Below are 1153433 nucleotides of genomic sequence, written 5' to 3'. Positions count from 1 at the left end.
AAAGTATTACCTCTTCTTCTAGGAAACAACATGATTAAAGTTAGGCTACTCTGATTCTAACAGTAAATAATCATTAATAAAGAAGAAAAAATAAAAGGAGAAAAACCTTCTGTATAAACAAGCAATATAAATTCTTGTTTCAGAAAAAATCTTTGCATGTTTGTCCTGGAGTGCTTTTTACAGACATTACCATTTTCAGATAAGGTTTTCCTTACTTTGGGCACTGTCCTCCAAATAACTCCAAAGCATATTATTCCTCAGATCAAAAGTGAGTTATTTCACAGCTGACTGATCAGCTTTGTTGCTTTGTTGCTTTGTTTTTCTTTAAGCTTCTGATGTCGGTCTGCATCTGTGACATGAAGTGAGGAAGGGAAATGTAAGGTATATTGAGGTAAGGCAGCAGTGTGGTGGAGCAATATAGCCAAACTGTATTTGGAAATGTTTTTTTTCATATGTCCTGACAAAGCATTGCAGTGGAATGTCAACAGGCAGCTCACAAGATCTGTAGTTCAGCCCGAGCTGCTGCATAAAACAGAGCTTAAAAGAAATGCGAGACATTTTTTTCTTGTTTAGTGTCCCCAATGGACTGACTCTTTCTGGTCTTGGAGTCACTCATAGTTCTCCTAGAAAGATGTGTATGTTGGTGTTGGGAATACCTGACAGACTGAAACTCAGTCTGCCTCCTGACTTGCATTTGTTTACAGTCAGCTGAAGTATGATGGGAAAGTCAAAATCAAAAGCAGATAAACTTTGAAATTGGCTTTTTGCAGAATAAAAGCTTACCTACGCAGAAAAGTAAGTCTAACTGTTGGTATCATTCATGTTTTTAGAGAAGAGTAGCCTACGAATCCCTAAAGTTTTGTTTACATCTATTTTGAGAATGTCTCAAATCGAAAGTTTTCAGTCAGGGTACTAACCTTGAGAAGAGAATGCCAACCAAAACAATCAATTTTCTTCTAGGAATATAGCCAGGAATTTTTTTTTTTTCTTTTACCATACAAAAAAATTCTTCTGTTAAAGTCCTCGCTAGACAAGCCCCTCCGGAGCCGCAGGAACAGTGATGGCTTCCCCCCTGAATTTGCCTCTGTAGCTGCTCTCTCAGATCTGGGGCAGCATCCAAGCAAACCAAAGGAGACTCTCTGTTCTGGAGCTAGTACACTGGTAGCATGCAGGAGTAAGATATTGGACTGGCAGTAACAGGAAATGAAAACCAAAAACCAAATGAGAAAAGAGCATAATGGAGTGAAGGGAAGAAGTTAGGAGAGGAGATGGAACTGGCTGCCGAAGAAGAATAAAAGCAAATGGGGAAAGGACGTTGCTGGGGCTTGGCAAAACCTGTAAAAAAATGTGATTTTCCTCCCAACTTCCTCCAGTCCCCAGAGAGGAGGATCATCTGTTTTTTCTATCAGTTACAATAGTAGATCAAGTGATAAGTTGTAAGGTGAATGTATTTCCCATACAGTGAGTATAGATATCAGTGCAATGGCATATAATGTAAATGGAATGGTTAATATACAGGTTTTAGAAATCCATAAAATGACACACACAAATACGTACCTCTAATTTTATTACCTGCTTTCTCAAATCCCCCCAAGTTAGGATTTACTAGAAAAATGTTCTTCTTTTCACTAAATTCAGTTGCCTTATGCACAGAGTTTATAATATATGTTTGCGTTTAGAAATGACTCTTCATTATTTTCTCCCCAGCCTTGAGCATTCAGCGTATGTCCACACAACTGGCAAAACCCCTGTGCAGGTCTAAATTTGTGCTGCTCATCCACACTGTTAAATAACAAGCCCAGCCTGTCACCTCCTGGCTTGCAGTCTGAAACCATCTGAGAGCCACAGAGGAAATCTGGGTCCCTCAGGTGGAGTCACACCAAAACTCTGGCTGGGTGGTTACTGCTGGAAGCTGAGAGGCAGTAAGAAAGTGGCTTCATAAGCTGTTGTAAAGCTATAAATGACTCCTTGAGCTCTTACAGACCTTTTTAACCCAATATCAAAGGTTATTGAAATAATTTCTGGTAGTTTTTATCCATATATTTGTATATAAGTACCCCTCCCGATGACTTCGATATCTCTAGATCTGTAATTCAAACACATATCATGGCCCAGGAACTGGACCACAGCATGAGCGCTCACAGAGACAAGCATGTCTTGAAAGGGTCCTTCTTCTGCGCCCAACAGACGTGGTACCCAGTCACAGACTGCTGCGATACAAGTTGGAGTCACGCAGCCCACCAGAGCCCTGCTATGGCAAAGCCCTGAGACCAGGGGTGGGACAAGTAGCAGGTAGGCCTATGCCACCTGTTTTCCATTTCATTGCAACATTTATATAGTATACCATGAATAATACAATGCCTAAGGATATCTGTTGACCGACGAGTATAAAAGAAAGGCTTAAATCTGCGTATTCTGAATGCACTGAACCTTTTCTGCATTAAATGAATTAAGGGTTGGAGAAAAAATCCATCATACACTTTTGCATTATATAGATCAGAAAATATATGTACAATGGCTTAGTAGTAGGGCAGCACCAACAATTATAATTTTGTCACTAACTGTTGAATTTTTGAATTTGCAGCCTTTAAAAGTGCTCAATTATCTTTGCTTGAATCTTTTGGCTGTTATGTAAATCTGCATACAGCAGAATTACTACTTAGACTGGTTGGAACTAGTAGCAATTAAATAAGTTTTTTAATTCTCAGTTCTATTAAAACTCAGTACGATTATAGCAACAATTTTTTTACTTAGTACTTTTTTTAACAAGTTTGCAACATGAACCTTATTTCAGCCAAAAAGAGTATCTATATACTGAAAATAATTTGGGTTTTTTTCAGAAATCATATATGCAACATCTTGTTCTGATCTTTATATACAGAAAATTCCTACATTTTCTGTGATCATAGTTTTATATGTTTCATATAGATTCAATTCATATTCTAAGTGCAGTAAAAAGGCAGCCGTTGGAAAATACATTGATCTTAAAAACTGTGAAAACATAGAGACAATAATTCAGGATTCCTTTTCGTGTCAACAGGATTCCTCCACACTTCAAGAAATCTATTCTGCCTTCTGCTGATCCCTGCATTTTGCTCCGACTTGCTAAATGAAAGCCTTTCCCTCAGTGACCAAAATGACCACTTTGTATACTGCATGAGTGATGTTTTTAATTTCTCTCTCTGTTACTTTGGACACGTACTAGAAAACAAATGGTTATAACTGTACTCTTATGGAAGCATAAATAAGCACGCCGCTTACACCAAGAACATCCACAGTGAGTAGCATTTAGTAACTTTGGCAGATCTTTTTGACCTTGGAAGTAGCAACTGTACTATGTAAGCTAGAGAAAAGGTCTTAAAACAAAACATATTTCCAGCTCAACAAGAGAGAAAAGTCAATCTGTTTAAAAGCCAATCTCTCCTCTTTTTTTGCTTATGCTATCAAAAATGCAGGCACAGTAAAGAAAGGGGTACAATTTATGGTTTCGTTATCCTATCTCAACTCCAACAAAGACTGACATGCTGTCTTTGTTAAAAACTGTTATTAAACATATCCAATTACAACCATAAAATGTTGCTATCGTTTTTATTATCTTTATTAGGGTTATAAAGTTTTATAGGTTAGATGGAATATAAGAATGCCTCAGTAACTCCAGCATACACATTTCCCCAGGAACGGTCAGAAAGGGCTAAATTATGCACCAGAAATCCAATGGATTTCTAGGAGCCAACATACTTCTTCAGTCATACTTGTAGCTCGAGTATGAAACAAAGCCTTTTGGTTATGTTGATAAAGTCTTCCTAACTGTCTCGATGTACCTGGAAAGAATGTGATATGAAAAAAAGAAGCATTATTGTAATATATTTGACTAAATTCTACATCAAATCATATCCTCAGAGACTTAAACCTTGCTGCTAACTTTGATGAGGTCAGATTTTGGAGCTTTATATATTTAGAATTGTTCATTTTGGTAACCCATTTCCAGCCCTGAGAGGTAAGTAAAAAACATTAGGGCCCAGATTTTCAAAGCTATTTAGGATTTGTGGCCTACTGAAATCAGTGGAAAGTTTGTTAACTGACGTCTGGAGGTATTAACAAATTACTCATATTTTATATCATAGATATTACTATACTGTTCAACTATAATATTCAACAAACAATGAGATAGATATTTCCCGTTTCATAGTATAGAATTTTCTGTCCACTTTTTTTTCCCCCTTTTTTTTTTAAGGGAAAATTGTCAGTAACCCACCGTGTTCCAGTGCACTCCAGTACACACATAATTTAGTGGAGCTGTCAACACGCATTACTGGGAAACTGCACCATGTTTTTCTTCATTTTCTAGTCATGTACCAAAGGTGGAAAGACTAATGTTGTCACAATAGAAACAGAGGAAACCAGTAGAACTGTTTTATAAATTTTTATCACCAGAAGGTAGAGCAGCTGCGACTATGTAATACTTCTGCCTTTAAGATGCTTTAACATGTCCTTTGTTGTGTGGTAGGATATTTACTGTACCCAGATTGGATATCACCATGAAATGAATGTTTTGAGCACATGAAATGTCACTGGAATGTGTAAATGTGCAACAAAAAACAACAAAAATTTTCACAGATGCTGTGAAAATAAATATTTACATTGTAGTCATTCTACTTTCCTGTTTTGTGCTTTGTAGTTTTATCTTCTTCTTTCCAATTCCACATTCCTTTGTATGTCTGACTAGTATACAAGAGAGAGCAGATCAAATATACCAAACAATACGTAAGAATCCATTTTCTTAGCACTTGTGTGTTCTTATTCTTTTTCTATTTTTCCTTTTATAAAGCTTGACAAGTTCTTAATAAGAGATGTCATATTCATTGCACATATATCTAATATGAAAGATTTCTGAGAAAGGGTTTTTTTGAGTTGGTTGACTGGACTGCCTTCTGTTTCCCTAAACCAGTAGTGTAGTGTAACTACATTGCATTTAAAAAAAATAAATAAATTCACCCAACTTCAACTGTACAACACATTCAATAGTTTACATTGGCCCTGACATATACCTGTCCATGAACTGGGAACTACAATATAAGAAGTTCACCAATATCTTCTATGAAAAATCAGATTGCTTATTTGTTCATCACCCTAGTTTAGATGAAAGCCATGCTCTGTTGCACCCAAGTTCAAATATCTAGTTACAATTTCCAATTGTGACTGCAAGCAGAAGAAACAACTATAGAAAAGTTTTACACAGCTGAGGATTTTTAACTGAAAATATCCAATTATTTGACATGCTTTCCATCAGTGCTACAGAAAACCAAGGAGAGCTAATTGTGAATTTTAATTATGGAGCCACAAAAGGCTCAAGGGGACTTAAGAGGGTTGGGGCTCAAAGACAGGTTGGACAGGGCTCTGAGCAACCTGATCTAGTTGAAGATGCCCTTGCTTGTTGCAGGGGGTGTTGGACTAGATGACCTTTAAAGGCCCCTTTCAAGCCAAATCATTCTATGATTCTATGAAAAACACAAATATTAACCATTCTATGGAAAACACATCTATTGTAACTAATTCAATTTATTTTAATAATATTATTGGGTCTGATGGAAAAAAAATGGCTCTGTAGGTGTTGATAGTTTTATTTGTGTAAACAGTGTGACTTACTAACAGATGGAATTTCAATTTTAAAAATTAGTACTATAGCACATCATTGGAGTATGCTTTCAGTGCTTTATGGAAACCAGAGTGACAGATCTCAAAAAGCATTAGTTCATGTGAAGTTATTGAAGAATTTCCCAGTAGAAAAATATACTTACAATCCTCCAAAGGAATCCTCTTAGCTCCAGCATTGTTCAACATTTTCCATCTGATAGAGCAATGTCTCCTCTTTGAAAGGCTGACTGCCATTCATATCTGAGTCAATCGATATAGGAGAGAAACTTAAGTTAATTGTCTTTTTCAATGAGTGCGCAGCCCTGTGCAAGAGTACCTCAGCTCCTGCTGCTACTCACTGCACCCACAGTATGAAAACTTTAGGTGCATAATGACGTGCGGAAATCAGACTCCAGAGACTCCACAACCAAGAAGGTTGTAAAGTAGGTATGTTTATTCGGCGCCAGGCAGCACGGGGGATCGCCCCACCACAATCATGCGCACCCAATGCAGTGGCCTTCTCAAATATATATAGTACTGTCCTGGTTTGAGGTAAGTATAGTATAGTATAGTACTGTCCTGGTTCTGTTTTACCTCAAACCAGGACAAGTACTTAATATAGTACTTACATAATCATAAGATTTCCCAATACACCTATACATATGCATAACCTGTCCCCACTTCGTATTAAAATTAGCTCTAAGAAGTCATTTTCATAAACTCCTCCCAGCTGCGCTTGGGCAGTGCCTCCTGGTGGTGGTCGCTGAGGGTCATGAGGATGAAGGCTGATGATTCCTTTTCATCACCGCAAGTAACCTTTTGTCTCTGTGCAGACTGAGTTCTTCTTTGGTCTTTGTCCAGACCGAAGGGTTGGTTTCAACCGCTTTTCAAGGCATACTCCTATTCGTTATCAGGAGCTGTCCTTGGCAATGTCTCAAGACTTCTTGCTTCGTCCAGTTTTTTATCAGGCCTGTCCTTTAGGTTATGGATCGCTACTAGTCAATCAGTACACAATGTGTTATTGTCTCTATTATATACCCCTGACTCAATAACTAAGGGTCTCTTCTTACAACTTGTTCCTCTTCTTCCTCCACCAGCCCTTTCTTCTTGCCCTGTGTTCTCACTAGCCTTTCTTTGGATCTCCCTACTAGGAAGCAGTACTCTAATGCAGAAGTCCAAATTTCAGACAAAACAATTTAAAAAGCCTTCTGTCATCGTGATTTAATATCTGAAAGAATATTTCACTGGGTTAATTTTGAAGCCTCTGTCCACAGAAAGAAACAGGTGCCTCAGTCTCTCAACTAACCTTCTGTAAAAACCATGTGACTCAAAAGAGATGTTTTAGCTCAGTAAATAGAATTATATTGGCTGAGTTTCTCTCTTTCCAGCCAATAAATCTTTCCAGGGCCCCTTTGGTATATGTTAGGCTTCTGAAACTTAGAATGACTCTGAGATTTAGTTGCTTACAGTCTTTTGAGGCTTTGGGACTACAGCCTGATAGGGCATTATGAAGACTTTGGTGCATTTTAATGTGTTGTCCAGTGACTACCCTCTCTTCTTTGTAATGCTTGTCTATAAAGTGCATCTACCAGTTTTCAATGCTGAATGACAGTTATAAAATGAACTTCAGCATTTTTCTATCTGGTCCAGTATGCATTGCCAGTCTGTTCATAAAGTGAGGATTTATTTGAGCACAAGTAAACACACTTAAGTATCATCTTTCTTATAATAAATAAATGTATAAAGAAGCTTTCAACACTTTAACTTAACTGCTTTTGAACACAAAAGTAGGGATAATGTAGGCATTATTGGCTGAAACACATCCCACTTCCTTAGAAGAAAAAATGTGATGGCAAATCCACCCAACACATAACATAATTTACATTATAAACAAAAGAGAAAAATACATATTTTAAATAGTACATATAAATAAATGTGTTTAAAACAGTTTTATACTGCACCATTTACAATAGAAATCTGAAAATATTATATTAAAAAAGATTCCTGTGACTTAATAAGAAATTAATATCTTTGTGTCTAGAAGTATTGATTTGTTGTAAGAATATGATCCAGAATCAGTGTTGACTACTTTTACTTCCAGCATACGATGCTTAAGATACACCCTTTCCTTCAAACGAATCCTTAGGGTATTTTCTATCATCACTAACAAAGATAACCACAAGAATTTTTCAACACAACATCCAACAGATACAGTACAGGGAAAAAAGACAGCCAGAGAAACCATTATTTGCATGTTCAGACTACATGTGTGATTTTAGTTTAAACCATACATATCTGGAATGCAGGTACATAAAATGTATCTATGATCAAATCTGTATAGGTTGACTTTTTGCACTTGGGCACAGCTTCACTCACACCACATTCACTGCTCCTTAATTCTAGAGTGAAGTCCTACCTAGATAGAAAAGATGGTCGAAATACAGACCACAGTCTGAATAGCAATACATTTTCTTCACAGTCATGTTTATAGTCTACAGAAATCACCATCTTTCAACAATAAAAGGAAAAAGCTCTAAAAGGCAAAATGGGAAAAAAATATAACACCTAGAAGTGTCAGTAATTCCACATGACACAACGAGGATGGAAAACCTTTCTGATGCTATTCAAATATGTGATTTTACCACATACAAAACACCAAATAATTAAAAATTTCTAATCTTTCTTCTTAAAAAGTTGAAAATTATATTATTTTCTGTACAGGTGTCGCCTAGGTCTATTTCATCTGCTTTAGAAACTTTTTTCCTACATGTTCTGCAATTAACATTTCTGTATTTGCAATTCCTCGTTAATTAATTCCATATTAGTGTTCAGTGTACCGGAATTGTTCTGTGTTTCAATGTTTTTCAGATAAATCTAACTACTGAACAAGTTAAAAAATATTGTAAGGATTCAAAAGTATTTTTCTCTACTCCTTTAGTAATCATTCCATAGGATGCACCTTTGTAACAGATACTTTCTGAAATACAATTCACTTGTTTTCTAACACACTAAAACTGATAATGACACCTGTTAAAAACATAAACAAAAATGTGTAGTTCATAATTAACCACAACACTGTGGTCCCCTCATAAAGAATAAAATTTTGTTGTGATTCTGATCTGTGCTTTATTTATTGCCAGTAAAATCTTTTTAATCAATCACCAGTAGATTCTGTAGCAGACAATTGCAAGAACATAAGAAATACAAAATTTACTTTAGTCATTAGCAATAATGTTGCACAAAAAATATTTCCCATGACAACTGAAAAAAAAGAATAAAAATGTATTTTAGGTCTTATTTGAGAACTTTGCACCAAAATAGAATTTCACTGATTTTATGCCTTCATCTAGTCAATAGAAAAATACAGATTAGATTTTGTTACAGATCACGATCGTCTAGTCTATCCTCCAAAAAACACAGACTACAGAATCCCTTGAATTAATTCCTGTTTGATCTCAAGCATATAATTTAATAAAATATCCAGTATAGATTTATAAATATTCTCCAGAGATGGAAAATCCATTAGCTAAATGCTTACTATAGGCAATTACTTTCCTTCTTTGCTAGTTCTCTTTTAATAGGTTTCTATTCCCAGGAAATTATTTATTGATTACACTGGGGTCACCCCCACACACTTGTCTTTTATTAGACAAATTGTTTGAGCTATGCATTTCGGTGAGAGCCATGTTTTTCCATCCCTTCATCATTCTCAAGGTTCTTCTCTGAACCACCTCCAGTTTCTCAACATCCTTTCTGCAGTACAGATGTTGTACCCTGTCTCTGTGTTCCAGCAGTAATCACTGCACTCTCAATACGAAATACACTCATTTGATGTTTCCTCAGTATGCCTCTTCCTTTGTACCCAAAAGATTGTTTGCCTCATGCTTATGAAGTGGTTCAAATCTGTTCTTCCAGCCCACTTATAAAAACTGGTAAACTATGCATAGCCAAGAGCCCATTCCACTGGGACATTGTAAGAAGCACATCTCAATGTAGATCTTGCTATATGCCTTGCAGAAGACTAAGCCAGATTCAGCAACACTATTGCTTTTTCCAGACACCTTGAACAACTGGAAGCTTGTTTTTTTCAGTATAACAATTCTATTTTCTTACACTCCTCTTAATCTGTTTTATTTAATTATCCTACTTTGACTGATAATTAATCAAACCCCATCTCAGTTCAGAATCAATGTCATGCCAATAAAGTTAACAATTAGCACAGTAATTTCTTCCTTCCTTTTTGAATACTGTCACAATGCTGCCTTTCTTCTACTTTTGCTGAACTTTTGCAAATCTTTTGAAAGCTGATGACAATGTTCCAAAGAGCTCCTTTCTGGGGGCTTAAAAATTCCAATGGTTGTATCTTATAATTTTTGTATTTTTCTCTGTCCTGCTTTGAGGTAGAACAGAACCAATTTTCTTTTCAGTAATTTTACTTCTCAGTTAAGTCTCTTCTAACTAACCAACTAACTCTCTGAAGTTAATGACGTTTTTCAGACAGTCTCTGCTTCTGGCAGTGATAAAGTCTGATGTTTGTAGTGAATACCAAGGAATGGTGTGCAGAGAGTCTCCTACTGATACTGCTGTTAACCAAGGCCAGCTAACTTTGTTATGCACAAATTTGGAGGGTCAGAAGTGAAAAAGCATAGAGGAGTCGCACCTGCAGAAAGGAGCAGACAGGACAGGTGACCCAAAATTGACATCAGGGTATTCCATCACATCTGCCTCACGCTCAGTATAAAAGCTGAGAGATCAAAGGGTCAGCCCTCTTTCTTCAATGGCTGGCGTCCGAGGAGGACTCTCTCTGTTTGTCTGCCTTTGATCCCAATCCATGTGTTCCTGAATCTAGTTCCCATCTGTTGCTGAGTCCAGTCTGGGACTTTCCCAGGACCTGCCGGTGACATCATCATCATCATCATGGGAGTTTGATACTGGTTTTGTATATATTGTATATATTCCTATATATATTATAATCTTTTCTTTTTAATATTAATATTTCATTAAAATAGTTTGAGTTTTCTTTTCAACCCATAAGTCTCTCCCTTATTTTCTCTCCCTTCTCTTCTGGGACGGGAGAGAGAGAGGTAAAGAGAGCATCTGTCCATTGTTTAGTGGCCAGCCCAGCCCAAACCACAACACTCCCATCAACTCAAATTTGGTAATTCCTCTCAAAATTGTGTCAGCTCACTTCTAAGAGGACAAAACCAACATCACCTGCTAGGTGGATGAGTAGAGATCATTTAAACAGTTAAATCTGATTAATAGACAATATTAGGTCTCTGTCAGCAGAGGTAAAAGACTTACAATGTGGTGGTGGTTTAAAAGAGACTGAGCTCTTTCTTCAAGTGTTCCTGCTTTTGCATCAGGCTGCTGAAAAGTTACAGAAGGAGTGAGTTTGCAACATTTTTGATGTATGTTTTACTTTTTGCTAATAGCAATGGATTCCCATCATTTAAAGCATCAGTTAAATAAGACAGTCATCTGCGGTACTAAGAAGATTAAATTCCCATCTTTCCTATGTCAGTCATTTTAAGCCCCTTTTTGTTATCATCTTGTCTTACACACACTTGATTTTAAACATCTTAAAATTATATCCACTTTCAAGTCTAGTGAAACCATTGGAAAAGATTCAGAACTTGGTCTTGGTATAAATTCTGATTTCAAAGCCCTTAATTTCCCGCAACCCAAGGAAGCTCTGAAACATTAAGGTTCACATCAGAATCCCAGCTTCTGTCACTGTTATAGACTTGTCCATCTCACCCAACGTTTCACAGCAAGCTTCTAGAATGTTTTGGGCAGAAAGAGAGCAAGAGGGGTAAATGTAGCAGCTTGCGTACTTTCTTGAGAATGCCAGTCTTCCATCTCAGTCTGAAACGATCTGCCTAATAGCATTACACAAAAATTAGGCAGAAATGCGTTCTGGGGCAAGGAGGGGAGCTCACTCTGCATTCCATGTGCATGTCTTGGCCAGCAGTGAACTGCTGCATCAGGAACCATGAGGCTCTTTCACCTTGAGGGGTCTGTTTGCAACGTGTGCCTCAAGTCAGGAGGTTTTAGCTTTATTTCTACTCAAAAATAATAGCAAGTCTTTACCTACTGGGTGACTGCTTTACCCACTGAACTGTTGTATAGAAGAGAGTGAGTGGGACCACTTGACCTGCTATAAAAATGTTTCTCTGGGGCTGAATTATGTTACTTACACAAATCAAAACCTTACTAGACCTCTTTTTAGACCACAATAAATTTGAGGTTCCCACGCCAGTATTGGTTGAAGTGCCCTACAAAAAGTAGTACTTGTTAAAAAGCTCCTAATTTGTTTACTTAAGTTTCTTGTGTGAAAAGAGTTTTGTGACTTCCCTCGGAAGAAACAGTAGCAAAAAAGAATTTAATATTAGCAGTAAAAGACAATTTTTAATTAATCAGTCTAACCTACCCAGCTAGCAATATCATCTTTCTGTGTTCAGACATTGCTGGACACTACAGAAATATAACCTTTTCTGAATCTAATTATATCTACAGAGCTGGTAACTAAACCTAAGCGCATTTTTCATTAGTATGAATATTAAAAATCATCTTATACTTTCAAATATTTATTTTTTAAGACTGCTAAAAAGCAGTCCAGGCTTTTCTATACCTGCTCTTAATGTCACCTCAGCAAAACCTTAAGGATTTTTATAGCAATTCTATTTCCTGTATAATTTCTACTGACTACCTTAACTCTGTTAGGCAGCTGTAGAAGAATTTGTTTCTGCTAGGAACAATTTCTAGCTGTACATAATAATGACATCTATGCATCAAATTATTTTTATAACATGTTATGTATGTTGTAGGTCAAAGCTGAACTCCTGTTATGGTTTGAGAGACCCATAGCAATTTGTTGTCATTTAGACAATCATTCTATCATCTGATGACCCCTCCCCACCTGGGAAAGGGAAATCAGGAAAAACAAGGAATCTCCAGAGCTGAAGTATCAACAGACTTAATAGAAGATTAGATAATTAACATTAACAGCACTAAAGAACTGATATTGATCCCAACACCAATACAGAATATGCAAAGATTATACTCAGCCAATTATATCAGTAGGAATTTGCGCACTCCCAGCAGTGGACAGCAAATGTGGGACACTGCAAGCACTGTGGCTTCAGGAGGAAGGGAAGGCCTCAGGGCTCCAGCACCAGGGCACGAAGTTCTCAGGTTGGCAGCCATCAAGGAAGAGAGAGAACTTAGCAGCAAACTTTCTAATTTATAATGAATGTGACGTTAATGGTATGAAATAATCCTGCTGGCCAGCTTGGGTCAAGTGCCTGGGCCTCGCTCCTCCTCATCCCTGCACCTGGCGAGCTCAAAAACACTGAGACCTTGAGACCCACACACCATAGCTGGCTGTAAAGTAAATATTTTCACAAATTCAGACACTAGAGTCTTCTCAAAGTGCAGTTTTCCCAAGTATTAGAAGAGAAATTAGTCCTGTGTCTCTCAAACCTGGTCGACTCCAAAATCAGGAAGTATAGGATGCTTAATGAGAGAATGTGACAGACAAAAAAACCCCAATCAGCTAAGTTTCAAAAACCTCACTGGAGCTCAAAAATTGTTGTTTACAGCTGTTGGTGTTTACTCCCTGCTATCGACAAGTTTTCTGAATCCATTGGAGAAAGCTCCATGAGACACAGTGCTCCAGCACAGTCTCCACTCAGGCGGTGGGCTCATCTAGCAGAAGTTCTTGCCGTTGGGCCAAACTTGTAGCCTGCAGCTGAAATGTGCGCAAGTTTGCATTGTTCAGGTGGCGAGATAACCAGGCGGCTCCAATGGACCCACCGCAGAGCACAGCTGCATAAGTACCTCTGGGAATGTGTATGTAAGAAAGGGTAAAACACTGCCTGACGGTGAGGAGTGACGGAAATAGGTGTGAGAAACGGCCCTGCAGACACTAAGGTGAGAGCAGAGGGAAGGGAGGAGGTGCTCCAAGTGCGGGAGCAGAGATTCCCCTGCAGCCCATAGCAAGGACCAACGCTGGAGTATTTCACGAAGGACTGCAGCTTGTGGGAAGGACTCACACCAGAGCAGGGGAAAAGTGTGAGGAGGAAGGAGCAGCAGAGAGGAGCTGTTGTGTGCTGTCCACAACCCCTGTTCCCCATCTCCCTGTGCTCTCTGCAGGGGGGACATAGAGGAGTCAGGAGTGAGGGAGTGGAGCTGAGCCTGGGAAAGGGGGCAGGGGGAACAGAGAGGTGTTATTTATTTGTTGTCTTTGTTTCTCGCTATCCAAATCTATCTTAATTGCCCGTAAATTAAGCTGATTTTCCCCAAGTCAAGCCTGTTTTGTCCATGATGGTAACTGGTAGGTGACACCCCTGTCTTTCTCAGTCCATGACCTTTTTCATCTTATTTTCTGCCCCCTGTCCTTTTGAGGAGGGGAGTGAGAGAGTGGCTGGGTGGGCATCTGTCCCTTAGCCAAGGTCACACCACCTCTTATGTCCAGTTTAGACTGTATATTATTAAATGAAGCAAAATTATATATATCAGTTGGAAAGACAAAGAAAATGATTAATAGGTACCTATCAACTCAGTGAGGTAAGATTCGGTGGTGAAAAATTACTATGCAAAGATATAGTTTGAGATTGTGATTTTGGGCAAACACAGGAGGACAGTATTAAAATTATGCAAACAGTCATCATTCTTGCCAGTAACATTTGTTAAACAAAGGGGATTTTCTATGTTTTTTAAGATATCTTATAATCATCTTGCTGTCTCTCTCATTATATATATACATGTTTATGTACACGTGTATATATATCTGTTTATTGAGATACCTGTTTATAATGTTGTTGTTCTTAAATATTTATGTGTTATTCACATCTTTAATTTCCTACTATGTCAGAACAAATGTATTAGAGGATTTTTGCAGTAAATTCTCCACTTCTGTAATGGAACAAATGCTCCTTTGACAGCTTAATTATTAAAAGAGAACTCTGGTTGTTTGCAGCATTTCAGATAGTTAGAATGTGAAAGCATGTTCTGCAGACAGCTGACGAGATAGTCAAATGTAATTTAACGTCTTTGATTCCCAAAGACAGCTTCACCACGTTAGTAGTATGTTTGTATACTGGAGCAGAATTTATCTGTGTATCTGCAACTGATCGCCTAAGTGTTAACCTGAGCCATCAAAAAATACTTGCAGTAAGAATATATTAGAAATTTAGGCCCAGCACTTCAGAGATTATTCTCTCTAATCTCATCCTTCAGCAAAGGGAGCCTTTCTGTTGTAATTAATTTTAACAATTTGACTAATCAGTTCTGAAGTGACTGTCACTCCAGGCTGTTTGTGTCTCAGCTTCACTGGCCATCTTGTAGCTAGTCATCATTAGCCCCTTCACCATACTGTAATTTAGCCCTGAGTCCCTGTTTTTTTTTCTCACATTCCGAGTCTGTTTTTTTTGCAAGAGACTAGAATAAAATTTTTTCTTAAGAGCACAGGGGCTGATTTACCTCATTTCCACCAATACATTTGCATTGCAATAGGATAGACAGTGTTTTCCTTTAGTTGTGGAATCAGTAAAAGGAAGAAAAGAATCAAAGCTGCTGTCGGCGGAAGTCACCATTTCTCAAAATCGAGATCTAATTATCAGTAAGTTTTTACAGCAGATTCAGAGCCAGCTTTTTGCAGCGGCATCCCGGTTTAAATGAATGCACTTTAAAAGTTTGCATAGAGTCAGCTGGTTATCAGGCATAAAAACATTTTTGAATCTACAGAAATAACCTTTCCAGGTATGTCAAGAGCGACCTTTTAATCAGTGTCGTGGCTCATGCACAAGAGTCTCAATTCTTTAGTAATCAATGCAACAGCATGTGCATTGTAGCTTCCACAGGAGGCTTCTGATATATGCACTCTGGCTTCCTCTAAATGTAAATCTTGATGTGAGACAGTGACTAGTCCATTCTTGGTAGAAAAAAAAGGAGGAGGGAAATGAGGAAGAAGGGTAGTATATAGGAAAAGAACAGGGAAAAAAGACAAATTACCGGACCAAGGTATGTGCTATTGTGCTGGTTCATAAGAAGAATAGGTAAGGATGGATAAACAATTGTAAACTGAGATTTTTTTTGTTAGTCCCGCTCCTAGAATAACCTGATGAAATGGAATAATTTCCTTCTTAGGGCCATGCTGAAGTCTCTTACATTACTGTGGTAAGGTGGTATAGTTTTCACACATGTTAATGCTGTAGGTTTTTTTCTGATGATATATAATTACTGCCTCTACTGAGAAAAAAAAAAACAACAGTAAGATAAAGAAAATATACTGACATGAAAACATTTAATGAACTGTGTTATGGTTGTACCAGTACCTACAATTTAAAGGAAAATAAGTGGGGTACTAAATTCAGTTATTTTATTTTTAAAGTTATGTCTTTCTTAGATTGCACATTTTCATTTCCTGTATCTCGGTCTGTGAAAGGTTAACCATCCCTGCCATAAGAAACATCTTCTCACATGAGTGTGACAGGCTAAAGCCAGTAGAACCCATTTGGACAAGTGGTCAGTTACAAGACTTATTTATTTGCTTTTGTTAAATGAAGGTTTGAGAATTACAATTTAATCTCCTCTTACCTGAATAACAGCAATATGTTGAATAATTTCTTATGGCATGTTTTCCTAAATCTGTGGAACAGCACAACAGATTTTTATGGGCAAATATATATATATGTATATAAAATTTAAAGGAGCTGTGAGAACTGGCTACTATAATTCTGAAATGAGGAACTGAGCTGAGATGCAGTTCATGAACAATAGCTTCTTCCAAACTATCATTCAGTGTTTGTCATATATGATTCATTCCCCTAATAGAAAGCTTAATTTTCCCAATGAGACTTGACAGTTTTCTTGAACTGGTTTCGCAGATGATATATCTGCCATGAGTATAGATTGATGTGTCTCAAGTGGCATTACAGATGCCATTTTCTGTTGATCTGAGAGGGAAAGATAGAACCAAGATCACAACTTTATGGAAAGCTCATAGATTTTCTGCAGAAAATGAAAGAAATTTCAAGCTGACCTTTGAGGGGAAAAGAGACACTTCAGAGCATCTAGTCCAGTAAACAAACAAACTGACACTTTGGCAATAATGCATACACCTTGTAGATTGAAAGGTTGCTTGGTGTTTAAATTGATCATCTGGCAGCAAAATGTTACGATTTGTTCATAAGCATACAGTTCATTCTGTCCAAGACTTTTATTACGAATATTTAGGTATGCTAAGAATCAGCCTCATAAATTGTAGATGCTCGTTGTGCTTGTTTATCAGAAAACTGTTGGGGATGGACACACAAATATCTGATCTCCCTTGCATAGGATGCAAGTCGCTCAATAAAAATAACAAGAAAGAGCAGAATCATGTTAATGTGACAGTGAATATTAGAAAAAAAGTAATTTCCATTTGCTTTTTACTGTGTTAAATATACTTACTTTATAATGATAACAGGGTCCGTCCCCCCCCCCAAATAAAAAGCAAGCACAGATTACAATGTAAGAAATGTAGGATTTAGATGAAGAAAATAAAGAAAATACAACTATACTGTCAATAACAGTTTTGCAGGTATAGTTCTGCTCTCAATTTTCTTTGCACTCAGCATCTACCATTTGTAATGCTGGGCACCTAGCTAAGCTGATGCTAAAATATTTGTCTTAAAGATATCATTTGAATGAGATCTAGCAAAATTTCTTTCCTTACAAAGAGGGAAAATTACTGTAAACCTATGATATCAAAGTTAATACTCAAACCAGGACAAGCTATTAATGGCTGCAAACATCAGACCTTTATATGCAAAATTTAAATTAGAAACTCCAGTTCTATGCAGTTACATTCCTTCAGCTGAAGCAGTTCCATTGTACTGCTGAAGCTGAATGTATTCAGGATATTTTAACTCCAGATAATGAACGGGTTACAAATACAGAAAAAAATGTGCTCATTCTAAAAAAGCAATGCTTGGCTTCCCCTGAAAAGCAAGCTGTTTCAGGACATTATCACTTATCAAAAAGGGAAGGATAAACTGAAGAACAGGAAAAGATTATAGAATGGTCAGAAATGTCAGAAATGTCTGTGCACAGTCTGTAAGCTGAACAGGGAGCTTACCTCAACGAATGCATTAGCTGCGAAGTCTTTGCCTAGATAGAGTGTCTTATGTAAAAACTTGCATTGGCATTCTGCCACATTTCTTTTCTTTTTGGAGCAATGCATTCAGCATGAAAGGCAGCCACATTTTAAATCAGACACTGTCAAACAGGAGAAGGTTTAGACGAGAACAATAAACATTAATAAAAGCTCAGAAACTAGGACCTGTGGAGAAAGGTTAATAGGACAGGGTGGTTCAGTCTGGTAAAAAGATGGATGCAGGGAGACAGAATTGTCTGTAAATGCATAAGGTGGTGTAACAAAGTGAACTAGGATCAATTATCTCCCTAGTCAACACGGAAATAAAAATAGTAATAGACTGAATCTATAGAAGAGAGAATCGGATTTAAAAAAATATTGATCAAGTGTGGCGTTTGAAATGCATTTCCAGGAAAAATGGTGGTTTCACCAATCCCCACAGATTTTGGGTCTAGGAAATATGTTACTCTTTTCAGGTTTGTTTAGTTATCTAAACTAATCTATCATGTTTTCAGGGAGTGAAAGAGCACTTCTGCTATTCAAACCAATTCTTTGATTGCTGAATTATTATTATTAAATTATTATTAAAATAACTACATTATTGCTGAAACAATTCTTGTATGCGAATATCATTTCTGTGGTATGATATCTGATAACTTCATGACTGAACGCTTGAAGGTACTCATTTATTTTACTAATATATGTACAAAATATAATCTTTCTCTTGGACAGGTGCACCTTATTTGAATTTTATAGCTTCAAAAATACTTACATGTAATTATGATTTGCCAGGGGTTTATAGCTGCCAGCAACACATTAACATGTATAAAACTGGCTAGACTTTCAAACAGATTTGACCTCTTTGCCTTAGTAGTCAGGCATTTCTAAAGTGTGCTCAGAATACATTAATTATCTTAGCCACCTGAGATCTATGTACTTTAGATAAAACCTTTAATTTCCTGTGAGAAAACTGTAGCAAAATCAATAACTATTTCTAGTTGCTGTGCTTACCTGGAAAGAACCATTACTTAATAAACAGAAGAGATAGGCGGCATTTTTGCTTGTGATAAAATACTAAGACTGCGCCATATACCTTTCTGTGAGACGGTCACATCTTCACATGGAACCAATGTAAATTCAATGCTAGGACAGCAACATTTCTGGCAAAACGGACTGAGCGTTGGCAAACCACTGCGACAGTTATATATGCGTACAAGATCTTGCTGCTCTCTTTTCATTTAGCTAAATAACATTGTAAACTATTTGTCAGAAAGTTCTATGAATTTAAATTTATATCCTTGTGCGTGGTCTTGTTGCTTCCTGGATGTCATTAGGAGTATTCTGATTTACTATGCTTTCTCCAAACACAAGCTGAGTAGCATTTGAGAAATAAAAAATATGTAATAAATATTAAGCTATATTAAACTTTGAGTTAATTTCATAAAAACATGGAGCAGTTTATTCTTTCATTTTGAATAATTCTTCTGTTCATGTCTTTTCTATTAATGCCAAACATAAGATGATTAATTTTAAACATGATTGTCTATAGTTATCCTTTTGAATATCTTCTATTAAATAATAAAGAAGACTAAGCCTTCTGAATATAATCTTGTCCATTTTGCTATCCTAGAATTTGGTAACGATTAAAGTTTACTCAAATTCTTAATGATTTTTTCTTTGCCAAATATCACATCAGAGCCTAATATTGAATTCCTTGGAGCTGTTGGAATCAGAGATGCACAAGAAATTGAACGGTACAGACAACAGAGATGTCCGTTTGAACTTATGACACGTGAAATACAACCATACTATCTGAAAGATTCAGCCAGGGTAATGATTTAACTGGAAAACTGTTTTTAATGTATATTTTTTTTTAATTTTATGTGGAGCAGTTTTAATTATAAATGTTACCCCATCATTGGTACTTACTGGTCTAGCATGTATATATTCTGTATTGTCCAAGCCCGTGTTCCAGATGCATACGTCAGTTTGGAACACTTCTTGTCACCTTATCATGTAATAAACTCCAAGGCTATAGTTTAACCAGTATGATAAAGCTGCTAATGTTTTTGTGTTTCAATGATATGTGTATAACCATTGTTGTGGCTTAGTGAAATGAGGGACAAAGGTATGTAAGGGTACACCAACTGTAAAAAGGAAAGCACAAATATAAACATACATTAAAACAGAGTCTTTAGAAGCCCTTGGAAAAATTATTTGTACTAATGACACTTGAAAGAGATGCTTTAATGTATGAAATGAAAAGAATTAACAATGCCTAGAACCCACTGCTTACGAGAATACATACTTCCTGACATGACGCTAACTTGGTTTTGATTAAATGGAAAAACTGTTTGAAGTCAGGACTTGCCTTAATGTGAACTTCCAAAACCAAATGATAAAATATTCAACTAATAACTCTAAAACATCTGTAGGTGTCAGAAATAAAGAAAATAGACAGTAAATGATTGCGTGAAAGCAATGTGTTACTCTGTCTAGCATCACTGATACAGTGAAAGGTTGACATTTTTTTAAAACTATTTGTCATTGGGTATTATACTTCTAAGAATGCTCTTTTGAAAAATGTATATTAAAAGGATTTTTGAATATTTATTGAATTCACTGTATGCAGCTCTGTAAAAACTCAGCTAATACAACACAGACTTTCTGTGCACTTTTAGCTGGCATTATAATAATCATAGAGTTTTTGCTGTAAGGTAATAGTGTACCCCACAGTCATTTGAACTTTTGAAATTTGTCATATTTGGATATATAAATAGTAGCCTTATTATCAATGGGATTGGGTTGAGACCTTATCACTTATAATACTGCTGAAGAGAGCAAAACAGTGTTAAATAATAACATTTCAGTTCAGAAGTGCTATTAATTCAGGATTTGTGTAACTTGCTGAAACCTCTGTTTTTGAGATTAATCAGTCCCTGTAGCAAGAGGTGGCTGGACATCTGATTCCTAGAGCTCTCTTTTAAAATACATCTGTAATATCTTACAATATTTGTGAGATAGGCTGCAAATTAATGATCTGTTGAAGACTTTTCCTAGTCGCTCTAGCAGCTGTTTAGGGGAAGTTTGAAGATAAACCCATTCAGTGGTGTCCCCGTGCAACGTAGACTCCACCCCTCTACCTGCCCACCTACCTAGTAAAGTTGTCAGTAGAAGGTAGCAGGATGCCAAAACCAAAGACACGAACGTAATTATGGAAACCAGTCTATTCAAGCATGCAGGTGAATGAGTGCTTGTTACTTCGCCTGTGCAAGATGAGGAATAAACTACAGAAACTCAAATAAATACACACATGGCATAATAGGACATATATATAGTGAAAATCTAACCGAGGCATGTCCTTCATTCACAACGATTTCTCCTGCAAATGTAATATGATCCTGTCTTCACTGGCTATTTATTTGTGAATTCAGCCAATAAACTCTCCATTTAAAAGTGATCTTTTCTCATTTAACTTAGTCCCACCGACCTGCATGTTTTTGCATTTTTCCTAATGAGGTCATGTATTTGTCCAGGGACAGCTATTCAAATGTTGAAAAGCATGTAAGATCAATGTACTATATTTGTAGAATGCTTTGTAAACGTTCGTGCAAAAAGATGTGGAAAACTGGCATCTCAGAACATGAATTTTGATCTAATCTTTTTTAGATTAGCAAAGTATGCTGATCGGCTGTCCCAGTGAACAGAAAAACAAAGAGAAAAGTGGTAAAGTGACATGCAATTCAAATCTAAGCTTTCAGTTACCTAATTTCTGAAACAGAAGGAATTGCTGGATAGTGGGTAGGGAACATAAGCTCTGTATTTTTAGTTCAAATTATTTCATATTTTCTCTAAATAGTAGATATGCCTTAGTTAAGAGTAGTGAACCACACCAACAAGCCTTTCCTCCAACAATAATTTTCACAGGTACCCATCGCCCACCTTAAATATGTTTCATATAGACTTCTCTACCTGCGGGACATCGTGGTTTATTTACTTATTACTTTTGTATATCAATTATCTGAAAGCAGTTTAACACTGCACTTCTCAAAGAAGTACAGAAAATTTAGTCAGGTGAAAAAATAGGGTCAAACTTAATGATGAAGCTGAAATGTTTTTTTTGTTCAAGAAAATACAAGTTTGTACAGGGAGAAAAGAGGCATGCTGAAGTCCTCTGTCTAGAAACAAACTAATACACAGAATAGATATATTATATAGAAATAGAACTGGGAGATACAGAAATAGATATATAGAAAGAAATATAGTTTCTAAACATAGAAACAAATATAGAAATAGAGCTGAGAAAAAGCTTCTGTTAATAATGAAGAGCATTCGTGTTGGGAGAAAACTTGAAATGAGTAACAATCATTAAAACATCTGAATGCTGCTGTTGAAGTTATTTCTATTATGATGTCACATGGCCTGAAAGTTAGACATTACAGTGTATTCCCCAAGGATGTTTCATAATATATTCTTGCCAGTATCAGCATAAGATGAGAGACAGAAAGGTGGTCAGGAAAGATGGAAGTCTCAAATGTAGCAAACTAAATAATCAAAGGTCTACCATTGACCAGTCCATGCATCTAGAACTATAAAGCAGAGTATTCACACCACCAGGTTTTGGATACCTAACATAACTAGTCTGTCTCCCTGGGTTCCTTTTATAACTGAGAGTGGGACCTCCCTTCCAAAAACAACTTGGGGTTATAAATTTTAATTTAGGTAGCTCGGGCCTGGTTAAAAATATTCTATGGCCAAATGATACAAAGTGCAAACGCATATAAATTTCCCTTTCGGTTGAAATGCATTTAAAGCAATGTATAAATAAGATGGCTGTTTGAAACGCTTAACGTTTCGCAGTATTAGTATTGCCCAGCATAAGCATCTGGCAACACCTTATTTCAGAGGAAATGTATAATTCCGGTTCTTCCTCCTTAATCTGTCTTGATTAGTGCCTCAAGTGTCCAACCGATACAAGAAGGGGATAGAGGAACCAGTGAAAGGAAAGCCATGCCTCTTTAATACTGACCCAGAGCTGGGGGGTCTGTGGTCACCTTCCCCCTTCAGAGAAATTCTGTTCAATATAATGCATTTAGAGGAGGTTGGAAGACTGGGGGCTATTTTTTGTACACTTAGAAGAAGGAAACAACGTGAATCTTTTAGAATCATACAATAGTTTGGGTGGGAAGGGACCTTTAAAGGTCACCTACTGCAACCCCCCTGCAATGAACAGGGACACCTTCAACTAGATCAGGTTGCTCAGAGCCCCACCCAACCTGACCTTGAATGTTTCCAGGGAGGGATCACCTACCACCTCTCTGGGCAACCTGTGCCAGTGTTTCACCACCCTCATCATAAAAAATGTCTTCCTTCCATCTAGTCTACATCTTCCCTCTTTTAGTTTAAAATCATTGCCCCTTGTCCCATCACAACAGGCTCTGCTAAAAAGTACTTTAGGTACTGAAAGGCTGCAATAAGTTCTCCCTGGAGCCTCGACCAGGCTTAACAACCCCAACTCTCTCATAGGAGATGTGTCCCATCCCTCTGATCATTTTTGTTTTGTTTGGGGGTTGGGGTTTTTTTTCCTCATATACTTCATTGTGAGAAACCATCTATGTTTGAAACACAAAATCTTCTACCCTAGGTCCCTCTGGACAGTAAAAATCTCTCACTGGGATATCACTGGGAAGTTTCTTCCCAGAATGACAGAATGATAATGCAGAGAGGAGTAGCAGGTTTCTCTAAAGGCAAAGGAGGCAAATCTTGGCTAGTCACAAGAGGTCAACACACCTGCTCAAGCGTACATGAATCACTCAGTTTCTGCAAAGAAAAAAATCTACTACTCTGCTTCTCACTGTGAAAAAAAGAGCACCGAATGTTTTACCCTGTTGAAATGATTTATAGTACAAAGTGAAATCTTGCTTCATTTCTATCTGTGAAGCACAACCCATTGCTGGGAAATATCTCATGTACCGTATTAATGAAGAAAATTAATGTCTCATTAGGGTTAACTAACTCAAAAGGAAAATAGTAATTATGCCAATTTTGTGAACTTCCTTTGGTAACAATAATAGCAAATGGCAGGTAGAAGAAAACATAAAAAAATCAAGAGATAGTACAACATGACAGAGTGAGATCTACAAAGGGAAGAAGAATAGCATAACTACAGTGGAGTAATTAATATGACAGGCAAGTAGTCAACCTAAAGTTATTTTAAATCTTGTTTTAAATCGAAATAGTGGTACTTGTCACAAATGTTTAAGGATTGTAAACTTGCCAGCAGGTTGCGTGTGACACCTATCACTGATGTCAAGGAGTCTCTATATATGTGTCAGAGTATGTATACATTCCAAACATGTAACTTGCTAAATTTATCAGATTAGAAAGCTTGAAAATCAATGACGAGAAAAGAACTCTGAATTTAAAAGGGAAATTAAAAATACAACATGCTACACACTTGAAAGGAAAACAAAAGTTTCTGGCAGGCTGGTCTCTAATATGACTGCAGATTTTTCATGTTAACCAATATACAGCCTGGAACATTTGATTTTTGAGACCAATTTTCTTGCTCTGCCAGATCACTGAAGGACCAAAGACTAAATCTAGTTGAATTCCTGTGGTGGGTTGACCTTGGCTGGACACCAGGTGCCCACCAAGCTGTTTCCCCTCCTCAGCTGGAGAGGGGAGAGAAAATATAACAGGCTCATGAGTTGAGATAAGGACAGGGAGAGATCACTCAACAGTTACCGTCATGGGCAAAACAGACTCAACCTGGGGAAATTAATTTAATTTATTGCAAATCAAATCAGAGTAGGGTAATGAGAAATAAAAACAAATCCTAAGAACACCTTCCTCCCACCCCTCTCTTTTTCCTGGGCTCAACTTTACCCCCAGTTTTCTCTACCTCTTCCCCCCATGCAGTGCAGGGGGATGAGAAATGGGAGTTGCAGTCAATTCACCCCACGTTGTCTCTGCCACTCCGTCTCCTGCTCCAGCGTGGGGTCCCTCCCATGAGGGACAGTCCTCCACAAACTTCTCCAACACGGGTCCTTCCCACGAGTTGCTGTTCTTCACAAACTGCTCCAGCATGGTCCTTTCCACAGGGTGCAGTCCTTCAGGAACAGACTGCTTCAGCATGGACATCCCCTGGGGTCACAAGCCTTGCCAGCAAACCTGCTCCAGCATGGGCTCCTTTCTCCATGGGGCCACAGATCCTGCCAGGAGCCTACTCCAGCATGGGTATCCCACAGGGTCAGAACCTCCTTTAGGTGCATCCACCTGCCCCAGTGTGGGGTCCTCCACGGTCTGCAGGTGGATATCCACTCCACCGTGGACCTCCATGAGCTGCAGGGGGACAGCCTGCCTCACCATGGGCTGCAGGGGAATCTCTGCTCCAGCAGCAGGAACACCTTTTCCTCCTCCCTCTTCACTGACTTTGGTGTCTGCATAGTTGTTTCTCAATATTCTCACTGCACTCTTCTGGCCTCTGCCATGCAGGTTTTTCTTTTACCCCTTCTTAATTAAGTTACCCAAGGGGCACTACGACTGTCGCTGATAAGTTCAGTCTTAGCCAGCGATGGGTCAGTCTTGGAGCCAGCTGGCGTTGGCTCTATCAGACACAGGGGAAGCTTCTAGCAGCATCTCACAGAAGCCACCCTTGTAGCCCCCTTGCTACCAAAACCTTGCCGTGCAAACTCAATACAATTCCCAATCTCTGCTTGTGTCATTACCACCTAGGCTCAAAATCTCAAACCAATGGAACAAAAATGTCTTTGCAGTTTTAGGTGCAGCACCCTGGGGGTGGGGGAAGTAAATATTCCTATCAGGAGAGCCAAACCAAAAGAGCAGCTGGAAGCTTGTTAGCTGATCCATGCTCAGGTCTGTTAGGACAACAGACTATCTGACTGCTATGAAACACTAAGGCAAGTTCTTGTGAAACACAGAGCCAGAGTCCAAAGAACAGATGCATAAGCCCATAGCAGGGGGTCGGAACTAGATGATCTTTAAGGTCCCTTCCAACCTAAACCATTCTACAATTCTATAAGCTGCAGATGCCAAGTAAAGATTAAAACAAAAACAAAAAAAAAACAAACAAACAAACAAAAAAAAAAAAAACAGAAGACTGTAGGCACTGTGATACATGCTTTATATTTCTGCTGTGTGTTAGTGTAAGTTCTGCAACTTTTTGGAAATCACAGTTTGGTTTATCTCATTGTTTGGAATCCTAATTGTTTGGAATCCTAATTGTAACGAAATAACTATTTCTTCAGGTCTGAATATAGCCAAAGTGATGCTATATCATGTAAGTATTAGACTACTTTGCTTAAATGGGCAGTCATATACTGTATTCTCTATCATTCTTTCTTACTAATGAGGAAGAGGAAAAAAGCTGCAAACTGAGTCACATCCTTGATTATTTTCAGCAGAATATTGTAAATAAATATATATTAGACAAGATAAAACAAGTGTTGAAGAAATATTGTGATAAACAAGGTCATTGCAGAGGAAGAATTTCTCAGGAAAGCAGCTAAAGTAGAAAGAAATCTGTTTTATTTGGATATTTCAATGACAAAGACACTTAAAGATAGTTGATCTGATGTCAAATAACGTCTTTTAGAAATAGGAAAAAAAAAAAACAACAATGCTTGGCATGAACAAGGTAGGAATTAAACTCTGAATCATGTTGTAAGAATTTTTTCTTGTCTTTCAACCAGAAACCTGGTCGACAGAGCTGTGAGCAAGAAGCTACCCATCTCTTACAAAAAAAAAAGAAAAAATAAATTTGGCTTTATTTAATACAGCACTAAATCAAAATACTTCAGAAAATGGAATGGTCTGGGATCTGTCAGTGTAACTAGTTACATTAACGTGTTATTGAGCTGGATGTACAAACAGAATAAAAAGAAAGACCTTGCTCCAAAGAACTTAAATCTACATCTTAAAAAAAAATAGGAAACAAGCTGATCGAGCCCAAAAATACAGATTCAATGAGGTAAAGAGACTGCCTAATGATTTAAAATGTATGAAACAGAACCCGCTCAATAAGGATGAGAAGTAACTTCTTGATACTGGTCCATGAATCGCATGTATAACTATTGCCCAAAATAAACACACACGTAGCAAACTGTCAGCAGATCAGCAATGATCAGGAAGGATAAGCAGACAGGTTACTAAGAGCAGGTTACCACACCTGACAGATACCTGAGGTATGTGAGCATTTTCCTTAACTGGGCAATAAGTCTCTCCGTTGTCATGCCAACAAAGTATCTAAGGAGAACTGACAAAGGCAAAGCAAAAAGGAAGATATTATGTGGGTCAGAGGGAAAGAATAAACATACCTAATGAACACTCTCTCTTACTGCACGCAGTAATTGTAAATACTCAGTCTTATTGCCACCTTAACAGCATTTGGAGGTGCAAGAAGGGAGACTAAGAGGAAGCATAAGCAGGAATGCTGGAGTTTATATGGACTGCAGTACTAAGCCTTTATTTTTATGAGAGGTTTGCTGATGGCAGGAGAACCAAGGGCTCTGCAATTCTCCTATTAGCACAGCTTGGTGAGGGGCACACTACCTCTCCTGCCAGGGACGATGCTGTGCTGGCACACAAATCCCTCTTTGTCTTCTTCCCACCTTCACCATGACTATCTGTGTGGCTTCCTGGTTTTCATATGCTTTTCAAAGAGGCTGATTTACCTGGAAAAAATGGTAGATATTGGTATTTTACACTGCGGTGATTTTAAAGCTGGAGTCTAGCCAAAACAAAACAAAAGATATAAAACATATTTTGGGGAAACCTTAAACAAATAAAAAGTAAACATGAGTAAAAAGACAAAAAAACAGCTGCTATTTACAGATTTTGTGGCAAGAGATCTGTATATGTTTATTCTACCTGCAGTTGCTGAGGAGTTAAAAGATGCCAAGGTACAGTTTCTCATTCATTCCCTCTCCCCAGAACAGAAGGCAGAGATACAAAAATGCATCTTGAAGACAGGAGTCAAGCACCCACCGACAGATGAGATAGGACATTTTCAGCCTCCCAAAATTCTTATCCTGGCTCCCCTCAGAAGACCAAAGAAAACCCACCCAGGACCTTGAAGCAATTCTTTCTTAGACTCCAAGGAGGGTCATCAGTGAGACTCCCCACCAGGCTGGAAACACAGCTGAGAGTGCTTTGATAACGATGAAGTACAGACACAATTCTGTAAGGTGGCTTCCCGACTCACCTGGGAATCCTTTAAACTGAGGTGAGAATTGCTATCTCTCATTCAGCTGGCCAAGTTATCACTGAACACAGTATTTACCTGTAGAAATAAATGCAATAACCTGTTCCTTTTGCAAAGGAATTCTGGAAAAGAGAGAGAAATGGGCTACATAGACTAAAATATTACTGTGTTAAAAGTTTAGATGAGGTGGACTATGAAGCAGGAAAAAGATCAGTGGAAATAAGTTGAATTAATTTAGCAGCTGGTCTAATCGTTCATCAGACAGACTTCCCATGAGTCTCAAAGGGAAAATATCCAAAGTCCGAAAGGTTCTAGTTGTGCCGCAGATGGGTTCTGAGTCAGGATAAGCAGGTAATTATATCACAGAACTGTGAATAAAGAAAAAATATTTTTTTCTTTGGTCTGTCCCACTTTTTTTTTTCATTATATAGTTAAACTAAGTATATATTTTTATTTTGGTTTTCTTCATATGTAGGCATGGTCACAACTATGAGTCCCAGACAAACCTGATTTTTTTTCATTGTAAGTTCATGTTGACCTAAGTTGTATGGTGTGGTCTATTAAATAGGTGCTTGTTAAATTTTCATAAGAGTGAAGTAACCTGTTTGAGCTACTGTAGAGCTATTTAGGAAGGGTATTATGTATGTTGATTCATCAAAGATGAACATTTTGCAGAACTATTTAAGCTTCTCCACCCTTCTGAGAAATAGTTAAGAGTTCCCATCAGAGACCTCCTTGTTTCCCATTGTCACATGTGGTGAACTGCTTGGGAACACCAGCTTGCAGAGTAAAAAGCTGTAGGACAACCTTATCCATGGGTTACCTCTAAACCTAAGATCCCAGATCTTCCTCTACAGAGGATTCGAAAATGGAACTATTTCTATGAAGTGTCTCAGGATTTTCTGTTGCAGATCTGAGCTTTGAAAGCCTAGAAATCATGAGAATCACAGTTTGACGCCAGGGTAGTTTCTGGGCTTCTTACCATGCACGTGGCAATCACAGGGGCTACACCATACTGCCTTGCTTGAGTGAGTCAATGATGCTTAGGGAAGCAAGAAAGTGAAATTTTTAATTCCGTGCATAAAAGTTTAAATTCTATTCTGAGACTCATCTTTTTTTAAAAAAATCTTGGTTTCTTTTAACCATTTCTTCATTACAGACTTTTGTACAACTTATTTTGCTGTGATTTAATTCACAGTTGTTAATACGTCAAGTAAATTTTCTTTTAATAATGTTTTCTTTTTGGGAGCTGCCCTACAAATAAGGCTCCTCTGATGTCCAATCGTGTATGCAGAGTGTTCTCCTCTATCATAAAATACACAAGATCTATAATTTTAGCTTTGATGCATGACTGCAAAAGTGCTAAGATTTAAAAGCCTTGAGGTGATGTTGAGTTCATTATAGGAAGCTGGCAGAGCTTCTTCCACCAGATAAAAGAAATTTAATTACTGGCATCTATAGGAGACAGTTGGGTCTACTCTGAATGCTATGACTTCTTTTATAACCTAGCTAGTTATAATTTCGGTACTGTGCATTTTCCCTGAATGGATCCGGTACTTCAGTCAAGCTTTTCAACAAGAAATAGTCGTAACAAGAATGTTTTTTTTCTTTATTTTCTTATCACAAGAATAAACATTAGTCTGAAGCTTGAAAGGTTTCTGAAGACTGATGGCAGAATTTCAAAGGTCTTGTTATTTATATTTTAGATTTTTCAGCCAAATTCACATTATTTTATTTCTTTCCTGACTCTATGGCTAATGCAGAAAAGAATCACCATCTACGTGAGATGTTGTTTATTCTATTTATAATACATATGGCATTTTTAATCAGAGTAATGAAACACATTATAAATGTGTTGTAAGACTTTGGGGTCACAGTTGATCACTCCAAATTAAATAACGTTTTCAGCAGACTTTTCTTGACTATGTCTAAGAAGAAAATTGTAGCCTACTCCTCTCAAGGAAAGAAAGAATTGTGTATATATATATACTGCACATACACAATGTCTGGCTGACCTTGTAATATATACTTTTAACTACTGAACCCTCTCTCTCTTTCAGAAATAAACCCAACCATTGAAAGTCCAGTCAAAGAAAATCTCTAAGTGCTGGTATTGAGAGAGGACCTGTAAAATAATTTTCTCTCAAGCCAGAGGGTAGAAAAAAAATAGACCTTAAGCACTCATTTGGGGATGTGTGTATATATTTGCTCTCTGTAGCATCTCCGGGGATCTCAAAGCATTATTTGGCCTCAGTTCAGCACAGACTCTACATGCTTGGAATAGGAATGGATGTGAGTAGTTCCTTATTTTTAAGTATGCTGCTTTTCTGAAATGGGCCTTTTGTGAGCGTAATGTGAATATTGATCAGACTGAAGCTATCTTTAATTCCTAGACTAAATTTCTTTCTTTAACAATATAAGTGGAATTTAAACAAAATCAGTTGCTCTGTAATGGGAATTGCATGCATATAGACAGTCTTTGCAGTCTGTTAGTAGCTGTATGTCTGATCTGACAAACCAATTTGGGCAAAATGCCAATTGACTTTAATGGGAGTTTTGCTTGTGTAAGAATGCAAAATGATTCTCTTTATGATTATGTGACATTCTGAATATCCACTAGCTTAAAGCATTAAAAAAGCTTGCAAAATACTATTGCAGAAGCAACTAATGGAGGGCTAAAATAATTCTTGGGGTAACATAACTGGATGATTTGAGTTTTCTTCCATGTACATTTCAAAGAATAAAAAGACAAGATAAAGGTAATTTTTGAGCTGTATTTTATCTGGCCAGACATCTACCACGTGTAATCAGACAATGTTGAAATATGGTCATTTCATGGATATGAACCTGATGGTACCACGACAAAACAGCACATACTGGAATACTGTGTTTATACAATTAATGTTTTGACAGAAAGTAGCTTCAGGTTTTCTGAGCTGTTATTTACCAGGCTGAACTGTCTACTCATTCTGTGTATTTGAAGAACTGCTCTACTAAGCCACGCTCCAGAAAAGATTGTAACCCCTGATGTGGTATTTTAAAGTCCGGTAAAAAGAGAGAAGTTTTCTAGAAAATCTGAAGAGTCATAAATTAAGAATATAAAAACATGCATTCTTCAGTGTTTTCATACAGTTAACACAGACAGGCAAATAATAGTAGAATCACTACATATGCATAATGTGCAAGCGCGAATTTGAGACTAATGTCAGAGAGACAGGCAGAACAAAAATCATAAACTTAAATTAAACTTAATTAAATAAAAACAGAAATCAGAAGCTTAGCAAGACATTTTGGAATTCAAAAGTCTGTTCTCTCTCCATTGCATTGGTGCAACTTCCAACCACCCTAGTGAAAGTCCTGAACCAAGCTGCCACAGTCTCTCCCTCAGCTCCTTACCAGCTACGCCTATGTACATAGACAGGATGGATACTCATCCCAAAACTGTTCTCCACATACAAGAGCAGCACAGAGGAAAACTGTTCCCACCTTTGTGTTTCTAGTGATGGAGACAAATGGTTCAAAGTGCAGTTCTGTCTGAGTACCCGATGTTTTGACTAACATTTGCACACCAATATTATAGTTCCGAACTCAGTAAATGATGCTTCCTACCTTATTGTCTGAAAAGACCTTCAAAGGCTTTTGTACCTTCTCAGATCTCTGGATGTTTAGCACACATCCAGTATCTGGGAAAGAGGAGACAGCACTAATAAATTCTAAGACAAAAGAAACTTGTGATTCCATCCAGAGAAGAGGAAGGGTATGGGATGTATAGCAGGAAGAGCCGGAAGAAAAAATCATGACACATAGTCTTTTTAGAGAAAACTTTACAAAGTGATGTTTAAAAAATGGACAAAAAATAAGAACTCACCAATTTGTAGTATGATTCAAACTGGACTGTGGATTATGTGGAAGAGAGAGAAGGGCAAATCCAAAGCAATCTCAGCCACCCTCCTTTCACCCAAAACAAGAAACAGGCTTTGAAGGGAAGTGGGGAATCTCTAGCAGGAGGTCCCATTATCAAAATTATGCAGTCTTCTGCAGAGAGTATCCCTGCCACAGGCCTGCAAGAGGTAGGCTGTCATTTGATGACAATCGAATGTCAAAATACAGCCACTGTCCTCCTTACTGAATCTTGGGTGCAAGTGTGCAATGATCTGAATTTCTGGGACATAAACAAAAATTTTTCTTAGTGTCTCAAAATTACCACTAAAGCATTGGGAGTGGTTGAGGATGAGGACATTCTATTTACAATAGAATAGTCTATTTAACTATTGCTGAAAACTAAGGTAACATTTTCAAAAACTTGTTGGAAATCCAGTATCCTGTTCCTGGTTGATAAAGTTCAAAGCCCATCTTTGTTTGTGCAAAGTTCAGATTATTTTTTCCATCTCCATACTTTATGTTTATTGATGTTGAATTTTACCACTTACTGTCAGAGATCCTCTGCAACTTTTCTAGTACTCATTTGTATAATTTGGGATAACTTTGTATCATCAGTAAGGTTCTCCAACCCCTTTTGTAAGGATATTTAAGAAACGGCCATTATATAGATCGCTATGGTATTACACCAGTGTGCTTCCTCCACTGAAAAATGTGACTGTCCCTTCCTGTCTCTTTGATAACACTGGGTTGCGAGCTTGAAGGAAGTAAACTTGGATGCTGTCACACAGGGATTTCTGAAAGAGAGGTCTTTTGGACTACATCTTGAACTATGGGAATGGCTCTGATGTGATGTCATTGCCTGAAAGGTATTAACATTTAATCCATGCCAGAGCATCTGGAGATGGAATGAAACTAGATAGTAATAAGAAATGCAGAAATGGATGTTAGATAGAAGAGTAAGTCACTGTTTGTAAGAGGAGCAGATACCACAAAAGAACCAATCACCCGGGAGTTTAACGATGAAAGAAGTGAACATGAAATTTGAACCAAGAGAGACGCCAGATATAGATGAAGCAGACCCACTTTTGCATAAAGTCCAGTTAAAAGCAAGAGATACTTAATGTAAAGGCTTGGATAAGGTCAGAAAGAACAGAGTAGGATAGGATAGGATAGGATAGGATAGGATAGGATAGGATAGGACAGGATATTTTATCTCAGTTGGAAGCAACCTACAACAATTATCTAGTCCAACTGCCCCACCAATTCAGGGCTGGCCAAAAGTTAAAACATTATTACAGGCACTGTCCACGTGCCTCAAACACTGACAGGCTTGGGGCATCGACCACCTCTCTAGGAAGCCTGTTCCAGTATTTGACCACCCTCTTGGTAAAGAAATGTTTCTTGATATTTAGTCTGAACCTCCCCTAATGCAGTTTTGAACCATTCTCATGTGTAATGTCACTGGATACCAGGGGTAAGAAATCAGCACCTCTCTCTCCATTTCCACTCCTCAGGAAGCTGTAGAGAGCAATGAGGTCACCCTTCAGCCTCCTTTTCTCCAAACTAGACAAACCCCTAGATAAAATGGTCTAGGGTCTTTCAGCTCAAAAATAGAAAAATAAGAGGTGGTATTATAAAGGTATAGAAAATCATCATGTTAATGGATAAATGACTAGGGAGTCATTGTTCGCTAATCATAACTCAAGAATTAAAGGAGAGAGAATAGCTTCACAATATAAAAAAAGCAGTATTGTTTTCATACAGTGTGGTTTTAAATTATGAAACTCATTGCTACAAGATGTTACTGATGCCAAAAGGATAAGATGAATCTGTCAACTGCTGTTGAACACAGATGTGTAGATACAACCTCCAACTCAAGAGTCACCAAGCTTGAGACCAGAATATAGTAAGCACAGGCTGGTCCTGCTCTTTTATTTCTCTCCATTTCAATTTCAAGTGGCTGTTATAGAAGATAGGATATTGGGATAACTGGATTGTGATCTGATGCAAGTTTTCAAGATACTGGAAAAAAAAGTCTTAAGGGTATTAAAAGTAACAAAATGTTTGATGTTAGTGTGAATTGGAAGATTCTTACAGTAAAAGAGAAAACTATAATTATTACTAGGAAATACAGGTAGAACATTCAAACTCTTATCTCAAAAAAGGAAAATTAATTATGTGCACCATTCAAATGAAAGGAATACAAAAAAGAGAAATTCCATCATGCCGCATGTCCCATCGTATTTCTATTAAGTTCCAAGTACATTACACTTCTGTCCCTTTGTGTCCTGGTAATCTTTATCTGTAATTGTTTTTCATTTTGGGGGGAATTTGTTGGAGGTTTTTTTTTCTCTGTCTTTTATCTATCAGTTCTTTTACTTCTCAGTCGGTTTCTTTCACATTGCCTTATCCTTCCATCACACTGCTCCTTTTCTGTCTTCATTTAAATAATCCATCAAACAATGGGATTACATGTGACTGCATTTTTAAGTATGACCTTAAATCTTTTTATCTGATTTCAGCTGAGGTAGATGTAGTCACTTTTGCATTCTTAGTTGACTCACTTGCTTCTTGACTATAACAAAGTCCTCTCTTATTGTGTTTTTGTTTTGGTGTGTTTTTTTTCCAAGACAATCACTTAGTTTTCAAAATAAACTGAAAGAAGAATTACTAAAAATATGGATTACTATGCACAAAACATCATTATATTTAAACTTAGAGTAGATTTTTCAAAAACATAATTTTGTTCCCAGAGATTTCTATTAAGTTTTTTAACTTATATTAAAGAGAAGTACAGCTAGATTGTTGTTTTGGTTTTTGTTTTTTTTTTCCCTGGAAATGGCTTCTGGCAGTTCCTTTCAGGAATGAGTAGAAGAGAAAACAAAATTAAATACTGCAAGGTGAGAGCTGCTTTGCTCAAAATACTCCCCGAGCTTGCATGACAAAGCTCGGGGTAAGCATCTGAAACACAAAATGATTGATAAATTTAGGATTTATTCATTTTAAGTAAAGAAGGAGAGTGCATTTGTGAATTACTGCAATGAGGCTCATTTTATTAATGTCCTTTGTTTCAAAGGCTCTAGAACATGCATTGAGCATACTGACCATCTGCTGAAATCTCAGACCTGGTTAAAGAGCAAGAATAGACCAATGATGAGCTGTTTTATGCCTCAATTATATTGAGACACAAGTTTTATCCATCAGTTTCACGCCAGACAGTAATAACAAAGAAAGTGCCTTGCCAGCCTGTGAGCTATGAGGTAGTCATCAAAGAGGCTGCGACCGCACAAATCTGACAATCAGAGCAGAATTTAGCACAAGGACTAGCCCCCAAATCGGTGAGCTGATTTCAAACTTAAAAACAACCTTACAAACTCCCCATGGAGTAGACTTAGCATAGTCTATTTTTTACATATTCCTTAGCTGGGGAACAGAATAACTACTAGTGATTACAAATTTAGTATCTACTTTGATTAAAAAAAAAAAAAAAGAAAAGAGTCTTTCAGGTTTGTGCAACTCAATGCTTGTATTTGCATTGTTCTAACAGCTGAAAGCCCTTAGTAGATAATATTGTGTTTGATATTTTACATGCTATTTGTGCCCCAGAGAATTAACAATTTATGTATTTTTTATTTGAAAGAAAAATAATGGTGTTGTAAAGTGATAAATTCCTACCAAGCTGTAGCTTTTTATGTGCTATCCTGACTTTAAGCAACAAAAACCATAATCAACCCATCATATAAAAGCGATCCTGAACCATAGTGCCTCAGTGGAGAACAGAGGATGTAACAGTAAAATGACAAAGGTAGACTTGGGGTTGTTCAAACTGTCAGGAAGAGGAATGTTCGGGAGATCTGGATCTGTAAAACCAGTTGTGAACATGCTCAAGATTGCTACAGAACTATGAATTCTGCTGGACCTGGGAACTGTAAGCGCATTATTCACATACTGCGTTGCTGAGAAGCATGTAGGAAATCAGTATGTCATGCTTATAAATACTTTACATATCTTTGATGCACGAAACAATATTATCTTACTTAGTAGTACAAGGCTAACTCAGAATAAGCTAAGTAAAGACTACTAGTTAACTGTAAATTGACTGACCCCCGTTCTTATTTTTATTCTTTGTCCTGAATAAGCAAACTTCAATCCTTAACAGAAGAAAATGAAGCCAGGTCTATCATAGTATTTTAGATTATCTTATATCCAAAGAGTGCTATAGCGGAGAAGTCAATAGGAAATGAAACAGTAGTAAAGAGGATTGGTGCAGATATTTCAATGTCTTAAAGAAAGATTAAGAAGAGCTGCTAACAAGGGAATACTCCAAGATACAGCTGATAAAGATTATTCTGTCAAGGAGGCTCTAAGGCTCAATAGTAAAGCCTACTAAGGGTAGAGAGGCTGAAGGTTCATCAGGAATCAGTAGAAAATCCCTGGAAGGAAGCAGCATCCTCCAAGCACTCCATCTTTTCCAGCCAGAGACAGAATTAGCTATCAAAATTTATCAAGGAAGGAAGAAAGAGAAATATGCACAGATAGGAATGTTTATATCCTATGAACTTTTAGGTGAATAAAAATGTTTTCTTCTGAAGGTGATGTTTTTTATGACTGTAATCAAACCATGACAATACCCAGAACAAGTGATGCAGGTACCCAGTTATGCATATCATGTTAACTTGTCTGAGAGACAGAAAAGCTGCAGCCCAAACGATGCCTCTTGAACTGTATCTCTGTGCCTTTGAGAAATGAGCTACTTGGCCCTGAGCTGTTGCGTTTGACCTGAGTCTGAGTGACACAAAGGGGTCAGAAGAACCTTACAGCTCATGCTCGCCCTATAACTATGGGATTGCTTCCTGCTCCTTTCCAGACCAGGAAAGCTCTTTTGAGTTTTTTTTTAGATGTAATTCTTGAATGTCTTCTGGGAGCCTTGAAATATTTGCCTTTGTTCTGAATATGAGGAGAAGAGAGGGTCTATAGTTCTGGTTATGTTTTGGGTTTGCAGTATATGATTAGAAAGTAGATGTGGTGTGAAATAGAAATACTGGACAAAAAAAGTGAAATGTAAGAACAAACTTTATTCAGAGATGGTTAGAAGAGATCAAAAATTGATGCCTTCAAGTAACAACTAAGAAATCTTGTCTGTCAATTATAAAACTGGTCCAGCTCTCTGAAAGTCCCTTGAGTTTAGGGATAATTCTTTTGTACTGAATCAGTTTGCATATTGCTAGTTATAAAACTAGAAACCATATTATCAACCGTGAAAGTATATAATTAGTTTCTTTATGGACCTGCAGTCTTTGCTAGATAAAATAAAAACTGTCACCAAATGCGGATGCCATTATGAATATGACAGGTCATTTATGGAAAAAAGGTTGTGTAGAATAACATCTGATAATTTGCTGGAAACATTAGCATATAGATGGCTATGGGATGTGTGAAATATTATCAGAAGAATTCTAATCTAAATTGCTGCAAAGTCCAAATAGGATTTAGTGTTTTGTTACTATAATGTGCATAGCAGTTCAGACTTAAACAATTTATAGACCTAGCATTCAGTTGTGAATAGAACCATGCATTCTTTCTCTGTTAAAATATTGAGAGCTGTGGAGTTGAGAGCGTAGATTACTGTTATTATACAAAGATATGTGATCAAGTCTTCGAAAGTGTCTAATAATCTTGAGGGCAAACGATTTTTTGCTCCAAGCCATTTGTATAGCAGAGGCAACTTTTGTTTCTAATCCTACTATTTGGCTAAAATTAGTAGGACTGCTTTTACAGTTCCTGCATCCATAAAATTAGGTAAATATTTCCTGAAAAGGAAAAGAGTTTTTCTGTAACTCTGCTCCACTAGAGCAGAGTTAAGTTAAGAAAAAAAAAAACAAACCTACTTATTTGCAGAGCTACTGTCTATGAAGGGGGTGAAAAAAACAACAATTTGTACCATTTCATGTGCAAATGGAGTGCTTTAAGGCAGGCTACATTGACCTATGGACTAAGGTGATTCACTGGAATGGGAACCAGAAATTTCCTGACCCTGAAATCCAAGATTCCCCCTATGTCAAGAAAGTAATGAGATGGTAGCAAGTTGGAGTTCTCTTTCTGGCTGCTCGAGGAACAGTGTTACCGAACATACTTTGTGTCCTCCACTGCTTGCATGGGGCACGCAGATCTTGACTATCAGCTCAGTGCTAGCAATCATTCATCCAATCATAGAACAACAGAATAGTTTGGGTTGGAAGGGACCTTTAAAGGTCATCTACTCCACCCCCCCTGCAATGAACAGGGACATCTTCAACTACACCAGGTTTCTCGGAGCCCCATCCAACCTGACCTTGAATGTTGCCAGGGATGGGGCATCTACCACCTCTCTGGGCAAACTGTTCCACTGTTTCACCACCCTCATTGTATAAAATTTCATCTTTTTATCTAGCCTAGATCTACCCTCTTTTAGTTCAAAACTGTTACCCTTTGTCCCATAGCAACAGGTTCTACTAAAAAGTCTGTTACCATCTTTCTTATAGGCCCCTTTTAAGTATTGAAAGGCCTCAAAGATCAGAGGTAACACCTGATTTTTCACAAACATGCTTGATGTTCTCTCTAAGAACTTCCATGAGAGCAACTGTAGCAAAAATAATACTCCAACAGCTGCACATGTGTATGCTACTTTGGTACCTTTGCTCCAAAACTCAACACGGGAAAGTAAAACCCTTTGCCCAAATGCTAGTGTCTGTTGCCAAATAGTAAACTTGAAAAATCCCGCAGTGCATGGAAGCTATAAAAATTATCAACATTATATCTGTCTGCTAAATAGGTTGCTCCATCTCCTCCGGGACTCTGCCTTCTAAAAGGAATTTGTCTCCATCAGTTTGTTTAGGGTCTGTGGGCCTGATAGTCAATACTAATACACTTGCATTCCTTGTTTTTTTAATTAAACACACATTATTTCCAATGTCTGCAGAGGTATAGGGAATATAATTTTCTGCAGCTAAGAACATCCTAAGAGAGCTGCAGACTAAATACGAAGAAACCTGATTTCTTCCTGCCTATTTAAAAAAGAGCCTCCCTCTAATTATGCCTTTTAGTAATAGGAAATGGGGATTAATTCCTCAGTAAATGAAGTAATTTTACATATTTGTATGTAAGTGGGTCAGAAAATATATGTAACTTATATGATGGACAGGACCTAGTTCTGAGCTGATTCAGGGTAAAACTTGAGGATTTTAATTATGAATGTAATCTACTGTAGCAAAATGTAATAGCAGCTTCTGATTTTTTTTCTAGATTAAAAATCATTAGAACATTCTAAACTTTTTCATATTAGTTCCCTTATTTAGGGTAGGAAAACAATTTTTGTAGAAGAAAGAGTGATTGGTAGGGTATATGCTGGGTAGATTTTTTTGTATTGTTTTTAAGAATCTGGTTAATTACTGAACTAGGCCTTATATAAGATAAAAGACCATAATCAAAATTCTAGGCATGCATCTCAACTACAGCTTGTGTTTGCGTTCTGGGTAAAAACATCTACCCAAACTCCAGCCATAAGAGATTTCAGATCATTAATGATGCAAAATTATTTAAGGACACGTCCATAATTACTTAAGTCCCAAAGACTGCCTATTCTGAAAATATTGGGCCCCATTGCTTGTCCTAAATGCATGAATCTAACTATTTGACTCTAAGGTTATCAATACCTCAAACAAAGCTGCACCATGTGATCTTGGAAAAGCAAGGATCTTCTCTAGAAGCGAAATTGTCTCTGCTGCAGCAGCAATGTTTTAAACTTTGTCTTTTTCCCTACCAAATAACCTAAAGAACCACAAGATGAAAAAGCCATATCAATCAATTAGTTAATTTGAATTACACTGCATGATCTCCAAATTCCAGACTCCTAATGATGAATCTGCGTTACATGGGGAATGGGGGGGGGGGGGGGCGGGGAGGGGGGGGGAAGAACTTGTGCCAGTAGCTAGATAAAAGGAATTGTGAAGTTGAGGCCACAAAGGGAACCACTCTAGTGGCTGCTCTTTCCGAAGATGAACCAAAACACTGTTCTATGTCTGTCCTCAAAGGAAGCACATAAATATAAAATTAACTTCTTCATTCATCTCTAACTAGGTCAAGTTATTGTATTGGTTGACTGTTAAAATGACTGTTAAGTGACTTCTCTTTCAAATTTTCTAATGCAAGAGTAACACAAAGTAATTTGACTAGACTACCTGCTGTATTAATTGGTGGTTTGATCATTTGAATGCATTGATTTATTGATTCAATTTTAATTGTGACTTTGATTGTCACAGTTATGAGCATCACCCTGTGCCATTTTTAATTAGTTTTCTGAAACTGTAGTACATCAGATAGATAATGTGTTTGTTTAGCTTTATTAAAAGCATGAGCAAGCAAACATAAAAACCATAAAAAATGCACAGGTTTATATTTCCTGCACCAAATTTCAACATGGGTTATGTACTCAAGGGCAAAGACAGTATTAATGTATCTGCAAGCTACTTGGCTCAGCTTTTAAATTAATATTAAGTTTCTCGTATTTGATTTAGTCAACAAAAATTAGAGTAGAATGTGCTTCTTTAGTCTAAAGATTAGATCATGTAGATGAAATATTAAGTATCCAGTTATTTCACACTATTTTCTTTGGACTATTTTAAAGGAGCCTGGTTTGGGATAAAAATTATTATTTTTAATAAAATTTCCATTTTCATCAGAACATTTTCTTTGTTTCTTATCAAGTGGAAACTAAAATGGAGACATCTTTGGGTGAAAAACTGAAATTTTGCTCAAACTTTGAGTTTGCAAAAATGAAATGTTTTCTTAACACAAGCTTTGAAAATCAGCATTTTGAGAAGACGGGTTTCTCTCAGAAAATAATTTACTGTACTCACTGATCTGATGAATCTCAGGAAACAGAAGCTGGAATTTCAATCCCACCCGAAGCATCATTTTAGCCCACTAATATTACTTTTCTACTTCACCTGTGCCCACTGGGTTTGCCTCCAGGTCTCATTCAAGAGCATTCCAAGCACAAGCCTAGCAGACATCTTCCATAGGACAAGAAAACTGCTTTTTTTTTTTTTTTTTTTGGGGGGGGGGTATATATTTAAATATCTGTTTAAACCTACACAGCTTCAACAGACAAAATTGAAGGCCTTATTTCAAAATATGCTGTGTCCTGTTAGCTTGAGCACTCTCACAGAAACGGGAGATGCGAGTTTTAAAATTTAACCAGAGTGAGATATCCTGAATCCATGTCTTAAGATGATAAAATGAGACCTTTTTTGGAAAGGAATGAGTCCTTTATTACCACTATGTACCTCACTGGCATCCTGACTTCAGTACATTCATGGCACAAATATTAGAGCAGGCGGCACAAACAGAGCGTGCAGGACTGGGAGAAGAATACTGACCTTGTGATTCCCACAAAGCTTAAATCTGAGACAGGTACCAGGTAAGTTAACCATCAAGACCTGGGTTCTTTTGCACAGCTTAACAAATATGTACCAGCATCTAACGAACTTTACTCATTGAAACTTCAGTGTAGAGAAAGTGTCCTGGATAGATAAGGGGTTTGTGACATCAGTGTGGGGTTGGGGATCTAAAATGGCAGGTAGCTGCCCACATAGCCCAAGGGGCAGCCCTGTAACACAACGGCAAAAGCACACAGGGCCAACACCAGCACTTTTCTGTGAGGCAGATACGACACAAATAAAGACATTGACTTCTTGTTTGCAACTTCACAGCAGCCTGACCATCTTGGGACCTGGGTACCTCATCCTCTCCCTGTGCTATCCCCATGGTAGCTGAGATGTGCAGGGACCAGGAACATACAGAGAAGCCCTGACATGCTACCAGGGAGCAGTTTGTGGTAGCCACCTCCTGCTGCACTCCCAACACTGCAAGAGGCTGGGAGGAAACATTTGAGGTTGTTTCTTCCTGTTGTTCACATCATTGAAACATTTGTCAGCTGCAAATGATGATGATGGGCCAAGGTCAAGTTCTAACAGACACCTCAAGATTTATGACTTGTTAAAGTACACCACCACTGTTATTTATTCAGAGAACCCTGAAATTTTGCCTAGTTGTTAAATAAGAAACACTGCATCATTATAGCACCATTACATTGTCGTTTTGGTTTACAACTTTTGGCCGGATTTCTGGCTGAAGATGAAAGGAAAACATTGTTTCTGAAGACGTTAGCAAGGCTATTGAGCATTTCTCCTTTCTTTCCATTAATTTATGTTATTGCATTATGCAATGTTAAAGCACCAATTAACTCTCAGAAAACATTCCAGGTTCTCATGATTATTAATCTCTGCTTTTCAAAGAGCTAACTGAATTACTATTGTGCAAACCCAGAGCATTATTCATGAGGCTGTGGCTGAAACGGCGTTTCTTTCAATCTTCAAGAAGATCAACCATATCCTTAATGAACAAGAGCAAATGGGAAATAAATCCAACAGAGGATTTTGATATTGAATTTGAAAAGACTACAGTCTATCAGTCTTGGCAAGACAACTGCATAAAAACGAGAAAAATAATGTTTGTATTATGCATGCTGAAAAGAAAGAAGGCAATGTGTCCTGGTTGCATGAAAACATTCGGAATACTGTGATGATCCACTTTGCTATATAAACCTCACAAATATCATTGGGTACACCTTTCCTACTTCACAGTATATCTGCTATGTTAAAAACAAAACAAACAAAAAACCCTTTTAAGTTTCCAGGAACACTTTCTTTGTACCCTTGAATAAAATCTCATGCATTTTATTGTTGTGCCTTGGATCCGCTAGTATATTTAAAACAGCATGCAACAAATCTGAGAATGCAAATGAAAAGAAAAATAATTTCTCTCATTTTAAGAGACAAATTTAGGTATATTTTTGCATTACATTATTTCTGTTAAGCCAGTCTCTGCTAGGAGATGGTTCAATTCATGATTTAATCTGAAAAACTGCTTTTTTCTCAAATTCCTTTATATAGTAAAAGTGATTTTTCTCTCTGTGATGGTAATTTCTGCAGCATATTGCACCATAACAGTAGACTTATTCACTGCCATTAGCACCCACCAGTACACAGGAGCAGGTTTTTGCATCAAGTAGCAGACAGGCGGTGGCATTCAGTACCACTTTTCCACCCAATATACACATGTATGTAAATCCTTGCCCCTGCTGTAAGACTTCCATACGAGAGTGGGGAGGGAGCGGGTACCCCTGCAGGGCTGCAGAAGAGGTTTCTGTCCTCATTTAGGCAGATAGGTTCTCCTTCTGGACATCTCCAACCGCACATAGTCTTTACTCTGGTTGTATGGGATTTTTCCGTACTTTCATGAGGACTTTACAACTAAACACCTGAACCGTGGGCAGCAATTAGCACCCGCTTAAAGAAAACTTGATCATATGCTTCAGTTCATTAAGTGCCTTTAATTACCACGCTCACATTAGTCAACAGCAGCTGGCTACTTTAAGCTATTTTTATTCACTTCCATTAACACCCCAATCATTTCTTTCTGTTAGTCGTGTTTTGTCTGTACTGCAGCAACCGGAGCCCCTTTCTGTCAGGAACTGTGTATTTTTTTCATTGTCTATTTACTTAAAATTCCTTGCCACACACAAGTATAAAATCAGAAATGGATACAATGAAGATGGGGAAGTCCTGAGGTAACAATGAAAATATTGTAATATAAGGAAGGAAAAACACTCATGTCAAGCCAGCCATAAACCTAACCAGTTCATTTGAAGACTACAATCATATATAATCTGTATATGAGGGGGGACCATACTGGCGAGAGTCTGTGTGCTGGTTTGTCCACAAGGGAGTTGCTAAAACCATATTCCCATCCCTTGGCAGAGAAGTAAAATTATGCCAGTTTTCATAATTTTGAAGGAGATGGAAGAGATCGATGAAGCTAACACATTTGGAAAACAACAGTTCAGTCAGTGTCACTGAATCTGCACCTTTCACAGGAAAATAAATTTTGGCCCAGTTATTTCATTCGGTTCTGTTGGTGAACAGTTACTCTGGCCATAGACAGGGAGACATAGGACGTGCTCGTATGTCACTCAGTTTTGTCAGCTAGACCACATTAATCATTCGTAGCTGCTTTGGCAACCACCCAAGGAAGGCTTATTCTCAGACACGTGCAGTGCTAATTTCACCAGAGATTTTATACAAAGCAAATAATTAAATAGATGTGAAGTAAAATCAGGAGACAACACAGGTGCAGAGCTGTCACCTACTAGATTCATTCTGTGGTGTGCCCAGCTTCCTAATCGGTGTTTGTTTTTAAATAGTCTTTGCTTCTATGCTTAGGTAGACTATGTTACTAAAACATTCTATTAAGAAGAAAAAGAAAAAGAAAACTCTTGTACAGGGTGTGTGTGTGTGGGGGGGGTGTTTCCAACTAATTTGTGTAATATTGCTACATCATTTGTACCCAATTCAGTGACAATCTTGTAAAGGGACTTTATCACACTCTGTGCCTGCAACCAATTAAGGGAAAAAAGGCCTTTGTTCAGCTAATCATCTGAGTGTTATCAAAATGATCCTTCTGTGCCCCGTTTAGAAGTCTAAGTACCTCTGGCAGTTGAAGTGTAGTGCATGTAAACAATTACAATTATAAATATCTCTAAACAAATGAAATTGCTAGTGATCGGGTAGCCTGCCAATAAACTCTTGCTCAGTGAATTCACTGAGCTGAGAACAACAAAGAAGACGTTGTAATCGTACAGCATATGGCAAAGTTATGTTTAAAGTTTCCAAGCAGAGTTGGTTTTCTGACTCACTTTTAATGATGTACTACGGAAACAGAGGGTATATGACTCAGCTTGTGGTAGAAGACAGATGTTTCAGGCAACAAGAAATTAAAGGAGTATACTTCAAGTGTCTGACTTCATGTTTTTCTTTGTATTTTTATGCCCCAAAAGTAATACCACAGATGTCGAATGTAGTTTACTAATACAAGTCATTTTACATTATTTAATCAAACACACCTCTTGTTTAAAATAATTCAATGAGCTTCATGAATTAAACATTTTGCAACTACAGGGTCTCACTTCATTTTTGTTTACTTGTACTATAAGTAGTAATAATATCTTTATATGCAGTAATATATGATGTACAAATACATCCATTTATTATGCATCAGAAATAGAGCTGAGTTAAAATCAGACAGACAAGGAAGTAAAAGTACTATGCACAAATATTTATGAGATTGCCATTTGGTCTGGAGTGATTGCTTACAGATCCAAAATTTTTTTGAGTGCACATTTTGGAAATACCTGTGGATTTTGGTATTCAAAGACGTGAAAATTCACTTACACTTAAAACGCTTTATTTTTCAGGTGCTTGAGCAGCACCTTAAATAATTCATTTCTTTTTCTATTTGAATGGAATTTCTTCAAAAAAAGTCCTCTGCCTCTGAAATGTAAACAAACACACTAATAGTCTCAGAGAATAAAGAAAACCTGGCCACATTCACATATCACTCCCATTTTGTGCAGCTGTGATTAGAAATAGTGCTTGCAGAAATAAGATATACAGCATGACATCAAATTCCGGTCACCTACAAATGGCTATACTGGCTGAGAGAAACAGCCCATCATTATCCTATCCCCAGCAGTGGCCATGAGCACACGTCTAGGGAACAGCAAAAACGGGGCAAGCATTTATGATAACTCCCGTGAGTATACTCAGCCTTTGCCTGTTTTATGCTCAAGGGCCTTCCTGAGACTGATGTGGATTATTATTTAGTTCTCTTCATTTGATCACTCTTCCAAGAACTCATTCAGTAGCCTTTGAACCCATGTAAAATTTTTGCTTCCACAAAATCCTTTGGAAAGGATTTCTGTGGAAGTACTACCCCTACAATGCCTTTGTTCTCCTTCTGACAGAGATAACGCACAGTTTCTAACCATGCTTTCCATGTCTCCCATCATTCTGCAGATCTCTGTCCTACTCCCCCTGCATCAGCTCTGTCTGGGCTGCAGCAGACTCATCGAGTCAGTCCTGCCTCACACAGAAACAGAAGTTTCCTGCTTCTGATCATTCCCATCACCTTTCCCTGATTTATTTTTTTTTTTCAGTTCTAATGTGTGTTTTATTAGAATGAGAGAATCAAAACTGCACAGCATGGGCAGGGTGTGAGAGAACTAAAAAATTTATTCCAGTGGCATAACGATATATTCTGGTTTGTATTCTGTTCTTTTCCTTACAATTCTTAACTCCAGATTTGGTTAGATGTCTACTAAGTGCTGAGCTGATGTTTCAGGGAACTACAGGACAGAACCTCAGATCTCCCTCCTGAGTGGTAACAGGTATCTCAAATGCATTTTGACCAAATGCACTATTTTACATAAAAATGAATTCCATCTCTTATTTGACTGCCTAATCATAATATTTCATAAAGTCTTTTGTAATTCTTCACAACCTGCTCTTGTCTTGTTACCCTGAATAATTCCAAATCACCAGTAAACTTTCTTCTCTTACTTTACATCCTGTTTTATAGACTATTATGATGCAACATCTTCTCTTAGACCTGTCCAGACTTCCTCCACCCAAGGTGATATAATGTATTAGGATGGAATAAGTTCCTAAACCAGTGCTTTTCCAAGTCACTTCCTAACAACACACTCTCCCATCACCATTTGCTATCTGTTCTCATAGTTATTCTTGTTTGTTTCTGGATGCAGTCAGCACATGAGAAGACTATATATTTAGCAGGCTGCTTGGGAGGCACCTTCATCCTGGGCTATGGTGATGAGTGACTTTCCAATTGCAAGTTCTTGCAAATATATTTGCTTCATTGTAGCTACACTTATAAGTCTGTGAATGTTGGAAACAAAATAATGAATACAAATGAAAGTTTGCCTTTAAGATCGTAACAAGACAATTGCAACTTCTTTTATTGTGGAGACAGTGATTAGTTACTTTGTATCTTTTAAGCCTTGGACCAGTTTTGGTGCCATTGATTGAGACAAAGTGGTATTTCTTGAAAACCTCTAAAAGAGCATGTGCTGGAAGAGCTGTTATTCATTACTATTAACTGTCTATCCTCAATTATTCTGGTCAAGATTCATATGTATTTCTTTGTTTCATGGGATTCTTCAGACAGCTAATTAGATCAGTTCTCTTGTCTCATTGCATGTCGATGTGACCAGCTGATGTTATCCTTTTTCTTTGATTCTTCTGTGCTGATTTTATAAAAGAATTATTTTCTGTCTCACCTGTTGATTTAGACAAATTTTCCTGGGAGTGTAAGCGCCCAATCCAGTAAATGATGATCAGAGGGCTGAAGAACCTCTCCTATAAGGACAGGCTGAGACAGTTGGGGTTGTTCAGCCTGGAGAAGAGAAGGGTCTGGGGACAACCTACTGCAGCCTTCCAGTATCTGAAGGGCACCTACATGAAAGCTGGAGAGGGACTTTTTGCAAGGACATGTAGTGACAAGATGAGGTGGAATGGCTTCAAACTGGAAGAGGGGAGATTTAGATTAGATATTAGGAAGAAATTTTTCACTCTGAGGGTGGTGAGACACTGGAACAGGTTGCCTAGAGAAGTTGTGGATGCCCCATCCCTGGAAGTGTTCAAGGCCATGTTGGATGGGGCTTTGAGCAACCTGGTCTGGTGGGAGGTGTTCCTGCCCATGGCAGGGGGGTTGGAACCAGATGATCTTCAAGGTCCCTTCCAACCTAAACCATTCTATGATTCTGTGGAATATTTTTTGAAAATAGAGACTACAGTAGTTACTTACATCTCTGTGTATTATAGAATTAGGTATAAAAGTTTCATAAAACCGCAATTAATATAGAAACACAGGAAACATTCTGAGGTAAAGAGGTCTACAAATGTAGACTTTCAAAGGAAATTTGCAGGGCTTCTGGCATTGCTTCTGCTACAGAACTGTTGTTGCAATGTTATGACATTTTTAGCTATTGATTTTTTTTTCTCCCTGTAAAGATATAATATACAAATTGTCAGGAATATGATGAGGAAAGAGCTCAATAGAAAAAAAATAAATCTTGAGGAAATAGTACCCCTTTGACATTTTGTCGTGGGAGGAAGACACTGATTTTATCTGTCATGAAATAATAACTCTAGAGGTCACATTAGATAATGAGATGTTACCGAATATAGAAGAATTCAGTCTGACTTATCCATCTCATTCCTTTAGAAGCTGAACAAATCCATAGGTCAAGTTTTTCAAAGAAGGGTTACAGACGTCCAGTTCTGAAATATATATACACTGAAGGTCTAGACCTCTGTCCTAACTCCTAAATCCCATGAAGAGTTACCGAACTGAGGCAGAATTTCCAAGCAGACCCTATACAGAACTGGAGTCTCACTGATCTGCTTTTCAAAAGATTGACCATTCAGCAGTTCCCACTGAAAACAACAGTGCCTGCTGAAAACTTGGCACTTCTGACAGTATCATTTTCTATGAGTCCAGCTACAAGTTAGGAGTTAAGCTAAAGATCTGATAGTACATTCCCAATACGCAAACAGATGATGTAGGAATCAGTGATTGCATTTAAAACATCTTTACAGATGTTTCAGAATTGTTCATCCATATTGCATGCAATGTTCATTTAGTGTGTTAATTCTTAAAACTAGATTCCTCTCTTCATTTCTCCCAAACGCTATTTTCATTCTCCTAATCTAAATTGAACTGTGTGATGCAGCAAAGTACATTTCCTCAATGATAATTCTGGACTTACATAATTTTCACACATCCCAAAGTCTAATATGAGGGATACAGCATGAAGTAATGCTACTTTTATAGATGGGAAAGTAAAATTAAGATAGAAATGCCATTACTTTACTTCGGGGGAAAATGTAATTGCAAGGTTTGAAACTAATTTGAATATTATTTGAGAAACTGGATGACTGTGTGTAGGACTCTGCAGGACTTGGCAAATATACTTGTTACTTTCTCCCCTTTGAAAGATGCAAAGGTAAAGGATGTTAGCCTTAAAGTGGGAGGCATCTGCGGGTATTTTTACATTATTTTTATTTCATTCTCCACCTGAGCACGATAAGAGTGAATGTTTTTTCACTCGAAAAAGACCTACATTAAATTAAGCTTCGTATGACAAGGAAGCTTTAATAAAGATGTCTGAGACCTAAATTAACAAGAAATGAAGTAGTCAATGGATAGAAATCTTCAAGAGCCATGGTTCAGCTACTGACCTATCTGTTTACAAGATAAATCCTCATTAGGCTGTCATCATTATAGTCTCCAAAAAAATCAAAACTGTAATATACTTATCCTCTGTACATCTCAGTGAAAAATTGAAGTACTTTCTCCATATTAAGCAAGTGAGGAACTGAGTTATGGAGAGGTTAAAATGACCTTCCTAAGGTCAAACAGGGCATATGAATAGGGGTTTTCTCACTGCTCTTCTGTTTGGGTTTTGTTTTTTTTTTTTCTGTTCAGGCTACAGTCTGTCGGGATTAATGATTGTTTTTTTCTAAATCATACATATGTCCAAACATAATGTGACCTTGTGCAAGTCTGCACTAAGTGCAAGGCTGCTCGGTGTTAACATGGTGAAATCCTAAATAATGTAATTCATCAGAAAATGAGAGATAAAGAAGAACTGTAGAGAAAAATTAGAAGCCTTAATTAAATTTTAAATGTTTCACCTTTTAATTACTCAAGAGAAAAATCAATTTAGACAATTCCATGCTTCGTTTGCTTTGGAACATGTAATTTTAAATGTTTGGGTTTGTACATTATCTCACTTTTTGTACTACTTTTACTGGAAAAATATAGAATGAAAGTTAGACAGATTATGACAATTATTTAAACTTATCTTACATTGCTTGAAACTTTTTCACAGAGAAAGAAAAAAAAATTAAGTGAAATCTATTTTTCTCCCTAGCTTTTACAATTTTTCCAGGATTTGTAGCGGGAAAAAAGAAAAGGGTAATTTGAAAATATTAGAAATAAAGTTATCCGATTATTTTTTGAAAGATACATTTTCAGAGTTCCTTCATCAGATCTGAAAAGAAGAAACATTGTGAGAATGAATATTTTTCAGTAACTTTTTTTTTCAGTTAAACTCAGTGTTTCTCCATTCATTTCTTGACGTAAACCTCAGCAGTATTTGATAATACTGATAATAATAAAAGCTGTTTCATGTTAATTGTCTGGCCCTGGGCTATAGTTCCATGATACAAATTATTCAGAGAAAACATTACCTTAAAGTATTTCAGGCTCTCTTTGCCTCCTGCCACTTCTTTCCACCTCTCAGCCATTCTCACCTACTCCCTTTACACTGCCAGAAAACTGTCATGTCACACCGCACACCAGATCCTGGAGCAGAGGCACATCAAGAGGGTAGCATAACACAAACGTGAGGCTGAGGAAGACCCTTTCACTGTGAAACCAAGACGTTAGTCATTGTTAAATAAGTTATTGCAAGTAAGTATCCATCTTTTTTGTCCAGTCAAATAGCATTTGCCCCAACACGAGGCATCTGAAGTTTGGGATACTCTCCTAGGCTCTCTCCATAAGCACTGGAAAGAAAACGTAACTTCTTGATGGCTCATTCTAAATCCACTGTCTTAGGATAGGTGAATAACTCTTTCGAGACCCATATTTCTCTTTTTAAAAATTAATTTATAATTAAATGTTTAAAGTAGGTGAGATCATTTCCATCTACCACGTCATTCTTGAATTTAAGGTTTTGATGGATACGTACAACCATATATATGTAAAGTATATGTATAATCTCAAATGTGTAGACAATTAAACAAGAAAAAGAAAGACAATCCAGTCCTTGGTTTAGGAATATCTTGCTAAGGAGACAACATATAGATAAGAAAAAGGGGAAATAAAGCTAACTGAGTAGTCAAGTTAAATATATCTTTCATGTTGGTGTTCCATGTTTTTCTGAGTTGAAATTGATTTCACAGAATCACGGAGTTTTCAGAGTTGGAAGGGACCTCTAGAGATCATCTAGTCCAACTCCCCTGCTAGAGCAGGATTGCCAGAGCACATTACTCAGGACTGCATCCAGGCGGGTCTTGAAAACCTCCAGAGAAGGGGACTCCACAACCTCCCTGGGCAGCCTGTTCCAGTGCTCTGTCACCCTCACCGTAAAAAAGTTTTTCCGTGTATATCTTGCTAAGGAGACAACATATAGATAAAAAAAAAAAAAAGAGGAAATAAAGCTAACTGAGTAGTCAAGTTAAATATATCTTTCATGTTGGTGATCCAGGTTTTTCTGAGTTGAAATTAATTTCACGTGTTTAAATATTAAGTGTTTGGGGTTTTTATATTTGAAATACAGACTATTACCCTGTAATGGTTAAGCACCGTGCCCCTGTAGTGCAGGTCCTGAGTTGCAGGTGGTACGCACAAAGCTTACACGGACTCAGCTTTTCGGCTGAAGAACAGAAGTGCAGCAGCATTCATGGGCATCTGCACGGGATACCAGATTTACAGAATCAAAATATTATTATTATTTGGAGCACATGAGATAAGACCATCATAATATTAGGCGTTGTACAGAGACATGAAGATACAGTTCACCCTCCCAGGTCATGATTTAAGGCTACTAGAAGAACCAGTGTGAGGTCACATTCAGACACAGAGGCTTATGCACAACACAGAACCTATTCTGGACAATATAATTGGCTTAATGTATCAACGTACATTCAAAAGTTTTTAGGCATTGGAGCAACCGCCCTTTATTTCTCTTCAAACTGATCTTTTCTGTCAACAGAAGCTGAAAGAGGCAGGAAGAGGTGTTCAGTGCTGCACTGCCATACCTGCATGTTGTCTGAGATGTTTCTCCCAGAAGCGTCGAAGCAGTGAGAGGCAGAACAACTGCAAGACCAGCCTCTCCCAGGCAATCATGCCATCCGTGTGCAGTCCAAAAACTCTGTGAAGTTGCGATTCTTCCTTGTGCGCAAACAGAGCAATTGCTTTGTGCTTCCCAGGGACAATCAGTACAGTGAATATCTGGTGCACAGAGATAAATGTACATGTACACAATCCAACTTGTTCTTTTTGCTCAAAGTGGATAATAACAGTATGAGCTCAGTGTTTCTTGATAAATTTGCTCAAAGCACTGAGTTAAGAGAAAAATGTCCCGCATTCTAATAAATACTCATAATTCTCTATGAGTCAAAGCTGGCTCTGAGAAGAACAAGGCATACCTTTAAGGGTATTTTTATGAGTATTTTGATTCCCTAACAACACTGTCGTAAAGAGGCTCCTTATGCTACTCTGCACAAGGAGTGAATTTTATCCTTTATAATAAAATCTATTTAAATTTACGGAATACTAGCCCATTTTTTATTCACAATAAAAATTATATTCTAACGTTCTCCTTCTACTTAGCCTAGCAAGCAAACTGAGTACTTGTCTTCCAAGATATATTTGTATACACAAAATAATTCATTTCTCTGTAAATACAAACAAATTATTCTACCAACCTGATCTATTGAAAGAAGAGCCAGAAAAAATAAATACAAGAAGTGGTCCCAGATTTCAAACACCTTTCAATTCCACAATGTTTTGGTGAACATAATGTAAAAACACACGCCATCTGCAGAATTCATATTTCCTATAGACTGATTGACAGGGAGAGTGGATAGTTGGTTCCATACCATGTGTGAACAGGTGGCAGATTTTGTTCTCTATAATATATTTAACAATACCCACATTGACATTTTATAGCATTATCATGCCAACAAATGGCATTATGAGTAGAAGCTTAGAAAACATTTAAAGCTTTTAATGGACTTAATTCCAACAACTGACCTTTTCTGACATTACTTAAATGCTGTTTTGCAAAGAAAAAAAAAAAAGTAGTTTCAATTGTTCACAGCCTGTCAGCCTTTCAAATAACTTCAGGAACAAATCCTTTTTTTTTTTTTTTTTTAGCAAACTGGCAGCTTTCCCACTGGCCTGCATAGAGGACTGTTGAACAAGCTCAGGCACTGAAGGAGCAAAAGAAGATGTCGATAATGCTGTGGGAACACTGTTAGCAAAAAGGTTTTTCTTCATAGGCTGACTGCACTGCTATCCTCTCGCTAATCTGAAACTTCAACATATTGTCAAATTCTTTCATCAGAAACCTAACTACATCCCCAGTTTCTCCTTCAGTTGTTTTTGGTCTAATAACACTTCTTGACACTTCCAGCTGTTTGTTCTGAACTATGTAACAACACTATGGCAGGGTAAAACTTCTGAGCTTCTCTCCACTGGAAGAAAACGTAGGTGCCATGGCAAGTACCATTTATTGTAGTGTTTCAGATGCTAATGGAATAAATAAACACAATTTTAACTGTTGGTGAGAACGTAGTGTGTGGTTATTCAGAATAAAAATCAAAAGGATCCTCCCTATTTTTTTCATTCAGAATATCAGATTTTTAAATAGATTCCTAAAAATGGAGGATGGTGGAGTGGGTAGTTTGGAAACTAAACTAGCATGAAGATAATATGTATGGAATAAAGGATGTAAAAAAACAGTTTTCCCATTATATCTTTCCTTTAAATGTGAAGAACTCTGTTTATTCCATTTGTTCTAAAATTGTGCTTTCATTTATTTACATGTTTATGTTTCTTTCTTTCCTCCTATTTAATGTAACTACTTTAATTTCCTTACATTCTCGCACATGTTTTCCTCAAACAACAAAAAAACATAATGAATAAATACCAATCCAGTTTCTCCTGGCATCCTTCTGCTCCTTTCACTTGTGGTAAAACAAACTCAAAGGAGCCCTTTTTGCAGTTCATACTTCTTCATTTTCTTCTGATAAATACTTAAAGTAATTTTTTAAGCTTTAATTCTAGTTTATAAAAATTTCCTTTTAAACTTCCATTAGTATCTCTACACCTTAAATCTTCACTGATAATTAACATTTTCCCAAACCTGAGTATTTGTGTCCGCAAGGATCAACCAGGTTGACATACACAGCATCAACTAGCATTTCTAATACCTGCACAGGTCATTACACATCCTATTTAACACCTAATAACAATGATTTATATGCATGATCTTTTCCATTATCCTTGTCCGTCACCATAAACTGTTCTGTCTTGCTAGAGAACCGCCCACTTTGGTAAAATTTCCTAACATAAAACTAATGCAAATTCAATATATCGTAGTATTCGAAAAGAAGATTTGGGCCTACAGAAAGATGTAAATTTTCTAGTAAAAAAGAAAGGCAATCAAAGGCACGATGACAGGCTGTCTTCCTGCTACACCTTTGCTGGGGGCAACGCTGGTGTTCAGCTAAGATGATACCAGCAACATGGAAGGTTTAACACTTCCTCGTAAGTTTAGAAAGGTTTGTTTAGGGCTGTTTCTCATTTTTCTTTACAAATTAAGCCAGAAATTAGAGTCTAGTAGTTTAAAAAAGATAATTTAAATGAGCGCCCTGCTGTGGTGGCTATGTATCAGCAAAATGGAGGACCTTTTGTACTGGCAACAAGTAGATGAGAATTCAGAGGTATGATTACTGATGTTGGCATGCTCCAGGTGTGTTAAACGCTGCATAGCAGCTTGGCATTAATAACAGTGCTGCCTGATAGCTTTGCCTATGTTAAGCTAAAGTTACTGTAAAACATAGTGATTTTTCAACCCCATGGCATTTTGAAGTGTGTGTTAGTACCAGGACACGCATCCTCTTTTGAAATCCGTGTGGGATGTCTCTCTACCTGCTGTGCTTAATTTCAAAATCCAATGCTATCATTAGGGAAAGAGAGCTGTTTCCTCTTTTGTCTATGATGTGCTCTATTTCACACCAATTTCATCAAAAAACCTTCCACAGTTCTTGCTGTAAATTGATCCTGGGTAGCCCTGCCTGACCTTCAGACCCTACAAAGTGATATTTTTTAAAAGTTCGAAACCTTGCACTATGATAGATCTAAATAGCCAGGGGCACATTTGGTCCTGTTGTAATTCCATTGAAACTATTTCATTTACAAAAGGAATGAGTTTTTCACACAAGCAGCACATTTTTTTCTGACAGTTAGTACATCCCTGCACACTCTAGTGTTGTGCAGAGTGCAATCTGCTTTTATTTGTTTGACTGGAAAGAAAGGGCAAGGAAAAGGAGAAGAGTAACTCCAGATCTCACCTGGTGGTTGCTGCATAGGTGAAAGCACCTTATAGGGCTACCAAGATGATTAGGGGACTGGAACACCTCTCTTATGGAGAAAGACTGAGGGAATTGGGTCTCTTTAGTCTGGAAAAAAGACAGTTGAGGAGAGACCTGATCCATGCTTATAAATACTTAAAGGGTCGGTGCCAGGAGGATGGGGCCAGGCTCTTTTTGGTGGTGCCCAGTGACAGGACAAGAGGTAACGGGCACAAACTTGAGTATAGGAAGTTCCACCTAAACATGAGGAGGAATTTCTTTACCTTGAGGGTGGCAGAGCACTGGAACAGGCTGCCCAGGGAGGTGGTGGAGTCTCCATCTCTGGAGACATTCAAAACCCGCCTGGACGCGTTCCTGTGCAACCTGCTCTAAGGTGTCCCTGCTCTGGCAGGGGGGTCGGACTAGATGATCTCCAGAGGTCCCTTCCAACCCTATGATTCTATGATTCTGTGATTTGAGAGTTGCTAAGGTGGCAGACTTAGAAGAATAGCTGGACTGCTGGCTCTTCATGGAACTCACAGCTACATACAGTCTGCACTAAGTTATACCCCAAAATCCGTCTTGTTCTTCAGTTTATAGCACTATTTTCACATTTTAGTGCAATCACCTGTTTATAATACTTGGTCCTAAAGGAAATACTTTTTACATCCTTTTCCTCATACATTCCTTCGTTAGGCTTCTAGTTTTAAAAACTGTTTTTTGGTACTGATGTTCATCAGGTTTTGCTAATAGAGACAAAATAAAGTTTGTTTGGCCACTCCCCACCTGTGTTTGATAAATGCTATAAGTAGGCCCATTTCTGTATTTCAACTCCAAATTTGGAGATTTCTGGACTTAAATACAGGGTTTGGGCTTTACCTGTTATTAGGAGAAAGATAGTTTTATGATAATACAAGTATTATCAAGTGATTTTGTGCAACTTTTTTTTTTAAACAAGTTGCTGTCAGAAATTAAATAACTTGCTAGGCAAAAGCAGAGTAAGGAAGGGGCCGAACAGAAAAAAAGTGTTCTTGAAGGTCCCAGCAGAGGCAGAGTAGCTTCCACAGCTCCACTTCATGGAACGCAAGCTGTTTTTGCAATGCTAGAAAGGAGTGACTTCATTTGTGTCCTCCAAATACCTCCTGTGAGCCCTGCATTCCTGGGAGAAAAGAGAAGATGCAGCCTGCAAGGCACTCTAAGAAAACCTTACGCTGTGTACCTAAAAAGGAAGAATCCTTTTTCTCTGATTCCAGAAGGCTTCTGGGTGAGGGAACATGATTAACTTGGCTCTGAATTATTATTATTAATCCACACAAAAATGAGGTCTGAAAATAACATCATATGAAAAAACAGATTCTGAATCAGTTATAAAGACACTGTTAAAATAAAACCCCAGAGTTGCTTCAGATGGCTCTGTAGTGAGTTTTATGGGATACAGTCAGACAATTAGCATTGACTTCAATGGTCTGCTGGGCTAGAAGCATCAGTATTGACTTAACTCTGCAGTTCTGATTAGAGAGGATTTCGGTGAGAATTCTCCTGGAATTACAATACTGGAGTCATGCCCACTGCCTCTGCAAAGTCAAAATGGCACCACAGATTACTAAACGTGCCTGGTCACATATCAATGGATCCATGCAATATTTGCTCTTATATTTGCTTTGAGAATGTCACAGTAACACAGATGGTGCAATTAGGTGATTGGCTTTTATAGGTTGCACCTGCTTTTATGGCCTCAGAACATAATGTCTCTGGCCATTTTATTTCTTGTAGTGGGGTTTTGGTTTTTTTTTCAGTTGCTGGAAACATACTTCTTGTTTGCATTGCACTACTTCTGTGGCAGCAAAGTATGTCTTCACAGGAATATAGAGCCACTTTTTTATTTACTGGTGCTAATGGGACCATAGGATTTTTGCCATCAGTTAGAAAATGATGCCACAGTGTGATGCGTGAAGCAAAATTGCCTTTTGGAGACAAATGCTTTTCTTCGGTGAACTCAAAGAAAGTCTGCAATGACAAATGTTCTGGCTAGTAATGACAATCTACCTTTTTAAGTTAAAATAGAACATGTGTTTTAAAAAGGAGCTAAGGAAAAAGCAAAAGATAAAATGCGCTATGTGATGCGGCTTAATAAAATCTCTGGTTTCCAGGTGAAGCCCTTCGATTTATTTCCCTAGACTGTAGGGGCTTTTAGACTGCCTTCTGCCATCAGCTACGAAAAAGGAGCTTGCGGTTTGCACAGTGGTTCTCCAAGCTTTCCCAGACCTCTGGCATGAGTAGTGCAGAGGTTAAGGAACACAGCAGGACTCAACAGGGATTTGGAAAAGACTGAGAAGTCGGTAAGGTCATAGCTTAAACCACAGAGGATAAGTCTGTCTAGGTTTGAGAAGACTTAGCAATTCTGATCACTAGCAGAAACTTTGTCAGCCCTGGACATCCTGGGAATGAGCCCTTGATCCAGGGAAAACCCTCACATTCGGTGCAACTGCTGAAAGTAAGTGTCTTTAAGGAGATTGTGCTCAAATTTACTCCCCTTTAGATCACTAATAGCTAATCAGAAGCTTTTACTTAATGTTGTGTCTTTTTCCCAAATCAGGCAATTTTCTTGTGTCAATCAAAAGACTTTTCTAATTGCATCTCAGCCCTCTACAAAATTCTGGGAAATATTCGTTATAGTCTATTAAAATGTAAAACGTATATTAGAGTTAAAATCCTAATTAGAAGAATCACGTATGTGATTTTTTTAACACCCTTTGCACAAAACATGTAAATTTAGCAATTAGTTAAATTTAGCTGAACTTTTTTCTGTTGAGACTGAATTAATAGCAAAGATCCCTCTTTCAACATGATTCCTTTGTCAATCAATCTATTTAAAAATTAAGGGAGACTCTCAATAAATTGTGTTGTCTATTGTCTTTCCAACTTTTCCTCCAGTTCTTCAAACGAAAATATTCTTTCAGAAGTTTTTACATTGCTTGAAAATTGTACAGAACACACACACTCGCACAGTGACCTGATTCCCATTTCACAGATAAAAAACATGCAGCACGTGTTCAGAGCCGTACCCTTGTGTTGGTAGATGTGCCTCACTTCCCTCTAACACGTGTAACTTTTGTAGTTGTAGCAGTGGATAATAGGGAAATACAATTTGTTTAAAATGCATAGAACAGGAAGTGTTTTATGTCTTACTGGTATCGAAGTTGGACGTGCAAAACATAAAAATCCGTGTTCTTCCTTTTTCTTTTACACCTGCCTCCACAAACGCATGGACAGATTAGCAGCTAATCTCCATGCTCTTTCTCAGACCAGCTAAGAATTCAGTCAAGACCACTGTATGCTCTCTTTTAGTTTGCCTGGCATCTTAATACCTTTACTTTTCATAGGAGAATAAAGTCTATTAATTGCTTCTCAGAATCACTATTCACAAAACACACTGCACACGCAAGTCCAAATCCAAAGAAAATGAAATATATATCAAGTTACAGACTAAAATGTAAAGGCACAAGGGAAGAGAATTCAGGCCTCACCTCCTAAATGCAAAATTTTGTAAAGGATCTGTTTAAAAATGTGTTCTCTCTCTGTGTGTGATGTACATGTATGATGCCTTCCTATTGTGTTATATAATTTCTCCAGTCTTTCTGGATGATGAGCCAATTAGTATGTTCATAGTCCAGGGAAGAAGACACCAGCAGATACTGGTTTTCACTACCATGTGAACTGCAGATGTATTTGTTTTTCAAAATGCAAAAGATTCATTTTTTTTTAAATAGCTAAGAAACTCGGAGAAACTACAAATGGCCATACAAGTCAGAAAAATACGTGTCCACTATGTTATTTATGGGTAGCGAAAACAGAGAGGCAGAAGATAAAAACAAATGCCAGCCGTATGGAACGTACATAGCATTTAAAGGTATAAAGCTATCATATCTATGAATTTTAAGGTCTCGCTCAACACGTTTCTTTGCAGCAGTTCAAATGAAGGCCATAGGGAATTTTAAATGAAGCAAGAAACACGGGGAAAAAGATTGTGGTAGTGCCCACACAGCCCACCTTTGGCAAAATGGTTTTGATAACAAAGACTAATAAGATAGGCATGTGTGGTGGGTTAGCTTTGGCCAGCAGCCAGACTCCCACCCAGCTGCTCTTTCACTCCTCCTCATCAACAGGACAGGGGGAGGAAGTAAGATGAATAAGCCTCTGGGGGAGGTAAAGACAGGGAGATTACTAAGAAGCCCCCCTGCTACCAACACCTTGACACTTACATCAAATGCAGTGTGTGAATGTGTAACAGTGTGTGTGATGGCACAGCCAAACCCGTCTGAGAGAGCCTTTGCCCCAAAATGATAATTCTAAGAAGGAACCCAAGGACATTCATCAACCAGACTAAACAGTAATCATGAAATTACAAAGAGACTTTTGAAACAAGGAGAGCATCAGCCTGAAAAGGAGCGTAAGAGAAGCATGGAAATTTGTAGAAGGTGTTGGTAGAGGCCTTGGAGCTGGACAAGGAGCAGCGACCCTGGTTGGCCACTGCCAGGCATCACCCCACAGCATCCTTATCCCTGCCTGGGCCAGGCCCAGCAGGTCCCCATGAGGTGCAGGAGCACCCTGTACCCAGCCAGTGGCCCACAGCACGAGTGCAGTGTGGGGGACCCCTCCATATTATGCATGTAGGACCATGTGGGGCACCTGCACATGTCCCCAAGGAGGGGACCACCTGGGGAACCTGCAGCCCCAGAGAGGGAAGGGAGGGGCACCTGAACTGCCAGAGGGTGCAAAGGTAAATATGGGGGGGGGGGCGCGTCAGTTACAGAAGGGGTTTTGGAAATCTGTAGGGCTATATTAACACTTTTCAAGCATCTGGGATTGCGGTTTATCTGCTGTGTCGCCAGTATCGATCCTGAATGTATAGTTCACTGATTGCCAGTTAACTGTGTCGTTAATAAATCCATAAACCGCTTTGATCCTGATTTGTTTTAAACCACATGAGTTGAGTAGTTTTTCCCGGTGACACATGTGATCTATTGCTACGCTGAGTCAGAGGCCTGAGTCCCACAGAGGAGGATACAGGACCGCGTTTACAGCCATAAATAAATAAAAGCTCTTAGCTCAAATGGTTCGGCAGTGGCAAGGTTAAAAATAGTGGAATATGGAGGGTATAAAACTCTAGAAAGCAGAACCTCTCGTTGTAACACCACTGCTAGGGAGGGCAATTTGAGAAAATGATACAGTGTGTTTTGCAAACAGCAAGACTCCATATGCTTAGTAGTTGCTATTTTTCAATTTATTGAAATACCACATTTTCCACCTGCTATTCACTGTCAATTTATAAAGAAGCTAAAAAGTTTGTGACTATTTTGGCTTCTGTGAGGACAGAATGAGTTTCAGTTACTAGTTTTGAATGTTTTTGCTTTGTTGCCGGGTATGATTTCAAACACTCACGGACAAGTTTGGTTATCAAATGGAACAAGGATATGCAATGGTAACCACCATGCAGTACAGACAGGTTAAACTGAGGACAGGGTAATATAGCAAAATCTTCAGTTTACTCGAGGGACAAAACACTCCTACGAGCAGGGCACAGAGTCAGCCCAACAGAGACATTAGTTAGAAGGAAATTGCTCACTCAGAAATCAAATGTATATGAAAAATTGTCTGAATATGTATCAGGTAGAAGAATCAAAAAACCAAGAAAGATAACTGAATTTTAGAAAATGAAATACTAAAAAGGATCAAAAATTATATGGAAAACTTCTGCCCTGAACCACTCCTAATAGAACACAGTTTCACGCGAACAGACAAAATTGCCTAAATGCAGAAACAGAGAGATGCCCACTGACATCCCAGATCCTAAATAAAGATTGTGGGGCATTTTGGTAGTTAATAGATACTTAGACTTTGTCTCTCAAAACATCTTTCTATTTTACAGTAGGCTTTAGGAGGAATGCTTGAAGGAAGAACAGAACATTTTCTGTGATTACTTCATCATACAAAAAAATGAAACCATAAACAAGACTGTTTCTGCACCCCAGGTAATATTTTAAATCTAGAGAGAGCAGAAACAAACACAAACTATTTTTGTTTCTTCTCTATGTGTCTGTTGGTAATTGCAACCCAGAGTATTCTACAATATAAGAATATAAAGAATTTGAATTTAGAAATCATTTAATTTCATAAAGTTGATGTTTAATAAATGCAAAAGAAATATTCAACTTCAGAATTTTTTAAAACATTAACATACAACCTTCCCACAAAGTAAAAAAATTATATTTACTTTTATTTTGGACATAACTTGGTTTTGACAGTCAGCCATAGGAAAAAAAAATGTATCTCTAAATAAGATTTTTTTTCTTGCCAGTTTGGTTCTGTTGCTCTTCATCCCTAGATAAAAGACCTATTCATTGCCTGATATACTGAAAATCTCAGTTATAAATGCCATCCTTCCTTATAATCTAAAATATTATAATTAATTAATTAGTGGTAGACCAAGATGAAAAGGTTTGGCATTCTCGTTGCATTCAGATGAGAAAAGGTTTGGCTGTTTAGTTGTACTTAAACTCAAAAATCCAAACAACTGTTAAATGCACAACTGGACCAAAAAATCTCCTGTAAAGGGGTTTCTGCATGCAATTTTAATACTTCTGGTTAATGGCTGAGCTAAATAACCAGGTTTTTTTGGATTTTGACATCTGAACTCTAAAGTACTATATCCAATAGATTAAGAATTATAGAATTGTTAATATATGAGATATATTCATAGTTTGCCCCCTTTAGCCTGCCATCTGATATTTGTATCCAAATTAAAGCAGGAAAAAAAAAAAAAGATGAAAAGGCATTTCAAGGCCAAGTTTATTTTTGTTATTTAAATACATCACAACTGTTGCAGAATCCAAACATAGCTCCCATTGAAGGAAATATGAATAACTGCCCTTTTTATTAGCACTATGGGCAACGTCCTCTGTGACACATCAGCAGGCACTCTGGTAAATTCAATACAAAAATGCCACAATCTGATTCAGCACATTTGTAGCAAGAGAAAGGTGAAACTAAAGTATCAGAATAATAATTACGTGCTATGTCTATAAAATTTGCCCCTTTAAGTTTGGTTGACTGTTCTGCAGAAAGCTTGAGCTGGTTTAAGCCAACTGAATCTCACCTTGCTCTTAGCTACAAGTTGCCAATCTTTTTCTTGTGTCAGCACAAGTGCTTATGCAATCAGGCACATGGCTACATCCTACTGGTTCTATTGAAAAATATCTTTTTTCTGCATTAGTTTTTAGCAGAATGAACTGTCTGAGTTGGCTGATTGCAAAGCCACGCGAGCGATGCTGGCAGAAGTGCACAGCAGGAACACACCACGGAGAGCAAGCTGAGAAAAGCCCACTGGGAAATTGCTTCTTCAGACCAACTCGAACCAACTCTGCTCTTTAGATACACTCTTTCCTCAACTATGTATGCCATCACATCATCCATATCACATAGTTGCTGTGATAGTGTGATAAAAAATATGGACAATTCTGATAACTGTATTATGTTTTGTCACGCTCTGCATAAGAACAGAACAGTGTGTACAAGATAAAATTAGGTCCAGGAAGGCAGAGTTTTTCTTTCTGTTGTGAGAAGAGTTGCTTTTGGAAAAAGCTGTTAAAGAGGACTCCAACACAGCTTAGATTAGGACTGACCTTGTTAAGGAGCGTAAGATCGAAAAAGATCTCCTAAATTCACTGATGCAGTTCCTTGTCATTGCAGACAACTATGCTACATGATTACTTTCAGAGTTTATCAAGCTCAAATTTATCAAGAAATTTGTTAGTTTTCTTGTGCCCAGTACTCCTATGAGAAGAGTTTTAATCCAGCTTTCAGTGTTAACTACTAATAGACAAAACATCACAAAGTTCTTGAGTATTGATTTTAAACACCAGACCGACAAGGAATCCTCCATTTTCTTCCTCCAAATTACAGACAGGTGCCTCTAATGCTGCCAGTTTTCTTCTTCCCTACAGTAGCTAAAAATGCCTGTAGTTAAAAATGGCTCTTCTATGTTTCTATTTCTTCAGTAAGCTACATTTCTCTCTGAATTCCTTCAAGTTCTTCCGGAATTTTTCAGCTGCAGAGTTTTTTCAATACATAGCAACTAAACTCAGTTTCTTTAATCTCCTGGGGATTTATCTCTCCCTAAACTCTAACGTTTCACAAGAAACTGCCTTTACTTGGAATACGTTATCATTATCTGTGGGATTTATTTAGATACTGATGAAAATAATTAACCTGTCATAGGTAGACATAACAGCACTACACTTTTCTCATTTCTTCCCAGCTCACCTACCAAAAATGTTAAGAGACAGTTTAGGGTAAAGACGGATAAGATAAAAAGATAGAATCATGCCAGAAAATCTAACTGGAATTCATGAAATATATAACGCTCATAATGCAAACTGATTTTATGGTTCCATCAAATAAGAATGTCACATTGGGGTATCACCAGAGGATGTTCAACAAACATTTTGCAAATGAGAGTTTTAGAAGGACTTTTCAAAGAAATCTTTTCTTAACTTTCTTAAATCCAGGTGTGCACATCAGTATCCAAAAAGAATTGTGCAAGTGCCTTTTCTTGCAGCCAGCAGGCAATATGGCTTAATCAAAACTGATTATAATTTTGATTATCCTCTCACTGATTATATTTCCATAGCAATAGAAATAGTGAAATAATATAAAATATAAAAATAATATAAAATAATTTAGATTATTTTTTAATTTAATCAATGAATCAATTATTTAAATCAAATGCATCATTTTCTCCTCTGAAACTTTTAAACTGCTTATGAGACCCACACAAAATTGGTTACAAAAAGGAAAAGGAAATTCATATTGCTGAACGTCACCACATGCATGCAAAATATTTGAAGTTATCTGTAATTCTACTACAGAGCCCTTGATGACCAGCAAGCAGAAAAAGTTTGAAAAAAACCTGAGCTATACAAAAGTCAAGAAATCCCACCCCTTCCTGGAATTAGCAATGTAGCAAATAAAAAAAAAAAAAACATCAGTAAAGAAAGAATTACTAAAAATATAAGTATTAGCATAATTTTAGTAGAACAGAAATTAATCACAAAGCAAATGTTATTTCAGTACCAATATTACATACAGCTATGTTGTTGTGTAATACTCCTTGTGTATTTGGAAACTGGTGTCCTAGAATTACTCGGGAACAGAAGGTATAAAATATACACATTGAATGAGAAATAGTCTTGTTCAGAAGAAAAAGCTGACATTAATCTTCCTGAATCCTACAGCTCTCTGTTCTGTTTGCACCCAAGCCAGCCACTAAAGTGAGTTCTTCTAAGGCTTTTGATTCATTATTCATAGCGTTGGCTATTGTTGGCTCACCCACAGCACAGTACAGATCATGCCTTACTTTGCAACTTCTTGGATCAAAAAACATAGGGAAAAAGAAAAAAAAAATTGTGGGATTTTAAAAGAATAAGTTGTACTTATTTTCCTCTTCTGCACAGGCTATGGAAGGATTTCCAGCTGAATTCCACAGTCCTGTACTGGTCTCTATTTGCATATTCAGGAGCACAACGTTGCACCTTTGGAAGATGTCATTTTCAAAACACTTTGTCTTAATAAATGTGGACAGTTAATTTACTGTCCATTTTATGACAATGATGTTTGAGCACTTGGAAAGCATAAATCCTAACACAGATTGCCCTCAGCCCACTCTCTGCATCATCTACCTACCTCATCTTTGCTTCACCCAGGCACAACAAAATGCCAAGCTCTGAAAGTTCACTTGCTTGAATTTAAAAATTGCAATGAATACTGACAGAACAAATAAAACAGGTCATCTCTGTGAAGTGTACATTTCAGTCACCTTAAAAAAAAAGGCCTTCAAAACCTGTAATGCATCTTTCAGACTTGTGAGAGAAACATTACACTCACACTTCATTGATGAAATATTGCATATTTATAGTGATTCATTGAGCCATACTCAAGCATTCTGGACTGATAGAGAAAACTGGACTATTTTTTCTCCAAGCATGTATGAAAACAGAGCTGAAACACGTTGAGCACAAATTGTGATAATTTTAATAGGGAATTCAATAAATATGTGACAGTGATATTATGAACACTGTGATTTTAATTAGGGAAGTGTTAACAGCAACTTGGATAATGCATGGTTATTTGGATAACTTCATCAGTTTTTGTTTAAAAAAATTAGAAAGGTTAAATTCCACATGAGATTTTGGCAGATTTTTTCATGTTCTAGATATTTAACATAATTACAGATCTTTAAACCTGTGTTTATCAGTGTGGAAAGTATTAAAATAAAACTGAAAGAAGATACGGTGGAAGATAAAAATACCGTTTTCTGGCACACTTCTACACACTAACCTTTTCCCTTTCTTCAAAAACCTAGACATATTTATCTTTCTACTACCACAGAACTACCACAGAAAAGATACCCATAAGCAAACCAAAGCACTCTTTGCAGAAGATCAATCAGTTGTATGAATCTGCAAATCATTAAAAATATTAAGGATAATTTCTTGGTCATAGACTAATGAAGAAATGTGCCCTGGAGTGCCTTTCCCAGCTGAAAAATTTAGTATTTGGAAAATAGGGTGATTTTGAGCTTTATTGTCTTGTTAATGTCTTGTCTGACATGTTTCCAGAAATGCAAAGAGAAGTATAATTTAACAGGACATGTATAATTTAAAAAGAAACATACTTTGGATTGCCATTATCGATCCAAATATCAGGTCTCCAGTCTGAATACATTTGGCTTTATAAGGAAAGTTATGGTACCTTACATGTGTACTGGATAATTCAGTAATGAACAAGTGCTAAATAGAGTTTGCTGGAGCTGAAATAGTACTGGCAGAGTTTTTACCTATTGCTTTCAGCAATTGAACAAAATGGCATTATTCTTACTACATCCACATCAAATATAAAGGTAGATTAGATGAGCAGGATTAATCTGTCCAAATGAAGATGCCTACATTACGAATGTCTGGATTTGAGCTAGACCTTGTGGGATCTCTTTATAGTGAATAGAGAGAAAATAAGTACTTCTAGGGTACAATTAATCTAATCCTGAACCTGAAGTCTGTAACAGGTGAGGTGCATCAAAATCGAGAAGGTCTAGGAAACAGGACAACTAGGTTAGACGTAGACACCCACACTGTGTACATCTAAAGTAAGATGAGACAGCTGATGTCCACTTCATACAGGAAGGACCAAGACTGACATAGTCCAGCCACATGCCTGAACTTCACTGAAGTTGATGCCCAGCAGAATTAGTTCAATGGATAAACCAAATTACTCAAAACTACTCCAGCTGAATTCTGGGAGCTATCAATTCCCATTCTGTTTTTTCAAGAGAATTCCAAATTAATTCAGATCTAAAGGACAGTAGAACTGAAGAAGAGACAAAGACATGAAAATATATTTCTCAGCTCAAGTAAAGAGCTTTGCAAATTAAAATATGCTATATGAAGGATTAATACTCTCTTCAGTGCTGCTTTCTTCCACAGGTAGACAAGAATGTCCTCTGATTTACACAGTTTAATACACTGGGGTTTTATACTGATGCCCAAATCATAAAATTGGAAAAACAAAGAAAACCAGCTGAAAGCATATTTTAACATTTATGAAAGAAAATAAATGAAAGTCAAATTTCCAGTTCATCTGTGTAATGGTAAGCCTGACAGAACATTGGCACCGCTTTTCTCATTCAAAGCTAACAATCAAAGTCTTTTATGTCTGGCTAGGCGTGGAGAAATTAGGACCAGCAGAAAGAGTTTGTGTGCTCAGTAGGCTCACTGAAGCCTGCTAGGATTGGTAGCGTCACATTCTGGGCTAAGCCTGTGAAGAAGCTGGATGGAAACAATATAAATAAGTACCAAACTCATTCACTCAGAGGAGCATCTCTATCTCAGCCACTGAGCAGGGCGATGAATGTCACTAATCTTGACAGTAGCAATTCAGTCTGCAGTTAGGACATTCATGAAATATCATTGAGAACCAAAACACAGATAAATACACATGGTCTCTTAGAAGGGTGTGTTATATCAGTAAATCGACAGGGGAAACCATTGCTTATCTCTTATGACAAAGATGTACCTTAGCAGGATCGAGAAGACCTAATGTAAATTTCCTGAATCACTGTTCTACCTGCCCAGTCTAAAGGTTTGCGACTGAAATCCCTAGCGCCGTGCTAAATACTATACTTTTTGGTTCAAGCAATTTCTGTTATATGTCAGATGGTAAAGTGCGCGTGCGTGTTTGTACACACGGTTCTTTCAGGCGAAGGATTTTGCTAAGGCAGCTGTAAAGGAATTTTACGCTGGCAAACCCTCTAGAGGAATAGAAAAAAAACATTTGTATAACACTAACATGAACTGCCATTTGTTTCATTCCTGCTGTGGGGTTCTTAGGTGTATTTTGAAGTCACTGATAAGGTGGTACATGCAGTCTCTTGGTTGAAAGCGTAATGTGGTGTCACCAAGAACAGAAACATATGTGAAGTTCAACTCTTCTGACAAACTCATTAGTCTGATTCTTGCAAATATTTAAATATGAGAGACACTGACCTAAGGATACAAACTTGAGTGGCCATTTCTTGTTATCTTTGCTCTATTTCCCAGCTCATCACATACAAGGAGTGAGGCTGTACTTGAATACATTTTGAGAACCTCTGTCTTTTCATGGAACAACAGAATTAAGCTCTCTCCTTCTGTCAGTAAGAGACTGCGCTTCTACTACACAGCAGCCACATATAACTTTTCATCTACGATCATCAGAAATACTGTACAATGTGAAGAACGTACCATAGAAAACACGAAAAGTTAATTCCCCGTCTTCACTGCAGAGATTGGAAAGAGATAGAAATTCATCCTAATTTAGAATCTGCTTTTGTCTTCCTCAACATTTTGCACTCCGTATGCTGTAACTCTCACTTTAAAGACTGTCAAGCTTGTTTACAGAAGCATCATCCGTAGAACAAGCAGGATAACCAGAGCTAACCAGTTCAGAAGTCAGAGAAGAGAAAAATCTCAAACATAGGATGATGGGGTTTGGCAGAGTGAAGGTGGATTCCTTAGTCACTCTGTATTTTTTCTCAGGGGGAAAGTTTCTCATCTATTCCTTTTTTCCCCCTCTTCTCACCCACAGCAAAAGGGCTTAGCGCCCTTGCTTTATCATGCCCACCCTTTCCATCCTCCCCCACTCAGGACCTGAATGTAGTTCTTCTATGAAACATAAGCAATAATTTCAAAGGAGGAGGAAAAAAGAAACAAATATAGGAAAACTGGTATATTCAATTTTCCCAAGCCTTTCACTGATCATTGCCCCTCAAATTTCTACAGTTTATTCTGTCTGTCCCTAATTGCTCTCATGGCCTTTTTGCACATGTTGTAAGAAAGAGCCGAAGAAGAGGCCAGCTGGCTGCAGACAGAGCCTCACCTCCATCTGCCTCCTGCAGGCTCAGCCCTCCCTCAGAGAGATGGAGTGCTTAATAGCAAGTATATGATATCAGCCTTTTCCTTTGCAAGTGTAGTAACTTTAGGGAAAGCACCATTGACTATAAGAGACAATTACAATTTCAAAATAAGCTGTTCGAAGCATTCTATTTAATTCAATAAAATGTAATGGCAAATGGTATTTTTTCAAAAAACTTCATAAGCCAGTATAAAAAAAATCAATAAAAATCTATTTCCCTAGCTCAGTTGCATCATTAGAAAAGGTATACTTTTTTGGATTCATATCTATGGGACTTTATTAGTTTGATCCCAGTTCAATCTTATAGTATTCTTCCTTAAGAAAAGCCAGAAAACTCACAACAAGGGGAAAAAAAGAACCTAACATTGTTATAAGGTCCAAAATTCACGTTTTACAAAAATACAAAACCTCAGACCATAATGTTCAGTTTCACATTTTTATACAATATTAAGTCACTGTCAAGGCAATAAACTCTAATAACAAGAGAAGTTAAATTTCAAAAGGTATGTTTTTCAATGGTTAAATTACCTGTTTTCCTAGTCATTTTGTCAGGTAAGGCAAAAAGGTATGTCTGATGTAAGATTTGAACCTGAAATACCCCTGTTAATATGAAGAACACTAACACATATTAATAAATGTATAACAAGAGGATTCAAGGTGATATCCTACAAATATAGAAATTAAAAAGAATAAAAGAAGGAAAATACTATTTTCTATTTCATTGCCCCCAACATGAGATTCAACATATGATATGAAATGAGCTTTCAAACAAAGAAGCCTACCCAGTTCTGAAAATGTGTTTGTTTATATTTACAGACTAGTACAGAGGAGCACCAGGTCTCCTGGCAGAAGAAATGCTTGTGCCACGCCAAGAACTTTGCACGGACGCTTGAAGTCTCCTAGCTCTATCTAGTGGATGGAAAGGAGCATGCTGCTTTCCGTGTCAGAGCTGCTTAGTGCTTTTGCTTGCGTATTTGAATGTAACATAAAGACCCTGTCTTTTCACTTTGAATGCAATTATACTGTCTATAAACAGATTCAAGCAATAGCACAATTGGCTATACTCTTTTAGAATGTTTCTGTTTTCCTCTTCTTGCTCTGTGCAGAAGATAGAGATTAACGAATAAGAGTGAGGTGGGTTTTTAGAGAGAAATAGTATTTTACTAAACAACTGCTATTATTGGATAAAGTGGATATTAGTGGATAAAGAACTGGCTGGACGGTCGCACTCAGAGTTGCAGTCAATGGCTCGATGTCCAAGTGGAGAGCAGTGACGAGTAGCGTTCCTCAGGGGTCGGTACTGGGACCTGTACTGTTCAACATCTTTGTCGGCGACATGGACAGTGGGGCCAAGTGTACCCTCAGCAAGTTTGCCGATGATACCAAGCTGTTTGATGAGGTAGACACATTGGAGGGGAAGGATGCCATCCAGAGGGACCTGGACAGGCTGCAGAGGTGGGCCCAAGCCAACCTCATGCAGTTCAACAAGGCCAAGTGCAAGGTCTTACATCTGGGTCGGGGCAATCCCAAGCACAAAAACAGGCTCGGCGGGGAATGGTTGGAAAGCAGCCCTGAGGAGAAGGACCTGGGTGTGCTGATTGACGAGAAGCTCAACACGAGCCAGCAGTGTGTGATTGCAACCCAGAAGGCCAACTGTATCCTGGGCTGCATCAGAAGAAGAGTGGCCAGCAGATCAAAGGAGGTGATTCTGCCCCTCTACTCCACTCTCATGAGACCCCACCTGGAGTACTGCATCCAGCTCTAGAGTCCCCAACATAAGAAGGACATGGACCTGCTGGACCGTGTCCAGAGGAGAGCCACAAGGATGATCCGAGGGCTGGAGCACCTCTCCTATGAGAGGCTGAAAGAATTGGGGCTGTTCAGCCTGGAGAAGAGAAGGCTACGGGGAGATCTTATTGCAGCCTTCCAGTTCCTAAAGAGGGCCTACAGGAGAGCTGGGGAAGGACTTTTTACTAGGTCATATAGGGATAGGACGAGGGGGAATGGCTTTAAACTGGAAGAGGGCAGGTTCAGATTGAACATTAGGAAGAAGTTTTTCACTTTGAGGGTGGTAAGGCACTGGAACAGGTTGCCCAGAGAGGTTGTTGAGGCCCCATCCCTGGAGGTGTTCAAGGTCAGGCTGGACGTGGCCTTGGGCAACGTGGTCTAGTGGGAGGTGTCCCTGCCCATGGCAGGGGGGTTGGAAGTCTTCAAGGTCCTTTCCAACCTAAACCATTCTAGGGTTCTATGATTCTATGACAAAAACAGGACATTATTTTTAGTCACACACGTTCTTCTCTGGAGCTAAACCAGACTTGCTGATCTTTTGGACCAAACTCTCTTTTCTTGCATTATTAGCATATGGTCATGAATCTTTTGTTTACAAAGATATTGATTGTTTCCCCCATACACAGTCTTGCATAAATATCATGGCTATGCCAATAATACAAAAACAATCATTTTTTTTTTTTTTACTTTTCTTAAGGCAATTTAATATGGCATCCTTTTTCATCATTTTGATATATTATACCTACGTAGACAAAATAAAAGATGACAGGAGAGAAAAATGTTTAGACGTGTCTGTTAGCTGCTAACAGTGTTCCTTCTTGAAACTTGGCTGTAAACCCAGCCCAGGTTTCCACCTACTCCTGCAAAACCTTGTGCAAGGAGGAGGTTCCCAGCACGTAGGTTCCCAGGTCCGGAGCAGAGCAAGGTCAGGCAGTGTGGCACAGCCCTCACTGTGGGCTCAAGGGATGGCCAAAGGCTTGGTATGGGGTGAGGGGGGAAGACTTTGGTGAAGGTAAAGGATCCTTTACTGCTCCAAGGGACAAAACACCTTTCTCATTAAATTTGAGAAAGCGATTGAAACCAGTTGTCATGTCCCCTCACAAAAGCAAGAAGAGATAAATGAGATTTCATGTGAGGTCCCTCTATACCATCCTAAGCAAGTATACTCATTCATGTCTTAACAACATATTTGTCAGACTAAAGGATGTGGGAGCTAGAGTATTGTTGGAGTCGTTGTACCATTTCTTTGTTATTGTCATGCATTGCACAAGTTTATGCATATTTGGGGTCTCCCAAAAGAGCTAATGAGATGTTTGCCACATGAGCTATTTTGGAAGGCCTGCAAGAAATTTATACTTGTGCTGAATGTAGCTGCCAATTTGTTTACTGGAGTGAGAAATAAGTCTTTCTCTTCCGAGGACTCTTGTTTAACTCTGCACAATGTTTGGCTTTCTGTTTTGATCTGTAAATCCCTCTATAGTTGAAACTTCGTGCACTGCCACAGCATCGATCTGTTGAAACATTTTAACTAACTTTCTTTAACTTTCCTGCAGAAAGGCTTTCAGTCGAGAAAAAGTTTGTTTGAGAAGACATCAAATCCTCGATGCGTTACGATTTCAGCAAAGGGCTGGTGCTGTAAAATTCTTGGAAGTGTAATTGCAATGAGAACTACTCAAATCTAAATAAACCAGGACAATCCCGGGAAAGGAAAAGAGAAGTGAAAGGAAATGAAAGATCATAGGCTTAGCTGACATTAGAAAAAGATTTATTGTACAGCTGTAACAAGTTTCTAAGTTAGATACATCTTTTGGCAGTGTAGCATATCCAGCTTCACTCCAACAAACTAAAATGCACTAGCAAAAACGTTTTTTTCCCCGACATAGTTGTGTTTACATTAAGATTTACAACTACAAATATTATAGAAAACTGTACTTCTAAGTATTGTGATTTTTTTAGTTAATACAGTAATTTCGTTAGATCAACTGACATAGCTTACAAAAAATAGACAAGTTTTATCTCCAAAAATGCACCAATATTTTTAGTATAGAAGTTTATCTAACAAAGATATTTTTTCTCCTTCCAGACTTCATACCCTCACAGCTACAACACTAATATCTGCAACTAGTATCACCATATCATAAAAAGATTCTACCATGGACCTAGCCTTAAATCAGTATTTTTTAACTTTTTTCCTAGCATTTTTCAAAGTATAGACATTTTGAAAGGTTTTCCACTAGAGATAATGGCTCCTGTAGAGGAACCATTAATGCCCTAAATTAGCTTTAGTAGACCTTTGTTTAGACGAAAGATCTTGAGATTCACATGGAACCACAAATTTGAATTAAATTAATCTGTTTTGAAACAGTAGGCATGTATCATAGTTTTCATAACATGCAATTTTACCTACAATCTGAGGAATGGCTGAAGATCAGAGAGCAAGTAACAGGCAGAGATGAGAAGAGGAAGCACGGTTCAGTACTTAGCTGTACACTGCTCAAGCCTTACCATTAATAATTATTTTTGCCTAAAACTGAAGAGAATATTAGAGGAAGACAGGTGAGAGCACAGTGCTATCTTGGGATGCTCAGAAAAAAATTGACTACAATGAAGGTGTTATTATTCCAGGTATGGGAACATCTCTGTTCTGTTTGGTGCGAGGCAGCTGTCCATAGGAATCATATCAATTCTAACACGTGGTAATATTGTTAATAATTAATACTAATGTTGATCTGTCCTGCTAGTATTGTACATGTATTCAGATCTTGTTGATTTAGCTTGCTTTCCAAACCAAAAAATATATGCATATTCACAGACTTGAGATTATATAAACAACTAATTGATATTAAAAGCTAGAATGATAATCAGAATATTATTGTAGTTTTGCAATTCAATGATTTTACAGTCAAAACTCTACGACATGGGGACGGATTTTAAAACTTGAAACACTGGAAACTTAATTTGATGAATAATTTTGAAATTCCTAAGACTATTTTGTCCTTTGGTGAGGTTTTACAGATAATGTGAAAACTCTAAATATAAGTAGATAACAGTAATTTATTCTGCATAGACTGCCACTTAATTGAATTGTAACTAGCATAGTTGTGGCTATACCCCGAGGACCCTTTGAAAAAGAGGAATGAACCCATCAGATTATTTCTTCTTGATAGGAAAAAAAAAAAGAGTCTTAAAGCCTCTACAAATCCTGAATCCTTTTGTTGACAACATGAAGTATCTGTGCATAATGCATAGGTACTGATTAGACGTTTATTTGATTTACAGAAACACTGCTACTTAACAGTTTGCAATGCATCAGCTTCCTGAATGGAGGCTCAGACTGCCGTATGTCCATCTGGACACATTTTATCTTCACCTCTGTGAAAACCCACACTAGGAAACTCCCAGAGAACTGGAATGCTTCTGGTCTTTGGCTGAAACATCTTTGACATTTATCTCTCAAACCTTTATATGACTATTCATTATATTGGTGAAGGGGTGAAGGGATACCATTTCACCCCCACCTTTTTAAATTCCATAAATAGCTGCATAGATTGTAAGCCATATATTTCTGTCTCCAAGTGCCGCCTCTATTGTACCTTGCCTATTAGGATTTAGTCATTACTAAGACCATAGCCTTCATTCCCAAATTGTTTATGACTTCAGCTTCTCTTCTCACTCGCCTCCAGACATGCAACTGCAAATACAGTAAAAAACAACTGCATTTCTTATAACCCTCCCTTATATCTCCTACTATCACTCTGCTTCCAGTTGTAACTCCTGATTTGCAGACTACTGCTGTAGGCAGTCCCGCAATACAAATAATGAGTCATGCAGAGCAGTATAAAGCACCTAGGCAAACAGCTGAAATAAGTTACGTGCTCAGGAGTGCCGCAGTCAGTGAGGCAATATGTCGGCTTTAGACAGTGGCCATATATCTAAAGTATAGCGCAAGATATAAGCCCTTTCTCTCTCACCTAGTCAGACCGCAGCTGGGGAAGATGCAATTCGCTATGGCATCCCAGGCCAACCCAAGAAGGCAGGAATAACGAAGCAGCAAGAACAACCTGCCAAAGGGAGACCAGACAAGCGGTCCCTGTCTCTAAAATATGCTGACAGAGGGGAGCAAGCGCGTGGTAGGGAATGAACCCCTTGCATTGAACAGGAAAGAGCTCAGCAAGGGCGGGGGGGTGGGGGAAAGGCAAGAAACTCTCTCTGTAAGGCTCAGTATACATGTGGAAGGTGATATATTGTATTGGCACAGTTCTGAGTTATAATTCATACGGAAAAAAAAAAAAAGCATATCTGGTTCCACCCTGCCTCTAAGACAGATGGTTAGGCTGGTGAAGGAGGAGCGAGCAATGTGCCCCAGGGGCAGACAGGGTCTTCAGGGCTGTGTCTAAACCGGTAATCGCAAGACATCTTCCAGCCACTGGTGCCTAGGCCACATCTTGTGTTATCGTTTTTTGGGATATATACTGATGTACGTTAGCTTCCTCTCATCCTGCTTCATCTCAGTTTCTATGGGACGGAAAACTGGGCATCCTCTGCCAGAAAGGGAACAAAGACTTTTTTTAACCTTTTCTTGTTCTGGATGATCAGGGAACAAGGACTCTTGTGCTGTTAATTCTTGTTAACACAAACTTATATGAGAGTCATGAGTCATTTACTTACATTTTAATGGGGAAAACATAATCTACTCTATCAGTAAGTCTGATATACAGAAAGCTGAGAACATAGCCTAATATGTCAGGAATCATGTTTAAAGCATCAGATGAGTTAGATAAATCTTCTTAAAGCTAATAATTTATTTAATTTTTATTTCTTACTCAGAAAAAACAAGTATTGATTTCAAAAAAACAGAAGGATTTTGGTTTTTTTTCCACTTCTGTCTTTAAAAATATAAAATCTCACAAGGCAACAGCCCAGAGTTTAAACAGGTTAAAAGAAATCAAGAAACTGAATGCTATGATCATTTGGGGCCATCGCACTAAAAATAAATAAGATTCCATATATCTCACTGGAGGTGAGATTTGCTTTCAGTAAGAATCTTACTTTTTTTCTGAAGTCTCCACATTGAAATTCTTACTTATAGTGTTTGTTCAAACTGTTTTTAGAATTAAATACACATAGTTGTTGTCTACACTATAACAGGTGAAGGAAACATTTGAAAAAAAAAAAAACAGCATTTGTGTCAGACAGAATAAGGTATCTCTGCCTGCGTGCTGTAGAAAGGAATAGCTGTGCAGTAACTCATCCAAAATCATGACCAAATATAAAAACGTAGTCAGTTATTATGCACTCTGTTGGCAGAACAGCTCTCAAAAGAAGAAATGACAAGCAAGTATGATGAAAAGAGGATATTTAAAAACCTCTTAATTTTACATAACTTTTAATTAACAGTATAATTAATTATAATTATGATAATTAATAGCTCTGTTTTTGATTGGTAGAAGAGAATATATAAATATTAAAAAATTATATTCTTGCATGGGAAAAAAAAATGCAGGCTTAAGACAGAGAGATCCACAGTGAGAAGACTAAGAAAACACTTTTTTCTTTCCAAGACCAGAATCCAGCAAAACAGAAAGAAATCAATGAGAATAAAAACAATCTTGAAATTCTTTTCTTACTTAGTAGATGGCAATTACATTTTATTGTTTTAGGCTTGGTACTATGCTGCTTAATCATCCATTTCTTTGTGTTCCCATCTCCACTTGTAACATTGCTGGAGGAAAAAATATTTTTATGATTCTGTTCCAAACAGGTTCACTTGAAAAATTTGGCCTTGCTAAAAAAAAAAAAAAAAAGCTATACAGATATTAGTAGTTCTTGAAGTTTTGCAAGTCAGCAAGAGACACTGCAAAGTTAAACCTCAGACTAATTCCTTCTATTACCCCTAAATCCTTAAAATAAAAGCCTCTTCTCTTTTCAAGACTCTTGGAAGTACACTTGTAGCCACCAGATAAACTAAGCCAAATACAAATGTGAATGCCATCAAATGTGTGAATCTTCTCCCTTTAATCTCTGACATTAGGCCAGTACAAACAGCAAAATAACAAACTACATCATCATTCCATTAGATCTCACATCTAAGAAATAAATCTCGTGGGAATTTTTGGAAAACATTTTGTTGCTGCAGAAATTTTATGCTGTACTCTGAAGTTTGTTGGACAAGCATGATCTGTGGCAGCAGGTTGCACAGAACTGCTGGGATAGTCATCTACTGAATGAGACAAAATAAAGACGGTGACAACATCTGACTGTCAAGTTGGATGTGTGCTGTTTAGAGTTTCCTGGTCAAATTTAATTCTGATTATCTAAGTATTTCTTGTCCTTATCATATGATAAAATGTGACAGGAGCAAGCTATATGGACTTTCCTTCTATTTATTTTGTTCTGAGCTTATGGGCGTTTAACCTGTATGTAGCTCTGTAAGAAAAATCTGTCTAATCTCATTTTTAAAAGAAATTGTGTGTATGACATATTGGGAAATTATATTGTGCTGGATCTAGCAACCCGAGAGAGATGAGGCTGACAGAGCTCCATGCCAGTGTCCAACCACCAGCAAGGCTGAGCATATATACCCAGTAGGCACATGCAGACAGAGCACACATATACACCCCATACAGACTCGTGGGACTGAGACAGGGTGTCCCTTCCTCTGAATCCTTAATTTGGGTTCCTACCTGCCTTTGGGTTCTGTGTTCCTCTGGGATTGTGGAGATGGGGCTGTGGTGAGCTGATGGCTCCTAGGATGGGCCTAGGAGGACACAGAGCAGGGTGCTATTTGGGCTCCCCTTCATGCGCTGTTGCCTTTCTGTGCTCTTCTGTAGGTGTACAGATAAGTTTTTATCACAAGACATACAGGTGATGGTGTTTACAGAAGATGATTTCTGTCTAGTAGTTGGTTGGCCTCAGGGAGTGCCACACTGAGGACGTGTGGAAGCACAGAAAGTCTTGGAAGGATTTGCCTTTGGGATTATATTTGTTCCGAGAAGTTTTTAGATACAGGTTAAATAAACCTCTGCCATGAGTCTTCCAGCACAGTCCCCAGTCCCAGTCCTGGGACACACACCCCAACATTTCCAGACCTCTTTCAATGTAGTATTCACAACTTCACGATTTTACGTAGCAACGTTTCCAGCTCACACCGTGTACCCAGAGAGACACAGCACCCTCTGCTATCACAGAAGAACAATAGCTGACCTACATCTTTTCACAAGATCTGTGGCTTCAAACAGCAGGTAAAACATGCAGATATTGCATGATCGTTCAACAGGTTTCACAAAACGAAACTGGTTTTGTTTTGCATGCTGCCATTTTTGAAGATGCATGTATCAGACAGCATATCTTGTACAACCAGTATGAGCAGGAGAAGAAAGATCTGTTCCTGCTATCAAGAGAAGCAGATGGTGGCAACATCCATTTCTGTTCATTACAGCAGCAAGTTGGGTAGTGCAGACTTTCCAAATATATACTTCCCTCTGGGCAAGTAACCCAGATCCACAAAACCAATCCACTGATACTTTGTGGCATCTCAAGACTTAATGAAAAAGATGCAAGATGACATTGGCATTTCCCTGGTCATTCCACACAGCTGCTTCTGTAATCATCACTGAGCATTTGGGTTGAGTGGTACAACAAGAAAAGTGACAATACAGAGAAGTTACTGGCATCCAAAACGCTTGGCATAATGAAGGCTACCCGTAGGCTCCAAGAAATGTCCTGTATGGACTCTAGATTTTAAAACACATTAGTCCCTTTTCCTCCTAAATAAGAAAGAAATAAACTAAACGATCAGCTGGTACTGTAAGTGACTTTGGCTGGGCCCTGATCCAAATGGCAATCTACACTGTCATTCCTGGAGTCAGGCACAGAGGCAAGGGGATGAAAGCAGCTGCAAGGCAACACCCACGGGAGGCAGCAGAAAGCTCTGGGCTTCTCCGTTCCAGCAGGATTCAGCTGAAGCAGCAGCTGAGCAGACAGATAACCGCTATCTGCAGGATGCCATTGTAGTGCCTGCCTTTATTGGCTCTTCGTTGAGTTAGTATAGATCACGCACCAGTCCTACAGCACACAGCGTCTCTTTCAGGGCTTAGAGTCAAACCCTTTTTTAAATGATAGATTAATTTGTCATTTACACTTAAGGGAACTCCAGAGAAGCCAGGTAACCATTGGTCTCTACGTGGCTTCTATAACTAGAATTTGATGTTTCAGGGCAATGACATCATTTGACACTGTTGGTAATGTGTACTTCAAGGTCAAAAATGTCATCTGATTGGAGGAGCTCCATCAACATTCTGAACTTCCCAAAGCTTTGTAAGCCATCTCCAAAACAACTCCCACTTAGAAACTGCCTCTAGATGCATCCTTTCCACCACTTCTTTGTTGGTTGGTCGAATGCCAAGTATGCAGTTGGATGAAGAATGAACCTTTTTGCATGAAGCAGCCATATGATCTCTCTCTGTTTTCTATTGCTTTCCCATCAATATCAGCTTTTCCTTCTTGTTCTGCTAGTTTTATAGATGCCTGCTCTTCTGCATGAATTTTCTCTCTCCCCTTCCAACCCCCAGAACATGAGACTTACTGTGCAAACACTTTTGTAAGCTTATATCCTTAAGATTACTCCCCTAAGTTTTCGATGAAAATGTTATGAAAATAAAATGTTAGTGACTATGATCTGAAGCCACTCATCAAAACTAAACTAAAGAAAGTTTTAAACTGATGTTTTCACAGAGATTCTTGCAAATAGTATTTTGCCAGTGTCTAGTGATCGATTGTTTAACATCTTCTTAAGTGATCTGGATGATGGGATCAAGTGTACCCTGATGAATTTTGTTGATTATACCAAACTGAGTGGAGAAGTGGACACTCCGGAAGGGAGAGCCACCCTCCAAGAAGACTTGGATGGTCTGGAAGAGTGGGATAACAAGAACATTATGAAGTTCAACAAGGACAAGTGTAAGGTCTTGCACTTGAGAAATCATAATCCAGGAGTGCGGCACAGGCTGGGATCTACCCATCTGGGGAGCAGCTCTGTGGAAAGGGACCTGGGGGTCCTGCTGGACAACAAGCTCTATATGAGTGAACAGTGTAGTGCTGTGGCAAAGAAAGCCAACAGGATCCTGAGTTGCATCGACAAGGGCGTCACCAGCAGAGATACAGAAGTCGTTATCCCACTCTACTCAGCCTTTGTCAGGCCACACTTGGAATACTGTGTTCAGTTTTGGTCCCCACTATACCAAAAAGATGTGGACAGGCTGGAGAGGGTCCGGACACGGGCCACCAAGATGAGCAAAGGACTGGGAAGCCTGCCATATGAGGAAAAGCTGAGACAGTTGGGTTTGTTCAGCCTTGAGAAAAGTCTTAGGGGAGACCTTATCATCATGTTCCAGCATTTAAAGGGTGGCTACAAAAAAGATAGAGAGTCCATTTATACAAGGAGTCACATGAAAAAGACAAGGGGTAATGGGTGCAAATTAATCCTGGGGACATTCTGATTGGACACAAGAGGGAAATTTTTCACAATGAGAACAATCGACCATTGGATAATCTCCCCTGGGCAATGGTGGATTCCCCATCATTGGACTCTGCTAAGATTCAGCTGGACATGGTGCTGGGCCATCTTGTCTAGGCTGTGCTTTTGCCAAGAAAGGTTGGACCAGGTGATCCTTGAGGTCCCTTCCAACCTGGTATCCTCTGATTCTGCGATTCTAGTGAAGTCTTCACTGAATGGCAAAGTATCTCCAAAACTGAAGAACAGAAAGTTACTTTCAACCTTTTACTTAATGAATGCGTATGCTGCCAAGGCAACCTACAGAACCCCAGGGTTAGTTCATCCTCACTGTCAAGTGGGGTCAGCAGGTCAGAAGTGATGGAGCAATGTGCAGAACACCTACGCTAAAGAGATCATTTCACTGTCCTTCGATGTTTAAAATTCTTGTGTTAGCGTGTTCCTGTGTGTTGCAAAGCTATCGAGTTTCCAAGGAGCATTGTGAGCATCCCAAAAGAAGAACAAATTTGAATCAGCGAGAGGTGGTCACATTCCACGTGCATCTTCAAAGTCTAAGTGATTTGCCATTTTCCTTAACTTTACCTGTCAATGACAGATGCCCCCATATCGCTACAGCAATAATAATATAGCCCAAATAAAGCAAGATGCTCGATGGGCCTTGCTGTAATTTAGTGAGTCATTGTTTATTACATGGGAGCTTAAAGGCGAACCCTATTGTGAATCTCCATGATTTAGTGTATAATACAGAGCTTAGCATGTAATTCTGTTATAAATTTATATTGATTTGCTGTACAATATACAGAACCTTATGGTGCAGCTTCGTTGTGAGACTCTTCTTACTCACTTCCAGTATCATGTATCTGTAACTGTAACTTCCACGTGAAACACTCTGATTTACTAGGGGGCACAGAAGGTTTCACTCTGCAGGTCTGTTTTGACCCTCTGACGATGTGCTTACTGAGTCCTGCTGGAGAACAGGTTGGAATTTACCTGATAACACTGAAGCCGCCATGTGGCAAAGAATATCTGCAGACTCCGGAACATAGAATCTGAATTAAAACACATTTGCTGCTAATCCATTCCCTAATAAGTTGTCATACAGAAAAGATCATTATCTCCAAGACATCTAATCCCCAGGCGTAGACAGTATATTATGTGTGCCTCATATCTCCCAGTTTTCAAAACCCTCAGACTTTTCCACCTTTTCCACAAAAATCCTAGTATTACTACACATCATTAACCTCCCTCCAAAAACTCCAAGATTTTTAGCTAATGCACTGTCTTTTACCCGGGGTTGTCTTGGGCCAGGGGTACGAGTATTCAAATAATGGTTTGTTGACTGTGGCCAGCAACTAAGCACCCACCCAGTCCCTCGTTCAACCACTCTTCCATCAGGGTGGGGGAGAGAATTGGAAGAGAAAACATGGAGAAAGACTCATGAGTCAAGATAAAGACAGTTCGACAAGTGAAGGAAAGAGGAAAACAAACGCAAGTGATGTAAAGGCAATCACTCGCCACCTTCCGCAAGCAGATCAATGCACAGCCAGTCTCCAAGCAATGGCTACTTTGGAAAGACTACCTCCTAGATTTATTGCTGAGCACAACATCATACTGTACGTGATATCCCTTTAGTCAGTTGGGGTCAGCTCTTCCAGCCCTGTCCCCTCCCACCTTCCTGTCCACCCTGGCCTACTCACTGGGGAGGCAGGGTGGGAATCAGAGAAAACCTTGATGCCGTGTAAGCACAGTTCAGCAGTAGCTAAAACACCAACACTGTTTTAGTCACAAATCCAAAACACAGCACCATATGGGCTGCTATAAAGAAAATTAACTCCATCCCAACCGGACCCAGTACATTCTTGAACAACGTCTAAGAAAGCAGGTTTCAGTAAGGTTGTCCTTAGCTTCACCTTTAAAGCTACTGCAAAAGAATTTAAACAATGCAGCATAGAAAATAATATAATATTTTAGTTGCCCTTTGGAGATGTCTATCTCTTGCCACTGAGCAGTTAGGGGCCCTATGGGAGCTAAGACCCTAACTGATGTGTACCAGTTAAGTGCCTAAAATTCAGTGGGGTGAGTCTGTGCCCAATAGCTTTTGAATTCTGTGGAAAGACCATGTAGAGTGTGTATGGAAGAGGCACAAAACAATGTCATGTATTAACTGCAGTTCTGTAAGGGGTGACAGGTTCCATCTGACGTATACTGTAGCCTTGTAAGACAAACAAAAATTAAAAAAAAAAAAAGGAGCAGAAAAACTAAGGACATAACATTTACCAGGAAGGAATGTCATAGCCACTGTGAGATGGTAGAAAGCACTGTTTGTGGATGTTGTTATGATGAGAGCTTAGTGTCAGCAAAGAAATCAAAGAACACTCTTAAATTACAGATTAAATTGAACAATTGTTGTTGCATACCGTCAATCAAAGAAAATTGCTCTGTAGTTGCAAACTCATCCAAGTGGTTTCTCACCTTCAACCAATCATCCCTCATCCAGGAGCTGGTCTCCTGCCCACTGCCTTCTGGGTTTTTCTCAGGTGATGAATTAGAGCTTGCACAAAGCACTCTCACCTGCTCAGCCCTCTTCACATCTTTCTCCCCCTGTTCAAGTCTCACATACACATTTAGTGGCATTGCCTGTAAGTAGTTCCTCTCCTCTTTGCTTCCTTCCCTGCCCTACCCTGGGACCACATCCATCTGCTTTCAACAGAAGGTGTAATAACATGCATTAAAACAGCAGAGTTTCAGAGCAGCTAAAATAATGCTCTGCAACAACCTTGCAGGATCATTTTTATTTCAAGCACTTGAAGAATTTTGAACATAGTTCAAGTGTCTTTAGTTAAAAAAAAATCATGAAGATTTTGCAAAGAAAGTGGTGGAGGAAAGGGATTGTTGAGACTTGAATACTGCAATGTTGTGAAGAGATTTAATACGTGAAAACTGTGAGTTGTGGAAGCAGACTTGCAAAGCAAAGCCATATACATATATGGAGTGAGAACCACTTTTAAATGTCTGTCTCGCATATTGACTGATATCTAGAACGTGTAGCTAAATTCCAGTAATTTAAATTCTGGGTAGAGTTATGTTTTTGCTCAGAAATAGAAAGGTGGTGGGAAGAGGTGTGTCTAGGATGCATTTATCCAATATGTATTTATGATTTTCTTCCAGCAGACAGGAAAAAAAGATTTGTAAAAGAAGGGAATTAGCATAGGTAAAATGGCAGCCCCTAGAAGCAAGAAGATTTCCCGAGGTATTTTAATAAGATGGAAGTATGAAAGAACTTCAGAATACTGAATACTGCTGTTAAATTATTTGTACTTTTGTTGTGATGTTGTTAAAGAATACATAAAGATGATACACATACACACAAACACGAATATAGACATAAGCCTTTCACTAAACTAAGTTTTACACAGTGTTATCAAGAATTAAAATAATATTTTTAGTCTTACAGTGCATCCTTTACTGAAAAGGTTATGCAAATTCAACAGTTAACTAAGCTTAACTAAACAAATGACAAAGATATGCATTACCTTTCAGCTGCCATGCTACCTTTTTTTAAAATATTGTAATTATAGGTATATTTTAATGTGGCATTTTTCAGCACAGCATGAGTGCTTGAGATCCCAGAGGAAAATTGCACAGTACACTGCTGCCCTCTGGCTGGAGAATGAAAGAAAAAAGTCTGACTATTCACTTGTGTGCATGGTGTCAGCACCTTGACATGCAGGAGAAACGTTAGTTAATAAATCAAATTCTCTTTTCATATCTCACAAAACCTGAAGCCTATTTAGAAGCATGGCATTTCTAAATTCAAAATAAGCTGCTATATGGAGTGTTCTGTAGATTTTGTGTTATTTTCTGATACTATATCACAAAATAGATCAAGACATGATGTGTAACAAGGGATGTGAGGTTGCTTCGTTGTTCATTGCACAGCATAAAATTTACCTGAGCAATGATAGCGTGGTGTTTCAATACATTTTCGCTGTGTTCTTAGTGTTTCTTTACGTGTTGTGTCTAACTGTAGCAGTAAATCATTTTTCCTGACTGCTCTGCTAGTACATATCTTCTGGTCTACCTTCTTCCCTGCATACACACATTATTAACAAAATTCCCCCATTAAAAAAGTGATGTGATTTAGCTATTATTTTTATCTTCTAAAAGAGATAAAATATTTTCCTTTCCTATAAACTCGGCTATGAGCACAGTCTAGCAGTCTGTTCCACAGTCACACAGCAACATGAGACCCCAGCAAACAAGGAAAATGAGCCTGTAAACATTACTCATCTGAGGATGTGCTATCTTGGTCCATCATACATTACGATTTAGTGTCCCTTATCAAAACCTTTCCACTTTCCACAGACGTCTACCTGGTACCACTTGTGTTCCAGACAGTCTAGTCTGAATCTTCCTTGATACAAGTCTGTTATTCTGTTCTAACTGCAATGGACAGGAAGAAAAGATAATATTCTGCTACTTAACTGCATCTTTTACATGCCTGAAAACCATTATTAACAACTATACCCTATCTGCTCTTTCTAAGCTAAAAGCAGTCATTCGGTTCTTCCTAGTAAATAGGTCCTACCTAGACTTATGATCATTTGCTGTTGTCCCCTCTGGATTTTCTCCAATTAATCTACATGTGTTTAAAGAGTGTCATCGTATTATCAAATCCTGAGAAGAATTTAATTGAACAAAAGGATTAGTTTCTGGTTCTTGCAAGCTTACCCTTGTTTATATTTCCTGATACGCCTCTTCTTTGAAATTGCTGAGCTAGTGAAACGAACACGACCCAGGCTCCTCTCTAAACAAACACGTACTTTGGCAGTTCACATCCTTGTCTCAGTGTAGTATCTTGCACTTACCTTTGTTCAAGTACTTTTTTTTTTCCCCAAAACATTTCTCCAATTTGTTAACACCATTTTCTCTTTTTATCTTGTCCTCCTACATAAGTGTGGGAAAAAAACGTTTGGTGGTTTTGAAGACAGTAAGCCTGTTTCTCTGTTTCATTAGCCAGGTGATTAGGGAAAACAATGAACACCAAACTCCAGGACGGACCCCCGTCGAATCCTATTCTATACATTCTTCCATCTTGACAGGTAATTCTTTTATAATTACCCGTTTCTCTTTTTAGATTTTTTGTAACATTTACTTCATTTGCTGTTCCACTGAAATTATACACTGAATTCTCATCGTGTTTGCGACTAGTTTCAGATCAACTGTTGCTTTTATTAGTAAATGACTTTTGAAAAATATCACCTAAATTTACGAACTCTCTCTCTGGGATACAATTTCTGGGGAAAAACTCCCACTTCACATTATAAGCAAGGCTATAATTTGCTTTACAATGAAAAGATTTGTTGATGTGTAGTAATGATGCAAATGCTAAATAGGTTATACAACTTATGCAATATGGAATATTCATAGAATCATAGAATGGTTTAGGCTGGAAGGGACCTTAAAGTTCGTCTAGTTCCAACCCCCCTGCCATGGGCAGGGACACCTCCTACTAGACCAGGTTGCTCAAAGCCCCATCCAGCCTGGCCTTGAACACCTCCAGGGATGGGGCATCCACAGCTTCTCTGGGCAACCTGTTCCAGTGTCTCACCACCATAGAGTGAAAAATTTCTTCCTGCTATTGAATCTAAATCTCCCCTCTTCTAGTTTGAAGCCATTACTCTGCATCCTATCACTACATGCCCTTGCAGAAAGTCCCTCTCCAGCTTCTTTGTAGGCCCCTTTCAGATACTGGAAGGCTGTTATAGGGTGTCCCCAGAGCCTTCTCTTCTCCAGGCTGAACACCCCTAACTCTGTCTCTCAGCCTGTCTTCATAGGAGAGGTGGTGTCTTCCATAACAGTCCATGCACCTTAGCCGTTAATTCTAAAGCAGTTTTCTAACTTTTCTGGTAAAAAATGTCCTTTCACTCTTTTAAGGGAATGTTTATTTAGTGATTATTAATGGTATTGACCGAAACGCTTAGCTAGCCTAGCAACTCTATTTATATATTGAATTGCAAACTACCATAATGCCTTTTCCATGCTGGCATTGCAAAAGCCACCATCCAGCATGTGAAAATGCTTAGGAGTTTATAGCAGTGCTCCTTGTAATTCTTCTCTATGCTATGGAACCAAGGCCTGGCATGGACAAACATATAGAAAAAGCAGTCACGATATAGCACAATGTCAAAAGTAGTACCACTTTGTCAACAAAGATATAAACATACAGTCTGCTTAAAGCTGAAAAGATTAAAAGATGCTTTATTAATATCAGAAATTTCTTATATAAAGCTTTGCAAAATTTGACTGCAGTAACTTGCAAAATCAGCAGGACTGTATGCAAGACCACATTTCAAATGCCTTTTTTAAAAAAATTTATAACACTGCACAAGTTTAAATTCTCTAACTAGCGATGCTCAAGACATTTATCTTGGAGCTCTAGAATACTAAAGAGTATTTTCAGACAATGCTTCAAGATGAAAAGTTAGCAATACAGCCGTCAATACTAATTCATTTCAATTGAGCAGTATGAAGTGGTTATCTTTTTCTAGTTGCCTTTCTAAAGAATATGCATTAAAATTTGGTTGGGGATGCCCAGAACTTTAAAAATTCACAACTACTTATTTTGAAATAAATATTTTTTATGTTTTCCCACAGAGTTGGAGTTATTTTATTTTTATTATATAGAACATACTTAGGAAACAGTATTGAACCTGTTCCAATATTGACCAAAATTTAGGACACACTAGCTTCAAGCTACATTTGTGAATCTTCTATTAAAAAAAAAAAAGTAATTTATTTGCAAGAAACATGAAATGTTTTTATTTCATCACATAGTCACTGTCTTTTCAGAGCCTTTGTCATTGAGGACTACTTAGAAAATACATGTAGATTTATTTTATCGATTTATCTTATCTTGCTATAAGATAACTTCTAAATATCAGTTCTAGTCAGTTGTTTTTTGTTTCTAGATATCAGCTTTCTATAACTGAATTTAATCAGATAGTTGGACATATGCAGTAAAAAGTTTAGGTCTGATGTTATTTCTTCAATGTTGTGATAAGAAAACAATATGGGTAATATATATTATATATAATGAACTTCACGTTCATTAAATTCAGTTATAAAATTACATTATATATTATCTCTTAAGAAGCGATGTATACAGTGACAAATAATTATAAATCCAAGACAAACCACAAAGTGTCTTATATACAAAAATTTGTTTGAAAATTGGCATAGTAAGTAGCATGACATCCTACTTATTTATTTATATATATATATAATATGAATAGAAAAATACATGGGTTTATCTGATTCTTTCATTCATTTTGCCATCCCTGTAATCAGGTCCAGAAGTAGTACCATATAGAAAGTGAACCTAAATATCTTCTGAGATTTCAGCTTAGAAATGTGGTCAACGTTATGCCAAGGTAGCTTTCCAAGTTCCAAAAGAACTGAACAAGCACTGTACCTCAATTTGGTAAGGTATTTCATTGAGAAGGCTGATTTCGTTTCTGTTTTCTTTAATGTGTTTTATTTTTAAAGAATAATTTGTGAAAAGCAGATACAGATCTGAAATTGGATTTTGGAAACCCTAGTGTGGGAATGTGTTTCTATTTGAAGATCAACTTCTAGATGAATTTTAAAATTAAGATAATTATGCCTGCAGAAGCTTCATACATGTTCCATAGCCATTTCTGGTACATCTTTGTTTAGCCAGAGTACTTACTACCATACAAAAATCCTATCACATTAACACACATCATGCATGCGGTGCTGTGCTTTAGTACATCCTGGCCAGACGAAGAACCAAGGAATAGCTATTAACCTGTGTGACTGTTGGGACTAAATAATGAGTATGGTAAGTAAGCTGTCTGGGCAAGGAAAGAATTTTTATGGGTGTCTTCTGCCAAGAGCTTGTGAAGATGAGAGTGGCAAATAAACAGAAAGAGAAGACAGACAGGTCAGAAGGCAGACAGGTTACTATAGCCCCTGAAGAACTGTTAGCGCAGCAAATGAGAGACATTTTTTCAGAATGGGAAGTTCTGCTTAAAGCAAGGCTAGACCTGGCCAATGCAAATCAGCCTGGACCAACAGAAAAGAGTCCCATAATCTGGGGCACCCAAAGAAATGTGTCAGGTGACTAAGGGAGAGAAGCAAATCCACCCACTGACCAGAGACTGAGACAAGGGAATACATTTGTCATTTTTCCTTGGATTATTTATTTTGTCTTGCTACGTGGGTATAAAGTGAGTTCTTCTTTGGAATCCCACGAAAATTTTTAGCATACCAGGTGCTACATTTCAAGTACAGTACTCTGTAGGGGAAGAACGGCAGATCCAGCAGTAGGCAAGTAACTCACTTCTGTTCACACCTTCTCATTCTGCAGATTGGCAGAGGCATTGACTGAACCTTGTTTTCACTCCACTGATGTCCAAACACTTTCACTCACAAATCCTTTCACATAGATCAAAATACTGAGGCAGGATAAAGAACATCAGAAATCACTGTTAATGTGGAGGTGGGGTACAAAACAAGAGTTGTCTTTAATAATAAATGATTACAGCAGCAACGAGTAACAAAAGCAGAGAGCAAACCTAAAAAACAGCTCCTGACATTCCAAAAAAATATTATTTTTCTAATCCTAGCATAGGTCTTTTCTTCCTCTGTTTTACCACTATTTGCCAGTCTCTGAGTTCACATCTTCATTCTTTATGGTTTTAAGCTACTCTTTCTATTCCTCTTTTCACAGTCATCTTACTCATCCTTGATAACATCAGGTTTCAAACATGTAAAAAGACCAGTTTAAGCACTTCATTCTCTGGTTTCTTTGACCTTTTTTTCTTCATTTGTCATTCGTCTCTGAATTAACCCAATAACTATCAAAACAAACATAATACCAGCTTCTTTTTTATTGCACAGTGGCCTGACGCTCCTGGCTTTCTATCAATCATTAGCCCTTCAAGCCACTGTTCAATTTCTTTTAGTGTCTTTATCCACTATAAATCTTGCAAACTTCATTCAGCAACAGAAGTCCTGATGTATAGGTTATTTCACACCCACACGCCCCTCCTGTCTTTTTATTTATGTCCGTTAAGATACTGATTCCTGCCTCTCATGTTCTAGACCCTCAGTCCTTTGCTTCTCTCTCTACAATGTTCATCATTCCAGCCTAAGTTTTAAATCAAAGTCAGATTCTTCTAGTATAGCTACTGAATAAGCTGGGAGAAATCCCCTAACCATGCTGAATAAGAAATTCCCCTCTTCCTTCAGTTATCCTGCACCTCACCCCCATTATTCCTATTTTTCTCCACATTAGATAGTCCTATTACAGTTGTACAGTTGCTCTTCTCCATTTGACCTTCTCTTTTCTTCTTTTCACCAGCAGGTCTATTCACTTAAATTGAAAAAAATACTGTTTTTTAAAAGTCTGTTAATGTTCTTTCATGAGTATCAGCTTTTCACTCTCCTGAATGTACACAGACAATAAAATGCAATCACCATGTACTATACAAAGGAAAAAAAATCTCAAAGCATTAAAACCATTTTTAAATATGTTTACTAATTTCGAGATACTTCGCCATTCAATGTATGCATTTACACAGCATCACTAAAGAAAACTGCTCCTTCTAAATAAAATATCCCAGGCATTTATTCCTTTCACTATCCATTTCTTCAGTTTCTAACTCATAATGTTTCATGGCAACAAAGTATCGGATAAAAGTTTCACCTAATGCTTCCTTAATGCACGAATCTTTCTCGAGTGCAACAAGAGCATCTTCTAGTTTCAGAGGGACTGACGAATGTTTCAGATCAGCGGTGTGATTTTCTTCTTGGAGCATATCATCGTACCTAAGTCCTCTCTTTACGCCATCTAGACCTGCAGCAATAGTAGCAGCAAGCACCAGGTAGGGGTTTGCTGTAGCAGAACTTAATTTATTCTCTATGCGAGTGCCTTTTCCACCATGACATTTGACATTAAAGGCACAGCTGTTATCATTATATGCCCATTTTGCATTTACAGTCTCTTTTGATTCTTTACTGTATTTAGAATATGGCTTACGGCAGCTGGTGGTAGGAGCCATCAAGCAGCTGATAGCTGCTGTGTGCGCCAAGAGACCCGATAGCCAATTTTTTCCAATATCTGAGAGCTCCTCAACTCCGTAACCAGCAGAAAACAAATTCTTCTGGCCATTCAAATCCCACAGACTATGTGACAGGGCCCCTGAATTGTAGAATCCTGATTCTGAGAAAAAGCTAGCCACATAGTTATACTTCTTAGCCACCTCTTTAATGCCTGTTCTAAACGTAAAGGCACTGTCAGCAGCATCTATGCCAAAAACGGGATGAAAAGTGATCTCCATTTGCCCAGGCCCACTGGAAGAAGAAAAGCTTTCAATGTTGGCACCAGCATAATACATTCCTTCAATGAGCTCCTGAATGAAAGTCTGGTCATGGTTATTTAGTATCGTGGCTGCAGGAAAGGATATTGTCTTTGAATTTACAATCTCAGTAATGCCATAAATACAAAATTCATAAGTGAAGGCAGACTGCAGAGAAAAGCCATTGTCCTGAAGCTGGCTCAGCTGTTTCTTGGCAATGTGCCTTGGTGAGGTCATTAGCGGGTTGCCCAGCACGGTGAAGGAATCACATATCACTCTCGCAGTCTGCTCAGTCCAGGGCAGAATTCGAAACGTTGATAAATCGGGGTTCAGGATTATGTCACAATTAAAATTGGTTGCATTTATGTAATCTAATTCATTATCTCTAGGATTCAGGGTCAGCTCAAGATAACTTCTGGGCATGGAAACACCATGAATTGCTTTTTCCTAAACACAGAGCAGAATGACAGATTACCAAACGAGAAAAGAACTCAACAGTATTTTTATGTATGTAAAATATATAAAACTCAGAATCTCGGTAAGAACAATAGTCTTTTTCCTAAAAGAACACTAAAATGGAGTAATCTCTAAAGTGGAGGGCAACAGCCAGTTACTGTGTCATTATGAAGCAACACAAACAAGATTGGTATGAAAGCCCTGGTATCACATATCCCAAGTAACATTTTTTATTTTTCTGTAAAGAACTAAAGAAGTGTTCAACACCTATTTTCTATGGCCTTTATACAACTACAGGCATCACCAGTTAGGTGGAAATTTTCAAGCCAAACACCTATCTATAGCTACTTTATTAGGTTTCCATATCCTCTGAGCCTTTCTTTCACGTAGATCCAAATGACCACACAAGACTTAATGCAATACACATTCAAACTGTAACTTCTCTTTAAATACCGTAACACGTACCTCACCATATTTCAGATGCAAAGTTCAACTGAAAATTCTCACTTTCTGGACTTCATAAGTTTGAGGGGGAAAAAATGAATCATCTGCCTTCAAAGAAGCATCTTTACAACTTACCTTACATTCAAGCCTTTAGCTGATGAAAACAGCAATTATGCCAAGTTCTACCAAGTGAAATTTGGCTCACATTTACATCTTACCTTTATTCTTCTAAGGGAAAGGATTATCATCTGACTGAGCAGAGGAGGCAGAATAAACCTAGAAAGGGTCAAGCTCAGAGCTGAAAAAAACCAAAACTTTGTCTATCCAGCTAGAAAATTGTCGAAATACTTCAAACCACATACAGTGGCTTCTCTTGAAATAAATAAATAAGTAAAGTCTGTTTTCTCTTAGGTGGGAGGCAGTCCAGTGGTAGCAATTCTCCCTATGCAACATTCATAACCAAAGCTGCATGGGATGGTGAATACTGCTTCAAGGTGTCTAAGCTGTCAGGTCAACAGTGAAAAAGTGTGGAAGGTAATTACCCTGTAGGACTACCTCTCCCTCCTCCAGCTCCCTACCCAAAAAGATGGGGAAAAAAAGGAAATTACTCTCACTCGTTCTGTGTATACGTGTGCGGGTATGCACGTGCACATTTTTCCCGTGTCCAGAAATTTAGACTGCCTTGCAAAGCTACAATTTGTTCAGACGGTAGATAAGGTAAACACGAAAGCCGACTTTGAACAAGCTGAACTAGACATTCACAGTTTGGCATCACATGTGAAAGAGAAGTTGCAATTAACCTACCACCCTCACAAGAATTAAAATGACTGAGAGAAAGTTTATTTTGATAAAATCCAAATGACATTGGAGAGAGAAAATCATATCTAGATGAAACATTTGCAGTTTACCAATATCTAAAAGGGAAATAACAAAAACATGGCTTAGGCTTCAGAAGGAACTTGAAACAGAAGTGCTCTACATCTTCTCATGTTCACATCTTTTTTTGTTATCACTCAGTAAAGCTTAAAATATTCATAGTGATATGTGAGTGAAAGTACAATGTAGTTATGCGCATGAAGTATCAGAGGAGCAATATACTGAAAAGGCTGATCGCTCAAGGATACACACAGAGAGGATTGCTTCCTGATTTGGTTCTTATTTCCTGAATCGTCAATATGGCTATGGCTAATAGTGCTATTAAATCATCACGGAACCCAGTGATATGTCCTTATGTGATTGGTGACTATAAAATTTCTCATAGTCAAAATTATTTTCATTCAGTCATTTTCTTTCATTCAGTGTTGACTCCTTTCTTTTTGCAATTTACTGATGTTCAGTAAAACAAAATCTTTATAATCCATTGAACCTGAAAAGATAATTCTGAGGAAAGAGATTATTAGAAGTTCAAAGAGCTGAAATTACTAGCCTTATTTAATTAGATTACTACTGGGGGGAGCAGAGGAATGGATGATTGCAGTGATGAAAAACAGTCCAGATCCTTTGGGAACATTAACAAGGGGAGGGAACAGATAATTTTTTCCAAGTTTGAGTTTCTGCCTGCACTATGAAAAAAAAATAAAGTATAAATTAAGGACAGGGCCATGAAAACACATAAAGGTACAGCTAGAAACCAAAAAACTTACGTGAAAAAAGCGAGAAGGAACATTCTTTGATCTTGACACACCATGGAGATCTATTGATTCAAATCTGACAAACTGTACGTTGTCCCTGGCCATCTGCTGCTTAATAAATTCAATATGAGAGAACAGGTGAAGGAGAGTTGGATTTTCAAGGCCGTTTACATCAGGCTCTCTGCTGGACGCTATAAGTGAAGAGGAATGTTCATGTCAAACAAAATAACGAATGCTGGAATACAGGCCATTCTCCTAAAAAGTGCAATAGCGGGAACTGGCGGTATGGAATGTAAAAACAAAACCAAGAAAAATATACGGATCACAAAACATTTTTGTAAACAAACACACCTTTTTTCTCCTGGGGACCTGTATAAAATCCCTTATTTTTTTGGAATGGTCTATAACTTAAATGTTTTTTCATGTTGGTAAGATAACACAGGGGAACCCCCTAGTAAAGCCAGGAGTTTCTCAGGGATACCTCAGCTGTTTTGTTGGGTGTTTATAGGAACACAAATAGCAGGAGGATGCCTATTTCCCACTGAAAGCTGATTGAATTCGGATGCTATGTTTCTTCAATGCCTTTGAAAAGTGCATGGATACAGAAACATGACAAAAAGGGCACTTGTCTTCTACTAAACCTTTCTCGACCTCCTGAGGAGGACTGCAGTCTTCACCACCAGAGGCAGCAGACTTCTTTTAAAACAAGTTTATGCATTTATGCATTTGTCGTCATGGAGCCGTCTTTTTAACAGCAGCTGTAGAACTGTATCAATTTCTTGACATGAAAGCAGTAATACCTGAGCATAACTTCTGTAATGGAGCAGAGAACTGAGCACAGTAACTTCCTTTCACAAGCCCCTCGATCTCTCAGCCTGCTTTTCTTCTGAGTATTATCCTGGTTTCAGCTGGGATAGAGTTAATTTTTTTCCTAGTAGCTGCTGTGTTTTGGATCAGTATGAGAATAATGTCGATTACACATATTGTTTTATTTGTTGCTAGGTAATGTTTATATCAAGTCCAGGACTTCTTCAGCTTCACATAGAAGCTGACAGGGAACATAGACAGGACGAGGTGGCCAAAGGGATGTTCCATACCATCGATGTCATGCTCAGTATATAAACGGAGGTTGGCTGAGGGGGCATGAATCTGCAATCACTGCTCAGGACTGGCCGGGCAATAGATCATCAGGTGGTGAGGGCAATTGTATTGCATCACTTATTTTTATTTTTATTATTATTATTATTATTATTATTATTATTACTACTACTACTACTACTATTATTATTTTCTCTTCTGTTACTGTTCTATTAAACTGTCTTTATTTCAACCCACAAGGGTTTTTTTTGTTTTTTTTCTCCCTCTTCTCCCTACCCTACAGGGGGGCAGGAAGTGAGTGAACAGCTGCCAGGTCCTAGTTACCAGCTGGGGTTAAATCAGGACCAGTATCTATGTATTGTTATTATTCAAGTTAAACTACATAAGGTATTAATTTCCATCCAGTACAATAAACTAACTAGACCAAGGGTAAAATTTGATATTACAATATGAAAAAAATGTGAAAAAATATTTATTTCTATATTTCTGGGAGGAAAGTCCTCTATTCTTCCTGAGGATATGATCAGAAAAACTTTTGCAGCTCTTTCAGATCCACAGTGGAAGATCACCAACAGCAACCATTCACCACCACCCTTCAAGTAGAAGTCAAAAGCTTCATGCCGAGGCACTACGAAGGTTGGTGGGAGCACTCCCAATCTCTCCAGTGCCAAACTCCCCAGTCTAGAGTAGATCTCTGTTAGCAGTAGCCATCAGGCCCAAACACATCTTTCTGACCTCTACTTTAGGGCAAGTAGGACTACCAGCTGCAAGGCTGTAAGGAGGTTCTCCAGCTAACCCAGCACAAGGCTGGCTGTTCCCTGAGAAGGCAGAAAACTCACCCACAGTCATAGACTTCTCAGAGCTTTTGGATATTACTGGAGCACCCTCCAGCTTCAGATGGCAAGGAGGTGACAAGGATACTTTAGGTCAGTAAAGAACTTAAGTAATAACAGTGCTCCCTGAAGAATGACAGGTGAAAACATAAGACAAAATTTTAAGTAAATATAAAAGTCTATCGGAAAACAGAGTGAAAATGGAAAAGGTGGAAGCAAGAAAAAATAAATTTTGTCACATCCACTTCTCCTCGTGACGTCTTTCCCTTTGGTCTGCTTCAGCTGTAAACTGCTTATGAAAATAGCATTTTTCCTCTCCCTTCTATAAACACTAAGGAACTATGTCCTTTAAAAGATGTACATCAAATAAGGAAGCCCTGTTTAAATATTTTGTGTAACACTCACTCTGTTACTGATGCTGCCAAAACACAATAGTGAGCAGAGAGGATACGTAAACTGGCCTTGTCTCGCACGTGTCCTCCAAGTAACAGTTATTTGAATACCACTTTAGTCATCTTGTAACGTTGTTCTACAACATAAATGTTTACTGACTTTAGCAGATTTGACCTTTTTATGAACCTGACCATCAATTAGAAGTTTATTAACAGCTAATAAACCGTGGCTATGTATTACATTAATAGAACCAAAAAGGTTCTGAAAATCTTCCTGCAGATCACAGCAAGTAGTGTTTTCCTCAGCTCCAGGGACAGAAGCCTGAGGTTTTTGCCCTTGGAAAAGCAGTGCTCAACCCCTTATTCTACACATGTTTAATTTCCTGCGCAAAGATGGTAGACGTTTCCTGTCAACCACCTGTCACACAGAAATTTTTCTGTCTCCATATTATTCAAAGCAAAGTTTGACTGGCAACCCTTGACATCAGAATATTTTCATCTTTTGATGTAAACTTTTCAAGTATTTCTTATAACGTCCTGAAATGTTGCCTGTTAAATTTGCATCTATGGAACAAACATTTTTCTGGTAAAAACATATAATTAATGAAAAAAAAACAACCTTAACTCTGACCCAAATAATTCTTTAAACCAGCGTTCCAAAGAGATATAAATTACATAAAATCTATATCTGTGAAAAACATGAAATGTGATATGTATTCATATTAATGATGTATGAATTCATTTAAAACTAAAGCTACAATTATACTTAATTTAAACGTCTACCAATGCCAGGTAATTTTCCAAATTTTATTTATATCTGTTGTCTTCAAGTTACAGTTATTCAAATAAATGCATAAATACATAATTAGATCATATGAAATAATATAAATTAACAGAAAATTCCTATAAAGTAATGTTTTTAAAGAACATTAAGCAAGCAAAAATTATTAACTTAAGAAGCGAGAATTTGTGTTCTCCAGTTGGACTTGTTATGAATAATGATAGCTCTTTTTAAATGATGAGACTAATTTTTATATATAGGTCTAGTATTAGTCTAAAATTAGGCTATATACCAGTCTAGACAGCCCGCTAGCCAAAAGACAGATACTTATTCATTTACAGTAGCCTTTATCCAAAATCTGTTAGAATCAATAGAAACACTCCCGCAGCTTTCATATACTTTTTAAAGGCAGTTCATCTTTTATGTCATTTGCAGATTATCCTTCCCATTGAAACAATAAGTTTCTGTAAATTGTATGATAGATAAAAAGCATCATCATAACTTAATATCTCTGACTGATTTTGGAACTATGAAACAGTAATTGTTTCTTAAATAATATTTAGTGGGTAACTACTGACAGTACTTGCTTTTCTCCAGCACCGGTCCCAAAATATATTTTCTTGGTAACCACTAAATAAATCACTGGCAAACTAAGTCCATGAAGCCAATGATGACTCAAGTTTGGAAAGGTATAGCAGGGAACTGACTACTCTTGTCTTTTCCCAGTTCATACAGTCATTATCCAGAGCATTAGTTATTGGAGATAAGGTAGCTAATAAATAGTAGACAGGTCTAGGTGATTTAGATACACCGTCTAAAAGTCTTACAGTCTTATGATGGAGGATTGTGTTCATGAGTATAACTGTTTCCCTAGCTCTCCGGGCCTCTAGAAATAATGACGTCTTTATTTTCATTTCAGAAAATCTACTTATGGAAACAGGTATGTGAATTTCACAAGATGCTCAGATTTTTGTTCAGATTTTCATTTTTAAAATGAAATATAAATCCAGACCGGCCATCTTTCTTAAATCAGAATGGAACGTACAGATCTTTAGATATGTGTATCGAATCAGTAGTACACAGAAAGCACTTAATGTTTGTTTTTCTATGGTTCTATCTGTATTTCCTGTTTAAGTTGCCACTGAGAAACCATTAGTATTACTCATGTTTCTTTTGTAATGATTACAAAATATCTACAAATATAAACAAGTTATTTTCACATATTTAAAAAAGATTAATAACACAAAACTAAAAATATCACCAAAAATATCTACAAATTATATTATTATTATTTCTAGCAGAAGAGTGGTGCCATTCTTAGATTATTAATATTGAAATCACTCAGATTGCCAAGGGCAGCTGACATCAGGCTAGGGCAAGCAGTTAACATCAGCTTTATTTTCTCAGCAGCAGAAAAGTGCTGTGACAGAAGAAAGTGCACACGTCCGAGATCAATCTGTCATTATCTGCTTGTTCAAAGCAACCCTTTCGCATGGTCCCTTATTAAATCACACCGCATCTAAAGCAAACAATTTCTCAGCTCTATAAGAGGTGACTGTGTCAAACTGATGAAATGAAAAGAATGTGCTACATGTTGCCAGGGGACTCGACAATGACAGGAACAGGCTGACCTAACAAATGTAGTAATATTGGAAACTCTTCACTGAGAAACACGACCACCTAGGTAACGTAAGGCAATAACAACAGACACTAGCAGGCAGACTCCAGATACAAATCATGGACTGGAGAAGACGACGTGTTTCCATCAATCCTCCTCCAGTTTCTTCCTACCACTCTGTCTCCAGCTGTGCCAGATGTGCTCCCTCCTGAAACGACACTGCGGCAGCCACGTGGCTGCTTCACACCCTCCTCCTGCCCCATGAGACAGGGTCTGGTCACGCTTGCATCCCACACAGTGTCTGTGGCACATCGTGGCCCCTGTTACTGTCTGAGAGTGGTAGAGAAATAAAAACCCTTGCAGGCGTAGGGATTGCTATGCCAGTCAAGGCAGCATTTCGTCACAGCCGAGATGTCTTTGGCACTGGCTATGAACAGGAAAGGCAAGGTGTTCTTTTCAAAATGTCTAAAGAGAACGGATTTTGCAGTTCCTCACTAAAAAGGTGGTCTTGTGGTTAGGAGTAGAAGGGTTAATATTCAAATTTGTCTTAATTCCTTCTTCATCCTTAGAAATCTAACACTGGGTGCTTCAAAGATCTATGTGAATATTGACCCCCTTTATAAAAATAGATAGCTTGTGCTGTTGTTATCCACTGGTGATAAGTCCCACAGGGTAATCACACACCTACATTCTTCTAATTCCTATGGAAATTCCTGTCAGGACTAATTTAAATACGTCTGCTCTTCCTTACAGGACTCCAGTTGGTACGTCTAAGAATGGGCTGTCTATTTGGTTTGTACAGAGAGCTACTTACAGTTCTCATGTTTGTCTTCAAACATTAACAACCTCTATTTCTCAAATCTCAGGTAACAACTTTCCCTACACTAGACATCATTCTTATTGCTGGTATGTAAAGCCTCTCTTCTACTCCCATCTGGTTTTTAACATGGTAAATAGAAAGGAGTACTGGGTTACATTTGAATAGTACTATTGATGTGAATAATGATCAGAAGCATTTTCAGTGGAAAACATTATGTAGTTTACATTTCTTTTTCATACAAAAGGTTTCACCAAAAATGTTTACTGATAGATCATTAAAGTATTTGATTTCTGCAGTCAAGTACATAAAAAAGCATTTCCTACCTTTTATTTTTGCTGCCCTACAAGACCTCTGACAGGGGGATAAATATTTAAGTATACCAGAAACTTATGACAGTATGGGAGACAGTAAAAATATTTCCCTGATATGTTTGATATTGATACTTTCAATGTTTTTTTCCATCCATTTCTTTGTCTCATGATATTCTGCTCCCTTTTTTAATCTTTACTGTGAAGCAGACTTTTGTACTGATATGTCCATGGAGAAGCTCATCTCTTTTTCGAGTTTTATAGCTAGAGACCAATGAACAGTTTCAATCATCCATGAATTGTCCTTTCCAAACTGTATGATAACAACATGACACAGCTTCTCAGAGGAGCTACATCATCAAGAATTGAATACAAAATAAGATTTTATTTCTCAATAGATGAAATATAAAATAAATTACTAATTTTATCTACCTTCCAGCAAGTTTTATAAAAATGGCTCTTCTGTATTGAATGAGAAAATTATCACAGTTTTATAGAAAAGTTAGAAAAGATTCCATTGTAGGCAAGAGGATTTGAAAACAAAATATGCATGTGTCTGAAAAAAAAATTAAGGTGTGTAATACCCACTGGAACTACCTATCTAATAATATGAAATATAATGGATCCGGAGTGTTACGTCTTTCTTAAAATTCAAACAGAAAATCTGGATTTGAGGAAGGAATCACTGAGCAAAGTTGCATGAACTGAAGGATGCAGTATTGCAAAGTAGGTAGCCCTTTCTGGTCGAAAAATATTTGTCCTAATTAAAAAAAAAAAGTCAAGTGAGAATGAGTGAGAGCGCCACACTAAAAGGGGAGCAAGGTTATTTAGAAGATTTTGCACGGTGTTGAAGGTAAGGACTAAACTCTTCTTGAATCCGTTGTAGAAGGAGAGGCGGCTGGCAGAGACATCAAGCAGAGAATGCATTCCACTTACATTAGGTGTAAACTAACTAAAGGTTTTGGCAACCTTTCACTATTACTAGAAAGAAAGTAGGCATCTCCAATGGGTGAGGATTACTGTTTGAATACACCTCTGTTTCACAGAGTCACAGGAGGGTTAGCTTGCTCCAGGCACGGAGGCAGATGAGTTGGATCTCATCCACAAGGGGACACAAATAGATCAGAAAGATAGGATGGAAGTGTCGTCTGAGCATTTTTGTTTCATACAGATTGAGGGGGGAAATGGAAAATCATAGAGCCGCAGAGCAGGAAGAGATTTCAGCTATTGGTATGGAAGATAGAAGACTTAACAGTTTTGGTTTGCTTTTACAAAAAATAGCTGCTCTTAGATCTTGTGAGGTAAAAATAACACAGCAAGTAATATATAGCTCAGTTCAGAGGGAAAAGGAAAGAAATAGGCAGAAAATATGATGGTTTGTTCAACAGAAAATAAGGTCAATCGAGAAGGTTTAGAAAGCAGCTGAGCTTCGACCCGCTATGTTCAAGTTGAGTTCAAAATGTAGAAAAAGAACTATTAGAAAAATTGTATTGAACTGCAGATAGGGCATGAGGAAGGAACAGTACAGCTTTGTTTTTTCACTTCAAGAGAGATGCAAGAACAGCACAGATTATGTAAAATACAAAGCAGAGAAGAGTAGCAAGTAAAAAACACAGTCCTAAGTAATCCCCAAAGTAAGACATGGTTATTTTGCAGGAGTCAGTGAATATGACCTGGAGCAGGAACTTACATACCTCTCCTGTGTCCACTTATACCTCCTGATTGTCCACTTACAGCTCCCGAAGAGTCTCCATTTCTGTTTCCCTGCCACTGACTAGGCATACCGAGCAGGTTCAGTGGAGGACAGACTTGCCTTTTCCAGGTGAGCACAGAGGACCATGAAACCACAAGGCGAGTTCAAATTTTGTTAAAACCGTGTGGGTAAAATTTTCATTTGAATGGAGCAAAAAGCCTAGGCTATTTGTTTTGTTAAAGTCTTCTTTTCATACTTGTGTCCCTAAACACTAGGTATCATCCCTTGTAACTGCCTTATTACCGAAAATAAGAGCTTTAAATAAGTTAAGGATGACAATATGAGGTTATTCATTGCAATAGAAAAGGGAGTTGCTTGTAGGACTGATGAACTCCACTGTTAAGTGTGAAATATAACCTGTCAGTAGCTGCTTGATATGCTTTTCTTTAAAACGACAATTTAACAAAGGAACTAAGTGTTTGGGGTCAGCACCCAGACAACATTTCATGTGATTCTTGGAGCATTCAAACCTTCTTTTTCTGTGCACTTGAAATTTCAACAGTCACTAGGTAGCTACTGACGCCTGCAGCTATAGTTAAGATGTATTTTCTTTCTTCAGAAGTTTCCTTCTCCCTCCTACAGTTCCTGATTCCGTGCTGGTTATATTTACATGGCCTCACTTGAAGTATACTCAAGAAGACGAGCCCTGTCGAAATTGACCTGCTCCTGGAGCTGCTCAGGTTTCTGGGGGCCCAGCTCTGCAGTCTGCACTCAAAAAAGATTTTAACAAACTTTTTTGTCCCCAGCTACAGACCAGAATGTACAAAGGGAATTTGAAGCCTCAGGTGACAGCCTGATTCCAGTATGTTGCCCACCTACAGCTGCCTGGAGTGCATAAGGTCCATAAGTGAGATTTCTCCTGAGCCTGTGTGGTGGCACCAGGCTCCACAACTCCCTCTGACCATATGTAGCGTGGGGTGGCTGCTGAAGCCACCTAGAGTCCCTGACTCTGGCAGCCGCCTGTGACAAAGAGAACCCCAACAGTGTGGTATATCATTGGGAATTTCACATTGCTCAGAGAAAGTTTTTTTCTTTAGTCACGTCTCTGGCTACCATAGTATAAATACTCTAATTTAGTAGTGTACAGAGCAGCACGTGATAAGATCTGAGTTCAATATACACTTATGGTATATGCTATTTATACTATACATATAGCACATGCATGCATTCGTGTGTGTGTATGTACATACTATGAAGTGTTATATCATGCTATATACACAAAATTTCATCTGAATTTTTACTGTTTGGAAGCCTCTCTCTTGGTCTCCCAAGAACGCAGGCCTGGAACAGCTTAAGAAGCACCTGATTATTAATGACTACATACCAATTTGCAGAAGTGCACATCATTATCATATTTAGATATTAATGCAAATAAAATTCATAAATTCATGTTAATACAGTCAGTATATTTGCTTAATTAGCTACATCACAGAATCACAGAATCATAGGGGCTGGAAGGGACCTCTGGAGGTCATCTAGCCCAACCCCCCTGCCAGAACAGGGTCACCTACAGCAAGTTGCACAGGACGGCGCCCAGGCAGGTTTTGAATGTCTCCAGTGTGGGAGACTCCACCACCCTCAAAGTAATGAGGTTCTTCCTCATGTTTAGATGGAACTTCCTATGTTCAAGTTTGTGCCCATTACCTCTTGTTCTATCACTGGGCACCACTGAAAAAAGATTGTTCCCATCCCCCTGGCACCCTCCCTTTAAGTATTTATAAGCATTGATAAGATCCCCCCTCAGTCTTCTCTTCTCCAGACTAGAAAGACCCAAGTCCCTCAGTCTTTCCTCATAAGAAAGATGCTCCAGTCCCCTAATCATATTTGTAGCCCTTTGCTGGACCCACTCCAGCAGCTCCCTCTCCTTCTTGAACCAGGGAGCCCAGAACTGGACACAATAGTCCAGATGCGGCCTCACCAGGGCAGAGTAGTGTGGGAGGATGACCTCCCTCGACCTGCTGGTCACACTCTTTTTGATGCACCCCAGGAGACCATTGGCCTTCTTGGCCGCCAGGACACATTGCTGGCTCATGGTCATCCTGTTGTCCACCAGGACTCCCAGGTCCCTTTCCACAGAGCTGCTTTCCAGGGGGTCAGCCCCTAACCTGTACCAATACATATCTTAGTTTCTATATTTCCATGGTAATGAATTAGATTAAAAGAGCTTTAGCTTCAGCTCCAGTTTCACTGACTGTCCAAGTAATATTTTTCTTATTGAACAAAATATCTTGCATGTCTGTCTCTTTTCTATTATTTTTTTCCATGTTCAAGCACTTCTTTTACAAAAGGCCTGACAAGCAATGCACAAAATGCACATGCAGTAATATTTCCACAGTTTCCAATCAGAATTTTGGAAAAAATATATGGATTTGTTAAGTTAGAGAGATGTTAACCATGTAACTAATGTGATGGTATTTCAATCCTCTGTATTACAGTGAATCACTAAATCTCAGCTACATGTCTTAGCCTTTCTACTGCTGACCTCTAGAGATTCTCCCTTAACTGTGTAGTTATAGAACAAATAAGTATATTCCTGCTTTGTCCATGGCATCCAAATGTGCATAGCACTTGACATAGTGCCTAAGTAAATACACTGGGCACTGTTTATGTAATAATCATGGATATATGTATAGTCATACAATTTCAATGCTCTCCACTTTGTATTCCATGTTAAAGAAACAAAAGCAGGAAGAGAACCATTTATTTCTTTAATTGTATTTTTTTAATTCAAATGTTTTGAAAAATTTTGGGTCGAGATTTGTGATTTGACCAAGTTCAAATATTTGAAAACTTGCAAAATACAAGAGGCTGTATTTCAGACCTACTCAGTTTTGAGATATGTTTAGAACTAAGACTTCTGCTCAGGCACTTCAGTAACTAAAATATTTAAGATAATGTTTTAGTCATAAAAGTAAAATATTTAGGCTTTTATCTTATCAATCTTAATAAATTTTCACTGACAGCAATGAAATACTGTTTATGCAAAGGCTCACTGATGACTACAGAATGTTATCTAAAACTTTCTCTTCAGTTGAGTTACTGAATGTATTAAATGAAACTTAAATTTCAAGCACATACATTTCTGATTAAGTAGAAACTATTTCTGTGCATTGCATTTACTAGTGGAAACACACACTGAATCCTACAGTTTGTTTGGTCAAAGCCAAATGGAATCCAAACCTCATGAGATTCCAAAACTTTTGGTTTCGGTTTTCTTTCTGATGAGACAAAAGTTTTCCCCCACCTCCCTTCACAGTTAGTTCTCATCTAAAATTCTCTCACAGGCATTGTTATCGCCAGTGATACAGAGTAGGATTAACCCCAGGTAGCTTTAGGCATTTCAGAGTTAGGCAAATAATCTAAACTAATCATCATGGGACTTCTTCCCCATTGAGTGAAAGAGATGCCCACCTCCAGAAGTCAGTTTCTCATGAACCCCTAATACCTCTTTGAAGACAAAACGCCTGTCTTTCTCTACTGACTAGGTAATAAACTTGGATTAGCCACTTCACTTTAAGTGGCTACAATCGTGTTGAAAACTCCCTGTGAAATCTACAATTACTCTCATCCGTTCCTTGTACCCTGTAAGTGGTGTTATGATAAAGAATAGTTATTCTTATATTTTCAAATATATTTGCTGGGTTTGAAGACAATGAGGAAACAGCAGTAATCTAAATCTGACCATGCATTATCTAGCCTTTCAGCAATGCAAAAGACAATGTAATCTGGAAAAGGAACAACATCAAGTGTAGACTGAGAAATAATCCTGTAACCTCTTTATTCTAATAGACATGAATAGAGAGCGGTTTGAGCACAAAATATCTTTTCAAGGCTTTATGTTTCTCATGGAGTGCCCTGAGTTAGCACTGATCATGTTCATAGATATCTTGCTGAGACTTGTTCAAACTGGGTAACGCAGTGTGTCTGCTGAGAAAACCTTCTGTAGCTAACAACATTTGATATTGTCTGTTCTCAGAGTATGTATAGCAATATTTCTACCTATCTGAAAGAAGACTTTAAAAGAAGCAAGATAACTTAATATTGTCGTACAAATTTAATTGCTACCATTACATTTTATTATGTAGTTAATAATGGACAAGGTGTTTTATCAATGAAGAGATCAGATTCATTTTTCTTGTATCAGTGAGGAAAGTCAGAGGGTAAGATACCTATCCTGAAAAGCTGATAATATGATTTGAGCCTCATGCTCCTGGAAATTTATTAATTTGATATCTATTCAACTGGCAAATTGTAGTTTGTGTGCTTCCCGGAATAGACACAAAACAATGAACTACTCAAGCCCATTACATTATCAAAGGTAATAGTAGCTTTCAGTTTGCTGATCTAGCTAGCCCAGAAAGTATAGCCTTTACAGTTTCAAAGAAACCACAGCCTATTAGTAGCAATTAATTTGCTCTGTAAACACTTCCAAAATGGACTTATTGAACAGCATGTAGATAGGTGGAAGTTCTCTGCCTCGTTTGTTTTTCTTCCCCTATAGTTTATATTAGATATTTTTGCATTTCAGTCCTCTCACAGGATGGACAATTGACAATATCATGCCTACATGGGAGCAATTTCCAATGCTGGAAATGTTAACAAAAAGGAAATTTTAAGAAGCCCAGACGCCATCAGAGCTTTGTGATGTCTATCAGACCTTTGGGAAATGTTGCCTGCGCTCAGTTTAAATGAGGAAATATTTCGGTTTTAGTGAAAAAGACATGACCACTCGTGCATGGCAGTTTTTGGCAGGCAGCTGAGCTTCATAAATGCCTTAAAAAAAAAAAAAAAAAAAGGCAGCATAGGTGTAGAGTACAACTTCTGATCCACCCCAATCATACAGAAACCACAGGTTCAATCCTCTCATGCGCCAGCTCTGACTAAATTTTGCAGCTTAACAAAACCCCACAAAACAACAGTAGCATTTTCTTTAACAGGACAGCGGGTGATGTTTAAGTATCCTTACCAGCGTGGCCTGTGCAGGAGTCAAACTGAATCTCAGGAGCCGTGTTTTCTGCATGTGTAGAAGCTGCCGGTAACCTCAGAATAAGTTGATCCACGTCGCTTCCCGACGGTTGTTGCTGATCAGACCCGGCAGAGCTGAGGACCAGGAGAGGTTTCCTCTGCTGCCCCACTCCCTCCTTGTGGAAGCTGCGGTACTTTCGATTCTCCTCTCCAAAATGGGAACTAAAAGTCTCAAAGGGTTGGCCCTGCTTGTCAGCTGCTTTCTCCCGGGGCTTCGAATTTTTCTGAGAAGAAGCGCCACCTGCCTTGCCTCTGTAATTGGGCCCATAATCAGGTGGAGGACCTTCACTCAGCAGGTTTTTCAACTCCTGCAAACTTCGTTTAGAAATGTCGGGTGCCCCGCTGAAGGGCTCTGCAGTGCCGCTTCCTTGTGTAGTTACAGCACTGCTCAGGGAGCCCGTCTTTGTCACATGAAACTTGACAGCTTTTTCTTCCGTCCCACCCCGTTCTTGCTCTGCCTTCTCACTGCCCTCTCCCCTGCGTGCTGCCCCTGCACACCCAGCTTTCCCTGAGCTCCTCACAGGTTGCACGCCCATGGGCTGCTCCGTTTTAGCTGGTGTACCTATTTCCTTGCGCATTTTTCCTATTGTTCTTTTCCCAGTGTCAGCATTTTCCTGGTTTTCTTGTGTTTCTCCAGACACGTCTTCTTTCACGTCGCTGCCGGTATGGGAAATGTCACGACTCCCTCTGTCCCTTTCTACTGAAGGAAAACTAGTCGGGTTTTGAAGAGACTGATCTGGTGGTGGTTCTGAGGAACTTGTGGTTCCTTGAAGGGGACAAGGATCTGGGATTTTTGAGGTGAGGAACAGCTCCATCTTCTCATTTTCTAAAGAAGGAACGTACTTTGTAGGACCTTTGACTCCCTTTTTCTTTCTGAAACCACATATATTGTTGCCATCAACTTCATCATTGTCATTTTCAGATGTGTTCTGTAACCAGCAATAAAATATACAACCAAATAACATGCATGAATGAAAACAAACATAGTAATGGAGTACTACCACCAGCTGCATTTACCTTGTAGCACTTCCATTACTCCTTGCTGATGAAGGTCTCTGTGGACACTTACTGATGCTCAAATTCCGCTATTTTGATTTTTAAAATTCTCACAGAATTCTTTTTTTTATGTTTTAGAACAAAAATGGTGAAAATTATTTCAAAATATAGTTTTTTATGCAGATTTAGTAGATTAAAATATAAGACATTGTACACCGTGTGACATCATTTGTCGAACATGTGCCCTTTCAAAGCATTTTTATTTATAAAGGAAATGTATTGCCCTGAAATACAGAACACTAGCAATCCCTATAAGCATGGGGACTGAAACCTGAAAATAAACAGCTTTTAAATTAATTTCAGGATTTGCTTTGGCCAAATAACTGAACTTCTAAGGCAGTGGTCAAAAGGACAAACCCGTATTTGGATGTGTAAACAGGAAAGAGCCAGAAGATGATGTTTACCTTTATATATGGCATTGATATGATTTATAATGAAATGCTGGGAGCAGATTTTAAAACAGATGTGGAGATGCAAAAAGGAGCTATGAAAATTGATCTGCTTGCATTATCCCAAAGACTGTCAAGAAGTGTCTGGATCATCATCCCTCCCAAGTATCCTGATCTTACCACAAGTGTGATTAGTCTGATGGTAACAGGGAAAAGGACAGGAAATCAAAACCAGATACATTCAAATTAAAAAACAACAGAGATTTTAATATTGTGGATGATAAATTATTTCACACACTATCAAGGTAGGGATTGAATTCACAATGTCTTAGACTCCATAATATGGTTTAACCAAACTATAAATCACTCCGTAGCCAGTCACAAATTGTTATATTGCTTATGAATACCTACTCAAGCATGTATTTAAGACTCAGTAGCTTAACCACCAGTCCTTGGTTTCCTTAGGTTGGGCTGGAATTAATAGCTGTAAAAACACTGGGAAATCAAGAGATATCCTCTGAACAGGACTGTTCTTTACCTTTTCCACAAAGGAATAATCTGCACTCTCTCCAATTTCTGAATTCCCAGAAGGAGTTGGGATCTGCATAAAAGCAAAGTGAATGCCAGTCTGGATAAGGCAAAAGAGATTCTTGTTGGCAGACAAAAGCACGTAAAATAAAATGCAGCAGCGTCTAATGTGCATATGGAGGGAAACAGTTACATGGTCTCTATTAAGGTCATTAACACCTCCCTTTTTCTATATTATTCCTCCATATTTTCCCTATTTTCTCATTATACTATTTTCCATCATTATCTAGTCAAAGAAGGCTTATGACTTCACTCCTGACACAGAAATCGCAGAAATATTTCCTTCCTCTCTCCCCCTTGCTCTAAATTTCTCCGACATGCTGTACTTAAGGCTACTTCGGGAGCTCGCCGGGGCATTGCTGTTAGCGTGGAAGGCAGCTGGCTGCCAGCTCGATAGGCAGGACAAGCCACTCCGTGCCTCTAACTCCCACCCACGTACTACCTCGACAGTGACATGCTTGTGATGCCCTCTTGCAATCAAACACAGTTACTGGCTCATTCACAACAGAAGTCCTTGCTTACCCTAGTTTTAGCATTTGTTTTTTTAATGAATCCATTTCTTCATCAAAAGTCTTTGGTTTATTCCCATAATACACCTTATGGTGTATACACCTTAAAATAATTCTGGGTGTGTTGCTGATACCTCTACACATTCACCCATGCAGAACAGGCATAATTCCTACAGCTCTGCATCATTATGGAATATAAGTGCAATGAAAGAACTTTCCTGAATAACGAAGCAGACAAAAATTGCTTATAATGGAGAATTTTAACACCTCCATTAGTAGTACAAGAAAGTGAATGAAGCTGCGGGAGAAACAGTAGGTATGGAGGAACCAGTGTCTGCCAAATGGAAAAACCCAAACAATTTTGAAATAAAAGAAACATCAAATTAAATTTCTAGATGTATAAGATTATTTTTTGAGAGAAAGGAGAGAAGGGTACCAGCTATGAAAGCTCTAGTCGTAAAAAGATTGTATTTTTTAAGGAATTTATGAAAAATACTTATGTAAGTATCTTTTGTGGCACAGATCGCAATCACTAAAATATCTTGATTTCTACTTTATGAAGTTTTTTTGAATTCTTTTGTTTCCTCTGAATAACTTGAAACCGGTAATATAATCATAACACCATCTGCATTTCTGCTTTATAATATCTCTGTGCTCAAAGATAACCACTGAAAATTTTAATATTAGACTGGTTTTTCCTGTTGTCCCTATTGCAGATCTCTGAAAAATGTTCGATAAAATGACTGAAGGAAAGAGGAATACATGTGTTTTTATAAAACCTGTATTCTCAAGTCAGACAAAGAGTAGTTCATGTATCAAAAACAAAACATCAGAACACTGCCTGGTCACATAATGAGCCATTCTAGATGGTTTCATGAACACAAGGTACCACCCCCACATTATAATCCTTACCAAAACAAATCCCTTCTGAATAGAGATGAGCAAGATAAGGACCGGCCACTTGTAAATTTGTTAATGAAAATATTCATTTGCAATAGAACTCTAATTACTAATGTGTCTACAGGAGTCTGCAAAGGGTTTATTTTCCAGGAAGAAATGGAGACTATGGTAGTCCATTTTGATCATAGACCTGAAAGAGATACTGTGCCGATTGCTCTTAAACAAAAACCGTGACCATTTTCACCTTCAAATAAACAAAACTCTTACATTTATACAAAGAACAACCTATGTATTACTTAAGGTCCCCAGCACAAGGCACACTGTGACTTTTTGCAGGAATACAACTCCTCATTTCTAAATAAACTCATTGACTTTCATTTAGAAATCATTCACAGTATTTTCCGCAGTGAACTAAACAGTGCCAGATTTGTTGCAAGATACAAATGCAGCATCCCTTCATATTAAAGGCAGTCGTATGCCTGAGTTGTGACACAGCCTTACTTGTCTAGTGGTTTATGTGGTGTCTACCACCAGCAAAGGCCTAGTACCTGGGCACAGAGGGGAGAACACCCAGGAAACAGGACTTACAAATTATCTCTTTCTCTTTTTGCTTCTAGCAAGTTTTTTTTTTCTGCAGAAAACGGGGATGATTAAGTAAAATACCAGCTTGAAAGAGTTACAGCGCAAGTGAGTTGGATACAGATTGTGACTTAATTTCACAGAACCATGTGTCCTGCTGTGCTGAAAGGAAAGCAAAATAGTCATGGCATCAATATGGCAAAAGTTCTGATTATTTTTATTTCATTGCTGAATGTTTCTACATTTTTGTTGCTGTGTGGCAACAGTAACAAGAGATACTACAGCTACTTGAAGGCTCTTTTAGCCAACATTTTTTTCAGCATCATTCAATTTTTGTTAGCTTGTTTTCAAATATTTACTCGTACCCTAAGTCAGAGGTCTTGAAATTTTTGAAATTTGCTTCTCTTTCTTAGCAACACTTGGGTGGTGATTCAAATATTCATGCCAGAAGAATTAGGTCCAAAATATAAACAATGTGGGCCACATTATGCAACAAATCTGAGATTTAAATTTTTCTTTCTAAAGATGCATCTGATATTCATTGTCATTGATAGGTATTGGTACTCCCCCAAGTTCTGATTCCCATTAGGACTTCTTGCCCCATTGCTGCAACTCATGGTGGTACACCAGTCCCCTCTGCACTGGGGGTTTGCGCCTGGTAAGGTTTCAGTAGAGGTGGACAAGCACAAGTCCTGCAATAGGCAGGAAGAGTAGGGGTAGATCAGACCAGACTTTCCCATTATGGATAATCTCAGCTCGTACAAATAACAGCTTTGCTTGTCTTCACTAGATGCCTACTGTGTCGCTTCGGGTACACAAGAGTCTGGATGTCTGTAACTACCAACTGAGCAAAAGGGCTACATTTGTGCATTACAGCAGCGTACTAGGGCACCATGCAGGTAGGAAGAGGAAAGAACAGAGGACAATATCAGCAAGCAAATATTTCAGCACCATGCAGATGAAATTGCTTGCTCTACTTAACCCAATTACATGCCACTTCTGGCTTGCTGGCTTCTACAGCTCATAGACGTTTTATATCTTGTGGTAACATTGAAAACATACATCTAAAGCAATTTTTCTTAATCAATTTGCTTTCGCTTTTAGGCTTCGTACAAACTCTGCAGTGGAACACTAACTGTACAATGAAATATGGCAGTGCCAAAAGGCAGCTCGTCTGTAAACCTGCCAATCCACAAGCTGAGAGCCCTTGGAAATGCAAAGCATTGCCTTTGGGAGGAGTAGTAAGTGCTGAGATTTTTGGTAGGTGAAACACAGGTGAAAATCCAAGGCAATTCTTGAACTTTTGCCTTAAAAGAATTTTATAGGTGATTGAAGATATATCTGTAATGTTCTATGAGGCAAATTCAGAGGTTGAGGAGGGGACCTTCTATTTTTCTCCTACTTTTTGTTTGCGTCATGACCTCAAGCAGGACTGCAAATGCTATTGGGGTTTTCAAACCCCTCTAAAAAACGTATTGACAAAAAGAGACAGGGAAATGAGAAAAAGAAACTCACACTATAACATTTGAAAAGAAAAAAAAAAAGGAGAAAAAGGGAGAAAGGGAGTTAGTTTAAAAGATGCTCTGAGTAAATGTAGGTGAATAGCTGCAGAAGGATTCCTATCGCAGAAAAAGGTGAAAGAGGCAAGTTGCTACACTAGCAGGAGCTTTCGTACACATAATCAACAAGATAATCCAATGTTCCCACTACTGGCTACCCAAAAAAGTGATGCAAAGACTCAGCAAAATGCACTGGGGTGTCAGTCACATTCTCATTTTCTCTTTTGTTTCAGATGATTAACCAATTTTAGCCATTATTTTAACGGATTGTTAAGAGGTCAAATTGTGATGGTCTTCCTGAGTTGTTGCTAAAGATTTTTCAAGAACAAAAGATTAATTTTGCAAAGAACATCAAAATCTGGTATAACTGAGAATCAGAAAAACATGGGAAGCTGAAACAGAAAAGGAAAAAATACGTAAGGATTGGTTGGCTCCATTTTTTATTTATGAGAAGTTAAACTGCTTCACTTAGGTTTGACTTTCCTTTCTATCATATAAAACAATGTTGAAAAACTGAAATGAAATGAAAAATCTAAAAATATTGTTCAAGTAATAGACATGTGACATTATTCACATTGTTTGAACATTTTTCCAGTTTTATTTCAAGAGTACCACCATTTTTCAAAGAATTTCAATTGCTATGAAACTTTAAAGGCTGAGGAACTTTTTCCATTCCATTCTGGCTGTTACCCTTCACAGCTCCCCAGGTTGTTACGGTCAAGTTTAGTTAATCTTTGTGTGCAATAACGACTTTCAAAAACCAGAAGTCAAGTCAACAGGAGATGCTGCTTTAGACCTTACACAACAGTACCCATAAAGCAAGTATGCCCGTGTCCAAGTCCTCTCCTGGCCCCTTCCCCTGACAGATGGAAGGCACTGCCCAGCTGCTCCACCAGTAACCAGGCGGCAAAGGAGCAGAGGACGCAGGAACAAATTATCTACTGCTGGGAATTAATGCAGCTTCACTGGAGTCACTGAAGCTACACAGATTTGTACCAGGAGGGAATCTGGCCATGGAGTCATACGGAGGACAACACAGACATTTCCAGGGAGTAGCTCCAACCACAGACAGGGGTTTTGGCTCTTGCACAGTGTTGAAACAATGTGTGCTACGATAAATGGACACTGGTGGTTTGTAAGCTAGAGACATGAAGATCACAGCACATTGTCAAGATATTGCTGTGACTAATTTCTCCCTCAGTGACCTTGTTTGATGAAGTGGCTCTTCCAGAGTGATTTACTGCTACAAAACCCTCCTAGTGAAGGACCTGCAAGTGGCATAAATATTAGGTACATGTGATTATTTTGCAGTTAGAGAAGCTGAAGCACAAACTTGCCATAGGTGACAGGAAGATGTGGTAATGTTAGGAGCAGAAGCAAAGTCTCCTTCCTTCTTTGAAACTTTTAAATATACTCAAGATTATTAACATCCTTCATGTCAAAATGAATGGAATTAGTTTAGCTCACAACTTGTGCCATTTATTTTCACATCTGACATCTGTCTTTACCTGCTACACCCATCCAAAACCTTCATACTATATACGGAATTATTAGGTGAGCTCCTCAGGGTCATTGATTCTCTTGCTGCCTTAAAGCAGCAGACTTGTCCTTGTAGTAAGGTTATCTCTAAATACTTTCCCTTGGACTATGCCACCTACACCATGTTAAAAAAAAAAAAAAACTAAAGTAAGATAGAGTCTCAAAACGAAGTTGATCCTGCTTCCACGGTGATTTGGGACCACAGAAGTACACTGGTGGTGTCATCTCCAATTTGCAGCAGTGTAAATGAGATCCAAAAGCAGAATTCATTTAACAGTTGACTAATCCTCAGGAAGACATTTGTGAGGGAGTGAACTTAATGATCTACAAGACTTTTAGGTCTAATTTCTATGACTCATTTCATATACAAAGATGATTTAGGAAGCAGTCAGTGACTCAGAATAGATGCATCTCTTGCATATAAAGTATCCATTTGTTCACCTTGATAAAAATGTCTAGTAGACTCAGGAAGTCTGCCTGCACTGTTACTTCCAAGCCACATTACATCTTTCTCAATATTTTTAATGAAACACTTTAATTTCATGTTTTCACAATGATATCTTCTGGACACTACTCAAAATAACAGGTACTTTGTCTTTTTTATTTTTAAAAAACTTATTGAAAGCATATATTATAAATTCAGGACCAAAATCCATTTTAAAATGCACTTATATAGAAATAAGCTCCACTTAGGTCGGTAGCCTGACTCAAGAGTGTCACTTTCTAATACAGGTCAGACTCTGGTCCACAAACTTTAGTGCTTTCATTTACATTAATGAAGCCAAAGGCAATCTGTTTTCCTACAAACATTAATGGGATCAGATTTTAGACCTCTATTCTATCACTTGTGATAAAGTTATAACTTTAAGAAATAGGAAGCTAAAATGAGTTAGATTTTCTTCCAAAAGCAAATGTTTTTTTCTCAGCTTAAACAAGAAGCCTTTCTTTGCCTGCATTTGCTTTAGAATTAGACCATGCTCAACATACATGCATGAAGAGCCTTTCACATAATCCATAATGAAGTATTCACTTACTTGAAATCTTGAAGTGGATACAAAAAGTATTTTATATCAGCATATCTGCTTGAAAATCATTCATAGTCAGTCTCTTACCTGTTGAGTAAGATCTTCCTTTTTGTTCATGTCCACTTCATTCTAGTTCAGGTGACCATTAGAAATGGCCTAGTAAAAATCTAGCAGAAAGACATCCCGTATTTATAGGCACAGATACAATAAAGGTTAGTTAAAACAGAATTGCTGTAAAGTTCTTTTCCCAGAAGGCCACGCAGATGATGAACCCTAAAGAGCAACCCCAACGTATCATGGCCAAGAGCACCGCTTTCTGGAACAGCGTTAGAGTAGTAAACTGACAAATGCACATTATTAGCTGCCTGCCTGCCTGGAAACAAAGGCAACTGAGTATAAAACTGTTTTGCTCAACTTTTCGCCTCACAAAAGGCTTTTGTCCCGTAACAAGCCATTTCTGTTCTGGAATAGAAGCTATTGTTAGGCTCCTTAGAGGTAAAACCTATATGGGGCACTATAACAACGGTATGCTATTGAGGCACATGGACAGGGAATTGAAACGCGCAACACACTGCAAGAACAACACGCAGTACTAACCTGTTATTCTAGGAGCTTGCACGTTGTTAATTAATATTGTTGGACATGGTTGTACTAGAATTGAGGGGAGGGGTCTTTTTTTGTATCAAATCTCTACAAATATTTCAAAGATTAGATAGTTACGTTTGTCTTTCTTATGCTTTTTCATTTATCGGGTTTAACACGAATTCAAAGGACTGTGTTTAACTGACATTTCATTCATTCAAGTTCCTTTAGCTGACATAACATTACAGGATGACCATCTCGTGTTTGGTTACAGCAACCCTTCCTGACAATCAATCACTCAATGAACTCAAATAAGCATGATATTAAGACTGCCATTTAACCCTGTAAAATGAAGGTTTGGCATTTTTTTATACTTTCAAAAAATAAAATAAAAAAAAAATTAGTTAGTTAAAATTACCCCATCAAAATAATGACTATGGGTTAAGAGCTACAGTTCAGAAAAATCTAAGGCATCACCAGTGAAATGCATAAGTACAGGTGCCCAAGTACCAAATTGTGAATCCAAAAAACCTTCCTTGTCTTGGAGGCACTGGAAGGACAGAGGTCCTAACTTTATGACTCTGCCCATGCAATTTCTGTAACTGTCCCTGTTCTGAACTGCCCCAGTTGTCACAGAGCAGAGCAGGCAGCAACTGAAAGTTTATCAGCATTTAAGAAGTAGGCTTACTTATAAGACTTGACATTTTGTCAACCAAACACTAAAAATGATCAACACTCCATAGGACCGGGCTCCTGCAAGAGAGATAGGATGGAAGTCAGCATTTTGCTTGCAGAATGCTTTTTCCAAAGAAGTCACCCTCAGGCTATCATCATACAAGAGTTAGCACAATCGCACAGATCCCTTTTTAAGGCAACTTACAGGTGTTATAGACCCATAGCTTGCTATGGCAGAGTTGCTTGTGGGTCTACATTATGATGAGCTGTGCCAAAAGGAGAATTCCTCTGAGCAGGACTACTCAGACCAAATAGTCTGAGAAACAGAGGCCAGACAGAAACAGGTCTTCTGGCTTTCCATTTTGAACACAAGCACAAACAACCTCAGCTCATAGTTTGAAAAAGACACACTTCTGGTTAAAAATCTCATTTGGCAGAGCAAGAAAAATATTTGACCACCAACAAGGGTGGTCAAACATTGGTACATGTTGCCCAGAGAGGCTGTTGGACCTCCGTCCTTGGAGATATTCAGAACTTGACCGTACAAGGGCCCTGAGTAACCTGATACAACGTCAAAGTTGTCCCTGATTTAAGTGGTAGATCAAACCTGATGACTACCATGGATGCCATCCAGCCTAAATTATTCTATGATTGTACATCTGACTCATTTATACATATTTTTAATGAACTTTATTACATTTTTGCAAGTACAAAACATCTCTGCCATACTTTGTATTCGGTTCTACTCTGTTCTGCTAAAGAGAACATAAAAACAAGAAAGAACAACTCATGCCTTAAAAAGTGTAGTTTTCGAAGCACCAGTCTTGCAAACACCATTAGTAAAGAATAATCTTTTCATTAGCACTGGAAGAATCAACTTTTTCCATCTCAAGTGCCTATTAGATCCAGTGTTGTTTTGTTTTGGTTTGTTTTCTGGACAGAGAGAAATAGGAGAGGGAGAAGGTTCTCTGCCAACACGTGCCTGTGAGAGGCTGCTTGTTTCAGTAGAACTGTGCTGATCAGAGAAGCTGAGAATCTGATCCAGAAACTGATGGAAGCCCATTTCACATCTACCACAATACACGGACTGCTGCAAAGAGCACCATTTGTTCAGTAATAATCATCATCTTCCCACCTTTGGCAAATGAGATAAATCAGGCCAAATCTACTGTATCTGCATGAGGAATATCCAGGGTTTTGTATAGAAATTGGCTTTTACATATGGATTCTGAAAGACACTTTCTGTCAGTAAGCTTTTGCCAAAACCTAATGTCACCCGGATGTGGGAGTATCGCTTCATAAAAACAAGCTTTTCTGCAGTCTTTCCCCCAAAAAATCTCCAGAGGGAGAAGTGTTCTGTTAGTATCCAACATAGGGAAGGAAAGATAAAATGAACGGGACCATGTTTATTTTATGTTTATCATTGAATTCTGCATGAGAGGCATTATAAATGGTGAATTCCAAATACCTGGGAAACCAGTGTAGCACCTGTATTGGCCACCAAAGAAAGGTTCAAAGAGTATGGAGTAATGACTACTGCTTGATCAGGGACACAGCTGTGAGAAACGTCTGTACCGCCTCCATCCCACTGACCTCGGTTCCTGGCAGATGGATGGGCTGGAGCAGACCTGCCTCTCAAGCTCTTCCCCTTTTCAGCTGCTTGTCCCATCTTTCCTCCCCTCCTCTTTTTCCACTTGACTACCGAAGCATCTTTTCCAGTCTTTAATCCCTTCCAGTACGCGTAGCAAAATTTAGCTCATTTTTCTTGCTAAGAAGCCTTGAGATGGTTTCAATCTTAATATTAGCATAATGCAGTGCTAAAAATGCTTTTTCCAGCTTATACTAGCTACAAAATCACATTTAACAGTTATTAGTAAACTCCGTTCCTCAAGGGTGTGTATCATGTAGTCTAATATTTTCATAGCTATATGTTCTTGGTAGCATCACTGGAAAGAGAGCCTCAGAAGAATAGCCCATAAGGGTGTTCTCTGGAGGAGAAGCAGAGATTTACACAAAATGATCCCTCTCTTTTACAGTGTAGAACTAATATCATGAGTTTGAGTAATTATTTAATTTAAATATGCTGGGCTTCAACCACAGTTTATCAAATATTAATCTGAAAACCTAGACACTTCAGAAATATAACACAGACCAAACATTGCCAAAGCGATCACTTAATACTTTAACTACAGATACTTCACATGCACTGTCTGTGATGAATAAGTGGTAATGAGAAAGTGCAAACTGCTCATTATCCCATTAGCGGCTCTTCAGCAGCTAAAAAAGAGATAGAGCTTCTCTGGTGACAGCTAATGCGGCAAATAGCTGCCAAATCAGGGGAGCTCTCTGCTGGTGAGCTGCCAGCAACCTTCATACACACAACTTCAACATCTTTGTGGCTTAGAACTATTTCTGATTCCAGCTACCGATGTCAGGGTTTTTTTCATGTATTTTACAAAAAAAAAAAAAAAAAAAAAAAGAGATTCAAATTATCACTGCTTGTACTCTCTTCCCATTCAAATGGATTTTTCAGAAGGGGTAATTTCTATATACTCTGAATAAACACCGTTTTAAGTAGCAAAGAATCAGGCCTCAGGGCATCCACCAGGAAAATGTTTTTCTCCCTGCTGGTTTAGGTTATCTTCAGCTGTTAATTTCAGCGGGTCCCCTGAAATGCCTAAACTGTTCTAAAGAAACTTTAAATGATATAGTTTTTGTAGCTGGGATAGGTCTTGGCTAGTGCTTAATGCTTTTTGGTTTGGAGGAAAGGAAAATTACATCCTGTAACCTGCTTATAGGCACGGAAAATTTCTCAGAATAATTTTACCACTTTTTTTTATCACCTAAATTCTATGGGGTGCAGCCATTCCCATTTCTAATCCTTACAGGTATGCCAAAAACCAGCTGTCCACCCTGACTGGCTTCAAGAGTAGTCCTCTCCTTAAAGATAGCTAAAGTAGGTAACTAAAGTTTAACAAAGAAAACAGTTCAAATCTAAAACTCTTTCCTCCAATTTCAGAAGCCTTAAAAATAAAAGGACTTTTAAAGCCTTATTGCATTCCTATAACACACAGAGATTGCCAAACTGGTGCCAGCTGACTAGTGCAACTAACATCCACGCTACACAGTACTGTACAGATGTACAAGCTAAGATGGATTTTGCACAGACCTATCTCAGGAGCTTTTGAGGACAAAGATCATTGAGCTGCCCAGTTCCAGGGCTGGAAATCACATGACCGGCAAAAGGAGATATTCACTAAGTCTCTCCCTCACCACCTTAAACCTATAAAATTCTGTACTAATACCTAAAGGCTGGCATTACAAAGCCAAAGGAGAAATTTCAGTATTTTCTTCTGTCCAAGTCAAGAGCTTGTCTAGTGCATTTCTTGGCTGTGTCGATCCCAGCAATGCAAGTGAATGTGTCATGTGAAGATGGGTAACTTCTAACTCTTAGGTCTCTGTCCTATTGTTTGAATAATGACTAAAAATGATCCTAATCTGGGCAAAATGAAGCCAGAACTCTACTTTTATAATCACACAGAATCACAGAATAGTCAGGGTTGGAAGGGACCTCTGGCGATCATCTATTCCAACCCCCCTGCCAGAGCAGGGTCACCTACAACAGGTTGCACAGGACAGCGTCCAGGCGGGTTTGGAATGTCTCCAGGGTGGGAGACTCCACAACCTCTCTGGGCAGCCTGTGCCAGTGCTCTGCCACCCTCAAAGTAACCAAGTTCTTCCTCATGTTTAGATGGAACTTCCTATGTTCAAGTTTGTGCCCATTACCTCTTTTCCTATCACTGGGCACCACTGGAAGAAGACTGTTCCCATCCCCCTGGCACCCTCCCTTTAAGTATTTATAAGCACTAATAAGATCCCCCCTCAATCTTCTTTTCTCTAGACTAAAGAGACCCAAGTTCCTCAGCCTTTCCTCATATGAAAGATGTTCTAAACCCCTAATCATCTTTGTAGCCCTTTGCTGGACCCTCTCCAGCAGATCCCTGTCTTTCTTGAACTGGGGAGCCCAGAACTGGACGCAGTACTCCAGGTGCGGCCTCACCAGGGCAGAGTAGTGTGGGAGGATGACCTCCCTTGACCTGCTGGCCACACTGTTTTTGATGCACCCCAGGATGCCATTGGCCCTCTTGGCCGCCAGGGCACATTGCTGGCTCATGGTCATCCTGTTGTCCACCAGGACTCCCAGGTCCCTTTCCACAGAGCTGCTCTCCAGGTCAGCCCCCAACCTGTACTGATGCGTGGGGTTATTCCTCCCCAGATGCAGTACCCTACATTTACCCTTGTTGAATTTCATTAGGTTCCTCTCTGCCCAACTCTCCAGCCTGTCCAGGTCACGCTGTAAAGCAGCACAGCCTTCTGGCATGTCAGCCACTCCTCCCAGTTTAGTGTCATCAGCAAACTTGCTGATGGTACACTCTATCCCTTCATCCAGATCATCAATGAATATATTGAACAGGACTGGACCCAGTACTGACCCTTGAGGGACACCACTTGTTACTGACCTCCAACTAGACTCTGCACCACTAACCACAGCCCTCTGAGCTCTATCTGTCAGCCAGTTCTCAATCCACCCCACTGTCCATTCATCTAGCCTGCACTTCCTAAGCTTGCATGTGAGGATGATGTGGGAGACAGTGTCGAAAGCCTTGCCAAAGTCAAGGTAGACAACATCCACTGCCTTCCCCTCATCCACCCATCTAGTCACTTCATCATAGAATGCTATCAGATTAGTCAGACATGACTTCCCCTTAGTGAATCCATGTTGACTACTTCTGATAACCTTCTTTTCATCCAGGTGCTTTGAGATGATACCCAGCACAAGCTGTTCCATCATCTTTCCAGGGATGGAGGTGAGGCTGACCAGCCTGTAGTTTCCCGGGTCATCCTTCTTGCCCTTTTTGAAGACTGGAGTGACATTAGCTATCCTCCAGTCCTCAGGCACCTCACCTGTCCTCCAGGACCTTTCAAAGATGATGGAGAGCGGCCCAGCAATGACTTCCCCCAGCTCCCTCAGCACTCGAGGGTGCATCCCATCAGGCCCCATGGATTTATGGATATCCAGTTTATCTAACTGATCTCTAACTTGCTCCTCGTCAACCAAAGGAAAGTCTTGCTCCCTCCAGACTTTCTCTGTTACCTGCAATCTTTTACCAATCAATCTTTTATGTATTTCTAGCAAACTGTAGCTGAGTGTTTGCTTTCTGGGTGTGTTGATTAAAAATATTACAGTTCTTAAAGATTCATGTTGAAATTATGAAAACAAAAAAAAACAATCAAACTCCTAACATTTAAATAAAAAAATAGAAAATTACTTTGAGGGTGGCAGAGCACTGGAACAGGCTGCCCAGGGAGGTGGTGGAGTCTCCATCTCTGGAGACATTCAAAACTCGCCTGGACACGTTCCTGTGCAACCTGCTCTAAGGTGGCCCTGCTCTGACAGGGGGGTTGGACTAGATGATCTCCAGAGGTCCCTTCCAGCCCTATGATTCTATGATTCTATGAAATTCTAATATCAAAATCCCTTCAGGAAAATCTAACCTAATGTGTTCTTTCACCAACAGGACGTATTTCCGGTTTTACCTCTAACCCTGTGCCTTGCCATCATTATTAAACAGCATTGTAGTTTGGCTTGCGCAAAATGTCTTTTTCTTTCCATTTCTTCACAGCTGACATAAAACATTATTCATCATCAAGATTTGCAAAAGACTTCAGCTAGTTAAATCCCCGTTTATATTGCCACCTAGTAAGCTATAAAAATAGAGAAGAGCTTGGATTTGCATGGATCCTTACTCAGTTACTGTAGCTATCTTTATGCTAAGTCCTCTTTTAGGATTTCTTCATATGGTTTTCTCTTCCCACATTCTCACAAGTATGCCTTCACTATGTGTGACTGCATTTACCCAGTATCCACTGTTTGTTGTCCAGTGATTTATCCTCCAGTTCAGTAGCCAGGCAAGCCACAGCAAAGCGCTGCTCACTCCTCTATTTGCAGGTGCCGAAAGGGAGGCACAAACGGTACTCACAGACGAAGATAGGACTGAAAAATTGGCATAAGATGTATTAGAAGTTAATGAAGTGAACTTTTATATCAATGAAAGAAAAGAAATGTTATCAATAGGTAATAAGCAATTATTTTATACTCGTAATAACTACTGTTCTCAAAAAGTTTGCTTATTTGAAACTGTAGCACAATATGTTTCAAATGATGCCTAAATATATGATCTCCATAATTTCAGCATTAAAATGAAAACCCAGTTCTTGATCTTTTATATATCAAATGTGCAAACAAAGGGACTCTTTTATTTGCTTTACTCCTGACAACACATTTGATCTATTTTCTGTATTGAAAGTTTAAAATTACTTTTCGAATTATAAAGAACGACTGATTAGGAGATCATGAAGTTTGTCATTCTGCGAGTCAAAGTGATGCTCTTACACAAACAGTCAAGCCCTTGTGAGTTTGTATCATTCCTAATAAGAGTGTCCTGCTTTGAGGCAAAACAGAACCAATTTTCTTTTCAGTAATTTTACTTTTCAGCTAAGCCTCTTCTAACTAACTGAACTCTCTGAAATTAACAGCATATTTTTAAGACAGCAGTTGACTCCCAGAGTGATAAAACCTGATTGCTTATAATTTATGTCAAGGTATGGCATGCAGAGAGGATCTTATTTATACTTATTGCTATAACACCCAAGGGCAGATAACTTTGTTATTTGCCCCGTTGGAGGGTCGGAAGCGGAAAAGCGTAGAGGGGCCACACCTGTGGAGAGGAGTGGACAGGACAGGTGACCCAAAACTGACCAACGGGTAATTCCATCCCATCTGCCTCATGCTCAGTATAAAAGCTGAGGCATCAAAGGGTCAGCCATCTTTCTTCAATGGCCAACATCTGAGGAGGACTTTGTCTGTTCATCTGCCTTTAATGCCGATTCATGCATTCCTGGATCCAGATCTGGAATCCAGTTCCCGTCCGTCGCTGAGTCCAGTCTGGGACTTTCCCAGTGCCTGCCAGTGATGTAATCGTCATCCTGGGACCTTGATACAATTTTGTACATATTGTATATATTTCATTATTTTCTTTCCATTGTTTTATTAATATTTTTATTAAACTATTTAGTTTTCTTTTAAACTCATAAGTCCTTTTCTCTCTCTTCTTCCTCTCCCTGAAGTGAGAGGTGGGGGAGAGCATCTGTTGTTCATTTCAGTAGCCAGTCCGGCCCAAACCATGACAAAAAGAAATCAAATATTTTTTCATCCTTTCCATCTTTTCATCCTTTTTCATCCTTTCCATCTTATTAAGTGACTGGAAATTATTCTGTTTCTTATATCTATTGTTTTACTTTTTGCTTTCATTCTCTGCTAAAAATATAATTTCTCTTCAAGTCTGGAAGCTAGTCTGTTCTTCATATACTGAACAGAGACTTGAGCCAAAAGTTTTTTCTCACAGGCTAGCTTTTACTTGCAAAGCATGTGCTGCTTTACTCACTCCTTCATACAGCTGTCACTGCACGAGAATTTAAAAAAAAAAAACAAGTTACAGAATAATGTTAAGGGTTTTGGACAGGCGATGAAGAATATTAAATAGAAATCAAAATAAAACCATAGCTAGAACAAGAATTCCTGTCCCCCTAGCTCTGCCCAATACACCTTCCTCCTCCTCCTTGGCCACCACAGTGGCGATAGGCACTCACTCCCCTGGCAGCCACACGCTGCCACAAGGCGGTTGCTGTAGTGGGTGAAAAGCTGCAGAGCTGTGGAGCAGCTAGAAATCTGTGTCCGTGGTTTCCCATGCCTCTTCCATCATAGCACCGCAGGGGAAGGCTGCCTCGCAGCACGACCCTGTGTGCAGCTCATCACACCTACCCCGTGCCGAGGCATAACCGGTGACGAGGTCTGGAGAGGGAGACCAGCAAGCAAGGCGCAAGACGCTCCTCCCAGCGAACCTTACGGCTGCACCTGGCCCTGAAGACTATAATTAGCAATTAATCTGGATTACATTAAATCCAGGCGATGCTTGAATTTCTAATCCTGCAAAATACATCATGTGAGCATTAGTAATAGTATTCCAGTTTTACAACTATCCCTGTAATGCTGTCTATCTATGACACACTCTCTGAGGTGAACTGTAAGAAGCTGCACAACAGAAACTGCACAACAGAAGCACCCAACACCATCTTCTGCAGCAGCTGGGATTTTTCACATTCATTTACCATGTAAATTCCTGGCAGATGTAACAGATCGTATTTGACTCATCAACACAGCAGTGTCACAGGCTGAGGTGCTGTAACCACAGATCTTTGCATCCTGCGTAAAGCCTTGATAATTCATTCCAGAAGCATGCTAATTCAGGAGGCCATGAACTCATGCTGGAAGAAGATTAGTTGGTTACCATTGGCTGTCAGCATGGACCATGACCAGTGCATCATGATTTGATTCTTGTTACCTCTTGTTACTTGCCACCACCCTCCACTGCTTTTTCTTTTCCATATCCTGTCAGTCTTCAAGAGTCTTTTCACATTTTGCCTACCTGACCCCATTTTAGAAGAAGGATGGGAAAAATTCCTTGTCCTCGTATGGCCTCTATGGCCTCCAACCTCTTATGGCACTTGCCTTTGTTCATGTCTTCTGTGCCTTCCAGGTTTACACAAAGCAAGATCTCTATCGTGCCTTGTCATGGTTTCAGCTGGGATGGGGTTGGCTTTCTTGCTAGCAGCTGGTGTAGTGCCATGTTTTAGATTTGGGATGAGAATAGCATTGGTAGTTCATTAGTGGGTTTGGTTGTTTCTAAGCAATCAAGGCCTTTTCTGGTCCTCACACCACCCTGCCAGTGAGTAGGCCGGGAGTACACAAAAAGCTGGGAGGAGACACACCCGGGACAGCTGACCCCAACTGGCCAAAGGGATATTCCATACCATGTGACAACACGCTCAGTGATAAAAAGCTGTGGGTAAAAGAAGGAAGGGGGGACGTTTGGAGTTATGGTGTTTGTCTTCCCACATAACTGTCACACTTGATGGATCCCTGCTTTCCTGGAGATGGCTGAACACCCACCTGCTGATGGGAAGCAGTGAATGAATTCCTTATTTTGCTTTGCTTGCGTGAATGGCTTTTGCTTTACTTATTAAACTGTCTTTATCTCAGCTCATGAGTTTTTTCTCACTTTTACTCTTCTGATTCATTCCCTCATCCCAGCTGGGGGGAGTGAGCAAGTGGCTGCGTGATCCTAGTTGGTGGTTGGGGTTAAACCAAGACATGCTTCAATCATTTCAATTTTCTAGGGTTACCCCTACACACACGGCCTGGTCTGCTGCAGAAAGAGAAGCAAAATGACATTTAACAGTCTTGGCCTTCCACTTAGACTTCAAAAGGGAGTCCCAGTTAAACCAAGCAGCAGACTGCAAGCTGCCATTGAAATGCATTAACACTACAGTGAGAGGTACCCCATGGCAATACTGAGGTAAAAGGAGAAACACCCTTCAAGTACGACAGGAACTGACTGATCCTACCCCTTTGCAGTGTGTAGATATTTCAGCCTGTCTGGTAGATGACTTGACAAGTACTTTTGCTGAGGATCAAGTGGTTTCGTAGTATACAATTATGCACATCACTTAATGACATATGCCATAGGAAAATTAGGAAATTTACTACATAATTTAACAATATTAATGCAAGTCATTCTCCAATCTCTATAAGGAGAAATTGTGTCTGTTGTTTTAATTTGTTACTATAAATTGGCAAAACTCAAAGAAATCAAACGAAACAAATATACATATTTGCTCACATTATGCACTCGTTTGTAAAAACAATCTTTATCTCTGCTAACTTTAGGGTCTTCCTCAGGTAACATCTGGAATTTTAAAACAAACCTAAGGGAAATTATCTTTAAGATTATCTGTGGAACAATTTCTAGCATTGTACAGATGCAGAGGAATTCTGTATTCAGTGATTACGCTTACTTAAACTTCTGTAGTTCCGCTGATCAAAACTTGACCCCAATTTTATTAGCCTAATTACCTAGATGTTTTGAATTGTTTGTGCTATTGCACCAAAACTCCAGTATTCTTTTTCTTTTATCTCCTCAGTGAATCTGTCCACTATGAAAATAAATTCTCTTTTAAGCTATTTGCATGCACAGAACACTCTGGTTTACATGTTGTATTCATACATACTTATTCCCTTTATCCTAATAGATTATTTGTGCTATTCAGACAGGAGCATATACTTTTCATTTGTTCAATAAAGTATATTCATCTAGGCTACAGTAGATATGGCTTCAGTTCAACTCAAGCCTCATAGATTTAAATATGCAATTCTACCCCTATACTGATTCCCTTAACAGTCATGTTCAGATGCTTAATTGTTCAAAGCTGCATCAAAGCAGGTTCAGATGAGATATTAGGAAGCATCTCTTTACCGAGAAGGTGGTCAGACACTGTAACAAGCTTCCTAGAGAGATGGTTGATGCCCCAGGCCTGTCAGTGCTTAAGAGGCATTCGGACAATGCCCGTAATAACGTGCTTTAGCTTTTGGTCAGCCTTGAAGTGGTCAGGTAGTTGAACTAGATGATCATTGTAGGTCCCTTCCAACTGAAATATTCTATCCTGTTCTATTCTATTCTATTCTATTCTATTCTATTCTATTCTATTCTATTCTATTCTATTCTATTCCATTCTTCCATTCCATTGTGTTCCACTCTATTCTAAATCAGGCCAACAGCTACTGTTGCTAAAGAAATAAGTGACAGATGTGCTTAATCTTCCTTGTTAAAATTGTTCCACCTGACGTAAACTGATTATAAGATCATTGGGTCAGATAAAGATAAGAAATATAAGCTTAATTCTGTATATCACTAGTGCGACACTCTTCTATACAGAGGGAGCACTAGGTTTAATCTTTTCTACAAATGTTTTCCTAACTAGGAACAAGAAATCTAAACCAATCATAAGAATACATGAACAAACTGATCAGAGTTATAAAAATGCAAGCCTAGTTATATGAGTTTAACCAAAATTAACCTCCAAAATCTAGTTTTTTTAGGGATCTCTGAAATCAGAATACAGTTCTGATTCACTTATAGACAATCAATGGTATCAAACAAATGTCATGTTTTCCTGAATTCCCACAGGGAATAAAGACATATTATTAACAGTACACAAGAATATTATGAGAAGTGTCACACTAGCTTTTGCATTTCCTTATAACCCCAGTGCCCCTGGGCAAGACAATTTAAGAATCTCAGCTTTCATTTGAAAAACATATTTCTATCTCATGTTTTCGAGGAAGCCTCGGAAACAAGCCAGTGCCGGAGGAAACAATTTCTTTGAAAGCTTGGTGGTTTAGGCAGAGAGTTTTTTTATTTTATTTTTTTCTTATTGAACCCTGTGCCAAACCAGCCTCAATTAGTAAATAAAAGTTTGTATGCTGTATGCGAAATCACTGATGACTTTTATTTTATGCTGTCCCCATTCAGTTGCAGCTTGCCACTAATATTAATGGGTTTGCCTCACTGGTTTCAGTAGCTCAGCTGACACTTTTTAGTCCACTCCAACTTGATCTGCACTGATCTGGCCTAGATAGACTTTACTACACTATTGTTCTGCCCCTTTGCTACCCACACACCTGAGCTTCCTTTCAAGAGAAGCAAGGTCAAACAGAGGATGACATACACACACTTCTTCTACTTCTTGTCCTTACACAAGAGTCAGGACACAGTCAGGAGCACACCCAGCAATGAGGACTATGAGTGGTCTGCAGAGCATTCTTGTCCCACAGTTAGATATATTCAAAAAGGAGCATTTTTAGCCTCTTAAAGGTTAGACAAAGAAAGTAGAGTATTAATCTGTCTGGAACGATTACTTAGGCAGAAGAGGGGAAAAATAAAACTATATAGAACTGGGAATCTATTGGACATTATACTCTCCACATGCAAGTGAAGCTTTCTATGCCAAACAAAAAAAAAAATGTGACAGAGACCGAGAAGACGACATGTTCTGTGGTGTATGTGGAATGAAATCCTCCTCTTGGATTTTATAGCATGGCACAACCACCATCTCTGCTGTACCAGGGTCAGCTGAATCATGGAAGGATACAACTATGTTAAGAAAAATACAAACCCCAGTGAAGTCTGGTTTTTCAATAAAAATGTTAATTCTTTCTATGTGAAGAAAAAAGCTACTTACAATGCATATTAGTTGGGTCGATGAATGATAGCGCAAAAAGGTCATAGCTGTCTCAAAACCCCTTTCATCTAATGACTTGTATGTATAGATGACACTGAGCCCCTTTTATCTACCAGCTGTGTAATGACTGATTTTTTGATCCTTGTAAGTCCTGTCCCCAGTCATCTGAATATTGTGCTTTTTCATCCATCTTCATGTTTCTGTAAAGAGGTTCTCGAAAGACCCAAAGAATATCACAGTAATGTTGAACATTTAATATAATTCTACTCATATACAGGGGATTGTTACCACATGAAGCAATGGCTTTTTCCTAAGCCAGTTAAAAGTGCTCATGCTCTTAGCTACAGGGATAAACAGTAACCTTTATGTTTTCAAGGTTGAGCTCAGAGAATTAACTGCGTGGTTTTGATAGCTTTAATGAAAGTTGTGTGACTAAAACATTATTCAGCTCTTTACCACACATGAGCCTGGGGAGAGAAAGAGCAAGATGATCAGCGAAAAGAAGATGTGACTTTCTAGTTAATTAAAATGTGCATCCACAGTCACAATGTTTATCCTTTATTTATTCATAACCGTGCTTGGGATGTTTTTTAATCAGGAATCCTTACCATAATTTTAGAAACAAGTTCCAAAAAGCACCCTAAGTGGTATAGAACTCAGCCTTGCCCAAACCATTATGATTGAATGAGCTTGCTTGATTACATGGAAAAAGGTGAAGCCCATTTACACAAGTTAAAAGACAAGGGCACTGTGTCTTGTAAAGCACTATATCAAACACCTCAGCTTATATCAGATCCACAGTTTCCATACCGATTGTCAAAAAATGGCCTAAGAAATAGAGCATTTACAAGTAGGTCTCCATAATGTCTTTCTTCAGGTTGATACCTAATCTCTCCTTGCCTTGATACAACTTTAAAATCCCTTTTCCTCTTATGGAAAAGATTCTTTAAAACACATTTCTGACCATGCCACATTTCTCAGCCAGAGCTGAGACTCAATACCTGAAGTTACAGCAATGCAGAAGAGGTAAATCGCTGCAAACCACAATGCACACTCTCAAAATCTGAGTAGACTCCATTGGTGCAAATGATGGCAGCACTACATGACCATGAAGTTGAACACCAGTGAGTGGGCATGATCGTGGCTAAGTCTGCAGCAATGCAGGTAGAAAGAGCATAGCTAAGGAGGACACGAGAGCTGCTACTCTATTAGACTTTGTCTGAGTCATTTTTCCTTGTTTCTTCTCAGTGGGCCGAGTATCTACTAAATTCTGCTGTCTCCTCCTCCAGCAGTGTTTGAGAATGTTCTCAGGTGTTAGATAAATTTGACTGAAGCCAGGAGAGCTGCACGCAGCTAAACTGAAGAGATTTTTAGTCAAACATTTTCTGTATTTTATGTTTTAAAAACTTGAAATAGTTCAAAATATATTTATGAAAAAAGACCAGAACAGAAGTGAATCTTGTAGGAATGAGACCTTTTCAGTCATTCCATGGAAATCTCTGGCAGAATAGCCTTCCAGATAATTAGGCAGAAGGGACAAAAGAATACTAAATTCCTCACCTTTCAGTGCTTACTGGTAACTTAACAATGTCAACTAAACGGAAAATAGTTGTCATGTTCTCCACTTACATTAGGTGGCACCATCCTCACAGATGTATGGTTTACAGCAAAAAGCTGTAAAACATTCATTCTGAAATCGAGTAGGAAATACCTTGGCACAGTAGGTACTTGATTTGCAACCAGTAGGAACATTTTACATTATTTAGACAAGAAAGAGTACTTAGCTTTAGCGTAAAAGAAGAAAAGCTGCAAGGAATAGCTAGCAGGAATGTAGAAATGCTGAGGGATTTAGTAGTAAACCTTTCTCTGTAATAGGCTTATTATTAAACCTGCAATGCACTCCCCATCTCTAAACAGGTTCTGTTCCCAGAAAAAAATAGTATCTAAAACCCACTTATGATTCAACTTATTTAGCTGGGTTAGGATAGTTTGCCAGGACCTTTACATTCTTCGGTTATTCATGGAGGAATCTATCAAAAAAGTTGACTGAGGCTGCCAATTCCATTTTGTGACATTCATCTCTATTTCACAGTGTGGTTCTCCCCATGTTAAAAAGAAGTCAGAACTGTTCAACACTTTCAGAAAAAGAATGAAGGAGGGGTTAAGTGGCAACAGTAACAAAAATCAAATTCAATTAAGATCAGCCACTTCTCAAATCATGAGAAGGCAAAGCATGGACTTAGGCATAGATATCCAGTGTCTCGAGGTGGTACCCCAAAACCAATGGTAATACATAAGAAGGTTCCCTGCCTCTGAAGAAAAAAAAAAAACCTTTGTATAGTCTTAAACATTTTTCTGCAAAATGTTTTCACTCTGGAATACTTCAATACTTTGGTAACATTGTTCCAGCTGGATGTCGTCCTAACTATTTCCATGCTGTTAGTCTGCCATCATAGTTGAAAAATCTCATTAGAAATAAATTCTTACAAGACGCATGACACTGGTGTTCCTGGGTTCAAGGAGAAATCTTGGAAGAGCTGTATTTAAAAGCTTGGAGTTTAGTTTTGCCAAACTTGGAAAAATAAATTCAGTTAAACAGACAGGAACAGATGAATAGGAACTGTCTAAATATTTCAGGAACTCAGTAGAGATGTGATTTTCTATTTCATTGCTCCATCTTTAGTTTAGCACCCTAGGAGCTCAGGTTTGTGACCACATGAGTAACTTGAACGTACAGAAGTCTATGGGACCTGACAAGATTCATCCCAGAGTCCTGAGGGACTTGGCTGATGTAGTTGCCCTGCCACTCTCCATGATACTTCCAAGGTCATGGCAGTCAGGTGAAATCCCCAGTGACTAGGAAAAGGAAAACATTGCACCCATTTTTAAAAAGGGTAGAAAGGAGGAGCCTGGGAACTACTGAGCTGTCAGCCGTCACCTCTGTGCCTGGGAACATCGTGGAACAGATCCTCCTAAGGCACATGGAGGACAGGGAGGTGATTTGAGACAGCCAGCATGGCTTCACCAAGGGCAAGTGCTGTCTGACCAACCTGATGGCCTTTTATGATGGAGTGACTACATCAATGGACAAGTGAAGAGCTGTAGATGTCATCTATCTAGACTTCTGTAAGACCTTTAATGTGGTCCCTGACAACATCTTTCTCTCTAAATCGGAGACATATGGATTTGATTGGTGAACTGTTTGGTGGGTGAGGAATTGGTTGGATGGTCACATCCAGAGGGTAGTGGTCAACAGTTCAATGTCCAGACGGAGATCAGTGACAAGTGGTGTCCCTCAGAGGTCTGTATCGGGACCAGTACTGTTCAATATATTCATTGATGATATAGACAGTGGGATCAAGTGCACCCTCAGCAAGTTTGCAGATGACACCAAGCTGAGTGGTAGGCTGACATGCCTGAAGGATGGGATGCCATCCAGAGGGACCTGGACAAGCTCAAGAAGTGGGCCCATGTGAACCTCATGAGGTTCAAAAGGCCAAGTGCCGAGTCCTGCAACTGGGTTGGGGCAACCCATGGTATCAGTACAGATTCAGGGAAGAAGGAATTGAGAGCAGCCCTGCCGAGAAGGAGTTTGGAGTACTGGTGGAAGAAGAGCTCAACATGAGACAGCAATGTGCACTCACAGCCCAGAAGGCTAATCATATCCTGGGCTGCAACAAAAGAAGCATGGCCAGCAGGTCGATGGAGGTGATTCTGCGTCTCTACTCTGCCCCAGTGAGACCACACCTAGAGTACTGTGTCCAGCTCTCGAGCCCCCAACTTAAGAAGGACAAGGACCTGTTGGAGCAAGTCCAGAGGAGGGTCACAAAAGTGATCAGAGGGATTGAACACCTTTCCTATGAGGAAAGGCTGAGTGAGCTGGTGCTCTTCAGCCTGGAGAAGAGAATGCTCTGGGTAGACCTTATTGTGGCCTCCCAGTATTTAAAGGGGGCCTACAGGAAAGATGGGGACAAACTTTTTAGCAGGGACTGTTGTGATAGGACAAGCGGTAACGGTTATAAAATAAAAATGGTTATAAAATAAAAGAGCATAGATATAAGGAAGACATTTTTTACAATGAGGGCAGTGAAACAGTGGAACAGTTTGCCCAGAGCGGTGGTAGATGCGCCATCCCTGTAAACATTCAAGGTCAGGTTCTAGTGGGCTCAAAGCAACCTGATCTAGTTGAAGATGTGTCTGCTCATTGCAGGGGGGTTGAACTAGATGACCTTTAAAGGTCCCTTCCCACCCAAACTATTCTATGATTCTATGAGTTCATGCAATTAGTTTAAGCAACATCTCCTTCATGGCCTAAGGAGTTAGGGTCAAATTCATAAAGGCAAATAGATGCTGTTTTAAATTTTCACCTACACATCTTATTGCTCTTATTGCTGATGATCCTCTGATACCAAATTTTGGCTCAGTGCAAGCTCATGCCATTTATCAATGCTTATAGAGACAGGTGACCCAAACAGCTTGTAAATTAAATGGGAGTTAGATAACAAAGTTATTTTTAAAATCTCCTGAGGACTCAATATACAATTTTAGATACCAGGTAAAACCAGCCTCTGAATCTTATTACCACAGGTGCTAGTGGAAGGGCTTTCTCTAAGCTTTAAGATTTCATCCAATAATTTTAAATGTCCTTCCACTCTGTTTATATCCGGATAAAAAAGCTATGATAATTTGAAGTTATGATTCAGGGGAGGTGATTTAGGCAAAAAGCATGTTAAGGTATGGAAGGCCCTAAATATGTAGCCTTAACTGTGTCTTAGGACGACATCATGCAATGGCCATGCAACAATTATTAAATGCATCATAGTATTTCAGTTCCAGGTAAGACTGGACTGATTACAAGACACACTCACTCTGTTTTCTTGCTCATATTGCTACTTCAGAGCTAAATTAACGATGACCGATCTATTTATTTAAAGAAACTCATCTCAAATAACAGCAACAAAAGTTAGAAAATATTGCAAAGGAACTGAGTATACTTTTTCTGTTGGTCTCAAGGAAACTGCATTGGTATCAGTGTTAAAGAGAAAGAACTGCAGCAAAATGTCACTGAAAGTACTTCAGCCCTCGCTGAAAGTGAGGGCTACCAGGTCACTCTAGAGTGCCTTTCTGAGTTCCTTCCTACTGTCCATAAGGGTCTTTATGGAGCAGAGGTAATGGGTTTTCCAGCACTTAATAGGTCAATTGGAGAATGGAAACACGCAGTTGCCTAATATATGGCATTTATAAAAGTTACAAATAATCTGGATATGTTTTCAATAAAGCAAACCACAGTAGTCCTGGAAAGCAGATTTCCTCCCATATACCTGTTTGTATCTTACACACTTCCTGAGGTAGTAGTACTGTCTATACCTAGAAGGAAGAGGAAAGAATCAGAGGCTTTTTCTGTAGTGTACTGTTACTAGGACTGTATCCACAAATGTAGAAAAGAGGTTTGGCCATAAAAAACAACCATATGAGTTAAAAGTAGTTAATATGTACAGCAGCACATACTTAGGCGGAGAATACAGTGAGTGTTTACAGTCGTAGGGCTGCAATTTTGCACATTTACTTGAGTCAGGTAATATCGGTGGATTCCACAAATGCCATTTATCATTTGCCATACTTGAAGCAAACATCCTCGAGGTTGAACCACTGAATTAAAGACTCATTATCTATAATAGGAAAGGAACCAGACAGAATGAAGTTAAGTGTGCTGCCTATGATGTCTTATAATACACATACTTAGCATTTCTACCCTAACCACGGAAACATCACTGGGTCAAAGCTACACAAATAGATTTCTATATTGTCATTACTGTTCTTTTACTCAAGCCTGTGAGGATGATTCACACCCTGATAGACCTCCAGACAATGGTACGGAAACATCTATGCTCACAACAGATGAATGGATTGAAGACATATCATGAAATCAGTTTGGGAGGCCCTCTAATAGTGTACTCATGACTCATCACTCTTCCTTGCTGATGGTGAACTACTACAACACTTCCCTCCACTGGTGAGCCTGACATGGGTTTGGTACGTGCCCTCATGCCAGGTGGCATTTCACTGAGCAATGTCTTGGCACAGTTCAGGGCTTGGCACAGGACCATTCCAAATAAGTGGTTTAGATATGCCAAACCCATTCTGGAAGACACAGGAGATCAGACATAAGGGCACCAGTCACGCAGTTCCAGTTAACCTCAGGATCCAGGAGCTATTCTTGGCCATATTCATATACTGGTTTGCATTTAGGCTGACACTCCAATGAGGGAAAAGGAGGTAGAGACAGTATAGCAGATAGGAGGTTATAAAATGTTCTAGCATCCTATGGCTCTTCAGCCTCTAGGCTATGAAATGCCTATGATCTGCGCCATGAGCCTTTGAAAGAATTCAGTTGCCAAATTGTTTCCTGCAACTCTGATAATGGTGAGGGACTCCCCCTGCCCCCCGCCATGCCGTAGTCTGGAGGTCATTATTTAGCAAATCATAAGCTTCTGTAAACTTTTTTTAATAAGTTTGACAACACTGGCATAGCTTGGTAAATAATGGTGTTGTGTAGATGTAATTTCTGACCGACCTTCCTCACTACTTTATCAGGCCAGTTCACACCTACCATGCTTCTGCTTTCTCCAAGTTGATCAGTTCCAGTATCACAGGGAAGCTCTTCTTTCCCATATCCTGTTCAGAGTTTCAAGCTCCCACTCACAAATAACTCTCTCCACCCTGCAGCTACTTTTAATAATGAATGAGTACTCTTTGTAGACACCTGCTTGCATCTTCAGCAGGTAGCTGACTGTCCTTCCAAATACGATCCAGAGAGAGTATGAGGAAAGACTCCTTATCTGCTTACACGAACAAGAAGAGGTGCCAAATCCCCATTTCTTTGCTACTGATTCGGTGTAATTTAGAAGACACATACTTTCCAGTGATCTGTATAGCAGGCTGATCTAGTCAAGCATAAGGACACTAGGTGTAGGAGCCCAAGGTAAAAGTTACTACAAAAACAGCAAAGAGGAACCTGACCTTGTAATAATGAGACAGTGACTGCGCTGCTGCCAGGCTACATCTGCCTCAAAACAAAATTAGCACAAAGAGTGGAACAGGTGCTTGAGCATCTCATTAGCGTGATGAGTGTTTGCAGTGTGACCATTCTCATTTTCTGACATGTTGGAGAGAGAAAAGAAACTTCTGCTCAAGAGCAACAACTGCTCCCAAAGTTAGACAGGCCTGCTCTCACTAAAACCCCTGTTCCTGTTGACAGAGGAGGACCAGAGCCTAATATTCCTCAGTACACACTGTCCCAGGATCTGCAGGTTCAAGGAGATACTTGTTGGGAGAGCTATGGAGAGTGAATGTTCCCTCCTTACTGGTTCTAGGAGAGAAAGAACAGGGTAAAATGAGTGCCAATGATACTTTGTATCAGTGCAGCAATTGCTTTTATACATTAGAGCAGTTTTTATAAATTATTTCTTAGAAGCTAGGTAAAAACATGGTTAGTATTCGTCAAAAGCATTGGTCACTACCTACGTGAGCTGGATTTATAACTACGAATTTTAGGTAGAAAACTCATCATCACATTTTTTATCCTCCATGCTAACCAGATCTTCCACTTTGACTCTTTCCCAAGACATACCAGAATACATATAATACCGATTAGTAAAAATATATTTTCCTGATGCTTTTCACATTAAAGTAATAGTGGGGTATTGTATATGCAATGATGCAAATACATCAGGTAAAGCCTCAGAATAAACACAATTCAAGTATGACTAAACTTCATGCAGTGTACATCAATCTTTGTTCATGAAAAAAAGAGATACTTTTGTCAGATATATCCTACACAGAAACAAAGGATCATTGCAAACTCCACTATGCAAGATGAGTATCCATTGCCTTGCCTTCTCCAGCGTAAACACACAAGGAAGGAAGGCCTACCAAAACAAAACACCATTCAAAATATACAAATCCCTCCTTGACAATAAGGTAAAAAAAGAATTAACTACTTGCAAAGGATATAAGCATGCTGACTGAATTGCTTGACTTTGTGATCCTTATTGCAGTCTTGAGGTAATAGAAAAAAAAATCTTTATTAAGCTACACAGAAGACAAAAACGCTATAAAGATACAGGGTGACCATTTTAAAACTTTCAAAGTTAGGAAATCAGAAGTTAAATAACACTGGAATGAAAGTTTTCTATGTAGACTTAATTCAATGTCCCGGCGTATAAGTAGTATAATACATTCTTTGCATGTACAGGTAAACATCTTACCTTTTCCCTTTAGGTTTCCACAGGTATTTGTTTGTACCAAGAGAAAGAAGAATGTCCGGTGTCTTGAGTTCCAACCTCCAGAGACAAATATTGTCCAACAACTTTTCCGCTATTCCTCTTTAAGAGGTTCTTCTTGTAACCTCTCTCTTTCCATCACCGATCTCTCCTTCCATAATTCAAGGTCCTACGCTCCTTTCTTTCCTCTCCTAGTCCTAGCCTATATTCCCAGCATGTTTGTTCTAGTGTTCTCGCAGTCATTCCCATTCTCTTCTCCCAGGCTCATTTCTGACCCTAACACATAGAGTCCCACCCTTTCCACAGTCAGTCTCCAGGAAATCTTTTGGCTCCGTTATGCAGCTGTGCCTTCTCTTTCTTCCCCACAGACCCCACCTCACCAATCTCCTTTTCTGCAATTCCTTCTTTTCTCAGCCAAGCATTATTCTGTGTTGCTTCCCCTTCTACGTACAGAAAGCCACTACTGGGGCAGAAGCAGCCCAGAACATGAAAAGTTTTTCTGAGTTCCCCCAAAGTCATTGATTGAAGCATTCTTACTCTCTGGGGAAAGCACACATCTGGTCAGCTAAGAGTAAAGTAACAGCTTAAAGTAAAAATGAAAATTCCAACAATCCTCTAGTTTCTGTAGGAGATATCTAAATAGCCAAAGTAACTGCTTTCTCACAACTTTCCTGTATGACTTGCAATTGACATAATTATTAAGACTTTGAAAAAAATAGGGAGGATTTTCACAGGCATGATGGAAGGCTTATTTTTGACATGAGAGCTATCCCTCTGCCAAACTTAAAATCCCTGCAGGGTGATGCTGGAACATTTCAAAGAAAGGACCTCGAAGTATTAACATGAGCAAAGTGGCACTTTGTTCCTAGGCTGGCTGAAGGAGCTGAATTATTTGGCTGAAATATTACAGAATTCAGCCAGGGGCACAGGCAGGGTATGAAAAGTTTTGGCAGAAACTCAGTGCTTCAAAAAGGTATAAACAACTAAACCCAGTATTGTATAATGGGAATGAAGGCTGTCTTCACTGGTGCCTTCAGTGGTGCATAATAAGTTGTGCTGCCAGCACCACGTGTAACAGACACGCAGCGTTCTGACCCTGCTTCTTCTCTTTCCGTTATTGAAGCAGGGAAGAGGATCTTTTAATAGAAATACCAGAATAGTTTAAAAGGCCCATTCTGTATAATATTCATTTCTCCTCCACACAGCACTCCATTTTAATTAGGAGCTCAAGAAGCAACCAGGAAATAAACAGCATCTCAGGGTATTCCTAGCATTGTTCTCTGGGACATTTCTAAAGCAGACCGCGGTCCTCCCAACCCGTGAGAGACAAGGAGAGACACCAGGAGGGAGAGAGGTGTTTCAGTCCTTCCCGTATGCCAACTGAAGTTAACAAGATGTACGTGCCACTATGACTCAGCAACAGCAAACCTGCAATTTCCTGCAGGCTTCGGGCATTTGACATCAGAATGACTCAGCATCCATACGGAGAGTCGAGCATCAGACTCTGCACCAGAGCACCTTTAGAAGAATTTAGGAGAAATAACTGTAGTTTTCAAGATCTCCTTTGTTTTGTTTTGTTTTTTCTCATAACTTTTTTAGTTATTGCAGTAACCTTCCTGTGATGGTTTCAACAATGAGCTACTGCTGCACGGCGCTTGTTCTGTCTCCGCAACAATTACAAAACAGTATTGCTTCTCCTACTCTCAGAAGTTCTTATCACACCACCTTTTTCACCAAATCTTTGATATTTGGCAATGCTAAAATAACTAAATGCACAAATATTGCAAGGTAGGAGTCATCACTGAATTCTGGTGAAAAGGAGCTGCGCCATGTCTTACAGACTTGGGCATTTTTCATGCCTAAGAATGAGAAGCGGATCACACTTCACCCAGTGAACAGCCTGCCCTCAGCACCCAACCAGCCCCATGCTTTCTAGCACAACCATACAGTGAGCTCGAGGACCTCCAACTCTGAGTGAGAAGTAGGAATGGAAAACATATGCTAAAACAAGCAAGATCCCTTCACCCATGCTTTGGAAGGAGGCCACAGCTACCCATCCTCAATCAAGAAGTCCCAGGTAGAGCACAAATTCACAGAAGAAGCACTGTGTTTCTTTTTCCTTCACGAGGGCATCTAAGCAGTAGCACATGGACTCATATTCCCACAACGAATAACAGACTCCTATTGTCCAAAAGTCAGTTCTGTCAAGTTTTGACATCAGTGATGTGAAAAACAACTGAGGGTTCAAATCTGATGGTGGAGATTCTTACACTGTCACATAACAGAAGTTGTTTCAGTCATCTTTTCAAACAAACAGCGAAGAAATTAACTTCAAAACGAATATGAGAAAAGAATATTACTGGGGTTGCAAGTTCTTTTACTTTCATATACTTTTCCAGGTGCTGCTGCTCCTAAGCAAGCTCTGTTTGTGCTGTTAGAAACATAGATGTTGTCCAGCCTCAATCCAGATGCTGGAGAGTCGCTTTAGCTGTCATCGTAGCGGCCACTTTAGTCGCTTTAGTCTGCTCGACTTAAAGAGCACAGATGGGTGCTTGAACGTGGTAGCTTGGCACCGCTCTGCCTTAACACAGCCACACAACTGTGGGACCACAGCTGGCGTGTGACCATCCGGCAGGGAATGCAGGCTGAGGAACTGAGGTCTGACACTGGAAGTTAGGAAACATCAGATAAATGATTTCCTGCCAAACTTTTATTCTGCTCCCTCGTGCAATCACATTTCAATACAGCCTTCAGTTGTGTAATCACATCCTATTCTTCCCCTTTTTTGCTTCTTACATTTAATGCAGAGAATGGATTCACATGGTAGCTTAATCAAGGTTTCGGAGGCAACTGTATGTGTAGGATCCCTAGCTTCGGGGCAGCTTGACCCTTCATCCTAAATTATATTTTTGGCGTAGTCTTTTTTATACATGAGTTTACATGAGCTGATAACATCAAAGTCAGGTGAATTTTGAGTGTCCTTTACCACAGCTTTGCAAGTGGCTGGCAAAGGCAGTCTTTGCTTTTCAAGCATCACAAGCCCAAACGCCAACACGCATTACCGTGTGAAAAGTTTCAGTGTTTGGTTGGTTTGTTTCCAGAAGAAAATTGTTTCTGCTAAACACTAAAATGTGATCATTTTTCATGTGAGATGTTGCATTTTCACTGAAAATCGTGAAAGAAAATGGGATACGAGCAATTGAGCTGCAATTCCCACAAGGCATGAAAGTAGCATTCCACATAAAACCCCATAGTTGTAAACATAAAAGTTTGAGGTTGAAAATTGATGAGGTCAGGCTCAGACCTTCAGCATCCAATTTTTCACCAAAAAGCCAATATTTTCTTCGAGGGAAGAAAGTCAATCCTCCTACTAATTCTGCTTCCAAGTGGTAGCCAGCACTGTTTGAAAACGTTACTAGGCAATGGCAGAAGAGCAGAGAACAAATGAAACAAAATTCTTTCCTCTATGTACTTTAACTTGCGTTTGGATTTTAAGAGAAGAAACTGTTTCTAGTTTTGTTTACTCAGCCTGTTTCAGCTCTTTTGTTTATAATTATAATGAAGTTCTAGGGGCAGGATGAACCCCCTCAAAGAACACAGTGTTTCTGTTCCTGCCAGTCAATCGCTCCAAGGATTGAAAACACAACATTATGTTTCCTTTTTGGCAATTTAAGAAGCTTTAATATTTGCTGTTTGTGTTTAATGTCTGTTTAAAAGCATATTTTTCAACACACCACTGACCAGACCTGAAGGCTTTTTGCACTGTTCTGAAGGGGTTCATTATTTGTTCTGTTTTAATCTATGGATAGCCAATACGGTCTCGATCTCAGGTGTGCTCTTTATTGAATTAGGTGACTCGTGTGTCATGGCCTCTTCTGTTCAGGTCTGTCCATATCTTTAGCCTGGTGGTTTGGGTTTAGCCTGCAGTTTGTGCTTGGCTGCCTTCAGGCAGATGTTCATCATTTCAGCTCCTCTTTCCAGTCCCATAACTCAGCCCAAAGTAAGAACATAAAAGAAACCAAATACTCCAGGAAAGTGATGAAAAACAAAGCTTTCTTAGAGGTCGTTAACCCGTGAAGCTATTTAATCAGTCGAGGAGATTCGATGCTACCATGGAACAAGGGAAATATTTGAGACATAAGGTTTTATTATGATACAAACTTTTGGCTGATGGGATTTTGTATAAAATTATTATATGAATATTTAGGAAAACAGATTTTTCACTGTACAGCCCTGAGACTTTGTTATTGCTTGCACCACACATTCTGTGCCTGGAGCTAATAAATAGCTGCAATATCAAAATTTAAAAGGCAGTACTGCGGATTCCTATGGGAGTCCTCCTTTCCAAAAGCGCTTCATGCTACTGAAATGCCTTTACCCCACTAAAATCAGGAGTTTTATCAGAAGTGGCTTGATGCAAATTGCCTATACTATCTCATTGCTCTATTAGTTCATGGGACAGAGGACTCGCTGCACACAAGAGGCACCTCTAACTAGTTTGTTCAAGAAATGACAATTACTAATTGGTTTTGGTTATCTGAATCAAATCCACCACAGTACACTGAATATGGCTCTTTCTGAGAATCTCTGTTGCTTTGTGGAAACATTTCCTGAGAAAAGCATTCTCTTTTCATGGTGTACTGATAAATTTTAGATGTTTTTATTTTATCATGGATCTCATTTTTATTATTATGAAAATAAACATTTACATGAAAACAGGATTTTTATTTGAAATTATTCATAACGCCACCACTTTTTGCTTTCATTTAATGATTTTCAACTTTGAAGAGTAATAAAACATGTTAGTTACTACTAACTACTTACTATCTACCATAATACTACAACATAAATTAATTATTTTTCCACATCATAAAGGTATATGTGACACTGCAGTGGACTGTCATGAAAAACACTATTTTCACATGCATGTTTATGATAATTTTACATGGCAGATAAATGAGTGCCAGGAGTAGACCTTTCACACAAATGTTTCTAATAAAAATAAAGAAAAAATGGCACAACACAAAAACTTACTGACCTTTGCTGCGTTCAGACTGCTGTTGCTTCCTGAAGTTCCATTTGGAGTCTTAATGTTATGTGTAAGGGAATGTAGGGTGCAGGAATACGGATACTGCTTGTAGAAGGTACAAAAGAAATAAAAAAATAATTTACTAGCATACACGTTCTCGTTTTGTAGCATGAGTTGGTGCAGCCACTGCAAAACTGACACAAAGAAACATTGTTAGAAATTTATTTTCTATGAGAATAAAACATACTATTAGTTTTTAGTGAGCAAAATAACATGACAGTGCCTCCGTCTTTCGCATTATCGTGCCTAATGATGCTTCAGACATTTAACTTTTATTTACAGAAACATAATTCTGTAATCAAAGCTACTGCCTTTTTAATCTTCACTTTCTCATAATGAAGGTCTTGAACCCAGTTTTTAATTTTCAAGTCCAATCTTTTCTTTTTATGAATACAGACTAACTGCTGCCAAGGATGTAAAGGGGGATAGTACAGGCCATATCATATGGTCTCATTATGATGTTTCCTATCACTCAACACAGGCATAATTTAATCACCTGGGGGGGGGAACCAAACCACAAAACACAATTTTAAACAGCTATTGGTGCTGGAAATCCACATGAAAAATGGATCATACATCACAACATAATGTTTTCGTGACATTTCTCAGTACAGATAAAGCAAACATTTAATCATCCGTGCTTTTTCCTTTTTCTTTCCTAAGGCAAGATTTCCATTTGAAGAAGAATTTCCACATGATTTAAAGGAGATCTTGGACTTTTCAAATAATCCCTCAAAAGCCCACCAAACTCCATGTCCACAGTCTAGTTCCAGAGGTATCAAGGAAGATCTTCTAGCTAGTTCATCCTTCCCCAAAATGCTTATATGTGCTTGAAAAACTAACATCCTTTCTCTGCAAACCTACTGCTTCTTCATGCACTGACCCTCTGAAATTCATGTTCCTAACAATTTTGCCTGTCAGTTTTGAAGCATAGAAGATAAAATCACTACCATGTTCTGCAGAAAAATGGTTCTTTTTCATGGAAAAAAAAAAAAAACACAACAACATATTTAGTCCTACATGAAGGTAAAATTTTGAAGCACTGAAATGTCTGTTTCTGAAGTTCTTTATTGTCATGTAAATTAATCTTGTTGGCCTGTCTCTGGCCATTGTACCTTCTCTAGAAAAGCTTCTGCTGTTGCTCATTTACAAAGGTAATTTGCCTACCAAATTTGCAATTCATGGCCAAGGCACCAAGTGGTGCTTTCTGGCTGTTTAAGCTGTGGGACGCTTTCCAGCAAGCAGGTCTGAAAGCACACGCTGACCCTACCTAAATCCTTACCCAGTGGAAACCTGGGGCTGCTTCAGCTCCCTCCAGCCTCCACCTGAAGGCAACCTGGGCACCCGGGCCAGAACACAGTCCCTCCGCACAGCAGCATCACCCCAACCAGGGCTGTGGGTCCTCCCAGGGAACACTCCTGCCCCTTTCATCAGACGCAGCTGAAGCCTATGCATATTTATGAAGGAGGAATTTTGTTAAAACAGCTTTTCATGGCAAACACAGTTTCTGCAAAACCTGGATGTTCCATAGAAAAATTATTTTTTAATGAAAAATAATGAAACACAATAATTTATTTTATCATGAATGTAAAAGTGTTCTTTGCTGCATACTGAAATCTAACAATGGCTTTGGGAGCCTTGTGATCTAGAAGGTGTTGCGCCCTTTTGTCTCCTATGAAGCTTCCTGGCCAGACTATATTTCCCATGATTTACTGGAGACGTCCCTTACTAGAGTGAAGAATGGCATTTCTTTATCAGATCACAAGTTTCATCTGATGAGTTTTTCATTCTCTTCCTCTTTTTCCCCCTTATTAGACCATATTTCTGAGGTGGAGGACTGGGGCATCCAGGACTGAAATTCATTCAGACTTTACAAAGTCTTCAGGCACTGTTGGGACTTTGAGAGCCATGAGTTGCAGCTCGCTGTACTTTCCCTATGGTACATTCACAGTATCAGCTGAGCACCCTGTCAGCTTTAGAGCACCCGTGTGCTGCCTTGCCCCAAAGACTGGATATAAAACAGAAAGAACACAAGCAATTTTCTTGTACCTTCAGGCTCCGGCACACTGTATATATAGCTCAGCCACTCATCTGCAAGTCCTGGATCCACTTACAGATAATGACCATGCAGTTCCCCTTTAGTGAATCCAGGACCCAACAGCCACAGCAAGCCAGCAGAATATTTTAACCTGAGTCTGAGGTCCAGAAATGAAGAATATTGCTGATGAGCAAAGCCCACTTGCAACGGTTTTTTACCACTTAGGAAGATTAACAGAGACAATGGTATTAAATTCAACTCCTTCCACTGTTTAGTCAAACTAATCATTAATTCATTAATATCCACTTATCTTCTTGATGGGTGACATGGTGCATCCATGGCTGAAGTGCCACATATTTCAGACTGACTCATCACTGTTTAAGTTCTGAATTCTTCTGTCTCACAGTGTTTTCAGTTACGCTGCTAGTTTTTGCTTACTCACATTAATAGTTTTGCCACGGCCTCATGTCTCTCACCCCAGTACCCTCCCAGCATCTGTGGGCACAAGCCCATGTTTGCCCTCTGAGGCAGCCTGGAAGATTTACTGCCCCATCCACGAAAGAGGAATCCTCACTCCTCTGGAAAAGTCAGTCACAGCTTCATCACTCCTTGCTGCTGAGCGTATGCTACAGCTGATCTAAAAAAGCCTTGGAAGGTGCTTGAGAACTGGAGCTGCTGGCAAGGCAAAGAAGTGGCAGTCACTCCCCGCCCCCTCCAAGAATTCGCATTCTGCAAGGGGGATTTTCCTCTCATTTAAGCCTGCAAACATTCCTGAGAGGAACAGTTTGTCCTCAAGTTGGCATAATGTTGCACTAAACATTTGCCACTTACTGTTCTGCAAGCTGTTAAGCTTCCTGTGAAAGCAGTAAGATACCACAGTAAGATACCACAGAAGCACTCTTTTGTAAACAGAGTCCTACATCATTTTATTAAAGTACTGTGGCAATACTTATCTGGGAACAAAACAAGGGGAAGTTGCATCAGTATGTGGGCTGCAAATGGGGCAAGGGGAACTATTATCCTAAATTAACACACAAAAACAAATTATATTCAACCAGGAAGCCTTTTGCAAGGAACAGCATGTAGAAAGAAAAAAATGAAATTCTAATGCTACGCATAGGATATAGGATATACAGAAAGAGAGGAAGGGTGTAACTTGAGACTAGTCCTGACATGAAATTACGATGCAAAATAAAGAGAAGAAGACAACCAATGAAAGTTTCAGTAGGCTCTGAAAAAGGGACGGAAATAAAGGAGAAATGCACTTCTTGAAAAGATTCTGGACAACACTCCAAGTGAGCAAGAAGCTCCTTCTTTCTCACTGTACAAGGACACCAGCACCACACTGGGCAACACTGGCCCCTTGCTTGGCTGAGGCCATTGTTATTCCCCTACTTATCGAACTGTAGAGCTTATTTGCAGTCTTGAATCATAACCCTATTTGCTATGCGCTTTACAAGCCCCCTACTGCTAGCAATCTAATTGCAACATAAGAATTAACAGATAAAAGCAGATGAACATCACTCAGTGGATCTAGGTGGTCCTTTCTAGGCTAGCATCCCCACAGAAACGGGAAAGCACCCTGAAACATTATCGCTCACCATGACAGACATTAGTCAGAGAACATCTGCACCCTAACCACCAACATCTGCACCCTAACTGCACCCTAACTGCCAACAGTTTTTGCAGGTTGCTGATTTTCCGAATGGATCTCGGGAAATGTAGCAGAATGAGAGCCCTGTACTTGTTTGTATCTCTGCAAAAAGTGATGAGGCTGAACCTGCTCAAGAGGTGGCAATTAAGCAACTTGATGGAATAAACCAGCGCTGCACTACTTTACAGAAGATTAAACATGCCCACAGTTTCTCTCTGACGCTGAAACTGGCTGGACTAGAATGTTAGAATGTCCTATGTCTGCACTACTGACCACTCCTTCTCTCCAAAGCACGGCAGCTGCTTCCAAACTGCCCAGGGGGAATAACCTCTATTCTGTACTAACTCTCAAGTAGTGCCCAAGAACTGCTGGGAGGAGTCTGAGCTGATCCAGCCCAAACCAGGGACCAGGTTAATGATCTAGCTCTACAGGTGAGTTTCTTACTCCAGAAGATTTAGGGTAAGAGGCACCGCCTGTGGCACTAACCTCAAGGAAGTCATGAGCAAGAATTAACCAAAGGAGAACAATGGTGCTTTCAAGAACTTACTGCAAAAGCACATTAACTGGATCGCATGTCTGTATGTACCAGAAGCAGAAAACAGGTTGATACTCCAGAAAGAAAGCTCCTAAAGGAGCTCTTGTTCAGCAGAACACTGCTCGGAAGGGTGAACTCAGGACCGTAAGCATAGAAACTATTTTCTTTTGTCTGTTCCTACTGCAAGGCAATGGGATTGTTGAATGCTGCAGAGGGGAAGGCTGAGGAGGAAGACAAGGGCATCCCTATTTACAGACAGACAGGATTGCACCAAAAGTACCTGACTTACATAATAAGCAATTTGTCCTCCTGTTTGTGTAAGCAATCCAGCTAGACCACAAATACCATCCCCAGTGCTCAGGTGAAAAGCGGTTGCAAGTCATTGTTCTGAGAAAATGCTCTGAAACGCAGAGCCCAAGGCTGTGACATCAACCGCAGACCTCTGCACACCAAGACCGGATGCTGGTGAGTCACAGCATGAGTAAAAACAGCAGCATTTGAGAAGCCCTTCATAACCAAGTCCAGAAAAATTTATTGTTCGTAATTTGCAACTAACTCAGATTAAATTGACATAATTGGGAGAGTCTGACTTGTAGCCTTCCTATGTGTATTTTTAAATAATATTTATGAAATAAACGCATTTTCTGCTTCTCAAATGGCATAAATGAGCATTATTTGTTTCTAAATGAAGTAACACTGCATTTTACCCAGTAAAGGAGCCAGATGCTCGTTTGCTAGTGCTTGTTCTGTGTCTGGGCTGAGAAACTAGTCAATACCCTTAAATCCTGCCTCAAATGAACTTTTGTGCAAATTTGTGTCTCATGGCACAACTGAGGGTTTACATCAGCACATTGAGTCAGATCCTGCCTTAAGCCACAACTGGGTTTATGGTTGCTATAAGAGATACCAGAGTTTGTCCCCCTCCCTCTCTCTTTTTCTCAGATGAAAACACCAACTCCAATTCTAATCTCCTGGACTGTGGGATAAGCCCAAAACAACTTGTGCTATGTCGAGGGAGCTGGTGTGGGGTGGCAGCTGAACGGAGCTGTGCTGAGCAGAGGTGGCACGAACAGGAGCACGCTCAGCAGCGTAAGGCAGGTGTCGCTAGGCAACAAAAGTAACCATGGTTACCTGCATCCCAAGCGAACCGCGGATTTCCGAGATTTAGTCATTCAGCTGGAAAAATACTTTTAGAAAAAATAAAAACTAATTCATCACAATACAACATTGTCGCTGCATAAATGTCGTTGTCATGACGACATGCAATTAAATAGATCTTGCTTTACTGGGACCTGGTTGCTCCGCCTCAGACTTGGAGAGCTCTAGGTCATATAATCGTAGAATCATAGAATGGTTTAGGTTGGAAAGGATCTTGAAGATCATCGAGTTCCAACCCCCCTGCCATGGGCAGGGAAACCTCCCACCAGACCAGGTTGCCCAAGGCCACGTCCAGCCTGACCTTGAACACCTCCAGGGATGGGGCATCCACAACTTCTCTGGGCAACCTGTTCCAGTGCCTTAACACCCTCAAAGTGAAAAATTTCTTCCTAATGTTTAATCTAAACCTGCCCTCTTCTAGTTGAAAGCCATTCCCCCTCGTCCTATCGCTACATGCCCTAGTAAAAAGTCCTTCCCCAGCTCTCCTGTAGGCCCCCTTTAGGTCGCTCGCTTTCAAATATTTGGTCAAATGCTTTTAGACTCTTCATTATGGAAATACCCCGGAGAAGCCTTAAATGCTACAGGAAAGGCAGTAGAGTTCCTTTACATATAAATGACCCAGTGAGATTGGAGATTGACTGTTCCTTCTCCAGAAAGACGGCATTGGTCTTCAGTGGGTACGTATGATTGTTTGTTGAATAACATCAAAGTTGCCAGTAATCATGTGCCCACACTAATGTTCTCACACGTGACATCTTATACGTACTGGAGATTTCCAAGAAGCAAAGGCAGCTCAGAGAAAGCAGCATCCCAGAGGCCTGCATCAAGCCACAGCAGCAGGGACAAAAAGCAGCCAAGGTCACCAGCACCTTGCCTCCGAGCACTTGCGGGACTGTGATTGTGTGGAATACACCCACACGATTTTAACAAAGCCAGAAAAAGTCCAAAATCCTCAGCAGCCCGTGGCCACTATGCCCCTGAGCAAAACACCTTCCCAGTTCCAAGCCTGGGAACCTGTTCAGCCCTGCACTAATGCGCCTCATTGCACACATCGCCTGAAACACTACTGTTACCAATATCTTTCCTACCACTTCTTCCACCTAATGCTAAAGAGTTGAGTCAGTAAAATCAACCTGCAGTTAGCATCGGCATTCACGGGAGCATGGATTTGTCCTTGTACAAGTGGTATATTCAAAGTGATTAGGTCAGTCATTCCTTATAGGGGCTTGTAAACAAATTGTTGATTCCTAGGTGTTTGGGGGATACTAATTAGAATTTTAGTTTACAGCAACAGCTCTCCTTACTTCATCAGAAGAAATTGTAAAAACATAATCAAGGAGCTCGGCTGGTGATTAAAAAGTAATCTTTCTTATCATCCGTGATACGTTGGCTACTTTAAATGCGAATGTAAAGCAATAAGCAAATGAAGTAATGATAATACACTTGCTATATATAACCTATCTTGCCTTGATTGAACTAGTTTACCTTGTTTACCATTGGAATGAGGCAGCCCTGCAACTTACTTTAATCTACTTATTCAACTTCTTTATTAAAATCATGCTTTTCAGCTGTGATCACTAAGCCAAATAATACACAGTGTAAGCAAAAAGCTTATGAAAATCTGTATAAACTATTTTGATCAGTCTTAACTAAAAGATGAATTTGGTGTCGAACAATGAGCCTTTTTTTCTATGAAGCCTTTTAGGAAATCCCACTGCAAATATTCTTAGGCTTAAACGGTAGCTACTAAGGCTTCCATTTGCATGCTAGAAACATTACATTTGATTTACTGTGCATTGCAGAAAAACAGAGGAGAAAGGAGAAAAAGAGTTGCCTGACTCAGTCGTACATTTGCAATACTGACACAGTCATAAACTACCCTTGTGGTTGGGCTTCTGGGATGTTGGCTTCCTTGGACATAAGCATTTGGAAAGAGCTCTATAATTTCATAGCTTTTGTTTCATGAAGCCTAAATGTATATGCACATCTATAAAGTTTCCTTGCAGATACTCTCGCGCATGGTTGCACAGTTAGCAGAGATTCTGACATAGCAACCAGGAAAAAGCTTTTTCTCACTCAGGGATGTGCAGAAGGAACAAAAGGGTTCAAGCCCTAGCAATGAGGGGTTTCTTTGTAAATGATGTATCGACGAAAGAGAAAATTCTTAGATGAGATAATTAGAATTAATATATCTTATATGAAGGTGACAGCTATCTAGAAACAACCCAAAGAAAGACTGGAACAAGATGCACTATAATGGACGCTTATTAACAAAACCTGATTCTGATTTAGAATCTGTGCCGTAAATCTCATAAAAAATTTATTTTCACATGACTGCCCAGACTTTCTGCTTTAAACTGGCTCAGAAATGCCTTGGCCTTTCTCACAGTGTTACTGCATTTCTGGTCCCAAACGCAGCCAAAAGCAGTGGCAGAGCAGACTGCAAAAAATGAAGGAATAAATTATTTACTACATAAAACAGTTCTCTCCCTGAACATTGCAGCTAATAAAGCTTTGTTTCATATAAAATTGTGCCTTGTACTTGACTGACTTTGGCCAGATGTGAGCACTTGAAGTACTGTTTTTCGCAAACCGTGCTGTCTAAATGAAGTTTTTCATTCTGGGCTCCAGGCTTCTTTTGCATGCACATTCTAATAGAGGATAAATTTCTACTGCAGCCTTTAATTAACAGAGTTTCCCTCCTCTAACTGTTCGTTTATTTGCATAAAACTTGGAGCTTAATTATTTTTGAGTTCTCTACCATTTTGCCAAATGTGACAGAAATCAGACAAGACTTTCCAGTTATTAAAGAGGATTTGGAAAACCACCATATATGCAGAGTGACCTCAGCACATACAATTGTGTAAACCTCATTTCTGTTTGTTTGACAAAAAAAAAAAAAAACTGGGAAAAAAAAGTGGATTCCAAGACTGTATTAAACTGAAGGTTGCTACATTAGCCTGTGTCTGTGTTGTAAAAGATTCAGATCTGGATTTAAAATGTGACAGTTCTTGGTTCATAGGACCTGGAGCTGCCCATAGGACTCTACTAAATTTTTATTTAAATCTGGCTTTGACCTCTTTGTGCCATTATCACCTGGGAAGTTTTTGAAGGTAGATTCTTAGTTCAGATACTCCAGTGACTGCTATTAATCTCTTCATATCTAAATAATCTCTTAAAGGATGGAAAGCTTCTTCCATTTTCTCTTCATTATTAATCTGTTCACTGAAGTGTTGGAGTTGGTTCTGAATGCTAAGAAGGAGCACCTCTTAGTTTGCTAATGAGGACAAACACAACATAAGTATTTTTGCAAAATCCTAACAACTGCAACTAGCTTTAGAAGAATTTTCTGAGGGGATAAAATCAGTTCCTTATATAAAAGGTTGCTGAACTTTCCCAGAAGAGAAAAGTTTGTGTGTGTGGTTCTTGTACAACACTGCAACATTTATTTTTGAATGCAATGTTAGAGCATACAGTTCATATAACACGATCTAGTAGGAGTGCTTTCACATTTCAAACTGCATTAAATGGATCATATCTCACCATTACTGAGCTTGTGGCTGAGCAGAAAATAGATTTCTCCCCAAGGCAATGCCTGCAATTGTCTGTTAGTTTTGATTTTTCTTAATAATTTGTTTCACCACTTAATGTCCTTCCATTTAATAGGCCCATATCTGTAATAAACTGCATTTTTAACATCTGTTTTCACAATATTTTCCCCCTGGGCTTCAATGAAGTCCAACAATATTACACATAGTTTGTGAAATATGACAGTTCACGGACAAATTCAATCAGACTAGAGTCACAGTGGCCAAAAATGATCCCACCTACCTACAGTCTGGATTTTGGGGCTGAATGTGCCTGGACCAGAAGTGACCACTCATGCTGCTGAGATTCCCTCACCTGCAACCACTGTTGCAGCTGCTGGGCTAGCACAGGACTCTCAGGCCCTTGTCTATACCCCGGTTCTCTTCATCTGGTACCTTACAGTGTGCACTAACCTGAGAGGGCAAACAAGAGGGCACATACATCTACAGCCTTTTTGAGACAGTATTTCTCATTCTGGTTTGTGATCTGAGCTCTACCTGTGCAATACCCATTTAAGAGACATGGGATAAAAAGCACAAACAGTATGGGGAATAGACATTTCCCCATTCCCAATGAGGTTTTCTCTTCTTGGGTCCATGAATTTTTTGCAGTCTTTTCTGCACAGCTGTCCAGCTTCATCCACACTGTAGGTTATCCGGCAGGCAGGTGCTCCCAGGCTTGGGGAAAAGGAAGGTGTGGTTTCAGCATCTCCCAGAACAAGGGTGATGGCCAGGGCCTTGCTTTTCCTGGGCGAGTGCTCTAATTTCCGGGGTAGGTATTTCCAGGGTAGGTAGGGTAGCAAAGACAGGTATTCCTTCAAAGGGAACTCAGGACTGGGAAACCCCAAGGGGAGGTACATGCCTGCTGTGAGTCCCTCCATGCCAGAGTTTCAGCCATGGAACAAAACATAGAGTTGGTGACAAGGCTATGCCCAGTGCCCATCTTGCTGAAAATACTTTTCTAAATTTTTTGGAAACCTCTATTGTTTTGTCCTGGTTTGAGGTAAAACAGGACCAATTTTGTTTAGTAACTTTACTTTTTAGCTGGGCCTCTTCTAACTACTGAAATTAACAGCATACTGTGCAGAAACAGTTCACTCTCAGAGGGATAAGACCTACGTTTATAGTTGATGCGCGGGCATGGTATGCAGAGAGGCTCCTGCTTATACTTATTGCTATAAGACCCAAGGGCAGATAACTTTGTTACTTGCCCCGTTGGAGGGTCAGAATTGGAAGAGCACAGAGGGGTCACATCTGTGGGGAGGAGCGGACAGGACAGGTGACCCAAAACTGACCAGCAGGGTATTCCATCCCATCTGCTTCATGCTCATTATAAAAGCTGAGGGATCAAAGTCTCAGCTTTCTTCCTTCAATGGCCGACGTCTGAGGAGGACTCCGTCTGTCCATCTGCCTTTGATCCCGATCCTGAATGCAGATCCAGAATGCAGTTCCTGTCCGTCACTGAGTCCAGTCTGGAACTTCCCCAGTGCCAGCCAGTGATGTGATTGTCATCCTGGGATCTTGACACAGTTTTGTATATATTTCATTATTTCCTTTTTATTTTATTATTAATATTTCATTAAAGTAATTTAGTTCCTTCTAAACTCATAAGTCTCTCTGTTTCCTGCCTCTCTTTGAAGGGAGGTAGGGGGAACCATCTGTCATTCCACGCAGTGGCCGGTTCAGCCCAAACCATGACACTTTTCTTCAGACATCAAAAGCAACTCTGGCTCACATAACACAATGACAAACTGCCAGAGATTGGCTCTTCAGTGACAGGTCTGCTGTAGCAGCAAAGTAACAACCACCCACCTAAGATATTTAGAAACAGAAAGTTGTGGTAACAAATCAATAGAGTGGGTATTTTTCTGTCCATTGGAAAATATTCTATAACATACATCAATCCTCAATTAGACTACAGAAAAAAAAAAAAAAATGCAAAAAAATTTGTCTGCTTTGGGGCCCCCGACATAAGAAGGACATGGACCTGTTGGAGCGAAGCCAGGAAGATGATGAGAGGGCTGGAGCACGTCTCCTATGAAGACAGGCAGAGAGAGTTGAGGTTGTTCAGCCTGGAGAAGAGAAGGGAGACCTTACAGCAGCTTTCCAGTAAAGGGGGCCTACAGGAAAGATGGGAAGGACTCCTTATCAGACAGTATAGCAATAGGATGATGGGTAATGGTTTTAAACTGAAAGAGCATAGATTTAGATCAGATATTAGGAAGAAATTCTTAATTCTGAGAATGGTGAGACACTGGAACGGGTTGCCCAGGGAAGCTGTGGGTACCCCATCCCTGGAGGTGTTCAAGGCCAGGCTGGATGGGGCTTTGAACAACATGGTCTAGTGGGAGGTGTCCCTGCCTAAGGCAGGGGTTTGGAACTAGATGATCTTTAAGGTCCCTTCCAACTCTAACCATTCTATGATTCTGTGATTTGTTAGGCTCATTTGACATTGATTAGAGTTTTGTAGCTTGTTTTTCGGAGCTTAATTTGTGTCAGTTGCTGCTCTTGGCAGGAATGTGTATGGCACCTTGTAAGAGTGCCATCTGACTTACTTAGCTCTGATATGATTCTTCCTTCCTATGTGAAATGCCAAATAAAACAAATAACTGAGTCAAAGATAGACCCTTACACTTGATATTTTTTTCTAATTCACTGCATTTAGCTAACTTTCTGAAATTCTTTTTCCCTCTTTAATTCTCTTGGAGCTTCTAAAGTCACCAAAAATAATACAACTGCATCATTACAAATACTATCTACCCATGGCAGCACATGCCATCTTTGACATCACATACTAAATAGTTGTATGATATTTTCTATGAAAAGAAAGCATTAAAGTAACTTAAATGAAGGGAGAATTTTTAAAAGATGATAAAGCAAATTAAATTTTCATTGGTATTTCAGTGAAATGTATGGAAGATTTGATGTCTGTCCTGACATTTTATTGAGTAGCACACAACAGAGACAAGGAAATAGTCCACTTCTGTATATAAAAGTGTGTATCTGATATGTATCTATACATATCAAATATTCAAATACATATAAGGAAAAAGAAGGTAAAAAAATGCCAGTTCTCCCAATCTAGCCATCTTAAATTAAAAGGCTCACAGATTTCACCTCAGAGATGATATTAATAAACCTGGAGGATGAGCAATGAGCAGTTTAAATTTATTTTAATCAAATTACAACATAATTGTTGTTTAATATTCCACTTGGATATAGCTTATTTTCTGCCTGACACATCTGTTAAGATGTGTTTCAGAACTGTTCTCAGTGAGAATCTGAAAGCACAGATTACTCATCACCACCTAATTTGCTAATGCCCACAAGCAAGGACGTTTGTATTCCACCATATTTGCAGCACATCTGAAACAAACATAACGTAGCTCAGGTCACCAAGTACACAGAAGCGGAAAGGTAGCATTACAAAGCTAACAAATTAGGCAACGGTGAATGTTTGTTTAGGTGGTTGAAAACGTCGGCAGCCCCTGGCTGGTTGTTCCCATCTGTCTGTTGGAGGTTGGTGACCCCATAACCCTACTGTGAGAGGAATTTTCTGAACAATCCCCAGTTTACTTCAGGCAAAGGTGTTTGAGCCGGTCTTGTATCAGCGCTGCCACTGACTGTCTCATCGATCTTGCCTGAAAGTAGATTAGAAAGCAAAGGCACAAGCCTTTTGGCAGCCAAGTCATAAAAAACTAGGTGGTGCATTTGGGGCCATTAATGGCTTCAGCTGAGACAGGTAGATACAGAAGGGATGTTTGCCCATAGCCTGATTGATGCCTTTTTTTTAATCTACATTCCTCATCCAAAGAGTCTGAGTTTTCTGGAGGCAAAATATTTGTGTTGGAATGTGTTTTGAGTACCTTTCTGAGGTCAGTAAAGAAAATATTTTTTTGCTAAACAATCATCTCCTTTTGCTGTAAGCTGCCTAAAGATTTTTTTTTTCTTGTTTTATTAAGGCAAAGAGGAGCTCACATGGTCGTATCCATGGCTGTGACAGAACATGGTACAAAGAGCTTCCCTTCCAGGAATTAAACGGTGACACAAAGCTGGGATATCATTTTCTAAGTCACCTGCGCACACATGCCCACAAACAGGCACAAAGACACAGAGCAGTGCAGAAACTCCAGGGTTTATAGTAGAATAAAGCAGCCAGCGTTATTGATGCAGAAACTGATTAGCAAAAAGCAAAACACAATGCTAAAGAAACACCACTGGTTCTGGAGGTCAAAGAAATTACTTTAGAGCAGCTTTCCTCATCGTCCAGACCTGAATATTGAATTGTTCATAAATGCTTCTGCCGTAGCCACATCCTTGGACAGCATATACTGAACACTGCAGCAAACACTACTCTTAGCCCATTTTATTACGGTTTTTATTACTATTTCCTTTCAGCTGGAAACATTTTTTTTGTCTAATGTTTCAACATGACAGTATTAAGTTATGCAAAGCAAACCATTAGTCAATAAAAAGTTGCACTTAAGTATCCTGTGAGTAAAAGAATGCCTCTTTCTTTTTTTTGTTAGCCCCCTCCTTTTTCCATTTGTTTGGGGTTTTTTTTTAACCAGCAGAAGACTATTACCTCTCTGCAAGGCTGCTTTTTTGTTTCACATTCCTGGTAAAAAATTCCCCTTGAAATTACTAGTTCTAGCTACAAACAGAGATGAAACCCATGCACAGGGAGAGGCAGCCGTCATGGGAAGACAAACTGGGAGCCAAGGGTGACCCCAGAACAGGTAACACCTCATCAGCAGGGCAGTCTCACTGGGGCTGGGAGCAGGGTCCCTCAACAGCCACAGCAAGAGATGAACCAAGTCCAAGGTCCACCCAGGGAGTTCAGTCAGAAGCAAAGGAGATATGGCTGGAGACAGTCTCAGACATACATCTGAGTCCAACCACCTACAGCATAAGTCTGAGGTCCACCAGAAGACAGGCACACCTACACCACAGCTCAGGCTTCAGGACAGATATAAAGGACAGGGAGTCCCAGGGCAGAGGGTAGAGATCCCAGTTGAGGCTGGTCAAGGCCGTTAAGGTCAGCTGCTGCTTTCAGGGCCTTGACATGTCTCATCATGAAGCAACTGTAATGCATATTACAAGTCCTTCTTTATTGCAGCTTTCCTACAAGAAAAAAATCTTCAGTCTAAGAGTTATACCAGTATCAGCAGTATCAAAAATATCTTGTACAACTCTGACAGCAGAAAGTTTTATCTGATGTTGCATTTCTTTTATCTATCTTGGAAACCTTCTAAAAGACTATTATGTGTCTTAGTACCAGATATATTCCAACACTGGACATAATTTCTTATCTCACCATTTATTATTTATCCCTTATAGGTGTTTCAGTTAAGTTCTATGTTGTGGGAGCTGTACAAGTATAAAATAGAAAGCCAGTTTCTACCCCAGCAGAGGTTAGTTTCTGCCCACGGTAAGCTTAGCTCAAGGCACTACAATAAATATAAAAAGCAGTAGAACAAAATGGAAGTGGCAAGACAAGGGAAGTTAGACTATGTGTTAACAAAAGGCAGCAAAATGCATCTGCATCATTTTGGTTTAATTCTTCAGTTGGAAATCGCAGCCAATTATCAGAAATCCCCTTTGGCTGTTTATCTCCAGTAATATTTCTGGAATACTGTTTCAGCTCAGTGTAAAATTCAACTCACATAACTATTATTTTATTTCTTTGCCATCAAACATTTTCTAGTAATAAGAATTCCAGGCACTGAATTTAAAACAAAACTATTTTTCTTAATTACCCTAGCATTACCCAATGTCCCCTCTGCTTACTGGCTAAGGCAGTGTCTTGTAAAAATGGGGAATATATACAGATCTGCTATTTCTGAAGAGAAGCAGCCAAGGAATGTGTAATGTACAGCAGATATTCCGCTCCTCTGAGATGAGCCAGGAACATAGATATGTCTGAGATACTCTCTCTTAAATTCTACAGATCCATGAATTTGGGGGGTGAAATATATATTAGTTACAAAGCTTTAACATGTACAGAAATTATTTACTAAAATAAACACTACACTTTCTAGCTTAAGTATCTGGTCACCACATACCCTTCTGTTAGATACCCTGATTCTGTAAATAGCCTACAGAAAGAGGTAGGAATATAGATAGTCAAATCCTCCCTTCCCCAAAATGTACGTCTTAAAAGGAAGTTTTCTAAAGTCAGCCAAAAGAAATCACTTTAAAAAAAAAAAAGGGGGTGGGGGGAGGCTTTGTTTTTAAAGCCACATTTTGAAGAATTCGGCAGTGAGGACTATATTTAAAACACAAACAAAAGCTGAGGACATAGAGCTGCCCTTTAAATTTTATGCATGAAGATCAGTTTGATGTCACATCTCCTTTAACAAGGTGGATGTGCAACCTCAGCACTCCCCACTACTTGAGGAAATTTAATCCCAAATAACTTTGGATTGTACCTTAAGCACCGGACAAGGGACTAACTAGGTAATAATGGTACTTGCCATTGGTTTTGCTTCAGCTGTCATTGCACACAGAAGAACATAAAAGTCATTTGGCCACACAGCACTAATGCAAGAAGGGACATGACAAAATAAGCAAAAACACTCTTTTGGGTGAACAAGAGAGTAATCAGAGCTCTAAGTACTGATTCTTTTCCAGAGGTGTTTTACCAATTTTACCTATGATGCTCTAATATCAACTTTTATCTCAGAAACGTATCAAAGTCTAGGTCACTGTCCTCCCAGTGCATGCCCTAATTAGTACTCTACAGGATCAAGGTCTCTCTTGTTCCCTGTCTTCACAGTCTGCTTTCCTTCCTCAAACACTTTATTTCCTCAAAGGACATGAGCAGAATGACTTGTCGCTTATACCACTGTCCACGCTTGGCTGAAAGCATGCTGCAGCAGAATGCATAGGAATTAGCCTTTTCTGGGATTTGCACATCTTTTAGACATAATCTAAACAGCATCAAGGGCTCTGAGCAACCTGATCTAGTTGAAGATGTCCCTGCTCATTGCAGGGGGGTTGGACTAGTTAACCTTCAAAGGTCCCTTCCAACCCAAACTATTCTATGATTGTGTGATTCCATAAGATAATATAAATAATAATTACCAAAAAAAAAGCTGAAATAAAGTCATTCTGACTATTTTTGCTGGGACCTTTACTTACTTTATGGTCTTGTGTTCCTATATGTGTCGGCTTTATTCCCATACGTTATCCACATGCTGAGTGGGTATGATCTATCCATAGCAGCTGTACCTGACTAAAGGGCAGGGAGCTTACTGCACTGCTCCTCACAGCAGGAGGAAAATCTCAGTCAAAAACAAGGGGTTTGGACCCTTACACCTTAGGCTCTCTTATATTTACTTTTGGCAGGAGGAGGATCAAGTACAGTTTAAATCTCAGGACTGGACATAGGTCTCAGAGATAAATGTAAGCAGGTCAAAGGAGTAGCTCTAGAGTCCAGGACAGCACAATCATGGATGTCAGATGACATTAAGGAAACTAGGAATCCCTATGGTCAGCTTGTATCCTCCAAAAATACCAGTAACCAGAACAAGGGCAAAAGTTACTCGGTTTTAGCTTCAAATTACTGCAGACAGTGAACTGCTGACCTGCTTGGGCATGTAATTGGGTTAGAAAACATTCCTCTCTATAAACCTGGGGAATTCAGTATGCTTCTCTGAGGGAAACATATATATGAATACTTACAGGTCTCCAAAATTGTTCATTAGTATGAATCAAGCATTTTATTTTTTTTTTTCTGTTTTGCTTCTGAATATACATACCTATTTTCTGCCTCTCCAAAGGCTGTGCAAGGCAGCCTGGCAGCCTGTGCTAAACGAGAGGCAAACGAGGCTCTCTGGTGCATGGCTGAGGACTTAAGCCTTTCTTAAATGAACATGGGGTGTCTCAAGGGAAGAATGTATCGTGGTTGAGTTCTTTTATATCAGCTAATCCTTTCAGAAACTCCACTGAAAGCCAAGAAATGAAACTGAGCCATTATACCTTGGTTTAGATTTTCACAAAGAAATAACCCTTCTTTATAATCCTCGTGCAAATAATAATACAAGTGGTAGCTGCAAGATACCATAATTTCTTCTATAGGAGGCTCAGCTCCTTTTCTAAATGTGGGATTTTACATATAAGCTCAGGAATCTGTGTCTGTGTCTCTATACACTCTCATCTATACTGATAAGAAAAAGAAGATTCTGTGCATATTGGCCAGGATTATTTAAGGAATAAGGGCAGAATTGAGAATTGCCCCAAATATTCATTGAATAGCAAACTGATAGAAAATCCAAATGGTAATTTTCTGTTTGCCAAACACGGTGACTAGAAAAATACTGGATGCAGCATCAAAGGAAGCACTTTAGTTTACAAATTATTTGTTGCCATTATTTATGAAATATCTGAACATTAAATATGTTTGGATAAATTAGGGTTATTCTGGTAACAGAAACAGACTACATTTGTCAGAGAGCTTATTTAAAAAGATGCTAGTCTGTCAGCAAGTTGTTATCTGTGGAAAAAAAGCTAATGAATGTGCTTTATGAATTTTTATTTTATTATTCTAATCTCAAATTTCAATGTTGACTTGAAGTCACCAACTCTGCTGTATTCCTGTAATGAATTTCTATCTTGCATATCAAGGCTTTGAATTATATGTGTGTAACAAATATGCCCAAGTTTAGGTGCATAACTGAAATCCAAGAGGCAAAACACAACCATAATGGGGCTCCAGAGGTTTAACAAAGTTAATGAGGAATAAGTACCTAGACTTGTTTGTGTTTCTTTTATGCTGGATGGTAGATTAAGAAGCAGTGCAGCTTTATTACATATTTCTATTCAGATGTATATTCTTCTATAAATCATATAAAATTTCAGCCCCTTGAAAGCCCATTTTTCATTTATGCATATTTTAGAAGACTACCTGTTTAAGAACATGCCAGTAGCAGATATTTAAAACTTTTTGTTCTTCTAAGATGTCATCCCTTACGAAGAAATCTCCAATTCCCATTCCTCATCTAAACCTTCCCTGATTTTGGTATTTTTCACCCAAGCATAAAAATTTCTACTCATAACCAGCTGATATTTGACAGACGCCACGCACAAAATCCTGACATCTTTTCTCAGACAAAGAAAATTCAGTATCCACAATAACTGTAAAGATGGGTCTTAGTAAATTTTGTCTTTTGCTCAGAGATTAAATTCCACCCTATTTCCAATTAAGAATGGCTGTGAGCCAGTAAAATTGCAAAGAAAAAATACTAGAAGGTTTGGCACGATTGCATCTGCCTCTTTGATTAGATTTAGGTATTCCTTGACCAGTCAAGTGTCACACAGTAAAGCTGAGATATACTTGGTTCCTATTTCCTGCAGTTAAGACTACATACATTTACATTTTGTGACATCGCTGCTTCTCTGTTATCCCATGACCCCAAATGGATCGTTGTTATCAACGTACACTAGTATGCCTAGCCTATAAGGTTAAGGAGCTAAAAAGAGGCCAAAAGAGGGCTACAGGAGAAAAAACACCTCCGTTGTGGAAACACAATAGCTTGTGCAGCCAAGACTGTAAAATACAGAAACTGTAGTCTTGGTGTCCAAGAAAATGGGAAGAGATTCATCAAAATCTCATTCCAGCCTAGTTTCCCATAAGTTTGCCAAGCTCTTTTATAGGGTACCTTTCCATGAAGCTGTTGAATCTTAGGAAACTACTTCTGTCTTCAGAATCAAGCCATATTAGTGAAGATTTGCAGTGAAATGCGTACTGACTTTTATCTCTGGTTACAGTGATATCCAAGTCCTCTAAACTGGTAGTTACTGTCTATCTCTAGGCATTAGCTGCCTGAATCTTGATTTTAAAAAATATAGTTTCCAGCTTTCATCCTCCTGTGCCAATCACCAAAAAAGGAGTCTGGAGAATTGCTTAGCCCACTGTCCTCCCCTGGGACCGCAGAAAGGTGGTCAGCTGAAAACATTGCCTGGAGACACTCAAAACCCAGCTTCCTTCTATTTCCCTGAGGTTTTCTTCATGATTATTAAACACTGACAGGTGTCACATTTGGACTTTTCAGCAGGATGAGCATGGCTGAATCCTAACCCCTGATCAAAAAAAATAAATTATCTCAATGATGAGCAATAATTACCTTAAGGAATTAGTACTGAAGCTCCTTAATAAATTTAGGTTTTCAAGAAGCTTTTGAAAAGATTCTTTGACAAAGGCCCTTTTAAAAGAGTTCAGTGTCAAGGGAGGAAGAAGGAAAGTCCTCTCATGGATTAGTAACTGGTCAGAAAACAATCAATGAAGATTAGGAATAAACGGTAGATTTTTCACAAAGAAGGAAGATACCAGCAGACTCCCTCAAGTATCTGTGTTTAGACATATGATACTAAACATATTCTTAAATGATCTGGTTAAGAGGTAAACAGTGAGGCAAAAAGTCTCTAAATGGTACAAAATTAATTACAAAAGTCAGCACTGGAACTGACAAGGACAAGTTGCAGAATGGTCTAACGATACAGAATATCTGCATGATAGAGGGGCAAATAAAATTTGTCCTTCGTGAATGCAAATTCATACCTATCATCATGAAGGGAAACAAACCATAAGTTGACAAATATAATACTAGATTTCAAATGACCATGAGGAAGGTGATTCTGGAAGTAGATCTTATGGAAAGTTCTCTGAAAACATCTTTTCAATGTTCAGAAGTGATCAAAACTTCCAAAAACAGAGTAGCAAGAACTATTATGAAAACAGTAAAGAATCACATGGAAATAAGGTACTGTGATTCTACCCCAAAGGAGCACAGTAAAATCAGAAAATAAGTATTATTGGGGATTTGGAATGTTTGTATGTGAGGAGAGATTAAATAAACTAAGATTCTTCAGTATGGAAAATAAATAAATATGGGAAAACTGGAGAGAAGTATGTAGAAGCTGTGAAAGGCATAGAGAGGGTGAATAGGGAATTCACTGTTTCCCATAACACAAAGACAAGGTGGAACAAAATGAAATTACCAGGCAACTGGTCTAGAACAAATAAACGGAAGTATTTTTCATGTGACACATAATTAAATTGTAGCACTCATTGCGATAGGATGTTGTGGATGCCAAAAGTATAAATGGGCTCAAAAAGCAATTAGCCAAAATTAATGGAAGAATTCATGGAAGACCTCCATTCTGAAAGTCCCCAAGTCTCCGACTGCTGAAAGTTATAAGGTTATATAACCAGAGGAAAAATCATTCTGTGCTTGCAGTGTTTTATTGTCATTCCCAAGGTATCTACGAGTAGCCACTGTCAGAGACAGACGTCCAGAGCTGGACACAGTACTCCAGGTGGGGTCTCACCAGGGCGGAGTAGAGGGTCAGAATCACCTCCTTTGACCTGCTGGCCACGCTGCTTTTGATGCAGCCCAGGATACGGTTGGCCTTCTGGGCTGTGAGGTCACATTGCTGTCTCATGTCCGGCTTTTCATCCACCAGTACCCCCAAGTCCTTCTTGTGCTGCTTTTGCACACAAATTTTTCTTTATATAATTCAGCCCATACCAATCTTAGTATTCCTGTTACAACTCTCTACTCTTGGAGCAATCATGGCAATAAAGAAAATTAAGCTTTCCTTCCTGTTGCATACATCACCAAACAATTTTAATTGCAGAATAAGTCGAACTTATTAACTTGCCTGTCTCTTACCACCAGCTGGAAGGGACATTGGGATAGCATTTACAGTTAGTAAAAAGAATCTAGTAAATAGAAATCTGAAAAATCTGAAAAAGTGTAGTAAATGCACTTCTCATTAGGTAAATGAGAGTCTCTGACTTTTTCTTTCTACTGGGATTTAGGCTAGTGGAATTCTATGTTATTGTAATCGATACCACACAAGTCCTTTTTTTATTCAGTGCTATTGGTTTATATAAGAAATGTTGTTCAGTGTCTCAAATCCTCAAATCAGGCAAAAAACAATGTACTGAACTTTGTTAGAACACAGCATAAACAAAGGGTAAAAAAGGGTGTAGTCTGTCTTGATGAGTTTTAAATTTATTGAATTCCAACCTTAATGCTGAAACAATTTTTTCTTTTTTTTTTTTTTTTTTTATGGGGACCAAGGCGTATCCATCACTGAAAGCTTTTATGGACAGAACAGACAAACTTTGTCAAGCGTGACAAAGCTGATCCTGCACTGCAGCAGAGAGAAAGACTAAATGACCTTCTAAGATCCTTTCCAGGACTGTTTCCTATTGTTTTGTTAGTATCATGTATAAGTCAAATTCCCATAATGTCAGGAAGTTACGTGACTAATATATGTAGTTTTTTATATATATACACATGCTATATATATACACACACACTTTTATATACACACATACTATATATACTATATATATATTAGTGTGTGTATGTATATATATGTATGCATAGTTTGTTAGTGAAAAAGCTCTCAAGTTGGTGTTTTAAAAAAGATATAAAAGCAAAAGCTCTTCCTCGTGTTAGGCTTTTCAATAAGTCTGTCTCAACAGAAATGAAACTAGAGTGTTCTATTGAAACAAGACAGTCTTTATTTTGTATCTGGCAGAATTTTAGTATAAATTTAAAAACTTGCAGGTTTGAGAACATAGGGTTTATTTGATTTTAGATGTGGTCATGAAGTCTAATGACAAAAGCAGTTACTCCATATCTGTGCAGAGCCAGATTATCGGGTAGAGCAGATTAGGGCCAATTCAACATGTCCTTGCACGGTCAGGTCATGAATGGTCACTGCCCGCTTTGGGAAAATCATATGTTATGCTTTTGTGCCAGTTTTTCTCATGTATTTTATGTGATCTTTTGGGTTGTCTTGTGTCTAACCTTCCCTTTACTTTCCACAAATCTGCCATATCCAGTGCTTTTCTATCTGCTTTTTTGCTTCAGAGCTCAGCTGCTGCCCCAGGAGGCAGCTGCGCTGGAAGCTCTCTGCCAGATGTAGCCACTGCTTCTATCTAACTTCCCACCTGGCCTGGAGTGAGAGCATAAACACTGCGCTGGAAGGACTTTAGCAGGTGATGATATTTCTGTTTCAAGCACGTGAGCACTGACGCGTGCCCAGCCACTGAATCACTGCTGAGCTCAGTGGGACACTTACAGCACGGAAACGGTGCAGTCTGGGCTGACTGGTTGGCTGGGACCTGCTGACTTCATCACTGCCTCTGTTGGTCCCATCCTCGTTCCACTCAATTTCCGAGTTTCTAAAGAGAAAAATGAATGTTAGCAGATAGTTGTGCTATAAGGATTGTGAATGGGTGCAGAAGTTTCAAATGGGGACAGTGACATTCCTGTGTATCACATGCTAAGGACAAATGAGTGGCTGTTAGTAATTCTTTACTTGAGCCCGTGTTAGGTCTTGGAGAAGTGGTTTCTTTTCCTGCCATGATCTGCTGTGAGCTCAGGAGTGTCTTTCTCCTTGATATTTTGGAATGCCTAAGAGCATCAATCTCAGAACCCGAGCACAGCAAAGAAGGCAACTGCTCTGTTTCAGGCAAGGATATGAAAATAACTATTTGCTCAAGCCAAGGGAAGGCTGGATGCATATGTCTAGTAATGTTTCAGAACGTGGTATTGCAAGGAAAGGCAAACACCCAGGCAAGAAATATTAGCATCTGTGGGTCACTGGAAAAGCGAAGTTTTGCAAAGCGTGCATACAATGGCAGTATGTTTGCATCTGCTGGATATCATTCTGCAAGGAGGGGGGTATTGTTCCTTCCCTGGAGATTAATTGATTCTGCCTGGGGAGAGAAACTTCCGGAGAGGATAGGATAGGTCAAGTGCAAAAGAGTGAAGAGTTGTAGTAAAGAGCTTGGTGCCTGCACGTGAAGGAAAGACTGTGTTCAGTCTGTGAAATCAGTCATTCAGTGGGCGTAACGTGACAGGGACATTGATATATGGGTTATATGTGGGCTTTGCACAGATAGGCCACAGCTCCAGAGACGAAATGGAGCCTGGGGTAGGAGTCTGGGCTGGGCTTCATAGCTATAACTTCATAATTACACGTCTAGAAGCAGAATGGGTGTAAGTCCAGTCCGTAAGATGTCCCCATTTGTAGACCACACAAAGCAGAGCTGTGTCCCAATAAAATGAAAAACAGAAGCCAAAGCATGTACATTCAGATAGACATTCATACTCGTAGAAGAGGACCAACAGTACTGCTCACCTGGGCCAGCTGTAGAGCCCCCTATGGACACTGAAGCTAATTTTCCTTGGTTTCTGCTGTAGCACATAGCCTTACACGTTAGAAGATCCTTGTGCGCTATTCAGAAAAGGCATTAACAGATCCAGAAACATGGTCTTCATCCCCAGGAAGGATGAAGCCATCTTCTCATAATTTGGAAGATCTGATAAGGTTTCCCTCGGACCCTTAAAATGCCCTTCCTTTCTTGAGGTCCCTTAGGTGTCCACGGTGGTCCTTCAGAGAAGGAGTGAAGCAAACAGCTAAAGACAGTAACAGCTTCAAACATTCATTTAATCCTCCTCTGCACTCAGGGCATCAAACTTGAGCTCTCTGGATGACTATTCTGAATATGGTTTTAATATCTCACAGGGAACACAGATAAAAAGCATCACCAGCAGTATATTATTCCATTGGATCTCAGTTTATGCTATTCAGTGTAGGATACTATCAGGGAACTGTTGTGGCTTGTCTGATCCAGTTGTGCCTAGGCAAAGAACTGATTTAGAAGGAAGATGTTCTGGATGAGGTATCAGCATCTGAAAGACATCAACACGCAGCTGCATCTTACTGTGTTTACCAGCTACTCAGAATGCACGGTTACATTTATCAAAATGCATTTATTAGCAGTTTATCAAAATGTATAGTGTAGACCTGCCTTGGCAGTGAGTTCTCATAAATTCTAACAAGGTGTGTTGCCAACAGATTGTGATTGCAAACACCTCGGTGTTAATAATCTGACAGGAAAAAAAATAGGAGGAAAGGTGGTTGCATTACCCTTTTGCTCAGGGGTTGGGAAAGAAAGGTGGTTGCAAAGAGTTTGAATAAGCAAATACCACACGGCAAAGACAATAAAGCACAGCAAACGAACAAGCAGAAACACTTCCACGGTATTTAAAGGACTAAACGGTTTACTTGTGTGCCTCTGAGGGTATAGAAGGCACAGCAGGATTGAAATAGTAGACTGACAAACCAGCTTATTTCAAAACAATGGGAAAGGTCCAAGGCAGGAGCATGATAAAAGGCGATGTGTTCATAACCTTAGGCAGAGAATGAGAAATAGGATATAAACAAATTATTTCCTATTTCATAACTGTATTAGCCTCCCAAAAATTTGCAGAACAGAACTGATGCCTTTTGCAGATGCACTTCAGTTCTAAGTCACAAGTAAAACTAAAACCGGAAAAAGAATTGAATTAAGCAAATATGATCAAAATGTTTAGGGGAACGCTGGTTTTGTCACTTAGTGTTAAATTAGCAGTTATCTCATGAGAGGGCAGAAATGGACAGCTGGACCCAAAACCTCTTACAAGATTCTAGCTAAATCCACCCTTTTCAGTTTGGGCGCAGTATTGTTAGGTGACATTGGAGTGAATCTACACCTCAGCAATCCATCAATGTGTAAACACTACAAATAGCTTTGAAAGAGCAAATTAAAACATTATTTTCTCTCATGCATTTGTTTGCTTTTGTAGTGAGAAAGCTGCAATTTAAAAAGAATTAATTTATGGTCTGCCTGATTGTGTAGCAGGCATATGGAATTTAAACATCATTAGGTTAGAATTTGCCCTGCTGAACTGGTAAGTACAGTAATTTACAGACAATTAGCTGCTTGCTGATGTCTCTCAGATGCTGATCACCATGAAACATAACCCCAGTGCCATGTCTGCGCAAGCAGTTCCCGCCATCCTCCCACTGCTGCCTGTTCAGCTGGACCTCAGGTTTCATAGGCTCCTTTCAGCAATAATAAGGATTTGACATTGTTGGCAAATTTACAACTATCTGGTGCCTGAATTACAATGACGCCGTGCGGTAATCTGACTAAGAGCAAACGGGCAGGAAGCATGTAGTCACATCTCAGACCATCTAGAATTTTGCAGCCGCCAAGAGATTTGTCTATGCCCAACTCATGTATCAACTAAAACCCTTTAAACTATTAGAAAACAGGCTTGTTTGTTCTGTTCTCATGGAACCTCATATTATGGATTTGTCAGTGTTGTAACCGTTTGAACTTGATCTATGTCTTTCCCGTGTCTGTTCCTTCCAGGGATCTCAAATCCATTGCTTGTCTGTATCTGTTTTATCATCTGTGCTATCTGAACTGCAAGTGATTGTTTCTGCAGAGCACAATATGCCTCAGAGTCCACACGTCCGGTAATCTGCCTGTCTTGCAAGCAACATTATTTGATAGCACTGATGAAAAACAGGTGTATTCCACAAAATAATGATTACAGTATTTAAATTTCTCGTGTTAGTCAAGGAGGAAACACACTCCTATGCAAAACGTGCTGAAAAATGAAAAAGAGCTACACAGCTTAAAAAAAAAAAAAAAGACGGAAATGGTTTACTATGAGCATGAAACCTCAGTAGTATCATCTTTTCTGAGCTAATTATTAGTTTTCAATGGTTTCTAAATCCTCCACAATGTTCAGGGACCATCGTATAAACTAAACCATCAGTAATAAAGATGTGAAAGGATCTCTGCTTCTGTTTTTTCCTTTTCCTGACTACCCCATCACCTTCCCTTGGCTATTCAACAGCACAATGCCTCCTTATCCATTAGGAAAACACATTTTAAATGAATAGGCAAAACTCCAGTTCAGCCTCATCTCCGAAATAATCAAGTCCACTAATATGGGGTCCACTGATACTCCCTACACTAACACCTGTCTTGTCACTTGCTATTGTCTAGATTGAAGGTCTTCCATGGATTTTGAATGGAAAATAGTCTGAAATTTTCATTCCCTAGACTACTTAAAATTAGACAAGGACCCCAGTCACGATAACTAGCAGGTGCAGGGAATAAGCTTGGATAGTATCAACAATTTCCAGAAATTCATCTGCAATTATACTACTGGGGGTTTACAGAACCACATTTAAGACTTTGCACACAATGAATGGTTGTCAGTGCAAGCGTTGTGGTGTACCCCGATCAGTGTGCCTTGCTAATGCCTTGCCTGCAGTATATTGAACCAAAGCCTTTTAATTTTGAATTTTAATTGTGAATACAACTTTAGGATGCAGTCTTCTCATGGCTGGGAATCAGACTGACCCCATCAATTCTGCCATATAAAACAGCCATCAAATGACAAGAGCTTCTACTCATTGCCAGAGTTGGGACAGCATCAAAACAGTAATTTCATCACTGGCTTGCAACCATTATCCAACCACTGATAAAAAGTCCAGCCATGACTTTTGTTTTAAAATACGCTTAGTTTAGAATAGGAGTGAAGTTCATACTTCCAACAAAAAAACAATTGAATTCTCAGGTCAAAGTGTAAGAACAACTTTGTTGTATCAGGACAAACATCTGTCTAGCTCACTGATCTGTCTGAATATGAGATTAAGACACCTAAATTTAAGTGTTATAGGTATCTGAGCTGTGGAAGTGTTTTATTTGCTAAGTAAGGTCACAGCCTTAATGTCTGCTCTAAGTTGAACTGAACTGCTCTTTAGACTCCAACTGTGTTGATTAGATTTCCATCGACTATAATGGGGCCATAGGTATGTTTGTATGAGTCTAAATATAAAAAGTTAAGATTAAGGGTCTTAATCTCAAGACAAGTATCACTGCCATGCATACGTCTTGCTCTAGATGCCATTGGTGTCTTTTTGTAAGTGCCTCTAAATCACATTTCTGCAACAGTTTTTTTATGAATGTGCCTTTATTTTTCATGATTGACAATGTTTTACTGTGACCAATTTGTAATTTTTCTCACTTTGTTCAAATAACAGCATTAAATATTGTTAATTCATGCTTAAATTATATGTTTCTTGGATTAAAATTTCATTTTGCGAAGTTGAACTGTTTCACAGTTGAAAATTGGCATATTCATAACTGCCCTGCTTGTTTGACGGTATCTGTGCTGAGCGTAACAGGGTACCATATTCTGGGTTAATGTTTCCTGAAAGTTTAACAGTGGACAGACTACGTGACATGAAATTCAGTATATCTGGAGCAATTATTTACTGTTCAGCTCCCATAAATTTTCCATTATTCACAGATAACATGCCATGGAAAAATGTTCCGATATTTCTATTGTAACAGATCAGATTGCATTTTTCTTTTTGTAGTGAGAGTGAACTCTTGTTCTTGGAAGTCCTTATAACAATGATATCTGAAATCTTTTGTTTTGTCACATAGCAATATTCATATCTAATGATAAAGTAAATTTCCCCCGCATTTGCTTGCTGATGGTTTCAGTGCTGAATAAAATACTCCCAGTTTCCAAAGAATGAGATTAAGTCTGCTCTTTCTTCATGCTAGCTATTCTTATTTGTAAGCTCACTATGACTGTATAGTTATTAGAGTACAAGTAGAAATCAAGACCTTGGGGTTTTATTAGCAGTTCTTTGGTGACTGTTCAGACCTCTACGGTCCCTTAACTTTCATTTCTGTTTTCCTTTGTGTATGGTGTTCATGGTATAGTCCAGAATCATTCAGCATGAAAATGAATTTTAACAGGTAATATAGGTGTCACAGTGTTGCTTTTTAAATCTATTTTACTAATCTTAAACATCACTAAGGTGTTGGGTTTTGAATGAAGTCCTGATTATTCTTCCTGCTGTTATGCAAAAATACCCTTTGAAACTTCATTTTGGTTGTGTTTTTGTTTGCCCTGATTTGGGTCTCTTTACAGAGCTCTAGGAAGAAACATCTGCTTTGCTCTCTCCCGGTGGTTACAGTGTGAAGCCGAGGAAAGAATGCCACACAGGCAGTGCCGGACAAGCGGTCCCATACGAATACCTTCTCGCAAATGGGCATCCCTTCTCCATCCCCTTAACGGGAGCTGGATCCTGTGGTTTTTTACAGAGGGCTTAAAATCTTCCCACCCACACACCTTTGACAGAGCTGAACGTGAACAGGGCTCTGAGCAACTTGATCTAGTTGGAGATGTCCCTGCTCATTGCAGGGGGGTTGGACTAGATGACCTTTAAAGGTCCCTTCCAACCCTATTCTATGCTTCTTTTATGCCTTCTTTGCTGATTATAGCACTATCGCCTTGGATACTCCTGTATGTTTTTAGTAATGTTTTATTTATTTTGGTTTACATCCAAAAGGCACATGTATAAACACAAGGGAAGTAAGCTCTAGCAGTGATATGGATAGCCTTCCACCAGCCAACATGCATCCTGGCCTTGGTGTGGTGCACAGACAAATTTTAAAGTCCCATCATTAATTTTTCATGTCTGTCAGGAGAGGTATAATGTAAAAAACACCTATGTAAAATAGAAAATGAGCAGAAGAACATGAAACTCTCTTCTTTCTTGCTTGCAGAAACAGACTGGGAATATCCTGTTGCCATTTAATTCTGCCAAAAATGCCAAAAGTCACTATGTAAATTATCCTCAGGGTAGGTTGTCATTAACCTAAAGGCTGAAGTGATTCTTTCTCTGTTTTTATACATCAGTATCTGTTGATATTTAACACCTGACTACAGTGATTTTTGAAATACGTGATTTTTTAAAAAAAATTGTTGATTTTATTCTCTGCTTACATAAATCAATTTTAGTGGCTTGTTCCATTTTGCCTAATACTACAGCTGGAAGTTTTACTAGTCAAAGTTGTTGCAAAATATAAAATATACTGAAACAGACATCTAAGCCTGAGTCTCCTATATCCCTGCTGAAATTTGTCTTTAAATTTGTCTCTGTCTTTTCTCACTGTACCAGTGAATAATTACATTACAAAAATGACAATGTTTCAGTGTGTCTTTTTTTCTCCCCTTTATTCTGTTGATTAAGGTGTTCTCACATAAAGGGGGAAGGCTGCTCCAGATTCTGATATATTAAAATGAAAATTTGAATACACATTTTCTCTTCTCACATGAGTGTCCCAACTATTGCTTTTTTTTGGAGGGAATGTGTATATCCACTACCACATAGACTGTAAAAGTCTTTATCATTCATTGGAAATGGTATGAGGGGAAGATAGCTGGGAGGATGTCTGGTTCGGCAATCCTGTCAGGACATAGTTTTCAGTGTAGGTTCCCAAGCAATACTGTGACATCCAGTGCAAGGCGGCAGAAGCACCTCAGTGGCAGAAATTCACACAGTATACGAATTGCAGGATTATGTGTCTGCAAACTTGAGGCAGTTGGCATTACCTGAGTGAAAGACTCCTGCATTAAGCCTCTTTTGGTACTAGACCTCTGCCTCAGATAATGGAGAGAACTGTTATGTCCCCACCTTGCAGGGGTTGTGGGGAAATAAATGCCTTAAAGATGGCAAGGCTCCGAGACCAACAGAGAAATAGTCATTCACGTAGCTTTCTAGGATAACACACTGTGTTCAGGACACATGAGAAAATGCTTAGTCTAAACAGATGGACAATGCAAAATAGTGGGGTGGAAAATTTACAGATGGCACAGAAATATTCTGGGGAACGAAGCCAACATTTACAAGTATAAATCCTCAGAAGCCCTGCACACAGTGAAAGAAGCATCTTGTCTGAGTGAAGCTGCTCAAAAGTGTTGGCTCCATCAACATGGACTGCCCCTGGTTATTTATTTCAGGTTTAATTCTAGTTTTATGACTTAAGTGAGCATTCGAGCTTGAAAATGTTCGTCTGTTGCTCACTATAATGCTTCAAACCAGGAGTATGGTAGGTCAAGCAAGTCATGCCATGAAATATTCACACATGGTAGCTGCTCATAAAGCCAGACTCCCAAGTATCACAATCACTTTTCATTATCTAAGGAGGCATTAGAACATCAAGCACCTGTTACACATGGGCATCAGCTGATCACTTTGGACAAAAGTTTGTCCCAGGAAAATACCAAACATGGAGTCTGTGTGAAAATAATCAAAAGACATTATAACAAGTTTCTCTTTCTCATCCTTTTTCCTCTTTTTTCCCTCTCTTTAGTTTATCTTTTCCATTTTGCTCATTCCATTTTTACATCTCATTTAACCTGCTTCAGAAATTGTATTCCTAAGCAAGCGTCCTATTTCCTTAATCTTCACTCAGTAACTCCTACAGTGGTGTAAATCAGGCTTTGGAATCAGTGTACTGAAATCCTCCTGTGATTGACAAGTCACTGAATCAACTGTATGCAGGTTTCCGAAGGCGGTATTTCCTATCTCTGACTGACAGAATGAGTTCAGGACAGATAATTTCAACCACCTCTCATTTTTTCTTCTTGTAACCCAGCCCAGATCTTTCTTTTTCTTTTTTTTTTTTAACTTGACACCTTATAAGATTAAAATTTCTCATTTTTCTTCCTTTCCTCTTTCTCCAGTGAGGTCTTCCCAACCTTCCAGCTATGGTGAACCTGCGTATTTCAACATCTTTCCATTTTAGTGAAAGTACTTCTTGTAATTATGTAGAAAACTAACATGAATGTTACCACTCTTCTCTTACAACAGTGCAACCAAGTTATTAGTAACGAGTCCTATTTTGCCACTTCTAAAGGAAATTGGTCGAAATTGATAGGAAACAAATGCAATGAAAAACAGAGGTATTTTGCAATCATCATTCTTCACAGGTTCATTTAGATCTCTTGGATTCAAAATGCATATTTACTCCAATGAAGGGTAGGTTTCAAAAGGCACAGTTTCTCCCTTTGTGCCCTTAAAACTGCACCAAAGAAGAAGCCTTGATATATGAGACTGCCAATAGGATTACGTAAATTAATATTTTAAAAATTATTCAAGTAGGAGATATTTTCACTATGGCCCACATTGTTGGGATAAACCAGGGAACGGAAGGACATGACCACCATGGCTAAGCATGATCTCACTGAGAAGTACATAAGCTAATGTTGCCAGAGTATCTGCTGGGAAGCAGTTAGGTCTCACTCTTTTCTTCTGCCCACCACTGCCCTTTTTTCCATTTTACTAAACGCAGCTTGAAGAGCAAAACCAGAGTTCACGCAGCCACGCTATGAAAGGTAAGGCAACTTTCATTCTTCTACATCTGGATGAACTCCAAATTAATCATACTTTCTAGGAGGTTTTCTGTCGCTGCATAATCTTGACTTGTTGTTCTCATGATGATTAGATTTTTAAAAACAGGATATTTAATATAAAGAATTGCTGATTAAAATTAGTGTAAAAAGTGACTGACCAGCTGGTTCCAAGTGTTTTAGTTATTTTGTATGAATTAAGTTTCATAATCAGGGACAATTATACTTCTTACCCATGAGAAACATTTGACGTCTGACAGTCAAGTGGGTTGTGTTCCCTGATAGATTGGATTCTCCTCTGGCTTGCAGCTTTTTGAAAACTATTTATATTTATGCTTGCAAATAAGAACTCAATTTAAAATATAATTTATTTTTCTTTTATCACTCTCTTTGCAAAGATAGAAGTGGCTACTCCCATTGCTACAAAGAAGATATTAGGTTAAATGATGTTACAGCTGGTAGAAATAGAACATATGAACTAATGCACTCCTAAATGTTTCTCCTCTTTTAAGGACCGTTCACGAAGAACCCAACCCAACACCAACTGAAGTCAATAGAAATATGCAGCTTTCACTCACTATTGGATCAAGTTAGGAAGGTGATCACTGACAATATTGTACTATAGAAATAACATTAAAAACTCCCAAAATACAGGTCAGTAAAGAAAACCTCACTGAAGCAGGAAATAAAAGAGCACTAACAGTTTTGCCTATATATTAGGCAAACAGAATTTGTTTGAGATACAGCTGTTCTGAAAGAAACATTACCATGGATGGAGCTATTCTACCAGTTTACTGCTACAACTATACCAGGAAATCTCTAAGCCTCATGAGGCTGACCACTGAAGTCACCCATTTAAAGACAGTTTCACAACCATTTCTTCACATGACAATTTGAATATAAGCAACCCTTTTCTCTCCATCCCAGCTGTTCACTTCTATTTGTGTGCTGCCCCCGTTGTCCTGTTGGTTCATTTATTTGTGTGGCTGTGGATGAACCAGATTGAGACACTGACACAAGTTAAAAATAAACCAAGAGAAAAAAAGATTACTATTTCAACCCAGTTATTTGCTTGATCCAGTTCACCAGCTTCAGAAAGGAAATTAAAGAAAATCTTGCTTTTTTTTTTTCTTTTTGTCAGGATGTGCCTGCGTTCTGGGATATTTGAGGCCAACTCAGGATATATGGTCACTTCATATTAAGTCTTCTGCAACATGTCTGTAACTGTCGAACACAAGGATATAAGGTCTGGTGATAGGGGTGAAGAATTTTCAAAAGACAACATGTTTGGGTCATTCTCAGAGATTGAATTAATAGCTAGCAGGGAGAATATACATCACTTAAGTCAATACATAAAGTATATTTCAAAATAACTTTCATATTTGCAAATATTTTTTTACAGTAGCTATAAACAAATTATCTATTTGAAATGCGTTATAAATGACGTTTAAGTATTCCTGTTTCTTTCTTGAAGAAAAAAAATGAAAAGTTCTAAAGTATGTTGCTTTTTCCATTTATATGTGTGATGAAAAATTAATATTACAGAAGTATTTGTAATTGTTATTTCAGAAGGTCATTATTAAGATTATAACTGTATTAAAAAAATTAATTAAAAGGTCTTTGACCAGAGTCTTTCAAGAACCTCTTGAAATCAGTGGGAGGGAAGACAGTTTTTCTATGAAAATCTTTCTGGAATTCTATTCAGATAAGGCTTCCTTGAAATTAAAGTTATTATTATCTTCAAAATATATACCAGTACTTCAGATCTAAATAACTTGTACAAGTCTGAGGAAATATTTCAGCTATTTAAACACATGTTATGGTCATACCGTAAAACACACATTTGGCAAAACAAACAAAATTTTCAACAACTGCAATAAATGATTGTAAGTAGTAGGTAAGCATTAGCTGTAGTACATAATTCCTGATTACTTGGGATTGACACCTTCAAAAGACGTTTAATGTTTTCTATAAAATTTATTTATAAAATTATACAGTTTCACGTATTTATTTTTAAAGCCATACAGTAACATGTTTCACTTCTCAATAGTCTACCAATATTATTTCATGAAGTGACTATGTTATTTCAAAAAATTAGCTGGTTTTAGAAGAATATGGGCGAGGCAAAAGGGGAGCTAAGGCATCTTATCCTTGTATGTTCCTTCAGAAAAAGAAGCTAGCTCCACACAACTCTCCTTAGAGTTCACAGAAGTCTTGACAAAAGCCAGCAATGCCTATAATGCCTATAATGCCAAGCATTTCACAATATGCCTAATATTTTTATCAGTTTCTGAAATGACTAATTTCACAGGAATGTAATATATTTTCTGCGCACTTTTAAAGTAAGAAGATTTTCTTAAAAATTAATGTTTGCATGAGACATGAAGTGAACTAATAAGGTTATTAGCAAAGAAAAGAGATTAGATTTTTCTGTAAGAAACTAATAACTCACAATACAAAGAAAGGATACAGGGAAAGTAAGACAGCAGCTGCTATGACGAAAAACCACTGCAATGTATGTGAGTGAAAGATTTGACTTAGCTCCAGTCACATACAGAGTCCAACATGCCACCTGATACTTTTAATTTGCAGATTAGTAAGAAAATAAAGGCAACATAAACAGGGTAAGAATCATCCAAGCCTTGCTAAGACACTGTTGTGCTTGCTGCAGCAGAAGTAGAATCATAGAATCATAGAATAGTTCGGGTTTGAAAGGATCTCTAAAGGTCATCTAGTCCAACCCCCCTGCAATGAGCAGGGACATCTTCAACTCCATCAGGTTGCTCAGAGCCCCGTCCAACTTGACCTGGAATGTTGCCAGGGGTGGGGCATCTCCCACCTCTCTGGGCAACCTGTTCTACTCTTTCACCACCCTCATTCTAAAAAATTTCTTCCTTAGATCAGTCTAATCTTCCTCCTTTTAGTTCAAAATCATTATGCCTTGTCCTATCGCAACAGGTCCTGCTGAAAAGTTTGTCTCCGTCTTTCTTATAAGCCCCCTTAAAGGACTGGAAGGCTGCTATAAGGTCTCCCTGGAGCCTTCTCTTCTCCAGGCTGAATAGCCCCAACTCTCCCAACCTGTTCTCATAGGAGAGGTGCTCCAGCCCTCTGATCGTCGTTGTGGCCCTCCTCTGGACCCGTTCCAACAGGTCCATGTCCTTCTTGTGCTGAGGGCTCCAGAGCTGGACGCAGTACTCGAGTGTAGTAAGGCAAAAACCAGAGTCCTGACTCTAATTCTTCATCAAAATATATTTTCTGGACAATGAAATTTGCCTAGAGAGACAAGACACTCATAGATATTTAACTTATTACTTTAGTGTGCAAAAGGAATAAAAGAGGATACACAGGCCTAATATATCTTTGTGTGCGTGTGTGTGTTAAAACTCATGACTGTTCTGTCCTTCTCTTTATTGACATACACTTAAGTATTACCTTCTTATGTGACTTACAGTTGAAAATAGAATACAATAGAAACTGTCCTAACTGTTAATTCCATGTAATTTCATTAAAATTACTTCACTCCTCTCATTTGCCCCAGTATTAAAGTCATGTTTTTCTTCTATGGCACTGATTTATACAACAAAAGGGCAAGACATCTCTGATCCTTTGGCATGGGATTGTTTTATGAATGTCAGTGGATTTCATTCTAAAAGATACATATGCACTTCTCCATGTGCTTTAGCTGAGGGATTGATCTGGTTTTAGAAAATAAAAAACATCTTATGGAAATTAAATTGCTTATCTGGGATTTCTGATTGTCAGGATGCAAATAATTGAAGTCCAGTTGGAAAACAAACTAAGCTTTCTCCTAGAAAAACTGCCAAAGTGTGTCTGGAAAAGCAACTGGACCTAGAAATACTCGCTAAATACTTAATGAGGCAAAAAAGCCATACCCCGTCACCTCATTTTTAGCCATTCGGTCTTCACTACATTTATATTAGGCACTATATGTTTCTTAACCAAATACATTATTTTAAATATTTGTTTTATTTGACATTATTTTGATTACTTGATATCACTTTTGCACGGATGTTATTTCTTTTACAAAAAATGAAATTATTTTGCACTTGTATTGGTGTAATTTAGAGCAGAATGAGGCCCTTAAAATTACTGGAAGGGCAGGTGGCTGAGACAACCATAGCCAATACTGGAAAGTAGAAGTAGATGAATCAGTTATTTTAAACTTGTCCAACAATAGTTGTTAAAGCTGACATTTTCCATACTGGAAGTCTGGCTGAGCCTGGAAACTTTTAGAAAATGTTAGCAATAATACCTTGGTTATTTGGGAGATGAGAATAAGGAAAAACAGGTTGTTTTCTACATACTAAAAAAAAATCTGAGCTTGTTTTTTTTGAGCAACCTATTCTAGTGGGAGGTGTCCCTGCCCTTGGCAGGGGGGTTGGAACTAGATGATCTTTAAGGTCACTTCTGTCCCAAACCATTCTATGATTCTATGATTTTCTTGACAATATTTTAGGCCCATCTCAGTCTTCCCCTGTCTCACCCTCCTCCATACTTTGTGTCACATTTTTGAACTTGAGCAAGATAGGGACATTTCAAGGATGGACCTGTCGCTGTCCCTGTGAAATACCACCTTAAATGTCCACATGATAAAGCTCTAAAGCGCCACTCGCTCATACCCATAGTGACCTGTGAGAGACAACAGTCAAAATCCGTAGAAAATCCGCACTCACTGAACACATGAAAGCTTTACTAGGCTTGTTGTGATGAGTAGGCTGCTCTTCCACCATCTATCTCCATAAAGTGAATGACTGAGCTCAAACACGGAGTTTTGGAAATTTTTCCCTTTCCTTGCTGTCCCCAGCTGCTCTGCCTCAGAGAGGTTCTGGTACAAGAAGTGAAAACTGTGGCCACATCGTCTGATTTTTTAAGTATTAAGCACTCAGACTGTAACAGTTGTCAGAGGGACCTCTGCTCTAGACATATGAATTGCTAAAAATATTACCTTATTTGAAAAATGAAGCCTCAGCCTTCTCAATGAGACACATGAAATTAATGGATCCCTTTGACCTAAACCTCTCCATACTTCAGCTTCCTACAAATCAAATAGGAATAAAATATTCCATTATTTCACATGAGCATTGCGATAATAAATTAGTGAATTTTTGTGGTGATTTCAGATGGAAGTGACGCATCTCATAGAAAAATCTGTGAGAAAGGTAATGATTCAGAGAAGAATTTAAATAGAATTTATACTGTCAGCTGTAATGAATTAGGCAATTTTTCAAATATGCACTTCTATATCATAACACATAGGCACTTGGACGCCAAATTAAGATTGCAGAGGCATTTTTCATTCTGGCACTTACAAACTTTTTAGTGCTTGATTTCTCAACCTTCCATTTTTATGTTTGTGCACATGTTTATAGTCTTTAAAACAGTGAATTTTGCTGCAGCAGCACTTTAAGTCTGTAGTTAATGGCAAATTCTACAGCGTCTCAGTAGAAAAGGACTTATTTCTTTGCGATTGCCACGATCGTTTCTCCTTATAATTGTTATTAATTACTGACCGCAATGTGCTTTTACAGTCTGTTCTCTCAGTGTATGCCCTGCCTTGAATGTTTGTAACTCTCCTGAGAGCTGAAGAGTCGCTTCAGAGACACTGTCCCTCATTGCTTTGCAACATCCTCACTGTTGTGTAGTTGTGGTACCTGAGCACAGAGCTCTGTTTATAAACATTTTAATCTTTCAGTTGCTAACCATATCAAAAAATAAATTACCGATACACTAATGGAGAAAGGATTCATTCCCAGATTTTTGCTGACGGGCTATCAAATACGGTAAGCGAACAGCAGAAGAGATCACAGTTTACCATTTCTTGCCCTGTTTCACCTCTTAAGGGACATTTTTACTGACCAGTTTGGTTTAGCATCTACTCGCCTTTGAGGAAGGCTAGAGATTTCGGTCTGTGCTATATATCAGTACACTTAATAACATTTTTAACTGTTGCCAGCTAAAATCAACCATATAAGTACATCCTTGATGTTAAAACTAGAGTTGGGAAAGGGGTTAGCCAGAATGTATTTTCTACTTTGCTTTGTCACTGGCTTACTTTTGCAGGTGTGGCTCTTAATTAATGAAGGAATAGATTTACTTGGTAAGAAAGTACCATATTTACATACGTATTATCCAAGGAAAGTCACAGCTGGGCATTTTAACTTGAATTTGAATACAGGTGAAAATGTAGTATCCAATAGCTTAGAGTTGATAGAAAAGACAACATGCCTGTACGTTCGCTGCAATACCATGGTTAAAGCCAACATGGAAAAATACCAGAAGTAACAGATGCTGTAGCAAATTTTGCACATCATCAGAAAGAAAACTTGAACTGTTGTTTTACTTGTATGCTGTTCAAGCAGGCAGGTTTCTAGAAACAGCCTTTTAAAAAAGAACATAGCCAAAAAGACGGAGTTTGGACATTTTGACAGCCAAGTAGGTCACCAAGAAAAGAGCAACCCAACTAATGTGAAATAGAATAATCCTGAAGATGAAAACTAAACAAAAAACCTCAGAGATCTAGCTGAAGCAATCACTTAAATCCTAAGGAAATAAAAAACAGGTTATAGAAAACAATTTCTCTAAGGGAGGTCACTATAAATCCAGATAAACAACGATTAAAATAGCAGCAGGAGAAAATCACCATAGCAAACCAATTTCACAAAGTAAAAGTCCTTTATCTCCATGATAAACTAGAGACAAACTAAAAGTATGCAGGAGAAAATCATACAAAAAAAATAACTACAACTTTTTGTGCAATATATCAAAGTGAAATCTGGAATACCATCCATATTTTAGTAAGTTTAAAGATGACAAATGTAAAGAGAACGTAAAGCTTTTGATGAATCCTAAGATTGGGATAATTGGGTGTACCAAATATAACACGATTGTGAGAAGCATCCCAAAACCCCAGTCAGAAACAGAATCCCATGTACAAAAAACATATGAAATCATGATCACCATTCTAAGCAATGCAGCACGAACAAGACAGAGACTGAACTTGTTTTATTCACTGGAGCTTTTACAAGATAAAAATGATGGGGTTTTTCAACACATTTGTTGCGCTGCTGCAAGTTTATCCATAATGAAGGTCCTACAAATTGTAAGTGTTAGGATAGCATGCAAATACATGTGTAGGTGTTAATTAGACATAGCAAGCTGCTAGGGACCAAATACAACACTTCATAAAAGAACAGCTTTTGAACATTACAGCCTAAATGTAACAAAAGTTAAAATTCAGTTAACTGTGCACTGCATTATGGTTCCCACGTTAGATCAACAATCGCAATAAGTTTTAAGCTTTCCTACAAAATACAGAGAGACCAATTTGCATTATGGTCAGAAGAGAGTTTGCATCTAACATTTCAAGCACCGTAACAAAAATGTTCTATCTTGTCTCCTTCAAAATGTTTCATCAGAATTCCCAAAAGATAAAAATTACAGGAGCTTTTAAAATATATTGAAAGATGGCAGGACCATGCAGTCAGCACTGTTCTCTATAAATTCCCTGTAAATGCTGACACGCTGTTGCAGGCCTGACTTGATCCCATTTCTAATCTGCCTGTACTTTTCCAAGCCTTCCTCCAGAGATCCAAACTGTTTCATTTTGTCACAATATTACCCCAAAACTGTTCCTGCTGTACATTTTTCTATTCAATATCTGAATCAGATAATGATTGCGATTCCTTCAAGTAATTGTAATAATGTTTGCAAATCCAAACAGCTGCTGTCAGTTTTGTAAAATACCAAAAAAAAAAGCTAAGTAGACAGGATGGACATGAAGAATTTGGAAAGGTCGAGCTCTAAACCCACATTTTAGCGAACCTTTGTGTCATCTCTGTAGTTTTCAAAAGATGGTGAGAATGGAATTTACCATATGCTTTCTTAACTTCTCCTGATTTACATAATGACAATACAAAATTGATTACAAATTGATGATGACTTTCACTGAGATTACTCAAACTAATTGTTACTAAAGGAACTAGTGCCAGCTACGTATGTATATAGGCATTAGTATTTATGTATTCTGTTTGTGTATGTGAAAGCGGGTGGTTCAGCCTAAGAATTTTGAGGCACTGGCACAATTTCCCTCTCACGAAGAGTGACTCGGACTTGAAAAATGGAAAAGAAAGAGTTCTCATGCCTTCACTAATCCTTTACTAAGAATACTGTATATTTCATTACAGGTTTTTGTTTATGTAAAAGATCATTTGAGTTTGTATACATATCCATTTATCTACATAAGTTGTTCCCTATCAAAATTATCCTCAAACCTTGCTGCTTTCAAAACACATGATAAAAATTAAAAAATCATCAAGAGATATGGAGCAAGTCCGTAACAAACAAGAAATTACTATAAGTTTTAGATCTGCTAAGGATTTAACTTCTTAAAATCAGTGATTCAGTCATAAAAGCAAGGATATTCAAAGGCAACTGAAAAAATTGAAGTAGTGAAGGGCTCCTTTTGAGCCCTTTGAAAAGCCAAGGTGTGATCACTGAGTAGGGTAGCATTTATTTTTCTATCATACATTAAGGATCTAGCCAATCAGATTAGAAAACAGCAACAACAGAAAAAAGCAAGAGTTTTAGTAACAACGCACCTATCTTACGACTTCAATTAATGCGAAGGTACTTAAACATAGTAGAGAACTAAGAGCAAGGTACGTAAGTGAGAATGACTGTAAAGAGCACTGGACCAACTCAGCTCATGAGGTAATGGACACTTGTAGGATGTGCTTCTAAACCACAAACTTCAGAAACATATTTCCTAAGAGACTCCTGCCCCATTCTTCTCTATTTTTATAGTCATTGTCTATTTACATCTTACTGGCTGAAAGTCTAAGGTCCTGTCTCAGTCAGCTCTGACCTCAAGAGAAAACCTTCACCGGATTATCTGCACAGTCTCCTTTGATTCTTCAAAATTAATTCAGGGAGCTAGCATGCATAGTCTACTCCTTCAGTCACTCAACAATTTATTAAAATTATGCTGGTCTTAAAATACGCCAGTATTTGCTTTTCCCTCAGCATACAAATGATTCTTCCTCAGCCTTACCCAGAGGCATGGAGACCTTACCCAGCAGTAAGGAAGAGGAACACAACATATGTACAAGCACTGGTACGTGAAATCTGGCTTTAAGCTAACTTGGGCAACAAATTCATAAGCTGTCAGTACTTCACTTCAGTGCCCCTAAAGGCCGGTAGGAAGACTTGCATTTAATTTTGGACACTGGGTCCAAAGAGCAGGTGCATTCTAGGCTTTTCCAGCCACTAACGAAGGTTTAGGAGGTCTTTGCTACAGATAGATAGCTGAACTACATTAGTATTTAAGCATGTAAACAGCATAAATACGTGAAAAAAAAGTTGCTGAGCTGCTAGAATAATTTCTCTATTTGTAGCTTCAGGATGTTAAATAATAGACCAGATTTCCCTTTACCAAAGAAGAAAGATCGTTATTTTCGACAAAGCTTTTTTATACACAGATAGTTGTTTCTTTTAGTACAACCACAGTGATTAAAAAATCTCAATAAGAAAGTTAGCTAATTAATCTATCCTTTTCCCCTACTCATAAAATATTAGCAATATTAACAACTAACAGTATTTCTTTAAATATGTTTTGGAGTAAAACCAGTTCTCTGTGAATATCAGTATTTGTAAATGTCTATAATTTACTTGTAATTATCAGATAGCAACTTCCTTCGTTTTGTTTTGCAATTGTATGAGAGTACAAGGAAGTTTACCCACTTTTTCTTTAACTTCATGTCATTGTTCTACTTTTCTATTCCATTATTTCTTTCAACAAGCTGGACAGCTGAATTGAATAGCTCCCTTTGCTTTTCTCAGATCTCCAAATCACTAGACAGTGACACAAGGTGATTGGCAATTATTAACTGGGAGTTGTCTGTACTTGTTTTACATTTTAAAAGTGCTGTATAAGTCCCATTATTTTTAAATGTCCTTTCTCAGAAATTGAGAAGCTATCATTTTCTTAACTATATTTTCCTAGTCCTATCCATGGAAGTGTTAAAAACAGTAACACCTCTGTTGCTGACTCATTCCCCATTTCCTCCGAAGACATTTGTGTTGAATGAATATGAACAGGTTTAAAAGATATTTTACCCATGAACTAAGCAGTAATGCATTGCTTTTCATTCCAGTTCCAGAAGGCTGTAAATCAAAACTGCAAAATCCTTTTCCATAATTTTAAGAAGGGAATCAAACAAGTCCTACCGTTATTTTGTTGCTATGTTCAAATGAGAGGCAAGTATCTTGCCAAATTTGAAGAAGAGTTTTGACTGATCTAAAAAACTTTTTTCTTCAGAAAATCTAAAACTGTATATCATTTAATACTAATAGTTCTGTAACATCTATTTGGTAAAAGCAGATGGTGCACTGGGTTGCAGGTTTCTGTTCTAGTAACAGAATCTAATCGTTTGGTAGGAGCTCAAATTGACACTAAGTCAGGTTGCTTCTAGCTAGTATTTCTACAGCATTTTATCCCAGTGCATGAGTGAAAAAAGCTTTATTATTATTATTATTGTTATTATTATTATTATTATTATTATTATTATTATTATTATTATTATTATTATTATTATTATTATTATTATTATTATTATTATTATTTCTTAGAAGCCAGCATTTGCCATGTAATAATGCCAGGTGAAATTGCTCCAAAGCAAACACCATCGCTCTTGGTGGCAAATGAGCAGAGAAGAATTTTGTTCGAGAAAGTTTTGGAATGATACCTCCCTTGCAAAGAGTAAGTAAGATCGGAAATTTGAGGTTCCCCACACCCTTGTGCACTGTCTTCTTTTTACCTAGAACAAAAGAAAGGAGAAACAGGAAAATAATATCCGAGATGCTCATTTGCAGGCATATGCAGACCTGCTAGAACTGTACTGCATTTTCTACTATTCCAAGGTGTTTGGAAGACGTGTTTTTTTCCCTTAATGCATCTGTCTGTCCCGCCCTTGTCCCTACTCTCTTCTCAAAATAACGCAGTGTTGTAACAACCACCTTTTGGCCTTCTCCGGTAAACTGCGTGTATTTTCTGGTGCACGGCCTGTGCTATTGACTAATCTCATATAGCTAAAATTAAAGGCCAAAAAGCTTTACTCAGCTTCGCTTTACTCAAAAAAAAATGGCTTTTTAATATAACTTGGTTAATTTTTATATTTAAGAAGAGATAAATCACATGAAGCCGGGCCTGTCTCTGGGAGACTTCAGTCCCCAAAATACCAGTAGCATTACAATCATAAAAATAGGGCTTGTAGAGGCCATCCCAATTTATCTAAAGTATTGCTGTCCTGACACTGTCATTACATGAACACAAAGCTCTCCTTATTCTCAACTCCCACTTGCAGTTTATAAATAGCTGTGGTGCTCTGTGCAAAAACAGGTTGCAAACAAGATAGAAGGAAGCAGTGGTGGGAAATAACCTACCTTTTTGATGGAGTCTAATTATTGTTTGTACTGCTGCAATGACCAGAGTCAAAGCACTTGAGTGCCCTGCGTGCTGGGGGAATGAACTATGTCCTTTTTCTCTTCTTTGGGGTTTTGTGGAAATGATTCATAAAACAATATTAGAGCGGAATCCAGTAATGGTGGGTTGACCAAAAGAATAGTTGACATTAAAAATAATTTTCCTTATTTTTTTTCCACACTAGCCCGCCTTAACATTTCTTCAGGCAAGATTTCTGCCTGGCACTGACACGGGGAGAGACAGTTTGGTGGGATGAGGGCAAAGGCACACATAATGTCACTATGGCAATTAGGAGGTACCCAGCACAATCAATGGCAGCAGTAGTACAAAGAGGACCTACCAGCTACAGCCGTTGACCCACAGCCCATGTGATCTGGCCTGCCTCATGAAAGGCGCTATCAAATTAGACTTTGTCTGGCCGAGATCTGTGAGACAAAGAACAATTTGTATAGGAAGCAATGATCTTAAAAATCCCAACAGAAAAATGCTGGACTTCTGCCAAACTGCATATTGGGAGTTTGGGGAGCTTTTAAAGAGATGTTTCCCCTCGCTGAGGCCAGTCTGGGACTTTGCCAGTGCCTGCTGGGGACGTGACTGTCATCCTGGGAGCTTGATATGGTTTTGTATACATTGTATATATTTTGTTATTTTGTTTTTATTAGTTTATCAATATTTTAATTAAAGTAGTTGAGTTTCTTTTCTTAAGCTCAAAAGTCTCTTTTCTCTCTCATCCACCTCTTCCCTGAAGGGAGATGCTCTGAAGGGGAGAGAAGTAAAAAAGAGCATCTGTCATTCGTTTTAGTGGCCAGTCCAGCCCAAACCACGACACAAGGGAATTGTCTTACACGTGTACTCATTTTTCATCTTTTTTTTTTTAAGAGAGATGCTATTAACCTTGCAAAAAGGCAGCAAAATCCAGTAAGCCTGTAGTCAGACAGTTCTTCCCTCCGAAAGCTCAACCTCATGTCTCTCTGGTCTGCTCCTAAGACCAAACAGCGCCTGTCTTTCCAACGCAGTTTGCTCCTGTGCCCTCCCTGCCCCGGGTATTTTCAGCTTGAAACCCTTAGCCTAAAATCACATTGCATCCTTTATTCAAAGATCTGAAAAGAGACCAAATAAAAATATCACTTGGTCCCAGGAGTAGGTTTCAAAACTGAGGATTTGGCATCCATATGGTATATATAGCACATAGCAGGATGCAAGTGACTTAGAATGACAACACAAAGATTTGATACGCTGCTGTCCAGACAGTAAAGAATCCTGAGGATAGTGACATGTCTGAAATCTATCCTCTCCAGAAACGTTGCATGAAATGCCAGACAACAGTAAGGCATTCCTGTCCACTCGTGATCCACAGTCATGGATTCTTGCTTGAGAGTAGGCTGGATCCAGATTTATTCCTTTCCTTCTAGACCACAATGGAATGGTTTCTGCATAACTGCCTTGAGGTTAACACACTGCAAAAAGGAAGGAGTGCCTTGTGTTTAAAATTTGTCTTCAACTTCAAACCCATGTTTTCTATTTTCTAGAGAATTTTCTAATTGACACACTATCGGTAGGTGGTAAATGAGGTTCCAGAAAGAATTTTAAAAGGAGACAGAGAGGGAATTAGGAACTTAAGAACTAGTCAGCCAACTGCAATTCTCAGAAAAATACTGCAATAAACAAGAAAAACATTTGAAGGTCTTTAAGGGATAGCCTAAGAGATTTGTACCAAATCTCTTGAGCTAAATCAATGCAATTTCCTTCTAACCAGGAAATAGGCCTCACGGATAAGAGAGAAGCAGAAAAGATAGTATGTATTAACTTGCAAAAAGTTTTTTGATACTGCCATAAGACTTCATTTCAAGTAATCAAAGAAAAATATCTTATTGAAACTAGAGTAAGATGGGTACAAAAGGACTTGGGAAACTATTTCAACTATATTTTTAAGGAAAATTTAAAATTAATAGTTCATTGTCCAGAGGGAGGGATGATTGAGTATAAAGACACAGAAATTTTCCTTACATCTGGTACTATTCAATAATGTGTAATCAGCAAATTAGATTATCAAATAAAAGAGTAGTTTATTGCAGTTGTATTTTAAATTAATGTTTGGAGACTACATAAGCAGACTGAATGACAGAATAAGAATTTGGATGCTTGAACATCAATGCAATAAAAAAAAGTGAAGTTCAAAGTATTATTCCGTTTATGGTTTACCAAAACTACAACTGCAAGACGACCAGGCAGAATTTCTTCAAAACAGAATCTGGGAGTCACTGTGGTTCATAAGCCAAGGTGAATCAACACTGTCTTACTATTGTGAAAAAAGAAGCCATACTGGGAAGCATAAACAACAGTGTTGCAGACAACACAATATGAAGTAGTGTTTCTACTCCCACAGACATGGATAGATGCTTGAACTGAGTACTGCACTGGGCATCTAACTTCAAGAAAGGGGTTGGATCAACTGGAGCAGGATAAGAGGCAAAATACGTACTCTGGAGCAAAAGATTGAAGGAATGGAGTTTGCTTAATTTCAGAAGAAACCTAAACCTATAGAACTTCAGCGATGATTTAGGCAAACAGTCCACTAGTCGGTCTATAAAATGACCAAAGTTTTGTCTGAAGTGCTGTGAAGTATTAGGTTCCTTCCATTGTCCTCCTTCTGAGTGAGAAAACCCAAACTGAAAAAAATAGCTTTTGTGGGGCCGTGTCATCCATATCTAAGACTGTGTCGTGGTTTGGCACAAGGACATTATTTCTACCGGATTTCCTCTTTTTTTTTTTTTTTCCTACTTACCGTGTCTGGCTTACTTTCATAAATAACACCATTATTAGCAATGAAAAGTCAGCACAAAATGCACAGAAGAACACAGGGCTGAAGCAGACATCCCAGACCTCGAAACAGTAAATGTAAATCTGTTGTGGTTTAACCTCAGCCAGCAACTAGCATCGTGCAGCCGCTCGCTCACTCCCCCTCCCACCCCTCCCAGCAGGGGAGGGAGAAGAGGGAGAAAAGGAGTGGAAAGGAAAAAAAAATTGTGGGTTGAGGTAAAGACGGCTTAATAGAAAATAATGGAAAAGGAAAATAACAGTAACAATAATAATAATAATAATAATGGTGAAAGAATATACAAAGTAAAGTGACACAAGATGCTCTCACCACCCATTGATCGGTTGCCCAGCCCATCCCAAGCAGTGATCACAGATTCCTGCCTCCCAGCCAGCCCCCATTTATATACTGAGCATGACGCCTATGGTATGGAATATCCCCTTAGCCAGCTTGTCCTGTCTATGCTCCCTCTCAGCTTCTTTAGGAAGCTGAAAAAGTCCTTGACTAATGTAAGCATCACTTAGCAACAACTAAAACAATATGTGTTATCAGCATTATTCTTATACTAAACCAAAAAATACAGCATCTACCAGAAAGAAAATTAACTCTACCCCAGCTGAAACCAGGATAGAATGAAAACAGATCTGGCAAAAAAAAAAAAAATGTGGTAAGTTTAAAATGCAATGTAAACTGGGAAAAAAAAATATTTAAAATATTTAACTGTATTTGGGAATACATTTTAAAATATCAGGTTTAGCCCTTATAAGTTAGAGAAATATTCATGGAAAACCAAGGCACCTATGCAGCAAGCCTCTGGTTTTAACCAGATGCCTACCTTCTACCAACAGGAAGGAAGGCATTAGCAAAGTCTTCCTTATGCTGCTTAGTCCAGCAGAAGAACTTTGCCAAAGAGCCATTAAAATTTTTAATTTAACTGTTAATACTTAATTTAAACTTTTTTAAATCATATGTCAAATTTAGAAAGGCCTTAATACAAAAACTAGAAGTTACCATATATTTTGTCCAGTGAGCTGAAAAACTGTTTACTTAAATAAAGCAAACTTTATTTTGGATTACTGGACTTCTCTCCCAAATTACAGGGACATCTCAGACATTACCAACCAACAAACATCATTTATTACAGGCATCAAAACGTGTGGAAAATGGTGGTTCCTAAGGTCTGTGTTTCATGTTAAAAGGCATGAAAAATGTAAACTCTCTGTTCAAAATCATACCTGAAATCTTTTATTTCAACACCATGTATGGTTGAAAACATATTTTTAAACAAATGTTTAAAAGACTGAGCTATTGCAGCTTTTAGATAAGCAGCAGAAGACAAGGATTCAATTTGGCTGAATGCCCCCACCAGAAGGCAGTAACCAGAATCCAAATTCCTCTTTTTCAGTCACACTAAAGTTACATTCTTGGTTCAGGTCAAGTATATTCACAGCACAGAGCTTCACTAACCCTACAGCCTATGCATTTGTCCCTTCTAAATTGACACTAATCTCATTGCCAGCCTTTTAGTGTTCAGTCTTATATTACGCTGAATTGCTTAAAATGTGTTTGAAATACACTATACCTCCTTGCTCTTTTAAATCCAGCAATAAGAAATAAATTACTAGTTGCTAACGTACTGCCCTGGAATGTTTGAGGCTTCTGTTTAAGTCATTATCCAGAAACAAACAGATCTGAATTAAAATCCCGTTTCGTTAATCACTGATCTATCCTGGACCACCAATGATATTGTTCCACTATGGGTATAAAGCATAAATAATCAGTGAGTTGGAGACAAAAAGAGTAAGAAGGTAGACACTTAACTAATAGGTATGGCGCACGTGTTTCAGCAAAGGTTTTTACATCATGTTAGAGAGTTAGAGAGGAGAGATCGAGAGGCCCTGGTCACCCACTATATACTGAAAACGCGGTACAGGTTAAGGGATCTTCTGAGAGATGCAGGCTCAAATCCCAGAAGATGGAAGAGAGGATTAAATTTGAGGTCTTGCAGTCCTTAACAAGTGCCCTGACCCTGCAGTATTAGGCCAATATCACAACATAATTGTATTTGGAAACCATGTGAGGTCCTTCATTTATTTTGTTTTTCTTAAAAGTGCATAAATCATTTCAGGTCAAATGCACCTTTTAATGCTTTAAAAATGAAATTATGATGGTTTCTGTTCCTTATGGTTTCTAAATAGTTTTCAATGTAAGGATAATAAAGAACTAAAACAGATATCTAAGAGGTTGTAGTACCCCAAATATCGGAGCACAGTCAGGACAGATTAGAAATAATCTGTCAGGAGTGACATGCATTGATCTGTAACTCTTTGGACAGGAAAATGGACTGGGTGACTTCCCGAGGTTCTTAGCTAGCTCCTTTTTCCCCTGATCTTCTGTCCTTCAGAAGGGATCAGACCGGTTTTAATCTTAGCAAAAGCAGAAATTTCTCCCACAGGCTTAAAGATTACAAGTTCATTTGAAATATAAGAAATGTAGATCCAACTGCATAAGTTGAAATATGGACATATCTTCTTGGGGCTTGCAAGTACGCTACCTGTCATTTTAACCCGATACTCTAAATACAGTATCACTGTTTAACTTCAGGATGATGAGTTAAAAGAACGTATTGATATCTCACAGAAGAAAGGTAGAAAACCATGTCCTGTGGAACAGTAGATGCATTGTGTCAACTGACTGAATACATTTATCAACAGTCGTATTTGTGCTGCAGTTCTATTGGTTTTCATAAATTAAGCGGATTAAGGTCTGTTTGGTATGTAGCACAACTCAAAGTAAAATATCAGGCAGAGTATGGGAACAGATACCGCTGACTCAGATGATATGCTTTCCTCTGACTCAGAACTAAGCCAGACACCTAGCACGGTTTTAGATATTGATGGGGTAATGTTTTCAGATGAGTGACACGCTAAAGCCATTGGTAAGAAGAGTCCATGTCACTCTAGACCGGCAAGGCTTGGAGCATCACTTTTGGCATGACACCCAACCCCATATAAATTCTACAGTTTCAATAGAACACCAAGGTGGTTTATTTTCTTCCGTAATCTTATTTTCTTCCCCAAGTTGTTGGGGAGATGTCTAATGCAAAAATATGGTTATTGTTTGCATATAACTATATTAAATGCTGTAGGACAGTAAGCATCAGATACATTCAGGGTATTAGAATGTGATTTTAGAATTTGCCCTTTATTTTTGGATTTATTTTTGCTTGAGACATTACCTACTATTACAGTTAAAAGTGGAAAATCTTTTTAATATTTATGGCCACTAATTTAAAATATTATACACAGTTTGACTCACTGTGTACACTTTAGCATGAATAAATACTAAAGTAAAGCTAAGGAGTACTACAAATAGGACTAGAATTAGACAGATGAGGAAATACCAGAATTTAATATCAGGAGCTGTGTGCTGTTGAATAGTCTTATATTTCTTCCCAATCCTAGACTTTCCCAAATTTAAAAAATTAGGCATTTGAATACTAAGGAGGCGATAGGACGAGATGGGACAAGAGGAAATGGGTTCAAGTTATGTCAGACGAGGTTTAGATTGGATATTAGGAAAAGTTTTTTGACTGAAAGGGTTATTAAACATTGGGATAGGCTGCCCAGGGAGGTGCTGGATTCGCCATCCCTGGAGGTGTCTAAAAAAAGGGTAGATGTGGTACTTGGGGACATGGTTTGGAAGTGGTTTTTGTCAGGGTAGGTTAATGGTTGGACTTGATGATCTTAAAGGCCCCTTCCAACCTCAGCAATTCTATAATTCTATGATTCTATGAATGGAGGGAGACCGGCTCTTTAGGGATGGCAGGCTGGGAAGACAAGGAGGAGGAATTGCCCTTTATGTGAGAGGGCAGTTGGAGTGCAGGAGCTCTGCCTGGGGCTGCATAAGGAACCGAATGAGAGTTCAGGGACTGGAGCATGTCTCACATGAGGACCAGCTGAGAGAGCTGGGACTGTTCAGCCTGGAGGAGAGAAGGCTCAGCGGGATCTCATCAATGTATATAAATACCTGAAATGAGGGTGTAAAGAAAATGGAGCCAGGATCTTTTCAGTGGTGCCCAGTGACAGGACCAGAGGCAATAGGCTTGAAACAAACTGAAACACGGAAGGTTCTGTGTGAACATCAGGAAACCCTTTTTTTACTGTGAGGGTCACTGAGCACTGGCACAGGTTGCCCAGGGAGGTTGTTGAGTCTCCACCCATGGAGATATTTAAAAGTTTTCTGGACATGGATCTGTGCAACTGGCTCTACATGGCCCTGCTTGAGCAAGATGACCTCCAGAGGTCCGTTCCAACCTTAACCACCCTGTGAGTCTGTGATAAACTATGGGGGAGTTTATATATCCATCTACCTTAAGTTGCCCACAGGAGACAAGATTCGTGTTACCTCATGTGACCAGTTTGAAATATAGGTGCTTATTGTAACTGTTCATTCTTTCTATCAAGAGAAATACTGCTGAAAAGTAATTTATCCTATCTTGAATGCTTATTTCAGAACAGGATTAATTACACTCTAGAAGGGCTTCTGTCTCTCTCTCTGACTTAGGTGAAGCCTAGACCACTAACACACATTTGACACCTAACTCATGATGGTAATTAAGTGGGATGTACCCTACTACAGTAGGTTTCTAAATGAGCTGCAGCCCAGAGCTGGGTGTCTGGTTTGCCACTTTAAGGGAAATGATTCTGATTTAGCTTGAGCTAAATGTCTGAATTTGTGTGGATACCAATTCATAAATTTGCTGCGTTACAAGTGATCAGGGTTTTTCTGCATTGATCATTTTGTTTCCTGCTTTACCTTATCTCTTATATAATGCAACACCAGATTAACGAAATTCCTTGTAATTCACTCTCTTAAGGCAATGACAGTTACTTTGAAGGCAACACTTTACGCCATTTTTGCCATATAATAAAATGGCAGAAGACAGAACATAAGGAAAGCATACAAACACATAGGCAGGAACGGACAGCTCAGGTCAGGGGAACCTGAAAAAAACAGTGTAGAAGAAATATAGAGCGTAAGGGAGAGGAAAACCAGCTGATGCCTAAGACTAAATGTAAAACTGAATTCCTGACCATTCAGAAGGGGGAAATAAAGTAATAAATTTTCACCTCTGCTTCTGAGGTTGAAAACTGCAATCCTTGAAGAACGTTCTCAGGAAGACTGAGGTAGCCTGGTGTACCAGATACAGGACTGAGATCACAGGAATAAAGAAAAAATAAATAGGTAACCTTGCGGCAAACAAGATGAAGAAAACAATATTGTTACTATTCATTGGTTCCTATAATGCCAGCAGAGAAAAAGCAGAAAGAAGGGCTGTCAAACACAGTTAAGTGAAATGTGAAATCCTTAAAGGACTTATACTGCACATAGAGAAAGCGGTACCCAAAAGTAGTTAAAATGTTACGTAATTGTAATAATGAAGAACGCGTGCTGCTTTCATTTCTAGAGAATGAACGGATTTGAGTGAGGCAGTGTGGGAACCAGAAAATTATTAGTAGGAAACTTTTTTTTTTAATGTTCATGATATCATGATGGATAAGGAGATAAATGAAAATATTAATTTGTTTAAAGCAGTATTATCTTGATGGTACTGCACAGGCTGAAATATATTTCTGAATTGACTCGAGTAGCCACTTACTTTGCTGATAATTTTCTTCACCTGCAGGCTGTATTGATACCTTTCTTTTTATTAACTAATCAGCATTTTTAGTAAGTTTTCTTAGAGGCTGTAGTATGTTTTTAAAATGTTTTACTTTTTAAATATACTATTTTCATGGTTATGTTCAAGAACTTTTACCCCCATGTTCGCTTATTTTCTTCCTTTGTTATGATTGCAGCCTGATTAAAGAAAGTCACCCTCATCCCCCAAGAGCTGACCAAATTATTTAAGTTTTATTCCTCTCCTCTACATTTTTTGTCTGCTGTATCTCCCAGCGAGCTGTGCTGACTCCTACTGATTCTGTTCTTAGTCTCCTACTTCTTCTCAAGTTTTGCACGGGAATCTGTAACATCTAATTATGGGTGTGAATTCCCTTATGCTGGAACCAGCCAAAGCTGGGAATCCCAAAATGACTATTGCCTTGGAAAACATGACTTATGCTCTGAGATCATTTAGATGCTTTCGAAAAGTAATCTTTTAAACTAAAGGCCAACTTCCAAAGGCAAAACTTACCTTTTGCTCAGCTCTTAATCTGACATGAAGTAATACTTGTTTCCAAAATTAGTTTCATATGTCAGAATGTGCCTGAATAAAGCAGAGTAAAACCTGAATAAAAGCTTCAGGCTGAAAGAAGACTACAATAGGACATCTGTTATTCCTTCCTAAATAAGGATAGCAAAAGTAAATAAAAGCGGAAAATAGCATAGTAAAAAAAAAACAGACTATGAGCAGTGATGTGTCAAAGTATTTATGGCCAGCTGTACTCACAACAGTACCTTCAAAAAAAGTAAAGATTCCTGCATTACTTCTCATTGTATTTTAGTCAAATCAGAGCGAGATTGGTCACTTTTACCTTGTACAAATAGTGCTTGGCTCTGAAAGCTTCACGTCCAGACTTACCGAATCACTAAGAGGTTGAGAGGCCTCAGAAAATGCATGGTTCACAGAGCTGCCTTACCAGCCCAACAATAGACAGCAGAGGTTTTCAGGCTTTTGTTTGCATCCACTGAGCAGCATAACGTGCACAATTTCAGAGGTTCTCTCCAAAGTTCGTAGCGTAAATTCTTAGGAACAGCCATCTGCAGAGTTCTGGTATCAATTACCCAGACTTTTGAAAATGTCTCCAGACTCTTGCTTGCTTGCTTACAAATGATGCAATAAAATTAAATCTTGAAAATGCTTAGATGTTAGAAGTTTTGGAATTTTATGATGTTTTCCACAATGGATTTTTTTTTTTAATGGAATTTCTAATAAAATGACAAGCTACAAGAAAGATGTCAGTACATTTTAGAATCTGGTTTCCTCAAAAAGTATACTTCATGTAGTGAAAATGTAAGAGTTTGCTTCCAAGCTTCTTTAGTTATTCTAAAGTACTGCAGAATTTTTTTTTTTTAATCAGCTTTACATTCATCTTGTCAGTGTCCTAAAAATTTTATTCTTCTACTAACTAGGAGGACTTTGCACAAAGTTTCTTTTGGTGTACTGAAATCTTTCAAAAGTGTCTGAGAGAGACTCTGCAGGAAATATTGTCTCTATTTGCATCTCAAAGAGCTACTTCACCTTTTTCTGTCATAACAAATATTGTTAGATTTTCCGAATTACCTGTTGTGACCTATTTAGTAAGACTTAGCACTTAGCTCTCTACCTTTCTCCCCCTTTTCCCTCCCTTCCAAAGGCCAGCTTCAAGGACATGACTTTCACTATATATGATTATCCACAGTGGGTATGTCCACCTGACAGAGCATTTTCACATCTACTCAGGCAACTTTAAAGAAAACTACCTCTGATTATCTGCAACTCCATAAACCAAGTATATCCTGAATACTCACTGGTGCGCTTGCTTACCCCAATGGGTATGATGGTATATCCTAAGTTTACCTAGTGCCCTTCTGACTGGTGTGTCTCTCTCCAGGAACAAAGCAAATGAATTATTTTTCCTTTCTGGCTCTAAGAACAGAAGATATTTTAAGTTGCCACCACAAACACATCAGATACTTCTGGCCCCTATAGTTCTTACTCTTCTCTGTTTGCATCACAGACACACTAAACATGCTGCCCCCAATTCTAAGTGTTTATGTTATGATGGAGATATCCATGTGATGTTTGATGTCTTTTGGACAATACTAGAACGCGAGAAGATGCTGAAAATCAAAGAAATAACTACCATAATATTTTTATGACAAACTGGACAGCCATGGAAACTGCCACAATTTTTACTCTATCCCCAAGTATACACTAGTATTTCAGGCAGGAATTGTGCAATTCTACAATGGGAACATTTAAACACAGATAGGGAATAGTTGCAGCGGCTCCAGAATTTTTCATCTAAACAGATGTAGAAACAAATGTGTCTCACTCTTCTCGGTGTGGAGATGCTAACTCCCGTTATTAAAAAAAGTTACTCATGTGGCATAAGAAATGTGTTGAAGCAATAGCTAGTTTCAGAAAACAGGCTTATTGCTAAGATGCATATGCCTACAGCTTACATTGCTCAGAACACATACGAACATGCCAACTGCAACCATATTACACTCCCTGGTTTGGGGCTTGATGACAGGTTCAGAACTAACAGTTTGAAAAATTTAAAAAGGTGCATAGCACCAGGGGTACAAAGAAGGTCCTTCTGCATAAAGAAACTTGCACAAGCGAACTATAACGTATTTAATCATCATATTCTCAATGGGGTACATGTCCCTACTACTCGTTTGGTATGTATTATTTTGGACAACAGTCTTACATGTGCTGGCCAAAGTAATATTCTGACCGTGAAAGCCTAAGAAAAAGACAATTTAATTACACACATAGCAAAGGCTGGTGCAGAGTTCATCTGGCAGATTGAAAGCACAATAGAGTAAGGTCTACTGCAACACCATTTGAATGTCAGTGTTGCAAAAAAGTGCATTTATTGATAGCCTGATACACTCTACCCACTGCAAGACCAAACAAAAGTCCTTTTTTATAACAAAGACTTAGCATATCTTTGATTTGCTGAACCAGTTTATTCAATCAAAAGGCAAAGGAAATTAGGGATCCAAAATAATGTCAGCACCAGATCATGGAGGCTGATAGTTCTCAGATGCTTTCTTGTATAAAACCAAACAGAACAGTCGCTAATTTTTTTTTTTTTTTTTTAGGAAGTACAGAAAATGACTAATCTTTTCCTTGTATTGGCTTACAGCTTCCATCTTGATCTTTAAATATACATTATTTTCTTTATTTAAAGTAGTACTAGTTCATCTCCCTGTGTTTGTGAGCTTTGGATCATAAGGTTACACATATTTTGGTTTCCAAGTGATTTGTTTTTCCTGTTAAGTTCAAAATTTCAGAAGTATGAATACATGTATATCTTTTCTAATACACTGACAATTATGGCACTTTACAAAAGAGAAATATTCACTAAGCAAAGAAGTGACAAAAGGACACGTACACCTAACAAGAAAATATAATTTGTATTTTCTATGACATGTTCTAAATTTCCTTCTTCTGCAATAATTGTCATTTAATGGCATAGGCTTGTATTTGAGCATGGAATAGAACTGCAACAGAGCTTCTGTTACCAGCTTTGGCTTCTGCCTTTCAATTTTTAATTCAAATCTTAGAATTAAAATCAAAGGCAACAATTTTTAACAATAATGAAATTCCAGCAAGAAATGACAAGACAAACTTTTGAGTCTAGTGACAGTACAGCATATCAGTTGACAGATGAATACAGTGAGTTATACAAGTGGACCTGTAAAGTTTTACTGTCTCAATAATTTGTTGATACTTTGCTGCACAAAAAAAAAATCCCACAGACAAATCAATGAACATTTCTCCCTAACAACAGAGGGGAAAAAATCAGGAGCGGTGTGGAGAGGATGCTGAACAGGCAATGAGTGACTGATAGCTGCAGTAATCCGAACAGATTGAGCAAAGAGATCATTGTTTAGTTCTGGCTGCAGCACTAACAGCACAAGGCGACATTTGGTTAACATTTTAGACCAAAAACATAAATGAATTTTCACACTTATCCAAAAAACTTTTCAAAAGGGAATAGTTACAAGTCCTTGTAATTGCCGTATGTTTTTGCAATTGCCATCAAAATGTCAAAGATATTATTACTAAAGTATCAGTTTAGCAGTCTTCATGGGTAGCATTGCTGAAAGACAGTAACAAAAACCCCCAGGATTAGATTGCAGTTTTATAACAGCAGCTGTATAGGATCTTTATGCCCCAATTTCCTACATACACAGTCATAGCAAATATGGAAAGCACTATTAGCGTCGTCCCTATGGTTAGGCTCTGATTCACCCCCTGACATGTCTTGAGAAACATATTTCCAGGCTGTCAGCTCGAACAGCTTGCTGAAATAAACTCCATGATATATCCAGAATGTCAGACCATTGTACTGTTCCAAAAAGAGAATCTAACTTAAATGAAATTAAAAAGGCCCAGATTTCCTCATGTATATGCTTTATCTACTTCAACAGGAATGAGTAAGCAGACAAGTTGAAGAAGTGCATAACACCAAAAAAGTTACTTCTGAGCAATATTGTGCAATTTTTTTTTAAACTATTCATCTTTAGGATTACTCCTGTAATATTTACATTACCATCTACTTGGATTATATGTTGCCTAAGTGCCAATTATGAATGTTAAACCTGCCAAGTGACAATTACAGCATGTGCCTATAAAAGATCATGACTTTTTCAGTCATGAAAAATCCTTCTTTAGCAGATGTCCAAAGTTTTAACACATATTGGGCATAAAGTCCATTATAAAGACAATTCTTTTATTGAACAGACAGAAGCAACATAAGGAATTCACTGAATTTTCCCAATAAACAACTGAAAAGGGTCTTCACAATGTTTGGTTGTATTTGTGAAGTATCAGTAGTAGTTCTCCGCTCCATGGTCAATGCATACTACCAGAGTTCCAGAAAGAAACTGAAATGACCTTCTCTTCCAAAATCAGAAGTAGTTTTAGGAGTTGAAAATGGAAAACAACTCTCATAATCAGTAAAGCATATACACAAGATCTAGCCCAAGATCATGATGCTACCACAAACCTTTAATGTACTACACCTTGTATATGAAATGCCTATTTACATTAATGGGCAAAAAGGCCTGTGCTAAATCCTCAGAATAAATTCAGAATATTTTTTATAAATACACATGGAAAAAGGAACCAAATATGAAGAATCCACTGTAAAGTCTTTCAGTTTTGACAATGTGCTAGAGCAACACACATAAATTTCCTTCAGAAAGCTTAATTCTGTATCACTCATCATATACATCATATATATCTCCAGCACGTCATCACAGAAATTTCCATAGCAGAAAGGTTTCCTCCCTCTAGCATAGAGCACAGGTCTGTCCCATCAATCTTCCACTAGAACAGTGTTCCTTAGGTGGTATATGCCAGCAGCAGAGGACTCGAATGTATGCTGTGACCACATGGGCCCAGGCCATGGAAATAGAAGAGGCTTCCTGGCTATTGAGCGGAACTTGGCCATAGAAGAGAAATAAACTGACGTTTAACAATCATGAGACTTTTTAAAGGACTGAACAAAAGGACGCAGTTTGAAAACAGATTTTGACTGAAGACATCCATCAAACAATAAAGAGGAAAATATGTTAGAGGGGGGAATAAACAAGACCACGCTGCAGAAATGAAGCCAGCATAATAAACATTGAGAAGAACAAGAAACTAAGTAATTTCATATACACAAAGAAATTATCATCAGTGGAAAAATACAAAGAAGCACTCAGTTAAATTGTAAGTATTAATGAACTTTAGAAATATTAAAAGCAGAATTTCCAGGTAAGACAAAATTTAAGAAATTCTACACCTCCATTGTGGTATAAATACCATGAGGAGTTTGAACTAGCTAAAAAAAACCCTCAAATACGGGATCTTCTATTAAAAGCCTTCTTTTCCCATTAAATTCTTACCTTAAGATGTGAAAACCTGTATTTTGTAGTTTATGATCTCCTTTGCATCCCAGTGCATGAAATTTCACCCAGCGATGCCTGTACTGAAGCCAGTAACCTGTATTTGTCTGAGCACGACTTTGTCAGACTTTTATTATCCATTCCACCTTACACTTCAAATTAAGAAACCTCTAGAAGGCAATATTTTCTCCTTGTGAGATAGCACTGACTCTACCTTTTGACTTAAATAAGGAGAGTCCTTTACATGTCTCACTAACTGTTTCCAGTCTTTGAATATCTTTTGCAGCTTTGCATTCTCATCAATATGTCACTGTCTCTTCTAAGACATGGCTGTGGACCTACCACATCTCAAACACAAATTTTGCAGAAACAGCTGGCACTGTTCTGCAGTCTCTTCCACTCCATTACCCCATCCACCAGAAAACCAGAAGACCACACGGCACTGAACCTAATCTGAAGAGGGAGGAGAAAAAGGGCTAGAGTAGGAGCGTAAGAGCAAAGGAAGAAGAAGATAATAGGTGCACATGAAAAATGCCCCACACAGGCTCCAGACACATTGGAGTTTTTTTAATATCAGAAAATAATGTAACTCGAGAGGTCTGTGGTCAACAGAAGTGCACATGATATTTCAACAGTTAGTATTGATGCTATTTAAAAATAAAAATCCCTCTACTCCTTCTCACAATTTCATATTATATATCTAAGGATCACATGAAGATCATTTTTACTGTTACCACAGCACTGCCGTGGGAGTTCATATTGACTTATTTGTCCATTATAATCCCCGGAACAGAAGCATTCTTAAAAACTTATAAATTTTGCTTGTGTTCCTAGTTCTAGCTGTATCACTTTGCACTTGTCTGTACTAAGCCACATTTTTGAGTGAACACAAGTTACTAAACAATCTAGATTACTCTGCAGAATTACGTTGACATCATTGTTACTTGCTATTCATCAGTCTTTGCATCAGTCACACTTGGTTTTTTCCATGATCTTTGATTACACTCCTTTGAGAAAACTGTACGAAAACATGAACATTTAGTGTTACAGCTATGCAGTTACTTTTATGCCCATCTTGTAATCTTATCAAAGCATTAAGTCAGTTTTCTTTACAATAGTTATTTACCCTAGAACTACATTGATTTGCATTAATTATATTCTTATCCTTTAATTCTTTTTCTGTTTTAATCAGTTTAGTCACGTATGAGTTTTCTATTAGATGACAGTCTAACCCGGTCATAGTCAAACTCATTTCACCTTTTTAAACATTGGCATGACATACAGCCTCCAGAATTTTCACCCCAAAAAGCTAGTTAATATCAGCAAAACAAGGATCTAACCAGCAAATCCTTAAGCGTGTGAGTTAATTCTGTACAGGTAGACTAGTAACGGACATGACATCAACATCTATATAAAATCCCCCTGATTCCACTCAAATTTATAATAGGATTAGTTCACATAAACACAGTGAAACTACAGTGAAACTCCATCCAACTGACACTTAAATTCAGATTGTGGTATTTCTTTCCAGTATACAATTGTTTGGGATTTTTTGCCCTCATGTTATGGTACAGAAGACTCACATAAATGTCAGGGACAACTGACTTCTGTCTAGAGGGACTAAGGAAGTTAAGTGTCTGCAAAAGACAAGCACATTAAGCATCAGTATTTTTATTTAGTCTTTGAGTAATAATTATATTAATTGATACATAAAGACAGATATTTCAAACATAAGAGTAATATTTTAAAGTTTAACTTTCACGAATTCCATAGAAGCAGCATTCTCAAACCAGAACATATGTACTAGCAAGAAATTAATACAAACCACTTCAAAGTGATGCACAGACACTGTGTGACTGCTATGTTGAAGCCTACTTCCTGTTCTGGTCCCTCTGGTTAAAAAATAACATAATGGATTCTTTGTAAGTACAGGAAGGTTGACAAAGATGGTCAGAAGTAAAAAATTGCTTCCTACTTACATTAGGATTCCCCTTCTTGACGAAAATGGATAACAAAGCGTATAAAGTAGACACACTTTTACATAGAGAAAGTGAATAAGGATTTTTTTTTTCACTATTGTACTTAAAAGAATAAGGTAAGATCAAATTATCAGATTGCAAAACTACAGGTTTTATAAAACAAATGAAAGTAATCATAAGGTATAACTTACCATTTTGATTTTTGAAACTTTGGTATTCTTTAAATTAACTGGTTTAATGCAAAACTTCCTATTAAAACTTTCAAAAAATATTGATAATAGCCAACTAGGTAAGGGCTAGGACATTCAGGCTACGCCCAAATTTTATTTCTGACTCACACCGCTACAAAAATATATTCAAATTTTGTTCTATTACAGCTTCTTATCATAAAAGTTGTATTAATCTTCCTAATACCATAACAATGGTGATGATCATATCTTTACTCCTCAAACTGACAATATCAGTCTCTTCTGAATTCGCCCCACAGATTGCTCTTTATAAGCATTTCTTTTTTTCTTATCTTTAAAGTTCTTCAGGACTCTTGTCTCTTTCTGCTACTTTCTGCCTCCTCAACCCACTTTGTTTCATCAGTTCACTAGTTGGCACCTTGTAACTATCCACTTGTCTACCTCTCCTGTAAGTATTTTTGACTCTGTCATACATTACATGAAATAGTATACTACTTTATTGTAGTCTACTTTTCTCTCACACTCCAAGTATCTCTTGTCATCTCAAAGTGTAAAACACATGGACTGCACCTTAAGTGTCAAATAGTATGACATAATTAATCACAACAAGGAGGTCCAGATAGGGACTATTGTAATAAAGAAGAATATTATATTGTTAAATGACACAGACATTCTTTCCTCAAAAAAAAACCCATACATTTTTAGACTAAAAGCTTTCCGAGTTAAATCCTTTCTTCTTAGGATATATAATTTCAAAGAAACTGCCAGTGACTCTTATTTCCAGTGTAAACTACTGTAAAACAGTACTGAAAGGATGTGATAGCAGGAAGTAACTTGATCCTAAAAAATCAGATTAGTTTAATGTGCAATGGTACAGTAAACAAAAGCTTGCACTGTTGGAAAACAAACAAACAAACAAAAAAAAACAAAGCACGAGCATGGATTAAAGAAGGTAAAGACCTGTTTAATCTGTCTCAGAACTCTATCCAGAGCAAATTCCTCAAGCTTTACTGATGAGAGACAGAAGCTGTGTTGACTTTTTCTCTTTTTTCCCCCCAAACTTTCCTAACACTGTAACCACCAACAAATAAACAATATTCCAATGTTGGAATCATCATCTTCTTATTTTATAGGATTCTGAGCACATTTTCAGGAAGTTATACATGGACAAGTGGAAGTAGCTCTAAGTTCACCAGATGTGTGCCCTGAGTAAATACAAAATGCAAATGTAAATAAATACAGCCCAGATGTATCTATAGTGCAGAAAAGCTGAGTATATTATCCTAGCAGAGACACAGCTCCTGGTCAGAAACTAGCTTATGCCCACCTGAAGGCAGGTACAGTGAAAGGTAACACAGACATGTTCTGAATAGCACATCCCTATCGCACATGCCAGTTATCACAAAAACCTCCTCTGTACAACCATGGTTTCTGCAGGTTAAACAAAAACAGAAAATTTGAGCAAAACCACAAACCTGCCATACCTTTGTACAAAGCGCTGAGATTCAGAATGGAGTTGTTTATTTTTTGAGACCAAAAAACCAACTTCTGCGTACTCTTGTAATCTGTATAGCAACAATAACATAACATGCAGAAGAAAGGCTTAACTAGCTAAATATAACTAGAATGGTATCAGACCAACTGAAGCTAAAAATAGCCTGTTATTTCATAAAGCTAGCGCTGACCCACATTAAGGCGTTTTTCCAGGCTGACGGTGTCCAGCTGGGGACGGACTCCCACGCCTCTATCAGTTATGCAGGGCAGGGATACCATCGGTGTTTTCCCACCGCCCGGTTTCACCCGGGAGATGTCTGCCTTTCAGGAACGCCCGTGTGCAGAGTGAGACACTGCTTCCCAGGAGGGAGAGAGCCCGCAAGGCAGAGAGGAGAGTCCATATCCTTTCCCACACGACTTCTGGCCTACTGGGCTGATGTCCCACCTGTAAAACCACAAACCGCGACTGTTATGTCGGCTGAAAAAGCACAGAATAATCTGCGGACAAAACGCGCCAAGAGCTTCCAGTTACCCTCCACTAAACCCGCAGAAGAGGCCCTGCAGCCCGAGAAGGAAAGGGCTGAGGGATTACACCCCAGGCAGATCGTTTCACCGCAGCCTAACTTGGCGCTCCTCACAGGGAACGGCCCTCCCGCAGCCCCCTGTGCTGCCCTCGCCGCCTTCCTCTCAGCCACCCCCACACTTTCCCCCGGGGAGAGGCCGGAGGGCCGCAGCGGCACCGGGGCGGGGGGGGAGCGGGGAACAGTCTAGAACCCGCCGCCCCTGGGGGAGCCGGTAGGCCGCGCCAGGTGCTTCCCGGCCGAGCTGCCGGTAACGGCCGGCGGGGGGCGGAGTTCCCGCGCAGGGCAGCCCCGGCCCGGCCCCTGAGAGGCGATCCCCGCGCGTCCCGCTCTGCCCCCGCCGCGCCGCGCCCCTCCCCGGGCCGCGCCGCCACCCGCTCCATTCACTAACCGGTTCTCGCCGGCTGCCTCCGCCTCTCGGCTCCCTCCCTCCTCCGCCCAACCTGCCGGCGCGGCGCCACGCCCCCCGCCGGCCACCTCGCTCCCACCCCGGACGCGCTAGCGGCGCCTCTCATTGGGCGGGCGCGATGCTCGTCGCTGACGTCGGCGAACGAGGGGCGGGACCCGGGGCGGGGGGCGCTTGTGCGGGAGGCGGCGCCCAGTGTCCCTCCTGGTGCAGCCGCGTCCGCTCCGCGCTAGCCCGCAGAGCCGCCCGCTGCCGCAGCTGTATGGTCCATCCCCGCTCCGCCGCCGAACCCCCTCCGGCAGCTCCGCGGCCTCCAGCGCCTCCACCTCCTCCTGGTTCTGCTCCTCCTGCCCCCGGCGGTGGCGCCCGCACCCCGGCTGTATGATCAGGCTACAGTCTTCAATGAGTAACCATATTCCTGTGAGTGCCGCCTGCCCGCCCGCGCCCCCCGCCCCGGTCCGCCTCCCCCGGCCCCTCGCCCTGCCGGGCGTGCGCCCCACCGGCTGCCCGCCAGTGCCCGGCTCCCGCGCCTCTCACCCTCCTCTCCTCTTGCCTCTCTTCCCTCCCCCCCTTCTTCCCCGTTTCCTCCATGTTGTCTCTTTGTTCTGTCGCCCGGGCCACGCCGGTTCCGGGCGGCTTCTCACAGCGCCGGCCTGCGGCTCCTCTCGGGCGGGCCGAGCCAGCCGGGCTCGCGGGGCGGCTCGGCCTTCCGCCCGCCCCCGACGCCCTTCTCCTCCCGCTCCTGCCTGCCGGTGCCCCTCTCCTCTCTCGGCAGGAGAGAAGAGAAGGGGGCGAACCCCTCTCGGCGGCTCCCGAGCGGCACGGCCCCGGGCACAAAGCCGCTTTGTGAGCCCGGCTGCCGCCGGCCCCGCCCGCCGGCCCGGCCTCCCCCCGCCGGTGTCTGTCTGGCGGCGTCTGTCGGGCCGGGCCGGGCCGGGGCGGGCGGTCGCCGGGAAGAGCAGCGCCCCTGCGGCCGCGGCTCCCGCACCCCAGGGCCCGCGTCAGGCCGGCGGCGCGGAGGCGGTGGGGTCCGGGAGCCCCCTGCCGGGGGGAAGGCCGGGGCCGGGCGGCGGCTCCGGGGGACAAGATGGCTCCGCGTCGGGAGCCTGATCGAAGCGTGATGCGAACCCGTGACCGCCGCAGCAGGGGCGACGGCTCGGCCCGCGGGGCGGTGTCACGGCCGGGGCAGCGTCTCCTCGCCGGGGACAGGCAGGCGGGCAGGCCGGGGTCCCAGCGCCCCCGCGGCTGCCGCAGCCCGGGGCTTTCCGGACAAGCCGGGGCTTGCCCGTGGGCGCCCGGCAGCCAGGTGGCGCGGCGGGGAGGGCGGCCGGGCCTCGGCGCTGGCGACTGGCTGGGCTAGCTGGCGTGGCCGGCACTCGCCCCCCCGCCCCGGCCCGGCCCCACGTGCGAGGGCGAAGGCGGCCGAACGGCTCCTCCTTTGTCTCGGGCGGGGAGTGAGAACCGGCGGCGAGCCGAGGACGTGAATTCTTTCCAAAATGAGTTGTGTGCGGCGGAGGTGGGGTATGCCCGAACTCACGTATGCAGCCGGCCCTGTTCCCGCCGGGCTTCGAGATGGCTTCTCGGCGGGGGCCGGGGGGGAGCGGGGGGGGGAGTCTGCAGAGGAGTCATTTAAGTACATGTTAAAGTGGATGTTTCTGTAACAGTTTGCTATCGGCCCTCAGAAGTTTACGAATGCAGTCAAATACCTTAAATTTGACTGAACCTGCTTTTAAGATCTCGCCATCTGGCTTTTCAAGGAAGGCATTTCCTTCTGGAGGTGGATCACAGCTCAGTATTGGGAGTTTTCGCTTTCCTCGTGTGCTTGCATTTTATTTTCTTTCTTTTTTTTTTTTTTTTTAACTCCCCTAATAATCTCTGTGTCTGTGCTGCCTAACATCTGTGGCCACAGAGCACAAGTGTGTATTTGTGTATTTAAGCACAAACAATGCAAGGCGTCCAGGTGGTACTATGACCTCCAAAAGCAGGGAAGCAAGAAAGGCAAAGCATTATCAAAAATCAAGCAATCTATGGTAACAGAAGCAGGATTAGTAGCAGTTATGCGCAGGTCTTGGTTGCTGTCTGGCAGCTAGCTACGCATGCTGCAAATATGAGCTGGCAAATGCACAGCCTGCGTGGCGTGAGGGTCCTGTGAGTCTGGTGTTTCTTATTGCTGCTGGAGACAACTTTCCAATACGTCTACCTGCATCTGCGTAGTCTTTCTAAAGCAGTGACTCAGAAGTATGAACTCTGTCTCCTTGTAATCTCATAAAACTGTCAAATAAAAAAAACTGAAGCTGACGCTTAAATGTTGGCTCTTATTATTCCATTGATGGAGCAGCAAAGGGGTTTGAAATTGTCTTACAGGAACAGAATTGTTTCGGGGGGAAATGTGGAAGAAGCAATACAGAAATTGCACAGCCATGGGAGGAAATGTGAGAATGAGAAAGAAAAATGAGTGACAGGTATAGCAGGAGCCAAGGGAGAAGGATGTCATTGTCTTACCGAAACTAAATGTGTCAGTAAGGCAGTAAATAAATAGAATTCACCCTTATCTAATAACGTCTATCTTGTGAAACCTCCTTGTTCTGACAGAATACATGCCACGCAAGATTGCTGGCTCTGTCCCAGTGTGTAGGTTGACTGTAAGTGATCACTACTTCTCTTAAAGATTAACCAGGACGTCTAGATCAGGGTATTACTGAATTCTAAGCTAGTAGCAGATTGTCACCTTATTTAAAAAAATAAAGCGCACTCTATCAGATCAATATAAGAGGTACCTCTGTGTTAAATATAAGTCTGTAATTCCTTACAGCTTTCTTCACAGATGCAACTTCTTGTTTGGCACTCATACATATCTTTATTAGCCTCGATGAAATAAAGCAATAACTGTCTTTGCGTGTATATGCTAAACTTCTCATGTTATTGCCTAAAACATAGTGGAATAAATTTTGAGTAGGATGACAGGATTTATGTAGTTTGCTATTGAAGTGACAGTGATAAGTCATTTTGAGACTTCTTGCTTTCAGAAACTCAAGAGGATGCATTAGAAAAGGGGATGGAATGGTTTCTCTGTCTTATTTTCCCCAATATTTGTTAAGGCTTCTTTGCATGTTTTTTTTTGTGATCTGAACAGAATTACTAGGAACACAGTCACGTGTCCTCAGTTTCATCATCTCTCTGGAAGTTGCATTGACTTGTTATACAGGAAGTTTTGCGATATTTTTTTCTTTCCCCAAAACTGCATACTTGAACCACAAGAAACATCCTTCGCAGAGCATGCTGTAACAAATTTATGATAAACAGTTTGGAATCTCCTGTCTGTGACACACGAGCATATTTTCTTAGGTCATGGGTCACTTTCTCTGGTCCAGAATGGGTAGTGTTATCACTGTGGATATCATAATACAGGCATTCGTGTGCCCAGTAGATAGGAGGAGCATCTTGTCAACCATACCTAATGAAAGCGTGCCTCTACTTTGCGTAACAGCTCTGCGGTTTGTACCCCTTACCCTCCCACTCCTCCTTGTCTGCCTTAGCAGTTGCTACTTAGGTCTTGAGTAGTAACAGAAAGTGTGGGGTGTTTGACCCTCTGTCCTTCAGTAACTTTTTGTCCAGTAGGAAGTTAGAACAATGAACTTACTTGCAGGTGTTCTCAAATTGTGAAGAAACGTAGTTTATTTTAGCTTTCTAGTTTTGATCCTGTGGTTTCAGTAGGTGAGCATGTGGCAGGTCTTGACTTCGGAGAATGTGATACCATGTACTTGGTTCTGGGTATAAATGTTTCTGGTCTATGAGCAGGTGGATTGAGCAACTGTGAACCATCTTGTGAAGGTGTGTCATGTAACTGTAAACAAGCACTTTTGTTTGTATGCTTCTCAAGATGCTACCCAGTTGTGAACAAGAATGTCAACAGCATGGGATAACCTTACACCTCTCTGTTTTCCACGTATCAGTAACGATTTAATAGTTTACTTTCATAAGGAGTTTTTGCCAGACACGAATGATTGTTTCAAACCCAGAATTTGCACGTGAATCTGCTTGTCAGTGAGGACAGATACTTTAGCTTCCTGTCCCAAAGAAGGGCATGAATTAAAGCTTTTCTTTTTGAGATGTCTTCCTCTTGCTTGAATAAACTGTTTCCTGACTTCTGCTAGCATAAATGATAATAGATTGTACAATCATAATTAACGTGACTTTATCCCATATTGGACAGGATGCCTTCTGTTAATAGCTTGTCCTGGCACATTAACCTTAGTTTTATTTTCCAAATTTATTTTGATGGATCTAGTGGTCTATATGTCTTTGGCTTTCTGGTACTGATAGAAACAACTGCTTCTGTTTCCAAACCTCTTCAGTGTTAATTTTCCTTAAGAAAAACTCACATGTAAATTGAAAAGAATATACTGGAGTATCCATCTTGATGGTACAAATGATGAGTTAGTGTCATTCCGATGAAGAAATTTCTGCATACAATACTATGCATTTGAGTTTCACTTATGCAGCCTTACGCTTTCATACGCTATCTTGACCTTTTTGATAGTTTACCTTCCAAGTAGTTAACTGTCTGAGAGAATATAGCAATTTTAAATCTGTATTTCCAGGCCTCTCAAAAGTCGCTCACGTCATTTGAGTTCCCCCTAAGCCCAAGGTGGTCTTAATTACTACAACGTTATTTTTAGAGCTGTTTTGTTATCTTCCAGGTCTTTGTGAAGACGGCTGAAGTGTTGTACTCTGGCTTGATGCCAAAACACAAACAGCATGATAATGTAGTACTTGTCCTTAATTTTCATTTGACTCCCAGACCAGAACTAAACTAGGTTGGCAGAGCTGTCTTAGGATAGCACAGTGTGTCACTGCCTTAAGGAGTCGGTCTGCGTGTGGAGCTTTCTGGCTAGCGGTGGTGAGAAGTGATGGCGTTCACATCAAAGGAAAATGTGAGCTTTGCTCCTTTATTATGTGGCAGCAGCAGTTGCCGAGGCAAACAGTGAGACTCAAATACATGCTTGGTTACGTCCTTCGTTGCATGAATTGGTAAGGTGCTGATGTGTCTAATTGCTAAGTGTTAAGTCAGTGTTAACAAAATGAATTCATTTATAGGGGTTAATTACACATAGGAGTCAAACTTCATTGTGTAATGTACTTGTTTCAACTTTGCGTAAGAATTTAAACTGTGCACCCAGTTTCTAGATATGATTAACAATCTGCATTGAAAAAGTAGGATTTATTACTTAACTAATGCTTTGCTGCCTGCCCTCTTCCTTACCAGACAAACTCATCACAGGGGTATCATATTGAGTATTCCTAGTTGCGTACTAAGGGCAGCCTGCCTACCAGGCTGGATGAATCCTGATTACTTCTTACTTCCTACCTGCCCCAGCAAGGGGTCATGTTAACTGTTTGCAATTATTCTATATTCTTTTTCTCCCAAAAAATCTCCATCTTGCTGATTGAAATGTCTCTTCTTTACCCTAGTGACCCCATTCTATCTCCTTGAGCTCACTCACATGCTTTTCTATTTCTGTTTCGGACAGCCTCCACTCCCTCATTCTCTACCAGGGAAGAGGACCGGCTATGATTCCTCTTAGCGGTCTTAAGGAGATAAACATGAGATCTGCCAGTGCACGTGGAAAATGGCACAAGGTCTTGTGCCGCTGTATCTGCTTAAAGCTGTTTTGTCCCTTTTTGCTGTTCTGCTTCTTAAACTAATTGAAAGTGACTTTAAATAAGCTATCCTTGGTTCTTTTTTTCAGTTGCTATTTTAGATGTTCCCTAGGTCTGGTCCTAGGAGTCTTTTTAATGCACACCTACCTTTTTCTGCTAGGGCATGGCTGGTATGTCAGATGACAATTCTTGGAGTTCTTCCGAGTCCAGATTCTTCTGGTTTCTGTTACTCTGTTGGCCTTTGACTTCAGAGGATCCTTCTTACTCATCTTTCATGCCTGGTAAATTTAGAGCTCTCACTGTCTGTCAGGGTATCACAAATAAAAGCTGAAATAGGTGGTTTGTTTGCAAGTAACTGGCAAACTTAATTCTACAGTCTTCACAGAAATGGTGATGGTAGTATCTCTGGAGTGGCAGCAAAGTGCATGTGAAATTGTTCTATTAGTTTCTTTCTGCTAACTTCTTTCTCATATTTATTAGCAGTTTTTTTGTTTGTGGTGGGTTTTTTGGGGGTGTTTTGTTTTGTTTTGGGGTTTTTATTTTGAACCATGCCTGTGATTAAGGTGCATCCTTAAAAGAAAACTTCTTACCATGAAAATGATACCTGGAGGTGTTCGGTCTGCTTTTTCTAAAGGTCCTCTGCAACATTGTGTGATGCAGCTCTACCCATCTGCTACAGTGCAGTCTCTTAACGATTTTTATCTTCTCTATTACTACTACTCTGTTACTGAAATTCCTCTTCTCTGGATTTATGAATGGAGCCAAGCCATGTCTACAACATAAAATATTGTTGCAGTTCTTTAAATTGTAGTTCACTTTGAGAACTCCTGTACTGTTAGGATGCCTAGATGACCTTTAAAGGTCCCTCCCAACCCAAACTATTCTATGATTCTATACCTCTTAGAAACCTTGACAGTTGTTAGACTATTGATCTGTTGTGACTTCTGCTTAATACTAATAGTTGTTAAATAGACTCAGTGTAGTCTTATGGTATATGGTTTAGTGCCTGCAGTGGAATCTTGGTCTGACTCCAAATGGTGGTTAGCAACCATGACTTCTTTGCATGTAGCTTTTTCTTCCTGCCATTTGGTAGAGTGTATTCATGGAATCACGGAGCTTTCAGAGTTGGAAGGGACCTCTAGAGATCATCTAGTCCAACTCCCCTGCTAAAGCAGGATTGCCTAGAGCACATTACTCAGGACTGTCTTAAGATACTGGCTGTTATCAGGACTTATTGTACAGTTGTCTTTAGGACCTGAACTTTTGAATTTGCTTTCATATGGTTGGGAACCTTTTCAGCGCAGGCTGCTTCTTTCATGGCCCTTTAAATGTAGAGCACTGAAATACTGTCTCTTCTCCTTATTTTCTCTTGTACATATTTTTTGATTATATATATGGATGGATGCATAGACCTGGTTTGTAGTTTAGAAAAAAATCCAAACAATGCTACAATGAAGTTACAGGTTCTGTTTGCTAGACACTATATTTATGAAGGCAAAGAACTGATACTACTGTGTCCCAGTTGGCAAAAAAAAAAAAAAAAAAATCACTTATTTAACAAAGTAAGTCTGTGATCGCAATTCTGGAGCACTGACTGCATGCTCAGCTAATCTATTTCCAAAGTGTCTTTGGCAATGTTTTATTTGAGCATAGAAATACGTGGATTCCTTCCAGTATCTTTTGGGAAACAAAACTTCTCTCCTGTTCCCTTCTGTTCCCTAGACAGGTGTTGTCAACAGCACTGGTACTGTGGCTGGGCACAAAACTAACTCCTCTGCTGTAAGGTTCTACAGTGCATAAAAGTATATATTCTTAGCTCATTTGCATAGCAGCACCTGCAAATAATTACACAACTCAGAGCAGTTCATCAGCTATCTGCTTCCTGGTTGTGCTTCTTGCAGTAATTTTATGTGTAAATTTAACCATGGCAAAATAGCACACCACTGGGCAGGAATAACCTGCGTATGTCAACTTGCTTGTGTATGGTTTTAGCCAGCCTGTTGCCACTATCTTGATATATTAACAAAGTCGTGGTATAAAAAGGCAATTAAAGGCAGATGAAGGTTGGCCATGTGTCTTCAGCCTTTAGTATGTGAAATGTTCTTTGGCTAGAAATCTGTGTGCCTTGAAAGTCTCAAAATATGTTCAAAAGCTCATATTGTTTTGTTAGGCCACAAAGACACTTTGCATTTGTTTTCAAGGCCTCCTATTTGAGACAGGTGGATTTAGATGCCTTTTTTTTTTTTTCTACTGGCTGTTCTGTATGTGAATTAATGATGTTTACATGCAAAGTAAGTCTTAAAGGCTAAAGACAAATGATTCTGCATTGATGTAGAGACTGAAAGTTTTGTTTAAACACTAGAAATTGTCTGATGCTCAGCTTGAATATTTAAGGAATCTCATCCTTACCTTCATGGGACTACTTAAGGTCAGTGTAACTTTAGTGTGTGTGGCGATGTCTCTGAATTCAGAATGGAAAATACAGTTGTATGGGTATCCTGGAAAAACTATGCTTTATATAAGTACTGGGGTTCTTAAAACTTGGTCTCTTGTTGCTATGTTTAGCACATTGGAATTGGTATTTTAATATATCTCAGGTTTTGGTGTTGAAACAACCCTATGTGGAAACTTTGTATTAAGTAAATGTATTTATTTTCAAGTAATCCTTGCTGAGAAAGGTAACAGTATTCTTACGCAAACTGAATTCTTGGATTAAAAAATAAACCTTGTGAAACCGATTAGTTGGTTTGGTTTTATTTTTTCATTTTATAATGCTTGGTGTCTTCAAAATAACTTTGCTTCATCTGTGCTCATTATGCTTTTTTCCCCTCTCTTTACAGCAGTTCTGTGGTGTTCTTGGTCACACATTTATGGAGTTTCTGAAGGGCAGTGGAGACTACTGCCAGGCACAGCACGACCTCTATGCAGACAAGTGAACTGTAGAAATTCATTACTACTCCACCAAGAAGCCCCCTTAAGAGTGGTTGACCAGGATAAGAAGTATTGAATTGAAATCGGCAGAGCATTTAACAACAGAATTCAGACCTGGATGGGGTAAACCTCAGTGCACTGCCTTTCTTTTGCCTCAGTATTACTGGATTGAAGAATTGCTGCTTCTTGTTAGGAGGTTCATTTCATTTCCCATTGCTCCCAACTTCATACTTCCAAGCACTGAGAATTTCACGTGGAGTATAGTGAAGTAGACTTCAGTTTCTCTACATCACTTCTGTATTAGATTTTTTTTTTAATCCTTTCATAATCTTGTTGCATGTTTAACTAAATCAGTATGGCCCGAATGAACCGCCCAGCTCCTGTGGAAATCACCTACAAGAACATGAGATTCCTAATCACACACAATCCAACCAATGCAACCTTAAACAAATTTATAGAGGTAAGGCCAAGACAGAATTCTTACTGATGGTTTTTTTTTTTTTTTTTTTAATGCCTGAACAACATGCTATATTGACAATTTCCTTCTTTACTAGTTGATAACAGCTGTGGAAGCCATATGAAGAGGTACTGAGACTGTTTGTATATTGACATTTTTCAAATATTGATGCTGTGCTTCAAAGACCTGCAGACAAATCTATTCAGATATACTTTGGCCTTTATGAAAACATACTTCTGGAAGTGAAGCAAAGAAATAATTATACTGTTTAGTACATCGTACATTAAGTACGTTTAGATCTGAAAACAGGAATTATCTGGCAGAGTTATGTGTAGAACAATACAAAGATTTGCTAGTGGTAGGAACTTGCATTTAAATTCATCTAAAGTGGTGTAATGTTTCCTTGCACCTATTGCCTAGTGATTAAAAAGAGAATAATTCACTATACATTGTGGGTCAGGACCTTAGGAACAAATAACAGGACTGCAATATGCTTTCAGTGCCTATCTCCCTTCAGTGTTAGCAGATCATGGCTCTCGTGTAGCTTAAGAGAATCCTTTGAGTGTCATTGTGTCTACTTGAATAAAATCTGTGGTGGTAGGCTTGCTCTGAGTTTAGAGTTGCTGATGCTACTTTAAATGTTTTGGTACATGCTGAAATTGTTTACTGACTAAAGCCAGGTGGCTTGGCATATATTGCTAGTATCTGAATTTATTATCTAAACCTTGTATCTAGCATGTTGGGGCTATAAAGTGCAGAGTTAAAAGTGTAGGCATGTACGCTAACAATAGATTACTCCAAAGTTACCTCCTGGTAAGGTTTGAGTTTGTAACGCAGGCCCTCATTAGCCAGATGTTAGGTGTATTATACCTCCGTTTTGCATTCAGTGTGGGATAATTTACAAGAAACATAATGAGATTAACATTTGCCTGCCTTTGTTCTCTTACAACTAGATAAAGTATGCTTAGGCTCTGCTTCAGTCATTACCGTGACAGTTGCAGCATGAATGATGGGTTGTTCCAGGGAGAATTAAGAGTAATCGCCTTTTTTCTTTTCTTTTTTTTTTTTTTTTTAGTGGAAGGTAATAGCAAAATGGAAAGTTAAATTGTGCTATTCTCTAGTTATGATAACTCACAAACTGGAGTAATATATTGACCTTTGCTCATAATCCTTAACAGCAAGCAGTCTTACAAACCTGTTACTTTAAGTAGAGGGAGAGAAGGGGAAGATCTAAACCTCACTCAGAATGCTTTTAGTGAAGTATGTAGCTTTGTAAACCAGGAAATGTCTGTTCCTTTAAAAGGAGTGATCTTTTGGAGGTGGACTACTTATTTTATCAACATTTATCTGGATCTGATTTTAAAAGAAAAAGAGCATGATCCAACATAACAAAATTTAATCTTCAAATATGTTTGGAGAAGACCTTAAAAGTATCTGGCATTAGCATGCAGGTTTTCAGTTATTTCAGCTTTCTGTGCTCCCCACAGGTTGGCAAGCATTTGCATTAGTTTACTTACTGAAAATTTTGGAATGAGTTAATAAGCTAATATATTGAGAAAATTAAATGACAAGTGAAGTCAGTATACTCTTAAAGCAGTTTTTTTTTTCACTCCCTAGGAACTTAAGAAATATGGCGTTACCACAGTGGTAAGAGTGTGTGAAGCTACTTATGACACCGCTCCGGTGGAAAAAGAAGGCATTCAGGTTTTGGTAAGTAGTGAAGAAGCAGAGTTTAACCCATCCCCCACCTCCCAAAAAAAAATTCTTTGACACCACCTTATTAACTCTACAAGTGTATTCCAGCAGCTGATGGAGGCAAAAGCTGTATAGACATCCTCTCTTGTCAGAAAAAAAACTGATTTTAAGCAAAATCATTTGCTTAATGAAAACGGATTGAAAGGAATATATTCTTAATATTGCTATAGTTACACTATTAGAAAACCATAAGCTTGATCGGTTCCCTTAGCTGTCAGCTCTTTTGTCCATTGTGTCCCCTCCTTTTTTTGTGTATGCACGCAGCATACAGGCATAAAGAATTCTATCTTTATGTATTTATTTATGTATGTCATGCTATATTCTAGGATTGGCCCTTTGATGACGGTGCTCCACCATCCAACCAGATTGTTGATGATTGGCTAAACCTCCTTAAAGTTAAATTTCGTGAAGAACCTGGTTGTTGTATTGCTGTACACTGTGTTGCTGGTCTTGGAAGGTGGGTAAAGTTTTAAAGTTCTGTTGAATTGCCATCCCTGGTCAGACTTGTTAAGATCTAGTACAAAAGTTTATCTTAGGCAAATGTAAAATAGTCACATATCCAGTATTGGAATGACCTCACTTTTAAAAGTAGTTCAGTTATGTGTGTATATTAGACTTAAAGGCCTTTTAGTCAACAGATAATGCTATAATTATCACAAGTGCTCTCACAAATGAAGTAAACAAATATATTCTTGTACCAAGCATATTGATGAGTGTCCCATTGATATTTTTTGTCTTGCTACGTTGTCTTTTTTCTAATGGATTTGGGTTTTAGTGAGTCACCTATAAGTTTCCTCTTCATTCCCATTTCAGCAGTATTTCCAGTGTCCTTTTACCAAGGGTATTTTAACCATTAGCCACAAACAAGTGGTGTGTTCTGGCACATCAAGACCAAATTTCACTACCGATTTGGGGGATGAAAAGTGTTCTCCAAAGTCCCAGAGCTCTGATTCTGCCTCATTTCTAACACTGAACCTCAAAATTTTTATGAATAATCTGTCAGCCGTGTTCCCTCTGTCTGCTGCCACTATCTTAAATACAATTCCTACAGTTCTGAGAACATAATGGTTTTGCTGCTATTGTTCTAGACTACCTGGGAACTAGATCCATTCAAAAAGCAGTTGCCATCTTCTAGCCATGGGTTTCAGCATGTTCAATATAAAATAGAGGTTTCTGGTCTTGTTGTCCCTAAGTCTGGTTTATCCACTGTTTACATCATGGCTTCACACGTAACAAAGCTGACTGTAGTGGTGAATGCTACCAAAATGAGTCGTCTTCAGCTGCTTACAATATCTGTTGTTTTTTCTTCAAAATCGGGCAGTTAACCAGTTGAGAAGATCCTAGCTTTTTATCATGTAAGGTTTCTTAAATCCCTAAATGTACAAAACTACTTAAGCTTGCCAAGTCTGTTGCTAGTGTGTGGCATGGGGTTTTGTCTTGATTTTTTTTTTTTTTTTTAAACAATAAATTGCTAATATACTTAAGTTTGATTTGTGTCAGGCTTTCCTAGCTGAAAACTGTAGTTTGTCAGATGAAGAATACTGTGGCAAGCAAGGAAATCCTCAGGGGTGTGCAGCAGCCTGTGGATTGCATCCATTCTTAGAACTTGTGACACTAGTTCTAGGACTTGTCAGTTGTTATTGAACCTGACCCCTCTTCTGATTTCTGCTTTGGGGTCCTGACTGCCTCTAAGGATGCTTGTTTGTGGGAATAGAAGCCCATATGCAACTCTTCCCCTGAATAAATTGGCTTTGGAGCAAATGGGTAAAGATGACTTGTGTTTTCTTCCTGCTGTCCTTTCCTATACCTAAAGTCAGATGAACAAAGCTCAGGTTGACCTGAGTTAATTTAAATCCCTTTCTTAATGAGGATGAATAGCTCAAACAGATGGTATAATGGCTCAGTTAATGTAGAAACACCTTCTGCCTGTCCCTTTTGCTTCCCCAGGGAAGAAACATCAGAAACACAGAAGGACAGAAAAGAGAACTGGGGAAAGTAAACTTTTTTTGCAGTATGCTTTGGCAAATGCTAAACTGATATATTTTTTTTTTTTTTTTTTCCCACCAGAGCTCCAGTTTTAGTTGCTCTTGCACTGATAGAATGTGGAATGAAGTATGAAGATGCAGTGCAGTTCATACGACAGTAAGTACGAAGCTAACATCTAGCTGTTTCCAAGATTTAATATGTTAATATATCCCTGGGCACTAAAGGAAATCCTGAATGCTGTTCTTGTCTTCTAGTTTTTGGGTTTTCTTTTTTTGTAAGATACTTAGTGCATCTGAACTTTTCAACACAGGTAATGCATACAGTCAGTGTTGTAGCACTTGATCTGTGTGATGGGTATTTTTTGTTTCTGTGGAAACCAGAGTGAGTAAGTAATTATTTGAGCAAGTTGGGGGAGGGGGGTGGGAACACAAAACCGGGGGGGAAAAAAAAAAAAAACACACAAACAAACAAAAAAAAGCCACCCAAACAAACCAAAACCAAACCCCCTAACTTTCAGTTAGATCTGCAGGGCTGTCTCTATTATTTGTACATGTCTATTGAAGAAACAACCTGGACGAGAGGATTGAGTGCACCCTCAGTAAGACTGGAGGCAACACCAAGTTAGACAGGAGTGTTGATGTGCTTGAGGGTAGGATGGCTCTACAGAGGGATCTGGACAGGCTGGATCCATGGACTGAGGCTAACAGTATGAGTTTCAACAAGGCCGAGTGCTGGGTCCTGCACTTAAATCACAACAACCCCATGCAGCGCTACAGGCTTGGGGAAGAGTGGCTGGAAAGCTGCCTGGCAGAAAAGGACCTGGGGGTGTTGGTCAACAGCCAGCTGAATATGTGCCTGTAGTGTGCCCAGGTGGCCAAGAAGGCCAACAGCATCCTGGCCTGTATCAGGAACAGTGTGGTGAGCCGGACTAGGGAAGTGATTGTCCCCCTGTACTCAGCACTGGTGAGGCCCCACCTCGAGTACTGTGTTCAGTTTTGGGCCCCTCACTACAAGAAAGACATAGAGGTGCTGAAGCATGTCCAGGGAAGTGTAATGAAATTTGTGAGGGGTCTGGAGAACAAGGCTCATGAGGAGGGGCTGAGGGAACTGGGGTGGTTTAATCTGGAGAAAAGGAGGCCGAAGGGAGACTTTATCTCTCTCTACAACTACCTGAAAGGAGCTTGTAGTGAGGTGGGTGTCAGTCTCTTCTCCCAAGTAACAAGTGATAGGACAAGAGGAAATGACCTCAAGTTGTGCCAGGGGAGGTTTAGATTGGGTATTAAGAAAAAGTTCTTCACTGAAGGGTTGTTAAGCATCTGAACAGGCTGCCCAGGGAAGTGGTGGAGTCACCATCCCTGGAGGTATTTAAAAGATGGGTAGTCGTGGTGCTGAGAGACATGGTTTAGTGGTAGTTTTGGCAGTGTTAGGTTGATGGTTCGACTCTGTGATCTCAAAGGTCTCTTCCAACCTAGGCAATTCTATGATTCTATGAAAAATACTTCCTTGGACTTTTTTTATAAATGTATGTAAGTTGGATGAGAACAGCTTTAGTCTCAGTGCCTTAATTTTGCAGATTTCAGCTGTATTTAAAAGAAGCTGCAGCTCATATAAGAATACCAAAATACTTCTTGTATAATTGCCAGACCTTTAACGAATTAAATTCAGTTTGTACATCTTAACAGGCTGGTGTATATAAAGTGAGAAATAAAAAGCCTGGTACGTGTTCCAAACACTCAACAAAAATGTACCCTTCTTTCACACGCTTCTGGTTTGAGGAAACCAAGAAAGCTCCATTTCTGTTCAGCGTCTTATTATGGGGAGTTATAATGTTTATGTACTTTCTTAATATTGTAACATTCTTCATAAATATTTTAAGAGACAATAACTTCAGCTTTCCTAAGACTACCATCTCACATCTGCTCTATAGCTTCCTTTTGAAGTTTCTTCTAAAGGTCTTAATGTAAGATCTTTGGCTTGTGTATATTAGAGGCTAAAACACTGTCTAAAATGCTATGTAATTCTTTGAGCATGTGGTCCAATGAGGTATTTGTGAAAGGAAACTACCACCCTCTTTCCTGGCACTTAACTTTCAATTATCCTTATTTTGGTTACAGTCTTGACTGAATGGTGTTTTTTTGAAGTGACCTAAAAATATTTTTCTCTGGTGGTTGATATTATTTCACTGGGCAGTAGATTAATGTTCTGTTTAAATATTTTTTTTCCTCCATCTAGGAAGCGGCGTGGAGCTTTTAACAGCAAGCAACTTCTGTACTTGGAGAAATACCGCCCCAAGATGCGTCTGCGCTTTAAAGACTCTAATGGTCACCGAAATAATTGTTGTATTCAGTAAAGCTCAACAGCCTATAGTACTTCTTTGGGAATCAAGGATGGAAACTAGAATTAAGCAGACTGTATGCCAAACACATCAGTCTGATATTTTTTTTAGTAGTAAAGGAAGCTTCCTTAGGAGTATTTAATAGGCTAAAAGCTTAGTAGAAATGCAACTTCTATGTTTAGATAAATATACGTCTGTTTGGAGACCCAGTAAATGTTTTTGCTGTACCCTGTTTCTGAGGTGTCTCCTTGTTTGTTAATTACCAGTTCAAATATCCTTTAATCATGCCATTGAGTCTTACCCACCTAGTTTCAACTACTAAAAATTGGGGTACTAAAATAAATCAATCTGTAGAGAGATTAGGTGCCAAAATACCCAGCATATCAGCTATGTGTTTTTCCTTACAAATGAGTATAGTTCTGATGATGTGAGAACTACCAGCTTATCTGGACCTTACTATCTTTTTTCTACAGTCATTTCAATATTGAAGAATATGGCCTCTAAGGTAGTCTTGCCTGCTCACTGTATGTTTTGTCTCCCACAATCGCACTAGAATTATCAGGATTTGCACAGTCTGTCTTTTTAATACTATGAATTACAGCAACTTTTTACCCCAGTGTCTGTACTTTTCTGTTACCTGAACCTCTCCATTTTACGGATCATTACTCTCTGGTTACTCATGTAGAAGATATTTTAAATTGTACAGAAGCACACAAGTCTTTAATGTCTCCAGACAAAAAGCCTTACAGTAAAATTAATGTTGGCACTTCATGTGCAACTTAACAGAGGGCCTGAAAAGGTTGGGAGGGGCTATTTAATATTTCTAGTAAAATGTTGCCTTTGTCTTGTGCAGGAAGTATAGAATATGCCCTTTACTTTAGTAAATATTTTTTTAAAACGTAGAAATGCTTTGTTATTGTAGCTAAAAATTCTTAATCAGAAAATTTCTGAAAAATCTTGTAGTTTCTTTTACTGTACCTATTGAAAGTTGTTTACCAACTATTGCTTTGTTGAAAGTGTGATTTTTTTTTTTTTTTTTTTTTCTTTTGTTTTTCCTCCTTGAGTTTCTGCTATGACTTGGGCAGACCTCTGTAATATTTTGTATGCCTTTCAAGCTGCGTAAGTTAATATTTGGATACTTGATAATTTGTTTTATTATGTAATTGATAAAATGGTGATGTGTATTAATGTTAGTTCAACCATATATTTATACTGTCTTGGGAATGTGTGGTTATAGTTCTGTGGGAGAAATAATTTTGCCAGTGTTCACCAGCTTGTAAAATCTAGTGCGAGAGCTTAAACATCTAAATAAATACTGAAATGCACTTACGAAGTTTGCTGAAATGCTCATGACTTTCACTTATTTTTGTGTACTTTGTCAGCAATCTTAAGGTGCCTAAATTCAGAATCTATCCAGGCATCTGTTTTCTTTTTTAAATCTGGGCCTGAATGTCCCCTTTGCTGTAATGTTTGCTGTTTGTTTTACTCATAAATAAATGTGGACAAAAATTAATAGTAGAAAGTATGGTATTTCTTTATATAGCTTAACTTGTGACTTCCCTTCCCCAGTACTACTTGCTTAGTGTTCTTGAAACTGTCTTTGTAGTAAATGCAGAAGAGTACACGCATCCGTAAAGCTTGGAGAACACTTGCAGCAGTAGCATTAGAATTTAATTACAAAATAGTATAATACCACACTTCATTGTCAAGACTGAAGCGTTCTCCAAACAGAAGATACCCCCAAAATTATGTGAGCTAAGACCTTTGTTTGAGTTTCCAGTGGTGACCAAAGTTCCTGATGAGAACTGGAAGATGCTCTTAGCAGCTAGCTGAGGTGCTGTTCTCACTGGTGATCATAACCATGTCTGCTTAAAATTAGGCTATGGTTAAAACATATCTTGTCTTTCTAAGCGGTGAGGTGGGATGCTATGTGCTACCGAGGCTTCAATGAGACTTCTGAAATATTTTGGAAAGGTATAGTCTCATTATAAAGAGCACTTTGCAATTCTGTATGATATAAAACTGCCCAAACCAATATAATTTAACTTAGTCTGTGAAGTAAAATGAAGTCTTAACTAGTTCGGTTTTCCTTTGGAAGTTAAACTGGATTTAAAGGGTATTTTAATTAAAGGAATTAAAACATTGGATTAAAGGATTAAAATAATATCCAAAGTCATCAGTGTTTCTATTGTCAAGATGGACTAGACTTTAGGAACAGTTACAAAGACAAAACCTACAAAAATTCTTTTAACTTGGTAGTACAGCATTTAGATGTAAATACTCGTTTAACGCAGATTACTGTCCAAATCTAGTTTAAAGTATTAATTTGGTCACTCATGGAACTAGGAGGAATCTGTAAAATTCCCTGTGAATTTTTTACTTACTTAAAATTATTAGTGCAGTTTCTGTACATACATCAGATTTTGCTGTGTCTCTGTAGGATTACAGTGGTAAGGAGGGCTGAGTGAAGGTTAAGAGCCTTAAGTTAAGGTTTGAGGTTAAGAGCCTCAAACGTGTTTAGTGATGGGCTTGATTTAGTTGATTTCAGTAAACTGGGATTTCTAAAGAGAGAAGACTCTTGCATAATGAGTGCATGTCTGTTTAAAGTGAAGATCAGCTTCTGAACTGTTTCCACATTTAAACATGAATCCTCAAGGAACAGAAAATGTCTCGACCTCTTTTGTTTAACAGCTCTGGTAGGTTTTAGGAACTAAAGTGTTGACTGTACTCCAAACATGAAGATAAAGTAGCAGATGGAAGTACATAAAGAAAGCTGAATAAATTTCATGTAATTTAGATGAATTTACAAATAAATAGAAAAATTTAAATGGAATTACCGTATCTTCACTAAAGGGTGAAACCTCGTATGGAAGACAGGCTCTACTGTTACATCTAATTTTAGGTGCTTAGAATGGCTATATAACTGCGTGGTCCTTTCTTCAAGAGTTAGTGGTAGTACTTGATTGCATGATAGCACATTTTTGCCTATTAGACTATGTTTTGGCTTAGGTGAGTATGGTTTGTTAAAGGATAGTAGTATTTATAGGACTCCTTAGCACGTATCAGAAGTTAAATATGGGAAATGAAGAGGGAGACCGTGATCTTGTAATTATTGCAGCAGAAGACTGATGGATTCTCTATATTGTTCTGTCATGTAGTCCCTAAATAATGCTGAAGACAGTTGAACAATATTCTGTAACTGGATATTCAAAATCAGGTATGAAGTTAAATGGGATTCTCTTGTATCTGAGTCTCAGAAGTGCTGAGCAGTCAGTTTCAACTGAAGTCTGTAAAAACTGTATTTAAATAGATATAAAATTACGTATCACGGAATCGTGGAGTTTTCAGAGTTGGAAGGGACCTCCAGAGATCATCTAGTCCAACTCCCCTGCTAGAGCAGGATTGCCAGAGCACGTTACTCAGGACTGCATCCAGGCGGGTCTTGAAAATCTCCAGAGAAGGGGACTCCACAACCTCCCTGGGCAGCCTGTTCCAGTGCTCTGTCACCCTCACTGTAAAGAAGTTTTTCCGTGTATTTGAACAGAACTTCCTGTGTTCTAACTTGTGACCATTACCCCTCGTCCTGTCACTGGGAACCATTGAAAAGAGCCTGGCTCCATCCTTCAACCCACCCTTTAGATACTTGTAAGCATTAATAAGGTCTCCCCTCAGCCTTCTCTTCTCCAGGCTAGAGAGTCCCAGCTCTCTCAGCCTTTCCTCATAAGGCAGATGCTCCAAGCCCTTAATCATCTTAGTTGCCCTTCGCTGGACTCGCTCCAGCAGTTCCCTGTCCCTCTTGAACTGGGGAGCCCAAAACTGGACACAGTATTCCAGTTGTGGCCTCACCAGTGCAGAGTAGAGAAGAATGACCTCCCTTAACCTACTGGCCACACTCTTCCCTATGCAGCCCAGGATTCCATTGGCCTTTTTGGCAACAAGGGCCAACATTGCTGGGCCATGGATAATTTACTGTCTACCAGGACCCCCAGATCTGTCTCCTCTGAGCTACTTCCCAGCAGGTCCGCCCCTAACCTATATTGGTGCTTTGCATTCTTCCTCCCCAGGTGCAGGACCTTGCACTTGGTTTTGTTGAACCTCATTAGGTTCTTCTCTGCCCAGCTCTCCAGCCTGTCCAGGTCATGCTGGATGGCAGCATGGCCCTCTGGGGTGTCAGCCACCCCTCCCAGTTTGGTATCATCAGCGAACTTGCTGAGGATACACTCCATCCCCTCATCCAGGCCATTAATGAATATATTGAGACCAAATATTGATCCCTGGGGGACACCACTGGTTACAGGCCTCCAACTAGACTCTGTGCCGCTGATCACAACCCTCTGAGTTCTGTCACACAGCCAGCTCTCAATCTACCTCGCTGTCACCCCATCTAGCCCACACTTCCTCAGCTTCCTAATGAGGATTTTATGGGAGACAGTGTCAAAAGCCTTGCTGAAGTCAAGGTAGATGACATCTGTGGCTCTCCCCTCATCCAGCCAACCAGTTACAACATCATAGAAGGCTATCAGATTGGTCAAGCATGATTTACCCTTGGTAAATCTGTGTTGACCACTTCCAATAACTTCCTGTTCCTCAATGTGTTTGGAGATGACATCCAGAATGAGTTGCTCCATTACCTTCCCAGGGACAGAGGTGAGACTAACCATCTTGTAGTTCCCTAGGTCCTCCTTCTTGCCTTTTTGGAAGATCAGAGTGATGTCAGCCTTCCTGCAGTCCTCAGGCACCTCTCCTGTTCTCCATGACCTTTCAAAGATGAGGGAGAGTGGTCTGGCAATAACATCCGCCAGCTCTCTCAGCACTCGTGGGTGCATCCCATCAGGGCCCATGGACTTATGAACGTCCAGCTTGGCCAAGTGGTCTCTGACCCGGTCCTCCTCAACTGAGGGAAAATCTTCCTCTCTCCAGACCTTCCCCCTTGACTCCAGGGTATGGGATTCATGAGGGACAGCTTTAGCAGTGAAGACCGAAGAAAAGAAGGCATTCAGTAATTCTGCCTTCTCTGTGTCTGCCACCACTAGGGCACCCGTCTCATTCATCAGTGGGCCTTCATTTTCCCTAGTCTTCCTTTTTCTATTGATATACTGAAAGAAGTAGTACTACCTATTTCTGAATGGTCCTGAAGCTTTTCAGACCAAGTACTCAAAATTAGTTAATACTTCTCATTATTAATCTCCCTGGTCTTCAGTTCTCCATGCACAAAAATCCATTCATTCCAGTCCTCGCATAAGAAGGGCAGTTGTGGAGATAAGCAGTAATTTCTGAAGTCATCAGACCCATCTGTATTATTGCAGAAGAAACAGTAGGAAAATGTGTAATTCTGCATTGAGTACAAATTCTAGGTTAGATGTAAGATCTTCTTTGGCCGTAAGTAGTAAAGCGCTGCTCATTCATGTGTCCATTGTTCATCCTTGCAGGTGAGATGGGGGAAAACCTTGTGTAATAAGGTATCTGTACTTGAGAGGGCCAGACTAAGGTTTCACAGGTGACCTTACCTGTATAATTTTTAAGCTTCTGTCTGTGCAGCATTAATAACACTGTTTTTTCAATATTTTTTTTAAACACGCAACATAATTTAAGTAGTTACTGAGAGGCAGTATTCAAAACAGTATTTTAGATTTGTTGGGATTTTGCTGCATCATTAAACAAGTATTTTCTGTAAGTCTGGGGAGATTTTCAAACTGGAAATCATAGTAATTTAATTGGAACTTTATCTTTTTGTACATAATTATGTAATCCCTACTGAGGTGATCACCATTGTAATAAGAAGAATAGTTATAATTCACAAATTGAATTCAAATCTTAAAATCAGGCTGAAATTTGATGTGGTTTTTTTTTTTTTTTAATAGTTGGGAGGGACTCATCTAAACAAATATGGACTTGTACATGAGTGGAGGCTTCCCTTACACGTGGTGGAAGGGAGTTTTGCACTTCTCAGGCAACTAATCATATGCTAACAGAGATACTGAAAATAGGTTAGGTGAAGAGCTCTCTAAAGGTGAGAGTGTAGTCTGTAAAAGGAGCATGGCACAGCAAATTCAGTTTGCAATGTTGGTATCTACAGATAGATTAAATAAATCTCACCTAACTTAGACATCTAACTGCAATATAGTTCAAAGTATTAGGTAAAGTATTCGGTGTTTCTCTCAACGTACCCTGCTCTTAATGTGTAATAAACATTGACAATTATAACCTGATTTGATTTTTAGTGATATGGATTTATGCTACAGGTAACCACAGCAAGCCTAATTATTAGGCATTATTTTTCCTCTTAATGGTCACATGTATGAATGCTGTTGATTTTGATGGATATTGTTCTAAAGTGTTCTGTCCTCAATGCATTGATAATTAATTATCTCAATAATGACACAAGTTACTTATCGGTGGAAAACATCTTTGTGAGCTAACAGTGGTTAAACAGTGGTCTGACAAGAAACGATAAGGACGGTGCCAGAAGATCAAGTTGCCTGCTTCAATTTCTGATTCAAATGAGAACTCTTTCAAAGTGTAGCTGAAGAAAACCAGGTACCACAGCGTGTAGATAATGTGGGAATGCTCAACATAGAAATACTCAAATAGTAGAAGACATTCAGTCTCAACACTACATGTAACCTGTGTTAGTGTAACAAAACCTAAATAGGTATATGGAAAGGGTATTTTCTAGTGAGCTGGAGTCTTATTTCCATTTTATTGGTGGAGTAAGAGCAGTAGCAGATCCTTCCTTATCCTTTATACAAATTTGCACATGACAATACTTTGTCAGTGAGTTTCACAGATGCTTGTTCTGAAGAAGACAGAACTTGAATTACATTTGGGCTTCAGAGGAGAAATAATTGAAGACAATAAGACGGGACCATAGTTATGATACTGATCTGAACAGGACAGCGCCGCTTCAGCATTGTCACACACTTCATTGGCTGGTGCTAACAGGAGGCTACACGCTACTTAGTTTGCCTTCTTCAATTCCCCAGCAAACACACGTGTCACAAGGTAGAGCACGCAATCCCTGAATTTACCTTTAACATTTCAATTCAACTCTGCAACAACTTTTGATTCATCCTAATAAAAGCACGTAAAGGCAATGGAGGCATAGCAGGTCTGCAAAACCATGGAGGGGTTCCCTTATACTGCAAGTACAATCATCCATTTAAGCCGGATAGGCAAGGTTTCCTACAGTAACACACACCCACCCACCCCTACCCCAGGGATGTGCTACCCTACTCTCCACCATTTGGTATGGCAGCATTCTCACTTCTCCCATCCTTCTAACAGGGAGTTCCTTGTAAGATGCTGTGGAGGATGGGTACCTGGCAGGAGCTACGTAGCCTTGATACTCTCGGGTCTCCCTACATGGTATGTCTCTGCATTATGTCTTTAACCAGTCAGGATTAATTTGGGTAATGGGAAGGCTCTTTTTTCTAGGCAGATAGTCGGTGGCTGTTTCCCATTTTAATCTAATCAGTCAGACAATTTTATAATATCCAATCACTTTGTGTTGTTAAGGAGGCTATCCTTCTCATGGAGAGTATGCAAACTTCCCCACGTTTCTTTTTAATCACAAACCTGATGACCTTTTTTACTTCTCCCATTCTCAGGCTTCATTTGGATGTCTGATCTCCGTTAGCTCTTTGCTGCGTAAGGCTTGTTTCATACCTTGAGAGTCTTGACCTCCCAAGTTCCTGACTTCCTTAATTTGTTCCTATTTTCCCTGTCCAGAAATTCTTGGTCATTTCTATTTCACTTGTCTACTTGTCCTTAAAGCTCCATTCTGGACTTCCTTAATTGGTACCTAGTTTTCTTCACTGGAAAAAAATGAAGAAGTACTATTCAATGGCACTTCATGTTTACATTCCTCTCGATTGTCTTTCAGCACCACCAAGTATTTATGCTACTTTAAACTTGGGCTTCTGTAAAGTCTATTAAATAGCAAGCCCTTCCTCCTTAGAAGTGTAAAGGGAGAAAATTTGGAGGTTCTGAGCCAAGTCCAGGAAGGGAATTAGAGAGAAACATCATATATTCTTGGGTTGAAGCAGTAGAATGTTTTTGAAGGAAATCCCCTAATCGTCCCATTTAGAGACACAGTAATTTAGACTGGACAAAACATTAGGAGGTGATCTAGTCCAACCCCACGCTCAAAGCAGAGCTAACTTCACAATTAGATCAGGTTATTCAGGAACTTGTCTAGGCTGGTTTTGAATATTTCCAAGGATGGAGATAACTCAACCCCTTCCAGACCTCTGTTCTAGGGTTTGACTGCCCTCCCAGTGAATACTCTTCCCTTGATAGCTAGTCAGAATTTTCTTGGATGCAATTTGCCTGTTTCTCCCACTTTGACCTCCAAGAGAGTCTGTCTCTTCCTCTCTACATCCTCCTGCCAGGTAGCTGAGACAGCAGTAAAATTCCCTCCTCAGCCTCATCTTAACAGTGAAGAAACACAGATCTCTGCCACATGCTCCAAGCCTCTAATCATCTAGGCGAGCCTCCACTGGGGTTCACTCCAGTTTGTCAGTATTTTTCTTGGACTGGGGAGCTTAAAACTGGATACAGTGCTCCAGATGTGGTCTATAATCACTTCCCTTGACCTGCTGCCTGCTCTCTTTCTGATGCAATCTTTCCATTCAATTTGTCCACCAGGTCCTTTCTGCAAAGCTGCTTTCTTGACAATTGACCCCCAGCCTGTACCGGTGCTTGGGCTATTACATCCCAGATGCAGGACTTAACAATGTAAATAACATCTGTTGCTCTCCCTTCATCCACTGAAGCAATCATCTCATCATACGCTATCAGACTGGTCAGACATAGCCTGACCTTGGTAAATCCAAGTTGGATTGTACACAATCCCTTATTTTCATGTGCTTAGAAATGGCTTCCAGGAGGATTTGCTCCATAACCTTCCTGGGAAAAGAAGTGAGGCTGATGGGTCTGTACTTCTCTGAATCTTCTTTCTTGCCTTTCTTAAAGGTGTGCATTGTTGAGAGAGATTAGTTGTTTAGTTTAAATAAGTAAACAAGTTAAATAAGTTTAGCTTAAACAAGTCTTAATTAGAATAAATTACTTAAGGTTATAATATGGTGTGGTTTATGCTATTTGCTTAGCTTTACTTAGCATGAGTAGCTAGATTTGCTGAAGTCTTTAGGCCACAATAGAGTTAATTTTCTTAGTAATTGTCCTAGCAGCTGGTACGGTGCTGTGTTTAGTCTTTTAGTGTAAGAAAAACCTTGATAACACACTGATGTTTTGGTAGTGTTTTCCCTAAGTCTGGGACTTTTCAGTTCCCCATGTTCTGCCAGTGAGCGCAGGTGCACAAAAACCATAAACCAGAAGATAAGGAGGCTCCAACCCTCAGCAGAGATTCCAAACCAACAAGATGAGAGCAGTCAACGGCCTGCCTGGACGCAGAAAAATAATCCAATAAGGTGTAAGAAGACCCCAGACCAAAAATCACCATTGGACTAAAAGACACGTGAACAGCACGTGAGGGGCGGCTGCATAGATCACCAGGGTATAATTGCCCAGGGATTTCTTTGAAGTCCCTCCCTTTTCAGAGGCATCCAGCCCAGGATGACTTTGCTGCTCTACCTTTCAATTAAATTACTTATTTTTATAAAATCTGACGCCTGAGACTCTGCTGCGGGAAACCTAGGGTCAAGCCTGAAGAAGAAGGGAGCGCGCCCGAGAGTAAGTGTGTGTGAGTGTGAAGGGAAGGGGCACCCGTTGGCCCACCAGGGTTGCCGGCTGCAAAGGGACCCTGGTCCTGGCGGTTAAAGACTTGGGTGGTGTGTATGCAACTCCTTGAATGGTGTGTGAATCCTCGGGCAGCAGCTTCTCCTTTGACGTGCATGAAGTTTTCCTTCCTCCAGTCATCAGAAACCTCCCTGACCACCATGACCTTTCAAAGATGAGAGCAGTCTCACAACAACTTCAGCCAGCTCCAGCGGTACCCTTGCATGCATCCCATCCAGTCCAGTTACATTAATTGCTCCAAAACTCCATCTTTCTCTACTGTGCCTCAGTGTTGAATAAGAATACAAAGGCTACAAAATTTATGGAAATAAGGATGCAGAATGAGAATACTTCACATGGAAGCAATTCCAAAGAGCTTCATATTTTCTAGTTGGAGAGACTAGAAAATGTTAACATCCAAATTTGGAAAGAACTGACTCTTCACATTTCAGAGGTGAGAGGTGCTGATCTCTTCTCCCCGGTATCCAGTGACAGGACACGTGGGAATGGTTCAAAGCTGTGCTGGGGGAGGTTTAGACTAGACATTAGGAAACATTTCTTTACTGAGAGGGTGGTCAAACACTGGAACAGGCTTCCTAGACAGGTGGTCAATGCCCCAAGCCTGTCAGTGTTTAAGAGGCATTCAGACAATGCCCTTAACAATGTGCTTTAGCTTTTGGTCAGCCGTGAGTGGTCAGGCAGTTAGACTAGATGATCGTTGTAGGGCCCTTCCAACTGAAGTATTCTATTCCATTCCATTCCATTCCATTCCATTCCATTCCATTCCATTCCATTCCATTCCATTCCATTCCATTCCGTCCCGTCCCATTCCATCCCATCCCATCCCATCCCATCCCATCCCATCCCATCCCATCCCATCACATCACATCCCATCCCATCCCATCCCATCCTATCCCATCCTATCCTATCCTATCCTATCCTATCCTATCCTATCCTATCCTATCAAGAACTGATTTGGGAACTGCACTTTTTTGTATATGTATATATAATAATAATAAATACATAACACATAATATGTAAGCCTATATATAATACATAAAATATATATAGACATAATTAGTTAATAGTATTATATAAAGCCTGGAATATGATCAAGAATTGAGCTGACTGAGGAAGATCAGAATGGTGTGCATAGTTCTTGTTACATTTGTCCAAGACAGATGAATTCAAACTAAAGCACGGGTGTTTAATAAGATTTCCTGTCCAAGTCCTCCAAGCCTGAAGAACTTTTAGCAATATCAGATTCAAACTTTGAATCTTTTAAGGTCTTTCATTTGATTTTGCTTTTCAGAGTAATGTACCATATAACCTTCATTCATAAACAAATTTATTTTATTGTATTTTTTCTTAGTCTTTATTTACATTTTTCTTTATGTAGAATCATGTGATTAAGAAACAATTCACTTATTCCTGTACAGTGCTCACCTTAAGGTCTCTTGGTTCTGTGCTCTGATATTCAACAGAACAGCCCCACAATTCAGCAGTCCCAGGCAAAAGGCGTATTGCCAGTCTCTGTTTGTACATGCCCATGTCCCCGCTACTTGATGTAATATCACACTTGTTGGCAGGAAAAACACTTAAGACAACTGGTTATGGAACAGGTATAGAGTGTAGAGATGAATGGAGAACATGTGTGTTGCTAAAGAAATACAGTGCTCAGCCTTACTGGAAAAGCAGAGAGGAAATCTCACAAGTCAGAAACCAGCCTTACTGAAAACTTGTATAGATTTTTAGTGCAAGATATGTCATGCACACACTACAACGTATATGAAAAAATATAAAGGAATATACTTATGGAAAGAAAAATACTATATGAATAAAATTTTCTTAAAATAATAACTGAAGCTCTCTCAGACCTCGCCTTACAAATATACAGGAAAAAAAAAGCCCTGGTAAATTATCAATGAGCATTTATTAAAAATAAAATTACTTTTTACTGTCATTTACTACTATAAGATTGTCTCCACAGAACATAAAAATTAAGGTAAACAGTACTGGAATGAAATCTCAGATATTCAGAAGATTAGTAACTCTAGCAGCAGTTCTATCAGCAACTGCCCAAACTAGTTTGGGCAATATGCCTCAAAGGCCTGTTTCGTGCGAGCTATTGTAGTTTGTTTTCTTCTAGCACTCCAAAACTTCATTCAAGGATATTTTTTCCTGTCTTACACAAATCTCTGCAAATAATTGCAACTCCATCTTGTTTTCTGGGATAAAATGTCTTTTGTATTCCATCGGATAATTCTTAATAAATAGCTTGTAGCATCTGTGTGTCTGATATCTCTGCTAAAATCTACCTTTAGTCATACAATCAATAGCTAAACATCCTTTGTCTTCAGAACCTCACCTTTGTTCACCGAGCTTTATTGTTAATTTTAAAAGCCACAGTCCCTTTCACCTGTGGAACTGAATGGGTTTCTGCTGCTTTCTAGAGTATGACACTGTAGAGTAGCAACTGCTGTTTGATCCAAGGACTGGCAGCTGCTAACGAGTCTTTTTGTGGGGAAAGCCAATGGTCTTATCTTAAACTTGGTAGAAAGTGGGTAAAGTGGAACATGTTACACTTCCTGTACTAACTAAAGCAAGGAAAGGTGGGCAATGAAAGGAAAAATAGTGTCAAAATCAGATATTCTTAATAAAAATATGTGTATTTTCACTATGGGTCGGGAAAATATTAAATCGTTGGCTGTTATTGTTCTGCATTTGAAAAAGTCAAAGAATTCTTATTACAAGAAGAAATAGAAAGATGTGAAGAACTAGCAGTTTGAAATGTTGCTAAGTATACTGGTTCACAATAATTTGCATCCGATAGGCTTCAAATGAGCTAAATATGGAACTTCCAGAACTATTGATAGTGGCAAATCCTGGACATTGTGAATGGGCAGTCTGCTGTTCACCCTCAGAAAAATCATAGCAAATGGGGTATGAAAGTCGGTTATTAAGAGGTGTAAATGTAACATTTATGACATTTCAGAAAACAGCAGAAAAAAAAAAAGCTTGTTCAGTGTTGTAAACTTGGCAGATAAATACAACTGCTGCTGTAGTATATATACTTTAATTTCTTTCAGAGGTCTAATTCTGGTTTGTAGGACATAAATGCAACACTTGGGTTTTAAAATAATTTAAATCAAGTATCTTAAGAACATCCAAACAGACATAGCCAGCCAAAAAAAGATGCTCCTGTGAAACTTTGCCTGTTAGTCCACTACCATACCAGTAACTTCTTTATCCAGTTAAGCAATAAAGAAGATATCCAGTTGGAGCAATCCAACTCCTTTCTACATTTTGACAACTGGAGAACTAGTAGTTAACACTTAAAAGCAGTATCTGACTGCGTATAGCATATTTTCAAAAATGCTGTTTAGGAAAAAACATGGAAGGGCAGGGGAGGGCTGTTAGGAAAATAATTTGGGAATCTCCTGGAAAGAGTTGTGACTGAAAAGAGACTTGGAACTATAAGCAAAGAAACTGCCTTCTGGTTCTGCTTTCTCTTGTGTTCAGGGCACTAGTAGACTGTTTCCTGAAAATAAATAGGTTACTTTCCAACAGAAACAACTTGTAAGATCTGGACTATTACCAAGTAGCTCATGTGCAAATGGATGACATGATAAAAACATTGCTATGAAAGATAGCAGATGGTGCAGTTGTAACTGTGTATAGCTGATCTGTCATTGTATTGTATCTATTAAGTTGTCCATTGTGGTGTTTTCTTTTTCTTCTTTTTTTTTTTGTTGTTGTTGTTGTTGTTGTTAAATGAAACCCCAACATAGGTGCCACAGGTGGGCAAGTTCACTATATATCTGACAGGCAATTGTGACTATAAAGGGACTGGCACAGTGTGGGTCATGGCAAAAGAGAAGCATACAAACTCTGTTAAACTGAGATGGGTCACTGGAGTTATGTGACTTTTGAAAGTGTGAAGAAAGAACTGAATAGGGCAATGAACAATGATCAGATTACTAACAGTGCTTTGGCTGGTGCTTGTGTCAAAAGTAATGAGATCAAAAGGGTTGAATGCTGGAAAATTTGTGCGATGCAGTGGGATGCAAATGAGTTTAACTGAATTTCACTTCAGACAGTAATTTCATTTCTTAGTATAATCTCGACAATATATTACAGGTTTAGTGCCTTGTTGAAAGACTATGCCTGAAAAGCCTCTGAAGAAATTAGTGCAATCAACCCAGTAGCTCAGTTCTGTGCCATCATAAGAAGGCAGTATTTTTTTTAAAGATGCTTGCCCTGGAAAGGAGAAAGAATTTCTGACACTAGGAAAGCACATGAAGAAAATTGGAAAAAACACTTGTGGTGATTTGCATAAAGGTGTTTTAAGAAGGACAGAGAGAAAAAAAATCTTTGCTTCAAAGATGTTACTATCTTGTTGCAACTACCCCATATAGTGGCTGAAAATGTCACTGTGTTACCACGTCTTCAGTTTAAAGCCTTCTTACTGAGACAGTAGCAAGAGAAATATTTAATGTATTTCAGCCTTTATGGCACCACAGAAGGCCCTAGAGAACATGCACCTCAAAGACTCAAAAAAGAACTGAAAAAAAGAAACAAAAGGAAAAACAATCCGTTTTAACTTCCTCGCCTTTTTACTATTTTTTGTCCTGACATCATAAAATGTTTGCATTTCATTACAGAATATGAGGAATATGTAAAGGCAGTATTAATATGCCATCATTCAGAAGATAATTCTAAATTTGATTTTTAGAAATAATGTTTAAAATTGACTTCTTTTGGGGGTGTATTCACTTGGTATGTGCAATAAACCCCCAGAACTGTGCTTTATACTAGCCATCAGGCTGGAAGAAGAATAACATGTTGCATTTAACTAATGTTAAAATGCAATCTAGAAAGAGAGCCCTTTTCTTAGATAACATTAACACTAAATTACTTCAGGTTCTGATGACCTGATAAAATCACATCATAAAAGCCCCCTTGGTGGGGATTTGTGTCAATGTGTGCCACAGGTACCTATAGTGCACACGCAGAAATTGTTACCAGAAAAAGAGAAGGCCAAGGAGAAGAAATGCCCATGTTGAGAGGTAGTGTGAGACATGTCGCCCCTGGACTGAAAGGCTCTGGAGACTGTTCCTGTTCGACCTGTAGTAACTGATGAACTTGGCACAATGAGAATTGAAATAGAATCATAGAACGGTTTGGGTTGGAAGGAACCTTAAAGATCAGTCAATCCCAAGCCCCTGCCATGGGCAGGGACATCTCCCACTAGACCAGGTTGCTCAAAGCCCCATTCAACCTGCCCTCGAACATTTCTGGGGACGGGAGCATCCACAACTTCTCTTGGAATGGGGGCACAGGAAGGATTGACAAGCAGGTTGTGTAACACGGACTGCACCAAGGAGGGTGGCAGCTGCTATTTGCAAAGACCCCCCTGTGCCAGGGGGTTATGGGGAAAACCTGCCGGCCCTCCCGGCCACCCTACACCTTCCGCAGGCCGAGGCCTGTCAGGCGCACGGCCCGGCCCGCGCAGCCGCCATCTAAGCCGCCATGCAGGCACTTCTCGCTGTTTCTGCCCCCAACCCCCGCGAAGGTGCCCGGGACCCCGCGGGTGGGCCACGGAGGCCGGCTCCGCTCACAGGGCCTTGGCGGGGCCTGGCGCGGCAGGAGGCCGTAAGCGCAGTTATGTCCCACCCGGGGCGGCAGGTCTGGCCGGGAAAAGGCCGCAGGCGGCACGGAACACCCCGAACACCCCAAACCCACCCCACTAACACCCGGCCACAGCCGCCCTCAGCCCGGCTCGGCTCGTCCCGGCGCCTGCGCAGCAACTCGCCCCGTCAACAGCGCCGTCACGTGAGCGACCGGGCCCGGCGCGGCACCGCTCGCCTGACGCCGCGGGGGCGCGCCTACGGGGCAGCGGGCACGCGGCCGGCAGCGCGAGCCGAGCCGAGCCAGGCCGGGCTGGACCACCTGGGCCGGGAGGGGGGGAAAGCGGGGGGGAGAGAGCCCGCGCCCACCCCCGCTCCCACAGGCCGCGGGGCTTAGCGCGCCGCCCTCTCTCCCGTCGGCGCGGCCGCCGCGTCCTTCCTCTGCGGCTCCGGGGCAGCGCTGGGCGGCGGAGCAGGGTGAGTTACCGCCGCCGCGCCGCGGCAGGTAAAGGGGGAAGGGGAGGGAAGAGGAAGGTGGGGTGGCGAAGGAGCCCGCCGCGTTGCGCGGCCTCGTCCTGCCTTCGCCGGGGCGCGGCGGGCGGGCGGGCGGGCAGGGCCGGGCCTGCCGCGGCGGTGGGGCCGCGGCCTGGCCTGGCTTGGCCTGGCCTGGCCTAGCGGTGGGGCCCAGCGCGGCGGGGCGGCCCGGCTGGGACGCGGCCTGCTTCCGCCGCCGCGCCGCCGGGACAGGTTGGGCGCGGAGGTGGTGGCGGCGACGGCGGCCTGCGGTCTGGCTGCGGGTCCGGGGGGGCACTCCCCCGGCCGAGCCCCGGCTGCCCCGCTCCACCCGGGCGCGGCCCCGCGGCGCCGGCGCTGACCTTGCGGAGGCTGCGCCCCGCGGGGCCCGGGCCGGCCGGGTCTCGGGCTCCTCGCCCCCGCCACCTGACATGGCGCTCTGGCCTCGGCCTTGCTGCCTGCGGCGGCTTCTCCCGTTCCCCGCCTGCCCCGGTGTCCGTGCGGGACCCTGCCGCAGGCTGCCTGCCCGCAGACAGGCTGCTGCTGGCTTTCCAGCGCCGCCTCCCCTGCCCCGCGTTTACTAGGTCTTGCCCCTTTTTGGCAGTGCTTCTCCCTTGCCAGTTTTTGAGCCACTGATGCCTTCTTGCCCCATACAAACCTGAGGAACAAACACCAATTTAGACCCTGCTGTTCTTCCTGCTATTGGTCTGACCTGCCCCGGGCTCCTCCTCCTGTCTCTCAAACTTAGCATCATCAACAATTTCTGTGTTTAACTCTTGTGTATAGTACACACTGTAGGAAGTGCAGGAGAAAAAGTGGTCACTGGCGGTACCCAGGGGATTCAGTGGCCGGGTAGTATTTCCAGATTCTGTTCTTGGATGAGATGTTCTTTCTGAGGCAATACGTCCACGCTTCTTGCTTGCTACTGGAATGCAAATAATTAATATCTGTAAGCCTTTGGAAGAGCCATCACTCATGTGATTGTGAGAGTGCTTTCTGCATGGTCTGCATGATGGAGACCTGTTATAGCCATGAGGTGAGGGATTGGAAGAGGAATACTCTGTGCAGTGTAGATTGAGTTAGTAGAAATAGCCTGCACAATGAAGCATAAATCTGAGGAAAGGAAGGCAGGAACGTAGGATGGCAACAGCTGTACCATACAAATTGTAGTTATGGTATAGTATTTTATGTGGCTGTTAACCCATTATGTAATTTCTATACATTTGATTTTATAAAAATGGATGCTGACATTGCTAAAGACCAGAAGTGTTGTAGGATGAAATGTAAGGATGGTAAACATATGGTATCTCTTTAACACCACTAATATTCATTGTTTGTTTTGCTTAATAAATTAAGGTTTGGGACACACTGTAAGGGAGATCATGAAAACCTGAATTTTATATGTCCTGGAATAATTTAACTTTGAGTTGTCTTTACACTTAGCATGCAGCCCACAATGAAACTGCTCTTTTTGCTTCAGCAAGTAGCTTCTGCTTTTAATTTCTGTAGTTAGCTTTAAAGATTGTACATCTAAATATGGAGTTCTGACACCTAGATTTTTTTTCAGCTGTCAATGCCTGTTACTCAGTCATTCAGTTTTTATGTACATTTTACATTTGCAAACCCTCAGGAATTTCAAGCAGCTGAAAGGGCACCTAACTACAAGCCATGTTGGTTAAATCTAATTCAACATAATTAACTGAAGTAATTCAACGCAGTTGTAGGGTGTTTCTAAGAAAGCAAAAGGTCTAAAAATCTGTAATTATTGTCTGCCATACTTCTGTGACCTCCTCTTTTTAGAAGGCTTAGTTCTACCTCGTGGAGTAAATACTACTCATGTTGTGCAAAGAGCTGTATGAAATTTTTTTAGCTGTTATTTTAATAGAAGTTTGTATTTTTTTAAAAAATAATTTTCCTCAGTCAACTGAAGTATTGTTAAATCCAAGTCTTATAATTTATCTCCCCTTAGTATTTTTTTTTTTGTAGGAAATTATAAACTTTCATTGTTTTATTATATTATTCTGGCATATCGTGCCAGAAACGTTTTTTATGGCAAAGCAACATTTTTGAAAGGTAGTATTATGAAGTAGCAATGATGAAGTCCACTAAGTTGGGATATGAGTTATGTAGCAGCAAAAGTGAAAAATGCAGACATGTTGTGACATTGTCCTGGTCTGTTTCTGAAACATGTAATTCTAATATGTGTTTCCAAATTAATCATTAGCAGAGAGACACTCACAAATTCAACAGGTATTACAAATGAAATTATTCTGTCTGGGGTGACTGACAGATAATCAGTTTAACCTGTAGCACAAGTTAACGTTTATGCTATGTTCAAGCTGAAAATATTTGAAACAGTTCTTGAGGAACTTGAGGGCGGAAAAGACTTGAAAAGCATAGCAGTAGTGATGGAAAAATAATCTGTCCTTGCCTTTTTCTTTTCAGGGAAATGTCTCTTGGTAGTGAGCTTACAAATTCTAGAGGTATATGCAGTGATGGAGAGATTAATAAAACAATGTGTAATATCACAGAATTTTCAGAGTTGGCAGGGACCTCTAGAGATCATCTAGTCCAACTCCCCTGCTAAAGCAGGATTGCCAGAGCACATTACTCAGGACTGCATCCAGGCGGGTCTTGAAAATCTCCAGAGAAGGGGACTCCACAACCTCCCTGGGCAGCCTGTGCCAGTGCTCTGTCACCCTCACCGTAAAGAAGTGTTTCCGTGTATTTGAACGGAACTTCCTGTGTTCTAACTTGTGACCATTACCCCTCGTCCTGTCACTGGGAACCATTGAAAAGAGCCTGGCTCCATCTTCCTTCAACCCACCCTTTAGATACTTGTATGCCATAATAAGGTCTCCCCTCAGCCTTCTCTTCTCCAGGCTAAAGAGTCCCAGCTCTCTCAGCCTTTCCTCATAAGGCAGATGCTCCAAGTCCTTAATCATCTTAGTTGCCCTTCGCTGGACTCTCTCCAGCAGTTCCTTGTCCCTCTTGAACTGGGGAGCCCAGAACTGGACACAGTATTCCAGTTGTGGCCTCACCAGTGCAGAGTAGAGGGGGAGAATGACCTCCCTCGACCTACTGGCCACACTCTTCCCTATGCAGGCCAGGATTCCACTGGCCTTTTTGGCAACAAGGGCACATTGCTGGGCCATGATAATTTACTGTCTACCAGGACCCCCAGATCCTTCTCCTCCGAGCTACTTCCCAGGTTATGCTTATTTGGTTATGCTTAATTTTTGTGGGATTCAAGAGTAATCATTGATGGGGCAGTCCAGCAAATGAAAACGGTCTACTTTGTGAAATCTTTCATATGTATTTTGTAAAGACTTTTGTGACAGAACACAGCTTCTAGGGCAGCACTCTGTGTCTCTTTTAGCTATAAAGTGAGGGTGAAGAACATATTTTTTTGAGGAGAGGTTGCTCTGTTCAAAAGAGCTATTAAGTTGATTTTCTCTGCTATAGTACTTTGATCTTGTATGATTAAGAAAAGCTTTCTCTGTACTTTTTCTAAGTTTCGTTGTCTTTTAATAAAAAACTTTGTTTGAAATTTTTCTTCCTGTTCACTGAAATGAGGTACAGTGCTGGCTGGTGAATGTGATTCTTTTGGATAGTGAAGGTTTAATAAAGCAAATATCTTAAGCTGTCTGCCCTTCTTTCAAATACTGTGATAGCAAGTAGCTTACTATGCGCAGACAGGATCTGCTCCGTCAGTGACGGGAGCAGCACATACCTTGAGATTATAGGTAGGTTTTAGGATGTGGTAGTTATTTGATGCGTCAGACTATTGAGATTTGACTAGCAGGGTGATCAGATTTGGGTCAGTGGTGTCTGAAGACCTTAGGGTGAGGAACGCAAAAACAGTATAGAAGAGCTAGTTAAGAACGAATGAAATGCTCAGATTTGCATTACTTATTCTTTGATCTGTAGCAGCGCTGTGGTCCAAAGCTAGATCTGTAATTTTAAATGAGAGATATAAATAATAAATTGGGGTTTTAAATAAGGGAACAGGTGGCATATGGATACTTATAGGTTGATGTTCCTGGCGTACAGCTTTGTCAGTATACCTGAGCCCCCTTTACAGCAATATTGATGTTTCAAGTAAACCTGCTGAGTACATGTTGCGGTTAAGCAGCTCTTTGACAGTGTCCTGTTTGATGGGAGATGGGTGAATGAGAGCTTTTTTCCTTTCTTTGGTTAGGTTTCTTCAGATTTTTTTCCCCCTCATTTACCAATTTAGGCGTTTTTTTTTTTAAATGTCTTCATAAAAGCATCATTTTAGTTTTCTGTAGTCCAGCTTCTGAGGACTTTCATAAACCAGATTTCTTTTTGAATTGACAATCATTAAAAAGACAAAAACTTCCATTTTTATATTCTTAAGTTTCAAGTATAAGCTAATATATGAAAGTCAAGTTTAACATGTAAACTAATATGTAAAAGTCACTCACTGAGCAGAGAGGGGAGGAGAGAAAGTAGTTACAGTCAATGTTATTTAAAAGTGTGGAACCTAACTTTTGCTTGGTAAAATATATGGTGTAGGAATATTATTAAAACTGAACAAAATCTGTAAAGGAAAATGATAAAACATCAAGACAAATATATCTAATGAAAATCCAAATATGTAGTTGGAAAAGTAAACACTTGCACATATCTGGTGTTTAAGGGAGACTTAATTTAGAATGCAGTTAAAGACAGAGTATGCTTGGCCTGTATGTCATCTAAGAAACAATCAGGATGTCTAGTGGTACATACAATTTGTGATCGCCTCTTGTAGAGATGATAGATGGTAAAGATATGCTGATGCAGTTGGATATCTCTGCGAAACTGTTTTGCACTGTTCTAATAAGAAAATAATACAACAGGAACTGAAGTAATCTTTTTGCTTATTTTACAAACTAATCAATGAGAAGCCTTAGAGATATACAGTATCTCTTGACCAGATATTAGTCTTCCTTCCCCTCTAAGATTAGTTTGAAAGGATATGCTTGTTTGAGATCTTAGTTTCTTTTCTTAGCAAGTGAAGATTCTGGCTCTCTTTTAATTTTGGAAAGTCATTTAGAACTGCAAGAGATGTAATGAAAAAGTAGTAAATGAGGACAAGATGAAAATCTGCCATATCAGATCCTGCAGCATGTTTATTTCATACCAATATTTGTTAGGATTTGAAGTTATATTATGACATACCTAACTTAAACTAATTCAGCAACTGAAAAAATGAATTTTATAAGCTGGAAGACTCAGACTGAAAAAGAAAATGAGAGCATGAAGAGGTTTTTATGGTAGACATAATTTGGGAGAAATTCTGGAGGTCATGTTTCACTGACATGCTTTTTCTCTTTAACAGGATTGTTTTTAATGATGGATCACTTAATACTGGAAGATTTTAGTTGGTGGGTTACTTCTATGAGTACCTGTTGTGGCAGTGGAGAGCTGACAAACAAATCAGTCTCAAAATACTGTATAAGAGAACTATACTTTAGTTAAGGAATTGACGAGAATACTGTCTATACCTTTAACTTTTCTTGATGGTCAGATCTCATTGCGCCCACGCTGCTGTATCTTGCTATGCTGTGTGCCGTAGCAGTCTCAGTACGTGCCGTGGTGCTCCAGGAGCCAGTGGGTGGGAGAAGTTTTATGACTGTCCAGACTGAAGCTGGCTGGGGCTTCCTACTCTGTCATTTGCTCCTTTGCCTTGTTCATGAACGTGCCTCTTCTCACTTATTCTCCATACACAAGAATTTTCATATTCTGTTGTTTCTGATTAACTACCCAATGGGAAAACACTTTTGAATTATTGCGTGATGGAAGTACACTTGATATGTGCAATTTTGCTGTGAGTGATGCCAAGCCACTGGCCTTTAGGGTTCAAGTGGAGGACGCAGCTGTGTTCCAGGGGAACAATGCATTCCTCCTCCGAGCAGTTAGAATTATCTCTGGAAATAAATGACCATGAAAAACTTAACTGTGTTTTTACCTATATCTCTGGCTATGTTTCCTGGTGTTTGAAGTGTTTCAAATGCAAAAGAAACCATTGAAAATTCATACACTTTAGGCATTGTGTAAGGGAAGATTTCTTTTTTTTTTGGTAGCAACTGTTTCTGGCAATCAGCTGTCTAGCAAGAAGTGTATCTTTCATTGTCGGTGCCCGCAGATTCTACACTTCATGTGATAGTTAATCTAGTAATGCTAGAAATACTTTTCTAAAGTCAGACTGTGTAAGTCATGCAAAGAGTTGAAGAGTATTTTCTTGAACCAGGTAAAGCAAAGTCTTGATTCCATGTACTTTAGTGGGATAACCTCTCTAACTTTTAAAAACTGTAGAACATAAATTGTTTGTTATTAGATTTTGTGGTGGTAGGATTTTTATGCACAACCACTTTGTTTATATCCTTACAATGACTTTTTGATGTAAAATTTGTATAGAATTTATACTCGATCATAGACTCATGCTCCAGAAATAAAGCTTTCAATAAAATTCCACTTGAATTTTCTCTAATAGCTAGTTAGGTGTTACTGAAGGTGGCTGTGCCCATTGCATGTATAGTTGCTTTGACAGTTATTTTGCAGTGATTTTGTGTTGTGAATAGCTACGTGGTAGCCTTGCAAAACTGTAGGCATTCTTTTTTCATCAGGTTGCTGAGGTCAGAGGTTGACTTCTGTCAGCAGCAATTTTTGTAGCAAGGGATAACATTCTGCTTGAGCTTTGCTATTTAACACAGTTCTTAATGGAGTGGTCAGCTCTACTGATAGCAGCAATGTTTGAGTAATGATTACATAAATGTTCCCCTCCTATCCAGAAAGAAACTTGAGATATGTTGTTGTAAGTGTGTTCAAAGGCCTTGCCACTGTTTTATATTTAATATTGGGTACAAAAGATTTGTTACAGTAATTCCTGGCTATTCTATTGCAGTGTCATTGGCACTTGCTAGTATCAGGCTTCACCATAATTTTATCCTGTGTCTGTTACTCTTGTGCTTGTGTGATGCTAATATGAAAAACCCCTGTAATTACAGGAAGGTGTCTTAAAGTACTGGATTGTGATGTTTATAATTATTTCCTTACTTTGAGCCACTGCAGCTCTTGTAGTTTATCCTGTATAGTATCAGATTGTTGTAACTACAACATATATATATATATAATAATAAAAATAGTGCTATGTTGCACTGTATAATCTTCCTCCATTAGTTTGCTGTTTTATTTGTTGCCAACTTTGGAAATTATTTTGAAAACTGCAAAAAGAATGTGGGCTACTGTAGGTGCTAGTTGGCATGGTGTATACGTAGAGACACTGCATCGCTTGATAAAAATAGTCCATTTTTTTGGTGCAGAGAGCTTTCAAACTAACGTACTTGCTGCTGTAAGACTGATACCTGCTTACTAAATGCACCTGATTTGGCCTGACTTTCCTTCTTGCTGGCTGTTTGGTCAGTAGGACATTGTGTATTACACCGTTTTGTCATGGTTAGTGTGCAGATACTGTAAAGACACCATGTTCTGCAAAGGCATAGTGCCATACCCGACCATTGTTTTCTTCTGAGCTGCTCTATGGGACAAGGAAGAAAGTCAGTCATGTTGGTTGTGGTTTTTTTTTTTTTTTTTTTTAAAAAAAACAAAAAACAAAAAACAACCAACCAAACAAAACCAAAAAAAACACCAAAACCATACCAAACCTTTTTTCATGCTCACCTGTAGTTTTTGTAAACTTGTGAAATTAAAGAAATTACATAAACAGAGTTGAAATTGTAGCAGAGCTCTTATATGTGTATGGCTGGGATTTTCCCTGTGGATCATTAAAACAAGAATGTCCCATTAACATGTATAATGAAGAATACTTATTATTCTAGTCAGCATGAGTAGGTACTGAATTTATTCAGTGGCAGGTTGCTGGAATAGGGATCTAAAAAGTAATCTAAGCACTACAAACTCTAAATTTCACTTACTTTCCTTTCATGCGTTCATTAGAAAAAAAAATTCTGTCTAGTGTGTGGTAGCCAGATGATGAAGGAAGGAGCGGGAGAGAATGTATGTCCTTCTTCTGTTTGCAAAAACTTGAATAGCTTTGTGTATACCAAAATTGGTCTCCCACACTTTCCTGTATGCCAGATGAATCCAGCCACTACTCCATTTTCCTTGACTCTGTGTCCATATTTATTATAATTATCTCTTTCCACTCTAAGTATATCCTTATGCTAAACTTCCGAATACATATTTTCCTGACTGTTTTCCATTCTGTTGTGCAGTTCAACATTCTTACTAGTTGGGTTTCTGCCGCAATAATTGCATTTCTATATTGCAAAAAAAAGATGGAGAAAACAGGGAATCCCTTCTTGTAAACTGTAGGTGCCATCTTTGAATACAATTCCTTAAGTTTCACTTGAACTTCTTCAAATTTGAAGTTTCTAAAAGGCTTCTAGCCCTTTTGAAGCCAGCTTAGTATTCTCATATACTTGATTGAGGTCAGATTTTCGTATAAAATTTCTGTAATCTTATTGAATGTAATGATAGGTGAAAAATAGTAGAGAATAAGACCTTACTGCTTAAAAGTTGTTACTTGCTATGAAGTACTTGGTAGTTTCTTTGTGAATGGAAATATAGTCCTTCTCAATTTTGGGCCTAGTATGGCAGGCTCCTGAGCTTTCTCAGCTCCGTTGATGTTAGTGGAAGTTGACCTCCCGTTTTTACATATAAAGGTAAAGAAAGATGTGGTCTCACAGTGCTGCTAACCAGGTTTGCTTGTACTTGATTTCCTCTTCTTTTTGGTGTCCCACCCCCTTGGGTTGGTTAAGTTTTAAACAAATTTCAGAAAGGAGGTGTTTTAGTTAGCCCTTATTATAACACTGAGTAGAAGTGACAGCACTCTGATGCTGATAGGGGAGTTTATATTAACTTAGGATGGGACTTCTTTTAAAGATAATCAGATAGAGAATTGATTTTTAGATATGCAGTGGGCCATACTAAGCCATAAGCAGATTAATTTTTTTTTTTTTTTGGTTACAATTCTAAAATACCTTAAGCATTCTTTATAAAACACTACAGCCAAAACAACTTGCTGGTTTCTTAGGTGTTTTACAATTTGTAGCTTATTTTCTTATGGTATTTTTCTTGTCTTTCTATAGGGCTGAAAGACACACAGGAGTCTTCATGGATATAGTTGATACATTTAACCATTTAATTCCTACTGAACACTTAGATGATGCCCTATTTCTAGGATCCAACCTGGAGAATGAAGTCTGTGAGGATTTTAGTACAAGTCAAAATGTCTTAGAGGATTCGCTGAAGAACATGCTCAGCGATAAGGATCCTATGCTAGGATCTGCAAGTGCCCAGTTCTGTTTGCCTGTTTTGGATAGCAATGATCCCAATTTCCAGATGCCTTGTTCAACAGGTAAATGTTACAATTTTTTAAGATTACAATTTAAAATACAGTTATACTCTAGTACCAACCCTTTTTTGTAATGTAGAAATAATAATTTGGGATTTCTGTTTCCTTCCTGCCCTTTTTGTTGCGCTGCTTACATGCCTGGCATGTAAACTATGTGCAGTTCTTTTTAACTTTGTTGGGTAACAGTAGAGGAAGGCTCCTAATCTGGATCAGAAGTAATTCAGGCTTTGTCTTGAGTACGTGTAAATTATTCCCAATTAACGTCATGATTTATTTAGTGTAAGTACTGTGCCTGATCAGCGAAGTTGCTAGTTGTCTTCAAAAAATGTAATAATTCCAGATTAGCAGTAGGAGCATATGAGTTGTCCAAATAACTGCTCTGACCTCAGGGTTATTCTGTTAGTGCTAGGCGTTCTGATACTGAGCTGAAACCAGATTCTGGGTGTTTTGCTTTGGTTGGCTTCAAACACAACCCTGGAATGATGATACAATTCTTTTTTACTGTTTGGAAACACCTGTTTTGGAACCAATTTAGAGCAAAGTTTTTATTTTTAAAAAAATAGTCTTAGGATTTGTGGAGTAGTTTTGGAAGATCCAAAAAAAAAAAAATCCAGTCCATGGTGCAAGAGACACAAATATACTATTTGTTTAATAGTGTGGTGTTTTGTTTTTTTTTTTTTATTTGACTGGAAGTTTAAAAAAAATAATTTTAGGTTCATTACTGAACAGTGTTGTAGAATACTGCGGGTAACATTATATCAACACTTATTTTTTTTTCTAGTACCTTTTATGAGCTGTTTCTGAAAATCTTGATAATTTCCTGATGTAGTATGTATTTTGTTTCTACTAACAGACTAAATTCTAACCTTCACTAAATTAAGTGGTATTACCACATGGAAAACTGTAAATCAAAGACAATACTGACTGAGGCAAAGAAAAAGTGAACTACAAAGCCAAAACAAGATATTTGATCTTTTTATTACTTTGATAGAGCATTATTTGAGGCCATTGTTAATGTTTTTGCCCTATCCTTATACTTTTCTGTCTATAACCCACCAAAACCCAAAATTGTTTGACTCTTACTGTGCGTAAGACTGTACAATGTACACAACTAAACCAAATTTCTCCTCTCTAAATTTTTTATTTCCTTCCAGTGATGTAGATTCTTGTTTCACAATGCAACTTGTGCATCCTCCAGTAAACCTGTACTGCGCTTAAAATTTTTGAATTAAGTCATAGCATATAGCTGGATGTTTTGGAAGTTATGGGGAGACTTGTGGCGGCTTTTTCATTTTTTTTTTTTGGCGCACTAGTTGGGTATTTCTCCTAAAAGTGATCAGCAGTGCAATAATTAATACTTAAATAATTACAAGTAATTTTTAAAGGTTGCTGTTCACTAAAATAAGTGAGCTAACTCATTTACTTGGGGACTACTATTTCAGGCTGCCTGAAGACTCGGGGAATCAAAACTGATTTGATTTATGCTGAGTTCGTGAGTTTAATGTGTTTTTTTTTTTTTTAAATCTGAAAGCAAGAGTAGAGCCACATTTTAGTAAGTAAATTAAAGCATGTGATTTGGAATTAATCTAGTAGGTATCCAAAAGTATGTGATGTGTTCTTGCTGTTGCTTGTTCTTTGTAGGTCTCGATATGAACTGTCCTTATTCTGAGATAGCAGGACTGCAGTATGTTTTTGTAGTTTTATTTAGTTGAGAATACCAATTGTCAGTTTGAAGCAAAGTTTCTTTGCTTGTCTTTTACTTGAGTATTCATATAGGTCATGATTTAATTAATTTGTCTAAGACTGTTGGTGATCTAACAGCTTATGTAGTCTCCTGGTAAGAATGGAGTTGTGCAAGATGATAGTACCCTTGGTAAGAATTACCCATACAAAGGCTGCTTTTCCAGATGGTATGCGTGAAAGCTCATCTCTACACCAACATCAATTTGTCTAAAAAATAATTCCCACAAAATTTGCCTTACGTACATCTTTTTGAGCTTTTTATGGCACACCCTTGGTGTGACATAAGATTGATAGTTTGTTGTATTCTGATCCTTCCAGTTCTTTTTTTCCCCCCTCTGTGTAGGATCTTACGATGAATTCATTCTGTAGTGCATTAACCAGTATAGTAACAGAATGGTTGGTTGGCTCTTCTTTTAACCTTTCACTAGGGTTAGAAGAGTACCTAGAAGAATGTATTTTCAGTAAGGTTTTACTAGGTTTAGGTACAATTGTTGTCATCTATTTATGTTAAGCAGGGCAAGGCTTAGGAATACCGAAATGATAGATGATGGCGTTTCTTACACTCTTGATTTTATTCTTGAAGAAAAGAGTTCATTTTTTCCAGAGGCACAAATTTATTTACCGCAGTTTATTTTAGACCTTCAAACAGTATTTTGCATAACCCATGCCTAGAACATGGAATAGTTTAAGAAAAGGAGCAAAATGCTCATGGAAATTAGGCCGGCAATGGACAGATTGATCATGCTTGCTGCTGCATGATTAACTGGAAGGTCCTCTGTTCTGTCCAGTTTTTCAAGTGGTGAAGATTTCATGTTTCAGATTGCTGTGAGCAAGCTGAAGAGATAAAGGTAAAAATAGTTGGACGGAGGAGGTGATTTGGCTAAAATGCTATTAAGTCTTATAAATGAACTGGAGGAGCAGAAAGCGTGGCTCACTAATACTTCTTGGAGAGCCTGGTTTGAGCGGAGTTCAAGAGTATTTGTAAACCTATGCACAAAGCAAGGTCCTGTCTTTATATGCCTTCAACTCAAAGAACTCCTACCATGTTCTAAATAAGAAATTTCTTCTGTGAATATGAGTACGTGTGAGTAGCAGAAGCTTTGAGAAAGACTTGTTTCAGGCCTGGTTAGCCACATACCAAATTTATTAAGATTGTGACAACATTTTCTCTGCTTTACTTTAGTAAAGTCTTTTTGTCTAAGAACTTTCTCTCTTGCTGTTAAGTTGATTTTGAGTATGGGTTTTTTTTCTGGTCTTTTTCTTACTGCTGCATTGACATTAGTTCTTGTTGGGTGTTATTTACAGGCCTAATCCAAAGTTATTACTCATCAACATTGCATCTGTCTTGCTCAGCTTTAGGGTTTATGTTGCACATCATTCACTGCGAACTAAGCTGTTTAATACTATGCTCTATTTATGTTGAGTTGCCAGTTATCTGACTGTATGTGATAGAAACTGGTAGGAATTAGTTGTACGTCCTTTAAGCAGTTCAAGTGCTTGTCTACAAGACAAACAGATTTTTGTGAGTTGAAGGTTGATTTCCAATCACGCTGCTTGTTAGAGGCATCTAGCCAGAAAAGGCAAATTTTGTAAGTTGGATTATAAATTATTCTCTTGGGGAGGATGGTAACATAGAATCATAGAATGGTTTGGGTTGGAAGGGACCTCTAAAGGTCATCTAGTCCAACCCCCCTGTAGTGAGCAGGGATATTTTCAAGTACATCAGGTTGCTCAGAGCCCCATCCAACCTGACCTCATCATAAAATATTTCCTTATACCTAGCCTGAATCTACTCTCTTTTAGTTCAAAATCATTTGCCCCATGTCCTATTGCTCCAGGCTCTACTAAAAAAGTTTGTCCCTGTCTTCTTATAAACCCCCTTTAAGTACTGAAAGGCTGCAATGAGGTCTTCTGGAGCCTTCTTCAGGCTGAACAACCCCAGCTCTCTCAGCCTGTCCTCATAGAAGAGGTGTTCCAGCCTTCTAATTGTTTTTGTGGCCCTCCTCTGGACCCGCTTCAACAGGTCCGTGTCTTTCTTGTACTAAGCATCTCATAGTCAGCAGTACTGGTGTATGACAAATAGCAAGGAGCTTGAGAATGGATGTCTGTTGCCTATCTATTGGTAGGAAGAACTATCTTAGTACCAGTAAAGCAGTCTCATGTTCATGTCCTGGCCTGAATCCAGTTTGTGCTGGATCTAAATGGTTTCTTAATTTTTTCCAGAGGCACAAATTTATTTACCACAACTTATTTTAGACCTTCAAATGATATTTTGCATAACCCATGCCTAGACCATGGAACAGTTTAAGAAAAGGAGCTAAATGGTTTCTTCCATTAAATAGCATTGTTGGTCTTTGTCTAGTCGATGAGCTTGCTCTGTAATTGCCACTGTGTAATAGAATGGGGTTGTCTTGTTCAGCTTTGATTGAAAAGTTACATGTGTGAAGAAGACAAGATTCTTTCCAGGTGATCCTGTTAAAGGCTTTGAGCAGAGGTAGAAGCAACTCTTTGGCTCTCTCAAGCTGGAAAGGTTATGGGTTAAATTAACAGATGTTATGCTGAAATCCTTTTAGGATGTGTTTGTGGAGTGACTGCTAAACTGTAAAGATGTAATGGGGTTGCTGGTTTGTGGGGTTAGACTGGGCAGATTGCTCCTCTTAGGAAGTTTCCTGTTATTGCAGTGAATCAAAGTACAAACTATTCACAGATCATACTATTATTCACTGCAGCTCATAGGAGCTTAGCAGTAATGGAGACCATTTGCTGTCCTGAAGTAGATACTGGCAGAAAGACCTAGTGTCAATAGTGGAAGTTGATACAACTGCGTTCTTTCCCAGTTAAAGGACAGAATTTGACAAAAGGAGGCTTTTCAGAATTAAATGAGATCCAAGTTCTTGAAGCAATCAGAACTGTCGCATATCATGTTTTAGGTGTCTCTGCTTCTGTTCATCAGTGTGGTCAGGCAGCTGTTCTTCCAAGAACTGAATGACCAACACAGGTTATGCAGAACAGCTTTTGGGTGTCTTTAATGGGTGTCTTTTTTGGGTGGTGCGTGTGGGTGTGGATGTGTGGTTCTGAGGCTGCTTCCCCCCCCCCACCCCCCTTTGTGAGCAATTCCTTGATCAGAAGTGGGAACTGTGAAGTTTAGGATGTGACATAACTCTTGAGAGCAACACCTTTTTTTCAACTTTGGATGGTTGCCTAGTGATAGGTTTTCTGTTTTGTTCTGTTATTTCTTGCTGGAAAACATGCTGGAAGCTTATCCACTAATTTATAGGCTTTGGAGTGTAGCAGGTCAGACTGGTCATGTGCCAGTGAACTAAATAACCATCATTCATACTCAATTGATATTTCTCAGCTATCAGGAATTCTGTAGCTTTTCAGGATGTCCTTTACCGGGGCAGTTTGATTTATTATACTTGTAATAAAGGGAATGGAATTTGAATTGCGTATCATCTGGAGACACTTCTGGATTTCATAATAAACTTTTAACCAATTTAGTTTACGGGCATGTTTATCAAATCAGGTGTTTCTCATAAATGGTGAGGAAGACTGACCCTATAAGAGTGTGCAAAGACTGTTGGGGACATCTTTTTAATTGCCCTTTTTTTTCCTGTCACTCTGCATTGTTGCTGGGAAAGTGTATCCCCCAAGTGCAGTCTGTTCTTTCTACTTTTAGCCTGGGTTTTCATGACTGCTGTTGAAAGCAGCATTACCTCTGCTAAAATTGTGATCACCTACTGAATCTTGGGAGCCGAACCACTTGTTCTGACTACAAATGTTTCTTTTCTTTAGCTACTGTCCTGTCTGGCTGTGTTAGCCATTTCAGGCTCTTTTCACTAAAGCCAAATGTACGTGTATTTTTCTTCCTGCATATGAAGTAACTTTGAATGTAACCTTCAGTTTGCAACCCAGAATTGGGTTTACAATTGTTTCTCTCAGTTTTCTTTCTTACCTCTTTATGCCTTCCTTCCTCCAAGCTGTCCATGTGAACAGTTGCACAGTGTCTTGTGATCAAGGTAGTAACTTTCCTGTATAAAATTTAAATTTACTATGTTGGTAGTATATTTAGAACCCAGAGAATGCTTATTTTGCATGCTTTTCTATTTGTAGGTAACAAACTACCAGTTTCCCCCATTTTAAGTCCTTCTGAAGACTTTAGTTACTTATTCCTTTGAATCAGTTTTATGCAGTTTTATGGATGGAGAGAGGGTTGGATCTATGATAGGATTTGCAAGGCAGTTTACACATTTATGAATCGCAGAGCTCATCTAAAGGCTCTCTTCTTAATTTATTAACTTAATCTGATTGAAAGTGCTTTGTGTGATACTGTGTTTTTAATTTTTTGTTGGAATTTGTGCTTTACTACACTTTATTTCCAAAGTAACAGGCTCCTGTCACTAAAGAACTATAGTTTGCTAGCCCTGAGATGTAACTCAATCTTTTTTAAAAACGGGGATTCAGACCTCTCTCAAGATACATGCTGTGTTAAGTTTATTAATCCTAATTGATTTTCATGTTTTTATTCTAAAAACAGGAAAAATTCCTCTTTACAGTTTAGAGGTTAATGGAGAACGGGAGTAAATGTTTAGCTAGTATTTCATGTTACTGTGATTCTTTTCTTACAGTGGGCAGTCAGTATAAGGTACTCGCAGGCAAATTCTCAGTTAAACAGGTTACAGAAGAACTTTTGTAAAACAGTTGGAATTTGGTGTTTTCTTATATAACTTATGTCATCAGTGACCTCATTTCTCTTGAAAGTACACTTTTTTCTAACAGCATTTTTAATTCTGTTTCTTGAACATATGCATCACAAATGTCAATAGAAAAAAGGTTTTAATATAAAATATACCATCTTCATTTATAGTCTTGAGACTTAGTGATATTTTTTCAGTATAGTATATATGTATCATAGCCTTACCTAGAGTTTATTAGCTCTTCTTAAGGATTACCTAGAAATGTGTTAGTTACTGCTTTAGACTGTTTCATTGAAACATAATGTTAGGTTTTTGTTATCTGCCTATAACATAGTAGAAATTTTAAAATGTTCAACCACTTCCATATAACTTACGATGCTTGTAGAATTAAAATATGGAATCCAGTGTGGATTTGCTCAGTCCTGCTGTTAGCATAATTTAGGTGGATGTAGCATTTACAATGCAAAGCAGCAACAGCAGTGGAGTTCTGTTCTTTGTGGGTAGCTAAGCAAAAGAAAATCAGGGTTAACATCTACAGAAAAAAATTATTTCTACACTTGAGATTTACCAGTGTGTCAAAAACCTGAGTATTTCTAATTTTGGCTGAAGATAATAAAGGGAAGACTTATGTTAATAAAGTTTTATAAATTTCAAAGATTTTGATCATGTTTTTAGGGGTATTATCTTCTCCTTCCCTCCTCTTCCCCTGACAAGTAAGGCTTGTTTTCTTCGATTTTACATTGCTGAAGAATTGAAAAATGGTCACAATTTTGTTTTAGTGCATGGAACACTTTAAATTTGCAAGTAAATTATTTTTACTGTATGTTATTCTATTATTGTGTAACATATATAAAAATGCGTTAGTAGCACAGCACAGTAGCTTAGAAATTTAAATACTTTTCAAGTAATGGAGAGACTCAAGATATTATTTTGAAGGCCAGTGGTGCCTCTTCCAGTATGACTATGTTGAACTTGATTCGTGTTTTCCTTATTTGAATATTGTTCAGTTGAACACTGGTACACAAAGTTTCTATTCAGATATGTTGTTTTCTTTATTTTTTTTCCTTCTATCTTTTATCCTTCTGTCTTAATTTCTATATTTATTGCTGAGATCATCTTTAGAGATGTATTACTAAGATAATCTCTATCTCTTTCTTTTTAGTTCTGTCTGGTTTTGCTTTTGTTGGTTTACTTTTCCCAGTGCTGTTTCTCTACCTCCACTTCCCTGTCATAATTTAATGTCCTAGTCTCCTCTGTATCTATTACTATTCTCTGTCACTTTTTCTCTTCCCAGCAGGGTCTGTGTCGAATGCTTCTCATCCGGGGGCCTCATGGGGCTGTACTAGCTGAGTTATAGCTCAGGTGGTTTGAAATTAGCAAGATTCTGTGCTTCAAATTCCTCTGTAAAATTAAAGCTACAGCACAGAGTCTTGTAAGTATGAAAATACTTTCATTCTAATATTTCAAACTGTCTGTCAATAGTAGACTGTGTCCCTTGTGTTATTAATTCAATAACTTGAGCAAGAGCATTGTAAAACTCAAGGCTCTAATGGCAGCCCTGAAATCTGCTCCAGAGCTGTTTCAAAAGTTGTCTGAGCAGTTTTTATTTGCCACGTTGTTTTCAGTAGCTTAGTAGTTTAGTTCTACACTGAAGAAACAGAAGAGGATCTGAAAGGGGTCTCCTTTGTCACAGGCTGTTCCTGAATACCAGTTCCACGTTTTGTAGGAACACTCTAATGAGAATGCCAATACCAAAATGCGGAGCTGTTGGGAGGACATAGTCTTTGACAACATGAGAGTGGGCAGCTGGAGTTAGGGTGAGAGCCCACCTCGTTGAGTTTTCAGTCTTGTACAATGGCTGGTATTAGTTATTGTGGGGAAAATAAAAGTCTTACAGGGCAGCTACAATGTCATCTTTTTGCCATTGTGTCCTTTTTCCCTAGCTTATAGCAAATAAGTGATTAAGGAACATTTGGATGAGTGGAGTAAGACCAGCATTATCAGTCCTCTGCAGCTTGTGTGTGGTATCTGTCTATATATGTACACAGCACAGGCATAAAGGTGGCTCTGAGCCTTGGAAAGCAAAAGCTGCCAGTAATTTCTGGAAACATGCTTTTCCTGTAAACTGATCTATGCAATGCAGTAACTAAAAATTACGGTTAAAATAAAATAAGTAACAATAAATTGTCAGCTCAAGAATGTCCTAGCTTTCAGCTCCTGACAGCCATCTGATTATGGAGGTCCAGAGTGCTGATTACCTGATGCCAAGGTCAGCCTTCCTTAAGAGGCTGTTTAAAGTTTTTCTAATATTTGAACTTTAAAATTAACAGGTTGGTTGATTGTGTTGGTATTTTTTTTTTTTTTTTAATTCGTCATGGCAGGTGATTGTGGATTGATATACAGTCTTGATAGACTTGATTATTCATTGTTTGGCTTTAGCAGTTTTACAACTTCCAATTTTTGTTATTTTAAAAGTATTCTTATTATTGTAGTGCCTTCAAAAAAAACATTATTTTTTTTAAGTTACAGTAATGTCAGACTTGAAAAGGAGCAGGAATTGACAGATTTTCTGAGACAGTCTAAAAATTCTAATAATTTTTAATTTCTGTTAACTTCTTGCTTATTTTGATTTCTAAGATTTATTAACTTAAGTCAGTTTAAAGTAAGCAAATTTTTAGATATCTTATTTCTGTCACGTGAGCTAGTTTATCTTAAAAATGCTTCTAGGTAGGTGCCTGAATAATGAAAAATAAGCATACTTTGTTGTTTGGAGTATATGTTGTATTTGTCAGACCCTCCTACATGTTCTGTAAAATCATTTGGATGTTTGGCTTGATCTCACAAATTTCGCATCCCACAGGGACCAGGATTCATTAATCACACATAGGATCTTTGGGATAGGAGAGGCTACCTATGCAGAACCAAACTTAGAGAAAGTGAGGAGAATGGCTGGTACAATGGCCTGACTGTCCCTTAGGATACCTATTTTCAGGAGCAACCTCTGGGATCCTTCTCAGGTTAGTGGAGGCTAGGAATTTGACAAAGACAATGTTCTCTGACTCTCCTGGGAGACTAGTGCATGCTGCACTCAGTGCCCTTCAAAAAGGGGTTACAGATGTAGATACATGATGTGGGTGGGAGTTTTAAAATTGTATCCTATGAGAAAACTGTGATTTTAAACTCTATGCGCTTCTGGATCAGCTCTTTCTGCTGTTTACCTTTCTTCACTTTTTCTTAGGTGGGAAGGGACAGTGAGGGACAGCTGATCCTCTAAGACTGGGGACCTTCCTGTGGCAAAAAAAAACAATAAAAATGTGAGTCCACCAAAAAGCTATAAGGACTGTCTACAGAAATTTTAAGCCTTGGGTGATAGCTTCTTCTACACTGAAACTGCCTCACATGGGAATTTTCTGTCTTGACTTTCTTCATTTTTTCCCCTTTGGTTTGTTTTTAGATGGCCAATTTATTTATTTTTCACTGTCTCTTCCCTGTCTTGCTTGCCATTACAGCTGCAACATTTTTTGATGATTTTAAGTTTTAGGCTCTTTTTTGTTTGTTTTTTCCAGTTATTGGTCTTGATGATATTATGGATGAAGAAGGAGTTAAAGAGAGTGGTAATGACACCATTGATGAAGATGAGCTTGTTTTACCTAATAGGAATTTGAGGAGCCGTTGTGAAGAAACATCAGTCACATCACCAAGAAAATCGCCACGTTTAATGGCACAAGGTGATCCTTCAATAGATGATATGTTTTTGCATGTCTGAAGTCAGCTGGATTTTTGTAATCCCACACCCCCAACATTTGTAGATTTAAAGTAAAGCTTTGCTATTTGGTTGTGTGAATTCAAGTACAGACACTTCCTTTTTATAAACTGGAGCTAGAAGTTGGCATCCATATGGTACTACTCAGTTTGAATTCCTCCTTGTTAAATATTTGATGTCTTCCATAAGGATCACAGGCCATAAACTCATTTTTTGAGATTTTGATCCTTTTACCTGCGTTGGATTAGCACTGTGGTTCTTCACCAGCAAAAGCATGTTGTATTTGCAAACAGCATTGGAATGTTAGGTTTGCATGGCTCTTTATTTCCAATTACAATTTTAATTCTATTTATTTTTGTTTGTGTATTTTTTAAATTTAAATTAGATTATAGTAATTGCAGTCAAAGTCATCAAAGTATCTCAGTGTGCTTAATAAGTATCTTAATTGAATATTTAAATTGTGCTAATTGATTATGGTTAAATACTGCTAATTGATTATGCTTAGGGTTTTTCTAACTTGTTGAACTGGTGGAGTTATTGACAACTTTGCTTCTTCCCCTTGTATAGTAGGCCAAGTTAAAAAGATAAAACTACTTAATAGGGAAGTCAGAATTTAAATAAGAGCCTGTAGTACAAAGCTGGTGAATATGCTTTTTTAAAAAGGCACTGGAATGTTGTCTTGTTCAGAAAATGTAAGAGATGTCATCGAGTGAGAATGTGCCTGCGTCTCAGATTCATATACTGTGTTCTCTAAAAGCTTGGTAAACTTCACAGCTGTACTCTAATCGCAGTATAAGTAACTTGTGCAATTTTTACTTGAGGTAGAAAAAGGTGAGTGGTAGAAAAGTAGAGTGGGTTTTGATTGTCTTTTTATCATCACTTCTGTTTTATAGATACTATTCAGAACTTTCATAGCCATTAGAATAATGTGATTTTACATCCAAACTGGCAGTGTAAAATTGCAATGCAAGTAATTTATAACTTTTTAAAGTAGAGAGATGAGGGTTTTTTGTGTCTTTGTTTTAAGTTTAGTAAATGACTAAGTTTTAAGTTCTCTTTGTGTCCAGTAAGCTAAATCAGGCTAAATCAGTTCTATTCTATGTAAGCCTTGTGTTTGAAAAGAGGAGGATGCAGTATATGTAAGACATTTTCTTTTTCCATTCCTAGAACCAGTTCGGAGTTTGCGACAGAGCACGCTTGCCAAGCGTTCGAATGTTGCACCTGTTGTTAGTACCAAGAAATCATCTGTAAAAAGTGGATCTGCTCCAAAAACTGGACAGAAGCAAGAGAGAAGTCCAGCTAAAGAGACAGATGTTGCTGCACCCTTGAAAACAGAACAACCTAAAGAAGTTAGGCGTAGTACAAGACGTTCAGGACAGACAGAAGGAACGACAGCAGCAGTAACAGCATCCCAAAGTATTACAAAATGTGTTCCTTGTCCTGAAGAGGGGAATGAAATAAAGTCTGGAACTCTTAATCAGGCAAAAGTTGAGGAAACATCCCAAGAGTTAAGTTGTGCTAATTTAGCAGGACCCTGTTCTCCTTCTCCTGGAGAAACAAAGGATATAACAGAGGTTGCAACGAAGACTGAATCTGGGAGTGTTGAGTCAGTTTGTTCAGTATCTGCAGATACTGAAATTACTGCAGGTAAAAATGAAGCAAATGATGTGATTGATTCAATGGGCTCTGAAACTTCTTCAGAAGAAAAGACTGAATATAAAACAGAGGAATCGGAGAAGAAAACAGAAGAGCATGATCAAAGTGGGGTAACTGGGAAAGCTGATGATCCATCTAGTGTTTGCGTGAATCCAAGTGAAATTTGTGAGACCTTCTCAAATTTGTCCAGCTCTATAGAAAAAGGGGTTGATTGTAGTTTAGGTTCCCACAATGTGGAAGTTCTTGATGAAAATACATTGTCAGTAAAGGAATGTGTAACAGAACCTGTAGATGATGACAAGGGGGTGGAGAAAACTGTAACTTCATCTGAGAAACTATTGGATAGTACTGAGTTTGATAATAAAGACTTGAAAAGTGAAGAGTTTACTTCTGCTGACCCAGGAAATAGCATTTTAGATAACACTGTTCTTGACCAAAAAAGCCAAAATGTACAGCAGCAGATCAGCAGTACTAAAGCAGAAGGCGCTGAGGCATCAAAATTTCAGGATGATGATAAACAAATTAGCATTTCATCAAAATGTGAAAAGAACACTAGGTCCCGGCATAGTAAATCTATAGTACAGAATAAGCAAGATCTGACTGCACGTACTCGACAGAAATCAGGTACAGTGCAACAAGAAATAACGCGTTCGAGAACAAGAGCTGGTCTTCCTGTTTCAGGTCTTCACAGTTCATCTTCAGCAAGTTTGAAGCGGAATGCAGATGAGCAAGAGAGTCATCAGCATCCAAATAACCCAGTTAAAATTAGGAAGAAACAATCTGATCTGGGTTTGAAAGCAAGGAGCTGTGTTTCAGGGGTGACTGTAAAAAAGCAGACCAATACAATGCTGAGGAAAATACCCCGAGTCCAGGCTTCTGGGCAAGTACAGAAGTCATCAGTTCTAAGAGCAAGTGAGAAATCTCCTCCTCATCCAGGCTGTTCTAAAGACACCCACCACTCCGTGCATCCATTATCAGGGCATGTTTCAAGTCTAGGTCAGAAGCAAGCCCAGGGTCAAAAACACCAGCTTGCTGCTGTTCTGAAAACAAATAGCTCTGCAAAGGATGAGGCAGAGACAAAGGATCCTCCTGTTGTAGAACATCTGAAGGAGGATGATAAAGAAAAAAACAAATCAAAAAGAATTGATAAGAATCTCCAACCTCGACAGAGAAGAAGTAGCAAAAGTCTTTCACTTGATGAGCCCCCATTGTTCATTCCAGATAACATTTCAACTGTTAAACGGGAAGGCTTGGAACATACCTCTGCTAGTGAAAGCAAATATGTTTGGGTGCCCAGCAAGCAGTGTGGCTTTTGCAAAAAACCACATGGCAACAGGTGTGTGTGGCTTTGTGTCTGAGGAATTTATTATTGGCCTCAGAAGATAATTTTTTGTCCTCTCTTACCAAATGTTTCATACTGCTGGTACCAAAGTGAAAAAGCATAGCCTTATAATGGAAGTGTCGCTGTTCTACTGTCAATTAGTTTCCTTTGCACTCATACTTTTTTTTTTTTTTTGTCTTTGAAGTAAAGCATTAGAAACTAGTTTGGTCAAAAAATTTTACTAGAAATGGTTTACTATATGCATACATTCTTTTGAGGAATGTGTAGTTTTGCTATGCTGTTAAAATACATACTTTAAACTTGACTATTTTTTCATAGAAAAGAAATAAGACTAAGATGTCTGTGTTCCAGATTGTCATTTCCTTCTTTCCAGAGACCCCTTAAGTTGAAGGATCACCATCCACCAAAAAAAAAAATAATCAAATAGTTCTGTGCATGTGACTTATCTAGTAGAAGTGTGATTCTAATACCTAGAGATTGCGAGGGTTTTTTCAATTTGAATAATCATTGCTGTGAGACTTTCATGTAACAAGATTATCTGAAGTAGTTGGGGGCAGGGAGGAGAACATCAATCTTAAAACAAACAAACAAAAAACAAACAAACAAAAACCACCACCACCACCAACAAAAAACCAACAACCCCCCCCCAACAAAACCTTATAAAACTTACACGTGGTATATCTGAAATTTCCTTTGACTAAACATAGTGAGGTCACATCTGACGTTGATAATGTCTGTCTGTGACAAAAGTTATTCCACTACACTGTAAGTGAACTGAAAAAGGCCATTGGGTTCCACTAATGAACTGTCAGTCCAAGAATAAGAATTCCTTTATTACCACTTCTTATTTTCTGGATTTAATATTGAAGTATTTTTTCATAATTGCAGTTTTACCTGCCTGTCTTTTTTTTTTTATTCATTTCAAATTGAAGACTTTTCTGATTAGTCATTTGCTTATGTGAGAGAAACTTTGAATAGTAATTTTCAGTGAGTGTGCTTTAGAACTCCGTATATCAGAGTGAAATATGGAACAATTACCTTTGTGCCTGAGGTTTTTATATCATTGATTTGTATCTAAGAAGAGCCCTTGTGAGTTCTATTGATTTGTTATATCATATTTGAAAAAAAAATACATAAAATCCATTTACTGTGCAGCGATAGTAACTGCATCAATGTGGCCTATTGAAAGAATTAAAACTGGGTTTGCTCTGCCTGGTTGGTGAGAATTCCCTGATTGAAGGGGCACTCAAACTGAGTTTCATGAGGTTTTGTATGTGGGTTTTTTTTTTTTAATTCTTTTATTGTTAGGACTGTCCCTTTATCATTTATGCCTCTATAAAATGTTTAATTCTATGTAGTGTGTATTTCCTTAGTTTTTATCATCTCATGTGTTACCACAATGGTGGTAGTACATGGGTAGTCTGTATTTCAGTTAATTGTTTAAATTCAGACAGGCTGCTTCCTGATATGAAAATGCTTATGTGGATTTTTTTAAAGCAAATATGCATATTGGCAGTTTAAACTGCTTGATATCTGTTAAAAAGTCAGCTTTGAGTTGAACTCTTCCTTTTTTTCTTCGTATTTTTGCTAATATTTTAAATATTCTGTGGGTTTTCTTGTTCTGAATGTCTTGGCAGAGTTCAGAAAGTCTTGATTTTTAATACTGAATGGTTTGAAGCAACACTGGTTTGAAGATACAGCAGCGAGGCAGAACAAGATCTCCTTATTTTAGTTTATAAAGTCAAAGTAATGCTACAGAATATATACATGCTATGCATTGTTACAGGATTAAATGCAGCAAACCAATTTTGTGTCGCTAGCTCTTACTGCTGCTAGAAGAATAGTATAATGTATGGATCACCAGCTGAGGTCGTATTGAGAGAGCCCGCAAGTTGCCACAGATGGTGATTACTGGTATCCTCAACTTTGTAATGTCAGTCTTGTTAAGATTGTTTTGTGTGTTTTTTTTTTTTTTTTTTTTTTAATATGTCTGTGTTAAAACTGTTGACACAGCCAGCAGTTTCAGTGGGAAAAGATCAAATTCACTAAATGTAGAAAGATATTTAGTGCATAAACACAGAATTTTTGTGTATAGAACGTGACTGAGACACAGTGGAGTGAGGAAGCTTGCAATATTGAGCCCTGTGCTTCATAATAGAAGACTTAAGACTGTCAGTCCAACACTTATCATCACTGTTCTAAAAAAATGAAGTTTTAATTTGTTCAAACTACTTTTATTTTGTAGTTGTATGCTGCAAATAGGAACTCTTAAACCTTTCAGATTCACATGATGTCATTAAGATACAAGAGGAAGCAAAACTCGTTTGAGTGCCTTGGTATTTTTGTACTTAATTATTAGTACAAGAACATGTTTTCAGTACAGTGAAAAAAACCCAGTTTAACATAAATTTCACTTTTATTATTTGGAAAAACATCAAAATTATCAAAATTGGCTATAATAATAAGTTTTTTTTTCATTCACTCTGTGAATGAAAAAGGAATTTTCAAGGAATTTTTTTTTTCCTTTTTGTAATAGCCTAGCCTGGCCAGCCTGCTTTCTTTTATTTTCCCCTCTGTTCAGTGTATAGCAGAAAAGGAGAAAGTGTGAGACACAAATGTTGTCAAAAGACAAAGTAAGTTCAACAAATGTCAAAGGCAGAGCTAAGACCTGAAACAATATTTGTGTTTATATCCTGATCTATGTTTCTTTAAACTTTGGAAATTTTTATCAATGTTGCGGTACAAGTTGGGAAATAACGTACGTAAGAGCTTTGCAGTATGTCATGTAAATGAAACACTTTTAGAATTCGGGCTGCAAAATAGTAGTCGCCTGAACCTGTTTGTATTCCCTACAATAAATGCAAGGCCACTAACTTGTTGTTAATGTAATACTATGCTTGGGAAATTGATTCAGGTCGAAGATAATGTGTGGAGATTGTTTCATCAGCCTTGTTTGTGTACAGAATCCCCTAAGGGGGATGCTTACGTAGTCCTTTCACAGCCCCAGAGTAATCTTACTGTGCCTGCTGGAAGAGCAGTAGAAGATGATGGTACTTGTATGTTGTTTGATTTCAGAATCAGCACCTCACAAACTAGTCAATTTATATCTTTAGGAATACATGCAATAATTTGCTGACCATGTTTAAAGTCAAAGTGTGCTTACCTTGCATTGCAAATACAATGGATTTGGCTGAGAAGGGAGGAATCCTTTTACAAACATGTGACCTGCATGATCAAAAAAGTTAACAAGTTAGAACATGTCTTGCTTTATAAGAGGAATGCCTGTTTTTTTCTCTTAATAGATTGTTGGTCTTTGGCACCTGAACAGTGACTATTCATGCTCTGTTTTCCACCTCTCTTGGTGCTTATAAACTGGAACCAACATAGCTGTTTTGTATTTTATATCTTCATTACCTCAGAGAGTGGGTGGTCAGTGTTTGGCTTCAGGACTAATTGTTTCAGTCCGTTTGCTTGATGTATTGTGTCGATTCCCATTCAGGGATTTACCTTTGCAACATAACGAAAAAATAATTGTTCCTTCATATGAAAACTAAACCTTGTGTTTTAGGGCAAGTAAGATAATAACAATGTAACTTTTTGTACTTAGTAATTTTCAGCACATTTGAAACACGGTTGGTTTTTTTTTCAGTTTCAAAGTCTGAATTTACTGTTGTTATTCATAGTATTGCTTTCAACTTTGAGTTTACTATTGTGTTCCCATATTGCTGTCAGATGTTTTCTCGTCAGCTAATAACAGAAATCATACATGTAAAATTTCATTCGTCTATCTATAGATGAAGCGTATGTATGTATATGGATATGCATATCACATACAAAAATGTTACAGACTGAAGTTATGACCTCAGCTTCTTAATGAGTTCGGGTGATGTTGAAAATTTTAAACTTTGTCACAAACAATAGTTATTTTTCCTGAAGACAGATCTAAGATCTTTATTTTTTTTCTTCAGCTCTCTTTAATGTTTAATTTCTTGGCACAGAGCTAGATGAAGATGGTAGCTCTGCAGACATTGAGAAATCTGCTAATGTAAGGTTTCTTCTTGTATGCATCATATGCATCCTTGTGATATAAAGGCATATTATAAATGTGTCCAGTTTTCACTGTAGATGTTTAAGTTCTCTGCAGGCTGGAGGGCTGAACGCGTTCCATTCTTGTATAGATAGACAAAACCTAACTGATGTTTTGCAGATTGTCTCCCTTGTCTTCATTCTGTCTTCTTTAATGGAAGAAGTTCCACCAATTTCCGATTAATAATTTATAGTACATAACTTGAGATACTCTGTTTCTAAGCAAATTTTATAGAAAACATTATATCATGAGGGAAGTTTGTAGCTTTAATTTATTGCTGGTGACTTCCTCTTTTGATTTCTACAATTCTCTAGTAAGTTGTTTGGGTTTTTTTAATAGGCTGTGGGATTTGGAGCATTCTCCTTTGTTGTTGTTTTGTTTTTGTTTTTTTTCTGTTTTGCTTTGCTGTTACTTGGGATTTGATCATGCAGTTTGTGTGGTCAGATACAAATGGGCCTTCTCAGAGCTAACAGAAAAATGAAGTGATACAGAACCAGGTCATCTTTCTCCCCTCATTTCAACTCTGCTTTAACATAGAGAAAAAGTTAGTAATATTGTAAAAGGCAATTAACTGTAAAGTGCAGGAGTTGATTTAGCTAAAATATAGTATTCCTGACCTCTTCATATACATAGTCACTAAAAAGTTTCTGCAAAGCTGTAATACAGAAAATTACTTTGGCTGATGAGTGAAGTTAAAAAAATCTGAGAACTGTTTTTTCCTATATAGTAAAGATTATTAGGACTTTTGGACTTTTTTGTTGTTGGTGGTGGTTTTTTTGTTCTGTTTTTTGTTTTTGAAAATAGTGCTGATACTTCAGTAAACTATTTTGGAACCAGGCAATCATAGAATTTTTACAGCCAATACAAAAGAGAATGGTTGAGGAAGGAGATTAAGGCTCCGAACTTATAACCACCCTTAAGTTACATGTGCATATTTTTTTTAAGGGTAGATGCATATACAGCAAGTGAATCATTGTTGTGACAACATTCTTCACAAGAAATAGTAATTAGAATAATTATGATGCCTTAGTTCTAGTACATGTTCATTGAATACTATGAGTATGTTAAACTGCAGATTATGCAAGATGTCATCAACGTACAGTCATGGATGATGCTGTTAGGTTTTCTGCCTCTGTTACTACTTTCTTCCGCTGTGGAAAGCCTTGCAGAATTAAAAGCTGTCATCCATGTCTAGCCACAGCTATGGAAAACCTGAATGACAGTATAAACAAAATAGCATTGTAATGTATAATTAAAGATTGGAAGAACTCCAGTGTGTTTTATATTTACAGCGGTACCATTTTATTAGTAGGTTTTTTTATATGGATTATATTACTCTGCTGCAGTATTGGTAGGATTATTATTAATACCAGTATCAATAGGAAATCTGGAAAATGAGTTGTCTGAAATACATAGTTTTATAAAATGTTTGTATATGTATATATGCAGTTTATAGAACTTTGTATCCTGATCTTGCAAGACATGAAGTGTAGAATCCAGTGGTAACGGAGCTTCCCTTAAAGTTTTTTTTTTTTCCTTACAGATTTGTGATTAATGTTAGATGTATTGTACCCATAGGTTTTTTTTTTTCAGGGTTTTGGGAAGTTCAGTGACTTTGATTTTCCTGTTTTGTTGTTGCGCAAGTTTTATGCATTTACTTTTAATTCAGAGAGCATGGATTGCTTGTCTCCCTGCCTGCTTCCTTTTTAGAGACGTGCATGTAATATGAAAAACAAAGAAAATTGTGCCTTTAAGGAAAAAATCCACTTACATTACATAAAAAATGAGTTGCTGAAACTTAATATTTAGGAAATAAGTTTGCAGTGTCTTTTTTCTTATGCTGCAAATTTCATGTAAAGAGGTCTGCTGATAGTGTTTCTTTGGAGAGAGGTTGTTCTTGTCCCTAGAAGATCAAAACCTGAAAAGTCATGTCCCCTGTGTTAAGACTTGTACTGAAAAGCAAAGAAGAGAAGCTGCTCATGTATATGTGCTCTGACAAGGTAGTGCAATTAATTTTTTTTTTTTTTTTTTCTGGCAAACACTCATTTCACTTCAGCTTTGTATCGGGCCCATACCACTTCACTGATGTGGAACGTGGGCTCTGGCTAAAACTGCCATGAATATCTTCTTTACTAGTAACATCTGAATTAGCTAAAGGAAAGACAGTTGCCTCTATGCAGTGTTTCCGCTTTAATGTTGACTGGACTCTAGCATCAATGGAGCTGAGACACAGTTGTAATGTTAGTACAAATTTACAACAGATTTTTATAGAAGATTGGTGAACAGTGGCATTAAGGGGCTGAGGGGGAATGCAGATGTGGGAATGCTTTAAATCCTTAAGTCCTCAAAAAGTGCATCAACAGTGGTTTTATTCCTCTTGGGTGAGTTGAGGGTTAGGGTGTCATTTTGAATAGTTTAAGTTTTGCAACTTTTTTGTTAAGATTTGAGTCCTGTTGCAGTGTTTTCCATGTGCTATGTACCACAAATGCAAAGGAGTAAAGAGAGGCAATTATTTCTGAAGTAAATGATTTTCTGTGGCAATGCACCTTACGTAATTAATTAATTTTAAAATGCTGATTACTGGCCTGCACTGAACTATTCTGATGGCTCCTAGTTTTTTGTCTTTTATTTTACTCACAAGTATAGCTTTACAACAAACAATCGTTTTATGAATAAGATTGTTTCTGCCTGTTTTACTTGTAAAATCTTATTTCACAGTAATGAATTACTCTAGAAACTTGCTTTTGTTACATGGATTGAATGTATGTAAATTAATTTTAAAACATGGCCTGTATATTTTGAAAATAAATAGTCCAAGCCTAAGTTTTTCATCTAAGAGATGAATTTAATTTACTACAAATAACACAACAAAGAAAATATCTTAATCCTAAGAGAGATTGTGGAAATTTTGTATTAAGTATTGTCTCTTTTTTTTTTTTTAATGTATCGTCTATTACTTCCTGATTTTAAGGTGCATCTGTTCATGCTGATGTGAGGGTTCTTCAAAAGAAATTAAACAATAACAGACTCAGTCCCAGTGAACTATAGTACTGTCTGCTGTTACCTGTCAGCTCTTTTTATTTTTTTCTTGAACAATTTTTTTTTTATATTAAAGTCCAGTGAAAGCAATTCTGTTATTGAATGTGGCACAATTTAATATTTTAAAACAATTTTTTCTTTCTCTTTCAGCTTTACATCCATGGGTAATCCAGCCTTACAACATGGGTAAAACTCCTGCACTTCAAACTTGAAGCAATCTACAGTCAGAAACTTTTTGGTGTCTTAATAGTCCAAGATATCAGAACCTCTTCAGTCACAACTCTGGCAGCTGTACAAGAGGACATCCTTGATCCTTCAAGCCAGGCTTCAGTTTCCCTTGACTCCTCTTTTTAGTCTTTGAGCAATGACCGTTACCCAATTATAATTGCTGTTACAAATCATAATTGTGTTTTGTGTGCAGATGAGTGAAACAAAGATATAAAAGTGGCCTTATGGTAAAAAGCATTATTTACACTATTGGTATCAAAATTGGTATGTTCTCTCCCAGCCTCAGTAGTCACAGTCTTGCAGTTGACTAGTGTGAAAATACTAGTAGAAATAGTGATTTTTTTTTTTTTTTTTTTTTTTTAAGGCAGGCAGCACCAGTATTTTTATTACCATTTTGTTATAATCAGGTTTAAGCAAGACAATTGTAAACACCACATTCTATTTTATAGTACAGGCTTCATGGACATTTCTGGATTATCTTTGTAGTCTTAGTTTCTGAATCTTGAATCCTGACGTTCTGTTGTGTGTGTTTAAATATTGTGTAATTGAAACCCTATTGTGAAGACTGGAATGAAGCCAAATGGATATTCCATCTTCAGTAATTTGCTTAAGATGGGTTGAATGACGTCTGTCAGTCTTGGTGTACATTCTTAGGGAAGAACGATCTGTTTCTGAGCCGAATTCATTGTAGGTTTTTTTACATTTTTTTTTTTTATAGACCTGAAAATAAAGATGTAAGACTAGATGACTATCTGGTGCTTTTACTCATCATATACTGTCCCTATTGCCCACTTATGATGTGTGAGCTAAGCTTAAAAATTCCACGTGCTGTCAATTTAAAGTTGGAGATGGGCAGCATTTTGTGTATTTGAGTCTCCAGAGTTCATCTCTGCTTTTTTTTCAGATTTAGTTTGTTTTCTATATAATCAAAATTTTGTTTTGGTCGCTAAAGGTTGCAGTCTGCCTTGCTCATTTAACAGATTAGTCTCCTATGCCTGAATTTCCAAACAGGGGAGAAAAAAAACATGTTTATAATAAAAATTCAGATAGTATTTGTGGATTCAAGACGGTATATTCTTGGTTTCCTTCTGGTTTTAACCAAAAGGCATTAATTCATTACTATACTAAAATATCATTTAAGCAAGAAGCACTTAACTGTATGCTGTGATCTTATTTCAGCTCTGTAGAAAATCTTACGTTTGGAGTTTTTGTAACCAGCTTTGGTATTCCCAGAGCTTGACTAATATTTTCTTGCCATGGTGAGAGATGTATCCTCTTGTGGATCCTTGCAGTTGTGAAATAGGCACTTGCACTGTATTTTCTGCCATCATGTTTGGCTGTAAGCTCTCAGAAAGGAGCAATCATCCTCGCGTTAAAGTCCCATCGCTTCTCTCTTGTTTGCCTCTTGTGTTTATGCATGTTATGGTATTACTCTGTTGAGACCATCAGAAGCAGTTGTCCTCTAATGTTACCTTTCTTGTATCTCCACTTTGCTGGAACGTGGATCTGAAAAGATTGAGGTACTGACAAAACATGAAGAAACCTCTGCCTTCCTAATTGAAACTACTAAATAGATGGGCAGATACTGCTTGTTAGTCATGACTAATATCAAAAATGTACTTGCAGCTCAGAAAAAAAATAAAATTAAAAAAGAGAAAATAGTTTTGTTCACAAACTACATTAAAAACTTGTTTTGTCAAATGTAGCAAACAGCATCATAGGCTAGGGAAGCTGGACATTACCTTTTTCTCAAACTGCCCGAAGTTTAAAGCTTCTCACACTCATTTTGCATCAAAACAGTATTTACTTCAGCAGAATTTAATCCTGATTTATTTTTGGTAAGCAAGGACAGAACATAGAGCCACAGTATTTTCTTCTTTTTCTCTTACGTTTCAAACATCTGCTGTTAAATAGATATTTTGTCTCTTGAGCTACCTGTAGCTTCTTGAACTTAGTACCTGCATCAGACCCTCTGGAGCATTCATCTAGTAATATTTATATGGTTTTGTGAAGTAGGTAAGTCATCGGATAGCAGATGCTAGCCTTAATAGGAACATACGTACTTTAGGAATCATCTTATGAAAAAGATTTATAGGATATTAGATTATAAGAAACAGGGTTTGCAGGTCAGTGTATTTAACTTGTTGAATATATTGCCCAAACAACCAGCATTTTAAATTTCTTAGAAGACAGACGTGATTTAAAAAGTAAAACTGGTAATTCAGTATTTTTTTCTGTATTAACAAAGCACTCGTAGTTTTCATAATACACTTTCACTCTTTCTGGATTTTCTTCATCCAGGCAATATATATCATAGTAGATATGTATTTTATATAAGTATAAAACAAAAAAAAGTTATAAAAGGGGAAAGAGAATGTAAGTGGATAATGCAAAAGATCTTCCGCGTCATTTGAAAGCAGATCTTTAGTAATGATGATAGATTCATTCTTATAAGAAAAGATTGTAAAAAATGATTACTACCAATTAAGTCTCCTGAAATAGATTCATTGAGGTGTAAAACTTGTCTAACTTTGAAATTCCACATCCTTTCAAAATACTTCCACTGAAAATTGTACTTTTCAGTGCAATTAGGTACTAGTGATACCTAATGAAGTTTTCAAAATGCTTCTGCAAAATAGTCAGAAATTATGGTTTTATTTTAGACCAAGTGATCTTTACAACACTTTGAAAATATTGTCTGTACTTAAAGTTACTTTTACTTTCAAAATAATTAAACAACTTAAGTGACTGTGAGATGAAAAGTGTCCTTTAAATGATACACATTTTAGTGTGTGAAACATTCTTTAAATAACTATTAGCTCTGAATAAAATAGCTGTTGAGCAACACAAAAGGGGCATGTACCTTATTTCAAACTAGCCACTCAGTCACTGCACGCTAGCCAGATGTAGTTGGAAGCCAAACTCCTGGCCCCATATTCACTAGTAAAGAGTCCTGGGGCTTGGAACTAGATGATCTTTAAGGTCCCTTCCGAAACCATTCTATGATTCTATAAATTTCTGGAAGTAATTCAGTAATAATGGTCTAAGGAATGCCACGTAAAGTACAAACTCACTGGGATATCTTGATGTTTCTGTACTGATCATATTTGTCAAAACACACAGACATCTCTTTCTTCTATGGAAGACTGCAGTTTATACATTCCTGCTCTAAGGGTGTTGATTACTTTTGAAGGAAAGCAAGGATAATGTGCTCTTGCAAGAAAACTTTCTTTTCAAACAAAACTTTACTGGGTTTGAGAGTTGTGAATTCCCTCCTCCCCCCCCCCCCCTTTTTTAACAGTAGTCTGAGAAGATACTGTGGGTAGGTTTTGGGGGCAGGTTACAGAAAAACATAATGAGGTTGTGATATTCTCTTGGACTATTGCAAAAGGCAAAAATCCTGTTTCTCAGGAAGATCGTACCATGTCGTAAGGCTGGAGATGGATGTAAAGCTACAATAAAATCACATACCAGGTAAGAAAGAATTGCTGAGATGCACAAATCAAAAGGAGTATTCGTACATTCTGCTTAAGTTGCTGTGTTTTCTTTCATAGTCTATAGTCTATATGCTGACTTATGTCTTATTTTGTTTCCAGGTTTATGGTAGGTTGTGGTAGATGTGATGATTGGTTTCACGGTGATTGTGTTGGACTGAGTCTATCTCAAGCACAGCAGATGGGTGAAGAAGATAAAGAATATGTGTGCGTGAAATGCTGTGCTGAAGAAGACAAAAAAATGGAGTGTTTTGATCAAAGTGTACCGGATACTCAAGTGAAACTTGAAATCCATAGAGAAGAAAAAGCAATTGAGTGTGAAAAACCGGGGATGTCAAAGCAAACACCAGCTTGCAATATAAATGTAACAACTGAAAAAACAAAGCAAACAGAGGACACTGGGAAGCACAAAGTCAAAATCTTCAGACGGGTGAGTCATGTAATGCTTAAAGTTCTGATAATTCTTGGGGATAGAAGGAGTTTCCTCCTAACCCCCTGCCATTTAAAATACTGTGTTTCAAACATTTTTGTGAATCTAATGTAAAACTTCTCCATTATTATATTCAGAGTTACTTCATTTTCTAACTGGCTTGACTCTTTTGAGATGATAACTTCTCAAATTGAACAGGATTATGTGCACGTCGTGTGTGTGTATATACACCTATACATATAGGTGTATATAGAAACGGTGAAGAACTTTTTGCATTTTTCTTTCAGGTTTCAAAGCACTTTCACAGGACATCTGTCAATTTGCTGTATGATATAAACCACAGATCTTTTAAAGACCTGTAAAATAATATGAAAACAGTATTTTAGTTTTTCTTGTTTTAACTTCAGATTGTACATAGAAGAAAATGCCTAACATTTTAATTAGGGCATTTCTACTTTCTTTGTGTCTCCTTTTACTAGTCAAAGGATAATTTGCAAGAGCAGTGAGATGTTTTTATTACAATTCTTTGGAGTCTTTTAGTATATAGCGTTACATTAATCATAACTGAATCATCAGTAATCCATTTTGTCTTATTTCTGAATAGTAGTAGTAATTCTGACATGTAAGGTATTCTGTTTAATTTTGGTTTACGTGTACTTTCTAATCATAAGTAACTTCCTATGGGTACGTGGCCGAAACTGGTTAAGGGATGTTCATTGGTATCCCAGACCTCCTGAAACAGTTGAAAATGTAGTGGTTTTCAATATAGAGCTTAACTGCAAATTGCCTGTGATGTGTCTTTGGCCAATATTTCCAAGACATTGTTAAGCAATACTTGGCAGTAATTTGGGATATTGTTCAGTAACTTGAAAATATTACATGGTGGTGCATACATCCAGGGAATTCATTATACAGTATACTTAAAATGAAAAACAAAAATGGGAAAAATGTGTGGTAATTACATAGTGGCTCGTTGTAGCATTCAGTAGCATACTAACATGTAAATGTGTATTTCAGGAATCTGGTGATGGGAAGAACTTGTCCGAGTCCAGAGACTCGGATACTAAAAAAGGACAACACGTTCCTTCTCGAAAAGGATCACAGACTGCTGTAATTCCTCGACGGTCCCCTGAAGATAAAAATGAAAAAATAAGTAAAGAATCCCTCAGTACAGTTGAAAGGTCTACGAAATCAGGTAGGGAGGTTTGGTGAAGTACTCCACGGTGTAATTCATGTGTATGTACAGTGAAGGATGATGACTTTCTTTATGGTACCAGTTTTTCAAACCACATTTTGTACTGCAAGTGATGGTCATCTGAAGAGCTGTTTTTTCCGATAATATTTGTGATCTTTCTTTCTCATTTGTCTTTAAATTTTATTTAGCAGGTAAATGTTTCCTGTGTGGATGTGTGATTATTTCCTGTTTGAATAGTAAAGGATGCTCACATAATCAAGAATGGGGGGAAGAAGTACACAAAGATGTCTCTGTATTAAACTTTATTTCATGTTGCAGAAAACTTTGAACTACTATTCCATGGAATGCTATGAAATACTTAATGTACATAAGTGTTTTAATTGCTGTATAAATTATATGTTGACTTACAGATGTCTTTTGTACAAACTGACAAATGATGGTACCAGCTCATTTCAAAGGGGAACATTATATTGCACACTGAGCTATCAGATTTTAATATAAATTTTATTTGAAAGGTTGAAAGGACACATTTCCCCTCTTCAGCTCCCTTCCAGGAAGCATTATTCTTCTAAGATCATGGTAATAGCAGCAAAGATAGTGAGATTTTGTATGAGAACTGTGTCTTTATCTCCTAAACTCAAGCTTTGAATTCTTGTCCAAAAAAAAAAAAAAAAATCTGTTTTTCTGGTCTTTTGCAAGTGGAAGAAAACAATAGAAAATGTCAGGGTTAAGTGTAAATCTCAGTGTAAGTATTTTATACTGAATGGTAACTTTTAGACTTCAAATACCTTGTTGTTCAGCTTTGAAACTCCGAGTCACAAAATAATTGACATCCTTTTTAACTGCAAATTGCATAGAGTGAAATGAGTCTTTGGCATAATTGAATTGCTCTAAAATGTATTGATTGAACTAGGAGATGACAAAAAGATTTTTAGAGTGACGATTTCAGAATAGAAGTTAATAGAGAAAATGATTTATAAACAGAGGGGAGGCTTGGCAGTCTCATTTAGGACAATTAGCATAGAATTATTAAGCAGCCCATTTGTCTTAATCTCTTAACTGCTTTGCATTATGTTTATAGTTTCATTGTTTATTGCTAATCTTGTCTATCACTTCCCTGTTATGGAACTGTGTTTTCAGATGATTGAAACTTTGCCAAAATGCTGCTGGCACGTGGTGGCTTTCCGTTTCCCCTTAACCCTCTCAGGCTACATTTTTTGAAAGGTTTTAGTCCAGTTCTTCATCTTCCTTCTGAGGAGGAGATAAGCAAAAAAATGTATTGAGCAAATAAAAGCATTATTAGAGCTGCTGTACTTAACAAGCCTCGCATGTGAATAATTTATATCACAGTGCAGAATGGCAAACAGCTGTCTCAGATCTGTACCACCTTCCTGGTGAGGAAGGGGGAAAATTAGTAATTTTGATAGGGATCATAGTTGTATTAATGAGAGAGTTGATGATGCAACCACACAGTCTGCCCAACAGAAAAGAAAATCTGTCTTTTTATAGCTGCTTGAAAGTGTAGTTAGTTTGGTTCTGGTATTAATGCATTTTAAGTTGCACTCAATAGGTGAAAATAATAATAAAGAAATACTTCTTTTCCATCAAACATTCAAGTTAGATCTTTATCAGTCTTCAATTTGTTTCTTTTTTAAGAGTAGAAAGTGAATAAATTAATAAAGTCTATTTCCCATTGCTTTCATGAGTAGAAGGCTACTGCTCTAAATTAGTGATGTGTTCACATGCTGAGACAAATAAGCTTTCAGATGAAACTCTGAAATTTAAAGTTTGAAGGAATTTGTTTTTTTTTGCTTTAATGTTCTTAATTTGACTAGAAATTTCCACTATTTGTATTATTTATAACAGAAACCTTATAATGGACTTGTTTAAGAATGTCTGTTACCTGAATCAGAAGCTGAGATTATTATCATTGAAATAATTTTGATGACTAACAGATACAGAAATGCTAAGTTTAATGAAAAATGCTCTCTTAAAGTAAACTTTAATATTCTTATAATAAGTGCTTCACAGTATATTATTTCTGAGTTTGCTCATTGAAAAAATAATCTGTGCTTTTACAAAAATTCAGAGTCAAAAATTCCACTGAAGATCAAGCTAAGAAGCACTGGGCATCTTGGTTCAGTGTAGAAGAAAATACCTTAAGTCAAAGAGCAAAAGTCATGTTTGTTTCTGCTAAGTAAGTCTTTTCTGGATTCATCTATGTAGTAGAGAATCCAAACCAAATAAGAAAGAAAAAAAAAAAAGCAACAAACCCACCAACCACCCTGTGAGTCCATTCCTTCTCCTTGAAGGAAAACTCTTAGCACTTTAAAAATAAATATTCCTGACATCTAGCTACAGTAGCAGTAGCTTGAGAAGCTTACAGTTTTTAACTTTGTGTTTTGATAGGTGTTCATGACAAACAAGAAATTAAGAAAAAGAAAAATGAGAAAGGAACCATTAGTGCAACACACCTGCCAGCCGTGCCAGCTTCCAAGCCTTCTGCTGATCAGATAAGACAAAGTGTCAAGCAGTCTCTTAAAGAAATTCTGATGAAAAGGTAAAGATATATTATGAACTTGTTTGTAATTATTTTCTTTAAGAAGGCAGAGAAAAAAATATTAATTATTTGGAAGTACTTGGTAATTTCCCTTGTGTTCTCTCACAGATTGACAGACTCCAGTTTAAAGATTCCTGAGGAGAGAGCAGCAAAAGTTGCCACAAGGATTGAAAGAGAGCTTTTTTCTTTTTTTCGGGACACTGACTCAAAGTATAAGAACAAATACAGAAGTTTAATGTTCAATTTAAAAGATCCTAAAAATAAAGTATGTATTATTTGTCTGTTGTGCTTTGCAGAAATGCTTTATTTGCCATAGATTAAAGGAAGAGTCTTTTATGTAAATACATATTTAGATACATACATCATTAATTCTTTCACAATTTATCCTGTTGGTTATTTTTTTCTGTAGGTTTCCTCGTCTCTTTGATGTTATTTGTCCTCTTGTGCATTCAGTATTCTCTGTGTTCTTTTTGGCTTGTTCCCCATTGTTAATTCTTCAACTTCTTGCTCCCAGTGTACTTTCTATGGTGGGGTTTCAGAGTTTAAGTGTTTGTCCTTACTACTGGTCTGTTGTTTGGGTGTTCCTGTCCCCTCCCATAACTCTTTCCTGCTTTCTGCACTTACTTTTGTTTCTGTCCATGAGCTTGTCTCGCTGTGCTTTTTCATACCCAGATTTCTCAGGCTTGATCTTCATTCTCTTTTCTGCTTTCTATGAACCCATTATTCAACATCATACTCACCTCCTCAACTTCTGTCTCTTGTCCTTTTATCAGCTATTCTGATCAAGTTGCTTTGTCTGTAGTATTTTACTATTACAGTCAGCCAACTGTAAATTCTATGAGCAGGCTAAATTCTGGTAGTTGCTTCTCTTTGCTCATACGGCTAAACTATGCGTTTTGTTTTTTTTTTACCCTAGGAATTCAGTTCAGTCAGTCAAGAAACATAGACATCCTTTTAAATACTAGCTTCTTTCTGCTGTGTAATATAGGGGATTTGTACCTTTTTAAAAAAAAAAAAAGTCGGAGTTACTGCTGCAATGGGCATAAACTCACTTTCTCCTTTGGAACAACAGTTAATTATACATCTGATCATTAAGGGCATATGTAGATATGTTCTATTATGTAGAATAAATGGAGTTCTGGAATTTAACTTTTTATGATATAAAATCTAGTACTGCTTCCTACAATGGGAGATAATTAGAAAACCACATAATCCATATAGTTGTACAAGGCACGTTGTATGTTGTTTCCCTGCTGCGAGCTGTTTTTGTATCGATAGGAATAGTTAACTTTTCTTTCTTTCTTTTAGATATTATTTAAGAAAGTACTGAAAGGAGACGTTACTCCCGACCATCTAATAAAAATGAGCCCGGAAGAACTGGCTTCCAAAGAACTGGCTGCTTGGAGACAGAGAGAAAACAGACATGTGAGATTTGTTAACTCATGTTGTTTAGTTGACTGCCTAAGCGTATTTAACTTCTTTTTTTGGGTTAAGTGTACGTAGAAAGAACAGAATGCATGTTGCACAAAGCACCTCTGACTAATCTGGAGGATCTCTAATTTATTTAGTATTCAAAACCCAAAGGGATTGTTAGGACAGAAGTGAAAGAAGTGTAGTAAATTCCTGAAAGGGGGAAACTATGTGTTTTTCTTTGCCTTGGAACTTTGTTGCTGCTTCGTCTTTCTTTCTTCTGTCTCAAGAGTGAAGGCTTCTTTGTCCTTATTTCCAACAAGAATTTAAAGCTCTAGCTGGAGCTTTATAGACACCAGTTTCTTAGAAAGGGAGAGGCATCTCTTTGGACAAAGCAAACTCAACTGGTGTTTTTTATAACTTTCATACTGATAGAGCATGACTATTCACCCACCAAGAAGTAGACCTGAAGCTGAAAACTTGATCTGCCAGTCTGAAAAGCAGTCTAAAGGAAAAAAAAAACAAAACCACCCCAAAACCCCAACAAAGTGCAAGAAGTTTATTAGGTTGGTTAGAGCATTACTTCTCTTGAAACAAAAAGTCACACTATATTTATAGCTGTGTTGCCAATTTAGAAGTAAAAGCAGGAATATAAGGAGCTGTAGTATATTTACAGAAGGTGCCTTTTTTCTTAGGTATTACCATGTTTATTGGGCAGTTAGTCTGATGGTAGTTAACTGCAGCTGCTTAGAAATGTCCAGTTTACAGTATCAAGTTTTCAAGTTTACATCATCTGGGTTTGGGTTGGCAGAATCTTCTGTATTCGCATGCCACTTCATAGAACGCAAAGGCACAAAATTGGTGTTAACATGCATTTTGTGTTTGGGTTTTATGATACTAGGAATTGTGGGTTATATCAGATGATTTCTGATTTAAAAAAAAAATTAATGAGTAGGTAGTGTAACACAATAGAGAGAAATTCATCCTCTTGACTGCTGTGTGCTCAGAATGAAAAAATGTTCAGTGATAACTCAGTTAACTGCGTTTTGCACTGCAACATTAATTATTCCTGGTTTTTTCCTTTTCTTTGCATATTGCGACTAGACCTGTTTGTAAATCATGACAACATTTTGCTAGTTCCTATGAAAAACGGTTGTTGAATTATTCCAGTATCTCAAAATTATTTTGAGGGCCTAGGAAGGCATGAAAAATTTGTTTATTCTGCAGATATCTAAAGCCCATCTTTTGTAGTACATCTTCATTACATTTATTTTTATAAACATCAATAAAATACTGAAAACAGGCCATACAGAACAATATATATTGTATATATTGCATATTCCACTGCTGCCAGGAACAGCTTTGAAACAAAAGCATAAGCTGCTCAAGAATTACTGAAGGGTCCTAAATATTTCAGAGAAATACTTCAAAAATTCTAGAAGTTGAAATGGAATGCAACAGGTAAAACAAATAGCAATGTATCATTTGACTGTATTTTTAATTTTCCTGTTTAAGCGAGACTTTGAGACTGCTACTTGCTAATTTTTTTTTTTTTGAAGTTTCCCCAGTGTGTTCAAAAGTAAGTAGGTATTTGGCAGACCGATAAAGCAATCATAGAATCCTTGTTTCCTTATGAAACCAGGCTTAAAATATTGGGGACAGCCAACACAGACTGTTTCTGGTTTATGAAGTAGAAATGTGCTTTAAGAAGCAATTTTAGAAATACTGCTTTAGATTTTATTTTTTGCAACAGGGCCAAGCAGCAGGGCTGATCAGAATTAGCATATCCATTACTTTAAGAATACATTTAAATGTTTTTTTTTTTTAAGGTAAAGCATTCGGTTTATGTACTAAAAAACAAGCTCTTGAAAAATGATACAAATCTATGCGTGTTTATGTCCTACATTGTCCCTATTATTATGGGAAAAGAGTTGATGCATTTTTTTTCTTTACTTTTTGGAAAATCAGAATTAGCTGTCTTTAAGTTTAGTGTTGAAGGTCTGTCTGCTTTATAACTTGTTTAAGTACATGCCCTGTAAGTACTTGCTGCATTGCAGGTGAAGTTAGACCGGCTGCTTGTGCATTTGCATTATGAAACGACTTGACTCTTGCGAAATAAGAATATATACTTCCCCCCCACACCACACCACCACCACCACCACCCCCCCCGGAGGGTTTCGTAATTGTAATCCTATTTTCTGTTGTTACATTTGTGGATTTCCAAATTTTATGGTATGGAAGTAAATATACCTAACTTCCTGTTTTTACAGACAATTGAAATGATCGAGAAAGAGCAGAGGGAAGTTGAAAGAAGACCTATCACAAAAATTACTCACAAAGGAGAAATAGAAATTGAAAGTGAAACGCCAATGAAAGAACAAGAGGAAGTCATGGAAATTCAGGTAGAAAAGAAAACACGGCAACACAGTGTATTTAGTTTATAGATAATATGGTGGTAAAGTGGTTTGCTTATGATTTTGTTGTTCAAATCTGTAATTATATGTTAGCTCTGTTTAGAGTTTTTCTTTTATCCTCACTGACTTTCACTTCTAGGCCTGGCGTTTTTGTTTTTCCATATTGTGTCCATGACTGTATGATGAATTCTCGCAATAGTAGAAAATATTCTAAATCTCACCTAAAAGATATTTAGGAATACCAATTCATTCTTTTAATGCATTTGTAGATTTTGTGATAGCCTTTTAGGCTATACAGCTGAAGGGAGAGCTTTATATCTGAAGGGAAGAAAATACCGTAAAATGTTTAAGCAATATGAATAGCAATATTAGGAATATTAATAGAGGGGAAAAAAGACTAACTGAAATATGTTTGACTTTTCTTAGGAACCTAATATGAAGTTGTTTGAGAAGTCAGAGGAAGCTGAAAAAGACAAAGAAGTAAATGAATCTGCATCTCCGGACACCACAAGTCAACATAAAAATCATCTCTTTGATCTTAACTGCAAAATCTGCATAGGTAATTTGAAAAGCATGTCAAAATAAATACATCATCCTTGTATAATGGTTTTCAGTCATAAATCGCAGTATACCTCAAGAATGTAAATAAATGTGGTTTTTTTTCTCTGGTTTGTTGACAAGCATGTGGAAGCAGTGTTTTACTTCATAATTTGCAAAAGAGACAAAATTAAAATGATAGGCTATTGGCATAAATTTGTTTTCTTAAAAAAAAAAAAAGACTGCAGAGAAAGAAATCCCTTTAATGGGTGTACATGATATTGTTGATTCCTCATTTCTTTATCCCATCCCGTTACAGTGGCAATATTTAGGTATACTTTCTATATATTTATACAATATTATGAATTTATACATTGTATATGTATAAAATGTATCATTTCTTTGTCCTATCCCACTTCAATAGCAATATGTAGTATTTTTGGTAGTAGTATTGTAGTATTTTTTCCTCCATGTCTTCAGAGGAAGTCCTCTTTTGTTTCTTCAATAAAAAACACTGTATTTAATTCTCTGTAGGCCGAATGGCACCACCTACTGATGACCTCTCTGCAAAAAAAGTGAAAGTGTCTGTTGGAGTTGCACGGAAGCAGTCAGACAATGAAGCAGAGAGCATTGCAGACGCCCTTTCTTCAACGTCGAGTATTTTAGCTTCAGAATTACTGGAAGACGATAAGCAAGACCCATCAAAATCTTCATTCACACCTCTCCCAAAGTAATATAAACTGTAGAAACAGTATTTTTACATGGAAAACATTATTAATCTTGTTAAGCTATTATGACTAAAGCTGATTTTTTTTTTAAATGTCATTTCATTAATCCATTTGTGTACTTTCAGTTCTACACCTCTTCTTAGGAATGGGGTGCTCTGCCGGAGTAAATGATGCTATGCATGTATATATATATTATGCATGTATATATATATATACTACATACATTGTTGTGATTACAAACTTCTAATTACCACATTTTCCTCTTGGGAAAAGTAAACTTCCTTATATTTTCTGGTGCAACAAGGTCTAAAAAGGCATGTGAGTTCATATTAAAAAAGTCAGGGTATAGATTTCATATTGTATATTGCTATTAAGGAATGTCGTATATACAGTGCTGTGTTTGAATGTGTGTGTGTTTGTATATGTATTTATGTAAAGCTAGGGAATTGCCCTATACAGAGCATTTACACTGATAAATCGGGCTAGTTTCAAATCTCAAAGCAACACTTTTCTAGAAATAACAGTTAACAGTTAAGAGCAGCTTGTTTGATGTTTTGCCATATTTGCTGTCAGCTCTGTCTTCATTTTCTTCCATGCTCTGCTACCCACTAAAGAAGGAATTGCAATGTATGAGGATCTCTTTTTTTCTGGTTTGAGGGAGGGGTTTCTAGAAAAACATTGACTGCCGGTTATTTAGAGGTGACCAGAGTTCGTGCTGAAATTCTGCCTTTATCAGGATAGTGGGATCCTTTACCGAGGACAGTAGACTTTGTTTTTTGACTAGCTTGCTGAAGATTCAAAGACGTCGTTTCTAGTGTAGACAGGAAGAAATGTAGGTTACTGTGTAATAGCACAACATCTGGTACTGCTGCATGGTGGGCTTAAAACTGCTAGTAGCATGCCTAGAATATTTTCATAAAAACATGTTGGGAAATGTTGAAATGTGGCTGTAACCTTTTCCATGAGGAAACCCTCAGGTTGAGAAACACACTCCTGTGAAATTTATTCTTTGCGGCTAAGTTGTTGACAAAACTGAGGCTTTTTTTCTGAGAAGGGGGGAAAAGCGCTGATTTGTACAGGAATTGGGAGGAGGCGCTCACAGAAGCTGTGGAAGTGATGCGTGGGTGAGAAGAGATGAGGAGCCAGCTTGTGGGGCAAGAGAGGGGAAGGGGGACTCAGGCAGCGTTGGAGCTGGGAAAGCAGGGTGAAGATAGGCCAGCAGGCAGTGCGCTGTCTTCTCCCCCCCTCCCTGTGGCAGGGGAAGATCTTCCTGGGTCTGCAGGACCTGTGTGTGTTTGTGTGTCCTCTTCAGTAGCATTTAGTAGCTCTTGAACTAAATAACTTTCCCATTCTCAAAAATTACAGTATGTGCTGCTTATGTGGTGGTCCTTCATGTAACATATATCTACTCCACTGGAAGATGAGAAATGTGGTTGTCTGTCTCTTTTCATTGCCCCTTAAGCCCCTTAACTGAAAAAGAAAATTCTTACTGACACATAATTTCTTTTACAAAGAAAGATTATGATTTACATGATCTTGCATAATATATCATGTTCTAAACAAAGTGGGTTTTTTGTTTGTTGTTTTTTTAGGTCAGAAACACCTGGTACTGTGGAATGTGAAAGTCTGTTTCTGGCACGCCTGAATTTCATCTGGAAGGGTTTCATCAATATGCCTTCAGTGGCAAAGTTTGTTATTAAGGCTTACCCAGTTTCTGGCTCTTTTGAGTATTTAACAGAGGTATTTATGTTTACTGCAAAGAATGAAAAATTCATTTATTAACTTTAGTGACTTGTTTACCTTGTAGACTAATAATAGCATAATGATGAAAGGCAGTGAAGCGTGATCATTGTACTGAGTAAAGTATTTGTGGGATGATGTGGGTTAGGGTATGTACTTGTGAGTGTTTTTCAGTTTGTCCTACGTGGACCCATGGTTCATCAGGGTTCAAGTTCTTTGATATCTTTTAAGATGTTTTGCTCTTTTCTCACCGTAAAATGTTTATAAGGATAAGCAGCAGTATTTACAGAGCTGGTTTTATGTTGAACTGTTTTTTGTTTATTATGGAGCATCTTCTGTAGTACCAAGTAGCAGAGAAAGATAGGGCAAAATTTGCTACTGAAATAACCACCTCTGTGGCATCCATTTTCTGAATTAGAGGAGAGAGAATTGTAGCTCTGTTGTGAATTCAAAGCATTAAACAAGTCGATACCAATTTTTGTCAGTGTCTACTGGTGGTTTCTGCTGGCAATGCAAGAAGTCTTCTCATTTTCTACAACAGAAACCTGCGTAACAGGGTTTATTTTTTTGCCTATCTGGTGGCAATTCTGGTCCTAACCTTCCGTTATAAGACTAAATAGTCCCTGAAAAAAAAGTTTATGTAGTGTTTTCTTCAGTGTCTGAGAGGCAGGAATAGGGTACAACTTTTTATAGTAGTTGTCTTCGTGTCATAAAATTAAGGTATGAGAGCTCATAAGGCTTAATGTTATTTCTCACCAGTGACACAGGATGCATCAGCTTTCTAATGAAAAGCACTTGGGTCTTCTGTCAATGTGATTATCGTTATTTTGCTGTAAATCTTGAGTTAAGTGCAGGGTTTGCAGTACCCTTTAATACTGAAGGATTGTTTTGTGACTACGACGTGCTTTTCAAAACTCTCCTGCTTTATTTCAAAAAACTGTTTTTCCTTAGGTGTTCCTAAATGATTCTGAAAGTCTATTTTTGTTACTCGTGAATAGTGAATTCAATAATATCCAAGAACAAATTTATGTCTATATATACATGCGTGTGTAGGTTATGATTTTCCCTCATGATTAAGATTCTGAAAATTTAATATATTCCTTCTTAGGGGGGGGTCTTTCATAGCAATTTGATCTTACAGATAACTTGAGTGTTTCCAGAGTGTGCACAGTTATGTTTGCAGTTAATGTTACTGAAATAAATAATTTTGGGGAACATATAGATGAACAGTATTGAATGATAACTGATTTAGTAAAGGTCATTAACTTTGCACTGAAAATGCTGATTTAAGTAACCAAAATTTAAATGTAAATTAATTACAGTTGTAACTTCTACTGTTACTTTAAAATTATAATTTAAGAACTGTGAGAATTAAGTACGTTTTGAATATATGAAATCAAGACTGCATGAAGGATTTACCACAATTTTTATGTTGGATTCAGATATCTGTTGTCCTTTCTCATAGGATTTACCTGATAGTATTCAAGTAGGTGGCAGGATATCTCCTCACACTGTCTGGGAGTATGTAGAAAAAATCAAAGCTTCAGGGACCAAGGTAAGAATTTTACGCATGAAAGGCTTGCTGTTTAACATACATCCTATTCACCCTAAAGATCTTTTTTATATTTCCTGGAACATTTGTGAATTACATGACTCTTTAAGGATAACTGATGGTTATGTTGAATGGGATGGATGGCAGCTGATGGTGTTTATTTTCTTACTATCTAACCTTAACCTGTCATTTTCCATTTGAGAATACTTGTATTCCTTTGAGGCAGTAACTCATCGTGAATGTTTGGATGCTACTTCACACGTCTTGAGTGTTACTCTTTAGTTTTGGTGCTGTTGTGGTATACAAAACCATCTCAGTGGTCCTCTTTTGGACCTGTGCCACTGTGCACAGGTTGTCCTTGGGCTGGGGAGCCCAAAACTAGATAGTGTTCTCCAGATGCTCTCTCACAAATGCTGGATAGAAGGGTATAATCATTTCCCTTGGCCTGCTTGCTGCTCTGGTTCTGACACCCAGCATGCACTTGGCCTTCTTGTGAACCAGCAATGCGTCCATGCCATCTGACTTGTCCACCAGGACCGCTGCATCCTTTTATGCCAAGCCGCTTTCCAGCGAGTCAGTCCCCCGGCCTGTCCTGGTGCGAGGGCTTACTCCGTCTCGGGGTGCAAGATGTCGCGTTTGCCTTTGCTGACCCTCATGAAGGTTGGCCCACTTTTTCAGCCTGCTGAGGTCCCTCTGAATGGCAGCCCGCACCCTTGAGCATGTTGACCACTGCACCTAATTAGATGTCACCTCAGTTTTGCAGGGGGTCTCCTGTCCCATCTTGCAGGTCGTTAATTAAGCCATTAAACAGCATCGACTCCTGAGCTGGGCTTTGGTCATAATTCTGGGATCTGACTGCTGGTCTTCCCCTACTATTAATGGATATCTCGGACACAATAGACTACAGAATAAAGCTTTCTAGTAATGTTAAGGGTTGGGAGGGGAATAATTACTTGGAAGCTGGCATGCTTCCCTAAAACTTGTTATTTAGCTGGCTGATAAAATGTTGGCTTTTTTGTCATGCACTGTAATTCTTGGGGTTTTTTATGTACTAAATGTTTTTTACTTGTTTTCTTCAGTTTTTCTTCATTGTTTTTGGCCCTGTTACTGCTCCTTCTGTCTTTTCTGGTTTTGTCTGCATTCTTGGTGAGGCTTTTTCTCTTCCTCTGAACTGTGCTGTTAAATAAAGAGCAGTCGCTAAAACAATTAGAATTTCATAGAAAAATATGTCTGACCATCTTTTTCTGTCTCGTTTTAAACAGGAGATCTGTGTAGTTCGCTTTACCCCTGTAACTGAAGAGGATCAGATATCCTATGCGTTGCTGTTTGCCTATTTCAGCAGTAGGAAACGCTATGGCGTAGCAGCCAATAATATGAAGCAAGTGAAAGATTTGTACCTCATCCCTTTAGGTTCCTCAGATAAAGTCCCACATCATCTTGTGCCTTTTGATGGGCCTGGTAAGTACAGCTTGGAATATGGAACTTTATTATCATGACACTACTTAAAGAAGTTTACAACAGAAATATAAGAGAAAACTAAATTTAAAAATGCCAGCTGTTCTGTTCAAACATGTAATGAGTTTTCCATAGTATTATATTAGCTTCCTTGAAAAGAGCAACTTCCCATTGTAAGATTATTCTGATACTTTAAAGTATTGTCGAAAAAATTATGGTGTGTAACTGTCATGTTTACTACATTATTCCTCTAATGCAGGTGGCTTTGTAGGTTACAGTCTAAGTCAAGTCAGTGATGCAAGTGAAGTATGACAGTAGTCGTACTGAGTTCCAAATTGATACTGTAACTTTGAAATAGTATTTTTCATTATTTTAAATATACTAATTCCTTTTTTCTCAAGTGTTCCAAACTTCCTTGAAAAAAAAGATATGGAAAGTTGAAAAAAACAGGTGGGCAAGGAAGAAGAGATCCTCAAGTGGCTCTCAGTTGTTCTGCTTACACCTGAGTTATTTTGTATCAATTTATTTTGATTATAAACATCTGTGGATGTTTTCTTCTTTTGAGATAGGCAGGGATGAAATGAAGAGAGCAACAACTTTTTTTTTTTTTTTTTTTTTCAAGAACCTAAATTGTACTGAACAAATTACATAGTGAAGAGATAGCTATTAGTATACCTTGAAACACAGTGCCTTCCTGGAATGAGGGGAAGCATTTTGGAAAGTTTTGGTAAATCTTTGAAGAAGTATGTCTAACACAAATTGATTAGGAGACTCTGTGGTTGCAAATGTGTTATTTGCTTCTTTTTTTCTTCATGTGTTTTGCTACCACCACCAGACTGTAGCTGTGTTAGACTAACATGATAATTAATTTCTGTGCTTTTTCTTATGTGACTAGATATCCTATATGATTGTCCTGTATTCTGTATTTGGAAATTATAGTGGGCGATACAGTACCTAAAGCAGTTTTAATTTGCAGTGTTTGAAGTAATAATTATTAGGTTGGAAATACAGTTTTTGATTAGTTTAAGTATTGTTTGTTATGTTTAATGATGGAAACTTCAAATGTTATAAGAGGAATACTTCCTGTAATACACTGTAAGAGTGTGGGGGTTATTTTTGTTAAAATGCTTGCCTTAACCAAAATATATGGAGATGATAAATTGCTGTTACAATTTTGTACAGGGATTGAAATACATCGACCAAATTTATTACTGGGATTGATAATTCGCCAGAAAATGAAGAGGCAGATTGCTGCTGTTGCAAGTGTTACTAGTAGTTTTGTGGATGAAGCTTCTGAAAGTACTTTGAGTAACTTGCCACCAGAGAAGAAAAGCAAGCCAAACAAACCTGAAGTCTCCCATCACGAGTTGGCACTAGAAGAAGAGGAGGAAAATGATTTTTTTAATTCCTTCACAACTGTGCTACACAAGCAGAGAAATAAACCTCAGCAATCTAATACGGAAGATGTTCCAGCAGTTATCGAACCATTGGTGGAAAGTACCAAACATGAACCACCGAAGCCTCTCAGATTTCTTCCTGGAGTCCTGGTTGGATGGGAAAATCAGCCTTCTACTCTGGAGCTAGCGAATAAACCATTGCCAGTGGATGATATTCTCCAAAGCCTGTTAGGTACGACAGGGCAGGTATATGAACACAGCAAGTCAGAAGCGAGTCCCAGTGAAGACATACCATTACTAAATGAACAAGCAACCTTAAAAGAAGAAAACATGGAAGTTGCTGAGGTAACTACTGAAGTTACTGAAGCAAAGACTGGTTTGGATGATGTACAGGAATCCGCTAATGCTACTGTAACTGTGGATGCCGCAGCTCTAGGGACCTCAAGTTCTGCAAGAAGTGCTGGATCTTTGATAGGGTTGAGTCTTAAGGGAAAACCTCCAGATGTCTCCACAGAAGCATTTTTAGCAAATTTATCTGCTCAGTCACAGAATAAAGAAACTGAAGAAAGTAAAGAAAATGACCCAAAGCGGCAGTTACCCGACAAGGAGAGCGTTGCACAGGAAATTAGAAGGACCACAAATTCCAGCTTTTCTTCGTCCTCATCAAATGCAGGGAAAAAACCCAATGAGAACAACGTTAATGTAGGCTCTGCTGAAGGTACCACTACTAATACCTCTAAATCACCACCATTTATTAATCTTAAGAGAGACCCACGACAGGCAGCTGGACGAAGCCAGCAGACTACTGCTTCAGAAAACAAGGAAGGAGACGTTAGCAGAAATGAAGACCGACAGAGTGCTTCAGGAAATGATCAAATGGAACCAGAGAATAAACAGTCTTCTGGAGAAGCGGGCTTAAACCTGTATCAAAGTGATGCACAAACCAATGAGACGCAGTACAGTTCAACTGCAGCAAAAGCAGATAACGCAGGTGCATCACAAGTGGAAGATAACAGGCACTCACAGGAAGATGCACTGATGCAAAGCATTGAAACAGTGAACTCATTCAGAAGAGGACCAGCAGCAACTTCATCTCATTTTGAAACAGAAAACTCTTCTCGTTCTGAATTTATTTCCAAAGTCCCAAGCCCTATTACAAGTGGCAGCTTCTCGTCTGTTAGACCTCCACAGCAGAATTTTCAGCATCCTAAATCAAATCCACCTGGATTTCAGTTTCAGGCTCCTGTGCCTCATAACTTCCCTCCACAAAACAACCCTATGTTTGGATTTCCTCCTCATTTACCTCCTCCGCTTCTTCCTCCTCCTGGCTTTGGCTTTCCTCAAAATCCAATGATGCCATGGCCACCAGTAGCTCATTTATCAGGTCAGCCACCACACTATGCTGGACCCATTGCACAAGGGCTGCCAGTGGCTCACAAACAATCAAGATTTTTGGGGCCAGAAAATTTTTTTCAGAGTAAAGACAGTAGGAGACCAGAAAGACGCCACAGTGATCCTTGGGGCAGGCAAGAACAGCATTTGGAGAGAGGGTTCAGTAGAGGAAAAAATGATCAACATAGACAAAGATTTTACAGTGAATCCCATCACCAAAAGAAAGACAGACATGAAAAAGAGTGGAACAATGAAAAATACTGGGAGCAAGATTCTGAAAGAAATAGACGCAGAGACAGAAACCAGGAAAAAGAGAGAGAGAGGAAGAGTAGAGAGGAAGGACAGAGAGACAAAGAAAGATTGCGATCTCCACACAGTGATAGGGCTGCTGATGGAAAAAGCCCCAGAGAGACTAGAAATCCAGAAAAAAAGACGGAGAAGCCTAAAAGTGAAGAACAGGCTCACGAAAAAGATAAGGAGAGGGAGAAAAGCAAAGAGAAGCATAGAGAACGAGAAAGTGAAAAGAACAGAGAGAGACATAGGGACCACAGTGACAGAACTAAAAGCAAAAGGTAAAAAGATGCAGGCAGTCTTTTAAAATCCTATTTAAATAAACTGTTAGAGTAATGTCGTAAAACTTTGTATAAAAAAAAAAAAAGCCTGCTAGGATTGTGCCATCTTTTTTTATTCAGTGTTGGTGTTTTGCAGAAACAAGTCTGTGTTTTGGTACCACTCAATGTACCAATACTCATCTTTTTTTTCATTATACCAACTATCGCTAGAAGTAGGAGTTTAATATTTTTAAGAATTTTACATTGCTGTATATTCAAAATTTTAAAGATTTCTTTTATTAATATGCAATAAAGGCTTAGAAATTTTCTTAGCTGATGAAGTTGGCTTTAGTCAAGTCTGCAATATAGTTGCTCCCTTTGGTAATTTGTGCTCTCTTCTGTTTTAAGATGCTCTGATAATTTTAAAGGTGAATTTCATACAATAACCTTCTTTTTAAATTGCACTGTTTTTAAAGACTGTAGCAAAGTCTCAGAATCCACACACATTACAACAAAATATAATATTGTTCCGTGGTGTGAAGAGTTTCTTTTTTTTTTTTTTTAAATTATTCAGTACTACAATAAAATAATTCAAGTGTATTTCATTAGTTTTTCAAGTATTTCCTAAGCATCTGAAGCAGTTTGTGACCAGAAATTGGAAGGCTGAGCTGCTCGAACGTTATTGCTTTAAACTGCACTTGTTTTAATAAGAAAGCATTTTTAACCTAAATTCTTGAAAATATGATTTGTAGTAGTAAATTCATTTCTCCCACCATTTTCCATGCTTCAAAAACTTGAATACCTAAGCTTGTACATTACTTTGTGTTTTGCTATCCTTTTTACTGTAAAATGTAAATATTTTAAGGGATATTTTGATTCTAAAATGATAAAACTTTCTCACATACTGTGTGTGTTTGATTTCATAGGTGTGAAACTGTAGGCTAAATGAATATAGCAGGTTGAGTTACAGAATGCCACGTTTCTTGTACACTTCATGGTTCGGTCGTTTTGAGTTTTGGGGGGTGAAGAGGGGGGAGAGGGGAGAAGGGTGTTTGTACCACTGGGACTTGTGGTAAATTGGTGTTTTGTAGTGACTACCATCCACTGATGCAAAACAAAAAGCAAACCAGAAAACAAACTAAAATCTCCTGCTCTTAAACTTCGTAAAATACACTGGTCGTTTTCTTGAGTCTGTCAGAAACAACAAAAATATTCCACCATATAAAGAAAAACGTTTTTGTTCTGTTTTTCAGTGTTTTGTTTTTCACTTTGAGTACATGACCTTAGGTACTGCTGCAGCATTTTGCTCTTCGCTGTAGAAAAGCCTCTTCTTTCCAGAAAGGTCTTTCCAGTTTAACAACACGCTAATGTTGTGTTTTAATTATGAATATATTTTAAGGTAAAATTTCATTTGGATACCTTGCGGGTAGCTTCACAGTCAAATTGACTAAAATTAAAAATCTTGCACTGAGTAAAGGGAGTGGTAGACTTTATTAAGTAATGTTTCTTGGACTTATAGTTGAGAAGATTCATAAAGAAAAAAATCTTCAGATTGTTAGTAACTAGAAGCGATATTTAAACTTTTAACTTTTCTAGCATGATAACATGACGTGATTAAATTTGTCTTTTCCAAATTAATTCCATGGTCTGCATAGCAGTAGTGCCATTGAATATACCTGATAGTATTATGCATGTGGTAGTGTTTAAATATTTACATCGGGGTTCTTTAGACACAGAAGTGCACGAAACCGTTGTTTGAGTTTTTGGAGTAAGTTTTAAGTCAGCAGCTCTGCTTCTGCAGATTTTCTTTAGACCTGTTCAAAAGTAGTCTACCCCCAGTCCACTGGCAATCTGTCTCTCACATTCACATCCATTTGTACTCTAAAAATAAACTGGGAGCAATGAAAATTGCAACTACCTGTACGGAAGGGATGGGAGTACTTTCTGCCAGAACTACCAGAAATAATTTGTTTGGAAAGAATATGTAAATATTTTCCAAATTTGCCAAGTGCTTTCCTACCTGCCTTTTGTATGTAGAACCACAAGAGAGCCACAGTAAAACCGCTCTTGAGGGAGAGTTTTGTTAAGAGTTTAAATTAACAAGCAGTGACAGTTTACAGGATTTGGTCCTAGAATCTGAGACAGTGCAAGGGGAATAAATCCCACTATTCCAGGAATAAAGGATGTTGTCTTCTCCATTGCCTTCAGTCACTCTCCTTCCAACACTCGTGTTAGTTGGAAGTGCTCCGATTACTTGTTACTTGTTTTACACTGAATCAATGCTCAGACCGCAAAAAGCAATGTGTGCTGATGAGGAACTGGCAGTACACCAGAAGTCCCAGAGAGAACAGGATAAACCCTAAATGCGCTCCCTTCCCCAGCATCACATGGCCATAAAAGGCCCTCCTAAAGAGAAACTGGAAGAGGAGAAGAATCTGGAGCCAGCTCAAATGCCAAGTGGCCTTCACGAGCTGCCTGTTGGGAAGAGGGGAAGAAGCTCTGTGGCATCAGGCTGGTCACCTGGGCGCTCAGAGCAGCTGAAGAGGATAGAAAGAACCTCACAAAGATGTTTGCAGATGCTTATTAAAACATCTTGGGGTAGTTCCATCACCACCTCTGCCCCCCTTAGTTATCTTCAGGTCATATGTAACTGACTCGGTAGTGCATTCATTGCTACATACCAATTGTGGTTATGTGGAATCTGACGTGTGACACCTGGTTTTACTGTGGTTATTGTCTCTGCTTTGTATCTGCTTTATGAAAAGACAAAAAAAATCAGAAATAGTTACTTGTTTCTGACAGGTACCCACTGAAGACTTGTATTCAGAGAATTTCCATGCAAGGAGGTGATGGTTCATTATGTACTTTTGAGCAATAGTAAAGTAAAAAAGGAAAAGAGAGGCATCGATCATTATTATTTTTATTCAAGTATTTTACTTCTACACTAAGCTAGCAGTCAAATAAGGAATGTAGATACCATCATAAATCATTTGTTTAAGCACATTAAAATATGTCTTGATTTATTTTGTTTTTATTGCTCACTAAAGTGTAGAATATAACTGAGCTTTTTCAGAAGGAACAGAGTTTTTGCATTTATATATAAAGACCTCTATTTACTTTTGAGATTATAAATTAATGAAAAATACAGACATGGAAATTCAATTTATTGTGCCCAAAACCTTCGTCTAGTAAAATTTCAAAATCTCTTTTAGGGGCATATAAGTCAGAAAGGTTTAGCCTAAAGCAAAGCAGTTCTTAGACTTTGTAGTTTTAAGCTGTTAGGAATAGAAGCTATTTGTAGGCAGACTGACACGTTCCCACTTTCCATTTGTAAACAGTTAAAACAAAGTTTTCATGTAGTCAAACAGGGGAGACCTCTGCTGGAGGAAAACAGCAGGCATATTTTCTATCTGTTCAGTAATTAAGTAAAGTACCTTTTCTGCTCTTAAAATCATTCTTCTTTAAGTGTAATATTTTAGCATGAAGACAGGCTTAAGTTCTATACACTTTTACATAAGTGCATACGTGCTAGAGACTCAGAAGGGAGGGAGAACAGCTTCATTAGCTAGAATAGACTCTTTGTGGACTTAAGTAATTACAGATGTTATGATTTTTAAAATTCTCATTACAATAGACATGCACTTCTTGCCCCAAGTACGTTTTTTTTTCCCCCTCCCCCTTTTCAGTTTTTACACTTGACCTTAATGTTTTGAATTAATATTACACAATTATAAAAGAGAAGCTTTGTGTTCTAATAAAAATTAAGAGTTTTGGAGAAACAGGTAAGTCGACTGTTCTCATAACACAAAAAGCAATACTGGAGTGACAGTTGGCTTTATAAGCTAATTACTGCCTCTTTGTCAACAAAACTATTTCCAACACAATAAAGAAAAAACCTGCAGACTTTCCCATTATTTTAAAGTAAATACTAAAGACTATGTATAAATAATTAAATGAGTACATCTGGTCACATTTTAGATATGCTAGTAATACTCAACATTAAAAAAGGGAAAGGAATTGGGGACAATTTTATTAAGTGCTTTTTTATGTTGGTTCCTGAGTCTTACACTGCCAGCTAACACAAGAAATAGGAGGAAATCAGTCACTTCTAGAGAGCCTTAAACCGTTTTTCAATTAATTTCCATAATTTCCATTGTAAACATTATATCCTTCTGCCTTCATTAGCTGAATCTTCTTAGAATCTTGGAAGAGCACAACATCTTTAATTTTACCAATGAATTCCTTCTGAAAAAGCCCTGTAGTGACCATATTGACTTCCCTGCCAATTTCAAACCCACCAAAATAACAAATGCCACCGTAGTTTAAAGCAGTGTATTTTCTATGTGGATCAATATCTTCAAACAGAATTAGCTCCTCATCAAGAAACACCTTAATACAAGTTTGGTTTTGAACTACAGTAACGAAATGCCACTTTTCATCACAACAGGTGGAGTGTTTGCTATGAATTAAAGGAACAGAGATTCTCTCTCCAAGATTAATTACAACTTTTAATGTTCCATTGGCAAGACCAATGGCAAGGAAATCATTATCTTCATCTTCACCTTTTCCCATCCATACTATTAAGCCTTCAGTTTGATTGGTAGTAAAATTTAAAGAAATGCGGCTAGACTGGAGGTCTCTTTTTCCATAATAAGGATCTGTGTATTTGATGTAGGAGTTGCCAACGAACTTTGCTATAAAAAATTGGATTTTGCTATCGCAGTACCTACCTGACCAGCCTAGTGCGCATACACAGTTATAAGAAAATGAAGTCGGTTGAGGAATACAGAGAGCTTGAGACCCACACCTGTTTTGTGAACAATGAATAGATTGTTCACATGTGTTCCCTATCCACTCTTGTGGGCAAGAACAAGAAAAGCCCGAGTTTTCAAGGTGGCATGTTCCGTTATTCTTGCACACTGCGTACCCACAAGCTGTTCCGTCACAGTCGCCGACATTGGCTCCACCTTTGGGGTCAGTCACGGTAAGCTTCAGTTCCTTGTTGTTTATAACAATTTCTCGTATACAACCAGTGAAACCTGTGGCTTCATTTTCTACTGCCATTGAATTAACAAGGTTTAAGGAGGACACCCCTCCAACAAAAAAATCTGTGTGCGTGTCTAGCGCGTTCATTCCCGGGCTAGCTTTTTGAGTAACGTTGATACCATCCAGGTCCAGGTAGCCTTCATTCCCAACTCTTCCTGCTTTAAGTGAATGCCATATATTTCCATTTGCGTGGACCTTCTGAAGGGTCTGTAGGATGACTGTCCTGTCTCCGAGATTGTAGCGTAACTGTATAAATCCATTTACTAATGATATACACAGAAAGTCACCTGTAAAAAACAGAACAAAGGAGTTTCACTTTTTAGAGGTGGCACATTGAAGAACAGCATATTTGTAATTCTGATGCTTTCGTGCCTGCACTTCCCCAGTTTAGTGACTTATTTTCAGTAGCCTTGTACCATCATCATGTGTAAATGAAACAAAGGGAGATGCTTCCTGATGAGCTTCTCGTGGCCTTTCGTTTTTTCTTTTCTTTACTGGAATATGAGCTCATGTTTGCTTCGAAGTAAAAAGCCCAACCTTCTGAAAAGCTCTGCTTTGGTGCAGAGACTACATAACTGTGAGAGAGGAGGAAACAGGGTAACTTTGGCATCTGCGGAATGTGAGTTGGTGTTGCCATGAAAAAGAATCAAGTTTTGCCTGAGTTACAAATGCCAGAATACTCTCGATTTCCATATGCTGAATAAAGGCTTGATGGATTTGTCAGTTTAGTGCACTGAATGTTTGTTTGCACCAAACATACTCTGTTTTCCCTGAAGCTGCTTTTTGCAACAGGGATGTTTCGGGTTTAGTAATTTGACAGCTGTAGGAGCAGATAAGGTTTTTATTGAATTGTTCTACTGGAGGACTCCATGACAGCAAGTATTAGGAAGGAGTTACCTTTTCTTGTACTACCGGTGTTTCTGGCCTTACATGCAATATGAAAGGAGAGAGGGTACCGCTTTGAATTGTACTTACAAACATGAAGAAGAAGAGCTGGGAAAGGTTAGGAAACAGGCACTGGAAGGAAGGTGTGTAAGGGCAGAGATAGAGTCTCATAGGGGAAGGTGACAGGGAGGCAGAAGAGGACAGCAGAAGAGTCTGCAAATGAAAGTCATATTTTCAAACGTTTTGATGTTCGCCTGTGCAATTTAACTTTTTTTGTAATACTGCTTTTGGAAATAGTAGGCATAAGGTGGTTGTTTTTTTGTGTGTTTTTTTGTTCTTTTTTTAAGTAAGTTTATCAATTAAATTGATAAATATGTTTGTTAAATTTGAATGTGAGCTTTATCTCCTAATAGTTACCAGTAAAACTTTCATGTAGTATTTCACTAATGAAGAAATACATTTAAATTTGGAAAGCATAATTTCCTTAAAGATCCAGCAGGCGGACCTGTTAGTAGAATGATGAAGATTGCTTTCTTGGGGGTTTAATTTTTGAGTTTATCTAATCCTAGAATTCCATTGCCTTTAGTGAAGTTAAAAATGAATGGCTTAATTTACTGAAGGCTTGTGAAAATTCCTAAAATCATACTTCTCTTTTTAGTGATTGTTCAGGTTCCCATTCAGGCAGGGTGGAGATGCTCCACTTGCATTAGTGACTGTAGAGCACGTGCTTCGTGCCTCGCTTTCCCTGCCCCAGACACCCGCAGGAAGAATGAGAAGGCGGCTCTTCCTTCTTTCCGCTCCAGCTATGGTGGAGCGCTTCCTTCTACTTGCTACTTCCAGTTGTGATGATCTGTTTTACTTATCTGCGTTTAGGGTTCTTTTTGAGCACCTTGTTTGTTTCAACTTTTTTCAGAAAATGAATAGAGTTCTGTTCACTTGTGGTTTCTCTTGCTCAGTGATGTGGCTTTAAGCTTGCTTAATTTTTCAGTGAATAGTTTGAATGCAGTCATCTTGCTTGTTCGTTTGAGCAATGTACATAACCTGCTTGTCTATTTCTTTTATCAGGACCTCAGCCCTGAAAGGAGCATCAGAAAAAGTTTCCGAACTACCTCTTTGGCAGCCTTCAATCCCCTCTCCTATCCAGACGTGCAGACTTGCATAAAGACATAAGTACTCATTCTTTGCTCTCTAGGAAGAAGAAAACATCTGACTAGGGTTGCTTGCTCATCTGTCTTGTAATCAGGAGTTGGAGAAGCTGGAACTTCTCCAAGACTTCCTGGCCTTGAAGGAAGGGAAGTTTTTTGGTAGCTTTGGACTTTTGACAATGATCTGTCTGAGATGACATTAGAGAATAGTGATGTCTAAGAAGTGGTGGACGCAGTTTCAGCAGTTAGTCATAGTGCTTCTGACTCAAGCCTAACCACGTCTGTTGCTAATGTACTCGCAGTGAGTTTTGGCATCTTATTTAGTCTTATTACAAGAGCAAATCTGTGTTACTGCATCTGCTATCTGCGGTGTAGAGGGGTTATGGTTGACTACTCTGGATTATGTTCTAGCACAGATTTGAGGCCTCTTTTCAAATTAGAGCAACTTTCTTTCCTGCTAGTTGGGAACAAAAAAATTAAACTTTTGAATTTCAACTCTCCCTGAGGCTCTCAAGGCACTTTCTTACTCCCCTGGATAGATCCTCTCCTTTCACAGGTGATTTGCCGTTTTGGCAAAGAACAGCAGAGTGTTGAGGTAAATTTTGTGATGTGGACGTTGATCCCAGGGTTCAGCTCCATATTTCTCCATAAAGTTTATCATGCCATAGGTACTACTCAGGGACAACTGGCTGAAAACATTTGGGGACTCTAATGTAAGGTGCTGTGTTGTCAGTATCCATGAAACTTCCTCTCAAAGTGAAGGCAAATTATGGGCTTGTCTTTGTTCCTCTTCACTTTAGCAACCAGTGGCATTTTCAACAAGGGACCTCAATCTGTCCCGTCTCTGAGGAACGAGTTGCACAGCTGAAGCCTGTGCAGGCCTATGCCATCATAGGAATTGCATCACTATTTTAAACAAATGACATTCTTACCACTGAATTTATCTTAGCAGTCTCAGTATGGGAGACCATGAGGCAAGGTGGTTTCCACAGTTTAAGTTTGAGCATTACTCAAACCTGTCCCATACGACCCTAACTGGGGCCAAAGACCTTTCTGAGGAAGTTAAGGGTGAAGATGACATCCTCAGTTTTTCCAGGACTAGACTTTATAGCTGGTCTCTACGTTCTAGAAAATATGACCTACACACAGGACACACAACTTTGCTTCCAGCTTTTCAGATTAGCATCCCATCTAATATGGATTATTTATCTCCCATCAGTAGTGTCACAAAAAAAAAAAAAGCAGAGAGACTCCTGAGGTAGGCACTCACAGTCAGTTACAACTGTTGTGCACAGTTGTTCGTTTTTTTGTGCACGCAAGTCTGCCCAACCTGTTGGGTGGCGTGCAAGGAACTGTAAGGCAACCTGTATCAGTAAGGCTGAATCTTCTTTAGAAACAGGCTGTTGTAGCTTAGCTGTGGCTTGAAACTGCAAAATGCCAAGACCCTATGTGTGGAACAAAATTTTCAATGGTTATAGCATTCAGTTCTATTGTGATGCACCATCCTGCCTCTGTCATCTTCCCTGTTACAGTAAAATAAAGAGGTTGGTGTTTTTTTTTCTAATAGGGGCAAAGCTAAAAGATTGTTTCTTCTATTCTGAGGGGAAGGGGATTTTGTAGCAGGTGTTGCCTTACGGAGGGAACTGTTCTGGAGTTAAAATAGCACTTTTACTTGCAAACCCTAGTTCAGGGTTTTCACGAAATGACTGAAGGTCAAAGTTGCTCCACCTCAGGGTGGATTGTCTCAGTTCCATAGCACAAACCAGCACTCCAAAACAGGTATCAATTTTTCTTCATCACTTTAATTTTCAGGTTTTCATTATGTGCAGAAGTCTCACCTGCTCCCAATATCAGATGTCAGCATTCCCAGAAGCCAAGTCAGCTCTATGTCCTGAGCACTCAATTCCTAAAACTAGGAGTCAATGAAAAGCCTCCTGTAAGTACATCCAAGTACTGCTGTGAGATCTGGATTATCTATGATGGTATCTGTTTATATGACTTCTTGTGATGAATTCCGAATGCATCACAAAAATTTTCAGCTTGCTGCTTCTCTGAATCAGTATATAAGCTTGTAAGCAAGTTGGTTACAGTCGTACAGTCGAGTTTTAAATTCTCCCAAATGGTGAAAATGCCCTTCATGTTCCGCCTTTGTCTAGATATGCAGGTGTGTCTGTATCCCCGCATTGAGAGGGGATCATGCTTAAGCAGTATCGGGTCACCATGTTTTTATGTTGCTGTAGGAAACTCATCTACATCGTAATGTGTCAAAACTTTGTACAATTTGAAACGCATGCTAGGAATGCTGCACTCTATTTTGAGATGTACTATTCATGCCAGAAGCATTACCATGCGTAACAAATGTGATAGTGTTAAATTTACACAGCTGTGTTGGGGAGACCTCTGCAGTTACTGCCTTCACTATCAAATCTGCCCAGTGCCCATACACAATGTCAGAGGATCTTAGGCTGACAGACCATGGGCAGGGAGGGTGTCCTGGATTGTATTTTTAATGTTTTAACGTTTCTCTTCCCTGTAGTGACTCAAAGTCTACCCTTGTGCTCCGTGTGTACATGTATAAGGCAAAGCCTTTATTACCTGTTAAAGTACCTGAATTTATTCCTACTTTTCACTGGAAATGGACAATAAGAAGGATTTCCCACTAGTTTTTAAGGCAAAAGGAGATTCCAGAACATCCTTTTAAGTAACTTTGGAAGCAGCGGATGCAGTCTTCTAGTCAGTGGCGTTCACCTTTTTGATGCCTTTGTCATGTCCCCAGTGATACAGAGATGCCAGTCCCCCTAAAGTCTCCCTGTTTGCTCAAAATGCACTGATTAGTTCCTGGACTACTGAAGGTCTAGATTCCTTTACAAAGACTCATAAGACGTCTGATGCTTGTCCTTTTTCTCATCCTCTGTTACTAAGCGGAAGTCTCTGCTAGGCTGGGAACAGAAGCTTTGATGAGCTCAGTGCTTCAGCAGCTTCTGCAGGGTAGGTGTCTCGAGCTCTAGGCACTGGTTTCCTGGCTACAGAACATCTATAGTCTCAGTTCCTTCAGCAATTTCGGAGCCCTGAGGCAGCATCTCTGGATGTATATTTGCTGGCCTCAGTCTATGCCTTCTATTGCTTTTACCTCACCTTTCCATCCTCTAGCTCAAGGCCAGAATGTCAGTTTCTATCATTGTGGTATCAGGTAGCGTTTCCCCTGCTCCTCCTTCCACCTTCTTTTTCAGAAACCTTTATTAATCATTGGCACCATCTTGATGACAGAATGAACATTTGAACCTTATATTCTCATAAGCAGTAACATTCACAGGAATCATTCCCCGTTAATGAAACTTCTTTCTGTAGGTTGGTTTCAGAATATGCTCCTCTTCACTCTTAAGTTGACCTCTTTAAGCCACCATAATGAAGTGTCTGCATCTCTAACGGTATTGCTGCCTCTTGTTGGTATGATGCATCCAAAAACCATCGTAGCTCCAGATGTATCTTTGCTCACTGCTTTCTCCTGCCTTGCTGAACTCAGTTCACACTGCCTTCATTCTTTTTTTCATCATCCCGTTCTTCACAGTTTTCCTTTCACCCTGCTATCCTGCATGATTTTCCATGGACTGAAATCATGTCCTCTTATGTTGTGACCCTTTATGTATTCTTCCAGGAGCAGAACTTTTCTTGTCTAGTAGGGGTTGAAATAGCCATGTCAGACTCCAGGTTGTACTCTATGGCCAAGGATGGTGATGCACTGTGGTCTCCACACAAAAGGGAACATCACTGACCAGTAGCTGTCCTTCACAGCTGGTCTCCTGTGCATTTTTGGGAGCCAGAATAAGGCCCGGAGCCAAGGCGATAAAGCAAAGCAGAAAAGGGAGGGCTATAAACGGGTAGAACAAGGGTATGAAGGACAGAGAGATGAGCCTTATTCCCACCCTTCTGCAGCCTCTGCTGCTAATTGTTAGCCAATAATGCATCAGCATGGCTGAAGTCTGTTGTTCTCAGCTTAATCTCTATCTTTTGTTGCCTTCCTTGTCTTCAGGGGTTTGTTAACCTTCACTCTGCCTTTGCCACTGTCTGAGTGCGTGCACACAGTTAGGTATCAGTCAGCTGACGGGTTATAGCAGCTTGTCGGAGCCGTTGTAACTTGGATCTTTTATCTAGTGATAACCATGCACACTGATAGGAGCCGCCCGTGGATATGCCTTCATGGATTATTACAAAATAATTCTACTCCATGTATGGAGCCGCATCTCACAGCTAATGCAAGACTGAGAAGAGGTATCAAGCCAAGCCTGTAAATCTCTCAAACCATGTGAAAAATCACTGTGGCAATAGGTGGATTCCGCTACCACTTGCAGCACCGTCCCAGAGCAGAAGGGCATAGCCAGGATCCAGAACAGCCCTGCAGACGGAGTGATGCTCACGCATCTAGAAGGGGTGGGTGATTATCTATTTGTGGGTTAGACCATTCAGCCTCACCTTTCAAAAACGCTGCTCTCCTTGGTGAAGAAACTTTTTCTGCTTCCTTTAGTCATCACCGTCACCCTGGCGTGTTTCGGCTGCTAGAATGAACCACCGTCCTTGAGCAGCATGGATATGCCAGCCTCAGTTTTGGTTTGCTGGCCAGTGGCAAATGGAATATGAACAACACTTCATATGCCACATATTTCAGGACAATGGGGCTGTCTGTTCTGTCACGCAGATAGCTGGCAGTTCAGCTTCCTACACTGCTAATGTAGTCTGTCCAAATGTTCCCAAAACTAGCAACAAAGCAGAAATGATGTCCCTGTTGCCTAAGGAAACATGGCTGCCAAGAGAGAAGACTTAACCACTCTAAGTTTCTGTTTGAAAAGTGGGTGGATAATCAATTTGTTGCTGATTAGGAAAACAACACTCCTCCCTTGTGGGCTTTATAGAAATTCTGAATTTTCCCAAAAGATTTTAGTCCAATTCCATGATTCAATTTTCACCATGAACAGCGTCTTAGAAAACCATGCCGACATCACACACCCGAACTGGCTAGCTCTTATTTTCACGCTTTAGTGTTTTAAACTGAAATGCCTTAAATACCAGGAGTTAATTTTTTCAGGTTTTTCAGACCAGGTAGGTAACATAATCCTGTTAAAGACAGACAGAGCACTGGTGTTGCAAATGTTGAGTATTAAATTTAGCGTGAGTCATCCCATTCTGTTAATGAACCTGACTTCCTTCTTAGTCACCCAGCATAACTGTTCTTTCTCGTCTCGTCAGAGAGCAAACCTTTCCATCACCCTGGCCTGAACTCCGGAATAGCACAGACAGTCCACAGCATATTCCACTTTCATCATGAACAAATGTAAAGCTTCAGGAATGCTATGACTCAACAAAAAAGTAATGCTTCTTACTGCGTTTTACCCGGAGTGCCAAGCCCTTAAAGTATATAGAGCGGTCGCTGTGTAAACGGACTGAATTATACATTGCTCAGGCAGTTGATGGGCATCCTGCAAACCCTGTCTGAACGAAAGGCTATTTATTCAGTGGGGCTCTCACACTTGCATCGGCAGAAATAGGATACACTGCACTTGAGAAGATGTGAAGTGGGCTGGCCTTCTGCCCACACTCTGCTGAACTCCACGAGAATGCTGTATTCTTTGCAGAGACCTCGCTCGGAAGCAGTGCATACAGCTGCCTGCACCTCCCACGTTTTTCCCTCGTAGGCATAAACCAAGGAATCAAAGACGGGGGGGGAAAACGTCGCTTTGTCATTCTATCCGCAAGTTTCCAAAGTAAAATATGCATACGTGGCTCACTTGGTGGTGTTTTTTTTTTTTTTTTCTTCCAGCTTATTATTAATATAGCTAGCCACTAACAATTTTGCCAAACGTTGGGAATTATTTTCTTAGGGGCTGCAGAAATCAATGCTACCAGACTTAAAGTCATGACACACGTTCAGAAACGGGTGACAAAGCATGAAAACTGTTAGAATTATAGGAAATTCTGCTAACAGATAAAGATTCATAGGATGTTTCATTGGCATTTCATGCCAATTTGCCAGGTGTTCGAATGTGTGTACGGAAGTAATCGCAACGTTAGAGGAGAGGAGGCTGGAACCAGCACATCAACTTGCCAATAAGGAGACACCAGTCACTTACCCTCCCTTTCTAGACATGCATGTAATGTTCTTTGAAAAGAACAAAGTGAGAAGGAAATGTTTCAATGGAATTCTCATGTTTATTTCTTCACCTACTAAAGATTTTTTTTTTTTTTTTTAATGATGGGAGGATTTTTTGGTGGGGGCGTGCCCCTGAAGGGAAAGTCCCAGTGACAAGCCACGCCAGTGGATAACTCTGCCGCTGTGAGATGCTACAACTTGGTATCATCGCTAAATTAGCTGCATAGTCAGAGCTCATTTCTTTTAAAAAAACAGCATTGCCTAGTGAGGAAAAAAAATATTCTAATTATTTCCTATTAAAAAGGAATTTTAGAAAAAATATCCTGTGGTTTCGGCAATCAATTTATTAAATCTTACATAACTGTGTAGAAGAAAAGGCTTTATATAAAGTGCTTTGTAAACTAATCCCCAACAGAAAGCTCTTTCACATCTGCTGGCGGCTAAGAATACTTCTGAGTCTTTCATCAGTCTAATTCTGTCTGGATTTGACAGGATTATATGAGGGTAAAAATAAACAGCTAGACCATTAGCTTTTCCTAAGTCTTTCAAAACTTCAGGACAGTGAAAATGGGAGTAGGAAATTTGTAAAGAAATTAAATTACTCTATAGAAGATGTTTTTTGTTTTGAAATGAAATTGATATGATTCTAGAAAGTGATTTAAGGAAAATATTCCTTCCTGTGCAAACTGAACATTCATGAATGTCAATAGGACGAGGCCATGCTCATGCTAAACCGCTCTTGGCCCAAGTTAAGCAGACTTAGCACTCTCTTTGATGCTTCCAAAGAGATACTTAATTTCTGTACGTGGTAGCTGCTTCCATGACTTCTGACTATTCTTTCGAGAGAGATCCTTTTTTCTCTTCTTTTTTTGATGGCCCATGTAATGCTTTAGTTTATACAGGAGAGAACTATTCACCGAGAATCTCAAAATTTGGCCTGTAAGTGATAGAATTATAAAAGATTCATTGCAGAAGAGTTCTTTGCAAATACATGTATTTGTATTACAGATGTTCCCTATATTTTTCTTTGAAGCGGCTTCTCTGTATGTGGTTGTAAGCAGAAAAAGGCAAACAGGAGGTGCCGGCAGTGTATGATGTATTATCAGTCTTACCAAAGAGCAGCCTGTTAAGAATTCTGTGTACAGAATAGGAAGTAGGTGGTAAATTTGGCATATGTGTGTTTATGTGCATGTGTGGCTGAGTATGTTTGTTGAAATGTCTCAAAGCTTTAGGCTTTGAACAAAGGAGCGTAAAAATACATGATAAATAGTTGATTGCTTTTTTTGTCATATAAAGACAGACCCATTTTTGCATAATGTACTACTTGATATGAGTGGAAATTTTGCTCTAAGACCATGTTATGGATGGTGTGTAATGCTTCTGTTTAAAAACGTGTAAGACACCAAATAAATGCAATATGAAGATGAAGTATGTTAATAAAGTAATTACAAAAAATTCACACCTTTAAGACTAAATTTTAAAATGCATTTAAACTGGTTGGCAAATTATGCTTTCTTTCCATGAAGTTTTAGGAATATTAAATCAGTAAAGTTTAAAATACTTTTATAAAAAGTAGAAATATTTTATTTAGATTTGATTTTCATTCTGCCTATCTGGCAAATGCAGAACTTGTATGTTTTGCGTGCTGCACCAGCAAGCTTTTCAGCATTGTATAATAAAAAGTTAAACTTCTGATGAACCTCATTATCTCTCTCTCATAGACTGTTCACTTTCACTTGTGTTGTTTGATCAGTTTTTGTATTGCTTTAATATTGGTCGTTTTAAAACACTGGGCCAAACCCCCAGACTTCGAATCCAAGTGTAGCTGTACTGAAACTGTGGGAGCAGTATCAGTAAACGTCTGTTGAAAAGCTGGCGACAGTTACTTTTCAGGGGGAAATTAAATCTTCATTAAATACTTGCTGGCTTTGGACTGATCCAAAATTTTGTTATGCATGTTTCCTCTTATGAACTTGGTTATTCGCAGTTCAAAACCCAGTCGCCGTGGACAATGAGTTACAGAGACTGAATGCCTGAATCACTTCAATGTGCTGCCTTTCTCTTTCAAAGAAGTACCTGGGTGGATGACCCAGCAAACTGGAATATCCTTACCTGACCGAGTCCCCAGATGCTGAGCAGTGTAAAACAGGATACCGTCTGGAGATAGAGGCTGAAACTGTAGTTTGATATGGGTCTTGTGCCGGATGTAAAAGGGTGCAAATGACATCCATGATGATTCGTTACTTCTGAAAGATGGATCACTAATGGAAATATCTGAAAAATACAAGAGGAAAATGTCTTCTGAAAGATATTTTGAGGGGACTGCGTTATTATGGCACCAGTTGTCTACAGTTATTTTGTGTAGTCCATTAAATGCTGTACATAATACTTCCAATTATTCCCTTTCCAAAGACTAAAAATAACCTAGATATAGAATAAAACTTAGATAATAGCAAATCAATGCCATTTTGTCTTCTGCCTGCCTTATTTTCATTAACAATCCAGCCCGTACTTGTAATGCAAAATAAATGTGAACTTGTTAGTGTTCATTTTCAAATAAATGTAAGTGCAAATTTTATATTGTTTAAAAATTCAAATGCAAAATACTTTTGCAGGAATGAGAATAAACATTTATTTCTTCACCACACAAATGAAAACCTTAGTGGAGGATTTTTAATGACCTGCTTTGTGTGTCATAAGAATGTACATTTTAAGTGCTATGAGTTTGTTAATTGCTGCTGAAATTTGCCTTTAGGATAATCATACTGAGATGCTTGATAATTCAAATTGTCCTATCTTGCACCGAAACGGAGCACTTTCACACACTTACAGTGAAGATACAACGTACACTTTTGAGCCATACACAACTTCATCATTCTGTCTTACCGCTTCTCTCAGTGCTGATTGTTCACACACCCCATAGAAACCAGGCTGGTTAACATTCCTTCAGCCAAATGATAAATTATTATACTTTTCTGTGCTGTTTATATCACTTGAAACTCTTTCCAATTTTTCCCACTTCACTATAACGACATTACGTATTCGAGATATAATTGTGTTCGTTATTAGCTAATTCATTATCGTTTGATTGTTAGTTTGCTGTATTTGTGGGTTCACTGGAATAAGTTAAGCTGTTCAGATGCGCAGGGTACAATTAGACCTGTGTGTGATAAGCTCTTTTTACTACGTAGTTAACAGCAGTACTAAATGCTTGAGCTGGAAATGCTGCTCCCCTCAGTTTTCACAGTTTTCCTGCTGAAGCTACGCTGGTTCTGCTACAAGAGGCCAACATCTTTCTTCATTTTGGTGCTCCCGGTCTCATGGTTTTATAGTAACTTTCTTTCAGTCAAATATATGTTCAAGATGTCCTCGTGGTGCATTCCTACGCAGCCTTATGCTATCTTTCCACACTCAAGTTTTCTGCACAGCATGTGCTCGTGAATCCACTTGCCATCCAGTTGCACCTTGTGTTGCTTATCGCAGATGGGTGGTAGTTACTGGGTTGGTACACAGTCAGCATGCTGCAAGACTTTGCAATTCGTCTATTTGTCACACGACCTCTCTCAGAATAGGATTCAAGGTGTTCCTGGTGGACTGTGTCCAGCAAGCAGATGCACCATTATACAGGATCCAGATTTCTCACCTCTTACCAGCTTGATGATGCCTCTTGAATGGGTAGTAACAACACAGCTGGCCTTTCTGTTCATTCTCCGCCCCCCCAAGACTTCAGTTAATATGTCTGAGGAAGGTGCATGGATTTAACCTCACAAATTCCCAGTAGGTCTAAAAGTAAGCTTTAATCTCTGGAATATCATAGAATCATAGAATGGTTTATGTTGGAAAGGACCGTGAAGATCATCGAGTTCCAACCCCCCTGCCATAGGCAGGGACACCACCCACTAGACCAGGTTGCCCAAGGCCACGTCCAGCCTGGCCTTGAACACCTCCAGGGGTGGGGCCTCAACAACCTCTCCGGGCAACCTGTTCCAGTGCCTTACCACCCTCAAAGTGAAAAACTTCTTCCTAATGTTTAACCTAAACCTGCCCTCTTCCAGTTTAAAGCCATTTCCCCTTCTCCTATACCTACGTGCCCTAGTAAAAAGTCCTTCCCCAGCTCTCCTGTAGGCCCCCTTTAGGAACTGGAAGGCCGCAATAAGATCTCCCTGGAGCCTTCACTTCTCCAGGCTGAACAGCCCCAACTCTTTCAGCCTCTCCTCATAGGAGAGATGCTCCAGCCCTCAGATCATCCTCGTGGCTCTCCTCTGGACATGTTCCAGCAGATCCATGTCCTTCTTATGTTGGGGACGCCAGAGCTGGAAACAGTACTCCAGGTGGGGTCTCACGAGAGTGGAGTAGAGGGGCAGAATCACCTCCCTTGACCTGCTGGCCACACTTCTGATGCAGCCCAGGATACGGTTGGCCTTCTGGGCTGCGATCGCATACTGCTGGCTCATCAATTATATCAATTATATCAATTATAATGGATTTATGAAAAGCTTGAATGATCAGAATCAGGCTTTTGATGAGCCTGATTGTTATTTTTGATGAGCCGTATTGTTATTCAGCCTATGTATATATTCTCACGCAAACATATTACATTAACAAATCACTCTTATCCTAAACATTGTAACAGCTGTTACGATATCAAGACTATGCAGTGTCTGTAGTAATATATTACATAATATCAGAAATGGGAAGTTCCTGGCATCTATACGTAAAAGCTGACGGAAATAAAAATAGTTTTAAGAGTAGCAATTACCCTGGAAGATAAATATTAATAAAACTTGCTAAACAGATTAGGTGATGTAATTTATTTCACTAAAACTTATAAACATTATCAGGCACCAAAGACATAATACTTCATAATTTTCGTATGGATTTTTAGGTGCTTGTATTTTTTTTTAGGAGGTAAGAGGCAACGTTCTCCATTTGTAGCTAAAGATGTAATCCCTATATTGATGTCTTCATATTTAAAAATCACTCAAAAATAATAATTCATTTTGTACACAGACATTTTCGCTTTATGCATTATTTGGAAGTCAGTCTTCTCCTAGCAAATTTTTGCACAGTGAGACTTACATATGGAGGAACTGTGCCACAGCGGTCAAGCTTATATTAAAATCTGCTGCCGCTTAAAAGGTCATACCAGGTGAAGCATACAATAAGGCACCCGAAAGCCTTCGTGTCAGGTTCAGTTTCACTTTGTCAACGTAGTTAATTCTCTACTGCTTACAAAGGAAGCATGGACAACGACTAGTGTGAAAGCAAAATGTTCAGCTGCAGCAGGACTGAAGTGCTACATTGCTTATCATTGGAAGGTTTATGGCAGGAAGATTACTACGATAAAAAGCCTTGGAGCAGAGAGAGAAAACAAGGGTGAAAAAAGGTGATTTTTATAGTATCACCCAAAGACCGAATGAAATGCGTGGCTTTACGTTACAGAGTATTAGAAAATAACACCCACACTTCAGCAGATGTCGGAATGCTTTAGAAAGGATTTATTATCCTGACTTTTAGATATCAAATAATATAGTCTATTTAATATACTTCATTCTGAAACTTCTAAGATGCAAGTATTTTATTCCCATTTTGCTAAAAAAATGGTTTTATTCCCAATTAATATATCTGAACAAATGTCAGAAAACAACATATTTTGCCACAAGGAAGCAGGACTAACTACAAGAAGTACTAGAATGACTTCTAATTTGCTTGTAAATTATCTGTAGATGCTATAAGTACTGATTATATGCATGGAAAAGATCTGACTTGACAGGTACATGGCAATGTGCACCCACATCTCAGAACAGAATGCTTTAACTCTACCGCAGTGCACAGCGATGACCAGTATAAAATTTCATTTTTGCAAAATTGCATCTATAGATAGACAAACTTTTAAGGTGAAGAATAAGACAGACAAACTTTTAAGGTGAAAAATAAGACGATTTAAGCTTTTCAGTTTGCTTTTATGGCAGGCATATGCAAAACTAATATGTTATGTCAAATGCTGAGGTACTTTACTGTTGTTTCCTTGGCAACAACCTTTTTTTCCCCACCTAAGATAAGAAAATAAGAAGCTTGGCTAAATTTGCACAAGAGGGTTCCTGTGTTACACACGCTTACTCCGGAGAAACTCTTGGCTAAAACAAAGGAGATGAATGGATGCCTTTGCCAATCCTATAAGCTAAATTTGTAGAACTTGTGCTGTGTAACTACGACATTACTCACCGGGGCGCTCAGCGCTGCGTGGTGCATTCTAAGCACAACAGGCATTTAAGCAAACATTTCTGTTCTGTATCTGATTAATGACTCACTTTTCTAAGTCGAGTGCTAGTATCTGATGAAACTATGCATTCCTAAATGATACCAAGAGAAACTCTAAATCTCTTTAGTCCAGTTAGAGCTATGGGAACACAAAGTTCCTGCAAGTACTATTGCTGAAGTGTGTTTTCTTTTCCTCTACTATGCATTAATACCTTTCAGGTTCCTCCTGCTATCCTCATTTGATCAGCCCCGTAACGCTCACACGTCCTATTCAACTGTTGTTATGAACAAAGCTTTGTAGGTTATCCTCACAGCTCAATTCCCACCATTGAAGCAGAGGTGCTTGTACACCCCCCTGTCTACATTTTGATGGCATTGCATTTTGACAGTTACTTCAAGCAGCTTGTTGCCTCAGAACTTTCAGCAAGCCCATTTTGCTATTCAGCATGTCAAGGAAACTTGCAGTGGAAAAGCCAAATGTGAAAAAACTGAGCTAAAATTCCAAAAAGGAAGCACAGAGGCTGTGGAAACAGGGATGGGCTACCCAGCAGGAATACGGAGCCAGCGCCCGAGTTGAACAGGGATGGAGTTAGAAGTCAAAACTCAGCAAGGGTTGAAACTGGCAAGAGACGTGAAGGGAAAGAAGAAGGACTTCCAACAAGAAGGCTAAGGAAAATGTGAGGCCGCTCCTCAAAGGAGTGGGGACCTAGTGACAAAAGACATGGAAAAAGCCAAAATACTCAGAGTCTTATTTGGCTCATTTTTCACTTGGTAAAACCTGAGAAAGCCTCCCTGAGCCTGCCAGCTGAGCTTGGGGAAATGAAACATTATGTATGGCAGAGCTAAAATTTGGGAGCACATCAGCCAATCAGACACATACAGGGGCAAGGCACCAGCCAGGATGCATCCCTGAGTGCTGAGGGAGATGGCCAATATCACCACGAGGCTGCTGGCTATCAATAAGCTCTGAAAGGTCATGGCAATCACAGGAAGTTCCTGCCGACTGGGGGAAGGCAAAACATCATGGTTGGGACGGATGGGTCAGTCTGTGACACTAACTAGCTGTGCCAGTTTGCTTTTCTTCTCTCAAAACCTTTTTTGCAACTAAATATATCAAACCAGATTTTTCATAGAAACTCTTTCACTTATCACCATAAATCTGCTGTCCTGACCACAAGCCATAATTTTGTCTCAGTATTTGTTTCATTTTGGTGGTGTTGGAAGCCAGGCTTACTGTCAGGGAACGGTAAAGGCTGGGAGCCAGGGGGCAGGAAATTTTATCCTGGTCATTTCTTTGCACTGCAGTAGAGTTAAAGCCTTCTGGTCTGAGATATGGGTGCACATGGCTGGCAAGGCAGAGGTGCCTCCAGCCGGTCCCCCAGCCAGGACAGGCCTGGGGGGCAACAGCCAGGTCTGCCCCAGAGGCCAGATCACCAGGCAGGTCCACAGTGATGAGGCAGGTGTTAAGGTCAAGCCTGCGAGTCAGTCTGTGGGTTAGAGTCCAGGTCCAGGTCCACACAGCCAGGCAAGGCATGGATGTGATGCTGCTGCAGCATAGTTCAGTGAGGGATCAAGGTCAGGAACCTCTATTTAAAAGGTGCTCCTGAGCAATGCAGGAGGAAGCTCCTGCTGGGGCTTCTCAGTAGACCTGTCTTTGAGACCAGGCACCAGCTCCACCTCTAGCCATGCTCTGAGACTGAGCAGACAAACCCTCAGGAAGCGATGGTAGGATGTGCTCAGAGCCCTGGCACGTACAGTGCAACAGCTCATTAGCAATAAACACTTGTCTGAAAGCTTTAAACTCCACAGTCAGAAATTTTCAGTGGTTTCAGTCCTTCATAGAGAAAGAGTGAGCAGCTATACCAGTTGCTTTTTTCATTTTGGAAAGCAATGACAAATATGGCTATATGGAAATCTTTATATTGAGACCTGATTTGCTTAAGGTTGTAGTGCAAAGATTACTGATATTGCATGGATATTTTTTTTTCCTGGGTAAATATTGGAAAAACTGAAAAAAAAATCACCTTATCTAAATGGAAACGTATTTTTCTTTTGAATTATCACTTTCTATTTGATCTTTGAACAGCTAACTTTTCATAACTTATAAACTAATTAATGTATAGCAAAAGAAAAAGATAGTTCAACTTCCATTTTTAGTGGAGTAATAAGTAGAGCATGTTAACAAAAGTATCGATTATTAACACTACTTGAATAGAGTGGTTAGAACAATGTACTTATGAAAGTTGTAATTTTGCCAGACCTGCAGCCATTAGTAATCCTTGCTGTCCCCGAGGAGGAGAGACTGAGGCAATCATTATCCTGAGCAATACTGGAACAAAAGATTACAATTTTGTAAGTGAAGTCTACAGTTCTGTTTGTTTTTGTTGCAGTGGAGTTGTAATCTCTACTGCTAGCTAATTAGAGACCTAATTAGCTAAGAAGTAACATCTAGGAGCATATGGCTAAATCCCTAAAGAGATCGCTGGTTTTCCAAAGCCTCAAATAGCTATTACTAGCCAAAGTCAAAACAGTAGACCTCAGTCTTTCAGTACGACACGTTAAGAGATGAATGCCTAAGAATAAGTCATTTTACTGGGAGCAGCTACAAAACTTCAGTACCAGGAAATCAATTGGACCAGAAACCTGAACCCAATTCTCCTGTATCTGAGGATGTGGATATTATAGCCAGGATATGGATAATTTTTATTTCTCCTGTCCAATGAATATTTCCACAAACAAAAATTTCCTAGAAGACGCAAGATGATAGAAGAGAAAAGGAAAAAAAGAAAACCTAACATATCCAATTGCTCAGTGGTTATTATATTCTTTGAGGATATGACAGATATGGGTTCAAGTATTTCCATCATGATAGTGACAATGAATGCTTAATCACTAGCCAATTAGGAAAATATCATACAAACAAAATCTACAAATGTTTAATCCATGCCTGGCTTTGGTAGTAAGCTTATTCTAGGTACTGAAATGCTCTTAAGATGCTTTCAAGATGACACCTGCAAGAAGAAACACCCAGTCTGAGATTCCCTCACTGGGACCGTTTCTGCACTGGAAGCCTTCAGCTGTCTAAAGAGTGGGACTGTGAGTATCTCAATGCAACCTGGTAAAGCAATTGCTAAAGAATTAAGTATCTAAAACGTTGTTAATCTAGTTTCAAAGTGAGTTCTTCACTTACTCATATCTTGGACTGGATTTAGTCTGACAACGGTGCAAGTGTGCTTTGAGAAGAACTGGAGTATAAACGAGCTGGTATTCTGCGTATTATTTTGAGAGTAATTAAGTCAAGGGAATAGATTACTATATAATCGGAGGGATTAATTTTGGCATCGAGACACTTACATTTAGCTGTCTACACATATTATTTATAGGCATGAAGATACCCGTTATGGTCAACTATGACATAAGACAGGATCCAGTTGCTTAAACATGTTTGTCACTTGCCACGGAGATGCTTTAGCATAGCCAGGCCACCCGCATGGGCCTGGCTGGTAAAACAGCAAACAGGACCTGCTGCAGTTGGGAGCTGGAAGCTGTGAGGGATATATGGCAGCGTGTAACCAGGGCCTGTTGTCAGGCAACTGAGTAGCATCACTATGCAGCACGGTTCACAGATCTAGAAAGAGAGTCACCTTATCCTGAAGCAGCCTTCGCCAAGGCTCCATTCAATTTTCTAAATTTGGTACCTACTGTTATTTTTTCACAACGTCTATTGCCGTACCTTTATGTGCCATTCCAGAAGGGCACTGGTGTCCAATAGGTCTTGTGCCATATCTGCGAACCCTGTCTGGATGCTTTTGGGTACAAGTTGGAATGCCAGGGCATCGCAAACAGCACTAAGCATCTACATTGAGAGAAACTTATCAGCTAAATAGCTTCACTGACTCTATTGACTAGATGTTCATTAACCATAAAGGGAACTTATATATTGAACTCACATGCAGATACTTAAATCTGGGTTCCTTGCCTTTAAAACCAGTTCCTGCCCTTGACACAGTTTCTGACCCTGAACACCTTCACAAAGTAAAGTGACAGGCATATTTTCAGCAAATCATTCATGCGCATAGAGGAAGTCAGAAACTAATTCCAGAGCCGTCCTGCTAAGTGCTAGTTAGCTGGCTGTACCCTGTTCTTCTTCAATTGGGTAACTGGAGCAAATGGTAAGTGCGTGATTGAATTTTTATTGAGACATCATGTCACTCACAGCTGGCCTGGCGTGGAGGGTATTACTGATGTACTGCGTATCAATTCCTTCATTTTGTCATGCACGACTTCTGCTTGAGTTTATATACGATAAATTCATGGCATGTGTTTAAGTAGGCAACTCACTTTATTCTACTTGACATTTTAAATTATACGGATAAATATTACAAATGCGTGTTTTCTTGTGCATACCATATTGAGTTTACTGGACTGTTACTGATAAATCTGAAAGTTTAGATTGCTTCTTAGGTAAAACTTTAACATCACCTTTTATTCTTATAGGACATGACTGCTAAAGGTATTATTTAAAGATTTTTCTCATGTTGCCACAAGGTTTCAAAAACTGATAAAGGAGTAGGAAACTTGATGGGACCAGTGTTGCTTAAATGACTAAGAGAACACAATAGTCACTGTGACTTAAAACAACAAGATAATAAGTGCCTGCGGTCATCCTTTAAATGGTTAACCATAAAACCACAATTTTCCAAATAATAACTATTATACAGTTTGTGCATTAAGTCACCAAGTCTAACTGCACTGTCAGATAAATCGAACACATGCGTGCGTGCATGTATGTGCGCTTGAGGGTTTGTACCTAAGGTGTCTTGTCATGTAAAAGTCTTGATATAAATCGTACTGTGAATTAATTTGTCTTACAATAGCAGTCAAAATACGTCAAGTAACATTCTAGACTATGTAGTACGAAAAAGATTTTTACAGTAAAAATTATTCTAAAAGTCAGCTTCTTCGTTTTTTTTTTTCATTCATCATGACTATGAAGATGTATTAAATAGTTACAGAGTTGTCATTGCTTTGTTTTTTCTTTTCTGTCAGTTTACCAGGTATTTTCAAAAATTTGCTGTATTTTTGTATGAGAATAATGGAATTTGTCATCAGAATAATATCTAGAAAGTTGACATGAGCTGATAAACATGACCAGAGGAAGTTTTTTGCCATTTGTTCATCAAGGAAATGGCTTTAGTGCTTGACAAGTATCTCACTAAGTTGAGGATAGAACAATGAAAAGCTCTTTACATTTGCTTTCTTTTCTTCAAGAGCTGTATGTTGACAGGCAGTATTTGTAGCGATGGAATTCAGAGACTAATATATAGTTGAAGAAATCTATTAACTTATTTCTTTGTGGAAAGGGTAGTAGCATTCCATTATGATGACTTGAAGTCAAGAAAAAATATTTTAATAGATTTATGAAAGTGTGTGGCACTAACTAATCCTGCTAAAGAAAACTGCTGAATAATTTAATATTTATAGAAATATTGTGATGAAAACCGTGCTTATTTTATCCACTGGCAATTCTTCTCCAATACTGCCATCTATGGAATCTTTCAAATATTACATTGCTGTCCCCTTAAATGGGAATATTATCAGGTCCATGAAATTTCATAATTGACTAATCTGAAATTATAGATCTTCTTCATTCCTGTGCAAAATAGACTAAATTTTATAGGAAATAAACTTCATATTCTTAGTCACAGAATCACAGAACGGTAGGGGTTGGGAGGGACCTTCAGAGATCATCTGGTGCAACCCTCATGCTAAAGCCAGTTCACTTAGAGCAGGTTGGACAGGAACGTGTCAAGGCAGGTTTTGAATATCTCCAGAGAAGGAGACTCCACAACCTCTCTGGGCAGCCTGTACCAGTACTCTGTCACCCTCAAAGTAAAGAAGTTTCCACCAAAGGAAGGTCACCAAATTGGTCAGGCATGACTTGCCCTTGGTGAAGCCATGCTGGCTGTCACCAACCACGTCCTTGTTTTCTACGTGCCTCAGCAGAGTTTCCAGGAGGATCTGCTCCACGATCTTGCCAGGCACAGAGGTGAGACTGACTGGCCTGTAGTTCCCTGGGTCTTCCTTGTTTCCCTTTTTGAAAATAGGGGTTATGTTTCCCCTTTTCCAGTCGGCAGGAACCTCGCCAGACCCCCACGACTTCTCAAATATGATGGCTAGTGGCTTAGCGACCACATCTGCTAGCTCCCTCAGGACCCACGGATGTATCTCATCAGGTCCCAATTATCTGTTGCTTCATGTGTCACGAATAGTCTTAGAAGTGGTCTGAGTCCGGACAGCAATGTTAACACTAAGTAAAAAAGACTTCTGAATAAATTTCCTATTTCCTTCCCATTTCATTACATCCACTTTTATTTCTGGCAGTATAACTTCATAATTTTTATTGTTTGTTTACATCAGTGTTATCTTTAGAAACTTAACACACTTGAAGAACCATCCTGTCTTATGACCGTTAATGGGCTTTGACAACGCAGTACATCCAAGAAGTGGAGCTTTAAATTATTCTAAAATTAATGTGTTACTCTTCCTTGCCTGACAAGGCTTAGTTCCTTGGACCCATTCAGATCTAATTTCCATCTCTATCCTCTCTTCCCAGTGCTCCTTATAGACGCTTGCCTTTCCAAAGTAGGTCATAAATTTAATAGGCATCTTCCTACCGTACTTCAGTCACCACTTTGCTGCCTACCTGTGAATTTCAGGCCATACATGCCATTAAAACTATGTTCTTTAACTGGTCTTGCTCTCCCTGGGTTTACTCTTGTTAGTTTTCCAACTACTGAACACTTGTTAGTGCAGCTCTGACTTCTAAAGCTTAATCATAATGTACCATATCTCTGTGCTGACAACCACTGCATCTGTGGTGACTCGAGTTGCTGCTCTAAGCAGGACACATCACATGACTCTTTAAGAACAGCTACGTCCTCATCTGCACATATGCTTTCGTCTCTCGTGTACATAGTTCATAAGGAACCACAAACATTTTTAGTGTTTGCTAGACAAGCTAGTGCCTGATTATTGTCAGTTTATGTTTAAGCGCTCTCAACATTTGTGGTCAGAGTAGTCTCCCTTATTACTGTGGTTCTACCCCTACTGCCCCGTTTACTCACTTTACCTACTTGGTCTCGAGCAATCTATACTGCTGTACTGTATTTACCAGTTGCTATTATTTGGTAAAGCCCTATTTGTTCTTACTGTGTTATTCTCCTGTGCTTTTTTGCCTCATAAATCTCTTCTGTCTTTTTCTCACACTTCTTTCCTTCTTTCTTGCACATTCATTAGTCTTCATCATTTGATTTCCCTTTGTTCTCTCCCGGTCCCTTGGGCTGTTCATTGCTCTCTGTCTCTTTTTCTTTTGGCTCCAATAACCACCATCAATCCAGAGATGAGATATTCAATCTTGATAAGCAGCTGTTTTTTAGCAATTTGCCATCCGCTAAAAGTGCAAACTGCGCTGTGAAAAATCTCATGATAATTCATTATTCTGCCAGAGTAAGGTGAAAAGCAGGGCAAAGAGTTTGGTCAGGACCCATAGTCCCTATTCATAAAAAGAAAGCTTTTAAATAAAACACAGAGAAACCCTCTAATGTGTTTACCAGGTGGAAGGATTACTAAAAGGATGACAATTTACGAGAAATACAATTTTCTGTTGCTCAGATATAAGTTATTTGCACTGGTAATAGTGGCCATCACAAGAAGATCCAAATCTGTTCGCAGGAGTGTTTACCTGATTAATTACCTGTTTTATGTGCACACGTCTTGGTGATCAGTGTCCTGAATCCGGATGGCGTTACTTTTGAAAACCTCACTTGAAATGAGAATTCAAAGTTGAAAAGTTCATATAAAGAGCCCTGAAAAGCTGTCGCAGCAGAGGCAATAGAGCGAGTACATTCTTACATGGAATAATGCATTTAACAATGGCTTTCCAGAAGCTATATTCTCTTTGACTTGAGCCTACCAATTGCAAGTGCTTTCTGTAATGGGATTTTAAAACTGTATCCATCTATAGGGTGAAGACCGCAAATTAGGTCAAATGCAGTTCAGCTTGTCAGTCTTGTGCTTGCAACTCGCTCTGTAGGCACGACCAGGGAGGCCGGACCTTGGCAGGCAGTTTGAACAGGGAGCTATTTAACAATAACAGGAGTTTTCCGAAAGATGTAAACGGAGCTTCTCAAAGGAAAAAACATAAGTTTGTACATTATTAACTTGAATCTAAGAGCTGTGGAATAGAGAGTGTGCACTGTAGTACCCCCGTTGCGCACAGAGGCGCTTCAGACACTTGCAGGTAAAGTCCCTGAGCTTGTAGCACCTGGGTATGCACACTGTTAAATATTCATTGGTGCAATCCCTCAGTGAAGAAAACAGATAAAGGATTCCTATACATCAGGGTAAGAAATGCAAAACCGGCAAACTGAGGGTATATTTTGAGGGCGACGTGTTGGGAGAAATCCAAGGAAGAACAGACCCTTGAAGATCATTACAGTGACGTTTGCATCTTTTATCATCATTTTCTGTACATGCCTACCCAACAGCTGGCGAAGTCAACAGGAACCTCTCCATTAGTGTCAGTAGAAATTGGATAAGGTCCCAGATGCTTCCTAATTCTGAAGTGTACTCAGAAGTATACTACTGAGCTCTTAAGTGTATTTCTCAACATACTTCATTATGGTGAGCTCTGGAACTGAACTAAGCACTATAATGCTGCTTTGCAATGCTTCCTGTCCCCTCAGGATCTGACAGTGCCGTGCTGCTCGTGAATTGGGTCGAATGATTTGAAAAAAAAATGAAGCAACAAATGGGGTTAAAAATAAGCAGTCAGAAAACACTATCTAACAATTCACAGCTTTAAATTACTTTATTTTTCTAACAGAAAGGAGCGCCACTTTCTTAAATAAAATCTATTTTGTACTTTGTGTCTCTATAACACATTTCATGGATATATTACAAAAATACTGTGTTTTTCCACCTGGGCATTATCACATAACTCTATTTACGGTGTACTATCCATTTGACATACCTTGTTCGCAATAGGTACCCGTTGTTCCAAGAGGACAGTGACATGTGTAGCCCTTAGGCAGTGGCACACAGGTACCACCTTGCTTACACAGATGTGGAGGATCGTGCTCTGGTTCACATACTGACACTGTTTCTGTGCAAAAGGCACCTTTCCATCCAGTGAGGCAGTCACAGCTGTGGCAGGTAAGTGAAAGGAAAGAATGCAACATTATTACCAGAAGAAATCAACATGTCAGTAGCAATATAATAAAGATTTTCAAGCTTAGATACCTATATTTAGTCATCTGATCCAAAATGGTTAACAGAAAAGTGTAGTAACAAAATTTCTTATTTAACTTTTTGATATGCTTATTTTATTGTAAAAGAAAAATGTACTTAATAGGAAACATTTTATTTTGAATCTTAGCATTAAAATATTAGCATCTGTAAAAAAAAAACAAACCACCACCAAAAAACCCAAACAAGAAGCTCGTAGCTTTTCTTGTGTTTTGCTCTACAAATAACTCAAAAAGGCCTTGGCTTCATAAACTAGGAGGAGTCAAAGTGGACATTGAAAGGAAAAGGAAAGCAGTGAAGAGCAGCCATAAAAATAAACCCAGATGTTAGTATAAAGGAATTGCTAACAACTCCAAATTTTAGCTACTAACAGGAGTCTGTCAGCAACTGCCTTTCACTTAGCCATATTTCATTTGCTAAATTCTTATAATTGGCACATTAGAGGTAGGTTTGGTGAAGCACTTGATGGAAAAGAGGATAGTGGATATGACCCTGACAGAGGTGGCAATCTGAGTGTTATGTATCTGTGATTGTAAATCTATGCCATAAGCAAATTTTCTAAACTGACTGAATCACTGCACTTGTTAGCGCCCACTACCCTCTATGCCTTTCTCTCATCCAGGCCAGGAGAATATAACAAAAAAATTCACTCTAACCTGTAGATTATAAATTAGTAGCAATTCTATAGAAATTGTTAAATACAGAAAACAGTTGGCATTGATGTTAAAATTCCCTCCTTACTAAAAAGAAAAAGTTTCAAAGTAGTTAAAATGAGACATGTTAGACCTATTTTTATTTTAGAATTTAGTGACACTTTATGACGAAAAAATTCTTCCCCTGAATAAAAGCACTATTGATTTTTCCCTGGAAGTTTTCTCTCTCAAGGCTAAGAAAGAAACTTCATATATTTTGATTGATTCTTCGTCCATGTTTTGTTTTGTTTTGTTTTGTTTTGTTTTGTTTTTTGTAAATGTGCAAAATCTTGTATTTTTCTTCAAACTCAGTGAGTTACTCTTTCTCCATTAATCAGCCCACTGTTTCTAGGCAAAACATAATGAGGAGCCTGTGAAACTCTGCTGTTTCACCAAACCTTCAGATCAGACAACAACATGTAAAGAAAGCACAGCCAAGCAGCCCTGCAGAGTGATAAACACCTGTTTGGAATGAAGGGGAAAAGAGGACAGGACCTTGGAAAAGCAAAAGCACCTCAATTCATCAAAGACAGCATCAGAACGCTTTCTGTCTCAGCTATAAATGTTATGCTTTGATGCATGAAAGCTTCTGATAAGGGGAAGTAATTTAACTCCCTCAGTGCAAACAGAAATGTCCGTTTCTGGGGCTGTGAAGCAGGGTGTTTGGAGCTGAGGCTACTGCTGTTGGGCGGCATACACAAAAGTTCTTCCCCTTTCCCTTGCTTGTGTCTGCATACGTCTCTTTAGGTTTCTTTTTATTCTTGTCTTTCAGGACCCCATAAAAGTTAGATTTTTAAATGAGTTGAAAAGTATTCGCACAGCTGAACATGTTTGCCTGGACCTACAGTGACAAAGGTCTATGAACGAATGCAACCTATTCTACTTGACACCCCTCAGCAAGTTGGACCGGGCTTGAGAAGTTTAGATCCAAAATTTCCTAATCTTTAGAGATATAAGGGAAGACGCAGCATTTCAAATCCTTTCCATCCTGTGGCATGCCGTGCTGGTCTAGTTTTCTCTATGTTTTCTTGGTGGTGGCTGCTTGTTTTTTTTTCCAGACCAGGACAACCCAGTGGCTTGCAACATCTCTAGTGCCTTGACTCTCAGGGATTTAAAGGCCTATTTAGAATCACAGAATATCTCAAGTTGGAAGGGATCCATAATGATTGTCCAGTCCAATTCCCTGCTCCTGACAGGACTACCTAAAACTAAATCGTATGACTAAGAGCATCGTCCAGACGCTCCTTGAATTCCTTTAGATATGAGGTGAGGTTCATTCTGAGATCGAGACACCTAATTTTATGTTACGTTAGGTGCCCAGATGGCCTCCAGTTGCCTTCCTAGAGGTATAGGAGACAGGCAGCTTGAGACCAGGGAGACAAGATTCTGACAGAGACCACTGAACACTCAAGTTTATGCAATGCACTCCTCGAGCAGGTGCCTGAGCTCATATGCTAATCAATGGTGATCCAGCTGAAACAGTCAGGGGAACCAGAGCACCATCCATCCCACAAACCAATACATGTGTGATTCTAATGATGAGGTGCTGCATTCAGTTGCCTCAAAACAAGCATTTAGTGCCACCTGACATGCCATGGTGTAACTGAGAGATCTGTGTGAAACTAGCAGATAAGGCAGAAAAACTACAGACTTGTGCTGTTCTGGACACTCTATGAAGACCAGAAAAGTTATCCCAGGATCTGTGCCATTAGAATGCCAATGTTTAGACAACTGGAAAGGCCTGGACCTCCATTGACATTGTGATAGGATCTTACGCATGTAGCTCACCTGGAGACACTCTGAGTTTATGTGTCGTAGGAGCTAAATCTCACTGCAGGATACTTTCCTATTTTCAGGGTTTTTGAAGAACATGGATTAAATTGATTCTTCTATGCTCCAGCTTTTGAGTTTTTTAAAAGCAACTGCCAAAACGTTTCTTATTTTTTTTCTATAGCATATTTTTAGGTGGAGAAAGGATAGTAAGGCTTTCATATACTACTTTCATAGTATGTCTGAGAGGAAATTGTATAATCTTGAATCCCCTAGTTCTGCAGAGGACTCTTAATAGGGTGCACTTCACAGCATATACATGACAAAGTCAGCCAGTTCAGGAAGCAAGAACTCTCAAATTCACAGCTCCCAGAGAAATACAACAAAAAGATACCATTTCAGGTGCTGTAATCTTTGCATTTAGGAAATTCAAGTATGGTTTAATTTAACGTCTTTTTCTTTTTTTTTTCTGTTTATTTCTTGTCAAATACTTAATAGTGTCATGCAGTGTTCATAGAATGCCTTTCCAGGCTGAAAGTCCCTTACCGAAGCCAAACTGAGCTTTCACATAAGTAACACAGTTTCTAAATAAGTAAGGACAAGTTTATGTCACTGTTGATTACAGACGAAACCCTGAAAATTTTACATAATAATTCAGGCAACATTTAAAAAAAATCGTGAAAAGTCATTTCATTTTATAAACTATGGAAGCAATACGTCTGTCTGTTACTACACAAAACCCTAATCAAACCAGAAGCATTTCTTGAAAATCTCATAGCAGTAAAGGAGGGATTTAGCTCTGCAAATTCAGACACCTGATTTTAGGTGTCTACATGTAAGATGGGCATATACTCAATGGAGATCGGAGGCTTAATTAATTTACCTAATTAGTTAGGCCAACCGAGACCAGGCAGACGTTTAGTGCCATCTGAAACTCCCCAGGGTATCTCACCTGGTCTCCAACTACTGTTCCAAATTCTTATTGGTCTACACTGGCCACATCAGACTACCCAAACTATTGGAGATTTCTGGAAATAGTTCTCACATTTTTATTGTATTGGAACTGAAAGATGCTATGCAACGGAGGAGAGCTCTAAATAAAAGTGGCTTTAAATTCAGGCAGTGGAAAACTACAGCATTAATAAAAAACAGTCTATCTTCAGGGTAGAAGGTAAAAATGAAGTCTGAAGAAATTAAGATTGGAAGGAAATTAACTATATTTAAACAAAGAGCACAACGGAATGCTGCAAAAGTGTCCTATTAAATAAAGCAAATTGGATGACAATTTTCAGATAGCAAATCCACCCCTAAAAGCAGAAAATTTTATTGACCTAAACCACAACAATTAAATAGAGAAATGCCTTTTCCCTTACAAACTATAAAAGTATGCCCTTGCATTAAAGGTTGGTTCCGTCCTTGCACTGAAAATTGGTTCTAATCAAATCTAACCTAATAATGAAACTACAGCAGCTCATTTCATGGGGCATCCCTTTACCATATAGGGGTATGATTTAATTTCCCAAACCTAAGTGGCCAGTGCTATCTGAAAGCTATAGAGTACTGAGAAATCCACATGAGGCTTGGAGATATGACAGAAGACTTATGCAGTTCTAAACTCTTCTGAAGCAGCAGCTGAAGGCCAAACGGTCTACCCAGGGGTATCTAAAGTGACACTACATGCTTACATTTAGCAAACTGAATCCTGCCCATTACGTCTGATGTTCTGTTCAAAGTGCACACAAGACATACTTTTTATTCAGCAACAAGCAGTAGCCATAACTCATCATAAACAATCTAGTTACATGTAATTTTCTATTTTGTATGATTTTGTGCCATAAATAAAATAATGGAGGATATTATTGTCCCATGAACATAAAAGTCTTCATTTTATTATTAAAATATTTCCTCTTATTTTGTTAAAACATAGTAGTTGTGCTCTGTTGCTGGCTAGAATGTAAAGTCTAATGCTGTATATTTCTGCTTCTATTTAAATCAAAGCATTATTCCTATAACAACTGTATATACAGCTTAACAGTATTGCACGCTTTCTGGCAGGGTGGTGAAGCCAAGACATAAAAATAGATCAAAACAGCAACAAAAACCTCCGGAAATATCTCATTTCAGGAGAAAAAAATATTTGAACACAAATCCAGTTTTCTCAATGACTCTGCTCTTCAAAGGAACACAGATGATTTGAAAACAGAAAGAAGTTCCCTCTAAGAAAATGTGAGATGGTATTGACAACTACCGCACGTTGACAAAAATAATATGCAGCTACATCCACATCTCTTTGGCAATGGCTCACTTTTTTTGTGAGAAAAAAAAGTGGCCATTACTGGTACATGCATGCTTATGTAGATAGTCTGTGAAGACCTAACTCTCCTGAAATATGAGGAGAGGAATACAATTCAGTAGTAGTTCACTACAAATTAATAACAAACAAAGAGAACCCAGAGAAAACAAATTACCTCCCCAGTTTTAGAACATTCACTAAACAAATCTGGAATACCAGTTATAAAACTATAACGATGAACAAGAACTTTGCCTATAACATCAAGCTTCCAATGTATCTATGTCACCAGCTGCCACTCTAGCCTGCCACCTGCTTTCCAGATGTTCTCTAGATCTTGCTGCTGGTGACTCCATGTACCTTATAGCCATGAAGATGACTTAGCACAGCTGGGGAAGTTGCTGAAACAAGGATTTAGGGTCGTGTAGGTGGGCAGATGCATGCTTCAGCCCGCATTTCTGATTTTTTTTTTTCTTAGAGTTTTGATTTTGTATCTCCTCTAATGTGCTCATAAATGAAGAGTGCCATTCTCCTTTCTTGTTCCTCAGAAAGATCAAATACTCTGAACGTCAAGGGTTTAACAGTTCTGGAAGGATCCTGTGAAGTGCAATAGCTGGGACATACTGTAGCGCAACAATCAGAAAATCCCAAATTATATCTTTCAAAGTATTTCCTTCATTATTGTATTTAAGGGAATATAAATAAGCTCATAAGGGGAATGGGAAGGGAACTGTATGCTGCATCTCAGGGGTGAACTTTCCAAATTTTAGTACAGCCTTACTAGCTTTAGAATTTTGTACAGGTTTTCTTAGAGATGAAATCAGTCTCAGGGGCAGCGAAACCAATTACCATATAATTTTCTCTCCAGCCACAGTTAGTAGAATGTTTTTAGCTTGACAGGTATGCAAAACCTTTTCTTTGTAGCACACAGAAGGACAGGTCTTTGTTGTTTTGAAGAAGAATCATACACAGAGGGTTCACAGTGCAAAGCCTGTTTTTTTCTTATCTGTTATGCTGTCCGCATCATTTTCAGTCAGTGTCTTCAGATGTTTTAAATCAGCACTTTTCTCTTTTTAAAAAAAATATGCAAATATGTGTAAATAAATGAAGACAGGCAGAAGCACATGAAGGGAAGCTAGTATAATTAATCTTGGCAGATAATTTTAAAATCAAAAGTGCTCCTCAGCAAAGGTTTTACAGCTGAGTTATAAAGTGTTTGAAAACAAGATTTATTACAATGGAAGTGTTGACACACAACAGCAATTTGGAACAGCAAATGTACTTCCCTCTTGTATTCTTTCTTGCCTTACAGTCTGTGACGCTAAGGTCCATCTAAACTCAGTGATAAGGTGTGAAAGGCAATAGACTTGCCTTCTGGGCCAGCTCCTTCTTGCCACCACTTATTATCCCACAGATCAGGCAGGTGAACAGCTTGTGTGATGAAGTGACCTAGTTCAAGCAATTTTACCATGAAATCCTTACTAACACACCTTGTTCTGTTTGAAATGGGCTAAGACGGTCTTACATGAGCAGGCCAGACAGCAGATCTGGAACGGCAATGGTGAAGGACCACTTGAGAATGGCATGGAAGGTGACCAGGGAAGGTGCATTTGAGAGTCAGGAAAGTATTCACAGAAATCACAACTGGAGGCACAGAGAACTGTGTATATTAGGGAGAGACTGAGGAGGAGAGAAGGATGCACAGGTGTCAGGTAAGGGAACTCCTAAGGATTTAAACTGGCTCAGAACTTTCTGGTGTTGGGCAGTCAGTGGTTTACTCCAGAAAGGGGTTCTTAGATGAAAATACTAATTTCCAGGGAGCAAAAGTGCCCCATCAGCCATGTTTAGACGTTAAGACAGTCAAGCTCCCCTCTTCACTATTCTCTGCTAGCTAGGCTGCTAGTTTACATTTAGTTTTTACAAAATATCTAGTTCTTCCCATGCATTTTGTAGAAAGTCTGGATGCCAGTGACTTCAAGTGGAACAGAACCAGTCCATGGAATTTCTTAAAAAAGTTCCCCAGGAAGTGTCCTAACATAATTTTAATATTTTAGTTTTGATTTTATTAATGTAAGATTAAAATTCTTTGTGTAACTGAATCAACCCTTCAGCAGTTTCTTTCTTTCTTTCTTTCTTTCTTTCTTATAAGCTGACAGGCTCCTGGACACTTGCGTTATCAAGCCACTAAATTACCATAGTTATTAGTCTAGAGATCAGTCTATGACATAGTCAACAACAACAAAAAAGTATACTCACTAAACAGTAGAGCCACTTTCTGTGCACTTCCCACCATTTCTGCATTTTATTAAACTGCATGGGGAATCTTTACATTGTCCAACACTGCGACCAGAATTGGGATGACCTTCTGGAGTCCCTGGTGATTTAAACTCTTGACTCATGCTGCTGCGAACTTGAACATCAAAAATGCAACCTCAAAAGTAGAAAGAAAAAAATAAACAAAGTGTAAAACACATACAGGAAGTCAAAACAAAGCAAACAGCAGGACAGTGTCAACCCTCAATGAATGGGTTCCACCAGAATGTCTTCAGTGGATGGGCAACCATACCATCTACATGAGCTAACGGTATGCTGGCTACTTTCTGTTCAGGCAAAGGAGTGAATGTAAGTTCCTTCATTTAATGAGAGGTAAAACAACAGAAGTAATTTCTCAAGGAATAGGCAGAATATAAAGTCAGTGACTAAGGCGTGACGAGGTGCAATTTTGTGTTTACACACTCATGCTCTTACCGGAATGCATCTGTATCAAATAAAAGCAGTCCCCCCAAAAATCGAGAAAAAAAGGAGAACAGACACCAAGATGTCTGTTTAATGTAAAATATGTAAGCATCCAGAGAACGCTGGCTAATATAATGCAGGCAGGGAACGTGGACCTCAATTTCCTTAAGCTGGAAAGAACCCCTTCAGGGAAAGACCCAGATACTCCCCTTTTTAAGTGAGTTCTGTCCCTGGTACACACAGGTCATGTTGCACACTGCCACGTTTTAGAGTAGGTGTATGCTGCTCCTTTAGGCTCTTAATCTCAGAAAATCATTCAGAAGTTTAATGTATACTAGTAAGGTAAACACTTCCAGGGCCTGTTATTTAGTCCTGTGGACAAGTGACCTGGTGTAGTCACAATTATTACCAAGTTATTACCAAATATTACCACAATTATATTACCAAACTTTTATTACTTTCCAGAACAGAATAGCTGCATCCAGACTACTGATGGTAAATGGTCCCTAGACTATGTTAGATCCCTAAATACACCAAAGACTTGTTTAGAAAAACTATAGTTGTCACAGACCAACAATTTGTCAGGGACCATTGTAAGAATTTACTTGTAGAGATGACTGAGTGCCAATGCCTGAATCTACGCCCTGACGTTCTTTTAGTTTGCTCATACATTGGTATCCCAAGTGAAAAGAGGAGCTGAAGCTTCAGAGTAAAGCAGAGATGTTCCCTACTTGCTCCCTTCAGGCAGCTCCTGCTTAGCCTGTGGACTTTCTGGGAATTGCCCTTTTGGAGAGTCTTTGTTCTTCCTAGTGACTGCACAGGATGCTTAGCCTTATGGGTCTAACTTAATTAATCAGTATTTCTGAATCACATTTCCAGATCCACATGCTTATTTATGTACTGCAAAGCTGAAGATTATGCCATGTATTCTATCTTTTTGTGTCAAATGCGAAGTAACTTTTCAAAATACACCTGAACATCCAAGTGATTTAGAGTCACATTTAAAGGCAGCCTTAAGTGCTTTTGAAATGTCATCCAGACCTATATATAAATATATGCAATTTTAATCTAAAAATCAGGTTTTAAACTGCTTTAGTTAAACCACTACAAAAACGCATTTGGAAATGCCTAACCTTTCTAAACCTGATTTACACAATTTAGCCGAGATATAGTGAATTCCCACAGTGCTTGAAATCATGAGAACAGTAGGTATTCAGCAGTGCACGCCAGAGGCTCTCTGCTTAATATTAAAAGCAGGGAAAGGATATGGTATGGAGATTGCAAGTAATCATTACACTGTTTTTTTAAAAAATCCTTTAATATGAATTGTTGCATGATTCACTGACAAAGACTTGCACCTGAAAGACACAATGAATGTCCAGTTGTGACTTTTTTATTATTTTTAATATTTTAAGCAAAATATCAGTAATAATTATAGCAAGATAACTGTTTTAACTGCAGTTAGGACACTTAGTAAAAGCAGCTTTCTTAGACAGGTGTTTTCCATATTACACACATTTTGTAGCTCTGTTTATATTGACACACAACTGGTAATTCAAAAAATGGTATTAAGCAATTTAAAAATAACCTGGTTTGATGATTATTTGCAATCTTCATAATATTGCTTCTTTGCTTTCACCAGTGTTGGTTTTAGGCCACCGTATGCTCAGTAAATCCTAATTAATGTTTCATCTGTTTATCAGTAGCAGATAAAGCATGTTCTGTTCTCCTGAGTCTTGCTGGAGTGCTAAGAAAAAGCAGCCCAGAGCTCTGTGCAAACAATGGAAAGCACAGTGAGTACCCAAGAACTGGTAAGGTCATCATGGAAAATAAACTGGCATTTGTGTTGATGACTAGTTTAACTGTACCAGCAGAACATCTAGGTCAGAAACAGTTCTTGAGCACTTGTAAACAAAGCTTATAGTAGGTCCAAGAGTGTTTTGGCCCAGCTCTATGAGTTCAACCGAATTCTTCATTGAATTTTCTCATTTCTTCTAATTCCTAGTCAGTGGGATGCAGATGAAGGAGTCAGAGCAGCAAATTGAGCCTGTTGTAGCAGACGCTATACAACCTTCTGCAGAGGGACAGCTGATGAATGCGCCTTTTTGCTGACCTGAATTCCCTTTGCTCTGCCAGTTCTGAGCCTCTTTTACTGAGAAACTGCCAACGATTCTGAATAGCGGAGAGGTTTTCTAACACAGCCAAGTTTGCAAGAGGAACTCAAAAGAAGTTTCTGAATTTGAAAGTTAGTCTTAGTTTGATTCTGAAGATCAGTTTGATGCAAGTAAGCTGAAATCAGACGCAACAAGGCAGTGCGCTCACAGAGAATATACTACCTTTTTGTTTGTAATCTTTTGTCTAATGACTCCTTGGACCACACTTACAGCTTTCTGTCAATGACTTTTCTTTACTGTCAATTTAATTTGTAGCTTTCACCCCAGTCAAGCAGAGCTCACCAACCACCAAAGACCCACCAACAATGGATTAAGGAAACTTCAGAGATTATAATAAAAAATATGACTCCATTACTCAGCTTTTTTTTTTTTTATATATCCTTATCATACAAAGAAATTTTTCAGAAATTTCTCACTAGTCTCCCTTACCTGCTTGTCAGCACTTGGCACTAATTTGGCTAAACAATATGCAAAGCAGGTGTTTTCAAGATGCACTAAAAATGCAGCAAAAGAACTGACGGGAATAGATACATAGATAAACTGTGGTCTACCTGAATGCAGCACTGAAGTTACACATTTCTAAAATTCTATCTGTCCTAAAGTGCTTTGCTTTTTCCCTGTTTTTCTTGACGGCTTGTGAGCAGTGGGGTTTGTCTAAAAGAGAAGACGGCCCCTACAATGACTAGCCAGTGCTGCTCTGAGGTGTGACCCAAACACGCAGAAGGCCCATATGAATCATATCAAACTGTGATGCAAGAGGCAACACTGATCAAAAACTACTTCAGAAGTCACTTTCCTTCTGTGACATCTGTGATACAGGAACATAAAGGAAATTAGTCCTTGCCCAGGCAAGATTGCAATTCTAGCTTATTATGAACATAAACTTTGACGACAAGGCTATATTTGTATTTATTTGGAACTCAACTGAGTTCTGGGTTTACTTTTTGGAATTTTGTTTACTTTTTTGCAAAATCATTCATGTGAAGAGGTGGCTCTTTCAGCGTGAAAGAGGTTCCTCAGCAGTTCAGCTTTATGGTAAGAGCTTCTTTTTTTCTTTTTACTCCTCCATTTAATACTTTTTGCTGGTAAACAACAGATTGCTTCTATAGCCGTACTTCATCCTATTTATGAACAGGACCACAGGAACAATCAGTTGCTTCTCCCTCTCTGCTCTTTACCCATTCCTAGATGCAAGCCCTGGCTCTCCATTGCTTCTGTGGCTAGAGACTGCGTCCTGCATCAGAACTTTCCCTCTTTTTTTCTCCCTGACACCAGATTTCTCTCTGCCTGTCTCAGAGATGTGAGGTCTGGAAATTCAGCTGTAACTTCTGGCTTTTTCCAAATAATTCTCTATCTCATTTTGTGTAGGTGAGTCATAGTGTTGAGTTGTACAGACCTGAACTTAAGGCAGTTGGTTTTATACTCCATTTCAGATTGTCCATAATGAGCAGGCGGTCTCTTTTGCCACAGGACTTGCAGCTACCTAGAACCCACCCTGACTTTTTAGAGCAGCTGCGGCATGCTCTGCTACACACCTCAGAAAACCCTCAAAGGTCCCTTAATTACACAGTTATAGGACAATGAAGAAAAGCTGGACACTTAAGAAAACTTTCCTACCACGTTCCCATTTAAAAAGATCCCGTAAGCCCACAAGGAGCTGCAAATTCAGACGAAGCTCAAAGTGCAGAGCACCTCAAACTCCACATGAACTCGGCTGCTCCATCTGAGCTCTACCTTCACTAGTTCCTCCAGCTTCTCACATGGGTGGAAGGAAGTTTTCTAAATTGCTCAAGGTACCATCAAACATTCTTCAGCCTATCAAAAAATCGGTAGGTGCTTATCCCCAAATTTCCTAAACTTAGAATTCCCAATCTTTTGATTATTAAATTACAGTTTATTAAAGACATGTATTTTCAGTTTTCTCCTCCGCCGTGGGAATGAATTGAACAACAACAGCTAAAGGCATGCAGGTAAGGGAGGAAATGGTCTGAAACAGTAGCTGTACAGAGTAAAAATCCTAAATGATTGCATGCTGCCACTGGGGACGGTTAGTCTGCAGCAGCAAGGCTGACCTCAGTGTTTCTTGATCCAGCAGTGATTGCTTACAAAAGGAGAGGTACGCTCTGCTATTAGAAGCAAAATGGTTTTAATAAATCATGTCTTTAAAAGCAGCCAACAGCAGCTTTCCAAAAGTCTGAGTGGTTTAATCAACTATGTGCTAGATAAATTTATCTTGACTGTCACTTCCAAGGTTTTTCTGTGGGATCCCTATAGCTGCAGATTGGCTGAAGTAAAATGGTTCAAAATTTTCTTTTATGTTAGTAGTATTGCAGTTCCCACTCTGGAGAAGGGCTATGGAGATTTATTTCTGATCCTGAGAGCTGAAACTGGAGAGATTTCTGAGCTAGAAGGACAAATGAGATGCTGACTCCATAAGAAAATGTCATAGGATGTTGGTCATAGGGAAGCACAGCTTCCTTGAAAGTCAATATACTCCAGAGAACAGAGACAAGCTGCTGCTGGGAACTGGAGCTGGGAATGAATTAACAAATATAGTAGACTAAATACTGCGAATGATAGGGGTGAAGAGAAAACTGTTTACCTGCTACACGATTGACAACATTTTTAAGGTAGACGCTTCTTTTTAAACAGAAAAATCAATAAATAGTATGGTCACTGACAGTACATGAAGTTTGAAATATTTTTTATTTCTTGGAAGAAAATTTATCCTCCATTTTTAGAAATTTGGCCATCGCAATACAGTTGCAACATGAGGAGCCTGTAAAACTGGCACAAGGTTTGTGGTTCAAGTGAAGCACCGGAGATTCCTGTTGTTAACCCCTAACTTTAACATGTCTATAAAAAAAGCCAGGAGTATTTCACACAAATTGACACTGTTAAAATACTTGCACAGACATTATGTTTTATGATATGTCAATTTGCAAGCTGTTACGAAGCTATGAAAAGTATAACTATTAAATCCATACTTCCCGAAACGATGGAGACAGATGAAACTTTAATTCATATGGCTTTCTGAGTGAAAAGTTGATTATAGGATAAGAAATTGATTTTGAGGAAGTTTCTATGTAAGAAGAAAAAGTAAGGTGATGGCTGGAAAAGAGGCAGTTACATGGACTTAGTGGAAATGGAGAGTAGTAGTGTACGAAAATGAATTTCATTGCGACGCTTGCCTTTCATAATGTGCCCCCAATTTTATAATTGAGAACTCAAACTTTGCTCTGCTATGGCAAAATGTTGTAGTTTGAAAGGCTTTCCAGTGCTTAAAATAAATTGAAGTTTACCTCACAAATACTGAGCGCATTATCTTTATGGAAGTAAGGAATGCAAATAAAGAAGCGTTATGAACAAATCCTTTGCTTTATTGCTGATGTGGCAGGAGGTAAATTAAGATTTCTACAGAGCTTCAAATATCAAGTTTTGAGGTAGGAATTATTATCTGTTAGTTGAATAGCTGAAATATTCCTAACAGGAATTACTTAGGTGCTGCCTAGAGACCTAGATCATGGTGTCAGGAACAAAAGATCAGATTTCGTGATGTCCTATCAGAAAGAAACTTTCAGCATGAAAACTATTACCCAAAACAGCACTGCCAGTGACAATGGTCAGAGCTAGCTGGGAGGAGAATCTAAACTACTTTACCTCAGGGAAAGGAAGTACTTTTGGAGCAGCGCTGCAGAACAGGGACCGATCAGAAGAAATGATATCATGGCAGGCTTCCATTTTTAACAGAAACAATAACAATAAGCGTTATTTAAATGAGAAAGTATTAAAAATATTTTTCAAAGCCTCTCTTTCATCACGTTTCTTAGTTATTGTAGTGAAATAATGAAAAAAACACAGGAATCTCAGCCAAGGAGATACTAGTTTGTTTCCTTGTAAGACAGATTTTAGATCTTTATTTCATAGGCAACTGAAACAATCTAATGCATGTTTTAAAAGCAATTGAAAACAATATAAGCTTTACCTTGAAAGCCGTTCTTAAATCCAGATCCCTTTGGTAGGAGTTCTGGAGTATACTCACGATAGCCTCCTAAATAAAACTGACTGAAGACATTGAGTCCAACCAGTCTCCCAGGAGAAACCACAGTTTTGTTCTTCTGATCATCCACCTTTCAAGGAAACATTTATATTTGTTACAACAAAGGGCTTTACCTTATTGAGGAACTCCTAATGAAGACAGTCCTCCAAACTCAACAGGGAAACACAAAAGTAATTTTTAAACTTTTCATATAAAATGTGAGTCTAAAAGCTATCCTTCTAAAGGAAATAATTTCTTACCTTCAGCCAGCCTTTTTGGAGATATCTTCCAAGATGGATGACATGAATATTCAGTGTCAGATCAAGTGGTTTACTAATGATTGTTGCTGTGCCAGAACCTAGATTGTAGCTATATACTACTCTGCCATTACGGAGGCCTAACTCCAAGAAATCATCTCCATTCAGACCTGAAAAGACAAAAATAGAATAACTACTTATTCCAGGTTTTGGTGAATACTGATGCTAAATATAATCTCCAAATCCACTGAAAATATATCAGTTTAGGAAAATTTTAGCCAGGAAAGTTTTAAGTTGCGTATATGTTTGTAATATTCTCTGCTTAACTTGTAATACTATTTCCAGTATTCTTGTGTATTTAAAATAGAAACTGCAGAGATTTTGAACATATTTGTAGGCTTTTTGAAGGAAGCTCTTTTTCACACTACAGTAGGTTAATGACATCCACAAAACCTGTTGAGCCTGGTGGATTTAGCAGTCGCTGCTGTTCCCTCCCCCAGCAACACGAATAAATTCTCAACTTCCTCCACAATCTTAAAAAAAGTAAATTGAAATTCCAAGCTCCATGTGAGAATAGCCCATGACTTAATTCTAGTCCAGTATGCTTTTAGCTGTCATGGTAGGTACTTTAGCGGCCTCAAAACTTGAGGGCACCTGCTGCTCTGAGGTAATGGGAGCAACAGGGGTATAGGCCTGAGGGACCTCCAGCAGCTCCTTCAAGCTCAGCCAGGTACCCTTGACCCAAGTGTGCCTGGAGACTTTATTGCAGCTGCCCCTGATTAGGGCGGCTCTAGAGCATTTGTTACTGAAGTTTCTCTGGTCAGAACAGCTGTATGCTTTAATTCTCTGAAGAGAGAATTAAACTTTCAGGTTAGAACTCAATCATTTGCAAATTTGCAGTAAATAATTTAATTTCTTTCCATTTAGGACTACATGCTGTAAGTGTAGTCTGTGCTATTCAGGCACTACATTATAAAATCTCAATTGAAAGATTTTAAGTCTGACATAAAGCTTACGAGTAAGAATTCAATTCCTGGACCCGTTCTTGGTCATCTACGTAAATGGATTTTTACACTGGTATATTTGAAGAGAATTTAATCCCTCTTCTCATGTAGGCAAGAGTGGAAACACCATGAGCTAGAAAAAACACGATCTACTTGTTTCTTTTTACAAACCCCACCCTTTCTTTTGCACATACTCTTAGTATGGTAAAAGAACTGGGGTATAAATAATGGTAAAAGGGAAGAGTGTTCTCAGTCTTGGATTAGGATGTCCTGAATTGAAATTCAAAGAAGTCATCAATTTCTTTTTACAACTCTCCTATGGTCATGTCTGTAAACTGTGTTTTATTTGATATTTTCTTCTGTTTTCGTAAAGCTATTTCATTTTGTATTTGTTTTAGGGAAGGTCTCTTCCTGTCTGTTCTTGCAATGTAATACAATGGCTCTCAGTTCAAATGTGTGTCTTGATGCCCCCACCCCAAATGTATGGGGAATTTGCTTCATTTGCAAGAGATAAAGTGGGCTTTTCCCCACACATGTATCTCATCCTCCCACTAGAGATTTGCTTACTGCTGTTTCATGGCCAAAACTGCCATATTCCCCTTCTCTCGTGCTGTAAATGAACACGCTGCATTAGCAATGCAGAGAGGAGGGGGAAATAGTACTGTGCTTTTTCTATACAGTAGTTTGATTTTTCTATACAGTTACAATTTTGATGCAACATGAATATATATATAAAGAAAAGGTTATTCCAAAGAATTTGATTGCACAACGTCTGTAGAAAACATTCTACATTCAGTTGAATACATTCTACATTCAGTTGAAAACATTCTACATTCAGTTGAATAGAACACAAACACCGTTCATTTTTATTACTATGATTTGTTCATGACTGAATGAAACCCCATTGCCTTCGGTTACACTGGCACATTACCAGTGAAGGGCTTCCAAACTGAAAACAACAGTTTTTTAAAATCATTACCAAAGTTTCTATTTTCAGCAGTGTCCACAATGTGCTTACATGATTTGGCCTGCAAAACCAGGGGAGGCACATAAAGACAAAGTGTTATTTAAAATGCTGTCTGAATTTTTAAAATGCTTTCTTGGAAGTGAAGTACATATAAACAAAATGCAACAGTGTCAGCATTCTACAAAATCGACCTGAAGGTGAAGATAATGTTAAACAATAGTTTGCATAAATGAGACAGTTTTTAACTGTTTTGTTGGGTTTGATTCTTTGTCTTACTCCTTGTCCGTACCAAGAATGCAAAGGAAAACAGATTCTTGGGTAAGTATCAAAGCAGTAAGGCCATCTTAAATTCATATTCTTTTTTTTTTTTTAATTTCAGATCTGCTTATTTAGGGATTCAAAAATGGTTGATTTCTACTTATGCATTAGTCTTACAATGGCATAATTTTATTGACTTAGTTTTTTGTACGCTAATATAACTGCAAATAAAATCAGATCCCAAATCTTGTAACACTTTACACTTTCAAGGTTGTAAGTTAAGTGGCTTAAATATCTTAGATATGAAAACCAATGGTGGTTATTTTGTAGAGTATACACTAATAGATTGATTTTGGGGAGGGAGAATTTCCCGCTTTTTTTCCTTTGTATCTGTTATTAGCTCTAGAGTATTTGTTACTGAAGTTTCTCTGGTCAGAACAGCTTTAATTTTCTGAAGTCTTCTTAAACTTTCAGTTTGGAACTAGTTTCTTTGAAAATATGAAGTAAATGATTTATTTACATTTAGGACTACATATGCTCTCATTGGTAGAAATCCTTCAAAAGAAAGGTGATTTTTTTGGGGGGGGGGGAAATAAGCACAGTACCTTTTAATTGCAAGAGGGCAGCAAATGAAACTTGGAATTATCTGTTTTAAACTATTTTTTCCTGCCTTATATTTAAACCCTGCAGCTGTTGAAAAAGCACACTTTTATACATACCAGCTTTAAGTGTCCTGTAACATAAGACTATAGTAAACACCCTTCAAAAATAATTTACACTGAGAGCGAATGTTTGATATGTATAAATAATCTCACGCTTGAGTTGCAAACAGCACACTCAGCAGCACTTTCCTCTTTTTGTGTGTGCTTTTTGAAACCATCGGTTTCAGTGCTTTTAATTTTTGAAGACCTTTATATTCATTTTTTTTCTATTTCCTGAAAATAATTTATTTCTAGTCAACTGAATAATACAGGTTTTCTCCTTTCAGACTTCCTTTTTTTTTCTGTCTGATAATGAGCGCGTCCGTATTTACAAATATACAAATATTTACAAATATACAAATATACATATCTACCTGCTCTTCTTTCATAAGTAAAGAACTATACTTGTAAGTTTTTGGAAAGGATGGATTTGTTTATTCCAGTTTGAAAGCAATGGTAGTTAGCATGTATTCAGCCTGAATTGATCTAAAATTTCAAAAATCTTATTTTGGAAACAGAAGACAAAAGCTGTCTTTTGTAGTACCACTATCTAAATAGTCACAGGGCAAGTGATACAGGTGGATTTGCTTTTACATCATTGCTCCCACTTATAAGTACCAAACAACTATTTACATAAGCTTAACATATGTTAAGGCCCAACTTCACTCCTTCACTCTGGAATCCTCTTTTCCCCCCGACACCAAGCGGTGCACAGGGGTGGGATGTCCGTGGTCAGTACATGCAGCCCACCCCCCACCAGCGCCAGAGCACCGGCACCCCGTACACATACAGACAACTTTTGTCCTGGCCTGTGGGAACAGGAGATGTTTTTCAACTGCTCCAACCCAAGCCAGGAGTCAGCCATAGCTTTGAGAATTAAAGAAGAGGACGTGTCCACTATGATCAGGAGAAATCGAGAGTACTGTTAGTCTGACTACTCAGAGAGGTTTGGGTTTAAGTGAGGTATTCGAACAAGGACGACTTTTGATTTATAAGCTTTGTGGGGGTTAAGAGGAAGAAGATGTTCTACATTACCGTGTTAGACAACATTTGATAGTATCTCACAAGAGTTTACCCACAACATCAGTGTCCATGGTTTAGGCAGAGGTGACGGTGGAGGGGAATCAGGGAGGGTGCTGCAAGAGAATCATAGAATCCTAGAATGGTTTAGGTTGGAAAGGACCTTGAAGATCATCGAGTTCCAACCCCCCTGCCATAGGCAGGGACAACTCTCACTAGACCACGTTGCCCAAGGCCACGTCCAGCCTGGCCTTGAACACCTCCAGGGATGGGGCCTCAACAACCTCTCTGGGCAACCTGTTCCAGTACCTTACCACCCTCAAAGTGAAAAACTTCTTCCTAATGTTTAACCTAAACCTGCCCTCTTCTAGTTTAAAGCCATTCCTCCTCGTCCTATCGCTACATGCCCTAGTAAAAAGTCCTTCCCCAGCTCTCCTGTAGGCCCCCTTTAGGAACTGGAAGGCTGCACTAAGATGTCCCCGGAGCCTTCTCTTCTCCAGGCTGAACAGCCCCAACTCTTTCAGCCTCTCCTCATAGGAGAGGTGCTCCAGCCCTCGGATCATCCTCGTGGCTCTCCTCTGGACATGCTCCAGCAGGTCCATGTCATTCTTATCACGGAATCACAGAATCACGGAATTTTCAGAGTTGGAAGGGACCTCTAGAGATCATCTAGTCCAACTCCCCTGCTAAAGCAGGATTGCCAGAGCACATTACTCAGGACTGCATCCAGGCGGGTCTTGAAAAGCTCCAGAGAAGGGGACTCCACAACCTCCCTGGGCAGCCTGTACCAGTGCTCTGTCACCCTCATCATAAAGGAGTTCTTCCGTGTATTTGAACGGAACTTCCTATGTTCTAACTTGTGCCCATTACCCCTTGTCCTGTTATGTTGGGGACTCCAGAGCTGGATGCAGTACTCCAGGTGGGCTCTCACGAGAGTGGAGTAGAGGGGCAGAATCACCTCCTTTGACTTGCTGGCCACACTTCTGATACGTTTGGCCTTCTGGGCTGCGATCGCACACTGCTGGCTCATGTCGAGCTTCTCATCAATCAGCACACCCAGGTCCTTCTCCTCAGGGCTACTCTCCAGCCATTCCCCACTGAGCCTGGATCTGTGCTTGGGATTGCCCCGACCCAGATGTAAGACCTTGCACTTGGCCTCGCTGAACTGCATGAGGTTGTCTTGGACCCACCTCTCCAGCCTGTCCAGGTCCCTCTGGATGGCATCCCTCCCCTCCAGCGTGTCTACCTCGCCAAAGAGTTTGGTATCATCGGCAAACTTGCTGAGGGTACACTTGACCCCACTGTCCATGTCGCCGACAAAGACGTTGAACAGTACAGGCCCCAGTACTGATCCCTGAGGAACACCACTCATCACTGCTCTCCACTTGGACATCAAGCCGTTGACTGCAACTCTTTGAGTGCCACCGTCCAGCTAGTTCTTTATCCACTGAGTGGTCCATTTGTTGAATCCATGTCTCTTCAATTTAGAGACCAGGATATTGTGTGGGAGAGTGTCAAACGCTTTGCACAAATCCAAGTAGATGACATCAGTTGGTCTTCCCTTGTCCACTGCCACTGTAACTCCTTCATAAAAGGCCACCAGATTTGTCAGGCATGACTTGCCTTTGGTGAAGCCTTGCTGGCTGTCACCAATCACCTCCTTGTTTTCTATGTGCCTCAGCAGAGTTTCCAGGAGGATCTGCTCCACGATCTTGCCAGGCACAGAGGTGAGACTGACTGGCCTGTAGTTCCCTGGGTCTTCCTTGTTTTCCTTTTTGAAAATAGCGGTTATGTTTCCCCTTTTCCAGTCGGCAGGAACCTCGCCAGACCGCCACGACTTCTCAAATATGATGGCTAGTGGCTTAGCGACCTCATCTGCAGTTCTCTCAGGACCCGCGGATGTATCTCATCAAGTCCCGTGGACTTGTGCACCTTCAGATTCCTCAGGTGGTCTCGTACTTGATCTTCTGCTACAGTGGGCGGTTCTCCATTTGCCCAATCCTCTCCTTTGCATTCTGCATCACGGACAGTGTGGCTGCAGTCCTTGCCAGTGAAGACTGAGGCAAAAAAATCATTGAGTACCTCAGCTCTGTCTCTGTCCTGGGTAACCAGTTCTTGTGCTTCCTTCCGGAGAGGGCCCACATTTTCTCCAATCTTTCTTTTCTCGCTGACATACTTAAAGAAGGATTTATTGTTTGTCTTAATGTCCCTGGCCAGATTTAGTTCTATCTGGGCTTTAGCTTGTCTAACCCGATCCCTGGCTGCTCGAACTATTCCTCTGTATTCCTCCCAGGCTCCCCGCCCCTGTTTCCACTCCCTATAGGCCTCCTTTTTCCTTTTGGTCATGTCCAGGAGCTCCGTGTTCATCCACGCAGGCCTCCTGGCTTTTCTGCCTGCCTTCCTCTTTCTAGGGATGCATCGCTCCTGAGCTTGGATGCTAACTACGAGAAAGGGGATGAAATGGAGAAAGGGGAAAATGTAACAGGAATATTAAAAACGCCTCCTTACAGCAAGATCACAGTCTGCAAAAAACCTCACGCTGCTCAAGGTGAAAGCATTATTGCTTGATACTCGCTAAAAGTAAATTGACAGAACAACAGGATCTCTCCTCATTAAAATAAGCAAAGTTCACTTGGTAAGAAATACTGCTTTCTGGTGATTAAAATGGGGGTCACTCAGTCTCCCCAGCCATTTAAACTAAGGAGAAAATAAATAAAACTACTACACAGCATCTTACCAGGCACCTCACTGTTTCTCAGCCTTGCCGACAGCTGGTGCTCTGCTGCCCACCCGTCATTTGATGTGGGGCTGCAGAAACACATTACAACCGTACGGCAGTGTTCACGAAAAAAAATGATACACAAAATAATAAAAAGCCAGGTTTCTGCTTGACAGCCACATAATAATACCAGAATGCTAGTATTCTGGTTAATACAAATGACACCAGTAAGGATTTTTTTCACTCAGTTCAGCTAAATATGGTTGCAAGACCTACACTTCACAATGACTTTGACATTGCAGGGTTTGCCCTGCAGGGAGGCCGCTTTGAGACAAACTTAAGGGCAATGTATCTTTTATTTTTAAGCAATTTTTTTTTGGTATTGTCTTTTGATTATTATAACTGAAAAAAAATCAGGTTATTTTGCACCATTGGTGCTCCACATTTGATATTTACATTTTTCCTATCCTGAGTAAAGTTAGTGGAGAAATCTGTATAATTTTTTTAGATTTCCTACACTTTCTGCACTGACAGCTTGAAATTCAGTTCCCAAGGTTGCAGAAATGTGTCTGAATGTGGTGCTTCATTCTTGTCATTGAAAATAATGTTCTAACAATTCATTTGTGTTTGTATTACAAAAGAGCTATGTATTATTGTTATAAAAACTTAATGATGAGGACACTGGCTTCTGAAAGCCGCTTTCTGAATAACTAGATGGATATGTTCTAGGTAATGTCAACTCCATGCGCTATTTCTACTTGGTTACCCAAAAAAGAAAGACAATATTTCCTCCTTCCACAACAATAAATAATTAGTGAGTGAAAGGAAAAACTGTCTGGGAGTGAATGGTGACTGCCGTGGGAGTAACAGGTGGCACGAGGGCTTAGACCTGGATACAGTTAAAATAGCGTTGAATGTAATTCAATCAGCAGGATCAGCCAGGCCTGACCATGATTTCATGTTGTTTTTTTTGGTTTCTTTTATAGCTGGAATCACAAATGTGATCAGTTTGGACCTTAGTTTTCCCCGTGTTTAATGGCAATAGGACTAACCTATTTTACAGGACTCCTTTTATGACAAATATAAATAAGGTAGTGAAGTGCTCAAATACTACGAGGGTAGTACTGAAGACAAACAGGGACAACGCTGAAGAGACTTTACAGAATGAGCAAGTTCATTTCACCTGCTGTAGGTAACCCTGCTCTGTCAGGGGGGTTGGACTAGATGATCTCCAGAGGTCCCTTCCAACCCTGACCATTCTGTGATTCTGTGATATTTTGCTGAAGTTTGGAAAAAACTTAGCAAAGTCTGATTCACACACAGACAGAGGCAGAGCAAAGTTTTGAATTTAAATACACTCACAGTGGTTTAATACTTATTTGTGTTAGGGTAATTTGGATAATCTATTCAGTAAAGTGGATCGGATAATCTATTGGATTAGGAAATAGATTGGATAATCTATTCATTCTATTGTGGCTGTTTGCCCATGTGCGGTACCAGGGTCTCACGGCACACTGCAGTACAGTTGATCAGCTGAGCTGCACCGGCTAGATTTGACAGGATCTTTGCAGATGGAAAGCAACAGGCTTAATTATATTACAGATATGTAAACTGCCAAGCCATTCTAAGGTAACACGTTTTACTTTGCGTTGCAATAGACTTACAGTCTGACTCTCAGAAGTCTACCACAGGGAGAAAGGGGAAGAAGCCCCAGAGGGTACAGGAACTTAAGTAAAGACACTTAATAGCAAACAAGACCTAAGAAAATTTCAAATGTGTTAACATAGCGAATGGAAGATAATCCTGTATGCTGTTGATTTGATGTACTGCAATGGTTTTGTGTGATATATATGTAACTGCATAATGCCTCTCCAAAATTGATTCTTAATAATGTAGTCTGGGACCTCAGAAGCTTAAAACTGCTAATAATAATTTCCCCCCTCTTTCATCTTCCTGAAGTATTAATTTTCTGATACTGTTCAGCACAAATGTAGGGTTCCCATAAGTCATGGGCCATATCTGCCAAACTCATGTGATGTTTTGGCTATGGTAAAACATCTACTGTGGCAGTAGAGGCATATACTGTAGACAGTAAATTATCCATGGCCCAGCAATGTGCCCTTGTCGCCAAAAAGGCCAATGGAATCCTGGGCTGCATAGGGAAGAGTGTGGCCAGTAGGTCGAGGGAGGTCATTCTCCCCCTCTACTCGGCACTGGTGAGGCCACAACTGGAATACTGTGTCCAGTTTTGGGCTCCCCAGTTCAAGAGGGACAGGGAACTGCTGGAGCGAGTCCAGCGAAGGGCAACTAAGATGATTAAGGGCTTGGAGCACCTCCCTTATGAGGAAAGGCTGAGAGAGCTGGGACTCTTTAGCCTGGAGAAGAGAAGGCTGAGGGGAGACCTTATTATGGCATACAAGTATCTAAAGGGTGGGTTGAAGGAGGATGGAGCCAGGCTCTTTTCATTGGTTCCAAGTGACAGGACGAGGGGCAATGGGCACAAGTTAGAACACAGGAAGTTCCGTTCAAATACACGGAAACAGTTCTTTACGGTGAGGGTGACAGAGCACTGGAACAGGCTGCCCAGGGAGGTTGTGGAGTCCCCTTCCCTGGAGATTTTCAAGACCCGCCTGGATGCAGTCCTGAGTAATGTGCTCTGGCAATCCTGCTTTAGCAGGGGAGTTGGACTAGATGATCTCTAGAGGTCCCTTCCAACTCTGATGATTCTGTGATTCTGTGATTTATATATGTACCTAAATCACCCTCCTACTCTGATGGGTGTAGACCTAAAGACACATCACCAAACCTCCCTCCTAAGCTTCAACAATCCTATAGGACAGCTCCAAACCCAAAAGTTAGCTCATGCTCCAATTGCAGAAACAATTAAGGTAAAAATAAGTAATAAGATTCCTGTGATCTATTAAGTAGAAAAGAGTTTCTGCCTTGACTACTTTAGTCTGCATTAACATTTCATTAAATTTTTCTCAACTTTTATCAATATTATGGGTCCTGTGCGGACAGTAATGTTAAGATAAATGAAACACAAGTAGTATTACTATTTTGCCCCATTTCAATGCTGAGGCCTTGCCAGCCTGCCACAGTGCGGTGCTGTGAAAAGATACCTAAAGTATGGCTAAAATCTTAGTACAAATGTTGTAAGCAGATTCATGGAACCTGCTTCTCACCTGTGTTAACCAGACCAAGTTGAATACTTTGCTGTACAGGTTGTAGCACAATTTATTCACGGCTGGCTTGGGCTAATTTGCATTGAGCGATCTCAGGGGTTAGGGTCTTTTATTTTACGTAAATAACACAGACTCCAATCCTGGTTGCCACAGGGTTGGGTTTCAGTGTTGAGAGTCCTGCGGGCCCTGGAAGTGCAGCCACTGTGACAACAGCAGCGATTCACGGCTGCTCCTGCGGCAGGTCGTTTGAGGACACAGGAAGAAGAAATGGCAGGGTGGCTGTGGCACGTTCGATGGACGGATTGATTTTCCAACAAAGTATCAGTGGAAGAAGATTTGAGGCAACATCTCTCAAAACTGGGCACCAAATAAATGTAATCAATAATGAAATTTATGTTTACAACTGAAAAGAGAACCCTAATCTTCTAGTTTCCATTAATTTTGTTCAGAAATATGCTTACTCAAGCAGCAGATTCACTGTTGACTTTAATTACTGGAAACAGTTATACTTCTCCTTAATGAAAAGAAACATTTATACAACCTGATTATGTACTGTCTGTTTATAAAACAATAAAGTATTGAAGGGACTAATTTCCTTCTAATGAAATCATATCCTAAAAAGAATCAAGAAAAAGCTGTGTATAGTTTTATCCTATTTGTTTAATGAATATTTGAAAGTCTGTAAGGATAGGTAATAAAAATAAAGCTTACCTCGGCCCTTCTGTCCCGTGAAAAAAATCAGGTTATCTTCTAAAGCTGAGTGGTGGTTTGCCAACTGAAATTTCAAGCGGAATTCATAGTAGAACATGATATTTGGGATTGTAGAATAAGCTAGGAATGAGGTATAGCCAAAGACATCTGTGCCACTGAAACTTGGTTGACTAATATTAATAGCTGGATTAAAAAAAAAATATTCAGTGTTATGGCATATTCTTTAACATATGTATTTGCAAGTAATAGCCCACTTTAGAACTTAAAAACTTATGACTGATACTAATAATTTGAGATGTTGGTAGTATTTTACACACATGCAGATAAAGTTTGGCTTTCCTCTGAGTGCAATCTCTTTTGTACATACATTCATTTTATAAACGAATCATTGGCAACTACTGCCATCTCCTGGATCCTAGATAACATTGTTACAAACAGAAGTACAGTGCAATATTTACTCAAAACTCAGTTACACAAAAGAAAACATACAAAGAAATTATCCTGTTGAAAGAAATGCCATCTCTGACACAGATCTGAGTGAAAGTGAGTACAGGGATGTTCTGAAGAGGTTAAGGAATAATAATTCTTCACAGGTAGAAAAATAATAAAAAAGAAACATCATAAAAGGACTGATTTACAGCACAGTGAACAGGACCAACATGAATTATATTGTTCACATTATTACCTCCATCATTTGACCTGTCTGAATATTCAGGTATCAAGTATCTAAAAATGTATAATTTACCGTACTGATAAATTATTTAACCTTTTTTTACTGTCATTTAGGTTCAATTTAATGAAAATTTCCTTTACGTTGGGCACTGACCAAGCAAAGCGTGTAGCTTTTTCTAATCTACCTGTGCCAACAATGCGCTCCTGCTTTCTCCAAAGCTGTGGAGGCTACAAGCTGATTCGAACTCCTACCGGTTTTGTGACACAGAATTTTACAACATGCTGAGGAAAACCGTGGGATTAAAAAAGCAAATAAAATCAAGTCTGTAGACATATCTGTGCTGGTAAACAGTCAATAGGGCACTGGTACTAAGCACCCACCCGGCCCCAGGGACTGCTTGCTGGAGCTGAGTAGCCAGGATGCGGTAGTCAATACTCATAGTCAATGCACAGAGCAGAGAGAACATAATGCTCGTATTGATAAGGCGGGTTAGTGAAAACCAGGAGAGGGAGGAAGAATAGCTGAGTAAAGCTTTAACAACCTGAGCACCGAATGTGACTAGATCCATCTTTACTAATGAAGACAGTGGGAGGGATTGCGGGAGGAAAGAATATGTAGCTGTACCACGTACAAACCAGATTGGGAAGTGCTAGTAAAGAATTATAATCTTCCCCAAGTAAATCTACGTTAGCCTAAGCACATTTAAGCATCTGGCCCTAAATACTTACTTACAGCATGGGAGAAACAATCACGCGTAATTGTGAAAACGATATTGCCACCTCCGGTTTGTGGAATCTGTTTCTAAATTTGCAACCTGGGAAACCTGCCGTATCGTCACCGGAGTGGCAGACATTGCCTTAGCAGCTGCAGCTGACAAAAGGTACAGATGTCGGCTCTGACAAACATTTTCCATCCCAGACTTGGAGTCTGCAGCAACACAGAGTGTACCGTTCCCATTTATTAAGCACTACTTCACACATGTGGCACGTTACGCCTTGTTCTAAATGGGAGCCAGGAAATTTCCATATGAAACAGTGATTTTGTCCCAATTAGAAGAAAACTGGCAATGAGTTTGTTCTCAACCTAGTCTGACTGAACATAACCTCAAGTTGCAGACATTTGTGAGTCATGTGCTGCATTGGAGGAACAACCACAACTCTTCCATATTTAAATTTGGCGTTGGCTGCAGTCCACTAGCGTTCCCTCAGATTACCTGGACAGGCATGAGGGAGGCTCAAGTTCTGCATTTTTTGCTTCTGAGGAAGCTATGACAGACAGGCAGCTCCTTTAATGAGAAGTATTCCTCCTTTCTTCCTTTCTTTTCTTTTTTTTTTTCTTATTGTTTCTTTCTTTCTATTTATTTAATAAAGCACAAAATATTTAAGAGACAAGAAGATTTTGAAATAAAGGAGGCCTTTGTGTTTATTGTCTTTTTCTGCTTCCCTTTATAATGGGAAAGGCAAATTCTATCATGTAGCTTCACAGAGTCAGGTAATTTGGATCGCTGACAGAGATCATTGAAGAGTATATTCTTGACAAATTATTCCCACCAGCCTAAAACACTTTATTCCCAGGATGAAGTATGCCATTGTCTCAGCTGCTTCCTTGGTGCCTTCTAACTGGGGAGTTATTTTCTTGCTTTTCTACTTGATCCTTTCAGAATTCCCTATAAAGATGGATTGAACTTTGATAAAGGAATATCCTGCAGAGTGTCCTACGGCAGTAGGACCTGGACAGCAGAAGGATGCTACTCCCACTGAGCATGTGATGCACAACATGAAGAAAATTGTTATACACATCCATATGCTTAGGTTATTACTACATACTAGTTTCAATTTCACTGCAGTTTTTACACATCCTAGAACAAAAGGCACAAAGATCTCAATTCATACTTACAACTAAAACCACATCTCATTTAATCAAGAACAGTTTTAGCCCATGAAATGGGGGGCAGCAAATTCGGGGCTGCTGAGACAAGATTCAGCTTTTCTCTGTGCGTTTCCTTATGCAACAAAGTGATAGACAGATTTATTGCATGGAGGTTTTGTTGGAGTCACGACAAAACTGTCGATAGACAGAACTGTTCCTATTTAGCGTTATTAAAAAAAAAAAAATCTTTAAATAACTTTACCTAGAATGAGGGACATGTGGCTAGTCTTCTAAGAAGGCAGAAGTGGGAACTGGCCTTTGTAAACTAACCGTGTTATCCAAAATTTAGTTTGGTAAGTTCACTGTCATAGGAAGTTGCTATCATTTGACTCCAGAGACTCGTATCACCGTTTACACATGGTCTGTGATACTACATGGAGAGCCCACTACTGTGGAGAGCCCACAGTACTGAAAATGTTGGCCGTTCTGTCTTAAATTGTGGTTTCACCTATTGTTTTCTCCTGCTTTTAGGACAAAATCTAAGAAAACAGGCTTAAGAGAAAAATTAGCAGGCCAAATTGATGATCAAGTTTTATAGCAGTAAATTTAAATGAAAATGGTACAGAAAGACAAGAAATTTTATTAAAAATGTTAAAACCAGTAAATACAGACAGCAATACTGAGCATCTGCAGACTGGTCGTGTGTGCTATATTTAGTCAACTGCCAGATGTCAAAATCTTGACACTGTCAAGCAGGCTTAAAATGCTTCTCAGAGACACCTCAGCGACAGTCTAAATTTGAAACACCTTAGACAGAAGTGACATGTCTTGAGGAAGATTGTGCAAAGTTCTGAAGAAGGTATATCAGTGAACATCAACGTGACATGTTACTTAAGGGTTCCTGAAGGCAGGAGAGCTATTTCTGAGAGCATGCTGAGTGAGTGACCCACACCTATGATCTTTAACGTGGACGAACCCTGAATGAACGTTTGTATGAAGGCAAGAAGACGGAGCTCTATCTTCAACCGAAAGCATGACACACATTCTAGTTGGGACCTGTAACTATACTGCAATTTTTCCTATAGTTTACCAGAAGCGGGTACAAGAATTGCACTTTACTTTCAAGATCTCCGTATGGAGAAAGCTTATTTATAATCATACCTTCTGCACTCTCATGAAAAATCTAAATCTGATATGTACTAATTTTTTGCTATATTGTAATACAAAAACATTTTATTTCACATTGATGTTTAATAATTGTTAGACTTTTTTCATTTCACAGTATTGCTTACCTATTTTTTTCTATATTTATTAACTATAGGAAAGAGACACATCCGGTCCCTAAGCCTCCCACTTGTTAGAAGTAATTTGCACATGTACACAATGTCTGACAGTCATCTGACCAAACGAGGGCAGCTGTGATATAGATGTTTACATTACAGCCGACCACTTATGGTTGCTGCACTTTATGTCAGTCGAAAAATTAAGCACATTTAGGACACAGTGCCTTTCATATAAAACACCTACCTTATACAGGTTAGGTGAACAGTATTCTAAAATACTTACTTCACCCCACCAAATACAAAAGTAGCATTGGGATGTAAGTCAGAGTAAAGTATTATAGACTTCTAAAATTAGGTTGGATGAAGCCTACCTTCCCTGTATCCTGCAACTACTTCCCATCCTACATATTCTTTGTCTCTGGCTTTCATTGCCATAAAAGCTAAATGATTTAGAAATTCTCTGTGAAATCAAGGACGGACTTTTTTCCTGATTTTAAAGAACGGGAACCACAGGGCACTCAGAAAGTAAAATATTTGCACAAAGTTACACACAATGTCTGGAGTCTATTGAATAATTGAGTATAGATCTCTGAACTCCAGGTTAGAGCACAGTCACTAAACATTCCTTGCAAACTGACCTTTTAATTTCTTACCCCTGGGTGTCTGAGCACAGACCCTTTCAAAACATCTGACAAGAAGCAATTTTGATAAATAATGTCCATCTTTGACTATTTGAGCATTTCCTCTCAGCTCTTTATGGTCTTTTCATCCAGTTTTAACTGTGCATTTTGCTGGGGCCATGAAGTACATTCACAACATACACAGCATTATAAGGGCTTAAGACATCCCTGCCGTGCAGTACGTTCCAGATGTGGTAACAGACACAAACAGCCAACAGCTTTTGGGATCAACAATTTATCTCAGAACAACAGCACAGTAACAAATAAAAATCAGTAGTACAATAACCCAAGTCAAAAAACCAGTAAATCACTAATGGTGGGTTAAACATAATATCTGGGCACACAAAGAATTACGTAACAGTGGTTCTCAGGAGGCTGGCAGGAAGCAGGGCATGTCTTCTTCTCCAGCTGAGCAACTCAGACCCACCGATGGGTTTAGGGAATTTCTAATTCCCTGACTGGGCTGTTCTTTTTTATTGTTGACTTGTACTTGTTAACCAGTGGCCATACCCCATTCCTGCTCCCCTCAGTGCTGGTCCTCCCCTGTGTGTGCGCGGTGCTTGGATGCCACCTGAAATGGTGCATGACCACCATATGGAGCTATACCTGTGTAAGGTATGTGGTCACCAAATGGAGAAACACTGTATAAGACAATAGGAACCCCACAGGCATCTTTTGTGAAAACTATTATACGTTGTTTTGGTTTACTTCTTCACAGTTTTCTCCACGGTATTGAAGCAGTTTCTCACACCTAGTAAAAGTCACACGCGGTATCTAATTAACTACCCTATCCGTAGCAAGGTACAGTAAGCGTTTGCAAATAGTCCTCCCTATGCTGGTCTCCGAAGAGTAAAATGTGTTTAGAAATGTTAATTAATTCTGAGTCAAAAGCTTATATTTCTGGCTAATTCAATATATGTAGCTTGACAGCTATTCCATATTTGATCTGTTTCTGGACTGCTGCTTATAGATTTTATACCACATTTTTAATCATGTTTCTTCTCTACACTAAGCATTATTTATCAAGAGATCTTTATCCAATCACATCAAAAAGTTAAAGTTTATCAGTAAATGTGCATCAATGTAAAACATTCAGTCTTTGAAATATTTTTCATGCAATGACCTTCATTAGTTTGATTTTAATACAGACTAGTTTGCCATACTCTTACATATTTTTAACTTAAAAAAAAATTAATAACCCTGTATGAAAAATACAATGATTGGTAAAATTGTGTGAAAACAAGATAACTCCACCTTTTCCTTTTATTCTCTTACTTTACATTCTTTTCATTATAAAGCTGTGGAGCCATGACTGTGCAGAAAATTATATAATCTTATAGCCCTCTTTTCTTTGAACACAGTCCTTCAAAATATTATTTATAAAGTGTTTGGGGGTGGTTGAAACAGCAGAAGGCACAGCTAACCTCATTGGGTTGTTACCCTTTTCCTGCCTAGACACCATCCAAGCTCTTGCGGTGTACAGTCTGAAGTGGTGAAGAACAGAGATGTGTCCCAATGGCTCTGATTATGAGCCATGCAAAAACACACTCCAAATTAACACTGTGCCTAAAACACACACCGCTCCGACAGAGTACTGAAGCCTTTTATCAACTTTTCGTCCTTGATCTTGTCCCGTGTCTCTCTCAGTCCTATGCCATTCATCATTGTCCTTGTCCGCATTCCCAGTAGTGAACAAGTAATAAGGTATGATATGTCCCATTGCCTCACAAACAAATAATGACAAATTATCGCATTATATAAATATATTAATATGGTTGGCTCCTTACTTCCCTAACATTGTACATCTTACCTGAGGTAAGAATAAAAGTGGGAGGTAAAAAAAAAAATCAACTAGAGTTTGAAAAAAAATCTTAAAAAAGAGGAGAGAATATAGTGATAAAGAAGAAAGAGAATAATGGTTTCATTATCTTTGAATTTTCTGTTATGAGTTAAAATTAATGTTCCTTTCAACATCCACTGCCAATACATCACGAATCACAGCTTTACAATACATTGCAAAAAACAAGACAGATGAAAGGAATAGAAAGAGATGAAGACTTCAGGCTACAGAATTAGAATCAGATACTCCACTTTTTTTATATTATCATTGCCTAACTGTGAACAGTTATCAGCTCAGTGTCTGGCTCCAGGATCAGCAACCATACAAACTGTGGAATGAGTATTATTCAGTTCTCCTAAATAGCAGCTCACATATTTGCAAAGACAATATTGAAAAAGGAATGGAAATTACTACCAAGCATTGTATTTTCCAGTCTTCCAAGCTGTACAAAAGTCTTCAGAAAAATGCCCTTTGCCATCACAAAATTCTGCAGCCGCTCTTTCTCTTGCTGTTTTGCAGTATAGCCCTTAATAAACCAAAACTTGCTCTTGAGCACAGAAAAATTGATGAACAGAGTGCAAAATGTTTTCTTAGCTGAGTTTAGAAAAAATATTTTTAAAGCAGCTGGGCTATTCCTCCTCTTACTCACCATACTCCTGACGGAAGTAGGTCGCTTAACAAAGCTATATGAAACAAATGATAAGTGCATTTCTATAAATTCCTATATATTTACAATCATCAATTCTAAATAGATTTGCATGCAGAACTTTGGCACAAGGTTCTGGTCTGAAACTCTCTCTGTGCATTGCAGTACATTAGAAGGTATTAGATCAGGGACTGCCAGATGACAGGTGAAGGAAGAACTTTCTGCTGCAATTCCCCTGTCCTTTGTGCCTGGAAGGATGTAGAGAGATGGAGAGGACAGGGAGCTGCCCAGGGACCATCCATGGAAATGAGGTGGAAGGTCTGCTGTAAGGACATATAATATATGTAGCATAATTTGGGAAGGAGAGGCAAGATGAGGAAGCTAAGCTGGCATTTAGAACATAATAGTATAGCCTAGACTATTTCAGTCAGAAGGGACCTACAATGATCATCTAGTCCAACGGCCTGACCACTTCAGGGCTGGCCAAAAACTAAGGCATCCTGTTAAGTGCATTGTCCAAATGCCTCTTAAACACTGACAGGCCTGGGGCGTGGACCACCTGTCTAGGAAGGCTGTTCCAGTGTTTGACCACCCTCTCGGTAAGGAAATGCTTCCTAATGTCCAGTCTAAACCTCCCCTGGCACAGCTGTGAAGCATTCCCACACGTGCTGTCACTGGTATCAGCACCTCCCTCTCCACTTCCCCTCCTCTGGAAGCTGTAGAAATCAATGAGGTCACTCCTCGGACTCCTTTTCTCCAAACTAGATAAACCCAGGGTCCTTAGCCAATTCTTACACAATATTCCTTCCAGCCCTTTCACCAGCTTTTTTGTCCTCTTCTGGATGCATTCAAGGACCTTCACAGCCTTATTAAATTGTAGGGCCCAGAATGGCACACTGTGTTCAAGGTGAGGCCGCACCAAAGCTGGATAAAGCGCAATAGTCCCCTCTTTTGACCGGCTCGTTATACTGTGTTTGATGCGCCCCAGGATGCGGTTTGCCCTCTTGGCTGCCAGGGCACACTGCTGACTCACATTGAGCCAGCACCCCCAGATCCCTTTCTGCAGGGCTGTCCTCCAGTCACTCCTCTCCCAGTTTATGTTTGTGCCCAGCATTACTCTGTCCTAGGTGCAGAATCCGGTGTTTTGACTTATTAAATTTCATCCCATTAATCGTAGCCCAATGCTCCAATCAATCTAGATCCCTCTGCAAGGCCTCCTGTCCCTCAAAAGAGTCAACAGCACCTCCTAGTTTGATATCATCAGCAAACTTGATAATGGTGCATTCAACTTCTGCATCCAAATTGTTGATAAATATATTGAACAGGACCGGCTCTAGAATTGAACCCTGAGAAACACTGCTGGTGACAAGTTGCCAGACAGATGTAGTCCCATTCACTACAACCCTTCAGCCAGTTCTTCACCCAGTGCACCATGAACTCACTTATCCCACAGCTGGACAACTTGTCCAGAAGGATGCTGTGAGGGACAGTATCAAAGGTCTTACTAAAATCCAGAAAAACTACATCCATCACCTTCCCTTCATCCACTAGGCAGGCAACCTTATCATAGAAGGATATTAAATTAGTTAAACAGGACTTTCCCTTTTTTAACCCATGATGGCCGTGCCTGATGATTGCATTTTTCTTTAAATGCCTTTCAATAGTACCCAGTATAATCTTCACAATTTTTCCAGCAACTGAGGTTAGACTAACAGGTTTGTAGTTCTGTGGGTCTTTCTTCACACCCTTTTTGTAAGTTTGAATAGCATTGGCTAGCTTCCAGGCAGCAGGGACCTCCCCAGATTCCCAAGACCTTTGCTAGATGATAGAGAGGGGTCCTGCCATAACATCTGCTAGCTCCTTCAGAACTCTGGGATGAATCCCATCAGGCCCCGTGGACTTGTGAACATTCAGCCGATACAACTGGTTCGTTACAATTTCAGTGTCCACAAATGGAAAGTCACTGCTCCCGCACTTGTGGTCCTCTAACTCAGAGGACCAGGTAGCCTAAGGTCCGACTAAGGTAAAAAAAGCATAGAATGCCTCCGCTTTTTCTTCATCCCTATTAGCCAAATGACTGTCTTCAACAAGCATTGATCCACTGTTTTCTTTAGACCTCCTCTTGTTATTAACATACTTAAAAAAACCCTTCTTGTTATCTGAAACAACACTGACCAGTCTCAACTCTAATTGAGCTTTGGCCTTTCGTGTCGGCTCCCTGCATAAATGAACCACAGCTCTGTACTCTTCCTGCGAAGCATGACCTCGCTTCCAGAGATCATCCCTCTTTTTCCTCTGGAGCTCCATGAGGAGTTCCATCTTCAGCCAGGCTGGTCTTCTGCCCTGCTTGCTTGACTTACGACACAGTGGAATGGCCTGCTCCCGTGTATTTAGTTTACGCATTTTGCTAGTTCTACATTAAAGTTGTTTTCTTTAATAGGCAACCTGCCTTCCTCACCGGAAACTCTGGGGAGTGCAAGATGGAAAAGATAAGGGGTGCTGGAGCTGCAGGGCGGTGCAGTGCCAGCTGAGGGTTCAAGGTGGTGGTAGAAGACTCTTGACGTCTGGAAGACTATTGTATGAGGAGTTAGTGATCTGCATAACGGGTAATTCAGGTGTTTGCCTTCCCCTCCCCATCCCCAGTAAATACTTAGGTATTCCTTTTTTTTTTGTCTTGTGGTATCAGTAGTTATGGAGCCCATAGGCCCTATTAGCTTAGCTTATTTCTGTAATCTAATAAATTGTATTGCTAATTGGAAGCTGAGATCTGAAATAATAAAAGTGATTTCACTGCTCAAGGATGAAAATATGAATTTGAAAAATTAGTAATACAGCAGTGACATTAAGAGTGTGTGAGTGGGCCTATGTGTGTTTTGTACAATTTTTATGACATTCCTCACACTGGAGGGGAGAGGGAAATTAAAAGCTAAAAGCAAATGACCCAGAAAATAAATTCTCTTGAACAGGAAAAAGAGCAACCCCGATCAGCATTCCCCAAAGTCTCTTACCACTGACCAGAATCCTTGCAACGAAGTTTTTTTATATGAGGAAATTCCCTTTGGGCATCTGCTGTCACCGAACTGCACAATTTAGTCTGCAGACCCAAACAACTCTGAAGGTGACATTGTGCGCCAAACATAGCTGCACAGAAGCAATTCACTTGCAGGCTGATTTTCATTCCACAGAGCTTGGAGCAAGTCACTATTCCCACCTCAGCAGTTTGAAATGAATTTTATACATGGGGGGAATACATCCTACAGAAAACCTGCTGGAATCCTTTAGACTGTGAACCATTACCATAAATGTTGCTCAGGAATGTTTCAAGGAACATACTTACAGATTGCTGCGAAGGCATGCTGTGGGTGGCCCTTTTTGCTGTGTGTTTATTAAATACAAAGTCACAGTTAGGACTCCACTTTATCTTGTCATGTATGTACATATGTGAAACACATAGTGAAACTAAAACACCAAAGTTTGGTCTAAAACACTGCAATTGACACAACTACTCATCTTAGCAATGCACATTCCTTTGAAATCCTTCTCCTTTTAAATTTACCTTTGTGCTTACAAAGCACTTCCTCTTGCTTCCTGGCTTAACAAAATGCTTCATATTATGACCAACAGCTTCCCAGAAGAGCCCAGTTTCTTGTGTGACATGTAATTAAAAACATCATCAAGAGTTTAGAAGTCCAGGTGATCATTTCCACTCCTGATGAATGACCCATTTCTGCTGCACTCACATTTATGAAGCCATGACAAGTCTGCAGCACAACGATACCCTGATACTTCCTCTTTAAAATTTTCGCATCTTATATATCAAAATTCCTTCCACTCAGCTATTTCAAACATACTGGCCTTATATTTTACACACCATATCTGTTTCCTGTACCAACCAGGGAATGCCCCCAGTTTGTACTTAGATGAAAGTGTTAGAAAAAATAGAAAAAAAAAAAAAAAAGGTAGCATTTGAACAGCCTTTTTTTTTTTTTTTTAGAGGTACAGGAACAGTGTCCTAAACTCTGCTTAGTTTGGTGAGATACAGCAATAGTATTTTTAAAAGTTTAGGCTCATCAAAACTACTTGACTTTTATTTCATGCTAACATCAGTGATTTGGCCAGATTTATATTCAAACCTTTATAATTAGAATTCTCATTCATTTTAAAAGAGTTGAAGAATGGTGATATGGAAACCTCTCTAACTGTCTGACCTCAAGCTTTCTCTTTGGATCGAGTAAGCACCACAGATTTTCATTTCAGTCTTGGATACTATGAAATAACAAATCTTCCTGAATGACAGGCAGTTCTAGTGCTGACCTAATCCTCACTTGCTTCCATAATGAGTTGTTAATATATCTTCCCGACCAAATTTTAAGAGCAGAAAAATCAAATATATAGGAAGTATTTTGAAAAACTTTTTACAGAAAACAAAGCTCATCGTACTGTTGAAGAATGCACATTCATTTGGTCTGAAATGATGCTATTTGTAAGCACTTTCATTCACCAGTGAGATCATAAATACTAGAAGAGATTTACAATCAGCAAGAAACACAACACAATCAACTTTTTACTAAATTAAGTGTGAAAGGAAATTCATCAGGCTAGGGCTTGAATCTTGGCTGCTTTTACACAAAACTACTAAAAAGCCAAAGCTCAACAACGGGACTCAGTTTAAATGACACAGATCCTTTTATGTACAGCTTAAAAAACCTAAGTCACTTGGGAGGTTGAGTCAAGCTGCCCATGTAGTCACAGTCTCTGCTCCAAATTTTTGCATATTGATGATGTGTATTGCTAAATATTTCCTGTTTTCTATTTTAGTAGTGACTAAATTCTTGTTTCAAGCAACTCCACCCCCCTGAGTTGAAAGTCATGGGCACATTTAACTCTTCAAATTAACAGTGTTTGGTTATGTGATAAAAGCTTGCCTGCACACCCACAAAGCAGCACAGAAAGACAACGGCAGGTGGGGAAACTCAATTTAATACCCTGCCCCAGTTACTCCCAGCCCTATCCCAGGAGCCATCAGCCCACCACAGGTCCATCTCTGCAATCCCAGAGAGGCATAGAGCCCAAAGGCAGGCTGGAACCCAAATTAAGGATTCAGAAGAAGGGACACCCTGTCCAGGCCCCTCCCAGGGCTGTCCCAGGAGACTCTCAGCCCTAGTGTCTGGGTGTGACACATGGCACAATGAGTCAACGTTGGCTGGAGCACCTTTCAGCCAGAGGGTTGTAACTGCCATGGGGTATGAGACACATTATGGGATGCAGGTGAAGAGCATTTTGGAATAAAACAGGACTTATGGAATGTTTAAGGGAGGAATCAAAGGTGGGGAGAAGGAGAGAACTAGGTGATTTGGAGAGGAACAAGCGTGGAAAAACAGAAACACAGGGACAAAAAGGGCCAGTCACATGTAAATAGTTGGCTGGTCGGTATGCTTGTCTGGACGTGTCCTTTGCCTCATCAGCGCAGCCGGTCCTCTCTTCTAACTTACATTATCATCCCTTGTCCCTGTTGGCTCATTATGTCTTAACTATGTAGCTTCTTGAGAGAGATCTCAACTTATAATGGTCAACTTGCAGTCATAATAACATGGTCATCCAGTGATAAAAGCCAGGAAAGATGTGTTGTGAGAGAGAATGCATTTTACTATACATATTTGGAAAAATGTATATGCTTTTAGGAAGCTTTTCTTGATGTCTGAAACATGCATAATGTAACTAAAATAAACTCAAAGCAATTGTTCCCAGCCTGCTTAGACTGCAGTATACTCCATCTGCTTCAGAAACAGAAGAAAAGTGCTTGTTAGTCCCGGGAGCTTGTCTGTTTTTCCATATTTATATAGGGTAGTTTAATAGAAGTTACTGTCTGTACTCTAATTTTTTGCCTCATTTGTCATATTTATGGTAGCCCTGCAGTTTTCTCCCTTTTAGAATGCTGTGCGTTCCCCACAAAATGATGTATTTTTAACTTGTCATGCCAAACATTTTAGGGTTTTTTTCCTTTTAACAGTCACAATAGTTTTTTATCATTTTTTCTTACATATTTGTAGAGATTGATGTTGTTAGTGTGACTTCCAACTCTTAACAGATGGCAATTGGAACTCTGATAGAGGTGAAACCTGTAGCAGTGGGCTCATTTGTGGCTCTGTCCACATCTTTATTTATCCTTTGTCTTTTGTAAATAATCTCTATTGTTAGGAGCAGCAATGCTGGCATGAAATCTGCAGTTCTTTTTGATACATTTGCTATATTAATTTTATCGTATAATTGTTGTAATATCTTGTACATTTCTTGTTGATGAACATCAACTATTGTTTGATAAGCATTTAAGAGAATTAAGTTTTTCTTCATTGTTTCAGACACAAAATAGCAAGCACTCGATTACCAATCTTAACAGCAGAGATAATATTAGTTATATCTTAAATGGTAGATGATTTGTTAAAAATGCATGTGCCCAGACTTTAAATTTTACTGACCATTTCTTTCTAATAAATTTATTATCTGGGCCACTCATTTTGTTATAATAAACAATTAAATTTTCTTCTGTTTCTATTATCATTTATATTGCTCTACCATTGTAATTAGGCAATCTATCATTATCTTCAATTACCTCACCAAATGTATGGCTTTGATGCTGCCAGGGCTATCCCTAAGGCTGCACCCAACCTTCACTGCTTTGCGACTCTGTTTCTCCCCTCTGCTCAGTTTTAGCGTATGTGATAAAAAAGCCTTTTGCAGCTTATTTTAAGTTTCAATGCAAAATCCAGCTTAACAGGACTTCCGTCTGTGTTCAGTTTGTTTCTATTCCCTCTAAACTCTTAAGACACTGTTCGATAAAATAGATTTTCATATTTCAATACTTTTTTATGTTGTGGGTTTATTGACCCTAGACTTATAATCTGTCCTACGAAGCTGGGTGTTCTTCCCCATGTTGCTTGCTTACAGTGATGATCCACACAGTTTTCCCTTTCCATTCAATAAAATCTCATTCTTTCTGTGCTTTCAAAGCCTTCAGCTCTGTAATCTAATCAAGCTAACAAATTTATGCACTTTGTCTCAATTTAGACTCTCTCGATTTTTACTCAGGCTCTCAATTTAGAGACAGGTAACTACAAAGAGTTGTGGAAGAGCCTCATTGAACGACTACAGGGAAAAAGCGTTAGATGATACTCAGTGTTGACAGATGTAAATTGAAGTATGTTACAGAAACAGTTGTAGCCTTAGATACAGAATGGTGACTCTGAACTCAACATCAGCATTCAAAGAAAGAGGTGTTAAGAGTTTTAATAAGGAGTTTCATGAAAAAGTCAGTGTACTCATAAAAGGAAATAGAATGGAAGAAATGGTTAAGAAAAGGACAGAGAGTAAAACAGAAGAATGTCAAATAAACACTACTATATAAAGCAGTGGCGTTACCACATCTTGAATATTGCGGTCAGCTCTGGACCCCAATTTTAAAGAGGATGCAGAGGAACTGAGAAGGAACAAAGAAAGGCAGCCTGGATGACTAAAGATATAACATGGCTGGTGTCCCAAAAATGATTGAATCTACTTGGACTTTTTAAAAAAAAAAAACTTTTGGGAGAGTTATAATAAGCATATATATATAAAATCAGGAGAGGTATGGAGAAGGTGAACAGGGAAACATTCTGAAAACACGAACAACTCTGAAACATCCATTCTAACACAGAAGCTTGAGGCATTAATGTCTTTAGCAATTGGCACATGTAAGCAAACAAATGAAAGTCCTTCTGCGCAAGCTATATGCTTAAGCTCTGGAGCTCTTTTCCATAGGATGTATATCAAGTTTACACGGACTCAAAGGCAAATAAGAGAAGTGCATGGAAGAAAAGAAATCTAAAGGGCTAACAGAGATACCAACCCCAGCACGTGAAGTCCCAATGTCTTGTGCTTCTGCAAGTTAAGAAAGATTACCAAGGAAGTATCATACAAGTTTCATACACTTGCCTACATATTTGCTATTGGCTATCAATTATCCAGGTTAGATGAAAACATGAATAAAACATAAATGTTAACCTACTGAAAATTTTGGAAATTAAAATTTTAAATAAGATGTAAATATGTATATGATATGAAGAAAAAGACAATGTAGACTTTGATCCAACCCAAACATTGCTTAATATTTATTTTAAAAGGCACTTCATATGCACTGCTGAATCAGCTCAGAACCAGTGATTATTTTCTACGTGCAGATTTTTCAATCATTACTCCCTACATTGAGTGTTAGGGGAAAAGAATACCTTGGATGTTCACACACAGGGATTTCTGACCTAGAACAATCATTATAATCAATGACTGAGAAATAAAAGCCCTTCCTTTGATGATATTAGTTAAAATGACCTATTCAGCTAGCTTTATTAATTTCCCTTCATCCTGTTTCCTGTTTCATAGCAAAGCACTTGGTATACTTTAATTTGTTCCTCTTTTTGACCCGGGAAATGAGTCAAATTTTAGTACCTAGTGATATTTTTAAAATCCAGAAAGTATTGTTTATATACTCCTTTTATTTACGAAATGTACAAAGTAATGCTTCCCTAAGCAGAAGAAAAATCGAACTACAGGAGAAATTAATTTCTCCAAAGGGGCTCTCAGTCAAATCTCTGTCTCAGCTTTCCTCCAGGTAAATTACTAGAACATCAGACGCTACCTGGTATTTCCTAGCTTGTCTGCTCTCAGCTTCTTTGATCCCTCCGTCTTCCTTTTGCTGGCTGAGACTTTTATGAAACAACATCACCCAGGGAGGGTGCTCAGCTCAGACATTCTGATTGTGACTGGATTTTGGGCTGTGTTTGTAGGTGGGGACTTTCAGTGTTTTGCCTCCAAAGCATTTGACTTGTTTCTTACCGCAGCTTCTATGAAGGATAGAAACTATGACTAATGCATGAAGAATATGGTTCTTACCATCACTGCAGAGGATGCCAGATCTTCCATACGGACAAAGGCAAACAGCATCTCGCCTGGACTTTGGAAAGCATGTAGCACCATTTCCACATGGATTTTCATCACAAGTTGCAAACTGGCAGAGTTTTCCAGAATAGAGTTTCGGGCATTCACAAAACCAATTTTCTGCATCACTGACAAGTTTAAATTAGAAACAAAAAAAATATGTATGAGTACCACAATGCACTTAAAAAAACAGGGTGAGTTTTACACTCCCAGAAAATCAGTGACATTTGACTTATAGTTGTAAATACATTTCTGTATTTTTACTCTCTTTTTTTTTTTTTTTTTTTTTTTTTTTGCTTGTGTACCTGGCATTAGAGATGCCAGAATGCTTTATAGGTGACTTGAGCTGACAGGTTCTTTTGGGTTTAATTTTATATTTTAAATTATCTTTCCTTTCATGGTAAGATATGTGACTTTTCTAATGTCTCACTAGTTATCTGTTCTGCTGCTCTCTTAAGACAGTCAAAATAACTGCTACAGAGAAACAGCTCTTCTATTATGTCTGAAAAAGGGAAAGAGAGTGAAAACAAAAAATGTGAAGTTATTAGTTTACTTTGCAAATGGAAACATCATTTGTACATTCAGGTATTACACACAGCTTGTGACAACACAGTAGGATGTAAAGAAAAACTGAAATATGAATACTTACAGTAGTGGTTATATTGAAATTGAACCAGAATAAACAGGTAATATCTCTGCTTTCATATATCTTATGTTCTTAGTCACAGAAAGAATATTAGAATAAGCAAGGGAAAAATAAGTTGTAACCAGCCTTGAGGGGTGATAAAACCAAACGTTTAGAAATGTGCATGTTCTGTTTGAATTATCTTTTTTTTTAGTATACGAAGATAGCACAATGGCAGATATGGTAGGAAAACCAAAATCAGATAGGAAAAGCAGGACTGTAAGACATTCCCATTTATCACCTATTACAAATATAACTTCATTAAAGGTCTTATTTGATTTTCCCCTGGTTTTATGACTGAAATTAGACGACAGCTAGATAGGTCAGTTCATGTGATTACTACACGTCCTCGGTATTGCACAGAAACACGTCTGTCTTATACTTAATAAGGTCACATGTGCCCGTAGGTACGAATGCAGAAGACATGATGTGAGCTGTATCAAACCACAGCCATTATGTTTTTCCAGATAACAGCATAATCATTAGGATGTTCAGTGATAGAATATCAAATACATGTGATTTCTAAAAATCTATTCACTGCTTATAATATCCATGCAATCAAGTTAGAGAAAATAATCTGGAGCTGAGAGAACTCCTGTATTTTTTAAAAGAGGGAAACAAGTAAGTCTTGTGACAGTCTTTGTGCATAGCAGTTGATTAGTGTGTTTCTAAACTGACCACCCGCAGTTCTGGGGAGCGAGGATCTCAGCTGGAGAGTCTACCAGAACGAATCTCATGAATAATGCCTCCAGACACCTTTGCAAAAGAAAATTGCTATCAGCTGCAATAACAAATTTCTGTGCGTAGCCCATTCTATTTATAGATCTGCTGCAGACACCAGGAGAGGAATGTAAATGAGCTACTGGATTGCCTTCATTTGTGCAGCATCGAAAAGCCTGCTTTCAACAGTTTCAATAGCAGCACTACACAGTTCAGCTAATTATAAAAGAAATAATAAACGGAATTCTTCCTGGAAATCTACAATTGATAGTGATGATCTGTAAAACTAGTTATCAAATGTGTTTGTGTTTGTTTATAGAAGAGAAGACAGATCATTGCTGCTGATTGCCAAAATACAGACTTTAGTCTCCACCTTTAAAAAAACAATTTTCATACATTCTTCTCTTGAGCTGTATATGTCAACATCGGCCATTTCTTTTTATAGTCTTACTTCTGCTATTGTGGGGAAGATGATTGAAAATAACAGGTCATATAACAAATTGTGAGGCGTTTATTGTTATCAAGATGAGCAATGTTCTAACATTTCACTATTGATGCCATAACATCCTAATAACAAAGAGGAGTGATTCCCAATGAGGCAAAGAAAACAGTTTTTAAAACGTTCTACAAAATAATACAAAGCTTGAAAATATAACAGCTATCCACACAGAAAAATTGCAGACATTTCACAAGAATCAGTATACTGAAATACGAAGTCCTAAATGACTTATTATTCTCTCTCAAAGCTGTTTGTCACTGTACTTGGTTAAGAAGAGGACATATTCTGCTGAATCAGTCTCAGCTGCAAGAAACACATAAATGCCTGAATGACCAGGGACTCCTCACTTCCCAAGTGGATTTCACAATTTCATCATATCTTGCTATCCTTTATAAATGCAAGAAGCAAATGAAAGGCGACAGAAAATCAGAATGGTAATATCTTGTGCCTACGCTGTACACCTGTGAATGGCTCCAAGAAAAAGTCATTGGATAATTATGTACACGAGCTGAAGAAAGTGAATAATGTATGAAACAAACAAGGAAAACATAAACATTTTGAGACTGCAAAACTAGATACAAATCTAGAATGTTTTGCTGAAATGTTATACGTCTATATTAGTGACCGGGTTCAGATCCAGAGTGTGGTTTTGAAGCAAACCTCTTTGTTGTCCCCAGTTGAAATGCCTTGGTTCACATTGGGGAGTGGCCTCAAGAGTACATGAACTCAATTTCCTTCAGACAAACATGAACCAGAAGATTGTCTCAAACATCAGGAACTCCAGCTGCTAATAGGTATTCAGTCCATGGGGCCAGACCAGGTCTAGTGTGAGTAAAGCTCCCTGAAACATGAGTAATGGGGATGGTGGGTTCTCAGCACTAATCAATTTGCCCTGTAAATCTGCTCCTATTGACCTACATTATCTGCTAATATGGATGCAGATTTATAAGACATCAAAGGAAAACCAGGTGTATATTATATAATAAAAAAAGCTCCAGTTTTTAAACTGGAGTACTGACGAGCTCCAGAAGTAGATAGAGAAGAAAACCTAACCATCCAGAATCATACGAAGGAAGAATATCACAAACAGTAAGAGAAAATGGGGGGAGACAGAAATAGGGTAGAAAAGGAGGGGAAGAGACAGCGACAATAGTCCTAGAGCACCATCAGCTCGGGTCACCAGCCTTATGATGCATGAGGAAAAAAGTGTAGGGAAGATGAACTGTTCTCCAACATTCTTATAATCCTCGCCTGAAACTGTATGGGATACACTTTTCATTAGCATTTCCCATGTTAAAATATTCCTTTGATCTTTGCTGTAGATGTTAGATTGGAAAGAAAATCATCAAGAAGCATTTGCATGGTATGACACGATATTGTTAATTTAATAATACAAATAGTTCTTGAATCAGTACTACATCAGTGACCTGATTTAATGAAATCAGCTTTGTGTAAGATTGACAGCTTTGGGGTGCCAACACAGCTTTTGATTACTTATTTTTTTAAATATTGTACAATGCAGTTTCTTCTGCATTGTACCATTAATAATGCAATCACAGCTGTACTTAACTACAGTATTTCACTTTTCACCTAATTCTGTTTTTAAAAGAAAAGATTATAATCCCTCTGTAAAATGTCATAGATATCATTTGTACTCTAGTGATACAGAGCTGTGGTTCTCCAAAGCATAATATAATTGTCTATATGCCTGTATGGGAGCACCCAGCCAAACCGGTGAGACACAGGGAGTTGTCATCTGACTCAGCTCCATCTCCGCCTTGCCTTGTCTATGCAGAGATAATTTGGGGGGAGCTGCAAAACAGCTCAGCCTGGGTTTATCTCAAGATTGCATATAAGAACGGAAACCAAATGGCCCCTAACAAACAAAATGCCCTGAGTCCCATCCCACCACTATTGCTGTGACTTTGAGCACCAGACATTACAAATTGGCAACAGAGACTTCGCTATCGCACCACCAGAGGTAAATATCCCAGATAGTGTAATCCACTCGGGCATAATCCTACACCCTCACAGAGTCAGGAAATATAAACAGCAAGGTTTGGGGAGAAAAATGGGGAATCCTCCAACGATACAGCTGGCCTGTAGGAGATCTGTCCCCCCCCCCCCGTCCAGGACACTGTACAGGGTAACTTCCCAGGGATTGAGCGACCTTACCTGAGAGAGGGTAAGTAACTAAGAAACATACGCATGGTATATGGCATGCTATTAAGTTTGTAATTGGTGCACTCGTTTAAGGTATTAATATCTAGTGTGCTTGTGGTTTGTGTTGTTACTTGTCGGGACCATTTGTAACTTGCAATAGTGTATCCCGCTAATTTCTTTTAAACTGCAATAGTGTAATCGTCATTGTACACATAGAACTTGCAATAGTGATGTAATGGACCTGTGAGTGAAGTCCAAATAAATCGTTAATTTGAACCTCTCAGTGAAGTCCTTTTTCCGGTTTCATCACAATGCCTGTGCTTTTTCCATCCCCAAGGTGGAAATGCTACGCTCTGTGATTCCCACTGAAAGCACTGTACATGCCATTTGTGTATCATACGCGAGAGTGCTTCCCTGAAAGGAAGTGTACTAAACACCCTTTAATCACGACAGTGCTAAGCTGAGAATGTAAAAAACTACATGCCGCGGGGGGTTCAATATTTAACGACAAGTTCTTTTGGTGCTCTCACTATATTGTCTGGGATAAAGCTATGGAATTTGGAGGGAACAGCTTCCCAAGATTCTTCAGTTAATAAATAGTACACGTAATTCAGTTTCTTTTAAAGTTGTTACTATTATTTATTTCTAGTGCCATTTAGTTTTAAATTACTGGAAACTGAAAGGAGCATCATACTTTATCAGTTTAAACTTCAAGTTGAATTACACTTCAGGCAGACTCGTTAAATCTCTTTCTAGAAAATACCAGGATAACGTAAAGATGATCAGAATCTTCCTTTGAAAGCTTTGTGTAATAGCCAAATCCACAGAAACTCATTGCAGCCGGAAGGATAACCTTATCTCATCAATAATCTTAAAAATATCAAAGGACAATATATAAAGGAGGCATTTCTTCCTTGTGCACAGCAGGCGTTTTTCTAGTATATAATATATCTGCCAATCTTTCCTTGTATTATACAGCTCCAAAAAAATCAATTCAGCTTTCCCGCTGCTTTAGTACTTTCACCTGGGTTTCCTCAATTATGGTATCTTCTCTAGATCTCAGTGCTTTTGTTAGCTTTGCTCTTTTGAATCTTTTTTTTCCCCTATCAGGAATTATTATTCTGCAAGCTCTGGTGATTCACTTTAAATTTCCTTTCCTTTCACTGAAAGCACTTTCTAAACTGCTTCTCTCTACATAAACAACCACTGACAGGCTCTCTTTAAACCAAGTCTAAATCACTTGTGAACTAAATTGGTTTTGAAAACTCCTAGGGAAAATATTTCCAGATTGGTTGGGGGCGCTCATGGAAAAAAGCTTTTCCTTTAAATTTTCTTTGAGGCAGGCTTATACTCAGAGTTATACTTAGAGTCCATGGTTCTAGCACGGACTAAATAGGAGCTCACATTTAAATGATACTTCCAAATTCTTTGATCCAGGTTAAAAGTATTAGAGTGGGAAGGTTCCAATTCCAATTCAAAAAGCGGAACAGGAGTGACAAAAAGTTTCCAGCACCTTGCTTGCCTGCTGTCAACATACAAGAGACCACTGTGTACAAAATGGTTTAGCTCAAACAGAAAATTAATTTATAGGACCCAACTAAGAAATTTAATTAAATACATGTTTAATCCATCCCAGTCAGACAACAATGAGCATCTGCCCAATTTTATCATTAAGCATATGTATACGAGTTTACTTGAACCAGAATCTACTCTTGAAACAATACCTAAACCTTCGAAAGTTCACTGGAGTTGTGTTTGAGTTAGTTATGATTTGGGAATGACTGAATTTGGTTTATCAAAATGCTGAAGGAGGAAGAGCTTTTGCTTATTGACAGAGTATTTCAGACCTTCAAAGATGTCATTATTTTCAGGAATTCAGGATTTTCAAAATTTATTTTAAAATGTACTCATTCAAATATCTAACACAGTACTATCTAATTTTTCAGGATCATGAAGCCTTTTCTGGAGTCTTTTATAAAGCCTCTTTAAACCTCCATTTTCCACCCAGATGGTGAATATACAGGTGATTCCCCATCACATGAACGATACACGTCCATTAACTAATATGATGCATAAAAAGTCCTGTCCTGTAATGTGACAATTTCTGTCACACAAGAGGAAACACAATTGTCGTATCAAGCACTTCTGGACACGTAACACTTAATGGTGAATGGTTAAAGATCCATCAGGAAAAAGTACAGCAAGCAATGGTTGGTGAAAACTATTTATGCGGGCAACAATCCATTCCCTGGCCACATCTAGGAAAAGAAATAAAGTTCTGTCAGGCTGGGTCCATTGCAAGGGCTGTAATTAGCTCTGATACTACTCCTTCCCCCAGTCTCCTCAGTCTTTTCAGTTAAATCTACATTTTCTCTTTCCTTGTATGGTATGGGAAAAATAGCAAATAAATGTTGTCGTCTGCTAAGGTTTATTTATAAAAATGAAATGACTTTTTTTTTAACAAAAGTTGAAAGGCTATGATTTTGATAATAAAAATTTAGCACTTCATGGAACATGGCCAGGGAAACACAGAAATGTTTTCAACGGCATGAGGTAGAAGCCAGATTTCCATCTCTCACGGAAATCATATGCTGCCTAACTCTTGTTTGTCTTTGGAAAATCTCTCATAAATCCTTATGACAGAAAGTTTCTAATTGCTCCCAGCAGTCCCTAGAGCCCTAAACAGCCTTTGCCTCAATATATGTACCATTTGCAGCAGGACTTGTGAGCACCATATCCAAAGAAGTAACACCGAACACTGGTGTGCAGCATATTGCTTGTTGCACTCTTTTCATTAATGATGTATTGCATAATATTACTCATTTCTGTTAGAATTTTATAACAAACTTTTAGCACAAAAAACATTCATTAGTTCAATGTTAGATGAATTTATAGGTTATCAAACTATGTAACTTAGTAATTTCCAAGATTTCAGTCTCCTCACAGAGCAACTGTAGTTAGCTACACTGATCATGAGGACTCATAGAATCATAGAATCATACAGCCATTCAAGCTGGAAAGGACCTTTAAGGTCATTGAGTCCAACTGTAAACCTAAAATTGTCAAATCCACCACTAAACCATGTCCCTAATGCCACATCTACACATCTTTTCAATACCTCCAGGGATGGTGACTCAAACACTTCCCTGGGCAGCCTGTTCCAATGCTTGACAACCCTTTCAGTGAAGAGTGGCGTTCCTCAGGGGTTGGTACTGGGACCTGTACTGTTCAATATCTTTGTCGGCGACATGGACACTGGGGTTGAGTGCACCCTCAGCAAGTTTGCTGATGATACCAAACTTTGGCGAGGTAGACACGCTGGAGGGGAGGGATGCCATCCAGAGGGACCTGGACAGGCTGCAGAGGTGGGTCCAAGACAACCTCATGCAATTCAACAAGGCCAAGTGCAAGGTCCTACATCTGGGTCGGGCAGTCCCAAGCACAAATACAGGCTCGGCGGGGAATGGCTGGAGAGCAGCCCTGAGGAGAAGGACCTGGGTGTGCTGATTGACGAGAAGCTCAACATGAGCCAGCAGTGTGCGATTGCATCCCAGCAGGTCAAAGGAGGTGATTCTGCCCCTCTACTCCACTCTCGTGAGACCCCACCTGGAGTACTGCATCTAGCTCTGGAGTCCCCAACATAAGAACGACATGGACCTGCTGGAGCTTGTCCAGAGGAGAGCCACGAGGATGATCCGAGGGCTGGCGCATCTCTCCTATGAGGAGAGGCTGAAAGAGTTGGGGCTGTTCAGCCTGGAGAAGAGAAGGCTCCGGGGAGATCTTATTGCGGCCTTCCAGTCCCTAAAGGGGTCCTACAGGAGAGCTGGGGAAGGACTTTTTACTAGGGCATGTAGTGATAGGAAGAGGGGGAATGACTTTAAACTGGAAGAGGGCAGGTTTAGATTGAACATTAGGAAGAAGTTTTTCACTTTGAGAGTGTTAAGGCACTGGAACAAGTTGCCCAGAGAGGTTGTTGAGGCCCCATCCCTGGAAGTGTTCAAGGCCAGGCTGGATGTGGCCTTGGGCAACATGGTCTAGTGGGAGGTGTCCCTGCCTATGGCAGAGGGGTTGGAAGTCGATGATCTTCAGGGTCCTTTCCAACCTAAACCATTCTATGATTTTAAGATTCTAAGAAATATTTCCTAATATCCAATCTAAATCTCTCTTAGCGCAACATGAGGCTGTTTCCTCAACAAGTCCTATCTCTTGTTACCTGGGAGAAGAGACTGACACCCACTTTGCTACAACCTCCTTTCAGGTATTTGTAGAGAGAGATAGGGTCTCCCCTCAACCTCCTTTTCTCCAGACTAAACAACCTCAGTTTCCTCAGCTGCTCCTCATCACCCTTGTGCTCTAGACCCCTCACCAGCTTTGTTGCTCTTCTTTGGACTTGCTCCAGCACCTCAATGTCTTCCTTGTAGTGAGGAGCCCATAGTACTCGAAGTGTGGCCTCACCAGTGCTGGCTGAGTACAGGGGGATGATCAGTTCCCTAGTCCTGCTCACCAAACTATTCTTGACACAGGCCAGGATACTGTTGGCCTTCTTGGCCACCTGGGCACACTGCCAGCTCATATTCAGTCGGCTGTTGACCAATACCTGCAGGTCCTTTTCTGCCAGGCAGGTTTCCAGCCACTCTTCCCCAAGCCTGTAGCACTGCATGGGGTTGTTGTGATTTAAGTGCAGGACCCGGCACTTGGCCTTGTTGAATCTCATGCCATTGGCCTTGGCCTATCAATCCAGCCTGTCCAGACCCTTCTGTAGAGCCATCCTACCCTCCAAAGGTCATAAACTCTCCTTTTCCCCTGAGTTCTAGCCAAAGCTCTTTGTTCAGCCAGGCTGGTCTTCTTCCCTGATGGCTCATCTTTTGGCACTTTTGGACAACCTGCACCTGCGTCTTTCAGATTTCTTTCTTGAAGAATGTCCAGCCTTCCTGGACTCCTTTGCTCTTCAGGACTGCCTCCCAAGGGACTCTGTCAACCAGGCTCCCAAACAGGCCAAAGTCTGCTCTCTAGGAGCCAAGGTGGCAGTTCTGCTGACCCCCCTCCGTACTTCTCTGAGAATCGAAAACTATCATTTCATGATTACTGTGCCCAAGACGGCCTCCAGTCATCACGTCAGCCACAAGTCCTCCCCTGTTTGCAAAACACTGGTCCAGTGGGGCACCTTCCCTAGTTGGCTCCCTCATCAACTCTGCCAAGAAGTTATCTTCCACACACTCCAGGAAACTACTAGACTGTTTCCTCTTTGCTGTACTGTATTTCCAGCAGACGCCTGGTAAGTTGAAGTCCCCCACAAGAACAAGGGCTAGCGATCGTGAGATTTCTCCCAGCTGCTTATAGAGTATTTTGTCTGCCTCTTCATCCTGGCTGGGTGGTCTATAACAGACTCCCACTATGTTATCTGCCTTTTTGGACATTCCCCTGATTTTTACCCATAAATACTCGACCCTTTCATCAACATTGTCAGGCTCCAGACAGTCAAAACACTCCCTGACATACAGGGACACCGCACTGCCTCTCCTTTCCTTACCTATCACTTCTGAAGAGGGTATAGCAAGCCACTGCAGCACTCCAGTTGTGTGAGTCATTCCACCATGTATCCAGGAGATGGATAACAGCAAAAGTGGACAACAAAACCTTGAATAGTTTGTAAAATAACAGCATTTACTTTAAATTCACAACGTAATAATTTTGAACTATAATGACTATAGTCTAAATCCAGAACTGTCTACTGTGGAAAGAGAAAGGAAGTTTCTGTAAATCATAGCATCATAGAATGTTATAGGTTGGAAGGGACCTTAAAGACGACCTAGGTCCAACCCCCCTGACATGTCTAGGTGCTCATTATACTATCCTCTTTCTCAGTTTCTTCCTTATATTTTTTTTTCTATTTGTAAAACAGATTTTTATTTATGTATTTATTATTTTAAACTTTATTAGATTCAAACTCTTCCTGTCCCGTTCTGAATTCAACTTATGGAAAGAAGTTTTCATAACCACTTCTTCATTATATTGTCATTAGTTCTGCTGATTTGCAACTCTAATAATCAGTGGCTCAGCATTTTCTTTGTATCTATTTAGCACCCATTACCCTTTGTATTTTAAAAACATCCCTAATCATAAGGAGTTGATCATCAGTACTTTCTTGTAAACCTGGTTTATGTACAGGGCTGGAAGCCAGGAATCTCTAAGAACTCACATAAAAGGGGAAGTTAGGCTTTGAACTTGCAGGGCATCATCACCTTCCCCACAGTGATTTGCCCTGTTCACACAATTACTTCCCAATACCTCCTGTTAATTCAAATGCACAGCCGCCTTTTTAATCCTAGGTATCATCATCTCAGGCCCTTCTAGCTTCAACTCAGTCTCTGAACTTTCTGCTTCTAGCTCAACAAAATGGAGCTTATTTTACCATACACATGTAACACTGTAATAGTTACATACAAGCATTAATGTTTATAAAATGTGTAAAATGAAATGCACGCTAAGATATGAATGAAAACAGGAATTGCAAAATATTCTATGAAAAGCTGACAACATTGTAATGACACAAGGTAAACCATAGCTCCTTTGAAATGATATAACCTTTACCATTCACTTTGGATACTCCCTTTTCTAACAATCCTACAAACACCACGAGATAAATTCTGAATGAATTAACTTCATGGAGAAAAACTGAATTGAACCTTTCTCAGAAGGTCCATCTTTCCACACTACGTCTGCACCCTATTTTTCTCAGGGATTTCCAAAAGAAAATCTGTACCTCGCTTGTTCATTTCTTAAGGAAAACATAAAACTGAGTGCACAGGCATGAAATCTGCTTTTTCTCTGGACAACTAACAGGGCCACAAGAAGTTTTAACCGAGACAGAGCAGGTATTATAATAATGCTTTTCCATGGAAGGGGATGAATACTTTTACAACAGTATTTTAACATTAATGACATAATTAACATTAATGATACAATAACATGTCTCTCCACTTTGCCTGTTCAAAGCTTGCATGTTGTTTCTAATTTTTTAATTGTATTTGTTCTCTATCCATGGGCCTTGGAAGCTTGCTGTTTTATTCCCATTCTTTAAGCTGACACAGGAAAAGATTATATTCCTCCCTCCAAATCATGCCTCGAAGCAGTAAGCATTTGTGGACAGATACTCTCTGTGTTTGCACAGTGGCTAGTGAAATGTAGCCCTCTGTTCCTTCTGCCTGTGCATTACAGCAAATATCATTAAGTAATGACATAAACTAATATATATTTAACAATGTACTTTTCTTGTACCATGTCATGGTGTAATTAACACAGTAAAAATGCACCACTAACCCAACCAGTAAAGATGGCAATGCAGGAAACTGCGTGGACTTTTACACATTCTTTGAAAGAGTATAACTTGAGATATAACTCGAAGTCATTTGCCTATAGAAAATATTTTTTCAAGCTCCTGGTCAAATGAAGTTAATGACCATATATACAGCACAGGAGGCTATAGACTCTCAAACATCAAATCCTAGGGATGTTGTGGACTGAGTTGATTTCTATTAACACCTGAATCTAAACCTATTATGAAGCTTGAGGTGATAGATGAATGACACAAGCAACTGCACTTACCATATTTTCTACAAATTCAGTGCTTACGAAAGGTGGTAGATTAGCCAAAATTCTCTGGTTGGCACAAACTAGATAATGTACATTTCCTTACCAATGATCAAGGTAATTTCTCTGCCTCCGAAAGTAATTCACACCTTCATGCCTTTTCAATCTGTAGTTTCTTTGACTGACAAGGGCTTTAACTCTAATATAGGTTAACTCTTAGAGAATTGAAATAAGACTCCTGGAAGTTCCCAAAGAGCTTTGTATAACCCTCAGACTAGAACATCATCAGTCACACAATGTAACTGAATTGGTAGGTGAGGTTTCAAGAACATTGATTTTCAGGAATCACCTCACATATACTCGGAGATAGTCTAGAGCTAATTCTTATCTCAGCCCAACAGTGGTGCTTCATCACTAGATATATATCTAATTACACTGTTAACATGGAGTGTGTGCTGCTGCAAAAGCAACACAGACATCTCCTGAAATCCAGGAAAAAAAATAATCTAAAAGCACCCTAGATCTTTCTGGTTCTTAGAACAAGAATAATAAATTTGGCCTTCATCAGGTGTTGCACTCTCATGTTGAATGTAGCATAAAGACTTCCCACTACAACAAAATACCTTTTTCTTGACTTCTAAAACAAAATGTCTCTTAAATCACAGAATCACAGAATCACAGAATTATCAGAGTTGGAAGGGACCTCTAGAGATCATCTAGTCCAACTCCCCTGCTAAAGCAGGATTGCCTAGAGCACATTACTCAGGACTGCATCCAGGCGGGTCTTGAAAATCTCCAGGGAAGGGGACTCCACAACCTCCCTGGGCAGCCTGTGCCAGTGCTCTGTCACCCTCACCCTAAAGAACTGTTTCCGTGTATTTGAACGGAACTTCCTGTGTTCTAACTTGTGCCCATTGCCCCTCGTCCTGTCACTTGGAACCAATGAAAAGAGCCTGGCTCCATCCTTCTTCAACCCACCCTTTAGATACTTGTATGCCATAATAAGGTCTCCCCTCAGCCTTCTCTTCTCCAGGCTAAAGAGTCCCAGCTCTCTCAGCCTTTCCTCGTAAGGGAGGTGCTCCAAGCCCTTAATCATCTTAGTTGCCCTTCGCTGGACTCGCTCCAGCAGTTCCCTGTCCCTCTTGAACTGGGGAGCCCAAAACTGGACACAGTATTCCAGTTGTGGCCTCACCAGTGCCGAGTAGAGGGGGAGAATGACCTCCCTCGACCTACTGGCCACACTCTTCCCTATGCAGCCCAGGATTCCATTGGCCTTTTTGGCGACAAGGGCACATTGCTGGGCCATGGATAATTTACTGTCTACCACAACCCCCAGATCCTTCTCCTCCAAGCTATCTCCCAGCAGGTCAGCCCCTAACCTGTACTGGTGCCTAGCATTCTTCCTCCCCAGGTGCAGGACCTTGCACTTGGTTTTGTTGAACCTCATTAGGTTCTTCTCTGCCCAGCTCTCCAGCCTGTCCAGGTCACGCTGGATGGCAGCACGGCCCTCTGGGGTGTCAGCCACCCCACCCAGTTTGGTATCATCAGCAAACTTGCTGAGGATACACTCTGTCCCCTCATCCAGGTCATTAATGAATATATTAAACAAAATAGGACCAAGTATTGACCCCTGGGGGACACCACTGGTTACAGGCCTCCAACTAGACTCTGTGCCGCTGATCACAACCCTCTGAGTCCTGTCCCGCAGCCAACTCTCAATCCACCTCACTGTCACCTCATCTAGCCCATACTTCCTCAGCTTCCTAATGAGGATGTCATGGGAGACAGTGTCAAAAGCCTTGCTAAAGTCAAGGTAGATGACATCCACGACTTTCCCCTCATCCAGCCAACCAGTTATAACATCATAGAAAGCTATCAGATTGGTCAAGCACGATTTACCCTTGGTAAATCCATGTTGACCACTTCCAATAACTTCCTGTTCCTCAACGTGATTGGAGATGACATCCAGAATGAGTCACTCCAATACCTTCCCAGGGACAGAGGTGAGACTAACCGGTCTGTAGTTCCCTGGGTCCTCCTTCTTGCCTTTTTTGAAGATTGGAGTGATGTCGGCCTTCCTCCAGTCCTCAGGCACCTCTCCTGTTCTCCATGACCGTTCAAAGGCCGTGACCTTCAAAGGCCATCCTGTTCTCCATGACCGTTAAAACTTCCGTGTGTCTATCCTCCATCTGTCTTTTTCTTCCCATTTCTTTGAGATCACTTACTTCCTCACTGCAGTTCAGATATCTTCCTCTACTGTCAGGAATAAGAAAGGAGAAGAAAGCCACAGCACTGTTTTCTTGTGCAACCTTTCTTTGGGCTGCCACCAGCTCTCAGAACCAATAAGAAACATCTGCATCTGCATCTGAATATCTGCAATTAATTCTGACTAAGCTATTTCTTTAAAAGACATCAAAGGTAGGTCACAAAAACTGCAAACTAAAAGCAGTTAGGAATATAAGTGCTTTTGAAGGACCAAATCCTGACCCGTCTACCACATTCTTCTCCTATTGCAAATTAAAGATAATATATAGGAGACTGCATAAACCTTTTAAGAAGACTAATTGCTTAAGCTTGCACAACTATTTGACCATGAGAAGTGCGAGAGAATTGCTGAGTAGTACAACTACTGACAACATTGACTGAAGTAAAAAGTTAGCAATCACTGTGTGCTTTCAACTTTATTTTACAATATAATATTTATCAACAGCTTGGGTTGTTCTGTCTTGTAGGTTGACCTTTTACTTCGATTGCTGCCTCAGCTCTGAATTTCACACATTCCTGGATGATGGTTATGATTTATGAAGGATATAAGGTGCCCTAAACACTGTGAAATCAAATGCTATAAAAATGACTGATGGCATTTTTCAAATGTGCAAGAACTGTAACTGTTAAGAGTTTGTCCATTGCTGAGAATTAGCATAGTTGGGTAACACACCAGGCTAAACTAATGGAGAATGCAACAGAAAAAGTCTGTTTTGCAGCTCACCTCTATAATTGGTACAAAAGGCCATTTGTGTACCATTTTCTCAAACAGTCCTAACTTAAAATGCTATGAGATTAGTCTCTCTCTAGCTTGCGCTCAAGAGGTCAGATAAGACAGGTAGTCTGACTTATTTGCAGGAAAAGTTAAATTACTATCTTGAAAAAGTAAATTACGGGAAAATTTATATTAGAGAAAGACCGTTGTATCGCAGTGTCATTAGCAGTACTGTTATTTGCTTCCAGCCTTCCTTCAGAGAAATGAGTCAGTTCCTCTTCCTTGATATCACGATGCTGATCCATTTCTTTAAATTTATGCAGAAGAGTAACAGGAAGTTATTCTGTCAGTCTGGCTCTACAGTCTTGCTCTTATCTTGCAAACATCACAGGATGCCATTCTTTTAAATAAGGCACTCAAACTCACAAATGAATGATTAAAGTAACCCAAATTCAGACCAGAAATGCATATGTAATCATTTACATTTAATCATAGTGGTGTTTAGATTAATTTTCTGGAAAAAGAAGACGTATAATTTTACACTGTTTTCTGGATATAAGGTGTCTATAAGGTTTATCAAGATGGTGTCTGTGACAATATTTAACTTTGAATGTAAATGAGCTTCTTCATGTCTTCTGAACATTTTTTACTTTCCAGTGTGCATGAGTATGATGTCTATCCATGTAAAACGAAAGTATTGGAACAATTGCTAATACCAATATGATATTACACTGTCTCATTCTAATGCCTGAATATTTTACAGATACGGCTGTTCCCTGCTGGGTGGAATGAGCGGTGCTTCAATCTCTAACATACGCTGTACTCTTCTGGACAGAAAGACTTCTACCCCGTTGAGTCAGTAGCAAGGATGGGGATATCAAAGGTCTATCGGTATTTTTTCCATAAAGTTTTGAGGCTACATCTACACAGCAGAATGAGGAGATCATGGAGGCAGAATTAGACATATTCGACTTAGCTTTCATAATTAGCACTCTTACCACCTGCAGTGAAAACATGGTGGGATGTTTCGTCCTGACTGCTAATCCTTCACAGAAAGCAGAGCTTTTACTCAGTTTACTAGCATATATTGATATTGCTACTCAGTCTATCTTCATGAAAACTACCTTATTTGTGCCTTTTCTAGAACGTAGTATCTCTTTGTTTTGCTTTATAGGCATGCCCTCTGTGTATCCATAGAAACAAGCACAGAATGAACTGTGATTCCTTGTTTGTTTTGAAGTTACCACATAATGGAAGTGAGTGCACCTTAAAAAAAAAAAAAAAGGCATGGAAAAAATAACATAGAGTGCTAACGTAGCCAGTAGAAAGAACACACTTTGAACCTTCCTGTTTATTTCCTTCATTCAACTTATAATAAATATAGTTACCAAATCCATATCGGCTGCATTATTAATGCAGAAATTTCTTCTTTTGATATCAGTACTCCTATAAGCGAAATGCACATTTGAGCTAACAAGCACAATTGATTATTCCAATAGCTCAGTTAATAGGTTGGGGAAGAAAGTTAAACATCCTGCTTGTGGGTATGCAGTGATTTGGTAATGACAGTAGGTGCTTGGAGTTTTCTCAGGCTTTTAGGTTCAGTCGGCTAAATTAGGACAGCTCTACTGAAACCTGTGGTGCTCTTGAAAAGTCACAGCTTTTCACACACTAAGACAAATAGGCATAATTAGAATCAGAAATTTAATTTTGGTGTGCTCAGATGGAAGAAAGCAAACTGGAATCCCATTCTCCACTGCTGGACTGCTTATGCAAATATTAGAAATTTATTGACAAAAATAAAAAGTAACCCCAGAGTACTGACTAGAACCTCAGTTCTCTCTATTTCTGTTATATGTCTGATCAAAGGAAGGGGCAGGTCCCCTGCTGATTATTCCTGGTCCAGAGCAACTGACTCTTTCACTCTTGCATTGCTGGCTGCAAAGTTCTTTACTGCTGAAGAGGAGGTGAAAAATGCTCCCAGAAAGCTTCTGGAAGACTCGGGTACTTAAAGACTAACCTAGAACAGGGTCTAGAGTCCAAACGTTATTTGAGACTTGTAGCTTAAATTACCTTAGAATCTTAAGAACTTGATAGAATCTGAGGTTATGTAGCATTTTTTTTTTACAGGTATGAAAATTAAAAATACAAATGTCATCTGTGCTAGCCAAATGATTATACAATTATTAGTTAAGGGAGAACAATTTCTTTGTTAACTGATTCCACTTTCTGACATGCTTTGTAAAGCCTTTTTAAGAGCTTCAGGACTGGAAGGCAGTTCCCTGGAGTTGAGGTCCCTCAACAACTAAATAGCCTTCACATTAAAGAATATGTTTCTCTTGAAACTCCCACCTGTGACTGAATTTCCAACACAATAGCGTTTAATGTGTTGAAGAGTCAGACCATAGTGTGAATGTTCAGCTTGTATCTGAACCAGATGACTGGTTTCATGAGGATCGTAACCTTCAGCACAGTGGCAGATGCTTTAATGCAAACAAAGATCTCCACGAAACCACTTAGCAACTACAGAATCTGGTAAAACAGCTGAATTCTTTGATGCATGTGCTTCTCCTCATTGCAAAAAAAGAAAAAAAAAAAAAAGAGCTGTTGCTTTACTCACGGTCATGCAATCCTGAAATGTTAATACTCAAAAATACGCTGTTGTGTGACAAATCAGGATGTGATAAAAATCAAATGCCTCCAAAATCAAAATAAAAAAATATTGGATTTGTATGCAGAGTTGGTAATCGATTCTTTTTTGGTGTTTGATATTGAAGAAAGGGTGCAAGAAGGTGGGAAGTCCTATTGGTGAACAGCTATGTTTCAATTGTATTCTCTGCAGTATATAGACTCTACTAAATTGAGGTGCATGCAGGGGTAGGAAATTAGTAAACAATACATTGTCGTCAAAACCAAGTATAGTCTTCCATTTGCTTTCATTTTAATTTTTTAAATTTCATTTGTGAAATCCTGACTTGTTTAACATTCACTTAGAACATTTTATATGTGATCTGTGTAAATCTGGAATATCATACTAAATAACATAAATTGTTGGGTCAGTTTCACATTTTATCATCTGTGATATAAGGGCTTTATCAGAACTTTAACTGCAATGGATATAAACCATAGTTGATTATAAACATTTATTAACCATTTTTCTACTAAACTATTTAAAATGTAAAATCAACAGAGTTAAACAGTATCATCTATTTTATGATAAACAAATTCCTTTAAAATCTCACTTTCCTTTTGCACCTACACTACCATTTCTTTTTAAAGGTGTCAAAAAGATGAGTGACTAAACTGTTTTAAATTATGCTAATATTCATAACCTTTTAATTTGTCAAACATCAATAAAACTCGTGTCACAGTGGTATTTATGGGAAGGGGACCTCTGGCAGAGGTTTCTGCTAATGCAACTGAACACGGAATATCTTCATTGGGATTCAATCTGCATTGTGATTGTAAAGAAAGCAGGGTAAGAGCAGTTTGTGTTGCAGTCGTAAGAAGCTGGCTTGAGTCCTCCAAGATTTTGCAGTGCACAAAATCTTTTCCGGCAGAAATTTCTGTAAGTCGGATGACTACCCTTAAATGTATTTTCTGTGTGTAATATAATTCTGTCTTCTAGTATAATCTAAAACTGTGTTTATGCCAAGCTATCATTTATGTGTTTCCTGTGTTCCAGCAATTGGATTTATGCTAGACTGGAAATTGCAGTACTGGAAGAATGGAGTGAGTGATTCATTGCTAGGGTGTTTCTATGGTAAGCTTTTCCACTGCTGTAATTGTTCAACTCCACAGGTGGTAGCTATGGCAGCATCACTTGGGCAGAGAGAATACCATGCAGCTTCTGATGTTTTAAGGGAGGTTAAATTTTTTATTGGTAAAAGCAGTCCTATACAGCATAATACTTACATATGGCATTAATTACAGTTACTATTAAAGACTAACTCATGCACAGGGAAAGTATCTGTAATAAATGCTAAAAGCAGAAAAAAATAGATATTATGGAGTGACTTAGTAAACAAAGAATATTTGAAGCTCTGCAAGTAAAAGTTATAAGTAGAAGACATAAAAAGTGGTTGACATGGCTTTAAAAAAGTCTATAATATATGCTATTGTAACTGAGATTTTGATATATTTGTCCATTTTATCTAAGGGTCACCTTTATCTCCAAAGTGGTGCAGTTGTGCCGCAAACATGCAAGCTAATCTACTTTGCACAGGACTCCATAAATCTCAAATTTTAGGGTAGACAAGAAAAACACAGCTTTTGTGGAGCCCCTTTAGCAGTCTATTTGTTATTTATCAAATATCTTGTTGTATACATAGCTAAATTGTGCTGCTCATGTGATACAAGAAGATGCAAGGAGCACTAGAACTATGAATTCATCTAAGAATTACCAGCATAAATCACACAGGATCACAAACCGTACATTAATCACTCCTTCCTCATACGTCACCACCTGCCAGAGGACGGCTGGTAATGTGCCCTCTCTCATTCTTAAACAGTTACGGGCAGTGCCTGAAATAGTATTATGTCCTATTTTATGAAGGTTAAGTATCCTGGAGAAAAGGCATTGTCCTCTTACTACCCAAGCTATTAAAAAGCCTCATCCCCCATTCATCATCATTTCAATGAATACGTTGCTCTGTAGTCACTGTGCACTCCTGCCTGCCAGGGGACGCAACCCTCTGAAGAATACAACCTGCAGCACATTCCTACCACCTGTCATGTTGCAACAGCAGAGTTTTTCCAAATGTACACCAGAGACCTTGTGAGAAAGACTCAAAAACCACTTTATTGCAGCCAATCTGGCGACAAGAAAAAAAATTTCCTTCCCAGTGTCCCAGAAGAAATCAGCGCAGTGCTCACAGTGGCTCACAAGATTCACAGCTGTGCTCTGACCTATGAATGAAAACTAGTGATCTCCCAGCAAAAGAATTGTGGCTGATGAGGCAATATCATACATTCTTCTGAGATATGAAAAAGACCTGGTGATCTATCTGACTCATTTTTGATGTGTCTTATCAACTCTTGGGAGAAACTCAACCCTTTTTTCCTCCAGACAAAGCCATAATCCCTTTTAGCTTACATGACATACATTCTTGAAATGGAAACATTTTGCTTCTAAGACCTTTTCTGTGGCCAAGACACACTGTCACCAGGCTATGCCTCCTCACCTGAAACAGTACAGGGTAGCAGAGACACGTGCCATTTTTTTCTTTTGCTACTCTGGTAGTGTTTCCAAAATTAAGAAATTTTAAATATTATGAGTGGCAAAGAGAAAAAAGGTGAAAAGTGAAGAGCCTAGATACTACAATCTATCACATTCAGCACAAAAAAAAAAAAAAAGATTTGCTTTTTTCCCCAGAAAATGCTTTCAATTAGAAATGCTGATATTTTTAAAGCTAACTTTTACTATTATTATCCTATTATTATCACGATGACATTTGTAATACTGCAAACATTTCACATTGACGAGATGGTCAGTCTTGTGACAGATATTAAGAAAACCCATTTGTTTATTCTGAGTTGAATTTTATACAGGATTTGAAACGCACGAGGTTTTTTGCGGGGAACTAGCATTTGCTAGAGACTAGATAGGTCCCTCAAGCATTAGATTTAGGTCAGGAATTGTACTTCATTTATTCATAGTCTCTCACTCCCACCAAAGAAGCCAATTGGTGCTGAAGGGACAAACAGCGTGCGTGTTCTCCCTCTAAATCCTAAACAAGACATAAGGCAGGTTGATGTGGACATTATTTATGATTTTATACATTGACCTGTTACTGAAGTGTAATGTACTGGATATTCCATAGTTCACTACTGTTGGAATAGATTAGAGAATCAACAGTTATTCCAGCTAGCTGTACTGGGTCTGGCTGGGAAAGAGTTCATTTTCTTCGTAGCAGCCCATATGTTGCCATGTTTTGGATTTGTGACCCAAGCAGTGTTAACACATCAATGTTTTAGCTATTGCTACACAGTGCTTGCACTGCATCAAGCTTTCCTCTGTTTCTAACTCGCTGGGAGCGGTCAGGAGTTAGGAGGGGACGCAGTCGGGACAGCTGACCTGAACTGGCCAAAGGGATATCCCATACTGTATGAGATTGAGCTTGGCAATGAAAACTGGGAGGTCACCTTTCCAAAGCAGCTGTTGCTTGGAGACTGGCTGGGCATTGTTCTGCTGGGGGTAAATTATTGCTTTTGTATCACTTGGGTGTTTCTCTTTGTTTTTCTTCACTTATTAAGTTGTCTTTATCTCGATCCACCAGTTTTCTTGCTTTTCCCTTTCCAGTTGCCCCTCATCCTGCTGGTGGTGAATGAGTGAGCGACTGGGGGGGCTTACCTGCTGGTTGGGGCAAACCCACCCCACTGAGTAACTGAGAAACTCCAAACGGGCCTGGGAGCTGTGGTAGCAGGAACTGCACTACAGTCACACTGGAGGAGATCGCGTTTGGTATGCTATTCAAGGACGAATGATGTGGCCCAAAGACTGGAAAATCTGGACTTTGCAAGGGACATTAACTTCCTGCAATTCTTCCCCGTTTTGATAACAACAAGCATTTGTCAGAGTGAGTTCACGAGCAGGTCAGGATTTTTGTGACAACCAGGCTGCAACACATTTAATCAAGAAACAGAGAGCAGAAATCCTGCATATCCTTAAAGGCTTTCATACTTCATTTTTGACTCTCTTCCTGCTGGCCCACAGATCCCAGCAGAGCCCGTACCCGGGTTCTGTTGATGGCAAATACAGACAACCCAGTCCCCTGGAGTCAGTACAAACACCAGTAGCATGCCCACAGAGCTGTGAAAATGTCCTTAAAGTTGACACTAAGAGGGGCTGAGCAGCACACCAAAATATGCAGAGACTTTTTGGTCTGGCGTAGTGTAGTCCTTGAAATCCAGGAACAAAAAGGACTGCAGGGGAAGCAGGCTGCATGCTACCAAGGGAATCATCTAAGATGGAGAACATGTATCATTATCAGTCTGTTTAGCAGCTCTTACCTTTGCTTAACATCAGTGATCTTCTCAGAATAATTGTAAGCGTTGTTGTACAATGAAAAACTGGAGGGTGAGACCCAAGAGGATAGGTATAACCACACCAGAGACTTGATTCTGTGGGACATTTTGTGATACTTCCAGATACCAGCTTCGAGAAGGAGGCAGTCTTGCTTCACATGTTATTTGTAAGAGTATTTGAGAGCATTCAGAATTAGAGAATTGCTTCCACTATTGGCAAAAGATGGTCAGGCATAATGACCATCACTGACCTACACTGGATGCTAGGTGTGTCTAGTGTTTAGGACCAACAGCATCCAGAAGCAATTCAGTATTGTCTTAAGATTTTTAAGCAGGTCAACCAGAAAATTACAGTGACTCGCAGGGAGAAACATGCAGGAATGATATACCTGGTGCAATACATAAGAAGATAGGAATGTAAGAACAGTTGCACCAGCTCAGACCAGTGTGCATATGTACCATTAATCTGTCCCCGACAATGGACAAACCTTTCATCTCACAAAAGAGGATAGTTATAATGCAACATTAAGTGACATTCATCTTCTTGTGACCTGTAGCAATGCAGACTTGAATCAGACATGTTTCACAGTCCTTAATAGATATTTTTTCTCCATGAACCTGTCTGATCCCTTTCTAAACCCATGTCAGCTTTGAACATCTACGTCATGTGGCACTGTTCCACTGCTTATGTATAAAGTATTATTTAAGTATCTAGCTTTGTGCTGTTTGAATTTGTCTCCTTTTTTCATCTGATGCACACAAGTTCTTTTATTACAAGAGAACAATTATTGTCTATTTGCTTTTCTCATGTCTCTCCTGATGTTGTAGACATCTTTCATAACAATCTTTAAACATCTGTTTTCCACATTAGAAAATCTCAAGCTAAACTGTTGAATGGAGACATTCCATTTTTTTGATCATCCTTCTCACCTTCTTTCCTTTGTCACTTTCCTTTTTGAGATAAGAGAATAAAATGAAAAAAAAAATGTGGGGCAATGGAGCCCTATCAATTCATATTTGTGCATCATTTTTTTTCTGCCCCCCCCCAAGGATTTACTCGTTGCTTTCTTAATTGCTGCTCAGAACTGAGCTGGTATATTTCATATATTACTCAAAACCTGTTCTAGAGACTATTAGAACCTATAAAGTTCCAAAACCTTTCCTGAGAGGTAGCTGCTGATTCAGAGCCAACTATTCCATTTGCAAAGTTAAGATCTTCCCCTCTTTTAATGTGTTCTACTTTTCAGTATGCATTAACTTTCTTTATATTGAATTTCCATCCACATTTATTTAACACTCAGTCACTCAGTATTGTGAGAACTCTCATACAATTCTTCACAGTTGTCTTGGATACCTATGGGTCAGCCTTTAGAGGTAAAGAATAAGGTCATATGAGCAAAATGTTATAGTGGACCTTGATCAGGGTCAAGAACCAACTTGCAGCAGGGAGTATTGTAAGGATGGCTTATTTAACACAAGCTTTGGGAAAGAGAGGAAAAGCTTTGTATCTAGTGAACCTAATGCCCTAATTCTTTGCCTTAAGTGGAAAAAAACTTTTTTTAATATTTCAGGTTCTAGAATATGAGGGAGAACGGGTAAACAATATCAATGCACCAGACACATACTTATGCCTGGTTAAAAGATATGTCTGTAATAACAGAGTTGCAACTTTACCTTTTAATTTCAGGTCACCTTTTATGTCTGTATTTCAATTAATGTTTAAAAGTGATTTCACAATCATTAAAATGCATATCCAGTTAAAAATAATGAATTAAGTAATGTTAGGAAAAGGCCACATTCTGTACAGTGAAAAGAGTGGAAATGACATCTTGCTTATTATGTCACACCCTGCTGGCTTTAAACCATTAAAATGCCTATATTAGAAAGCTATTAATTATATTCTAAGATGCTCTAAAGTAAAATAATATTAAGTCTGTTTCTAAATGTGTTTCCATTCAAGGCAGATTAAGGCAATTTACCTCAAAGACCTGTTGTGCAAAGACGATAAGGATACAAACGCATCCTAATTGTAAAGGGCCATTGGCCATTTCTGGATATAAAGGAAAACATTATTGCCAGTTAAAGGTGAAAATGATGATAAGAAAACATGGCATTCACCTGGAATTTTGCAAATTTACATTTTCATCTATCATGTAAATTTTTCTAGAAATCAGCTAAGACTGCTGGTAAGGCAGACAAAATTGATAAAATCCAAAGTAGGCTTTCTGCTGTCTAGTCTCCAAGTGTCAGTAGCAATACATTCAGTGTTACGAATGTCCCGAAGGTACAAGTGTCTCCTGCTCTGTTGACTGTGATACATTTCATTTCTCAGGAAGAGTAGTTGCCATTGAAAATTACATTTTAAAACTGGTAAATCTCTAAAAAGCAAAGAATCAAAAACATCAAAGAACAGATGACTGCCAAACAGTCATCTGCATTTTGAATAAATGCTTCTGATGGTACAAGGCTCGTTACTGTTCAGTTGCTGATGAGTCCTGCTCTATTTATGCAGAAGATATGGTAGGATTAGAGTTTGCTAAGAACTGTGGAGTGGGAAAATCCTGGCTCTTCCACAGATTTTCAGACCTTGGGCAAATCTCTTAGATGTTTTCACTGAAGAGCATACTTAAGACAGCAATAGCTTCACCACAACATATCACCTACAAAGCAACCTCATGAGATCCCTCTGCTAGTGCAACCAACTTGAGTCAAAAAGACCACCGTACATGAATTTTTGGTAGTAAAGGAATTCAGGGTAGAGGCAAGACTCAACTTTGAATCTGAATAATGTTTCACCTAAGGGAAGACAAGCTTTTGTCTATGCTAAGGTTCTTCATGTGTAAAATTAGTATAATTTTATTTTTCTGGGTGGGTTAAAAAGATCAGCATCAGCACTGGGGAAATATGATGCAGATTAGCCCATAATGCATATTTTAGACAAATTCTTGTACAACTTATGTTGTCTGCTCATAGACTCATCTAACACTAGTAATTCAATGGAACACGCTAATATTTCTACTTCCATTTAGCAATATTTACTCCTTGGCCTTAGTTTCAGCTCGTTAGTATGCCGGCTTGAGAGAAACACTATTTCATTGTCTTTCAACACCAAAAGATTTTTGATTGGAAAGGCAAGTTGAAAATTGCTGAATTCAAAATTACCCATTTTATTCTGAATTAAGGAAATTACTATGATTACTTTTGTATTTGTATTTCAAGTCAGGCTCATAAATGCGAGATTTCAGAAGCAAAAGCAATAATATCATAGCATTCTTAAAGTTTCATAAGGTAAACATAGTAAAGAAATTTCCATGCAAATGTGTGTGTGACTTCCTTTGCTTTAGCATGCTGAAAACAGCTTTAGTGCTGGCCAAACTAGCCAAAGTAGGCAAACATCACTGGTATAATAACGGCTTCGGGACATTCTCTACAAGCCTGAGTCCTTACTACATTCCCGGAAAACTTTTCTGTAAAACTGTATTCTCGTCAGGGAAGTTAATACACTAGGTGTCTAGCTTTGATGTGTCTACTGATGTTCCATCTCCTTTAACTGTTGTTTCGGAAGAAACATTTTTTTTTCCTAAAAGAACAGGAACTTGAGTTATTATGAGCACATTTTTTAAAAAATCAGCTTATATAGAACAACATAATTCTGCTCACAAACAATCAAAAGAAACCCCCAATAGTCTGAGATTTTTAACTCCAAGCCACTGCTGATGTGTAATACGGATGAGAAGGGACAAAAGTGACAATAACTAGTAGGCAAGTATCGCTATCACAAGCAGACATGCAAACTTATCAAAACCCCAAGCAGATAAACCTAAGACTATACATGATGACATACAGGATGTAACACCGTAGGAAAAGTTTCCCTTTCACTGCTTTTCTGAATAGCTGTCAGTCATTAAAAAAAAAAATAAAAAGACTGTAAAATCAACTAAAATCATTGCAGTGGCTTATGGAAATGTCAGAGTTCTATTTACTTCACTCCAGGTTCTCTGTTAAGTCTACATGAAGACTATTGGTACCATATGCATTTAATTCCTTTTGAGAAAACTATGAGATAGTATGCATCATAATAGCCAATCTCCCTTATAATAGCCTCTTAACATTGTTAAATATTAGTCTTTTATGCCTTAGTTCTCTTTCTTCTTTTCCGTATTTAAAACAAAACACCCTCCCACCCCCAGTCTGAAGTGATGTATCTATGAACGTGTATTAAGGTTATATATTAACGATCACTCAGGCAGTGCCTTGTGAAACCGTTGAGGATCGGGTCCTAGGATAACAGGGATTTAAACACAGAAAGAGTCAGATCTGGCAGTATAATATTTGAACACCATAGTAACAGATCTGTTCATGCAGTTGCTCAAATAATATGAAGATGACAATGATATAAACAGAAGGCTTGAAGATGTCCGTAGCTTGGTAGTTTGTACAGTTCCCGTGCTCCTTTCTCTGTAGGCTGGAAAGATCAGGGGGCTCATGTCTCACTGCTGCCCCACTCCTCAGATCTATCTGTAAGCAGGAATGACAAACCTCACCCACACATTCCTTAACACAGTTCATACCGCTGAGCACTTTTTGTATATGCCAGGGGTTCTCCATGTCCCAAAAGCCTGAGAACAAGATTTGTATCACTAGACCACAATCTGTAAGATTATTTCATTATGCTTAAATGCTTGAAAAGTTAAACAACAGTCTGGTAATTTCATTGTAGGTACAATTGGGGAATGAACCATTTTAGCAAATGAAAGTCTGCCCAGCAGGTTACAAATGCTTTGTGTATTTGTAATTTGTTATCAGTGCAACTGGCTGCTTCTAGCTTTGGTATCCACAGCAGTAGGCTTAAGTACCAGGCAGCACAATCGAGAGCCTTCATCAGTCAGGTTTCAGAATTGCTTTATGACAATTTGCAATGTTTACGATTCTGGCAACTGTCTGTAATGTAAACTCGGTGGTCATCAGGATAAAATAATGCTTTTATACTAATATGATAAATCAAAACTACTATATAGAATTTATTACATATATTATGATGCCCTTGGTTTAGCATTATCTTAATGTACTCTGCTGCAATAAGGCTCTGTACATTTGCAGTAATATACTGCAATTTTATACAGTTACATAAAAAGCTTTATTGAAATAATACTGCACAGCATTTTTACGCATTTCTTAAAATAGCAGAGACATAATGTAACCAAAAATCGTAGGTTATTTAATAATGCATGAGATGTAAAAATTATGCCACTTTTGTATTGTAAATTGTCCTTTTCTTCTTCTTCTTAGTGTCTCAGATGTTCTCTTCAACACTGTGCTACTTCACCCTCCTTCACTGATCTCAATGCAGAGAAGTATAATTTTCCAGCACACTACTGTTGTATTTTTCCTACCAATCTACAATGCATTATAAGAAGCAGTTAAAGAATAAAGGAGTTGCTTTTGCCCTGCTTCCCTATTTTCTTTGCTTCATTTGCACACATACAGAAAAAGCTGAAGGCACCACCATGTTTATCTTGCTGAATGCTATTACAGACCTTATAAAATCAAGGGAGAGATTCAGAGGTCATGGTAATCTTATACATAATTTTATTGTCCTTCAGGCACCCTTAGATGTAAAAAGCTTGTTCACAGAAACTAAAGACTTTATCTTCCAGTCTAGGAGTCTGTTGTTGTCAACATAAAGATATTACAGAAGTCAGTGCTCACATAGTTTACCAGAAAAGAATATTGTTGCCTCTTCAACTCCTGAAGGAGGCAGGCATTGTCTTAAGTGTACAACACATTTCTGTCACAAGGGGACCCTAAAGCAGTACAATCCTGTTGCTTAGCAATATCAAGCAAACAAGATTAAAAACAATTCTCTTCATCCTATTTTCCTCTGCCCTGCACTTGTTCCTTTTCTAAAATATCCACAGGCATTTGTGACTAAGCCATACTAAGCTTATATCCAGTATGATAGCCTATATTTTTTGAAATATGAAAAAGGCACTTTTATGAAATCTTTTAACAGAAGTACCAGACATTACTGAATGTTTAAAATTATTAGACTGCTGCTAAACTGGAACAATCCACTTAATGATATTTGTGCCAAACAAAAACAGATGTCAGATTCAGGTTCCTTAAAAAAATAGAGGAGTTAATACACCACCAGAAGCGGCATTTCTTGTTCAAAGATCACAGAATCAGAGAATGGTTGAGGTTGGAAGGGACCTCCGGAAGTCACCTTGTCCAAACCCTCTGTTCAAGCAGGGTCACCTACAGCCAGTTGCCCAGGACCAGGTTCAGGTGGCTTTTGAATATCTCCACGGATGGAGACTCCACAACCTCCCTGGACAATGTGTGTTAGTATGTATTTAGTTAATAATGTAGTACAAAGCAAATTATAACAACTTCAGAATATTTTTTATTGCTCATTTCGCTCCTTATCAAGATAGCTATAAGGAAAAACCAAGAAATACAGACACTGGCAACCTGGCAAACAATCACTTGAATTTCAAGATAGATTTTAACTATTAATAATTACAGCAGTCATTGAAATGGAAGTTGCTTACACAGGTGAAAAAACATTCGAGCAGTCCAAACAGACAGTGAAGAATGTTCACTGTTTTTTGAGCATTTTCAATGCTGAAAATGCTTACTTGTCAGTTGGCTAGCTTGCATTTATAATCAAATTTTCAGACTCGCTATGCCGTGCAAGCAAATGCCAAGGAAGACATATTTTTTCCGAAACTGTAACACCCAGCTATTGAACCGGATGCTTGTAATTTCAGAATGTTCAATTTTTCCAGCATTTTATGTTTATCAAACAGTTCAATCATAATATTTCATATTCTACAGGAAATAGGAAGATTAAAAGAGAATTAATAAATGTATATCTAACACTTAAAAGTTTGCACGGATCACAGATGGATCGAATGGCTGCAAAGAATTAAAATAATTTCTTTAGATGAGACAAATAATGCTGAATAAAAATGTAGGGTTAAAAGAACTGAACAATGCCTGGAAGAATATCCAGCACATATAGAGAGCTATGTTACACAGAGAGAAAGTCTTTACTGTTAGAAAAATATAGCCTTTTTTTTTCCTCCTTTTTCTATCATAAATACAAATCTAATCTCTTCTAATGACATGGCCCCTTTTACAAAAATTTCAAATTTAGCTCGGCTATACAGTGTAAGATACACTAGGTGGCAGCAAAAAGTAAGCTAACAAATCTGTAGCATTAAGGTACATACCGAGATTTAGTACAGGAAATCTGCATTATTTCAACAGAGAACGAAGGTGAGAGGAAGGAAATTCTAGTTTTCTTTTGCTTAGGTATTTCCCATGAAGTAGTTCAATGCCTAAGCAACTTGTCCATTGCACTATTTACTAATCTATCACAAAGCTGCGATGTTCTCAATGGTCTTTCAAGGAGAATGCAACGCAGAGTCCGTACGTGGCTCAGTGCAAAGAAAGTCAGCAACAAACCCAATGGTGCTAATAGGTGCACAAATGACTAATGCCATGTTCTCAATGCTTTGGGTCAAATATTTTAGTTAAAATGATATGCCATACTTAAATGTAAGAAAATGCTGGGAATGTATGCCAAAATAAGGCTCTGTTTTCCAAATTATTTATACTGCTGCCTCCTCTTCGATATAGTTTAGTTTCTAGAATTCAGATTTCAGACTGAAGTCATGCAAATGATTCCCAGAAGATTTATGGTTTATATATATTCTGATTAAAAGTGTATCTCTTCCCTAAAAAACAAAGAAGCTATGTAAAGCTGTAGCACTTAAATCTTATCTAAAATGGATTCCAGAATATTAGGTATAATACAGAGGACAGCTGTAATGACATTATACTCTGAAAAACGTTTGGAAGCTGTCATATAGTACTTACCATGGCCCCCATACAGTTAATTACATACATCTAACTGTTTGCTTGCCTATACAGGACACACTAAAAGTTACATCTAAGAAAGGATTAATATAATTCTTATTATCTCACAAGAAGGAATCTCTGGTATATGTCGCCCTATTAAAAGAAGGGAACCTGCAAATAGATCAAAAGGTAAAAGGCAAGCAATGCAAATGCAAACACATAAAGCAGACAACTTGCTATTTATAATCACAGAATCACGGAATGGTCAGCGTTGGAAGGGACCTCTGGAAGTCATCTAGTCCAACCCCCCTGCCAGAGCAGGGTCACCTACAGGAGGTTGCACAGGACGACATCCAGGCCGGTTTTGAATGTCTCCAGTGTGGGAGACTCCACAACCTCTCTGGGCAGCCTGTGCCAGTGCTCTGCCACCCTCAAAGTAACCAAGTTCTTCCTCATGTTTAGATGGAACTTCCTATGTTCAAGTTTGTGCCCATTACCTCTTGTCCTATCACTGGGCACCACTGGAAAAAGACTGTTCCCATCCCCCTGGCACCCTCCCTTTAAGTATTTATAAGCACTAATAAGATCCCCCCTCAATCTTCTTTTCTCTAGACTAAAAAGGCCCAAGTCCCTCAGCCTTTCCTCGTAGGAGAGATGTTCTAATCCCCTAATCATCTTTGTAGCCCTTTGCTGGACCCTCTCCAGCAGATCCCTGTCTTTCTTGAACTGGGGAGCCCAGAACTGGACACAGTATTCCAGATGTGGCCTCACCAGGGCAGAGTAGAGGGGGAGGATGACCTCCCTTGACCTGCTGGCCACACTCTTCTTGATGCACCCCAGGATGCCATTGGCTTTCTTGGCCACCAGGGCACATTGCTGGCTCATAGTCATCCTGTTGTCCACCAGGACTCCCAGGTCCCTTTGCACAGAGTAATATTTTTTATATTATTATCTCTTCCTAGTTTCCCTTCTATCATGGTACTACAGACAATGAACCATTTTCAGTAGCTCACACTCTACATCCCAACATGCTCTCCTGCATACCCATCTCCCACAGGATTGCTTTGTCTAGGAAAGGAAGAATAGGGAAAAAGAAAACAGACCAGAAGACTTTGCTTAAAGATCACAAGACTGACTTCTTGAATTTCAGTTGCTTTGCTATATACTGTAACAGACATTAAATAATCTATTGAATAACATGAATAACACAATAGAACTTTGTTGCAAAGTTGTTTTATTTGGCAACTTCATCATGCATAAGAACACAATTACTGTGTCAAAATGTGCTTTTTTGCCCATCAGCTGAAATCCCAAATAATCTATAGAATGTAAATTTAAATTACAGAGCCTGATGAGTATTATAGCAGAAAGTAACAACACTGTAAGAAAGAAATTTCAGTCCAAGTGTGTAAGTAAATTGATAACTGATTTTAAACATCACCTTTAATATTAAAGAACATCAAATTGAAACTCCCATTATACTAACGAGGGTATCGTTTCATATCCAAAGATATTTTTTTATAGTTTAAAGCATTTTTCATCAGAATATTCTCACCCTTAATACGGTGGTTATTCATTTTTTGTTTTCAGAAAGGCTGATAAAACTTCCCTACAATACAATGACTGTCCTAATCTGAAAAGAATCAGATGGTTTCTGGCATCCCTGTTTCCGTGCATGTGCATATTGACCTATGTTCTCTGTTCCTTCCCTGAACTTTCTATATCTTTCCCCATGTACAGAGCTTGCTCTTCTCCATTTCCCTAAGACTTTCTTGCTGATGTAATTTTCACAGAATTCACCTAGTGGAAAAGATATTACTACTGAAATAAGTACACACACAAACACAAATCCATATTGTTTCTAAATGGCTTCCAATTAAAATTAATTTTCAGGAATTGTGTGCAATACAAACCCACATTGTTTAATTTTTCATTCTGGAAATCTAATTTTTCAATGAGGGCTAAAAATTGAATTTTTTTTACAGAGTTCCATGGGAAGTTTTCCTGTTTTGAAATGGTTGCTATGTCTATTTGTATGAAGTTATGGTTTCCTTTCTGCCAAAAGCTGCCATGAATTCAGAATCACTAAACACAGCAGATGATGGCGGAGCAATTCTTTGTAGACTTTTGCAAAAGAATATTTTCTTCAGCTGCTGCTAAAAGCAATAGAATCCGAGTTACAAATAATTAAAAAACCCAAATGGTTTTGCTACCACCTTTAAGGAGAAATAAATGTTCAAATACAGCCAATACAGAATATTTCTGCAAGTTTTATCTAGCTAAGAGGTTTTGCTGTAGTTGGAAAAAATGTTCCAATCCAACAAATGACACTTCTCAAAGTACCCGTATGAAAATTACTTTACTTAATATGTTTAATTTCCAAAAAGACTTTAACTTTTTAATCAGTTAGGGATTTAATTTTGGTTATAAATTGTATTCTGACTGTACTCTGTAAAACAAAGTACCTGAATGCCTTACTAATGTGCGAAGCTCATCGTGGCTTAAGTTACATAACACCAAACCAAAGTTTCTGAGGTTAATAAATCAAATTGAAAAATATACTTAAAGGATCCCTTTCTGTACCACTTAAATACAGCCTTCCTTAGAAAGGAAAAACAATAGTGGCTTAATAAGAACTGAACATCTGGGCAGGAAATATCATTTATTTGGGTGTTGCAGATGGAGTAATGCACTTCACTCGTAGCAAGAAGCAGCGATACACTTATTGATATAAAACAGGCATTTAAAAAAGTTGGATGGTAAATGTGACAGTGTTTTAACAAGATTTGATGGCAAGGCACACTTGGCTACTTACTGCACAGCGGACAGTGTCAGACAGAACTGTTAGGGTGACCCTCTCATTGAGACAAGGTTTCAGAAAGGACCCCTTTTGCTTTCTAAACTCCTTCTCAAAGAGGAGTCCAGATGTGGCTGGATCCAATCCTAGTCCCAGACTTGGTCAACAGTTTATGTCTAAAGGATTATGTATGTGCAATCAATCCTTTATATTGCTTAGCTAAGATTTCAAAGTCTAGCATGCTATTTGGTCACTTACTAAGGATCTGTTGTGGCAAGGAATCTCTGAATCTTGAGAAGTAACCTTGAGAGGCGTCCCTGTTCAAGGGGAGATCCTGGCGTGCAGCATGCTGCCGTGCAGGAGAGCTCAAAGAGCTCTTGGGCCATTCACTGTTTATGGGGGTAAGATGACTGACTCATGGTCATATTTGCATATGGACCATAATACCAGCACTGCTCAAGTTAACTAACCCTCAGCTATTGTGTTGTTATCTGTCTCCCCGAAACGATGTTAAGCTGGATGCAGCCATCACGACTAGATGCACCCATTAGTGACCACCACAGATGGCTATTGCTTGGGCAGGGTTATGGGAGATAAAGGTCAGGTTGGTGATGGAGCACGCTGTCGCAGGTGTGCAAGTAGAACTGCAAGAATCTATCTTGTTTTCCCACCAGTGGGTTACTCCTGCGTAAATCTGCCATATGTATTTTTGAAGTATCAGAAGACCTTTAGCGATTGAAAGCAAGTAAGACTCATGCCAAAGGTCTCATCTGAAAGAGAATTGCTGTGTTCCTTAACATCAGACTAAGACATTTAACCAGAACTAATTTAAAGGGATGAGTGTTGCTTGTTGAATCAACGATGATGATTCTTTCCCACCTGGGATTTCTGCAGAGGTTTCCTATCTGAGCACTGAAGCAGCATGACACGGCTTAACAGTTCTGACAGTTTCACTGCAAAATACAATAGACGTACAGAGTATCTGCAACTCTTATACTATTCTACAACCTTTCTTTCTGAAAGACAATTATTTGTTTGTTCTTCTGCTTCCCCTTTTGGGTCAGGTGGACCTTGTGGAGATCCTTTACTGGTATAGTATTGCAAACCACAAGGTCTGCTCAAGTAAACACATTTATACATGCAGCTTTAAAATGCTATGTCAAATTTTTGCCCATATTTCAGAAGCTTCCTCAGAAGGTAAGTATATAAATCTGCATTGAAGAAAATTTATTTTTCTAATATATAAAAAAAAATTGAAAGGAAACTGTTAGGAAGGATTTTATAATCGTCCTTGAGGCAGAAATAATTTAGAGCAAAACTAGTTGCGCTAGTAGCATGCAGGCTTCATACAAACTCAAGAAAGCATTAAGAACATTTATGATTGCTGCAGCAGAAGTCCAATTTACATTGCGCTAAAGTGAATGCATGATTCGGAATTACCAAGTGTGCAGATAAGTTGAGCAGGTCAGAACAGGATCAGTGTCATACCTTTGGGTATGTCAGAAGTAATGTGTACTAATGTATTATTTAAAGGATTTTAATGAAAACTGAATCAGATGAAGTGAACTGTTTCTAATCTGATTTTCACTGTATCAGGCTAAACCCTACTCTGTGATAATAAAGCCCATGAAATCTAAAGAAAAATAAATAAGCAGTGATCAGCAGAGTGTAAAAAACTTCAGTCTTCAGGGCTGAGAGTAAAGCACTAACTTTCTGTTATTAGTTGATTCCCAACTTGTAAAAGACTTATACTTTCAAGAGAAATTAGCCATTGATAAAAAGTACCACTTTTCTCCACCAAGGATTGTCAAGAATTACAACTACTAGTTAGGATTTCTCAAGCGGAATATATATTACTATTCTCCTCGTCATCAAATACTCCCTCAAAACTGGCACTTCTCATCTGTAATTAATAAACAGAATGCAAGGTCAAGTGCAGAAGTTTCAGTTGTGCAAGTAATGATGTGAAATTGTTTCAACGTGCTGAGAATAAAAAGGCTGTGCTATATAATGCTCTCCAGACCATCTCAGACTCTATTCTTGCTTCTCTCCTACAACACACTCCTCCGGGGCTCTGGAAGACCGTGAATTAATAACATTGAATTTTTTTTGCAGTAGCCAGTTGATACAGAAAACTGCACCAATATTTTTACTAAAAATCCTTTTTTTCTATGGTCTTGTCTTGCTTCTGCAGTCATTTTACGCAAGTTGCTATGAGGAAAAAAGAGTCTCAAGAATGCAATTATAGCACGCGGGGACTGGATAAACAGGCACTTACATAATAAAACAGTTATGTTTGCAACCTCAGGTTAATATCAGCCAAGATAAAGCAACACTTTGACTTTACTTGACCTAGTGACTTCACAGACTGGCCAACTTAGAAAGATTTTGCTCGAACTGACCACTGACCTTGAATGGTGAGATATATATATTGGTGGCTTCTTTCCTTGCAACGTTTCATTTATCAATTCTAAATTGAAACCTTTCTTACTAAAGTTGGTACAGACAAGAGTGAATAGTATGGGTATTTCCCACTTTCAGTGCTTTATCTAGTCTTAGGAACTATACTCAGAGTGTTTCTAAATTATTAAGGAAACAAAATCTTTCAGTTTCCCAAGGGTTTCAGTCTATATTTTGCACTAATTAATCATAATTTGTCTCTAACCTTTGCTTCTTATCTATTATGCTGGCTTGTCATATTTCAGCATCTTCTCCCATCAACCTCAGAGGGGCTGATTCAGACCTTCATATGTTAGCACTATATTCTTTTAAATGTTGCAGCTTGTAACACTCAGTTCCAATTATTTTTATGCAAATGGATATGACAACAACCCATGTCTCTCTTACCTCTCACTAATTAGATTCTAAGTTTTTAATGGCATTTGCAGCCCTTTTCAAGTCTGCACCATGCTTGAAAAAATATTATTTCTGTAACATTGTTCTTCTTCCAGCACTGCAGCCCAGTGTTTCTTATAGTTTCCAGATAATTCCTCCTTGACATGATTCTGCTATATGATATGTCTTTCCCTCTGGGCTTCTTTAAGGAAAAATATTCTTCACAAGGAGCTCAGGAAGACATTTACTGCATAGCTGCAACTGCCAAGAAATTACTATTCTTACCATATTGTTGCTTCTACAGGCAGGCTATAGCAGTTCTTTCTATGAACTCAGACATGCCAGTTAAAACTTGAATGCCCGACTTGATTTTTCTTTTATTAATTTTCTTTATGGGTCACAAGCTCAAGTTTGACCTTGTTCTACATATTTATAGATGCACAGCAGATGCAGTGCCATGAATCCTTAATGACTATGTAAAAAAAAATAAATAATTCTTACTTATGTTTCACAACAATGGCAGTAATTATTCAGGTTTATATCTGTTGTATCCATAGCTTCCGAGACTACTAAGTGAGATTTAAGAATAGTGTTTCCAGGCTTTACACTTCCATTTGCATGCAGACTTTCAACAGTTAAGAGTCCAGATTCAGAAAATTATTTTCTGAAATATGCCAACACAATTGTGTGCCTTGGAGAGGCACTGTGTGTGTGTACTTGACCTGAAAACAAGTCAGAAATCCAGTGTGATAATTAGGTTGTTTTTTCATGATCAAGAAAGGGAACAAACCAGTAATGGTATGTCAGTATGTACGAATGAAAATAAAAAAAAAATGAATTACCCAAACTTCCATTGATTTCATAAACTAAATCTGTTCCATTAAGGTATAAGTATTAAGTGATGGTTAGGAATGCGGCAATAAATTCTTCCAGCTTATGAGAAGTTATACAGAAGTGTCCAGTTATGGAGAAGTGTCACCTCTACCAAGTCTGAAAACTTAAGTGCAAAATGCAAAATCCATGAAGGTAAATTTAGGTCTTACTTAATGAAACAGTAAGTCTTAGCAATAAAGACAGACAAATGACTCTGCAACATATTAAGAAAATGGAATTGTGAGCACTTTGTTGGGTCACCAATTTGCCCAACTTTTAGCACTAGCAACTCAGCATGACAATTTAGCACTTTCAAGGAAAAGAAAAGGAATTCTTCAGAATGTTTTAAAATATACAAACATGGTGGAAGAAGGGACTTCATAATTAAGAAAAAAATATCCTCTCTGGTTACACACTGACCTCTGAAAGACAATGCTCACCTATACTTATGAGATAGAACACTCATTAATTTTAATGTATGAGCCAGAAAAGTAAGAGTCAGTAGCTATCAAACACAACATTGCCAGTGTGGCTCTGACACTCATTCTTCAGCACAAAGTGAGAAATTTTCTTCAGACAAATGTGTAGCAAAGAAATATTTCCTATTGTTTATAGATTTGTCCTACATGGTTTTTTTTTAACGTCCAAGAGAAAAAGGAGCTCTGTCATCTTCCCCAGACATTTAATCTGTGACACATTAACTTCTTATTAGTGAACTCAGTAAGTCTCATTATAAAATATCACCAATGAATAATAAAATACAATTAATGGAGACATCAAGTCTTACAGCTTTACATAACCAAACATTAACTGGACCTAAGTTAATCTGTACTGGTACGTAAATCTAAAATCTAAAAAGTAGTCTATCTTTTTAAACTCTTAAAAAAATATATATATTCTTGATAATAAACTTACTAAACCCACTAAATAAAGATCCTTCTTGTCTGACATCCCTTCACCAACTCTTCTTAAGCTTTTAGTAGACATGTATGTATGAATTAGTTCTTAATTAGAACTCCATAAATAGAACTGTATGCCCAGATATTTTTGTTAATATATATAGAAATAAAAATATTTGCATTTAGTTTTTATATATAAGCAAATACATGGAATTTGAAACAATACTTTTCTGGCCTTCAGACAAGAATTTTATTTGTACTGAGTCTGAATGTGCATATTGGGTTTGCATGGCCAGGTTTGGGGAGGGATGGGAGGGACAGGGCTATAGGGGTGTTTTCTGTGAGAAGCTGCTGGAACCTTCCCCTATGCCCAATAGAGCCAAGGCCAGCCAGCTCCAAGACAGACCCACTGCTGGCCAAGGTTGCGTCCATCATGGTGGTAGCGCCTCTGTGATAACATATTTAAGAAGGAGAAAAAACTGCCCAATAGTAACCGCAGTCAGAGAGAGGTGTGAGAATATGTGAGAGAACCACCACCAAGGTCATTGAAGAAGAAGGGGGAGGATGTGCTCCAGGTGCCAGAGCAGAGATTCCCCTGCAGCCCGTGGTGAAGTACATGGTAAGGCAGGGTATCCCTCTGCAGTCCCTGGAGGTTAACATTGGAGCAGATATCCACCTGCAGCCTGTGGAGGACTCCATGCCAGAGCAGGTGGATGCCTGAAGGAGGCTGTGACCCTGTGGAAAGGCCGCACTGGAGCAGTTTTGCTGGCAGAAGAACTGCAGCCTGTGGGAAAGACTCACCTTGGAGAAGTTCATGGAGGACCATCTTCCATGGGATGGACCCCACCCAGGAGCAGGGGAAAAGAGTGAGGAGTCCTCGTAGGGAGGAAGAAGTGGCAGAAACGTGTGATGAACTGACCACAACTCCCATTCCCCCTCCCCCTGCACTGCTTGAGGGAAAGAGGTAGAGAAAATCAGGAGTGACGTTAAGCCTGGGAAGAAGGGAGGGATGGGGAGAAGGAGTTTTAAGATTTAGTTTTTTTTTTTTATTATTATTATCCTGCTCTGATTTAATTGGTAATAAGTTAAATTAATTTTTTTCCCCAAGTCAAGTCTTTTTTGCCCATGACGGGAATTGCTGAGTGATCTCTCCCTGTCTTTACCTCAACCCATGAGCCTTTTGTTCTATTTTTCTCTTCCCTGTCCAGCTGAAAAGGGGAGTGATAGAGCAGCTTGGTGGGCACCTGGTGTCCAGCTAGGGTCAACCCACCACAATCTGACAGTAAAGTCATGACATGGAGATTATAAGAGTATTTAATTTCAAATGAGCTACTCTCCATATTTGGAGAATAGGAGACCTTATCACTCTCTACAACTACCTGAAATGAGATTGTAGTGAGGTGGGGGTCAGTCTCTTCTCGCTATTAACAAGCAATAAGACAAGAGGAAAGGGCCTCAAGTTATGCCAGGGTAGTTTTAAGATGGATATTAGGAAAAAGTTCTTCATAGAAAGGATTGTTAAGCATTGGAACAGGCTGCCCAAGGAAGTGGTGGAGTTGCCATCCCTGGAGGTATTTAAAAGACAAGTAGACATGGTGCTTAGGGATATGGTTTAGTGGTGGTTTTGGCAGTGTTAGGTTGATGGTTGGACTCCATGATCTTAAAGGTCCCTTCCAACCTAGGCAATTCTATGATTCTGTGATTTTGCATTATACAAAACAATACCCGACAACACACATACAACACTCTTTTTCACATTCTACATGGAAAATTACTAAAAATAGTTGTCAGAAAGGAGGAAATATAACAAGGCAGATGCAATCTTTTTTAGTAGAGAGCAAAATCTCAGCTTTCAAATACAATGCTGAATTGTATTTGCTGAAGAAAGTTTGAAAGTAGAATTGGATGTGTTCTACCATCATAAAGCTAAACCCTTGACTATGCCATCTGCCTTGAGTGAAGAGCAGCACTGGTGTACCTCAGGAAAGACAGAGGTACATTAATGAGTCCCACTGACTGAAAATATTACCAGTAAACAATTTTTGCTGTTAAAGTGGCAGGAAGCACAAAATATGCTGACACAGTAAAAAGGACTGAATGTCTTTTAAGGAATATGCTACAGATAAAGCAAAAATAACAGGCATATCATCAGACTGCGACAAAACTCTGTTGTCTATGTTATAAGGTATCTCAAGCTAGACAGTTGCAATGATCCACTTGCCATTACATCCATGGTTTCAGTGTACTTACAAATAGGAAAAAATACTTCAGTTATTCAGGATATATAAAGGGAATAAAGTCTGGGTTACCCCAATTAATAATTTGTGATCTTAAAAAAAATGAGCAAAACCCCCCACCAAACCTAGGAAAAAAAAAAAAGAGAGGGAGGTAAATTACTGTCTTACATATAGGATTCTGTAATCTGACTTTCACATACTTCAGAAGCAGTCAAATTGGCTGAAAGTCTCAACCCCTTAGTTGTCAGTACGATTCCCTGTTGCAGGCAACACTACCGCAGGACAATCAGTAGGACAGAATGTGTAACCATGGTTCAGTTGCTCCTCTTCACAGCTCAGTACCTTAATACAAATCCACCTGGCTTACACTAAAATGCCAGGCTGGGTGATGAGATGCAGGCATACATTCCTTCATCTGACACAGAAATGGAGCAGACAGATTGAACAGGCACTGCCAACACTGTCTGTCAGCGCTCTGAATGAGTTCATCTAGAACTGGAAATTCATACTGGACAAGGGCAAGTTTATGTGACACCTTTCTTTTTGGACTCTATGGGTGTATCTAATTTGGAAAACAAAGATGACAGACTACCTTAAATAGCCAAATAACATTCATGCAAGTGTATTTGCCTACAGTTTGGGTTACAAATGTTAAATTATCATCTTCTGCATGCTTTCTGCTGCTATATATACATTATTTGACAACTCAGAGTATATTTTTCACTTTTCTATGATTCATCTGGTCCTTCTTGTAATACCTTATTGAACTGTTACAGTATACGTGATGTTACAGAATTCTCCTTTTGAAAATGTCCTTCAAAGTTATTTTTAAACAATGGACTCTGATGATCAGACTTCTGTACCAAAAAACACTGTACATACTCTTTTTTTATGCACTATAAACAATTCTTGCAGTTCCTCTATTGATTTTAAAGTACATTTCATTTTTGTAGTTGTTTTTCAATAATTCTCCAATCAGCAAGATATCACTTCAAAAGTGAATCAAATGTTATCAACATGTGTTGCTTCCAGTGTTTTGCATTGGTGCATACTAACTGCTAAGACATTGATTCACTACATTGCCAAAAAGGGTGGGAATTCTCTCTTTCAACTTGAGTGGTCCGAAAGTTGTACAGCCAGACCAAGCTAATTATCCACATATCCTTGACAGTCAAATAGGCAGAAAAGTACTTTGACTGAAGGATTTATCAGGTACTAAGACATATGCCTAAGAGTATGTCTGCACCGACTAGGGAGGGAGCACACACACAACTTAGATGAGACATCTTCTTGCTGAGGGCCTACACTGCTATGGTAAATCCCATCCTAGTGGCTCACCTGAATGTTTAAGAAACCAACTGTTATCTGAAATTCAAGATTTGACATCAAGCATAGGCTAGTAATGCTAGCTAGTTCTGTACTGATTTTTAAATTAAAATTTTAGCTTGTATTTTGTACAATTTTTAAAAACAGATTTTAAAAATTATTGCAAAAGTTTAAAATAAAAATTCTAGTGATTAAATAAAACACCTAAGAAAGTGCGTGTGTGGTGATTTAATAAATTAGACACTACTTAATTCTGGTAAATATAGCAAATCAAATGAAGGTACAGCTGCAGACCAAAAACTTGACATCTTGATAGCTTCAAATATCCTTCATAATATGACATTCAATATTTTTATAATTTGCATTTGGATAAACTATGACTTATGTTATATAAAATATATTATATGAGCTGTTTCATGTCTCTCAGAATTATAAAGTTAAAGAAGAGCACCTGAAATTTGTCATGCCCGTCACGTTTTGGTCAATATCAGTCAATTCCTGCTAAAAAAAGATTCTGCATTTTTTTACAATGTGCTGTGCCAGACCATTTAAACCACGAGTTTCAGTAACTGCCCCTGAAGATTTCACAGAAGGTAGCCTCGATCCAAGTGGAATGCAAGGGGATGTTTACAGGAAGCTTCCTCTCCTTGGCCTTACAAGAACCCAAACCATACATTCTGCATCGGTACTGCCTGTTTCCATGGACATTTAGGAAGTCCGAGCCAAGTCTGCTGATGTGAGCAGGTGCCACTCGACTGAAGTGAATGGTGTCCTATCAACAGTGAATTTGGCTCTAGGTATCATAATACCCAAAATAGTCTATTTAGATAGATAGCATAGCATAGCTGCAGAGAACAGCTATGAAATGCAATGAAAACCTTCCAGCTTCAAGAGAAGGAAGTTAAAGGTGTGATGCAGTCACTCATATTGCGTGGTTTCAGCACAGGTTTGGGGACGTGTGGTTGTTGGGAAATACCCGCAGAAAGAATTTTCTCAGGGGATTCCACCTGAGTATCTCCAACAACGGATTTTTGGACTGCATCTGGCAACCTCCAAACTAATAAGCAAACAAACAATAGATATAGTGTTTATGTCCTATTTGCATATAAAGAAAGCAAAAGTAGATAAGCAAAGATACTCCAATCATAAACTAACACCAGCAATAAGAGGACAAACAGCAAAAAGAAAATATAATCATTAACAAGAACAATAATCAAGCAATTTAGTCAGCAAAATGATTGCATTTGAGCTAGGAGAGTGGATATTGGCAGTGGGGAAATAATGGCCTCTAGATATTTTAGTATTAAAATGTGAAGAATTTAAGCATTACCGAGGAAAAGCAGCATAAGCAGACCATAAAATCTTATGTAATAGAAATAACAGAAAAATGGTAAAATGTCAAATACATCTGGAACAGAGGTTTTCAAAGGAAGGTATTTTTCAGGAAAAAAAGCAAGGACTGGGGGTAACATTGCACAGAGGTGTTATGATAGACTATAACTCATTCTTAGGGTAAAAAAAAGGGTGATGCTCCCATAATGTTAAATAACCATAAAATATCTGGACCTCAGTAGATAATTTACTTGATGGTATGCTCAAAATTGCTAAACTGTACAATAATATTGGGTGAGGGTGTGCCTGCCCGGGCCACCCTCAGCAAAATGTCCATGAAAACAACAGCTGATAACAAAGGGACATGAGTGTGTAACAGCATGTGCCATGGGACACTCAAACCCACCTGAGTATTTGTCCCAAACTCAGAATGGTAAGGAGGAACTTCATCAGCCAGACAAAACAGTAACCAGGGAATTACAAAGAGACTTTTCAAACAAAGGAGTCAGCTTGATACACAGTGTAAAAGCACAGAAATTTGTACAAGGTGCTGGGAGAGGTGGGGTCAGGAGCAGTGACCATGGTTGGGCACCGCAAGGCATTGCCAAGTAGTATCCCCAGCCCTGCCTGGATGAGATCCAGCAGCCCACTGTGTGGGGGTGGTGGGATGGGAAGACCCATCCTCAGGGTGCATGTGGGGCTGCGTGGGGCACCTGCCCATGCAGGTGCCTCAGCAGGGTACCAGCAGTGGCAGGGGTGGATGCTCAGCTGGAGCACCCACAGCTCCACACGGTCTGCATGTGGGGGACCCACACTTTTCAGTGTTTGCAAAATCCACACTGCCTGTGAGAGGCTGGGTGTGCACACCCTTTGTGTGTGTGTAGATTAGTTACAGAAAGTTGCTTAGAAATCTGTGGATGTTTATGAACATTCTGCAGTGTCTAACACTGTGGTTTATCTGTGGCATTGCTGATACTGACCTTGAATGTTTAGTTTGCTTATTGCTGCGTCATTAATAAATCAATAAATGACTTTGTTTCCAGTTTAAACCACATGAATTAAGCAGCTTTCAACTGTGACAAGTATCTGTAACAATTTGAAGATAGGAAAAGAACGGCCAGTATAGGCTGCATCTAGCGGCTTATACTACATGGTTCTGATCAAGAAGACTGTTGTGCTTATGTATTTAAGAAATTTTGTAAGTCAAAATGAAAGCACCATCTAATTTTACACACCTTTTGGAGCTAAGAAGTGCTTGAAAGCAATCAATCTGAATTACTGTCTGAGACAACATAAAGTTTGTGTAGAAACTAGGTGTAGACAGAAAAAAATGTAAAAGTGAACACCTAAATAATTATCCATATTGCACTGTGGCACATTTGTTTCAAATACAGATGAAAGCCCTTAATGGGACAAAATCTTTGAAGCATTCAGTTGGCTAAAACCAGATGCAAAGGTTCACAGTCATGTTCTCTGTAGAATAAAGAAGCCTGAATTAGACTCCTACTTTTCAGACAGAACTAATTGGCTATTACTTAAGATTTCTATTCTCTTTTCTGATTATTGAAAAAAGTCTGCTCACTTTCCCTTTTTCTTGGAAAAAAAAATATAGTCAAAGCAGAAAGAATAAGGCAAACATAATGTTGTTTACCAGTAGCTATGGTGACTGCTTGTAGGAAAGGGTAGTAAGTTCACAGCAGAAAGAAAAAACCCTCACTGTCCTTAGAGTAAAACCCTTTTTACCCTTAGAGTAAAACTAAGCCAAACCAAACCAGTTCATTTGTTAATATATGTTTCTTTATCCAAGCCAGCAGAGTAGGAAGGGAAATAACATCCTATAGTTCAATGCATTAATTGGAAAACGGTTCTAGGAAGGGTGTCGTAACACTTCAGGAATTCTATGCGATATCATATTATCTTTCTGTGCTCAAGCTGTCTGTAATAGCTGACAGGTTTGTAATAATTAGCTCCTTCCAGAAAGCAGGATGATAGTGAGGAGGCAAAATGTTAATAGTTCATGCAATAGTCAGGATCATCGACACACTATCATTATAAATAATTGAATCAAGTAACTCTCCTGGCTGTAACATATCCTTGAGTTGTTGGATTCTTGTTCATATTGATGTGGTTCTGGGACACAATATTGATTTAATCATCCTTTTCTATTAAATCAGTGTTGAGAAACCAGGCCAGGTTTATATTCCTCTACATGTTCATTCCAAAATAGGGAGATCTGAAAGTATTTATTTGTAATTGCCCTTTCTGTTTGCACTATGCTTATTCAGAAACCATTTTTAAGCCGGAGTACCGAAATGCTGTACTGTTTAATCATGAGCTAGTACGCATTCAGCTAACGATGGGCTCTAAGGAACACATCAAGTCATTGTATTTCAGCAACACTGAATACATATTAATGCCTAAAATATTGAAAGACAAATGTGAGAGGATTGACTTTATATTAGTGCAGAGCTTACAGTCTATCCCTGCTGTTATTAATCAGGCCTGCGTGGATCACTTAGTCACTCTATGGTAAAGGTTGCAAAGTCATCTCAAGATGAAAAGACTTTTTTTTTGTCAAAGCATGAATTCTCAGACTTCTCAGCAACACACACACTTATCTACAACCGCTATCACTAGAGGTAGAACAGGTTTTGCCCTTTTCTTTGTCTCAGAAGTGAGAGGCAAGTGGATTTCTCTTTTCCCCAGTTTCACTATACACTGACATCCATAGTGGCACACGCTGGTAGCAGCAAGCCACTGACACCACAGCAATTTCTCTCCTACAGAGTCATTCATCCAGCGTTTTGAAATGACTCAAACAGCGCTTTATTGCTCTGTTTCCTCCCTCTCGTTATACCACCTTGTCTCCCCCCTTCTAGTCGGCTACATTTCTCTGAAAAGAATAATAAAGACGAAGTTGGACAAATTTTTAATTAACAGGGCTGCAGTGGTTTTGGTGGTACCCTCCCTGCCCCCAGTCTTTACCTTCTATCCATAAAAACCACTTAATAAGTTCAAGACATTTTTATGCATGCTTCTGACTGCAGGTCTTTCATTGATTTCTAAGGATGATCCAGCCGAGTATGGCAATGAAACAAGCACCTTAAGAACTTTTATTAGGTTCTAAATGAGACACTGTTTCTCAGATTTCCTTCCTGTTGTTTTCTGTTCAGTTCTATAATGCAGATCAATGCAATCCAGAGTTATCCTGGCTGAACAAAAAGTTGTTGAATGTATCCAGCTGTGGGCTTGATTAGATTTTCACTTCACTGGTATAAATCAGAGTAACTCCACATAAGGCAAGGGAATCAAAGCACTCTAAAATGGTGTAATCTTAGATGTAAAATGAGAACTAAGTTCCATTTTCTTTCTTTTTCCAGTGTTAGCTCCAAATCCTGCATCAGAGCATGAAGCTCCTTTACGTGTAAACACTGAATTGTACAATTACTAATTATTAATGAAAACAACATTTGGGCAGAGAGGAATATGCCCCTAACATCTGCTGGTAAGAAAGATGATTGGAGATGCTGCCTGAAAGGGTATGTACTTCTGCCCCTGTGACTCAGATGTCAGTGCATAATTCCTGTTTGAAGAAAGGTAAGTGGTTTGAAGGAATGCTGGTTACAGGCATAAGTTAGCTCAAACAAAACGCAGTTCTGATGGATGGCTGGAATATGTTGATTTGATTTTATTTCTTTAATAGCATAATGTGTTCCTGTGTTTTTTCTTATGCTTATTCTGCTTTCAAAAAGGAAAAAAAAAGTTTCAAGCTTAATTCTTGTATTATAAATGCAGGATAAAAAACATGTTTTCTGTACTGTAAATGAAAATAAGGTAGCAGTGCTATGCAGGCTCTTGCCTGTGTGTTTACACACTTCACTGCGCAAGGATACCTTCGCAAATGCAGCATTTGTACTAAAATACATCATTCGCTAAATCTCACTGGATCTACTTACATAAGAAATCCTTTTGGGAGTAAAGTAGCTTGATCGGCCCACACAGAGCACTCTTCTTCAATGTAGCATAGAAAGGGAAATGAAATCAGAAAGAGAATAGGAAAAAACCCTCAGATACCACGTAGTAGTGAAAAAAGAGTATACACCTGAACGAAAACAAACAACAATTTCCCTTCCCTCCCATGCACAGAGAATTTTTCACACCGATATTTACTAGGCTAAGCAGCACAGAACAATTATTAGAAATAAGCAACCCTGAATTTTCCTTATTGAAAAAGATACTACAATGAAGCACAGAACAAAAAAGGTGGGAGCAATCGCAGAAAATGGCACACCACTGCGGGGCATTATTATTCCTGTTCTCCTGAGATCTTAATTTAGAACATGCTTTTTTTTCTTCTTTTTTTTTTTTTTTTTTTAAACTGCAGAGGTGCAAATGCAGTGGGGAGGAGGGACTGAGATTACAGGAGACAAAGAACATTTTAAAGATCTTAAAATAGTTGTACTACACAAACCCACAATGACTAAATGGGCCTCAACACAGTACAATCTTCTGGGTGGGGTTTTTTTTATTGTTTGTTTTTTTTTTTTTCCTGGTAAATCTCAGAGCATTCCAAATGCTAGCTGACATAAGGATTGTCAGGAGCTCTGTTTTATTCTCCTCTCTATGAAATTTAAACTCTGCAACATTTCTGCCAAGCTACTGCCAGTAGGAAGGTCCTTTTATGAGAAGAAAATTGCTTGAATATGCTACTGGGGGATTTACTTTCTCTGTAGCCCTAGTTTTATTTAAATGTCATAAAAAGCTGGCAAAACCCAATTACTAGCAGCTCTGCAAAGTCCTCCTTTAGGTCACCTCTAAGATCTACTGTATTTTGTCCAGAGGGGCTTTAGTGCAAGGTCCGTTTCTCTAGCTGGGAGTGGGTAGCATTCCAGCTGTAGGTGGCAGTAACCTACAGCTCTTCCATTTCAGAACCTAGTGGCAGATTCAAACCAGCCCAGACACACACAACAGGGTTTCACTCAGATGCAGCAGAACAAAATACAGACAATAAGGATTTTTCCCAGCCAAGGATCCCAGGGTTTTCCTGGCAAAGAAAAGGAGATTTTGAAGCATCCATTTACTTAAATTATGGTCTCTAATTTTTTTTTTTTTTTTTACTTAATTGTACAAATCAAGTATTTTTCTTTACCTCAGTTTGGTGGGGTCTTTTTGAGAAAAGGGCTATTTTGCATACATGGGCTCTTGGACAATGTATAATCAAACGTCTGCAGAGTAAAAAGATGAAATTTGACTTAAAAAAGTCTTTGTCATTTTATTTTTGTAAATTGGGGTAATCTGTGGTGGGTGAACTCAGGATGCTCTGGGTGTTCTTTTGGGTTTGAGGCTAAGGTTGCAGTGTTATTGCCTAAGGAACATTAATCACACATGTACCTAGCTTCTTAGTGTAAGATTACAGAATACGTGATCTGTGCCAAGGACTTGAGAAATACATGTATACTAACAAAGTTACTAAAAATGCATATTATCAAGACTAGCCAATAGAAAATGGTTGCAAATTTAAATATCCAGGAGTTAGGAACTGCCCAATTCATACTGAAAAAAACCCACTCCAAAATATGGACAAACCAAATTGATAAATCATTATATGTTCATACATACCAATTTATCTATGCATACATTTATAGACTAATGCACAACTGGTTTTGCTATTATTCAAATATTTATCCATAAAAAAAAGGATCAGATCTGAGGTTTTACCTATATTAGTTCTGGGAAGAAAAAAAAAAAGATATGTTCATTTCAATTAGCATTTTGTACACATTTTGCACCTAGCAAGATTAGTTCATACCCATGAATGCCATCTTCTTCACATCAAATGACAGCATTTTACCATCAAAGGACAGGACAAACATCCTCTCGTTTTAAAACTACATATTATAACCCCACATCTGCTCCTAAGTCATCAACCCAGCTTTAAAGACCTGCTTGAAAACAAACAAGCAACTGTCCATAAATAAAAAGAGTGTCCTCATATTGAATCCTGCTCCATCTCAGTATTGGATTGCCTTGCAGTAGTTCATATGCAAAACATGCTCTCCTACAGATGGAATCCACTTGTCCTTGCTATTAAGCGAAACACAGCAGGACCCAGAGAGCATTTGCTGAAGCTGAAAACTGACTTTATAATTTAGCCTTGAATCTTGAGCTGGCATAACTATCACATTATAGATTTGGATGCTGAGTCTCAACACTTGTAAAGCAAATAAAACAAACTCCCAAATGTTTTGTCTCGTTCATTGCAGTTTAAGCATACATACTAAAGCTAAATTTCGATGTTAAAAACATCTTATGTTTGTCCACTCAAAGAATTTCAGTGCCTAACAATTAAATAGATATTTGCCTAGAGCGAAACAAATACAGCTTGTCTACCTCACTGTTTGTCAAAGCCAGGGAAAATAGTAAGGATACTCAAAGACTGCATCAGTTTTTAAAATGTGAGTGGCTACATTTAACTTACTGTGAAACGAGATGCACGTTTACACATTGCATTCTCTGTCCCTCATCCCTGAAACAGTGACAAACGAAGGAGCTGTTTTCCAAGGAGCAGTGTGAAGCCTGTGTCTCACTGCGACTCTGCTTCCAGGGTTTAAGTGAATCTTAAGTAGGCAAATTTCACCCCGGGGAAGGCGAGGGTATAAGAATTGTACTGACAGAATCAGAAACTGAGAGAAAGGACAAGGAAAAGGAAACAGATTATAACTGTTTCCGTGTGGTCTCCAGACTGGGGAGTGGCATTTAGACCTTCTGCCTAATTGACAGGTTTGGTATTAGTCACCAATAAGATGTTTTTAGGATATTGTCTTTTGGATAAAAGGAGAATAAGGTTGTATCAGGCATGAACTGAGGAAAAAGAAATGTCATCAAATTATCAGCTATAAACGTATCATATAATTTGGAGTAAAAGCACCTTATGGACTCTGTGTCCGGGAGAGCAGAAGGGGAGATTCCAAGCCTTTGGTAAACTTTCACCTTAACTTCTCCATGAAATCTGCTTGGGGGAAAGCTAAAAAAACATTAAAAAAGCTAGCCGCCTTTACAATACACAATTTATTTGTTAATGGTTCTTAACTCCAAATGGTTTGCAGTCCAGTTTACCCTAGATTTTTCTAAATAGTTTATTCTCTCCATTACGTTAGTATACTTATCCAGGTAGTGACTCTGATCCATGTAATAATATAATGAATACTAATGGATGCCAAGAAAAAAAGCTGGATGACATAAAATGATAACATGATGAAAACAAGCTTAGCTTGTATTTTGGGATTTAAATCAATCTCTGAATATTTTGGTAAGGTGTGAAGCCCATAATTAATCCCTGAAGGTATCCAGGAAAGACCTTAAATCTCTGTTAATGAATTACCTTGTTTGGTGGAAATATACCACACTGTTTCTGAAAATGGTTTACAGAATGGAAAAGGGGATGAATGACTGGGTGAGTTTGACAACCGAAATATAATGATGCTATACTATCATATTATATCCTACTACAAAAAAGAATATTCTGGATATTCTTTAGCCTACAGATAGTAGCAGTCTTCATGTTTTACTTGAAGATTTGTGTTCAAAATGCTAACTGGTTATAACTCAAAACCCCTCGTTGATAAGAATAGTTTTAGGTTGAACATCTCTGTTATTGATGCCGTATCATTTTCTAGCCTATTTCCATGTATTTTAGACTGACTTTTATTTGGCTTTTCCAGACCCCTCATCTGAACAATCCTGAAGAAAAATAATTAAATTAAAGCTGTGAATAGTTGCAGGGCTGAGACAGTCATCAAGAAAAATAGAAAAAGAATGGTTATTTACAGGACAATAATCGTGCATGTTGAACAAATGCTGTTCATTTATATTTTATTAATAGTATTTGCTCCCAATGTACTCCAGTTCCTGTGTCTATTGGGGATTTTACTTATTTTCTTGGTGTCCTCATCTTTTCAACTGGGAGGAGATACAAAATAAACCCAATTGCCCTTAGCACCCTCATCAACAATATATAATAAAACTCCATAGTATAATGAAAAGAAAACAATTATGAACAAAGGGACAATACATACATCACAACTACAGCCACCATATAATTAAATTGTTTGAGTGCATATAAATACACATGTGTTTGTATCTGGGTTCCCATACAGCTGTTTAACTCACACTTCACTAATTCCTGATGCTTGCAGCAAAGATGATGAGATGTTAACCAAGTTATGAAACTTCACATCCTATTAGCAGCTTCAAAGGCTGTTTGGAAACAGAAAAGAGATGTCATGACCAGAGCTTCTGGAGCTGAAGGCTTACATACCCCTCTGTAATCTGGAGAAAATTTGTAGGGGAATGTAGAGAGAGATTGCTAATGTAAATAACAGTGCTGCACAGAGGAGCCCTTATAACTGGCAGTTTCAATAACTAGTTTAAGCAACACTCCTGATACTGAGTAACTATTTTCTATCTGGGACATTTCACCTTGGGGGATTCCTGAGACACTCTCTCCCACTGGACTTTTTCAGAATTTGATCTCATTTCTATCACAACCTATTCAGACATGAGTGTGAAAAATTGCTAGCACTTATGTATTCTTTTATGTGCACACCAAAGTAAAGTATCCGTTAAAGTACTTTATATGTTAATATATATTGAAGTGGTCCAGGTACCGAAATGAGTAGAATGTCCAAAACCTCATATGACTATTTCACATGGCCCACTTCAAATGTCACAACCACGTTAGAAGATGATAAGAAGAACCAGCATGGTTAGTCTTCTATGTAGCTTCTCTTCAGAGCAATTAAATGTTTTCTTAGCCATCTGCAAAACTCCTTACTGAGGCAATGTCAGAAGAAACCTAGTGCATATGCTGACCTCCAAGCCAAGTGAATTTTTCAAAGTACATAATAAGGCTAAATTGATGGGCATACTGAGAAGGTGACCGGAATACAAGAGAATGCAGCATCCCTTACTGAACTCCCATGCCTTCTGGAGTAATACAAATCATGCTTTGAATCCCCTGATCCTCTAACTCATAACTCCTAAGCACTATCAGATTTTGAAGCACAGAAGAAACAATACCAGCTGTATTCTTACAAGCACGTGAAGAGCGTACTTTAACTGAGTATGACTAATAAGTCCGGTAATAATATAAACACAACTATTAAAGAGAGTAGTATGTCCCTAAAGGAAATATTAAGCCTTTTAAAGCTATGCAGGACCTTTTATTTAGTAATACAGTATTCTAGATAGGTAATTGAACAGTATTGATACTGAATAATAGATAAATGAGACAGACAATAGATAATTTTTACTGAAAATATTGACATCAGCCTTCAAGGTGCCGCTGTGAAATTATTTTTATTGTTCCACAACTAGTCTACAGCAATGCTAGACGGCTCCAGGGATTATGGAAGATGCCAACGGACCCATATTAGGCCTTGTGCTGACCGCTTCTACTATTATTTGAGGTAATATGAGGAGGGTCTTGGTGAATAACAAATGGATTTTTGTGGTTCTAGGGTCCTTTTATCTTCATATCTCCTAAGATATTATAGGTTGCAGACAATCAGTCTTCAAGAGCACTTGTTTCATATGTGGTTTTGTCCAAGACAGTCTTTTTTGAAGAGGGATGCACTAATTCTCTAGCAGGATACCAGATAATTCTTAAATCACTGTATTTTTTATAACATACTTATCTTCTATGCTTCCCTTCACTTAAGAGTAATACACAACTTCAACAGGTCTTCTCTAGTTAAAAACAAAATAATTCCTTCCTTTACAACATACAAGAGTGGTGTTTAATCAGAAATAACTGGAGCCAGTTGTGAGGAAGACTGTACAAGCACCACGTGTATTGACCCATGACATTGGGCACTGAGAAAAAAGTGAGGGACTAGTGAGATTACCTTTGCCTTTGAATAGTCAGCTGGACACCTGCAGACACTCTGAGTACAGGAAGACCATCTCCTCTATTTCTGTCTTTCTCCTCCCTAAAAGCTATCTTGTAGCTAGCTCTGGCTAGCTAAAAGAAGCCCAGTCTAAATGCATTATATGAATGCACACACAACATGAAATTCCCATTAATATGTGGGTACCACTCTTTGTATTTACCTGTACACCTGTATGTTAAAGTTGGCTGGTTTTACTAAATCAAAAAACCAAGGGTTACTGGTAAAAAAAATCCCATTTCCCAGCTTTCGATAAGGAAAACTTCAATAAATGCTGTTACTGAGAAAGAAATAAAGTAAAAACCCCAAATTTGGTGACACAGTAACCTTCTGTATCAAGATGATACCTTATAACCAGACTTCCCAAATTCCATTTGAATATTATACATGTTCTCAAATTCAACAAGATGATAGAATCGTAGAATCATCACAGAATGGTTTAGGTTGGAAAGGACCTTGAAGAGCATCGAGTTCCAGCCCCCCTGCAATAGGCAGGGACACCTCCCACTAGACCAGGTTGCCCAAAGCCACTTCCAGCCTGGCCTTGAACACCTCCAGGGATGGGGCCTCAACAATATCTCGGGGCAACCTGTTCCAGTGCCTTACCACCCTCAAAGTGAAAAACTTCTTCCTAATGTTTAACCTAAACCTGCCCTCTTCCAGTTTAAAGCCATTCCTCCTTGTCCTATCGCTACATGCCCTAGTAAAAAGTCCTTCCCCAGCTCTCCTGTAGGCCCCCTTTAGGGACTGGAAGGCTGCAATAAGATCTCCTCAGAGCCTTCTCTTCTCCAGGCTGAACAGCCCCAACTCTTTCAGCCTCTCCTCATAGGAGAGGTGCTCCAGCCCTCAGATCATCCTCGTGGCTCTCCTCTGGACACGCTCCAGCAGGTCCATGTCCTTCTTATGTTGGGGACTCCAGAGCTGGATGCAGTACTCCAGGTGGGGTCTCACGAGAGTGGAGTAGAGGGGCAGAATCACCTCCTTTGACCTGCTGGCCGCACTTCTGATACGGTTGGCCTTCTGGGATGGGATCGCACATTGCTGGTTCATGTTGAGCTTCTCATCAATCAGCACACCCAGGTCCTTCTCCTCAGGGCTGCTCTCCAGCCATTCTCCACCGAGCTTGTACTTGTGCTTGGGATTGCCCCGACCCAGATGTAGGACCTTGCACTTGGCCTTGTTGAACTGCATGAGGTTGGCTTGGGCCCACCTCTGCAGCCTGTCCAGGTCCCTCTGGATGGCATCCCTCCCCTCCAGCGTGTCTACCTCGCCAAAGAGCTTGCTATCATCAACGAACTTGCTGAGGGTGCACTCAACCCCACTGTCCATGTCGCCGACAAAGATGTTGAACAGTACAGGTCCCAGTACCGACCCCTGAGGAACGCCACTCGTCACTGCTCTCCACTTGGACATCAATGCATCCGTTGATCGATGCGACCGTTGATCGCAACTCTTTGAGTGTGACCGTCCAGCCAGTTCTTTATCCACCAAGTGGTCCATTTGTCGAATCCATGTCTCTCCAGTATAGAGACCAGGATATCATGTGGGACAGTGTCAAACACTTTGCACAAGTCCAGGTAGATGACATCAGTTGATCTTCCCTTATCCGTTGCTGCTATAACCCCGTCGTAGAAGGCCACCAAATTGGTCAGGCATGACTTGCCTTTGGTGAAGTCATGCCGGCTGTCACCAACCACCTCCTTGTTTTCTACGTGCCTCAGCAGAGTTTCCAGGAGGATCTGCTCCATAATCTTGCCAGGCACAGAGGTGAGACTGACTGGCCTATAGTTCCCTGGGTCTTCTTTATTTCCCTTTTTGAAAATAGGGGTTATGTTTCCCCTTTTCCAGTCAGCAGGAACCTCGCCAGACCGCAACGACTTCTCAAATATGATGGCTAGTGGCTTAGTGACTTCATCTGCCACTTCCCTCAGCACCTGCGGATGTACCTCATCAGGTCCCCTGGACTTGTGCACCTTCAGGTTCCTCAGGTGGTCCCGCACTTGATCTTCACCTACAGTGGGCGGTTCTCCATTTTCCCAATCCTCGCCTTTGCATTCTGTGTCATGGGCAGTGTGCCTGCAGTCCTTGCCAGAGAAGGCTGAGGCAAAAAAGTCATTGAGTACCTCAGCTCTGTCTCTGTCCCGGGTAACCAGTTCTTGCGTTTCGTTCAGGAGAGGACCCACATTTTCTCTAATCTTTCTTTTCTCCCTGACATACTTAAAGAAGGATTTTTTGTTTGTCTTAATGTCTCTGGCCAGATTTAGTTCTATCTGGGCTTTAGCTTGTCTAACCTGATCCCTGGCTGCTCGAACAATTTCTCTGTATACCTCCCAGGCTCCCCGCCCCTGTTTCCGCTCCCTATAGGCCTCCTTTTTCCTTTTGGTCATGTCCAGGAGCTCCTTGTTCATCCACGCAGACCTCCTGGCTTTTCTGCCTGCCTTCTTCTTTGTAGGGATGCATCACTCCTGAGCTTGGAGGAGGTGGTCCTTGAATATTAACGAACTTTCTTGGGCCCCTCTTCCCTCCAGCACTTCATCCCATGGTACCATACCAAGCAGATTCTTCAAGAGGCCAAAGTCAGCTCTCCCAAAGTCCAGAGTGGTCAGCCTGCTGCGCACCTTCCTTGCTGCCTCAAGGATCTCGAACTCAACCATTTCATGGTCACTACAGCCCAGGCTACCCTTGAGTTTGACACTGTCTACCAGCCTCTCCTTGTTGTAAGAACAAGATCCAGCATAGCTCCTCTCCTCGTTGGCTCCTCAACCACTTGGAGAAGGAAGTTGTCCTCAATGCAATCCAAGAACTTCCTGGATTGCCTATGCCTGGCTGTGTTATCCTTCCAACAGATGTCGGGGTGGTTGAAGTCACCCAGGAGAACCAGGGTCTGTGAGCGTGATGCTGCCCCTATCTGTCTATAGGGGGCTTCATCCACTCAGTCTTCTTGGTCGGGTGGCCTGTAGCAGACCTCCTCTGTAATGTCCCCTGCTCCCAATTTCCCTTTAATCCTGACCCATAGGCTCTCAGTTGGCTCTTTATCCATCTCTAGGCTGAGCTCCATGCATTCCAGCTGCTCCTTCACATATAAGGCAACACCACCTCCTCGTTTCCCTTGCCTGTCTCTCCTGAAGAGCCTGTAGCCTTCCATGGCAACACTCCAGTCATAGGAGTCATCCCACCAAGTTTCTACGATGCCAATGAGATCATAGCCTTGGAGGCATGCACACATCTCTAGCTCCTCCTGTTTGCTCCCCGTGCTCTGTGCATTTGCATAGATGCACTTCAGCTGTGTCTTCCTTGAGGCTGACTTGGCTGGAGCAGCTGTAATTACTTTGTGCTGCTCTCCAGGCAGCATTCCTTTGCCCTGTATTAACAGTGCCTCCCCATTGGCTCCTGTTGGTCCAGGAGCTCTTGGCTTGTCTGCATAAGACTTTGAGCATGCTGCAGTGTCACCAGCACATTTCGGAGCGAATGGCTGCAGGCCCTCACCAGCACCCCATTCCTCTTTCCTTGGTACAGTATCCCTTGGCTAGTCACAGGCAAAGATACCAAAGGTGAAGGAGGTTTCTCTAAACCATAATCAAAATCTGTTCTGTTATGTGACCCCAGATAAACTTTAGTCTTCGTTTCAATGATAAGCTCCCCAAAACAGGGATTCAGAACAGTGATGTTCTCACCCATTTGATTTCCAGTCAACCACGCTAGTGAGGACTGAAATGTCATAATTTTTTCTCCCTTATGTAATTTTCATTGCTTGAAGTGTCTGTCACTAGTAGGTAGGTGTATATGTTATGTTAGCAGCAAAGGAATAAATGCTCTAACATATATTACAGATAGTGCATCATTCATCTTCTGCACTACCACTCTTATAATTTTATTGTGATAACTTACAGTAAACAGTCAGAGCACATAATCGGTCCTTATGGAAAACTTACACATTTTGCTGAAAGGATTATCTCTGTGGAATTTCGGAAAATCATTAGTACAAAGAATACTGCACATTTACAATTTTTCATATACATACTACATATGATACAACTTATAACGAATATACCAGCTATACTATTTGTCAGGATTTCTAGCTGAGTGAGATTCTTATTAAGAATCCATGCACTGCTTCTCCAGTTCTACTAATATATGTGAACAGTGTTTTGACTATTTCTATATACACTTTAACATCTCACTGGCCTCCAGAAAAAAATAGTATTCAATTTATTTTGCTGATATGTTGTGTTTTAAAGCTACTCAAAATAAGATACCCCTTCTGGAATCAAACCCATCAGAAATCCTGATTTGGTTGTGCTGTAATTCTCAAAAATAATGTTACATAGTATTTCTGGGAATTGAGTCATACCATTCTAAGATGGCTGGTGTTAAAATGGCACTTACTGGTGTTTCAATACCCACACTAAAATTTTAGCCATGGCAGCTTCTCTGATTTAAGTACAATTGAATTGAGATGATGTATAAACATCACATTTAACAAATTTTGTGCACAGCTTGCACATTAGCTAAACAGTCAGAAATTTGAAGTCCTATTTATATTTGGATTCTTGATTTTCCTGTATGCTCTGCTTTCAGCATGTTCATGCTTTCACACTAATCAAATACTAAATCTGTGGATCTGAGAACATAAAAAATTGATTTTTCCACAGAGGTTTTTAATAGAACCACCACTATACTGCCTAAATTAAAAACACAGAAAGGTTTACTCTTTGAACATCACTTTTTCTAACTTGCTTGCGTGGATTATTTTTCAGTTGCCAGAATTTTTTATTTCAGCAATACTTCTATGACAAAAGGACTTTCTCAAGCAATTCTGAAGGCTGTACCACATTTTAATCATTAGTAAAGAAGCTGCATATTTTAAATGCTTAATTAAAGAGAACAACAGTTGAGTACCAGTATATCCAATAATATTTATGAGTTTGCATTTTGCTATCTCCTTTTCCATTATTATTGCAAAATTTCCTGGGGATTTACAGATATTTTGTCTAAAATCTAGAACATTGGCTCTCAGCACTCTCAGCTCTTGACAGGCTGAGAGAGTTGGGTTTGTTCAGTCTGGAGAAGAGAAGATTCCTGGGAGACCTTATAGCAGCTTTCCAGTATCTGAAGGGTGCCTACAAGAAAGCTGGAGAGGGACTTTTTACAAGGGCATGTAGTGATAGGGCAAGGGGTAATGGCTTCAAACTGAAAGAAGGGAGACTTAAAATAGATATTAGGAAGAAATTTTTCACTATGAGGGTGGTGAGGCACTGGAACAAATTGCCCAGGGAAGCTGTGTATGCCCCATCCCTGGAAATGTTCAAGGCCAGGCTGGACGGGGCTTTGGGCAACCTGGTCTAGTGGGAGGCGTCCCTGCCAATGGCAGGGGGGTTGGAACTAGATAATCTTTCAGGTCCTTTCTGACCTAAACCATTCTATGATTCTATGAACACTGCCAGCTTAATAGAACACAGCTTTGATTTCTTTGTCAAATCTCTTCTCCATACTACTATAATCTGAGGAATAAGATGCCTAAGAAATAAAATATGATAAAATGGGAACCTGTTTCTAATGCCAAGAGTGAGACACACCTAGTTCTACTAATTCAGTCTTGAAATAGGTATTCTAACACAATTGTGCATTAGAGCAACTTACTCTCTAAACTTCAGGGGCAAGAAGCTGGGGTTAAAATTTCAGTTTTCTGGTTTTGCTTTAAGGAAAACTAAGGTAGGAGAAATGCAGATTTAGTTCAGAAAAAAGTGTGCAGAGTTTTTATATGGGGCTTAAGCCAAGTGCAATTCCTTTTACCAGAAAGGTCAACCTGGGTAAACGAATTCTCTATCTGTTAATACCTAGTGTTAGGAAAATTGGAGATGAAATTTTTTCTGTTGCTTACTTGAATTGTCTGTGAATATATGATGTAAGTTTGTAAATAACTTCATTTTTGAGAACTATGAAAGATAATGCCATTGAGCTTCTCAGAATGACCAAAATCCTGTTGGACATGCATCATATTTGGATGTAACACTTTGGAAATAAATTTAAATGAATTATTTTCTTCACCAAAGCCAAATTTGGAGTAAGCATTAGAAAAATCAATGGATTTCCAAATGTGAATCTCTTTCATAAGTACCAAATTTCAGCTATACTAGCTACCTAATGTCATTAAAAGTACAGGATCCAAAAAATTCATGCCCACAGACTAGTCTTCCTAAATAATGGTGTGTGTAAGCATGATTTAGAATAATAACACCAGCAGTTTCTGGAGTTATAAAACATGTAAGCATCTTTAGTGTGAACAGATCTGCCCCCAAACCAGCCCTTTAAAAGGAGGTAGGTTATCTTTTTCATATAAATCAGTTTTACATAAGTGCAAATGGCACAAATTCTGAAAAGAATTCACACGCAACTCCCATCTGGAAATCTTCTTCCTTTGCACATCAACTAAAATTAAATTTAATCCCATTGTTTGGTTTATCTTTCTGCAAGAGTTGAATACAGCGGACCTTAAATCATTAGTTCTGGACTTAATATGGATCTTAGTGAAGTTAACTAGGATTTAGATTTGTAAAACCCCCAACAAATGGATGTTCTAGATATGTTCGTCTGAATCTCTTAGTCTATAAAACAGATCTATAAAAAGATCCTTGATATATGATAAGTTATGCTATTTCTGACTAGCTGATTCCTTTCTTACCCAGAAACACCTTCATCTAAAGAAGTGATAGGAAATCCATGAACAATTCTAAAAATTTGGCCTGCAATGCTGTTAGCAGTTTTGGGAAGTGCTTCAGTGCTCCTTGGCTTGAAAATGGGCACTTACTCATTCTCATGTAACAATTTTATCTTTAGTATCTTTAGTTCAACAAACACACAAAACAGATTTCATGAGCTAGAAGCAAACTGTAGCTCTGTGCTAGAAATGTGAGAAAAGTTATGGCCTATCCTTAGATGAATAACTTCAGCCAAAACCTGACATAACACGCATTTTTGGCTTATGGGCACAAGGAAGGACAAGAAGTATTCCTGGCACATGATCTGGGAAAGGTTCACCATGACTACTCTTTGAAATAAAAAATTAGACATAAAAAAAAGTTGAAAAGAACATTTTAGTGTCTCCAAAGCCTACAGTTTGAGCTCCTTCTTTTTTTCTAAAACCAGTCATATTCATAATGACGTTTTCTACTGTTTATTTTAATTAACATTCAAGATATATATACTAAAAAGAGACCACAAAAGTTGTTAAGTCACTTCACTTGGTCTCCTCAGTATCTGCAATGTAGGGAATTCTATCACTTAGCCAAGTTCAACTATAAAATCTCCTTTAACTTACAAGAAAGCTAACCTAGAATTCATTTTATAATTTAAAAAAAAACCAGTCATTCAAAACTTTATTAGATGAACTTTAGGAAGCAGTTTGGATGGAATTTTTCATTTGGTGATTAGTTCTTTAAGGCTTAAGAAGAACTGTGTGACGCCCCAGCATGCAGAAAACAGACAGTTTCTGAAATATGATTTAAAATAAGTCTTTTCTATTTATAGTTGAAAAGGTGCCATTCAAATGAGACCTACATATCTAGGAAGGTATTTTTTCTGTTGTCAGGGGATGAAAATTGAAAAATTATATCCCTTGTCTATTTTTGGTGTTTACAGCTTTCATGGCGGTTGAAATCTGAAGATGTGTCTCTCCATTGAAATTGATTGCTAATTGAGTTTGATTTTTCAGTTTTTGTTAATTGATTAACATTAATGGACCCATCTGCTGCACCAATACATGGGGAACAACAACAGTAAGAATAATCACTGTGAGAATAGTTTGAGACAGTGACCAGTGACCAGTGACCCGACCACCGGGAGGCGCTGGCCCCTGCTGTATCTGAATACCAGGTGCATAATAATCCCTGCCTCTTGCTACCAAAAATACAAAGAAAACATTTTTTCTGTCAAATAATTTTCTTCTGTATAATTATTGCATTTAATAGGATGAACACTACAACAGTATTTTTGTACTCTGGTGATGAGAAAAGGCAAGTAACTTTCTTTCAAGAATGACTGTAAAAAAATGTTTCTTATGAAACACACCTGCCTATGCCCAGCAGTATGTGTTGACAAGCTCCAGTGTTCATTATAAAACATGGCTGAGATATTCGCTATGTAATACTTCATGGTCTTTCAGAAGCAAAAGCTCTAATTAGTTGTCAAGCACCTGAGGAATAACATGCAATGAAAAATCTTTGTTTTGCCACTAAACAGTGTAATTGAAACAACTGGCAAAAATCTTAAACAAGTCTATAACAGTTTTATATGGATCATCAGATTGTTGCTTGTTTCATCTTTTTTTTTTTTAATACAACTAAGCTTTTTTACAGTAATAAACACACGAATGGATAATTAATGGTGTAGACAGGAACATTTTTAACACTATAGATTATTTATGGCTCCCATTGGCTGCAGTCTCATGACTATAAACTCATTATCTGAAGATAGTCCACCTGCACCACTTGAACACTGGGACTGAAGCCTGGAAATTTTTCCCCATAAACTATACATAAAATGTCTACCTCTGGCTTTTCAGTTCTGCTCCACACATGACATGGTGTGAACCAAGCTGATGTGACAGGTTGATGACCAAGTAATTGCTAGGATAAAGCAAATATTAAATTAAAGTGGACCGAGAGAGAAACTCCTATCTTTCAGCTACAAGAGGTAACAAAGGATGTTTGTCAACAAAGCACTGAAGGAAGAAGATGACAACAAGCCCAACACACTTAAAAATGGTCCAATTACTGAATATAGCTTGTTACAGTATTTATACATTTTATACATTCCTAGTATTAGCAGGCACTACCTGGAAAGAAGTACAGGGAGAATCTATAGGACAGAATTTCTCCTAATTCCTTTCAAGAGATGCTTCACCCACTGAAGCACATGACTTAGGTCTTAAGACAATAGATTCAGAAGAACAAACTTTGCAGAGTGTTCAGGTCCAGGTGAAAGTGGTGCTAGAGCCAGACCTGCCAACGCTCATCAGGAGGTATACCAGTCATTGTTTTCTCCTATCTTCTCAATCTGCTAAAACCTGTGGAAAATGCAATTGGTATACAAGAAACTGATGCATTCCCCAAAGGGGTTTCTGACCATGGCATTCTGTCAGGCAGCCTGTGTAAAACACCTGCCAGTATTCCTGAAACGTGGCTGCTAGCACAGGTGAATTTACATCCCAACTTGGTTGGTTAAGCACAATTTCCCCTTCATAAATCCATGGTGACCACTCCCAACCACTTCCTTGTCCTTCATGTGTTTGGAAACAGTTTCCAGAACAGTTTGTTCCATCAGCTTCCCACATTAAGATGAGGCTAACCATCCTGTAGTTCCTCAGATACTCCTTCTTGCCCTTCCTGAAGGCAGTCTTCTAGTCCTCAGGAACCTCTCCCAATCCCTTGATCTTTCAGAGATTACCAGGATTGATCTTGCTACATCAGATAGCTCCCTCGGCACTCGTGTGAATCCCACCAGGTCCCCTGGATTTATACGTATCCAGTTGTTTTAAATGTTCCCTAATCTGATCTTCCTCCATCAAGGGTAAGTTTTCCTTGCTCCAGACTTTGTCCCACAGGTCTGAGAGGAATAGGATTCCTGAAGGTCGGTCTTATCATTAAAGACTGAGGCAAAAAAGGCACTGAGTATTTCAGTCTTTTCTGGATCCTTTGTCACCAGAACACCTGCCCCATTCAGCAGCAAATCCACGTTTTCCCAAGTTTTCCTTTTGTCGCTGATGTACTTGTAAAAGCATTTGGTTTTGCCCTACATGTCTCCTGTCAGCTTAATCTCCAGATGGACTTTGGCTTTCCTAACCCCACATCTGCATATTTGGACATTTTCTCTATAGTCCTCCCAGGTCACCCAGCCATGCCTCTGCCTCTTGTATGCTTCCTTTTGATGTTTGAGTTTTGTCAGGAGCATCTTGTTCATCCATACAGGCTTCCTGCCACTTGATTTCCTGCTCATTGGAATGGATCATTCTTGGGCTTGGAGGAGGTGATCCCTGAAAATCAGTTGACTGCTGCAGAAAATAATGAAAACCATGCTTCTATAGAGCTGCTTATCCATGGTTTGCACATGCACAGTCTTCCATGACTCCTCTGGACAGAAGAGCAGTGGCCCATTTCAGAACAAAAGCCTTTCTGAAAAGAGCTGAGGCCAGCAGTTGGAAAGCAGGAAGGCAAGGCAGGAAACAAATCCAAACAAAGCAGTTGGAAAAGCAGGAAACAAATCCAGTAGTCATGAATTATTCAGGACCCAAGCTTTAAATGAAACAGTATTCCATAGCGGTAGATGGCAGGCCAACCAGTAGAATGACAGAGATATAGCAAGGAACAACAGAGGAAACATAGGATCACTACTCCCAAGTACACACTCAGTTTCACCAGTCTGGTAGGCAAATTGTGTATGTTTTCATAAAGTTGCCTTGTTCTCATTTGTGCTGTAGTCAAACAAGGCTTAGAGATCAAAAACCTGTTTGGTGCTCTCTGTGTGCTCACATCAATCAAGAGAGGCAGAGAAGCAGCTCAAAACGTTGATTCAAGGTTTCCTCAATGTAGGAAACACGCAGTGGTCCAGATCTTTAAAAGAACTTTAGACTATGTTATGTTCAGCATTTGCCTTGAAGCTGAAGTATATTTTTTAAAATAGACATGGCAGCTACTTTACAAGTTCTATTAATTTCAAACAGAAATGTGGTTCCTAAATGCTAAGTGCCTTAGACAATGATCAGTTTTCTATGGTTTAAACAGTTATTGTGCTCCAATTGAACCATCATTAACTGAACCACCATCCTCTGTGCTTTTAGCCCATGTCTCTTTTGAAACCCATTTCCTCTTTCAGCATGATGCACTTCAACTTTCAAAGGTTCTTTGACAATACTTCTTCACACATGCTGAAAGTGTTGACTTATTTGTTACTGTTTTCATGGCATGATGATGAAGGCCTATGCTGTGTACCCAGGAGCCCACCATGAAGATGGGTGAGGGTACAAGGCCTAGTAAGATAAAGAGTTGTAAGAAGAATGTGACCTTATATGTTTCTGTCCAAACTGTCTATACAAAGAGTCTCATAGAGTCATGGAATCTTGTAGGGAAACTGATCTAGTTGACTGAAAAGGAATTCTGGCAGCAACCCAATATGTATGCAGTGTGGGGAATATAATTGCATTTTATATCTCTTTTCATGTAAGCAAACAAGGTATAAAATCTCCCTGGTTAGGCATGAAGACGTCACATTTTCTATTTAATATTATCAGGACAAAAGATTGGTGATTACTTCACTACACAAAAAATTATAGTAATTTCTCATTAAGGAAGAACTTACCAGCAACAGAGTGTAAATAGATGATAAAATGATTAAAGAGGTAACTCTTACCTGGTGCAGGTTCCACCATTGTGACATGGATGATAATCACATATTGGAACATTGCAGTTCTCAACATTCCTCCCTCCAAGAGCCTCATCTATGATGAACAGCTCTTTGCTGTTAATTTGAAAATCCCTAACGCATCCTTTATAGCCATATATTTGCCCAGCACATCGATGAACCTCTTCATGAACGGGAACATTTCCAAGGAAGATTGATCCAAAGGTGATCTGCAGAAACGAGAAGAGACTCATCAGAAAAGAATGTGATTTGTGATGTTACTGTAAGCAATGAATAAATAATAATTAGAAATAAAAGAAATAGCCTTTACTTGAAGCTGGCCAAAACCTAAGATACTTGCTGAAGAGATTCTTTTTTTTTATTCATGGTTGAGGGTTGGCGCAAGAACACAGGAGAAGCTGTAGACTTGAAGATAAATCCTTTCTTTAGGATCTGGGACCCCAAGATAAGGGGAAAACAGAAACAAGATTTTACTTCTTTTGGATGAGTGGCAGAAAACAGACCACTATATTGAAACCAAGGGGAAAAGAGAAAGTTTTAGGTAGTAAATTCTAGAATCACAAATGCCTAGAACTTCCTTATAAAGGTGCAAAAGAAACATCCACAACTACTTCATACTGGGACTGACCAAATCATATTAGTGTCAGTGTGGTATTTCCTGTGCTACCATACTTAGGAGTCAAACCTTTGACCATCACATATAAAGGATCTGTGACTCATTTAGCACTGTCAGTTCCACCCCTCAAGCTGATGTCTGACTTTCTGGAGTTCTGATATGGGTTTTCACCATTCCTAAGTTCCTTTGCTAAATGCCTGTCACTAAGAATTGAAAAAACCGTATTTTTTTGGTAAGTGTATCACACTGCGATACATTTATTTGTACAATATCATCAATCCAGAAAGGGGGTGAAACCTAGCCTAGTAGGAATAAACCAATGGAATAAAAGATATACAACAGCATGTGTAAAAAAAAGAGATAATTTATGTGAGGAGATAATTTATAGTGAAGGGGCCCTTCACTATCATATTCAGACATCAATTATAAAAAACTAGGAACAGGAGGAAAACATGACATTGACATATCTGGAATTCACACATGCATATGATTTTGCTTTGCTGTTTCCTGTCTTGCTTTTATCCATCCTGGAGCTCTGTTGCTGACAATTTCAAGTGAAATTTGGAGATACAATGAACATGAATGCCTCCAGATATTCCTTTACTTATAATGTGTTTCATTTAGAAGGAAAAGAAAAAAACAACCTACTTCTTTTAGAGCATGGATAAAATTAAATCAGATTTTTCATGTGGAAGGAATTGAAAGACATCAGCTCAGCACTTGTCGAATTAATTTCATATCACTTGACTTTATCCCTTTTCAAACAAAGCTATAAACCAGCGTAGCTGTGGACAAGATTTGTAAGTAGTGTTTGCAGACAGACATTTTCTCTCTGCTTGCGAACCTTTTAAAAGAATTAAGTAAAGCATTGGACTGGAATGTAAAGTGTCTATGATTAAGAAAAGGGTTTTTAACACTCAGATTAGGGGCAGAAATAGTCTGATGTATGATCTTGGTTCATGACATCAAAGGTGGCTACCTGTAAGTTTTTCTATGAGTAAGGTATTGCTGGCTAATTAGGTACTGATGGGTAAGTTCTTTCCGCAGATTGTCTATGCAGAAGCTGCCAATAGTGTTAGCTTTACATTCTGCCAGAGTTACGAACTTGAGACTTAAAGGGAGAGACAAAGGAACCTTCTGCAGCAGAACATCAGGTTGATCGTCTGGAAGCTATGAACAGACAACTGATCAGGCTAATAGCAATATCTAATACAAGTTAATTCTTTATATCAAACTGAACAAACACCTAGATACTGACTCGGAAGAAACAGGGAAGAAATTCTGTTACTAACTGGCAGTGATATACAAATCATGATTAGCATCTCTACAGCTAACTGTCCTGCCTTCCAGTGAACAAACTTATAAAGTGAGCTGTCAATCACAGTTCAAATTCTCAAGTCTAAAAATATTTAAAATGTATCTTGCAGAAATAATCTTGTGATGAGAGAACGCATAACAAAGACAGGTGATAACATGGAGACAAAGAATAACACAAACCCACAAGATTTGGGAAAGCTGGCCTGTTGCCCATTTAGAATGAGTCTTCTGATATCAGTTTCAAAAGGGAGACAGTAATTTTTACAATACTATTCAGAAGTGAAGTCCTATCAACCATACTGACACCAGGTTAAGTCATTGATGATTCATAACTGCCCTCCACTAGACAGTGTATCTTGAAATAAAAAGTAATAAGAATTACTGCTTAACAACATCTGAATTGCTTCTAATAACACCACGGCCTAGTTGAATGATACCGCTAATATATTATTTTCCCTTTTGCAGTATCAGTGTCCTTTTCATGGACAGTTGAAATAGAAGTTTCAGAGTCAGGCAAACTGAAGAAATTAATGGAAATAGTATGGATGCTTAATATGAAAAGACATATTAAAGAGAAGTTAAGTACGTATAATGATTACATTTCCTCCTTTAGAAAATGTTAGAATGCCTATTCTCCTTTAAGAATAACTAAAGTGCAGGTGCTGATGAAATGTTCAAAACAAATCCTTATTTTTTGATGTTTTGCAGGCTCACCTGAGATACTTGATATGAGAGAGAAAGTCTGTGTTGTACAGGAGGATTTCCATCTGCAGCCATCTGAATCATGCAGTAACCTTCAGGTCTGCTCACAGGCAACATATAGCTAGAAGGAAACAGAAGAACTCATTACTGTTTATGCTGTTGACAGCAGAGTATTCAAACATCACACAGCAAAAGCAAGGTGAAAAAGATGCTTCTGTCTCCGTAAAGGATGACAATTTTTGGACACTAATAATTTCAGTTTCATGACTGCTTGGACTACCCAGGAGACAAAAGATGTAAGTTTCTTCTGCTAATGTCCCTCTTCTATTTGCTTTCCTACTGTTCTTGACTCTAGTGTTTGAAATGTATACAGAGACAAAGAAGAAAGAGATCTTTACATGCGTAAGTGGGTATTGATAAATTGTAAGTGGTAACTGTGGCTGACATGGTCTCCCTAGTATAAAGGATTGTTGGACACGTAACATCAATGTTGAATGATGCTGAACTCCCTAGGTGGAAATTTCCTTCTCCTGCCCTACGGGGGAAACAGAAATGGAATAAGAAATGAAAGGCTGCATACCTCTGAGCAGCAAGATTACACTCTGATATAGTTATCACTACTTTGGAAGCGTGCTGTTAATGTAAACTGTGGTACTGAGCTTCAGAGATAAAGAAGAATTTAAGGTTAAGGGAATTTGTAAAGTAAATACTAGTGAACATTCAATAAAACACTGAGAATTCTTCAGGTTCTTTCTATGATGGGATCTGATGAAATGCTATTAATATTATCAGCAATAAGAATTCAATCTAACAAACTGATTTTCAAATACACTGGGTTTGTATTTCGAAAGGAAATTTGCATAAACATTATCACAGCAATGGCAGAATAGGAGAACAGTAGTTGATAGATTCTTTCAAATTCAGCTTTGCTATTTCTGTAGAAGTGTTTCCCAGTTCCACTTTGCCTCAGTTTCAATTTTCAAATGCTTTAAAAGAGGATGTGATGGGCCTCCTTCTGGGAAGCATGTTAAGGTTTACTGACTACACGCACTCTGCATGTGAAGCTCTGTTCAGTCAAATCTGCATAATTAGGTTTCCAGAGTATAGGCCTTTAACAAGAATAATGTTTCATTTTTGTGTAATATTTCAAAAATACTACACAACAGAATTTAGAAAGGATTCTGAAAAAAGTTTACATTTATATGGTCTGCCAAATTTTCCATTTTTTTAGCTGAACAAATGCTAAAGGACAACAACAGGAATCACATAAACTATTTTGTGTTAGGATAGATGAATTTTTGTGTTAGGCCATAGACATATGAAGTAGTTAACATATTTTAAAGCCCATTATGTCCTGAACACTAGAAGCATATATTACTAATCTTAGAAATGACCTCAGCACTGACAAGGACAAATTTACTCCTGTATGAACAACATCAAAACCTACCATGCTCTGAAATGCTTACCTTTTCATATACCACCACCTGGTTGGTTGTGTGCAGCTGCCATGATATGACTTATCCCACATTATGCCTTGAGTTTTGCTTTTCTACTCCTGTGTTTATAGCCTTATTATTTTATCCTCTTGTCTGTAGATTCGGTATGAAATTTAGAGTCTCAGTTTTCACCTCTGAAGTTATTGGGAACATTGTATTGACTTCAATGGATATAGTATTAGGCCCCTAATGAATATTTATAACATTCACTGCAGTGCAGTGATTTCTGAGTGAGCAGCAAAAAACCAGTGCATCTACTAACACAAGTCTCACAGGCAGTATATCTATATCAGCAGGTGATGCACCCATATTAATAAATCCTGCCTTTCCAGTGGTTATATTGCTTCTGTTTCCAGAACTGATTCAGTCAATACTAACTCATTGACTTTTCACTGTGCTTTGCTGCATGGGGTTGAAATGTGCTAAATTATTTCACCTTTGTAAGTGTGCAACATTTTCCCTATTTTTGAACCAGAAACAACAATGTTTTAAATTTTTTAAAAAAGACTGAGATATTTGAATGGCATCTTCTGTTATCACCTTGTGAAATGTGATCTAGACTCCTAGACCATTTAGATGGGTTTGAAAAAACTTTATTTTTCTTTCTTATTTTAGGTTAAAACAATCCACGTTGTTTTTAAGTATATTTTAAGTTAAGTTCTTTCTTATGTAGTCTAAAGTTAGCATAACATTTTGATTTGGAATGTAGGGAGGCAGAAACAATGTTTGCCATTCTGAAGATCATCTAATTTTCACGATTTCATTATAAAATGTGAACTGAGTAAACACAAGTTCCTTCTTAATAAATAATGGGTATATTGACAGACAGTTTTGTGATCTACTTTTAGATACTTGGAATAAGGACAATTTTGGAGAAAGTACTTCCACCTACTGTGATTTCCAACCAATTCTTGATATATAAAATATAATTTGAATTTTATTTATTATTCCTACTCCTAGTTCAGCTGCTGAGAATCATCCAGGTAAATCACAGTATATAAAGATAACTTTCTCAGGTAAAAGAAAATCAGCTTGCTAAGTATTGGGAAAACCAACTCTTAACCTTCCCTTGATGCTTTCTGCTCTGAGTGGATTTTGTAGTATAGACATAATGTACTCATGGCAAAGCCTACCCTCTGCTCCTGCCTTGTCCCTGTTTTTCGTGAAGGTTTCTGAAGTCCGAATCTGCTGCAGTTTCTAAATCAGTTCAAGGTTTGACCCCTTATATCACACATTATAATAGTCCAGCCCACAAAGGATAAAAGTTTAAGTGATGTAGCAAAGTAAAGAAAGAATAAGGTTCATGTAATGGAAAAGAAAAGAACTATATGGTCTATGTCAGTTTGATCATCTTCAAGCAATTAGCCACCCAAGCCAAATTCAGTATTGTAAACTTTCATTGCAAATGTCAGCTATTCACACATTCTCACTGATATGTACACATAATTTCTCTTGGTTTGATTCTTTGCTAGGGAGGAAAAAAGTGGAAGATTAAAAATAGGTGCAATTAAAATAACCCTTAAAGATTACTTGGTGCTGACATGGTCTTTACTGCTGTATCTTTATGTAAACAAGCTCAAGTATCCTAAATTCATATAGATAATAGCACTGTCATCCCTACGCAGGCATATCTGGTGATCCATTCTACCTTTAAAGAAATGTGTCAGAAAAAACAAAAAAATAAATTCAAAAGAAAAAACCAAACCAGTATCTATAAACAGCAGCTAGTCTATAGTGATTTAGATCATTAGGTCTCAACTTCACAAAGGACATAAAGCTTTTTTTTTTTTTTTTAAGATTCAGCAATGAAAACTCAAAGAAAAGAACTGATTTGTTTGATGTCAGCCGGCAGATCAGCATCTGAGTTGTAAGAAAAAAACCACAGGCTACAGCAGCAACGTACTGCCCTGTATTCTGGAGCGCATATTAGGAATACCACCACTGCTACTTTCTTCAGCATCTGCTCCTTTCTCTGCAAGGATTGCCAAGCACATAATACGTGAAACTTCTCTCTATATTATGTCATAGAAAGGAAAAACTGTCATTTGAAATGTGAACAAAATGAATATTTTTCATGCTTACATTACCACAAAATTAGAACTGTTTGAATTTGCTAGATTACTCAAATATGCTTAGAATATGCTTTTAGAAAGAGACAGAGCATGGAAAATTACAGTCCAAAAGACATTTTTCTGAGAAAATTATGAAAATAATGAAGAATGGCAATTAAAACAGAAATGCTGTCTCTATCTTTACTATAGCATTTAAAACCACAAAGTGCTATAGTATGGACACGTGCAAAACATAATTATACTGGTTTTTAAAAACAATGACAGAAAAAAGAATATGCTTGACATATTCTGTGGTAGAAATGACCTGAACTAAAATACCACTTCAGGTAGCTCTATAATTTGATAATATTTTTCTTATAATCTAAGATTAAATCTGTCTTAATCTCGCAACTGATAAATGCAGCTGTATTACTGCATGCATCTCACAGAAGACTGAAATCCATTATCCACATTAGAAAAGTTAAAACGGAACTGATGATTTATTCTCTTGACATTTTTTCTTTATTTTTCTAATTAACCTCATATTATGAGATACTGACCTCACATTAAGAATACCTGAGATGAAAGTGGCTAATCACTGACATCTTTAAATTTTGAAGTATTTTTAGTTCAGTTGTGCTTTTTCACTCTTTTAGATGCTGAAGGCATTTCAGTCCATCTGCCTCGCATCTCAGTGGCATATTTCAATTGCACTCAAAGCCAGCGTATTTCTCCCTCCAGAGACAGCGACAGGAGAGAATGCAATATGATTCCTATTGCAGGATTATTTTGTCAGGCACCAAAATTGTGATTCATGCACATCACATTCATAATGATATAAAAAGGATGCACAGAGCAGTAGAGAATTGGGTGTGTAGGGAGTAGGTATGGGAAATGAGCACGTTGGGAGGATGTATGGGAATGTTATGCACAATAATCTAAATGGGTCTGGAGCCATGTGGAGCCCAACCTGTTCCTGTAGATGCTAAGGTACAGGCCCGATGCAGTCAAATATTTGTTTCCACAGATTTGAAATAAGAAGATATTCAGCCTTCTTTTCTGTGCTTGGCTTAGAATAACATGATTTTTTCATAACTGCTGTGGATTTAATACAAGCTTGTTAAGAACAAGAATTAACAAACGTTTTACTATAGGGGGTATTTCTTTACAAAAGACTCATGGACCTCAAGAGATGCAAAACAGAAGTTATATACAGTGATTAATGCCATTACTAGTTACATCTTGATTAATTATGTGCCTAAACACTGAATTTCTAACAAAAAGTGCAACGTTTACCTAACATGCTCATACCTATGACACAATTGTGGTTATTAAGTATTGGATTAAGTTAGGCCTGGAAATGATATTGAAGGAAATCCTCTGAAAATAGCTAACATTGAGGCACTTCTAAATCAAATGTCACCTGGTATAATCTTGCTTAAGCAAATGTTTTAGCTTAAATTATCACAGCCACTTCGCCAAGTGAGAAATGCAATCGTACTTTTTTTTTTTCTTTCAAGTTAATCACCAGGTGGCACTAGAGGAGCACAGTAGAAAGCATGAACGCAAAATTCATACTAATGTCTCTGCTAATCATTGGAAAGACTGACTTATGCCCTAATTGATAGCATGATTGCTTCAGCTTCCAGTTTATATCAAGGGAAACACAGTAAAGTATCTTAAACTGATTACATATTTGACAATACAGATGAGAATAGGTCCGGAGACTGTAACTTCTGGAAGACACTTAACTGCATTCATGCATTATAATTACCTAATGTAATCATGTAGAAATGGTGCATTCATGGTTGTGTAAACATACTTAAGAAAATTTAGTTTATAGCAATTACTTTTTCTATATAGAGCTGAAGGTGCAGCCGTATTTCTAACAGATTAAGGAGAGGTATAACAAAATTAAAATGTCAGATTACCAGGTATAAAAAAAAATTTCAAGCATTATAAAGACAACCGGCCTCTGTTCTTATCCAAGAGAAATTATCACGGTAAGATCTTTTACTGAACAAAGATCTCACACTTCTAGCAGACCAGGGTTTCTGCTCTTCTGAAAAATAATTACAAAGTAATTACACTACTGTCCATTTTCTAATGCTACAATTGGAGGATTACATTTAGAACTATTTTCTATTTTCCTCCCTACAAGCTGACAAACAGTAGCCCAACTTAATAGTGCATCATAGGACCCCCTCCCCATACCCTCTTTACTGAAAAAGTGTTGATATTAAAGACGCGATCTAAAATGACTCCTGCAAAACACTGAAACAGCGGCTTCATTTACACCCTTGATTAACCAGAGCAGTTGTCAAGGGAACATCTAACCAGCTGTCAAGCAATACAGGACATTTTTCAAGAACAGTGATTTTACTTTTGGCTGAGCACATTCAATTCACAAGTGTGAAAATCTGTACTGCATCTTACAGTTTTATTAATCTCTTGGTACTTCTTTCCAAAATTCTTGTGCTTACTATTTTTTTTTCTTAAAAAATATATTTAAAAAATTTCATTATCTAAAAAATACCTTCTCTTCCCAAAATTAACTTCAACATGCTGCTTCCATAGACATGTTTATATGTCTCTTTACCATCTTCTATTCCAACACAGTCAAAGTTTGGTATTTCTTACCACTTTCAATTACAACACTAATTATAAAAATGCATGCTTCATGTTATGTCCGACATTTTATTTGTAATCAATGAAACATCTGTTGTAACCTCCATCCATTCAACACCAAATTTCAGGTTTTCTAGTTGCTATGACCTGATTGAACAGTAAAAACGTACCAGTAGGGTAGTGGGGGAGAGAGACAGACAAGGGAAGCGGGTAGACAAAACCATGGAATATGAAAAAACCTAAATTACTTTGACCCCTAATAGTGTCTTGCAGTAATCAATTGATGCCTTTTTCTTCCTTTCTTTTTTTTTTTTTTAAAAAAAAAAAGAGGTGTGTGAACTTTCAGAATGCATTGATAAACTCCCAGCTGACCCTGAACTTGTTTGAGATTTGCAGCCCCAGGGTACTGAACAAGCTGGCCGATATGTTCACGGGACCTCTCTTCATTATTTTTCAATGGTCTTGGGAGTCTGGAGACGTCCCAGTTGACTGGAAGCTGGCAAACGTTGTCCCAATTTTCAAGAAGGGAAAGAAGAAAGACCCTGGTAATTACAGGCCTGTCAGTCTCACTTCAGTGCCTGGTAAAATTATGGAGAAGATTATTCTGGGAGTTATTGAAAAACACTTGTGAGACAATGCAGTCATTGGTCATAGCCAGCACAGGTTCACGAGGGGAAAATCCTCCTTGCCCAACTTAATTTCCTTTTATGACAAGGTTACCCATATAGGAGATCAACGGAAGCCAGTAGATGTGGTGGTTTGGGATTTTGGCAAAGCTTTTCATACTGTGTCTCTCAGTATCCTTCTGGATACAATGTCCAGCGTACAGCTAGAAAAGTCCAGAATACATTGGGTGAGCAATTGGCTGACAGGTCAGGCTCAAAGAGTGACAGTAAATGGGGTTACATCAGGCTGGCGGCCAGTCACCAGTGAGGTTCCCCAGGGCTCAATTTTAGGGGCAGTTCTCTTCAATGTTTTTATAAATGATCTGGATGCAAGAATCGAATGTACAGTAAGTAAGTTTGCTGATGATACTAAACTAGGAGGAGCTGTGGATTCCCTTGAGGGTAGACAGACCTTAGAGAGATCTGGATAGACTAAAGAGCTAGACAGTCAGCAACCATATGAAATTTAACAAGAGGAAGTGCCAGATTCTTTACCTGCGATGGGGCAATCCTGGCATAGAAGTTGTGGGACAAGAGGCTGGAGAGAAGCCCAGTGGAAAGAGATTTTGGGGCTTGGATTGATGGCAAGTTGAATATGAGACAACAGTGTGCCTTGGCAGCCAAAAGGTCCAACCATGTCCCGGGGTGCATCAGGGACAGCATAGCTAGCCAGTTAAGCCAGGTGATTGTTCCACTCCACACCTCACTGGTGTGGCCCCCCTTGGGTGCTGTGTGCAGTTTTGGGCACCTCAATGTAAGAAGGACATCAAGCTATTAGAGTGTGTCTAGAGGAGGGCAACCAGGATGATGAAAGGTCTTGAGGGCAAGATTTACACGGAGCAACTGAGGCCTCTTGGTTTGTTCATCTTGGAGAAAAGAAGGCTGAGGGTTGACCTCATCACAGTCTACAACTTCCTCAAGGGGGCAGTGGAGGGGGAGGTGCTGATCTCCTCTCTCTGGTGACCAGTGATAGGACATGAGAAAATGGAATGAAGCTGCATCAGGGGAAGTTCAGATTGGACATTAGGAAAAAGTTCTTTGCTGAGAAGGTGGTCAGTCACTGGAACAGTCTCCCCAGGGAAGCAGTCACAGCAACAAGCCTGTCAGAGTTCAAGGAGTGTCTGGATGATGCTCTTAGTCATACGGTTTAGGTTTAGGTAGTCCTGCGAGGAGTAGGGAGTTGGACTCGATGATCCTTATGGATATCTTCCAACTTGAGATATTCATATTTCTACAATTCTATGATAAGTTGTCAGAGGTCTAGGTTTGGAGGAAAAAAGAAACACTAGCTATTAGAGGCTCTTCTGATCTGGCAGAAAACCCGACAGTTTTGCTGATGGTTTATTTTCAGTGTTTTCTTAATTGGGCCTTAAAGCGTCTGGTATTTGTGTAAGATTCAAGAGTTTTTCTTCACTATGTGAAGAAAAACAGTTAACAGTCTTTGGCAGCATTACACTGAACATTACATTCCCTGTTATTGGTGACACCTTCCTCATATCCACACATTGAAGGCTGTTCCTCCTAACGACGTTAAAAAATAAATTCTTAATTTTCTCCCTTATTCCTTGATCAGTTTTACTAGAATATGTAGGAAAAGAAGAACTTAGAAAAATACACAGAGTTGAACAAATTTGAGAGTGAGCCCTTAATGACAGCCAATTAGCATACAATTAGCACAAGAGTGGACATAGTAATGCACATGAATATTTTGGGGGGTGTAGCCTGCCTTATGAATATAAGCAGTTGCTCTGATATATTTGTACCCAATAATAAGGGTACTATAGCTAGGATACAAATTATATTGCTCATCTATTTCTATGCCTTATATAGCTTGGTGTGTTTGTACGGCACAGGGGGGCTTTGAATACTGCACTGATTCTTCTTGATGCAAAAGGGTATTAGAGGTCCTGTTACTGGCTACTGTAGGAAAGGAAAAATAATTCAAACTGAAATGGAGTTTTTTTCCTGCCATTATACATAGCAGTCTGTCTTCAGCTCAGTTTGTTCCTAAGGGCTCCATTTTGCATTGTTGCAAAATACTACTTACTGTTTTCAATGAAAACAGCTGCAAAAAGGACCACCTAAAAAACCCTGAAAACTGAGTTTTTAGAGCATCAATCCAGTTACATCATACTTTGACTTTGAAAGTTTTCCAGACACTCCATTTTCTCTTGCTTCATTGTGGTTGCAACCAAGAAAACATAAAAATGAACTATCTAGCTGTTGTTTGAACACGGATACACAGTTTTATGGAAATACCAGTCTTAGACACCACTTTCAACATCAATTTCCTTTTAAATTAAATGTTTCTTATTTGCATTTGATTATAGATTTATTGACAGGGTTGTTTTATCCACAGAACACACTTGATTTTCTGCCAGACTTTTGGATTTCTCTGTGGGAAATAACAAACATTTCAGTCAACACTTCAAAACATATAAGGAAGTTTGAACTGAACTGTCACATGATATTTACACTAGAACTTCTGTGCAACACACAGAGTGATTTGCATAGTAATATCAAAATTTTTGTACTAAATGCCCCCTTTCTCCCCATTTTTCCACACATATCTTTTAAAAAATCTTCAAATTTACATGTCTGAATGAGAAAAGCAACAAGAAACAGAAAAACCTTATAGCTCTTCCCCACATGACTTTGTATATTCCAGGAGGTCATAATTTGCTTAACAAAAATCTTACCCTATTAATAAAACTGGTGTTGTTACCATTTTAAATCTTTATTACAAACACTTTATACACTTTCCTGTAAAGATAATATGGAGTTTGAAATTAAAAAGGTACTATTTGACTTTTGTTTCTTAGTAGACTTTCAACTAGCATAATTTGCTGCACATTTGGAGAATGCCATTTGTCAAAATTCTGATTTTGAAACTGCTGTTGCAGTACTTGTTGGGCATTCTGAGAACAGGCCAAATTCTACCAGGGTGTAATGCATGCCAACGGAATCGCATTCACACAAAAGAGAAAAATATGGCCTCAGTTCGGATTAATCCAGGAAGAATAACAACATCCTTACATGGCTCTCATCTTGAAGTTGCTGAGCCTTCTCCAGTCATACATATATCAAGCGATAGGAAATGAAGTGTCCATAAGAAAACAACACTTCTTGGATTTCCACTGTTGCTGTGAGAATGTATTTCAAGTACTGTCAAAGTCAACCCACTAAATTTCAAACGTTTACCACATGTGTGCTTCCGTGTGAACCAGTTTTAGTATGAAAAGATTAGTCAATCTGACACTGACTTTTTGCCATTATTTTGTTGGACAGAGTAATTTTATGTTGCAAGCTACTTAAAAAAATAAAAGTGTTTATTTATTCTACTCTTTCATTCCCATGACATTATTTTTGATTTAGAGAAAAATTAATATAATAAAGATTCACCAGAAATTGGCTTGACGTGAATCATCACTTTTCTTCCAGTTAGCTTTTCAGAGGGTGTTTTCCTAGGCTTATTGTCATGTCCCTTCACATAATCTATTAATCATTAATCTATTATTAACATAATGAACAGTGCTTAATATCGCATAATAATTATAAGCAAAAAATTCTTCACAGTGGATTTTGAAAGCTCCTAGGAATTGGAAACATTTATACAGCTGATAACAGTTCCACAGTAAATATCCTTAAGAGTAGATGACAAGCTGAAAATAAGTCAACAATGTCATCCTGTTACAGAAAAGGGAAGGACAATAATGGAATGTATAGATAAGTATGGAGACAGTGGACATGTAAAGCAACATTTTGCTTTCTTCCAAGGTAAAGGACAATGAATGATGTCATATTTTTAATGACCCACTTTATTAATCAGCAGGAGTTTTACTAAATCCATTTTCATGAATCTCTGATCTTTTGTTCCCTTACTCTTATGAACATATTTTGTACCTGCATTCCCTCATTTCTATTGTTGCTGCTACACAAGGTATGCTAATAGCCTTCAAATGGTGCATCACATTGAAGAATACATGAGCCAAGAGAATCAAGACTAGAAAAGTGCTTCAAGAACCTCTGGAGATCTGGAAAAGTGAACTGCAAGATAAGTTTAAATAGAGATTTCGTCAAATCCAGGACATATCCTTTAGTTGTTTGCTTTTTTGCAGCAGATATATGATTTTGATAATACCATACATCACTTAGGCAGAATCAAAAGAGTTGAAGAAGACAAACCAAAGCAGACACACAATATAATCTCCAAACATGTAGAAGGCTGCTACAAAGCAGAAATAAGCAATCTTTCCTTTGTTTCCATGTCAGACGTTACAAAAAATCTCTCTAATAGTATGGATACTGAGGTAGATTGCAATGGTTTGTACGGCCTCCCTCACTGGAGACTTTTAAAGACAGGTTACACAAACATCTGTAAAAAATGGCATACACATTTAATTTACAGGTATGACGAATATGGCATAAGTGTGCCCTACTAAGGCAGTCATGCAGACTAGGTGATCCCCTAAGATGTCTTGTAGCCCTACAATTCTATAATTCTAACATTTCTACTAGAAGAACTACATACAATTTAGTGACGGAATGTTAACACTGAAAAAATTGTCTCAGATTTGGTAAAAAGTCATCTTAAAATTAATATGACATTTCTAGTCTTTCAGATAATGGAGCCCATCTACAAAGTAAAGAAAGACTGGAACAGGTCTCGTAATAGACAAACAACAAGACTACAATAGAAGTGACTGCAACGATCAGTGTCTCTGAATTTTTACAGGAGTAGATTCTATTACACAAATCTAATGTTACCTACTTAAGAAAAAATGTCTTTTTAGAGAGTGCTGAATAAAAGAGAAGAAAGGAAAATGCTTTTGTTCACTTTCAAACTGTATCTTTTCGCTTTTGCAGAGGAGATACTAGTAGAAATGGATAGCATAACGAGAACAAATACACTTTATCTTGCCTAATACTGTACACTTTGCATAGACGATACAATTTATTTACTTAATGTTGGCATACAGTTTTTCACACATTATATAGAATCTAAAAAAATCCCAGAAATTCATGTTTGTGTATAAACACATATTTCTGAAAATGGTCATATCTACTTTAGGTGAAACAGATACTGTTTATGCTAGGTTCTACTTAGCTTGCTTTATACCTTCCTTACTACACCCCTGCCAGTCTGACAGTCAAGTATATGATCCTTTAGTAGACTGGTTAATGGGACTCTTTCTGTTCCATATATCACCAAACATACTACAGGCAGCATGCACCCAAGGATCATTTACTTCAATGGAATGCTTTTCTTCAACATATACATTTTAGGAATCATGACTTTAAAGATATCTGTCCACAGCCTGGCTCCTAATAGGAAAGTGTAAATCCTGCTTCACAGGGACTGCACTGGTGTGTAAACACAATACTTCAGTGCACTGTGACTGTGACATCTCAATTTCACACATGCAAAAATGGGAATAGCATAAGGATACTGGAAGAATTAGCGTTAACATTTATGCAGAGTTTTGAAGCTACAAGAAAATTTATGGTTTTCTCTAGGGAAACTAAATTAGGTGATTTTGTTAATTTAGAAAAAAGTCAGAATAGTAATCAAATGCAACAATGCAATATTATATTGATGAAGGGTGAGTTGGGAGACTTCTGCTAAACAATGAATAAATTGAAGCCTAAATTTGATTGCATGGAACAGCTGAACACTAACTTTACAAAAAGAATACTCTACAAAAGTACAAGACTTTACTGAGTCAAAGATTTCTCAAGAGAAACGTAACTATCTGTCCATTATCAGCCATACCATTCTCTTAAGTGCAAAATCAGTTGCAGTTACAGTGATTTTCAACACACTGAAAAAGAGTGTTGGATTATGTTTCCATTAAAAAAAACATTAATATCAGTAGAAGCAGACTATAACTGTATATAAGAAACATTTAGTGTTATCTGCCCGTGAGCAAATTAACATTGGTGTAAGTCTGGCAAAATATGAAACAGAGCACTTGGTAAAACGTCAAATTTCAAATACTATTTGGATATCACCTACATTGTTGCATTGGAGACTGTGATATCACATCTTAAAACTCTTTGTTAAACCACGTATCTACCTACCAGCTAAGTGAATCTCATGCATATGAAAGTATGGGTGAAAGTAAAGAAAAATAATAAAGCAGTGTATGTATGTATAGAAGCAATGGTCTCATGTGAAATGGATATGAGACTCAAAGTTTGAAGAAAATACATGCATACATGCATTTCTGACAACAACCAACATTTACCTACAGCATTTTTATAATAAAAATTTGCCTGCAGTGGTAACAATTTTTCTTGTATACATAAATTGTGCTTGTTAGAATTGTTAAAACAGAACAAAGAAAAGCATAAAGGAAAAGTATAACATACCCAAAATATAACATTTTGAGGGGGCAAATTCCACTCAAGACAATAATGAAATTCCAAACAAATGTTGAGGGTTGAATTGTCCTAACACCTCACCAACAAAGTGCCTCAAAAAAGCATTGGAAATGTGCTTGCAAAAAGACATATAGTAGGTAATGTCCTACCAATTATGTCTCCCCTCCCCTGAGGAGGGCTGTCACTCCCAGCAGCATAGCAACTCTTCTGGAATTATCAGGAGCTTAGTATTGCCCTAGAATATAGGAATGAATGATTATGTTGAACCATCTTCAGATATAGTCTTCCATTTAGTGTCTCACATAAATGTGATCCTATGAATGAAAATCAGGAAGCCACCTGACACATGAATAAAGTTGTATCAATGCAATGTTGTACAGATAACCATGCAATACTGTACTGTTCTCCAACTGAGAATCTTCTGTTTTCTTGCCTATTACAGACAGAAGAAATACAATAATGAGGAACATATATTACTTCTACATATTTCTTCTACCAGGGAGCACTAATTAATTTTCGTTTGCATACTCTGATGGTCTAAAATGAACTGCTACCTTCCCTCTACATGGGAAAATTAAGAGAAAAATAGGTTAAGCAGTGTGGTTAATGAGAAACTGACTCTTTAACTTGAATTCCAGGAGAAGGAACAATTTATATAGTTATACTGGAAATTCTAGGGAGACTCTAAAGAATAAAATCCTTCTATTGCAAACTAGTGCAAACCCTGAGGTGGAGGCTGGCATCTTTGCTAATACTCATGACCAAGAGACATTCTGCTGGTATTTCAGTTTTACGCATTTAAGTATCAGTTTAAAAAACCAATTATTGGTATTTTGGTTTCAGAGTCTTTAAAGCTCATGTCTTCTAATCCTTTGTGACCCTAAGTCTCTGGACCTTGGAGCTACTCTCATGTTGCCCTAAATGAGATTTAGGTAAACTTTATGTGACCATTTCTCACAGTAATATTCAGACAGCCTATTCTCGGGCTCTGCTGATGACATTCAAGTAATTTGCTTCTTCACATTCTCAGAAGCATCCTAGTCTGCTTTCACAAAGCAGGAGCAACTCACCTGAAGTCAATAATACAAGGCAGAATTGTTAAAATGACATACCCACTTACCAGACTTAAAATTTATTGATTTGTGAAGCCTAACTGCCAGGCAATGTAATCAATTACTTGCATTTTTTAAAAAGTGTTTCTTGACTGATATTTATTTCTTTGAACACAGAGGAGCAGAATGGAGCAGATCTGTGCTTTCAGAATGCATACATAAATACAGAGTTGCACAGAACTTGAAGTTTACTGTTGTCATCTAAACTGATTAAAGGGGTCCACTCACCTTTATTTGGACCAGAGGTATTAGCTATTTTGTTGCAGTCTGCTTATGATAACACATATGCTGTGTTTTTTCCTTAACATCAAAAAAGTATGAGCTTTAGAACTGCTATGCCAATGAAATTAAGATTCTCATAATATTTTCATATGTACTTTGTACTTGAAGCTGTCTAAATCACAGCATCCAATATGAACAGCTAAGAACATTTTGCTAAGCTACAACCAACTATTAAAAAACAAAAAAAGAAGACTGCTTTATGGTGATATGTTTATACACATTTTAGCAGCAATCTTCTTTAAAGCTACTCTTAAACATGTATGAAAGTACAAGATCATAATGCTTATTCCCTATTTAAATATAAAAAGGTAAAATATAGATTGCAAAGTCATTTGGACATGCTTCAAGAGAGACTACTTAAATAGCCAGATGTACATTTTACAATGTAGTACAAATGTCTCGCCTATTTTTTTCAGTCACTTTGATTAGTGATGTATATTTGAGCTGAAGTATATTATTTGGAAAATAAATACTGTACAAGATCCATGAATATTGACTGCAAAAAAAAAAAAAAAGAAAAAACAAGGTAAATATAATACATTTAGCTTGTATGAGTAAATGCGTATTCATAGGCCACCCTTTATTAAGTTTTCTGGTTTTTAAACAAGATAGATTACTTTCATCAGATTTTAGAAACAGAAAGTATGATGTGTTCATGGAAAAGGGCAATCTTGTATAATGTGAAACGGGCCACATTTCTTCATGGGTAGACAAAATCTTATGTAGGACAGTAGCCTTTTAACAAGATTATATTTTATGGATGTAAATCATTAAGGAAATTATGGAAGTGTAAACAAACACCACAATGACTGTTGCTGTGTATGTACAATCTGGTTTTCCTTACAGAGGAGGAGCTCTATTTCTTCATTTTGATGTCCACTTTTTCACTTAAATATTATGCATATACACAAATATTGAATTTGGAAATATTAGAAAATACTTCACTATAAGAAAAAAATGAGATTAACTATTTCGTTTCAAAGGGATGCTTAGTGCTATTAACCATGTAGATACTTCAGGTAAAAATTAAAGCACTGAATAAAGTTTCAATTTATCAGAATAAACATTTCTAACTGACAAAGTTTTGGGGAGCCACAAAACAAATGACTGAATTCATAAACATACAAAATACCATGTTTTTCATTACAAGACATATCACAAACTTTACCTTTGTGTACCGAAACATACGAAGTGTTTTGAAAGCCTGAGTCCTCCAGCATCTCTATAAGAGAATAGCTCATAATGAACAAATACACACATACAAGACAGGTTCAGTAACTGCTGACACGTTGGTTTGAGATTGTTTAACAGTTAATTACAGAATAACCAAAGCTAACACTAAATCTTTTTATTCAGGTGACACTCAGTGTCATCAGTCAGCATTCAGTTCATTAAACTAAACAGGATTATTCATAGGAGCTGGACTTTTTTTTTTTGATCTCGTGTGCAAGAGTCTGGATGGTCTTCTCAGGTCACCACAAACTTGTCAGAGACAAATGCTCTGCAGAAGTGTTCATGGTTATTAGTTGTAAGGAAGTGGGTCACTAAGCATGATTGGTCGGGAGAAGTCAACCATATTTGCCTGGAGATTAGCTATAGCAGTGACACAAAAGTAACACGAAGAAGTAAATAACTTTGCCCGGAGACTGGTACCAAAAGTAACATGAGTAAGGAACCAGCAATGGGAGAGGAAAGGGATGACTGGAGGAAATCACTGAAATTAATATTTGACTGAGCAACCACATAATGCTCAGACCAGGAGACTGCTTATGCAAACCCACTGTGGTACTATGCAAACTTTGGTGGGAGAAAAGATTCTCAGAAGACCCTAGAGGAGCCACCACCAGTAAGTCCAATTTGTACTGTCTCATGGGAGGAAGTACTGGAGCCTTGATCTGATTGCTGGACCTAGGACAAGGTAGACCAAGTGTTCTGAACTTGATCAGTCAGAACACAGTGTGGGCCAGCTGCCTCCTCAAGGCTGGGGTGTCAGGAGCCACAGGAGCTCCCTGGGGTGGCAGGGCAGGGTCTGGCAGCCAGGGCCTCTCTCACCACCGCAGCCAGGAGCAGAGCAGCTCTAGAAATCGTGAACACAGTTGTCTTCTTGTAAGAAAATCCAATAACAGCTCGAATGATCTGCATTGAGCGCTGCTGTCTGATCAGAGACCAATTTGATGTCACACAACTTGGGGTTACCAGCATCTGAAGGGGTGTGGGATGCCTGCTCCTCATACCACACCACCAGCAAGTAGGCTGGGAGTGCATAAAAGGTTAGGAGGAGACACAGCTGAGACAGCTGACCTAACCTGACCAAAGGAATATTCCATGCCATATGACATCATGCTCAGTATATAAAGTTGAGGGAAGAAGGAAGGGAGGACATTCAGAGTTATGGCACTTGTCTTCCCAAGTAAGTGTTATGCGTGATGGAGCCCTGCTTTCCTGGAGGTGGCTGAACACCTGCCTGCTGATGGAAAGCAGTGAATGAATTTCTTATTTTGCTTTGCTTGCATGCATAGCTTTTGCTTTACTTATTAAACTGTCTTTATCTCAATCTATGAGTTTTTCCTCACTATCCGTTTTTCCCTTCCAATTCTCTCCCCCATCCCAACTGGGGGGAGTGAGTGAGCAGCTGCATGATCCTAGTTGCTGGCTGGGGTTAAACCACAACTGAATCGGAGTGTATTTTAGGAAACACCTTTATCCATCAGACATAAGATATTAGTTTAGATTATTTTTATCTTCAGCTATGCATCTCAGCACTGTGTCATTATTAACGAATTTTATAATAACAAGATCTCCGTGAATCTTGTATCATGGGGAAGGAGCTGAAGAAAAGAGAGATGAAAATACTTGCCCAAGATCATGTCCCAAGAATGCCAAATACATCAGGTAATGAGTGCAAGTTCTGTGATTTTTATGGTTATATTCACTAAGTAATCGTTCCTATATAAAGTTCCTAGAAATTAAGAAGAATCAATCAAAACCCAACTTGCTTTTAAAGAACATACCCACTGTACTGACTAAATTGCAGACGTTAAATATTTATCTGCCTTCAGTCAATATTAAGTGCTTTGCTTAATGATGAATCTGGAAAACTTTCCCTGCTATGCATCTGCCTCTCATTTGCAAGCCAGAGTAAGACAGTGGGCAGGAAGATAGGGTGAGCAGGATTAGAACAGTTAATCCTACTACTGCTTTCAGTAAACAGCTATTGGATTGTATTTCAAATTAAAAAATAATAACAGAAATAGGCAACTGTCTGGTCAGGAAGGAAAAAAATAAACCTAAACACCTGTGCCCAGCATGTGAACAGCTGGGTGCATGCTGATGATGATTCAACTGTAATATGTGCTACATATAATTAGATAAGCAGAATAAGTTGTGTGGGGAATTTATTATGGAAAATCTACTGCATGATGAATTAGCTTTATTATCCTTTTACTGTCTTCCTTTTATCACCCTCTTCTCATTCAGGAAGGGTTGGGGAAGCAAAGGAAGTTCTCTGTTTCTCTTCTACTGCCACTGCTGAATGCTCATGTAACAGTTTGGGTAGCTGAGGAAGAAACCACGTTATTTGGCTTGAATCAGAAACCAACTCTATCCTGACTTAAATAGACAGCATGCTTATTTTCAAAGGGAAAACTGTAAAGGAGACAGTAAGAAGCTTATTAGGCAAAGTTTCAATACTCATCTTTGCTCAACTCAACGTTTTGGAAACTACTTTTCCTCCAACCATAATAATGATTTAAAGCACACTAGTTTTATAGGAGGTCTTTGGAGCCGATAGAAAACCATGCTCAATTATCTGGGATTAAAATGAGCAGGGATACTCTCAGCTGCTGACATCTAAAAGACCTCAAATGTTTTAATATGCAGTTTGGAGGAATGGAATCTCTGAATTTTTGTCTTTCTGTTGTTTAAAGGTATTCAATGAGATTTGAAAAGTACAGAATATGTACCTACAATTTTCCCAGTTATTAGGCAATTTAATTTATTATCTGAAGATGCAGCAGCACTATGCCATGAAAGTTGCAGGTGTCAAAATGTTAGTTCATGTTTAGTTCAAGAACTTGTGTAAGGTGAGACAGGATATATCGTCTTCTTGCAGCTAAGCTCAAATATAAACCAAGCAATTCTGTGCTGCTTCATTTCCTACTTAATGTAGCTGTAAATGTTTTGGCCCTTTGGTCTTCTGTATTCAGTGTGCAACCTTTGGCATACTTAACAGTGTTCCTGCTCATAACTGTGAAAAATGACATCTTATCGTTTCTCTGCCTTCTTAAAGTAGCTTTTGAGTAATTTACCAAAAAAAAAAAACCACCCAAAAACAAACAAAAAAGAAAACATCATAGAAAGAATTTGAAGTGAGAACAAAAATGTGCTCTGCGTTTAATCACTATTTATTACTACATTAATAAGAAGATAAAAATCTAGCAAAAAATTCCACAACCTTGCTGTAAACTTGTAAGAAAACATGATCAGCTATAATTAAAATTACATGGACACATCACTTTAAATCACAAAGCAGTGGTATGAAGTGAACCAATTCTGACAGTGTTGGACCCACCATCTTTGGATGAGGTTTGTCTTCGCCACATTAACTTGCCAAAGTAAGAGTCAACAGAACCTGTTATAAAGAACGAGAGAGAACTTTCCAAGATCTAGGCCTCTTTTGGGGTCTGATTGCCACACTTGCTTGACTGGTAAAATATTTCATATTTAATCTACTGTTAATAAGGGGCAGGTTTAGTCAATCTGAGACTGTGCTGCTGCCAAAAAGAATGGTGCACAATAGCACCCTGATGCAGCTGTTCAGGGAGCGTGACTAGAGATCTGATGCAACTAAAACCGAAATTACCAAATCCCCCAAAAGACGATTTTTTTTTTAGTCAGATCCGTAGAATTTCTGCAGCAGTTCACAGCTAATCAGACTAAGTTAATCAGCCTTCTCTTCCATTGCCTGTCAAGCAAGACTGACAATACCTTCCTGAGCAGAGAGGACTGTAACAAGAGATACATTAATTCCAAAAGCTGTAAGGTGCTGATCAGTGTAAAACTCACAAGAAAACAAAAATTTACAGATGCTTTATTGGCCCAAAATACTTCATGCTGAAATGTGTATATGCAATAATATACAGCCATTTGCCATTCCATATGAATGAATGTTGTATGTGTTGGAATGTGTGAACACTTGAATGACATCAGATTACTTTTTAGCATTCTGAGACGTTTTGCAATTTAATATTTATTAGAGACAAAGCAAATGGTGATGCCTATCACTTTTCTCTATTACTTAATAGAGAATTTCCCTATTATTAAATGTGATCTGTGTTTTTGAAAAAATAAAAAAAAAAAACAAAATGCAAAATCCAAACTGAACTAAGAACTTTCTGGCTTAAATTTGAGGCTTAAAGAGATTAAGAGGAAACAGGTGAATTAATATAGGCTTTAGAAAGCATTTCTAGCCCTGGGAGCAAGAATTGGGTATTTAGCAAGACCAGCAACACTGCATATTGACTGGGAGAACCTCAGTGCATCACCACACTGAGTTCTAAAACTGAAAAACGTGTATAGACATTTGTCATGGGCTGCTGCTGAGATTATTGTCTGCATTAAGCAACCAGCAAACTCCCCTCGTGTCACTGTAAGCCTGTTTTATCTTACATATCTCCACCTTATGTTTTCAGTAAAACTGATTGTGTACACACTGCTCTACAAGGGAATTGAAGAAACACCATTGACAAAGCGGTATGACAGAAGTGCCAGATTCACTACCTATGCAAAATACAGATAGAAATCTGGGGTAAAGGAGACTCTACGGAAAGATCGTAGGGATAAGTGTTTGGGTTCAAATAAATTCACTAAAACAAAGCAATATGCGCTTCTCTTCTGTTGCAGGTGAAGGAAGAACTCACAATCTTAATAAGCAACACCTTCCCCTTTGGCTGGTTGAGGAAGAGTATTTTTCATCTATTTTAGCCAAGGGAAGAAATGGTCAGATCATGCCTTGCCTTATGTCAGCCACAGACTAGTGTTTAGATCTGTATTTCTCACAACATTTGCCATTGAGCAAAACTTACACCCTCCCCCAGAAGGCAGGCAAGTATAATCCTGTTATTTTCCAGACGGGTGAACAAGAGAGGTTGCAGAAGATCGTTTCTGACAGTGCTGGGAACAAAACCCAGGGGCCAAACCACCTATCAGATTTACATAAAATGTATTCAAATGCAAGAGAAAATATATTTTCTGAAGGTGTGTTGAACAGCTGCTGAGTAATTCAGTAGCAACACAGCATGCTACACTATAGCTTCCACATTCACATCTTTCATTACTGCTAGTCCCCTAGGTGCTGGCAGCTCTGACAAGACAATGTGAACTGTAGGGGGCATAAAACAATTTCTGTGATAATCTATAGATCCCTTGTTCCTGGTGTCCTCACTAAAACCCATCAGTTCACCAGGAAGTCATATCCACCATCAATGCAAAAGGCTGACCAGCACTGTGAACCGCATAGAAGCTGTAGAATAAAAAACCCAGGGACACATATCCCAAGGCACAGATGTGAATTGGTGCTATATGAGTACTGTTTTCCCAAATGGGGAAATGTACAGCAAACATATACTGCAGTTGAGCAAAGCCTCGAGAAAACACAGTCCACAGCCTGGAGAAGAATTTTATTTTAAGGTACTCCAAACCTCCACATTACATGCCTGTTTAATACGGTTGACTTGGAATGTAAGCTTAAATGCAAATTTGGCCTTATGTAAAGTTTCATCATTTCATAGCAAAGCACACGGTTTCCACAGACCTAGACAACTTGTTTACAAACTATGTTAAAATACTTACAATATCCTGAAATACCTCATAATGCAGCAGATGTTTTTCGTGCCTCTGGAAAGACGTTAGCACCAATAGTGCCAGACATTAATTACTTTTCAATGTTCAGTATATGCTAACACTTATAAAGTAACTACAAGGATTCTACAATGTATTCACCTTTACCTTCTGTTGAACAACCGAAGAATAGAACCTTATCCAACACAAGGCAGCAATAGTTATAATTTAAATAAACTACAGAGGTCACATCTTTACTTCAAAGTTTTGCCCACACAACTACGTGTGCAAGGAATGTAGAGAAATCACTTTCCGTACCACTTCACAGTTCCTTCTGTGGTGGGTTGACCTTGGCCAGCTGCTAGATGCCCACCCAGCCGCTCTCTCACTCCCCTCCCCTCAACGTGACAGCGGCATTGGGGGAATAAGACGAAAAGATCCTGGGTGGAGACAAAGATGGGGAGATCACTTATCGGTTACCAACATGGGCAAAACAGACTTTGTGTGGGGAAAATTAATTTAAATTATTGTCAAATAAATAGATTTGAGTGGTGAGAAACAAAGATAAAAATTAAAACACCTTCCCCCTAAACCCCCTTCTTCCAGGTTCAACTTCACTCCATTCCCAACTCCTGTACCTCCCCACCCCAAGCAGTGCAGGAGGGGAATGGGGGATGGTGGGGCTGTGGTCAGTCTATAACAGCTCCTCTCTGCTGCTCCTTCCCTCTCATACTTTTCCTCTGCTCCAGCGTGGGCTTTCCATGGGCCACAGCTCCTTCACAAAGTACCCACCTGCTGCAGCCCATGGGCTGCAGTGTGGCGCTCTGCTCTGGCATGAGCTCTCCTCAGGCTGCAGAGGAATGTCTGCTCTGGTGCCCACAGCGCCTCCTCCCCTCCCTTTTCTCTGACATTGGTGCTCACAGGATTGTTTCTCCTTCCCCCCCCTCACTTCTCACTCCGCCTGCGTGGTGTTTTGCCCTTCATTAAATACATTTTTGCCCGAGGTGTCCCCACTGTGGCTGCGGGGCCCAGCTGTGCCCTGCGGTGGGTCAGAGTCACCTGGAACCGTCTGTGTCTGGCACGGGGCAGCCCCGGCCTCTCCTCACAGAGGCCGCCATGCAGCCCCCCCCGCCAGAGCCTGGGCACCCACACACCATACACCTTCTTTAGATAAATTTTGCATGAACTTTGCCAAAAGATTAAGCTATTGACATGTGGGCATCAATATAGTAGTTGAAAATCTAAGTGTGTTATTGTATAGCCTTGTTAGTACCAGTACGACAGGAACACCTTTGAAAACCAGTACTAGCTATTTTAAAAATATCTTTATTTGTTTTGAACTGCATGATGTAATACTAGTGTAATGCTAGCACAAATCTGCACACCTAACCTGTCTCTGGTGATTGTGTCTGCCCTCTAGTTTCTGCTACATTTACACACAGCTTAAATTTCCGCCTGCAATCAGCCTTCAGCGAAGCGCTTTTTTATTTAATTCTGTACTTCCAGCCATGTCAAGGACAAGATCAAGTAACGGTCACAAGATGACAAAGCATCTTTGGGTGAAGGTGATCACAGGTGTAACAGCAGCATCGGTAACGACACAGAAAATAGAACAACAAAGCTGAAGAGAGTGGGACGAAAGGCAAGCGGCACACAACAGTGAGCAAGCAGAGAAGAAAGTTTCACGGACAGTTTATGGTCTAATAAAAAGCCAGGTCAATGTGTGCTTCAAAGAGCAAGCAAAGGGTAATAAGGACAGTCAAGGTGGTGGAGAGATGAATAAAAAATCTTTTCCCACCTGAATTAACTACAGTCCAGAATATAAATTCATCGTATAATTGATGTACTTCAGTCAAAGGGAGAGAAATACATTCTTTCTTTGGTTGTGTTCCTTAAATGGGTTTCCTTCAGACTTTCAGAAAGATGCAGCTCACGTCTCTCTCTCTAACCTGACTACTGAGGAGGGCTATTTAACACATGTATGTGTAAATTTTACTCAATACTGTCTTTAATCAAGTGATTCAATTTGCAGCACCAAATTTTCTTCCTGCCAGTATGTAAAACTAGACCTAAACTGACCAGTCTTGAAACAATCAGCTGTCTAACGTTTTGTTTTGTTCCTTCTGCTCTGCATATGTGCAAACTAAATATTAAATATCTACCTGAAATTTATTTAGAATGCAAGAAGTTAGAAAAAATAAGGTTATAGCAATTAAAATAAAATAATAATAAAGCACAGAATAACCCTCGCTGTTTTTTCCTTCCCTCATCCCCCATGAAAAAAAGGATTTCCAATGAATGGTTTGAAACAGAGATCTCAAGTTAGTATTTCTGAGGTCCATGATGACTTTGGGTCACAGAGCTGGACTGAGCATAGTACAAAACACAGATCATGCACCAGGATCTCAATGCCACATGCTTTAAAATCTGTTTAAATACTTAAGTTGCCCTCAGAACATTTAATCTTTTGAACATTTTTCTGAGACAGGTAAGTATTACTCCCATGTTAAAGCTGTGCAAACTAAGTAACGAGCTGAGATTAAGCAAACTCCTTAAAACTACGTAGGAAGTTTGCAGCTGAGCTAGGAGCTGTTAACTTAGACTGAGAACTGCTCCCAACTCCTAAGCACAGAGGAGAAAATCCAGCTAGCCCTGCAGCAGTCTGGACTGCGTGACTTCACTGCCTGTTTCATTGTTTGGGGAGACCTGCCCTCTGACTCCTCTACAATTACTGGTGCTCATGAGGTGTGTCAAAGAGAGCCAAACTGGCTTGTTGTGAGATACATTTTCTTCCCCGTCCCTCCACCACTCCTTCTTTGGATGCTCACGCAAAGACTAGCTGTGTAATGTTTTTTAATTTTTACTGATTTTCAATATCCACAGAGCAAATAGCACTTGCTATTGCTTTCAGCTAAAGCAAACCTATAGAGAATTGTGAACTGCTACAAGCACACTGAACCAATTTTATTTCTGTATTGATCTTCCACTTAAGCAACAACAGGCTTGCGGAAGGGAATTAAAAAAATTCCTTTGCCTTCACAGGTTTTTTTTTTTTTTCTTTCATTCCTCAGAATGCACAAATACTCATTTACTATCACCTCATTTCTTAGGAAGAAGACAACAGGACGTCTTCATAAGCTATTTGGAAACATACTGTATTGTTATAGTTCCGTGTGCTGTGCCAAACTAACAGAAACCAAACAGCTGTCTGAAAAGTCCTCTGTGTGAAGCACTGGGTGACAAGACACCGAGCTAATGAATTTTACAGAATTCTATATACTTTACAAATAAATAAATAAATATTGAAACTGTCAAAATATTGAACAATATTGAAAAAATATTTTTCAATATACCAGGTTATCCTGAATTTTAATACGTTATTATCTCCCCTGTAATTCAGTTACTCCGTTTTCCTTCAAGTCACAGACATCTGCATTCATGTAGAGTACCTAACGTCTCCTTAGTAGTACTGATATCCCTTTGTACTATCATGTATGTCAAAGCACTGTTCTTCCTTTCAAGCAGATCAGAAGGGCTCTGCATCCTGCATCTTCCCTGGAACAGAGGTAACAGCCAAGTACTTTGCAATGTTTACTGTATGTTTCATGCAGTCTCGCTCGGCCACAAGAAGACGTAAAAGTGAATCACATGACATTATGAGGCAGAAACTATCCGTCTAAAGAAACTGCAGTCACATCAAGAGTACTTGGAATACAACGCTTTATGCAGCACACATTAAAAAAAGGACCATGGCACACTTGAAAGGATCAGTATATACCCTTACTGCAGTGTCTCCTTTAATATGTGAAGGGAGATTTCTAAAGAGCTTACCAAAATTCTGGAAATTTAAGTTAAATGCAGATTAGATTTTCCATGATATAATAAAAATAACACTTAAAAATGCTTTAGCTGTAACATTGCTGAAAGGCAAATCATATAATTTTCAAAGCAGATGTATCCAAAAAATGGGAATGGGTCTATAAAGACTATTAGAACTTTAATCATACTTCAATGAGAGATTGTTTGAAACTTGGAATTTTAAAATTATAACACAAAGCCAAATCTAAAAATAGAAGGTAATGAAATGTGCATTCATTGTGTTTTATAACGTATACCTTAATTCTGGTGAATCCTCATCTTATCATCTTTAGAAGACCCAGTAAATTGTGACACAGAGCTTCAGTAAAATCACATAAACTAATAGCTGCTATTAGCAACATCAGTCACTAAGAAAGTAATAAAATAACTATTGCAATTATCAACAGTACATTGAAACCATTTCCTTAGTGTGATTATTAATCCTAGAGTTTTCTTTGGAAAATGAGATTTTCTGGTTATTCTTGATTCTGAAAATTACACTAGCTATTATTTATGTCACTTTTGATAAGAGGGACTGCTAAACAGGAAGGTGTTACAATGTTCTGCATTATACGGCACTTTAGTCATGCTTTGTGAAGGTTATAGCATGAAAAACTGACAAGCTATTCACATATCTAATTACCAACATATTTGTAATATGTATAACAATGAAATACTGAACATACATTAGAGATTACCATGGTCATTAAACATCCAATCTTGCTTAAACATGTAAATATTGATAAGACAAAGTTTGCAAGCATTACTGATTAGACCTATTCCTTCTACCATTTCAATTTTAGTAGGAAAATAAAAAGAAAATATGCTGTCTTGAACTACTTGGTATTTCTTTACAATCAATAATTGACAGCAATAAAATTCAGGGTAATCGGGGTACTACTGAAATGTTCAACTTGTCTTAGGAAAAAAGAACATAATAAAAATACTCGTCAAAACTGAATATATTACCCTTCATTATTATTTTCAACTATGGTCCTCTACTTTAGAGATAGAGAATGGTGGAAATGAAACAAAATTGTTGTCCGGGAATGCACCGTAATCCCTGGAAAGATTATAAAACCCTTCCATTCTACCACTAGGCTATACAGGCATTCTCACTGGGACAGTCAGTATACAAAATATGAAGACTGATTCATGTCAAAATGACCACTGGCAAGACAGAAGTGGCTTCAGAAGTATTTCTATTTTTGCTCACCATCATAAAACATTTCTTAGTATTTCTTGTACTTTAGTGAAAAGCTAAATCTTCAAGACTTTGTGGTGAACGATTAATTATTTCACATAGTTATGACACAGCTATGACTGCAGGCAAACCAAAAACATTGCAAAATAAGATCATCTAGTCTAACCACCCTACCAGAGCAGGTTCACCTACAGCAGGTTGCACTCCATCATAGAAGGCCACCAGGTTGGTCAAGCAGGACTTGTCCTTGGTGAAGCCATGCTGGCTGTTGTGAATCAACACCATATGCCTTTGCATAACTTCTAGGAGGATCTGTTCCATGATCTTCCCAGGTGCAGAGGTGAGGCTGACAGATCAGTAGGTCCCAGGGTCCTGCTTTTACCCTTTTTAAAAAGGGGTGCAATGTTTCCCTTCTTTTTCCAGTTACCAGGGACTCCACCTGACTGCCATGACTTTACATATATAATGGAGAGTGACTTGGCAACTACATCAGCCAATTCCCACAGGACTCTGGGATGCATCTCATCAGCCCCCATGGACTTCTGTATGTTCATGTTCCTCAGGTGGTCACAAACCTCTACAGTGGGCGGGACTTTGCTCCCCCACTCCCTGTCTTGCGGTCCATCCACTGAAGTGATGTGGGGAAGGAGGTTGCCAGTGAAGGCTGAGGGGCAAAAAAGTTGTTGAATACCTCAGCCTTCTCCTCATCTGTTGTTACCAATTTTCCAGTCTTGATCATCGTGAGGGGGGGATACACTTTGACTTTCCTTTTCTGGCTGACATACCTAGAGAAGCCCTTCTTATTCTTTGCATCCTTTGACAAGTTCAGCTTCAGCTGTGCCTTGGCCTTACTGACCCCGTACCTACACAACTGGGCAGTGTCCCTATACTGTTCCCAGGATACCTGTGCTTTCTTCCACTGCCTGTGCATTTCTGTCTTGGCCTTTAATTTGACCACAGACATCAGAGAACAGGCTTTAGTCTCTTCAGGGATCTTCTTGGAAAAAAACTCATGAGATATGGCCCTGGAGAGAAGAGCAGTCCAGGAGACCTGGTAGATAATCAAGTATCACCTCCTGTAAGCTCAAGAAAGGTCCATCCCAACAAGTGGGAAATCAAGCAAATGCAGCTAGGAGGGCTGCATGGGTGAACAAGGAGCTTCTAATTGAACTCAGACATAAAAACAAAGTGCATAAGGAATGGAAGCATGGGCAGGTGATCCAGGAGGAGTATAGCGTTGCTCACTGATCTTGCACGGACAGGGTTAGGAAAGTCAAGGCTGACTTGTACTTGATTATGGCAAATGACATGCAGGACAACAAGAAGGGATTCTACAGGAACATCAGTAGCAAAAGGAAGACTTAGGAAGATTTGGGCTCACTGTTGAATGGGGAAGGTGATCTGCTGACATTGGACCTTGAAAAGGCTGAGATACTCAGTGCCTTCTTTACCTTAGCCTTTACTGGCAAGACTGTCCTTCAGGTGAAAGGTGGTAATTTCCCTCCTCTCTTCTGCACTGGTGAGACCACATCTGGAGTGATGTATGCATTTCTGGGCTCCCCAGTGTAAGAAAGATATGGACGCACACAAGCGAGTTCAGAAAAAGTCCACACAGATGAGTAAGGGACTGGAGACTCTTTCAGATATTCAAACCTGACTGGACGTGGACTTACTTGGTCTATGTGACCCTGCTTGAGCAGGAGTGTTGGACAGACGGATCTCAAGAGATCCCTTCCAACCTAAACAATCATGTGATTCTATGTTTCTGTGTTCTTGAGATATTCCTGTAAGGTCAGTTAATTTAAGAAGACCTAGTTCAAGCCAGAGCATGAAGGGTACAGGAATTCAAACATCTGCTCTTCAAGTCAGTAACTAATGAACTTGAATAGCCATAGCAGTATGTTTTGTTGGCTTTGACAGATCACTGATGAAATACTGAATACTGTTGCTGAATGAAAGCAAAAAAAAGTGTTTCAGAAAGTGACATATGTTTCTAAACACACTGAGAGTTCTGTTCAAGCACAAAGTTTGAAACTGAAATGAAAACAAAAAGTAATCTTTTCTATACTCTTTATGAGAATCCATTCTTTTATTTGAGTTATTGCAACTAGCAGGCCACACAGAATAATTTAACTGATTGATTCTAATGTTCCATCAAATGGTCAATTTTAATCACATATAAAAGAATTTATATGCATTAGTTTGATGTAATGCATGCATTATGGGACTATTTTTGAGACTGAATAACAGATGTAGTGATTTACCTATGTAAAACTGTAACAGCTGAATTGATGGAACTGGGATTAAGGTTTCCAGAGAACAAGCATTATATAGGCACAAACCTTCCTACCTTACAGTGGCAAATGTGATGATGATTTTATGAAATAGATATATATTACAAACTGAACTGTGTTCACTACTGATTTTAGGCCTGATAAATCGTCATTAACTGCAGATAATTTCAGTAGAAAATCATCTCGATGAAAGCAATTTTTAGCTTTGTCCCAATAAGACCTATGCTGAGTTATTATGATTTGCAATTTCTATAGAAAATGCAGTAAATATAAATACGTATAGTTGTATATACAGTCCTTCTAAAATTAATTCCAAATTAAATTCAAAAATTATTAGATATATTTAATGTCCTACAGCATTTCCAGTTTTATGCAACACAACATCCACATGGGTATGATTCATGTATATGCTGACTTAAAATACAAAATTAAAATATATAGTATGTAAGATATTCCATTTCAAAACCACATCTAAACATATTTTCTTTATCAATTTATAAATTAATATGAGAGAATAAGAATACTTAAATGTCTTCCAGCCTGTTTTCACTATTAACCTTCAAAGAATTTTGAAAAGGGGAGGTGTGAAAAGATGATGGCGATACTGCATCAAGTTGGCTCAAGTTATCTACCGAAACACCTTTCCATTTCTCATTCATTACATAATTGATTATGTAGGAAGTAAGTATTGCAAGTATGAACCTTAGGAGTACTTGAAGACAGCAAAATGTCTTCCACACATCACGAATACACCTGCTCAGATACAAGGCCACTAACATTTACAAAGAGCTGCTCAGATGTTTCCAGTTCATCAAACAAAAACAAAATCCTCTTTTCCTAGGTAACTGACAATGTTGGGAACAATAGCAAAACATCAGAAAATTAGTATTTTTTTTTAACAGATTTAATACAATTTTCAGTAATACTTGCACACTATGCAGAGCACCCGGCACCTGTAAACACTAATAAAAGGATGACTTAAAAGTATGCACTAATAGGAAACCATACATATCTCTCGAATGATGCAATGGAATAGGTAAATCCCCTGACTCAAAATGAGTCAACAGATCGTATGGATGATGATTTACATATTCTTTTTAAAAACACATTTGCAGAATGCACATGCAATAAAAAACTGTAAGATCAGTTCAAACAACTGCCTCTTCTGTGGAAAAGGAAGAAGTGGAAGTGTAGGTAAAAACAGATACTGATAACATAATCATGTAGTTTGCACTCAGTACATTATGTCTTGCCAAAGTTTCCATGTGGAGGTACAAAAACATGGTTAGGACTTTCACAGTTCAGAACGAGCCATCTGCTTTTGAAGCATGAAGATGAAATAATAAACTTCAGCAGCTTCTCTAGAACTCCATGGTCTAGGCTAGAGTTGGCCAAACAACGTTAACTGAATAATTTATTTAACAAATAAATGCTTTTATGGACAGCTAAAGGTGCCCTTCTCAGCCATGAGTAATTGCTTACATCCATACCACTAATTAAAGTGTGACAGAAAACTGGAAACAACTACATTCAGTATATTCACTTAGAAGATAATTGTAATATTAACATATATAATACAACGATAAAGCTCTGTGGGGATGGGAACTATGTTCACTAAATTCCAGAGCAAAATTCTGACAATTCTGCATGTAAATAAGATGGAAAATAGTGACAGTATCCTATACAGGCAAGATTTTAATTCACGCTTGCCTAGAATCTTCCAAACAGAAGAGACTCTGGTGTCCCCCACCACCGGCTAGAACAAACAATCTAAACTTTTTAAGGAAATATAATTTTAAAAGTTATCATTTAGAGATGAAAAGTGTAAGATATCTAAAAAAACCCAGTATTACTCCAAAAGCTAAAATCCATGCCCCTATCTAGAAAAATCAAAATCCTGGTGACTTGATTATTTCAATCTCTTGCTCGTTAAAGTTCCTTTCCTTCAACCACTGAATTGAAGAAACACCATCTGGCCCCAGTGACAGTCACATCACTTTAACCACAAATAACGTACAGCAAATTTTGCATCAGGCAAACAAATTTCAGAACCCACACATGGAATGAAATGTGTTTGAACTAATGTTCTTTGAATAATTTTAAAGAACAAATCCATAAAACAATCCAAACTACATCTCAAGTATGTGCTCAAAGCTTTAACTGAAAAGATCGATACAATCTCAATTATGAAATCACAAAAAAAGAAACCCAAACAAATGCACATTTTCAAACCCAGCAATCAAATCATTCTAAAATAAACAGAAATGGAAACAGTGAATAAAACTGGATTGAAACAGGGCTCTAGTTTCTTTAGGCAAGGCAAAAAATGTAAGCAATCCCAAGTTTGGGTTTTTTTTTCTATAAAGCTGTCATTTCACAAGAACTATAATGACAATGACTGAATATTTAAAACTCATGTAATCTTCATCAGGTTTGAAAGAAATGGCCATATCTAAGGAAACTAATCATATAGTTAAGAGAAAGTAATAGCTGTAAACTACAGGGATATCTTAGCTTCTTGTATATGGTAGATTCAGAAAGAAAAAGTTTGAGAAGATGATATAGACGTTATTGGCCGGGTTAATTATACTGTTTATGCACTGGAGCCATATTTGCATCCAGAACTGGGATATCTGTCAAATACGATCTTACAGCCTTATTCAAATCTAATTTAACAGAAATATTGTCTCCCAGTTTGAGCAGTTTCAAACAGTAACAAAAATAGTTATTTATTCCAGTCTGTCTCTTTTCCTGGATTACCGAGAAAAAACCTCATTAATTTTGCAGGTAAAACATACAGGTAGAGTTATCCATCTTCAACAGCCACTAAGAGAACACAAATCAACAGCTTTGTCAGGGATTCATATTTTATAGCCTATGATACAAGATCCTGGGGGGCCACAAATGCCTTGTCAAGTTTGCTTTTTTCTTTGGCAGAGGTTAAGGATGATTGCTGAAGGATTACAATTTTATTGCTGCTTGGTGAAGGATATACTGCTCTCTCTACATTTTAGAGGGACTCACAAGAATAATCACTAGTCATTTTGAAGGCCAAGCTCATAAACTCAGATGCATGTAAATCCCCGCCAGTCACAGTCTACAATCACACCTTGCAAGTTATTTAGTATGCCACTGTTTTAAAGATAGGGTATCAATTCCAGTAAACAAAAGTAACATTTAAATTGAACTGACGTTATTTTTGGTGTAACAACATGAAGAGTGAAGCCATAAATGTACAGGTGTTAATTTTAGGGTAAAAAAGAGGGAAATAAATTTATTTTTCAGTGTGAACTTGGACTCTATAACTAGAATCAATCTTTTAAATGCCATTTAGCTGCATTTGTTGCTAATATATTATTAGGCTTTGAAATCTGTATAGCATTTTAATGTTTTAATCTTATGAAGCAGCAACAACGCTACCACAGGTAATACAGTGCAATTAGCTGACCAATGTCTCATACAAGAGTAGTTTCTGAGATGAAAAAAAAATAGAATCTTTTGTTATTATTGAAATGTATACTTCGATGAAATATCTTCTAAGAGAAAAAAATCTTTACCTGCTGGGTCATAGGTAGAGGAAGGGATAGGATTTTCTTTGTAAATTTTACATAGATTTACAATTTGTATAAAAATCCTAAAATAGATTAATACACTGTCAGCTAACAAGTAATTAGATTTGAATGTATGCTATGTGACTTTACTTCATTAATACTAGGCATTAATACTAATGTAGAATAAAAGGGAAAAAACCTGTTTGAAATGGAGCATAAGAGTAATGTCTAGACCTGTGGCTAAGAAGAAATATAAGATGGAAGATAAATAGTTTCTTAAATGGTAGATCCTTTCATCCTTCTATATATTGAAAAGAGGTCATATATTTATATTCTAACACGTTTGTTTCTAAAAGAATATGATAAAGCCTATGGGGTGAGCATAAAATCTAACCAAGAAAAGCCTAAACAGCCTCTTCTCCCCATACCAATCTACTCTACATATTGAGATCACAAAACCTCCTGGCATGAGCAGCATTTTAGAATTTCGCAACATTTACATCATACAAAAACTGTTCAGAAGGCAAATACAAAAATCTTCAAATGATGCTTTTATTTTCCTTTTTTGGCAGTAAGAAGATAATTTGGAGAACTCTGATGTGCATGTTTCAGGGAAACTTTTGCAGTCTCCTTCATATACCATCTTCTAACAGCAAAAGCAGTCCTAGTTAAAACTACCTGTAATTTAATAACTTGTGCAATAATTTCCCTCACATCAAATGTTTACAATTCAGATGCAGCAATTAACTCTGATACTTCACCTATGTAATAAATAAAATAATACCTTAATCACCGTAACTTGAAATTTTATATGGGCATCAGAGTGATTTCTAAAATATTTTTACAGTAAATATTAAATACTTTATGATTATTTTAATGTTACTAATACAAATATAACACAACATCTATATTCTTTCATTTTTACCTTTTTCCTAACTTGTACATATGAAATTCCATGATTGTAAAAGAGTTAATCCATTATCAAGGCATGATACCAATACATTTTCCAAAATTATGTTAACTATTCTGTGAACTATTGTGTGTACTAGATGAGAAATGACAGTACTGGTTAGCCACCATTGTATATTGCTGACAGTACAGTTGCATAGGTAAATATGACATCTTACTGCATTGCAAGATTTTATTAGCATGCCTGGTTTTAATTTTTCATCTTAAAATTAAACAATAAATTACTGCTATATGTAGCACTAGAATTCCGATGACAAATCTGATTTATTCAATGTGTAAATTAATAAGCATAAATTATGAGCTACCCATTTGTAACCTCCAACACTATGTTTAAATTGTTTCAGTTCTCAAACTGACTACAGCTGTATCTATAAAAGTGTCTGGAGTTTGAATGATTCATATGTTCTCCAAAGGACTGAACTAATCTGTATGAACTAAAACATATTTTCACTCAGGAACACTACCTTATGAAAAAGGTTTCCAAATATGCATACAATTTGCTTCTCAATATGACTTGTCTTTTTATTCTCAAAACAAAGTGAAGTCACACTGTAGCTCAAAATATATGACTCTTCAGTGTAACACAGTTGTAAGTTCTTACCTTATTGAGATAGGGATGAGTGTACCCTTGCTAATGGATTGATTGACGGATACAGTCAGAATGTTCTGAGAGTTCCCACAGCTGAATCGAACTGTTGGTCTTCCCTCCACAAGATACAAGTGAAGAAACTGGTCTCCAAAATTCCTTTCGCTAGCTTTGAAAACAAAAATGGAGACAGTCACACTTTTGAAAGTGTAGGACCTTCCAAAAACATTCTGCAATACTGGAACACCATTGCCAGTCATAATGCCTATGTGACATTGAGGAGTCTTCTGTCAATATACAGGACTCTGCTTGAGTGACTGCGAGAATAAACTTAAAGTCTGTATCAACAGCTTATAACAGGTCAAAGTAAAAGACAATAACCAAAAGACTAAATGTACTTTTATACCACTGCAGTTGCACAAACCCCGTGGAGATCTTTACATTAATTGAAGATGAACTTTTCTCTACATCCAGCAGTATCTTTAAGGTGACAAAGGCAATGGTAAAAAAAACCAAATCACAAACATACTATAATATCACAATTTGCTATTTCATTCAGCTTTTCAACCATACTATAGAAAACAAAAATTATGAGAACATCTCCTCTTTCTTATAATCTCTGTAAAGATTATGAACGATTTACTGTTCCCAATTAATAATACATTCAAGACTTGATGAGAAGATTGTTAGCTACAAAACATCAGACGTACTATTACTTGCACAGTTCAAACTAAGAATAAAAAAATCTTCCAATCTTTTTTCACTTCCAGTAAATAGTTTATTGTAAATATAACAGCAAAGTATTTCTACTTAAATGATGGATGGCACATGCTTCGTCTACTAAAAAAAGAACAGACCTACAAATGCAAATTATTTTGGATGAATTTTATGAATTTGCCCTTTGAATTTGACTGTATTTAATTCTCATAGAAGGTAAGACACAGTTCCTGTTTAGGATTTTTATTCCACTTTAAGATAAACTGTTCAAATACTAATCTGTTTTTTGCATTATATTTTACTATATTTAACGGAAGTAAAAAAGACTCAATAGCTAGATCATGAAATTGAATTTACTGCATATATTTGTTCAGCAGTATTTGAGCATAAGATTGCTATGTTCTTAACTTCCAGAATCATAATGTTTGGAAACACAGAACCTTGAGTTCCAGTGTCATATCTGTATCCAATTGTCCAGCTTGTCTGGAGCACATCTATCCATTGTCCATAGCTGAGTTGAGAAAAAACACACAACACATACACTGTAAAACAAACTTTTTATAAGGTATGTGGTAGGTGAGAGCATTTGCTTCCTTAAGGTTATCATCTGATCATCAACCTTGTCAAATGGGATGACAAGGAAAAGGGGGAAACCAAAACATGCAGAGGCACAAACTTGACCAACAAATGGAGATGGTAACAAGAACCAAACCTGGTCGGTTACACTAACTGGTATGGGCATGCAGAGTGTGGGAATGTTTATTTCAGTAAGATTATCTGATCGAGGACCCTGTCAAAATGGGATGAGAAGGAAAATGGGAAAGCAATAAGCAAAACAGACATAACAAACAAACAGTAACAGAAACAACAAGAAGAAACCAATCTTGTCAGTCACACTAACGGATGGGCTATCAAGAAACTTCAGACATCACTTCAGAGTGTCAACCTGGACTTTGCAACTGAGAACGGTGCAAACGTGAGGGTCTGGGATTCTGGGGGAGGGTTGTGTTAGTAGAACTATGCAAAGAAATGCGGCAATGTGTACAAACAGGGAACGGGGGAGGAACAAAGGAGAAACAGACCTGAAGGGGTATAAAAGAGGAGGGTTAGATGTAAAATGGTCAGCATGCTTGTCTCACTGAGCCCCACGTCTGATCACCACAGTCTGTCCTGTCTTCTTATGAAATCCTTTCTTAACTATCTCTCTGTGTAATCTTACTCTCTATCCCACATGTGGGAGTGCTGCCAGGACTAATTGCTAGCTGCTGGGGGGACCAATGTGAGTGGGTTTGGTTCCAGCTACTGGAGTGAGACTAGGGGTGTAGGCAACCTGGCCTGTGGTGTCAGCTAATGGAACCAGTGGGTGTCTCGGTGCCAGGGACTGGAAAAGATGAAGATCTCAGCCACCAACTACTGAGGTACTAATGTTGCGTGTCCCAAAAAACAGCTACTGGCAGAGACCAGGATAAGTGTGTTTGTGTGGGGTGTGTGTGACAATAGGTGACCATAATTGATGAGAGGTGTGAGTAGATCTGGGGCCAGCAACTGGAGTTGGCCAAGGGCGTAGGCACCCCTGGCCTGCGGTGCCAGCAACTGCAGCCAGTGAAGGTCTCAGTACCAGCTACTGGTGTGGGTGAGTGTCTCAGCTGCCAGTGACTGGGAGTGACTGGTGTAAGTAAAATGGCTGGAGTGGGACCAACGGTCCCAGCCTGTGTGCCTGGTGCCAGCTTCTGGGGGTAGGTGAGTGCGTTCACTTACAAGACTCAAGATGCACTGCTTGCGAGTAGGAGGCACAGGTAGGCATGGGTATCAGACAGGTAGAGGAACCACGCTGGTATCTGGGGGACCCCTGAGTGTGGAGTACCTGGGGGATGGGTGTGTGAGTGCATTGGTCTGTCCATGAGCTAGCGAGTAGGAGACCCATGGGGTGAGTAAGACCTGGGATTTGGGCAGGGGTGGACACAGGGGGCCGTGCTGGTACTTGTGTGCATGTCCTTGTGAATCTAACAAGTGTCATGCGTGTGCCTTCACTAGTGAACTTCTATCTCTACCAGCCAGAAAGAAGGAGAGGACTTGGCTTTCTACAGTCATGTTTTATGTGAGTCCTCAAGGCATGCCCTGTTGAAGGCAGGGCCTTGCCTGTGGCAGCCTGTGTAGCCAGCCGTGTCACGTTCTCTGTGTGTCTGCAGGCGTGCACGTCTGTGTGTCTCTGGGATACATACTTAACATGGTTTAACCTGCAAATGGGAAAGCAGCAGCCTGGGATGGAGACCCACAAGTCTCTGAGCTGGGTCCCAGCAGCTGGGCAGGAGGGAGTCCCAGACCTGCAACTGTTGCAGGTGGCCACAGCTTAGAACATCCCTTAACATTTTTATTCAGAAAGGTAAAAAGAATGCAGATGTACTTGGGGCAGCTCCTTGCTGGAAAACCTACAAATTTGTAAAGAGAAAATGATCAACTTTAATTTGGAGAACAAAACAGAAAGGAAAATATAATATATTTTAGTAGATAGAGAGAGGCAACAGATGCTTGCAACTTCTTGATCATTTGCTTTTGTATAGTTCATAGCAGAAACAGTTCACAATGTAAACTCCCTCCTTGAGAGCAGCTTTCTAGTCAACAGCGTTTCTTCAGTCTGTTACAAATCCTGATGACCTACTGGAAGTCTTTTATGCTTAGACATATTTTGCATTCTGAATACCTAATTAACTCTGAAGCTTTTTTAATTTGACTGGATTTTATGCCTTTGGCTTTTATGATTTCCTTCTACAATAGTCTGATAATTGTCTTTCGAAATGTATTGCACTAACACCATTAAAAAAGTCACTGCTTTTTAACCCTAGCAAAGTTGATATATGCACACATTGCATCATTTGTTTCCTTATCTTCTTCTCCCCTCCCTACACATGCTGTTCCAGGCATTTCCAGTTTCTATCAATAAGTAAATCTGTAAGTTACATTGAATTCAGAGAGAATGACGTGGGGGAGCGTTGTGAATGTATATACGGACAGCATGTCTTGCAGAAGGGAAGTTACAGATGAATAGCTTATTTCTCTTCTCCCAGTGACTCTGCCTGTCTGTTCACATTGCCCACTAGTAAAAATTTGGAAGAAGGTCCTCATTATTAGTAGTAAAGTAAAATATTTGGGACAGCTCCCCCAAAGGTAGCATTAGTCCTTGAAACCTCAGTGAGGTTACTGCTTGAATTTCAGTCTAGGGAGTGCTTACAAGTCACACAGGTGAAGAAAAGCATTCTTCATATTATCTGCTAGATGGTATGAGATCCTTTGAAAGGACAGTGCACATGAAGAGGCAGAGTGTCCCTCTCAATAATTTTGTTCTGGCAATGTAAAAGAGCATATGCTACCTAGCGCATATGGTGGGAGGTTGACTTCCTAGGAAAAGCCCGAGTCTTAAGCAAAACAGACAGGTTCTAGAAACAGACACAGATCAGGAAACGTCTGAGTAAAAAACTCTTGTTGGATATTAGGGGTAACTTGTCTTGACCTTAGTAGGTCAAGGGGATCAGGTCAAAGCAACCAGATCTAAGCAATTATTCTTTCACAAGAAACTGCAAGCTGTAAGGCTATTTTTGTACATCAGCATGACGGCAAGCAAGTGGCCACTGGGCTCGAATGATTGCCTATCTAGAAAAGACAGATTTAGATTCCCATTAAGCTATGGGACAAAGCTTTATTAGGCAAAACCATATTTTGTCACAGAGGAAGGATACTGTGAAATGCTCTGCTTGAGAATGCCACTGAAACAACCAACAAATAGACTATGACCAAATTGCCTGAAAGGCCCATCTTTAGTTTTAGGAGGGTAAGTAGAATATGGGTAGATCTGAGGAACACAGCTTCTGAGAGCACAGGAAAATAATTTATGAGCACAGCTTACGAAAAAGGAGCCAGTGTCCATAAGGAATGCCATAAACATGGGCTGTGAAATCTGAAATCCAATTGGCAGAAGTTATAGACTACCATATATAGTAGAAGTTAAACAATATGTCCTTGAAGGGATTGTGAACAGCATTATGCTGACTCTCTTAAAAGTGAAAATGGTGAAGTAAAACTTTATAACTGTATCAGTTTTTTATGACCACTTGCAATTTATTTTACTTTGTGGCTAAATATCAAAATTTGCTTTGACATTTTGATGAAATTAAATCACGCAAACAAGCAAAATCAGTAAGGAATAGAATAAAAAATTGCAAGAATGCATACTGTATTCAGCAAAGAAATATTTCTCAAATGATGGTTAATCTTTATTGGCACAAACATAATAATTGTGTATATTTTCAAAATTTTCTCCTGACATATTTCAAGAGAAATCTCCTCACATTCTGCCATACTGTTACCATTTGTATGTTTCTTAAACACATACTGAAAATAATTAGGGAAAATATCATTATTAAGAAGGTAAGTACATTTGTCTTTGCATTAAAACAAATGATGGTTTATAGTCCATTAAAAACAATGTGCAAACCGGTTGTTCTCGGATTAGTTTTGTTGCCTCTAACATATGTAGTAATTTTCTATAAATCACTTATATCCTATCTCTTTTCCCATGTTTTTAACAGACAATCTATTTTTTGGGAGCATCTATGGACAACAGTTAGTCCTTAGTATGTGTTACTTTCAGCCAACCATTGATAAAATCCTTGCTAATAAAGGCATTAAATAGGAAAATGCATTTCAACATCATGGTGCGATTTAGTAAAGTGACATGCCCAGCACAGTTACTGATTCTTATATTGTACCTATTAGTTAGCCTATGAGTAGGCTTGTTTTATGCATATACATATTTCTTATCTATATTTTTATATATGCATTTATGTTAACTGCTAAAAGGTATTACAGCAATGCATCGGTACTTTTAAGTGTTTACTTCTCTTTATTTTAAGATGCATGAATATAAACAAGTGAAGAAGGCATAGATCTCCTTTTTGGATCCTCACTGGCTGGTGTACTAGGTAAAGAGAGATACATGTTTTAATCCTTTTATGTTTTCTCTTAAGATTCTGAGTTAAATATTCTTCTTATGCATACTTTCTGATTCAAATCCATTTTTGTATCAAAAGCATCTTGTCTGAGATTTCTCAATGTAATCAAATGTTTACTAATTATCTGCCAGAGGAATAGATTTAACCTCATCACCACCTGGTAAAATCAGGTGTGTTTGTAAAATGAATGATCTGAAAGTGGACTAATTTAAACCAAAATCAAAACATGTAATTATTATCTAGTAAAATACACCTGAAATGAGCAGATCAATGTGATTTTCTTTCTATTTTTAGAAATGCTTTTGACAATGAGGATTTTTGTCTTATGAATGTGTGAAACTTAAGGCAATCTTAATTATGGAGCTATTGCTAACATCAGTATATTAACAGAATATGAAAATGTCAGGAACATTAACTGTTTTTTTTGTAATTCTGAAGTTCTTGTACCTACTGAGCGCACTACCCTCAAGACAACTTTCTGCTGACAGTTCATTTCTCAGCTGTTTGATGGTAGCACAGCTTCAAAAAAGCAGCAGCAGAAGCAAGAGTTGTACTATTATTAAAAAGAGCACAGCTGACAACAGCAGCTTCTCTTTTGAAGTTGGTAGGAGGGAAAATGAAAGAGCAAGGAGCAAAAAACAGGGATGAAGGACGAACAGAGGGAGCATACGAACTCATGAAGGATATTATGTTTATCTGACAGAAGAGCTTGGTGCCTGCATACAGAAATAATAAATTACAAAATTCTGGACAACCTTTATATGCACATAGTATTCATGCACAAAACACTGGAGAGATTTTTATCTTAGAAATGTATATTTTTTACAAGGGCATGTAGTGACAGGACGAGGGGTAATGGCTTCAAACTGGAAGAGGAGAGATTTAGAATAGATATTAGGAAGAAATTTTTCGCTATGAGGGTGGTGAGGCACTGGAACAGGTTGCCCAGGGAAGCTGTGGAGGCCCAATTCCTGGAAGTGTTCAAGGCCAGGCTGGATGGGGCTTTGGGCAACCTGGTCTAGTGGGAAGTGTCCCTGCCCATGGCGGGGGGTTGGAACTCGGTGATCTTTAAGGTCCCTTCCAACCCAAACCATTCCATGATTCTATGATATAATATTGTACTTTACATTTATGTAAAACTAAATAAGGATATTGATATGGACAATCATAGCAAACATATTATTTGGAAAGGAACCTAATTACCAGAGAGACAGAGAACAAATAAGAAAGAGCAAATATAAAGAAACAGGTGCTATAGAAAGGGGAAAGAGCCTTAGGAAGACTAAGTAGAAGCGTAAAGCAAAGATGTAATTAATGTTAAATAGGGTATCAGAGTTCTACAAGATATGTAGTCCTCCAGTACTTTCTGTGTCTGTGTTCAGCAGCCAGGAAGAGATCCAAATTATTTTTTTTTTATCTTAGCAGAAATCTCACCTTAGAAGAAAACATACTGGTCACTAAAAGAGTGGAATCTTGCAAGTCAGGCTAATGGGAACGCAACTATGATGTGTTACCGGGAACCAATGAAAAAAAAAACATGTAAAATGACTGCTAGAAATCATGTAAAAATTACCGAAGTTCCTGGAGCTGTCCCAGCTCCGTGTCAGGGTGAGAACCAAACTCATACCACTGCATCCTGACCTGCCCTTCTTCCCTCTCTCTGGGTGCATGAAGGGACAAGAAGGGAGCTGTGACACAGTCCATGGAGGTCTCAGATATGGGTAACTGGAAAGCAAACAAATGCATAGCTCTCCACTAATACCGCTTTTTCTTTCCAGAAAGTGCAAGGGTAGATGTTCCAAAGAATATGATGTCCGCAAATATTGCTATAACAAAATCTCTGTAAACACCTCAAAAATACTGTATTAACAGTTTTCCACAGAAAGTATGAAATAATAGCTGATCAGGTATTAGGTTAGATGCAGGATGAGTGCAGTATCTAGAAAAGAAAATACCTTCTATGATTAGAATAATAATTCAAGTCAGCTAATCAAAATCAGAAAAAATGTTTCAGCTGTCTGAAATTCCAGCCCATCATTTTTAATTTAATTTTTGATTCAAGAATCTGGAAAGTGACACTGGAATGCAAACATTTCTTCATATTTCTATGGAAGTCAAGAAGAAGGTATGTCAGCGGGAAATGGAAAGTGATACACTCTTACCTCAGAAAATGGAAACCTTCAAAGAAGTTTTTTAAGGCACACACATACTGTGTCACACATATCACAGAATCACAGAATTATCAGAGTTGGAAGGGACCTCTAGAGATCACCTAGTCCAACTCTCCTGCTAAAGCAGGATTGCCTAGAGCACATTACTCAGGACTGCATCCAGGCGGGTCTTGAAAATCTCCAGGGAAGGGGACTCCACAACCTCCCTGGGCAGCCTGTGCCAGTGCTCTGTCACCCTCACTGTAAAGAAGTTTTTCCTTGTATTTGAACGGAACTTCCTGTGTTCTAACTTGTGACCATTACCCCTCGTCCTGTCACTGGGAACCATTGAAAAGAGCCTGGCTCCATCCTCCTTCAACCCACCCTTTAGATACTTGTACGCCATAATAAGGTCTCCCCTCAGCTTTCTCTTCTCCAGGCTAAAGAGTCCCAGCTCTCTCAGCCTTTCCTCATAAGGGAGGTGCTCCAAGCCCTTAATCATCTTAGTTGCCCTTCGCTGGACTCGCTCCAGCAGTTCCCTGTCCCTCTTGAACTGGGGAGCCAAAAACTGGACACAGTATTCCAGTTGTGGCCTCACCAGTGCCGAGTAGAGGGGGAGAATGACCTCCCTCGACCTACTGGCCACACTCTTCCCTATGCAGCCCAGGATTCCATTGGCCTTTTTGGCGACAAGGGCACATTGCTGGGCCATGGATAATTTACTGTCTACCACAACCCCCAGATCCTTCTCCTCCAAGCTATCTCCCAGCAGGTCAGCCCCTAACCTGTACTGGTGCCTAGCATTCATGTAAGAGGAACGAGAACCAATGAAAACTTAAGGAAAAAAGAATTTCTGCAGGTGCCAAAATCTAGAGTCTCTTAACTAAGAATGCAGAGGACTTCTGTGCAGGGAAAGTATGAGAATTCAGATTAAAGAGAAACATAAATTCAAGATAAAACTGAAGAGTAAAAATTCTATGTAATTAGGATCAAATTAATTTAGGTAAAAATTGAAGTAGTAATTATCCTATGATAGTGAACGTTAAATATTTATAATTTATATATGCATTGATTCAATTATTTTACAAGCTGAAAATTACTCTTTTTTTTTTTTCTCTGATTTAACTTTATGGTTATAATATACCTGGAAGTATATCACATTACAAATTAAAGTGGATCAAGATCAAAACTCTCAGGCAGGACCAACGTAACAGCTTTAAACATATTTGATCAGATTTCTGTGTCTTAGGTAACTGGTCTATGGTTTCTATTATCAGGAGTTCTAGGTTTTTTGAAGGAAAAAATAATTTGTATAATTTTAGAAGTCTATGTTCAGATACAATGAAATATGCTCCAGAATATTCCCTAATGCGAAGGAACACGAGAAGTACTCAGATGAAACAGACACAGAGTAGGAGAGAATGTAAACAAATGAAGGGTTGGCAGGATGCAACTCCAGGAAAAATGCCAAAGTACCATGTGTAATGTTTCTACTGAGCCCTTATTTCTCACATCCAGGAAAATCAAGAACTTCAGTTCTCTATATATCTTAATAAGAAAACTGAATTTTAAAAATCTGGAATAGTTAGTTTAGATACTATTAGACAGATATTCTGCAGAAGAATTCAGTGGTAATATTAAAACCATCACTTATTCTACTGTTTCTGTAATTCCTATAAAGAAAAAACTAATACCCTCCAAAGTTGTAGACATTCCTTTAGTTAAGAATCATGACTTTTTCCATTTATCTCCTTTTGTCAACTGATTTATACTTCTGGATCTCTTTTGTAATCAGGACAACAAAGCAATGCTTTTTAGCTGTATTGAAAAAAATAATTTTTTTTTTCACCAAAGATACAAATATATGCTTCAATTAACAGCATTAACAGAAATATGGAAGTTCACCGAGAATTGCACCATCTTTATAATTACTTTTAAATGCCACCAGGTAACAAGTCAGCTCTCTCCTCTAAATCCATAAAGAATATGTATTTCTGTGACACATTCCCATTTGGTTTCAAAAAAAAAGGGTTGAAAAGGCATTTGTAAATCCACACTCCATAACAAAAGAAAGTTACTCATTTTTTACTGCCTGAATCTCAGGCCACACATTTATTTCCCTTTTCTTATTACAGTCTTTTTTGCATAAGGCACAAAAATCCAAAGGCTTGTTCAAACACTATAGAATGCCTAAATTTTCTCCTTAAATACTGATTTTACTTCTGTTCTGCTGCTATTCATGTTCTGTTATATGTTATTGTTATTGTTCTTACGATTTAACCTTCTTGCAAGGGCAGAATCTGCCCTCAGATGGCCAGTCTTACCTGCCACATGTATTTTCCAACATGAGTGAAGGGTTCAGACAGAGGGAAATAGAAATCTGCAGATTTTAGTAAGAAACATTATACAAACCCAACTGCAATCACTAGGCAGCTTGAAGGAGTTTAACAAACAAGACAAGTATACACAGTAATTGTAAATATTCGGGAGGGCAGTAAAAAGAAGTTAAGACATAAGTATGTTTTCTCTTTGGAATTTTTTTTAGCCCTTAGCTTCACAGGTAATTGTTCTACTCACATCAGAGAATCAAATTTATAGAATCACAGAATGGTTTAGGTTGGAATGGACCTTAAAGATCATCCAGTTCCAACCCCCCTGCCATGGGCAGGAACACTTTCCACTAGACCAGGTTGCTCAAAGCCATATCCAACCTGGCCTTGAACATTTCCACTTGTGTAAACATTTTTTTTGGTCTGAAAAGTGAATATTTTAGCAAAGATATGTGGGAAAATAAGTGAAAATGGATTCATGGCTAATATACAAATGACAAATTTTCATATCTAATTTCTGTACATTATGAAAATGTACCAATTTTTAACTTAACTATTGGAGCTGAAATATTCTTGGGAATGTCAACAGTTTCTTAGGTGCAAGTTCCAGTAAAATGGAACATTGTGATTGAAAACTTCATTTTAAAGCACCCATCACAAAATCTTAAGACCAAAACTTTAATCCTTACACTCACCAGAACACAAGAGATAAGGGCCTACTAGGAATCCCATTTTCTTGCTTCTCCTTCCACTGTATATCTACTATTTATATCATTTCTAATAATAGGATGACAAAACAGTTTTACCAGCTGGTGAACACTTGAAAAAATCATTCCGTCCACCACTGATATGAAATTATATTTCCATACAGAGTCATAACCAACTGGAGAAATTTAGAATGGAAGTAAAGAACAATAAATTGAATAAAGATTAGGAAAAAAATTACATAGGCTAAACACAATTTGCTCTGGAACTCTATAAAGAAGGCAAAACTAAGGTTGGCATACAAAAAAAAACCCTTCTAGAAAACTATGGTGGGAGCACTCCACACAAATCCTTCTAAGGCAACTTCAAAGTTTTTTTCTCCTAGGATACTTAAAGTTCTGTGGTTCACTAGCAAAGGAGATGATAACAACAAAACCACTTTAATTTTAAAAAATACTCTTACTCAAAAGAAATTGAAATCTATGTGAGGACTTATGGCAGTGTGGTAAGCAGGAACTGAAGGCCTCCAACCACTGCCACTTCCTCAGAATTTCCTTAGAGCCTTGATGACCCTTCTTCCTGACATAATTTTTTTAACTTTTAAAATAAAAGACTTTTGCCATAAATGTACACCTGCTACTCCCAACGAGCTAGAAGAATGAAAAGCCACAGAATCACTTTGGTTAGCTGTTTAAAAATATTTTTTTCTCTTTGTCAGTATTCCTTTTGAAATTTTCTGCAATGTGTGATTGGCTCTGAGTTTCATGGTGGACCACTAGCTTTTAAATTTCATGTTTGGTAGGAGAAAAAAGCATTAGTTTCTACTTCTGGTACTGAAAGATTTTGTGTACTTGCACACATGAAAGTAACTTTTATCTGTTTAAAAGGACCAGGAATATTAATATTTTCTCTGATATTCAAAAGCAGAAATTGTTTCAATTATAAGGACATAATCTGAGAAAGACTACAGAATTTATTTTGAGGCATGAGGATCTTGAATATATTCGGTATGATTTTGACTATTTTAAATTGGCTGTCCCTCCACCTAATTCGATGGTGTTTATTTTGCACTGATTAAAATACAAAGTAACAGTGCCCCTAGAATTATCCAGTATTTGTATCTATATAACTGAATTAGGCATAAGGAAACTGTATTTTTGTTAAATTTTTGGATAAAAACAATGGTAGAAGCATATTCAGTGGGATACAGAAAACAAAATTAAGGAGTGTAATACAACTATCAATCATGCCCACTGTGGTGTCCTCCCTTGATACACAAAGAAGGCATCCACACCCTCTCTTCCTTTCACAGCATCATTTCAGCTACAACTAAGCTCTCAGTACTTAATCCTGGGGCAGTCTGCACACTTCATCCTATGTTGCCTAAGATACTTAAATCTCTGACACTGTCTACCCAAAATATTCAAGCGCACTTGTGAGAAGTATGTGCAGATTACTACCTTATACCAGTTGGTCAGAACTAAACGTATAAAATGTGATAATTTCTAGGTTTCTCAAAACAATTTGAAAACTTAGAAGTAGCAAAGCAGAAATTCCACAGCCTGCATAGATTTACATCACAGTGTGAAAGCTCAAGATAACGCTCATCTCTGATATCAACGCTACTCTAAGGGATCCCATTAATTCCAAGTACAGGCTAGCTCTCACCTGATAATTGGAGAAACCTAAAATGAAAAGGCAGAGACATCTTCTAAAAAATTACCAAGTTTAATATGCTTTTCAATGCACTTTCATTTAAAATGATGATTGTGAATGAAAGTATGGAACACCTGCTACTAATTAAAGCTTAGTTTGTAACTCTGCCTTGTGTAGCTGGATGGAAATAAAAAGGACAGAATATACTGTCCATCTTTGTGTAATTTCTGTATAAAATGCAATGGAGAAGCAAGTAGCTTATATTTGTTTGTAATTATGGAAAAGCATAGATAGTGAAAGAGTTGGAATTTGATTTTCAGTTACAAATTTTGCACATTTGATGTTTGCAAAGATAAGCAAATGCACTGTGTGTAACATAGTTGAGTTCTAAACTAGGCAAACAGCATCCAGCATTGCAAATTCTGTTTCAAAGCTACTCCAACCACCATCACTTCCCAGCTTCATAAATTTGCCACTTTCAGCTCAAAACCTTTTCCAACAAGTAGTGATAGAAACAAATTTGTCTCTGGTTGTAGGAGTAGAGTACTCTTACCCAGGTTTTCAGAAAACAGCACTCCTAAGAACAGCAAAAAAACTTCTATGTTGGACTACTATTATTATTTTTAACAGACATGCTTACTCATTAGGGCTTATGAGTACATGGTTTTACTTTAACTTTGGCTTGAAGCCAGCTATTGTGCAGGGATGAGGCAAACGAAATCATTAAATGCCTAATACATTCAAAATACTTCCAGTGACCTTCCTTGAATTCTTAAAAGACAACCCCTCTTGAAATTGAAACAACTAACAAGTATAAACCACTTCAACATAAAGAACTGCCACATCAGGGCTCAGTACTGGGGCCAGTCCTGTTTAACATCTTTATCAATGATCTGGATGAGGGGATTGAGTGCACCCCCGATAAGTTTGCAAATGACACCAAGCTGGGTGAAAAGTGTTGATCTGCCTGAGGGTAGGTAGGCTCTGCAGAGGGATTTGGACAGACTAGATCGATGGGCCAAGGCAAACTGTATGAGTTTCAAATAAGGCCAAATGACGGGTCTTATACTTTGGCCACAACGACCCTCGCCAATGCTACAGGCTTGGGGAGGAGTGGTTGGAAAGCTGCTCAGCAGAGAGGGACTTGGGGGTGTTGATTGATAGCTGGCTGAACATGAGCCAGCAGTGTGCTCAGGTGGCCAAGAAGGCCAATGGCATCCTGGCCCGTGTCAGGAATAGTGTAGCCAGTAGGACCAGGGAGGTCATTTTAACCCTGTACTTGGCACTGGTGAGGCCGCATCTTGAGTACTGTGTTCAGTTTTGGGCCCCTAACCACAAGAAGGACATTGAGGTGCTGGAGTGTGTGCAGAGAAGAGCAACCAAACTGGTGAGGGGTCTGGAGCACAAGTCTTATGAGGAGGGGATGAGGGAACTGGGGTTGTTTATCCTGGAGAAAATGAAGCTGAGGGGAGACCTTATCGCTCTCTACAACTATCTGAAAGGAGGTTGCAGAGAGATGGGAATCGATCTGTTCTGTCAAGTAACAGGTGATAGAACAAAAGGAAATGGCTTCAAGTGGCACCAAGGGAAGTTTAGATTGGATATTAGGAAGAATTTCTTTACTGAAAGGGTCATCAGGCATTGGAACGCATTACCCAGGGCAGTGGTGCATATTTAAGGGTCATGTAGATATAATGCTTAGGGACATGGTTTAGTGGTGGGCTTGTCAGTGTTAGGTTAATGATTGGACTAGATGTTCTTACAGGTCTTTTCCAGTCTAGGAGATTCTGTGATTCTGTGATCACCACTTATCCATGATTCTTATCAAATTCTGCAGCTATGTAGCTTAGGCAGCTGCAGCAACAGCCCAGCTATAAAATACAAGGATTTGATATAGCATTTTGAAAAGCAGTAAACATAAATGTTCAATTTGGGGCTACAGTGTTTTACATCTAAAGGAAGTGTTTTACACATGATAATAAAAGGCATAATTAAATAATCCCACAGAGTTTATACTACTTTTAACCTTGGCTTATAAATATTTAAATAGCACAGGTGAATTGACCTATATTCTTTCCAGATTAATATAAAAATTAAAAAAATTAATCAAAGTAATTTATATTAAATCAGCAAAATTTCTTTGTGTAGACAAACCCTAGGAAGCTGCAGTGAACAGTGAACGCTCCTAATGGTTTCGTCTTTGTGGAATACATCTATCACACAGATGATTGCACAAACATATAGTTCTAGCTCTTTCTGGGTTCAGGAACAAATCACCTCACTTTCCACGTTTTCCTTTTTGATAGAAATTACAAACTGAAATATATAACAAAATATTCAACTGGCAGAGAAGCTGATTTTTCGTGCTGACTAGTGAAAAGCATGCTGTCTCAGAAGTTCATACCATATAGTGAGGAATGAAATATGCAGGTAGGAAGCAACATTCTTATGTAGTATTAACAAGCATACGTCCAAGTCTACTCTCTAGGGACCACAAAAGAATCCTCTGAAGTGTGAAATCACAGTAAATACTCTAAAATACAGCAAATTTTGAAAACGTAAGATACTTCACAGAATCACAGAATCACAGAATTTTCAGGGTTGGAAGGGACCTCTAGAGATCATCTAGTCCAACTCCCCTGCTAAAGCAGGATTGCCAGAGCACATTACTCAGGACTGCATCCAGGCGGGTCTTGAAAATCTCCAGAGAAGGGGACTCCACAACCTCCCTGGGCAGCCTGTGCCAGTGCTCTGTCACCCTCACCGTAAAGAACTGTTTCCATGTATTTGAACGGAACTTCCTGTGTTCTAACTTGTGCCCATTGCCCCTCGTCCTGTCACTTGGAACCATTGAAAAGAGCCTGGCTCCATCCTCCTTCAACCCACCCTTTAGATACTTGTAAGCATTAATAAGGTCTCCCCTCAGCCTTCTCTTCTCCAGGCTAAAGAGTCCCAGCTCTCTCAGCCTTTCCTCATAAGGCAGATGCTCCAAGCCCTTAATCATCTTAGTTGCCCTTCGCTGGACTCGCTCCAGCAGTTCCCTGTCCCTCTTGAACTGGGGAGCCCAAAACTGGACACAGTATTCCAGTTGTGGCCTCACCAGTGCAGAGTAGAGGGGGAGAATGACCTCCCTTGACCTACTGGCCACACTCTTCCCTATGCAGCCCAGGATTCCACTGGCCTTTTTGGCAACAAGGGCACATTGCTGGGCCACGGATAATTTACTGTCTACTAGGACCCCCAGATCCTTCTCCTCCGAGCTACTTCCCAGCAGGTCCACCCCTAACCTATACTTCTGCAAGTCAAAAAATCTTTAGAACCAAGATCACAATTGTAATAAAAAGTGAGTCTCAACCCAGTTATGCAGGAGCTGTTTCTCTGTAATAAGCTGTTTGAAACTTCTTCAACATTTGTATTTTAGAGCTGTACCACTTATTACCAGAGTCATCTGCTTGCTATGGTCTTCCTTGTCAGGAAGCAGCATTTTCAGTTGTAAGTTATGTTTTGCTCAATGAGTCATAAATTAAAGAACTTTCCAGAGTAACAGAAAGAATGATGGTTCACATTTTATAATGCATCATGCATTAGAATACCAAAAGGCTTCTACTGCATTTTAATGACTCATTTTGCTGCTGAATAGGAAATGCCAGCTGATGTACACTAACGTTAATAAGGACCTGAAGGAGCTAAAACTGATACTTAGCTTCAAGTATCATTGGTACTCACTGTAAAGAATTGTGCCATTTAGAGCAGTTGTTTTCACTGTCAAGTACAGAGTTGTCAGATTGCTTGTTTCCTGCCCAGATGCAGTCCTGGTCTCAGATACATATGTCAGAGAAGGTAGTTCCAAGTAAGAATTTCCAGTGAAGGATGGAAAAAACAGGGCTGTGTCTGAAATGAATAAGGAAAAGTATTTTTATTAATTTATTACAAAATAAATAATAAAATACGATATAATCAGCAAAGCACACTTAAAAATATCCGTTCTTCTGAATACCTGTGAATAGTGTAATTAACTATATTATTTGCAGAGCACGCATATAAATTCATTTCATTTCAAACACTCAAGTTAAATATGCAGAAAATGAAAATGTTCTAGCATCTGCATATTACCAGTAGTGAAAAGACCATTGTAGGAGGGACTACTGCTAGAAGATGCAATAAAGTTCAAAAGATTGTCAAAATTTTTCATCTTTACAGATGTGTCCATACAGAACTTTCATCCTATGACATTCTTGTGAAGTACTTTTGGTTTATAGTTGTAGATAAGAAACATAGGTTTTCTTCATTTTGAGGATACTCAAATGTTCTGCATTTGAAATTATGATGTGGATGCCATTGGGCAGTATATACATTTTCCACTACACTACTCCTGTCTTGAAAATAAATAATGGCAAGAGAAAATTTTTAACTATGAAGGCTTAACATTTGCAACATTTATTGCATTAATTACCTTTGTCATTATGGTTGTTTTGGGTTTTTTTTTTTTTTTCCCCTGTAGCTGTGATAATAATACCACTGAAGCAAGAAAAAATAGGGTAAAACTAATTGAGGTTAGGAAGAATGTCTTCCTGATGCCTTAAGCAGCCTAGTTAAGCAATGCTCCTTGAAGACTGTCCAAATTCATCAGCAGGAATATCAATAAGGAATGAGTAACAAGAAAAAGCAGTCTGAGTTTAGGTAATGTTATTGTAAAGAAATTTTTAATATAATGAACTAAAACTATACAATAGATTTGGGACTGATGATTACACGTTGGCATGACTAGTATGTGGGTATTATTTTTCAAAATTTTTATTCACTTAGTAATTTTTTCTTTGTTTGTGAAATCTGCCCATGGTTTATCCTCTGCCATTTTTATTTGACTTCATAAGAAAGAATAAAATGAAACCCCTAGTTAAACAGGCATGTGTTGAAGGGCATTAATTAAAAAAAAACCAAAAAAACCACAACCTGACAATGAAAGAAAAGCAGGATGGCGGGATGGAAAGCAAGAAGTAGTTATGTTTCTAAATGGTAGGTCTGGAAAAATCAGGATTGTTGGAGAAAGTGAAAAAAATATGGGATGAAATTGGCTTTGGGCGTGAGGTAAAGGTCAAAGGCATTGCAAAAAATAAAAAGTCAGAAGCAGACCTAAACAATGAGAATGTCGTTTGTCTAATTAAATTCATACTTTCAAGGGAAACAGTACTAGCAGATCTAGCTAGTCCAGTGCAGGGCCATAAACATGATTAAGGGACTGGAACCTCTTTCAAATGTGGAAAGTCTGAGAGACCCAGGACTCCTCAGAATGGAGAAGAGCATCTTATCAATGTCTATAAATACCTTATTGGAGTGGAAGGAGAAGAGAGAAGAGAGAGCCAAACTTCTCTCAGTAGTACTACCTGACAGGCAATGAGTACAAATCAAAACCCAGGAAATTTCATCTGAACACGTGAAAATGCTTTTTCACTGTGGGAGTGGTCAAACACTGGCACAGGTTGCCCACAGAGGTTTGTCAATCTTGATCCTTGGAGATTTTCAAAACCTGACTGGAGGTGGTTGTGAGAAACCTGCTCTAGGTGACCCTGCTCTGCTTGAGCAGGTGGTTGGACTAGTTGATCTCAAGAGGTCCCTTCCAACCTCAACGATTTGGTGATTCTATGACCTTTCACAGAAATGCTCTGTGGAGACAACATTAATTCTTATTCTTCAAATGTAGTACCTTCAGAAACCTCAGTGTAGTACAGTACTCCCAATATAGTGGTATGTCTTGCAGTTAAAGCTATTAAAAGGTCTTTTATTAGGCAGTTTTCAAAACCCACTCAACTTTGATATTAACTGTCCACAGTTTAGTTTCTAGGTTAGAAATATTATTTTGTGATTTTTTTTTTCTTTTTTTTTTTTTTTTTTTCAGCCAGCTGAAGGGGAGAAGGAGGAGAGAGAGAAGGGGAAGGGAGCACACGATGCCTGGGAAATCTTGAGAGGAAGGACAACCTCATCAGTCCTGTGATAGTTCCCTTCAAAGGAGAGATCTTCTATAAATACCTGCAACTTTCCAGGGTGTCCAGCACCCTGCATCCAAAAGTCTATGCACTAATGGATAGCCAAAACTACTGAGAAAAATGCTATTACAGCTGTAGTGACTACACTTGCAGTGCTGTGCTGAAAGCAGCTTGGGCCTCCATCACCAATGCAGTGAAGTCCTCTCCGGAATCAGCAAAAGGATATAGCAAAGAGAGAGACTGGAGACTTAAACTCATACCCGGCTAACAAAGCCATCCAGAACTGCAGAGATGCAGAGTACAACCTCTTCCCCATGGTGTGCAGTCTATTAGCCTGCTGATCCTCAACAGTCAGTCTCTGTCCTAAATCTGTTCAACAGCTGCAATCTGTCACAACTGTACAACATCATCAAAGAGGTCACTGAGAGCACACGGTTTAGTTCCCTCCTTGGACGAAGGGCCTAAGTGGGAGAAAACTAAACAGAGCATATCTCCTTGGGCTTTCATCTTCTCACAAACTGAAACTGATTATCTGCAATGTAGATCAGAAGAAGGAATACAACCTCTACAGGTAGCACAGTGAAACAAAGAAGCCACCAAAGGCTTCTTAAACACAAGACACCAAGAAAAAACTGAAATCAACTGTGAAGCAATTTAACGTCTGAGAAGTACTGAAACAGGACATGGTTAGCTGTGCTTTCTATGTCCTGTACTGCAGGGGAAGGAGATGTTTGAGTAGCCACAGGTCCTGCAGGGAATAACTTACTGGTGCCAGGGAGCATGGTCTGACAGGACATTCTCTCTACAGAAAAATGTTCCTATGAAAACTCTCTAGAGCCCTCTTCTCCGCACGGCTTAAAAGCTAACTCGCAAACATCACAAGCGAGCTGAAGTACTTGAATAGCAGAGGAAAATCTCTACTGTTAATCTTACCAGTCTCTTGTTTCATCTCTTGTAACTTTGTTCTGTAGCTACAAAATTGTTTTTAAGTATGCAAACTCTCTTGTTCCTTAAATCTTGACAAATAATAAAGGTAATTCTGAGTAAATTAATATACAAATGAGAACTCAATTCCAAAAGAAAGTCTGGAGAGGAAACTAATTCAGTGGCATTAGTCAAGCAAGTAGGCCAGCAAACGGCAAGACAGTGAAGAGCATGTAGGAACCCCAGCATCCCAAGGGCACCAGTAGCAATATCCACTAAATCTATGTGTTCTTGTCTTATCTTGCAGCGAGTGGAAATACATTTTAAATACCCTCAGTATTTGTCAAGAAACATTTTCAGTATTGCTGGATTTGGCAAAAGTAGCAAAATCTAAAACCCACTTTTGAATCAATTTTCACATCTAATATTTTATCCTTAACAGAATTTGTACATACAGGTAACTGTAGACCTAACATTTGAAATTAATTCAGTAACAACAGTGAACAGTTTGATAACAGGGAACAGTTTGATGCAATGCAAACAGTTGCTTGTACCAAACTGCAGCCTCACACACAGTGTTCTCTTCCTAAAGCTTATCAAGATCAACCTAATGACACTCACAGTATTTTTGGAAGAACGTAGTAGCAACCTTTGAGAGATTTCATAAATATACGAGTGTTAGGAGATCTCTGGTAGTGGAATATTGTTATCAACATTGAAAGAAATCCATAAATAAAAGAAATACCATCATTCTAAGTGAAGATCTTGTCAAGATGCTACATTATACATGTAACTACAGATTCATTCCACATGGCTATATTAAATAGTAATACAAAATTCCCTGATATGGGATTCTGAAAAAGGTGACATTCTATGGACCATAAAAAAATATTGCCTCAAACATATTAATGTTTTCAATTTATACATATAATTGGTAATAGCATACAGTGAAAAGACATCTTAAATTATTAGTTATTGTAAACTTTTTCTAAAAATTAACAAAGTAATAACCTTGAAACCGATTAAGATACAATACTTGCAAAAATTCATACCAGAGAATTCATACCAGAGACTATGGGGTTGGGTCTTGGATTCCCTGAACAGCACATATAGATTTATATTAGATATAAGGAAGAAATTTTTTACAATTTTTACATTTTTACAAAAAATTTACATTTTTACAACACTGGAACAGGTTGCCCAGAGAGGTGGTAGATGCCCCATCCCTGGAAACATTCCAGGTCAGGTTGGACAGGGCTCTGAGCAACCTGATCTAGTTGAAGATGTCCCTGCTTATTGCAGGGGGGTTGAACTAGATGACCTTTAAAGGTCCCTTCCAACCCAAACTATTCTATGATTCTTTGATTCTATATTGCTAGGAATTATACTTTAATGGTTTAACTGAGGCTCAAATTTTCTACTGAAATAAATACGTTATTTGGGATATTATTGACTACAATTTTCATAATAACACACAGTATAACAAGAAAATGTTGAGAAAACTTTAACAAGTTTCTATTATGATCCTATTTGACTTTGTCTTAGAAAATAAACCGCAGGAAGGGGAAGAATACAGTTTTCCACTGTTAGTAAATTGGAATCAGCCTGTTTTCACTCCTAATTTTCCATTTGCATTGTTTGCTTTTTGTGACAAGTTTGGCTTACTACTGAATTCTATTAAATTCTACTAATAATTCTCTTGAATTCTAGTAAAAATAAACTTTTTAATCTTGAAGATAGTAAGACCCATCAACTGCTCCAGCCACCGCTAAATAAATTCAAATGTGAAATACGTAACATTTTAGCAGCAAGAACAAGTATCAGAAAAAAAAACACCACAAAACTCTAGAAAGGGAATAATGCATTCATCTTCCAGTAGGACAGATCTGACCAGACATTTGACCAAGTGGTCTATAATCTACAGGGTAAATAAGTTCATTGAAAGTCCTTGGGCCTCTTTAATAATGAAGAGAAATGGGTAATCCCTAGGATGTGATTCTCCTCACCTTATAATAAACGACTAAAAAGGCCAGATGAATCATGACCTAAACCCACCTATTTTCTCTCCACGTGCTATGAAAGGACTTGAGGGTCACTAGCTTAGCTGTAAACGTGTACTCCAGCAATATCTGAAGTTAGATGAACAATTCACACTCTTGGTATCTGTGCATCAGAACCAAATGGCCTGCTGGAGGGCTTTCGTTAGGCAAAAACAAGTTAATACAGTAGTTCTGAGTTGAAATGTTAGAGATTTGAACTGAACCAGCTATCAGAATAGTTAGTCAGGGGCTTAAACTCTGAATTTGCTATTTGTATTTTTCAATTACGGTGGTAAACAACCTACGATGGAGATCTGAAAGTTAGGGACAGATTCTCTGCTTGTTCTTTTCCATCACTTAAAGAGTATAGTAGAAGTACAGATGATAAAAAAGTTTGCTGACCAGTGCAGCAAACCTTTTCCATATTACCGAGAATGGAGGTGTTCCCAGCAGGCAACAAGTCAGTTTAGCAGCAATATCAAGAGACTGATAAATACGTGACTTGCTCTACCCATCTCATGCTCACAAAATATCCCAGGGAACCAAATTTAACTACCTGTGAGCAATGCATTCTTTTATCTCATGTTCACAGTGGGAAGAAAATCAAAGTGAAATAAGTATGATTCAGAAAATTCCTAGGGATTGTGTCTGGTACATACAAAATCTGACGTGGGTATTTCATAAAGCATCACATACCTACAATAATACAGAAATACAATAACGATTTCCTCAATGACTGTAACTTTAGAAATCTATGAAATAATTGATTAGGCGAGTTCAGCAGCTTCGAGACAATAAAATATGAAACAAAATAAATCTTACTCTTGCTGCTTTCATTCGTTTCAATACTCAAAAGCCTTCTGCTTGCTGCAACTGAACTCCTACATTACGAGGCAAAAAATCCTTATGGAATAAAATACACAAGTTTTTCTTTATCAGGCCAGCCTGGTGCCTTGTTGATAATGCTCGCTGCTGTCAGCTGGGAGATCTGAATTCAGATCACTGACTTAATCTCTTACTTTGCAGATTGCTAGGGGCTTTGAATGGCAGAAAGACAGTGTATTTAATCGTGAAGACTCAGAGGAAGCACTGAGAGGCAATGGGTCAAATAAGCAATCCTTAAGAGTGGGGCATCATTTCATTTTCATTGAAGGACACTGCCATACAAGTGGAGCAGTATCAGATGAAAAGAGTTTAAAATTTTCTGGGAAAATCAAGCAGGTGATGCCACTAAAAGTGTCTTTGGAATTTTTCTGCAAAGGTACATTGAAACACAGAACAGAAGCAGGGACGATTAGAGGGATGGTATGGCTTCCACAGTAAGAAACAGGTCAAGCCTATTCAACACGGATAAAATATGCAGAGGAAAATGTGAATAAGAAACGACCTCTTGCGTCTTGTAACACAAAAACTAAGGGCACTCAATGATACTGTCAAGTCACAGGCTTGAAAAACAGAAGGAATTGATTAATAACTTTCCACAGAATGCATATTTGTTTTGGGTAATTTATTGCCACAAGACATTATGTGGGTCAAAAGTATTTAAAAAAAAATCTTGAAAAAATAAGAAAAATGCAGGAAAAGCAGTCCACCAGACTAGCAAGTATAACAGAATCACAGCTCAGGAAATCCTAATCTCACTGATTGGTGGAAGTTGAAGTAATGTATTTTGGGAAAAATCACACTTGTCATGTTTTTTACATCCCTTTCAAAAAGTATTTGTGACTGGTTTTGCTCAGAGATTGAGCTAGATGACCTATTGGCCTGGTCCAGCTGCTAATTTTGATGTGACCTATTCTGCCTTCTGTATCACTGCTAAGATTGTGTGACAGAAGGTAAGAAATATGCACACCATTTAACTTAAAGGAAATTAATGATTCCATAGTTACCTGAAACATAAAGCAATTGTCATTACCTAGTGCCTAGAGATCAAGTTACCTTCCTCTTTTGGCAACTGCATTGTAATAAATAAATCAACCCAATGTAATTATGTTATTAGTTCTATTTCAAGAAAAATATTTGATGTTGACAGCTTTAGCATTCCTTAAATCCTGAGAAGTTCAAGAGTTAGCTCCATGTTTGACAAAATGAAATCATATTAAAGCAGTTTGACGTTCATATGCTTTGGGAAACAAGGAGCCACAAGAAGAAATGATTTTCATATTCCTGTTTTGTAGCCCTCATTATTCCTCTTCTGACCTCAAAGTTTAGGAGGGAATAATCACTTTTTTTTTTTTCCCTAGACCGTCAGTTGCTGTACAGCAGCTAAGTTATAACTGCATGAGTTTAGAGCAGATGAGAATTCTATATTTTTGGCCAACTCTTGTGTATCTGTAAAAGGAAGAAAATGACCTGTCTCAGAATAATATGAAGCCATGAAGCATGCTAAACTGTCCAGCTGAGAGATGATGTATAATTATTAAATTCTGTTATTTTTTATGGATATTACATAGACATGTCAAGTAAGACCAAGTGGAACAGACTGACATGAGAAAGGAAAAAGGAAAATTATTAATTCATATTTAGTTCAAGATTTTGTGAAAACATTATGACAGTAGTACCTCAATAGAAGGTATAAAAAATTGTCAAGAAGCTGGGTGTTGAAAAAATACCAAACAATCTAGTTGTTGTTAGTCTGCATCCACAAAATTAGCAATTTGCTACCTGTTTTTAATAGTTTTGAAAACAACTCAGTCATTTATTTTTTTCTATTTGATTAGTTTCATCTCCAAAAATTATTACTTTACTCCTAAGTGTGTTGGATTTTGAAGCAAAAAGAATCTTCCTAATTGATACTTGTACCTAATCAGACGTATTTTACCACCTGCATTCAAAATGATGCATAAGTGCTTACCTCTTTTCCTGAATTTGACGTAGAGGAAATTGGGAAGCTATTATCTAATATTTTCTTCAAGCTCAACATATTTGACAGGAAATATCTTCCTGCAAAAAGAGCAGAGTTTTATCTATTAAAAAAAAAATGTCCTATCTAGGACGGAAATGAAGGTCCTTTATATCTTCATTTATACTTTTCAGTCTCTTCCAATTACAGGAAAAAATCTGAGGTAGACTTTGAATATCAAACCATAATTTACACTGGAGTTGTCATAATGCATTACTATATTTGATGTTGAAAAGCCGGTTGCTTTTAAGGGCACTGTGACACATATTATGGCAAATTTTAATGAAGCAAGGACTTGTAAAAACCTTTTGAAGTTCACTCATTAATATATTTGTTCTGTAAAGTATCACACAAGGTCTACCTGAACATTAGCTTTCACATTTTTGATTCAAGTCTAATGAACTTCTAAAAGGAGTGGATTAAAGAAAGTATTGGTTTTCAGGGGTAAAAAGCAGCTGTCAGAATACATTTGGAAACTCAGACATTTCATAATGTGTTGATGTACTAGAGATCACATATTAGTCATTATAATGAGAACTGTTCGGTTACACAAATGAATGCGACCCAATAGCTTCATTTTCTGTTGTTTTACAGTGACTCTCAGCTAAATGTGTACATATTTTATTTGTATATTTGTAATTCTTATGTTTATCAAAAATCTAAGGCCATCTTTTTGCTTCATGAGATATCAATGTATTTTCAGTCATTTTAATTTTATTTCTGCTAGCAAAGTAATTTTATTCTCTGCAATGGTGCTTGAACATATAAGCTAATATTCCTATCCCAAAGGATCAGAGAAATACTTGACGAGTAATTGGCTATAAAACTTTAATTTGAACAAATATTCAGGCTTTTTCAGCATGTGTCATATTTAGTCAGTTGAAGAGGAATCTTCCATCTAGATAACTCTGTAGACTAATTTGTCATCTGGTTGGCCCCAGAGAATAAATAATCAATATTATACGTCAAATGCAAGCTGTAATTTTAAGCACACTAAATTTAATGTGCTCATATAAATAACACAGTTTATGTATTGCTGCATTGTGTATGCACCAAATTTTTATTACTTTCCTAGGAGATTTTAATGAGATTAGACTTTCCTACTATTATTTAGACATACAGATGCATAGTTTACAGAATTGTGTACATCTAATCTGAATTGTAATCTGAGTTTGTTTTCATAGGTTTAGGGTGCAAAGGTAGTTCCTGAAATTTCTCATTTTCTGGCCATCAGTACCTTCCCTTTAAAAGTAAGTTCCTCCTGCATAAATGTGGAAAGAAAAAAGAGAAAATAGTGTTTCAGAGGTACTACTACTGTGTTCCTATGAAATCAAAAAGTTTCTTTATCTTCCTGCTAAAGTCTTGGTAATACACTACTGAAGTCCATTTGACCTATTCATAGATGATCTTCTAATCTTTTAACAAATATTGCATAAAGCGGAGAAATGAGTTTGATAGGGTGTCAACTGGTTAATCAACCAACGATCAATTGACATCCTTCTACCAATGCTTTTAATATAGTAAATATTGATTTGACCTTTTTAGATGACTGTTTTGAAATTAATTTCAGCATACTTCATAGGACTTTGCAAGACCTCTAAACCACATTTATAGGAATATATTCACATTCTGGTTTTTATGCCTCTCTTTATTTTAATACACAATAACTTGTGGTCAATACATTCAGTGTTTCTCCAGAAAAACGGTTAAATTTTATTCTTAGAAAATACTTTTGGTTTTGGTTTGTTGTTGTTTGGGTTTTTTGGGGGGAAGGGAGAGTTAGTGCACATATATATATATGTCTTAGTTAAAAATATAAATATATGAAATAGTCATGCACCTGCAAATAAATGGACAGAATATTGTCCAGCATAACAAGTGGCTAATAAGATAGTGGAACAAAAAAAGAGAAAACAAAACAAAACAAAACAAAAAACAAAAATCCAAGACTTAAGAGTAACACCATACTAAGAAAAAGTAAAGAAAATTATGCAGGTCATGATGCAGCAAAAGTAAACATGTGGTATTCAGTGGAAGATCGAATTTCAAAGGCAATTTCATAACTTAGGCTCCCATTTATAAAACTTATTAGGAGGCTGGACAATAAAGTCCACTAAGCTGCAACAGAATTGCAAAAATAAATGCTGTATTTTGGTATTGTACTAAAACCACAAACAGCAAGTTCATCAAGAAGTCCTTCTGACTTCTTGAACCAGAGAGTGTAAGCTTTTCTATTTCATAAGCCTGGAATTAATATATTTACTTGATTCTACTTAATTACAGTGAGCCAGTGGATTGGTTGCAATGTTTTCATTTGTTTAGGTTAGTATCTTATAGTTGTCCCTGAGGCTTGAGGCTGGGGTGGGGGCTCTTTCAAAGCCTTGGATTCAAATCATAGAGTTATGATCCTATTCTGAAACGGACTTCTTTGCTGTATACAGTAAGAGCCTGAGATTAGCCAGTAACAATGTCTGCAGCTGAGAATGAGCAAGGTGAACATAAATATTGGGGTTTTTTGGTCTTTCAAAATGTGAACTTTTAAGAGGAAAATGAGAGCCACAAAAGCAATTTCTTCTCCATCTCCAAATTATATTAACCCAAAACTATCTTGCCATGGCTTCTTTTGGGAATCATGTAGCTAAGTCTAGGGTTTGGTGAAAAAAAACAAATAACAGACCAGGAAGAATATTAAAGGGCTAAAATTATTAACAATTTAAGGTAGACTAATCTTATTAGCATCAGAGCAGGAATCAGAAAACCAGACTTTTCAATGTATTTACGCTTCACAAAGCAGAGTAATTTTTTGTGTCCTCACATTTTTGCTAATGTAATTTATTTATATTTAGTCTGAATTTTCTGATAGAAGAATGCAAAAATATAAAATGGAGAATTACCCCTATAGACATCTTGCCTACTTTTCCCCTTATTTCCTAACATTTGCCATTGTTATATTAGTGAGAAAGTACCAAATTAGAAATACCACTTACATACAATGATCAGTTTAAACATTTTCACTAGACTGTATCTAACATTTAATGGTCATAGAAGAGAATTTTCCAATTGATTTTTAAGATAATATTTAATGTGTTAATATTTATTATTATTAATAATAACAACAATAATAATAAATCTGAGTTGCAGTAACAGCAATAATTTCAAAGTGGTTTAACTGGGCTCAGTGTTGTAGGCACATAACCAGTTCACTCACACGAAATCGCAAGAGAATGTTACAATCATGTAAGCAAACTTACCTGGATTAAACTAATGAGGTGGCCAATTGAAAAATCAGAAATGCCTAATCTCTTGCACAATTCTTTATTTTTATTAGCAGCCTTATTCAGCCAAGATGTAAAAGCAATACTCTCTGACATTACCTTAGACTGAAATGAGATATTTTATTGGCTTTACGTTGGTTATCTTGGCTTTAACTGTAGTACCCTCACTCTCCCCTTCCAAAACATAACCAGTAGAAGTGCCAGATGAGATGGATGGTCAGTATTAGAGCTTTCAGCTCGTCTGCATGCTTTTTTCTGCTGATTTGATGTTACAGTGATGTAGCAAACTGCTACTGCAGGCCTGGGTGAAACAAAGAGAGTAACTGTTCAGTCTACCTCTACATTGTCTGCTGTGTCCAGACTGCCATGTGGATTTTGTTAAAGAAGAAGTGACTGAGCAGTAAACAAGAAAGTTGCCGCTTAGCCATAGCTGCTGTATTTTAGGTCAATATAAATCCCTTTTAAGTAGGAAGAAAGAAGGGGAAGACTGCTTCCTCATGGAACAGCTCAGCAAACTCCGGAGGTGGAAGAAGCCTGTAGCATGGCTGTAAACACAGACATTCCCAACCTCATCTCTTCTCACCCTCCATTCTGCCCACCCAAAAAGGCATGCACAAATTTAGTCCCAAAGGTAATAAAAGGGTCTATGGGAGTTTCAATAAACCTAGGAAGCCAACCTTCTTGAACAGCTCTGTTTTCAAACCTTTTTATTTCAACCTCTTTGCAATGCAGATCTGACTTTCATCTATACAAAGGGCTACTTTGTTCTAATTGAGTGTTACATGTTCTATGCAGGATGATTTTAGACAAAGATTCCTTTCATGTTTTGGGGTGTTCTCTCTGAAAGAAAAGGAAAACAGTATTTCAACTCTAAGTTGTGGCTAACTTGGGAACCTGCCAAGTGGTTTCTCCAGGCTAAAAGCTCTTATTCCAGAACCATTTCTGGCACAGTTTTCCAGTTACTGCAAAATACCACATGCCCATTGATTTCCCTGAAGCATTACACACCAACTAACATAACTTCCCTTTTGTTTAACTGTACACAAATAAACTTTAGCACTACTGTAAGCCCCTTTGTATTGGTACAAGCAGGTCTGCTCAAATAGGTTGCTGATTTGATTTACAGGATTAATTTGTAAACATGCGTAGTTAAATGAATAGCAAGGTGGACAATGAAAGAATAGAGATAATTTTATCCTACAAAAAGTACCTGTAAGCAAAAATTTCCCCTTTTCCCTAGTTTTACTGCAGAATTCAAACACATTAGTTTCAAGATAAGCAAAACTTCTGCTTCATAATAATTTAAGTCCAGGTGGCCGAGCTACACCACCAGAATACAGTTTGGAAAATACAGAAGTGAAATTACGAAAGTGCTGGAAAGCAAATGGCAAACTATTTCCCAGTGTTTGCCAACATTTAAGAAACCCTTTCTATTATACATGGATATTTCTAAAAAGGATTCCAGGAGGAAAACAATCATGTCTTCCAAGCAAGAAAACAAATACAGTACCATTTGTCATGGACTAAAATAATCCCCATAGCTCAACACAACACGGAAGAGAATTTCTAAAGCAGGGTATGTAAGCAGCAACAGATCTCAAGCATACGTGGCTTGATTATAGAAAAAAAACACAGGAACTATTAAAAAAAAGTTTGATGCTCTCTGATGCAAAGAATACAAACTAGAAGATGTGTGAAGGTTACGTGGCAATAAAAGCATAAAACATGTAAATGTTAGACAGTTTCTCAGTGAACCAGGACAAGAACCTCTTAAAATATTAATGTTTCTGTATGCCTTTTTTTTTTTTTTTCTTTTCTCAGTTTAGAAGCTGCCCTTGTGCTACCAGAAGCTGATTTGTTCTAAAGACAAAAGCAGGACACTACTGTGGAAGTAAAAGGGACTCAGTTTGTAAGCTACTGAACTCCAGTCTGTTCTCACACTATGAGCACCTATTCCATCTACACACATACTGAGGTAGACCTCTTTGGAGCCTGCACTGTACAAAGCAAAGCAGAAGATCCAGAGCTGTTTTAGGGCATCAACAAATAGTGAAATACAAATGATATATTTAACAGAAAAGTTTCCATTAAATGTTTCCCGAATTAGGTTGATTCCCATTCACTTTTACATCTCTAACAAAACAGTTCTTCTTTCACCTCAAGATTTGGTGCTGCTACAATGAAGCAAATAGAACTTATGTGAACATTGTATCATTTTTTCCAGTGCTACAGGACTCACTGTGCTGCACAGCTTTTAAGTACTGTGCCCAGAGGATGTAGAGAAAAGACAAAAAGCTCTATCTTGGAAACCACATCCAGGTTTCCTGCATTGTGCTGTTAACTGTCTAAAATTTAATTTTAGTAATTTCAATAATTTATTTTTAGTAATTGTTGAGCTAAGGAATTCATCTCATAGTATCTCATTTTCAATTCATTGCCTAGTTTTAAATAGTGTGTGGCATTCTCTCACAGATTTTCAAATTGTCTATTTCTTTCATTGATGTCAATGATTTTCTCATGTAGTGGGATGGCTTTCACTAGCAGTTCTCCATTAAAAGACCTGTTTAACAGCTGAATAGTAATTGCAAAAAATCAGCACTGGGAGGCTGATACTGAGCTCCTTGTGGCACAGACAGTGAATCTAAACTGATCCATTTAAGACTTTAATGTAAAGTAATGTAAAATCAGGACAGTCATTCCTTCAAGTCAGTGATGAAAAAGATGGAAGGGAAGCAATTCTTCTTTTATACAATTTAGGATATTATACATATTTTGGAAGTAAGACCAAAGTAAATGGAGAGGGTATGTGAGAAATGGATACATTTGAAATATCAAACCCCTTTTCCACTGAGTTGCCAAAATACTACTCCTCATGTTGGTACAAACATCTGTGGACGATCTAAGAAAAAAGCACATCATAACATGCACACTTTCCTATATGTAAAGGTCACAGCTAAACTCGTAGAACACAAGTATGTTTGAGGTAGAAGACACTTAAGTACCGATTTACACCACCTGAAGGAGTTGTGCTCCCAGCTAGGAGGACATCTGGACAACCCAAGAAAAGGGAAAATAACAATAATTACAAATGAAACATGACTTTGTAAAAATACAGTATGTCCCGAGATGGGCTTCTTAGCCTTTCATTGTTCAATACCTGTCCTAAAAAGTGACCTACACCAAGCTGTTAATCTTGGTTTCCCCAGGAACCCAACACAGAACTGGAAGCATTGGGAGTCTGTGGTGTCAACTAGGTCAGAGCTCCCACCTCCTCACTTAGGATCTAGAAATCTTCAGATACTCTTGTCTCCAGCTCTTGGGAAGGAAATCCTGTACTTTAGGATCATCCAGGGATCAGGATCATCCCTCAGATCGTCCAGGGATTCCCAGGTTATGGAGTATTGGGACTGGAGACTGATGAATTTCTGCAAGCCTGAGGAACCAGCTGGCTCAAGTTTGGAGAAGCCATGATGAGATTATAGTGGAAGTAATCTCAGAATCCTAGGTCCCTGTAACCATCGTGTTGTTTTTTTTTTTTTTTTTAATGTTCCAAATTAAAATGAATAGAAAAAAATCAAAAACTCCTGTGTTTTTGCTTTTTTCACAGCTGCAGAATCCCATTTCCTAAGCAAAGCTTAAAAACTATAGATGAAACACACTGTACAAACACTAACTTTTTGGCTTGTACTCATTTACGATATTCAGCATTATTTATTACTTTGTGACACTGCACATTTTTTTAGATGCTACTTCCAACAATCAGGAGAAGATATCTGAAATAGTCTACCTTTTCCTCACACTTGTTTTAAAAAGGAAATTTTCAGGCCAAAAGTTTAGATATGAAATACAGGCATAAACCCATCCAGTAAATTCCAGTGTTAAAGACAGGATGAAACCATATGAATTTGTATATATATATTTGTATATATATAAAACCATATATATTTGTATATTTGTAAATTCATTTACTTTCCACCTTTAGCCAGAAATGTTTTAATTATTTCCCAAGGAAATCTTTCTGAACATCAGCTTCTCAAGGATATCCAGGGAGGTGTTATCAACCTAATGCATTTGTATCTTATGGAACATCTTCAAAGACAAAATTAAAAGGTAGCAAATAGGATAGGGAAAATTAAATTATTATCACTGCGAGGAGTTTTGAGTCCAGAAGCATTTTATAGATGTGATCCAGAGAAAGAAAAGTGATTAAGATCTGGGGGAGAAAACCCAAGCCAGAAGAGAAATATTTTTCATTCATGGGTATAAAAGGCAGATGGAATCAGGCAGATGGAATCCGTCTCTCAAGTCTGAATAGGAGGGGAGAAAAAAAAGTTTCAATTGAGTGAACTGCTTAGATCGCAGCCAAGTGGCTATTTTAGAAGTACAAGTCATGTTGTACAAACTTACTCTTCACTTCATATGACCCTATGGAACTGTAGTTCAGAAGAACAGATTTGTATTAGGATACTGTACAAGAACCCACATCAATTCAAGGACTCGGAGAACTAATTTCTGGTTACAGGTGAGTGGAGCAATTGTCTCCTTGAAGCTGTTGAAAACTACAAAGCCTGGATTCAGTAAGAGTGTTCTTTTCTCTCCCTTTCTGATTTGGATCAATGGTTTGTACAAACAAAATACTGTGGCACAGAAGAACACATAGTCTCAGGACAAGTAACTTCAAATTGTGCTTGACATTTGCATGTCTACCAATTCATGCATCTTCCTTCGCAAGCCACAAAAAATAATTTTATGCAATTTACTACATCTCAATTAGAGGTTTAATGTTTGTATATCAGCTGTTCTTTTCTCCCAGCAAACTCTGAAATGCCATTTCAAAATGAGCCTTCTGATGTTGCTGTGGCAGTTAGGCTGGTTTTCCCCCTTTTAATAAAATCATAGACAACTCAGTAAACAAACCCCGTTATTATGTTAGATATTTATTTCTTTAAAGCTGAAATAAATCCACCCATGTATTCCATTGGAATATTACTTCACTATTATACATGAAGCTGGGAAATCAGTAAGATTTAATACAGTGAGCTAAGATAAAAGCAATTTCTCAGACTGGAGAGGCGAACACCCCTGAGAGACAAACACTAACTTTTCATTACATTTTGTAAAACTATTAAAGCTTCAATTTGATTCAGATCAGAATAAGAAAAAATGAATTAAGTAACGCTTTCCTTTTAAAAGTAAGCATTTCTGATTATCTTCTCTTCCCTCCATCCATCATGTTTTCAGAACATATATTCTCATCAACCCCAAGATTTAGAGATTAATACTTTACCTCATGGCTGATATCGATTTTAGATTTTGCTTTAACAGTCTTTCAGTGAGAAGCTGCTAAAATCAAAACCATACTAAGTCAGACAGGAATGCATAAGGCAAGATGATAATCAGGATTATGTGATTTCAGAGGTCCTGAACTATCAGAGCTAGAAAGTCTGCTGCCCTCACCAATGGAACACTAAAGGTACTTCCAGCTTTTCAGCTGGTGTATTTCTATTTTTGACCTTATGGTTGCTCACAAAGCACTTACTATATCCAACAGAGCTGGGCAGTGTTTGTTTTACTCAAAACAACTCATGTCTATGCTACAACAGCAGTTAATTTGCAGAACAGGTTCAAAACTCAAATACTTCTGAGTCTTTGTAATATAATATTATCAGCATGTGGCAAAATAAACCTACAGTCTGACGTACTGATAGTGAAACAACCTAACTTTTACAGATTGCTGTTTTCTCCTTTGTTCCACTTATCACTGATCTGTGGCCAATACATATTAAATAACAGATTATCAAACAGTTTGCACTAACTTAATTATATTACCTAACACATTGGAGGATACTATCAGAATACAAAAAGCTTAAATTTGCTTTTATATAGCTAAAATTAACCAATAATCTAGAAGAGCATTAATTGTTCAATGTGCGAGTCTTTTGCCACGTTAATTAGAATTTCAAGAGCTACTTCATGAAGTTCAGTACTTTTGTTGTTTTTACAGTTTATAATGTTATTCTTTCCGTTTTAAACCTCTGATGTTCCTCAGTAATTTTCAATGGCGTGATTGTACTGGTTTTGGCTGGGATAGAGGTCATTTTGTTTCACAGTAGCTGTATGGTGCTATGTTTTGGACTTGTGATGAAAACAGTGTTTCTCAGTTTCACACTTCCAATTCTCTTCCCCATCCCACTGGGAGGGATTGAACGAGGGGCTGTGTGGGGCTGAGCTGCCTACTGGGGTTAAACAACAACACTGTTCTACAAAAATACTTCCAGGCCATCTAGAAAGCTTTTAATGCAGTTTGCTGTCGTTTTTAGTAACCAACTATTAATAGCTCTGAAAAGCAGGTGAAGCTCCTTGCCCAGCCTTGGATACTGGAAAAAATACCTAGGAACTACACATTTGCCTTGAGTCCTAAGACTAAATATAGAACTTTCAAAATAAACGAAGAAGATCCTCATTGATTGGCAACTGCAAGAATTTCTAAAAAAGATCTGAAATGTCTGAAGTAATAGAATTCAGAACAGTAATTGCTAAATTAGAAAAATAAGGAGGTATCACTCCTTCTTTGACAGGCCTTTTTGTATACCAACTGTTCTTTTCTTCCAGCAAACTCTGAAAGGTCATTTCAGAATGACAGGCTTGGCCAAATACAATGCAGTGGATAGAAAAGGAGAAACAGAGGAGATAAATAATATCTTCAAGAGTCATTGCAAAAAAAATAAAATTGCAGCACTTTAACTGCATCACTGGCGCAACCCAAGAAGAATAGGTAGAGGTAGAACCATGAATTTACCATATTCAGTTTTAAGTTCACAAACACAGCTCAAGTAAGACTTTTAACTCTTTGCCTCCAGACACTATGGGCCCGAACTGTGTCGAGTGGAACCTCTCCCAAGATCTGCTCTCATATAACAAAACACAGTCACTAACAATTCATTTTTAATATGACATAGTATGTTAGGATGGGAAATTTGATTTTATTTATTGGCAGGGCTGAGTTAAGTTTCATTTTGAGAACTACTTGCACTGTAGTATTTATTTTCTATACATTTTTCCCAGTCTGATGAGCAACTGCAATTGTAAAACAACCTTACACAGTGTCACAGTTCTGCTGCTAACACCACATGATATTATGGTTCTCTAGTACATGATGAAGAAAACAGGAAAGCAGTGAATATAAAAATACTTAAATCATATTTACTGCTACTTTTAAATACACGTTCCCCATCTGCCTTACTAATATCTGCTTAGCTATAAGTAGTCATCTATGAAATTACTTCTTTTTCAAATCATAAATGAAAAATGAATATGGCAGGAAAAAATAAGGTTGAAATGAACTACCATTCAGCATAGCAGTAGCAGTGCTGATTATTCTTTTGAAAGAAACACAATCTCAAAACAGACTGAAGGGGAGATAAAATCAAAATATTTTCACAAGAACATGTCCTAGGAAAAGGAACACCTGCCCTTTTAGATTGTGGTATCTAATTATTAGCAAAGGTAGATTCTGCATTTTAGTGCTGTCTGATCTTTCCTCTTTGAACTATATTTTACCCTGAGTCACACCTCAGATATTTTCTTCTTAACAGTCTCAGCGCTGATGGATTTCAGATTGGAAAATGTAATTGCTTTTCTGGGTTTTTACTACATTCATTTGGTAACAAACCTACTAAAAAGTATCACAATGGATGAACTGCAGGTAAATGATCCAAGGCAGATTTAATCTAATTTATCTACTAAATCACTTTAATTAGTTTTGGACTGTCAGCTGTTACTTCCAGATTTTTAAAACAAAAAATCTCATTTGAAAAAAAGACTCCTACACATTTTCCTCAAGTCAAATAACCTCCCTTAAATTAAAAAACAAATAGAGAAAAAATCCATGTCATTAGTATACCATTTCCAGTTTATAACTTGGATGATAAGACACAAAATAACTAACAGCTGTCATCTTGAAAAGTGCTCTTTACCTTTATTATCTAATGTCTAGCAGAGTCAGACATTGAGCAGTCTTGTTTAGACTGATTTAAATTCACATTTATTTTAATGCATGCCTATAAAAATTGAAATTTGCCATTTGGTTTGTTTTTCTACATTGCTTATTGATGTCAGATACAGTAGTATAAAGCCAAAATAAAGATTCTGTGAACTAAGTATAATAGCAACTGCTACCACAAAGTGCGGGAAGCTGTTATTAACAATATAAATTATGATAAAAATATACTTAATATCTTTTTTCATCTTGGGCCAACAAAATGAAATCTTGTTTATTTTTTTCCTTTTATGCACAGCATGTAAATAAACAATAGATGTTTAAAACCTCATTGTATAGTGTGTGTTCTTTTGTTCCTGAGCAACAACTGTTTTGAAAGAAGGTTCATCTTGATTTTAAAGAACAAATTGTGTGAAATAAAGGCATTATTTCAACATTAAAACATTTTCAAAATTATATCTGAACATGAAATGAATTTGTAAAACATGTTGGCATTACTAAGAGCACACAGTAGTGGTCTTGCTCATGTTGGCTTTGTTTGACTTGTTTAAAACCTTTTCAATGTAGAAGAAGAAAAAGAGAGAGAAAATAATAATGTGAACATAGACTGATACCTTCTCCAGTCACCTGTCTTACATGCTGATATATTTGCTTCTTAATCTATGGGAAATTTTCATTTATATTAAGAACAGTGTGACATCCTTTTTTATTCTCTGGCAATAAATTAATATATCTGCTTCTATGGCATACAACTCTGCCATGGAACAGAAAGTGTGGCAATTGAACAGATCCTACTGCTGTAAAAATGTACTGCCTGGTCTTGAATTAGGTTCACATGTTTGCATAAGGAGGAATCTGGAGACAAAACATATTGATTCTTCTTTGCCTATGTTTATGTACAGGGAGACAAAAACCAAAGTCTTGATACATGAATAAAATAAATTAATAATTTGTTCTCTTCAATTAGAGAAGTGATCATTCTATTTTCCTAAGGGGGCTGTGAAGGGACCAAAGCAGAAGCTGGTGCAGGTCATGGATTAAAGCACTACTAAGAGAAACATCAGAAAGGAGACTTCCAAACAAGGAAATATGAAGGATGGATCTGAGATATCATATCTTCAGATATGAGAGATCTGGGGTCAGCAACATCAAGGTGGTGAATCTGTTCTCAAGAGCTGACCCCACTAACTATATAACCATTATAATTATCCCATTAATATTTGCTGCTAGAAATAGCCAAACTGTAACACAGATGAAGCTTGCATATGAGCTGAGCTGTTATACAAGTAAAATCCTGGTGTCATAAGAACAGGTGGTCTAACCACAGCCTAGCCCAGGATTCTGTTTATGATAAGGGCTAGGAGGGGATGCTACAGAAGAGGATGGGAACATGACAAGTATATAGTGATTCTTCTGAAAAATACTCTTCCAGCCTCCAACTGGAATCCAACTCATGGACTTTATGAGCCAAAGATTTTGTCTTTGCATGTAATATATTTTAATGTATCTTTATCTTATTAATTTATACATGTTGCTTTTTGAACCCATGTAACTTATAGTAGCCACAATATCCTACACAAAAAAGTCCCACTGCTTAATTACACTACGTGAAGAATACAAGAAGAAGAATCCCCAGTGATTTCAACCAGGCTGAGGGTTTCTTTCCCCTCAGAACATACAGTGCCTTAAAAAAGACAAAACGCCTAAAAGCTGTGGGAAAATATGAATTACATGAAACAGTTCTTTGGACATTCTGCTAGAAGTTCTGCATTACCCCAAGAAATTAGTTCTAGAACTGACCCCCGCCCCCTGCCATGAAGGACTTCATATTTATCTTCAAAATCTGAAAACTAAGAAAACCTGTTATAGGTTTCAGCACATTTGCTGGGAATAATAAGACAAAGCAACTGATTCTACTATTGCAGATTACAAATACAAGTCTTGATGACTTGAAAGTACATAGGCATAACAAAAATATACCAAACTACCATTACTAATGTCAAAAGGAATAAAAGAGACTACCTTCTGTTAAGAAACTAGTTTCTACCAGCATAAACTTACAGGGAGAGCTCAAGAAGCCCTGAGTCCTCAATTATTTCTCCACACAGTATGCATTCTGGTGTCATGGGAGAAATTCTTGTTCAAAACCCTCATGTTCATACAGACACGTCTATCCCTCATATCTCTATCTGTAAAAGTAAATTTAATTCATCCTCGTTTTTATTCTCACATATACTACCATCTAATGAAAGAACTGAAGTTTAACTAACATCTGAAAAAGAACATCATAGGGCATAGGACAGAGAGCAAGTAGAACTTGTTAATTTGAAAATGAAAGCAGGAAAATCTCTAAATGAGCTACAATTTGGAAATAGGGGAAATGCTGAGACTATACTCATGTTCATTTATGAATTAGATGTAGTGGCTGCTCATTACTGTGCCCTCAGATAAGATCTTCTAATCATGTGAATCGTGAATCCTTTCAGTACATTTCAGTGCACAGTAAAACATGTTAGCTTAAATCATCTTACAAATGAGAGCATTACAGAATCAATTTTTATCACCATGGATTACAATAATATCCTAAATTAGGTGAAAAATTAGACAGTAGACTCATGCTTTACCAAGCCTCTGTAAAAACTCTAAAACTGCCTTTCACTTCATGCATTCAACTTTGTGCTTCCAAAAGCTAAATAAGCATTCAGCTTTTTAGAAAACAGAACACTTCACAGCTTTAAAATTTTGTTAGCTCTTACACAAATCATGAAATGAGTAATGCCTCAGGGCAGGCATGTGGAAAACACAGCTTTCTAAAGCACCAGAACACCCTTGATAGCTTAATCAGCCCAAAATAGTAATAATAAACCCCTAACACACACTTGGCAGAAGCTTCTATTGTCTTTGTTTCCTGTTCTTATTTACCTCAGGTATTTTGCATTAGATTATATTTTATATTAGTATAATACAATGACCATCATTGCTAAACTCGGTTTTTTGAGTTGTATGTTTCTCCTGCATGTGGTATTTTGGCATGATCTTGTTCAGAATTTTTCATAAAAAATAAGTATCTCCCAAGTATGAAAAAAGGCTTGTGGTGGTTTTATTTCAGATAATCAAAGTGGTACTACTTTTGCATAAAATAACAGGAGCAAATTGCAATGCTTTTTGTTCAGGATTTTGTGTGTCATTGAGAATTTTTAGCAACATCACCTTATGTGAGAAAGTTTTCGTCATAGTTATGGAACAGCTGACATGGAGCGCCAGCCTCTATAGATATGACATTGAATATTGATGTAAAATGACCACTGAAATTTGGAATAATAAAATTTGTAAAACAATACTTGTATTTCTTTAGCTCTGCTACACATAGAGTAAGGCTAGATATTGTATCATGGTATCAGTGGGGCATTACTTCCATTTCCTAAGAACACAGGTTCAGTTGTTCACCACTTGGTTAAATGAAATTTTGACCATGTAAAGTCTGCCTCAGCTCCAAAAGACGTTACTAGAATGCTAGAATTTAACTGTACAGATTGAAAGGAAAACAAGAAAATTAACCTTCACAGTGTAAGTCTGGCTAAGCTCAACTGACCTTTACATCTGAGAAAAAATGCCCATCATCTACACTTAGAATCATAGAATGGCTGGGGTTGGAAGGGACCTTTAAAGAACATCTACCCCAACCTTCATCGCTTGAGTGAGAACGGTTAAGGGATGCACCAACGGTGGATATTTCCATGCTGTATATGAGGCAGCTGGGAAGTAGCCTGGACAATGTCACACATTCATGCCGCTGGGAGGTAGAGCTCTGGTTACGATACACTCACAGCACCAAGAGCTGCCCAGTCTTAAGCTGCTTCTGCACACCAATTACCTATGTAAAATGTGGCACTAGGGCCTCTCTATGGAGGTGAAGAGATCAATGTGAGATTGTGAACTTTCAACGATCTACATAAAAAGACTTGGTGGTGCTATCCTATTTCTGATTCAATGTCATTACCATGCCATAACAAGTTGTAATATGAATAATTTAAAACCCATCAGTTAGCTTGGAGGCAGGTCTGAGATCTAGAGATAAATGCTCTAAATGTGTTGTGGTTTAACCCCAGCCAGCAGCTCGGACCACACAGCTGTTCACTCACTCCCCCTCGCCCCCCCGTAGGGTAGGGACAAGAGGGAGAAAAAGGAAAAAAAAATTCTTGTGGGTTGAGATAAAGACAGTTTGATAGAACAGTGATGGAAGACAACAACAACAACAGCAACAGCAACAACAACAAATAATAATAATCATAATAATAATGGTAAAAGAGTATAAAAAAAGACTGATGCAATATAATTGCTCACCACTTGATGATTGACTGCCCAGCCCACCCCGAGCAGCGATTGTGGATTCCTGCCCCCCCCAGCCAACCCCTGTTTATATACTGAGCATGACACCTATGGTACGGAATATCCCTTTGGCCAGCTTGTCCTGTCTATGGTGCCTCTCAGCTTCTATGGGAAACTGAAAAAAATCCCTTACTTAATATAAGCATTACTTAGCAACAACTAAAACAATACCTGTTATCAACACCATTGTCACACTAAATCCAAAACACAGCAGCTACTAGGAAGAAAATTAACTCTAGTCCAGCTGGAATCAGGACAAAATGCTACTGTCAGCAATTCGGGGAGGATGCTAGCGCTCTGCTTATTTGGAGAAAAGAAGCAGGGATCTTACGATTTTGTTGCATGAGACTCTTCAATTGTAAAAAACAGCCTGCAATTGCAAAGGATAAATAACTTTTAAGGAATGTTCTGTTTCTTAAATATCTTCACAATTTCTTGTCTCTCCATTTTTAAAGAAATTCACTAAGTACTGTAATTTTATAATTAACACTGAAGCCCATATTTGTGTCACAAGTATACGATGGTGCCAAAGAAGTAGCTGCTGGGACTGGAATTAGCTGTTTAGCTTGCAGACAGACATTGCTAAAGGCTAGTGAAGGCAAATTTAAGACTCTGCTACAACATTCCTAATAGATTTTCTCTTTAATTTTTCTGCTTTTTTGACCAAGACATTTGGGTCAACTTACATGACAGTTGTGTCAGAAAAATCAACTGGTTACAAATAGATGACCTTCATTCCCACCAACAGAACAAGACCTGCATTTGTTCCTGAAGAAGAGTGCATATTATTGAATCAATATTGTCTTAAAAACCTAGTAAAACCACGATTGTGTATGAAAAAGCAAGAGAAGATGTGAGAGTCTCCTATACCCACGGAGGGAAAAATGGCACAACCACTGGAAAGAGAACAGTGGTCCATGGGGATTGAAAGACTTCTGTTTTGTTTGGGCTTTACAACCATGTGAAGATTGGCACTTACAATTAGTCAGAATTTCCCAGAAGTGAAAACGCAGCAACAGCTGCATCACCACGGGATAAACTAAGCCTGTTGTATTTGGCAGTCTGGGTTAGAGTGCCAACAAAAAGAAAGGGCAGAACGACTGGGAAAAGTGATTTTAAAAGTTAGGTGACACTTAAGAACCTGGCTATATGAAGTGGTTATAAGACACTTCTAAATTGTCCTAGTTTTTTTGCCATAAATTAAAAACTTCAGTGTTTAAGCAAACAATCAGAAATGTAAGAGCTGTCCTTAGACACCCCTCAGGCAGTTCACAACCTTTCTTGCCCTTTAATGCTTCTGTACATCTCATGTCTTTAAAGACCGTCTGAGGAAAAAATTCTTTTTTTCCTGTATCTCTGCTTCTCTTCAGAATTCAGAGTGTTAGATTAAAGTAATAACAAAAAAATGCTGTTGTTGTTGCCTTAGGGTGATGTTGCAGCCTCAACTAAATGAGGGCTCATTATCAAATTTCCTGTTTTATTATTATTAGTGTTAAAAGAATCCAAATAATGTCAATACGAATTATATGCTGATCCTAGCTAAACATATGAGTTTACCATTTCAGTGGCATAAAACAATAGCCAATTGTCTAATAATCCTCTTAAATGAGAATTACCTTCATTTTATAGGGCATAAGCAGTGTTCCTGTTCAACTGTTTATACTTAGGAAGAGCAGTCAGTCAGGCACATTAAGGCAGTTAGTTAGGAAAGCTGCACCTTCAGCAATGGCCCAACAGGTTCAAACACAACACACTGTCTGGACGGTAATCAAAATTCAGTTCTTGGCTTTGGGCTCTGAATTTAACTCTCTGTTTACTGTGTCATAGGGCTGGTTAGACCTTGTTGATCTTTAGGTGACTTCCCTGTCACTAACTGCTAATGGAGGCAGTTACCTGGCTGTGGAGCATCTTCCAGCGCAAAAGGCGGGAAATGCCCACACAGCAGCAGCCAATCGACAGGCGCTGCAGGAACTTGAGCCAATCAGAACCGGGTATTGCCTCTCTGCTCCTATGACTGACAGGTGTTGTGGTCACGGAGGGAGAGAGCTGGCAGAGGCTCGCGTGAGGTGGCTGGAGCGCTTCGGGCCTCTTATGGCCTCTGGCACTGCCCAGCCCACATGGGAGCACTGCCCTGACCCGCCTGACCTCCCACCACAACCACCACCACCACCACTGCTGCTGCCACTGCTAAGGGACGGGGACACTGTGTGAGGAACCTTTGCCCTGATCCACCTGGCTTCTCTCCCACAGGCTGTCCCATCTCCCTCACCACAGGCCAGGAGGCCTGTCATTTGTTAGCATTAAATACATATCTGTGACCAAAAGCGCTTCAATGTCTGAGCCCATTTAGTCTTCACACTGTCAGTTCAGTCTCAGACACTTTTATATCCTGATTTAAACACTGGTTGTTTAAAGTGTTCCCAATGAAAGGCTACTGGAAAAGGACTTACTGGCAATTATAAACTGGTTGTTTACACTGTGCTTATTGTATTAAATTTTGACAAAATTGAGCTCATTGCAAAGTATGTTTTCAACAAAGTTCATGAACCAATACAGATTTTCTGCTTTGGGACAAAACAGATTCATGTCCAGCTGTCTCCAAGCACACACAATACAAGCTTGACTCCAGCTTTAAAAGACTGTGTAGACACATGCTGTACGGAATATGATGTATCATGAATTAATTCTATTTTTAAGGAATAGCAATTTAGAATTTATTTGAATATTTTCAGGGTTTCAGTCTGTTTTTTAAATTTTGAAGTGAACTTGTCTCCCATTCTCTTTTTGTAATTTTCTTTACACTTTCTCACAATTGTCTTCCCTCAGATTGTTCAACAGAAGAGAGATCTTCATCACTGAAGACTCTGGTCTAGATCTTAACAGTCAAAGTCTAACATCTGGTGTAGTGTTCAATGTCCTGCACTGTTACAGTTGAGTTACATTCACAGCTTCTGTGTGTTCAGATTTGAAAAGAACGTATAAACAGATAGGTAAATAAATGTCTGTACTCCTACTTTTTTGAGTTATAACGCCCACGAAAAATAGGCTCATGGTGATTTAAGACTGGACACCTTCATATTTCCTGACTTCATTTAATGTTTTAATACTCATAAAAAATACTTTCTTTTACTTCTCTTATATGCCTTAAGGGTACAATACAGCTGATGAATCCTTCCTACCCAGTGGCTGGCAATGACAAGGGTATTCAAGCAGACAAGCAAGCAAGCATGTGAGAGGATACTAGGACAGTTCCTTCTAAACCCCCTTCGGTTTTAAGGATTTTAAAATTGTATTACTCTCTGGAGTTGTAGTGCATGCACAAGAAGAGAATGAGGGACAGAAAGAAGGAACTGTACTAACTGCTATCCCATTTCTGATGGGCACTGATCTGTTCAGAAAATTGGCTCTGTACAGTTCTGTTTGAAGTGAAGTCAGGACCACTGAGAGTTCACAGAGGCTCCAGAACAAATGAGACTGCAGTTTTGGTGCTGCAGTGAAATAGGAAGGGCGTAGTCCAGGAGATCAATCACTGAATATTCTTATTAGCAGGTAAGACCTCACAGGAATATAATTGACTACACCTGGCTTCGAGCTTGGAGCTCAGTATGGTGGAAAAAGTACCTATGTACCTGTGTTGAGGTACGATGGATACGTTTTTTTTTATTTTGCATGCAGAGAAAAAACAACCAACATGTCCAAGAGTGACTCAATCATTTTAATGTACATTTTTGTCATATTAGAAAGTTCATAGATCTAAGCAAAGTAAGTAAGAAAGTACTGCCTGCAACTTAGCACTAGCGTTTGACTAAATATTGTCCATCCAGCAGTTCAGGCTAAGTATTTCTATGGTAAGTTACACATTTGATCCAAAACAAAGAAGCACTGATTTTTTGCACTGTTTGAAGTCATAAGTATGTAAAGCTACCAGTGATTTGTTGAAAACATGTTTGTGGGGAGAATGTATGCTTATAAATAATTTGTCACATGCTTTAAAATTTTATCACATGGTTTCTGTTACTGTCTATTTGGTACATCAATACAGATATTTACATCTTGTGTCCAAGAAGGATGCAACTAATATCAGTGTTATGTTAAAAAAATAAAAATGAAAAGTTGATACATACTAGGGAAAAGTTACCCAATCAGTTTTTATACATGCTTTTTCAACTCTTGTTAAATATTAATTTGCTGAATCCTTCACAGCCTGAAATACAAAGTCTTGACATATTCTTCTCACTAAATGAGTCTCATTAGGAATATGATTAATTAGGAAAAAAGTTGCAGTACATCGCAAGGTTAGCTTGATCAATTGGTAGAGCAAGCATGGTCTCCTAGCCAATTTTATAGGCTGATGATAAAGAGAGAGACATTTTTCTTCTAAAATTACACAGTATAACCTCACTGGATATCAGCCACAAGATATGTCATGTGGGCACTCACAAAATGCCTCATCTTAATTAGTAGGAAGGACACCAACACATATCACATATCTTCACTCTGTGTTCACTTGGTTCTAACTTAAAAGTAATGTAAGTCCAAAGTCTGTAAACACCTCTTATTTCATATGTAAACAATATGAAAGCCAAATACTTGCTTCTAGAAAGCTGGGAAAAAGTGTTGTCTGCTTAAAAGCTATCCTCACATTCTGCATGTTTTTTAGAAGATAAACCTTCCTTCCTGTTGAGGGAAAACTGGATACGTAGCAGTGTAAGTCAAATAAAAGCATAATTAAAAAGACAATGCCAGGAGTGACAGCTCAGATACTTAACCTGCTGTCAAGTTATACTTCACTATCCTCAAACTGCTGTAGTTACAAAATTGCTGGAAAAACTGTATTGCTTTATCTAGCAGTGAATAATGTTTGCAGTGTTTTAGTTCTCCTGTGCTCATCTATCTTTTTTTGCCTAGCACTCTGGTTAAAATAAAGCTCTCCTACCTAGTTTTCCAATGCAACTTTCCATTTTTACTAGTCTTTTATAAGGGCGTACTCTCTCAGGCAATGGATTTAAGTGATTTACACAGTGTTAGACCAAGGGGGAAGAAATGTCTGTGTCCCCCAGAGCAGCCACACTTTTAATCAAATATAGCTCATAAATCACATTTACAACTTTCAGAGCTCAATCAATAGGATACTTTATAGTCTGTAACAAAATTATCTGGAAAGAAGTAGAAGTACAAGAGGGATGTTAGTGAGGGACCACACACATCTAGGCTCTGCACTGGGTCTGCCTTTAGGGATTAAACTGCCAATTTTAACAATGAGTGATCTGTCCCAGAACTCTAATGCATTTATAAGCAATGCATAGATGGCTGATAATGAAGTATTCTAGGAGGCCATAATCAATAGTACCGAAGCACAGCAAGTTTTCTGTTCCACTTTACCCTAGTTTGGGGACAATTATTACTACTTTTCTCATTAAACTTTAGTTAAAGACTTTCATTCTCATGGGCAGAAGTTTTCATGGCTTTGCTAACTCTACGCTATTAAATCTCTCTGAAGATCTCTCCAAGTAAATCACAGAATACCAGGGATTTCTGTGTTAATTCAGTTACATGTCTTTCTTAAGTTCAATTTGCATATTTAATATAGCAAATTCTTCATCGTGTTTAATTTGTATACATAACAGTATCCTATAAAATGTAGCAAAAATTACTTCATTATGTAATGCATAGAAGTTGCTGTTTGTACAGTGCTTCATCTAGGACTGACATACATAACACAAAGTTTATAAATTACTGCTAAAATACCCACATAACTTCAATTGTATATTAAATAACTTTCTTATAATTTCTGGAGTATGCAAGAGAAAATGTGAACTAAATTATCTCACATTAGGTACTTCTTCAAAATGTGTTGCCTAGTTGTATATTCCACTAGTGACGCAAATGCATTGTGTGTATTTGTTGTGGTCTCTGACTTCTCTCCCTTAAGAGAAGGGAGCATATCTCCCTTCTGGAGAGAAGGAAGAGAGAGAGACTTATGAGTTTAGAAAAAACGAAACTACTTTAATGCAATATTAATAAAATAATAAAAAGGAAATAATGAAATATGTACAATTATTCCAAACCCTATCAAGCTCCCAGGATGACGATCACATCACCAGCAGGCACTGGGAGAGTCCCAGGCTAGACTCAGCAATGGACGGGAAATGGATTCTGGATCTGGATTCAGGAACGCACAGATCAGGATCAAAGGCAGATGAACAGAGTCCTCCTCGGATGGCAGCCAATGAAGAAAGAGGGCTGACCCTTTGATCCCTCAACTTTTATACTGACCATGAGGCAGATGGAACAGAATACCCCGTTAGTAAGTTTTGGGTGACCTGTCCTGCGTGCTCCTCCCTGCAGGCGCGACCCCTCTACGCTTTTCAGCTTCCGACCGTCCAATGGGGCAAAAAAACAAGTTATCTTGTTATAGCAATAAGTATAAGAAAGACCTTCTCTGCATACCATGCCTTGGCATAAATTAGAAACAATTAGGTCTTATCACTCTGGGAGCGAACAGTGTCTGGACAATAAGCTGTTAATTTCAGAGAGTGCAATAAGTTAGAAGAGGCTTAACTGCAAAGTAAAATTACTGAACAAAAAATTGTTCCTGTTTTACCTCAAATCAGAACAGTACTTCGTGTCAAAGATTTATTTGAACTGTTTTTCCCTGCAAAAGGCATCATGAGAGTTCTTATACTCTGTGCTAAGAGCACAAATAACAAAAAGTATTGTCTCAACATCTTGAAGATCTAATGACAGCAGTTTTCATGAAATTATAAACAGATGCCTGCAGCTGTTGTATCAATATTCAAAGTGCACACATACTCCAGTGATACCAGGGAGTGCTGGCTAAGTGACTTTTAAGTGATAGACTACTCAACAGCAAGTTTTCATTCAGATGAAAATCATCTTAGCAGACTGAGTTCAGACAGCTTTGCCTTTCATTCCTTTTGAGACATCTGCAGAAAGTATTGACAAAGATCGGGATGATTTCAGGTTTTGAAAACACAAGACTGGAACACACTAAACACTGAAGATGTGAGAGCTGTTACCAGCTCTTACATCATACAAAGGGTAAGAATTAGGAAATAGTACTGATACATTAAGATTTTGCATTAAGATGTATTTCTATCATTACTTTCAGCAACTTTGACGGAAATTGGTTGTAACGACAGAAAACACGGAAAGTGCCATCACAGCTCAGAAGTCTATTCTCTTGCCAAACTGCAAGTAACTTTTAATAATACGTCTATTAGGGATCATGTTGCCACTGATTTAAGACAGCTCCACAGGCTAAAAATGTTCAATTAAGGTCTGAGATGTGACTGGGTCTTTAATTGGTTTAAACCCATATCCTTTTTAATCAAAACCTTGAATAATTTTGCTTTAAAGGACGATGGGAGAAAGTTGTTTGACACAAGAAGTAAAATTGATAGCAGCCAAATAACCTTTGATCAAATTAAATGCCAAATTGCTCTATTTCAGTTTTAATAAACTCTCTAAGATGACAGGTACCAAGTTCTCACTGGTATCAGAAATCTCCTGAGATATCTCCAGAAGTAACATGAAAAGTATACCTTATACTATGGTATAAGGCAGGTCCTATGGCTTTCTGATGAAGACAAGTGAATCCATTTGTTAAGTCTGTAAAAGATTTTTATTTTATAGAACTTCTTTGTTGTGTGATTAGGAATTCAGGTGGAATAGTAGGATACTGGGGAGGGGAGCTGAAAGGATCTGAAATCTAGAAACCAACTGTTTGAATCCTGCTTGACATTCACATTTTAGGAACTAATCAAAACATAAGTATATAAACACTTAAAGCTAAGTCCAAGTTTTTAAGAGCTATCTTGAAGTCCCCCTTTGATTTCCCACATATGGTATGAGGAGAATGTGTCTGCTAAGGTTTTCTGTTATGGTGTTCTGCAGACCTGATGGGTGAGTCATGGCAAATATGATGTGGTGTAGGGTGCTCAGCTTCCAGAGAAAACCTATTCTTGCAGATGGAGAACATGAAATCTAATAAAATTGCCATATTTATCTATTTTCTATCATTATCAGCATCTTCTGACATATAGCCATATACGAAAATGTTGGCAATAATATCTTTCTGATATTCCAGGGACAGCAATTGGATGGACATACAGAGAGGCCTGTCTGCATGATCTTGTGCAGAAAAATACTTATTAATTCAATTTCTATACAAAGTTGGCAGGGCATGAATGAGATCCGGTCTAAAAGGCATGATGCTGCATTAATGCACACAGATGGTAGTAATTTTCCCAAAAGTGTGAATTCCCATGCTAATAAAATCACATTATTTATGATTTCTTCACACGCTGCTTCAAGACCAGTGATTTCTCAGATGAAGTTACAGCATGACCATCTGTCACTGATCATGCAGACATGCATAGGGTAGTGCAATCAAAGAGCATCTGGTCAAAATATAATTCAAAAGGCCAATAATGGGAGCATTATCTGGAATATGGTATCATAAAAGTTATCATATCATGAAGCAGCTGTATATTCTAGCAAGGCAAGTAACACTTAAACTGTGGGGACTGGATTTTCTTACAATTGCAAGATCCTGAAATCTGTACCAAACTAGATAAACTATGAACTTAGATTTTTCTCAAGAGAAATCGCATATCAGAGCTACTATAGGTTTCTTAACATGATGAATATATGCTGAGTATCCAATTTATAAGAGGATGTTTTTGCTTATATCAGCCAATCACTAAGGAAAGTTGCACCAAGATAAATTTTTAATTATATATGCAACTGATTCCATTAAAACTGAGGGAAATTGCCTTTATGTAATTAGTAGACTGACGGACATATTTTTTATTAATAACAAAAAGGATTTTTTGCCAAGAATGAATTACAGTTACTTGATGTACATTGATAATCACGATATACAGAAGCAGATATTTTAAAATTGGTCCGTGCAAATGAATCCTCAAGATTCTTTTTGCACATTAATATATCAAGTTTTCAAATCCAAGCAAAGTTAAGCTTTCCCCTGAGGAAAAAAAATTTCTTCTGGGATAAGAAAAAAGAAAAAAACCCACTGATAATGTACCCATGCCTGTTTTGGAGTAACAAAACTAACGGTTTGTGTTCTGTGAAAATGTGTGATGCTTAGGGTCCTTGAAAACACATGGAGTATCTGTGGGTGGTCTTAAACGACTGGGCAGTGGATTTTAAACTGCTGATCAGAAATACCTGCATCCATAATCTAATTCCCAAGCATTCTCATGGGAATGAATTTGTCTTTGCTGACTGCCCTGTACTGAGATAACGACAGTTGGTTCTGCCTACGAAAACACATTCTGGAGGATCTGCTGATCCTTGGCAGAAAAAAAAATGTTTAGGAACTTACTTTTGTGGGACATGTGTGGGACAGATATTCAGTATTTAATTTGTGAAACCTGACAGATTACAGTGGCTGCTTGTTTGTGGAGCCTCATGTCTTTAAAATACTTTATTAGCTTTCAAAGGTAGCTGATCTGAATTATCAGACATCCATGATTAGAAAAGGATGTAAATAAGGACTTCTCCTGAGTCAGCCCCGGAAATCTTAAAACACACCTACATAAAGAATGGAAGAGTGAATTATCACTTGGCAAGCAGAATCACATCATTATGATCCCACAAAAACTACAGACTTGCAGTGATGGAACAGAAGTCCAAGGTCGTACGGGGAGTCTGAGGCTAAGTCAAGAAGAGAGCTTAGGAGAGCTTGATTTCTAGTCTCCTATGCTATGTCATAGTAAGTTTCTTTGTCAAGCACTGAACTTGTCAGACTAAAATAGAAAAAAAATATATCGGTAACTGGAAAATCAGTTTCTTGCAGGGCACGTACGGAGCTGCTTCTTGTGTCCTGAAGTACTCTCCCTAAGCTACTCCCAGGAATAGGCTTTTGCTCTACTAAATTATTGTAGGTTTACTTGGGGGTGGAGGTGGGGATGCTCTTTTCACTTCCTTATCTGATTGTTCTTTCATTCCTCAAATGTACTCCTGTGTTGACTGAGAAGCAGTCACATTCTCTGATTTGTGACAGTCTATTTTACTTTTCTTTCACTATATTTGGCTTTGTTATTTTTTTCCTTTACACTGAACATTGTCTGTGCAAGTACCTCTTCTACTGTTACCATGAAATAACTGAATAGTTGACTTTAGGAAAGTAATTCTGCAAAGCTACGTGACATCATCTTTCTCCAAAACATATCTCTCTCAAGTCAAACTCTCTCGAAACTAATCTCTATGCTCCTTTTTGGTGAGTGTCTCTTTCTTTGCCACCTTTAATTCAGCTTTATAATCCACTATGTATAGCTAAAGAAAACTATTTCCGTGGTCTCACTAGAGTGATTCAGGCCATCTCAGAATATATGTATTATTCTTCCCCCCTAAATCCTTTTCCCCTTTCCTTTATTCTTATTGTAGATCTGATGTGACATGTGCAGAGCACCAAGCTAAGCTGGGTGGTGGATTCTGTTCTCTGCTGTATCATATATGTGATGGTCCAGCGGTCACAAAAGCAATGAAAATAAGCAGCAAGCTACTGCAGATTTCGAGAGAAGGGCTTATGGAACCATCAGAAAAACACAAAGTAAAGGCCATAGGTTTTATGGTCAAAGACAGGAAAACTAAAGCAAAGTAATTACTAACATCAAATTGTAACACAAGTATTTGGATATACTTTCTGAAGTAACGTCTGGCTGATAGCAGTGAAGTTCTCCATGTAAAGAAACTCGCTTTAACTTCTTGTCTCACCCACATTCTCTATTAAATGGGATATGGTATACAACAGTACTACTGACCCGACCTTCCCACCACAGGAGCCACCCCATCCACCTTTAGTCACAACCACTGTGAACACCTTTACCACAGAACGCATCTCCTGAAATGAGCAGATTAGCTCAAAGGCTGTTCCAGGTGATTTAGCTGAGCAACATCCACTATGTGGCTCAGACTGCCTCACAGAGCGGTACTGTAGCTGAAACACAACATACTTTACTTTATCTGTAAAGCTGACTTAGATTAAGCTGATTTGGACTGGAAATCAAAAATGTTTTCCACTTAACTGGACTATGAAGAGAGCAATGGAAGTTTGTAACAGTGGGCAGGCACCAGGCGCCTTCCATCCAGGCAAGGATTGAAAACCCTCAGACCAGGTCTCCCTCCTTTTTGGCAGACTACCATGCATGTAAGAGTGACAAGAAATTGTCGAATACAGGGAGATAGTAAAAATTTATAACGTGGCTCATAAAAAACTGAGATGCATAGCCAGTCCTTTTCTGTTCTGTTCAGTCTGCACTGGGTGCGTTTGGCAAGTCACAAAGGCCTGTAACAGCTACCAAAAAAAGGAGGAGAATAAATGAAAAAGGGTGACAGGAAAACAGATAAAACTATTATGAAGTTGAAATGCAGTATTTCTATATGCTTTTTGTGCATTACACACACATACACAATAGCATATAACCAGTTTATTTGGGGGAACAAGGCCGGAAAAGAAATAAGGACACAATATCAATATCAATATCAATATCAATATCGCATGGTCTGTAATATAACAATAACAAAGAAAGAAAAAACAGAGCCGGTCAGGTTCAGTAAGAAGCATTACTGTTATTAGCAAAGACACTACTTTTCCATAGATGCCTTCAGCATTTTTCTCCCTCACCCCTTTTTTTTTTTTTGTAGACAGACACTGTCTGATTATATCCTGTCTTAAAGACTCATGAATCAAATGTTAAGGGGGAAGGATTTGATTTGTTTTGTTTTGTTTTTTAAGGGAGAGCACCTTTTAAAACAGAGAATGAAAATAGCCATGCTATGAGCAAAAAATCATATCATAGATAAATGAAGATATTGCCAAAACTTATAAAAATCGTAATGTCATGCATAATGACTAAGCCTTATTGATTATTACAAGTAAGCCTCACCACTATTCATTGAGTTAGAGTCCTATATACTTTTTGGCAGGTTGCTTATGAGAAAAATAAAATACAGCAATAAAATAGTATAGTATTAATCTACTGCTTCTGAAACTGTAACAACTCAGCAGGATTTCAGTGTACCACTACTGGAGCCAGAAGAAAGAACGAAGAACATCTCTGTTCTGGAAACGCAGAAAACGTGATGTATTTTCAGAGGTAACAGAAAATGCAGAGAAATGCAGGGGTGGGTAAGGTTCCTGCTGAAATCTCATTTTAACAACAACAAAGCAGTAGATTACCTCTGCACTGAGATAAGATGACAACACCACAAGCTGAAAGTGTTTGTGGCAAATATAAAGTGTAAAATATTTATCTCCTTCCCCAAATAGTTACTAGTTTTTATTAGCATTTTCTGTGTCTGAGATTTTATTTCTTTATTCCTGTAAGATATCTTCAGCTGGATTAAGTACAATGCCGATGAATACTTTTCTTTATAACTCCTCATTTCATTTTTATTTTGCTTTTCTAGACTAGTAGTTCAAGAATATTTTCACTGTTGACTGCCCTATCACACAGCCTTAGAAATCTGTCCTGCCTGCCGTTAAGTGGCACGCTATTAGTTTCTTTATCCCGTTCCCTGTTCCTTTCCTTAAATATCATCAACTTTTTAGCACACCTGACAGGGACCGAAGGCTTAATCACCTTGTTAATGTACCTAAATCCCTGTGAAACTAACTCTTTGTTGTTCTAAAAACAAACCAAAAAAAGTAAGGATGACCCTTGCACCGAACACATTTTGAGCCAATATTTTGGATCATAATGTACTGTTTTGGTAAAATTTATTGGTTTTGTTCCTTTTAAATCTTTTTGCCTCCCCAGCATCTCGGGATAAATTTCAGACCCTCAAGCATCAGCATGAGGATTATTCATGGAAATGTTCAGGTTTTAAATCTGGGCTGACATTCTTCTCTTTATTCTCAACTGCACCCAGTCTGCTCTCCAGAAATGTCAAAAATGGGAGACTGATTCTGATCATCTAGAACTGAATTTCATCTTATCATTTCCTGTCTTGGGTCTGTCTGGATTCATCTTTAAAGGAAGAGATTTATGCAGTCTGCTGGATTCCAAAAAGCAATGAATGAAATCCCTTCATACTCAATTTTTTTTAATGCATGGAAATCCTTGATTTTCTGCACCTTTTCTATGCATTAATATTTTTATAAGTGATTTAAAATACTTTTATATCAAGAGCAGAATTAACATAATAGGAATTCCTATGAAAATCCTATATACGAATCTCCAGGAGCAGAGAGGGTTACTACACACTGCTTCTACTATGCTCTTAACAAGACGTTTAATGAAGTACACACATATTTAGTAGGAATACTCAAATTTTATGGTGGTTTTTTTGCTATTAAAATAACAACTCCGTAAGTTAAACCTAAGATAAACCTGCAGTGATAAACCTTTTTCGTTTTGCAACTGTGCTGCAAAAAAACCCCAGTAGCATACTCCCTGTTATATGAGAAAATGTATGTGAAGAGACAGGTGTCCAAAAGGGACTAGGCTTCTGCTATTAAACTCCAAAGGAAACTTTAAATACTGTACTTTGCCACATCATACATATTTTATTCATATAAATTTTTGGCTGATTCATGCTCTTTATTTTGCTGAAGTCGACCCATTGCTGAAACAGATTGTTCATATAGATAAAATAGTCACTACAACTTTGATTATTTCCATAAGATAGTATTAAGAATAATGCCACGGGTTGGAAAAGAAAATTTGGAAGTCATATGAATCTATAGTTTCCACTATGATTGGTGGAGGCTAATAGGATGCTTACCTTGATTTTCTTGGTTTTATTTCACATGTGTGCATATTTTCCATTGTATTCAATATGCAAGAGGTTTTTATTATTTATTTATAATACTGTGGTTTTATTTTGTCTTTCAGAGAGCTAAAGAATTTGTTAAGGAAAATTCCTGATACAGGGCAACACTATTAACGTAGGAATTGTTTTTTTCATTTATGCCATTTCCTGTCTTAAATACGAATCTAACAGAAAGGGGGAATCTGACAGTAATTTGAATTTCTGTTCAGGCAATGCCTCAACTCTTTGCTCTGTTTGATGATGTATTCAGTATTTTCACTAATTCCACTGAAACACAGGGGAACTCTACATGCTCCCAAGCTTTCAAATCTCCCATACATTCTGCACAGAAGTGATCTACGTGGATGTAGAATGTAAGTATATATACATATATTGTGCTACTAGGAAATTCACCTTTCGAATCCTGAATTTTCTGGGTAGCTAAAATAGCTAAATAGCTAAAATATTTTTGCTGTATAATTACTTGCATATTTTGTCTTCACAAACTTTTATTACAAAAATGTAAAGAAAGTACAATGGTGGAAAGAAAAACTAGCTTTTCATATTACAGAAGAGAAGCTGACTTCTCTTCCTCAAAGGGAGGTTTGCTGTCTTGAGAAGCCTCAAAACAGTGACTTCAAAACATTCATATCATAAATTTTCCTCCCCTTTAAACAACAATAGTTTGAGATTTTATGTTGACACAAGCACCATTCTTCCATGAAGATGCATGAGAAGGAACATGTCGGGCGCTCTTAATTAGAAATAACGTGGGGTTTCACGCTTAAGTCAGAGTTTTATGCTTGCACCAGGAAACAGAAAAGCCATTTCCTCTGTAACCAGACCACGCAAGTAGCCAGTGTCCTCCCAAAATGCCTACTCGCTTTGGGAGGTGACATGAAAAGATCTGCCAGTTGGCATGTCCCTGAGCAGGATGCTTTAGTGAGGTTCCTAAAGAATCCTGATGTTCGCTTCACATTCTCAGCTAGCTGAAGCTCCTGAGACTGGTCTGGGAGCGGACCAGCAGCCACACAGCTTTGTATCCAGGAATGAAAGACCCCCTCTGTTTTTAGGACAAGAGGTAACGGGCACAAACTTGAAGGTAGGAAGTTCCACCTAAACATGAGGAGGAACTTCTTTACTTTGAGGGTGGCAGAGGGTGGCACTGGAACAGGCTGCCCAGGACTCTCCAACTCCGGAGACTTTCAAAACCCGCCTGATGCCATCTTGTGCAACCTGCTGTAGGTGACCCTGCTCTGGTGGGGAGGTTGGACTAGATGATCTCCAGAGGTCCCTTCCAACCCTGACCATTCTGTGATTCCGTGATTCTGTGATTCTGTAATCGCAGCATTCTTGAAATCAAAATGTCACAGTAGCACAATATACCATTACCCTACCTCAGTAACACACGTGATTTCATTGGTAAAAAGCCTAACTAACTACTCTTTATTCTGTGCTATAAAAGCAAACCCAGCCTTCTATGTCTCTTTCTTACAGGCTATGTAATAAAGCTCAAAGACATTATTTAATACCTCATCTGCTTTATTACATGGTATTTCCTGTGGAAGAACACAAATGAGTCAAGCTCAGAAAATAAGCATTGCCATACTGCCTGGGGAGACACATAACATTTCTGCAGATGACTTGATTATCAGCAAATTAGCACCAACAGAACAAATGACATCAATTCAGGTGTTACTGAACGAAGATGTTTCCAGAAAATGCCATAAATGGAGAAGGAAGAAAACCAGCAAGTATTTGTCACCTATGCAACAGTGGTTATCTTTGAATGAAAAATGACTCGAAGGAGCTGGGAGATTAGCAGCTGAATACGTTACAATCTTTAGAAACAATCAATTTTTATACAGACATTTTCAAGTGGAAAATGTAGGGAAGAAAACTTGTTCCCTACCAATTCTAAACTTGCCATTATTTAATTTTCTGTTATCTGTTCTTGTCCAAAATAGTGTTTGTTATAAAATTGTTTCAATTCTCCTAAAGATTACAATGACAAGAAAACTTTCATCCACATTAAAGAAATAGTGATTCAGATGCCTAAAGCTAGTAATGCCAAAATTTCACAGGTCTGATCTATATGAGGAGACAAAGAAGTTTCTACTGCTTTTGTCAACTGTTTTTTCCCAGAAATAAAAGGATAATTTCTTAAAAAGTGCTTATCCATGCAAGCCTTTATAACAAAATGCTACAGCTATCTCATTTTAATAACACCCAAATGAAAAAAGAAATCTTTAAACAATGCTTAAAAACAATACTTAATTATTTTAAATGGCTCATGACTGGATGTGAACGGATGTCAATACAAAACAGAGAATGTACTAGCAAACTGACAACTATTTAAAATGTTTCATTCACTATTAACTGTTTTCACAGTAATCTTTCAAAGCAACTAATGCACAAAAGATTCCATAATGTTCTTTCCCAGAACAGACTTCTGAAATATATTTCAACTCTGTTCAGTAAGAGAACCCTATAGCTCTATAGTGTACTCTATAACAATAGCCCCTATAGCTGTTCTGAAGATCGCGTTTTGGGGGGAAGTGGCAGTGCAATGGTAAATAGCTTTACAGAGACTGGAGCACCAGTTGCTAGAGTTGGTTGGTGCTTTGAAGAGCTCCTTCCCTAACTCTACTAGCTAACTCTTTCTCGTTACCTTCTCTCTAGGTATAACTAAGCTGTATCTTAGACTGTTGTTTAATCATATTTTTAATCTACTCTTAATAATCATAGAAAATTGCCACACTCCTTTACAATTTCATGAAATCCCTGAGAAGGGTTTGAGATGTAGGTTGTTTTTAACAGTTACATAAACGACCAAACTAGGAACATAATGGATGGGTCCTAATTCAGGATCTGATGTAGCAGAATACCTGCATGCTTAACATTAAGGACATGGATTATGCAGATTTCTTACACTCTTTACAGTTAAATACATGTAAAGTTTACACACTCCACTGCATCTGGGACATAATTTACAAATGAAAGCTCAGATACACTGACACTTGCTTTTGAGGTGGTAAAATTCTACAAAACTGTTCTGGAGGGCAGAAGAAGGAATAGTTGAAAATTGCTTCACCATTTGCTCGTGAACCCAGCTGCTGTTCCCTCAAATTCCTATTTTCCTCCAATTTCAAAAACACTTCAGCAAATTAACACACAATTAAATAAAAACCTGATATACAGTAAATGATAAAACAAGATGGCACTGGATTGGAGATGTTTTAGATTATCTTCAAAAAACTTCTCCACAATTTTGTGAGCTAAGAAGGAAAAAATGTAGGCACCATATGCTAAGGCTGGGTGACTGTGCAGCTAATGTGATTACTCACAGACACAGGGTATTATGAAGTGTTAACAAGTTACACTTCACAAAGTTTTTCCAGTCTTATATCAAACTGCAAGATTATATCCATGAGTGAAAGTGCAGAGAAGAATGTTAAAGTTAATTTAGATAATTCCTTTTTGCATTGCTCACCACGATACTACTTCTGTTGAATTTTATTGTAGCACATAAACTGTATAGGAATGGCTAGCTATTTCCTACACACAACTTTAAAATTGCTATGATGGCAAACAGAGTGTCAATGCCAATATAAAAAATTATTTAACTTCTGACTAAATCCTTGTTTGTTCTTAACTAGCCCACCGCGTTCTTAATTTTTAAAGTCATCCTCTAAAGAATCATTTTAAATCTGAAGGGAAAACTTACTACTTTTTTCAAATCTAGCCCGAAAGCTAGAGAGGTTATGTTTATTTTGTGGGAAATCAATAAGTATCTCATGAGTTTAGACATTGGCTGTGGTTTATGACATCAAATTAATTACTGAAGTTTATACATATCTCTAAACACATTATTTTTTTCTGCTCAGAGTCCTAAAAGGTTATGTATCAACTTGAGGGAGGACAAAATCGGAATACTTGAATTTCAGAAAAACAGAGGATATACGGTAACAGTACCCTGCTTTTTTTTTCTGGGTACATGAAACTGAGACTTGAATGTGAAGAAGAATACATGGTTACCGTTCCTCACCCACACCTCTTTATATGATTTCCAGTTCCTCATCCTGCTTTTTGATGGAAATTGTCACAGACTTGTTTTAAATCATACAAATACAGTATAAGCATTCTTAAGGTGATAAGTAGATCTATGAGACATTAGACTGTATGCTTCTAAATATGGCTGAAATCACAGAAATTGGACTAATTAAATTTATTTTCAAAACCAAATACAGAAAGACAAAAAAAATTGTCAGAGATGAATGATAATAGTCAATGACTCAAGTTAGAAATGTTAAATTAGGAACAATATCTAGAAAAGCTGCTAGTAAAAGAAACCGCTAATGTTTGGGGTGATATTATCAAGTATTGCTCAACAAATCTGGAATCCAACAAGTGTATCTCAGGGAACAAATGCAGCAAAATCTCCAGGTGGGACTGTTGCAAGATAAATGCTTGTAACACCCTCCTATTTTACTTTTGGTTTTGAAGATTTGTCAAAGGAGTTGACCTTTAAGTAATGTAGAGAATATACACAGGCAACATAGCAAATTAACCGGATTTCCTGTTTTTAACACATGACATTTAAATATTCTTTTTATTGAACAATTTATAAAACTTTTACAGAATACTAAAAATTTTGGAGACTTTAAAAATGTTAATCTTATAATTAACAGTCAGGGACATGCTTTCTTTGCACATGCAAGACAGTGATATTATAAACCTATTGCTATGAACTTTACGGTAATAGACAACCATCTGCCTTCATGCTAAAGCAGAAGCACTACATTTTTTCCACTCGTGTGTAGAGATTTCACAATGGAGCAGATAATAATAACAGCTTAGCTAATAAAGAATTGTTTTATGGAGGAAAGAACAATACATTTAATATTAAAGTAAAAAACCTTATTTACTCAGAAAGGAAAAGTAAAAAAGGTAGCTCAGAGTACACAATCTACCCTTCACCGTATTCCCTGTCTACACAATCCTTCCTTTCTGTTGTTTGATCTAGCACTCACCTAGTTCAGTAATAAAGATTAAATTTACACTGGCAGCATATTTTCTATGCTGCATTTAAGGTTAGAGTTTTTAAAATAAAGCTTGTAACAATTTCTCATTTCCAGATAACTTTGGTAATTTGGAGTAAAAAGAAAAAAGGAAATACTGAAAGCAGTATTAAAGGGAACAGAGGCTTCAGATGTTTGCACATATATGCTTTAGACTAAATCCTCATTTCATGTATTTTGGCATATATCAGTGTTGATATTTTCAGTTTGACTTCAGCAAATACACTCATTCATGTCCATAATTTTCTGTTTCCGTAGAAAAATGGAGATAGATTTCCCCTTTTCAAAACTGTCATTTAAGGACATTTCAGAGTTCAGAGGTATCTGATTGTTTAGAGTAAAGACACTATGTATTTAAATAAACTGGCTTGGCCCTAATATGTCCATTACGACACTTACGACTTGAACATATTTCTCCTAAGGGCAGAACAAGCTGCTGGAGTTCATTAGTTAAGAAGCAATCTAATAGGAAAATGCAATATTGCATATAATAAGATGCTATATCGAGTTGAACCGCACAACTGAGATGACATTCATTTGCTTTCACTCTAGAAGATGGTCTTACACTTTGTCAGAAATATACACCAAGAAACTAAGTGGTATCTCTTAACCTAGATATGAAATAAATGCACACACAAATTCTAATGAAGATAAGATATCTACACAGGGTTTGTATATAAGACCTCGTGGTATGCCAGGTTGACTGTTACTATGCCAGTTGAGCGTATGATATATTTTCTTGTTGAAATTTAGTTAATTGTAGGTACGGTACAAGGTAGATCACTAAGATGATTAATAAGCATATATTACTGAAATGTACAGGTACATGTTACAGTATGTTTAAAAAAGATCACAGCTAAGGAGTCAAGAGACAATTTCCTTGACTGGAACAAAGGATTGTGTACACGATAATTTACTTTCTCCTTTGCAAGTAAATAATCATAATATGATTACAGATGCCCTTATCTCCTGTAATTATGATTTCTCTCCAGATTTCTTGAAGAACTGGTCCCTGACTATGGAAAGTTTATAATGATAGGCAATTTCTGGTCTCATTACACTAAATTATCAATCTTGCTGGAACTTTAGGATTAAATAAAATCACATTATATTTCAGTTACTTTTCAGCCAGTAAATACACGATACACCAAATTTGATTCTGACTTATATAAACAGGCAACGTGATAGCACATGCCCTGGGTTGTAGCTGCCCCAGTGAGCTGTCGATGAGCCTGACACATACTCCAGCCCTGGTTGACCCGGGACCTAAGGACAGAGGAGGCTGTTCCCTGTATTGATGGTGAGGTTGTAGAGGGTAAAAGCAGAGCTCTGCAAAAAGATGAACTCTTTAATTCGTCTTCTCCACACAAAGAGAAAAAAAGAAGAGAAATGTTCTTCTTCCAGTGCCAGAACTATTAAAAGGCATCCTATGCAGAAAAATGGATCATTGTTAAAATCTCATCACGAAGCATGCCTGCAAGCTTCAGCAAAGCAAATGGCATCTCTTCCAATTTTAGAAAAAAAAGAAATGATATCTCATGGAAACTAGATATTCAACCATTAAAAGGATGATATGATTACACACCTGAGATTATATTCTCAAAAGGAGCTACTTATTTCAGTTTTTTTTTTTAAAGCTTCTATTCTGATTTTATTGAATGGAATAGTTACCAGTGTGTCTAACATAGGATGCTTCAGTCCTAATCATCAGAGATTTGGTTACAACTGCAACTTAGTGTAGTAATTCCCTACTTTTAATTTGCTTTTTAGGTAGTCATAATTCAGTCATATTTTTACCCATGAGTTTGGAAACAAAGTCACAGAAAGAGAGAGAAGGGGACCCCTTCATTTACACAGGTAAGATAACATGTGAAATACCCTTGGAAATGTAGTTGGAAGACAGTCAGCTGATCCCATTGTATGAACTCAGCAGGCCTGTACTGGCTAAGCTTCAAAGGAGAAAATAGCGTAGGGTGATGTATTTTTGAATGAGCAAATCAAAAATAGCTGTTTCAATCGATGGACCAGAAGGTACTTCTGCCAAAGTCTGTGGCATGGGGAGGTAAGTACTCAGCACAGATAATATGATTCAAACATAGATCATGGCATTTTTCATTAAAAACACCAAACCGTAGAAGAGTCCTGGAGACTGACAGATTAACTGGAAGGTAAAAGTAGGTCAGAAGAAGGCAGGATTCAGAGTCTGGTAGAAGGCACCAGTGGAGTCCAGACAAGGTGTCACCCAACAGAGTGGTCACGCACATGCATTGATACGGCCTGTTACCGCAGGATGTCTGTCAAACTCCTGCTTAAATTTAACATTGCTTACTCCTGGCATAACCCTCGAGAAAAGCCAAAACCTACTCCCGTCCAAAACACTGCAGCTGATGGTGATACAAAGGATGCCAAACAACTGCATTCTTTGCAAAACAGAAGTGAATTCCGGCACATAAAATGCATGTAAATAAATAAAAAACTTTATTGAAATATTGAAAATACTTACTTGAAACACACTGAATGGTAACTAAATCTGTTACCTTTGAAGGAAGCCCACTTTTTTGGTTCCACTGTTTTATGGATTGTAGTGCAGTTTGCACAGCTGCCATGTATTGAAAGCAAGTGCAAATAGTAAGATCAGATAACAAATGCACAGAAGATATTCACAGAATTCAATTTTAACACTGGCAACATGAAAATAAATGATTTAATTTATTATAAACTTGAGAAACACTGAAAGGTAAAATATTCTCTGACATCTCAGCAACACACAACAATTTTTTTTTTGGAGCTCAGTCACTGATTGCTTTCACATATAGTGAGTGTAATGACCTACTTTCAGACAGTAATACAAGATGATGTTAGCTCAGATGTACTGGCAGTCTGGCAAAGACATTTTTAACTTTAGTTGCCTGTATTTCATACCATGGGAAGTTCATTAGGAAGATGTTACAGGTATATAACCACAATCTAGATGATTTTTTTGTTCTTTTCCTGTATACCGGTAATGCCCTTTAATACTATGAGAATTACCCACTGCCATTTATAACCCACTGTACCTTAAAAGCTAAAACAGGTTTTGAAGCCAGCTATAGAATCTGTCATAAAAAAGAACTTTCTGAAAAGCAGTAACGCAAAATAATTACAATTACAAAACAGAAACCCTAGCAGCTATTGATCAGTTTGTCTGATGGCCTTGATTCTTTTCACAAAGAAACCAAAATTGTTCAAAGACTTATTTTTTATTCAAATTATGTTCATTTGACTAATTTGTGCATTACAAGCAACAGTAATACAATAGGAGTATAAATGAGCCACAGAGTGAAAAAAGCCTTTTTCAACAAAGGACCAAGCACAGTGGCGAAAAAAAAGGGAAAAGAAAATGTAGAAATGGAAAACATATATTCTTTTGAGGAATTCTTCTCATTATTTTCATAAGTTAGCTTTCTTCTGTCCCAGAAATACTAGGTTGCATAACGTGCATTAACACTGTGCTCAACAATTTGTACAAATAACACTTTTTTTCATTCATGCAAGCCTGCAACTCCTACTGTTCTGCCTGACTCATATCACCCATCTTACCCTCCAATTATTCTATGAATCTACTCCTGAGTTACCAACAGGAACTGAAATGGAAAGCAGAAAAACATGGTGATCGTTAATTCTTCCCCTTTTCCTACGTCAAAGCAGCATAAGACTTGTATTTCACAACTAATAGAGAAAGAATGAACCACGACTACCTTTTTCGCAGAACCGACCAGTGAAGTGTAGTGGGCAGTCGCACTGAAATGAGGTGGCCCCAGTAGGCAGAGAGAGAGGATGACAAGTCCCTCCATTATGGCACAGTCCTTCCTGGCATACAGACGGCAATTCAGGGGAAATCGGAGAGGGCACAGACGGCTCAGGCAACTCAGGCACATCAGAAGAAACCATAGGGAATGCTGTTGACAGATGTGTGGGAACAGAAATCCTGAAAGGACAGAGACAACACATCAAAGCAAAAAATCATGAGACCTAATTTTGCCACTACGCTTCAGCTTCATTTAAAGACAGTAGGGTTTTTTGTTTAGTAATTCAGATTATATTTAAGAAAGTGTGAGTACAGTAGTAATTTCCAAATCAAGCCCCCGTCCTGAAATCTAGCAAAAAGATAATGAAGGTATTCTTCCCTGTGAGGGAGCAAGAAATAACCTCCATGCATGTAGCACAATTTGTACATGCTCTCATAATTCCTTTTGGGTGGATGTCAACAATGGAGTGATAAATAAATACAGGCCTGTATTATTAAATATTTTATTGCTTGAAGTTACCAAATCTCGTAAGGCTGTTCTAGAAAACGTGACTTCCATACAAGTAGATTAAGCATGCATATGCAGAAGGAAAATTCTGTAGTACAGCAATAAGGTATCTTTTAATTCATAGAAATAATATGGGGCGGGAGAGGGGAGAGAGATGTAGAGATTATTTTATTTTCATTTTTCCCCACAAATTTTCTTGTTTAGAATGACATTATCTCTCTCTTCTCAATTTTTGAGCTCTCACATTAACTACTAGACTGATATGTTAATAGTTTTCCTCCTTTTTAATTATTTTCTGTCTCAAAGTTGCTAGGAATTAGTTAGCAATAACCTGCTTGTCCTAATTATCAAATCTGTTTATTATTGCTTTTTGTTTTATTCAGAGAGACAAACCTGTGACTCACTAAAACTATACAAATTTAAGGCTACCAATTTACTAACCAGAAGAACTTATACGCATCACACAAATTACTACAATGAAGGCAAAGCAAAAGGAATTAAAAGTCACCAGAAGATTCACAGCTATTTATTAAGCTTGCATAACTAAAAAAATAGTTTTCACTAAATTTTACATGAGCAAGACATTCTTCTTTCATTTTATGAAGTTCAGGAGGTTCTACTTTATTCCAGAAAGCAACTTCTAATTCTGAAATTTGGCAATGGTAATCTAATAAAATATCTTACTATTTTTACTTCATTAGTAATTGATACTTTCTGAATATTTCTCTTACATCTTAATGTTGTGCCCCAAAAAAATCATATTGGAGAAAGGGAGACTAGATTGAACTGAAATGTCGCTAATGTGTTGGCCAAAACAGAACATAGAAATTACATACTTCATACAATGCTTTCTAGGCATCACAACCAGTGAAAGTCAGCATTTCTGGCAATATGTTAAACTTGCTTTACAAAAAATAAAAGCGGTGAAAGCACTGTGATACGATCCCTTCAGCATGACTTTGCATTCTCTACTCTAGGCATTTGCCATCTTAAATCTAGCTTCCAAATGTTTTACATGACAACCTGAAAACTGATTTTAGTGATTCACTTTTTGGAATACATGTTTTATAAAGTACCAATAAGCTTCATAATATTGTGAAAGAATATAGTATAACACATCCCAGTTAAGTATGACATGTGTAACTCGCACTAAATGAGAAAATGAAAAATCAGTTCTCTGAATCACCCATACAGCACATGTAAAAACCTGTACGAAGACAATGATACAGGCTGAGAGGCAGGTGGGAAAGAAAAGAAGCTGGACAGAGGAAGGACAGAAATAATTCAGGACAAAGTAAATATCTAAGGGGACACAGACAAAGGCATGGTAACTGAGAAAGGAGCGGAGCCCTGGGAAAGAGCAAAAGGGATTATGTGACAGCAAAGAAGAGACATGCAGAGCAATAATGGTACTGGAACCATTTGCAGGGGATACTGAAGCTGGGGCGCAGGCTGAGTGCAAGATATAAGATAGCCAAAGCGCACACACTGCGGTGGTTAGAAATAAGGATACAGGGTTTTCAAGTCAGTTAAAATCTATCTACTTTATAGGAGGGAGAAGTATCCAAAAAGATCATAGAATCATAGAATGGTTTAGGTTGGAAAAGACCTTAAAGATCATCGAGTTCCAGCACCCCTGCCATAGGCAGGGACACCTCCCAGTGGACCAGTTTACTCAAAGCCTCGTCCAGCCTGGCCTTGAACACCTCCAGGCATGAAGCTTCCACAACCTCTCTGGGCAACCTGTTCCAGTGCCTCACCACCCTTAAAGTGAAAAATTTCTTCCTAATATCTAATCTAAATCTACCATGTTCCAGTTTAAAGTGATTCCCCCTTGTCCTATCACTACATGCCTTTATAAAAAGTCCTTCCCCAGCTCTCCCATAGGCTCCCTTTAGGTACTGGAAGGCTGCTATAAGGTCTCCTCGGAGCCTTCTCTTCTCCAGGCTGAACAGCCCCAACTCTCTCAGCCTCTCCTCATAGCAGACGCGCTCCAGCCCTCGGATAATTTTTGTGGCCCTACTCTGGACCCGCTCCAACAGGTCCATGTCTTTCCTATGTTGGGGACTCCAGAGCTGGATGCAGTACTCCAGGTGAAAGATGGCAGAAAACAAGAAGGCTGAAAACAAATACCTAAAAGAGCTTGGTGACTGAGGACTTGCTGATAAGAAGCTTTTTAAGATTTTTAAGAAAATAAGTGACTTGCTGTTTGTTTCCATTTACATGAATAGAATAACAACATTTCCATTTATATGAATAGAATTACAACAAAGAAATTGCTGGGTTTATAACCATCCTTTTCTCTGAAGGGAAATAACTAACATGATCTTCATATGGGCTCTTCCATTCATAGCAGCATTAAGCGTGCACTGATGTGAGTGTTATCTTCTACCAGGCTAGCAGAGCAAATTAAAAATGCTTAGTCACCTGCTGCTGAGATTACAACCACTGATTAAGAAAAAAAAAAAAATTAAAATCTTCATTTTCTCCCCAAACATAAACTAAATGTTTGGGAAACTCTGAACACATAGTACGCTTACATAAAGAATCAGACAGTTAGAGGAGAAATTTATTGGAAGCTATTACTGGTATTTCGGGTTGACTGAAAAAAAAATCAATAACAAAAACCAAATAAAACTTGGAGAAGAATCAGCAAATAAACTAAGGTCTCACTATTAGCTATTAGAAAGACCATTTCTCTAATGACAGCTAACCCTATAGATGACCATTGAAAAATTATTCTTCTGAATCTGGTCACAGCTACCGTCAGAGGTAAAACACTGAATGGGAGGGCTATCTGCCTGCCTGGCAACTTGTGCATTCTTGTACCCACTGGAAGCACTGATTTCCAGCCGTGGAAGTTTCACATCTCCTTTCTGTCGGGAAGCTATTGTTTTTCTCTAACATTTTATGAGGGCAAGTAATGCAGCCTCACTTCGTTTTTTGGTTGACATTCTAATCCGCGGAGAAGAAAGAAAGGAAAGCTCCTTGGCAGGTTGATTTTTCCCTGGTTCGTTTGCTCGCCTTTCGCAGGGTGTCAGCCTTTGTAGTCTTGTTCTGGATGTTTTGCTTCTAGATGGTGCCTGACCGCTCCTGTGCCAGCACCGCTTCCAGGCGCCCCGCGGCTCGCTGCCTCGCTGCCTCAGCCGAGAAGAGTTTGCCTGGGCTGGTTAGTGGCGCAAACGTCTGCAGCTGCACTCACGAGCCGTTCAAGCTGCTGTTGTGAATAAGTAATGACCTCGGCTCAACGCAGTTTAACTAAAACATTTATTTGCATAAAGAGCCAGGAAGTGTTTAAAGTGGATTTAGTAACTGCCGTGTTAGAAGTTTTGACAAAGTGTAACAGAAGTAAATCAGGCAAAACTTGATTCACTGGTACTACACAACAAGGCCGCAGTTTTCTGTTGTTTTTTTTTTTTCTTTTCAATTTCCCAGCCTGTCACTGCCTCTCAGGTCAGTAATGCACACGGAGATCTTCTAACTTGCTGCAAGCATCAACACATTGTTTTTAATCTGAAGATGAGCTCAAACAGCCGAGTTTTAAAGGCCTGTAACCTTGTGTTTCATAGCTGAGTGCATGTAAGCTTGAAACGCTTGTCTAAATATAGATGTTAGTGCATTCTGAAGTCTTGTTTATTTTATATTACGTTCTTTACCACTCAAGGAGATGTATGATCAGCTGAATGGCAGGAATATAGCATTTAGGGATCATGCTCGATGTTATGTTGTTAAACCAAAAGCACACAATACCCTGACCAACGGTGCTTCCCGCTCCCTCCCCTACGCCCTCCTCCTCTTTTCAAAAAGAGCCCCAAACTGTCAGTGTGTGGAGTTAGTTAGGGGCACTGCAGATTCAAAAGCTGACAAAACATCTGTGCCCTGCCCGGGCAGCGCAGGGACTCAGCCTGGCCGGGGGCTGAGCTGGGTGTCGCTGGTTTATCCCCCGCACCGGGGCCAGCGACCGGGGCGCAGAGAGCTGGGACTCCAGCCCTGAGAACAGAAGGCTCAGGGGGATCTTGTCAATTTGTATAAACACCTGAGACGGAGGGGAGGGGAAAAGATGGAGCCAGACTCTCCTCGCTGGTGGCCAGTGAAAGGACGTGGAGCAACGGACACAAACTGGAATACAAGACATTCCACATAAATACAAGAAAAAAACTTTTTTTTTTTTTTTTTCATAGGGGTGATCTATCTGTATAATGGACTTCAAACCGAGACCTGCAAAGAGAGCAGACTTGTCCCCAAAGTAATTCATTATCAGGCTGATGTCTGCAGAAGCACTCTGACATTTTTCCTGAGGCAGGCTGAGGAGACATGCAATGGCACTGGGGTCCCAATGATATGATAACATCTCCACTGCCTATATCTTCTGGTACTTAGGCACTTAACATTTTCTTACTGAAGTAAAGGATTTAGCCTTATCTGATATGGGTTTGATAAGGAAGTTTGTATTTTTAGCTTGTCAATAAAGTAATTTGTGTTGGGACGCGACGCTTTTATTTGCAATTTTCCTTGGTGGAGAAGCTTGTACATGCCATTTTTCTTGGGATATGACAGACTATTATTACTTTAAGCAAATGTTTTAGATTTTGGAGCCAAAAGAAAGATTTTTCAAGGTCATTAGCACGCAAGGTAGAATACAATTTCAAAACCTTATGAAACTGAAAACAACTGCACTTCATGGAAATGTTGGTTTAAACAGGAACAAACCCCTAGTATCTTGTACGTAATTTGGCAAGAATGAACAAAGCCTTTTATAGACTGTTTTACTGTTCACAACCATGTGAAGAAGAATGCTTTAAATAGCATTTCACTGATTTTGATGAATCCACAAAACAGTATAGCTGCACACTTACCCTACTGGAGAAACCACTTAAACCACTCAACACAGTAATAGAGAAAACTATTTAAGGGATTACCATAGAGGGATTATTTTTGTTCAGCAGTTTATATCTGAATCTTATTTCCTCACCCATCCCAGTCTTTGTTTCATTTGGAAGAATCAGGTGTTATCTCTTTAAAAAATTCAACTCTCAATGTATGTTCCAGGCTATGAGCCCAGCTTCTCCCTCCTACTAGGCACAACATTTGGTAGCAGAACTCAGTGATACTGTAGTTGCAGTTTTCCATTTAAAAATTCACAGTTGGTATAACATCATTTGCAACTGCTTTTGCACACACAGCATCTCATTTAATGGTGCAAACTCTTAGCAATGCAAATAATATATTCGATATACAATGCAGCCGAGGATGTGAGAATGCAATTAACAGACATAATGAAGTTTATGAAAGCTCGGTTTACAAATCTAAAGAAAAAAGCATGAACTCCAGGATACATAGCAGTGCCAGATAAGGGAAGAAATGTCAGGTATGGAAAGAGAGATGAAAGAAGAAAGAAGAAAGAGGAAAAGGAAATACATGTACTAAGAGGCATATTCCTGCTCTGTTTGCTTTAAAGCGTGTAGATTCCATAGACTTTGCAACAGATAAATAAGTTAATGTGACACAGAATCTGCAGCAACAATACTTTATGGTGAAAGTGTAATAGCAAAAGCCTTCCTAAACAAGACATTAAAGCGAGCCTTCCTTAGATGAGTCTTCCTTAGGTGATATTTGAAAAAAAACCTCTTAGTCCCTGAGTTTAGGACATGACAAATAATGGTTTTGCTAGAACCAAATTTGTTTACCAAATCCAGTCCCCTTTTTACTGGCTTGGTTGCAGAAGTAAGTGAGCATTGAATCTCTCAGTTGTTCACACTGATCTTTATTTTGGCTTGGTTTTGCTGTTTCATAGCCTTCCCCATCCTCCCTTTTAAGCCTCTCAACTTTCTATCATCCAAACATTAAACTCAAAAAAAAGGAGAGCAATCTAAACTAATGAGCACTGAGTGGACCAACGTGCAAATCTTAAACTTTCTGAAGTTTAGGCAAATCATGAATCTGTCTGAACATCAGCTTTGTGTTTTTTATTTAGTCAATAGTCACAGTTAGAAAACCTCTTCCCAGTTTCCTTTTAGCTGCTGTTTAGAAAAACAGCACTTCATAATGCCCGACTACTGCATCTTTTTGTTGATTTCTGCAGCTACCCTTGTTTCTTGAAAGTAGTGGTTTTGAATGGGAAAAATACTTTCACTCCCTCCTTGAAGATTCTCTCAGCAGATCAGAAATGTTATTTTTTTAACATGGCACTGTACTTGCCCTTCTGAAAAGCCTCTGCAAGATTAGAAAATAACCATTCTGTCCAGTCCTAAATGGCTGAGTAAATTGTACTGGGTAAATTGAGTTCCTGTAACAGAGATGCCATGAGAGCTATCTAAAAAAATCACAATTCCAGAATGGAGTCACTACCATTTACCAAAGCTTCTATCTAGCTGCAAGGGCTAAAGACATTCTTCCACCTAAATGATGCCATCTGTAGTTTAGACTCCAAAATTCAAGATCTACCTACAGATGACTATTGCACAATGTGTCTGTGTGGGATAAAGGAGAATCATTTCTAGATCCTGGATATGCAATTGATTTCCTAAGTAATAATTTATCTCAGGCAAGAATTCTGCATTGTGGTTATCGGGACTGTCATAGCCAAACCTTCGGTCTTATCCCACAGTGAAGATTCTCCAGATGGCTAAAGCCTTGCCTTGCCAAGCAAGAAAACAAAATGCTTCAAGAGGTATATTAAATAAAACAACAGATATGGTGGAAAAATCCAAGTCTGTACTCAGATGAATGTTCTAATCCAAAGGATGCGGAATCATATGCGAAAACTTTTCCTTTCTCCACTCAACCCAATGAATGCTTGTTCCATGCAGGACAGAACAGACCAAGGGACTGGTTTGGGGAGTTCTTACAGCACTTCTGGTCGCAGACTGGCAAGTTTATAATTCCGTCGAGCTGAGGACGCAACTGAAGTCAACTATCTGATAAACCAGAACAGTTCTCTTACCATTGATCTGAAGAATAAAAAGGGAAAGCAGGTACGTACCACCATTGCATGTCTTGTACAGTCTCATTTCAAGTTCTTCTGGGTGTGCCTAGTAGACCTTGCTGTCTGTGAGATACACTTATGAAGGATGAGTAGAGGCATTCTCAGACCCTAACAGGAGTGAGGGGGGACTCTCAAGAGAATCAAAGTGCTTCCAGAAATTTGACAAGCTGGAACTTCAATGCACCCTGATTACATTGCAGATAAAACACAGTTTTGAGAGTACGTATTTTGTTTTTAGATGCCTCACAGAAGTATAGTTTAGGCATCTAAATAATTTTCACAGCCAGAGTCCTTAATATCTTTTTGCATTTGTTTCCCTATGTGCTGAAAATAGTTCTTGCTGGATAGAAAGCATTTTGCTATTCAAAGACTGTGTGACTGGAGAGAGATGGGAATATGAAAAGGCGTTCTGTATCACACACTATTGAAATTACCATGAGAGCTGGTCTGCAAGCAAGATGAGACAGACATGTAGAAATTATTAGTACAGAAAGAGTTAAAAATGCAGAGTGCTGTTATCTATTATCTACTCTTTCTTCTAGACTTAATTTCTAATTATATCTTAATGCTGGAGAATGGCTGGCATGCATAAACACAAACATCATTTATTCATCAGTAATCTGGCATTTAATTAAAATATTACTGCATTCTCATTGAGTGCATAAAGAAGAATGTTGTAAATATGACAGGTCAAAATATCCCTGTGATATTAAGAGACAGAGTGAAAAAATACACTACTGAAAACTTCCTAAATAGTATTTTACAAAGTAATAGATAAGGAACCAAAATAATAGGCCTTTATGTACATTTTTTCTATGAGGAAAAATGATTTTATAGTCAATAAAGTGCATGTCACAGATGAGAGAGTAAACAACAGTCCACAGTTGATCTGGGTACTGGGGTTTACTTAAGAACCAACGAGATTAGAGCTTTTACCCTGCTTGATTATCTCGCACACTTCCTCACGCCCTCACTCCACCCTAGGCCCTGTTATGTTCAGTGGGTTTCCACTTTCCTTCCCTGCAGGGAGGTTGCTGCTGGTCTGGTAAGGTCAAGTCGAACGTCATGTCTATTCACACTGCTCATAGTAACTGGTCTTGATGGTTACCAGCCGCGATTCCTGTGCATTCTCTGGTATTCATCTCCATGCATCTTTCTCATCTTCAGTACCTTCACCCACTTCCAGGATCTTTCCTCCAGTCCGGATGTTTACCTCCTTCTTTCCTGGCTCCCTTCTTTTGTCCAAGACCACATCTTCTTTTCAGGGACTTTTATTTTTCAGTACTCACTTTTCTCTCTAGAACCCCCAGCATCCATTTTTGCCAATCAAAATAGCCTCCCTGTGCAGAAGGACAACGTGGGATCAGCCTCCTAAATGGTGCTTTTATCCCATGTCTCTTTATTAACTGGAGGTTTCAGGGTGTGCTACTATTGTTTGGTCAAGACATTATCAAAATTTACAACCACCTCATACTGATTGCAGCTATCATGTAGGAGGCTTCTGTTTGAGAATTCAGAAGTTTAATTTTGGATATTCGTGTGTGTGTGTGTGTCCCATTATCTTGTTTACGATTTAACAATTTTTTTCCCTACAGCATTATCATATTTTAGAGTGCCCTAGTGTAAGAGGCAATGCTGGCAAGTGTGGTTTTCTTCTTTCTCATACTAGCACGGAATGACCGCAAGGGTACACTAAAGAAAGTTCTTATTGATGGGATTTTCCTAAAGGAAGGTTATTAAATGCTGGAGTACGGAATATTTTTCTCTCACACAATTGGAAAACTATTTAAATTTTGGCCACAATGTGTTTAGTGAGCACTCTCACATTACTTGAAGGTGAACAAATACTCTAACAATGACAATGACAGCAGCAACAAGAACAATGAATAACAAAGTAATTAACATATTCAATACTTATGACCTCATGTGCAATCTCTCTTCAGTTCCAAATTCTCCAAAGCATCAAAATGCCATCCAAAATAGCCTTTTCCCTCCTAAATATTTGAAGACATTTCATCTGCCAATAAAACTCTTACAATAGAATTCACTTGGTCAACCGCTATCTGCCTAGGAGTTTGGAAGCCTGCCTGAGCTGATCACCCTGGTTGTCCCTGTAGACAACCTATATGCAGAGAGAGACATCTCCAGTTCATCCCATTGTAAGATAAGTGACCGCCTTTCTCGATTGGCTGGAGATGGAACAGAACAAATTAACTCTGACGAGTGAGGACAAATACCTACTTCTAGTCACTATGCCACACTTAAAATCATGCATGTTGTGATTATATAGCTGAAAAACATCCCAAACCTTTTAGGTATTCAAAATATTTGCTAAAAGCATTCCCGATGAATTGCATACTTTTACAGCAAAGAATAGAGCTTATTTTAGCCTGTTACAACCTAAACCTCTATGCAATTTGAGTTTGCAATGAAAAGACTGATATGACTTTAACATTAGTAAGAGAATGTGACTCTGGTTTCGCAAAATCTTGAAACGTGGAGAGAGAGTAACAGGCAGCATCATCAGGACTGCAACTGAGAAGTTTTATTATTAGTGTGAACAACTGGAAGAAAGGCATAACCGTTCACAAACAAGAAATAAGGAAAGGAAGCTCCAGATGCCTTGTCAGCAGGTTTCTGTCTTTCCTTTCAACTCGCAGAACAGCACTCAAAACTGTCTGCACAGGAACCAAGATCAAATGCAGCAGAAGAACAACATGCCACTGCGCTGCACTAAACTATTCAGTTTTGGTCAGGACTAGGAATAATTGAGGAGCTGTCTTTTCTTCACCTGGATTACTTAACAGAAAAATACTAAAAGCCGATTATTCATACCCTCCCATCTTCTTATCAGCCAAAAAGCTGTGACATGGCAAGATCATAGGGAGGCAGAGAACACATTAAATTAGAAGTATGTTATATTGAAATTCAACCTGTTCCAGGGTAACTTTTAAATAAGTTGATATTTTGCATCCATTGATCCTAACAGCTTTTGGTTAGCTTAAACACTACCTGAACCCCAATGCTATGTCATTGGAGGTTTGAGTCCCTGGTCATGATTTGAGACTAGGCAACACCAGTTGCTGAAGTCATTGATCTTTTCAACGAGTTTCAAAGAGAAACCTGAGGCAAAACTGGGAGAGTATTCTCAAAGGCAGAGTGAATACTTCTATTGTTAGCTTCAAATTGCACTGTATTTTTCTGCTATTCTTTCTTCAGAAACCTTAAATCATGAAGGGTGCCTGTATTTAAAGAATCGATATTAGCAATTTAGCAGGGTCATTATCTCAAAGCAGCTCAGATTTAAGAATATCAGCCAGATCCCTCATGATCATATCAACAAAACAAGCTTTTTATGAAAGCTGTCATCTGAACACAATTGGGAGGTTAAAAGATATAAGAGATTACTTTGTTGTGTTTACCTTCTTCCTTTTTTTTTTTTCATTTACTTTCTTGGTTTCCTTAGAATTCAAGATTCAAAACATCTAACCTTTTGATTTAAATGATGAAAATAAAACCCACCATAGCAAGTAGATTATGCTTTGTCATTTGCAAAGGGCTTAGCAGAGCTTGGGAGGTACAAATATACCTTTTATTAGTAAAATATAGTAAGTTCCTTCAATTAGTCAAAGGATGAAAAGCTGGCAAAGGCTTAATTATATGGCCACATTCCCAAATTAGAGAATTTACCTTAACCTGTTTATATTAGAAACCTATTCTGAAGGAACAAAAATTATTGATTGTAAATAAAATTAATCTCACTCACAAGTAGAGCCATCTTGCCACTTAAGAGTTCTGAATTGTGGTGAATTTCTTTCATATACTTTAATTCAGTCAAGAATATTTTCTATCTTCTAGTTTATGAAATGGATTTTATAATTGGTAAATGCTGGAAGCCAGTTATTGATGTCACACTTCTGTTTATACTACCCAGAAACGAAAGAGATCTAATCACTTCCCTTTGTTTTCCTACACTACTCACTCAATTTTATAACATCAGTGAAATATGTTAGGCAGTTAGTTCTAAGAAATTACTGCATTTTCAATTGGCTAATGTCACTTGGCCTTCAGCCTTGCTCCTTACACATGTAAAAAATTCATATTGCATCTTGATATTTACATATGGAATTTTTTTTATGGTTAAGAAATGCCAACTCACACTTTTATGTCAACTAGGACCTTGTATGAGTACTAGCGCTGCAGCATTTCATATCTACTTCTTAATTTTACAGTGGGTGGAGAGAGGAAAAATAGGGAAACCTGGCTTCAGACAGCTGGCCTGGAGCATGTAAGTCTCAACAAGTTCTTGCCTTCTTCAAATGGAAACAGGTGGTTTTTTTGAAGTTCAGTTCATTTATGTTCATGTCCCCTTTTTGACAGCGTTTGCAATTTTAACAGCTCAGAGTTTATGGACTGAATCCTTCATTTTCCCGATAAATAGATAAATTACTTAAGATTTCTACTATTCATATGACCAACCACTGCTTCCTTTAAACAGCAGAGCTTCAAACGAAATCTTCAAACCATAACTAATATTCTTTCTAGAAATTTACCAATGACTTGGGAAAGGAGCTGAAGGAGAGGACGCAAACCTCAAACTTATCTTTATATTATATGTGTGATTTGGAGTGAATTGTCAAAAATATACATGAATACCTACTGCAGTTTTGCACAGACAAAGCAGTGTACACTCTAAACATTCTACACATTACCGAATTTGATCTTTCGAGAGCCAGGCTTTCTTTTTGTACCTATTCATTTTAAAGTTTACACATATATTCTGAATTGCTTATGCTTCTGGTTTCTGCTTTTCATATGCCAGTTCTTTGAAAAAAAAAAAAAAACCCCAAAAGAAAAGGATTTTTTATTCTCATGAATATATCAAGATCTGTCTTGATTTTCAGGTTAAATTTCTCAAGCATTTTCTCTTTACCCAAGAGCTGTGGTTTCACTTCTAAAGAAGGAAGGAAAGGATACAACAGGATTTAAAGCTGTTCTTTTTCTGAATAGTTACTTCAACAAAGATCAATAGCATATTTTTTTAACTGTTATACTAGTGTTTCAAGGCTGCAGGGGGCACTGATGCACTGTATATCTACAGTACTGCAGAGCAAGAGTCAGACAGGATATGATTAAACAGTCCTGCAGGTTACACATACAGAAAAAACAAATAAACTATTTATAATCAATTTAGGCTTTGAGAAATTAGGTAATTGTAAAATATTTATATGAATTTTGGAGGGGAATTAATGTTTCTTTTACTGGTAAATATATTTGGTTTTCTGCTGCAATCAAGTAGTTGTAGGGATAAGACTGTTTTCTTAACTTTATAGGCAAGGTCCCTTGAAGGATGATATCTCTTTCTAGTATTTCATTACTTAATATTACAGCCTTAAACAAACAATCCCGTTCCCTGCAGAAAATAAAATTTTGCTTAGCAGCTCCCTAGAGAAGGCCATTTATTGACTGTTGATAATAACTCCTTTATATATTAATCAGCCAATACAGATGCAATCTGATTCCCCCTCATTTAAGTAAGAATGTATTACAGTAAGAAATAATTATTTTTTTATCTGTTTATTCAATATTTTCTATTTTAGCACTTTAGAATGATGGCATCTAAGATGTAGAGATTTCCTGATTAGATGAATACATTTATCACTCAGCAACATATGGTAGACATGCAACATCATAGTTTCATCTCTTCTGTTCATCTCAGATCTTCATATTTCCTGCAGTTACAACTGTACTGAGCCCAGTAAGCTATGGTTGTCTCGAGAATCCTTTCTAGAAAGACATGCGGTCTAATTTTAACACAGCAACACATGAAGAAACCACCACTTCGATTAGTAGTACCAATTTTAATCATCATTACTGTTACGGCTTTTTTGGTTTATTACTAATTCGGAAGTTCTGGTTACAGCCTTCAGCCATTGGTTCTAACATGCTGGTTTCTGTTGAGCTAAAGAAACCTCCTCTGTGTCCAGTATTTCTCCTCGTCAAACATATGCCCTATTTTTGTATATGCTATAATCACCTCAGTCATATTTTAGGAAAAAACCCCAAATGAGACTGAATTCCTAAAGTATCTTTCTACATACCTTTTTTAAAAAAATATCACCGATTTCTTTGAGGATTTTTTAATTATACCTTTCATCTTTTGTACTTTCTAGGTACTGCTCCAGTGCACACCAGTATACAATGAAATACAGTACAAACAATATCACAATCAATAGTGTACATAGAAATGAAACTATCTTCCTACTTTCTTGTTCAGACACACAGAAATCTCATTTATCATTTTGCTCCAGAAGCTTACTTGAGTTGATTGTCTACATTAAATAATAAAAATAACTCTTCAGAACATTTTTTTGCTTTTGGGGTTTGGCCTGTTTAAAGAAGATCTTCAAATAAGAAGTTTTGTACAAAATTCATTTCAGAAAAGTTACTACGTATTTCCATTTTTCAGGCTTTCTTTTTCTTGTAATAATGAAATCTGCTATGTTCGAGCAATTTTAGAGGAATTTTATTTTATTGCAAATACATTTTATGAAGTTAATTGCATATTATACCAAATTTTGTTTTATAGGTTCACAATACGTATCACTAGAATGGACATCTTTCAGATATCAAAATTGGGAACTGTTTTATAAAAAACTGTTTTTAAAACTTGGATTCTTTAATAATTTTTAGATCTGAAATGGACAGTTGTTATGAAAAGTGCTCTGCCATAGAGAAGCTCAAGCCATCTTTTTTATCGTAAAAAATGTTCATAATCTTTTCCAAAAAAGTGGAATATTTTTTGTGATGGATTTTATTTTCTATAAAAATACACAAGGTTTTGTGATGTTGTTGATTGTTTCACTTTTAGCTTTGTTAAGTGAGATTTTTACAAACCCACCAATACTTCATAAGTCATGAAGTCCTGTGGTCTATTCACTGACACAATGGAGGACACAGAATGGGTGCCAGCGGAGAGCTGCCAGACAGAATAAAACTGAACTTGCAAACTTTTCTTTTGACATTCCGGCTGTTAGCATTTGAAGGCAGCTCTTATGATTTCTTATTACTTCTTTATCAAATTCAAAAGTGAATTTCAAAGATGACAAAAGTCAAAGAGAAAGTATTATACTGATTCAAGCTTCCAGTAGGCAAATTATTCCTTTCAGTATGACTCTCATTCTTACTTATTCTATCTCATATGCCTCTCTTCACAATACAGTCTGGTATAATAACAAGAATAATTACATCTCCATTATGAGGCACTCGCTGCTCATAACTTCGAAGTCATGGAAACCTGCTCCAATGTTTAATAATTTGTAAGTATATAACAAAACATTTTTTCTCTATTTCTAGATTTCTGTAATTGGAATCACATCACGTGCTAGCACTAAAGCTGTGTGACTCTAGTCCAATAAGGAAAGCAGGCAAAATAATTTCTTTTGCTATTCAATTGGTTTTAGACAATTCCTTCTGTTATATACTTAGCTTTTCTGAACCACTACTCATAATAAATTTAAGAGTAGATATATATGGAAATATTCTTAAAGCAGAATTCTGTCAAACCATCCATGCACCCATCTGCAACTTTTAGACAGGCAGAAAAAAAAAAAAAAGATTATTTTTTCTATTCTAAAAGAGTATTTTTTCTACTCTAAAAGAGTAGAAGAAGAGGGGTTTATTATTCACATACCTGGCTGGCTGGAAGCCCAAGTGATTATTTCAGGAAGCTACTGAACCATACCTCTTGATGTCTTCTGTCACTAAGATATTTTTTTTTAAGCATTAAGGTAAAGTTTCCAAAAGTTACTGCAATGGCTATGACACATGGCATTATTAATGCTGTGAAAAATATATGTAGTGTAGTTTTAAGAACTTTGGAAAATGGCTTTAAATTTAGTATTTATTTTGTGAATCTGCTACAATTTTATAGGACAGTTAGGATGTTCTCAACCCAATCCTTTTTGTTTTTATTCTGGCGAAAGACTTCTGTTTTCATGTCTATAATATTATTTCATTTTTAGGGGAAGCTGCGCTGAAATCTGAAATTACATTAATTCATAAGAAAATGAGTCTTTCTCATAAATCTTTAAAATGTATTTTCTTGATACAAATTTTTTTCAGAAGCTATTCATGATCAAGCACAATTCGTGTTTGGATGACAGAATTTCTAGGGAAACAGAAATACTCGAAGCAATTTGGCAGAAGGTAATGAACACTGTCATCAACCTAGAGCAACATAAAATGTGGCAATCTGTAGGATTCCTGGAACTACGATCTTTGATGTAAAGCAAAAAAGGGGTCCTCCTCTTTTGCTGGTGCTAAAAATATACATCTGAAATCCTACACCTCTCCACCCGTCAGATTACAATATAATCCACAGGTAAGAAAGGCTGAAAAACTGCAAAAATGCTTTTAAAGTATCTTAGCAGCCTTCTAGTTCTGATCACGCTCGACACTGAAGAAGAATTCACTATGTTGTCCTTTAGACTGTAATGTCTCCCAGAATTTCTGCACCACCCCATGGTGGTCCGCTGAGCTCTGTCACATCCGTAGCTCTTATTTCCTGCGTAAGAACTTATGACAATCTACTGAACAGGCACGTGGCAGGCAATCTCTCTCATTTCAGCGTTTTAAGAATATGCTGTGGATGGATACAGTGACTTTATACCCTAATTGCAGCTGTTTGTGGGGCTTTGAATCTACGACTCAATTAAAGAGGCCAAAACACATACAGACTTCTGTTGTAACAGAGGTCTTGAACACTTATTTCTCCTTCCTAAACTATTTATGTAGCAAATTCCGTCCTATACCACGAGTATTCTGATTAAAGATTAGCACTTTTTTTACTGATGTGTAAAGGGATCAATTTATACGCAATGGTTACATATTTGGGGTGAAAGAAGCTTTATAAATTCCGTTATCAAATGTAGTAATCATATACTGTAAGAATCACCAGTACTGGAGATATTCAATATTATATAACTGCACCAAAACAGATACAGAGGTGTGATGTGAGTGCAAAATAGCATTTCTCCAGCACTGAAACCTTTTCTTTAGCACATGAAACAAATACGTTATAAAATAATGAAGTATACGTGAACGGCAGTAGACAGACAATTTCATAAAAAAAACTGTGAGTCTTATTCATAACAAAATTTCCTTTCTGTGCAACTGTGTCAGAATGTTTTCCAAAATATTTGAGATATTATTTATTTGCAGTTACACACTCCCTCAGAGTTACGCATCGGCACGCATACATTGACATATATACTTGCAAATGACTCCGTGATAAAACCAGAAGAAAAAAATGCACGGTATCCTTTAAGTCTTGTCCTATTAGCTTCCACACAGGTACCAGGCAATTACAGCAGAAATCAAGGTCTCATTACAGTTGTTCTTTACAGACACACTACCAGACAGTGACTGCCACCAAGTTCTATTGACAGAATTAAGAAACAATCCTCTGTTGGTATAATGCACACACCTAAAGTTACAGAAGCATAAGCAAGGTCAAGATAAACATTGCCAAAAATTATTATTACTCTTTTAGAAATAGAGGGTTGCCCCAAGAAAGACTGGTGTTTGTTTTGTGGTATGCTGATGAGAGACAACCTTTTCCAGAAATAGGGAGAGTGCACATTATCTCACCTGTATATATTTGACACGCAGATTTGTCTAATATCCATCACAAACAATTTCACAGAATACTTCAAAAGATTGAGCTAAAGGCTTACACAATTTAAATGATTTTGAGGATTTATAACAGTAGGAAAGATTACACCTGTCACTTTTTTTTTTTTTTTTCCTTTTCAACACTGAAGTCTGTATCACTGAAAAGGCATCAGCTAAACAGCAATGCCAAAAGAGGAAGAAAAGGTAACAGAAAAATACCCCGAATTCATGTACACACATAGAACAGAAAGAAAATTGCACAGGACAGCAATACTCACAAAGTAAAAGAAAACGTTACAAACAAATGTTGTAAAAGATGAGGGAAATCAAGAATGGCAAATCAAGCAAAGAGGATGAAAGTATATAAAAGCAACTCAGGCATTGGAAAAGGAGGAAGGGGCAATTAGAAACAAACAGTAAAGGTTATCAGCCAGCAAAAGCAATAGATAAGAGAGAAAAAAATAACAAAATAAATGCATAAAGAAGAACAAATGCTTGTTATCATTCTCTGTGTTATAATTGCACAGAATTATTATTAACATATATCTAGCGTCACATATTGGTGAATACATATGAATGGTATTTCTGAAGCTTCATCTTCACTTCTGTAGTTCAGAAACATTTAGTCTGATCCCTATGTCAATCACAGAAGAGAGAGAAAACCTGTTAAGTAACTAAATAAGTAGTGTCAGTATTGTTCATGTAATCATTTCCTTACAGTACTGACAAACACTGTATCATCTTTTTTTTTTTCTGTTTCAGAATTAAGCACGTATCTCCAAATTGTTAATGAAAAAATATGAGCATAACTACCTATGCTGAGATGTGAGAATATAACTTATAGTCTGAATAACCTCTCTTTCACAGACAACAGAAGCTTAATGCTTCTCGTAGGATCTTCTATCTATTCATAAACTAAGATGTAAGTAGACAGAAGAGCTTCAGTCTGGAGCTCTGTCATTTTCCCTTCAGCTGCAAGCGAGCTTGTACATTTGATTGAGTTTAAGTTTTTCAGCTCAGGTGGATTCATATGAAGAAACTCTTTAACCTTACCTCAGTCTTCTATGGACTCTTACGATGAACTGTAACATGCAGTACGCACCACCATAAGCACTCTTCCTTTTCCAGGTGTGGAATAGTAACTGACATTCACACCTTTCTCCAGGCCCAACTTTCCACTTTCCAAAGTACGCAGTTCATTCCAAAGACAGAAATCAAACCCCTCAGACGCCTGGTGTCAGATGCTCCGAATTCTGATGTTTTACAATAGTCTTAAAAAGCAGGTAGTTCCAATAGAGGAAGAGACAGGCTGAGAAATTGCACAGGAGACTGAACTTCACAAAGCTGTGAGGGGTTTGTTGTGATGTTTGTAAAAATATCACAGAAAACTACAGAATGGAAAGGGGAGAACTCACACAGAAGGAAGGGGATATAGAGCTTGTTGGAAAGTGGATAAGTGAGGGGAAAGTGGAACTGAGGGCTTACTGAAAACATGTAGAGATCTCCAAAATGTATTGCATAGCTCCTGAGAAAATTGCCATGCATTAGGGAACCCATCAGTCCTCTTGATGGAATGGAACTTGGGTAATGCACATTCAAGAGCCTCTTTCCTAAATGCAACTAGCAATCAGAGTCTTTGCTGAAATGAAGCTCGGTTTCAGCCTGGAAAAAAAACATCTTAAGATAAATTAACAGCAAAATAAAATCTTTAAAAAAAAATTAACCGAAAACCTGTCCAACGGGCAGTAATGAAAAACTCAGCTTATTAGCTCCTGTCTGTGAGAGCAAATCAGTCTTGTACATTTGCATTCATCAGTAAGAATCCTCTTAGGAAAACAGCAAACAGTATTCTTCTTTTTCCCAGTAAGGAATTTTTTTAAAAAGAACAAATCATGCTTGGATAGAGAGATATATATGTATATGCATATACGCTAATGTATGCATATGTATAGGTAATTTTATATACGTGCTTGTGTTTGGAACCTTTGAGTTTACTACATGCAGTAAACTCTTACAGGAATATAAAGCAGTCCTAGCTCTCAGACACTAAACCCAAAGTGAGCTGCAGTAAACACTAGCTTTTAATACTGGGACTCAGCTTAATTTAAATCTGTCATCTGTAGTCTACCTGAAAGTGATAGTCATTTTTTCTGCAAATCTATTCCAGTAACAATTTCTGAAACACTTACAGAAGCTTTATATTGCATTAACACATCACAAGTATCTTTCTTGCTTCAGAAGAAGGAAAAAATTAAAAAGATTTCATTTCTTAACAGATCTCATCAGAGATCCGTTATTTCCAATTGTCTCTTCTGCTACTGTTGGCCATCATATAATATCTTTCAAAATTGTTTATATCGTCATAGCTCTGAGACAGGAATAGTTTAAACAATCGCAACACAAACTTTAACAAGCTTTAGATAAGTATATAGTCTAGCGTAATTCTAGAAAACTACCTATCGGTAGGCTGACCTTTACTAATTGACACGATTCTATTCTAACCTTTCCTGAAAGCAAAAGCTGCATAGCTCAGAGGACTTTTATGGCTGCACATCTGCTCTGACAGAGTCAAGCTTAAATTTATTCTTCTGCCCATACCATTATTCTGCCATTTCCTATTCTGCTTTGTTTTCATCTTATGGCAGGAAGCTCTGAGGAGCCCTCAGTGCAATACATCCCTCCTAGCTGTTTTCTCCTCCCCACAGTATCATGTGTTGGAGCGTATCTGTGAACTCCGGGCTTAAGCAGTGATGCACGTGATTAGCAGAAGATCTGGGCCACGACCTTACAGATTAACTGAGTTGAAGACTCACGCTTGAAACCTCGGTGCTTTTGAGCATGCACAGAAACCCTGCATCTTTCTGAATGATCAGGGCTGTTGCAAGTTTTAAGGTCTTTGTTCTTATCCAATAGCCCAGTGCTGCCTTTACTACCAATCATCCTCTTGAATTTAAGCAGAATATAGTACCTACTTTCAAAAGTACATGAAAGGCAATTTCCATGTTGCTCCCATCTCCCATTTAGTTCTGCCAAGTTAAAATAATTCTCACCCCTTTGCAGTGTATATTTGCATTACAAAAGATGAATGCTAAAGGAACAAACAGCATTCTTGCCCTATATATTTAGGGCATTTTAGACAGCAGATAGTCAGATATGTATGCCAGTGAAATTAATGTTATGGCTTCATTTTTACATTTCTTAATTCTCAAAATTTTTTAAACAGTAACCTACATCGCATTGATCTCTGAGATAAGCAACGTGGAGTATATAATATTGTGAACTCACGAAAGGTACTGACTTGTCCTGAAGTAGAGATGCCAATAGTTTTGAAAAGGTTAATGAACTGTATCTAAAATTTGTTTTAGAAAGCTCTTTGTATTCCTTGCACGTATTCGCTCATCCTTTTGGTATTTTAAGATTCAAAACGACCCTCTTAAAGGAATGGCAGAACACATTTAGGTAAATTTCAAACCTATTAAAAATTCATAACCTTAAAATTTACTCACAAGCCCGTACACTTTAAGAAGTTTCTGCGTGTCTCCCTTTGGCTGACCTACGCCACAACAATAATGAAGTAATCCATGCTGCTGGGGCCCCAAGAAGTAAGAACCGCAGCAGCGTAGCTGAACATGCAAAAGCAGGGGCATTCAAAAGGATTAAAAATCTAAAACCAGGTGATGACAAGTAGAAGGTCAATTAAAGAAAAATTACATCGGCAAGAACATAAATACTTAGTGCCACTGGATGATAAATACAGGGATGTTCTTACAGGAAGAAATTGGATTGCTTTGTCTGCCACATTGTAGAGTACTCTGTTACTGCCAGGCAGCTCCAACTGTAGCGATATTACATCAACAGAACCATATAAATTCTGCAAGCACGACGTAAGTACACCAGACTTTCTAGCATCTAACAACTACTCCTATTTGTAACATATATAATCCATTACTGCCCTATTTAAGCAGCTTCAAGCACTTTCTCCTTTCCTCTCAAAATGAATGTCTCTTCCCAAGAAGCCTGTCTTGCACAAACAGAACGGCAGCTGGGCTTCCTAGATGCTTTCTGGGAAGTAGAATGTATATGTAAGGATTGGTGACGGTCAGGACGCATGCGGGTTGTACCTAAAGTGAAGAGCAAAGGATGATGTAAGCTGCCATGTGTGGGCAGATACGAAATTCATGTGTCACAGGGCAGGGAGTGAGTAAGGAGAATGCTTGCCAGGCTTCCCTGCAGTCCACTCCTATGGGACATTCATGCCACCAAGGGAAATTCAGACTAATTTCAATTCTGTTTCCCAGCTTTTCACAGACAGGAATAGCTATGATTTGGACAAGAATGGAGCCAGCTCTGTGTGGACTGCATGGGGCTGGACACTGGAAGGCTCATCTTGCAGCACTCTGGAACAAGCAGGGAGGGAAAAGGAACACATGTTGTCCCTGACACAGGACTGAAGAGGCCCAACATCCCTCCAGCATCCTTTTATGCATGACTATTTCCACTGTTCATCTATACAAACTATCATGTCATTTTACTCATCTAATCAGTTACATATACACAGTAAGTGTTTGCAAGAAACAGCCCTAGACTGTAATCACTGAGTTCTGATTCAAATAAAGCAATCTTTAATATCTGTATTATACCATGTCAGACATATTTCTATGCTAATTGACTAACTATGAAGGGAAGTATCAGAATCAATACAAAATGAAATAAATCTTGGCATATAATTCTATATAGACAATATAACAGATAATATAGCATTCTAAATTAAACCATTTTAAAAAGGAACAAAGCCAAATTTGCTTATAAGCTTTCTTCTTCCTGTCTATAGCCCTCTATATATTATATACACAGACTGGACAAAGTAGATCTCATTCGTCTTTTGTTTCTTGAAGGCTCTTGGTTCTTATATGAATGGTTATATAAACCAGCTCAATAGGAAAAACTGAAAAAAGAATGGTGTCAAAAAGTGCAAGGATGTCGACATCTGTCTCAGAGAAAGCATTATTTTGGAGTATGAAAGAAAGCACAAAAGATTATAACAGTCCTGATTTTAAAGTTATCCTTCTTTTACCTAGTATAAAAACTAGAGCTACATCTTGGCCAGGATTTGGGAAACCAAAGCTCCAATATCTGTGCAAAATGGAGAACAATTTCCTAATCCAGTAACCAAAGGAGACACCTGAGATAGTTTATGATTTTTTTTCCAATGTTTACTTATTTCTAATATATAAATAGTCCTTGAAATCAAGTTTTTTTTTACCCTAAGTTTATACCTTGAATTAACGGCATGAAGTATCTTCCTCACTCACTTTCATCTCTGTGAATCTCTGTTCTTCACAGGCACATAGTTCCACAGACAAGAGTATGTGCCCCCATTTTGGAGGAGACCACGGTGCTAGCTAGGAGAAAACTCTGTGCAGGAAGGCAAGAATGGAGTCATCACTTCTTTCTAAGCTGGGGTTTGTCACAACAGAGGCCAAAGTTCTGTATTTTGTGCAGGATTTACACCCACAACTGTTTGTTAAATGCACTTAGAGAACATCTTCCAAACAAAATGCCTTGGGGAACTCAAAGGGTGCAAAGATTTATTTCTTCGTTGAGTTTGGACAAAGAGACGACACTGAGCTGCTCTTCTAAATAAAAATGGTGGCTGGTCTGTGCAGATGTAACAAGCTGAACTTTATGTTCAGAGTAAGTTTTACCGGCAAAAGCATAGATGCCTAAGACTTGAGGCAGGTGGTTGATTTGATAATGGGTTTGATGTTTACACTCCTTTCGTAACTTTGAGTGTGATGTGTGTAAGTTCGTTAAGGGGCTAATTGTAGAAGTGCAGAGTCCAGATCTCATGGATCTTTAATTAATAAGCTAGTCAGTTACCACTAGCTTTCTAACATACTGTTTAAACAAGCACACAAACATTAATTAAACTATTGTATAAATTTTAGGGAAAAAAAATATTAAAGCCATAAGTAAAAAGGCTTATGCAAAATTCTCCAGGGATATAGGACATATGTCCTATGACTAAAATCGTACTCTGTTCTGAAAGACTTCATGATCTACAAATGCAATTCACCTCTGCTTTCTTTTGTTTTCCACTTTTTCACGTTCAAACCTTTCGTATGCCAGAATAGAATCCTAATCTACACAATTGTCTCTATGTAGCCTTTTATTTCCGTCAACGCATGACCAACAGCAATGTGAATATGCAAAAATGAGACCAAGTGGGGTTTTTAATGTATTCAGAAACAACTCTCTCCAGATTTTCACAATCTCATATACAGTAAGTGTAGCAGCAAGTCATCAGTATTTGTTACAAGATTAACGGAAATCCCCAAACCATGAGTAGAAACACAACCAGCACATCACCCTGCTTCACACTCCTGTATTCTGTTGCAGATTATTTTGCTTAGTACACTGCGTTTCAGCATTCATTGGGTGAAAACTCACTCCAAATAAGCTGTCAAGCTTAATTGAACTACTTTGCAAAAAGCATCTTACATAAAGAAAAGGCTTCAGAAGCATTAAAGAAAGCACAATATCCATCGATAGAATATTTTTTTTTTCTGTAACCATGGTTGAAATTATCTAAAATGCTCACCCTATTTAGGAAGAAAGCAAAATCATCACAAACAGTTTCTTCTGATTTGAAAAGGCACAGAGGGTAGTTTACCTGCAATTGTCAACATTATTTCTTCCCACAGCGTTAGAGAAGTTGAAAGGTCCCACGTTATTGATTTCTGTCACTTGTATACAGCCAGAGAAATTGTAGACAGGTCCAGGCATCTACAAATGACAAAATACACACAGTTCTTTTGCTTGTTGTCTTTGTGATCAGTTTTAAAAAGAATTAAGATTCTGCAAAAGATTTGTAACATAATTTAACCCTACTCTTGAAGAACCCTCCTGGCCTCCTTTTTTTTTTTTTTTTCTCTAATGACATTCTATAAAAGAAATTTGAATGTCAAAAGAAATTGCAGCAAGATAAGCAGTCCTGACTTAAAAATAAACTCATAGATTTTGGGGCATACAGACAGCACCACAGGTACAGTGAGACACCAGCAAAAAGTGGATTTCTCTAACTTTAATCAGGTATTTTATTTTTATAGACAAACGCAGGTCATGGGGAATGGCAAACAAGGAAGCTTTGAAAAGTCTACTTTTAAGTTTACTACCTCCCTGCTCAAAAGATGTCTAGTACCATTAATAATGTTTCAAAGATGGCTAAAATTAGGAATCACCGTAGGGGCACTGAAAAACCACAGAACAATAAATTGGTATGCGTATCTCGCCATCTAAACAAATAACACTGACACAATATGTTGAGAGGTGTTCTAACACATAAACAGACCATCCAAAATGTTGCAATTCGGTCTTTATGAACTGGACCACTGGACTAGAACAGGTTCCTTGTCACACCAGGTAGCATGTACCTGTCCTTGGGGCCACATAACAGGTAAGACTCCATAGTTTATATAATAAATTCCACGCCAAAATAGGAAAAGAAGTACTGCTAAGACTGTCCATGACATATTGGAATGGGGCATTGGGAGACTACTCAGGAAGAAAATGCGGTAACAATGGGAGGGAGAGGGTATGATCTGAAGCACTAAATGGCTGCTGGTCAGAAGCCCGTAGGCAGAGAAGCAAGGCTTGGCTTTGTCCTTAACACTGCAAAGGACCCGTTCCTAACACTGACCATGAAGTCAGGTTTAGATACCTGCAGAAGGAACAACAAAAAATGTCGCTGAGGTCATCAATTCGTACAGGAGCACTACATAAAAATGAAGAGACTTTTTAAAAGGAAATTCAAAGGGATATCCCAAAGGGTAAAGCACATGCAGGTGGATACTTAAAACGAGCGATCAGAGGTTCACATAAAATATAAATAAACTACTAGATAAAAAAAAATAGAGACCCTCAAAAACTGCAGAGTTTAAATAGCAGGGTACAAAATGTTTATAATGGCTAAAAGACATCATCTAAAAGTTGAAGTCATGTCCAAATAAAGAAAAATAGGAAGTTATGTAAATGTTGGCAGCAAAAATTCAATAAAGCAGGCCAAGTAAAGAAAAATAAAAAGATCTTGAGGAACAATTTGCTAAAAGCATAATGGCAAGCAGTAAATTCTCTTTAAAACCCAACAGGAGCAGTAAGCCTGCCAGAAAGGCTGTAGGGCCAATAGACCATCCAAGTATAAAAGGAATGTTCAAAGAGATAAGGCACTAGCAGGAAAAGTAAATGAACTCTCCAAATCAAAATTTAACATAGAGGAGCTCTAGGAGGCTCCCATGCCAGAACCCCTTTTCAGTAGGGATACATCAGAGATCTCAAATTGAGTTATTACTGGAAGATGTTTTAAAATAAATGAACAAAGTGAACAATAGCAAAAAAAAAAAAAGAAAAAAGATCAACTAGTGTTTGCCCAGAAGTCCTAAAGGAAATTACCATGGTCATCACTTCAAATGGTATTCAAACCATGGGAATGGTAGATGTGGATTTTGGGGTTTTCTGTTTGTTTGTTTTGGGTTTGGAATGGTTTGGGGTTTTTTGCTTTTTATGATTGGAGAAAGGGGGACAAGACTAAGGAGTGCAAAGGCACACCTCAAACTATGGATCAGTAAGTCCCAGTTCCATTCCAGACAAACCATTAAGAACTACATTAAAGAACAGAATTAACAGATACATAGATGAACATAATGTACTGGGGAATAGCTAAGACGGTTTCTGAAAAGGGAAATCACAGCTCGCAGGAGGGACGCTGAATACGTGAAAAAGGATGCCTTGGCACTTAGCCTTTGGTTTCCAAAAGGCTTTTAACAAGTTTCTGTGCTAAAAGATTCTGAAGTAACTCGGTCACCCTGGGATGACAAGGAAGGCCGTCAATAAATGAAGAGAATGGTTAACAGAGAAGGAGAAAAACTGGGATTAAATAGTGAGCTTTCTCAACATGGAGACCCCCCTAGAGATTCCCTCAGCAGTCTGTATCAGGATCTGTGCTCTTCAGCATATTCACAAGTGGCTCCATGTTTCCTGCGTTACTCAGGATAGCAAAACCAAAATTCTGAGAAGAGGATTTCACAATGTGCAAAAATTTCACAGTATGCAAAACCTATAAGGTACGTAAGGATGATGGTACATATGAGAGTTTCTGAACAGAGTGACTATACAGACTCGGATTCTTTATTCAGTAAAACCCACCCTCGAGGAGAGTTAGAACAGAGTAGCACATAGATAAGTAAATGGTTTTCAGTTTATCACAATAGAGGATGAAAAGGACACGAAATTGCATAAATCAGTGAGAAGAATAAAGCAAGCTAAAGAGCATACTTTTCCTCCAACTCAAAATTAAGCTGTGGAACTCTGCCATAGGATGTTGTGGATGGTATAAATCTAAATGGGGTGAAAAATTGTTCAAATTAATGGGAAGAGATTTTTCCAAAATAGTCTTCCTTATCTCTTTTCTTATCATTAAAGATCATAAAAAGAGTGATGGCTTCTAGCCTGTATATTTGCCTTCTTCCTTACCAGCCAGTAAACCACGTTTCATATTGTGAGGGCTTCTTGCCCTGTCCAGAGCCTTGTGGAAAAACCACCTGCCCTTTTCTTTAAAGGAAAAAGAGATTTTACAGGACTGAAAGACATTTAAACTAGGTCTTACTAGAACACAAAACACTGAATTAGAACATGGCAAGCATTTAATAGTTTTTGGATGTGCTGGGTGAGATGATAGATAAATCTCCCACCTCCCTCCTCTGTCTTTGCAGGGAGGGTCCTTTCCTCGTGTCTTGCTTTTTAAGAAGTTTGGTGACTTAGGTATCAAAACCATTCAGTTTTCCAGATGCACAGAGCTGCTTCTGGATCCCAAGGAAAATCTCCTTTTTGCCATCACTTGGATGGCAAGAGTCACCTCCAAGCATTAAGTAAGCACCCTGTGCCCCTCAGGACTGCCCCAGTCACTTTTCCTCCCACAGCCCTTCTGCCTGGGGCTGCCAAAAGCTGCTCCCGACTCTTTCGGGAAAGGAGAGATCTCTGCCTCCCAGCAGAGAGATACGCTGCACAAGTACGACACGGCTGAAGCGAGGCGAATTGCTTTCCTCTGCACTGCTCAACCACCCTGAAACATAACACACTGTGCCATGTCACACACTATAAATAAATGGAACCCGGCTTCCAACCCATGGGAAGGGCTCAAAGATGTTCATTAACATTTCACTGTTTATTTCTTCAGCAGCAAAGGTTTAAAGGCATTTAAGACTTTAAAACAGATACATTAATATAACGCAACGATGTGGAAAGTCGCGTCGCTGTTTAAGGTGGCATTTTAGTCAGTAAAGTTCAGGTGCGGGAACGGGGAAGGTCGACTCTCTGTGTAGCAAACACGTTTTAGGGGATTGCACTGAGGTTTCCCAGAACTTAGAAAGAGACAAAAGCCTCATTCAGGGACTGGAGGTGAACACTCCCCTTCTCAAAGTTACACTTCAGACATTAAAAGGACAATATCATTTGATTTACCACGATGGCTGACACAGACTATTGATATGGACTATGGACAGCGGAAGACTGTTTCTCTTCCATATCATTCCTTTACCAGCCACTTTGGCAAGGAAATAAGTGTGATGGACTGACAAGTGTTGCAGTCAGCAGTCTGCTTTTGCTGCCGTCAGCATGAAAAACTATACCAGGTGATCTCTGAAAATTTGTTGTCCTATTAAGTTTTACATTTTACTTTTTGTAAGAGATGCTTGTTATCCTTTTTTCCCTGCCGTCTATAAATAGTAAAAAAACCCACAGTTTTCAAACTAACAGGATGCAGGACCTGTTGCAAATCTAATATGCACATGGACAGAAACAGTTGCCCAATTCTGAGTTGGAGATGACATGGGACCCATAACATTGCCTAAAAAAATGAAAAATTGATCAGTGCTTTAATGTTGGCTGCATAAATCAACTTGTTAGAGCTCTGCTGCTTCTCCTCTCCCTTACCCTCTTCTGAAGTTTTAGTAAAACTTAATTATGATCCAGTCACGCCATGTATGTTTTTCAACAAAAGCTCTCATTCTTGGGATTTTAAACACAAATAAACAAAAAAATAGAAAATAAAAGGAAACAATAAACGCTAAGGTCAGGTACAATATAGTTTTAACATCTATGATAGCTACTGTGCCTAGTTTAGTTCATTCAAGACTCTGAATGTCAGGGAGGTGTAGGGAAAACTCACTATGGCAACCTATGATCCATTTTGCACACTGAACAGCAAATTAATCGCTTGGTTTGGGAATAAACATTTATCTGCATATTCTCCCCAGCACTATTATCGGTGAATATTTTAACAACATGATTTCCTTTCCCCCCAAACAAACATACTGATTGGGCTCCTAATCATTTCTCCCACATATGTGTATATTTTGAATGTAATGCGTTCCTCTAAAGTAATATGAAAATACTTTCTTCTTTGTTTTGTAATCATTACATCATAAATACTTTGGTCAATCAATTTGGAGTGCTATGCTCTCCATACAAAAAACTAGTCTTCTTAGATATATTTAGGAATAAGGGCTATTGATACAAGCCAGCAAAAGTAAGCAGCTTTTATTCTGTTATTTTTGAGAATAGATACTTGTTTATGATTAGCAGAGCATTAAAATGCAGACTTCACATGGGTTTTCTTCCATTTACAAAAATACATTAATATGCTGACAAACTGTAATACTTAAATTGCCTGAAAATGTCAGGGTCATAGCAACATCAGAAATTTAATTTAATACAATTCACTATTCAGAAACTATGCAGATATGTTTGACATATAGTAACCATGCTCTTTAAATGCCCTTTATACTTGACAAAAATGAGTACAGATACTTACCTGGTAGGAAAAGTTCACACATATATGCCAAACCATTTATTAACATCCCTTACTGACTAGCCCAAATTAGAGCTGCTGTTAGGTAGAATTAACCTAGAATTGAGTTCCTAGTGAAATGAGCTTGCATGCTGTCGTTTCACTCCAGATTCATAAATAATATAATGAGGTTTTAGTTTATGATCAGAGCATTTATTAAAAAAAATAATTAACTCAAAAGAATCAAAAGTATAACACAATCTTTCCTCATTGTCTCCAGATATATAAATTTTATATACCTTAAAAATTCTCATTATAGATATTAGCGTGTACGAGCACACACTATTCAGTAATCTTTCACATGTTCTCGATTCCTGTGAAATATGCCTGATTTTGAAGTCTGATTTGTAGAACTCACTGCAAAAGATTATGAAACTTTTCAAAATGCAATATTTTACACATAAAAAAAAATGGCCCAGGTACACATTTTTGAATACTCTAATAACATTTTTACTTATATTTACTAACAACACGATGAACAGTTTGGAAATCAGTGCGCAACTCCCAGATGAAAATGAACCTTGAGATAACAGTTTCTCTACTCCAATTCTGGTTCTTGTTACTGATTAGAATCATACCAAACGGTCATAATGAATTCTGAAAATAAGCAAGTTCTACTCTCAACTTGGTATTCTCTTCAGATTGGCCAAAGAGCAACACATTTGACTAATCATCTTGGTTTAAACCTGCTCGAAACCTACTGCAACTGAATTTCAATATCAGACAACATAAGAAAACCAAAAATAATCTCCTCTTCAAAAACGCCTGAATTCCTTGGGGATGTGGTGGTGGTGTTCCTTCCCCCCTAAAGAAGAATTTGTTCTTTGAGAAATGTCATTTTACAACCCTTTAAACCTTGCACATTATAACTCCAGGAGTTTGAGCAAAATGGACAATGTTACTCTAGTTAATTTGTGTAGCCACTAATTAGAGAGAAATGAGCCTTCCTTTGAGAAGTGTTGCTGAAGTAGACAGTGTGTGGGGGGGGTTGATGTATCTCTGCTGTTTGTTACTTCACTTTCTAGTATTTACTTTTTTAAGTACCTTTTCTACTCAGTTCCAATTTTAATCCACATGCATTTTGATTGATAGACAATGTAGTATAAACCAATTTTTATTAGAGCTTAATGGCATTTTATAATGTATAGGAAAATGAAAAGTGGTATTGGTTCTGAAAACAAAAGTAATAAAAGAAAACACTTAAAGTATGGGAGAATGAATATTGTTTAAGTTTCTGTACTACTACTAGTACAGAAATGGGAAAGAAAAATTGGAAGGTATACTGCTAAAATTGCCTACATGCCACCATATGTAAAATAGAGAGGATGAAACACAAAGGAACTGAAAATCTCCTACATCCTGACCAGTACTGGTACTAAAACCTATGCATAATATCAAAGTTTTATTTAATTGATATGTTAATATAATAGATTATTTTACACTGAAATTGTGATTCTGAGCCAAACATTCAAAAAATCATTTTGATTCCGTTATACTAACATAACTGAAGAGGGGCTAAGTAAGTTAAATCAAGATCATTTTTTTTCCTGTAGCTGCTTCTACTGAAATTTTTAAACAATTTCTTGCTATTATTTTCCTCAATCTCTGTTTATCATATCTGCCATGGATATTGAACCTTATCACAAGACTTTCATGAAACAAGAATGGTAAAGCATAATAAAATAGACAGGAGGAGGGGGGGGAATCCCCAAACTGCCTGGGGTGGTAGAGGTTTACATTTCTGCCCCTCATTTCTCATTTGTTCTAGCAACTCAAATCAGGGGTTGCAAAACTTGCTACCTTGGTAGTTCTTCCGCTATGGGAAACGAACACGTCAGGAGTTCTTGCAGTCTCCTGTGCTGCAGAGCAAGGAACTGAGACTATCCTCTCATATTGGACCTGTGACTGGACCAGTATGGCCTGCATTGCTGTGCTTTACAGAGGGAACAAGACTGGTCATCTGCCTGGTCCCAAACTCCGATGGAGGCAGCACACCATGCAACAGGCATTCCCATTCCTTTTGCATCATTTCCTCATCGAAATTGACCGGCAGTGTAAAACTGGAGTGTAAGTCTTTCACTGTCAATTTCTCATGATTCTGCCAGTTTGTGCTGGCTGAGAATGGTTCATTAAGCCACAAAGGATTAATTAAAATTGAAAGATTCAAGGGTACTGAGAAACTCCCTTACCATTTTTATGGAAGTTTGTCCTTGGACGAGATCCTTATCTTTTAAACATGCTTTTGCCTTGTAGTTAAGCAAGTGCAACGTCGCATTTCGGAAGCGATATGAAGACTCTGAAGTAATGAAGGACCTTCTATGGCTAGCAATGTCTGGCCTTTTTGTAAACAATTTCAGTTTCTATGCTTATAAACACAATGCATGATTTACTTACTGTGATTGCTATTGCAACTCTTAGTAAATTCAACTACTGTAATTTGTTAATGTGATAGAATACCTTGCCCGTGAACGAGCTGGATAATATATTGGCCTGAGATGACTAGAACTCGTACAGTGAAATTTGAAAAACAATTTCATTTCTTACCTGGTACGGACTCTATCAACTAACTGCGGAAATCAACTCCCTGCACTTCACTTTTCAGAGTGATGCTGAAGTTAAACATATTGAACACTGTGCTACAATAATATGATACAGTATTACAGCACATTAGAGGAAAGGTGTTTGGAGTCCATCACGATGAACGAGTTTTCAGTCCAAACCAGTCCACTTCTGCAGTTCTGGTTCAATAACCAATAGCTCAGACCCAAGAGATCTTTGTATCAAGTATATATGTTGATGTACTGATGGATTTGATGATCTCCATGGATTGGTTTCAACTTAAGGCATTCTATGATATCTAAAATAAGATTCAGTGTGAAACACTTCTTACTGAATCATAAATGTGGAGTTACCAAAAAAGGGAGGGGTCGAAGAAAGTAGTTGTACATCTGTTGGAACTAGAAGAGATAACACCTTATCTAAAACAGAGACATCTGCATATCAACGGAATTAATACTTATATGATGGTCAGGCTACGTCCGGCATAAGGAGGAAATACATATGTTTCAGGGAGAATGATTGTATTTATCTGGAATATCTGGAAGCGTTCAGAAGGAAAAAATGGCTATAAAAGCTAAAGTGTTCCAACAAAACAGGCTTTTTTTTTAGTGAATGTAAGCTGAGGTACATGGTATTCAGAAGGGGTTCATTTTGTCAGACTTCTAAGAAAGCTGAAGATTCTCAGCTGAAGAAGAGAGAGACAAGGAGAAAATTTCTTCATAAATTTTTACTATTTTGTGCTTTCTTATATCATGCCTGTACATCTTTTATAAACATCTGCAACTGGATTGTCTGGTTTTGTGTATTGTAGATGCATAGCTTTTTTTTTCTCCCCCAGCTCAGTCTCTTTTAGACAAGAGGGGTTTCAAGGTAACACAGCATTCCTCACACAAGATGTAAGGAATATATCAGCAGCCACACTATACCGTTCAGCAAATGCCTTCACTTCCCCAAAATACTTCAGAGAATCCTAAGTCTAACAATGTGGTACATATAAGCTATCAGGGCCAGGTGAGAACTAGTATTGTGGTGGTTTGCAGTGTTAGGAACACGGTAACAAGGAGCGCTGCCTGACACATAACAAGGTGTTTAGGAGCACGCGTGCGTTCCAAGGTTACCAAGATGTTACTCACACGTACTTACGTGATCAGAGGTGTATATCTACTGTAGACAGGTCACATCAAAACATTAACCATGATGTGTGAAGAAGGTAATGAAACCATGCACTTCAAAAATGCATTTAATTCTCTCACTACAGTAAGACAAGACAAATTTTTGCGTTCCAAAAACAATAAACTCTACCAATGAGTAGAAATTTAAAACCTTTATAAATTTTTGATGATACAACTGACAGGCTACTGCTTGCTGTTGTCTGCACTGTCTTTCAGCTAGATGTTACTGCCTCTGGGACAAATGTAACAATTGGAAAATATATCTATAATTCATCATATTAGCATAGATTGAGATTAATGGCAATTTAACTTGGCATAACTGAGAAGTGGACCCATGACCTGTTTTGTCATCTCTCCTGAGGAAACAAAAACCTTTAGCAAAGGAGTGAGGTAAGCAGTTGGATTCAGTTACCTAATTATTTGTTTTAGCTTGAATTTCCAGTTTCAGAGTCACAGTCCTGAGAGACTTATAACAATATGTGTTTCCCCAGAGCTGTGAACTATTTCGGTACTGCCTACTCATTGCCAAGGGCAGATGTTGGTTTATGTGGAACGTTTCCTTTTGTTCTACCTCTCAATTCTATCTCCCCCCACCTTGACTCATATACTATTCATATAGTTGTCAAAAGACACACCCAGTCCTGCGATTCTCATACTTGCCTTGAGTTTCATACTCTTAGAACCCATGTCTACAGTATTTACAAATTTTATTTGGAATTGGTAGTAGACAAAAAGGTCAGATTAACATGAACCCACATTATGCACTAGATGATCTAGAGGAGAAATCAAACAATATTCTACAAACCCAAAGTATCAAGTGATTTCTTCACTTTTAAAAAAAATGAAAACAAGTATTAAAATAACTAAACATGCATGGTGGATTCTAAACCGCTTCCTCACTTGTTTCCATCACTTAGATCCTGGAACTGAGTTCCCTCCTCTCCCTCCCTAATGTTGCTTTAAGCCTCAATGCTGACCTGCTTTATTCTTCTCAAGATGAAATGTTATCTCTTTTGTTTTTACTCTCGACATACCTCAAACACCACAGGATCAGCCACTTTCCCTTTCTTGAGATTCTAATGCACTTGTATTCTTTCTCTGACCCATTCCTTCTGGTTGAAAAAACCTTTCCAACTGTCACAAAATTTTCAAGGCTATTAAAAGGCTTTGGAATGATATATATTAAAAAAAAAAAGGTGTTCATGCAATATATAGCTTACCAAGCTAACAGCATTTAGTCTTCTAGTCAGTCTTCACTGAGATTAATAACAGTATAGTGATCTGGTACTCAGAGGGCTCTGAGCCCTTCTTTCCACTATTCTGTAGTTTTGAGGTTTCTACTGCCACAACAAAGTACATCTGACCATAAAAAATAATTTAGGCTTTCCCCCCAACTTTCTCCTAGAAACAGATATATTAGATGAGAGTAAAAACCGTCTTCACCAGGCACTAAACATGTATCCTATATCTCGAGTAGCAACCAATACAGGATGCTAGGAAATAATTGCGATAGGACAAGGAGTAATGATTTTAAACTAAAAGAGGGTAGATTCAGACTAGATAGAAGGAAGAAATATTTTACAATGAGAATGGTGAAACACTGGAACAGGTTGCCCAGAGAGGTGGCAGATGCTCCATCCCTGGAATCACTCAGGGTGAGGCTGGATGGGTCTTTGAGCAACCTGGTCGAGTTGAAGATGTCCCTGCTCGTTTCAGGGGGGTTGGACTAGATGACCTTTAAAGTTCCGTTCCAACCCAAACTGTTCTATGATTCTATGAAAGAGAACAATAACAGACCGCGTAGGCTGTGGTATTTCACAGAATAACATCATGGCTGAGGTTTGAAGGGGCCTCTGGAGGTCATCTTGTCCAACCCCCCTGCTGAAGCAGCATCACCTAGAGCCGGTTGCTCAGGACCGTGTCCAGATGGCTTTTGAATATCTCCGTGGACGGTGACTCCACAACCAATCTGGGCAACCTGTGCCTGTGGTCAGTCACCTTCACAGTGAAAAGTTTTTTCCTGATAATTCAGATGGCACCTCCTGTGTTTCAGTTTGTGCCCATCGTCTCTGGCCCTGTCACTGAGCACCACTGAAAAAAGCCTGACTCTGTCCTCTTTACACCCTCTCTTTAGATATTTGTACACATTGATGACATCCCTCCCTTCTGTTCTCCAGTCTGAACAGTCCCACATCTCTCAGTCTTTCCTCACAGGATGCTCCAGTTCCTTAATCAACTTTGTGGCCCTTTGCTAGACTCTTTGAGTCAGTGTCTAGACTCAAAGAGTCATTGTCATGACTCTTAAGCTGAGTAGCCCAGAACTGGACACAGCACTCCAAGTGTAGCCTCACCGGGTCTGAGCAGAGGGTAAGGATCACCTCCCTTAACATGCTGGCAACACGCCTCCTAATGCAGCCCAGGATACAATCAGCCTTTTTTGCTGCAAGGGAACACTGCTGGCTCATGTTCAACTTGGTGTCCACCAGGACCCCCACGTCCTTCTCTGTAAGACCCCTACAAACTATCCATTAAAAACTCTGCAGATCACAGGATGCCTGATGATCTCAGGCATTTATTCAGTAGGGAATTTTTGCCACATTAGTAGAAAACTTTTCACATGATAATTCAGCTATTAAAATTTCAGAAGCCAAAAGGAATTAAATGGCATATATAAATACATACATGCACACGCGTGTGCACGTGCACACACACAGAGGTTTGCATTCATGCGCTTATTTATGCTGTTAGCCAGGTATCTCTTTGAACTAAATACATCTGATTCATTCAAGTCCCTTTCCTCCAACCCCATTAAAGGGCTGAAAAGTATTCTGCCGTATGCAAGAAAGCTACCAGAAAATAGACAGCAGGTACGCCACACGGACGAACGGTTTTCACCGTTTTCACAAACTGATTACAAGGCAAAATCGATAACCTTGTTTTTCAGGTATTGACTACCCATGACCTCATAAATGGCAAACAATATAGGCTCCTGTGAAAAGCCAGCACATTCCTACCATTTCAGGTTTACGCTAACATTTCATCTTATAATTAACTTGTCTTAATTTTGAAATACATTCTATAAATGTATTTGGTTTTAATTTTTTCCTCTCTTTTTCCATACTATTCTACCTATGCTGTGAACAATAGTCTGTAAAACAGCATTCTGTAACCGGGAATGAGAATCTGTATAATGAGACAGTGACACAATCAAAGAATGTTTTTTCTGTTTACTATTGTACACAGAGAAAGCAGCTTTCAGTAGTTGTATATACGACTCTCAGCACACTAAAGTAGGCAGAAGCTAGGTAAATAAGTAAGAAGGAGGTTTAAACCATAGAAGAGAGTGACAGGCACTGACACATTACTTATCTTTACTCCTTTTTGCCTTCGAAAAGCATAGCATTAATACTAACAAAATAGGAAAGCAATGATTTTATGCTAATGTTCCCCAAAGTTCCATTTTACTAAATATCTTCTCCTCCTCTGTTCTTTCATTTCCAAATCTCATTTCATTCAGACGAAAGAGCACAAAATAAGAGTTGCATTTCCAATGGTTTCATGTATAACAGCTGCCAGTTCCTTCATTCGTTTCTTGTTTTTATGATGCACGCCAAAAATCACAAATCACAAATCTGATCACCATGTTCCTCTCTTAATACTGACTCTTTCTTTACATTGCAACAGCTTAGTTGGCTTCTACCTTTAGAGCAGAGTGCACTTCCTGCTGCTTTGGCAAATGGGATATTTGACTATTTTTCAGGCTCAGCTATTCGCTGCATGCCCAATAGGTACATTCAGATACTTAGTTTAGAGTGAAGCCATTAAGCAAAGAGCACTGAAGGGCTTATTTGCCAGGGATCAGGAATGGCCTCCATTTACTATAGTTTTCTATAAAAACTGCCTCTGCTACACTGCTTGCAGTTGGGAAAAGAAATGAAACACCCCAGCGAAATGTCAAAGCTGCCAAGATACACAAAGTCAATTTATTGTTACTGAAATAATGGAAACTTGTACGTAGAAGATCAATGAGAATGGAAGATCCTGGGACAGAGAATGAATGCAGAGAGAGATTGCTAACGTTATTAGAGAAGTAGGTTCTGGGGGAAATCACGCAACTGTGAGACTAACTTAGCATGCACAAAAGGAGACCAAATGCTTTTGATATTGATAGAGTCTCTGTTCCTCAGAAAAACATTTAATTTTTTTTTTCATCAAATACACACAGCCTAAAAAAAAAGATGATACCTTATATTTTATTTTTATATATGTCAAGGACGCTATAGAGACACCAGATTAACTCTGGAAGGAGCAAACAGGAATCACCATGATTTAAACAGAGGCTAGACAAACAAAACTCTATCTTTAATGAAAATTTTCTCTTTTGGAAGGAAAAAGCACAAAATTAAAGGAATGTGTTAAAGAACTGAAAAGGTAAAAGATCGGAGGTGTGAAATTTCCTTAATTAAAGTGGCAGAAATGTCTGGCAATCACCAGCTGGAAGAGGGTACTGGGAATAATGAAGAACACACACAAACATACACACACAAAGAAACAGAAAAGCATGATATGTGTTGGAAGTAAAAAGCATAAAGATGAAATAAAAGTTGCTGAAATTCAAACTGAGTTGGACTTTACACAAAATTTAAACACAGTGAAGAAAGAAGAGGGACCGACTAAAAGGGAGTAGAGGGACCAAGTTAAAAATACTGCAGATGTGGCCAAAAAACATTGTCTTACTAACACTGGAGAACTTTTAGGGTTCTCCTGGATTGTTTTGTATCAGTCTGATGCTGTAATGGGCTGAACATTATGTTTACTTCTATTTTAAGCTAATTTTGTGTTTCCTTAAGAATAACAGTTACCACCCATACAAAGGGAAAATTTAATTATTCCCATAAGGATCCACTGAGTGAGCTCAGTTTTAAAAAAAAAAGAAGTTCTGGAGAACAACCCAGATGGCAGGCAACAGGCATAGCAGGGAAGCAGCAGACTGCAGCTTAAGCAGAGAAACTGAAACTAGTGTTATGAGAGCACAGCAGAGGACCTGGTCTCAGAGATCATGGAGAGGAAAACAGGATCAAAGAAGATGCAAATTCACTGAACTTCAGAAAAGCAGTGAGAAACTAAAAACCCACCTGCAAGATCATAGTGGGCAGGGGAGGACTGCGTCAAGCCATATTTCTCCTGTTTTGTCTGACATCATGTTAAGCTTTTATTATAAAGAGCTTAAATGTTCTAGTTTTCATCCTAGTTAAACCTGGGATGCTTCTTATTTTGAAGACTTTTGGTTTTCTTTAGTTAAAAAAAAAAACATGCAGAATATCATGCCCAAGTAACTTCCTGTAATTTGGGTCAGATCAGGAGGATCCCAAATGTGAGGATATTTCTGCAGCCCTGTGTTATCGTTCCATGAGAAAATCCAGCATGTCAATATTCCCTTTACTTAAATATTAGGGGATGTATATAACCTCCTATGGCTATATTCTTCCTGGGGTACTTTCCAGTATAGTTTCCTGCAATTTATAAACCAGACACTTTTACTACCAGACACTTCAAGATAAGCTATCACACTTCTCCCAGATAATTATTAACATTGTTTTAATTTCAAAAATACCGATTTTTGAGTATTGCCAGGCTGAAACATCTCTTATCTGGACAGCAAGGCACATTTCTCAGTGGCTGTCCTAATATTACTTTATAAAGACATTGTTAATTCCTTGTGAAAGAAAAAGTTCTCACCAGCTAGTCAGGCATGGCCTTCACCTCTGGACACACCTTTAACACACTGAAAAGTCTACTACAGGTAAACCTACCGATCAACAATGACACCTAACAGAAGTATAAGAGGGAATACTGTCCGCGCTTCATCGTGAGCATGTGATGGAAGTTAGCCACCGAGGTCCTTCTGGGGTGACAGTGAGATCGAAGGAATGTGGTGGGTTGACCCCAGCTGGCAGGTAAGACCCTGCCAGTGGCTCACTCGTTCCCCCCCACAGCAGGATGGTGGAGAGAAGGGTGACAGCGAGCAAACTCATGGGTTGACGTAAAGACAGTTTAATAAGTGAAGTAAAAAAAGAGGAAAAAACCCAAGTAATGCAAAACCAATCACTCCCCACCAGCAGAATGGTGCCGAGGCAGTCTCTGAGCAACGGCTGCTTTGGAAAAACTTTACAGCAGTTTTACTGCTGAGCATGATGTTATGGGATGTCCTTTTGGTTAGCTGGGGTCAGCTGTCGCAGCTGTGTCCCCTCCAAGCCTCTTGCTGACCCCCAGCCAACTCGCTGAGTGGTGAGAGCGAGAAACATAGAAGGCCCTGACGCTGTGTAAGGCCTGTTCAGCAAGAGCCAAAATACCCCTGTGTTGAAAACACTGCTTTGGTCTAAAACACAGCACCATATGGGCTGCTGTGAAGAAAATTAGCTCCATCCCAGCCAGACCCAGTCCAGGGAATCAACACGAATTCAGAATTTCTCAGATGCATGACAAGAGTAGTTGATTTAATGCTTACTGTGAGTCAGTGCATGGAAACACAAACAACTGCCGCTAAAGCTGTTAGCAAAATGCAAAGTGATACAAACATTACTTCAGTGATAATGGTGACAGAGGTGAGAAATAAACCCCCAAAATTTCTGTCCCAGAATACTGTAAAAGCACATCTGTGAGAGCGAAGATTTTTTTATTATTATCAGTTTTGGTGGAACTATATGGTTATAGAATAATAAATAAGCTACCGTAATATACTTTCTAACCCCTATATGCTTTTGGTTACTAAGTTTGTATTTATCAGAAATGACAATAATTTGCTCCGCTTGCCATCCAGAGCACACAAGTATAATCAGTAAAAGTAATTTTCAATGGGATTTTGTGGGATTTAGCAGCAAATTGTCTTCTTTTTTCCTGAAGAAAAACTCATGGATTTGCATGTTAATAGGATGGAGGTGTACACCCAAAACTTCATGTTCATGGCATAAACCTCTCTGCTGTTGAAAAAAATTGGAGAAAAATCACACGTACATAAAAAATGAACAGACAAATATTGCTTTTGTCTATTAAAATGTGATAAGAAGTTTGCATAGCATGCTTTTTCTCATGTACCTTGAGTTTTGTGGTTACATTGCTACAACTTCTGTCTAGACATTTGCTGTTACCAAAAACAAGTTAACAGATGAGTAAATTGATAGCTAAAGGAAGTCAACTCTTGATTTTAGTTGCGTGTTAAGGGGAATGCATAAAAAACCACAAGGTAAGATTTATGTGTTCTCATGAACAGCAGAAAGAACCAGTCTGCAAGGGATGAACCTACAGTTCCCAGGCATGGGCCACCAAGATGATCAAAGGACTGGGAAGCCTGCCATGAGGAAAGGCTGAGAGAAATGGGTTTGTTCAGCCTTGAGAAAAGAAGGCTTAGAGGAGACCTTACCACCATGTGCCAGTATTTAAAGGGTGGCTACAAAGAAGATGGAGACTGCCTTTTTACAGGGAATCACATGGGAAAGATGAGGGGTAATGGGTACCTGTTACTCCTGGGGAGATTCTGACTGGGTACAAGAGGAAAATTTTTCACAATGAGTATAATCAGCCACTGGAATAATCTCACCAGGGTAATGGCGGATTCCCCAACATTGGCCACTTTTAAGATTCAGCTGGACATGCTACCATGCCATCTTGTCTAGACAGTGCTTTTTCCTAGAAATGTTGGACCAGATGATCCTTGAGGTCCCTTCCAACCTGGTATTCTATGATTCTCTGATTCCTGAACACACAAAGAGTGGGCAACTAATCTAGGGAACTGCTGATTGATAGGATCATTTGGGTAATTATTGCATTAGTTGCCTGACTGATACATACATCCTGTTAAATGTATTTCTGCCTTGTCAAATGGGCTGTAGTGTGGTTTCTTCCAAAGTTAAAAGGGTCCTACCTAAACTGGAAGTAACTGCTGTTGCACAGTTCTCCTAGGTTTACATTATCAGGCTGTGTCACCACAGGAACTACAAAGGAAGATTACTGGCTGCTAACTGGTGTCTGCTGGTACGCATGGTTAACTTATCCCATTTTCTGAGGGGTAAACCCTAGCTCTTCTCTGTTCTTCTTCATTATTTATAGGCAGAGTGTAGTGGCCACCATTCAAGTCTCTTAGATATAATTCTGCCTTGAAAAAAGACTGAAAGGGAGGGGTAAGACAGAGTGAGAAGCCATACAAAAGTAGTTGTGGACTGCACATGAATTTTCTGTGTGAAACCTTTTTTTTTTTTCTTTTTTTCAGGAAAGTGTGCTTGTATACATTTTCAGTCCAAGTAGATAGTCTGCCATCAAGCTTCTTAGAGAAGATCCCAGAGTACACTTATGCAATGAATGATTACAGCCTATCCTCCCAAGCTTCGGGAGGCTGCTTTGAAACAGTACAATGTTCAGTCACTGTCTGGAAGGAACTCAAAGTGATTAGACAACAGATGTCTGGGATGCAAGCACTGAAGAGCTCTGCTGCATTAAGTCACTTCACCGTAGTTTCTTTAAGCTTTAAGCTTTGCTGGAACGGACTATACCAAACACATCCTCTAAGGGCTCATAAAAGTTATCTGCTAACTGCTCAAGCCTTACTTCTCGCTTATCATCAATCAGACCTGCTGAAATTTTCCAAAAAGGATCTCAAAGAGACACACTGAGGAATTACTGAAATGTCATCTTCACAGATGATGCCATCTGTTGAGCTCCATTACTTCCAGACAAAGGAAAGTATTTTTTTGTTTGTTTGTTTGTATAACATGTGGTGGCAAACCCATACCTACAGTTCTGAATGGTACATACATTATGAATTACATTGAGTTCCAAGATGTCAATGCGAAGGCATAGCTCTATTAAATACCACAGATCCTGCGTAGAAGACTGCTTGAATGTGCTCTCCATCCCACTTTCAAGATAATAATCACTTTTCCAAAAGCATCTTCCAGAACTGGACCATGAAGGTGAAGTATCTGACAAGGTACCTGAGAAGGTGTTATGCACCTACACGCTGCCACATTTCCAGCTAAGTAAGACAAACTGGGAATGTGGAAAGCTATTGGATAATAAAGGGCTGAATATGCTCAGCAGAAGATAAGTCATCCCAAATGTCTGTAATTGCCCTAAATTTTGCACACTGAGCAGGAAGAAGAGACAAATGGTTAATGTTACTAAGAGAAGCAGGGTTGTCAAAGAAGGAAAGCATCACACAGACACTGAAAATTTTCTCCCAGGACAATTCCCGCATCAGCCCACACATTAAGATAAGGTGTCAAGGAGACATCTTGCTAACAAAAATGGGCTGTAGCTGTTGCCAGGATCCTGTTGAATATGCAGGAGCTGTGGACTAATTAAGTGGCAACACGAACCAGAAACTGAAGATCTTAACAGCAGGTCAGCCTGGCAGCTATGGGAAAATAAGTGCCCTCAGAGTCGAAAGACAAAAAGCAGTCTTGCAGCCTTGCCAATATGTTCAAAGAGAAATGATCACCTGGATTTGAACTTGAAAATTCATAAAACAGCTTGCATGCAAGTTCAAAACAGTGTAATCCCTTCAAAATGTCCTTCAAAATAAGGAAATAATCTTTACAGAAACAGAATCATATCTTTGCACAGTATCAAATCATATGTTGCATATCATCAAAACAACATTTTTCCTCTGCTAAAATTAGTGTCTCTTTGTATAGGGTGTAGGTGTCAAGATTTTGGCAAAAGGCAGGCTGCAGAGGTGACCTATGTGAGGAGAGGCTGGGGTTGCCCAGTGCCAGGGACGGCCAGCTCCAATGGATCCACTGTAGGGCACAGCTGAGCCCAGCAGCCAAATTGGTGGTGCCTTTGTGAAAACGCCACAAAAGCAGAGGAGGCATGGAGGAAAAAAGAGAGAGAGACAGAAACAGAAATGCTAACACCAAAGTCAGTATCTACTCCATGGTGCCAGAGCAGATATTCCCCTGCAGCCCACAGGGATGACTATGCCAAAGCAGGTGGATATTTCCTGAAAGAACTGTGGCCTGTAGAGAGGACCCAGGCAGGAGCAGGGCAAAAGTGTGAGAAGGAAGGAGCAGCAGAGAGGAGCTGTTATGGACTGACCACAACCCTCCTTTCCACCTGCACCACTTGGGGTTAGGGGGGAAGGAGATGGGAATGAATTTGATCCTTGGAAGAAGTGGTGGGAGCGTGGAGAACGGGGAAGGTATTGTTTTAATTTTGTCTTTGTTTCTCTCTACCCAAATCTATATTAATTAGCAATAAATTAAATTATTTTTCCCCAAGCCAAGCCTGTTTTGACCATGATGTTAACTGGTATGCAATCTCCCTGTCTTTATCTCAACCCACGAGCTTTTTCATCCTATTTTCTCCTCTTGAGTTGAGGCGGGGGAGTGGGTGAGCAGCTGGGTGGGCACCTGGTGCTTAGCCAATGTCAACCCAGCACACTCCTGAGAATCGACAGAGGCTTAGAAGGTAGCAGGATGGTGAAATTAATCAAATGACCATTTGTATCTTACGTCAAGCATTGAATGTAAGAGGACCTTAAAATGGTAGACGGTACTGTAGTTGCATGCAGTAAAAGGTAGAACGGAGAAAAAGAGTATCAAGTCTTCCAACCCATACTTAAGCCTGCTGATATGTAGGAACGAGCTGGTGGGAATAATGCAGACAACCTACGATGGTTAAAGAGCTGACACCTGTGAGGTTGGTTAAATTACTGTTGAGGTTGACCTTGAGGAACACGTAGGGGAAGGAGGCAGAAAGAAAGTGTCTCATTCTTCCTATGAGTTGTTAGAAAGATTGTGAGGGAATAAAGGATGACATAGCTTTAAAGAAGTTAAGGACTTAAATCAGTTCTCTCCTGTAGATTCCTCCATTTCCTTTGGGAGCCCTGTGCAAAATTAAAGTTTGAAGGGTACCAACAGGAGGAGGTATCTGATAGATCATGAACATTTTTCAGCACTATGAAATAATTGGTGCCAGCAGCTGAAAAGTCCTCTAAGGTACCATTCAAGACAGGTTCTGCAGTTTCAGATATTTTATTGATGAGTTCTTTCTGGTGAACAAAGCCAAAACAGTTCATTTCTGAAATCTGCGGGATATAGGAGAATAAGTTGTTTCTTCTAGCAGTTAGTCTCTTAACATCCCTCTTTACTGTGAGTCACATGCCTCTACACTCCTCCGATGCGGCCATGAAAGTAAGGGAAAAGGACAGCAGAATATATATAGGTACTCAGTATTCCTGGGAGTTTACCAGTTGTATTTCATTCATTTTATAGATTACACTAAGAGGGTAACAGTTGCCAAATTTCTTGGTCAGGCTCCAGCAAGGCCTCACAGATGGAAAATATTCTTGCATGGGCTAATAAAGAAGAAAATTTCCATTACACTGTGTCTGCCCTAACTCTTTGAATGCTGGATAGAAGCTTCCAGGATCAAGCGGCACAGTGGATTAGCGGAAGAAAGCAGCCTGAATCTCAAAACCTCCCAAGCCCAAAGACAACACTTCCCAAGGCATGCATGCCATTGGCCACGCTACCATACTATGATAATTCACAGAAATACTCTGAAGGGAAGTTCCAACTTGTGGCTCCAGAGCAAAAGACTCAATAGAGTGAATTACCATGGAGAGATGCAAAACCCAGGCTTTGGATATGTTCTTTGGTATTGACTCCCGGTATCACTATCAGCACTCTCTCTGGTGCTTAAAGCAGACATGGAGCACAGAATCACAGAACTGCTTATGTTTGAAGGGACCTCTGGAGGTCTTTAAACTAGGAATGACAGGAAAGTGAAAGAGTTACCAGCAGCCCTGTGAGGGACTGATGAGCAAAGCCCTTTGAGGGTTGATGAGTAAAGGGCCTGGGGTGACGTGACAAGAAGGGATCACAAATTCAAAAGAACAGTCCCAGCTCTTTCAGCCTTTCCTCATATGACAGATGCTCTAGTCCCTTAATCATCTTTGTGTTTCTGTGCCGGAGACGCTCCAGTAAATCCGTATCTTTCTTGTGCTGACGAGGTCCAGAACCAGTCACCTTAATTCAGATGAGGCCTCACCAGTACTGAGTAGACAGGATGAATCACCTCCCTTGACCTGCTGGAAATGCTCTTCCTAATGCAGCCGCAGGATACCGTTACCCTTCTTTATTGTGAGAGTACATTGCTGGCTCACGGTCAGCTTGTTGTCCGCCAAGATCCCAAATCCTCCTTTGCCAAGCTGACTCCACCATGTACTTGTACCAACTGACCCCACCATGTATTGGTGCATGGGGTTATATCTCCTCAAGTACAAGACTTTGTAATTCTTCTTGTTGAACTCCATGAGATTTCTGTCAGCCCTTTCTCCAGCCTGTTGAGGTCCCTCTAGATAGCAGCACAACTCTGTGGAGAATTAGCCACTCCTTACAGTTTTGTATCATCTGGGAACTTGCTGAGGATGCATTCTGTCCCATCATCCAGGTCACTAATTAAGATGTTGGTCCAACAACATTGGACCTGCTATTGAGTCCTGGGATACACCACTAGCTCCTGGCCTCCAACTAGTCTTTGGGCCACTGATCACAATACTCCAGGCCTTGTCATTCAGCCAGCTTTTAATCTATCCCACTGTGGACTTATCTATATCTGTACTTTGTAGTTTGTCTGTGATGATGTCATGGGAGACAGTCTCAAAGACTTTACTATAGTCAAGGTAAAGAACATCCATCGCTTTCTCTTGTCCACCAAGATAGTCACCTAATTGCAGAAGGATATGAGGATGGTCAAGTATGATTTCTCCTTTGTAAATCCATGTTGATGAATCCCAGACACCTTCTTGTTCTCCATGTGTTTGGAAATGGTTTCCAGGAGGATTTTCTGTGTCACATTCCCAGGGACAGAGGTGATACTGTCTGACCTATAGTTACCAAGATACTCCTTCTTCCCCTTATTGAAGATAGAGATATTTGTTCTCTTCCATTCTTCAGGAACCTCTCCTAATCGCCATGACCATTCAAAGATAATTAACAGTGACCTCATGATGACATCAGACAGCTTCCTCAGCACTCGTGGGTGCAACCTGTCAGGTTTCACGGATTTATGTATGACCAGTTTGTTTAAGTGCTCCCTAATCTGTTCCTCTTCCTCCAGTGGTAAGTATTCCTTGCTCTAGACTTTCCCTCTTGTCTCAGGGGCCTGGGATTCCTGAAGGTTGGTTTTATGGGTAAAGACCAATGCAAAGAAAGCAACAAGTACCTCAGCCTTCTCTGTGCCATTTGTCAGTAGTTCCTCTGTCCCATGCAGCACTGGGCCCATGTTTTTCCTAATGGATGAATGCCCACAGTTGACCTGTCTTGCCAGATAACACTTGAATCACTGGTGTCAGGACAGAAAGATGGGAAATGGGGTACACACCCCACAGCTGTTATGAGGCTGAAAGAGAGCCAAAGCTGACTTTCTAAAATCAAAAGAAAAAGACAACTTAGGAGCAAGAAATACTAGTAGGAGAGCATTTCAGCGCCGTACAGTGTGAAATGGTTGCAGATGTTCTTGTATTTTACGTGTTGCTTAGGAAAGAAAGAGCTTGAGCAGGTCCTCTAGAGGTACTGCAATAGAAAAACCTTCTGGTGTTACACAGGGATACACAACATATACTTTCTTTCAAATATAGATGTATTTTTACAGTGGTATATCAATTAATTTGAAAGTACCCACCAGTACCCTTTACAAAGTGAATGATACCATAATATTTTCCTTTTAATTTACCTTTTATTTCCTGAACCCTTATTTCTCTCTATAGGAAATACTAGTCAAAGAAAACGTTTCTTCCATACTAAACAGAAATCTGAACTCAAATCTCTTATTAAATTCTCCAAATACAGAGTTTGTTTACATCTCCTTTCCCCACACGTTTTTTTAAAAATGATCTCAAGAGAACAGGACAGAGAGTTTCAGTGATGTGTTTGTATCAGTCTTTTAATTTACTGAGGATGCTATCTGGCTAGCTTCAAGCACTTAGAACGCACAACTCTGAGTTCAGGCACTGTAAGTATGAAACAATTAAAATACTTTTGAAAAAAAAAAAAAAAAAAATTCCATAAAGTCAAATTCCAGGGGGATCGCAGTGCGACAGTGGCAATCATCATCATTCAGGGTTAGCAGTAGATTTTGCTATTTTTTTTCTTTTCCTTTTCTCCCCACACTCCTTTAATTTCAGCCTCAGAAGCTTCAGCAGTTTGATTTCCCCATGCACAGACAGAGAGGGCTGGTTATTTCTAACCGCATAAAAGAGCTCCCAGAGAACTTGGTTAAAGCTATGCATATTAAGAGTCTCATACATATAAGAAACAGGAATAATCTATTTGGCTCAGCATCCTGATTCTGCCCAGAGTTTTGGAATGCAAACCTATTGTTTTTAATGTTCTGATTCAGCCTGGCTGCTCCTTGCCAAGGCCTGCTGCACAGATAGCCCAGGGCCATGAACTTCTTCATAGGCTTTTTTTTTTCGGCAAGAATATAGTGTAACTATAATATCACTGGTTCGGGTGATCTGTAGCTCTGTAATAAGTATAATGAACTTGGCATTCTAGCATTATGTAATGAGAATGAATTACATTTTTAATCTTGCTTATAGTAATCAGTTTATATTGTGGACAGCTGACCTATTATCTGTGTGGAATGCAAATGCATTTTTTCATGTAGAGTTGTTGATATTAATGAGATTTTTGCACTTCTGTGAAGTGCAGCCATGTGAAAATGTATCACTTATAGATAACCTTAAGTGTCTCTTTTAATTTGATGCCACAGATGATCACTGAGAAAAAAATCTTGATTTCTCACCAGCAATCCTTTCCGGTCTGTGTACTTAACACAGTGAATGATATTTTTTGGTTTCTGGTTTGAGGTTATTTTGTTATGGTTTTGGTAGATTTTATGGAAAACTTTAAGAACAATATAGTATTAAGACAATATATTAACATTATACTAATATTACTATCAATTGTTAAGTAATATAATATTGGTATTTGCATTACTAATATTACTCTTTACATAATATAATACTAAATACATGCATATATACACATACACACATTTGAAATTCTAAATTCTCGAAGCCAATTCTAATCAAACTAAAAAAAGAAACAGTAAAAGAATTACAGAATATAGCTGGAGAAAAGGCAGAAAAAAGATGGCTGCTTCTAATATACATGTTCACAGTCAGTAACAAGTCTGATATTATAAATGTCAAAAATACTTCTCTCAACTATCTTCCTAATAAAATATGAAGTGTAATCTGTAACTAGTAAAATCACCCAAATTAATACGAACTTTTCAATATAGAGTTATTGAGAGGTATTCAGGAAATAGTCCGAGTAACTGAATAAAAAGAATTGAGGGGTCTTTATACTTACTTTTATGTCTTCTATTCTGCATTTTCTATATTATAAATTTTGAATTTATTAGACATACTAGAAAAAATTATTGCACATTTTGATTAATATAGCCTAGGTTTAGATTTTACTATAACTAGCAGAATCCAAAACTTCCGCAGTCTGTATGAGCTGGGATTTTTTGTTTCAGCTTTAAGGATTGCACAGTACTAATACTGATCTTCAGCAAGAATTCAAACTTGTTTCAAGCTGATAAATCAATAATAAATTCTCCAAAACACATGAGCATATTCAGATGCAAGAAAAAGTATTAACAAACCAATAATATGCCTACAAGAATACTGACTAATCTAATTAGAAAAAAATAAAAGTAGAATGTGGCTCTCTTCACTACAATGCTTTCTGCGTATGTCTTCTCTTTATGTTGATATCTCAAATACTGCAATGTCCAAGGTCATCCTCTGCAGACTTTACGACACCGATTGACTTGAAAGGAAGAACACAAGCAACCAGTACAGTATTACAGGAACATTTCAGGTTTTCCTTGACAGTATCACTTCTTTGTATTGTTTAGCCTCGAAGACCTAGCAAGATCAGACCCTTAGCTGGTAAGGGCTACTGGCACACTAGTAACGAAGAATCCCAACAGGGAAGCATTGTATGCATCTAAAACTTGCAGCAAAATATCTGAAGTCTCATATATTTTTTTTTTGGATCACTGGGATTAGGCAAAACAGTATATTGCCATTATATAGCAGCCATAACTACAGAATATTGCAATTCCGTTAAAACTGACTTACCAATCTAATTCCATTACATTTTTCTCTTTGCCTGGAAAATCTTTTTTTTTAAAAATCAAAAATTCACATTCAAAATATACATGACACAACAGAGCTATGGAAATATGTTACAAAAAAAAATGTAATATGAACAATTTGTGTGCTTTTAAATACAACTCCCTTTCTGTCAAACTATTAAACCATTAGTTCTTTTTAAAAGACAAATAACTGCCTCTGGGAAAATATCTGAATTCTAAAATGTGATAAGCATCTTGATGGTAGAAAAACAAACACTGTGGTATTATGATGCAAGAGTAAAAATCAGTAAGCTGTAGGCTGCATCAGAAAAAAGGCAAAGCAGTGAAGTAAAGAAAGCTGTCAAATAAATATATACAAACTAGCACAAATCCTTTTGCACTGAAATTTCATGCAGAAAGAAAAATAAAATATTAGAGCTCTATTATATATCACCTAACCAAGATGATGATAGTGCTTGTTAAATACTAAAGCAGGTTAGAAAGGGTAAGGCAGAAAACACAGTAATAGGAGAGTTTAATTACTCCCAAGCAGTCTGGTAAGAAATCATGATAAGATATGATGCAGGGGCTAGGTTTTTAGATGCTGTAAATAATGGTTTCTTGGAACCATTAGAGAATCCACAAGAGAAATAACTCTTGATTTTGCATTAAGCCAGGCATAAGATCTGTTTCCATATATAATCATAAAAAAAAAAAAAAAAAAAGAAACACTGACTATAATGTACTCAACTTCAGTGCTCTTCTGGGAGCAAAACATACTTTAAAAATCCACCAAAAAGAATTTAACTGCAACAGTACAAGGCTAGTAAGGATAAAAATAAACAGAAAAACTAATGGGTGCAATGCTTGTAGGTAACAGAAAACACTTCCAGATATTTCAGATAAATATGTATGCTCTAGGAGACAAAAAATAATCAAACACACCTTTTAAAAAAGGATCTTGAATGACAAAATAGCAGAATGAAGAAGACTATTAGTTTACATTTTTCAGGCCAAAATAAGGGTGGAGGGTCTAAAGGGAACATACCTGCTAAATTAATCTACAATTATGCATATTCAAAAATGTTCTGGGATGTAAGTTATTTTAGGCAGAGAAAATGACTTATAGAACCATAGAATCATAAAACCATACAATAGCTCAAGTTGGAAGGGATCTCAAAAGATCAAGTGGTCCAACCTTTCATGGGAAAGGGAGCTTAGATGAGATTATCTAACACCCTGTCCATATTGAAAACCTCCAGTGATGGGGACTCTACCACGCCCCTGGGAGGTTGTTCAGGTACTCATCAAAACTTTCTAAAATGTGAAAAGTAGGAACCCTGAAATTGTTCAAAGACAGTATATAAGTTTTCACTTAAATCACATTTGGTGCCAAAATACAGGAAAGTGGCAAATATGATACAAGTTTTTTAAAAAGAGCAATGAAAGGCGAAAACGACCGAAGCAAATTAAAACCCAGAAAATCTATATTCAGAGGCAATTTCCTAAAAGTTGTAGTAAAGAATGTAAGTAGCAAAACCATAGAACAGTATGACATAAAAAATCAGTGTAAAATTTTCTAAAAGGTCTGAGAACAAGTCTTATGAGGAGTAGCTGAGGGAACTGGGGTTGTTTAGTCTGGAGAAAAGGAGGCTCAGGGGAGACCTTATATATACAACTGCCTAAAAGGAGGTTGTAGAGAGGTGGGGGTCACAGAATCACAGAATTATCAGAGTTGGAAGGGACCTCTAGAGATCATCTAGTCCAACTCCCCTGCTAAAGCAGGATTGCCAGAGCACATTACTCAGGACTGCATCCAGGCGGGTCTTGAAAATCTCCAAAGAAGGGGACTCCACAACCTCCCTGGGCAGCCTGTGCCAGTGCTCTGTCACCCTCACCGTAAAGAACTGTTTCCGTGTATTTGAACGGAACTTCCTGTGTTCTAACTTGTGCCCATTAGCCCTCGTCCTGTCACTGGGAACCACTGAAAAGAGCCTGGCTCCGTCCTCCTTCAACCCACCCTTTAGATACTTGTGTGCCAGTCTCCCCTCAGCCTTCTCTTCTCCAGGCTAAAGAGTCCCAGCTCTCTCAGCCTTTCCTCATAAGGGAGATGCTCCAAGCCCTTAATCATCTTAGTTGCTCTTCGCTGGACTTGCTCCAGCAGCTCCCTGTCCCTCTTGAACTGGGGAGCCCAAAACTGGACACAGTATTCCAGTTGTGGCCTCACCAGTGCAGAGCAGAGGGGGAGAATGACCTCCCTCGACCTACTGGCCACACTCTTCCCTATGCAGCCCAGGATTCCATTGGCCTTTTTGGCATCTAGGGCACATTGCTGGGCCATGGATAATTTACTGTCTACCACAACCCCCAGATCCTTCTCCTCCAAGCTACTTCCCCAGGGTCAATCTCCCAAGTAACAAGCAATAGGATAAGAGGAAATGGCCTCAAGTTACACCAAGTGTGGTTTAGATTGGATATTAGGAAAAATTTCTTCACAGGAAGGGTTGTCAAATATTGGAACAGGCTGCCCAGGGAACGGGTGGAATCTCCATCCCTGCAGGTATTTAAAAGATGGGTAGACGTGGTGCTTAGGGACATGGTTTAGTGGTGGCATTGGCAGTGTTAGATTAATGGTTGGACTTGATGATCTTAAAGGTCCCTTCCAACCCAGACAATTCTATGATTCTATAAGAGTTCTCTGAACACATTAATGGTCCTACACAAGAGGGTCATCAAACAACATAGCTTGTTTAATTTCCAAAAATATTTTGACATCGTGCCCCACCAAAAGCTTTTAAAGAAAATTAATTTTCATGGGAAACACAGGAAGGTCTTCTTTGGGGTTAATAAACCAGTTAAAAGAAAGGAAACAAAAATTACAAATACTAGGTCAGTTTTCACATTGGTTAGTTGTCACAAATATCGCCAACTGAGTCCTGTGCTGTTAAACACATTCACAAATTAGTTGAGAATATACTGAGGTGAAAAAGTTTGCTGATCACAATAAACTATTCAGAACAGTCAAAACAGTAACTCCCTGCAGAAGACTGCAGAATTATCTCTTCACCTGAGAGACAGGACCCCTGATTTCAGGGAAACCATTCATTGTGTAAGAACAGAGATGTGGACCATGACTTCTCAGTCTAAAGAAGAATGAGTAGCAGTGAATGGGACAGCAGTCAATAAAACAATGAATGACATGTAGAAGATGTATTTCTGGTGATGTGACAAATATTTATTTAATCTCTGTCTGTATATTTATATAAAAGCACACAAATACATAAAATAACTTGAGGAAGAATAAGCAGAGCTCTTAATTATAATAAGCATTCAGGTGCTGCAAAGACAGATCCAGAGCATATCCTAAATAGGACATTAGAAAGAAAGTACTTGTCAGGATCTAAGGCTGTCATGTCAAGATCCAAGAAGAAATCAGACACTCTTCAGGATGTACAATGCATTTAAAATGAACAAACACTCTGAAAAATCTTTTCTGAATACTGTAGTCACAAACCTGACAACAGAGTGGACTTAAAAGATGTATAATGTAAGGAAAGTCAAATTAAAAGCGAGTGGCATAAATACAAGAAAAAATATTTTCATCCCTTTTTTTTTTTGGAAAATCTAGGTGCTGGAATTGATACAATACAGCTCACAGTTTCTGCAATGTAGCACTGAAACCCCATGAAGATGTTAGATAGCAGAGTCATAGATTCATAGAATCATAGAATAGTTTGGGTTGGAAGGGACCTTTAAAGGTCACCTAGTCCAACCCCTCTGCAATAAGCAGGGACATCTTCAACTCAACAGGTTGCTCAGAGCCCCGTCCAACCTGACCTTGAATGTTTCCAGGGATGGGGCATCTACCACCTCTCTGGTCAACCTGTTCCAGTGTTTCACCACCCTCATTGTAAAACATTTCTTCATTCTATCTAGTCTAAAACAACATTGTTCACTTTCATTTTCTGCATCACAGCAGAATGTCAAACTCAAGTGCATGGCTACTACAAGCTAAGCACCTATATTCCACTATGCCTTGAGTGAAGACTAACGCCAGGCAACTAGCTCTTGTGTAGTCTATTCTGAGTTACAGGTTGAACTCATGGAGCAGATGATGCTTTAAAGTATATCAAAGATGAAATATCCTTTGACCAATTACTGAGCAGATGTATGATCTAATGAAAAAAACACCTATAACCTGTCTATGGCTCTCATTGTATACATTGTATACATTGATAAAAAAATAAGAAAATTGAAGGAGTTTTTTTTTAAAAACTTAGAGGACTCGATGAACAGATCTAGCAATCAACATGACAGAGTTCTGTTAAAATAAAATGCTTTTACAAAGCATACGATTCTTAATAGCGAAGTATGAAAATTTCAGATGTGCTGGGGACCAACAGGAAATTTGTGAAGGTTCAAAACCTGACCTCTCTAAGGTTTCAAACTACCCAATCTTGCTTATACCGCTGTAGCAAACAGTTGCAGCCACGCAACAGCCTAGTATGCCTCCTGATCCTATGAAATATTGGATGCCCTTTCCATTGTGGGCTTCTCCACGAATCTTCTCACACTGAACACTGCAGCCCAGGGAGCATTAACTGGGTCAGGACCGTTGCAATTTCCTCACATCCGATGACTACTGTAGCAGGATTTAAAGCATCATGAAAACATAATATTATTATAAATTATTATGTGAAAGTTACTGTCATAGCCCTGTTCTGCAGCTTTATCAGATTTGGTGAAGGCCAGATAATCATATCCTGAATACTGTGCACAGATTGTACTAAATTCTCCCACTGCTTTGTAATGCTCCAGGAAGGGAAATGGATCATAAACTACGTCTAACTAGACAGTTACAGAGGGATTATTGTTGCTTTGGTCTGTGGAAGCACAGCAGCTGTAACATATAGCAAACTGCTTTCAGATCATTTCAAATTAAGGGCCTGATTCTGTATTTTGTAACACCTGTTTTACATTGTCTATTTCTTCACTCAATGCCACTGAATACAGTGGATGAGTAATTGCGACACAAAGAATGTGATTTTATATGTTTTAGTAATCATGTAACAAAATGTTTAAAACATTTTTATCTACATATGGTAATACCTGAGAATATTCTGAGACTGAACGGACAGTTTCATAGCATCACATGATTGTGGTATCACACTATTTGTATGGTTTTTTATATATGTAGAGAAAACATATATGTGTATGTTTCCTTGTATATATATGTATGTTTTCTTATATATATGAAAACTGTATCTTTTCTTATATAGGCACAGCATATTTTATACACATGTAATTAAAATATGTGCCCCCACAAAAAAGTGCACCTGGGTTTGGGCTAGTAGTCTAACTGAGAGACTTCAAATGTATGATGATTTCCATCTCATCTTAGTTACAACGCTAACACACTATGATCCTCAGCACATCACTCAATTATCTGCTGCCGTTTCCCCATTGGTAACATGGGGATACCAATGCCCGCATATATATTTGCATACTTTCCACTTAATCTTTTATCTTTACTTTATTTAGAAGATTGTTCTCCTGGTACAGAAGCTTCCTTTCCTTCTGAAACTTCCCTGTTTAAATACTTGCAAAGTTTAATTATAGAGAACGGCTTATGTTGAAAAGGAATATGACAATATAATGACATTTCACATTCTCAATACTAAAATACTATTAAATATAGAAATACAAATTATTGGAGCAATTATACCAGAAGAAATAACACTATTACTGCAATTAACCGTTGCAGCAGGTATTTGGAAACAATCTTTAATTTCCCTTTGAGTGTACCAATTTTCTCTGCAGAGCAACAAGCTATTGTAAACAATTAATGATACTAAAGCTATCGTGAAATTAATTATTCTGAAACGTCTCGAGATTTCAGAAATAATACATTCTTTTTTTTCGATTTCTGATTTAAAACGTCTTTTTTCTGTGTGTAATTTGGTTTCTATTCCCCTGTTGTTGATTTTTAATTCGTAGAAAACAGCTATGACAAACAGCTTAAAAACCCCAACGTTTTAAAAAGATTACACTATTTAACTGTTTAACTGATTTTGCTGTTTATCTGTTTCTTAGATGTGACAGCTCTGAAGTATGCCTGTCACATTCTTTAATGAAGAAATAGGATATGATTTAAAAATAAGTACTAAACAAAGCTGTCACAGAACTGCATGGGAGATTTTTCGCTGTGTAGAGACAGCAGGACGAGATGTCTGCCAGCCAGCTATTTATAGTTTAGCTTTCCTCCTAACTGTTCAGCTCTGCCTTCCTACACTGTCAGATGAATCCACTAAACTTTGCAAAGCACAGTTTACAGAGTCATAAAACCAATTTCTTGCTGTGCGTGAAACATCTTGCAGTGCTTGAACTTGGCTGAATTTGTCCCAGGTGTTTCGGTGCACGTGTCTGTTATCTCGTTTTCTACCCATATCTTCAGATCCCTCAGAATTCACACCCAGGCAAATACTTCTTCTATCTTCGGCCTATGGGTACGCAACATCAGAGAACTGTAGATGTGTACGAGGAAGGAGCCACAGAGACAAGCTGGACACAGCCTGCATTCCCCATCCCCCTGTGACATGCTAGGGGAGGAGATACAGGAGCTGGGAGTGAAGTTGAGTCTGGGGAAAAAAAAGTAAGGAATATCCACTCCCCTCCCTTCGTCCACAGAGCCAGTCATCTCAACATAGAAGGTAATCATACTGGACAGGCAGAGTTTTGCCTTGGTGAATCCATGCTGATTGTTGACCTGTTTGTCCTTCATTTGTTTCTACAATTGTCTCAGGAACTGAGTTGTGCCATTGGCCTGACCAGCTCATGGTTACCCTGATCTTCCTCCTTGGTCTGTTTGAAGAACACGATGTCACGTTTGGTTTTTTCCAGTTGTCAGGGACCTCCTCCGATTGCTGTAGTCTTTCAGAGGTGATAAAGAGTGGACTTGTGATAAAATCAGCCAGTGGTACGCGCTTGTATGCATCCCATATGGGACGATGATACTTTATATGTCCAGTTTACTTTAAGTAGTCCATAACTTTATCTTCACATAATCACGGAATCATGGAGTTTTCAGAGCTGGAAGGGACCTCTAGAGATCATCTAGTCCAACTCCCCTGCTAAAGCAGGATTGCCAGAGCACATTACTCAGGACTGCATCCAGGCGCGTCTTGAAAAGCTCCAGAGAAGGGGACTCCACAACCTCCCTGGGCAGCCTGTTCCAGCGCTCTGTCACCCTCACCGTAAAGAAGTTTTTCCGTGTATTTGAATGGAACTTCCTGTGTTCTAACTTGTGCCCATTGCCCCTCGTCCTGTCACTGGGAACCATTGAAAAGAGCCTGGCTCCATCCTCCTTCAACCCACCCTTTAGATACTTGTAGGCCATAATAAGGTCTCCCCTCAGCCTTCTCTTCTCCAGGCTCAAGAGTCCCAGCTCTCTCAGCCTTTCCTCATAAGGGAGATGCTCCAAGCCCTTAATCATTTTAGTTGCCCTTGCTCTACTGTTGGTAGTGTTTCCCCTCACCAACCACTGCCACTAGGCACAGAGAGATGGGAGGTCTGAGAGCTTCGGATTAGTGAAGAAACTTATTGGGTATTATGGCATTGCTTTCCCAGATGTCACAGATGTTCTTTTAAATATATCACTGCCTTGAGGGTAAGGCTGTAATCTATGCTCCCAAAGGGCCTTCTCAAGCTGTGGCAGCAACCGAGGAAGTCAGTAGAGAGTAAGTAGGAAGGAAATTCAAACTTCTGCCTGTCGTGTGCTGTCTGTTATTACCCTGGACAGTAGAAGCATACATAGCTGGTGCTTATCAAGCCTTCCAGTCTAGAACTATTATCATTCTGTTTATTGATATTTCTATTCAAAGTGGTGTATAATAGACAGAATGCCCATCAGGTTCAGAAGAGACTCAAAACACCTCAGTGAGTATTTACAGTGAAACAATAACTTCTCGTAATAATTCCTGAAAGACCCTATGGTTTCCTAACCAACCTTTAAGGAAGACTGAAATAATTTTCTCCCTCGAAGAAAGAGCAAAAGGCTACCCCTTACACTACCCCTTATACAGAATGACATTAAAGAACGAAAGGAAAAGCAGTCAGACAGGGGGGTAATTCTCTCATTTTTAGAGAAGAAAGATTCGATTTTTTGAGACTGAAAAGCAGAGAATCGTTGTTTCACCTTGCCTTACTTGTTGAGGGCACTCTGACTCTAAGCAATACTGAATAATAAACATACAGACAAAAAATAAATATAAGGAAAAAACGCGTGGACACTTGAGACCTGATTAGGAAACTGCAGTTTAGGAAATCTTCAGAGGACACAATATTTTACCCTGAGGGCTTCACAGATCATATCACACTTCACTCATAAAGAAAAGAAGAGGAATCTAACCTGGAAATTAATAGCGTAGCATGAGCCAATTCCAGTAATACGGAACTCCTGTGTCAACAGTCCCTGGCACTGACAGCTAGAAGTTCCTGTTAGAGAGAAAGTGAAGCAGCCTGAAGTCACTGCTGTCTACAACTTCCACAATATTGGAAGTCAGGAGAGCCAACAGCGGAGTGAACTACTCCAGTGAGAGAAGGAGCTCATCTAAAACAAGACAATGTATTATTAGGCAGATACTACGGGTATCGCAAGGGTCATTATCAGACTTGACACCAAGAGCGATCAGAGCATTTGCCAGAAAAAGCTGAGTCTCAGCTGGAGCAAAATCTCCCTTGAAGCAAACTGCAGGATGAAGGTCAGGAACAGACCTGTTCTGTTTCAGGGATGATGAAGGTTTTACAATAGAAGCCTGACTGCGTGGGTCAAAGCTGATGAGAAACTTCCTGGGGTGGTTTCCTACTGCCGGGATTGAAAAGCCCACATAAAGAGAACTTGGACAGAAGGTTCTCCATTCTCTGACAAAACGGAAAAATACAGCCTTTATAGACTGCATGTGGCTTATAGACAACAGACTTTGACAGGGAAGCCAAGAAAAATTAATCTTGCCCAAAGCTACAAAAAAGTAAAAATTAAGCAAAATGAGACACTAAGATCAAAATAAACACAAAAATCACAAAGGAGCAAAGAAAATGAAGTGAAATAATAGGCTGAGGTAATCTCAAGGAGAAAGCAATGAACTGCAAAAAGCTGCATGGAAAACTAGAGAAGCAACTAAGAGTCAAGGATTTTTACCTTTTGGGGAAGTTACATGAACACATGCTTACCAAGTACTAGTAGAGGTTAAATATCACCAGCTTGAGCACTTGCACATGTCCCACATCTATTATCTCATCTAAATAACAAGCATGTACCATAACATTTCACCAATTAATCCTGTGTTAAGAACAGAATAATCTATTGAACTGAAACATCCTTAAATAAAGAAAACCCATCAAGATATGAAAATCCAACACATCTATAGGCAAAATGTTTTAGCTGTAAATTACCCTTAAACCATTTTGTTTTATTGCTATTTTAACTTACCTAAGGTAAACCTATTTTTCTGGATTTTATTTTCCCTTTAGCTAGTGAAGAGCTATTTACGGTCTCAAACTTCCTTTTCATATACACTTTATTATGTGTAATCCTCAAATAAATTGTTTCTTTACCTGCTACTAAATACACCCCATGGACTGAACTTTTCTAAGCCTTCACTGTAAATTCTTTGGGGTATCACCAAAACCATTTCTTTTAGCTTCTAGAAGACAGGTCATTTAAACATTGAAAATATCGTTTTCTTGTATCTTATTAGTATAGAATATTTCTTGAAGATACACTTCCGTAGCAAATAAAATTTTATATGCAACTATGTTGTGGTTTGGGCTGGACTGGCCACCGAAATGAATGACAGATGCTCTTCCCCACCTCTCTCTCCAAGGAAAGGGGAGAAAGAGAGAAAGCGACTAAGGAGTTTAGAAGAAACTAAACTGTTTTAATGAAATATTAATAATAAAATAAAAAGAAAATAATGAAATATATACTATATATACAAAACTGTATCAAGCTCCCAGGATGACGATCACATCACCAGCAGGCACTGGGGAAGTCCCAGACTGGACTCAGGGACGACAGGAATTGGATTCTGCATTTGGATTCAGGAATGCACGGATCGGGGTCAAAGGCAGACGAACAGACAGAGTCCTCCTCAGACATCAGCTACTGAAGGAAGAGGGCTGACCCTGTGATCCCTCAGCTTTTATACTGAGCATGAGGCAGATGGAATGGAATACCCCGTTGGTCAGTTTTGGGTCACCTGTCCTGTCCGCTCCTCCCCACAAGTGGGACCCCTCTACGCTTTTCAGCTTCTGACTCTCCAACGGGGGCAAAAACCCAAGTTATCTGGCCTTGGGTGTTAGAGCAGTAAGTACAAGCAAGACCCTCTCTGCATACTATGCCTGGGCATAAATTATAAATAATCAGGTCTTATCACCCTGGGAGTGAACGGTGTCTGAACAATATGCTGTTAAATTCAGAGAGTTCGGTTAGTTTGAAGGGGCTCAGCTGCAAAGTAAAATTTCTGAACAGAAAATTGGTTCTGTTTTACCTCGAACCAGGACGAAGTAATAGGATAAAATATTCCAGATGAATGGATAGTTTGCATATGAACATTTGAATCAAGGGAAAAGTTATATAACTACAAATACCATTTGATGTGTTATTTTAATGCCAGATTGTGGTATTTAGAAGTATACTTTTGGCTGAGTATTTCGCAACCCCAAAAGCACCTACTCATAAGAACTTTTAAGTTGGATTTCAACAGTATTGTAGTTTCATTGGTTACTGTACAATTTATTATAAGGTGAAAGCAATCTAGAAATGCTGCATTACAATAACAGCATCAAAACCATGTCTGTGCTTGAAACGACTGTATTTGCCCCATGATAAGATGACCTTCAATTACTGAAGAACAGAAATAAAAAGGTTAAAACAATTGTCACAGCCTACTTAAAAAATGAAATTTGGACTACTGATGTCCATCTCTGACTACAGGTGTCTGCTGTGCACTGGGAAAACAAAAAAAAACCCCATAGATTAACTTTGTTAAAGTTGTGGGTTGACGCCCATGCAAAGATCACTGCTCAGATAAAAGAGACCTGAGCTACACCAATCCAGCGGTGACAGTTTCGTTTATCCCACTACAAGCAGAAAACAAACTCAGATAATATTTGTTATGTAATGGCGAACAGCTTTACATTCTGGTAATACATTTGGGACAGGAGACTAGAGGGTGAAATAATCTGGGTAGCAACACTGGTTGGATTTAGATAAGGGGAAAGTCAGAGACTGACTTGGGACTATCTGACTAGCAAGGCCTCTGGCTCCTTATGCCAACAATATATTTTTAAGGAATTATACCTAGTTATAACAACAGTCCCTTGGGTGCAGAGGGGGACTCCATCCTGAGACACCTGAGAATGCTGAGCCATCTGGGAACTGCTTTGCACAGGGGCTGCACTGCCAGGAGGTGGACTGAGGGTCTCCTGGCTGTACGGTGCCAGTCTTGAATTACAGGGGCTGGGATTTGATCTGTGTGAGTGTGAAGAGTTTGAGTGTCATAGACTAGAACGGAAATCGCTACCTATACAAATCCTGCTTTAAAAAAAAAATACAATTAGTAATGACTGAATAGGGAGGTGATTCTGCCCCTCTACTCTACTCTGGTGAGACACCACCTGGAGTACTGTGTCCAGCTCTGGAGCCCCCAACATAGGAAAGACATGGACCTGTTGGAGCGAGTCCAGAGGAGGGCCATGAAGATGATCCGAGGGCTGGAACACCTCTCCTATGAGGAGAGGCTGAAAGAGTTGGGGCTGTTCAGCCTGGAGAAGAGAAGGCTTCGGGAGGGACATTATTGCGGCCTTCCAGTACCTAAAGGGGGCCTACGGGAGAGCTGGGGAAGGACTTTTTACTAGGGCATGTAGTGATAGGACGAGGGGAAATGATTTTAAACTAGAGGAGGGTAGATTTAGATTAGATATTAGGAAGAAATTTTTCACTCTGAGGGTGGTGAGACACTGGAACAGGCTGCCCAGAGAAGCTGTGAATGCCCCTATCCCTGGAGGTGTTTAAGGCCAGGCTGGATGGGGCTTTGAGCAACCTGGTCCAGTGGAAGTTGTCCCTGCCTATGGCAGGGGGGTGGAACTAGATGATCTTTAAGGTCCTTTCCAACCTAAACCATTCTATGATTCTATGATCCACTTCTCTCCAACCCTCTGCATGACCCTGTGTGTGCTCTTCTTCCCCAGCTTTGTGCTACCCCTATTGCATATTACTTCTAACCCCTGCATACACCATTACGGTAGCTTCCTAGAGGGTCCCACAAATTCAAGCTCCTGTACCACACCTCATTCATTAATGCGGTTCCACAGGTTAACTGTCTCTTGCTTGGTCCGTTTTTACACGCACCTGCCTGTGCCAGCCCAGGACGCGAGCAGAGAGCCTCTTTCGTTATGGAACCCAGTGCAGTTATACTTTTCACATCTTCATAGAACTAGCACCGGAGGCAACGGGTACGTCCTCTAAATTTGATCGTATTTGCTCCTTAACTCTGCCTACTCAAGGCAAACAGGATGGCAGATCATAACTTGAGGCCAGAAAGCTGTTTCTGTTCACTGCACTTACCAAAGTCCCACGCCCCAGCAAAACTCCGCAAGGGACCATACTCATCCCTTAGATGTAATCCTCAAAAAGCTGTAAGTAATTTTTATTTTTTGCTTAGTTTAAATCTCTTCAGTTATATACTATTCAATATGCCACTCCCAAAATAAAAAAAGCATCTTAAATAAAAATAAATAATAATTAAAAAAATTACCTGTTTAACTGCATAATGATGAGGCAAACCACCAACAAATACAGATCCTGTTTCAAGCCAATATGAACTGGACCAGAAATTTCTAGGTATGCTTGTCTTTGCAGATGTCCCCAGGATCGACAATTCTGCTTCACACGGTACCATGCCTTGCCTGCATAAATTTAGAAATAGGCACATTTTAAACCATATATAGTTTACATTACTGTCTATCTGACAAATTAATTAGGCTGTTACTAAACCACTGAGGAAAGAAAATCAAGTAAATAGCTGTTTTTATATTAAAGACTATAGACATAAAAGAAGCTGTTTAACAAGCTGTAAGTTGGCATGTCTGGGGCTGAACTTCCATTAAAATGAAGCCATATTGTAAATCTGAGCAGTGTAATTGCTGAAAAAGCCAAAGCAGATAATAATGGCGGAATAAAAAAGACAATTTCTAACAATAACAAGAGGGCTTTGTAATTTGAAAAGAAAAAAAAAGACATCTATTGACCCCAAATATTTTAAATATCCCTCTTTTTCATCACAAAAAAGATAACCCAGAAAAGCAATTTAAAATAAACTGCATTTTAGAGAGTGCAGACGTACTATAATCTGTAACACTTATCTTCAAAAGCATCATTCCTAAAACCGAAGGCAGTAATATGAGGCCCTGAAATTAACGCATACATTCTCTCTTCCCTCCCGCTGTCCACACACCCTCTTAACAGCATCGCTCTTAACAGAATGCATAAATTGTTAACAATAAACAGAAGGTGCAGAGTAAACAAGTTGCTTTTCTTCTTCTTTTTTTTTTTTTTTTTTTTTTAATGATGTGAAGCTCATTTACATTCTGATAACCAACTGGCAGCAAGCACTCTTGTCTTCATGAAAGAAAGCACAGTGAAGAAATATCAGAACTAAACAAGTCTCTCACACAGAGATTTCTTTCAGCCCATCCTTCCCTCTGCACACAAAACAAATCAGAGTTCAATGCGCCATATGTCTGAAAGCATTCAAGTGCCTTTGTAACACAGGTGCCACACACACACACACAAAAAGTGAAAATATCATATACCAAACAAAACCATAAAAGCACCAGTCTGTAATTTAGCTAGGATGCTATAGGTAAAGTAGGAATTCAGTTTATCTTTGATAATGCAAAACTCGCTTCTGAAATTGATTAGTTACAAAAAAAGCATGGACGTTTTCTTCACTGTCTTCTGTCAGATAATGATATATAAGGCATTTCTCACATACTAGTTGATAAGGTCTTCTATCATGCCTTAACTGAGAGAGTGGAAACTTGACATTAGCAACATCTGCAAACAGTTCTCTATGTTTGTTTTCTGTATAATTCCGTTTTTGTGATACTTTCAGAAAAATATGCAAACACGGTATATTAGCCTTTTAACAGAAGGACTACAAATCTTTTTGCAAGCAAAACGGCCTGTCCATCCCATGGTAAATAACTTTGGATGGAGAATATAAATTTTTGTTTTGTTGTTAAATTCAACATTAGAGAAGAGAAATAAATTGGCCTTTTAATCCCATGGACTGAATATAAACTACTTTAGGGATGAGTTCAGTTTTTTTTTTGTTTTCACCTCAATTTTTACAATTTTTTTTAAACCTGCTAATTAATAGCTAACATGAATGAGAAAGAGGAGGAGAAAATTGCAACTGCAATCAAGGAAAGGAATGTTTTCCTACCACGTTTTGTAGATATCATTCAACGGTTGCATGTCTAAGCACATACACAAGGTCCTGCAGCACACCATTTTCTTTTTTTTGCTTACAAAGGAGGTTTGCTGATAACGTGTGTCACTCACACATGCATTCTCAGGTAGCTCTGTTTGCAGTGATTAAACAGTTTTTCCTAAGGCTTGAACCCAGTGGGACATCTTGGATATACTAATTCTACAGCAGAAAGCTTTGGTGAGAGTTCTAAGGAAAAAAATACAGATTTTTAAATATCTAAAAATTCTTCTCTTTCTGATAAAAGGATATTATATTTATGAATACAGGTATAATACCAGGATAGCAATCTTTCTGAAATAATTTAAATCAGACTTGTTTTAATGCAACATAATTCTTAAGACTGGAGTGGAAGAGAGGAGGGGAAGTGACAGGCATTTTTTTAAACTAATTAACAGATGTACTAAATGAAAGAAGTCTGCCCAAACAACTTCTTTTTTTTTTTTTTTTTTTTTTTTAATTACTATTTCTTCTACACAATTTGAGATGCTAATGCTGTAACTGGTTATGTGACCATGTATGTACTTCTATGCCACAAGCACTCTATTTACAAATTTAATTCTCTTCATGTTAGCTTTAGACGTATTTGTTAGCTTGTCTTTAATAGCTTATATGATCTATATGCAGAAGAATTTTTGTGCGCATATACAAACATATTTTGAAATGGATTCCCAGTACTTTATGTCAGAAAACAAGTTAATGCAATTCAACAGCGTGAGCTGCCTTCGCCCTAAGCTTGTTAGAATGTCAGCCGTGCACCTTTGATTGTGCTTGATTGAATCTAGCAGGGTCTGGCCAAATTAGAATAACAACCTTAAACCATTATTGTTTAGCATTTGCTGATGATACAATCACCGGGTCATATATGCACTCTACGAAATTTCCATCAGGCTTTTAAAACACTTTTTCTACAATCAGCACATTGGGTGCTTTAAAGGTCAAGTAAGAAGACAGAGCTTTTCGCATAATTATAAATGTGGAAATGCATACAGCAACTCTCAAGCACTTTTGCTGGGTAAGCTACAAGTAATTGTGCCTCGGTCCAACCCAGCCGTAATAGTTCACAGATTCCTCATTTGTACTCGCATAAATGTAATGATTAAATACTGGCCTATTAATTATAACCTGAAGATGAGTTCTGTCTAAACAGTATTAAATCCATTGCCTAATGCCTCGCAGGTTGGAAGGATGGAAAGGTCAGATAATAATTCGATAACTGTTGGGATAACGGTACCTAAACATGACAATGTCTGCATGAAATCCAAATCCTTTTACATAATGTCCTTACTTGCTGACATTTGTTAGTGATGATTAAATGACATGTTTGGGATTATCATAAAATGGTAAAAAGGTAGTAAAACAAATGGGGGAAGAGGAGGAGGGAAAGGGGGCTGTCCAGATAAAGTATTAAATGTCACTCATGCTGTGCAGCCTTGCTGGGAATAAAGCTTCTTTAATCTGGTTTTCCTGATAAGAAAGAGAAATGTCTTGTTCTAGAAACAAGATTGAAACTTTCACCCATCTCTAGCAATTTCACTCCGAATGTGATCATGCTAAACAACAATCAACAATTCACTAGTTCCCTTGAACTCTTTAGGATGTAATGTCAGCATTCAGCCTATTAAACAAAAACAAAAGTAGGTTTGCAAACAGCTATGTCAAATATGAGTTGTGAACTCCAAGTACTAAAGAGAAGTTTTATTATTATATATTCTGAAAAACATTCCCAAAGTTCCCTGATTTTGTTGAAGACAATGGATTGATTAATTAAAGCTGAGAAACATATTTCATTTTCACTGTGTTTCATTATTATTTTACAGATTTCTTAGCTTAACTAATCAAAGCCAACTCCTATTTCCTTCTGTTTTCACTCAGTATCTAGTAGATTTCGTTTTCTGGTTTAATACTCAAACTGGTCCTTGCAGTAGAATGTTTATTTTTGTAAAATTGCAACAAAACAATAGACCTATTGTCACAGACAACTAAGAGTTACATTTTCTTAATGCACGTTTAAAAGGCAGGATCAAGTTTGCTGCAGTACTGGTTTTAAAAACCTAAGGCTTTGCAAGGGTGTTTGAGACATCTTTAAGATTGGAGCATGTGGACCTCTCTGCTTAAAGAGGGTGCGCAGGTTTCACCCGTGGAGGTTTTCAAAACCCATGTGAATAAAGCCCTGAGGTCTGACCCCTTGGTGGGGCCTGCTTGCAGCAGGAGGTTGGACTAGAGACCTCCTGAGGTCCCTTCCCGTCTGAATTATCCTACCATTCTACAATCCTGCGACATTCTTCTGTAGCAAAAAACCCACCTGACCCCCTAGTAATAACATTTAGAGAATAAGGCAGAATCTTATCTAGAGATAACAGAATAGTTTGGGTGGGAAGGGACCTTTAAAGGTCATTTAGTCCAACCCCCCTGCAAGGAGAAGGGATATCTTCAAGTAGATCAGATTGATCATATCCCCGTGCAAACTGACCTGGAATGTTTCCAGGGATGAGGCATCTACAACCTCTCTGGGCAACCTGTTCCAGTGTTTCACCACCCTCATTGTAAAATATTTCTTCCTTACGTCCAAACTAAATCTTCCCTCTTTTAGTTTATAACCATTACCCCTTGTCCTCTCCCAAAAGGCCCTGCTAAAAAGTTTGTCCCCATCTTTCTTATAAGCCCCTTTTAAGTACTGAACATACCTTCAGTAGATTCATTTAGATAGAAAATATACCAGTTACACTCAGAGTCATTACATTTTCACTCTGCAGTAAGATGTATCAATTTAGACTGCTCACATCTGTTGCTGCTGCCTGTGCGCTCCTGAGACACCAGGTAACACACACTTCCACGTTGCAGATCAACTAATGAGTCAACAACATAGTCTCTTCCCATTCCTTCTGACAGCAGACTCATATTTCCTGGATCTGGAGCAGATTTCTTAGTCTGCTATTCGAGACCGATTTAACGAAATAAAAAGGAACAATGAAGCTCATTGCAAGGCATCATGTAAATTGCTTTAAGAATACGGGGAGGGGGAATAATCTTGGTTTCATATTCTAAGGAATGAATAAGTAGGGTACCCTCTTATTCATTTCACAGAGGTTACACTTACATTGCTAAACTGAAAAGGTTCGCAACATGAGTTCAAGTCCTGACACATTCTCATCCATATTTTTATGAAGTTATCACAGTTCCTGTTGGAGCTGCCACCCCAGTTAGCTGTCACCTCCAGTTCTGAAACTGAAAAAGTTCACTGGTATGTGCAGTTCAGGAATCATTCCTAGTTTAAATGTTGCCAGCCTATTTTGCAATAAGTATTTTTATAGACATTATCTGGGAACTGCCAGTTGGGCTCAGGTGCAGAGAACAGTCTTCAGTTTTCAGTTTTATTCAGATTTCAGTTTTATTTACCACTACAGATTTAGCAAAAAACAATAAGCTATCCCTCTGGCCCTATCTGTCTTTGCAGTTGAGAGACCTTCAAGTTTCCTCACATTGTAGTAACCTTAAATTCTATTTACAGAAATTAAACTTAAAAAAAAAAAAAAGTGCACTTGTTTCAAGTTAGCCAGATGTAAATAAAGTGTCACTTAGTAAACAGCTTGGCCTGAATGAGAGTACTGTATTCAGGCACTGAGACAGTGGCAAGTTCAGAGTTGGATCTAGACTTGCAACACTGACATTTTATTTCAAGTGAAACTGAAAGACTGCACTGAATAAGAAGATAGTTACACAGTGGGAATTCATATTTACATGAACTCTGCAGGCCAACATTAGTTCTGGTCCCTATACCCTGTCTGTATTCTTCTTAATATCATTTCTGTATGTGTGACGTGGGGCCAAGGCAGCTACAGAACGTTGAACCCACTGTTAGCATCCATAAGCACCCTTTGCTGTTCCTCTGAAAAGAATATAGAACAAAGTTTTAGGAATGTTGCCTGTTATTAGAGTCTTACTCTACTGTTTTTATGTTTCTGTCCCAGCAATAAGTTTTTTCAGAAGTTCAAGTCTTCATTCTTAGAAGTGAGACTAATAAGCTCTTTTGAGATCCAAAGTAAAAGAAAGTAGCAATGACAGAAATATTTTTAGTATTTATTTGGTTAAATAATCTAAGCAAGAATAGATCAGTATACACCACAGATTTGTCTCTTTTATGATTCTAAATTTTAACTTCTGAGTGTCTCCTTTGATGGCAGAGTTCTGAAAAGGTGTAGAATGTGATTTGTACCCAAGATGTGGCATGACTAACTAATTAAGCTTTTATCTTAAAGAGGCTGTAAAACAACTGTTTGTATCAAACTAATTGGTGGTATTAGGTTCCTATTAACTGTTATTATGAACAATTTAGTATAATTAAATCCATTGCATTCAATTACATTGTTAGAAAAAAGCAGTTGTTTATTCTCTTGTATTGGGTTTGCACAGTAAGGTTTTGGCAGTGGCGGGGGGGGCACAGGGTTGGCTTCTGTGACAAGCTGCTAGAAGCTTCCCCATGTCATCCCCCATCAGCGACGGTGGTGGTGTCTCTGGAATAACAGATTTAAGAAGGGGAAAAAAAAACAACTGTGCAACCGCAGCCAGAGAAAGGAGTGAAAACGTGTGAGAGAAACAACTCTGCAGACACCAAGGTCAGTGAAGAAGGAGGGGGAGAAGGTGCTCCAGGCACTGGAGCAGAGATTCCCCTGCAGTCCGTGGTGAAGACCATGGTGAGGCAGGTTGTCCCCCTACAGCCCATGGAGGTTAACAGTGGAGCAGATATCCACCTGCAGCCTGTAGAGGACCCCACACCAGAGCAGGTGGATATCTGAAGGAGGCTGTGACCCCATTGGAAGCCCATGCTGGAGCAGGGTCCTGTCAGGACCTGGGACCCGTGGAGAGAGGAGCCTACGCTGGAGCAGGATTGCTGGCAGGACTTGTAACCGCCATGGGAGGCCCACGCTGGAGCAGTCTGTTCGTGACGGACTGTACCCTGTGGAAAGGACCCATGCTGGAGCAGTTTGTGAAGACCTGCGGTCTGTGGGAAGGAATCACATTGGAGTTCATGGAGGACTGTCTCCCATGGGAGGGACCCCATGCTGGAGCAGGGGAAGAGAGTGAGGAGGTCTGCCCCTGAGGAGGAAGGAATAGCAGTAACGTGTGATGAACTGACCACAACCCCCATTCCCTGTGCCCCTGTGCTGGTCAGGGGGAGGAGGCAGAGAAATTGGGACTGAAGTTGAGCCCAGGAAGAAAGGACGTGTAGGGAGAAGGTGTTTTAAGATTTAGTTTTTATTTCTTGTTATTCTACTCTGATTCGTTTGGTAATAAATTAAATTGATTTTCCCCAAGTCAAGTCTGTTTTGCCTGTGCCATTAACTGCTGAGTGATGTCCCTGTCCTTATCTCGACCCACGAGTCTTTTGTTGTATTTTCTCTCCCCTGTCCAGCTGAGGATGGGAAGTGATATAGCAGCTTTGGTGGGCACCTGGCATCTGGCCAGGGTCAACCCATCACATCTCTGTTGACTCATATGAAGTTCTTGAAAAATAGTCACTCTTTGTGGAATATAAAAAACTTGCACAACATATTGAGCTTTGATTTCATGATGGTTTTTCATTCTGATTAAGATTTTTTTACATTGCATTGACGCATAAAAAAATAACATTATTTAGCTGCAAACAAATGCACTTAGTTTGAATCTTTTGTTTTATTATTAGATGTGATCAGTGAAGCTAGTTGTATACTGAGATATATATGCAAGAAGAAAGCCTACTTTCATTATTCTCAGTTTCTGGAACCTAACTGCAAGGTCTAAAAATATTGATGCCAAGTTTCTCTGTCATCATTTCTAGGTTTTGTCCATTTCCACTATTCCTTCTTTCTCTGTGAAATCTTAGTTCTTGTTGAATGAATCGAGCACCTGTTGTAGAGACTTCAGAATAGCAAAGGGCATTCTGACATGTCTGGCAACGCAGAACTGAGATCTTTACTATACAGCGTTTAAAAGGAGTATGCTCGTAACATCAGCAGTGTAACAGCACTTTTTTTTCTGAAACAAAGCTTGTTTCTCAAAGAAAGTTAAAGTGATCATTGTATGATGAGCTTTAAGCTAAAGTTTTACAGAAATTCTGAAAGTGAATGGAGGACTGTGAATATCTACAGTAGATATGGTGGAGCCTGGATCATCTCGCTGGTATGTCTTCTACATCTATAGGTGTGGTTTGACCGGCAATTTAGGCAAAGGACTAAGTTCCAGCCTTTATTCCATGGGAATTCATGTGTTCCTCCTTCCTTCTTTGCACATCAATTTGCATTAAGGAAAACATTCAGCTGAAAAAAAAAAAAAAGTCTATATTTTTATCTGGATCTGTTGTTCTCTATATAAGCTCTGGTCACACGAGCCAGTAGCCGGATGAAAAAAAAGAAGCAAGAGAGGGAGAACAAAGAAGAATCAACATGGAAAAAACAACCAAGTCTCCCTGAGGCCAAAAGTCCCTTTGAAGTGACTCTAGATCTTACCCTCTTGTTGAAATGACTTCTCCAAAAAGACAGAAAAGGAGCTCCCTCTTTAAAGACAGACTTTGTTTAGAGCACAAGATAACCAGTTTTTTAAAAGGTAACTTTTTAAATAATGAAAATGTAAAAATAAGCGTGATAAATTTAATAAAAGGCTTGAAAGCAAATTTATTCTCTACCTTGAACAAATTACTTACTATACACTGTTAGGCCTGAACAAAACCTCCTTCCTTCCATAACCTTACAAGGCTCACCTTAGTTCTTGCTTCCTACAGCAGGCAGACTGCTTTTATTTTTTTTTATATTTTTTTTTTGTCAGGATTTTCCCAGTCTGCGCTGTTGCTGCCGCCTCTCCGCAAGCTCCATCCTGTCCTTCAGGAAAACAGAAGCTTATTTGCTTTCAGGAGAGGAGCAATCTCCCTGCCGCCAGATGACTCCGACTGAAAGGGAATCATGTGTGATAGAGTAGAAAGACAGCTTCCTCCTTACTAAGTAGGAGTTCCAGCGTACAGCGTTCGCACAGCACTGCCTGAATAAACAAGACAGCTGTACTGCTTGTCTCGCTCCCCGCACATCCCCCTTTCTTCAGTGAGAAAAGGATGGCTTGCATCATCTTTCAAATACTCATGCTGCCTCAAATCTGCCTCAGTACAATGATTTCCATAAGACTTCAGGCTTCTGGATGCAACGTGCAGTGCCTAATGGCATTTTTTCTCCCAGTACGGAACTGGCTAATTATTTTTGTTTCTCCACTCTCTGGGACAGCTCTCAAATAGCAGAGCTTGAGTTTTGTGGTGAAAGGATATCTAGCACGTAAAAAAAAAAAACAAACCTTTGAGGTGACAGTGAGTTACACCTCTCCGATGCCTGCCACTGCTTGTTCACATAGTCAGGGTCACATATCTCAGACATAGGGTTAGCAGGGTCAGAAGGGAATCTTTACCCAGCTTTTACTTTCAGCTTTTCACTGAAGTACTTGCTGGGGTTTGACAGCCGGAATCGTTTGGATATATACATTCCTCACCAATACTGTGGGTTTAGGAAGAGGTGACCACAGCAGAATGTGTCTTAGGAAAATACTTCAGAAATGGAAGGGTTTGATTTAACTGGTCGGTCGCTTTCTGAACGAAATATTGATAATTTATGACATAGAGGAGGTTAACCTGGTGGTCCCTTGGTGGTCAAATGAGTGGTCTCTTCCGGCCTGAAACTCTGAACACAAGAAATTTTAGAAATTTTATCTTAGATATAAACGGTAACCTATGGTATCTTATTCTGTAGTGTTCAAATGATGTAACATGCTCATCCATAGAGAGGAAAAGAAGTTCTATAAAATATTCTCTAAATCCTATACTGTTTTTTTTCCCTAAGCTCCCTTTGCGATATATCACGGAATCACAGAGTTTCAGAGTTGGAAGGGACCTCTAGAGATCATCTAGTCCAACTCCCCTGCTAAAGCAGGATTGCCAGAGCACATTACTCAGGACTGCATCCAGGCGGGTCTTGAAAAGCTCCAGAGAAGGGGACTCCACAACCTCCCTGGGCAGCCTGTGCCAGTGCTCTGTCACCCTCACCGTAAAGAAGTGTTTCCGTGTATTTGAACGGAACTTCCTGTGTTCTAACTTGTGCCCATTGCCCTTCGTCCTGTCACTTGGAACCATTGAAAAGAGCCTGGTTCCATCCTCCTTCAACCCACCCTCTAGATACTTGTATGCCATAATAAGGTCTCCCCTCAGCCTTCTCTTCTCCAGGCTAAAGAGTCCCAGCTCTCTCAGCCTTTCCTCATAAGGGAGATGCTCCAAGCCCTTAATCATCTTAGTTGCCCTTTGCTGGACTCGCTCCAGCAGTTCCCTGTCCCTCTTGAACTGGGGAGCCCAAAACTGGACACAGTATTCCAGTTGTGGCCTCACCAGTGCAGAGCAGAGGGGGAGAATGACCTCCCTCGACCTACTGGCCACACTCTTCCCTATGCAGCCCAGGATTCCATTGGCCTTTTTGGCATCAAGGGCACATTGCTGGGCCATGGATAATTTACTGTCTACCACAACCCCCAGATCCTCTCCTCTGAGCTACTTCCCAGCAGGTCCGCCCCTAACCTATACTGGTGCCTAGCATTCTTCCTCCCCAGGTGGAGGACCTTGCACTTGGTTTTGTTGAACCTCATTAGGTTCTTCTCTGCCCAGCTCTCCAGTCTGTCCAGGTCACGCTGGATGGCAGCACGGCCCTCTGGGGTGTCAGCCACCCCACCCAGTTTGGTATCACCAGCAAACTTGCTGAGGATACACTCTGTCCCCTCATCCAGGCCATTAACGAATATATTGAACAAAACTGGACCGAGTATTGACCCCTGGGGGTCAATATGGTGTATTTATTTTTAATTAATATGCATATATTGTATAAAATATATTGACATCATGGGAAAACATGAGAAACTCAAATTATTTTATTTAGGAAGTCAAAGGTCTTAGCACATTTAAGTGTATAAAAGAAACTACTGGATTGTGTGTATTATATAGATTAGGTCTGCTTTCCAAAAAAACCTTTCAGAAATAGGACATTGTTATATTACATTACTTTTTTAAGGAAAAAAAATATTTCAAATGTATATAAGACTTCAGTCAATGTTGTAACTACTTTGTTTTTAAAATTATCAATTTGGGCTACTCTGAGAATAAAATTATGAACAGTCTGGGAAATAAATAATGTGAAGAATGGAGTTAAGAGTTACAGTATAGATCACATGGGATAGAACAGGATTTAAATATGCTTAAACAGAGAACCTGCTAAGGATATGTCCTGAGGAAAAGCCTCTGGCAAATACATAAATTGTTGAGACAGTATCTCTAAAAGTTATGGAATTAAGTGATATGCAGCAGTCAGTAAGAGAGGGCATGTTGTTTCTTCGCTTTTTCTACTGAAAACAGAGAAAGAAAGGCTACTGTAGGTAAGGAAAAATTAACAGCTTGTGAATCTAGAAATATAGTTTTGCTTTTCACAATAATGAAACTTCAAAGAATCGATAATAGTTTTGGTGAAGTAGTTCTACTACTGAAGTTTGAGATGTTCTCTTTTCAAAAAAAAAAAAAAAAGATTAACTGGTACTTTGAAAATACCTAGGATTAATAAAAGAGAAATGCATTGACACACTGTATTTGAAACTAATTTCTGGTATCTGTACACAAAAATAATCTTCAGAAAAAAAAAATCAATGCTTACTCACAAAGCAAACTGGGTAAGTATAATTTCATTGTTTGCCTACCACTTTCCTTAATATTTCTTCAGCTGCAGGTATCATCAATGCATTCTCAGTATTCAACCTATGGATAGACCAATTTGCTTACCTAAGTTTATCATTGTCTAACTGTTCTGATGATTTTTGGTGAGATGCTGTATTTGTATTTATATTGTTATTCCTCTCTAGCAGCTACAAAGTCATTATATCCATAGTGGTCTAAGTCATTAAAAAGGGAGGTTTACGTTCTTGGACAAAAAAAATAGCATAATCTGAAAACCGTTATCGATCGAACGTTTATTCTTAAGAAGCATCACCATTTATTTTGAACACTTGACCTCCAAATAGAAAGATACATTAAGCTACTTTTAAATTATCAAGCATTTATGAGATAAAGTAATGAATAAAATTAGTCACAGGAGGGAATGTTATTAGCCCAGCTCCCCTTCTACTTCTCTGTGAAAGGATTAAAATCAAATTAATTCTCTCGAAATGCGCAGGTTAGTAGAGTGAACTAGAAAACACATAAAGATATGATTTGAATATCAAGATTTTTAAACTTTTCCTCTATTTAGTATTTTTTGATTCATATTTGGTTTTAATCTCACAGTTCATAAATCAGAATCTCCTTTGATTCTCTTGCTTCAATACAGCATTGCCATTTCTGTGGCACTGTCACGCTCTGCTAGTGGGCAGTAATTGTGTCACTGTGTAACAGACATCTTCAGGACCCAGAAGTTAGTTTTCCACTTTTTCAGCTACTTGTGCCAATAGCCACTCTTTATTGCTGCAAAGTCAGTATCTTTTTCTTTTCAGATATATTCCAGAATAGCCTTTTGGGGGGATGTTTTTACTTCTTCCCGTTCATCTGTGTGACAGTCACCATAAGTTAAATTTCTTTATCTCTGTCCAAAAATCCAAAGCGAAACACAAAAGAATCCTTACACTTTTCTTCACGCTTCATGATCAACTCATTCTTATTTTCCACCTTACAAATCCAGATCTTGACATAAGTATCAATATTTCAAGTTTCCATAATTTGTGTTCCGTTTTAAACAAAATGCCTCTACAGCTAAACTATATTCTCAAATCAGTTTGTTTTCATTGACTTAGCCTTTCTGCAATGGATACTGGACAGTAAGTAGCAGATATAACCTCATTAGGAATCAAGATACAGCGGAATTTAGGAAACAAGAAATGCCATTTTATTACCGGTGCCAATAAATCATAAATAAATGGGACCAAATGAAATAAATTGGACTTTTTCCAAGTGAGACCATTAAGCTGGGAAAAGTTTCAGACTACGTAAAACCAGGAATTACGAGATAAATCAGCACTTGTGTTGTATTTCATACATTCCTAGTTTTGCAGCAGGAACTTTAGGAGGGACTGAATAAAACACCGACACAGCCGGAGATAGGAAAGTATGTTTGTGCGGCCCCTATCAGTGGCCAGTTCAGAGGTCCAACAACTTCCTAAATAATTTGTATTGGTAATAAATATAAATCAGGCTTAACCTTGAGTAGGCCCAAGTACTTCAACAAATGTCTTGCAACTGGTGCAAGTCCATTGATGGCTTCCTTGGGAGAGGCCCAGAAAACGAAAAGAGCATGAAGCTATCTTACACCAAGAACACACTTCTTACAGCGCTATATAAATATCGAATACGCTTCTACTCTAATTAAGCAGCAGCCACTGCTATTAATATCTTGTGGCTTACACTGGTTTTTGAGGAGATGGCCCATTAAGCACGTTTGCATTAAGTAGAGTATACGGCGTTTGCACAGTACGTGAAACAACAGATGGGTGACCTCTTCACATATATGCTGTTATGTTAAGAATCAAGGCCCATGTTTGACACATTTGTGATAAAATAAAAACAGGAATTTACAATAGAAGTGAAAAAAACCCAACCCCAAACAAAGAAGCATCTGCAGTTTTTTCTAACCACTTTATCTATCATCGGCTCATCTTACCCGCCCAAAAGCCTTAGGGAAAATATGAGCTTTGTAGAGTATTCTGAAGGATAATAAATACAGCATATTTTGTACCATATGGATTATCTCAGGCCTTCATAAAAAGCTATCAAAACCAAGCAATATACAAGCTCCAGAGTGAGCATATGTTGCATTATGGCATGATTAGAAAGATCTTTTTCTGACTAGAGGAATCAGAAAACATCTACATCTCAAAACTGAGACAATCAATCACCAAAAGTCCTATAGTTAACTAGTGTAAACTTCAAATTACAAACATTATGAGTTAAAGAAGAAGAATAATGCACTCTTTAAAAAAGCAAACTGCCACATTTTGCAGTTGGTTTCTAGACTGATGGAGCATCTACACCAGTTTTCTAATCTTAATGGTCACGGTGGATTAAAAAAAAAGTTCAAAGTGGATAGGCTTATTTTAAAGAAAGAGTTGTATTGGTGACATCTAGTGCATAATCAGTTTATAAATTGATAGATTTGCTAAAGCAATTGACAGTTACGATCTGAGATTAAAAGTAAAATAAAAAATATTTTTTATTTAATCAATGAAATTAAGACACTATTATCAGTACTGAAATAATTGTTGAAATGGAGCATAGTGGGCTAAGAAAAGGACAAATTTCTAGTGCTGCTGCTGCAGTTTGGCCTGTCTCTGCAATACATGTTACTTTAGCACCTTGTTTTGATGGCAAAGACTGAAGAAGATAATTCTTAAAGCCGTTAATGAAGACAGTTTTATAAGGGCTGGAATGAGAAGGCTGTGGTAGCGCATCCCCTGCATTGCCAGTAAGGTAACTGTATCTTCACAACAAAACCAAACATGCAAACTTCCCAATACTTGAGCCCCTTTAATATTTCCTTTCCTTCATAATACCCTGCAGAAATGTAATCCCAGTGGGATTACATAATCATTTTTCACTGTAGCTCTTCCACTTCCCCGGTAACATTCTTAAGAAAGCCAAAGCCATACAGTCAGATATGCGCGTGAAACAGCTGCAAGGATTTTAATTAACAGGTAGACTTAGTAAACAAGTCTTAGTACCAACTTACACATAAAACAGAACCCTCGGGCACTGCTCTGAGGCAAATCTTGGCAACGTGTTACTTTTAGCAGCCAATGCCATACATACAGACTAATCTGATGCAAAAAGTTATATCCTATCCAAAATCTCGATGCAAATCCAGCCACAATATTCCATCATCATGAAAAATACGTTTCAGCTGTTTTACTTTCAGCATGAATATTCTGGTGAACTACGAGAACTGGATATAGTGTAGCGTCCGACAGTAATATGCACGTTTATTTGCAAACATTAAAAGGTGTGACATTTCTTTTATTCACACCAGGAATGATTTCCGTGGGATAAAGGAAGTAGTAAAATGTTCTCCCATAAGCAGAAAAGGAAGATATTATCACTACCTAATTTTCACTGTATTTCAACTTGTATTACAAAACAGTCACTACTTTTAAGCCTATTTCTTTCATTTAATACGATATTGTAGAAGCAGTATGTTCTTTGCAGATGGCTTATCGTCAGTGGCTGAAATGCACTGCTTTTAGTGAATCTGAAGGACAAAAATCTTTCTATTACAGGGCCACATCAAAAGGGCTCCAAACTCTATTTTTTTTTACTTTAGAGTAATTAGAATGAGCAGTCTCTTTCGACAAACTAGTACAAAACCGTATTTTTTTATTACCCATGATTTTTATTCATAATACTTAACATCTGCAGAACAAAGAAAAATCCCACACTGTGCATATCCACGATCTTATAGTACTCAGTATCATCTCCTCCATTCCCATTCTGACTTCACCAACTTCCCAGATACCATTGTTCAAAAGTTAATTTACTTATCTCACTGCAAATCAGTTCTGTGAAGATTAAACAATGTTTGCAAAGCTCTAGACAGCTGCTGCATAAGCTACAGCAATTTTTCACAGAAGTTATTTTGTTTTACTATGTTGTATTATACCATAGTTGATTAAATTAAATATTAACTTCATAAAACAAGTAACATATTTCATGACTGACTCTATCAAATCTAATTGTCAACAATATATATTTAATTGTTAATAAAGATAAAAGTATGCAAAGCAGTGGTTATTATACTTTTCTGTACAGTATATACATTTTCTTATTTAACTCAAGCACATGTGAAGGTGCACTACATGAAAATAAGAACCAATTTCTAACCAAATCCTTGTGACATCTGCACCATTAAGATTTTATTTAAATCTTAGAAAAATTTCCAAAAGCATTTCCAGTCTACTAAAGTGAGTAGAGTGATTAATTAATAATTACTAACTAATTGGCCTGAATCGCATAAATGCTATGCATTCCTTCTCTTTCAACAGCAAAAATCAGTGTGGCCCGTCTTACCTGAGCTGAAACAACTACTGTTCTCCGCAATTGAAAGAAGATAACATTTTCTTCTTTCCTTTTTAGGCTCAAAAGGAACACCAGAAATAGAAATTGGGTTGTTTTTCTCTCCAGCTATTGACATAGTCTGATTTATAGATTCAAGTTATTTTCTGCTCCACGGAGTTGGGGGAAAATGCATAAAATAGGTGCACTCACATCATCGTAGTTAATGCATCCCTGAATAATGTCAATGACATGGCAGTTCTAATGCTCCAGCACCAGGGGAAAGGATGTTTTCTTTAAAGCTGCTACAGTAATGAGTATTCAGGCATTCATGTTATCTTTGGGATCTTAAATCTTTCTTAAAATGAACAACAAAGGAATTACAACACAATTCTAATGGATTAAACTAGCTAACAGACTAAAAATTTTATGTCTCCTGTCCTTATCCACTTTCTCTGCATCACTTGGGATTTTTTAGACTTCTTTGGTATTCTCCTTCAGTTGTCTTTAATAGACTTGCAGAGTCCTTGATTATTTAGTCATCTTTCCTACAGAAGCTGGTTAATGCCTTTATCATCTTTATGTCTCTTATCTAAAAAATTCTAATTCTACTTTCTCTATTTTGAGAGTCAAAAGCAGAGAAATAAACAAAACTGCCTATGTTATTTAAGATTCTAGAGAATCCCACTTTTATCAGTGTCATAGAGATGTCTTCTATTCCTTCCTGATCAGAGAGGCGCTTCCACTTGCTTTTAGCTTCCATTAGCGCGCTTCGCTTTTATGTTATGCCCTTTATTGGGTCATAAGCACAACTGCAGTGAATTACTGGCTTTTCCTCTCTGCATTAGTTTGCGTTGTCTCAGCACGTGGTCTGGAGCCTGGCCCTGGTTTACCATGGTGGAAAAAAATGACAGCAATGAGAGCTGAAACGCAGAAACAAAGTGTTGTCCTTCTCGCTACTACTCACTGTCACATCTGGGGCAACAACGCACAATACAATGGATGCAATCACCACTGCAGTTTCCCATAGAAACTCAGGGTGCAGTTGTAGTTGCCCTGCAAAGGTGCTATGTTTGGACAGATAGGGCTATAAAAGGCTTATTCCAGTAAAAGGCTTTTGTTCCTTCTGTACTCCTCCACAAACTTTTTTTGTCATTTACTTCTAAGAGACAAGCAGCTAGCTCTCTTTCTTCTTGCTGGACTAGAGGACTTGGACCTATTTTAATCTGTTTAATAGGAACTAGGAACCTGGAGAGCTCTCAAGCCTAATTTTCCTATAAAACGAAACCAAAACTTTCTCTTCCAAGTTCTTAAAAGGCTGTGGATTCTAACAGCGCAGACATTTGGTCATTAGATATATCTATGTACATTTGCTTGGTTAAAAAAAAAAAAAAAAAAACATGCAGATGACCATTGCACCTGTGCAAAGAACCTTTTTTTCACAAGTATCTGAAAAGGATCCACTTTTTATTACTGATCCAGATTCCCACTTTAACTTAGATTAAGATATTCATTGCTTTAATTAGTCATGTCTGACTAATTTGATAGCCTTCTATGATGGGGTGACTGGATGGGCGGATGAGGGGAGGGCAGTGGATGTTGTCTACCTTGACTTCAGCAAGGCTTTCGACACATCATCCTCACAGGCAAGCTTAGGAAGTGCGGGCTAGATGAATGGACAGTGGGGTGGATTGAGAACTGGCTGACAGATAGAGCTCAGAGGGTTGTGGTTAGTGGTGCAGAGTCTAGTTGGAGTGTGTCCCTCAGGGTTCAGTACTGGGTCCAGTCCTCTTCAATATATTCATCAATGACCTGGATGAAAAGATAGAGTGTACCACCAGCAAGTTTGCTGATGACATGAAACTGGGAGGAGTGGCTGACACGCCAGAAGGCTGTGCTGCCATACCGTGTGACATGGACAGGCTGGAGAGTTGGTCAGAGAGAAACGTTATGAAATTCAACAAGGGCAAGTGTGGGGTACTGCACCTGGGGAGGAATAACCCCATGCACCAGTACCGGCTGGGGGCTGACCTCCTGGAGAACAGCTCTGTGGAAAGGGACCTGACAGGATGACCACGAGCCAGCAATGTGCCCTGGTGGCCAAGAAGGGCAATGGCATCCTGGGGTGCATCAAGAAGAGTGTGGCCAGCAGGTAGAGGGAGGTCATCCTCCCCCTCTACTCTGCCCTGATGAGGCCGCATCTGGAGTACTGTGTCCAGTTCTGGGCTCCCCAGTTCAAGAAAGACAGAGATCTGCTGGAGAGCGTCCAGCAAAGGGCTACAAAGATGATTGGGGATTAGAACATCTCTCCTATGAGGAAATGCTGAGGGACTTGGGTCTAGACTTTTTAATCTAGAGAAAAGAAGATCAAGGGAGGATTTTATTAATGCTTATAAATACTTAAGTGAGAGTGCCAGGGGGATGGGAACGGTCTTTTTTCAGTGGTGCCCAGTGATAGGACAAGAGGCAATGGGCACAAACTTGAACATAGGAAGTTCCATCTTAACATGAGGAGGAACTTCTTTACTTTGAGGGTGGCAGAGCACTGGAACAGACTGCCCAGAGAGGTTGTGGAGTCTCCCACCCTGGAGACATTCAAAACCCGCCTGGATGCCGCCCTGTGCAACCTGCTGTAGGTGACCCTGCTCTAGCAGGGGGATTGGACTAGATGACCTCCAGAGGTCCCTTCCAACCCCAACCATTCTGTGATTCTGTGATTAGAAATAAGGTTAGTGCACCCTGGTTATCTATAACTGATGTCTGAACTGTATTTAAACAGCTGTTCTAGAAATCTCAACTAAAGCAGAAACTGACTGTTTTTTCTCCCTTTTTTTTTTTTTTTTTAGAAGCACAGATGTCCTTCTGTCAAAAGCAAGTAAAGTTGATTTTGGTAGATCAGAATTTGGTAGGTCAGAATTACTTTGTTCAGCTTCACAATACATGGGAGTCACCAATAAGTTTGACTACAAAGCCTGCTGCATTTTGATTTTCTGCACATCTATTTCCAGACAACACTAGGTGCCTTTTCCCATTTGCTTTCCTGTACGATATCCAAATGTAATTGTTTCGGTCAGCCTTCTTGTGGATTCATACAATGGTCCATATTTGTGTTATTCCAAAACATACATTTGCCTTTCCCATTACATTGCCATGACAATAAACAAACATAATCTGGAAACAAAGAACTTGGAAAACTTACTAATTACCTCATTTTCCTTTTATTTAATCCCCCTTCAGTTTCAATTATTGTTACTTTTACAGGAGTAGTATATCTTATTATGAGCTGTAAGTCAGTCACAGCAACAAAAGTCATGGTGCTGCTTCTACCTATGCATCTATTTTCCAAGATTTTTCTATTAGTCACACTCTCGTTGGAAATTCAACTATTTCCTGGACTAAGTAGCTTGGACCTACTGCACAGTAGCTTCCCTGCCTGAATGTTTGTGTTTGCTATAGTACATTATTTCAACGAGAATAAATTTGTTTCCATCAAGCACATCAGTGATGTGATGAGCACTGTCCAACTCTAAACGTTCTTTCCAAGGATGTGTTGTAGTCCACACTGCCATGACATGATTTTATTGCACACATTCAGGTGTCACTCATAGCTAATGAGATATACAATATCATTGGAATTTACTAACTATCCAACCTGGATGATCTGTGAAGCAATGATAAACACAGACAACAGCAAAATATAAAACTTACCTAATTTGCACTTTATGCCAGTGTCCATCATCCACTCTAGCAGTAGCAGTGATGGTTTTGACTTCTGCTGCTTCATCACATAAAAACTGGTACTACAGAGTGGGAAAGATGCTTTTATTACATAATTTTCTAATAATTTAACAGTTACAGGCTTAGAAACTTGACTTTAAAAATAACAATTTTTTTCATAAAAACCTGAAGGATATCATGTGTATCAAGGAAAACTAATGTTTCATTAAAGGTCTGGATCGGGAAATCTATTGTACCAGAAATATACAAGCACACATATATGCTTCCTAGCCTGCATGAAAATGCTTTAATCTTTGTGTATTCTACAATCAGATATTATGGGCCTGATTTGCAAAGACGTTGACCATCTGCAGCCCAGCTAAAATTAACATTGGCCACGGGTGAATTTTACTCACAATTTTATGGCCTCCTTACACTTCCGAACACGTAATGTAGCATGCAGGCTTGAGCATTTTGGAACACCGTTTAATTTCCTATACTAATGTGAACAAGCACTTGATTTCATGGTTTGTCTACTTGTAATTGTAGCTTGATTGTGAGCTTAGAACCATTTGTTCGTTGGGCTTTAAATCTACATTTAATTGACCGGCTTTGTAAATGATTAAATGAATTCAATTAGTTTTAACATGGCACACTGGGATCTCTGAATAGATTTTTGTCAATTAAAGTACTTTCATATTTTATGGTGCTTATGATATGTTAGAAAAATATTTTTCTGCATCATTACTTTACCATGAATACAAGTAAGATGGACTTAAAGCCGTCAACATTTTCTAAACCTTGGATAACTTCCTGCCCCTCACTAATCTCATTTGTTCTGGATAGTCACAATGTAATAAAACATAGTAAATCACAATATTAAAAAAATGAAGTAAAAGGTTATTTTCTGCTTTTTATCTGCAATCTATTTATCTTTTTAGTATGATCATGCTTTTTAAACTTGAAGGCAAATATAACTCAAATATTCTAATCCTAACAGTCATTTCACAATCCTTGTAAGAGAACATAATTACAGCCAAACTTTTCAAATTTTTTAGCAGGAAAATGGAAGATCCATTACAAGAAAAGTAGCTTCTCTTTTACTATCTTTGTATAGCCTCCTCTTCATAAAGCTCAAGCTTTATCCCTTCCTCAGAAAAGAAGGAATAATTTGCCAAAGGTACAGATATACTGGGATACACACTTTACTCCTTAATGCTTATAAGCAAATGTATTCCTATTTAGTTTGTCCATGAAAGCCAAGCAAATGCTTTTTTTGGATCCTGTGGAACTGTGAATTAACACGATAGATCAAGTAAAAGGTTTCTACTCAGAGCCACAAGGTAACAAAGACACACTCTACTGCCTTACGCAGTAAATTTTCCTATGGTAAGTCACTCGGTTCCACAGCCTCCCTTTTAACAATTTTAATGAACTTGCACATGAGGAGGTTCAGTGGGATTAGGCGTCGTATATAAAATAAAAGACCTTAATTCATATTTGTACCAGTACAATACCAGTTGTAAAGACAAAATCTAAATTCTTTATTTTTGTCTTTTAATATGCACTTTTTATATGAGAGATTCCAATTATAATCATTATTCAATTTTCCTCAAGCACCACCTCTTGTGAGACACATTAATCATATTAGCCATGAATTTGCCCTAACAGATAGCAAGTTTGACAACTATTTTCCTTGAAATACTAAAGAATCTCAAGACTCTCTGTATCTCTATCTACTATCTTCTACAGTGACAACAGAAAAAAAATATCGGAATTTTTACAGATCCTAACTTTTACTTACTTCTCCTTCAGTGGGAGATTTTGATGCCTTACCTGTAAGGTGCCATGTTTGATGAAAAGCTGAATTAAAAAATGTCCTATTGTTTCTGGGCTCTGTTCAATATACAGGAGGAGTCCATGAGAATTATAGGTCTTAAATTCCAAGCGGATGAAGTTTTGTGTGTTCAAATGCAAGCCTTGAAATTCCAGGTAAGAATCACCGTAATACTGAGCATAACTGAGATCTGTAAATAGAATTTTAAAAGATATCAGGATACACAGACATTTTTGTTCTTCACCCACTGCTTTCTTATTCTGCTAATGGTAGCAAAGATACAGGACACTATTTTACATCTGTCAAGGAGGCAGAGATGAATTTGAAAACTGATATTAGTTTTCTTCTGTCAAAGACTAAAGAAGAAACTAGACATAAAGGTTTACATCAAATTATATTAAGCAGACAACTAGGATCAATGCCTGAAAAAAAGGCTACGAAGGTGATAGCACTTGGAACATATCTAGCAGCTTTGGCTCCCCGTAAGTCAAGAATAGTTTTTTCAAAGTTAGGCATTCACATGGTTTTTGATGAAAGAACGAATGAGTCTGAAGTCTGTGCAGAAACAACACAGTATGGAAAGGGAGGAAGACATTCCACAACCTAATTATAAAATTGCCATCTTAAACAAATATCTTAACTATGTCTGTCTAAAACAAATAATGGGATGTTGCTAGGTTGAAAGCTAAAAAATTTCCCTTCTGACTACATCTAGTTTGTCTGATTTATGTAGACCCCTCCAGCACCCTGTGCCATACCTGGCAAGGGCAGATGCAGCTCTTTTTTTAAATGGAAAACTTATGTGAATACACGACTCCAAGCCAATCAGACGACGGAGGAGTAGACTTAAAAGGGGCTTACTTTTCTTTTTTTTTTTCCCCTCCCCTTCTCTCCCCTCCCCTCCTCTTGTTTCTTCCTTCTTTTCTTTCCCTCTCCATCCTTTCTCTCTCATATGTTGTGTTTTTTACAAGAAAAGAGTATTCAACATGCACATAGGTACACATTCATGCAAAAATCCACACATTCATGCACTTCTAAATTTTTACTTGCCAGTATTTCAACTGAGCCTCAGATCAGTATAATTATCCGCTCACAAGGAATTAAAAACACGTGTCCTCTTCCACACAAGTAACAAGAGGAGTTTAGTTGCTTCGTTTTAGGACAGCCATGGTATTTTGATGATTTCACAAGCAGAAATACTCTTTAGTCTCACTTGAAGAATCCCCTAGCATACCATTATTTGCTTGATCAACTTTATGAGACTGATAAAAACTTGAAGTAATACTAACAACTCGCCCATCTTGTTAAAAAAGTCAGTGCAACTGTATGAACCTAGGTACAATGCATAACACATAGTAAGTGAATAATTCCATTCTGCTTGGCTCAAGTTTCACTGAATCATCTATACAGTGATTCTGAGTATCTCTGAAGGTCACAAATCCCATTTCTATTTTCCAACATAGAACTTTTTATCTGATCTGGCACCAACTCCAATAGCAAATACTTCACTATATATGCTTAAATTCTGAACGTCAATGATACTGACATAAATGATAAACTATTAACGCTGCCTTCCTGTATGTCACTGTAAGATTATGTTGAATTTTATCCTTTCATGACTTTCCAGAAACCTCTTTACAAAATCAGTCACTGTGGTCAAATCCTGGACAAAGCTCTTCTTAACAAATTCTCAGGAAGAGATGAAAAGAGAAACAGCAGCAAATCAGTAATATATGTACACATACAACACGTGGTAAATCAAACCAAAAGTTTCAAGCAATGCAGTGATGCAAAAATTTTAAATGTATTTAATCCTTTAAAATAATGTTTTGAAATACAAGCCTGTATGTGAAAATTTTAGAAAACTAAAAAAAAAAAAAAACAACCCACAAACCAAAACAAAATTGCATAGAAAACTTCTTCCATTTTATAAAAATGGACAATTTGTCTAAGAAAGGGCAGACACAGCTTTAGAGGATTACCTCCAATCCCCAACCCTTGTTTATTTGCCTTCCAGAGCTCAACACTGAGCACTAAATCTTTCCTTCATTCCTTTTGCCCTGAACTGCCCCTGCACGTGGCTTTGCTTCTCCCATGGAAACAGTCAGTTATTCCCACACTCCTGAGATACTGATATCTAAACGCATCTTTTTCTTGACTCTGTTTAGGAGGTCAGTTGGCTGAAGGACAGCAAAGCTGCATGGAATATTTTTTTTCCTGCAGTCAAAATTACGTCAGTACTTCGGTGCTTTGCTAACACAAGGCATCGGAGCCCCTAGGAATCTCATGACAAGACAGTAAAATCCGTGAGGAGAAAAAAAAAAAAAAAGACGGGTGGGAGAACAAAGCAGTTTGCTCAAGATTTCTGAAACTCTAACCTACCTCTGGCCAGACTGGATCATCTACTAAATTTCAAGAAAGACCAAGCAAGCAAAAGGTAGTGGTGCCTAGCTTTAGCTTTCTCTGTATAATTGTAGTAAGTACACAGAGCACTGCAGACAAAAAATTGTACTTTCTTCTCACTGTCATCCATGTCTTTATCTTCTTATGGCCACAAATGATGTTGCTTTGCAAGACAGTACGCTCCATTATTCTGTGGATTTGGGGCCAATTTGGCTTCTAATGGGAAATATATTCATGCTGCTAACCAGAAAGCTTTTTAAAGGAATCATCTCGGTAGTAAAATTGCTGCAGTTGCTTTATGTCCATAAGTATGGAACGAGTTATTGAGAGAAAGCGCTGAACAGTATTCAGCAGGCCTCAGGTTTTTGTGAAACCCCTAAAAATGTGCTACTTGAATCACAAATGGCTACATAACTTCCCACAATAGCTATTAACAAAACCCACGGCTGTGGTCTTATCTGTAAAGATTCTCACATTGTTTGCAACAGTACACAATCTCTTTTTATAGAACATAAGCTTCGCTTATAATCCTTGTACTACACTTACATGCAGCTTTTTCATTTGACCTCTAGAGTTGGCTTCTTAGATTGCTATTTGTCCTACAGCAGAGCGCTCATCACCTCAAGCCTTTAGAAAATAAAAAAAATAAAAAATTGAAGCTGTATTTTATCTTTGACTCAGAATGTGTAACACTCGCTTTCCAAAGAAACAAGAAAGCCCTTTGGCCTACAAAATCCTTTCAGTTGTACCTTGTTCCCCTGTGTGCACACAGCTCTCCGCGTTTTCCTGTATACACGAATTCACATTAATGCCAGAATGTTAAAAGGTCTGGGACCTAGTTGTAACGGGAAGCACATAGGCAGGCAGGTCTGCAGCCCAGCCGACTGGCGAGCTTCATTAACTCTTGCCAGTACCTGCTGGGTTTCCTCTGTTCCAATGAGCTTCAGCTGCATCAGCTTCAGAACCGAGGCCTTCAAATTTAAAACTTCTCCAGAGCAAGACAACTTTAAGTCTTGTTTTTTAAACGCAGGTAGAGATAAAGGGTTGTCAAGCGTTGGAACAGGCTGCCCAAGGAGGCGGTTGAGTCACCATCCCTGGAGGTATTTAAAAGACACGTAGCTGTGTTGCTTAGGGACACGGTTTAGCGGTGGACCTGGCAGTGTTAGGTTAACGGTTGGACTTGATGATCTAAAGGGTCTTTTCCAACCTAAATGATTCTAGGATTCTATGAGTCTATAATGAAAACTCTTAATATGCTCATGAGCATATGCTCCTGTGGACAATGGAGCTTCTGCCTCCGGATATTTCCATGTCTAATGCATACTCTGCAGTTTGCATGGATTCAGGCACAGAGAGAATTCTAATAATGCTTTTCTTCTACTATTCTTTTTTGTTATGTCACACTTTGGAATAAAACTCCATCTCAAGCTATTATTTTTTTTCCTCTTTCATGGACACATCTTTTACACCATTTACTGTTCTTTTAATCAGAAATACCTTACAACATTCAAAGAGAAAGCATCATTGCCTGTGGGAAGGACACTCATGAAAAATACGAACAATTAATTTGCTATTTGGAAATCTTATTTATTTTTTATAAAGAAGGAACAGACCTCTTACAACAGTATAAAACTATGGCCATAAGAAAGTTACGTTTGTTTAAAACTGGGGAATGTCAAGTGAAAAAAAAGTTTTAGAAAAGTGAAATGAAAAAGTCGGAGGAAGGACTGTTTCACTGGGCTGGCTACAGACCCCTCCAGCTCAACAGCCGACATCCAATGGTGGCCCAGGCTTACGCAAACAGCATGAAAAGGGCAACGGTCCTCCTGGCACAGCCTGGTAGCCTCCACCATAAACAGTGGCGTGGCTTCCTCAGCCAAGGTGTGTGTGTGGCCCATCACGCCGGGCATCCACCCATGCTTACTGCCTCCCGTGAGTCTGGCTGGCAGGCAGGCCAAAGATGTAAGCATCTGCCCTTCCAATGGCTATGCCAATGGCTGTCTCGTGCACCGTGGCCTCCTCTCAGCCCCTCACTGCTGCTTGTAGTTGGGTCTCTCAGCGTGCTCTGGCAGTGGCACTGTGTCATCAGGTAAGGGAGCAGCATGGAGAGAGAGGCAGGCTTGCATCATCAGGGAAAACAAGGTTTTTTTTTCAGGAATGTATGGAGGGAAGAAGCTGAGCCATGCGAATCAAGGGAGCAGGCACAGCTGGAGGTATGGCCCCACAGGTAGCGGCAGGGGGGATGTCAAGACAGGGGAGGCTGGAAGCTTGTAACCTGTGGTGGCAGAAGACAGTTCCCGATTGACCTGCAACTGCCCAGAGCACCAGTGAGGGCAAACGAGGTCCTTCAGGAGACCCCTTGGAGCCAGCTCAGCCCACACATTGTGTCTGCAGAAGGGGGCAAAGGCGAGTGAGACCACTATTGAAGACTCCCTCCTGTGGCATCAATCTGCCAGTCTGACCTGATGTCTCTGGAGGCTTGCTGCCTGGCGGGGACAGAATCCCGGATTTTGCACAGGGGCTGGCAAGGCTTGCCCAGCCCACACAAGGTTAACCCTTCCTACTTTTCCATGTGGGCATCAAAAACACTGCCAGGGTAACCCAAAGCATCAGGAGTGAATGCAGAGTTCTGGGCTTGAGGGACGAAACCCACAAGTGAAGGGAAGAGTCCTGACCAGTAGCCGTCTCATCCAGCAGGTCAACACCTGGCTGTTTTGCTGACACCTCTAACAAAGTCAGGCAAGAATGGTTTTGCTTGTTCACCTAATGAAGAAGACTTCAGACCAGGTGTGTTGTGGGACAGTTCCCATAACCTGAAGAGGGAGGAGCGTGAGGGAGGAGCAAGTGTTTCTGGGCAACAGCATAAAAGGAAGCTCTTGCAAATAAGATGAATTTAACTCAAAACGTGCTGGTAAAGGATGGACAAGCTCCTCAACTATTGACACTTTAAATGAAGAGCAGAACAGTACAACCACTGAAAAAAATTACAGATGATGTCAGGTAAAACATCATTATATTTAGTTGGCCCTCCCCATCATTTAATTCTCGTACGAGTATTCATACACAGCATCCTTTTAAATTACAAAAATGCCTATAGAAATTTGAAGTTCAACAAACATTTTTGTTTTGTTACGTTTGAACATATTCTTGGAGAGATTAGTGCTGGCAACAATTCTTCAAAGACCTTGAAACTAATAATTTCATTTCAATTAATAAATAAGTTTTCAGTCCTATAATCAGGATGGCACAAAGCAAATTCAGCCATGATACTTCGTTGTGAATCTCTCTGGGCTTATTTCTTTACTTTCTGAGGAACATGGGAAATAGATGCACATAAAGTAAATTTTATTAGTATTACCGTTATCTTGAAGTTGACTATTGAAAAAAAGGAAGGGAGATTTTTCTAACCAGTCTTTCTTAGTGGTAAAGCTGCTTAGTGGGAGTTCCATTTATAGCTGGAATTTATTTCTTCAGTAAAATATTACTGTTCTGCGCCCTGGAGAAGATTTTCAAACAATGACTCTAACTACTGTCAATTATAGTTAAATATTTTACCAAAACTATAGTGTATCCAACCTTTGCACTTAATACCAATAAAAGATTGCAAACACTAAACTGCTTTGTACACTTCATTCACTATTTTTACTGTACATTTGTATTTGTACCTATATCACAGTTGATCGTCAGAATTCACTTTCTCCAGGTACACACCACCTTCTCCAATAGGTATGCACAGTGTTAACGATGTGATTTGATTGATTGCATTTCAACCACTGCTGAAGGTTCCCACATGCAGAAAAAGCTTCATGTGAGGAAAAGCAACGGCCGTGAAAGAGCAAGGGTCCAGCATGATGTTCATGCTGAAGATGAGAAGCCTTCAGGGAAGGTTTGAGGGGAACCTAACAGGAGCCTTTCAGTACTTACAAGGAGGTTATTGAGGAGACAGTCAGGCTCTCTGTAGACAGAAATGACAGGGGGATAAGAGAAAATGGTTTTAAATTGAAACAGGTAATTTACCACAGTAGAAACATGCTCGCTGTCCTAACTATAAAGAATTCATGCGTCCCCAGTTTTGTGAACTCTGACAGAATATAAAAGCAGGGTGAATGGATAAGATCAGTCATATGATGCCTTTTTTTCACCTCTTTCAGAGCCTCCTGTCTCAGGCGGCATATGCACGCAGCAGTGTTTTTTCTTTACTCTCAATATGCTGAGAGTACCTCAGCTTTCATTTTCTTTACATTTCTATGTTTTATCCCCAAAAAATGCGTTTCTTTGAGGTTCCGCATTTAATCAGTCACATCAATCGGTCTCTTTGGCATTCTAAAATAAGGTCTATCATTCCAGTGAGTCCTGGAGGACAGCCACAGCAAAATAATCCATAATCTTTACTCCTTATCCCTTTAAATACAATAACCTACTTCATATTTGTAATCAGTATTTCATAGAATCATAGAATTGTTGAGGTTGGAAGGGATCATCAAGTCCAACCATTAACCCAACCTGACAAAACCACTTCTAAACCATGTCCCCAAGTACCACATGTACCCTTTTTTTAAACACTTCCAGGGATGGCAAATCCACCACCTCCCTGGGCAGCCTATTCCAATGCTTAATAACCCTTTCAATGAAAAAAATTTTCCTAATATCCAATCTAAACCTCACCTGGCGAGATTTCTGGATATCGGATATTTGGATATTTTTAAAAAGATTTTAGTTTATTTTCAAATGTCTCATGTACTTTTGTATGTTTTATTTAGTCTTTTCAGCTGAAACAACTTAGAGCAAAACAATGTTCTTCAACCATTACTTCTATTTCCAGATGCAATGCAATTTCACTGTGATATGCCTCATCTTTGGTTCCACATAACGTACCCGCAGTTACAGTGAACCTGTGTTTTATGCTGTCAAAGAAGTCTGTGCTGCATGACTAGCAGAGAATTATAGTTATGTGTTTCTCTCAAAGTTGAAATGTTCTCTAACGTGGCGTGCTAGACAACAATAAAACGTGGTTAACATCCAGAACTGTTGCCTGTGCAGCCCACAAGCAGCTTTCAAGCAAAGAAAAACAACAGTTATGAATAAACCCTCTTTACTGTTCCTTTGTTATGCTCACAGAGCTACAGGTTTAAGTAGACCGCAAAATTCTTCTGCAAGAAAAACAAGGCTGTTTTACAGCTCCTATAATTCATAACGTCTACACTTCTAGCCTAAACATACAGATACACACATGCACAAACACACAGAATTCGGTTGCCTTAAAGGGACGGAAAATCAGATCCCGAACCCCAGGAAGCTCCTTTCCTTTTCCTGCAATTACTGCGTATCTTTCCTTTCCTCACCCACACATCAGTCATCCCTGTTGATCCATGTTTTGATTCCTAACTCCTTCATGTTCAAAAGTCAGTCTGCAATGCTGTTGGTAGTGAGATCTGCACTTACCCTCCTCGCCCACCCCGTAAAGGGGACAATTGGCTGCGATTTCTATTAATTTTCAGTTCTCCTCTCCATTCTGTTCAAGAGTTATAAAATACAGTTGGACAAACAAAACAAAAAAAAAATATCTATACATACAAGATTTTCTTACACAATACATTTTTCAAGTTATTTTTCAAAAAAGATATGTATGCACAAACAGCACAGATCTTTAGACAGCATGGAGGTATAAGGAAGCCAAGGCTACAATAGAGACTGAAATTCAGAGATTTCTAATCATACAAGTAGCATCATGCTGTAATATAGACTTATTTTATGGGAAGTGGAAGTAAAAACCCTTTTAAAAAATGTAAATAATGTCTTTCTTCATTATTGACAGTATTTGGATACTGTGGGGAAAATGGGCATGAAATTTTTCTGTCCAAGGATAATATGAGGTTATATTCACAGTAATGATTTCCATGTTCTATATAATGAGATATATATAAGTAATACATATCAAATTTCTATATTTATAAAATACACAAACGGCACACTTTTTAAAATCTCTTGGGAAGGATGAAAAGAGTTTCTTTTAAACAATTTTTTTTTTTTATTTAGAAAACTCACTAAACACTAGCAAATAGCTCTATTTTTGCCCCTTTTCTGTAACTCATATGGGCCAAAAAAAGATGTTGTGGAGAGCTCCCCATGGAAAAGAAGAACTGGAATGCTGGACTGTGCCCAGCGGTGCAGACTGTGCCTCACACTGGCATACGCTATGTGGCAGTAAAGCATTTGTGCTCCAACAATCTTTCAAAAGTATAACTTAAATGAGTCCATTTTGAACTAAATGGAAATCAGATGCACCTTTCCCTCTCCCCCCTCCCCCCCCCCCTACCTCCAGGTATAACAGTTTAAAGAGCTCTAACACTTTGTTCATGAATGCAGAGAATTTCTGAATTACTGTGGTATTATTCTAGGGCAGCCACTCAATTGTAATGCCTAAAATGAAGCTCCCGATTTCTGTTGATTTCCATTCCGATTTTCATTGATGCCTGCATTCTGACAGTCTAATTGATGGCAATTCACAGATACTCAGGTCAGCACTTTCGATTCAACATCTGTCCAGAATCACCTAGTACAGGTAAACTGTGGCTATGCTCCACCTTGCTGGAAAATTATAACTACAATGTATTTCTGGAAACAGTAATTTGCTGTTTATGTAGGTAACGTATATGTGCATTACAGTACCTTAAAGCTCCATATTTATTAGCAGTTCACCTACAATCTCTGTTTTTCCCCTCCTCTCTTCCTTGCACTTACTGAATTTGAAGAACACCACGCTCATATAATGTGACCTTTTTCTACCGCTGTTACTTGCCAGTGAGCAATGCTTTAATTGCCAGTTTTACCTACTTACTTTGAGATGTCAAACTCCCTCTGCCTCTTTTGCACTTAGACATCTATCGGGGTCCACTATAATGTCTTTTCCCGGGTTTAGCAAATCCTTGCTGGGACCCTGTGCCAAAGCATCTTTTGGTATATTCCACTGATGTTTAAATTAGACTGACAGAAACGTCTTCTCTAAAAGTAAGACTAAAGAAGATTGCTATACGAGACATGTCAACTGGCCCAACGGGCTTGAAAATCTTTACGGTTTTCTTCTCTTTGCATTTACCAATGAGAGGGTCATATTAAACGCTTCTCCTGCTACCGTCACTGCTAAACGAATTCCACCAATAATTCAACCAGAAAATACAAGTGCGCTACATAATGGAAAAACTGCTGATATTGAGAAAATTTTAGGATAAGATATATGTAATGCAGCTTAACCAAGTTCAAGGTTTATAAGATTGAGAGTATAATAAAAACTCTGAGGCATTTATTTTGTTGGGTTCTAATAATAAAACTACTGAGAATGTCTACAGATGAAGAGGAGCATGACAATCCTGGAAGTTTCAAGCATTTCTGTTTTCATTTGGTATTCTGCTCACTCATTCTTTGAAAAAGTATTTTTCTGTCTACAAATAAACACAATACATTTTCCAGAAAAGTTCACACACAGAGCAAGAGCTGTGGATGCTATATGCTTATGTTTATATTGGAGTTGAATAGCAGATATTGTCTGATTTTTTCTTGTAAGTACACATAAAACAGTAAATAAATTAATTGATTACTGTGCATTTAAAAATAATATTTTCCCCACATCTTTTCACACTTATATTGACCGCAAAGCACTGAGAAGATGGTAAGTCTTGGCCCCTTCTTGAACTCAGGGAAAAGGGGGGCAGAGTCTTCTAGCAGTAACCCATTTAAATTATATGAGACACCTGGAATGTCATTAGTGCAGGAAATTGTTTTATTATTATCAGTAAAGTATAAATAGTTCCTAAAACAGGATTCTGTTTCACGATCCCCACAGTATAAATAGTTCCTAAACCAGGATTCTGTTTCATGCTCAAGCGTGGGTTTTAACATCGAACGCACTGCATGACTAAAGTTTATTAATTACACTATCAGCTTAGTGAGGTGAGCTGAGGCTGTGCGACTGCTGTCTGCCATTCGCACAAGAGCGGGCCAGCTCAACAACGTACAGATAACGGAGAGAGGTGTGAAGTTCTACTTCAATCAGCAGGTGAGTAGAAGAGATTCTCTCACCGAAGGTATAAAGACATATATATATTTATATAAAATCAGGAAAGAGTCAGCTGTGTGTGGTTGTGGTTCAGCCAAAGCCTGTGTTGTTTCTTTCCTTTGCAAGTGTGCCATAAGGGACACAGAGAGGATCAAGTATTATTACAGCAGAAATCAGGAGCAGCTCTTACCTTGGGGATAATTTGGCCTGCTCACAGCAGAACTTCACAAGCCTTGCTAAAATCGTTCCCTTCTGACGCCCTTTCTACAAAGCGCTGGCAGTTGGCACACAGCCAAGCACTAAGCCCGGTGCCACTGCTGGCACGTTGATAACCCCCGCGGCTGGAAAGCATTAGAGCCACCACTGGGAAAGAAGCAGATGCATCCATAAGAAACTAAGCTTTTTCACTTCTACTCATAAACCAGCTTGCTATTTTCAGTCTCTTACGACTAAACTTTGAACAAACAGACCTGAACCAATTTAGACATCTTATCAACTATTTTAAAGATTACAACTAATATAAATGGTGACAGCATGAAGTGTACATAATCTGGCTTTAAAATTTCTTTTATGGTATTGTAGGTCACTCCAGAAGTCAGTTTTCTTCCCATTATTCAGAATAAATAATATAGATGTGAATAGCATGATAATCGAAATCTTGCAATGTATTTCAAGAACTGCATCCTGAAAGCACAGTGTTTTAAGTCTATAATACAAGAACCACAGAATCACAGAATCACAGAATCACAGAATGGTCGGGGTTGGAAGGGACCTCTGGAGACCATCTAGTCCAACCCTTCTGTTAAAGCAGGTTCACCTAGAGCAGGCTGGACGGGAACGCATCAAGGCACTTTTTGAATATCTCCAGAGAAGGACACTCCACAACCTCTCTGGGCAGCCTGTTCCAGGGCTCTGTCACCCTGAAAATAAAGTAGTTTTTCCTCCTGTTGAAAAAGAATTTCCTGTGTTCCAGTTTGTGCCCATTGCCCCTTGTCCTGTCACTGGGCATCACTGAGAAGAGTCTGGCCGCATCTTCTTGATACCCACCCCTTAGATATTTACAAGCATTGATAAGATCCCCTCTCAGTCTTCCCTTCTCCAGGCTAAACAGACCCAGGTCTCTCAGACTTTCCTCATAAGAGAGGTGCTCCAGGCCCCTGATCATCTTCGTAGCCCTCTGCTGGACTCTCTGCAGCAGTTGCTTGTCTTTCTTGAACTGGGGAGCCCAGAACTGGACACAGTACTCCAGATGCGGCCTCACCAGGGTAGAGTAGAGGGGGAGGATGACCTGCTGCCCACAATCTTTTTGATGCACCCCAGGATGCCATTAGCCTTCTTGGCCACCAGGGCACATTGCTGGCTCATGGTCATCCTGTTGCCCACCAGGCCTCCCAGGTCCTTCTCTGCAGAGCTGCTTTCCAGCAGGTCAGCCCCCAACCTGTACTGGTGCATGGGGTTATTCCTCCCCAGGTGCAGTACCCTACACTTGCCCTTGTGGAACTTCATAAAGTTCCTCTCTGCCCAACTCTCCGGCCTGTCCAGGTCTCTCTGTATGGCGGCACAGCCTTCTGGTGTGTCAGCCACCCCTCCCAGTTTTGTATCATCATCAAACCTGCTGAGGGTACACTCTGTCCCCTGAAAAATCAGGTCAGTAATCATCCTTCCCTCCCTACCCCCCAATACCAAATCAATCACTCAAACAAGATTATTTTCTGACTCGAAAACAACAACAAAAAATCATTGTGAAATCCAGAATAAAACAGTATTTCTATCTGGCCAAATGCACCAGTAGAAGGGATGGATTTTTAAAATTTGTTTCATGGTGTTTTGTTTTTTCTAATGCAGTAAAAAAATTACCATGAAGAAAGTGCACGGACTATCCAACTATGGATGTTGCTTGAAAGTCACACTTACAAAAACTTTGTGTATTTAGTTGAGGATACGTGCACGTATGGTACCTACTGTAGCAGAAGGATAATGGAACTCTCTGTGAATAATTTGTTCTTGTTTCAGATCCAAATCTTCACAGATCCAACATTTTTATTTAGCAATTCAGCCTGAATTTGCTTAGCGCTACGCTGCTATGGGAGAAGCGATATTCAGGTGGTTTGCTGACAAGTATTCTCAGGAGTGCGCTTCTTCCTGTTGAAGACTATCGGAGAAATTCTCGTGGTGTCCTAAGATTGAAACTATGCTCATCCTGAAAACCATCTCTTCCCTGTCACTGATGAAATACCGTGGCAAGATGGCATTGTAAGGCTTGCACAGTAGCTATGCTTGTTCCTCATAACTTATAGTAATTACTTTTACCTACCAATGGCACACATCTCACTAAATTGACAGGTAAGTTTTATGTGTTCTGTATGTATAAGTATTATGTGTATATGTGTTGTATTTACTGCAGTTGTAACTTTGCGTAAGCCCCGATTTGCCCAATGAGTCACAGTTAAAAATGGCCAAATGCACGTCTCTATCTTCATAAGCTCGTAGGCTGTCTTATGTGCTGGTGTGCATTTTATTCCCACTTAACTCGTGAGTTCCAACGGAGGCCTGCATGCCCACAAAACATCAACAAAAAACCCACTCGGTGAATGCTAAAAACAGTCTTTCATCATTCACAGTATTAACTTCCTCAATGATGTCCAACAAAGGAGGCATAAGGAAGATGCATACGACATCCCATTTTCTGTTTCACTTTCTGACTCGCAGTGGTCTGGGGTCTGCTAATGTGAACAAGCACTGTGGAAACAAATGCTGCCATGAATATTTAAGAACATAAATAAAGAATGAATCATTAATAACACAGCAGACAAACATCACACCACACAGAACTCAGTGAATGTTCTCAAGGTCACACAAACGAAACTCTGATTAAAAACAGGATCAGGAGATTTCGTAGGTATCATTTATGACACATAACCTATTACAGAAAACCAAAACTCAAAACTTAAAATAGATGGTTCATAAATTATATAGATAATATATAATATATAGTCCCAGCTGCTTCCCCTCCTGTTTTGTATGTGATCTAGTCACTTGCAATATAGAATTGCAAAATTCTTGTTTGATAGCCTTTTAATATGGGAACTGGCAGCTCAAAGGACGGGGAAGATTCAGAATGATAGTGCTGCTGAGGTAATTTATGTCAAAGTATACATTTCAAGTAATTTCTATGCTGAAAAACTGAAGTTCACATTTGGACTTCTAGTGTAAGTACTGTAGAAAAATTTCCCCTGTGTAGAAGAACTTACAGTGCAAAAGGAAGCCTTCACACACATCTTCTGTAGCAAAGATTTTGCATGAATCATGAAGATAAGATTAAAGTGTGCAGACACAGGATGTCTTCCAAAATAACTACGTGTGTGGAATTCGTCTGTAGTAATGAAAAAAGAAAAACTTCCTGTTGCTTCAGAGTAAATACGTGTGTTTGTATTGTGCTTCACTTGACTATCTCTGGTTTAAATGCAGATTGGACTCTGAAGAAACTACATTGTGGCTGGGATAAAGGCTTTCTAAACAAGGTTTTGTGGAAAGTTTCCCATTTTTTGACCATGATCCTGAGTTAAACAGAAACCTAACTGCAAACCTAACTGAGGGGACGTGGCAGAAAGATACATGGCTTTAAAAAATCCTTGCTAGATAGCAATCAGGGTGGCAAAATAAATAATAATTACTCATACACCTTTATTTGTGAAGGAAAAATAAAGGCAAATAGGTGCAGAAGCCTGCCATCAAGATGACACAGACAGCTAACGTGGCAAGGTCAAGAACTTTTGCCTTAGAAGAAACCATGCGATATACATAATATTTGACTATGTTACAAAGGTCTGCATTTATAACTGAAGTTTTTCCAATAGATCTCAAAAATGAAGATGACAACAACAACAAAAGCTGGAAACATTGATCAAATTCAGAATGGATCCAAAGATGTGTATGGAGCAAAGAAGATGGCGGTAGAAGATAACAGTCCCCTCCCCAGATATGTAAGCCAGATGAGAAACTAGGAATATATTGTGATTCGGATAAGCGAAAAACAAGGAGGAAAAGACAGGAAAACATCCTGGTAGTAAGAGAGAGATAGCAGAGAGGAGAATCCAGGAATGAGAAGTAATGGGAGCAAAGTTGAGGGGCAGGTGAGCATTAAGAGCTTCAACCTAAAGAGTAATATGGATGGCATTTCTGACACTTTGAAAATGAAAAGGCAGGATTATCTGTGATCAGAACTCAGGTGGAAGCTTATGCAAAATGGAAATACCATCTGGCAAACGGCAACAGCAGAATTGACTTAGTATGTAGAGGTCCTCACTGGCTTTATGCTTACGTTTGCACTGAAGTAAGGTGACGCAAGTAGGGCCAGATTTGGATTTCATGTAACAAACACAAAACAGCAATAGCTCTACTTGCATTGATGGCATGGTGTTGACTTTTCCACAACTAAGAGGAAACCAAAGTCAGCTCTAGACATTCTAGGAGATGAACGAGAGGCCTGGTATTTAAAAGCATCTTTCTCTACAAAGGAACCTGAAGTTCTCCAAACAATCTGCCTGGTACCATTGTTCAAATGGATGCATTCAGACATCTTATTCAGATCTAATTCAAAATGATCATAAAGTGATGGCCAGAATAGAAAACACCATACTAAATTTTATAATTAATTCCACTTGGTCTGGAATTATTTCCCATCTCCCTAATCCCTTAAGTGCAACAGCTACGCCTCAGAATCAAGACAGAATTAAGAAAAAGTTGAGTAAAAAGAGTATCTACATTTGATACCATTTATCTCAAAGATAGAAATGAAAAGAAACCTTAATCCTCATTTTGCAAGGAATAAGATTAATTTTAGGTCTGTATAGAGAAACAAAAATCTTTGTTACATATTCGGTTTTCACCATCAGCAAAATGTTTCCTTTATATCAAGTGAACTGTCTATGTTCACACATTAGAAGTCTACAGTCACACTTACTTTTGTGATGTACACCATTCATTTCTGCTGAATAGTCTACCAAGAGGATGCCATTTCAAGTTCTCCACTATTTTTTCTCATACATATTTAATTATAAAACTAAAAATAACTTTAAATATGAAAAAAAAACCTCGTTTCTTTCTTTAGATTCAGCACCCACTTTTGCCAGAGGTACAGGAATACTCTTTGCTGATGCCCATACCAATCAGTCATTATCTTTCTCTATTCTAGTGTACGGGTCTAGACCACAGAAATTGCTGCACTATGTCATGAGCTGGTATAGAAATCATGCTGGGTTTATACAGATTTTAGCTATACAAATGATTGCACATCCCGTGTCACAATAACCCCAAGTTTTCCTCTACTGGGGGGTCACAGTAGATAGATACAATGCTCTGACAATTGTTATTTGGTGATTTACTTGCAAGACACATCTACTGTGCCAATCTTTAACAAAACTCAATAACTTTAACAAAATGGCCTATTTCTTTTACTAGTTTATCAGCAAATTCCCTATGGGTATGAAAGTTTATTCTGCTCAACAATGTTGCTAGAGCACCAAACGCAAAGAGAAAAAGAAAGAAAATTTACAGTTATTTATGTTCGAGACATACTCTGAAACACAGCGTGGGTTGAGAATTAGCGTAAATTAAAGAGGTCACCTGGACAATGGCTGAGTTATCTAATTTATTCACAGAAAAGCTGGAAAGTAGCTCTATAGCGCATTGTCTTCCTGTTCAGTCAATGGAGTGGAACGCCCAGTGGAAAGTTCACCCCACCCCAAGACAACTTTGTAAAAGAATGAAAAGAAAAAGAAAAGAATAAAAGAGTCCCCTTCCCTGGAGATTTTCAAGACCCGCCTGGATGCAGTCCTGAGTAATGTGCTCTGGCAATCCTGCTTTAGCAGGGGAGTTGGACTAGATGATCTCTAGAGGTCCCTTCCAACTCTGATGATTCTGTGATTCTGTGATTCTGTGAAAACTCTTCAAATGCTTCTTTTTCTGCTACTGAAAGATCCTAGTTCACCATCTTATATTAGTCACCTGGAGAATTACCGACGTGTATACAGAAATTGTCTTGCCCAAGAAGACAGCAGAAGTTTTCGTTTGGTTTTATAAATCTCTGTGTATCCAAGTAGCAAGGCCACAACTACAGTCTGTTTTAGGACGAGCACCTTACTGTTATGAGTTTGAATGGACCAGATGTCTATAATATCAGGTCATATATTTCCTAATATGCCTTTCCCCTTTTAAGATAAAAATTGGATATCAATAAGCTGGTTACAGAAGAATCACTGTTTCAACTTTATACTTATTGCTTAGTAGCCTTTACACAATTTTCTGACTATTTTTTATATTGTTGAAATTGTATTAAGTAGGTGCAAATCCAGTGCATTTTCTACATCTTGTGCATACAACTAATACTTAAACCCAGCCTGTATATTTATCTTCTAATAAAAAAAGATCTTTGTAAGCAGGGTGACTGTAAAACACCACCTTACCTGCTTCTGATATCTCCGATCTCCACGAAATGTAAACAATCAAGACAGAAATATTTGAGGAATTTGAGGCACGACTGAGGTACAAAATTACAATTTGTATAGGAGCTAGAAATAGTCTCATTTCACAGCCAAGCCCATGCAGAATTCTTAGTTGCTGCTGTTCTGTTATTCAATTTTCTGCCCAATCTGGCAATATGCCAAGCACTTCCATCCAAATGTACTTGTTAACTCTCACAGAAATCTAAAATTCACCTCTGATAAGCCCATTGCTTACCTGTCCTGTATAAAATACCATTTAAGAAAAAAAATGCTGTCCCCAATGCCTCCAAGTAAAGATTACTCAGGCAAATTAAACTATAAATACTGACTTATGCTTAAGTACCACACAGCAACAGTCACTGAGGAATTCTTGACAAACATTGGATTCTGTTTAGACCAAAACAAGAAGAAAGAAATCTGCAAAAATAGATCAGTATTTGGGACTTAGAGCACATTATTTTTTATTTCTTTAGAAAGTTAGACAGGAATCGTCAGCAGATATAGATAAGAATAGAACAAAACCTTATTTACACCAAATAAAAATTGAAAAAAAAATCATTATATCCTTGGGTACGAAGACTTTTCATTTACCCAACTCTGTTTAAAACTCTCTCCAAAATCCCAGTATGATTTATTAGAAATGTTAGGCATGAAATGCAAGCAATTTGAAACAAGTATTTTCAGATATAAAAAACATAAAAACAAAGAATAGCTGCCTGCTATAGATATTTGTATGATTGATAGGATATTCACCAAAAACATTTATATGAAAATCACTTGGTTAAAAAAAAAACACTATAGGATTTAAGATTTATTGTTTTCAATTGTTAATGTCAAAAGAAAGAAAATCATTGCAGTGCATTTCATAACAACACACTTTTGGCGGAACAGTCATTAATGAAAACCAGAAAGAGCCTGAAATACGAAGACTTTGTCCTGAAAACTGGTGTTAGCTCAGCACATAGAGATTTCGAGTGTAATCTAGAGTATGGCAGTGTACATCACTTGTATTACTTAGGCTGGTCCTTCCAGCATTAGAGAAATACTGAAAGCATTGATTATAACTGTTGTTGATGCCATTCACTGTGTCATCTTTAGTTGGTTTGTAAAGGTCCTATGCTTCCTTCTCTTCACAGGGTAGGCAACTTACAGTCAATTTGGTTAAATAAAATTTCAGGCTAGCAAATAATAACTAGGCTTAACATCCCCAAGTGAATTTCCTTCTAACCAGTATTATAAACCAATCTTGGGGAAATACTAAAAAGACAGAAAAGAGAAAGACCATCCCACAATTAAGGACATATGAAAGATCTAGCCAGTGTCTTTTACAGCCCACCCCCAAATTATTATTTTTCAATTGAATACATTTAAATGATTTGACGTTAATTGATCCGAGACACCAGAAATTCATCTTATGTCTTTCAAATGTTCAAATTCCAGATTTTACATGAAAGCAAAATCCCAACATTACCAACTGTTAATATTAATAACTACATTCTCAAGAATAAGAAAACTCTGTGGCTTATGTTTCCATCGGCTTCATTCTATAACTTTTCCTTCTCCGTACGTACAAATTTTATCAACTTGCTAAGGACAGAACCAAAAATGGCCCGATGTTTCAAACTTGGGTGTTGTCTAATGAAAATCAGCTTCCTACTGTACAGGAAATGAGTTAAAACAGCATTAAACGAATCAGCACATTGAGCTTTGCGTGCAGCTTTAAGTTCTAACGACTTAAACCCAGCTCCCTTACGTAAAGCAAAAACAGGCTTCTCCATCAATAAGAACAACAGTGCTAAGCCCTCTGCCGGAATGAGCAGCATTTTCTTCTCTTATATGGACGGGAGGCATATTTCATACATGACAATCCACACATACACACACGTTACAACCGAGGTAGTCACGTATATGTCCCAAAACCCGTCTGCCTGAAGAGGTTTAACCTACAGCTCTCCTCTTCCTTTAGGAGTGTTACGGATCATGTTCGTGTCTTAATAAGGCCATTCGGCAGAAGCGAAAGCAAAATCCACCGGGTCAGAGACCAGGAGGGAGAAGTCCAAGACTTCTACCTGTAGTCTAGTGAACAGGGCTGTCACCTGGAGAGAAATCTCAGAGGACTTGTGCGTTTTAACAGGATTTTGACTGTACGACTTCAACTGTGCCACAGATACAGAGAAGAATGAAATTTAGGTCATCTTTTAACACGAAGAAATTCTATGTTGTTAAAAGAATGCATCATTTGTTGAATGGGAACCTGGAAAAAATTGGTAAGAATAAAGAAGAGGAGATATATTTGCAAATGAAGTCCAGAAAAGGTTATGCAAATATAGTGGCGTATTTCAGTGGCATTAGACCTAGAAAAGCAAGAAGAAAAAAGGGTAACATATAGCTTTAATGGGTTAAACCTCTTATTTAGTCTGACAAAGGTATAATCAGATATATTTGGCTTGGAATAATCAAAGGAAATGTAAAAATAGCTATCTAAAAATTCAGTTTGCTAAATAATAAATATTCTGCTCGTGGTTTTTTTTGCATAATTCAGGGAATCACGCTTTGAGCACCAGCTCCACCAGCCTGATCACGACCAAATCCCTGTACTGTGCCTTTCTGCCCCGCTAAAATGGGATCAAGAACTATGCAGTACTTGGGAAATTAAGCCTTTTTGAACAATAATCCAAAACCCGTATAGGAAGCAGGAACCTATCTAACACTAGATAATAGAAACCAGGGAAGGCAGCGGCTGGGACTCTGACCCCTCCTCAGCTGCCAGGCGTCTGATTAAGAATCGCACGCAGATCCGTCCGCCTGGAAGCTGAAGGCCAGGATTTTCTCCTGTGCCTTGACACGTACAATTCCACTTTCAAAGAACTAAACAGGGATCATTATTTTCCTTTACAGCACTGTCACAGAGGTGATGGTAGTGCCACTGTTCATCTTTTATGCTACAAAGCAATTATTATACCGTTCAGGCAGTGGGAGAGCCAGGTTCATCTTTTCTCTCTGTCTAGGACTCAATATCTGTATCTTCTATGTATTAGCAAATGTCCTAGCTACTAGATAGAAAGCTAGCCCAGAGGGCATTTTGTCCCTCAGAGTGGCAAAATTCATGAAAAAAATAAGTGAGGAGGAAAGTATAGATTTTGTAGCCTTAGATGAGGGCACTTATCTGAGAACAGGAAGACACAGGATGATTCGGATTTGCTTTATGGTGGATGGAGAGAGAGGAACCTCTATAACATGATTTATCTGAATAATTTTACATACATTCCTTGAGATGAATCACACCCTAAAAATGTGTATTTTTCTGCATAAAGGCAGTCTAGTGTCAGACTCCAAATCCTGCCATAGGCAAAAGAGAAAACACCATTTATACAGTGCCAAGAAATCAGGGTTTTAAAGGTCTTATAGCACATACTATCTAATTAATACAGAAATACCTCATTTATTAATATAGTTAAAATTGTTTTACAATAAAGTTTTCCTAGTAGCTATCCCTTTTCTTAGCTGTTCTGCTTATTGTCCCTGTGTCCTGCTGGGTTCCAAGGTGGACTCTTCAGTCTTCCTCAAGAGGGATGTGGGTGGGAGGTTGTAGGGGGGTCAGCGGGAGCTGTCAGCATCCCCAGACGGTGACTGTCAGTGGTGTGTGTCACCCCTCCCCAGAGGGGCCACCCCCAGAGCAGAACTGGAGCAGGGGAGGAAGCAGCCACTGGCTCCAGTGCAGGGGTTAAACCAGTAACACTCAGCCCAGGCCAGGAGCATCCCCCTGGTAAAGGCAAAAATCGTACAGTAAATACGATTAGTACCAAACCAGAATAAAAGGGAAAATGTCTCATATTCTGTGAAAAATAATCCATTACAGGAAAGTTCCTTGCACGCTCTCCTTTGTTAAGCAAGTCCTTACAATTTTAGAAAATGAACACAACCATTTTTTTCAAAGCCTTGAGAAACCAAGTGTTTACTTTTCCGTCATCAGAACCAAATGGAGTGTTTCTAGAACCCACACTCTACTGAATACATAAAGTTTTAAATTGCTAGTAAAGCCAAGGTAACAAAAAAGGTCACAAAAACAGTAGCAGATGTATCTTCAGGTACCATTGTATTTGCTTACCATGATGTTTGGTGCATTTTTAAGTCTTCTATTTCCACATGTGCTGATTAATCATGAAGTTTTAAGACAGTCATGCCAAGAAGGAAAATAAATTTCTATTTTTAACTATTAGAAATGCTGTGATAGGAACTGGTCTCCGTTCTTATGCTGAAGCCAGGTTTCTTAGGTTTTCTACTATACAGCAACTTGTATTCAAAGTAAATCAAAAGCCACATCTATTTTTTTAAATATTCCAGTCTCTGCTGGAAGGGATCCCAGTATATGTTCAGATTCATCTATAGATTAGTAAGGAAAAAAGGCTATTTTAAGGTTAATTCCACAAGCTAGGAGAAAACCCAAGAACCCGCCTATTAAATATTTTGACTGTTCTGGGTTTAGCGTTACAAAATGTCTTTCAGTTGGGCCAAATCTCTCACAAGAACAGCTCAGAGATTTCAGCAGCTCTAGCTGTGTTTTGATTTCAGATGTGATTCCTAGTAGAAATCCAATCTAAATCAAAACATAGCCTGATTAATCAGTCTTTTGTTAATCTGTGCAATTTAATGGATCTACTTTCTCACCATAGAAAAACAGAAGCCTTCTATAACCTTTTAGTGTTGACTCTACATATTTTACACCCTATCGGGGGGAAGGGTACATATCAAACTAATTTTATAGAATTTTTCTCTGCACTCATCTATTGCTTAGTTCCTGACAGAAAGATGATATCTTAAAAATTTAATATATGTAATACTTGGACAAAATTAAACTTTCTTATACAAGCCTGATATCATTGATGTCTTCTGCTGCTCTTAGGACTTTTTTTGGCAAAGGTTGCCTCTGGAATAAGAATTCACACGGCTTGTTCAGTACAGATAATCTGCACTGCTGAGGAAAACCATAAAAAAACAACTAAATTTAAGATTATGAACTTTCTCACAATTAATTTGAAGGCAAGAAAAAAATGCAGTAGTGGTTCTTATCGAACACATCTAACAAAGCTGCTGTAGTTGCTTGGCAACCAGGATCAGACTTTTGGAGAACAATAAATACCTACAGTGATCTATAGACATTTGCCTGTAAGACAAAGAGGGAGCTGATAGTCATTGGCAGGTTGGTTTGCCCACTATGCGAGTTCTGTCTGTGTGCCTTCTTGTGATTAAGAGTTTGATTTTCTCTGCTTAGATTGCCAATGGTGTTTGATTCACTTTAATTCTTCATCTCAATCTATATTGGCAAACTAGCAGCCATCAGGTGAATCTGCTGAGCATATCCTCTGTCTGGCTTCCAGTAGGACTTTGAAGGTTTCCCGGAGCACCTACATTTGCTCATTCAAGAAGCGACTAACTTTGAGCCACTGCTGCTGGAGAGACTTTTTCAGAACAGTGTCTCTTCACAGCAGTGTAAAGGGTTGTGTTTGCTTTCACAGCACATTTCAGGTATCAGTACGTACAACATGCCCAAGTCCAAACCGCTCTGGTTTCTGCACTGTGAGGACCAAAGGCCATGACTAGGTCCAGACTTGGAGATTTGCAGCGAACTATAAACAAGACGACCTGCAACACTATTAAGCTCGACCAAGACATGAACCTGCCCGCGGTATGAAAGGTTGGAGTACTTTGTGCCCGGCCTAAACGGCACACATTTTTGTAGCTCCTGACCTCCCCGCTATGAAAGAGCCCCAAAGCTGGAAAAGTTAAAGGGATTTGTGGACAATATAAACCGAGGTTGCTTAAGCAACATCTATAGCTGTTCTCCAAGAACAGCAGCATGCCCTTAAACAGCTGGGTCAAGACAACTGTGACCTGAGCCTTTTTCCTGACCTGGCATTCTACCGTCAGCATAGACATGGCCTTTCCTGTAAGGTGAACTACTCAGAGTTTTGGAGAAAGAAAAAAGTTTCCTCTCAGCAAAAAAAAAATAATAAAAAAATAGTATTAACTTGGAATAATTACTTTCTATGCAGATGCTCCATTGACTCCTATGTTCCAGATGAAACAGGTAATCTGAATGCACTGGTAAAATATCCTCTGCCCTGAAGTAGCAGTAGACCATTTCATTATAGATTAACCTCATCTCTGCTATCTGCTTCGTCACATATGATGCAACAGTGCTTACATTATAGATACGAACTTCACTGAACGCACGGAGGGATTCCCTTTAAAGAGAACTTAATCCCCTCTGGACTGAGTTCTCATCATCAGTGCAATTGAAGCTCAACATACAAGGGGGAAAAAACCCAACAATTGAGGTGTAAGCTCTTCTCTTTTTCTGAATGAGGTCAATTTCTGTATTAAGTGTAGCTTACTCAGAGCCAGTGTCTATCACAAAGACTTCCTCCTGTTTTATCACAGAAAAAAGCTAACAGTTCAGAGCCAGTAAGAATGATAAAGGTACCATGGCACTCCGGTACCTCTAGGTAAAACCTAACTTTATTTTTCCTTTGGTTATATAAGACTTTTGTTTATATGAATGCATCCATCCTCTCACAGCCTTCCCTTTCAATTTTCACCTTTAAGCTACTGTCTAAGGCTTCAGATTACTGCTGATGGCAAGAAAGGTCTTTAAAAAGGAGTGAGAATATGGCACCACAATCACGAAAAGAGGAGAATTCATTTGCAACCTACAGCTATACACACTTCCTTTAAAAGCATTTCCTCAGCAGGTTGATGTTCCTCTCCTGTGGACAGGCTATCTAATGATAAAGGACAAGAGTTTAAATAACAGTTGTTTATTTTTTTTTTCTCATAGGCGCTTAGAAAAAACTAAATAACTTACAAGACTAAACATCATTCAAAGGGATTAAAACCAGACACAAAAGTGTAAAACACTGCAGAATAAACAAAAGAGTGTTTTATTATCTTTTTCTTCCATCTGACTACAGTGGATGAGTAAATCTAAGCTAACTCCATTTGATTTAACTGTCTGTGGAGAATTGTATGAAACTAAAGCAAGCTATAAAGAAGTAAGCACAGATTCTAAGTGTTTCTAGTTATTCTGACACACACCCAGATGCCCCACATTGCATTAGTGCATGAATAGAATACTGGTGGTTATGCTGCAAACTAAGAACTTTAGTTTCTATTTAATACTCTCATCGCAAAGAAGAAGATTAAAGAATTTTCCATTAATGGGCCCATATAGATTACGATTTCATAGAAATTCCTTATGGCTGTTTACGAGAATACAGCTATTGATGGGACTGCAAAGGGAGGTTCCGAGTTAGTTTGTATGTACTAATTCCAGATAATACACCTAGTTTTTACTATCTCCCTGGAGTTCACTCTACTTTTGGTTCCTCATTTAACATAATAACACTGAGCTGTAATACGGCTTCACATATGAGAGCTTCAGCAATTTAACTGGTTTTAGTGGTCTTAAAGTGATCATACCTGTAATGCAGAAGTAGAAAAAGCCTTTTGATGCTTAACATCTATAAACCTGTCATTGTAGATCACAGGAAATCTATTACACCAGTGAACACTTTCTGCTTCAAAAGGAGATGGGTAGGCAAACCTTTTACGGCAATTTGAGAGGCATTTAATGGTGTGAATCACTATTCAGAAGTTTTTTATACACATATTAAGTCCAATATAATACTTGAGCTTAAGAAGGTGACAAGCTTTAGCTAATAATTCTGTCGCTTCCCAGGCTGCACCAACTGTTAATGAAAATGACATTGGAGGACTTAGCAGAAAACAAAACAATATATGCAACAGCTACCACATGCTGTCATTTGAAAACATCATATTTAAATCCTGTATTAGTTAAAACGTTAGAGCGCATGGAAGAAAAATAAAAGACAAAGACAAATTAAAAAACAAGGAAAGAAAAATCTGGATGTGAAACCTTATTTATTATTTGCTAATCGCAGTAAACCTTCCATCAATCAATATACCCCATACTTCCTCAAAAAAGCTCAGCGAAAGTGTTGCCCAGTTCTTAAAGAGTCAATTTGTTAATTCAGTCAACACCTGTCCCATTGGTAGAGAGCAGTTTTCCATCTAGAGCCTTTCATATACTTCATAAAGTTGCTAACAGATTAAGTAAAGAGATACCTAATCAGGCAGCGCTCCAACTCTTTATAGCTATAAGGTTTTTCACAAGACTTTTTTTAGGTGTTTTGAGTTAAAGCATCAAAAAAGGCAGAGAATGATCAGCAAGGCTAAACTTCTCTAGCTTAGATGTTACAACGGTTTCTGTCTTATGCAAACACAGAGGTAAACTTTTGGTGTTCAATTTCAGTAAACTATGTACATGTGTTCTCTTCAAGGTGAGCTGAGGGATGCAGGAAAAAAAATGAATAAAGAACGTTTAAATAAATGGAAATAACCAAAGTTAAATGCTCCGGAAACATCCAAGCAAACTAGACGTGTACACGAAAAGGTGAGGAACTGCTCAAAAGGACACTGGCTAACTTTGGATTCAAGGAGGTTGCATCTGGCCAAAACAGTAAGAGCAGATCAGCTGCATGGGGAGAGGCTTATGAGGCCATGACCCATTTTTACTCACTGCCAGTACTCTGAGCGGTGCAAGCTCTGCCCCATGTGACAAATGAGACTGGAAAGTCTTATTCCACATCCATAGTAAGTTTTAATACAATTATATATGTAAATTGCATAACAGTAACTAAAAGCACACTTGTCACTTTATTTTGCCCACTGCCTCCAAAATTTGCACTAAATTTCACCAATTATACACATATTTTTAAAAGGCGATGGTTCCCTGCATACACTTTTTAAAATGTGTAGATAGCATGAAACTAATTCTTTCTCAGCTTACCAAATGAGAGCATGAGGTTTCTATTCACAGTTTTGTAAGAGCTGCTGCTTGTCCTATAGTTGCCATTGGTGCTTTGAGGCACTGTAGTTGGTGGAAATTCCACTTTTGGCTCTTACACTCATTGGAAATATGGTAAAATATTATTTAAAATGGCAGTGTCTGCTGAGGCCTTGAGGTGACCTCTGTCTCCTTATATTTTCCCATGAGAAGATACAATAGAAAAAATCCCCTCCACACAGTTGTGATTTACAGGCATCAGCTGACGTGAGTTGGGCATGCTTGGGATCCATTCTAACTATAACATCTTAAAAGAAATTGCAGCTGTAACTGAGTGAGTTACTTGTCTTCATGGAGTACACGTTGGCCTGGTTTTCACTCTACTTGACTAGTCACAGCCCTCCCACACTGTGCAATTAAGTGTGCGTTTTATGACAATCAAGAGTGAAACAACTTCACATTTCTCAAGCTACCCAATTGGTCGTCCAACTAAATTCAATGTGTGGTGCTTGAGATAGTCCATCAATGGATTCCTAACACTCATTTCACAACTATGACAACTGCAACGTGCAGAAGTTGTTGCTTGCACCTAATGCCATGGACCTCCGTAGTTACCATGAGACTTATGCTAGCGGTATAAATGTCAGAAGAGCTGTGGTCGGTACGGGCTAATTGCTCAGGTTCCTCAGCAAGTTACACAGTGCTGAACTCTATGCTGGTTAAGCTACGCTGCTGCTCGCACCACAGCAAGCTATTTTAAAGCTTGGTCTTCTCTACTTACATAAGCTGTAGACGCTTCTTTGACTTGCCTACAAAAAATTATGTTGACAGAAATTTCACAAGCTCTGAGAGCTTTTTCACAAGAGACAAAAAATGTATTAGGGATGGGATTCAGTTCAAGATATAAATGCCTAAATGGAAGTGGTTTGATAAATATATAAAGACATGCTAAATTCCCACTATAATCAGTGGAGCTTTGTAGTGCAGACACTTAGCTGCCTGAACACAGATATATGCTACCATTTTAGATTCCATAGGATACCCTGCTTGGTGAGGATATTGAATCGTATCTTCTAGCCCTTCAGTATCCGTAGGACTATCTAGGGCTTCTCGTATGCATAGGATAATCTACTGTTTACTCAAGAGAATTGAACTCTTGGTCAGCCAAATAGCTCTTGAAGATTCACGGACAGTACTAACCACATCTCAGTCTCTTGAAGCAGTTTGCGAGACCGACATTTAGTTTTCAAAATTGAACTGAATCTCAGTCTATGAGATTCTACCGTTTTATTCCTAGACATCCCAAGCAAAATTGCACAGACTAACTAACTGCACTTAGTTTAGACCTTAAATCTAACTACATACAAATCAGAAAATCTTTTAGATGGAAACCCGTTTTCTATTTGGAGCGTCTCTTCATTAAATGTTGACAGCGCAAAATGTGATCTCTGATGATATACATAAAGCTACCCCATAAATGGATGCTTTAGAATAGAGAAATGAAAACCAAAAGCATCTCAAGATCTATGAAAATTGCATTCAAGAACTGTCACCCTACCAAGGTATTCTCCAACCAAATCAGAACTAAAGTATCTTTTCATACTGAAATGGAAAACAGACTAAATCTTAACATAGGAGCTCTACAATTCTTATGCAAATGGATTAACTCTGCACAATGCATGATGACGACTGCAGCAGCAAGTTCATGCTCATTCTGAAGAATGTCACTGATGTTTTGCAGCTATGCAGAGCACTGAATCGTTGTTTTTGCTTATGACTTGTCAGCTAAAATCTTAAATCTTGCAGGAGTCTAGTAAGAACATTCAGGTCTGGGTAACAGAAATAAATAGAAGATATTTAATTTCTGGGATATTCAAATTCATGGAATCATAGAATAGTTACAGTTGGAAGGGACCTTAAAGATCATGTAGTTCCAACCCCCCTGCCATGGGCAGGGACACCCCCACTAGACCTGGATGCTCAAAGCCCCATCCAGCCTGGCCCTGAACACATCCAGGGATGGGCGATCCACAACTTCCCTGGGCAGCCTATTCCAGCGTCTGACAACTCTCAGAGTAAAGAATTTCTTCCCGATACCTAATCTAAATCTACCCTCTTTCCATTTAAAACCATTACCCCTCCAGAGCTGGATGCAGCATTCCAGGTGGGGGTCTCACAAGAGCAGAGTAGAGGGGCAGAATCACCTACCTTGCCCTGCTGGCTATGCTTTTTTTGATGCAGCCCGGGATGCAGTTGGCCTTCTGGGCTGCGAGTGCACATTGATGGCTCATGTCGAGTTTTTCGTCAACCAACATCCCCAAGTCTTTCTCCTCAGGGCTGCTCTCAATCCCTTTTCCACCCAGCCTGTATTGGTGCTTGGGATTGCCCCATCCCACGTGCAGGACCTTGCACTTGGCCTTGTTGAACTTCATGAGGTTTGCACAGGCCCACCTCTCAAGCCTGTTCGGGTCCCTCTGGATGGCATCCCTCCTCTCCAGTGAACTGACTGCTCCACACAGCTTGGTGTCATTGGCAGGCTTGCTGAAGGTGCTCTGAATCCTGCTGTCCATGTCACTGACAAAGGTGTTGAGAAAGGTTCTTGAGAAACAGACATAATTCAGCAAAGCTGAATTTTATTTTGAAGCCTTTGTTTGGCCTATGTACTTAGCTGATCTCGGAGATGGTGTAACATTAAAATTCGGCATTTGGAACAATTGACATCTAAGGCTATCAATGTTCCCTCCTTAATGTTTTTCAGTGATGGCATTAATTTCCAGGTCCATCATATTTCCATACAGTTTAACCCAGAATGTATTCACAATTTTTTCCATTTACATCAAAGAACCTCGGCAGTGTCCTAAGATGTCATAGTCTCAATATCGGGTCTTACTAGATCTCTGATAGCATTCAGTGATAAATCTATCTAATCCATCTATTTGAGTTGTTAGACTACCATAGCAGTTAAGCACTAGATGACTACTATTTGCATGAAAATATAGAACTAAATAGAATTTATATAGAACTAAAAAACTAAGCTCCATTAAGTTTAAGAGAAAGTCTTGCCTTTTCAGGTAAAATAATATGGAGCTTTGTGAACCTAATGAACTATTCACAATTAGACAGGAACTGTATACGAAACTAACATTCAGCCAACTCTCCCAATTTCTGCCTGGATCATGTGGAACTGCAGCAGTTCACAGAATTTTCTCCTTCTTTCATTTCATGTCACAAACTTGTTCTGTCTTGGTGAACAACTGTCAGCCTCAGCAATTATGTCATCAATACTCTGGGGTAAATAAATGTAATTTCATGGAAGGCTGTGTGCAAAACAACATTAGAGAGATGAAACTACAAGCCAAGCTGAATGTAGGCACAGAAGAAAAATTAGTCTCCTAAAGCTGACATCACCTGAGGAATATCTGCATTCTGTTCTCAACATGAAGTAAGCTCAAACAGGACTCACTTTGAGAGACACCACTATGTGTCTGTCTGTAAAAAGGGATATTCAAAGAATGCATGGCAGGAAAAACAAACCCAGCTGATAATTACAAGGCACTCCACATCCCATTGGCTTGCACTGTCCCTCTCTCTTTTGCCATCATTTTTCTGGACTCTTCTTGTTTTCTGTTTTAGAAGGCAAATCTTCCTTCACTACATTGACTGAGCTTGTGGAAAGCATGCAGGGACAAGGCCTCTGAGACAGTTAATTAACATTAGTGTTATAGAATGTATTGCTTCAGGAGGTGGACTGGGAGGTTCATTGAAATAGCACTTAGAACTCCATCAGGATACAGCGTTGAAAACAGCAATAAAGCACTGCTGCCAGCGTAAAGTAGTCTACACACCTCTCAGGCACCATGAGGAAGATGTAGGTGTAGAAGTCATAATTGTAAAGTGTCTAATATATCCCTATCCATGCCCTAATGCTGGGGATAAAATGAAATCTAAATTCTCTTCTGTTTCTTAAACCATGATTCATTTCAATAAGCGTATTTGTCAGTAAATTGAAATGCTTAGAAGCAACATAAGTTGAGTTGTTTATAATTGTGATAGCAGCAGCTTTCTTTTTACCCATCACAGTTCGCATGTTGAATACCGGTCTTTTGATAGTCACTCACCTACATGTATCAGAAGAACTAGAAAAATGAGACATAATTTAAGCAATAAAAAGAAGCAATAAAATATTAGCTGAGTTGTCCCCCCCAACGCTAATGCCCCGAAAAGAGAATATATTGCAAAAGGATCCTCTCATGTACACAAACTTGATTTTTATTAGACAAAGATGATTTTCCTATAGAAGAATAATTATGCTCTAAACATGGTCATTATCATCACTACGGATTGCGAGGAAAAGGTAGTTTCAGGAACGAATGAAGAGGAGGAAATCCAATTCTGTCACTGATACGAACATCATGTTTTGTTGAACCTGAAAGATTTCTGTGCAAAATGATGCCTACATCCGCAAGAGGGGAAAAAAAAAAAAATCCACTTCATTTTAGTGCCATGGTCCAGCCGAGCAGTACCCTCTTCTTGGTAACAGCACACCTTAAAGCCATATTGCCAAGTGTCAGGTTATTGCCATGACCAGGATACAGAGTGAGGAACCAACGAAACCATGCCTGCCCTTTTTGGAATTCTCACTTTCCTTTTCCCGTCCTAATTTTGCCGATCTCTTGTATGCTCTGACACATTTACTGCTAGCATTATGGGGAAAGGGACCATGTTTCCACGTGTCTGTAAAATGCTGAACTCACTTAAGCAACTGCACAGGTAAGAGAAAAAAGAAAAGTCACTCTGTCATTTCAGTTAATTGAGTTGTATCTTTGAAGTTTCCCACTTCAGACAGCTGCAGCTGGAACCTAAAGCAAGCAGCAGAACGGCAGGTACCTCTGTCCACTTTCCTGCCATCCACCAGACTTACATTTTTATAGACAGTGCTAAAGAAGCTAAAATATATGGGAAAGGGATCTGGAAAAAGGAGAAAATGTGCTCCTTGCTACAGTGTATCCTGCTTCAAAGTTTTGGTTTTTTTTTTCTTTAAAAGACACAACCAAGCAAACAAAATCACAAACACCTAAACAACAACAGAACCAGTTTCTTCAGAGGTCAGGGTTAGAATTTATCTTTTATTAATCACTTCATTGTGATTAGACTACTTCTAGTCTAAATCTTCTCTCTTAGTAATTTTTGTCTTCTACTTAAACATTCACCATCTCTACCTATAAAAATGCATTTCCTCAGCTGCATGCTGGAATTCCCGTATCCCCATCTTTCCGTGGCTTACAGAAACTTGTAAATCACAGCTCTGCTCAGTCTAGACTCACTCCCCACACAACTGTGTCACGATCACAACATACTGTAAAAATCCCAAAGATCAGCCTGGGAATCCACAGCAGCTCTTTCACCCAGTCCCCGGACTTCTCACCATTTCTCTGGTGAGATCCTCTTCAAGTTCAGGGCCTTACAGGTCATCTGCAAGTCTTGCAACATGACTCTGTTTCTTCGGAGTTTGAATGTGCAAAATTTTCCCACGGAAAGTTGTATTCTTATTTTTCCCTACTAAATGTTTTTTTCTCCACTGCTTCAGGATTTTTTTTTTTGTACGGATGTAGCTGCACATTGTAGTTACAGGAGATAATGAGGCAAAAGACATTCCAGGCACCCATGAATCCCGTGATTGTACCCTTGAGTGAAGAAAGGATGGCAGCAGTCACATGAGAGGCACTCCATTTTACCTCTTAAGTTCAGAGATCCCTGAAGAGGAGTTAAACATAGTCTCAGTCTACATTCTTGATCGAACTTTCAACTAAAATAACTCCAAAAACAGTAGTGTGTCATTCAGAAGGAATGCTGTATGGCTGTAGAAGTCCCTGTGATCACTGTAACATCCAAAAAGCTTTGTATCCCCAAAACCATACCACTTACATACACAAGGAGTTAAGCATGCCTGTATCTTGAAAGGCTCAGGCCATTCATCACAATCAAGATGAAGCAAACTGATGTCCACCTCAACATTCTGCGTTTTACATCTTTTTCATGGCACGGGGTCAGATCACTTGTTTCCCTGCTTTTGTAATGTGACAGAGACTGACTACTGGGAGAATCTATTCTGCCTGACCGATAACCAATCACTGTAGCTCACTAACGGTTTAAAAAAATGCACAGAAAAAAACAAACCAAACCAAAACAAAAAAAAACCCAAAACAGAGAAATCAGAGTAGGATTTATGGTAGGGATATCAAAAATCTGCAATAAAGACACCATTTCCTTTTTAACTTTGAAAACTGTTAAGAAAACTTAACAGATCACCGTGGGTATATAGTACATGCTCCTGCCAAGGCAAATACACAGATTGTTTTAGAGTTCTTGGGAAGAGTCTCTAGTTTTAAAAAAAAGATCTTACAGGAAACAATTCTCTTCGGTTAAGATAAAATATAGCCAAGTGCATCTTGCAACGCAAAATTTTTTAAGGGCACTGATGTTATTGAAATCTACTTACACTTAAAAAGGTTGGGTTTACGTGAATAAATAAATAAGGTCAGAGATGAAGTAATTATCAGCAAAGTAACTAAAACCTTTGCATAATGGCTCAAAATTAACATAATAATGAGATTATGAAAGAGAACTGACATTATTAAATGTAAAAAATGGACATAAATAAAAATGGTGAAGAACGGAGAAAAACGTGGTTTAGGATGAAGGAAAACAGGTAATAAAAATGCAACACAATATAGTCAAGATATTACACCATTTCAGACTATTGGCAAAATACGGCTATTCTGAAATCAGTGTTTCTCACACTAACAAGCCATATGCAGAGGACATAGAGGTAACTGCACTTGTAAAATTACATGTAAAGAAAGTGCACTCTTCAATATGTTTTGAAGTATCTAACCTAAAAGCTTAACAATTTAATATGATTTCGCTTTAAATCTAAGCTATTATATCTACACTAGTAAAAAATAATCTTTCTGGTATAAGAAACATATAATGAACGCAAACCAGAAGTACATTTTATACATACAGATTGCTGAAACAATATACGTGTTAAATTTCAAGAGTCTGAAAATGTATATATTTGTTAATTCTAAACTCATTTGTAAACAATGTGCCTCTGAAGCAATGTCATGTTTTCTAGTTCTGTCCAAACTCATTCTTTATACAAACCGTATTACATGATCCACTACATCAGATCACAGGGTTTATCCAGAGCTGACACACGCACGTAAGTGCATCTAGTACAACAAGCAGCTGATTTTACCTAAAAAAGTCAGAATTTTGGAGTATGTTTTATTGGTTGTTTTGAATACAAAGTAACGATCTCTTATTTTGGATTAACAAAACATACTGGATACATAATAAATGCTTTCTTTACAGCATTGCAGTTCTGAACGATCTGGGATTAACACGCGGAACACATACTGTTCACAAAGATAAGGCGGCTGGGAGGGAGTACCGTGACGTAAAGCACCCTAGTACACACTGCCTCTCCTGGAGCCTGACAATCTTCTAATGCTTTTGTAACAGACCAGGAATAATTTAATTCAGAATGAATTTCATTAATTTTAAAGGTTTGTTAAATGCTCCAAATAGTTACTAATAAGTCATCTGGAAAATTAAAAAAAAAAATAAAAGCGCATATATCAATTTCAGCCATATTTCCAAGCAAAAGGAAAGGATTTTTTAAATTTTTTTTATTTTTTTAAGATATGGTATTATGTGCAGCATTATCAGCCTGGGAATGCAAGTGCTGCTCAATTTACTACTCATGAGAACAGACAATGTCGTTCCTTTTTACTTTGTCTCAAACTTGTCTCAAATATACTTCTTATAATATATTTACATGAAATACCCTTACAGATGTTTAAAAGGTGACAAAGCATTATCATGACATTGCCTTGACCACATGTATGCCGCAAACAGGGGCCAAGTTTTGGGACCCTGTTCAAAAGGCCACTAGGAAGAGGAGCCGAGTACAATAAGCCTTGGCACGTGCCATGGATTGACAACCAAACAGGAAAACGGTGCCTGAAAGTGTTGGAAAGATGAATTGTGACAACATCACACAGTGTTTTGATTGGCAGCCTGTGCTGAAATCTGGCTACAAACACCTCACTCACACCCCTCCCCACCCCAGTGATTACAAAGACAGGTTATAATAAATGATAGCGATGGGGAGGAACCATTTTTTACGTGGATGCAGAGGACCTGATGTGCGTTTGTGCAGAGCTGTCGGCCAGAGCCCAATGCTGACACCGGCCAGAGCTGCCTTCTCCTGCGCTCAGTGGTGCCTCCTCCTCACAGCAGCAGAGATGGGTCTCAGTTAACAGTACGTGTGTCCATGTGCCCAACACACCCCTTCTTTGGTCCCCTTACTAAATCGAACTTCGCAGTGGCACACTGTACGGTGTTCCTTTCTCCTCTCCTGTGACAAAGGGGCTTCATGTTTTCTATCTTGTCATTTTTTTTTCTTCAAAAGGTGGGAGAAAGTAACTATATATAAAAAATCTAAAGGAAGTAAGCACACAAGCTGACTACACTCCAGCCCTCTAGTGCTGTCTCACAACTGGATTCCCACAGAGCAAGAACCATTAAGAATATAATATTCTGAAGACTTCCGCCCATCCTGCAAATTGGGGACAGAACAATGTCTCTGTTCTCAGCCTGGAAAAAAGGCGGCTCCAGGGAGACCTTATTGTGGCCTTTCTGTACTTAAAGGGGACTTCTAAGAAAGATGGGGTCAAACTTTTTAGCAGGGCCTGTTGTGATAGGACAAAGGGTAATGGTTTTAAGCTAAAAGAGGGTAGGTTCAGACTAGATATAAGGCAGAAATTTTTTACAGTGACGGGGGTGAAACACTGGCACAGGCTGCCCAGAGAGGTGGTAGATGCTCCATCCCTGGAAATGCTCAAGGTCAGGCTGGAAGGGACTCTGAGCAACCTGATCTAGTTGAAGATGTCCCTGCTCATGGCAGGAGGGAGGGAGGAGTAGACTAGACAGCCTTTAAAGGTCCTTTCCAAACTATTCTATGATTCTGTGATTTTATTCCTCTCTGAACCCAGCCCAGTGATGTCAACAATCGAACCAGGTATGCACCACAGCCACCTGTACAAGAAATACTGGCTTCCTATATACTTCCTTTGTAATTGTACTTACAAGAAGAGTCCCGGACTGATCAACTACAGTGAAAAAAATCAAAAAGGATTTTTATAGGTAGTGCTTTCCTTCCAAGCCACTTTCCTTTGATAAAGAGAGATGCAATAATAAGTTCTTGTGTGTTTCTACTACTGGATCTCAAAGCTCTTTGCTGGCAAGATCTAATATATTAATCACCCATTGTAGAGATGGGTAAATGGAGACATGCTGAAATGACTTCAATGAAGTCAGAACATCAGAAGCAGGGACTGAAAACAGAAACAAGATGGAAACAATTGATGCTTTCACTGAAAAATGATTGATATGGTCTTTTCTGACAACCTTAGTAAGGCAGCTGAATTATTGCCTTGTACATTTCAGAATTTTGCTTGACTGTCCTCAGATACCATCATCTGTATGTGGATCCATCCATCTACCCTGCTTTTCCCTAAGAAACATGACACATCTAAGAGTGCATTCAATCACATCCCTGCCCCAGTCACCAATACAACCCTTGAGACTCGAACCAGAATTTTTACAAATGAAGCAAATAACAAAAATTGAGTGCACTGTCAGACAACATGAATTTATACTTATTAACTGTGCAATACTTGTGGAATAGACTGTATGTTCTAGTTTTACTTTTTTTTTTTTTTTTTAAATAAATACATCTTTGTGGAAATCTAATTTCTCTGTGGGTTGTTAAAGTCTCTAGGAAAAAAGTTATCAACTGTTGAAACACGTAATTCTTTTTCTATTGGAAAAAAAGCAAAAAACTCAAACTCACACTTTTTTCCTTTGTACTTTTCACAAAGCTTGTACATTAAAAAATATAAAAAAAAAATAGCATGAGTGTCATTTTCCCAATTTAAATATTGAATATGCATGAAAAATCAGTAAAAGTAGAAATATGTGTGTTAGCGTGAAGATTTTTTTTGGCTAGAATTAGTTAAATAAGTGCAAACATGAAAAATATGCAGCTAATCCATAAATAGTACTTAAAGGCAAGCCTAGCAGTAAAGTAATGCACATTAATCAGGAGTTAGGGAAAAGAATTAAGAACAGAGTGGAATTGTACTAGGTCTTATAAATGAATCTCTTGATTACAGTTCAGGTATCATGACAAATCTGAATTAGGAATGATTTAAAACCTGTGCCCATACTAAAAAGCTAGAAAACAGAACTGACCAACACATGAACTTTATTATATCTGGTTTTGAATTTGTTCTCCATATAGACTGCAGCTGAAGAGGCAATGAAAGTTACAGCCCTGAACTATAAAGTAACCAAGAAATAATTAACCATTCCTAAACTAGGTCTGATGTGTTACTGATATCGCAAAATTAAAAATGAAGAAAATGGTCTCACAGGAGGGATCTTTCCCTGGCAAATATAATGTGTAGGCTACACTCTTGAGGGGTAAAGGTAGATTTGTAAATCCTTGAAGGAAAATAATCGGTTAATAATGTGAAATTATTTAACACAGCATCAAAGAAGCTTTCTGTAACTTATATGCAACTATTGGTATCTAAAATGAAAGAGGGATGGAGAGAATGGAAGCAGCTAAAACAACAAACACTTTCCACAAAACAGCCAAGTGTCTGACACATTAACTTTTTCAATTACTGTAATTTTCAGCTGCTCAGATCCTGCAGTTGCAGTGGACACCGTAGTTGTATTTGCATTCCCCAGCTCTTGGCATATAATTCTCGGTGAGCAAAAGATAGGAAGATCCTGTGGGAGTCCAGTAATAACTGCCTCATAAACAACTGTTTTGCAACTGAGATGCTGTTATTGTGAGGAAACACTGTGATGCATTTCATACTTTCTTTATCAGATATTTCTTCCCATGACTTTTAATAATATGTACGTTGGATTGTAAATGTCATGAAAACCTTAGGCTCACAGCCTCAAGAGGGGAAAAAAAAAAAAAAAAAAAAAAAAAAAAAGGAGAGAACATAGATAAAGCTTCTAAATATCAAATGTCTTAAGTGCCACCCCACCCCCACCCCCCGTCCACCCTTTACCCTTTTTTCTTGAAGGCTAGAAGGAGGGAGCAACGTTAGCGTGGGCTAACACCCATACGTAGCTTTGCAGCCTTTAAGGACGGCTAAAGGTAAGCAGAAGAAATGCAGCCTTAAAATATGTTGTCGGGAGTCTAACAGGCATCCTAACACGCCAGAAATTTGCCAGCTGTCATCAAATTTATCAGCTGGCTACTGTAACATCTTTAGACCCGCCACAAAGTATGCCATTAGTACCTATTGCTAACATTATTCTTATGGATCCTGGTGCTTCATGGAAAAAAGATTTATAGTAACTGTTCACATATATGAAAACATGCTCAGCATTATTAATTGGTCCTGACACAAGCGGTATTTTTGCTGTACACAACCGAGCAAAAAGCCTTACTCAGTGCAAAGCTTTCATCAAATTATCTACCAGTGAAAGCTGACAAGCTGATTGAAAGTGTCAGAGGAAGGGGAAGGTGATATATAACAGCACAATTTTCATTGCACAAAGCAGTATTTTTAGCCCTTACAATTTGTACTGAAACTCATTATTCTTCTCCATTATGGGCAAAGGGGAAACTCTGTAAGTGCCCAAGTCTGTGACTTCTCTAATTTTAAATCTGGCTCAAATGACTGCCTTCCGCAGGGAGATGACTAAATGATATACAGCCGCTCACCAGGCATTTGTCTCTTGTTCACATTCAGGGAAAGCGATCGAGAATTAAACTGTGTGCAGCCATTAGACTGGTGGGAATATTAAAGCCGGGACTGTGCTACCTTAGACGCGGCGTAATGAAGGATGTTGCATTGCAGTCGGTCGAGAATTGATGTCACAGGACAGGTGCCCGTGTCGCAAACAGAGAGAGCTACAGCACTGTAATTCGGTACCTGCTCCCGTTTGAACACTTCTCGACACAACATAATCACTTGCCGTCCGTGTGGCGCCCTTGTGAGAATCTAAGCAGGCTGATGTTTTTTTATCACAGCGGGAATTTATTGAACTGCCTGGACACACCTGTGTACAAAATGATCTAACCGTACTCATTATATGCACATGAATGAGAAGATGATACTAACAGCTGATGGGAACGTGTAAAAACCATTCGAGAAAACTGTTACATGTAAGATTTATTATTTATTTATTTTTTGATGTTAACTTAAAGTAGCTAAGTGATAAATTCAATCCGGTAAAACCAAAGTATTCTTTGACCTTGTTTTTGTTAGGTGATGATGATGATTAATAATAATGCTAATACCTATGTGTTAGGAAAAAAAAAAAAAAAAAAAATCCAGAAATTTCAGTCAAGTCTTTTCTTGACCTGATATTTCTCATTGTATCAGACAATGAAGCACGTATAAGAATTTTCCATTTAACAAGAAATTTCTAGTTACAGCAAAATGTTTTTGTGTGAATTGTACCAAGGGAAAAATTAAACTTGCTGCTTTCTCTCCCCTAGCACTTCTATATTTTAGGGTTGAGGCAATTCAGAAAAACAAAACAAAAAATACCCACCTTTTTTCCTGAAAAACATCTACAGATGAATATTAGCAGCACACACCAAACACATTCAATAGTTATTAAAAGGAAAATAAAACTACAGAGGTCTAAGTCACACTAGAAATGAACTGCAGCAAATTCTTTAGAAACCAATAAATTCCCATTAGAAACAAGAAAATGTTTTAGCAAGGAACAGAACCTCCTGTCTTTTTTCTCCAGGGTAAAAGACCATTAAGATTCAAAATTGACATTGAAAACTTGCACTTGGGACTCTTCCAGTTTGTAAGTGTGAATGTAAAAAAATTTGGTTTCCACTGGATGATCAGAAACTCTAGATGAGAACTTTACAGGCCCTTTACTTAACACCTATTCAATGGTAACAGCATTATTTGATAATTTCATAGGAAAACTGGGACTCAGACTTTTGTCTACTGGCTCCATACATAAATAGACCACTTAGATATAAAAAAAAAAAAAAAAAAAAAAAAACACACAAAACAAAAACAAACCCAAACCACTGGTTAACAGGGCAACAACTAAGGACGTGTAACCTCTTATTATGCAGAGGTAGAACTGAAGTTCCCTGCATAGGTAGCAAGTGGTCACTGTGTGGACTGAAGCCCACACAAAAAGATGCCAGCAACTCCACCTCAGGAACAGCAATACAGAATTTATACTCTTGCAAGCTTTACTCCTACACAAACCTCGCCTCTGAGTCATGAAATGGAAATTTGGTTTAAGTTACTGTGCAGCTCCAGGAAGCAGTTAGCCAGAAACCCCAAAGTTCCCCTTTGACTTTCTCCCCCTTTTCTCAGTCCATTGGCAACATTAAACTCAAAAGAGCTTCGCACTACCTGCCACCTCAATAGCCAGTCCAGGCCCTTAGAATAACTCTGGCCTGAGTCATTTATGGATCTGCTGGAGCGAGTCCAGAGGAGGGTCACGAAGATGATCCAAGGGCTGGAGCACCTCTTCTATGAGGAGAGGCTGGGAGAGTTGGGGTTGTGCAGCTTGGAGAAGAGAAGACTCCGGGGAGACCTTATAGCAGCCATAAAGTACGTAAAGGGGGTCTACAGAAAAGATGGGGAGGCACTCTTTATCAGGGAGTGTACTGACAGGACGAGGGGGAATGGCTTCAAACTGGAAGAGGGTAGTTTTAGATTAGATAGTAGGAAGAAATGTTTCGCTCTGAGGGTGGTGAGGCACTGGAACAGGTTGCCCAGAGAAGTTGTGGGTGCCCCATCCCTGGAAGTGTTCAAGGCCAGGCTGGATGGGGCTTTGAGCAACCTGGTCTAGTGGGAGGTGTCCCTGCTGTCCCCTGCAGAGGGGTTGAGACTAGATGATCTTTAAGTTCCCTTCCTATCTAAACCATCCCATGATTCTATGATTCAATGATTGATGAGAGTAGCTGGAGTAACGGGATGTTAGTTGCACCTAGCCCAGTTCTGTACTCATCCTCAAAATATGATGACCTGCACACAAAATGTGGAGATGAAATCCTAAAAGCTATTTAGAACTTCATAGAAATTTTATGCTGTATATACAAGTTCTCTAACTGCAGTCTACGGTTAGCTGAGATGTGTAATTCAAATTCAGTACTATGGCATTACATTAAATACTTCGCTGAAAGATCAGCTTGGCCCATTATAATGGATGAACTTGGATGTAACATGAGAAGAAACGAAGACTCCAGAATAGTAAAGTTCACGATTTTTCCAAAATCTACAGCACATTATTATTCTTGAGAGAGCACATCTGCTCAAAGCATTATCTTTATGAAGGATGTACCATTTTGTCATGTATTTACACTTGAAAATTCTGAGGTGAGCATGTATCCCTGTCTTGCTAGGATACTATTATGAACAGACTGAGAAACAATACACCACATCTGCTCATATTTACTTCATTTTGTGTTTTTAAGTGTTTTTACCACCACTGAAAAGAAGCTTTGCAGAATGTTGAAAAGCCCTGTCCATACTCAGTTTTGACCTTATTCCATAGCATACATTGTTATTCTACTCCTGCCTGAAGCCTCATACAACTTGTACTTCCATTTCATTAAGGTTGCTATAAAAAACAAGAAAAACAGGAAAACTCCAAAACCAGAAAGCAAAATTATCTTGTAAATTCTGTGCCTGGTGTTGCATGATTGTTCAAAACTCTGTAAGAAAATTATTCCCTCGGTGGAAAGAAAGAGGTTAGGATCTGAAAGTCAACTTGATACCTAATCAAGAAAAAGAACAAAATCACTAGTAATAAAGTTTCTGCAGGTCAAGTGTTTCCTTGGGCTACTTCTATGGAAGCTGAGTATTCCCAAAATAGACTTTAAATTGCATCTTTACAACTTTATTATCTTTAGGATAGTAGCATCTAAGGGCGTAATTTGAAGAGAAATCAGTTTGATAACGGGCACTGCAAATAAACTGAGTACTGATGACTATATATAAAAAAATATAATCTAATTCAATGTTAGATTCATGTTGATTAAAAATCATCTGAGAAAAGTTCGGTAAAGATATGTCAGTAAAGTATATAGGAACATATAAACTAGTAAACATAAAAGCCACTTCAATGACTTTCTTTAAATATAGTAATTTCAGGACTGAACTACGTATTGAGAGAAAAGAAGGGCTTTTTGTTTTTCCTTTGTTGTTTGCCCTTTGCCCCAAGTACTGGTCAAAGATTGCTCAAAGATACTGTTGCTCATCAGTGGCAGACTAGACATTAATATTAAAGGACAGTCTTCCAAAGAAGAGCTGAAAGGTACAGGAAGGTATTCACACAGGGGGTTACAATATGTGATGTTTTTTAATCAACAGCATATTTTAATGATAACAGAAGTGTGATGAAAAAAAAGGAGCCTAGCTTAGAGAAAGAGGACCGCACAAACAAAAGCGGGGAATTCTGAATGTGATTTTATGATTTCATGTACCTGTAGATGTAGCTGAACATGAAGAAAGGAAGCATTAGTAGAAAACCAAAAAACTAATCAACAGGTAAGTTAGGAGAAGAAAAGAATGAGGTGTGTGAAAACAAGACTGCTGCCTAAGAACTATAAACAAAATTCCTCTCCATTAAAAAAAAAAGAAAATGAGAACAATGACAGGAGAAAAAAAAAAGTAGGAAAATAAAAAACAAGTAAGAAAAATAATATTATATGTCTGGAACAAGAAGGAAGTTAGTTGAAAAGATTAATAACACAATGGTAAAAAGTGTCAAAGACAAACTTTCTTGGGCAAGTGGTAATTCAGCAGCATTTGTTCTCTATCTTGGAATTCTCTGGCAGAAACCAGCACCCTTTAAGAAACTTTTCTGCTATGTCTAGGTTCATTGAAAAAGCAATCAGTGTATTTGTTTTAACTATCTCTGTCTCAGCCAGGTTTTCTGTTAAGATATTCTCAATGAACTTTCAATGAGAATGAAAACTTCAGAAATTCTAACAGATAAATTAATGTTAGCACATAATGTTTTTTTCCAATTTTTCCTGTTTACTATGGTATTATTCTATTTACTACAGTATTATTCTAAGATTCTTCACAGTTTTGTTAAGTCCAAAGACAATTTTAACTATCTTACTAACTTACCTCTTTGCTTATAGAATTAAAACTATACAATCAAGTGAAATCACTGTTTCTCAGTACAAATTTGCTTATTCTATCCAAGTTAAGAAACTATTTTATCTCTCTCTTTCTCTCTTTCTCAAATCATACGAGTACGTGGATAAAGTAATTGGATACGTTCAAACTTCCAGGTTGAATAAAATAACCACAAGACAGACCTCAAGCATAAATATATCTCCCCATAAGATGTGAAATATCAAATAATTATTCCATTTCAGTTAATCATCCTCCAGGAGAGTTTAGAATTTTTTCCTGACCTAATTAAAAATTACTCCATTTACAATTCAAATCTACGTCAATTCATTAATGATCTACTACAAATGCAACAAATAGAAGGAAAGAATATCATCTCCCTAAAATATAGATCCCACTCAACAGAGAACTGAAAAGAGGAAATGTGAGGAATGCGGTACTGAAGACTATTTAGGTACTGCAAACATTTTCATGCTTTTGGAAGCTACCTGGTCATAAATTTTGTAAAGGTAACCTCTGACTAGAAGCATCATAGGTAAAGGAAGATGTCTTTCTAAAAGTCTTTTCAACACATTAGGTAATAAGAATGATTCCTCAAAGGAATTAAAATTCTTCTATCTTTCTAAGATGCCTCAGAGTTCAGACTTGATGCCTCATTACACTGCGGCAAGTTTTCCTCACTGACTCTTTGGGAGTCAGAATGGCCGTTATCAGTTTTCAATTAATAACAAATAACACAAAGTCAAGCCCTCTTGGCAACAAACTCAGCCTTCATTTTGATGCACATACTACAATCTAAGGTTTGGTTTTGTTGGTTTTTCCTAAGGTTTGGTTTTGTTGGTTTTTTGTTTGTTTGTTTGTTTTTCTTAGATAAAATCAGCCCCATTTACCTTTAAGGAGAAAGGCAGCATTAAAATTCTGCCCTGCCTATCCTACTGGTATTGCCAGTCAAGCTTGAAACCACCAGAAAGTATCTGAGGACAGAGTATCTTCCCCAGTGGTCTGAACGGAAGGATTCTTCATGCAGACTGGAGGGAGAGCAGGATGTTCTGGCTAACAGCAATCTACATTTAATAGACTTTCTTGACCTCTCCAAATTAAAAACAGAGAAGACAAAGCTATAGCAAGCAAATCAACTGAACAATAAAAACAAAGAAAACACCTTTTTCATTACTTATCAGTTGACTAAAATTTCAATGAGATTTGGAGGAGATAATACTTACAGCAAACTAGTAGAACTTTTAAGAGTACTAAGATCCTGGAGAGGTTCGAATAGCAGCAATGATTTAGTTACAATAGGCTGGATTTCAAAAGGAAATATAAATGTATTCCGGGTATTGAAAATTAATTAGCATGCTGTAAAATGGCTATTTGATAAATTACTAATGTTAAAGGACTTCAAAGTTCCAATTTTTATAGATCTCTTTGATTTCTCTTATATTGAATGTACATAATTTATTCTTAGATTTCATTGGTAATTGTTTGATGTCTTTCTTATGCACCAATACCATAAAGGATTCACAAATCTTGACAGCTCCGGTACTTTTCAACTTTCAACCTTTCTGTAGAAACTAGAGTTTCACATTTCATTTTCCACTTTCTCTTATAAAGTGAAATGGCTTTTAGAATACGTACCATAGCAGACATAACTTAAAACAACTGTCTAAAAATTCCAGAAAGAATTAAGGATTTCTGCTTCTATTTGGAATATGTTCTTTGCTATTACACATAAACATTTTAACAAATAAGACTTAGATGGAGATTCAAGAATTGACATTACATGGAAACAATATGCAGATAACATATAATCAATTTCGTAACTGAAGGATGGATATGAAGTTTACGGATGGATGAGAATGACACCTGATCTGAGCTCAAGCACAGCATGGCTTGTGTTGTGGACCCGTCTGGCTTCTGAACCGCCTTAGCTACCTTCGCAGGTTGGTGGTGACACCTGCCTAACCTTCTCTGGCCAGAACCAACCACAGGTGGGAACGTGAATCTGTTTAGTCTGAAACCAGATCATGCATCGCTGAGTGGCACTAAAACCCTGTCAAAGACTTTCGATCTCTAGTATGACTGTAGAAAGGCTAATCTATGTAAGACTAAGTTAGATCTTTATAATTAAAATTTTCATTAAAATTTTTGTTGCTGGATATTTGACATAACCCCTTTATACCACTGCTCATAACTCAATGGCAATACAATCACTAAGGCCTACAATGAGCACCAAACTTCTGTCAAACTCAAGAGATAGTAACAATGGAACTCTGGCTTTCATCTAATCCTTTCCAAGTTTTGAGGATGAGGTACCGTCTCTACAGCCTTTCCTGATGTCTGTGAGCTCTTTTGGTTATCTTTGATCACCGGAAGATTGACCGCTCCCATACCAGCTCTCAAACTGCAAAGCAAAACACAGCCTCTGCAGATGTGCACCATGATGGTGAAGGACAATTGCTGGGGAATGCCAAAAACCTTACTTGTAAGGATTTCCCCACAGTTAAGTAAACTTGCACGCAAGATGAACATAACAAGTGAATAAGGATTACCAATAGATACTACTTGCAGACAAAATGGAACAGAAGGTTTAAAAAATGCACCCTGATTAAATATGAAGAGCTTCCTTGGATGTTTTTATTTGTTCATCTCTAATTAAGCTGAAATTCTCTTAAGATTCAGGTGAGAGGAGGGGTAAGTAAAGGCTTCCAACACATGCAGAAACCTTTCTTCCGTCTTGTGCCAGCACAGTCATCCAGTGTGACTTATTCTGGTTTATGAAACTTTTTTTTCTTCTGTGTATATACAGTAACATTACTATGAGTTTCAGCAAGGGAGAAGATCATATCCTTTCCTCTCTTTCCCTTTTTGTGAGAGTTTTGGTCAGAATTTTGTCTTCACATTTAATTAATAGGTCTCACCTGTGTATTTAATTTTTTTCAAAATAAGGTTTCTAATCGTCTTATGAGAAAGAATTTGCGTGTGTGTGTATGAATCTCAGAAAGATAACACATGAAACCAGAGATGCTAGTATTCAGAAATGCATGCTATGTTGAAAGAGACAACCACTTGTTCCTGCGTAAGCTTAGTTTTACACGATCCCGCCAGATTTGGGGCACTGCCTTGGTTTCAGTATATCTTGTAATGAAACTTCATATTACTCAGAGACAAGTTAGAGGTGTTAGTGTTAGAATACAGAGGTCACGCTGCAGACTATTAAATCCCTCCAGATTCAGTGTTAGTGACTCAGGTGACAGCACACTAATGCAAGAACAAGAGCAAGTGATACAGGTAATACAACCTCTATACCATGAAATATCAAACCTAAACCTGCTGTAAATGTTGGTGTCATTTTGATGAGGCCAGAAGTTAACTCATCAGTAAGAGACAGAGGCAGCCATTTATTTTTTTACAGAGAATTGAGTATTTATCTCATTTGCCAGAACAGTACAGAAGGATCCAAACCAACACAATTTTCTCTTTCATTAGGCTGTAGTGATTTCACTGGAGTTTTTTGGCAGACATATATAGACACAGACCCCTGGGAGCTCATACAGTTAGTCTTAATCTAGAGGGGATTTGCTCCAGTCCTGTTCCTAGTACAGGTAGCTGCTGATGACTGGAGAGGATACAGTGCCAGTCATTCGTTCTCCTTAAGACTTTGTATCTATGGTTAGTTTTTGTTATGCATGAAGATACGTGTTTCATATCGCCTGAAAAGCTCCTCAGTGTGGTACAGAAGTATTCTTCAGAATTTATTTTGTTGCTTGGATTCCCATTATTAACCTTCTGGGTTGTCTCAAAGGACCAGGTTCACAAAAGGATGCAATCAACTAACCGTTCGACGTGGTACCGCTTAATGTTTACCTTTCCGGTTCCTGGCACAGAACCCCAAGTCTCTTTGCAGGTAAATGCTTTGTGAATGCCCCAAGTCAACTCGCTGAAGAATCACAGTCGCCACTGAGGAGGATCAGTGCAAAGTTCATCTCCTGTCTCATGTTGTCTAAACCATGAAGCAGTGGTCCGAGACTGAACACTAGAAAGCCATTTTGATTCAATTTTGCATTCAACATTGTTACCCTTAACTCAGGTATTTTTAATAGATTAAAACACCCATGTTTTAATCTGTAAAGAAAAATATTCCTTGGTAACACAAATTCAAAATAGAATTTGTAGTAACTGACAGAAAATATGCTGGTTTTAAAACCCTTCAACACAACCCACTGAGATCAGATACTGAAGAACTATTTGCTTACTCCCTACTTAGTATTGTTTCAAATAATACAATAAAACACAAGAGAACTATAAGGCCTTGAGAGAGCACAGAATTATTTACCAGGACTACCTGTTTGAAGAAATCCCGGTTTGCCAGCCATCTCCCTTAAAATGAGCACTGTCTGGTTCCAAGCTATATTTATAACTTTTTTATTCATATCATCAGCTACTTTCTAGCATGATTTCTTTGCCCTTACTGCAGATTCAAATTGGAAACACCAGTTGCTGTTGCAGCTTTAGATGTAGCTTCTACGGATCCAGTTTTGTTCCATTACCTATCCCCCACCCCAAGAATACGGCTGATAAAACAGTTAATCAGAAGTTGCTGATGAAAAGGCTGATACAGCTGTTAAGTTGCTTTCTGTGGCTACCTGAAATGATTTTGCACCTGTGGTAGAATGGAGAAGCGACGGCCACTCGGAGGCCAGCCGACTGTGGGAAGGAGCAATGACAAACATGATGCTATTTCTCCTATAAGCAGCTATCAGGATCATAACTTTAAAACAGAAAGCCTTTGGTAGGTGCAAGTTGCCAGTCACTGTATTTTCAGAATTTCCAAATAATAAAAGCCTTTATAGAGAGTTTTAGAAGGGTTGGTTTTTTGTTGTTTTTTTTTTGTTTTTTTTTTTTTTTTAAAGCTACAGTATGCATTAGGAAGTCGAAAAAGTAATGGCCAACACATTTGTTAATAACCACCACATTCTGAGAGTGCTTTCCTCTCCTAAAACAAAGAAGGAAACACATTTTATTGTCACAAGAGGGTATAAAACTGTCTATAAGCCAAGCATCACAAAACCCATAAAAGCTACGCACTTTGCTTATAGCTCTATCTTTACTTTTTACTATGATTGATTGCTCATCTCTTTTACTAACATATCTTTTTAAAACATTCCTATTGATCAAACTTTGCCTTCCCTTTCCTTCTTCTAATGACATTTGTTCTTTTCTTTCAATTTCTCTCTAATCATCGTCTCCTGTCTCTCTCTCATCACACTTCGGAAATTTTCCCCTGCGTGCTTCTTGGATGTTAAATAGATTGATATTCTAAGCTGCTTATACAGTGAATGGTGTCGCTTTACTGGTATTAAATGCTTTACTGGACCTAGTCCTTCAACAGCCAAACGTCCGTGTTTGCACTTAGGTTCATTCCACAAAGCTCATGTGAGGTCAGGCACCAAAATATGTTCAGAAAACTTTGTTAAGAGATAATAAGATGATCAGAATATACAGGTACTTTTGATTTACTGATGCTGAAGGTGGACTCTATCTGCCGGATCCCCTCCTGAAGAAAGGGGTCAGTGTGTTTCTCCATGTACTTGGCAGGAATTTTGTTTTTTAAGAAGGGCAGTGCCAGTGGTACTGTAACTGCTACCTACTTTCCATCTTTGTGAACTGAGAACAACTTCAGCAGCTTGAAGTTCTCGCCCAGAACCAGACAGCAGCCAACATTAGTGAGGAATCAAATCCTACTGGTGTGTGCTAAGCTGTGCACCCAAAACCCCAAGAGAGCAGAGGAAGAGGAATCATTACTTTTCTGCGGCGTGATGGGGACAAGCCAGGCACCGCAGCAGTGCTCAGTGCTGCTAAGTCCCTGGTACAAAAAGAAATCTACTACAGGCTTTTGATCAATCTGAAAAAGAGCAGTACTGAGAAGCGGACCAATCTGAAAGGGCCTATTTTGAAACACTTTTAAGGATGATCAGACTGATTCATGACTGGAGGACATTCTTAAAAAACCCACGCAACACAGCTGTGATTTAGTATGTTCCTGCTGTCTTCTAGTGGTTGGACGTTGCTCAGCGCTAGCTGTATTTCTCTCTTTTTTAAAGAAGCTAGACATGCTTTCCCAGCTTCACAAAGTCTTGCTTGCGTTCTGGTTTGAACCTTTTCTTTTGGAACTTTCATTTGAGGGGGGCAGGAGGGGGGGGAAGAAGGCAAAAACTTTTTTTCTAGTTTTGTCCTTTAGGGCAAGAAGTCCGTTGTCCTAATTGCAATTTGTTATCCTGCATAACGGCTGCTTTTAATCACAACTTTATGTATAAATACCCGCATCAATAATGACTCTGCCTCTCTCTGCATTCGGAGATCTTAGATTTAAATCCCACTCTTCCTGGGACATTGTTTTGCTCAAAGTAAAGGATCTCATGCCTCTCCCACCTCTAATGAAGACCTGACAATGATGAAAAGAGAGACTGAAAATAACAGTCTGATCGAGGGATGAGAAGTCTAGGCTGAGAAGAGTCGGATCCTGACAAAGAGAGGCTGACAAACTGCATAATGCTGACCTCCACGAATTACATCCTATCCTGGTGGCGAGAACAAAAAAAATTCGTTTGTGTACATATGTGCACACATACAGTTTACGAAGATTTACAATAGGAACAATGGCTAAGGAGAAATTTGATCATAAACAGTGAGATATCCAGCATAAAACAGTTGCTAAACTTACTCCTACAGTGAATAATAATTTATACAGTGCAGTAAAAGTCACCCTGACAAAAGACTAAACATGCACTTCCACTCTATTCTATTTTTTAAGATCGGATGTCCACTGCGAGTCTTCAACCTTCTAGCTAAAAGCTGAAATAACTCCCTTGAACCACAGAGCTGCATTTCTCCCTTCAGTTCTAGCCGGCCGCGATGGCTGAAGTTTCTGAGCTGATGCTTGTTACACCAACTGAACTGGAAATGATGTAGAAGGGTTTTGCAATATTAACTTACAGAGCAATAAAACGGTAAATGAAAGTCAATGTAGATAAGCGTGAAATGATGTTAGACACTAAGAATGTAAAGACAAGGAAACAAAAAAGATCTCATTAAGCTCATGTACTGGTGATGTCCCCATACCATGAATACTGAGTGGTCTGGTCCCCCATCTCATAGACTGTCGGTGTAGAACTGGAAAACTAACAAAGAAGGACGATTGCCTTCTTACTAAATAGAGCAGGAAGGATGGAGGAATAGTATGAGAAAGGTCTAGAAAGCAATGGGTGACATGAGAAAAGTTAATGAGGCATTCACCATTTTCCAACAGACAAACCAGAAGCATTATATTAAATATACCTTTGCTGATGAAGGCAAACTAACAGCAAATGCACTAGTTTCTTACCATTACCACAATTTTTAATTTTTTAAGTCAATCTGTATTGCTCTGCTCTCCTAGGATTTGTTATGGTAAATATTAAAAATTGTCTTTGGGAAGACAAAACCAGAACATTAAGTTCAGTGTTGAATCAAAGTGATTCAGCAGTGCTTTACGCTTATTTAATTGCCCTGAGCCCCCCCAAAACTATATTTACTTTTTTTTATTTTTAAATGCACTTGCAGCTGCTACCTTGAAGCATGAAGTTTACGAAATGCCTTTGAACAATAGTACAGAGAAAAAAAAAAAAAAACAACAAATAAATCAACCATTTTTTCTCACCCGTGCAATTAAGGAGTTGCAGTCACTGATCTTTCTTTGAAATGTATTCCAGTAATTTTCTTGAAATAGTTACCGGTGTACCCTCCAAGCTGAAGCAATAGTGTCATATAACCACCACTGCACTGAGAAGCCACAGTTCCGAAGGGTGGAGAAGACAAACGCTGCAGAAGTACTTGGAATCTGCGCAGTCACTGACAGAGTCCAGTCCATTAGGTACGTACGTGAAAATTGTACCTCCAAGTCTGCAGACTAAGGACATGCCCAGACAAATGTCCTTTCCCGGGCATCCTCTCTGGTGCAGAAGGTTTACCACAATAGCCGTGCAGTTTTCATCAGGACCTGCTCAAACTCCCACTAGGTTGTTCATGCTTACGATGTGGTTAGCATTGACTGGAACATACTTTGGTCATGGACAGGTGCTGCAGACTGACTGGTTAAGTTTCACACGTGCATTTTCTTGGGTTCCTTGATGTAAACCAAAAGATACAACCAATAGGTAGGAAAAGGGAGAAAGAAGAGGTGATTTGCATGCCACTGGTATTTCCTTCCCTTGAGAACCCACCATAAGGACACCATCGGGATTTGCAGGAGCATGGCCACGAGAGTGACGGCACAAGAATGGAAACATACCACTGCCGTGCCTGTGCGCACTCCAGGCTCATGCTCAGCTTGCAGCCCCTCAGGTTCTTCTCAACAGAGCTGCTGCCTGGCCAGCCAGTCCCCCATATCTTCCTGTCCCAGGCTCTAAAAAGAACTTATTTCCACTGTTCCTACTCCACATACTCCACAACATGAAGTCCTTTGGCAGCACTACTTCTGCCTAAGCTTTTGCTGGTTGTGGCTTCCCCACAACCTTGTATTCCTCCTGCCCCCCGACTAGTCTAGCTACCTCTCTGTGAAACAGTCAGCCTCCTTTACGCTGCCCTGGCTCCCTCTGTAATTTCACACTACTTTTAGCAAAAAAAAAAAAAAAACAAAAACCAACAAAACAACCTTCAACTTCAAGTTTTAATTTCAAATTACTTGTACGGTTATGAGTTTACCTCTCACAACTTTATCCCCTTTTCAAAGAAGAAAGATTTCCAGAAATCTCACTTCTTCTGAAACATTCCTGCTTACGTAAGAACTTGATCCCGGAACTCAAATACAGTGCAGACTGACCGGTTCCACTATTTATTACACATAATTATTATGTCTTTTGAGCCGTAACCACAGGTGTTAAACACATGTTTTCCACTCTGGCTAGATGTAATACTCTCACCTCACAAAATCAGCAGAGTTTAGCAGCCTGTTTTAATATAGTTTATGCCAGTCTTGTGCATCACATCTCACAGCTGCTTGGATAACTTATCCTCCGAGATGGGTGCCTCGTTAGTTGACTGGTTAAATCCCGAATAAATATTCTATACTTACAGTCAGAATAACGGTCTTCTCTGCGACAGGAGAGAGGCATAAGAGATTTTAACAACTTGCGTACATCTACTCAGTTTCTACCGTATATCTTTGCAACCAAAAAATTGTCGATTGAGCGACCGCAATTGCAATATTTCAGATGCTGCTCAGCATCATTATCACATGCCTTTCTCTATGAATACTCTTCGTCATTGTAGGAATTGTAAGCTATCTGAGTATGCTAAGGTATGCAACCTTATGTCCACTGCCTGCATGGAACCATATCTAACTTTCCAGAAGGAATCAAAGGCACAAATCCCTCAAACTCCCCCGTTCACCTCACCTCTTTCTGTGCCTAAGCAATAGCACGGCCATTCTCCAATACATTATTCTTTAAAATATATATATATTTTTAAATGGTAGGATGGACTCTGAGAAAAAATGGTGGGCTGAAATCTATCACTCAGATTAACAGAGACACTACATGACTTATATGAAGTAGATTTTAAAAGTCTGTAAAATTCTCCTAAATACAGTTCAACTCGCATTCCTTTCCTAATACTGTTGGATATACAAAATATTTTTTAAAAAAACCTATGCAATTACTAACATACAGAATGGTTCACTTTTCAGAAGCTTGAATCTGCAAAGCATTCTTACACAGGCATACCAGCAAGCTTACTTACCTCTGAAAATACTTTTCACATCACATGCTGTAAATTATCACATATTGCCTATATTCATTATAAAGATAGTGAGATCTACTAGAGCACTGAATATCACCTCGTATAGATTAAAAGAACAATAAGAACTACATTTGCCCGAGTATTCCTTTTCTAATTGTCGTGGTTTGGCCTCAGCCAGCAACAGAGAACCACGCAGCCGCTCGCTCGACTCCCACAGCCGTGGGAAAAATCGGCAGAAAAGGGCAAAACCCGTGGGTTGAAATATTATAATTGAACAGAACAGACAAAAGGAAGAAGAAAGAAAAACAATAACACCGGTAAAGGAGTATAAGAACTCGATTACAGTACCACCGCGCCGCGCCCCGACCGGACCCGCCCCACCGCAGCCCGCCCCCGAGTGGCGACTGACTCCCGCTCCCCGGCTCGCGCCTCTTATAGCGGGGCATGGGGCACGTGGGATGGAATACCTGCCTCCCCTGCCGGCTCCTTGGGGAAATTAACCCCATCCTTGCCGGAACCAGGACACTAATTAATACTGCTAATGGGAAAGGGGAGAAAGAACACCACTGTTTGCAATTGCAATTTCTGCTTTAAGCAACCAGCAAACAACAGGGTTCAGAGAATGTGATATTACAGCTACAAGAAGGGAAGTTTGTTTCCTTCTTTCCTTGTAAAAAATGAGGTCAGCATATATTAAAGGTTTGTTGTCTTCTTTGGTTTCTATTAAAAAGTAGATGTTGCTGCTGGTTAAGTTAAAAAGCCATAAACAACAAAAAAAGCCCTTGCAACTTCCTGTTCTGCTTTTACAGAATTTTACTGTGTTTGTCAAATAATACAATTTAGTGTCAACTAAGACTGACATCATCTTAATTCTTTCTCATTCATATATTGTATTTCAGGCAGTGCCTTGAAAGCTGAATAATTAAATCTCCTTGGAAATATGTAAACAATTGAAATGAGAAATGAAAAAAACCACCTTGTATCACAGGTTCGTGCAAAATAGGTATTGACGACTGCTTGGCTGACCATTGTCCTGGTTTGAGGACAAAGGTTTGAGGCCTAAACCATGACAACCATTCTCAAGCAATCCTATTGTCTCTATTCAAATTGAACATTACACAAGTAGAACTCCCAAAACATTACAACAAAAGAGAGAGACCTTATTATGGCGGAGACCTTATTATGGCATATAAGTATCTAAAGGGTGGGTTGAAGGAGGATGGAGCCAGGCTCTTTTCAATGGTTCCCAGTGACAGGACGAGGGGCAATGGGCACAAGTTAGAACACAGGAAGTTCCGTTCAAATACACGGAAACAGTTCTTTACGGTGAGGGTGACAGAGCACTGGCACAGGCTGCCCAGGGAGGTTGTGGAGTCCCCTTCTCTGGAGATTTTCAAGACCCGCCTGGATGCAGTCCTGAGTAATGTGCTCTGGCAATCCTGCTTTAGCAGGGGAGTTGGACTAGATGATCTCTAGAGGTCCCTTCCAACTCCGAAAACTCGTGATTCTGTGAAAATTTATTGCATTGTTAACAGCTCTATTCAGGTGCGGTTCACTATGTTTGTTTCAATCAGCGTGCATATGAGTGAACTTTTTGATTGTCTGGATGTTTGCACAAATGACAGTTTATCCTTTTACACCCATATATCAGTACAAACAGAATCGGACTCTTTATACAAATATTCTCTGATCAAGTTCTACTATTATATCCACTGACTTTCCATAAAGTCAATGGATATTAATAAAGCAAAATACTAATGTACTTTCTGCTGGATCTCAAGGTTAGAGGATAGATATCAATATTTCATAGCTCTGAGATTAACTGCTGTGTCTCTTACAACAATCTCAATATGTGGCAGGCTTTTTTTTTTTCTTTTTTTTTTTTAAAGTTGTTGACAATAACATTTCAATCTCTGGGGATACTAGTTCTGTTTGGCATTTTACAGTTACATTTTGAAGAATTATCGCACAGAGAAAAGGATGGCATTCACTCACATCCTGATGCTAAAATGTACTACAAAGCGAAAGCCGATTCAGCTAACGCCTGAATGAGGATCACTTGTTCATTTGCAACAGGGGCATTGTTTCATCAGTATCAGAAACGATGGGGTTTTAAGACACACCATACTGTGAATAAATTGATTAACTTTTGATTAAACAGTTGTAGCAGAAGACAAAGAGATTCAGTTAAAAAAAAAAAGAGAGAGAGAGAAGGGATAGAAAGAGAGTAAATCAGTGACAAAGGGGAGTCTAAGAAACCCGGCCTACCTTCTCCTTCCTTGTCACTTTACGCCCACCCCATCTGCCCTCCAAACCCACACACTCACTACCACAAGTTTGTGAGCTGATAAAGCACTTGCTACTTCTCACTGACTTCAAGAATACACACCACTGAGACATCCTCTTGACAAAACATATTGGTTCAGCTCACATCTTGTCGTAAGTCAAAACACTATCCAATTTCTCATACTTTTCACTCTAAGATCCCCAGAGTACTTTAAGTTCTAGGTCCTGTATTTTGCAGTATTTTCCTCAGTGATTGCTTACACGAATAGCTCTTTCCATTTAAGTCAGTAAACATTTATCCTATTTCCCTGACATTCATTTTCTCTCCCTTCCCTCTCCACCTCTCAAAGAGTTTAACCAAAGTTTACTGCGCTCAAGGACAGACTCTTTGAAATGCAGAGATTAATTTAGTGATGACAGAGGCTTTATCTTTTTTTTTTTTTGTTTGTCCACAGTTTGCCTTTAGAAGGATGACTCTCAGCAGCAAAGAGAAAATACCCATTTGCTTTTGCCTGGTTACTACACTACTGTTAAGTAGAAACAGCGCAGCCTGAGGAAGGAGAAGAACGGCCCTTCCTCAAAAACAAACCTACTCCATCGGGATAAACAGATCGAGATACCTCAAGCAGGGAGTTTGTAATAGTAACAGAGAATGAGAGTTATCCGAGAAAAGCACGGAGCAGGGACATAGCTGTACTTTAGTGGTGACAGTAAGATTTTTTCCAAGGGACTCAGTAGAGACAACACAGATTTTTGCTGTCAAACATAGTGTCTAAGTTTTAAACCACACAAGCCTTAGAGGATGTAAAAATTCATAGTCCTTACATAGTTATAAAATTTAGTTCCAGAGAGACTCTGATATAATAAGACCAAGCATTATGCAACTATGCTTTCAAATAGTCTGTCCTTCGTTTCCCCAGCCATAATTCTACTTCACATAAAAAGAGAACAAAGTCCTATATCAGTGTTAAAGCAACAGCATCTCTAGGTTTACTGTGTCCTGATTTTGCCTCACGGCATGATGGAAGTCTCTTTTCCCCACTCTACAAAAAGAAGCACTGTCCACCTTCTCTCCTCCGTTGGTACTCTGTGCCCATCCTCAGCCTCTTGCTATGAAGAAAGTACTATAAATAGATTGTACAACCTCATAAATAGTATTATTCCATAAATTTGCAAGTCCATACAAGTCCACATATTTAGCATCGGTTCTATATAGTAAAAATTTATCTGGCCACGATCACAGAGAAAAGAAAAACTGAACACATCGTTATACAAATAAAAAAGCAAAATATATCACAGGACCAATGCTCTCCAAAAGGTCCTATTTGGATCTCCTACCTTGTCTTTCCTGCTTCCAAAAAAGTCTTTGCTTCCTTGCCATTTCCCATGATTACTGCAACTCAGGAGTATGCCCAACTCAGCTCTCCAGTACGAGCCTCTGCTTCCCTGTCCCCGTTCCATCCCTCACTTACTTGTTCTCTGTCTTTCAGTCCCTGTATCTTCTTTCACAACAGAGCCAGCCCTTGTTTCTTCACTTTGTTCCATGATCTGGCTTTCTCATTCTCTTCTCCACCTAGATTCCTGTTTAAACTCAGTTCCCCTCTCTGCGTTTTCCACTTTCCCTCTACCGCTCCCTGCTGAAGCCTGTAAAGGCTGCATGGACACAGAGCGGGAAACAGTTTTTTGTGAAGCAGGTTTCCATAAGTAGCAGTTTCCATGTTAAAACAATGCTGTCTTGATCAAGACAACAGCTATGGCTGAAGGTTTTCTTGGGGTTACGGAAGCATCTTCATGTTTTATGTTAAGACGCCGTTAGCTTTCCCACATAGTTCTAGTTTACCTGTACATATTTTTTTTCCATGAATAAAGACAAACAAAAGACACCCTTATTAAAAAAAACAAAGTTATTAAGAATTGAAGCATTCGTGAAACATTAATGATATTGAACAAATACAGAACAAAGCTGTATTGCATACCAACACAGAGGTTCTTAAGAAACTCTCAATGATCAAAAACTGAGCAAAGAAAGGAGAATTTCTTCTTCAAATGTAAGTCCATATAGCAGATATTCAATGCTTATAGAAGTCCCGTATTTTCAGAGCCTAAATCAGCATTTCTATGTTGAGTGAAATGACCCATTGGAGTGTTATTTCATTGAATTTAAGCCAAATTCAGGTTAATCTGTACCTTTCTGATAGAGAACAAATAGTGTGGTGAGCCGGACTAGGGAAGTAATCATCCCCCTGTACTCGGCACTGGTGAGGCCTCACCTCGAGTACTGTGTTCAGTTTTGGGCCCCTCTCTACAAGAAGGGCATTGAGGTGTGGGAGCGTGTCCAGAGAAGGGCTACAAAGCTGGTGAAGGGTCTGGAGCACAAGTCTTATGATGAACGACTGAGGGATCTGGGGTTGTTTAGCCTGGAGAAGAGGAGGCTGAGGGGAGACCTTATCACCCTCTACAACTACCTGAAAGGAGGTTTTAGAGAGATGGGAGCTGACCTCTTCTCCCTGGTGACAAGTGATAGGACAAGAGGAAACGGGTTCAAGTTATGTCAGGGCAGGTTTAGATTGGATATTAGGAAGCATTTTTTCACTGAAAGGGTTATTAAACATTGGAATAGGCTGCCCAGAGAGGTGGTGGATTCACCATCCCTGGAGGTGTTTAAGAAAAGGGTAGATGAGGTGCTCAGGGACATGGTTTAGAAGTGGTGGTGTTTTTATCAGGGTAGGTTAACGGTTGGACTTGATGATCTTAAAGGTCCCTTCCAACCTCACTAATTCTATGATTCTATGAGTCAAGAAATATGGCATAGTGATGATCAAGATGATTAGGGTTTACTACATTTTTCAGCAGCATACAGAAAGCCGATATAAGAAACTACTGATACCTTCTCCTCAACTCTAGAGATTTAGTAATCATGTTTTGCTACAGCGTGGGCCTAGAACTACTGGCACTCTGAGCACTTCGGCATTCATACCTATTTGGGGGGGGGTGGTGGTGGTGGTGGTGTTGTGAAACAGATTCATAATTCCTCTGGTATCTTGGTTTCAATGGCCCATGCATTCAGAAATGCGTTAGAATTAATTAGAATCTAACTAGAATCCCTGCATTTTAGGCATTTTACAGCCTGAAAGTACTGAAATCTATGTGTTCTCCCCATCGATGATCAAACGATACTTCCCACCCATCCTATGAAAGGAAATTGTTGTCACCCAGAATATGCAATTAAGGGACCCTATGGTCAAGTAAGCAAACACAAAAAATTTCAGAGAGTAAAGCAGTTTAAAAGCTTACAAAGAAAGAATAAAGAGCTGGCACTATAGCCCAGTGACATGACAAGTAGAAACACATTATGAAATAAACCCAAAGGGCAACCTGGAAGTCAGTAGCTTTTCAATACAAAATACACACAAAAATCCTGGAAGACTGGGAACACAGGATTCTGTCTCCTTAGGTGTGGACACTCGTATAGGTTCCATTCCTAACTGCGAATGTAGGCATACACTTCAGATTTCTGTCTAAGTATTGTAGCTTAAGGAACTGCACATTATTTTAGGTGATGTTAAAAGCAAAACACATGGCCGAAGAAGCCTCCCCTCTCAATACTATAATAAAGAAATTAATAAAACCCCACCTTTTAAGAGGTATGTTTGCCCCTCATTTTCCAAAGTGATTTTGGTACTAATCGCAAAACCTTGAAGAACAGATTTATGTTTGGCTGAATAAGCCTTTTTCATCTATAGCCCTCTAACCAGCCTGAGGGAGTTCAAAATGCTCATAATGATTTATGTAACAAGGTTTACTCACCTCAACTGTCAACCACAATTTCAGAACAAATCATTAAAGCGGCGCAGCTACTGCAACATTCCAACCTGACACTGATAATTATACCTTGTTGCTTATTTTTAAAAAAGCTTAACTGGCATATTTAATTTGTGACTTTAATGGACTAAACTTGCATTAAAAGTTTCAATGCGGTACAATTGCTTCATTAGCCTTGCCTTAGTTAACTCTGTATTCCTCTTCCACTAGACAAACCTATTCCGTAGGATTTCATGCAGAGAAAGACAATGTGAGCTTTTCTGACGTTAACTGTATTTCAACAACTGTCAAGATTCGGGGCTATTATTGCATTCTTGCTGTCACGAGGAAGGCAAAATTTTAAGCTCTGTTTCTCTAGCAAGACCGAACTTTTGGAAAAGGAAGTTAAAATAAGTCCCAGGTTTCACAACACTCTTTTCAGTTTCTTTATCGTCGTGTTGGTAAAAAGCAAGTCTCTTGGAGCGCTTATTCCAAGTTCTTGCAAAACATTATACATCTAGCCTGGAAACTTCTACTCCAGGGGTTGCGAGAGCGCAGAAGTCAACATGTGAGACAAATAAGCCATATGCCCTTTCCTGTGAAAATCCTCATTTCAGAAGTTGTCCCTAGGAATAAAATTCAACTGATTTTACGTGAAGTGACTAAGCATTAGAAATAAAGATTAACAGTTGAAAAGTCTTTAAAGTAACAACAAAACTATATAAAAAAAAATGTGTTACTCAAAAAGTGCCACATATGTTGGCGTTTCATGGTAAAATAAATCAACTACTGAATTGAGCTAAGACAGATGAGCCAAAAATGGTTTGTTCTTGTTTTTTTTTTTGTTTAACATTGGTTTATGACAATCAATCAAGAACTCTGTCAGAATGAGGATGGAACTCCAAATTCTGTCATAGGAAAGTGACAACAGCCTTATTGTTTGATTTCAACAGTCCCCATTCTCCAGAAGTATTTAAAATGAATGACTGTAGAAAGGTAAGGACAGATCAAACATATGAGTGTCTCCGCTAGTCTTCTGTTATTTTTTAGCTCAGATGTAGCTCTGAGGGCTTTCACGCTAATAACTTGAACATTCTTCTCTGATCATTCACGATTCTCTATCATCTCTTTAAAAAGAGACAGGAAGACCAAAAGTGCAAACAGGATTCAAGATACGAACATCTGTGCTGCATCTTTGATGCTATAGAATCCCCCCATTTATTTTCTTAATAATTCCTAATACTTGATTTGGGATTATTTTATGATTACTCAGCACTGAGCTGACACTTTTATACAAATCCCAGGCATGAACCCCAAACACTGCTCCTTAGTCTGTCACTGTAAAATCTTCCTTCTCTCCCTGTGCATCACTTCAGACATTTGCTGAATTTCATTATGCCATTTTATAATACAGTCCCGCAGTGTTATAAGGCTCTTTCTTCTACAGTTCTTCAACCGATTAACTTAATTTCTTCAGTGAACTGTTTTTCATTGCACTGATTATTCCATTTGCAGGGCATTAAAGAACTTACCAGCTTGTACAATTTCACCACTGATCTCCAGCTGCAACAAACATTTAATGTTTTACTGTTTCCTACTCTTTGGCTGCCCGATTTCCTTAAAAGTCTGTTTTATGGGACTCAGCAGCAGCAGCCTTTTTGAAATTTAGGAAGCTTCCATCAATCCCTTATCCACAAGAGAGTTAACACTTCCAAGCCTTCCAATAGGTTTTAGGGTATAATTTCTCTTTAAAAAAACCAAACATGTTGATGGTTCTTAACTAGGTCATATTTAGCTGCACATTCACCAATTCTATTCTTAAATATTACTTCTATTATCTTACCTGATAAAGCAAGACATCAGTCTTACAGCTTGTAGTTTCCTGGAGCTCCCCTACAACCTTTTCTGGCATCAGAGTAATGTTTTACCTAAAACTGATTTGGCAATGAAGACAGAAAATTTCTAGTGTTCATTTTCTCAGTTTATTCAACCATCATTGACATAGTTTGTTTTCAAAAAGGATCTTTTGAAGACTCACACTCAAAGAAGCGATGCAGCCTCAACGCTTCCTCAGTTTTTTTGTAAGCGAAGACAGAATAAAGAGTGTAAAGACGTAAAGACTGATTTCAGTTTCTCTGTAATAGCCCTGGCTTCTCCATTACTCCTTTTTTACCTTTATCCATCAACCTTATGGACTTGCTTACTGACATCCTGTCCTTGAAATACAGAAGAAAAATGTGTCACTAGATTAAACACATTTTGCTAGTTGTTCTTCAAAGCCTTTTTGACCTGTCTTATGTTTTTATGTTTAGCCTGCCAGCTTCAGAATTTATCATCTTTAATTTTCTTCATTTGGACAGACAATATTTAGCCATGCCACTTTCCTCCGGCACTCTTTGTAGACTGTTTCTATGTACTCTGCAACGATAGACAATCTCTACCATCGCTGCTTTCGATTTGTAGGAAAGAGTACTAAATACTCCAAGAGGAAAGCACCCAACTTTCTAGTCCTGCGACAAGAGCAGCCACAAGAACAGACTACTTCTTTCCATCCCTGCTTCCAGGGCTGTTTCCACAAATTACCAACAGATTTTAAATGCAAATGTGAATAAGTTAAAAAAAAAAAAAAAACAGGGCCAGGCGAGGCATATCTGATTAGGTTCTTATCCTCCTCCCTTCCCTGGTATATTCCAACATGTTGTACTGAATAGGAAATGGTAAAAGCTTCTATTCTTTTTAGGTGCAAATTTATATCTCAACAGTCTGTGATACTCGATACCTGCCAAACATAAAGTGACAGGAGATTAAATCAACACCGTGAGGCACCACAGTTGTAAGCTTTATAAACAATAAAACACCAGGCAGACTAGCTAATTTGGAGACTGCGCTTTGATCACATTGAGAAGAAAGTTATATGTAACATGACAAATAAGTTATGAATCCCGGCAGTAAATAGCAGTCTCTCATTAACTCCCTTGCTCTGCAAATACTTGAAAGGTATGTGTGTTTGTTTTGTTTTAATTTCATATTCAACTGCCTTGCTTAGAAGATTCAATAAACACACCTTATACTAAGCTTACTTTTTCTTAAACCATATTTTTTTCCATATTAGAAAACAGAAAGTGTAAAAAATAGAAAGCTACCCTGATGATAACTTCAACTTTCAAGGAACTGTTATTACCTTTGCAGAAGCCCTGGCTAGCTTCGCACTTTCCAAGTCAGTTACTGTACATACTTATTTTCGAACATTTTTGGATTCAGTAAGAATTCAGGAACTAAGGCAAGAAGTTTTGTCTTTTATCAAATGGAACGCTCTAATACATTTCTAAGAGTATTTTTACACCATGCATTTGGGCTTAGGTCATTGCCAGGGACTTCAGCAATTAGGAAAATCTATACACTGCTACTGTTTGCTCTTTTTCTGTTAAATTTAGGTGTTGGAACATGAAGGAAGAGAAATAAGTTCAGCAGTGAGGGCTGGTAACTTGCTTATGAACAAAAATGTTACTGATGATTCTCATCAGGATATTCTTCCTTTTCTTAAACAAACTCAAAGAGAAAACAGTTCAGAATTAATTATATTTTGGTTATGTAGCCTATTTTTCTAGTCGGCTTCGTAATCAGTATATAATAGCATTTTCAGGGACAATTTCTCTTCTGTTTCCCACGTTGACAGGAAAGAGCTTAACTTTCTGGCATTGTGGTTAGTACACTGAGAAGAGCGGATTTAAAGTTGGGGACATGAAAGATGCGAGTACTAAGTAAACAAACTAAGAAACCACAGAAGAACTAGACTACCACTAATTTGAGTGGTACGTTGAAAAGAATCTGAAGAAAACTGTATCACTAATATCTGCAAATATCTTGTATTGATTTAAGTGGAAAAAGCTGAATTTCCTAGTTGTATATCAGAAAAGACGGTGACATTGTCAAAAGATGTTGCTAGCTGACAGGTAAATCCCTATTCAGTGGAAAGCAAAGACAACTCTTGGACCAGTTAGACAAAACGTGTGTGTGTTTGATAACAATCCATCTACAGAAATTTGTTTCAACGAATAATGCTAAAAGCTCATCTATATTTCACAAACAACTCCTTCCCATACCCATGTTACAATCTTCTTTTTAACTATCGTAACATATGAAATCTAATTTAAAGTCTAGTAAAAAACAGACTTTAAGATGCTAATAGCAAGTATTTTCTTAATGGGCCTACACCTATGCCCATACACTTTTTGGATCTCTTTAGTCTTTAAAACAGAAATCTCAGGAGACCAAAAGCTAACATGCAAAAAACCCTAATACTACCCTGATCAATCATCTCTCTCATGTTAGTCACAGCAATTTTAGAACACATGGCAGTGTGACATACAGGTTTATGGCAGCGTTCAGATGTTTTATTCAATTGTAGACTCAGGTTGTTTATTTGGAGTGTAAATGAAATGATGCTTCCACTGAAAAAAATTTTTACTCTTAAATAAAATAAAATCCAATGTGATTCAACTAATCAGATAAGGCTTCCTCCCCTTCCTTAGAAAATTACAGTGGTACTTAAATTAATCAGTGTTTTTTTTTTTTTTTTTCCTTTAGTTTTATTTTTAAATTTGGAAGTGTGCTCTAGCTGCCAACCTAAAGTCTGTTAAGCTAATTTGAAGAAAAAATTCAGGAAACAGAAAGCAAAAGGGACAGGGAAAGTCCCACACTATTCAAAGGCAGTTTATTTTGAAAAGTCGCTCAATACAACTCCTTGGTTTTCCCCATCACATTTCAAAACTTTAATTTCTCATTCTAGGAAATTCTGACTAGGATCTGAAGGAGGGGGGAAAAAAAAAAAAAAAAAAAAAAAAAAAAAAGAGTTGAGTTCCCGTGAAGTGTTTAACAATCTGCCACTCTCAAGCCCTTTAAAGGCACTCCTGCAAAACTAAGAGTGGGAGTGGCTGTACCCACCCACCAACTTTCTGTGTTGATGAGCAGAGCCCAGTGCAGCCGTCCCACTGGTATGCCAACAGAAATCAATTATGTCCTTCACAGTCAGAGCAGAAGTATAATTTTATGAAAAATCTGAACTTAAAAATAGCATTTACGTACCAACGATTGTAAATATAAAGTTAATACTCTTTCCTAAATGGAAAATATTATTTCAAAGTTTAGTTAGTAATTTAATTATTTTATTTATTTTTAACTTTCAGCTTTGAACAGTTATGCATCTGAATGTACAGGAATCAAGAACTGAACAATAGCAGGGTGCATCAGAATATTTTTTCCCTTGAAATACTGCATTGCTGTTCCCTTGAGCCTGATGGGACTTTCAGTTATGAAATCATATCTCACCTCATCATTTGTCATCTCTCGGGAAAGGAAAGCATGTTGACCTATGAAATAAATAAAATTACTTCCCACTGCTTAGAAGGATGAATTATTTATTTGCTTCATTTCCATGGATGCAACCCACCCGTGTAAGCAGTTACTTACATCTCGTCGGCCAATGCTGTATTATGCCCCGCAAATTACATTTCAAGAGATTACACTATACATTAGGCAAACACTTCAATACATGAAGAATTGTTATCGCTCTTCTTGCTACTCTTACCATTTTTTTTCCCAACAGAAATCTGAATGAAATGGTTACCAGGAATAACTTAATTGAGTTTGTATCAAGCTTGCTTAATAAAGGTATTTTAAGTGTTTCGTAAGTGAAAGCTGTATGTAGCAGCAGCCTCTACTGCTACAAAACTGAAGTAATTTTTAAAGTAAGGCATTATCTAAAAGCAAAAATTTGGAAAGAAAGTATTCAGAAATTTTATAATGATCTTGTTGATTACGAGTGGATACTTCACAATCTCATTGAGTTAATGTTTTATCAGTATAACTAAAGTTATTTTAGCGCAGTAAGTGTTGGTATTGAAATGTTTTCATTTGAAATTAGTAAAGAGCAATGATTAACCAGCCATTAAAAACGTAGTGGATTAAGCTTTAATGGCTCAAAAATATACAAAACAACGTTTATAATTCAGTGAAATGGGTGTTTTAATAGCTTTTACAAATTAAGACCAAGAACATCTGCATCATTTGTATGACCCACACTTGCTTACCCTGCAAATGGGGCATGATACTTTCAGCAGTTACTATCGCAATAACTTAGTAATTACTTTTATATAGTAAAAGGGGTGCTTCAGTAAAAATCATTTAAAATATCCTCATCTAACTATATCCCACTAAAGCTTCAACAGGGTTTTGTTTGTTTTCTGATTTTAAAATATACTTTTGATAAAAGCAACTTTCAGTTACCTGCTAAAGTAGGTATGTATATAAAAATTACGTATATAAAAAAGTAGGTATGTATAAAAAGTATGTATATAAGACTGAAATATGATATACGTAAAAACAGTGATCTACGTTTTAAGCAGAAAAACTTATAGAGCCTACAAAGATGTTAAAATTGGTATAATAAAGTACAAAGAGCTTGCTGAGGCTTAGAGTCTGCAAACCACATCACAGTAAAATCAAGTTCATGACAGGAAGCATTATACCCATTAGTAAATGACTGTAGCATTATACACAGCCTTTGCTTTCTGTGAAACGTATATATACACAAACACATGTCTGTGTATATGTATACAATTTCTAATCAATCTTATCGTAACATTGAGGAATAAAAAGAGATCCGCTGCCTTTAAGATGAGAATTCTGCTAATGAACTGGAAGTCATATCTTATTGTGAGCTTTATGAACTCGTCTGAACATTGCTTATACGTGATGTTATGGATGTGTTACAGAGCAAAACAGGTTCAGAAAACCAAAACAAGAGACCTTAATATGAAATTAAATAATACCTCAAATGAATTAGTACAACAGGAGCCTTAGGTGGAAGCATCAATAAACTGTTTACAGTTGCACCAAAGACTTCCAGGAAAAAAATGTCACTCTCAGAATATTATTTATCTACCAGATGTGAACTGGCAAGTTTAAAAGTATATTGTAAATAATCACAACAGTTAAAATAAGTCCTGATTTTTGTACTTGTACCTTAGAGAACTGTTTCAATCATCTACTAAATGAAAGCCACACTTTTGCACGCACTTGTGTCATTTACCTTCAACTCCAGGTCAGTAAATATTTTAGTGAAGTCAAGATTATTTATAGTGTGGAAACAGCAGACCACAGTAGGTATGCATTTTTCACTTCTTTCTGTGCCTTTACTGACTCTATTATTAATGTTGATGGAATAGTTTCAAGCTAGCAGTTACTGACATTAATTTAAAAAAATGGGATTATAATATACATTTTTCAGATAGCTGCAAATATTTGATTTTTATTTCTATTAGAAAATGCATCTTCATGTAAAAGTAACTATGTCTCCCACACTGGAGACATTCAAAACCCGCCTGGACGCCGTCCTGTGCAACCTGCTGTAGGTGACTGGTGTTCTGGCAGGGGGGGTGGACTATATCTCCAGAGGTCTCTTCCAACCCTGACCATTCTGGGATTCGTTCTGTGATACTTACTACAGCTTTGATATAGAAAAGGGGTTCTAGCTACCTTAACCTATGAAAACACGCAAAGGGAAAGAACCGTTACTGCACTAAAGGCATGACCCCATCTACACCTACCTGCTGCATGTTTCCAGCATCCATTTTACACAGTTATATATATGCAACACAAATAAGCCACTCACTGATTTAAGAACCTAAAAAAGCAAGATCTCCAAAATCCAGGAGAAATACTGAAGATACTCTACCTGCAATTATAAAAACTGCAAGGACAAAAAGATCCCTGTTTTCAGAAGCTGGGAAGCTGGAGATAGTAGTGTTTTCCAAGACTTGAAGATTCATAAATGTGTTGGGATGCCACAAAGCACAAATTCTATTTCAAACAACGGAAAACAGCAGCATTTCGCTTCACGAAAACTCAGAAATTCCAATCAGTCCCAGGATGTCCAAACAATTTATTTGTTCAAGTGCTTCACTGTGGTACTGTGTCAGATATGTTAGTATGCATTTGAAGAGAAGGGGAGACAGAATGGGCATGACGTTAAACGAGAAGGGACTTCACAACCATTTCTGTCCCATGGACTCAAAGACATCTCCTGTGACCCCAGCAGTAATTTGGGGATGTAGGCTCGAGTAGGGAGACAAACATAAGCCCAAAGATGATAAAACAGACATAGAAGACTGTGTTTCATTCTAAAACAAAATTCAGTGCATACAGTCTCTACGCCAGCAGTGCCATTCCCTGATCAGCCATACTAGTTCATGGAAGAATAACTGAAACGAATGGTCTAATTGATTATCTAACATACACTGTGCCTATAGGAGCAGTTAAATACACTGAATCATGTAATACACTGAACTTCTTTGAATGTTAAGCTTAAATGTTTTTATGAGTGAATCTGAGAGCTGACTCCAAGACAGACCAGATGTGTTTTCAAGTCCTCATATTCCACAAAAAGTATAATGGAAAATATGGGATTTCATTCTTCCAGAAGATGACTGTTAGTGAGATTAATAATCTGGAAGTGTTGCAAACTGATCATATGTACAGAGGCAACCAAAATATAACTAAAGCAAAGGAAGATTCAAGTCATATAGAATGCATTAATTCATATGTGTGTGCTTACCTACAGATAACATGGACATTGAAAGCATTACAACCCGTAAACTGAAAAGCTGCATTAATGGGAGGAAGAAGAAGAAAGGATGGGAAAAACAATATTTGAATACATAATTTTGAAACAGTTCCCCTTTACCTTGAAAGGAAGTTAATTGCTGCATATATGATTTAACTATATTAGCAAGTAGTATTTTAAATATTTTAAGAACACTAGGAAGCAAATTTACATACAGAACACGGATGAATACAAGAAACTCAAACAGAAGCATATTCCATCAAAAGACAGACCTCCAAAGAGTTCTTCTGCTGCATCATATGAACTCTGTACATATACGCTTTCCTTTGCCTCAGGAAGGCCAGCGGCCAAAATAAATTCTAATTTTCCTTTTCTATTTCTTAGAATAGAGTCATAGAATCGTCTAGGTTGGAAGGCACCTTTAAGATCATTGAGTCCAACCATTAACATAACACTGCCACAACCACCACTAAACCATGTCCCTAAGCACCACGTCTACCGGTCTTTTAAATGCCTCCAGGGATGGTGATTCCACCACGTCCCTGGGAGCCTGTTCCAATGTTTGATAACCCTTTAGATGAGGAAATCTTTCCTAGTATCCAATCTAAACCTCTCCTGGCACAACTTGAGGTTGTTTCCTCTTGTCCTATCACTTGTTACTTGGGAGAACAGACTGACCCCCACCTCACTACAACCTCCTCTCAGGTAGTTGTAGAGAGTGATAAAGTCTCCCCTCAGCCTCCTTTTCTCCAGACTAAACAATCCGAGTTCTTTCAACTGCTCCCATAAGACTTGTGCTCTAGAGCCCTCACCAGCTCCATTGCCCTTTTCTGGACACGCTCCAGAATCTAAATGTCTTTCTTGTAGTGAGGGGCCCAAAACTGAAGACAGTATTTGACATTGTCCCTCATCAGTACTGAGTACAATGGGATAATCACTTCCCTAGTCCTGCTCACCACACTATTCCTGATACAGGCCAGGATGCCGTTGGCCTTCTTGGCACACTGCTGGCTCATATTCAGTCTGTCAACCAACACCCCCAGGTCCTTCTCCATCAGGCAGCTTTGCAGCCACTCCTCCTCAAGCCTGTAGCACTGCATGGGGTTGTTGTGACCTAAGTGCAGGACCCAGCACTCGGCCTTGTTGAACCTCATACCATCAGCCTCAGCCCATGGATCCAGCCTGTCCAGCTCTGTAGAGCCATCCTACCCTAAAGCAGATCAACGCTCCCACCCAACTTGGTGTTGTCTGCAATCTTACTGAGGGTGCACTCGATCCCTTCGTCCAGGTTGTTGATAAAGATATTGAAGAGAACTGGCCCCAATACTGAGCCCTGGGGAACACCACTTGGGACTGGCTGCCAACGGGATTTAACTCCATTCATCACAACTCTTTGGACCTGGCTAGCCAACCAGTTTTTTACCTGGTGAATCATATACCCATCCAAGCCCTGAGCATCTTAAAGATGTATTTTTTCAAGTAAATTCAGTGTCAGCCAGAGGTGACATAATGACAAGTTTTTATACTGAAGTGCTCCATGTACTTGCAATATAGGTACAAGTCTCACTATATACTGTACTTGAAGGATTCAGGTGGCTTTGTTCCTGAAGAAGAATTTGGCAATTTTAATACATATAGCTTGCTGTTAGTATGAATAATTTCTTGAGCTGAGTCATAATGGACATAGACAAATACCATTGACATTAAAACAAACAAACAAAAATTTGAAGGATGAATTTTTAACCAACCTGTTCTTGCATTCTTATTTATGTGAGCTACTGAGGTTCATCACTTGGACTACTGACCACATAGGAGTGTAAATTCTGAGGTTTTGCCAAGTCCTCGTCATGACATATTATTTTATACAATTCCTGAAGTTAATGTCTTTAGATGATGAGAAGATAAATAAGAGTTTAACTGTTCTTTACTTGATCTTGAGACAGTCTATTAAACGCGTAAAAAAAAAAATTCAGTGAGACTACAGTGAAAAAATCTCACATAACTGAGGAATTTTGGATGAGTCAGTATTACAGAACTTGGCTCTATTTTTCAGTCTTCAACAGGAAACTATCTTTCAGTGTGATGGCTTTCCAGTAGTCTTAAATAAAAACTATAGGAATTAATAGTTCACTATTTTAGAGGTGGACAGGAGTATAAGTCAACACCACAGTACTGCTGACAGGCACTCTATTTCCTTTGTACATTTGAGGTTAAGAAAAGAAGGAGGAATAAAAAAAGCAAATGATTACGAGAGAAAAAGATGACTCACATACTTTAGATAGAAGAATCAACTTAAGAAATAGATATATCCACTTTCAAAGCATTATGTGAGGAAAAAGAATCAAATCACTTCTTCCCCCCACCCCTTTTTAATATAAACTAATAAAAAAGTAAAAGCAGCCCACTGCTAATCCTAATAATGAAGTTCTTAACTTCTTTTTTCTAATTTCAAAACTCAAGAATTTGAATTGTGAATTCCAAAATACTAAAATACATTTAGTAAAAACAGATGTCTTATGGCCTAAAAGAACCTGTGTTATAATCACATTCACAGAAATCAACTCATCACGTGAAGTCTGTTTACTAGATGTCATATGGACACGGCTAAAAGCTGCAGTAAGGGTAGCTAAACTAGTACTTCCGAATATTTTGAGGACTGATGCAAAGATAGGTGCGCTAATCAGATACAACTGTGGGAATGCTTAACATATAGAAGAGGTGCATGGTTCCAGAGACTGACTGTAAGATTTGGAAGTAATGAGTTTCTACAAACTTCTGAAATACACTCTGCCTATGTGAAAAGAGCTGGCAGAAGCCACGAATTCCAGAAGATCTGAAAAACCTGGTTCTGAGATTAACTTTCAGAGGAACTACCAAAACATTACATAATATGAAGTTTGAAACCTGCCCTTCAGAATCAAAACCATGTAGCAAATTGTAAAATATCATAGAGGATTTTTTCTCTCTTCAATAGGAAAAAAAAAAAATAAATTGCTGACTGGATAATTCTTATCCCTGTAATCCACTGTAATAAACTGTCATGCTGACGTTAATTCTTAAAAGAATGTTTAAGATAAATATCTCATTTTCTATACTGAAGTGTAAAGAAAACTCTACACTGAGGTTTCATCACTGAACTCTTATTGTTTTATTAATATTTTATTAGGTATATAAATTCAGAAAACGTTACTAACGAGGTCAATGATTAGGCTTATATATTCATTCAAACATGGGAGCATAAAAATTTTAAAATGTTCTTAGTTTTTTTTGACACATCAATCCATTTGTTCACGCAGATAACCTTGAGAAGTCTGCATAGGATGAACCGGATGCATTAATGCACCCAGATTTCACTATTTCTGCATTGCAGTCATTTACCCTTAAGAACAACTTATTTTTAGAACTTACAACTTTTAGTGTTTCTTTGTATTTGTAAGATCAGAATGCACATGGTACAGCACCTTTAGCAATCAAGAGAGCATACACCTCCCCAAAGTAACTCAAGTTAAAAAAGAGTCAAACTGATAAACTAAAAGGGCTTCTGTTTAGCCACAGTCCATTCTTGGCAGTTTGTGATTTCTAAGGATATCTAAAGTATCTGACAATTCCTCTTTTCCCAGAGGCCCAGAGCTCCCTGTTAGGTGTCTATGTTCCTTGCATACTTCCTAGAGAGTTTGAAACCTTTAAAGTAGCCTATAAGAAGACTAAAATATCCATGGGAAAAACGATCTCCCTACACCCTTAGCCAATCCCCCCTTCCAAATCTGCAATCGCTTTTTTTGACAGAAGTCCACGGCAGAAATCTCATGGGATAAGTATTATGGATTCCACATCCTTCATGAGAGTTCGTGTCTCTCCTTGCCACAGCTGGGGTTAGTGGGGACCCTGCCTCTCTGGACACTGTTTACATTAAAGACGTGATAGTGAGAATTCTCCCTCCTCCCGGCAGGACAGTACTCCTCAGACCCCTTATAGACAGAAGGTGCAGTCTAGCCTGCATTTCACCTTCGCTACAAAGCTCATTATAACTGGAAATAGATTTCGTCCTCCAGGCTTTGCTGAAAATTTGCTCTCACTGACACAGAGAGAGAACTTGGAAAGATTCAGAGATGAAAAGTCCTATAGCAAAAGAACACAGGGAAAGGGAAAAGGAAAGGGAAAGGAAAAGGGATATGAACAGGGGGAAGGGGGAAGTAAAAGAAAGTCTTCCCAGTCTCGAGTCCTCATACTATATTTTTAGACATGACTGTTACCCAGTTTTCTCTACGTGTGGGTAGAACTTAAGATTTACCATATGCCCAGAAAAAAAAAATAATCTAGATTTCCTTACCTACCACCAGTACTTCTGTCTGCCTCGTTTCAAATTCCGCTTCCCTTAGAGTCCTTCTATATTAAAGTATAAAATCAATTAAATTCCTCTCACCAACAAAAGAACTATTGCTTTTACCAATATTTATAGAGGTAAATGTATTCAAAGTCATTCATTAAAAATCTTTATTAAGTAAAATTCCATCCCTTCCAGAAAAAGATGTGATACATGCGCAATATTGGAGGCAAAGATATCTCATACTTCATAATCCTAACCTGAAGTATAATGATCATCAAACTCTTTTTTTCAATGTCCCCATCTATGTAAATATTAAGTAGCTGCATGCATAAAAAACTATGGTTACCAAGGAAACTATCTCTAAAGAGATTAGAGAAAAGCAAGGATGTAAGTGATGGTATCGGTACACAAAAAGAAGAAAAAAAGGAAATAGGAAAATTTGTTATACCGTTCCATGTCCTGCAATTTTTAAGATGTGGTATTTTAAACCAGATCCATAGAAAACAATTTAGATACTCACTGTTTTAAATTTTCCTTTAAGATATTATTCTGTCTCAGTTATTTCATTAAAATAAGTATTCTTACTATAAATTAAATATGCTGTTAATTGTGCTGCTGCACTACCATGTTTAACACTCCTTTTTGCTTAATAGTTCCTAGAGACCATTAAGAAGACTGAACAAAACCGTGACATGAATATTTGTATTCTTTTAGGAACATCCAGCAGTCTCCAACAACTAAGGGGAAATGTTATACACTAGGATATTTGCCAATACTCAGTGAGTTCTCCAAATTAGGATAAAAACATCAACACTTGAATATTCGGACTGAAAACTAGGAGATCAGGAGAAACTGAGAATACTTGGTCCAAAAAGTACATAGAGATGCTCCAGCACTTAAAGACACACTTTTACCCATGGCAGAAGCACTAAGTTGGAAGAGAACTGCTGTTTTGCGTAAGGAAAAATATTCTGATTCTTTCTTTCCTACTTCTATCATGAAAGACAAGATAGACTTTTAACTCATGTTTCTAAAGTGAGTATCTTCAGTATGTTTTATCCCCTCCAAACATTTCTGACTCGTTTATTGTGATCCTAAATAAATGCTGAACACTGAAAGTTCTAAAATTCTCAAATCATCTTTTTAGAGTTACTAGTACACAAACTGCTTGCGATACACACAATGACTAAATGGCTATATGATTAAATGTTTGGGGTTTTTTTTGATACATTACAGTGCAGAGTTTCTTCAGTGTTTGGAATATATGACAGTTTGCTACAATGCAAATCACGATGTAAGTAAGGACTGCACCTGCCCAGCTTGGAAGAAAAAAAGCACCTCTACAAAAAATTACGCCAAGAGAGGATAAACTACCTTTTTCCCCACAATATAGAAAATAGTGCCCAGAAGCTGCAGGTGAAAAACTTTAACTGGGGAGCAGCTATTTCCAGCCCATAAGAAGGTATATTCTTGACCTATTCAGGTATGAAGAAAAGGCATAGCTCCAACACCTCTTCAGCTATACTATTCGTCCTCTTGTAGTAACTGTTTAGTTATACACACACTGGCAGTGCTAGGAAGGAGATATATAAAGCTATTTAAGGTACCTCTAACTTCTGAAGCAGAGCTGAGACAACAAATGCTTGAGAGAATTTGCTCCAGCGCCACACTCTGTACTTACTAATAGGGAAAAAATGTGTTGCATCTTTCTTTTCAAGAAGGAAAAAGAATAGCTATGTATGACAAATTTCTGGCCAGGCCAAGTCAAGCCACAGGGCAGCTCACTGTTAATCAGGCATAATTATCTCAAGAGTATTGAGTAATCAGTTCACTCTTTATAACAAAGTGACCCATGTGACATCGAAGGAAAAAATAGGATTGGCTTATGAAGTCATTTTATGTTTCCCATAACTGCACACAAAGATTTACTGGCTCCTTGAAACAAGACAACCGCCTGGTCAAAGGTCTGAGGTGCATAATTCACTCCTGCTCACAACTCTACAAGCCTGTAAAAATTAGAGGTATTGAAAGGGTAAAATAGCGACCCTACATAACACATAGTAGGAGGACTATTGCTTTACTCGTGCAAAGGTACTGCCTCTTGTTTCCACCAGGATAAATACACAGATTTTTAGGATTAATGCATTGGCAGAAACTGAAGGGAAACTGGGAAGAATACAGGCACTCTGGTTTTCTTCAGGACCAATAACCTGTTTTACCATTTCAGGTCTTGTTCCTAAACATGTCACCCTGAACGCGCTCACATTCTTGTTCAGGTTTCCTGCTTGATTCTTATCCCCTGCTGTCTCACTGTGCACCCACTTTTGCCCACACTGTCCTGACCCTACAATGTTCCTCACCCTTTTCCTCACCTATCTTTCCTTTCCACCTTCCCCATCCTACAACTTCCTTCACTTGCAAACACATATCTCAGCATTTTAGATTTTTTCCTTCTTTTACTTTCACAAGCACGCTACCCTCTGTCCATCTGCAGAGATACAAAGAGAACAAAACTGAGACTTATAGACAATGTTTAGCCAATAGTTCTTCTATCTTACTGTAATGTCCATGCAAGCAGAGATCACATTCAAAGGAAAAGAGTTTCTGAGATGCACCAAATCAAGAAAGAATTATTTTCCTTTAAATATTTATCATCTTTTCCTAGCAGGATGAAGTCTGAGAATTCACATTATTTAAACTTACATGCAGGTCACGTTTGCTCAAAGTGACTCAGAAATATTATGGTTAATATTTGCAAGGAGAATCATAACTCTTCCACCCTGAATGTTTTTTTCTCCAGTCTTACATGGGTGGTAGTTGTCATACATTGTATTCATTGTGGAACAGAATTTAAATGCAGATGCCTTTGTTTGAACAATGTTTATCAACTACAGGACTTGAGACCTTGCAACAGAATCCAGCAATGCATCCTTCCTATTGATGGCCTCTCTTTCATCCAGATCCCCATGACTATTATCAGAACTTACCACTGCTGGTGAGCAGTCACTCACTTGAAGGAATCGTACATGGACGTCTTTACTTCCTCCACTAAGCTGAAGGAACAGTTGAAGTGGCAGTGTTCACACTTCCCAAATGCTCCTAAATCATCCCTAAGGATTACTTAACTCCAGGACATCTTTAAAGAAAAGTCTGTGCATTTGGGACCCCCCTAATGTTATACCAAACAATAGGTTTTTCTAATAAATAACAATAGAAAGTCTTAGTAGGGCATTCTCATGACTCTAAAACCTTTGTTAATTTAAACTACAGAAGTTGATCAGTTGATTATTTATTTTGAATATATTCAACATATGGGTTTAAGAGAAAAGCATAAGCAAATTGAGTAATTGCACTAATTGCTCTAAAATGTAAATGAAAAACAGCAGCTCCATGGAATTCCTCATATCTTTTATTTGCTGTTATTCAAAGTAAATTAAACCTTATCTTTTTAGGCTTCTCAGAACCTACAGCACAAATGGCATTTTAAGATACCAGAACAGTACTCTTGGCTATGTTGATGAATGTTAGCATGCGTGCCTGTGTAGTTCAGTTGGTCCAAAAATCTACAAATTAAACCAACATATACACAACCTTAACAAAGAATACTGATATTATTTAACAAAAGAAGACAACTCGTTTGTGTCACTGGGAAAACAATATTTTCCCTAACCTCAAAATACTTGTTCTATTTCACTTAGTCTTTTTTTTCCCTTCCATATGATTTTATTTTTTTTAAAAAAAAAAAAAAAAAAGGTAAGTTAACTATGCCTGTAGAAAGTTCCTTAGCATACTGTGTTTTGAAGACTGAAGACGCTAATGGTGGTCTATCAGTCCCAGGAGTAGATGCTGCTCATAGATCCCACTGGCTTTGAAACTCAGCGTGACAGGAGTTACTGACTGTCATAGATACTGTTCTCAAGACGGCTTCTATATACTTGACACTCAAAATCTGCTATCATTGGCATGAATGCCAAGAGTTTTATTCCCAATATCACGATTCTTTCTACTGTAAACTAGCATAGTCCTGGGAATATCAAGCACAGTGAACCTCTATGCAGGTGCACAACACAAAGTCTAGAAAACGTTTAAATACTACTGGAACACTTTTGATGTTTAGAAAACAGAACATAGCTGTGAACTCCAAAGGGAAATTTAACCCATCCCAGGTAAGAATCTGGTGCCTACAACTATCATCTTTTTTGCTAGGACAACAATATCCTATCTAAATTACCAACATTATTTTTAAAAGCTAAACCTAATTACGTGTTTGGGAAAAATACAGTTATCACTAAAGAGTTTATTTTGTCATTTGTACACAGTATTTCTTATTGTTGTGAATCACAGTCATCAGTAAAAAGTCTTTCACTATAGATATATCCTTGTATGCAATCTCCTTGAAAAGTCTGTGGATTAATTTTTATGGAAAGAAGCTAGGCAGTATACTCTGCTGTCAGATATTACAGAATACTTTGAATTAGTCTCTCATGGTAGTTTTTAAAATGGTTAGCAAAAATATTATCTGAAGTCATTATTCTGTTACATTTTTGGAGTTTTATATTTTTATGGTTTTTATGTCTGCTGATAATATAGAAAATACAAAGTGAAAAAATCAAGGTAAAATATTTCTGAAATGAAAATGAGGTGACCTAATTTAACAGACTGGCCTAATTGATCTTAGTTTCATTTGACTAAGAGCGCATAGTGAAATAAATGGAAATGTGAAGGATTTCTACTTAGTCAGGAACATTAAATTACTGAAGTAATAGACTTTCTTTAACCTCACTTTCTATGAAGTCTGAAACGCCCCATGACCAGATCAACACCACTTCTATGCTCTTCAGACACAGTGTAAATACTTTTAATATTAGGTACAGTACAATACTGAGAGGCTTACTGGATGTTACAGACATACATTAGGGTGGACTTAAACCTTACAGTCTGTGATTTGTCATTCATTTACTTGTTCAAACATATAAACCGCTATTTCACACTTCATCAATACCGTTTTCTCATAAATGAGCCATGGATGTTATAATATTGTGGACTTTTCACATAGTAGATTGTGACAATTTTGGCAGATGAGTAAAATTTATTCCTTCTATTCCTTCTGAAATTTCTCTTCCAGATTTCACTGTAATAAGAGTACACCTGAGATGTCATTTTTCCTCCTCTATCACCATTTTTCTTACATCAAAAGAAATTAATGGAAAAAAAAGATTGAAAGTTGGCCACGTACCCATCTTCTCAAATTTTCTGAACATTCTGCATCGTTATGACATGCTAGATGACAAAGTATGATGTTAACAAATGTTGATGGATTTTTTAAATATATCTACACAATGTTTAAACAGAAAAGAAACATAGTTTACTTCACAGATATAGCATTTTAGTGAGATGAATACTAAGGATTATTGACCTGAGAGCTAAATATTTGATGAAGTGAAGTTAAAAGTCAGTATTTTCAAAATGGACAAAATATTTTTTGATGTAACACAACTAAGAACTGTTCATACTGGTAGCATGGAACTTATCTGTCTATATCAGGAGTACCAAATGTGTCCATGTACGGAAATTTCTCAGTGCATTTCTGAGTGTATTTCACAAACTTCATAGATAACATAGTATGTGTGTACACAACATATATAATTTACATATGTAGATTTTTATATGTCAATATATTCAGGTGCTCATTTTCATTCCAATATAGAAACTTAGAAATTAATACATTATGCATAATTTTAAAAAGAAAGGTTAATTTTCCTTTGTTTACCTTATTCTTGTTATGACACTCATGTACATAGAATTGCCACAGATTTCCACAGATCTCGCTTGCCTAGAAGTCTGAGTTATGAAGCAATCAGAGTAAAAAATGCACTTCAAAGTTACAGGCTACCAAAATGCTTTTGCTTGCAGGGCAGTAATTTGCACCTCAATAAAAGCAGAAGCAGGCCAGGCTTGCATTAACACTTCTGTGTGTTCTTCATCAGATCACTGGGGAGAATGACTGCTTGTGAAGGAGGTCTGGAAAGTTACCAAGTTGAAGCTTCTAGAAGTTACAGATATAGTGCAAATACTGGATCAGGGTTCAGTGTATTCACTTTGCACGAAATTCCATGTTAACCTACATAGCTGGCATCTCAACTGTGTTAAAAGTATTTCCTTCCTTGATACAGCAGATATAACACGATGCATTTAAAATCAGCATATGATTACAATTATTGAGAACAGGGAAACTAAAACGGGCTGAATAATAATGATACACCTAGCAGAACCAATAGAAGACAAAGTTTAAAGGAATCATGACAGCGATGGCAGATCTAGCAAACGTAACAGACACAAACCAATATGATAAAACAGAATTAGAAAACAAAGGTGTCATGTAATTTCAACATTTTTCAGAAAACTCGGCATACACTTCCATATAATTGAACAGAACTTGATTAAAGAGAAAGATGGAAAAGCATTACATTATTAGGGAAAACAGTGGGTAAAAAAACAATGAAAGCTCTGAATTTTCCTTTCTCCTAGGGGTCTTTAATTAATAACAACTGGAAGTGAGCAAGTGAGAAATCAAACTTTGAAATGTAGCAGGACAAGACTTTAAACAAAATTATATTGCATATAAGGAGCTTTGTAGCATGTGACAATTTGACTATGATTAATCATATTTTCAGATCCCACTTCATATGCTAGGCAGTCTTAAAGGAAATAACGATACATACTAAATACAAACAGTTTAAGCAGTGGGAATAGGTGTTGCAATAGAGGGATGAAAATCCACTTCAGTAAACTATTTGTTTAATGTGTGCTATTCCCTATAAATAATACAAGCAAAGTCACTTAGCTGCTGTGGAGTAGCTCTTTCTCCAAGATATGTTGTTAAGATTGATATCTGGTTCTACTGATTTTGGTCTCCCAGACATCTTTGTGAGCTCCACCATCCACACACACAACATGAACAGAAAAGTTGGCCCAATATTCAGTTCCTTGGCCAAAAAAAAAAAAGGTAGAAAGAAGCAGAACACTATATATGGACGGAAGGAGAATATTTTACATCCTATGCCAGAATAGACGTCTAAAGCAGGTGGTGCCATTTCTTTTCATTTACTACAGAGTGATACAGCTTACACAGAGTAACTAATGGATAACTACAGGTAAGATGAATCCCACCCGCGGAGACAAAGTAGATGCTTGCATGGAATTAAAATACTAGGAAACTTTTTAAACAATGTTTGTAAGGCAATTCCCTCCTGACAATTACAGGGTGTCACAGAATCACAGAACAGCAGAGGTTGGAAGGGACTTCTGGAGTCCATTTAATCCAACCCCACCTGCTCACAGCAGGGTGAGCTACAAGAGGTTGCTCAGGACATTGTCCAGTTCAGTTCTGAATATCTACAAGGGCAGAAATTCCACAATCTCCCTGGGAAACCTGTTCCAGTGGTTGACTGCCCTAACAGTGTAAAAAGAAAAAAAAAAATAATAATTTTTAATTAAATTTTCAATTTGTGTCAATTGACACTTGTCCTGTCAGTGGGCACCACTGGGAAGTCTCTGGCTCTGTATTTACAAGGTCCCTCTGATAAGGTAAGATCACTTCCTGAGCATTCTGTTCTTAATGCTAAGAAATCACAACTCCCTCAGACCCTCCTCCTATGTGAGGTGCTACAATCCCTTCATCATCTTCATAGCCTTTTCCTGAACACACTTGAGTAAGCCCATATCTCTCCTGTAATGGGACCAGAAATGGCCACAGGATTCCAGATATGGCCTAAGCAGTGCTTTATAAAGGGAAAGAATCAGCTAGCATTGACCCAGTCTCAAAACTTTCCCTGTTATCGTCCAGGATCATGTTTGGCCCAACACAGCCCTTTGAACCTGTCAGTTCAGACAGTTTTCAGCCCATCTCACTGTCCATTCATCTACTCCATACATCACCAGCTTGTCTGTGAGGATGTTGTGACAGAACATGTTGAAAACCTCACTAAAGTCAAGACAGACAACATTCACTGCTCTCCCATTGTCAACCAAGCTAGTCATCTCATTATAGAGGGCTACTGGATTGGTAAAGCACTATTCTCCCTTCATAGCTCCATGCCAACTATTCTTAATCACACTCTTGTTCCTCCTTCCAGAGCTGTTGCTCTGTCAGCTTCCCAGGAATTGAGGTGAGGCTGACTGGCCTGCAGGTCCCCGAACCTTCATTCTTGCCTTTCTTGAAGACAGTTTTCTTCCAGTCACCAGAAACCTCTCATGATCACCATGACCTTTGAAAGATTATCAGGACTTGCCTCACAATGACTTCAGCCAGTTCCCTCAGCATTTGTGGGAGCATCAGTGTATTAGGTCCAACAGACCTGTGTATGTCCATTTTTATTAAACGTTCCCTGACTTCATCCCCTTAAAGGGTGAGTCTTCCTTGCTCCAGAATTTCTCACTGGTCTCAGTGAGACTCCCAAAGCCAGGGAGTCCCAAAGGCCAGTCTTACCTGTAAAGAATGAGCCAAAGAAGGTACCGAGTACCTTGGGCTTTTCTGTGTCCTTTGTCATTAGGTTCCCTCACTAGGAGGCCTGCATTTTCCCTAGTCTTACTTTTGCTGCTGTATAGCCTGTACAGAAGCCACTACTACAGAAGGGGTCTGTAAATGTGCAGACCAAATTTCACCAAATTTGGGGAAATTATTTTTCAAGCTGGTAGTAGAATACATTTGAGCTCCATAATCTAGACCAGAGGCACCAAGTGAACAAATCCTCACATGTCTTCAAAGATCTTTGGATACCTGAGGAAACTACCTCTAAAGAAAATTTCTTTGGCCATCTTCATGTCGAAGAAGTTTCAAAACTCAGATGGAAGCTCTTCTGCTATTGTAGTTGTGATCAGGAGAATATTCACCTCAGCACGAGCATGGTCATATGAATAGGGATATGAAGTTTGCATACAGAACTCTGCAGAGTGCTAACAGATGCTTTTATGTGATGAAAAACTTAGATCATTCCCTCTGGTCTCATAAAAGCTTTTCTATAAACATGTATTTTTCTGAGAACAAATTTATTTACAAAACATTATTTGCCACAAGCAATGGCATGGTAGTTGAAATGCATACCTGTAGACCAGACCAAAGAATATACTTTTCCGCCAAACAGATCCCATCTCTCACAGGCCTTTTCTAGAGGGCCCTGAAACTTTAAACTCTCTTAGAATTTGCTGTAATGTATGAACTCATTGTCAGATGAGAATAACAACACTAAAACATATGAAAAGTATGTAGTACCCATCTTCCCCAGAGTGCAAGTTACCGACGGTGGACCATCAGTCTTTTTTTCCCAAGTTTTAGTAATACAGGTTATTAATAAATACACTAAGTCTAGTACGCACGGAAACGTACAGCAAGTTTTAACAGCTTAACACATTTCTTCTGCTATGGATACCTCAGTGTATTAAGGATCTTACTCATCCAAGAGCATTTCTTATTTGGCTTTATAATAGTCCTATTTCTTCCATTGAGCAAAGCATACATTTGCTTAAGCATCAACACAATGACAAATATTAATTTTGGGGATGCACTGTTCTTCCTCATCTACTGTTTCCACTTCAAAAAAAAACGATCCAGCCATGAAAATAAGCTATTGAAAGATATTGCCTTTTAGGTCTCTTTCTGTGTACCTCATAACTTATGTATGTTCATGTATATTGAACATATTGATACTGGAATCATGGCAGCAATACCGGTTTTCTTTAACTCCCAAGCGATGTTCCACTCAAGAAGAGAGATTTAAAGCCCTCTTCTGCTTTCTAAGGCAGCCTCTTTAAGAGGAAGAACTAGGAGATAAATCTCTCTGATGCTTTTACAGGGAAGGTGAAAGGAAAGTATGTGTCAACTCTAATCTTCTTGGTATGTTTGGATCTCCCACTTTCAAAGAGGAAGCAGATGGTGGTCAACTGAATTGTAGTAGGCAATACTGTGGTCTTGGTGACTTTTAGGTGTCTTGATATTGTATAAGACAATAAGCAGGATTACTGTGGACTCCAAAGAGTTCACCTGGTGACAAACAAGCCACAGACATTGAAAGAAATACTTAGAAAGCGTATGGCATATTCTGTGCAAATATACTTCACACTGAGGATATCAAAGAATAAGAAAAAAAGAGATTAACAGACTTTGTTAAAACTTGACACACATTTTTCTTCGCTACTTCTGAGGGAACCTTTTTAAGCCAGTAGTTATCCACTAGATGTGGAGCTTGAGATTTATTTCCATGTAGATTCATATCTTGATCTGTTGGGAATCCACAGTGGTATACCAGATGACTTGACCTCATGAGGTCAGGCACAGTATCAGGATGCAATTCTGGGAGAAAGAATTTAATCTGTATACTTATGTATGCATGCTGAGAATGAAATCTACATGGACAAGCATTCACAGGAAAACAATTGTTATTCCAATTGTTATATAAAAAATTTTTTTACTTGTCTTTTGGCATCACTTTACACATATCTTTCATAGTCTAGAATCCTTTTTAAACTTTCTATGTGATTTAAATTGATGAATAAACCCATTTTTTCCTACATAAACCCCCAAGCAAAGAATGAAAAGCAATAAAAAAAAACACCTCTCCTTGGCTTGATGGGTATTCATTTTGTAGAAATCGTCTTTATAAAAGTACAGTTTAAAAATGTAGTCCAAACCAATCAATATTCCCCAATATTTAACTACAGAACTCATAGGGTTTTGTGTGTTCTTTTAATTCCCCAAATTTATTTCTGAGAGAGTTGTAATGTTCTTACAAAAGTACTGCTTTCAAAATATGTAGCCATCATCTGCCTCATTTTGGAATGAGAAATGGCAAGTTAATTATATTATATATAAAAACAATTCCCTCAAGAGACAAAAAGCTATTTTTCTCTATACTGATTTTACATTCAAAAATGTTAATAATCATACTCATATACTTATATACTGTAGCCATAGAGATACCTCCTGAATTCATAGGTATGTACGATGAAAGCTACACCCAAAATCCTGAAAACTTTACTGTAGTGAAGTGAAACTGTTCAACTGCTGCCTGCCTGCCAGCATTATAGCAGCCTTCAACCTGCTCCTGTATTGATCTAGTAGCCTACGTGGCAGAACATGAAGAATAACCATCTGTGTCAGGTACGGCAGCAGGTGCCGTATCCATTGAACAGGCTGCTGTCCGATTACAATAAATCTCTTTCAAGCACCTGGCAACCTTGACAGACACTTTTATCTTTGTATAAAAACACCCCACCACCTCAAAAAGTCGTCTGAATAGAAATGAGAAACTCAACAGATAACATCAGTTGATAAAGGCCAGAAACTGAATCCACTGCAGATATACTGTGAAGTCTCGTGTTTAGATTCATGAGGCGTTCCTTATCATGCCCAGCAGTAGTGTCTGCTCATCGTATGTTTCAGTACTATATTGCTAACATTTTCCTAAGGCAGAACTTAAAGCAGGATAACAGGTAAAGATAAACACTCCATCACTAACATTTTACAAATTTATGTTTGCACAGATGAGGCTTGTGCAAATAAAACCAAGTAAGATAACTTGTCACGAGAAGATCTGAATAATTACAACTTTTCAGTACATCTATCCGTAAGTCTGTAACTGCAGTTTCTGTAGGCAGAAGGTACAAATCAAGAACACCTGACCAGATTGTTTTCGAAAATACTTTAACAGTCTCACCTGCATTTATTAGTAGATGTGTTTTGAACTCAGAACTACTATTTACTATGTGGGTTAAAAGTAGTTCTTGAAACACGCTACCCAGCTGAACGTTTAAGAAAGTACCCCGACTTAACAAATGATAGGTCTCCATAACTGGATCATGTGGTTTTGACTCCAGTAATTGTTGAACTTCCTCTTTTGTCAGCTGCTTAGTAGGAGTTAATAATTTTGTCAAGTCTATATTTATCTCTTTAAAGGGCATAAGTAATGAAAATTATGATTATAAAGAGGTGGCCTTTGAAGGAAAAATAGTCAGACAATATGAACCAAAACAATGAAAATGAGTATTTGATTCTTGTGAAGGAAAAGGCTGAACAGACAGTTCTATCAATCACAGATGTGTGTTTATTTCTTGCAGTGGGATGCAAGGCTGACAGTTCTGTGAACTCCACTGATTATGTTACGAAGAAAATAAATACCCATACCCAGAAGTAATAGCAGTAGTTCCCATTAGTGTGTACCAGCTGGTTAATATCACTGAGTTCATCCAAAACATCTCATAAAATGGGGACTGTTTGCTATGCTGAACTTGGTCTGAGAATTCATCAGTTTTATTCCAGTCATAGAACATGTTGCATATATTTGGCTTAACTCACTTAAAGAATCAGCAGACTGGTATTTGATGTTTGTGAGCTTCTGGCGGATGGAGGAAGCAGTAATAGTCAGATACTCACTAGGAAGAGACATCTGCATTTGAGTTTCACAACTAACGAACAAACAAAGGAAAGATACCTGGTTTTAAATACGTATTTTAGTAGGGGAATGAGAAATTATTGAAGGACTTTGTAATCTCCACAGGTCTTCTGATGCTGAAAAGACACTTGACAATTCATCAGGACCCTTTCTGAAGCAACCTAGAGAGAACTGAAGCTGCACTTGTAGAATCAGTTGTAAACTGTAATCCACAGGAGAGTAATGACTCATTATTTAATTCTATTTCAGCCCCTGGTATGTTACTAATTACTGAACTCATGTCTGTGGCAGATAAAGCAACAGTCTGGTGCTGCTCTAATGATGCAACTTGTGTAGGGAAAACAGAAAGTGTCATTAAGGAACTAGTGATAAATGAGATGGTATCATAATTATGCTGGGGAAGAGGTACTGACCTTAGATCTATGGAAATATCAGTAGCTGCATATGGTACAGGTGTGATACTAGACTTTTTATTTTTACTGAGACCTGAGGAGCAGAACCAAGAAAGTGTGAAGAGAGAACATCTGTTGAGGTTGCTATCCCGAATGCTGTTGAAGACTCTCCAGTGGCAATTAGTCCTCCTAGTCCATAGCTCAATTTAGCCAACTTACTGGTCAGAACTATCCCACAGCTGAAAATACCTGCCTTTTTCAGATCTTTAAGGACAAAAATGTAGAAAAGAAATATACAAAACCCAAACCACCCAACAAAAAAAAAAATCACTTAAGAGAAAAGAAAAAAATGAACAACTTTGGCCCTGGACTGAGTCTGCAGCAAATTACAAGGCCACCAAAACCTCGTTCAGTCTTACCAAAGCATTATCTAGCAGACAAATACAACTCTGCAAATCATATTCTTAATAAAAGTGTAGAAGCAGTTTTAGTCACCTCAAGAGCTGAGTAAATGCAAACCTTCCTATTACTCATATTCTATATGAGGGCCAGCATCAGAACAAGTGGCACTGCTCAGAACAGAAGTATTAAATTTTCTAAATCAAACTGCTAATGTGAATCAATATAAAATAAATCAATTACAAACCTTATTCATTGAGAACATCAGCCAACTAGCTGACATGATATTTTGGAAGATACACAGACGTAGCTACATTTACCAACTGCATTTCACTCAGTGTCATTACTTAAATCAAAAAAGAATATTACCTATTAAAAATGCAACAAAAGCTTAGGTATATCCCCAAAAGACTAGTCTGTACAAAAATCAAATGTTCAGTAAAACTCAATTACCCAAATTAAAAAAAAAAAAAAAAAACCACAACAAAAAAGAGGGCTCTTGGCTTATTTCTTATATAAGTAATTGCTTTGAAAGAGTACATAAGCAAAAAATTCTGAACCTAACTGTAAAGAGGATGCCTTATAGATGTGCTATCTGTATAACACCTAGTTTTAGTAAAATGAAGGGGCCACAATAAAGGTACAATCTTTAAATAAAACATTGCACTTCCGCTAGTGTTGAATTTTCTTCAAGTATTTTAAAAATAACAGCATAGGCAATTTTTTAGCTTCCCCAAAACATCACTGTAAACAGTTAGAATGGCAGAGCTGTTGAGAGGCTTGTTCCAGATTTTTTTAGTGAAAAAAAATCTACATGCACAGAAAAGGAAGCACTCAGAAAAGCTGTGAACTCGGAAAGAAAAAACAAAGTCCCCATGGAGTGAGGGAAATTATCCTTCTGCTGCTGGCTAGCCAAGGAAGAAGGGAAGATTGGCATCAGGGTCAGAGAGCACTGAATACGGTATGAGGCATATGAAATTGCACAGTCTAGCAAAGAACTGAAAACCAAGTTAAGAGATAGTGCAGTTTTCCTTATTGGACGTGTAAGATGCTGCAAAAAAATATTTTGAGAGAAAAAGAGTAATTTTCCAGTTCCATTTAAGTGCAATTAAGAAAGGATGATGGATTAAATAAGCAGAATAGAAGGCAGCACAGGAAGCAGAAAATAACATTATTAAGAAGCAAATGAATACATTTTTAATATTCTTACCAATTAAAAAACACTAACAAGGAAGGAAGTTTGATATACGCATTACTTCAGAAGCTTTTTGTACTTACCTTGGGACACCTCTCCTGGATGAAAATCAGGAGAAGCATGTTTAGACCAAAGTTCCATAGACACAGCCAGGGCTGATGGAAGGTCATTGTCTAAAGTCTCAGCAGGAAACTCTTCAGCCACTTCAGTGACAGTTTTCTTGCTTTGGGGGATAGTAGGTAAACAGGTGATATTGTTTATTCCATCAACACAAAGAAACCCAGTGGAGCAGGACTGTATAAGGCAATCATTGTAATTAAGCTCACAGCTTCGTCCCTGAAAGAGAATTTTTAAAAAGCCATTTTTGAAGGCAATTTACATTTCATAGTCACATTAGTTCAAATTATTGCTTTCCTTTGATTCTAAAATGATGTTTGCTTATATTAAGCTGTCCACACTTTTGAAAGCAAATCTAATCATGTGGAAAATATTGCTTAAGTAATTTAGTAGTACAGTTGTATATGTTTTAAATTTTAACTAAATGATATTTTGACTCTGACTTAGTATTACAAACTATCAATAAAAATAATTTCTCCACAGATTTGTAATTGCAAAGTGTCAAAGGCAGTATTGTCACCATTAATAAAAAGTGGCTAAAATCTTCACCTTCAGTTAGCATGCAGCCATACAGACAACAGAGGACTTAGCTATCTAAAAACCTACAGTTTGTTCTGACTGTCAAGTTAATGTTCTTTCTTTTTGTACACCATAGCTCAGTATTTTTTGCCTGTTACCAAATCCTCACAGAGCACCTTGTTAATACATTAAGTTCACAGATAGCTCACAGAAAAGAAAAAAAATGTAGTGGCAGTCTCAAATTGGACCTAGCACTCACTTTTTTTTTATTTTTTATCAAGACCAACAATACATGGGAAGCCTGAAATATCCTTCCTAGTAATAAATTAAAAATGTTCATATTCAGTGGTCTGTAAAAAGGCAAGAAATAATGCATTTCTTTTACAGCAATAATTATGTGAATTAAATGCATTACTGAAGTGTGAAATAAATATATGCTGAAGCCAGGCCTGGGTTCATTTTATTTTCATTTCTGTTGTAATGAACTAATGGGCTATGTGAAGAGATACAGCTAACTTAGCTAACCCAGAAGGATCCTATATATCTAGACAGCCATTTAAAATACCCACATTGTCATCCCTGAAAGACGTGCATCTCTGACAACACATCATCTGGCACACAACCACACAGAACTACACATTAGCTTTGGTGTTAACGAATGGATTTTTTGAATGGGCTTGTTCATGGTTTTTTCATCACCGTTGCCAGGCTATGAAATATAACCACAGTTTTAGCTCTTTTGCTGCATCTTACCATCCACTGCTTTAGGCAACTGCTGACAGAGATAGCATATCGTCAGGCCTTGGAAACCCCAAACCAGTGGCGGTTAGATGTATATCCTGCAATCACTGTTTCATGACTAGAATGTCTTAAACATCCAAGTTCTACTTTTAAAATAAAGAATGCTAGCTAGAAGGAGATGTTTCGCCCTTTGAAGGAAAGGAGTAAGCCTGACCTCCTCGTTGAGGCTTCTGATTTGCCAGCTCAGTTTCCTGCCTTCTCTTAATATATGCATGGAAAATAATGCAAAACCGTAAAGAGAACTTCTAGAAGCTAGCTGGTACAGTGCATAAATATCAATTTTGAATCTAACCTCTAACTACTGCAAATTTGTTCTGCCTTTTTTTTTCCAACACAAAGACAGAAGACACATAAACAGTGGAGAAATCAAAATTTTACTGCTTATGTATTAGCAAAATATTTATTCTGTTAGCTGAAAATTCCATAAAGCCAGCCCAGAAAGGGTCTGAAAATTAAAAACTAGCAATATGGGGTCAATATTTGAATCTGACCAAGTCTTTGAAATAGGTGTCTTCTAGGTCATCTGTTAATAAGAAGAAGGTATAAATATCTCAGGGATGAGTTAGAATTGTTTGTGGAAGTGTTCATTGGCTCATGTCAAAACCAAACCAGACCTGGTCTAACAAGTTCGTGATATTTGCATCTGTATGTCTACATCTAGCTATATATATATATCATTTAATGAGTTTCAGTGTCTGGAAATGTTCTCTGTTTCTTCATTTAGCAGCACAGACATAAAGTTTGGGATTGGGTTTAAGACTGAGACATTCAAATTTAGGTGTCATGTAGTAACTGCAAGCATGCTAGGAGTCTAAACTCCCATTAACGTTAGTACAGATTCTGAGGGAGTTTACTGCTTAAATGCAGGTGTCTAGTATCGCTTTTGGAATTGCTGGGTATCCTGTCTGAGTTCCAGCTTACAAACCAGGAACTGTAGGTTTCACACAGGTCCTACGTCATTGTACCTGCTGTATGAAGGCATAGCAGATACTCTATAGACTGTTTCAAATAGCATTAGGTGCCTATGGTTAGGCAATCAAATCACACTTTTAGCCAAAAAAGTCAAGAAAGCTCCAGAAGCTAATCAATCACCCTAATATAGATCCAGGGCTGGATTTGGAAACCAAATGATTTTGGGATGCTCTTGTATCTCTGAGGCAGCTAGATGGTGTCCACAGATGTAACAAAATCTGTAGAAAACTTATAGCCAACTGTGGTTGCAGGAATCTGGGGAAACCTCAAAATGGCATCAGACACCTAGGTTGAGGCTTTAGGTGTCTGGGACAGTCAAACAACCCTTTAGGCTGCACTGACCATATCCATTATATTTCCATTCAGAATAATGTGAATATAGGTACCCAGTGCAGAGATAGGCACCTACATGAATTTCGGTCTCTGTAGCTCAAATTATATCCCAAACCACCTGCTAGATCCAGAAAAGGTTTGCTAATGTCTGAAACAGCATTTAGACTGCAAAAAAGACACAAAGATCTTGCAATCTTTCAACACACGCATTCTGTCATTATTTTATACTTCTGTGGTTTTGTTTGCACTTAGAATAATGGCGGAAGTAGTGAAAAATTAATATAATACTTTTATCCCCAAGGAAAAATATTGTGAAAATGGTATCATAAATGTTTTAATGATGTTGAAGTATTATGATATTAGCCTCAAAAGTTAAACTCAGTGCAAATCACATTGACGCTTGAAGAAGTACGTTCTTTTAATACTATGAACTACTGAAGCCTGATATCCTGTAAAGTGTGTCTTACGTTTAACATTGAAGAGATATGATTTCCAACTGAAGCTTCTCCTGCAACTGGGGCACATGCAAGAAAATTGAATTAAGTTCTCTAGTGCTCAAAAAGCATGTGCTCATTGCACGCTTTCCCTCAGACAAGATGCTTAAATAATCTCTCTTGTCTACCTAGCTAGCTATTTACACAGAACTTGAAGCAACTTACATTTTCTGAGATCTCTATCAACTCTATTAAATTCACTTATGATCTTCAGAAACTGTAGAAGGTACAAAAGAGAAAAAGGCAGAATGCGGACATAGAATTACTTTTCTTACAAGTAGTTTAAATCATTCAATGTTTAAAATGAAAGAGGTTACACTGAGGTTTTTGGAATGATTTAGGTACATCCGTGCTTGTTTCAATCATGTTCTTAATTTGTTTTGTCAAGCAGATGAGCTATCTGGTAAATTCATGGCATCTTACAAAATCACTCACTGTATCGGTATTCCAAAGCACAAAGGAACAGCAGGCCAATTTATATGTCGGATGTCCACACAATGATAAAAAAAACATTTCCTCCTTGCTTTCTTCTAATTCCACACAGCACAATGATCAGTTTGAATTAGATTTCTGTCTAATAATCTTTCTTCATCCTATAAAATGTAGGTTTCTTTCTGACTTCCACTGTGAAAAACTAGTGCATTTTTATTACTGCTACATGTAATGGTGAAGAGCATTTGATTATGATTTTATGACTCATAGAAACAAAGCAGATGTGGATAACCTCCACTGTGCATGAAGGGTACATTAAATAGTCATAGATAAATTTGATAGCCTTGAAAGTGTCTGTAAATGCTTTAACAGTTTCCATGCAGGCAGATGCTGCAGATTTGTATTTAAAAGTAGGTATATATCTATAGATGTTTCAATTTAAAAAGTAAAGATTTATTCCATATACCACTAGCTATGCTTTTCTTCTCAAAATTTATGAGAAATTTCATGATCCATACTTTATGATCCATACTTCAGATAGCATTATATACATAGACTACAGAAGATTTACTTAACACACACTGTAGCTGGAGTTCCTTGAATAATTATTCTCTGGGAGTTCCACTGTTTCCACCCCACACTTACTCACGGTTAGGAACCAGAACCTGTCAGGAGCCAACCAAATACACATCTTGAAAAGTTTAGACCCTAACTCCTTATCTTTCTTACTGAAGATAGGTATGTTAAACATTTTTCCTTTTTTTTTTTTAATGTTTTCTTTCTCTGCTGTGGACTTCCCAAAACATAGTGGAATCTGAGGGACTGAAGATGGAACGGTGAGTAACGGAATAAAAGCAAATACAATACACCTTAAATTCCAGCTACTTCACAGGGTTGTTACTTTTTCTTCTGCAAGGGCTTGTTCTACAACATACGGTACAGTTAATGCCCAAGCTATGTACTAATAAAAAAGTTGCCCCCGTGGGTCAAATATCTATCTAGCTCCATCATCAGTGAGCTATAAGTGAATACTTGGGGAAGAATAGAGGAAGAAAACAAGCAAAGTTTGCATCTGATAATTCACCAAATATACCATTCCAACTTCTGGCAATAAGTAAGTCAAAGGCTCCCTGAGCCAGGGTAACATTCAGAAGAGCAATTTAAATAACAATGAACCTATCCTCCTTTTAACCCAGTTTTAGACTTATCTCTACTTTTGGTCTCTAAAGTATCATGCAACACTGACTTGTACCAATGAATTTTGCACTAAGCGAAAAAATAATTTCTTTATACAGATTTTAAGTTCCTCTCTGGTGGTTTTATTTGGCACCCAGAAGATTTTTTTTTGTGAGAAATAAATAGCAAAAAAAAATGTGTAATTGATCTTCTCCATTACAGTTGTTCATGTAGGTTAAGTATAAATATTTCATGAGCAAAATGAGATTATTTAACATGAGGGTTAGACGGTTTTCTGTATAAAAAGACTGTGTCCCTCAACTGATATATCCTTCATCATCACCTGACCTTGTTTTGAATGACAGCCTGCTTTTGAAGACAAAAAGAAAGCAGTTGCTACGGACTGTGGGGCAGTATCAACTGCACCCATTGTACCCTGTAAAAAGCACCCTACAAAAAAAATTGTATTCATTCTCGCAGGCCAGTCTCTTCCTTAAGATAGTCTGTCAGTAAATTTAGTCAGATTATATGCATTATTAAAATCCATTTTCAACCTACTACATCTTACGGTAAAATACAGATTTTACAAAATCGTGGGCAAATAGTCACTGCAACTGGCAGAAAGTCCTGGTGACTGGAAGAAAGCATATGTCACTTGTGTCTTCAAGAAAGGCAAGAAGGAAGATTCAGGGAACTATAGGCCAGTCAGCCTCAATTCCTGGGAAACTGATGAAGCGATGACACCTGGAAACCCTTTCTTGGCACAGGAAGGACAAGAGGGTGATTAGGAATAACTGGCATGGAGCTATGAAGGAGAAATGGTGCTTTACCCATCCGACAGCCCTCTGTGATGAGATAACTGGCTTGGTGGACAAGGGGAGAGCAGTGGATGTTGTCTATCTTGACTTTAGTGAGGTTTTCAACACTTTCTGTCTTAACATTCTCACAGATAAGCTGGCCATATATGGACTGGATGAATGGACAGTGAGACGAATTGAAAACTGTCTGAACTACCAGGTTCAAAGGGCTGTGCTCAGTGATCAGCAGCACGAACTCCCGTTGGAGGCTGGTCATTAATGAGGTATCCCAAGAGTTCATATTACATCCAATACTGCTTAAGGTCTTCAGTAACGGATGATAGGACAGAGTGCACCCTTAGCAAGTTTTCACGTGACAGAAAATTAGGATGAGTGGTTGATATACCAGATGAGTTTGCTGCCATTTATACTGACCTTAGGAGGTGTGGAGAAGTATGCTGACAGGAACCTCAGGAAACTACTCAGTAAAGGGAAATGCAAAGTCCTGTAACTGGGGTGGAATAACCCCATGCGCCAGTACATGCTCAGAGCCGACACACTAGAAAGCAGCTTTGTAGAGAAGGACCTAGGGGTCTTGGTGGATGACAAAACTGCACAAGCCAGCAACGTGGCCTTGTAGCAAAGAAGACCTGTGAAATCCTGGGCTGCGTTAGCAAAGCCGTTGCCATCACTGGTCTTGCTTTGCTATCCTTGTTCGGGTACCATGGGACCCCACGCCTTGCCTGTAAGGTCATTGCCCCTGCCTACCTTGCTGCTGTCCTTGGCTCCTGGCCTGCCTTCCCTTGTGGAGCAGCCCACTTGACACTTGTGCTCCTTGACATATGCTAGCACGTCTGCTAGCTGTACTGGGGATCCCCTTCAGAGAATGGGTATAGGACAGATATTAATATGGTGCCTGAGAAGAACTGAAGACAGAAGTTTTTTTCACTTTTTAGAATTTTTTTTTTTTTCATTTTATTGCTTGGTTAGCTTCTCCCTCGTTTACTGTAAATGAGAATCTTCTGCTGTAGAAAGAAGCCCTGAAACTGGCTAACATCTGAAAAGTTACTCATTTCTTTCTTGACTTGGTTGCACAGAATCTATGAAGGTAAATCTGAATCTTACTTGCAATAATCTGATCCTTCTATTTTACAGCCATAAATACTCCAAATAAATGGTGCATAGAAATTAAAATAAGCATCATTGTCATCATTTATAAGGAAAAGCCATTCAAATAACAATTTCAAGCTTGGAGTTGTAGAGATAAGAATTACTGAAGTAAGACAAAAAATATCAAAAAAAATCACGTACTCCTTTGTCTCCTTTATATTAGCCCCAAACTATTAAATGACAACATTAAGTTAAAACCTGAAGTGTGATGAGACGAAGCACAAGCTCAAATTGTAGGTACCAACTGCATATCTTCAACTACAGAAGGAAGTGTCATAAAAAGGCAGTGGCAGCATGGAAATTTCAACCTTAGATGAACACAGCACTGGCATTTAGCCACCCTCAAAGGATTCTTTTGGTATGTTAAACAGAGAGAAGAAAACATAGGACCAAAGCCCACAGGGTCAAGCACTCAAAGGAATTGTTTTATTTAGTTTCAGGGAACTTGTTTTCAAAATATCTGTCTGTATGCAACAGTTTCAAATACGAGTATCTTAGTATGTAAAAATATTAATTGGTATGTGAAATAAAATGTTAATTGGTATGTGAAAAAAATATTAATTAGTGTTTAAAAATACTAATATACTCTGACGACTGACAAAGCCATTATATACATTCGCACTTTTCCACTTTTTGTGCATATGAAGTAACTGTTTCTCTGGAATGTTAAATACATTTGTTAGTAAAAGAAACAAACAAAGAACAGCTACTAAAATATTGCACTTTTCAGCAAGGCTGGGTTTTATCTGATTGAGGTTAAAAAGGAAAGGGATTACATATAGCATTTTCTGTGCAACAGTAAACAGTCAGGTTAAGGGAAGGAGGAGAAAGAATATCAGCTTCTCACCACAAATCCAGGCTTACAAAAACAGGCATAACCAAAGCTGGGGTCCTTCTGAACACAGATGCCATGTATGCAGGGGTTGGATATGCACTCATCCACATCCAGCTCACAGTGGAGGCCTTCCCATCCTAGCAGTGAAACAAAAAGCAAAAAACAACCCAAACACAAGACCTGTTAAAATCTAAATCCATTTATTAAGTGTCAGTCAAAAAATCTATAGGTAACTATAACCAATCCTCACATATATAGTATAGGATGGGTATGAGCTGTTTTTGGTGGTGGTTTCTCAAAGAAGAAAAAAGAAAAGAAATAGTTTCACAATAAACAACCCAAACTATATGGTCTTTACAATCATACTCTACTGAACATCTATTAGGGAGGTTAATATTTGCTGACTTCCATTTCTGTAGAGATGTAAGTAAGCAAATAAAAGTAAAACCTGAATAGACTCTTTCATTACTGAATTAACTGACCTGATGGGTTGCCCTTCACCTACCGAATTATCTGTATTGTTATCTCTCTTGTGGTTAAGAACTGGCAAAGGTTAAACACTCCCTGAAAACGTCTTATCTCATTCCAGGTCTGCATAGCCATATTTTTTCCAAAATTTAAACTGAAAGACTATGGAATTTCCTATCTTAATTTTTGACCTTTTTATCCTGTTCATTAAATTTGCGCATTATTGCCACACTGGGGGAGGAAAACTGGAGGTTTAGATAGATGAAAATAGTCAAAATTACACCAAATAAAATAAAGGGAAAAAGTTTAAAAGAGAAACTCTGAGACAGATTATTGTACCAAATTAACGGACAATTTCTGAGCAAATACCGGCTTGTTTTTTAATACCATCTTCTTATACTTGAATACTCAGATTACTGGCATTTTTATTAATACACATGTATTATACAAATCTTTACAACTAAGTACATCCATAAATTAGAGACCAAAAATTGGTCTGGAAGCTGGGTTTTAAACCAGGCGATTTGAGCCTGTCTTTGAACTTGCTCTTTGGAGGCTAAGCTGAACTGGAAGCAGCCCATTTGCTTGGCAAATCCAAACTCAGAATTTTGTATAATATGGCTAGCTATGGAAGAACACCAGACCTTCTGCCGTGATACTTCCATCACCCGTTACAGATTTGTTACTTCTCCAATTAAATTTTCCCATTTCGAAACAACCAACCAAACGCCCTCAGCCCCAACCCCCCCCAGCAGTCTTCAGCTGATACAAATCTATTTGCCCCTGCCCTGCATTTGCCTCGGAGCATGTGTCAAATGGACCCACCAGTTGCATTCCAGTCCTGCTTTAGCTGCCCTGGTAGAAGTGCAGCCTGCCCCAGCTAAAGACCTCAGCTGGGAGGCTGCTATTAGTTCCAACGGCTGCTGTTGCTTTCGAGCTGTCTGAGATGCTGTTAGAATACAGTTTACATCTCTCTGCGCTGCTTCTGCACCTGAACAGCCTGCAGCTGCAGCCACAGATCCTGAACATGCATCTATTATTCTAAGGGTACGGGGGCCTGCTACTGGGAGAATAGCTGACAAAATTCATGATCCATTACAGAACAGATTTGTCAGAGCTAAGTAATTTCCCCTTTCTGGTATCACATGCTGTCACCACACGCTTCATTTTGTTCTCCGGAGGTTTTTGGAAAGCTGCAATCATCTGCCTTGTTCCTACTTCTGTCTTGCCACTGTCCCTTTTCCATGTCACTAAATTATAGCTGTGGATGTGTTGCTGGGTATCTCAGGCTTTCTGCCTTGTGGAAAGTTCTTTCCCATAGTTGCCTTTACAAGCCCCAAAATACTCAGTCCCGTCTCCGTACTTCCAAAGGTGAAGTTTAGCAGAAAAAACCAAAACCTATCCTACGTGAATAGTAGCAGCCTGCAACAAAAGCAGATTTGTTCTAATCACTTCTACTTTCTGTCTCTGGAAGATATTTTTTCTTTATCTTCTAATCCCTTTCTTCAGTTGTGAAACTTTCCAAAAAGCTATTCCTCCCAAAGGTTCTGCCTTTCCACTCCTTGTCTGAGTTGTAAACCTTTCATCTCTTCAGCTGTTTCAGAGACTCAAATAACATTTGAAAATACCACATTAATTAAAAAAAAACTTAAGATATGTAACCACGATGCATATACCTAATGCATGTGGTTCCTTCACCGTGTCTTTTCCTGGTGGAGAAATCACATAGACATCTTTCACCCCTACTAATGAGTGCTGTTATCAAAAGAAATGTAAAAGAAGGGCCGTTTATGCTTGGGTTGGATGGTGTTTAAAACACGTTAGCAGCAGGAGCGAGTTCCAAGGCCCCAGAGAAGCTTCTTCTACTTATACCAACCATTTCCACATACAGTTACATAGAGACAGCAGTTACGGTCCTTAGCTGGCAAACAATTTTTAAATGTCTACATTCAAATATATTTAAAGTATTGCCAGCTTTAAAAATGAGGAGAAAAATTTTGAACTTGACAATGTATTCTGTGTAAGGCACTGCAATGATTAAGAAAAAAATTCTTTAAGTTTTTAAGTCATCTGTATTGGTGAAGTAGTATATGGCCATACGCAATACCATGTAGAGTGAAGGGACATACAGGTTTATCCATGTTGAATTTCCATTCTGTAACTGTGCTGAGAGGGAAAAAGATATCTAGTACTGAAGATAGGTCATGACTCAGACTTTTAAGATCAGAAGGGACCATTATGATCATGAATTCTGAGCCTCTGTATAGCAAAGTCCAGAAATTTTTCACTCAGTGGTTCATAGATCAGGACTATAGTGTCCTTCTGGATTATTGAGTATCTCTTAGACGTAAAAAAAAGAAATTGCTATAAAAATATTAATCTGTCAGCAAGTTAGGCATAAAATTAATTAGGTTCTAGTAAGCCAAAGATGCTTCCATTTAGGTCTTACATATTAGAGTATCATTCCTCAGTACTGATTAAACAAATGAATAAACTGTCCATATTGACTCTCATTATGCGTGTGCGCGCACACACACACTCTTGCTTCAGTATCTTGTGTACTTTTTTTAAAATTCTGTTACGTATACTTTTTTAAACTGCACTGAGGACACTTCAAAATAAAAAAATATGTAAAATAAAATCTGATTTTATTAATAGTCAATGTATTATGTATTTTCTTTATTATGAAGAACAAGCATGGATATAAATCTATGTAAAAATTATAGGAACAGATTGCTCGAAAGACTGCACAAAAATTTCGCTAATACATAGGTGGTTATTTGACTTTTTAGCAAGATCTTTTTACTTGTAAATGGAGACCAGCAAGGCGAACATACCTCATTACAAAAAGAATAAGCAGATCAGATGAATGAAGACACCATGGGTGAACACAATATTTTGTCTTCCAGAATATATATAAATAATCTCTAAAATGATCACTAAGAAATCTTGGATCAGTACCATCAAATAAAGTAGTCAGCAGTGCAGGTCAGTACAATAGGAAACGAGAATTAAACTAAAGAATTGAAGTTTCAGGAGGTAGGTACTAGTATAATTCTTAAATTAAGAGTAACTGAATTATGGAGCAGTATGCTTCAAGGCAGGAATTTATACCCTACCTATGTTGACAAAAAACTCTTTGATAATAGATACGACAGGAGACAGTGAGTAGTCTTGAAATTTGTCATTGTGTGGCAATGCAGGCTGATTGTGACCTTTGCTTCTGTATAAATCCTAAACCCCTTATACTTTCCTAAGTCACAAGACCTGTTTAACTTGACCTATGTTAGCATAAGAAAAAAGCTCCCACTTTTTTTAGATAGTGCTTGTTTTCATTCTGTTTATAATGGTTCAGAAAATGTCTCTTCATCCCAGCCAGCAGACCTAAGCATGGGGATGTGTGATAAGAAAAATAACAACAACAATAATAACAAATGTTAGTTAAAATGTTCAGAATTTCTTTTCAGTCAATCTTATTCTGTAGGTAGTTAAATTACTTAGTCACTATGCAGTGCTTACTTGACTGCTTGGTCACTAAGTTACATTAATAAAGATCATACATAATAAACCTAGCTCTAGGCAATTCCTCAGACTCACTTAGTGAGCTGGTTTTAGTTTTAAGTCTTTCTACCATGCTTATTAGACTAATTCTTTTTAGATTTGATTCAAAAAGCTTGTCAAAGAGGCAGTTAATCTTTTAGTACCTTATAGGTTATACACAAACAGAGCTTGATATAATTTACCAATTTTCTCAGCAGTAACACTGGCAATTCAAAACTATCATTGTTTAAGATTGTTCTGTCAGAAGTCAGTTACCTTGTTGACATTTACAAGTATATCCGTTTATATGATCTTCACAGGTTGAGCCATGTAGACAAGGTGATGAATTACACTCATTAACTTCTACTTCACAAAACTGTCCAGAAAATCCAGCAAGACACCTGAAGCAAACAACATTCCAAATTGTTATACTATGCATAACTGTCATAAAATATACTTTGTGTGGAAACAATTTGTATAAAGTACGTGCATTAACATGACACAATCTCATATGTTACTTTCTGTTTTAAGGACTATTTTACTGGAACTCTTCCAAGTTTCACATTGTAATCCATGCTGATCTTTTAGGGGATTTATGATGGTAAAACTCATCCACAAATTTCACATCTGGATCATCATCAAACTTAACAGTCTCAATTACAGTTTACTGGTTCTAGTACAAGCCTTTCTTAATGTACCCTTGGGAGACCGTCTACTAAAATAGTTTATTTAGCTAAGTAACTGCAGTCTGTGTTTGCAAAACTGCTTGTTGGGAAATGTTGCACCATGAAATGTAACTACAGCAGAAAAGCTACCTTTCAGGGACCATGCTTTCATTATCATTCTAGTTATCAAATATTAGTAATCTTGAAAAAACTTTTCTGTATTTTTCTGGTTTTAAATCGTATGGGATCATTAATACCAAAACATTGCCACATGATTTCAACATATAACTACACAACTGACCCAAACAGACTCACAAGACCTTTAACGCAGCTCAGAAATGTTACTAATCTCATTATTGAGACACATCCTTGCATACATACGCACAGCTTTACAGATATATTCAAATACGCTCTGCAAAACAGAGACCCATAATGGTATTTACATTTACTCTTTTGAGATGTGTTGTACACGGATATATCTCACATGAGGCAGTGTATTCAAAAAGTCCTGCTAGCAATGGGGTGATGCACATCTTGTATGTTATTTGGCTCTAATGGAGAGCATAAAACTTTATGCCCCACTTAGAGGAAGATGAGTACATTAACAAACTACCTTGAAGTAAATTAGAATAGTCATGTCACCTACTCCTCAAGGTGCTACGTTGTGTGAATACATAATACATCATTAGAATGAAGTATCTGCAGTGTCTGCTGTAGCTTGCCAGATCCTGAAGCAAAAGAGAAGGAGGACGGACCATGGAACAGCTATCTGTAACACTTCCTGAAGGATCATCACACTATATATCATCGATTATGTTTTGATTTATTTCTGCCTTGACTATTCGAACATACTTGTTTCATTTTATATGGAATACACTCTGGGTAATGGGAATTTGGAATCTGTGAAGACAATGACAACAGAATAGATTTTCCAATGTCTACATCAACCAAAGATGACAGCGCTGGCATACTGCTTGGAAAATGTACAAACTGATGCACGCACTACTATTTTTCACAGAATCACAGAATCACAGAATTATCAGAGTTGGAAGGGACCTCTAGAGATCATCTAGTCCAACTCTCCTGCTAAAGCAGGATTGCCCAGAGCACATTACTCAGGACTGCATCCAGGCGGGTCTTGAAAATCTCCAGGGAAGGGGACTCCACAACCTCCCTGGGCAGCCTGTTCCAGTGCTCTGTCACCCTCACCGTAAAGAACTGTTTCCGTGTATTTGAACGGAACTTCCTGTGTACTAACTTGTGACCATTGCCCCTCGTCCTGTTACTGGGAACCAATGAAAAGAGCCTGGCTCCATCCTCCTTCAACCCACCCTTTAGATACTTGTATGCCATAATAAGGTCTCCCCTCAGCCTTCTCTTCTCCAGGCTCAAGAGTCCCAGCTCTCTCAGCCTTTCCTCATAAGGGAGGTGCTCCAAGCCCTTAATCATCTTAGTTGCCCTTCGCTGGACTCGCTCCAGCAGTTCCCTGTCCCTCTTGAACTGGGGAGCCCAAAACTGGACACAGTATTCCAGTTGTGGCCTCACCAGTGCCGAGTAGAGGGGGAGAATGACCTCCCTCGACCTACTGGCCACACTCTTCCCTATGCAGCCCAGGATTCCATTGGCCTTTTTGGCGACAAGGGCACATTGCTGGGCCATGGATAATTTACTGTCTACCACAACCCCCAGATCCTTCTCCTCCAAGATACTTCCCAGCAGGTCAGCCCCTAACCTGTACTGGTGCCTAGCATTCTTCCTCCCCAGGTGCAGGACCTTGCACTTGCTTTTGTTGAACCTCATTAGGTTCTTCTCTGCCCAGCTCTCCAGCCTGTCCAGGTCACGCTGGATGGCAGCACGGCCCTCTGGGGTGTCAGCCACCCCACCCAGTTTGGTATCATCAGCAAACTTGCTGAGGATACACTCTGTCCCCTCATCCAGGTCATTAATGAATATATTAAACAAAATAGGACCAAGTATTGACCCCTGGGGGACACCACTGGTTACAGGCCTCCAACTAGACTCCGTGCCGCTGATCACAACCCTCTGAGTCCTGTCCCGCAGCCAACTCTCAATCCACCTCACTGTCACCTCATCTAGCCCATACTTCCTCAGCTTCCTAATGAGGATGTCATGGGAGACAGTGTCAAAAGCCTTGCTAAAGTCAAGGTAGATGACATCCACGACTTTCCCCTCATCCAGCCAACCAGTTATAACATCATAGAAAGCTATCAGATTGGTCAAGCACGATTTACCCTTGGTAAATCCATGTTGACCACTTCCAATAACTTCCTGTTCCTCAACGTGTTTGGAGATGACATCCAGAATGAGTCGCTCCAATACCTTCCCAGGGACAGAGGTGAGACTAACCGGTCTGTAGTTCCCTGGGTCCTCCTTCTTGCCTTTTTTGAAGATTGGAGTGATGTCGGCCTTCCTCCAGTCCTCAGGCACCTCTCCTGTTCTCCATGACCGTTCAAAGACGATGGAGAGTGGTCTAGCAATAACATCCGCCAGCTCTCTCAGCACTCGCGGATGCATGCCATCAGGGCCCATGGACTTGTGAATGTCCAGCTTGGCCAAGTGGTCTCTGACCCGGTCCTCCTCAACTGAGGGAAAATCTTCCACTCTCCAGACCTCCCCCTTTGCCTTCAGAGTGTGGGATTCATGAGGGACAGCTTTAGCAGTGAAGACCGAAGAAAAGAAGGCATTCAGTAACTCTGCCTTCTCTGCGTCCTCCACCACTAGGGCACCTGTCTCATTCACCAGTGGGCCTACATTTTCCCTAGTCTTCCTTTTTCTATTGATATACTGAAAGAATCTCTTCTTATTGTCTTTAACTGCAGTGGCCAAGCTGAGTTCTGATTGAGCTTTGGCCCTTCTCATTTTCCCCCTACATAGCTTTGTTATATCTTGATAATCCTCATAAGTTGCCAACCCCCTTTTCCAGAGAATGTAAACTTTTCTTTTTTTCCTGAGGTCCAGCCAAAGTTCTCTATTTAGCCAATATATATATATCCAATATATCCAATATATATATCCAATATATATATATCCAATATCCAATATATATCCAATATCCAATTATAATGTGTGAGAGAAAAAACACGGATAAGGTTTAATGAGTGAGCCATAAAGCCACCTGTATAGCTCTTTGGCCCCCCAAAATTAAGCAAAACCTACTGAGAAGATATACTTGGGCCCTTCATCCTATTGGCCAATGTCAAAGCCAGGGATTTAGAACCTAATTCATCCCACCTAACCTCATTCACCTAATTGTAGTAACCCTAGGATTCTTCTATGCATAGTGGAATAAACGGTGCAGAGGATGATTCTGTTCACTTAAATAATTTTCTGCAGATACCTTTTTCTTTCCATTGGCTACACAGTTTATTAAAAAAAAAAAAAAAAAGGAAAAGAAAAATATAACTAAGAGAGCAACTTCTCCCAGATATGGGAAGGAGGACCAGAAGGATGAAAGTCTATAATGTAATGGAAAGAATATTCTACTTGAAAAAAAAGGCAACTAGACAAGGGAAATACTGGGACAGTTTAAAAACCATTTAATTTTATACTTTGCTGTGCTTGTAGGCATGTGGCTTAAAAAAAAAAAAAGATGTGGTTATAACATAAACTGGAAGGAATATACATTTATTATGTGTAAATTATTTATTATGAAAAAATTATGGACAGAGTAACTATACCAATGTGTACCTAAGGTGAGTGGGCTTGATGTTTAAGTCTCTCAAACTCAAACATTGAGGGAAAGCTTAAAGGTCTCTCCTGTTGGTAGCTTCAAGTGGGCACATTTTTATATGTGATGTGTATACTTGCTGAAGAGTAGAACCAAAAAGCAGTTAACAGAGTTACTGTGGTCATAACTGGTTGGAGCAAGAATGACTAGTGGAGCAGGCTGATATAACTCCAATGGAGAGAATCAATAGAATGGAATCAATTTCATATCAAGGATACAACTTGGATGAGCTTTGGATGATTTTCTACTCAGCAAGGCTTGAAACTTCAGAGACACAAACTATATAGCTATCGGTCTAAGACTGTAGACACTGAGGTAGAAAAATGGAGCTGTAACATTAAATATACATATGTGTATGTATAAAAGTTTGGAAAAATAATCTATATTGTATGCAAAAATTTCCAGATATTTATTGTGTATAATACCGTGTACAGTGCTGGTGGCACCACAAAAAAGAAAAGTTATAAAAAAAATTACTTTTCCTTCAAATTGAAATTTAGGTAGAAAACTTAAACCCATGAAAGCACTTAGATATCCAGTAAATCAAATCTCACATACATCAATTCGCACAGGGCACCCTTTTTCCTAAGTCAGACAATCATTCAACTAAAAGAATGTTTAAGAATATTGCAAGTATTTCACATACTGATGTTTTATTTTTCGCAAATGCTGCAGCGCCACAGTGTTGTTAGCTTGTGTTCAGATAGCATAATTAGATATAAATGATGCTTTGTGACTGCAGAGGCATGCACTCTATTAACTAAACCATTCTGGGCAATTATGAAACAACTAGCAGTAAGCATGTTACTGGTGTTTGCAAGTCATAGAACAACACCTTAATGTCAGCAAATTTCCCAAAATTGCAACGAATTGTATGCTTTATTAAGAGTGTTAATGAAATTAACACTTCTTAGGATATGACAAGCACTTCAATAATTTCTTAAACTTTTCTTGGCTGTTTCTTTCATTCTTACTTCTTTTTTTATAGATTTATATTTCTGTTCTGCCTCTCCACATTCTTATCCCCCTTCTGTCATGTCTTTTTGAGCATAAGGAGGGACAGCAACAATAGAATTTAAATACAACTGACACTAGAAAGTGTAAGTTGATATGGAAAACAGTTCTTGTGCTATAAATGGCATTAAACCAAACTCATATACTTCAGAACACATTTGTATGTGGTGCTTGGGATATGACTGTTCTGCAAATGAAAAGCGGAGGCTTTTAGATCGCTTTCATATCAAGGTATGACCACTGCAAACCTTGTACATTGATTACCATTTAATAAAAAACAATTTATGCCTTTATAAGTAAATGCATATCTAGGTTTAGCAGGAAATAACTCTTAGAGCTTTACTAATAAAGAAAGCTAATACGCTGTGAAGGCTGAGCTTTTAAACTTACAAAGCTATCAACATAAGATCAACAGTTCAGTACTGAGAGGCAGCAAAAAATGCTGCTCATTTTCTGTATGAATAATGCATTCACAATTCAATTATGAACAGTTTATAGGGATGACGGCAAAGATCTTCCTCTTTTCTATCATTCTCTACAGCTTTTTTCTCTCATGTTAAATGCTGAGATAACGTAGTGCAAATATAGTCTCTTTTCTGTTGTACTTTTACATCAATCATTATCAGAAGTGATCATCTTAATTTGGGCATGTGCTAATGCAACAGCTGAACAAAAGATCGAAAAGGTTCTATTGAACTGGGTGTATTTGAAACAGAGTAATGTAACTTTAGTACTTTTACACTGCACTAAAGAACAGTGATGGGAATAAGCATCTCAGCAAAACGCTTAGCCGAGGATCAGTGTAGTGTAGAAGACAACAGTTCATTTCCTTCTTCCAGAAAAATTTGGCCAACTAGTCACCATTAAGTTGCCTACGTATCTGTAGGAGCCAGTTCTTTGCAGTTTTCAACCTGCACCTGACATTAGCTGCAAATTGTGATGTAATATTTGTAAAACTTTGATTTAGCGGTCTTTCCTCGCTCCCTCCCTATTAATCTCAGCTGGAATGGAAACTGTCTTCTACAACGAATACAGAAGTTTATTAGGATGACCTTGAAGGCTCTGTAGGAAGCTAATGTCCATTTGCCCTGGTTATGACAAACACTGTTTCAATAGCACCTATATTAAGTGATATAATGAAGAACAGAGCTGAAAGGAGGAGACATACATGCTTCTAAAAGTGTTTAAACTGCCTCTTAAATACACACACAGGTTTAGAACCAGTGGCCAGATTCACCACCCATCTGGTAAGACCTATCTTATAGCTAAATTAATCCCAAGCCATCTAGGAAACCTGTGAGTCAAAATGATCCTGAAGTGTAACTATAACATCTTAGGCACTTCCAAGCTGAAATTCCTAAATCAGGAGCAAAGTCCACTGATGATTTTAAAGGTGCTTCCTCTTCATGACTGCCATTTGGGCTATTGGCTGATATGAACACAGAAAAGATAGATAATGAATAAGACATGAGTTTGCTTGTCAAGAATTATTCTACTGAACATAAGTGGTGAGAGAGATCAGATGGGACATTTGGGAAAGAGCAAGAATACTAACAGAACAAGAGGCTGGGAACATTTAGGGTAGGGAAACAGCCTGAACAAAGATCCAAACACCAGTGGTCTCAGAACACAAGAGAGTCACTCAAGAAACAGAAAATGGAAGTAAAGTTTAAAATGTAAAACTTGGGGTTTAAAATTGTATTTAGGGGACAAAAGGAAAAACCTATCAAGAAACAGAAAGAACAAAAGGGTCAGGCCCTGCCCTTTGAGTGATGAAGTTGCCATGGCACTGGTTATCTGGAGGTAGGAAGCGCTAGTGCCCTAATGATGCTGCATTAGGGCCATGACTATTTTTATACTCCTTTCATCTAAAAGTCTAGAAAGCAACAGCTCTGGGACAAAGACTGTCTGTGCTTGTAGAAGACCAATTTCCTCATCCTCAGGGTCAGTCTCCAGTCTTTCCAGTAACTAGTACTAGTTCACCTTAGGCTTCCTCTTCCTTGCCTGTACCTTGGCTGGACCTTAGGCTTCCAATTCCTTGCTATCTCTGGAGAGGAATGGGACTGATAAAGCAGAGACATTTCCGGCCCTATTCTTCTAAAGAAGCCATGCTTTTATCACAGTTGAGTTTTCAAATTTGCCTTCCAGTGAGATATTCAGTTCGAAAGGTTCATTAGTTACCACTAGATGATTCCATAACATGATTGTTGCACTCTCACCATCCCCCAAAGTGCTGAGATAAGAGAGATGGTCATGTTACGCCTTGATGATACTTGAGATTGTTTTGCTCACAGAGCTAGTTGGCAAAAAAACTCAAAAGTTTGTACCTTTCACTCATACTTGATGTCACAAGTGGTTGCAGATACCTGGGAAGATTCAGTCATTGGAAAGCAGTAAGAAATCTCTGCTGCCCGAGTCCTGAGAATAGCAGGGTTATCTTGGGAAGATTTATTTTGTCAGATCCAGCATTTTAGCTTTATTAAGATGATCTTCACTATAGTTTTGATTATGATTAACTATGGGTTGGTAGAAGCTGCTCTTTGTTCTTGCCCCACGGGGCTTTACGGAACTTTGATTCAGTAACAGCAGAGTGAATTTTTGCGCACCGACGGTCTTTTTGCAAAAAGCAGCTGGGACATTTAAACTGGGTGAGCAAGGCGTTACACAGAATCAGGGAACAGGCAGGAATGGGGCTGGAGAATGGGCCTGTAATGGACTCGGTATAAAAGCAATTTGCAAGCTTGAAGCTGGCCTAGATACACAGTGCAGGCTAAAAGAAAGATGATTCATTCCGGATGAGGGATTAGCCGTCTAAGGGGCTGCCCGTTAATATAATGAAGAAGTGGCCTTTTAACCTAAGCGTTGTATAGATATAGAAAGACAGCGGAGTTGTCTATACGCGCTTGGCTGACCTATTTAGGAAAGATGAATCAGGCCCTAAGAAATTTTCACAGATTTAGTAATCTTAAACCACAATTTAAGCACTTCATACTATAATATTGATATATTTACAGCACTACAGGAAATTGTAACATTTTTGATATTTAATCAATCAAAGGTCAGATAAAATGCCACCTACCTTATTTAAGTAGCCCTGTTTCACAGTGCTGTAAACAACCTACCCGAAGGCTGGCTATACAGTGGATCAGAATGGGACTAATTGTTAATAATAAGAAACATCCTTGCTTCACATATAACATTTAACAATCTAATAGAGCAGATGCTGCACATATGAGACTGATCCCAGGTCTGCACTCCTGCTTTTCATTATATCAAATAAAATAATTAAAATAGCAAATGCAGCAGGGAAAATGGCGAAATCAAAAAAAAAAGGTTGTTTTTTTTTACGTTTGACGTTATGATTTATCAATCGATAATAAGGTAGAAACACACACTTCCTGTAATGAATTCACAGAACTTACACTAGAGAATGAAGTGGTTATTTTTCCATTAGTCCAGAGCTTGTCAGATCGAACCTAAGAAAATCAGTGTTTCCACATTAAAGCAACAATCTTTTTTTTTGAGATTAAAACTGCAAGAGCAGCAGAGGAATCTCTTAATGAATCAGAGCACAGCTGAGGAAAGATCTGTCTGAATGTCTGCTTATTTCCTGAGATCCTCACACTTCAGCATAAACTCAACTGTCTACGGTCTCTTGTATAAATGATTATCAATCCAAACACTAACTGTAGAAAAATCTGAAACAACCCCACAGTTGCGCTCCTCCTGAAAGTTACTAGAAATAAAAAGATGTTATTTTATTAGCTTGTTATATAAGTATGTAAGTTTTATTTTTAAAAAAACAAACTTGCAGTTATTTAAACAAATAAAAATATACAACTGCTTCTACATGAATTAGAAATTCCATATTTAAATCAGTATTGAAAAGATTCATCAGAGAAGGGGTAAGGGAACTTTGGAGACATTTTCAAGTGTTTTATGCAGAAGTGGAGTTATTCAAGCCTAATCAGAATTTTGAAGTAACAATTTTGCAGTTGCCAAAATATCTGTATTTTTTTGCTGACACATTTCCATGCAAAGAGTGAGTAAATCAATAAGAGACTTCAACTCCTAGCTGAAGTTTTCAGTAAAAGCCCAAGGTGTCCCATGTAAAATTCCTGTAAGGAAGCAGCAGAGGTAACTGTTGTCAAAGTTTTATTTCATGTTAATTCTGCATTCTAAGGGCAACTGTCATGCATACATTCCTACTACACCAAATACTACATTTAAAACAATTCCAAAGTGATTAATTCATGATTTATTAAGAGAATTAAACGAAGGGGTTTGATCTGGCAATAATAGCTGCAGTCACAGTAAAATTTCTTCTTTGTGAGTAAACTTTCAGCCTCAGAGAAAATCTGCAAGAACCCAAATACTAGCCAAATCCTTCCCTACAACTCTAATTCATATCCTGTTGTAACTCATCCCTCTTTGAGCCTGTTTTGTAACTCATCATTCTTGGAGTCTATTTTTTATCTGTACCCTTTTCCTCCTCTCTCCCTCTCTTTCTTCATCTGCCTTGTAACCTTTTACAGCTTATGAATAATTTGTATATCTGTGAGATATGAGGTTCAGAAAAAACATGGTTTCTAGAAGTTTATGAGGTTTATCTAGGAGCAATGATTAACAGCGATTGTACTTATAAGAGAGCATTTATGCTGTAACCTTTACCTGCCTATGTGACTCATTCAACATGGTAAAATCAATGAACTTTATGGACCAATCCACACTATGAAATTTGTTTGGGACATCAATTTTTCTTCATGAGTGTTAACCTTGACGAGTGGGGTAATGTTGTGTTAATATCTCTCGGTTAGGTAATTAGGACTTTGGACAGAATAATAGATCAATGTGAAAAGCACCTCTCCTGAGCAACTGTCTTCAGTAAAATAGTCTTGTAAATGTGCAATCTCTTTTCACATTAGTCATGATTTTTTTCTTTTTCAAATATGCATTTTCTGTCCAAAATAAATCTAGTTAACTGCTCTACTGTAACAGGCCAGCTCTGTCACTGCAAATTTACACTGGGATTGCTATACATTATTAACAAGCTATGAAAAGTCACTGGCTAAATGTCATGCAAGCTGAGATATAGCAGCACCTTGGGATTCATATAGCAAACAGTTTAGTTTTAATCATCTTGGACCACAAGGTGCCTTGACATTTGCGAGGCAACTTTTTCCTTTTTAACTTCCACTGGAATCAGACCTCTATTATCTCAACCATAATTCTCAACTTCAAATGTGATAGAAAGTTTTACCTTCTAAATTAAAAAAGTGAAAAATCGATCAAACATGGACCTTATCATTCATTTAATCGATGCTCATATGCCAGCTTGGAAAGGAAAAAAGGAAGGGCAAGGAAAACTAGATAATTCAATCACCTTCAGGATTATTAGAGACGTTTCCTGTGAAATGCACGATCCTTACCTTAGCACTACTGAGGCACGACCTTCCTGAACAGTATTAAGACAACAAACTTCTGCAGAACCTTTTAGATTTCGAAGAAAAGATGAGAAAGAGCACTGACTCATTTCAAATATACATATCATTACGACATGATTTCTAGAAGCTTTAAAAATTTATTAGGAAAATTCATCTATGATGCCAAATAAATTTGCAGTCATTATCATACTTCACTCTCTAACAGCCAACCTTTTGGATCATAAGTTCCAATTTACTGGAATCCAATGAGTCATTTTTACCCTTTTAAGTAGGATTATTCACAGACAAAATAAAAAAGACAAACATTATTTTATTCAACTGAAATGATTTTTTCTCAAGAAATACATGAGCAAGCCAAAATCCTGACCCTACCAACATTACTTTGAAAAATTAAATCTATTTTACATGCAATTTATAATGTGATGTTTATAAAGTTTTGAATGTTCAGAGCTTTTTACTTCTTTCAAATTTAACTACTGTAATTTCTTGTGGGTTTTTTTTTTTATTTTACACATTTTACACATTATCTATACTGCCTTAGTACACATGTCATAACAAATGTTGCCTCATAAATGTATGTACACATGAAGTACTATCATCAGGTTACTGCAACCCCCCATTCCCCATTACCCCTGCACCACTCAGGGGAGAAGGAGATAGAGGAATTGGGAACAAAGGAATGAAGTTAAGCCTAGGAAAAAGAGAGCGGGGTTGCAGGGAGGATGTTTCTCTCCATCCTATTCTATTTTAAATTGACAACAAATTTCATTTTCCCCAAGTCAAGTCTGTTTGCCAGTGGTCTCCCTGTTAGACTCCATCTTGTTTTCTTCCTCCACCCTGTTGCAAAGAGGGAGTGGGTGGGCATCTGGCAGTCAGCCAAGTTCAACCCACCACAAAGCTAAATGCTTTTCCAGAGATTTCTACATAACTACTGAAATTCTCAGTTGATTTTCCTACCTCAAGAATTAAGTCTATTTACAGTAATTAAGACAGAGAAGAGACTAGGCCTCTTCAGAGCTTGCCAGAACCTTGATAAGGAACGCATCTCAGAAAACAGCAATATAACATGAATTTCTTCATCAACTGATCTGTACTCTAAGCATATACTGTACCAAAAAAAAAAAAAGATACTTTATGAGACAATGCATAGCATCCTGTGGTGACAAAGTTTTTTGGTGTGTTTTTTTTCCTTCTATTTCTCACAATGCCATAGTTGATGTTAAAAGAAAATTTGTATGAACCGTTAGATCTGTATACTCCTATCCATTAACACACAGCCCATCTGAAAAAGGCAGTTATTTGCATAGAAAGTTCGTATCCTAAATCAAATGATACAGTTTTAGTTCTCTCACCGCATAACCCTTGCTTTTTTTACATCCTTTGACTATCCATGACTATAACATTAATTCGATTCAGATAAAAAACTATCAGCAGTAGAATCTTTTATAGCATTCTTGTTTTACTTATCAAGTTACTGAAACTTTTTATATATTTCTTTTCTGAAGGTGAGATTAATAGCTATGGGGATGTTACTGTGAACCTGATAGAGAATTCAGAGAGGAAGCTCTAATAATTATCTAACAATGACCAAGCACCTCATTACTTTGGAAGAAGCTTCTATAGGAAAATCACTTCAGCTGAGAAAGCCTTCTTCCAGGTGTTTTTCACTATTCCAAGCTTTGCATCATGCATTTCAAACAACTTTCATAGTGACCTTTACCAGGGCCTTCAAGTAACACTAAAGATGTGGGTGCTGGACAGGTCACATAATGAGCTCATCTTGGTGAAAACCATCCCACGCATGTTTCACCAGCTAAAGATTTTGAACTTTCATCACTTTAAACTCAGATTTAGTAATTCCCTATAGAAGTTACTGAAAAATGAAGATAGAAAAGAAAACTGAAAAATGAAGATATCGCATCAAAGTGAATTATCATCTCCTGTCTGGTCATCCATCTGGTCTGAACATTGTGGATGCTGGTGAGAATGCAGCAGATGACCCAACCAATGTGTATGCTATACAAAAAATGTTTTAAATGTTCTATCCTTTTAGATTCTGAAAAAGTGATAGGGGAAAAAGACCGACAACTTCTGTGTCCATGTGTGTGAGAAGTGTTAGTGATTTCTGGAATCCTATGTTGGATCAGCACAGATCTTTGATGTTACTGTGGTTTCACTGGTGGGTTAAACTTATTGTCTTCATAAGCCAAATGACTCCAAGTTCAAAGTAATATGAGTCAGCTGCCTTAGCACTAATACTACTGAAAACTTCTCCTGATGTACTTTGAAGCATGCTTCTATGGAGAGAATTTGACAAAGCAGCCAGTAGGGAACTTAGAGAAGTCTCCCAAGAGAGCTTTTCTCAGATTACTTTCTCTAAAACCCTTCCCAAGGGTGATACTGTGATTGCTAATTTTAGAACATTCACAGTGAAGCTTTCCCCAAGCTACAGGTCTAGCATATCACGTTACTTTTTTTCTTTCCCTTCCCTCCTCTGAATTCTCCTTGGAGGCACTGTCAAGAATGAAGCAAGTTTATTTACCTCTGAAGTAAATTTTGCTTAGAATGAAGTAAAAATAAATTACAGCTCTCCATGGTTGTCAGAAAATGTTAGTTCTGTTTTAAAGAATAGTGAATATGAATGAAAAAGAAAAAAATTAGTAATAACACACTTGAGTGTATGTTTGATTTTAGAGGGCTTTCTTCCATTTATTCATCTACTGGTATGTTCCTATCACTTTAGCATCACAATCCCTCCTAGAGATTTATAACCCGAAGTAACAAAAGTCATCCTTTTCCTTGCTGCTTGCTTTCTTTCTTAGTTTATGGGAAAAGTCATTCAATGATTAAAATATTTTAGAGTTGTACGAAAAAGGTTTATTAGAGAAAAAATAAGTTGAAAAGAGGAGTCACATACACAGTACAAGAGATCTAGGTTCAGATCTTGTAAATGTTCTGATTCTTAAAGTCAGGAACTTCTCCATATTCATCATCAGTTCCTACAGAATGTAGCTTTGAAAAGGTAAAATGAATTTCAAAAGGGTAATTAATAGTGCCATTCTCTTGGAGAACCAATGTTAGAACAGGAGCTACAAACCATAAGGTTGTGACCTTATCCATATGTTGACTTTTAACAGCCTCAGATTTTCACTAACAATCAGAACTTACCATAGGGTTACAGAAATCTCTGGCTGGTTGAAAGACATCGAACATTTATTGCTGGTTTTTGACCCCATCTCTACTACACATGGGGTACTGCCTCGGGTAAATGTAGGGAAGAATGAACAGATACATCAACACTTTGTAAGGAATGAAGGAAACAGAAGCAGTTTACTCTTAGTCCTCTTAGAAAAGCAACCACCTCAGCATACTATGCTAGGTAATCTACTGCAAGGCATCCTTCTTCCCAGAGGAGGAATGCTGTATGTAACAGACCAAACCAGATTCAGTTAGTTTAAACAAGATTGGAGCTGGAAGCTCTGCAACTTTTCAGCTTTCTTCTGTACTTAAAAAAGAGTTAATAAAATAGAGAATTTGTCACCTTTACAGAGAAAAAACAATCGAACAATGCAATGGGCATTAGAGTAGTGAGGACCGTATTTAGAGCTTTATTCCTGGCTACAATAATGTAGGTGCAATGTGGGCTAAATGAAACTACTTTTTTTTTACTACTCAGGACACGCACAACTACTTGGCACATTGTCTACATTTTTATTTATAAAAATATCTAGCCAATAAGGGTCTTTATTCTCACAGAATGTCTCAGGACCACCACAACACATACTAAACATTTGCTAATAAAAAGTTCTATTCTTTCTAAGGTCATTCTCATTATAAGAAACCTTAAACTTTCTCAGTCCACTTGGATACAGACTTTATTTTCCCTAAGAGAAAAAGCAGATTTTACTGCCAGTAAAATCTCCCACTGTGGTTAACATGGACATTCTTATTAAGTGATAAATTACGTACTTGCTAAATCACAGTTGGTGGGGTGTGACAGTGTTATAAGAAAGGTTAATCTGTGGAAGATCAGGCTAGAACGAATACAGTAAAATAACCAGAATTGCTAAGCCTTGATGAAAGTGTATTAGAGTTAACACACTCCTTTCTTTATTTTATTAATCTACTCAATTGGAAACTAGATGCATTTCTTCACACACCAGTAGTGTGGGCAGAATTAAAGGAGGAACTGGCATGCGTGTGTGAGTGTGTGTGCGTCCTTGCAGGACTGATGAAAAGCCACTGCTCAGCTGTTTGCTAAAATAATCCAGATTTGCACTCAAATTTCACATCCAGAAAAGCTATCATTATCTGGTCAATCCCTGCTCAAAGAGAAGCTTCCATAAGCTTGTATTAATAGTTCTTGTGAATGAATATGTTAAGACAGATCATTAGCTGATGTAAACTCTCATAATATCGGTCTTGACATGTTTCTGGGCTATCCAGGCAATCATTCACAATCCTGGATACAACAAAACAGATTAATCTCAGACACCATTTTCTTATTCTTCTTTTATATGTCCAATTTCCTTGGTTCAAATAAGCTCCTTATATGACTGTGTTGAGAACCACGCACATGAAAATGGAAGTTTTGAATTAGTAGATTTCATATAGATCCACTTAAAGGCATCCCTTATTAACCACAGAATCATTTCTTAGTGATCTCTTTGTGGTGGAACAGCCACCAAATAATGATAAAAGTAGCCAAAATGGTCTTCAGCCTATTCCAGCCAAGACGGAAAATGAAGTAAAGCAATTTTTATTTGTATTGCCCCCCCCCTCAATCATCTAAGATCTCCCTGTTTTCAGTGGGGGAAGGCTGGTGCTTCCACAGACAAATTCATACCAGTTTAGATATCTATCCTACCTTGCCATGTCCAGAGTATGATTCAACTGTTTGTTTCAGGAAGGGACAATTCATAGTTTGAGGGTCCCTGTTACTCCATTCAGTATTAGTAGAACCAATGCAACTTGTTTACACAGATGCTTAATTTTTGCAAAGCAGATTTAAGCAAGATGGATCTCATTATTAGTGTTATATTACTAGGAGTTTTGTATCTGTAGTGACTTACATATTTATAAAGCCAGTTAGGTAAAAACTTATTTACTTATTTGCTCTCTAAAGTTTCTCATTACTCTGTCTTTACACTTAAAATTCTTTCCTGCTTATAAATAGCCAGAAACAAACACTGCTTACAAGAAGTACTTTAGTTTGAAAAGTTACAAATTATGGACAAGTGACTGCAGTTGGGGTCTTCTGTTTCCTAAAGAACACGCAAAGCACTCATTGATCCAAGCTGAAAGCCATCCTGAGGGAGAAATCTACAGGAGTATATACTGGATTATAGAATTCTCACTGAAAATAAATGTACTCTTTGCAGTTGATTTTTTTTTGTTGTTGTTGTTATATTTAAGCTACCAAAGATGTTGCTCTAGACTTAGGAGGATTTCTGAGACAGAGCGTATCTCAAAGGTAAATCCAACCTGCTCTTTTCCCTTGGATCAGTCAGACACTTTCTTAAGGACACCTGGAAAGTAAGGACAACTGGTTTGTAAGGATATCTGTTTAACAACTATTCATCAAAAGGAAAAAGGAGAAAGTAGAAGAAAAGAAATAAATGAAATAGGAGGACACAAACCTTAAGGACCAATAGATGATAACAAACATGAGACATTTCAGGTCACTAACTGATGGGACATTGAAAGAACCAGTCAAGCACAACAGCGGGGAGGTTCCACTAGAACCTTCTAACTAGCAACAAAGGAAACAACATTATTGTGCATGTGATGGCAACAACAATAGAAAGTAGTAGTTACATGTAAACAAGCTTCTCATCTGTATGCTACTCTGACCCATCCCTCCACACGATCCCCATAGTCTGTACTATCCCCTTACTAAATTCTGTTAGTATTTTCTGTGTGACTCTATTGTGTGTGTGGACATGAGTAGCCAGTAAATCTAAAGCTGGACTAGCCCGTGAGAAGACCAGCATCTGGAAAGACCCGAGGTCCGAGCTTGCAACTGGGTAAGGGGCCTATGGTGTGAGTATGGATATTGGACTTTAGGTCCATGATAATATTTGAGTGATCCATGAATACCGACTTATGTGTGAATAAAGACAGAGAAGTTGTGTAAAAGTTCCACTGGTGAAAATCAAGACCATCAGCCAGAGAGGAAGAACAGGATGAGGCAATCCATGCTGATTGTTTGTACGTGACTGCCGTTGTGTATGTGGGCGTCTGTAAAGACACTGCAGTGCTGATCAGTGTGGCTGGTTGGCTAGAGGGGGTGTATTTGAATTATTGGAATTTGCACGTGGCCTCACTCCCAGCCAGATGTGTAAAAATCTAAAAGATCAAGCAGAGAAATCTTCTGGGCTTGCTTAAGATCCACCAGATTCTGCTGTCCCTTACTACTGCTTCCCAATTTGAAGTATGAAGTGAGAGAGTTTTGGGGAGTTGGCGTTCTTTCTCACTGCCTCAAAAACTTGCCAGAAGACTGAGCTGTTGCCTTCTCGGTCAGTGGTTGCAAACTCTGCTCATGTAAATAGGACTGCAGATTAACTTACTTCCACTGACTGCTCACAACTTCACCCTGTAACTGATCTTTGTCAGCACCAGCAAAGGTTGGTGCTTGATTTGTATTACAGCTGAGGCGCTCAGTTGTGTGGTATGGGGGTTTTTGTTGTTGTTGGGATTTTTTTATTATTATTATTATTTGTTATGCTATTCATTTACTTTCCTTTTGTAAACCACTACAGGACTCAGTGTGAGAGACCACTGCCAATACTTCATGCTCCTTCACATTAAGTGCTCGACTTAAACCCCTTTGTGTGAAAAGCTCACCAAATGCTAAAGAACAGGAGAGATGTGACCCAGAGAGATAACTCTTCTGATATAAAACATTCTGTGCTACTTTAGTTAGTACTATTTAAGACGTCTGCACTTCCCAACTCTGACAATACAGTTATAATAGAGAATTTTGAGCACCTCAGCAGCACGCTGCTATTTATTGTCAAGACCAAACTCTCTACCCCCCTTAGCTTATTATTAGAATCCCCAGGGATCATTTCACAGTGGCTGTCTCAGCTGATTCTCAGTGTTAGTCATTTAGACTTTGAATGGTTCAAAAACAAGTGAACTGTAATAAGTTCCATTTGAGAATATATTCTCAGTTTTACAAATAGTCTCAACGCAGTTTGTCCCCCTGTGTCTCACTTTTGTAGTGCTTTAGCTCAGTAGATACGGCATTGTGAAGAAGAAACCACAGGGTTTGTTCTAACACTGCAAGGCCACTGGACTGGGGCTTATCAGGCATGATGTGTCTGGACTTGACTTACGCTTGCCTGGAGCTTTGTTTTAGCTTTTTTAGCTCTAGTAGACTGTTATCTAATTTGTTTGAGTTTTGCTTATCTTTTTACAATTGTGTGGTGCTATGTCTCCTGTTATAATAATTCTGATATAGCTCTGTGAGTAACAGATAGTGACAAAAAGTACTATTCTAGTGACACAGTTTAATGTGCACAGAATAAATTATGTGGTATTGCGGAATACTAACACTGGATAACAGTAGAGGCTTTGAAAAATATAAACACCGGATGACAGATCAAGGCTATAAACAAATCATCACTGACTAACTACTCATCATTGAAGAGATGATACATTTGGAGCTGGGTGAAACTGGCTTTAGGAGTAACAAAAGACAAGCTTCCAACATAAAAACCCTACACGTTATATAAAAAATGCAGATGTAACACAGAAATGCAAAAGAAGCAAGGTGTAGAACGTGTTAGAAAATGCTTAAAAGTATCCCCTAGTACGAGCCCCTCAAGTATGAGAAAGAAGCCCCCACCACATTCCCTTGCCAAAGAATTCAGGATGACAACTCACCATAACCTTTTCCTCCTGAAAGAAACCATTGAAAGTGGAAAGTTTGTTTGTCAGTGTTAACTAGCGAACTATTATTACTAATAATTGGATAACTTGCATGGCAAGTCTTAGTACTTTTGTAACTGGACTAATGATACTTCTTTGGCAAGACTCTTAAGATTCCAATTAGACCTACATTAAATTCTTGGCTTTGCATATAAAGCATGTCTCTTGTGCAGTTTGGACACAAAAATTTTAATGCGACATACTGTGAGAGGCAACCAGGCTTAAAATTTAGTTGAACCTTTTTTCCCCATTTAATCTTTTTCTTTTGAAATCAAACCCGTTTTTTTATTTAAAATCAAATCTGTTACCTTAGATTCCCCAGAAGCAGATCAGACAATATTGCAATCTGTCCAGATTACTAGCATCCACAGCAATTTCTGTGCAGCAGACGTTTTAGAAGAGCATATAGCTCCATTTAATAGTAGTAGAGAAGAACACTGTCAAGTCAGTTTATGAAATTTGGAAACACTCTGACAAAAACCAATCCCTTCTGAACCCAGACTGGCTTATGAAAGTGAAGCAATAGTGTCTCCTTGAAAAAATGCTACCTATTCATGACTAGTCACTGCTACTGTTTCTTTGGCTGAAGCGAAATACACTAAAAGCTTTCCCATGGTGGTGGTCAGGGGAGAAGGCTGGTGAACTACCGTAGCAAGGAGAAACTGTGATATATAAAAAATGTCTCTAATGGCTAGGAACAACTCATTTAAAATCAAAACTGTTACCTTAGATTCCCCAGAAGCATGATCAGACAATATTGCAATCTGTCCAGATTACTAGCAGCCATGGCAATTTCTGCGCAGCAGACATTTTAGGAGGGCATATAGCTCCATTTAATAGCAGTTGAGGACACTGTCAAGTCAGTTTATTTATCAAGGGACATATTTGACTGCCAACAATGTAGTTAAAACACTTAAAACCAGCATTCCTACAGAAAAAGTCAGAGCACCTCTTTGAAAGACTGGATAAAGCTATAATAATTCTTGGAGAGCTGAAAACAATTTTGACACAATAAAAGAAAATAGTGGAAAAAGAGAAGAGAGAAGTTGTGAGGAAACATTTGAGTGCAAACTTAGTTCTATTTAAGCACATATATTTATTGCTTTATTTGAGATGATTGTGGAAGAATAATGTAGAACATTGGTACATGGTCCCTCTGGGGAGGGTGTCACAACTGTCCCCAAGTCACTCTCAGACAAACCATAGCCCTTTGTGGGTAGGGGGCTGCAGCTGGCAGCCCAGGAGACAAGGAAGCATGCTGAGATATGAAAACACATGAAAGAAATCCAAGTGAACCTAAAAACTGAGGAAGAAGCAGCCCCAACCATCAGCATCGTGCCCCTCACAGAGACGACATCAGTGTGCTAATGGCTTGTCGCAACCTAGCCCACATCTTGCATAAGGAAGGCTTGAAACCGCAGTCTTTAGGACATGGAGGGACATTGGAAATGTGAGCATACCACCAAAAATAGGGCAGGTATTAAAAAAAAACCCTAGCAGTAAACTTTAGCTGCATTTGTGTTTTTCTGTATTAATTAGGTAAACTGGAGCACTGGCTGATAAAACTAGTTCATGGTTTCACCATATATTTTGTGTTCCTCTGTGCCCATGAAATCACTAATTGCAACCCTTTCCAGATGACTGAATCACACCTATCACACCACAGGGCAGTTCTCGCACCTTCCGTCCTTTCCATTGCACTCCATAGCTCAAACGGGAAAAGCATGGCTAGGCCTAACTTCATCTGATGAGGTAAAAAGCTTGTCCGTTTAGCTACGTAAGACCTTCTCCACAGAAAGTGATATTGAAAGTTAATATCTCATGATTAAGTACTCGGGAACAAGAACCACCGTTTACACCTGAAGGCTTAATTTAACTGATTTCCTCTGCTTTTATGCATTCTTTCCTGGCATTCACAAAGCAATCATAAATATCCATTAAGAAAGTTACCTGACGCTTTCTAAGCCACTGCTTTGATTTGTAACTTCTTCAGATCGTAATCATGCAAGGCGGTCATGTCCCTTGCCCACAGCCCTTCACAACATGGCAGCTCATGAAAGCAAGCCACTCCTCAGGTGTGCCTGAGTTCACAGGAGGGAGAAAAATAAACACGGAGATAACTTAGACTTCCCTGCTAACACTCGGGAAAATGCACTTTAAATGTGTCATGGCCTTGTATTATTCCACCAGTAGAAAATTTGACCCGTTGTCTTCCGTACTATGAAATCTGGTTGAGGGGGAGTGAAGGGGGAAGATGAAGGATTGAAAAAAAAGGAAGCCCCCTCACATCACCAACCGGCCTGTTAGGAAACAGCTTACAAGCAGGATCCCACCGACCGGGGAGTGGCTTGCAGAAGCCGTTAGCCGCGGAAGGCCCCAGAAGCTGCTGGAAGGCGCTGAAAGCTGTGGTCTGGATCCAGGGCAAAGCTAAACCCGAACGAGAAATAAATAACCTGCGCCAGCAGCTGTCAGGGTGAGGAAAGGCTGCTGAAAGAAACAGAAAACAAACAAACAAACAAAAACCCCTCACCCCCAAACTAACCTCTGAAAACAAATGCACAATAAGAGAGACCAAAAAAAAAGCCAAACAGCCCCCACCAACAAGGGGACACACACACACACACATGCACAAAAAAGAAAAGGCAAGCAAAACGCTGCCCACAACAAACCATGTCCAAATAAATAACGTATCTGTAAACTGCCAAAGAATGGGAGCCCCGTCCCCAAAACCGCTGAAAACAAGGGAAAATCCCAACAAAAAACTTGCCAAAAAAAATGCACCATCTGCCTTTCTCCAACACCTGGATGCACCATCTAGACAGTTCATGCCGTGTGCTCGCAGGAGAAGGGGCCGATGAAGGAATGAACGCCTTCTCATGGCAGAGCTGGTGACCAGGTGTGCATGTTGTGAGGCCAGGCTCAGGCACATCCTCAGAGGACATCTCAGGCCATCCCAGACATTAACCAGAATTGTCCTGCCTTTTCCTCGCCCTGTACCAAGGTTGAGCTAACTCCCTGCCCTCATGGAGACCTCTGCAGGGAACAGGAGAAGGACATTTTCTGACGGGCAGTCTGACCAGCCTACTTATGGCACGGCCACCAGGGCATCTATTCCCCATGCGGGAGGTGATAGGGCTCCATGCAGATGCGCCCCCTCTGCTCGTGTCCAGCTCTGTTGGCTTCTTGTCTCCCCATTTCTCACTCCTCTCATCTTGTTGGTCACCTGATTGTTATTGAACGCAAAGAGGGGGCAGGAGTGACACTGAATGCGGTCTCTCCTGCATGCTACAGTTGTCAAATCCAAAAAACAGCAAACAAAAATATGAAGCACCTAATGACATATTGTAAAACTCTCTGGCATACTCTGGAAAACTTCCTCTCTTTTCTAAGACCTAACAGACTTTTGGCTATAAATTTGGCCAAGTGAAGATAAGACTCTTTAAAGGTTCCTCTGTTACCTTTATTTATCTCAAGAAACTGGGATTAACACAGAGGTAACCACTTTTGGGAAAGGTTTTGTCAGAAGATGACATTAGCCTCTTCTTTTCTCCTCGTGGATTTTGTCAGCGACCCAAATCACTAAAAATCATGAGTGTCCAGCTCCACCCTCAAACCTTTTTTCTCTATGTAAACCTCACACAAAACTTCAGCCTCCCCAATCCCTCTACAGTTTTTAAATACGTTTTGCAGCAGAGGCCAAAGTCACTCTGTGACATTTTATTGCTCTTACTGACTCTGCCATTGTGCTGAGCACATACAGAGAGGACCAAATTGCTCCAACCCCTACAATTTTTATGCTTCCCTTACGCCACTGTTCTCTCACTCCAGCCAATTTAGGACGCTGGGATCTCGCACAACTGAACTAAGTGGCTTTCTAAGCCAGATCTGCTCATTCTTTTGAAGTCAATAACTGCTCACTAGATAGAAGTTATAAGTAATATATTTCTCTTTGTGCCTCTTACTGACAACAAGAAAAACATTAATTTAACTTCTTTGGCTGACTGTGAACTAAAGCCTTAAAAAGAAGATGAGTGACTCAAACTACTTTGCTGCTGTTGCCCTGCAACTCTCAAAGAGAAATGAAATACTGCAGGGATCCTAGAACTCAGTTACAGCGACTTTCACAGGAGAGAATAATTTCAGTTACAATCTGCCAAGCCATACAAAAATACTAGTTCAGCTTTATGCACATTAAGTGTCCTTGACCCTGTTTAATTTTGAAAATGATACATATATTTAAGGGACTTAACAAACAATTTACTTCCAGCTGATTTCTCTCTGACAAAGAAACCACTATTGAAATGTTACTTTTTTTCCTATAGACTCAGAATCACATCACTGGTACATTCACTGTTGTCATTTTTGTTATCATTTGTATGAAAATAACGTCAAAATAGCCAGATCAAGATATGCAAGTGTGTACACATGATAAGAGAAAGTGCTAGCGATATAAACAGATGAAGTCAGAGGGATGGGAGCACAGTCAAAGAGAAGTGAGATACCCAAGGTCATTCAATGTATCAGTGAGAAAGAGCTAACGTTTTGTCCCAGTAAAAAATCCCGAAGCTTTCCATACAAAGGGCTACAAAGCTGGTGAGGGGTCTGGAGGACTGTCCTGTTTTGAGGTAAAACAGAACCAATTTTGTTCAGTAACTTCGCTTCTTAGCTGGGCCTCTTCTGACAACTGAAATTAACTGCATATTGTGCAGAAAATGTTCACTCTCTCAGAGTGATAAGGCCAATGTTTATAGCTGATGCCCAGGCGTGGGATGCAGAGAGGCTCCTGCTTATACTTATTGCTCTAACAGCCAAGGCCAGATAACTTTGTTATTTGCCCCGTTGGAGGGTCGGAAGCGGAAAAGCATAGTGGGGTCCCACCTGCAGGGAGGAGCGGACAGGACAGGTGACCCAAAACTGACCAACGGGGTATTCCATCCCATCTGCCTCATGCTCAGTATAAAAGCTGAGGGATCAAAGGGTCACGGGCTCTTCCTTCAATGGCCGACGTCTGAGGAGGACTCTGTCTGTCTGCCTGTGATCCTGATCCTGAATCCAGATCCGGAATCCAGTTCCCGTCCATCACTGAGTCCAGCCTGGGACTGCCCCAGTGCCAGCCGGTGACGTGATTGTCATCTCGGGAGCTTGATACGGTTTTGTATATATTTTTCATTATTTCTTTTTATTTTATTATTAATATTTCATTAAAGTAGTTTAGTTTCTTCTAAACTCATAAGTCTCTTTTTCCTCCTCTGCCTCTCTCTTTGTAGAGGGGTAGAGGGGAGCATCTGTCGGTCCCCACTGGGGTCCCCAGTGGCGGATTTGGCCTAAACCACGACAAGGACAAATCTTATGAGGAACGACTGAGGGAACTGGGGTTGTTTAGCCTGGAGAAGAGGGGGCTGAGGGGAGACCTTATCGCTGTCTACAACTACCTAAAAGGAGGTTGTAGAAAGGTGAGGGCTGACCTCTTCTCCCTGGTGACAAGTGATAGGACGAGAGGAAATGGGTTTAAGTTATGTCAGGGGAGGTTTAGATTGAATATTAGGAAACACTTTTTCACTGAAAGGGTTAATAAACATTGGAATAGGCTGCCCAGGGAGGTGGTGGATTCACCATCCCTGGAGGTGTTTTAAAAAAAGGGTAGAGGTGGTACTTAGGGACATGGTTTAGAAGTGTTTTTTGTCAGGGTAGGTTAATGGTTGGACTTTATGATCTTAAAGGTCCCTTCCAACCTCAGCAATTCTATGATTCTATATGGTAGCCATTTCAAAAATAACATAAACAACTTGACAAATTAGGCCAATCTAAACTTGGATGTTATTCTGCATAATGTAATGCCCTCTAGCTTAATCTTTTTCAATGAATCTATAGTGACTTGCTAATCCTATCTGACATAAATACAGAACAATCAGAACTAATAATCTGTAACTCATTAATCCTGATTTTGGTTATGATGCCTAGTATTATATTTCTTATCAGTGCCTTATAGCACATTCGGCAACAATGCAAATGATTAATCAATATTAGACGAGGAGATGCAGTTGTACAGACCCCTGCTTTTTTCCAAACATTCGTTTTGTTTTTACATGTATGCACATAATAAAAAATTAACACTCAATTAATTCAGAGCTGTAGTATGTTTATTAAGCTGTGTAATCATCTGAGATGTTTACAACTACTTTTCTCATACTAATTAACAGGAAAAATTTAAAGCATCTCTTGTTTTTTTCAGGCTGCTTTTCTTAAAAAATATTCCACAGATGGCATTTTTGACTAGTACTGTGCGGTAATGCTTTATAAAAGTTGCGCAGAGGCATATGAACCCCAGTTAATATTTAAAGCCTGCTTTCAGTGGCAGCAGGAAATGAACCATCTTTGTCAATAGTAGAAAACAGCAGCAACAAAAGTTTCGTTGGGAAGTATGCCCTTTTGAATACAGGGTAGTTCACATATCTTGTAGAGAATTGTTCAATGGGTATCCTGCGTGCACACAGTGCCTCCCCTTTTGTTTAGGCTCTATTCATTGCACTTCCAAGTTTTCCATATATCTTCAGTCTTATGTGGTTGACTTGTGTGAAAGTTTTCATTTACCTACTCCTCAAGAAGAAATGCCTGAGACTGCCCTAGCTCCGGCTTGTATTTTTATACCTGTTCATCAATAATAGTGTTGAAAGTAGGGCTTACGTAAGTTTAAATATAGAGGATACAAACTAAGGTTTTGGATCAAGGAATAAACAGAAAGTTGGAGTTTGGCTTGTCAAATATCTCTGCAATCACGGTTTTGCAACTTTGGTTCTTCCATGCCCTGCAACCTCTCAGTTAAGGAAGGCATAAAATTCATTTTTCTAAATACAGGTATAGTTCTGCCTTACTGTACCTAGAACAACATTCAACAAAAAGTACATGTAATACGGGGAAAAAATTCTTTTCTTTCTACAACAGAATTTGACAGTCGGTAATCAATGTTGTTCTGTTAAAGATGGAAACAGGAGGACCTGAAATAAATAAAAAAAAGGTGGAAGTTTCATACTTCTCTGTGGTTTTATTTCTCTTTTTGAGGATATAAAAATCTTTTATATAAGTGTGTGCACCTACGTACGCACAGATTTTTGTGCTAGAATAAGCTCCTGCAGGTATATAAGCTTCTTTGGGTAAACACTTTAAAACAGGAATGTGATGAAATCTTTCAAGAGTAATCACGTATTTTTTTAAAAAAGCACGTGTTGAAACTATGTATATTTGTACATACTATTAACTCTTTTTCATTTTGAAATACATATATACACTTCGAAATACATATAAACACCTGTGTGCATGTTTACACTGCCTCTATTAAAAGAAAACTGATTTGCCATTACAAATGCTAACATTTGCAGATTTCTGTTACAATTTTAGCATTATGTGCCAAAGAAGTGGCTTTGAAAAAGCTTGTTTTCTGTTCCTAGTGTTGACTTTTGTATGAAATACAAGTTTACATTCTATGCACATACTCCAGAAAAGGCTAAGAAAGCACCTCAAAAATGTTAATACTTGGACATATCCAGACATTAGATCTTGTAAATTCATTAAACCCTTTTCTAAGCAGCCACTTGATTTGTGCACGCAGGTGTTTGCAAGTTCAAAAGTGCATGTGCATGTTTAAGCACATGTATTGTTGCTGTGATCAGATGCTTTGATTTAAATTGAATGTTGGTTGTTCCTTTGCTTCTGAATGAAGAAGTTGTAGAAAATCAGGCAGCAGTTATCTAAGGCAACAGAGAATGCGGCTGAGATGTAAATCAGCAAAGATATCAGTCTCAAGGACCTTGGCACACACAAAGTAGAGACACTGCTGCGGTCTTATGAAAAAAAAAAAAAACACATTTTCCGTAGGCAGTTGTGTTAAACCTAGCAGTTGTCAATTATGAAGCTGCAGATGTTTCAAAATCTGATTAGGGCTGACTGAGTCCTTTTGGTTTTAGGCCATTGATTTCAAGTGTGCTTAGAGATCTGCTAGAAGGCACGGTGTGCAAATCTATATAAATAAAAGTGCTGGCAAATTGCCAGGGTATTACACATAATCTCATAATCCAGCAGGTGCTTGCTCTGGGAAAACAAAGTGCTTGATGTGGCTCTCAAGCTTTCTACTAGGCAGTGCCTGGTATAAAGCATAAATAGTCTTCTTTTTTTAGATGGATAATTAAAACATATGTACCTTGTATTTATCAGAAATTATTATTCCAGTCTTATACTATGCAAGAGCTCTGATTGTACGAACAGTTATAGAATAGTAATGAGAGCAATTTTATAACATAAATATATATCTAAAGCTTCAAAAAAGAAAAAGAAGGTATGGTTTCACTTAGTAATTCACATAACATTTGTTTTATTTTTCCAGCATCAGTATCACCTCAAATTTTGTTAACAGATGTGTGACGGTGTGCTCCCCCCCTCAGATTCCAACCTGACCTTTATCTCCCATAACCATGCCCAAGCGATAACCACCTGTGGTAGTCACAATGGGTGCATGTAGTCGTGATGGCTGCATCCGGCTCAACGTTGTTTCATGCAGGCAGATAACACCACAATAGACAAGAGCTAACTTGAGGAATGCTGGTACTGTGATCAATATGCAAATATGACCATAGGTCCATCACCTTACCCCCATACCCCCACAAATAGTGAACAGCAGTGGGCTGCAGGCCAGGATCTCCCCTTGAGCAGAGACGCCTCTCAAGGTTACTTCTTGAGACTCAGAGATTCCTTGCCACAACAGATCCTTGGTAAGTGACCAACAGCATGCTAAACTTTGACATCTTAGCTAAGTGATATAAAGGATTGATTGCATGTCCTTTAGACATAAACCCTTGACCAAATGTGGGACTAGGATTGGATCCAACTGCACCTGGACTCCCCTCTGAGAAATTTAGAAAGCAAAGGGGGTCCTTTCTGAACCTTGGCACAACGGGACCGTCTCCCTGACAGTTGTGTCTGACCCTGTCCTCTATGCAGTAAATAACTAAGTATGCCTTGCTATTAAATCTTGTTAAAATACTGTGGCATTTACTATCAAACTTTGTTAAATCCCTGTTTTGTATCAATAAATGTATTGATGCTTCTCTCTACGAGTGAAGTGCATCACTCCATCTGCGACAAGGTGACACTGGCAAAATATTAAGAATTTCTGAGTTCTTTGGCAGGAAAGCTGTTTCCAGGTATCTTTTGTTAAAAGGGAAGCTGGGTGAAGAAAAAAGTATTGTTTGGACCTAAAAAAATAATGAACGTACATATAAGAAAAAAAAAAAAATCTAGAACCAGGATCCAAGCATGAAATATTGATGCCCTGGTAATAAAGTCAGTTTAGCATTCCTTATTAATACTTCGACCTGTTAAAGATGTTAAAGAAATTATAATCATACTGGAAGTCAAGTATTTTGACAGTCTTGAGAGAGTTGTGGTTGTTCAGCCTGGAGAAGAGAAGGCTCTGGGAAGACCTTACTGCAGCATTCCAGTATCTGAAGGGCGTCTACAAGAAAACTGGAGAGGGACTTTTTACAAGGGCATGTAGTGACAGGACAAGGGGTAATGGCTTCAAACTGGAAGAGTGATAGATTTAGAATAGATAATAGGAAGACATTTTTCACTCTGAGGGTGGTGAGGCACTACAGCAAATTGCTCAAGGAAGTTGTGGGTGCCCCATCCCTGGAAGTGTTCAAGGCCAGGGTGGATGGGTCTTTGAGCAACCTGGTCTAGTGGGAGGTGTCCCTGCCCATGGCAGGGGGGTTGGAACTAGATGATCTTTAAGGTCCCTTCCAACCTAAATCATTCGATGATTCTATGATTCTATGATATCTAGTTCTATATTGCAATAGATATTAAAAAATAATTTCAATATGCATTATATTCTCTAATCTCTAAATTATTGCCAATATAATAGATGTAGGCAGCTAAAGCCAAGAGGAGACATAAAGTAGAATACAACAGCTTTTTGTTACCACCTATTACTGGAGGGTGACAGCCCTGCAGGTCTTCATAAAGACATTTAACCCAAGTTTTCTGTAGCCTGTTCCAAGCAAAGTCAGTCAGATTGGCTTAAACTGACAGTGAAGCCAGTTTGAATGAATACAGTCATCTGTATCTGACCTGAAGTAGGGCAGTTTTACTCAATCCTTTCTACTACTGGCAGTTACTTCCAGCAGCCAATTACAATCCTATGGGGCACATAGGGTTAAAGACACCACTGATGAGCAGTAATGAGCAATACAGACAGTATTTTTAGCTGGCACTGTTGTACCTTAAGGTGTGTGTCAACAGTGACCATTTCAGAGAGCTCTCCTGGTCCCGTTGCCTTTGGAGGAAATTATAATTGGACCAAAACTATGCAGTCAGAGAGTACTGATTCAGCAAAATACGCAGACAACTTCACAAAAAGACAATGATGCAGGAGAAGAATTCAAATACTACCTTTTATAAAATGGAATGGTTAATACTTTTGTCTATGCTGGGAAAGACTCACATAAACAGATTCACAGAAACTGTGAAAGTCTCCAACAGAATGGCTTAATTTCCCATGCCTCTTTCCTTAAATGTTGTGAATAATCTAAATTAATTACTTTTGAGATGTTACAACATCTTGATGAGGCAATCTGAATTTACCTTTGGATGTGGCAAAACACTGAAATACTCTTCTTTACAAAACAGAAATAGGATTTTTCATGTTGTAGAAGTTCTTTCTTTGATAAATACAGAAAAAAATTACTAAAATCCTGTATCTAGAGTCATAGAGTGAAACTTATCTGAAATAAATGAGACCTGCACTACACCTGCCCAGCTCTAACTGATGAGTTTATTTGCTGTGCACTGAGAAAACAAAGAACAGATAATTGCCATGGGGAAGGTCTGCTGGAAAGCAGTCAAGAGGAGATCTGACCAATCTCTACCCTGCTATAATGGTCTAGCTTTATGCTCTAAAGAAAGAGAGAACCACAGGTGAACTACTAATAACTATATTCTTGTAGCACATTTGGGCTGGGGGCCAGAAAGTGATAGTAACCCAGGTAATGACCACTACTTGGCTTAGATGGGGAGAAAATTGTAGAGATTTATCTAGGATGTCTTGACCAGCAAGTTATTGCGCTAACCATCCAAGTTAAAAAGCGATGAGTAATGAAAAGAGTAGTCCCTCGGGGGAACACATCAGCAAACACCAAATGCTGCAGAGAGCGTTGAGGCTGAAATAGAAGTGCTGCACGTAAAGGCCAGACCACCAGGCAGGACTGGGACCAGCCAGGTTCCTGTCCTGTTCCCCCTGCCAGGTCCATGGTGCTGCTCACAACCACACCAGAAGAGCTGGGGTTGGTCGGTGTGAATGTATTGGTATGAATTTGTATGTGTGCTGTAGAAAAGGAATCGCTGTACAGTCGCCATACTCATCCCACTAAGTAAATAAATCTTATATTTTATGTTACTAAGGAGGACGGTTCTGTTCTTGCAGCCACCCCAGCCTGAATTCCCCTGTTACAATCTGTTTGGGTCAGCACCAACAATCAATACTAATCAAGAATGCACTGCCTCTCTGATATAGCTTCAAATCAGAGTTAAACAAGGGTGCTGTGTAACAGATGGTATATGTACACTGGTAATTAGCTTCTTTAAAAAAGTGCAGCCTTATTACTAAGCTGAGAAAAAAAGCAAAAAGTTTTTTATGGGGGCCAATATAGGTCAGAGTATTGATTATAACATACAGTCTGCTACTTTTAAAGCTGTCATAAATTTTTGCACAAATCAGGTACTATAAAATTGTTATCTCTAAGATGTCCCCACTGCCTTTGCAAATTGAAGGATTCTTAATGCAGTAGTTAGTATATACTTGATACTGATACACAAGGCTAGGATCTAAATTTAGATGTCAACAAGAAAATATGCTGGTACCTACTAAGATGCCAAGGGCTCAGTCTAGTTTTGCAAAACGTGTGGACCACTACAGAGGATCTGAAGATCAATAATTTGATTCTAAGGCTCTGACAGCCATACTATATGCATTTCATGATTTTATTTTTTTTAACTTTAAACTAGTTATGGTCTAGTCCTGTGGGCAAACCCATTTGCACTTGGACACCACTAGGTGTGGGTTCATTCAAAATACATCTGTTGTGTACTCTGAGACCACTCCATAATATGAATCAAAGCACAGTAAATCAGGAAATCAAAAGATATCTCAAAAGTGCACTCTATATAAACTAAAACATTAATATATGCCCTTCCTAAGATCTCATAATATTTGAAAAAGACCTAGCTAATACAATTACTTAGTGAGCCATCTTAGACATATAGCTGACTGTCTTTAGGGAAATGGTTCACTACCCCACTGTTTTAGGGGCTGCAGACTCAGACTGCTACCAGATCTGCCATAGATCTCCCATAGATACTATATCATATCTGCTAGTCTGTTGTAAAAGTGCGGGGTATTTGAAATGACATTGATATCAATGTTTAGGCAACAGAGTCTGAAACAGACACTGTAGTTAAGCTCCTGGTCACTGGGGAGACTTGAATTGCTCTTCAGGCTGCAGTGACTGTACTGAGTGGTCTTCATTGACTACAGAAGCAGCACAGGCAGCTGGCTAGATGTGTACATCTAAACATAGGCATGTGTGGAAATTTAAATGTATATGGTTTATTCTGGAGGTGAATTGCCCCAGCTGTCTGCATTGCACACAAAAAGACGCATCACCTGTCACAGTGTGTTGCCACTTTCAGTACCAAATAAACGTAGGATGAGCTAACTTTTGTTTCGTACCAAAATGGCTGTTCTTTGGCACGAAGTAGAATTTTATTGGTGGTGTAATATTTCAGATTTCTGTTATGACTGCCTAGTCTATCAGCGCACAAAAAGATTTGTTCTCCAGAGCAGTCTCCCTGATTAAGAAGCATCACATGAATTACAAGAGGTTTTAAAAAAAATTTCTGTGGGTCTCACTCTAAGTTAATGCAGTAGTGTCACCAAAGCACAGGGCTTTAAATAAGATATAAGGGGGGAGGGAGGAAGGCTGTGCTCAGTACACCATGAGAAATTCTTTAAATGCATAGGTGACATAATAGGTTCCTAGAACCTGTGTTTGATCTCTAGGGGTCTGGGTTCAAACATAGCACATCAGTAATGGAATGAGATGTTGTGATCCTGAACTAATCTGTAATTGAAATTCACTCACCTTTAAAAACATTATAGACTGTAGTTCAGTAGAAGTAGGGCTCTACTTAAAAGTGCTGTACCCATTAAACAATTTGGAAATAGAAAGTTATGGAATACTATTGAGAGTCACAAGAAGTCACATAATATTAATCACTGTGAATGCTGATGTGGACCAGGTGTAGAAATACATGTGTACTGAATATAAAAAAACTCCTCATCTGGATACTCATTTCTAATATTAGTCTTACATATGAAATTATGGGCAGAATAGTAAAAATAACACAATTTAAAGAGAACAAGAGAATATCTTGCAATAGAAGAACACAGATAAACTGCACTTTTTTTTCAACATTATTTTATGCACTACTATTAAAAAAAATAAGATGGAAGCTGTCAGTGACTGAAATATATTTTGAAAAGTATTAATTAGTTTTCCAACATTCTTATTTTTGTAGTGAATATTAACATTTCCCATGCTCAGAGAATTTCATTTGACTGTGATCTTAATGCACGCAGCTTAATAAAACCACAAAAGTGATCTGCTATTGTCTTTAGTGAGAAGAATTGTATTTTCATTTTCAGTTAATTCACAAAATGAAAGTGACATCTATTATAAAGCGTTGTTTTATATCCAAGTTATTCTGGAATTAGCATTAAAGTAGGGTGAAAATAAAAGGCTTCTCTGATGACTACTGATCACACTCCATCTTCAGGACAATGATCCAAAGCAAATTATTTGTTCTTTCTGCCCTTCAACAATATAGAAGCCTAGTAATATTCATATACATACACTAGAATTGTATGTCTAGCTAATTAGTTATTGATGAAGACAACTGATAGTGTTATGTAGTTTGTTATTCTAAGATCGTATAATCTGTGATTAATTTTAATGTCTAATTCTCTATGGTGCTGAAGTGTTCATTGGTTTGTTTAAAACAAGCATCAATGAATTAGCATGTACGGATAAATCTTTGATAATGAGCATGAACCTGAAATCTCATTTTTCTACCAGACATAACCCATAATTTCATAGAATCAAAGAATGGTTTGGGTTGGCTTAAAGATCAGCTAGTTCCAACCGCCCTGCCATGGGCAGGGACACCTTCTGTGAAACCAGGTTGCTCGAAGTCCCATCCAACCTGGCCTTGAACGCTTCCAGGCACGGGGCATCCACAACTTACCTGCGCAACCTGTTCCAGTGAGTCACCACCCTGACAGTAAAGAATTTCTTCCCAATATGTAATCTAAATCGACCCTCTTTCAGTTTGAAACCATCACCCCTCATCCTATCACTACTCCCTGATAAAGAGTCCCTCCCCATCATTTCTGTAGACCCCTTTCAGGTACTGTAGGTCTCCCCAGAGCCTTCTCCAGGCTGAACAGTCCCAACACTCTCAGCCTGTCCTCACGGGAGAGCTGCTCCAGCCTTCTGATCATCTTTCTGGCCCCATTCGCGGTTTACATTTATATATGAACTTCTGATAACATAGCCACCTTTACATTTTGTTCTTAGCCTGGTAGGTATGTTTGTTCTTATCCTGATACGTATGTTTACTTATTTGGATATTTAAAAAGCCATGCATCCATTGATATCATTGCAGGGGGACTGAGTATTTTTTTTTAAAAAAAAAAAAAAAGGAAGAAAGGTATTTGCACCAGAATTGGCATCATATGAAATGTATCTATATGTCATTCATCTCTATACAAAAGGAACAAGCTATAGAGAACTTGGTGTTAGGCTGTGATTTGCTATCCCGATCACAGTAATTTTAAAAGCAGCATATTAAGTTGGCACATCTCAAGTCTATTGGCCTTTAAATCTGTGGCAGCTAGTTGTGACTCAGGAGACAAAGGGCTATGTCTAGCTTGCCCACTAAAATGTACCCACTTACGAAATACCAAGTATTTCCTTCTTTACCTGAAGATACTTGAACCCTTATTGTAATTTCTGATGTAAGGCAATTTCTGTACGATTATGGGCCCACTGTTTCAAAAGCATCCACCCAGAGCCAAACAAATTTTGATACACTGGCATCTTTTGGAGATTTCTGAACTGTGTATTTTTTTTCTTCTGATCTTTGCATTTTACCTGTTTCATTTTTAACCAAATGCCATATAGTTTCCTTCTAAGCCATCCTCAGAATGCAGTAAGAGGAGATTTGGTATAAGCTTGTCTATAGCACGTAAATCATAGAATATAATCAGAAAAAATCTTAGGCTGGAGAGGTCCTCTGGGGGTCATCTAAACCAGCCTCCTGCTCAAAACAGTGATAGCATCAAAACTGATCCAAGTTGCTTAGGGCACCCAAGTCATATTTGGCAGAGCTGCACCTCAGCCACTGCGTCTCTTGCCTGCACTGATGCAGGGAGTCAGTCCCACAAGACTATGCATTTGGCTTGGTTTTATCCCATGAGGTTCCATGGGCTCATTTCTCCAGACTGTTCATGTCCATCAGGCAGCACATACCGCCCCTCAGCTTATCAGCTCCTCTCCCCACTTTGGTTTGTTATCACTGGCAAATGTACTAAGGGTGTACTCTCTCTCATTTTCCAGGTCCCTTCAATCAGTGTTAAATAATATCAGCCTCGGTGTCAAATCCTGAGGAACCCCATTTATAACAGTTGCCAGTGAGGATTCAAACTACTGTACGCTACTTTCTGAGGTGATGCCAAGACAGTTTTCCAGACACCTTATAGTCTACTCATCCATTTCATGGCCCCTTAGTTTGGCTACAAGGATGCTGTGGGGAACTCTTTTGAACACCTTGTTAAAGTTAAACAACATCACCTGGTCTCCCACAAGAATGGAACTGGTCACAGATGACAATCGGCTTGGTTAAATATTTGTCTGTGGTAAGCACAAACTGGCTGTTCCCAGTCACCCCGACTATTTTATGTCTGGAAATAGCTTTCATGAAAACTTAGTATAGCTTCTTGCATCCTTCTTCTTCAAATACAGGCATAATAATGTTCTTTTTGCAAGCACCAAAGTCACCCTGCCCTATTTAATACCAGACCACATTTTCACTTGTCTTTCTTAACCTCATGATGTACCTGTAGGTACAATCAAAAAATCTTAACTCTTTCTTATGTTTAATTAGGAACAAGTCTGCCTTATCTAGTAACCATCACAGGATAAGGGAATGCACTGACTCTGGCTGGGATGGAGTTAATTTTCTTTATAGCAGCTTGTATGGTGCTATGTTTTAGATCTGTGACTATAACAGTGCTGATAACACACCAGTGTTTTTTAGCTGTTGCTGAACAATGTTTGCACAGCATCAAGGCTTTCTCTTTTTCCCACTCTGCCCCCGCAGTGAGTAGGGTGGGGGCGGGCAAGAGGCTGGGAGAGGACACAGCTGGGACAGATGATCTGAGTTGCCCAAAGGGATATTCCATACCATGTAACATCTTGCTCAACAATAAAAACTGGGGAGGTGCTCTGTCCAAAGTAGCCATTGCTCAGAGACTGCCTGGGCATTGGTTTGCTGGTGGGATAAGATGAGTGAGTGCCTTTGCATCGCATTTTTATTTTTCTCTCTTACTTTCACTTAGTAAACTGTGTGTATCTTGACACACACCCCCCTTAATTTTTTTTTTTTTAAAAAACTTTTGCTCTTCCAATTAGAAGTCCAACACTGAGACTGGTCGGATACAATTTCCCTCAGGCTGGACTGTGCCAACTCACTGGAGAGGCAATTGGAGTAGGCTGCAGTTAACTGCAACAGTGTGCACGCATGTGTGTGATGTTGAGTGGAAACCTGGCCCTGACGTGACCTCTCTCCTGGGCTCTCAGGGGTGGCTCAGTTCCACTGCAGTCCTTTGTTTTTACGCAGTGTCAGATGTCTCTGTAACATTTCCTTATTACAGTGGCATTTTACAGCCAGATGTTGGCACAGGCCACCAATCAGATCAGCCCACATTCTTATCATGCTACACCTTTCCAGCAGTTTCAGATATTGTTCTCCTGTCACTTGTTGATCCACTGCTTGTACCAAGGCCCATCGTGCTCAGTTCTTGTTCACCTTGCCCATAGAATCATAGAATGGTTTAGGTTGGAAAGGACCTTGAAGATCATCGAGCTCCAACCCCCCAGCCATAGGCAGGGACACCTCTCACTAGACCAGGCTGCCCAAAGCCACATCCAGCCTGGCCTTGAACACCTCCAGGGTGGGGCCTCAACAACGTCTCTGGGCAACCTGTTCCAGTGCCTTACCACCCTCAAAGTGAAAAATGCCTTCCTAATGTTTAACCTGAACCTGCCCTCTCCTAGTTTAAAGCCATTCCCCCTCGTCCTGTCACTACATGCCCTAGTAAAAAGTCCTTCCCCAGCTCTCCTGTAGGCCCCCTTTAGGGACTGGAAGGCCGCAATAAGATCTCCCTGGAGCCTTCTCTTCTCCAGGCTGAACAGCCCCAACTCTTTCAGCCTCTCCTCATAGAACAGGTGCTCCAGCCCTTGGATCATCCTCATGGCTCTCCTCTGGACACGCTCCAGCAGGTCCATGTCGTTCTTATGTTGGGGACTCCAGAGCTGGATGAAGTACTCCATGTGGCGTCTCACGAGAGTGGAGTAGAGGGGCAGAATCACCTCCTTTGACCTGCTGGCCACAGTTCTTCTGATGCAGCCCAGGATACGGTTGGCCTTCTGGGCTGCGATCACACACTGCTGGCTCACGTTGAGCTTCTCATCAATCAGCACACCCAGGGCCTTCTCCTCAGGGCTGCTCTCCAGCCATTCCCCACCGAGCCTGGATCTGTGCTTGGGATTGCCCCGACCCAGATGCAACACCTTGCACTTGGCCTCGCTGAACTGCATGAGGTTGGCTTGGGCCCACCTCTGCAGCCTGTCCAGGTCCCTCTGGATGGTATCCCTCCCCTCCAGCATGTCCACCTCGCCAAGCAGCTTGATATCATCGGCAAATTTGCTGAGGGTGCACTCGACCCCACTGTCCGTGTCGCCGACAAAGATGTTGAACAGTCCAGGTCCCATTACCAACCCCTGAGGAACGCCACTCGTCAGTGGTCTCCTCTTGGACATCGAGCCGTTGATCGCAACTCTTTGAGTGCGATCGTCCAGCCAGTTCTTTATCCACCAAGTGGTCCATTTGTCGAATCCATGTCTCTTCAATTTAGATACCAGGATACTGTGTGGGACAGTGTCAAACGCTTTGCACACTCATTATAGTCAGTTACTCAACTCCTAACTGAGGTAAAGCCATGATGGTCCCCTGACAGTAACTTTGCTTTGCTTTGCACCTTTCCATCTCAACATATATTCTAAATTCTTTCTTTCTTTGATAAAGATATCATTTTTTTTCTATCTTTACATTAATCTGGATTATTCTTTCTGTGACTTCTGCTTCTTTTATTCATTATCCTTTTCTTCTTGTTCCCAGCAGGACTCTGTATAAGGTAACTCATCCATGGAAGAATGAATCGTTTCCCTGGCAAACAAGAAACTTCTAAGGTCTGATTTTTAAATTATTTATCCCGCAATAACTATGTTTCTGTGTGCAGATGTTTTAATCAATGCTGTAATCCTCTTTGTTAGTCTCCTTTCTAATTCAAAGACCAAAATGTGAGAAATAAAGTGGGTTTGGGACTGACAGAACAGAACATTTAAGAACCTTGATATTTTACTGCAAAAAATTGTTTTGGGTTTTTTTGTGTTCTTCTTTTTCTATCAGTGAAAAATTCAGCTGGCAAGCAGTAATTTCTAAATAGTAGAACAGATTAATTTCAGGTGAAATAACTTTTCTCTAGGATTTGGAAACCAACTTGGCATTTCATAGTCAGGACTGTCATGCCAGATGCAAGATGCTTAGCAAAAGACAAAAGGTTGCTCCACATAGTTGCCTTGCATGTTCCACCAGACATTATTTTTCTGAAACCAAAGATACTGTTTGGAGATGAATGTGCTATTGAAGAAATGTGCCTAGTCATTTAAATCATTTCCCAGAAAACTGACTCTTAAATACAGATCTGTATTTTCCAAGGAAAAGCAGGTCCTTAAATTTACGTTAAAAAATAATTAAAAATCTCCAGAAATATTTTAATCTGAAAAAAATCAAAATTAGTACAAATTTGCTGAAATAATTAAGGAATTGTTCTCTGAATGCACTGGTAAATAAGAAGACTGTGAGGACAGCAATCAGTGATGTAAAATTGCTGAATACTAACTTACATTTAATGGCTGGGCAAAATAATGGAACTCTTAGTTCCTTTTGTAATTTGACAGGGATGTCAAGGAAGAACAAGTAGCAAGGAAAAGAAAATTTTTTATTGTGGCCCTTATACTCAACTGCTTTCCAGACCCCAGTTTACACTATAGTACTTTCAGTGAGTGACCTGAGAAACCAGCTGACCATAGACTAAAGTGTAAATCTTTATAGGTGAACTTCCATTTGAACCACCAAGTAACACTCTAAACGCTCAGTCTTAAGGCTTCCTATACCTACTTTTTGCCACTCTACCTTTGCAAAGAAGGTCTATATCCAAAAGTATCATCATATGAGGTTTTCCTCAAACAAGTAAGTCTTTGACTTGAGTAAAAGCAGCTTTAATATGCCACCTCCCTGATTTTGATATAAAACGTACTCACAACCTGTTAAACCCCTGCTCTAAGTCTGTACTGAGGACTTGTCTACTCTCATAGAATTAACATCAATATCTTAGAAGCCCAAAAATATTCGTAACAGACCGACACAGATTATTTTTGTCATAGCTTGAAAGTGGAATTTTCTCAATTTCCATCCAAAATCACAAGCACTTTAGACCTTTTTTTTTTTATATATATATACTTTTAAGCCACTGTTTTGGTTTGTCTATTTTTGTCAACAGCTTCTATAGTTTCTATTTTCCTGTATTCTGGCTTTTAACGGATTGATGCCTTTAGAATATTTTCGTGAAAGTACATGTACCAAATGGGGTTTTGAAGTCCCTTTCCATTAAGTACCTAGGGGGCAATCCAGTGTTTCCAAATCAGGTGCTCTGAATCACCTTCAGGAAGCATATAGCTTACTTTGTGAATTAAGAACTGTGTAGTGTGAATGGCTCACCATCTTACTTTGCTTAAATAGCCATTGGTTTTATGTGCCAGAAAAGTTCCACATCATATCCACATTTAGCTTTGCTGCATCATCACAGAAAAATCTTCAAAGATAAGCTACAAAAGATTGGCACATCTTTACCAATCCTACAACGAAGTCTATAAACATGTCAGCAGAAAAATTTAAAAGCTTCTTTCACATAACATTTTGACTTGACCAAAAGTAGTACTTTAAAATAGAATGTATTTTTTTCCCCTATTTGACTATAATTGGCACCTGCCTATGCAAATGTAAACAACATTGCTCCTACCTGACTCAACCAGCTGACAAGGATTCATGAAATACAGCTGGGACAGATAGAATGAGCGATGTTTAGAGCTATTTCTCAGCAACTCACCAATGTAATACACATTTTATCCATTAGTTTCAATTATATTGGTCTTAAATAGAGTTTAAAAAATAGGTTTATTTTTTTTCCTTGGCTGCCTATATGAGTAATAGGATTTAGCGGTAATAAAACACCGTAGAAAATCCTGACAGGAAAAGACAGATAGCAGACCTCATTTGCCAGGTAGCCCATAATCCAGTACTAGGCCTTTTGCACAGAAAGACAAATAAAAATAAAGCAATAAATGAGTTAAAATTGTGTTAAAATAAATCTGTATTACTTTGAATGGTCTCTAAAAAATGTATTTTCTCATACAATATATTGTGTCCTGTCAGACAGACTTTTATGAGCCCTAATCTCCCCAGACACCCAAAAATAATTTTTATATTTATTTACCATTTTAGAAGACATGCTTTCTTTTCTAGAGTCCAGATTCTACAGGAAACCATAATAAATGTAGATATATAACCTCTCATCCTCTTTGTACAGTTATATTTTCATTATACAAAACACTAAAAACAAGTTACATTTTTCTGTAGCATCTTCTCCAAAGTATTTCAAGTTAACAGCCAAATAATTCACTCATTTGTGATGACCATTCTCTCACTTAATTTGTGATGATCGCTTTCCTGTTTAAAACTTTGTATTTTTACATTTTGTATACTAAAAACTGTAATTCAACATCTTATTTTCAGCACTTTACTCTATATGCTTTTATACACCCGGAAGCTTTCTTCAAGAAGCACAAGTTAGTTGAAGGCAGCAGCAATTCCCCTTGTATTGATATCCCTCTAGGTACATCCCCATGGCACTGAAATACTAGCAGCGTATTCAGTGGTTCTTCTACACTGCAAAATCTCGAAGTCCAATATATGTTTGAGAAAAACAATGTTTCTGCAATTATACAACAAAGTGGTTTTCTTTATAGAACTCAGTTCTAACCCATTCACATTCACATGAGACTTTGCAGTAAAAAAAACCAAAACAACACACACTGACTTTAAACATAAATACTTCAAAGTTTTCACAATTCATTGTTAGAGCTAGGGTTGTTTTGGGTTTTGTTTTGTTTGTTTTTTTTTTTTTTTAATGATCAGTGTAAACTGTAATATTTCTAAAGCAGTATTTAATCTTCATATTTAAAGATTATCTGAAGAAGGCACAAAAACATGTTAATTCATAAGTGTTTTTTTTTTTAAGCCAAATCATTATGCTATCATATATATTTCAAATTCTTCCTCCATTTTTTTAAAAAAGAAAGCACATTTATTGTAAATCACAGCATAACAGAATCACTGAATGACTGAGGTTGGAAGGGACCTCTGGAGGTAACCTTGCCTGATCCCCCTGCTCAGCTGGGTCACCTACAGCAGGTTGCCCAGGACCATGTATGTCCAGATAGCTTTTGAATATCTCTCCTCTCATCTACAAAGTCAATCATTCCATCACAGAATCAAGTTGGTCAAGCATGACTTCCCCTTGGTGAATCCATGCTGACTACTTCTGAGTGACTTTCCTGAGCTTCACATGGCTAGAAATAGTTTCAAGGACTAGTTGCTAAATCAGTTTTCCAGGGATTCAGTTGAGGCCGACTGACCTGTAGTTCCCCAGGTTCTTGTTCTTGTGTTTCCAGAAGATAGGCATGATAGCAAATAGGAATGACATTTGCTTTCCTCATTTCCTTCCTGCCCCCCCCCCCCCCCGACAAATTCCAGCTCGGCTCCAACAGTACCTCTAGGCTTTCTCTTTCACTCAACTCTAACACTAATTTCCACTTCCAGCTGGGACTAAGATTTCCACCTCTGGCCCACACCACAATGTTCCTCTCCGCACAGATCTCTTTGCTGTCCTAGCTTGTCTTTGACTGCCCAATTCCAAACTCACTACAGCAGCACCTCTAGGCTTTCTCTTTCACTCAACCCTAATCCTGACCTTAACTCTAACCATGCAAATCAATCACATCTCTTTTAAATAATTATCTAGGGAAAAAAAATCTATACAAAAGTAGGTATCAGTTTTACGTTTGAATCAAAATGGTTTTAATTCTTTCTGTTCTGTAACATGAAGAAGAAAGCCACAATCCCTCTGGTATGATCTGGTATGGTGGCAAAAATGAAAAATTGCACCCAAGTGGCTGTTCACATCAGCTAATAATTCGTCATAAAAACTCTGGTATTTCATATCTATTTCAAACTTACTGAAATTTCTCATTACAGCTCTTATAAATTATCAGCTTTTGGGATAAGATATTTCTCCTGACATTTTTTATTTCTTTATCTTCAGGCAACCTATAACTAAGACATTTTTGTTTATACAGCTCAATTGAAAATATCCTGCATTATTACCATACCGGACTTTTTTCATATGCTAGTAAAATAGAAATCTTTATGAATCTATTCAGGTAATATAACAATGCAAAGGTGGTATCAGCTAATCTGGTTCTGTGCTCATTAACAACAATATGTATACACACAGACACACGTTTCTACACACACATGCACAATGTATTAGCATAACGGATTTGAAAGGACCTAACAAGGAACAAAAAATTCGTATTAGCCTGCATGTTGATAATTTTTAATTTTTGTAATTATTATATTTTAAAGACTGCTCTAGTTACAGAAAATGTAAACAGAATGCCCTCCTAACTAGTCCAGAACAGCTGAATGTATAAGCTAAATCAACTAATTGTAGTAATTGTAGTACACTGAAAATCATCTCCTAAAAAGGAGGGTTCTCTACTTTCTTTCAGCTGTAACTTCATTAGAGAATGATTTGCTGTATGTGAGATTAATATCAAGGATTTGGAAAGTCAGGCACTTGGATGGCTATTTTAGAAGAGGAATCACATATATAAAGGGGAAACGATTACATAAATATTTTTTTTTCTCTTGAAGTCAAAACTGTATGTTTTGTTGTTGCTTTTAGTCTGAGTTGCCCCTGGGAAAGGAATGTGAAGTCACCCTAAGAAATCTGGGTGATCTAGGATCTACTATTCCTAACATCTTTAGCACAAGAACCGTATTGTTTGATTGAAAGGAGTTGGTGAGGTTGAGTCACTTCAGGACTTTCATCACCTGTTCTACAAAACTGCTCTTCTAAATAAAATACTCAAATGTCCAGAAGTGCTAAACAAAGGAGCTGCAGAAAAACTTGATGGGGGGGCAGATAAGCACAAAAACGTCTCTCACCCATCTCAGGATTTCAGAGTATGAAAGAAGTAGAGATTGAGCAGAATCTTTTCCCTATGCACCCCTGTACAATGCTTGCTAGAGCTCAGAAAAGGCTGTTGTAATGTGAGATCAGTCAGACATCAACTAGATTTTGCAGAAATAGCTGTAGGTGATGGAACTGCAGTTGAGGTTTTATGTATCATTCCATACGTTCTTGGTGTTTGGCCAGGTAGACATCTCGGCATGAGCTTTTATGAAAGGCTGTTCTCTTGTATGTTCTCCAGGATGCACTGGCATCCACCATCGGCTGAGAAGTTAAATTTTACAGTTTGTTAGTACGTTGTATCTGGAGGTCTTTATTCACATTCTAAATGGCTGTATGACTTCAGAGTCTACAGATGAGGCTCCAATAAAACAGAAGAGGGAAGATCCTTGTTTTTCAGAAAAGAAAAATAAGAACTAACAAGTCGCGGCCATCTCTATTTGGAATATAGACACTGATAAATATTTTAGCATCACAGACACCAGTAAGAGAAACTGACTTTTAATTAAAAAAAGAAAAAACAAACCAAACCAAAATGAAAAAAAAAAAAAAAAAAAAAACCCAAATATAGGCAGTGAATTGAAATGGTATAAAGAACATGAGTAGTATAGAAGAATAAAAGAACGCTGCTTTTGATCCCACTCTGCTGCAGTCAGGTCACTATATAGTTACTTAGTGTATTTGTATTCCTATGAAAAAAAAAAAAAATCCCCCTCACATCAGAGCTCATGCAGGTTATTCTCACTGGCTCAATGGTAGATATTCAGTATTTTAGAGTAGTTTTTCCTATTGACTCATATCAAGTGCCACTAAGCCTAGAGACAGAAAAGCAATTCCAATGTAAAGAACCGAATCCTTTCTAACTTACAGAATACACACATAACAAATCGAGCTCATTTTCTAAAGATATGGTTATTTACCTTCATATTTTGATAAGAAAGTCTTGCTTGAGCAAAAAAAACCCCACCCTACTTTTATTCATATGTAGAAATTTTACTGAAATCTACCATAATTTTAGTTTTGAAAACATAATCTTGAAACCATGAGTCAGCAAATGTGCCCTTGTGGCAAAGATGACTAACAGTATCCCAGGCTGTATTAGGAGGAGCTCTGCCAGCAGGTCAAGGGAGGTGTTCCTTACCCTCTGCTCAGCACTGGTGAGGACGCACCTGGAGTGCTGTGTCCTGTTCTGGGCTCTCCAGTACAAGCAAGTCGTGGACATACTGGAAAGAGTGCAGTAAGGAGCCACAAAGATGGTTAAGGGACTGGAGCATCTCTCCTATGAGTAAAGGCTGAGACGTCTGGGTCTGTTCAGTCTGGAGAAGAGAAGGCTCAGGGCAGGATCTCATCAATGCCTATAAATACCTGAAGGGAGGGTGCACAGAGGACAGAGCCAGGCTCTTTTTTTCAGTGGCGACTGATGACAAGACCAGAGGCAATGGGCATAAAGCTGTACACAGGCAATTCTGTCTGAACATGAGGTAACACAATTTCACTGTGAGGGTGACTGAGCACTGGCACAAGTTGCCCAGAGAAGTTGTGGAGTCTCCATCCATGGAGATATTCCAAACTCATGCGGACATGGTTCTGGCAACCAGCTCTAGGTGCCACTGCTTAAGCAGAAGCCTTGGGTAAGATGACTTCCAGAGATCCCTTCCAACCTCGACCATTCTGGATGCTGTGATTCTGTGAAACCACTACAGAGAAGAAACTGATGTCTGTCTGGTGAAAAACAGATTCCCAGTCTACAAGAAATGAAACAACTATTTTAGCTATTACAACTCAAGAAAAAAAACAAAACAGAAATTCAGTGTAGCTAATGAAAACCAAGTTACAGATAAAATACAACTGCTACAATTTCAAATTTAACCCAGGGAGGTAAATGCACTGTAAGAAGATGAATTGTACACTTTGATGGCTCCAGGTTATGAAATGCTATTACTCAGCATCTTAATCAGCATGAATCCATGCAATCCCCAAATCCAGATAGTAATTTATAATTTTTAAAGAGTTTTTCTTAGATAATATACAAGATAAAGAGATTTAAACCAATATAGCACTGATGTGATTCACATTTTTCATGCAGATATGAAAGGCTAAATATCAGTTTAAAGTCTGAAGCTAAAACTGATTCAACCAAGATTAACACTGTGGAATATAAAGCTTCACTTGAAAGCTATGATAGTGCCAAACAGTTGTTGAAATTGGTTTCTTTAATGAAAACTGAGTTATCCATTCAACCATAGATTAGAGGTTGGCAAATAAAGATTTAAAAAAAAAAAGAAGATACATCAGTTGGTTCAGTGAACTTCTCTAGAAACTGATCATAAAAAAGAAAGAAAATATAGAGGTTATCATTCAAACACTTAGCCTTATCTTTACCAAGAAACATGCAGTGCTGCTACTGAAGGCAATAATCCAATGATCAGGGCTTTTTTCAGTAATTTAAGATATGAAAAAAATCTGTACAAGATGCTTATTTTATACACACACTAGAAAAAAATCTAGAAAAACTATTGTAACGGTTCTAGAAACAGCCACCCAGTAAGATCAGGATTTTGTAAAAGACAGCATATACTTGAAGTTTATTCCTTCCAGGAACAACACTGACAGCGTATTGCAGACATGACCAGGAGCAAAAATGATCATGGGATAGATTATCAGAAGTATAAAGTGCCATACTTCTGCTGTTTTTTTATGAAGCCAGAAGATTTATACCAAAAATGGTCTCTCTCTTGTGGGCTTTATTACGCTCATGGTATCTTGTAGAATTTTTTCTTTCTTTGGTTTTGTCTTCCCATTTGGTTCCTTATGTTTCAGTTGTGGTAAAGAGAAGGAAAATAGAGACTGACTTTAACAAAACTGGTGTTAAATAATTTGGCATTGATCTCCACATAGATTGCTGTCTGATGAAAGCTGCAGGGTTTTTTAGGAAAATACCATAAAGTTAAAACAATTTTCATGAGGCTTAGTGCAAGATCTGCCCCACAAGTAGTAATCTGAGAGAATGACTCTTGCATCTGCCACTAGGTGTAAAATCTGGCCTTAATCTCATCAGAGAATAATTGAAGACAATGAACTGAATAAATAACAAGTTAAGAATAGCTATTACATACTTAGCAAGAGAATGAATCACTGAGATGTTATGGAAAGACTGAAAAATATTTTAAAATAATTAAGCTTCAAAAATGAGGTATCTCCAAAAGATGTAGCAGTTATGAGCGATCTATTTCATAAAGGGAAAATAAGGAGTTTTAATATTACGTTTAAAAAAAAATAAATATCTGAGTTCTGTTCGTAGGAACGAAAAAAAGCCCGTCAGGTACGAACCACAGTAACTGAGAGGACAGGTTAGCAGTAAGCCATTGATTTATTTCTGTACGTAAGGTAATCATGATTGTAAAGGTTGTCCTATTATAAACTTCTTACACTATACATAAAGAAATTTATATCTGAAGATGAGACTGTCAAACAGGATTTTTTTTATAGTCACATTTACAATGTAAGGCTTGGATATGCCCTGCTAAGTGAATGGAAAAGTAGGCGCTGACTTGTATAGAAGCAGGATTAAGCTGTAGCACTTGAGGCAATATGTACCATTTCTGTGGGGATAACTCAAGTCACAGAGTAGGAGGGGAAACAGGGGGAAACCAAATTCTTCAATAAGCTTTGCTGCAGGCCTGCCTGCTTCATTTAAATGTAGCTCAACACCAGCTTTTATAATGTATGTTCCCCAAGTAAAATAGGGCATTGGTTCAGAGCAAAGCAAAATTGTTTGTCATGTGAGTTGTAAACAAAGAGCAACAAGAAAAATATAATGGAACAAAAAAGCACACATGTCCACACTCCAGAGCACTCCAGTTCTGCTACAAAAATTTAGTTCAAGCAGAAAAATCACTCACTTTAAACAATGGAGACTATCTAATAGAAACAGCACATGTTAATACTGTCAGTGTGACAGATGGTTGTGCAGTACATAATAAAGTAAAAGACATTTTGACGAGAAGGAAGATGTATCTGATAATTTGCAAATCAGAAACCTGGCAGCACAGCAAGGGAAAGATAACTGAGCGCACGTTATGCTGGCGCATCTTTAATGTTTCACATTTCAAGGCAATAAAGGCATGGAGGTGAATACAAGTACTTGGAGAACTGAAAGGGAAAAAGGGATATGTTTATCTGATACTAACAATCATAAACTATAGCAGCTTTTGGTTTGAAAAAATACTACTACTTTCTAAATACGTCCATAGTAGCTCTATGGGGGTCTACGTACACACTGTAAGAATTTTAATGGATAAACCAATTTTAGTTTATCCATTTGTCTTAGTTTTTCTGTTATTTCAAATGTCTTTTGTCTTAGTTTTTCTGGTATTTCAAATGTCAAAGGCTCCAGTTTAGCCACAAGTAAATTAAAGCCATGCTTAATTATAAGATTGTCTGCTTATAGCACTGTAGTCTTAATTTACAACATATATCGAGTTGCTCAAGATTTTTAATCAGAGTATTTCCTCCAAAGATATATCTTCCCCCAAAATATCAAATACACTTAAATCATAAATTGTGGTTTTGGATAGCTAGAAAGTGTTCAAGTTTTATACTATGTATCCAGGCCAGGAAGATATATATAATCTTGATATAGAGAAAAACTTGATTGATGTAAATTGGATCTGGATGATGGCTGAAATATTCAGGAATATATTTACTTTTAACAGCAAAGTTCACAAGTAACTATGCCAAATATTCACCAAGATCTCAGAAAGAAATGGTAACATCCTCACCTGAATGCCTTTTCACACACCAAGAAGCCCATTAGCAGTCCATGGAGGTTTCAGGGAAAAGCATACACAAAATCAACAGCACCTTTCCTAGTTTAGCTGTCTTTAACTGTGCTAATTTGTTTTCTTTTGTTCTTGTGGTAATGACAAGATGCACAAAATTATTAAGTTTCTTAGAAAATGTTGTATTCACATGCCTTACATCTTTCTTGGCTTGTATCTTCTTACTTCTGACTATTGGCTGTTCTTTTCTACCAATTTTAACAGTACCCTTATGAATTTAAACTTCAAAAAAAGGAACTTACTCTTATTTGCAAGTGTTTGACATTTCCGCTGTCTGCAGCGGTAGTTACAAACCTCACCTTGGGCTAGAATAAACTTGGTTTTGAAGAAGGATACTTAGTGATCCACAACGTATCTGTTCAGATGAACCTGCATGTAACATTCACAGTGAATATGGAATTTAAAAGACTTCAGTTAATAGGCTAAATCAAGTTTGAGGCTTATCACTTGATTATATTTATATGGATTTTAAGAACTGAACTGAGATAAATCCAGGAAGAGTGGTCTTCTTTCTCCAACGCTGAATTTCAGGATTTATTGCTACAAAATATATGTTAACCAGTGAGATTTTTAAAGAAAAAAAAATATGCTGTGTACCTGTCGTGGTTTAACCCCAGCCATCAACTAAGACCATGCAGCCATTCACTCACTTCCCCACCTCCCACCATCCCCCCAGGGTAGGGGGAAGAGGGAGAAAAAGAAAGAAAACCCAATCCTCATGGGTTGAGATAAAAACAGTTTAATAGAACAGAAACAGAAGAGAAAATAAGAATAATGGTAAAAAAAAATACCAAAAATGTGATGCAATCTAATTGCTCACCACCCGATGATCGATTGCCCAGCCTGTCCCAAGCAGTGATCGCGAATTCCTGCCCCCCTGGCCAGCGCCCAGTTACATGCTGAGCATGATGTCTATGGTATGGAATATCCCTTTGGCCAGCTCGTCCTGTCTGTGCTCTCTCTCAGCTTCTATGGGAAGCTGAAACAGTCCTTGACTTAATATAAGCATTACTGAGCAATAACTACACCAGTAAGTGTTATCAACATCATTCTCATACTAAATGCAAAACACAGCAGCAACTAGGAAGAAAATTAACTCTATCCCAGCTGAAACTAAGACAGTACAAAACCTTATGTCTTGACTTCTGGCTGAATTTAGCCTCGAATAGGTAACTTAGCACAAAAATATCCATCCCAAATCTTCGGAACATGATCATCAACTGAAAATGACATGTCGTGGGACATACCAGCAGTCTTGGTAACTGGGAGCCTCAGCTGTATATTGATGTTTTTATTAAGTACTTCCATTATTTCTTACACATGTCTCATCAAAAAACCCATAGCTTTTTTTTCTACCTTTTTTTTTTTTTGTTTTGACCTTTGCCAATTCGTATGTATTCTGAAACTAAACTTTCATGTAGTTCAAATTGAATTATTTGCCATTGCTAAATATACCACTACCTGGACTCAATTCTTCTTCCACTAAATGTATAAATTTGCACTACTGTTTAGTAAATTTAACTGAATTCTGCTTAACAGAACTTTTTGCAGACTAATCACTGAGACTCAAGAGAAACTGGCAATAATCCTCTTAGTATTTCTGCCAATATCTATATAGTCTTGTTGGTAGGGCTCTACAGGTATCTCGTTATGAACATCTGCTATGGACATGCATGATGAAAAACAGTAACATCAATGGATTTGGCTTTTATCCTGACAAAAGAGGACAAAATGGATCAAAGAAGTTCAATGAAGCTTTCAAAATAAATTTTTTAAAGCTTGTGTGTGTATATACATGTATTAAAAAATAATAAATAACTGCTGGCAGCAGTAGTACAATGATACAGAGGAAATGAAACGCATAGACTTCTCAGAAGAAAACAGCAACAGCTGTTACTGAGTTTCTGAATGCTGTGTACAGCTCTCAGAAAGATTTATGTCGACATCTGAGACTGCAAATTTCCACTAGGGTCGGACATAGGGACACAACTCTCATTTACTCTCCATAAAAATGTGTAAGTCCTGCTAAAGGCATTTCACGTATCATAAGGATATGCAATAACGGTGCTCTGAGAATTACTGCTCACTTGACCATTTTATGATTACAAGCTAATGGCTATTGTTAGGCAGTAAACTTGTAGTTACATTTAAATTACTTATAAGCTAACCACTATGAAGTGTTGCTCTATCAAGCCTGACACAAAGGTAGACATGGTGTATCTCTTCCCTTTGCAAAATATTCAAGTCAAGATTTCAAGAAACGTGTACTCGAAGCTAGGTCTCTTAGTTTACAGTAGATCGCTTGATAATGTACACCAGGTAAATAAGTTATTACATCTCTAGTACCCAGGTCTTTCAAAGCTTAACACACCTATCCGGATCCTGTAACACCCGGCATAATTCTTAACGACCAGCGATTCATGCACATTCATGTACCTTGCCACCCAAGAAAGCCACCAAAATGTTAAAAAGAAAAATAGCATATATATTACAAAATTTAATATATATTTTTATCTTGAAAGTACCTTGTGCTAGTACAATCACAATCTGCTTCATGACCGCTACCTACAAACACAGCCAGTTTTCTTCCTAATTAACTGAGTTGTCAAAATGTTTATAAAGATGTTAAAAATAATAAAAGCAATTTTTTTTATTTTGTAAAATAAAACCCCAAATATTAAGCACGTTATCATTACACTCCTATTCCAGCTGCCACATAAGAACGAGGCAGAGATGACCCACAGATTTTTTTGCAAAGACTGAGAGTTTTGATCAGGTATCTTGAGAAACACAGAGATGAATGGATGATACCACAGTACGTAACGTAAAAAGCCTGCCGCTTCCATTTGACTGCACGTAGAAGCTTGGTGGAACTATATATTTTTAATTAACCTCTTCGAGTAATCTAATTTCAGGCAACTATTTCCAAAAATCTTGGCTTCTTATGTTCTACCCTTATGATTACTAGGTTGAAATTTAGTTTGTGTCAACTGAAGAAAGTATTATTACCCAGTCCCGGATGACATCTGAATTTTCAGAGGTAGGAATTAACACTCTGGTAAGTCAGAAGTGCAGTAACAAAACCTACATGCAGTCAGGTTTAAAACTTCACTGGAGGTTGAACAGAAAGTTCCTGTACTGGTTTTGGCTTGGATACAGTTAATTTTCTTCACAGTAGCTGGTATGGCGCTGCATTTTGGATTTGTGACCAGAACAGTGTTGCTAACACACCAATGTTCTAACTATTGCTGAGCAGCACTGGCACAGCCTCTAGGCCTTCTCTGCTGCTCACACCACCCCACCGGCGAGTATGCTGGGGGTGCACAAAGAGCTGTGAAGGGACACAGCCAAGAAAGCTGACCCCAACTGACCAAAGTGACATCTCACAGCAGATGACGTCATGCTCAGCAATAAAAGCTGGGGAAGAAAGAGGAAGGGGGGACGTTCAGAGTTACGGCATTTGTCTTCCCAAGTAACTGTTACGTGTGGTGGAGCCCTGTTTTCCTGGAGATGGCTGAACATCTGCCTGCTGATAGGACGCACTGAATGAATTCCTTGTTTTGCTTTGCTTGGGCGTGTAGCTATTGCTTTTCCTACTAAGCTGTCTTTATCTCGACCCATGAGTTTTCTCACTTTTACCCGTGTGATTGTCTCCCCCATCCCAGCTGGGGGGGAGTGAGCGAATGGCTGTGTGGGGCTGAGCCACCTGCCACGGTTAACACTCAGCAGTTGCAAAGAAGTATTCTTCTCCGTGATATATTAATGAAATTACAATGGACTTCTTTTTCATTTAAATTTACTATGACACACAGAGATATGTAAAATAAATAGCAGAAAAGCTATCCTTGAAAATGAGTCCATTAACCTTTAGTAATTTACACCCAGTACATCATGTTCGTTTATTTCTTTGCTAATGGGTAAGCTATAGCCAGTCAGAATCAGCAAGATATCAGATATAAATCTAACTGGTCAGCTCACTGAATTTTTCAATCATCAGATTTCACATGCAGTATAGTATTATCTAGTTCTATGACTACACATTTGCCTATTGCCGATTACTCTTTCTAAAGAAACAGCCTTTATCATTACTATTTCTTCCCATTTTTAGAATAGAACTATCTTTTGATTGTCTTTTTCATGGTATTTCAAATATAAATGACCAGGCTACATTGCCTTGTTCAGGATTTAATACAGCTGATCCCAGCATCCTGCATTATCAAGATACAATGATCCGGAAAGAATCTTACAATATATGAAATAATCTTTCAGGACACTGAGGCATGTCAGTCAGTGGGAAACAGCATTAGCACACAAGAATTCACACAGTCAAAGAGGTGGACTTTTTTGCTGAAGAAACAAATCAAACATGAAAGAGAGGAATTAAACTGAGAAGAAGGAAACAGTAGAACCATAAAAATGACACATTTCTAGAGAACTGGTTGGTCTGTGTAGTGGAGCATTTTCTCTCCTAAATGGAAAAGTTAGTTTTGTATAGTCCTATATGACAAGTTTTAAACTTAAGTATCAAACACTGTCATATATGTGATTCAAACTCTGTGCACCCTGGACTTCAATAAAGAAACCAAATTAGACTATATTTCTAGATAAGCCTTAAAGTTGCCTTTGGCAACTATTACGTACGTATGCTAATGGAAAAACAGTACAGAACTGCTACATGAAGAAACTACAAATGAGAAAGTTATATCCAGCATTGCAACTCACAAGAATTAAACTCAGAATTCTCCCAACATTAAACTTAGATTTTTATATTTCTAGATAATTTTATTTCTTCAGCAACTGATTCAAAATTTTTATTACAGTTCTAAATATCCATTTAAAGTAAATTTTCTGTTCTCACCACAAGAAAAATCACAAGCAAGCACTTGCAAGCCAGCCCCCACTTTCCACCAGATACGCACACATTATTCTGTGGTAGATTTAATGATGATAGGGTGGAACCCTTCTGTAAAGGGTCAGGAAAGGTATTCAGATGGGCAGTTAGCAGTTAATGCACTGAAAAATTCTACAGATAATGAACAATTCGGAGAGACAGATACTCCGAAGATATCTAATACAGTAGCCTTAATACTGTAGCAATGGTACTACATACGTGAACGAAAGACTAAAAATAATTACAAATTAGAAACTGTTGAAAGAAAATAGAGAAAAGATAAGAGAAAATAGAAAGGAGGCAGATTAAAATACTATGGTGATATTTCCAGGGTATCCTGAAATATGGGAAATAAAGCAAGCTTTTAACTCTTGCAGGTGTTTGTATCATTGATACTGTTTTTCAAAAAGTTTGGGTTTAGAATACACATCTGCGCTGAAAATCCATAGCAAAGACCACAAAATAACTATTTGCCTGACTTACATTAGAGGAGGAAAGGCTGTGAAAACCACTCTTATACACACAAACCCATTGAAGACTGAGCATCCAATTGTTCTACAGTAATTCAGGAGAAAAACTATAAAGAGATGTTTCTCCTACATTCAAATGCTTGGGTCAATTGCAAAAGGGTTGCCATTCAGTTGCAGGCAACACGTACCTGTTCAGACCTAGCAATTTGGTATGAATGTAGGAATGTTACCCTAACTTGACAGCAAGAGGATAGCTGTCGTTAATTTCAAATAAGAAATTATGCCAGTTTCAAAGACTCATGATCGAAAATATTATTTCTCCTGTAATTAATAAAATGTGAATTTGGCAGATGCACAACTACAAGCAAGTGACTGATGAAACAGTTATTTTGTCTTCAAATATATGAAGATAATTAACACATCCACTAGATTTATGGAAAAGATAGATATGAAATATAAAGTAGTATTAAAATATATTAATTTTATGCTTTATTTAACTTTGAATATAAATTTAACATTTTAAAATTAGTCTTCTCCTAAAGAATACCTGCTTTCAATATACTAGGGCCAGGATTTCTTCACTCTTCATGCTTGATGTTAAGCTGTTCTTTCAAAAACTCTTACCTAATACAGGGAGCTATTCACCAAGGAAATGAGAAAGTAGGAACTTTAAATGAGAAAGGAAGAATTATTTACAGACAAAAAATGAAATTAGATGCACCTGTCCCCCTCCTTCTGTAGGATTCCTTTTTTCCAGAACTGGAAGCTAGCTGGATAAAAGCAAGCCCTGGTTTTCCTCATTACTACTTGGAGGGTTTGTTTTAATGACAAGGAGACACTGTCAGTGGTGCACTGTGGTATCGTATTTGCCTTGCCACGGTCTTTGTAAAATATACAAATGCTAGAAAAATATCCAACATACTTCAACAGCTTTGCTGGCCCTACAGCTCAGTCCAAGAACAATACTCAGTGTCTCAAAGGCTCCTTCCTACCCATAAACATTACCCTTAATAACTACTGCTCTGGCTTTCAGTTGCTACAGAATCAAATGATTTTCAGAAGCCAGAGCCTAAGTTGGTGAGGAACCGAGACCAAGCTAGCTGTTCTTGTTCAGTCAGCAAAACATGAGAACTAGAGCTCCCTTAGTTTACACCAAAAAATCCCTCACCTTGGTTTAGGGCATTACTGTCTCTCAGGGCAATTTATAAATAAGAAAGATCTAGTATTTAAAGAGACACATCTCAACACATACACACATATTTTTAGAAACGGAATGAAACATTTCTTCCTGTTTCTCTCTTCTACAAATATATTGTTTTCTATTGTTTTGTCTAATACTCCAAGGAGTTGGGAAGAAACTAGAGTACAGACCTGTTTCATTTCATGGGCCATAAATAGAACTGCTGACACCAAATGCTTCAGTTAAAACCCACCCTGCATGACTATGAAACAAATTACCAGAAAACAAGATAGAAAATCTGCTTCAACAACCAGCTAAAGTTAAGTAATAATAATATACCTACCCATCACACCATTTTCAAACCAACCAAGAACATGCATAGTTAATGACAAGGTGAATCTTTTTCTGCCTCCACAATAAACATACTGTTATTTATGAGTAAAGCAAAGTTTACTGAAGTGCAGCAAGCAACTCCACAGTTGCCTTCATTTTTTTTTTTTGCTTATTATTTGAAGTTTGCTACATACCTGCTAATGTGCCGACGAAATTAATGTTTTTATCAATCAAAAATAAACCTTTGGTCAGGTACCAATACATTTAAATAACTCTCAAATAAGCAGCTAGGCTCAGGATATGGGTTAGCATCAGATATTTACTATGACTGATCTGTGCTCAACACTGTGTTTCACTTTTCTGCTAAGAGATCTATTCAGTATTTGAATAAAACATGGTGATGATTATTGGCTGGAGAAATTCACACAACTGAATGGTCCTCCAAAGAGTTCTTAGTGAAGAGATCAACTCTTAAAAAAAAAAAACAACAAAAAAAAGCACCAAAACAACATTCTGTTGAACATTTAGTGATGCTCTTCTGTCCTCCGCTGCGACTGTTGGATACTGAAGCAATACTTGGTTTTGTGGTTGCAGGTTTACTTGATCACCGTGTAAATTAAAGGGGAGGGCAGTTAAAGTGTTGCTGAGAGTCCTGAAAGCAATGTTGGATACCGGTATCAAAAAGACGGGGATAACAAAGAATGTAATTTGAACTGCACAGTATTTAAAAGTAGAAATAACTTGTGAAAAGATAAAATGCAGCTGGACAAAACCCTAGATGGGTTCACATAGCTAATGCAAATAATTTCACATTAATTTTTAGTAAAATTGACCATATACTTTGAACAAAACGTGTACATCAATACTGTTATATTTTTTGCAATATTTGGATATTTCTTTTACTGTTTCCATTTCCTTGAAAAAATTGTTTCATATTGTTGCCAGTAATAATCCTTGTCACAGAAGATGCCATAGTGGCAGCAACAAGTATGCATTCTAGTGGGAACATTTTTACTGCACTGCTGGCTACTTCACACAGAAGGGAACTACTTAAATGTGAATGAATAAACATAAAGGACTAATCACACAGCAGGACTTGTGCTTTGCACCACCTTGTGTAGTTAAAATCAGCTATTTCCTTATGCTAATCATTTAAGCCCATCTGTTGAAATCCCGCCAGCCACATGTCTAACACAATCATAGAATTTGTACTTTAGGGTGTCTACCATGTCTACCATGCCTATGGATTTCCTCCCATGGATAATGCTGCGGTTGTATAAAGTCATCTGTAACACACGTGAAAATGGTAGGTGAAACGTGCCAATGGGGACGCTGTATCTTCTAAAGGCAAGTGAGCTTTTTTCTTTCTTTCTCTTTTTGAAGTTTCATTTCTTACCCAGAAATGAACATTTGCAAAGTAAGTTTTTCAATGAGAAAGTTAATATGTAGTGAACCAGCAAAAGAAAAGCTTATCTATTTGTGTAATGTTAAATTCCTAGAAAAGCCAGATGCAAAGTTTCTTCAGTAGTCTCGTCTGTCCTAATGTATATCCAAACTTTTTACTCAGTGCAGACAACGCATTATTAAGAATATTCTGCGGCTACGCAAAGACTGTATTCTTGTGCATGTAATTTGTACAGTGACAGATTAGACATTTTCTATAATTTAACCACTTGACTTTGTATCCTATAAAAATGCACTTAGCATACTTTGTGTGTGTTTTCTGAGAATTCAGCTCAACGGGGAATAAGATACACACAGATATACACTGCATGCAAGTGTGTGACTTGAGTCTCCAGTCTTCCACACTACCGGCATGTATTTCTGCACATTTAGTTATATATTAAGCACAATAGCTGGCACTTGGAGAAACTTTATTTCGACACAGAGGCGCACTGCTCAAGCTACACCCAAGTGATGGTTGCAAGCTTCTTTCTCTCTTGTAGCCACACCTTTCGCAATTCTGAAGAAACTCCTGCATGGCCTGTGCCGGGTCTGCAGACTGCAGATGGTTAGGGCCAGGTATCTCCTCCCCCCAGCCAGTAAAACTGCTCTGGCAACTCCCAAGCACTCCCAGTGCAGTGTATGCTGCTGCTGCAGGTGTTGCTTTGGCAGCAGTGTGAGCTTAGCTCTTTAAAATGTTCATGTTCAGTTATCATTTTGTCAGACCACCAACTTTCTTCCCGAGGAGAAAGACAAAATGGCTGAGGCTGGACTTCAAATGTTTTGCTAGCATAGATGCAATGAACATGGGGAAAAAAAATCCCATTTCCATCCAACACAACTGAGGGGACAAAAAACGCTGGGTAGACGTGATTTACACAAGAAGAAGATTCCTGGTACTGCTATGGCTTGTGTCATTCAAGAAAGCAGTTTAATTATGGTGAAGAAAGAGTTCCTTTTGCAAGTAGGTATCTCTCCAGTAGAGGGCTTTATTGGTATGACTGTCCTCGCAAACTTGCTGCAGTCTCACTAGTCCTGAAATTCATCCATAACACAGTGGTATTGCGTAAGACAAGAAAAGACAGCAGAGTTCCGTTCTTGCTCAATTTTGAAGGATATGTCAAATAAGTGTGTTAGACCAGGAAAAAAGAAGGTCAGAATAATCTCTAATAACAAAAAGTGTCAGATTAAATGGAGATGTTGATTTCTGTGATGACTTTACGATATATACATAGGAATATATACAGAGAGTACGCTCTTCTACATTATCTGTACAGAAGTTCAGGTACAGCTGGCTGTTGTTCTAAAGAGCAAAATGTCAGCTCTTATGTGACTGAAATAAAGATTTAAAGAGGTGATTGAAACATCAGCGAACTTTCCATGCTGTATTGCAAAGAACTAAAACAAGAAAGTTTCATTATGAAGTTTGTTTGTTTCTTGCAACATTTTATTAAAATTTCAAAATCGAAGTAAACATTACACTGCACTTAATGTTCATTTCTGAAAAACAGAGGGAGAACAGCAAGGATGGAAGAGAATGTGTTTTATGACTCGGAGATATTAAGAAAGTAAATGTTGAGAAGTCTGGCCAGTGTTGTGTCTGTTTATCTCAATGGTTCCGGTTCTGTGTTTTCTTGCAGAAGGCTAGGAGGCTGGATGGAGCTCCCTTCACCTCTTCCCTGCACATCTGTACACTCAGATTCTGGGAGACAGAGCAATAGTCACCTCCCTACTACTACTGTTCTAACCTCCACTATTATGAGTGAGGAAGGGCTAGAAAGGAAGGGGGTAGAAGCTTTGACAATACATCAGCTAGTATTCCTGAGCGAAGGAGGTGAAAGGATGAGGTCCACACCTAGGAAAGGACTGGTTCACCACAGGATGAAGGATGCTTCCCGGTGTGGGGAAAAAAAAAAAAGGAACTAAATTGTATTTCATTTTATGATGGCATTCTAGCACCTCCTGATATTCCTGATATACTTCTCTTTATTTTGTGCTAGCTTCCAAACTCAGACTATGGCTGCAAGATGTATTTCCTGTAGCATTTTCTTACTGTTTTTACAAGTTTGGATTAGTTGCAAGCATTGATTTGTCTGTATTTACCACATAAGTCTTGAAAGACTGATCCTGCTACATTTTAAACAGAGCAGTATACTCTACCCCCCATAGTCTTATTGATTACCATGCTCTGACTATCAGATTATGATGTGCCTCAACAAGTGTAACGTTCAGAATTTGGCCTGTGCTTAATAACTTCTAAGAGCTGCTTCTAGAAAATTCAGTGAGTAAAGAATCTCAGTTAATGAAATGGTGTAAGTAGTAAATGGTAAAGTAATACACGAGAAAACTGGGAAGGTGATGAATGCAGAATGCATCTAATCGTGGAGATCATAAATGCTTTCTGAGGCGTACCCAGTATTCAGTAATGCTTATCTCAGCTGAAATTCACTCTTTGATACTTTTTACAGTAATATTATTGACCAGTGCTTGTAAGCCTTCAAAAAGTATATTGAAGAGGCTCTGTCCTCCTGATTGGTGCTTCCCCCCCCCTTGTTGGTTATTCAGTATATTGCTTGGAAGCTACTAAGTCAAACTAATGGGAACATCTGAAAGAATCACATAGATCCACTTTGCTTGGGGGAAAACATCAATCTGAACTGGAAACAAAGATGGATCAAATCTACAACAGAAATTTACAAACTTTAAAATTATCTGGGTATAGTTTAAAAACTAAATATTGAATGCACATTATGTGCCTAAATGGTAAATGTTAAACATTTAACATCCTCTCTCATACCACATACCTGTCATGCCATTTGAAAGTTATTGTATTTGTAAACAGTGATATTCAAGAACCATTGACATCTGCACTGCCTCCAGTTTATGCTGTTATTTTTTAATGTAACATTTTCAATGCCTACATTTTCGAAAGTAAAATTCAGGAGCCCTGAATTGAAGAGACTAGGTATATTTTCTGAACATCAAGCCCTGTTGTGTCTCAAGTTTTGTGCTCACATATTCATAGCAATTTACAGAAGTCATTAGTCACTATCCAGAAACTTCATTTATATTTTCCACATAAAGGAACACTTTTCATATTTACAGTGATAAGTTTTAATATAATAATTTAAAACATTTATCTTGAACTCAGTGTATGCAGTATTTATTACTGGAAATTTGGACTTTTTTTTTTTAATTTATCCAGATAAACTCTTATTTCACAACTAAATGGTGTATATATATGCATACATGTATAAGTATGTATAAACATATACATATATGTAATATTGCTGATGCCAGTTTTCATCATGGAATAGGATTTTACTATATGAATCATGAGGAAAGGAGATGTCTGAAATTATATACCAAAAGAGAATGCAGGATTCTTCCACTCACTGCCAGCTATTGTTGCTCGCCTATTTGAAGGATAGATGCAGCCTGGAGAGGATTTTCTTTTGTTTTGAAGCAGTTGGCTCTGTGTATAAAGAATACATCATGCTGAGCTACCAGAAGCAGCATTCATTCTCATTTGAAAGCAGGTCATGCATTCAGCTTTGCTCTCAGTTTCCAAATATTCTCTGCAATATGCACCACACATGCTACTTCGGGCCCCTGAAAGGACTCATACTGGTAGCATCCCTGAACACACTTATCTTATTAGTGGTCTGGGTCTGTTTTTCTTTTACTTCAGTTTCTAATTTTGCACACCTGCCACAATGAAGCAACCAAGAAGTCTGCTTATGTCATTAACATCAACTTTTTTTTTTTTTTTCAGGTAGAAACACTCAGCTTTCCCCTCAAAACAAAGTGAAAAAGAAGTATAATCACTGCAAATTCTGTCATTGCTTCTCAAAAAGGATCCACAGACACAAAACAAAACCAAATGAACTGTCAGCATAATACACAGAACAATGGATTTAACCGGGTGTTGTCATCTTCAACACAACTTCCATTACCAAGAACACAACCTGGAAATGAATTTAGATCCTATCCCCAAAGGCGGCTATTATCGGCTGTCACTCACATATTCAACTTACTACCCCAAAGGCCCTCAAAATTAGGAAGAACTGATTTTTACTTTTAGGTCTTTTGTTTCTAAAAATAAAACCCTGGCCTGGTTTGAGGTAAAACAGAACCGATTTTCTGTTCAGAAATTTTATTTCACAGTTAAGCCTCTTCTAACTAAATGTACTCTCTGAAATTAACAGCATATTGTTCAGATACTGTTCACTCCCAGAGTGGTAAGATCTGATTATTTCTAATTTATGCCCAGGAATGGCATGCAGAGAGGCGCCTGCTTACACTTATTGCTATAACAACGAAGGTCAGCTAACTTTGTGGTGTGACCCATTGGAGGGTCGGAAGTGGAAAAGTGTAGACGGGTCACACCTGTGGGGAGAAGCGGACAGGACAGGTGACCAAAAACTGACCAACAGGGTATTCCATCCCATCTGCATCACGCTCAGTAAAAAAGCTGAGGCGCCAAAGGGGTCAGTGTCTTTCTTCAATGGCTTCCTTCCAAGGAGGACTCTGTCTGTTCATCTGCCCTGACCCTGATCCATGAATTCCTCCTGAATGCAGATCCAGAATCCAATTCCTATCTGTCACTGAATCCAGCCTGGGACTTTCCCAGTGCCCGCTGGTGACGTGATTGTCATCCTGGGAGCTTGATATTGGGTTTGTATATATTGTATATATTTCATTATTTCCTTTTTATTATTTTATTAATGTTTCATTAAAGTAGTTTAGTTTCTTCTAAGCACATTCTTCTAAACTCTTTTTTCTCTTCCTCCTCCTCTCCCATAAGGGAGATACACTCCTCTGAAGGGAGAGAGGTCAGAGAGCAGCTGCTGTTCGTTTCAGTGGCCAGTCTGGCCCAAACCATGACAACCCAAAAACTGGCAAAATAAGCAGTGGCTGCAAAACTTCAGAATAACACAATGGGTTCTTTTATGTGGACCCATAGGCAGTGTTCCCCATGAGTGCAAAGACAACATCAGCTGATGAAATACCCCTTTCCATTAAGAAGCACACCACCATCATCTGGAATGCCTTCAGTCGCTGTTTGTAAACCAAGAGGACATGGGTAGATTAACTGTGCAGCTGTTATAAAAGAATGATTTATATGCTGGCATGTAAGGGATACTACTACTATGTATTACAAAGATTGTACACTTTTAAAAAGTGTGTACCTGAAGTTTCCCGACTGTGTTAATGTAAACGAATCACTGAATCACGGAGTTTTCAGAGTTGGAAGGGACCTCTAGAGATCATCTAGTCCAACTCCCCTGCTAAAGCAGGATTGCCAGAGCACATTACTCAGGACTGCATCCAGGCGGGTCTTGAAAATCTCCAGGGAAGGGGACTCCACAACCTCCCTGGGCAGCCTGTGCCAGTGCTCTGTCACCCTCACCGTAAAGAAGTTTTTCCGTGTATTTGAACGGAACTTCCTGTGTACTAACTTGTGCCCATCGCCCCTCGTCCTGTCACTGGGAACCACTGAAAAGAGCCTGGCTCCATCCTCCTTCAACCCACCCTTTAGATACTTGTAAGCATTAATAAGGTCTCCCCTCAGCCTTCTCTTCTCCAGGCTAAAGAGTCCCAGCTCTCTCAGCCTTTCCTCATAAAGGAGATGCTCCAAGCCCTTAATCATCTTAGTTGCTCTTCGCTGGACTCGCTCCAGCAGTTCCCTGTCCCTCTTGAACTGGGGAGCCCAAAACTGGACACAGTATTCCAGTTGTGGCCTCACCAGTGCAGAGTGACCTCCTTTGAAGGAATCATCAATAAAAATAAGACACTTCTCTATTGTGCTTGTGTCACTGGTCAGCCACCCACAGTAAATTAAAAAAATGCTAATTTGTCAGGAAAAGACAATAGTTGTTGTAGTACTTACAACAACATAGATATTAATGCTGTTGGTGACCTTGGGCCATTTAGTAACTGGAAAAAGATTAATATTATGTTTACTTTTAAGAAAAGTGGGAAGTATGACGGACACTATACACGATTCAGCCTCATCTCAGTCCCTGGAAAGGTTATGGGCGTGGCCTCTTGGAACCGGTCTCCAAACATATAAAGGACAGGAAGTTAATCAGGAGCACTGAACATGTATTTACCAAGAGTAAATATTGCTTTGACCAACCTGTTTGTATTCCGTGATGAGAAGTGTGGCTATACCAATGAGGGGGCAGTGAAGGGATTTCATATATTTTGATTTTAGCAAGACCTTTGACACTATCTCCCACAGCACTCTTATCTGAAAGATGACAAAATCTGAGCTAGATGACCAAAAATATTAGGTGAGCTAAAAATTAGCTGGATCGCCAGGCTCACAGGGTAGTAGCCAGTGGATTGACATCTAGTTGATGGATGGTAATGAGTGGAACACCTCCGGTATTGATAGTGTTCAACAACCTTCTCAGCAATCTTGGTTACACCACCAAGCGTATACTTCATGAATCTGTGTACAGCACAAAGCTGGATGGGGGAAGAAGTGACACATTTTTAATCCGGACTTGATACACTTGAGGGCTGGGACCACAGAAGCCTCATGACGCTCCATAAGGAGGACCGCAAAGCTCTGTGGTTGAGGCAAAGTGAGCCCATGCTACAGTATGGGCTGGGAGCTGATGAGCAAGCAGACCTGCTGAAAATATAATCTGAGACTTATAGTGGATGTCAAGTTGCATTTAAGACATTCTTGGCAATGGTGTGGATGCATCTGGAATACTACAGCTAGTTTCACTCCCATTCCCCTCCCCTGCCACACGCACACCTTCAGTTAAGTGACAGAAGGGAGTCCAGTTCAAAATAATTGGGCATATTGGCAACAAGATCTACATGGGGAAGCTAAATAAACCACCTTGTTTAATCTTGTGAAAAGCAAGCCAGTGAGTGCTCGAATAACAACATGCAACTACTTGGAGTGTTACAAAGATGATGGAGATTAATTCTATTTGAGTAACGACAGAAAATACAAGAAATGCCAAAAGTCACAGAAGAAGGTTCAAGCTGGACATTTGGAAAAAAATTTCAAAGAGACTGTAGAGTTCCCTTCTTTGGAGGCTTTCAAGACTTGGCTAGACAAAGCCATGACCTGATCCAGCACTGACAATAGTCGTACTTTAAGCGAAAGTTTGGGATAGATGTCCTGTAGAAGTACCTTCAAGCCAAAATTTCCATGATTCTATGATTATTACCCCTCCTTATTTCACAGGACTGTTTGGACCTTTTATTACGAGTCTAATGAAGCTTTTGGAGAGAAGCTGGACTGCAGAGTTTAAGTTTTATTTAACCCATTAAATGCTGTTATTTTCTGAGAGACTGACCCGTAGATGGTAGATGTGCTTTAGTCTAGCCGGATGCTAAGTAAGATGGTACCAACCCAATGTCTGCAGCTACACTGTCAAGTAGTTTTCAGGCAACTTTTTTTTCTGCTGGAAGGAAGGAGACATACTGGGGCCAGTCATGTTTGTTCCTGCCGGAATGAGTTCTCCCTTTTCGGTAAAACCGGAATTTGTGAACTTTGTAGCTACAGTGAACGTTCTGTGTTGTCAAAGGGGTAGAAGTAGGACTATGGCCTGAAGCCAGTGTACTCTCCAGCAGCAAATGCATCTGCCTGTTAATTTTTTGAGATTCTAATTCATATCTTTATCAGCCATACCCACATAAGCTTAATCATTGCTACATCACCTTCTGCCACATCTCCTTCAAACATAAACACTTATGTGCCAATAATTTAATCCATTTGCATTTTGTCCTGCAATGTTCTTCTCTTCGTCTGTGCTCTTTCTCTCTAGTCACTCTCTTTAATTGTAGTATTCATGGCAGGGCGAAAGAAGAAGCTTTGATCCATAATTTAAGTAGTCCATAATCAACTGAAGTTTCCGAGTTTCAAACACATGCTTATTTACAGGTCTTTACTAGAACCCCAGAATAAATTCCTCTGCAATTGCAGTCTTTATTTGCTACTGCTTACTGATTACTGTCTATAACCATACAAAACTCAAATGTTTCAATCATAAAAACTAATCAGTTTGGAGTATAAGGAGACCTATGTTTGGGCTTCTCATGTGTTCTTGACTTGATGAGCATCTGCTGACAGAATCCAGATTTGAATGTGTGCAAAACTGGTATGTGCATACATACCAGTTATTTCTTGGTAGGATGCAGTCTATACAATCTCCTCATTATGCCACTAGATATCATCAGATTTCACTTGTATTTATTGACCCTCATATCTAAAGTCATCTCCTAAAACAAACAAAGCGAAAACCTAACTAAAACCAAACCTGAATTTTGGTATCTAAACTCAAAAGCACAATCACAGAGATAAAGTCACTCGTGTTAACTTTCCTTATGTGAAAGCTCCTACATATAAAATAGATATCCTGAAAGCAAAATACAGTTCAAAAGAATATATATTCTAATGGTTAAATTAGTTGTTTAAATGAAATAGCTTGCTCTAGAAGGAACTTTTCCACAGACTCTTCCATTTTTTTCCCCCTAACAAATCAGAAGATATAATAGTTAATGAGAATGTAATTTGTTTTTATTTATCTTAAAATGACTATATTAAAAAAATCAGGATATTAAACTCTAGTTCAGAAATAGAGGGGAAGTCAGACAAAATACAATTTTATAGTTATATAAAATGACTAGCTGATATTTATTGTAATTCAGTGAGTTATAGGCCACTGCTGATACTAAATGTAAAAGACCATTGTCCTCAGATTATATGCAGTGTCTTAAAGAATTATCTCAAATGGATATTGAGTTATATGTTACATACTATGTACATATGTATACTTATTGATGTACCACAAACTTACTTACACAGTGAGTCAGTAAGCAAAGAAATCATTACCTGCTAGTGGCTAACACATATTTCCCTTTGAAGCGGGGAAAAAAGCAATACTTCAGATGCCATTTTGGACAAATACTATCAAGTGACAACTTTTTAACAGTCTATCCATTTTATTAAGATTATGAATAAAAATGAAAAGTTTTCCCTTCTTCAAAACAAGTGAAAATATAAATAGTTTTTAATTCTATTGCCCTTCATATAAAAACTGAATTTCCACCACTGTGTAATTTTCCCCATTATCTAATTTTTGTTCTATCTTTCAACCAGCTTATATCAGAAAAATCCTAAACATTGCCTAATGTACCATGTCTGATAGACTTCCCATTGGATAGAGTTTCAGGAAACAAGCCTGTAGATTGTTGGGACTGCACGTCAGTAATCTATACATTTAATATTTCAGTTAAAACTGATTTGGTTTTCCAAACCTGGCAAGACCTGGAGTGAAAAACAAACGCTTCTCATTTTTTTTCCCAGTGCATGCCACCTCTCTAGAGAAGATGCTTTAAATGATACAATTAAGGCACTGAACAAGCTTCATATCATTCTGGTTTTTTAATAAGTTTACCATACTAAGATGACTTCAGTGCTCGCATTGCCAATGTAGTACCTAGAGTCCCATCCCAATTTCTGAATCTAGCCAGCTGCAAATATTGAAAACCACTGAGAGATTTACAAAACATAGCACAAAACAAATTAAAGTTGTTACCAGTATAAAAGTGGGATAGAAAACTGGCTTAAACTTTACAATGTTGTGCTATAAAAAAAAAAGGATTTAACCTTTTCTAAGCATTGTACCAAACATCACTAAATAGATGGAAGGCTAAAAATAGGAGACAACTGTTTGCTGATGAAAAAAAAAAATCAAACATAGTCAAAGAATATATTTTACTCTGCTAACAAATATCACAGAGTATTTACCAAACAGGAAGAGGAAATGATCAGAAGTGGAATGGGCTGTAAATAGTCAAACTATAGGATAGTATAGAGACTCCTCCTGATGACTGCAGTCTCTTTCATCTCTTCGGGTGTTTGACAATGTTTTTTAGTTTTTATTACCCTTTTCAAATCAGTTAATATTTGGTCTGTAAAGGAAAAAAGTTAATTCCAATAAAGCACTGGCAGTGACAAATTATGTTTTCTGTTCCCTACTTCCATCAGTCTTGCAATCAACTAACTTCTGCCAGTCCTCTACATTCACTTCTAAAACAAAGGTGGGCAAGTTGCTTCCTAGAAGTGTCCCTCTTTGTCTCTGTTTATTATTTGAGAGCAAACAGCAGTTATATTCCTTACTGTCAGACCATCACAAGAAGATTGTTGATGAGAAATGAGAAAAATCATAGGAATGCTTAGTAGAAACCAACGCATCTAGTGTCTAAAGTACGTATTCCCTCATGCTCACTGAGAACAAATCAGAGCCTACAGTCTTGCAGAAAACAGTGTCTCAAGGAACACCTATCCAGAATGACAAATACTTGTTTTGGGAAAACTGAGTTCTGGAAGAAATCAAAAAAGGGAGAAATATACAGCAATATGCATGATTTACACAACAGTATTACAGATCACATTTATGACAAACGAGTAATTTTTAATGGTAGACATGCGAAGGAAAGCTTGGAAGGGCTTGGAAATTTTATGGGATACAGAAATATCCATATTTAATGTAAAAATGTTTAAAAACAACCTTTGGGAAGGACCTTAAACTTATGCTTCAGGGCAATCACTGCCTCTGATCAAATAAACTGAGATCTATATGTGGTGTTAGATGAAGTAAAAAAATAAAATGTTTTTCTAGTGACTTCTTCAGGCATTCCTCTGAAGTCTGGCTACAGTACAAGATGGGACGAAGAATATGATGAAGCTGAGATCTGACATTAAATGGCAGTTCCTATGTTCCGTTTTCTCTCCCCCAACTCTCTACATAATAATGAGTAGAAAGAACTATGTGTCACCATTAGAAAGTTATTGAAAATCACATCAGCACCACAAACAAATGCAAAATTCTACAGTGATGCTCAAAATCTGAGGAAGATTATTTTACAATAGTTGTTTGACTTGTTTCTAGCACTAGTGCTTCCTAAGATAACGCTACTTCTACATGAAGTAATCCAAGTGCACATAGTTGGAGAAAAAAATAATCTGCTTATTGGACCATGACAGTGATTACCTGGTACTATGCTACAGTAGTTTCTGAAGGAAAAAAGTTATCCCACTGGGATTAGTTCCTGGGGCAAAGAACTAATTCTTCAGTGCAGACGAGTGAAAACTTGATGAACACTGATCTTTAGCTGTGTCCTACACAACTGAAATTGAGAGTTTCAGCATGAAACCTTCAGAAAATAATGAAGCATCTCAGGAAAAAACATGTACTGAAAGAATATTTAATTCCAGTTGCATTAATATACACAATTCATGGCGCTTTAGAGAAATTATAATTGTATGTCACATTTGGGCATAGAACACAGTATCTTATACATATTTTTAAATATGAGTAAATATAAATAGTAGTTGAAATTACAGAAGGTTTTTATGGCAAAAAGCATCTTCCTGGTACTATTACTCTGTCAGATGGACTTATTTATGCCTACTTATAGAGTCAAATTCTAAGGTAGGAACTAACCACATTCATGAATACTGGCACACACATGCGCTTGTCAAAAATTGTATGGCTCCCCTGGACACTAATTCTGAAATGTCTATTTTCAATGCTGAACTTAGATGGAAAAACTATCTTTATTATAATTATGGGCTTTAAAAAGGACTGGTTTACCTAAATAATGCCCTTGTTTCCCTTTCCCTTGTCCTTGCCCTTCTCTGAAAAGTAACAACCTGTACATCAGAACGGCAATGTGAAATAGTTTGCGGTTAAAAAAAAAGTTACAGTGAAGTCTCTTATATTTTTGAGACCTACTTTTTTTCTCATTTTTTACATGCAGGGTATAACAAAGCTAAATAGCCATAAGCTACACTAACTTTTTCAATAAATGCCCTTTAATAAATAAACAATCAATCAATCAAACAAACAAAACCTGTGGAAATTCTGTTGTTTCATACAATGACTTGTAAGATACTGTCCTTCAAATTCCTTACGTGACCAAAGTTTATGGAAAGTGAATGCAGTTTAGAAAAAGCCTTTCTTATACAGACAATTTGAAACACTAATACTCTATATTGGTTTTAAAATAAGAAGTAATATTTTCCCTTGCTTTTTTATACTTCTTGTGACTATTTTGTATTGAAGAAAACTGAGTGCATTCATTTATTTATTCAAAAATACCCTCAAGGATCCTAGTAAACCATGTCTTCCTGTCTGAGCTAGCAGTTTCCATATGAAGCACACCAATTTTTTTAACTTGTGGACTGTCACTCAAGATACAAGGTAGTAACATTTTTTATGTTTGCAAAATGCCAGTAAGCTGTAACTCTGCAAAACAGTAAATAAAGGATTTTAAACAATAATATATCAAACATTTTCAACTATCGCATTATATGGCTTGTTAATTTAATACAACCAAATCGAGAAATGTTCTTTTTAAAATGTTGTAACTTCTATGACAGATTTATTGCTGGTTTTGTTAACAATCACTATAAAAAGGTAAAGCCACTGTTAGCATCATGTGTGCCATTTCTGTACATGCACTCAGAATATGTATTTTAGAAAGAAGAAAAAAGAATGCCACAAATATCACAAAGTCTTGAAGACAGTAACAGCAAAAATATCAAAGGTGATGTGTGTTTGAATCACTTGAGTAGTGTGTTTTAGTATTCCATATGGAATTCTGAATAAATAAGCAGCACATTACATCTTAAAGCACTGTGACATTTTAAATCTTGTTCCAGGTGTTGGATTTTATTTGGGCGTGCATGTTTTGGTTAATGTTGAAGTAAATATTCTCTGTGTATGGCTAGAAAAAAATGAAATGTTCTATTACAGGCACATTCCCAACTGTTCAGTCACTGCATCTTGTATAATGGGGACATGAATGTGATTCCCAGTAGCTATTCTTATTTGGCTTCTGTTTTGTAAAGTCAGAAAACAACTTATGTAGAAAAATAAAAACCAACCCAAATATATACATAGGGTAGATGCATCATGTGTCTTTTCAGGCAATGAATTTTTAAAAGGTTTGCTTAAAAAAACAGAATATAACGATTGTCAATAGCCATTCAGATATAAGCTTTAAAATGCTTTTATTCCAAGACTGGGCAGCTGGGTGATTTGCACTAGATTTGTGTTTTGCTTTTGGGTATGTTTTTTTTCCTACTAGTTTTTAGTGCCTCATTTTCAGACAGTTGTCTGCATTTTTGTAGACAATGCTAATTCTCTAGCAGATTGCATTTTACTGTTGAATTTTAGAACTTTAAAATGGTAAGGAGAGTGTGTAACTTTAACTAGATGCAGTATTATCATTGTAGATATCACTAGTAAAATGCAACAAGACAGAACACACATCTATTAAAAAAAACCATACACACGGTTGGGATATGTTTCTTAATGCCGTGCCTTTCTTCATGCTCCATTTTTACAGCCTCTTAACATTTTCAATTTTTCCTATTTCTATTTTGCTATTTAATTGGCAAAATGCCTCTGTAGATATTTTAAATGGGTTTGTATAATGTTTGAGTATCAATATAAATATCCACTTGAGTGACAGAATGATATTTTTTCTCTACTTTTGCCCAGAAGCACTAAGGGACACAGCTATAGCAGCTATTCCATCAGGCATATTACACACATTAAACACCTTTAGACACATTATTTGTTTGTCTTAAATACCCATTCCAAATCTTGTGATCTTGACCTTCTGGTAAATTTCCTAGTATAGCAGAAACCTGTCTAAAATTGACGTGTTGCCTCTTAACTGCTACAATATATTCCTTTACCTTTCATGCAATATCATACAAAAAGAACATTGTACCAAGTTGATCCAATTTGAATAAGCAAGGGAGCAATAAGGCATATATATTAATCAAAAACTTATTAGAAAGTATGCAAGCAATCTTTTCAGCAAAATTTCTAAAAAAAATATTTCTAAAATAATTCAGAACTATAATTCACTTGGGGACTACTTTTTTAAAATTACATATTAACATTTTATGATTACTGCTCTGTTTTTAGTTGAAAGTGTAGAGATACAGTGAGTAGCTGTTAGCATTTGCAGTTTATTAAATTAATAATTTACTTTGTATTAGCATGTAGCAAATAACAACTATGATGTACTTGTTCTATTTTCCCTTATAAAGTGGTCACATGTATAAGGACTGAACTTTAGTATATATATGTATATACTATGGAATTTTACTATATATACCGAAAAATACAGGACATTATATTAATTTTTATTATGCTATTTCTCTTGATCGTGTTTTTCACATGGAGACACAAGCATTTGTCATTATAAAACGGAATAAATGGTTAGAAATTCTCAGTACCATAATTACCTATTCTTCTTGCTCTGACAGTAAAAATGGGATTTTGATTAACGAAAGAAGTGCAATGCAATGAAAAATCACTAACTTCTGCTGAACAAACCACAGCATGGTCAGGAGAACCCCTGTTTGAGGGAGCATGGGAGAGTACTGGAGGACAAGTAATACGCATACACTTTTCATATTCTTTCCTGGCAATACGCTTAAAGCCACAGTTGGAAATAGGCTTAGATGGTTCTTGCCTTGAACCAGTACATCCATTCTTGTATTTTCATGTAACCTAATACATATACACAATGCAAACCCTAAAATATTCACACTTCACTAAATGTAAAGAACTAAGCAGTTGTTATGAAATCAGCAAGTCATGCAAAACCCATCTTTTTATCTACATATAAATGGAGGGGCATGTTTCCACAGAGGAGATCAAGAGAGAGAGAGAGTACTGTGCATGTATTCACAACACATACAAAAGCGAGAACCTATTGTTTTGCAGCTTGCTTGTTTTAAGAGATTCTGATATTCCAGTGAATTGGAGTCACTCCTTCCAGATCACAAAATGACTTCCCTCCTACACTTATCTCAGTGCTCTGAGAAACATAGATACGTAACTCTGTGTAATGTGTACTCTGCAACTTTGGCCAGACCTTGCAAGCTGTCTATCAACCTCTAAATGAAATGAAGCTTTTCAGTTAACAGTCTTCCAACAGAAGCATGTCTTTTCTGTTACATGGCACGTAAGACCTGTGTTAGTCTCAAAACAAATACTGTAGCATTAAGTCACTCTTTGGGTTGATGGGGGCACACAGCTGTGCAAATGCTCCACATGTTAAGCCTTCTGAAGTACAGGAGCACCTTTTGATTATTGCCTGGAGGTACAGTTGACATGAATAGCTTCAAAGAATAGTTCTATTTCCTTTGGGATGAAGGACTGAATGTACAGTACTGATAAATTACATTTCTCTTCAAAAGAGAGTTTCTTATATGCATCACATTTTATTTTGTCATCTAGTTGACTAGGAAGTCATAGGGAAAATGATTATGCAATATACATTCTTGGCAGCAATAGTCGGAAGCATTCACAATGTTTTCTATCATTGATGCTCACCAAATTTCCATCTTGCTTTTTCAAGGTGGACTCCATCATCACAGCAATCAATGCACTTGTCAACTTCAGACTGGATTATTACAATTGGCTAAGGACAATTTCTTATGGAGACATGCAAAGCCCAATTAATTCAAAATGTGAATGCACCCATCTTAAGTAGTCTTTCTTCAAGAGCGAACTATATTTTGTTTGATCTGCAGTCTGCATCAGCTTTCAATTTAAATACATGACTGTCAATTATCAAACCCTAACCAACTTCAACTCTTCAATATCATACAGATTAACTCCTTTTACATACTGTGACAGAATAAAATAGCAGCTTTTTTGCATACAATTGCCTAGGTTGCCCTATAAGACTCTGCACCCCTACGCTCCCACAACTATCTGCTTCATACTAACAATATATTGTTCACCTTATCCATGCTCTAAGACAAATCATTCTGCTTTATCGTTTCTTATGTGCAGTCTGCATGCCAGAGCTACAGAGTAACATGTTTTTCAGACTCCAGTTTTCTGCTCATACAGCATCTCCACTCTTGAATTGTTTTAATCCCTTTCCTGGATCCCTGCAGAGGCCCTAGCTAGTTATGAGGCCTGGTGCTCAGTGGGACACCTTGCTCACACAGATAAAGCAAATTAAAATAGAAGGGAACTGTTAACAAGACATTTTAAAACCTAAACTTTGCTTCCTTATCAGTAGAATACAAGAATATGAATATACTGATCTTAGTTTATTTTTGCCGTTTTTTCCTAAGCAGTACAAGAATAAGAGTGTCGGACAGCTTTGTTTTTTAATTACATTATACATGTGCTCCAACTGTGGCAAGAATAGCATTAAATAAAGAAAATATATAAAATAATGTAATGCAAATGTTTCCATGAGGAATTTGGTTTTACTGAGAGAAAGAAAAGGAAAGAATAGTTACAAGAAGAAAATGAAAAGCTTTTCTGAGAGCCAAATGGCACATGAAGAATCCCAAGGAAAAAAAACAAAACTAAGTTGCTTACAGGTTTTGTGGACATCTTTTCGTTGATAGTTGAATTCAATTCAATATGATACACTCCATCATAATACTAGTCCCTTATCATTATGAAAGTCAGAAGTCAGGCTAAATTATACAGATTTCACATTTTTTTCAGCATAATTTCTACCACTTGAAGATGTCTGGTATATTTTAAAGATTTCAGCAAGATCTTCCAAAGATACCAGCTGATGTATACAATGTACTACCATGACTGCTTTCGACACCATTATTTGCTCTTTTAACTTAGTATTCAAGTAATTATTAGGCTATATTCTTGTACAAATGCTAGTGAATGCTCAATTAACTATGAGTCAAAGGTCCTTCAACCTTTTCTCACGTAGACGTGAAATTATAAACAGCAGTATCCAGCCCTTCACTACTTATCATTGCATTCATTACAATCAGTTCATAGTCACAAATAAGAATGAGTGGCAGATATCATAATAAATGTTTAAAAATAACTGCACTTTATGTGGAGGAAATGTAGAACAACATACTCCTATTTTAGAATTCTTTCTTACTAAAATCTCATGAGCTGGAAGAAAAACCTTGACATTCTGTTATCAAGTGTTCTGTTGATCAAGTATTCTCTCTTACCTGCCCTTGGAATACAAAACCCAAGCCCATAGAATTCTGATTCTAAACTAACCTCTGAAAGGTGCTGCCAAAAAAGCTTCCATTCTGAACCTAAACACGTAGTCTAATATAATCCAAAAAGTAGATTTAAAAAGCACCAGTCTCCTTTTATGAATTAAAGCATAGGATCAAACTTGCCTGTAATCCTACACATTTCTAAGATCAACTAACTTATACCACTAAATACCATTCTGAAAAAAGAATATTACTTAGAGTGGATGACAAAGACAGAACGACATGAAAAATTTCCTCTGTTTTCCCTAACAAAAATATTACAAAACCAAACGGGGTCTAATATAGTAATGTGCTAAAAAAGTACAATGAAGCTATAATATTCAACAACTTAATCTAAGGCAAGGCCTGTCATATGATTGCTGACATTATTTTCACTGGATCAGACTGAAAGCACTGCACAGATAATCCTTCCCAAGGTAGTATGACTTCTGAACCTAGTCAGCAGGAAGTACCTGAAATACACATTTCAAAAAGGCTCAATGCAAGCATGAGTGGGGAGGGAGGAATTTTCTTAATTATTATTATTATTTCTACTTTTTTAAATTCCAAGCCAAACTTACTGAATGGTCTGGGACAAAAAAAAAATGCAAAAGTGAGGAAGAACCCACTGTGGATTAAATATAATGAAAAAAATCTGAGTGTTTATGTGGAAGAGTTTCTCTTCCTTAAAATACTTGGAAAATAGTATGAAAAGGCTTCAGAATTCCTATTACATACTCATTATATAAACCATATGTAAGTTGGGTTGAATTGTCTTCTGAAAGCCCCCCTGAGCCCAATGATAGCTTTATTATTAATTTGCTAATTTATATAGTGTATGTTGTTGTGGCAGCCAGTTCCTTTAATTAAGAAGACTGAAATACAAAGCAAGGTAGGTGGGCATCCTTTCAGATGGTAATCTGTTTCCTGAAGCCCTGATGCAGTGGCAATCTGCCCAGGATAGAACTGAATTACAACTCCCAGCACTCCTCTCATTTCCAATGAGTTGTTTTAATTTTAAACCAAGGGTTTGAAGACAGAAAGATATTTCAGATAACACACAATTCAAGGGCTATCCCAAAGGGTATTTTCCATATTCATTTCAGGAAGGAGCCTGTAGGGTTGTTCATGTAATTGATTCACACATACTTCAAGGAAAGTTGAACCATTCACTGTACTACTGGGTAAAATATCACATTCATCATAGCTGAATCTGGCAGTGCTGCCCACAGTTAAGGCAGCCTGACACTTACCCATTACTGGACACTTTTCATTACTTGCTGTTTCCAGTTTTGCCAGCCACAATAATACAACCGTCCCAAGCCAGATTCCCCAAAACAAGGAGACTCTAAAGGATACTGGATTTTGTCTTTCCTCCTGCCCATTACACAGTGAGTGTGTAACAGGCATTAAGACTCATTCATCTGGACGTTTGTGGCACTTTGCTAGAGTAGGAGGTACTTGTCTGTTCTTTATTTTTCAATTATTCTGCTTTTCCATCTTCCATATCAGTCCTAGTCTCCAGTCTCTACATGAGTTTTGTTCAGACTGCTTAAAGCAAGTGGAAGGCACCATAGAAAAGGAGGTGTTCAGATCATATTGTTCACAGTGCAGGAGCAAACACAAATTAATGATCTTTTTATGTTTCTTATTTCCACCTTGTACACACTATTTGGAACAGTAGCAGCTACTGATGGATAAGAGAGTTATGTCTGTTTTCTGAAGCATATCAACATAGAAGAGGCAATCAGCGGAAGAAAGTCTTTTTCCTGAACTCCCTCAGAAGAAGAAATTGGTATCAAGTATGGCACTTCTTTTTGCAGCATCACAACCATATCTCACATAAACTTACCTTACTGTAGCCTTACATCACTCATGAAAACCTTTGTGATCTTGGCAACACTAAAAATCCTGATTTTAATTGCAATTTTCCTGACTCTGATTCCATGACCAGCTCCTTTTGATGGCAAATGTTGCACTCAGAAGCAAGTGCAAGGTAGTTACCCTCACAATGTTTGGAGTAAGTTCCCAAGCAGAAGGCAGGAGAAATATAAATAATTTCATTTAATTCAGAAGAATTATTTATGAAAGAAGAAACGATGCTGCAGTACCCAAAGCTTGAAAAAAGGAGGCTGCAGTGAACATGAGCCAGGAAAGAAAACAGGAGAATGCACAGCATTAGATAATTAAACTGGCCATCAAACAATAGGGGCTAAACAAAGTACCAGACATCTAAGCCACAGAAATAGCCTTTGTGCAGGTAGCAGCCCACTGCAGAAGTACACTATTGTAAATTATTTTACCATGTATTGAGAGGTTTAAGCTAAACCATAATATATTTGAGTTATTGTCGGACCAATACTACCCAATATCTTCATCAATGACATAGTGGGATTGAGTGCACCCATAACAAGTGAATGACACCAAATAGAGTGGTGCAGTTGATTATCTTGAAGGAAGGGATGCCATCCAGAAGCACCCTGACAGGCTTGAGGAGTGGGCCCATGCAAATCTCATGAAGTTCAAAAAGACCCAGTGCCGGGTCCTGCACCCAGGTCGGGGCAACTCCCAGTATCAGCACAGGCTGGGGGATGAAGGGACTGAGAGCAGCTCTACTGAGAAGGACTTGGGGTACTGATGGATGAAAAGCTGGATATGAGCCAGCAATGTGTACTCGCAGCCCAGAAGGACAACTGTATCCTGGGCTACATCAAAAGAACGTGGCCAGCCGGCTGAGGGAGGTGATTCTGTCCCCCTACTCCACTCTGGTGAGACCTCACCTGGAGTACTGCGTCCAGCTCTGGAGCCCTCAGCACAGGAAAGACACGGACCTGTTGGAGCAGGTCCATAGGATGGTCAAAAAAATGATCAGAGGGCTGGAACACCTCTCCTATGAGGACAGGCTGAGAGCTGAGGTTGTTCAGCCTGGATAAGAAAAGGCTCTGGGGACTACACACAAATCTGTAAGCATAATTATTTTAAATTTTTTAGGGTCAGTTTATGTTAGAAGTTTCCGCATATAATTTTGAAAAGCACTGGAAGTTTCCAGACAAAGGGTCTGATGATAAAAAGTGAATAGTTTAAGACAATATTTTTGATCACTAGATTGAGCATCAAATCCAACTGAATTCACTTACTGCACATGGTAACACCACCACCCTGAAATCTTAGTAAAGCAGTTATATGACAGTATTCTTACTAACCTGCAATGAAATGTTCTTCCAGGTCCATCAACACACACGCCTCCATTGGAACAGAGAACTGAGTTCAGTGTGGGCTCACTGCAAACATCAACATCAACTTCACAAAACCTGCCAGTGTACCCACTCAGGCAAGTACAAACAAATGCATTGACTGAATCTTGACAAGAGCCTCCGTTAAAGCAAGGAGCAGATTCACATTCCTGAGGAGAGAAATAATAATACGTTGACTATACAGCTTTAAAACACATTGTTTATTCACTCCTACCAACAGCAAGTGCAAGAGACTGCCTCTGGAGATTACAAAATGAGTGTTGGAATTTTTTTTTATTGTATGACAAGCAAAAGTCTCTAATTTAGGGCAACTTTTGTTTATACAGAGCTCCTTTGATTACAACTCATATTATTGAAACTATGCTTGTTCCTACTAATTAATCTTGGAGAAATGCAAATATATTTTTATATAAGCAGTCTTACAGCCATAAGTATGTGCTTTCCATTCATGATTCCTGTATTAAAATTTTAAAGCATGTTTTTGAGCCATAGGTTATACAATTACTCCTTCTAAGTTTTTATTGTAGGACCTACTGCAGTGAAAAAACACATTAGTAAGACAATTGTGGACAGAACAAAAAATTCTTGTCTTAACCAACGCACACAAGCCTTTTATGAAATATTTGCTGACAAATGCTTTCTTATTATCAGTTAACACAAATAGAAACATGTAGAAGTGTTTATGTGTTCACATAATAAAAATTCACTCTGATAAAGCTAATGTGAAAGTCATCAAATTCAAACCATGCAAAGTAGCAGCAAATTAATGTTTCTCCAGATTTACAGGAGAATATAGTTAGTGAAGTTGCCAGTGCAAAAAATGTAGTTTTGCCCTTGAGCACAGAAACCTAGTTTTTGCCTATATCCCAAAGGAGTTTTACTTTGCTGCTGCCACCCAAACAGCTAAATCCAGTATTTTAAACTTATTCTCACACTCCTGTAACTTTAGAAGGTTTAATTCTTTAAGGATATCCAAGGGCACTCAGATTTCCTGCAGGTACTACAGTTGCTTTGACAGAATGTAAATTCAGATATCCATGGGGAATTATGAGAAAACAACTTATTTTCCTATCAGGTCTCCTGCTGGGTGTCTGTAGGATGATTTATTAGTGAGCATTACATAAACTAATTGAATTATACATCCCACGGGAAGATGGAGATAGTTCTACAGACTGCCAACCTGTATCTAGGTTCTAGAAGTAGTCTTTTGCTACATTAATTACATTTGTTGTTGGCAAACATAAGTCTTCTTTCTTTTGTTTATAAAAAAATCTCAATTCACAGTTCCAACTTTCTGGCTTTTTTTTCTATTCCAATAACTTTTCCTGTCTAGTCTTCTGAATTTGTATTCACTTGAATCCCCCTCTGCTACTTCTGTTTTTACAGCTTTGCTTATTAGCACAATAATTTAAAAATCTATCAATTAATGGATCAAATTTTTATCTAATTATAATTGAAAAGTTAAAATTAAAAAAATATCACAATCATCAAAATAACTAGGATAACTTCAGATCTCAGACAAATGTTCACAACTTTCACTCAATACACCACCACAGTCATACTAAACCGCAAACTTCACGTAAAACCCTTTCATTTTCCTCTATGGAATGTATTGTTCTTGTAAAATTTTCCAAAACTGCTCACAGTTAACTAGTTTTCATAGTAACATAAAAATCAGACAGTTTGTAGGAAAGAAATCACACCTATCCCTTTCCAGTATATTTTGATGCACCGCAGTTAAAAGTCCATCATTAGACTTGGAAAGAAATATAGTACCCTCTGTTACCAGAGAAAGGCTAGTCCACACTGTTCTTAACTCAGGCAAGAAAATGGTTTCAGTGAACAGGCAAACATGTTAGAAGTGCCACATGTTCTGCCAAAATACGCGAGCTACCACTCCACCACCAAATGCTGTAATTCGTAGTATAAAAGAACAAGGACATTAGATGGCAAACTGAAGTTGCAACACATAGAATCAGAGAATCAGTGAGGTTGGAAGGGACCTTTAAGATCATCAAGTCCAACCATTAACCTACCCTGATAAAAACACCACCACTCCTAAACCATGTCCCTGAGCACCTCATCTACCCTTTTCTTAAACACCTCCAGGGATGGTGAATCCACCACCTCTCTGGGCAGCTTATTCCAATGTTTAATAACCCTTTCAGTGAAAAAATGCTTCCTAATATCCAATCTAAACCTGCCCTGACATAACTTGAACCCATTTCCTCTTGTCCTATCACTTGTCGCCAGGGAGAAGAGGTCAGCTCCCATCTCTCTAAAACCTCCTTTCAGGTAGTTGTAGAGGGTGATAAGGTCTCCCCTCAGCCTTCTCTTCTCCAGGCTAAACAACCCCAGTTCCCTCAGTCGTTCCTCATAAGGTTTGTCCTCCAGATCCTTCACCAGCTTTGTAGCCCTTCTCTGGACACGCTCCAACACCTCAATGTCCTTCTTGTAGTGAGGGGCCCAAAACTGAACACAGTACTCGAGGTGAGGCCTCACCAGTGCCGAGTACAGGGGGATGATTACTTCCCTAGTCCGGCTCACCACACTATTCCTGATGCAGGCCAGGATGGTGTTGGCCTTCTTGGCTGCCTGGGCACACTGCTGGCTCATGCTCAGCCGGCTGTCCACCAACACCCCCAGGTCCTTTTCTGCCAGGCAGCTTTCGAGCCACTCCGCCCCCAGTCTGTAGCGCTGCATGGGGTTGTTGTGACCCAAGTGCAGGACCCGACACTTGGCCTTGTTGAACCTCATACCATTGGCTTCAGCCCATCTGTCCAGCCTGTCCAGATCCCTCTGCAGAGCCAATCTACCCTCAAGCAGATCAACACGCCCCCCCAGTTTAGTGTCGTCTGCGAACTTACTGAGGGTGCGTTCGATCCCCTCATCCAGGTCATTGATAAAGATATTAAAGAGAACGGGCCCCAGCACCGATCCCTGGGGGACACCACTCGTCACTGGACACCAACTGGATTTAACTCCATTTACCACCACTCTCTGGACACGGCCATCCAGCCAGTTTTTTACCCAACGAAGAGTATACCTGTCCAGGCCATGAGCAGCCAGTTTCTCCAGGAGAATGCTATGGGAAACGGTGTCAAAAGCCTTGCAAAAATCCAGGTAGATAACATCCACCGCTTTTCCCTCGTCCACCAAGTGGGTCACCTTGTCATAGAAGGAGATCAGGTTTGACAGGCATGACCTGCCTTTCACAAACCCATGCTGACTGGGCCTGATCACCCTGTTCTCTTGCATGTGCCGTGTGATGGCACTGAGGATGATCTGCTCCATGACCTTCCCAGGCACCGATGTCAGACTGACTGGCCAAGTCCTGCCTATCTTAGACCCTACTAGGGACTGACTTTACTTGGCAATTAGGGAACTTGGCATTAGGGAATTGCTGGCTCTGCAGCAAATCCCCAGCTACACTGGCTCACCTAACAAACAATGCTATTTCAGTTTTGTCTTCCTTTTTATAGTGGGACACTGACTCTTAACTATAACCCGTAACCAGGCAGTTCCCAAATCAAAGCAACATTGCAGGGACTCACAGTCCTAGAAACATTCCCTCTCTTCTGCAGTACAGCACACGAAAAAGACTTTCTTGGGCACCTCAGGTGCCCAGTTCCCAACCTAATAAGATATCCTTTAACCTTTTCTCGCCTAGAAGTGATTAGATCCTGCAAAAGGAAAATTGCTTTTGAATAACTAAGAAACCTGAAAGTTACCAAAATGATATTCACAAAGATAGGTCATTTTAGTTTTTCCTAAGCAAAATTTTGTTGATACATAGAAGTGTCACAACTGCTCACTTATTTGTACTTCATTTTGTGCCTTCTTATTTTCAATGGGTCTTTTTACCTTTCACAGTATCACAGTATCACAGTATGCTAGGGATTGGAAGGGACCTCAAAAGATCATCTAGTCCAATCCCCCTGTCGGAGCAGGAACACCTAGATAAGGTTGCACAGGAAGGCGTCCAGGCGAGTTTTGAATGTCTCCAGAGAAGGAGACTCCACAACCTCCCTGGGCAGCCTGTTCCAGTGCTCTGTCACCCTCACTGAGAAGAAGTTTCTTCTCAAATTTAAGTGGAACCTCTTGTGTTCCAGCTTGAATCCATTACCCCTTGTCCTATCATTGGTTGCTACTGAGAAGAGCCTGGCTCCATCCTCATGACATTCCCCCTTTATATATTTATAAACGCTAGTAAGATCACCCCTCAGTCTCCTCCAAACTAAAGAGACCCAGCTCCCTCAGTCTTTCCTCATAAGGGAGATGCTCCACTCCCTTAATCATCTTAGTTGCCCTACGCTGGACTCTCTCCAGCAGCTCTCTGTCCTTCTTGAACTGAGGGGCCCAGAACTGGACACAATATTCCAGATGCGGTCTCACCAGGGCAGAGTAGAGGGGAAGGAGGACCTCTCTCGATCTGCTAACCACCCCCCTTCTAATACAGCCCAGGATGCCATTGGCCTTCTTGGCCACAAGGGCACAGTGCTGGCTCATGGTCATCCTGCTGTCCACCAGGACACCTTTACTAAACTTGAAATGCTATTTTGATCTAGAATCTAAAAATTCGTATTTTTTTAGCTTCAAAGACAAAGTCTTACTCTTACAGTAATCCTTCCTAAATTTCACAAATAACCTGTTTGAGTAAAACAAAGAAATATCACTAACGATCCTGTACTCAGTGAGAGCAACACAGGCTTGACCCCTTAAAAATTTACAATATTTGGTTGGTAGATACAGAGAGTAAATACCAAGTTTAAATGGTCACAAATAACTCAAGCTAATAGACTGAATGCTGTTCATCTGCAGATAAATATAGGTGGCTGCAATTTTTTGCCATTAGAATCAAATGTTTGCCAGTATGACAAAGGAAACCTATTTTGCAATACCTCACTGATCACAAGGTCAGTTTGTCTGTTTCATTTTTCTCCTTCCTCTCGTCTCCTCTCCTCTCCCTAGTCCTATTTCTCGGCGAAAGGACGTATACAGTGTTGTAGCAAAAGGGAAGATCTGTTACCGTCACTATACACTCATATAGTCATATTATTCCTAAAGTTGGCACCTTTACGGCAACTAAAAATCTGTAGTTTATGATAGGGAACAGAAACGTACACACTGATCTTGATCAGCAATCCAGGCCTGAAGCCCAAGTCATTTGGCTTTCATTTCCTAGTGAAAACAAAGGGGAATAAACTTCTTCAGGAATTGCCAGTGGTTTCACATTACAAATGTTTCAAGAACCATTCTGGTTTATGACGTTCTTAATTCCTTTCTCTATTCCCTGCTATTTCCTCACCTCAAGTCATGCTGCATTATCTTCTTAGTTGTGTAAGAATAATAGACTAAAATGTTAAAAAAACAAAACAGCAACACAACAACAAAAACAGGCCAAAGAAACCTTAACTTTCTTTGAAAGACAATTTTCCAATTTGTTTCTCAGCACACAACCCGTAATCAGTTATGCAGGTATAACTTGGGAACTATTATGGAAGGGAGAACTATTTGAAGATGAGGACATGGGAAGTTCTTAAGTCAGCGCTGACACTTAGAAGGAACAGAGAGAAATCATCAAAGTCTGACTTAAAGTTTTAAAATCTACCTAGATAGATAAAAAAAAAAGTAAGAACCGGATAGGTTGAAAAGGAATCTGTATTTAAGAAGAATGCATAGCTATTTTCTGCAAAAACCCTTTGATAAGGCTTTTTAGAAAGTTGTTTTCTAACTATATTTTAACTTGATCTACCAATGCTTGTGGAAGCAGGAGTAACTGTCTGCAGAAATTTATCCTTTGCTAGTGTGACATCACCTCTGTTTTAAATAGCCTTGTGCAGTAATAGTGAGAAGAATCATCACCTTAAGATTCCAAATGCCACAGAGGGCACTAGTGTTTTCAAAAAAGTAGGCAGAAATCAGTGTTTCCTTTTGACAGATAGGGTATTTGGAATGTGATTGAATGCACTGACAACATAAAAGGATCTCATAGGTGGGACTTTGTCATTTTAATATTGACATCTGACAAGAAACACATGAAAAAGTTTCAATGGAAGATGAGGAAATACTATGAATGTATCAGGACCAGGAGTAGGTAATGCAGCTAGCAGTTCCTGAACAGAACTGCTGATACATCTATGTGTAGTGTCACTTACTACAAGATGAAATCTACGTGTGTAGAGCAAGTATTTGATTACATTACAACATTTCTTCTTATTATGACTTTGTGTAACTTTTACAAACAATTGGCTAGCCATTAATGATTAAAAAAAAAAAAAAAAAAAAAAACCACCACATAAAGAACAAAATACCAAAGTGAAATTCACCCCAAATGTCACAAAATTACTTTCAGTTCCTTGTTGGAGTTCTCAGCAAAAATATTCCATTTAGAAAGCAGAGAAAGTGCTGAGATCTCCAGATGCCACCAGCAGTCATAACACTGAGAGACGGAGGGGCAGTAACGGTGAGTACAGCTTTTGTTTCTTTGACTTTTCTGTTTGATTTTCTCAGGACTCTCTAGAAACAGCGAATACTATTCTTATAGTATTGCTTTCTTATAGAAAGCAATACTTTCACTTTTAGTCTCCTCTGAAAACACAGAAAATCTCATCCTTTGACTGGGGCCTCTTTGGCTCGCTCAGGGTGTGAAGAGGAGACGTAAGCTTTCCTGCTGCTGCATCAGTGTACAAGTTCTGTGTGTGAGCTTCTCCAAATTCACAATTAGCCTGGCTTCACAGGCCTATCGTACTCTTGCCCAAGCAGTAACACACCATTCCAGTGTATCGCAGATTGCTTCCTTTAAGAAAAGAAACTGAGATAATTCAGGTATGTCTCTGGTCCAATCCTGTTAAAAGAGCTTTACATGGCAGTATTTTGTTTAGAGGGTGGGCCTGCATGGCGGCCTCTGTGAGGAGAGGCCGGGGCTGCCCCGTGCCAGACACAGCCGGTTCCAGCCGGCTCCGACCGACCCACCGCAGGGCATGGCTGGGCCTGCATTCTCCATCCCCCTGTGACATGCCGGGGGAGGAGATACAGGAGCTGGGAGTGAAGCATATCTGGGGAAGCACATTTGAGAAAGAGTAAAAAAACACTGTACAGCAAAGCACCAGAGAGAAGAGTGAGGAAAAAGTGAAAAGCAGTCCTGTAGAAACAAAGGTCAGAGAAGGAGGGGGAGGTGGTGCTCCAGGCAATCCCCACCAGAGATTCCCCTGAAGCCCCTGCAGAAGACCACTTTGAAGTGGGTTGGCCCTCTCCAGCCCGTGGAGACCATAGTGGAGGAGATATCCACACTGCCATACATATGAACACCATGCTGCAGCAGGAGGATGTGCGCCAAAGGAAGCTGCAGTACATGGAGAGCCCTTGCTGGACCAGGGTCCTGGTAGGAGCTGCAGCCTGTGGAGAGGAGCCTGCACAGGAGCATGTTTTCTGGCAGGTTGGGAGGAAAGTGTTTTCATTTTTCACTGACAGTAAATTAAATTAATCTTCCCCAAGTTGAGTCTGGTTTGCCTGTGACGGGTAACAGGTGACCATGAGCAACCTCCCTGTCCTTATCTTGACCCACAATCTTTTCTTCTTATTTCCTCCCCCTGTTCTGATGAGGAGGGGGAATGCAAGAGCAGCTGGGTGGGCATCTGGCAGTCCACCAAAGTTAACTCACCACGCCTGTTCATTCATAGGCTGTAAAACTTTATGTTCTGTCATATCAGAACAAGTAACCTGTCCAAACTGAGTTGTATTGCCCAGCTTTCTCTGTCGCCATCACTGCCCACTATCCTTTCCCTTTCTTTTTTTCTAGTTTGTTCCCTTCACAGGCAGCTTCAGTCAAATCAGGGCTGCAGCCATCCAGCTCCAAGGAAACCAGAAGGCCAGAAGAGATGGTCCTCAGGCCTCGTCAGGTTCCTGCTGCTCTAAAGGGGTTTGTTCCTTCCAGTGTTACAAAAAAAAAGATGTGCCCCTTATTAACTTCAACTGGGGTGCTCTGCTCATTCCTCACAAATCACCACATCTGTAAATGACGCCCACTACTCACACTTTACAGCACACCAATACTCCCCTTCCCAGCTCATCTTTTTAAACAGTTTCAACAACCTCCATTATAAATATGTGAAATGATTTAACAAAATAGAAATTATACAATTGTGGTTATTTGTATAGAGTTTTTATCAACTCTTCACTCTGACAATCTGACACACTTTATTCTTATCCAGATATCTTTGAGTTTTCTTATCTCTGATCTCCTTAGAGTAAGCAGGAGGGCTCACTTTCAGTAGGCTGAGCTTTTTTTCTGAGTCTGTTTTTTTCAGTGAAGCATATGTTTTTCCCATTTTGATCTAACAGGGCATCCTTTGAGTTTACGTATTGTTAACAGGCAATGACCTTGGAAAAGATTTGAAAGCTATAATGGACAAGCTATCAACATGAACTCCCACTGCAATGCTATGGAAAAAAATTGCTAATGCTAACCTTAAGTCTTCGGAGAGGGAAACTGTGACTTACACTTAGACAAGTGATTATTCCTCCTTTTATGGCTAGGGGAAACTGAAACATTATGCCAAGTTCTAGAATCTGTTTATTGTAAGGATGTCAGAAAACTGAGAACATAGCATCAGAAGAAGTGTGGCCAGCAGGTCAAAGGAGGTGATTCTGCCCCTCTACTCCACTTTCTTGAGACGCCACCTGGAGTACTGCATCCAACTCTGGAGTCCCCAACATAAGAACAACATGGACCTGCTGGAGCTTGTCCAGAGGAGGGCCATGAGGATGATCCGAGGGCTGGAGCACCTCTCCTATGAGGAGAGGCTGAAAGAGTTAGGGCTGTTCAGCCTGGAGAAGAGAAGGCTACAGGGAGATCTTATTGCGGCCTTCCAGTCCCTAAAGGGGGCCTACAGGAGAGCTGGGGAAGGACTTTTTACTAGGGCATGTAGTGACAGGACAAGGAGGAATGGCTTTAAACTGGAAGAGGGCAGGTTTAGATTGAACATTAGGAAGAAGGTTTTCACTTTGAGGGTGGTAAGGCACTGGACCAGGTTGCCCAGAGACGTTGTTGAGGCCCTATCCCTGGAGGTGTTCAAGGCCAGGCTGGATGTGGCCTTGGGCAACCTGGTCTAGTGGGAGGTGCCCCTGCCTATGGCAGGGGGGTTGGAACTCAATGATCTTCAAGGTCCCTTCCAACCTGAACTATTCTATGAGCCTATGATTTAGATTCTAGATAAAATGCTTTACAGTAAGCTAAGTCTAAGGAAAATAACACTTAACAGAATTTTTAGGATAGATTTTTTTTTCAAAAACATTATTACATCATAGATCTCATTTTCCCATGATATTGCCAAAACCAAGTAATATATATGAGTTAAAAATGATTACAGACATATTCATGGAGTACATGTCTGTTTCTAGCTAGTAAAAGCAATAATTGGTGCAAGTTCTTTGCTGTAAGAAGTTCCAGAACTCTTGATGGCTCTAAGAGCGTTCCTAGGTTTAGTTTATCACCAAGAAAATTGACAGAGAGGCAGTGCACAGTTATTTTCACATGAAGTATTATATATTAAAGAGTGTTTTAACTCCCAGAGAAAGTCAGTACAAAAACAATTACCTGAATTCCCAATTCCAGATATATCCAGCTAAAGTTCAACTTTACTACTGAGAGTCAGCCACTGTAAAACTGTCAAAAGTAGTTGATCTTTTCAATGGTTCCAAGTAACAGGACGAGGGGTAACGGGCACAAGTTAGTACACAGGAAGTTCCGTTCAAATACACGGAAAAACTTCTTTACGGTGAGGGTGACAGAGCACTGGCACAGGCTGCCCAGGGAGGTTGTGGAGTCCCCTTCCCTGGAGATTTTCAAGACGCGCCTGGATGCAGTCCTGAGTAATGTGCTCTGGCAATCCTGCTTTAGCAGGGGAGTTGGACTAGATGATCTCTAGAGGTCCCTTCCAACTCTGAAAATTCTGTGATTCTGTGATTCCACCTCCTTATGTTTTTAAATAAAAAATTGATGTCTCTCTAAAACACATGTTTTAGGCAAACATGAGTTAAATACAAGTATTGGTTTCCATAGGGCTGTAAATGAAAGGAATATACAGACTTCTGACGTGAGAACAGAATGATGATTTTCTGGGTTTATTTTTACAGTACATGTAAGTCCTCATTTATTTTCTTAGCATAGCAAGACAATTTAAAAGTCAAGGCAAAAAAGTGAAAGAATATTATGATTTCTAAGAAATCTTAAGAATCCTTAGTTCAAACAATGAAAACCAAGATCCACTATGTTTACTAGAGCACAATAATAATTTATTATTTCTTGTTCTATGAATGTCATGGTGTAGTAAATCTTGTTTGTAATAGGAAGGGGATGACTGTCTCTTAAGAGAGCCCACCTGGCATGGCACAGTCCACTGGTTCTGCTGCCAGGGAAATGTTCTGAAATCTGGACTTTCGCAACTGACCTCGAAAGGCACAGCACTTTGCTCAAGGCACATTGCTCCCTTATCCAAATCTGTGGGTCCATACTGACATATGTCCCTAGAAGATAGATTTCTCTAAGAAATTTCAGCTTTCTATATATTGCACTATATCATTTCCACAGTCACAATCCATAGCTTGAAATAATTACAAAGGGATGCATTTTAGCAATTTAATAAAAATAGTGAAAATCCACTATTATTACAAATTTGTCAGTTCAACCCTATTTCCTAAAACAAAATCTAGAAGTGCATTTTAGAAGTTAGGATTTTTTTTCCTAATAAAAAATTATTTCTAACAACACTTCAAAATCTATTTCTGAAAAAGAGATTCAAGGCAAAAAAAAAAAAAATTGTGATGATACAGATATTTTCATTTAAGTGAAGTTTTGCTTTGTATCAAAAAAGGTGATTATAGAGTGGGCCAGTGTGAACATAAATAACTCCTGCAAATCCACGATGTGGGGAAAAAGGTCTATTTTGACATACTTGTACGTATGTGGTGCATTATACAGTCTAATTTCCTGTGAATACTTATGACACAAAGCCCCAAGTACCATGTGCTGTTTGATTTCTTTGTAGACAATTATGACATGATTAACTGTAAGGAAAGACTTGAAACAGAAAAAGGTAGCGTTCTTAAACATCGATTCAGGGAGTGGAAGCAAGCATCCTAGTATTTGTGAGAAAACTGGGTTCCAGGTGCAAGTCAATGACTTGTAAAAGGTAGAATGAGACAGAACTTTAAAACCTGAATTTGATGGAATTCAAAAGAGATAAGAAAGGAATTAAAAGCTAGATACTGCATCAGAAAAGAAAGATGCTTCATGAGTCATGTTTCCTGTCATTTTATGATAGACTGAGGCCAAAATTATTCTCAGGTGAAAAGCAGAGTTTTTTTGATAAACAAGAGCCATGTGGTTAAGAGCTTGGATTAGAATAAAAAAAAAAGTAGGTAGAAAGGAAATCAATGCTGTAAAGAAATGCTTTAGAAACTAATTCATGTGTTAAAGCAATTTCATTTGGTGGATTAAATACACATATAACATTTTGTGGAATGAACTGGGAAAACTTATTCCCCTATTTCAGACTGTTGGTTTTATCAAATATTATTCAGTTCAAAATGAGTTCAAAATGACCAAAATATTGTCTTTGAAATTGTGGATTATGGACACAAGGAAAAGAGAAAATAAAAACAAACCTATTTTTTAGACAGAGCAAGAAAATACTGGATCAAACCAGTGCTCCATCTGGCCCAGTATTCTGTCAATAACAGTGGCGGGAGAAAGCCACTTCAGGAAAATCATGTGAACTTTGCCACTTTCTACAGTCTGTCGAATGTATCCTCCCAGCAAGCGGAACCATTGAATCAGACATGATAAACAGTACTTCCCTGACTGGCTGATTTATCATTCATTTATGGACCTGTTGTCCATGACTTGCCTAATTTTTCTGAACCTAATAAGAAAACACCTGCCTCCCCAGTCTTCTGGGGCAAAAAGTTCTGGAGGTTCTCTGCCTCCTGTGAAAGAAAGTACTTTTACTTCTTCCAAATGTTTCTCTGACTATTTTCATCATGTCCCGCCAATGCTTTTACTAGAGAATCTGGTAAAGAAATTTTCCATTTAAGTTTACCTACCACTGTCATAGTTTTCTAAACCTTAAATACATTCCCCTTAGCTTTCTCCCCTTCAAACGGAATAGCTTCAGACATTTAAATCTCTCCTTACAAGGCAACTATACAATTCCTTATTTTGCTTGCCCTCTGTAGCTTCTCTGCACTTTCTTTGACCTTCCTTTTCTGGCTGACATACCTGTAGAAGCCCTTCTTATTATTCTTTGCATCCCTTGACAAGCTCAGTTCCAGCTGCGCCTTGGCCTTCCTGACCCCGTTCCTACACAATTGGGCAGTGTCCCTATACTGTTCCCAGGATACCTGTCCCTGCTTTCACTGCCTGTGCATTTCTTTCTTGACCTTTAGTTTGAACAGCAGGTCTCAACTCAGCCATGCTGGTCTCTTGCCCTCCTTTCCTGATTTCTTACACCTGGGGATCAAGAGCTCTTGCACTCTATGGAAAGCCTCCTTAAAGATCTGGCAGCTCTGTTCTGCTCCCTTGTCCCTGAGGGCAGTTTCCCAGGGGGTCCTATAGACTAACTCCTTGAAGAGCTGGAATTTTGCTTTCCTAAAATTCAGGGTCCTGACATTTTTTTCTCCTGACCCATATCCCTCAGGACTGCAAAATCCACCAGTGCCTGATCACTGCAGCTCAGGCTGCCTCCAATCTTGATGTCACTGATTAGCTCACTTGTGTTGGTGACTAACAGGTTCAGTATTGCATCCCCTCTGGTGGGGCTGTCTACTACTTGGCTTAAGAAGTTACCCTCCATGCACTCCAAGAGTCTCCTGGGTTGCCTACAGCTCACTCTGCTACTTTTACAGCACATGTCGGGGTGGTTGAAGTCCCCCAGCAGGCTGAGAGGATGCGAGCATGATGCCTTTTGTAGACGGAGTAAGAAGGCTTCATCAATAGGCTCCCCCTGATCATGCAGCCTGTAGTAGACACCAACCACAAGGTTCCCTTTGTTTCCTCGGTCTCTATTTCTTACCCATAAGCTTTCAACCTGCTCATGGCTATTCTTCAAAGACATCTCTTCACACTCTATCTATTTCTTGATGCAGAGGTCAACACCTTTGTCCCTCCTTCCTCACCTGTCCCTTCTGAACAGCCTGTAGCCATCAACAGCTGCACTCCAGTCATGGAATTCATCCCACCAAGTTTCATTAATGGCAACTATGTCATAGCTTTCTAGCAGCACAGTGACTTATTTCCAGCTCCACCTGTTTGTTGCCCATGCTGCGTGCATTGGTGTAGAGGCACTTCAGCTGGGCTGTCAGCCGTGTCACCTTCTTAGAGGAATATCCCTTAATTCCTTTGAGGTATGCCACCAGGGTTTCTATTTTGGCTCCTTTTACCTCAGGAGCCCCTGGTTCACCTCTGTAAGGATTCAATTGTGCTGCAGTGTAGCCAGCATGTCTCAGAGCAACAAGCTGAGGGCCCTCGCTGGCACCCTGTTGCTCTAAATTTGGCGTTTCATCCCACAGTTTACCACAGGCAAGCCTGGTATCATCCTCCACCCCCTTCAAGCCTAGTTTAAAGCTCTGTCAATGAGCCCCTCTAGCCTGCAAACAAAGACCCTCTTGCACCTTTCAGAAAGGTGAATCCCATCTGATGCTAGCAAGCCTGGTGTCATGTAGGCCATCTCATTATCAAAAAACCCAAACCTGTGTTGTTGACACCAGTCACGGAGCCACATATTAATAGACTGGGCCCATCCGTTTCTTCACGGAATTTTCAGAGTTCCAAGGGACCTCTAGAGATCGCCTAGTCCAACTCCCCTGCTAAAGCAGGATTGCCAGAGCACATTACTCAGGACTGCATCCAGGCGGGTCTTGAAAATCTCCAGGGAAGGGGACTCCACAACCTCCCTGGGCAGCCTGTGCCAGCGCTCTGTCACCCTAACCATAGAGAAGTTTTTTCTTGTATCTGAATGGAACTTCCTATGTTCCAACTTGTGCCCATTGCCCCTCATCCTGTCTCTGGGAACCAATGAAAAGAGCCTGGCTCCATCCTCCTTCAGCCCACCTTTTAGATACTTGTAAGCAATAATAACGTCTCCCCTCAGCCTTCTCTCCTCCAGGCTAAAGAGCCCCAGCTCTTTCAGCCTTTCCTCATAAGGGAGATGCTCCAATCCCGCAATCATCTTTGTTGCCTTAATGTCTTCCAGTGTCACTGCCCACAAATGGAACGAGAGAGGAGAAAATCACCAATCATCCCAAAGCCCTGAAGTCTCTTTTGATCCCCCTTGGACTACACGTTGCAGCCTCATCGCCACCCATGTAGAAGAGCAGCAACGGGTAATAGCCCAAGGGCTATACCAGACTAGAAGGTTTCATAGTGATGACCTTAACTCAGGCCCCAGGGAGGCAGCAGACTTCCCTAAGAGGAGGGTCTGTCCGGCATATTGGACCCTCTGCTCCCCTCAAAACGGAGTTGCCTACAACTATAACTCATCTTTTCTTCCTCGTGGAGGTGGTCGTGATACAGGGGGTAGGCATTTCTGACCTTGGCAGCACATCTGGTGTGGATGGACCATCATCCACATCATCTATTGACTGGTCTTTCACATCCAGAGCCTTGTACTTGCTGTACAGAGGCACACGGAAAGGTGGGGTGGGAAAATAGGGGGTTTGCCTGCTGCTCTGAGTGTGGACTTGCCTTGATTCACTCCTCTCTTAAGATACTGCCTTCAGCCTTTCAGGGGGAGGATACAGGATCCCCTTGATGTTGTTTTTTTTCTGGTGACTGTTCCTGTTTCTGTCTCAGGGAGGGCAGAGCACAGTTGCACCAGTCTTTCTCAGTCTCCCTGAAGCTCCTTAACCTTTTTACTTCCTCATCCACCTTGTCACACCTCACATAGCTGTTCTCACTACTACCATCTGTCACCAGCAAAACACGCTGGCAGTCCCTGCCGCCCAAGACCTGGACAGCTGTATGTTTTTGTGGGTTGCCACATCCATTCTGTGAGTGCAGATGACATGGCTTTCCACTAGGTGGATAACATAGTTAAACTCCTTCTGAGAGGGTGACGACCACTAACTGAACTTGCCCCTTGAGCCAGTAGGGTCACTACACCCTTCCTGTGCAAACATTCATTTCTTTACTTCTGCAAGTTCTATTGTCTATTTTTCTATTACTTCTCCATTTAATAGAATCTGCAATTCAGTCACTCTTACTTAAAATAAACTTATTACCTCAGGGCCATGAGGTCCCTGTAGTATCACACACAGTGAAATAACCCCACGGGTGGTAATGACACATGTGCTTTGCAGAATAAAGTGGGTATCTCCCTCTCCTCCCACTCTTAGATTTACCTATCTGCATCTTGAGCATAAGCCACATTATTTTTTGGAAGTTTACATTAGTTTAGCTTCTTTGAAGAAACTACTTACCTTACTCAACCCTCTTTAAACTAGTTAGCAATAGGTAAAAATACTCAAGAGGGCAAAGAAGTCCTACACGTACACAAGCAAGAACATCCAGCTCATTGAGGCTCTTTGTACGTTCACCAATACTTGCCACACACATATATGCTACACGTATACAGACAGGATTCTGAGGAGGGGATTCTACTCTCTGGCTTACTTCTTATGATCTCTTAAGACCCAGTCATCACAGTTACTGAAGTCTAGACTCACTAATGAAATGCAGATGTCCACTTCAAGATCACCTGAATAGCTCTGCAGATGTCAATGAACATTCACCACATTTTCATTTACTATAATAAGTTCATAGACAACTAGTTTTCACAAGGACACCTCAAGTTAGGCAAGATGAATCATAGAATCATAGAATGGTTTAGGTTGGAAAGGACCTTGAAGATCATCGAGTTCCAACCCCTTGTTCTTCCCCACCAAATCAGAGATAATTTTATGGCTGTCAAGTCTCATGACTTTTGTGCAATCTGGCAAGTCCTGGTGAATAATTGCTTACCTGCTTAAAATAGCAGAATATTGTTCTCTGACTCCACATGTACATCAGCTGTGGTGCCTTTGTGTAGAGAATTAGTTGGTTTTCCTGATTTCCCCCTTATTTATGTCTTTTATGAAAACAGAGAGGAAAGATCAGTAAAACCAAACAAAATAAATAATTCTAGGATGCAGTCTGATCATAGCTTTCTATTAGATACAAGCAGAGCACCAACAAACTGAATATCCTCCTGTGCAAAGACTCAAACACTTTTTACTCCCTTTTGACAGCATGAGACAGCCTTTAGCTGGGCATGGAATAAGCACAACTGCCAATGACTTTTCATCAGCCACAGCAAAAGAAAAGTCAATAAGTAAGAAATAATGTCTATTGCTAATATGGTCAAAAGAAGATTAGTAAGTTATGTTTAGCTATATCAGAGAGAAAAGATTAATTTTCAGTTATAAACATTCATCTTACAATTTCAAAAACATGCAAATGTCAGAGGAAATCATGTGTATTGTACCTAATCCATATAGTGCATACATTTTTTCTCTTAGTCTTTCTTAAATTAAATCCATAAGTGAAAAAGCAACGGAAACTATAGTAGTTTCTGTGGAAGTTCCAACATCCACAATCCATATTACATATGCAAAAGTTACAGGCTATCTCTATAAAGAAAAAGTGCTTATTCTTTTCTAAAGGTATTAGACACGCTAAGAAAGTTTTGACGTGTATTTTCTTCCAAACTGTATTGCAACACATGTAGAGGATGAAAAAATCCAAGATGAAGAAGGGAAATCCAAGTATGTCTAGGGCAATATAAATATACACATAAATTTATTTTACTTTTAAATTGGTTATTTGAATCAGCTTAGTTGCTGACATTGGCTGTTCAATGCCCACCCAGTCACTCTCTCACTCTCCCTCCTCAACCAGACAAGGGAAGAAAATAAGGTGACGAATCTTATCAGTTGATAAGGAGAAAGAGATCATTTACCAGTTACCATTACAGGCAAAACAGATTCAACTTGGGGAAAATCAATTTAAGTTATTGCCAATTAGAAATACATTTTTAGACAGTTAGAAACACAGACAAAACCTAAAACCACCTCCTCCTCCCCTTCTTCTCCAAATCAACTTCATTTCTCCACTCCCAACCCTTCTACCTCCTCCTTTCACTGTGGGCAGTGCAGGGTGCTGGGGAATGGGGGTTGCAGTCAGTTCGTAACAGCTCCTCTCTGCTGCTTCTTCCTCCTCCTACTCTCCCCTGCTCCAGTGTGGGTCCTCTCCATGGACTGCAGTCCTTCAGAGTAAGACCGGTCCTGCATGGGCTCCTCTCCATGGGCCACAGGTCCTGCCTGGAGCCTGCTCCTGTGTGGGCACTCCATGAGCTACAGTCTTTCAGGGCATATCCACATGCTGTGCCACAGTGTCCTCCATGGCCTTCAGTTGCAGATATCTGCTCTGGTGTGGTCCTCTCCATGGGCTGCACTGCAGACATCTGCTCTGGCACGGTCCTCTCCAAGGCAATTGCTGCTCCAGTGCCTGGAGCACCTCCTCCACCTCCTTCTTCACTGATCTTAGTGTCTGATGGGTTCTTTCTCACACTTTTTTTCCTCTCTCTGTTGAGCAGGGTTTCTTACCCTTTCTTAAATATGTTTCCTTGAAGGTGCCACCATCTTGGGTGAGGGGCTCAGCTGTGTCCTGTGGTGGGTCCGTTGGAGCTAGATCCAGCTGTATCCAGCATGCACAGCACCTGGCCTGCTCTCACAGAGGCCACCCTGCACCCCTTTTAGACACAACGTTGGCACTTACACCCAATGAAGGTGTATAAACCTTAATACAAAGAAATGTATCAAGTGAAGAAAATATTGAAGATTAATTCCTGATTATTTTTTTTAAAACAAAGGAACAAGCTGATATTAATGTAGAGCAAAACAATTATAAAGCATGAGCCTACCATGATTATCCAGATGTGCACACCCCTACACAGTAAGAAAGCCTTGTTGATCATTGTAAGACTTGCAGAGGCATGATATATGTCTGAACAGGACAAACGCAGTGTTAAAGCCTTAAAAATATGACACCTGCAGCATAGTCTAATCACGTTGCGAATCACGTTGCATGCAAATAGAATGAATATCAAAAAATGGAGCCATCGTTCTCACAGACTTATCTGTCAGATGTATACGTATATTGTTTCTTTCTGTGAATTTCTAATCTATGCATTTTGAAACACCTCAGTATGAAATGTGGTTATCTTTTGAATATGAATTTATGCAGTTGTCTACAGGTCATTTAATCTCTCATTCTCTTAAAATGGAGGAAAGTGTAAATCATGGATGTTGCTAGAGAAAATATTACCCAAAGGTATTCTGTATTAGCATTGGCAACAGCCGATAATCTTACAGATTTGCAGTATCATATCATCATGTGCACTGTGTTGGGCTAAATTACTTATTTTCTGACTTTTTCTTTCTGTAAAAGAAGTTAGAAGATAATATTCCAGCTAGATTTACTCCTTGTGGGAGACTGTCATGCATTTTCAACAGAAAAGTTATAGGCCATACTTTCTTTATATAATATAAGGTATTTTTAGTTATATAGTGCTTTTAGCTATATATATAAAAACCCATGAAAGGTCCCTACAAGCATACATAAGTTAGAAAGAAGTTTGAATAACATTTTGGAATGTATTTTTGACAATTCAGAAGCACAATATCAGAAGCCAGATAGTTCAAAGGGGCAGATCTCATGCCAGACTTTCTCATGAGACCAAATTTAAAAAGATCATAACCCAAGATCTGATTAAATTCTGTCTGGTACAAAACCTGAAAAAGTCTAAACCAATTCAAAACTTTCCCCAAAGCGTGGCCAACATTGTGAGGGCTGTTCATTGTTATGCCAGATGTACTTACCTTCTACAAATTGGTTTGCTGACCACAGGAATCTTTGTGGCACAGACTCGCGTATGCAGATGCCTTCTTATCCACACCCATTCCCCGTGGTAACGCAAAAATATTCTTGAACTTAAGAGGAGGAACTGGGCAGTGTATTTTGTACACCACAATTTTATATCATAGCATTCTACAATTACCTTGATTTTAAATAAAAGTCAAGCCTACTTTCAGTGTAGAACATTGCATTTTGAGGTTTACTATTCAAATATACAGTTAAGCTACAGCAAATGGGGCTCACAATGCAAATTAGGTAGTTATGTCATCCATGCTGAATTAATAAATGATTTTCAGGTAATGTTGGCTTATCTTGCTGTGGCTTTTCACATTTATCATTCACACTTCACCTTTAAAGTTCTTTAGACATTTTCTCAATGGTCTTTTTTAATACAGTTTCATGTAAGTAACAAATAACGAGCTTTTCAGAATGGATTTGAAACAACTGAATTTCTGTCATACATTTTCAATAAACCGACACATTCAGAAGTTATTTAAATAAAAATGAGTTTCAAGTGGCATATTACCCTTTCCCCTATAATTAAAATAAAATTTGAAGACTTACATTAATATTTATCTCACATCTTGAGCTGGTCCATCCTGATTCACAAGAGCACTGATATCCATCAATGAGATCTATACATCTGAAATACAAAATAGTGTTATTCAGATGAAGCTATGTAATTCTAGACTCAGCACTAGTAGTATTATTCCATACATTTCTAAATAGTGGTCTCATGTAACATACCACTTTTAATTAGTTTTAATAATGGGTTTCAAATGTGTATATTATAGGTCCTGAGGGGTTTTATAAAGATACATATTCTCATATTAAAAGACATCTTCCCATTTCAACCTGTTGGCATGAAACAGCTAAAGATTCACTTTTAAGTATATTAAACTCTCATTAATGCACATGTACTGAAAACTGGTTTATGCTAATGAACAAAAATGAAAGAGAAACTGAGATAATGTAATAGTATATTACATTAGCTTAAGCAGGCAACATCTGTCATCTTTAAGTGTGCTTGTACTCTTACGTTATGGAAGAACATAATTAAAAGCATATTTATCAAACTTCCCATATCATTAAATCTTAAATATCGCTAGTTAGGTACATTATCTTGGAGATAGTAATAGTTAAATAAAAATAGCCACCTTCCATGAAGACAAGGATCTGGCAAGCATTCATTAACATTTATCTCGCAGTTTGTTCCAATAAAACCTCTCCTACAGTGACACTTATAGGAACTGATGTCATCAATGCAACTTCCATTGTTGAGACAAGGAGTAGACATACATTCATCTATATTTACTTCACATCTATCACCTGTGTAAAAAACAGAAGATACAACTAAGCTTTAAATTCTAATCTCAAACCAACTAACAGTTTATTTATTAATAATTCCAGATAAACTGTTTTTATTTACATACATTGTTTATATAGTTCTTTACATTCATCAATAAAGAATATCCCACTGGACCTACCTATAGGTGCAAATTCACAAAAGAACAGTTATACTGCAATATACTACAACAATAACATCCGTAATTGTGGCAAGGCAAGAAGGCTTTGGGGATTAACTTGCAAGCAAAATAGTTTAATGAAGAAATTGAAATTTCAAGAGGAATTTCTTTACACAGTTATTAGAAAGATGAATAGCACAAGTTTCCTGTAAGAAGAACACAGAATTAAAATGATACAGGTCTTGGTGGTGATCTAACTGTGATACTTAGTTTCTCAAAATGAAATTTTGAGAAAAGCAGGGGCTTTTCGTAAATGATGAAAGATGTAAAATTCTTTGAAATCTTTTTGAAGACACTCATTATGAGAGATCTGGTGGTGTACTTTTCTGTTTGTAATTGCCCTGCAAATTAGTGCCACACATCTTCTATCTAACATCTCAAAGTACTTACTGAAATACTAATTGACAACCAACATGTACCACGTGTCTGTAGGCAGCTACTGCCCGCTGCCTGGTAGACAGCTAAGCCCCACACAGCCACTTGCTCACTCCCCCAGACTGGGATGGGGGAGAGAAATGCAAAAGTGAGAAAACTCATGAGTCAAGATAAAGACAGTTTAATAGGTAAAACTAAAGCTGTGAACACAAGCAAAGCAAAATAAGGATTTAATTCACTGCTTCCCATTGTTCAGCTATCTACAGGAAAGCTGGGCTTCATCCCGTTAAGAGTTACTTGGGAAGACAAACACCGTAACACCGAAGGTTCCCCAGTCCTTCTTCCCCATAGCTTTTATTGCTGAGCACAATGGCATATGATTTGGGATATCCCTTTGGTCAGTTGGAGTCAGCTGTCCCAGCTGTGTCCCCTCTCAAATTCTTGTGCACCCCCAGCCTACTCACTGGTGGGGCTGTGTGAGAAGCAGAAAAGGCCTTGACACTGTGCCAGCACTGCTCAGCAATAACTGAAACACCACTGTCTTATCAACGCTGCTTTCATCACAAATCCAAAACACAGCCCCATAATAGCTACTATGAAGAAATTTAGCTCTATCCCAGCCAAAACCAGTTCACTAGGGCTAATGCAAGAACATTCCCCGATTTTTCAGGTGTGTGGGCCAAGGGAGGTGTAGAGGAGAGAAAAGGAATGCTTAAGACAAAAGGTCCTCCTCTGGAGCAGAGACAGTGTCCAGAAGCCAGAAGTTACATCAGTTCCTCTGGCTCTCCATTTCACAACAAAAATGAAAGGCATTTTTTGGCTTTCCGTAATGAGGTATTTACTTAAGTATCTCAGTGTCAACTCAAAACCAGCTATTTTATACACAAATGTGAAGAGTAAATGAAAAGTTCCTGTAATCCTATGCACCCAACTACTGGCAGCTTTTTAAAGCAAGGAATTCATAGCAAGGAAGCAGCAGAGATACTCCAACCTTTGTCTAGTCTAGTTGATGTGTGAATATACAGCCAAAGATCAAAATCAGGCATTGCAATAAATCTATTAATATGCTATAAACAGAGTTGCTTTAAGATTATGAGGAATGTTTTTACCTAGAAAAGATCAATAGTGCAATATTCAAATGAAAACGACTGTTAGGTATGTAAAAATATTGTATACATTTGAGGAAATTGCTTTTTTCACAATATATTCTCAGCCTCCTAATTGGTTCAAAGAGAGTAATACAGCATCCTGGCTTCTGTTTTGAAGTCTGTGGCCTCCAGCCCAGCAGCCCTAGACCACTGGTGTCCCGCTCTAGCGGAATGTGCACGACAGAAGGTTGGACTTGGCAGGGACCCCCAGGAAAATGAGCTGAGAGGCGCTGTTGTGCGATTCTGTATTTGACCACATCTTGCCACAATAGGATTCGCACTACGCTAAGCTATACATTAATGAAATGCGTAGTATTAATGTACACAGACTGCTGTTGCTTTTTATACTATGCACTCTTACCAAAACAATACAACTTACTTTTTAAAACTCACTTTCCTAGTTAATCTTGCTTAGGAGGCGCAAATCTGTACTTTAAGAGTTAAATGTTCTCAGTTCAAATTTAGTAATTTGCTTTTGATAATGGGATATATGTGAAAGCAATAATTAAAAAATAATTTTAGTGTTTTATTAATTTTTAAGGCAGATATTTCTGATCTTGGAGAAAGCAAACACTAGAATAGCTCTATTCAGGTTTTTTATATTATTTAAAATAGTTTGCTTTGTAAATAACCCAATGCCATTCATTCCTACCGCTACCTTTACTGCTGCTCTTTCTATCCTCTGCGTAAGTGTAATACATCCACTAAAGGAAATAAACCTGAAATAAAGTTACATTGTAAAGAACAGTATATTGCTAGTAAGATATTTAAATATTAGCTCAGCAATATACCAGTAGCAGATTCCAAAATCACCTAATGAAATTTGATTTGCTTATAATCAACACATTAGAAGGTTGGCTGTGATACCTCAGTGGCTGCAGCCTTTCATTGGAAGAGGTTGACATGTATTGATATATTGATTCTGAAAAACAGATTAAGGGTTAAAGTAACCATTGATAATTATTCCATATTCACATGTGCTTCCTTTACTGCATAATCTATTGAGAAAGGAAAAATTATAGTTCCTTTAGATGAGTAACATCTTGTAATTAAATAGATTCTGATTTACATTCCTGACCTACTCTTATTTATGTTACATTGATCCACTATTTCAATGCCATTGAATAAATTTTTGCCCGAATAGCTCGATGAATGCAATGGCAATGCAGTAAAAATTCATTACTTGATTGTGGGAAAAGAAGACTCAGTGCATAAATTTAATGTGTCAATAAATAATTTAAAAAAATACATTTCAAAACACAAGACATATTGGGAAAAACATACTTTATATGTTCCTTCTACTCACAGAAAAAACTCTTATAACCTCAGAGAGTTTTAAAAACAGGAATCATAGCAGTATTTCTTTTGCAATAAAAAAGTACTCAGAATTACCAAATTGTGGAGAAATATTCAACATGTACATTATATAAAGAAATTTTCCTTTTCTGTAACTTGAAGACTTAAACTAGGTATGACTTAATATATTTAATAGTCACAATAAAAGAGAGTATATCAGTAAAATGACACAGAATTGCAATCAAATCTACAACACCCCTTAAAAACAAAAACAAAATTAATAGGTTATTTCCACTGAAGTGCCCAAACATTTGCTTGGTTAATTTGGAAAAAGAGAGTACTGAATTTAGTAAAATTCCAATCAAAGTGCCAAATTAGTAGTTATACATATTGCTAATACAAAGAAATGGTTCGTTCTTGCATGGTCTCATGTCTTTTGTAAAGTCCTGTACACCTTCTCTTGGACAATCCAGTAAAATATTCACAATGAATTAATGAAAAAATAAACCCTCAGAATAACTACATAAATTGCAGAAAATAACTACTTTTAGTATTCTAGACAGGATATGCTTATGCAAGATTAAAACCTTGTAAAATTATTTTTCTACAAATATGAAATTTTGTGGAAATGATAGTGGACAGAATGTATCTGCCTATTCCTCAGCTTCTATGTGGCACTGAAGAGAGCAGAATTCAAATAAAATTGTGTTAGGGAAGTCAAAGTGTAATACATCCCACTTAATCTTAACTACTGTAAAATTAAGAAGCTAGTTTAAGATAGGTGTCTAAACTCACTTTAAAATAGATAAACAGAGAAGTATCTTCAAAGGGTGATCTGTAGTATGTCTTACCTTGAATGTCCTAGTGGTGGCAATGACTGCAGAAGGAAATTAAATGGGTGATTTTGACTAGCTGCCTATCTTTTAGAGGACTAAAATTAGGTGAAATTAAGCCTATTCCTAGTATCAGCTGTAAAAATTATCCACGTAATGCAGCTTGATCCACATTTTCTAAAACTGCAATTTCTTTTTTTTGTGGTGTGTATAGGAGTTTTTGGAATACCAGCATGAGTCCATAAATATCACTTCCTTAAATAAAATTTTTCCTCTCAGCCTCAATCCTCCTACTCCTTAGAGTTCAGTGAGAACGTATCACGTAGTCTTCCTTCATTTCTGTCCAAATACTGTGAAATACCGTACAGCACCTTTCAAGGCGATCTTTGCTTAAGAGAATGCTTAATGTCACAACATGTCTTGCCTTTAATCTCCAAGTGTATCTAAAATACTGGAACCAAAACTCATGAAGTAATGTTCAGGCAGGGAATAACATGGGAAGCTAGAGAAATGCAACTTTGTGCTTAGTTTCTTCAAAAAACAGGTATCATGAGATGTAATTAAGATTAGACTCTGAAAAGAAAGACTGAATCTGATGGAAAGAAAAGAAATGCCTTGTAGTGAAATTCCCATATTCTGCCCTTACTAGGAAAGCTTTAGCAATATTAACAGGCAAAATGGACTTTTAATCCTCCCAGTGTTAAAGTTTCAGACACATGTAGAAAGTAAAAGCCCATTTTGTCATTCCCACCCTAAAAGGAATTTGAGAGATTTGCTGTGAATACAGACTATAATTGTTACAGTAATTACTAGTACAACAGGCTTACAGATGAACATGAATACATGTAACAGGAAAAATAATTACATAAAAAAGAACTAAATAAAAATAATGTAATTTTGAAGTATTAGTTCTAACAAAGAAAATAAATTTCTTAATAGTAGGACCTAGTTCAGATGTTCTTGCCAAGGTGCACTAACTCAAACATTTTTGATAGTTTTTTTTAAAAAAATATTCAGTAATTTCCAAAAGCAAAATGTACTAAATTTGTAATTTGTCACATTGTAGACACAAAAAGGCTGGCAATCTTTCACGACTGTAACCTAGACAGTCTGACATTCTCTTCCAGTGTGACTGTCATTTAATTTGAAACCTGCCTTCTTTTTCAATCCTTGTTCAAAGTACAAAAATGTTTAATAAAAATAATCTTGCTGTATTATAAATATTACAATAAAACAAAACATTCTGCAAAGTTGGTGGGACAGACAGACTATAATACCACAGAACTAGCACTTAAATTACTGCCTGTAAATTGTTTCATACTTCTGACATTGCCAGGTGTGTTACTGGGCTGAAGACACCTCTTGGAGATCTGCTTTACAGATTGCCATAATATCTATCATTACCATGACAGAAATAGTAAGTCCATCTGCCAAAGAAAATGCAAAAGTGCCTCACACATACCACATCTGGGGGATTACTGATATTGATCGTAACGTGGGGGCTTCCCTGTGTTTCGGAGTGCTGCAGAAGGCAAGGAAATGCCATAGAAGTGAGAAGAAAAGAGTAATAACAATTACACTAAGATGAAAAGGAGATGGCTATTCTCCTACTCCTTCAAATCATCCATTCATGGGAAGGATCAGTCTGTCTCACACATTCATAAAGAAAATTCAGCAGCCTTTTCCAATGTCCTTTTTATGTTCAACCTACTTCATTAACTGAGGATGCCTCAGCCTTTCTTGGAGATCATTTCCACACCGACATCCTAATCTAGAGATTGTCACACCTTCCATCAAGACTTTAATCTTTTCCACTGTAAATCCAAATAAGAAATTACTCTTCCCTGCCGTCAAGAATTTTTCTCACCAACTTCAGATCCAACCTAGAATGTCTCCCTCTTCTGATCACTGAGAATTTTTCTCAGCCTTCTGTTAAAAAAATGATTATGTTTTCGCATTTCTTCGCTCAGAAACAACGCCCCCCCCCCCAACATCCAACAGAGTTTTTACTAGCTGTAGTGTACCTAACAAGATGAAAAATCAGACACTAGGCTTGATCCTGTAAGTTTTTTGGCACAGGAAAGGAAGAAGGCTAAAATGGCAGTGGGCCTTAGAATTTAATTTTTTTTTTTTTTTTAAATTCTCCTAGTCACGAAACTTGAGCTTTTTCCTTTCAACAGGTAAGGGCTGAAAGCAGATACTACGAACATGAAGAATGGACCACACAACAACCACCTCTGACTTATGTCAGAGCTATGGATGTCCTCTATCTGGACTTCTGTAAGGCCTTTGACACAGTTCCCCACAACATCCTTCTCTCTAAATTGCACAGATATGGATTTGATGGGTGGACTGTTGGGTGGATGAGGAATCAGTTAGACGGTGTCTTCCAGAGGGTAGTGGTCAATGGCTCAATGTCCAGACGGAAATCGGTGACAAGTGGTGTCCCAAAGGGGTCTGTTCTGGGACCAGTACTGTCTAATACCTGCACCAATGACGCAGACAGTGGGAGCGAGTGGATGCCCAACAAGTTTGCAGACAGCACTAAGCTGGCTGGTTCAGTTGACATGCCTGAGGGAAGGGATCCAATCCAGAAGAACATGGAAAGCTCAAGAAGTAGGACTGTGTGAATCTCATGACGTCCAACAAGGCCAAGTGCAGGGGTCTGCACTTTGGTCGAAGCACCTCCCTCTATCAATACAGGCTGGGGGATGAAGGTATTGAGAGCAGCTCTGCTGAGGACTTGGAGGTATCAGTGGATGAAGAGCTGCACATGAGCTGACAATGCACTCACAGACCAGAAGGCCAACCGTACCCTGGGCTGCATCAGAAGAAGCGTGGCCAGCAGGTCAAAGGGAGGTGATTCTGCCCCTCTACACCACTCTGGTGAGACTTCACCTGGAGTACTGCATCCAGCTCTGGAGCCCTCAGCAGAGGAACAACATGGACCAGTTGAAGTGGGTCCATAGGAGGGCCACAAAAATGATCACAGGGCTGGAACAGCTCTCCTACGAAGACAGGCTGAGCAAGTTGGGGTTGTTCAGCCTGGAGAAGGGAAGGCTCCGGGGAGACTTTATTTTGGCCTTTCAGTACTTAAAGGGGGCCTACAGGAAAGATGGAAACAAACCTTTTAGCAGGGCCTGCTGCAACAGAACAAGGGGTAATGGTTTTAAAGTAAAGGAGGGTAGATTTACATTAAATATAAGGAAGACATTTTCTACAATGCGCATGGTAAAACAGTGGAACAGGTTGCCCAGAGAGGTGGGAGATGCCCCATCCCTGGAAACATTCCAGGTCAGGTTGGACGGAGCTCTGAGCAACCTGATCTAGTTGAAGATGTCTCTACTCATTGCAGGGGGATTGGATTAAATGACCTTTAAAGGTCCCTCCCAACCCAAACTATTCTATGATTCTATGTGTGAACTCTGAGATGCACAAGCATCCTTAGCTATGCTGTCTTTAAGCTTTTATCCTGCTGCTAATAACTCTGAAGTTTTTCTATACATTTTTGCATTTCACTGACGACTGATGCGCTCATACCAATTTCTGTAGTCTATGGAAGGTACTTAATGATTAATTTATCTTAAAATTGTTCAGGCATTCAGTTTCATTACCTTAAGACACTTTTTTGGTTGGTTTCTTTATACTGCATGCACTAAAGTTGCAAAATTTTAAGTTTTTAGACAGTAAATACCATGTTTTTGTTTTTGTTTTTTTACAATAAATTTCTGTCACAATCTCAAGATACTCCCATTTTGGCAAGCAAGCTTGACATTTTCATGACATTTTGTATTTGGATGTTTTGCTGATTGTGTTACATTTCTGGGAGTAAAAATACTTTGATTTTTGAAAAGACAATATGTATACTATTTTCTTTTCTTCTTATTAGACTTAGAAGAAGACATATTAGAACCTATATATATTTTTAAAAATATATTAAAAAAACATATATTCCTATTTCCACTCCCCTATCGGGAGTGGAAACAGAGGTGGGTAGCCTGGGAGGTATACAGAGGAATAGTTCAAGCAGCCAGGGATCAGGTTAGACAAGCTAAAGCCCAGATAGAACTAAATCTGGCCAGGGATATTGAGACAAACAAAAAAATCCTTCTTTAAGTATGTCAGCGAGAAAAGAAAGACTAGGGAAAATGTGGGCCCTCTCCGTAAGGAAACGCAAGAACTGGTTACCCGGGACAGAGACAGAGCTGAGGTACTCAATGACTTTTTTGCCTCAGTCTTCACTGGCAAAGGACTGCAGCCACACTGTCCTTGACACAGAATGCAAAGACGAGGATTGGGAAAATGGAGAACCGCCCACTGTAGCAGAAGATCAAGTACAAGACCACCTGAGGAATCTGAAGGTGCACAAGTCCATGGGACCTGATGAGATACATCCGCAGGTCCTGAGGGAGCTAGCAGATGAGGTCGCTAAGCCACCAGCCATCACAGAATCATAGAATCATAGAATTAGTGGAGTTGGAAGGGACCTTTAAGATCATCAAGTCCAACCGTTAACCTACCCTGATAAAAACACCAATATTTGAGAAGTAGTGGCGGTCTGCCGAGGTTCCTGCTGACTGGAAAGGGGGAAACATAACGCCTATTTTCAAAAAGGGAAATAAAGAAGACCCAGGGAACTACAGGCCAGTCAGTCTCACCTCTGTGCCCGGCAAGATCATGGAGCAGTTCCTCCTGGAAACTCTGCTGAGGCACGTAGAAAACAAGGAGGTGACTGGTGACAGCTGGCATGGCTTCACCAAGGGCAAGTCATGCCTGACAAATCTGGTGGTCTTCTATGAAGGGGTTACAGTGGCAGTGGACAAGGGAAGACCATCTGATGTCATCTACTTGGACTTGTGCAAAGTGTTTGACACTGTCCCACATGATATCCTTGTCTCTAAATTGAAGAGACATGGATTCGACAAATGGACCACTCGGTGTATGAAGAACTTGCTGGACGATCGCACTCAAAGAGTTGCGATCAACGGCTCGATGTCCAAGAGGAGACCACTGACGAGTGGCGTTCCTCAGGGGTTGGTAATGGGACCTGGTCTGTTCAACATCTTTGTCGGCGACATGGACAGTGGGGTCGAGTGCACCCTCAGCAAGTTTGCCGATGATACCAAGCTGTTTGGCGAGGTGGACATGCTGGAGGGGAGGGATGCCATCCAGAGGGACCTGGACAGGCTGCAGAAGTGGGTCCAAGCCAACATCATGCAGTTCAACAAGGCCAAGTGCAAGGTCCTACACCTGGGTCAGGGCAATCCCAAGCACAAATACAGGCTCGGTGCGGAATGGCTGGAGAACAGCCCTGAGGAGAAGGACCTGGGTGTGCTGACTGACAAGAAGCTCAACATGAGCCAGCAGTGTGCGATCGCAGCCCAGAAGGCCAACCGTATCCTGGGCTGCATCAGAAGAACTGTGGCCAGCAGGTCAAAGGAGGTGATTCTGCCCCTCTACTCCATTCTCGTGAGAGCCCACCTGGAGTACTGCATCCAGTTCTGGAGTCCCCAACATAAGAAGGACATGGACCTGCTGGAGCGTGTCCAGAGGAGAGCCACGAGGATGATCCGAGGGCTGGAGCACCTCTCCTATGAGGAGAGGCTGAAAGAGTTGGGGCTGTTCAGCCTGGAGAAGAGAAGGCTACAGGGAGATCTTATTGCGGCCTTCCAGTACCTAAAGGGGGCCTACAGGAGAGATGGGGAGGAACTTTTTACTAGGGCATGTAGTGACAGAACGAGGGGGAATGGCTTTAAACTGGAAGAGGGCAGGTTCAGATTGAACATTAGGAAGAAGTTTTTAACTGTGAGGGTGGTGAGGCACTGGAACAAGTTGCCCAGAGAGGTTGTTGAGGCCCCATCCCTGGAGGTGTTTAAGGTCAGGCTGGACATGGCCGTGGGCAGCCTGGTCTAGTGAGAGGTGTCCCTGCCTATGGCAGGGGGGTTGGAACTCGATGATCCTCAAGGTCCTTTCCAACCTAAACCATTCTATGACTCTATGATATATAAACTTCTATATAGGAAATGAAAAATTATTTGATTGTTAGGGCTGAAGTCTGAGGAAGATGATAATTTATAGATCTCTTCAGATCTTTTTCTAGGAGACAATAAAGAGATTTAAGTGCTGTTTCAGGAGATTAAAAATTCAGGATATTAATTTATGGTAAGTGTCTACTATGAAAAAGAGGAAAAGGAAGAAACACAGAATTTTGTGTAAGAACAAATCAAAGACATACTACCCAGAAAAGAAAAATAAATGCATGAGAAAAACGAATTGGTTCTGAGGGAAACTGGTTCTGGTATATGGAAAAATAATGTAATAGCATCTCATAATTAAAGCAAAAACAGACTGGGGTGAGTACTAGGTGAAAAAATCAGGTATTTTATCTATTACAGGAACATACCAAAGACACATCTTGAAAAAATATGATATGACATCAAATAATCTGTAATGATTTCTACTAGCTATATATTTATTTCCCTGGCTTTTGAAATACTTTCTATGATAAATACATTTTCTGAATACACATATGTACAGAATCACATTGTAAATAAATGCCTCAGTCTCCTTAGAAGACATTTTTCCGCAGAATTTATCTTTCATCTGTGATAAATTAACTTTGATACAATATGCTCCAATCATCATATTCTAAAACAACCATTTTACAAACCTAGAAATATGTTGCCTCTTAAAATTAGTAACTGACTGCAAAGAACTACTACTCATTTTGTCACAGCGACATTAATCTTGTGAACAGCATAATCTCCTTTTTACATCATTTTAGTATTGCCTCATTCAGCCTGTTACCAGTAAATAAGCTGTGACAAAAGTTTTCTAAGTATGCTGTATGAAAAACTAGGGTTGACAAGGTTGCTGAGCTTGTTTTTGTTGATTTCTTCCTAAGAAAGATTTATTATAGCATAGTGACTAATACCATAGATTTAGTTTTTCTATTTCTGTTGTATTTTGTGTCAGTAACAGATTTATTTCAGGCAGTTATTTCACCTTCCTTATATTAGGTCAAGTCAAATTTGTGCTGATTGGACTGCAGAAAATGTGAGTGGTTGCAAACTATTCTGAAGTATTTTTTTCTTTGTTTAGACAAGGTTTGATTCCCACTCTGGATGGGAAAGTGAAGAGGACTTTACAAGATAGGATTAGACCACAGGGAGCAAAGTAATTAAGACAAATACAGATTAATTTGCTTGGTCTAAAACTTTCTATGTATTTTTTTCATTGAATATCAATTTTGGATCTTAGATATGCATGCATGGCTTTGAGAACCGAATCTGCCCATTTAATTTAAAAGTGAATGCAAGAACCAGAAGGATTAAATATAAAAACATCACCTTTTGCTTGTACTGTCTGTTATTTAGATATTTGAACTCTAGACTGTTGCACAATGCATCAGAAGCCACAATCTACCTAAGCAATTTACTTCTTGGCCTATTGCTGTGTCTAGTCATAGAGAGCATCAGATCAAGCATCAGATCTTAGTGATTTGAACACTCCCTGCTCAAAATAATAGAAATTTAAAAATTCATAATCTTGTGACAGGTCAAAGGGAACACACCATATAGAAAGTCTAGACTTTAATGACAGTTATATTAATGTTTTAATAGACTGAGAGTCAAAATTATCAGTACTGAAAAGCATTGCTATTAAAATGGTTAAAATGGTTATACCAAAAATCCCCCCAAACCTTGCCACTATCTAACCCATTCCACTGGTGGTGTGCTCAGGCTTGAAATGTCCCTCCGGGTCTGAAGTGCGGCACTACAGTCTTCTCCCAAAAACTGCAGATGGGGGTGGGCAGAGGGGCATTGCAAGGATTTGCCAGCATCCTGACATCTTTTCCAGGAGGACTGTGATGCGCCTGGTAGGGGATTTCTTTCTTCTCCTTCTTTGAAGGAACATGATGTTGATACTTTTTTATTCCCCTAGTCTTGGGTTCTGCTTAGGTTTCCCTTTACACCTTTCGCTGTCACAGCCCCCTTCCCTCTCCCAGGCTGCCAGCTACAGCCTGGCAGTAGCCCCCAGTCCCAACAGCCCTACGCACACAAAGGGCTATGGTTTGTCAGGCAGTGACTGCCTCGGGGGGTGTCACCCTTCCCCAGCGGGGCCACCCCCAGAGCTGAAGCTGGAGCAGGGCAGGCAGCGGTCACTGGCCCCAGCACAGGGGTTAAACCAGCGACACCCAGCTCAGGCCTTGGAGAGACTGAGCCCCTGCACTGCCGGGTCAGCACACAGCTGAGCCTCCCCCTAGGAAGGGCAGAAATCATATTTACTGGATTACAAAATGATAAAATCAAGCTATACCTAAAGATACCACAGTTTAGAATTATGATTCCGTTCACAGATGAATAAACTTACAAAAAGGGATGGAGAACAAGATAAATCTGAAGACAGTGCGAGTACAATCTATTAATTCATGTCTGAGTATTGGAAACATCATGATAAAAATGTCATAGTTGTCAATATTGCCAGAGGAGGTCTCATTGTAGCTGGGCAAGCTGCAAATATCAATTCAATACTTACGACATTTCAACTTTGATTTTAAGAATGTAATATTTAGTATGAGCCATTACTTTATTAAAATTGAGGAAAAACTTTTAAAACTAAAAGATAACTGAAAACTTGTAACTGAAAGACTAATTTCTATGAAGCAAAGTATCTCTTATTTGAACAATATAGTTCAATACAGAGAAACGAACTGTATTGGTATGTTGTATTTTAGATATAATGTATATATTTCATATATTGCACATACATATTAATATAAACACAGGCATACAGTCTTACAGAGAAATGTTTTTTTCAGTATAGTCACTGTTCATTAGCCATTTTAACACTGTAATATAAAATGGAGTGTAAAAATAAAATTAAAATAAGGGGAAACCAGAGAGCTGCACTATGTGGTAAAGGCACCAAGAAAAAGATGTTCTAGTATCACTCTAAAATAATATGAGTATAGCTTTCTGTAAAAAAAATAATCACATTTCCCTCCTTATCACTCTGTAACCTGAATGCCTTCAGAATATACTAATACTATGATGATTATTATTATAGCTTTTGATTTTCTTCTCTATTTGGCATCTTTTATGTAGTCTGTAATAGTCTTCTTTAAAATTGAAGCACGTAAGCATTTTTACAGTCAAATGATACTAAAAGTTTACTGTATAGCTAAAATCTCATCTTTCTCTTCTTGCGACACAAGGAATCATACTTACTGCTAATAAAGTAATGTATTGTTCACATTACAGTTTAAATGTCCCATCAGAAACAAAAACAATACCATTCTTGGAGGTTTACCAGATCCAAGCCTTGGTCTGACCCCATAGCTAACACTGCTTTCAGCAAGACGTTGGACTACAGACTCCACAAGGCCCCTTCCAACTCGAATTATTCTGATTCAAGAATGAAACTTCCCCCGGTAGCTTGACCTGGTAGCCTGGTTAATGGCAAAATGCATGGGATCAAAAGTATGCAATGGGTGCACGGAAGCAGACAACAATGTAACAAGAATTTGATCATGCTTAAATTCAAAATTATTTGTGAATAGCATGTATTTTATCAGAGCCTAATAATTTTCAAAATTTTTAAGCTATTTAACAACACTCTCATCAAATTCAACCTCCTTCAAAAAAATCCAAAACGAAAGTATGCAAAAAAAGTAGGCTGTTTTTTTTTTTTTCCATTTAGATTGATGGTAATCACACACTGAGACTCCGTGCAGGCACGCAGAAAGTACAAGCACTTGGAAATAATCTTAATAACTGGAAATAATCTTAATTACTGATGAGAAAATGTAATAGAATGCAGGATGCTTTGAGTAGTATATTTAGGCACCAATGTTGGTTCATTTAATTACTACAGCACACCACCTTCAATATTTTTTTCAAATGAGAACTTGGCAACTTAGAATAGTACTTCAGGCTGACTGCAAGGAAATAAACAAGATCCAAGTCGTGTAATCAGTGAGACCCAGAGACTTGCCCCATACATTTTTCCACTACAAACTAGGAAAAAAAAACATTGGAATTGCTAAGAAAACTACTAGATTCTTAGCACGAAAGGTTAACCCATTCTATTTCAGTGAACAAAATACTCTCAATGAAGTCATCTACTTCTCTGAATTCTGTTGAGGATAGAAGACAGAGATTTCTGGCAGAGAGAGCTACAGAGAACCAAAAAAATCCATGATGCTACCATGACCCTGCTTTTCAGAAACAAGAAACACAACTTTACAGTAACTGTTCTACCACAGCATGTTGAATTCCGCGAAGTGAAACCATCACTCCGCAGTCATTGCTTTACGTATTTATTTCTGTGACTGATTGAAACATCCACATGTTTTTAAGTGATGAATTGCATGTTTTTATCTAACTAGTTCCCAGTCATGAACACAGCAAAAAAACACACCATCAGAAATAGCTACTAAAATATTCTGATTTCATTTGTAACATTATCTTTTAGAAATACTACAATAATTTAATATAAAAGATTTAGACATTAAGTGCGTTTACAACTTACACAAAGCTCAAAGAAATATCACAGAATCACAGAAGAATAGACTGGCATTATGATGCATAATGTTCCTCTGTGGTGCTCTAGCATTAAAGCTGCTTAAAAGTTCCTTTGTCACAGCATTTGTAGCAGAGCAATTTGTGTGGAAATTGAGATTTCAATCCCCTGGGCCTTGGTAACTCTTACAGAATAGAAATTCCTTTAAAGCATGCACAGAGGCATACTTGAATACATTCAAAGACCTCTCCAAAGTTACACTTGCTGAAAAGTACAGAGACTCCTAGCTAGCCAGGAAACAGCTCTAACAGATGGCTCCAGGGCTTTCTCGAATTTGTTGTAGGTATAATGTGAAGCGCTGATTTTGGTTCCAGAAGCCCTAGATAATTTACATTCTCACCTACTAGCTTACCATAACAGATAAGATCTATATATAATCACTTGCCCACAAGCTCTGAAATGTTCTCGCTGGATAGTCCTGTCCCCCGAATTCTGCATTTCAAGCAGCTCAAAAAATCTTCAGGGAAGGATTCTACATCTGCTTTACCCTAAAACACTGATCTGATAAGATTATATTTATGAGAAGTTAAATTAGGATGTTATCAATTTCAGTTCCTGTTTAGCTGGGGATTGTCTCAGTTTTATTAAATGTTCCTGTGTATGGGAGTACCCAGCCAAACCGGTTTCTGAGCACAATAGGTGAGATGCAGGGAGCTGTCGCCCGACTCAGCTTCATCTCCGCCTTGCCTTGTCTATGCAGAGATAACTTGGGGGGAGCCGCAAAACAGCTCAGCCCGGGGTTATCTCAAGATTGCATATGAGAACCGAAACCAAATGGCCCTTGACAAACAAAATGCCCTGAGTCCCATCCCACCACTATCCCGGTGACTTTGAGCGCCAGACATCACAAATTGGCAAGAGAGACTTAGTTATCGCACCACCAGAGGTAAATATAATCCATTTAGGCACAATCCTGCACCCTCACAGAGTCAGGAAATATAAACCGCAGGGTTTGGGGAGAAAAATGGGGAATCCTCCAACGATACAGCTGGCCTGCAGGAGATCCGTCCCCCCCCATCCATGACGCTGTACAGGGTAACTTCCCAGGAACTGAGCGACCTTACCTGAGAGAGGGTAAGTGACTAAGAAACATACGCATGGTATATGGCATGCTATTAAGTTTGTAATTGGTGCACTCGTTTAAGGTATTAATATCTAGTGCACTTGTGGCTTGTGTTGTTACTTGGGCCCACTAATTTCTTTTAAACCGCAATAGCGTAATCGTCATTGTACACCCAGAACTTGCAACAGTGACGTATTGGACCTGTGAGTGAAGTCCAAATAAATTGTTAATTTGAACCTCCCAGTGAAGTCCTTTTTCCCGTTTCGTCACATCCTGTTCTGTAAAACAGTATGTGTGTGTCCTAAGAAAGACACTTATGTGATATATATAGTACCATGATGAAAAACACAAAGCAAACCACAGAACTTCACAGCAGCACCTCCATAATTAGGATACAATGTTCAACAGTGATTCTCCTTGTATGAGGCACAGTTTCTTGGAGGAAGGAATGATGATGATGGTGATGATGATTACTACTAATACTACTACTACCCCTACTACCACTACTACTATAATTACTTTGATTGAGACTTTGTGGCAACAAGACAGAAATAACAAGAATGGTGCCAATATTCTTGGAAGCCTCAGCAAAATCTGCTCCTTTGAGAGAGGCAACCAGCCTTTCCATGAAGTCCACAAGGGAAGTCAGGTACTTAAGGACTTTAGAAATTAGAAAACTGAGGAAAGAACTATCAGCATGTGTCTAGCTAACATAATGCAGTAGAGTGTTAGAGTCCCTAAGAAAGATGTGCGAAGCAGTAACTCTGGAAGGCCAAAAGCACTTTAGCCATGCTAGTATGGCATTGTACCACCATGCCTCTAAGGAAAGCTAATTAGCCTGTGGCTGACACCATTCTGACGCAGCTAAATTTTTTTTTTTGGCCATTCATCTTTTCATCTATAAACGAGTCTAGTGGATTGCTTTCCTCCATTTTCAATAACAAATTAAAAAACTGTTCTCAAACGTTTCTAAACCTGCTTGATATGGAGCAAGAATGTTTCACGTAAACTGACTAAATACATGCATGGCTCAGCTACTGGATATTTTATATTGAAAATATTTATTCTGTTTTTTTTTTTTCTCTCAGTATAAATGAGTAATATTAAACAGAGCAGCTACAGAAAGAGAGAGAATGTGGGAGAGGATGCATCACCATAATCTTACATTATGTGCAAGAATTGGATTCTAGACTTTGTTCCTGTGAATATGGAGTGATGCATGCAAAAAGAAGCAGAAGTTACTCAAAACTCTTTGTCAATATTGCATTTAGTAACCTCTATGAAGGTGCAGGAAACTTGGAGGAAAGACTGTGAAAATCAAATTGAGATTTCCTCCCAACCCATGATACCACAGTAGGCCATGGGTGTAAGTCCTAACATGTCACGAGTGCATGAACAGTGTCATTTCTATCATTATAAAGCAATGTCTTCTATATTGATGCCATTCATAAATAGCATGCTGTTTCTTTTCAGCAGTCAAAAATAAGAAGCAGAGCTAGTTCTATTTCTCTTTTACTGACTCTTATAAATGCAGAAAAAGAAGCTGGTTTGTTTGAAGATAAATAGTAATTAACTGTATAACACATTGGTGAAATCACCTTAGAACTGCTATGCTAAATACATTCAAATTACAGTAATGAGCATGAAGAACAAACACTTCACATTTAGATATTCTTTGCCAGAAGACAAGGATTTTCCTCCCTAAAGGCACAGATCTATAACCCAAAACAATTACGTTTTACTAAACAAGGGGACTGTACTGTCATCCAAGTTCCTAATCACCAGATTTAATTCGTATACACAGTGAGAGCTGCTGTTGCCAAACACTCATTATGAATGGACTGTAGCATAGCATAGTTTGAGCATAATCTGTACAAAAAATTAGGGAGTTATTGACTTAGTCTCCTTAAGGACCAGAGACTTTGCATGCACTAGAGAGACCTTTCTTTCTTACAAATAGGATTCTTAGCTGTTCAGTAACTTTACTGCTTTGAAATTACAAATACATTTCTCAAGCTTTCTAGTTAGAGGTCACTGCTATATGGTATAGTAACCTTTACAAACCACATAAAATAAATGTTTCCTCAGAGAAGAAAATAAGTACTGGACTATCTTCTCCTGTTGCTGAAGCTGTAAATACAAAATTTGCAATAAAATGATCAAAAGGTCACATCCAAATAGTGAACTTGGGTAACAAAGGTTAGACACAACAATTTAAGTTGGTTTCTGTTGTGGCATACAGAACACTGGGCCAAACATAAATTCTTGTATTCAGTTCTTGTATTCATTTCCTGTAATTCAGTATCCTATGGGCTGCGTCTCAGGGAGCTGAGAAAGATGGCTTACATCCTTGGAAGGCTGCTTTCTATCATGTCTAAAAGACCATGGAAATTTGGGAAGGACACCAGCAACTATGAAAGGTAAGTATCGCACTTACCTCCCCCAATAAGACAAAAGGATAATGTGGGGAAATACAGGCCAATAAGCCTCACTTTAGACCCTGGGAAGATCATGCAGTGAATCCTCTTAGAAGCCACTTCCAGACAACAGAAGGAGAAGAAGGTGACTACAAAGAACCAACATAGGTTGAGAGCAGCCCTGCGGAGAAGAACTTGGGGTACTTCTGCACGAAAAGCTGCACACGAGCTGACAATGTGCGCTTTCAGCCCAGAAGGCCAAACATACCCTGGGCTGCATCAGAAGAAGCATGGCCAGCAGGTCGAGGGAAGCAATTCCGCTCCTCTACACCACTCTGGTGAGATTCCACCTGGAGAACTGCGACCAGTTCTGGAGCCCTCAGCACAGGAACAACATGGACCTGTTGGAGCAGATCCAGAGGATGGTCATAAAAATGATCAGAGGGCTGGAACACCTCTCCTATGAAGACAGGCTAAGAGAGTTGGGGTTGTTCAGCCTGGAGAAGGGAACGCTCTGGTGAGAACTTACTGTGGCCTTTCAGTACTCAGAGGGGGCCTACAGGAATGATGGGGACAAATTTTTTAGCGGGGCTTGTTCCAATAGGACAACATGTAATGGCTTTAAACTAAAAGAGGGAAGCTTTAGACTAGATATAAGGAAGAAATTTTCTACAATGACAGTGGCGAAACAGTGGAACAGGTTGCCCAGAGAGGTGGTAGATGCCCCATCCCTGGAAACATTCCAGGTCAGGTTGGACGGAGCTCTGAGCAACCTGATCCAGTTGAAGATGTCCCTGCTCATTGCAGGGAGGGGTTGGACCAGATGACCTTGAAAGATCCCTTCCAACCCAAACTATTCTATGATTCTATAGTTTTATCAAGGGAAAATCATGACTGAACAACCTGATTGCCTTTTATGATGAAATGACTAAGTTTGTGGAAGAGGAGAGAGCAGTGGATGTCACTTCTTGTTATCACAGCTTTGACACTGTCTCTCACAATATTCCTGTACCCAAGTTAGGATGTTAGAGTCTGGAAGGGTGGACAACTGGATGGCTAAAGAGCTGGCTGGCTGGCTGAGCTCAGAGGGTTGTGGTTTACGGATCATGCTCTACCAGGAGGCTCATTAAAAGAGACGAACCCTCAATTCCACACTAGGCTCTGAAACCTGAGAGGCTTGAGTCTGGACTTTAGTAGTAAAGCCTGAAAAAAAGACAACTTTGATTGTCTCAGACTCTTCTGTGTCTTTTGTCACTAGGTCCCCTCCCCATCGAGAAACAGGTCCACTCTTTTATTGGCTTTCCTTTTGCTGCCCATGTACATATAGAAGGCCTTCTTTTGACTTTGTACATCCTCCTCTATTCTCAGCTCTACATGAGCTTTTCCTTTTTTAATTACAATTCTGCACACCTGAGCAATGGTTTCATATTCCTCCTAAGTAGTCCATCCCTGCTCCTTCCACCAAACATGTGCTTTTTTCTGCATCTAAGCTCAGTCAGATGTTTCCTATTCATCCTTGCTGGCCTTCTGCCATGCCTTCTTGACCACTCTCTTCCTTGAACAAGAATGGCAGTCATTGGAACAAAGATCCTACCAGACTAAAATTTAATTGGTTAAAGTATGGCTCAAGGCTCTAGTTAGTAGATAGTAAGTCACGTTGAGAGGAAAAAGAATGTTTATGTCCTGACCTTGGCTCTCCAGAGAGGGAAAGGGAACTAGCAGTGTAGACTTGGCACTTCAAGCCAAATACTCGATGAGGTTACACATTACTGTTTTATGTTCTTTCTGGCCCAGGAAATCTTTGCTGAATAGTGCTGAAGCTCAACAAGTACAGCAAAAGTGCCCCCTCTTTTCCTTACAGATCAGGCTAACTTATAGCATGGACATTATAGCACTTCTCAGTAAAATGCATAAAGCAAATTTGCCCCTTCATGACAGTGTGTTCCCTGAACCTAAAATTCCCAAAACTTATGTGAATGCTCTAATCATTAAACTAAATGGCAGACACCACTACCTCCACATTAAGTACAGAAACCCAGTTCTTTCACGACACATATTAAATTTGTTCTTGGCATGCCAATCAGTTTTGGCCTCTCTTGATACGTAAGCTGCATCTTGCTTTGACATCTCAGGGAGCGTACCATGAGGTTCCTCCCCTCTGACTCTAAATAAATAAGTCACTTCAGTTAGTAGTGTAGTTGTTCTTCCTCTGGATATCAATAGCAAGGAATACAGACAGAGGTTTGAGGAGTGCAAATGCAATCAACTGGAAGAGTCAGCTAGCAGCATAAAGCTGTAGAAGTAGATGGGAAGATCAAAAAGATAAAGAAAACTTCTCTCCCTTTTCATTTATTAGATCCTGTGAGACTTTTTGTTAGGTCAGCCGTCTGTATAAAAAGCAGAGCAGAGGTTTCATTGTCACGTAGACAAGGTGAAGAGCAGGTTATGAGGCCCAGGATAAGGAAGGCTGGAGCTCAGAGCTGGCATTAAAGATAAAATACAAGATGAGCTATTTAAGCCAAGGTTTTGACTTGGTTTAACATACAACTTAAGTGCACCCTTAGTCACTTCCAAATGTCAGTTTGTACTGATCTCATAGAGAAGACAAAACTGTAAGGGTAGATCTGAGATTAAGAGAATAGCTATCTAGAATTAAGGAATAATTACTGCTCTGCAGAAATGATGATTGAACCTTCACAGCCAAAAGTGATTTCACGGTACTTAGTAATTTTTAGGCATCTTTTGGATTATATGTCCAATAATAGGCAGTTTGAATTAGAATTCTGAATTTATATACTTCAGTTTAATACACACCCTGTTTTAGCCAATTTTGAGTATTGGGTGGAGGTGTCAAGGTGTTGGAGGGGGGTGGGGCAGGGAAGGACAGAGAGCTGAAAGGCAGCTTCTGCAAGAAGAGACATGGGGGGCTGCCTCAAGCTGGACACAGACAGCTCTAGCTGGCTCCAGTGGACCCACTCTAAGACACAGCTGATCTCCTCAGCCAAGCTCAGCCAAGATGGTGGCACCTCTGTGAGAAAGTATTTAAGGAAGGCCAAAGCACTGTGCAGGTGGGGTGAGGAGGGGAAAAGTGAGAAACAATCCTGTGAGCACCAAGGTCAGAGAAAAAGGGAGGGGAGGTGCTCCAGGCGCTGGAGCAGAGATCCCTCTGCAGCCCCTGGAGGAGACCACAGTGGAGCAGGTATTCACCTGCAGCCTGTGGAAAGCACTCCCAACACAAGCGGGATATCCGTACTGCAGCCCGTGGAGGACCCCATGACAGGGCAGGTGGTTATTTCCTGAAGGAACTGTGGCTCATAGAGAGCCCATGCTGAAGCACGTACATCTTGAAGGACTACAGTCTGGGGAGAGGGCTGCAGGAGCAAGGGAAAGGTGTGAGGTGGAGGGAGCAGCAGAGAGGAGCTGTTATGGACTAACCACAACCTGCTATTCCCCATCTCCCTGTGCCACTTGGGGAGGGAAGGCAAAGGAGTTGGGAATGAAGTTGAGCCAGTAAAGGAGCAGGATGTGGGGTGGGAAGGAAGGAGGGAAAGTGTTACTTTATTTTGTCTTTTTTTCTTACCATGCAAAAATCTGTTTTAATTGGCAATAAAATATGTTAATTTTCCCCAAGTTGAATCTGCTTTGCCTGTGATCATAACTGGTAAGTGATCTCCCTGTCTTTATGTCAACCCATGCGTTTTTTCATCTTTCTTTTCTTCTGTCCTGTTGAGGGGAGACTGAGAAAGCAGCTGGGTGAGCATCTGGCAGGTGGCCAAGGTCAACCCAACGCATTTTAGGAAAAAACCTTTAGTCTTTGCAAGAGATCTTAGAATTATTTAGTTAACCTCAAACAAAGGAAATCAGAAAATAAAGACTTAAGAATTAAGAGGTCTGTCAATGAAGGCAGTAATGACTTGTTAATCCTAGAATCATTTCAAATGAAGCAATTAGGAATTATAAAGCAAAATTCTACCATCAAAAAACTTGTATTCTTATTAAACCCATTTCACAGCAGACTTGGTGACCCAGACACTTCTAGTTTATACTTGAATATAAAATAAATTTTTTATGAACATGGAAAATATTTCACTTGAGGCATGTTTGAAACATCTGTATTATACTTTACTGTAACATTGTTCAGATGGTAAGACTCATAAAGAAGAAGTGATTAACACCTCAATCATGAAAACGGCCTTGAGGGTAAGTGATCATAATACATTATGTTTAATTAATTATTCCTTTTAAGATGTTATATTGCACAGCTGAAGAGAAAGTAATATTAGTGTTTAAATTAGCATTTTTTAATATCAAACTCAGTGGAATATATATATATACTTATTTTTTTCTTGTTTTACTCTTTACATAACTCTGTACCAGTGCAGATTCAGAATACGACATCATATTGATTTGTGACAATGAAGATATAGCTATAGCCACTGATTATATTTCCTTATTTTGCTTTTAATTTTAAATTACTGATTATGTTCCATTTAATTTTTAATTCCACAAACAGACATAATAGTTCCACTCATCTACCTTGACTTTAGCAAGGCTTTTGACACTGTCTCCCATGACATCCTCATTAGGAAGCTGGGGAAGTATGGGCTAGATGAGGTGACAGTGAGGTGGATTGAGAGTTGGCTGCGGGACAGAACTCAGAGGGTTGTGATCAGCGGCACAGAGTCTAGTTGGAGGCCTGTAACCAGTGGTGTCCCCCAGGGGTCAATACTTGGTCCTATTTTGTTTAATATATTCATTAATGACCTGGATGAGGGGACAGAGTGTATCCTCAGCAAGTTTGCTGATGATACCAAACTGGGTGGGGTGGCTGACACCCCAGAGGGCTGTGCTGCCATCCAGCGTGACCTGGACAGGCTGGAGAGCTGGGCAGAGAAGAACCTAATGAGGTTCAACAAAACCAAGTGCAAGGTCCTGCACCTGGGGAGGAAGAATGCTAGGCACCAGTACAGGTTAGGGGCTGACCTGCTGGGAGATAGCTTGGAGGAGAAGGATCTGGGGGTTGTGGTAGACAGTAAATTATCCATGGCCCAGCAATGTGCCCTTGTCGCCAAAAAGGCCAATGGAATCCTGGGCTGCATAGGGAAGAGTGTGGCCAGTAGGTCGAGGGAGGTCATTCTCCCCCTCTACTCGGCACTGGTGAGGCCACAACTGGAATACTGTGTCCAGTTTTGGGCTCCCCAGTTCAAGAGGGACAGGGAACTGCTGGAGCGAGTCCAGCGAAGGGCAACTAAGATGACTGAGGGATTGGAGCATCTCCCTTATGAGGAAAGGCTGAGAGAGCTGGGACTCTTTAGCCTGGAGAAGAGAAGGCTGAGGGGAGACCTTATTATGGCATACAAGTATCTAAAGGGTGGGTTGAAGGAGGATGGAGCCAGGCTCTTTTCATTGGTTCCAAGTGACAGGACGAGGGGCAATGGGCACAAGTTAGAACACAGGAAGTTCCGTTCAAATACACGGAAACAGTTCTTTACGGTGAGGGTGACAGAGCACTGGCACAGGCTGCCCAGGGAGGTTGTGGAGTCCCCTTCCCTGGAGATTTTCAAGACCCGCCTGGATGCAGTCCTGAGTAATGTGCTCTAGGCAATCCTGCTTTAGCAGGAGAGTTGGACTAGATGATCTCTAGAGGTCCCTTCCAACTCTGAAAATTCTGTGATTCTGTGATTCTGTGATTCTGTTTGCACTCTAACTTCAGATTCTCTAACAGAGGTTTAGTAACCTACCAAGCCGTAATTAAATCCGACACAGCCTTTGATTCTCCTTTGATTTCCTTAGATTATGAGCAAATTTCTTGTCTTTATAGTAACATATATGAAATCAAAGTATTCTGGAATCAGGTAGAGAAAAACAGACCCGAGTAAAACATTTAAAAGGGTATGTTAGTGTTAAAAGGTGACCATGTAAGCATGGTGTTTTCTTACTCAAAATATCTATCCTCTATGTATGTTTAGTCTCATATTTGGTACATTACAAAGCATAATGTTTAGAATTGCTTGTTTCTTTACAACATTTGCAGTACAAATTCAACAGTTCACATTACAACCATTAATATTCATCCCTCCATCCAACAAGTGGATGACCATTTAGACAAAACAGGTTTTAGATTCAGTAACTCAGGAGGTATCTTTCAGTTTTCTGTTGTTATATCTGACACTCAGGTACCACCAATGTACAAACAATAAGCAGTAACAGCTGTGATTCTGAGTAAAGAGCTATTCTACTTAGGATGGCAGTTCACGCGGAAGAGTGAACAGGAAGGGCGCATCTTCAAAGGAGAAGCATTGCACTGGTCAAGCACAAGGCACTGTTCTGTGACCATCTGCACAGGTGAAGGACACTCATCCTACCTGACCCTCAAGGCAGAATGGTGAATACTCGTCTGACACCAAAGGCTGCAGCTCTGGCTCAGGGATCTGCACCCCAGCGGTGACCAAGGCCTCCACCCAGATGGAGCTGATGAAGGGAGAGGCTGCAGTGCAGACCTCAGACTGCAGGACGTGCCTAGTACATTCTCCTGGGGCAGGGACAGGCGGCACAACTGCCTTCAAAGGGTGTGCCCAGGTGGAGGACCTCCTGTAACCGATGGCTGAGATGTAAGAGGCAGTGAGGAGGCTGTGTAACATCAGGGAGGCTGAGAAGGAGATAGACAGCTGGTTATAAGCGTAGTCTGCAGCAGAGCAACAGACCACAGGCAAACAGCCAAAAACTCCCCCACTGGCACACACAGAAGGGAGGGGGGCCAGTAACATAGAAAAATGGAAGCTTGTGACAGCAAGGACCAGCAGGAGTAAGCGACTTCCCCCAAAGCCAGAGGTGCCCTTGCAGAACTGCTGCACAGCTCTGCAGAGTGAAGAGGAAAGACCCATTGCATCAGGACAGGCACCAGAGCTGAGTAATGCAACCCAATCTACTCCCTGTATAACAACAAGGACCGGGGGAGGTTTAAATTGGATATTAGGAAAATTTCTTCACTGAAAGAGAAATCAAACATTGGAACAGGCTGCCCAGGGAAGTGGTTGAATCACCATCCCTGGAAGTATTCAAAAGACGGGTAGACGTGGTGCTTAGGGACATGGTTTAGTGGTAGTTTTGGCAGTGTTAGGTTGATGGTTGTACTCGATGATCTTAAAGGTGCCTTCCAACCTAGACGATTCTATGGTTCTGTATTTGAGAAGTCTTAGCAGTCCAGTGAAGTTCCCCTGTAAAAGGGAAAACATAACCCCCATTTTTGAAAAGGGAAACAAGGAAGACCTGGGGAACTACAGGCCAGTCAGTCTCACCACTGTGACCTGCAACGTCATGGAGCAGATCCTCCTGGAAATTATGCTAAGGCACATGGAAAATAAGAAGGTGATCAATGACAGCCAACATGGCTTCACTAAGGGCAAATTGTGCCTGACAAATTTGGTGGCCTTCTACGACAGCATTACAGCATTGGTGGATAAGGGAAGAGCAACTGATATCATCTACCTGGACTTGTGCAAACCATTTGACACCGTCCCGCACAACACCCTGGTCTCTAAATTGGAGAGATATGGATTTGATGGATAGACCAATCAGTGGTTAAAAAATTGTCTGGATGGCCGCACTTAAAAACTTGCAGTGAACGATTCAATGTCCAAGAGGTGACCAGTGATGAGTGGGGTCAGTACTGAGACCGGTGCTGTTCAATACCTGTGTCGGCGACATGGACAGTGGGATTGACTGCACCTTCTGCATGTTTGCCAATGACAGGTGTGTGGAGCAGTTGACATGCTGGAGGGAAGGGATGCCATCCAGAGGGACCTGGACAGGCTGCAGAAGTGGGTCCAAGCCAACATCATGCAGTTCAACAAGGCCAAGTGCAAGCTCCTGCACCTGGGTCAGGGCAATCCCAAGCACAAAACCAGGCTGTGCAGAGAATGGGTTGACAGCAGCCCTGAGGAGAAGGACTTGGGGGTGTTAGTTGATGAGAAGCTCAACATGAGCTGGTAACTTGCGCTCACGGCCCAGAAAGCCACCACATTCTGGGCTGCATCAAAAGAAGTGTGGCCAGCAGGTCAAAGGAGGTGATTCGGCCCCTCTAATCCACTCTCGTGAGACCCCACCTGGAGTACTGCATCCAGCTCTGGAGCCCCAAACATAAGGTTATTTTAATGTGTTTCAGCTGAATTTATGGGTAACTAAAGAAATCATAAATCAAGCCTTAATGTAAATAACATCTTGAGCTACTTAGCAAGATTTGGATTAAAGGTCTATTTGAATTAATATTGATTTATCCATCAATAAGCAGATGATCCTGTGTACTCTTCCTTGAGTTGAGGCCATTGCTATAAAATTAAAAACATGTAAAACCTGTGAAATAGCCTTCTCCAGTGTGGTAGAGAGTGGATCATACCTGTGAATCCAGGGGGACAGAAACACTGATAGCCTCCAAGTCTGTTGATGCAGCTTCCTCCATGCAAGCAAGGCAAAGTTTCACATTCATTTACATCCATCTCACACAGAGACCCATAGTATCCAGGTGCACAACTACAGACGAATCTTCAAAAAAGGGAAAATTGGGCAAGTCAGCAGAAGTAAACAGTATAATCTATTCCAATATTCTGAAGCTATATGTATGTCCTGATGTCAAGCTGGTGTATCTAATCATCATCCATATGAAAATAAGTAATGGGCTTTGCTAATTTCCATGTTTCTGAAGCAAGCAAAGCTATTTACTCTTTTTCAAATTAGTAGAAAAATTGTGCACAATTAATTTTAGCTGAAGGTATAAGGAATGACTTAAGGGCTAATGTTCTTTTGACATGAGTCTCAATAATTGTAGAGTGCTGTGGAATAAACTCAAGATACAAATTTTTCTCTTGCTTACACTTCTAGTAAATGTTTACATTAGAAAAGGTCATTGTTGGAAGCTGAAAAGAGAGATGTAGAAATCTAACTAAAGATCAGTTTTTCTCTATTTGGCTCTTATTCCAAATAAAAAGTAAAAAAATACAAAAAGTAAGGAAGAAAAGAACAAGCTGTGCTGAAGACAGTTTCCCTTCTATTTTCCTCTCAGGTCACACACAGAAACAAACAGCTGAGTCAGTAGCATTTGCCTACCTCATTTTAATATAGAATTATTGTCATATGCTTAAGGTCCCATCCAAAACTCATGGCAGCAAGTAGACTTTATACACAGGAAATCAGGAAATTGCTTTTCATGTAGTAGTAACTAACCTGTTTACAAGATCCAGGCAAGTTCCGTTGTTTTTGCAGGGTCTTGATAAGCATTCATTAATCTCCACTTCACACAGTGTCCCAGTGAAGCCATGTTGGCAGGAGCACCTAACAAAGAGGATGTCACTATACTAATTTTTAGCTTAATATAAAAAGATTCTGGGAAAATGTGGCAGATTTTTAGGGGTATGAATTAGGTCATTCCAAAATTATGTTTGCTTTTTTTGTGATCATTGCAAAGTGCTGTACTTTAACAAGCTTCATAAGTACAGTGACTGCAGACCATTTTTACCATGATTTTTTGAAGGCCACAGGCTTTGTGCTGACCCCACTGCGCAAGGGCTCAGAACTTGCCTTGGCCTGAGCTGATTTTCCCTTGTTTTGACTGCTGCCTCTCATGCTTTAGCTTCAGCTCTGGCAATAGCACCTATGGTGAGGGTGTGACACACTGGGTTACAAACAGTAGCCTTTTGTGTCCATGTGGACTGGGCAGCTGGTAACCAGTACAAAGGAAGTAAATCATTATAAGGAAACATACAAAACAGCTCCAAGCAGGCCTCAGACTGAAGATGAGAAAACCCCCACAGTAAACATCACACTTCTTCTGGCAAAGACTTCCAGATGCTGGCAATTTGCAGTAATGCTGCCAGTTCTTTTTGAGGAAGACTGAAATCACTGATCACAGGACCCAGACAGACATTGTGAGGGTAATCACAACAACAGAGAAAAGAGCTAGATAATTGCAAGATTTCTTACATAACAAATATAACTACATTGTTCATGAAGCTGTTTTCTATTAATTTCAGCTTAGACTATTAGTATTATTGTACTGGACTCGTAACAACTGTGGGTTTGTATTTTGATTAGATGGTTAAGATTTTAATTAGCCCTACAGTAGATTCTTGGGCCCACATGTATGGTGTAGATGTATGTCTTTTTGCCCACAAGAAGACTGAGTGTAATGTAACAGTGTAATGTGTCAAACGCACCACAAAAAAGACATATTACATGACTGAAGGACAGCAAACATAATATAGGCAAAGTACCAAAAGAATAGCTAGATGATAAACATCCATGTATCGTACTGAATATCTGTCATTCAAATAATTTCCCTCACCTGTAATGGTTAACCCCATCCACACAGAGACCTTCGTTCTGGCATGGATGGGAGATGCACTCATCACTGTTAACTTCACAGTAAGTGCCTTCAAATCCTGAAACACAGATTATATAAACTGTGAACGACTGAATTCTACTACATAATGTGGATATAAGGGTCACAGATCCTCTTGGAAGTTTGGCTATCTGAGCTCAGGACCAAATTAACCAATGCAAAAGGCAGGCCTGAGAAACCTCAGCTGCCCTTGAAGCTGTTCAAGAAAGAGCTGAGAGAAGAATCAGTGGTGATTACCCCTTCTCTTGGGAGCATCTAAGCTGAGCCTCTTTGCCCTTGGTATCTCACTGACCTGTGTTGCAGCCACATACATCCCAAGCCATGTACCTGTTCATCTGGATGGTGAATTCAGACTAGCTCTCTGGCTTGACCTTGGACCTGCCTCATTCCCAGTAGACTTGACTGGCGATCTGGCATACTATGCTGATCCTGGACACTGTCATTGGCCCTGCCCTGCTCGCCTCATTCAGATCCTGTCAGACAGGACCCTTGACAGTGCGTTCCCTGCCCTGGCAGCCTTGGTAAGACTCCTGCCTTACCGTCACTTCTGGAGCAGCCAGCCCTCCGTGCTCCCTGACTGTAAGATCAGGGGCAGCAAGTGGATGCAATCCTAAAAGAACTTTCTCCAATTATTTTTGTTCTTTAGCTTCAGTAAGTTCATTTCCAGAGAGTGTAAGAAGTCTTAATATACTTTCACGATCCAGAAAGAACAGATTTGGATGAAGCACCTGGCTAAATATACTGGAGAAATGTAACCCATTTTAAAGGCCTGAAATGGCTTCCTTGCGGAGTGTGGAACAATATCAGAAACTAAAAGCTAATTCAATAATTAATATATTACAGACCATAATGGATGTCAGAGAAACCACATTTATTCAAAGCAGGCAGTAGATGAGAAAAAACATTTAACTGGTTTTAATATTTAAATGAAGAAAAAACGTTATCAAGATCTTATCTGCACAATGCATTACTTGCATAATACGCTACATTTACCTGTGTAAACAGCCCAGAATATGAGCTAAAGAGAAACAAGAGATTTTGCAGTGATTCAAGAATACTACTTTTGCTTTAGACAGTATACTACGTCTTACAACATTCACATAAATAAGTGTTGTACTAAATATGCAGTTGTGTTAAAATGATACACAGTGGATAAACTACAGCTACTTAGTTGAATTTTGCACAAATTGAATATATATGTTTCAACTGATGTAGTACAATGAACAAACTATTCGTGTTGTAGCGACTACAATACACATAATGCTGACAGCAGACTGAAGAGCATATATGGCGTTCACCAAAGTGCTCTTGAACACCATTTAGATATCAAAATTAAATTAAAACAACTATAAAAACAGCCACTGAAATTCAGTGTATATTATCATAAATATGATGAAGGCTTTGCTGGATTCTCTATTAAAACAAGTAGAAATTGTTATCAGAACTTTTTTAGACACTGAAATAAGGACAGTAAAGACTTTTACTGGTATACTATTCATTTGTGCTTTTCAAAGTACTTCATGAAAGTGGGTAAATCATGAAAGATCACAGAATAGCATGGCTTATTTTTATCTAGAGAAAATCATTATTGGAAAAATTAAGTGGCTTGGTCAGAGTTGTAAGGAAAGCTGTAGAGAGAAATCTGCTGGCTTTTCAATGTGAGATCTAAACATCAGCCCACATCAAAGCAGCTGGTATTTTCTCCTTACCAGGATTTTTTCTGTTCAACAACTTTCCTGGCTAGACCTGAGTTCTGAATATTTGCTGAAGGTTTCACAGTAATGTCTGCTACAAAGCTCGAAAATAAAGCTTGGAATGTATCTCAAACTAACCCTTCCACTACAGTCACCTATACTCTTATAATGTTACTCTTTTTTTCCGAAATATCTTGAATGTGAAGTGATACCCTCATTTATTTCCTATTTGCATGACATTTCCCAAAAACTTCGTAAAAGAATTGCAATAATATGGCACAAAAATTCTCTGTCCCAGTGTACTACTTTGAAGTAGCTTCCTCAGCACAGGCAACCTTGTTATATTCTGAATGGTTTCGTTTATTATTTCTAAATGGGTCAGAACCAGACTGAATGATCCAAATACTTTTCTTATCTGTGGCGTGTGTAATCTGCATCTTAATATTGCGACTTGAGCCTTCCTCTGTATTTGCCTGAAGTTTGCTGAAGGAAAAAAGAAAGGTAAAAGGACTACAACCTGAGCTGTGGCACGCTAGTGGAATGTTCAGTGCAAGACCTGGTTACATCAAGTAGACAGCAGTCACTGACACACACGCACATACACACGCACAAAATCATCAGGAGTTGTTCTTTTGACAGATGCTACCCCAGTGCCACTGAATGAAAGCAGAAAAGATGGTAACACGTTTCTCTAAGTCTGGTTTGATAAAGAAATTGGAGGGCACAGCGAATGTGACAGACCAGGACCACAGGACCATTTGTAACCGACTTCCTCATCTGTGACTTCTCATTTATTTGTAATGTTTGACATTTCTGAAACTAAGTTTTGTTACAAAGCAGAAGGCTATGTCAATGGGCAGGAGAAATGGGACTTTACTGAAAAGTAGTACACTGAAAGAGAAAGTAAACCTGTGTAGTAGTATAATTGAAAGATATATAGACAGTTTTTAAAGGTAATCAGAAAAGAGTGTGAAGCTAACATAGAGTAAAACTTAAAAAAATACTAACGGAACTTATACGGAATAGCTTCTTATTCTTTTGCGATACTATATAACATTTGAGCAAGCATCTTTTTTAAAAAAGTACCACAGTTGTCAGATTAAAATACAGAAAAAGGAAAATGGAAGGCATTCATCATTCTGCTTCTGCCTGTTGTCCCCACTTGGTTATGGATGTTTTATAGTCTTTTTGAAGTAAATAGTACTGAAGTGAATACATAAAGCACCATTTAGACATATTTTTGATTGCAGTAGTACACATTTTTCTAGCCCACAGCAAAATATAGCTACCTTGAAAAGACATAAAATAAATAAACATACAACAGGCATGCTACTTTATCTATTATTCCTACAAATAGAGAAAAATACTGTTTTGATCACAAAATTTTACTGGCTATCTACTACATTGTGAAATAAGCAATCTATTTGTTCAATTTACTATTGAATATTGACTTTTTTAACTGACATAAATTAGCACAGTCCTTTTACATAAAAAAGTCAGTAATTTTTTTCTTAATGACATGTACTGTTAAAAATCACTTGGAACTATTTAGATGATTTTTTGATCTACAATGAAAACTTTTGAACTCATGCAGCAATTTTCTAAGGAATTTGTAAGCTTCCTAGCAATTTTTACAGAAGATTTCAGCAAAAGCTCATGCTTTCAACTAAAATGGTTAATCAGAAACACTGAAATCTGCTTAAAAGGACACGAGAAATATTAAGTGTTATGAAATTATGTTATGAACTTATGAATGAAATAAAGTTAAATAACACTAATATACAGCATGTCTGTGCAGTAGTATATTTATAATTTATGAAGCTTGTACAAAAGATGTTTCAATAAAAGCACATGCTAATAAGCCAATTTTAATTCACTGCTGATATATGTTCTCAGAGTAAATTAGGAAAATAAAGATGTGTAGCACTGTGCACATCACTCCTACAAACAGGAGAGGTCAAACCTCAAAACATATATTGCAATGTTAGGATTAAAATATTTGTAAAATGTTTATTTTATGAATATACTTGGACAGACATCAATCATACTACTTTCAGATCCAAAAGAATACTTAAAAAGCTCACACCTAAGTGGAACTGGTTTAAGGAAAGAATTACCTTGGTATTTTATTTACACAGTACTTGTTGAAGCTATGAGATACCTCATGGGTCTAACATGCATGGACTCACCTCATGCTTGCATTTAAATTGTGCTTGGCTACCATGTAAAAGGTTAATGCAATACATGAGGTTATTTTGTACAAGCTACAACTGCTGCCACACATTGCTGTGATCTTCTGGGATACTTAAATTAATGTATGGATGCAATTTTTACAGTAATGTAAACATGTTTCCAAATTAGTTCATGCGTTGCAAGAGAAAAGAAAAAAAGACAAAGGAGGGAAACTGACTTAAAATGTTTAACATTTGAGATATACTACTGAAAAACTTTTTTAACTTGCAAAGAAATTTGCAGTATGCAAAAAAGCATTCACTTAATGCAGCCAACAAAACAATTTGTAGTTTATACTATGAATACAATTAATTCCTTTGAACTATAAACCACAATAACTTTTATTTTAAGCAAACTATTTTGTGAAGTGGTACATTACTGGAAAGCCTGAAAATATGCATGGCGCTGTAATGTATTGTTACTGTAGCAATATTTAGTACTATGTGTAGGAAAGTAATATGCACATTTAAATGCAACTACTTGCTGCCTTTGCTACTGTCAATCAGTCAAACTTAAAATCCAAACTGTAAATCGATAGCACATGTAAATGATTTGATGTGGTTCTGCAGCCATCTACTTTACAAGGTAGCTTTTCCACACGTCAAACCTGACTGACACATTAAAAATGCAGTTTTTGACCTTAGTGCTTTTTATGGGGAAAAACTGCAAGTTTTCTGAACTCAGTTCAAACCATTCTGAACTTCTAAATGAAAAGATGCATCTAAACAATGGGGAAAAGCAAATGGCACATATTGACCCTTGTGAATACAGAATTCAGTTAGATACCTGCTCAAAAATTCCTATATTGAATTCAAGAAACTAGTGGCTTTTTTTTTTCCCCTAGGTGGCCAATATAAAGGCTAGACAAATGTAATTGTAAAGCCTGACAAACAAACAAATGGTTTTTATTTGTCAGACATATTTTGCAGTATTTTTCCTGCAACGTTAGAGAAACTGAAGATGTAAACATAATCTCACTGATATTACTGCTTACCCACATATAAAAAAAACTCATAGGAAGACAGTACTTCATTTTAAACATTTATTTGTTATTTTAGGAAAAATGTGTAGGATTTTTTGAGGAAGTATAATTTATCTCAGAAGTGTTAACCGTTTTCATATAACACATAGCAATTTCAAGACTTTAAGAAATTAAAAGAGACAAACACCAATGGAAAATCATTGCAATTCTTTGTGTTAGACAATTTACTTTTATTTCTGTATATTTTTAACTGTTCAGATAGCACAAAAGTGACTTTAATAATATGAGGTCTAAAAATACCTGTACTCTATGGAGAGCATCACAAAAGCAGCTCATCTAATCTCAAGCCCCAGTTTCCTCCTACTCAACGTCAGCACTACGGGGTGTGACAACAGGATCAAATTTGCTTGGAATTTATGTGCAGACAGAAAGAGACATGTGTTTTAGTTTACAAAAATTCCAACATCCTGTGGCAGTTTTGCTGCCAATGGATGAAGCATTAAATGCTGTTACTTAGAATGGGACAGATCCTATTGTTCCTTCTGTTTCTCTGAGATATGGGAAACAGCAACTGCATGTCTCAACTTGGTCTATGGGACTTCTGTGAGCTGTGAAGAGCAGGAATATGCAAAGTGTAGAAGCTTCACATCTGCTGTTACAGTTGTGGTCATTTTCATCTCCTAATTCCACTGCAGACAAATATTACAGAATTTAACTCTGCAGGCAACACAGAGGACTAACAGGATTCACTCCACATAAGCTCTCTACTGTTTTGCTCATCAGCACAGTATCATGGATTATATTTGTCTCCTTACTGTGAACCATTTATGAACGAATGTTTTCAAGCAGCAGAGATATCACAATAGCCCCATAATCATTAGTACAGGCATTTAGGTCAATCAATATAACATAGCTAGGTACACATATCAAAATCATAGGTGTGTGAAATGTTCGACATGGTAAAAAGGCTGTTTGCCTTTGTGAATTATGTACGCATGTGTCTGAAAAAGAAACCGGCACTGGAGGGCTCAGAAATCTGACAATGGCCATCTCTGATTTACGACTTGTGTTTTTTAGCATCTACTTATTATTTCTGCTTGATATTATAAATTTTGTGCATTATGATAACTTTCACTTAGTCTCCCATACATGGGCTGAAATATATTTTGTCTCAGTTCAAACTTCTAGCTGTAAGATGCTATAGACCAAATAAAAACAATTATTAGCATGTTAGGACAAAGGGTATTAAAAGAAGGTGTCACAGGAAAGAGTTATTTACAGTAGTCTGACAAAAGGGGTGAGAAAGTCCTGGAAAGAATTGTTCAAAAATTTTTCAGAAATTACCTTGACACATCAGGAAAGGAACCATAAAGTGTGGCTTTGGGAAAGACTACTTGGGAGGACAAAGAAAAAATAGGATGGCTAATTCCCAATGTAGCTATTGTTTCTCCCTAGAGATGACACAGTGCTCTCCTTAGATCTCACTGACACCTTCCCCTGGAACAAGACCCATAATTCCCCTACACCCTAAAACTGGTGGTTGTAACCTCATGCCCCGTGCAATTCCTCTTGTATAAACCAGTTTTTCAGCTTCTCAGCTTCTAGCTTTGTATCTTCAAATATACAATGAGCACAAATAAGAAGAGAAAGCTTTTGAGTACTTGTATGCTATAATGACACAAATCGCTGTTCTCCATTCTTTTGTTTTACTCCTCTCTAAAACTGTGTGCTTCCCAGAACTACATAACTAAAAAAAATCTCTGCAAAAATAATACACACAACAGGCAAATAGTAAGGAATTCAGCCCATCTATCATCTGAACAAATTGTCCTAGGCTGCCTATATAGTCAGCAGAGTATCTGACATAAATATTTCTATAGCATTAGCCATGTGTCTGCTTTTCTGTGAAATTAATTAACTCAGAAAACTGCCTTTTTCTCTTCATTGACTGTAAGTGGACCACAGGGGGACCTCCTCAACGCATGCTGTGTATACCTTTACATATACCTCCTCAGTGCAATACTGTGGGCATCTACGTCTGGTCAAATTAATCTACACTTTCTGGTGTGTTTGTTTCAATAATCAATACATTATTTCATTGATTTAATTTACCTTCTGAGTTTCCTAACTCACTAAAATGCTATTGAACAAGTACTGAACAAATATTGAACAAATACTGAACAAATGTTGACCAAATAACCCCAATTTTTGAATGGGGTAGGTAAAGCTTTGGTATTAACACTCTCTTTATATATATGTATGCAATATATAATGTATTTACATAGGTATCTTGAGAATTTTCACATCACAAACTAAAGGTAAGCAGAATATTGCTTATATTGTAATAAGGAGATTGCATGAACATCCTGAGCTGAGGATATTACTTGGACTAATGAAAGAAGTTCTACGTTTAATTTTAAAGAAAATTTCCCCAGGTTTCACATTTCTCCATGATAACTGTCACCTTTTGTCTCCCTTTTCATCATTAAGTATGCCTGTTGTTATCCAACAGTCCTAGCCAGAGAGCTGATCTTGCACTATGCAGTTGCATGCACTTTCTTAGTTTTCCTCCATTTTGAATATATTGTTTTCAGTAATTTATTCTTTCTTGGACCACAATTGTTCTCAGAAAGCTGCACTACTTCTATGAAACCATCCTGTATTCCCTTTGGGTTGCCTTTACAAAACTAATACTTTTGTGCTTGGCATTATCTAGAACACCATGATCTAATGTTCATCCTCTAGTTTATTTACGCTCCAGTTCGTTTATATATGCAGCTGAATTGCTCTTTGGATCTTTTGCACATAGACCTTCCGGGGAATTTATGAACAGTTGCCCAGGCTCAGCTACAAATATTTCAACATTATTTATATTTTGTAGCTTTGCTCATGTTTCCTACTTTTCTCTTCTGTTACACTAAATTATTATTTCTACTATAAAGATTAAATCCAAGAATGGAATTCTTTAAGAACTGAAAAACATGTTGATAAATTAAGCAATAAAATATTCTACTCTTTGCCCTAAGTTGTCCTTTCCTCCTCTGTTCCGCTTGCATTTAGTATATAGCATTTCATGAAAAACTAATGGCAAGATAGTATAGTGTTTTAGCTTAGTATATAGCTATAGTATATATTAATATATATATAGTATATAGTATATAGCTGAGTATATGCATAATAGCTCAAAAAGCCATCTCCTCCCAATTGCCTTGATCAAACCCTTGCTTATCAATTACTGGCAAAGTATGTAAGAAGAGGTGTTTTCTGTACACTTCTTGGGAAACTTGCTCTATTGCAGCGATTCCTAAACTTTTCCAATATTGGCCTGCCCTGTAACATTCTTGCAACCATGAATATACCAGCTTACAATTGCAGATATCACAACTTTTTAAACTGTTTAACCTGCTTGTGTGGACAACTCAAACTCATGGTCTAAAACGGTTCTATAATACACAATATAAGAGCTCAATTTTCCATTACAACTGTTATAATCCATCTCCTTGCAGGAAGCAAACCTCTACAGCTGGGGCAGAAACTCAAAAGGAAGTTTTACATTTGTATTATTTATAGAATTTTAAAACTCTTTAAAGCAAAATCAGACAACTGTGACTCCTTAATATACGCACAAAAACAAAGATGTGTAGTTTTGCTGTATACCACTACTGATCATGGCTTTATTATCTCTCTACCAATTTGCTGTAATAATTCTGTCCTAGGCTAACACCTTACATCAAGTTTGATTGTGCCCAATTTATCAGCTTTTGTCTTCTCTCCCCAAGTATGGCATCCCAATCCCAGCTTCCTGTAGTCAGTGGATATTCTCTTTTTCTTCTAAATAAGTACCAGTCAATAGCACGATTTGTGGTCCTATTGTACCCAGCTCACATATAGTTTTCTAAAGATAATCTTTAGAATTTGATAAACACAGCTACCTTTTGTGACTCTTGCTAAACCAGATTCCTACCTTCTGAATGGACTGTTAACTACTGGCAAGTTGTTTAATCAACATACCATGTGGTACTAAGTCAGGTATCTTGGAGTAATTTAGCTATGTCAGCGTGACTGCCCTTTGTGTTAAGTTTTGTAATTGTGACAGGTTTATTTAGAGAGAAAGGAAGGCACATGGCAGACAAAAATAGGAAAATCACAGAATCATGGAATGGTCAGAGTTGGAACGGACTTTTCAAGATCATCTAGTTCCAACCCCCCTGCCATGGGCAGGGACACCTTCCACTAGACCAGGTTGCTCAAAGCCCAATCCAGCCTGGCATTGAACACTTCCAGGCATGGGGTCTCCACAACTTCCCTGGGAAATCTGTTCCAGTGCCTCACCACCCTCATTTTAATATAAAATAAAATAAAAGAACACAACTGCAGAAACAGACTTCCATAAACTGTTTTCAGTTGTCCTAGTTTGAGGTAAAACAGAACCAATTTTCTTTTCAGTAGTTTTACTTTGCAGTTAAGCCTCTTCTAACACTCTGAAATTAATAGCATATTCTTCAGACACTGTCTCTTACCAGAGTGATAAAGCCCGACGTTTATAGGGAATACCAACGAACCGTATGCAGAGTGGCTCCTGCTTATACTTATCGCTATAACCCCCAAGGTCAGATAACTTGTTTACTCGCCCTGTTGGAGGGTCGGAAGTGGAAAGGCGTAGAGGGGTTGCACCTGCGGAGAGGGTTGACAGGACAGGTGACCCAAAACTGACCAACAGGGTATTCTATCCCATCTGCCTCATGCTCAGTATAAAAGCTGAGGGATCAAAGGGTCAGCCCTCTTCCTTCAGTGGCTGGCATACGAGGAGGACTCTGTCTGTTCGTCTGCCTTTGACCCTAATCCGTGTGTCCCTGAATCCAGATCTGGAATCCAGTTCCTGTCTATCATCGAGTCCAGTCTGGGTCTTCCCCAGTGCCTTCTGGTGATGTGATCATCAACCTGGGAGCTTGACTTTGCTTTTGTATATATTGTGTATATTTCATTATTTTCTTGTTAAAATTATTGTATTTTTCTTATTATTATTTTATTATCAATATTTCATTAATTTAGCTTATTTTCAACTCATAAGTCTCCCTCTCTCTCTTCTCTGAAGGGAGACAGGTTAAAGAGAGCATCTGTCATTCCTCTTAGCGTCCAGCCCAGCCCAAACCATGACACAATTAAATTTCTGTATTTTACGGTCTCCGTTTTTAGATAAGAGTCCTGAATAAATTATTTCATTTTTCCTAGCATGAATGATTAACTCATTTCACGAATTATGCCTTTTACCCCTTTTCAGTATTGTGGTATTTTCTACTTTCGAAGATTTGTTAGCAATGCATGTTACTGATTCACATAACTCCCCTGCTAGTTCCCTGAAGATTCCTAGCTGCAAGCTGCAAGAATCCTTGAAGATTCTGTTGAAGTTCCCTGAGAATCTTGGCTGCAAGTTTTTTGGATTCTTCAGAAACTGTGCCCAAAAATGCTTTGAAAAGAAGACTTTTCTAAGGAATGTTAAGAAAAGACTTGAACTACATACATGTCTCTCTACAGATCATTTCTGGAAAAGGTTTCAAAATCAATACATTGTATTAAAAGTTGTTTTTAAAAACCAGCTTTTCTAAAAGCTGCTTCAATAAGCAACTTGCGTATCTCCCCAGTGACTTTATTTTAACTCAGAAACTTTTGGTAACCTTTACCTTAATAGTTAAAAAAAAATCTGTGAATACTGCTGACTTCTACGGATTATCTCTGTATCTTTGCAGCTCAGTAAACAATGAGTAATAGTACTCTGGTGTAACACTGCAATTAATGTATTTGCTCTCCTTGGTCCCTAGGACACCCCTACACCCCTATCATTTATAGGTATAAGAGTGATGACTTCAAAATCCTGCCTAAATTCTAAATTCAGTAATTGTACTCTCCCTACTTAAATCTTCACTGCAGTTTTATTTAGTTAATGTATTCTTCAATTCCTGTGCAGAATTGCACAGTGATGTTCTGCACAGTTAAACGGTTGCTCTGTTCCACCTTAGCAGTTCTTGTACATCAAGGGAGAGATTGTGTCTTTTAAGCCATGGCCCAGGAAAGATGGCAGCACCTGTTGTGATTTCGCTTGTTGTGCATACGGAGAGCAATCCGCTCTATTTATTAGGCAGGGGAAGATTACTCCCCTGATGCGCCAGGCCTTCCTGACAGCTCAGCAGGAAGAGGAACCAGTTCCAACTTGCTCCAATTTCTGCACTTTTAACAATTTGCATATATTTTCTCTATTTTTGCCTGTCTGTTTCGTCAATTTAATCTGTCAGCTCTGCTGGCCAGGTGCATGTCTAGCTCTATGTTGCTGTCACAATTGACTCAGAAATAGTAATTCTGAGTGCTGGAATCTAAACAGCCATAGATTTAATAAGTACTATAATATGAGAAATTAATAGTAGGCAAACTGACAGCTATCTTACCAGTCTTTTAACATAACTGATAGACCTGCTGTAACTCATGAAGTTTTTATGTGCTTTGAAAGGTATACATTGTTATTCACTGACGACAGCATTGAATTCAACTCAAACATGCAACTTTTCTGCAGCATAACAGACAACAGACAAGATTATCTATACCAGTTCTTACCTGTTTTGCAAATGCACATTGGAGTTCCATCGGCTTGGGCCAAGCAGGTTGAATTGTTTATGCATGGATTGTAAGGCAGCTCACAGGGACTGAAGCGCTGATGGCAGAAGTCACCAGTATAAAATGGAGGACAAATGCATACGAACTGTCCCTGCTTAACAGATTCATAACAGGTGGCTCCATTCAAGCATGGTTCAGAATCACATTCATTTATATCTTCACTGCAGTCCGGCCCTGTCCACCCTTCTGTACATGTGCATCTGGGAGAAAAGAAAAAAACAAAAGAGTCAACATGGTGGAAGAATGAAAATCAACAATTTAGCCCAATCAGTTCCAAGTATTTAAAAAAAAATAAAAATCAAGAATCTTTTTTCTGTGCATAGCTTTTTCTTCTGCCAATTGTATCAGGCTGCACTATGAATAAAAGTTATATTCAGGTTCTTCTCCCACAATTTATTTGAGCAAAAGCAAAATGATTTATTCTACATCACAGGATGTATCCACTTCGAAAACCACCTGGTTTAGTTAATGCTGACAGAATCATCTGTGCATCTTCTCTAAGATGAAACACCACCACAAATTATCAAATGTGGAATATAAATTTCTTTAAGCTTTAGGATTAGAATTACATCTTTTCATATGTGTGAAAGTAAAACTAATAAGTAGGTACTTTAGTGTTTGGGATGAAATGCACCAGGTAGTATTCAGTACACTTGTAAGAAAGTAAGTAGGAGGTCAAAGGCATAATAAATGATAGAAGAATTCTCTTTTCATAATGTTCTCCCTCTTTTTTGTACATTCTTGTGAAGATCTGCTATTGACAACACAGAAGAGAAAACTTGGACCAAAATCTACATTACACCTGACTGTAAAGAATCTATCTTCATGAATTACATAAACATCTGTTTTTTATTTACAACATGTATGTGATGATAAGGTTCTAAAAATCTGAAGATAACGATTTGCTAATGTTTTCAAATTTTGCAGAGAAAATTTCCTCATTAGCTGTAATAAAAAAAGTCCATTTGTGCTTTAAAAGGTACACATTCTCGTTACTTTCACTCAAGACAGAATTAAATTCAACATATATTTGCAACTATTTTGCAGACAACAGACAATATGAAAGATTACCTATGCCAGGTCTTATGTGTTTTGATTTATATTGATTTCAGGCATTAAACCATTCAAATACGGCTTGATAGTTCTTATTTGAGTAAATGAATTGTTTTTAAATAATAAATAGGAGAATTAGGTAGTTCTGTTCTACAAGGCATAGGTATTGCTTGCCACACAAAGGCAAACTTGGCCCCTTTAAAACAAAGGCAGTGTTTACTTTAAAATTTTTAATGTTGTGTGTGATTGGTCTGTGGGGTATAATTTTCATGTCACATGAAATGAAATTCTTATTACAAAAGAACTTTATAATTTGAAAGTCCTGAGGTATTTTAGCAATAAGGATGCAAAAATCAGGTTACTGTATGTTTTTCATGGGAAGAAAAACAGCTGTAACTCAAAAAGCATTCAGGCATTCCTGAAGTAACTATGTGAAAAATCACATTTCAGGACTCATTTATCAGTTACAGCATCCAAAACACATTTTTAGCAATATGGTAACAAATAAATATATTTTGTTCATCTGTTTAAGCATAATAAAGATATCTGCTTTTGCTATACATGATAGCATCATTTGGTATCTGGAGGCAATACTCACCAAGTAACAGTGCACCCACTACTCAGCGCTTTGTTTACTTTTCTCTTAAGTAGTTAATCTATAAAAGTATGAGCCTCTATTACAAATTAACTATCTCCAAATCCCTGACACTGGCCACAGTAGAACACTGTGCCCCTAGAACAAATATGTTAGACGTTAATTGTTTTACAGGTGCTTTTTTTTTTTCCTTGAACTCATTTATGAAGTTCTGAATAAATTAATGCCAATGAACTGCTACATAGTGATATGTAGTACCTTGCCTACGCTCCATTTGTAGCTTGGAAAGCTCATTAAACAGAGGGCCTTTCACTTCATGATAGGAGAATGGGGTTCAATACTTAACTGGTCCAACTCTGATGGGTGTAACTGAAATATCGAGAAGCAAGACAATTCTATGATTCTGTTTTATGATTCTGTGTTCCATTCCCTTCTTTTCCCTAATGACTTTCATAACTGCCTTTGAGTTATCAAAACTATTCTGTATGGCCACAGGGAAGATTATGTCAGATGGAGATCACTGAAACACAGCAATTATCTACGCTACATAACCAGCCAGTCCCACCCTGGCTTCATGTCAGCTGCCAACTGAGATGCAACGGTCAATATTAATGCAAAGGACACAATCAATAACATAGTTTTATTGTACTTTTATCTGTGTTACGAAGAAGTTGCTGGTGCCCTCATTAAATGTGAAAAAATACATAGAAGTGTCTATCTCAAGTCCCAGTTTTAAGAGTCAAGACAACATTTTGTCTTAATGAGAAATGTTATTTAAACAAGGTGAGGAGGTGTTAGGAGTATTAAAAGCACAGAACAAAGAGCAGAGTTTTTTAACCGTGGATTATCAATTAAGCTACTACAGCTGATATTCTTGTAAATTATCTGATCAAAAGGCAAAAATCCAAACAAACTTTTTGTTTCAAATTGACCACTTCATTCACTATGTTAGAAAAATCAAAATTATTTATAGGATGCTCAAGAAAGAGTTAATACATTCTTTTATGAGACTACATAAAGGTAAGATAGTCAATGTTAAAAATCTTTCTGTTCTTTCACCAAATTGTAATCTCTGATAAAAATTTCTAATAGTGCTAGCAAAATACAGCTGAAGTTTTCATATACCTTCTAAAAAGAAAAATGTGAATATGGCAGATGTTCTTTATGCATTTTGGGGTTTATTCCTAAATTGTTTAGAAAGGATATAATTTTTTTTAAATTTATTTGACAATATTTGGTCTGTAAATAATGCCAAAATTTATAAAAGCAATCTAAAAATGCAAGTTATAAATAAAAATCATCATATTAATCAAGCATATTAATCAAAATCTCTTTAAGCATGGAAGTTTGCTATTGCCTATCACTTTCTCTGCTGTATACACTATGAATATATTCAGATTTCTTTTAAGGAACTGTGTAAGTCTAAAGGACATATATTTAGTCTAAAGCTTACATAAAGCTAAATGAATAGAAATCTAAAAGACATATCTATCTATATAAATATAAGTTACTTTGGGTATCTGAAACAATTTGATCATTGGTAAACTAAAATTAAAGAAACAATACAGGAAAGACACTAAGCTCCAGAAAAAAAAAAATCAACTGGAAAATATCTTTTACATTTTCTCTTAAGAACAACCAAAATCACTATCTTTATTCACACATAGTTGTAAATTCTGAACCTAAAGTTTTTACAAGGCCTTTCTTACAAGAATTTTGGCATTTATGAAAAAATTACAAAGTTACAAAAATTAAGTCCCTAAATAAGGCATATCATATGATTAACTATGAAAACATTTGACCTATGTTACACAATTTAGCAAATGGCATCTTATCTTTTCATACCCTAATTGCATACTTGTTTTTTTAACTTTTATGTACAGCAATGAGAAGACAACCCATCAGAAACCTCAAGGATAGTCATATCCCACTCTTTGTGTTCTATGTTTTGCAATCAGTTGTGAGAAAAACTTTGGGGGAAAAAAAAAGCCAAAAATGTTATTTTTTGTTGAAAATAATCTCACAGGTTATTTGAATATTTTCATTTTAAATTTTAAAAGCTTCTATTAAACAGTAGAATAATTGAGAACACCTTCAAAAAGAGGACGAATACACTAGCAAAGAAGCATGCACTAGCACATGTAATGAGAGAAACAGATTTAAGCTGATGTGAAAATTATTAATTTTAACTAATTTTCTTTCCTCAAGTATCCATATAAGTATTCTCTTTTAAATAACCAAACCTAAATATTTCCATAGATATTACAAAATAAAATCTTGCATGATCCTTTTATTTAAATTATTCATTTTAATAATATAAACCCCACACAGTGCTTTGATTGTGACACAGGTAGAATTCCACCAACACATCAGCTTTTGTAAATATTATCTGTTGACTGTCCATAAATCTCTCCATAGGTTTAAGAGCTTTCCATATAGACAAGAATAAAAAGAGAGGATAATGAAAATACACAAAATAAACTGTATGCATGGTTTTATGTTTTAGAAGATATACTATATATAGTGTATATATATACTAAAACATTAAAGTTGAAGTTAAAAATTGCAAGCTACAGTCATGAATGGTACCCAGAAAAACTAATATTCATGTTGTAAGTTCCTCCATCTCTATATGATGTGTTAAGTATTAAATTATTTGGTTCTCACCTGCTTGAAAACTCCCCCTTTATTTCTCACATTGCAGTGAAATATATTGGTATCACCTGCCTTACAGAATCATAGAATCTTTAAAGACTGGAAAAGACCTTTAAGATCATTAAGTCCAACCATTATCTAACTCCACCAAGCCCACTTCTAAACCATGTCCCTGAGCACCGTACCTAGGTGGCTTTTAAATATATTCAAGGCTGGTGATTCAACCACTTCCCTGGGCAGCCTGTTCCAGTCTTTGATCACCCTTTCAGAGTAGAAGTTTTTCCTAATTTCTAACCTAGACCTCCCCTGGTGCAACCTGACACCATTTCCTCTTGTCGTAACAGCTGGAACTTGTGAGAAGAGACCATCGCCCACCTCTCTACAACCTCCTTTCAGGTAGTTGTAGAGAGCAGTAAAATCTCCCTTCAGCCTCCTTTTCTTCAGACTAAACAGCCCCAAGTCCCTCAGCCAGTCCTCATAAGACTTCTTCTCCAGATCCCTCACCAGCTTTGCTGCCCTTCTCTGGACACACTCCAGCACCTGAATGTCCTTCTTATACTGTGGCACCCAAAATTGAACACAGTTCTCAAGGTGCGACCTCACCAGTGCCAAGCACAGTGGGACAATCACTTCTCTAGTCCTGCTGGCTACACTATATCTGACACAGACCAGGATGCCGTTGGCCTTCTTGGCCACCTGGGCACACTGCTGGCTCAGATTCAGCTGGCTGTCAACCATCACCCCCAGGTCCTTTTCTGCCAGGCAGCTTTTCAGCCACTCTTCCCCAAGCCTGTAGCACTGCATGGGGTTGTTGCGGCCCAAGTGCAGGACTCGGCACTTGGCCTTGTTGAACCTCATACTATTGGCCTCGGCCCATTGATCCAGTCTGTCCAGGTTCTTCTGAAGAGCCCTCCTACCCTCAAGCAGATCAACACTCCCACCTAACTCGGTGTCATCTGCAAACTTACTTAGGGTGCTCTCAATCCCCTCATCCAGATCGTTGATATAAATACTAGGACACCCTTCATTACTACTATAGTCATCATGACTTTTTGTAAACTGAGTTATCAATTTGAGCACAGAGATAGAACTATCCTCTCATCTTCTCTGTTCAGTGCAAGGAAATGGTATTAAACTACCACTGCTGGGGTTAGTCAATAAAGGAAGTTTGGTTCCTTGGGCTGTCAATCTGACAATGGGAAATTTCAATAGCAGCGAAATAAACAATAGCTTTGTTTGACTTCATTGAAGTAGTTCATGGCATAAAAAGATTAAACAAAGGAAGAAATAGTCAAGAAGCTCATCCATTATCCAGTATGTTTTATTCTGCAGTACACTCATGTCTGCCATGACCAAATGATAAATATCTTTCCAAACCGTGTAAATGTGTACAGCAAGAAAGTGGCCACACAGGAAGAAATATCACCTCTTCCCCTCTCACCTCTCCCCAAAGGATTAATCAATAAGTGAGAAAAGAACTATTTGTCTTTCACAAAGTAAATTGATCAGTGAATATCAATTTCACAATTAAATTAGAAAAGAAATTCCACCAGTCTCTATCATCTGTTAGAATAATGATGGGAAGCCAAAATTAAGGAAAACAAAATTGTTACCTTTGTCATACCTACATTATTTCTTAATTTAACAGAGATGCAGATGCTGGCTTATGGGAAGTATGCGCACCATCTACAGTCTTCAAGTTGAATCTGAAGTGGTGACTAAGAAAGCATAGATAAAATACTTGGGGAACTGTACCAGGTAACAACAGACATGCACGGATGAACTCTTCATTGTGTGCCTAATCATTCCAAGTGTCTGAGAAGTTTGCACCATGTAAGGCAAAATACATGTAGTAGTACGACGACTAATAGTATAGTGCATGAACTGTAAATGCAATGGACTGTAAATGCAATTAATCTGTAAAAGAATGTTACAGTAAAATCTACACTGAGTATGCTGTAACATGTTTGGTTAAACTGGCTGAAACAACTTTCACTCTTCTCCTCTGTTCATATGCTGTATGAAGGTTGTTGAATACTATGCAAGTCAACACATTTCCTAAGTTAACACTACTATCTGTAAAACAATCTATTATTTACAACAATTTATTATTTATTTATATATTACTTTTCAAACTATTTACACAACAAGCCAACTGATGCTTTGTGTATTATCTATTCAGTTATATCAAAAGGAAAGCACTGAATGGACTTCCCAGTTCAAGACAGACAAGGAACTATTGGAGAGAGTCCAGTGGAGAGCTACAAAGATGATCAAGGGAATGAAGCACCTGTCTTGTGAGCACAGGCTGAGAGACCTGGGTCTGTTTATCCTGAGGAAGAGAAGACTTGAGAGGGTATCTTATCAATGCTTATAAATATCTGAAGGGCAGATGTCAAGAGGATGGGGCGAGACTCTTTTCAGTGGAGCCCAGTGAGAGGACAAGGGGCAACTGGCATAAACTGGAACACAGGAAGTTTCATCTCAACAGGAGGAAAAACTTCTTGATTTTGAGGGTGACAGAGCACTGGAACAGGCTGCCCAGAGAGGTTGTGGAGTCTCCTTCTCCGCAGATATTCAAAACCTGCCCGGATGCATTCCTGTCCTACCTGCTCTAGGTGAACCTGCTTTAACAGAGAGGTTGGACTAGATGATCCCTGAAGATCCCTTCCAACCCCTACCATTCTGTGATTCTATGAATGAATATAAGCTAGAGTTTGATCCCAATAGCCATTGCTAATATCTAAAAGGAACCATATATTGCTAGTGCTTGTCCATTAGTTCAGTGGGAACGTGAGTATTGTTGAGTAGTGGAAGTTGATTAAGCAGTAGAATATTAATCCAAGTCTCACATTTCAGCAATTCATGTTCTACTAATGAAAAAGTGTATCAACAACTTCTGCAAAAGGCATGTAGCAGAGCACTCCAAATCCATCTGTAGTGATCCAGAGTGGAGCACCATTGCGCATCAAGGTGTTAGAGATCCATTTAACAGTTAACCTGCATAGGCGTGTACTGTGCTGTGCCAGGTTGCATGCAGAGCTTGGCTTTGTGGTCTGTGTTGCGTTGCACGCATCCCTTGACCACTGGATAAACTTTGCTGGCTAATTTTAACAGAGGAGCCTCAGTACACGTGACTGCACCAGCTGTGTGTCCTTGCCTTTATCTAAGCAACAAGTTCTTATGTGAACAACCTTTCTACTTAACAGTAGAAACAATGAATTGTTTTCTTGTATAAAAATCCTGTTAAGAGCTTTAACAACCAGAATGGGGTAATCTTTCCACATACAGCCTGTGCACAGCATGCTAGCCCTGATGGAAGGCCCCTTTGATGCTGCACAACTAGGGGTTCCCTGAAGGGGTGTAAGATTATATACTTTCTTCTTTATAGCTTTAGTTCCGATATACAGTATTCTAGTGATACTGTACATACAGTTTGAGTGCATTTTTTAGTGGGATCATAATGAAACAGAACCTCCAGTTGCAAAACATCATCTTAATCCCACTGAAAAAAGTAATAAATTAAAATGGGTGCCTGAGTCTCACTGGATGTGCCTATGCAGCAGAAGCTGTCTTCTTCGCACTGCCCATCCTGGACATGTCATTCCATGCTGGGATGACAAAGGCTATGCCCCCATAGTATGGCACAAATAGAGACAATGCGTGAAGCAAAAAAGTTGGTGCAGAACCAACATAAACACCAGAGAATTTTTGCCTGGTTTACTTCAGACTAGTTCTAATCTTGTGTCATGGACTAAATATCCAGTAGTATTTGTATCACGCAGGATAGACTCTGAGTGTATCCTATAATTGAGTTTTATCCCAGAAGATTCCAGTTTGCCTGCAGAGGATCATTCGACATTGCAAGCCAATGAAAGCATGGTAACTGGGTACGTCTAGGAGATTTACTTCAAAAATCTACTCACAATCTGAACTAAACCTCACCATCTTACCTAAACAGCTGGGGTCTTGTGGCCTTCAGAAACACTGCAGAGCACACCAGCTAGCAACAGGTTTGTCTTTCATCCATGGAATTCTAACTACTGGAATTGTGTAACACAAAGTTAAGCCACTTTGGAGATGCTGTTTTGTCAGTGAAGTACATCACCTAGAAGTTAAGACTTTAGATGACTTTTAGAAGGCATCTCTCCATCTACTTATCTTCATTGGCTATAAAGGAAACAGTGCAAGTAGGCTTATGAACTTAAGGTTCTCTGTCAGATAAACAAAGAACTACCCAGACCAAACCACTTTCCTCAAATTTGAAAATACTACCTAACAGTCTAAATAATTCAGGTACTTTTGAAAATTCAATTTCATGGGTTGGTTTTGGGGTTTTTTTGCTTTTTTTTTTGTATTTTTTTTTTAAACTGTGCTATCTGATATGCTATGGATACCTGATATTTCAGAGGCAGCTGTATTCCATTACCAAAAAGGTAGTTGAACAGTGAACAGTTTCACATTAATTTCTCATAGAACCGAAGAAGAAATAGTTTTAAGAGGTTTTTTGGTACGTGGATCTGGCAGAGCTTGTGTAATTTTAATAATTAAAACTATAATAATAAATATTTATTCCCTCTAGGTTTATGTATTTTTAATCACTGAAACAAATAAAACTATAATTGTCTTTTAAAGAGCAGGCATAAAACTGAAGCGTATCAGACATATAACTAATAAGTTTCATAATGTCCTACTCAAAGTATATCATAAACAGAAGGCTCCACAGCAACAGCTTGATTTCTTCTCAGTTTTCACCATTCTCAAAAGCTACACCTGTACTTTTAGAATATATTCCTGATGCACATGTTAAAAAAGCTATTTGTATTTTCTTATTCTGAAGATGGACTAACACATCTTTTTCTGCTTTTAGATTTCTGAATTAGAAATCAGAAGGATTAACCCTTTTACACAGAAAACACAAAATACAATAGAAGTAAATAAATAAAATCTGCAAATACAAGTATGCTGAACCCCTTCAGCTTGTTCTTAAATCTGGAAATAGAAGTAGGCATTGACCTCAAACTAGAGAAAAAGGATTTGAGAGGTACATTGCTGGAAAGAGAGATAAAAAGAATACGTTTCTGCTACTATAATAACGTGCAAGTGTGCTTTTTGTGTGTTTGATGCATACAGAAAAACTTCAGAGGGCTTAGGTAGTTTTCATTCCTTTCCAGTTTAATTGCTTCAGCCCAAGGGCTTGAGCCCTTGTTCTCATTTTTTAGGATATATTTTCTCTATTCTGTATACTTTTGTTCCCATAATCCTCTGCTCACATTCTTCCTTTTAGTAGCAATAACTAACATTTATTCCTAATAGTCTGTGTATTCGGGGACATGACACAAACAGAAATGTTTTAGAGGTAAAAATAGACAAAGTTGTATTTGCTTGTTTTCCAGATATTTCTTCCTTAATCCTCTATTTGAAGCAATGAGTTCACACAATCACAAGGTAATAGTCAGCTAGTTAAGATAATAAGCTATATTTCAGCTTTTATTTTAAGCTCTAGTTCAGCTGCAGTGCACACATTTCTGTTTTAGGAAATACAATTTTAAGTCCTACAAAGGGTACTGCAACTTTCAACTCACGATTTCTCAATACAGCTTTTTTTTTCTTTTTCCATTTTCCTAAATTAAAATACAAGATACACCTTACGTCAGACTGGATGGAATTTTCAGATTACTGGACCACAAAGATGAGGTACACCCAGTCCCTTTTCAGATCAATCAAACTATTTGCATATTTATCTCAAGAAGGATTTTGCAGCAAATCTTCCTATCTACAAAGGCAGATGAAACTGAATTGTTTTCTGTTTTGGCTGGGAAACATTAAAATAATTAAAAATCACCAGTAAAACTGTCACTAGAAAGCAGTCTCATTAGAAGGAATATTTGTGCTTAAAAAAGCACAAACACTGAATACTTTGAATACTTTTAATTAAGGAATACAACAAAACAAGGAAAACTGAGCATTATTACTGTCACTCAGTCATATGGCTTGGAACCAGAAAATACAATACGGTTTGGTATCAACAGTCTCGTTCATAGACCATGAACACGTAGAAAACAGTTGGTAAAGTGCCTTCCCATCAGTCTTACCTCCTGAAACTGCTATTTTAGATGCATCAGGATATAATTAAAAATTGCCAAAAAAAAGTTTTTCATATTTTGTATTTTTTTTACCTCTGCTTTACAGTTTGGGCTATTATCTAGGGTGCTACGAAAAACTACTTACCATTTTCAAGATTTTTAAAGAAATTATAAAGATTAAAAAATACTGAATCATCCCTTAAAAAACAGGAACCTCCTTCTTCTGAATTCCCCAACTTATATCAGAAGGGTGTCATAGTCATGTGAAAATTTTGGAACGCAGCTTAGCAAGTTAGAACACAATCCAGGGTAAAGAGAAAGAAAGATAAAACTAAATTTGTGTTCAGTGTGTAATATGATTTTCCGAGTAGCAGCATTAATTTCTTGAATTACTGCAGAACTCCATATAGGGTTATGCATTCGGCTATGTGAAGCTGCTTTTTTGAGTAACATCATCTATTTAGTAAACCTGCCTTAGACTTCCTTCTGTTCCTAACAAAACGCAAAGGGAAAAGGACATACTTTCCTATCTTACCATCTCTTGACACTAACATAAAGAGCTGCATTCTTTCCCTATGCATCCTTCATCCCACATTGGAACAACAATAATCAGTACAACAGCAGCAAGGTAACTCAAGACTCCATCCAGCAATCTGGGGGAAAACACATAATTTGTGTCCTTTTTAACAGGCGACACTTCTCCAAAGATTGATTTTGCGAGGGAGAAAAACCTTCATTTGTGAAAACATGGGATCAGTAAATCAATGCTAAGGTGAACAGTAAGTAAAGACTCTACCTCCAGGATCCTGGATGGTACTGATTCGCTTTGGTAGGAAAAAAAAAAAAGTATTATTTAATTCTTTCAGGAATCAGAGGGACTCAGTTGTCATGTTGCGACCAAGCAGCTGACGTTACATAAAGTTAATCTGTTAGAGCTCAGACATTGAATAAATCACCTATCTGGAAGACTCTCCATCTTTGAAGGATTCCTGAACAAAAGGCTTCCATCTCCCTAGTCACCTGTTTCCTCGTGCTTCTCCATCTCAATTTAATGCCAGTCTTTGATGGCCAATCTGGTGATACTGGGTTTATGGCTGCACCTATGGAAACTGGTACCTTCAGCACTATTTCCCCTTGGAAATCTCTTCCTCTCTACTAGATTTTAGTGTAAAGGGCTTAGCTGATATGGAAATTAGCTCAATGCTTTTTTTCAGTTTAGTATTGCTGTGATATTTTCTGAGAGTAACAAGTAAGTTTTATGGTGTTTTAGTACATTGATTTTGAGACAAGCCCTCTTTGACCTGAGAAATCTGAAAGGAAGAAGAATGTTGCACTGAAAATATAAAATCTATCACCTGCAAGCTGGTAACAGTCCCTGCAGGAGAGACATTTGTTAAATTTGGAAAGTTTAGCAATGCAACAGTAGTTCTGCCAATTGACCTCAAAACTCTTCACCTAGTATACAGAGATGGCACTGATTACAGAAAAGAAAAATGAACTCTCAGTCAGAGTGCTAACAATGGAAGGTACTTTTGCTCTAGGGGAGTGAAGGAGATGTTTCCTGGTCTGTTCCTTCTACCACAGGCAACAAAAGAAGACTGCATAAAAGTAATTACAATTGCTAATCTTTATTAGCAATAATTAGCACAGCAACATGAAGTTGTAGATGGCATGCTCTAACTCTGAAATTTTATGACGAGTGAGTAATATGAATCTAAACCCTGAAGATAAATTACTGAGACATTTAGAAACTTTGATGTGAAAAATAATTGAACATAATGCACACCAATTCAGAAGTCTATAAAAATGACCTCTGCATAATGATTTGAAGGGATGAGACAAAGAAATATTTCTCTCCTTCATGGTTCTGACTGTTTCTGAACTCTGTAAATACTTTTGTCATTTAAGCAAGATGTCTTTATCAGCTTTTATTTTCACAATGTTCTATGCCTATTTTTAAAGCTACTTTCAGGATTGTCACTTGATCTTTACTTTGGGTCTACTCAAGCTCCAATGAGGTATATCACAGAAGAAACTGTATGTCTTTGGTTCAATCTGACATCAAAGCACTATAAAATTCAGGAATGGAAGCAATTGCATAAAAAAGCATGTATTTGAACAAATGGATTAATGGTAAATGTTAAATAATCTTCTTCCCTCCCCCTTTTTTTTTGCATTCCAAATATAGAACACTTTGAATACCTTATACCTAGAACCAATTAGCTGCCTGTAAACAACTAATAACCAAGGATAGCTGTGGTATTTAGTACAGCAGAATACATCAGATCATCAGGACATCACTTATATAGTCCCAACGTCTATACATTTTACAAGCACAATTCAAGCATTTTCAACACTCAGCAGTAGTCAACTATACATCAAAGTTTATCTAGTGAATAATTTAGCATGTGAACAACTCTTACAATGCTAATTTCAACATTATAAACTCAGATTTCAAAGAAGTCTATATGAAATAAAACATTTGAAAAGGCTATGGAGTTTGTCATCAATACTTGTAGTCTAGAAAATATTCTAGAAAAAGATTAAGAAGCAAGGATGCCTCTGTTCTCACATTTATTATTAGAATAATAGAAAAAAAGAAAAAAGATTTTGCACAAACTGACCTTCATTAATGATTTAAGGTAATATGCCAAACTACAATCTTTTCCCATTCACCTAATCATGTATGAGGACTGTAACTTAAAACAAATAACTGAAGCAGCAGCATTTAATCTTTCCACAACTAAATTCACCAGAGATCACCTAACACAGGCCTTGCTTAAGTTTGCCTGAGAAGAATTATTCAAGTAAACACAGGAAATATTTTATAAAGTAGTACTACAACTTACAAGAATATAAACAACAGGAAAAGAGCAAAAGTAAGCGTTTTAAAGTTCAACTCAGACAGCATTTCTCAAGTTAAATATATATATATATATATATATATATGCTGGTCAAATATTGCAGTCACAAGATGAAGTAGATATTTCCCTACTACAGATTCTGTTGCAAAACAAAACTCAACTTGTCATGTCCTGGTAACCAACATTTCAAAACCAGCTTTGTCCTTAAAAAGATTATTGTTCTGATATAAAGCTATAAAAGCAAACAACAAAAATTATTTTCAGTCGGTCTCCAACAGTCAGTTCTGTCTTTATCTGCCTTTGATATCTACTGTAATATAAACAACCCGACTTTCTACTATGGCTGTCTCACTGAGTTATTTCAATAGAGCAAACCTATGAAAATTTTATGACTCCCCTTCCAGATAGGGAATGAACAAGCCTAAGAGACATACAGAACAATACTTACGGATGCTCATAGAGGGGTGTGACTTTTGTATTTGTGCTCCCTTTTCTCTACTTGTGACCTTCAAAGATAAAGGCTTCCTATTATAACTATGATTGATTTTTTTTTTTTTTCCACACATCCAAACTGGCATTTGGTGGAAGCAAATATTGTAATTACAGATCCTGCATTAGTCTGCTTGCTACTGCTGAAGAGCAAGCACTGCTTTATAGAGGACCTCTAATAGCATACTATCTTTAATTGCAGCCTAAATAAACTTTCCTATAATACTTTTATTGATCTAACAGAATGTAACAGTTTAAATCCCAGACAAACCAAAAAGACTATTAACTAAAATTTGATTACCCATAGACACTAGTGGTGGGGAAAAGATGATGTTGATTTTCTAATTATGTATTGTGTACAGTTTACTTATACTAGAACCATTTCACACAATTTGTACGTGTACATATATTTCATATTGCACTATCATATATAAGCAATATATATAAATATATTTTTTAAAACTCTTACATTAATTACATAATCATGTCTTAAATGGAAAAACAACCTAAACAAAACAAAACTCTCTTTTCACTTCCATTAGCTATAGGCCATATACCGTCAGTTTCACATATGCTATATTTTACTCTATTCTGTTAATAGTCTTGCAGAATTCTTTTTCATGTATGCTATCTTCATCACCCCAGTGACCTAACGATGGTAGTATGATCTACTCATCTAAAGTATCTGAGCACCACTGATGGAAATCAATGCTGTCTAGGTTAGATACTATTTCACTACTGAACTGCTGGACGTAACTAAACTGTATTCACCTACACTACAACTAAATATATAGTCAGGCTTCATTTTCTCCCTCTTATCTCCCAAAACAGAGAAAATGCTGTCTGAAAAATAGTCTTGCATGTTGTTAGTAATAAGGAAATTGTGACTGCTATTCTCTAAAAATCTTTCTTTACTTCAAAAGAAAATACCTCATAATTGAAGATGAAACCTTGCTTTTGTTTTGTTTGCAAAGTTATTTTAGTACAAAATAAACACAGGTAACACCGTAGCATTAAAACTGACATAATTAATTTACAAAAGTTTGATTCTTAACCACTTTAGAATTCCTTTAAGAAGGTAGGTAAAAGGAACAATACCTATGAAACTGATGAAATCTGTTCTATTTTAACAAGTGCAACATGTAGGTTTTACTAATGACCTTTCAAATCACAGCAAAAAAAATACATATTTTATAGTAAAGAGAATGGCGATTTACATTCTGTACTTTTATGTGGAACTGTTTATTACCCATTCTCTATGGTTCAACAGGATATAATGTCAGCCGCAATGCCCATAATCCTTTCTAAATTTTGTTCCTGTGTGCATGTATTAGACACTGCTGATGCATGAAACATTTCATCTGCAGCTAACAATGACAGATGGTTTTCCCATTCATTTCTAACGAGCCATTTTTAAAGTGTCAGCGCCATTTTTTGTTTGTTTGTTTAAACTTCCTATTTCACTAAGGTTTCCCAAAGAAAAAAAAGAGAATGTGCTTTCAGGGAACTGTTAAATGAAGGGCAAAAGAAAAGCAAAATCAAGTCTATTATGAATCATCTGCAACAGAAGCATTATAACAGATTTGGATTAAAAATAATGAGGTAGTGAAATCTGTCTTACAAACCTTTTCAGGCATTCTTCTGTTCATTGCCTTTCTTATTTCTATCCATTTCTATCCATTCTAGTTTTAATTCTCACTCTTCCCCCCCAAAGAACACTTGGCGGTGGCAGCATTTTTGTTATTGCCCAGAATTGTTACTACAGAAGACAAGCCATTGAATTTCAATTTTAATATCATTGCTATATAACATGATAGGGGGGATGACTTCCATCGAAGATCTGTCAGGCAGAAAAATACCAAGTATTAAAAGTTACATACTCACTTTAAAGTAAGCATAAATAGGTTGCAGGAGGGGGGAGGAAATCAAAGAAACAATGCTACCTGTTGACATTTGCATTGAATGCAATAGGACATTTTTTTTGTTCTATAGTTTTTATTTACTAGACTAAATCTCATTATGAGCACCCAGCTTTCTATCTCTCTTGCACTTCCCCTTAAGCTTTATCCACTCTTTCATCCAGTACTTTAGTTCATATACCTGCCTTCTAATGCACCACCATCTTGTCTTCAAACGTGAACAGGAATATTCTGAGATGGTCCAAACTGTATCTCCAACCCTCTGCTTCCTGAACTTCAATGCCTTTGAGCAACTTCTGAATTGATTTGTTGAAAAGTTCCTTTTTTAAAAAGGAACTCCGTGCCATTTTCTAACCCAGTTTTGACAAACTCCTGCAGAGTCAATTCTTCTACCTCTGCAAAACTATTTGACTACTACTATTTTTAATCTTTCTTCATCCTTAGATGCAAATCATTTCTATGCATTTTACATGCTCCACAGTACTGAATTCACCTGTTCATACACACTTCAGGCTGCTCACTGTGCGCTTGTACAGTTTTTAAAACTGGTCCTTGCAGATGACTGACAGATTTCTCCTTTGGCCCTCATTCCTAGTGTTCTTCCAGTTGCACATGTCCATTGTTTTGTGCGTTTTCTTTTTAGCAGTGACCCTGAAGTCAAGGAGACTAGGTTTGAGGAAAGACAAGAGGTACCTCAGTGTGCTCTAAGAATTTACCCTAAGGCTTTTCCTCAAAATGGAAATCAGTCTGCTCGTTCTCCACACCCTGTCAGTGAAGGGATAAGAATGGGGATGACTCAGTATTTCTTCTCCAGACATGTTACAGTTATGCCAACCTATGCTTACAGAAGCTGGCATTTCCATCCCACCACATCTCATGATCTGTGAGAGAAAAAATGAAAGGGAAGTTTACATCTGTTTTTTTTAATGGGTTCTCACTTCAGCCACCAGAGGAGAGAAGCAACAGAAGCACAGTTCAAGCTTTCCTTCTTCTTTAGCACTTTTCTTCATGTTTGTCTTTTAAATGTTTCCATACAAATCTTATGACCAAAATGTCAATACACTTTTATGTATGTAGTTCACTAGTTTTTATTATTCCTAACTATAATAATTACATGTATGATAAACATCTTAGTGTATGGGAATAAATGAAATTTGTTATTTAAAAATGTCAGAATCCCAAAAATAATACCAGAAATGGAAAACTGCAAATACAAAATTGCATGGATTTTACATACATTAAGTATTAGAGTAGACCAAATTTAAAAGAGATTTGAAGTGCAGAATAACTGGTGCATATGTTTATGTATACTTTTTCCGCATTTTACTGTCAAATCACATACTTATGCCCAAACTTTGAAGGATTTATGCATATAAACAGAAAAAATCTGGATGATTACAGCAAGAAACAGAAATGCACAAAATCACTGAGGTTGGAAGGGACCTCTGGAGATCATCTAGTTCAACCCCCCTGCTCACAGCAGGGTCAACTAAGCAAGCCACTCAGGACCTTGTCCAGTTGCGTTTTGGCCACCTCCAAGGATGAATATTCCACAACCTTTCTGGGCAACCTGTTCCAGTGTTCAATCACCCCAACAGTAAAAAAAAGATTTTTCTTGCATTTAAATGGAATTCCCTCTATTTCAGTTTGTGCCTGTTGCCTCTTGTCCTTTGACTGGACACCACTGAGAAGAGTCTGGCTCTGTCTTCTTTACCTGTGTCCTCTCCCTGTCCCTCTCCTCCCCCAGTATTAGAGACATTGATCTTGCTAAGCCTTTTCTTCTCCAGGCTAAACAGCCCCAGTGGCTTCTCTGTTTTCTCCTCTGGAGGTGTTCCAGTCCCTGGGTCACCTTAGTGTCCTTTTGCTGGACTCTCTCCAGTTTATCCGTGTCTCTCTTGTACTGAAGAGCCCAGAAGAGGACACAGCACTCCAGCTCTATCTTACAAGTACTAAAAGCAGAGAGGAAGGATCACCTCCCTTACCCTGCTGTTGATGTTCTTCCTAATGAAGCCCAGTATGCTGTTGGCCTTCCCTATTGACCTCGTGGGTATACCACCACTGACTGATCACCAGCCGGTCTTTTTTGTCTGGCAGTTCAGCTATTTTTGTCTATGAGGATGTTATGCTAGATAGTGTCTAAAGTCAAGATAAACAACATCCACAGCTCTCCCCTTATCTGTCAAGCCAGTCGTCTCATTGAATGTTATCATCAAGCATGCTTTCTCCTTTGTAAATCTATGCTCCCAATCACCTTCTTTTCCATCACGTGTGTGGAAACGGTTTCAAGGATTATTTGCTCCGTCATCTTCCCAAGGGTCAGAGGGAGGCCGACTGATCCACGGTTTCCCAGATCTTCCTTCTTGCCTTTCTTGAAGATAGCAGTGACATCTTCCATTTCCAGCCTTTCTTTTTCTGCCTTTTCACATTCCGTTCTCTAGCATGTTTCCATTTTCTGCCTTTCTTCCAACCCTTAGGAACCTCCCCAGTCACCAAGATCTTTTAAAGATTATCAAGATTGGCCTCACAATGACATCAGCCAGCTCCCTTAGGACTTGTGATATCAGGATCCTGCAGCAGGGCATTTCCCAGTACAATCACTGACCCTTTCCTCCCGGTGCTACCTCATGTCTCAGGTTTAGCTGATTCAGATACTTCGCTTCACAGAGCTTCCGTTCGGATACTTAGGTGGACCTCCTCTGCTACCAGGTCACTGAACCTACTCCGTAGCCGCAGAGCTGCAGATAGGACAGGAGCCCTCATCCTGTCATCAACGTCAAAAGCTTCCAGCTTTCATGATCACTGGAGTCTCCATTTCCAAACCTGCTAAGCACAGACTCTGCCTGGTCCTCCTTCACTATGGTTAGGAATTCAGGTTCTTCTGTCTGTAGGGTCTTGGAGAACATGACGTTGTTCTTCTCATGACCTCTGAAGCTGCACAATCTGCTAACTGCCTCCTGCAGTTAGCATTTTCCTGCTATTGACTTAGCAGCACAGATCCACCTCCAGTGCACAAGTACCTCTTGCAAGCAATGACACCGTATCTATCCTCTGGTCCCAGCCTAAGCAAGCGGCCCCAGACATCTCTGCACCCCTGGGCCTTTAGAACTAAATCCCCCCTGAGGAGGTCAGTCTGGTTTGAGGCCACTCATGTGCTGATGTAGCTGCTCCTGTGGATGGCCAGGGATAGTGCCCTGTAGCACCTAAGTACACAGTGTCCTCAACAGAGTCGCTGGCCCCCTTCTGCATTACTGCCTCTGTTGGCTGTGCTCTAGGCTTGGTAGCTGGCTTTGAGCTACCTGGTCTAGCGTCCCTGCCCAGGGCAGTGGGGTTGGAACTAGATGATCTTTAAGGTCCCTTCCAACACTAACAATTCTATGATTCTATGCGCTTTCTAGCATTTGCTGAAAAGATGCTTGACTGTCCCTAATGAGGAGTCAGCTGGAAACAAAAAGCTCCAAGTCACCATCGATCAAGAAAAGTCGACAACAAAGCTTGTGGGAAACCGCTACAGCTTGCTATCAGTCAAAGCCTCCTGTAGCTATCTTTTCCCAAGAGCAGGCACCCTGAAGCTCCTCAAAGAGTTCCTAGCAGTCCTCTGATGACCCCAGAAGTAGTTCCCAGAAAATCTAGCATATCTCAAGCCAGAGCTCAGAAACTGCTGTGCAAACTGCTTCATCTGTTAGCTCTGTTAGCTGTGCTCATGTATTTGTACATTATTTACACTGAAAGTGTTTAACTGCCCTGCAGCTATGATGAATTTGGGTAACTTTTATATCACATTTCATGCACTCTCAAAGCTATGCCTCAGGTACCTCCCTATTTTAGAAACTGTTTTTTACTCCCTCCATTCAATCTGTGAGTTCATCAAATGATCATTTAATGTCTCTTTGGGTGTCTGTAACCAAAAGATATTATAAAACATTTATTTAAAATACATCACCTAATGACTAAATATACCAGGAGGAGCAATTCTACTGTTCAGGAAGGAAAAGTTGATGAGCTGGTTTTGGGGAGGGTGAGGTATTTTCCAGGTACTTACTGTGTGTTGGTTTAAATTTCATTTTTCCTTGGGATTTTGAATAAAAATGCCACTGTCCTTTCAGAAAACTGTTGAAAAATGGCCAAAATATGCCTTAAGGGGTGCAAAATGTCTGTGACTTTTTAGTAGATGCTACTGAGATAGCACAGCGATATTTTGTTGTTTGCCTAAGGCAAAGAAAACCCTAAAGCTGATTTCACACACTGCAGTATAACAAGCAGCACACCACACATTTCCAGTTGTTAGCAGTATTACCAGAGGTGAACCTATAAAAGACTTGCTATCTTTGGAGGAAACATTTGTTTGCACTTTCACAAATTTCTTTAGCTAATTCATTAGTAAACCTCCTGACTGTCTATATAAATCTTTTGAAGATGATTTTGAGTAAGAGGTGCATACATAACTTGGCACTAGGATAAAAAAAAATTACAAGTCAGAACTAAAGGTAAGTCAGAAGCACAACAGACTAATGTTTTGGGAAGCATCTATGCAGCAAGAGAGTAAGAGCTGGCCAAAGGACCCTGAAGAAAAGGCAGCTAAAAAGCCAGATGCTGCTTGCAAAGAAATGTTCCAGAGTTTGGCATCTGGGACTATTAAATGCCAAGCTGATCCCTATCTGTGGGAAAAGCTGTTTACTGCTTCTTGGGGAGAAAAAGCAAGAAAGAGTGTAACAGTAGTTTAAAGGAGTGCCAGTAAAAACAGAAGGCACACTGAACTCACCATTCAAATTATAATCATATCACAATTTACTTTTGAATTCCATGATAGTTTTAAATCCATTCATTTAGAAATAAGCGTATCTTAAAAATATACTGAAAAAATACGCCTGCTTTTACTTATGGATCTTTCAGATATTCACCCATCCCTAATTTAGGAATCACCTGCTTATACAACTTAGGAAAGAAAAATTCTTGCATAGTGCTGAGAAAATGCAGAAGCTGATTTTAATTTTGCTTTTCCAAATAAATCCTCTCCAGAAGGGGGGGCCAGGGAGGGAACAGGATGCTGCTTTTCTGTAACAGCACTATAATTACAGTTCATAGTGTGCATAACACTGAACACATTCTAATGACGTAAGACTAGTCCTTTTGTGAGAACTCAATATAGGCAGATGACAGTTACACTAATGAAAAACTGTTTTTTTTATTCTGAAAACAAGATGCGGCTTCAAATGCTAAAAGGCAAAGAGGGGAGCTACAGGGTGAGATGTATTTGGGAATGGACTCAGAAAATAACAACAAGGAAACAGAATAAGTCTAACTCTGGTTGACAGTATGGTTACCCAAACTGTCAGCTGGCATAAATTATTACCTAAGTAAAGACGAAGAAAGATGATCTTGGCAAGGTTACTAATTGAAGAAGCATTGCTAAGAAAGACTAGCACAGTTTGAGATGCGTTCTGAAATTACTCAGAAGACCCTCCACTACAAACACAAATCAGTATTTCAAATTGGAGTCTAAAGGTAAATAGGAGTACCAAGGCCTCTTACAGGACAGGATAAAGAACAAAAGGGTTTAAATGAAGAGTGTCTAAATAGAGACAACAGTGTTGCACATTATGAGTAATTTCTCACAAGTGCTTAAGGAACTTGAGCCCCGTATTAAAAGGTGATACTGGCATTTACCAACTCTTGCCTTTGCAGAAGTTAGTGGGAAAGAGGTATTTCAGCACCAGAGCCACCTCTGAAAAGAAAAGGCTAACTCCTAGAATTAGAGGCATACAAGTAACATTACAAAACTATCTACAATTTTTTACTGAGTACACATATGTGACCCAGTCATAACATTAGAGAAAACTCAGATTTGTATCATATATAGCCAAAGAAGAGGACCACTGTACCAAAAAAGGGTACTTAGAAGCAGGCTAAAGAAACTGTACCTTACAGTTATTCCAGACATAAGCATATTAACATAGCATAATTGGAGAAAATGAATAAGCATTTTGTAATACTGTAACACCACTTACAGCATTTTGTAACACGACTAGGCTTAAATATATAAATGATATCCATAACTGTGAGGGGGCAAATGGAGACCTGTGATACAGCTGCACAAAAAGGGTCTAAGAAAACACATGCCAGAAGTAAACTCTAAAGGATAAGAATGAGCAGGCAGGGAAGATGTCTGTCTCAGCAAAAAAAAGTGAAACAAAAAGGGGTCCCGATTTCAGAAGTAAGATGTCAAGGGCAGTTAAGATTACACTTGTCTTTTGGAGAGGAGGCAGGAAGCATAAAACATTGATGATAAGTGAGAAAGAAGACAAGACACTGTGGTGTCCTGCTTCCCTCACTGAAGAACTCTAGAGACTGATTACCTTGACCTCGGCAACTAAGAACCATCAACAGCCACAGCCAGAAGTGCTAACTAAACAGCACCAGTTCCATAGTATTGCACGATTATATAAATAGAAATGATAAATAAATATACAAATATAAATAAATACATAAATGAAATAGTTTGTAAAGTTTCTAATGGTAAGGACTAATGGTGTTGTACATGCAATGACAATGATCAACAGCAATTAAGGATTAACCTATGGCAATGTTTAATCAACAATCCAGTAAAGAGTCATTCTGAAGTTTGGAACTTGCATGGTTTGTCGGTCTTTTTAAATACTCCCATCACAGAGATCACTAATTTCCCAACTAATATATGCATCTATATATTCACTTGAAACAAACTTATCTTTAATTAACTTACAATGAAAGGAATTTATACTTTATAGTAAAGTCATAAGGAGTAAAGGTTCTGGATAGGGCTCTGGTGCTAAAGTCTGGCACCATTAGATTCACTAACATGAATCATCAGCATGAGTCCCAAGCAGTGAACCAAGATGCCGTAGGGGTGACTATTCTGTATTTTTTATTTTTTTTAAAAAAGGAAAACGTTAAAAAAAAAGTAACAAAGAGGAAAAAGTATAACCTACAGGTATAAAAGTAGAACTGGACTTCAGTTTACACAGAAATTATAAAACAGTATCTTAGTGGATGGGTTCAACCGCTGACAAAGGATAACTTTACTGAAGCAAACACTAAAACTGTTATAAAGAATATAATCTCAATAGATGGCATAAGGAAATATACTTAAGTAAGTCTGATTTCCTGTCAGTATGGAGAAATCCACTGGTATTTTATAAAAAAAAAAAAAGCAGCAACAACACACTTACTGTCTTTATTCTTTGTAACAACCTCTACAATGAATACTGACAAAATGGCAAATAGCATGAATCTGTGGGATTCAATGTGGATATACAGGAAGAATGGAGTACTTTGGAAAGACACTTGTTTAATTCTCCAAGTTTTAATGTCATAATGATTACAGCCACGTTCCAAACTATTCTGTATCAACAGAAACACCAGTACACCCATAAAATGTTGCCTATTATTTTGCAAGAAGAGTCAAAAAGATTTTCACTTCAAGTTTCCCTGTAAATTGGTAAGAGCAAAGGAGACACAAGGGCTTTAATTAGTTTGATGTTATTAGGGCAAAACCTCAGAAGTATCAGGAGAGATAATACAATAGGATAGAGAAGAAAAAGTGAATTCAGCTGATAATAGATGCATCTGTCTATAAATGTTCAGAGACATAATTTGAGAGATTATGCTATCGTGAGAATTAGAGTGAGGTTCACAGGGTACTGCAAATATATTCATGAAAATATTCTAAATTCATTTCTTTGCTGTGCCATGTGCCAAACTGAAAAGTGAGGAGGAAGAAAAAGAAATTTCTTAGTTTATCAGCTGAACAAAAATTAACTGGAATGAAACAGGAATCACGTATCAAATGATTCACATTCAACAATTCAAGCTTAACTATTGATTCAGAGTCTTTCTTATTCTAAATTACTTATTCTGATTTTTTTCAATAGAAACATGCAACTTAGAAGGCTTTCTTTTTGTCGGCGTGAGATTTCTTTTTCTATGTTGGAATTCACAAAGAAAAGCATTCAGTTCTGGCATACTTGTAGATCACTCAGTTTTGGCTGCAAGTTTTCACACCAAGGTTCCAAAATTACTAAAACCAGATAAATAAAAGAACTTTAAAAAGATTTTTTTTCATTAGTAGTTATGGTTTGTGTTATTCTCATTATTATGTATTTCTAACTTGGTATAAAAATATTTCCTTTTGCATTATACTATTTTCTGGTTTTTTTTTTTTCCTATAAAAAAGTATTTTTTTAGGTTGTTGCATGATATATTATCTTGTTTTTTCAAGAACTGATGTTTTCAAATGGATTTGCAAATACTTAAGAGAAGGTAAACTAATGAGTATTATCAAAGGCATAAAAGAAAGCTATGTTATCTATCCTTCACATTAATTCAAGTTAGAAATGATATCAAGTACCAGCAGCGTGGCCAACTTCAAAGAAATGCAGAAAATTCTGGCTGTCATTGCTAGCAGCTAAACTTACACCAGGAAAACAAACAGTGCCAGAACACGGCCACAGGCAAGGAAACTGCATTGTCTATTACTGCTGCAGCAGTTCCTGGCCTGACTTTGGTCCAGACCAACTAGTGCTTGTCAAAAATGATGTCTACGCACAGCTCAAGAATGCCAATGATCTTTTCTATTAGGCAGATAGAAACCATTTATCCTCATTTAAAGACATTTGATTTTAAAGATATGGCTGGATGTCCTCAGGATCAGATACTAGCCGCTGCCATTACTTAGCTACCATGAGATGAAAACTGTCTTGTTACTGTAGTTTTTAAGAGAAAACTATTAAAAAAGGTAATAGAAACCAACACTTTTTTGAGACTAACTGTGAAAAAAAGCAGAATGTCTTTTAACATCTGTGAATACAGACTAGGACAACTCTAATGATTGCAATGAAATGGCTTTAGATGACACAATAAAAACATTGGTCCAGACTGATTTTCCTTGTGGTTACTAAGTTGTAGACTCACAGTTTCAACTACAGGTATTTCTGAAGAATCACAGAATCATAGAATTAGTGAGGTTGGAAGGGACCTTTAAGATCATCAAGTCCAACCATTAACCTACCCTGATAAAAACACCACCACTTCTAAACCATGTCCCTGAGCACCTCATCTACCCTTTTCTTAAACACCTCCAGGGATGGTGAATCCACCACCTCTCTGGGAAGCCTATTCCAATGTTTAATAAACCTTTCAGTGAAAAAATGCTTCCTAATATCCAATCTAAACCTGCCCTGACATAACTTGAACCCGTTTCCTCTTGTCCTATCACTTGTCACCAGGGAGAAGAGGTCAGCTCCCATCTCTCTAAAACCTCCTTTCAGGTAGTTGTAGAGGGTGATAAGGTCTCCCCTCAGCCTCCTCTTCTCCAGGCTAAACAACCCCAGATCCCTCAGTCGTTCCTCATAAGGTTTGTCCTCCAGACCCTTCACCAGCTTTGTAGCCCTTCTCTGGACACGCTCCAACACCTCAATGTCCTTCTTGTAGTGAGGGGCCCAAAACTGAACACAGTCCTCGAGGTGAGGCCTCACCAGCGCCAAGTACAGGGGGATGATTACTTCCCTAGTCTGGCTCACCACACTAAGAAGTTGGTTTTGTTTGGCTTGGAGAAGGAAGCTATCATCGGTGCATTCCAGGGACCTCCAGGATTGCTTATGCCCTTCTGTCTTGTGCCTCCAACAGATACTGGGGTGGTTGAAGTCCTCCATGAGCACCAGGGCTTGTGAGTGTGAGGCTGCTCTTATCTGTCTGGAGACAGGCACATCGACTCCGTCTTCCTTTTTGGGAGGCCTGTAGCAGAACCCTACTGTAACATCACCTGTCCCTGCCCTCCCTTTAATCCTGAGCCATAAGCTCTTGGTCAGCTCCTCATCCATCCCCAGGTGGAGCTCCATGCACTCCAGCTGGTCCTTGACATAGAGGGCAACACCCCCTTCTTGTCTCCCATGCCTGTCCTTCCTGAAGAGCCTGCACCTTTCATTCCAACACTCCAGCCATAGGAGCCATCCCGCCACATCTCCATGCTGCCAGTAAGATCATAGCCCTGCAGGCATGCGCATGTCTCTAACTCCTCTTGTTCATTCACCCCATGCTACATGTGTTTGCACATAAGCACCTAAGTCTGGTCCCTGATGAAGCTGACTTACTGTCTGGAGTGGCTGGTATTCATTCGTGCTTCACTCCAGGTGCTCTCCTGTTGACCTGCAACCCTTCTCCAGGCTCTGGGCATCTATTACTGGCATTGGCATTGTATTGCTAAGAGTGGGATGCTGATGAGGCAGGGGTGGGGTCAGCAGTAACGGCACCAGATTTAAATGGCGTGTACCCACCACCAATGGTCACTTGCTGAGGGATAGCTCTGGTGCAGGTCCATCTGCAAAAAAGCTGGGATTCACAGCAAAAAGGGGCTTCTCCCAAGACTTCCAGAGCTGGAGATAAGACAGGAGAGTGCAGGCAACCCATGGGAGCCAGCAGCTCGCACAAGGCTTGCTGATGTGGCTGGGGCAAGGCCAGCAGTAATGGTGGCCACCCCATTTCCATAAAAGGCAGCCCTAGGGAGCACAGCGACCAGGAGCACTGCAGAGTGTGGTGCATCAACCAGAGAGCAGTGCAGCAGCTTGCGCAGCAGTTCGTGCAGAAGGGTGCTGAAGCTGTACCAGCTTGAACAGGGAGCCACTGTATCTACCCAACAGAAAGCCCTTGCCTCCCTAAGCTCTGCACCCAGCAGGACTGAGGCAGCTTCCCAGACAGAACTCCCCAGGTGTCAGGCTGCAGTGTGTGCCTTACTCTGATGCCAGTATCAGATGGCAGCAGTGAGCACACCTGGGGGAGGTGTGCTCAGGTAGAGGAACTCCTCCGTTTAGTGATGGAGCTCTAGGAGGAGGTAAGTAGATCGAGAACTATCAGGGAGTACAAGAAAGAGACATACTTCTGGAGTTGCAGTCTACCTTCCCTGGGACAGGTCCAACAGGCAGACAGGGCACATGGTACAGAGGATTCCCTATCCTCACACTGCCTGGCTGAACGAGGTAAGTTAGAGGACGAGGGGCAATGGCAACAAGTTCCTGCATGACACAGCAGGCATGTTTCCCCACTAACTCCCTCACTTTCCAAAGTACCCTCGCAAAATAGGTATGAGGCTCAGCATGCAGATCTGAAACATGACAAGAAGGATGATTCAACCAGCACGGAGGTGTGGTCAAGGCTAAGCCGAACTACACCTCAGATCAAAACCTCTTAAGTAAAGAAAAAAAGACAGGTCATTGTCACAGGTGACTCCCTCCTGAAGGGAGGGGAAGGCCCGATATGCAGACCAGACCCACTTCTCAGGGAAATCTGCTGCCTCCCTGGGGCCTGGGTTAAAAATATAAAGAGAAAGCTTCCTTCCCTAGTATGTCCCTCAGATTACTAATCATTACTGATTTTTCAGACAGGCAGCAATGAACAGGCCACAAGAAACCCAAAGGTGATCAAGAGAGACTTCTGGGCCTTGGGACAACTGATTAAGGATCAGCAGCAGAAGTGGTGTTCTCCTCTATCCCTCCAGTCACACGGAAGGACACGGGAAGAAACAGGAACAGCCAGCAGATCAATACCTGGCTCCGAGCCTGGTGTCAGCAGCAGGACTTTGAGTTTTTTGATCACAGGTCGGTTTATGTGAAACCAGGCCTGCTGGTGACTGATGAGGTACACCCATCTCAAAAGGGGAAAAGGTTCTTGGTGCAGGAGTTGGCCAGGCTCACTAAAAGGACTTTAAACTAGATATGAAGGAGGAAGGGGATGAAACCAGGCTCTTTAGACGTAAGCCTGCAGGTGGCACGCCAATGTTTGTGGGATGGTATGCTAGTGAGGTCCCTTGGTCTGCTGACTCAGTGAGGGTAGGGGATGGAGACTCATGCAGCAGGAGAGATGTGAGGGTCATTGATGGGTTAGAAACTACAGCTGTGCCTGGGAACAGTCAGTAGGAGTTAGGGCTCCTCCCAGCAAAAAGGTGAGCAATAGGTCAACTGAAGTGCTTCTGCACTAACACATGCAGCGTAGACAACAAACAGGAGGAGCAGGAAGCCGTTGTGCAGCAGGAAAACTATGATGTAGTTGCCATCACGGAAATATGCTGGGATTACTCACATGACTGGAGTGCTGCAATGGATGGCTTTAAACTTCAGAAGGGACAGGCAAGGAAGGAGAGGTGGTGGGGTAGCCCTGTGTTTTAGGGAGTGCCATGAATGTCTAGAACTAAATGATGCTGACAATAGGGTTGAGTGTTTATGGGGAAGAATCAAGGGGAGGGCCAACAAGGCAGATATTGTGGGAGTCTGTTACAGACCACCCAACCAGGATGAAGAGGCAGACCAAATATTCTATAAGCAGCTAGGAAAAGTCTCACAGTCACTAGCCTTTGTCCTCATGGGGGACTTCAACTTTCCAGATATCTGCTGGGAATACAATACAGCAGCGAGGGAGCAGTCTGGGAGGTTCCTGGAGCGTATTGAGGATAACTTCCTGACACAGCTGGTGAGGGAGCCAACTAGGGAAGGTGCCCTGCTGGGCCTGTTGTTTGTAAACAGAGAAGAACTTGTGGGTTATGTGACAGTTGGAGGCAACCATGAAATGATAGCGTTTTTGACTCTTGGAAAAGCAAGGAGGGGGGTCAGCAGAACTGCCACCTTGGACTTCTGGAGGGCAGACAAGGAGTCCCTTGGCAGGCAGTCCTGAAGGGCAAAAGAGTCCAGGCTTCAAGAAGGAAGTCTTAAAGACACAGAAGCAGGCCATCCCCATGGGCCAAAAAATGAGCTGTCAGTGAAAAAGACCAGCATAGCTGAACAGAGAGCTATGGCTGCAACTCTGGGAAACAAGGAGAATTTATGGCCTTTGGAAGAAAGGGCAGGCCACTCATGAAGACCACAAAGATGCCATGAGGCTATGTAGGGAGAAAATTAAAGGGCCAAAGCCCACCTAGAATTCAACCTGGCTTCTGATGGTAAGGACGATAATAAAAAATAAAGAAAATCTATAAATACATTAACAATAAAAGGAAGACTAAGGATAATCTCTGTCCTTAGTAGACGGGGGTGAAAACTTAGTGACAAAGGATGAGGAAAAGGCAGAGGTAATTAATGCCTTCTTTGCCTCAAGTCTTTAACAGAAAGACCTGTTGTTCCACGAGTACCCAGACCTCTGAGCTAGTAGACAGGGGCAGGGAGCAGAATGAAGCTCCCATAATCCAAGGGGAAATGGTGAGTGACCTGCTACAGTACTTAGACATACAGAAGTCTAGGGGGCCAGATGGGATCCACCCGAGGGTACTGAGGGAGCTGTCAGAAGTGCTCATCAAGCCACTTTCTATCATTTATCAGCAGTCCTGGCTAACCGGGGAGGTCTCAGTTGACTGGAGGTTAGGAAATGTGATGCTCACCTACAAGAAGGGCCAGAAGGAGGATCCAGAGAACTACAGGCCTGCCAGTCTGACCTTGATGCTGGGGAAGGTTATGGAACAGATCACCCTGAGTGCCATCATGTGCCATATGCAGGACAACCGGGTGATCAGGCCCTGTCAGCATGGGTTCACGAAAAGTACGTCCTGCTCGACAAACCTGATCTCCCTCTATGACAAGGTGATCCACTTAGTGGATGAAGGAAAGGCTGTGGATGTTTTTTACTTGTACTTCAGTAAAGCCTTCAACACTGTTTCCCACAGCATTCTCCCAGAGAAACTTGGCTTGGATGGTGTACTCTTCAAGGGGTAAAAAACTGGCTGGGTGGCCAGGCCCGAAGAGTGGTGGTGAATGGAGATAAATCCAGTTGGCAGCTGGTCACAAGTGGTGTTCCCCAGGGCTCAGTACTGGGGCTGGTTCTCTTTAATATCTTTATCAACGACCTGAACGAAGGGATTCAGTGCACCCTCAGTAATTTGTAGATGACACCAAGTTGGGCTGGAGTGTTGATCTGCTTGAGGGAAGGAAGGCTCTACAGAGGGATCCAGACAGGCCAGATCGATAGGCTGAGGCCAATGGTATGAAGTTCAACAAGGCCAAATGCTGGGTCATGCATTTGGGTCACAACAACCCCATGAAGTGCTACAGGCTTGGGGAAGAGTGGCTGGAAAGCTGCCTGGCAGAAAAGAACCTGGGGGTGTTGGTTGACAGCTGACTGAATATGAGCCAGCAGTGTGCACAGTGTGCCAAGAAGGCCAACAGCATCCTGGCCCATATCAGGAATAGTGTGATGAGAAGGATTAGGGAAGTGATCAGCCTGCTGTACTTAGGACTAATGAGGCCCACCTCACATACTGTGTTCACTTTTGTGCCCCTCACTACAAGAAAGCCATTGAGGTGCTGGAGCATTTACAGAGGACAACCACACTGCTGAGGCACCTAGAGAACAAGTCTTATGAGGAGCAGCCGGTTGTTTAGTCTGGAGAAACGGACGCTCAGGGGAGACCTTATTGCTCTCTATATCTACCTGAAAGGAGGTTGTAGAGAGGTGGAGGTCTATCTCTTCTCCCAGGTAACAAGTGATAAGACAAGAGGAAATGCCTCAAGTTGCACCAAGGGAGGTTTAGATTGGATATTAGGAAAAATTTCTCCATCAAAAGGGTTATCAAACATTGGGACTGGTTGCCCAGGGAAGTGGTTGAATCACCATGCCTGGAGGTATTTTAAAGACAGGTAGACACAGTGCTTAGGGATATAGTTTAATGGTAGTTTTGGCAGGTTTAGGCTGATGGCTGGACTCAATGATCTTAGAAGTCCCTTCCAACCTAGATGATTCTATGATTCTCCTGGAAACTCTGCTAAGGCACATGAAAAATAAGGAGGTGATCAGTGAAAGCCAACATGGCTTCACTAAGGGTAGAATGTGCCTGACAAATTTGGTGGCCTTCTACGACAGCGTTACAGCATTGGTGAACAACGGAAGAACAACTGACATCATCTACTTGGACTCACGCAAAGCATTTGACACTGTCTCACACAACATCCTTGTCTCTAGATTGGAGAGACATAGATTTGACAGATGGACCACTCAGTGGATAAGGAACTGGCTGAATGGTCACACTCAAAGACTTGCAGTCAATAGCTTGATGTCCCTGGTGAGCAGTGACGAGTGGTGTTCCCCAGCAGCTGGTACTGTGACTGGTACTATTTAACATCTTTTCTTGCGACATGGACAATTGGATTGAGAGCACCTTCAGCAAGTTTGCCGATGATACCAAGTTGTGTGGAGCAGTTGACATGCTGGAGAGAAGGTATACCATCCAGAGGGACTTGGACAGGCTTGAGAAGTGAGCCCGCGTAAACTTCATGAAGTTCAACAAGGCCAAGTGCAAGGTCCTGCATGTGGCTTGGGACAATCCCATGCACAAATACAGGCTGGGCAGAGAATGGATTGAGAGCACTCCTGATGAGAAGGATTTGGGGGTGTTGGTGGATGAGAAGCTCAACATGAGCCAATAATGTACGCTTGCAGCCCCAAAAGCCAACCACATCCTGGGCTGCATCAAAAGACGTGTGGTCAGCAGGTCAGGGAAGGTGATTCTGCCCCTCTACTCCACTCTCGTGAGACCCCACCTGGAGTACTGCATCCAGCTCTGGGGCCCCCAACATAAGAAGACATGGTACCTGTTGGAAAGGGCCCAGAGGGCCATGAAGATGAACAGAGGGCTGGAGCACCTCTTCTATGAAGACAGGCTGAGAGAGTTGGGGTTTTCAGCCTGGAGAAGAGATGCCTCCCGGGAGACCTTATAGTGGCCTTCCAGTACCTAAAGGGGGCCTTCAAGAGAGCTGGGGAAGGACTTTTTACAAGGGCATGTAGTGATAGGATGAGGGGGAATGGCTTCAAAATAGAAGAGGGTAGATTTATATTGGGTATCAGGAAGAAAATTTTCACTACGAGAGTGGTGAGGCACTGGAATAGACTGCAAAGGGAACTTGTGGATGCCCCATCCCTGAAGTGCCCAAGATCAGGCTGGATGGGGCTTTGAGCAACCTGGTCTAGTGAAAAGTGTCCCTGCCCCTGGCAGGGGGTTTGGAACCTAGGTGATCTTTAAGGTCCCTTCCAACCTATACCATTTCTATGATTACTGGCATTGGCATCATATTGTTAGGAGTAGGCTAGATTGAGGTTCCCCTTCCCCTGCAACTCTAGTTTAAAGCCCTCTTCATGAGCTTGGGAAGCCTCTGACTGAAGATAGTGCTCCCCTTCTCTTACAAGTGGACCCCATTAGGCCAAAGTAGACCACATTTCTCAAAGCAAGTCCCACGGTCTAAGTAGCTAAACCCCTGGCTTTGGCACCGGGAGCAGACTGGACTGCCTTACTGAGCTCCAGAGCCTCTCTCATGCAATGCATCCTTCCTCTTCACTCTGCAGAGCTGTGAAGCCGTTCTGCAAGGGCACCTCAGGTTTCAGGGGGAAGTCTCTTCCTCCTGCTGGTCCTTGCTGTCACAAGCTTCCATTCTTCTGTGTTACTATCCTCCCTCCTTTCTATGTGTGCCAGTGGGGGAGCTTTTGGCTGTGGGCTGTTGCTCCACTGCAGACTGCACTTGGAACCAGCTCTCTATCTCCTTCTCAGCCTCCCTGATATTACATAGCCTCCTCACTGCTTCCTGCAGCTCAGAGTTTACATTCAGATAAAGAACTGTTCTAATATTGACATCATAATACAGGTAAACCCCTGCTACAAGTAAGAGAAGCTGATAGCTAGATTGCTTACGGAGTTCTTATTCTCATAATACTGAAACAAAATCATTTTTAAATCATGAATGCATGCATGAAATAAAGATTGGGGTTTGAGTTAAAAACAATACGGTTAGCATCAAGTCCTCATTTCTCTCAATTTCTCCCAGTGTAACTGTAAATTTTAGTTAAATTACTATTTTGTTGTCATTTTAAGCCACAGGGTGGCAGCAATGATATAATCTCTTCATCTAAAATTGTACAACTATGTCCACTCCCACTACTTTTACTCTTAAAGCATCTCCTGTGCTCACAGAGAATATATGACAGAAAGAGATTCTACATTTTCTTTGACAAAATACAGTTCCAGATTAGATTACTTGCTAAGTGTTTTGAATTGATTCATTTTTTGACTCATCCATCTACAATTAATTATGTCTGCTGACATGACTTCAAATGAATATGCAGTGAAGCAGTGTACCCACGACATAAGTTGTTTGCTCATCTTGGTGTAATAACATTCCATTCCCCAAGCTGAGAAATAAAAGAATAACTGGATGTATAAGTCTGTCATTCCTGGAACATAATCATATAGTGAGAAAATGCAACACTTACCGATAGCTGTTGAAAAGATCCATGCAGGTGCCATTGTTTTTACAAGGTTCCGAATTACATTCATTTGATTCATATTCACAAAATGTTCCTTCCCATCCAGGCAAGCAAACACACTGGTATCTCTGTAATGTATTAATTAAAATAAATAATGTTACTTTTTGTCTTTTTAAAACAATTACAACAGGCATTATTATTGATTGTTGTGCATTTTTTTGTCTTCTAACAGGTGTTTCACCATTTCAAAACTTGAAAATTTTATAAATATATCAATAATTTGACCTACTGATATAATGAAAAAAGAGGATATGAGGCAGGTATGCAACACCACTTATTATTCACCTTTTTGTATAATCAACTTGTGTACCCCAAATCCTTTACTATCTTTTCCTCCCTCCTCCAAGTGTTTCTAATAAAAGGTATTATGTCTTCTATAAAATTACTTTGCTTAGTGGACAGGACAGTATTACACTGACATGCCTAAAACACAGGTATTCACAGTCATCTGAGTTGTACTGTTCAGCATGCAATCCAAACAGAACTCAATATAAAATAATTTATTAAGGAAATTCTTGGGATTATATAGCTATCCAACTTGTTTAACACATTTTATATGAAATTATGCCCAAGTATCTTAATTAAGCAGTACTAGACAACTCATGACATGAGGAATACTGTCTCCTGTACAGTGCTATTAGATAGAATACAGGTTGTATAAGGTAGTAACCCAGATAGCATAAATATAAGTCTTCCAGCTCTATAGCGATAGCATTAAATATACTAATGATCAGGACTTCCAGCTCTATAGTGACAGTGCTAAATATACTAATGATCAGGTGTTGTGAGTACTAAATTTCTGACTGATTAAACTGAACTTCAGCAGCGTGTATATCCATTTCAAAATGACATGTATTATAGGACATTTTTCATTGCACTTCAAAGCTATTATACCAATTGTAACCACACTCCAGTATTATCTCCAGCTTCAAAATTACCCGGTATCTGCATGCAATGGGGTGTTTGACATAGTCTCACAGAACTGAAAAGTATAAAGCATCTTTTTCCTGCTTATGTGTCTATGTTGTGGTTTAGCCCCAGCCAGCAACAAAGAACCAAGCAGCCCTTCGCTCACTCCCCCCACCCTGGGGTGGGATGGGGGGGCAACTGGAAGAAAAAGGCGTAACTCGTGGGTTGAGATAAAGGAGGTTTAACAGAACAGCAAAGAAAGAGGAAAACAACAACACTGACAAAGGAATATACAAAACAGAATTAACACACAACCGTTCACCAACTGGAACCAAAAAAAAACCCAGCCCACTCCCCAGCGGCAATTTCTGCCTCCCCCAGGCCAGCTCCCCTGCTATATATTTAGCATGATGTCACATGGTACTGGAATACCTCTTTATCAAGTTTGGATCAGCCATCCAGGCTGTGACCCGTCCCAGCTCCTTGTGAAAATTAACCCTATCCCCGCTGGAACCAGGACATTCTAGCCAAAAAAAAAAAAAAAGAGAGAGAGAGAAAGGTGAACATCTGCTGAAATGATTATTAATTAGAGAGGGGCAGCAATACAAACACTTCCATTCAGCAGAAGTTTTAATTGCTTCTTTTGGAACATGCTTGCTTCTAACAGGGCTTCTTTCTACCAAAAGTTAGGAAACACTTTAATGGTAAGTATGACTAATGTGAATTATTTCATTACTTGCTAAACATTGCAACAGCCTTCAAGGCTAGATTTTAATGCCTATTAAAATCCATGTAAATTAGAAGCCATTTAAAGACAGCAAACAAAAGTTGAGTTTTTTGAAAGCTGAGTGCATAAATATACTGCCATAGCATGACAATCAACTGCATAACATAGCGTTGTGGCACCTACAGGTGTTTACAGTCTGAAAATCACATTGCTGCATTTTAGCTGTTTTGTTACTGAATTCGCACTTTGGAAACAGAGCAATTGTGTTTCAAAGAGATATGGACTATGAGCTTTTACACTAACAGTAAAGAGAAATTATTTAATTTCCTAATACAGTTTAAAAATACATTAAGTTAAGCAACAGAACTCTGAAGGAAATGCATATTGGGCAATTGTGCCAGACCTTTCTATGATGATACTCTTACTCTCTCTTGCCAAGTTAAAAGCCTAGAGTATTTTATTGGAACAAAGTTAACAAAATAAAAAAGAAAGGCAGTTAATGGTTTAAAGTCAAGCTCAGTATGATCATCCTGATGTGTTATTTAATGGGGAACAGCTCCACCGATTCCAGTACTTAAAATTAAAATATTTACATATATATTCTACTCTAGTCGGTCAACTCAACTTTTGCGCCAATTTGTACCTAGTGTATTTGTGATTTGTATTTTTCCCAACTGCATTCTATTTGTTTTGCGCTCATATTGACTAATATAGTTGCTATGCTTGCTTGTGACACGTCCATGGTTTCTGTAACACGGATTTTCTGAACCCACTCAGACATATTTTAAAAGCCAGAAAATAAAATTGAAGGATATCTTTCCGAGTTAAGATAGGGCATTCTGACAAATATCAAATGTCAGTAACTTATCTACAGAGCAAAATAAGACAACAGAAAAATAATTGCCTGAAAGCAGGTTTGACACTCAAGATGACCTCAGTATATATGGGTGAGTTAACTACATATTCTAGAAAAAAAAAAAAAGAAAGTAACATTTTCTCCTCCATGTTTTACACAGGCAAGGCTATTCCGTGCAACTAAAAACAAATTCCAACCTGTGGACTCCATCTGTTAGAAAAAAAATAATCTTAATTGATAGTTTACTGTTACTGCTCTATACTCCTGAACTCTGGCTCAAGAACTGCAAAATATTCTCTGTGAAGAGAGAGGAAAATTGTCAGCGTGAGTCCACGAAGTGGGAAATATTTGAAGTGATAGTAAATCAAAGTTTAATATAGGAGACAACAAGATTTTGTTAAAATATTTTGTATTTTTTAAATAAAATAATGAGAGGCAAACTTGGAAAGAGAAAACAATATTCTGGGAGTTGTGCCAAAGAAAGAAAAAAGAAAATACATTGAGACAAACTATATTACTAGCCCACATGTTAATGCTTTCTATTACATCATAGCCACACCCTAATTAGTTATTAAATATTTTAATGAATTGGAAAGTTTTTCTGAGATGTCCTCAATTCCCTGCATATTTATCAGTGCCTTGAAAACAAGTGTTAGAATGGAAAAAAAAAAAGATGCTTCAAACACACAGGCAAAAATGGGGAATTCATACCCACAAGTAACTATCAGACACCTCTTAAAAACTGTTCTATTGCCAGGTTAGGTTTTCACATAAATCAGGAATGTCAGATAATGACCTGCTTCCAAAACAACTCTTCCAGAAATAGTTTACAAAATTAGAAGTGAAAGTAGGCTGACAATACTTTTGTTTAGAAAACTGAAGTTTTTTTTCTAATCTCACTAAATAAATCTATCAATCAGCTACTGAAATTCTATGTGTTGCGGATTTCTCATTACAGGATTGTCACATCAAGCACAAAACATTACTCACACACATGTATATCATGCATAGATTATATGTAAACTAAAATATCTTAAATATTATTTCATCTCTGTGTAGACTATAACAGAAGGTGCCATGTTACAATAAATTATAAGTATAGGTAGATACAGAAGGTATTGATAGATACAAGACTTGGCAGAGAAGGACCTGGGGGTCTTGGTGGACACCAAGTTGAACACAAGCCAGCAATGCGCCCTTACAGCAAAGAAAGCTAACAGTATCCTGGGCTGCATTAGGAGGAGCTTTGCCAGCAGATGGAGGGAGGTGATCCTTACCCTATGCTCAGCACTGGTGAGGCCGCACCTGAAGTGCTGTATCAGTTCTGGGCTACCCAGCACAAGAGAGATACGAAACTACTGGAGAGTCCAGTGAAGGGCCAATAACATTATTAAGGGACCAGCACATCTCTCACATGAGGAAGGGCAGAAAGAGGTGGGACTGTCAGTCAGGACACAGTATACACTGAACACCATAAAATGACAGGACACTGCATACTATATGTATGCAGTGAATCAAGCAAGCCTGGAGGAACAAGATTTGATACCTATTTATTTATTCATTCATTTCCCTTTATTATAATTATGTATTACTATCCATTGTAGACAGGTTAAAATACATGGTACCTTTGAGTTCCTCCAAATCATCTTTTGCTTGTCCACTGAACAACACAATAAATGCATAAATAACACCATAGTTATTCCTTGTACATAGGTTTCCCTTGTACAATATAGAGCACAGTATTTATAAGACTGGGTTTTACCAGCTATACACAGGGTCAAAAAATCTCCTGTATACATATAGCTTTGGAGTCCTCAGCATAAGAAGGACATGGACCTGTTGGTGCGGGTCCAGAGGAGGGCCACAAAGATGAACAGAGAGCTGGAGCACCTCTCCTATGAAGACAGGCTGAGAGAGTTGGGGTTGTTCAGCCTGGACAACTCCGGGGAGATCTTATAGTGACCTTACAGAATCTGAAGGGAGCCTACAAGAAAGCTGAGGAAAGACAAGGGCATGTAGTGATAGGACAAGGGGGAATGGCTTCAAACTAGAAGAGGGTAGATTTATATTGTGTATCAGGAAGGCATTTTTCACTCTGAGGGTGGTGAGGCAGTGGAACAGGTTGCCCAGAGAAGTCATGGATGCCCTATCCCTGGAAGTGCCCAAGAGCAGTCTGGATGGGGCTTTGAGCAACCTGCTCTAGCGGGAGATATCCTTGACCACAGCAGAGGGGTTGGAACTAGATGACCATTAAATTCCCTTCCAACCCAAACCATTCTATGATTCTATGATATCCAGAACCATACATGCACACTAGCATGTCTACAGCAACAGCTAGCACACTAGCAACAGTGTGTGCAGTAAGAAAGTGTTATTTAAGAGCATTACCATATTTTCCTTTCTCCTACACTGTAAATGAAGAATTAATAATTTCCTTAAGCCCCAGCCAATGTTATTTGGCTGGAAAATGGCAGCTGAACATCTAGTAAATAGAAACAACTATGAAAAAGGTTCATCACACACAACAAGGATCTGAACTATGAACATGGTAAATCTTCAAGCCTGTACTTTACATGTGTAGGTTGAGCAGAGTTTTTACCACACATATATATATTCTAGGTACTTTTTCCATGTCTAGAGCAAAACTTGAATGGAAGTAATTTCATTTTTAAAGATCCTATGGAGTTGGGGTATTTTGGGGGGATGTTACAGATTTTTAATTTTTTATTAAATAGAAAGGACAAAAATATATCTTGCCTGGAAACAGAAACACATTAACAGAAATGTAGAAATCTCCCTTTATTCCGTTTGTTTTGAGTTCTTCTGCCAGACTATGTTTCCTGTGGCGCAACTGTTTTTCCATTAAGGCCAAACAGGATGAGCATATCATAAGCACACTTATCACTGGCGCATCATGGGAAACATACTCCAGCAAGAAACGCTAGGTTTGCATTTGAGACATTTTTTCTCCTGAAACATTCTGGTCTCTTTGCCTCCACAGAAAACTTTTCATCCCAAAATTCTATTCTGCTGGAAGCAGGTCTTCTTCCTACAGAAAACATTCATGCAACTTAATTTTGTTAGTGCTAACAGCAGTTCATTTCACCTTGTGAAATAAATGTGAACATAAAAATGTAAGCATCTGTGAAATCATATTTGCAATTGCTCTAAACCATATTGAGTTGCTAACATTATTTATGCAGCCTTTTTTATTAATTTAAGGGACTTTTCTGAGTTGCTACTTTAAGGTTTCACTTTTAAGCTATTATTGATTTAACCATTTACATATAACCATACATATTCACTAGCAAAACTAGATTATTCCCATTTTTTATGACATTGTTTTCATTATGCAAGTCTGTTTGCACTTACATCCTATATAAGCAAGCTTATTTAAAAGAATAATAAATTTAAAAACCTGTTCATGTTCAGTTGGTTTAACCCTTACTTTAATTTTTACTAAAGTAATCCAAGCTAAAACAAGATCTACATAGTGAAGTCCCAGCAACTACACTACCTTTCAGTCTTCTGGTAATTAATTATTTACCTGTTTGTTCTTCAGAGTATGTTGGAACAGTGAATGTATTAATAGTGTTGCTCCACAAGAAAATTAACTTCTGAGGCATGAAGACAATCTACAATTGGCCATTTTTCCTAGTCTGAAAGACATATATGGCTTGCTCTAATATTACTAACTATAAAAGTCAGATCACCTAACTCATAGTAAAGAAACACTTTTTGGGGCTAAGTGCCATGAGGTTTGCAATGATTATTAATTGGATGAAAAATTATAATAAGCAACATGAAAGACAGGTGAAAAAAAGTATGAAACATGGATTTGGAAGTGTAGAAAATGTACAATAAAAATTCTGATTTCTAAACAGTGCCACAACAACTGAAAGGTTCTGATAAAACCACTATTTAAAAATCACCAAGATCACTTACTGAATCTTATTATTAGAATCATAAGCTGTCATATTCTTACGCATTACTTTATAAAAAAAAGTTTTTTTTCTATTTTACTCTTGCTACATAAGTTACAAAGCCTATGTGATTTTTGCACAGAGCACTGCAAAATCTGAAATACTAGGATAGATAAGTACTAGCTATCTATAGAACTTGATAGCATTATGGATTTTTAAAACCTTACCTACTCTCTATTTTTATTCATATATCCTTCCCTAAACAGTTTGACATGTTAAAAATGCTGACCAGTATAATTATTTGTCCTTCCAAACCTACTTATGTTCTAATATTCTAATAAACCTAAGTCATTATAAATTATATATTACCTGATATCAAGGATAAAACAGAATTTAATTTAAATTTTAAGCAAGGCTTATGAGAGAAACAAAGAACATTTTTAATTTGCTTATCTCTCCAACCTTTTAAATAATGAATTAGTTAAATTAGCAAGAAGGAGCATATTTCAAACAGCTAGTACAGGCAAAGTTTGATGTGCTGTACTGAGTTTTGCCTTACATTGTACTATTTCTATATCAGTGTATATAAAATGCATTTAATAAATATGTGCAAAAGTATGATTTTTATCTTCTTTCAATAGCACACCTGTAGCAAAGACAAGTTTACATTTTCATTCAATGTGGGCTCCAGCTTAAAATATGGCTGGTATCTAGACATGCTGCGTATTTACAACTCTAACTGCACTGTACTGTAATTTGTCACAAGGAAAATGATCTTAAATGGGAATACTAGTTATTTGCACTGCAGGTCTTTATACACTAGCATTTCATAAAATGGTGGCTTTGCTAATAAATTCATAATCATCACTGCTTTTAATATTGATCATTTTAAAGTGACACATTTTAAAAATACAATATTTTGTTGAAAGTTCAGTACTCTTAAAATTAAATCATGAGTAATGCTACCAACAGACTTCTCTTCAAATTATTTTAGATTTCACGTTCCCATTGCAAAAGAATGCTGACCTGTGCCTTTAGAATCCAATCAACTATTTCCATCACTGCTTAGATATGTCAGTTATCATAGTCCAAAGGAAATCTTGTTGGGGATTTCTGTGTGGGGATTCATCCATAACATGCTGAGGCATACAAACATGCAACACAGTTTTTACTCATATTGACACAGGTTTTCTATTTGAGAACGGCCAATATTAAACATTATGTAAGTGTTAGGTTTGCAAAAAAAAAGGAAAAATAACAAATCCTGTGATCTTATGTTCTTCTGGTTGTTTTAAAATGTTACTCTATGACGCACTACAAGAAATATGAGCATTGCATGACCATAAGCATTTAAGAACAATCATTAAAATAAACTGTGATAGTCAAAGTCAAACTGGGAAAGATTCTTCTTAGGAAAGCTGAAGGATTTCTGGGAAAGAAAGTCAGTTTTGATTTGATTTTTTTTTTTTTACTGTTTTTAGAAGTGTAATTCTAAGCATAAACCTAATCTAACCAGACTAGAAGTAATTTTATAACAAAGCAAAGTCAGTTTGAGATCTGTTACGTAATTAGTAATTGATGATAGATTATTTTTTTTTTGTCTCTATTTCTTGACCTCTGCCATTTATTCTCTTTATACTCTTCTTTCCTTCCTCTCCTACAAGCTTACTAGGAGATGTGTCAAAGAAATCGCCTTCAATGTGACAGCTACTGAACAGCTCAGGAAAACTAATGAAAAACAACAGCCTTAAGTTGTTTGTGCAAAATAACCCAAATAACTAGTCCAGCTAGTGACAGACATCTGAGTATCAGCCTTTGATCAGTGTACCTGGTTTGACATTTAGCTGAATTGTTCAATGAATACTGAAAGCTCATAAACACGTTACTGTTAAGCAGAAGTACCGACAGGAACTTGACCCACCTAAAAGCTTGTCTGGAGCTTTCAGTCTGCCCCTTGACCTCAGGTAACAGGAGAGCTATGGGAGTTAACTGCGAATATTCCAAAGAAATAGTCAAGGTACTGACAAACAGAAATAACATTTTGCTTCTGAGTTTCAAACCTGGTGTTGCTGCTGGTAGCTTTTTAAATAAAGTAAGAAAAAGCAGTAAAACAACTACTGTTTTCCATAAAACAAATGCTATCTGGTACCTTACACAACAGCTTATTCAAATTTAGATCTTAAGCATACAACCATTATCACATCAGTACACTTCCAATACCACAAAGTGCCATTTTTGCCAATCTCAGGCTCAAAAGTAGGGGAAAGTTAAAGAAACGGGCTGTTCTGAAAATACTTCAACCCAAATATTCTTAGAAGCACCCAGATATTCACAGAACTATTTCAAGTCAAATTTGCTCTTTTGAACTTTCACTCATGCCTACTTTAAATTTATAGAGCATTTCAGTATAATAAATCACATTACAAATTAATGTGCTGCCTCTACCACATCTAAGACAAAGAGGTGAGTTTTTGAAAGTGCCAAACGTGGGTACTTGTGCCCTGCTTTAAGTATGTCTGGCATAAATACAACCAGCTACACAGCTAATAGATATGGCTCAAGGAAAAGATGACTCTGTAACCAACAAATTTTATTCAATCTAGTCCAGTATTAGTATGTAAACTTGAAGATACTTTATTCAATCTAATCCAGTATTACTATAAACTAGAATAAGAGGGTTTCAAAATCATACACACAAGCTGCAAAAGAAAGTGATGTCGTTCTCCAAACTGAAAGACATGATACAAGGACCAGCTCTAGTGATAAGACAAAATTGTTGACAGAGCCTCTGGACTGGATAAAGGAAATTGGTTTTGTGAGAAACGCTCACGGTATTGAATTTTAGGCCAGGGCAAATTCGGTGGAGCAAAGAATATTTATTACTGTGCTGGGAGTTACACAGGGGATTTCTCCTTCTGTGGCTCATTTTTCCTTTACAAACGCTTGTTTTTATTTTGTATTCCTTATACTTATTTACGTTTCTTCTTGGAACCTAATTTGCATAATCAATGAGTTTTCGGAACACAACCAACCCTCAATTACATAATCAATGAGTTCTTGGAATGCAACCCACCCCGCAATTTATATAATCAATAAGTTCTTGGAACACAACCCACCCCTGAGCACGCCCCCTCCCTTCTAGCGGTGCAGGTGCTATGCTTCCTCAGGGGTAATGACTACCAGGATGGTAGTCATTAGAGGGAGGCTCGAAGTCTTTATCACCATGTCCTTCTTGTGGCTTCTTCGTTCTTTACACTCCTGTGGTTATCTTAGCTAACTACACCGCCCTTTGTTCTGCAAGTTTCGGTACTTCCAACTGTTCCTTTCGTCTGATATTCTGTGTAACGCTATCCCTTTTCCAAACGCATAGCGAGCACACGCCCACCTTAGCTGACGCCATCGCAAGCACACGTTCATTTTAGCTGAAGCAATTTTTTTGCTAAATTACTTATTACAGTTTAATACAGCAACTATAAGCCTATGAAGAACAAATTATGAGAACAGGAGAAGGGAGGGTGGGGGGGGGAACCACGACCTGACCTAACAACATAAAGACAAACATCAAGAAGCATAACACTAGAAAAAAGACAGAAACCTAGACTTTTTGTGACAAAACGCGACCCGATCAACCTCAATTAACCATAAATTTCTTCATTAATATTAGATTCTTATGACATTAAGTTTACCCCATTGTCTCTGAACCATGCCGACCGGCTGGTCATGCGGCGACGCTGCATTTCAGTACCTCACAGCAACCCAGAAGAGCTGTTTGCTCTCACTGGAAAGATCCGCTTGCTCGTTTCCTTCTAAAAAAAAAAACCAACGTGAAGATATGCTTCTCTAGCGTGGCAGCCTGGCTACACGGTGAGCACTGCTTAACCCTTGCTGACCATCACGCCATTCCCCTGTCAGTAGCCGCTAATGGCGACGCTTGCCGGCCTGCAGAGAACCTTCCAGACAGACAGGCGGGGAGCACCCGCGCAGCGACAGCCAATCGCCAGGCGCCGTGGGAACCTGAACCAATCAGAACTGCGTATTCCCTCTTTGTCCCTGTGACTGACAGGAGCTGTGGTGGCTGAGGGAGAAAGCCGGCAGAGGCGCCACGGGAGGCGGCTGGAGAGCTATGCGGCGCGAATGGCGACGAGGAGGGGACCGACCCTCATGGCTGGGGTCGCTGCCCCGACTCCTCTCACCTCCTTCTGCGCTGTATCGCCTTCCTCAACCCCCAGCGCCGCAGGGCAGGGACGCCGTGTGAGGAACCTTTACCCTGGCCCACCCAGCTTCTCTCCCAGGCTGCCCCATCTCCTCCTCCGCGGGCAGAGAGGTGTGTCGCTCATTAACGTTAAATGCATATCTGTGACTAAAAGTGCTTTCACATCCGAGCCCAGTGGCTTCTTACGCTGTCAGTTGGGCCTCAAACAGCATCATTTGGCTCAAAGTCTGTGAGCGGTGAGGGCTCCTGCCATGAGCAGTTCAGGCTGGTGTCTGGTAGCCGCCCTCAACTGATGTGCTGTAGTTATCTTACAGGGTACGCTTTCAAATAGAATAGGCGGCGCTAGTATTAGGCTATGAGCATGCAAATGAAGACGCAAAGCTCAGCACATAAACCAATTGGAAATCATATGTCTGTACCAACACAGAGATAAACAAGGTGTGCATTGGAAATCAGGTATTTGAACGAATGAGAGCATGGATCCGCATTCACCTGGGGCTCAATTTGCAACTCTTGGGGTTTGACTGTGCTGGTTTTCAGAATTGTGTCATCGTTCTTTGCTTTTTTTAATTAGATTAACATGCATAGAAGTTTAAAATATGGGGAAGACTCCCCCATGTATTTAGCTCATACAGCTAGATAGTTCCTAATGTCCAGGTAGCACTGTCCATGCCTTTATGAGGAAGTTCAGCATCTTTATTGCCGAGAGTTTTGTCACTCCAAGCCCCGTGCTGCAGCTCCTGGAAGGCCAGTGGGATGCCTGGAGTTGGACGGGTCGTGTTCCCGAAAAGGGGAATTCCAGTGTTCCAGGATTCTGAATCACTAAGTGCAGCTTAATTTTCTAGAATTTACCTCAGGACAAAAATAACACAGCGGTGCAGATGTTTGTATTTGATATGTGTCCTCTGTATTGGAAATTAAACCTCAGTGCTCTTTTCACTGTTTCTTCACTCAGTCTTGCATTAACTGATAATGCACACCTGAAGTTCATTCATACACTAAAAACTTGGAAGAGTCTGTTAGCAGAATCACCTAGTGATAGCTGCATTCACAAGTTATAAAAATTCATAGCAGTTTCTGATTGCAAGAGAATTTCTGTAACTACCACTTCTTGTCTCAGCGTGGCTTGTTACAGGGATCAATACTTTATGGGAAAGGCAAAAATTGTGTCCAACAGTCTAATTCACTTGTTATGTCACATGATTTATAAATAAATCACCGGAAGTCAAATACAAGTACTCTTTTGAAAACCAAATTATTTAATTGAAAAACCAATGAGAGCTTACTTTTGAGGCTTCTTCTAAAAATCTTGTCAATTAAAACATGAATAAAGAGATTGTAGAACAGGACACAAAAGTTAATACTGAGATATCTTTTAATTAGCTAAGGGTTGTCACCGTTTTAAAGATACAGTTTACCAGAAGGAAGAGAGAGAGAAAAAAAGGAACTGAGTAATAGCATTGTGACCAACGCCCACCATTTCTAGAAATTTTTCCAGTCGCGCATTTATCTCCTCTTTTGAATGTGTTTGTTTTACTTTGTCTTGAAAATCAGACCATAATTTTAACAGCAACAGCAGCAGCTCTAGTCTTTAATAACCTGTTTCTCTTCTTTCTGAAAAATCCAAGTTAATTCTAGATTTATTAGCATATTAGAGGACTATTAAGAAGGGATTTCCATTATGAAACGTTTATACAGGTAAGAGAAAAGGGAATAGGAGTATTCTTGTTATAAAATCCTAACTTAAGACTTTACATTCAAATGTTAAGAACTGTCTTGCCCTCTTTCTCTGTTTCCTAACAAATAGTTAAAATGAATGTTAATAGTATTTAGGATGACGTGATAAAACCATCAATATTTTGCGCTGTAATTAGACTACACTGTGATCTTAGGGAAGTTATGCTTTAAGAAATTATGACTTTGGATTTTATGGTTCTATCTATATTTGGTATAGTAAAGGTTAACAACTCTACCTGTTAACTCATATTTTGTGTGAGAGAAAGAAGAGGCTTTTCTCTCTGTTTGATAGCAGCAAATTTAAAGACTTTCATTCTAATCTTGTAAGGCTGTAAAAATATTTAATCTTAGCTATTACTTTTTCTGTCTCATTTCCACTCCCTAGGAGAGCTTGATCTTATTGAGGACAATCATCTTTTGTAATTTTCATGTTGTGGGCTTTCCTGGAGTTTGCCTCTTATTACTCAAATGAAGTTCTATTTTTGAATATTGAGGATGTTTGCCTACAGGACTTCAGGATGCTCCTCACCTTTTAATGGTATTGCAAGCACCATACCCACTACCCATATTTATTTAATCTATTATAATTTATGATGCTGGTGCATGGTTAAGGCTTTTCTTCATTCTTGGGGTTTCAGCAGCATATTGATGAGACAGGCAATCTCATCAACAAGTCACAAAAAGATTATTTGTGTCTGAAATTTGTCTACAAATGTGATAAATTGCATTTCTTTTCCTATCTGTTTAAGTGCAGTTGTTTCATCAATTAGGCCACTGACTCTCTCTTTCTGTTTCTTTATTGTCCCTCCTTCTCTCTCCACCACTAAAGATGCTTTATGCCCTGTCAGGAACTGGCTGAAGGTGTCGATTTGTGCAGCCATTGCAGCTAATGGGATGATAGCAAGGGATACTATAAGCCAACAGGGGGAAAAAAAAAAAAAAAAAAAGAAGTACTGAAATGCAAAACTGATAGGAATGTGAGGAGACAGTGGTGGACCCTGGAGGGAGGTACTGACTTAGGGAGCTTTAAATTGCGGAAAGCAGTAGCAAAATAGAATAGGAAAGCCAGGTAGGGATTTGAAGATTCAGAGCAATGAGAGCATGAAAGGACATAACCTCTGACTAAGCAATCTTTATTAGCATTTGTAGATCTTTAGCAAATCTAATTTTGATCATCTTGTGTTAATGGGTCAAATTGAACTGAGGGATGCTGTGGAGAAATGGATTTTCTGCAGGTTGGAAGAAAAAGGCTGCGAGAGCACTGTGAGAACTCTGGACTTAGGAGATGGCCATAGTGTATTTCCCACTAGCCATCTCAGGCACATAAATTTAGGACCATGGTTTGCCAGGACACTCATGCAAGATTCTTACTCTCTCCCTTTTTCACCTACAGTGTCATCTTTTTTTGTTCCTGAGGCACAGCAATGCTATGTGAAATAATTTTAAGATGATAATATCAGGAAAATATAAACATGTATGCATATACAAAAACTCCATTTGGTTAAACAATGAGGAAATAGAGAATTAGTTTTCTCAATGCAGTATCAAATAGAAGTTTTCCAAAGAAAAGATTACCATTAAATACGAGTCTCACAAATTACTTGTTTTTCAGGAATTCCCCAAAATTTTCTGCTTTGTCATTTTCAAAGCATAGTAACCAATGTCAGTGTCCTTCTACAAAACTTTGGTATCCGTTGCTTGCTGAAAATCATTCCACTCATATTTATAAATATATAGTTTCAAAATAATGTTTTAAACCAGAAGAATATTGGGGTAGAGAGGGCATTTTTGCATGTACAGCATAGCTTTTCTTAAAATATTTTATTAAGGATATTGAGATACAACAGAACACACTTATCTGTCATCTAAAAAAAATCAGATTTCAAATTCTTTTTACTTCATGTGTCTCACTAAATTCTATGTTTGTATTTTCACCTTGGATATATGCCCAGAGGAAAGTGAAACTGTAAGTTGATCCAACAGCATATGACTTAACTTTTTATATTAAATCAATATTATACTGGGAGTAGTTGATTTACTTTTTTCTTTTTCTTAACTTTAACAGAAAACTTTTGTATTTTCTTTTAAAAAGTGTAGTATCAGTGTACAAGCATGTGTTAAAAGGCCCAAAGCTCTTAGCCCTCTGGATATAAAGTGAAAACTGAGTAAGTTGAGTCCCATACTGGATTCTTGTGTTACTGAGGCAGAATCTTAATATATTAAGGACCAATTATGTTATACTGCTGACTCAGACTTGAGGCTGAGCTCTCTAAAAAGGGAAGCATACACCTGGGACACTGTAGAAGGCAAGTGTAAATTTTTTCTTGGATTTCACTTGCCATCAAATTGGAGTCAATTTACTCCAGTATGGAAAGGGTATAACTTACTTTCTCATTTGTAACAACTCACACCCAGCATAGGCCTAAAGAAGGTAGGGACAGGCTGGTGTAGCTATAAGATGAATGAGTTACTGTTGCAAAATTTTACACCAAGAGCTAAAGGTACAGCATAGAGGGGTGGAAATTCAAGACTGAAACTTAGCTGGAAAAAAATTGGACCAGCTTCTTTGAATCAGATGTTTTAAAAAGTGGATAGTTGTAGAATTGTTTAAAATACAAATCTAAATAAGATATTTTTCTCTGATTAAATGATTGTTTCTGAAAAGTGTATATAGAGCTAGAAAATATCACTGCTTGAGAATGCTGAACGTTGAAAGTTATTTTAAAAATCAAAATTATTTCAAGAATTGTTCCTGCTCTTATTTTCATTTGCATAATGTGTGTGTAATCTTCTGAAAGATAATACAGCAGAAGAAAACAAAGCAGAGCTCTGTAATATTCTGTACATTGAGAAATCACAAGATAATGAAGTGCACCAGAACATCTTGCTGTTTTGGTGTTTCATTAAACATGCATACTGTGAGCAAGAATAAAGAATATTTGTTTACTGATATGTATGGAAAAAGCCAGCATAAGCACTATTCTGGATTAGTTGCCGCCATTTTACTAAATAATAGATGAGGAAGGAGGTCTCAATTTTATAAGGCAAACAGGACGGTGCTTATTTAGGATACAAACCCTTAATTTATAATGAATAGTCTCTTCATTTAAAAATGAATATGAGAAGCAGACTGGAATCTTTATCTGAAATTTAAAACAACCCAAAGGTTTTTAAATTAAGAAAATAATTTTTTTCAGAATGACCATTCTGTTAGTGAGCAATTACAAAATAATAAAAAGTAACTGAGCACATACACATACACACACACACACATAATCTTTGTAGGAGACAATGACTTTGTGCTCGTGTTTAGTTTTTCCAGAAACATATCAAGCTTCCTTCTATGTACTCCTTTCCTCATGAAAAACACAGATATACTTAGGAGAAGGAAGAAGTGCATTTGCCATCTAACTGCCTAAGCAGCCAAATGGGAGGGACTTAGATTCACAGGAATAAATTGCAACAGTACAAAGGACAGTACAAAACTGAGTTTTAAAGATTCTGTAGGTAAGGATAAAGCAGTGCTATGCATTGGGAGTATGTGACCAAAACAAGAATCAAGTCTAGAAGTAGGGTCAGGAAGTGTGAAAATCACCAGGGACATGAAGAAAGAGATGGCTGTCATTCCAGGCAAGAACAGTGTGAAATAACAAAAAAGAGCAAACTGTACTAATTGCTTCCCCTTCTCGTCTTTCTTCCCTCAACATGTGATTCAGTCAGAGAAAACATGGGTTTCTAGTAGTAAAATGGTAAATAAAACTTGGTAACCCAAAACTTGGTAACCCAAGGGCAGTGCAGACAAGGGTGGAGGAGATGCAGCTGCCTAAGTTATCTCACAGGAACAGGTTTCAGACTTTTGGGGGATTCGCTCAATTCACCTCTACATACATGTGTATTTTTAATGCTGCAGATAAGACAATCACATAATGACTTACAATTATAAGACTTTGCTGTTTTAATACAGTGATCCTAGAAGGGGGAGAGAGTATCTCTAAGCATTCAAATGTAAAATTACTAGTTACTACATTAAAAAAAATTCTTGTGGCTTCAATCTCACTGATAATTACAGTTAATTTTTTTAACATCTTCCTAAAAGAAGCTTCCTCTTTTTCCTCCATCCTTCTATTGGCTTTGAAACTTTAAACAAGAGCAATTCAGTGAGACAAGGATGTATTTTTTTTTCACATCATTGGCCAGCTAGTGACCTTGAAGTAGTCTGCAGTAACAGCTACATCTATGCTGGTGGGTTAAACAGTGACAAGACATGGACAGTGTCCCAGCACTGAAACTTGATAATTTCCACCATTAAATCATTAGAATGATCCGGTCCCTAGAATGCTTCCTGCCTGAGACAACCAGTGCGCTTTCAAACACTTCAGATGCACAGTTCAGCAGTAACCATGGCCAGAGGACATTCCCAACATAAAATTTCTCAGTTACAACCATGTAAGTATTGCTGTGACTTTTATATTTCTGGGGAATGATATTTTCACAGAAATTAAGTCTGCAGTGCATTTTTCTCTCACCTACAGGCTAGAGAGAAAAATATAACAAAGATACTCTGATACACCCTTGCTAAATAAAACGTGGCTATGTTTGATATGTGTTCTGCTTATCTGCCAGTTTCGAAACAGAAGGAAATTTGGTAGGTTTGAAAATATAGTTTATCATAAGGAAGAGAAAAAAAAATTACATCTGACAGTAGCGGTGAAATAATCAGGGTGATTCAAAAGAATAGGAGAAGATTTAGACAGCTGTTGTAAGGAGGACAGAGGAGGAAAGCCTAAAACTTTGTAGAAGTCTGGGTTTTCTAGATTACCGTACATGCGATTCAGTATACTTGAACTGGGTCAAAACTAGTATTAAAATTAATTCTTGTATATTAATTACCCAGTTTTAAAATACATTTCTGATTCTTTTTTTTGTGATATGCATTTTTTTTTTTTTTTTTTTGTCTAAACCCACATTACTTTTCTGCATTTGCCACTTGTATCATGCAGAGCAGCTGGGAATGGAGACTCCAGAAATTCCTACTGAGCTGGTGGTTGTCTTAGTTCATTTCTTGATTCTTTCTTTGTAATGCTGAAAGCTTTGGTTACTTCTATAATTGGTCCCTAGTCTTTTCTGCCAAAGGGATGGTTTTTATTGCTAAAAGATCACACTAAAAAGCTTGGTTCTTTCACCCAGTTCCTTTCTTTCCCCTCAGTTAGCTATAAGTCAGTATTCCATAGAAGAAACTCACAAGAATTATTTAGCTCCCTCAATGAAATGCATACAGATACAAATATAAATAGTAGTGATTTTCTAATGGACAAAGATTTAGTGGAGAAAACCCGACAGTCTGAAAGGTAGGAATTATAAATCATTTGGGAATACCGCCAAAACCAACAGAAGTAATATAAAGCTGGACCTTGGAAGATACAGGTATATGTAACGAAGGCTGAGGAGAAAGAGGAACCAAGTTTCTACACAGTCACATATACTGTGAGAAGATGTATTTAGCCTACTGTTCATAATTACTCTTATTAATGAAATTGACACATTTAAAAGATGTAAAAAACAGCATCTCAATTATTGTTTGTTCCTCAAGCATGAAACCACTATAAAAACATGACTAAAAAGCATATGTCCATAGCCAGAGAAGACTGGGAATGTTGCCTAGGTAATAAAATCACTTTAGTTTTGGGAAAATGAAAATGCCAGGCTTTTTGATGTGCCTTTTGTGTCTTTCCTCTGTGTGCACACATGCAGAATGTACATTATTGTTCTCTATAGCACCAGGACTTTTCCCTGCAGGCTTGGACTTCTTTAGTACTCATTTAGTGACAGTCATCCAAGATGCATAGCTAACCAGCAAGTGGCAACAAAGTAAACCAAAAATGTATTGTATTTTTCTATGCTGTACAAAATACACAGCTGTTTCTCCTAAAAAAGGCCAAAAAAAAAGTGTGATATCTGAAGCTGTCAATTTCTTACAATATATATGTATTTTAGGACTAAGCTAATTTTAAGATGAAGTTTAACATTTCTCATCTAATTTTTAAAAGTACTGCATATATTCTATTAGTATCTTCAAATATGAAAATCAGAAATCGTCTTCCAGCATGAATCTTACATGAGAAATCGCTAACAGTTTTGCAGATCTTAAAGTTCTTCTACAAAGCCTGTAAAGTGCAGATACTTGTTTCAAAGGACATTTCAGACATAATATAGCAAGAATATAACACAAAGGAAGTATATAATATCAGCATGTACCAGAGTTACTCATTTTAGGGATGTCTCATACAGTTGTGTTATAATTAAGGTAGAGTATTAGATGTACTCATAAACTACAAGAAATCAGACCGGTTGAAAACTTTTGTAATCCTCCAGCAAGTCTTTTTTTTTTTTCTTCATTATTTGCATGTCTCAATGATTGCATTTGAGTGAAACTGGAATAGCAAGGTTTTGAACACTACTCGGCACCTGATGCATCAAGAAACAGGTGTAGTAAGAAATATCTTTGTCCTTAGTACTCAGAATCAAGGAACTGGAAATACCTCCCTACTAGGCTTCTATTTCATATCATTGACTGAACATTGAGACAGATGGACACTGAGATATAAGTCAAGCTTGTGACACAGTGAAGTTACCTAAAGCATCTAGTCGTTCACTTTTAAAAGAAAAGGAAAAATTTCTTCACAGAAAGGGTTATCAAACTTAGGAACAGGCTGCCTGGGAAAGTCGTTGAATCACCATCCCTGGAGGTATTTTTTTTAAAAGACGTATAGACCTGATGCTTAGGGACATGGTTTAGTGGTGGTTTTTGCAGTGTTAGGTTGATGGTTGAACTTGATGGTCTTAAAGGTCCCTCCAACCTAGACAATTCTATGATTCTGTGCACTTTCTTTGATATCTGCCACTGCAGTGCTGACAACTAGCTGGCTCCTTCATGGTTCAGTTCGGTTCCATAGTGTACCTCTGCCAATAGGCAGATTGTCAGTAAGAACTATCTAAATTTAGTCTCCTTGCTCTGATATCTTTTAGGGCTTGGGACAATAAGCAGAATTTTTTGAAGCATAAATACAGTTGGATTTTTTGCTGTATGTGAACTGGTATGACATGCACAGTTATGAGCCAGTAAGAGTTAAATTATTTCAATCACTTGGCACATTTTTTCTGGCTCTGTTAAATGGACCACTGATTTTCTAGTGGGCACAAAACCAGACAAACATATGGAGAACATTTATAGGCAATCAGTACACTTACACATAATTTGAATATCTCAGCTGACTAATGAGGGACAGACATAAAGCCAGAGATTTCCAAGCTGTTGTCCGTACTGAGATCACAAACTGCTGTTTCAGAAGACTTGTCCTTTATGAATCTATTGGCCCAAGTAACTGACAAACAACCATGTGTTCATATGTTTCTTAGGGTCCATAAGGTTCAGATTCATTAGTGTTTTAGTTTAGATCAGGACTATGCTTTTGACATGAATTTTTCAATTGTCCTCACTTAACTGTGCTTTGTCTCACATCACACAGTGGTCTTAGTGCACACAAACCAGATTACTTCTGAAAGAAACTGAACCAGAAGATGTGCTTCAAAAGCACACCTGCTCTCCAACCAGTAATGAGTATTTAGTCCACAGGACTGTGCTCACTATGCTAGAAGTAGTCCAAAATAGCAAGCCCCTGCCCCAAAACATGTATTGTTTACAGTTGGGCCTCAGCTCCCATCATTTCACTCTTTTTCTGTTGGTGTGTGTTGCTTGCTAATGCAGCAACACCCTTAGTTCATGTGCACTATGAAATGAGTGAAAAAGGCAGAATTTTTCCTTTCTTAGATTCCATTTCTGAAGTCATGCCCTGATTAACACTTACTGTATTTACATGGGAGCTCCCCTTGTTATGTGGGTCAATACCACAATGACTACTACAGACTTTAAGTAAAGTACCTATATAACTAAATTTAGGAAGTTCCATTTAGAGAATAATTTAAGAAAAGAACAGAAATGTGATCTGAAGTAATCTGTAATCTGTCATTAGTAAGTAGAAGTCTGATCCTGTCCTGGCAGAAGTCAATCTTAAATAGTTTTTACTCTAAGATTGGACCAAGAGAACCTAAGCTTCCTATCCTTGTATACTCATTTACACTCAAGTGAAGTGGTTGTTAAATAAACTAGCGCTGCTTTTTTGTATGGGGATATTTTAGTGTCATCTTCTGTCAATGTAGTTTTCTCCACTTAAGCGACTGCTATGGGTATGAGCCACCTTTTGATCAATTCTTAATGTATAATATATCTGCAGTGCAATTCTAGGGTTCTATTGTTTGGGTTTTCTCTACCTTTACACCATTCCCGTATAAATTTATATGACTGTAGTGAAACGTATGTATTAAACTGTAAGTGGTTGGATGAGATACAGGAATCAAGCTTCATTATTACAGAATCATAAAACAGTAGACACTGGAAGGGACCTCAGGAGATTGCCTAGTTCTCCCCCTCTGCTCACAGCAGGATCAACTACAGGAGGCTGCTCAGAACCCTGTCCAGTTGGGTTTTAGATATATCCAAGGATGGGTAAGGCACATCTGGGCAACATGTTCCAGTGTTCAATCACCTTTATAGTAAAAAAAAGATTTTCCTCACATTTAAATAGACTTTCTGGTATTTCAGTTTGTGCCCTTTGCCTCTTTGACTGGGCATCACTATGTACTGAGAAGAGTCTGGCTCTGTCTTCTTTACTTGCTGATGTGCTACATGTGTTAATGTACATGTACTTCAGATGGGCACCCAGTTGTGCTCATTTCTCCGAAAAGCTGCCATAGTTTCCTTCATAATGCTGTCCTCTTGGCATCTCCTTATTTTTGTGCGTAGACTGAGGTGGAGCCTTTGCAGCCTTAGTCTGTTGATCAGGAGTTCTCTCTTGTCTACATCACTCTCTTCCTTTGCTTGGCAACTGAGTCCATTGCTTCTTCACTCGATTTTCTTCACTTCTAGCCTCAATCCTGAGAGAAGATCCCATGGTCCTAAAAGATGAAACCCTGTTATCAACTCCAGCTATGTAACCAGTTGTTGATTAACAGGATTTATCCACACCTCCTCAAGCCCTTTCTGTCACAGGATCAGGGAGAAAGCCATCAGGGCTCCCATGCCCTTTATCATGGTCCCAGAGACATGCAGTCACCTGTGGTGTGTTCCAGGTCTGCACTGGTCGTATCACTGGTATCTACATGGAAGAGCAGCAAGAGATGATAGTCCCAGGGCCAGACAAGCCTTGCTAGCCTCACCACAACATTCCAAATTCAAGCCCTTGGAAAGCAGAAATCCTCCCTAGACAGCAGGTAATGTTGGCAGATGGGGGCCTCCATCCTCAGCAGGGAGTCTCCCACTACTGTCACTTGCTATTTCTTTGTAGTGCTGCTGAATGCTTCAGGCTCAGCTGGCTTTGACGCTTTGTTGGCATAACTCCCAGCCCCTCATCTGCTACTAGGGCAGTGAACCTGTTCTGTATATTCATTAAATAACAAATAGGATAAAATTCATAAATTCTTTCCAAGTTTTGTTGCTTCTTCGTTTCTTCTCAAGGGGAGTTCGGATGAAATTCTCATGATACGTTCTTTTTTTTATTGTTGTTCCCACTAGAGAAAGTCTAGTAATTACTTAATAAAAAACATAGTATTAATTGGTATTCCCCCAATTAGAAGAACAATCATTTGAAAAAAAATGGAGAAAACATAAGTGGGATGCAAAGAAGTACTTTAGGTCTCCTCCTGTATCTCAGTCATTCATGTTCCTTTCCAGACACACCATGGTTCCATTGAGCATGTGTAAACAAGGGAAAACCAAACACGAAATTCAGTAGCTGACCCGGGGAAATTGCAGTGGTATTTAGACTACATTATATATATTATATTGGTAATTAAAAATGATGGGACTTTAAATCTTACCATCATATCAAGCAATTTTGCCATTTGACTGGAAGGGAGACTCAGAAGCAGAAATTAAATAACTTTTACAGATTTACTTATCATTGACAGAATAGAGATATCTGAATTATTCCTGTAGGATTTCTTTCTGTATTGGTGAAATCTCATCTTGGCAGGATGTTACTCAGCAGATGATGACAAGAAATTTTAAGAGCAAAGTATCCAGTATTATATATGGAGCAGTAGTGAGATGAATAAAATTTTATGTTTGCTTTTTACATTAAAAAATACCATAGTTATTTCAGTGAGGCAGTGCTTATGTCAAAAGATAAGGAGCAGGTTCATGGTACACAGATGCTGTAAGTAATAAGTAACTGGCAAAATTAAAAGTCAAGTCAAGGACTATAGATGAAAGAACACAAGTGTAAACCATACAGAAAGAATTTTTAAAATGTAAATGATTTTAAAGCACAAACATGCAACTTAAAATCTGTGAGTAACATGAAAAGCAAGCAAAATGAGATGGTGAAATGAACAAGTAAGGTTATTTTTTTATGTTTGAGGAACTTGAGTGAAGCCCAAAACCACAACAAGCTGTCTGTTTTACAGACTTCTGGGATCAATTGCAGGCACAAGCTCTTTATCCAACTGCTGACCACATTGGATTAGTGAATCATAATGTTGGTAGAACTTAATCCTGCTGTAAGAGTGAAAATAGATTAAAACCATAATAATTTATAAAAACGTCTTTAGAAATTGACTGCTTGGTGCTAATTCTTAACTTTTAATATCCAACCATGAAAACAGTATTTTTTGCATTCAATGGTAAATATTTTACAGTATTATTTGACTGAATAATAGTAGCTTAACAACTTAGTTATTCAGATGTGTTACTTTTGACCTAAGATACGATTTGTGATTGTGATGAAAACGGCAAGCGTGGAAAGCTAAATGCATTTTTATAATTTTATGCCTCAGAATGTGGTAGGTGCTTCTCAGAAACGAATGAAGAAGCAGGGTACCCTCTTGTGCTGAGAGCTTCTATGAAAAAATGGGAGAAATGGAACCAGGAATCAATTATTAGCTAGTTATATGCACATTCATTAGTGACCAGAACACAGCCACCCTGTTTTGGTTGCTAAAAATGTTTAAACAACAAGATGTCTTAGGCCATTTGATCTTAAATCTAGGGAATAAGATCTGACATTTTTCAATTCACTACTTTAGAATAAGTTAATGAGTCTACATTAAGATGGTGAGGTTTTGTTCCAAGTGATCTATTTTGCCTATAAATAGAAACATACTTCTCTACAAATGAACCTGGAAGAGTGTACTAAACTGAAATACGAGGGATATAGAATCAGAGAATGGTTTAGGTTGAAAGGGACCTTATAGATCATGTAGTTCCAACACCCTGCCATGGGCAGGGACACGTCCTACCAGACCAGGTTGCTCAAAGGCCCATCCAGCCTGGCCTTGAACAGCTCCAGGGATGGAGCTTCCACAACTTCTCTGGCCAACCTGTTCCAATGCCTTACCACTCTCAGAGTGAAAAATTTCTCCCTAATATCTAATCTAAATCTTCCCTCTTCCAGTTTGAAGCCATTCCTTCTTATCCTATCGCTACATACCCTTGTAAAAAGTCCCTCTCCAGCTTTTGTGTAGGCCCCCTTTAGGTACTGGAAGGCCGCTATTAGGTCTCCCCAGGGCCTTCTCTTCTCCAGGCTGCACAACCGCAACTCTCTCAGCCTCTCCTCATAGGAGAGGTGTTCCAGCCCTCCATACGGTTGACTGCAACGGAATTCATCTGGGAGGAAACACAGTTTATTGAGATGTTCAGGGAATTTCTGGCTGGTGTTGAAGCTGTACTGAAACAAACATAAGAAGGCATTTATGCAATATATCAACTCTGCCTTATTATAAACAGATTCAGAAATTATTCAGAATGTTAGTACAGAACTCTTTTTTATAACAGATCCAGAAGGTGATGCAGATTCCTATTACTAATTATTTTTAAATTCTTAGTAGCATGCCTCAAAGAAGCAAATGCATATGTAATTACTGCTTCAGAAAGCTTCTGGCTATCTCCATGTTCTAACTGGGTGTATGTGCAAGTGTATCCTTGCATAGGGCTGCAAATAGCCCTTACACTGGACCACTAAATGGCAGTCAAAAACAAGTATGAAGGCAGAACTTGAAGTGATAAGGGAGAGTAACGAGGCAATTATAAGAAGCTATGACAATTATTTTGAAAGGAAATTTTGGTCAAGAGTTTTGATTTCAATCGAACCCAAATCTGAGGTAATCTCCTGTTTTCACAATTTCCGAATAGTCCTACAGAAATAATTTAGTATGATTACTCACTGAATGAATGTAATGTTTTCCTAGTGCTATCAGGGTCAGTTCTTTTGTAAAAGAATAAGCTATTAGAAATTAATCTCAAAATGACTTTTTCTGGGCAATATCTCTGCATATTTCAGGTTTTTATGTTATCCAAATAAAACAGAGTATATACAGAGTATATCTTTAGTATAGTTTGATTTTAAAGGTTGTCCCTGAAAGAATAAAGATAAGATACCAAAATAAGAACAACTAGCTTTTATGACAAGTAAAGCAGTGCCAAATGTAATATAGGACCCACTAAATTGCCAGGGGTCTTCTTCAGTGTCCTCTTTACCATTGTCATAAGAGAAATAGGCTAAGGGACAAATTATAATGAATAAATAAATTAAAAATACTGCAAGATATGACCTAATTTAAAAATATTTAAAGGGACTTCTTTACTTTTTTGGAACTATATCTGCCAAAATATAAAATTTGCCTGGCAGGTCTTGTTTATAGTCCCAATTAATTATTTTTTGTCTGTATTACATATTGATGGTTTTGCTTATATGATACACAGTGTAGCAGAAATAATATTTCAAGGCTTCCATCTGACTTTTCTGTTAGTTGCTCCCGTTTACTGTCATGGAGCAGAAGTCCATGTGCATCTATTGCCTTTCTTTTTCTACTCATTGCCGAGCTTGCTATAGTGTCATCACTGAATCTAATACATTAGAAAAATATTGTTTAGTGAATCAAAGGAAATGTATTTCAGTGCTAGTCTTGAAGAGCCCATGGAATCTTATTGCTCAGTCTAGCTGAGTGAAATAAATTCAGAGATGTAAGATAGAAGTAACTTTCTATATTACTATGCAAGAAATCATCACTGCAGTTTTCAGAAAAAGCTTTTAGCAGAAATGGACTTCATGAGGTAAATTTCAGACTCACACAGTTTTTCAGCAGTTGCATGGCTTAACTCTAAGCATCATTTTATACATTTGAGGGTACATGCTGTGCATGTATGGAGAAAAATAATATTGCTAGACTAGCTAATATAAATTACTTTATAGCAACATAGACTTATAGAACCATAAAATCGTCTAGGTTGGAGGGACCTTTAAGATCGAGTTCAACCATCAACCTAACACTGCCAAAAACACCACTAAACCATGTCCCTAAGCACCACATCTACCCATCTTTTAAATACCTCCAGGGATGGTGATTCAATCACTTCCCTGGGCAGCCTATTCCAATGTTTAATAACCCTTTCAGTGTAGAAGTTTTTCCTAATATCCAATCTAAACATACCCTGGCATAACTTGAGGCCATTTCCTCTTGTCCTATCACTAGTTACTTGGGAGAAGAGATCGACCCCCACCTCTCTACAACCTCCTTTCAGGTAGATATAGAGAGCAATAAGGTGTCCCCTGATCCTCCTTTTCTCCAGACTAAACAACCCCAGTTCCGTCAGCTGCTCCTCATAAGACTTGTTCTCTTGACCCCTCACCAGTTTTGCTGCCCTTCTTTGGACACACTCCAGCACCTCAATGTCTTTCTTGTAGTGAGGGCCCCCTGTTAGCCTTCTTGGCCACCTGGGCACACTGCCGGCTCATATTCAGTCAGCTGTCAACTGACACCCCCAGGTTCTTTTCTGCCAGGCAGCTTTCCAGCCACTCTTCCCCAAGCCTGTAGCGCTGCATGGGGTTGTTATGACACAAGTGCAGGACCTGGCACTTGGCCTTGTTGAACCTCATACCATTAGCCTTGGTCCATTGATCCAGTCTGTCCAGATCTTTCTGTAGAGCCTTCCTACCCTCAAACGGATCGACACTCCAGCCCAGCTTGGCGTTGTCTGCAAACTTACTGAGGGTGCACTCGATCCCCTCGTCCAGGTCATTGATAAGGAAATTAAACAGAACTGGCCCCAATACCAAGCCCTGGGGAACACCACTTGTGACTGGCTGCCAAGTCGATTTAAGTCCATTCACCACAACTCTTTGGATCCAGTCATCCAACCAGTTCTTTACCCAGCAAAGGGTACACCCATCCAAGCCATGAGCAACCAGTTTGCCACATCAGTGGCGTACATGTATATATATAATGACATACATCTCCTGAAACCTCCATGTCATACAATTTATGTAAATTGTATACATTTAAAAGCAAATAATATGTAATGTAATGTAACCAGTCTGGATGAATTGTGCTATATTTTTATGAAACTTCAAATAAGTACGGCTACGTCTACACTAGCAATCAGCAGTAGCAATAAATCTCTGAAAACTGTTGACACTGAGGACCCAACATACACACTACCTAGGTTCTCAGGGGTTTACTTCAAAATAGTTTTTGTCTAAACCCATGGACTGAAAATCAGTGATTGGAGCCCATTATATGCATTTGTGGAGAGCGTTTTCTGATTTGGTTTCATCCTGTTAGTATCATCCAAGTCTTCTCCACAACACAAATTATATGTAATATGTAGGTACAGCTGGGAGATTTGCTTCAAAAGTGTTCTTGTAATACAAACTAAAATGCTAATGTAAATGTACCCTACAAGATGCTTTAAAGGATTTGGGCTTTTTTTCTTGTTCATTGTCACTCTTGACTTACAAGATGGAAACAAGTAGAAATAATTTGTTTTAAAGAAAAATTAATTTAGTAAGACTGTGGCACAGAAGGAAGATAAACAAAAAAGAAGTGGATAGGGCAAACTTTTGTCACAGAGCAGTTTGGTGCAAGAAAACTGAGTTGGTTTCAAATTAGCTAAGGCTAAATCCACCACTTATGAATGGAATTCAGAATTGTGAGGAAGAACTTTTCCCAGTGAGGCAAACAATTTGGATTTGTATTTTTTCTAAATTAGTGAGCTAAAGCAGAGATCTATTAAACAGTTGGCCCAGTGTTAAAAAAGCCATTTCAGAAGCCTGTTAAGCTAATCTGAGCAGCTGTATTTCTAGAATCTCCCTTGTGATCACACCTTTTCAGGAAGAAACATTATCTCTAGACTGAGACCTTTGAAGTTTTATGTCTAATTAAAGCAATTTCTATGCTTTAAATTTAAAGCAATTCTCTGCTAAAAAGTGAGATACAGTTGTGTGACTTAGACAGTGATTAGCATGCATGTGGAAAGTATTACTTATGAGAAATATTCCAGAATATTTTATTTTGTTATGATAGAAAACCCTCTTCTTTATGTCCATCAATCAACATGCCAGGCACCTTCACATGCTTTTATCACAGTATGGACTTTGTAACATTAAAAGAATCAGCTAGCTGAGTACATGTGAGACTAACCTCTCACAAAACCCTTAAGCTATCCCATGCCTTTAGCTCTCCCCCCAAAATGTGACACCTTTTACAGCCTGTGTGGTGCATGACCAACTTTGGATACTTTTCACCAGTTAAGGAGAACTTACAGAGCCTGAAACTGTGAGAAATAAATTTCCAGCTTGTGGCACAGCGTTTTGTAACAAAAGAGATCCAGTGCTGAGTGGATGATCTGAGTGAAACTATAGGAATATGTAACAATGAGAGAATCTAATCTACTTGGCTGTCAACACTGAACACCATGAGGTCTTTCTATTTTATATGTATTAATTTAAGTCTGCACAGGAAGACTGTGAAAACTCTGGATAACTGGATTCTCCGAAGTATATTTCTTAATAAATAGGTTATCATAGAATCATAGAATGGTTTGAGTTGGAAAGGACCTTGAAGAACATCGAGTTCCAATCCCCCTGCCATGGGCAGGGACACCTCCCACTAAAGCAGGTTGCTCAAAGCCCCATCCAGCCTGGCCTTGAACACCTCCAGGGATGGGGCCTCAACAACCTCTCTGGGCAACCTGTTCCAGTGCCTTACCACCCTCAAAGTGAAAAATGCCTTCCTAATGTTTAACCTGAACCTGCCCTCTTCCAGTTTAAAGCCATTCCGCCTCCTCCTATCGCTACATGCCCTAGTAAAAAGTCCTTCCCCAGCTCTCCTGTAGGCCCCCTTTAGGGACTGGAAGGTCGCAATAAGATCTCCCTGGAGCCTTCTCTTCTCCAAGCTGAACAGCCCCAACTCTTTCAGCCTCTCCTCATAGGAGAGGTGCTCCAGCCCTCAGATCATCCTCGTGGCTCTCCTCTGGACATGCTCCAGCAGGTCCATGTCCTTCTTATGTTGGGGATTCTAGAGCTGGATGCAATACTCCAGGTGGGGTCTCACGAGAGTGGAATAGAGGGTGAGAATCACCTCCTTTGACCTGCTGGCCACACTTCTTTTGATGCAACCCAGGATACAGTTGGCCTTCTGGGCTGTGATCGCACACTGCTGGCTCATGTTGAGCTTCTCATCAATCAGCACCCGCAGGTCCTTCTCCTCACGGCTGCTCTCCAGCCATTCCCCGACGAGCCTGTATTTGTGCTTGGGATTGCCCCGACCCAGATGTAGGACCTTGCACTTGGCCTTGCTGAACTGCATGGCCCACCTCTGCAGCCTGTCCAGGTCCCTCTGGATGGCATCCCTCCCTCCAGCGTGTCTACCTCGCCAAACAGCTTGGTGTCATCGGCAAACTTACTGAGGGTGCACTCGACCCCACTGTCCGTGTCACCAACAAAGATGTTGAACAGTCCAGGTCACAGTACCAACCCCTGAGGAACGCCACTCGTCAGTGGTCTCCTCTTGGACATCGAGCCGTTAACCGCAACTCTTTGAGTGTGACCGTCCAGCCAGTTCTTTATCCACCGAGCGGTCCATTTGTCAAATCCATGTCTCTTCAATTTAGAGACCAGGATATCGTGTGCGACAGTATCAAACACTTTACAGAAGTCCAAGTTATTGTATTCTCTGCTGTTGAATCAGATTAGCTGTGTAATTTTTTATTTTATTTTATTTTATTTTATTTTATTTTATTTTATTTTATTTTATTTTATTTTATTTTATTTTTTTGTTTGTTTCTTGAGAAGAAATCTCATCTAATCTGGTAAAAACATGTTTATCACATGGTCTGGCAATACCCTTTTTATGGAAGTGCTGGGCGGTAGAACAGTATCTTCAGCAAGGGAAAGACAGAGGCACTCAACAAAGTTCATCACAGATTTTGACTGGGTACGTGGCATATGGTATATCAGAATTGGATATGCAAACAAAGAGAAGGCTTTCAGTATGGAGAAGAGGTAATAATTCAATATGATGATTTTGAAATATCAGTAAACGGTGGCACAGTGAAACCGGCATATGACAGCAGCTTAGTAAGGACCTAAAGTTAAAGGAATCAGCAACACAATAATAGCTATAAGTCTCCCTGGAAGAGAATTTTAAAATCTAGAGGGGGACAGATCACATAACTTGAAAATAACTATAAAAATGGAGTAGCCATTCTTTCTTGGGTTATTTTCCATCCAAGTGCCAAGCAGTTTTCGCAAGCCTGAAGGTAGTTCTAAATAGAGGTTAGCAGCTAGAGAGACATGCTAAAATTAGCACATGACCTGCTAGCCTGTGGATGACAAACATAAGTAGATAAGTTATCGGTTCTACATATATCATGTGAAATAGTTCACATTTTATTATACAAACAGGAAGAAGAGACTGTTCTTTAGTCCTTCAGATCTTACTTTCTTATGGAAGAGACATCATAGTCTAATCTATAATCGATGGAGTAGAAGTAACATTCAAACTTTCTCTAGAAATGCAAACAGTTTGAGTCAGGTACAAAACTATTTCATATTCTTTAAACAAAAGAGAAGATCCCTCTCACTACATGGAGAAAATAGTTTTGTTTCACCTGTGTAGAATTTCTTTTCAGAGTGAAAATACCATAAGGCTTGCAAGGCTGTGTGAAGGGAAATGAATGTAGCATAAAAGGGTCTTTGACTGCAGGTTCAAGGGGAATTTGTCTTTCTGGCATAATTGTCTAATGCAGCAACACAGAAGCTTTGGTGTTCTCAGGATCTGAGAAATAATATTGGTTATTGTTTCTTATGGAAACCTTCTGAAGTCAATGAGAGCATTCCTAGAAGCAGGCGCTTGCAAATATGACAGTCCAGCTCTATGCTTAGAAATATATTTTCCCTCAAGTAAATACTCCGAAGTAAATACTTTTATACAACTTAAAGGACACGTGTGAAGAATCATTAGTTTCTATTTTTAGTCTCTTCTACTATTGAAACACCAGCACCTGTCTCTTAATTCACTCTGCCAGGAGAGCTGCATTTGCCTTGCCTATGTAAGCAAATCCTTAGGAACTCAAAAAATATCTTGCTGTAGAGTAATTTTGATATTTTCCCTCTTACTACCACCTCAATTCTTTGCATTAGAATATAAGATTTTCTATCTTGAACCAATCTTGTACTGAAAATGGACAACACTATGTCTAAAGCCTGGATATGATTTCTGAAAAAGTCAACCAAAGATGATGATCAAGTAGCCTAAGGGCATGAAGGTATTGATAAATCTAATAGGCTTCTTAAGCTTCAGAAAAAGAATAGTCAGCTGCTTTCAGGGTACCCAAATAGCAAACTCCCTGCTGACCATGGTACAGTAATTGGCACAGCTGGTAGTACAGGATGAACGAGTTATATTGCCAGAGAAAGATTATCAGAAGACTTGATTTTGTTTGATGTTTGATTATCAGTTTATTATAACAGCACCCAGCAGTGCTTCTAAAGTTAAGCATCAGATGCTTTTCCCTTTATGAAATTCTTGGAGAAGAGTTAATAATGTAGGCAAATTTGCTTACAATGGAAGCTTGTTATCCTTGGTTAAGATACCTTCTTTCATAAAAAGGGAAAACAGACAGAGTCCATTTTCATAAACAGGAATATTTTGTGGGAAACAGATAAACAGATAAGCAATCCTGGGATCAGAGGTGTTTTAGGTCTTTGATATTTTCTCCTTTAATACTGTACTTGTGAAGAAGATAATCTGTGGAGAATCATAGAATCATAGAATATCAGGTTGGAAGGGACGTCAAGGATCGTCTGGTCCAATACCAGGTTGGAAGGGACCTCAAGGATCATCCTGTCCAACCTTAGCAAAAGCAGTCTAGACAAGATGGCCCAGCATGCTGTCCAGTTGAATCTTAAAAGTGTCCAATGTTGGGGAATCCAATATTCTGGACATTTTTTCTTTTTCTTGTCCTTTTCTTTTTTTTTTTTTTTTTGGCATAAAAAAGGTAAAAGATTTGCTTGGCAAGGGATAATTTATATCAAGTGTCTGCCACTACACAAAAAGCTGACCCTGGAATTAGAATGTACTTGACTGGTAGAGCTGGTGGAGCTCTGAAGTCAACAGTTGTCAGCTACAGTGGGAGCAGAGCAAGGCCAGGGCTGAGTGCTTTTCAGAAACTACTGCAAATATATGTAGCATCTGCTCACATTTCAGAGTGAAAAACATCTACTAAATGGATGACAGAAAATAGTTTCCTTACCAAAACCCATCCATGTGATTATTTGTATCCATTTCATTTATTTTACATAAAAATGTATGCTAAAAGTAAAATGCAGGAGTTGCAAAATTGTATACGCTTAAAACTCAGGAAATGCCAGAATTAATGTTTTTTTAATGATTCATTAGATTTAGCCTCTTTCCACCTAAATACCATGGAATAATCTTTACCTATATGGATTAAATAGTTTTCCATCACTTCTTTCAGTGCTTAAGAGAGTATGAGGAAACCGGTCTGCTCTAGAGGTGCAGTAAAGGGAAATATGTTTGTTTCAGTTCACTTATACTTAGAATAAAGAAGGAAACCAGAAAACAAGAGTTAGTTTTAGAATCACCTGGGTCAACTTTAGAGACAATTACTGCAATAAAAACTGGGGTGTGAAATTACAGTCTGAGAGCTCCTTTTCAGTAATTGTCCTGAATCTCAGACTTATCCCACAGTAAATGGATTAGTTCGTCATCCTTTTACTGAAAAATAAATTTAATCTTAATTCTTGTGTGCTGTATGGTAAAGATGTACCTGTGGGCAGTTTTCAAAGATTGATTGATGACCTATAAATGTCACAGTTTAGCTTATTTCAGAGTAATTTCTTTGTGTACCCATACCCTTCCATGACCTTCTGCTCTGTAAATCTACTCAATATAGACAATTTACTGTATCCACTTCTCTGCAACTAAATCCTCTTGTGTAGAATTCTCTTATGAGTCAATGAATTCTCTGTGGTCCCAAGTCTCTATAATACCACTGCCTGTCTTTTAATGCTTTCGAAGGTACAAACATTTTATATCCCGCCTCAAACAAAATGTTAGTCTCTATATCATACAAATATCAAATTCAGGGTTATGCTTCCCACAAACAGGCCACAGTTCTCCAGCCTGTTCCTTATGTTGTGAAGTTCTTCACTTCTTTCCCTGCTGTCGCAGATTTTCTCTGTCCAGCCTCCTCGCTGCTGGCAGAACTTACAGCACACCATCTGGGACAACCTTCCTGTATCTTTATCACATTTGTTTGCCATCTGTTTACAAGTCTTATTGGAAAGCCCATCTTTAACTTCCTCTTAATCTCCCTTTCTTCCACTTTCTAACAGTTTTATTCAGTTCTGTAGAGTGTTTCAAATTCAGTTTATGAAAAAGACAATAGAAGGCTTTCATGTCTATGGTATTTACTGATATTGTTGGTTAAAGCTAAGAATTTTCATATATGTCTGTGTCATGGTTTCAGTTGGGATAGAGTTAACTGTTTTATTAGCAGCTGGTTTAGCACCCAGTGGGCAGGCTGGGCGGGCACAAGAAGTTGGGAGAGGACACAGCCGGAATGGCTGACCCCAACTGACCAAAGGAATATTCTGTACCGTATGACATCATGCTCAGCATATGAAACTGGGGGAAGAAGAAGGAAGGGAGGGACAATCGGAGTTATGGCGTTTTGTTTTCACAAGTAACCTTTATGCGTGGTGGAGCCCTGCTTTCCTGGACATAGCTGAACACCCGCCTGATGATGGGAAGCAGTGAATGAATTCCTTGTTTTGCTTTGCTTGCGTGTGCAGGTGTTGCTCTACCTATTAAGCCATCTTTATATCAACCCACGAGTTCTTTTATCACTTTCACTCTTCTGATTTTCTTCCCCATCCAAACTAGGGGGAGCGAGAGAGCATCTGCGTGGTTCTAGCTGCCAGCAGGGGTTGAACTACAACAGTCTGCAATTTCTTTCAAAAAATCAAATTAAAGCATTTAAAAATAATGTACTAAATAAAACAAATAAATGGAAAGTTGATGCTTGTTTGCAGACTTCAGCTTTCAATTAGATAAGTAAGGCATAAGACATCATAATCACTTTATCCAAGCAATGTATAATTCCACAGATCAATATTAAGGACATTATCCTAAGTCAGTAAATCAATAGTTAATTTTGTGCATTCCAATGTCTTTGACTCAACTGGACTTATTAGAGCATAAAGGGGTACACCACATAATGATTAAGTTTTCAGTCTGTTCTGCTATATCCAGTAGCTCTGTAGTACAAGGCAGAGGAGGGAGTTATTTCACTAGATCTCCTTCCAAAAACTTTTATTGAAGAACCATGAAGACACTGTTCATTTTTTAAATTAAATATAGGTGGAAGAATAAATATATCAGGGATGGTAAGTCAAATCTTCAGGGCAGCACAGTGAGTTGTATTAGCAGTAGTACTTTGCAGAAGTACTGCTGTGGTTGCTGGTTTCTTAAGTGAACTCCAGCTGCTGTATAGCTCTTTTCTGGGGTGTGTAATTGGTAATCTGAAACTGATTTGTCAAACAGCACATTCACAATTTCAGCACATGGATTCTCTCAGTGAAGTCAATGCATAAGTTTAAGTCACGTACAACTCAACTTGAATTTATGTGACCTGGGAACTGTTAAGTGCTTGTTATATACTGAGTGCCGTTCATGGTATGTGGTCTGACCTTTAGTTAAACTGAAGTACTGTTTCAGACCAATTTCAGTGGCAGAGCTTGTTTGCTTTATTGAGATGTTAGAGAATTTCCACTCCAACAGAAATCTGGAAATGTTTCATTGATGCATGCCTATCTAGTCTTTATTCTCATTTCAAGTGTCAGACCACCTGCTATCAGCTAGGAGGAAGAGCCTCCTGAAGCTCAGTTACTTCATCATACCTTGAGCATCTCTGGATGTTCTAAAATAAATTGTAAGTTTTGTAGGTGGTTCTTTTTATTCTCTCTATTTAGCAGAAAGTACAGGACATTCTGTTTTCAATGGAAGTTAAGGGTGGATGACAAATTTAGAAAATTATCCTAGGTTAGTCCAAAAACCTGACTAGTTTCTTTTGGGGTAAATGTCCTAGTTTGAGGTAAAACAGAACTGTTAACAGTTAACTACTACTTTATACATTAGTTCTCAATGCCAGAGTTCCTTCCAATTTATCCTCCTTTTACAATTTATGTAATGAGCTAACCTACTGTGGGGAGGTTATCTGTGGAACAGACCTCCTGTCTGTCAAGTTTGAATATTTTTTCTGTAAAAAAAAAAAAAAAAAAAAAAGTAATAGTACTGTCTCTCCATCCTTCACGTAAACCTTCCCTACAATCCAAACTGTAAGTTCCTAAAAGACCTGAATTACAGAGCTCCTGTGAAGGTACTATTATTTTTTTTTTTTTAATGCAAATAACCCAAGATAATATTTTATGTTATATAGACTGTATGCTCCATCTGATCTTATAAAAATTATTAGGGACAACATTTCAACTTTATACAATACTTTGAATAACTTTATACAATACTTTGAATTAATTTTTATAACTTATTTTTGGAAGATTTTACAAATTACTCTGGGTAAATCCTGCCTTATCATAAGCACAGACAGAGGCTAATATTCCAATTTTTTTTTTCACTTACTGTTTACTAGCTTTTTTGATAATCTATTTTACTTTTTATGTCATTTAGTTTTATTCTATTTTTATTCATTGCTTATACAGTGAACGCAGAAAGCTTCACCCCTTTTCTTTTCCTCAATTACTGGGAACTGCACCTCTTTCTTTTGCAGTGACAATACTACAGCATTTCAACCATTTGCATACGTCTCTCAGTCTATTATTTTGATCTATCAGTTTGACTGAACAATTGCATTATTTCTACATGCATGTAAATCCAAGATTTCACGCTCTTTTACATAGGAGTGGCCAAATGTTTCTTCCTACAGTGAAAGTAAAATCACTTCCTTAGACAGCCCTTAATCGGGAATGTTTCATAATTAAAAAAAAAAAAAAAAGAAGATAATTGATTTATGAAGGGCAACTAGTATCAGACCAACTGTGGTGGATTGACCCTGGCTGGACGCCAGGTGCCCACCAAAGCTGCTCTATCACTCCCCCTCCTCAGCTGGGCAGGGGAGAGAAAATATAATGAAAGACTCGCAGGTCGTGATGAGGACAGGGAGATCACTCACCAATTACCATCATGGGCAAAACAGACTCCACTTGGGGAAAATTAATTTAATTTATTGCCAGTCAAATCAGAGTAGAATAATGAGAAATAAAAACTAGATCTTAAAACACCCTCTCCTCACCCCTCCCTTTTTCCTGGGCTCAACTTCACTCCCAGTTTTCCCTACCTCTGCACCCGAGCAGTGCAGGGGGACAGGGAATGGGGGTTGTGGTCAGTTCATCACACGTTGTTTCTGCTGCACCTTCCTCCTTGGAGGCAGGACTCCTCACATTCTTCCTCTGCTCTCCAGCGTGGGGTCCTTCCCATGGGAGACAGTCCTCCATGCACTTCTCCAACATGAGTCCTTTCCACAGACCGCAGGTCTTCACAAACTGCTCCAGCGTGGGTCCTTCCACAGGGTGCAGTCCAGGAACAGACTGCTCCAGCATGGGTCCATTAGCATTCAAAATACTTTTTGGGTGGGAATTTTATGGTATTGAGAATCTTTAAATCTTTTTAAATCTTTCATCTTTTTAAAATTTGGAATATGCTACCCAGAACGAAAGACTACTCCCTTATGTTTTTATAGTATATGTTAGAGTCATGTAGCAACTTTGGTTGTATCAGAATGAAGGGCGCCATGTCTCTGGTGGGACTGGCCAATATAAACACCTTACATAAATATTCTACAGACAGATTTTACAAACCAGACCTTTTAAAACATCAGGAGCTGCATCACAAACCCAGCTTTTGTGATTTCCCGCTGTCCAGTTTAACCAACTTGCTTTTGTAGAATTCTGTCTGGCTGTTATGGAGTTACTGTACGGTGCTACAATTTTGATTTGTGACCAAAATAGTGTTGATAACACACCAACACTTTAGCCATTGCTAAACCGTGCTTCCTCAGCATCAGGGCCTTTTCTTTTTCCTACTCTGCCCCCTCAGTGAGTAGGCTGGGGGTGCACAAGCAGCTAGGAGGGGACACAACCAGGACAGCTGACCCAAACTGACCAAAGGGATATTCCACACTATGTAATGACATGGTCAGTAATAAGAACAGAGGGGAGGTGGGTTTTCGCAAAGTGTCCATTTCTTGAAAATGGCTGGGCATTGGTGTAGGCATGGAATGTGGTGAGTGATTGCATCACTTGATTTGCTTGCTTCCTTGCTTTCTTCTGCCCCTTTCCTTTGCTTATAAAACTATCTCAACCCACAAGTTTTCTTGCTTTTGCTTTTCCTATTCTCTCCCTCATTCCATGGAGACAATAGAGTGAGTGGGTGGCTGACAGCTGGGGTCAACCCATCACATGAGCGTCATTTTTTGTGCCTATTTTTTCTGATGCATTGTTAAGATTACATGGTTATCTAGTTTTAAGGCTCTATATTATACCACATTACCAACACCAGAGAGGAAGAATACAATGCAAGTGTCATTCTGGCAGTGCTAATTGTCTCACTTTGACCTAGAAAAATGTATTCAAGGTATTGAGCTGTTGGACTGCAGAATGTAACTTTTATTAGCATAGAGGTAGTCAATTAATTATTCCTGAGCCACCAGAGGGTCTAATATGACTGACAGTGGCTTGTGTTGGTATATAGTAGCTTTTGGGTGATTGGAATTCTCAAATACAGTACAAAATAGGAGCCTCCTTAAGCTGACGTGCTTGTGTCATTCAGCTGTGTGCTTCACCTGTCCTGATCTCATCCCACGGTCCGATTGCTTAATGCCACCTGCTGCATGCAGAGCCAAGGTAAAGGCTGTGAAGTATATGTTGCAGTTAGAGTGTATATTGGAATTGTTTCTCACATTAAGAGGTGTTTAAAAAAAGGGTAGATGTGGTACTTGAGGACATGGTTTAGAAGTGGTTTTGTCAGGGTAGGTTAATGATTGGACTTGATGATCTTAAAGGTCCCTTCCAACCTCAGCGAATCTATGGTTCTATGATTAAGGTCTTTGGTCCTTGACTTGTATAATAAGGCTACTGTAATATATCTTTGGAAGAAAATTGTATTTGATGGAGAAATTATGAAACTCCTGAGTTCTCCATCTGTTTTTAAGTCTTCCTTGACTATGCCTCAGTTGCTCTCCACCTCCCAGTTTATTAGCTTTTAGAGGAAGAGGAGGAGACCCTTTAAATGTTAAAAATTTGTTCTCTAGGGGATTGTTACCTCTGGCTGAGGAAGAAGAGGAAATGAGTCTTCTTCCATTTTTATGAATTTATGTTAATTCATTAATCCTCTTTGCATCCATCACTGAGGAATCTTAGTGCATAAAACTACTTCATTTGATATGGAAGAAATTCAGTACTTTTTGATACCGAATACAATAAGAAGGACATTGTATGTGGAATAATACAGTTGCATATAAACTGAATAATACAGTCACTTAGTGAGCAAGTCCTTTATGTCCCTTTCTGGATTCAACTTAAAAAATGATCCACATGAAAGTTATTTCAGAAACTTATATCAGAAATTTTAGTTTAATTAAATATACTATAGAGAAGAATAGAGAAGGAAAAAGTATAGATACTGAATAGCAATGCATTATTATTGCTATAGCAAAACAAAACTACTAGCAATTCCCTATGCCCTGTCTTAAAAATATGCTCATACTAACTTTTCAATTTAGCAGAGCTCATTCTGTATTTATTTTCCTTTTTTTTGAGCACAAAATTATGTTACTATCAAAAATGCCAAAGAACAGTCTTATGAAAAAAATGCTGAAGTCTTTTTATCTGCGCATTAACTAACATCAAAATGAACACTTTAGTATTAACATTTACTGTAATGTTGACAACAAAGGTGAACTATGTTGAGAAAGCCATTAAGGTCTGAAAAATATCAAATCCAAGGTCTAAAATGACACCTAGCCAGTTAGTTTGTACAGCACTTATTTTCTGTAGTTAGTACCTGAATCCATGTAGGTTAGATTTTTTTAATGTCAAGCTTTCTCTGAAACAGTGAGTCTGCACAGATCTTACTGATTTGCTGTGTCACAGTCCATTTAAAACAAAATGGCATAGTTCTGTGACAAGGAAGATGAGAAATGTATATGTACTGCAGGGCAAAACCAAACACAAATAAATCAAGAAAAGCATGAAAGGCATATGAAGAAAAATCTAAAACTGTTAAAAATTGCAGTGAGCTACCATTCTTTGCCAGGTTTAATTTTTCCAAAATTAAAAAGTTCCCCTGGATCAATATTACAACTCATTCAGCAAAGCTTAGCAGACGTTCTTGGTGGAACGATATGTTTATTTTATAAAGAAACCATAATTTTGTCCATTTATTATATCTTATTTTTTGGGAAGGATGTTGTTTAAACTTTTGCATATACAGCTCTATTTTATCAGTCGCAGTCTAAGCATCAGCTGTAGTTAGGATTAATACCTGGAATATCTACCTATATAACGCAGTCTCATGGAGAATAGGGCCGTACCTGCCTTGTGAGCATAAAATTTATTTCTGGAATGCTCTCTAACTTGATTTTAAGATGGCAGCATGCGTCTAGTATGAGAGCTTGAAATATTAGTTGTGGTCTACTGGTAAAAAAATATGCATTTCCAATAGCATCCAGACAAGAGCAAAAGCGTCACATGCTCTGTGGTCTCCTTATCAAGCATTTAATTTTGTCCAAGGTGTTTGCTAGTTCTTGAAGCACATTTAGAAAAAAATGTATACAATACATAAAGTGTTCTAACTGTGTAAAGAAGAAACAGCTCTGGAAATCGGAGTAGAGAATTTAAGAAAATTCTCTTGAAGCATGTAACTTCTGTTCAAGTTTAGGAAATAGCGATAGCTGCGAGTCACCACCAGGATATGTGAGAAAGAAGTGCAATTTCTTTATGTACGTATTTAAAAACAAAAAAAAAAAGAGAGAAAACAACAAAAAACAACCAAACAAAACCCCAGAAATCCACACACCCCTCAGACACTTCGGGGCTTCTGGGATGTGGTTCAGCTGATGTGATTCAGACACCTAAACATGGGTGTCTGCTTCAGCACTAATGCAGCCTAGCTATACAGTCAGTGGTACCTACAGTGTTGCTCAGTTCACCCAAAGTGGACATCTGCATGATGGGCAGCTGAATCACCCTCTGGGTTGTGCTGACTGCATCAGCAAGGACTCTAGCATCTTTGGTGGGTGTTCAGATGCTTAGCTCATACCATATGTAGTCACCTACATTTAGGCATCTTAATATTAATCTGAATTCTATACCTTGCTTTAACATTTTATTAGTTTATTATTCTCACAGACATGCTGGGAGAAACTAGAAGAAAGAGCCGACCTTTCTTCCATTTTTTTTAACCATCCCCAAATTTCACTGCCAGTCTGAATGTTTCTTAGGGACAATATTCATACCCTATACACTTAGTTTCCCTGTTGAATACATTGAAAACAAATTGATTCCTGACAGATTCCTGGAGGGAGTGACACAGAACATGGGACACTTCTGGTGCCAAAGTTTACAAAATGTGAATGTCTGTCTTCTTTCCGTACATGAAGGAATCAGTTGATAGAATGCTTTTATTTCTGAGAAGAAGGAAGGTATTGTTTCAGGAACTAATATAGCTGAAGAATTTTGAAAATAAATGGGGAAGTACTTAAAGTAAAGCTGTTTTGGGGAGTAAGATACTTTTTAAGCCCCTTTGAAGACAATATCATCAGTGTAAATGAGTATTCCTGTCACTTATAATGAGGTCATAAACACACCTAGTTGAAAATATTCCACTCCTTTTGAATTCCCCAGATAACTATGTTGACTCAATAACTGCTTTTAAATGATAAAAACATTCCTCTTTCCCACTGCCTATATCATTATAAATAAACAAAAAACAGTGACTGGAAAGCATGATTATAAAACTCTTGACAGGTGTATGGATTAAGTGGAGGTTTAGAACTCACAGTAGTATTGCTTTAGATTTCAGGAAGAAAACTTAGCAATCCTTTTAATTAAAAAATATTCTCTACTAACCAGATGTAGATCAACACAAGTAGAATTGTGTTCACAAGCGTTGATTATGCAGTCATCAATGTCCTGGTCACATTTCAGTCCTGCATATCCTGGGTTGCACAAACAATAGAAGCCATCGACAACTGTAACAGAAATACTATTTTAGTAGTGTAAGTGTTTTAGAATAACAATTGAATGTCATAAAATAAGGCAAGCTACAGTTATGACTACTATCTGGAAAAGATTTGGACTGGCTTTACCTAAAATGTGGGGACATGTTCACCTTTTTAATATGAAAGCAGATTCGTGTACTGCATTTTACTTAAAGAATTCAATATTTTGATGTAATAATTATAAATCAATGATGCATTATTAGCTTCTGAAAAAGCAATGGCATCTTATAAGCTAATGAGTAATTTTCCATCACAAAACTGTACACAAAGTACATAAGATTTTATCTTTGATATTGTGCCTAAATGAGATGGAGCAGTTAAACGTTGTTTGTTTTGTGTTTGTTTTTTTTTGGTAAGGAATAGCTCATATTGTGCCACTATATTAAAGGAAAACTTGCTTGAGTTGAATTTGGCAGCTCAACATATGATGTATTTCCATACCTTATTTTAATCTTAACAAGCTAATGCTAAGAATCTTCTCCCTTTTTCATCAGTAATGATCCAAAAGGAGAGGAATCTTTAGAGTGCTACATCCATATAAGGAGCTTGTGACAGCAATAATTACACTTCTCGCAGGCCTGCATTTATGTTAATCTGAAAGAGGTCCTTGGATTCTTCATTATTGCTGAGGTTTACCATGGAATCTATCCTGCCATTGTGTCAGTACACATAGCTGCTATTGTACTCATTAAATGCTTTAAGTGCTTCAGAGTAGGAACATTATGTATCTGCTAAGAGCCTCCTAGCTTCCATAGGATTCTAGCTTTCTATGGTCAGTGCACATAGTGCAGGGGAACTGAGATGACCACATGATACAACTCAAGTTGAGACGCACCACAAAGACATGCTGTCCCCAAAAGATCTGTCACTTTGTGAACATGAAGAACTTTACCGCAGCTCATCTAAATTCCAGTTCAAAACCTGAACCAATATTGAGCATAGAAAACATCTGTAAACTTGTTAGGAAATAGCCTTTACTTACTAAAATATGAAGCCACTAACTTTATTCCCATGTATAGAAAGATAGAATTCTTGAAGTTTATTGAAACTGATTTTCTTTTTAATTATGAGAGTTTTAGGCAGTGATATATTTAGCAATGTGGGGTCAGTTCTTTAAGATCTCATCTGAAAACAGTAAGTTGATTAGTTCTTCTGCAAATTTGTGTAAAAATTTTGAATTTCAGGGAAATTCTCAAGTCATCATTCTAATTTAAAAAAGGATCCAGGGAAAAATTGAAAGAAGTAACGAAAGCCAAACATGGTTGCTCAGTGCTTAAAGTGTAGGACCCATGAGACCTGAGTCAGACAGGCTTGCTTTGTATTAGTCCCTTCAGAGAAGGGCTAATAGTTAGAGGGCTATATAACAATATCTTCAAGGACAGTTGCACAAATGACAGAACTGAATTTCTCTTAGTAGTGTTAGTCGATATACTAAGGAGCAATGGCCAAAAGTGACAGTTTAGGAGATTGAGATGGGATTGGCAGAGAGGGAACACTACAAGAATAGTGTGTCAGTGGAACAGGCCGTCCCAAAGAGTTTGTGGAATATCTGTTCTTCCTTAGAGGCTTTCAAAACTCATCGAGAAAAATCCCCGACTGACCTGTTCTAGCAGTGTTGATAATCCAGCCTCACGCATGTTTGACTACATGTCTTCCGGACATCATTCTGCTTTCTAGCCAGCATTAAAAGACCCTCTGAAAATGACCACTTTTACTTTTTTTAACCAAGCGTAGAAAGTGTCTGATAGGTGGTAATAGCCCCATAAAACTTTCCAGTAAGTACTCCATACAAAATGGGTGCTACTGAACTTAGCTTGCCAATCCAGACAGAATATAGTAGAGTAATTCATCATCAAGTTGTTTCTGAAACCTTTAAGGATATCTGTCAGTGAAAGTTACACGGTTAAGTGATAGAAGGTGCTTAATAGTAAACAAACGCTCTGTTTTGCATCAGTTTCATATTTAATGCAGTTTTTGGACTTGTTAGAATTAGGATATATACTGCCTAACTGCTTCATGAACTCCTTTTCAGCACCTGAATATTCTCTCATCGAATGCACAGTGTAAGATGTGTTTGGCTAATTTACGTATCAAAGGAGACAGCACAAATCTCATTAAAATTTCTCATTAGCTGCAATTCTGACCCCCTGAACACACAAACCCCAGCGCCAGAAGTTGAGGCATTTGGCAAAAATAATCCTCCTGGTACTGGCTGCGGAGCTTCAGACAAGGTAAATTTCAGTAAATTATCCACTGTTCTCCCCAGAGCAGCTCAGTAGCTACAGACGCTTCAACAGAAAGACTACTCTACATTAAAGTGAGTAACCAGACTGAACTCACTGTCATAGCAGTATCCATGGAGGCAAGGGTTAGAACTGCACTCATTGACATTGATCTCACAACGTGGACCTGCAAAGCCCTTCACACACTGGCACTGGAATCCAAGGGGAAAAACGTCCAAATTCATTTCTTCTATGCACACAGCTCCGTTCTCACAGGGATTGCTGGCCTCACAAGGCCTAAACTCACAGTTCAAACCTGAAAAGGAAAATGGCAAAGCTGTCAGTGTTTAACTAATGAACATATCCCTGCAGCTGCTGCCTATTATGAGCTGTATTTTCTTTATATCCCTGGTTAAAATTGAGCTGGAGGATCTCAGAGGCACATATATGTGTATTACCATGCAGAAACATATATTTGCTTTGTAGAATTACAAACAAAAAAGACAATTTTATCTCTTTTGTTTATATAATGACATTGCGTTTTAAAATCATAATAACTATCTCTATATATTTTATAGTTTTTCTGTGTACCTTGTCCTCTAAATGGCTCAAAAAGTGTATTTAAAAATAATTAATTAATTTTGATTTGAAGCATTGTGTTATTTCTTCCTGATATCCTCTTGTCACAGGTACTATATGAGCTTTTTATACATTAACTCATAACCCGGAACGTGAATGAAGTGCAAGTAACCTTGTATAACTGTTCTGGTTACAATTCGTGACTAGACACAAATGATTTCACTGAAATTATGTATGTATTTAATAATGAGTGACTGCCTCTGTTTATAAAAATTCCATACAGTAGAAAATCTCACACAGTCCCTTTCTACTCTTTCCTAACAAACACTCTGGTGTATAACAGATTATGTACATTTATCTGGGCTAATGAAGAAACTGTGTGATGTTGATCTTAGGTCGCAGATGCCCTCATCTAAATCTTTAATTTGCAATACATAGATCAAAAAGGATTAAAAGTCCCTTTAAAGTGGGTCTTAGTTTGTTAGAACATAAGCAAGACTGATTCATGTTTTCAGTAGTGAAACTCAAAACGATGAGGGCAGACAGAACAGAGATCAAATGGATTTCGGTTTGTGAAGCTGCCTCCCTTTTCCCTGAGTGTTGCTGAAGGCAAGTCTGTTCTTTCAGGCTGTTTCAGACAGAGATTGGTGGCTTTGGGGGCTGCAACTAACTGTGCGCAAACCCCTCAGAGTCCCTTTGAAGCCCATTTGCCTTTCTGTGACTGCTGAGGCTGGGCTGTGTCTATGCTGTGCTTTCTGGAGGAGCTGCCCAGGGTTTGCTGTTCTCCAGGCCCTCTGCCCAGTTCCCTAGTGTCCTTGACCCAGCTCTGATTGCCCAGCCATTCCTTCCTGGAGCAGCTTCTCCTTGCCCCAACAACCTCCCTCTTCCTTAGATAGGCTGTAACCTTAACCAAGTGATGCGCAATGTGACACTACAACATAAAGCACCTGGGTAGAATCGTCATCATCATCGAATGGTTTAGGTTGGAAGCGACCTTATAGATCATCTAGTTCCAACACTCTTGCCATGGGCAGGGACACCTCCCACTAGACCAGGTTGCTCAAAGCCCCATCCAACCTGGCCTTGAACACCTCCAGGGATAGGGCCTCCACAACTTCCCTGGGCAACCTGTTCCAGTGCCTTACCACCTTCAAAGTGAAAATTTTCTTCCTGATATCTTATCTAAATCTACCCTCTTCCAGTTTGAAGCCATTCCCCCTCATCCTATCGCTACATGCCCTTGTAAAATGTCCTTCTCCAGCGTTCTTGTAGGCCCCCTTCAGATTCTGGAAGGCTGCTATAAGGTCTCCCCAAAGTCTTCTCTTCTCCAGGCTGAACAACCCCAACTCTTTCAGCCTGTCTTCATAGGAGAGGTGTTCCAGCTCTCTGTTCATCTTCATGGCCCTCCTCTGCATGTGCTTCAACAGGTCCATGTCCTTCTTATGTTGAGGGCTCCAGAGCTGGATGCCGTATTCCAGGTGGAGTCTCACCAGAGTGGAGTAGAGGGGCAGAATCACCTCCCTTGACCTGCTGTCCACACTTCTTCTGATGCAGCCCAGGATACGGTTGGCCTTCTGGGCTGCAAGCACGCACTGCTGGCTCATGTTGAGCTTCTCATCCACCAACACCCCCAAGTCCCCCTCCTCAGGGCTGCTCTCGATCCATTCTCCACCCAGCATGTATTTGTGCTTGGGATTGCCCTGGCCCCCATGCAGGACCTTGCTCTTGGCCTTGTTGAACTTCATGAGGTTTGCACAGGCCCACATCTCAAAAGCCTGTCCATGTCCCTCTGGATGGCAAGACTGACTGGTAGTCATGTAGAAAATCAAATATTAGTACTGAGTTTGAAAATCAAATATTAGTACGGATAATAGTACTGAGAATTTTCAATTTCTTTCAGGCTCAAAATTTCCAACAGGTATTCCTGACAAAGGATCAACCAGTGTTACAGATCATCTGTAGTATATGGCAGCTTTAAGTTTGTAGACTGGTTGCTAACTGGCAGAACTGGCAATTCGTACAGGTTTTTTGGATATAATTTTGGGGAAGCTGAGACAGTTTAAGTGGTTAGCTTATTCCGGAGGAATATATTGAATATTTTGTTATGGTTTCAGGATAACAAGATTTTAATTCCAGCATAGGTGTTGAGATCAAGCTACAGTGCCCCTTAGTGCCATTTTGTGACTTGTTTTAAAGCTTAACATTCCTTAAATTTGTAGGATATGGTGAAAGGATGACAAACACTCACTGGATAACTTCAATATTAAGGTGTCCATGAGACTGAATGTTATTCAACTTTAATTTGGGAAGTGTACTTTTACATTTATTGAGATACGTTAGCAGTATAACGATTTGGGCTATGCTACAAAGAGTATGGTCAGGCACATGGTTACTATACACTTAGTACTGGCTGCAGTCAGCTGAACCCGCGTATCTCCTCCTTTGCTTGCACTGTCATTATAAAAAATTTTGTTGGCCTATTTCACACTAGCTGGCTTCCTTTGTTTTACAGTAACTGTTAATCACATAGTAGCACACAGGCTATGAACAGGACTTCTTCATAATAACGAAACATGCACTGTCCAAAATGTCAGCAGGATTTTAGGTGAACTGATTCCTTACTATAGGATAGAGTGCCGTGTTTTGGGCTAGGCTGGCCACTGAAATGAATGACAGATGCTCTCTTTTGCCTCTCTCCCCTTCAGAGTAGTGCATCTCCCTCAAACCAGGACACAGAGTCATCTGAGGCTGAATTCTTAAGGCTTCTAACAGCAAAAGCAACAAGTTGGAACAGAATTGAGGTTAAAAAAAACCAAGAGCCCTCTGACTCCAGTAGTCATGCTGACAGAGGAGAAGAAGAGCAGCACAAGTTGTTCCCTCTCTTTATGTCACCAGTGGTCTCTCTGGTGCTGGATGACCCTGCCATAGACAGCTGACAGTCTCAGATCTGGAATTCATGAAATTGCACAGCAAAAGCTGCCATATGGCACATTGAGATTTTGCCCTGAAGTTTTCATCTTTATATCACAACAGCTTGACATGGGTGACAACCCTGCTGATTCCTAAAGTGGAGTTCACACCCATGCAAATAAGCTTAACACATGGCTCACAATTGTAAGTGGAATGTGAGATGATCCAGTAATGTAGTACTTGTTTTTCTTCTGCATTGATGGAAGTACCTTTAAACAGATTTGCCCATCCTTTTACATGCCAAGTGTTTGTGGGGATAGACATTTGCTGGCAGATAAAGCAAAAGTCATGCCACAGTGCATCAGTTTTCCCCTGCTGTAGTGTTCTTCTCCAATGCTAGATACTGCTGCTTTTTGGATGAGAACACAATATAGGTTTGGTGAACAACTGGAAAATAAAGAGGCAATAAGAAACAGCGAGGACATATGTCCTGAAGGCCACAGGTTTATATTATTTATTCCCCCAGCAGCATGGCAACTCAACCAGGATGCACGTCTGGCTGGTAAGGAGCTCATACACCTTCATCCCCTGCTGTTCTGCAAGCAGAAGCGTGGGTTTAGATCCATGCTCAAGGTAGCTCCTTAGAAGGGTGTGAATTCCAGTGGCGTTTGTACTGATTTGAAATTACACCAAAAGTGTTTCCTGATAAAAAAAGACTTTTTTCCCCTCTTTGAGGAATTAGCGGAAAAATAAATTACTACTTCTGTTCTAGGTATAGTAAAGCAAAACAGCACAAAGCAAAAAAAGTATTTACATTGTCCTGACATTTACAAAGGATGGTAAATCAATATCTGATCATAAAGTTGATGACCTGGGTTAGCAATCCTATTTACCAAATGAGGCCTAAACATGTGGTATTAATTGCTAGTAGTATTCTAAACATTTTTTTCAGTGCCCTCTTTCAAGCAACCTTCACCACTCTTTAATTAGAAATTCAACCTCTTTTTCCTCCCACCCAGCTTTCCTGCATATCACTGCATGGAAAATCTTTTTCTGCTACTGGCAGAAATGGCAAAGATTTCATTCATATTCAAACTGGAAGACTGGGAAAACAAAAAGACAAGAAAGTAATAAGACTGGCTCCCACCCACTCAGTCCCTTTCCCTGAATCAATTAATTTTTAACCATCAGTGTTGAGAATTAATAATTTAAAAGACCATTCCCTCACTCAGAGGATCACAACGGTGTATATTATTTTAATACAATTCTGAAAATCATTTGTTATTAAATAATTGATTATCAGTCCTAATCTATATAAGTAGCAAGAAAACAAGAAAAGAAAGTTGGCTGATTTAAAGTAGAATTGTTTTGAAAAATGCATATCCACACAAAGATTAAGGCTGGACGGTAATAGGCAATCATGGTTACATGTTAGTACAATGAATGCACTGCTGCTGTTGCTCTCATATCAACATTTTTTTACAAAGCTCTACGTGTAAGATTAAAGGTATTTGGATAAATCAAGCAGCAAACAGACTATAGGTGAAAAAAATGTTTATTAAAGTAGATTAATCAGAATATGCAGTTCATGTCTTCTGCATTTTCTCTTGTAAAATATTTGTTAGAGAAATTTTGTGAAAATATATAAATATCAAATGTTTAACTGTAGCTGATTAATTTGAATACATCTATTTTTTACTAAATATAGTAAAGTTCTTACTTGATCTGGTAAGTTTTTGAAATAGTAAGTTTGTGTTTGTTGACAGAAAGGAATGATTTGCCAGGGGAACAGTTTATAAACTCTGTCTTCTCCCACTGACATATCAGGATTTTGAAATTGTCCATCACAGAGCAAAAAGGTAAACCTAGTTAGCGGACAAAAAAGAGAAAGAAAGTATGCCCAACAGATCAAATATGAAAGAATCAAACACAGAAGTTCATTAATGAATTAATAAGTTCAGCACATCTTTCCAACCATGTTTATTTCCATTAGTCAAGTTTAAGCTTTTTGCTTGTTTAATTCTTGGCTATATTTTATTGATTACAAGGATAGTTTGTCTTTACTTTGCTAGACAATTAAAGGATTGTCTATTAGAATAAACATGAACAAACCCCAGAAGAATATGCACAAATGATTAAATTACACAGTCAGTTGAAGGACAATTTTCAGTGGCACTATATATTAGATTAAATATTATACTTCTCTATATATAGAAGCATATGCTCATAGCATATAGTATGCTTCTCTATTAGCATACAATATATATCACATAATGAATAATTTATTTGGAATATCCTCTTTTTCTTTATTTAGGAATAAGAAGCATATTGCATATTCAGAAATGTCATTCTGCTAATATTAATCAGTTCTCTTTTCTACTGTGTTTGCTTACAATTCTTCAGCAGTCAAATCTATATCACAAATGAACACTATACTGCTCTGTTAAGGCTATTATTAAAAGTCAAAAACATAATTTATAAAAATTACATAGAAAATACATTACCTGAGATAAGTTTTCATTTCTTTATGCAAAACTATTTACATTTCTTTGTTTGTTTTATTTGCTCAGCATAAATCTGTACGTGAAATGTTTTGATATGTACTACAGAATTCTCTTGTAATCAGAAATGGCATCTCTTCAATGTTGTTACTCTTTTTGGAAAACAATTTAATAAAAAACCCATTTCCTACTAATATTTTAAGAAATTAAATCTGACAACAGCTTTCAAAGTCAGCATTTTGCAGTAAAAGTATGGACTGAATGAATGACAAAATACATCTGATTGCAAACTGCTGGCATATTTATGACAATATAGTGAAAATAAACTGTCTGTGGGTAGTACCAGAACAACACGTGTGTCATTTAGGTGGCAATTTCCTAAATAACACCAATTAGTCTGGTACTGGTGTTACATATGCACTCATGAGTACAGAAAGCTCTCAAAACAGAATAAGTGCTGTCATTGCGAAGTGTTCCATGTTGGGGTTTGGACAAGAGAGGAAGAACCAACCTGGTGGTAGCACCTACCCTTGGGCACCAGACTGGGGTCAGAGGAACTAGCTGCACTGTGAAGTTATGAAGTGAGTGTCACAGCCCCAGTTCCACTAGCTGGTCTGATGGAAACTGTGATGCAGATCTGATCTTTGTAACTGATCTTTAGAAACTGGCCAACTGAAAGATTTATTTTTTAATTTATTTTATTTTATTTTATTTGGATCGAGCTCCAGTAACCTTATGACACTGGTATCATTGGATTTCAGTAGCCTTGCTTAGAGTCTGTTTACCATTGTTACAAATTTGATGAAACAGAATGTATATCATATGAATGAAGCTAATATCATTTTGCTTTAACGAAATGAGAAAATTAAACCAGCTTAAAGGATGTCAGTAAGGAAAGAATAGGGAGAAAATCTACAACAAACTAGTTTCATATAGCTGGCATGAATACATGAAAATTTTCAAAATTTCATGTTAATTGTGGAGTGTTTTTATTTAAATTTACATTGTTTAGTTTGTATGTTCAGGTTCAGAACACAAAGACCATTTTGTCCAAATGACACTAAACTAATTTCATATATGAGGTAAAAGCTAATGACTGATGTGAATCTTCCACGATAAATATGTTGTCTTAGATGTTTTTTATGTTTTGGGTTTTTTTGTTTGTTTGTTTTCTTTATCATCATAACATCAGTGCAATAGCATTAAGTTTCAGTCTTTCTGTAACTCACCTTTTTAGAGCAGAGCTAAAAGACACCTCTAACATTAAAGTGAATCACCACTGTTTTCCAAGGTAAATTAAGTAAACTGAATACTATTCAATAAAAGTAAAAATGTTTTTAGTTATGGGAGATAATCCAGTGTACAGAGGCACTATAAGGGTATATAAAAACCAAAAAAACCCACCCGAAAATCTCTGCCCCCACGCTATATACAACTTTCTGTTTTTCCCAAGACTGTTCTTTTGAAACTAGTGGATACAATAATTTTAATTAAAAAAATTATTTGATCACTTCAGAGAAATCTGGGTTTGGTTTTCATCAACATTATACAGCTCAATGGCTCCCACCCCCAAAGGCTTTCATAAACTTCTCATTAAATCCCGGGAATACTAATGAGCAGTAACTTTGAGGTTCCTGCAACTCTAAAGATTAAATGTCTTAATGCTAAATATGAAATTGTCTCTATTAAAAGTTCAAAACTGTCATTTTCTATAACTTTGAAAAGTTCAGATGTACCTCTAAGCTTGCCATTATTTTATAAACTTGTTGCTTAGCTTGATCTACTTTGTGGTGTAAGAAAAAAAATGCCTCCACATTTGAGATGATTCAAGGCTAATAAATGTGAATAAAAAACCAGAAGTACCCTGGAAGTGGATAGGAAGAAAAAAATACCTGCAAAAGCATGCATATATTGATATTACTTGAAATTAAGCAAAGTATTACTCTTATCAGTTTAAAAACATACAAAGTCTTTTCTTTCAGTTCAAATTTATAGCAAATCAATTCTTTTCCTTGGAATGCAAATTCTACTTTCCATGAAAGGAATTGCTTTGTGATTCTATAAAAAATCTGCGAAAAGGCATTTTCTGTGAAGTCCATATTAATTGAAAACCAATACGTACTTTTTTTTTTTAAAGGAAGTATGTTTGAGAAGCAATACTTAGCACTTTTCAAGTAAAAATCATTTCCTTAATTGTATATGATAATGCAGACCATGCAACAATGCTGGAACAAAGCATGAGATAGACAGACCCACATCACAAACTTTAAAATGAAAATCACACAGAGATGCATATATTATTGCTCCATACCTGTATAAATTTCTGTAAAAATAGACAAAACCAGAAGTTGGATATATTATTTAGGTACATTTTTTCTTTTAAAATATACAAGTTTATAACTACTAAAGAATGAATATATGTCTGTATCCACATTTGTGCATTTCACATTTCAACATAAAAGCATGCTTCACTCTTTCTCAGAAAATAATAGAAGAATGCTACTAAGGAAAACAATTACCACAAATTTATTTCCTACTTAAATATATGGGAATGCTTTTCTTTTTATTCTTTTCTCTTATCTTTGTCTACTACATCAGAATTCAACTGAAATTACTAATATGTGTGGAAAATACAGAAAGCTGGAATCAAGCTCAGTTTTTCTTTATGGTCTAGGATCTGTGGGTGTCATTTGCAGATATAATAAAGGCCACCTTCAGTTCAGGTGTTTTGAGATCCTGTTTTAATTTTCTTAAAATTTGACAAATTGGCCAGACATTATTTATAGCAGCTGATACCAGGATTATTATTTCATTACTTTTATTTGTGTATTGGCAGATGGTCCTAAATAGGCCCACCATGTAGAAAAATAAAGCTGCAAACATTTGTTTCACCGGCCAAATTCCTCCCCCCTCAAAATTTGGTAAGCTTTTTTTTGGAGCAACAGCAATGCCCTCATAATTTGTAGGGCAGCCAGGGAAAACATAACTGTGTTTTAAGTCTTTGAAATATTGTGGTTTGCACATACTTTCTGGAAAAAGATAAATTAAGATAAATTAAGAGACAGATAAGTACACATTCTCATTTGCAATTAATATACCATGTATCATCTACATAACTTAAATCACTTCCCTGTAACCAAGTTTCTTGTACACCATTCTTACAGAATGACTGTCGTGATTTGGGCCAGATTGGCCACTCAGGCAGAACAAAATTCAAAGCCCTTATCTGCTGTAGATGACTGGATTATACACATGAGGTATTCCCAGAGTACTTATGGCTGTAAAGGCTTAGAAAATTTTTCTTGTGGATCAAGATGTGTCCCAAGATGCAAACTGAAAGCAGAGCTGAAACTACAATACATACCTCACTGAATTTGGATGGACAGAGTTAAGCAACCAGGGCTTTTAGAGATGCCTTTGGGTTCTCGTTGCTGTTCTGGAAAGTCATGGGTCTCCTACGGATCTTGTCATATCTGCCAGACCCTTGTAGATATCCTAAGAGTGCCTAAATTGACACTAGAAATGGCTAGGCGAGAGACTTGCTCTCTAAATTGTTTCAATTTGGAGGCAGAAACACCTAAATTTATGAATCTAGATGGCAACTTTTAGCAACAATAGAAAAATCAGTAGAAATATGAGAAAAACATTCCAAAGAAGTTCTGTAGTGACTTCACATATGAGCCAACAGCAAGTCTCAGTTCGTACTAATTCCCATCTAGGCATTTCATAGCCTTTTAGACCAACCTTCTTCTTTATTGCTTAGAGGCAATGCATATTTTCTAGGTAATATGCCACAAATGTGGCCACTGCATCTCTATTCACAAAAAGCTCCTATGTGACACAGAGTGCCCTTCGTAGGTGTATGCACCAGTTTCATTTTTTCCCTAAATAAAATTTTATTTGGCTGTTCAATGTCAAGAGAGTGGCAAAACCAGATATAAACTGTTGTTGAACAGGAGATACTCTTTTATGGTCTAACATAGAGATATGCTAGAAAGAGCCACAGGTCTTGCAGAACTGCCTTTTTGCGTGGTTCTTGGCACAGGAAAGACTGAGATTTGGCCTATGAGCACTGAAAAAGTAATTGCTCCATTATCTCTACTTTAGTTTTTTGCTTTCATGAGCACTTACATTTCTTACTTATTATCTGTTTTGTAATTAGCTGTTCCCATAATAGTGTCCTGTGCTGAAAACTCCATTATTACTCTTGCTTTTCAACAGACAAGCATTTTTTTTTTCTGCTGAGTTGCCTTTCGCACTAGTTTACTTTCTTTTGCAACATGTTTAATGGCCAATTACCATTTTTGCTTTAATCTTAATTGGAACACATTTGGAGACATGTGTCATTAAGGCTGCAACAAATAAGCAGACATTTCCTCAGAACTGAATTTAATTTTCCTCTACAATTACATATATTTGATTAAAAAGGTCATACCTATTAGCAACATCTAGACCAAACACATATAGTGCATTTTTTTGGATGAAAGTATAAAATTTGTTGCTCTGTTTATTAAAAACAAGTTACTAAACAGCTTTTTTTTATTATTCTTTAAGAAAAAAAAAGATAAAACATTCATGTCTACTCTTACAGGGCTATTGCTTATCAAATACAGTATCTCTACATGAAAGGCACATGGTAATGCTTTCTTCCTTCCTGAGCTTTCTCTGGGGACAGGTCAGTCTATGGGTCACAGAAATGTTGGTAAAGTAGCTTGGTTCACCTTTTCCTTAAATACCACTGTAGAAAACAGGGGAAAATTGTTCTGGTGTGGGAGTGCAAGATCTGTTCTTAGCTTTCAGTCCCAGTTAAGAATAAAGCAGCCTTAGAAGTTGCACTTTATTTTCTGTAAAAATGAGCTGGTCTACAAATTGTAGTGGGATCATTTTCCTTTTGCACGCTAAGAATGCTGAAAAGCAGCATGCCTAATACAGGGACAATCTCACTTTGCTCCACCCTCAGCAAAGACTGATATCTAATAGTTATGACTAACTTCATTGGTGTGGCTGTGTGATACATAAATATGTTGGCACTTGAAAGCTGTGAACAGTAAACTTGCATTTATTACTACAGACCTGGCTGTTAGAAGAATATTTGAATACACCACAAGGTTCTTACAAAACACCAAAACCACCAATACATCTAAATATGGATGAAACAGCCAATTAGGGTGTAGCACCTAGAGGTATCTTGAAAGTAGCTATGTAGTACTACAGCATCTCGAAAGTATAAGAAACACTCATCTACTGGACCAGTTTTACTAAGAAACAGTAAGCCAGTGTTTATCAGTGGAGCACTTGAGCACATCTACTAAGATATCTTTGAACAATTGAATGAACTGCAGGCATTCCTCCCCTTCCCTTCATACAACTGAGCAAGAGCCAGATAAAATCTGTAAACTGATGTGGTCCTACAGCTGTAAGTTATATCATAGAATCATAGAATGGTTTAGGTTGGAAGGGACCTTGAAGATCATCGAGTTCCAACCCCCCTGCCATGGGCAGGGACACCTCCCACTAAAGCAGGTCGCGCAAGGCCACGTCCAGCCTGGCCTTAAACAACCCAGGGGTGGGGCCTCAACAACCTCTCCGGGCAACCTGTTCCAGTGCCTTACCACCCTCAAAGTGAAAAGTGCCTTCCTAATGTTTAACCTGAACCTGCCCTCTTCCAGTTTAAAGCCATTCCCCCTCCTCCTATCGCTACATGCCCTAGTAAAAAGTCCTTCCCCAGTTCTCCTGTAGGCCCCCTTTAGGGACTGGAAGGCCGCAATAAGATCTCCCCGGAGGGTAGATCTCCAGGCTGAACAGCCCCAGCTCTTTCAGACTCTCCTCATAGGAGAGGTGCTCTAGCCCTCGGATCATCCTCATGGCTCTCCTCTGGACACCCTCCAACAGGTCCATGTCGTTCTTATGTTGGGGACGCCAGAGCTGGATGCAGTACTCCAGGTGGGGTCTCACGAGAGTGGAGTAGAGGGGCAGAATCACCTCCTTTGACCTGCTGGCCACACTTCTTTTGATGCAGCCCAGGATACAGTTGGCCTTCTGGGCTGCGATCACACACTGGTGGCTCGTGTTGAGCTTCTTGTCAATCAGCACTCCCAGGTCCTTCTCCTCAGGGCTGCTCTCCAGCCATTCCCCGCCGAGCCTGTATTTGTGCTCGGGATTGCCCCGACCCAGATGTAGGACCTTGCACTTGGCCTTGCTGAACTGCATGTGGTTGGCTTGGGCCCACTTCTGCAGCCTGTCCAGGTCCCTCTGGATGGCATCCCTCCCCTCCAGCGTGTCTACCTCGCCAAACAGCTTGGTATCATCGGCAAACTTGCTGAGGGTGCACTCGACCCCACTGTCCATGTCACCAACAAAGATGTTGAACAGACCAGGTCCCAGTACTGACCCCTGAGGAACGCCACTTGTCACTGCTCTCCACAAAATAAAAGACTTAAAAAGAATAAATACCCACAATAAAAACTCCACAATAAAGACTTAAAACTAAGGAAAGCAAATAAAACTGTAGCAATCCAAAAAGACAGTTCTGATTTTCCTGGCATGCATGGAGGAATATAATGGGTATGTTTCAGCCTTACAACAAAATAAATAGGACAAAAAATGTACTTTGCTAAATCATAATGGAGACCAGCAAGGGACTGAAAAATACGGTATATTTGAGGTTTGGAAAAATAGTTTTTTACTCCTTAGCATAAAAGAATGAGGAGTCTTTCTTCCTTTCATTGAAAATTAAAGGGCATGTTGATTTCAAAAGATGATCATTATCAACTTCTGCTTCCTATTATTCTCTGTAAATGAATACTTTCAGGTCTGCATATAACATGTTTGCACATGGAAGGAACAGCATGGATAGAAATATAGATAAAATATCGATATATATTATATATAGATAAAATATAACAATGGTGACTATAAAATTTGCTAATTGCACTGTTCTTGAATCATGTGTGAATTTTCAATGGAACAACACAGTATTTCCTGATAGAGACATGGGAGCTTTCATTCTACCTTCCATGAAACTGTTAGGACCCCTGAATGAGATGTAGTCTCACAATGTGTTTCTCACACACTCTGCTATCTTTTGAAGCACTTAATAGCAATTCCACAATAACTCTGATTCTGTTATAGAAAGGCTACAATTGTAGAATCAATATCATAATAGACAAGTTATTATAATAACTCTCCAGCTAGGATACTATAATGGAATCAAGCTCATAAGAGGGCTGAGAGGCCTGCTTAACACTGTAGGATAAATTACTGCCAAAGACAGTGATAATGTATTGGCCAGAACTGTAGCTGAATATACTTCTGTTTGTCTCCTGTTGCTAATGTTAAAATCTTTGATTTGTCCTGCACCCAAATCAAGTTTATCTTCCTTCCCGCTCCCAGTTCCAATAGTTACCTTGCCAGCAGGGAATGCAAGAGAACACCGGCTGATGCCCTTTCTGTGTTTCTGAACAACTTAGCTTCAGAATGTCCTTGGATAAAAAATGTCCAATATACATAACTATCAGTGTGGTACCCCAGATATGATAAAATATGGGTGGAAGTGGGAGACATTTCTAAAATAGTAGCATATTTGCAAGGACTAATACATTAGAAACAAGCAGAAGCAGCTATACCAGATATGTACTTGTGTTGAATCTCGTATGAAAAGAACATTATTCTACAGTGTGTGTAAGTGGCAGCATGGTAAATAGCATTTCAGCATTTAAGTGTGAGTTGTATTACTAATTCGTACTATACAAATCAGTGACAGAACACTAGTGAAAGCAAACACAAACAGAGAACTGGACTTTGAAAAGGGGACTGTCATATTGGGGTAATCAGAACATACTCACAAGCACATACAGTATTGGTGGCATAGATAACTATTATAAATGACAAAAGCATATTATATAAATTTAGACACTATTATTTTTTCTCCATTTGACCTCAGTTACAACACATGCTCAGTGAGGCTCAGTAACTTCCAGGATTTCTGTGTGGGCTTACGCAGGAATCTCTTCAGTAATAATATAATCTGGTATAGATTTTTTTTTTTTCTTTAATCAAATCTTGAGCTTTCTCCAAACCAAGGTCAAAAGAATTATGATCTAAAAGTATATGGACTTTGAAGTTCATTATTTTATGCCTTATCAGAACTCCAGGTAAAGCTCTATGATTTTGAAAAATAGAAATTCAATTTTCTCCTCCACAGGATAAGGAACTTGGATGAAATAGGATGAAAATACTTCAATTATCATATGTAGTAATTGGAACATTATTAGAAGTTGATAAGGATGTTATTTCGTATCTGGAAGTCTTATAAGTTTCTTCAGTTTTCTTTTGAATTATGCATAGATGGACGGCTAGTACCCTCAAGCTGTTAAGTTGAACATACGGCAAAAGTCAAAGGTAGCAATTTCAGTGGCAATAATTCCAATGAAATACTAAGAATATATAGAAAGACCTGTTATCTACACTATCTGTGGGAAAACCCTCTGTCAAGGGAACATTGATGGAGAGGAATGCATTAGTTTTGTCACTGTTAGGGTTACAGCAGCAGCGTCAGAAGACATACTTCTTTTCCAGTGCTCTCCATGCATTGACTTTACCATGGAAATTGGATTTTCTAAAAAGGTTTGTGCACACAGGAAAACTAAAACATCAGTCACAGATGAAGGTTGTGGAGTTCATTTGCACAGCCTGGACTATCAGACATTTGAAGAAAAATCCAGATATATACCAGTGCCCTAGCATCAATGTTCTTAAAAGCTTTGGATGTCTTCCAGTATTCTTTGGAAGGCAATGGAAGGAGTTAAAACATTTTGTCAAAATAGACAAATCCATGCTTAAAAAAAAAAAAAAGCAAAACAACCAAACCACCACGTAAGAAAAATAAAAGAAAGTATGAGCATACAATAATACCTTAATAAAATTCCTGAACACTTTTCATATTCTTGTAGGACTAATGTAAAAGTTTGTTGCAACATAAACCTGCATATGCAGGATATCAAAAGGTTTGCAGCTCATAAAAATGAGGAGTAGCTATACTTGCTCTCAAATAAGTGAAATGGAAATAAAGCAAAAATTTGAAGATTTTTCTGTTTTTAAAAAGAAGAGGAAATAAAGGAGAAGAAAAAGGAAAATGGAAAAATTAAAACTTTGGGGATGTAATCTTGCGTAATCTCCTTGTCAAAATAAATAAATTAGAATAGTCAAGGAAATAAGGAAGGAAGGAAGAAAAAATGATAAATATATGCAAACCAGTTTCTATAGATAGAATCCATTTCTACCTTAATCTGACAGACTACCTTTTGTATGAATGCACCTGAATGTCTAAATCATGCTATGAACACCTTAATTCTACTTTCTGTATAGTAGAGGACTGCTGTACACATCCTTATTAACTGGTATATTATACGCTCCTAATAGTGGTACAAGTCAGATTTTGTAATGGGAGAATCAAACCCCTACAATGTATTATGGAAATACTACTTCAGATTGCTTTCCAAGTAAATGACAGCATTCATAATATAGCATCTATGCTTTTCCACTGAGAATAACAGAAGAAGCAAGAAAATCTGAAAATATTCCAAAAATAAAACAGATATTCCTGTATAAATTCTACCAATAATACCATGTGTTTGCTTTCCTAATATAGCAATTCTGTACTTTGTAATTAGTGCACACAAAGGTATTGTTTACAGTAACCGGAATATTTCCACACAATTAGAAAACATAGTTGAACTACCCATTAGGTTGGCTTACTGTGAATCTGTTAAAGACTACATTTACAGCAGTTTAATACTAAATAAACAGATGGTGTGAGACTGAGCTAGAATTTTCATATGAAACTAATTCTGCTTTTAGTTATACCATCATAAAGCTAGGAAACATCAGTATAAGAATTTGATCTTGAAAGGTGCCAATTAAACCTGTAAAGAAGTGAACAGTCTCAAAAAAATCTTTTATATCAACAAGAATCCTATAGATTCTAGAGAACCTGTACCAAGAATATGATGTTTTCAGAGGATCTCAGTTACCATTTATTAATCTTGCCAGCAGGGTTTAACTTCTCCATTGAGAGTATTAGGCACTGCTAGCTTCTTGAAGGATGACTACAGAAATGTTGACTTCCTGAAATTTTGATTACTTACTTAAATATCTAAATGAATACCAAAGTCTCCCGAAAATCTGGCTTCTTGTGAAACAAGTACTTAAGAGACCAGTATTTCTAATCATGTACTGAAAATGATTTCACATCTTTCTGAGCAGAGGCAATTCTGGTACTGCAGTACTCATTTACTTGTTTTTATACTAGATTTTATTCAGCAGAACATAAATTAAAACTAATAAAAATGACAAACTAAATTTTGACCATTAACTAAAATAATAAGAACAAACATTAGAGCTCACTCTTTTCTCATGAATGATGAATTTAATGCAACCATCTTCCCTAAAGGGAAAAACCCTGCTGTCTCAACATACCAAGAAAATTGCCTTTTAATGATTATTCTGGAATCCTAAGTATGTATCATTACATTGAACTGCGGGAGGAAAAATGTGTTTATATTTAATTTATAAATCAACAAGCACCTTTAATTGAGATTATCACTTGGACTAGATTTGCTCAAGAACACCGCACAATTTGTGATTTTAAATTATTTTAGAAGTGAGTATTTAAAATTAAACCCCCAACATTTCTATGAAAAAGGTCACTATAAAGTGTATTTCCTTTAAACACATCAACAGAAATAATCACACACAATTTATGGATTCCAAGGTAACTATAAATTATTTTCTGAGAATGAAAAAATAAATTAGAGAATGCCATGACCAATCAAAATACAGAGAAAAAATGTGAAGAAAAGCAACCGATCTTTGTGCCAGCAGCTTAATGGGCATATGCCTCTGATTTTGTAAATAATCTTATTCTGTTAACAAACTGATTTTAAAGTATCCATTCTGATTAATAAAGAAACACTCCTCGTAGATGTATAAACAAAGTTTACTTCACATTACTTGCAGCCTAAGGCATAATTGGCTGGTCACTTTAAAAGCTTTGCTTAAAAAAATGAAGGACTAATAATGCTGTAGGAAGAGTGAAATGAGTTCAGACAATTGACAGAAATGCTTTCTAAAGTTAATTATGTTTGCTTTCCCCTCTCCCTTGGTGTTCATTACCTTTAAACGGAGCCACACATTGGCAGAAGTAATTACCAGGTTGGTCAATGCAGGTGGCTCCATTCTTGCAGGGAAATGAAGCACACTCATCTATATCTGTTTCACATCTTGCACCTTTGGAAAGAGGAAAGATTCGAACGTTTAGTAAGACGGTCAGGTGCCAATTTCTAATTCATTTGCACCACAAGAATCTTCAGCAACTTGTGAGGAGAAACTAACATAAATCAGGCAAAGACAGAGCCACGCATACTTATGTCAGCATCCATTTAATTCTTATCACCACAAATACATAACGACTTATTTCTGAGTTGCTAAATGGTAGCTAATCTTCCCTGTGTGTGGAAGCTTTGAAGGCCTTTTTAAATGCAGACTAATTTATCTTGTGCTATTTAGTTTACAGATGGAGTCAGCGTTCCAGTTTGTTGGAATGCAAATGAAACATTAGACCAGGGCAGATAGAGAGAAATGAGAAGGAAACACAAGCAAATTAGTCAATGATGTCTTAATGGATGCTTTGTAGAGTACCTCGCTGTGGAAAACAAGGTTTACTATGAATACAACTCACCAGTAAAGCCGGGTAGACAGATGCATTCATAGCCACCAATACGGTCCGCACAGGATGCATTATGAAGACATGGAGAAGAGTGACACTCATTTATATTTGCTTCACAAGTTGTGCCTATAAATAGACAATCGGGCAAAAGGGAGAGAAGTTACTGCATAGCACATATAGTTAAATACCAACATTTATTTTCACTTAATATAGCTCACATACTGTATTCTATTTGTCACCATTTTGTATTCAAATTCTGGCACCTGTGACAGTATGTTGATAATTTTAGTGTTTAAGCTATTCACTAATTTTCCCAAATGATTAAAAGTACAGTCATTGAGTGGATTCCTAAGGCTTAAAGCAGACAATTTTCTTATTATATGAATATAGAAGAATAGAAAGCAAATTACATTAAATATAGCAGACTGCATTGCAATGATATGAGAGGAAATATTCCTTGTGTTCATGATGAGGCAACAGATGTACTCCCAGAAAATGGAGGAAAAAAAAGTCTGATGTAGACAAGAACGCAATTTATTCAAGTCTAGATGTAGCTAACATAACCAAATAGCTACTTAAGGTATAAAAATGCTCAATTGCTAATATTTCTGAGTGAATTTAATTTTTTATCATTTGAAGAATAAATGGAAAATTACACCAATTGTGAGGTTTGGGAAGTTCAAAGAATTTTGATAAAAAAATGCAAATATAACTAGCAGTAGAAATGTAATATTTTACTCTGTGACATTTGAATTATACATTGCTTTGTATTTCAATGATTAAAAATCCATGATGTTTAAAAAATAATGCACTAAAATGAAAATGGATGCACTTTCAATTCCTAATCCAAGCTGAAAGCAAAGATATTAATACATCCACTTATCAAAGTGATTGCATTTTTCATATAAATTGTACAAATATACCAAGAACAAAACCTTTCCCACACAGTTGTTTTTTTTTTTCTCTGGTTCTATTACATTAAATCTGCCAACAGTTTAAAAAGCTTACAGGAAACAGTATATGCTATTTGCAAAATTTCATTAAACCCCACTGATCCATTTTCAACAGCTAAACTGCCAGCCAGCAGAAAACACCTAGCTCCATGCTGCCACAAAAACAAAGTAGATAGCTTTAGTCAGGATGCACTTATGCTGAATTTACACGTCTATAACTTCGGGTGACACTAAAATAAGTATACATGCATCTTATCCGATATGTTAGACAATTGGCGTACGACTCAAAGTAGATTTATGAAGTTACAGTTCTATGGATTTTCTAATACCTTGAAATCCATCCTGACAGACGCAACTGAAGGCGTTCAGATGATCAACACAAGTAGCTCCATTGTGACAAGGGTCACTAAGACACTCATCCACCTCAATCTCACAGTTATTACCTGGAAACAAGTGGAGGATTCACTTCATTAGGAACATGCCACTGGTGAGTCACCAGTGCAAGCAGCAACAACAAAATGAAATAACTGAGGTTAGGTACAGGGAACTTTTACTACTGAGCCATAAATTGTCTTTGGGGAATTAATTTCTTGTTGATTAAAGGCAAAAGTGAAATCTATATATAATATATAATGTTTAACAAAGATCTGATGGGAATTTTATAGATTCATTTACAGATGTACTCAAAAATTTGCATCTTTTCATATTTTAAGGGCAGCAAAGCCTTGAGTTTTCCTGAAACATTACAAAAGTGTAAATATGGTTTCTAAGACCACATAAAATAATATCACAGTCTTTTTCTATAATAATCTTTTTCATTCATTTGTTAATTTCTGGATTTGTTATGAAGATCTCTGTGGAAGTATTGGGAAAGGTTTAAGCATGAGTAGTTAACCCTGCCCAGGATCTTGGATGTGTTTTTGGCAGCTCAGGCCCCTGTTACTGCAGCCTTATTGTTACAGGAAGCACAAAGCAGATAAATTGAGGCCAACTTGCATATGGCTTGGAGTTGCAATCACATCAGTGAAAGATAGATCCCCTGTCTAAAATAGTATAAAGCAAGAGTTATTGGAGTGGAAATAGTCCCTTGTAGACAGTATTTTTTACAGCTGAATACTCTTATACAGCCAAGTGCTTTTGTGTGCCAGGAAACAAAGGTTGCTTCTGCCTGAATCAGAGGCACACTGCTAACTTATATCTAATGCTACTTTTGAATAACCTTCTTTTCTGTGGTTTAGGACTGACTTAACATGTTAAACCACGCTCCTTTGAACCCACCTATAAAGCCAGGCGCACAGAAACAAAGATAGCCACCCAATATGTCTTTACAGATGCTGGAGGCTCCACATGGTTGTGACAGGCAGGCACCAACGTATGCTTCACAAAACTGACCAGTAAAACCTAATGAAAAATAGAATAACAGAAGACATAAAAACTTTATTATCTTGTTTACTCTGAGAAAACAGACAAGTGAGAGGCCAATTTTTCTAAGTGCTTTTGTATTCTTTATTTATATTCCAAAATTTTATTTAGAATAGAGTAAAATATTCTGGTTTCTTTGAAAGTTTCCTACACAAAGCAATTCTAAATGGAACAAAAGAACTGCATGATAAAGCCATGCTTGCAATAATAAAAAAAGCCATTCAAGACACAACAAGTCTTCAAAAGCATTTGATAGAAAGTCAACTTCTTCAAGTGGTTTTATGCAGATATTCCTATATTCATTGAAATATCAGTAAGCGCACTGATGATGAAAGCTTTCTTATTTTTAGTGTGGTGTTCTGTACACCACACTAAGAAAACACCCTACGTTTACAAGCCAAAAAGAAAAATGTCCCAATACATTCTGTTATAAAGCAGGTATTACAAAATCTGGCAGGTTTGGCAGCTTATTGGTATTGATTTTTTGAACCAGTTAACTTACAGTTAATAAGAAACCTAATCTTGTGAAACATCCATGTTTTCTGTTGAGGGCTACATATGCACAAAATTTAAAAAAGAAATTCAAAGATAAGATATGAATCTACATTTTACACTGAGGGTATATTGGCCACGGTATTATAGTTTCTGAAGCCATCATTCAGCAAGAAAATCACGTGGTTCATTGATGACAGCACCTTTATTCTAGAACATATACAATGAATAGTTGCAAGTCAATATTGTTTGTTTCACTGAAAATTAGTTGTTTTCAAACCCAATAAGTATTTTTTAATTAATTGATATAAAGAAATTAAAAAATCAATCATTTTGTGTGGAGCTAGGATCCAAGTGCTGAACATAAATGCCAGGTTTCAAACTTTAGACATTTTTCTTGTAAATTTTGTCATAAAAAATCATTGAGTTAAAGTATAGTTTTCTGTTTTCCTATTAACCGAGCACTTAAAAAGTTTCTATAGCTTTTTAGATTCTTGCAAAAATAATGTTCCAGCAAAGATCAAGAGAGACCGGACCAATTTATTGTAATTTAACTATTACAACATGAAAAGCCACTAAAGACTGAAACCAGAGATTTGGTTCAGTGAGCTAAATATAATTAATTTGAATGTCTTACAAACTTGGATACCAGGTCTGGCTGAAGATCTGAACTTCACATTTCATTTTAAAAAAGATTTATAAAGGAACGCTGAGCTTCAGTAGCATAGGTATTGCCAGAACAGATTCTCATATGCCATGGAGTTGCCTCATCTCTGACCTTGTGTTCACCGATGTTTTACATAACAAGGAGAAAAAGGAAGAATCTTTGGTCAAAGATGTTCAAACAAATCTATACTCCTACGGTGTACTGTGATAGCTTTAAAAACTAAACATAACCCTGTTTTTATAGCACTTATGAAGTGCAGATCCAGAGTAATACATTATTATAAAGATTTAAAAGTTCGGTCCTGCTTGGGCCTAGTTTAGCATAGTCTTCAAATCAAGGGGAATGTAAACCATGTCCTTAAGGCATGACTGAAGAGTTCCTGATCTGGAAGATGTTTTAGTTTTTGAACAGCTGGTTAGGTGAGGTAAGACAGCAACCTCTGACCATTAGGGTAAATTGCTGAAACGTACTGCGCTTTAGAAATCCTGGCTGGTATAGCAACCCTTTGAGGCATAAATACAAGACAATGCATATTAAAACTGCCCTACGCATGCAGTCACTTTGGTTTCTAAATCAGTAGATGTGGAAAGGTATCTTCAAGCTATGTTTCTTTTCCCTCCCAAACACCAGCTGTGCAACATTCTCACACAGCTGAAGTTTTCCTCCCTGTTGATTGCTATTAAAAATTTAAGCATCTCTCTCATTTTTGCCTTCGTAAATAGCTGTTAACATCTGCTTACTGAAGTACTACATAAAACTAATATAAAAAATTATGATAAAGAATTAAAATGGAAACATTAATCAATGATGGTAACAGTTACACACAGATATATGTATAACTGTTGTATGTGGTTATGTGACTGTCGTCCAAGTGGAGATACTGAATACAGAAAAGCCACCATGATTCTTTTGTTTGACAAACTAAAAATAAATATTCATAATAAAGTTACTGATTATGAAGATCTTAACCTATGTATGCTTTTATTTCTGTGTTTTGAATTAATTATCAAAGTATTGCAGCATTAACAAATATCTCTGACATTATTATACTAAGCTGAAGAATAAAGAGTGGTGGTTTCAGGGCCCAATTTTAATATTAAACATCTGTTTTAGTATAAAGTTTCTCATGAAAACAGATTTGGCAGCAGTAGTTAAGAATATGCTTTTTCCTATAAAAAGAAATAAGCAAGTGTTGGTTTATTTTTCTGCTACAGACACTCAAAAGATACTTTATGAATTTAGATAGTGGAAATTCAGAAGCAGAGTATTTAAAATATCTTTTTTTCAGAAATGCCACATTTACATTCTTCAGACATTTCTTCCTGACAAACCCAAATGCCTCATGACAAAAGTGATTTTTACTAGTCGGTTTGTGACACTTAAACTCTCCAGGGAGATCATTGCACTGTGATCCATTCTGACATAGTCCAGCCACACAGTGATTTATGGCAATTTCACTACATGGTTCCTTATATTCTGGATGGCAGGTACATCTGAAGCTATTAACTGGAACCTCAAATTAAGGGTTATTGTCAGGGCCAGCAGGATTTGATGTGCATTCATTCACTTTTATTGAACAAATATTACTTCTGGGGAAAAAGTTATATGGTTCCTGTTAAAATTACAGCCGGAAAAAACTTAAACAGACTGAAAGAAACAAATGTCAGAATTTAATAAAGTAATTTAAAACCCAAACAATTTTTTCACTGTCTTTAAGATTCTTACATAATAATGGGTTGCTAATTTCTCCTTATTTGTACTGGATGTGATAATAATAGCATACAAGCCATTTCATTAACTTGGTTTTTGAGATGGAGTGATTGTTACTGGTTTTGTCATTCAACGCTTACCATAATGAAATCTTACTTTTGCTTGGGTCTTCTAGAATTTAAAACATAAAAATTGTACTTATGAAAAAATTATACAAAATGTAAAAATTGTAAAAAATATGCAACTAATTATAGCATAGTAGAACAAAATAGAGAAAGTGTAATAACGAGGAAAAATCATCACCTTTGGATGAAAGATAAGGGGAGAAAAATGCTGTTGTTGCCTCAGACAGTACAACAGGAAAGTGTTTTATTGTGACCATCTGCTCTAATAAATACATGTGATTGTTGTACTGACGTAACCAGTACCAACTATAAAAGACAGTGGAAGATGCAATTTTCTTTGTTGTATCCTTCTTGCATATAGGGTTTCTGGAACTCAGAGATCAAAACCCACTAATTCTCAGTAAGGACAATTTGAACTTCAGCAATTAGTTGAGAATAACAGAATAACTCTCTAAAAGTTTTTAAAACTTCATATTCTAAAATTGAAGAGATTGAGAAATGATGCACAAGTGATTTTAGGAAAGCTTTGTGATCCCTGAAGACTGTTCATTTTCACAAGCAGACTTCCTGATCTACTAACGACCACAATCTGAAAAATGTTATTCTGTTCCTTGGAGAAATTCAGTTGTCATTTTATTTCCCAGGCTAGCTCAGGGACAAGTCAAAACTTGTGTTTATGTACATATAATCTGAAAGAAAGTTAAAACATGTTATAAGAATGTGCTATTGTGAGTATTTAAGGTGTTTGTACTTCAGTTTCTTACCTATATATTCCGTTCCTGAAATAAATAAGTATTCCAAGACAAAATAATTTCAACAGATTTACAATTTTCTGTCATTTAGGTTTGAAGTGTTTCAACAGTTTTAAATCTTTCGCAAAGTTTTCTGAACTAGGTAGTAAGTGAAAAAAGTAAATCTCCTAGGCCATAAGTCAGTTTTTATCCCATCGTGTCAGCATTTTCTGATGAAATAACATTTCATTGGATATTCCTCAAAAAGCTCTAGTGGCAGCTGAAAAGTCATCGTTGCAACTCGCTTTGAATTTTATATTATGATTTTCTGACAGGAAGACTGAAAAAATATTTTTTTCAGCAAAAACCTGTATGCATCATTTAAACTCAATTTAGTCTGGAGAGGAATCTTAAATAGCAGTCAGTCCACCTTCTGCTTACCACTCACTCGCTTCGGTATCGACAAATACATGTACATTTTAAAATACTCTTGACACCACAGAAGTTCTGCCTCAGTCACATTAGGTTGTTTACTGTAAACACTAATGCACCAATGATGGCAAGCTGATGTAGCTGTCACAGGCAACAAAAGGAGATTTCATCTAGGCTACAGAAAATATCTTTTCTCCAAGATGGATTTGCTCTAAGACGGGGACCAAATGAGCTTGGCCAGCCTAGATCAATGCTGATTCAGATAATTCCCAGTGGACAGACCTCACAGGTAGACCTTGTGGAGCTGGAAGCATACCATGTATGAGCCTGAATCCACATGCCTTTGTGGCCCTCTTCTAGGCTTTTACTAAGCAATTACTGTTGTCCAATTTGTCCTGGACACCTCTGTGCTAAGGCAGAAATTCTTGGCACAGGCACAGTAATTTCCCTTCACTGATATATTTGCAGGTGCTGCTCAACCCTGGAGATGCTTTTTTACCTACACACGCTTCAGTTGTTCTCCTACACAGGAGAGTTAAAGGGCACTGTTATTTCTGTTTCATGAATGCAGTCCATTGTGGAATCAGACTGAAATTACTGGCTAGTATGAACTCTGTGTACCTGAATGTAAGTTGTCTGACATATTTACAAATTAACAAGTTTTCAGATTAAACTGAGTTCTCTGACAGTAACAAGCTGTTCTCTAACAGTTTGGTCACTACTTACTGAACACCAGGGTTTTTCTGGTAATTATCTTCATTCACCGATGAATTCTAGCATTTTGGATGATAACTTTTTTCTATGTTTCATGATAAAAAAATCTGCATACCTACAGTTCCATACAGAGGCACAAATCCTTTAGAATGATAAATATTAATAGGCTTTGGAAGATGGATAATGGTTGGCAACATGCACGTGCAAGTCATTTCACGTGGTGACTCTCATCTTAACATCATATTTTAAAGTACTGTCTTCAGCTAGGTTTAGTTTAATAAGTTTAATCAACTTTTATTATTCACAGAGGGAATATGACAGCAAGGCAAGGCAGGGCACAACCTCACTGACAAGCAGTACAGTCCCACAGTACCCAAATGAGAAGAGCTGAGCAGGTCTGGTGCTGGTAACCAGGGTCTGCCACAGCCCGCTGATGACCAGACAGCCTGCAGTGACAAATTAGGTCTGAGGTGAAGCTGGGAAGTCAGAGTCAGCAAGGCAGGGCCAGATTGGCGGGAGCCTGATGGTACACTCTGACATACGGCACGGAACTACATCACTTCTTGTGCAAGCAGAACTGACCAAATATCTCAGCAACCAGTAAGTTGCTGAATCCGATTCAGCTTGAATTCTCTGGATCTGTTTTTGCAGATCACTGCCTGGTTGTTCCCAATTTGCATGTATTTGTTTATGACTGCGTCTTCGCTCTTTGTTAGGAAGCAGATAGACACTTTACGTTCTTTCTTCTAAACAATTACCCAAATAATCAGCTATACATTTCGTCCTGTCTTTTTTTTTTTTTAAGGGTACTTCATCTCTTCTGTAATATAGAGGAAAATAGCAGAACAGAATTTAATTATCTAAAGTTCTTTTAAAAGGAGTGACTTCAAAAACTCTGCTGCTAGTGAACTTCAAATTTCTCTGTAAGATCTCTGACCTTTCTGTCACTTTCTTTCTCTTCATTCTCCTCCTGTCTGGAATTTCTTTCTGCCAGTGAGGGCTAATGAGTACATCACTTCTCTCTTAGCAGCCTGACTTGAATGACCATTTCTACTGCTTTGGACAAGTTGGACCTTAAGCCATACAATTTAATGAGAAGATGTAAGAGAACAGTGTTTTTCTTTCAAAAAAACCCCCTCAAACCTAGGAAATGGGCCACAAAGGCCGAATACATCTTCCAATGCTGCAGGAACATTTTTGTCAGTTCCACTAAAAGATGGATTAGACCTAGAGAAAAAGGATTAAGTAAGAACAGAGGCATACTCTATACATCTTACAGACATACATCAGAAGACATAGCTATTACAATAGAAGTTTGATTATGTACCACAGCAGGCAACTTCAAATTCTCTATTATTTACACTAAGAAGTCACAGAATAAGTTTTTATTCTGACTGTGCCTGCTGCCTTGGAATGTGTCAGACTATCTTATCTTTTCATGGTATGATACATTAGAACAGGACATAATGCTATTTTACAACTGCGCAATAATATAGCCACAAAAGTAGAAAAGGAAAGGAAAACACATGTGAAATAATAGCAATTATCCATTTTCATTTTACCAGAAGGACTGCAAAGTGGTCTTTGTGGCTTCTTTGGCAGGATGTCAAGACATACTGAAAAGGTGATGTGGATTGCAGTACGTACCTTGTTTCTTATTACCAATAGGTAATTTATTACCCTTTCTCATATAATATCTTCTTGTAATTTATATGCAAAAACTATGGCATTTATAAATTCCCTTATGTATAATGAAAAAATGAGAGTAAGAAATTGCCTAATGGAAATAGTTTTGATTTTTCCATGTCATTTTTTGTTGCATCATCTCATAGATCAGTCTAATATGCTATCACTTTGTGAAACATAGAATCATAGAATCATAGAATTGTTGAAGTTGGAAGGGAACTTCAAGTCCGATCATCAAGTCCAACATAACTACAGGACCTGAAAAATGGCAAAACTTCAGCAGATAATTAAAGCTAAGTTCCAGAGACATACTCCTGTCCTTCCTCTACAGAGTGAATTTACATGCTACTTTGATATTTTTTAAAACAAATTCTGTGTAACAAGACCGAAATAAATATTTGAGGTATTTGTTTCCAAAGCAGGCAAAACCAGTTAGAATCAGGGAAAAAGCAACGCAGTTAGTCGGTCAGCACGTAACAGCTGGCTTCAGCTTCTGGGCCAGTGGCATTTTTTAAGCATAAAAATAATAATTCACAGAAATAGATTGGTAATCTAGAAGTAAAGAATATCTTACCACTCCAATGCTGTTAGTTTAGTGAGAAAATAAAGAAATAACACACCTTGATTCTTATCTGATTTATAGCACCAGTAGCAAGATTAACTCAGATAAAAACAATGGTGCTCCACCCGTGAGAAAGCAGAAGCAGAGCCATATTTTTTCTTATAAAAAGAGAAGAATGAGGGGGAAGAATGAGGAAAGAAAAATTATTTAAAATTTTTTTCACAATGCCTATTTTGTAGAAGCACATTTCTTAGAGGAGTTTCTGTTTGGGTGTTTTTCTATCGCTGACAGTTTACAGCTAGATTTCACGGGAATATTTCTGCTTGTCTAGACTTAAACAAAAGACAATCACCTCTTTCTCCTTGTGTCTTTTTTTCAATGCTGATATATGAAACAGTCATGCTTTAATAGAATATATAGAAGATGGCTTATGTTTTGAGGGCTTTTTTTCTGCTTTAATAGTGTTCTTTGATGCTTCCTTTTAATTTAATTGATTTATAATTGCTTGCTGCTCTTACTTATTTTTAGTGATATATCTTATATATCCAACACCCATTCATTATTGATAGCCTTACCTTAATATGTATCACCATCAAAAACTCTCTCTGTTTTCTATGTTGTGCTACTTCCCGCCCCACCCCCCCCAAAAAAAAAAAAAAAAAAAAAAAGACTAGGATGAGTTTCTAGTGGAAAGAATTAAGATTTAATGAGAAGAAATACCTATTTCATTACCTCAATAGAGTACACAATTAATTCAAACCAGGACATCCTTAAAAACAGCAATGGAGACTGATGTAGAAAAATTACATATTTTTTTTTTGCGTCCTCAAAGCTTATATTAATTTGACAGGTCTATATAATTTCCAAACATTTAATATTTCTTAGAAATTAATACCTCTGAGTTTCAATAGAAACCAAATATATGTGATGAACTATATTTTTATACAAAAGCAATATTGACAATAAGAAGAACAATTGTAATAATTAATAAATATTCTTTAATTTCTCATAATGACAAAAAATTTAACTCAGCTTAACTTCTCGAAAAAAAAAGATCAGTGAACTGCGAAGCCCCCAGTAAAATCAGTCACATCTCGGAGGCATTGGCTGCCTTTCAGAATTCATGTCACAAGAATAAGAAGGTAAGAGGATGAGTTGCCCCCCATAGAGTGATCTGATACTGGATTAAATAAAGACCTCTTCAGTGCAATACTATTATTTTAGAGATAAATTAAATTTGTTACAAAAAGTTAGTTCAATGACTTTTTTTTCAAGGAAATGGTTTCTGAAGTGCAACAAAATTGTGCATGCATTTCCTCAGGAATGTAAATTTTTTTTGAAGTAAAATTCAGGAAGTTGAACAAGAAAACTGTCCCACATGACACCCTGGTCTCGAAATTGGAGAGACACGGATTTAACTGATGGATCACTTGGTGGATAAGGAACTGGCCGGACGGTTGCACTCAAAGAGTTGCGGTCAACGGCACCATGTCCAAGTGGCAAACAGTGACAAGTGGTGTTCCTCAGGGATTGGTACTGGGACTGGTACTATTTAACATCTTTGTTGGCAACATGCATGTTGGAAATGAGTGCACCCTCAGAAAGTTTGCCAATGACACCAATCTCTGTGGAACAGTCAACATACTGGAGGGGAGGGATGCCATCCAGAGGGATGTGGACAGGCTTTTGAGATGTGGGCCTGTGCAAACCTCATGAAGTTTAACAAGGCCAAGAGCAAGGTCCTGCATGGGGGCCAGGGCAATCCCAAGCACAAATACATGCTGGGTGGAGAATGGATCGAGAGCAGCCCTGAGGAGGGGGACTTGGGGGTGTTGGTGGATGAGAAGCTCAACATGAGCCAGCAGTGCGTGCTTGCAGCCCAGAAGGCCAACTGTATACTGGGCTGCATCAGAAGTGTGGTCAGCAAGTCGAGGGAGGGGATTCTGCCCCTCTACTTTCATGAGATCCTACCTGGAATATTGCATACAGCTCTGGAGCTCTTCAACATAAGAAGGACATGGACTTATTGGAGCGGGTCCAGAGGAGGGCCACAAAGATGGTCAGAGGGCTGGAGCACTTCTCCTATTAAGAAAGGCTGAAAGAGTTGGGGTTGTTCAGCCTGGAGAAGAGAAGACTGTGGGGAGACCTCATAGCAGCTTTCCAATACCGGGAGAGTGCCTACAAGAAAGCTGGAGAGGGACTTTTTACAAGGGCATGTAGTGATAGGATGAGGGGGAATGGCTTCAAACTGGAAGAGGGTAGATTTAGATAAGATACCAGGAAGAAAATTTTCACTTTGAGGGTGGTGAGGCACTGGAACAGGTTGCCCAGGGAAGTTGTGGAGGCCCCATCCCTGGAGGTGTTCAAGGCCAGATTGGATGGGGCTTTGAGCAACCAGGTGTACTGCAAGGTGTCCCTGCCCATGGCAGGGGAGTTGGAACTTGATGATCTTCAAGGTGCCTTCCAACCTAAACCATTCTATGATTTTATGAAAAAAAACCATAGGTGTACACCAGTCTGCTGTTCATGTGATTCACAGTGTTAAGCTTGGCAGACAATACAGAACCAACATTTTGGAGTTGAACTCTTTCTTAGAATTTGCTGCTAAGCAACCTGTTGGACATAGAGAAAGCACATAGACATTCCCTTTCATCCATCTTATATTTTCTAGTTTATCTTTTGTAATTTTCAAAGATAATATAAAAGCCAAATATGATCCTTCATTTCTTATCAGATTAGAACACCGTATGATGTCAGAAAAACTGAAAAAAAACCCTCGATATTGTTTCTGGTAACAGATATGTAGAAAAATAATAAAAAAGGTAGGTTATTAAAACCCGCAAATTAAGAGCTATAGAGTTTGCTGAAGGTCTGGCCAGGCAGTTCTGTTAGCTGACAACGGCAAGAATTTTATGTAGTATTTTTACTCCTTACTAATGCAAATACAGCCATAGAAAATGAAAATTGAACAAATGTTAATTATTTTTCAGTGCATTGCAGGACCAGAAGGAGCAGATTAGTTTGACAGTGAATTGTTGAAGAAGGAAGTTATTTTAGAGAAAGGTATGAAAGTGTAAAGACAGAACAAAAACTTAGGTGAAGAATTAAATGAATGTATGGAAATGTCAAAGGAAAAGAATAAATGCTGCCCAAAATAAGGAATGCAAATATTGCTAAAATATTGGTGGTAGAACAAAGAGTGTTCTGGTTTTGTCCATATAAATACACTCCAGATTTTTTTTTTTTTAAATCAGAGATTGCCAAACAACATAGCAGATCATAATTTGAAAACCTTAAGATCCTGGATTAGAAATTTGATTATGTTTAGACAAGTATTAGACAAATAACTTATTAGTTATCTACTTTTCACAAATAGAAGTTTTGGACAATTTTTAAACAACTGTTAAACGTATAAACATAAAATTTATTTTTAGTAGACCCAGCATATCAAATTCAGAAAAAGGCCATTGTTTGATTATCACTTTAACTGCTTTACAGTTAGCATGATTTTAAGCATAATGACCAAAATTTTAGGTCTCTATATGTTTTCTGGAAAAGGATGTTGGAAAAGAAATGTTATTTGCATTTCTAATATCAGAAACAGAAGAAGATAGAGAGGAGCCAGAGGTTGCATCAATGTGAAGGACTGAGCAGCGCAATGGCTAGACTAAAACTGAAGCTTTGGAAGTCTGTAAAATATAAAAGTCTAACAGAAAAAATGATGGAAAGCTATGTCTGTGAGTGTTGCATGCATGTTTATACACCCCCATACCTCACTCCATGCACGTGTATACTTTTTTTTTTTTTCTGCTAAGGTGAAAGTATGAGTGTTCCTGCTTCTAACAAATGCTTCATTTCTCATCATTATGCAATCTCTAAGTGGGATGCATACATTACTGGCTTAGTTTTACTTTAAGGAACTGTCTTGCATAGCTGCTTTGTGAAGCATTATATTGTCCCAGGCCGGTTTGGAGAGGTATGTAGAAATAAAGTAACAGAAAAATACTCATAACATTGTCTCTGATCATGCCTGCCTTCTTCTGGCCACCTGTCTGACAGTGTAGAAGGGAAATGAGGAATTGCACATTATTCTTCTAGTCCCTAAGTGCTTAGAGCTGGCTTATGTGTCAGAAGTGAAAACTTCCATGTACTTGCCTCTGTATGGTGACTATAAATAGGCAGACTTATACTTAATAGTGCATTCAATTTAGGCTTTTTGTTAACAACTCAGTAACTTTGTGTTTGTTTCTCATTCCCTGAAATGGCGAACGAAGTTTCATCATCAAGGTATGTTTTGAAAACAAGCTAAAAGTTGTTAAAGATATAAAGTTTGGTGCAATATAAACGACACCTTGAAAATATAATTTTAAAATATCCATGGCCGAACAATAAATATGCACAAGTAATTAGTCTCTGCAGTCTTAGAAGAGTGTTGGTATTATCGTGAGAGTAGTAAAATAAGATTTTTTTTAAATACAAAACTGATTATCTACACTACTGTAGATTTTATATAGCATGCGATACTCTCCGGACAGCTCTTCACAGTGAAGGTGCTAATAAGCAGCTTGAGTGCTCTTTTCTGAGAGTTCCATCAGTGTCTTAACCTTACTCCTTTTCTTTCTCACCAATACCAGTACCCTAAATAAGCCCAGATAACCTTCTACCTGTAGTCAGTTGTCTACGCAGCTAATCTCGCATGCTTACCCTTCCAGTTTGCATTAGTTTTGTCCATGATGGTCTTGTTCTAAACATGCATGTGGCAATGAAAGGTATCTATTTTCTACATAAAGGTATAATTATAATCACATCTGTGTGTGCCACTGATGAAAGGATCATATGTACTGAAGAACGGGGGCATGAGAGATCCTGGTTTTATGGTACATACTGGAAAAAACTGTGGGGTAGAAATCTGGAGCTGCTATACCTCAGATTCTTCTTGTCCACAAAGATTATATGAATAGAAAAAAAAACTTGAGGTTTCTCAGATGCAAAAGGGAATTAAGTGGCTTTTTAGATCTGTTTTATTTGTTTACCTGAGTAATAGACCTTACGATTTTTTTTGTTTGTTTGGTGTGATCTTATTAATTTCTTATGATATGTGAATGGGCTCATTCTATCAGCAAGAGGCACTTAATATGGTTACATATTCCATTAATGTATCAGACAGTAAGAAAAATGTAGAGATGCCAAATATAAGAAGCAACAAATGAAAAAGTAATCAACAGCTGGGGAGTTAAACCGTTTATAGAAGCAAGTAACTTTGGTGAATTGTGAAATACAGCTATGATAGTTTTAACAGGTCTTTAAAAGAACTGTTTAATATCGAGAGAACAGATGATTCGATTCCATTCTGTTAGTGCCATTATAGTAGTTTTAGAAATGAGTAGACTCAAGCTAAAGGCTGTCATAGAGATATTTCTTCACCTGGGGGATTTGTAATGGGTTATTACAGTATTTCTCAAGACATCACTGTTTTGTGGCTGCTTTTGTTAACAGTAACTCAATGTCTTATTATCCACTTTGACATAAATAATGTTGCTTCTATTAGAAAAATGTCAAATTTTTAAGTTGTCTGTTAGGGTTGGAGGATTGAATTGAAGGTACGAATGAGCTGTTAATCAATAGAATATTTTTTTTTCTGTATTTTTAGTCTCATAAATGACAGCACATTTTTGGAATAAAGAGAGGAAGCCAGCAATCTTTTCTTGTTCTGTTGCAGAAAAATTTCACTTACCGCTGGCATAAAGCACTATACTGATAAAGATAGGAACCCAGAAAGAAAATTGGGATTATAAAGAGAAAGTAACTTAGTAAAGCTATTACACCTAATAAATTTGGATCCTTTCACAACAGTGAGAAATTTGCCATGTGCTCTCTTAATTATAAGTTTACTTTCTCTTTCTTCATCATAGATTCTCTTAATCATAAGTTTACTTTCTCTTTCTTCATCACAGACTCCTCTAACATCAAACACTTCTGAGAGACTTTTTAATGAACTTTGAGAAGTATGTTGCTCTTTTCGTTTGTCCTTGATTCTTGTTTCCTTTTTTCATCATGACGCTCTTGGATTCTATATTTTTCCTCCTCCTACACTTGGTTGCATGCTTCTTTACACTGCTTATTATGTGCTTGTGTATAATGAATGTTTTTCAATGCCATAACGTGAATTTCCTTCTTCCTTTCCCATTTCCTTCTTATCTTTTGTAAAAAGCTCACTAAATGCTTATTTCTGTAAGAATAACATAACGAAATCTCACGAGTAAAAACTGCAGTTTTCTTTTCTTTTATACATTTATGTCCACTTTTTAACAGATAATAAAGATTAGGTTTAAAAATGAAAATCTTACTGTGCTTCTGGGAACAATATAAACATATAGAAGGTACAGTTGCCAGTGTATTACAGAATATACAATTAAGTTTTACATCATAGTGCACACTTTCAGTATACAGTGTCTGTACAATTACATGACCACTGCAGGAATGACCTACTGTGTTCATTTTTACCAGTATTTTTGTTCACATAGTTGTTGAAGTGCAGATTTTCCTTTGCATGGAACACGTATATTGAGGTTTGTATTACAACTTAAAACATGCATGGCAACTTAAAACAAAAGTATGACAATTACTAGTGTGGAAACTTAAAACTTTACTGCACTGTCACCTTGTTCTTCTAGTGAAAGTATCAAAAAAAGGGAGAGGTGAGTATATCTCAAAATTAGTTTTATATATATTACATATACCATACATTATTCTCTATATGGCTTAAAAGCAGAATAATGTTGCACTACAAAATTGTTACAATTCTTCTGACATTGAAAAGATAAAACAGACAAACTGATGTTGTCTTTCTGCTGCCTTGACATTTATAGCTTTTCATTTTGTAAGCAACAAGCAGCAATGTCACTGCAATTGCCTGCAACTGAATGGCTGAACTAAATATACAAATAAGAAAAACTGAAGTGTTTGGCAGAATTAATTTATATAAGTTTATCTGTGTTCTTAAAAAAGAAAAGTACAGCCTGCATTAAAAAAAACTTTGTAAAGCTTATCTAGATGTCACTAGCAAATGTAAAACCTGTTACTCAGTTCTTAGAACTGACTTTAAAGAACAGTATTGCTTATTACAGTGTCTTCCATTAAGTTTATGAACAATAGAGTTATTTAGCAAGTATAATAAATATCAGGATAATCTATTTTGATAAGAAAATATTCTGAAAGCATGTATGAAGGGATTCTGTACATGTGCACATATATAAATGCATATAGATTTGTGTGCATATCTATAGCTATGTATACATAAGAGTCAGAAGAAGAAGAGACAACGAAGACATCATCATCCAGCTCAGAGATTGTTTGCAAATAGCACTGATGGCACTGTCTAGAAGTAAACAAAAGTTTGGAGGCATTTATTTAATATTACTACATAAATGTAGCATTTAAATTAAGCAAGAAACCCAGCAAAAAACCTCATCTTCTTTTTCAGGATTATTTTAAATTTATTGTGGGTTACTAATTTTTATTGTGCATCAAAGATCTGGCTGTAATTAATATGTAACTAATATCAAGAATATCTAACTTTTTTGAACCACTCTGGTATAGTACAACTGTTTCAAATGATAGATCTTACAAAATGAAACACAATTAGAAGAAAAATCAGCTGAGAGAATTTAAACTGAAAAACATAAATGACAACAAGGAATCTTTCAAGAAATTTTAGTTATCTAAATCTGAATTTTAGATGCTTAAAACCATCAAACCTACAATTAAAGTATAAGTCTAGATAAAATAGTCTTAAAAATCAAATAGAGAACAAGTATAAAACTGGATAAGTTTATGACAATTAATATCAGCAAGAAACTGGAAGTTACAGAATGATAATAAAAGAGCCCAAGAAGTAAAGTTGAAATCTGTGACCAAAAAAAATAGAGACATAAGGAAGTTTTAAAGTATAAAAGCAAGCAAACAGAGTGGGGTGGGTTGACTCCAGCTGACAGGTAAACCCTCCCCTAATTGCTTGATTACTTTTCCCCAGGGGGATGGGGGAGAGAACTGGAAGGGGAAAAATGGCGGGTCACAATAAAGACAGTTTAGTAAGTGACAAAAAAACCCAACCAAACAAATAAAACCCCAAGTGATGCAAAGGCACTCGCGCTCTACCTCCCACCAGCAGGCAGATGCCCAGCCAGTCTCTGAGCAACAGCTACTTTTGAAAAATTCTCCCCCAGCTTTTATTGCTGAGCGTGACACCATATGGTATGGCATATCCCTTTGGCCGGTTGGGGTCAGCTGTCCCAGCTGTGCCCCCTCGCAGCCTGTTGCCCAACCCCAGCATACTTGCCGGTGGGGCAGAGTGAGAAACAGACGTGGCCTTGATGCTGTGTAAGCACAGTGCAGCAACAGCTAAAAACCCCTGTGTTAGCAGCGCTGCTGTGGTCACAAATCTAAACCACAGCGCCGTGTGGGCTGCTATGAAGAAAATTAAGTCCATCCCAACCAGACTCAGTACAAAGAGCCAATCAATTATTTGTTTGGGAGAAATACCCATACATGCTCATATTTTTTTAGTCTTTCTTTTCGAATCTGTTTCGATAATGACCATGTCAGGGACTGTTTAATTACATCTTTCTCAATTCCAGATAAGGAATAATAGTGGGTTTTTCTTTTGCTTTGTTTTCCTTAATGAAACAATGACAGAGAACAAGGAATAAGACACTGAAAGTAAAGGTAGACAACTTTTTTCACATTCTCAGGATCCAGGCCTGCTGGATGGTAAAAGTGATGTTCCGTGCAGAAGGGACAGGTTACACATTTGCTTTCTAGATTCTGTCCTAGGTCCCCAAATGTATTTTTCGCTTAGCCTTGTTATCGTCATCTCTCTGTCATTCTCTTAGGTTGAGGCTAGGACTGATCAGCATTCTCCTGCTGTATTACCACGCTTAATTTTCTTTGACGTTTTTGCTGATACAGACACAAAATTCTGGTAACCACTCTCCTATGCACGAGTTTCATGAGGACATAATGATTTATTCAATATGTTATTTCATACGTCTTAGAAAGCTAAACTAAATGACATCCTTTCCTGTAGCAGGCTTAAATAGCGTGATGTAAACATTACTGGGGAGGAGAGAGGAAGTACAGGTTAACCATTACACTGCAGAGTGAAAAAGCCACTTCTGTAAGTGGTAGACTGCAGAATAGCATTTCTACAGCTGATTTGATGGACTTGTTTGGGAAGAATGCTATCCCACTACAAGTTAAGACTTTAGAGGTATAAGAAAAATATATGACTTACAAATTGTATAAACAAATTTTAACTTGGAGCAAGAAAGTGATAATAGTAATTTTAAACATGCAACAGAAAATCTTTTTGGTAAGCTGAGCAAGTTTCATGTAAAAATGCTAGACTTTGTTATCAGACAACTTTGAAATCAAAGTAAAAAAATAATCATTACAAACTCTATGTTAAGAGTGATTGTGCAGTAGCAGCATGAAGGACTGAATGATTTCCTAAACATTTCCCATCTGTAACCTTGATGATTTGCTTTATTTTTTGAATCACAGCATGCAACACTTTTCCTAAGGCCTCTTCCTGGAGTGAAAACTTTTGTGTATAGGCTTCTACTTCATAATAAGGGTTGCCAGAAAGGTTTGAAAGAAAGTACAGTCTTATTTCATGGTACAGTAAACTTTAATAAAAGCAAACCTCCCAAAGAGGAAGAATTTGATTTACAATTTTTCTGTGTGTGAGTTTACTCTTAATCAGAAGTACTGCTCCTTTGATTCAGTGTATTAAGTTGAACAAAAATTGATTCTAGGTTGAATCCATCAATCCAAGCATCTCAACTGACAGGAGTTTCTGCTTCAAAAGCAGTCTACTTTAGCATCGTGCTAATCATCCACTAATCCCACTGAAAAAAGAAATTTTTATGTATTCAGTTAGGTCTAGCAGGGATAATGCATCACTGAGGCATGAACGGGGATGGGAAAGAAGCTATGCAGTACACGTAAGGTTTTGTGAAAGACAAAAACATGAGAACATCCTGCAGGAACCTCAGAAACACCCTGTGTGGTCACTGCAATGGTGTGTCTAGCCTAGAACTATCTGAGAGCAGAAAAAGAGAGGCTATTTTGGGAGAGCATGTTAGCTTAGCCACTTCCAGCAGCCTGTTCCCTTTGAAACATCCAAGCATGCAATTGTATTAAAGAAGTCAGAGGATCCTTTAATATCCACTTACAGCCTTTTTAGTTGTGAAAGTTTCTAATCCCTTACCAAACCTTCTAAGTAATTTCTCTAGCTACATCACGTTGTGTGGTAACAAATTAAGAAATGTAATGTCATCTGTTAAAAGTTCTTTTATGTGTCCAAAATCCCCATTGGTTCTTCAACTGCTTTCTTGCTTCTTGTGAACAAGCTTCGGTGAGCAAAGGTTCTGCTTTCGGCTTAAACCCTGCTTTCATGATTTTTTTTTCTAAGTTTCCTCTGTTTCCGTCATGCTTTTCTTCTACAAACTTAAAGGGTCCTTGCTTTTTCATAAGGCAGTTGCTCTATTCCATTGATCACTTTTGTTGCCTTTCTGAATATAGTCTACAAATCCAACATCTTCTAGATTAATATTTCCTTAAATATCAGATTACCTGGGAAGAAGTTATAAACATTAAAGAGTGACTTCTCGCTACTATGCAAGTGCAAGGTCCTGCACCTGGGGAGGAAGAATGCTAGGCACCAGTACAGGTTAGGGGTGGACCTGCTGGGAAGTAGCTCGGAGGAGAAGGATCTGGGGGTCATGGTAGATAGTAGATTATCCATGACCCAGCAATGCGCCCTTGATGCCAAAAAGGCCAATGGAATCCTGGGCTGCATAGGGAAGAGTGTGGCCAGTAGGTCGAGGGAGGTCATTCTCCCCCTCTACTCTGCACTGGTGAGGCCACAACTGGAATACTGTGTCCAGTTCTGGGCTCCCCAGTTCAAGAGGGACAGGGAACTGCTGGAGCGAGTCCAGCGAAGGGCAACTAAGATGATTAAGGGCTTGGAGCATCTCCCTTATGAGGAAAGGCTGAGAGAGCTGGGACTCTTGAGCCTGGAGAAGAGAAGGCTGAGGGAAGACCTTATTATGGCATACAAGTATCTAAAGGGTGGGTTGAAGGAGGATGGAGCCAGGCTCTTTTCAATGGTTCCCAGTGACAGGACGAGGGGCAATGGGCACAAGTTAGAACACAGGAAGTTCCATTCAAATACACGGAAAAACTTCTTTACGGTGAGGGTGACAGAGCACTGGCACAGGCTGCCCAGGGAGGTTGTGGAGTCCCCTTCTCTGGAGATTCTCAAGACCCGCCTGGATGCAGTCCTGAGTAATGTGCTCTGGCAATCCTGCTTTAGCAGGGGAGTTGGACTAGATGATCTCTAGAGGTCCCTTCCAACTCTGAAAATTCCATGATTCCGTGATACTGTGTTAATAAACCTTTTACTACACCACTATAGCACTTGTTTTTCTTTTTTTTCCCCCTCACATTAAAATTAACACATGGGAAAAAAAATTATTTGAGTAGTTTTTAAATATTCATACAAATTCTGGCTTTGGAAAAGCATTGCATATAAACCATCACTTTTATTTTTCTCAGCTGCAAAATTGATTGACAAAAGGTGACACCCTAATGAAGATTACGGAAAACTTTTAGATATGGCTGGAATGCTTGCAGTCGTAAAGACTGTGTGTAGGCACAGGTAGTTCAACTCAAATTAATCTTAAACTATTATGTTTGTAAAGTATACCTAGAATTAGGCAAAGATTCCTTATTCCTCAAAGCCCCATCCAACCTGGCCTTGAACACTTCCAGGGATGGGCCATCTGCAGCTTCCCTGGGCAGCCTGTTACAGTGCCTCAGGACTCTCATAGTAAAGAATTTCTTCCTAATATATATTCTAAATCTCCCCTCTTCCAGTTTGAAGCCGTTACCCCTTGTCCTATCACTACATGCCCTTGTAAAATGTCCCTCTCCAGCCTTTCTGTAGGCCCCCTTCAGATACTGAAAGACTGCTATAAGGTCTTCTCTTTTCCAGGCTGAACAACTCCAACTCTCTCAGCTTGTATGCCTAATTTGCTTAGGTCCTTCCCAATTATTTTCCTTTTTCATGCATAATGCTTCACTCCTACAGATTCTGCTTCTAGGCAGAGAAATCTGGGAGTCACCTGAGGGTGAATTTCTCAGTAAAAAGAAGCAGGGAAGCCATCACTAACCTCTGTCTTTTCCATACCCTTTGTCACTACATGCATGTTATTCATCAACAGGCCCATGTTTTCTTCATCCTTTAGCCATGCCTGCTCAGCTTCCTGCACATTGGAACGGAGCGTTACTGGTTTTGAAAAGGTTGTCTTGGGTTCCTTTGCTCTCCAAGGGTGGGGATCCAGTCAAGCAGATTCCTCAAAGAAAATGAGCTCTCTTGAAATTCAGGGCTGTGATTCTGCCATTTTTGTCTTCTCACAAGACTTTCAACTCAGTCACCGGGGCCAAGACTGCTTTACATTGCTCACCAGTTTTTCCTTGTTTGCGAGCAACAAGTCCAGCAGAACATTTCCCCTATCGCTGGGTTGATCACTTCTATAATTTTTTTTTTTTTCAACACTGCAGTTGTCTTCTGGGTTGCTTGTGCCCAGCCCTATTAAACCACCAGCAAATACTGTGGTTGTTGAAGTTGTGCATGAGTATGAGGGCCTCTGATGGTGAGACTTCTTCAATATGTTTAAAGAAGGCTTAATTTACTTCCTCTTCTTGATCAGGTGGTCTCTGGCAGATACCCACCACACCACCTGTGTGGGTTTGCCCGCTAATCCTCTTGACTGGCCCATCATTCATTCCAAAGCAAAGCTCAGTGTATCTGTCTCTCTTCTATGCATAGCGTGAAACCCCTCCTTCTCTCATTCTCTCCTTCTCAGTTTGTCTTTCCTAAAGACCCAGTATCCATCCACTGCAGCACAGTTTATGTTGGCGATCCCATCACATCTCTCTAAACCCCATGAGAACACTGCTGTGCAACTGCACATACACTTAATAATTCCTCATGTTTCTCTCACATTGCATGCATTTCTGCAGATGTACTGAAGAGGGACCCCCTAAGTCATGCTGCTTTCACAAGTGTGAGACCCTCCCCCTCTATTCTGTCCCCTAGACACTTTCTCACTGCCTTCACTTCTCTTCCTGTTAAGGCAACCCTCCTGTGGTGTATTTAGTTTAGAGCCCTCTCATTAGGGTAGGAAGTCTGTTGCCAAAAATGCTCTTATTCCACTTTGTCATCTGGGCCACATCTCTCACCAGTAGTTCTTCAGAGAGGATATTAAAAGCTGATGATCTGTCTGCAATACCAGCCAGGCAGCCAAGTGTTCACCTGCATGTCATGCCCAAACCTACCTAAGCCTCTGACTGTCACTGAAGAGACTGAGGAAAACACCACATGGTCCCCCAGGCCCTTTTTCACTTTTCCTCATGTTCTGTAGTTGTTCTTTGATTTGTCCCAGGTCTCCCTTGGTAGTACTCTTAGTTCCCGTTTGGGAAGTAGCAGTATGAGGGCAAGATGAACATCAGCAGTCTCTCCAAAGGATCTGAGATGCAAGTCCCCAACAAGTAGGAAATCTTCCAGGAAATGAAGACAGGTAGGCAGATGGGTTCCTCCGTCCCTTGAAGAAGGAAATATCTTCTAAATATTACCCACCACTTGTGCTTGGTGCAGATAGCTGGTTCAGGTTCCGCTGGCCTCAGTGCCTTCTCTGGTAGATATGCTTTTTCCTCAGCTATTTCAGAGCACTGTACCTGTTCAGTAATTGCAGGTGTGCTGGCAAAGAAAGAATATTCCCTTTGTTCCCAGAGTCATAAGTTTCCAGCATCTCCCATCTTAGGAGTCTCCATCCGCTACTCCTTTAAGCATAATCTCTAGCTGTCCATCCTTTCTTGAATCACGTGGTTCAGGCTTTTGTTTCTACAGGGTATGTGGAAAGACCTTATTGACCTCCTGCATTCATCCTCTGTGACGGTGTGCAGCCTGCTCACCTCTTTCCCAGGTGAGGCCACCATCAACCCCACCTCAGGAAGAAGTATCGCCTGTAGCCCAAAGCCTACATAGCAACATCATGCTTCAGGAGTACTGCCTGCATCAGGGCTTCTGTTTTGCCTAGGGTATTTGCTTCAGTTGATGCTGGAGACTGTCCTACAGCATATTACCACTGTCATTGCATCGATCTTAGTCTTGAGTTTAGTTTCAAGGGCCATCTGCCAGGCCTCTATTTTCTGCTCTTCAAGAGCTGTGCTTCTTCTGTTTACCAGATTTATATCTGCTCCCCAACCTTCAGCTGAGTAGTTGCTCAACACTCCCTGATTAGCAGTCAGATGAAAACGGTGTGTATAGGCACTCCCTTAAAAGGAAACACCTAACAGAGGCAAAACCCTCCAGAAGCTATTCCTCTGTGGGGACTGAGGCAAAAGAAGATTTAAGTGTGGTAGAACTAATAGGGAGCAATAAGCAGCTGCAGCACTGTTCTGGCAGACGATGAAGTTGTGTGAAGCTACTCCCTAGATAAGGAGGTGCTGCTCACACGGAAGAGAGATTCCCTTCTCGGTGGGAACGAGATCTTTTAGAATACGCAATGGGGTAAACAAGTAAAGTAGAAAATTACTGGCCCTGGTAGAAAAGTATATAAAGAGCACGCTTGCTTAATAAAGCTGATTTCGATCCTGCATATCAGAGTCTGTGTCTTTGCAATTGCCACATTCCTCACCCAGTCTGTGAGATGTTGCTTGAAAAGGAAGCTCCCAGAGGTTACTTCCTGCAGTTAATTGGAGAAGCCTGGAAACTGCTATAACAACTGGTATGTCTATGTTAGCTGTTCTGTTTTCTGTGTTCATAGTCCTTATGATACATAATTATTATATATAATTTGTCTTCTTTTATGTATAACCCTCTTGCTTTCTTCTTTCAAATCTAGTACATTCGTGTGTAACCTCACACTTTCTTAGACTAAATACTGTCTAAATCATTCATTTTCATCCTATATTTTGTAGATTCGTCACAAAGACTGCATCTAACAAGTGTTCAAAAATATTAATGGAAAATGTATATAGTCTGAGAATTCATATGTGTACTTCTTAGAGCATTTTAATAAGAATTTCATGCATATGATCTCATTTGGTCAGTCCTGCAAAGCAGGCAGATGTTTTCATACTCAGTGTTGTGTTTGCAGTTGCACAAAGCAAAATACGCTTTGACAAAATGAGGTGTGACATTTGGTTTATCCACCATGGAAAGAGTAATGAAATATAGTCATAAGCTTTGCAATTTAAAAAGTAAAACTAACCTGTTACATCAATTTATAAAAATCCAGCCTTAACAAATTACCCATAGTAATTCATAACAATAAAAAAAGAACAAACTTATATATTTTGCATCCTGAAAGTCTATCGGGAGACTCTCAGGTCTTAAAAGAGGTTGTATGTATATGTATGTACATGTATAATACATACATGCATACACTTATATATATACTAATATCTGTGTGTATTTATGTATATATTTATGTTATTTTTAAGCATATATACTGTGATTTAGTGGCAGTGCTGGCTGTGAGCGCTATTTCTATGTTTCACGCTTCAGTAACTTTCAAGCTATTTACACATTACACCTAAAATAGCTTGTATCCATTTTAAAATCTCTTACATAAAAACATACATAATTATTATAGGGACATACTAATTTTAACTTCTTCTTTTTCCTATCCACTATAAGCAAAGATTTCTGTCCAAATATAAGCTTGATCCTTTTACTGTTATATTGCTAGCCCGACCTGATGGAACAAAGTTTAATGCAATGTAAGTGACCTAAGAGTATGAAAAAACTGCAACTGCAAAAGTACTATTGTTTCATGTTTTACTTGCTACTTTCCAATCAGATGATGACTAGTAGACCCACAATAAAGATAGAAGGAAAAAAAAAGTCAACAATTAGTTATACTATACAAATATCATATATTTAAATTAGCTGGTTATATTACAAAATATTACATTTCAATGTATAGAAGCTGGCCTGTAGCACCAACCTAACTTTATAAAGAAAAAGGCACACTGAAGCATGTAAGTTTATATATTTGTAAGATACTGTATATTTGATACAAATTATGTATGCCATATGAAGACAGAAAAGTTGGTCTGATGTTATTGGTGGCTGCAGTTATTAATAGCTTCTCTCATCACTACAAGCAACCCTTATGACAACTACTGTATAAATTCTCCCCATTTTTTTCTTCAGTGTATAATAAATGTAAAAAAACCCTTTTGCTAATAGAAAAGGAGGAAACAAAATCATTCTACCTCCATGGAAGGAAGAAAATTGTCTTTTGCAAAGATTTAAAAATTCAGAATTTCTTAAAGATTCTGGGGTGAATACCATAGACAGTGTTGGTTTATTTCTAAGACTCTTCATTCATCAGTTTGTAAGGCAGGACTTCTGGTACATAAGCTATGTTTTGTAAACAAATTTTGCTAACACCGGCTGCATAGCAATTGTAGAGTATGCTTAAAGAACACCTGCTCAGTCCTTTTCTCTTTTCGAGCAAAATAAATGACTGCTTAGTTGCGTGCTTATGAAAAACTGTTTCTTTCTTGAATGCCACAGAACATTTCTCACCTAAATGTCACCTGACTTCTTACCTGGCAAACAGCTACAGTAAAATTCACCAATCAAATCATGGCAATGGCCTCCATTTTTGCAGGGCTCGAAGGAACATTCATCAATATCCGTGGAACAGTTCTTGTCTGACAGAAAAGAAAAAGAAACATTAAAACAATAAATCATGCGGGGTTTGGGAAAGCAGAAAAGCTACTTCACGGTACAAATGACAACTGCATAATTTAACTTTTCCAGGTTGGAAACACTATTTTATTTCTGCTTGACAGCTTTAAAACTAGAGATAGTCATAGATCATAGCTGATAGTTAAAAAATTAAATATTTTAAAGGAATAAGTATGAGCTACATTTGCAAATATATTGTGTCTTCTGGCGTTACATCTCAACACCATAATTACTAGAATTGTATGACACAATTTTAAAACTATTTTAGAGATTTAATAACCTCAGTAACAATAAGAAAAATATTTCTCAAGGTTGTTTCCATGTTTAGATGAATAAAGCCACTTCTCAGATCCCAACAGAAAACCACAAATTCACTCAGGTCTTTCTTCATTTTTCTTCTTTTAAAGAGATTTAATTGAGCTGCAATTCAAATTAATTCAACTCTGAAACAACAAAAATACAGGAGAATATACGGAAGACATATAGAGGAGAATATTTAGAAGGCTAATAGGTGGCTTATGAAAACAATTAACTCATTTGGCATACCAAAGAAAATCCACAGTCCCTCATCTCTCTATTGTGCACTGCATTAATTTACAGCAAGCTCTAGCCTGGTATAAATCATACTGGGGTCATCCTGATTCAAAATTGCTTCAAAATCAAGGGACATCTGTAGAGATTAAGAGCTCCCATGAATACCAGAAACTACTCCAGTGACAGAGAAGGAAAACTGTAGCTGTCACTGAAGTGAGTGAGAAAAATTGTCGTTGGTATTCTATCCAGAAAATGATGGAAAACAACATTTTGGAAAGGAATCATTCAAAAATACAAAGATTTTCGTATGTGCTATTGTCAATTTTTTTCATGCAAGAGTGGAAAAGTCAACTACAAACAGATTTTTGGGGATTTTATTCTAAGTAAAAAAAAAAAAAAAAGTAATCTTTGAATATAAAGAAAGGAATATGAAGAACTTAGGTGAGATCAATAAACATCCATGGGAAGGGAGAAGAGAGAGTGGTGAACAACATAAAAACAAAGGAATTCAGAGACATTGAGAAGAATGCAGAAAATTTCTGATGTGAAACCTGAGGAGAGGCTGAACTAAAATAAAAAGGTAATTAAGAAGGTTACTGCTTTCTTTAAGTACACCAGGACAAACTATCTTTTTGTGGGGAAAAAGACACTGGGTATTAGGAGACCAACTTGACACTTCTGTTTTGCAAAGGATGAAAACGCCTAACTAACAAAAAATAGGTCAGGTTACTAAGGATAACCAAAGAAGTACAGCATAAACATGTAGGCATGAAATCAGACCAGCAAAGGCACTGAATAAGTTGTAACTATCGTGAGATGGTCAGGGTAAGGAGAAATCATGCTGTAAGTACTTCAGCATTAAAGATGATGGGAAGATATGGTTTGCCATTCAATGGAGAAGAATGGCTACTGATAATGGTAGTCATGCCAAATTGTTCAATAGTTCTTTTGCTTCAGTCATCAGTAAAAAGGTCAGCTGCAAGCAGTTCGTTATCATAATTGATACGTATGATTAAAGGGCAAAACTCTAGTGTTGAATAGAGAAAGCAGGCTGGAGAATTGTCAGATGAGTTAGATGTTCAGATACGCTGGTCTGATGGACTTCACCCTTGCGTACTTCAAGAACTGTCTGATAAAAACTCAGTAGTTTTCTTTGTGAACTTGTGGAAAATAGGTAAAGTACCTGAAGCCTCAATAAAGTCAGCCTTTAAAAAGGAGTAAAAGACAGAGCCTTGAAGTTACAGATCCATTTGTGTCATTTCAGTTTCTGGAGGAAATAGGGGAAAAAAGTTACTAAACTGATTGCCTGTAAGAACATATAAATAGAAAATAATGTATTAAAAATGAGCCTTATGTAAGCAAACCAATTCACTTCTACACCAGAGTTACAGGCCTTGTGGATAAAAAAAAAAAAAAAAAAAAAAGTAGCATATATTATATTCCTTGACTTCAGCAATGTTTCTGCTGCTATGTCATGTGAAATCCGAATAATTGGACTAGATATGAACAAAAGAATATTATCAGATAAGTAAAAATTGTCAGAAAGCCTTATTCATACATTAGTTATCTGTGGGTTTACTACCAAAATAGATGAATGAATTGCAGAGATTTTGAAAGAGGTCTACTGTACATCTTGTTCCACTCAGTTTTTTCAAAAAACAGTCTGGATGGTGGAAACCAGAGTAAGCTTATTGATGGCAACACAAAAAAGTTCCTTGGAGGGCAGGATCAGCAGCCTTCATAAATTCTGACAAATTAGAGATCGTGTTTGAAATAACAAATATTATCCAATCAGAACAAGTGGAAGATATAGCAAGTCAAAAGTTAAGTAGCAACAAACCCCAGAATTTTGTTCCAAATCAAATAGTGTGCTGGGATATATAAAAAGGAATATAGCCAGTTAGAAGCATAAAGTAACCCTTCTGTTCTCATCTAGCTGGAGTAAAGCTGCATTTGGAGTGCTTTGCACTGTGCAGTGCCTTCAAGAAACACGTGGACCAAATGAAGACAGTCCAGATAAGCATGACAACGAACTCAAAAGCATGACTTCTTAGGAAAAGCAAAATGAATGGGACTGTAAAGCCTTAGTAAGGAAGATTTGAATAGAAATGTGATGACAGTCATAAAATAAAAAAGGTTTTTGCAAATGTCTTTAGTTCTCCATGTCATAGCGGACAGGATAAGAAGTAATGCATTTAAACTGCAGTGAAAGTCAGATTAGATGTTAAGGAACTCCTTGTAATGGTTGGTGTAACGACACACTGGGAAGATTGCCTGAGGAAAATAAGTAACAGCGTTGGACTTCTATAAGCTGAGATAAAGGTATAAGGAATAAATATATGTTTTCTGCTGGGATGAAGATGGAGTAGATGATCTTTAGTGTTTTCTCCTAATGCTATGATTATATAATATACAGGGCACACACACTCTTTATAACACAGAAGAAGGTCCAAAGGCTTCTATATTCATGTGGTGAGTTGGATTATCTGGAAATTTGCTATGCCTCATAATAGAGTAAAGTAGGACAAGTATTCCAAACCTGCGGTCATGTAAGGACCAAGAGTTACCCATATCAAAAAGACTAGGAAATTTAAAATATGATAGGAAAGGTCTTAAGTTACTTGGTGTGTGGTAACAGAGCTCCTATTTTGGAACCTAGTGCTTCTGTCCAAATCTGTGTCCAAACCACATTTCTCTATTAGTCAGATAAGACAGAGATAAGTGCAGGCGTGAAGTAGCCAAAGAACCAGATGGCATTCAGGGTGTAGTAAAAATATTAACACCAACAGGCAGAAGCAAACACATTCTTCATGCACACTATCAATGTACATGGTTAAAAATACAGAGGGATAGATGGAAAGTCCTACTCGTACAGAGTGTAGTACAGCCCTTGGCACATTCAACCTATATTCACCCCTCAAGTCTTTCTCATTAGAAAATCATAATGACACAAACTTCGTACTTTCCTGAGCCTCTTTTTTCTGCAGATGGATATGAAAAGCCCTTACTCTATTATTCCAGCACTGACCTTTAAACAAACTCTGCACTTCCACTCTCACTTCCTTTCCTGTATCTCCCCGCTACAGGTGAGAAAGCATATGCATTAACTGAAATCTTGGGGTAACTTTTGTTTGGTTAAACAGTACATTTTTCAACGTACTGCAGGTCACTTCTGGTCACTTGCAGCTGCCAGATACAAGCAAAGAAAAAGGTATGTAGGTTATAGCTACTGAGCTGTAGCTGAACTGTATGTGAGGAATAAAGAAAAATGATCTGAAAAGGACTGCTGAAGACCTCAGCATATGAGTGCTATTGCAGTGCTGTGATGAAAAAAAAAAAAAAAATTTCTCAGATGTATTTTAAAAAACAAGCAGGAATATTGATGTGTAAAATACCTCTGCATTAAACATTTACTACAATGTTCCATATTTAAAAAAAAAGTGGGAAGGATGCAAGAAAAGCTAGACAATTTATTCAACAACTGAAGAAAGCATGCTATCGGCAAAGGCTTAAAGAGCTCCATCTGTTTCATTTAGAACAAACAAAAAAAGAAGTGACTTGATTACAGTGTATAAGTATCTTTACAAAGAGAAAATACTTGGGTGGTAAGAGGCTTTTTCATTTTTGTGTAGAAAAGGTAATGAAACTCAATAGCTCAAAGTTGAAGACAAAAATTTAAATAAAATATTTAATATAAACTTCTGATGGTAATTACTAGTAGAAAAAAATTACCGGTGAAATTCTGGCTTGACTTCATGCATTCAAATCAGGATTGAAGGTTGTTGGATTCAATGTGTGCTTTAATCAAAACTAAGTAATTACGTTCAGTACAAGGTGGTTAATGGGCAACATTAACCACCTTCTGGTATACAAACCTAATGTAGAGCACAGAACCAGCAATCTACGGGTTGTTAGAAGACTTCCAGAATAAATTCACTCATCCTGTAGCCTTCTGTGGGTCTTTGCAGGGAAAACATCAAGACAATTTTGTGAGCCAGATATATTTCTGTGACCGCAATAGCGCACCTCAAGGCAGCTGGGCTCTGTAGCATCATTGTCATCATGTGGAATGTCTATGTCCTGTCCTTGGAGATTCTAGAGGTACTTAGGAAAAGTGGTCTGTCAGGTGCTGCTCTGCTATTACCAGAGCTAATAATCTATGCAATTCTGTTTCTTGCCTGACTGCAAAAGTGCCAAGGAAAAAATCTTCTTATAAAAGTTTTACAAACAGCTTTAGAAACATCACTCTGCATTTAACATTCTTCCCCTTCTCCCTCAAGACTCCTCAAATCTGGGCAAGCAGTAATCTCTGGTCAACCTACTGTTTAACTTTTCACTGTTTAGGCTTGTGGGTCAAGCTGTGGGGTAATGTCCCTATCATCACCACTGCAGCCCTGTAGCCCAGTATGTATGGCATAACCATTGCTAGCACCACGCCGCATGTTTGGTGTCAAGCTAACACTAAGAGGCCTTGGGATTTGTCTAGTGGCCAGGTGGATCTTGCCTCATTTGGTTTAGTTTTCTTTAATTTTGTACAATTCCATCATGTAATGCTTACTGTTAATAAGATGTAGACAGGAGTAACAAGTATTTGCGCTGTATAGAATGAACTGATTATGATCCTAGAGCAAGGCTGCAGCGTGAAGGAATACAGGAGAGAGGGCAGAGGCCTTGAAGGTACATTTGTAGGATGGTACTGGAGACTCCAAGGCTATTAACAGCTCACCTGTGGTCAGTTACTGATAATGAAGCAAGCATAAGAGCTGGGCAAAACCAGTTCTAGCGATAACAAAATGGACAAAGAATGAATACCTAACATATGTAAAATACTTCAAATATAGCAAAATCAGTAGTTATAGGGAGTCGCAGAACTGAGAAAGAGAAGGATGTAAAAAAGAAAAGAAAAATCAAGACAAAGTCCCAAGAGTGAAGAAGAAAAAAAGTCAACTGTGCTACTGAAGATGGCACCAAATATGGCTACTATAGTGTGGTCATACTAAAACTGATAGTGTCATACCTTTTATAGTATGGGTCTGTCAAAGAAGAGGGTGCCTTTCACTTTTTAAAAACACAGCCCACTATATACTGGGAAATATAATTTAATATCAAAACCTGTGGTACAATGCTAGTCAGTATTGCAAAGGCAGTATCGAACAACAGACTTTTTCCAACATCAATGATTTGGTGGATTTTTTTCAGAAGAGGAACCATCCACTATAAAAAAAAAACCTAGAGAAAACAATTCTTATGTAAGATGCCCATTTCGATTCTTAAATTCATTAACAGAATATCTGGGAGGGACAGAAAATGTGCACTGGGGAAGTTTGCTGGAGGCAGATTTTCTTATGTCAGCATTCACTCACTGATTGCTCATGTCGTAACAGAAAATTTAGTCCTAACGGGTTAATTGAGGCAGTTATAATAAAAATCTTAATGCAGCAGGAAATTCTGTCTTGATATTCATGTGTTATTTTTACGGGTGTACTCAGATGTAAAAAGTAAAAATTGTGCTCACTGTTCATAGTATGATGTTGTCCATGACCTTTAGCGTTTAGAATATAAATAGAAAACACATGCAAAGAAAAGGAGAATAGAGAAATAGTTTATAGAAAAAGATGGAGTTAAGGAAAAATTTGGTTAATTTCCCATGGTAACTCAGGAAGACTAAGATTTTCAACCATGTTTTCCAGAGTCTTCTGCATGTGCTTTAATCATTATATGAGCTTTTCTAGACATGATTACTTTTCATTTTTTATTTGATAAGGGCATCCCAGAAACAACAACACTTTTTTTAATTGAAAACCAAGCTTATTCATATGAAATGATTAAGTTCTAATTTATCTAAAATTAATAAAAGTCACACCCAGAAAGATATTAATGTATGTTCCACATACATTATATTATGCATGACAATTGGCATCACCATTGGAAAAAAAACATTATATCTAAAATAATGTGGATAAACTGAAATATAAAAATAATCTCATAGCACCTGCAGTAGAGCAATGATTAAGTAAATCCCATATAAACTAATTACATTTTTGATTGAAGAATTAACTTATCTTTTTTCAGAGGATTCCAACTTTTACTATTCACCTTCTAATTTGAACACATCATGATTAGTATTTGCAGATGGAAAACTATTGGAGAAATGTGCCATTTGATTTCTCACAAAAAAAAGAGACTTTGCTTATTTTTTAGATGACTGGAGAAAACATTGCTCCTGAACTAGAACTGATTTGTTTTTCTTTAATGAAATCCAATAGTTTTTATGTATTAGTTTATCGAAATTTTTATATAATGTAGTTTGCAACACGATGACTCTTAAACAGTCTTTTCTGCACTCTGCTGATCTGTTTTTTTCCCACTCAGTGTTCTAACCTGAATTCCTTCCACGGAAAGCAGGTACACTTACACATTAGACGTGATGATAAACATTCTCTAATAACCACAGAAATACGTATTGAATACATTTCCACGTATGCATGAACAATGTTTATTTTCCAGCATGTTAAGTTTGCATTCCCAACTGTGAGAAGCCTGCCCTTGGCAGCCCGCCTTCTGGAGTGTTTCCGAAACCCAGCAGCCCACGGGCACTGTCCCAGCTGGGCAGAGGAAAGGCGGTCAGCCTGTCACTCTCATGCCACCATGGGCCTGCGAAGAGTCAGAGCTCTGCTGGCCAGGAGCCGCGGGAACCATCTTGCCATCTTCAGTCTTCAGCTTCCAGGTTTTGAGTTGGTTTGAAAAACCTTAGTGCTTTGACTAGAGAACAGGCATGTTGTTTACATGAACTCTGTCGTTAGGGGACACCAGAGAAAAGATTACCTGGCTTTTGTGCTGCTTCTGTAAGGGCCATTAATGTGGAACAATAATCTGATGCATGAGATGCAAGCGAGACTGAGTATCTGTGACTGGCTCTGAAGATGGGTAAGCATCAACAGATTTCTCAGGCCAATTCTTTCCCTTGAATTGTTGAGATGATTCGTGTGGGATGGAGGACGGAGCAACTCAATGATTTTAAAATGTGACGTGGTCCTGACATTAACTAAAAGCATCTAGGTCAGCCAAAAGCTGCCTAAAATAGAACAGCTTTTGCAGGCTTATTGAAAAGAAAGTCATAGGAAAATAATGCACAGGAAAAGATTTTTGAAAGCACAAAAAAGGTGTCATCTTTTGTCTCGTGATGGAGTGAGTTGAACTAGAAGTCACCACACATCCTTTTATAATTATGTTTTTCAAATGTTCAGTGTTGCAGGGACCACTTCTTTAGCCACAGTAGCTACTACAGGATTCCGAAAGCTCATAGTATGAGACATGTCAGAAGAAATTATAGAGATTTGAGCTTCAGAAAGCATATTAAAAGGCTTGCAAATTTATTTAGTCTGCTGTGTAAAGGCTAAAGACTTATTTAAGTCAACATATGACTGATGGTAGATTTTGACTGTTGATTTATATTGCCTTATCATAATGATAGACATGAATGAGACGCAGGCAAAACCTAAAAGAAGGATCATGTTCCACACAGAGAATTCGTATGGACCATGATATAAGTGAGGAAGTCACATTAAGAATCTCATGTATATAAGTTACAACAAAATTCAGTGCTAAGTGCCAAAGTAAAAATCACTCCAGAATCATGTTTTTTATACCTGGTTTACACTGGTGTCACCTTACTAGCATAGGGATCACTTCTGCACTCTCACACATGTGCACAGTTTTGAAATCCATTTAATTAATAATCTCTCTGAAAATTTAAAATAGGCAAAGGGTTTACAATGGACAAAATATAATCCCGTCACTTATTCGACATGAAAAAAACATGCCTTCTCCTCCCAGAACACTACAAAAATTCTTGGGATCCAATGACCTACACTGCCAGAAGAAATCCATCCAAATAATGAAAACAATAACTTCATAAAATTGCCTCCTCCTTGTGTATTGCTGGTGAATTCCATACCAGCCCACCTGACTGACGCTTTGATTCAAGGTATCTTAAGGTACTAAAGGTGTCCTACTGTTCAATATTAAAATTCCCTACTTCATCTATCTTTAGGTTTTAATAATGCCCAGAATTAACTAGTCTGGATGTGCTGAGCAAGTCTTTTTCTAATTTTTGAGGCTTGCTAGGTTAACAGACCTGGAGTGCCTTTACCTATCGCAACAGCCAGATGTTCTTGAGTCTCCTCTAACTGACAACATTGAACAAAATATTGTGAGGGAAGGAGGTGGCAGCGCCACCATCTGTCCATTTGTCCAGTAGCTCTTTACTATGGGATAATTATAGTGATCCTGTGTATGCTGGCTCCCACAAGAGGGCATTTGAGAGCAAGCTTTGATTTAATGGAGAGTGAAGATCTTTGTCTTTCTCAGGAGCTGCTTCTCTCCATCTGGCTATCTTGCTCAGAGTAAAGGAAACTCCATGCAGCAGGTTGCAAAGCCACCAGCACTCAGCTCCACACCCTATTAACAATAAAATCTGCACATGGGGGCAGAAGCTGCAAGAAGACTCCCTGCTCCTTTCAGGACTCTATCAGTTGGGTGTTCCTGTTCTGCTGGCTTTCCTCAGCAGGACAGAGCTGCTCCCTCCACCCAGACCTGCTCTCTGCTCTCTGTATGGTGCTGCCTCTTCTTGGCTCTGCTTCCAGGGAAGGAAAAAACTCCTCAGACTGGCGAGGGCTCCATCACCCGTGGAGCACCACAGCCAAGGCCATTTGAACAGGCAGCTGTCTCTCTCCCATCCAACACTGCCCTTCCAGCACAGCGTTCGTGCATAAGGTAGGCAACACCAAAGCGCCGTGATGCCACCTGGCATGGTGCCAGTAAATGACAAGACAAGCAAACATCTAGGCCTAAGACAGTCTTTATACCCAACCAACTCAGATTCTATAGCTAAAGTTTATTTGGAAATGCCTTTTAACGTGCTAGGAAAACAAAAATATGTTTGAAAAAAAAAAAGAAAAAAAACATCTCTATACATTTACTGTACTTTTTCAAATTTCACTTCCTTGATCAAGTCTCATCAGAAAAATACAAGATGTGATTGACAGGGAGTTATCAGAACTGTTGATGAACTTTCTAACTTGTGCCTCCTTGTTCATAGCTAACTGTTGTAGCCCAGTAAATAGGATTTGTGCCCTTCCTAGAGAGAGGCTCGGCTGTGTGCTGACCCGGCAGTGCAGGGGCTCAGTCTCTCCAAGGCCTGAGCTGGGTGTCGCTGGTTTAACCCCTGCGCTGGGGCCAGTGACCGCTGCCTGCCCTGCTCCGGCTTCAGCTCTGGGGGTGGCCCCGCTGGGGAAGGGTGACACCCCCCGAGGCAGTCACTGCCTGACAAACCATAGCCCTTTGTGTGCGTAGGGCTGTTGGGACTGGGGGCTACTGCCAGGCTGCAGCTGGCAGTGCAGGAGAAGGATACAGGCTGGATAATCCAATGTACAAAAATAACCCTGACTGGACCCCTGACTAAGGAGGAAGAAACCCCCACCAGGAATATCTTCTTTATCTTGGAAAAGGGCTCAATATACTAATGACTAACGCCTAAACTCCCCCATTCCTTTGTGAGAAGACTGAAACTTTCATCTGTAGCACCCAGAGAGACACTGGAAAGTTGAACATAACACCAAAGAAAATAGGTAGATATTCGTAAGTTTTCTGTTATAATGATTTTGACTGTGCTGTTAATGGCAAATTTCTGCATTCATTATGTAATATGGATTTCTACATTGCTCAAATATTAATTGGATAAACAAAAAATTCCTAGATATACACTAGGTTCCATTTTGCCCTTAAAAAGCCTTTGAGTATATCACTATTATTACGGAAATATCTTCTTGGGCCATTTACATCAGTCCTAGAACTCAGAAGGACGTGGAAAATTCTTTTACCGCTGTTTGCTTTTCTTAGAAGACAGAAGCTCAAACATTCAGTATTTTCCATCAAAGACTCTTTCTAGGGAGGCTGAAACAGTTGTTGGAAGGTCTGGAGAGGGCAGACATAACGACATCCACAGTGGCTGACTGTGTATTTATTATACAAATAGCATAAGCACAGATGAAAATATTCAGTGTAGTCAGGAGGATCCTTATCCGCACTTCCAATTCCAGTCAGTAGACTGGCTGATTTGTTTTCTTGTAGGAGCTGTCCTGTCTCACGAAAAAAAGTCAATATGAAGTGAGATCAATAGCACATTAATGATCAAAAGTCTCTCACACAGGAAATGCGGGAGGAAACTGAGCTTTTTCATAATGGACTATTATGCAGCCATTAGAACTTCTATGACTTCAGCATAGGCCTTGAGGTACCCATTGAAATCTACCCGTAGCTCACTGGTAACTGTTTTACTGTTGACAGATCTTGACCCCTTTTTGTCTTGGAATGAACAGATATGATATGGGCAAACTGTTTGCATCAGTATGAATCTAGGATAAAGCGTTCCTTCTCAGGAGAACATACCCTGTTCCAGGCTGCCTTGGTGACACCCACACATTAGTTTATAATTCTGGTTCTGTAATGTGGAGTCCATCATATCCCAAAGTAGCGTAGCTGTATTTTCAAAGGAACAGCTTTTCCTACTTTCCCTAGTTCAAACTGACTGTTTGCAACCTACTACAGAAAAGTTAGATATTTTCCATTTTGATCCTCGCCGTATAGCAGTAAAAGTTTTTAAAGCTCCTTCTTTTAAAATGTTTGCATTAAAAATGCTTCTATTTATATGAACAAATACTTTGTAATCACCTCGATTATTTTCATGATTGACACAAAATAGGCATAGACTATGCAAACTCATGACAGCAAAGCCAGTTATCAAGGAAAGAAGAAAAGGAGGATATGATCTTGTAGGAAATAGAGCACATCTCAGTTTTGTCATGCTGAATACTATTAGAATATGTTGTCACGAATCAAGCAAAATCACAGATATCTGTGGGAACTGCAAGTATTATCACTTTCACAGATTCCAAATCTCCATGTATCATCTTACATTCCTTATGTCCCGTCTGCCTATTTTTAACCATTGACAAAATATGTATGAGGTGCTCCTAAACTGGATGTCACTGCTGTTACTATCACCCTGAAATGCTCGATTTACTTTTAACTTAATTTTGCCTTCTCATCCTTCACTGCTTTGCTCACTTCTTTAACCTTTCATTTCTCCATAATAGATCTCTTTCATTTTTCTTTCCTCTCCATTGGTCACCACAGATTTTGAGCTCTCTATACATATCTGTTTGGCTTTTTTATTACAACACCAACTTTGTATAATTCCTGAAACTGATGCTGCTTGTCTTCATGTTACTGCTTCCAACTAATGCTGCTCCATTTGCCTCTGAAAACAGCAGCTGAAAGTCAGTGTGGTCCGGTCCCTGACGTCACAGCATACTAGTTGTTAAGATGGTATATTTTTCAAGACAGTTTTATTGATTTCTGCATGATCCTGTTAGCTGCTTCTGGCAGAAAGCAGGGGCATGAGGCCTCCTCCTGATGCAAGAGCTGTTTTCTTAAACCCGTCAGATACACAAATAATTGTGTAATTTACAAGCTATTTATCATAAGGATCTGACGATACCTTCCTTGAAGAGAACAAAGTGTCCTCTTGCTAAAATCGTATTCTCATTTCTATCTCAATCACAAGAAATGTATGACCGTGATACGATCTTCTGAAGACAAACAGCACCAGCCATAGCTGTCATTGCTCGCCTATTTTCATAGACTACATGTTTTCTTAATGCTTTTTTTTTTTTCTAGACAAAATATAGTTTCTCATTACATCAATTAATCAAACAGCATACACACCGCTTTCAATTTTTATCATATTAGTAGGGAAATTAAAGTAGATTATCAATAGCACAGAACACTGATTTGAATTTATTTTTATAAATACTAAAACACTGAACAAAATGCAATTAAAAAGAGGGTGGTTTTTTGTAATTTCAGAAAAGGAAATTATAAGTTTAACTATTTAATGTCTTATACAGAGTTAAAATAAATCTTACCAGTAAATCCTGGAGGACAAACACAACTGTAGTCTGCAACCAGGTCTAAACAAGTTGAATTGCTTTTACAGAAGCCATAAGTGCACTCATTAAAGTTGATTTCACAGTTCAGACCTTCAAATCCTTAGTTGGAAAAAAACAGAGAGCTATGTATTATTCAGCTATATCTGTGCCTTCTTTTCCAAAGCGTACCTTTGGGTCCTTTTTGCTTAAAAACATAATGTTCTCAATTTATTCTTGTAAAAAAATTATCTTGAAGTGTTATGGAGAGATATTTTAAAAGCTTTTTTCTGCCCTGTCATTAATAGAAAAATACATTTGACTATCAAATATACTTTAAAAGGAGACAATAATTGAAAGAACAAATTCAGGATTCAGTATTTTCATTAATCTAGTTGAACTCTGATTAGCAGAGACAAGAATCTGTGTATCTTCTGTCATTTTGAGAACACTGCAGATGATGATATGTAGTGCTGGGATTTGGACATCTGATTATAGTTTTAAAAATCAGCTCTCAAATAGTTACTTCTCTACTTTTTCCTCTATTTGTTTCCTGTGTCATAGTGACTTTTAGCAAACTCAGAAGTCCAACAGTGTTTTATGTAATTGAAATTGCTGGACAATCTCCACTCCAATATCTGACATTTTACACTCCTTTAAATGTATTCTAATTCATGGTCATGCTACAGAATTACTATCATTAGTGCTGTCACAGGCCATGGCTGCAGGAAGACCATGACTAATGCTAAGCTATCAGCACCCTCAGTGCAAGGCATATTCCCATAATTTCTCAGACACCATGGAACCAATTTCCACTGATCCCCAAGTCATAAAACTTTAGAATTACCCCGAGTTCATTAATAATGTATACTGTAACAGTTCTCATTTGCATTTAGAGTTTAATCAGACCCGTGTCTCACAGGTAACAAGTTAGCCGCAAAATTATCAATGTGGATGCCAAGATTTATATTTTTATAAGTTGATCAGGCGGAGTAAACAGCAGAATAATCTTTTCCAAGCTTAATTTTCAACTGCCTTCCAATATCTGTTTTGGCTTCTAATTTAAACTAACTAATGATGGAGGCTGTACTTATGAGAATTATTTGTAGCAATTTCATCTTTCATGATGAGTTTCTGAACTTATCATCACTATGAAATCAACTCACCATCAGTCCGTAGTTAAAACATAGTACTATTTAAAGGTTAAAATCAAACAAGTATAAGAAAGTTTAAAATGCAGAAACAAAGTACCAGGTTATAAACCACAACCTTGACTTTATTTTTAACTAAAAATCCAATTAAAAGAAACATACACATATTCAGAAGAAGCCCATTTGTGAAAGTATCTCAGAAAGATACTGTAATTTTAAATGCTTTAAAGCATTTTGGTTTTTCCTCGAACCACTTTTTTCTTGAAACCACTCATTTGTTCATACGCTTTTGATAACACTGGGCAATATGCATTCTCACAGAAACAGACCAAAAGTGCTGCAAATCACATTATTTTGTCTGTGAAAGTTTTAAGAGATCTTTGTACTGAAGATATATTACAGTTGTTATTATGACCATTGTAATTTGCTTGCTATGCTCAGTTATAAAGCCACAAGTTAGCACATCGGGATCCAGTATTTTCTTTGTAAGTTTATTGATTACATTTTCTGCACGTTTGTGTTTTCTCCAATCCTTCAGACTTTGTTAAAATCATGAGGTTTTGTCTGAAAAAAGTAGCACTTACAAATATGTCTGTCTCTATAATTTATGATCATGCTTGTTTTATAGGTTGCCTTGGTGGACAAAGATGCAAAGAAGGCTTCAGAAATGAATGAATAACTTTCATAGAAAGGAAATTTTAACAATGGTTTTGAAGATTGTCAAGAAGAGGCTTTGCAGACTGCAGGCAATTTTGACAATTTTCAAAGATAATAGAAATAAATTATTTTGAACAACTTACCTTCAGGGCAAAAACAATCATAGCTGTTGACATGACTCTGACAGACAGCACCATTCAGGCAGGGAGCTGAATCACACTCGTTCATTTCTATTTCACAGTACTGGCCTGAAAAACCTGCAAAGGAAGTAAGAGAAGCTTTGACTTTTTTCCATCTTTATGTGTGCTATTAACATGAAACTTTTATTCCAAGTGTTGTTCTGTAATTAAAATCAAGAAGTGTTAGGATGCATATTCCATTGAAATGGGAAGCTGGAAGTCAGAACTTCTGTATTTTATTTATGAAGAATTAAATTTCACTCATTTCTAATTCAATATCACTAATACATGTCTTTATTGCTGGCATAAATCAATACATGAAGTAGGAAGTACTTCCAGAAAGTAAGACATTCATAGCAGTATGCTAGCAATATACATATTTTCAAGTGTTTTGCTTGTATTACAGTCACTTTAGTATTTTTATGATACCTTTTTTGAAATTTGCCATGTTAATATGAGAGACAGTACATCAATTATCTCTCACCCATAGTCGGGTGCTTTCTACTGTGGAGAGGAGCAGTTAAAAAATGCAGAGTACAAAAACATGGAGGCATAAATACGTGCCACACGAGTCAAGTCTTCAGCATGTGTAAAGTGCACAGCTTAATTACAACAGATGAGGATGCTGTATATGTTGCTAAAAGAAGAAAAGTAGACATAATTTAAACAAAAATCCAAAGAAAAACTTACAAAAGGAAAGGGTAAATATTTTTTCTCATTTCTTACAGCTCCTTTGACGCACTGTGCTGGGTGCGGGTGCCCAGGCGCTGGGGGAAGGGGGGGGGCTCCATGGCGGCCTCTGTGAGGAGAGGCCGGAGCTGCCCTGGGCCGGACACAGCCAGTTCCAGCCGGCTCCGACCAACCCACTGCAGGGCACGGCTGGGCCCCACAGCCACCGTGGGGGCACCTCGGGGTAAAACATAGTTAAGAGAGGGCAAAACACTGCACAGGTAGAGTGTGGAGAGAGGGGGGGAAAAAAGAGTGAGAAACAATCCTGTGAGCAGCAAGGTCAGAGAAGGGGGAGGAGACGCTCCATGTGACTGAGCAGCCTGTGGAGACCACCATGCCAGAGCAGATATCCACACTGCTGCCTGTGGAGGACACCACGCTGGAGCAGGTGGATGTGCCCTGAAGGAACTGCAGCCCATGGAGAGCCCATGCTGGAGCAGGGGGAAAGTATGAGAGGGAGGGAGCAGCAGAGAGGAGCTGTTATAGGCTGACCACAGCCCCACCATTCCCCATCCTCCTGCCCTGCTTGGGGTGGGGAGGAGGCAGAGGAGTAGGGAATGAAAGAGTGAAGTTGGGCCTCAGAAAAAAAAACAGGGGTGGGAGAGGTATTGGTTTGTCTTTGTTTCTCACTATCCAAATCTACATTATTTGGCAATAAATTAAACTGATTTTCCCCAAGTTGAGTCTGTTTTGCCTGGGATGGTAATTGGTAAGTGATCTCCCTCTCTTTATCTTGACCCATAAGCTTTTCAGCTTATCTTCTCCTCCCATCCTGGAGAGGAGGGGGAGTGAGAGAGCGGCTGGGTAGGGGTCTGACAGCCAGCTAAGGTTGATCCATGACACATATATAGCTTTGTTCTACGATATATACAGCTTTGTTCTACGTTAATTCCGGATATCATTGCTAATCTTTGTACAACTGTTCCAGGCATTATTTTTAAAGCATCACGTAAATAATCAATGGAAACTAGTTTGTAATCTGTGCATATTTCAAAAGCTGAATATACAAATATATATACATTTTAATTTATTTTTTACATTGTGTTCTGCAGCTGACTTTTAATATATGACTGATGCAAACCTAGTGACTACAAACAAGGCACTTCATATTTAATTGCAAGAACAATATAAATCACGTCTACTTTGTTACTAACATTTTTTAAAAATCCATGTATAAAATGAGTGTTCCTGTTGAATGTTCTTCTCCTGTTCTTCTGTTCTATTTCTTTCCATGTACCTTAGAGTAATTATTCAAGTGGAGTAAAAACATTCTTTTTTCACATTAGGTTCTCAGGACAAGAATTGTGAAAGATGTACAGTGAAAGCATGCTACGCTGTTAAACAGATGTTTATTTATGTAAAACAAAAAATTCCCAATTTTTGTATTTTCTTAAAAAAAGATTTTTCAAAATACCAAATAAAAATGAATTAATAAAAAAATAGTATGTTATGAAACACAAATGATTTCACATCTTTCCGATTTTTAAATCATCTTCAATGATCTTACCTTATTTAGAAAACAAATTCAAAAAGTCTTCAGAATCATCATGAAATGTCAAACCGAGACATTTGTGAATACCAGAAGAAATAATTTGTGTAGAGTTCATATTTGTGTCAGCAAAATAACAACAAATGCAGATAAATAATGGAGTGTTCCAGCGCAATCAATGTGTGAGTTCTTTTCTCTCTTTCTTGCAGAATTTATTCATGAATTCTAATATATGGTTTGGTTCTCACATAAAATACAGAGCACAGCTGGCACAGAATACAAGAGAAGTCACTTATCAGACATGCTTTCAAAGAAACTCCTCTTCAGTCTTGTCTTAAACTGAACTTTTTTAGAAGACACCACACAATTGTTATTATTTGGATTATAATGAATTAGTTCATATCATATATTTCCCATGAGTCTACCTAACTATCAAAGGGACTGTAGATAATCTGTAGTAGTTAATATGTTCATGGTAGAGGGTGCAACTCATGCAGATTAATATGATTAGTCCTTACTTTTTGAGATGGTATGTGAGATTATATCACTCAAAACCCAAAGAGAATTGGAAATTTTCACTGCATGAAAGAGATATCTTCTTCTGAAGTAATTGTAGTATGATCCTATTGGCTAATGTTTGTTTAGTGGTCTTCCAAAACACTGAATCTTTTTTGCTGGACTGAGACTTTGCTACTCATTGTCCAATTTATGATTGCATAGTTGGTAATTTTGAAGAGTTGTTTTCTGCACATTCCATATTGACCTACCTTTTATTTTTTTTTGTTTTATGTCATTTGTCATAACAACTTTGTATTCTTCCAGAAATAGAGCTTTGAATATTGCAAACTTAACCTTGTTTATATTATTATATGTGACATGTTTGATGATCTAGTTGCCAAGACTAGTGCCTTTTTAACACTTGGCCACTGTCACTGGCCATTGTAAAGGAAAGAAAATGAAAAGAAACTCTGACCAAATATCCCAGTCCACTTGTAGTCACAAGTGATTTCATTTGTAAGCAGTAAAGTTAGGAAGCAATACTCCAGGTGGGGTCTCACCAGAGAAGAGTGGAGGGGCAGAATCCCCTCCCTTGGCCACGCTTCTTTTGATGCAGCCCAGGATACGGTTGGCCGCCTGGGCTGTGAGCTCACATTGCCATCTTATGTCCAGCTTTTCAGCCCCCAGTATCCCTAAGTCCTTCTCAGCAGAGCTGCTCTTAATCCCTTCATTCCCCTGCCTGTATTGATACCAGGTGTTGCCTCAATGCAGGTGCAGGCCCCTGCGCTTGGCCTTGTTGAACCTCAAGAGGTTCACATGGGCCCACTTCTCAAGCCTGTCCAGGTCCCTCTGGATGGTATCCAGTCCCTCAGGCATATCAGCTGCACCACACAGCTTGGTGTTGTCTGCAAACTTGCTGAGGGTGCACTCAATCCCACTGTCTGTGTCCTTGATGAAGATATTAAACTGTACTGGTCCCAGTACAGACCCCTGAGGGACACCACTTGCCACTGATCGCCATCTGGACATTGAACCATTGAACGCTACCCTCTGGATCCAACCAATTCCTCATCTACAGAACAGGCCACCCATCAAATCCATGTCTCTGCAATTTAGCGAAAAGGATGTTCTGGCGGACCGTGACAAGGGCCTTAGGGACATCCAGATAGATGACATCTGTACCTCTTCCTTTGTCCACTGATGTAGTCACTCCATCATAGAAGGCCACTAGGTTGGTCAAGCAGGACTTGCCCTTGGTAAAGCCATGCTGGCTGTCTCAAATCACCTCCCTGTTCTCCGTGTTCCTTAGCATAGCTTCTAGGAGGATCTGTTCCATGATCTTCCCAGGCACAGAGGGGAGGCTGACAGGTCAATAGTTCCCAGGGTCTTCCTTTCCACACTTTTTAAAAATGGGTGCAATGTTTCCCTTTTTCCAATCATCAGGGACTTCACCTGACTGCCATGACTTTTCAAATGTCATGGAGAGTGGCTTGGCAACTACATTATTATTCTTTGCGTCCCTTCCCAAGTTCAGTTCCAGCTGCGCCTTGGCCTTCCTGACCCCGTTCCTACACAATTGGGCAGTGTCCCTATACTCTTCCCAGGATACCTGTTCCTGCTTCCACTGTGTGTGCACTTCTTTCTTGCCTTTTAGTTTCAACAGCAGGTCTCAACTCAATGATGCTAGTCTCTTGCCTTCCTTTCCTAATTTCTTATACCTGGGGATTGAGAGCTTTTGCGCTGTGTGGAAAGAGACCTTAAAGGTCTGCCAGCTCTGTTCTGCCCCATTGCCCCTGAGGGCAGTTCTCCAGGGGGTCCTATTGACTAACTCCTTGAAGAGCTGGACTTTACTGGATGCTAATTTTCCAGCAGATGTTGGGGTGGCTGAAGTCCCCCAGTGGGATGAGAGCCTGCGAGCGCAATACCTCCTGTAGCTGGAGTAAGAAGGCTTCGTCAACAGGCTTCCCCCGATTGGGCAGCCTGTAGTAAACACAAACCACAAGGTTCCCTTTGTTGCCTCTGTCTCTTATTCTTACCCATAGGCTTTCAACCTGCTTATGGTTATTCTTCAGAAACAGCTCTTCACACTTTATCCATTTCTTGATGCAGAGGTGAACACCTCTGTCCCTCCTTCGTCACCTGCCCCTTCTGAACAGCCTGTAGCCATCGGTAGCTGCACTCCAGTCATGGGAGTTGTCCCAACAGGTTTCACTAATGGCAACTAGGTCATAGCTTTCTAGAGGCATGGTGCCTTCCAGCTCCTCCTGTTTGTTGCCCATGCTGTGTGCATTGGTGTAGAGGTACTTCAGATGGGCTGTTGGCTGTGTCACTTTCTTAGATGAACACCCCTTAATACCTTTGAGGTATTTCTCTGGTGTTTCCCTGTTGCCTCCTATTACCTCAGAAGCCCCTGGCTCATCTCTGTAAGAATGGTTTGGGTTGGAAGGGACCTCTCAATGTCATCTTATTCTAACCCTTCTGCTGTTGGCAGGGACATCTTCCACTAGATCAGGTTGCTCAAAGCCCCATCCAGCCTGACCTTGAACACTTCCAAAGACAAGGCATCCACAACTTCTCTGGGAAACCTGTTCCACTGTCTCACCACCCTCATCATAAAAAACTGCTTTGCTATATCTAATCTAAACTTATCCTCTTTCGGTTTAAAACTGTTGCCCCTTGTCCTGTCACTAAAGGCCTTGGTAGAAAGTCTTTTTCCGTCTTTCTTATAGGCCTCCTTTATATATTAAAAGGCCACAATGAGATCTCCCCTGAGCCTTCTCTCCTCCAGGCTGAACAACCCCAATTCTCTCAGCCTTTCTCTATAGTCATATTCATGTCAGTCTTCTGGACTCGCTTTAACAGGTCCCTGTCTTTCTTGTGCTGGGTTCCCAGAGCTGGACAGAATACTTCAGGTGGGGCCTCATAAGAGCAGAGTAGAGTGGGAGAATCACCTCCCTTGATGTGCTGGCCACACTTCTTTTTATGTAGCCCAGGATACAATTGGCTTTCTGGGCTGCAAGCACACATTGTCGGCTCATGTTCAGTTTTTCATACGCCAATACCACCAAGTCCTTCTCTACAGGGATGCTCTTAATCCATTCATCACCCAGTCTATACTGATACTAGTGACTGCCCTGACCCAGGTGCAGGACCTTGCACTTGCCCTTGTTGAACTTCATGAGATTCATATGGGCCTTCCATTCACTCCACTCCTTTAAGCTACTGCCTTCAGCCTGCCGGGGGGAGGATACACAATCCACTTGATCTTGTTTCTTTCCTGGTGCCTGAGGGGGAGGTCAAGATTGCTCTGGCAAGGCCCAGGCCTCATCAACATCTCCCAGAAGGTCTGCTGGCTCCTGGCTGGTCTATCCACTGCCCTGGCCTTTCCCTACCTCAGGAAACCCCCCTGTGCGCTGAGATCTGCCACACCACTTTCGGGCTGGCTGGCTCTGGATTAGCTCCCCTTGGCAACTGGCCAAACAGTAACAACACTGAAATAGTGTTTTCCTTCCTGAAGATCCTCTATTTTTCCAAAAACAAAAAGAAAAAAAAAAAGTAGCTACAGAAGAGCTTGTGTATGTTTCAGTTGGAGTAAATTGGCAGCAGAGTTATAGCCTATTCAAAACAGTCTGACTATGCTTTTGAACTTACTAGACCTGATATGGATGGCACACAGCATAGCTACAGCAGCTCACACCTCTTAATGGGACAGCAGCTTATATGAACTGTCTAAGCAAGTGGTAGAACACAGACTGCACTCTACACTGTGATAACACAGTTTGCTGTCTACCTGGTTTAAAGCTATCATGATCTCATAGACACACATTGTCACGTTTACTTCTGAGGCTAGTCCTACCCAGTCTGACTCTCTTCCACTTGGGAATTCAGAATAGGTAGCTCGGCTATTGTGATTTGTGTCAGCTGACAACCTCATGTCAAAAGTGGAATATAATTAAAGAACAATGAGATTGATTGCTGTTGAAAAGACATTTTGAGAGTCTTGGAAACTAGTAAGATTAACAGCAATGTCCTTTAATATAAACTGTTCCACAGCATATCCAAATACAGAACTGCATATTTGTTTATTCCTTATGATTTTATCATCAGAACAGTACTTTGGGACCAGCTCTATAGTGAGAATGTAAGTAAAAACCCTCATGATGTAAAATGGTAGCTGATAGTAATTTTATCTGTGCAATGACAGGAACATGCACAAGTACTCAGCCAGCATACTTTATTTGCAGTTCTGTATACAAAGAATTTTGCCATAAAAGAAAACTTTAAAAAAAGAGAAAATAATTTTAAAATTAGAATTGATTCACAAACTACTAGATGGGTGCTGTGGTTTCAAACTTCCAAAGGAAAACATCACAAAATGAATGAGGTTTAAAATCTGTTTTATATGTCCTATCTAACTGCCTAAAGAGTGAAGACATGCAAAATGATTCTTCACATTTTTAAAACAAAGTAATTTACAAATGTATTATGAGATTAAACATCATGAAAATGAAAAGCTAAGAGGCAAAATCAATTACTATAAATCCTTTATTATGAATTCTAGAGGACTACCTACATGAATTATCACAAGTTTAGTTTTTCTTCAATTAATATAAAGTTATTTCTTTAATGTATTGTAAACTGGGAGCTTTGAAGAACATACGAGATTCCTAGGGATGTTATTAGTTCTTTCATAGGATTCATCAAAGTTCCTAATTTAGAAGTCCAGAAGAGTGAGTTTGGAGACATGAGCAGTGCCAGTCATGACATGTTAAGATTTAATATTTTAAGTGCTAAAGCATCAAGTTGGCACAGAAGAAACTGCAAAACTGTGAGACCAGAGCCTTTCTCAAAGTAATAATGAGAAAGTTGTTTCTTTCTTAAGCATCAAATATATAACTTCCAGGTTTTGGTTTTTTTTGTGTCTGATTGCTCTGCAGATGCACAATCAAACATTCAGGAGGAGTTCTAACAAGATAACTCCCGCCAGCTTGAGATGATAGAATAAATGTTCAAAAAGTTAGATTGTTAAAGACAGATGGGAACCTTTTTTCACTCCTTTTATAGATATACAGCTTTCTCAGAAACCATTTCAAAAATCTTTTCTCTGGGGACTGGTAGAGAACAGATATCCAATACCTGATTTCCCAAGTCTTTCTTGTTTTACTATATTTATTGCTAGGTAGATAAAGCATTATTTCTGTAGCAAGTTTATGTTTAGTATCTTTTGCATTTCCTTTTGCATTTTCTATGAAGATTGCCCTAAACCTTAGTCATTTTCCATACAGTATGCTTGAAATGAGGAGAAATGAAGCTTTTGCCACTTATTATCTTTAAGTTAAATATTATGAATTATTAACCAACATTTGTTACTGTCGCAACTTCTTGCTGCTTTTCTTTCCTGGTAGGAGGAAGGTAAGAATTTTCTGATGTCATAGAGCAAAAGAGGAGGGATGGGAAACATAGCTCTAATGAAAAGAGATATTCCTTTAACATGGTGAGAGATAAAGAAAATTCTTCAGTATGTTAGCTGCTGTTGTTAGCCACCAAAATGTCAAGTTACCATCACTTTTATTTCTTATAATAAAGAATCTTCATGATTTGGCCTCTTTGAACAATTTTGTGTGGAAAAGATGAGAGAACACTACTGTTCTGATAATTTATCATCTTTCACAGTAGCAGTAGCCACCTTTTATCCTGTGTCAAACAAAGGGGGGTGACCCAACTAAAAGGAAAAGAAATAGATATACCAACTTATTAGAAGTGCTCAATAATGGAAGAAAAAAGAAAAGGTATTGAAGATCTCACAACATTTTTCTACAATGTGACATTACATCTCAGGAAAAAAAAAAAAAAAAAAGAGCTTTTTCTGACTAACAAGAGACCCACACAAATCACAGGGGAAAAAAAGGTTTCACTTTCTGAGAAACCCTAGTTTGGAAAGCAATCCTGTTAAACTGTGATTGACAATTTTCTTCCCTGCAAAGGTATTCTGTGCCATCACTTCCATATAGCTCACAAGAAGACGCACAGCTCAGTTTACCTCTAAAGATGAGGCAGATGAGATCTCTTGTTAAATTTCCTTAAATAAAGATTGAAAAGAAAACCATCTGCTTTCCTCAGAATGGGGAAAAAGCCAAAGACAAAGAAAGAATTAAAATACCAGTCAGAAAAACAAAATAAGAAGATTGCCATCTCTGGAGTATCATCCCAGTATAAAAAGACAATGGCCTGGAATTAAGTTGGATATGAGATAGGTATTGGCAAAATTTATAGCAAGAGAAGTTGCTTCGCTCTTTGTTTTATTTTATGAGTGGTAGAAAATTTCTAAGAATTCAGAGAAGCACAAGAAAAGTAAAATTGAATTATGGGAGACACTTAAAAGAATTCCCTAAGGGAAGGTAGAATATGTTCATACCTTACATTTATATTGTTCTAAGTTATGACCAGGATGACCTTATCCTAATCATAACTCTAGCTATACTTAAGGAATAATAATAATAGCAAAATAGGAATCTGCAGTTAGGGGTGAAATAGAAAATATATTCAGACTTTCATCAAAGGGGAGCAAGTTACGGGAGAAGAAGGGAAAAAAGCTTGAAAGTGTAGTTAATTTTGAAGACATGAAATGGAAATCCCATGATTTTATAAAAGGTCCATATATACTTGGATTAAACAAGCATTAAAGAAAAAAAAAGAAATAGAACAAAAATTCTGCATCACCAAAGGCATCAAACCTACCTATTGAAATTTAACCCTGGTGTCCTGGTTTGAGGTAAAAAAGAACCAATTTTGTTCAGTAACTGCGCTTCTTAGCTTGGCCTCTTCTGACTACTGAAATTAACTGCATATTTTGCAGACAGTGTTCATTCTCTCAGAGTGAACCAATTGTTTATAGCTGATGCCCAGGCATGGTATGCAGAGAGGCTCTCGCTTATACTTATTGCTCTAACAGCCAAGGCCAACCAACTTTGTTATTTGCCCCATTGGAGGGTCGGAAGCGGAAAAGCGCAGTGGGGTCCCACCTGCGGGGAGGAGCGGACAGGACAGGTGACCCAAAACTGACTAACAGGGTATTCCATCCCATCTGCCTCATGCTCAGTATAAAAGCTGAGGGATCAAAGGGTCACTCTCTCTTCCTTCAATGGCCGATGTCTGAGGAGGACTCTGTTAATCTGCCTTTGATGCCAATCCTGAATGCAGATCCGGAATCCAGTTCCCGTCCGCCACTGAGTCCAGCCTGGGGCTGCCCCAGTGCTAGCCGGTGACGTGATTGTCATCTCGGGAGCTTGATACGGTTTTGTATATATTTTTCATTATTTCTTTTTATTTTATTATTAATATTTCATTAAAGTAGTTTAGTTCCTTCTAAACTCATAGGTCTCTTTTTCCTCCTCTGCCTCTCTCTTTGAAGAGGGATAGAGGGGAGCATCTGTCGGTCCCATCTGGGGTCCCCCAGGTCCTCAGTAGCAGATTTGGCCTAAACCATGACACCTGGCCGGGAACTAAGCCCCACACAGCCGCTTGCTTACTCCCTCCCACAGGATAGGGGAGAATTGGAAGGGTGAAATTAAGAAAAAGATCATGGGTTGAGATAAAGACAGTTTAACAAGTAAAGCAAAAGCTGCATATGTAAGCAAAGCAAAACAAGAAATTCTTTCGCTGCTTCCCATCAGCAGGTGGGTGTTCAGCCATGGAAAGCAGGGCTCCATCACGCGTTATGGTTGCTTGGGAAGACAAACGTCATTAACTCTGAATATCTCCCCTTCTTCTTCCGCCAGCTTTTTATTGCTAAGCATGACATCATATGGTATGGAATATCCCTTTGGTCAGCTGGGGTCGGCTGTCCCGGCTGTGTCCCCTCCCAGCTCCTTGTGCATCCCCAGCCTATTCATTGGCAGGGTGGTGTGAGAAGCAGAAAAGGCCTTGACTCTGTGTAAGCACTGCTCAGCAATAACAAAAACATCCCTGTATTATCAACACTGTTTTCAGCACAAATCCAAAACATAGCCCCATACCAGCTGCTATGAAGAAAATTAACTCTATCTCAGCCCAAACCGGCACACTAGCCAAGCTTTAACTTTTGAGCTACTAAGAATATAAACCAAAGTGAGTCTGCTCATGTTTCTAATTTATCAGGAGACAGAATCATATTGCATTAGGACTGTCCATCTTTAGCAACTTTTCCAACCTGACAGGAGCAGACGATCTTCAGCATGTCTCAATTCAATGTGCAATTCACCTACTGATTGAATGTGTAGGATTGCATTTATGGAAGTGTATTTTTTGAATCCTGTCAACAATACTAAGATGGAGAAAACTATTTGTGACAAGAGAATAATTATTCTCACATCATAGTTTGTCCTCATTTACTTCTCTTATGTTCTAGTTTACTATTTAACTCCTTTATTTATTTTGTTCTATTCTTTATATATTACTTGGGTCTTGTATCATTACCTGTTAACAGGCATTAGTCAAATGACCAAAATGCAACAGTAAAAATGTGGTTCTTTAATTTTTAATTTTGGATAAATAACAGGGTTGCACAGAACACATCAACTGTGAACTTTTCCACACATTTTAAATTTTATATTTTCTGTTCAAAATTTTTTCTAGGACATTGCTTGCATGAAAGCATAAAGACATGCCAAGTCAAAGCAAAACTCCTTTATTTCTACTAGCAATCTTAATTTGGGTAACGATTTCCCTGGAGAATATTGGGAGAAAAAAGAAGAGGAGGGATGGATCTTAGTCATTGTCATCTCCAGAAGCAGTAGCTTGTTGCAGCACATGGTCCTGCAGCCTCCTAGATGATCCATTTGATTAAACCTGCATTTATCTCAGTTAATCTTTGTATTGCTGCACTCTTAAAGTAAAAAAAAAAAGTATATTGTATAGGGTAATAGCTTATGAATTCACTACCTTATGGATATAATGGGATGCAACAGGTTTAATGTGTATAGACCACAACATAGAGAATCATAAGATAGCTCACATCGCTAAAAACTGAACCACCTAAAAATCCCATAAGATTGATTCTGCCCTCACTCATGCTATTGTAAATCAGAGCAACACAGCTGAAATTCAGTGCAGTGTACTAATACTGCTGTAAAACTGGTGTATGTGTATTAAACCATACCCTATGATTCTCCAAACAGCACAGTGTTTCTGAGCCAAAGAAAATACTCAAAAAATTCAGAGGTTTGGAAATATTTTCTTTCTTACAAAGTCTTAAAACTGCTGTCCTTGGAACCAATAAAAATAATAAGGGCACTAGGATGTGTTAAAAGGATTTTAATAGCTAATTTGCTCATATCAGCATATTGCTGATATCTAAAAAAAAATTAAATACAATATAATTTGTATAAATTCAGCAGATTTCTCAGTAGTAGTATAGTGTATTAATTCTTCAGGGAAAAGATCCCTCCAAAACTTATATATGTAGAGATATATATATTATTTTTTTCTCCCTTCCGTATATATCTATAATTCCTGACCACTGCCTCATAGGCTTGAATCCCATTTTCCCAAATTTTTAATGGTTAATTCCATAATAGCTGAGTCTGTGGCTGGCTGTTCTTGTGTCATGGTGCCATTTTGTCCGAACATCAAATAACAAATAGGGAAACATCATCACCATGGTCATCCCAAAACACCACCCTTCTAAGGCATGGCATCTGGGGATTTGACCACCCTGTGTTCAGCGTGGAAAATGGTTGCAAGCAGTGATAACACATTCCTAAAGGATTTTTCAGGTAAGGATTAGGAGGCAAAGAAATAGTGGGACAGGAGGCAAAACTGGGTTTGAGCACTCCTTTTCTTTCAAGTGTTACTTTGTTCCGTGTTTCCTCTGGGAACATCAGGAACTTCCTCCATGAGGGAGGGGCTATAAATGGAATGGAATAAATGGGTGGAAACAAGAAAATTCTCCCGCTCACCTTGCTTACTGCCTTCAAGTCCCTGTTCTTTCAGATGTGCAGCTGTACTGCTGACCAGCAGAGACATGCCAAATCATCAAGGAAATTTGAGGAAAGAGGGCAGTAAAGAGATTACTATGATGCAGTGTTAAAGAAAGATAGGAACAAGGACAAATATTTTCAAGTAAAGTGTCCTGCCCTGTTTACTGTATCCCGCACCTGGTTGCTCCAGCTGCCTACCACAGTTAGCACCCTTATTAGCTTCTGCCTTATTTCTCTGTTTTACTAAGCTGTTACTCTTCAATGACCTGTTCAATGGCTTTTTCCCTCTAAATAACCTTCTTTTAATCCATCTCTAAGGATTCTTGAAATAAATCTTTAAATGTGGCCCATAAAAGTAAATAACTGAAGTCTACGCTAGTAACAGCTTTCCTCAATAGACTGTCTTGCAGAGGAGAATGAATAAAATGGAAATAATTTTGCAGAAAAACATCACAATGTAAAAACTAATTTTGCTTTCAGGTGAAATTACTGAACACGTGAAATTGCTTTATGGATTATGCGATGTGATTAGAGACTCGTCTCCACACATGTGAAGGACCACAGAGGTACGATGGCAGGCAAGGGCACCCTAATGCCCCAGTCAGGGACACCAATCCCCACCTTGGCTCCCTGCCCTGAGCTGTTCCAGGGGACCCTCATGCCCAGAGGACAGGGGACATGTCACACAAGGATGCAACAGGGGCAGCATCCCAGGCATCCCACAGACAGGGGGTCACTGTCCAGGGCTCATTGTGGGGTGCAGGGTAAAAGCATTTGGAGATTGTACAAGAGGAGGAAAAAATGTAGGAAAATAGAGGGATAAGCGTCTAAAAAGTGCTGGTGACCTGTAAACAGGTGCTGGTCAGTGTGTGTATCTGACCATGTCCTGTGGCTGACCAGTCTGTCTTTTCTTATTGTTAAACACCTGACTAATTTCTTGGAGAGGGGACTCTGTTCTATGCCCAGGTCTGTAGGGGTATCTGAGTGCCAGCAATGGGAGTGGGAGCGTGGTTCAGATGGGCTGTGTGTCTGGGAGTCAGCAACTGGAGAGATGGGGGTGCACAGGCATGGTGTGGGTGCTTATGTCAGCATGTACAGACATCAGACTGGAGCATCTAGCGAGCAGGCTAAGAAAGCTGGGAGCCAGGTATTGGAGCTGCCCTAATTCTGGTCTGGATACTGGAGAGACCACAAGGTCTGCAAGCTGGCTACTGGAGGAACCAGGAGGTCCAAGTGAGTGATTGAGGAGACCATGAGATCTATGGGCCAGCTCCTGATGAGGCTGTAGATCTGGGTCAGCTACCGGAGAGATTTGTTTGCCTGTGTCTGTGCAACTGGGAGACCAGGGGATCCTGGGGCCAGCTGCCTGGTAGTCTAAAGACTGTTACGGGAGGCATCCATGGTGTGTGTGTGAGTGTGCGTGGGCATGTGTGTGTCTGAGCGTTTGTCTCTGTGTGTGTGGGTATGTATAGGTCTGAGTACCAGCAGCTGCCATGGCGTGTAGCCTTGGGCTCCCATGCCCAGGTACCAGCAGCAGGGGAGAGTGGGATCCAGGGGCAGCTACTCGACAGACTGAGTGTCTAAGCCCGGCTGCCAGGGGGATTCACGTTGTATGTATGTACATATATGCATATATATTTTCCCCTAACTAACTTTAATCCTGGTTGGCCAGAGAAGGGAATAGGATGAGGCTGCTGGTGCTGTTTGTGTTTGTGCAAGTGCTGTGTTTCCTGTCCGTGTTGGTCTGTGTGGCTGCTCGTGAGTGTACACATATATGCTTACAAGTATCCAAAGGGTGGGTTGAAGGAGGATGGAGCCAGGCTCTTTTCAATGGTTCCCAGTGACAGGACGAGGGGCAATGGACACAAGTTAGAACATAGGAAGTTCCGTTCAAATACACGGAAACAGTTCTTTACGGTTCGGGTGACAGAGCACTGGCACAGGCTGCCCAGAGAGGTTGTGGAGTCCCCTTCCCTGGAGATTTTCAAGACCCGCCTGGATGCAGTCCCGAGTAATGTGCTCTGGCAATCCTGCTTTAGCAGGGGAGTTGGGCTAGATGATCTCTAGAGGTCCCTTCCAACTCTGAAACCCTGATTCTGTGATTCCATGATATGAGCTGTATTTGTGTGTGTGTGTGCCTGCTGGGAAAACCTTCCCAGCCTCCCTGCTGGTTGGACCTGGGAGCATGGGACTGCAGCAGTGTCACCACTGTTGTGCTACTGGCTTCAGCAGCTCATAACAGATCAGAACTGTCTCCTTAGGGAATGGTGATTTGTTCTAAACTGCAGCACTTTTCAGCAAACTACAACAGCACAAGATCTGTATTCTCGGATGTAGAGATAAAAAGTTTAAACCATGGATATTGGGTAAGCTTTGAGCCACTCAAGCTTTAACTTAGCTGATATTCCACTTTGTGACAATTTTAAGTATATGGCTGCATGGATAAAGCTGGAAACAGTGGAAGGCATTTAACTGTCTTACTGTTTAGCCTAGAAACACGGAGCCAGAAATTCAGTTTGGCAGATCTACAAAATAACAAAAAATTTAAATTAGCTTTCACTGTGGGAAAACAGGGCAGAGCTAACCCACTTGCTCCTAACTAGATGCCAGATGAAGACAAGATAAATTGGTATTCTCATAAATAGCAAGCAAAGGTGCAAGATTTAATCTGAAGTATAATGAAGTATTTTAAAGTGTGAACGAAGACCTATGTATCTGAATTTATTTTGATGATACTCAACGCTGAAAAAAACTTGAGAAGAAGTACGAAACACTAAAATCATTGAAATGAGCTGATACTTTGTATTTTTCTTTAAAAGGTAAAATATACAGCAGAAGAAAATGCAAATAAAAAGCTGTTTTGTATGTAAATGTATTAAAAAACTATGGGACAAATTCATTTTGCCTGTGTTTTTTCACTTTTTGACCTTTAGGGAAACAAAGGTAGTTAGACATAGCTGCCAACTTACCTTAATATAGTTGTTACAAGCCATTTTTTAAAGTTTTAACCAGTTGGAATTGTTTTCTCCTAGCAGTTCTGTCCTTTTGCAAATGTTAGCTTCTGACACTTCTCTAAAGTGAATTGAGAACTAGCTAACTAGGTGGAAGCTATTTCAGATTGAAAATTTAGTTATCTGTAATCTGGCCCGAACAACTTCTTTTTCTTTTTTTTTTTTTTTCCCCCTAAAAGGACAGAAAATTACTAAGCACAGAGAAAAGCACCTTATTCATATAAATGGAAAAAAATGCTTTTCAATACTACTCTTCTATTTCTTAGCATTCCCTATTTCAGAAATTATCTCAGGAAAATGGCACTTTGTAGAAAGTTTAACAGAGCTACCGACAAGTGTATTACTCAGGTCATTTTTTAAATAAGTTCTTAACATTCTTAGAGTATTTGCTGATAGTGTGAAGATGTTTTACTCCTGCCTTTTCAGAATCAGAAAAAGACCGCACATTTTGATCCTACCATTGGCAACAGTCCAACCATTGGAGACAGTCTGAAATCTGAGAAAATTATAGTGACCCAAGAGCTCCCAGCCCTCAACATGTCTGGTTGGGATATTGCAACTACTCCCTGTGACAAGTCATGGCGGGGACACCCTTTCTCAGGAAGGGGGTAAATGTCCAGTGTCTGTTCCTGACACTCTGATGATATTTGTTACAGGAGCCCTAGTAGGGGAGATATCACAGGGGCAAATACGGAGCTGCAGATGGCAAAGACTTTTTTAAAAGTTTTCATTATGTAGTTCACTTCATGCTGTTGCAGCTGTTCAGAGCTACCTTTGGTATATTGGGAGGGAAGAAATTAAAGGTATAAGTCGAACCTGTCTTTAATGGAATTGTTTGATGTACACAGTGTGAATTATCCACTCTGAAAGATTTGAAAGGAAAAAATATTGATAGATGTTTACGTCTTTGTCTCTTCCTTGTCACATCTTTAAGAGAAATTTGTCCTGCAGACAGAAAACAATTTAAATGTAGTTTGTATTTATCTTAATTTGTTTCTGCTGATGTAGATTATTAATTTTCAATATAATACTATATACTTTGAATATGTTTATTTCTTGCTGATCAGAATGCTGACAAATGACACCACTTTCACAAACATCAATTAGCTATCTTAATGTGCTGGAAGAACATGAAGAAGAGTAAGCTTCATTTGCATTATTTTTAAATCAAGAATGAGTCAAGAGGGCTGTTTTTAACTATATTACAATCCATGTATGCATATTTAATTACCCACTTTTAATATAATAAAATTAAGTTAGACAAGAAAATAGAAGAATTTAGTCAACTAAAATATAAATATATATGCATGGTAGAAATTGCAGCTGCTTAATATGATTTTAACTGGGATACCATGCAAGTTTCACTAGTTCCATACACATGAAAATACAAAAAGAAATTGATGTGAATGTTAACATAGAACGTAAAATTATTGCTAGTGGGATAGTACACAAAATGCTGTGTGAGGGGAAATAGTATATTTGTATTTAATTAGTTTATGCTAATGAACCTGTAAAACTAAATATCTAGTTAAAGTTTGTAGGTATAAAAATATGAATGATAATTCAAAGATTAACACATGTATAAAATATTCCTAGTTTACATTTTATAAGTATTACCAAACAATTCAGATTTACAGAACTAAGGTAACTTGATAATGGACATAAGACTACTACAAGAAGATATATGAAAAGAGAAAATTACAAAGTGCGAGGAACATTAAGAATCAAATTTGAGACAGCTGAGATCAAACCCCTTTTCTTCCCACTTGTAAAAGCCACAGGAATGAAGCATGCAGCTTTGTGATATGAGTGGATCTACGTCAGTGCTTTGTGGTACAACTATGTCAGCAGTCTTTCAAAAGTATGCTGAGCCTATGATTTCACGGTCAAAATCACAGAATGACAGAAAGGTTGAGGTTGTAAGGGACTTCTGGAAATCATCTGCTCCAAACCTTCTGGTCAAATACAGTCACCCAGAGCTGGTTGCCCATGATAATGTCCAGATAGCTTTTGAATATCTCCAAGGATGGAGACTCCACAACCTTCCTGGGCTACCTGTGCTGGTGTGCAGTCACCCTCACAGTAAATAAGTGTTTTCTGATGCTTATATGGCACCACCTGTGTTGTGCCCACTGCCTCTGGTCCTGTGGCACCAGTGAAAAGACGCCCGCTCCATCTTCTTTGCACCCTCCCTTCAGGTATTTATACATATTGATAAGATCCCTACTGAGCCTTCTCTTCTCCAGACTGAACAGCCCCAGCTCTTTCAGCCTTTCCTCACAGGAGAGTTGCTCGAGTCCCTTAGTCATCTTTGTGGCCCTTCATTGTCCTCTCTCCAATAGTTCCATGTTTCTCTTGTAATGGGGAGCCCAGAACTGGGCACAGTGCCCCAGGAGCAGCTTTACCTGTGCTGAGTAGTCAATGTGATGTTTCTTTACCAAAGAAGCCCACAAAACCATGAGTCATAGATATCAAGAAGACAGAATTTACAAGCACAAAACCAAAGTAACTTTGTATTCAGATTACGTGACTTTAGGGAATAAAACATAATTTTCATTTTTTGCTGTGGTTATAAGTTTATTGCTGTACTTTAAAGGAGGCTTTTTGGTGTTACCAAGCATCAATACTGCAGTAGCAATAAGCATATTGAACTAAGGAAGTTATGAAATAGAACTTCATTTATTCAAATATCACATGTACCGGTGGCACTGGCAGTAAGTACCAGCTGTTTATTGGTTCACATGCAGATGCAGTATAAATACTTCCTTTCCATCCTCACACATGCTGCCATAACAAACATTTGCCTTTCCTCGATGTGAGTACTCCAAACCTTTTTCCTCCACCTTCTTATCCCATATGATGACTTTGGCAGCTCCAACACTATGCTTGCTGAACCAGGAAAAAATTCTGTTCCTTCATCTGTACAACTCCTCTCTCCATCAGCCAATGACAAGCACTACCAAAGAGATACTTGCCCCATAAATAAATATTTCCATGCAGTCTGGTGGAAAGGCATGTGTCCCATAAGTAAATGCTTTTGTGTGGTCAAGAGCATGTTTATGGGAACATTTTACATAAAAATGTATTGATGTAATTTGTGGCTTGATTTATAATACCCCCCAATATAATAAATATAATAAAGATAATAAATGTAATAAATATAATAAACACAATAAATATATATATAATATATAATATCATATAATATAATATATACTGTAATTCAGAGCTTGATCATAAAATAGCGGGGGTTTTATTAGCATAAAGAGTAGGTAAACAAATTATGATCTGCACAAATATTTTCACATTGCTTTCACTGAGGGTCAAATAGCTATTGTCCGAGCATGTAACAGATGATGCAGCTGCTACACAGCTTTTCTCTACACTGAAAACTCAGGGGTAAAATACATCTGAAAGATGAATTAAAAACATTAAATTAACTTCAATTATTGCAAGGAAGGAATTGGTAACTGACAGTTTCTGGGGCTGCAGGTCTGGAAAAATATAGCATAATTATTTACTAAGGATATAATTTCATATTTTTTTTTGCCAACACACTCTTACACCAAAATAATTAATTTTGGCTCTCAGGCTTTGTAACTCTATTTAGACTTCATCCTCAAGATGGGGGTGACACCTCTGTTTCCATTGGTACTAGCCATAGTTTTGTCAGCTAATGGAAAGGTAAAATAAAGCATAAATAGTCAAGAAAAGAAACAAGATTCACTGGGAAAAATTTTGTGAAAGCAACATTGCTTGCAAAAGCATTTTACATATATGAAATTGTTTAAAAAACAGAGTCATTTTTATAGAATTGTAGATATTCCATGAAGACATATATGCAGTCAGCTGACTCATTATCATATTTCATACGTCAAACCCTCAGCATTATTCTGATTTTCAGAGACTAACATTAAGGAATAAATCACAAAAGGAAAAAATATTTTCAATGTGCAATAAATAATCCAAGAATATCTGGATCAAATCTAAAAAATGCAGCTTTTTCAATAGAAAAGATGGAATGAAAATCTGATTCTAATATTTGATACTTGAGAATTATGATTCCACCTAAAAAATAGTTTAAATAATTCCTTCTCATTCTTAGCAGAAAGACCACAACCACAGAAAAAGTAATGAAGATATCAAAGAAATGAGAGACCTCCTGAGCCCTATAGGCATCTTGCTTAACAAGAACTCCCTGGATGATTAAATCTATTGGATTACATCCTTATTCACTGAAGGCAAGAAATTTTTGCTATTAAATTTTATTTTTAATAATGCAGCTATTTGTAAAAAGGAAACAATATGTGGCTATCTTTTGTATAACTCCATTAATTTCTACAAAATTACAGTAATACAAATGCAGTCTAGGATCAGCTTCATGGGAGTTTGACTTCAGACACTTTACATGAAAGTAATAATATCAGAAAGTGGTAAGACACCTAGACATTTTCCAAAGACGAAATCATAAAACTGAAAAATATTTTATGTTATAGTCTCAACTCTTAAAATGTCAAACTAAGCTGGATACTGAAGTAGGTTATAAGGAACTCTCTTGCACACAGATTATGCACCAAAAAATAAGGTGCATTTGGGCACTGAACTGTCTACACATCCAGCAATGATGTGTGAAGTCTCCTTGTTCAGATCATATTTTTTTATGTCTTGGTTCCAAAGCAAGATCATTACTTTATTAAAAGCCTTCTCCGAGAACAAAGGAACAACAATTCAATCCACAGAAACGGTTGGAGAGAAAGTCAGAAGGTTGGCACAGTATTTTCTACTTCAAATGTGTATTGGCAAAACAAAGGAAGGATCTCATTAGAGGAAAGAACTTATTTTCAAGAAGATGTAAGAAAGAAATTTTTTACAATGAGAATATTTACTGGAACAACCTCCACAGGGACATGGCAGAGTCCTCATCACTAGAGGTTTTCAACATGTGACTGGACAGGGTACTAGATAATCTTATCTAGGCTCTGTTTCCCATGAAATGTTGAACCAAATGATCTTTCAAGGTCCCTTCCAACCTGGGTTGTTCTATGATTCTGTAATAAAAAAGTAAAAAAGGCCAGTAGAATGACCAGGGAACAGAGAGCCTGTCACACAACAGAGGACTCAGAAAGTTTAGTGTGTCTAGTGTAGCAAAACGTGGCCTGAAAGGAGATATGTTTCTTCTATATCTGTCAATGAGAAAAATCACCAAAAAAAGGTGAACAACTATTTAAGTTAAAGGATAAGTATCACAGGTGCAAACTGATATTGATTTTTTCACAAATTTAAATTACATAGTAGGAAACCTTAATCAGCAGAGAGCAGGGAGATTGTGGAATAATCTTCCAGCTGGAACGGTTAGGATGAAAGCTCACTGACACTGAAAAGTAATTTTTACAGTAATAGTTGCAGAAAGTCAAAACTTGATTAGTGTAAGAAAACAGATTGTGAGAAGTTTGGTTATCATCTCCAGAGACTGGAATTATTAGTCTCTTCTAGTCATGCATTCTTGAGATTTTTTTTTTCTCTTAATTTTATTTTGAGAGAGTTCAACTAAACAAATATTTTACTGAAAAGTCTGGGAGTATAACCAGCATGAAAATTATAGCCAAAATATTATAAGAGTAAGAATAATAGATAAATAGAGCAGTTCTACAATTTTACAAGTAATTTGGCAAATTCTTCTGGTCATTGAGGTTTGGTTTGATGCTTTGGTTTTTCCTTTTCTTTTTTTTTTTTTTTTTTTTTCCCAGAAATGGTAGGTTATAAAATTTGGATTGCAAGTGAACAACAGGAATTATCTGTATATGTTTGTGCTACTTATGATTTCTTTTCTTCAGAAAGCTACATATCAACGTCAGTGGTGAAGCTAATGACAGAACACACAGCATGCAGTTGTCTAGATGTAGCTTCCTTCTGCTATTTGAGGTGTTCTGGGGTGTTAAAGACATTTGCAAATGATAAATGTCTTGGGGAGTTTTGGGGTTCAAAATGTTAGTAGATGCCTATATTTAGGCAACTAACTCCCCCTTTTGGAGCACCTATCTAGATGTAAATTTGGCATGTTGTCAATATTAAAGTCAAACATCACAGAATCATTAAATTAAAAAATTGGAAGGAATCCCTGGAGGTCTTTACGTCCAGCCCTCTGCTCAAAGCAGATCCAATTAGATCAGTTTGCTCAGGACTTGGGTCAGTAGAGCTTTGAGTATACCCAAACATATTGATTCCTCAACTATGCTGGGAAACCTGGCTCCGTTTTCAACCATCCTCATGGTAAAAAATAAAATTAAATAAAAAAATTAATCAGCATTTGGGGATTGGAGAGGTCTTCTCCAATCATTGATCACTTCTGAGAAGACTGGCTCTGCCTTCTTTATAGCCTCCGATTAAGTACCTGTAGACAGCAATAAAACACCCCTTATTCTTTTTCTTTTAAGGGTGAACAGACCCAGTTGTCCCAGACTCTTCATTTATGACCTGCACCAGTCCCTTAACTTGCTGGCTCTCCATTGGACTCACTCTACTATGTCACTATCTTTCTTGTACTGGGGACCAAATATAACAGCACAGGGAAACAAAACTTGTTTCCTTATTCACCAATCTTATTAAATTGTCTAAAAGAATGTTATCATTTGTTTCAGGTTAAAATGCATCCAAAATATTATATGAAGGTAAAAATTAGACTTGCTGATGCTACTTGCTGTATACTTATGTATTCATTGGATCTTTTCACAGAATTACTCATCATCTCTCATGAGCTTCTTAAATCTGCATAAATGAATTGTGATAATATTGGGTATTATTGAGAGGATATAAAATTACTTACATGACAATATTCATAGGATAAAATGCCAGCTTTGTATCAGCAACATGTATCAGCAGCATGAATGTGGCAGAAGAAAATATTTTTCCAAAAATCAAGATTACATTTATGATGGAATTATCATCGCACCAAATATTATTCATAATAAAGAAGTCTCCTCAATTGTTAGAATCCAGGAAAAAGCAGAGAAAAGAGCTATTACCTCTTAATCTAAAATTTTAAATAATGCTGTAAACAGAAGACATCTACAGTATTCTGGAATTTAATTGACACCAAAGAATATTGGAGTATATGTGCAGGAACATCTACTGTTGGGTTAAATGTATTGTGCATACTGTAAACCCAAAGAAATTATGCAGCTTCAGATTATAATGGATTTGCACAGGGAGGGGGAGAGGGTACAGGAAATCACACTGGCAACATTAATTCTGGCTTTTCCAGATTTTGTAACCTTAATCATTCTTTAATACAGTTTGTGGGTATATACATAATAGGTGCAAGTATTAACAAGGAAAGAATAAAGTCCGCAGTTGTGCAAGGGATACGATACGAGCAAACTATTCTGCTTCTACAAAATTCCACTGACCTTTATAGGCTGAATTATTCCAGCTGAGGGTGTCCCCAGCAAACATACTTAACTTTCTGGTTACAGTACTAATCTAAAACAAATGAATGGAATACTGGAGATTAATCTAGAAGAATTAAAGAACAGAATCTTATCTCCCAGATGTTTCAGTTTTCTAAATCTGCATCCAGACAATTTGTTTTACATCTCTGGCTCTTCAGGGTTAAGCCATTACTAAGTCCATGCGGTTAGGAGGGGAAGGAGGACATCCATAACAGCTATCTCGTCTTCTGCAAACCACCCTGCATCCCTATGGGATTCCTGTCATATTTTTACTTTTTAAGCACTCAGTAATCTGAGCCTATGACATCAAAGTATCAGAAAACTTCAGAACAAGGAGAGAACAGACACATTAGAATTGTCTAGTACAAGGGTTAGAATTATTTGTACAGGAGATAAAGCTTTCTTGACAGCCAGTTCAAGACTACTGAACAAATTTCAATAGGAATTAAGAACAAACATATAGCAGAGAGTACACGTATTCAATTATTTAAAAAAACCCTGTATGATTTTCTCTTGCAGAGAAAAATAAAGACAGACTTGCATGTGGGAGATGCTAGTCACACAAACTGTAACGTGGGCCTGAATAGAAAACCATGCCCCCTGAGAGGATGATTGTATAAAAACTGTGCAAGCTGAGGCTTACTGATTTTACTTGTGCTACAGCAGGAGATCTTCCAGGATTTCCTTTCAACCCATTCTAATTTTCAAATGCCCCGTGAAATTTTTGTTTAAAGATGAAAAGCATCAGAGTGGTTTCTTCCATTCCTGTTAAGAACAGCTTCCTTTTTTTTTTTTTTTTTTTTTTTTAACATTAGTATCTGTCTTTGTGAGAGGATTTCATTACTGTAGACAAATTTATAAAGCCACATCAAAACTAAGGATGCATGAACAGCACCTGGGTACCTCCCACTGATAAAAAGCTACAGATGCCAGCACGAAGAGTTCTGTTCCAAGCGAGATGCTGAACATACCTGTTACCACAGTCAACACAGGGACAACTATTGTTTCATTTATATCTCCAGGCCTAAGGAAGCTCTTCCTGCATTTGGGATTTTCAGGACTTACAGCTTGAGTGAAAAGAATAACAGGATTTACAGCTCAAATAAAAGGAATAACTTATGAAGTGCACACAGTCGTAAGAAAATACAACACATATATAGGCAAAATTTTCCTTTGTGTAAATGTATTAAAGGCAATACATTTACACAGATTTAAAGAACTGCTTTTGCTTGGCATTCTTTTGTTTGGGTTTCTGCTTTCCTTTCTTATTGAGGCTGTTCTGGTTTGTTGTTTTTTTTTTTTTTTTTTTTTTTGTAGTGATGTCTTATTCTACATTTATTTTTCTAACAGATTCTAAACTTAAATCAAACAAAATATTCTTGATTAATTCACTGTAAAAGAAATAGAATGGACAAATGATATTAGAAAGAATACTTGTACATCTGGACTCTAATAACCAGATGGGAACTTTTCTATCCAAGAGACTAAAATTCTCATGTATATAACTGTTATATGCTTGTTGCCCAGCAGATGCACAACACAGATGTCATTTTTTCCAGATAGATATCTCAAGGGACATGGACCATTGTTAATTTCTTTTAAATAATTCAACAGAATATTAATAATTCCACAACTCCCTACATTCATAAGTCTGTTTAAATTAGCTGTCCTTATAAGTAAAGTAATCAGGACACAATTTTACCCTAGGAAAAACTCAAACGTAAGTTTAGAAGTAGTCCAGAATCTAACCTTAAATCTAAATGACAAATAGTTCAGAGTAAGTAGTATTTGAAGTAAGACTTGAATGTTAATTTTCGCCTTCTGATAGTAAAGCCTGCACAAATTCTATCATATAAAGAATTAATGAAGGCTCCCTAATTTCCCATAATTTATAGAGGCAAAGCTGCTGAATATGACTCCCAGTGAGGCTGGTAGAACTGACATCCTTGAAATTTGGTAACCATTCATCACAAATAGAAATCCTTAATGTGACTATCAGAGGGAAAAAGAAGCACAGCAGCTAAATTGTAAATGCTAGCAGGCAGCAGATAGTTGGGGATGGGGATGTGGGTAAATATCTTAAGCAGAAACCTGGAACTTGTTAGCTGCAGTCATCATGTGGCCTTACTGTAAATTTTGATAACATCTGGACCAAATAAAAGTTGCGTGTCTTGAGTCTTCCAGTTAATTGAGAGACATGAGAGAGCATCACCCATCTGATCACCTGTTGTGCTTCTGTACAAAGGCTGTTTAGACTGGGAGAACTGAGGGGGTGGACTTTCAGAGAGAAGAGCTTGTGCTCAAAAATATGAGCTCCTGAAAAGAAGAAGTGGTGTTGTAGAGAAGGGGGTTGGTAAAGAAGGAGGTGAAGATCTTGGCTGGAGGAAAGATCCCAGAAGTGTGGGAAGAGCCTGGACATCAGAGAAATGTATGTGAACAAATGCCAGGGGATGCACAGGGACCATGGTCAGGAATGCCCAAGATAACTTTGAGCAGCAGCTCAGCATGAACCAACATGACTTTCTGCTTGAGCTTCCCACAAAATCAAAACATGGTAAATGTAGTGCTGACAGGGTGAAGGTGGCTGAGCGTGTGGGATAACCAAGTGTGGTAAGAGCTCTAATATGCTTTGTTCTTAAATAAACCCCGTTATCCAGATCCACTATAGGCTGCCATTTACACTGTTGCCAATGACAGTGGCTTGATTGGCACCAAAGATGTCATTTTGAAGAGACTGAAAACATGTGACTTCTCTTGAAAGAGAATGCCACTTTACTTGCAATAAACAAAGACTATACTAGATGGCAAAACTATGTGTAAAAGCCTATATCAAGCTGACTAGAGAAGTATTCTTTGCAAGGTTTTGGGGATTATGTCACATGAGACATTCATTCCCATACTGATGAAACAGACCATCTGGAACACAGCTGCTTATCACTAAATTGGTCATAAACCATCCTGCTGTTTTTACTCCTGTCATCATTGGTCTTGATGGGTATTACCCCATGTTTGGATCATAGAATCAAAGAATGATAGAATTGTTTGGGTTGGAAAGGACCTTTAAAGATCATCTAGTCCAATCCCCCACCATGGGTGGGGATCTTTCACTAGATTGGGTTTCTTGAAGCACAGTTCAACCTGGCCTTGAACACTTCCAATGATGAGGCATCCACAACTTCTCTGGGTAACTTGTTCCAGTGTCTCACCACCCTCATTGTAAAAATTCCTTCCTTATGTCCCATCTAAACCTACCCTTTTTCCAGTTTAAAACCGTTTCCTATTGTCTTGTGACTTAGAGGCCTTGGAAAAAGAGTCTGTCGTTCTTGTAAACACTGTTTAAATATCAAAAGGTGGCAATAAGGTTCCAATGGATGTGGTTCCCTTATTGTCCTCCTGAACATGTGACAGGGATAAAGTGTTCTTGAGATTCTTATATCACCCTGATCTCAGTATTACTTCAAAATACAAGTAAAGAGTCATACCCGTTAGTGGTGATGGGCCCACAGAGACAGACCCTTGTGACAGAATATTGACTGCTGCGTACTTAAGGTAAGTTCCAGTACATTTCACTATAGTGGCAGATCTGTTTTTTGAACAAATTTCTTGTGCTCCATGTTTTGTGTTTCCGTCACTGAAAGAGTTGTTGACATCAGCAAGTTCAGCTTTATATTTGTGAATTTCATTAAATTACCAAATAAATAGTGTAGCAGAAGAGATATAAATAATAAGATTAAAAAATAATAACCACAAAAATATTATTTATTTATTTTATAAGGAATCCTTACTACTTTTACTGTGAATAACATTTTGCCAACTACAACAATTAAATAGGAGTTCTACAAGTTGTCAAATGACCACTATTGTATTTCCAGCAGTATTACTTGTTCTAATTAAACTTGAGTGCTGATAAAGTAATTCTAAGAAACATAATAATATATTAGTTATTTTATCCTAGAGAGTACTCTAATACTGAATTCATAATTTGTTCTCTTTTGGGCCCTTAAGCAATCAAAGTGGCTAACGATTTGAGTAAACTCAGTGATTCATTGTCATTTTCCAGAAGAATAAAGGAGGGGATTGAAGGGCATTCTTGTTGAGTGGTTTTGAAATGTTAGAAATGCATTTATCAGAGAGAGAAATGTAGTTTATTTTGTTTTAATTTCTTCTACTGGTTACATGCCAGTTGATATATAGTCTAGCAACTAACTGCACTAAAGACTTATAAGCCAAAGATACCATCAGCATCCCAAATAATTTACAGTGTAAACCTAAGATGAGAGAATGGGATATCAAAAATAAAAGAGGTGGCATATACTGTGATAGTACAAAATCCAATAAATTAATAAATGGCAGAAGTATTTTAAGTACTACAAATTTAGATCATATAGAAATAGGAAGATGATAGTTCAGACATGCATTTTTTTTCTATTTGAAAAACAAAACAAATATGTTGAAATAAAATAGGATAACTGAATTACCACCTGTCTTTAACCTGATTATCATAGAATCACAAAATCATACAATAAATCAGGACAGAATGGATTTCAGGCAATCACCTAGTCTAACTGCCTGTTCTGATCAGGGTCAACTATGAGATCTGATCAGTTTGCTCAGGGTTTTATCCAGTCTTGTCTTGAAAACCTCTGAGGATGGAGACTGCACGACCCCTCTGGGCAGCCTGTTCCACTTCTTGACTGTCTTCATGTAGAAAAGTTTTTCCTTCTATCCAGCCAGAACCTCTCTCCCCACTGCTGTCCCCTGCCCCAGCCCGGGGGGAGCCATTAGGCACTGCCTGCCACCCAAGAACCAGATGGGGGCAACATCACCCTGGAGCTCTGGAGAAAAGGAGGCTCAGGGGAGACCTTACTCTCTCCAGCTACCTGAAAGGAGGTTGTAGCGCCGTGGGTGTCAGTTTCTTTTCCCAAGTAATGCAATAGGACAGGAGGAAACAGCCTCAAGTTGCACCAGAGGACTTTTAAATTGGATATTAGGAAAAATTTCTTCACCGAAAGGTTTGTCAATCATTGGAACAGGCTGCCCAGTGAAGTGTTTGAGTCACCGTGCCTGAAGCTACTTACAAGACATGTAGATGTGGCGCTTAGAGACATGGTTTAGTGGTGGTTTTGCAGTGTTAGGTTGACGGTTGGCCTCAATAACCTTAAAGGTCTTTTCCAACCTAAATGATTCTATGACTCTATAATTCTGTCTGGGTTGAGGCTCCTGGTGTGCTGTCGACTGTGCTCCATCCCAGACTGGAGTCGATGCTACGTGATGCCTTACCACCATTGCTGCGTAGGCTTCAGCAGAGGCCTCTCCTGGCCCACTCTGCATTCCTGCTGTGACAACTGCTTGAACGCTCTTAGCTGTGCTCTTGGTAGACCAGATATGTCTGCTAATTATTCAAAGTGTAGTACATCTTATTAATGTAACTTGCTGGTACAGGCAGAAAAAAAAAAATCAAGAAATGAATACCCAGAAATTTAAAAAAATTAAGTTAGTGTCCTCTGAGGGGAGTAGCTGAGCTATATTTAGTATGAGAAATTAAATAACCATAAGGAAAAATCGCATGTTTGGAGTATAATATTAGAATCAGGGCAAGCTAAAGTACAGGTACCTAGAAATATAAATATTGCCACAAGATTTATTACTGGGGTAGTACAATGTTGGTGTGATCTTTCTGAGATACCTAAACAAGCCAAGAAAATCATCACTTACTACTGAAAAATCATCACTTACTACTGAAAAATGTTTTGCCTTCCCATTCATGAATAACAGAGTAATCTGGTTTTACAGAACCACTAAGTATGGGCAATGAAGTAGTTATTTTTCACAGCACTCAAGACATACCATCACCATTTCCTGAAACAGAGAATTTTAACAATGATGTGACAGTTTAATGCAAGACCATGGAGACCAACTGCTTTCTATGCTGTTACAAGATGAGATAACCATGACAAAATGATTTCTGTACATGTCTATAGGGAGCCCATTATGAGTCTATCATGCTGGCATTACAGTGTGAAATTATGATGGGGAAAAAAATATTCAAATTTGTACCGCATGACAATGTTGTTCCAGCATGAGTTAATGGTATATAGCAACTGAAATGCAAGCCTTTTTTCCTGTATTCTGATTAGAACTCTGCCTAACGACAAAGTTTTGATTCACATGTAGTGTAACAGATCTTGATATAAAAGTAAATTATCAGAATTACCTTCAGTTAATCATGTATTCTTCTCTACTCAGTGTAATAATTCTGTCTTTAGGCTAAAGATGTTTCTTTGCAAATTTACCCTCAACAGAAGTTCACCTTCTACAGATAAAATACACAAACAAAAAAAATCATAACTGGAAATCAGTTATCTGTGCACCCATAATTTAAAAAAATAGAACATCTGCTCTTCATTTACTCAAATTTCCATTTGCTTTCTCCAATCCAATTATTCTTATCCACCTGCCAACTTGGAGTTCTGTTGTTAACAAAATTATTTTGAGCTTGTTCTTTCAGGTGTACTAACATATCTGTTTATGTGTATATTTCCCAATGTTTCATTATTTGCCCTCCATGATCAGTGATTTTCTTTATGGAAGCAATATTTCCTTACGCACCGATAAAGAGCTATTTTTTTTTCTTCATAAAAGCCTCACTTACCCGAAGTATTTTTGAGTCAACATTATTGTTATTCAGTTTACTAATAGACCCATATTTTCTACAACTTTCAATGCAAAAATATTTCATACTATTTCTAATTTTTGAATTTTCTTGTTCCTTGCCATTTTCCATTTGCCTAGAGATTTTATTAAATTTCACCTCTGCATAATCTATATTTAGCCAAATTTATTTCTATTTTCTTTTTTAGAGAAACACTAGCCTGAACTTCCTTATTTACTGAACACCTCAGAAAATGGTAAGAAGCCTGTCTGTTCAAGATAAATGTACAAAGCACTAAAAACTTATTCAGCATTGTTTCGTATCTCTTGTGCCAGGTAACAAAAGAACTTTCTGATATTGTCTGCAAGGATGTTTGTTTCCCCGATAGATGTGGGAACAGTTAAAGAGTGTCTCAAGTGAGTTGTTCCATGGCACAAAACATTGGAGTTTTAAAATCCAAGACTTCTGTGTTCTCTTAGCTATGCAGTTTGAAATTTTCATTTAAAAACTGAGAAAAAAAATGGTTAAAATATTGGACAAGCATTGTCCTTAAATACAGGTACTTAAAACTAGTACAATGGCATCCCACGGGTATCCTAAACAATGTGACTTGTTCAGGTTTTGGACGTACCTCCTTCGAGAGTTAAAATTAATTTCATTTTCCAATATCTATTATATGTTATTATTGAAACTACCTAGTGGGGAAGCATGACATGATAAATTAAGAAGCAAACCAAAAGAAATAGCTTTATGGTCATTTGAATATCAAGGAGAAAAGGATCACTTGAATGCTAATATAGGTTTGGGATGTGACAGATGAAACTTGGCATATTACTGTCCACCCACATTCTACAACTAACTTTTACTTTAGGTTTAGCATTTTAGGTGAATACTTCATAAAATATAAAATCCATAATCAAAATAAAAAAGTGTACAGGTTGTAACCAGTTTTAACCTTTCCAAACTGAACACGGATTCCTATCAATTGCTTAAAGATTTCTGAGCTTTATGGGTTACTAATCCAATTATACTAATAGTACTCTTTGATTTAAAAATTAAAAAAAGGATCAAAGGTGATATCAGATCTTAGAAAGACAGTAGGTATTTCTCCAGGGAAATGTCATGGGAATCAGATAATTTTAGAAGCAGCATAAGTCACAGGAACATATAACTGGCAGGAACTACTGAAGTCATTGAATCAGTCATCTATTCCTTTCTCACTCCTGAAAGCTGCTGATCATGAAATAAATGCTTCTTTCAGAGGAGTTAACATTTTTTTTTCATATCTCCTTCAGAAATCTTTTCAGTACACTGTCATAAAATTAAGACTTGTGCCAAAAAAAATCAATTATATGGGGGAAAAAAATTTAAAGATTAAGAGATTGACCGGAGTCTTAGAGGATTTGTTAGATAAAAATTCCAGATTATTTTAGGATCTGAGAATGGCCTATGCTACAGAGGAAGGCTTAAAATACACAATATTTATAAAAGAATTCCACAGGGAAGAAGTCATGAGTGTAATTAATAAACTAAGGTATTTAGATATGTGACCTGTGGTGTTATTTTCAGTAAGACTAAATGAAAGGTACCTGTGGGAGTTATTCCCCACCTACTATTTCAGGGGAAGTCAGGTGTTTAACTGCAATTAGCAGCCAGTGAAAATCAGGCACCTGTGTCCTTAAGATGCTTTGGTAACTATTTTCTTGTAGACGGAAAATGAGAAAACAGCAGTTCTGCACTTTCTCATATTTGAGATTTCATTAAAGCACTTTTGATAAGGTAAATTCACACAGTTAAACTTAATATTAAGACTGTGAGAACCAGCAAGGATCAGCTGCCTGAGATATAGCTAATGTATATCATCCGCATGTTTTTAAGATCGGAAAAATTTATTCTGAGGAAGTTCACCATGGTGTATGGAAAATAACCGAAATATTAAAAAAGCAAATAAAGTCTGAGGTAATGTCAGGAACTAGAATGGAAACAGGAGAGATGCCCCAGTAGGCAATTTATATATTGCTTCTTTCACACAGGGTTTGGTCCATATTAAATTTCACTTCCTGTTACTGTTCTTCACAAGACCTGGTGTCCGTCTGATAGGCACACAAAGTGCAAAAACACACTATGAGATACGGAGATCTGCTACAGTTCCTTCGTACTTCTGTAGTCTAATGGGATGTAGGATGTGCTGCCATCCAGAGAGACTTGGACAGGCTGGAGATTTGGGCAGGGAATAACTTCATGAAATACAACAAGGGAAAGTGTAGGGTCCTACATCTGGGCAGAAACAACCCCAGGTTCCAGTATAGGATGGGGAGCTACCTGTTAGAGAGCAGTGTAGAGGAAAGGGACCTGGGGGTCCTGGTGGACAGCAGGATGACCATGAGCCAGCACTGTGCCCTTGTGGCCAAGAAGGCCAATGGCATCCTGGGCTGTATTAGAAGGGGGGTGGTTAGCAGATCGAGAGAGGTCCTCCTTCCCCTCTACTCTGCCCTGGTGAGACCGCATCTGGAATATTGTGTCCAGTTCTGGGCCCCTCAGTTCAAGAAGGACAGAGAGCTGCTGGAGAGAGTCCAGCGTAGGGCAACTAAGATGATTAAGGGAGTGGAGCATCTCCCTTATGAGGAAAGGCTGAGGGAGCTGGGTCTCTTTAGTTTGGAGAAGAGGAGACTGAGGGGTGATCTTATTAGCGTTTATAAATATATAAAGGGGGAATGTCATGAGGATGGAGCCAGGCTCTTCTCAGTAGCGACCAGTGATAAAACAAGGGGTAATGGATTCAAGCTGGAACACAAGAGGTTCCACTTAAATTTGAGAAGAAACTTCTTCTCAGTGAGGGTGACAGAGCACTGGAACAGGCTGCCCAGGGAGGTTGTGGAGTCTCCTTCTCTGGAGACATTCAAAACTCGCCTGGACGCCTTCCTGTGCAACCTCATCTAGGTGTTCCTGCTCCGACAGGGGGATTGGACTAGATGATCTTTTGAGGTCCCTTCCAATCCCTAGCATACTGTGATACTGTGAATTCAGCTTTGTTGTATAAGGACTTAAGCCAAAATACTTACAGGGAGGTGATTTCCATGAGCATTGGTTCAGGCATAAAGTCTATATTTCTGATGCTTATTTTTTTATTCAAAGAGTGTATACTTCCAACTGCTTTTAGCACATACATTTCAATAACCTTTTCTTGTGATATCAGGCCTATAATAAAGTCTTTTTGCACCTAGTGAAACAAAACATGAGGACTTACTATTTTTAATGAACTTTTCCTCAAAAGCTGTGTTTTTTTCATTCAAAACCAAAGTTTATTTCTAAGGAAGCAAATCTAGGGGCCTGTCTCTGATTATTCCTACCACAACCTTGAGAAGAGTTGTGACTATAGGATTGCTGCTTTGTTCCTCTCAGTAATCCGTTCCAGCAACAACTGCTTAAAAAGTAACTGACCAAGAATACAATATTAGCTTAAATTGCTCTTGAACAGGTGTTAGAAACAGTGTTTGAATAGGTGCAACTTATTTACTTAGAAATCAACAACACAGATTCTCTCACCCACCATGCATGTCCTTCCTTTTCAACAATGATTTAATGGTTTCTTGTACAGAACTAGTCCAAGACAATTAAAAAGCTAATAGTCACAGTGGAGGGTAAATTGCCTTTCCTGTTTTCGAGAAGCCTGTGTGCAGCTATAAGATAAGATGTTGTCAATCTGTTAAAGTAATCATTCCTCATCAGAAGTTTGTACCATAGCCTACCTTAACATCTTACTATAAGTACTGAAGGTCATTCTTCCATACAGTGTCACACCTTAAAAGCATGAACAAAGCAGTATTACTTATGACACTGCAAATCTGGGGAAATCATGTTAAAAATCCCTTATTTAAGAATTTACTGATATATCAATTTTATGTCATCTGGGTTAAATGCAATTACAAAGAAGCACAAATAAGATTAAGATTTAAATTAGTAATAAGCAAAATACTTAGTGAAAAGAAAAATGTTTTACATATGGACACATTAGTAAATGTGAAATAAAAAACAGATTTGAAAAAAAAAAAATGGATACAATCTTAGTTTTCCCTACCATTGTTAAAGCGTTTTTTAAAAATACTGTGAAGCTAAACTAAAGAGTCAAGACCAGTTTTTCCTTTTCACTTAGGAACTATACCTGGTTTTAGAGTGATCATGAAATATTTTCTATTTCATGAGTGTTACGGATAACACTAAAAGACAAGTATTCAATTTACTACATTTTAAGTCTAGGGGGCACAGAATTCTCATTCAATATTATTAAAAGAATTAACTGAGTTATATCTCATAATTAATACTAATTATAATAGATCTTGGAATAACAGAAAAAAATCAGAAGGTTGGAGAGGACAGGCACACATTTTACTGCTATGTTAAAAGTCCCAATAAGAGGGCTCTCAGAGGTTTAGATTTGCTAGTTTGACAGTACTTCCAGAAAAAAAATTATAGTAAGATTTGGATAGAACTTAGAGACGAATTGAAGGACAACACATAATTGACACCAGTGATCACTAGTTTAGTAAAATAGGCAATATAAATTGACATTTATGGCACGATCACTAGTACAGTCAAGAGAAAGCATGCTGACACACAAAAAAAATTACATTTCTATATAATTTTTGGCTTAGTATCATGAAATATTCTGAATAACACATCAATTCTATGCAAAATAAGGGGCCTCAGATTTACTGAAATTAAAAATTTACACACAGGTAATTTTGACTATGGAACCTCTGCAGAACAGGAATTTTTTAGTCAGATATGGAAGAGACCTGTTCTTAGTCTAAAGATGTTCAGTATTTTAATAATAAAAATATAAATAACTATTAGCAAAATTTCCCCCTGTAAGGCTGACAGAGTAATAAACAGTGATGGAGACATGCAAATTATAAAAATTACATGGCTTTGTAAGACGAGTGTTTGGACCAGCTGTTCCAAAATCAAATGGTTAAACTAACAAAGTGTGCCACACTTGCAGGTAAGGATTAAGCTGTGGCTCAGAGATACTTGCAAAGGGCTTATGGTTCATAGTAACATCTCACCTGTTGCAAAAAACATGATGTTGTATGTAAGATGTTGATGTATGAAGTGAGAGAGGTTAAATCTGAATAGGAAGAACAGTACCAGTGAGACCATTATGGCAATCCTCTACCTAGTCCTCGGGTTGGCATTTCTAAAACGATTTGAGAAAGCTTCAGATGTTCAGAATTTTTTCTTGCAAAGGCAATCTTCAGAGACTTCCAACCCTGACCATTCTGTGATTCTGTGTGACTCAGTCAATCTAATTTGTCTGAACAAATACAAAATATTCCATAGAATACAAAGATGTAGAAGACAACCTCTGTCACCAGACATATATCATGTATACTTTTTGCCCATTCCAGTAGTCGAATAGCTTGTGATTATTACTGTTTCAGTTTACTTTTAGATATTTGCTTCTAAATTCTTTAGATATTTGCAATGCTGCCTTTCCACCAAACAGCAGTTCTTGCTTGGGCTTACAAAAATGGAAATAACAGTAAACTGTATCATTCTGTTTTGGTCTGAATGAAAACTGTATAAAACTCCATTTTAATTTATCTTAATTTATACAGGACTATGTAGAAAAAAATATTAATTAAATATGTCCACATTTGTAATGAAAACAGGCTTTCCAAATTATTTAAACGGAATCAATAGACATATTAAATTACACGTTGTTTGTTTTGAATTTTTATTAATGTGATCCATTGACTCAATCTGACCTTATGAAATGAGCATGCATCTGAGACACGAAAGTTTTCCAGAAATACATTTCTTGTTACATTTCTCTGAAATACAAAGAAACACGTTTTCTAAAGACAGTATTTTAGGCCTGAATCCAAGAAAGCACTTAAGTAAGGGCACAATTTAAGTATGTGAGGACTGCTATTGATTTCAGTGGAGGCACTTATATAATTAGAGTTACTCAGGTGATTAAATACTGTACTGGACTTGGACCCAATTGGCATCGCATAAAATTCACCTTTATGCAGAAATGCAGAGTCAGCAGAATGAAAAAAGTCTCATAAAACTTTCAAAGTAAGGACTCCAGAGTGGGTTTACACTCAAATTTTTTATTGTTGGAAAACAGAACACTAGCCCTGCTATAAAACAAATCACATGGCCAAAGAATGATGTGGCTGAGTAGCATCTCTTATTTTTCTTTTAAAACAATCCTTTCCCCTACAGTAATTTTTCAAACCGTAATAGGCCGCTCCCGGTATACCCAGTGTAACCCAGGGAATAATCTCTGCCACGGAACTTGCAGAAGATACCAAATGAGTACAGAAAACTGATTTCCTGTATCCCAAAGTGGGAGACTTTGTGGGTCGTGTGCTGGGAAGAGGTTGTCAGTGTGTGGGTAGGTCTCAGACCAGAAACCTGTCCACACATGGGTGCCTTTGGCTACACCCATATACTTCTAGGAGGGTGCTAATGGGGCTTCTCTGAAGTTCAATTAGGCAGCAGCACAGTGCTGCAGACTCCTGCAGATTAGAGACAGTATGCTGCTCTGAAACGGGGCCAGAAATCCCTACGTGGCGTTGCAGAGTGGAAGGGAGGACGTGGCATAACGCTATACATAAGAGCGAGACACAGGACTAGCGGCGGGGTGGTCTGGGGCAGGAGCTGGTTGTGCAAACCTCATTTGCACTGTGTGGGGCTTGCTCCATCCTAGTTACAGTCACCATAATCCCTTCACCATTTCTCATCTAATATCCTTCGTTCTGGTTCAAAGTGGGGGACAGAGCTATAATGCAGACATTACAGCATCTTACTGGCATCTGACATGAGTGAAAACAGGCAAGAGATCATCTGGGTCCTAGGTCTCTAAAGGTCTGTGCCAAAAGTGTATACTAAAAGCAGATCAAGGGGTTTATATAAACATTATTAGTGATATTAATTTAGAATGCCATAGTATTTTAGTGCATGCCCGCTTAGAGGACTTACAAGTAAATGACTTCAGCATATGTGTGTGGAATTTATCCAACAAGCTTTTCTCTGAGATTACCACAAAATCTAAAGTATTAGGTTTTTATCCAATCTGATTCAACCTCAAATGCCTCCGCCTTTTTTTTTTCGTTTTGCAGAAACACTCACTGAATACTTTACAAAGCCAAACAGTTGAAGTTTGATGAAACAGACTCATTTAAAGATATGCTTCACAATGTAGTAATTAAATTGTTCTGATATTTTTGATTCCTGTTATTACAACTAATTTACATGACCACATGATTAATTATATGAGAAAATGACTCAGCACTACTGCTTTGAACTGGTATTTAAAACATCTATAGCTGTGGAATGCAGACATATCAACTGCACCAGTACTAGGCTGCAATTACCTTCATCTTGTCAACATGTATTTCTGCTTGTGAGTCTACAACCAGTCAGCCACTACAGGACTTAGTCATCTGTACTTGGTTTTAGAGTTTAACCATTTCGTGTCTTACTTTTTAGATCTTTATATTGCATATTTTGGTGTTAGAATAGTTATCTGAAATACTTTTGCATGTTCTATTCAAAGTGCAGTTATCAAGCAATGATGGACTACAGTCCATTCACTTTTCCTTGTTCTTTATACTCAGTTTTGCACAATGACTCTTTTATTCCTATTGTTTTTGTTCTATAAATGTCAAAGCTGAAGAAGTATTTTAAAAATTCTTCCAGGCAGTTTTCATACCAACATAAAAACAACAGTAAATAAATTCTATGAAAAGAAAACAGGCCATGAGCTAACAAAAAATATGCTCGTTGATAAGAGATTTCTAAGTTGTGTCCATATTTAACATTTCTTTCTCTTACACTTATTGCTTTTTCATTATTAGTTAAACCTGTTGCACATTCCAGTTTCTTCAGATGTTTAAATTCATTGGCCTAAATGCTATGGCCCATACAAATGTGCCTGTTCTAGTAGCTTAGAACCCACATAGAGAAGGCAAACAAAGTATAGAAAGGGAAAGAGGCACACAAACAACAAAATGAATTTCTCCTATCTTGAGGAGATTTGAAAAGGCAATCCAGGTTTCGCCTACATCATCCATAGTTCTGAGTGTGTTAGTTCTTGTTTTTACAAATGAGAAAAGAAAATGAGAAATGCAGTACAATGCCTTCAGAGAGAAAAGAGGAGTCTAAAAGCCAGTAGGCTGCACTGCAGCTCATTAACCACAGATGAGAATGATGCAGCTGAATCTCTCTGCAAGATGCATAAACAAAGATGAAACAGAAACAGTTTACAATTGCTGTATCTCGAAGATGAATGAGAAATAGTTCAAATTTTGTTTTCCATGTCAGAACTGTTCAGACAGGCAATATTTAATACCTAGCCATTTGCAGCTGGATTCTGGGCTAGCTGGATTGTGGCTCACAGCCTTATGCAAGTGCCGATATAAACAGTGTCCAGCAAAAATTGGCGTTTATCAATACGTAACACACACAGATATATAACGTGCCACAATTGTATTTTATTTCAAGAAAAGAAGAAAGGTACGACATATATTTTATGTTATATTTTATGTGAACTGTGGCTATATGCTATTAAAAAAGGAATGCATTGAGTGGAGGGCCAGATTTTTCATAATGTTTACAGCATGTACTCCTGTGGCTGCACCATAGCTGAACCAAATGTATAAAATCATTGCATGGCAAGAAAAAGCTTAAAAATGTAAATATTACCAAAGTAAACACTGAAGACAGCTTTATTCAGTTCATTGACCTGTATGTAACTTACTTCATTCCAGGATTTTCAAAGCTTTATTTTACAGGGCTTTCTCTTCTACCTACATCCTTGCTTAATGTTGGTTAACTACAAAATCTTTCTTCATTTTACTTTTTATGTCATAAATGAATGGCATATTGGGTTTTCTGAAAATTTATAGGGACTTCTATAGAATAAATTTGCTGTACATTGCTTTACAATGGAGCCTTACTGCTTCTACTGAAATATTTGCTCTCAACATATTTTACATTGCAAATTCTGAATATAGCTATTGCTCTTGCCAGATCTGTCACTATGTTTACTCTCTTTCTATTTGTAAATTTGCTTTTAGCATTCCTTGTAACTATATTTATTATATTAAAAATCTGAGTGTAGACAGGAGATGTAGGCTATAGCAAAGAGAAGAATGTCAAGGTTTAAATGCTTAAAGACCTTAAAGTCTTTATAGAAAGAAGATTTATAATTTTATCTTGCTATAATACTGTACAGTTTGAGATAATTATATATATAGGATAATTTACAATATCTACAGAGCAACTCGCCCTCTGTGCTTTTGTTCTATTCACACACCACTAGCTGACATAAGCTACTTAATGTTGGATTTAGGACACTTTTCCTCATACCATTCAGAACAGCTATAAAATTAAGATTATTGTTATTTGAGAACATCTTTTATAAGGGCAGAAATCTTAATATTGGCCTGATTCCAGGAACATTCCCAAATAAACTATTTGGGCTACCACGTATTTTAACTGCTACTAGCATACTTTTTTCCAGGTATGCTGCTAAGTCATTTTAAACTGTATGTTATGTCTATGCATAAACCAATTTGAGATGACCAGAAAAAAATCTCTTAAACAAAGACAGAAAGCAGGAAGGTCCAGCTATCTGAAGATTTCAGATAACTGAAAAACCTCTATAACTTGAGGCATAAAAAGTCAGACAAGAAATCCAGCGGGTTTTGGATGTATTTGTTTTCATTCTCTATGCAAGAAGACTTAAAAAACACCCTGGCAGGCAATTCCAGTGCCAGCTGGCTCGTGAGTGCTGGCTAGATGGTTCTGCAGGAAAACAACATCTCCAGCCCGGACAGAAGTGGATAGCTGTGGGTAAGCTGGCTGGCTTTGGGGTCCTCCAGGCTGCTCTCCAAAACCTTGATCCCACTGAAGTCAATAGGATTCTCTCTGTTGATTTAAATTGTCTTTGGCTCAGATTGAAACTTCCCCAAGCCAAGACCTCTATAGTGAGGATATCACCTGCTAGTCCAATACATAGCTAAAGCTCAGGAAGATGACACAGTACTTTGTTGGGAGGTATTTGTTAAACTTTAGGTGATAACGACTGTTTTCAATTTGAATTGCTCCACATTATAATCTGAATAGCTGTAACTGTGCATAAAATCATCTGGCAGACAATCAGATATTTCTGTAATTAAATGTTAGATGATGACTTATCCAACCACACCTGCTAGACTTTTTATGTTTTCCACACATTCTCATATTTATGACATTTCCTGCGATAACTTCTCATGACTCATTAGGCAGAACGTAGTGAAGACTATGTACGGAAGATATAGGGAAGTCAGCAATTAAATTAATAATGAAATCAAAGTAAAAGCATTTGTAATAGAAAGAACTAGTCTATTCTTCATTCATAAAACTTGTTGGGAAGGTCAATATTTTCTGTTGCTTATAGTTTTGCTTCTATTTGAACAAGATATACTCAAGAATACTTACACAGGTATAAATTCACATTAGTTATGTGAAGAAAACGGCACTTCAGCACTCTATTTATGACAGTACTTTTGTAAGATAATTGCTTTAAAATTAAAATCACAACAATGTAAGTCTTTGTATCATGATATATCTTATCTGATATTTTATGTTTAAGCCAATAATTTATTCAGTTAGAGTTGTTCAATTATTTTAGTTTCTTCTGTGCTGGTATCAACATGTTAAGACTATAGGAATTCATCTTAATTCCTCCTGACAGCTCAGTAGCAGATAAGTATATAGAATAATCAAGGCTTTTTGTGTTTTAGGGCATTGTTCTGCATTCCCTGTTCATATTCAAGTCAGTTAAAATCCCCATTGTATAATGACTGCAAAACCAGGTAATTAAATACTTTGCCAGCAATTCTTTTTTCCTCATTTCATTTTATTTCTACACTGAATGTGATTAATCAAGGGTGAAAAACATTTCATGAAGAGTTATGTATTAGAAAATCCAAAATATCCAGCAAATTAACTTAAAAGTGGACTGCATCAGGTGCAAGTGAGAGTATAAACCTGACAGTTAAAGTATGTGCATGCTAAGATAAAAGACAAGAAAACAGAGGAAATAAAAACCTATGACTGTTCTCCTTCACTGGGTGCTAGGAGCATGTATCTTCATTTAATTGTTTATACGAGGAGAGAGAATAGATGACTGCAGTATGGATATGCAGGCTGTCAGATTTGCCTCAAGCAAAATACGTATAATCATAAATGCACTGAAGCAGTATTTATGAATTTTGTTGATCTAACATTAAATCAGGAGTTACAATACACTAAATGTTTCTAATATGCTGCACTTTAAAATTTGTGTGGATAATTGTGTAAACCATATGACTAATGACTTTGTCTACTGCAATTATTTAACACATCAGATACCAAACTTCCAAACTTTTAATGTTTAGGGTTGGGGTTCCTTATCTAATAGGCAATCAAAGCAAACATTGTCATGAAACCATGAAGACTAAGTATTCTAAAAAAACCCTCCACTGCTTAAAGTCAATATATATATATTTTTTTTTTTGATAAATAACGTTTTTCTGCTTGTTTCAAACAGATACCTTTTGATTTTTTTTTAATTCTCATTACATTTAAATTTTCATCTCATATTAACCAAATATTTAGCACTCCACCAATTACCAGCATGTATTTTATCTTGACACTGTTATTATAACCGGCAATTATAAAAATAGATGTATATGCCTTTCACCAGTTTGGAAAAGAAAATCTGCATTTGTTAAACAGACCTGATCTGAATGTAAAGTTGGCTGGGGGCTCTCATATAATGTCAAATGTCTTTGTACATCTGGGTAGGCTGTGCAACAGAACAGAGTTTAACAACAGCGATCAGTCATGAACAAATCCCAAGAGCACGTGTGTGTGGAACATCAACTGATTTCAAAGGGCTGCTATGGGGCAGGGTGCTGTCAGAGGTCATCCCAGCGTAAAGAGGAACTAATCTGCTGCAATCAAGAAGAGAGGTGATCGCAACTTCACCAAAATTGTGGTAAGTAGGTACTGTGGCATAAATTAATTTGACAAATTACAAGTTATGCATGTTAGATTTATTAGGTAAGCTAAGCAATTTACAGTGGTACAGTGTCCCCCCTCTCCCTGCTGACATCAACTCGTGCCTAGGTCACAGCATGGGAATGAGTCTGTGCTGCTGCTGGATGCCCTTCTCCTACACAAACAGCTCTGTGACTCTTCAAGAGCTGCAATGGCCATTAACTTGTGAGCGTCTAACTGGAAGACGTGGCTCCAGACATGATAAGCTAAAAAAAAAAAAAGAGGTCTGTGCTCACTTGTGCTGGGGTAAACAATATGGAATTTCACTTGATGTCAATGTACAATTGTGAATGAGAAATATTAGTCTCGCTGTTTACAGGTGTCGTGGCTCAACCCCAGCCAGCAGGTAGAACGATGCAGCGGCTCACTCACTCCCCTCAGTTTGGATGGTGGAGAGAACCTGAATTTTCATTTTCACTGAAATTGTAGTGCTTACCATTAAATTAATAGAGCACACATATAATTTCTTTTTGAGATTTTTTTTTCCAGGATTTGTTCATGGCCAAAACTGCACGGAATGATAATGTCTACAGAACTCAGCAGAAAGTCCATGTCATCAGAAAAAGACCCACAACACCATTGAACAAACTGAGCATCAGGAATCTTGAACATAAACCCAAGGGAGAACAGCTTATGCCTTGGAGCCAACATCTGGTTGTTTCTGCTGAATGCTTCAGTGCAGGTAGTGACAGAACATAATCAGGAGCAAGAACAGAAATGAACCTTGGAATTTTTTTCTTTATAGGAAAACAGTTCTTTATAGAGAAATTATTCTTCTTACTGATTTGAAATACTTTAAGGAAATAATTTTAAGCCAAGTCAGTTAAAACTGTCCTAGTGAGGATGTTATCTGTGAATCAACTTTCTCTTGAGACATATTCTGCTAGACAAACCCCATTTATAGAAATATTTCAATAGATTTAAGTTATTTTCAAAAGAGAGAAAGCACTTATTTACAGCCTCTTTCTCCATAAGTATACTGAATTTTCCATTAATCTATGGATAATGAGTTAAAGGCCTAGAACCGTTTTGGTCAGAAGAGACCTTTTAGATCAATTCCAGCTGTTAACCCAGCCCTGCCATGGTAACTCCTATTTGGTTACCCGACATAGACTTACAAAAGAAATCCACTTCATAATATATTACAAATATTAAAGCTGAAACCCCGAACTTTCTGAAAATGAGGTCCAGGTTGCTAAGGGCCAGCCATGCCAAACTCATTGAAATCCAGAGCAACACCAAGCGCTATGTAGGTATAAGTTTCTCATATAAACGATCACTGACAGACATCACCCTTAATGTATGACATATCAGCCATAGTTAAAGACAGTTTGACACCCTTCCTACCATTTTACTGTCTGGATAACAGACATTGATTCTGATAAATCAGACATTCTTCAGTCAGATTCACTCAGATTGATTATAAACTGGGGGCAGGAAATGATAAAATAATAAAGTAGTTGATAACACGGAATAAGCTGTCAAAAGGAGTGACTGGCATCAGATTTGCTTTATATTCTCAGAACTTTTGTTCGAGGGAAAGCCTTGCACAGGCAGATATTGTCTTCTAGAAGTTTCTGGATTAAGTCCTTCCTATGTGTTTTTGGCAGAACTAAGAATTAGCAGGCACTGTCTTGAAATCATATGGTCTCAATTTTACTGCTGGGGAAATCAAAACTGTGAGTAAGTGACCCAGGCCTTCAGGAAGAAGCAGTGTCAGAACTAAGGTTAAAAATTACTGCCACATAACCTTCACATAATCATCAAATTGGGATTTTTATAGTGAAACAATTTGCCAAGCTCTTCCAATGCCATTCCGCTGTCTTCTGAAGGGGCTTCTGACTGCTCTGTAGCTTCTTCACTGAAATGTTTAAATTTTTGCTTAGTGAGAAAAGAATCCTGTTGTGATAATTCTGTTTTCCATGGACTTTGTTTTGGGAAGTGTTACTGGCCATCCTATCTGATACAGATTGCTCTGCAAGCTGGGTGGAAAGAAGGGTGGCATAAAAATACCCATCCAGCCAAAACCACTCATTTACTGATCATCTGGAAAGCGTTCATGCATACTCTTCTGTTCTCCAGCTATGATCAAAACATCTACCAAATAAATTTATGTTAACTGAAACTGGATACAGTAGAGGTAGACAGGACATGGAACAGAGGGCACCAAAATCCTCTGTTTCTGTACCCAACAAGTATATCTTATTTACATAACAGTGGTGATGCTGATCACTGGATTTATCTTTGAGACAGAATTTTGCTCTGTGCTAGATTTCCAGTGTTCTCAGATTTTGGCAATTCTTTTCTACATTAGCATTTTTTATTTTTTTTTTCTGACATTCTTTTAACCTGTTTATACCATTGCAGGGGCCTAAAACGTTTTTTGATCTTTAAATTTCATTTACATAAGTTGTGCCCTACAACTTTGCCAGGGGGCTGATATGTTAAATCTTAGTGATTAATATAGAGAGGTGGGAAGAAGATAAGAGCCTGTAATATGAAAGTGGGAACAGATGTTTTGATGATACCTTCTGGCATAAAACTCCGTATAACATTTCTTCTTCACCACTTCATCCCACAATTAAAAATAGAATAAAAGAGAAAGTAACATTTAAATTCATATATGATCAAGAGTTTCTAGGGATTATTAACAGACAGCAAGAAGCCATCAGGAACATTTGGCTGAAATTAATCTCTTTTTATATCATCACTCCCACTTGACTTATGCTTATCTGCTGTTCTGGGTAAGCTTATTCTTCTCACTTAAATAGAATCATAGAATCATAGAATTGTCCAGGTTGGAAGAAACCCTTGGGATCATTGAGTCCAATCATTTACCCTACTCTACAAAGTTCTCATGTTAGTGTATATGTGCACATCTTTCAGAGTTCTTTAAGCTTAAGTTGTTTGACATGTTTTCTGACTTGCTCTGGCAATATCTTCTACTATTCTTGAAAAGTGGTTGTTGTTGGCTTTGGTTTTTTATTTTTTTTTGTATATCTGATGTCTATAGCATTTTAGAGCATTTCCTATCATCAGAAAAATAATTAAATAATGCAAAGAATGTTTCTTCCACTTAAAATATGGGTTCTAGGTATTTTTATCTGCATTGTGTTTTTTTACCTTTTAACTACATTGATGATCACTGATATTTTGAGTTACATGTCTGTAAAGGTGTAAATATGTAAAAACAGGAACCATATTAACACACTTTTCAGAAAAAATCAGTGAGTTGCCAAATTGCACTCCACTCTGCATGGAAAGCTAAGAGAGAGCACACAACCAGAAATAATACTGGAGCAACATAAAGGTCAGATCATCGCACACTCTATAAAAGCTGTATTTTCTCAAGGAGAAGTAACACAAGGTCTCATCACCAGATAAAATCTTTTTTTTTATATAAAAAAGAAAAAATAAAATGAAGGCTGAGGTTATAATTGTTGGTGCTGAATGTAGCACTTAGTACATCAATTTCGGACACTGTTTGGAATAATCTCTTAAGTAAGAAGTCTTTAAATCATGAGTGACTGAGAAGACACTCTTTTAAAACAAAGTAGAATCTAGACTGCACTTAATTTTTCAGTGTCTGTAGTGAGGCAGTTCTTATAAGTTAGTAACTACATTTGTAGTATGGTCACTGAAAATAGGTGTTTTTTCTTGAAAGGATCTATCAAGACAATATGTTTACCTAACTTTAGGTATGTAATTTATCAAATTGGATCCTATTCCCGATTTTAAATTATTCACTGCATGGGACATAGTACAGTGATCATAAACAGGCGAATATGGCAAAAAAAAGATACAACTGACATCTGAATTTAGAGTGGCACTGCTCAGCATTACCAATGTCACATGATGTAGGAACATATGGCCCACTGATCTGTACTCATGATGAAGCTACATCCTCAGCCCCTCAGCTTAACCCATTCTGAAGCAAGGAATTATAGCACTAATGCCAACAAATCCTCCATGCTTCCAAAAATTAACACAAAATAGCTTTCCCATAAACTGTGCTGCCTGTAACATTCAAAACTTTATTAGAATGCAGAGCTACGGGGCAGAAGAACACATGTGAGGCAGGCACTGCTTTTCTTTGTGTGCATGAAATAATTTCTCTTATAGAAATAGCAAATGCATTGCAGCAGAATCCATCTTTAAAAAGCTACTTATTTGATCCAGGGTATTCCCATGCTAGCAAAATTGTATTCACAGTAATAGTGTGTACATATTTCAGGAAATATATATTATGCTTCAGAGAGATTTAAAGTAATATTAGCATCCTAAAAATTAGTTAACAATCTATTTCAATATTATGAACACAGACTTATAATAAGGAGTATTTGGCCCTATATAAGCCCTTAAAGTAAAGTATTCTTTATTACAGACATACAATAAAAATTCTAATCTGGAAATAACCATGCTAAACCTAATTTTTAATATATACATTTTGTGCCTCAACTGCCTACTACCAATAATTTTAACAAGATATTTTTTTTTTTTTTTTGTAACTGTAAAGGACACAAGTCATCAAAAGTAGTGATGAAAAAATTTAAGATTGGTAATCTGCCTATAATTTATCTTGAAAAGAATAATGGAGTTAATTTCTTTCAATTCAGCTATAATCGCAGATATCTTAATCTGCATGAATAGTCTTTAGAAACATTTAAATTTGCCTTTATCAGAAATGAACTAATTTCAATAAGCATTAATCTTCATTCCTTACCTCTTTGTCCTGAATTCAGAATCATGCAAAGTTGTTTGCTGCCACAAATACCAGGATATGTAGTGATTACTATTAGGCACAGTCTTGGTTTTTCCTCTAACAAAGCTTGAGTGCTCCTTGGCAAGGTCCTTGCATGCAAAATGCTTTTCAGCACAAAGGGAACTTGATTATCTATTTCTTAAAAGCTTTTATAGTCATTTCTACCTCTGCAAAGTGTGTGTGATGTCCTGAATTGTTTTACATAGTTTTGCAGGGACTATAGTCACACAGAGAAGCAGGGATTGTATCACAGATACAATTTGTTTAGTACATGCAGTGGAAAAGGTGTGTTTAAACCCTAAATGTTAAATATTCAAATGTAATAGGAAGAGAAAGAAAAATAAGGGAAATTTGAACGGAAGGAAACAATATTCTAATAATCGATACTAATAAGTTATTAATACATTATAGAATCACAGAATCATAAAATGGTTTGTGTTGGAAGTTACCTTTAAGGATCATCTAGTTCAAACCCCCTGACATGGGCACCTTCCACTAGACCTGGTTGCTAAAGCCCCATCCAACCTGACCTGGGCCATCCAGGGAAAGCTCTTTTGGTGTCTCACCACCTTCATCACAAAAAGATTTCTTACTTATATCTAATCTAAACCTACCCTCTTTCAGTTTAAATCTGTTGCCCCTTGTCATATCACTACAGGCCCTGGTAAAAAGTCTCTCTCTGTCTTTAAGCTCCCTTCAAGTATTGAAAGGCCATAGTAAGGTGTCCCCGGATCCTTCTCTTCTCCAGGCTGAAAAACCACAACTCTTTCAGCCTTTCCTCATAGGAGAGGTGTCCCATCCCTCTGATCACATTCATGGCCCTCCTCTGGACCTGTTTCAACATGTCCATGTCTTTCCTGTACTGAGGGCTCCAGAGCTGGATGCAGTACTCCTGGTAAGGTCTCATGAGAGTGGAGTAGAGGGGGAGAATCACCTCCCTCAACCTGCTGGCTACACTTCTTTTGATGCAGCCCGTGATATGATTGGCTTTCTGGTCTGTCGGTGCACGTTGCTGCCTCATGTCCAATTTTCCATCCATCATTATCCCCAAGTCCTTCTCTGCAGGGCTGCTCTCAATCTATTCATCATTCAGTCTGCACTGACTCAATATAGTACAATAACCTATGTCTCTAAAGAAATCTACATATTTGAAAAATATTTTTACTGGTAGATACTTGACCTTGAACAACCTGTATTTCAGTACTCGCTTGTTTGTTGCTCTGCTCTGCCACTTCTAGTGAAAATAATATAATCTTTTTTAGAAGCAAAAGCATTTTAAACTTGCCCTTTTGCAGTACAAAAATAAAAATGATGATTTTTTTTACAGTCTAGATAGGTCTAAAAATGAGAGCTTACAGCTTAAATAGAAACCACACAAAACCTATCTTAAATCACTTATAGATACTATCTGTGCAGGTTTTTTTTTAAAGAAAACCCAGTGTATTGAATATTTTTCTGCTGCAATGACCCCAAGACCAATAAAACCAGAATAGTCAATCTTTCATTTAATAACAATTAGTATATTAAAAAACAGTTTGAAAAATAGAAAGTTTGAAGATCTCTTTCTTGTCCTTGATACTTTGACTACTGGATCAGAATAACGGCTTGGTCATAGCTCATTATCATTTATGTGGACAGTCAATAATACATTTTCATCTAGATATGTCAAGATAAGTACTTTTCATTGTCAACTACACTGATTAAAAAATTCTTCTGAATTAGTTCAAGATCCACACTCTACACTGTTACATGTGGTATGAGGAATAAAAACACTGCATAACTTTATATTTTTACAAATAACAAATATTTACTTAAGCTTCCATCTTTTTAATGAACAGGTTATTCATCAAATTATGCACCAAATAGTAATAATTATTAAAATGTATACTGTTATGGAAATATTTTGCATAATTCAATAGAAAGATTAAAAAAATAAAAAAATAATAATTCTATGCATGTTTTTACGTAACAGAAAAAAAACCCGAACCAAAAAATCTTTATAAAGGGCTGAGGGGACCAACTCTTTACAAAGATAAGGAGTTACTGATGTTGAACTCAGCAACACAGCTGTATTCTGATTTTCCATTTGTGACAAATATGAAGGATGTATAAATATATATGTATAATATATACGTATGCATACTTGTTCATACATATATACGTGCAAGTGTGCTCACACAGACACTGCACAGAGATTTCTAGACTAAATTAAGCTGTAAGGGACATCATGCTGTTGGTATCCATACTTCAAATTCCTGAATATGCTCATTCGGCGTGCACTGCAGTATGTTGCTGTATCCAAAAAAGCCGTTACTATCATAACACCATTTCCGTCTTTGTGCATAAAGGCTGAAACTCTTTCCTTATCATATTATTTTCTTGATTAAAGATTAAATAAATAGATTTTGAAATAATTTTATAGGTATGCAAATCAAGCCTGTTTTACTTACTCAGTCTTTACTTAGGCAAAAGACCATTGATTTTTTTCTTAATAGTCCCTTTTTTTTATAATGTATGTTGTTCCATTTCATTGTCAGGAAGTTAAACATGAATTTTCCCCTTCACTAATTAATGCCGCATTATTTCACCTAAGTAGTATGGGAGATTATACCAGATCTTTAGATCAAATGTTGTTTTAAAATTATTTTATGCAAAATAATTTTCAATCAATTTCAACAGATAATCCAAGGATTTTAATGAAATTATTCCACTGATATAGTCTATAGCTGAGAACTGAATATAGGCCAAAACATCTATAGGGAATTAGTTTTGTATCAGGCAGGAATATGAAAGACAAAACAAGAAAGAATATCAAAATAGATAAAAATACTGCTATTCATTAGCATCCTCTTATAATGCTAGCTCTATAATTGCATTATTGAAAATAATTTTCTATAGTATTTATAATAATGTAAAAGTATTGATACTTCTTCTTATTGGTATGTGTAGAATTATTTATGCTTGGCTATAAAAATTTCAACAAAACCACATATGAAAAATTTTGAACCCAATATAGGACACATGTCATGAAGACAAAACACACTTTTTTTCTTAAAATTAATCCATCCTATTAAACTTGAAATTTAACTGAACCACTGCTGCTGCAGTTATACAGGCTATTCTTTTTTATTTAATATATGTTAACTCATTTTAATTTATCTAGTGGCTACTGAGTAAGCCCAATTTGCAAGAGCCTTGCAAACAGAGAAAAAAATCACGGAGAAAAATTTGTCAATAATATGCCAGAGAAAGTCTGTTTCTCATTCATGGTGAGAACAAACATCAGCTGTCACTGAAGGCAACTGCAATAGTTACGGTGACAAGGCTTGCCAAGTTAGTAATAGTTGTGAAAATCAAGCAGCACTGAAAAGCCCAAGCTGGGTGCCATTTCTTCTGGTGAATTCCCCGAAAACTGTAGGTTAGCCAGTTTAACCTCCAGTTTCTAGTTCAGGAGAATTACAAACCTGGAGTTTCACGTGAGAAGAGAACTACAGAAAGCTCAGTCACACAAGCCTAGGATGGGCTACGCAGCGGTGCTAAGCACTCCGCAGATGTTAATTCCGAGCTGTTGTGTGACTCAGCAAAAGCCTTCTCATTCTTTTTATCCCTCACTTCTATTTGTTTTCCCTCACATGTAAGTCATTGGGGTCCCAAATACAACTGAGGGTTCTAGCCATAAAAAACCCCACGTGTTTAATGATACAATAGCAGCCAGACATTATTTACGTGCTATCAGAAAATAAGAATAAGCATCTTAGTCATTGAAATGGGGCCATTTGCCTGTGCAAACTTGCTGTGCTCTGGACAAGCAGCTGAAGTTCCAGGCAGCATTTTGGGGGTGGTGGTGTTCAGAAGACCTGAGCTGGGAACAATGAGCCAAGGACTTGAAGAAGTCACCAGGATGGCTTTCTGTCGTGGTTTGGGCTGGACTGGTCACTGAATGAACGACAGGTGCTCTCTTTCACTTCTCTCCCCTTCAGAGGAGGGAGAGCACCTCCCTTCAGGGAGAGAAGGATGAGAGAGAAAAGAGATTTATGAGTTGAAAAAAGAAAGTCGACTACTTTAATGAAAATATTAATAAAATAATAAAAAGAAAGCACGGATCAGGATCACAGGCAGATGAACAGACAGAGTCCTCCTTGGACGCCAGCCATTGAAGAAAGAGGGCTGACCCTTTGATGCCTCAGCTTTTATACTGAGCATGAGGCAGATGGGATGGAATAACCTGTTGGTCAGTTTTGGGTCACCTGTCCTGTCCGCTCCTCCCTACAGGTGGGACCCCTCTATGCTTTCCTGCTTCCGACTCTCTTTGGCCTTGGGTGTTGTAGCAATAAGTACAAGCAAGAGCCTCTCTGCCTACCATGCCTGGGCATAAACTATAAACAATCAGGTCTTAACTATCTGGGAGCGGACACTGTCAGAAAAAATATGCTGTTAATTTCAGAGAGTTCAGTTAGTTAGAAGAGGCTTAACTGAAAAGTAACAGTACTGAACAAAAAATAGGTTCTGTTTTACCTCAAACCAGGACACTTCCTGAGCCAGTTCAACAGTTTCTGTTTCAACCTGCTTTCAACCTGCTGACAGAGCACTGGAACAGGCTGCCCAGGGAGGTTGTGGAGTCTCCTTCTCTGGAGACATTCAAAACCCGCCTGGACGCCTTCCTGTGCAACCTCATCTAGGTGTTCCTGCTCCGACAGGGGGATTGGACTAGATGATCTTTTGGGGTCCCTTCCAATCCCTAGCATACTGTGATACTGTGTGATACTGTGATATGGACTTCACAGGTTAAGAGCCAATAAATTGAGAATTAAGTCACACTATATCTTAGATAATCTTGGAATATGAACCAATTTTAAAACCTCCTATGGAATAGAAAGCCTTGAAAAAGAATAATTTGGGAAATAAGTGTCCATGGTGTTGATCAGATAATATACACTCCTGTTCTGTGAAATTTATATTCTTTTTCATTTCAGGCGTAATGATTATTAGAGGATATGGCTTTCCACCCTACTGCAAAGCCAAAGGAGACTGGATATTGAGTGACACATGGGTTTTTCCAAGGGCATCCAGGGATAACAGACCTTGGGATCTTTGTTGGGGATCCTGGAAACCCTGGAAGTTTACTCCAAGTCACAGGCTTTGAAAGTTTTGGATCCCAGCAGAGTATTTAAAGACCCAGGTGAATGTCACAGTGATTAGACAGAAGCTTGTTGTATTCAAGATGTATCTATGAAATGTTTGGCTTCTACAAACCGGAACAGAGTTCATAAACGGACTTTAACCAGGAAATTTCCAGATAGTTTTCTGGAAATTAGGCTCACAATTTGAGAGCACTCAATTATAAAGCCTGTATTCTAATGTTTTTGATTTAAATTGAAAGAAAGAAAATGTTAGAAGAAAAGTTCAGTATTCCTTGGAGATAGTTCTACATATACTTTCTATCTAGTAGAAATAAACATTAATCATTACTTTATAACCACACCTCTCTTTTTTTTGTGTTAAATGTTTTCTGTTCATGAACTGATCTTGGGCTTACTGTGAAACACTTACAGAACAAAATAATCCAATTTGCAAGGAGCATCATTCTGAAAGCTCACATGGTGAGAAGCACTACTTGCCATCATATGTTGCAAATTGTGTTTGAAATTAACCTTTTCATTGTAAGTGGTATTACTGAAGTTCCTGGAGAGAACCTACACTGCTGACAAATAGTAATTTTCAGTTCAAAAATCAGTTGGAGATTCTAAAAGAAGATAAATGATAATCTTGACCATTTAATAACTGAGATGTAAAAATCACCATTTGAATCTCTGAAAATTTTTTTTAAAACTTTGATCAGATTATTAGTTAAATTTTCTTTACTGGAACTTGTGTGAGTTAGAATTTATCCCCAAGTTTACCCTGTGAGAGACAGCAGAGAGTATAAAGCAGGATAGATCTGATTTAATACGATTGTCTTCCAACATTAAAACTAGAGCAAAGTAAGAATTGAATTACAAGCAGAACTAAGCAAATTCAATATGAAAATTTTAGAAGTTGTATCACTGACATGAAGGGTCATTAAAACATCCCCTACTCAAACAAAAAAAATAAATTATTTTTTTGTGTACAGTGGTACAAGCAGATAAATATATACCAACTTTGCTCAGGATAATATTAAATGAATCAAGCCAGATTTCTCTTAATGAGGTTTTTTTATTTTTTCTTAGATTAATCTGAAAACAATTCTTTCATGAGAGAAAAACAGGTATGTATTCTGAAGCTCAGACTGTTTACCAAAGAATGATGAATCACAGTCAATTTTCAGGGCCAGAGGACAATATTAGGTTACCCTAGAGAAGTAAGTAGCTAATACAGTTAATATCTTTAGAAATCTATGCTTTTACTTTTAATGGCCTTGGTGTTTGGTCCACTAGTGAAATATTAGAAGCTTTAGCATGTGAAATGCATAATTTGAAAGATTTTACCGAGCAGCGCTGCAAGCTTTTTTGGTTTTATTTTAAAAATTAAAAACAGTGATTACATTTCTGCTCCTATCTTGTACATTTTATTAGACCTCCAGTAAACAACTTTCTGTTTCAAATGCCACATAAAGCTAAATGGTTCTGCAGAAAATATACACACATATGTGTAAGAGCAGCAGAATCTACCCTGCTATGTCTACAATTCAAGGTGAAATAAAAGTTGCCTCTGATTCATAGCAGGTCAAATACAGTCAGTCGTACATTGCCTTGCAATACATTACTCTGAAATTTCATTCAATACATGCCTCTATAGTAGTTTTAAACAGAAAACTAAATCCACACCAGAAATGCTTATGCTTTATCCCAGGTTATGGAGGGCCAAGACAGCTGCAAACATTGCAGAAAGCCCAGGGATCATCCCCAAGCAGCTTCATCTCTGTAGAAAAGGCTGAGGCTCTCATAACCGAGAGAGGTTTTCCTGATCTATTTCCAACAGAACGAATGAGAAAAGGGCCACTCAGAAACTATGAACAATTTCATTTTGCTCTCAGGTCTACTCTTCACACTCTACTGTAAACATGATTAGAAGCTTAAAGAAGCAGCAGCTAGCTTTGTTTCAAAGTCAGTTTCCCAGTGTACCTTACAGCTGCTATTTGGACTTTATATCCACTTCAGGAAAGCTCCAGGGCAACAGGCATTTTAATAGCCCAATAAACACTTACTCTACTCGCGGGGTGCAGTTACAAAGTCAATTCAGTTGAGATTCATTGAATCTGAATGAAGAAAACAATAGGAAACCTTCTCGGTAGCTAAAAACAGCTACACAAAAACTAAGTGTAAAACTAAACAGTCCATTTGCTCATTCTGACTTACAGTTGTTTTTCTCATCAAAATGAGGAAAATAATTTTAAATTTTAAAGTCCTATGTGATTAGGATATGACAAGGATAGAGAACCGTCCTTTCTGTCCACATACAAAATAAATTTATTTGTTATATTGCTAATCTGACAACCTTTTAGTTTAATCTGTAGGCAATGACCTGCTTCTGTGAGTGATGCTTTTTTCAGTTCATCAAAGTCCAGTTTGACTAACTCACTCTGCTATAGAAAGTATTGGTGAGATCACAGAATCACAGAATGGTCAGGGTTGGAAGGGACCTCTGGAGATCATCCAGTCCAACCCCCCTACCAGAGCAGGGTCACCTACAACAGGTTGCACAGGACGGCATCCAGGCGGGTTTTGAATGTCTCCCGTGTGGGAGAATCCACAACCTCTCTGGGCAGCCTGTGCCAGTGCTCTGCCACCCTCAAAGTAAAGAAGTTCCTCCTCCTGTTAAGATGGAACTTCCTACGTTCAAGTTTGTGCCTGTTACCTCTTGTTCTGTCACTGGGCACCACTGAAAAAAGACTGTTCTTATCTACCTGGCACCCTCCTTTTAAGTATTTATAAGTATTGATAAGATTGCCCCCTCAGTCTTCTTTTCTCTAGACTAAAAAGAACCAAGACGCTCGTCTCTGTACAATACCTAAAAATAGAGGCAGCATCTTACTGAAGGGGTGCATAATTCTGGGCTGCATGGCGATACATATAATTAATCAGACTGTTCTGAAGTGCATGGAGTGACAAATATGAGTAGGTGGAGATGTTTGATTTTTTTGGTAGATAGAAAGATTGAGGAAAGCTGGGATAGAAAGAAAGCAGAAAATCTTGGGCAGAGTTTTACAGAAATAGAAGAACAGTAAAGGTTTTGGAATTTAGCATTTTAGTACAAAATATATCCAACAATATGTGCAAAAATATGTGTGTGTTCATGACATTTATATACTTGATAATGGCTCGTGAATTTCTTATATTCTAATCATGTTAACAGGCAGTTCAGCAGAACTGCTCAAAACTTTGTTTTAGAAATGTATTTAAGCTATGGATTCTGAGAAAAAGGAAGGGATGGTTAATTGTCTTTGTTATCATGACTTGTTCATGCTGTGAATATGTGAATGAGTCTCCAAATGTAGTATTGCTTATACTGTGTAATTTGTTTTTTGGTCCATATAATATTCTTGCAATTTTCTTTGCTTCAGAAGATCCATTTTCTAAATAACATCTCTTGTTTTGCTTTGAAGATGTGAAAGGTAATGAAAATGATGGAAATACTTTTCACTGCTTAATTACAAAAAAACCTTTAACAGCTACAGAAAATAAAGGAAGAGTGGACATAAATCCGATAAGAATAGTGCTGCCTTCTACAAGCTCTGTTCATAAATATTATACATTGCTGCACATTGGTATATATTCCTTAACAGTTAGAATTAATTTTGCATATATTAAATGCATTGAATATGATTTAATACAAAAATATTTTACAAGCAACTTCAGCTGAAATGAAATGCTGGGGATTGATAATAGGCATGCAACCTTCTTAATGAAACAAATAATATTTTTAATAGATAGAATTATTTTAAGTACCAATTCTTCAGTTGTATTTGACAACAACACCCTGTACGTCATACAGTATAATTAACATTTTGGTTGACAAGAATGGGGGTGAGAGAGAGAGAAAGCAATCAAGCACAAGAATGATTCTTGATAGCAACAGTGTATAACAACAGTAAGGACAGTTTGACGTCAAAGCATTCCTTTTTAATGCTTTGATATTTACTTTCAGATACTTATTTCATTTCTTAATAGGTAGCAGTACATTTAGTATCCTTTTCACAATAAAATTTGTTTCCAGATTTATATCTGTTAGGATGGCTATGCTAATTTGAAAAAAAAAAAAAAAAGATAAAACCAAATTAAAAGTAATTTAGAAAAAAAAATCCTATATAGCTTAAGCCCCACTGTTCTCCCTGGTTTTACACTTTATTTTCTACAAGCTGAGTCTCAACAAGGTGAATAAGCGTGCCCTTTCTGCTGCCCTGCCTATCTATGCATGTCTTAGATCATGACATGTGAGTCACTGCCAACTCTGATCAGTTCAGCGTGAAACTGCTGTCACTTCCTGAGCTCCTTCCCCTCCTGAATATTCCTGAAACTCTTCCAGTATTCTTCCAGAAGTAAACTGTACCAAGCTTTTGAGGAGTCTGCCATCTTTCAGCTACATCAGGAATATAAACTGAAAAGCCAGCAATGTCTTCATACTCAACTACTTTCAGCAGCCTTCAGAGTCAACCCACCTTTGGGTATTCTGATGAACTTCATTGTTATTACCAGTGTGACTTTTTAATTATCGTGCCTTTTGCTTCTTTTCTTTTCACCTAAAAAACATTTAATGAGAAATAGGGGCACAAGACCGAAAATACCTATTAAGGGTCCTAATCTTTACACTAGCAGTCACATTCCCACCGATGTCATTTTACTTCCTTTCTTTGAATTCTTCTTCCCAGTGACAGCTGAGGCCCAGGAGGTTGCCATTCTGTGGTGACTAGGACACGTCCCTGACAAAAGTAAGAGAGGTTTACAGGATGTCTAGAGTTCAGTACCTGCAGGTCCTTGGTATGTTGCCTGGCTGTCTCCAGCAGGGTGTCTCCAAAGCAAGGCTCAGGACTGATTCTTGAGGCGGTTTATTCCAGGGATTGGTCCCAAGAAACAAAACTGATGACTGAACCAGTTTTTACTCTTTCAGCCCAACACAGTCTGCTGTGACTATACTAGAAGACTGCGCTCTCAAATGTTGCCACATGCCTTCATGTTGCATTCTAGGGTACTTCACATGCATTTCCAATTTCAAGCTTTTGCGCTGCATTTAGACTACAATATTTTGTTGGGCTACAATTCAGCTTTTGTCCCTTTTAGACACCTTGAACTGAAAAAGAACTCCCATTCATGGAGCTCAAGAAAACACGGCCAAGTGCTGTGGAAGCAGCCAGCCTGTTTTACACGGATCTAGGCCCACTCAGAGTGGATACAAGCCAATTCATGGTATATACGAAAGTCCCAGAGCTGAAGCCGGAGCAGGGGAGGCAGCAGTCACTGGCCCCAGCGCAGGGGTTAAACCAGCAACACCCAGCTCAGGCCTTGGAGAGACTGAGCCCCTGCACCGCCGGGTCAGCACACAGCCGAGCCTCCTCCTGCTGAGGGCAGCAGAAATCCTATTTACTGGGCTACAACTTGTGTCCTGGCACTGGCTAACAGGTGAAATGTAATTCAATTTATATTTATAATTAGAACTCTGGATATTAGAAAACAGCTATCTTTTTGAAAATGTTAGACGTGTCTACGTATAAGCTTAGGAACCTAATTCTGTACTTTTGTTATGATAGTAGAACCTCAATTTAATAAAGGCAGTCTTGTTTTCATTAGACCCTTTCTCTGAATCAATCCCTACCTTTTTAAAGCAGGAAGAGAAGATTTTTTCAATTTTTATAGAATGGATATTCTCCTACCTCCTAAATGGAATACTATACATAAATATGGTAAATTTATAATGAGAATAATGAGAATTTTGGCTCTTTTTTTGTTCTGATTTGTTATAAACCATGGATTCGGGAAGTATGAACTCTAGAAAACTAAATAAATCTAGGTGAGAAATATGAGACCCATTGTACACTGCTGTACTACAGTGATAGCAAACCAAAGTGGGTAAAAAATAATCTAAATATTCTCATGATGATAGTTTTTAAATTTAAAGTATGCTCTGAGGGACAGGAATAATAATAATGAATGCTTTGCACTTACACATGATCTATTGTCTGAAGATCTTGAGTACTGCACGTTATTATCTCATTAAACCTTACAACACCCCTGTGAGGGAGGAAAGTGCTTTATTATAGATATTTTACAGATGAGTAAACTGAGGTATTCAATTAGGAAAAAACATGGAAGCTCAGTAGCAATATTAGCCCATATTGCCACAGCAGTTAAAAAGCAAATCCCATGATTTTGCCCATTAAGGAAGAGCAGAAACAAATAAAAAAGTGATTAAAGCCGTTCTTCTATAAAGAGGACAGGCCTTAATTTAAAGCACTGATTTGAGTTTAATAGCTTAAAATAGCACTTTGGAAGGACAGTTTAAGATGGCAAAGACAGAGAAAGAGTGCCCAGAAAAGTTAGGTAAGCTCTATTTTTAGAGGTTTTCAAAAATATACTGCAAAAGATTCTGAACAACTTGAACGTATCTCTGTTTTAGCAGAAGTTAGGCAAGATGATCTTCAGAAGGATCTTTCAGATCAAATCTTTCTGTGATTTTTCTATGATCAGTATTACACTTCAGATATTGAACTCTCAACTACATAACAATTTTTAATAAAAATCCTCCAACGTGGACGGTTACAAACTGCACAATATTAAAGAAATAACCTGCCACAATTTTCCTGCCAAGGAGAGAATATATCCCAGATTTATTTTGAAATCCATTAAGAATTATGCTGTTCCTTTATTTTCAAAGGATGCTATAATAAAAAGCAGAAAAACACAAACAGAAAACCACAGTCATATGACATATTAACTCTTATTCACACATACCTGCAGAACTGTGTTCTCTTTATTTTAACTGAGTTTTAATAACTGACTGGAGACCATTACACTTCAGCTAGGTAATGCCATGATTTTCCTAACTATATAAGTTAGAAAACAAGTCCTATAATTTAAAACATTAAGCTTAGGTTTAGAATTTATTTCTTTTTATCTTTTAAACTTATTTAGTTTTAAAGCACACATAGTTTTGTTATACCATCCATTTACTTGCTTTTTAAACATATAGTAGCTTTCTTAAAAAATTTATACTTAGAATTTTAGAGTATAGACTTTTTTCCACAATAAACGTCAATTAGCTTTTCAAATTTTCATAAAAAGTAATGACAGCTCTCATATGGTATGCCTGACGACGAAAATCACTAGGTACCTCTCAAAATTTTAATTTTTCTTTTTTCTTCCTCAACAATCAGAGGAGCAGAAGAATTAAAATAATTGTCCCTGTTAATTGTGTTATTTTCTGTTATCCAAACATTTGATGTCCACTTAATAACATTGAGAACTTCCTTCAGTTTGGTACTGATACAAAACTACATATGTGCAATTAACAGTTTGATTATTGTTTGCTCAGAACATTTGCAAGGATAGTGATGAGTAAAGTATATTACATGTAGAGTTTAAAGACAGAAGGGACGTCAACCTGGTCTGACTTTCTGCAGACAAAAGCACATTACAGTTCACTTGGTCCTTCTAGAAAGACATATAGCCTGATTTACAGCTACAGAGCTAGAGAACACACAAGTTCATTGAGGATTTTCTTATATCTTTATCACTAAAGAAACCATTGCTGCCTGTTTTTTACATCATGGATGTTTTCTTATGAGCTATGACACAATCCTCCATTATTTCTTACTGATAAACCGAACTCTTACATCTTTCACTAGAAACCGTTTAATCAATTTTAGATATTCAGCATTGTTCACTCCAACTTTCCATCAGACTTTTTAAAACGAGCAGACTGTGCTATCCTGTCAATGTCTCAAGGGTGAGGGAAATTGAATGTCCATACTAAACAGGCATTAACTTACCTATCTTGTCTAGGCTAATAAACATATTTCTGGTAGACTGGAGAACTTCATTACGATATGGCTATTAATGTAGACACAATGCCAATAACTTCCTTTAACCATGCTAAATCCATCTTTAGCATTGGCTACTGGCATTATGTGAATTTTGATATGACATTATAGATTTACCCCACCCCCTTTCACTATAGAGAACAAATAAGGGGGGAAAAGTTACCATTGTTGTCAACTTTAAGTTTCGAAACAGAAGGACCAACATTTTTAAAGTTATAGTTTGTTGTTTTTTTTTTTTAAAAAAGAGACAAAATAGAGCATTGGATCATACATAAAAAATATATTGTAAAGTTAAATTTCTAAAATATATTTGCCTGGATATAACTATAAAACTTGGGCTTCTAAATTACTTAAGTACTTTTGACAATTGCCTTTTTAAACACATTGGGATTAATCTGTTTATAAATCAGTCATGGTAAAGAGAAGTTTGCCTATGAGAAGATAGACTGCTATTTTAGAAGTGTTGTTACCCCAAGAGTGTTTAGGCCATAATTCCACAAATGCCACCCTCCCCTTCTTACAAAAGGAGGGGGAAAAAAAGACCCAGTTTCCAAAGAATACATACAGAAAAAGAAGAAATAAGAAATCTTATTAATTCTGAAGAACTTTGAAGTACCTACAAGAGAAAATGGATTTCTTGGGTTTAGATTGTGTCTTTTTTCCAGTACCGCTTTTAACATATGTCGAGCTTTAATGCTAATGTTTCTTCCCAAAGTACTAAGAGTAAATGCATATAAATAACCAAAGGGAATACAGGGCAATGAAATAAATACAAAATTAGAATTCAGAGATTTCATAAATAAGTTAAAGCTCTCTTGAAAACATAAAGCAAAGTATTTTCAAGTGTCAAATTTTAAAAGGGTCACTCAAATAATTTTCTTGTCCTTTCTCCCTTTAACGTGGGCTTCTTTTTCTTACAATTTTCCTCACATACAGGTCAAAACTGATTTGTGCAGGTAAAGACAAAAAACATTTGGCAGATAGCAAAACTTCAATTTTCTTTCAGGTATCTCATCAGCTAACATATAAGGTTTTATTTTTAACAAATTTATTCTTAAAAGTGTCACTGGTATGGGACCATAGTCCAATGACTAAATTATTGTGTATCCCCATAGATGTACCCTCTTCTGACTCAAACTAGACTGTGCAGATTTTTAATGTCATGAAAAGATCATTTTTGGTCCTTTCCATCAAAATCCAGCTTGAAGCTTTCCAAGACTGGGGAACTCCTCAAAAGCGCATGTAATAACAGAAACCGAAAGGAGAAAAACTGTCCCTCCTGAGGTCCCAAAATGGAGATAAACCAGACATTTTATTTCTTTACTGTTTAGTTTCTGACAGAACAATTAAGCAATACTTCTCAAGTAAATTTCAATTGATAAAATAAAACCACAGTATTTGAAATGTAAATGTATATCTTTCTATACCTTGGATTATCCTGCCTAGTAGTTATCAGAAACACTTTACGTTGTTTATAAAGTTTCTTTCATAGATATTTTTAGCTGGTTAGGTATTTTCACAGATAACTCCACCCCTCCAGCTCTAACCACCAGGTTATGAGACCACCAGTGGATGAGATCAAGGTCCTTCCATAATTCTCTTTGTTCCCATTCTTCTTATTGTTCTTCTAGGACAATATTGTTAAACTGTATCAGGAGAAAGCTACTTTGCATCTACAATAAAAAACCCAAAACAAACAGCAAATCATATCAAGTCAACTTTCTTTTAAATGAGTTTTGACACTGCAGGAAAGACTAGAGGAAAAAGCTGTTGTGACAGGGAGGTCAGACTCATATATCAGTACACATCACTTCAGATGTATTCATTCTCTATTTTCAATTACAAATGTCATGTATATTGAAACTAGTGAATCTCTGCATTACATTTAAGAGACCCTATTTTGTTGAGGGCTAGGAGTTCAGACTAGCTTGCTGTTGACTTTGGATAATCCGCTTTTTACTAAAATAAGTTTTTGGTTAATGATTGTATAAATAGAATAAGGAATAAAAGGGAGTTTAATTTCTTATTCTTCTTTTTCATTGTTTGGTGCACAGTAGTGTGGTGTTTCTTTTCATGAACATTTACTTTTCTTAAATGAGTTATGACTTGATCTAAACCCCTCTGAAAACATAGCCCTTGCATTAGAAAAAAAAGGAAGGCAAGGCAAATTCCATTTCATTTAGTAACAATCAAAATAATACAGGCCATTGTACTCAACTCCCTGGCATAATTGAATAGAGGCTTAGAGGCTGAAGATACTTTCCAGGAAATTATATTACAAGACCAAATCTATCATATAGATTTGGCACCACAACAGATGAAAATGTTTAGAGATAGATAATGCATTCTCTTACAAATCTTGGAAGAATGTCCCTTGTTTCTATAGAAGGTTGATCTAGCCCTTTAGCTGTTTACTGATGTTTGGCATAATCATGTTAATTTTATCACTTTTAGCCTGAGATATTTGACCTTGTTCTGAAACATCTAGATCTTAATATATAAAGATGCAGTGAGATCATGCCAGGAAACAAAATTAAGAGTTTTATTACTAAAAATTACCCTTGTAGGCAAAAATCCCAAGGGGTGTTATTAATAACCCTTTACTCCTATTAAAAAAAATCTTTACTACATAAACCATTCTGCCAAAACAAAAAAGGCTAATCGTGGAGGTAGCTCATAACCAAGATGAATAATGACAACCACATAATGGGTTCATACTAAAGAGAAAAAAAAAAAGCCTACTGAGCAGAGAGAGCAAAAGAGACAAAGCGGTGTTGCAACATGGAGATTATACTGAAAAGAGCATTTGGCATTTATAAAAACTTGATAGTTTTGCATCTCAAGCAGACTTTAGTCCTTTTGCATATAATACTGACATTTTATCTGATCATAGCCTTTTCTTCATTAGATATCTTTTCTTGACTGTGCAGGCATGAAACAGAGCTAAATGCAAGATCCATTTAATAAATTTGTATTTGGCATAGAATACAAAAAAATTAATCTAAATTCCTAATTTTGAGGCAGTGGTAATTAAAAACCTTTTATGATCTGTTGTTTTATCTCATAACTCATTTCTTCCACAATCCATATGCAATCAGATGAGCTTAATAATTAAAAAGCAAATACTTCTGAATACTGGCACAAAGGCAACTTTTTAACTTTTGTAGGTTGCTATGAATGCATTTTTAAAATATGTTTTATATACTGAACTTTACAAAACCTTTCCACTATTTGAAATTCAAACTAATTGCAAACAATGCAGAATTCAGTGAAATGTTTGCTGCTGTCACTAATACTGCACATTTACTTTATCAGCTAAGGTAACATTGTTTTGTTTAAGTGAATGGAAATCTTAGTCTTTTTTATTTTTACCATATTTATTTGAAACTAAAAAAAATACTTTTCATACTTTACAGCTAAGTAAATGTTATGGGAAGACTTATGACATGATTTTAAATTTGCAAGATACTGAACTCCTATTAAACTGACAAATTTCAATACCTCAATGCAAAAGATCTTCATTAATATCTGGAGACTGCACTGCCTTATCGGGAGTTAAAAAGTCAAACCAAATCAAAAGACTAACATATTTCTTCCCAAACCAAATTGGAATATTTTATTCTTGAATCTTTATCATTTAAAAGACCTGTTCTGTACTGTAATTAAAGACAACTGTGAAACAGAGGTAATGCACGTAATGCTATTGACTATCTTCATTCTGTCCTTGATTCAGTGTGACCATTTGTGCTTATCTTCAAAATGTTCTTGCTTTCCTCCTAGAACTGCAGATCTTTGGAAAGCCATCTGTCACACAGTCCAATAGATAACCTTGATGTTAAACTTCTGAAGTGAAATACAGAGGTTCCCATACCAGGATTTTGAGTGACACTGGTACTGTTAAATGGCAAAAATCACATGCCGAATGGGGGACCACCTGGATCTGGCTGATAAGACATATCCCCAGATGACCATGCCTTGAATCCGTTTAATCTCTAGCTGTCTGCACCCATCTCCTTCAAGAGTAAAGCCTGGAATCCTTTACTGAGAATCAATACCTCTACTCATCTTCTTTCAGGGTTTGAAGTGATAAGACACAAGAGATTGACAGGCATGTGTCAGGGCCCAGAGGGAGCCATCTGGCCTCTGTTGCCCTGCCTAGCCTCTCTGCTGCTTCCTCTGTCCCCTTCCCATGGGCCCAAGAGCCTCATCTCACCCCAATACCTGTTGCAGCGATGCTGTACGAGAGTTGGTCTCCAGCTCTGTCTCTGCCCTGTCTCCTTGATGGACTTCAGCCCTGCACTGTAGGTAGGTGGACCCTTCAGACACACCTTGTAGCCTGTCTCCAGTCTCGCCTCTGGCATCATTTCCTTTTGCTCCTGGCTGGACTTTGTCAATGGACCCTGCACCTGGTTCATTGCTCACTGTGTCTGAGTTGTCTCTTGATACCACCCCCTTGCTTTGCCCACAATGTTCAGCCCCTATTTGTGGAGCGCTGTCTGTGCAGGGGTCACCCTCACTGCTCTCTGACCAAGTGTTCCCATTACTTTATAGTTTTATGACTTGAATCCTAACCAATGACATGAAAAAAACTTGATGCAGAGAGTTTCAGACCCTGAAATTATTAGCACTGACATCTTCTATTACCAGGAGAGTGTCCTAGCCTCAAGGTCATCAGATATCTTTGCAAAAAATTCAACCTTCTCTTTTTCTCTTCCTCAGTGAAGACAGACTACATAAAATGGGCAGAGAAAATTTGGAGATAGAGACAACAATGTATGACTTTTTAGCCTAATGGTTAAAAAATTCATTAGAGAGCGAACTCTCTTAACAGTTTTAACAAGATCTGCATATTTGCAGGAAATTTGTGAACGAGGACCTCGCTGATGTGAGTGATCTAACCACAAAGCTAAAAAAGCAATCTTCACTTTGTTTCTCAGGCTATGCAATCTCTAGGCACAAGGCTTTGGAATCACATTTTGGGTTTGATGTGCCGCTATTCTGGCTGAGTCTTTCATTAAGCTTGTTGCAGAATTTAAGGCTTGAGCCAATTCCTTATAGGGGCAATACATGGCACCTATCTCTCAGTGATAAAATGAATTTTAAATAATAAAGGAAAGGAATTATAATAAATGCAAAATGTTGCTTTGCACACTAACTGAACACTCAAGGTGGAGCAATTTTAAGATCAAGCTTAAGGGTTTTTCTCTTGCCTAAAGACTTTTGAAGTCTTCCAGGTAAGCCTTTTGCCAGTTTGCACCTACAATGACCTTTAGTAAAGCCTTTGACACCGCTTCCCACAACATTCTGCCGGAGAAACTGGATGCTCATGGCTTGGAAGGGTGTACTCTTCGCTGGGAAAAACACTGGCTGGATGACCAGAGTTAGGGTGAATGGAGTTAAATCCAGTTGGCAGCCGGTCACAAGTGGTGTTCCCAGGGCTCAGTACTGGGGCCTGTTCTCTTTAATATTGTTAATGACCTGGATGAGGGGATCGAGTGTGCCCTCGATAAGTTTGCAGACAACACCAAGCTGGGCTGGAGTATCAATCTGCTTGAGGGTAGGAAGGCTCTGCAGACAGATCTGGACAAACTAGACCAAAGACACAAGGCCAATTGTGTGAGATTCAACAAGGCCAAGTACTGGGGCCTGCACGTGGTCACAACAAACCCATGCAGTGCTACAGGCTTGGGACAGAGTGGCTGAAAAGCTGCGTGGCAGAAGAGGACCTGGAGGTGTTGGTCGACAGCCGGCTGAATCTGGGCCAGCAGTGTGCCCAGGTGGCCAAGAACGCCAGCAGCATCCTGGCCTATTTCAGGAATAGTGTGATGAGCAGGACTAGAGAAGTGATTGTCCCCCTGTACTCAGCAATGGTGAGGCCCCACCTCAAATACTGTGTTCAGTTTTGGGTCCCTCACGACATAAAAGACATTGAGGTTCTGGAGCACATCCAGGGAAGAGCTACAAAGCTGGTGAGGGGTCTGGAGCACAAGTCTTGTGAGGAGCAGCTGAGAGAACTGGGGTTGTTTAGCCTGGGGAAGAGGAGACTGAGGGGAGACCTTATCACCCTCTACAAGTACCTGAAAGGAGGTTGTAGCGAGGTGGGGGTCGACCTCTTCTTACTAGTAACAAGCGATAAGACAAGAAGAAATGGCCTCAAGTTGTGCCAGGGGAGGTTTAGATTTGTTATTAGGAAAAATTTCTCCACTAAAAGGGTTACCAAGCATTGGAACTGGTTGCCCAAGGAAGTGGTGGAATCACCATCCCTGGAGGTATTTAAAAGATGTGTAGATGTGGTGCTTAGGGACATGGTTTAGTGGTGGTTTTGGCAGTGTTAGGTTGATGGTTGGACTTGATGATCTTAAAGGTCCCTTCCAACTTAGACAATTCTATGATTCTATTCGAAATTTTATCCACTACAGTGTCCTTCAGTGTAAGTGGTTAACAAAAACATACTAGGTTTAACATGCAGTATAAATTATCATCTCTGCCAACAGGCCAGCCATTAAATGTATATGGTATAACAAGTTCAAAACAGCTTATAATATAGCTATATCAAGAAATTTTTAAATTAAGAATGGAGATTCTTAATACCATATTGTAATTTTGAATTTTTTTCTGTGCACTTACACGTGAACTATAATGGTCTGAGAACTCTATCGGTAAACTCACAGAAAGCTGAGAAGACATACCTTACAAAGTCAGAAAGAGTTGAAAGGGAGGAATTGAGCACAAATTCTAATGCCACTGCTTTTATAATGCATTTGGTTCAGAACAGCGAATGTGTTAGTGTTTGCTGATACGCTGATAAGCACGAGGTACTCACAAGGCAAGGAACAGAGCAAAACACATCTGTATCTGCTATTCATGCATACATAGCCATATAGGCGCAATCTTTTTTTTTTTTGTTATAATGCATAGGAAAAATTAAAGATTTATGGAGAAAGGTGCTCCTTTTCTCAAAAAATCCCCTGTGAAATTATAAATCATGCAATATGAATACCTGCAGAGAGAAGTGTGGAATAAAAATTACCAAACACAGACACTAACTCTAAGCAACATCAGCTAGCAAATCATCCACCTAAGATGCAGTGGTAAGGACATCATTTCAAGCTACATTGAATACTGCATGGTATAATACAAGGCATTTTGAAAGATAATTAGATGCATAATTTCCTATACAGACTGCATGAGAAGCCCAATCAAACTAAATTTGTCATTATACTGACATATTTTTGCTATCTTTAATGTCAATTTGCAGCAATTTTTTCCTCCTGCTGTGTTGTTATTTTTGGTAAGGAAGAGTGCCACAGAGCCCTGAGGTATATTTTGCTCAAATCAATATATCAGAATGACAGCTATGAAATTCATTTACAAAAAAACTACATAAGGTTTGAAGAAGGGACTCTAGTGGGCAGATCCACAAATTTGCATTTGTAAGACTGTCTCTCACTTTTTAAATTCTCTTTACGTATATTTTAGTTTATAACAAAGACAGAAATTTTATATGTTACAGATGATTGAACCATTTATAATCCCATATTGGTGATGTCAGAACTGAAAAGGTCAAATAAATGGTACAGGTCCATAATGTCCTTATGAAATATAACAACAAAAAAGATTCTTCCATATGAGTTCTAGTTCCTATATCTTCAATATGTTTTCCTGGTAGACTTTATTGTAAAATCTGGGATCAAATAGTGTAAAAATGGCATAATTCAAATAAATCAACGTTGCTTTAAACTAAATCAGTATGACTTCTGCTCTCCCTCTCTCACACACACACATGCGCTCTCACAGAATTCTCCTCAAATTATGTTCCTCTTGTTTGTGGTGATAAATACGAACACTTTACACTAAGCATGGTTCATTAATTATACTACTCATTATATTTATTAGAGCTTTCAATAACCACAGGTTATAACTTTAGCATAAGTAAGCCTGCACACGTAGACTGAATGCCATTTATCTGTGTCCTGTGTTCTTCAAAAGATAATGTTCAATGATTATTTTCTGAAGACTTTTTCTTTTTTTTTTTTTTTTTTACAGGTATAACCATAAAATTATGTTATTGTTGAATTTTATGAGGCCTAGTTGTTGGATATCTGACCAGCCTGAGTGACACAACGAAATCCACTGCTCAAGGCTGGGTCTCTCTCTGTAAGTGGGAATCAGACAGCCTGTAGCTATCAGAGCACCAGTCAGTGGGAAACAGGGAAGTGATTTCTCTTTGGATTTAAAGGTTCCTGTGTTGAACTGGGATGTGCATACCAGAACGTGCAAGACAAGTACTGAAGTCATCCTCTTTTTTAAAGTGAAGTATGTATTATATGTATGCATTATACAGTTCTGTAATGGAGCACTCGTGGGGCAAGGTGGAGATACGGCATCATGTCTCTTCTCAACTAAAGATGTTTAAGCTTGACTGTTGCAGTAGCAAGCCCTATACAACAGGGTGCACTCTGAGGTCCCTGTATCCAGCTTCATTCTGGGACTAAGCAGCAACAAATGCAGTATTTGGGAATGAAAAATGTAAAATGTAGGCTTGCGGCTGACAGTTCACACGGGGTTTTGACTATACCTGCTTTAACTCTGACCTGTTTCAAGTAGAGTACAGAAACATTCCTGGGAACAAGGGCTGATGGCAAGTTCATACTCTCAGTGGGAATATGTCAGAGTTAGGCTGCTGAGGCGCACAAACTCTCTTGCGTGCTTTTTCTCACATCTGTGAACCCTGAAACCCTTATTGTGCAGTAGTCTGGTTATGACAGAAAGGGTTTATGCATCTTGCCCAAGTCATATACTGAAGGAGCTGGCGGAAGTGCTCACCAGGCCACTTTGCATCATTTATGAGCAGTCCTGGATAACCGGGGAGGTCCCAGCTGACTGGAGGTTGGCAAATGCGACACCCATCCACAAGAAGGGCCAGAAGGAGGATCCAGGGAACTACAGGTCAGTCAGTCCGACCTCGGTACCTGGGAAGGTCATGGAGCAGATCATCCTCAGTGCCATTACATGGCACATGCAGGAGAACAGGGTGATCAGGCCCAGTCAGCATGGGTTTGTGAAAGGCAGGTCATGCCTGACAAACCTGATCTCTTTCTATGATAAGGTGATCCACTTAGTGGATGAGGGAAAAGCAGTGGATGTTATCTACCTGGATTTTTGCAAAGCTTTTGACACCATTTCCCACAGCATTCTCCTGGAGAAACTGGCTGCTCATGGCCTGGTCAGGTGTACTCTTTGCTGGGTAAAAAACTGGCTGGATGGCAGTGCCCAGAGAGTGGTGGTGAATGGAGTTAAATCCAGTTGGTGTCCAGTCACAAGTGGTGTCCCCCAGGGCTTGGTGCTGGGGCCAGTTGTCTTTTAATATCTTTATCAATGACCTGGATGAGGGGATCGAACGCACCATCAGTAAGTTTGCAGATGACACTAAGCTAGGCAGGCGTGTTGATCTGCTTGAGGGTAGGTTGGCTCTGCAGAGGAATCTGGACAGGCTGGACAGATGGGCTGAGGCCAATGGTATGAGGTTCAACAAGGCCAAGTGCCGTGTCCTGCACTTGGGTCACAACAACCCCATGCAGTGCTACAGACTGGGGGCGGAGTGGCTCGAAAGCTGCCCGGCAGAAAAGGACCTGGGGGTGTTGGTGAATATGAGCCAGCTGAATCTGAGCCAGCAGTGTGCCCAGGTGGCCAAGAATGCCAGCAGCATCCTGTCCTGTATCAGGAATAATGTGGTGAGCAGGACTAGGGAAGTGATCATCCCCCTGTACTCGGCACTGGTGAGGTCCCACCTCGAGTACTGCATTCAGTTTTGGGCCCCTCACTACAAGAAGGACATTGAGGTGTTGGAGCATGTCCAGAGAAGGGCTACAAAGCTGGTGAGGGGTCTGGAGGACAAATCTTATGAGGAACGACTGAGAGAACTGGGGTTGTTTAGCCTGGGGACGAGGAGGCTGAGGGGAGACCTTATCACCCTCTACAAGTACCTGAAAGGAGGCTGTAGAGAGGTGGGGGCCGACATTTTCTCCCTGGTGACAAGTGATAGGACGAGAGGAAAAGGGTTTAAGTTATGTCAGGGGAGGTTTAGATTGAATATTAGGAAACACTTTTTCACTGAAAGTGTTATTAAACATTGGAATAGGCTGCCCAGGGAGGTGGTGGATTCAACATCCCTGGAGGTGTTTAAAAAAATGGTAGATGTGGTACTTTGGGACATGGTTTAGAAGTGGGTTTTGTCAGGGTAGGTTAATGGTTGGACTTGATGATCTTAAAGGTCCCTTCCAACCTCAGCAATTCTATGATTCTATGATTCTATATGCTAGTCCAATAGTTAGAGCTTGGCATTTTTCTCAGTGGTGGGAGATGTAAGCTGAGTATGGAACTAAAACTTTGTACCCTTCTTCCTGTATGATTGTTCTAGTAAATGGTGCTGTTACAGAAAACAAATGTGCTATTGCTCTATTTTTTATTAAACAGCAATGGAAGATGCCAGTTTTGTTTGTTCAATGTAGGTTTTCAATCCTCATCCATTAAAACCATATCCTTTCTATGCATGTCCCCAACTCTGCTGTCTAATTAACAAATGTCTATAGACATTGAAACAACTTAAATGTTAAGCAGGGACTTGACTTAGAAATCTATGGCTTAGTCTTTCTGATAGAAACAGGAATGTTTGGTGGAGCATATATCTGCTTAATAAAATAATAAGGAGGTTATTTGTATAATAATATTTTTACTAATATAAAGACTGCACAGCTGAAAATTTTCTTTAATTAATTTCTTTTTTGCTATTAATTTCTGAATCAACTTACAACTAATATAAAATACACAAACGCATAACAAAACCATGAAACCATTTGAGATGGAGCTCTGAGCAACCTGATCTATTTGAAGATGTACCTGCTTATTGCAGGGGAGTTGGACTGGATGACCTTTAAAGGTCCCTTCCAACCCAAACTATTCTATGATTCTATGATTCTATGATTCTATGATGAAAGACATAAATTTTCGCCACCCAGAGCTATGGTTTTAAACAGTAAATACTGAGAAATATAGTGCAGTGATTCACTCAATAAATCACTAGACATATCCTATTCCAAAACTGGCAGCAGTTGTTGTTTCTTTATTCTTTTCGCCTTTGTTTATGAGCTTTGCTTCTACATGTGTCACATTCCTGTCAGAGACACTTTGTGCCAGAGGGAAACTACTTCTGCTTCATCCAGTGTACTGTGCTAGTTTCCTACTACAGAATGTGTTAAACTGCAATCATTCATTTGGTACTGCATTTTCAGTTTCTGTAACCTAACTATGTCTTAATTATACCGAGAAAATGGCCAACTATGAAGTATGGCTCCTTATCACCAGACACACAGAAGCAGCATGTCTTTGTACTTACATTGTTCTCTTCTAACACCCCTCATAGGTCTGATTTGAAATGGTTCTCTACAGGGACCCTAGAGAGATGCTAATGTAATTGTTTGCAATTTGAATGTAAAGAAAATTACTAATAGGTTCATGGAGGCTGCTCACAAAATGACTGTACTTCTTATTACAGGATTCAGCACTTTGGAGTGCATCCTGACCTAGTTTGCTCTACCGAGTTTTCAAAGCAAGGATTGTTACATAACTGTAACTTAATTTAGGACATACCAATCCAGATTCTCAGGACTGTATAAAGCAATGTATAGAACTTACTACTAGGAAAGACTTGGCATACTATGGTTAACTTTATGTAGGCTTCAAGAAATCAATTGGGTATCGTATGACTGGATAAAGCACAGGCTGAAGGGGCTGTGTGATGGCTGAGCCACTTGCCCCATTACGTGCCTGGGAGTTAATGCCTTTTGAAGAGTAAACACAGTGGAATTACGTTCTCTAAATATCCACAGGTGTAGCCCTAAGAAATAATCTGTAGTTTGATTTTCCTCTATGCAGAATAGACACTACAAGAATGAACATTTCTTAGTCTTATTGCTCTTCTGCTGAACGGTAATTGAAATAAGGGCCCTATAAACTACTTTCTACTGGAAGGAATAGTCTGTGAGGTAGCACCTGCATGTCCTCAGTGTAACTTGTTTTTTTATGTTTGCATGGATTCATAAGTGGATGCACAGGTATGCTGTAGCATAGACAAGCCTCTCTTGCTGAAATCTAAATCTAAACATCAATATCCAGTTCCTGAAAATTTACTGTATGCAGCAAGATTAAAGCATACACAATGTTTTCTTGCTGCAGCACACCCAAATAAAAAACAATACAAGTAGTTCTGAAGAAAGAATATATGTGCGTGTTAAAAAAAATAAATGCAAGGACATGTTGGAGCACGGTGGAGAAATGAAGAAATCCATGAGCTAGGTATGGTCTGAAATGTTAGGATACAACAAGTCACTGAGACAATGCAATCTCAGGTATTTGCACAGCAGTGCCGCTACATTCTGTTCGAGCACTCCAGGGGAGCAGGCAGGCTGTGCCTGGCCCAAGCCAGCCCCCACCCAGCCACATGTACCAGGTACAGTCATCTCTGACCTGAATCTAGAGAGACTACCCATGAGATGAATCCAAGTCTACCTGCTCTGGGTGTCTGTGGAATAGTACTATCTCATGGTGCAAAATGAAGGAAACTCGGTAGATCATCACACAGCACTTCTTTCTTTTGCCTAATTTCATGCATATCCCTGTCTTGCTTTCTATTTCCCTGTTTTGGGATTATTCTTTATAGAGAAGCTGTATGGGTTCAGTCATGCATGGACATAATGAAAATGTATTAAGACCACTGGGGGCTCTATATTGATTGAAACAACAGCCATGTAGAACTCTGACTGCTAATAAAAAAATTGTTGATTTTATTGTCTAATGCCAGCTGAGCAATTCGTTATCTTATAACAACAAGTCTGTGCCCTCCCTTCACCAGACTCCTGGATATGGAACATCAAAAAAAAAGCATAATGACAATGGAAAGATACTTCTTCAGTGCTTGAATGCCAATGAAGAAAGAGAAAACTGGACATCTATTATGACTAATACACTATTAATAAAAACTGTGATGATAAAATTAGAACAACTTTAAAGAAACCAAAACCTACCATTTTATTTTGTGTACAATTCCATATGATAGGCACCTTGTAGGAATACATACAAGCCAACACTGATCTTGAGAAACAGACGTAAGAATGAGAACTCTATGAATCCATACTGGACTTTGCTCCATGTTTAGCTCATGCTTCCAAGACCCTGACAAGACTGATAAACTTGTGAATTTGGTAAGAAACAAGGTTTGGGGAACTTTTAAGTGGGACATTCATTCACTTCAGAATATAAATATTGGAGTTTTATACCTATTTTTACTAAGCCTGTATGTTTATCTGTATGTTTATTAAAATAACTTTAGTAAAATAAAATAGAATACTAGCAAATGAATCCATAATACCAACTGAACTTGGACAGGCATTATAGACAAATACACAGCATTTCATATGAGGAACATTTTCCACTAAGCCTTGTTCTTCTGTACAGATTTTTTTTCCAGACTGGACAATCCCCTTCCACAATGTTGCTGGACTGTCATTGACTGCCTCAGGCCCACAATCTTTGTTTGGCAGCAATAAGCGTAGCATTAAAATCCAACCACACTGCTGATTTAGACTGTAAGAGGAATGCAAGAATTTCCCTTCCCTTCCCTTCCCTTCCCTTCCCTTCCCTTCCCTTCCCTTCCCTTCCCTTCCCTTCCCTTCCCTTCCCTTCCCTTCCCTTCCCTTCCCTTCCCTTCCCTTCCCTTCCCTTCCCTTCCCTTCCCTTCCCTTCCCTTCCCTTCCCTTCCCTTCCCTTCCCTTCCCTTCCCTTCCCTTCCCTTCCCTTCCCTTCCCTTCCCTTCCCTTCCCTTCCCTTCCCTTCCCTTCCCTTCCCTTCCCTTCCCTTCCCTTCCCTTCCCTTCCCTTCCCTTCCCTTCCCTTCCCTTCCCTTCCCTTCCCTTCCCTTCCCTTCCCTTCCCTTCCCTTCCCTTCCCTTCCCTTCCCTTCCCTTCCCTTCCCTTCCCTTCCCTTCCCTTCCCTTCCCTTCCCTTCCCTTCCCTTCCCTTCCCTTCCCTTCCCTTCCCTTCCCTTCCCTTCCCTTCCCTTCCCTCTAACCTTAAGCTTTACTATCTATGGTGTATACACAATCTTGAGAATTAAACAATATTAAAACTATCAGAATTCTTAACGACACAAAACAGAATACACTGATCTTTTAACGCATGTATTCTGAACATATTAAAAAGAGGAATTAAAGAGGGATATATTTGTGCATCCCTCCTGTGTGGATTGTTTTCTCCTACATAGTTATAAACTTATTATGACCAATTGTAATAATTTATTATCACTCTCTAAATTCTATGAATGGAAGAAGCATGTGTTTCCCAGATCTCATTTACCACTGTCAAGTTGAAAAGGTATGTAAGATTATAATAGATGCATCAGAGACTCCCTATTATGTGAATAAAAACCCAGCAAATTAATATTGGTGAGATGAATTCATGAATATTTACACTCTCCTTGAAATTGATTATGAGAAAAATAGTCATTTGTGTGAAATTTATCAAAGCAGACAGGTGGAAAAAGATGATAAAATGTATTTTTATGAATATAGGAATATATTTCAGTGAAACTTTTATTACAAGATACCACTTTCTTATTCTGACTAGAAGGCCAAACTTTCATTTTAGAATATGCTGATAAACCTGGCAACAGTAAATGTCATGCTGAAATGCAAAGTCAATGGAAACTGTAAACGAAATGTTGGAGCACCCAATATGCAGTTATTCTGACATACAGCAAAATAAATATGTTTTGAGTGCTGTGAAGTACAACTGAGTGTTTATCAGATGCAAAATAACACATTTATAAAGTATATAAGTGGCAACACTGCATGGGAAAAATAGCTGTAAGGTGCATTTAACAAGTTTTTTAAAAGTATGTTTATCTCAGAAAAGTCTGAATTTGAGTATTCGATAGATAAATAAAACAGAAGCTTCATGAAGTATGATACTTATATGCTTTCAAGAATTCATTATGTTATAGAATTATGCAATGCATAAGCAGGTAATTAACATATTAAACATATGCAAAGAATATATAGCTCATGCTTAGATAGTAATTCAGCAGAACTGAAATTCACTTACAGTGGTTAGATCACAGAATGAATAAAAGCTGCCTGGTAAAATCAGGAACATATTAGCCTGGTACTGACATGTGAAACTGGTCATCTCCTGGAAACCTGAAAAGCCCAGGTCTGAGACTCTGTACATCAGCAAAACAATTGGATAGGATTTGGTCAGGATGTATAGCTATTGTTGTGGCGAGGATCATTGTCTTTTAGAAATAACGTTATACACCAGGCTTTTTCTTAGGAGGCCCAAATCAGCACACATCTTGACCCTTCGTCACCTATGAATTATTATATCTTCATTCATATCGATTTTACAAACAATTCTCCTCTTCGTATGGTGCCTTGTGACCACACAAATTGTATATATGCATATATTAAAAAGTGTATGTGTATACTTTTTCTGCCTGTTCATATATATGTATCCTCTCATATATATGAAAAGATTATATATATCAGTACAACAGGGCAGAAAAAAGGATTAATTTTTTTTTTGTAACGGGTTGGAAGGATCTAACTATGCATTTGTAGCACAAAAGAAGTATAAATATGCTTATCTTTTCTCCTTAAAATATATTTCCATGAAGAGAATAATATTCAGAGAAATAAACTGGTGTAAACAGGTTGTGACTGAATAGAAATCAGGTTGCAAGCCATCAAAGTGATTGAGTTTCCAGAATAACTTTACACAAGTAATGGAAAAAAACTTTACTATTTTTAAATGGAACTTCATTGGTTTGTGAAAAGAATTATAAGATGTACACATCTGCAATAGCAGGAAACCACGTTCAGACCCAGAAGGCACTTTCTGACACTGTATTACTGCATAGGAACTTGTTTTACTTCATAGGAACTTGTTTTTATGGAATGTTTAAGATAGCTGGTTACTGAGTAGCCAGTCAAATTGCACATCGAATGCGAAGATGCCTGCATATTTTGACAAACAATTACTCTCAAATGAATTTTTGGTAACCCAGCACATTTATAAATAAGTATATACACTAACTTTTCCTTGCTAGGTTTCTAGTAAACACAGTTAAAAGGATCCCCAACACAGTAGCTTATCATTTAGTGATTCATGCAATAAGCTTTAAGAATATCTTGAGGTCAAATACACTAATCAGCAACTGAGAGACCACTTGATTCTACAGTCAACTTTAATGGCTAGGTGTGAGTGCTGATACTGGATGGATGAAGACAGAAGGAGAATGCACAGTTGATTCTACTGTTAATGGTGATTGTTTTTCTAATTATTATTAAAAAATGTATTTTAAAATATATTTTAAAATTTCAAATCATTTTATGCATTTTTTGTATACCTTTTTTCTACATTACTGGTTTTCAAAGGAACATTGGTTAGCGATTAACTCAAGAAATGAGAAAATGGAAGCAGTGAAACAAGTTCCCAACTTCACGTTGTGTGTAGGCAAAAATAAAATAGATTCAAGTAAGGTTGTGAAATATATGTTAATTGGGAAAAATAGACCCATATATGGTTTAGGGGTAACTTGCAGTGCCAGGTTAACGGTTGGACCTGATGATCTTCGAGGTCTTTTCCAGCCAAAATGATTCTATGATTCTATGCACTGATCAAGCTCATGGGTAGTCCAGTTTTAACTTAATCAGTGGCCTGAATTACTCAGCCAAATTTTAAGAGAAGCCATAATTGACTTCAGTCTCTAGGATCCTTGCAAAGCTCACAGCCACCTTTCTTTGCATTTTCAGGCCTTGACATTTCATTTTTCTTAGAGTTTTTCTTCTCATTATCTCTTCTGTCTAGGTTGTTTTTTGAACTCCTGGTTATTTCACAGACTGAATTGGCTGACAGGAGAGTCCAACCCATTATTTTTAATCATGCTTTGTTCAAATTTGACCTTAGCTGAATTAACATCACCAGTTCAGCTCATGATTTTTGAAGAGCAACATCTTGTCAGGCTGCTACTACTGTCTGACCCTCAGCCAATAACGTCAATATATTTAGACTAAGTATATTCAATTTTTTAAAACAAAATTAGCGTGTAGCGTGTATTTGTAATATGATTTTAAAATGGCTGAGTTATAAGGTTCTTAAAAATGAAGGTTAATAATGAAACCATGGAAAGACACTTGAACACAGCAATAGTGCATAATAGCTTCTTGATATACAAAAGAAAACTCACATTCTATTTTAAAGTTCCTAATGATTTTTCATTACTCTTTTGCAGTATCCCTAGACTACAGCTTCATACCCTATGAAGTGCAGTCTAATAGAGGCTTCATCCTATCACTATTTGTCATCATTTAGAAGGTGCCTCAGGAAAGGACACATTAAAACATCTTCAAATCCTCTCACTGGTTCAAACCTTTACAGAAGCTCAATTTTACAGAAATTGTAATTCAAACAATATATATCTGCAGTATTACAGCATGCAAGTACTTAACTTCAGCAGGCAGCAAATCTGAATGACTCATATTTACTTACACAAAGGTTTCACTTCAAAGATAAAATGACAAGGAGTGTTCTTTTATTCTCTTAGCTCTCTTTCAAGGAGCTTAAAAAAAACTTCTTTTTTCCCTTAAAAAAAAAAAAAAAGAATAATATCTTTAAATGTAACAGCAGAAAACTACTAACAAAAACATGTTCCCTGAAGATATATCAGTGCAGGTAAATGACTTGTGTATCAGATAGAAAACACCTGTTTGTTAACTCTACCTGGGAAACTGCATGAAACCACTGAGTTTTGCACTAATTGTAGGAAGCAGATCCATTAGGGAAATAGTGTCAGAAACAGTTCAGAAAGCTTCACAAGAGACTCTGAGTTCATGTATTTACATTCGTATTCTAGATAATTCGGAGGAGACAGTCTTTAAAATAAAGAAAAAAACCCTGTCTTGTGTAGAATCACAGAGAAATAAATCATGTATTTTCTTTCAAACTGGTCTGGTGAGCAACAAGGAGATGAAATAGCCTCAAACCAGGACATCAGTCTGTTGAATTGCGGAGTAATTTAGGTTGGTCATCTACTTCAGCCTCCTGCTCAAAGCAGGTCTGCCTTCTAAGGCAGATGAGGTGGCTCAGGACTGTGTCCACTTACATTTTGAAAATATCCAAGAATGGAGATTCCACAACCTCTCTGGAAGCTCTGCTACAACTTTTGACTGTCACCCCCTGCCCTTCTGCTGTGCATGTCAGAGAAAAGTCTGCTCCATCTTCTGCATTACCTTACCTTAGAATGGAATTAAAGCCTCTCCTCCTGTACTTCCGTGGGCTAAACAAAGCAAGTTCCTGTGTGCCTCCTCCCAAGGTATGTATTCCAACTCTCTAACTGCCTTAGTAATCTTCTGCTGGATTTGCTTTACTTTGCCAACATATTTCTTGTATTGAGGGCCAGGAAAAGACATATTCATTCTGGTGTGTCCTCCCCTGCCCGCTCAATAACAGCTTCCCCCCACCAGCTGGCAATGATCTTAACAATACAGCTGTACTGGGCCTGGCTGGGATGGGGTTAATTTTCTTCATAGAACCTGAGAGGATGCTGTTTTGAATTTCTGACCAAAACAGAGCTGATAACACACCAGTGATTTAGCTATTGCTGAGCAGTGCTTTTATAGTGTCAAGACCTTTTTTTTTCCTACTCTGTGTCTGCAGAGAGTGCACAAGAAGCTAGGAGGAGACACAGCTGTGACAGCCGACCCCAACTGCCCAAAGGGATATTTTATGCCAATGACATCGTGCTCAGCAATAAAAACCCAGGAAAAGAAGGAGGAATGGGGGAGACATTTGTGGTCACGGTGTTTGTCTTCCCAATTAACCATTTTGTGTGCTGAGGCCCTGTTTTCCTGGAAGTGGCTAAACATCTGCCTGACGATGGGATGTAGTGAATGAATTCCTTATTTTGCTTTGCTTGCACAAAGCAGGTTTTTCTCACTTTTGCCCTTCTGATTCTTGCCCTTGCATCCTCCTGCAGGGGAGTGAGCTAGCAGATGTGTGGGGACTTACCTGCCAGCTGGGGGTCTAGCCACCACAGCAGCCTTCCGTGTGTTTAGCCTTTATTACCACAAGAGTGCAGTCCTTGCTCGTGTTAATTTGTTCATCAAGACACCCACTCAGGACCTTTGCTGCAGCGTTCTTCCCCAGCACATCAGTCCCATCACCGATGCACGACGTTGTTCTGTCCCAGGGGCTGAACTTCCCATTTGTCTTTGCTGAACTACACAAAGCTCCATTGGCTCATTTCTCCAGCTTGGTTAGCTCAACCTGGCTGGCAACCCTTCCCTCCAGCATATCAGCTGTTTCCCTCAATATGTTGTCATCCATGAACTTGCTGAGGGAGTCAAATGCAGTATTGATCCCTGAGTTACTGCAATGGGTCACTCAGAGAGGCTCTGACATCTCTGTCAGTGGAAATTTTCAGATCTTGACTGGACAAGCCCCTCGGGACCCTGATCTAACTTTCAAGTTAAACATGCTCTGAGCAGGAGGCTGACACAAATGACCTCTCGAGAGGTCCTTCCAACCTAAATTATTGGTGCAAACAGAAAATACAGGAGGAAGCCTGTATTTTCTCAATTTATTTAGTCATATCAGAGTATTACTTACAGAAGGAATAATTAACTATTTCCGGAAAGAATAATCAACTCCTCCCATTCTGACAATGCTTTGATTATGCCTCAGATTGGTTGTATCCATATACAAGTGATTTAAAAGAGGTACGACTTGGGAAATTCCTATTTTTTCTGCAAGAAAAAAAATTGTTTTCTAATAGGAAGATAGAAGTAAGACTCCATAATGAATTGAGAAACACCAGATATTTCAAATGCTAATGGAATTCCATTATATGGTAATGATGAACACCACACAGGAAAACCAAATTATTTTATTTACACATTGCTGTCAGCAGGCTTTCATTCCTGTAATTTCTTCCTAAATTGATCCAAAATATTAATATATACTGGATATAACTGTGACTGGTATACCAGAACACACTCTCTGTGTGTTCTTATTGTGAAACAACCTTTTCAATTCAAACTTTCCTTTATAGGATAGTTTAAAATCATACCCAAAGCCATGTGTATAAATTCCTATTCGTCTCCCACTACTCAGAGATGTTAGAGTTACAGTTGTATTCATGAAGGAAGAGTACTTGTAGCTCTAAGGATATCCATTGAAATGCCTCAGAATAGCCATTCTTAATCTCTGTAACTCTCTGAATTAATTGGCTAAATTGCACACTCTCTTATCTTTGCAGTCCTGTTCCAGTGCACTAGAAACCCAGAGCAGTCCAAGTTGAAGTATAGTTTCATACTTATGTGCGCACACACAAACACACATGAAGCCTTAGGAGAGAGTTCAGATAGATACAGGGAGATCAATTTATCTGCTTGCAGACATCTACATTTTCTGAGATGAACCTATTTGGGAAGTTTTTGAATTTGATTTATTTCATCCAAAATAGACATCTAAAAATGATGAAATGAATCGTTCACTCAAAGTACCTCTTTTCCCCTGCTTACTTATGCAGCTGTGTCATTTATCCATGACTATTTCAGAGAAAGATGGTTCAAGCTGAGGGAAATTAATACCATCTCTGGCTAAGAACTTCATAGTGTGAACTGACAAGATTGCTATTAGGGACTCTCCGTGTGCTTCCAGTTTCTGAAATCTTATCTACAAGGTCTGGTGTTCTTTGGGATATTACTGGGGTGAAAGCTGTGGTGTGCAATTCACCTCATCTTACCGAAGTTGCCTGCAATATTATCATTACCATGTCATGGAATTCCAGTAGCAGCTAGAACAGTGAGTGAATCTGGAATACAAACAAATTCATTTCCAGTACACTGTAAGGCAAAAAAGATGTCATGGAGCTTGGTACTCACAATTCTCCCTGTCACTTAAACACATGCTTCCCCAGAATTGGATTAAACCCACAAAATTTTTAGCTATTAATGTGAAAAAATAATTCCTGTTTTATATAATGTAAAAAGATTGAGTGAGAGTACACAGTTCACGCATACATTTAATACACTGAAGTTAACATTGACATAGCCAAGTATTTGATCACCTGCTTTTTCTTCAGCGTAATACTTGAAAGATCTAAGTATCTTTCAACACTACTTAAAACAAAAATATATTTTACAGTCAAGTTGCCTGAGAATGAAATTTGCAGCAAGCTGTTCAAACATTGGGATTTACCTCTGAATTACCCTGGCATAATTAATTATTAGTAAAATTAAGAGCAAGAGCCCAAACACTGATAGAATTTTGCACGTAACTTTTATTTGTCTTGGCAAGATTAAGAAAGCCATATACACTAATGTTACCATAACAGTCTATATATATGTTGATAGTGTACAAATTTGGATGTTTTGGTTTCTATTCTTCTTCACTTACACTCCCAAGACTAAAGCCTATGGAAAGAAAAACTTAGAAGTACAAGATTCAATGCAAAGAAAAAATGCCGAAAAACCAAAACACGCCCCTGAAACCTCAAAAAATCCCCTCTGTGCTATACATTTGTGGCACATCTATTAATAGGAGAGGGGATTGGGTTTGGTTTGTGGTCTTCAGCTGATTTTCTATTTCCCTGTGAGGGCTGAAAAGGCCCTTCTCCTGGTCAGACGGGGCAATGGTCAGAGCTGAGGCGCTGGGATGAGAGAGGCAGCGTAGAGAGAACTGGGAGTGCATACTGGCCTGGCTACACCCGAACTGTCACTTGCGCAGACAATTCCTGGCAAGTGTACGGTGGCTTTCTGCTGAGCAACAGCCCTGGGGCAGAGGTCACACTATAAATAGTGATAGCAGATGAAACCTGTCTGGTAAACTACTATAAAAGCCAATCTTGTACATGGAACAATTACTCACCTTACTTGCTTTTTTCAGATCAGCTATAGCATTGCTTTCTGTTTTCCTTCGTTTATTTTTTTTTTTTTTTTAAATCAACTTCAGCATAACTGTTGCACCTACTTTTCTTTGCTTTTTCAACTGAGGAGCTATTTTGGGTCTTTATCAGCACTTTGGAAAAAGAGAGCTAGGGAACAGGGAAGGAGGAGAAATGTCTCTCTTTCTGGAAGATTATAAAAGAGAAAACCTTCCACAAATCAACCATTTCTTTTTATATAGAATATGTTTCCTAGCTATTTCAATTGAAAATATTGTTACTCTATTATTTATTGGATATATTTCTTCATTCATACTTGTATGAAATCATAGAATCACAGAATACCATGTTGGAAGGGACCTCAAGGATCATCTGGTCCAAACTTTCTAGGCAAAAGCACAATCTAGACAAGATGGCCCAGCACCCTGTCCAGCTGAATATTAAAAATGTCCAATGATGGGGAATCCACCACTGCCTAGAGGAGATTATTCCAATGGCTGACTGTTCTCATTGTGAAAAATGTTTTGCTTGTGTCCAATTGGAATCTCCCCAGGAGTAACTTGTACCCATTACCCCTCGTCTTTTTCATGCAACTCCTTGTAAAAAGTCTCCATCTTCTTTGTAGCCACCCTTTAAATACTGGAACATGGCGATAAGGTCTCCCCTAAGCCTTCTTTTCCCAAGACTGAACAAACTCAGTTCTCTCAGCCTTTCCTCATACGGCAGGCTTCCCAGTCCTTTGATCATCTTGGTGGCCCTTCTCCGGACCCTCTCCAGCCTGTCCACATCTTTTTTGTATAGCGGGGATCAAAACTGAACACAGTGTTCCACGTGTGGCCTGACAAGTGCTGAGTAGAGTGGGATAATGACTTCTTTATCTCTGCTGGTGATGCTCTTGTTGATGCAATGCAGCATCCTGTTGTCTTTCTTTGCCGCAGCGGCACACTGCTTGCTTGTATTGAGCTTGTTGTCCAGCAGGACCCCCAGTTCCCTTTCCACAGAGCTGCTTCCTAGCCGGGTAGATCCCAGCCTGTGCTGCACTCCTGGATTATGTTTCCCCAGGTGCAAGACCTTACACTTGTCCTTCTTGAACTTCTTAAGGTTCTTGTTAGCCCATTCTTCCAGACTATCCAGGTCTTCCTGCAGAGTGGTTTTCCCTTCTGAAGTGTCCACTTCTCCACTCAGTTTGGTATCATCAGAAAACTCATCAGGGTACACTTGATACCATCCTCCAGATCACTTACGAAGATATTAAACAGTGTTGGGCCCAATATCGATCCCTGGGGGACCCAACTTGTGACAGGTTGCAAATGCGCATACTCACTTTGTAAGATGTGCAGTCAGATCACCAGATTCTCACTAGGAAATGGCTTGGTGTAGAACGCACCAAATGATTTATTCACATTGGTGATGCTTATCTTTTATGCCTGGTCCTCCTCCTCCATCCTTTATTTGTAGTATTGAATTACTGCGTAGTATTTGTCCTGTCCTTAAAATGCTCACTATTAAAAAATCAATGAACTTAAACAAAATTGATTTTCAAATATAGCCTATGGGGTATTCTGTGAGAAATTACACCTTGCCTTTAAATTTTTTTTTCATGCTGCTTGGCTAGGCAAAGTGTTTGGAATTTTATTTTAAGTAAATGAACGTTTTAGTTAATAAATTGAATTTCAATAACTGCCTTCTAAAAATACCTTTCTACCTTTTATCTTCTGAAAACAAAGAAAGATTTCTTTCAAACAGAGAATGAAACTGAACAGCTGGGTTGAGAGTTTCATTATCCCTATTATGAGATGAAATCTTACATATTCAACATAGGTTTATTCTGGCAGATGTTAAATACAATATAGTGTTATAAAACCATGGGATTGTTATTTTTAGGTCATGATGACTGATGATTGACCGAGTTACAAAATTTATAGGTGCATGTATGCAACATGATAGTGCTATCAGACTAACCAAATATTCTAATTACTCTCTTTCTTCAAAAAATATTCAATATCATGCCTAAAATGTCAAGATAACACCTTCCAACTGTCTATATACAGCCATCCCTGCAACAAGAGGACATTTTTACAGTGATATTGGCTGGAGACCAGAGTAATTGATTCTGTATGGTGAAGTGAGGTAAATTAATAAAATTACTTTATATTTAGACTTTGGTGAATCAATGACCCAGCTCATATATTCTAAAATATATAATAAGTATAATTAGATGATCAGACCAGCAAACAGTGTATTACCAAAAGTTTTGGTATCCAACTCTATTAGAAATTCACAACAAAACATTTCTTGTATTTCTATATAATATTCTGTAAGTTTATAGTAACTTTCTAACATTTTTTGGAATTATTACAGTACACTAGAAAAAAAAAATTATGTATTTTATGTGTTAAGTGTATACATGATTCTGCAAAGTAAGTTCATAATTTTATTAATGCTTTCATGAAAATGAAGTCCTAGATATTTATTTACTGAGTAAACAAAAATGTAATTAAGTGCATTGTATGAAGGACTATCAAGTATGCCACTGCAGGTATTCCAAGGTCTATTGGCCTGTTGCAAGTAATGTCTCTCTTTTTTTTTATTTTTGTACAGTAAATTGTTTTGTATAATGTTTTGAGTAATGAACTCTATCCAGGGATATCTTTTAGAACATAACTGGATATAGTGATATCTGCATATGTCGATATGCTCAGACAAAACATCCTTTAAGAACTAACATAGGAGAAGCTGTACATACCAGTGCCAGTCCACCTCTACACAAGCTTTGATTTCTCAGACTGCAGGACTGTTTAAGAATAATGAGTGGTACTGCAGCTGTAGGAAACATAGGGTTGTATTTAGAAGGATAACTGGTATTCAGTCCATTCTGAACAACTATATTTGGAAACAACCGCCAAACCTGTTAGTGTAGTATTACCAAACAATCATCTGCTTTGTGAAACAATAGTCATGAAAATATTTTTGTAAACACTCCTGTCATTTTCACCAAAGCTAAACAGGTTGCCAGTTTTGTGCAATTCCAGCATTCCTTTGTGTCTATTCTGCTCCTATTGTGACATGAAAAAAAAAATGCTATTAATTTCAGAAAAGATAAATTTATTAATGTCGTATCAGACACATCAAGTTAGATGTACGATACAAAGTCCATATGACTTAACAAATTTAAAAAGATATAGAGTATCACAGATGTCAGAACTAATGTGCTGTATTACATTACTTTCACATCAGATAACAGCTACCAGAACTAATGAAGAATGCTATGTCTCCCTTTGAGGACCTCCTCACCCAAAGTCTTGAAAGGAAGTCCTTATTTATACAGTTAATAATATTGAAATAATCTGATCTGCCTACACTACTTCATAAAATCAAGTTATAGAGAAGTTGGAATGAATGTGTACTCACAGATCAGCTCATTTTTTTGAGGAATTGATATGCAGAAGTAGCTCAAATCCTACATGTAAGCAAGTTAAAACCAGCATGTCTAGTGGTATATATAAAACCAGATGCACCTAGTGGTATAGAATAATAGAAAAGTCTAGGTCAGAAGAGTCCTCTGGAGACCATCTAGTCCAACTTTCTGTTGAAAGCAGGGCCTTAAATTAGATTATCCAGGGCTCTGACAAGCCAAGTATTTCCAGCAAGGGACATTTCACTGCTTCTCTGGACAACTTATTCCAATGATGAATCGTTCTTATGGTGAAGACTTCTTTTCTTGAATCCAGACAGAATTTGCCCTGAAGCTACTTATGCCCATTGCCTCTTCTGTCACTGGGAATCCTTGTGAAGAGAGTACCTTGATGTTCTCTGTAACTCCCTTTTAGCTATTGGGAAACCGTGACTAGACATCCTTTGAGATGTCTCTTCTCTAAGCTGAACAGACACAATTCCTTCATCTTTTCTTCATATGTCCAGTTCTCCAACTCTCTGACCATTTTGGGACCCTTTGTGGGACACTGTCCAACTTCTCTGTGTCTCTTTTCAGCTGGAAGGAACACAATTGGACACAGTATTCCAGATGTAGCCTAAAAAGTGCCAAGTAAAGCTGAGTAACTGCCTCCCTTGATCTGCTCACTATACACTAGACATTGCACCCCACGATGTGTTTTGCCTTTCTTGCTGCTGAGGTACATACCACTGGTTCAATTTCAGCTTGCTATCTACCACGACCCCAGAATCTTCATGGCAAAGATATGATCTTACCTGCTTGTGGCAGTAAAGACCCTAGCTTGTGCTGATCTTTGGGGTTATTCCAGTTACAGGACTTCACGTTTATCCTTGTTGAACTTCATGGGATTCTTGCTGGCCCAGTATTCTGGCCTGTTGAGATCTCTGTATGGGTGCTCTTCCTTCTGACTTATCTACTTCTCCACCCAATTTGGTGCCATCCATAAACTTTGTGATCATGCATTCAGTCCTACCATCCATAAAATCTAGAAAGATGTTGAATAATATTGAACCCTGAGTCAACCCACTCATGACTGGGTGCCAGTTTGACTTCCAGCCATTATCTACCATCCTTTGAGCTCAGTAGAATAGCTAGTTTTCCACCATTTGTGGTCCAACTGTCTAGTCCATTTCTTAACCAGCTTGTCAATGAGGATGTTGTGGGACACTCTGTCCAGTTCTCTACTGAAATCAGGGTAGATAACATCCACAGCTCTCTTCTCATCCAGTGAGAAAACTGTTTAATCAGTGAAAGCAATCAGGTTGGTTAAACCCAATTTATCTTTGGTAAAACTGTATTGGCTTTTGCCAATGAATCTGCCCCATAAGAATGCAAAACCATACAACCCAGTAGTCAGTCTGTCTACCAATAACAGTGACGTTTCCAGCAAGTCAAAAGGCTTTGGTTTTCAGTATGTGTGGACAACAAATATAATGAAAGTGTTGGAAGTGGCCTCAAGGATTTTTTCAAAACACCATGTAATCATACACACAGTATGACTTTCTTTTTTCTTTTTTTTTTTTTTTTTTAAACTCTGAATTACAGCTCTCCACTTTCACTGTAGTGGGGGGAAATAATTTAGCCCTATCCTGTACCTCAGATTCTCTCATACTTCTGAGAATCATATGGGGGCTCTACAGAAGTTTCTTGTCTTGTAATATTAACACTCATTTTTGAGGCAGCAATCAAGGCTTGAACTTTCCTTTCCAAATATGGCTGAACACTATGACCACGATTTGGTCTTAATTGGATGGTAACTGCAGTTACTATAAACTTAAAAAGTTAAACAAAGAGAGCAAAGAGAGGATCCACTTAGTTACAAAGTAGTTGTTAAAGCAACATCATGCCATGTTTTGCAGAGTATTTTAGTACATTCCTCTACTACTGCATATCCAAGTCTGCATCTTCCTTGGGAATTCAGCTCTTTGTTCTGATGCATATGTCCTTAGATCTTTATTTGTGTTGAAATATAATTCAATGTGTTCAAATAAAGGTACCTTACATAATAATTAAGGGTCAGAGTATTGATCCTACCATCCCTATCTGTGTGCCAGGCAACTAAATCTTGAGGTTACTTTCCATCTGTTCAAATAGCAGGTGAATTCCGTGAATATCAATATCATTCATGAGTGATGGACTACTAAACAGGCTGGTAATTATACACTGTGATTAAGTAATCATTGAAATTCAACTAAAAGAACAAAACTCAGTAACAGCATAAAATCCATTTTGATGAATGTCTTTAGCATTAAGAATACATGAAATGTCCTTTCAAAAATTTATGTAGCACCCAATTGTAAGGAAATACTGGAGCACTAGGTTATTTTAGCTTTTTCATCATGGCTAGTTAACAGCTTGATTCATCTGTTAATGTGCAGAATACCATAAAGCAGAATGGAAACAATTTTTTTTTTTTTTAAACTGGTCTTAATAAAGATAAGCACCAAAACACACAACTAAAAAATACAAAAAATCAGAATTTTAGGTGAGTTTCATGGTTTTTTTTTACCTATTTTCAGGTATTTCATTTTCGCAAACATCATGCACCTATGTTTATTAGCTATATTATTAAAAGAAAGTATATGGAATTGATATAGATATGAGGAACAATCACTTGAATGACAATAAAACTTTTATAGTTAGGCTCTTCTGTCTGCTATTTAAACAAAAAGAAACAACTTCCAGTATATTTACCATTAAAACTGAATGACAAGACAGAGTCTTCCAAGGAAATGAGAGAGGGTGTTCTAGGGCAACAAGATTACAGAAATAGTAACAGTTCTGTCTGCAAGCTGCAAATAATATAGAATTCTACTGATTTGAAATGTTATAAGGTGAATTGATCTTTCTTGTTAGTGCATGGAAACTTCTGACCTGTTATTATCTGTTATTATTACTTTTTTTTTAATGTAAAAAATGAAAAAATAATAATGAAGAAAATAGAGTGGCAACAACTGGAGTGACATATAGAGCTACTTATGTGATAACATACTGCGTGTGTCTAGACATGTCCTAAATAATGAATTTTGGGTGTTCTTAAATGGCAATAATTTCCCAATTAAAAAAAAACAAAAACTTTCACACCCAGAGGTGGCTACTAAGACAATGCATTTGACAAATTCCATAGTTTCAGAATTCTGTACACCTGAGTTGTTGCCAGAGATTGTCAGAATAACATATTTCTTCTCTTGTTTGATACTGAGGAGGAAAGGTACTGTATTGGTTCCCTGGCTTTAGCACCTTTTCCACTTGAATGTGTTTCCAGTGTTAGCATGTGTCAGCTATGCCACATCTGTCTGCTGATGGCTGCTCGCTCTCCTCTCCATTCTCTGCTGTCTATAGACCTAACTCAACGTCACTTCAGTCAGCTCTACACCCCAGGCTTTACAGGCAGTAGTCATGCTCTTTTCCCTTCTTCCAGACCTCTTTTCTCAATTATAGAATCATGGAATAATAGAATGGTTTAGGTTGGAGAAGACCTTGAAGATCATCGAGTTCCAACCCCCCTGCCATAGGCAGGGACACCTCCCACTAGACCAGGTTGCCCAAGGCCCCATCCAGCCTGGCCTTGAACACCTCCAGGGATGGGGCTTCAACAACTTGTTCTGTACTGGTTGTCCAGACAAGTGCTCACCCTTCTACGTTACATGGTTCCCATTTACTTCTGTAATTTTTCCAGGACAAGCATTTAAATTTTAACTTTCAATCGTTTTATCAAAACAGTCTAAATTGTTGATAAAGCTTTTCTTCAGCTTCTGAGAAGTAGCTATGAGACTATGCTTTATCACTTTTTTGTTTGTTTTAGTTTTGGGTTTTGGCTAAAAGGCATTTTTCTTCCAAACCAAATTTTTCTATTAAAATATTACACACCCCCCCCCTAGAAAAAGTAATATACAGAAACTGAATGCAGTTTGACAGCCAAGGCAACATTTTAGCATTCTGATATTTTTCCAGTACTTCCAAAGCTAGTAGTTCATAAAGTATGCTCTTTTTCAAAGCTATACTCACCTTGGAAAATACATGATTCACTGTAAACAACCAACAAAATCCATATCGTTTCAACAGAGTCAAGATTTTACCTTGGCTTTCTGAAGTCTTTCTGGTAAGATCCCACTTCTCTAGCTACACCCAGGTGTTGAACACTGTTATTCAATGTTTTTCCCAGGTAAACACATATTGCAATAAAACCAGTTACCCACAATACAAAAAAATCCCGACACTTAGGAACACTACTTTATTACTTGGTCTTTTATGACCAAACAACCTCCCTCTAATATTGCTAAGTCTGGTGGCATTTTCAGGGGGGCAGGAAGGAGGAGGGAAGCATGCATTGCAGAATAGTGATAATCTTAATTATGTTCTACGGGCTATTCTTTTGGAGCAATACTTTGAGAAAAGCAAACTTTTAAAAAGCTTTCAAGTGCCTCAGAGCATAGAAGTGAAAAGCTGGTAAGAACTTTCTGACTTTTGTCATATTAATTTGAAAATCAGTGAAACAATATGGTATTTTAAATGTAAAGAATAAAAAGTCTAAATACCAATTTCAACATGACAGCAGGTACTTCCTCAAAAAAGCTAATTAACTCACTCATAATATTCCTTCCACTGCTTTTACGATTGTTCTTCTGTAGGCATCTCATGCGCATTTCACTGAGTAATCAAGTTTGGTTGGTAATGACTGGCGTTTTGATGATTTTAAATACATTAATTCTTCCATAGAAAATGAATAATTAGAAGACATTTAGTATAACTAATGATTTCTGTGGATTTCATTAAGTAGAATAAATTATTATTTGACTCATCACATGCACAGCTAGCAACTGTGATTATCTGATCTATACGCTTTCATAAATGACAGCAACATTATAGATATTGGCATTTTTTCCTGATATTCCTTCAGATGTCCTGAAAACCATCTGCCTTTATAAAAGCCAACAAGATAGCTAGTGTATTCAGCTTAATACATGTCCCGATAACCTATCTTTTCTATTAGTTATAAATCTTCCTGAAACGTAAGATTATTCTATTTTCTTTTCTAAATTCTAATACAGCTCTTTATGAAATGTTGAGTCTCATTATTTCTTGAAAGTCTTAGCTGTTAATTTCTCCTTCCAAAGCATATTTCATATGCTAGAATATTCTTTGTTATAAATTTGTCAGATAATTAAAATTTGAACGTGGAGACTCAGAAATAATATCTTAAGCATTTAAATATATTATTATATTTATCCTGATATCTTTATAAAATAAACTTTATGTGACAATGTTTTTTATGAAGTAAACTTTATGTAATGAAGCTTTTTGCCTGTATGCATTAAAAAAGCCCATTAGATCCACTGACTAATTTCAAATTCTGAAAAGTCACAAGTCTAAAAGTGCTACTTATATATGCTCCGTGAAAGTGGGAGTTGAGTTCTGATGCTTCTAATGACTGAAAATCTTTACCAGTAACTCTCCTTTTCTAACACAGCAGAGAATTCATAAGGGATTTTAGCCTTCATGTGACTAAAATTAGGCATGTTATCTTAAATGTCAGAAAATTAAAGTCTATGTTAAGGAAGTAATAATACCCAAATAGGCAAATACTGCTATCAGTCTTTCAGCTTTCAGCGATACACGATGTTACCTGTCCCATGCTCCTCTGTCTTACATATGTTGTTTAATTCCAAGAAGAAAGGGTGAGAAACCTTTCCAACATGTGTTCTTAAAAAAAAAAAAACAAAAGGGCAACTAACTCAGAGATGTGAGAAAGAAGAGCAAAATATGGATAATTAACAACCAAGAATGGGATTTGTGTAACTGACCATAAATATTTACAGTGCAGATTTAAGGCATACAGCTGATCTAGTCTTCCTAATGACTTTTACATCAGTGATGAAAAAAAAAAAGGCATTTCTGGATTGTGAATCATCACATGGTAGATATTTAAAACTATGTGAAATGAGTCCTAAATATTTCAGTTTTTTTCCAGTGGCAAGATAAGATTTTAAGGTGAGTTGTGAATACATAAATTTGATTCCTGAACCTTTGTCTATCCCAGGTGAAACAGTCAAAACAGTTGCTGGCAAGTGTCTTTCTTCTCATGCTTAACATAGAGCTAGAAATTGCAGGACTATCTCAAAAAAGCTGGATGACTAAATTTTTGGTGCAAGTTTCAGCATGAAGGATTAAACTTCTGCCTCAGTCCTCATTAAGTCACATCTTTAATCCTTTGGCTACAGTAACTAAGAATATAGATATAGTATTGTAAAAGTTTTGACCCAGAGTGGAAAGGAGGGAGGCAGGAATAAGCAAGTCTTTTGTTTGAGATTTATTTTTTGATTGGGCTATATATAAGCCAAAGGAAATTGGTTGTGAAACTAAACATGCCTTTTCCACAAAGAATTTCTAAAATACAAGAAGTGCTTTTGCTAACAGCTGACTAATGCATGTGGCAGACTAAGATAACTGAGTAGGCAATGGCAAAGGATTAGGCAGTTTTTGAAGAAAGAATTGAAAATCTCTTGGTATGAAATAAAGTATAACATAACCATAAGAATGAGAAAAAAAACTGATGTATTTTGAAGACTTAAGCCTCCACTAATGCGGCATTCTAAAAGATATAATATACAATGAGGACAAGCATTAAAGACTTGATAAATAATACCTTCCCCAAATAATGCGCCAGTTACAGCAAGGACAGTTTAGACTTCCATATTTTGCCAAGATAAACAAATCTTAGCACCAACTATGAATGCACTATCTAATTTAAGAGACCAGACTAGAATTTTACTTTCTGGCACACACCTTCAGTTCCTGGGTGACTCCAATAATGTCTGTGTGTAAAGAACTAAGTTCTCAGGATGAAGTTCACAGATTGCAAACGGCCAATGAAAGCCTGCACACACCCCACCCCCACCCACCCCAGATTAAAAAGAATAAGATTACATAACTAACATTAACAATACTAAAGAACCAATATTGATCCCGATACTAATATAAAATATACGAGGATTATACTTAGCCGATTATACCAGCAATGACAGCAAATGTCAGACACTGTAAGTGCTACAGCTTTGGGAGGAAGAGAAGGCCTCAGGTGTCCGGCACCAGGGCAAGAATTTCTCCAGATTGCAGCCACCATAGAAGAGGAGCACTCCTCAGCAAACTTTCTAATTTATATTGAATGTGAAGTTCATGGTAAGAAATAATCCTGTTGGCCAGCTTGGGTCAAGTGCTCGGGTCTCGCTTCGCCTCATCCCCACCCCTGGCTAGCTTGAAAACACTGAGACTTTGAAACCTGCATACCATAGTTGTCTATAAAGTAAATATTTTCACAAATTCAGACACTAGAGTCTTCTAAAAGTGCAGTTTTCTCTAGCATTAGAAGAGACCTTACCTAAAAGTAAAATTGCTGAAAGAGAAAGTAATCCTGTGTCGCTGAAACCAGGACACTTTGGCAAAACAGGCACAAGTCAAAATCATTAGGTCCTTCAGAAACAAACAAAAAAACTAACCCAAACCAAAAACCTTCTAGTACTTGATACTAGAAGACAAATCCATATTCAGTATGAAACACACCGACCATGTTTTTCTTTGGTCTGAGTGTTTTATAGCTTTGGTTTGAAATAGGGTCTTTATATTCTAGTTTTCTGTGACAAAATATAGGCATAGAAATTGTACTTTAAGGTATTATTTGTGCCTGTGTCCACAGGAATGAAATGAGTATAAAGTCTTGCAAACAGGAGAAACTTCAAGAGACAGATTCTCTCTCAGCGGAGACGGTGGGTGACCATGGATGGCAAATTAGATATGAGTTTGCAGTGTAATATGACAGAATAATGGTCAATGCAACTCAGCAAAGGTATCAAGTCATGGAGGATGAAGACAGTTGTCATTCTGTACAGCTCATGTGGTATCACACCCAAACAAGCCATTTTATTGCATATACCTTGGCACTAGAAAAGCTGTTGATATAAAGGCTGGAGAAGATAATTTGTGTTGGAAGATCGAATATTTGAAGTCAAAAAGGGTAACTAGAAAGATGTAGGTGGGTGAAAGAGAGAATTATTCACTGATAATTTCCTACATACACCTGAAGAATGGAAATGACTGGTGGGATTAACTATTTCTTGTGCTATTGGAGCTAGGCAACAGCCGAGCTAATTTTATCTCAAAGCAAACAAGAATATGTAACAACTCTGTTTAACTAAAATGTACATTGATCGATGACATTATATTAATGCTTTTAGTAATCTTTAGTATCTCATTGCATCTTATTTTAAGGAATAAAAACAGGGAGGAAAAGATATGGTAATGTGGTTTGTAAACCCCAATGGGCAGCTAAGCCCCACGCAGCCACTTGCTGACTCCCCGACAGTGGGATGGAGGAGAGAATAAGAAAGGCAAAAGTGAGAAAAACTCACAGGTTGAGATAAAGACAGTTTAATAGGTAACTCAAAGCTGCGCATGCAAGCAAAGCAAAGTATGGAATTCGTTCACTGCTTCCCATCGGCAGCAGATGTTTAGCCATCTCCAGGAAAGCAGGGCTCCATCACACCTAACGGTTACTTGGGAAGACAAACATCATAATGCCAAACGTCCCCCCTTTCCTCCTTCTTCCCCACAGCTTTTATTGTTGAGCACAATATTATATAGTATGGGAGATCCCTTAGGTCAGTTGGGGTCAGCTGTCCCCACTGTGTCCCCTCCCAATTTCTTGAACAGCCCCAGCCTACTCACTGGCAGGGCAGTGTGAGAAACAGAAAAGGCCTTGATGCTGTGCAAATACTGCTTAGCAATAACTAAAACACTGGTATGCTATCAACACTGTTTTAGTCAAAAATCCAAAACACTGCACCGTATGGGGTGCTATGAAGGACATTACTTCCATCCCAGCCAAAACCATTATAGATAAAAAACAATGCAAAAGTTTGTTTTGGGTGACAGGGAAGTTAATTCCATGAGAAGGAAGTTAAATGGCCTTGCTTGAAAAAAGAAACTCGAATTGGACCAAGAAGCCCAAAGAACAGCACTTTTAAACTAAATCTCCATTAGCAAATCCAAATAATTCTCTTGGGATTATATGCAATCTGTACTGTGCTCTGCTTTGCTGTTGGTTGATGTACAGCCTCCCTATCCATCTGTCAGAAGCATGATTTTTATTCTCTAGAAGTCCAGCTGACACAGCTGGCACAGGCTGAGTTACAAGCTTGAGGAAGCAAGCTGCCCAGTCCTCTCAGGGACTACTTGCAGATGGGTAGAGCACTGGATTCCTGCCTGGTAAGTAGAAAGAATAACCCTGTACCCAATTTCCTATCTAACTACAGTTCGTCCAAAATAGGCTGGAGAGAATAAGCATGCTTAGTTATGATGACAGACTGGAAGTCCCAAACAGATCTTCTGCACTGATAACTGCACCAGATTAATATTTCGTTGTGTGACAATGTCCAACAATGATAAATTTTCCATTCAAAGTTGGTCCGTGAGGCTATGAAGAATCTTTTCCCAGCCCTGTTACCAATTTCAAGTCATAGACAGTTAAGAAGTCAAAAAATGTGGCAGGGCTGCATTGTCATACAGGAGTATAATCATTGTGATAAAAGAAGGCATAGAAATGTTGCAAAGTGATGACATATTCCCATGAAGTACAGCATGGTTTAACATCCAGGCTCAAGCAAATAAAAATATATTTTTCATTCAATCAAAAAAAAAAGTAGTAAGGAAGACAAAATAAAACTATGGGCAGGGTAAGTAAATAAGTTTATGTAGAATTTTGTGAAAGAAACATCTCATAAAGTTGCTTCCAATGAGAAAAATTCATCACCTATGGAAAAGACAAATTCAGTGTGCTTTCTTTTTAAATATTTCCTTGAGAAAGTACATACAGGCCTTTTTAATCAAACTATGGTTTTGTTTGTGAAATCAAATTTCCATAAGCAGGTTTGATTACTTACACTAACAGTCATAAATAAATGTTAATAACAGGTATTTAGAGAGATATTATATGTAAGTTTTACAAATCAATTTGTGTTTATACAAATACATTTTTGTAACTTGTTACAAATATGTAACTTGAATTTCTAGGGATCATAAGAAATCTACAAACCCCAAACTGAAACTATATGTGTGACTAAGAATGTTTTAAGGCTATATTGAACCTTATTTAGGAAAAAAATCAGTAAGATACTATGTCTTTTAAAAAGTCGATCCGCAACCAGAAAAAATATACTTAGGTAGATGATGCATAGATGAACACATTGTCTAAGTTGTAGAGGCTGTTTAAGAAAATATACAATGAAGGGTAGTTGACATAAGTGGTTCTCAAATTAAAGTGAATTCTTTTGTTAAAAAAATCAATTAACCTCACAAAGGGGACTCAATTTAATCATGTAGATAATCATTAAAGTTAAGCATAACTAGTAGCATGGGTAGACCTGCCCCTAGTTTGAGTACATAATGCCGTAGTAAACCCCAGTGAGTTGAGCAGGTTCTCTATTCTTAAGAAACAGCTATGCCAAATTGATCACTGATAGCCTTTATTTTATTGCTAATTACATCAGCATTGTTTTGTCGTCATTAAAGTGAACTATGTGAATCTGGTCTAAGGCCTTTGTGGTTGTGTTTGCCCTGAGTACCTGACTTTGAGGAGTGCCTATTAAGGCTGGATGCAACAACTGATGAGTAACGTGGGCAACCTAGACTGTAATTAGGCTACAGCAAAACCATGCTATTAATTAGTTTAATATTTTATTTTCAGTTGTGGGAGGCATAACATATGTGGACAGCATGCAGTTTGCCTCAAACATTGTCAACGTACTTCAACAATTCAGGCAGTAGCTTTACAGTTTCAGTCCTGAGTTATTCTTTAAAAAGGACTGCCAATTATGTTGAACTTAAAAAATTGTGGTAGCTTTTGTGAGGTTTCATTTTATTGAACTTTTTAATGGTGCCTTATTACAGCTTATTTTCACTGTCGTATAGGGACTGCAATTCTGCCCTTATCATGCTGCTGCACATAACTTCCCTCATGTTATTTCTTTGATGAGTCACATTTAGTTTTAATACATACACATTTTCCACTTGTCCTTTTCAGATCCAGTCAGCGGATTAAAGCAAAAAAATGTGCTTTATTAAAGTAGATGAACCCTTTTTAGAACCTTAAATGTATAATGAAAATAACAGAGAAGAAAACTGTGTGAATAAAAAAAAAAAATCCCCAAATTCAGTTGTAAAGATGGAAGAAAGTTATAAGAATAAGGCTAAGGAGACCTCTGTCCACTTTCACTGCAGTGTCACTAGTCACAGAGAAAATCACTTCATCTGGAATTCATCTTGTCTCATCTACCTTCAGCTGTCTAAAACCCAGTTTTCTAAATCTAAGCCTTCTCAGTTTAAGCTCTGGTACAGGAGAATGGTACCTCTAGCAAAATGTTCATCCCACCTGTATTCATGTTGCCTCTACAACTACAAAACAGGCAAAGCAATACTTAATAAATCCAACCATTTCCTATTTTGTTCACAGCAATGATGACTGCACTTAAAAAACAAACAAACAAAACCTGTTGAACTTTCTGGATCGGATTAATCCCTATGCTACTGTAAAATAAAAATACATACATACACACTGTATAATTGTCCCTAATATAAACCAGGCATCACTGACACTATTGTAATGCAAATAAAGAAACATTTTCTATCATGTATTTCACCTGAATTTTTTATATCGATAAAATAGAAATATCTATCCACTGAAATAATGTACAATGAAAGTGATGAGTAGCACATGAGTACTGCAGAAATGGTTTTTGGAACTTGGAGAAGGAAGGTTGTCATGGAAACAGCCAGGTTAGAAATCTTTTTGTTGCTACATTTTTGTTTAGCTTCTGCTTAGCCTTTATGTTATTTTAATAAATTAATCTTCCTCAAGTCATTCATGACTATTTTTCTCAAATCAAGATGCTATGTTAAGAACTTTTCAGATGCTATCAATGACTAATGGCATATTCATCTATGAATCTGAAACATACAAAACTGAAAACTTCCATTTTACTCCTACAGTCATCTAGCTGAAAGTTTAGAAGAGAAAAGTGAGTAAAAGTCTTAGTCATTCTCTCCATAAAAGGCTATCATGGCATTCTACACAATGTTCTACCTAGACTGAACTAAAGGAAGAAGAAAACATGTATAAACAGTCCCCCCAAATTTGAAATGCTTAAACTATTTATTTTATATGAATATAACATTTGAATTGAAAATATCAACTAACAGATCTCATCTATAATGGTAAAAAACCCCAAAAGTTTAAAATTAAGACAAGTAAACAAAAGAAGTACCAAGTTAACCAGAAAAGGAACACAAATACTTAGCTGACAAAGTAAAAAAAAAAAAAAAAAAAAAGCAGCTTGTTAAGTAGCCTGCCTGCAAAAAACATGTTTAAATAGTCTGTATGAGCATACCTGCAACAAAGAAGAGTTTCTAAATACTAATTATCATCAAACAAAAAGTGTTAAATACCATCTGGAGAAGAATGAAAAGGGCAACAAGTGGCACATTGTCAGAAAACAACCTGAAGCAAAAACTTAAAAGCAAAAAAAAATTAATAGTGTTTCAATGAGCAATATAAATTGTTAAAATAACAAAACATGAGGGACAAATAAAAATGATCTGAAGACTGAGCCACATAAAAGAAGGAGAACAAACAGTGAAGCTACAAGGCAGTAAAATATCCAGGCAATGAATCCAGGGGTTTTGAAAGTGTGCATATTATTTTTTGGAACAAGAGCAGATCTAACACTCTCCACTGCCATCTTTTTTCCTGCTAAATATGCTGATTCACTGATGGCTGAAATGTTTTGTGGTCACATTGGTCTTAACAAATCTTGGACCACAACATAGGTTCAAATACTGTCCTTTAAGGGCTTCCTCGTCAGTTATCTGCCCTTCAGTTTTCTTGACAGACCATGTGAAGAATTACATTCATTCTGTATTGAGCCAACAATATATTAGCTCCAATATCATATATTATATGGAATATCATATACTAGCTGTGTATATATCATCAACGAAATTTCCTCTGCCATTCCTTCCGTTGATGAAGATGACATTACATTGTGCTTTTATTACACTGAATTTGGAATGCAAATTAATCAATATTGATCAGTCCTTATGCTTCTGATGAAAAAGTTCACATAAGGACAGTGAGTGATGGAAAGAGACATATTGTTAGGGCCTATCATATTTTCCTTAGTACTTCTAGTTCTGGCTGGAGGTTTTCTCTGTTCCAATGAAAGAGGCAGGAGTTTCTTCCTGTAGAACTAATGGAAAACATCTTTCCAGAAGGTATTATTTAACAATGCAAGACTTCTTGCTGTGTTGGAACACGGACTTCAGACTCCTCAGAATTCCTTGCTATTCCAGTGCCATCTTCCGGGCATATCTGCCACAGGTGCAGCACTTGCCTCTGTCTAAGTACTGAGCAGAAGGTTTGTCTAAGGTCTTATTAGGGTTTATAGGGCTTATTGTTATCGTGTTTTCACCATATTTCAAGAATCTTAAATGGAATGCCTCATGTTAATTATATCGCTAGCTAACCTGGATTTAAACATTTTAGAACTTTCTTGCTACAGACTTTGTCCTTAGGTGCAAGACATACTTGAGGAGGTTAAAATACTGAAGGTTCCTATTTTTACTTTTATTTAATCTGCTGATCCCCAAGACTGGTGCTTGTGGGTGTGTGGTGGGTTCACCTTGGATGGCTGCAAGACCCCCACACAGCTGCTTTCTCACTTCCCCTCCTCAACAGGGCAAGGGGAGAAAATAAGATGAAAAATCTTATGGGTTGAGACAAAGACAGGGAGGTCACTTAACAGTGAGCATCATGGGCAAAACAGACTCAACTTGGATAAAATTAATTTAATTTATTGCCAATTAATAATAGAGTATGATGGTGAGAAACAAAGACAAAACCTAAACCATCTTCCATGTACCCCCGCAGCCCTCCTTTTCCCAGTCTCAACTTCACTCTGTTATCCCTGACTGATCTACCTCCTTCCACCAAACAGCAGAGGGGAATGGGGAAGGGGGGATGGCGGTCAGTCCATAACAACTCCTTTCTGCTGCTCCCTCCCTCTCTGGCTTCCCCTGCTCTGCTGTGGGCCTCTCCCACAGGCTGTAGTCCTTGAGGATAAACCTGCTCCAGCATAGGTTCTCCCCAGGGCTGCAGTCACACACACACACACACACAGAATTATCAGAGTTGGAAGGGACCTCTAGAGATCATCTAGTCCAACTCCCCTGCTAAAGCAGGATTGCCAGAGCACATTACTCAGGACTGCATCCAGGCGCGTCTTGAAAATCTCCAGAGAAGGGGACTCCACCACCTCCCTGGGCAGCCTGTGCCAGTGCTCTGTCACCCTCACCGTAAAGAACTGTTTCCGTGTATTTGAACGGAACTTCCTTTGTTCTAACTTGTGCCCATTGCCCCTCGTCCTGTCACTGGGAACCATTGAAAAGAGCCTGGCTCCATCCTCCTTCCACCCACCCTTTAGATACTTGTATGCCATAATAAGGTCTCCCCTCAGCCTTCTCTTCTCCAGGCTAAAGAGTCCCAGCTCTCTCAGCCTTTCCTCATAAGGGAGGTGCTCCAAGCCCTTAATCATCTTAGTTGCCCTTCGCTGGACTCGTTCCTGCATGACCTTTGTCTCTACATGCCCCAAATCCTGTCAGGAGCCTGCTCCAGCATGGGGTCTCCATAGGCTGCAGCTTCCTTCAGGGCACATCCACCGCCCTGGTGTGGGGTCCTGCACAAGCTGCAGTTTGGGTGTCTGCTGCACTGTGCTCCTTCATGGGCTGCAGAGGGACAACCTGGCTCACTGTGGTCTTCTCCATGGGATTGCAGGGGAATTCCCTCTCCAGCACCTGGAACACCTCCACCCCCTGCTTCTTCTCTGACCTCGATGTCTCCAGGACAGTTTCTCATGTATTTTTTCTGCACAGCTCTCTCTCACAAACTTCTGTGTAGCGTTTTAACCTTTCTTAAATACCTTTCCCCCGAGGTGCCCCCACTGTGGCTGCAGGGCCCAGCCGTGCCCTGTGGTGAGTCGGTCAGAGCCGGCTGGAACCGTCTGTGTCCAGCCAGGGGCAGCCCCAACCTCTCCTCACAGAGGCCGCCATGCAGCCCCCTGTCAGCCCTTTGCTATGGACACCCAATGCACTTTGCACAACCAAATTCTCTAAACCATTCTGTCCTAGACATCTGAAACATGACTAGTGAATTTGCTGTTCCTCGATTGTTCGTTTTAGATTTTTTAGTGTGTGTCTGATGATGAGTTCCAAAGTTCCTCCATGAAGACTGGAAATTTGCCTGTGCACAAGAAACTATGTGCCTGGAGATGCCGATCACTCAATGCCAATGTTGTTCAGTCTGTCCGCAATAGTCCATATATTGAGTGGGAGGCAGACATCCCTTTTCCAGAAGCTACTCTTTTAGAAAGGTATAGATGTAGAAATATATACCTTTTAGAAAGATATACATATATGGATAAAGCTATATAGATACACAGATGGTATTCAGAAGATATATTCTATGCTCCTAAAAAGAAAGCCCTATAAAAAGATGCAGAGTTAGCATTATAAAAAAAATTCCCTTTGAGAAAGTCACTGTTGATAATCATACACTATAATCAACCAATACTGTTCATCAACTAAATGGAGATACTCTTATCTAAAATGCTAACGTTCAAATATAAAGCTTGTAAAATCTCTTGTATAAGGTCATCAGAATATACCAAAAGCCATTACCAGCAGTAACCAGTCACCCAAGCTATATTATTATAGAATTACTTTCCTGTTAAACGCTTTCAAAAGATGGTTATGCTGTTCACCTGAAAGCCAGGCATATTTTCTGCACAGAGAGAAATGGAACTACGTAATAATGTCATAAAATATCTAAAGAGATTGTCTGATTCCATTTTATCCATTTTATGTTACTCTTTGTCCTATTTCTTATCTTGGCAGGCAAAGAATTTTGTATTTTATCACAAAAGCAGAGTCCTACAAGATTCTATTACTTAAAGTAATCTATACCTCCTGATGGATGGGGTTCTTATGATGTGATACAAAATTAGACCATAGTAAAGGGAAATTAAAAAAAAATACAAGAATAAATCTGATAACAACCAAACCCAAAGCTTAAAAGGCAAGTGTTTTCTCTAGTTACATATTTTTAAAAGTTAAGACTGTAGTAATGTCAGGTTTCCAGCAATGCTGAGATATATTTATGTGAATTAATGATCTGTATGACTAAATGACCTAATTTCATCCTATTTAGTGACAATATCTTATCAACAGCAGGATGGAGCACTGAAATAATTTCTAAGAAATATCTCAGCGGTACCATAGAGCATTTTAATGAATTATTTTTAAGGCTGCTGAAAGGAGATTTGTCATATGAAAATAATAGTTTTAGTGTTAAAATTGACGGCATATTAAGACAATGAACTACCTGACAGTACCTAATAAAGCGTAAGACATATTTTCATAACATTAACATACACAAATTGAATGTGTATATTTTAGATTTGCTAAATGCAAATAGTTCTTCTGATTTCTTAACAAGGAAGAACAAACCTGCTTCTCAAGAGTGGAGGAACTGTATATGTAAGTTTGAAAACTAAAACTAAAAAAAAGTTATTTTTTTGGTCACTGTGTAGGATACAGAAGCATTTGGGGTAGATTTGGGTAGCTGTCTAGAGAAAGAAGGCACACCTAAACTGGCACCAAGGATCCAGGTGAAGTTTAAGGTTAGCATTCAGATCTGGATGAGCAGAAGCCAGTGCTCAGAAACCTCAGCTGAAAACTTTCTACCAGCATTCTGTAGTTCATATGAGTAGAGCCAATTCTTTGACTAACTTGTGATACTAAATATATTGTGTAAGAATTCACTCTGGAGTAATGTAGAACTTGCAACAAATTTCCTAAATCAAAGTTCATTGCTTTAGCCCTCAGGCATCCTTCATTTCAGCTTTTATAGATGAATAATTTCCTTACTGGGGTTCTCTTAGTTCCTGAAATGTGGGTTTTCTTTCTGGAATAAAAAAAAGAGTTTGCTCTCATGTTTAACCCTACCAGGTCAGTTGCATTTTTGACACTGGACAGGTGGATGAAAAAGGAGTCCAACACACTCTTACCAAATCCAACATTTTCCAGAATTAAGAGATCTTTTCAAGTTTTTATACACTTCTCTGTTACTCAGTATTGAATTCTTATCCATTATATTTATATATTTCAGCAGTCTGTGGTCATTGTGCATTTATTCCAGCTACATTCTATTTTAAAAGAATGTAAATATTCCTTGCAAATTATTGAAGGTCTTGGACTAGGAATGTCTACACCGTGACTTTTTTTTTTTAAATTTTTGGTTATTACAGCTCTAAAAGTACTCTGAAGATGGAAAAATACAGACATACATATCCAAAAAGGCATACCATTTTTTAAATGTCTTTTCTTCAGTTTTAAAATTGTTCTTATATATCCCCAAGTTTCTTCTTCTAAAACCATATTGAATGTGTTTATAGATACTCAGTGGAAAACAATGAATTAAATATAATACAACACTAATTTCAAATTACTAATACTTGTTGTTTTGACATTATAAATAGCTAAAACGTATCACTAAGGGTGTTCATCATACTTTACCAGTTTATGTTTACATGCACAGACTTACGCGTTTGCCTGATTTCAATTGAGACAGAGAAGATATGAAGATTCATACCCTAATTTTTCTGTTAGTTTGAACTTAATTATTACTTCTTGCATTAAAAGAGTGATGTTGACTGTGTATAGCTGAAGAGAACACATATCCTTCCTTACAAATATTTATCTTTTGAAAAACTTTGTGAATTACTTCACAGATTTTTTGGGGGGGAGGGGAAAGGATTGGGGATAAATATGATTTTGTACTTTTATAAGAGTGTTAAAACCTGATTTGACAAAAGACATACTACATGAACTGCCAATGAATCAAAGTAATACTTCGGTATTTTTGTTACTGTTCTGACTGTAGAACTTTTTAGTGCATCAATGAATCCAAGCTAGAATGATTTATACTGAGGTTCTGCTAACAGTAGCAAAGTTTTCAGAGGTAATCTAGTTTCCTGGCATTTAGCTAGAGAAGACACACCTACTCATATTTTAGAGAGAATGTTTTTGCACATATGAGATATGAAATGTGAATGAGTAAAAAGAGAATTCAGTAAAAATAGTGAAAATTTCAAATTTCAGTAACAGGAAATTTTTGCTATAGAGAGGGAAGAATTGTATCTGCAAAAATAAGAAATATATTTTAACAATTTTAAGTTATTCATTACTGTAAAGTTATAAATCTATCATTGTATCTTATTTACTTAAATATTTTTATGTGATAAATTATTTTCCACAGAAAAAAAAATCATTGTTTTAGTTAAATAAAAATTATTCTGGCGTTATTCACTGTTGTGGTCATATATAACACAAACATTCCAGCAATTGAATTTCATTTTGGAAGGTTCCTATTGAAGTTTCCTATTGATTTATGCCTTATTTAGTAGTGAAAGAAAGTAAGATACTGCTTGTAATTTGGCGTGGCATCAAGATCTCTTATTTTTAGGACTGAATGTAAATAAGTTTTTTTCACTAATATTTTATAGACTAATTAAAAATGAGATAACAGTATCATAAATCATTCAAAAACAGCAAATATATTTCTCATGCTTAGTAAAAACTTTAATGCATCTATTTTAAAATAATTTAAAAAAATTTCTCAAAATGATTAAAGGTTATCTGTACTCTTACACAAAAGTGCAGGTTCTGTGCTAAATTCCAATACTGCTGTCTTTTGAAACATAATATAAACATATTCAATACATTGAAAAACATCACTATTGTAAGAAAATTCTCATTTTGGCTGCATCCAACAGTATGTGTTCAGTATTTTCTATATACTAATTACAGATGTGTGCAACTTTAGTGTGCCTTGGTTTCTATTAACACAGTGACTATTGATGATGGAAAAAAACAACAACTTTGGAATTTCCAGTGGAGAAAATACTGAGGTCTTCACAATTGCATTTGTGACAATTTCTAAAAATAGATACTGTCTTGGAAAGTTCATAAAGAAATAAACATGGCAGACCGGAGCTTGGTCTGTTGGAGGATTGCCCTGGTAATACAGAGGTCCCATTGTTCATTCTACATGCATTTATCACTTCAAACTCTTCTTTAAATAAAATATAAATGGAAGACCACAAGTCTCAATCAAAAGCAGCTTGATCAGTCTATAAATCTTCTCTGACAATGGAAGTCTCTTAACTCCAGCCAACAGCAATGTGTCAGTAGCTCTGCACTTCTTAAATATAGTCCTTTATTAAAGATATGGTATCTGAAAGAGCTTACTTCAGTATCAGAAGCAGCGTAACTATAAGCATAGCTTTCTTGTCAGGTTAATGAACCTTGCTTGTTAATCAAGTTAATTAGCTTGCTTTCTTCCGATCCAACCTAATGTCTACACCACACAGTACAGTGAAGAATCCAGCCTTTCATCCATCATGTTCGCATTCTCATTGGGGCAGTTATTCATTTCCTGATACAACACTATATATCATGTGCAACCACATGAGCTTTTGAAAAAAAATGTATCTTAATAATAAAAATTCCTACTATTACATCCACTTTGTATATGAAGAAACTGTATAAGATAAAAGAAGATACAAAACACACTTTCCTTTCAAAACATATAGGTTTGCTATTTACGCAGCATCTCTTCACTATTAAGTCATGCCGAGATCATTCATTAAGATATCTTCACCCACTGCTAATACAAAACTCTTCAGGAATCCTTCCAGATTTATCTTAGCTGAGCATCAAGAGTTTCTGAAAGGAAAACTAAAAGGAAATTCATCCTTTTCCTTCTAAATTGTACATCAATATAACTTATGCTCTCATATGCCCAAATAAATGGCATTACTGTTATGGCACAATTTGAAGAAACAACTCATTAAATTTTAATGTATATAACTCCTAACTGTGATCACCTTTACATTTTTTAGTCGAAGTTAAAAAATAGTGCTGCTCACTTTTGACATGGCAGAGGTGCTACTGACCTTCTTGTCAAGGTACTTCTTGCCCACCAAAGGTATCTTAACCTGTATCTAGTAAAATAGAGTTACAATTCCTTGTAGAATAATTTAAATAAAAATAGAAATAAAACCTCTGTTCCATATAAAGGAAAGATCTTCTTGTTCCGTATTTGTAACAAATTTGATAATATTGAAAGGTCTAACTTGAGAAAACATCACCACACACCTAAAAATAAGATACAGCCAGAGGCCGTTTCAGACAACAGCAGGCAAAGCAGAAAAGTGGAAAGATAACAGCCACCTACTTAATGAATAAAAATGTATTCCAAAGAAAAACAAGCAGTGAAACACAAGTTATTGTGGTCTAGTCAGATACAGTTGCAGATACAGGTGTTTTCATTTACAAGAACTTGATCATTAGGGCATATCCAAATTCTTTGTGCTCCCTTGTATTTTGTTACTGAATACATGTGATTTATTCAGTGTTTTTATTATTGATTTATTTACTGTTACTTGCTAAAAGCCAGCAACTACAGATAAGCTTTTTTTTTTTTTTTTTTTTTTTCAGAAATCCAATATGGTTGTCAATGAAAGTATGGAGGCATAAATTGTCATTTTCACTTAAGGCTGAGTTATCTGTCTTATTTTTTGAAGTAATACTCTTGTTAGAACCAAGGTAGCAGTAAAAATATCCTGTAATGTAGCGACTTTTGTTTTCAGGCAATTCACAGACATTATCTATTTAATTATTGCAATATCTTTGTGAGATGGTTACATTTGTTTATCTACACCTTCACCTAGAGAATATGAACTGAGATATTAATTAATTTACCCAAGGGCACAAAGGGAATCTGCATCACATTTAAATTAAAATTCTCCTCCTTTCAGCTCGTTCTTAGGTATGCACATCACTACACAATTTTCCTCTTCTCTAGTTCAGCTTGTCATTATATTAATAATGTAGCTGCAAATAGTAATACAGAAAGTCTTAACTCTTTTAAAAAATAACTGATCATTTCTACAGATAACCTCTGGTTCACTGCGAGTTACTTGATCCTTTGTCTGATGACTATGAAGAATTACTGCTATGCCCAGCATTTTAGTAGAGTCAATAGAATGAAACTCGTAATTTCTAGAGTATGTGTCCATTACATAAACCTCATTGTTTCAGATGAACACCTGGATTAACCTCAGACGCACAACACAAAGGAATGAGAAGTTACAACAGACACTCAAACCATATATACACACACCCCCTGAGAATAATAAAAATTAATTGGATAAGGCTTGCCTACAGAGTGGCTGACTTTCCTTTAAAGAAAGAGGCACAAACGACCTACTAAGACAACGTCACAACAATTTGCTTTCCTATCACTGACACACATTTTGCTGTGTGAGAGAGATCTCCTTTCAGATCTGTGGAAGGAGGTGCAGGATGTTTCTGTCTAAAACCCACTATACGTAAGTGTTAGCAAACACCAATTGGAGTTAAACATGGGGGAGCAAAGCAGTACACTGAATGTGAGAATCTCCATCTGAGAAGAACAAAGGAGACAATGTTGATGTTAATATTTAGCTACAGCCCTTATTCAGTAAAACACTTGAGCACATGCCTACATTTGTCCCAATGAAGCAACAAACATGACAGCATCATCTTACCTTTGAAGATATAACTTTGTATTGTCTTCAGTTCCCAACTCAGCCGTATACCACCATTAAAGCATTTAAGGATCTCTTGATATTAAGTACATTAAAGTACTCTTAAAATCAGTTGCTTTGCTTGAGAGGGATGGTTGGAGCTTTGTGTTTCAGTACTCTGACATTTCCAGGGTTTACTGATCACTATCAGTTTCTCTTCTAAACACCCTAGTACTGTAAGCCTTCTTAGACTGTGACTGCATAAAATAAGTTTTTCTGACCTTATTTTGCGTAGTAACAATGAGCTAATAAAGGTACATGTCAAAAACGAAAAACTTTTCTGCATTTATCAGTAATTTCTTATCCATATTTATGAATAAACTTACCAGTTGCTAAATCTCTACCCCAGCCTCTTTGGCCACAAGGATTATAAAAAATGGAGAAAACTTGCTGATCCTGGTCAAAGGATTTCTAAGGTCAGGAGTTTCTAACCCACCCTTTTCTATGTTTTCTTAGTCAAAATACAATAACATGCAAAATCCCAAATCATATAGCATATATATAATTAGCAAAGCAAAATCTTCAACATATTTCTTGATCCCTTTGTTTTGCTGGGTCTTTTACATTGTGTCCTTAATTCAGATGCCACCTGACCTGATGCATCCTGGATATCCCTTGTATCCTGTACCATATCTTCCAGCCTCATAAAATATCTTAAATATTTACGGGTACTTCAGATGGCACAACGTGCACATGCTCAGGCAACCAGACTGAGGTTGAACATACTTTAGAGCAGTCTTCAGTTCTTTTAGGTGTGAGTAATGTGCCCAGCACAGCAGGATTCTGAAAACTTGGATTTTGGATGTTTGGTCAATTTCAACATGTTTTGTTGCCTAAAACCTACACTTTTTTGAAGGAATGTGTCGCTATAAGGTTTCTATACAAACAGACACTAAATAATTGGAAATCTCCATTTCTGTCATATTTTTTTGCCACTATGTTCCAATACTACAAGTACTTTTTAATCTAAGTAACCTATTCTTTATAAAACTCAGTCATAGGCAAATATTCATGGACACTTATTGAGAATTTTTTTCCTTTTTATTAGTCTAAATAACTAGCTTGGTACCTTTCAAAATGTAAACAAAATGCTTTCACCATACAAGACTATAGCACCCGACTAACCAATGTAGAACTCACACACTGTGCCAAACTAACAATTGCGTAAAACCAATGAATGCTTACCAAAGGGGCAATTGCATTTGAAGCCATTTATGTCCTCTTCACAGGTTCCTCCGTTCCAACAGGGTCTGTCTAGACACTCATTCGTGTGACCGGAACATGTTTCTCCTGAAATTTTGGATTAAAATAAAAAGACAAATGTGCTGATGTGTTCAAATCATAGAGACATATTTTTAATGAAAAAGGACTGTGGGATTGTCACAGTCGAAATGCTGACCCCACTGGCCAAGGTGCACTTACTGAGTACACAGGGACACTGATAGACATACTGTGTGTCATGAATTTTTCTACTTCATTGGTTACAAGACAGTCCATTTTGACAGGCAATGTTGGCAGCATGACAATCAGGAAAATAGAAAGCTTTCCTACTGAGGGTATGCATAATCCTGGAGCTTTTTTCCATTATACAAAATTACTATATTCAGACAATTTTTGTTCAGCTGTGTCAATCATTTTCTTTCATTTCACTCACTGTCTCCTTTGAAAAAGAATGGGAGAATAACATTGCATATGAAAATCAGGCCAACACTAATTTACAGACAGTTGTGTGTAACAGTAGAGTTCAGCATATGTTCTACAGAAAGTTGTCAGTATTATGATACTGAATATTTCTCTTTCTCCATGTAATACAAAGGAAATCACTGAAGAATATTTAATGAGGCAAAATACAGATGAGAGGGAATGAAATAATTGAGAGCAAAGGCAGGAAGTATAGTGAAATGAAGATTTGTAATCTACAATAAGGGGTTGCTTTGATTTGTAACAGGAAAACCTATTCCCAGCCACGGATATATGAAGGCAAATCATATGTTCAGTACTTATCACAGGTCAGCAGCGTACAAAGCATGCTGGGCTTTCTGTGAACCTCACAGAAGATAAAACCAAAACGAATGCTGAAATTCCTCTGAATTCTTTGCACTGCGTGAAATATTTGGTCTTTTATCTGCAACACATGTACATGCCCTCTCATACAATCATATGAACCAAGACAGTCAGGTCTCAAAGCCTGTATTTTGTGAATCTACTAGATATAAAACCCCCTAATTGGAGAAGCCCATAGTAGCACCAAGGTTCTCTTCCACACATAAACTTAAGACAGAGTGGCTCCTATTAAGTTTTTTTTTCGTACCTCTAAACATGGGTCTGCATTTTTCATAGGACTTCAAGATATCTGGATGAAAAAGGGGAGACACAAGCAGAGACCAGGGAGAGTTCAGTTAACTCAGTAAACTAAAAGGATATCTCCTACCAGCAGCTGCTGAGTGCTGCTTAGAATGTATTGTGTCACCAGTGAGGAAAACAGACAGTCAGAACTGGCCAAAATATAAATCCTTTTCTAGTTGATTTTCCTTTTTAAAATTTTTCTTTGAAGTGCTAATAAAGTAACACCACTATGCGCAACATTTCTGATCTAATTCTGATATTTTGCTTTCCTTATGTTTTCTAGTTCAGCTCCATTTCCACAGTTAAGTCCCTGATTATGGTAGGTCTCTTTTGAGGAAGGTAAATGGAAATGCATTGACATCTGCTCTCTTCTGCATAGACAAATGGAGAGTAGCACAAACAGAGTTTCCTCTAGAAGTAAATCATCTGACCACAAGCCACGGGTAAACTGCAGCATGTAAAAAAACCCAAAACCTCTATGAAACAGATTCATTCACTTCCTTTGAGTTTTTGTGTACTCCTAATAGATAAAAGCTTAAAATAAAGAAAATGCAATTCTAAGGGAAATAATGGAATAAGATCATCCCCATTGACTCGTCATATCCAAGATTTGTGAAAATCTTACTGCCTTTTTGTGAAGATGGCTTTGTTTTCCTCTTGAAACTAAGGCAGCAAAGTGTGGCACAAGGATTACGAGGTGGTGATTTGGCAAGAGAAGGGTTAAAAAACAAAACCCCAAGCTCTACACATCTGATAAGCGGAGACTCGCTGGAGCTTGTGGGCCATAAACCTTGGTAAAAGGTTAAGAGGTTGCAGGAAGGCGCCACCTGATGAATAGGTCTTAAGTGGGGCACGCACCTACGAGGTGATAACAATGGGCTGTGAAAAGTGCCAAGAAAGCCCCTAACAACGGCCTTCTGATGTTATCGTTAGCCAATTAGAAGTAGTAGGGTTAGTTGTACGTTTGAAAGATCCAATCAGAGTGTGATGCGATCTTTATATAACCCCTGAAAGTTTTCGAATAAACGACTTTCTGCTTGCATCAAGCTGCGTCCCGTTTCCCAATTGTAGCAGCAAAGCTCTGTTATGGAACTGGAGAGTACCACAATTTTAAGACATGGCCTTAACAGGTATAATTACACTGCCTTGTGAAATGTTCTTATCCATCTCCTTTGATTTTCTTTTCTTTTCGGGATAGGAAACTGGGTGTGGCATTCAGCAGGAAAATGAGTTAACTATATCTAGGCTTATGATTACAGATCTATATTTTAAAACTGAGTATTCAGGGTGAAATTCAGTTCCCTAAATGTCAGTATCTAATGCAATATAGGATATCCTGTATTCAGTCTCCAGAAAATACTCCTTGGGGGATGAAATGGACAATAAGCAGAGAAAGCTGCAACAGTTTTATAACAGTACCAAAAATTGGTCATACAGGCTGGAAATCCTGACGGGATGGTAGAAAATAAGAGAAAAGAACAAAGGCACGGAGGGCAGCTTGTCAACTGAGGAGTATTTCCAAAAAGGAACAAAAAGTAGCATGTACTGGGCAAGGTGAACCCTTTGAGGCATTCAAAAGCAAAATGACACCTGATCAAAAGGTTAATTCTGTGGCCATGTTTTGACTGAACTGTATGAAATGATACAACACCTGGGGAGTTCTGAAAGGGTGATGAAATAATGAAGGCTAGAGGAATTCGGGACATAAGATGAACATTAAGGCTTCAGCTGTGTTGAGGAGCAGTAACAAAACCTGATTGTGTGTAGAAAAGGTGAGAAAGGACTCAAAGCCACTCTCCCCTTCCAAGTCTGAAAGAAAGCATGATTCTGTCACTATGAGAAAGGATGCAGAAAAAGATAATTTATTTTGCGTCTTCATTTGGAAAAAAAAAAATATCTGTTATAATGTATAGCTATGAAATTCCCACCAGTGGCATCAGGCACTGAGTTTCATTTCTGATGTCATGCCACTAGCCCCCATTATTTTTAGATGTCAATGAGTACAGTTTTTCTTAATGTATTAATCTATATTGCAACACTTCATAGATTAAAAGATTTAGTTCTAATTTAGATAATTAATCCCAATTGTCTGAACTAATGCTGTACAGTAGAGATATACCAGTTTAACAGAAAACTGTCTGGTTTCAGGTATTTTGCTTTTATTTACCTATGGCCGTGCTAGATGTGTATCAATTCCATTCTTCATGTAGAAGAACAAGGAAATGGAAAAAGAAAAATACCTGCTCTGATAGCAAAGGTGTTGATTTTATGCTGGAGGCTGTTATTACAGCTAAATTACCTCAGTTGACAAAGAAGCAATTACATGCCACTCAGTCTCATCTTAGTTATCAAGCACTGAGAATACCTTTCTCATAACTGATGAAAATATTTGCGAAAACTATTGACTGTTTTACAAGTTGTGCTAGCTAACAGTATTTGCAAATGGTTTCGAAAGATATCAAACTTTCTGAAATATTTCAGTTGAAAATGCTCTTAGCACATCAAATACGGATAGTTCACTGTTTTTTTTTTTTCCTGACAAACTTGCAGTATTGTTCACATACATAGCTAAGACTTTAATTTCTATGCACCTCTGTTACCGGTCCTTCAGGATCACTTTTGTTTTCCTTCTAATTTTGTTGTCTAGCCACTGAAAAATATACTATTTACAGATATGAAAAACTGATATTATTTTTTATCTAAAAGTTAACAGTGCAGTTTGGTAATTCTGTACATCTCAGAAAAGGCTAGGAGAATAGCATTTTTTTTTCCTACGAATCACATTAAAACATGGAAAAGCCTTCACGTTTTAGTGTAATTTCTGCCAATCAAATGCACATGTAGTGAAAATAAAGGTAATTGCTTTTTGTGTACTGTAGACAACAGCTAGCTCTTCTGGTAACGTGCCATAACATGGAGTGTCATTAAACTCGTAGTTGCACTTGACAAAAGGCATGTCTCAAAATTTCTTGCAATTAGTTGCTAGAGAAATTTAAAAATTCATGTCCTCAGCGTAGAAAGGCAATACATGAACAGTATTTTCTAAATATTTCAGAGAGAATCAAAGAAACTCTGAAGCTACTGTGAGACCATATTTTCTGAGTATTCCAGACATTAAAAAAGCTGGACACGTACAGAGAAGCTTTTTTTTTTTCAGTATGCAGCTAATCTCAGCTACACATTTGAAATCAATGATGAGAACCTTTTTTAAACATCACAGAAAACCCACTAATTGGCTACAAATTACTTTCAACATCAAAGTATGTTAATATAAATATTTTCTAGGTTTCCACTTTTAAGGTTAACATTAATACAACACATCCAAACGTAATTAGTAGTAAAATGTAATATTTAATTAGTTATTTAAAAAATCATAGCTTAGGGTCTGAATTCCTAAACAATTTACAGGGAACATGTCACCAAATTCTGAAATAGAATGTTAAAACTGATCACAAGCTGATTCTACTTTTATTAAATCTATAGTGTGTTTTATCCTGTATAAAACTGAAGTGTTCTTAAAACATATAACAAATAATTACAGCTGCATAGGAAAGTCTGTCAGTCTTGCAAATTGCTTAGCCTGATGTTTGACAGCAACATTTTCTACAGGCACATTGATGATACACAAGAGACAGTTTATTCTGCAGGGACACAAAAGTCTTGAGAAGAGCCTAAGGACATAAGGAGGTGCATGCTAAAAAATTTGGCATTTAGTCCTCCATCTGTTGCAACTTTGTTTAAAGAAAATCATGCTATTTTAGCAAATGGAGACATTCTGAAGTTCTCAGATAAATATAACTGGAGATCAAAGAAAACAAAGAAATATTCCTTTTCATAAATACAATGGGTAAAGCCTCGTTGAATATTCCTTCACTCTAAAATTAAGACCACTAAATTGAAAGTTTGCACCTTTCAGTTGTTCAAACTTTGGATGTTTTATTTCTGCTTAACTTAAACTCTTTAACATCACACTTTATCTGGAATAATTGAACTATTTTTAGATTTTGCAGAATATCCACAAAACTGATTTTTATTTTGCTATCAGAATAATTTAACTTTGTATCATTCTCATATATAATATTCTGCAATATTCACTCAAAGAGTTAGGGTCAGTGGCTTGATATCCAAGTGGTGAGCAGTGATGGGTGGTATTCCTCAGGGGTTGGTGTTGGGACCGGTGCTGTTTAACATCTTTGGCAGCAACATGGACAGTGGTATTGAGAGCACCCTCAGCAAGCTTGCCAATGACACCAAGCTTTGTGGAGCAGTCAACACACTGGAGAAGAGGGAAGCCATCCAGAGGGACCTGGACAGGCTTGCGATGTGGGCGTGTGCAAACCTCATGAAGTGCAACAAGGCCAAGTCAAGATCCTGCACATGGGCCAGGGCAATCCCATGGACAAATAGAGGCTTGGCAGACAATGGATTGAGAGCAGCCCTGAGGAGAAGGACTTGGGGGTATTAGTGGATGAGAAGCTCAACATGAGCTGGCAATGTGCGATTGCAGCCCAGAAAGACAACCGTATCCCGGGCTGCATCAAAAGAAGTGTGGTCAGCAGGTCGAGGGAGGTGACTCTGCTCTCATGAGAGCTCACCTGGAGTACTGCATCCAGCTTTGGAGCCCCCAACATAAGAAGGACAGGGACCTGTTGGAACAGGCCCAGAGGAGGGCCATGAAGATGATCAAAGGGCTGGAGCACCTCTCCTGTGAATATGGGCTGAGAAATTTGGGGTTGTTCAGCCTGGAGAAGACAAGATTCTGGGGAGGCCTTATAGCAGCCTTCCAGTATCTGAAGGGGGCCTACAAAAAGGCTGGGGTGGGACTTTTTACAAGGGCATGTAGTGATAGGACAGGGGGCAATGGCTTCCAACTGGAAGATGGTAGATTTATAGTGGATATCAGGAAGAAATTCTTCACTGTAAGGGTGGTAAGGCACTAGAACAGTTTGCTCAGGCAAGTGGTGGAGGCCCCATCCCTGGAAGTGGTCAAGACAAGGCTGGATGTGGCTTTGAGCAACTTGGTCTAGTGGGAGGTGTTCCTGGCCCTGGCAGGGGGGTGGGACTAGATGATCTTTAAGGTCCCTTCCAACCCAAACCATTCTATGTTTCTATGAAATTAGAATAAAACTGGAATTGATTTAAGAGTTTATCATCTCAATGTAATACATATTATGTCTAAGTATCTCTTATTAATTGCCACCACTGTTATTAACATCTCTGTCTGAATCACAGAATGGTCAGGGTTGGAAGGGACCTCAGGAGATCTAGTCCAACCCCCCTGCCAGAGCAGGGTCACCTACAGCAAGTTGCACAGGATGGCATCCAGGTGGGTTTTGAATGTCTCCAGAGTGGGAGACTCTACAACTTCTCTGGGCAGCCTGTTCCAGTGCTCTGCCACCCTCAAAGTAAAGAAGTTCCTCCTCATGTTAAGATGGAACTTCCTATGCTTAAGTTTGTGCCCATTGCCTCTTGTCCTATCACTGGGCACCACTGAAAAAAGCCTGTTCCCATCCCCCTGACACCCTCCCGTTAAGTATTTATAACTATTGATAAAATCCCCCCTCAGTCTTCTTTTCTCTAGACTAAAAAGACCCAAATCCCTCAGCCTTTCCTCATATGAAAGATGCTCCAATCCCCTCATCATCTTTGTAGCCCTTTGCTGGACCCTCTCCAGCAGATCCCTGTCCTTGAACTGGGGATCCCAGAACTGGACACAATACTCCAGATGTGGCCTCACCAGGGCAGAGTAGAGCGGGAGGATGACATCCCTTGACCTACTGGCCACACTCTTCTTGATGTACCTCAGAATGCCATTGGTCTTCTTGGCCACAAGGGCATGTTGTTGGCTCATGGTCATCCTGTTGTCTACCAGGACTCCCAGGTCCCTTTCCACAGAGCTGCTCTCCAGGAGGTCAGCCCCCAACCTGTACTGATGCGTGGGGTTATTCCTCCCCAGGTGCAGTACCCTACATTTACCCTTGTTGAATTTCATAAGATTTCTCTCTGACCAACTCTCCAGCCTGTCCATGTCACACGGTATGGCAGCACAGCCTTCTGGCGTGTCAGCCACTCCTCCCAGTTTTGTGTCATCAGTAAACTCGCTGATGGTACACTCTATCCCTTCATCCAGGTCATTGATCAATATATTGAACAGGACTGGACCCGGTACTGACCCCTGAGGGCCACCACTTGTTACTGACCTCCAACTAGACTCTGCACCACTAACCACAACCCTCTGAGCTCTATCTGTCAGCCACTGTTTATTCCACCCCACTGTCCATTCATCTAACCCACACTTTCTAAGCTTGCCTGTGAGGATGATGTGGGAGACAGTGTCAAAAGCCTTGCTGTTACAAAACACATGCAAAAATATCAAAATACGAAGTTTCATTACATATATTTTATACCAACTTTTGTTTTATAGGCATAATGGGAAAAAGTTTGATAATGCAAAGACAGACAGAATGATCACAATTAAAAAAAGGATATCTAAGAATTTTTTTTTAACTAAATAAAACCTCCTTACTTAAGGAAATATTGCTTCAAGACATAAGCTGAATCTCTCTATTCCCAGATCAGATGGAAAGCAAATGATTTAAAATTCTACTTAATGTAATCTTAATGAACTACTGCTGAAAAAAATAAAAGGGTTTTTTACAGTTCAACTAGTATCCAAAACAGTAACAATATATTTGAAGGTTGTCTTCACAACACTCCTGCCTTATTGTCCACCACTCTGTAAAATGTATAAATATATGAAGCATTCAAATCATGTAGCTGAGAACAAATGGTGTAATTTTGTTGCTTTCCAAGCAACATAAGTTATTGTGTTAGATAAGAGGGGTATCAGCCTGAGTAACATTTCTGCTTACTTTGCAGAAGATGCAGTTATGAGAAAGCAAGAAGGATGGTCCAGGTGTGGCCTTAGTGGACTTAACTGATATTTCCCTTTCTCAAGTTTGTTGTTCTACACACCTGGTCATTTTTTTTTCTTTTATTCAAAGTCCTTTCTGTATAAGAAATTGCAATAGTTAAAAATCCAAACCATTTTTATTTATTATGGATTTGCTTCATACAGGGTAAACGTTTCTGTGAATTGATTGAAACTGATTTACATGACATTGTCTTAAATCACTTCACTGGCTTAGCTTCTCTGAAAGAGTTTTAACTCAGAGAAAGTCTGTAGCTCTTCAACTGTAAACTGCCAAGAGGCCGGCTCATCTCTCTCCGTGGGATTACACTGTACATCCGACAGGCAGGCTACATTGGCACAGGGTGCCGAGGATAATCGGTCTCCCCAGGCAGAAAAAGCCAGCCAGAGGCCCCGTGGAGGCTGCACTGCCCGATGCCCTGAGCCTCGTGCCCAGCGCAATGCTGTTTGGTGCTGGAGAGGTGGGAGCAGACTTGAGCTGTGCTCAGAGGATGGCCTTACACTATTAAAATAGGAACTGTGTGAATGGAAATGGAAGCAGGTATTTCAAACACAGAAAGTTTGTGTGAACAAACCAACTGAACTCAATTGTCTTTCTTTGCGCAGCAGAAATAACAATTTATTAATTTCAGGTGACCCTGCTATGACAAGCAGATATCAGGGCCCTGAGGACACTAACAGGCCTTAATTCCCCTAAGCAGCCCCACCTGGGACCTTCCCACACACCCTGCCATTGTCCAACCAGCTCCTTTTCAGATCAGCTCTACTCAGCTGTAGGCATGCAGATGTGGCCTGAGCTACTTTGTAGATGTGTCTGTTCTCAGTCCTGCCTCTGGCCTTGTCTCAAGAATGGACTTCATCCCACACTGTAAGTAATTTTTCTCTTTGGATGGACCCCTGATATATATATTGTAGTTTTGTCTTTGGTCCTGTCTTCTGTTGCCTCTAACTTGCTTCCATGGATGGGCCCTGGACCTGGCCCATTGCTTGAGATGGCTGGGGCTCATGAGGGACCTTGTTACCAGCTGCTGGCTCTGCCCACCCTGTTTAGATGCTGCAGGACTGTGCCTTGCTTAGTGATGGCACTGCCTGCACTGGGGTTACACTTGGATCTTGGTCTATAGCTCCCCTCACGGAGCAGCCTTGCTCTTGCTCCTCATTGTTAACAGGGTCAATCTTCATTCTGTATTAGGGTGTTCATCAGCTGTTCTAGAGTTTATTTGTACAAAAGATTAAGTTCCTAAACTTACTTGTATTGAAAAGGATTGGTTTTCACACAACTTAATGTATTTTCCTTCAAGATTTGTTTTTCTTAATGGCATTGAGGATACACTGTTTGCATCTATCACAGAAGGGTGAAACTATTTAAAAAACATCAGAACAACTTAAAACCAATGAATAACTTAGTGAAATACAGACACTTAAATACTTCCACAGATAAACTCCAAATCTTGAGTGGACTTGTCTGATGTATTTGTGGAATAAAAAAGTAAAACCAAAGCACAGATATTCAAAGTAATAGAATGATATTAAAAATTCCCACATGCCATTTTCCTCTCTTGGACAAAAGGAGAGAATACTGAAGAGTATCATCTATAGAATATATTAATGCCAAACTCAAAAAGCCACTGGAAGGCCTACACTGGTGATGAGCATTAATACTATTACTCGTTATTTGCATGTGGGTAAAGCAATGATGGATCAGTATCTTGCTGTGTGAGGTACAGTATATATTCAGAAAAAAAAAAAAAGATTTTCCAAATCTTAACTATAGAATCAATATCATATAAATACAAACCCTCAAGAAAAAACAATGAGGCAATATTGCCTATCTACTTAGAGTTCTCAGCAGCTGTCTTCACATTTTTGTAGGCATCTAAACAAACACGAGTTTTCATGAAGGATGTGTTTGGATAAAGACAGACTTTTTTCAAATACTTTCAAGAAGAATTTCTTCTAAACCAGAAATGAAATACCAGTCATCATGAAAGCTGGAATCCTTTGATATGGAACACTGATGTTTTGAGATAGAGTGAACACAAGGATACAGAAGAAGGGATAGACTGGGAATGACTTTGAAGGTGAACAGAATTATGTTATGTTTGAAGAACTGAGCCAGGAGAGGGCAACATAGAGGTTCATCACATGATCAAAAGGATGGAGTAATTTTGTTGAAAAAATTATTTACTCCATTTTTAAAGATCATACTGCGAACTTGCAAGTTTAATATAGGCCAAATTCTCTTGTAGGCCGTGCAGAGTACTCCAGATATCTACAAAATGTCTCCATATTAAAGTTTATATCACAAGCACGGTTTACAGTTCAAAAGTGGTACACGATGTTACAAAGTATTTGTTTTTACTGTGCAAATACCCAAGCCTTGGATTTTTTATGAACTTGTTTTTTACCAAATCAGATCATGCTTTTCATGTCGACAAATCCCATTACAGTAACTAAGGGGTCCCTAGCTAAGAGAATGTAAAGCATTTGAGAAATGCTGATAAACATCAGATAGATCAATCACCTAGACAGAGGAGACAGATATGAGATGTCTATGTAAAATTTTTTGCCGAAATAAAAAGTGACTCTAATGTTATATCAAAGAGTACCCAGGGATTCATTTATTAGCAGGAGACAAACCAAGTTGGTGACTGGGAACTCATGGCTTATTTGCAAATCTATGAATCCTAGTACACAAAGCATGATAGTTCCCCAAAGAAGTACAGCCTCTGGAGCAACAATAACTTCTGTTTTACTCTTTAGTTTATTCACTATTGCCTTTGATATTTCATCTGAAATTGAATTTACTATTTATGAAGAAAAATGAAGTACATCTGGATATGTAAAAGTGTTGAATTACAGACGAATGACATAACAAACACACACAAAAAGAAATGAGATAAGAATAAATGTGTTTGTTTTTTTTAATATTGCACTGAGATACTCTTCACTGATTCATAATGTGCAGTTAAGAACGAGCTTCATCTCTTCTGTGCTGGAAAATATTCCATGATCATAAACCACTGGAGACTACATGAAAATGGAATTGCTAGGGTAGTAATAATATTTTTATAAGTTTAAACAGCCTTTTATTAATTGTTTGTAGTTTATACTTTCTGAAAAATCAGAATTCCATATATTCAGTACATGTGATAATGAGTAATACTGTGAATTTTTTTTTTCTTTCAATTTGCTTCTATGGAAATATTATTATATAATACCTCATTCAGTGATAAAATAAATAAATAAAAAAGAGAGTATTTCCCAGTAATATATCATTTATAGAAGCAAGCCTTCATGTTCACAGAGTCACAGAATTGTTGAGGTTGGACGTGACTTTTGGAGGTCATCTTGTTCCTGCTTGAGCAGGGGGGGTTGGGCACCTACAGCCAGTTTCTCAGGACCTGTCCAGATTCCTTTTGAATACTGTATGGATGGAGACTCCACAACCTCCATGGCCAACCTGTGCCAGTGTTCAGTCACCATCACAGTATAAAAAAACAAACCAAAACAAAAAGTATTTCCTGATGTTCAAATAGCACCTTCTGTGTTTCACTTTGCCCATTTCATCTGGTCCTGTCACTGTACGCTGCTGAAAAGAGCCCAGTTCCATCTTCGTTGCGCCCTCCTTTCAGGTACTTATATACATTGATGACTCCTCCCTGAGCCTTCTTTTCTCCAGGCTGAACAGTCTCAGCTCCCTTAGCCTTTCCGTGTAGAAGAGACGTTCCTTAGTCATCTTAGTGGCTCTTCATTGCACTCTCTCCAGGAGTTCCATGTTTCTCTTGTATTTGGGAGCCCAGAGCACAGTGCTCCAGGTGTGGCCTCAGTATCAGTGCTGAGGAGAAGGATCTCTCCCTTGACCTGCTGGCAAATTGCCTCCTAATGCAGCCTTCATTGTCACAAGGGCACATTACTGGCTCACATTCAACCTGAAGTCCACAAGGACCTCCAGGTTCTTCTCTGCAAAGCTGCTTTCCAGCTGGTCAGTCCCCAGCATGTATTGGTGCTTGGGGTTATTCATCCCCAGATGCTGGACTTCCTACTTCTCCTTCTTGAGCTTCATGAGATTAATGTCAGTCCATTTGTCCAGCCTGTTGAAGTCCCTCTGGATGGCAGCATGACCCTCTGATGTATCAACCACTCCTCCCAGTTTTGTGTCATCAGCAAACTTGCTGAGAGTACACTCTGCCCCATCAGCCAGATCATTAATGAAGATGTTAAATAGGACTGGACCAACTATTGACCCCTGGGGTAAGCCACTAGTTAGTAGCCTCCAACTTGACTTTGTGCCACTGATCACCACCCTCCGGGCCTGGTTGTTCATCCAGTTTTCAATTTGTCTCTCTGTCTGCTCATCAACTTTTTCATGATGTTATTGGAAACAGTTCCAAAAGCCTTGCTAATGTCAAGGTAGAAAATACATGCTGTTCTCCCCTCATCTGCCAAGCCATTGTAGAAGTTTATCAAGTTGGTTAAGCATGACTCACCCTTGGTGAATCCATACTGACTACTCCAGATGATTTTTTTGTCATTTATGGCTTTCATGACTCACTGTTCCATCACCTTACTAGTGATTGAGGCAAGGCCTCAGCCTGGAGTTCTCCAGATCTTCTTGAAGATAGGAATAACATTTGTTTTCCTCCAGTCTTTGGGCACTTCTCCTAATGACCATGATCAATTAAAGTTTATAAACCATGACCTTGCAATGACATCTGCTAGCTCCCACAGCTTTTGTGGGTTCATCCCATCAGGGCCTATGGACTTAAGTATATCCAGTTTGCCTAAGTATTTTCTGGCCTGAGCCTCTTCCACCAAGGGTATGTCTTCCTTGCTCTAGACTTTCCCTCTGGTCTCTAGGTCTGGATTTCTGAGGAACAGCCTCAGTACAGACTGAGACAAAGGCAGCATTCAGTACCTCAAACTTTTCCATGTCCAGTGTCATCAAGTCCCCATCTCACTGAGCACTGGGCCCACATTTTCCCTACTTTCCCCTTTGTCACCTACGTACTTGTAGAAGCCCATTTTCTTGTCTTTCACATCCCTTGTCAGATTCAACTGCATTGGAGCTTTGGCTTCCCTAAACTTATCACTGCATGTTTAGATAACGTCTCTGTGCTTGCTCCTAGGTTACCTGTCCTTGCTTCCACCCTCTGTATGTTTCCTTCTTTGTGTTTGAGTTTGGCCAGGAGCTCCTTGATCATCCATGCAGACCTCTTGGGATTTTTGCCTGACTGTCTGCTCTTTGAGTTGAACTTCTCTTGAGATTGGAGGAGGTGATAGGCTTTCTTGGGCCACTCTTCCCTCCAGGGCTTTATCCCATGGGACTCTTCCAAGCGGATCTTGTACTCCACTGTATTGTCTCTGCAGCTGGGGTGGTTGAAGTCCCCCATTAAGACCAGCGAAGTCCAAAATAAGGGTTGATTTTTCAGCAGCGAAATGGAAATATGTCAGATTTTGAACAGGTGAGTCAAATATTTTTTTCTCTTCTCTTGTAGTCGGACATTTAGTTGTGTTGTCTTAATGGGATTTAGGCTACCCTAGGGACAATTCTCTGTTTTGTTACACATTTGTTAATAAATGAGCACGAAGAGGAAAAATCATCTTTTATTAAATGTGTATTCAAATGAGCAAGAAATTATATACTCAAACACAGGACAAAAAACCTGCTAATATGTATCAAATACATAGCATCATAGAATTGTTTAGATTGGAAGGGGCCTGTAAGATCATCAAGTCCAACCATCAACCTAACACTGCCAAAAACACCACTAAACCATGTCCTTAAGCACCACTTCTCCCTGTCTTTTAAATACCTCCAGGGATGGTGATTCCACCACTTCCCTGGGCAGCCTGTTCCAATGCTTAACAACCCTTTCTGTGAAGAACTTTGTCCCAATATCCAATCCAAACCTCCCCTGGCATAACTGGAGGCCATTTCCCCTTGTTCTATCGCTTGTTACTAGTGAGAAGAGACCAACTCCAACCTCTCTACAACCTCCTTTCAGGCAGATGTAGAGAGCAATTAAGTCTCCCCTGAGCCTCCTTTTTTGCAGACTAAACAACCCCAGTTCCCTCAGCCGCTCCTCATAAGACTTGTTCTCTTGACCCCTCACTGACTTGGTTGCCTGTCTCTGGACACACTCCAGCACCTCTATGTCTTTCTTGTAGTGAGGGGCCCAAAACTGAATACAGTTCTTGAGGTGGGGCCTCACCAGTGCTGAGTATGGGGGGATGATCACTTCCCTAGCCCTGCTTGCCACACTATTCCTGATACAGGCCAGGATGCCATCGGCGTTCTTGGCCACCTGGGCACACTGCCAGCTCATACTCAGCCGGCTGTTGACCAACACCCCCAGGTCCTTCTCCGCTGGGCAGCTTTCCAGCCATTCTTCCCTAAGTCTGTAATGCCACATGAGGATGTTGTGACCCAAGTGCAGCACCTGGCACTTGGCCTTGTTGAACTTCATACCATTGGCCTTGGTCCATTGATCCAGCCTGTCCAGATCTGTCTGCAGAGCCTTCCCACCCTCAAGCAGATTGACACTCCCGCCCAGCTTGGTGTAGCCTGCAAACTTACTGAGAATGCACTTGATCCTCTTCTCCAAGTCATTGATAAAGATATTAAAAAGAATGGTCCCCAGCACCAACCTCTTGGGAACACCACTTGAGACTGGCCGCCATCTGGATTAAGTCCATTCACCACAACCCTTTGGGCCCGGCCATCCAGACAGGTTTTTACCCAGCCAGGTTTTTACCCAGTTTTACATAAACCTGTGTATATATGTAAATGAATATAAACAATTTGAAATTTAAAATCTTAGTGTTGAAACACCAAAAGTAAGTGCATCTAGCTAGAATTTATAATGAAAAAATAGCACTGAAGTTATAATTACTTAATAGCTCAGCACTTTGGCAGAAAGATCCAAATGTGTTATCTCAGTGGTTTAACTGGGACTTACAAATCTAGTACTGCGCATGCTCCCTGAATTGGAGCAAAAGCCCTCAGCAACTTGGAAGAATAAACTGTAAATTAATGGTTAGTTAGTGTAGCTGGCACTGTGCATACTGTACTATTTATTTTCGTCTTTGTTAGTGTTAGTATACCACAGATTGTCAATAATGATAGAGAAGCATTCAGAGCATTAATGCTTGTGCTCGATGTTGTAGACTAAAGGCTGGGAATGCAACACTTCAGTATTGCTGAATCCAAAATGATTTTCTGCCTCCCACATGTAGTCTGAATATTGGGGTATTCACACAAAACAGAAAATTAGGACTAATAAGAATCATGTTATCAGCTTGTGTGGGATTGATTCATCTAACCCAATGCAGAAATCTACAGCCCATCTCATCCTAGAACAGATGTCTAAGATAGGCAGATGTCCTATCTCCACTGAGTAGAAGGAGAGTCTGAACAACTTACTGAAATATAGCTGTTTATATTCCATGCATGCAGAGAGATGATACGGCTGATCTCATGCTTAGATTTTCCTGTTCTGTACCAAAACACTCATTCTTATTAGCCTGTGTATGACTAAATCCATTACACCTAGGACTGCATAACAGTGAAATAAAAACAATACACTTAAAATTGTGTTTTGGAACTTGATAGATATGGGTATTTTTTTTGCCAACAGCATCAAAGCTCGTGCTCAGAATTGTACATTTAGTGGAGGGAAGGTCAGCTGAGGTATAATTAGGAGACACATTGTGCCAGTTTTGGCTGGGGTAGAGTAATTTTCTTCATAGTAGCTAGTATGGGGCTATGTTTTGGATTTTTGTTGGAAACAGAGTTGATAATACAGGGATATTTTAGGTATTGCTGAGCAGTGCTTACACACAGTCAAGGCCTTTTCTGCTCCTTGTCCTGCCTCACCAGCGAGTAAGCTGGGGGTGCACAAAAAGTTGGGAGGCGACACAGCCAGGACAGCTGACCCTAACTGACCAAAGGGATATTCCATACCATATAACGTCATGCTCAGAGTGTAAACTAGGGGAAAAGTTGGCCGGGGGGACACTGCTTAGAGCCTGTCTGGGAACCAGTTGTTTCGTGCTAAGCAATTGTTTTTCATTTGCATCACTTGTCTTATGGGTTTTATTTCTCTCTTCCCCCCTCCCCCCCTCATTACAATTTATTATTATTATTAATTTATTTCAATTATTAAACTGTTCTTATCTCAACCCATGAGTTTTCTCACTTTTACCCTTTCAATTCTTCCTTTTCCCCCTGCCCCAATCCTGCTTGGGGAAGGGGGGGAGTGAGCGAGAGGCTGTGTGGTGTTTAGTTGCAGGCTGGGGTTAAACTACGACAACAATCTAAGAGTTTCCATGCTAATTCAGTTAAAACTCTTGTACGTCATACAAACACACAAATACATATATATGTAATTGTTATTAAACAGTCATATGAACACCCCTTACATAGAATTGAACAATCGCATCTGTAGTACAAGGCACTTCAAAAGAGAAAACTTACCTTTGAACCCAGCAGCACAATGACATGAAAAGTGGCCAATTAAATCCACACAGGTAGCTCCATTTCTGCAAGGTGAACTTGAGCATTCATTAATTTCAACTTCACAGAAGGGTCCTTCATATCCAGGCACACAGTTACAGCTGTAATTATGCAAGTGGTCCTGACAGAAACCATGCTCAGAGCACTGGTTTCCAATGCAGTTGTCTATATCAAGTTCACAAAATGTACCAGTGTAACCAAGGGGACATATGCACCTGTTATTGAAATGAGAGAAGAAAAAAAAAAAACAAAACCAAACCAAAATACAACACACCAGTCTTGAAGATGTAGGTCAATAATGACTAATAACGTTAACGATATTTTCACTTTGAATTACTCACAAATGAATTGCAATTTTTTTTCAATCTTCTTTCTTTACTTTTAATTAATCACTAAGTAACTTTGTTTCACATACACTGCTTGCAACAGTTAAATGGAACTGCACAGTCATCGATATCTTAGCTGTTTAGATGGGACAAAGCAGTAGCTATATAGTTTTTAATATCAAACTTCCAATGACAATATTCAAATAGAAAACTGGTATAAACTATAAGTATTGTGCATTTTAATAATTTATTTTCTGAAAATTATTAGTTGCTTGCCACAATATCACTAAGAGAAAAAACAATATTACATCCTGCTTGCTCTAGGTATAAAATCAGTATAAAAATGGTTTACCGTTACAAAGGTTGCAATTTCTGTCTGTAACTGAAAAAAAAAAAATCTACACAATTTCAAAGAAATTCAGCAGGATATTTTTTACCCACAATGTAGGTTGACATATAAATTGCATAAGACTGGAGATGACTTTTTCATGCTTCCGTTTCTCCCAATATTTTTCTGATATATGAATGAAAACAAAGCTGGATTATCTCATAGTTGATTCACATCTCAGAAAATTAGAAAATCCCTTGCACTTGGCAATATGTTCTTTGGTTGATCCTCTCCTTATCATTTCCAGAGGTCTCCTCACAAGGGAGGAGATAATCTTACGATAATCTCATATATTCTTGATCCACAGAGATGCTATCTAGAAGCTGGAAAGAACTAACATGTTAAGGAAGCCTTGATTATAGCAATTTCCCCTACTGATCCATCTGGCAAAAAGGGTATTTTTTTCTTTAACAGAAGTAAATGTTCGTGTGGCTGTTTGCTTCAGTCCTTGCTTAATATTCCTGCATTTTTATGTTAGACTTTTGGAAATTTCCACTTCGACATTCTTTCTATTCCTATCACAATTCCAACAGGATAATTGTAAGTCAGTAGGAAAAAGACCCCATGAAAGATTCCATGTACAGAAAGGATTCTATAAAAGATAGCATGATGGTAGCTATTTTGAATGTAATTTCACAAAAGCTTTTTGCAATCTAACTTTTGGACAAAAGAAGTTATAACCATATCCACCACTGGTTTACTTTGTTCTCTGTTCAGTCATGCTCTCATTTTACCTGCAATTCTTCCTGGCAAGGGAGAATTTGAAAGACCAAAGAACTTTGTCTATGTACAAACTAGAGATCGAGAAGGGCAGAATACTGGGGGAGCTCTATCTATCATAATACTAATGAAATACTTCTGAAGAAAAAGGAAGAAGGAAAAGGGATATGTATAAAATGATAGCTCCCAGTGTTTAATCCAATTAACTGTTTTTTTTTCTCCCAAGGTAATCTGTGGCCGTTAGTGCAGAGTTCAAGAGTAGCTTCAGAGCACATAAAAAATTAGGTGATTTTTCCCTTTCATGTTGTGACTAAAAGAAATCACAATAAAGAAGGTACTTTTATAAGGAGATATTGTTGGTTGTTATGTGGAAGTCTACAGTGAGCTGAGTTTAGAGATGGTTTAGTCACTTTCTTATAATTAAAAAGCTTTTAATCGATTGAAAAACTAGGTGCTATTAGAAAATAAAATGGTTAATTCTTTAAACAGCAAAATCACCAAGTGATTGAGCCACAATTATTATTTTTTATATGTATATAAACAAATATCAGCTGCTTTTCTTTCCACTGGCTCCTTACTGAAAGGTCCAGGCTTCCCCGTCAGACTTCTGTCAACTTTGTGTCTTTTTGATCCCTAGGAAATTTTTTCATAATTCCTGAGGCCTGGCTTTGTGCTCCCTTGTGTCTCAAGGTGCATCTGTATAACTATTTTAGATCAGATGAGGATAAACCTTTTATGATTAGTTTCCTGGCGGTTCCAAATTGCAGTGTTTTGTATCACATTTCAGACCAGTATCAGAGCAGTATCAGAGCGTGTAAAATTGATTCATTTCAGATGAAACTAAATAAGTAGATGTGATCCATAGAGTACAGCTGATACATACCAGATGCTAATGGGCTTTTAGTTCAAGGACCAAAATAGAGCTTGCTTGAAGGAAGCCCTCAACATCTTGTATAGGGTTGTTGTGAGTCCTTCAGCATCACCATTTCTGCTTTACAGATCCATTGATACTACACTGAAGTACTAAGTAGGTATAGCTACTGTATTCCTCTTCCAACCTCAGTCTCTCCTTAGCAAAGGAGAAATCTGCCCCTTCTCTTGAGAGCTCCAGCTGCTTCTCTTTCTCACTTTTTAAAGGATTAAGTTCACACAAATCATCTCATCCAGCTGTTTTACAACTAAATGTAAATGTTGATTTACATAAAATTTTATTATGCATAAACATGTAAAGCACATGCACTTTTAGTTACCTTTAGTGGCACAGTTTGTGAATCCACCGACAGTAAAAGTTCAGTATGGAAACAACAAGCAATCATACTAATTTTCCTGTCACAGTTAATCACTTTATTTCCTTGGTTAACTATTCTGTAGTAAAAAATGTAATTTTTTTTTACAGTAATGATTAGTGTGTGCATTGTGAAAATGCAACTATTCAATCGTTCTTTGAAAATGTGGCTCTTATCATTAATATTGAATAGAATATTTAACTTACAGCTCTCCTTAACAGGAAAAAGAGGATAAAGTGAAGGAATTTTCTATAATTTCCATCTTATTACTAGTTGTGTAGCCTCTGAGGCCATAGAAGAACTACACGGCAACAGATGTAATGGAGAATCTTCTATTTTCAGTTTCATGCTTCTGATTCCATACTACAAGCAACGATGTTACGAGTATTGTATTTTACAGTGCTTCAGTGTCTGAAGAAATCTAAACCAACTAAGAATGAAATGTCCTTCATTTTTTCCTGGTGAAATTATAACTGGATAACTTTGCATTTAATATGGCTGAACTCCTCCAACAGATAAATCAAGGTCTCATTTTTTAGTTTTTCCATTTCATATTATTACTCATGAAAAATCATGAAGTTTTCTTTTGTCACTCCAGTGTGAAAAGTTTATTTGGTTTAGCTGTTACGTATAGGTTATTGCTTTCTTGAATATACAGAAGCTGTTGTGTTTTTTTTTTTTTACCATGAACATGAAAAAGACATGATTTCAACATAATTAAAAAATAGATTTAAGACTGGATCTTCATGTCATGTGAAAAAAAGTGGCTGACTTATTCAGCTAGTCAATCCCAAATTTGTAGCAGTAGCCCAAAACAATGTAAAACTACAGACTAATGGTGCAGAAAGAGGTTTTCTTCTGTGAGTGTTTACCAAACACATACGTTAATGCAAACAGGAGTATTCTAGTCTTCTTAATAACAAGTTAATTCCTTACTGTGTATTGAGGATTAAAACATCTAAGAATCATTCATTTATTGTTTATAACCCAGATTGAGGTTTAGAGGTGATAAGATTTATAAGTTCAATAAATTCCTTATAAATGTAATTTATAATAATCTACATCAAATTCTAATGACACGTTTACAAATATCTTTAGTACATAACAGCATATATGCAAAACCTGCAAAGGAAGGTTAAAATATGTTTAAATGAATAAGTTAGTGGGTACTTCATAATGTGTCTATTTTTCAATAAATATGGGCCAATTTTATGCAGTAAAAGTCTAAAGTAGCCAGGTCTTAAATTTTGGTGCATTTTTTATTAATTTAACAGCATTAACATATAATAGTTACCACTTACATTAAAGCATGATATTCTCAACAGTACTGTGTACAAAACAGACACAGATTGCACTGTGCATATTTCTTAAATTTAACGTATAGTAGTGTAAGTGCAGGTTTTGGGGCTTTGGATATCAGCATGTGACTGCATTTATTTGTAGCTTTAACATTTTTATAAGATTCTAAATCATCCAAGATGTTAGATATTATCTTTTCATCTCTAAGTCAATCTATGAAATGGATCTTGAACACATTTTTGTTAAACACTGGGCTGGTATAACACTGACATAACTGAACTTCAAATATCTTTTCCTGTCTTTGAAATAATATCAAGACCAATGATCTCTCAGTAATTAAGTCTTTTACACTTGTAGGAGGAAAAATACCATCACCACATTAGATTTTAATGAATACGACCTTGCATTAATACTTCAGCTGCACTAAAATACTGAACATGATATCAAAAGCTTTGAATCATGTATTGATTTGCAGTTTTCATTTGCTGCAAAGCTGAAATACTTCTCTACAATAAATTCAAAAAGAGTTTGTATACAGATGTCTGTGATACCAGAATTTCTGTTTATGAGTGAATCTCTAGCTCAGGAAACTTTTTTTTTTTACCCTTATCAGAGGGATGCCCTGGCTGTGTGCTGACACATCAATGCAGGGGCTCAGCTTTGCCATGGCCTGAGCTGGATTTCAATGCTATAACCCCTGCTCAGAGGCCCAGTCATTGCTCCCTTCCCTGCTCCAGCTTCAGCTCTGGAAATGGCCCCTTTGGCGAGGTGGTGACACCTCCCAGCAAAGACCAGGAGATGCTAATGACACCCCCCAACTATTTCTTCAGGAAGACTAAAATGTCAACCGTACAAACTGGGTGAACCTTGACAGGATGAGCATGGCACTAAAGATAAGGTAAACATGAAGAAGTTTTATATTAAAATTAATGGGAATAACAATAATTTCTTAGCTTCACATATGTCCTCTTTTGTCCATAGCAAGATTTCGAGTACAACAGATCCTGGGAGGGAAAATCAATACCTCAATCTTTTGTTACAAACATGGATTTTAGTAATGGATACCAAACTCAAGTCACAGTTACCTTGTGGTCTGCTTTGCTCCCACACATATCATGTACATGACTGTACGTTACTCCTCCACGGCCTAAATCTAGTTAACATGGCACAATAATTTGATATGCCTGTGAAATAAATGTTAAACAGAGATGTGGAGAAGTGCCCTGGTTTGAGGACACCACGACAAGAAGTCAAACATAAAATTTAGTCTAAGAAGGAACATGTTACGCAAATGAAGATGGTTATGGCATAGCTGCAATGTGTTCCTACCTATGTGGGGTAGGATATAAACCAACACTCAGTAGGATATAACTTTTTATCATTGAAGGTCTAGAACAGCAGGTGTGGGGGTAAACAGGTTGGTACTAGTTAGTCTAGGCAGGGCAGCTGTCTCAAAGTCACCACAGACTCTCTGCACTAAAGAGATGTAGTACGACTTGTGCCATTGAGTAAATAACTGTGTACAATGGATGAACCTTTAAAATAACTGAAAGAAGCCAAAGACCAGACTGAAAATCCAGTTATTTCGATCTGCGCTAGGAGATGGCCCAGCTATTTTCTATCTTGAAACAGAAGGCACATAGAAACACTGAAGCTGGGCGTTAGCAAAGACTTCCCAGTATCTCTCTACTTGTTTTTTAATAAATGTTGTTGTTGGTTTTGTTTTTAATTAAATAGTCCAAGCAAATTAACTGCATTTATTCAGTATTAATTATTTGGTTTTCTAGTTGAAATATGAACTGCACACACATTCATAAATGGACTAAAAGTTTATTTAATGTCACTTTGGCTTTTTGTAAACAACTGTATTCTCTGCAGAAAAGCTGTTGTATAGCTTATTACAGAGATACTCCCTAAGAAATTGTGACATATATTCACCTACCTCCTGGAGTTGTAGCAAAGCGAGGAAAAGTATTTTTCCTCTTTCTCTTGTGGAAGAAACCTATTATTGCTACAGAAAACTGTGTATATCATAGTACTAACTTTATATAGCACTGCCAACTAGGTCCTGTAGTCAAATTCCATATATAGTATAGGATGAGTAAACTTGAAAAAGGAAAATTAGATATAAAAAATAATCTAATCAAACAGTTTAATTCATCCAGCTGGCAGGAAATAGGAAGAGTCAAGGAAGAATAAAAGAATAGAAGCTTTAAATGTTGTGATACTCCAACTATATCTAAATTGTATTTACTTTTCATAATCACAGAATTTTCAGAGCTGGAAGGGACCTCTAGAGATCATCTAGTCCAACTCCCCTGCTAAAGCAGGATTGCCAGAGCACATTACTCAGGACTGCATCCAGGCGGGTCTTGAAAATCTCCAGAGAAGGGGACTCCACAACCTCCCTGGGCAGCCTGTTCCAGTGCTCTGTCACCCTCGCCGTAAAGTGTTTCCGTGTATTTGAACGGAACTTCCTGTGTTCTAACTTGTCCCATTGCCCCTCGTCCTGTTACTTCGAACCATTGAAAAGAGCCTGGCTCCATCCTCCTTCAACCCACCCTTTAGATACTTGTACGCCATCATGCAAATAAGTGTTTCATATTCTAAAGCATTTTATTTAACAATGATATCAGTAGTTAAGGCTTTACTCTTTCCTAGTGAGATTAATTCAAGACTAAATTATACATGCTGAAATTTATATACTGAATACTGAAAAATGAGTTGGCAATTCAAGCTTCACTGTGCATCAAATCTAACTTCTTAATGGGAGGTTTCCCTGCACAGAAACTCATAAAATGTTGACCTCAAATCTGTATATATAGAATAAAATGAGCTTTAGAACATAATAGTTTATCATGACCTTTTAAACAGTGGTAAATCCTACTATACAGCTTCTTCAAATGTCTTAATCTAACAGTTCTCAGTCCTTATTGCTGGATTTTCCTGGGCCTATGATAAGTGTAGAACTTAATCTGAATAAACTGGACTGAAGAAACAGGAGAAATAGGACAGGTAATGGAATTTATTTTTTTTTTTAAATTTTAAATTCTGTTTTTTCCCTCTGTTGCTCCCCTTCACTACATAGACTATAGTAAAATATTTATTAGGATTTATTTCAGTTAGGATCTTGATTGTCCAAAATGTAACACTGGAAAAAAATAAATTTACAAGGGTGAAGAAAACAGAGTAATAACAGCCCCCTGCCTTGGATTTTGAAACAGGACGATCAACTCCTTGAAGAGTTCTTTCTCTTTAATTATTTGTTACATGCTTCTCATTGGGCCATGTTAAATCAGTTCTTCTCTCTCTTCTTCTACAGAGATCATAATGAAATGATAGAGGTTCTTTTGAAAGGAAAATTCAAATAATTTTTATACAACAACACTGTCTATTTACTGAGGTAATGAACCTTCCCTATTTTTTCTCTCAGGTATATATGACCAAAAGTCAAGAGATTATTTTGGTGTGTGGATGCAATTGGTCTATTGCACGGTATCTGCCAGATTCATCATATCAACAACTACACCATTAACCCAGTGGGAGGAGCAGTAATTCTTTGGAGAAGTTATCACTTGAATACATGCTAATTAACTTATGTTACGATATCTCAAACAGCACAGACTCAGCTGGAAGTGCAATAATTCATTTGAATTAATAAGAGGGTTTGTGTCAGTGTGATTGAGGCCACTTTAGTTGTAAGAGAAGCGTCACTAAACCAAAGGAGTAAAACTCCTAAGACTTATTATTGCAATTATGTTGCACTTACTATGTAGCCTTTCTGAGAGTTATACTATATCATAGTTTTAAAGTCCCCCTCCTTCACCCAGAGCAATTCCCCATCCTAAACTCAAAGGAAATTCTCTGCATATATTAAATATACAGCAATGTGACACTGTCTGGAACAGTGATTTAAAAAATGGGAGGAGGAACAGAATATGTGATGGGAAGGAGATAGAAAGTTAGAAAAATTACATACAGCTGAGTGCTTATTGCCAATCTGGAAAAACCCGACAACTTGCGGAATGTAAGAGCTTAAAAGACAAGGATGTTCTTGAAGCTAAGCTGGATACTTTCTATGATTTCCTGGTCTTAGCATTACTGTAACAAACACCACTAGAAAAATACATCATGACAAAAGTTAATAATTAGTTTAGAAGTTAAAATTTCTTAGGTAGGAGAAAAGTCTAGAGTTTTACACTCATTTTCCATAAATAAAAAATTACTACAAAACGTTTTGGCTTACTTAATAAGTGGAGGAGTAAATGTAAGTGATGTTTTGAATGACTATAATAGCTTTAAAAATGGATCTCACTAGGGTTGTTAATGGCACTTACACATCTAATTCTCCATATAGTCTTCTGACAATTTTTTTATGTCATCCTGAAACTACTTTGCATCAAGTACAGCTGTGGTAACTGCCTTATCAAAAATGATACCCATTTTAGGATAAAAATACAAATTGCAAGAGTCTTTTGAAAAAGCTGGGTGACTACAGTAATTACTTTCAGTATTTCCTCTCTTATTCTTTTGGCTTAAATGGTGTATTGGAAAGGGGAAATGACAATTGTTTCACTTGCTGACAATAAACAACTCTTGGGAAATACCATTCTTTTTAAGGAAGGAATAGTTCATTTCTCTTAAAAAATGCTTCACTGGCATTGAGAAACAACAATCTGTTGACAGAGCAGGTATTATACAGTAAACACTCTGCACATTGTCTTTGCAAAATAACCAATGGTCTTTCTGTGGGGTCAGGTTCTCTGATAACAAAACTGTCTGCTAACACATCCAGGGTCGGGATCTTAATGGTATGTTTTCTTGTTCCTTGTCAACATAATCTGTCTTTCAAAGACTGAAAATTAGAAAAAAAAAGAATTAAGTGTTTTCTGTCAGTAGCCTGAGTCTGGATTAGCGAGCTAAATTCAAAAGGTCTTGTTTTACCAGAAGTGTTCAGACCTGCTCGTTTCTCTGTAAATGCTAGTGGATTTTTTGAGGTAAACATGGCTTTGTTCTATCAAAACTCCTTTCCTGATACAGACAGGAAACCCACAGATTTATCAATCAAATAAAATGTCAAAATACGGCCCAGTAATTTGACATGAGAGTTGATTGCAAGCTGGTAAAAAGAAAGGATGTATACTTAGTAAGGACTTTATGGTAAAAATTCCTCTTAACTCTGGTATATTGAGAATTGTATACTTATATGTATTTGTGTGCTTATTTGGGGATTTCAGTTATTATTATAGAAGTTCTTATAAAAAAAGAGGTAGAGTGGTAGAGTAATTTTTAATTACTTCTATTTTAATCTTGTACTCTATTGCAACCTTTTTTAAACAGAAATATTAAAGCGTATTAATTGCAGTGCTTCTCAGTACAGGACACAGCATAAAATGAAAACCTTTCAAAATTACGTTCACAGACATTATGGAGAGATTTTAGTTATTCTGGGTTTTTTAGAGGAAAAATAAATAATTCAAGTACGATAAGAACAGCTGAACTCTGCTTATTGATTAATGCTTATAAATACTTAAAGGGTGGGTGCCAGGAGCATGGGGCCAGGCTCTTTTCGGTGGTGCCCAGTGACAGGACAAGAGGTAACGGGCACAAACTTGAGTATAGGGAGTTCCACCTAAACATGAGGAGGAACTTCTTTACCTTGAGGGTGGCAGAGCACTGGAACAGGCTGCCCAGGGAGGTGGTGGAGTCTCCATCTCTGGAGACATTCAAAACCTGCCTGGACGCGTTCCTGTGCAACCTGCTCTAAGGTGTCTCTGCTCTGGCAGGGGGGTTGGACTAGATGATCTCCAGAGGTCCCTTCCAACCCTATGATTCTATGATTCTGTGATTCTATGATTCTATTGAAGAAATCCTTTTCCATTCCCCCCCCGTACTTTTATAGAGCCTCATTTTCAAATATCTACAGATTACTAAGGAAAGCATATACTTGACAGTTTTGTCAATACCTAAAAAAAAAAAAAAACCAAACCCAAAAATAACTCAGCATTTCAACTATTCACACTATTCACTCGAAAATTGTAATTCAAGTTTTAATAAGAAAAGTCACTCCATGTCACATGCCAGGCTCAGAAAGTGTTTGCCATTTACTAAAATAGATGATTTGTTTATCTGACATTCTGCATAGTTGGTTTAACTTCTTTGTCCCACAAAGAGGAATGTTTGTGAGGCCTTCCTGTGCAATACTTCAGACTACACAGTCTTACTGAATGCGCTTGCTTATTGACAGTTAGTATCCACGCCATTTTCCAATCTGAGAAAAATATTACTGCACTACAAACTCCCTTTGTAATTCTTGTTCAAAAGAAAAATATCGTCCTACAGCATAAACATCTTTATGAAGGCTTATACGGAAAGCATTGTGTTAGTACCTGTATTTATTAATTCCATCTTCACATGTGGCTCCATGTTGGCACTGGTTTACTTCACAGTCATTAATATTCTCCAGGCATGTTTGTCCTGTCCATCCAAGAGCACAGACACAGTGAGATCTCTGGTTTTCTTCATCGTAGAAGCAGCTACCTTCATTTGCACATACCTGAAGATGAGAAGTATAACTACATAGAGGTTTTTCTCTATGCATTGGGCTTTTTTCCCCAAGGAGTTTAACTGCATAAGCCGTTGGTAACAGATATGGTTATTTAATGTTTTTATGTTGTAATATTACAAAAGACACATCTCCAAGAACTTAAAACACTGAATGCCATTACATCAATATATCAATTCATTCTTTAGTTGGAAAGAGGCATTTATGATTCAATTTAACACTGCCATTTTCATAACTGGCCTTAAAATGTGCTTGTTTTAGGAGGGATGATAGTGAACTAGTCTGTGGTTTTTCCATTGGAAGAGTAGAACAACTGTTCCTGTGCTTAAAATCTATGTATAATTTAATCAAATTTGTGGCTATGAGGGAAAAAAAAGACTGAATAATTTCTTAATTTTCATCATAATTTTCATCATAATTTATACTTGATTTTTTTTTATTTTCAATAGATATGTAAATATTATATATATGCTCTGGGAAGACCAGAACCTGCAGATACTGAAAATTTACCAAACTTGGACTGAAAAAGCATTGTTTTTTCTTTTAGCTTTTATTTGTTAATATTACTTGATGAAACAGCATTTCATGTATCCTTCAAAAATTACAGAAAGTTCTGGGATGTAATGAATGCTCCTTTCTTCATTTTACTTTTAGGGTCCCATTTCATTTCCATGAAAATTTTGCCAGAGTAAAAATGGATAACTACATTTTCATTTGAAAGCAATTAAGACCTCTTTTTCTAATCAATTGGTTTCTAAAGAAAATGGTGTCTAGAAGATGAGCTAATGCACTAGTACTTCAGTTTGATTGAGTCTGAATCTCTTTATAATGTCATTAAGATTTGTAATAATAACGGTTCTTGGCAGAAATCCTCTAATATTCATTTGTCTTTGATTAAGTTTTAAATTGACCTTAAAATTAAAATTTTTTTTTGCTATGCTCTCAGTACTGAATGTTAGACGTAACTTGGGATCCTTTTTCAGTAGGACACTTCTTGAAGAAAAGCACTGCTCAACATAAATGCAAAGAAAACTCCTGTGTGTATAGTTTTGGAAATATTATTTTAAAATTATATTTATGTGTCTTCTTACATTTTTATTTAAACATTTCTGCAGGATTTTGTCTTCAGGCTTACTATTTGCTCAAAGCTCAAATAAGTCAAATAAGCTTACACTCAAGAAAACCATCTAGAAAAAACATAAACAATTAAGACAAAAGTTATATTTCAATATTGCTACAGTATTATACACATTATATTCTAATATTTTTTTCGTATTTTGTACTATGATGAAACGTGTTACCCTTTAAGTTGTTAGTGCAATCTAAAGAAACTTTAAATTAAAATTAAAGCTATGGAAGATATTTTTAGCATCAAATTTTGTTAGTAATTTTCCCTATCAGACAGATTTTTATCTCTGCTGTAAAAGTAATTCCTTATCAGTTTAACTATTAAAAAATCTGAGTTAGAATGCCTAAGGATTTTATAAGAAACTCAGGCTAAATACATTTATTAATCTATTACTGAAGTCAAACTAAATACTTCTACATTGTGGTTTTGTAAACTTTTTAAACCCATATTGTGGTTTTCTGAAGTTACTAGAGATTTATTTGTTACTTTTTAATGCAAGAAATACTTTTAAATAAAAATAAATGGACAAACAGACTTTTGTAAAGAGCAGCATCCTCCTATCAATCAACTTTTCCTTCTTCCCAAAGTAAATATTCCTCATAGTTAGGATTAAATACAAATCTTATGATTTAACAGACCATAAACAAGGGCTCATCTGGTCAGTCTGATCATCACACTTCTGTCTACTGCCAATAATTTACAACAAATCTGCCTTATTATGTAGTCTTGATAAAAACTAAAGTAGGAATCACTTCTTTCTGATATCAACGAGAAAATATTATTACAGCAACAAAAGATAATTAGTTGCTAGATGATTACATTTTTTTCTTCTCCTTATTTCAATCTGCAGTAATTGAGGGAAGTAACCCTACTATATGGCTGTCTCTTCCTCTCTAACCCTACTATATGGCTCTCCTGGCTCAAAACAAAAATTTAAGAACGTCAAGAAATATTTGCTGAAAAGTCCAGAAGAAATAATGAAAATAAAAAATGGAAAGCTATGATTAATACAAAAGAAGTAGTCTGCTTAATTTAGCTGTTTGTAGATTTCACTTTTACCTACATTGCAGATGTTATTGAATTATTCCTATTGAAGCAAATGTTTAAATCCTTATATTGCCTATAAGCAGAACCTGATGCCTTTCTTGGTCTCCAGAATATGAGTTCTCTTAATTTGTGCAGATTCAGTTCCATGATGTTTCCTTTTATTCATTTTTTTCTACTCTGGTTCCTGACAATGAAGCATTATTTTGGCAGCCATGTATGTAATAAGTATTGTTAAAGCAGTTTCTAAGAAGCAAACTTTGTAGAGAATTATATTGCAAATATATTTCTATAGATGGCTACATTGCTCAGCATCTAAAACCCTACCTCCAGTGCCTGCTAGCACTAGTAATTGAAGAGTCATTGAATTTCTTATATTGGAGATTAATTTCACATAACAATCCTGACGTTCACAGATGTCACTTGTCCTTTTGAAATGTACACACTAAATTCCATCCTACTTTTCCAGATAATTTCTCCAAGGTGGTGTCAGATTCAGTTTTGTTGTGTGTAGCCTATTCCACTATTCAGAAAGAAAATACTAACTGGAACTGGGTGCAAGTCAGGTCCTTGCAGAACACTACTTATTATTTCACTTGTACATTTGTCCAGGAAACTACTACTATAATAATTGAGTATAATTATCTTATCTGCTTATCATCAAGCTGGAGCAGGTTGATCTATGCCCAGTATGTTGCACTACAGTTATTTATTATTACCATTGCTTTTATGAAATCTCTATAACCTCCTGTTAATAAAAAAATCAGAGTTTGTAGCATACATCCTATATTTAAATAGGACAAGGATATTTTCTTTATTTCTTTTGATGTCTTCCTGACTAGATGAGAGAAGAAAAGACATAATGTGAAGTGGACAAGTTTGGTCTTGCTAGAAGTCATTAAAGTTGCCAATTTTTTTTATTTACATGAAGGTCCTTCATAATTGTAGGTACAGAGCAGGCAGTCTTTATCCTGGTTACAAAGTTAAGATTAGATTTTGAAATTTAAAGGAGGATATTCCCCCTTTTAATACATTAATATTTCTCTTTCATTTATTTATTTCAAAATAAATGATAATTAAAATGATATTAAAACAACCTTAATGTTTTAAGTGTTCTACTTGGAAAGAAAAACAAACAAACAAACAAACAATAAATTGTATCATTATACCATTATACTTTTCTAGAGAGAAAAAAGAGCCCCACTTAAATTTACTTTCTGTTTTTTTAAGAAAATATTAAAAATAGTACCATTCTTTTCAGTCTATTGTGCTGAATACACAGAAGTGAAGCAGTCCAGCACAACTAAGGTACTATTGGAAATGGAAAAGAAATGAAAGAATGCAAAATTATATACTTACTTTTCAGCCACAAAGAATAAATAAAGAATTAAATGGTGAATTATGTAATTTACTGAATAATATAAATATATATTCAAATATATATATTCAAATATATATTCAAATATTCTTTTTTTTTTAATAAGGCCTTTATTTTTTCCAATAAGCAAATGGTGCTACTTTAATGATCTGTAGGCTAAGAAAACAAGAAAACCCCAAACATATCAGTCCTTTATTTTAATTTTTATTCCCTTTCCCATTACAAAATCTACTAATTATTCACATTATTCCCAAATTAAGTGTCTCATACAGTGACAGTATATAGATGCATATATATTATTACATTTTTTCCCACACAAAATTTATGATGGTCTATAAAATGTTTGCATGAATAAATTAAATATGTCTGAGACCTTTTAAGCAAATATTACAGTAAAATGTTTTAGTAGCTCCCATCAGCATCCTTGGCACACCATCACTTCCCATCCTAACTAGCCATAATGATTATTGTATCATTATGGTGTTATGCCATGTACAATAAATTTGCACTCAGTATGACACTTTAAATCATAAAAATGTTTAAATTTACCAGATGTTGAACAATTTAAATATAAAGCTTTGAGACAGTGAGTATTTCAGTGTTGCATTTCATATTCATTGGTGAGTGTGTACCCATGGACTTCAAGGTGACATAAATGTTGATTGCTCTTTGTAAACACATTGCCCGCTCTGTATAGTATATTTTTATGGTGGATATATTTCAATAAAATAATTGATTAAGCCTTTGAAACACTGGTTATCATGTTTGAACAGCTGTTTGAAAGGGCCATATAGCATTGTGTACATAGCTTTTAAAATAACTATCGTAATAAAAAAGTGTAACTGTATTTTACTTTATCCCATATTGAAATCTCAGTAACTCAGTAACTCTGTAGTCCACATAGACCACTGATGTGAATGAATCCTACCCAAACCAGTAATTTAATTGAAAAGATCACTAAAAGGAGTAGGAAAGGATACGGCAAATACATTTCTTAAAGACATCTGTGTACATAATGGATGCTATTTTGGCCTAAGCATTGTCAGTATCTAACTTAAATATTTCTAGAATACTTTAAATGTACAAAATTTGAATATGTTACTATATTCTGTGAGCATTTTAAAGTAACTTGCAAGGAGAATGTTGATTTTTTCTAAATGTATTTTCAGGTCTCATTGCAGTGCAGTTAGTCCTGCTTTAGTTTTGTTGTTGTTTGGTTCATTATGGTCTCTATTTTTATTTTTAATGGAAATTAAGTCATTCTTTCTGTACATTGATGTACCATCAGCCTTCTCTCTAGTAACTTTTAAACGCATCAAATATATTAAAGGAAATTTCACCTTAAGTTCCTACAAGTTTCACAACATAGCAGTAGTAGGTAGTGGACAGAAGGAGACAACAGTGACTAAACCTATAAAGAGCAGGAAAGGCAGACCTCAAACACTACATGGTTTGTAGGACAATGACCAGACTAGTCACATCATGAACTTTTGGATGTGCGTGTTACACAGGAAGGAGGAACGTTAACATGAGAAAATATCAAGAACGAGTACTGTGTTTAAGAAACCCATGAGAAAGGAGGCTTCGTCAGCTCACTGCTCTAAGAATAACTTGTTTGATTTCCCAAAAACACTGAGGGGAATATATCACTTTAACCTACCTCTGTGTTTCCAATACATGGTGATAAACACGTGTAATTAAATCCATGAGACTCATCCATACACAGTGCTCCTGGGGCACAGCTTATATTGTAGAATAGGCAGGCGTCAATATCCAGTTCACATCTTTCACCTTCAAAACCTGCACCACAAAGGGAATGTTTAATCACAGTTCATTCAGAATATTGACATTATGTCTGTTCAGGGTGTTAGCAGTTAACACCACTCTACTAGAGTAATTTGGCAGTTTTATTTCCTAAACAAAGTGAAAAAGTGGGATTCTTCATAAAAATGTTCATTGCATATGCTGAGATATATTGCTATTTTAATGTTGCTATTTCTTAAACTTAAATATTTGGATGACAGGGTTTTTGTTCTGTTTGGAAAATACAATAAATTTCCAATGACTTACCTATAGGGCAAGCGCACTTAAAATGATCTTCGTAGTCAACACATATTCCTCCATTTTCACATGAAGTGGTACTACAGTTATCAATTTGCACCTCACAGAATTCTCCTGGGGTTGAAAAAAAAATAATCCTAAAAAGGTTAATAATTAATGTCGTGTTCTTAAAAAAAAACCATGAACCATATTAGTAATATTGGTAAAATAACTCTTACTTCAAATAATCTTTCTGGATTATTGGTTAGAATTTAAAGACCTTGAGTAAGCTTCCAAACTCGTTTCTCTCCATATACAAAAAAAATAATTTCAGAATGTTAAGAAAAATGTCAAAACAAATTCTTTCAGCATTAAAAAACAGTTTTAAATGGGATCCAGTTGGGAATATAGAGCTGAAGAGGGAGGATTTTCCCTGGAAAAAAATATCTGAAATGCATTTTCTTCTACTTTTTACTGCTTCATGAGTCAACCCTGATCGCTACTCAAGACTTTAAATTTTGTTCTGTGTAAATTTGATTATGTCTTTTCTGGGCTCCATTTTGGCTATGAACAAGCTAGTTCACATTTGTCTGAGGTAACCGTTAGTGTCATTCCACTGAACAACTACTTGCTTATTTAGCTGAAGACCTTTTTCTTGGCTCAGCATGAAGAAATAACTGAACTTATAACTGGACAGTTCTAAAAAAAATGTACTGAAGAGAAATATAACTCTACCGATGTGGTAAGAGTCAATAAGGAAGACTGTCAGCTTTCCAGTCTTGGAAAACCAGTAGATTTGACAAAAAAAGAAAACATATTAAGGTTTTCTTCTTCTTCTTTTTGGTATTGAAAACATTATAATGAATTCTGTGTAAAGGTTCTTGAGATGTTTTTTCTTGTTATTGGTGTGCTATTGTTCCTTTTTCCATGTTCTTTTTTTTATTATTTTTAATTTACTATTTCTACAGCAGGAGTTCTGTAATTTTTTTTTTCAATTTTAGAAAAGATAAAGAATAGAGAAATGAAAGGTGAAGCAATCTTTAATGCTGAGAAAAATAGAAGAAGATGGAGGAGTTTTGAAAAGTTTTGAAAAGGAAAACTTCAGGAAAGAAAATAAGAGTAGATTACTGATGTTTTTACCACCAACTTGTTTGTAATCATTGTTACTTCTCTCAGTGGTTTAAGCAGAAAAAAAATGGGAGAGCTGTACAGGAGAAAAATGTTTGGGAGAGATGTACAAGAAATTGGGAATATGTCTGTAATCAGGCAATATGTTTTGTAAAATGTTGTGTCAAAAGTTAGTATTTGAAATTCTTCATATAGCAAAAAGAAAATAAATTTTACTTCAAATAATGAAATTGATTTTAATTTTTTAGTCAGCTATCCTTTTGATCTAAAGCCAGAGACATCAGGAGAACATGAACTAATAGTATAAAATTTGGTAAGAAATGACTACGTCTCTGTTTCAGCAAAGCATTTCTGCCAACTTCATTCACTTTCCTCCATTCCTAATATAAAACACATAAGCTTCAAGAAATATACACTGCATCTTTTAACATGCTGAAATGGTGTGTCAAACTAAGACCTAAGGATTGCTTTTTATGGACTTCTATAGATGTAAACAGTAATACACTTATTAAGGCCCTAATGCTGTCATTAGTTGGCCAGAAATCTCTATCTTGGGCCAACATATACTGAACCACATGTACAGTCTCATGTACTTACAGAGATAGACCAGCATGCTATACAGACTTTTAATGTTTATTTTGTCCCTTTGCTGCTCAGCTAAAAATAGTCCAGTATTAACATATATCAATTTTGCAACAGCCAAGAGTATATTGTACTTGAAATTATAAAGCCTACTGAATTAGAAATATTTTTTAAAGTATACTATTACTGTAAAATTTTAAAAATAGAGAAAATAGGAAATTAGATACTTCTTGCTATTTATTATTATAATATAATATGTAATATTACATGGGTAGCTATGGACAACATGACCTTGCATTTACAAGACTCTTATCTGCTCACTTTGTATTGAAAGTAATCGTAACTATATGTTTCTGTACCTCTGGGGAAATACCATTGTAATTAATGCTTTTAGAAAACCACGGTATGAGCCAGGACAAGAGTTATAAAATGTAACTTTTTGTGATACCAGTTGGCAAAAAGTCATGCTAAAAAATAATTAGATATTTTAATTGGGAAATCAACTGAACGTATTGAGGAATTTTCTATCTCCTAGGAAATGTAGGGTTTTTTCATTTTTTTTTTCTTAATGAGTCTGGAACGCAAAATTGAGGAAAAAAAAAAGCTGGAAATAAACTTAAACTCAATATGTATTTTGGATCCATTTTTTCATATTTATTCATGAAGGTGGAATTTTCTTGTCCAAGACACCCTTATGAATAAATATTAGTAGAATCAAACTGGCTTAAAGAATCATCTTGCTATAAATCTGAAATCCTTATAATGGCTGTATGCTTTAAGCGAACTTTACAACTTTTCCCTGCCACAATGAGGTCAAGAAAACCTAGTAGCTCCAAACTGTTATAAAATTTATTAGAATCTGAATGCAGCTGAGAAATGCATAATTTATGGTATTAAGATCTGATTAAGTGTTAAATGGATGTCAGGAGAGATCTCCACAGTAATCCACTTAGCTTTTAATGCCTAATTATCACTTCATAGTGAGTGAGGGCTGAATAATTGAGAAATGCAATACTTAGAGAACTCAAACAAGATTTCTGTGTGCAATTAAGCATGTTATTCTTCTGTCAGGAATAAGTTCAGAAGGTACAAGGAACAAAAGAAAAAATAAAGAAATTATACAGCGTAAGAGGGAGGGAAAATAATTTGATTAAAGAGTTTACTGTTTATTTTTAAAAATCACCTCAGGCATTTTTTACCTAAGCTTGTGTTCTTACAAGTTAAATTGTTTCATTACAAATTCTATACCCAAGTTATCAGTGAAATAAAGTGTGACCACAAACAGGCACAAACTGAGGTTATGCATGGACATCAGGAAAAATTTTTTTACTACAAGGGTGACCGAGCATTGAACAGGTTACCCAGAGATGTGTTGTCTCCATCCTTAGAGATATTCAAAAGACATCTGGACACAGCCCTGGGCCACCTGCTCTAGGTTACCCTGCTTGAGCAAGGGAGTTGGACAAGATGACCTACAGAGGTCCCTTTCCCACCTCAGCCATTCTGTGATTCCCTGATTCCATGACTCATAGAATCACAGAATATCTCAAGTTGAAAAGGACCCATAAGGATCACCAAGTTCAACTCCCTGCTTCTCAAAGGACTACCTAAAACTAAACCATGTAACTAAGAGTGTTGTCCAGATGCTCCTTGAACTCTGACAGGCTTGGTGCCATCACCACTTCCCTGGGGGACTTGTTCCAGTGACCAACCACACCTTCAGTGAAGAACCTTTTCCTGATATCCAATCTGAACTTCCCCTGACGCAGCTTCATTTCATTTCCTCATGTCCTATCGCTGGTCACACAGGACACACTATTGACTCATATTCAACTTGCCATCAACCTAGACCCCCAGATCTCTTTCTGCAGGGCTGCTCTCCAGGCTCTCATTACTCAATTTGTATGTATAACCAGGATTGCCCCATCCAAGGTGGAGAATCTGGCAATTCAATAACTTCATTTCTTGAAGATGGGGTTGGCATTTAAGTTTTTCCAGTCAAGGACCTCACCAGCTTATCATGACCTTTTAAAGATAATAATGGCCTCACAATGACATTGGCCAGTTTCCTCTGCACCCTTTGGTATGTATCTTTGGGTCCTATGGACCTGTACATGCCCAATGTACTTATATGCTCCTGAAAGTATCTTTCTCTACTGTAAGTAATGCAGCATACCCAGACTTTGTCTGCTACTAGGCTCAAGAAAATGGAAGGCACCTGAGCACCCACCTGTGAAAACTGAGGCGTAAAAAACAATTTACTTTGAATTGTACCCACTGCCCCATTGCACAGAGGGCCCTTATTGTCCTTGTCTTCTCTTTTGCTACCAGTATACTTACAGAATACTTTCTTGTCCTCCCTAATTCTTGATAGCTTCATCTCCAGCTGAGCTTTAGCTTTTCTAACTTCATTCATGCACATTTGGGTAATGTCTCCTTATTCCTCTCAAGCAGTTCATCCCCAGTTCCACTTTCTGTGTACTATGGGATGAGATATTTAACTACATTAGCATACTAAACGTGAAAGAATGAATATACCTTGCTTCTCGTCTGTGTTTGCTAGCTTAGAATCCACGATGCAGTAAAGCAATTACGTAGCTCTGGGTTTGGTAGCAGCCAGCCAAGAAACACATAAACTAGCATACTTATGTCTGTACCTGATTATATACTTACTAGTGCATTTAAATAAACTATAATAAATAACCAAATCCAGGTGATATTCACCTAAGAATTCTAAAGGGACTAAACTATGACATTGCTGAAGTAGTGTTAGTGGCACATGCCCAATCATTTAAATTTACTTCGGGTCCAGAAGAAGGAAAAGTGGCAAATGCATACAAATTCTGAAGGGAAGTGAAGAGCTTTACCATGTAGCCCTGCAATACAATGCTGCCGCTGCTAGCAACAGGCCATAAGCTTTGCACTGAATTTGGAAGGCCTGAGGACTAAGTGTCATCAGGCTTGATTTGTCTTTCCTGAGAAAGAACGTCCTGTGATGTTTTACTTGGTTTAACTGTGACAGCATTTTTTTCTTCTGATTCGCTTTACTTTTGTTTATCTTTGTATGGTACAACCATAGCTTTATACAGATAGTAGTAACAAGTAGTCATTTGAAACTGAATGAGATTTACAGCTCTAATGCAATGTTGCAAAGAAATACAGGGTTGGTACAATACAGGGGCCTTAGGAAGTGGAGACACTGGACGCAATGTGAGGAACATGGGAAGTTCCATCTAAACATGAAGAGGAACTTCTTTACTTTGAGGGTGGCAGAGCACTGGAACAGGCTGCCCAGAGAGGTTGTGGAATTTAACTCTGGAGACATTCAAAACCCGCCTGGACACTATCCTGTGCAACTTGCTGTAGGTGAACCTGCTCTGGCGGCGGGGTCGGACTAGATCATCTCCAGAGGTTCCTTCAAACCGTGATCATTCTGCTTCAAACCCTGATCATTCTGTGATTCTGTGAACACAGGCATGGGGTGATAAGAGATGTGGCATAGGTTTGGCATTGGAGACTCCATGGACAACTCTCCAGTGGTGAGTTAAAGAATACGGACCTGGAGCCGGACAAAACTGGTTTTAAGGGTAACAAAAAGAACAAAGAAAGAATGTTTAATATAAGTTAAAGCCAGCATAAAAAAGTGAATTCAAATGCAAAATATAACTGTAGCCCAATGAAGAAAAAGTATAAAAGCATTTTAGCAGACATATAGAAATGACCCCAAGAGGTCCCTAGAGACATGAAGAAAAAATCACCAGTATGAACACCATATTCCTCCCAGTGAAGGACTATAGGTAGGTTCTGTAACATTGCCCCCAGCACCACCACTATGAAACCACTGGCCTTAAGACCCGGAGGAGTGAAAAGGGTGAGTATAATGTCATGAAAAGAGGCAGAAACTAAAAATTGTGTGTGTCCCAATTTAAACAGTGTTTTTATTAATTTCCTGTAGTGATCAGATCTGTACAAATAATGATTATATTTTTAACATTTTGGTTACTTTGCCAAGAAATTCCTGAAGTTACATTTTATAAGGTCTGCTTCTCCCTTGCCCATAACGAACATTTTGAGCATAAAAGAGTCAGCTTGAGATGTATGTACTAATGGGTCCGATTTTACCAAATAACTTCCTGAAAGTCCTCATAAAGAATATAACTGACAGTTGCTTTCCATACTGCAAAGTGTAGAAAAGTCACTACTTCTGATAAGACCATTTCATTTTTAACTGACCCTAACATTTTAAGTTCTAAAATCAGAATTTCCATTCTTTAGGACTTTAGCTGAACTTGTAGTTGCTAGAGATTTTTTTTAGTTTTATCTGATCTGCTTTGGTCTATTTTTGCACTTCTTTTCTCAGTTTAATATTATCACTTTTTTTTTGCAGAAACTATGTAACAACTAGTATGCTAATAAAGAGTATATAAAGATAATCTACACAAAGTATTTCCCATTCCTTATTTTATATGGCAACATGTTTATCAAACAAAATCTATTGTATGACCTAATGCTTTTCTTCAGATCACAAGTACTGGGACCGCATTATAATTATTTTTTTTCCCCTTCTAAAATGAAAGTAATTTTAGCAAACTACGATTTAAGAGTATTTTTTCTTTTTTCTGTTTTTGAATATAGTTATAAGACAATTAGATTTAGTGTATATGTGCACACGTGCTCACACATACATGCACATTACTTTTTGATCACTTAAACCAAGGAGTTAGTAGGAATATTAAAAAAATATGTTATTTGGGAGAGTATGGGCAGTTAAAATTCACCTTCTGAAATGTGGGCCTTTGTATCAATGCTATTGCATTTATAGGTTATGAAAAACTCTTAACTTTTGAAGCAGGATTTGTCTCATCCTGGACTCTACATCCAAAATAGGTGAGATGATTGGAGCCTTTAAAATGCTCATTTCTTTCCACAGACCCTGTGGATAGCACAGAGTGACAAGCCTGGTACAGAAGTTTACATTGTAGGCATTTAAAAATGAGCCATGATTTATTCCGCTGTCAGGAACTTTACATTTAATTATTTTGAAAAAACATAAATCCACTTTTAATAATCTTTATTGGGCCCACTAGAAGTTGGAAAATAGTTTTTCACAGATTCTGAATATTTCCTCATTTTCACTGAAGTTGTGTAGAACTATGCAGTAAATGTATTGTTAGAGAGGTCTAGGTATAATAATTCATCTTTGTGCTTTTCGAAGAAAAGTGGTTTCAATGAATGAGAAAAGAATAAAAAAGCACTAATAAAGACCTGATCTGACAATTCAGACATGTAGGTGTTAAAACCATCTGCCTGATTGTAACTCAGACAGCTGAACAATCAAGTTTAATGGCTTGGTTTTAACATTAGAATTTGAAAATTCTATTATAAGCTACATGAAAAAATCTGTCTTTAATAAACTAGTTATCGTACATATTAAAATGAAGATTTATTTAAGATCAATATAGGTAGTTTTTCAGTCCTAGAATAAAATATAATTGTATACTGATAGAAAAAAGTTGTCTTGACTCTGTACAGCTAAGCTTGAAAAAAAAGAACATACAATTCATCCCATTGGCCAAGAGATTTCTACTATAGGTGGGTTGAGGATGCTTATGACTGGATAACCTCCACTGACTATAGATGGAATCTAGAAAACACGTTTATTCTAAATTATTAACTTTTAGATTGCTAAAGATACACCACACTAAATTAGTTCATTCATTCCTTGACTATCACTACCTTTATCCCAATATTTAATAAAAAAATAAAAGAATGAATGGTAGAGCCGTGTGAAATGACATTTGGCTTCAGAATATAGTTATTTATCTACAGTGGTATTTGAAAAATAATCTATGAATATTTTTGTCAATATTTGCAGATTAATGATAATTTCTCACTTCCAAAATTCCTTGCATTTCTGTTTTAGGATGCTGTTTCGCAAATCCCTGTGAAGGAGAGTTATTCTTCTGAAAGGCAGGGATTAAAGAAAGTAAACCCAAGAAAAATGAGATATTAATAATTTTCTAATGACAAGAATTTGCTGGGGTTGGAGATAACAGTTCTGAGATTGGAACTCATCATTTACTAAATCTGATTATGTGAAAAATATTAGGCACCATACAGTGGATCACTGCTGTAGAAAGCTATTTCTGCTCTTATGAAAGCAACATGAGCTTTTAAACATAGAGACACACATGTACCAAAGAGTAGCCAAAGTGAAACATATATGTTCACTAAATACTGTCCCAGCTTCATAGACTAAGGGGATGCAAACATTAATACAAATATTTTCCAGTTCAAGTGAACATTTGGTTCTAGTTCTCACGTTTTACCAGCTAGCATCTTTTTATTTACATGGAGCTAGATTTAAAGCTTTTTGAAAAGATCAAAAAGACTTCCACTGGCCACAGCATTCTTATAACTTAGCCCCATTGTCTACCACTGTATGAATTATAAACATAAAATTTCACCTTCTCCTGGTTTAGAATGAAATAAATGATTCAAGGACTCTTAGGAATAGTCCTTCCTGAAAGTTCCTCCGTAACTGTTGTTTTAGCACAGAGTCTTTTATCTGAACGACTTTTTACAGAATGTCTTTAAATTTGTTTGAGATGTATTTTATTAACCTTGGCTTTTAAATGAACTCATTATTCTGGAACATACAATTTGACATTTGACCACCCAATAGATTATCTGTCTTTTCTCTTAGCTGCCTCCAGGATTTAGCTGGAAATCTGGCCTTAAAGATTCAGCCTTTGGCAAAGTCTTTTGTAGACCTCTCTTTCAAATAGTCTTTTATTCTCTTGTGGGGACATTGTTTGTTTGGCTTTTTTTCTTGCCAAACTGCCCTTCATATGTCTCAGTGAAATATCTTGTTCACAAAAAAGAAAACCAGGATACTAGAAGAATACTCAAAACATTTTTCATGCCTGCAACAGAGACATTTCCTCTAATTTTCATAGAATCATGGAATGGTTTAGGTTGGAAGAGACCTTGAAGATCATCAAGTTCCAATGTCCCTGCCATAGGCAGGAACACCTTCCACTTCACCAGGTTGCTCAAAGCCCCATCCAGCCTGGCCTTGAACACCACCAGGGATGGAGCTTCCACAACTTCTCTGGGCAATCTGTTCCAGTGCCTTACCACCCCCAAAGTGAAAAATTTCTTCCCAATATCTAATCTAAATCTGCTTTCTTCCAGTTTAAAGCCATTCCCCTTCATGCCATCACTACCTGCCTTGTAAAAAGTCCTTCCCCAGCTCTCCTGTAAGTCACCTTTAGGTACCAGAAGTCCACTATATGGTGTCCCCAGAGCCTTCTCTTCTCCAGGCTGAACAGCCCCAACTCTCTCAGCCTGACTTCTTAGAAGAGGTACTCCAGCCCTCTGATCATCTTTGTGGCCCTCCTCTGGACCTGGTCCAACAAGTCCATGTCTTTCCTATGTTGGGGACTCCAGAGCTGGACTCAGTACTCCAGGTGGGGTCTCATCAGAGTAGAGTAGAGGGGCAGAATCACCTCCCTTTTATCCCCTTTCACCCTCTTTTGAATTCCTCCTTATCTAAAGTGAATCAGTCAATCATTTAATGTAAAATATGAAGAATTTCAGAACAACCACTCACAGAGCTGTTCACAGAAAGAGAGAACCTTCCAGAATAAGCATCCTACCCAGCCTGATAAACAACAGCATCCTTGCAGGGTTCCTCTGCCCTTTGGATCCCCTAACCATCCCACAGAAACTCTCCAAGGGGCAGGAAGGTGGTTCACCTACCTGAGCCAGATGATGAGGATGCAACTAGTAGAGCACCGATATTTCTGTATGGATGCTTATTGGATTAATTTCAACACTGACAAGAAGAGCAAAGAATTCGGTATTGCAGGAAGGCAGTGTGTTCACAGCTGTCCTGACAGATATCTCAAACCTGTAACTCTCTCAGCTGTGTCTCTTCAGCCAGATACATACTCTGGATGTCACCATTCTTCCTCTACCCTTGCTATGAGCCTAGATAGTGTAGTAGTGTACTTCATCAAACCTTCAGATTTTTAGAATGAGGAGTGGTTTGTAGGAGTCCTCAGGAGAGCTCAAGGAAAACTGCAACTGGTGATGGAAAATTATACATATTTCTAAATAATAATAACACACAAAAAAAAGTTTTGCAGTTTTTCACATTTTCCTATTTGCCAAAACTATCTCTGCTTTCTAATTTCTTGTCTAACCATGTGTCGTGGTTTAGGCCAAATCCCCCACTGGGGACCCGAGATGCTCCCCTCTACCCCTCTTCAAAGAGAGAGGCAGAGGAGGAAAAAGAGACTTATGAGTTTAGAAGGAACTAAACTACTTTAATGAAATATTAATAATAAAATAAAAAGAAATAATGAAATCTATACAAAACCGTATCAAGCTCCCGAGATGACAATCATGTCACCAGCTGGCACTGGGGCAGTCCCAGGCTGGACTCACTGACGGACGGGAACTGGATTCCGGATCTGCATTCAGGATCGGGATCACAGGCAGACGAACAGAGTCCTCCTCAGACGTCGGCCATTGAAGGAAGAGCCCGTGACCCTTTGATCCCTCAGCTTTTATACTGAGCATGAGGCAGATGGGATGGAATACCCTGTTGGTCAGTTTTGGGTCACCTGTCCTGTCCGCTTCTCCCCGCAGGTGGGACCCCACTATGCTTTTCCGCTTCCGACCCTCCAATGTGGCAAATAACAAAGTTGGTTGACCTTGGGGGTTATAGCAATAAGTATAAGCAGGAGCCTCTCTGCATACCATGCCTGGGCATCAGCTATAAACATTGGTCTTATCACTCTGAGAGAGTGACTGCACAATATGCAGTTAATTTCAGTTGTTAGAAGAGGCCCAGCTAAGAAGCGAAGTTACTGAACAAAATTGGTTCTGTTTTACCTCAAACCAGGACACCATGCAAATCTCAAAAAGTTTTTTTTCACTTACATTTGAGTTTTCATAAGAAATTCAGGACAACATATTCAGCTACCTCAAATCACCTATAGGGTAAATCTATTTAAGAAGGTACACTGCCCAACTAACTTTTACATTTTTGAAATGGTATTCATAAAAACTAAGTTAATTTAAAAAAAACCCAAACAAACAACTGTGCATTTGCAGAGGTAGATGAAATGCTATGAGAGGTTACTGTTCTCAAATTTGAGTGAACCTACTTTGCTAAGCATGGAAATTGAGAGTTCTCATGTGGTTGTCTGGTTGGTATCCTCTACATGAACATCTTTAGCAAAGAAACAATCCAACTAAGACCTGCAAGAAAATATTTACCTTGATTCTTATTTTTGTTTACCTTGCAAACACACGATTGCAGTGTCAATGCAAACATTTCTCTCTCTCTTTCCCCCCTTCAAAAAAATTTCCTTGAATAACTTCAAGCATGCTTGAGAGACTGAGTAATATTCAGTTCCAGCACAGGTCAGGTGAAAGGTTAAAAGGGAAAACAGCTTTTAACAAGATGAATGTCAAACATCCAAACATCCAGACTTTGATTCCTAGAACAAGAGTAAAATTGCATATGCCTCATTGAATACATCCCTCCTGTCCTGACCACGTATGTAGTCATGCCACATAAGTTCATTATATAAATGGATTAACTTCCATTTTAGCTAAGATTTTTTTCCTCTTATTTGGAAATCTGAAAGACTGGTACCTTAAATAGTTAGAAGGGATTTTCTTTGTTTGTTTATTTCATTTCAAGTATAAATATATCGATAGATCATTTACATTCATATATGCATATTTCTGTGCACTTACTCCACACCCTCACATAAAAAGTCAGGGTAAAATGTAATCACAACATACTATGTTCTCATATAGATCTATACTTTCCATTTAAAACCCCATCAAACTGGAACTAACATCTAGCTTTCTTGCAATGGAAGCGGATCAAACACAAGCCTGTCTGTCAAAGATCTTTTGAATAAATAATTCTTTTTTTTTTTTTAACGTTAGCATACAAGCAAGTTTAGTTCCTGGATTCCTTAGACATTTTCAATCTGTAACTGGCTCTGCCTAAAATTAGGCAAAGCTTATTAGGACTTTAATTTGTCTGCGTATCAATGCCCCCTCTGTGAGAAAAGTATAATGGTACTCCCTTACTCAGAGGAATGTCATAAGATTACAGATTATCTGTGCTAGATGATGACAGAATTTGCTGTTGATTTCACAGTATGCCAGACATTCTTATACTTTTCTCCTTACTCTCATATACTATGAGTCTCCCCTTAACTTCTGTGATCTTGTCTACTTCTGGACTCAGTATCACCCTCATAGATTCTTCTCTTACAGAAAATAATCTGTTTTCTATTCATTTCTTTCTATATGCTGTACTTTCTTCACCAAGCCAGATGAAATAAAGTTTACTCTTTTGTTTAAGACATAATGTTTTACTGTAATGAAGCTATACTGAAATATTTGGCTACGCTTCCCTGTGCAGTGTTGTACAGATTATTCTTAAGGTGACAGAGATCGTATAGTCCAGTAAGAAATATCTCCTGATGAAATACTGCTTAAGGTTACCTAAAGAATGTGTAGAATCAGAATATTGCCCAGTGTCCTTAGTACAATAGTGATATGGGCAACAGCAGGCTATTGTGGGTATCAAACCTGCCAACTGTAGTTGCACAGCCAAACGTTCTGCTCCTAAAGCACTCTATTCCCTGATTTGTATTGGCCAAGAGGAAGAATACTTTGCAATAAGAGCCATGAACATCACATCTGGAGTCCCAGAAAGGTGGTGGTTTTAAGTTTTATACAAATTCCTTGGCAAATTGACTCTATTATATGGCTACAAGAATTCTGGATTGAGAACAGGATGAGGGGGGTTAAAAGCCTGGACTAAAGATGAATGTCAGTGTACAGAATGGCAGCCCGAATTTGGGAGGTGCCACAAAGATTGCTGTTAGTTCTAAAGTAATGTTATTAATGATGTGGAAAGTAGATTAAACAAAACTTTAATCACATACATAGTTTATACTAAATTGATGGCAAATACTGAGGAGAAAGATATAATACAAACAGATCTAAAGAGGATAGATACTTTACAGGAACATGTTTTAAAAGTGATGTATGTCTCAGGAAATAGAAATGAAAGCAAGTATATTTCAGAAAAAGAAAAAGTAAACCTGAACTAGTTAGAGAGTCCCAGAGTGAAGAACAGAGTATGGAAGTTGTTGCTGAATGTGAGTTTCCAATGTAATACAGGTTAAGAAGAAAGTGGGTAGGTCTTATAGTGCCTATGAAGACTGTTTATGTCATAGGAAAGATATACATCAATAACAGATATCGATAACACAGATGACACTATGCCTTCAGCCTGTCGAATTGTAGTATTGTATATAGTATTTCAACAGAATGGGGTTTGAGGTGGGTTTTTTGTGTGTTTTTTTTTGGGGGGTGTTGTTTTGTTTTGTTTCTTTTTTTTTTTTTTAGAAGTAATAACTACTGAACACAGAGCTTTAGAAACAGCATAAGAAGCCTTCCAGATTTAGTTCATATGTAAGCATAATTCTAACTTCAGTGGAGATACAGTGGACTATGCAAGCTAATTATGTGGTACATTGTGTCTGAGAAAAAGTAAGCAAAACGTCATTAAGCATTATTATCCGTACTCTAAAGAGGAAAGTCAATATTCAGGTTGGTATAAGAATACTGTGGTGGATTGGTTTACTTGAACATGGTAAAACAAGTAACCATTTTGCTTAATCATGTTTTCTACATAGTTTCAGTCATGACGGTTTCTTCAGAAATGCTAAATCCCCACTTGAATGCTTCAATTATACAGAAAGACTTCAGGAGCTAAAAAATGTAAGACTAAGACCTTTTAAAGAAATAAAATAGAGCTAAAACGATCAACTGTGTAAGGAAAACAGCCAGTAGGTCTACATGATAGTGTTCCTCATCTCTCCAGTGCATTTTCTATTTTTAAACATGCTATATTTACATCTACACACCTTATCATGTTTTAAACCCATTGATTAGTATGATAGGTGATTTTGTAGCGCTATCGATAATTTTTGTACCTAGGTAACAACTGAAATGCTGTATTCAGTTGAGATAACACAGGCTCAGCTGAGAAGCAGAAAAAATGTCTCTATGGCTATTACAGGTCATCAACCTCAAACAACTTGTTCTGAAGGCTTTCTTAATGAATTTACATAAAAGGCATGCTTCCCTCCTCTTTCTTATTGACGATTTCATGATTTTTTTTGAGTGTTATACAGCTATTTGAATGTAGACTATCTCTCCAGCTGCCTCTCTGGACGCTTAAAGAAAGCTGCAAATTCCTGGTTTCCCTTGTCACTTACAGCAGATTTATACGTTGGGTAATGAGAATGAATAGTGAACTGCTGTTCTCTATGAGAAACTTATTAAACTATCCATGGAGAAAAGATCTTAGATTCCTTTTATGTTTTACCTTGAATGAGTAAACAAGGAAAGAATAGACATTGATAGATGTAAAGCCAGAAGAGACAGACAAGCTAAAACAAATCAGCAGAGTTCTGGAAATTGCCCCAGAGTAAATTTGGGAGTTGTTTGCCTAAATAAAATGAGCCACATAGGTCTGGTAGGAATTGGAAAGCAGTAGAAGAAAGTGGTAAAGTGAGTAGTTTGTTTTGCATGCAGCTGACTTTGAGGTCAGACTTTCACATGAACATATTGTGATTAGGAAACACGCTATGTCTCTCAAACTTTGTTGCTTTTTAAATATTCAGTCAGTGGTGTACAGCAATCACTCTGGTTTGAGTGCTGGTTTAATAGTCCCAGGAGGCAAAAGGTCAAGGGTTTCGTACTTTGACAAATAAATTTGACAGAGGTGAGTGAAAGTAATTTTTGGAGTTCATGAGCAGATATAGCCACCTAGAGTATTTTATATATCAAGTTTAAGGGCACATTTTTAAGCATCTCCTTCAGTCAAGAACTTTTCTCGATTATTTACTTAGAAATCCACAGACATTTATACTATATATGCTTCTTAACAAACCACAGCATCTTTAAGTAAACCGTGTAATACATAGTTATTCTTGATGGACAAAAATTCTTTAAATATTCTTTCTTACTCACATGGGCCAAATATATTCACCGTACAGCAGCTTAAACTGGGAACTGAAAGACTAAGAAATATGAATGTACTCATAAATATGCCCATGAATTCGGAACATTTGGTTCCATTTTAAAAGCAGCCAGAACTGATATTACATTTCTCTTTGAGATATCAGGTAGAACATTTTCACAGTCTTTTGGCTTTTCATGCAATTGCTGCATGACAGAGAAAAAAAAGTATTTCCAAAGTGAAAATTTCAATAGTCTTACTATTTCTTGTGGAAATCAAGACTGAGAAAAATTGTTGACTTAAACTTCTCTAGGTAACAGTCTGCCCGGAGTTCCCGCAGGTATGGTACAACTTCAAACATTAGCCCTTACTTAGTGTTCTAGAGTTTATCTGCTTCAAATTAAATATTATGCCAGTATGGTTTAATGCATTATTATTTTTTTATTATTATTATTTTTGGACTGCATATTTCTCTATCAATTTATCTCAATCAGTACAGTGGAATGCTCCAGATGGAGTGGAACCATTGTGTATGGATCCATGTAATTCAGCCTAGTACCTTGTTTGGTAAGAGATCTTTGTACGGACCTATGTCCTAGCTAAAACCCTTTGCCTTTTGCCCTAACTAAGCTTCATCCAAATATGCTTATATTCCCTTCCCATGTACCTGTAGAAATTAGCAGCCCTGCCTCAACTCAATAAAACAGAGAGAAAGAGAAAAGATAAACTGTGGATAAATCTGTGAGTGAACTTAGTGAGTCTTCCATAAGAAAAGTTTGAAGATGAAGAAAAAGTATGTAATTGAAGCAGTACTTTAAATTCTGGTTGGTGAGTTTGCTTGGGGTGCAGTTCATTTCAGCAGCGGTAAGATTATTTTAATTAAAGGACTTTTCTACCAACTAAATGAAGTGTCTAACATGCCCAATCAATTCCTGCCAATATGATTGCTTTACACACAAGGAAAGATAGTAATTAATTAGAGGAAGCTTCTTCAAGGACAATGGGTCTACTGTGCAAAACCTGAGAAATCGCTGACATGGATTGTTTCATTTCAATGTCATAAGGCATGTTACATGCACTGTTGTAAGTACAAAGGTTTTTATCCAGTTTCAGAGAAGAGGAAAAGGAAAAGCTAAATAAGGAACTAACTGTAGAAGGTAATCAAAAGCACAAAAGCCATGACATCTATTCAACAAAAACACTATATTTTATAACCTTTTTATTTTCTCCTTTGAGCATTTAAACCAAACACATGGATATTTTTCTGTCAGTTATCCAAAATATGTTTTACATATAAAGAGAAATAAGAAATGTAGTTTAAAATTGCTTTTGTGTGTATATATTGTTTCTTCACTCTTTCTTCATTAAAGAGTATGAAACCAAAATGAAATAAATGGTTTTATTACTTTTAAAATCAAAGTTCTGCCTTTCACAGCTGAGAATATTGCATCATGTCATACTTTGTTTTCCCTAAGATAAGTCTACTCCAAATATGATTTAAATGTTAGTGCAAAGGCTGCAGCTGTAGTGTTTATAATTTATAAACACAATTAAGAACAATTAGATGGTAAACTGCAATAGCCTTTCTGGTTGCAGATGCTATTTAATTCAGAGTCAAGTAAACATGCCAGAATTGCCACTGCATTGTTCTTCCCCCTCTCCCTTCCCATTCACATAAATGAAACAATAAACAGGCATAAATGAAAAATGCTATGGAACAAGAGTGAAGGAGTAACTTATTTAAAAATAGAAAGAAGAAAAAAAAATCTATTACAACATAAAGAACCTTTTTAAAGAGACCCCACGAAGGAAAGAATCTTGACCTTATAGTAAGATGTCCCTGAACACTGAAGTCACTTCCACTTGAACTCAGTCATAATTCAGTGTTTAGTAAGGTTAAACTGCATTAACTGCACACATTTCTTGTCGTTTACTATAGCCTGTCAGACTTTTGTTTCACGATTATGTTGTGCAGCAGAGACCTTACTACTATCTCAAAAGCCTTGAAGTATTGCAGTGAAACATTACTTTTCTTAACAAATCCATAATTTTGGTTGCCAGACCAATAAAAAATAACCCTGGATTGGACTGAAAAAAGGAAATCATACAGGTGATAAGGTGGAAGTGAAAAGAGAGGTTGATGGTTACTACTGTCTGGGGTTTCTTTTTCAATATCAATAGATTTAAAGTCCATTTCCGCTGTGTATTAATAGCATTTCTTCAGAATAATTTAATTTTCATTCTTTATGCAATAAATATTAAGTTTCTATCTTTCAGTTGTTTATTTTTAAAATTCTGTTAATCTTTTTGGCACTTATGTTTAAATTGATATTCATATGGCTGATAACTGTTTCCTTAATTTTACCTAAAACTGGAATGAATCACATTCAATGCTTCCCTTTCAGTGCCCTCTCTAACCAAAGATTAGCAAAGGATTGTAGAATCCAACTTAAATGAGCTTCTATTTAAAGGGTAAGGCTGGAGGAAAAATTAAAAATTGTTTTTCTTGCCAGCTAAAAGCCAATATGGTCAATATAAGCTATTTTTCTAGGCTTCTTTTGTTAGCCAACAAAAGAGAAACCACTCCTGAAGAAAGTGTTCCAGCCACTGACATACCTAACGCAGGTGATCTTAATTCTCTTCTGAAAACACTTACTCATTGATGATTCCTTGAGCCTTGAAGACTTGTTTACTAGGTCTCATGTTACTTTAGACTTCTAAAGTCAAGTAAAGTGAATCAGTTAACCTCACCCCAAACTAAGTTGCATAAATCATTGGTGTCCCATGAGGGAATTAAAATAGGAGGTTGGGGTTCAGCTCTCAGAAAAATTACTGAAGTTATCTGAACAAATATGGGCTGATAGAAACTAACAAACTCCCCGGGTTTTATTGCTTTCATTAATTAGATCTCCAGGAACTATAATGAGAAGGCAGACATCTAGCTTACATACAGAACTTCTACATGTAGATGTATACTTAGCCTCTTAAACTGAAGCTGAAACCTACTCTAGGTCCATTCTTACTACAAACTTCATGAGGAAGCTTTAAAAGTAAACTGTAAGTTTGATTTAGATTTTGTAGGCATCAGAGCAGAGGGGGGAATATGCAGAGAGATGTGATTACTCCTCCAAACACTTCTCTATTCCTTATTTTTGAAAATTCAGCATTGAATACTTGAATATTGAAAAGGAAATGAAGCTATGAACTACGTGATTTGCATATGCCTTACCTGTGAAACCACGAGGACACAAACACTGAAACAAAGGTTGCTCTTTCAGTTGGCTCATATCAATGCAAGTTGCTCCATCAGAACAACTATTTGGGTAAATTAAACATGCATTTTCAGCAAATTGGCAAAATTCTCCTGTCCATCCAGGTGCACAGAGACACTAGACATAACAAACAAACAAAAAACAACAAAGAAAATACAAAATGAAAATGTAATGCGAAAGTTTGTAGAAATTTCTTTGAGTCTTGTATTTTACTCCTGAGTAAATGTACAGTAGAACGCAGTGTTGCATCCAGTGAGACTATTCTTCACGCACGTATTTGCAGACGATAAAACAGATGAGATAGGCAGAACTCATCTACCATGTCTATTGAAAAATTGTGGGAAAAGAGGACACATGAGTAGGAGGAAATGGCAAAGGTAATTACTTGCTGTAAGGGCTGGAGCTCCCTGCAGGAAAAGAAGGACTGAGTGTAAGAAAAGGATTTAAAAGGCATGGAGGTGAGGGAGAAACCAGTGACACTAAAGCAGCCTGCAAGGCAGACTGTGGCCAACCAGTAATGAGAAAACATAATATGGAGCTTCTGTTATACTTTCCAATCCTATCTGTTAACTAAAATAAATAAAAATAATTGCTTCAGAGGAAAGGGGAAGATTTGAAGCTGTCTGGTGAAGTTTTTAAGTACAAGGCTAGAGCTGCTCCTTCAATTAAAAATAAGTTACTGGAGTAACGGAGATATCTTTGGTAGCCTTCACATATTACATGTGTTTTGGGACAACAAATCATTAGACAGAGTTTATTTACAAAAAAAAAAAAAAAAGCAACGAAAACATAGGAACAAATATGTAGCATTATTATTTACTTATTGTGATGGAATTACCATTAAGCATTATTATAATAGAAACACTTTGGCAGAATCTTTTTACTTCAGTAACCTTCAAGGACTAAGACACACCATTAAAAAAAGGCAGGACACTGGTTATAACCATAAATGAAAAAAAAAAAAAGGGCGGGAAAAAAAGACACTGAAAATATTCTATTGGAATACAAGCTTACAAGCTTATATTTACTTCTCAAAAGAGTCTTATGAAACATATAAATTACAAGTGCCCTGATAAGGATATAATCAATAGTAACTTGCCTTGAATAAGGAAAATAAAGCACTATAGCCAAGAATAACATAAAAGTATTTTAGAACACTGTGAGGGTGTAGCCATGTACAATGTATAAGCATTTTAAATGAGTTTGTGTACAATGTGACCACCAGAGGGGCAGAGATGGGTGTAGTTGTGATAAGCAACAGAATTAGAGTGACTTGCAGTCCCAGGGCCTGCAAGAATATGATGTTCTCCAGTGGCTGTACATTTCTTAGTCCCTATTTTCCGAATTCCTATTTCTGCATCTCTCTGTTGTGACAATATCTGTACATAACTCCGCCATTTCCCCATTTCGTTCTCTTCAGTCTCCAGAAACACTTGCCACTCCCTGTGTACTGCCCTTGTCCCTGATGTTGTGTTTGGTTAAATATGACACCACTGTAAAGAAGTAAAAAAGAAAGGTGGCATGTTATAGGTAACTGCATCTATGGGTACATCTACCTTTGTCATTCAGTATAGAAAGCTTCCCCCAAATGAAACTGTAAAAAACATGATTCATTCTGTACGCCATTTTATTTTACACTCATAGAACCCCAGAATAATTTAGGTTCAGAGAGACCTTTCGTGGTCATAGAGTCCTACTCCTTGCTCAGAGCAGGTCAGCTTTAAAATCTGAGCTGGTTGCTCAGGATCTTGTCTAGTTGAGGTCTGAATATCTCCAAGGATGTGAATTCCACAGCCTTTCTGGGCAACCTGTTGCAGTGCTTAACTACACTCTCACCACCGATTGTGAACAATTTCTATTTAATACCTAGTCAACGTTTCCCCTGTTGCAACTTGTGCCAGTTGCCTCTCACTCTATTGCTGTGCACTTCTGAGAAAAGTTTAGCTCTGTCTTCTCTGTGATCACCCAACAGGGAGATGAAGAAAAGAATTATATCCCCATTCAGCTTTCTGTTTTCAAGGCTAAATAAACACAGATCCTTCAGCCTTTCCTCATACAACATGCGCTGCAATCCTTTCACAATGTTGAAGGCTCTCTGCTGGACATGTTCTGATTTTGTCAAAGTCTTTCTTTTTTACATTGAAGTCCAAAACTGCACACAGTACTCTAGGGGCGGCCACACAAGTGCTGAGCAGAAGGGAATAATGACTTCACTTGATCTGCTGACTACGCTTTTATTAATGCAAGCTAGTATTAGATGAAACTAACCTTTACCACCTGATTACATTGATCCACTCCCTCATCTGCCTTAGACACATCCAGCTGAGCCCTTTGGACATACATGCACCCCCTTTGCCTAAGTAGCACCCAGTTTGGCATTCCTCTATCTGTTGCAGATGGAGTGATATGCTTCACTTGTAAGAGAGAAGCAGCAATATAGTTGTTGATACAAAACAGGGATTTAACAAAATTTGATAGGAAATGTGACTGTTTTAACAAGATCGAATGGCAAGGCACACGGTTATTTACTGCATAGAGGACTGGATCAGACACAACTGTCAGGGAGATGCTCCTGTTCATATGTGTTAAGGTTCAGAAAGGACCCCTTTTGCTTTCTAAATTCCTTCTCAGAGAGGAGTCCAGATGGGGCTGGATTCAATCCTAGTCCCAGATTTGGTCAACAGATTATGTCTAAAGGATTATATATGTGCCATCAATCCTTTATATCACTTAGCTAAGATGTCAAAGTTTAGCATGCTATTAGTCACCAAGAATCTGTTGTGGCAAGGAATCTCTGAATCTCGAGAAGTAACCTTGAGAGGTGTCCCTACTCAAAGAGAGATCCTGGCGTGCAGCCCACTGCTGTGCAGGAGAGCTCGAAGGGCTCTTGGGCTGCTCACTATTTCTGGCGTAAGATGATTGACCTATAGTCATATTTGCATATTGACCACAGTACCAGCACTGCTCAAGTTAGTCCTTGGCTCTTATGTCATTATCTGTCTCCCCGAAACCACATTGAGCCAGATGCAACCATCACGATTAGATATACCCGTTGTGACTACCACGGGTGGTTATCACTTGGGCAGGGTTATGGGAGATAGAGGTCAGGTTGGCGCCTAGGTGTGGAGCACACCGTCACACTAATGTTGATAGTTGCTCCTTCCCTCAAGTTTTACCATTCGGCACAGGGACTTGGGAAACTTGAAAGCAGATATTGCCAGTAAAAAACAGGGCAAAGGCATTGAATGTCAGCCATCTCATTCAGCAGTGGGCTCACATTATCCTTGGTCTCCTTTTTTTCTGCTGCTGTACCTATAAAAATGGAGTTTCTAGGATAGCTTCTTCTTTATGATAGCTTTTCATAAGGACAGTATTTATTTGGAAATTCTCATTGACTAGACAACCTTTTACCTGCTCAGTCACTAAACATTACTATTTACAGTATTAAAACTGTTTAACCAGTATTTTCTTTCTTTAAATATCTTAAGTTGATTCTGCAAGAAAGGGCTTCTTCAAAAAAGTTCACTTAAGTTTAACCCCCTTCCTAGTGGATACAAGTTCACTTAAAAAATCTGTTCTCTGAGTGGGGAGAAAATGCCAGAGACTGAGATGTTGTGAAAACTTCATTTACTTTTCATCTAGCAAAGGGGCATTTCTGCACATGTGGTGAAACATATCACTTGCAAGACAGCATTCAGGAATTAAATCATTATTTCCAGACTATATCTGAATTGTGTTGAGGATAATCAAAGGACAAGTCTCAGGGATGCTTAAACCAGCACTTCCCACCACCATTAAGTAATTTTTTTAAGCTGAACTGAAATCACACCATCATCATACTGGTAGTTCTGTTGAAAAGTGGCCTTGGGCAACCTGGTCTAGTGAGACGTGTCCCTGCCTATGGCAGGGGGGTTGGAACTCAATGATCTTCAAGGTCTTTTCCAACCTAAACAATTCTATGATTCTATGATTCTCAATTTTCAGTTGCCTGGTAAGATGGCTTGCAAAATGAAGATGTTCATGTGTATAGGGTGCTCTGTTACTTTTAAAATATGTTGAGAAAACCCCAACTCAACCCAAAATTTAGAGACCAAACTGGGTGTGAATGCTTTAAATTTTTTTTTTGTCTTACATATTCTCTTACATTGTTTTTCCTTACCCCCATATTTCCTTCTCTTTTTTTTTTTTTTTCCTCCACTCATTCCACAAATACAGTAAGAGTGATGTACATAATCTTATTGGTGTTTATTTTCTCAATTTTTCCTACAGGTATTCTCAACATTAGGAACTTGAGTGACTGGTTTGTGACAAAAGATTTAAAGAACTCGGCACATGCTCTTTGGCCAAATGGAAAAAAAAGGAGTATTATTATTTTACTATGTTGATGCAGCTATGAAGATTTTTAAGATAAAGAAAATAAAAACCTTAGCTTAATACAAGGAAAAAAAAAATCTTGCAACTTTTTGGCATGTAAAATTCATGCCTAAGTGAAGCTGTAGAAATTACTCAATCTGGAAATATAATAACTACAAAGAACAGAAAGAAATTTAGTTTTTAGATAACAAACATGTTACTTAGTGAACTGGATTGAGGGACTTTTTTGGAGAGATCTTTTTAATCATGTCCTGCTTCCAATTGGAATGTGTCTTTTTATGAAAGAGAAGGTTACGATCTTTGTCCTTCAAACTGTGTACAAAATTTAAATGAGGATATTCTATAACCGTCAATAAATTCTGCCATGCCCAGTATGGCTAAGGACTTAAAAGTTTACAACGCTGATTCATTAGCCTACAATACACCAGGGCATGTGAATGACTTTTTAGCATAAAAAGAGAAAATGAGTTGGTCCTAACCTACTATATCTGTCACTGCACAGGGTGAATATTTTTTTTTTTCAAGTATTACATTACTGTCTTGCAAATTATTCTAAAAAAAAAAAGGAAAATGAAAGTAGAATTGTTTACTGAAAGCTTTTTTAAGTCTGCTTCCATATATATATCAAATGCTACTGTAAGACACGCTGATTTAAACCCCTGGAGCTGAATCATAGTGGCAGTACATTGCTTTTTCCTGTGGATATTTCACCTAACATATTCCTCCCTCTTAGAAGTTTGGAAACTTCAAGGGTAGAAATTCCGTTTTTATGGCTCTTAAGTGGTGCTGGACTGGGAACACCGGATTTCTTCTCCTAATTCACAGACTGCAAGGATTCAGTGAAAATGCTCTGCTTAGGCTTCTCCTTTAATGTTATCTCAGAGCACATTTGAGCTTGGTCCCATTTTAAGTATGTAAGTGGAGGTACTCAGTTCCCCACATCCTGCTTATGTTATATGAGCCATTACCACCCTGCTGGTTCTTGATGGCTGCTGAAGTGGCTGATCTCTGTTACTCATTTGGTCTCAGATCTGCATTGCTAAGGACCCACAAAGGAGGCTCAGCTTTCTGTTGCTACAGCTGTAGCATCCTGTCTACCTGTTCAGCTGCTCTGGCATGCGTAGTCCAGAATGGATTTACTTTCATGTGTTGGCAGTGCAGTTTAGGCGATGTGCAAAAGAGGTCAACTTTTTTTAGAAGGGCTCCCTCAGGTGACAGTCTAGCTCTGCAGATTCTTCAAACTTCTTTTAGGAAGCCCAGAGTTCCTTCCGGGGAGTACTCTAGCAAGAAGTCACCTATTTTCCCATTCTTCTCTCACCCTTTCCAGACATTAGAGGATCTACAATTTTTATTAGAATAAGACTTCTTTTATGACACATAACTAATATGTGCATATAGATATATTGCAATTGTAAAAGAAGGTAAGCAAGGCTACTATTCCATTGGAGTTTAGCCTCTCATATCAAAATATAAGAGGTTCATCGCTCTTATATGTTATGAGGTTCATCATCAGAGCCTTTGCCACTGATTCATATAGAGTCATATGAGAAGAGGTACATAATTTCTAATATGATATGTTCATTTTTATAAATCTCTGATTTTGGTAAAACTATTAAGGATCCGGGCAGAAAAATGGCATAACTTGAATTAATTAATTGGTTTTAATAGAGATGATACTCTTCCATTTTTCAGGTGGACATATGAAGGGAAAACAGAAACTACTTTTTTTATAGTGACGGGTATTCCGCCGCCCTCTGATGAAGTAGAATTCTATCCATGCACATGTCATTTAGGGAGGGGGAAGATGAACTTGACTTTTGTGTAGCTCAAGCAGGTACCACCTCTTTTTTCATCAGACTTTATAAAATAATGAAATGTTATTAATATTTGATTATACCCTAGAAATGTAAATTAAGAATGTGCATTTTTTGAGTGTTTAGTAGTAGAGGAAGATAGGGCAGATATTGAAGGATGAAAAATATTCAGCAAGAAGCTGTAGCATGTACTAGAAACTTATTGTGCAGTATTGGAAACAGCTGCTGAAGGCACCACAAAAATTATACAGCACATGGAAAATGCGTGTCTGATCTTACTGGCATTAATAAACTGGCTAAAGAATTTTATTAAAGTTAGATACTTCAGAAATATACAGTGCTGAGTTGGCTTTGTGAACTTTTATGGAATCTTTCTACACCCATCCTCCTTATCTGAAGGGGCCAGCTCCTTATAAGATAGGGAAGTCAGAAAATAAGAGGTTTGGGGAATTTCTCTATCCTTTAAAAGTTGTTTAAACTTGAGCACAGGCTTGATTTTAACTGATTAAAAAAAAAAAAAATAATTCAAACTCAGCTAGCTTGCCCATTCCTTGAACTTTTTCATGAGACGTGGGAAAAGAACTTATTTCAATGTTACACAAAGTTGTCAGTTCCATATTATTAAATTAAACTTTCCGATGCAAGGTGTGGGGCTGAGCAAACAGCTTTCACATAGACAGTGCGAAGGTATGAAGGTGCAATGGTCTTATACAGGACTGTTTGTTACAAAATCATAAAATATAGGGATTGACAGGGGAGGAGCTCACCTGTTGTTCTGCTATTAACCATCACGATTCTCCTGATACGAAAGTTACCTGTTCTATTTGCAGTGAAAATTTAGCCTATGCTGTAAATAAAAGTAAAGTAGTACAGTAGTAAAATCCAGTCCAGATTTCTTTCTTAGGTTATTGATTATTCTTAGGACTCATAGGGCCCAGGGCTTGTTTTTCTTTTACCCCAAATCAATGAATCTTTTAGGCTAGTTGAGTCATGAGAATGTAAAAGAAGTTGAAATTGTGAAAGACCCAACCACTACTTTATTTTTGTATTTCTCGTGAACTCATGTTACATAAGCCTTTTTTGTTTGTTTGCTTAATTTGCCCCTTACTGTGAATAATCAGAGCTGGCGTTTTCTAGTTTTCAGTGAGTATGCCTATTATCACGATCTTTTGCTACTCTGGGATGCCAGTTTAATTCCTTTTGGCTGGAGATCATTCAATCATCGGGACATCTAATTTGGAAAATCAGTGTAATTATTTTGCAATGTGAAAAATATTCATAAATATTCTAGCTGTTGTTTTGGTTGGTTTATGCAACCAACATAAAAGAAAACCCAACATTAGATGCTGCTTTCACTCTACATGTTATTTCTGTTTTGGGGATAGTTGTTGCCATGTGATTCATCGCTTCATTAAAAAAATATTTTTTTGTGTAAAGGTTTTGTGGTTTTGTGGAGGCTTTTTGTGATTCTGTTAAGATATGAAAAATGTCTGGTGATCCTGAACCACCAGTTTCTACACCAGATAAGGAAATTAATAAAACAGAAAATTCCAGATAAAAACTTTATTTTTAGTTTTGCACAGCCACCTAATGACTTTCGACATACTCAGCTGAAGTGTCAAGATGAACAAGGGAATTCTTGTTACAACCTATCATTGTGATGACCGTTTAATATTTTGATTGTACACCTTATCCAGGTGGGAGAGACTAAAGGGCACTGATATCTCATAACCTGATATAACATTGCAGGTTTGTGATTGTCTACTAACAACAAAAGTATAGCTATAGAAAAAAAAACCCAAACGTTTCGAGGCTTAACTATGAGCTTGAGCTAGTTGACACTGAAATGTACTCAATACATTTTCTATGTACATTGCTATGTATTATCATTAGGAAAAGGTTCTTCACTGAGAGCACAGTCAGTCACCAAGCCTGTGGGAGTTCAAAGAGCGTCTGGGCAATGCTCTCAGTCATATGATTTAGTTTTAGGTAGTCCTGCGAGGAGCAGGGAGTTGGACTTGATCCCCGTGGATTCCTTCCAACTTGAGATATTCTGTGATTCTATGACTCTACGTGTTACTTACCAGAAGTAGGTAACTGTGGGGGATAGTTGATTAATCTGTGCATTTTGTATAAACTGTACATTTCCAGTCCTAGTATAGGTCCCATTTAAATACCAATGTACGCCACTGTTGCCTAACATAGTTTTAGGACAGAAAAATTTAATGAGGTTTTGACTAAAGCATTGAGGATATAAGAAGTCAACACATGCACTGTCAAGGGAAATGGAAAAATAAGATTTAGGAATTACATGAATATTTTAAAGAAGAACATTATATTTTGCAATAAGAACATATTATTCAATAATAGCATTATGTCATTGAAAACACTAAATTGGACGTGTCATCTAACATTAAATTTGACATGTCATCTGTAAGTTGCTCTGGTTTTTGTTTGTAGATCACCTTATTTAGTTACTTAGTGTACACTATAGTACCTAGAATAATACAGGTGGGAAGCGACATCAGGAGGTCACTAATAAAATCTCCTGCGCAAAGCATGGTCAACTATGACATCAGACCAGGTTGCTCAGAACTTTATTCAGCTGAGCCTTGAAAGCCCAAGTTTGGAGTCTGCACAACATCTCTGGGCAACCTGTTCCAGTTCTAGACTGATTGCACAGTAAAAACATTTTTCCTTATATCAAGTAGGAACGTCTCTTGTATCAATTTGTGTCTGATAATACAAATTGACTTAAACAGACTAAAATCTTATCTAAAAACAATAAAATATGTTTCTGGCCGGAAAATTTCATACTCAATGAAATTAATCTTTTCTGATCTCTTTACTGCTTGAACTGCCCGGCTGCTGTGTTAGGCAACAACATATTATGTTATGTAATTGTACATGGTCAAATATCTAGGACCTTAGCTTATTGAAAGATTATTTAATAAAGACATTTTTAAAGGCTATGGTTATTAAAAATGTGGTTATTTGGTATCCAACATGTTAAACTTTTACATACATGAATTCTAGGTCCACTCTATGCAGTATAAATTATAATTCTTTACTGAAAAACAAAGAAATTATATATTTGCTCATTAGCATTGTCCTTTCTGTGTTTCTACAACATGGAAGTGCATTACAGACACCTATGTTTGCATACGGTCCCTTTTTAACGAACCTGACATTCCACCCAGGTACAGGTGTTCATCTTCCTTTATATCTTTCATCACTTTCCCTATAAAATTGAAGAACCTGGACTGGAGGTTGTATCGTCTTTAATATAGAAACTATATTGTAGTACAAAATTAATAAGAAATACTGCTACCATTCTTATTTAAACATTCTTTTCTTGTTTTTCCTTTCTCCTTGAAATTTGTGAGGTCTTTGCATTCCTTTTGTCTAAAACTAATATTATTTGTGTCTTTCATCATCTCAAAATCATCTACTTATTTTTCCTCTGCCTATGATTCATAGAAATGGCATTGCATTTTCTAAATAAAAAACAATGTTTCATACTGATCATGTAGCACGTCTTTCACTGTAATATTTACTGATTTTGTGTATTTTATTTTTCATTTTTTTTGCTGGCTTTTGTTTACTGACAATGTTAAAATTACTATGTCATCTTCTTATAGAAGTTTCATTTAAAAATTAATCACAATAATCTTATTGGTTATTTCTCATGTATTTTATTCTTTATTTATATTATATGCTACTCTAGCAGATCAATTAAGATATGTTGTATAAAGAAATGCAAAGGTGTTACATGATCAGAGCTTTAACTAGATATTTTTCATTTAAATGAACTCCTGGAAAGCAAGATATTTAGTTTATTACATGAAGAATTCTACCATTCATTAACTTCTGTGCTGCTCAGAAATACTTAACAAGACGTATGAAATGTACCTAGGGTGCTTTGATGCTGTTTATTCCAATAGCATGAGAAAAGCAGGAAAAGGTTGTTTTGATAAAGATCAAATTAAATACTGAAGAAGTGAAAAACTGTATAGGATATTTTAAGAAAAGTGGACTAATTAACTTGTGCAAAACTAGCCCCTAATGGAAGTATCTGACTTTGAACTACTGCTGTTTGAACAGTCAGCTGGAAGGACAAATACAGGAGAGACATCAGTAGAATTAGAATTAATGACGGTGGCAAAGTGGTTTCACAGAGATGAAACTGTATTGCTCAGATAGTCCATGGGGAGAAAACAGTAGGAAAGACTCTAGATTTTTTAAAAAGGAAAATGACAATAATCTATTTTATATGTTGTACATAAGTATAAAAGTTGCATCTGAGAGCAGTAGATTTTGCAGTGCCAATTTTCATTGCTTCTAGCATTGCTAGTAGAGCTGTTATAAATATTCATAACAATTTTATCACTCCAACCAACTGCTTTAATATATAGTATGCCAGACATATTAAATGTTTGTTTCCTTACGGCTTTTTTATACTCAGAAAACAAATGTTGATTGATACAGTGCAGAAGGCTTTAAAAGAGCCCTAGTGTGGTTGTGTTTTTTTTTTAAAAGAACTACATTTGATAAACAAGGTAATGTTTTCTCTCAGCTATATTTCCTCTTCATTTTGGATATGTTATCTAGAACTTATTTCTCTTCTCATGCAATAAATACAAATGGCTTCTCTAAGAATAAGTCTGAGGCCTTCTGAGGGCTATGAGATCTAAGCCGTGTGACTGATGTAGGTCAATTCTGGAGATTATTGCTAATTCTGCATACAGATGCTTTACTTCTGGGTTATAAATTTAGTCAGACTTCTGGAGATAAAGTATTATCAAAGAGCATTAGGGCTGAGAGTGCTCCTCAGGGAAGAACTTACAAAGCGGCAAAGGGGAGCAGCGGCGGCCAAGTTTGCTCAAAGGCTGCTGAGGCTGATGTAGGGCGTACTGCGGGCCTGCAGGGCTTGGCACTGCTTGCCACTCTTCTGGAAAGAAGCAGATTGATTCCCAGCCTGGCAGCTGGCTGACGGGTCTGGTTCTGCACCCACAAGAGCAAACCTCATCTGGTTCGGGATGAAACTTGGAGCTTTGTCTGCCTGATGGTAATTTCTGCACAGGGTCCGTTGAATGTGTACGATGTACCAGCTTTCTGATATGGGGAAAAAACACAGGAGAAAGAGAGGTTCCCTCCTCTTTCCTCTGTCCCTCATGCCCCCAAGAAGGAACATATTGCCTATGGTGAGACAGTTCTTTATATTACTGTGTAAGCATCTTCTGCTTTACCAGAGAACACGATTATTCATTTGAACTCACAATTTTAGTTTATCAACCTTATACCATCTTGGTTTACACTTTGTTATTGAAATATTTCAGGTTCACCATAAAACTCCAAATATAACAGCAATGGCTTTGATATATGGTGGTGTGGGAAAGGATCAAAACAACCACAGAGCCATCTGCAGAGCAAGATTTTAGATACCAACCTTTCCTATTATATTATTTTTTCTACCCTGTTGCAGTGGATCGTACTATTTGATATACACTATTAAATGCATGTTTATATAAGAAAGCAAAAATTGAGTTACTGGGGAGTAATTGTCTGAAAGGTATGCATGTTGGTACGCAATTAGGTGTTTTCTGGTTTGGTTCTGGTGTATACATACCAGTTTTTATTAATCAGTATTCCCCAGGCATATGCAAACACCTCATGTTTACAGAACACATACTCTGCAAATTAATTATTACTTATTTGTTAAAAACATTACTTTTTGCTTAGCCTCTCTCCCCCTTAACAGCTCAATCTTCTTCCACTGTACTGTATGAACACTGTAGCCAGAAATCGGCAGCAATTACTGCTGCTCTTTTGGAAGGCACCAGGACATCCATTGACAATGATTCCAAAATAAAATTTCACATTTAAGTGTCAGTACAGTTTCTCAAAGAAAATTTAAATATCTCTTTCTTTAATGCTGCCCTAGTGTTTATTTGCTTGCCAAAACAGCACCGCTATTCAAGCAATATGTATGATTTGCTTAGTCCTTGTCTCAAGTGTAGTGCATGTAAACGGTAATGGACCTTACAATGGCATTGCTTTCACTTCAACTTTTAGTATGGGGTTTTGTGCCTATATAACTCAATTCCTTTGTTAGCTGTGAGCACATAGCCTTGCACGAATCAGTGGTTTGTCAGGATGGTGGGAGAAAGGCATACTGACAAAGTAGACTTGGATTCGCTATACAAACCATAGAAGTTGAAAGATAGTTGCTCGTAACATACTATGGAGTTGTTAGGAAAAAAAAAATCGCTACGAATGAGCATTTTTACACCCTGCAAAAAGTGGAATGCATTTTTAATCTGTATGCTCTTCCATGAGAAGTGTGTGGCAAAGCAGAAATAGGAGAGTGTAGCTATTCCGAATCTGCTTGAACTGCTGTAGGGCTCCACCTTCTTTTGCCTCAATGCATTTCTGTAGGTAGTCATAACTGGCCTATGAATTCTGTAAATTCTGTGCAATTCAGTGATTGAAACCAAAGAACACAATCTTTTGTCTCTCCCTACAGAGTAAAGGCAGCTGGTATGCCAGAAACCTGACAGTCTTCATACTCTTGATTTTCCCAATATTGTGCTTTAGAAACTGCTCATCTTCCAAAATTTGATAATTGACAGTTCTGTTATCCTCGAAATTTACACTAAATTACACTTTTTTTTAGTATTTCTGCTTGTTAATTTCATTTTTTTAAATTATTTTAATACTCTTAAGTAAGAGTTCAGGAAAAACTCTTAAGTAAGATTCAGGAAAAAACTAGGGGATCTTAAGCAGGAATGATAGTTTTGCCTTGATCTAAGCCACTTGCTGTGGATAAACAGACAGTTAGATACCTGATTCCCCCTTGGGACCTAGCGGAAAGCTTTACAGTCCCCACGTGATTCCTTGTTTGCATTCCCTTTTTACCTGTTGTTCCTGCCCAGTTTCCTTGTGTGACAGGTGTTGCTGGAGCCAGTCTAATTCACTGGGAGAACTCTACCCAAGCCACTACATTCCCCCAGGTGGTTAGTGTGTGGCAGCAGTACGATCACCATGAAAGAAACAACAGCTCTTTGTTCCCTGTCAGCTGTCCTTTGGGAAATGTTCATCTTTCCCCATCTTCACATAAAGGTAAGGATAGCAGATATATATAGCCATAAATTACTTTAGACACTCAGACTAAAAACACTGAAGAAGTACTGTCAACTGCAAATTAAGAACACTGAGTTTTCATTTATGAAATCCATTTAAGAAAAATAAAAGTTTCCATGAGAATAGAAATGTCTATTCAAATGTGTCTCTTGGCAGATTTTTTAAAAAATGTTTTTAAGAAACAGGTTATCCTATTGTCAAAATAATGCAGCTGAATAGTTTTATTGAATAAACTTCTGCTGGAATCTGCAATTAGTTCACACATTAGTAACTATAAAATTATGGTTTATTTTAAACCTGTTATAATTTAATTTTTGCCTTAAAACTGTGACCCCTGTCTTCTAATACTGAGTAGATGGAGGTGTTTTGGATAAAGGTGCCAACTCAGGATAGTATTAATTAACAATATTCCCATCTGATGGATATCAAAGAAAAATAAGCTATGTTACATTTTCTTCAGAAGTTTAACAGTGATTATTCAGATTTTTAAAATTTATTCCAACATTGCAGCTGCAAAATAGGAGAAATGTAATAGCAGTGTTCTTGCAATAATTGACAAATCAATAGTAAACAATATAATTTTACGTAGTGGTATTTTTGAAAGAGGAAGATCTGTAATGTTCAAACACTCTATTTGCCACCTGTTAAAATGATATGTTCAAATTATATCCAGATTTCTTAAACTGAAGCAAGGCTGCAATCTTATCTTTCTGCATTTTAGAAACTAGCTAACAAATTAAACATCCAAATAAAGTGGATTTTTCGTTTGTTTGTTTGTTTTGACTATTTATGGCAACTCTGGGAAATATAATCCTTTTCCCAGCCTTTTAATATCAGTAGAATGAGTCTGCTGTATTGACTACTAGGAGCAATCCACAATAAGTTTTTCAGCCTTCTGGGGAAATTTGGGGTTTTGGATCCCACAGTAGTAGGTCCTCATGAAATTTAATGTCTGGTGAAGTTATTCACTAGGACAGGACAGATGTGACCTGGCCTTGTTGATCTAATGGAAAACTGCTAATACACTGCATTACATTTTATTTTATTTTATCACCTAACAATTTTTGAAAATGCTCTTGGTATAATCAGTAATGCATAGAAGAAGCAGCTGCACAGTACTATGCACAATACTGTTAGCACTTCCTTGCTAATGTACCTTCAACATTTTTTGGTACCCAGAGTTAAGTATTTTCAATACAACTGTTCCTTCATTTTTCTTCCGAGGAAAACTGATACCCCATGGACTGGCTTAACTTTGTGAATCTGTATGCGTGTTTGAGAATATAATTTTAAAGTGTCATTTTTCCATAAAACTCATTGTTAATAGAGTTTTCTAGTTTTTCAGCCTTGTTAAAACAATTTAGATGATAGAACTACTTACGATGTACCCTCCACTGACAGTCAGAGAAGTATGACCACTTACAAATGCTTCTGTATACAAGTGCTCTATTTACCACCACAGGGATTGTCTTTCTGTCTTCATCAACAGCGCTGTGTCAAATTTAATATCTACCTTGAGCTCAAAGCTGTCTCCTTTGTCACTGACTATCAGGAAACAGTTACTCCTGTGTAACTCACATTCTTTTTCCTGTGCATACAGCATTGCATTTGCCTTTCTTAGAATACATTTTTTCCTAAGTAGTGTAACCTACCAAGAAATTCTGATCAGATTTGCTTATTATAATTATACTACCATTTTCTGTGGTCATCTGCACATTTGAACAGAAACAGTTTTGTATTTTCTACTATGTCAAAGTACTACAAATGACTAGTCCAAAACCAAATTGCCATGAGGTCCATTAAAAACCCTCAAGGAGGACAACAATTCCCAATTTATAATTATTTTCCTCTTTGACAATTCACTCAGTTTTTAGTTAGTTTAATATGATTTACAAATATAACTAAGAAAATTTTAAAATTAGACTAACAACTACTTCATTGATCTTCAATCCTATAAGCCAGATAATACAGTAGTAATATTTTAATCAGTTTATACTTTTCCTAATTAAAAAAAAAAAAATCCACAATTTATCTTAGAAATTTAGCTCTTTTACAGTCATCTTGGCAGTTGGCCATAACATACACATCTAGCTACACAAACTGTGGTATCTTCTGCCTCTTCTGGATGGGGATGGGGTGATACAAAAAGCAGATCATGCAACTATAAGTTTCGTATTTCAATACATTTGATTCACTATACCCATCAAGATTCAAATTCTTTTTTTCCTTAGAATTGAACTTGCTCTATTAAATGACTTATTTTGCTTAATGAGTCAATTGCAGCAGAAAATATTTCTCCATCGCTGTCCATTAGGTCATCTCATTAAATCTGTTTTGTCTGATGTGAACTGTTTTCATTAAGCTATGTTAACTAGAATTAATTATGCAAGTACACACTATTTTTCTATTGATAAATCTTATCTCAATATATACATCATCACTTTGGTTCTCAGGATGATGGGCAACAAAGAAAAGAACAAAGGAAATTATTTGTTACTTCTACAGCTGTACTCTGAAATATGACAAATGAAAATTGAGATATAAAAATATGAAATATGAGAATATGAAATATAAGGAGAAGCTCCATTTCCTAAGCAGTAACAATTCCCAGGTTTATCTGACACAACAGCATCAGCAATAAATCCTTCCTGTAAATAAGCATTATTATCTAGCGTCAACTAGATAACATACATTAGTCAGAGGGATTTCTTCATAGACAGAGATAATTTTAGAAACATAGAGTAAATTACTGAATATAATAAATGTAAACAGAGTAACTGTTAATATTACATTTACTTATTATTAATACTAATTAGTGATCAAGGACTTGTGCCAATAACTTACAGTAATACTGAAAAATATAAAATCATACTGTTTCAATTCTAAGTATTTGCTACTCTGAAACTCAACTAGAGATGAATTTAAAAGAAATATATATTTTGAAACTAGATTTCAAAATTCAACACCTTGATTTTTTCAAAATTATTTTGTTGTGGGGTTGTTTTTATTTGAGATGGACTGCTTAGTGCCACTTATACAAATTCATTGAATGTTTCAGCACTTCCAAATCTCCTTTTGTAAAAAAACCCATAATCTAACAGCCAGATTTCTTTCAGCTGGAATTCTCAAATTACTCTTCAGTATTTGATTTTCTGATAATACTGAAAATACATATTTTCTATGGGGAAAAAATGAATTATGATCAAGGAAGTTACAACTAAGAGAAGCAAAAAGAAAAATGGCTAGACAGAATCCATAGTTTTTTTGTGTCTTCAAAGAGAAGTTAACCTATAATTGATGTACAACTGCTTATCTGCCACATAAAGATGCCACACCACAGACTGAATGTCAAGGAAAAGGGCAGTGATTTTCAACTGTGGTTCAGTATAATATATATTTTCAACAAAAATTCCAGTAATTTGTACCTGGCTCTTTAGTATTCTTCATGCTTTCCTCCCTTTGTCTGCTCATTCTTATTTTTCAGTCCCAAAGGCCTGTCATACCAGTTTTCTAACAGGTACTACACAATACCATTCACTTCTGTAAGAATCAACGTTTAAACAAAAAAAAAAAAATCCAACTTTTGCTATGCCAGGCCATTTAGCGCCATCTATAGTGTCTGGTAAGAAAGTATCAAATGTTATATTGGTCATGGAAGTGTATTTTTGAGGATTATTTTATGAAAACATATACGGTTATACAACTATTTTGCTTGTGACTAGCAATAAATGTTAGCACACTTACTAACTAAACACAAATTTAGTACCCAATTTTTGTTTGCTTTCCTAAAACTTTGTTTTTGAATATTTTTGTGTTTGTTTAGTATTCACTTTGATGTCTGCATACATCATACACATCTGTATTGGGTCTGGCTGAGGTGGAGTTAGCTTTCCCCACAGAAGCCCTCATATTGCTGTGCTTTGTATTGGTAGCTAGAATGGTGTTGAAAATACAGCAGTGTTTTGGCTACTGCTAAGCAGATCTCCCACAGCGTCAATACTGTCTCTCCAACATTCCCTCCTCACTTCTAGGCTGGAGGTGGGCAAGATCTTGGGAGGGGACAACAGCTGACCCAAACTGACCAAAGGGATATTCCATACCATAAGATGTCTGCTCAGCAATAAAAGCTAAGGGCGGGGGGTGGGGAGGCACTCGTTATTATGACATTTGTCTTCCAGGGCAACTTTTACACATACTGAAGCCCTGTTTCCTGGGAAGTAGCTGGAAATCACCTGCTGATGTGAATAAATCTTTTGTTTTCCTCTGCTTCTGCGTGTGGCCTTCACTTTTGCTTTATTAAATCACCTTTATCTTGACCCACGAGTTTTCTTCCATCTTATTCTCCTCCTGAGGACAGGAGTGATAAAGTGGCTTGGTGGGCACCTGGTGTCCAGTTAAGGTCAACCCACCACAACATTGTCCTTACTGACTAATTACATCACTTTTGTATTCTCATTGTTATACTGTAATTTTTTCTGTCACTTGATATAAATGGACGTAACATAAGTAGCTGAAAAAAGCTAAAAGCAATGTTTCTGTTAATTGGGAGACACAAACATCTTTAAATCAGTATCTCTTTTCATGAACCCTTTTATTTCAGTGCAGCAGAACTGGGCTCAGTATTTCTGTTTGTTTCATCCTCTATCAAGAGTTAGGAGAGGCAATTTCTCAGAGAGAATTCCTCGCCATCTATTTTATCCTTTGGCGAGTATATTATCACAGAATCACAGAATGGTCAGGGTTGGAAGGCACCTCTGGAGATCATCTAGTCCAACCCTTATATATTATATATAGAATACTCAACAAAGCATGAATTATAGTCTTGTAAGTATGGAAGTTTCAGTACTCTATTAGCATAAATATGCAATATTTTGCTTATTACCTCAGATTTTGTGTTAAAGTACACTTATATACTATTGCTCTAGTATATATATTTATAGGTAACATTAAAAATGTTCTTAAATTTTAAAATAATTTTCATCAGAATTTAGTAGATACAACATTTATTTCAGTAATACAGTATTCACTGATTTCTGAAATTATCATTTACATGTGATACATTTATTTCACTAATTTTATCATGCTCTTAAATAAAATTCATGTTACAGGTTTGTTATAGATCTGATGATATATCTGTGGAAGTGCAAATATTTGAATGAGTAACAGGTCAACCGAAGCAGCTGTTCCTGGTAATTAAGATCAGGGACTAGGGGAAAGGATAAGATGCAGCAACTGGGAGACAGTGATGCAGTCAACAGTGGTATGAATTTAGATCTTAGTGACACCTGAAATATCCACAACAGTATCTTATTTAGAATGTGCACGCAGATCTAGGTGTAAAAATAGGGGCTTGCCACTTTAAACAAATGACTGGAAGTTTCCTTTCTCTTTGTTCCCATAAGTAAATAGGAGAAACAATCCTTGGTCACCTGTATATAACAGTTTTCAGATCAGGTAAGACTCAAGGAACGTGAACAAACACAAGGAGCCAGGCGAAAAGCATTGGGAGGAAAATATCACCACCTCTTTAGCTTTTGTGACTACAAGAAAGGCAATGATATTTGGACTGAATGAGTAATTACATACAAGGACTATTCAGAGAAACTGTCAGGACCTTGAATGCATCAACAGGCCCTAATTGGCCTGACCAGCTTATAATCATCTTTCTCTGCAGTCTTCCTTGGTGACCTTTTTCCCCTCTCTCACAGGTTTAATGGCCTGTGTTCAAGGTCATCTCTGATGCAGCCCAGCACTGTCACCTTGGATCAGCCTACTGTGAAAACAGAACTTTCCTCTGAGATGTCCACACTTTTGTTCATTTGCTCATGAGCTGCATTTAAGCTCAGGCCTTTGGACTGGATCCTTTCTGGAGCTATTTTGTCAGTATGCTTGTATCCAGCTTTGTATCTTGCTGATTCTGATCTGTTGACTTGACTACCCAGCTTGACCGCAAACCTGCTTCATCAGGTTCACCTGTCTGGTGATCACTGGACTTTTGGCTGAATCTGTGGATCTGCTGGGTTCTTGTGGGTATTGAGGGACTGTGCCCTTTCATGATGAGGACACTGTCCCTGCTGGCCTTGTTGTCACCCTCGGTTCCAGTTTTCCTTCCCTTACAGCGTAGACTACCCTTTCTACTCCCTGAATCACGGAGTAACAGTAATCCTAATACATTTTGTCTGAACACCCAAACCGGTAACTGGACTAGGACTAGATAAATGGCTGTAGGTGGCCCTGCTTGTGCAGGGTGGTGAAGATGACCTCCAGAGGTCCTTTCCAACCTCAACCATTCCGTGATTCTGTGATCATCTCCTGTTATTTGCAGAACAATTTGTTGTTTAGAGCAATCTTTTAGTTGTCCCCAAATACTAGCGTTGGATAAATTATTATTTCCTCTCTTTTGACAAGCTATGGCCAGAAGAATCTTGGTGCATTATTGATCTTGCTCAACATTTTCAGGAGCTGTTCTGAGAGATAAAACAAGCAGAATTACATTTTTTCATACTGTCAGTTGGAATCAACCTCACTGCACTGCATTTTCATTCTCAAACTTCTAAGTTTGTATTAAGTTTAAATGTGCTTATGTTTAAATTACTAACTTGATTCTGGTAAAAACAATGACAATAGATGTACCTAATTCAAGCAATGTATTTTTAAAGGCTGCAACATAGCTATGATTATCATCTGTGTGGATAATAACACTGGACCACAACTAGTTATATATTCTTTTTACTATATAAATGCTCTTCAGTTCTCTTATCTGATATAGGAAAAAACCCATGGTCTCAGTAGAAAAGTAATAAAAAAATCCATATTACCCAAGTGAAACGTCCTTGTGTTATTGATTTAAATAAATAACAAACACATAAATGTATGTCCCTCTTGTCTCTTAGAGTAATGAATGCTTTTCAAGTTCTGCTTGTCTGAAGCTTTTATACTTTGGAGCACTGAATTAGTTTAATATGTATTAAATTACTTACAGTGAATCCTCCAATTACATTAAGACACAATCCTTCATTCAGACAGTTGATGCTGAGCAGCCTGCAGTAGTCAATTACTTCCTCACAGTTCTTTCCAGTGAATCCTGGCATGCAGCTGCAAATACACCAGTGTATTTTAGAGGACTTGCATTTTAAAAGTTAATTGTATTTAATTACGTTCCATAATTCGATTAAATAATGTTCTTGTGGTAACAAAACAGACCTCGTATGTTATTTAAAATAAACAGAACATGTTTTCAAGGAATTAAAAATCAGTTGCATGACTCTGGATATTTTTGCTTCTCCATAAAATAACTTTTTTTCAATGATTAAAACATTTTCATACCAATACTTAATATAATCCTCCGGAAACAAAAAACAGTCTTGAATAAGGTAATATTTAATAAAAAGCTATAAATGAGCTTTTGGGAATCTATTAGAAAGGATGGGTCAATTAAACCATCAGAGAGGAAAATTAGAAATATGATGATAAATGAGGTTTAAAATAATTAGCATCAATCATCACTAGTGATTAACAAAGAGTAGTCAATAATCACACGCTTGGGTATGTAAGGAACAATGTAACGAACCTGTAAACAGGACAATGTATGGTTGTTTTTGTGTTTGCTTAATTGTAATTTGGTATTTTCTTTAAAGAACAAAACTAGCATTTTATTTTGTGACAGTTTGTTAGTTCCATGTGATGCCCATGGAACCATGGATAACTCTTCTATGGTAAAAGGAACTGCAGACATTTCTTCTGCTTCATGTCAGCACTTGTTATTAGTAGGAGAAAATCCTTTTCTTATCTAGCCCTCCAGTGTTTTAAAAAATCCCCTATACACACAAAATTTGAGGTTCAAATAGATAGTAAACAAATCTTATTCAAAAGTAATAAAGGAACAGCGTAGAAAAATATTTGAATATTTGTATCTTGCTCAAAATGTGAGAAAGTAAAATCCAGGCTGCAAAAAGTTGCTTTCATGTTTTGATAGATACATAATCCCTGTCAAATTCACTTGATATGTTCTTACAGACATTCTTAGCATGTTGCTCTCTCTAAAGGCTTTTTCTGGTAGCATGACAAAAAAGATTTAAGTAAAAGAGTATGGAAATGGCCAATTAGCTGAAAATTTGTGTTTGTGAAGGAACCCAAAAGTAATAGATGGCAAGTTTCTTCAGCTTTTTCTGAGAGGTACTTTGTCTAATGACTCAGCCCAGAAGCTGGAAATCATGAAGATGATACAGAATTGCTTCTGTTATTTCTGTGTTCTTTCTCCTAATGGATATGAAATTCAGTCGTGTTGCTTACGTTTCCCCATTTTAAAAAAAATAATGCCATCTCTGGTTTCAAAATGCATGAAGCCTCTCACAGGTATGTAAGCATAGGGAAGTAAAGGATATATTTTCAATAGCAAATGGTCAGGCAACAACATTCAACAGAAAGTATCTGGGTTAACCGTATTTTCTAAAGTAGTTAAAGATTCCTAATCAGGGGGTATGACTATGCCTCTAAGGGATGCACAGAGGCATCTAGCATGTCCAGAAACTTTAGTCATATCTTAGGTAAAGTGTTAAACAGGCTGGATTTCACCAGAAACCCCTGGAGATCATCCATGCAGTCCATGAGTAGGACCATTTGGACAGAGGTAGGTGGATACAGGAAACACTCCTCTAAATAGCTATATTCTTTGAGGATAGTATAGACACAACCACAGGAGGACACTCTATGCGAGTAGTAATGGACTACATAATCCTCACCCTCTTCTTGCAAAAATTGCTGTATGTAAATCCAATAATTATATTCCTACAATTTCAAGTACTTGGAATTAAAATTATTGCAAAGTCTATTCTTAACAAATTGCCAGTTCACTTATTGTAACTGAAAAGAGTTTTTCATAATACTTAGTTGCTTTTATTTTAGCATGTTCAAAGATATTAGATAGTTACATACTTATTTTTCCCTCTATGCAAAATTACTTATCAACAGATAGCATATTTGTTGTTCTTTATATCACAGCACCATTCATCCATGTATTAGGACTGTAAAGTAAAAAAAAAAAAATATCTTTTTTATAATTCCATGTTTAAATAACACTGTAATCCAACCCAGAGCAACTCAGTTAGAACGTTTGTTTTACTGATTTGGTTTTAGCCATTATCCAAAATCAGGTGAAAGCACTCCTAGCTTTCTTGGTTCAATGTATGTAGTTAATCTAATCTATGACTGTTTCATAAAATAGATAATTTAGTAAGCCAATTTTAGAAAGTGTTTCTTCTAATTTTTGTATTTGCTCTGTTTTTCTGGTTTTGTTTTTGTTGTTGTTTTGCAATAGACATAATGTCAGAGAAGGTAAGAGTAAATTAACAGCAAGAAAGTTGACAGTAAAGTTCCAAAAATGATACTAACAGAACAAATTTTCTTAGAACACCATTTCACATTTTTTGTGACTTTTTATTGTCCTAAAGAACAAGGATAATAGAAGAAGATAGAAAGTAAACAATCACAATTTATTGTGATGGATATCCTTGTTCACTGCCTATTTGAATTCACCTTAAATTTTGACATTTAAGAAAAAATGCTACTATTAGATTCTTAGCACAAAGTTGTATATGATATCAAGACTGAAAGGATGGAATTAGGATACAAGATAGTCATACATCATAACTGAAGTGAAGAAAATTATATTGAGTCTGTTTGGTTATATGTTTAGAATGAAAAACAACTGCTTTCCTAAAGAAGAAAGTGTAAGTAGAGAGAAGCTGAGATGGTGATGGATATAAGCAGAATGTAGCTTGGACATGAGAAAAAGTGGATAAAATAGGGGCAACCAAACCAAACCAAAAAGGCTTAAAAGGTCAATTCAGCTATTATTTGAATTTGTATATGCATGTGAGCTAAATGCAATACATTTATTTAAAATGTTAAAATGCTATAAAAGTGGATCAGGACATAGTATTAAACCAAATGAAACACATGTGGGGTTTTTTGTTATATCTAGACATCGTCATAAACTACAATATTTGACAATTATTATTAAAAATGAAACAAACCCTCCACTTAAAACTTTGAATGAGCAGCTCCAAACTTCCTGAATAAAGCAACATTGTTAGTGGTAGGTTTCCTTTAGGTAAAATGAATTAAAATATGACTCACAGACATAAAGCTTCCAAGTCTGTGGCCTAAGAAAACTGACTGTTAAACCACTCACTGTTCCTATAGACCTTACAACATCCTCTGTTATTCAAGTAGTTAATACAAGACATAAATTTACAAAGATAATTTTGAATCCTAAACCCAGTAATACCTGCTGGCCGTTGGCCCTCTCTAAAACTTGGCACCTCCTCCACATTTCAACGCACTGATTTCAGCAACACTGCAGCTCTTGCAACCAGATTACTGAATCTGGTCTCCCTGTAAAAAGTACGTGATTCATACTCTCTCAAAATGCTTTCTCTCACCTAAATGTCTCCTTCCAACTACAGAGGTGTAAATATACATAACATTTACATTTATTAAGTATTTTGGATTAAGTGGTAGAAAACTGGTTTTATTTTCACAAAAACCAAGGAATTAATTTTCAATTTATTAAAAATAAACACTAAAAAATATTGCAATCACTAACTGGAGCCTTCAGGGACTGAATGGCAAAACTAAGGCTGAGTATTGAAATTCCAATGCTGCCGTATTTGTCTAATGTTAAAAGTATGTAGTATTAGTATCTGGTTTAGGACAGCAGTTCAGGCTTTCTCTGTACCTATGTACAGAGAAAACAGAACCTCCAGAAGACGCTTCATCTCACCTGTCCTGGATATTTCTCTTTGGAAGAGATGAGTCACTTTCTGGAGTTCTTCTCTTCTTTCATCAAGAAAGACTGGTGTGCAGCTTAGATGCTAGGGAAAACCACGTGAATTTAATACTATCCAAATTTTTTACTTGAACAAAATGTACAGAGCCAAGCAGTCGAGGCTGAACAAAGTTGAAGGATGCGCTCTTCATTACTCTATTCATAGTGTTCTCTCCAGGACATTATTTCCTTTTTTTAGAGTGTTCTTAGTGGCAAAAATAATAAGCTTATAACCTATCCCATTTCTCACACTAGCTCTCCACAAGTGTGTCTTGCCTGTCTTGTCAAATATGTATTTTACAGATAGCACAACTGAATGCATGAACAGTACACAAGTATTAAAGGTATAATCTAAGCACCACTGGTATTGACATGATCTTAATGCTTGATATTAGTAGTAAACAGGATTGTACCATCTGAGCCCAAAACTAAAATCTCTAGTCCCTAGCTTTACCATGACTTGTGATTCTCTTGGTAATCAATATAAATGGGTTGTTAATTGCCCATTTTTAGTTTCTTTTATTTTGATCTAAATAATGACTTCCACTCTTATTCTCACATAGTACGCCAATGAAAAGACTGCTAAAGCACCATGCTTTTCCATAACTCTTTTTATTATCTAATTTCCATGGTACAATGAGATTCATGGTACAGACCATTTCTACCAGTGCTTTGTGAAATTGTAAATTATTCAATCTGCATTGTACACAGGGCCAGGATTATTTTATTTATTTATTTATTTATTTTAAAGAAAGGCAATCTACATCTTGATATTGGTTGTTCATATTATTCATATTTTTAAATGTACACTTCAGTCATATTTTCATACTAATTCATGTACCAACATACTGTGTAAAAGACTGGCTATATAACAGTAAATTATTAGTAGTTTATATCTTGGTTTAAAGTATTAGAAAAGAAATGATAACACTGTTGTTCTGTGCTATACATATTTATATGGGAAGATCTAACTATGTGTGTGTTTGTATGTGTGTGTGTATGTATATATGTGTTTAGGTGTAAGTATAAATAAAGTTGTATGTCTTTTTTTCTTCTTTTGGAAAATTGTAAACATAGTTCTACTTATATTTTAATTTCCAGTCTTTGCAACTGAATATTTTCTGATGGACTGTAACTTTATGTTCTATAGTTCTGTTATGTATTTGCAGTTTCTAAGTTCATTCATAATGTGTTTTCAGGCTTTTGTGTACCACAGCTTTCAATTTTCTGCTTTTATGAATATCCTAAAATTTGAAAGTTGTTTACTGCACTTCAGTAACGCTTAGCAGAACTTACTTCAGGCAGCCAGATAAAAGCCAAGCAAATGTGAAGAGTACAATTTGTACTCCTTAGTGATGTAAAATATCTAAAAAGCTATTTAAAATGGAACAAAATAATATACCTACTGGGTCACTTCTGTTATTTTCAGATGGATAATTTTGAGCATGGTCTTTCTGAATGAAGCACTTTTAATAAGCTGCTTGAAGGATTGATCTAAGACCTACTAATGCATGTCTGTGAATCAGAAATTAACACAGTTGTCTTACCCTTTCAGAAACATAATCAGAAATTAACACAGTTGTCTTACCCTTTCAGAAACAAACATAGCATAGACGTCATACATACTGAATGGGAGTAGTACCTGTAGTTTAATTATCTCACTTGTCATCAGTGTGTCAGGATTTATATATTTTGTTGTACAGAATTAATGATGAAACAATTTATAACTCCTTAAATGTGTTAAATCTTTTTGTTAGCACTTTAAGAGTTTTCCAGAAGACTAACAGAGTAGGGCACCAAAAATAAATAAAAAAATGTTAAAAGTTTATCGTCTGTGTTCTCTGTGACTGATGATGTCTTTTCTTTCTGCAATCAGGGGGATATCATCAGCTGATCCAATGAAGTACTGAAATAAATTGATTTCAAGTCTTACCGGCAGTTATAGTTCTGCTGTTGAGCTACACAAGTTGCATTATTTAAGCAAGGCAATAATTCACATGGATTCAGTATTCTCTCACAGAACTTGCCAGTGAATATTGGCAGGCAGATACATGCCACATCCTATAGAAGAGAAGGAAATTAGAAATAATTATTTGTTGTACCCAAGGCAATAGAGAAATTAATGTTTACTTCCATTACTATAGAGACCCTAAATAGGACAGGGTCTCATCATATTAAACAGTTTACAAAGACAGAACAAAAAGCAGTGCTAGCCCCAAATAGGTTACAAACGTAATTTAGGACAAGTGGAATAGGCCTTCCAGCACAGATTATACCAGAGCTGGGTTTGCTAGCTGGAAATATACCAGCTCTAAATTTGACTGGCTTTGTGATTTCATAACTGCATCAAGAAGGAGCTTTATAATTCATTTTTCTTCCTCGTTTCTGAATTTGTTCAAATGTAATATTTGCAACTATCAAACAGTAACAGTGCACAAGGTGCCTCAGATACCAAAGAGTATTCAGTAAACAGAGTAGGAAAGAAAATGGTTTGTATCTTTTTTTCCCCTTCAATATAAAACACAGAGACTATACTTCTCTATAATGGTGAAAGACATCTGTCAGTTACTGCAATCTGTAATTTACACAGCAAGAACAGTAAGTTATTTTATAAAACAAAATATTTGTTAGAGATTACACTCGCCCTTATTTTTCTATATAATGTCATTTGTAGTCTTTTTGATGTCAGAAAGTAAAGGAAAAATATATAGGGGTTAATTGCCCCAGCGAAATTGGAAGTCTTTAGGTGTTTCTTCAGAATTGGTTTTACAGGCATGATTGGGGAACTTTATTTTAACATCTGTTGAGAGATTTCTATATGTGTGAAACAAATTACTGCATCTGTTTGTTTATAGAAATGATTGTACAAAATAGTATGTACTAGCTTATCTACTAGACATAATATTTAGACAGATTGAATAATTTAGAAATCTATCAATTTTTTGGCAGTTTAGATGTCTCTTTTTTCTAAGTGTATATGTATCACTTGTATATGATAACGGAGCTTTTGAACTCTTCTTTCACTACTTTGTTCTGTATAATCACTGCTATTTGCAATAGTCGTGCTAATGAAAGAACATCAACAATGCGGTTTGCAATACTACTAGATATGACTATTATGAACCTTTGACTTTGTGAGTTTGCAAGAATCTATTCATAGAATCATAGAATCATAGAATCATAGAATCATAAAATTGCTGAGGTTGGAAGGGACCTTTAAGATCATCAAGTCCAACCATTAACCTACCCTGACATAACCACTTCTAAAACATGTCCCCAAGTACCATATCTACCCTTTTTTTAAACACCTCCAGGGATGGTGAATCCACCACCTCCCTGGGCAGCCTATTCCAATGTTTAATAACCTTTTCAGTTAAAAAATTTTTCCTAATATCTAATCTAAACCTCATCTGACATAACTTGAACCCATTTCCTCTCATCCTATCACTTGTCACCAGGGAGAAGAGGTCAGCCCCCACCTCTCTACAACCTCCTTTCAGGTACTAGTAGAGAGTGATAAGGTCTTCCCTCAGCCTCCTCTTCTCCAGGCTAATCAACCCCAGCTCCCTCAGTCATTCCTCATAAGTCTTGTCCTCCAGACCCCTCACCAGCTTCTATTCTAACTATTCTATTTGACAAAAATAAAAGAGAAAGAAAAGAAAAAAGAA

The 1153433-nt window shown here is 38.2% G+C and overlaps 5 protein-coding genes across 5 annotated transcripts; 3 read left to right on the top strand and 2 right to left on the bottom strand.

Annotated features, from left to right (window-relative positions):
• Positions 1-89422: 89422 nt before the first annotated feature.
• LGSN (lengsin, lens protein with glutamine synthetase domain) lies at positions 89423-106347 on the bottom strand (the record flags this gene model as incomplete). The annotated part of the gene is made up of 3 exons (XM_082481795.1): positions 89423-90622; positions 92719-92897; positions 105276-106347. The coding sequence occupies 3 exons, from the start codon at positions 106345-106347 to the stop codon at positions 89423-89425; spliced, it is 2451 nt and encodes an 816-aa protein (XP_082337921.1).
• Positions 106348-202101: 95754 nt separating this feature from the next.
• LOC309670215 (uncharacterized protein) lies at positions 202102-210587 on the top strand. The gene is made up of 2 exons (XM_082481075.1): positions 202102-202366; positions 210448-210587. Exons 1-2 carry the CDS (start codon positions 202328-202330, stop codon positions 210541-210543), a joined length of 135 nt encoding a protein of 44 aa, XP_082337201.1. The 5' UTR covers positions 202102-202327; the 3' UTR covers positions 210544-210587.
• A 278-nt stretch (positions 210588-210865) lies between these two features.
• On the top strand, positions 210866-217216 carry PTP4A1 (protein tyrosine phosphatase 4A1). The gene is made up of 5 exons (XM_082481074.1): positions 210866-210998; positions 212613-212705; positions 213077-213207; positions 214818-214892; positions 216969-217216. The coding sequence occupies exons 1-5, from the start codon at positions 210894-210896 to the stop codon at positions 217084-217086; spliced, it is 522 nt and encodes a 173-aa protein (XP_082337200.1). The 5' UTR covers positions 210866-210893; the 3' UTR covers positions 217087-217216.
• A 24863-nt stretch (positions 217217-242079) lies between these two features.
• PHF3 (PHD finger protein 3) lies at positions 242080-284740 on the top strand. Its single transcript, XM_082480187.1, has 15 exons — positions 242080-242334; positions 252338-252499; positions 253702-255526; positions 266483-266810; positions 267828-268005; positions 270415-270565; positions 270674-270830; positions 271874-271990; positions 274246-274377; positions 274816-274948; positions 275461-275656; positions 277247-277394; positions 278860-278949; positions 280209-280404; positions 281584-284740. The coding sequence occupies exons 1-15, from the start codon at positions 242091-242093 to the stop codon at positions 283764-283766; spliced, it is 6240 nt and encodes a 2079-aa protein (XP_082336313.1). The 5' UTR covers positions 242080-242090; the 3' UTR covers positions 283767-284740.
• Positions 284741-287875: 3135 nt separating this feature from the next.
• EYS (eyes shut homolog) lies at positions 287876-1127949 on the bottom strand (the record flags this gene model as incomplete). Its single annotated transcript, XM_082480747.1, has 43 exons — positions 287876-289074; positions 299072-299233; positions 312255-312427; positions 319538-319712; positions 326177-326321; positions 326491-326657; positions 337053-337235; positions 352966-353138; positions 416192-416412; positions 418851-418959; positions 452771-452920; positions 469042-469210; positions 515453-515682; positions 539344-539456; positions 577274-577424; positions 596790-596881; positions 598635-598825; positions 684025-684277; positions 691600-691724; positions 695872-695996; positions 771643-771842; positions 791210-791288; positions 791803-791974; positions 818283-818428; positions 819107-819214; positions 820224-820320; positions 831795-832054; positions 864781-864902; positions 905759-905880; positions 908251-908448; positions 925295-925408; positions 925860-925973; positions 927130-927243; positions 928079-928201; positions 952031-952135; positions 964694-964816; positions 1074765-1074869; positions 1091336-1091589; positions 1101783-1101949; positions 1107170-1107309; positions 1107580-1107684; positions 1125564-1125723; positions 1127875-1127949. 43 exons carry the CDS (start codon positions 1127947-1127949, stop codon positions 287876-287878), a joined length of 7509 nt encoding a protein of 2502 aa, XP_082336873.1.
• Positions 1127950-1153433: the final 25484 nt, after the last annotated feature.

The sequence above is a fragment of the Vanellus vanellus genome, assembly GCF_965231255.1.
Source record: "Vanellus vanellus genome assembly, chromosome: 3".
Lineage (NCBI taxonomy): Eukaryota > Metazoa > Chordata > Aves > Charadriiformes > Charadriidae > Vanellus > Vanellus vanellus.
The sequence above is the reverse complement of the archived record's forward strand: the minus strand, read 5'-3'. Positions and strand labels throughout refer to the sequence as shown.

What these genes read in the sequence shown, in the direction of transcription:
- PHF3 (XM_082480187.1), top strand. Translation starts at nt 242,091, where the DNA reads ATGGATATAGTTGATACATTTAACCATTTAATTCCTACTGAACACTTA. An exon ending in AAGTCAAAATCTTCAGACGG is followed by an intron (nt 266,811 to 267,827) that starts GTGAGTCATGTA and finishes TGTGTATTTCAG; the next exon opens with GAATCTGGTGATGGGAAGAA. An exon ending in TAACTGCAAAATCTGCATAG is followed by an intron (nt 274,949 to 275,460) that starts GTAATTTGAAAA and finishes AATTCTCTGTAG; the next exon opens with GCCGAATGGCACCACCTACT.
- LOC309670215 (XM_082481075.1), top strand. Translation starts at nt 202,328, where the DNA reads ATGATCAGGCTACAGTCTTCAATGAGTAACCATATTCCT. An exon ending in CAATGAGTAACCATATTCCT is followed by an intron (nt 202,367 to 210,447) that starts GTGAGTGCCGCC and finishes CTCTCTTTACAG; the next exon opens with CAGTTCTGTGGTGTTCTTGG.
- PTP4A1 (XM_082481074.1), top strand. Translation starts at nt 210,894, where the DNA reads ATGGCCCGAATGAACCGCCCAGCTCCTGTGGAAATCACCTACAAGAAC. An exon ending in CCTTAAACAAATTTATAGAG is followed by an intron (nt 210,999 to 212,612) that starts GTAAGGCCAAGA and finishes TTCACTCCCTAG; the next exon opens with GAACTTAAGAAATATGGCGT. An exon ending in TGTGTTGCTGGTCTTGGAAG is followed by an intron (nt 213,208 to 214,817) that starts GTGGGTAAAGTT and finishes TTTTCCCACCAG; the next exon opens with AGCTCCAGTTTTAGTTGCTC.